The sequence below is a fragment of the Lepisosteus oculatus genome, chromosome 4 (assembly GCF_040954835.1).
Source record: "Lepisosteus oculatus isolate fLepOcu1 chromosome 4, fLepOcu1.hap2, whole genome shotgun sequence".
Classification (NCBI taxonomy): domain Eukaryota; kingdom Metazoa; phylum Chordata; class Actinopteri; order Semionotiformes; family Lepisosteidae; genus Lepisosteus; species Lepisosteus oculatus.
The window spans coordinates 36,013,644-37,167,076 of NC_090699.1; the positions used below are offsets into that span (position 1 = coordinate 36,013,644).

The 1,153,433-nt window shown below is 37.1% G+C and overlaps 21 protein-coding genes and 1 long non-coding RNA gene across 55 annotated transcripts; 11 read left to right on the top strand and 11 right to left on the bottom strand.

The window, feature by feature from the left end:
* Nucleotides 1-682: 682 nt before the first annotated feature.
* cnnm2b (cyclin and CBS domain divalent metal cation transport mediator 2b) lies at nucleotides 683-75,984 on the top strand. 3 transcript variants are annotated; one of them, XM_006630751.3, is made up of 8 exons: nucleotides 683-2,358; nucleotides 59,091-59,234; nucleotides 60,147-60,284; nucleotides 61,339-61,508; nucleotides 62,270-62,363; nucleotides 64,004-64,066; nucleotides 67,719-67,900; nucleotides 68,409-75,984. In XM_006630751.3, the coding sequence occupies exons 1-8, from the start codon at nucleotides 876-878 to the stop codon at nucleotides 68,619-68,621; spliced, it is 2,487 nt and encodes an 828-aa protein (XP_006630814.1). In that variant the 5' UTR covers nucleotides 683-875; the 3' UTR covers nucleotides 68,622-75,984. The 3 variants fall into 3 exon arrangements, with proteins under 3 accessions (XP_006630814.1, XP_006630815.1, XP_015202938.1); XM_006630752.3 differs by lacking the exon at nucleotides 64,004-64,066; XM_015347452.2 differs by lacking the exons at nucleotides 67,719-67,900; nucleotides 68,409-75,984 and adding an exon at nucleotides 64,513-64,906.
* A 1,334-nt stretch (nucleotides 75,985-77,318) lies between these two features.
* Nucleotides 77,319-125,098, bottom strand: nt5c2b (5'-nucleotidase, cytosolic IIb). Of its 7 annotated transcripts, none has more exons than XM_069189166.1 (19): nucleotides 125,076-125,098; nucleotides 104,558-104,682; nucleotides 96,696-96,769; nucleotides 91,804-91,921; nucleotides 90,934-91,029; nucleotides 90,740-90,831; nucleotides 90,237-90,294; nucleotides 89,511-89,552; nucleotides 89,315-89,408; nucleotides 87,974-88,027; nucleotides 87,458-87,541; nucleotides 85,852-85,893; nucleotides 85,401-85,508; nucleotides 84,246-84,312; nucleotides 83,779-83,949; nucleotides 83,474-83,525; nucleotides 83,215-83,275; nucleotides 81,516-81,692; nucleotides 77,319-80,873 (listed from the first exon to the last, which is right to left on the bottom strand). In XM_069189166.1, the coding sequence occupies exons 1-19, from the start codon at nucleotides 125,076-125,078 to the stop codon at nucleotides 80,628-80,630; spliced, it is 1,764 nt and encodes a 587-aa protein (XP_069045267.1). In that variant the 5' UTR covers nucleotides 125,079-125,098; the 3' UTR covers nucleotides 77,319-80,627. The 7 variants fall into 7 exon arrangements, with proteins under 7 accessions (XP_069045267.1, XP_069045268.1, XP_069045265.1 ...); XM_069189167.1 differs by lacking the exon at nucleotides 125,076-125,098 and adding an exon at nucleotides 118,701-118,809; XM_069189164.1 differs by lacking the exon at nucleotides 125,076-125,098 and adding an exon at nucleotides 115,731-116,030.
* Nucleotides 125,099-127,006: 1,908 nt separating this feature from the next.
* On the top strand, nucleotides 127,007-136,739 carry LOC102683924 (alpha-internexin). The gene is made up of 3 exons (XM_006630815.3): nucleotides 127,007-128,102; nucleotides 131,146-131,270; nucleotides 134,125-136,739. The coding sequence occupies exons 1-3, from the start codon at nucleotides 127,041-127,043 to the stop codon at nucleotides 134,420-134,422; spliced, it is 1,485 nt and encodes a 494-aa protein (XP_006630878.1). The 5' UTR covers nucleotides 127,007-127,040; the 3' UTR covers nucleotides 134,423-136,739.
* Nucleotides 136,740-147,058: 10,319 nt separating this feature from the next.
* On the bottom strand, nucleotides 147,059-187,575 carry pcgf6 (polycomb group ring finger 6). 3 transcript variants are annotated; one of them, XM_006630816.3, is made up of 10 exons: nucleotides 187,005-187,573; nucleotides 185,425-185,524; nucleotides 184,960-185,056; nucleotides 184,188-184,243; nucleotides 183,964-184,023; nucleotides 183,414-183,525; nucleotides 176,981-177,008; nucleotides 175,285-175,383; nucleotides 164,614-164,700; nucleotides 147,059-147,784 (listed from the first exon to the last, which is right to left on the bottom strand). In XM_006630816.3, the coding sequence occupies exons 1-10, from the start codon at nucleotides 187,254-187,256 to the stop codon at nucleotides 147,728-147,730; spliced, it is 948 nt and encodes a 315-aa protein (XP_006630879.2). In that variant the 5' UTR covers nucleotides 187,257-187,573; the 3' UTR covers nucleotides 147,059-147,727. The 3 variants fall into 3 exon arrangements, with proteins under 3 accessions (XP_006630879.2, XP_015203091.1, XP_069045273.1); XM_069189172.1 differs by lacking the exon at nucleotides 147,059-147,784 and adding an exon at nucleotides 161,090-162,019 and having other exon boundaries at nucleotides 187,005-187,575; XM_015347605.2 differs by lacking the exon at nucleotides 164,614-164,700 and having other exon boundaries at nucleotides 187,005-187,574.
* Nucleotides 187,576-187,623: 48 nt separating this feature from the next.
* On the top strand, nucleotides 187,624-195,445 carry taf5 (TAF5 RNA polymerase II, TATA box binding protein (TBP)-associated factor). Its single transcript, XM_015347604.2, has 11 exons — nucleotides 187,624-188,097; nucleotides 188,398-188,641; nucleotides 189,210-189,525; nucleotides 190,115-190,278; nucleotides 190,840-190,975; nucleotides 191,413-191,533; nucleotides 192,687-192,816; nucleotides 193,447-193,611; nucleotides 193,828-194,005; nucleotides 194,292-194,469; nucleotides 194,747-195,445. Exons 1-11 carry the CDS (start codon nucleotides 187,665-187,667, stop codon nucleotides 194,959-194,961), a joined length of 2,280 nt encoding a protein of 759 aa, XP_015203090.2. The 5' UTR covers nucleotides 187,624-187,664; the 3' UTR covers nucleotides 194,962-195,445.
* Nucleotides 195,431-197,809, bottom strand: atp5md (ATP synthase membrane subunit k). The gene is made up of 4 exons (XM_006630754.3): nucleotides 197,701-197,809; nucleotides 196,723-196,823; nucleotides 196,265-196,363; nucleotides 195,431-195,568 (listed from the first exon to the last, which is right to left on the bottom strand). Exons 2-3 carry the CDS (start codon nucleotides 196,807-196,809, stop codon nucleotides 196,271-196,273), a joined length of 180 nt encoding a protein of 59 aa, XP_006630817.1. The 5' UTR covers nucleotides 196,810-196,823; nucleotides 197,701-197,809; the 3' UTR covers nucleotides 195,431-195,568; nucleotides 196,265-196,270.
* Nucleotides 197,810-197,968: 159 nt separating this feature from the next.
* pdcd11 (programmed cell death 11) lies at nucleotides 197,969-230,632 on the top strand. 2 transcript variants are annotated; one of them, XM_069189173.1, is made up of 36 exons: nucleotides 197,969-198,055; nucleotides 198,499-198,613; nucleotides 199,735-199,872; nucleotides 200,637-200,804; nucleotides 200,901-201,062; nucleotides 201,457-201,577; nucleotides 203,292-203,470; nucleotides 203,967-204,074; nucleotides 205,116-205,322; nucleotides 207,072-207,196; nucleotides 207,339-207,399; nucleotides 207,871-208,017; nucleotides 208,603-208,854; nucleotides 209,238-209,363; nucleotides 209,863-210,057; nucleotides 210,688-210,858; nucleotides 211,066-211,279; nucleotides 211,631-211,783; nucleotides 212,976-213,088; nucleotides 213,993-214,510; nucleotides 215,567-215,629; nucleotides 217,425-217,518; nucleotides 218,117-218,206; nucleotides 218,557-218,659; nucleotides 219,252-219,429; nucleotides 220,088-220,144; nucleotides 220,806-220,928; nucleotides 221,917-222,039; nucleotides 222,657-222,822; nucleotides 223,267-223,392; nucleotides 223,984-224,145; nucleotides 224,630-224,880; nucleotides 225,348-225,516; nucleotides 226,231-226,384; nucleotides 226,868-227,033; nucleotides 228,185-230,632. In XM_069189173.1, the coding sequence occupies exons 2-36, from the start codon at nucleotides 198,512-198,514 to the stop codon at nucleotides 228,354-228,356; spliced, it is 5,457 nt and encodes a 1,818-aa protein (XP_069045274.1). In that variant the 5' UTR covers nucleotides 197,969-198,055; nucleotides 198,499-198,511; the 3' UTR covers nucleotides 228,357-230,632. The 2 variants fall into 2 exon arrangements, with proteins under 2 accessions (XP_069045274.1, XP_069045275.1); XM_069189174.1 differs by having other exon boundaries at nucleotides 223,987-224,145.
* A 645-nt stretch (nucleotides 230,633-231,277) lies between these two features.
* On the bottom strand, nucleotides 231,278-251,994 carry LOC102689927 (RING finger protein 122). 3 transcript variants are annotated; one of them, XM_069189176.1, is made up of 6 exons: nucleotides 251,765-251,994; nucleotides 239,117-239,273; nucleotides 234,802-234,844; nucleotides 233,416-233,457; nucleotides 232,472-232,554; nucleotides 231,278-231,873 (listed from the first exon to the last, which is right to left on the bottom strand). In XM_069189176.1, exons 2-6 carry the CDS (start codon nucleotides 239,224-239,226, stop codon nucleotides 231,756-231,758), a joined length of 396 nt encoding a protein of 131 aa, XP_069045277.1. In that variant the 5' UTR covers nucleotides 239,227-239,273; nucleotides 251,765-251,994; the 3' UTR covers nucleotides 231,278-231,755. The 3 variants fall into 3 exon arrangements, with proteins under 3 accessions (XP_069045277.1, XP_069045276.1, XP_006630818.2); XM_069189175.1 differs by having other exon boundaries at nucleotides 250,715-251,994; XM_006630755.3 differs by lacking the exon at nucleotides 251,765-251,994 and adding an exon at nucleotides 246,945-247,050.
* Nucleotides 251,995-254,221: 2,227 nt separating this feature from the next.
* Nucleotides 254,222-262,621, bottom strand: calhm2.1 (calcium homeostasis modulator family member 2, tandem duplicate 1). Of its 3 annotated transcripts, none has more exons than XM_015347428.2 (5): nucleotides 262,531-262,621; nucleotides 260,877-260,978; nucleotides 259,595-259,799; nucleotides 258,470-259,327; nucleotides 254,222-257,092 (listed from the first exon to the last, which is right to left on the bottom strand). In XM_015347428.2, the coding sequence occupies exons 4-5, from the start codon at nucleotides 259,010-259,012 to the stop codon at nucleotides 256,676-256,678; spliced, it is 960 nt and encodes a 319-aa protein (XP_015202914.2). In that variant the 5' UTR covers nucleotides 259,013-259,327; nucleotides 259,595-259,799; nucleotides 260,877-260,978; nucleotides 262,531-262,621; the 3' UTR covers nucleotides 254,222-256,675. The 3 variants fall into 3 exon arrangements, with proteins under 3 accessions (XP_015202914.2, XP_015202916.2, XP_015202913.2); XM_015347430.2 differs by lacking the exon at nucleotides 262,531-262,621 and adding an exon at nucleotides 262,093-262,518 and having other exon boundaries at nucleotides 259,595-259,699; XM_015347427.2 differs by lacking the exon at nucleotides 262,531-262,621 and adding an exon at nucleotides 262,093-262,518.
* A 4,374-nt stretch (nucleotides 262,622-266,995) lies between these two features.
* Nucleotides 266,996-284,181, bottom strand: calhm1b (calcium homeostasis modulator 1b). Of its 2 annotated transcripts, XM_006630820.3 has the most exons (5): nucleotides 283,970-284,181; nucleotides 283,385-283,463; nucleotides 280,381-280,636; nucleotides 278,951-279,259; nucleotides 266,996-269,493 (listed from the first exon to the last, which is right to left on the bottom strand). In XM_006630820.3, exons 2-5 carry the CDS (start codon nucleotides 283,441-283,443, stop codon nucleotides 269,008-269,010), a joined length of 1,110 nt encoding a protein of 369 aa, XP_006630883.2. In that variant the 5' UTR covers nucleotides 283,444-283,463; nucleotides 283,970-284,181; the 3' UTR covers nucleotides 266,996-269,007. The 2 variants fall into 2 exon arrangements, with proteins under 2 accessions (XP_006630883.2, XP_006630882.2); XM_006630819.3 differs by lacking the exons at nucleotides 278,951-279,259; nucleotides 280,381-280,636; nucleotides 283,385-283,463; nucleotides 283,970-284,181 and adding exons at nucleotides 273,899-274,834; nucleotides 274,926-275,263.
* A 1,744-nt stretch (nucleotides 284,182-285,925) lies between these two features.
* LOC102685121 (inositol 1,4,5-trisphosphate receptor-interacting protein) lies at nucleotides 285,926-298,094 on the top strand. 5 transcript variants are annotated; one of them, XM_015347621.2, is made up of 2 exons: nucleotides 285,926-286,234; nucleotides 292,748-298,094. In XM_015347621.2, the coding sequence occupies exon 2, from the start codon at nucleotides 292,762-292,764 to the stop codon at nucleotides 294,379-294,381; it is 1,620 nt and encodes a 539-aa protein (XP_015203107.1). In that variant the 5' UTR covers nucleotides 285,926-286,234; nucleotides 292,748-292,761; the 3' UTR covers nucleotides 294,382-298,094. The 5 variants fall into 5 exon arrangements, with proteins under 5 accessions (XP_015203107.1, XP_015203106.1, XP_015203108.1 ...); XM_015347620.2 differs by having other exon boundaries at nucleotides 285,927-286,262; XM_015347622.2 differs by lacking the exon at nucleotides 285,926-286,234 and adding an exon at nucleotides 286,274-286,387.
* Nucleotides 298,095-299,504: 1,410 nt separating this feature from the next.
* LOC102690127 (glutathione S-transferase omega-1) lies at nucleotides 299,505-305,530 on the bottom strand. The gene is made up of 6 exons (XM_006630756.3): nucleotides 305,277-305,530; nucleotides 303,667-303,775; nucleotides 302,478-302,700; nucleotides 301,814-301,915; nucleotides 300,475-300,581; nucleotides 299,505-300,232 (listed from the first exon to the last, which is right to left on the bottom strand). The coding sequence occupies exons 1-6, from the start codon at nucleotides 305,305-305,307 to the stop codon at nucleotides 300,082-300,084; spliced, it is 723 nt and encodes a 240-aa protein (XP_006630819.1). The 5' UTR covers nucleotides 305,308-305,530; the 3' UTR covers nucleotides 299,505-300,081.
* Nucleotides 305,531-305,899: 369 nt separating this feature from the next.
* Nucleotides 305,900-335,993, top strand: cfap43 (cilia and flagella associated protein 43). The gene is made up of 38 exons (XM_015347581.2): nucleotides 305,900-306,020; nucleotides 307,175-307,428; nucleotides 307,816-307,912; nucleotides 308,525-308,692; nucleotides 309,282-309,432; nucleotides 309,825-309,987; nucleotides 310,956-311,038; nucleotides 311,395-311,526; nucleotides 312,196-312,312; nucleotides 312,790-312,870; nucleotides 314,226-314,374; nucleotides 316,203-316,306; nucleotides 316,514-316,666; nucleotides 317,215-317,381; nucleotides 317,658-317,816; nucleotides 318,241-318,371; nucleotides 319,412-319,586; nucleotides 320,258-320,368; nucleotides 321,308-321,385; nucleotides 321,936-322,061; nucleotides 324,022-324,126; nucleotides 324,542-324,658; nucleotides 325,082-325,288; nucleotides 325,512-325,718; nucleotides 326,541-326,630; nucleotides 327,154-327,234; nucleotides 327,983-328,108; nucleotides 328,746-328,865; nucleotides 329,328-329,435; nucleotides 330,028-330,114; nucleotides 330,544-330,632; nucleotides 331,179-331,386; nucleotides 331,940-332,052; nucleotides 333,255-333,414; nucleotides 333,913-334,077; nucleotides 334,465-334,545; nucleotides 335,056-335,209; nucleotides 335,539-335,993. The coding sequence occupies exons 1-38, from the start codon at nucleotides 305,992-305,994 to the stop codon at nucleotides 335,709-335,711; spliced, it is 5,019 nt and encodes a 1,672-aa protein (XP_015203067.2). The 5' UTR covers nucleotides 305,900-305,991; the 3' UTR covers nucleotides 335,712-335,993.
* Nucleotides 335,994-336,307: 314 nt separating this feature from the next.
* sfr1 (SWI5-dependent homologous recombination repair protein 1) lies at nucleotides 336,308-339,001 on the bottom strand. 2 transcript variants are annotated; one of them, XM_006630823.3, is made up of 4 exons: nucleotides 338,770-339,001; nucleotides 338,258-338,370; nucleotides 337,201-337,620; nucleotides 336,308-336,518 (listed from the first exon to the last, which is right to left on the bottom strand). In XM_006630823.3, exons 2-4 carry the CDS (start codon nucleotides 338,348-338,350, stop codon nucleotides 336,327-336,329), a joined length of 705 nt encoding a protein of 234 aa, XP_006630886.3. In that variant the 5' UTR covers nucleotides 338,351-338,370; nucleotides 338,770-339,001; the 3' UTR covers nucleotides 336,308-336,326. The 2 variants fall into 2 exon arrangements, with proteins under 2 accessions (XP_006630886.3, XP_069045280.1); XM_069189179.1 differs by lacking the exons at nucleotides 338,258-338,370; nucleotides 338,770-339,001 and adding an exon at nucleotides 338,172-338,250.
* A 15,818-nt stretch (nucleotides 339,002-354,819) lies between these two features.
* col17a1b (collagen, type XVII, alpha 1b) lies at nucleotides 354,820-399,329 on the top strand. Of its 2 annotated transcripts, XM_015347494.2 has the most exons (57): nucleotides 354,820-355,286; nucleotides 362,633-362,706; nucleotides 363,206-363,256; nucleotides 363,550-363,660; nucleotides 364,007-364,141; nucleotides 365,497-365,544; nucleotides 366,478-366,513; nucleotides 367,084-367,131; nucleotides 367,243-367,386; nucleotides 368,562-368,738; nucleotides 369,244-369,312; nucleotides 370,113-370,187; nucleotides 371,008-371,085; nucleotides 371,573-371,731; nucleotides 372,237-372,329; nucleotides 372,631-372,675; nucleotides 373,681-373,833; nucleotides 374,034-374,261; nucleotides 374,631-374,681; nucleotides 374,945-374,971; nucleotides 375,374-375,400; nucleotides 375,564-375,626; nucleotides 376,114-376,218; nucleotides 376,946-377,008; nucleotides 377,398-377,433; nucleotides 377,537-377,590; nucleotides 378,260-378,295; nucleotides 378,921-378,956; nucleotides 379,488-379,550; nucleotides 380,007-380,042; nucleotides 380,364-380,435; nucleotides 380,864-380,890; nucleotides 381,233-381,268; nucleotides 381,759-381,794; nucleotides 382,453-382,533; nucleotides 382,837-382,872; nucleotides 383,710-383,802; nucleotides 384,209-384,277; nucleotides 384,645-384,686; nucleotides 385,348-385,410; nucleotides 385,694-385,753; nucleotides 385,990-386,016; nucleotides 386,462-386,521; nucleotides 386,832-386,894; nucleotides 387,440-387,493; nucleotides 387,861-387,974; nucleotides 388,285-388,404; nucleotides 389,087-389,152; nucleotides 390,519-390,638; nucleotides 391,569-391,667; nucleotides 393,656-393,802; nucleotides 394,486-394,626; nucleotides 395,655-395,819; nucleotides 396,448-396,615; nucleotides 397,219-397,299; nucleotides 398,005-398,076; nucleotides 398,168-399,329. In XM_015347494.2, the coding sequence occupies exons 2-57, from the start codon at nucleotides 362,643-362,645 to the stop codon at nucleotides 398,212-398,214; spliced, it is 4,470 nt and encodes a 1,489-aa protein (XP_015202980.2). In that variant the 5' UTR covers nucleotides 354,820-355,286; nucleotides 362,633-362,642; the 3' UTR covers nucleotides 398,215-399,329. The 2 variants fall into 2 exon arrangements, with proteins under 2 accessions (XP_015202980.2, XP_015202981.2); XM_015347495.2 differs by lacking the exon at nucleotides 393,656-393,802.
* Nucleotides 399,330-399,425: 96 nt separating this feature from the next.
* On the bottom strand, nucleotides 399,426-442,509 carry slka (STE20-like kinase a). 5 transcript variants are annotated; one of them, XM_069189183.1, is made up of 21 exons: nucleotides 441,245-442,509; nucleotides 426,077-426,241; nucleotides 421,321-421,369; nucleotides 420,392-420,541; nucleotides 418,335-418,407; nucleotides 417,963-418,157; nucleotides 417,616-417,697; nucleotides 415,430-415,561; nucleotides 414,127-415,203; nucleotides 413,877-414,007; nucleotides 413,298-413,421; nucleotides 412,842-413,021; nucleotides 408,921-409,013; nucleotides 408,276-408,347; nucleotides 405,251-405,380; nucleotides 404,673-404,797; nucleotides 404,308-404,496; nucleotides 403,510-403,635; nucleotides 402,820-402,933; nucleotides 402,164-402,224; nucleotides 399,426-402,049 (listed from the first exon to the last, which is right to left on the bottom strand). In XM_069189183.1, the coding sequence occupies exons 1-21, from the start codon at nucleotides 441,392-441,394 to the stop codon at nucleotides 402,042-402,044; spliced, it is 3,426 nt and encodes a 1,141-aa protein (XP_069045284.1). In that variant the 5' UTR covers nucleotides 441,395-442,509; the 3' UTR covers nucleotides 399,426-402,041. The 5 variants fall into 5 exon arrangements, with proteins under 5 accessions (XP_069045284.1, XP_069045282.1, XP_069045285.1 ...); XM_069189181.1 differs by having other exon boundaries at nucleotides 399,426-402,224; XM_069189184.1 differs by lacking the exon at nucleotides 408,921-409,013 and having other exon boundaries at nucleotides 399,426-402,224; nucleotides 441,245-442,508.
* A 714-nt stretch (nucleotides 442,510-443,223) lies between these two features.
* On the top strand, nucleotides 443,224-455,588 carry stn1 (STN1 subunit of CST complex). 5 transcript variants are annotated; one of them, XM_015347410.2, is made up of 10 exons: nucleotides 443,224-443,331; nucleotides 444,747-444,901; nucleotides 445,990-446,085; nucleotides 447,315-447,392; nucleotides 448,902-449,105; nucleotides 450,372-450,501; nucleotides 451,286-451,454; nucleotides 453,032-453,154; nucleotides 453,695-453,767; nucleotides 454,337-455,588. In XM_015347410.2, the coding sequence occupies exons 2-10, from the start codon at nucleotides 444,769-444,771 to the stop codon at nucleotides 454,492-454,494; spliced, it is 1,164 nt and encodes a 387-aa protein (XP_015202896.2). In that variant the 5' UTR covers nucleotides 443,224-443,331; nucleotides 444,747-444,768; the 3' UTR covers nucleotides 454,495-455,588. The 5 variants fall into 5 exon arrangements, with proteins under 5 accessions (XP_015202896.2, XP_015202900.2, XP_015202899.2 ...); XM_015347414.2 differs by having other exon boundaries at nucleotides 443,241-443,331; nucleotides 448,902-449,075; XM_015347413.2 differs by having other exon boundaries at nucleotides 443,241-443,331; nucleotides 448,905-449,105.
* Nucleotides 455,589-456,617: 1,029 nt separating this feature from the next.
* On the top strand, nucleotides 456,618-600,350 carry sh3pxd2aa (SH3 and PX domains 2Aa). 3 transcript variants are annotated; one of them, XM_015347564.2, is made up of 15 exons: nucleotides 456,620-457,337; nucleotides 476,677-476,757; nucleotides 494,708-494,783; nucleotides 502,851-502,927; nucleotides 509,381-509,472; nucleotides 530,321-530,349; nucleotides 542,187-542,231; nucleotides 550,450-550,578; nucleotides 572,629-572,742; nucleotides 577,369-577,452; nucleotides 585,331-585,448; nucleotides 587,309-587,637; nucleotides 589,584-589,633; nucleotides 590,487-590,606; nucleotides 591,766-600,350. In XM_015347564.2, exons 1-15 carry the CDS (start codon nucleotides 457,266-457,268, stop codon nucleotides 593,671-593,673), a joined length of 3,324 nt encoding a protein of 1,107 aa, XP_015203050.1. In that variant the 5' UTR covers nucleotides 456,620-457,265; the 3' UTR covers nucleotides 593,674-600,350. The 3 variants fall into 3 exon arrangements, with proteins under 3 accessions (XP_015203052.1, XP_015203050.1, XP_006630820.1); XM_015347566.2 differs by lacking the exon at nucleotides 577,369-577,452 and having other exon boundaries at nucleotides 456,618-457,337; XM_006630757.3 differs by lacking the exon at nucleotides 542,187-542,231.
* On the bottom strand, nucleotides 579,405-585,421 carry LOC107077399 (uncharacterized). The gene is made up of 2 exons (XR_001478437.2): nucleotides 585,311-585,421; nucleotides 579,405-579,449 (listed from the first exon to the last, which is right to left on the bottom strand). It is a non-coding gene; the product is annotated as an uncharacterized lncRNA (long non-coding RNA).
* Nucleotides 600,351-604,863: 4,513 nt separating the features above from the next.
* Nucleotides 604,864-717,957, bottom strand: neurl1aa (neuralized E3 ubiquitin protein ligase 1Aa). 2 transcript variants are annotated; one of them, XM_015347660.2, is made up of 6 exons: nucleotides 717,341-717,957; nucleotides 654,017-654,258; nucleotides 652,640-652,961; nucleotides 625,530-626,210; nucleotides 612,353-612,499; nucleotides 604,864-610,500 (listed from the first exon to the last, which is right to left on the bottom strand). In XM_015347660.2, exons 1-6 carry the CDS (start codon nucleotides 717,420-717,422, stop codon nucleotides 610,259-610,261), a joined length of 1,716 nt encoding a protein of 571 aa, XP_015203146.1. In that variant the 5' UTR covers nucleotides 717,423-717,957; the 3' UTR covers nucleotides 604,864-610,258. The 2 variants fall into 2 exon arrangements, with proteins under 2 accessions (XP_015203146.1, XP_015203147.1); XM_015347661.2 differs by lacking the exon at nucleotides 717,341-717,957 and adding an exon at nucleotides 668,164-668,370.
* A 13,144-nt stretch (nucleotides 717,958-731,101) lies between these two features.
* Nucleotides 731,102-795,695, top strand: cfap58 (cilia and flagella associated protein 58). Its single transcript, XM_006630758.2, has 18 exons — nucleotides 731,102-731,300; nucleotides 732,296-732,577; nucleotides 732,862-733,010; nucleotides 733,858-734,014; nucleotides 734,564-734,758; nucleotides 735,537-735,674; nucleotides 737,054-737,213; nucleotides 737,987-738,069; nucleotides 738,591-738,782; nucleotides 740,468-740,629; nucleotides 741,544-741,690; nucleotides 760,536-760,676; nucleotides 761,377-761,600; nucleotides 769,215-769,326; nucleotides 770,095-770,199; nucleotides 783,598-783,717; nucleotides 785,864-785,997; nucleotides 795,394-795,695. Exons 1-18 carry the CDS (start codon nucleotides 731,292-731,294, stop codon nucleotides 795,512-795,514), a joined length of 2,631 nt encoding a protein of 876 aa, XP_006630821.2. The 5' UTR covers nucleotides 731,102-731,291; the 3' UTR covers nucleotides 795,515-795,695.
* Nucleotides 795,696-831,514: 35,819 nt separating this feature from the next.
* Nucleotides 831,515-1,104,678, top strand: sorcs3a (sortilin related VPS10 domain containing receptor 3a). Its single transcript, XM_006630827.3, has 27 exons — nucleotides 831,515-832,500; nucleotides 933,516-933,583; nucleotides 971,433-971,532; nucleotides 985,478-985,636; nucleotides 1,024,095-1,024,168; nucleotides 1,035,273-1,035,337; nucleotides 1,040,364-1,040,482; nucleotides 1,042,817-1,042,906; nucleotides 1,044,720-1,044,899; nucleotides 1,047,790-1,047,936; nucleotides 1,050,466-1,050,568; nucleotides 1,052,174-1,052,250; nucleotides 1,053,714-1,053,805; nucleotides 1,055,633-1,055,740; nucleotides 1,056,588-1,056,705; nucleotides 1,057,549-1,057,682; nucleotides 1,063,359-1,063,472; nucleotides 1,065,141-1,065,312; nucleotides 1,070,225-1,070,411; nucleotides 1,072,041-1,072,174; nucleotides 1,072,426-1,072,549; nucleotides 1,074,236-1,074,348; nucleotides 1,084,222-1,084,353; nucleotides 1,084,616-1,084,715; nucleotides 1,091,518-1,091,623; nucleotides 1,096,744-1,096,904; nucleotides 1,098,998-1,104,678. Exons 1-27 carry the CDS (start codon nucleotides 831,703-831,705, stop codon nucleotides 1,099,060-1,099,062), a joined length of 3,840 nt encoding a protein of 1,279 aa, XP_006630890.2. The 5' UTR covers nucleotides 831,515-831,702; the 3' UTR covers nucleotides 1,099,063-1,104,678.
* The last annotated feature ends 48,755 nt before the right edge of the window (nucleotides 1,104,679-1,153,433 follow it).

A 1,153,433-nucleotide genomic window follows, 5' to 3' on the forward strand; every position in this document is an offset into this window, starting at 1 on the left:
AAGGTGACCGAAAGATGTACAATATGTGTTATGTTTACCGACTGCCGAAAGGAAAAACGAAGGGATTACGTCAGTTTACTATTCCCTTATGAAACTGGAAGAAAGAACAGGTACAGATTTATGCGAACATTAAACACATGAATAAAACAAAACACAACCAACTGCTCTTAACGTAGACGGTGAGATGCTTAACAGCAAAAACACACACGTCGTTACTGATGGCCTTTTTTCTTCCTAGCTTTCAAGGGGATTTCATTGAAGTTATGTATTAGGTCATCACACATCTTTGCAGAAAGAACTAGCATGAAGCTTCATTATTGTGAAAAGTCACAGTAAAACTACTCTCAATTTAAAACGGCTCTAAAGCCCTTATTTATCATAATTGCACCTGTTATCCACCTGCAGTCTCACGCCTGTCTCATTGACGGATGTTTCAGGAAGTGGGCAGGAACAACACCTTCATTGGTTGCCGAGATCCCCTCCCCTTCATCAGACCTACCCCCTCCTACACCTTATTTGCTGCCTTCAACCCTCCGTCAAAATAAGTCACGAGGACGGCCCTGGGCAGTAACTCCGCCCCCATATGTTTGTTTTCTTTTCTTATTGGCTTTTGCCTCGGAAAACACCCCGCCTCCTTATAAAATCGGTAGTTGATTGGGTGCGGGGGCCGCCCGTCTTTGGGCATCACGAGGAACACGAGTTCATACTGTGCTTGCTCCGCTGTGTTGTTGGTCAGAGGAGCTGGAGACGCGTGGTGGGAGCAGACAGGTCTGATGCATGAGTCAAGGAAACCCGCAGAGGAGATGAAGGCGGACTCCGATTGGCTGTGATTTTTAAAAGCCCTCTTCTTTTAAAAGCGGTTGCCCACAATCAAGATGGCAGAGCGCTCGGCCACAGTGCCCACTTTAAAGATGGCGGCGCTCAGCCGGGTCCGAGTTCTGGCTCTGGTATTCTTTACAGTCAGCGGCTGTTTGGTGAGCTTGTCCAGCGGCGAGGAAGGGGCAGAAGAGACGGTTATCATTGGGCTCAGACTAGAAGACACAGACGACGTTTCCTTTATGGACGGGGGGTCCCTGCGGGTCAGCGAAAGGACCCGGGTCAAGCTGAGAGTCTATGGGCAAAACATTAACAACGAGACGTGGTCCAAAATCGCCTTTACAGAGCATGAGCGGAGCAAAGTCGTTGGCAACATTGACAGCACCACTAGGGATAATAAGAGCAAAGAGGATACCTCAAGCTATCATCCCTGTGGCATTAGGACTTCGGATATTATAATTTTGCCCAATATTGTCTTAAATAGAAAGACTTCTGGCATAGTGGAAATTGAAATTAAGCCTCTGCGGAAAACGGAGAAGAGCAAAGCCTACTACTTGTGCATTGCCATGCCAACACCTGCTGTGTCTGGCGTGCACGACCCATGGACTGAGACCACCTGGATCTACCATGACGGAGAGGACACGAAAGTGATAGTGGTGGAGGAGAGGAAGTTCTTGCTGCCCTTTTGGCTGCAGGTCATTTTCATCTCGCTGCTGCTCTGTCTCTCGGGCATGTTCAGTGGGCTGAACCTGGGACTGATGGCGCTGGACCCCATGGAACTACGCATCGTCCAGAACTGCGGCACGGAGAAGGAGAAGAACTACGCCAAGAAAATCGAGCCGGTCCGGAGTCAAGGGAACTACCTGCTCTGCTCGCTGCTCCTGGGGAACGTGCTTGTGAACACCACCCTGACCATTCTGTTGGATGACATCGCAGGCTCGGGGTTGATAGCTGTGGTGGTGTCCACCATCGGGATCGTGATCTTTGGCGAAATTGTGCCCCAGGCGATCTGCTCCCGGCACGGTCTGGCTGTAGGTGCGAACACCATCTTTCTGACCAAATTTTTCATGCTGCTCACTTTTCCTGCGTCGTACCCCGTGAGCAAACTCTTGGACTGCGTCTTGGGGCAGGAGATTGGCACGGTGTACAACAGGGAGAAGCTCCTGGAGATGCTGAGGGTCACAGATCCCTACAATGACCTGGTCAAAGAGGAGCTCAACATCATCCAGGGCGCCCTGGAGCTCAGGACTAAGACCGTGGAAGATGTCATGACTCCCCTGCGCGACTGCTTCATGATCACCGCCGACGCCATCCTCGACTTCAACACCATGTCTGAGATCATGGAGAGTGGGTACACTCGGATCCCCGTCTACGAAGGGGAGAGATCTAACATTGTGGACCTTCTGTTCGTTAAGGACTTGGCCTTTGTCGACCCGGACGACAGCACACCATTGAAAACCATCACCAAGTTCTATAGCCATCCCTTGCATTTTGTTTTCAATGACACCAAACTGGATGCCATGCTGGAGGAATTCAAGAAAGGTGGGGCAGTATTTTTTTTCACTCACTTTGTTTACCTCCTTCAGATATTTATTGCATTTTAATGTTTCACCTTGGCAAGGGTTGAGTTGTAACACTTCTAGTGATGAGTGCTCTGATAAAGTGCGCCGAGTCTTTGTCATAACTGAGCGTGAGATTGGCATAGGACATGTCAATGTACAGTTATTTCCCTGATTACCATGGGGAATAAATGCGGTCTGATGATGCGGCTGTCTATAAGGTGTTTTCACAAGTATTTCCGAAAGTAGTTCGGTTTCTGGAAAAAGGTTGGTTCCCGATTTGGAACATCAGACACTTATCGCGATCTACTGTATATCAACCAGGATTCTGTATGAGGTTTTGCTGTTTTTGCACTTCTTGCTTCCCCGGTGTTCAGATGGCAAAGCGCTGCGCATTTTCATGCGGTAAACAAACAACAGTGCATCTTGCATCCTGCCACTCGCAGTCCTGTCGGGAGGGTGAATAAATTATGCCCATTCCCGTCGGGGGTTTGTTTGTTTGTTTGTTTTTGTCTTCATCCGCTCTTGTGGCTTGTGGAAAGTACGTGTGGCGGGTTGCAGGTCGCCAGGTGCTGCAGCGGTGCAGTGCCCCACACGCTGGCTGAGAGGACCGGGCGCAGGCACTGTGGGGGCTGAGCTGCCAGAGGGTACCAGTGCTGCCTGCTCAGCGATTCACGGGCTCATCAGATTGCTGTTTGAGTCCGAGGTGTACCCATCGCATCTACTGTGTTCAAAGGCGAATTGATCCAAACACTTATTACCTGTACGCTACCGCCACGACCCGATATGCACAAATCGCAATCACGCGGACGATGGGATCGTCGTGGATCCAAATCGCATAAAACATATGTATATATTCATCAGTTTCCCTACGGGATCAATAAAGTCTTATCTATCTAAATGTCGCCCAGTTAGATTGAAATTTCGCAGGCCTTATCTAATTTTTCTACGGCGTTTTGCAACTTGATGGCCGCCTGAACGGTTTATTTTATTGCGCAGGTGGCACTGGGGAAAAAAAACCCGTTAATAAAAATCAACTGCACTGATTCTAACCGCTACTGATTTCAAAATAGCATTTTTGAGATCAAACGTAGTTGTTATATTTTCTTTCATTCTCCCGATGAAGCTCCAAACGCCTATTGTATTCTAAAACACGATACACACGTTACACGTGGGCGTTTCAATGAAATATTGTCTAGTATGAGCTATCCATCCAACTTGTTTTTACCTGTAAAACAAATGAAATAATATTATTCCGATGTCAGTGATTTGCAGAAAGGGCAAATGTTTTGTTTGGTTAATGCTTGTTAGTCTTCTACCGTATGTGATAAATTTGCAGTATTCGCTTGGGCTGAACCACAGAGTTGACTTTTAAGAAGAACCTGGTCTGGAGTTTTCAATGTCCTCCAATCGCATGTCACGTTAATACTGCGGTGGCCTTACTATTAAAACACCATGCTACTTTCAAGTCAGACTTGTTTTTTGGGCGCGCAAGTTAAACAGTTATTCGTGGTTTTCATAGTTTATGCAAGACTAATATCGCTTAAGTGTATTTGGCATATGTATACTGTCCCAAAGCAGCCGACACCTCGACACTATGAAATGCAGTAAAACATTATGTGTTTCACAATCAACACGAAAAAGTGTCCCTAAAATGCTTTGACATATGCTTTTGCACAATCAGCTGTAGGCTATTGTCAGTTACCTGCAGGGTGTCTTAAATGAAGGCCCGGGTGCGGGTAGAGCCTCGGAGTTTGTGAATTGTTTCATTTGAACAGCTGACCCTTCAGTTTCTGTGATGTACTCGCTGCTTTGAAGGCAGTACGGTGCTTTATATTGTTTCACGCACACTGTACATTTCACTTTTTTAAGTGTCATCCATGAAGCACTATCTGGTTTAATTAATTTGGTCGGGGTGCATCTAAAAAATAATGACGACAAATGTCAGTGCTTCCTATATATCAGATTTTGTTTTGCAAAAAAACAGCTTGCTTCATTATTTTGTGCGCGCGCGTCTGCTTTATTTTGCAGTTATCAGTATTGATGCGAGAACCGATAGCTGATTGATCGCTCAAACAATAGAGGTTTGCATCGATTTAGCAATGGTTTTAATCCCTGAGTCTGGTATCTGGCATTTTCTTGATCGACGTACTTTGCTACTTTGTGATGCTCTGTGCAGCAGTCTGCCTGCTGAGGTAATACTACCCTTACACTGAAAGAAAAATGCTATTTGCTGCCTCTCTAAAGCATCCTGCCCACTCTGTTCAAGATCATTTCTTGCTAACTGCGTGTGGATTCTCTTTGGAAAGTACAGGCAGGACTTTAGCCCTTCAAATAGTGTTTGCTCAAGTTAGATCCATGCGCCATTAAGGTGCAGTGCATGTTAGCAATCATGTTCATATAATCTGTAATTTATGTTGATCCTCTTTGTCTAGAGTATTTTTTCCCCCAAAATAGAGATTCTCGTTGTATACATTGCTAACATGCCAAGTACCAAAAACCTGGTTTTCTGGTACTTCTAGTAGATATCTAAGCGGATGGCTTAAATAAGTTGTGAAACTGGCCAGAGAATCGTCTTGTATAGACTTTGTCATCTTCACAAAATTTTAACTCTTTCTTTCCTGTTCACAGACAATGAAATCTGCTTTCTGGAGAAGTAGTAGATTAGATTAGACTAAGGACTAAACTTAATAATGTTTGGTAGACAAATGTAGGGTCTAGTATACAGTATGTTGCTGAATGAAGTTAACAGAAGTGTTTGAAGACACTGAGGTTTCTTCTTGTCTTAATATTTTAAGACAGGACCTCAGGCGACAGTATATTACATTCCTGGAATATGTTACTATCTCTGCTATTTAAATAATGTTATAATTAAATCATTCCAAGATTACAGAAACAAGGGTATTTCAACCTGTTAAATGTATCTTCCCCAGCTGCCTTCAGTCCCCTCCCCCAACACACGCAGTTCATTTGCCCCTCATAATTGTGAACTGTAGACTGAGGTGAGACTGACGGCAGTATTTACACACTAGATTAATGGGAAACATAATAAAACTGAATGTCAGTGGACTTAGTACTACTACTATTCATTTCAGATGTATAAAGCAGAATGAGTACTAGATCTGATCTGTACACGTAGTTTGTGTGTTATGAGGTGGAATGTGCACATGTTAAAGATCCAGTGGAAATAGAAAGGTATATAGATGCTTATTCACAGATGTTTTTTCCTTACAAATCAATCTCTTGCTCCATCACAGCAGTTCGTATCTGGTAGTTAGGAAAGCCAGGTCTTTAGAGTCCTCGTCAGGCTGCACTGTAGGGTTTTCATTGACTAGATAAAGGAAAGACACTGCTTTGTTTGACATGATGCTTCAGGTTAAAAACTTCTACAGGGTGGGGGGAAATCTTATCCTTGGTAGTTACTGTTTAGCAATTGGGCAAGGCTGACTGGAAGTGTTGCTAAAATCTTTTCTTGGTTACCAGAAACATTTAGGATCTTCCTCCACACCTCTGTGAATGTCTCCCTGAAACTAGTACAGTTCATTATAAAACTAATGCGGTGACGTTTTAAAATTTGATTCTACTTATTCTTCAACTAGCCTCTTAACACAAACTTGAAAATGATGCTCTGTTGTCAGATGGCGCTTTGGTATATCTTTTCCTGCCTTCCTATTTAATTTACACGTGATACTTTGACAAAACTCAAAATACATTCTTTTTTCCTTTTTCATCTGGACATTATTTTTAGAATTAGGTGGTAGAAATCAGTGCTTCTGAAAGAGCAAAGGTAATGTTATGTTATGAAGATAATCTTGTCTTTATATCACTACAAACCTTTGTCTGCGTTAACATTAGGCATACAGAGCAAGGTAACAAGCTTAAGTCCATGAGCCTTTAACCTCTAAATAGCCGTCTGTTTTGGAGTATATATAATGTCTGCTTAAAGGATTTGTGATAAACTGTTCTAGATGATTGACTGTTCTTGTAGTTATAGTTTAATGGGGTTTTATACATACATGTGGTCCATGATTAACTCATTAGTTGGCTGTTATATTGTATACATGTTGAATTAATAAGGCCAGCCATCATTTGAAGTCGATGGTAACAAGTACTGTGACATTGCGGGTTCGTCTCTCTTTTTTTCTCTCTAATGCCTCATGCCTGTGCCTGGACTATGTCACCTGTAAACGTAAAAGTCTTCAGGTGGTATCTGACATTTAATGGGTCATCAAAATGACTTTACGATTATAACTGTTATATTCTTTTTATTGTGAACTTTTATCCTTGGATCTTAATAACACATGATACAGCGACACATGATGCAATGTGTGGAAAGTTTACATTTGCTATTAGTTGAAAAGTAATAATAAATATGATAAAATGCACATACTGTAGGAAAAAAAACAAACCTAAATAAAAACACATGTGGTGTTGTTCAGTCCTGGAGATCAGACATTGCAGCTGGAAACAATTCACTAAGGTGTTCCCTCAGAGGCACCCTTGGGAGTGAGGTTTTATCTTAATGCGCAGTTGTCTTATTAATCCTTTCAATAAATACAGATCTGCCTGCTGAGATCTTAAACCCATCACCACAAGCTGCAGTCGAGAGGATTTTGGACCATTCAGTCATCGTACAACCAAATCATTGATGGCATTTCTTCTGCATGTACTCTGAAGGTGTAGCTGTGTGTGTTCCGTACTTGTAGTTGTTTGTGATCATTGTTCTTGACAGACTTTCAGTTGCTCACCTGTCCTGCTTCATATGGAAAAAATACAATTTTATAGCTGACGTGCTCAGACGATCTTTTCCATCACCTGTCCCCTATACAGTCAGTAGTGTGTATCCTCAGCTTTGTGAAGTTTGCTTCTTCACTAATGCTTATTGCTTCAAGTTCCTAGGATGTGTTGGAAATGCAGCACGGAGGGTATCAGGCTGGGGCATCTTGTTTAATTTGCCTGCCTAATTGTGCAGGTTAAAATTGTGGTTACCTCCAGCATCACCGCTGGCTCTGTGGTTGAGCCTGCCATGTTGGGTGATGGCGGAGATAACTCTGCTGTTGGGATCACTTAATGCATTGGTTTAGATAATGAATAACAAGGTCTGAACCCCTCCGGATATGGTGCCTTAATGCGACTTATCAATAAGTTCTTTAAATGGCTGGTTATGCCTTTCTGCTCTGATGTAGGATTTGCCAATGAATCTCTCTATATGCAATATTCTTGGTAGCAAAAACAAATAGGAGGACAGAGTAAGTGGGAAGGGGGGAAAGTGTAGAAAGGAGAAGGAGTTTGTGTGACAGTGATGTCTGTTGTCAGTACTTCTTCCCTTATTCAGGATTGTTCTTTAGCGTGCACAGGAACTCACTAGTTCATTAATCACTCATGTACTTGTTGGCATTCAGAGAGAACAGCTTTAATATGACTTTCAAAAACAGTTTCTTAATTGTAAAATTAGCAGCATAAACATGCTGTCCTTTCGAAAGATATCTGTGATTAACCCAAGTACAATTAAATATCTTTCTTAATTTTATGCTATTTTACATGCATTGTTAGATACCACACAGGGATCTGCAGTGCTTTGCCTTAGGAAAATATGCATTTCCTGATCCTCAGACAGCTGCCTTCTCAACGGCTGAGGAGTGACTGTGAGGCAGAGAGTGAGTGGCACACTGTCTTTGTCTTTGGGAACACCCATCTCACTTGCAAAAAACACAAATGAATTCAGAATGCTGGTGCTTTAGGAAGCGTACTATATGTTTGCATGTCCATCTTCCTACTGGTTCATCTCCTTTCGGGGTCGTGGGGGAGCTAAAGCCTATTTTGGCAAGCAGTGGGTGCAAGATGGGGTACACACCTAGGATGGGATGCAAGTCCACCACAGGGCACGCAGAGACACAGACGGCCACAGACAATCACACCAGGACAGGTTTTCCCAGAAGCCAATTAATCTACCAGTATGTCTTTGAACTGTGGAAGGACACTGGAGCACCCAGAGGTTTCCTCCATGTGAACAGGGGAATACATACAGATTTCACACAAACAGTATCCCAGGCCTGGAACTGAACTCAGGGCATCAGGGCCCCAGTACAACAAGGCAGCAGTACTGACCACTGCGCCACTGTACTGCATATATATTACACAATTGTATGGTCAATTTGGTTTGGATAAGTTCTTAAACAGCCACATCTTTTCAAATCCAGTTCAATTTCTTCAACAGGCATTTTTCTTTGCAGACTTTTGAGGGGGTAGCATGTGGCAGTGTGCATTAGCTGCAAAAGGCTGTCGCCTGAAGAAGACCGAACTGCTGATAGTCATGTTTCTACTTTTGGCTTTTCAGTGTGGAATACTTAACCTTCACATGTTCATTTTTTTGGGCATTTAAGTGAATGTGATTTAAACATTTGCAGAAGATCCAGATTCAGTTATTGTCTTATTTGTATTTGATTTGAACTATGATAACAGACTGATGGATCTATCGTTTATGTGACTTGTTTAGAAGAATGTTGTTTCAGGATTTTTGGCAGATCCAGTCCCTGCAGTGTAGAGGGCCTGATGCTGTTTGCCCAGAGGTGTATACTTCTGACAGTCTGTGTACTCATCTTTACCGAAACATCCACCTGTTGTGTTTTGCAAGGTTCAATGCACTGATATGCATACAAATGATCTGGAATCTGTGCTCAGTAATTCTGAAATGCAGGTGTAAATCCAGCCAGTCAGATTGGTATCCCTCTTCCCTGGTCTGCAGGCACAGTCTGGTCTCAGCCGGATCGTCCAGGGGCTCTCACATGGCAAGCTGAACAAGCTCAAAGAGGCCAGTAGAGATTGTTATCTTTAACCTGCCAGTATCCTGGACGCCGTTCACTCTCCATCCCTGACCAGGACTTTGTCTTTGAAAAGCAATTCAAGCATGTAGCGTAAATGCCTCGGGGCAGAAACGTAACCTCGGTCAGAGGGATGTATTGAAAGGACAAGTCTGCTTTGTAGGCAGAATTTAACCATAGATGCACAGCTGACCCCGATACTTCTGTGATATTTCATTTGTCTGAGTGGCTGTGTGGTGTTTGCAGTAAGTAGTTGTAAGGGTCTGCCCTGGGGGTAGTTGTTGCATTTCAGCGTGTGACTTTGAGTACGACTGGACAATGCGACTGGTGTGATGAAGAAATGCTATTTAAATATATGGGACATTAGATCTTGATAAAGCAGTATTTAAGCTGTATTGCCTAAAATTCGCTTTAAAGGGAATTGCAGTGCTGATATGTGCCATCTAATCTGTGTGGTTTCCCAGATATTTGTTTCCATAACTCCTGTCTCCTTAAATTAATTGTTCTGAGAATACTCATGCAAATGTTTTTTTTTTTAAACAACTCATTTAACAAGTATTTCACAAGAGGTCACAAGTTGCCCTCCTGCAGATCACAGAGATAAGAAGCTGGAAATGCACCTCTCCTTCACAATGAAACAGCACGTCCAGTCACTTTGAGGTTTTTAACCCTTTATCCGGGAATAGAAATGGGCATTTTCTCAGCGTGTTGCTCATGGAAAGCCATGATAAACTGAAATGGTTTGAAACATTTGCTCTTTTAGAGACATTCCAGGATGGGAGGTTTGCTATTCCTTCACTCTGGAAGGGATTTGGAAAGTAAAATGTATTTGATGAATTGATGCAGTTTCTCAGGCCCTACGGGTGACTTTCACAGCTTCTACATATACAAATATACAAAAACATATGCATATTGTTTATACAGCCTTCTTAAATTGCTTTAGTGTCGGAGGTATAAGATGATTTATTTGAAATCTGATTTAATCGGTGCAGTTCATAGCTCACACATGACTGGCTGTGATATTGTTTCCTCTGTAGTTTGCATAATGCCGTTTTAGGTTGCCTAGACCTTTCAGTTTCAAACATCAATCATCTGTGACTGGTAATGAAATGTTTAACATACCTTGTCCCTTCAGTTTAATATCTTCCTAGTTCCATCTTCTGTTGTGTGATCTGATTTATTTGATTAATGGTTACAGAAGAATACTTTCTGAACAGGTCCCTTCATATTGAATGGAAATGAGATGGGGAAAGTCTAACCATATTGTGCAAATTGTAATAAGTGGGATTTAACGAAACTTTGTTTCTGTTTGTTTTGAATACATGTCTAGCTGCTGATGGGCATTTCTGTGCACCTTCACCTGTCTTTTAAGGTACTGTCATTTTAGGAAATAATGTAGCCTAAGATCTGTGAACTCCATAGGAATTTAAACTTTACCATAGAGTTTGTTGCCTTTGTGTCTTTGTTTGACAGAGTCAGGAACTGGAAGCTTTAATCAATTAAGAACAAGGAATTGTATTGTGGTCAGTATTAACCATCATAGAACGTGCAAAGAAAGCACACAAAGCCCTTGCTTTACTTCATTAAATTCATAGTAAATGTGATTTGGCAGTAAGGAAATAACATACAGTACGTGGTAACATAAGGTATCTTTGGACAAGAAATGTATCTGATTTATTGTGAAAATGTGCATGTTCAGTAACCAGCTGGTATTTTGTACTCTGTATCTGTGTTTAAACAGTATGTGATTTGATCGAAAGTACACATTACATATCCTGCACTCTTTTTTTTTGCAAACCTTGGATTGATCACGTATCAGTGAACCCTGTGCCCGCTGTATGTAACTTGGCAGTGTGTCAGTGCTCTTATCAGAGATTTATTTATTTTCAGTAACTTAACTAGGTACTGTTATTTTCTCCTTACACTAGAGTTGAGAGAGGCAGACCGCCCAGGCGTGAACTGATGCAGCAGTTTGACAGGGCAGTAGATTTCTGTTTGGCAGCGCAAGGTGAAACTTGCGTTTCCTTTGCTTTTATTTTTTGATCCGGGTCCTAAATCTATTCATTCACAACCGTGCTTAGCGCGGAATTGCTGACAGTGCTTATGGAGGCTCTGGAATAAAAGTTTAAATGTTGGGAAGGGGGAGGAGTATTGTTGGTGTCCTCTGAAGCATACTGCACGCACGCTCATTCTAATCAGACTGTTCCACTGACCCGAGCACATGCATTTCCAGTCACGTTTGCCATGGTTTCTACTGAGAATTCTTTATCATGAATACATTTTCCTTTTTTTATTTGCTATATTCTGACAGTTGTATCTGTAATATTGTGTTACAAGTTGTGATTCTCCATTGCTATGAATAGAAATGTAATATTGATTTGAATAATAATGTTGTGGACATTTATGAGCATCCTTTTCAATTGCTGTGTAGACATGATGCCACCTGGCAAAATCTGGTGTGTCCTTGACTTTGACCTTTAAAGCCAAAGTCACAGCCACATAAGAAAGGGTTTAATCTCCCAAGGAGACTGAACTAGTAAAAGGGTGTCAATAAAAATAGTTATATTATTATTATTAGGAAAGTTGTTCATGGGACTTCTGACTAAAGTGAACCATCTTGATTACGGTACATTTCAAAATTTCGATAGAAAATTTCCAATTGCTTATCCATAACATTCGGGCAAATCCAAATTTATTTTGAACAAATAATGTTTAACAGTACAGAAATGCAGCTTCATGTAGTTTGTGCTTTCACACATAGCAGTTCTTGCTCACCAACTGCATAAATATTGTTGATTCATGAAGGAGCAGCTCAGTAGTATTTGGCTAATTCCTTGCCTTTATCCAGCACCTTTCATCTCTGCTGACTTCATCTAATATGGGCCTACCCACATGGTTTTATGTTACCTTGTTGCGTAAACAGTTGAAAATGGAAAATGACAAAGTGGACGATTTATACAGCTGATAGACACGGAGTGGCTGCGGGAGAGGTAATGTGAGATGTTTGTGCTAAGATTTGATAGAGGGAGATTCGGAACTGCTAATTGTCACACTCCTAGTGTATGGCAAAAATGATGGAATTTTAATAATTGATTCAGCTCTGCAGGAAAACCATGTTTTGGCTCCCTTTGTCAAAGACCTGTGTTTATTGGCATGCCTAGTTGTTGGACACCATACCCACGAATATGTGATGTGCTTATTAGTTGTGTTCTAAAGGTCTTGATGGAAACAAACTTGTGCCATCAACTTTATTTCCTTAGCAGGCAGTGAAATATTCAGCATTTTATGTAATCCCGTTGAGCTGAATGGTGTAGGTACATACCATTTTGCCACATTTGACATCCAAAAGCAGTTTGTTTTCTCAAAGTAACTGATTACAGCTCTAGCAATGTTACTCTATTGTGGCTGACTGTGAAGAATGTTTCATTTTGTTTACTGGGCCTCACTAAGGAAGCAACCCTGATTACAAGACGCATTAATCTTGTTCCTTTTTTCCTTAATATGCACAGCTTCTGTTGAATAGGTCAGCATGTGGCCTTCCTTTTCTCTACGAAGGAAAGTTGTTCTTTGATGGAGTGAGCGGGGTCAAGACATGCTTATTTATAAGGTCTGAGGACAGTAATAGAGATGTGTGTGTGGGCTTACTGTAGATTTGCCATGTTAACAGGTTCTGGTGGTGCTTGACAGTATTAGATGAAAGTTTGCTGCTGATTAAGACAGGTAGGAGAAACATGCAGTCCTTTCAAGTGGTCTAAAGACCTCTAGAAAAGCAGTATGGATATCTGACTGCAAGCTAGTGTGTATTCAGCTTTGACAGATCTGGAAGTAGAATAATAATAATTGCCTAGTAATTAATTAACATTCAAAGCTGAAACCATAACAGTTATTGAGACCATACAGTGCTAGATAAAATTAATAATGGGGAAACATGTGGTATGAATGATTTCTTTAAGATGGTACATGGGAACAGTCATTCTGTTAATCTACCTTCTTTAATTTTTTTGCATTTTTTTCATGTCTGTGCTTATCCGGTGAAAGAAGTTGTGATGCATTAGTTGTTTTTGATAAATTGAAAATGTGACAGGCAAAGGACAGTATAGTGGTGCATTCTGTTCTGAAAGCTACATTCTTCTGTAGGTAATGCAATGCTGATCTTAATTTGTGCGTTATATTACATAATTTATAGTAGGTTAAACTTCATCAACCTTCAGAAAATGAATCCTGTAGTTTCCTAGGAAAGTCTGGATTTCCAAAGGTCACTGCACGCTACAGATCAGTGTTGGAAGTAATACGCGGGCAGCCTTCTGGCTTTAAAACATTTTGCACACGATCTAATTTAGGGTAATCTCCGCTTAATTCCGAGCATTCAAGCTATTTTTCATTTTTGTAAGAATTCTGTGTTAAATCAAGAAATCTTTTAGTTAGATCAAGGAGCCTGCTTGGTTACTATATGCGTTTTCATTTAAGGCGAAAACTCTAATCCTATTTTTTACTTTGGGAATCCTCTTAAAAGGTTTAAATATATACACACTTATCATTACTTGCACTAATGGCTCAAATACACATGCCATTTTGTGCGGATATTGGACAGTGATCCCATTATCCCTTCAGTCAGGCTGTGGGTAGAGCTCCTATTGATTTGCTATGCCCAGTACATTTTCACTTATTGCCCAAGTTTACTCACTGGGAAGTACAATGGTTTCACTCATCCTTGCAATGACTACTATACATTGCAAAACTAAAGACAAGCCAAAAAGATTTTCTTTTTTGAGGGCAGCGGCAGCTAATCTTATTAGGTATCAGAGTGGCATGGATAGAACAGGGAAGAAGTCAGGATGCCCCTGCAAGTGGTGCTGGTGGAGCTCAGCCCTGTGTGACAAAGGCCCATTGAACATCCAATGGCACTTACCGGAAGAGCAGGTTTGTTAACCCCAGGGCTCCGTCTAAATGGCGGCCTGGGCTCGTGCAGTCTGGCCTCCATGAAAACTCTCTTTAATTCAGCTGGTGAAGCAATTTATTACTTATCTAAATGAAGTGGTGAGCAATAGGGCTGCTGGCTGCTTCTGGTTGCATTTAAGCATGTAATCATTTTTACAATGGCAGCGTTCCTGATGTTTTAGCCGTCATTGCTCCCTCCTGCACCTTTAGTGAGACGAAAATTAGTACAGTACTTCTAGAGTCATTGTGTTCTCTAGAATACATGCATACATTGACATTAAAAAAACACTTTTTGGACAGCAAACTAGTGAAACTCCAGACATGATTTTCCTCAGAGAGTGTATTACCTAATCACATTGTCAGAATCTGACTCTCGTTTTGGATTGTGAACCTCTTGCTGTCCAGTGGAGGTATACGCTCAAGCCTGTTTGCATGTTAAATATTTCAATTCCAAAAAAGTCTGTTTGGATAAGGCTGACATTGATGTTGTACTACCAGTTGCTCTGCGTTCTGCACATTTTCTTTTTAAGTTCAAATTGGATTAGGTTGAATTGTTATACTGTTTTTTTCACAGTGTAATACAGGGGCTGGAATACACTGTAAACATACTTTTATATTCTCTGATGTGTCACATCTCTGACCTTTTCACTTCTGCATTTGAATGTTGCCTGTTTTGTTTTCTGAATTGCAAAGGTCTTCCCTTCCCACCCTTACGATATCTGGAGCAGATTTTTTGTCATATGTGCATTTTGGATCCCAAAGACTTCCTTCCTAAAAGAGAAAAAAAGTGTGGTCACAGTGATAAACTTTCAAGGAAATGTTTCTTATTAAGCGAATGCTTTGACGAAAAGTAAAATAAGACTTGTTAACCCCCCACCCCCTTCAGCCTTGTAGTTTAGTGAGTTTCTCTGTCTGCAGGACAAATTCTACGTTTTGGCAATTTGACCTTTTTTTCCATCCAGGCTACATCTGAAGTGCTGCCAGTTTACAGAGGTTGTAATGAGCTGAGCAGACTCTCGCAGGCTGTAGTCCCGGCAGAATATAATCACTGGCATCTTGGCTCATTCCTGCAAACAGCCATGTCCACTTATTATAGAGACAGAAAAAACAGTTTTGCATTAATGTGGATGAACTGCATTTCAGCTGCTGTGCTGACTTCTTCTAAATTGCTGCACTTGTCGTCTTCATTCATTAATACAGGATTGGCTGTTTATCTTTTTTTAGAAGACCCATCCTGCAGAGTCCTTCCTTGATCTTATCACAGTAGCTCACGTTTACAGCACCTTAATTCTCCCATTTCAGGTGTTTTGCCCTTAGACATCAGGTTTCAAATATGACGTCTTATTAATAAATGTAGCAAAAATAGTCTTTTACTATGTTGTTGTTTCATTTAGAACAGTGCTATATGATGTTCTGATGAAAAGCTTTGCTGTTAAAATGTCCCACATTCTTTGGATTCTGGTACAGCACAAAATGGACTTAAAACAGATTAGCAAAACAAATGAAAAGCCTGAATCAAGCTTCTGTACATTCACAAAGCCTGTCTGATCTGGCATTACTACACACATCTCAGGTCTCACAAACATTAAACTAGTTAAACTGCAACCACGCCTCACTCAGGGAAATGTAACATTCATGTAGGTCTAATTATCATGAGCATTTTTTTTTCAAGTATCACTGCATTATCACTGTGTACCTTTGTCAGATCTCAGAAGCTAAGGATCAAGAATCATCAGTTCTTAGAAGGAAGCTGTTTTACTGTAATCAAGTAAATGGAAGAAGAACACTTCAATTTCTGCTTAAATATTTGTAAGTGTCTCAGCAAAAACGTAGTGATGAGTTGGCTGTAGTACTTGCTGTTTTAAATTGAGATATTGTTCTTGATCTGCTTTTTAATTTAACACAAGGCAATATTTTCAGCAAACAATTCCTATCTCAAGTATTAGAAGAAAATATACATTACACCTTAAATACCTTAACTTGCAGGCAAGAAAATAAAAATGGGCTTTTTAAAGCCCAGATATATTTGATTTTTCTTAGCTAAAACCTTGATGTGGAGCGTCTGACGTGTGTGTTTCTATGAACACAAGAGGGTACTGTTTTTCAGGCTGCATGAGTTTTAGTTATTTTGAGTGTTCAAATGGAGGAGCAACATCAGTTGAAATTTCCAGCAGGATCTGCAGTAATTTCTCCTGTTTTCTGGTTTCTGCCTAATTGTCATTTTATACAGAAAGCTGTTCTAGAATCCCAGGACTAGAAAACTTGGAAAAGGACTCCTTCCCTGTTTTCGCTGGTAATTTAGTGCTAGCCAGCGTACTGATGAGGTAACAGGTCTACGAGACATTCTTCTGTTTCATCTAACACACTTAAATGTAAATTGCTTTCAACATGTTCATGGAATGCGTTTAAACAAGGACAAGAACATGTTGAGCATGTTTTAAAGCAGGACATGAATTTCTAGTGCTTATGGATACTCTACATAATAATTTGTTACTTCCAAGTATTAAAATATGATAATGATACCCTTGTGTGGTAAAGTATATTAATGATAACCATGTGTGCTAATGAGAGAAATGAAAGGGCACTCTGTATACAAGCATGCACAGTTGTTTTTGATACCTGTTTTTACTTGAAGTATATACAGTACATATGAACTTGACTTGTTTAGTCCCTCACTTTCCAGCACTTTCCAGCTGCCTAGTGTCACTTTTTCTGTACAAAAAGTTGTTTTCTTCATTGTTTGTTCTGGTAAGATGGCATTATTCATGGCAGCAATAATTATTTATGAAAAGGAAAGTAGTATGTCCAGTTTTTATGTTCTTAGTGGCTATGCAAGCAGGGCATCATGTTTTCTTTCCTAAGAGTTGCCCAAAAAATGTCTCCAGTCTCCTAGCAGAGTTCTTAAAGTCTTCAACTGGCAGGTTCATCTGTGAACTTTTCAAAGCAGCTGCTATATCTAGATTTGTACAGTAGTATCCATCAAGATCATTTGAAATAATTGGGTTGAAGATGGCTATCTTGCTGCTACAAGCTCCATCATGCACCAGCAGATGTCCAGGTTAATAAAGGGTAGTTCATGAAAGCAGTGGTCAGTGTAGCACTGCACTGTACATTGTGTCCAGAGCCAGTTCTCCCCGCTGTGTCTTGGGATCTGCATTATGTTACTGAATTAGATTGCAAGACAATAGAAATAGACATTTCACTTATCAATGTACAGTCTTAAAAAAGGAGTACAAATAATCAACAGCACTGTACTACTACAACCTTGTCATGTCATACCTAATTATCCCAAAAGCTTTGTTTTGGCTTACACAGCCAGCAGTTCCGTGAATTCCGATAATGTCTTGCAAATTCCGACCTTCGTGTTCCCAGATCTGTAATCCGTGTTCCATTGTGCCTGGGGGCCGTAGGAGGCAGCATGTTTATAGCACAGGGTGCATTAGTTTCACCACATACACACGGCTGTGTGAAATGATCTGCACGATGCTGGGACATATAGGTTTCAGTGCACTATGCAACACTATTAATCTTTTAGGCTTTTTTGTTTGCTCAACAAGGAAGTCAGTAGGAAGAAGAACTATCTGGGGAAAAACAGGAATAAGTACAGAAGCATTAAGGCTGTTCTCCTGTGTGGCACTGCAAGGGACGTTGCGCTTGCAGAGTTCAGGTTCAGTCCTCAGGAGCAGAAATTGCTGGTTGAATCCATGTGACCACTGAGTTCTGGAGAAGAAGTGTCAGCCAGGGAACCCTCAGCTTGCTGAGTAACTGCCTGCTCTCTGGCCTTGCTGGACACTGTGAGCTTGCAGTGGTACCAGAACCCCTTCAGTTTCAGCTACCTGTCGCAGCTGTAGTGGAAATTGCAGTGTGAAATGTAGAGGGTTTTCATGTTTTGTAGTACAAGTTTGTGAGTCCAGATTCATGTGTGTGTGTTCTAAGATATGTTTGATGATTTGATTGCACATATACATTGTTGTCTGGGAATAAAATAATCCATTTTCAGTTTTATAGAATATAATAAGGACAGTTACAAATGAGAGGAGGCCATTTGGCCCATCTGGCCTGTTGCTTAGATCTGAGGATCTCATCTAGCCATTCCTCGAAATAATCCATGGTAGCAGCTTTGGAAAACGTGACTGGATAGTTTTGATCAGTCTCCCATCATCCCTTCTGCAAAATACTTCCCGTTCTGGAGCTGAAAGTTGCTTCAGTGTAATTTCCAATCCTATCCTCTAATTTTGTGTTTACCTGCTGATTCTGAAGAACTTCACTGAGTAAACTTGGTCAATGACAGAATGAACTTCTTTGTCATTGACGTTGTCAGTGCATTTGAGGTTTTTGAATAGTTGAATTGGGTCCCTTTGTAGTCTTCACCGTGCAGCATTAAAAAGATTCGGCTCTTTCAGTCCATCAGTCAGGACATTCCTTGGCTCCAGATCAGCAGTGTATTTTTTGTAATAAGGTAATCAAAATTGTAATGAGATCTAGTGCACTGTACAATTTTAGCATAGAATCCATTGATTCAGATTCTTTGCTTCTTAATATAGATTCTAACATCTTGTTTCTTATTGCTTCCCCACATTGCCATGATCATGCAAATACTTAAGTCTTTTGTTATCTTAAGTCATCTGTTTTAACTGCATGTAAAACTGCATTTTCTGCATTAAATATCACCTGCTACAGTATGTCTTGGTTATCTTTGCTTTAGTGGCAGGTTATACAAAAATAAAACTGTGTGTGAAGCCTGTCAACTATTTTGCAGATCATGTTTCCTTTCTTGAGGGGCGCACAGATATTTTTCATACACTTCAACTTGTTGTGACTAACACTCTGATAGATGGAGGCCGTTTCGATAAAGCTGAGGGAAAGTTCTCATTCATGGTACTTTTTTAAGAGATAGGCCCAATTGACATTAATCTAGAGAGAGCTTATATTATCCATAATTCAGTGGTTAATGTGAGATGCTGTTAAACGATGTCTGGTGCTTTGTGCTGGGTTTACAGCTACGTCCTTATTCACTGCACTGTATCATTCCAGTTCACTGAGTAAACCACCATCAAGATTTGTACTGTGATTGTACTGTGATTAGAATATGATAATATGAAAAGCTGCAAGGAGGATTAAGCTTTTCAGTCTTGTCCATTTGCTCTTCTTAGCAAAGTGATGTCTTATGATCAGTGTGCAAACAAAATATTTGAAAGTACTAAAAACGTCTGTCTTCATATTGATCACCCTCAAATGCTGTATGAATGAGCTGTGTGAAGTAGATGACAGCAGTAACCTAATAGCAAGATCTGAAACTGCCAGCTGTGCATTGATTGTCTGTTACGGTCTTGGTGGAAATCTGTGGGCAATATTTGAATTATATGTTCTTAATGGAAACTTATTGTGGTTTATAACCTTAGCCATTTCAAAGTCAGTGCAGAGTGTTGAGCAGTTTCAGGTCCCACAGTAAAACAGCAAAGAATTGTAGATTCTTTATTACTCTTAGTCAACAATCTTCAATTCAGCTAGAGGGCTATTTACCTCACACCTGTTTTACGGAAATGTTTAACAATGTTTAAATTGGCAACAGACCGTAGACCGGGAAGAAGGCATAAACAGATTGGTATAGATTTAGTGGGAAATGGTATTCCAGATCCAGAGTTGCAGAACCTTTCTTGGGGATTTACTCCAGAACATTGTCTTGGGATGGAAGCTCATACTGAACGAGCACAGTTTTATAGAGGGATAAATGTTTCCAACAGGGATAACATAATGCAAGACAGTAAATGCAGTATAGTAGCTTTCGATTTCCTTTCACATTCGTTTGATTCTTCAGGATAATGTAGCTTTTGTACAGTTAAGTGTATATGTGATGTAACACTGTGAAGCATAATTGAGCACAAAAACCAAACTTTCAAGCTTTAAATCGGCAGTTATCCTTCACAGTCATGCGTCACATGTGAAGCAGAAATGTAGGTAAATATGAGAGTGTTCATTTCAGAAATTGCTAGTCCAGAGAGTTAGAGGACTTTAAGCTCTTTCTCAGACATGTTCTATGTCACATAACAGGCCCAGGGGTTCCCTCCAGGACTTGACGTTTATTGTTTACTCAAAGAAAAACACTATAAATTCACACAAACCCTACGTATTACTGTGCAATGCTTTCTGCACTCTTGTTGCACATGTGTATAAAGGAGGTAAGTCAATAAAGCCTTCCAAACCACTCAACGCCACTTTTCCACAATTCTGTACAATTAATACCTTTTTGCAGACAGCGCTTTTAGTTTCATGGGTTCTCTTGTTTGACCATTAGGCCACCTGGTTTAAAGTGAAAGTTTTCGTCTCTATGGACAGGTTGGTAAAGGACTTATTCTCTTTCCTAAACTGCCTGCAGGAACATTTAGCTTGCTCCTGTCTAATTTCCTGATATTTTTATCATGCTTGTTGATGATATAATACCGTAAGCATTACTAGAGATACTGTAATATAAGCTTTGTATATATTGTGGGTTGCCATGGATAAGAGTGCCTTCTAAGCAAGTATAAAATTATGATGATAAAATTACGGACATGGAGGTCTTTTTTAATATATATATATATTTGAATTTAAGATAGACTCCTTGTAGAAGAAACCGATTAATCAAAAACCAGTAAATCAGCTTGTGGTTAGACAATTGCAGGAACACATCAATTAGGAGGATGAGGAGGAAGCAGGTGGATTAATGGTTATCAGTCTCAGCACACTTTTGTTCTGCCTGGAATAGAAAATTGGGGGAGTTGGGGACGAGGCCTTGTGGGAGAATGGATAGATGTGGGCTTCTCAGACTTGTTATCTCAGTGTTGTACCACTTTCCCGTCCTTCTTCCCTCCATGTGGTAAATTACACGCTGTGTAAACACGACTTTAATTCCCTGGCGTGGACGCCTTCCAACAATCCAGTGTTTAATTGGATAGTCCAGAGTGGGCTTTATCTGTTAGCCATGCCCTAGCTATGGTAACAATCAAAGTTGTTACCAAAGGCAGTTTCCAGGCAGTCCCAGACAGTAGGAAAATAAAAACACTGCTGGCTGTGTAGGAGTCCGTCTTGTGATCTTGTGCAGTTAATTCATTCTTTTACTCCTCCTTTAATTCAGTTCAGCAGACATGGAAACCACTTAAACCGTAAACCACCTCTCTGGGGAGCCTGGTTTCCAGTGGCAGACTACAGAACTATTCTAGATGGCAGTAGATTGAATTGTTTGCATCTGTAGCCTGGAAGGCATAATCGGTGGTTTCTCCTGGGTGCCTGTTCTGTTTCAGCTGCAATTCAGTAGAGAATGTAGAGATGTGGCCTTCTAGAGTGGTTGAGGGTGAATTGCATTATAGGGTTAATTGATTGCTCATTGCTGGGCTATTTGCTCTGACCAGCAACATTCCCATAGCTTAGCTGTGGCCTGTGAGCTTTTCTATTGGTACTTAGCTCGTTGTGGCTTTAAGGCTTTGAGCCACGGCTAATTGTTTTCATCAGGGTATTAATTATGATTTACCAAGCTGTAAACAGCTAGAGCCAAGAATGTGCATGTTTGCAGGTATTAATTTGTATTGTTCAGCGTCACACCAGAACTACAGTACCCCCATTGTTGCCACAAAGTACTGTAAGAAAGGAAGGGGCTTTTTTTGTTTTTCAATTTGTTTCTTTTGTACTTTAATGTAAAAGAGGTATTATGCTGGATTGTTTTTATTGAGTTAGTTGCTAAAACAGGAAGTGTACAGATTCAAATAGCTGACTTTTCTTGGGAGAAAAAAGTCTCTTCACACAAAATTGTCTGGGGACAAAGTTCTAGGAGGGGTAAAGGGTACTCTGTGATTGGTCCACATTGGAACTGATTGGATGTTGAGAATTCTAGGTTAGAAGTTCTAGAGTAAGCCTTTTTTCTTCCTTGTCATTGTCAGTGTTGTAAAAAATAGACTAAGTGCGATAGCACACTGCGATAGGTTTGGTGCAGCTCTGCATCACAGGGCTGGCAGTGGGAGCAGTGCTGAGAGATCAGTGCCCTGAGTAACATGGAGGCTCTGGCCAGATTCCCGGCACAGTGCTGCTGGGCTTTTGTGGCACTTTACTCATCTACTGCTTTACTGCAAATGTACTGTAAATCTCAGTTTGCACCTGTTCTTCTCTTTAAGCTTTGTGAATCATGGAAATGGAAAAAAAATGGAAATCTGAAGTGGGAACATGCATTACATATTTCAAAACTATACTAGTTTTCAGTACAGTCCATGCTTGACTGTATTTAGTCCATAAACACTGTACAATACACTGTGTATAGACAGTTATAGCTTAGTGATTCTCCATTAGTCACGTTCCCTGAAAATCTCTGATTTCTCTTGGATGTAGCTTTGTTAAAAAAATGAAATAGCAATTGCCTGCCCTACGCAAACAGGCTTTAGGCAGTAAAGTATTCAGGTTGTGATTACAAATTTATTAATATTGAAATCCACGTTTTTTAAGGTCTCTACTGCAGTTTTTAATGCAAGAAAACATGATCACTTAGTTTGTTTTGTTTCTGTATCTAATTTAACTACACGATGATGCTATATTGTTACATTGAATGTGTTTGCTGTTTTTCATTTTGATATGTACTGTACAACACATTTTTGTATCTTAATTAGCTCACATAAACCAAACAAAATTTGTATTTACTGCCCAAAGTCTTTTTGGGTAAATCTCCACCAACTTTGAACACCAGCTTGGTGCAATTTTTATCAGTTGTTCTCAGTAGATTTGGTTTCACTCTCTCAAGTTGATTAGGAATCATTTACGTTATAAACAGCAGTTTTCAAGTCTTTCCACAGATTCTCAATTGAATTCAAGTCAGGGCCACTTTCTTAATCATTAGCCATTCCAGTGTAGCTTTGGATCATTGTCCTTCTGAAAGGTGAATTCTTATTCGTTTTAGAATTGAAGCAGCTTTTCCTCTAAGATTTACTAGTGCTTTGCTTCATCTGTGTTCCAATTGGTCATGACAAGCTTCCCAATCTCTGATGATGAGAAGCATCATAACAAATTATAACACAATTCTGCCCTCACCATGCTTGATAGTGGGGTTGGTGTTGACTTAGTGATGCACTTTGTTGGGTTTGCATCAGATGTAACAATTTCCTAAATGTAACAATTAGACCAAAATATTCTTATTTTGTCTTGCCTGACTACACCACCCTTTGTCAAGTTTGCAGTATTACTTAGGTGTTTTGTTGCAAGTCCCTTGTAGGATTTGGGATGGGTATTCTTTCCATGCAATCATCTTTTGTGGAGTGACCAGGGCATCAGTGTCCCATTGTTATTTTATCCCTTCTCAGCCACTGAACCCTTTCAGAGTCACTGTTTGCCTCATGGTGGAATCCCAAACTAGTTTGTTCTTTCTCGGCAGCTCAATTTAGACAGCCTGATCTAGGCAGAAACCGGGTGTTCATAATGATCTACTTCACAACATGTAAAGACATAAGCAGAGCCTTTGAAATGTTTTTATACCCCTTCCTGAACTGTGCCTTTGTCCAGCTTTAGGCCTGATCTGTGTGAAAGCTCCTTGGTCTTCACAGTGGAATCTATCCACCCATTTTGTGATCAGCTTTATCCAGACAGGGCTGTGGGGATACATACCTTCCTGGTACACAAGTCCCTCACAGGGCAGACACAAACACACACCAGGTTAATTGGCTTTCTTACTCGAAGCCAATTAACCTACGGTACTAACATGTATTTGGACTATGGGAGGAAACTGGAGCACCTGGAGGAAAACCTGAGAACATACAAACTCCATGCAGGTAGCATTTCAGTAGTTGAACCCAGGGCTGTGAGATAGCATTGGTAACCACTGTGCTCCCCATAGTTGAGTCTTTGCTTGAAATTTGCTAACTGACGAAGGGACCTTGCAGAAATAGGTGTATTTATTCTAACATCATTAGAATCTCTATTATTGCTCACACACCAAGAACATTTAACTAACTGTGTGGATCGTTGAGGTAGTTTTGTGCACCTGAATCAAGTTAGGTTTACCACCGCAAAGGGACTTTGTGAGAAGTAGGTTGTGTATACAACAGATATTGTTATTTTAACCATATTTTTTTTGTTAATTTTTTGTTGTGGCTGCAAGCTAAAAAACAACAAAATGCGAAATCTGTGCAGGGATCTTTTGCACTGTACTTACAACAATTATTGTACCATTGTAAATAGTGGATTTATACACAACTAAAACTAAAAAAAAATGTTTTTTTTTTCAATGGTTCCTTTAAGCATGAGAATGTGAATGATTCATGGACAGCCTAGGTTCAGAAACTCTGATTGTTGTTTCCATTGCAATGAACAAATGCATGCCTTAGATGTTTGAACCAAGCTTTAAGTACTCACTAAGCAGACCTATTTATTTTGTTAATAAAGTCTTTTGGTGCTCCCACGGACATCATTCTGGTTTTACAGAAGTTTGTTTTCTTGTTTGTTTAATCTTTTTCATGTAAAAGCCTGCACATCTTCCTGATGTTCAGAGAGCTTCTGACCGAATGCCCTCCCAAGTTCACTGAGCCCAGCACAGAACACTTGGCCCTCGATCATTTCCCTTCACTGTCTGTGGAGATTACAGTGACACTGTCAAGTTTTCCTGGCACCCTTCAGTATGGCTCAAACTGTTGTCCTAGATCACAACCAGCTGGTCTCTTGGTTGCTCCAAAAGATTGAAGTTAAATTCATCCTTTACCGTTGCCATTTCCATACTTTCCTGGAGCTCTAAGTTTAAAGCTTTATTTGCACAAGAAGTGCGCACAGGGGTGGACAGAATCGGTTATAGATGCTCTGTGTACTTGTAGGAAAAAGCACTGGCATGACTAGCACAACAGAAAATGTAAATTGCACTGAAATGGATCATATCATGCACTTTCAAAACTACTGCCTATCTCATCTTTAGCTGGCCTCTTGATCATAGTATCAGTTGCTTTTGAAATTTATTGTATTATTCTATATTTAGTAATTATTGCAATCAGAAAAGCATTTTTTAGTATCAAATGTAAAGTATATCATGTAGTACAACCAAAGCACATATCTTAAACAGTGTACTTAATGCTTTTGCAGTGTGCATTAATTAAATGTAAAATTCTTTACATTTTTTCCAGTGTTTTTCTTTGTTTCCAATTGTCTTACCGGTCTGAAATTTGATGTATTGTGATTATTCTGTTGGTCTTGTAATGATAATAGGATGAAGTGTTCTTTTTTAATTATAGAGCACATAAAATACCCACCCCTGTATCTTAAATATGATATACTGGCTATTCCTGCTGACGTTTTAAGATTGTATGTTGTAGTTTAGGCTACCTCATACACATACACATGTCTAATTTGTGGATTTGTAAATTGTAAATAAAAGGCTAGCATGGGAATACTTACTGTTCTGATTCCTAGCCCTTTAATGTCTGTAAAGTACAGTTGCACTCTTTTGTTTTCGCTCTGATGTTGTCTTTTGCTGTTATAAGACTTTGTCAGGTCCTACTGATTACAAAAGAATATAAGTAAAGTTATAAACACAACGAGGCCATACAACCCATAATTTTTGTTGATGGTGGTTGATTGTTCCAGAAATTTCATCCAGCCATTTCTTGAAAGAAGAGCAACCTTATCTTTAACAATATACAGTATGGTAACTTGTTCCATACTCCCACAATGTTTTTGTAAGAGGCTTACAAATATGTGAAATAAAACTACAAAAACAATTCTGTGGCCTCCTTTACTCAGTTTTAAAAGTAACTCCACATAGTTTACACTTGTGTCTTCTGATTTATGTTACCTTGTTGTCTCTCATCATGATTTAGACAATCTGTTCTCCTGCTATTTTGTATTTTATTAAATTTAATTAATGTTTATGGCACATAGGCAGCCTCATTTAAATAATTGCTGTTGGTCTGTCAGGCCATTACAGAGTTGACATCAGAGTCCACACAGGGAAGGTTAATCCATGATGCTCTGTTTCTGATTTGGAACTTGTACTGGCAATGCCAGTGACTTGTATCTTCACTGGAGGTGCGACAACGTATACTGTATGGTCTTTTAATTTCTATTCATCAGAGCCATTCTTTAAATCATAAATTCCCCATCTTTGGGATAAATAAACTATTTTGAATTCAATTCAATTCGCCTTTTGCTACATGTCAAGCTCCATATTGTCTTACAAGAGAGTTAGCACAGAATAGAGAGGTGGCGCATCTCTCATGGAAGTAGCTGCAAGTCTGCAGGTTGCAGAAATCACTGTGGTAACAGCTAAGGAGCTGAGTTGGCATCGGAAAATTATTTTTGTTTCAGCCAGCAGCTATATCAACCTGCAGCTCTCAACTGGTTACCCACTGAAGCCAAGCAGGGTTGAGCCTGGTCAGCACCTGGATGGGAGACTTCCTGGGAAGCTATGGTTGCTGCTGGAAGTGGTGTTAATGGAACCAGTGGGGGGCACCCACCCTGCGGTCTGTGTGGGTCCTAATGCCCTGATGTAGTGGCAGGGACACCTTACTGTAGTGGGCCCCGTCTTTCCGATGAGACATTAAACCGAGGTCCTGACTCTCATTGGTCACTAAAGTTCTCCGGGCATTCCTCAATAAGAGTAGGGAGTTATCCCGGTGTCTGGGCCAAATTTCCCCCCTTGGCCTTTACGGTGGCCTCTAAATTGTCCCCATGTATGATTGGCTTGATGGACTGGTGCCCCATCCGTGCTTCCAGGCTGTACCCTGCCTTCCGCTCGCTCCTTGTTGGGTAGGCTCCGACACTGTATGGTATAAAGCGGCTTGGCAAATGACATGACGTTTTTGTTTAAAAAATGGTACCTTAAGTGCAAGAAATTGCCAAGTTCAAAAGACAATGGATAATTTAGGATAGTTGTAGAAACACAATATTCATACTTTAAGATTGTGAATTTCTTTGCCAGCTTTACAACATAAATGCTGTTAAATGTTAAGAAATGAATAACCCGTAACTTGACAAGACTTCCAGAAAATTAGAAGATATGATATCTAGTTTGTTTGAAATAATGATAACTGTAAATATTATGTATAAACAAAACTCATAAATATAATTACATTATCTTCAACAAGCACTTTTAAAAATCTTTTCATGCAGGTGCAATACAGAATACTGAACTTACATGAAAATATGACCAATCGTTTTACTCTTTTCCTTCTATTCAATTGTTCTGACGTCATTTCTGAGATACGTGTTATAAAATGATAGAGGTCTTTTCTTTTTTTGTTTTATGACCCAATCTTATAATTCAGTCTTCTTTTCATATCGCCAATCAAACCATATATAATGTAATTTATTCATTAAAAATTTAACTGCATTTAAAATGTACAGTGTCTTGCAAAAGTATTCAGGCATCTCCTTTGGTGTCACATTATGTGAAATTAAAAAATGATGCCTGCATGTTTTATGTAAAACCTAATGCTTAAAATGAAGACTATTGAAGGTAAGATACGTTACAGTAATTGTCAGGAAAAACCTAAAGAAATATGTTGAAATACATTGATTGCATAAGTATTCAGACATTGGAAGCACCGTTGGCAGGAATTACAGTTTTGCACACTGGCTTGGTGCAAGTTTTGCCCATTCCTCTCATCAGATTTGCTTAAGGTCTCTCCATTTGTTTGGGGATCACTTATGGACAGCAGCTTTCTTTCAGAATCTTTCCACAGTAACATTCAAGTGTGGACTTTGACTGCACCACTCAAGGACTTGCATTCTCTTATTCTTAAACCACTCTAGTGTCGGTCTTGTGCTTTGGATCATTTTCTAGCTTAAAGGTAAACACCTCAGTTTCTGGTGAGATTTGCCAGTACTTTGCTCCATCTGTGTTCCCATCAGTCTTGACAAGCTTCCCAGCTCCTGTGGATGAGAAGCAGAACTAGAACATAATGCAGCCACCACATTGCTTAACCGCAGGGGTGATGCTGACAGATGAACTGTGTTGGGATTGTGTTTGTCCGGAATGTTTCTTAAATGTGTTCCTTTTGCTTTCAGTCCTGTATATGAAGTGCCTCTAAAGAACAACACTGTATATTGTTAGTTAGTTAGCCCAACAGATACAGTACATGATTTCTGAAAGTCTTGTCTGTGGTCCATTTTGATAATGGATTGCATGTATTGTCAGGTCTTTTTTTGTTTAAAGTGCTGCAATGTGAGTTTCTGATGACTATACCTATTTACTTTGAAGTATGGGTTTATCTTATGTTATAAAACTATATTCAAAATGAGAAGAAATGTACAACCGTGAATATCTTGTAGCATAAGGCTACAATTAATTTTCTTGGCAAACTACAAGTGTTTAACCTATATTGTTAAGTGGTTATGTATTATTCAGAATGTCTATTACAGTATAAAATATACAAGACAGCTTTTTCCAGTGAAAATACTTGGTTTATTTTCTTAACTTTTTTTCTTATCTTATACCTACTCAATTTGAAACCAGCAGGTTTTTTTTTAAAACAGTAACTGTCCTTGCACATGGAGAATGGTGGACAGACCCTCCAACCTGCTCCCCCAACACATATTTCCTGCTCCACTGTACCTACTGAGTTCACCATGTATTCACAGAATTTGAACAGGAAATGTGCAATGTGCAAAGTTCATTTTTTGAGGATTATTTTCACAGATTTAGTGTAGAAGAAGTTATTTTCTTTACAAATCTCTTAAGACTTTATTAACCTACAGTATATTCAATGCACAGATATATATTGCAAGTATGATGACCCTGCCTCTACTATAACATGCTGATAGAACAGAAGTCCATCAACGTTTCTTATGGTCTTGATATGTCATCTCTTCAGGACGATTGAAATCAAGACTAATGTGGGACTCCAGTAAAACATTATCATTCAAAGTCATGAAGTGCAAAGACAGTCAGTACTTCTAGGTTTAATGTGCAGAATGCAATACAGATTGAAAAACATGAGTTCATATTAATTTATTTAAACTTGAGCTTCCTAGTGTTTTAGTGCATTTTTACTCTATGTAACGAAGTAACTCAGAGTAACGGTAAGCAATAATGGCAAATAATGTCGAGCACAGGCTGCTAATGTTGTGTAAGCTCAAGCTGTTGGAAACCATATCCTTGATGTAGAGTATGTTTGACAATTATGACTATTAAAATACTTATAATACATATAATACATATATAATTATAAATTATTTAACCTGAAACATCATGGAGGAGAAACTACATTTACAATGATGACCTAGAGAATATCTTTTACAGTATAAAGCAAGATGTTAAGTGGAGTATTTTCCATGCAGTTCCTTGCTCAGGAACCCAATAGCAGTGCCTCACCATGAATTTGTACCCACAACTCTCTGATCAAGACTCCAGGGTGTTAACTACTACTTCATGTTGCTGATTATAACAGAAGTGGCCATCCCACACTTGCTATGTTAATATACTTTTTTTGGCGACGGGATGAGGTTTGTATAATAATTGGCACATAAAGTGGTGTATGAGATTTGCTTACAAGACTATTTATAAATTGTTTATCTTATTCATTCTTTCTGTATTCATATGAGTTCTCCACCCACTGCATACTTTGTGCATCCATTACACGATCATGGGAAGAATGCAGAAATAATGGGATTTCTTTCATAACAGTTTTTCCCAGTTCTGGATCAAAATAGTTATTCTCATGCTCTTCTACAGAAGATATTTTCTTTTAAAATGAACAGAAAAGAAAAGGAAAGAAACAGGAAGGTTAAACACAATTAGAAGGTCTATGGATCTCAGTTTATAGGCCATAAAGGGTGTACGTGAGTCTATTTGAACTGGTCCTACCAGTAATATTGGGAGATTAAAAATAATCAGGTTTGCTTTTATTAACTGAAGTTCCTGAAGTTCACAAGCTGAGCCTTATCTATTCAAAAAGTATGGAAAAAACAGAGATTCAAATCAGTCTTTGAAGCCATTGTGAGTGCAGTTGTATTAAGCCAAGTCCCGATAAGCTTCAGTCTTGATGTTTTGCATTAGCAGAAGAAAACCTAAAGTTGAATAACTGCATCTTAGCAGACAAAAGTTGCCATGTTGGACAATGTTAAGTGTCTGCCTCATGATTAAATAAGGTTTAAAATTCTAATATTGCTTATTATACTATTGCTATTCAGGAAATGGAGTACTAACACTATATATTTCAGTTCACCTTAAGATTACTTTTATAAGTGCAATATTTCCCCAGTACAACTGATCAGTAACAATCTACTCTGTTGTGTAAAGTTATGTGAAGAAATCTTTTAAATGTTTGTGAAGTGCATAAACTAATATTGAGGTGAAAGAGGACCTATTAAGCCTCACCTAGGCGTTCCATATTTAAAGGAGTATTAGATAGTCCTTCCAGTCCTGATGATGAGTTTCTTATTCATCCTTCCCTATTACCTTTCTAAAACTCTAAATTCAAACTATACATTCTGATCAGATCTGAAGTGTAAAATAAGTCACATTAAATGGCAGAGGAATGCCTTGAACTTGAATGAATGAAACTGTTCTAATGTAACCCCACTCCCTTCATTCAAGTATTGACTGTTTCAACAATAGTGTATTATAGACTGTCTCCAAGTCCTTCTGTTGCATTTGCGATCTAAGAAGTTGCATTGAAACAATTGTTTGATATGCTGCTTAGTAGTTAATGTTTTTCAGAAATTCAAGAGTGCTTAACCTTAACTGCTAATTGTTAATTACAAAATTGTTAAATTTTCCATTTCATTGTATATTTATATATGGTTATGACCAGTAATATGCCAGTAATTGTGTTGAGCATTTTTAAAATGGTAATATCTTGCAATTTGTGGTGATTACATTTGCTCTGTGCAAAATTATTTTTTGTTGATTGAAAAGTCTCTTATTTCCCTTGTTAACCTACATACTATTCAACAACTCTCTTTAAGATGTATTTGCAGGAAGTGTGCAGGGAAAGTAAAGTAATGTTGCCCAAGACATTTTTGCCCATTGCTGCTAAATATTGCTACCATACTAATTTTTCCAAGTCTTTCTCCTCTTCTACATCCCCCTCTTAATATTATGTTTATTATCTGTTGAGAATTCATTAAATAAAGAAAGATGTATACCCTAGGAAAGCATGGCTTTTGTTTATTATGTTAACGTTGGTAACTAAATCCATACTAATAGATAAGCAAGAGCTTAACGCAGTGCAGAAACCTAAGGCCCAGTGATCGAAAGGAAACGAAGTTAACTCTCAGAACTACAGTTTAATAACTGGTACAATTTGCTGTGCAGGAGCATTTATAAATGGACTTTGACCACTTATTAAAATAAAGAGAACAAAGGTACCATTATCAAACTGATTTACCTGCACTACAGGGGGAACAAGTGGTAAATCCTTGTACATTTTTCTCCAGATAAAAGGTCGTCTATGAGGCCCAATTTGAAAATGATCTTTAGGTGTCACGCTGCTTTGTCCAGTTCAACAAATTATTGCAGTAATCTGACTATGTACAGGCAGACAGATGGAATGTGCAATCCACATTTTAATGCAACCTGTCAGTTTTAGGTTGTGACTATTGAATAAAACTCGATTTGTTTACTCATATTTAACACTGTTTTCTTTAACTTCTGTCTGCTGCAGGATAGTCAAATGAACAGACTAGACACAGTGTTTCGCTGCTTCAGTTTTGAAACTCTCTAAAATGCTACCTTCATTTTAAAAAAAAATTGTTTAAAACATTACTGATAAACTGATCAAAATAAATTTACAGTGCAGTCCGTTTGTATTTTCAGTTGTGGCACCAGCAGCTGGGGTAAAGACTGTCCAACAAGGCCTCTGTATTAATCAATACAGCAGTGCTTTTTTACATGCACACAGCCTCTTTCCAACTTTTCATTTTAATTACCATTCCTATTCTCTGCTTCTTGGTCAATAGAAGGAGATTGCTCAGATGTCAGGCACACTGCAATAACTCTAAATAAATTCAATTTTCACTTCCTTCTGTTCAGAGACATGCATGAAACAAAACTGCCAGGCTTCATGAAAAATTGATGGGGCCTGGAGCTGCAGTTATTTTTAGACGATGATGAACTTGTCTCTGAATACTTCCAGTGATTGCTTTTTCAGCTCACCATTTTCCTTATTTCAGTTCCGCCTCGTTTCCATCAGCTATGACATGCAAAGAAATGCTGGTTTATTCATTTCTTTCACACTTTCTGGACTTGTCTGTCTTTTGTAGTGGTGCAGAGCTTATGAAAATGGCTACAAGTCTCTGTTGATTATATCTACAGATAGTGATTTGTTATTTTCACAGGTCTTATCCTACACCAATGACAGAATATAGTCTAATGATCCTTCAAGGAAAATAGTCTCCTAGGAGCACAGAGTAGTTTTGAAGCACTAGGTAAGTGTAGATATTACAGACTTAGACATTTTCCTCCTGAAGTTACTGTATGTATTTTTGATAAATGACAGTTGGCTGTTGATGAGTAACAATTAGCTATTACAATAGCACAAAAAAGGTACACTTATCTCATCTCTGGCTTCACAGTAGGAGTAGGACCTTCACAGGAATGATGTAAACAGAGAGAATCTGAACCCATGTGAACCCTGCTTATTATAAAGTATGCTTCTGCTGCCTCTCTTTTGTGTCTGCTTGGTTTTGAAGTCTGACAAATATGTCCTAAATGTAATTTTACCAGAACCCTCTGCAAGCACGTCTTCGAAAGTTTTTTTTTTTCAGATGACCTCCCTCTACCTTAACACTGCAGAAAACGGCCAAAATCAAGATAATACAAATTTCTCTGTTCCACTTAACTGTGAGAGTAAAAGGTATCTGCTAACCTCTCAGTAACAACATGCAGGGAAACAATAATTCTAAAACTATTTCTGCAGTAGATGTTAGGGAACAAATGTGGGAACTGTGTGTAACGAGCAGTTGTTCCCTGGCATAATTACTAAGCAGAACAATTGTCAAATCATCATGATTGAGTGTTTTGCCCTCAAAAGAATACTTGTACAATAATACAAGAAACCTATCTCACTATCATATTTGAATGCTTAATGATAGCTAGAACGGCAAGAGCAATATATAGCAAATGATTACAACTAGTCATAACATCTTGGCAGTAATTTTTGGTGTAAGACAAGACAACAGCCTATATTTATCTTGGAGCCAACTGTACTTTCTCTTGTACAGCACTGAAGTTCAATCCTGAACTTGATGCCAACACCATAAAATTATACTTATCTAGCTCTTGCCTTGTAACACTGAGACCATTCATATTATTTTATGAAACAAGTGCAGACACATCCAAACTAACACCAGACTCCGCCCCACAAAACTTAAAAGCTGAGGCTTTACCTGGTGATAAGTTTTTGTTTCCTTCTCAACCATGAATGCCAAGAACGTGAGTGGGGTGCTCAATGCCAAAACTTTCAAATCTGTGAGTGTGATGTGTTCTCAGGTGTTCTTTGCAGGTCTTCCTTAATGTGAGCACTGGATACAATGTGAGCACTGGAGTCCCTTCCTGTATTGACAGTGAATCTGCCAGCCCAGCAACACCACAGGACTTATCCTTTGCTCAATCAGAATTTGTCTGGAATGAGTGCCAGTTACTCACTTCAAGCACTGAAAGCCTGAATGAGCACAAGCGTGTGAGTGAGTGAGAGGGAGGGAGAGAGAGAGAGAAGGCTATACCAACGTGCATGTTGTGTAGTGAAGAGGGGAGCAGAAGAACACTTGACCTCCTTCTATACCTTCACCCTTTTATTATATTCTCCTTATCAGGCCACATTGTTTTTGCACCTTGTTATGACTGTGATGAGTGGTTCATTGTTTTGTTATTCCTAACTTAAGTGGAGACTTCAAATCTGCAGTTACAGACACTGTCCCACTTTGTTTTTCTGTCTGCCCCGACAGACAGAGTTGCGGTCGAGTTTCCCAGCTTTTGAGTGTTTTGTGGCAGGGGGTCTTCCCGGAGACTGAGTTATCGGCTTGGCCTGCAAAATATTTATACCGTTATGAAAAGGGATGGCTGGTACAGCAGGTACTGTCAGAACCAGGAAAATAAAAAAAACAAACAAAATACACAACAGTACCCCCACCATGAACCAGGAGCTGATATAAACAGGAATTTAATGTGTCGTCTATATTGTTTTTTCAGATGCTATTATTTATCTTAATTTGTTTCTTTCGCTTGTCTTTAAATGGATGTGTGCCCATGGGCCTTTATTTTTTTAGCTACTAACTGCTTAAATTTATATAGCATTTGTTATTCCAAAGGTTTCTTGAAAAGCTTTGCATATAGTAGGGGAAGTTACATCATCCACCAGTGAAATACTGAAGTACAGCACCTACAGTACCTGGGCGACACGTGGCAGCCGCCTCACTCCACACAGATCCGGTGGAGAAGTGGGAGTTACTTCAGCAGTCAAATTAATGGGAAACTGCAGGTAGACCAGATTGTGCAGGTCAAGAGTGGCAGTAAGCCAAGACTCGACTCTGGGGTTAACACACCCTTGCTTATGAACCGTGCCATGGGATCTTTAAAATCATGCCCTACACCCTGCTACCTTACTATTCAAACAAACATAGCCTCGATACACACTTCTTTCAGATGAAATGTAAGGTAAATAATAGTTACAGATTGTTGTAAACACTAGTGATTACCCTTTAGGGATTGAACTCTTTTTTTTTTGGAGCACTTGATTATAGAATTTGATTAAATTCGTTTTGTTTTATGTGTGAGGATTAAACAATAAAAACAAGAATTCACCATCTTGACCCAATTTTGAATAATGCTTTGGGGGAAATAAGCATTTTTGTTTTTTTACAAGTGCCTAAACTCTTTTCTTGTACTCTTTTTAAGTAGTAAGGGATAATAAGAACTATATTCCAGGGAGTGATTTGCTGATGTTCGGCATTCAGGCCTATTGGGGTCGTTGCTTGCAGTTATCTCATACTAGTTCAAAAGAACAAGAAAATTTTGCTATTTTTCCTATTTTTGTTTAGTTATTCCTTAGGATTTCTATTTTGCTTGAATAACTAAGCTAGATAGCTTTTGTGGGCAAGCAACAGTATTGTCACTGGTGTTAATATTATATTAGGATTTGAAATCCAGCGATCAATGATCAAACAATCAGAGTGTGGCTTGTTACATTCTGTAAGCAGGGAAAGCAGAAGTGATTAAAGTGTGAGTGAAGACAGATGAAGTCTGCATCTATCCAAAATATAATTACATAGTCCCTGGCAGAAAATATGTGCTTGACAAATATTATCATATGATTTCAAGTGGGAATTGTTAGGAAGTCCAGACAAAAACAATGTTTTCAGATTCACATATTACAGTATGTTCTGCCTTTGCAATTTATTTTATTTTTTTTAAACGGCACTTTCCGCCAGTACGCACAAACATTTTCTTCTGTACCTTTGACCTACTGTGTACTGTGGAGGCCGTAGCAGAACTAGGGAATTAGGAGTTGTGGGATCAGAGCTCTTTTCTTGTCTAGCTGATTGAAAGATAAGAGTAGCTGGTAGACTTTCTTGGTGGTGTTTTGCTGGCTTGAAGCGTGTAACTCCTTCCACAGAGGAGGGGCGGTCTGTTGTTCAATGGCCTAGCGATGCTGACAGGCAGTGGAGGCCCTTGTAGCCAGGGCTCGAAGGTCACAGAGTTTCTGGCACAGTGCCTCCAGCAGTCTACACGAATGCTAGGTCAGTCCAGCGCTCACAAAGCTTTGGAGTTACAATACCGTACAGTAAGGTTGCCAACAAAGCTGAAATACGGTGTTGGATTTATTAGTGTGTTTGTGACTGTTCATTATTTAAACTCGCTTTTAGTTTTCTGCCCTGTCAAGTCCCTGCTCACTCGTTTCTAGCATGGCTAGATCTTTGCTGGAAAAAGAGGACTTTTAAACATCCAAAAGAAACGTTTTCCAGACACATAGATGTAGCTGTTCACACAAGACAATTTGAATTTTGTTATGTAGTTTGCTCCAGTTCTTGAGAAATAATTGTAAGTATGGCTTCATAAGTATATATATATAAGTTGCTAACATGAAAAGCAGTGTTGTGGAAAACAAAAGTGGTATCAGTCCATTTCATCAGAGAACTGTGCTGCTGACTTTCCAAAACTGTCAGGAAGATGGATTTTCAAAGTGCTGAACCAAAGAATATGCAGTAAGCCCAATTCCTGACGTTAAGCTTGTGTGATATCTCCAACTCTGTTCCCGGAGAGATCCAGTTAATCCTCAATTTCTGGAGACTTGGAACAATTTAAATGTAGTCTGGTGCAGGTGATTTTTAAATTTTAAATAATTAAAAAATACTTTGGAACAGAAATCTAGCCATCAGGGGCCAGTGGTCCTTTACTTGCATGTATTACTTGCTCAGTACACCTTCCCTGTCTTTATAGACTGGTGATTTAGGGGGTAACCTATACGACTCCCCAGAACCAATACTGACAGTATTGTTCCTTAAATAAACTAGATAAGTCAGCAAATATTCAGAATGAGCTACAATATAAGGTAGAAGATAAGGCAAGGCTGCTTATTTGGTTTCTAGCAGGAAATTGATAAAATAATCCATTGAGATGAAGAGTCTATTATTCTTTATTAAATTCTAAATTGGGATATATACTTTTACATTTTAAAATGATATACAGTATATTGCAGATCTGTGTAATAAAATGTGGGTCTGAATATTAATTAGCTCTGCATCAAATCACAATACTACAGGAGACAAATGCTTGTTTTTCAAGTTTAGTTCAATTTTCCAATCAGTTAGGAACATGCAAGAATAGTATAACAGTATATGCTTCAATACGTACATACCTTGTACAGCAGTAGAATTTTCCAGAAGAAGCTGGCTAGACAGACAAATGCTGACTGTAAGTTTGCATAGTCTGTCGGGAGTAAAAAAGATGTCCTTGAAAGAATGACCCTGACTTCTGACTCACTGATCAGTTATAATATTGGGTGCTTGAATATTTTTTTGTGAGCATCACTTCACAGCAGTCACTCTGTTTTTCCCCCACCCGCGACCCTAGTCTGAAAGTTTCCCTCTGGCACTCTGAAGCTGTTGATGGAATTTATAGCCAGCTGTTCAATTAGTTCAAATAATTAAAGCTGTTGAGTGGCAGGTAAGAACTTGGCAGCCAAATGAAGTGTGGGGTGAAACAGCTACAGCCCAGCCATGTCTCGGAGCCCTCTCTGGTCTCTTCAGTACTACAGCAAAGAGGCTTAGTCGTGAAACTGGAGTGTGCCCTACAAGTCACTGCAACAGTAATGGAGAGGCCCTCACAGGTCAGAAACAGGGGTTTCTGCTGCAGTATATTTCAGTGGCAGACCATCATACAAATCAGCAGTATTTTTAAAACAGTCATTTTAGAAATGCAAAGTAAACACAAGCCCGTTTAAAGTTGTAAAGTTGTTTTATTCAGCAATCTGAACAAACCAATATTCAAGTCACATTATGTTGCCTGTGGTGATGGGGATTTTTTTATTTATTTAAAAGAATTCATAATAGATCAGTAGGACACATATACATAATGCTCAGGGAACACAGCAAAATCTTTCCTTTTCACTTCTTCATCACTTACCTAATTGTTAAGTAACAATTAAGCTGAAAAATCTTCCGTGTCTTGTAACTACTAAGTTAATTTGATCAGGATATTTGGGTAAAACTTCACATTTTAAAAAATAATCATGGTGATCCCATTCTCACTGCAAATGAATAGAGCTCACCATTTTATTCAACTGTCAGAGACTTTAGTCCAGAGTGACTTTCATTCATACCCAGTCAGAATGCTAAGGGTGCAGATATCATTAACCTAATACAGTACAGTAGCCTCAACAGAGGGCATCAAGGTAAGCAAGTCCCTTCCACAGGTTTTTCCTATCCTAGGAAGTCCCCCGCTTAACAATACAACTAACCCACCAAACAAATTTGCTCTGCTCCAAAATCTGCAACCAGACAACCAGGTCATGGAAGGTCAACAGCTCCCAATGCACGAGCATTGCTGACTGACCCTGAAATCCAGATAGTGGTCTCAACCAAAGCTACTGCCAGGACTACCAGAAACAAACAAAGAGAAGTGGAGGTGCTCGATACTCAGTTCTGGGGAACTCTGTAACTAAGACAAGCAGTCAGGGTCCTAACAGGGACCATGAGACAATGAAAGTAAGAGTATTGGGGAAAACTGAGGACAGATACGGGATGAATTTTTTCAACATACCACTGTAGAATAGAACTGATCTATACAAGGACCACTGTGCTTCCTAATTTTTCAAACTATCAATGATCTGGATTCTGGAATTGCAACTAAACTAGTAAAGATTGAAGACAATACCAAAATAGAGACTACAGCCTGGCTTCTTTTAAGTGAAGTCTGGATGAGATCCCGAAATCAGCTACTAACTACCAATTACCTACCGTACTAAATTCCAGAAAGGGCAGATAGGCTAAAATAAGTTGTTTCTGAAGGCACTCTCTCATCCTTAGTATGTTCTGGTTGAGCTTTCCAGTCAACGGTAAGCTTTATTTGAGTTACAGCAGGAAATGAACATTAGCATATTTAGAAGAAGGCCTGACTTAAGAGCACAGAGTATATTAAGAGCTGTATAATGATGATTCATTGGGTCCTAGTTATACATAAGAGACTGTACTAAACATAATCTGAAGAAACCCCCATTGTGTCTGGACATATCATTGTGTCACGTCATTGAAAGACCTGAATGGTCTTTCAATGCCAATTACACGAAGGATATCTGTGTAGGCTGTCAACTGTGCTCCAAACTTACTCTGCCAAATACCATATTTAACTCCAATATCAATCTCCAGAAAATAACTATTGTTTTCTCATATCTTGCATTTTTATTTAGGTAAGAACAAAATACTTTAGTTTTAAATACTGATTTTGGATAATAATAAGTGAGCTACATTGTGTTTGGTTTTATTCTGAAGATTCATTCTTCCTGGTTACCCTTTCTCTTTCTTATAATGGAATTAATATCCATAATGTAAGGAGTTAGTTACATCACATAAATCATACTGAATGGGAGCTGAGTAGGATCACTCAACAATTAAAGTCAACAATTAGCAAGTTACATTGGCCTCCTCCCTTATCCCAATTCCTCTTGTTATTTTAACAGACTGTCCAGTTTTAACCTAGAGCCTGCTACAAACTGCTATATGGTTATTTTGTTCATTGCACATGATATCAAGTGAATTTTATTTTTATACACACATTTTCATTTTGACACGTTTGCTTTTTAAGATTCAGAATGCATCACATAGGAATTTAAATGGCATTATTTCCATTTCCACAGTGACAACCTCTTGGTAGCAAGCTACTGTGCAGTTATACAGTACATACCCTTTTCTCTTTAAGTGAAATACCATTCTGATTCCATGAAATTCTACCATAGTTCAAATTAAACTGAAAATAAAGATACAGTTTCTTTGACCCTATACATATATGGTTTATACATAATGATTGCATTTTTTTTTACTTGGTTGCAATTATATAATGTCATCCATCCATTTTCTGTTTCTTCTAATTCAGGTAGGCAGGGGAACTGGAGCTTATCCCAGCAAGCAAGCAAAGCAGGGTACACCCCAGACAGGACACCAGTCCATTGCAGGACAAATACAGACACGCACACACACACACACCTAGGGCCTATTGTCCCAGAAGCCAATTAACCTACTAGTATGTTTTTGAACTGTGGGAGGAAACCAGAGCACCCAAAGGAAACCCAGGTGAACATGGAGAGAACATACAAACTCCACACAAAGAGCACCCCAGGGCCCCAGCAGCAATGTTAACCTCTGCACCACCGTGCCAACCAGTATTTCATGATTTAATGTAATGAAAGTCTTGCACTAGATTGTGTCAGACAATTCAGATGTAAAAACCTCTTCTAGAAAAGCAATATACCTCGGTTATGAATGTGTACAAGTGCATTTAAAAGACACACAGCTTTTAAGTGTTATTTGTAGTCTTGTGCCTTCATCTTGGCATCGCTCCTTCATAGGTTGTCTGGCAAAAAAGGGGAATAATAATAATAATAATAATAATAATAATAATAATAATAAACTTTATTTTATATAGCGCCTTTAAAGGTGACTTCTCAAAGCGCTTTACAGGATGACAATAACAATAAATAAGAAGACTACAACAATAAATAAGAAGATTTCACAAGATAAGACACAATTACAATTACAACAATACAACAATAACAATGGAGGAGACCGTGGAAGGTGGTACTAAGAAGAGCAGAGGGGTGAAGAATGGAACCAGTTAAGTAAAGGCTTTTCTGAAGAAGAAGGTTTTGAGTCTAGATTTGAAGGAGTTTAGAGAAGGTGACTCTCTGATATCCTTAGGCAAAGAGTTCCAGAGCTTGGGGGCATAGCAGGAGAAGGCCCTGTCACCCATACAATGTAGACGGGCTTGGGGGACAGTAAGGAGGGCAGACTTTGAAGTGTGGAGGTTACGAGGTGGGGAGTAGAGCGATAAAAGTTCAGACAGGTATTGAGGTGCCAAGCCATGTAAAGCCTTATAGGTGAATGTGACTGAAATGATCAATGAAGGCTCAGTTAGTGTACACAGTGAAGATGTCCCACTGCATCCCCCAGAGTTCTGGATCTGGTGTTAAATTGAAAAGCATAAGTTTGCCCTAGGTTACCAACAGGCAGGGCTACAGACGTAGTAGACAGCGAATCCACTCACATCATGACTGCGGATGGCACTTTGGCTGGCAAACCTATAGATACTGTATGTATGTACACCCAAAACCATCACTCAGCACTTCATAGTTAAAAAAATGTAGGGCACTGTGAAGAAAAACAGAAGGTTTGCTCCCAGGGAATTCAAAAGAATGTGTGGTTATAAGGTCCAAGGAAATATTGGGTACAATTACAGAATTTAAGAAAATATATTTTTGTTGCACTGGTTATTTTCTCCCAGTGATGCTGAAGGCATATTGTTTTTAAAAAATATTTTAATGTCTTGCTTTATGTCTAGCATTAAGCTTTAGCCAAAATAAATGTGGATGTAATATCTGGATGCTTCAGGAAAGCATTTGATGGAGAAATCTAAAAAAAAGGTCAGGTTTGGTTCTGTTATTTAAAAAAATGAATTTGTCAAACAAAAAAGAATATCCTTAATGCACCTTGGTTTTGTTACGGTTCTGATTATATTATCCTTATGTTTGTAATTAAATAATTAACTTATTCTATATTTTTTATTTATTGTTTTATTTATTTCTGAAAGCACAGAGTCCATTCCAGATGTCTGAAGATGTCCTCACTTAGAGAGTATATTGTACCATATATGGTCTGAAGACAAAAGTTGAATGATAAAAAAATAAACTTCTCACACAAAAAACAGCACACACACTAGTTTCCCAATTTCAGGAATGATGTGTTGTAGTAGCACTTTTTTTTAATAAGCAGCTAGGTCAAAAAAACACAAATCCAGCAAACAGGTACGAATACCAGTGCACTTTATTTACAGTGAAGTACAAATAAACCAAAACGACACAAACAAAAGCCTAAGCTCCTCTTTGAGCCACTAGCTAGACTTCTTCTGTTCGCTCACTGTATACACCAGGCAGCTAAGAGGCTTACTGGCAACAAAACAAAAGTTTCTCTCCGAGACCAAAAAACTCAAAACACTTTCCTTAAAATTAAGCCTCTCTCTGAGACTCTTCCAAAAATCAGACTTCCAAAAACCCATCCAGTAAGAGTTCACAAGTCCTGAGCTCCAAGCTCCACAGTTAAGTGAAGTAATCCTACTAGACAGCAGATAATGATTGGAAGCCTAAACTTCCTGTTTATTTTTTTACTTGACCAATTGTCTTTAGCTAGTGGTCAGGTGACTGAGGATGGCAGCTCGTGTCCCACAGTATTCTGGGGAATGTGGTTCAGACAGGAATCACCATCTTGTCTGAACTTCCTGTCAACTCATAATTTACAGACCTACAATCTATTATAATCAAAGGTTGGCATGTAAACTGCTCAAATTCTCAGGGTCTTCTGAAAATAAGGAAATACCAAAGAAAATATTTATACACAGCTCAAAAATCTGATTTCCACATACTGCCTCCCAGCTCCCACCAAGCACAGCATTATCTCACTTATGAAATACATTCATAAAACCTAGTAATAGGAGACATTACTTCACACATACAGCAGGTTCTGAGCACACTCAATAAACTCAATAAGACCATGGTCTGATTCACTACGATTCTTAAATAAGCTTGGTTTGGTTCTGAGTTCATTCAGAATTTGTCGCAAATGGATAAATAATGTGAGGCCCAGATCCCTAATTTTCCAAGTTCTTATCCCTAACAAGACAGTGACGATGTTAGTTTAAGTGCAACACAATACTCCCATGGAGGTAGCGTTGCACACATCTAGCTTTCACAACAAGCCAGATAAATGATTGCTTAATTTTCTTTAACAGAAAATAGAAAACAAAGGATAAAGACGATAAAACCATTCCCAATTCATTGAGAAGAATATGAAAGAAGACCGGGGAGTGAGGAATGGTGTTAGAACTTTTTGATTGAGTTGGTTTTTTTTCTGCCTTCCTTACTTTGCGATTTAAAATCTTTTAACCAACCCCACTTGCACACAGTGTTTTAATTATCACTACTCGTACTCTATTTTTAAATGCTGAGAGAAGCCACTAAGTAGAACATAACTGCAGTTTAAAAATTTGAAAGGAGAACACATTCACAACTAATAATTATGATCTTTAGATTACATTTTTTTTTTTAGGCCATTACCAAAACAAGTTTATTTTAGAACCCTCCTGATATTTTAAGGGATTTTGAAGTTGATACAATATGTTCTTAAAGCAGTGGACAAAAGAAATGACCGAGTGCGTTGGCCTGGGACTCAATACGTAAGGTCATTTCCAACAGTTGGAGAAACTGTGTTAAGTCTGGATGTTCAGTCCATTGGAGGCACAAGGTGCTGGAGGCTGGGCCTAGTGAACCTAGTGCCCAACACCCTGGAGCATCGGCTACCAGCCTGCGGCTCGAACCCTGAAACTGTGTGCTGTATGCGTGCTGGCAGAAAGCACTCCATACTGAACCGTCAGTCTGGAATGTTGCTAATTCCCACCTAATTCAGACGTGTATTTAGCATGATAGGCATTAATTTTGGTCCCAAACAGGTTAAAACTGCTTACAGAGCCAGATCATTAAGGGGCCTTCAGAACAGGGAGGTTCACACAGTCATATGATCTATGAAGTCACAATGGTGGTCTGGGTGTTGGGGGGGCACTGCATATGCGCACATGGAGCCTGCTTTGTGAACTGGGATTTGAACAGCGTACTTTTCATCAGCTTCCTGATCAATACATATACTGTAGAAATGCAACACACGAATAAGTCCAAATTAACCTTTGGGAAAGTCTTCACGAAAATAAACAAATCCTTTTTATAGAACTGGCGACTACACTTTTGCGCGCTTGTTGATCAGCCATGTACTGTAAATCAGCAGTAGAGTGTAATGCTCATGTTGAGTTCAGCTATTGAAACCAATGACGCAGCCCCACCCTGACCTGGTCTGTTGTAAGGCTGGCTGACCTATATTTAGAGCAAATCTCATCAAATGAAAACTGTTGGCATTAATAATGAACAACTGCCTTGATTGTTTGTAGTGATTAAACAGGCTTTGGGGCTGCTAGAGGGATTTTGACTCAATGCGCCCAGCTACTCTGAAATTAATCCTTCTTCTCAGAAATGCTATAGATTGTGGCTCTGCTCTATACATACCAAACACGTCAACAAGCCAAGGCCCCTTTGCTAAAGTGCAGTCCCTCCTGAGCAGCTCAGTTCATTAATGAGCTCTTTAACAGTCAGCATGTCAAATACCAGGTGCCAGTCTGAGGTGCCTACAGACATTCATGGGTCCAAATATTCAGTGGTGGTCTCTCAAACAGAAATTGAATAAACTGAATTGGGGGTTACGGATTAGGTGTTGGTCCTCAGATATGCAGTATATATAATTGACCTGTCAAACCAAACAAACAAGGAATCTGAGTTAGTAGTACTTTTCTGAAAAGATTGCTGCGTGGATTCTCCTGTCATTTTCCAGCTATTTAATCCCTTACTTGTTGCTAAACTTCTAATGCAACTTTGTCTTGTTTCCTGTCTTGTTTCCATACAGTATATTGTAACGCATACGGCCTCCATTGCTTGTGAGAGCTGGCTTACCAGAGCAGTGACGTCACCGCCCTTCCCTGTGAATAGCAGGGACCGCAGCCGCTGGGCTAATGGGAGATTTCCCTTTGGCTCAAGAGGCTGGGTCCCTGTTAAGTGAAGCCGGAGGCCCGGGTTCGAATCCCCGACAGTGGGGGGCCGACCTGATCCGGCAGCGGCGAGGGTGCCCACGTGAACCCCGTAGCGTTACAATATATTAAAGGTCACATGGAAGTTTTCTTAAAAGCTGGAAGTAAGGTGTGAATAGAAAACTGGCATTTCATGGCATACAGTGTGCCTTGTGTGGACCTCTTACACAACTGTATTGTATCTCATCTCCTCTTATTCAGAGGAGACTTCGGGTGGAAACAGCATTCTAAGCAGGTATTCTTTGGCAGTGCATGCACTGGGATGTACACAATAAGCACTGAATGAAAACAGTCATGAGAAGGCCACTGAAGCAAATAACATTTCATTACTTTCACCATTTAGGTCTTGCCAAGGTGGAAAGGTTTTTAAATTGCAAGGCACTAGTACAATAAGTCACACAAAGGAAATCACACTATGGGAGAGTGCTGATCAGTTTTATATGCTCATAAACCTGCAGGAAATGAACTGTTAAATCTGGCAATTCCAAAACAATTAAGGGAAACTGCACTCAGTGTATGTCAGTTGACAATTTAATGATTGATTCACTTGAGTAGTTTACATCTGAGGTCTTAGAATAATATATTGAGTGTTTATGAGGTCTTAAAATGAAAGATTCCATTTTCTTTTTTTTCTCTAGAGTGCAAAGGCTTATAACTCTACAGTTGTAGAGACATTTTAGGTAAATTAAAAAGGACTTCATCCAACCTCAGAAACAAACCAACAAAAAACAAATAAGGAAAGAAAATAAAACATCCAAAAATAACCATTAACCCTTTATCTAATAACCGGATATGAAACATTAAAAAAATAAACAACAGAATGTAGACGATCCGGCTCGTTATTTATGCTGCATGCTCACACTCCTACAATGGAGAAATGTGGAAGATAAGCTTTTTTTAGAGCCACAAAAAAGTCCAGATACACATAAAGCAAAAATCATTCTCATTAAGACTCCCCCTTTTGATTTCCTGGCCATATAGATACAGTAAGTAGGTTAAGTAAAAGAGTGCATGCATCGTGTAACCTTGAAGCTTGCAGCTGTACATGTTTTGTGGCTTGGCTGAATTCCGGCTTGGCCTAGGACAGCTTTCTGATAAAGAGGAAGATGGAAAAATGTTGAAGGAATCATAGACTGTTGAACAAGAAACTCATGTACACCGACAGCAAATCTTCCATGCGGCAGAGGAAATATTGTAGCTTGAGTTTGTGAGAACACGGTAACAACTAAAATAAATGTTATGCAACTCCATTTGCTTCATTATGCAAATGATGGCTTTGTTAATATGCAGGTGTCTCTGATATAGGGGGAAAGAACAGTTCAGACACAGATATTAATGAGTTGACTGCATTCCGTCAATGATACACAAGTATTTTTTAACTCTTATTACAGAGTAATCAAATCATAAAGAAAAAACAAAAATTAATTAAAAAAACGAGGACATACAACAGTTGCATTTCAAAATCCAAGACCACAAAGCTACAGTAGCTCCTATTGCATTAATTTAAAAAGGAATTTTTGGCTGGACTAGAATTGGGCTGTGTCAGTCCCAAAGTCCTTTTTAGTCATATCTTTAAATCATATATTTTTAGTGTGCAGGTTATTTCTGAATTCTGGCAGGTAAGAAACATTAAATGGGAAAGCACTGGGTAAATGATTTTAGACCCAGAATGATTTTTAGATCACGAGTCGATTGTGAGCTGGAAATGGTATTTTTGTTCTGGTTCTTGGCAGATTGTTGAGAATGTACTGTAACTGCTTGTTAAGCAGTAAAGAACAACAATGATCTCCAGAGTCATCTTCATCTACAAACACCATTCAAACACAGCAGTGGTTACATATTTTTTATTTTTATAACATTGTATCTAGACAACTAAACATTTAAGAAAATACTATTTTCACTGTTAGGATTAGGATTTAAATTGTTGAATTGAGAGGAACACTTAACTTAGTTTTTTTTTTATATCTAAACTTTAAGCATACATTATGGGCACACTGTTTTTTAAGAACTACTCTTAATTCATTCTTGCTGTGGGCAACCATCTGGTATCACCAAGGGGGTAACACAAAAATTGTACATTCATTTCCTTTCATGGTAACTTGTGCTTTTATAAACTTCATAGTATCGATCACTGATACAAACCAAATGGTTTGCACCATTGTTTTCTTTTATTTCAGCTGCAAAGCTGTATTATGTTGCCAGAAAAATGTTGCATAGTTTTTCCAAGCACAGTAATGCCGCCCGTCCTAATATTTTAAAACTCTTAGAGGGTTTATGAATGAGCAATGGCAAGTCAGGGCTTTTTACTTTCTTGGCTGATAACCACACACAAAGTGAACAGTATTTTATCCAAGGACTTCATCAGTCCCTTCCTTGCTGTTTCCCTGTGATTTTGCGGGTTTGGTAGTTTGTTCTTCTTTAATCTGTAACAGCATGTCTAAAGATGCAGCACATTTCTCTTGCAGTTGAGGGTGGGAATTCCCAATGTAGTTTAGTCATTTCAATGTATTCATTGAAATGTGTAGCACAAAAGAATCTTACTCAAAGGGATTTCCATTCAAAGCTTGAAATGATGGCGTTCACACTGCACTTGACAGTAGAGATTGCAATGCATGGGTTTAATGTGCCCACTCTACGAAATTCCAAATTCACTCACACTGAGCACAATGGGCATAAATCTAAATTAGAAACATTTGTAAAGAGAGTGATCTTATTTGCACAGGGCAGCAAGAGTTTTAAGCGCTTGAAAAAAACAAATAAAACGTACAAGAAGGTGACGTCAGCTCGGCTGCCCATAACTCCTGCGAATGGAACAAGTTAGTTGCCACTTTTTCCATCCGCTGCTGTCGTTCAGCATAATTGCCGCGAAATGAGACTTAAACGGCTGGAAAACACTGAGGCCAATGGAAACTTTAGGAAAAGAAAGAAAATAAATAATGGTAGAGTGGGGCCTGCACGTGGGGGTTAAATGTCATGATGCAGGACTGTTGGCTGTTGTTGCGTTGGTTGCAAAACCTGAGGGTTTCTTGTTATCACTCAGAGGTATTCTGCCTGTCCATTCATGACGTAGCTACAGTGGTTGACATTGAGGTGGTTTTTAAAGCATGTTTAGTTGCCAGAATCCCCCAGAATCTAAGCTGTGATGAACACGTATGGATTAACATTTTGGAAAACCACGGATAATTGAATAAACAATTCTCAGTTTGGACCCTGCGGCCAAAATGAAAAATGGCATTAAGAGAACAGGAATATTTCGTCCAAAACTCACCCACAAGGTTAGGCTTAATAAAAATAATATGTTTTTATTAAGCCGTTACTAGGTCCTAAGCAGAAGGTATCTAAGTGTTTCTTTTTGGTACAAACTGCCACTGTCCCCCAAATCATGTGATATTTACTAAGTGACAGTAATCAACTCTTGTTGAATGTGGGTACTTCCTATAATTGCATAAGGAGTTAGTATTTTTATTAGATTTGCCTTAGTTATCTGGGTACACATTGCCTACTGAGCAAAAAATGAATCAGAATGCAAAACAAGCAACTAAAGAATGGAGCCTGTAATTGTTACATGTTAGGGTCAGGGTTGTATGGTGACAGAATTTGCCCCTAAGTGAGAACTGGCTGAAGCATCAGCCATCTGTTTTGATATTTATTGTAGGTCTCTAACTTGTTAATTAACGGCACGAAATCACCATAGTGCAAAGATAAAAACTGAGAGGGTGAATTGCCCTGGGACTATATGTACTGTTACAAGCTTCCATATTTTGCATGCAGTACCCTGCTCAGCTGTGTAGTGTGGCTGTTGGCACATAATAGATGACACATATCACCCAGGTGGGCACTCCACTTCAGTGGTGGATGAAGAGGCTCTCTTCCTATATGTAAAGTGGTTTAAGTTCCTTTAAGCAGAAATCCATTATGTAAATATAAGCATTGATAACAAATGATAAAGAATTAATAATAAACATCATTATAGAGAGAGAGGTTTGTGGGTCAGTGTGAGGGCAGGTGGATCAGACAGAAGTTAATTGCACACTGAAAGGTGAAAAGATAAGAGAAAAATGCTAGAGGTTTCAGGCATGCAGATATTTCCCAGACACATCAGCCTATTCCCAGACATTAGTTATGTGATATGAAGGGTTAAATGTGCTAAGCCTGTGTTTATTGCTGGCAATGACTCTACCTGTCACTACAGGTTCATGGATAGTGCTAGTAATTGCCAGGTGTCTCCTGCTGTCTTCTGTATAATGAGTGACTAGCTTATTATACAGAAGACAGCAGGAGACACCTGGAAGGAGTTTCAGAAAACCTTTGGGAGGAATGGGCAAAAGAAGTCTATGGTCTTAGTCCATTCTATAAGGATGATGTTGTCGTTATAGTTCATTGAAGTAAAGACCGTGTCCTGGCATTTATACTGTGCAATTTTAAATCAGTTGATGTACTGTATAATGGCCTAAATAATTTTCTAATACTTAAACAGCAGATGAATAATTCATTCAAAATTAGAAAGATGAATAAGGGTCAAAACGCCTCATGAAAGTTCCATTTCTTCCTGATTCTGGATCTTGTGTGTTGTCTTTAGGATTTTGATATTTGTAACCCTCTACAACGGTTCTAGCACACATGACTATTTGATAGAGAGGTGGCCCCAACAGTGAAGACAATGTCAAATATCCTTTGTGTGTTTAATGTGTGCTGCTTTCAGCTCAGATTCTGAGACCTGTCTTCATTTGAAATAGTGCCTTTGAGTATTGCTCAGAGGCAAACTTGGGAAGTATGTCCATGTTAAACTGGGAAGTATGAAAGTACCTCTGGAACTGGTACTGTAGGTATACTATATGTCCCCCGTCAATGTGCTTTAAGACATTGTAGATACTCTGCATTTAAGAAAAGAAATAGAACTCTCTGCAAAGGGAAACGGTCACTGAGGACTGGCGTAAAAGCAGGGAAATCAGGAGACAGATGAGAAAACCATTGGCAAGGTTACAGATGAGGGAAAGCCGGAGTTAGTTGCTGCTCAGGCTTGATTATTCTATTGCACTTTTGCTGATGTCATGCCCTGTTACAAAGATACCTGGGTGAAAACAAGGGGTTGAGAATGTGCATTGTTTATAAATTCAGTGCATGACACAGTCAATAACTGAGATTAAGTGATTTACTCAACCATGTTGGAGAAACCAAAATACAAACTATTGTTGTCATGCTGATTTTGACAAACATTTCCCCACACACCTGATCGTTCCAGAACAAACTATTCTGTCCTTGAAGTATGCCATTCCAGGATGAAATTTACAGGAATATTTAGGTTTTGTCTATCCAATTAAACTTTTTAACATATTATTTTCAACTGGTTTAATGTGCAGTTGCAGAGTCTGTGAAGGGAATCTTTATTTGTTCTTCACCTGGTCTGCAATGCACAGATGTGCTGTATTTGTAAGAATTGTCTTGCTATTGTATTTACACTGTCTGAGGGGAAAGAGATCACTGTGTACAACTGGAATTCCTAGTCATTTAGCTTCTTATTTTGCAGTGTAGGATCTCATCTGCTGGTTTCAAGGTGGTCTGAATACTGATACTGTAGTAGTACTGTATATTACATGATTACAGTCTACAAAAAAGGTTTTTGTACTGCATTCAGTTTGATAATTCTGGTTAAGCAATACAGCAGTGGTTTCCTTTTAATGTTGTGAATATGTGGTTGTAAGCAAAATATGCAGTTATCCTTTTTATTCACATCACTTTTTATCTATAAATGAAATGCAACCAAATTATATTTGTTGCCAAAAACATGCTGTTTTTTCCAAGTTCTTTATACGGGGTGCCATGTTTGTTCACATGGTCTTCTCGTTTTACATTTTTAAACGGACAAGAACTAACTATATACAGTATGCACATACATACTGTACTGTATATATGTGGGCAAAACAGCTATAACAGTAGGTATCCCAGTTTTTATGTTTCCTGTCACAATCAGGGCATAATCAAAGCTTGGATCATTGTCCCTTTTTTGTGTTACAAATCTTTAGCATGTAGATACCCCAGTCCATGACTCGTACATTTGTAAACCAGCCATGCAAAAACACACCTCCTGCCTGAAGACTGTTTCTTAACAAGCAAGAGAATAATAGGGATGGCATGAAGGATTTGCCTGGCACCGAGTGTGGAATTGTTTCAGCTGATGTGATGAATTGCATGTAAGAAAAAACAACAAAAGGAAGAGAATCTAGTGAGAATGAGCTGAATCAGTACTAGAATGATGAGTGTGATGTGGTGTGTGTGTGGCACACTTAAGGGTGCATTGAGGACATGCTTGCAGCCTCAAATTCACTTGGGACTGCATGCAGCAGTTCTGAAGATATATTTAGAGCTGGAGTGAGTTTGGACAGTGGAAGACTTCTTAAAAAACCAAAACTGAGGAGTTCCAGAGGGCTATTTCTTTGAGGTCTTTAAATTCCAGATGACAAGAGACAACATAAATTATGCGAGGGAGGAAGCACAGCATCATGTAAATTAAGAAAGATGTTAACCTCCTTTTCATTTTCAAATTGCTCCCTTTCTTACGTGATTCATATTTTTAAGCACTTCTGTGTTTATATTTTGGCATGCATCACATCTTTTAAACCTGCCTTTGGCCAGGTCTGTATCCCAATTAAATGTTTTAAAAACTGCTAATTACTGAACAAGGAAAGCTTTTCACTTCTATCTATTCACTTCATCTATATCAGAGTGTTTTGTCTTATCATTCCTTCAATCACTGTTAACAGGTGATGCCGAACACTAATCCAGAGCCTGTATAATATGTTTCAGTCCTGCGGTGTAGTGATTGACTTGTCTTTATACTGTAGTCACACATTTTGAGTGATATGCTTTTCAGCAGAATAGAGATGTACTGTAGATGGTGTAATGTTATCACCAAAAATACGGCGTTAGCATAAAAAAATTGGTACATGTTTATAATTGTCATGCATAAGATGCTTAGATGCAACAGCCATTTTTACTTTAACCATGCAAATGTAATTTCACACACTGCTCCTTTCTTATTAAATGTCCTGTGGAATTCTTTCTCTATGGACTGAAAATTATCGTGCTGACTGACTTTTCTACCTTCCGAACTGACTGCTTAATGCTGAAGGAGAGGAAAAGACCCTTGGGAGAATACAGTATATTCTTTGCACTGGTTTAACTCTAGTGCTTCACTAGTAAGCTGCAGGTTTGAGTGTGACTAGGATTTGCTCTCTGCCTGCTCATTCTCTAAAAGGCTACATCACAGGTGCCCCTTCCAGCACTAGCCTGCTGAAGATCAACAGGTTTTTATGTCCTCTTTAAATTAGCAAGCCCTTAAGAACTGGAAAAAAGCTGCTAACTGTCCTCCTAGTAGGACAAACATTTAGTTCAATTGATTAAGAGCTGAGCCATAAAAACAACTTTCAGGTACAGTACAGCATCGACGATTTGAGCTGGGCAGCTCCTAGCTGTGTCTTCAAGTATGCCCGTTATAATGTTACAACAAGAAGCTGCTAAGAATAGAATTATAATAATGCGTATAGAGCTAAGTGACATTCAGTTGAAGATTGTATAAAATTCTCATCTAAACCATTTTCACTTATACTACAACAGATATAATTCATCACAGTGGTTCAAAAGAAAAGAAACCCCCCTCATCTTTTACCTTATTTAGTGTCTTATGGGCTAAAGGGTTGAATTTTTTCCTCAGTTTTATTAATGTCTTTGAAAAACAGCAGTCCTTTTTTAAGGGATGAATTTCCCATCACTTAGCATTTTTATATATATATATAAATCCCAAAATGTACAAGGCATTGCAGACCACCACAGACAGCCCTTGAGTCTTGCTGACTATTTATAGGAGATTCCATTATGGAAAAAATATAACAAATTTTATTCCTTAAATAAACTGGGAATGGTGGAAATGTGCACCCAGCAGTCTCAAAAGGCCTTGTGAGAATTTCTCAAGCTCTATGTGACAAAGCCTAGCAGCTCAAACAGTGGGTTCTGTCTCCATTATATCTGGATGCCACGTCCTTTTATCGTGCAGTAAAAAAATGTTCTTTACTGTTTTGCCCAATTCCAATCTTTAAGCCAGTTCTACTTTTGTCTGAGATTCTGCACTCCAAATGTCCATAGTTTAGTGTAGTTTATTAGTCTTTAAGTGAAAAGCCATACTAATAAAATATACTGTGTACCTTCACCCCACATTGGGTTTTTGCATCTTTTTTGATGAAAAGAGTTGATCATACACTCCTTTGTGCATCAGGTTAGGTCGGTACTGTATTTTATCTCTTTTCAAATCTTAAAAGGTGGAAACACATTTACCTTATGCACCCTTTACTTACCAAATCTAAACATTTTTCTGCTTGAATGTGCTTCTTTCTAGCTTCTTTTTGTTTGTACCTTATTATATGCTTTGTTTTTGGTTCAGATTCCTAATGCTTCTAAAATAGTAGTTCCAGGAACAATAGTTTCCGAAAAGAAATGATGGTGGACGAGAAATGAGGAGTCACACAGAGCTCTGATAGCCACTGGTATAGTATTGTCCACTGAAGCATGCACAGTGCAACGCTTTCACTTTCCCCAATTCATGTGATTTGAAGTATGGGGGACAAACTCTCACAGAATGTCAAATGTATGAAAAGTTGTCCTATAAATTTCAAAAGTCCCTGCATTCTGATCTTAAACAATAGCACTTAGTCGTATGTTTAGAATTGTAAATTGATAATGAGGTGTTTCCTCTGTATGTAAGTCCCCTTTTCCCTCGCTTTGTGTACTTGGTGGTCGTTAGTTCCTTGGAGAATCACTGATCAATAGGATTACTTTATAATATTTAAATACATTTAAATCACCACCAGTCCTACTCAACTACATAAACTAAACTTAGAACAATCACTTGAAATAGTCTGACACTGCAGTTTGTGTCAGGCAGGTAAGAGACCTCTGTACAGGTTGAATGGAGAACACATTTGTGTGACTCAGCGCCTCTATGTGCTGAGCTGTTGGAAACATTTGTATCTTGAAACAAAATGTCATTCAATTTAGGCCGTGTTAGACAGAGGACATGTCAATTGAGGACAGCGTGATGTAAGCCTGGGTAAATTCTGAACCTTTGTCTCATCAAGCAGCCTAAGAGCATTCTTGGGTGTTTTCGTACTGAGCCTTTTCCAGCAACTGCATCTTTGCCGAAGGGTGCTTCATGGCTGGCTCAGTGCTTTCATACTGTGGAGCCCCCTCCTAGCACTTGTGAGTCACTTAAGGCTAAGGCAGCCCTGCCTCTGGGTGCAGTAAAATTTAAGGAGACTCTGCTTAAGACTGTATGTTCTCTGGGGCATGTGTGCTTTCAAGCTAAATATCTCCCTAACGTACCAAGAATGCAGTGCTGTGTTTTTTTTTGTGTTCCAGGTTTAAAGTGCAAGGGTCCTAAACCTGCCCTGTAGAAGATCCCATTGAGAGTTTCTCCTTCCCTGCAGTTAAGACCATTTGTGTGATTACTGTAATCCCAGGATGCTGTCTGAGGGTCACATGGCTTTCAGGTGCTAAAAGAGATTGGTTTCAACCTGTCCCCTAGAAAAGGGGATATACTGTAATTAGGGCTTATTAATAGCTACTCTGTGTTTTTCTTGGGCATATTTTTGGTATCAAAGGACATGAGTTGTATTTTCCTGACATCTACTTATTTGTGGGAAAGTGGAAAGTATGTGGACTTTCCACTCTGGGACAGTGAGGTAAACAGGGTTAAACTAATAGCTCTGGGGTATTGCAACTAGAACACCCTACACTCATTCATAACTGCCTCCTTAGGAATTAATGGCAAAATAATGTAAAGTGAAATCTAAAATTCGAAAATCCTTTGTTGTTTAGCCATTGATATTTTCTTCCATTTTCATGGTCTTCCTATGCTACACATCCATCTTCAGTAACTCAGTAATTGAGTTTTGTAAGAACATAAGAAATTTTACAATGAGAGAGGACTATTCGACTCGTTTTGACTATTGGATCGTTAGCAGTTAATTTGAGGATCTAATCCAACTGTTTCTTGAAAGATGACTTGATATCTAGCTGAGTAGCATGATTCTGAAAAGGTCCATTGTGTTGGTTTTATCAGTACCTTTTAGGATTTTAAGTACACCACTCAGGACACCCCATAGACTTCTTTGTTCAAGGTTTACTTGTTTTAGCTTATCAGGGTAGGATATTCCTTCAAGGATCAGAATGATTTCAGAGGAGTAGTATTTGTTTTATAAAGTACTGTAGCAATCACGTACACCATATTGTAAATGAGGTCCTAGTAGTGCATTTTACAATTTTAACCATTGCATCCATTGCAAATTAAATTCCACACTTTTAACAATACATCCTTACATTTTATTTGCCTTTTTATTGCTTCCCCGTATTGTACTGAAGATGTCTAGATAAAGCTTTAATAAATAAAAAAATAATTCTGTAAAACAGCTGTTCTTTTGTTTTATGGGAATGGTTAGTTTAATTATACTGTAAGCAGAATCAACAGAAAAGAATACAAGGGAAAAGAAGCAGTAACAATTACAAATGTTCTTTATTTTTGCTAAGTTGTTTTATTGGCTTTTTACATGTCCTATGACCCTTGCAACTTTAAGTCATTCTTGGAGAGAAAAGACTTATTACGTTGTTGTAACAAAAAGCAAAATGTTTACAAAATCACAATTCATAGCTCTTTTTCGGTGTTGGGCCACCTCTAAAATACTTTACCCAAAGGCTAAAAAACAGAAATTGTGATTTTTTCACTTCATTTTTTTAAAAGATACAGTGTGTCATTAAATTTCAAGATTAATAAACCAATATGGATACAGTTCCTTATCAGTAGCACTGAAGCTGGCAGCCTTTGGCCTGGATTAGGAGTGTGCATTTTGAAAGAGTTTACAGGAGCCGATTTAGAGTGCAAGGTGGATGACCATTGTGACAGCAGATTCATTTCTGTTACATGTTTTAGCACACCAGATATAACACATAAATTATCAGAAACTTCAGATAACTGAGAACCGAAACATTTCCAAGCTTTTGTTAACATAGTACTTTTCTTTTTTTTATACATTTACTCAATGCTTAAACATTAATGAAATGCCAAATGTGAAGGTGCATCTCTTGATGAGAAGACTAATCTTTAAATCATAGTGGAAGCCCATCATTATTAAAATAAAAATTCCAAAGTGTAATATGGAGTTCTACATTTTACAATTTTAAATTTCTGTGTCCATTAGATATGTACTCAAAGTATTTATTAGAGACAGTTGCGTGCACAACTGAAAACTGCCTCTGTGTTTTCTCGATTTTCTGACTGTCTGCTTCCTCTAATATAGAAATTACATCAAGCATACACTGGACAACTGATTATTGTTAAACACATTTTAACTGCTGCAGTTACTGTATTTCAAGCTTGTATATTCTTCCTTTGCTCAGTATTTACAGTATATTTGTTTATACTAAAGACGTTCCTCCTGTTCTCAGTTTTAAATGCACTTCCATTTATTTAATTTGGACTCAGATGAAATCTTAAAGGCTTCAAAATGTTATATAATAACAATCAACAATGTGCAGGTTTTCATTGGATTGTGATTGAAAAACAGTGATTCACAGTGTTCATGGAATGTCAAGGTTGAAAACCATATTAATCATGTCCTCCAGTGTCTTAGTGTTTAATCCAGAATGAAATCGTTAAATGTGAAGGGGTTTTTCGTCAGCATGAGGTTTTGTGGTGGTTTGTTTCTCAGAGCCACAGGCTGAAAGATTTTCACCCACTTCCAGTCCTCTTCAAAAATTGATAATTTTCGGTTGCAGAGAAGAAAGAAACAACAACCTGGATTTGATAGCTAAAATGACTACTATTCTGAAGTATATATTTTTTTCTGTTTTCCTTCCAGTCCCTTGCAGTCATATATTCATCTTGTAAGCTGTCCTGCTGTCTTTGTTCTGCTTACAAAGGACATTCATGCACGTGGATCTCTTTTGATTGTCTGGGATCTCTCTCTCTGTTCGTTCATATTGACCTATTATGCTTCATCTTCCGAGCGGCTGTTCCCATGTGCACTTGTGATGTGGTCGGTTATGTGCAATCCCTTGGGAGGCCAGGTCTCAGTCAGCTAGTGAAACAATCCAGGTTTGAATGTGTGACATGTTCATCATAGCGGCTGACCCACTGTGAGGGCAGATATACCTTGATACATTCTGTAATGCCTTATGAGAATATGACTGAATGGGCCTCGAAGCAGTGAAGAAGCTCGTAGGATATGTTATCGATTGTGGCACTTCCGGAAAGGACAAACCTCACAGGTGAATAATACCAGCTGCAGGACAGAAAATGCACACAGATTAATGGACACAGGTTTCTGTCTGTCTAGTTATATCTTACAGTCTTGGAACATTCAGATAATTGCAGTGTTTTTGTAAAGTTTGCATAAAAATGTTTGTTACTGGTTTTAAGCTTTTCAGTACCATTGCTAGTTTCTTAACCAAATGCTCATTTTTTATATTGTAGCTTATTGATTAAATGATTGATTAAATTGATTAAAAAATGTCTGTTAAATTGTTGTTTTTTTCTGAGATAAGTGGGGTCAGAGTATGCTTATTATAAATTTAAGTTTTGAACCTCCATCTGTGAGAGGTGATATTCACATCATCTCAGACTATATACTGACAAATGTACCTAAGCATATGTTTGAGAATGTGGATTCTACTGCTTATTTATGGAATACAGTACCTCCCTTTCATGTTAAACTGCCTCTTAGCTTTTTGAAAATGTAAAAACACTAGGCTATTCACATTGCAACATTTTCTTTTAATGTCTTCACAGACATTAGACAAAGACAGACTTAGCTGCTGTGTAGAGAATATCAGCCTCTTCTACACCTACTCAGAAAACGTTCTCAGAAAATGCTTTTTACTAGAATTGAAAGAGAGGATGTCACAGCAGATCCTTTACATTAAACTACATGGTATATATACTGTATATAATTAAAAAGTGCCACCATAGCTCTTCAACAGTGCTCCTGATCTGTGCAGAACACTACTTGTGTATTTGTGCATTCCCTTCTCAGCAGGGCCAAAAAGGCTTTTCAGAAACTGGTGTAGTTGGATCACAGTAAATCAACAGCATAAACCTAGATATACGCAAAATATGAACGCATAAAGTAAAAATAATTTGATGTCCATTTTTCACAATTAGGTAAAAAGAATTCTAAAAAAATTCTAATATGTTTAGCAGACACAGGGAAAAGACCTGCAGTACTGTAGGCTTTCCTGCTTGTCCACTTGACGTTGTGCACAGTTTGTGTTCCACTCGTGCTCTGTACCTGCTGAATGCCTGGGCATGTGTTGGGTGGGACTGGCAGTGCTTGAGTGTCCCAGCAGAAGAACTATATTGTGCTGGGTGATGAAGAAAGCAGAGGCACTGTGTATCATAACGTCTTCACAGATAAGGTCCAGAAAGTCCCGAGTGTTTGGAATTTAAGCTATGCCCCATCTGCATTTAAATGAGTAGCTCCAAGACAATCAGATTACGCAGCAGTTACTTTGGTGAGAATATCGCCCAAGTGGAATGGAAACTTCATTTCAGGTCTAATATTAGCCTCTGCTCTGGAAAATTCCTTTCAAATGATCACAAGCTGAGAATAGGAAAAGAATTTGTTTAACGTTTTGATAGACAGCATTTGTGAGGAGTGTTTTTTAAGCTGCTTACTGAGGGTCCTGGGAAAGCAGATGTGGAAATGTGAGGGATTTCTTAAGAAAACGGGACATATTGGGTCTGTCCAGTATCAAAGTCCTTGTTTGTCTGCTTTCTTGCTTGACATCTTTATTTGTGTGCTTGGCTCATGGACTGGCTTATAGTATTAAGGAAGATAATATGAAACAATTTCTTTTCAGACCCTCAAGAGATGTAGTGACCTAAAGTGAAGTCAAATTTTCTTAGTGTAGAAGTCTAGTTTTTGCCCTGCTGCATTGTTGTACTTTTAATGGAAAGTATTATTATTTTACAGCCATGAATGTATACAATGCAGGGACAGTGTATTGATGAATGTTGGCAAGTGAATTTCGATGGCTGTTCAGGATAGATTTTTGCTATTGGCAAGAGATCTTTGAAAATAATGTGTATGTGAAGAGGGAAAAAAAAAAGTTGTCTTCTTCTGAGCTCTGGTGAAAAAAAAAGACACCAGTCTGATTAGTCTTCTTTATTTGTCCAGCTTAGATATCTTGCAAACCATCTTACAGTCCCTTTCCTTTTCAACACATTCTATTGCTTATAATCAAATGATCACAGACAAAGCCTAAGCACTGATGTATTTACAATTTAATGCGTCTTGTGTATTGCCAGAAAAGGGTCCTTGGATCTTTTAACACATTGGTAGTCCCTAAAAGAAATGTGTAACTTATTTGCACCTGTGCTCTTGGCTCAATCTGAAGAAGGCTTCAGTTGCTATCTAAAGAGAACTCATCAGGAGAGCCTGTGCGCATTACAAGTGCTGTACAGTGCCTTTGCTTCAACCAGACTACAGCTGGTGATTTTTTTACAAGATACCTCTTATTATTTGGACCCCCTTGCAAGAATAAAATGCAGCTTTGCAGATTCTTTCTAAGTCTTGTGTCTTGCTTCCTCAGGTAAATCCCACTTGGCGATAGTGCAGAGGGTGAATAATGAGGGGGAAGGAGACCCATTCTATGAGGTGCTGGGGATCATCACATTGGAGGACGTTATAGAAGAGATCATCAAGTCCGAAATCCTGGATGAGACAGACTTGTATAGTAGGTACCAAACGCACAAGTGTTGCCGCGAGGGGTGGCGCTACTCTGGATGCTCATTCTGGTCTTGCCAAGTACTTGATGTAAAAGACCAGCAGTGTTCTTGCAGTCCTTAGCTACTGTATGTAGTGGAAGTTGAAATGTAAGAATTTCCTCTGGTGGCTCATGTTTCAATTGTGATTCGATCCCCTAGGAGAGTAGTTAATCAAAGTAAATATGCAGCACTCAATGGATTTTGGATCAAAATGGAAATGGAAAAAAGGGCTGAAAAGAAAAGGCTGGAATGGAAAATTCAAAAACAATTACTTTCAGGCTAAAATAAGAAGCTGTTTTACATTCATGTTTCTTACAGTTTTGTCTGACTAATTCTACAAAAACTAAAAAATGATGCAATGAGAAAAATGTAGTGTATGTTCATTCCAGTAAGAAAGTATGCAAAATTGTGCACTTTTTTGAGGAAACACATGAAGGTTTGGCAATCTTTTACAAGCTCCTGAGTGATGTGCTTGGAGCACGGTAGTATTTCAGAGTGTGTTGTTTATATTTTGTTTGGTAAAATGAGCAGTTATAGGCTGATGCTAGTACTTTGAATCATTGTGAGGCGTGCAAGAATTTTCTAGTGCTGGTTTTCACACCTGCCTCTACTATTGACAGGGAAGTGAAGTCATTAAGGATCACGCTTGAGCATTGACTTTATTATATAACATAAATATCCACTGCTTAATGGAACTGTAATTGTAATGTCTCCAAGTGATAATTATGGTGGCAAGATTAAAATACAAGGTGTCTCATTGTAAACTTATTAAACGAGCTGAATGGCTTTCTTTCTGTTCTGCCATTTCTTGTAGGAAGCTGATGTTCTTGATGTGATTTTTGTTTGTTTGCTCCAAATCCCCCATCTTCCTTTTCTTTCAGCTGACAACAGGACAAAAAAGAAAATAACTCACCGTGAGAGAAAGCAGGATTTCTCGGCCTTCAAGCCGACAGACAATGAGATGAAGGTTAAAATATCACCTCAGCTTCTGCTGGCAACACACCGTTTCCTAGCAACAGGCAAGTTGGGCTTATCACAGTTTGAAATCTCATAGTGATGCATGTGTAGCTGGTGTGGGGTTAGGAGAAGAGGGTCAGTAGGCACTGGAAACTGGCCCACAGCGGAAGTCCCCTGCTGGCCTCAGCTGCAAATTCTCCTATCCCTGAGCACCCATGACAGAGGTTAGCACTCGTGTCTAAATACTAATAGCCTGCTTTAAAGAGGATATTTTTTAAAGCAAAGGGACACAAGCTTTTTAACTGAATTATTTAGGTATTGCCTTTGAAATTAAAGTGACATAATAAAAATAACCTCTCCTGTGTGGACTTCCTTGTGTAACAGTAGAAAGGGCAGGGTTATAAAGAGATGCTACATTAAAAGAGCTCTGTTCACTTTGCAGTGCTTTCCATTTTCTAACCTGCATGTAAAGTAACAATTACATATAAAGTATAGCTTTATATGTATCCCACATTTCATATTTTTTAAGCAGTTATTTTTCAATTATTTATTTTAGTTGTTTTCACAATAATGTATTCTGATTTAACTAGACAGAAAAATGTGTTAAACATAAATATGTCCAAGGTATGGATAACTACAATGATTCATATCACTGGATTAAAAGCTCCACAATATGTTGCCAGTGGGCTTTAGATTTCTGTGTTTCTACTTTCTCTCTTCCAGTTCTGTGACAGAGAATTAGAATGGCGAATTGCAAGCAAGGCAGAATTTGACATTGACAGTCACTTACAGTACCTTTACGTTCTAAAATTAACTAAGTACTCTAAACTATTACTGAAGCACGAAAGTAACCAGGAATTTTTCCTTGTCCATAAGCTGTGTATCATATCTGTTACCTTCTTACTCCCTATAGCTGACAATGTTGTAGTGGATAGGTTAGGAGCGTTGCTATTGCGGTTGCGTGTTGCTATTGCTGCATTATAGTCCTGGGTAGGTTCTCTTTTCAAAAACGTTAGTAGTTGTTTGAGAAGACTCTGTGGCATCACAAGAGTAGCTGACATGATGGTGAGGTGGACAATGTACATGGCTGATTGATAGCTGTGTGTCTCTCTACAGAGGTGGAGCCCTTCAGCCCTGCTCAGATGTCAGAGAAGATTCTCCTGCGGCTCCTCAAACACACCAATGTCATCCAGGAGCTGAAATATGATGACAAGAACAAAAAGACCCCTGACCACTACCTCTACCATCGCAACAAGCCCGTTGACTACTTCATTCTCATCTTACAGGTCAGATAGAGCATCACACAACAGCATATTCCTGGACAAAGAACTTGAAGTCCTAGTAGCGTATCTCAGGCCCAAGCTGCAGTGTATTGTATATAGTATATTTATGTTGTGTTGCTTACATTCCTCCCAAGAGAAGTTGAAAAATCTAAGTGCAAATGGAGTTTTACTAAGCTCCGTAGTGTAAAAAAGTAGGTTGATAGGTAGAAAAATATCTCCCTTCTTGTAATGAATTGTAACTTTACAGAAAAGCTATAACTGTGTAGAATCTGCTTCAATCTAGTCTGCATTTTTTCTCTTCTGAATTCCGCCATTATGAACTCGTTCACTGCAATCTAATTTGCCTAGATCTGATATTGATCTCTCTTAATCAACTGATGTATGAGAAACAATTAAATATATACTAATCTAGAACGAACTACCTTGAGTCAACTAAGATACTTTTGTCAAATTCTACGTTGGTTTTGATTTTCTGAAAGGAGGTTCTTTGAAACGTTTTCTCTAAAACAGGCCCCGAGCAACTCTACTCCCCGAGAATCTCTTAATCACTTTCCTCTCCCACCTGCCCTCCAAGTAGCTCAGCTGAACTCGGTTAAGTGGTAAAAATGTGAAACCATCTTGCAAATCTTCAGCAGCCTGTAAGTGAGAAATAATTGTGCAACCTGCAGGTCCCCTCTGTGCAGCACAAGGACTATCCCCCGTGGCCTGAGGCGACTGCTCCTCCAGCCCCTTCTCTCACTGTGCTCTCTCCTGTGTCTCTGCAGGGGAAGGTGGAGGTGGAGGCAGGGAAGGAGGGGATGAAGTTTGAAGCAGGAGCTTTCTCCTACTATGGAATGATGGCCCTCACAGCCTCCCCAGGTACTTGACACACCTGCTTTTAATCACAAAACACTTCTTGCTTGCTAAGCCGATTGATCTGTTGCATATTATTTTGGAAGGCGGGTACATGCAGAGACTGTCTTCACAGAGTCGCAATCAGGAGCTAGGGGAAGAAACTTTTCAACTAAAGTGATCTGCAGGAGCATGTTAATGTTCTGATGAGTGATGGTGACTTTTACCCCCATCTTGTTCAGGTTTAGTGTATTAAACAATTGAAAGCTGCACCAGACATATTTATCTGTATTTACATTATTGACCATCTTGTATGGCCATCTTTATTGTTAAATATTACAAATTCAGGATTTATACATTTATATATACTGAAGAGCTAGATCCGTATTCTAGAATGGCAGTGACAGGGTTATTTAGAAACAGCTGTTTAGCTTTCAGTGACTTACAGGATGTTAGGGACCTCTGCTGTTCGTTTTGTATCATAACCACCACTAAGAACCTGTATCCCCCCGGAGCTTATTAAAGGTGCAAGGAATGCACTGAATAATTTCAGAAGCAAAAAGTTATGAATTTTCCTAAATATGTTTTAACATATTTCTAATTTGTCATCATAGACTTTCATTCTAATTTTGTTCTTATGTTTGTTTTTCCCATGTAATTCTAGGAGTTAGAAGTTTTCAGTTCACAAAAGTCCGGTTTAAAAAGAAATCATGCTTTTGTAATAATGTTTGAGTGTAGCGGCCTCTCCGGACAGTATTTCTGAGCACCTCATATGTTGGCCTTATTTTGACTAGATTATATTCTTTTTATTGAACTGCATTTTACTAGATAATGTTCTTGATTGATACATTGCCTTCATCTGCCTCAGTTAGCATTCATAAAAGCTTGCACATGGAGCTATTGAAGAAAGGAATTTCAGGCTGGCGAGTGAGTCTCCCTCCTCACATTCTAGTGTTCTTCATCTTCTGGGCTCTCCTAATCTGTTCCTCCCAGTCATGGAGGGGAGCCTTTGTTGACAGAGGTTGGGGTTGGAAGAAGGCCAAGCTCTTTGATCAGGATTTAGACAGGATGCCTGCCCATTGCTGTGACAGCTCTTAGCCCCTGTCAGGTACCTCTGGGCTACTGCTGACTGTCTGCCAGATCCTTCATGATGGTGAGGCATAAGAAAGGTACTAACTGCAGCATCTTCTCAAAGAGTTAGTTAAGCTGTCAGCATCTAAAGTGTCTGTACATCCGCCCTTTAGATGTTTTGCTGAAACCACACAGCAGCATGGGTTCATCAGACACAGATGAATGGATGAACCTGAAAGAGATTTAAATTGATCTTGTTGCCATGACTGACACACATATGGTTCCTAACTACATTAGCGCACCTCTGTCATCAGTCTGTGACACTACAAAAAATGCCACTTCCCCAGTAGGAATCTGAAATTAGTTTTTTTTTTTACTTATGAAAATGTTTAAAGCAGATGTAAACAAAAATGCAGTGGAAAATGTTCTGAAGGGTATTTTTGTCCTCGTTGGTGAAGATAAATATAAAAAATGTGGCCTAGCCTGGTTTGTTGTTGTGCTGTGACTTGGCCTGTTTCCTGTTTTCCTCTGGTCACTGGTTCTCCCTTCTCTCTCTGTTTCTCTCTCCCCCTCTCTCCCTTTCCTGTTGTCTCCAGTTCCTCTCTCCCTGTCTCGTACCTTCGTGGTCAGTAGGGCTGAATCGCTAGCGGGATCTCCAGGTACTGTAATTTTCTCTCCCTCTGTTAGCCTGCCATTTGTTTGTCATCGCTAATGTCAGTTTTGGATAATGATGTTTCACAAAGCTAAGGTTCAGTATTTCAATATTTTGATATAGCGATTCAATTATTTTGTTAAGCATAAATATCAAACACAATCATGGAAAAAATGAACAGACATATTGGTAGGTTCATAGATTTTCAGTATAAAATAGTGACACAACATCCTGATGAAAACCTTTCGAAGTTTACATCAGGTGTGGTATTCCCGAGCGTGTGGAGTTTACAGAAGTTTGGGAGAGATGACAATAGCCAAGCTCACTTGGACTCAGCTCTCAGTGATTTGTAATCAATCCTGATGTCAGTTCTTCCTTTAAACAATAGAAATATTGTACATAATCCCCCTCTCTCTCTCGCAAATGTCTTCTGCCCCATCTCCACCTCTGCAGCTGCCCCTTGGTCACTCCTCACTCTGCATGAAGGTTCCAGCCTCATTCTGTGTCCAAAAGGTTAACCCTCAGCCAAGCGGGTTAAGCCAAATTATTATTGTAACTTAAAATACTCAATAAACCTTTTTAATACTCCTAATTCTTGGCTGTTGTCATTCCTAGTGAACACAGTCTTAGTAATGTTGATGTAGATTCCTGATCAGTCTCTGGATAGACTCCTGTAGAAAGTTCCTCCTCTCCTCCTGTTCAGCTGAAGCCAGCTTATGGGTACATTGTCTGAGCCCAATTATCTTTGGAAAGTTAGACTATTGAAATTTATGTATGCATCAAAATATATTGGTTTTATATTCTTCTTATAAAGTTGCAGCTGTATTTATAAAGGGTTTGAAACATATGTGGATCTGTAGTGCTGTCAAATTCCTAAAATGTTTTGCTCTTCTTGTAAATTGCTTATATTCTAGCTAGAGAGTGAACTTTATAAATGAAAAAGAGTAATTTCCCCTTTCCAATATGTATTGCCTCTTGCTAGAGTAAAAATCACATATCCTCTTGGCTTTATAATGTTACCTTCAGGAAACGGGACAAATTTTGCTCCATAATGGGGGAAAACAAATGTTACACTTTAAAAATAAAGTTTGTTTATTGCCAAGTTCACTAAAAAAAGCATGCTCACAAATTGACACACAAGCTCAATTTACTGAAAAATCCTAATCAGTGCTCACAACCTGTGTTTGTTTTCTCCCTGGACCTAGCTCTCTCTCCTGTTTAAAAATGCTGCAGTAATAAAATTGCTGGTCACTTGAGCCTGCCAGGTAGATGACTAGGGATTTTAATTTTTTGTACAGCACCAGAGGACTTTCACAAACCCAAGTCTGGAAACAAGCACATGAATTAAAAGCTGCCTGCTGGGTCGGCAGTAGTGTAAAAACTCTCGGGCCAGCGAGTGTGGCCCCCTCACTATTTATAACTAGGACTTTAAGAATTTTCCATTTGCCACGACAGTTATTACATTGCTAAATTACATTCATCCCACACAGGCCCCTCAGATCCTACAGGAAGGTAGTGTCCTAATCACGCCTGGTGCACAGGCTTCGCGAGCTATACTGAGGCGCACCGCCTTTTACAGTACTTCTAACCAGGATTATATACATTCCATCCAAATTGCTGTATTAGTGCTGCCCTTGGGAAGCCTATTCAAGGTTTTCTTTAAGTAGTGGAAAAATTAATCTGTCTTTAATTAAAATAGAAAAAGTCTTCCATGTGGAAGAGCCAGTTTTTTCCCCCTTTTTTGTTTTCTTTTTTTCCAATTTCATTTTATGCAACCTCAGCTGGGTTGTAGCATCTCCTTCACATGTGTCAGTGGGGACGTGGTTGGTTTTGTGTCCTGTGGTTTTGATAAAGCCCCTCCACCCTCTCTGGCCCTTGCGCGCCTTCTCAGTCTGCTAATTCAAGATGATTCAAGAGAGCAGGAGCGTGCGGTGTTGAGAGCACGCCACCTTACGTCCAGAAAACAACTGACTGACTGAAAGGGCCTGCGTTTCCAAGTTGTGTTCGTGTAATTCTTTGGATATAGTTACATATGCTATTGTGTAATTATGTTAATATGAGGGATGGAAAAACCACATATAATCTGAGGTTTCAAATTTGCATACAGATTTTTAATTTTGCATGAAAGGGTGGCCTTGACATTTAAATAACATTTTTTACAAAGTTTTTGAAAATGCAGTATCATATCATGGTTTGAGGTTGTCAAGTGATGCAGTGGTGTTGTTTTTATTATTGTTTATTTTAAAGAGCTGGCATTCACTAGTAATTGCCAGGAGATATTATTCATTTCCATAATTCATAGACGTATTGATCTATAATTATAAAGGCTCACACATTTATGTCCATACTGTACATTAAATATACAATATATACACAGTATAGAAATTTCCCTTCTGATTAAAGCATTTTTATTTTGCTGGTTAGTTTTACTGTTTTGCTTGTCATTTGGGTTTATTTGAGACATCCTCCCAAAATTCCTCAATTTCTCCCAAAATTTGCTCAAAAACGTTTTGAGCAATTTTTGTTTTCAGTTCACTAGAGCTACGAGCTCCTGCTCTTTGCTTGCTTTTTGCAAATCCCAAGAATATAGACCATATGTAAAAGTCAATAAAATGTCTCTAAATCCTCTTCTTAGCTAAGCATGTTTTTTTTTTTGTGGTGGTGATTTGAAAAACGTGGCCATGTTCAGCCTTTCCTTGCTCCTACTGCCACAGTGGTGGAAGACTGGCAAGGAATTCAGCAAGGAAAGCATATAACATGAAAATATATGAATGTGTCTGTTAATTTAAAGAATAACTGGGCAGTCCTTATGGCAAGTGCAGTGGACTTTGTACATTTGCAGCCCTTCAGGATCCACTTTGAGTGATACCACTTTTTGCTGGTGCCCTTGCTGTACTCTGCCTCCCCCTCACATTCATATGCAGTTTTCAACCAGCTTGGTAACACATGTACTGTATGTGAACACTTGATTTATAGAGACTTGATATGCAACACACCACACCAGTGAAAAACTTAAAACCATTATAGTATGAAGGAGCAATTTGTAGACTAGATTACCATTACTCTTGAATATATTTACCTGAACTAAACATTTGGTTCCAAAATACTGATAATTAAGTTTTTAAGATATAAATGTGAAGTATTCCAAACTAATTCCTCAAGACTGGTTTTACACCATATTAAAACTGTCACAGTGCACCTGTATACGCTTCTAAGTCAATGTAGTGTAACTGGACGATGGAACAAAAGAACGATTCACTGCTAACTTGAGTAGAGCCGATGTGGAGCACCCTGGTTTTCTGCATCCTTTTCAGTAAGCGTTTACTTCAGGGCACTATTAGAAATGGAAGAGAAATCTCTACCTTAAAGGAAAGGTGTAAAAAAAATAAACATGTCATGTTTTTCTTCTAAGTTAAGCTGAAAAATGTTCTTCACGATTTAAATCTTTGACATTAAACCCCTTATTTTGGTGGCACAGAATGGGAAAGTTGTCAGTTAGAGGTTTTCGCAGTGTTATAAACAAACAAATAAACCCAGATTCAAGCACAGAAAAGCGAAGCTGTACTCTTAGAACACAATTCTTAAACTGTCCCCCTGGAGGATATTGTTTGGTTTCCGGGCCCTTCACAATGTCCTGTGTTATTTTGTTTGTCCTGCAGAAAACAAGTCTCCTCCGCGGCCCTGTGGTCTGAACCACTCGGATTCCCTGAACCGCAGTGACCGAATTGATGCCATCACTCCGACGCTGGGAAGCAGCAACAACCAGCTGAACGCTTCCTTCCTACAGGTGTATGTGCCAGACTACTCAGTCAGGGCAGTCACAGACCTGCAGTTTGTCAAGGTGAGGGGCTTATCGCTGGACTTTTTAGGATCTCTTGTTAATCAACCGCAGCCACAGTGGTGGACAAACATCCACTGAAGGAGCTGGGCGTTGATGTGTATACAGTATTTCAGCAGCACTTTAAAACCTCCTGGAGTATCTGCAGCTCTCAACTATTACTATAAACCTAAGTGTAGCTATAAATCTTGTAATCCTAAATCTGAAATTCAAATAAGAATGGCATGGACAGGACACCCTGGAAGCCTTGGATATGAAAAAATATTTGATTTGGGAGGCATGAAAGAGGCAATAATAGACCATTGGGCAGATTTTTTTCCAACTATGGTATGGTTGTGGATTAGAACTTTTGTACCTGAATCATTAATGTGTCATTGATCAGTCTTGAGAGATTTGTATTGAGTACTCGAGATATTTTCCTGCTGAAAGAATTGACATGAACCTGGTGCTATAGCAGGTGCTGTATAACTGGCCCAGTGTGTTGCTGATGGCTGTCCGGTTGCCTCCTCAGATCACCCGGCAGCAGTACCAGAACGCCGTGATGGCCTCTCGGATGGACAAAACGCCCCAGTCTTCAGATAGCGAGAACACTAAAATTGAGTTGACTCTCACAGAGCTTCCCGATGGCTTGCCGGATGAGACGGCAAACCTGCTCAATGAGCAGCAGAACTGTGTTGCGCACAACAAATCCAATCACACTGTGCACAACGAGGGCTCCATTTAGCAGAGGGAGGTGGCACCCCTGCCCCGCTCCTCGCTGCCTCACACCCCTGGTCCCTCCAGGAGGGCCGTAGGACAGCCATCATTGCGTGCATGCCCGTACGGATGAGCCTAACGTTTGAGACCAAAGAGTTTTGGTGCCCCTTTCCGACTTCAGGGAGCCATGGGAGACGATCACAGAACACAAAGGACACAAACTGAGCAAGCAAACAAAACGGTGAGTCAGAGACAGCCAGCCAGTGATGAGGGTTGAATTCCACTTTGAAAAATACCGGGAACCATGTTTTCATTTATTTATTGTGTTGTATCACTCATATCTATGTTTTTAGATTTTTCCAAATGAATTTTTGTGTTTCTTGACCTGTGAGGATCTTTAACTCCCATAGCGTGTTAATGTTGTTCTGATTTTTTTTTGTTTTTGTTTCAATCCAGGCCTGAGGTACAGTATCTCTTTTTTTTTTTACTTTTTGGAAATGAAGTAGATATAACTTTTTTTTTAAATATGTATGATTCTTTTTCAGTAAGTGCAATGAACTTTTATTTAAAATTCTAGGAACTATAATATATATTATAAATGAAATTGTATAGAAAGGCTATATATATGTGTGTGGTATAATATACATACAGTACTTTTATGTATGTATAAGGTTTTGTATCGCAAGTAATTTTAAGGTTATTTGATATGAAAGCCCACTGTGAAAGATTGCAATCATTTCATTGAGAATGCAGTGCTGTAAGCTAGGCGTGTCTAGCCTTCTGAACTAGAGAGACTCTGCAACGCCTCTATTTGTGGATCGTACACCATTGGTGTACTGTAAGTGCAATTGTGTGATTTACTAACCTTCCCCTGGATTGTGCACAAGCTCTGTCTATCCCAGTAGCTCCCTTTAAAGTGTTTGCCAGTAAGTTCATGATTTAACTGGGGTTCGAATGGCAGGTGTACTAAAACAAGTTGCCAGCGTGTTATCATTACCATCATAGCTGGTCAGCTTGTAGCTTACAGAGCTAGTCAAAACTGCAATCAGTCGAGTTTGGAAGAGCTTTTTTGTAAGAAACCAGTTGATAGCTTGAGGGGAAACCGAAGTGTAAAAAAGTGATTTTTTCAATCAAATTTAATAATGTGCCAACCACTTGAAAAAAAAGAGACGCTCATCCAAAGTCGAATGAACAAGTTCTGTGTACCTGTATGTGCAAAAATCAAAAGCACACCAGCAGAAACACTTCTTTTTCTCCACTTGTATTGAAATCCCAGTCATTACATGACAAGATCACATGAGAATCTGAAATAAAAACACTAAAAATAATTATTCTATCAGAAGACAAGGTGGGATAGCCAGAACTCATGCACCAAGGAATACTTCCTATACTGCATAAACTATGGGAGAATGCCTCCAACGAGAACCAAAGCCATTTTTGAGTAGTAAAACATCTGTTAGTTTATCTCTGCGTGGGACAAACTTGACTATGCATGGACAATCATATTCAAGACCAGGTTAGAATCCCCACAAATTTCAGTGAACAAATCATCAAAACTAGATATTATGCATGAATGTCTCAGATTGCATGGGACCCCTTTTTTGTACGCCTGGCAAGAATACATCTTGTGGTATTCTCTCAGTAGTTTAGGAGCACCCCCTGTAAGAAGTGGTAGTATATTTTTTCTAAATTTCAGATTTCCAATAGCGCTTACTGTTGATGTACAGTAGGGCCTTGTGGCAGTTATCTTTGACTGTGTTGCTGTGGGGGTCGTGAAGACACATCCAATGTACTACAACATTAGAAAAAAAAAACACATGTGCAGAGGAACAATTCTGATCGAGTCTTCCATTTTTTTCCCCGGAAAGAAAAGATTGAATATAATCTCTCTCAATTGGAATTTAATCCAGAAAGATATGAAAGAGATGTGAGTGAGTGCATCAGTGTACCGATAACAATGCACTTTCCTTGTAATGATATTCAGGACAGTTTCCCCTTCAAGTCAGTGGGTAATTCTTACTATACCTGTGAGGTGCGCCAGAAACCACAGAAGTCTAAAAAAGACTTTTTCTCAAGGTCCTACTCAACTGTTGCTGTCACTGGTATGTGTTTTAATAAGATGAAGTACAGTGTTCTTCAGCTGGCCCTCTGGGCATTCCCAGAGACCTGGCAGGGATCACAGTTGCTGATTCCTAGCAGGCTTTTCTGTTTGTTACCTTTCCACTAGCAGAGCCCAGTCTACCCAAGCACTGTGTTCACAAATATGAGGAAACGAGCAATGATGTGATTTTACTGGGAATTTTTAATTTGCTGTCTTGGTATGGTCAGCAAAACAGGCCATGAAGTTTTAAAAATGAGCCTGATGTGTTTCAATTAATTTCCACTGTCTGAAAGTGTCTTTTCATCGCTGTGAAGGTCTCCTTTAATCTTGTGTGGAGTTCAGCTCTGTCTACCAAGTGTTTTAGCTGGGAGACAAAGGAACAAGAAAGGTATCAAAGCAAAGGAAAATTTAAGAATGTAATACTAATCGCTAATTAAATCTTACAGCAAAATTATTTAAAAAATGTCAAAATCCACAGTCAAACTTCCATTACCACTTTAATAGCTTCAACAAATGGTCATTATTCATGGGCCTAGTTTAATCTGTGCCGTCTCTCCCTGTCATTTAATTGGTTAATTCTAATGATTTATATCCAGGGTTGACAGATCTATATAGTCCGTGTGATTCAGGAGTGTTCAGTCAGCAGAGCACTGCATAACTTTCTCTTGTAAAACCTGTTAGAAGAGTGGTACAGTACGTAATGTTAGCGGACAGCCTGAGGAACTACCTCTCTGGGCGTGTCTGTGTGAATAGAGATCTACAGTACCACATCAGTCTCCATGTTTACAAAAAAGTCTTAAACTGTCCTATTATGTTGTTTTAATCTAATATGGGCCATATAAATCTTAAATTATACTGCTGCTAATATCATGAGACCTAAGTTTAATTTCTGCACAATTCTTCATAAACTGCTTGGGCTGTTTTTATAACAGTCTGCAAGTGCTTCTCTTATGAGTTTAATATGAGTTCATTTCCACCTTGTATCACCGTGGAAGGGTGCTGTCACTGAGCACACCTCTGGAGACTGCAGTTTGTGCTTTCACACAGGACAGGTGAAGTGGATAGCTTTTGATTCCTTGTCTCAAAGGACATGTAGGAGCACATATAATATGTGAGTCCCACATGATGTGTGCACTGTAAGGACTGGTATACCTCTTGCAGATGGTAGTTAGATAGAATAAGGTCTTGATTGATGGAGAGTGTGCAATGTAAGATGGGCAATGTTTATGTTTCATATTCTGCATATCTGTAAAAGCACTTCCCAGTGCTGCCTTGGTTTTCTCTATTTTATTTTAGAACATTTAAAGTTGCACTTTTGTTCCTCACAGGTATGAAATGATGTAGTTCAACTTTTTAATTAAAGTGATTGGGTTCAAGCCATACATAAAGAAATCAGATAGTGATTGAAATAGATGCGTACTTTTCATAAACTGTGCTTAGAAATCCTAATAGTAAGAAAACAATCAATTCAGTTGCACTACTTAAATTATTTCCTAAGAAACTTGCTGTCTTATTCCTCCCAAGTGACTTCCAGTTTTCAAAGAAGGGGGTGGAAATGCATTTCTTGACATTAACCGCCTGTCGACTAAGGGTGGGCTGTCATTGTTTGCACATTATATGAAGCCTGTTGTAAGGTTTATCTTGTGTTTTGGACCCATGAACACTGTGAAGGTGAACTGACAGCTGAAGCAGGGGTGAGCAGAACTATTGACACTGCATATGTAAAATGTGGAGATGCGCTCTGAGACTTTTAGTTTTAATCCAACTACTGTAATTATTATTTTATTATTGTGGGATGCCTCACAGCTCATAGGTTGGATTGCAGCCTGGGACACCATCTGTGGAGTTTGCATGTTCTCCCATGGCCATATGGATGTTCAGTGGGTGCTCTGGTTTCCTCCCGTAGTCCAAAGACATGCTGTTTAGGTTAATTGGTGTCTCTAAATTGTCTCCCTGTGCATGTGTACACATGCGTGCCCTGAGCTGGATTGACATCCTTCCTTGTGCCAAGTGTCTGCCGTGTTAGGCTATGGCTCACTGCTCCCCTGTATTAGAATTAGTGGTTACTGAAAGTGAATGGATATCTGGTGGAATTTATTAATGATTTTGGGGTTGTAACTCTTGATCACGTTTACAGGGATGCAAAATTAGACGTTAACCTACTGTATTTCCTTTGCTGTGATTTTATCACGACTTGTAATTTACTTGCAAGTTACTGATTCATGAATCCCTTTCACTTTATAGTGCATTCTCTTATGACACACACAACAATGAGCATAAAAAAGTCAATTTCTCCCTCTTCTTTTCTGGAAACCCCTGCATTGTCTGAAATGATTTTTTAAATATATATCAAGTTCTGATACTCACCAGTATGTGATTGAAATTTCAGTAAAAGACAAGTTTTCTTCTTACAAGAATGAGGATCCTGTAGTTTTTACTGTTTCCTTAGTGTTCATCAGCTGGAAATAACTATTGGGAGATTTTGTTTGAAATGACCCTGAGTTGTGCTTTCAGTGCCAGAGCCATTATTTGAAAGTGGTGCAATGAACATAACTGCTGCTGAAAGGGGATTTTGAGACCAAATGTGAAACTCTTTGCTTAAATCCCTACTGTATCTCTTTCTCTCAGTGTGGTGGCTGTTCGCTTCTCCTGGATCCTGCTGGTTTCTTGTCTTGTTGTCCATTGTCGCTGTCTTTTGATAAACACTAAATGCATCACTTTATTTTGATTCCGTGCATCACTCAGCTGATGTAAGAGAATATTCTTTTTCACTGGCTAAAAAGAAAACAAAATGAAGAAAAAATGGTGCTTGTTGCCTAGTGACAGCTGAGAGGTTTCTCTCCCAAGTGACAGATGGCATGTTTTTTTTTCTTAATCACGTGCTATTAAGTTTTCAGTCTATTGCTGCGATAGAGCTGATCTTTGTTGTGCTGAACTCTGCTGTGTTCTGCTTTATTTCTGTTAGTCAGTCCACACTGTTAAATGGAGGGATTGTGCTGCTGAAACAGTGGAAACTGACAAAGGAGCCTGTCTTCAGATTCACCTGACAAATGTGTCTGTGTAGAACAACTTAGGTCTTGTTTTTATTACCAATGTCCTCACATAAGCTTTTAAAGGAAGTACAGATAATCAAAGTTTAATAATGTCATGCTTATTGACAGTAAAGAGGCATTTTATGGGATTGTTTTTAACCGAATTGAAAGAATACAATACCTACAGTACTACCATATGTATATGTCTTCAGGGTTAATTTGCTGTAGTTTTCAATGCACATTATTTAAATGTATATAGATATCCTTCCATACTCATAACTTCCCACAGCAGGTGTTGCAGGTGGAAGCCTTGTTAGCATTTTGTACAAGGATGTCCATTTGATGAAAGCTTATTCCTTGGTGGCTGACCAGGTCTTATGGGAAATATTTCAGTATTGTTAAAAGCTGCTGTATTTTAATATTATTTTGATGTATCTCAACACACTCTTCTGTATTTGATTTTATATTTGTCTTCTGAAAATGTTTTGCACATAGCCAGATGTATCAAAAAATCACAAAATCAGTACAACACTATATAGAAACTTAGTCAAACCTACAGCTTGTTGATTTGCCAAAAATAATTTCATTCTGTTCCCAGAAGATGTATTTACAAAAACATAGAATTGTCTAATGTTAATGATAATTGATGCAACATATTCTAAACCCCCAAACCATATGCATTATTAAAATAAATTTGCTAATATTATGTGCACATTTAGTTGCCTATTAAAATGATATATGCTTCCTTTTCCATTCAGAACCAATTACCTGAGGTTTGATCCTTCTCAGTGAACAGAGTTCAGTGAGTTTTGTTGATAGTGTGGATCACAAACCAGTATCTGTCAATATTTTTCCTGATTTGCCTTTTTCTATTTGTGACTAAAATTGCTACACATCAAGCTGGTCTTTCATGTTCCGTCAGATGTCACAGAGTCACTGGCTCCCTGTATCATATTGTACAATACAGCATTTCAGAAGTGTAGTATTCTGAGTGCCATATTCAGAACTGTATATATTACTCTGAAATGAAGCACAATGGATATAATGAAGTGTAAGGATTCTGAGGCTGATTGTTTCTTTAAAACAAACTTTATAATTATTTGAATGACATTGTAGATTTACAATCTTCTATTTATTTTGTACCTGATTTATTTGTATATGTTGTGATTTTTGATTTACAAAAGCAAAACATAAAAACAAACAAGGAAGTTTGTTAACTGTACATCATTCCATTTAGGTTATGTGTGAGTGTCTCAAGCTTGACATTCCAGTTCAGTTGTTTTCAAGTGTTCCATCAGGGGGTGGATTGATAAACTGGATGTTTATTTAATACCAATGACGGCAAATTTGTCTTCTTGCTCACAGCTAGACCAGTTTCTAAAACTTACACCATTGGGTGGACATTTAAAAGTCGAATTACTGCTGCCAAAATCAGAAGAGAAGACAAATGTTTGGTGCTAATATTTTAAGTGGAGAACAGATCCTTTCTGATAGACAGCATTTTCCTGTTCATGAGCTTAGCACATTTCCCCCTTTTTTTAATTTGATGATAATTACAAACTTGATTATAGAGGAAATTAGTTTTGTATATAGAAATACAGAAACACTGTATAATATATAATATATTAAATACTAAGTAAACATATACTATGTTATAAATAAAATATTGTATGCATTAAACAAAAAAAATCGAAATCCTTTTATATTGTGAAAGTATTTAAATTGTGCCTTAAACAAAGCACTTTAAAAGGTTCTTCCCAAATACTTGTGTAAAATCAGACTAGCCAACTACTGTATTTTTGGTTACTATTTAAGCCCAAAACCGTATACTAAAATTCATTTTAAATAATATTACATTCAATTTTTTTGTTGTTTTTTGTTTGCCATACAAAACAGCAGAGCACTATTTGTAATGTTCTTGAATACACACTTATTTGTATGTGTATGAAAGTTTTGTAGCAGAAATTCAGAAGGATGGACACATTCTCCTTACAGGTGTTAAAGTTATCAATCCCTCCCTGTCATCATTCACGCTGTAGCCTGTAGCTGTGTACCTGATGAGAATTTTTCTCACTGTGTATGAGCACTTACATGTCAGTTTAAAACAATCATTAACTACTGAACTATGGAAAAAATGGTATAAGAAAAAAAACACAAGGTAAAAGAGACCAACCTTTGTGGCCTGAAGTTGGTTTATGGAAATTATTTTATACTTCAAGAAGTGATGACTTTAATAAATAAATGATTAATAATCAAAAGCATGTTTCTCATCCATTTCATTTTTGATGCACAATTTTTAAACTACATTCAATCTAAAAGGGAAAAAAGCCATGCAATAACATAACATTATGTATCGCAATCTGTTTTCTGCAACTGGGCTGCTGTTGTCTAACCTGACTAAAATCACTCCATTACTATATCCATGTTTTTGTTCCCTAATTCGTACACATTCATATTTCACTTCATGCCGAGTAACAGTAAAAACACTTTCTAGCTTGTTGTGAAAATGAACAGGAGTCGCATCCCTGGAATGTTGGATCAGCAGGAGCTGGTGGTAAGGCCATTTTAATTTCACATTGAGCACCAAGCTCTGTCTCATGGTTTGGATTTCTCTGGTTTAATGTAATTTTGTTAAATTAGCCTGGCTAATTGCTGACTAGAGTTCAGTTTTTCAGTTCAGTTCGCAACCATCAGGTTGAAAGAGGTTGGAACTGAGCCAGATAAGCAAATGTTCTCAATTCAGTGAAATAATTTTTAATCAAGGTGAAAAACAGGAGACTTTATTGTCCTGCAGAAATGGATGGGAGTTGGCTACATCTGCATTTAGACCACTTGAGCTACACACATTCACTTTGTTGTACATTTAGATCTGTTTTCCAGAGATAGTAAATCATACATGCTTGGATTCTCATAAAAGCACTGCTGTTACAGAAAAGCTAACTCTCTGCTTAAGGTCAGAGTTCTTCACGTTCAGTCCTTAATAGCCAGCTGGTCTCTTTAAATCAGAGCTTCCCAGTCCTGATACTGGACTCCAGTGGCAGGTGGTTCCCCTTCTAGCTGAGATCTGTTATTTAAACGATCTGACTGCACTGCTTAACACTGGAACTGTTTTCCTTTTTGGCAGACTAACTTTGGCATAAACTTCAGCAGCCATCATGAAACTTCCAACCATTGAAAACCCTGAGGCATCCCCATCAAACCATTCATTCCTTGAAGGTTTCAATTACATTCTAATTAAGAGTTTAGCTGGTTAAAAACAAAACACCAGAAGCTACTGGAGGAGCAGGACCAGGATTGAGGATGTCAGCTCGAAATGATTTATGATGTTAGATTGGAGAAAAAAGGTCAGATTGATTCAGTGAAATATTAGTTACACCAGAGTGAAAGGATTCTGATGGCTCTCCATGACTGCTCTTTTTATAAGTCTCTTTAAGTAGCTCCTTAGGAAAGGGCCTAATTATGACAATAATTTGTGGAATCACAGTTAAAAGCTGGGCTGGAATGAAAAGTTTAGAGTAGCAGTAAACCATCTCAATTCATTGTATCGAACTCTGATTGGTACAGATGGAAAAAAATATGAAAGAACAACGTATTGTTTGCATAATGACAGATGCAGAGCAATGGCATTTTATTTTACAATGAAAATTACTGTTCCCAAATTTTTGGAAACAATGCAGAGCAACTGTATGCATAACATGAAGTACAGTATGTAAAAAATCATACATCATTTTTGAAGTTTCCTTTAATATGACTCCCAAACAGCATGAACATGCATACTGGTATAAAGCAAAAGAATAATAGAATAAAAAGAATAATTATAATAAAAAAGGTTTTTCAACATTTTTTTTTTCGTTCAGGTTCCTGAATTCTAGAGAAAAAAAACTTTCAGAAAATGCAGAAGAAACTAGAAAACTCTTCTAAGCTTTTCATAAGAAAAAAATATGATAGAGCTGAGAGAATAACATTTAAAAAGCAAAGAAAAAAAGTATATTAGTACCCTTTTGCCTAGATCTTTCTTAAAGTGCTTTCAATTCTCAGCTGTTTTTTGGATGGATTTTCCTGTTTAACATTTTAAAATCACTACTGAATTTTAATTAACAGCAATGACAAAAATAATGTAGGAAAATGTTAGGACTTTTTTTTGTTCTTATGAAGGTTTTTGTTGATTTACTTATAGAAAAAACATAGCTCTCTCTTCACTGTTACTTAATCAACACACGCCATTTCTTATGCATTTCTCAAAATTATTTATGGACTGCATATTATTTCTTTCCATTGCTAAATCACAGTATATGCACCAAAAGCAAAGCACTGAGGTGGAAATGTCATTTTAACTATTAAAAAACACAAAAAAAACACCATGCCACTTGAGAATAATACATTTAAATGTAAATCAATCTAAAAAGACAACTGAAAGCTATTGTCTAACTTGCTTAACTGTGGAACATCAGAGTTTAGCACATACCTACTTTTCTATTAACAATACTGATGTATTAGACCTGTAGTTTTAGTTATTGCATAACTGTCAAATAACAAAGAGAAAAAACAATTTAACTATATACCAAAACAGGAATAATTTACAGTATCCTGGTAGAAAAAGCAGACTTTCTGTACTCAAGCTTAACCTCCCATTTAATTTTGATCAAAATTAAATAATCGTTAGACTAAGATAAGAAGCTCTGCAAACTCACTGAAACCTATGCTAAACAAAATTGTTTCCCATAAAATTTCAGGACCCTCCCTTTTCGAACATATTGTAACCATCCTTTGTAAAATTCAGCTCAGTTCAAATAGTTACTACCTGGTGCTAAAATTCCCAGGTACCAATGCAGAAATAACAAATTATGTTTTATCTTTCCCTCACAAATTCTATGTATTTTCTATTTGTAGTTGATCACACTGTAAATAAGCATTTAATTAGTTGATTATTTTAGTCTCCATTTTATAGTTTCAAATAACGTAGAATAACGTGAGCAGAGTTTTTTTTTTGTGTACATCCTAGAAGTATTCCATATTGTCTCACTCTGGTGTTGGGAATTAACTACAGGGGTGCCCACAAACATGGGCCTTGGCTTTGGAAGGAATCCTCTACATCCAGAATCTCTGTCCCAAGGTAACAATTACAACACCAATTTCTATCAAGACTCTGTGCTATCAATTAAGCAGGTGAAGCACTTTGTAATTTGTTAAATCTCTTAAACAAACAAGGTATAATGGCATAATTATCTTATGACTAATAGAGGTTCTTTATCTTTAGAAACCGGGAAGATTAGACCAGGGCTCTCCGGGACCAGGGTTGGGGATTTTAAAACTCACTGAGGCTGTGCCTGCAGACCTTATCGCTACATGGATGAATTGTAAATGCAAACAGTCTTCCAACACAGTAATTGGCAGTGCTGGCTCCATAGAAGTCATAAAGTCCACTCTCCCATTGAAGACCTGGCTTGTGCCTTCACAGAGCACAACATATTCAACAAGCATCTCTGAAGGATTGTTCCAAGGGTTTGCATTTTATGCAAAAAGATTTTAAAGAGTAGCATGCATAGGATTGCTTTTGCGGTATTGCTATTGAGGCATTTCATTTACTGTGTAACAGCTTGGAACGAAAGGAAACTACGCATTTTAGAGACATGTGCAGCCATCCATACATGCTGCATCTCATGAACGAAATGCAAAGAAAATATTGGTTATCTACATTGCACCACTGAATTAAGGCAAAGATTTTCACTGAAGGATAAATAAGCATACTCTTCTATATTTTTGATATTGAACAAATCTGGAATGGGAAGTAGGTGAAGCCTTGTATGCGATTCTTAAAATGATCACACTCCAAAGGCGATTAACCATAAATTAAACTGGGAAGAAAAATAACAGGCAGTAAGACGCAAGCATCAGAAATATTGAAAATGTGTCAGTCATCCTAGAATCACTTTACCATTTCCAAGCCAAATTTGTAAACGATCTTTAGATTTGTTTTACAATGTTCAAACGTCTGTGTATACAGTATGTCATTTCTTGAAACTGGATTGTTTCAATAGTCTGTCATTTGTGCTTATGGGTTACTCAGGTGTACAGTATGTCTGTGCTTTAGAGCTGTGTGCTCTCATTTATATGTTTCCCTGGAAATGACCCCCAATTTATAAAAACTAATATTGTAACCCAACTTCTAGAACCAAAGCAATGCATACTGGATGGTATTTCAGAACATAAAAAACATATTTTAACACCATACTAGAGATAGATTTCTTAATATAAAAATCTAAGTTGACTTAGACAAGGAAGAGTGTATGTTCAATACAAAGCAGTCTGTATTCTGAGATGACCCCTCACATTGGTCTCACACTATTACGCTCAATTCCCGCTCTCTGTGTTAGCATAGTAAAGCTGTCATATATTTCAGGAAAGCATTTTCTGCATACAGTATACTTATTTTCTCACATCTCTCACTTACAGTAAAAGAAAGAAGCATTTTCCTTCAATGACAAATGGAATAAAAATGAATTTTGTCTTTTCAAATAAAGCAAATCATAAAAGTTTGGTCTTCTAAAGTTTCCAAAACAAACCTTTATCACATTAACAAAAAAATCTACTTGTGTGGAAAAAAATGAAATCCCAATGTGTACTCTAGATGGGCTTAGGATATGAGAGCGTCACAGTTCAATTGATCTGTTGTAATACGCAAACCCACAGAGGCTGACATTGGCCTGATCTGGTATCCTGACAGTACTCAAGTACCAAGAGCAGAATGTCTGAGACGCGTGAACATACTGTATAAAACTGTCTTCACTTTTACTTCCCACCCCCTCCTCATTCCCACCTGTCTGTTTCCTCATCCCACTGTGGGATTCCCGATTCCTGATTAAAACGATTCCAGATTCCCAGGGAGACGTCTTCTTGGTAACTACTCCTCCTCCTCCTCCTCTTCTTCTTCCTCCTCGTCGTCATCCTCATCGTGGCAGTGGGTGATCTCCTGGGGGGTCTGGGGGAAGAGGTTGGGGGGCTTGATCTCGCTGATGGACCGGGTGAGCTGGTGCCTCTTGTAGTCGGAGTCCTTGACGTCCACAGCGTTGCGGTTGCGCGTGGCCAGGGGCGACTCTGTGTCGTTGATATCCACGTGGGCGTGCTCCACTGTCGACTCGTGGGGCATCTGGGCAGAGATGGGGACCACAAGACGCATCAAAGAACCGGTTGACTGCACCCTTGCTCTTCTTGTTTAGGTTGTAACATGCAACACTAAGTATCTGTGCTAACAAACACTCATCCTGGAAAGGGGGCGAGATATGGACTTATACTGCTGGAAAAATACTTTTCTATTTCCCCTCCACATGTCAGTGCGTTCAGAGGAGCCTTTTCAACACTTTGTTAGCCCCAGAATTTACCTTTTCCTGTAATTCTGCAAAAAATGCACGTCTTAAAAGAGTGTAATGAAAAACATCCTGGTGAAATGAGAGACTTCAGCAAAAAACTTTTTTTTGTAATCGTGTTACCATTTTAGCAGGGCCATGAGTGCCCTCTGGTGGGCAGACAAAATGGTCGGAGTTTATAGCCAATGCAAACCTAAAAAAAAACAATGTGCTTTTACGAAACTCATTTTGATCTTACTGGTGTTTTCTGAAATGACAAGTTTAAAGAGATTAAAAAGGACCAAACTACCGGTCTGTGGCTTTGCAAGAATGAAACAGTGAGAAAGTCAAGCTTATTGTAAACAGAAATAGGATACTGTAGTCTGAGGACCCTGGTGCTGGCTGGGAAACCCCCAGACTGGACCGGGCCAGGCGGAGGAACTCACGAGGACGTGTGCAGCCCGGAACAGATAGCTGAAGGGGTAGTAGAGCAGGTTGATGAAGGAGGCGGCGTAGAGGTCAGCATAGCGCATCACTTGGCTGGCGAACAGCGTCTGCCGCGAGCCGCTGCGGAACAGGCTGCCCATCATGCCGTAGCACATGTCCATGTCGTGAGTCACTTTCTGTGGGGCGCAAACAGGAGATGGAGTCAAACTGGAGTGGGAGGCACCTGATCACCTTTCACATTCCTGCACGATGCTCCTCCTCCCGATAACATTAGGGCTAGCTCAGGAGAAACAGCCACACCTTGTGTTTACAGGTAACAGTATTTTAAAGACAATAAGGTTCGGCTTGACGCACTTGGTAAAGGAGCAGCCTCCTGTCCACTGGACAATGAGGCGCGAACCCTCGTTCAGAGAGAGGGGCAGCTGCAAAGGTGGAAATGGGCTGGAAGAGGGATGCATGAGACAAAATGCGAAGAAGTGTTTGTGTGAGATATATATATATAAAGAACTAAGAAAGAGCCAAGGAAAAGCAGAGATTTCCAGTGGTGAAGCAATGAGAACTTCAACTACAACTGATTTCACTTGAATGAGCTTCCCCATTTCTCCATCTGTCTGAGAGAACAGCTCCTACAGTAGTAAGGACCTACAATACCATTCCTGTACTAAATTAAAATTAAGATTCTGTTACAATTTCAATTCTATTTCAACAGAATTCCACCAATTGTACAATCTGATTATGTGTTCTGTGTGATTTTGTTGGTATTTCTAATTAGTTACTCATTTGCAAAATAAAATAATCCTAAATTAGACCCTGAAAAGATTTCCCTAAACATCATAAGGGGGAACATCATAGGCTGCAGTATAGAGACCAGTGGGCTTTTATTTCAGATCTTTGTGCAAGTTTAATTTTTATCCCTTGTGTACTTAGTAATTAAGTCATCAAATCGCTTTGAGATGTCTTTTCAACAGATAATATTGTTTGCAACAGATAGTGGGTATAAAAAAGTCTGGTTTGAATATCAAACATAAATGCAATATAAGTGAGACATGTAATACATGAACTGTAACATCAACATAACAAAAATGATCTCCATTCAAATTACATTCTAGTTTCTTTTCTATTTTGATTTGTATAAGCCTTGTCCTGTTTCATAATTTATAGAAATCTGTCCTTCAAAACGAAATTTTCTCCTCGTTTGTGTGAATATTTAAGATTAACTGGTGATGTGTCATCACCTCCCTTGAGACTATGTATCTAGGCAAAATGTACAGCAGGACCAATCAGACCAGAAGTGGTCTGGCATCAGCCAAGGCTATTGATATACATCTCTGCAGGAAACCAGACAAGAAAGAAGCATAGAGAAAGGAACCGTTTCTTGCATCTCTAGAAAAGTGTTAAAGACAAAGAAACAATTATGATAGTTTATGACAACCTCCCATTTCCCATTCCCATGATGGGGATGGCAGGATCACTGTGGGACTGGGTGGTTGGTTTGCCAGAAGTTCACTCCTCCACGTTTTTTGACACATAAGCCTTTTGCTGATTCATTCCATCTCCACTGCGCATATCGTTTTCCTCAAGCGGGACCTGTTCTGAACCTGCAGAGTGTGTAATGTCAACTGCTGCTGCTTAATGTCACTTTAATGGTGAGGACGACCACGTCTCAGACGTCGGAAGACGGAAAGAAAGAAAACCAACCTTGATACGTCTCTGAATGGAGCTGATGTCGGGTCTCTCATTGCTGCTGCTGTCCAAATGTCTGCATAGAAAGGCATGTGAGGTCAGCTTGGACAAAGTGTTTAAAAGAAGCAGTCGCAGTGAATTAGAGAAACTAGGAATCATGCACTGACAATTCTATACAGTACCACTAACTCCAAACAGGGTAAATAGCTTGCCCATGCCATATGGAATGCTCATTAGCACCAAACTGAGATCATTTAAGACATGTTGTACTCACTTATAGAGTTCTGCCAAGAAAATATCCAAGCTCTGCAGCTCTTCAAACAGTGCTGAGGATGACAAAAAACACTTCCTGACGTCAGAAATTGATCAGGAGCCTTTCAATCTGGATTTCATCTCTTGTCATTTAGAGTTTGTAATTCACATACCGGGAAACCGCTTAAGGTTTTTTTTCCCCGATTCATCAGTTCAGGGTATAATGATGGACTGCAAGGTTCTGGACGGTTGTTTTTGGCACATAATAACACATTACCCTTTGTTGGCACGTGGAATTAAATGTGAGGATGTGGTGTAAAGACTCACAGCTTTTGTCGGTCCACACATGTAGCTCCTGCGCCAGCTCAGGAATAACCAGGAAGGTCCGCCATCCCTGTCTCTTCTTCGACTTAAGGATGTCTCCAAAGATGTGGTCTCCAATGTACACAATATCCTTGCCCTTTGCTCCCATCAGGTCACACACAATGTCCGAGGAGCCTGCAGGAGCACAGGGAAAGTCTAAGGATGTACTAATGGAGGGATAGCACAGTTATACCACAGTAAAAGTCAGTATTCCCACCTCCAAAGCTCTTATAAATATTACATAATACTCTTTAGTTTGGGGAAAAAAAGAAAACACTTTGATAAAAGCACAGGGTATGAAAGAAATTATCTTTGACAGGAACTTATTTTCTCATACTCAACAGCAGACATTACACACAATATATTCTCTCACAACAAAAGCTTTCTCTCCCTTTAAATAAACTAAAGCTTTTGTGCCCCTTGCTCCTTACCTCCAGAGTACACAATACCGTGCTGTAGGGGTCCAGTGTAGGTCCCAATCTTCAACCTTCCTGTTGTCTGAAAATGGAAAAGTGCATTTCACTCACCTTCCGTCACAATCCCACACTGCATTGAAGCAGACAGAACAGCTTCACTTTATGGAGAGGTCATGTTCATTTTATTAAAAACTGGAATCACTAAAACTTTGAGCTTCTGCTCAGACTAAATTAAATATCACAGATATATTAAATTATATGCTATCTTAATAGCAGAAGACTTTCATGCACAAAGCAATGTAAAACAATACAAAACTCAGTTGGAGAAATCAATTGATTCCACTAAAAATGACATTTTTTTTTTATATTTGCAATATATATATTTCTTTAATAAAGGTAAGTCCCCCTTCTTGACCAATGCAGACAGGAATGATTAAGCATTAAAACACTATTTAAAGTATTCAACTGTCCTGCTGTTATCATTTTCAGATCACTCCTTGAAACTGTATCTAACCTACACCCAGTGCCAATCAGAAAGAAAGATGGCTAACAAATGTGTTTACTAGTCTCCTTCACTGTTAGTTTACAAATTTGAAAAACAACTTTTATTAGGATGTAACTGGGCCCAGATACACAAAGGGACTATTTTAAGAGTCTCAAAAGAGCTCCAAGAGAGCAGTCTAAGGATCTGTAGGGTAGGCATGCAGTTATGTTTGCAAAGGATAAAGAAGTGTTTTGTGGAGGTTAGTTGTCTTTGTGGCGAAGCTCTTGATAAATCTTTAATTCTGGGCTTTGGTCTAAGAAGCCACAAAAACAGAATGGAGATAAAGCTGCTCAATTATTTAAACAAGATGCACCGAAGTTGCATTTTATCAACTGCGCCTAAAATTGTATCTTTAAAAAAAAAGCAGAACCTCTTAAAAACCAAAAGCCAATCCGCAAACCTCTAAGAACTTGCAGTTCCTTTATTCTCCAATTGAAAATATCCAGCTCTGCATTTGGCAGCTGGTCTCATTAACATATTTTGTCTTAGGTCACATTTTAATCTGCACTTTGATGCAACACAACTGCACACAGTATGTTTGCGCTGCGCCTGAGTGTCTGTCTACCCAAGCTGAAAGGTGTGAGCTGCTCCTAGGCTGTGCCCAGTTGTGACGGTGCTGTACTCACAGTGTCCACCTGTCTGAGCACTGTGCCCTCTCCAAAGAACAGGGGCTTCCGTGCGTCCACCAGGATCAGATCGAAGTAGGACTGCCAGGGACGGTGAGGAGTACCCGGCTGTAATGACACAAAACACCCTGACTGAAAACCTAGTCTGCTGTGTGGAAATGTAGTCACTACAACACTCTGATTTCAGAAATGCAACTGCTAGATCATGGCACTGATTGCAGAAATCTAGTTCCTGCATCATACAGAGATTGCTGAATGATGTAACCCCTAATTTCCATTAATGATGGAAAATTAAAAAGATTAAAAAGTAATTCTTCATCAATAACCTTAAAACAATGATCCATACCACAGCCAGCCAAATTCAAGAAAACAGAGAAAAGTAGCAAAAATATTCTGTAACACAATAATAAATCCACAAAAAAACAGGATAAATCCTGGAACTCTATCTTACCTTTGGACCATGAGGAAAATCAAACAGGTACGTCATGATTTTCTGGAATACCCCAAAAAAAGGTCACATAAGAAATAATGCCAGCTTTTCACAGACAGTATTCCATGATAATCATGGAAAAATGAGGCCTTTAAGAAGTAAAGATGTACAATTGGAGAAGACATACAATGCAGTTCACATTGTATGGTCTAATAGGGAGGAAGGGTTTCATTATCTGTGCATTTTACAGAATTTGTTTTACAGTTTTTTAGTATTTTTTTTAAAATGTTTTTAAAACTTCACTAAAGCATAAGAAACACAAACAAAACCCAAGAAATATATACAGTACAAACTGTCCTATACTTTGTCAGTTATTGCAGGGAACGTCTGGTGTTTCTGATTTTAGAGACAAAATTCCCCTTTCATAGATTTTGCCCGTTCAATCCAAACTCTGTTAAACTGAGTCTTTATTGTTTATACAGTTCTTATTTAAGACTAGACTTCAGTTCACAAATAATCTATTCAGCAGAAGAAACTCCAGTCCCTTAAATAGACACTGTCAGGGGCCACAGAGTTCAGTCTACATTATCCAGGAGTTAAGGAGGTGCTGAGAGTGATGTATTAAATACAGATTCCCATACAACTGCCAAAACGTACGCCCGGGCGGCGACCGTTTCTCTGTAAATAAGCACTAGCTGTGGTACAAGGAAAACTCGGGGAGGAGCCAAGGAGCCAATCTCATCTCAGCTGCTCTGACTCGTAATCATTCCTGACGTCATTTTCTCAATTAAAAATAGAGAAACCCTAAATACCATAAGCAAGCCTTTTCTCCTTTACATTTGCCTCCTGCATCCCTCCCTCCTCCACCCCGTTTCCTGCTCTGCAGCTCCCCCTTGGTCACTCCTCGCTCTGCACAAGGGTCCCAACCTCCTCGTCCCGCTGTCTGTGAGCCGGTCCTCAGTCAAGCAGGTTAAACCACATCACGCTGTGAGTAAGAACTCACACATTTAATTCTTGGATGTTGTTATTCCTTGCCGACTGAATTTTAAATATTAAAAAGAAATGTCTGACAGAGGCCAGAGTGCAGTCTGGCTATAGCACCTACTCCAAAATCACTAGAGAAACGGTACATCTTATTCTTTTATTCTACGTATTAATGTGAGAGGTAACACAGACTAAAGCCTGTTCAAACTTGTAAGAATTTCAACAGTAACTATTTTTCTTTTCCTGGTGTCCTCAACGTCCTGGAATGTCCCTGTATTAAGGGGTGTATAATATGAGACCTGATGACTAACAACGTTCCACCATATCATTCACAATATTAAGTATGGCAAAACACAGTTTCCATTCATTCAACCTCTTTAAACCCTGCTGAGAGATAGGTCATTTATACCTCCTCATACTGAAAATCTTTACACACACCTCTACTTGCAAAAGAACAGATCATGATAAAGACAAAACAGTTCACAAAGATCTAATTCCCGTTAGAGGAATGTACTGTTCTCAGTATGTAAGAAGGATGAGCCTTCAGGACTACAGTGAGCTGTCATGGGAGAATGCAGCACAGGGAGCTGTGCACTTCAAAGCAGCAATAACTACAGAAGAGCTGACAGACAGCACGACTTACATCTGTGTACTTGTAGTCACTGTTTGTAGCCAGGAACACTTTTGCAACCTCATTCATTCGGCTCAGCAGAAGAGGCAGTTTACCCTTTACAAAAGAGAGAAAGCAAAACAATGGCAGCGTTTTCTAGATGTTTGTATGCTCTTATTAATTAATAAAATCAAATTAGAGCTTATTAATTTGCAACTTTAAGGTGATATGTATATATATTAACATGGGCTTAGTGGCTTAGTGGAGTACTTACAAAGTTTTTGAGACAGGAAAAAAACAGCACTATATAATAGCAGCATGCAATAACAACATAAGGAAACACTTGTTTGGATCAGGTTGTGTGGAAGGCATGACCAGACTGAATACCTATAAACAGGGTTATTATATTCCATTGAAGGAGCTCCATGCAGGAATGTAATCTGATCTCCACAGCCAAAGAATAATCCGAGAGGTGCCAGTAACTTTCAGAACTGTTCAGACTCTAGTGTGGACTTAATTTCTTACAGGTCAAGACACGCTGCAACTTACGTCTTTCACCACATACTTCTCCAGATTTTCCACAGTTTTTTCCTTCAAAGAGCCCTGAAATGAAAGTGTGATTAGACCGCTTTTTAACTTTGTTAAGATAACCCTAAGAATTGCCAGTGGTTTTGAGGCTATAAACTGAGTTTGCGTGATTAACAAAGTAGGGACTCATAGCAGTTAACAGATGTTGTCCCCCCTATGTAACAAACTCACTTTTAAGGCATAATAAGGTTATTTATTGTCGAATCAGTAATTTGTCCCATTTAATTTGCTAAATTGCTCTTGTGCTTCCTTAATTTGTTACCTGATAAGCTCAGAATCTGTATGCACTTTGGCTGCACTGATTTATTATCCCAGAATAAAACCTTAATTTCTGCTCTGTGAAGTCTTCAGTGGAACTGCCTTGAGTGATCTAAGCACAACTATTTGCAAAGGATACACAAAGCACTCACATGCAGAAGGTGATTTAACACTGCATAGTTAACTACAAACTGTTGCTTCCTAAGATGAACAAATGAAACAAAAAGAACATTCTTAAACAGTTATTCCAAATACTGTACTATAGTCAGACACTGGTGTAAAAATCCCTGCTCATAACGATAAACTAACACATCTGCAGTAACACTCTATTTTGCTAGATTCAGCTCTATTGATTGTGAACCCCTCACAACTATTATTTTATATCTTAAATCCCACTTATAATGATCTTTAAAGATTGTAAAGATCAGAAGGACAGTGCAGACATAACAATCTTTACTCAAATTGTTTTCCACAATCTGATGTTACAGAAATTAACTAAAATAAAAAACAAAGAGAAATGGATTCTATACAATAAACCTAACAAACAGTAATTTATTGCTTTCTAACTACTTGCATTTTATTCGTTTAAGAAACAAAAAAAAAACAACCAGTAACACAGAGTTTGTGTTAAACACTTAGTGTGTGTTTCACATATTAAACAACTATCTTTCACTCTTTGCGAAAAGGTTTTGACAGGTTTTTTTGTTTGGGCTTAAACCCAAGAGCAAGTGACGAGGAAAATTCTCATCGACTCAAAAGCAGGCCACAAATTTATAAGTGCATATTCCATATATGTAATATACAGTATGCAATTTATCCTGTAAAGATTGATACATGACTTCTGTTTAAACTGCTTCATAGTTTTATTTTCCTGTTTCTCTGCTCCAAATGTCATGAGATAAGTTACAACAAATACACATTGCAAAATGTCTGCCAGGTCTGCAATCATTCTTATTAATGAGGTCAGAACTTATGGAAGTGAAAGATTTCGTTCGGTACACAGGGTGCTTATATGTCTTTACAGCAAATGAAAATGCTCCTTACCTTGTAGTGGACCCAGTCCACAGCATCTCGGACATCCTGGAACATGCTCTTGTATGACATGAAGAGGTCTCCATCTTTAAACCCTGTTTCACAGCTGAGAGGGGAGAAAATAACAGCCCAAGAGCTCCAGATTACTGACCTGAGCTTTACAGATTAGTCAGTTTTGACATGCTTGCTTTAAAAGGGGTAGCCTTCCCTTGTTTGAGGTGTCCCAGCCAAACAGGAAAGCTTTCTCCCCCTAAAAAATCAACAACAATTTCAGAGACTCTCCACCCACTTTGCATCACCAAAAAAAGTCAATCTCATAAATGCAGTTAAGCATCTTACAATTTCTTTCCATTTTTAGAGGTATATAAAGTAAATAAACTCTAAATGTATATTAAGTATCCTGACTAAATTAACAACTGGTCTACACAATTCAGCAATTGTTGTAGTAAAATGTTATTGGCATTTCGGTGAAAATAAAAACAGCAAATCCACAAATATACAAAGTGAAAGTATTTAAAATAAGAATTTTCTCTTTTCTTTTTATTGACTCTAGAAACTAGTGTTACTTTCTCATGTAATGTGTTCTTCCATATTACTTCATACAGAGCCCCAAAATACCAAAATGAGCACCACTATACCGTACAACATTCTCTAGAGTATTTCCAACTCCATGATATACTAGCTCTAGTATCAGGCACAAATCCAATCTGCCAAAAAAGGTGTTTTGCTACAGCTGTAGTTTTATCTGTATGTCTGCAATACTCATTTCAGTATGGCAGGCCTCTGCACAAACTGTAACTATAATCCAACAAGAAGAGGTTTATTCCAAATGTTTTGTACTTGGTTTCCCAGATCATTTCAACTCTCTAAAAGAGTGACAGAGAACCGTCACTGTTCCATTCAAAAACAACTACAGCTACAGTGCAGTGCTCACCTAGTGTATCGGGAGCAGTTGGTGAAGAAGTCAACCAGACAGGCAAAGAGGTAGGTCTCTGTGGGGAGGGAGAAAACTGGGCTGAACATCTCAAAACAAGTCAAAATGGAAAGAATAATGGACCTCCCAGGTCAAAGATTAGACTTCTAAAAAATAAAGTAGCCTGAGAAGAATTCAAACTATTTACATTCACAGATAACACAGTCGACTGAGCCCTTCAGAAAAGAATGCTTTCAAGCATTCACAGATCACCACTGGAAAACAAAGATAGGCAAAGGACTGCAGCTGCTAACAGCAACACGAGTGTTTATATATACTTAAATAATAGTTTAAAAAATCTAACTGTTCATCACCAGTACAGGTTCTTTTTTAAAGAGGACTTTATGATGTAATTCTGGTAGTCATTTATGAAACAAGAGCCGACAGACCCTGCAGTCGTCTCAGTCTGAATTAAAATCATCAGTCTTTGGATTATCGGTCAGAACCACTGCCCACAGACTCACCAGGCAAGTTGAAGAGGGTGTTGAGGATATAAAACCGTTCAGTGTCATCCCTTTGGATGAACTTGTTTGGGTAAAGCTCCCGAATTTCTGGCCTAGAAGGAAAATGAACACAGAAAAAGAAGAACAGCTCAGGTTCCGTGCCCTTTTCTGAAGCAGGTGAACAGTTCCACTGTAACATAAGTGGCAGTACTTACCCTCGCATGAAGTTAAACCCATGGACACATACAAGGATATTCCCATAAGCATCAACCTTCAACAAGTTCCCGTACAATGTATCAAACACCAGGCCCCTACAATCAAGAAGAGTCATTTTAACATTTTTAAACCAGCTGTGCCCATATGTACAAGGAAATTTCACCAAGAAACAAGACCCTTTCCATCTATTTTGGCTTTCGCACTATGTTTTAAAAAGCAGACAAATTAATCACACAGAGAGAAAAACTTTTGGCAGAGAATGGTACTTTAATTGGCACTGGAACATGTATCCACAGTTTTTATAAATTACTAATCTACAGTTTTAGTGGATTACAAATATACTACTAGATGTGGGAAGTTTACAGTTGGAGGTGCATATTGTACTCTCTTCAGTACAAAAATACCCACATTTCACAAATTCTAAAGTCAGAAACTTTAATTGCAAACATACGGGAAGCTGTGCATGGTCTCAGGACAGCGTTATTTGTCTTCTTTTTTCCTCGCAAATAAAGGACTGTAAATGATCTGGGTGAAATCATAGGTCTGTACTCTAAATGTAGTGGAAATCAAAAGTTTTAAAAAAGTACATGTATTCTCCCTTTGTTCTCTTCAGTATGGGCTCACACTGAATTAAAGTTTATTGGAATACCATGTTAATTGTTTATGAAGGACCAGCTGCAAAAAGGATCAAAGGACAGAAATTTAAATACTCGGTTGTGTGCACAGACTTGTAACACAACAGGACTGGGGGAAGAGGATTACAAATTATAAGGGAGGCATTAGAAATGTCAGGGTATTTTCACGAATTTCCCATTATTGTTGAAAATGCCTCATGTAGGGCTTTGAAAGGCTTTGAAGGTCGGCCTTACCTGGTAGGGAACGCAGGGTCGTAGACAAAGCTGAGGAGCTCTTGGGGATATCCAATGGACACCAGTCGTTCCACAGTGAGATCGAAGCCCAGAGACTCGTATTCCGGAGACTTGTAGACTGTAACACACAGAAGGCACAGATTAACACGTCACAGAATCATTCTGTCAGACACATCAACGTACAGTGTGGCACTGTCTTTAGACAGGCCTATGGTTATCATCATGTTAATAATAAAACGATTCAACGGTAATTACACTATTCAAACTTCTGTGACAGTTACTGCTTATCATTAATAATCCATGTCGGTGAAGTTCTACCATGGATACAGATTCTTTGTGAGTCCGTGCCCCCTGCTGCCATGTCTTCAAATGCAGAGGCGTTACTAAAAACTGACATTCAACCTGAATGTCAACAAGGGCAAAAATGATTAAAAAGCATTCATCAGATTGAAAATTAAAAAGTTATAAGAACCGATTTGTACCGATGTTTACCTGTCATAATCCTGTTACTTTACATGTATAGTTCTCATTTGAATTACCCACTACTGTACCTACACTTTCAAAGAGCTTCCCTATAATAGATAGCATTGCCCGGATTCAACAATTTAACAATACCAGGAGAACTGTGCACAAATACTTAATTTGTTTAGCATCTGCTACACTGGAGGAATACAAGGCTTAATTTACCATTGCTAAAACCTTTGTTGGAAAGAGTAAATGGATTTTATTAAAAGGATTTTTGTTGGATGCAAGTACATTCATGTTCATAAAATGACAATTATGTTACAAATAGAGCCTTTTATTAATATTACTGGGTTCACGTGAGGAAAGCAGTTATTGTAGACATTATTCAGATGATATTGAACAACTCCAACGCTATTCATCATCAATTCTGCCTATTTCTCACAGACCTTCAGCATTTACTGGTAAACTGTGTAATTAGTATACATTAGTATAAACTGTAAAAATTAGTATTACATTTAATCAGAAAACTTGACATTTTAAAACCCTTCAAGATCAGTATAACATGCCAAAAGTCATGAAGGAAGAAATAAAATCAATGGTAACAATGAGGAAAAACATTTGCACAAAAACTGAAAAAAGCAAAACATACTACAACATTACAATATAATATGGCTACACTGAGCTTTTATAGAAAGGTCAGTACAGGGAGACTATAATATCAACATATTCTGCACAGTACATGAAGTATTTCTATTGGTAACTGTATTCATTTCAGTACAACAGGTCTCTGTAACTTCTTCTGCTACCACTATTTAGCCATCTCGCCTTCTAACCATCACCTTCATAACTGCACTGCATTAAGTGATATACATTCACATGAATCCCACAACACAGGGAAGAAAGACGTGGTAAGGAAGTGTTAGGATAGGCATGGCCCTACAAGGTAAGGCACAGCATACATACCTACCAGCCTGCTGCCGATAGGCCGTGGACCTCCCACCTCTGGGAAAGGCTGAGCCCTTGTAGCGCCCATTACAGTAAAACCCGAGAGTGACGGACCACAGCTATCGGAGGAGTCGGAACTGCATTACTCATGTCAAACGTCCAGAATATCTCCACACACATAGCTCCCCCCTCCCCACTTTTTCACTTGAGCGAAGTTCATGGCTACAAAGAAACCTATTTTTAGGAGCTCCTTTTCAACACGTCTTCCTCCGGTGCTGTCACTGGTGTCAGGGTGGCTGCAAATGTGGTTATGTATCATTTTGCTGCAAACCATGCATCTCACTTTTAATAAGTGCTAATTACCTGTGCATTCACATGTCATTTGTACACATTTGTGTTGTTCTGCGTTCATCCGGCAACCTATCATATTAATTATGACAACTATTAAGAGAGGGATAAATCTGTAAGAATGTAGCTGCCTATGTGGTTATACTTTTACAACGGCCATCAATGTCATAGTTATCTTTATTATTTGCCCACCCAGTGTCATGATCATCAAAGTCCAATTATGACCGGAAAAAAAGGCTGAAACATAATCAAAGGGTCAAGTAAATAAAAAATAAATCAACCTGTTATTGCACCATTTCAACATGTTACCAAAAGATACTGTTATCTTAGTTCCAAATACTGCTTGCAAAGTGATTGTCTGTACTGCAAGCTGCCATTTCTGACACTGTGTGCAAGCTGTTATTTATTGTGGCAAGGCATGGCAAGAAATCTAAGCAGAAATAATAAAGCCCCCTTCTATATATACAAATGTAACAAGTACGGAATTAAAAGGAAAACGCTGCTATTAGCCAGGTCATCAAATCAAACAATCATATCTAGGAGAATAGATTCTACACACAGACTTCTATCATTTGTTCCAGTGTTTCCTAGAAGAAATACTTGGCAATGTTTGGAATATCCTGTTCTAATGGTTTATCGTTTCCACACTTCACATACACACACGATTCCAGATCCTATATTTCTTCTCACTCACTGACAGCTCCTCACACTGCTACTTCTGCCTCTTGTCTGCACTGCCAAGTCCCACCTGCTGTGTCAGATATTCCCTCTGTTAACAGATTTATTAGCAGCTGAAACTCGCACACAGATCAGGCCAGTGCCCTCTGCAATGCACAGCCTGCAATTGGCAAACAAATGAAATACAAATGGCAATCAAATCCCTTTATATTAAAATGCAAATTAATGCATTGCTATTTATTAAAGATGTATAGATAATATTTACAGCTCAGGTGATGCTAGAACTATACTTTATATTAGCCAGCTAGTGCAGCTTTTTTAAAATACTGCAACTGCAAACTGAAATTAAATATTTCAACTAAGGCTCAATTTCAAGGTAACTCTAGTAACCTTGAGGTGCTATAAATGGAAATTCGCCTTCAGGTCCACTGTTCAAGAAACTACGTGTGAGTTTTCAAAAATGTGTTTTTCTATACCTGCAATAAATCCCAGAGGCCTCTACTGTTACTGAGCCCTAGTTAAATTAGCCCTGTGCTCTGACACGTCTATCAACAGGGCCATCAATCAAAGCATAACAACAAAATGACAAAAACGGTGTACCGTTTCTGATTTAAAGTTCAGGATTCAGGGTTATATCTGTATGTGTAGCATTATGATTTACTCTCCAATTAACCATGTTATTAATCTGAAGAGATTTCAATACAAAGGACTGTGCTTCCACACACAAAATCTGTTCACGTGTGTAACTAGCGCTGTAAACGTGTGGCTGAACAAAAACATGTATTTTACATTTCTCTGCCTGTCAGTTAAAATAAATTTTGTGCCAGCCTCCCTTACCTTCCATATGGAAACCATGTTGAGATTATTGTGAATACTGTAAAACTCCATAACCTTTTCTTGTCAGGCCTCGTTTGATAACTAAAGTTCCCCTCACTAAAGAGACCCAAAATGTTTGTGAATATCAGGTGTGGACAGTGGAGAGAAAAGCTGAAAGAGGTGGCATAAGCACTTTTTTAAAGCCTTTTCCCAGACATTATATTGACGTCCTATAGCAGAACTGCTCAAATGCTGGGCTGAGCTGAAAGTGAAAGGTTAACACTAAGGGGTCAATCTTTAATGCCTATACCACTACTATAACATATCCTTGCTGGAAAAGATCAAGATAACACAGCAAAAGCACAAGCATGCTAAACCCCGTGGGTCCCACAAAGCTAAAGTTTACACATCAGGCGATGCTCTCTCCATCTCATTAGAAATTCCAGCACTGGCCATGGTGTGAAATTTCAGCCTCCTCTAGCGCACACTATCACTTGTTTACAGGACGATCCTAATAAACAGCGAGATGTCAACAGCTGAGATACCAGCGCCAGGGAAAGAGAAACCCAACACATTGCTGCTGCCAAAGTACGGTTGATCCCTCCTGCTGGATCAATACATTTCCAGGGTCGTATTTGGAGGTGACCCACTTGTTAAGGGAAAGATATACTGGGACACATCAGAAGGCCACAGAGCTGAGTCACTGGGCTTTTTCAAGAAACAGCCCAAAGGAGGTTCTTGGATCAACTACAGATAGTACTAGAAAGTATTAAAGTTTTCTTTTGTCCTTCAATCCGTCACATTAAAGTTAAAAGAACAGATTTGTAGAAAATAATGTTTGTGCACTGTTCACTATGAAACACAACAGTTGTTCACTATGAAACACAACAGTTTGCGTCTTTCACATTGTTCCTCTCCATTACGTTACAGGTAGATATACCCTCTCTGCACATGCTAGAGACAGTGCATGAATTTGAAAAGGACCTTACAGTCCTGTGCACTCCTAATGGTTCTTCTGTAAAGGCAGTACAAGTCTCTCAGATGAACTGGGGGCTCACAAATTGAAGTTAAGTATTTACAAGGAAGTGCCAGGCTTACAATGAAATAACTGTGCAACATGTCAATTTCCTTTCACACTGAACTGACTGCAGCAAGAGAGCCTTGCAAAGACAAAGATCTGAGTCTGCATCACCAGTGAGAAAGGGAAATGAAAAGAATATTTTTACAGAAATGATCAGAGGCTCTTGTGCATTTCATGAGTAAGATCCAGTGGCAGTTTGTCATGCATATTACTACCCACTGAGTTGTACTGTCCTCCTGAAAAGTAAAAACAAAATATAAGTGTGCCCTAGTTTTGCACTATTTTACTTACGATATGGGAAAGGTATTACTGGCTTCTCCTCACTCTGACAGAACACATTGAACTGTTCACCAGATATGCTTATAGTTTATTATGTGATGTTGTAACAATTCTGCAGGACAATGCAAATGAGGCCAGGAGTCCCTAGCTGAACTGTTTCAAGTGAAACAGGCTGATAGACAAGGGGATTCAAAGGCTTCCTTGTTGCCATGGTACAGGGGAAGGCCCGGAAACCTTCAGCATCAGCACAGCATTTAGAAAGGCATGACACAGCACTTACCTGCTAAAGTGTAATCCATATCAAAGCCAAAGCATTTAATCTTCTCCATTGCCAAGCTTCTGTTTACAAACACTCTAAGAAGAAGGTAAAGGACAGGGTCAGTGAGTTCAGCCAATAAAGAAGCCCGATTTCAACAAAAATAAACAATAAGGCTTAGAAACAGGGGCCTGGTACTACGGTAGGGTTGGGTAAAGAAAGAGATGATAGGACAGAAAATGTAGATTGAGATGTCTGACAAGAAATGAGCAGTATGAAAAAGTGAACAGTTTTGACAGACGTTTGTTTCTCACTCTTGTTGTCTCCCACAGAAAATCAGTAGTCTTCGCAATTTTGAAAAAAAAAGATGAATTGTTATTGTAAGGAAACCTTATTAAAAACATGGTTGTTGAGTATGAGTAGGCTGAAGAGTCTCCCACATTTTGATGTGTGCCGCACAGACCACTTCTGTTCACCACGTGACTTTGTGAAAGGCACTCAGTGTCAGCCTTGCGCGTTTAAAACACTCTTCCACACTCAACACCTTCTGTGTTTATGAGAACTGAATGACCAAAAGATCTGATCTTTACCCTGTCCTTTGGTATAAAATGTTTGTTTTTGTCCTGCTTGCCTGCCACTCTTGAGTTGTGTTTCACAGTAAAATGAATCTCTTTCAATGTAATTCCTTAAACTGTGAAAAAACAGTAACCAATGCCTAATTTTAAACATCTCTGGCTTTAGACCACGTTCAGAATGATAGTTTTGATAAGCTGTAGCCAGACAGAGTTTTCTCAAACACTGTAGTATAGCTACTGTATATAGAGATGGATGGCTCAATATTATAAAAACAGATTAATAAACATATTCATCAGTTTCTGTCCTACAAACATGCTGATCTTACTGGATGTCCTTTACTTATACAGTTTGTATTTTCTCTTACAAAATGTACCAGAGACTGCATACAATAAGATTTGAGGACAACATTCATTGCAGCAAACTTATCCCAGTATATGTTAGAGAATCCTCAGACCAGGGGACCATATTCAGCAACCTGCACATCGAACGCATTAGCCTGGTATCTTATACTAGTCTAGGAAAAGTCCTCAGCAATAATAAATCAGACAATGACAGGCCAATGTATTCTGTTACACGGGACTGACCTTATGTGACTCACACAAAAGAACTTGAAACAACTCACTACCTCATCCATCAGCTCATCAGCATAAGAAACCCTTGTTGGGATGTTTTTCAAGTCCACCCCTGAAGCCGAGAACAGCCTGCACTGCTGCAGAGGCCAACACCAATGAAATACGGTCAAAATGCTCGCTTCCAACCCCTCAGACTTAATGGTTTTCCCACTGGCTGTCCTTGACACTGAGTATGATGCTCACAACATATCCTTGCCTATCTTCAGAATAACTTCAAAATAACTTGCCAGACAAAAAATGAATGCAAGACTCAATTAAAACACGTAAGTACATTTCAGTGCCATTGTTGCGTCGTAGCTTACTTCATAACTCATTATTCTGTCAATTTATTTTTAATTGGCTTTTCAAGAAGCACATTTTTTCACCCCATGATGTTTCCGGATCTGTAAAACAAATTCTTAACTCTGCATGTTTTCTAGGACATACAGTATAGGAGCCCTTCTCTTACCACTGACACACGATGAGATCCAGCACACACCAAGCACAAAAAACAAGATATAAGACAATATGAAAACACTTGTTTTTTTTATGATGGTAGAATTTCTGTAGGATTTTCTTTTTCTTTGGGTAGTTGCAACTATAAGCTTATGCTATCACGTGAAATAGCATACAAAACATTTCCCATTCTTTTCTGACAAAAGAGAAAAGTCTATCTCTGTTCTAAGGAATTCCAAATAATTTAACACTTTAAAGGAAAATTCCATTACTGAATCACATAGGAATGGAATATTTCAGAGACTTGCTCTGAGTCTCCCGTCAATATCAATATACAAAGGATCAGAAATGTATGTTTTCTCATTAGTAAGAGTAAAGTCCAGAGCATGATGATGTGTCTTGGGGCTCAAGCTCTTTACTAAATCATCTATTTTATCAGCAGCATGACTTTAATCCTCACACCTATCACTTTCAATTTCCACTGCTGAAGAAACCAGCTGCCTTGCTAAAAATAATACCCACAAAGACAGACTAATCTATTACATTTTACCTATTTTCTTAAATAAATACTGTATACGCCTGTTCTTAAATGTATTCCCACATGTCCAGTCTATGCCATGACACCCTACTTGTCTTAACATATCAAATCCTAATTTAGACAGCAATTAGTTTTGATAACTTTATGACATAACACAAGGTTATACAATGAATTGATGTCCTTGATCATCCTGAAGATCCTCCAGGTCCATTAAGAATTTCTTGAAAAAAATGGAAATGATTAAATCTGGTAAAGGATACAGGCTCGGCTATACACCATTTTTGATCAAAAGTGGGGCTCTGCTGAATGAGCTGTTTTTGTGAATCACGGTCTACAATATAAAATACAGTTTACAGGGCCATTCTGCCAGAGACAAAGCATCAGACAGATGGAAGTATAAGAGAAAGCAGACTATATTGCAGGATCCTTCTATGGTCAAGACAGAGCTCCTCACCATCTCTAATTCCTAATCAGCAAAGCCATCAGCTACTGAAATGTACACCACACGCCCTTAATGTATTAATATTGTTAACATTGTACTGATACATTCTACAACTAAAAAGCTGTCTAAGCTAAGTCAGTAGCTTAGTGACAAACATTTTGCATACAGTACCTCATTATAGGGTGAAATAGGTTCAGTTCCCAAGGAATGCTTTGTAATGAAGGAAAATGTACAGAACAAGTTAATGTCGCACTTAAAATCAGTGAAGAGCAAAAGCCTTTGCAGTAGTGAGAGCTGTATTGAGTTACACACAAATGGATAATGTACTAAACCAGGGAGGTAGAAACACTGGTTTATATTGCCTGCCCTTCTTTGTTCATTCATTTCTCACTTGCTGTTCTCACCAATTGTGTGCATTCTGTGAGGTTCTCTGTTGCTGAACCAGCTCGAAGTCTGTTGTCCGCAATGCTTATAGTGTTTCAGTAAACAGTAAACAGTAAAGAGGTTTCTAGCATATTCATTGGGAGAAGGTTGTGGGGATGTTGTATATCACAGAAAATGTCAGAGGTTTATTTTGTGAACATAAAAGCATGGCGGCTAACATAGTGCAAAATGTGCCTCCCAGTATTTTATTTTTTCAAATTAAGCTGTAACAAAGCTCTTTAGAACCCCTTTTTTGCTGAAATTGTAAACAGGTCTGGCAAGTCGCAGGTGAACCAAGAATTCCACCTACTAGCTGAATACTAGTGATCTCACACTACTAGGGTGTGGTACAGGTGATGGGAAATCATTGCTTTACAATAACAAAAAAACAATCAAAGGTATTTACAATAATTATACACGCTCACTTTGGTTGTATTACAGTGGGGGAGTGCATGTAGAAGGTAACACTAAAAGTAAGATGAATAAAGAAATTTGAAACTTACTCAAGAGATTTCACAAAACAAAATATTGGTTTGACATTACTTTGGTATACACTGGAAATCATGACACAAACAGCAGGCTGTGCTAGCATTATGGAATTTTTTTCAAGCTTAGACTTCCCAGCATGAAACTTATGCTATGACGACAACAATCCGACTACTGTACAAGGCGAAAGTGATAATCTTTTTAAAATAATAGTAGAATAAGAAGTATTGTATATCTTCACTTATACACAGTAGCTGAAAACAGTTTTCATTTTTATAGCAGAAATCAAAAGCTATCGGTACACTTTTGCACACTGAAATATGACAATACTGAAAGAGAATACATGCATTACGTGCTCTGTTAAGAGAAATCTGGCCGTGTGTGAAGTAACAGAAAAATAGAACATCTTGTCCTTGGCCCAACCTCTGGGGATGTGTTAACCTGGCTGTTCAGCCCAATGACACAGCTGTGCTGAAACATAACACTCCAGCTCTATTGATGGCTGCTGAGGTCAGGAGCAGAGTTCTCCAGATTAGCTTAATGAAAGGTTAAAGGTTCTCGACGTTACTTTATCAAATGTCAGGCTTGATGTTCTACAGCAACGGGTTTAAAAAGAATTTCTAGAAAATAAAAGGGATCCAGGATAAAAGAAAAAAAAGAGTTAAATTAGGCAGTACGAAAACCGGATTGCTCTGGTTTGTCCTGGGTATGTATGACCTGGCCTTGAACTTATAGAACATAGTCAAGTTCTTTTGAATGGTTATGGATTCAACCTTCTGTTTGTGCTTCTCAGAGGAGAACCAAAAGATGCATTTTGCCACAGCTACTGCAACTTATTTCCAAATTAAGTGGGATTATCTTATTTTCTACTACACCAGTTTGACCACAATGAATAGCTAATAAAATATGAAAAAGGCCGATAGCTGGGGTCCTGGGTTCAGTGGAGTTTGTATATTCTGCCCGTGTTCTCGTGGGTTTCCTCTGGGTGTTCCGGTTTTCTCCCACAGTTCATGCTGGTAGGCTCACTTGATTCTGGGACAACTGGCCCTGATGTGAGTGAGCGTGTCTGTGTGTTCCCTGTGATGGTTTGGCGTGCCATCCAGGGTGTATCCTGCCTTGCACCCCTTTGTTGCGGGTATAGGATAGGCTCCGTTAAAAATGGATGGAGGGGAAAGGCTGATAACTGCTAAGAATGCTTAACTGTCTTTCCTCCCCTCTAAACAACGAACAATTCTTCAATATAGTACACAAATCTATTCTGGGTTTCAAGAAGACAGCGTTCAGTGCAAACTTGCTGTTTTTTTATATTTATTGTGCTTCCTCCAGTTTAACATGCTTGCGTTCAGCTTTCTAAGCTGACTTGACTTGCTGTAGTGCACGTTACCCTCACAATTAAGCCGATCTTCTGCAGTTTCAGTTGGACACAGTAAACAAATGTCTGAGCCGTCTGAGCCCTGTCGTTAAGGACACAGAAACCACAGTCTAGCTCAGTGAGGCTTAGGAATGTATTTTTCACCAAACTGTCCAGCTAAACTTTCAGTTCCGCCAGATCCCACAGGGAGAGAATTCCTGTTTATTTCAGTTTTCGATAGAAAAGTTACAAATCTAGAAGTGACTGCATGATTGGTTTAGTTTTATTGCAGCCACTTAGGATATGGATCAGGATCTTTTCCAATTTTGACATGTTTTGCATGAAAAAACCTCCACTACTTCATACTTATCTTGAATAAGTGTGGCTGGCATTGTGAGATTACGGATTTTATTTGTAATGTGCCAAAATTAAATATTAAGTGTTTTAAATTAATTAATTGCAATATGAGTTTCTTATAATGTACCACTGTTACACCAATTACAGGTACACTATTTTATTTAAATGACAAAAACTGAATTTTTAAACAGCACAAATACTGCCATACTACACACAACTATGTGGTGCTTTTTATCAAGTTATCTTTTGGTTACTTAAGGCCTGCAATACTTGAATGTTTAATGAACTGATAAGTGGATCATATTATCAGATCTGATGCAAATCCAAGATCAGAGTAGTCAACCTTGGAACCTCAAATCAACTTCCAACTCACACCATTTAGGACGTTGAACCTTCCAATACATAAATTATTGAACTGATCCTATTCATTAACCTAGGAACCACAGAACAGTTAGATTAATAAGGATTAGAAGGAACAAAAACCTGCAATGTAGTAGGAAAGAACTGTGAGGCACAGGTGTCATTACTTAATTTGCCCTTTATGTTTCTCCAGCGATCTGCTTGTAACCATTTCAGGCACTGAGACTTGTTTAGTGCAAAGCAATTTAGAGGACACAGATAAGTTCAACTCATGGGATGTTGACTTGTAGTTACTGAACTCTTTTCACACATAATCCCCAAACTAGGGCTGAATCCACACCACAGACAAGACAGTGTGTCTTCTCCTGCAAATTACATTGCACTTCAACAGTATTTTTTTATTAGGCTTTCATCTCCTGCTGTGAGCCCTTTCAATTTTAATTTGGAAATTCTGATGAAGGAGATGCAGTTCATCCAGTACCTGAAATGTTTCCAGCCTATTCTGCAAGCAAAAAATAATGAATGGAATGGAATAAATGGATTTTTTTTAATGCACACAAAAGTAATACTGAATTATTTATGTTTTCTATCCTTGTGTGCATCCAAAAACTGCACATTTAAATTTTGTGCATACTTAATTTTGCACTTCAGCTGTATCTCATTTTATTTGAAGGTACTTTTGCAAGGACAACATGGCCAGCAAGAGCAGATTCAGAATATCCACCCACTGCCTGGGATTTAGATATTTCAGCCTAATTAAACTCACAACCCTCTGGATTATCACCCACTAAGTGGCGCCACTTAATCAAGCTACATGCTTGGTATACTGGTCCAGTCCTCTGGTCCATGCACTGATGGGCTCTGGTAGGAGACCATCACTTAGCCGTGACCATCATTTACCAAGTGGCCAAGAACAGTTTGAGTTCACTGGCAAAAAAGATTCCAAATGAAAAAAAAACCCAAACATGACTCTTAAAAAAGTCAGGACTATTGTACATGAGCCATTCCTCACCATGCCTTATGAAACAAGATAAAAAGACAATCACCGAAAGGCTCAGCTCTTTATCCATGAAGGTATCTGTGAAGATATAATGAAATCTTTTATATAAACCAAAACCTCTCTCCGTTCCCTACTATCACCTTTTAATTTGTCCACTCTTTCTTTTCTCTTTTCAGTGTGGAACTGCAGAGCAGCCTCGAGAACATGCTCTTTTAATGTGAGCCGTTTCTAGCCCATGAATCTGAAATCACAACGTTCAGTCCAGTTTATCAGGTTTCTTAAGTGCACTGCTTCCTAAACTTTCTCAGCCCACAGCACCCTTTCAACGGCCCAAACTTCCCACAGCAAACTGAATGATTTTGAAAATAATCAAGACTAACGTCACAGGAAATTACACTGTAATCTGTGCTTCAGTTTATAATTTCAGTGAGAATGGTCTTGACTTTTTTTCACTTGAGTTTCAGTATAAAATATGAGCTTGTTTCAGTGAACATCACCTGTGTAATATTTGGCTCTATACTCGAAAGCTATATCTAGCTTTGTAGGTCCCTTTTCAAACATTATCACGTCTGATTACTGCAGTGTATCTGTGTAATTAATATTGATATAAATGTATGCCACACTTGTTACACACACTAATTGTGTGCAACATATTGTTTCATCACCTCCATTTCATCTCCAGCACTGTTCTTAAAATTCTAAACACATTATTACAAAATTATTATAAAACTTAATCAATAAAACCCACAGTATAGTCTGACTTCAAGATATATCATAGAACTAAAGCAATCTGTCAGAAACTAAACTGTTAAACTGTCAGAAAAACATGTAGTATAATTAAAGAGTAAATGTCAAAGTAAATGGACCTTTTACTACAGTTCAGAAAGCTGTATCACACCTTGCAGTACCTGGTTTCTTAAGACCTTAACTGAAGAGATTTTAGACATACAGCTGCACCTGAAAGGATCTGTACACCCATGTGTACAACTACATAAAGGAACTACTGCAAAGGGGACATTTGAATAAGCAGGAAACTGCAAACAATGCACACACCTATTTGAAAATAGGAGAAATGGAAATAATAGCTTTCCAGCTTGAAAGTTAGATTCACTGCACAAACAGGAGTACCATAACACCAAGGAACACCTACATACAACCATACAGCAGGTCCAAATGTGTATAATACCTCCTCCCAGCCTCCATAAAAACAAGCTAATAAGTACTGCCGGGTGAGAGCCATCCCTCTCCCCTCCTCCTCCCTCTCCTTTGAACCCTGTAAGCTATACCTGTGATAGGCCTCACGCCGGTACTTCTTCATGGCTAGTCCATCCATGTTAGCTGGGAGGTCTGCATAGTTCTGTAGCCGGTCGCTCCATGAAGTAGTCATCTTCAAATCCGCTTGCAGTGAAATCTGATGAAATGAAAGAGCAGTAAGTGTGAGTGCATGTCTGAAAAAAACCGAACAACAAAAGCAACCATGCTGTTTAAGGGTAACTTGTTTACCTCAAACGATCTTTTGTGCTCAATACAATACATGCTCTGCTAATAGCAACCCACGTTCTCTGATCTCTTGCTCTTAATCTATAGAAAATTCTGGCTTGAAATCAGATTGTCCCAGCACAAAAATAACTAGGAGAACAATGAGCACACAGCAGAAACAGACAGGTATATCGATTGTACCAGAAATACAGTACTACTTCAATTTATATTCAAACAAGGGCTTTAACAAAACCTCTGCCATAAGCCATCAGCAAGCCGCACAGTAAGGTAAACAGGGAATATTTTTTTCTAAACAGGATATAATACCCGGTGAAACCCAGAATACACACTAGTGCTGAGCATCACGCCCATCAGTCTTGGTGAGGTGTCCTGACTCGTGGTGTTTCTAGCAACCCAGGCTAGAAATTGACAGTTTGCTATTGAGCAACAGCATCTAGCACACTAGTGCCACTAAGGTGCTGCGCGTTGGATAAGTGGGTATATTGATTGGGCTTTCCTTATGTCTTTTATTTATCTTTCTTAATTTTCACAGGCTTGACATTCAACAAGTTAAATCACCACATCAAGTCTCTTATTCACAAATGATCAAGCAGTCAGTCACAAATGATCAATTCATCAAAATTAAGCCCAAAACAACAGGTTCAATACACAAAATCTGTAAATCCGTATAATCACACAATGAAATTTGCATTTGATAGCATGTATATTTTAATTTTCAAATCATTCAGAACTAATGAAGACAAAAAAAAAACATTATTCCTCAACACCACCCTTCCACTTGTTTGTGTTTCTGAAGTAATTACTCTTGATTATAGCTTGCAATTTTAAACGTCCCAAAATTAAAGTCAGAAAAATATCCCACCTACGTATAATTCTGCACAGGCTATCATATAGAAGCTTTACACACACAGTAATGTGGGTTTCAACAGCGCACACTATAGGAGGAAACTCGGGGATAAGCAAAGACATAATTTCTTCAGACTGGCTCGGAGCAGTTATCCATTTTTAAACAAGCCACTGGTTCTCACAGACAGCTGCACAATTATCCCCATTGCAGGAGCAATCAATAATTAAAGCATGCGACAGACAATCTACCCATCTACTTCATTAGCAGATCATTTTATAATCGCATGAAAAGAAGGGAAGGTCTGAAATGTGTTCATCTAAATTGTTTGTTCAAGCTGAATCATTGCAATCAGCATTTAAAGAAATCACCCATCCACAGCTAATTAGAAATTCTGTCAAACTCTATGGCCAAAAGAAAAATCAGTCTGCAGCTAGTTCTCCATGGTACTAAGGCAGATCTATACTACAAGATATCTTAATTGGCTGACCGCAGTTCTGACTTCATTCAAATGACCAGACGCTATGTGCAACTTCAGTACAATAGTTATCAAGCCATGGCTAAAATCTAACTTAACAACCCTAGAATCTAGAATGGTCCCAAACTCAGGTCCTGGAGGGCCTTGTGTCTTCTGATTTTTTATCTATTCTGTGTAGTCAATTAAACAATTAATCTAATTATTTTCTTAATCAGACATACAGTATATAGGATTTGTCTTGAGGTCTTTTACGGTAGATTCCACAAGACATTTAGTTAAACAACCATTAAAGGTACAGCTAGCTATAAATAACACTGGAGTGTGGTTAGAAGTGTTACAATTATGCAGCTATTTAATAGGAACAATAAACCAGATCATACTACTTCCTCTGGGAACTGAGGCTAAGACCCTTGTTCTGGAAGTTGGATCTGTGGAGGGAACATGAAACATGAACACATAGGACTACTCTTCTTGAGTCAATCTGCAGCAAAAAGAATAAACCTCATTTTACTAGGCAGAATTGGTAGCTGGTACTCCCCAAAAAGTTGTATAATCCAAAACACAGACAGGCCCACCTAGGCTATGCTGGGTTTTTCCCCAGTGTCACTTGAGAGAGCAGCACTGTCTGGGGATGCTGCTGCCACAGCCAACGAAGCTGTTCTTCGTAAACACAAGCACAAGCTTACCAAGGAAACGACATGATAAACATAAAAATATAAAAATCTATTATAAAACCCATTTCCATATAGTTAAATATGTACATGTTAAGTTGACCTTTTTATTTGCCCATTATAAGCACCAAAAGTCTTTGTTATGTGTAGAATTAGGAGCTCAGAGTTTATCAAGGATAACAAACTAATGTAATGAAACTGGACTGATATAAAAGTATCAGTTAGAAATGAGCTACAGAAGTAGCATTTGGCAGAAAGGTGAAGCTCGCAGACCACCATATTAGGGTTCATACTTATGGAACTTCAATAGCACAGTTTTACAAATCCATGAAAATGCAATGAGTTATAGTGCAAAATCATTTTCCACGTCACTAGACAAGCATCACTCTTTCCACTCGTCCTCCTGAAAACACACGGTCTCAATTCCTAAGCATAATTGTTCCTTCAGTACCATAAGTAACGAATACTGTGCAGTACGAGACAGGCAGAAAAGCCCTCATTATAGACATAAAAACAAATGTTGCCACAGCCCAAAAACATTAGTTCCAAGTGTTGCCTCAGAAACTGGAAAAATTATACCTCATCTTCACTTTGTTCTCCAAGCTTTTATACAAACATTTTCACATGCTATTTTTATTTTATGAATTAAGATTTGGTGAATATGATTCCTGCTGTGAAAAACTAAAGCAATACTCACTTGAATGTTCATTCACCACATCTACTAAAGACCATTAAAATGTACAGTTGTTGTGAACTACATTTTCCATTACACCTTATGGGGTGTTATACATTCTTCTTTTTTACTTCTGAAGGTGTTTCAGTTGAATAAATGTTTTATACTGGAGAGAAATACTCTTAATTTATTTTTTTTCAAATACTGCTCCACCTAGTACTTCATAAAGCGTCAGAATGACATACTGTAACCTCTAAAAAAGCCTAGAATGAGAATTTGCTAATTTTATGTTATTAAATGAAGCAGTTTCTCCAGACATTAGGAGAATACTCTATAATTGCCCAACATGTTTCTTGGGTTTAAACAATTTGAGCATTACTAGAACCTTTAGGCTATTAACGGTTCCAGCCTTGATCAAGAAGTTTCTACTTTTTCTTAACTGAGATATGGAAATAATAATGATTTTAAAAGAAGTGAAAACTGTGGAAAAAAAAACAAGATTTTTTTAGTTGTTGATTTTTAGAAGATAGCAGACTAATATCTGAGATGTACTGCATCTGTACTAAATGTGTAACAGTCTGATTTTTGTTAACATAGAATTCTAAAGAGGGCTTTGTTCCTATCTGGTTATTTATATTGTTCTTGTCCGGCTCACTCCTGCTGGAATACTGCTGAGCTAGTTAGCACTGCCATGGCAGCTGGACACACCTCCCCTTACCTGTCAGTCAGTGCTGATTGCTATGGAAACGAGTTCTGAAAGGAGACCTGAATCACCTGTGAGCTATGTATAATCAGGTGGAACCGATCAGGGCTCTTAAATATCCTAGACCTGAGTTTAGGTCTGACCTTATCTCTACTCCCTAACCTTGATCATGTGTTCTCACTTGTTCTGCACAGTTCCAATATAATATGAATAAGATAGCATTTAAAAGTAGAATTTGCTATTCCTGATGTCAAAAACTGCCCAGACATTTTAATGAAGTGTTCCAAAACTGAATGTGGGCATCGAAGAATGAAGCATTCTAAATTTAACACATCAAAAACATTTTCTATTGAATGAAGAAACCACAATGCAGGAAGCCTTGTATGAAACTACATACAATGCAGAAACTACAACATGCAACAATTAAACTCTATAGCTAGACAATTTCAGTTGTCTATGTTTGATGTTTGTTTCTGGCTAAATGTTGTCACCATTGAGATAAATGCTTTTTTCGAGCTTACTCATGATTTCTGTCAATAACTTAAAAAGGCATACTGTAGTTCACCTTCTATAATCTACAGCAATAATGTTGTGCAAGTCTTGGGTATGAACAACAAGCTAGTTATGCTTAAGACAAGATCCATGGAGTTAGGCCAAAGAAAGGAGCATTTTGAAACACAAGTTAAAAAAACTGCTGTGTCAGGCAATGTCTTAACAGAGTGTTAGCAAACATATGATTAACTCCTTTTGATATAAATGTATCTTTTTGTGTTTAAAAACGTAGTGCTGAAATATTATAGAATTGCCTTGATTTAAAAAAAATAGTTTTCATTGTTGCACAATATTTGCAGGCAACAGGACCTATATACAGTACCAATTAGATATTCTGATGTTATTATTTTGTTAAATGATTCTTTTCTACATTGTGTGCATACTGTATACTGTATATTGTTAATTACACACATAAAAATAATTCAATATAAGACAGTATAAATTATCCATTCAAAGGATAAGGAGTGAAATACAGTCTAATAATAATGACTCAACCACAAAAAATGACATTAGAGTTAAATGAAAAACATCTTATCTACTGAATCAAAATAAAAAAAAGCAGTTCTTGTTTCAATCTCAGAAAGGGAAACATCGCAGAATGCACACTTTGAATGTTTTTAGGAGTCGATTTTTTTTGTGACACAATATTTAAATCAGGCTCTTTAGAGAAGAACTCTGGCCGGTATCCCCCTCAATTGTGAAGTCAGATGCCTTCTGACATCACTTCACACTTGCCAGGGAAGAAGCCCAGATTCAGAGCTCACAGACACAAGCCTTTTCCACTGGTGGGACTTTCAAACTCTGGCAGTGTGAAGTGATAAAATTCAGGCCATAAAAAGGCACCAAATTTTCCCTCTGCACCAGCATCAAGTGTTGTTTAGAAAAGGTTTGTGTCAGCAGGAATTCCAACATTGATCCACTGTGGAGCAGAGGATAAGCAGGCTGCAGCATCTCACAACAGCAACTCAGATTCTGAAGAGGACTGCATCACAAAGACGGTGCCCAGCCTAGAAAGGTTCAGCACAGCACACAACTCGGCACATTCATCTTGATAGGAGCCACCTGGAAAAAATCTCCACTCACATCTTGTCCAGATGTATGGCTTAGCAAACAATGCAGTGCCCACCACTGGGATACAATTATTTTGCTGTGCTCAATTCCGTTCATAAGCTGCCAGCAAGGCAACATTCTCCGTTTTAAACTCTTCAGGGCTCTGTAGCTCTCTTCAGAGGTCACATTCAATTCAATTCAATTCAACTTTATTGTCATTAAACTTACACAGGTGCATAGTATAATGAAAAGTGTTTCTCATTAGTCACTCAGGTGCAGTATATAAATATGACAGAAGATAAGACAATAGACAGTGACACAATAGCAATAACAGTAACATGTAATAACATAACATAAATAACATGTAATCTATGCCCTTGTCTTCTGTGTCAGTTCATGTAATTTAATAAATACTGCCACAGTTGTAGAATTAAAACTAAAAACAAACTGTGTAATGTTTATCTTTCTTTATGCTAGACAATTCTGAACTCTAGTGACTATTCCTCTCATTTTTAATCTTTCAGGGTACACTGATAGTTGATAGTGACTTTTTTAAGTCATGAACTTAATGCTTAGAAACCAACAAGAAAACTATTTTCATTTGATTACATTTCATTTTCTCTTTTGCACAGTTTTGTGTTCTAATTCAATGATTCAATGGTAAAGAGACAATCTGTAAGAAGAGAAGAGTCTACTAAATTATCATAATAAAAGGACAATACTTGTTCCCTCCTTTGTTTGTGCCTACAATGTTATGCTCTGCTCACTGAACTACCTTAAGGCAATGCAGCGACAAATGAAGGGTGTGATATAAAGCACCATGAAAAAACACTAAAAAATAAGACCAAAACACTAAACTATGACCCACAAACACTAACAGAAAGAACCCACCACCAGAGGAAAAAATGCAAGCATTTCGTGGTTTTAAAAACTACACCTTTCATAATTATTCAAGGATTCATCCGCTCAGTCCTAAGGTACTGTGTCTGCATTAGGACAGGCGGCACTATAAATTACATCCAACCCAACCCTGGGCTAATCCTAGAGAGCCAAAAGTAAAAGTAGATTCCTGACGCCATGCCTAATACAAACTGCTTGCATTAGTTGCCAATTGCCACAACAATCAGTTCACTTGCTCATGTTTCAAGAGGATTTGCTGGTGAAAGGTAAGCTGTGTCTTCTTTGACACATATACATAATGGATATAAATAAATCCTGGAACAACAGAAAGTTGCCTACAGAGTTTCAAAGTAGCTTTCAAATTGTATGCTCTCTTTTACAGCTTGACTATCTATCTATGGACATGTTTATATGTTCCATGTGATGATTATGATGATTAAGAACTACATGTTTAAAAATAAAAAAACAAACACTTTAACAGTCTTCAATAAAGGCATGAACCAAATTCAAGAAAAGCTGTAAAGCCAGCAAAGCCATTGGTTCCTAACCTACTTATTCTAGATAACCTGGCAAATCACATAGACAAGCTTCTTTTTTAAAAAAAAGGCATCTTAAACTCATTCAGCATTTTAGAAAAAGACATCTTTGCTTGCTTAAATTACCTTATTTTATTTTAAATGTGAAAATTCACACAGTATAGTATGTTGCATTTTGAAGAAGAATTGTCAGAATGTATCTAAACCAGATACTTGATATTTATTAAACAGGCCTACTGTATATAAAATCTGATTATTCTCGAAAAAATCTGTTTAGCAAAATTAATATCCATGTTTTCTAAAATATACCAAACACAGCAAACACCAAGGCAATGACAGAGAAGCTTAGCAACGTCTTTTTCCTAAAAGGTCAAAAGTGACTAAAACCATCACAAAACAAAAAAGGAATCATGAAATTACTGATTGCAGGGTTTTGAAGCTTTTTATAAAAGTAAAAAATAATTTAAAAAACACTCGGCAAATGTTTGGTTCCAATATTCAATATTTTAGTGATTTCTCAAAAGGAATCTAGCCTCTGTGTGTCAGATCTCTTCCGAAAATATTCCACTACATCTGAAACACATCACTCCATTAAATCACCCTTAGTGGTTGGACAAAGAAAAAGTAAAGGCCAAGTAAAATAACAGATCTGTAAAATGTGTCACATTTTAAGAGCAGTTCTATCCTCCCTTAAAAATTATTTTTAGATCTTGAATCAAGGAGCCTTGCACAAAACGTCTCTCTGGGCTTTTGGATGGGTAGGCGTTAATAATACAGTAAATGTGGCAGCACAGTCTACCTTGACTTGTGATGTACAATTTGTTCTTATTACTCTTCCAAGCAATGCCAAGTGGAATATTGCTATTTAGCGTGATATATATGTGTATATTACCAGCAAAATGTATCTAATATTGTCTGTGCTTTTTACTAAAAACACCTTGTATTTACGAGCAGTTTTTCACCTCAGCTGGAACCTTATATCTATGACAAGTTTTTGAAAGAAGTAATGTTCCTGTTGTTTAAAAATGATAGGTCCTCAATTCAAAGATTAGAAGATGCAACTCAATATAAAATGCCTTGAGAAGTTGCTCTAATGGAGCACCAGACTGCTGTCTTTTTCTAAACTGGAAAGAGGATAGTGGTCCCAGATTCGAGATTCCAAACATTTCAGTAATAAACACAAGTAATTGGTCACTTATTATCCGTCAGCGAGGGTGGCTTCTGTATGACTTCAGATTATGTGCAAAGAGCCACCAGGAGTAGAGCAATTTAACGTTCTGGGGCAAAAACATAGACGTACAGTAGTGTAACGCTTCAAACTTGTTCTTAATATTCACATGACAAGACAGGCAGGTTTAACTTCTTTCTCAGGATTCTTTCAACAAGACTGAAAATGCCTGACTTCCAGCAAATCTTATTACACAGAAATGAATAGCCCAGCAAAATGCCCAGAGGACTTCATTCATTATCCTTTACTAAGCAAAGAGCAGTGGAAAATCATGAAAAGAGCTGGCAGAAACCTTGTCAATTTTGTCATTAAGGCTACATATCATTTTTAGTGACACAGATAACATTTTTAGTGTCTGTGCAATGAGTTGCACTATGCCCTGGGGCGAGTGAAGAACACTAAAATCCCATCTTTCATGACTACAGCTTTGCCACATTAAACCTAGTGGTTCAGAACCAGTGTACTTTTAAACTACACTCTGTAAAGCACTGCCCAGGCACATCACTCCATTAAGGTTACTAGGATGTTTAGACCAGCTGTTAAACAGCTGTTACACTTCCCAGTCCCTGTAGGTGGCTTTGTGATTTGAGGGTGACCAAGGTTATGGGTCATTTATTTTTTTTTAGATGGGGTTTTTCAGACCTGCATGGAACCATGTTTGCAGAGATGCTGGTGTGAAATCAGGAAAAAAAGACCAAGTCTCCTTTTGTATTATTTCTTCAGATAGACTCAGAGTTAAGCTTGCGGCCCAGGGAGACAGCAAATGGACAGCAAGAAGGCTCACTTTCTGAATGCTTGGCAGGCAGTGCTCTTGAAGAGAAGAAGTGTGTTCTTTGTACGTGTGCAAACAATGGGAAAAATGCCTTCTTGGACTACAAACAGTGAAAGGAGAAGGGGAAATACCATCAGCAAACTTCCATCTGCTTTCTTGAAAATGTATAACATGATTTCCCAGCATCTCAAAGAAAGCACAGGCTCAACATGCATGTCTTAGGCTGTTTTCAAACCTTATTTACTTTTCTTTTTCCTTGAAAACTTTTAAAAATATTTTTTTATTAAATAACAGCACATATCTAATTTTTTTTATTGCTTTAGAAAACTCCTCTTCTCACATTCAGGGCTGTTTTCCTTTAAAGTGCTTTTAAATAAATCTGGATTGCTGTCATGTCTTATAGCTAAAAAAACACCTTAAATGACTTGTTTCACAAAATGTCATAATAGTGCTTTTCATTTATTTAGACATATGCCTGCATTTGATCTTTCCATTTATTTCTTCTTTTATTGCTACCATTTTATCATCTGAGGAACTGAACCAAAATATTGCCTCTGTCTCTCCCCAAGAGGACTGGCTGTACTTTTAATGAGGAAACACTTCTACTGTATCTTATCAAGACAATCCATGCTTTGGGCTAGCATTCTGCTGCCCATCTCTGCTTAAACATCCCAAATATGGGGAAACATCTCCTTCAACACAAAGGCCCTTTGATGCAGACTGAAGGCAATGTAACTGTTCAGCAATATTCAGAAACACGTCAATCTTTTTTTCTGTTCCTATTAGCAATTTCACCTTTCTAGCAGAGAAATATGAGACGACAATGTGCTTGGATTACAATGGAACGACTATTTGTTGAGCTCATGCCAGCGTCGTTTTTTTTCCTCCTGACCTGGGTCCAACACGACATCTGTGAGACCCACTCACTGCTGCCAACAATGGGAGACAACTGTGGCTGTCCAACCTTTCCCAGCTGACTGCAGCTGCACAGTCTGCAGTCTATTCAAGAGCACTTTAGTTATGTGCGTCAATGCTGACGAGACCCTGCTAATGCTCAGGGACAGGTTTGACAGTGCATCACATTTCTTACTGAAACCTGTGAGTCCCTCATCTGTATTCCTATTATGTTTTAATGATTTGCTGGACAGATGTCTGAAAATATATCATCTGATCCAATAGACACTGAGCGTTGCATTTGTTTTGTGCATTTCCATGTATCCATTTGAAGATATGACACATCAACAGTGCAATTTTCACTGTCACCTTAAAGCAGTTGAAATCATCTGCATTCTGTTTCATTTCCTTATTCTAGCCTCTGGAACACTTCACTGCTCTGATTAGATTTGCGTCACCGTAGCCCCTGTATAATCTTGCAAACAACTATGATCGACCTTAATACAGGGTTAGTCAGAATGTTGTTGACAAGTAGAAATGCCAATTATTTTACTCAAGTTTTGTTTTCTCCTCCACAGATGAGGCTGCAGTCGCACAGTACCCACAATGGCGTCACCTGTGGAGAAATCATTGTGTGTTCTTCGTTATCACGACACTAAAGCTTGAGACTCCATCCTTAAGTGATACAGGCACTTTGTGAAGCGTGGATGCATCTGCAAGGGCAAAAGCACACACAGGTCGTCCTTGCACAGACGACGCGACTGTGGAACGTGTTCGAAACGTTGATATTCATGCTTTTGTTTGAAACTTTTTTGTCACAGTAACCCATGTAATTAATTTGGAATAAACTGTCAAAGTTGTCGACAGCATTTGGACAAACCCTGTATAAAGAAATGAAGCTTAGGTGTTCACATTGACGAAAAACCGGAATAACAACCCCTTATATTCTGTGAAATATATATTTTCAGCAACTGCCTCTTCTTTTAGAAGGGTGATGCACTGGATTAATCTATCAATATTTTTAATACAAAATCACTATCAATAGCCAAAGATGTACATCAATTTCCCTATATATTATTTATTTTTTCCAGTTTGACTCAATAACGACATGGACAACTGAGAAGGAGTCTACTGTTTGTGCTGTACAAACTGGTATAATTTTGTGAACTTTTAGTCAGGCATGGTCAGTGCTGCACTGAAATTCATAACTGCGCAAATATTACTGTGTTTCTCTGTTTTTCAGCTGTTCACATAATCAATTTACTGGAAACAGGCAAGCCAGATATTCATAGAAAACATTCAAAAAGTAAAAGAGTAAAACCCTTAAGAGTTAAATCAAAGGTATTGTTCCTAGTTCTCCTGCTGGAGTCTTTATTAAAACAGCACTCTAAGCAGATACAGCTGAGAATCTGAGGAATCTCATAAAGAAGCAAAGTATATACAGTACGTTTCATATAAAACACAGTAATGAAAACAAGCAGTAGGGACAAACACACTGCAAAATATAAACGGGATTCTCTTCTAAGGTTACAGACAATGTTAAGTAAAAAAATCTCTCCGCCCTTGAACTAAAAATAAATACCCACAATGTTAACCACGGAAAATAAGACCCAGCAACCGCGGTGACATGATGAATGTGCGCATGCATCTCTCCTCACCTTGGATGATGAGGCACCTATCTGCTCCATGCAGCGCCCAGGGTGACAGTGGTGAGAGTGAAACACAGTAACACCCAGCCGGTCGCAGATCAATGCCTGGACAGAAACACATGCCCCCAGGGCTCCGACATCTTTAATATCTGGATGCCACTCACAGCTCACACCGGCTTCCCTTTCAACTCTTAAAGGCATCAGGACACTGCCACCATCTTTCATCCTTATATGCTTCAAGGGCCCTTCCAGCTATCTTTTTACATTCTGGGACCTAAGCACTAATGTCATACAGCCTTTAGGAGTTCTTTATACTTATATGATGTCTTCTGATAACGACAAAAATTGAAAACCAATTTCCAACTCGTTGGAACTCGCTTCAGCCTGCTACTTGTAGCCCAGTGACAGGGATTGAAACAAATTAGAAAGGACCAGAAACAGGGAGGTAGTTTTGGAAAAAATAGATACGTTACTATCTTAAATGGAAGGCCAAGAGCTAAAAAGAAGTAAAATGTCCATTGAAATTCTTTTTTTTTTTATTTGAAGTTGCAATCATAGACTTCACAGGATGAGATAAACGAGTTTCCAAGAACAAAAGAAGTGACTGGCAAATGAAACCTTTGGTAACGCCTGAAATAAGGTTTGCCTTTAAAAGGTATAAGATAACAGTTCCACGAGATAAACTTCGCTATCAATGACCTCCATCACGCAAGACCAAAAAAAGAACGGAGATATTTTTTTCCTTTTTGTTTTAATACCAAACTTAGAACAAGGCTGACAGGATTACAGGACGTCCTGCTTATTCAGCACAGCAGCCAGTCTACGGGGAGAGGGTACACAGCAGATACACACATTAATGAGAGAGATTTATCCCTGTTCTAATCACTTTCTTTATCCCTGTTTCTGTATTTGGGCAGGAGAAATATCTTTCCACAAAACTACAGTTAAAACGAATTAAAATGACAAGGAATTCTGAAAAAGACATGTGAAACAAAAAATTATACCAGCTGCAGCTCATTCTCTTTTTACTTATGTGTGTGGATGACTATGATTTAGGACACTGGGTAGAATAACATGTAATTGTGTTAATATAGCACTGTACTTTCCATGCAGAAGGATCCCAAAGCACTTTAATTATAGTTGGTGACCCACTTTACTCCCTACTGAACTGCAGCACCCAGCTGGGTACCAGTGGCCAGGCAACCACAACGCTTTAGCAACCCACTGCCCTGAAGATCAATGAGAGAGAGGCTTTATTACTACCCCCAGGGGGCAACTTGCTTTACTTAGGAACAGCAAAATGAATTAAGAAAGAACTTTAGGAAGGCCATAATGTTGAAATTTAGCCATGACACCAGTATTAATGTCTGCAGTTTTACAAACAGTGCATACTGTATCTTTAATGATCGTGTACTCAGAAATTGGGTTTATCATCTCATCCAAAAGGTTGGAGTGGTGTCCTAGGCACCACACTGGGGTACTGGCTTTGCAACCTGTAGTGCACAGGACCTCCGGGTCCACCAGCATCACTTACAGCAGCTGGTCTCCTATCCCAGTACAGACCAGACGCAGATTTTGTTAGATCCCAGAAACTAAAAGACTAGTCTACAAGATGCAATATCGTCGTCACCAGAGTTCGCTGTTGCAGTTAGGCTGATCTCATATCATGTACTGAATAAAAGACTCATTTAAATTTCTCAAATTATTTTTTTTGTTTTTCTTCATATGTCTGCTGCCCAAATCCCCACTTGAAGCCCAAGTGAGGTAACAATAACAACAACAAAAAACAAATTTCATATCGATGATACACAGGATAATACCTAACAATCCACTCCTACCGCGTATGACTGATTCTACAGTTTTAATAATGAAGCATTAGAACATGAACAGTAAAAGAGCGAAGCAAACAGGTTGAACTGCTCATAATGACTATTAATTAATGCTGCAATTCAGCGTTCCCAGCAAAACAGAATACTGATGAACACTAACTAGTACTGCCAGTGCTAAATCACAATAGACACATTTAATTGAGCAACGGCGATGAAGTTTGGGCTGTCCCATAAATCACCGTAGATCCCATAGGCAACAAACATCCGACTGAACCGTCCAATACCCAACACTATGATTTCTGATTGGAATGGTAGGTATTTTCACCCAGAAATGTCGCCTTTTTGTCGTTTCTTAGCCCTCCCCTATGGCTCCGTTGAACGCCCGCCGTATCCTACCACGGAGCTCAGCTCCTCAATACCTTTGTTATATAAGAGGTTAGCGCCTTGCGGAATGAAGTACTGAGAGGTATGGATGACACACGTCATAACCCACTCAAGCTAAGAATCTCAACAGCCGAGCTATATCCAGAAATACAGGATTCCAAAGAAAAAGGCAAAGTTCTAATGGCCCTCGGAAGGAAATTACAATACCGGTCCTTAGAAAAAAAATTCAACGCATCAAATTCTTGAAACTAAGCTAAATACGCACAAAGAAAATGCAGCGACCAACAAATTAAATCAAAATCCTCTGTGGAAACGAAGCTGGTACTTCTGGTGTCCTTTGTCCGGAATTCCTCTCTGCCCTGCAGTCAGAAGTAGCACTTCACTCTGCCTTACTGATCCTTAAATAGTGAGTATGGACGTAATAAAAAAACACACTTCTTTCATCACAGCTGCATTGGAAAATCTTTCAAGATCGGAACACAGATATGACTGTTATTTTTATGATTTTACGGGGGCAATGCTTTCTTTGGCTCTGCACCAGGAAAAAAAAAACAAGCAGGCCACTTCATTTCCTGGCTTTTTCCCGTATTAATATTTTTGTTACTAGTTTTGTTCATGGCTCCTTAAGCACTGACATTGATTTTCACACGTGCTGTGGCATAGGTAAAAGAGAGTCGTTTTCCTCTGTGACAATTTTAACTTTTGTGGTACTCGAGTTATATTTCTTACATATTAAACTACACCGTACCAGACGCGAGTTACTTACCTCTCTCCCACTGTACAGCTACAACTGCACTGGCATCCCTTCTGGGCATGCGCATGGAGCGCACTATTTTGTGGGGCAATCGAAAAACTAATAGACCTCACCGCTGTACGTGTGGAGCATACACAGTCGAGATGTCTTCAAAGCGGACTATAAGTGAGGACAACGTGCCAGATGTTTACATACAATGCACTTCTGTCCTGATACATATTTAATTGCAGTGTACTTGTTATGTCGCCATTATATTGCATTTTTAATCGCCACCATTAAAACAATATGGCCAGTTCTTTCCAATCTTGTCCTGTTACTATTTTCTTTGGTTTTGTTCAGGATCGATGCCTTTAGAATTGCAAGATTATCCCTGCCACATAATTCATCTTTCTTGATTGTAATTTTGTTTTGATTCTCATGAGAGCAAAATATGAAAATATTAGACACATCAAAAGTGTTTAAAGAAGGCTTTAAAATGCACGACAGACTAGAAGCTGAGGAGATGCAAAATATGAGCTCTCGTTTTTACCTTATATCCGTTTTAATATAAAGTAAATATAATACTTTACGTACACCGTTTATCTTTCTGGTTAGGTTTTCAGCACTTAACCTTATTTACCATTGTTGCCATAAACAACTGCATTAAGACTGAACTGCATCCGTGATTACGTGACATCACGATGTTGAAATTTATTGACGCTCCCTTCCGCGGTGAGCTAACAGAGGTTGCAAAATCTTTCGCAAACGACTTGGACGACTTCAGTCGAAATCAATTGTGGTTTTTTTTAAACCCTAAATAATCTAAATAAATATCTAAACGGTTGTTTAGATAAGAACATACTAGAGAATTATACATCTTTCAGGCAACGTTATCTATAATACAGAAGTGATATACCACGGGTACATTTACAGTACGTTTATTTCATACCAACCACACACAACACTACGTGTGCAAATACACTGCACGGATTGCCAAAGTCCGCATAACAGGTTTAATTACATTGTCAGTGCAAATCGTATGGAATAACATCACCGCGAAAGTAAACTACGAAGGTACAATATAAACTAATTGCTGAAAAGACCATGAATTTGAACAACCAACTGCTAATGGCCGCTTCGAAACACATCTGAAATTCTCCCTGACCCCGACCGACAGATTATCTGTTTAGCAACAACGGCAATAGTAACTTATTTATGCCATTAGTTTTGTTTTTACTAATAATACTATTGTTATTAAAAACAGTGGACACAATCAACAAAGCTTTTCAGAAGAAAACAGTGAAACATGAACCAGAGGGCACAAGTGAGAACTGTGAAGTGCATTTAAAACAGAAACCAGGGGGTACGTCTTTACCCAAAGGGCTGTGGGAGAATGGAACGAGCTATGCAGTTATATTGTTGAAGCCGGTACACTGGCTTCCTACAAAGCACTGCTGGATAAAATCCGTTAATAAACTCACTGCTAACTACCAAACAGTCTCTTTTTTGTGATCTTTATTGTTTGTACACTAGGACCACTGCTCTCACGTTCTTGTGTTTCATACTGGCCACAAAATAAGTTGACCATTTTTCTTTTCAATGAGTCGTTGCTCAACAGAGTTGAGCTGAGTTGGTGCAACTTTGCTAAGTTGCATTTTCGGAAGTAGCTGGACAACAGTTAATGTGCCCCTGATTTCAACAGATTATTGCAAAAAATGTTTGACCTCAGAATTAAAAAGAACGTTAAATACCAATACAAAGTATAAGTCATTGTGTATGGAATGTATTATATGTAGATTGCATGCTACAGTATATCGCTATACAAAGACTCCACAGTATTGCAGTTTATATCTGCATAATAAGTTTCATCTCAGCACCCTGGGGTGTATAAGCGTGACCCTTTAGCAGAATTAGGGATTCCAGGTGGTTGTAGATGTGTGAGGTGCATCATGGTGCCACCTTTTTTTCTGTGCTCGTCTTGCTTGTGAAAAAGAGAAGCTCGCATACTGTCTGAGCTCACACCTGAGTGCTGTTGTGTCCTTATTCCTCCTAATATACATGAATGCTTAGTGCCTGCAGGGTGTCTGAGCTGTGGTCTAGCTGAGCAGTCTGAGTAACCTCGCAGTGGCGCAGTTCATTTTACTTGTAGGTAACGTGCAACCCAGCCTGTGGTGGAATTGAGGAAGCAGTGGAGGTTCGACCCTCTTCCCAGCAGCCAGGAGAAGTTGAACCCCTGGCCTTACAGGAGTGTGGAGTTTCCCAGAGGAGGAAAGCAAGCAGAGCAGGTGATTTGACCAGCACAGCCCCAGAACAAGCAGCTAGCTCCCCTTGCAAACAATCAAGCAGTACCACCAGAGAGACACGACCAGCGCTGTTTGAGGGCGTGCTCAGAGAGAAATCCGCCAACAACAAAAAAATACTTACACTTACTGTACATAGCGCTTCTCTGGACACTCCACTCAAAGCTCTTTACAGGTAATAGGGACTCCCCTCCACCACCACCAAAGTGCAGCCCCACCTGGACGATGTTAGGGCAGCCATTGTGCACCAGTATGCTCACCACACATCAGCTCAGTGGGGAGGAAAACAGAGTAATGAAGTCAATTCACAGATGGGGATTTTTAGGAGGTCCTTAATGGTAATGGCCAATGAAAAATTAGGCCAGGACACCTGGTTAACACCCCTACACGTTTTGAGAAATGCCCTGGGATTTTTAATGACCACATAGAGTCAGAACCTCAGTTTTTCATCTCACCCCAATGACATCGCCTTTTTACAGTATAGTGTCCCCGTCACTATACTGGGGCATTAGGAACCACACAGACCGCAGGGTGAGCTCTCCCTACTGGCCCCACTAACACCTCTTCCAGCAGCAACCTATGCTTTCCCAGGAGGTCTCCCACCCAGGTACAGACCAGACTCACGCCTGCTGAGCATCAGTGGGCTGCCAGTTGTGAGTTGCAGGATGATATAGCTGCTGGATTTAAAACTCCATGCCCCCAGCACCACCTGAGGTGGTGGACAGCTGACATCACTGGGCAAAGAGCAATCCATGCAGCCTTGGCCATCTGGAGGAGATGGTCAGACTGGTGCCCAGAAGCTCTCCTTTATAACAGACGAAGACAGAGAAGGACCAGCTGTCTCAGGCCTGTTCCTTTGGCGTCAGAGTAGTAGTTTCAGAATAGGAGTAGCAAAAGTGGAAAGCACTACAGAGAGGATGTGAAGACGTGACTGGCCAGTTGCCCTCTCCCTGACTGCAGAATACAACCAGACAGTACCATAAACGCACAAGCTGAGGTGCAATTAGTGGAGTGCCACAGGGATCTGTACTAGGATCTTCTTAATTTATATCAATGATCTAGACCTTGCTACTAATAAGTAACTAGTCAAGTTCACAGTATATCAATCAGGTGATACATAAAAAACACAATTCAGAAACAGCTAAGGATTCCAATGCGAAAACAAGCCAGACACCTGGCATATGAGATTTAATAATCTCAAAAACAAGGACAGATATGCAGATAGCAGTAACAAAAACTGTAAATATAACATCCATCCATCCTTAACCACTTTATCCAAAACAGCTAGAAACTATAAGCTCTGGGAAGCTAGAGCCTTTCATGGCAAGCAACAGGTGGAAGGTAGGATACACCCTGGATGGGAAGTCATTGCTGGGCATACACAGTTACAAACACACCAACGCCTACACCAGGGCCATTTGTTCTCAGAAGTTAATTAACCTACCACTATGTGTTTGAAGTGTGGGAGGAAACCAGAGGACCTGGAGAAAACCCATGGGGAGAACATCCATTTTCCAAGCACTTTGTCGCCCCCCAGTGGGAAGACTCATAATTTAAATAAAGCATACAAATCTTAAATTCTCAAGTTTCCTTTATTGTACGTAGAGTTAATTAATTCTAACATCCAAATCATAAACTGCTATAAACTAAGTAACAGCTGTTTGGAGTTTTGTGCAGTTCAGGGCCTGTTGACATGTCATCTGTCATGACGACATCACTGCGATCACCATTCAAGCAGCCAGCTGTTCTTTGTTTTTCTTATTGTGCTTCTGAGGTGAGATTAAAAACTACTGCAATACATGAAAGGATCGGGGTGGTGAGGAGAGTTGTATGCAGAGACTTTCAGAAATCCTAGTATTTTAATTTGCTACGTCACATTGTCTTCTTCATAAACTACAGGCAGACAGAAACACCGCCCTCTATAAAGACAGTATAATAATAATAATAATAATAATAATAATAATAATAATAATAATAATAATAATAGCTTACACTTATATAGCGCATTTCTGGACACTCCACTCAAAGTGCTTTACAGGTAATGGGGACTCCCCTCGTCCACCACCAATGTGCTGCATCCACCTGGATGATGCGACGGCAGCCATAGTGCGCCAGAAGGCTCACCACACATCAGCTATCAGTGGGGAGGAGAGCAGAGTAATGAAGCCAATTTATAGATTGGCTTCTGTATATCTTAAAGGATTGCAGTGTGTGTGACAGATGTACTGTATATAAAAAAGTAGACAATTTCCACTGTTTATTGTTATTTGTCAGGACAGGACAGTCACACATGGATAATTTCTCTGAACCTTTCCAGGATATTTTTAATATTATTGATATATAATATTGATGATAATATATTTCTGAAATAATCTCTCACAGACATCTTTATTTTACTTTTATCATTTTTATTTAATTAAATTACACATTTAATATTCTCTGTATAAATATTGTCAGCCTTTACCATCTGTGACAGTGCCTTACTGACCTACTGTACACTTCTGTCAGTCGGATCTATACAATTTTGTCATTATGATTTTGTCCAAAAATGTCCACTGTTTTTGTAATTTTTTTCACACCTTTTACAAATCTAGAAATTTAAACTGCCAGTCTCTCACACATCGCAGGACACTTGGAAACTCCGTATTATCACGATTATAGCCCCCCTCCTTAAGGGTGCTCCAGCCCTTTCACTTTAGATTTAATTCTGTGCACCTGACCCCTTTTCCCGGCCCACCTAAAAAGCCAGGCGCTGATGTTCATCCTGGCTCTGCATCTGGTTTCCACACCGTGCGAGTCCGGGACCTGGAAGCGCCCGGTCCCGGTCCCGGTCCCGGTCCTGTTCCCTGGCAGCCGGTTCCGACCCGGTTCATGGTTTTAATTCCTTGTTTGGATGGTTCTCCTGGCTATGGACTTACTCTTGTGTTTTTGGATACCCTCTATGGATTACTCTTTGGATTGTTTGCCTCGGCCACACCTTGCATGACGTTTCCCTAGTGTTTCCCCACTTCTTCGGATTGTGTCGTCCGCATAGGGTCCGGAAAGAACTGTTCCATACACGTATCTCTGTGTTTGTCTATGTCCATCTAAACAGATACTGTAGGTTTTTATTTACATGACCTTACTTATGGGCTTCAATATCTTAAAATCTCAATCAAGTCTCTCTTTCGCTAATATACGTTAAGGCTGGGTGGATCGATAAACGCCCTTCAATCTGTGGAGGGTAATTCTTCACATTTGGAGATCACCTCATCACTTCATCGCCACCAACAACTGGTACCTCCATTTTCATCTGGGGTATCAGGCAAAGCTAAGAGCTGCTTATCACATTTTTCACCTCATATACAGCTATACTCTTCCTCACACTGATTCAGTCATAATCTTCTTTCTAAAAGCTCTGAAACCCCATGGTGCGGCACTGTCAGAGCACCAGCTCTACCTAAAGAGCTACAACTTTTACACCAGGGTCCTGGCACTGATAGGTAGGAGCTGTAGGACAGGATGGTCTAACTGAGGGGATGGTTAGTGTCTGCAGGCTTTCTAGATCTTTGTAAAGCTGCAGCACTTCAAGAGCCTGGCGGACTTGGTCAAATTAAGCAGCTGATTAAGATCATTAAGAAAGAAACCTGCAGACAAATCGTCTTTCCGGGACTAGTTTTGGACCACCTTGCTGAACTGTAGGTTTAAGGAGACTTAATGCAATTAAAGATATCTACATAAACATAATGCAACACCTAATAATAGTATGGGATAATATGCACATTCATTCACCCATACAGTATACTGTATCACAATTAACATAATGTATTTATATTTCTGTCTTACTCTAATAGGTGTTATCTTGAAATAATCCTCACCGAAAAACAGAAGCAAATTCCTGCAGTCCTTTGCTTTCTTCAGCATGTTTTCTGCCTTTTTCAAATCCATATGCATTTGCATCAGGGTAGTTTTCTGACTATCATTATCACACATTTTACTCAGCCATTAATACAAACTGCAAGTTCAAACTAATGCATTGTTTTGTTCTTTGGTGTCTGTCCCAACATTTCTGGCTTTTTCATCTCCCTAAATCCACAAGGCATTAAATTAAACAAGGACATTTACTTACCATTAAAAGACCAGAGATAACACTGTTTGCTCCTTCAACTCCAAAAGTTCTGGCAGTGACACATTTAGTGAATACGACTTATTACTTCTTCTCCCAGCCTCAGTCTACATGTAGCCATCACTTTTTCTCCTTTACCAGGTCTGTTCTGCACATACCTGAAATGAAGAATGATTTTTACACGGGGCAAGTAGGAACACTGTCCATTCTCTAACTGTACTGAAAAAAAGAGGAAAGAAAACAACGTTTCGCCCGTGGAGCCTTCTTCAGGTGTGAGAAAGCACACCTGAAGAAGTTGTGTTTTCTTTCTTCTTTTTTTCAGCATGGAATAAACCCTGTTACTTGTTCCTTTGCAGCCTACGCATGCTGACGCTGACGCAGCTACCCACCTGAACTACTACATTCTTTAACTATGTCATACCAAATGATATGTTTGTTTTTTTCATGTTAAAAATGTGCAAACTGAATAAGATTTTAATATGGCATTAACGAAAGGTTCCGTGGCGTTATTTAAAGTCCAACCTTCTGAAAATAGACCAAAATGTAAAAATGCAAATGTTTGTTTTTTTCAGATAAATGTATGGCCAACATAAATCTCCACATTTTATTTGATTACGAAATGAAAAACAAAAATAAGAGGCTGAAGCAAGATGTTCTGAAAAAGCTGCTGAAGAATTTTAAACATACATTTCAAATATAAAAGTTATTTGCAAACTACTCGTGCACCTGAAAAAACTAAAACATTTGAATACATTGTGCAAGTTTTCGTTACCTCGGTTAAACTTGTCATTAAACTTGTAAAATTTGTCCTTACCTTTATAAAATTAAATCAATAAATAATGTTTTCTGTTTTTAAAAAATAAGGTTCCTTAAATAAGGAATAAGGTGACATGTGCAAGGCTTGAGCATGAAAAGGCATGAAAGTTATCCGCCATACTCTTTAAGAACCACTGTATAAAATGTACATCATTACATTTCTGTATTTAAAAAAGCAACTTAATTTAATAAAAGCTCCCCAAGGAACTGACACTGTACCCATGCAATATAAAACCAAGATGATTTGCTTGTTTTCTTGCGGAATTTCATTTTCACAACTCTTTCATAAAGCGTACCACGTTTTTCCCAACAGCGGGACTTTTTGCAGCAAATTCTTAAGTCCAACAGGGGGCAGCGCAGACTTTCTGACTGGAAAGGCGTTCATCAGGTTCTCCTGGAAAACTCAAAGCCTGTTTCGGCTTAGTAATGTGGAAGAAGACGGGAAATATTTTCCCGATGTTCAGATTTCCTCATAGAAATGTAAATTAATGCAAAACTATATTTATACCAGTTTCAGATTACAATAAGGAAAACGCCGATGGCTTCCTTCATAATAAAACCTACAATTACACAACTAGAACAAAAAATTCCGAATACTGTATATGCAGTATTGTGTATAAAATAGTTGTCTACCACATTCCTATTTAACAATGTAAAATGGACTTTCCTATAAAGATTTAAATTCCAAAGCATATTGAAAGTGTTTTTCTTATTACCTGTTATACTTCGCTTACGGTGACTGTTAAAATGAGATAGATTCATTAGGTTATGCATTAGGCACAAAAATGAGACAGTCATAGACATGACTGGCTCTTGAACAAGCTAAAAAATTCACTCTCACGCTGACATCAGCACTGCACCAAAATGGACAGTTCCATTTGCCAAACCTCCCATTTTACAAAAACCTGTAGTTTTTAGAATCACTACTCACAAAAATGTGGAAGTGAAAAAATAGTTTACAACTTCTAGAATTATAATAAATACGAATTTGTTTTTTGATTAAGTGCAAATAATGTTTTGACCGAAACGTCCGCCCCTTGATAACAGGCGAGCGTTTCTTTCACATGAAGTTAATTATTGATTGGGACGGTCCTGCTACAGTATATAAATAAGGCGCGTTGGGCGCTCCTCTCCTTCTGCCGAGACGCCAAGATGAGTTACGGACCGGACTACTATGTCTCCTCCTCTTACCGGAAGATTTTCGGGGACTCCCCACGCTTCTCAGCCTCTCCCTCCCGGCTGGGCAGCACCACCTCCTCGCGGAGCTCCATCTCGTCCAGCGGATTTAGATCCCAGTCTCTCTCCCGAAGCAGCGCCTCTTCCCTAGGTTCGTACCGGAGAGCTGGGCGCTCGTCGTTCTCGCCGGTGTCCAGCGAAAACATCGACCTCGCCCAAACTTCCGTCCTCAACAATGAATTCAAAATCATTCGTACGAATGAGAAGGAGCAGCTGCAGGGGCTTAATGACCGATTTGCCATGTTCATCGAGAAGGTGCATAACCTGGAGCAGCAGAACAAAGTCTTGGAAACCGAGCTGGTGGCGCTGCGCCAGAGGCAGAGCGAGCCGTCCCGACTAGCTGAGTTATACCAGCAGGAGATCCGAGAACTGCGCTCCCAGCTGGAGGAGATCAACGGCGAGAAGTCGCAGATAATCATCGACCGGGACAACATTGAAGACGACTTGCAGAAGCTGAGAGCCAAGTATGACGATGAAATCAGGGCTCGGGAAGAGGCCGAGCAGACCCTGAAGGCTTACAAAAAAGACGTGGACGATGCCACGATGGTGAGGCTGGACCTGGAGAAGAAAGTGGAATCGCTCCTGGATGAGATTTCGTTCCTCAGGAAGGTGCATGAGGAAGAGGTGACGGAGCTGATGGCCATGATCCAGGCTGCCCAGGTTTCCGTGGAGATGGAGGTGGCAAAGCCGGACCTCACCTCCGCGCTGAAGGAGATCCGAGGCCAGTACGAGTCCCTGGCGGCTAAGAACCTGCAGTCGTCCGAGGACTGGTACAAGTCCAAGTTCGTCAATTTGAGTGAACAGGCAGCCAAGAGCAACGAGGCGATCCGGGCGAGCAGGGAAGAGATAAACGAGTTCAGGAGGCAACTGCAGTCCAGGACCATTGAGGTCGAGAGCCTCCGGAGCACTAACGAGTCACTGGAAAGGCAGATCCGAGAGATGGAAGACAGGCATAATGACGAAATTTCGGGCTTCCAGGTAAGACAACCGCCTGTCAGCCACTGTATGGCGCTTCATGACAGCTCTGAACAGCTCTGAACATGATCGTCACGTCACTCAATGTATCGAAAATCAAGTTTTTAAAAATTTATAAAAATAGATGACACCAAAAACTTTTATTAAATCGTCAGTGTATTTTTTTGTCCACAATTCAATGCAGCCGAATTTACTAGAGCCCAGGTTAGTGCTTTTGGTCTGTCCACCGGTGTTCTTATTGAGAGAGTAAAAAAAAAGCTAGCTTTGAATCATTAAAATTTACAAATACTGCTGAAAATGTATAAAATAAACTTCCTTGTCACTAACGAGATCACCCGACCATTTGGAAAGGACGGCTAATTTCATTTAAAGAAACTGGAGGTGTGGGTGTCAAATCTTTTACATTAAGATCACCAGCTATGACCACAGTGTACTCACACACATACTATTTGTATCAATAATTTAACGGGATAACACTAAAGTATTAGCCATACTGTAGGTGTAGCTTCAAGATTAACAGTTGTTTTACTAAATGAGCCACATTTCCATTGTGAAATATTGAAGATTTCATGATGCTCTAAACAGCTTGTACTTAATACATCTTTGAAGTTTTTTAAGTGTGGTATTCAAAAGAGAAAACGCTTGAAAACTTGTCCGTTGCGGTTTTCTATTAAACAAAGATAAACGCATACAAAGGTTTAAAAGTTTTATTTAGAGCTTGGTTATTGAATACACGGTGGTCTTCTAGAACAATTGGTTAATCTTGAACAAACGAATTACATACTCTCAGGCAAAGAATATATTGTTTTTTATTACCAAATAACTTTTAAAACTCTACGTTCTCCGACCATTCCCTGTCTTAATTTGAAATAGGTGATCTGTAATGAGATGAAGTATTATTCAAATAATATTAAACAATAGTCTGTAAATAAATTAGGAAATATTAAAAAGTTAACGCGCTACATGTCCTATTAAATCTGGATCGTACTCCATCCTATAATTATATCGTTATATTATACATATATATAATATTAAAACTGTATATTCTTGCTTAACGTCTGTAAACGCCCATCATTCAATTACTTAAATAAGTTAGGAACAATGTAATTAATTTTAATTATAGTACGGTTATTATCATTTAACGGGGCTGTGTGGTGCCTTTAACCTTTCTTGCCGAGTTGAAATACTGATTCAGCACCATGGACAGAGGGCACGAGTATCGCCAATATCCCCAATTTCTGCCGTTTTACTAGCATTCCTCTCGTGACGTGCGTTTTATTATTCTGAAGACGGCAATTTTTAACTACCCCGAGAATACCTTCGATTGTGCTTTGCATTGATACACGTATTGTGCCAAATACAAGACACTAAAAATTATTTTCTCAGGATCGCTACATTTGCCTTTTAATTCTACATTTGACCATACTACAGAATAATTAAAAGCACTGCAAGAAGGGACAATTAAAACCGGAGAAGCTTCGAGCTCTTGCTGTTAGAGCCAGGAGCTCTGGCCATGGTGCTGAAGCAGTAAAGCGACAAGGTTAACTGACGGCTCCGCAGAAACCTGATTAAGAAGATTCCACGTAAAGATTAAGCTGTCAAATCACAGCGGAAGCAGTGGGAAACAACAAATATTCAGATCGTTTTAGGATAGTTTTGTGATATAAAAACACCGAGTCTGAGTGTTTAGTTTTTTTTCTTTTACTTTGACAAGTGATAAATCAGCAGGTACATACCAACAGACATATCTGAATATACCGTACATACAAACACTCATATAATATATACACACCGATTGTATTGTGTTGATATTAATTAAGTATGACTGCAGTATTTCCACATTAATTAAGTATGACTGCAGTATTTCCACATTTCCACATTTTAAAAATACGTAAGAATACAACAGTGTTCCCAGAGTTCCCTGTAATCGTCTTTACGTATTACAGCTTCTAAATCCTTAAAACCGGGATGATGGAGTGAGTTCTCCGCTGGTGTACTAGGCACGGTTCCACCTATAGAAATCAGATTAAGATTTGTTGTGGTGTGCCCAAGTAAGATTGGAGAAGCATTGCTGTTCTTTTAAACCATTTTTATTAATCCATTAATTGTAGATTAGTTTATCAAACTTACAAATTTTGACACATCGCAGTGAAACACTAACCATTATCTTTGGTACTTTTTAAAAGGGTGAAAAGAATAGGGGAATCCAATCCATTTTCTAACGGCTTCATCCAATTCAGGGTCACGGGGATCTGGAGATTATCCTGCCATAGGCACAAGGCAAGGTTCACACTGGATGAGATGTCAGTCCATCGCAGGGATCACACACAGACACACACCCACACCAGAGTCAATGTTCCCAGAAGCCAATTAATCTACCAGTGTGTTTTTGGACTGTGGGTGGAAACCAGAGGAAACCCACGTGAACATGGGTGGAACATACAAACCACACAGAGCACCCCAGGTCCAAAAGTGAGCCCAGGGCCCCAGTACTGCAAGGCAGCAATGGTAACCTCTGAGCCATAGACTTAGAAGTCATTTTAAGCAAAAATCCACTTATTTATAAATCAAATAATTATAAATTGAACTGAAAAACATTGATCTATATATTTTTATGCAACTGAAAGTGTGGCATACCGTTTACACAGTAAAACACTTCAATTGAGTAATAAATATACTCTATAGTAAAAGGTATTTAATCAATTACTGTTATTTTCCTCATGAATTCATTTTAAGAGGGAACTCAAAAAGTATTTGAAGGTCTAAAATTTGCAATTAGATATGTTTGGAGACACTAACCTCTGATAGACAGATAAGTTATGCTGGTATTCCTATGGAATAATGGGTCGTATTATACATCTTTGCCTTCTAATTAAGTATTTGTATTGTATAGGTAAAAGCGATTATATACACATGATATAATTTTGTTTTCTAAATACTGCTGATATCATGGTGGTTACCATTAGCTGTTTGCACAGCGACCCTGTGAGTGATCAGAGAGGTACTTGAAATGGAAAATGGGTTGCCTTTCTTGCCTCCTGTACAGGATACAATCGGGCAACTAGAGAACGAACTGCGGACCACCAAGAGTGAGATGGCCCGCCACCTGCGGGAGTACCAGGACCTGCTGAATGTCAAGATGGCTCTGGACATCGAGATTGCAGCTTACAGGTACAGTGTCACATGCACTGCCAATTCCAGCCCCAGGAGGAACATCACACACTCTAGCACTGATACGTTTGCACATGGAATTGAATTTTATCAGCTTTGCACGCACAGATTTTTTTTTTTACTCTGAAAGAAATCTAAGCAGCATTCACTCCCAGTCCTCAACTGCAACTCACTTTTGTGTCTGTGAAGTTAAAAGAAGTAAACATCTGCTGGCAGGCTGATAGGGATAAGACAGTGACTCTCAATGATATTAGCTTTCAAAATTCACAGTAGTGAAAGGAAGTGAGAGTCGTATAGCCTAATGGTCTCTTTTTGTATTCCAAGAAATAATGAATAAATAGATTTATGACATTAAAATATAAATGATATATCATATACTGTACATAGTTTTCTTAGTCCTGTGGCTTCCTTGGTAAGGGGACTGATAAAGCTCCATTCAATGAGATGGCATCTTATTTAGTTAGGGTTCTTTTTTACTGGTTGAAATTCTGTGGTTCATTTTGTCTGTATACAATACAATGGTGTAATAGGGAAGCACAATCTTGGAAAAAACCTTAGGGCAGTGTTTCATATTAATGCACTCACAAATTTTAATTGTATCACTTGTCACATTGCACTGACCCTAGTCTTTCCGACTTAAAAAACAGCTGGTTCAGTCTTTTCTGCATTGACATTTGAAAAATACAGCTGCTTCTGTATACATGCTGTTTATTTATGTAATAGGCATATACAATTACAGCAGCGATTGAAATTTCAGCAGTGTGCAGCATGTACCTGGCTAACAAGAAATCATTCTGAAGCACCTCTTAAAGAGGTGTTGAAGTGTTATCCACTCAGGGGCAAGTTAATAAAAAGCAACCTCTCTCCCTGGCTCCTGTCTGCAGATATTAGTCACCCTTCTGTGTGTCAAAGCATTTGAAAGGGCAAGCACTGCCCTTCAAAACGTCTTACAGCTTCATGGCTTGGTTCTTGCTTGGCCTGAGCAATACAGCCAGAGAAAAAACCCTTTTGGAAGAGTACCATGTGCTGATTTTGCAGCTTGGTTAACACCAGTGGAAAAGGGACTTTAGTAACCAATTACGCAAGAGCCACAGTCCATCAAGGAAGGCTCTAACATTTTCAGTGGTGTATCCTTGAGTAAGGTATTGCAAACTGATTACTCCAGTAAAATGCCCTACCATACAAACAGGTACAAACGTTAAGTCACTTGATATATGATCATCAGCTAAATAAAATATTACTGTTGCAAAGGAATAGTTCACTAAATATTTTAATTAGGTGCAACCACAGACTCCTAATTATAAATGTTCTGTCAAAGTGGCTGGTTTCTATAATGATATTGGAGAGGACAGTAGCTTCCATGGCCCTCCTCAGACAGAGTACAATTTACATCCTCTCTCTTTTCCCTTTACACACAAACATACCAGAATCAAGGGTAGAGTATAAATACAACCCTTAACGTGCAAGAACCAGATACAGTCAATTGAAAAGTGAAAATGACAACTAAAATATTCACTTCCGAAGGCATTGCATATCTAGCTGTTAAATATTCACCACACAGTGTGTAAATGTCATATTGTTTTAGAGCAATTTACCAGCTGAAGATTTTTAAACCAAATCAGCCTCTACAACATGATAAGCCTGATCAGAAAAGAAGCATTACAAAACTCAGGAAAATAAGTATAGGTGGTATATTTTCCTAAACATATTCTGTACATTAAATACAGTATGTAGCAGTCTGAGAAATTCAGTTAATGCCCTTATTGAAATGTGCCCATGTTCAAAAGAACAAATAGATACAAAACACGGATTTTAGGTCATTTGATATTGTAGTTCGCTTCACTTACATTCATATTCAACAAATGTTTTTTTTCAAACCACATTAAACTTACATATCATTTTATCAAGCTGCTTAGCTCTCTGTTTGTAGTTCAGACAGTACAGTACTAGCTAGCTGGCTAATCAACAAGAAGGTCAATCCTTTAACAGATTCTGTAAACGACTATCAATATTGGCAAGATTCCATTTAACAAAGCACTTACTTTTCAGTTTACTGCTGTACATTGATATTCATGCTGATTCCCAATGCCTGGGCCACTGTTTCTTACTTAAGAGAAAGGAAGGAAAACTGCCATATAATTATAATTATAATTGCGTACACTTACATAACGCTTTTCTGGACACTCCACTCAAAGCGCTTAACAGGCAATGGGGACTCCCCTCCACCACCACCAATGTGAAGCCCCACCTGGATGATGGCATATAAAGTACTATTTACGCAGTACAAAAATATGTTAAAGTACTAATATCCTTTTTTATCATCTTATGAAATGCCTGTACTATTGAAAATTGCTGGTGATTATTGATAATTAACAATTAACAATCTGAGCCAAGTGGACTCATCTTATGTTACTTCACATTAAAAAACACAGACAGCCCTTTTTGTTGTTTTACTTGAATTCCTAACTTCACGTATCAGTTTCCTTGCAAGAGTATGTGACAAATTATGGACGTCATACTGTTTGTCAGCGGCATTGTTAAATGACATAAAGCATTTTATGATTACAAAAGGAAACCCATACTTTTTGCTCAAACCACTTTATGTGATATTTTTTTTCCCAGACTAAATCGAAGAATAAATTTAAGAAATGAACTGGTTTTAATAAAATTCTATATGTGCTGTCTACCCTTGATGTACCTGCATAGTAAAGAAGGGGTTTCTCTCTGGTTAGGACCTTGATTAGTACAGTACCTCTACCACATGGCAGCTCCATGGATATGGTAAGGCTGAAGCGAACGAGAATGTGAGGTACAAGCCCTTTAAGCTGCGGTTGCTTGTTTCTGTCCCAACCAGGAAACTACTGGAGGGAGAGGAGACCCGATTCAGCTCTGGAATTAGCCTCCCCACCCCTAGCCTGGGTCCAAGCCTGAGCTACGGCTACCAGACACGGGTCTACACCAGTTCCTCCAAGGCCTCCTCCTCCTCCAAGAGGGAGGAGAAGGAGAAGGAGGAAGAGGCCCCAGCTAAGCCCGCGAAGGCTCCCACCCAGCGCGAGACCTTTGAGGAGATCATCGAGGAGACCATAGTCTCCACCAAGAAGGTGGATAAGACTGAGCCTGGGGAGGTTCACCCTGCTAGCCAGAAAAACTAAAACACCCCACTCTGCTACATCTCTCAACCCAAGAGCAGTCTTAGAGAGGAATCCCTCACTGATCCGAGTTTCTCTTGAATCTTGACATTCAACAATCCAATTGCGATCCCACTTATTCTCTTTTATAAACACTGTAGAAACACCGTGAGCAAGCTTCAGCAAAGACCTTTCCTCAAAATCAGAATCCATCGTTACAATAATATGGCGGGTTTCAGACTGATTATGTGCTCTGTCAATGCCAACCTATCCTTAGATCTCAGCATATAATCACTATTGAAAAACCTATTCCAAAGGGGGTGTTTGTACACAAAGAACAACTGAGATCCATATTCATTTTATAGAACAAAAATTGCATTGGTATTGAAAGCATGACACTAGTGTAGTATAATCACTGTTAATTGAATCTCTTACTGCTGCAATGTCATACATATCCTTACGATGTGCACATACAGTGCTGCATAAATAGATTCGTCTTGTTCCATATGTGCACAACTGAAAACAGGATTCCTCTCTGAGACTGCACTTGACACTGTGAGCCAGATCCTAGTTTCACTCCCTCTTGGGAAGGAAAGAGATGAAAATCATTAGGTGCATGTCGTGCTTTTCATGTTTGCATGGTAGTTCTGTGTGGGCCATTGACCATTCCCCATTAGATCTCCTTAAAAACTCCTGTCATCAGTCATAGTGTTTGTGTTCATTACAGATGTTTATGCTGGAACTGCATAAGTGGGTGATAATTAGTTACACTAATATACGTACTGCAACTCTTGTGTCCACAACACAGCACTGCCACAGTCTTTTACAATGCTAGCCAGAGCTCACCTGATGATGGAGGCCTGATTTAGGGTGCATTTATTTAAGAATCTCTGCATCTCATTCATTTGGGACTCTCTCCGACAACTCCTGATCTTTAAAGTCTTGGATACCAAAAATGATACTGGTCAAGACAAACCCTAAGAAAAACGAGAGAGAAAGTTGGTTAATACCAAGAATACCAAGGCACAGTTCTAAAGGTTGTGTTAAAGACTGTGTCTTGAGATGATGACCATTAAACCGCATGACATTTTTCCAAAAAAACAACATACTCTGTGATAATAAAAAGTTTGCTCCGTGACTACCACTTTGGTATGAACCAGTGAGCACAATGACTTCAGATAAAATCAGGATTTGATTGTAGAAACAAATGCCTACTGAATTTAATCTCCATAATGTCTGAAGCCCTTGTAAACTGTGGTGAGCAGGTTGTAGATCCATCTGAGCCTAAGCAGTTCAACAGACTAGTTACAACACATATCTAGCCTTAAAAAGAGTTTCACTAAAACAGCTGATGGTCGATTTGTCAGTGGTGGTGGTCAGAAGAGGGGTCATGTGTCAAACAACATATTGAAGAACAATGTTTTAAAGCAAGCTTTAAGCAAGGGAACCAGCAACTGTGAACAACCTTCAACTAGTTTAGAATTAAACCTCTTTGGATGTATGGTATTCTTATTTCTTACTGAAACCAAATTCACGTTTAGTGTACACTGTTTAAGAATTATTGTCTTCAGACAAAATTTAGGCAGAGTTTTAGAACTTGTAATTCATGTATGACGCTATATGCATAACACTGTTATTTATATCAGGAATTTAGAAAAATTGATATGTGTGCCACTTAGACATACTTAAGAGACACAAAATGTATATTTTCTTGCAGCACGCTTGTAAGAGAAATATAATCTGATGTTTACTCTTTTCATTGCTGGAGATTTCTTTGACATGATCAACTTTCCTCTAGCCCACAATGAAGTATTGCAGAGCCACTCCTGTAGCAAAACATGTTGCTTGTGTAGCAGAAAGTCTCTTTTCATATTGCTCTTTGTATGAGATGCCATACACCCTCTGCCCAAAGCTGTCATGAAAACTTTAGGGCTCAGATTTTGTCACATTGAAAAAAGGGGAGATTAAGTCACAGGTGAGTGGCATGCATTACAACGGACTCCTCTGAAACTATAAAGAGTGCACTGCCAAACCTTTTCTAATGCATCTGTGGCCAGCTCTGAAAACATTTAAGAATAAATGTAAACCTAAAAGATAAAATGAATGCTGTAGGTTTTTCAAAATGCCTTAATAACACCAGCAGCTTTTCCACTCTGGCGGTCTGTGTGCTTAGTAATGTATGTGATGCCGAAAAGGTGTTGCTTTGATTTGTTTTTTCCTCCATGTGAACCAGAATGAAATGTAGAATATTAGCACTGAAAGGATAGTGACTGAAAGAAATTAATATTTCTTCTTCCTTTGTTTCCTGACTGCTCTAAGGCACAATAAAGACTTGACACAATTACAATGGCAATGTGTCCTTTTTTCTGCATTGGTTCATTATTAATTTCAGTTGTATTGCCTAAAAAGAATTAGAATGGCTTTTAATTTTATTTTTGCTGAAGTCTCCCAACAGCTATTCACATGTGAGCAGGGACTGGAGATTTGCATCATCCTACCTCACAGACTAGCTAAAGCTTGTTCTTAACACATCTGGAGGAACTGCCATCTTGCCTCATTAATCCAATTCTCAACAGAGGTCGCTGAGACGTGTAATGAGGATTCAAAGCCCAGATAACTAACTGTGGAAACACTTAAATCAAATAGCCATGACCTGTGGTTCTCAGTAAGCATGTGCCAACTCACAAAGGAGATGTTTTTCAAAATGCAGTGGCCCATACAATTTTTCTCTTTATTCTTGTTTTCTTAAGTTCTTAAAATCCTTCTCAGTCCTTACATGGGCCATGTAAAACAGGCAAGTTGTTCTGAGGTGTACTTTGAATTTGAATGTGGGATTTGGTTGTAAAAACTACCTGAGTGAATGCTCCCTAACCTCCCCCCCAGGACAATGTCTTATCAGCCCATACTCAGGAGAGTTCTTCTCTATTAATTCACAACCATCCTCATGTGGCTGTTCAGACTCTTTAGATGTTAAGTTTGCTCAAACCTAGATGACTTCAGGATGTGTGAATACTACATTCTGAATGCACATTTATGTTCTTAAAATGTTCGTACCAAAGCCAAGAATACTGAGATGTTTTTGAATAATTTCTTATACTAACAGAAGTGTACCTGAACATTTCTATTCAGTACACCCTGTTCTTATGCATCAAAAAGACTAAGCTAAAATAGGAACCAACAAACAGTCTTGGATACTGTATGACAACCAATGAACACTGACTTGAGAGTTCTGAAGCACCTCTGTTACAGTCACCCTGCTGCATCACAGTGGGGTGTGTCATGGCTACATCCACCAGCAGCCCTCCTCCACTCTGCACTGATCACGGAGGAAAACAGGATATACAGAGGTTCTGACTTTAGTGAAACGTCAAACAGTACCAGCTGCTCTGGGGTATTTATCCTGTTTATCCTCTCCTTGGTGATCTGGCATTAATATGAACTTCACTTCACTCCTGAGCCATCTTACAGATTCCCAGCGGAGCCCTTTCTGTTCCTGAGACTTTCCAGGTACAGAGGATGGGACTGTGTTAGTCTCCATACCCGGACCTCAGCAGGTGACTGCCTCGGTCCAATCGCGGCGTGCCTCCCGTGTCCGCTGTAGAGACCAGGTACTGGTGTGGAGACCCCTGCAAAGAGCATGTCCCACTTGGCGTGCACTTGGATGACCACCCCAACTGAAAGTTTCCAGGCCCAGCCTGCCTTGCACTATGCCCTGGACGAAGCACACCCCAAACTCTAGGTTCTCACCCTGTCCTGCACTCCCTCCCTGTGTCCAGTCCCAGCCCACCTGCATGCATCCGGGTGATTTCGGTGGACTGTCCTTTACCCTGGGAGGTCCTTGCTCCTGGACCCCAGCCATAAGGAATCCAGACAGTGCCTTTGGGGAAGAAGAGGACCAGCCCTTGCTCCCACAGACCAGCTGATTCCCCTGGGCAGTCTCTCTTCGGGCTGGCCCTGCTCCATGTCAGCCCGCTCCACGCCTGAGGACTACCCACTACTCCTGGACTGTCAACGCCCTTGCTCTTGGGACCATAACACTGCTGCGTTCGCCCCTGTTCCCTGGGTGGTTCCACGGGTTATAACAACATGTGGAACCTGAGGTTCAGCACCAGTGTGGTTAAGTTCCCAACCCTTACCTTCTTGTTTGTTTGCATCCCTGTCAATAAATTACCTAAAATAAGTAGAATTATTTTACACTAAGCGCATTCACAATGGGATTTTTGATATTCTTAAAAGACAGTGATAAATCCTAAAACATATTCCAAAAACTCAAAGTAGAAAGGCTGAAAAAGAAACTAACTGCACAGCAAAGGAGCATAATAACATCCACTGATGCAAAGAAAACAGGTCTGTCCCCTGAGTGTCTGCTTTGATGGTGTGACTCCACTTATTTCTATAGCAACTGCGAGAGGTAATTGCTGAGTGCCTGGAAATCCCCAAGGTTTTTAAACAGACTGAGGGTTGAGGCCTTTTTTTTAAAGTTATGTTGCACTTCCAATCTGAATAATATTGTAATAAAGATCTTGTGTGGAGGTAGAATTTGTTTTACAAACACAAAATTATTTTTACAGGAATTTAATATCCTGGGTTAAGCTATAAGTATGTTTTATAATAATCCTGAGGTTAAAAGTAATTGCAATGTTTTCCAAAATATTTCACTGCTGTTACTATATCAAAATATATTAATATAAAAGTTTTAGTTCCTTGTAGACCTGTAATCTTCAGGGAGAATTTCAGAGCTAGAAGGATAAGGGCAAAAATTCATGAGGCAACTGCATTAACAGGTAACTAAGACATTACAATAAAGTTGTGAAACATGACTAGAGGAGAATAACAGAAATGAAAATAAAAAATATTACACAGAAGAGAGAGGCAGGCAGCTGAAGCAAGAGAGTACATGCAGTTTAAAATGAAATTCTTTGGGTTTAACAGTAGGTGTATGCTACTGACCACCTAATGCAGAGATGGATGTACAGTAAGTAGCTCACTTTATGATGAGGTAAGGAAGATATGTTGCAAATGTGACATTATTTTCCTGGGAGATTTCATTTTTTCTTATATTGTTTTATGTAATATAATGTGTTACATAAAATTGGGAAAGTGTTATTGGAGATACAGAAACTAAAACTGATATTGCTGAAATGTTTAATGATTAATCCAGTTTGTAATAGCAGGAAACACAGTACCTGGGATATTATACTATGCACTATTCATGATACCTGAGTGATGCAGTGCTGCAGGAAACCACATACAGCGTAATTGTGGAATTTAAAAGAGGAGACAGAATGCTCAAGGATGCTCCTTTAGATAATTGTACTGAGTTTTGATCGCCATAACACAAAAAGGATATTACAGTCTCAGACGCAATTGCAAGAAGAGTGACAAGAATGATGACTGGTCCTTGGGGATTGTCATATACGAATAGAGATCTGATACAAGCCTATTATGTCCTAAGGGGTAAGGCTGGAATAACTAAAGGGTCTATTTCATTCTTTTTCATGCTAAGGTTCACAAAAACAGAAACGGAAAGAGATTCCAGAGATGAGAATAAAAAACCTTTTTTGGACAAAGAGTTACGGATATCTGGAGTATGTGAGAGATGGTGGTCTCCTTCAAGAAGTGTCTGGACAAAACTTTACACTCACTAAGGTACTAAACTACCAAATGATCAAGATCGAACAAATGGCCTCCTCTCGTTTAAGTTTTTATGTTCTTATGGTCTAAGACATAAAACATCTAAAGGCTTGAGAAATGAAAAGAAAAACAATATTTCATAGCTATTTCAGCTATGGAGAATTCTTTAGGGTAATATCTAAAAATCTAAAAGCTCCTTTCTTCTACAGCTCTTTAACTGAAACCCCAGGCTATAAGGAAACCTGCATCTGTCATTCAAAGAAACGGCACAAAGGATAATAAATGAATGCACCCAAATAGTAACACAAGCAAGGGCTAGAATCAGTGCTCTAGTGAGTCAGGTATTGAGTCCCATAGCTTTAGGACAGGAATTATACAATTCTACTTAAAACATTTCAGTTGCATAAAAATCAACCCTTGTCGGCAGAGATCCCGGAAAATGAAAAAAACTTTAAACTGTCAGTGAACTTAAAAATCACCGATTTAAAATGACAGTTTTTTTTAAGTGTAGGGCTGCAACTGCCTCAGTTAAGAAAGGCATGGATTGGTCTGACCGAGAGTTATATAGAACAAATCCAGGAATCTCTGTCACCTCGGGTCTGAACCTTTTAACAGAGAAGCATGAACGTTGAAGCCATTAAAACAGAATCCATGATTATTTAACTAATCGCATTTTAGTTTTTTCTTCCAGGTCAATGGTTTTTCCAAAACCCAGTGTTATTGCATGAGATCGACATCTGTACGGCTACTGCCGAATGATCATTTTCCTGTCCTTCGGAGGTGTGCCCCAGTGAAATTGAGTTCTTTGTTGCACTGACCTTTTGTGTATCCCTCCCCTCCCCCACACATCTCCCTGTGCTGGCCAGTGGGAAACCCCCCCCCCCACTTCCTGTCCACACAGCTGGGGACCGGGCAGCCCATGACTCAGTCTGCGGGTCTTTAAAGATTTATACCTCTGCAGTGCTGGCTGAGTGGGGTGTGGCAGGTAGGGATTGCTCTACCATGACATAACACACCAGCTGCGACTGGAAAAAGGAAGAACTCCACATAAAATCTAAGACCTAGTATATTCCTGAATCAGTTACTTCCTTACTCTTTTCAACTCACATGGGGCCTCCTGTCTGCTTTGTGCCTGTGTAACTGCTCCTCTGATGTTACTGCTAAGGGATTATCATTATTACCTGCTATTCCAGTTAACCTACGGGTATCTGGCAAAAATTGCCTCCTTAAAACCTTATGAGGACAGAGGGATTCTAATGGTCTCAATCACTTTTCCTTTTATCCTCATCTAAAATGAGATTTTTAAAGGTCTTATGAAGAAGCTGATTTTCTGGAGGAGATAGGCGTGTGGAAAATAGCAAAGCAAATGAATTTATCGCTAATTCATGTGTTTTGTTTTTAAGCTGCATTACTGCGGCTGTTGAAAAGCATGCAAAGGATGTTTTTTTAATAGGTCTCCTGCATCTTATTTGATTCCTACCACTGATAATCAATTTCTAATAACCATGGTAATGAGACCTGTATTTGTGAAAACTACAGCAGCAGATGACTTTGAGAAAAGGGGAATCACCCACGGGGGCAGCCACTTCTATGAAAGATGGAAGAAGAAGTGGCAGTGTTCTTTTTAGTTTCCTGTGTCTTGCCATCCTTCTCCCCCTGTCATGACGTGGTTGGTTTTATCACTGCTAGCTGCAATCCCCAGGTGCCTGTTTTCACAGGGCTATAAAACATCCTCTCGCCATCAGCACCCCAGATCAATACTGCATTTTGATTAGTGGCAAAGAAGCTATTCATCTCCCTGCCATGTGCAACAAACCACAGCCATAAAGCCGTCAGACACAAGCTAAATTAAAATGTGCTTACAGCGACCACAGGCAGCATTGTAAAACAAGACCTTTTTCATTTTTTAACCTCACTTTCTTTACAGGGAGTGGGTGGCATACATACAACTAGAAATAAGTGCGGAGAAACTGGATTACCTTGACAACCAACAGAGCAGGTATTCATGGTATGTTCATATTCAAACACAGCATAACAGGTTCATTTCACCTTTTATACATGAAGAATATAAGTGAATTTTGAGTACAGTGGGTCACTTGTGAACACAACACAAAAGCCTAGATTTTTGTCCTGTAGGGTTTTCGTATGTTGGAGTAAGTAAGATGAACAGTATTCCTGTTTTAAATTTACAAATTGCCAATTTACAACTAGCTGTATTTTAAGTTTTTGGGACAACAGAACAAAGGCTTAAAAATACATGTACTGCATTTGTAATACTCGGCTGTGGTGTCAGAGTATAAATTTCTTTTTTTGAGATGTTGGATTTATAGGCAGTCTTAACAGGGTTGAGCTCCCTCTCCCATTCCCTCATTCTGCTAGTGGTGTTCCGACCTATTTTTTAAAGGGACTAGTTGTAAAAATGGTATAAATATAATTTTATACTTCCTGAGTACGGATAGATCAGGCAAAACAGCACCTTAAATACTGTTTCCAGGAGGTTACTATACAATATGTTATATGCTTTATCTTTATAAATACCTGGTTGGGACAACCCTACATGCATGGAAGCTTTTTAAAATTAAATCCTCAGGATGCACAACCCAGTAACCCAGGGCAGCAGCACTTTGCAGTGTCACATGTAAGCCTCTGGCTGAAATATTCCATTAATTACAGTGAAGGACACATTCGCACCTCACCTGTCATTGCAGGCTTCCACAGTGCTCATCCTTCATTACACTGGATTGCTTCTGAAAACAGATTGTACTAATACAACAAACCATGACAACCAAATGCAAAAAGGATGATGGCAAATTCTGGTGCCAAATTAATTCATTGCTATGTCATATTCTTTGCAAAATCCATGCAAGTAAACAAATGAACTTCAAAAACAATATAACTTGCAACAATATGAGAAAGACCACAAACGATGACTGGGTCCGTTGTGGTAATATAGCTCTGTGCCGTTCATTCATAGTACGCTGGCTGTATGAGTTGTTTCTCCTCTCTGGAAAGAGACAGCTTAGAGTACCTGCTCAAACCAAGCCTCCAGTCTTTGAGAGTGGGGCAGAAAGCACAGCACCCTGGAAAAAAAGCCCATAGAAACACAGGGGAAGCAATCAGAGTTCCTCACACAGGCCCGGATCACACCCAGGATGCTGTATCCGAGAAGCAGTAGTGCCACAAACGACTCGGAGAAATGTATTTAATTAAGGAAACGTATTAGTAAACGCATTGCGATTTTAATTGTATCTTACAATGAAGTGTATATAACTTTTAATACTGTAACATTCTTAATTGTTTTAGGTTTTTTTATTTTTATATTATGCTATGATTGTATTTTGCTGTATTTCTGATAGTTAAATTGTACTATTGTATTATGAGTGAAAAACATTTTTTCAACCTACGCAAGTCACCCTGGCAAAGGCTTCTGCTAGGCAAATAATTATAGAACACCAATTATGTTCTAGATATAAATTATCCAATGAATACTATATATAAAGTAAGTTGAATTCAATTTATTAAAAACTGAACATACTTAATGAAGTTCCCTAAAGTAACATACAGAATGTAGCAAGGGTGGCTAGCTCCAATCCTGATGAGCTAAAGTACAATCCACCAGGTCTTGGTTACAATGTGGGTTTTGATCAACGTTTTAACTGAATTGGCTCAATTATGGAATGTCTAGTTGTTGTCCTTGAGAGCTACAGGGCGATGGTCTTTTCATTTTGCATGATCTCTCGGCTCCGTAACTGACCAACTTGTCATAAAGTGATCAAAATGAGACTGGTTCATTTAGACATTGATAAAGAAAGACCCATAATGCCTACTGGACTGAGGGTCTACAGAACCACGGTTAGCCATCCCTGCTATTCAGATTTCCTCCACAATGACTTGAAAGTTACTTCTCTATTGCAAATCCAGCTGAAAATAAGATCTTGACTCCCTGGCAAGTCAGTGGAGTTTGCTGGCTTCCACTCCTTAAAAATCCAGCTTTATTTGCACAAAGCAACAAGATGCCATCTACACATCTAGCAGTTAAAAAGAAAAAAATGCACAGAACTTTAAGAATATTTCAACAACATATCTGAAAAGAAATTGCACACTTATTGAACAGATTCACCAAATGTGGATTTATGACATCATCGTGGGATTCAGTACACGTCAGTTGAATGCTGGATCAGGGCTTCTCCACAGACTGCTCTGCAGCTGTCATCACCAACATCTTCCTGCAGACTATTTCTCTTTGCACTCTGAGTAGAGTCCTCCTTGATTGCATTTTCTCCCAGTGTCTAGTTCAGTACTTCCAAACTTCTTATCATCGGTGTGGCCCATGGACCCCAGCTCTTATTTGCCATGTGACTCTTTCTTTTCAAATAATTCCAACTGTACAGCTCTTTCTGTTTTTCAGGGACTTCTACATCTATAGTGTATACTGTATATAGATGTTATATATGTGCTGTCGTGATTAACAAATTAAATAACCATGGTGTCATTTATTTTATTAATAAAATCTTAATGAACAATATAATCAGGTAAACATCAAACTGCCTTTTAATAAAATTTAAACATGCTCATTGTGAACTAAAAACAAGCTTTTGGTTGCTTGATTAAAACTGTAGAAACTCAATGCATTTAATATGATAAAACACTTCTGAACAAGAGATAAGACAGATCAGTTCAACCACTGATTTATCACTTGTTTAAAAAAGATTTTTGGTCCACTCTGAAAAAGGTCAAATATTAAACTACCTAGATTTGAGGCACTGTGATAGCCAAAAAAGTATCACAGCTGTTCTCAGAAACTGGGAGCTCCGGGTTCCCTATGAATTCCAGTAACCAATAACAGAACCACATACAATCAGTATAAAAGTCAGTGAAGGAACAAGTAAAGGTTTATTCCATGCTGAAAAGAGAAGAAATGAAATCCAACGTTTCAGCTATGGAGCCTTCTTCGGGGTGTCAGAAGTCAGTGTACTACATATGAATATGGGATTATTTATAGCACATTGCGTCACCTTGCTCTTACAATACTAATACATTCCATGGTTCACTAGTCAAGTTCTCTTAATATAAAGTAGTGTCTTCAGTATTGACAGAACCAAAAATACACTTCATTAATTAAAAAAGCACATTGAGTGAAAAATAGTCGTTTTCCGATAATGGCTTGATGTTGTAATATCTGTAGCAGAACAACTGAAAGACTGGTCCACTTGGACAAGTCCAGTACCTAGGTTCTACCAGAGATTCAAGATTCTTCTCATATACAGAAACAGTATCACTGAGAATTTTTTTCCCCTCTTCAGAAAGACTTAGTACATTAGTGCCGTGATCTGTTACGTCTTTTTTTCTCCTGATAGTTTTGTGGGCAGACGTACTGTACATTACAAATGTACATGTTAAAGCAGTTCAAACAAGCAAAGAACTACAGTATGCTAAAACACTGGTGGAAGATAACATAAAAAATGTATTAACCCACAAAGATCAATTGCACAATGGGGATACGTATGACTGGCCACCTGATACCCTTAGGTTAGGGGTATTTATAACAATTCAAAACGATAAAGATGTAATGCAGACAGCATGGGACTCCAAGGAAATAGCTAAAAACACATTCAGGGGACCTTCTTTGTGGTTCAAACAGTAAAGCCACTGATTCACAGACAAGCTTGAGCTCCACAATCCACATACCACCAGCTTGAGCCTGGGCCTGGTCATGAAGAGCCCGTGGACAGGACTCCCCATGTGGTTCAGCACAAGGCAGAATGCATCAGCTGGGGAACACTCATCTTGCCATGCAACAGCGATCCTTGGGGCTTGGCAGGCTCCCGCCGGCTTATAAGTGCGTCAGAGAGAGGCACACTGCTTCAGAAAACTGGCGCTCATGTTCCTGTGTATACAACGAAGAATGACTGCGACAGGTGGGCACGACAGGAGAGACCACACATCCACAATCTACCTGCTTGGGACCAGAGTTTTAATGATGGGTGGCCTTGATTTAGAACTCGACATTTCATTGGATGACATCAAAATAAACAATAATGTGGTCAATTCATATTTAAACAACAAAATGGTGCTATTATAAATAAAATATTCTTGTTCTAATTCGGTCTAGTTTGTAAAGAAGTGAGCTAGAACTTGGCACTGTACATTCTTGCACTTCTAGAGACACTGGCATACTCATTGATACTGTGTATACAAGCTAAAAGTTTCTATTATTTAGGGAACCTCTGTTATTTAAAGTTGACATGCTTTGTGAATTGTGAAGCTTCTATGGAAATCATACAGAGCCAAATAGCATCTTTAAGTAACAACAGAAAATTGTTCCAGTGATAACTGAAATGATTACCCTAAAAACTATAGGAAATTGCACTTAAGACTGAAAATATGATATACTTAGCTTCAAAGAACGTCGGGGGAATGGCAAGCAGTCTGCTTGGTTGAAACCAAATTACACAGCTTTCAGTGCAGCAATTTTGACATTCCCTGAATATTGCTTTAGCAGTGAGTGATAAACTAAGAGGACAAACTTACAATAAATCTTTAAACAGATTCCAGTACACACAAAGAATGGATTAAAACCAGCAGTTACTGAATTATATGATAGCAATCAATAACTTAAATTCTTACTTTCAGCACTTTTCTGAATGCATCTTTTGAAAAATATCTTATAATTAAATACCATATCATATATAATTGATGTAAATGTCCTTCCTTTAGAAAAGGACAATTAACGTAATCTAACCCCTGGTGAGCAGCTGGGACCCAGTGAAATTTCAGACAGAAGTACAGATCCAAGGACTGGCAGCCCACAGATCAAAAGCCCTTCCAGTCACATCCACTTTGCTCAGAGATGGCTTTGCAAATGGCTTGTCTTCATGTACTGTATTACCAAAACAACCCCTGCAGTCAAACAAATGAGCATGCAAGATTAGCTAAAACAACCAGTCTACTCTGAAGAAAGAAGAAAGAATAGTAGAGAGCCAAAAGGAAGAACACAGTTACTACAAATGACTGCTTCAGAAACCATTAACAGGAACTTCTATTTATTATTTTTGTACAGTAAACTTCAGAGATGAGGACACTGCAGTGACACAAGGAAAGGGAATCTTGTTAAGTGCTTTCTCTGCTGTAGCATCCATGTGTAGAGGTCATTAGGGGAGCACTTCCCCAACATCACTAATGTAAAAGGAGTATGTGTCGGGTGTCAAAGAGGTGCTTCACATAGTGTAATGTAAGCTTTCATCAGCTCTTAAAATAATGCTCTATTGTGCACAAAATTCCACTGAAAGGTATACGTTACCATTGAGAAATGTGATTTAAACAACTAAAATGTGGGAACATTTCACGCAGATTTGTATTAACGCAAGCAGAAGATCCTGAGAAGAGCTTTAATGGATGGAGAACATGACTAAGGCTGTGGAACATTACTTGCCATGAAGCTGCAAAAATAACTATGAACTGCGCCATGCCAAGTAGTAGATTAGAACCTGAAGAGAACGGACCTGGACAAAATCAGCAAAGAACACACAGAAACTGAGATTAATCTTTTATGAACAGACTCCTTCCAGGGTTCCAGTTCTTGCCCAGTTTTCCTATAATTTGCATCTTCTTGGTCTTCATTACCGAACGCTGGAGAGGTGTCAGATTGGCTGAGGCCAGTGTAACAATAAGTACAGGACGAAAATCCACTCCTGATCACTCTTTATATCCAGGAGGTAGAACAAGACCAAAGTGCAGAACGAGGAGCCCATCCTTAAAAAAAACACAAAAAGAACATATTTACATATTTTTTGATCACAGAGGATAAACCAAGTGCAGATGAACCAAGAAGCACTTTAAAGCCCTGACCATGTCACCAGATGTGCACAGGCTAACATTTATTTTTAAATTCAAGTAATTTCATTTCAATACTGTAGTTCAAGTACAACATAATTTTATTTATATCAGAGTATATACCTTGTTTTTTCGTTCGCAAAAAACTTTAATGCATATGACAAGCCAATGAACACTGCCTCTCCAAATAAAACATGAAAAATTAACTTAAGGATGAAAATATTTATGTAGAAAGGTACCATTTTTTTCTTACATGCAACAAAGGGGCCAGTGACATTTGGGATGGAGATTTGTCAACTGAAATCAAATCTTTCCTCACTTTATTGACATGAAGGCTGCCCTTTGCCTTACAGACAGGTTTAATCTCTCTGACTTCTTTCTGGGTTGACTTTCTCGTGTGAAACATTTTGATGCGTTAAATCTTTTCCTTTCATAACCACACAAAAAAACACCAATCTCTCTTTTAATACTAAAAAATATTTAGGCGAATGTCTGTGCATTATAAAGAAAAAAAATATTTCAATTGTACAGCACAGAAGAGGCAGAATCTGTTACAAGACAAAAAAAACACACTGACATAGCTCCAAGAACACTGTTCTCAGTTTTCAATGTAAATTGAAGCACAGTTTTAACTTTTTTCAAAGACACAAATGCAACTTGCAATTAAATTTCAAAAGTTTTATATCTGACTTCTCTATCAGTTTGTTAAAATTAGTATAAAAAAACATCTCTTCTGATTAATTACACCATTAATTACACTGATTAATTACAGAGGCACTGTCTGGAAATTCACTCTACAGTAACTGATCAAATAAAACATTCAAGTGGATTGATAAGCATTGGATGAATAATGCCATTATTAAGAATGTAAAAACAGACAGTTTACTGAAACTTGTCTGCTGAAGATGATGCACAGTGAAAAAGAATCTTTCAACAAGTAATTAGATGACATACTGTATGTGAGTGCTCTTTACTTTGATGTGCTGTTCTTTTAAAAATCATTGATCAGAAAGGAGCAGAACAATAACATGTGCTTCAGTTGATTCTGTAAATATACCAAAACTTTAAAAAAAACATCAACAGGAAAACATAAAACAGCTCTCATTACACTTTCCACAGTTCAAGATATCCTGTATTATGTGGAATGCAACATACAGTACACTCCTAAGACACTCAAGATACCCATAATGAAAACACTTGTGCACAGATGAGACTCAGCTGCAGGAAGGATGCGAGCCTTTGTCTCCTTCAGGTCTCCTCCAAAAAAATCACGCCTAATGGCAGAGCCTGCTGAGAGCAGGCCACAGCCGCAGCTGTGCGTGTTCCACATCATTACTAAAGACAACACGTCGTGTTCCTCATCCAATGACACCCGCCCAGCCCGCCACTTCTCTCTGAGCAGAAGGAGAGTTCTGGAAGCCTGTCTGTTAAATACCTCTCTCAGGAGAAACAAAAAAAAACAAAAAAGGAAAACACAACAGGGAAGACAGATGCTCTGGCTGGGTGTACTCAGAAGAAAAAACACCACAGGAAAAGAGGAACTAAGCTGCTCTCAAGTGTGCGAATAAAAGCACAGAAACTGGGAAAGACAGAACAATGATCCACATCCGCTTCGTTAAAAAAAACCTCATATCTCATTCTAACTGGAGCATCGCCTCACCTGCAAACTGCACTTTTTTCCCTCACTCATCGGCTCAGCAGAAAACAGCCCGAGCAAAGAGAGAAATCAACACCCAGTGTTGATGCCACTAAGACCATGACACTTTACTGTAAGTTTCCCATAAAAAAACAGTTTCCCATGAAAAAAGTTTCCACAAATTAGAAACAAAATTGTCTAATCACCATCTTCACTCTCTGTAAGGAACTTCTACAAAAAAAAACGGTTGCATGCAACAGCAATTTAAACAAAATATTCACCACCAAAAAGCCCACTAGTCCAATAGACAAACTGACTATGTAGTGTAGTGGAAACATTCAGCTGCGTGTTTCACCCACTGCAGTCACATTGGTTTGACTTTGCTGTCTGGAGAGGGGTTTTTGGCCACATTATAAACAGAATGAGGAGAGTCTGGCGGCTATGACAGCCATTAATAATTCGTTCTGCAACCTGGCAGAGGTCATCCTCATTAAGACCTTCGTGGTAATTAGGCTGTCAGACACACCATTGCAACTGTGGGAGTATTTCTTCAAGGTGGAATCTTTTTTACACCTTTTTTAATCTGCAGTATCTGTCTGCAAAAGCTGAATAATCATAACTGGGCAATAAAAGCAAAGAGAAAAATGTACCCCAAAACCATATATGAAGTGTGACTGGAAAAATGTATTTAAAAAAACTAAAAAGAGTTGATCAAACCAGCATTCACAAAATACTTTATTCAGTACATGTATTAGCATCCACAGATTTTAATATTTGAAATTATGAATGGAAAGTCTTTTGATTTCAAGTCTGAGAAACTTGCAACAAAATAACATTTGACACTAACTACTGGTAAAATTGGATTGAAGCTAATAATTTGCCCTTTTATAATTGACACTGGCTGCCACACCCCAAGCTTAACAAAATCAGAGAAAGCTTTGAAGGGAATTCCAGAGATACACATCAAGCACGCAAAATCCAATCACCTAGTAAAACAAATATAGTTAAATACTGGACAACAATCTATTGTATAGTAGAGCATCTCAGGAACCTCGATTAATACATCTAGATTCTTGTCAGGTTAACTAACCAGACTGTAGATGGAACCAAAATAGAAGGACTAGAATCACTGTAGAAGATGCAGAAGAAATTAAAACATTCAAAAAGGTATGGACTTAATTCAGGACAGTGCAAAAACCTGGTCAATCATATTTAAGGTAAAAAACTGCACTGTGTAGCAAAAAAATATATAACATGGTAAATACTGAGTTGAAATAAATTACTTATGGTGATAATAATAATGATGATTCCTTACACTTATATAGCGCTTTCCTGGACACCTCACTCAAAGTGCTTTACATGTAATGAGGACTCCCCTCCACCACCACCAATGTGCAGCATCCACCTGGATGATGCAACAGCAGCCAGTGTGCGCCAGTAGGCTCACCCACACATCAGCTATCAGTGAGGAGGAGAACAGAGTGATGAAGCCAATGCATAGACGGGCATTATTAGGAGGCCATGACTGGTAAAAGCCAGGGGGAGATTTGGCCAGGATGCTGGGGTAACACCCTGGAATTTTGAATGACCCCAGAGAGTCAGGCCCTCGATTTATATGTCTCATCCAAAGAACCACACCTTTTTACAGTATAGTGTCCCTGTCAGTATAGGACCCACACAGACTGCAGGGTGAGCACCCCCTGCTGGCCCCACTAACACCTCTTCCAGGGAAAGCTGAGGTTTTATTCTATTATGCATTACAATTGACCTGTAATGACCTCCTCTTTTTCACAAACATGTTTTCATACTAAAAATCAAAACCTACAGATTACTGCATTTGAGAATGATAGAGTAAAAACTCGTGTTGCCTGAACCATGGAAGAAACGACCCAACACAATTTCCTGATCATAAGAAAGTGAAATCAAGTGAAAAAGACTTTAGGGCCCAGAATATGTTCCTAACCTTAATTTCTAAGAATGGTGGTTTAACTAAGATCATACAAAATGAGCCCAGTGTAACAGCATGACTGCCTGTCTGCAACATTAGAAGAGGCTTTGCTGCTCTGTTTTGTTCTCCCTATGGTGCTATAAATAGAGCAGACAGGCACAACAGTACTTGCTATCTCATCCAGACAGACACCACTCTGCACTGAAATCTCAGACAAAAGAAATGCTGTGCAACCCTCCTCTGAACTCCTTTACAAAACAATAACAAAAATAAATGTGGCTTATGTAAAAGCTCTAAGCCTAACACACTCCAAAAACCTCCCACTAATGTATTAAATAAACCAGTTCACCCCAAGGAACATCTCTTCATGTCTGTTTCACTTCAGACGGACAGCAACTTGTTTTTTTTTCTCCATTTCATTTTCTAATGGCAAAATGTCCATTTTACTTACTGCCTTGAATGGTGGTCTCTCTACAATTCTTCTCTATTGATGCAAACGGACAGGTTGTAAATAATGTGTGAAATTAAGAATTGTATAACAGTGAGAAAAATAGGGAGAAAATTAGAAAATAGCCATGTATCAATAGGCTGTGGATACCCATCAGTCAAAATGAAACAATGGTCTTTATAGTAAGAATTACATTTGTTTGTCAAGGAACTTGAAATAATGACAGATTACCCTTGTGCTAATATGCCGAACACTGGAATGCATGCAAAAATGATAATCCTAGCCCGGGAGTCACATCAGTGGTGATGAAGATGTCTTTGTTAAGTGTGACATATTTTTGGCACTATAATTTCAGTTTCCCCTCAGAAATATGTGAATCTGCCCAAAACCACTGGGAGTGAATATCTCTGAACTTACTGCCTTCTGTGGTAGACATGCTGAAAGATGCCCTTCAAGCCTGTTTGGCTGTCTGCACAATAATCAGCCCCCCCATAAAAGGGGTTAGCAGGCCAAAAAAGAATGGGCAGGGCCTGCAGAACAGACAGCAGACACTGTCTCTTGTATACGTGATTCTGTTCCCAGAGCTAAGCCTCCGCAGCTGTCCCAGGGGAACTAGTTCACTGACGCATCTCAATATAACCTACACTGACTTCAGTGCTGACAAAACAGCACCACTGAGAAGAAGAAGAAGAAGCAAGCCCACAAACTATCCAAATACCAGCTGTTCTTGCTTCCTTCTCCATGAAAACATTGAACTAAATTACAGGTAAATCTCCAATCCAGCACAATATTCCTCATGACAATTCAGGTATTTTCAGATACTGTATGTGCTTTGTTAGCTTAGGATTTTTTTCAAAATGAATGATAACTACTTCAAAACTTCAGGGATGGAAGAAAAGATCAGTATTATGAAATTAAACTCTGTGTTTGTTTGTCATTCAGTTCACCACCAAGAACAAAGTAGTGCTCCTTCTGAACATTAAAAAGTCTTTGGACAACTTTCAATTTTAAATCCCCGGCAGAAAGTCAAATGTTTCACAAAGAACTGCTTGATATGTCATTTATATAAAAATTACATCTATACTTGGTCTAGACAAAAATGTCCATTTCCCTTCAGTTCACTGCTTCCTTCAGTCATAAAAAATTGACAAAATCCAATGCATGCTGCGGTAGTTACACAAGAGAGACTCAAGCCCTGTTTCAGGAGGAAGTGCAGATTAACAAAACTGGTATAGATGGGATTGGACAAGTCAGAAAACTCCCTGCAGAGTGAGCCTCCTGGAGCTCATCAAATTTACGTCAGTGGTGCCTCAGAGTGGAAGAGAAAAGAAATTTAGCATACACCAAAAATCACACATGGGGCCTCTTGCCCTTTGTTGTCTACAAAGGATATTCTGCTAGGCGAGAACAGGGCACCCTGTGGGACAGTCTTGATCTGCTCAAAAACACCCTACTGCAGTAGATCAGAGAAGTCCAGGGTGAAGAACGACTAGCTGCTCAGCGGGAAACACGTTTTTTTTATTTTCTAGAGAGCAAGAGAACAAAACATTACCAAACATGGGCAGCTCAAGGCTCAAACACATACAGTACAGTACCACTCAGGCATGGAGAGGCAGAACCCCTGCCATTGTACAAGAAGAGACCCAGAAAACAAAAGTTGTACTGGTGTTGACTAACCCCTTCCTTCCTAATTATAAAACTAGCTGAATCCCTGACTGAGGCAACATTTAAAGAAACGTGACAGATTTATATAGAGATGTATAGCCACTAACAAGAACAACATGTCATCGCCCCAAGGAGGCTGCTCATTAACCAAGCAGCTTCAAAAACAAGCTCGTTCCCAGAAACCTCAAATAAGTGGCATTACCAGGTAGCATACACACTTCAAGTCTGAGCCTATTACTTCAGTAGGAGACTGGATATCATACATTTTAAAGAGTGAAAAAGGAAAAATGGAGAGTAACAAAGTTTTATCATACATGGATTGCAGTGTAGGTTTTACTAGAAACAGGTTAATGTAAGTAAGGTGGTCACCAAACAAGACACAAGGGACCACAAGAAGCTGCACCTAAGGGTGGTCCACATGAAACCTACGATAGCTCCAAGATCTTCAGGAATGTATTTTGGGTTGCATTTCCTGCTGCAAACTCACTGTTGATTTTATTGTAAAAAATAGGATGTGTTTACAACTGAACTTAAGAATTTAATCAAATTAGTGTAGGTAGCTCTCCTTGAAGACCAGATTAAGAGACTCTGACAGAGTAGTCAATGCCTCTTCCTTGTTTTAACTAAGTTTTAACCTTGCCTACAGAACAAAGAATTCACAGGTTGCTCAGTTAGTCGTGATTCAGTATGATGTGCCTGTTCTGCAATTATCCTTCCTGTCAAAATCGCTGAAGTCATGTCCTGATGGAGGCTTGAATATGTAGAAACACTGAAGAGTACTATTAAGTTATACTGGAGCAGAGAAAGTGTGGACCCAGTTCATTTTACTACTTTTCTCAACAGCACCTCACTTTTTGGATGTGAGATCACCTACAATTAGAAGCAGCCCTAAACATATAAAACAATGTAACAAATGTTTAGTTAAGACCTTTCACAGCCTATATTTTCTATTCCATGGTTAAACAGTCATTTTTTCACTTTGGAACACCAGGTTTAATACTCTGGTAAAACATATCTTTGTTTAGCACAGGGGTAGGCAACCTTAGTAAATGAGTGGCAGAAGTGTCATTGAAAATCATTGCTTCAATTTATTCTTCTTTGCTGAAGTGATCTGCAGCAACCAGATTAATTAGGCAACTAAGGATGAATTCAGTATGCAGCTTGCTGGAAGGTTTTAATACCTGCAATGCCACAGAATCCAGGTGCCAAGGCTGACCACCATAATGATTTAGCAAAATACTGAATAACAGACTGATATCAGACATAAGTCTGAAGTCATTAGAATGAGCTTGCACAAGGCAGGCTTTTGGGTGTAGATGGAGGCATGAGTCTTCCACACTAATATAAAAAGGAAATCAGCTATCAGTATCACTAATATAAAAAGAAAACTGCTTTAAACCAGAAAACACAAAGCAGTGCATTTGACAACCTGTAAGCCAGTGTGCTCCATTATATAAGGTTAAATTATATTTTTAAACCACAGCCAAATTTTACTTCTCTGAAGCAAAAATAGGTTATTCTGAAAAAGCAGTATTTTAGGATACCCTTTAAAATTGTCTTTAAACGTTTCTTTAATCTATGTGTAAAAAAGATGAAATGATTCACATAAAGCAATAAAAACACTAATAAAACAGTATGAGAGTAATAGAAGAAACTACAGAGAGATCAATTTTGACCTCTGAATTCCAAGTTATTTTAAATGAAACTCTATTTGCTTTCCAAAATTATTTCATTTTGTCTTTCCTGGGTTTATAACATTGCATTCTGTTTTTGCAGGGGACATATATTAGGTTTACGACAGAGAAGCCCAAATACTGAATTCTGCCTTGAGGATATGTCCCAAAGGAAGACTTACTTTTTTCTCTGCTGTCTCAACCAAAATAATTAATCTCTCTTGATTACAGAGATTAAACAGCTCAGTTCCTCCTTGCATGTTTATGCGGCATTCTGAGTAGTAATTACACCAGAATATAAACTATTTGCCTAACAAATGAAGAATAATTGTCAGAAATCATCTCAATAAACAGCTATTTTATAACTTAACACACCACCTGCATCTATGTTCTCCTAGGTTTTTGTACATATTGATGCTGTTTATGTTATCTCTGGTTTTCTGAAAGCACAAATTTACAAGTTTTTAAGCAAAGCAAATCTTCACTAATGTACAATCTGCTTAATTCTTAGCAAGTTAACTGCATAGCTTTGTATGAGACTTGAAAATCAGTGCTACCTGTTTGTTCTCTTCAGAAACAGAAATATTATATTTTCTTTTCACTATAGGGCCTATTTCTTTAACTCTGTAGCCCTTATATCAATTTTAATGCATGTTGCTTTCAAATTCCGTTCTTTTATTGGAAAAGAACTACACAACTGGGAAAGTATAAAAAATATGAATCTAAAGTGTTTGCTAATCAGAAGCGTTCATCTCTCTGAGGAGAATAATGAATTCTTGTAAACAACATTTAAAAAATCCCATTGTGCCATCAAAGAGCAGTCTTATTTTTTTAATGAAAAAAAACCCTGCTGTTTCATTTCTAGTCATGGCTTCAGGTGAACTTTGCAGACAGCAAGGTGCCCTATTCTTTAAAACACATGGCATTACTAAGCACATAAATCAGGTGAGCTATAAATATTAACAGTATGTGTTTTTTTTTTTACATTGGCCCTGTCTGAATGAACATGGACTGCTGCCAAAAGTGTCTGATGCTTCTGAAACAAATTAAACTGCAGCAAACCAAAAACACTGAAAAAAATGAAAACTGATGTTGAGCCAAAGTGACAGGGCTTTCCTCAGAGTACAGAAGTCCAGGGTAGAGACAGTTCTGTACTGTGCCCAGACTCTCTGCTTTAACAGATGAGAATGGAACGCAAGTGTCCTCATGCGGCTGCTCTCACTAACTGATCAAATCTGACAGTTTGATCACCACTTTTGTCTCCAAACGTTTTTATATATCCACACTATTTGCTGTACAATATTATGTAATTTCTAGTAGTTGAACTTTCAAAAACTTCCCCAATGTTTAAGACATATGAACACTTTTAGAATCCACCCACCCTGTGCTAACAGTTTCAGTCTAAACAGCAGTTGTCCTCTACTGCTGTAGCACCCCTATTGGTGCACCTTCTTGTTTGGTTTGGTGTCAAAGCTGAAGAATTCACAGCTTGCGATTTTTGTCAAAGCAATGCAGACAAAATGCAGTGCAGCTTTTCCTTACTGTTTTAGAAAAGCTTCACAGGGAAAAGAGGCTTCCTTAGTTTTCCTCGGGTTTAATGGTTGTCCTCAGGTACACTCCGTTTAATGTCAGTTCAAACAAGGTCACAACGCGTATACCTAAGGGAAGCAATCCTTCGAGAGATCTCCACTGCTCACAGGAAGTTGAAGCAGAAAACGAACATTTCTGGGCCATTCAACATGCATGGTGAGAGGAGCCTTTCTACATCACTGGGTGACAAACACGTTTGCCGTAGGGTGCCAGTTCATTTGGGCCTAGTTTCATTTTTTTGGGTTTTATCACGTACCGTCAGCAGCTGGAACCTATAAACTTACATCAACAACATTACCTTTTAATCTATTCTAATAACATGCACTCAGTTCGAAAGGGAGACAAAGAATCAATGCAACCCCTAAAACCTCTCTTTAGAGAGAGAGTGAGGGAACATATCAAAAAGCCCTTGAAGAGAAAGATGCAGGCATAAAAATCTCAAATTTTTCCAATCCTGCTGCACTTTCCTTTCATTCATTTCTGTTACTGACATCCTAAAACATTAACAGGACTGTAGCACTTACAAATATACTTTTTCAAGATGCATTGAAATTTGGCCCCTCTTTATGTGGTATTTTCCTGTTCTGCAGCCAGGAGACTGAAGGGCGACAAGGGAACATCAGAGGCAGTGCCAGATCTACACCCCAGGTCAGATCTGAACCCATTAAAAAGGTGAGACTAAATCATGTCTAGGAGATTATGTGCCGTCTGACACATTTAATTGATTCATTGTCTTGCTGCACACGGTAACAGTGGCAGAGTGGAATAGCTGGCGCTGAATTAGCTCCGCAGCCTGGAAGATGGGAGGCACTCGATTACCGTCTGTCTGATTTATGTATCTAACCCACAACAACAAGAGGAGGAGGAGGTCTATCAGCAGAGGGTGAGGTGGAGAAGGGGGAAGGGTCTACAGCCTCAAATTGAAAGGTTCACGAGAAGCTCATGCAGAAGCTTGACAGCCTTAAACAACATCCAGCATCCAAGAATTGCAACATATTTAGATTTGTGAAATGTGGCAAGATTGTTGTATCTGCAGCATTTTAAGTTCTTTCTACTTACCAGTAGTTTCGAATGCCTCGATAATACCCGCTGCAAGTGATACAACGTGAATCACTCAGCCTTCACCTTGACATTCAGCTACAGTAGGGGCTCTGATATGCTGCCAGTCATGGGTTTTAAACAACACAGGATCAGAATGTGAACTACCAGCAATATTTACGAAAATACTTATTTGAACTGAAAGAGCTCCCAATTAGAACCGATGTAGCATTTCTTATACTGATGAAATTATAATAATCAGTGCAGATGAGATGAAAACTATTCTTCATTCCACTCACTCAGAATACAAACAGATGTATGATGGCCAGGTCTTGAGTAGAACATGAGGAAAAATGGTGGTGGATACAAATCTCTTTCTTGTGACTGTTAAGGTGTTAGGAAAACAGGCAACTTCAAATGGGTGCAGCTCATAAAAGAGGCTCATAAAAATAAAAGCTAACTCCTGACTTAAAGATTTATAACAGTTTAAGCTTTGAATTCAGCATTTCTAGATTACATCAGTGTTTATCTGCTGAGCAAAATCCTCCAATAGTATTTTCTATTATAACAACCATGCTATCAATACATCTTAGTTTGCATAAGATAAAAGAAAGTATTTTGCAATTATCAATTGAATGATGTTACTATATATAAAGCCAGTACATGTTGTAGTAGCTAACCCATCAAATTCATCAATCAGATCAAGTTGTCCTATTAACAGAATGTGCTCCTGACTACAGGAGAACACTGAAATTGGACAATTGAACAATGGTCAAAGGTACTTTAGAGAGAACACGTTTTATTTTCAGTGCAGTTTTAGTGCATGTGTAAGACTTTTGAAGTTAGCTGTTTGGCACTAAGTGAAGATAGTAAGAAAGATGGCAAATAACTGAACGTATACTGACCACAACATTTCTGTATGAACAAGGTTACTGTTTTTGGGTGCATATACTCATGTTGTGTTTGGAAACTAAGAATTGATAGCACATATATTGTAGAAAGGTACAAATTTTAGATTTTTAGTTCTCAGTAGTGCATGAGTTATTACAAATTGCTTCTTCAGATTATGATCCAAAACTAATGGAATAATTACAATTATTCTGCACAATAAGGAAGCTGCATGGAAGAGCCGCCTCAAGACTCAGATCTCAATATCATTTTAAGTTTACTGAACTGTTTGAAAAGTGAATCTTAGCAACTTTGATGATCTTTGGAAGGTCTTAGAAGAAGCAGGGAATACCTTTCAACAAGGGTATCTAACAAAAAAGATTTAAAGGTGCTTTTCAATTTCAGTGATTTTAAAGGAAAGGGCTGATACACTTGATTAATGTCTTGTATTGACAAAAGGTGTAGAAGTTTGGCTGTTTAATAAATTCACATTATATGATTTTATTTTTCATTTAGATGTACTGTATTAGCATTAAAGAGTTTTAGTTTCCTTATGTATTAGAACAGAAAACACATCTAAGACTTTTGAAGTGTGTCTTAAAATTATTATTGATTAATCATTAACGTTTAGAGAAAATATCCCTTACAACCACAAATATGAATTGAAAAAAATGAAAATGCTGCTGAGGGAAATCAGTATTTTTATATAGATATCATTTTTAATATCAAATCACTACTTTACCAGAAAGCCTTTAAAAGAAACTGCAGATTTTAAACTGCAAGTTTCCATTAACATCTAAAAAAATGTAATATCCCTTTATCTTGCCTATTTGTTTCGTTTTATTTAATTTGCTCTAAGTCAATGCTCTGGAGAAACTGAGATGTACATGTGTTTAAAGATGACTTGTACTTGTGTGGTAACTCGAACAAAAACAAAGGCACTAATGTTAAACCACCTGCCAGCCAGCACTTCCCTCGCTAAAAGAAACCCGTACGGTAACATCTGGTTACTAAGCAACAAAAATTATTTCTGAAGCATACTTAACACTGATTGAAGCACTGTAATATTAAGAGGGCTAAGTAGTATTTAGTTCAATGAAATGCTCTGTAACAGTATGAAACAATAAACATTTAAAGGATTCCTTTCATACTGCATTCAGAACATCTCATAGACCATAACCTACAGAAATAAATCCAGACCAGGAAGAAGGCAAAACAGAATTAAGGTCCTGCTACAGTTTTGATTTTATGACTCCTAATGCCCAGTGCCTCATAAAAATAAATACAGCACTAGCACAATATCGCTTGGAAATTCCAAGCCACCTTTTTGTAAAAGGCATTCTGTTGTCTGTGCATGTGTATGGATGACATGACAAGGCCTATCTTTTTCATTTTTTATTGCCTGCTTTGCAGCGAGATTTAAAAACTGGATGCCGCAAGGGATGAATTTAATTGTAATATAAATCCACCTAACATAAAAGTGTCAGAAAAAAGCACTCTAATCTCTGACCTCCAACCTTTCCATGTCTGCAGGGCTTATAGTAGATGAACAAAGCCGTATGCTGCATAGGTTTTCTCCTCCCTAATCTTTAATTAAGTTTTATTCACAATAAAAGATCTCGGATCATCATCCCTTATCCTAACATTTCCTAACCCCCCCCCCCCCAATACCTCTCAGCACTAATACATTTCTTATATTATGTACTGTATATACACATATTATATACATTATATCCCCTGATCCCTTGAGCTCTATTTGTATGATGCAATCCTGTATTGTACAGTTTCAGTCTGGTCCATCTGAAATTAACATTTTGCATTATATAAACTCTACAAATGGAGGAATAAAACTTTAGAGCTGTGCACAACAAAATGATTCACATTTTGTAAATAAATGCTTTGTGCTAAAATTTAATGAGTTTTTAACTCTGCTTAATTAGGGTTTTTTAATACATAGTATATGTAAATATCACAATGCTAGACTGGCAATACCCTTTCTTTTTCCTGTGGTCTTATTATAACATCAGTGCTGGGGGGTGGCTCTTGTTTCTTGCAGTTCCCCAGTTCCCCCTAGAGCTAAAGAGAAAGGCAAGGACCTGGGTTATCAATGACATGAACTCCACTGTCCCCGTCTTCCAGCCAGTCAAAACCTCTAATCAGGAAACAAACAGCAGGAGGGCAGGAACAGAACAGACTGAAACTGCAGCTCCTCTCCTGAACACGGGTGCTACAGGCAGTTCCACTCATCTAACGCAAAACTACCAGAAAAAAAGAACGTTTGAACACGAATAAGCAATTTCATGTATTTCCCCACCAAGGACAGCTTTATTGAAGAGATCTCATCATGTCTGTACATGAGGCCTTAGAATTAAGATGAATAAATTTACGTAGTGAAATGCAATAGTTTTAGTAATTGTACTTCTAAATAAGGGAATCTTGAAGGAGTAAAGTTGAATACAGAAATTATAAAAAACAAAAAAGGAGGAAACTTTATATTAAAGCATTACATACAATACGAAGAAATCGAGAAAAATGTCAGTGCAAAGTCAATCTGAGCATTTTTACAAAGTACAGTAGGAAAACAAGGAGAAAGATTTTACTTCCAAAAAGCAATGAAATTCACCAAAACGGTACCCTGATTGGACTCTGTAATCCAATGACCATTCCAGAGTGTTGCAATATACCAATAATTGTAAAAGTCCCAACTTTTACAAGAGCAAAAACAAAAACCTATTCTACAGGGCATCTCACACTTGCCATGTGTACTATTACCCCTGGTACAGGCATTAAAAGAAAAGAAATAGACTAAATATGAATTCCTGCCTTAGAAATATTACGAAGGCTGCATTAAAAAAAGTTTTCTTATGTAAGATGCTGCTGCTAAAGCACAACGAAGCAGTATGCATAATGCAAGCTGTATGAATGCATTTCTTCTTCTCCAGTCTGATATCCAGGCACAGCCTCAGAACACCTCCTGCTTTTGCCGCATTGCTGTATAAAGCATAAAGCCATGGCCCCCTGAGAGAGGGCAACCTTATTTCAGCTTTGTCTCCCTATTACTGCTGTCACGCCCTCCCAGGATTAACACCGCCTGTCAGGAACTGCCCTTTACAAGCTGGGATGCAGTCTTTCAGGAGAGCTGAACCACGCTAACAAACGGGGGTACTCTCTAAGATCTGCTTCTTGCTCTGTACAGATCTGATGGGTCTTCCTGTAAGACACAAAGCTTCAGACAAGGCTGTGACTGTCTCCCCTGTAGCACATCGCCCTGAAAAGAAACGTTACACTGTTCGAATCTTTAATGCACAGAATTAAAGACGTAGAAAAACAAAGGGAATGCAAACAAAAACATCACACCTTTATTCGCGAGTCGCTTCAGTTTCTCTGATGCGTGATGAAGATTTTAATTGTCTAATCTTCACATATTGTTACAGGAAACAAACGTGTAATCATAAGAACGCAAGAAAGGTTACAAGCAAGAGAAGGGCATTCGGCCCATCTTGTCCATTTGGTGGTTAGTTACCAATTGATCCAAGGAATCTGTAGATCCCTTTGTTTTGTATAAAAACTGCAACTTTTATAGCTCATTACTAAATGCCACTGTTCCAGGTTTGATCTGGGGCTACGCTGCTATGTAAAAGTCTTAGATGCATTCGGAAGTTACAACATGGATGTGCATTAACCATTTAAAAGTGGTGTAATAGTAACACCAGCTGATTTGCCATTCTGGAAGGTTCGTTTCCTCCACACCTACTAATAGGTCATCAGGATCAAAGTCAAAGGAGACTCATAGAGGAGATGAAGACAGCGATTGTGGGAGAGAGTACAGGCTGTGGCGTATCAGCAGTATCACAGTTCTCTCTTAAAGAGCATCGTGACAAGCAGTTGTTTTGTTATCCAATGTAGTTCCTTACAAGTTTCTTGGCACAGGAGCTACGTCTGGTTGATTTGCTGAGCGACCTTGATAATCACGTCCATTGAGGGATTGTATTCGGTGAACTTTTCCATCTGTGGTTTTGCGTATTGAAAGATTTCATTAACCTCGTGTAAGTAATAACTAGCTTGCTCTGTTTCCTCTTTGTACTCGGTTTTACCTTCTTTGGTAATTTTGACAAGCTCTTCAAGGTCCTCTTCTGTTATTTCAACCCCATTTCCATCAACCAAGCTTTCGTTCATGTCGGCAAAACCTTCCCCTCCTGCTTGCCCAGCAACACCCAGAATGCGTTTCACTTTGGTTTACCAGAGCCCCACATTGCTGCCCAAGTGACCTTTGCTTGCGAATAATCAAAGCCATGAAAAATAAATTAGCAAATGCTGAAACCTTACTTTATTTTAAAATCCTGATTAAGGTAAGATCTGCATGAAAAATTAACCAAGTGCTATACTACTGTTCCATGAAGCTGTGGTCTATTCTGCTAGATCTAATAGCAATATACAGATCTAAAAGAATTAACTATTAACCGAAAATGACTAAGATTTCAGTAAGGGACCATCACAGAAGCTTTTTTTTTTATACAGGCCTCTGAACTTCTTTTTCTTCAGAAAAAGATAACCAGGTTTGTGACAGCCTTACAATAAAGACAAAATCAGTCAAATTACTCTTTTGGCTGCGGAATCAATAACACTGAATTCTCTACATAATATACTGAAGTCAATGCAAGAAGGAAAGCAATTACACTCAGGTGATGGGTTTGTAATTGGGATGCTGACAGATGCCACCAGAAACATTCAATCAGGACTTGCTGACTCTACAATTTCTAAGCGCCAGTGATCACACTGCTGTTCAAACACAGAGCCCCTGAAAGGACTGAAGGCAATGAGCCATGCAATCTGAAACCTTCTGATGAAGTAGAGGGGAGGTTATAATAATTTCATCAAAACAGCTTTCTGTTATGTTTCTCCTATATACAGAGGACACAAAGAGTGCCTAAACTGCCAAATACATCATCCATGTCTGCTCTTTATCATATTAGAACACTGACACAAATGGATTTTCCTTTCCAGTGTTTGCTGACATTAAACATCTTTCACTCAAAACAGTATTCAGTTGTTTTTTCTATGCAATTCATATAAATTCATTATTACACGTAAATTAAATGTTATTGTGTAATACATACTTTAATGATTTTTGTCTAAAAAATGAGTATTCAGTTCGAGCATTCATGTTTTGATCAAAATATTCCCAAAAATGTAAATGTCATTTATCATTTGACAAAATGGGACATTATTAAGGGGGTGAATACTTTTGCTGTATATACGGTCATTCTCTGAGTTATTTCTCCATTGTAGCACTGACATGCACAGTGGCACCTCATGTTTCTGAAATGTTTGAAGAAAACACTCCATAAAACTGGATGAAATGTGCTTCACCTCAAGAATAAACCCTCTTCGGTGATATAATTGGCTTGCTAGCTGGCTGTAGCTGATTACTTTTCACTGTTGTGGTCCACTGGAAGCTCTCTACAAAGCAGTCAGGCTGTCAGAACTTCTGTTTAATTAGACTGTCAAGCACATTTTGATTTGTTTCTATCTTACTGAAATGACCATTTGATTTATTTCTGCAAATGGCATTATATATGTCAGGGCTTCACTGATGAGTACTACAGTATAGAGAAAGAGTAGACTGTGATGAAGTCTTTCCATGTTTATGTCTAGGTATGAGGTCATACATGTGCAATACGTAGAATAGTCTGAGAGTCCACAGGTTTAACAAATAAATTGGAATAAAGTGTTCCAATTTTAATACCTAAAAAGCAAAGCTGCATATTTCAGTACTATCTGAAGACACCCTTAAACTGTCAAGAGTAACCAGCTGCCTGCATAAACCACTGGCATAGGATACGCATTTGTCTGGATACCAACCTGGATAGCACTCTCCCCCATGGTATTTTGAATGTCTCTCAGTGACTGGCACCTGTCCAGCAAATGGTCCCCACAAACAACATCCACCTGCCACAAGAACACAAATTGCTTACATGAATGAATGTCTCCCACAATGCTGGAAGCAGATAAGCCTCAAAACAGGGAAAGAATGAATGAAATACTTAATCTTGTGTGTTTAGTAACTAGTACCTTACCGATCAATATCAGCATTCAGATATACAGGCAGAGGTCATTCACAATACTTCATTTCTGTGAAATTTGCAAAAAAAAAGTAATACAATGTCCAAAAACTCATTTTCTACTTACAACATGCAGTCAATGAGCCAGTCTGGCAGACTTCCCAGTTTAAAAATCAAAATACTATTTGTGAAGCAGAAGAAGGGTCTCAGACTAGATCCTACATACCACACATTTTTAGCATTTCAGTATATAGCTGTTCAAGAAATAATGCTGGGCCTTACAATCGATATCTTTGATGGCTGCTGTAAAACTGTGGCTGTTTTAGATGGTAATGCTTTCCTGTTCAAATATTTAACATCCCTAGGCATGGTAGGTGTGATGCTAATGGTGGCTCCATACTTCAACCTCTAGAATTAAAGAGAATCAATATGCCAAGGCTTGCCATTAATTAAAATGTCAATTTAATGCAGCTCTTGTACAATCATCAATTCGGGAGCAGTCTCGTGGGAAAAATTCATCACGCCACATGGTCAGGTAAAAACTAATCACAACTTGCCCTGTGAGAGGAGGGTGATGAATCTCAATGCTGGTTTGATAGGCGCAGTTCAAGACCGAATCACACAATCATGCTAGGACAGACCTGTCACCAGCCTACAGGGCTGGCATATCAAAAGGCATTTAATAATTTCATATCTGCTCAATTTTAAGGGGTAAGTGTGTATATGAGTCCTGACTGCAAAAAGTAATGAATGATATTGACTCATGTCTCCATCTGCCATTAACATCACAGTGGTCAGACAAGGTCAGACAAGCATAATGAGCACAGACTTTAAATTTAGTTTAGAAATTTAGAAATTTTGCCATTTTATGTACAACAATCTAATCATTGCACCAGTTTTCACACGTAGAAGGTAAATAAATTTATAAACAGCCCTTCAGCAAGTTGAGATGTGATTTCTGGCAAACAGTACATACAATTTAGCTAAATATAACCTTTCGAAATTGCCTGTGAGAAAGAATACAGAAGCTGTATAAAATTTCTGAAAAGAAAATGACCTTGAAGGAAGTTGAACTGCTGAAACATTGTTTCCCCTTTCTATCTTTTGGCTTGTAATTTAACCTTTACTTGCTCCTTTCCAACTGTTGAAAGTTAAAACATTGCTAAATGTGAGTGAATAAAAAAAAAATCAAATTATTGCACCTTATGTTTTTATATTGACCAAGATGACAGATTATTTTAAGCAAAGACCATCAAATGTAAGCACATAATCCATTCACATCTGAATAGAGGTGGGCAAAAAAAATAATAATCAGAGAACCAAGAAACACTCCTGGGATGTAGATCTCTAAAATGGTTCACAAATGTGGGTGAATTAAAATAATGACGACATGGATGACTGGCACCTTTTTTTTTGACTTGGTACTGTAACACTTTCAGGTTTTGGAAAACAAATGTTTAAAAGTAATTATGGACTTCATGGAATGCTACAAATATCTGCGACAATATTTGTGATATTGTGGCTATGGCAATTTGCAAGGCATAGTGAGCAGTGACCCTTCAGAGGGCACCTGAAAGATTCATGAACATAACCTTTGACAGGAAAGGTCAGATACGGAAAACAAATCACTGGGGAGCACAATCTCACTGACCTTTCACAATCAAAGAGGAACCCTTATCTGCGAAACACACAACTCTTCAATTTCCTTTATATAAAAGAACTCCAGGCTCCCTGTTAAGCAGAATTGCAAGTGTTGATATTTTTTGGTGTAATCAGTATGACACAAATTTTACTTTCATCCACAATAGCAATTAGAGACAACTACAAGGCAAAAATCCACATCTTATACTACTCCATATTAGGAAGTCATTATGATCTTAAATTGCCTTTTCTGTAGAACAAAGCGATCTTTTAACACTCCGTTTTACAAGGTCAAACTGAATTCACTAACACTATACTAACATGAAAATGTTTGTAACAAGCCCCATTTTCAGATTCAGATTTTTGGACAGTTTACTGAATAGGATAAAACAAAGCCAAAATTGTAACATTAAATCAATAGTTACTATTAATTATTAAATAAAATAGATTATTAAATAATTATGGATTTTAGACTAGGGTCACTACATGAGGTTAAAGCAATAGGATTTTATGTCTCTAGATATTTGTGTCAATTTTGTAATACTATTGTATTCAGAATTGTGTGTGTATTAATGGTTTTACTGTAACAGCAATGTAATTCAGTGTTCTTAAAGACTGGTGTTTTTAAGAACCTGTAAAAGTGCTGAATAAACAAACTTAAACTGGTTAGCTGAAATGTTACATGAAGTACCTCAATGTGGCCTCAAAACAAAAAACAAAAACAGAAAAAACAGAAAACAGCATACATTATGGAAATAACTTATCACTAATTCACAGCATGACAAGCTTCCACAAGCAAGGGCTTTATCTTTCTCTCAGAGTTTCTTTCATTTTAAAAGGTGAGAATTATTCATTAACACTCATGATATTAAGACTGGTGCTCTCACATTTTAAATTAAAGTAAAATAACTTACACAAATGCTCGTGAGCAGGTATCCTGTTTGCAGGATTCAAATTCATACAGAAGGTTTTCTACAGCCCCTTACCCTATTATCCAGTAAACATCTTTCAAGGCAGTTTTAATGAAAAATGCATGACAGCAGACCTTACTCTATTCATGCTTACGCAAATCTTGGATACAGGAAAGAAAAACTGACATGCTGACTTGGTAAATGTGTCTTTGACACATTTAAAAGCTAGATGTAAATACAAGCTGAAATGAAAATCTTCCAACCTCTGGCCCGATTCTCATAGCTGTTCTGCGATTCTGAAGTGTGATCTGCTCGATTGAACTGTAACTAAAAGCAAATCAAAATTCTGAAATTTTGAAACGTGGAGGTCATGATGACAAGAAACGTTCACCAATATTTTACACTCAGTTTACTTGTCTATTCCTTTCAGCCACAGAGTTACTTTAAAATCCTCATATGTATTAGAGATCCCTGGTATGTATCTGCATGAATTACAGATAATATTACTGCAATTTAACAAGATTTTATTGCATGTCCCAGTTCCTGTGCTCTGTGTCAACACATTAAGCCCTTGCACTACAGTTCAAATATCTTCATTTGGCACAATCATGATGAAAACAAAACTTACAGTATTTTCCAAATATCTTTATTTGCAGCAGTCTGGAGACATGGGCAGGGCTCTGGGCTCCTAACTGGAGTTTGAGGGTTCAAATCCCAGGTGACACACTGCTGTTATAGCCTTGAGCAAAGTATCTTGGAGCTGGTGCAATTTCAATTTCCATATTAGGTGGACAAAGCATCAGCCAAATAAATTAGTAATCATGGAAATAGTGAAGCTGCACTTTGTGTAGTTTCCACCCTTAACAGCCTTAGCCTAGAGACAAGATCTGGAAATAGATACTAGATTTTTGGTGTTCAACAGCTTGATTTAAGCCCTGTATTACAGACAATATCCCTCTGATAAGCTTCTACACCATATCATCCCTTAGATGTGTCAGTTGAAGAGCTACAAATGGACAGAACATTACAAGAAGACATATATGACAGCTAATAGTACTGTATTTGCATTTAAAAATAATGTATATATACATTTTCCAACATAGTGAATATTTTATGCAATACCTTCCATCAATACTGGTTGGATGACAAAGCTATAAATATAACATCATAACTATAACTATCCCAGTGCAGATGAAAAACATGTTGAACCATTGCTAATGAAGGTACTGTATGTGTGCCTGCCTGTACCCCTTCTGGACATGGGACACATTTAAAAGCTAGCATTCAGTTCTGCATCACATCATTGAGATTTCAGAGATCTGGTACTATTACCTTCACCTCAAGTCACTGCGTTAATACAATTAGGTCCTGCTTGGCATGTCCCAGCCGTATAATCATCTCCCACCCTCGTACATCAGACTGCCTCTGAAGGGACAGGAGGTGTGCAGAGAATCCACAGTGTGTCCACAGTGTGCCTAATCCACTTTTAAACCTTCCAGCCAAGCAGCTTCTTCTTAAATACATGATTCACGAAACAAACAGCAACAGTAAAACAGACTATATAAACTGCCAAATAATTCTCAGAAAGTTTTCAGAGACAATGAACACCCTAAATCACTCTAATCCTGACTAACTTTCAAAAAGAAAATAAACATAGTATATGACTCAGAGAATTTCAAAGGTTCTGCAAGCAGTAGGGTTATTCAATTTTCTACATTCTGTGACTCTTTAGTCGCTCTTTTTATTAAAAGAGCTGTGTCTAGCAGGAAACAGTGGTGGCACAGTGCCTCAAGGATATGAGCCATTAGTTGTTACTCTTCACGTGCTGAGTCTGAGTAGATCTTTATAAAGAGACAGTAGAAGAGGTAATTAACATAAGCAGCTAATCTAGGAACCATCTGGTGAAACATGACACATCCAATCTGTTTCTGTTGATTTACTTACCTCCAAGAATTTTGGAAGATTTATCTCGGTATTTTATTCCACTTTCCTACATTCATACACACACATCCCTGCAACTTTCTGTCCACTTCCATCTAATTGAGGATGGAGACCGACACACATGTACTCAAAAAATAGGCTGCTCTGGATAATTAAGACAGAAAAGACCAAATATTACAAGCAAACATTACCTGTAAAAATTACAGAAAACAATTATGAGCTTCCAAATTTCAGTAACTTTTACACAAGCCTTTATAATACAGAATGAAAGAGTGTCCTGGTAAGTTCCAGATTTCTGCTGCCTTTTGGTTTATTGAGATGGACATTTTAATACGTGTTGAAATGATTTTCTGCTACTCTGCAATAGAGATTTATGAATTGTAAACATGCAGTTTTATAAACACTGGGAATTGTGCACGTACTGGCATTTGTTAATGTGTTCCACATTAATGAAGCTTTTTTGGTCACTGTATTTGTCAATCACAATGTGTGTATCCCAAGGAGATGCTAAAATTATTAGTGCACTTCAAGAAGAACAAGGTGTTCAAATGTGAACAGACCCAAGATACAGCAGGGATTATGATTATTGCATGCTAATGTATATCGTTTTACAGAACATTCAGTCAAATTACATTCATTAAATTGCAAAAGAACAAGTAAAGTTTTACTCCATGCTAAAAGAAAAGAGTTTCAGCTGTGCAGCCTTCTTCAGGTGTTTGGTGCCTACTTGAACTTCATTATTTTACATTCCACAGTTTATGACACAGATTGTTCTAAACTAGCAAAACATTTAAAGAAGAATAAAAGAAACTCTTGAGTTTATTTTATCCAGACAATAGGCTGCAGGTACAGAGATTTTGTTCTGGTCAGTTGCAATCAAAAACATTCGAACTCTGAAGAAAAAGAATGTAACAATAAAGGTAATAATATTCTTATTAAGAGAAAACATCATGTAGACTGCAATGGAACAAACACATAGCGCCACAAAAGAACCTAATGTATCAAATTAACGGATTCAAATAGCGAGGTCTGGACCTGCTCAATTAGCCTGTCTCCAGAAGCGGCCTGCTGCCTGCACACAGAAGAGCAGGAGCGCTCCCGATAAGGTCTCCTGAGCTCTGCCTGCAATTACAGCTGAGCCCTGATGAATAATGTAAAACCCACTTCTCTCCAGCACACCAGGAAACGTGGGCCTGCACCGACAGCCATTACTACGCTCCACTGGACGCCCATGCAGACTCGCCCCTTTGTTCTACACCAGCACTTAAGATAAGGAGAGTTTGAACTGCACCCTCCCTTACTCTGAAGCAGCAGAATTACTAGTGTGAGGAAGACGGGGGACATTTGCACACTCTGAAACTGTACGACTGCAGCATCAGGCTCAAGCATTACTTGTGGACCAGGAGGAAGTTCATTATGCAGTTAGTGTATGAAGGATGATATGTGAGCCTGGCCAGGCTGTGCTGTTTCACGGTCTGCTATTAATTATGTTGCCTGTGAGCCAGCAGGAAGGCCACAGAGATCATAAACAATGTTCTACATTGTTGGTGATGTATCCTTTACAAATAAAAGGCAGAATATTATTATAAAAAACCTTGGCACTAGTAACAGTGCATAAATGCAGTAAAACTGCAGTATTCAATAAAAGCTGCTGTAACCTCTCCCCATTAGAGACTAAGGGTGGAGTGCCTAGAAAATGATAAACTGCATGAAATGCTCTCTCTCTCACTTGTATTTTATTGGTCTTGTATGACTGATCAAATGAAATCCAATAGATTCTAACTCTTTTAAAACTAATATACATGTACTAATGGTGAGTTATCCTAGGAACAATATTCATTTATAACAAAGGTCTGTCCAAATATGTTTACAAGGGATACTAGCTTTGCACCATGTCAATACTTCACAGAAGACATTACAGGATAAAACCCCCAAAAAGGAGAGGGCAGCTTGGCCATATAAAAAGATTTTTAAAAAGTGATCAATCTTGACCACTTGCCTTGGTCTCTAAACTCTGGGTGCACAACTCCAGTCCTTGAGGGGACTCATGTTTTCTGGGTCTCATTAAATTAACAACAGTTGAAGACCTTTGAAAATCATTAAACTAGTCTAATCAAAATAATGTGTAGCCCAATGGATCCAAAACCTGCAGACACTGGGGCCTAGGACTCCACTGGTGAAGTGTGTTATTTGCAGTGGGATAGAGCAAATAACCAAAAATGGTTCCCAAAAGAGATTCTTCAAAACTTGACTTTGTGAAAGAGGAAGCTCGGTAACGCTACAATTAAGAAATTATGAAAACGCAAATAATAAACTATAAATGATAAACTAATGAAAAACTAAGTTTGGTGCTGGAAGAGGTGTTAATGGGGCCAGCAGGGAGCGCTCACCCTGTGCTCCATGTGGGTCCTAATGCCCAAATTTAGTGACGGGGACACTATACTATAAACAGGCGCCGTCCTTCGGATGAGACGTAAAACTGAGGTCCTGACTCTCTGTGGTCATTAAAAATCCCAGGGCGTTTCGCGAAAAGAGTAGGATTGTAACCCTGGCGTCCTGGACAAATTTCCCATTGGTCTTTACCAATCATGGCCTCCTAATAATCCCCATCTTTGAACGGGCTTCATTAATCTATTCTCCTCCCCACTGATCGCTGATGTGTGGTGAGCGTTCTGGCGCACTATGGCTGCCGTCGCTTCATCCAGGTGGATGCCGCACATTGGTGGTGGTGGAGGGGAGTCCCCATTACCTGTAAAGCGCTTTGAGTGGAGTATCCAGAAAAAGGGCTATATAAGTGTAAGCAAATATTATTATTATGATTCCTATAAGAGTCATAGAATACACAGCTACAGTTTGGAAAGGAAGGAAGTGCATCTTATCACACAAAGCAGAAAGAATTCTGCATTATGAGACTAATGCAATTTATCATCTGCTGTGAGACACTGCAAGGCTGCTTTTGAATATCAAAATGCCTTGACCTTGTTTGGTTAACAAAGAGCAGCTTAAATCACAAAATGTTCTTTGTTAAATAAAAATACATTCAATTTGAATGATAAACCCACCTGGAACACTTTTACTCAACGTGTGCCCAGTGACTTTGAACAGTAAATATTTTTTTTTTAACTTAAACTAAAGAGACTGACAGCCAGATTATGTCCTATAAAACCAGGCTAAAATAAGTACTAGAGACAAAACGTGAGGACAATATAAACAGAAAAACAAATTTGGAAAACATCACTGCTTCAGATAAAATGAGCCCATACTTTTGTCTAGAAAGCAATCTAACAGTTTGTATCAATAAAATAAACGATTGCGAGTAAATAAAAGCTGAAAAACCTCTGAGGCCCCTGTCTTATATGTTCCCGAAGAAGATTAAATGCTCTATCAGGGCTCCTGTAGCTCTTGTACATAATGAATTCATATGATCTGCTTCCACGTCTGCAAGCTGCTCTGTGATTCAGCAGTCCTCACTGTAAGAAAGACAGGCCTTAGGCCAGAGCCTGTTTGAAACCCTTGCTGAATACAACACAGATATTGACAGGCTGTGTTTGGAGACTGCCCCTGTTCTGACAGAAGATTAAATATTTCTCATAAAGGCTTTAAAAAAATGCTGGAGTTCTTATCTGGGTTTGTTACACCATTTCTTCACGTCTCTATCCTTTTAGAAAATGAATCTTCAGGACAAGGATAAGCTCTAACTGTAATTTTATTTTTACTTGAAGAAAGGGAATATAGAAGCCAAATAGATATAAACACCAGAGCACACTGGTGCATGTATATCAAACATTTTTGAAAATGTATACCAAATGCCCAGTGTTACTAACCCAAAAGAAACTGTCCAATACACATTTTCCATTCTAAGGCTTTATAAAAAAGACAGATACATATTCAGCCTTGCTAAATTTGCTATGATCAGTGAGACAAGAAATGTCTGCGTCTGTTAATGAAAGCTGCTCTTGATCCCCCAGGATGTGTGCGACACCTGTAGAGTCCTTCCCACTGAATTATTTAACATCCCTCTCAGTCAGGAGTACAACTCTGAGAATTCACTGCATTCCATAGACAGTCGAAAGCAAAACTTGAACAGAAGGACTTCTTCTGAGTTGTGCTTGATAGTCTTTAGAGGATCTTTTGATCAATTTCCTAGACAAACTATGTATGTGGAGTCTGTATGTCATTTTTCCTTGTGTAATGTGTAATGTGCACCACATTCCCTAAGCAAAACCACAATTTTGAAAAGGACATGTTAAACTAATGGATCACAGACATGGTGGAGAGTAAATTAGCAGCACACACCATTGTAAAGTGCATCAGAGAGTCACGTGTAACACTCAAAGTAGGGACATCTTTTTTTCTACTTACTTTTTGCTAAATATCTCCATCAAAGAAGATGTGCAAAAGCCCAGTTTGTCAACATGGAATAAGCAAGAATGTACTGTATGCACAACAATACCAGAGGTTATCAATGCATAAATCAATGCACCACACGATAAGGAGCAAGAAAAAAAACACATAGCAGGGCAGACCACCACTCAATGGTACAACAGCCCGTTTCCAATCTGAGCCCATCTGTTCCAGTTGTTCTCTCCCCTCTCCAGTCTCAGCTGGCCTGAATAACAGCCCTTCAGCTGTGTAGATGCTGCTTTCCTAATTTACCTGCTTATAATGAGTTTTCACAAGCTGCTATCAAATATCCCAACACTGCAAGACAGGCACTATTTGCAATCCATAAATTGATTCTGTCATACACAGGGGCAGGAGCAAGCTCTGCTATTGTGTAGGGAGTTTTGATATTCAGTATATCCCTGTTATGTTTATGCCTTATTCCTACACATAACACTTCACATGAGAGCCACTGCTTATATTATCATTTACTATAGTAATTCTCTACTTCAGCAAAAGAATGCCCTCTGGGAAGATGTGTAATAGCTGTTGGGAAACATGCAGTCACCAGAAAGAAGTAAAGAAGAAAGTACAACTTTCATTAAAACAATGTTACACACTATTTCATTATTAAGTATAAAAGTACACAACTTTTCAACATTTCTTTCAAACCTATCTTTCTGATGTGAAGTATCAGTTACAGGGGAATCAGCATAAGTAAACAGGGAGTATGACAATTAAATCTGTAGCTTAAAGCTGTAATTGCTAAATAAGCCATGATTTCAAATGAAGGATGCTGACCTTAATGCCTACGATTGCAGAAATGTGGTCCAGAACCTCTTATCCCTAGGTGACAAGTTTTCCTACACAATTTCCAACTTTCTTTCCCAAAATGCCTTTTTTATAAATATTTTGCTCAAACAGGGACAACAGGGCTAGGCAACACGGGACTGTACTGATGACAGTAAATAAAGCCACATGCTAGGGGATAAAAAGTGTGAGCTAAAAAGCATGAGAAATAGCATGAAAGGCTGGGCAATTTCACGATTTGCTTTCCTACAAGGCTTTTGTCTTTGTTTTTCCTCCAATATTTACAGGACCAGGTACATCTTTAGAAGTAAAATCTAAATGCGATTAAGTGCTTTTTTTAAACCTTTTTTCTCCCAACCTCAGAAGTTAATTCATATAACTGTCAAAAAACAAAACATTGACAGCGCTTTGCTGTTAACTGAGCTCAAGTGGTAACAAGTGTTGAATGCATACACTTGTGGTTATGCTTCTCTGGAGCAATTGCACACAAGGTTATTAGTGCTTATAATTTTGTAGCAAAATGGGGATGAAAAAACGATACTCAATTTAGGAACTCGGTACATTTTCACTCTCCCTGTCTAATAAACATTACATTAATGTACTTATTCTGATAATCACATAAAACATTCACAACTACCACCAACATATTGAGCAATAACGTGATAACTTTAAGGGCTTTTAAACAAAATGTCTTTAACTCTGGGGAAATGGGCCTTTCAATCACACAGAATTAACACTTGCTTAGTGTAAAGTGACAGCATGTCTCCCGGGGACTGACGGCATACCTGGCAGCCTGGGTTCAGCTCCATTTTCCTCCTGATGAAGAGCTCCACGTGGCGGACTGTGGCCTCTCCAGACACCCGCACATACTTCCTCTCGAGGGGCTGCACATTAAAAGCATGGCATAAGTAGTCAACACCAGTTCTTCACTACAGCACTGCATATAATGGAATAGCACAGGGCTGCTTTTATTAAAGGTCTCACACTATAGTTGAGCAGCAATTACACCCCTGCTTGTGGCCCCCAAAGTGAGAAGAAAATGGTGCAAATTCCTGAGAAAGTACCAACTATAGACATTGGTACAATGTCTTATCCCTAAACAGGTGAACATTTCATGAACCAGCCTTTAAAGATACAAGACAAACCAGATTTTTTTTCACTTTAAGAAACTAACAGCAAGTGAAAAGCAGAAACATCTATTCACGTCTGCCACAGTGGCAGATTTGAAAGAATTCTGATTAGGATGGCACTATCTTCCTGAGTTAAACAAAAACTGGACAGCTCTGAATCACACTGAACATGAAGCAAAACTCATTATAGAAAAATACTCATCTTTATTCAATACTGAGGCAAAAGTCATACATTATAAATATGGAAGTCTCCTTGCCGAGTTATAGATGGAACCAAGCCTCGGAAACACTGGCCTCAGCTGCTGCCATCGGCGTGGTTACTATCTTGTTGTAGGATCAGTAAGGGGAACTGACAGCTCTGCTGCCTTCTTAATTCTGCCTCTTCCTACACTCATTACTTCTTCTAACAGCCCAAATTAAAAATGGCAGTTCCAAGGGGACAGGATATGCCTCAACTTGTTTCTCCAACCTACTCTTTCCTCACTAAAATGGCTAGAGGTGCTCAATCTTTATTTACAGCTCAGCACACTAATCTGCAAGTGCAATCTGGTCCGTCTCATCGAATGAGAACGTTGGCGAGTTCGATACCAAAGGCTGCTCCTATGAAGATGTGAAAATCTTAGTTGATTTAGCCCATCTGACCAAACATAAATCAAAAAGTAAACATAACACACAACAATAATATTATATACAGTACACTGAGCATCATGAAAGGGAAATTTAGGGTTGAGCCAAGATGAGCAAGAGGAAAGGATCAAAGTTTACAGTCACATAGAATTTTGAATTTACCAATGGGATTCAGTGTAAGCTGCAGCTCTAATTTGGTTTCCACTAAAACACCTTGTGCATGACCTACAGTAATTCATTCAATAAACTACTTTTGCTTGAACTGTTCAGCTTAGCGACAATATAACCATGAACTGAATGTATTGCTTCAAAGACGTGAAAATCAATTGGCATTTAAAAACTGTCTTTTTAACAGAACATAACTGCAGGACAGCACAGAAATGCTGACAAATGCAAACAGACGTCATGCCTGAACAGGCTGGATTTGTCTTTCTGAGTGCCAGAGTGTGTTCTCTACCCTGGCAGCAAACACAATAACAAATTTTCACTGCACACTGCAACACACTAGTCCAATACACGGGTACACGAGTCACAAAGAAGGACAAAACTGAATTGTCGTGAAGGCCCTGTTTTTTTAACATGATAATGATCCTTAACATAATGACAGTTCACACAAAAACCACCAGGTCAAAATGCACATGTGTCTTTAAAGTCAGAAACTGCTTTTCAACTTTCAAGTTATGCGTGAAGAAATTAACAGTTTGGTATAAAACAGGTTCTTTACCTTGTAGTTATCAATGCCCTCCTCCGCTCTGAAAAACAGAAGTAAAATCTGTTAAAAGAAGTAAAGTATTATGAAATCTAATCCACTTAATACTTATGGAGTACCATAATTATTACCAAGAATCTACCAATTTTATCACAGGGAATAGCATATTATCTTTTGTTATCAAAATAAAAATAGATCATTAGGTTTACATTGTTTTAAACAGGGACCAATGTCATTAAAGGCAAAAAAAAAATCTTAAATAAATTTGGACATGTTTTGTACTTAAAATGAAAAATGAAATGTTCAGACATACTACATGTAAGAGAATGCTTCTCTCAAGACTGTTTAATGCCTATGAATAAAATCAAGACTCTTAATTCCTGACTTCTGCAAAATGGTTCTCATATTTTTATGCTTCTCTGTAAAAAGTCAACTGAATTTTACCCTCTTTACATTCAGATGAACTCCATCCCAAATACTATATATCCACACCTTCGGGAGGAGTGTCAAGTGACAGTAAACAAGTTTGCATCACATGTATTTCAGCACGCCCTCCACAGTCACACAGACACTAGCACAGGGGAGCTGCTGTCTTGCTTTTGTCTAGTGTTGCTCGCTATACTCAAGATGTGCAAGTTAACAGCACTAGAATTCTGTCCTTCCACCAGCTTTTAGCCTTCCTTCAGAAAAAGCATTGTGAAGCATTGTGAAATGCTGACATTAGTGGTTTGACTACGGCAAATACTGAACCAATTAGGGGAATTATAGGAATTCACAGAAAGCAAAAACCATAAAAGGGAAATAAATTAAGAATTTTAATTCCTGAAATAAGACGTTAGTAATAATTGCAGTCTTTGGGTGCTAATATCTAAACAATGATACCATTTTAATAATATTTAATTGTATTTTTATCTCAAATGATCTCAGAGTGCTTCATATACAGGTGGGAACCCCTTTCATTCACGACTAAAGCACAGTGCCCACACGGGTAACACAGCATCCATTCCGCCCAACAGATGAGGAGGGAGGGCCTACTTCATCAACTGAGTTGAGTTAGAAATTGAGGCAGGCCCATTGTGTATTCCTAAACTGGAATTTAACCAAGACATCGGGATTAAAACCCTTACTATCTCAAAGAGTAACATGGGATCTTTAATAGTTTAAAGACTAATCCTAATGATGGCACCTCCTACAGCACAGTGTCTGTCTCCATATATGGGCAATGGTTTGGAAATTGTAGTCCAGAGAGACGACTGCTACCTACTGAACCATGAATGCCTCACAGTAGTTACCTGGTTTTCCTCACAATCTTACTCTAGCTGTTATGATGTTTAATTTTACTTAGCTTCTTAAATCTGACAAGAGCAAACTAGGTGGTAATATTGCTATGAAATCTTTTTTTTCTTGGTTACAGTAACTTTTCTTTCCATTATATGGAAAATTAAAAACTTGCCTTGACTCCAGGTGTTTTTAATATTATGGGCAGATGCTCACCCTTGCCCTAATTAACCAGACTTATTGTTGTCAGACACATATCTATAATTAGAATCTGTTGAGTTCTTCAGTCAATTGATTTTAGATAAGTGATCTTCAGTCTATTCTCGGACACATCAAAGACCCTCTAGTAAAATAACAGAGAAGAAATATAAATTATCTGAAAGACCGCTTGAGAAAATAAACTGTTTTTAGCTGACATTATGAAAATTGGAATTGAATTTGGCTATTAAGAATAGAATGGCTATCTATTTCATTACAAAAACATCAGGCTTACAAATACAAGTGGACAACTGCACAACGCTTGAAGGATTTCTCTTGAATGCTTGAAGGTTATCACGTGTCCTGTGAAACAAAAGTTCCATACAAACTTAGGACACTGTATCTACATTGTAATTCACCTCCATTTAGCAACCCTTCAACACCTACCTAATGTCAACTCAAACTGAGTGTTCAGGTTTTCTAAAGTTTTTACTCCCCCAAAATAGAGTTTCCTGTCTTGTAAGTGCAGTTTCTTGATAGTGCAGTTGATTTTCTGTCATTCACGTGGGTGGTTTGGACCCGTGTGCTGTATTCATGAATGGCACAATGAGGTGAACTTGCTCCATCATTGCAGCTTGCATATTACAAGTCTCCCTCAAACAACAACTAGATTTTAATCAACACTGTAAACGGGTTAAGTGCTTTGCTTTCCATTTTAAAGTTTGAAGAGCTGTTTGCAACCCCAAATGGAAAAACCTCAAGCAGACCTCACCTTCATGGATAATGCGACAAAAAACCATTTGAAACACTGATCGATGCAACAGCATCGATTTCTCCATGTAATATGTGGTCACAAGAAATATTAGGCTATTGCATGAGAAGGTTCAGGTGGGTAGCTGCGTCAGCATGGGTAGGCTAAGAAGGAATAAGTAATAGGTTTATTCCATGCTGAAAAGAGAAGAAAGAAAACACGTTTCGGCCATGGAGCCTTCTTCAGCCGAACACCTGAAGAAGGCTCCATGGTCGAAAAGTTGCGTTTTTTTTCCTCTCTTTTCAGTATTGCATGAGAAGCTTATTACACAACTACAAAAAGGTAATTCGCTCAGATTTATCTGAATTTTCATTTAACCTGTGGTCATTTATCCAATGCCTAAAACAATGTTCAATAAGTCATGAAGAAAGAGCTAAAGAGTAAAGCTGTTTAAACAGCATCCACAAGACATTCTACATGAATTCTGTTTGGTTTTAATTACTTATTCTGACGCTCAAAATATGGTACACGTTAGCTGCTCACTACCAGAAAGAGATAAACCCATCAATATTTCACAGCATGCTCAATCCACCAGAGCAAAGGAGAAACTCAATCAATGCCCCTCCCTCAAGTCAATGGTAGAACTCTGCCAGATAAAAGCCTCATTTCCATAATCCCCCCCACTGATCACATTAGCATTACACTTGAAAACCTGAAAAAACATCCACATCCACATTAAGACTGTTAACCTGAACAAAGCGTCCTTTACCTTAATTAAAGGTACTGAAAATATGATTAAATTGCAAACCATTAATTCCACCCACCACTTACATTTTACCAAAACCAGGAGGCCAGGAGGGTTTTTAATTAATACAATTCTCCTGACCAAATTCATTTTACTTTGGAGACGGTGCTCCTGCATTTGAATTAAAACGGCTGTTGCACTACCTTTTGGCTTCTGGAAAAGACTAACCTAACTACAGGTGTAGAGCCTTCTATTTCAGAGAAGGTGAGATCTTTAAAGATGAGCCTAAAACAAGAGAGAGATCTAGTTATTAACTTCTCTTTGAAAATTATAGCTGGCACTGATAAATGCACTGAAATTATAATTGGTTGTGGGGATACACAGGTCTTCAACAGTTAAAAATTTTCAGATGATATGTTTTATCTTCAGTGTTAATTTACTTAATTGTCTTGGGTGTTTCTTTATTTAGCATTGAAGACTAGTTATTAAACTATAGGCCTAGACATTCAGTAGAACACAAGTAATTATTTTGAAATCTCTGACTGTTGTCCATCATCTGTGTCTTGTAAAAATACCATTTTACCAACAATCACTTTTTGTATTTACTAAAGTAAAAGTAAACCCACTGAAAAAGGTTTTACCTTAACATAACACTGAAAATCTAAGATCTCAAAGCCCTTATCAAGTACCAGCTAATGGCTCACATTAAAGAATGTAGTCATAAATATAGAAGCTTTCTTGTGTTAAACCAGCTTCCTTGTAACTATTAATAAATACCAAAATGGCCTTGCTTACAACAGTAAATCAATTCAGTAAAGAGGAAAAAATGTAGAGATTCCATAAATTGCACATAGCACCTGGATACACAAAATACATTTAGAAAAATCCAGGGGACTCTGAGGACACCTGCCCTGAAATCATTCCAATGCAACATTTGTTTTCCTAATCCCCTGTTTTAAAAATAAGTCAACACAGACACCCGAACACTCAAGGGCTTCACAGTATCCTTCCTTTACAGATTGACTACAGTTTCATTAACAACATTTACTCTCCAATGATATTACTGATATTATGGGTTAATATTTGCAGACAGCAATAACAGAAATGCTAACAAAACCAAAATAAAGTACGAACAAAACCGATTTCCTGAATCCAGAAAAAAACAATCCACTGTGGAAAAAAAAATGTGGCAAGGAAAAACAGGACTGTGAAAGGCTCTGAAGCCAACATGGGACATAATTCAGAATCACAGCATTAAACACTTCTGATGCAAGAAGAAAGGTCTCACAGTGCAAGACAAAGGGAGTGGCTCCGCCGCCTGAAACTGAAAATGTCTGCTGTACTCTAATATTCAACTACAGCATGTACAAAGAGTAAACCGTTTCATTAAAGAGTCTAACACCTACAAAACATAGGACGGCACTTTTAAACATAAGCTGCACAGTCAAAAAATGAATGACTGGCTTGTTTAAACCAGCTGTATGCCACTCTGTGACAGCCCAATCTCAAGGACAATGCAGCGCATGTGTGTCCTTGTGTGTCCGCCAGAGTATGCAAGCCGGTCTGTATGTGTGCAGCTGTACCCACGACAGATTGCACAAGGGTACAGGCCAATGTCTGGATCTAAGGCAGGCAATGTGCAGGGAAATCAGATGATTTCTGTCAGTAAATGTGGAGATGACTTCTAGCAACAAATATAAGCTATTCACCTCTGAATCAATAAAGAATAAACGCTTAATTTTTCAGAATGTTAAGTTGGTATTTAAGACTAAATCGTAATGCATGAGAGTTTTTAACTGCTTAAAAAACAGCTAGCTAAAGTCACTAAGCACAGTGCTGCATTTTCCGTAGGATCTCTGATGCAGAGAATGGGTTTCTCTACAACCTATGCACACAGTTTTTGTAATAGTGAACAATTTAGGTTTATAGGACGAATGCACCACCTACTGGGGAACTTGTTTTTCAACTAAATGTTGACCTTCATGACTATATAAACACAAATGAAGAACATAATTCTATCAAAAAAGACATCTTAAATAAAGAATAATGATGAAGGAGGCAATTCAAAATTCTAAGATTATAGGTCACTGCATTTACTATAGAATCATATAAAATATATTACTTTAATCCAAAGGCACCACTCTCAGAGGACTTAATGTTTCTTGTTTTTTGCCAATCTGAGTATCCAGTTAAAACAATAAAAGCATTTATCAAGATATCCATAGGACTTAAAGATGTCAAGTATTTTACAAGTGATTAATCAAAATATTAAATAAAAATACTTTAAAGTACATCATCTGTGAACATCTTGGAGCCTGGTTATAAGTATGGCAACTAGGCAGTTAGTTAGACCAAATATATAACAGATCTCAGTTACAACAAAAACAGGGAGACCCCTGATTTAAATCAACTAGAATATATATATATACTAGGAATCTACAGTTCAGCTTGGTACAGTGGAATAATCCATTTGCACTGTTGTGTCCAAGCTCTTGATTTTGGGTTGGTTTCTGGACTGAGGTGCTTTCTGCATGGAGTTTACACGTTCTCCTCAGGTTTGCAGGGGTTTTATGTGGGTGCCCCAGTTTCCTGTAACCTTCTTTTTGGATGCAGGGCAAGTTAAATAACACTGCCAGAGTGTTTGTGCCAGAAATGGAACTATGTTGTGTCCCTGATGTAGTTGTGCCTTGTATCCTACACCTCCAGAACAGGCTGCGATGCGGCAACCCTCACACTCAAAAGGCTTCTTTCTAATAATGGATGGATTGCATTAAAGGTCATTTGAGAACCAATTGCACAAAGGCACCCATTAATATACAATGTGGGCATGGCAGCAAGAACAGGGATATGGTGGATTCTTGTCAGCAGCTATATCACTCTACAACTCACAACCCACCGGAGCTAAGCAGGTGTGAGCCTGGTCAGTACCTGGAGTACAGACTTCCTGTGAACGCTAATATTACAGGTGGAAGTAGTGTTAGTGGGACCAGTACGGAGTACTCACTCTGCTTTCTGTGTGGGTCCTGATGCCCCAGTATAATGACGGGGACACTATACTGTTAAATAAAGGTGCCATCCTTTGGATGAGATGTAAATTGAGGTCCTGACTCTCCACAGTCATTAAAAAAGCCAAGGGCCCTAGAAGGCACTTTCTAGGAGTGTTAACCCTGGTGTCCTGGACAAACTCCCCCCTGGCCTTTATCAATCACGGGCTCCTAATAATCCCTATCTCTTAATTGGCTTCATCACTCAATTCTCCTCCCCACTGAAAGTTGTGCACTATGGCTGTAGGTGGGTGCTGCACATTTGTGGTGGCAGAGGGGAGTCCCATTACCTGTAAGTGCTTCGAAGGGAGTGTCCAGAAAAGGCTATATATCCTATATAAGGCTATATAGGGAATCAATAAATTATGATTATAATAATAACTATACACATCTGTAACAACAAATAACCAAGACTCCCAGAGAGCTACGTACCCCACAAACTCCAGCAGCAGGGACACATCCAGTTCTGGTGGGATGGTGAACACAGATTGGGGAAGTAGTCCTTTCTTTTGCTTGCTAGTCTTCACAGTGGGCGGGGGAGCAGCTGGAACACAGTGTACGATTCCTAAATCAGATGCTAATCAGAACTTAAGGACATTCTGGAGCTGCCAACTTCAGATCTTTCCAGGACATTTTTTATCTTACTAATGTCTGCAGCTAAGCAACGAACTGTGCACTCTGGGAAAACCAAATACACTTTCACTGTCATAACACGCAACTTTAGTCTGTTACATTTAAAAGCAGAATCCTGGCATGCAATCTACCCATTTAAAAACTCCTTCCTGGTGGGATGTTTTTCCCAGGGGAAGTAAACATACAATATACACCCTTTCAGGGAAGTATGGCAAAGCCTTCAGAAGTGTTTTCAGCAGCTAGGTAAGAATGCAAGTAATCTACACAAAGTCAACAACTGTGAGACAAAGGGCAAAATCACTATGAATTTCAGAAATCAAAATACTTTGAAATGAAAGCCAAACCTAACCTGGCTTTGGCACTTCCAGTCCTCTCTCTTGGTAGAAATCATGCATTCGCTTTCTCTCTCCTGAAAGACAAAAACAGAACGTTACTGATACCCATAATAATAAACCTGATCTGGCCACAAATCAATTCACTTATTCTTCACAGTGCAGTTCACACTATACCTCTAAGGCACCTATAAAAGAGGTTCAATATTCCTATATAAAATCCTACTTCGGTAACACTTACTTTCTTCAAGATGTGGGACCATCTTATACACAATGTCCTGCAGTTGTCTGTCAAGCCTGTAAGCAGATAAGAGGGAAAAATCTGCTTACTTAGCACATACTTGTGGTATGCATAAAACAGGAATGTTTTAAGTACAATTTTGGTTTGTTCAGTTTCTTAAGTACTGGCTATTTGTTTATCACTTTATCCCTATGCTGATTATCAGCAGTGTAAAATAACTCTTCTGGTAAAAAGCAGATTCTGAAAATTCTCAAAGCTGAAGCAATTGAAATACCAAGAAAAAGTTTCTAACTTTGCACCAGGTGTCAGCTCTTTAACAATCTCAGCCTGCCTCCATTCTACATCTCACTATTACTTCTAAGAATTCATATTCAAATAATGAACATAACCTGGTGCCAAAAATGGTTAAGATTAAACTAAAACTTCTGATGGTTTTCCACTTTCATGGAATTTTGTTAAAAAGAACATAATATCAAAAGGAACCAAATTAATGGATTCTAAAAACCTAATGTTCCCATTTAAATTCAATTATAGCTTACTTTTATTTACTTTATGAAAGAAAGAAATTGAATAGACAGGTATAACAATTCTTTCAAGTACAGCATTAGAAATAGTTTTAATGTTTTCATACAGAGTGAATGTGCCGGAATGTTATATTAACTCATTATGAAGCTTTAAACTGAGCACAGCAGGAACTACAAGATTTTATAAAACCATAATGCTGAAGAAGATGCAAATTCAGAGGTTTTACTTTCTAAAGACAGAAAAATACCTGATGTTGTATAATGGTTGAGTCTGATGGACGACAACATTGCAATTTGGACATCTGTTACTGTAGAAGAAGTGCTTCACAATACAGCTTTTACAAACTGTGGAGGGAAATACAACACGTATGAAAATAAGTCACAGCTGTATGAAATGAAATGAGGAAACTGGTGGTTTTATTAACAGAGATTGTACCATAGCTTGGCAAATTGACTTAAAGCCAACAACTGAAATGAACACTTCTTAAGACAAATGTCCAGGATTTCAATGCAAATTTTTCATGGGATCCTTCACAAAAAAAAAGGGCCGGAGGGGACCCCCGCACCAGCGGGGTGCTTGTGACCCAACGGACAAGCCACCTCTCGTTCTGCAACCTCTCGTGTTCCCGTGATGTACAGTACAAACTACCCCGGAACACGTCAGCAGCGCTGATGAAACGTCAAGATGCAAGGCGCTCAGAGAGCAGACTCACATGTGTGCAGGCACTCCGTGATGGTAGTGGCGTCCACGAAATAGCCATTGCAGAGCGTGCAGCGGATGTAGGGGAACACCTCAAAGAGAGGGAAGGTCCGCTGGAAGAGATGTGGCAAGATGGAAACATGGAAATGTGGAAAGGCTTAATAGATTTGAACTGTTTGAAATGGGGAACTGTGTCAGCTTGCCGGCTGCTTTTCCACATGGAAAACGCTGTTCCTTCTGGTTGGAGAAGGCTAAACAGTCAGATTGTTGTTGTTTTTTAAATTATTTTTCCATGTGAAATTAACATGTACTTTAACCTGCCCCTTTAAACACACAATACCCTTTAGACTATGGCTACCATGTTTTATCAGTTTCTTTTTTGGTGAAATGAATATGATATAATGTCCACATTTATTGAACAAGTGATTTGGGGACATGGTCATCACAACTATGAGGCTAGAACTGTGACTTTACTGTATAGGTAATGTGGATCCTGACTGTAAACAGTAATGACAGGAAATGCTGAAAAGTGCTAGGCGAGGCTATTTTTGACAAGAATAACAACAGATTTCCGGAAGACAGTGCATGAGTAAAACAATTGAGGACACCTCATGATTATGCCTGTCCGCCTGTAAAACTTAATGAATTTTTCAATAAAAATACTTACATAAAGGAGCAAAAAAATAATTCAACCATGCAATGTAAACACAAACCCAAAATTCTAAGCTTCTTTTAGTTGCACATTAATTTGTGCAGATTATACTTTAACAAGAATGGTCATTGGGGTGGTGGTGAATTTCCTTTTCGGAAAAGTGGTCATTTAAACAAAAAAAAAATGAAGCGAAATTCAAAATATGAAGAATATATACCTGTGTGTTGTATAAAGTCAAACGTGTGTGCAGAAAGCCAATGTGTATAGACTAAAACCAAAATTCAAGTGGGGAGCTGCGTCAGCATGCACAGGGTGCAAAAGAACAGGTAAAGGTTTATTCCATGCTGAAAGGAAAAGAGAAGAGACACGTCGCTGTGGAGCCTTCTTCAGGTGTCAACTGAAGGCTCCACAGCCGAAACGTTATGTCTCTTTTCAGCATGGAATAAATATTGTATTTGTTCCTCTAAAACCAAAATGCTTTTCATTTCTGTTTCTAACATTAATAGAACAAATGGAAAGTCCAGGAAGGATTATCAATAATTGGTTTATACCTAGTATTTGGGATTTATATTTCAACGTTGTTGTTTTATTTTTGGAGTGTTGTTAGTTTGCACCACACAAATGGAAATGGAAATTTCAATAACAGCACTACTCAGTGAAAGCTTAACAGTCTCTATTGTGGGTATAAATACATACTGGATATAATATTGGGAAAATTATAAATAGGCTGTTTCTCATCTACAGGTGCTAGTTTCTGGCTGTAAGCGGAGATCTGATAGTCGTATTTGACTTGCGTTTTACTTTACTGGTCTACATTCCCAATAATACAGGCCAGTGGTTTTCAATCCTGATCCCCGAGATACTCTGGTTTTTGGTGTTGCCGAGTTCTTATTCACGATGCAAATTTTTATTGTTTTCGACTTCAACATTTCTTTTTTTACCTCATCCTTATCGTCACTTGAGTCGCCCTCGTCAGCAGCAGATCCGTGCTCGGACTCCTCGTTTTCGTCCTCTTCTTTGCTATTTTCGTTGCTATCAAGACCCTCCTCGCCGGCTTCCAAATCCAACTCGAACCCGGACCCTTGCTCAATTTCGTCGTCCGCACCGGCCTCTTCCACGGCTGTTTTGGCTTCTCCGCCATTGTCTTCTACGCCAAAGACACTCGAGATAGCCTCGCTACTTTCTGCCTCCATGAATCTCTGATTCAACGAGTATCAAAGAAAGTTCATTTAAAAATGAACAGAAAACAGTATCAAACAGTGCTTCACTACTCAGAAAAATCTCAAGTACCCTCTTCGCAAAGGTACATGGGTAATGTAGTTATTTTGATCATCTTAACTAGCAAACATGAAATATGAACATAATCTTGACCATGCACAAAAGCATGTTTCCGTTCATTTCCGTTAGATAATATTAACGAAAAATGCAATGGCTGTTCAGATATAATCTTTGTAACTGCAATATTTCGAATTAAACGCTGAATAATACTGCCTGCCGTACATTGTACAGTCCCACAATGCTCAGGTGACGTAAAAATTGCGACCCACCCACTTCCCCACTACTGTCGCAAAGTCGAGTTAGCAAACAGGAAAAGTGGGAAAATGGCGGCTGTTCAAGATGGGCCGATTGAGCCGGAGTCGGAGAAAGAAATCAAAACTGAGATCTTGAACGATGCTGCGGGAAATCTTGCTGCAGCTACTGCTGTTGGAGGGGTGTTGTCTTCACCTCCGGTTTCTGCGGCAGTGGGAACCCCCAAGCCGGCCTCTACACCTACAGAAGGCAAAGATCAGCAGACCCTGTTGGCTGTCCTGCAATTCCTCAAGAAGAACAAATTGGTGGAGTCCGCGGAAATTTTGCGCCGGGAGGCCGGGCTGTTGGAAGAATCCGAGGATTCTCAGGGTCCAGATGCCGGAGGAGCAGGATCGGGAGTAGGGCCGAGTGTAGAACCTGACAGCGGGGATGCTACATCTCTTCTTAGCCGAGTTTCCTGTGCTTCTACTCCTAGCTCAACACCAACCCCGATTCCTGCAAAAGGTAAGCTTCAAACAAAGCAACAGCTTACTCAAACGGCATATCGAAAAACACTGCCGATACCGTCCAAGTGTAGGAGTGTTTAAAAAGCCCTTTTTGCAGATGGTTTCTGTAGTGCTCTGATTCATCTGACAAGATGCGTAAAAATAGCATAGCCTGACTACCGACGACTGCAATGAATAAACCATACAGCTACTTATAAACCATAAAGCAGAGAAGTTTAATTATCTCTACCCTCATCTGGAGTTTGTTCAATTGAAGCTGACAGAGTGATGGTGTTTAAAAGCATGTGTTTGTTTACAGTTACAGTGGCGGCTGGTGGAGGGGACAATCAGCCTGACGTGAGCGTTGTTTTGTCGGCCTACAGCCAGCAGGGGGACCCGGCGCTTTACCAGGTTTACTACAGCGGGCTGAAGAAATTCATCGAGTCCGTGCTGGACTGTCACAGAGCGGAGCTGTCCCAGGTCTTCTACCCTCTGTTCGTGCACATGTACCTGGAACTGGTCTACAACAACCACGAGAATGAGGCCAAGTCGTTCTTTGAAAAGTAATTGTGCACTTTGTCTTCTAATTTGCTTTCCCGGTGTCCTTAACGCTTTAGTTTTGGTTTAATAAAACCTTAATTGCGGAAAGCCAAAGATCAAAGTCGGTTGACAATTTCCAAAACTTCCTATACTACGATTTGCAAAAATAATTTTCCATACAAAAAAATCAGATAACTCCATTGATTTGTGAAACACTTTCTCTGCATATTGTATTTTAGAGACGAAAATAGGTGATTGTGTTTTGGGATTAGGAATGAACACCTAAAAGGAAAGAAACTTTGAAAACAGTAAGCACTGCATTGTCACCATTAGATGTGCTGTACATCTGATGGAGAATGGAGGCAACCTGCAGTGCCTTAAAAATTGTTAGTATGAAGGTTAAGATCTGTTTTGAAATGGTGTTGCACACGTTTTTGTTATTGACGTTTGCGTATGCTCATTTACCGTTTTAAAAGAATTCCTCATCACAAGAGACATTGATAGAGCGCCTTGTTAGAAACTCCACTAAGATGTAGCAGTGGCGCATCTGTATGTTGAGATATTACACTGCTCTTCCCCCTCCTTGCTCAGGTTCCATGGCGATCAGGAGTGTTATTACCGGGACGACTTGCGGGTCCTCTCCGGGCTGACCAAGAAGGAGCACATGAAGGGGAACGAGACGCTGCTGGATTTCCGCACCAGCAAGTTTGTCCTGCGCATCTCCCGGGACTCCTACCAGCTGCTGAAGAGGCACCTTCAGGAGCGCCAGAACAACCAGATCTGGAACATCATCCAGGAGCACCTGTACATCGACATCTTCGATGGCATGCCGCGCAGCAAGAGCCAGATCGACAGCATGTCCGGGAGTCTGGCTGGAGAGGCCCGGAGGGAGGCAAACAAAGCCAAGGTGCCAGGACTCCGTCACTCTTTGTTAGGAACATATCAGCTTCTCACACACAGCTTTGAGGGAGATTAATGCTGCCATGGGAATTTCGATTAGGTAACATGGGCCTCAGCGCGACTCAAGTTCAGCTGTGATGAGTCTCGCAGCTTTTCAATTAAGTAGCAGAAAATACCTGTGTTGTCATTGGACAAGATCTGGCCTGGATTTACAAAGAAGTTTTTACGTGCTCCTAATTTTGACCAAACATAAAAAACAATACTGCTTTTGTCAGTCCAATACAACCTCTAAGCTTTTACCTGTTTCTTAAGTTATACAAAATCCACAGCTCATAATTTACATAACACTTTTAGAAACCATGCTTTTCATGATTGTGGCTCTCTGTGCTTTAGAAAACAAACGGCTCTTTGGAAAGACTTCCAAGGTTCTAAAACAGCTGAGGAAGCTGGGTCACAAGCAGGACCCGGTAGCTGCAGGTTCCATTTATATTTGCATACAGAAACAGCCAGAATGTTTGAAAAAAAATGAAGTCTCTATATTTTCAAGTACTTGGCTGTCACAGGCCTGATAGTGACAGTGATTCTCCTTTTCCCAGGTGTTCTATGGTCTGCTGAAGGAGCCTGAAATTGAGGTGCCTTTGGATGATGAGGATGAGGAGGCAGAGAATGAAGAAGGTAAACCCAAGAAGAAGAAACCCAAGAAGGACAGCATGGGGTCAAAGAGCAAGAAACAGGACCCCAATGCTCCAGCACAGAACAGGTATGACAGTTTGTGTGTACAAAGTCTCATAATAAAGCAGTATGTTTGTGACAGGCACGTACTGTCAATGTAGTCCATTAGCAATCATTCCAAGGCCTCGGTCATTTACAGCTTTCAATGTGCATTTTCCCTTCAGTAGATTTTCAATGTAGAATTCCATCAGGTACAAGAATGTTACTGTACAGCAAACCTAGAATTGCTCTTCATAGGTCATAGAAAAGGTCATGGCTGTTTTCCATGGAGGGTTAATGGCAGTAAGCTTTAATTAGTGTTCAACGTTTTTCTCTTTCTGAACATAACACATTGCTATAAAAAACAAACCATGATAGGACATAAAATCATTTTATATTACTAGAATTAACTGTGGCTTGAGGTCCAAAAATTTAAAAATTATGTCTAGGCTATAATTATTGTGTTCTTAAAAAGTTCAGTTAGATTTTTGAGAATTCTAACCCTCAGGGGTAATCGTCCCTGAAACAACTGTCATACCAAACAAATAAGAAAAATGTTTTCTTGTTTCTGTTGTGATTTAGCTCGATTTCTCATTTTAATATTGATTAGAATTCCTCTGCCGGAGCTGAAGGACTCTGATAAGCTGGATAAAATCATGAACATGAAGGAGGCCACCAAACGGGTCCGCCTGGGCCCAGACAACCTGCCATCAATTTGCTTCTACACCTTTCTCAACGCATACCAGGTAAATGAGACGGGGCTGCTCCTGCAGTGTCTCTTCCTGAATCTGCCACCACGTTCTTGCATGTGCCTGAACTCAGACAGTGACAGGACTCACCCATTAAGGTAGTGGAACACAGTTCTAAATTGGTTTTGGTGGTGCGGGTGGAATGGGGATGTTGTATCTACTTTCTAGTGTTTAAGAACTGTTCCTGACCTCTGAAAATCAATTAGGGTCTTGGTGCTAAATCGGTGCGTTAAATTATCCACTCTTAGAGACATAGTCTGAGCCATCAGTTCCACACCATACGAGCAAATATACATCTTCATAATTATACAATAATGATGTCCTTTAGAGGTCTGATCACCTTCAAGGATGGCAGTGCTATCCTGGCTCATGCCTATTCCGCTAAGACGACAGTCCAAAGCTGGAAGTGCTTAAGTATCCCATTTCTGTTTCAGGGTCTTACTGCAGTAGACTTCACTGATGACTCCAGTCTGATCGTGGGGGGCTTTGCTGATTCCACAGTGCGAGTGTGGAGTGTCACGCCGAAGAAACTACGGGGAGTCAAATCAGCAGCCGGTGAGGAATGGAAACACTGGCCTAGAACAGAGCAGAGAAGGAAGGGCTGTTCCAAACAGCTGCCTGATAGACATGACAGACATGACTTAGTCAGCCACAAACAGGCCTTTTGACTGTGCTGTGTTATTATTCTGAATAAAGGTGTATAAGTACATAGACAGATTAATCGCCAAGAGACAGAAAAATTACTTCTGACGGCAGGCGGAGCGACGTGCCGGTTGGAGTATTTCTCGGTCGCAGTTAATGGCAACGTCAGCTCAAAGATTTGGTTCAAACCACCAAATGGAGACTGGTGTGCCGACAAGCGGACCCTGCTGATGCGGGATTAACGCTAGGAAAGAGAGAGAGACAGAAAAAATACTGTGAATATCTTGCTGTTAGGGGTATAGTGTCCAGTTTGTGAACGTAACAGTCCAATAGAGAAACAATTAATTCATTCTTGATTTAGACCAGTTGATGTTGATTTTTTAGTTTAAAAACATATTTTAATGAAATTACGATATTAAGTGTAGTCATTCTTTGAAAATTTGATGGTGTAGAGTTATAACAAATGAAGTCTCTAGATTTTCTTGGGCTAGAGAAGTTCTAGAGGAGTCTTTTTTTCTGTAGGGGGAAGTCTCTTTCATTTACTGCAAGATTTGGAAATGCTTAAATGTTTGACTGTTTTTTTTCTATGGAGTTATTGATAACTGAACATCTTATTTTATACGTCCATGTTAATTTCTGAGTCTTGAGCAGTTTAGATAAGACTTTATTGATCCCGAAGGGAAATTGATGAATGTTTGTAAGTTGTACAAAAGCATGCACACAGCCTCTCACCTTTTCAATTTTTTAACATTGCGCAGTGTTATGTGTGGTAACCAACTGCTTGTTTTATTCTGACCTGCTTGTAATAATGTGCTGTGCTAAGTATAATTGTGCTAGTGTGACTTCAGTGAGTACAGGCCAGACACAGGAACAGGTAAAGCTTAATTCCACACTAAAAAATAGATAGGAAAAACAACGTTCCAACTGTAGAGGCCTTGTTTAGGTGTCTTCTATTTTTCTGTTTTCGAGAAATTAACCTTAACTATTCCCTGTGCAGCCTTCATACATTGACGCAGCTCCCTGGCGAAACACTAATCAAACAGGCTGTATTGTGTCCTCCTTACAGATCTGAGTCTGATTGATAAAGAGTCAGATGATGTGCTGGAGAGGATAATGGATGAGAAGACCGCCAGTGAGTCCAAGATTTTATATGGCCACAGTGGCCCAGTCTATGGCACCAGCTTCAGCCCTGACAGGTGAGGTGACAGCGCTGCCGCTCCATTCCTCTGCAGGAGGCTCGGGTTTGGATGTCTGGGTGTAGTACTTGTTGTTCTACAGGAAAATGTCTTCATGCTTATTAATTTGGTCTGAAAATCCTAATCTTTTGTAATTGTGTTATATCATGGTCTTAAACCTTTAGTTTAACAATTACTGTCATTTTATAAATGGGTCTTAATATGTAAATGCTTAAGTACCTATTGGAAGAAAGTTGTACAGTGCTCGTGGCGCCCCTTTGACATGAGTACTGGTATTTATAAAACATTCCAGTTGCTGCTGTGGGTTTCTTTCTGCTTTAGCGTATGTATACATATCAGAATGCCCGATTGCCATAAATGTCTTTTTAAGGCTATATGTATTAATTAAGATTTAGATAAGACAGTTTTTTATCTGGAGTTGAAGTGGCCATACTATGCAATATGCGAGAGAGAAGTTACAATCTGGCTACTGTAATTGAATTGAGAACATGAGATGTAAACTAGTACAGTTATGCACATATATATGAGGGCCTTGAGCTCTGACCTTTTAGTTCCAAACTATGTATTGCTTTTCATTCTAAACTTGGATATTATTTCTTTGCAAGTGTATAACATTCAGTTGTCTTTTAGGAACTATCTGTTGTCATGTTCTGAAGATGGCACTGTGAGACTGTGGAGTCTTCAGACCTTCACCTGTCTTGTGGGGTACAAAGGACACAATTACCCTGTATGGGACACACAGTTCTCTCCTTATGGCTACTACTTTGTATCTGGAGGCCATGACCGAGTTGCTAGGTAATAATAATGCTAGTTCTGTTTAATCTTTAAATCTTATAATTATCTCTGTAATAGTTCTCCAAAAGGTGTAGACATGTGTAAATATAACTGAAAAACACTTTTAAGAACACCTTTAAGTCCCTTACTGGTGTTCATTTGGGTTAAAAATCTTTTTTAACCCAAATCTCACCCAAGCTCATTTGAGTAAACATTCTTTCACTGGTGTTTCTAAAGGCTTTGGGCTACAGATCACTACCAGCCTTTAAGGATGTTCGCTGGGCACCTGGCTGATGTCACTTCCACTCGTTTCCACCCCAACTCCAATTACGTTGCCACTGGATCAGCTGATCGAACCATCAGGCTTTGGGATGTTCTGAATGGCAATTGTGTCCGTATCTTCACCGGTCACAAGGTAAGAAATTGTTGTGGGATATTGGTTGTACATTGGACAGAAAAATACTTTGACACAATTTGTACAGGATGTAAATTTTATATTGAAAGCAAACTGTACGTAACACCTACTCTGACTCTGTTTGACTGTAAAGATGAAATCCTATACACGTCTTCATAATAGGCCTGAAACCTTTGGCACATTTATGAGTATCTCAATATGGTGTATAAAAATTAGTTTTGTGGACTTAAACCAAAAGATCACTACTAGTCTGATAATCTGATCAATTTCTTTCATTTCTTTCTAGGGTCCAATACATTCGCTGGCTTTCTCTCCAAATGGCAAGTTTCTGGCATCTGGAGCTACAGATGGAAGAGTGCTGCTATGGGACATTGGCCATGGTCTGATGATTGGCGAACTGAAAGGACACACAGACACTGTCTATGCACTTAAGTTCAGCAGAGATGGAGAGATTCTAGCATCAGGTGAGCTGCTATGCTCTTACCTTTTCACATAGAGGTAAAAAGATTAATCATAAAATGTATCAGCAGTTTCTGTTCTGTAATGTCTGACTTGCTTAAAGCTTTGTATTTACTTTCATTTATATAATGCTTGCTTTTGGGGAAAAAAAGTAAATCATGGGGTAGACTGTAATTGAACTCTTTCTTGGTTTCAGCTGCTGGGTATTAAAGTGATCACGTATGTAGTCTTTTTAGCAGTATTGCTCAAATTTCACTAATTGCTTCTTTTTAATATCTACAGGCTCAATGGATAATACAGTGCGGTTGTGGGATTCTGTGAAAGCTTTTGATGATATAGAGACTGATGATTTCACTGCAGCTACTGGACACATTCATCTGCCTGAAAATTCCCAGGAATTGCTGCTTGGGACCTATATGACCAAATCAACGCCTGTCGTACACCTCCATTTCACACGCAGAAACTTACTTCTTGCTGCAGGAGCCTATAATCCCTAGCAGTGGTTTATTTTTATTTTTTTTTTTGTGTACAACGAACATTGTTTCCTCTGGGGAACTGAAGAGACCAGAGAAATCACTGTAAGAGCTTGTAAAGCTACAATGAAGCAAGTTCCGGTCTACCAGTCTTAAAGATTTGGTGCTTCAAGATTATTCTACAAGATATATATGGCAAACATTTTTCCACCTTTTTCACCATTGTTTCCTGATGTAAATCACAAAGGGTACAACTACTTTTTTGCCACAGATTTTACATTTCCACATATTAGCTGGTTCTTTACTTTCTGAAATTATTTTAAGATTTCCCTAAACTTATACTGGATACACAAGAATCCAATGCAACCTGTACTGGTCATTAAAGGTGCCCCCTTTTTTATAAATATATACCGTCACTGCCAGATGTAACAGATTCTCCCCTCAATGAGGTCAGATTGTGTGTACAGTTTTATACAGGTATATGTAAATAAAACAGTTTTTAATTTCATTTTTATTTATTTTGAACAAGGATAATTCACATTCAGCTGTAGGTTCTGAAGGTTGTTCTTGAGATAAAAACAAATCCATGTTAGTCCTTGCTCTATATAACAGAGCTCAGAGAGGAAAAGACCTGTGGAAAGAATAACACAAAAAAACGTTCAATGTATGATAATGGACACCAATAGGTACTATTGCTGGTAGCAGTTCCAATAGCTACATATGGCCGTCTCTAGCATTTGTAATTATCAGTTTAGCATACACAAAATCAATATTGAACAATTCTTAGTTTTAAGAGTATACCATTAAGCAAAATACATTAAATTGAACAAACTGTTAGGGTAGGGGAAATTGTTTTTTCTAAAATGATTTTACAAAAAATGAATGCATTGATTAAGATGCAAAAGTGAAAGAACATAGCACATGGGAAGAGTGACCACTACTACTAAGATATGGAATGATACCAGTTCAAACATGCAGCCACACAAATAGTCAAGTGAGGAAAATTCAGAAAATATCAGGGAAGGACATTGAACATAAAGAACAACAATTCTAATCTGATTATATCATTTGTTCTACCAAATCACAGTATAATAAATTTATGCTTCCTTCAATTTATAACTGTCTAACACTCTTCAGGAGTAATACAAGTTAATAATAAACATTATGAGAGAAAATTTTCAATATACAGTCAATACTTATAGGAGTCATACTGCTGGTAGCAGTTCCAATAGCTACATATAGCCGTCTCTAGCATTTGTAATTATCAGTTTAGCATACACAAAATCAATATTGAACTTATACAGACATGTTCTCCAAATGCACTTACCACTGATTACTTTTCTGTAACTGCAGGCTTCTGCTTCTTAGGCTTCAGCTTAAAAAACAGGTAGATCCCAGCAAGGCCTGCATAGGTAGCCAGCACACACTAGAAACACAAAATAGAGAGTCAGCTGTGTGGCTCCTTTGGTGTTTTTATAGCTTAGAAGGGAAAAAAAGAAAATCCCTTCCACTCTACCTGCACATAGTTGCAAACCATGCACCACACACAAGAATCATTAGATGGCGTTAGGAGTCTTTGAGTAAGTGGTCTGTTCTGGCCTCCTGTGTTACATGAACCTCATCTTTTAAGATGGATGACATAGATCTCCACCCATTTCATGTTTTCTGCATTGAATATATGGTGAGACCAGTAGCTTTCTGTTCAGAAAGCTCATATTCATACCACTGCAACTTACGAGAGAACACTTATTTGGAAAGGTCACACCTTTGTACCACATTACTTACGTTCCTCCTTCCTGTAATGGTATAAGCATTGAAGTACTTCTGGAAACCAGTGAACTGGTGATGGGTTCCAGCATCGTGCCCAGCCATTGTGCCTTTGGGTCCTTTAATTTAAAGAAAGATGATTAAATAGACAGCAAAAACAGAAGCCCAGGTGCATGGCACAAGTATTTCTACGGACGTCTTTACTCTGGACAGAAAGTTTTCCACATTTAAAAAACAGAGTTTGATTTATGCAGCAAAAGACACCAACAAAAGCCTCAAGATTTCCAAAGTTAGAAAAAATCCATTCTTTGCAATTTTCTTGATGCATATCACAAGGTTTTCTTCAACTAATACATGTAAATAATAACAAAAGTCAAGGGAAATTTAAAATAGCTGCATAAGATAAGATCACTTTATTAGCAATATACAATTTCTTGTATTATGAATTTGTCTTTTTTCGCATACCCCAGCTTGATCTCCATGAAATAAACAGACGGGGAGAGAGACGCTTGGGGTCAGAGCACAGGGTCAGCCATTTATACGGCGCCCCTGGAGCAGCTGGAGTTAAGGGCCTTGCTCAGGGACCCAACGGAGTAGGATTCCTCTGCCAGCCGCAGGATACGAACCGGCAACCTTCCAGCCACAGATCCGGCTCTCGTAAAGAGATACTGTAGCTAAGAGCTAGGCCTCACTTTGAAAGGACTAGGGCACAGTTATGTACATGACTCGTGACGTTATATAATATATAATTAAAACTCCCTCTCCATAGTTTTTGCTATGATCAATCCATCAGACAAAACCTACACTAACGAAACCATAAGTAATGTTCCATTATTTAAGATCGCTGCACATTATATGTGACGCTTGTCCTAGCAAAATTTCAAAGTACAGTGTCGTAATTACAGGTATAATTTAACAAAAAATCTCGCTCTTCTATAGACATAAAAATTCCTTTCCGTATTTTTTTTTAACCTTCAAAAATCGGCATATCCTCACCTTTACTTAATCAGTGCTCCTGGAAGGAAGAGTGCCCTTCAAATACCGTAAAGCAGGAAACAGCTACCCTCATTTATTGGTCTGAATTACGACTGCCGTCTTGTTACATCTAGAAAGGTTCATTGGATAATTTAAATGTCAATCAACTAGTAGCACAGCATTTTCAGGAGGATAGCTTAAATGTCATTGGTCTAAACCAATGCCAACTATACAAAGTCTCGTGTTTTATTGGATAGATTGATTAGATCCCACCTTTCTTCTACAGGAAGTACGTATTTGTTTTATTTCGTGCTTTGCAAGACATGGGGTTAGCCACATGTGAGTGAAATACTGAGTTCCACGAGTTGGGGTATAGGTAAGAGAGAATGTTATATCTAGATTACTACACTTTACTGTCTTATCAGAGTTTTGGCATTTGCACGATTTTGTGTTTGCGGTTTAAATAACAATATAACTTCAGCTGATTGGAGGCTCTAGTTCTTTAGAGAATTACGATGAAATGTTTTAGATCTCTACCGAGCTAAAGTACAGATACTAATGTTTTTACATGTAGGATTATAGAACCTATACGAAATAAAACTAAGAATTAATATTAGTAAATTCGTTCCGTGCAGATGGCCTGTAGTTATAACACAACTGACGGAAGTACAGCTAAAAACTATAGTTCTCAATAACTTGGAGTATCTTCAGAAACAGTTCAGGGTACCCATAGTCCACGAATACTGTTTTAATTCTCCGTACGTTTTTAACAGAAACACTACTGTCCTAATCTTACTCTGTTTCTCGTACCTTCCTCAGAAAAAAAAATAACATGGCATCAGTGGAAGAGGATTTTCCTCGGGGGGGTAAAGTTAAAAGGGCCGAGGGGAGCCAGCCCGTGAGGAACCATGTGGAGCAAGACAACTTGTTTGAGGTCAGCAAACACTTCCTTTCTCTCCTTGTAGGATGATCTTGTGCCCTTGTGAAGCTGTTTTGCCCTGATCTCTCCAGATCAACCATTTGTGTTCCATTATTGAAGAGAGGCTCTGCAGTGGGCCACAGTCTAGTCCCATGGAATTGGGAATCATGTTTCGTAAGAAGTTGTCGTAACGTAGCAGAAAGTAAACAAGATTTGACAAGCTTCGGTGTCTGTTGTATGGAATAACATTACTTCCCTTCTAGGCAGCAACTATACCTAATCTTACTGGGTAGACATTGGTGTTAGTGGAGCCAAAGTTTTTCAAAGCTAATAACAGCTGTGGTGACCAGCTAAGGAAGGTGCTGTTGCCTTGTCTGGTCTGCACCTCTGGCTTTAGTTTGGTAAACAGCTGAGTCTTGAGGATATGTGCCTGAGGGTGTCATCAAATGAGTTCAGCACCTGTATGCTCCTGAGTTGCCCTGTTTTGGCCTCAGCCAGTAATTTTTTATGTACTGCAGTGACCAGTAGAAATCATCTGAGCTCAGCTTGATGGCCATTACTTGGTACATTTCTGCATTAAGAGACATTTTGCAGGCCTGTTAATGAGCCCGTTGCCCATTTATCAAGGTCTAATTTTAGTCCAGGGTTCCAGATGTCACTGCTTTGCAAGAGAGGATGTGTGCTCCACTGTTTAAATTTGTTCTAGTGTTCTACAGGGGGTTTTATGTGGATGCAGTGCTCCTTGTGCAGGTTATCTGCCTGTGCTTTAATGGTAATATTAAAGTGCCCCAATGAATGGTTATGCAGGTTTTACCAAGCTCCACAGAAGGCATTTTTATCTCTTGAATCCTCCATTTCAAACTGTTAACCGTTCTGAAGTTTAAATGTTTTCAGAATTTTGGAATATGGACTTTAAGGGTTGGATAAAAAATTTGGTGAAATCTGTGAGGTTTGGATCATTATTTGGCTAATAAGGTGTTTATATACTTTTTGAGGGTATGGAAGAGTGGCACAGTCTTGCACTCCACACTGTGCCTCATCACAGTTTTAGAAGCAATCATCTGAAATTCGAGGTGGAGCCTTTTTGATTCTTCCTCAGTGTTTTGTGGTAGCCAAGTGTTTTTGGTTCCTTTTAGGCCCGTGACCCAGAAGAAGGAAAGAAAAGAAAGAAGAAGAGAACTGAGGAAGAGAAGACATCAAAAAAGCGAATGAACAGGGAGGAGGAAACTCTGAAACTCAATGCATCAAAGAATGTGGAAATTCTGCATTTAAGGGTCAGGGAACACGTTTATATGCTGAAAGTCTGATTTAACTAATTTAAACCTAAGTATTGTTATATGAAATAAACACCTCATTAGTTTGAGCTTGTATTATTATTGTTAGTGGAGGACGTACTGTTCACTTTTATATAATTTCAAAGATCTTAGATGTAAATTTGAATAGATGATAAATAGTAGAAACGCACTACTCCCCACTATGCACTGTATTTAATTATATATTTGCTGTGTGTAAAACTGATATCATAATGATAAAATCTTTAATGTTTATATATTCTAAAAATATTTCTTGTCTGAACAGTTTGAAATGATACTCTACACGAGACTTTGTTTTGTGAATGTCCATAATTTTCAGTCATGCTAATAACTTGTGCGAAATACATGAAAAAACATGAAGTGCTATAAAAATATCAAAGAAGAATTTGCACCAAAGCCCCACATCCTTATAGATTAAAGGGTTTTAAGATGTAAGCAGTAAAGCCCTGTATTTGAAGGATTATTATCAATGTCTAAAGTACAATTTAACAAATTACATTTCTTGCACTTGTCACTAAATCTTAAATTGTGATTGAAGGATATTTTATTCATGCAATGTTGTAGTTAGTTATCATCAGGAATCAGTGCAAGAGACAGGGCTCTAATGCCTATGTTTGCAGTTCTGTCGATCTATAAATGCACACATTGTCCCATTCACTGCATTAGCTTATTCTTTCTTGATAATTGGAGCTGGGTTCTTGAGCTCTGTACGTTTGTCATTTCAGAATGTAACTGTGGGTACTCTGCTACTGGGCTGCGTGAAAGAGGTTAATGATTTTGAGCTGGTGGTCAGCCTTCCCAGTGGCCTGACTGGCTTTGTCCAGATCACCAACATCTCAGACTCATATACCAAACTGCTCAGTGAACAGCTGGATTCAGCCCAGAGCCTGGAGGTGAGCTCAGCTCTCTGTGTGTATGATCCCCATGTTCCTAAAGCCACTAGATTCCCTTATTACTCTTGTTCTGATTACTCTCAACTGTGTCCGTAGGAAACGCTGACCCTTCCACGCCTCTTCCCCCCTGGGATGTTGCTCAGGTGTGTGGTGTCAAGCGTGGAGGTCACTAAAGGAGGTCATCAGAGTCTCAAGCTGTCAGTCAATCCAAGAGAGGTCAATAAGGCTCTGGGTGCTGGATCTCTTAAAGCAGGCATGGTGAGTCTGAAATGGAGAGAGACAAACTGTTACCTGGAAATGCTGAGATAGTTTCAGCTATTTTTTTTTCCCTTTTGTTGTAGTGCTGCATTGTGTTTTCATGATCAAGCACGTTTTTTCAATGAAAAGTAATGGCATTGCTAGTGTTTATGCTGCAGTCATTGTTTTTACTGTGACACGGAACAAAAGACACAGAGTTAATGTCTTATATGCTGCTCCATAAGATATAGTTCAATATATTTTTTCTTATGTAATGTTCCATTCTGTAAGCAAGTAAATAGATATCTAAGAAGACATTTCACGTCAGTCAAGACCTTAGTTCTCTCTAAACCAATTGAATGTGCTCAGACCTTGGTAGAGAAGCACTGCTAAAAGGTTTGCCCTTTTGTTTCAGCTTATCAGTGGCAGTGTGGAGAGTATTGAGGATCATGGCTACCTGGTGGACATTGGTGTTAGTGGAGCCAAAGCTTTTCTACCCAGACAAAAGGCAAAGGATCTACAATTAGAAAGCAAAGGTGATGTAAAACCTCCACTTTGCACACGAATATTCCTTAAAATAATAATTCTAAATGTTTGCTGTTTACTCCACTGCTAAAAAGGGCCCAGCCTGTGTTCTGACCTTATGACCTGAATGTTCCAAGTTTGAATCCGGGTCATGTCACTTGGCACGTGGGACCGAGGACACCAGGCAGCAACATGGTTGAGTGTTGCTAGGCTAGGATGGTCTTAATCTGCTTAGGCCACCCCAGCTTTGAACAAAACAGTGGCTCTTGTGACTTGTCTTGCAAGCTAACAGTGAGTCACGGAGTGGTGCTCCCCTATTCCGAACTCTTCAGTGAGTCACTGTGGAGTTTGCAGCATATCGAACAACAAATGACACTGACGGGAAGGTGTGTGCAGGTTCTTCCCATGCAGTACAAGTATCGTAGCCATAAAGCTGAGCCATAAATCTTTGGTGAGTCCTGATTGTGTGGGTGTAAACTAAAAAATGATTGCATGTTCAAAATTTAAAAAGCATTGGTGTGGCTGGAGCGTTTTTGGGGGATGTTTTTTTTGCCTTTACATTTCAGTATGTATGAAAGCAGGCTGTTACTGAGCATTTAATGGCTCCATTATTAGATGTAACATGGGATCAAAATGCCTTTGAAGAAGGCATTCTTTTATTGTGACCTCTTTGTAAGGGCAGCTGGATACACTGAACCTTTGTGATTTTGTCTTGGCACTCTCTTTTGTTGGTCTTCATTTCCCAGAATACAAACAAAACCAGTCTTTAAAAAAACAACCTGAATTAAAATACCATACAACATGAGCGCATATATTTCATGGTCATCTCAATGAAAAGGAGCACAGTACCTCATCTGAAAGATCGTGTTCCAGCCTGGATTATCCCTGGTGACTGATATTGTTTGCTGGTTTCTACAGTACTAGTTTTAATAATGTAGCTCATAGTGTATATGGTTTCTCACATGGGTATGGGTATAAGATGTCTGTAGCTGAAACAAGGGTGTGTACTTAAAAGTTAGGTATCTGCAACTTAGAATATAATCATACTGTTCTCTGTCATAAAAACCTTATCAATAGATTGTGATTTAGACAAAAGCCCAACACTGCAAAAAAAAAAATAATCAGTTTTGTATATAAAAAACTGCAAAATATTAGTTCATGGAAGCCCTAAGAATAACCGCAGCAATAGTCGTGTGACTTTAAATTTCATCATGTAATATGTGTTGTTTTAATACCTACATTACTGGTAAAATATTGGTGTAATTTATGCTTCCTCGGTTTCTGGGTTGCAGTCATTTCCTATTTTCCTGTTCATTTTCCCACTTCCTATTTAAATTTTCCTATTTAAACAAATTTAATTTGGGGAACAGAAACTGGTCAGTTCTGGTCAATTGCTTCCTTTTACTATTAGTAATACTTACTATTACCTTGAATGTTGTTAATTAACTTTCCCAATTATGCTGTTTTCTGAGTTCAGTGTAAAAGTAGTACCCAGAAAATTGGAGCCACAATGATCACAAATTAAGTGAAAACCCTTGATCATCTCTGCAGCATTGGAGATTTAATGAGAAAAATTGAGAAAAAGTGTCTTGTTTCTTTGAACTCTTAATTCAAATTTAAATCAAAATCTGTTGCTGGAGTCCGAGGGCTCTCTGTAATTTGTGTGCTAGGGTATGCTGTATTAACTGTATCACAGTCATATTTAAACGGTTCCTACTTTTTCAGGAGGCCTTATGGTGGGTCAGTACTTGAACTGCCTGTTGGAGGAGGTGAAAAACGAGGGCCGAATTGTCCGGCTGTCTGTCGGTCCGTCTGAGATTGCCAAGGCCGTAGCTGACACCCAGCAGGGCTGGACACTCAACAGTCTGCTGCCAGGGCTCATAGTCAAAGCCAAAGTTAAAAAGGCAAGTATTACTGAATTGAGGGGTGTTACATCTTGAGAGGAGCTGTTTGACTTCATTGCTGTGTAAAATTTTAAATGTTTTTTTAGAAGCCATCCAGTGACTGCAGTGCTGATTGCCACTGTATATCTTATTATTAAGAAAACAATTTAAGGCTGATGCATCTGGCCAAGGAAAGAGAGGCTCTCATTGTATTGACCTCTGGCTTGATTGAACCAGAGTTTTAAATGTTATAGAAGCTCACAGCTTCCACAAACGTTAAAACATTTCCAGTTACAACATTTAAACCATCATTTTGCTCTGCTTGCTGTAGTGTTTGAGTTAGAGACATGGGTATAATTGGGTTTGGAGTGTTCTGAGCTCCCACAGAATCTCCTGTATTTATTGCCTCTTCATATCTCCTGGTAGGTAGAAGTTTGTTTTTCAGTTACTTGAGTTTGTGAGTCCTCATTGAGCCTTTCCTAATATTTCACTGTTCCTTTCTTGACTGCATGTAAAGGTGACCATTCATGGCCCCATTCTGGAGTTCCTTTCCTCCTTCACTGGCACTGTGGACTTCCTGCACATTGATTCAGAGAAAGCCTCTGACTACACCCCTGGCGACACTGTGAGTAAGGATCTAGACTGAAAGGGTCTAGCCCGTTTTTGTCTACGTTTTCCCAGGATTTTGTCAGTATGCTGTTTGGGAACCTAACCTTTGCCAATTAACTAGCACAATATATTTCCATGTGTGTGTTCATATCCATAAGTCAATTTACATTTATAGTCACAGATAAGTATAGGCATCCTGCATTTCGAACAATGTTATTAAATAATTTAAAAATGTATTCAGTGTATTTATTGCTGTTTACCTAACAGCTCTTTTCAGTATTCCCTGATGACACATTCATTTTAGTATGCAGTAGTTTAATTTAAAAGGAATGGTGTGAATACTTTTCTGCAGCTCTGTGGTAGTCCGTGAAGAGCGAGTTATAAATATTTATTCTTGTCTTCATTTTCTACAAGCCTTAAATTTCTCCAGTGATGCATTTTGTGTATGTTTCTAGCTGAGACTGTTTTTCGCAGCATTGGACATTTATTTTCCATTGTCTAGTCTCCTTTTAAACAGCAACCATTAGCTTTTAATATTTTTCTGCAATCTAGTAAGCCAGCTATTCCCAAGTGTAAGATTTTAACTATTGGTGCTCCTGTTGAAGAGGGTATTCATCTGGCTATTTCTGTTGAACTAGATGGAAAAATAATAAGTAACTGGGAGTCTGCATTCTACAAGAGCAGTGAAATGTTGAAATATGATTGGGGATGCGGGGTTGACATCGGGTTTCTGCCCATCAGAATGCAAATCAATTAAAATTAGAAGATTGAAAAGTATTATTGTCGTGCAATTAAGTCTTTTTTTCTATCAGTTTATAATTAAGAAAAAGAACCATTTAGATAAATTGAAAGAATAATCATATAATCTGAATAATCTGAAAGGAGGCCGGGACAATTCCAGGAGTTGGTAATTCAGCGCAAACCACGCCTATGTTTGAGGGCTGAGTAAGTGTCCCCCTAGAGGGTACTTTGCTGTTACGACTGAGCTGCTGCTACCTCGAGACCTGCCGGTGAGTCTTTGAGCGTCGGGTGACCGTGTGTCCATCGTGTCCTGCAGGTCAAGGCCTGTGTGCTGTACATCGACCCCTCCACAAGGACAGTGGGCCTGAGCCTGCGGCCCCACCTGCTGCACCCAGGCAGCAAGCTGCATACCGTTAGCAACACGCAGATTGGGGAGGTGGTGCAGGACTGCAAGGTGAAATCCTTCCACCAGCACTCGGGAGCCATCCTGAAGCTGCCAGACGGATCTCTTGTTTTTGCACACGTGAGTTGGCCTGTTTCCCTTTGCTAGGACCTGAGCTCAGTGTTCAGAATACTACTGTACATGTTTTCTCTAACCCCAAGCTTCTTGACGCTCTAACCCCAAGCTTCTCTCCCTGTCTGTGTGTCTGTGTCTCATGGAGAGCATGCTGGGGTATGCGAAAAGATGAATTCCTAATGCAAGAAATTGTATATGGCTAATAAAGTGATCTTATCTTATCTCTTATCTTCAAGTACATGGGTCTAAGTAGTTCAAGTCCTAGTATTTCGTGCAGTGTCTAAAAATACTTTTGATTTCATAAGTACACCTCATTATCTTTTAGTAAATTGAAATTTTGTGATATCGGTACCAGTATTAATACACCCAACATAAATTGGATAAGCAACGCTGTAAAATATGTTGCTCAACATGAAATATTGATGTGTATCCATACACGTGTATCCATTATGTGTATAATTCAACCACCAAATCTGAGGAATCAGTAAATGTAGGATATACTTAACGGTATTTCATACTAACATACTTTATTACGTTCTTAACCTGTAGTATCTCAGGGTGTGCCTGATTACATTGGTGCATGCAGACAAGTGAAATATAAAGGCAATAGCATTCCCCTTTTATACAGGAATAAGCATGTTCTGTGTAATGTCTGAGTAACTCAAGCAGGCTAATTGCAATATGCTTTTCATCACAAATGCAAATTCTTGATGAAAAGATTTGGATTCCAGACAGTGCACAGGGGGACAGCTTCAAAGCAGAACAGCAGGTTCATGTTGGTTCAGTAATCTTGTGTTGTGAAAATACCCCTGGACACAATGGCTCACAGTGTACTTCCAAGGTAAAGGTTCAGGAAAAAAAAGCTGTGAATTTATTTTTTGGATGAAATGTATACAATATTGCACCTTGCACTTAGTAGCTTGTAGGGAGGAATGCGAGGAAAACTGTCAGAATTAAATTGCAAATTAAATGTGTATAAAAATGCCTTAAAAAGCAGTTGATATCTTCTGTGTCATCTAAGTATTGCAAATATGTGCAGCAGTTTGGCAAGACTCTTCCAGGATAAGGAGTGCAGTTGCTGCTCTGGCTTTAATTGCTCCACCTGGGGGCAGTAGAGAGTGGTATTGCAAATCTGAGCTTCCCTGAGTGTTCTGAGTTCTGCTTTTACAAAGCTCTTCAGAGATGGTTTTGGTAGAATTAGATAATTCAGTGATTTCTCGGAATATGCCTAACAGGATTTTAGAAATTGGCTGAAGGCAAAAAGGTGCAACATCCTGTAATGGAAAGTTACTGAGAAAAAGTGTTTTATCCTAAAAATGTTGTTTACAGACAGAGCTGTGCTGCAGAAGCAGCTGGATACTTAGAACAAAGTGTGATAGCACCCAACTCGTCAAGGGCACGGGATGTTTAATAATGTTTATCTCGGCTGCTTGAAGAAGGGAGTACGAGAAACTATTTGAAAACTGCTCTTCTTTGCTTAAAGTAGAAACCTATAAGGAATGGAAAATTACTGCTTTGCCTGTCCTTGAAGCGTTGCATCAGCTTAAAAAAGATATAAAACAAGGGCTCTCCCTGCTTGCTCTTGAATCAGCTTTCACTTCTCTGCACTGACAGGTGATGGCTTTTTCCCATATTGCAATATGAATAAAGACCCTACTGAGTGAAAGAGAATACTTCTCCTGGCTCTTCTTCGATAAAATTCCACGACAATCCTTTCTATTCACAGTAATTTTGAAGGGCATTTTTTCCCTACAGAAAAATCACCTGAAGGAATCGCATGAATCCTTCGACCCCAACCGCACCCTGGCTGGGTCCACTCACACCTGCCGGATCCTGGACTTCAGCCCCCTGGAGCAGATGCTCCTGGTCAGCCTGCGCAAGTGAGTTTACTGCCCTTGGTGTCCAGCTGCCCAGCTCCAGCCAGCTCCTGCTCAGCCTGGAGGCCTGACTGGCAGGAGCTTTCAATCTAACTAATGCATGTGGGCTACAGCTGAACACATGATAACTGCCTTTCCCCTGCAGGAGTGTGATTGAAGCCCCATTCCTCCAGTACCAGGATCTACAGCCTGGACAGCTTGTTACAGTAAGGATATTTTTACATTGTTTCGTCTGAAAAGACAGTTACCCATATTGAATTATAAACTCAGGACAGGGATTTTGAAATATTTTCTTTTTACATTAGCTAAGTAGGAAGATTACTTCTCCAAAACGCACGGTGTGCATGTGTAATGGTTGTAATAAATTAGGCATTAGCTCGCAGAACTGAAATCCATTCCCAGCAAATATTTATAACATCCTATTTAGTTAAGTTTGCTGTACTGTCAAAAAGAAGTAAGGCTTTTTCTTTTTTTTAACTGCTAGGAATTTACAAGGCACCATTTGCATTTCACAAAGGTCTCTGATGTTGTGCAGCCTTGTTCATCTAGGTCAACTGGACGTTCACTGTTGCCCTGGTTACATGACTCCTGGGACGTACACAAATAACGGCTGTGGGCATCGTGGCCGCCACTTCCATGCCCTGTGTTTCTAGCTTGTGGTTGTTGCTCTCTCACAGGGCATAGTGACTTCACTGCACGATTTCGGCATGCTGGTGAAAGTGACAGAGCACATCCGGGGCATGGTTCCACGGACACACCTGGCTGACATTATCCTGAAGAACCCAGAGAAGAAGTACAGGCCTGGGGATGAAGTCAAGTGTCGAGTCAGTCTTCCAAAAACTATTCTTTCTTTTCTGGGTTTTAAGACTTTTAGCTGAGGCTGTCAAAGTCTGCTTTTAGGGCTGAGAGAGATTCAGATTCAGGTTTCTTGTTGTTCAGAACTAAAGGTTTAATCATGAAGCATTACTCAGATATGACAGATGTGGGTTAAAAACTCTTGTTAAAAAAGCAGACAGAAGTTTCATACCCCCTTAGCCCTGTGCATAGACATTGTCCATGAAAGCTTCTCTGAAGGCCGTCTTTGAGGATGGAGTCGTGGCGAGAACCTTTGCTGAACTGAATGCTGGGATGCTGCTGACAACTGTTCAAACGTACACAGTTAGCCTGGAAAGAGCATTTAAAAGTGAAGGGACATTTACCACTGAGAGTGTAGAAATTGTGCTGCCACCTTACTGATCATTGTGTTAAGATATTATTAATCAAATAGTAGATTGTGAAAACCCAAAAGGGTATTTTGGCAAGTTAAGAACGTTCATTCTTTTCGATAGTGCCATAGGAATTCCAGACAATCTTGAATGGTAGTGCTGTTTCTTGGTTCTAGCTCCACTGTGTTTGTGTTTGCTGTCCAGGTTCTCACAGTAGACCCCAAAGTGAAAAATCTTGTGCTAACAAGGAAGAAGACCCTGGTGGAGTCCACCTTGCCTCTGATCTGTACCTATCAAGATGCAAAGCCTGGGCAAATGTCTCACTGCTACATTGTTAGTGTGAAGGACTTTGGCTGTATCGTTCGTTTCTATGGCAACGTCAAGGGCCTGGTTCCTGTTGGTGAGCTCAGCATGGAGCCTAAAGTTATCCCAGAAAAACTTTTCTACGTTGGGCAGGTGAGGCCAGAACTTAATGGATTTATAGGATGTCTATAAATCCTTACACTTACACCCAGTTTTTTTCCCATTGTTTTAAGGGTCTGCACTGGTGTCTCTGAAAAGCAACAAACCAGTCATTTTAATAGAAGTTTGTGAATAGTTAACAAATAGAGATGGCAAAAGCCTTAACAATAACATGGTCCCATTACCATGGACCGGGGTTAAAGATTCCTGATTTTAAATGTTTTTCTAATGTCTGTGCTTGCAAAAGACTCAAGATTTCATTGCAGGGAAATTGCACGTTGGGAAAATTCAAAGTCAATATTTATCCGAGATGCTGTAGTTGTTCACTTTGGCATCTGCAAACCTGCAGTGTCAGACCTCAGTGTTCTCTGTGGCAGGTTGTCAAAGCCAAGGTCATGAAGTGTGACCCTCATCAAGAGAAGCTGCTGTTGTCCTTCAAGGGAGTAGCAGAAGACATTCAAACAGTTCCAGAAGAGAGTTCCTTTGAATATGAAGTTGGAAAGGTAGGAGATATTTCCATCACCCGACAACTTTTAAGTGCTTTATATATATCATGTTGAAGGAGACAGAACTGTATCTGAAGATTAAGTCAGATTAACAGTAAGAAGTTTACATTGTAGCTGGGCACGCAGTTTATTCACTCTAAACAAAATGGAAGCAGAAACATTTCCACAGTAGAACAAGGATTGCTAAGCATTAACTGAAAATTCTCTGTATTTTCAGGACCTTTAAATTTGCATTTTCTGTGTTTTGTGTGGCATAAAATATATACATTTTATATTAATACCAGAGAATAAGAGTCTCATTACATTTCTATCAAACGTTCAATTTTTTCAAGACAGTCTGTTTGTGTGATACAGTCAGCAATAAATCCAATACTGTAGTGTTGAAATTAGGACTAGGGTAGTTTACAATGACTTTTAATCATTTTAAAGCTAAGTGTTGATACAATTTCTGAGTTGTCTACTGATGCAGTTGAATCATTGTTGGCCTGTTTTGTAGACTGTGGAAGCAAGGATTGTCCAGAAGACTGACAGCGGTCTCAAGGTCTCAATTCTCCCTGAAGAAGCAGCTGCATTCCTTCCCACAGTGCACCTCTCTGACCATGTGTCTAACTGCTCACTGCTCTGGGAGGGACTAAGAGAGGGTGACATCATCTCTAATGTTGTGTGCCTCAGCAAGAGCAAGGAACAGATTGTATCCTTTCTACAATTGATGGCAGGCAGTAAAGACTCAATATTTGTTTACCACATTAAACCACAAGGTTCAAACTGAATTCAGGGCTGCTTTGTGCACACCCCTAAAGTAGGCTACACAGCCAAATTCTTTTCTTCTTTTAATCTTTGCTTTTCAGTGCATAATTAAGTTCTGTGTGTTTTTAGCTCATGTGCTGATGCAAATTCTCACTCTACCCTTTAGTACAAAAAAGCAAATGAACACTTAAATGGTTAGGGATATAATTGCGATCAAAGTTTCTTCATACATGAAATAAAGACCCCTGCTATTACATTTTAATTACAGAAATGACTTTATACCTTTGTTCCTTCAGGTGTAGTATTATGATGAGAAGGTGTGACTTTGATGTAGGTTCATGACCTGTCATGAAAGAGTAAATTCCTTTAATTTTTTTAAAATTGAATTACAAAAAAATTGAAAGTGAAAATTTCCCCCAAAGTATGTTTATGCAATATCGTTTATGTAGCAGCAGAGCTCTTAACACATAACAGAGTACTGCTCTGTTCTTTGAATATGAGTTTACACCACATGGTAGTAGGAGTTTGTGTTAAAACAGAGAAATGTTTCATACCCCCTTAGCCCTGTGCATAGATACTGTCCAAAAAGCCTTCTCTGAAGGCTGTCTTTGAGGATGGAGTCGTGGCCAGAAACTTTGCAGAACTGAATGCTGGGATGCTGCTGGCAGGGTGGATCAAGAACGTCATGTCCTATGGAGTGTTTGTCGAGTTCCCGTATGGATTAGTTGGACTGGCTCCCATATCTGTAAGTGCCTCTGTCAATCTGTAGACTTGAAGTCTAGCAAAATAAGAAAAAAAATCAAAGAAGTGGCAGCTGGATTTTCTAGCTTTTTGTTCTCGATTTGATTTAAATTCTGTTTTACATAATGTCTATGAACACGAAATTCTCACTACCTTCAGAATCAGAAATCCATTTTAAGACATGGTGATGAGTTTCTGGTTTCCTGCCTAGGCGATGAGTGACAAGTTCGTCACAAACACGGGGGACGCCTTCAAGGTAGGGCAGACTGTGGTCGCCAAGGTAACCAACCTGGATGAAGAGAAGCGGCGGTTCCTAGTCACCCTGAAGGTGTCGGAGGTCAGCTTGGAGCGTGAAGAAGCAGCAGCTTTGCTGTCACAGTGTATTCAGGAAAGGAACACTGTGGCCCAAATGATGGCCAACCAAGGTGAGCGGTCAGGAGGATGCCCACTGCTACAGACTGATGCCACAGTGCATGAGGTCAACAGCATGAACCAGGACAGACTGTTCCAATATTGAAGGATTTTGATCTTGTCTCTTAAGTATGAAGTTGGTCTAGTGAAGGCTTTATACGCGGCAGGTATAACTTCTGGTCATGCCGAGACATACCATATAGTTCAAAGTTAAGGTTTTCCCAAACTAAGTACCCGAAAACATTAGTAATTAAGACTTTCTTAATTTAGTCATTTGATCTATTGAAGGCAATTGGGACCTAGTTTGAAAGAATGATGTTGGGGTTCTTAATGTGTATATACTCTGCTGCTGGTTCTGTTTTCAGGCCATTCTGAACTACTGCAGAGTCTCTCCAGCCTGAAGGTTGGGCAGAAGCTGAAACTCACAGTGGATGAAGTAAATGATAATGGGACAGCTACCTTTAAAGCAGACCATCTTAATGGAGTAACCATACTGGCCTCAAAGTATCACTTAACTGGTGAGTTTGAATTTTTTTACACCTTTAATATCTTTCTGCAATAATGTTTCAAATGACATGATAAAAGTGGTTTTTCCTATTCATTATTTATTAGAGCTTCATCTGTTTTAAAGTTTAGGTGGAAATAAAGGAAGAAACTCAGTTCTGTTTACATTTAAATAAGCTTAACTTGTGATGCTAAACATACATCTGTTTTGATCATTTATAGTGATGTTTTCTGCTTCTGTCTGTAACAAGTTTAAGGATATTAAGGAACTGTATTTAATTTTCTGGCATGATTTTTATAAGTGACAGAGGGACATTGAGGGCAGACTCCTGAGGGACGGGAGCTAATTGGAAAAAAATATACCAGATAGAAAATGTAAACCTATGGAAGGTAATAGAAATGTACCTTTACTTTAATAGATGCCACCCTCTCCACCAGCTCTCGTTTTCATTGATGGCTCTGTTGATAATCAAGAGTAGCGTGTGGGGTAGTGGTTAATTTAGCTGCCTCGCAGCACTGGCACCTTGAGGTCAATTCCAGAGCTGGGAAGCAATCTGTGTGGAGTTTGTATGTTCTCCCTGTGTTTGTGTGGGCTTCCTTCAGGTGCTCCGGCTTTCTCCCACAGCCCAAAAACATACTGGCAGGTAAATTGACTTCTGGTAAAACTGGCCCTAGTGTGAGTGTGTGTCTGCTTTTGCGTCTGTCTGCCCCGCAGTGGACTGGTGTCCTGTCCAGGGTGTTCCCTGATTTGTGCCTGTTGCCTGCTGGGATAGGCTCCGGCTCCGGCTCCCCAGCGACTCTGGATGGGAGAGAATCGGGACTCCAGTACCAAATAGTTTAAAGAATAACCCTGGTTCCACTCATCACTCATGGATGGAGAAATCCAGCCATGTAATGGGAAAGAGAGAGTTATAATGACACAGAGTAGGGACTGGAGTTAACATTTTAGAATTTTATAAATGCCCCAGTTTGTTGCAGGAAGGGGCTTTGACAGTCAGGTTGGGGCAGAATTCTGTTTTTCTTCCACTGTTACGAACTCTTCAGATCATCATTCATCACAAAGTTACTGAGTGAGTTGGGGGTGAATATTTTTGGATGAGGTTAGAGCCCGTGGTGACGTACCACATGATCGAATATATTGTAGGCAGGTGTGTGTAAAGGCACTTTGTGGGGGCCTGATGGCCTGTGTGTGTTTATTCCTCCAAGGTGTCACTGTTGTCGAAGGGCAGAAGGTAACCGGAGTGATACTTCATGTGGATTTCCTCACCCGCCAGCTTCACATCTCCCTGTCTCCCCTGCTGGTCTCCAGTAAGTGCAAGGTAAAACCAGACAGGCCTCTTGTTTCTCTCACAGACGTTTCTGGCTTTGTGACAGGTCCCAGTGAAATACTGCATATTGGACTCGGATACGTATGTGTGAAAGGATTAAAATAACTACGCTGTTTTTGCGTCCAAGAGCTGCTCCCAAGTTGGCAATTTCCTTTCACTAATCATAATAAAATGAGTTGGAAATAAATTCAAGACGGGTAAATAATTAGTTCATACAAAATGCTTTTGATTCTTCAGTGCCCTTCCTGAATCGCGAAGGAATTAAGCTTCTTAAAATTGTCACTGTTGAGGTGACTAATTGATGACTGCAGCATTTACTGGCTCATTACTGTCCTGCTGCTTCGTGGTCTTGCTTGGCTCCCTAAAAAAGAAATCAAATTATATGCTGCCCATCGTGGTATAGTCTGTGTGACAGTACTTCTCTGTTGCTCTCTTTGACTTGCCAATGCATAGTTCATTTTTTACAGCGCCAAGTTTCTTGGTAGTACTGTTGAAATTCGTATTATCAGCCTCCAAAAGAAATCTTCACACGGATGGTTTACTGTTGATACTAAGCTAAACTGTACCAACTGTTTCCTCCTTAAATCCACATGCAGTAAAATGTGGAAGCTAACGTTTTTCCTTTAATTAATATGCACAAAGCATCTCAGTCACAGTTCAACCAGTTGAGTCAAACCACTAGGAAATTTAATTCCCAAATATATTTTGCTTTATTTTTCTCTACAGTTTTGACTCCTATTCATTGTTGCGTATCTCATATGATATATGTGAAATAGTTATACAATAAGTACCAAATCTTAGAATCTCTAGAGAATGAATAAAGACCAGGGAAGCAATGAAGTTTATTGGTTTCCATGAGTGCACATTCAAGGATCTTCGTTATTTCTTTTTCCAGCTTAAAGCCAATGTAACAATGCCTGCAACACTGCAGTATGTGGAACGGGACTTTGCCGTTATCAGGTTGGGCGAGACTGGCCATCTTACTTTCATCTCTACAAAGACCCATTGGAATGATACGTTCCGCTTTGAGTCTGAGCGGTTGTCTGTGGGCCAGTGCCTCACTGTTACGGTGAAAAAACCCAAATCTGAGGAGCTTGGGGGGTTCCCCTCCGTCACCTGGGTGTCTGGGAAAATAGTGGGCTCCAGACGGGAGCGCAGCCTCTCACAGAGCAAAGATGAGAAGCTCGGTGGCCCCAAGCACCCCTTCAGCTTGGGCGACACGGTGAAAGGTACCATCAAGACCATCAGGCCGCTCAGTGTCCTAGTGGCCTTGGAAGGGGGAATCACCGGCAGCATCCACGTCTCCGAGGTTCTGGAGCAGGTGAAGCCGGGCACGTTCCCTGTGTCTACATTGACGAAGGGCAGCACCGTCACTGCCCGTGTCATCGGGGGAAGAGAAGTCAGGAGTCACAAGTGAGTTTGTTGGTGTATTTTCACGCAACAACACAAACTGCCACCTCACAGATTGCATGTTGCTGCATTTTCTCCCTCAAAAGCTGATACCTCAACAATGCTACGAGTATATTTTTTGTAGTTTTCTTCAGCCCCAGCATTTTCATTATCTCCTCTATGTGATAGTAAGTCAATCGGTAAAATTGTAATTGGCGTTAAAACTTGCTCAGCCACTGCTCACATCTCACCCAGATGGGAACATCAGCAGTGAAGATGAGACCCATATGAGGGTGAAGGAGCTACTTAAAATAAACAACCTTGCTCAGAATTGAAAATCTACTCTGCTATTCACATATTGGGTTACGAAAAACAAACCTTAGTTTCAAATCGAATTTAATGTTACCAGTGACATTTTTAGTTGTTCATTTTATTTAAAGCTAATTACAGTAGCACACTTCATTTTTTAAGTTTGAAAAGCAGTTGGCTTTCTGAAGATTTTTTTTTTCTTTGTTGTAATTAGATTATAGTGTTTACGGCAACAGCAGTTATTAGGTCATGTCTGGATTCCAGTTACGAATGCTGAAACTGCTCTCAAAAACATCTCTGCTTTTTGTGTGCCAGAAGATGATGTATTGTGTGAAAAGATCTTATTCAGAGCTTGTTTTAATAACTTGCAGTTGATCGAATAAGTGATTGCATTTATTTTCTATTTTGAGTGGAATACATACATTATAGCAAAGTATAGAAATATGTCAATTAACAGCATAGCTGTATAACTTAAGTAAGCTGATAATTAAAGTTCTTCTTATGTAGCTAAAGAGATGGAAACTCTTGTTGTGATAAGAGCCCCTGATTGGAGAGACATGAGTTCAAATGCTAAGGTGTACCCCGCTGTTGCATTCTTAAGCACGAGACTTCACTCAGTAAAAGTTCTGCTGTGTAAAGAGAATTTCCAGGTCCTTTTAAATCTGTTATTTTCTTAACTTCTCTGATTAAAATAACATCAATTTACTTTCAAGGATCTGTACCACTAAATTACATGAATTAAACTTCAATAAGTCTCTTTCATTCCTGTAGGTTTTTGCCAATTTCTCATCCAAACTTTACTTTCACGATACCTGAACTGACACTTCTACCAAGGTAAGCCCTCTGAAGTTAAGCATGAGTTTTCATTAAATTTTACAGTCTGTTAGCATGAGCACCAGTGTAAAACATTATGACAAGTTGTTCTCTAAAGGACATCTACTTCATTCAACAGGCATGTATTAGTGATCGGGAGTCAGATGTTTATTGCAGAAATGAAGTTTTGAGATACAGAGATGCAAATCAGACCTCAAATATTGAACTCTACTTGATAATTTCTCAGTTCAGTAATTTGGTATGGGAAATTCTTTCCGTTACACTGGAGAATCCTTAAATACATGCAAACCATTTTGTCTTCTACCCTTTCCTCATTTTTTTGCAGGTGTTCACATCTCAGAAATTGAAGTTGCAGTTTTTGTTGAGCTCCTTCTCAGGCCAGGGTCTGTGGAGTTGTGAATTGTTACTAGAACCTCAGTTTCATGTCCTAAAGGTGCATTTGGCACAGGTGCTGGCTGTTTGGGTTTATGCGAACCTTTTACTCTTAGCTAAGTAAAGACAAAGCCTACTTTGAATTCAAGGGTCTTAAGCACTGGTACAACTTGATAAGCTCATGATTTTTCCACTCAAGCTGGACCAATAACTGGTACTCTCATCTTGGCGTAAGTGTCTTTCTGGGTCCGTTTTCCTTTTTTTTCCATTCTTGTACCTGTATTTGTCTGAATCCATTGTCCATGGCATTTTGAGATTCCTAAACTTTTTGTGTGTATTAATGCCCAAAGAGCATGTGTATGTAGCCCTGCTGTCTGTCACCAGCAGGAGAAGACTAATGTTGGTTAGTGGTTTAACTCATTTCAGTTCTAAGTAAGAAGCAGGCACATTAGGCATATTACAACTGATAGAAAATTAAATGTATGTTTTGGATACCATGCTTATACATATTTAGTTCAGGTGGGTAGCTGTGTCAGCATGCATAGGCTACAAAGGAACAAATAATAGGTTTATTCCATGCTGAAAAGAGAAGAGAGAAAATGCAATGTTTCGGCTGTGGAGCCTTCTTCAGGTGTGAGAAAGACAGGACACATAGCAAAGATTAAATAGCACAGGAGAACAAAAGCTGGGAGAGTGGAGGATGCTGGAGCAGGGGAGAGGCAAAAAGAGAAGAGAGGGTGAAGTCGAAACCTGTATGTGAATAGTGAAGATTACACGAAAACAAGTATTTCATTGAGAGAAGGGGGAAGGTGTGAACCAAGTTTTAGGATAATTCTTGTGTCTGATGTCTTTCTGCTATGGGAGTTAAGAGACCCTTCTTTGAGAATGCAGACGGAGAGATCAGTGTGATCATGGCCGCCTGAGGTGAAATGAGAAACTATGGGCTTGGAGAAATCTTTAATCTTCACAACCCTAACATGTTCTCTGAAACGGTCTCCTAGTCACATTCCGGTTTCCCCAACGTAGATAGCTGGGCATTTCCTGCAAGAGATCCAATAAATGAGGTTGCTGGAGGTACAAGAGGTCCCCCGGGTGATCTGGAACTGGCCTGAGGGGCCTTGAATAAATGTGGTGTTAGATATGTATTTGCCGGTGACACAGCGAGCTCTGTTGCAGGGGAAAGTATCTGGTGTGGATGATTGTTGAGGGCGGTCAAGGGAGCTGTGAACAAGAGGTATACATATTTATGCTATCGTGCAGTTAAAATAAAGCCCATGAGATTTTTTTTTTAAATTATAAGCTTCTGCACCTTCTAAATGCAGTTCAGACTGCTCTACAATGCGATCGTAGTTCAATCCCTTGTGCAGTGCAGGATAGTGTTTATTTACAAGTTTGTTTTCATTTGCTGGACCTGTCCTGACAGCAAGATGGAAGGAGACCTGCCAACCCAGGAGGAGCACGCTGAAGCATTGGAAAACTACCAGCCTGGACAGGAGGTCACCTGTTTTGTGTACAAGGTAATAAGGTCAGAGGTGGTGAAGTTCTGCTTCCTTCTTAAAATGTTGTCTGCCATATTGGAGAATCCAAGTTTTTGAGTTTTATGCCAGCATTTATAATCTAAATATAATTAATACTTCTAAAAATATATTTAAGAAAGGTAAAATAAATTGTCAAGGATTTTTGTTAATGATGTTAAGCTTCAAAAACACTTTAGTTAGCAGGCAGATTTTATGTGAATTTGAGAAGGTGAGGCCTTTGGCTCCGAGTCCTTCAGTTGACTGCAATAACTGCTAAAAAGGCACACTGCTGCATTTTCTTCAGAGGTCACCAGTAAAACAAGGGCAGCACAAGAAGATATCTCAGCCTGCACATCCCACAAAACATTTTTCTTGTTTTATTCTTTCTTTTTGAAACCTGCTAAAACATCTCTAGTGACATGATTCAGCTATCAACCCGGAAAAACCTAGGAAACAAAATAACATCCTCCAGATGTTTCTTTTGGAAATTTACTAAGTGCTGATTTGGAGTGGGTGTCAAAAGGAATGCTGTACTTGTTTCCAGCAGGTGTAGTCAGTTTGTGCTTCAGTTGTGTGTTTGTCTTGTGGTTGCGATCAGTACAACACTGTGAAGAAGTGCCTGGAGGTTGACGTGACCCCAGTCCTCGGTGGGAAAGTGGACCTGCTGCTGATGAGCTTGACCCCAAAAGTACGTCGTTTACATGATCTTGAACACTAAGTTGTTTTTCATGCAGACCTGCATCCTTGACCTAGGAGATTAAGTTTAAAAATTAAACAAGACAATTAAGAAAATGTCAGAATGGGATGGGTTAAAGAGACATTCATTTTTTCATATTTAACCCAGTGGTCCAATTGTGTTTTACGCTGGAGTTCTATCAGAAGATCTGACCACCAGCCGTAATTGTTTCAGTGGTATCAGAGTAATATTTCACCACATACGTAAATAATCATACCCTTTAATACATCACTGTATAATGTATTATTGTACTGATTTTACCCTGTGGACCTCTGGTTCTTTTACTTCTTTTGATATTCTAGGAGCTGAAACACCCAGAGAAGTTGTGTAAACTGGGGCAGGCACTGAAAGCTACTGTTGTCAGCACAAGCTCTTGTAAAACAAAGCTGGTTCTCTCTCTCACAGGTGAGGCTGGTCATCTGTATCTTACTGCTGAGTCTGGCTAGATTAGGCACTGTGATAATCTACAGTAATCAGGAATTACTACAGTGATTTTACATGGATACTACATTCACATTCCCCACAGACCTCACGTTCCTGTGGTTTATGTTAATGCTCACTTTTTTTAATTCTTATGACCATGCTCTCTGTTTTCATGAGATTTTGTTGCACTCTCTGTAGTTCCCATTGACATCATCCCTTAAATGCTTTTTTCAGAGTGTTGCCTTTTTTTCTCTGACAATGCTGACAGGTATAAGTATGTTTTTTAAGAGACAGTGGCTTTAAAAGGAAGAGGAAATCTATTCAAAATCTAAATAGTATAAATCTAGAACAGGTATGCGTTTAGATAAGGTACTGACCTGTGACTGTGGATGTTATGAAATAACAGCACGTGTGTGTGTGTACACGGTTTTTCCCTAAGAGTGAAATGCCAGTGACTGGTTTGTGATGAACCAAATGGTTTAATCTGGATAAAAACGACTCTAGTCACTGGACCCCATTTGTTTTCTTTGCCAGCCTTCCAGCGTGTTTGAGATGCCTTTCTTTCTGCTTATAGGTCTCCACAGCTTAACCAACGGATCCATCACTCTAGGCACTGTTGCCAAAATCGTGAAACGCGTCGGCCTTGTTGTGTCCCTGCCTTTCGGGCACACTGGCCGTGTGTCAGTTTTAGACCTCGATGATTGTTACAGGCCCAACCCTCTGGACAGTTATCATGTGGGTCAGGTTGTCAGGTAAGTAGCTAATTTCAGCTTCTGTGTGGTGGTGACTTTGAGGTTCTTTTCCCCCTGGTACTTATTACTGGTCAGGTCTTAGGACTTCTGTGTTCTGCTGCGCTTACAGATGTGGGTTTATTATTTACGTTTGTTATTTATCCCTGAAAACATGCTCTCTAGGTTTGTTGGCAACTCTAAATTGTTTCTTTCACTTTGGCCCAGCAGTCTACAGGCATCCTATTCAGAGAGGAGAATGTACTCGCAGTCCCACCTTGTGCCGTACACATCTCAAATCTGGGATAGGCTTTGGCTCACTGCTACCCTCAGCAAGCCCAAACCATATCATCCTGAAGCCAAGAGGCTACTGGATAATGAGGGTGCAAGCATCATTGAATGTTAGTTCCAGTGAGAATTTATGCAACTGGAATGCTAATAATTAAGGGGTTAATTAATTGAAATCTAATTAGGTAACTACTTCATCAAAAAAGTAACTGGGACTGGTTGTATATAAAGTAGGTCTTGTTTTTAACTGATATTTATCTCTTTACAAATGTTCCTTTGCATGTATAATGTGTTAAACATCCTATACATTTATAGAACCAGTTTATTTAGTGTTTTATTTACCTTTTTTATTTAATATTCCTGATTAATATTATACTTGACTCCCATCACACAGGTGCTACATTGTTGAAAGTGAAGAGAACAAGCTACAGCTGTCTCTCCGGAGGTCCAGGTAGGCGGGAGTGACTCACTTACATTGAGCTTCACCAGAAATCAAAGTTTCCTTCATTTTGACTAAAAAATAACAAGACCATACGTGCGGGCTTAGAAGAGACACAATCAGTGAAGGGCTCTTGTCAGATCACAAGCTGATCCCCGTGACTCAGAATTCCTTGAACAGTGGTGTGCAGCTGGCTGAATGCAGCTGGGATAAGATGAAGTTTGGTTGGCTTCATTTCTCTCAGCTTTCAGTATAGCCCACCAGCTAATGCAAGCTCAAAATATCGTCTGTGAAAAATGTGCCTCTCCTCCATTTTCCTCTCCCGTGACGCACTGTTGAGTTTAAAATGTCGTCTCTGACGAATGTCTATGAGGGTGGATGGGGGTGTCCGCAGTTTGTTTTTTTAAAATTAGGTGGACATTTCGAAGATTTTAAAAAACAGAAAAAAGTTGTTACAAGAGTACGTCAAGGCCTTCATTTTGTGTGGAGTATACATAGTGAATTTTTTTTTTTGTGTCCTCTCCATAAAAGAGTCCTTCAGCAGATTCATATTTTCTTTTCCTTTTAAACTGTAAGATGTCTTGTATACATCTAAATTTGTATTTATTTGATTTAATGAAGGAAAAACATGAGAATTGTTTCAGTCTTTCCACTTGCATTTTTTTCTGTGCAGGACAACCCCTGGAAGTAGTCAGGTAGTGAAGGACCCAGAAATCCCCTCCATTGCTGACCTGAAGGAAGGCCAGCGGTTACGTGGCTATGTGACGTCTATTAAAGACTGTGGTGTCTTCATTAGGTATTTTTTTAAATCCTGCACAATTAAGAGATTTTTGTTTTAAAATAGTCATGGACCCATTGCGAGAATAAAATGAGAAAAAGCTTTCTATGGTTTCATCCCTAGTCATTCTTGTTGAAGCTAATTTTTCAAACCTCATGCATTTTTAATTGAAAGTTGTGTCATGGGCTTTGGTTTGTTACAGCAGAGTGTGAAATGATATAACAAAATAAAGGCAAAGTCTCAAGTTAAAAAGGGGCATCTTTGATTCCCTGAGTTATGTTATAGTGAAAGGGGAACTGCAGTCTCAATTTGTCAGACCAGTCACGAAATTAATTTAGTTTGTGAAAGTACTGTGTGGTCACCGTGTTATCGGGAAAAGTTGTCACCACTGGCAAGAGCAAGAGTTTGTGAGAATTGTGACTTCAGCTGGCCCTTCCTGATCACTAGTCACTGTAATGACAAATCTAATGTGGTGTACGACCGAATAAGCGAAGGTTGCGCAACAAACATTTCCTGCAGAAATGTTCCAATGTAATCTGCATGCAGTGTTAACACCTATGTAGTATTCGCCAGCACAAATGTCTCGATGTCCAGAGCAATATTTCTATTGGATTAAAAGTGATGTATTCACACGCCTGCTTGTTTACAATGTAATGGGGCCTTTTTATAGACAACAATGGCAATATGGTACTGCACATACCTGTAAAATTGTCTATTTTGTGATATACATCTGAAGTTTTACCCATTATCATGTGCATTTCATTGTGGTCTGAAATGCACTCGTCAATGTCGATTTTCTTTCTAACCCTGAAATATAAAAATAGCATTGCAGTGATCCTTGAATATATAAGCATGCTGTTAAGGGAGCAGGGCAGTACAGCACTACAGTAAGGAAGTAGGCCTCTGTTAACTTTAGGGCCTTAGGGCAGTAAGAGGAAATGAAACTGCATGACTGTTTCTCGTGTTTGAAATTCTACGCAAATTCTTTGTCCATTTTCTTTTTCAGCCTTTCGAGGTCCATCATTGGTCGAGCTCAGTTTCACCATGTCACAAAGCACTTCACGGCTGACCATAGTGTATTTGTGAAACACATTCCCCTGAACTCTCTGCTTACTACCAAGGTCTTGAGGTAAGGCATTGCTCTGGACAAGGTTCCCCTTCCACGGCAATTGTGAAATTGTGAAGTTTTCCCAGTAATATGAATTAGTCATCTTTTTCTAACTCTTAGATAGCATCTAGATATAATTACTGTCTCAGTGCAATATAATTTATTTTTTAGTATTAATAATTCATTTGTTTGAATTATTAACCTTTCAGGTTTGAGGCTTTTGTTTTAAATTAATAGTTAATTTTTAGGTTTACATTTTAAATTAAGCCTTGAGCTATATAAAGGAAATGAATTATCCCAAATGTTGTTGAGTCTCATTTTAAGCCAAATTTCTGTAGCATGCACCTAAATGAACACAATATGCAAGCAATCGTTTACTTCATTTTTTAGTTAGTAGAAAATTAGTATTTTTTATTGCAGTTTTAGACTGCTTAGTATTTTTATGAAAACTCAGGCTTGAGTGTGAACAGATGCTGATGCGTGTTCTCTAAAACTGTTTTTTTTCTGTTCCTGCCTAAGTCTTCGTCTTTCCTTCAGGACTTTGTAAACTTCTCGTCATGCTGTCTCTAAATTTCAGTATGCTGTGAATTACTGGCAGTTTAACCCGACAAGTTTGTGCTGTGGTGTCTGTCTTACAGCATAGACAAAGAAAAGGGTCAAGTGGAACTGTCTTTACTCCCAGAGGACACTGGGGGGCCTGATGTCCTCCCAGAATCCCTGGGTTTGCCACTGCGGATGAAGGTGGAAGAGACGACAGAAGATTCTCAGAAGAAGCGAAAGAGGCAGACTTCCGAGAGTGAGCAGGTGAGGCAAAGCTTCAGGTTGAGGTGGGATTAGGTATTCTGTTCATACCACAGCTATGGAAAATACCAACTGATGAACCCTGGGAAGATCACATTGTTTTTCTGAGACATGTGTTCGTGGTTTGTCACATGAAAAAGTACTTTTTTTTTTGGTTACTGCTGCAGTTTAGACCCTATAAAGATATGTGGATCCTGGATGAGCATAGCTCAGATGCCAACGGATGTGCTGAGAATTTGAGTTAAAAATAAACATGCTTAAATTTAGAAATAGTTTATTGAAAATGAACCTAAAACTTTAACCCCCCAATAATAGAACTTGTCTGCAGTTAGAAAATAATACATAGAAATAATAGAAAAATGTCTGCAGATGAAGGGTCCTAGTTTGTATCAGGACAGTAATATTGGATTTCACAAACATGGTTGTTTGGTTTCCTCTCCTTTCCAGGAGGCAATTGAGAAATCCAAGAAGAAAAAGAAGAAGAAGACGTCAGGAAAATCGGAGGAGAACGACAGTGGAGTGGAGGTCTATTTCCGAGAGGACGAGGAGGAGAATAAAAAGCTACCCTCTAAGGTAATGTGTTCCCCTGTTCTGCAATGTTATATAGCCATAGCAATGGCCTCAAGACCATTAGTTTTGCTATTTGACTTGAGCTACTGGCAACATCTCTCAATAATTACCAGTCCCATTTACTCCAAACTACGTTTCAAGAACCACACAATTTTAAACACATGCTTGTTCTTTCATCCCTTGGAAGGAACTTCCATCTGGTAGTCCAGACTGAAGGGTACAGCAGTGGTTCCTAATCTGCTCTGGCCAGAAGTAGCCTCTTCAAGCTTTTGTTTTTAATAAGGGTTTTTAAGAATAACTTCATGTTATTCTTCATGTTTGTAAAACCGTATGAGGTGGTGCAATACTGACCTTGGTTATATCTTGTTCTGGCATAGTAGCCCAAACATTTCTTGTGAAAGATCATCTGTGTGCAGAAAGAGTGATAGCCTAAGAAAAATCTGTGGGAAAGTGAATGTTTTTTTTCGGAGAAAGATATCCAGTCCCAACACCATTTAAATGTTGGTGTTTTGTCAGGAATGTTCAGAACTCTGCCAAGCCAATCTTTCTCAATTTCTCCATTGAAGTGTCTACTTTTCCTTTTCCCCTGTCCAGAAGAAGGCCCAGCCTGCTCAGACTGAATGCGTGAGCCCCCAGCGACTCCATGTCTCCAGTGGATTCTCGTGGGACACGGGCCTCAGTACCCTACGGCCAGCCACTGTGGATCCAGTAGCAGATTCTTCCAGTGAGGAAGAGGAGGAAAACACGGAGAAAAAGGCAAGTCACCCCCAGAATTCCATTTTGCCATTGTGAGGTCTGGATGTGTACAGCAACAGGCAGCCAATCCACGTACGTCTTAGCTGTCTAAAGAGGTCCTTATTTTGCTAATGGAACTGAGATTATCTTATGTTCAAGGTTTAGTTTTTTTATTCTTGTCTTTATTGCTGAAACGGCAAAAGGTTTAAAAACCGGGAAATTACTGCGCAATAGGAAAAAAAATTAACAGTAACAGCACTCATTATTGTTGCAATCTATTAATAGACAGGTGTTCAATGATTAAAAGAGCTAGCACTTGGGAAAATGGTTTCAGTGCCAGAATTCTTGATTTGCCGGCTTTAGCTTCTGTTTGAATTCCACAGTTTTAGTTCTGTTTTTCCCCTTTGAGTCAGATTCATTTTCCCGTTCTGAAGCCTCAATGCCCACAGCTTTTCCCAGGATTCACTCATGGGTTTTCCTGCTGTCCCCCCCCCTTTCCCCCCAGGCCCCGAAGAAGAGCAAGCGTGACAAGGAGGAGGAGAGGCAGCGGGAGGAGAGGGAGCTGACGCGGCTGGAGAGCGAGATGATGGACCCCGGCCGGAGGCCCCGGACGTCCAATGACTTTGACCGGCTGGTGCTGAGCTCTCCGAACAGCTCCCTGGTGTGGCTGCAGTACATGGCCTTCCACCTGCAGGCGACGGAGATTGAGCAGGCCCGCGCCGTAGCCGAGAGGGCCCTCAAGACCATCTCCTTCCGGTCAGGCAACGTTGCGGCCTCTTTTCGGGAATTCTCCCGGAAAATGTGTGGTGTACTGACCCCCCAGTTTGTGAAAGCTGTCGGATATTATTTTATCTTGTTCTTGCTCTCCCTGTAATATCATAATAATAATAATAATAATAGCTTACATTTATATAGCACTTTTCTTGGCACTCCACTCAAAGCTCTCTACAGGTAATGGGGACTCCCCTCCACCACCACCAATGTGCAGCCCCACCTGGATGATGCGACGGCAGCCATAGTGCGCCAGAACGCTCACCACACATCAGCTTTCAGTGGGGAGGAGAGTAATGAAGCCAGTTCATAGTTGGGAATTATTAGGAGGCCATTAAACAAAACTATGGAGGGGGTCTATCCTGACTAATCAGTGAACAGATGTCTTAAGGGTTGCTTTTTGTCCTAAAATATTTCTGTGTGTAAATAGGAATGTCTGTCATCACTTTCAGGGAGGAGCAAGAGAAGCTTAATGTATGGGTGGCTTTTCTTAACCTGGAGAACATGTACGGGACAGAAGAGAGTCTGCAGAAAGTGTTTAAGAGAGCAGTCCAATATTGTGAGCCTATGGCAGTCTTCCAGCAACTCGCCGATATCTACACCAAGTCCAACAAGCACAAGGTACCTTTCCTGTACTATGTACCACTCAATACACCACAAGTCAGTACCGTATAATTCGGATACCTACAAGAGTAGCTGATTTGTATATCTTTCAGGTGTGGGTTGTAGTTAAGTGTGTGTGTTAGGTACGAAGTGAAATTAACACTAAATAAAAAGGACAGTTCTGATTGGAGCATGTCGGCTCTCCGACACCAGGCTAGATATGGTAATCGATCCAAACAAAAGTAAATGCTTCCACCACACTGCTCTGTGAATCCATCTTGATTAAACACAGGAAATGCAGTACACCCATATATGTATATACGTTGAAAGCAATGTCATTTGACATTAATTGGAAAGAAAAGCCTTATGTTTCCATTTTGTCCACAGTCATAAGAGTTCAGTTTTCCTACGTTCGCATCTGAGTAAAATTTGAGATTTTTGGCCCCACTGTGTCAGTGCACTTGGAAACCCCTTCCTTCCCAGGAACGTCTGTATGTGTCAGCACTGAGGTCATAACTTGCTCTTTGGCCATCTGGAAAGCATTAATGAGTCACTAAATCCATTGAGCCCTGACTAGCACATTACTGCTTCATGAACAGAACGCTGAGGTTTTTTACATTTTTGTTAAAGTCCTGTAAGGTCACATTTGTTTGTTGAAGCACAGAAATACATTGCTTTAGATTCAGTTATTTTTCTTGCTCATGGCTCCTTTTGTTTTGCATTTCCACACAGGAAGCTGACAGCCTCTACAACACAATGCTGAAGCGCTTTCGCCAGGAGAAGTCGGTGTGGCTGAGCTATGGCACCTTCTTGCTGAAACAGGGGGGGAATGACGCCGCTCACAGGCTTCTGCAGAGGGCACTCAGAAGCCTCCCAAACAAAGAACGTAAGAACTGAGAAACATCTATGTGTTAGATTCTGAGACTCACATGTATCAAATCTGAGCACCCCCACACACACATTCCAAGTGACTGGGAGATCCGGATTCTCCATGTCATCTAGTCGAATGAAGTTTTTGCTACTATTAGAGAGCAGGTCCAGTGGAAACAAAGGACAGGATTATCATTCAGCAATGTTGTATTGTGTTACAATTAGGCAGTCAGCTCCCCTCCATCTCAGAAGTAAGCTTAGTGGAGATTTTCTTGTCAGTTCAGTCATTGACAGGTCGCAACCCATAAAGTCTGTCGCAACCCTGAATTTGCAGCAAAGCAGCTTTTCGAAGGAGCAGTCTTCAGGCTGTTGGGCCTATTCCTGCATTCAGGCTGAGAGAATTGTTTTTGGGGGGTGGGGGTTAAGATTTTGTCATGAGCGCCTGCGACTGGAATTCTTAAGATCATTTCTTGACAGCTTTCACTTTTGTCCCTCTCAGACGTCGATGTAATTGCCAAGTTTGCTCAGTTGGAGTTCCAGTATGGGGATGTGGAACGTGCCAAGGCCATGTTTGACAGCACACTGAGCAGCTACCCCAAGCGCACAGACCTGTGGTCTGTCTACATCGATCTGCTGATCAAGCATGGCTCCCAGAAAGAAGTGCGGTGAGTGTTTCCTAGTGGTGGTTTAGCACAAGCTGTTAGCAACGTGGGCTGGTCGACTTTTGTACAAAGACAAGGTCCTCAAAAGTACAACTAGTTTTTGAACATATCTGACCTTGAATCACTTCACTACATCAGTTTTGGTTTGGCTCATTTTTGAGTGTCATTATAAGTATTTGTCACATAATATGAGGTCACCAAAGTTTTGAGCAGTTTTGAATAGACCACTTAAATAATAAAGTAGCGGTGATTGAAACTTTACAGCTATGAGACTTAGCTTTGTACCCCATTAACATACTGTTAATTTTGTGCAAGAATGATAATGACAGTACAAGATGTCCCTTAACAGAAATGATTAAAGCTGTGGTTTAGACATGCTATCTATTTGTATTGATTTTTTTTGTTTGATCTGTTTATTTCTGTTCATTCTGTGTCCTAGAGTCTTCTATTTATAGTATGTTTTTCAGATATGTCCTATTTATTCAAGGTGTAGAGATTTCTTGTTTGATTCCCAAAGTAACTTGAAGTCTCCGAGTCTAGGGAGTGTAAGCTGTATAGCATTGACAGCCGTCATAATGTGCAGTTCAAGTATATTACACACAGATCCTGGTTCACAAAGCAATTACAGAACATAAAATCGTTAGCCATATTCTTGAAGTTCTCTGTCCATGGGCTTGGATCAACCTGGTATTTTTATGGTCCTTTTGTAGCATAATATCATGACATGAACATACACCATTAATTTTCTGTCGTATTACATATATTTCTAGAAAGTGCTTTATTTGGACTGGTTTCAGAAGAAACTGAAGCTGACTGAAGTGAAAAAGAACAAGCCCCAGTTAAAGTATATTGAGTCTCTGTGCAGTTTTGTAACAAAGTTAAACTATTTTTTTTTTAAAAAGGGAACAGTAAAATTGATCTGAGAACCACGCAAAGCAAAAATAGCTGATTGCAGATCCACATGAAAAGAAGCGTCTTTACACTCTGAAGCCTACGTTATGTTGTACATTGTAGATAAATATGCAATTCATTCTAAGTTTATTTCCCATGGTTGGAAGAAAACTCCTGTTAAGGCGTAGATGAAAGGCTTATAATTGTGCTTGACGCGCCTGTCCTTTGCCAGTCAGCCTGACTTGCTTGTGGTTTTTCCGCAGCAACGTGTTTGAACGAGTGATCCACCTGAGCCTCGCCGCCAAGAAGATCAAGTTCTTCTTCAAGCGCTACCTGGAGTACGAGAAGAAGCACGGCTCCGCCGAGACCGTGGAGGCAGTCAAGGCGAAGGCTCTGGAATATGTCGAGGCCAGGGGCTCTGTGGCTGACAGCTAACCCCACTTCAGTCATTTCCAGTCACGTGTGTGTCTCACAGCTTGCACAGGGCTAAGACTGCACTGTGCGAAACATATAACCCACACCCCCATTATGGGTTTCCATCCTTCAAGAAATCTCATTGTGGCATCTAAAAAATCTCGAAAGCTTGTCCTCTGTGGAGGTTTCGGTATAATGTTTTGCATCTTGTAGTGGAACCTACTGTGTTCTCATGCAAGACTGTGCAGTAATTACAATTTAGCCATCTGAACATAAGCTGGTGATATTCTGTTTTTAAATCATTTTGTACCAGTTTCTTTGTAAGGTGTCTTGTCATCATATTTTTGCACTTGATAGGATCTGCAAAAAATGTTTTCCATTTCTTCATAAAATCTTCTTTTCAAATCTTCTGCCTTTTTATTCCAAGGGTATTACATTCTTAATGCTGTGTGTCTTTGGGATATTCCAAACAAATACTTAGAGACACAACAGTAGACCCACCTGCAGCTTTTATTCTGAGTGTAATAGGAGTTCAGAAACACCCCATAGTGCCTACTTTCTTATCACAATGCTGTCTTTGGTTTTTTATTTTGGCCAAGGAGACAATATAACTGCAAGCAAAAGCAAAATTGATGAAAACTGCTGAGTTTTTAACAAGGGGAAATAAACAAGTACTTAAAAATGTTTTTAAGGAGGGCATGTGATAATGGTTTAACATTCTGGAAAAGGAGGAAACATTACTGTAATGCTCCATTACGTGGAAACGCATGAATGTGGACCAAGATGAAAGGTTTTTTTCCCTCTCTGGGACATCCTGCACTAATCCTTTAGGTTTTTTTTCTGTGGAGAGAGTTTTTATGGTTTTGTTGGAATTGTATTTTCTGTAATGTCCTTGTTTATCCAAACTAACATGACTTAGTTCTTAGTGCACCACCCATAGCTATATGGGAATGCTCCAGATTTGAAACTTTTCCAGGGAGATAACTCCCTGTAACTTGGTGAGTGTGGTGCCTGTAATCAGTTCTTGGCGAAAAATGTGCTGAGAATTCACCTTTGCTTACAGAAGATCTTGTTATAATACATTTTCTCAACAAGGTCAACAATTTTTAGGATATAGATTGGTATTCCACCAAATGTATCATAAATGTGTTCTGATATTTTTTTCGACAATATGATCTGTTTGTAAGTATAGTTTACATGACTAATGATACTCCTGATGAATGACAAATTTATAAATGGATCCTTAAAACAAAATAAATGGATAACATATATTATATAGGGATACACATGGAACTGACAAAATGAATTTGAGTTTTCTGTGCTGTTACCATAAACCTTATTGTGCTTTTCACCTTATGCCTTTAGCTGGTGCTTAATTGCCTGCATTTTGACAAAAGTGTTTTTAATAATGTACTTACTGATAATAATACTGACTAAGTCAATCCTGACTTAAAGCAAGGTAGAAAAAAAAAATAACATTTAAGAAATACAGAACTGTAGAAAAGCAGTTTAATTTTCAGGTTCTACAATATTCATGCAGAATAGATGTCATACAGAGTCTGTACTTGTGTTGAACTTGAAGAGAGGGAGACTGCTTTTTGTGAGACTTTTGTATGCCTTATGCATCAATCTGGATAAAATCACTGCAGTTGTCTCATACAGTAAATAACAAGCACTGTTTTGAAGATGTTCGTACGCAAGTGTGGGTGGAGGACATACCGATTTCTGATCCTCTCTGACCCTGAAAAAGGCGAAAATGCATTTCCCCATTCTTAATTAAAGGCAAAAAGGTGCATAGATTGTGTAGACATGGGTAAACATGTCTGAGAGTGAAGGGAAGGTTAATGTAATCTTCAGCTTCTTAAAATAGGGCAGTAATGCCAGTAATTAATGTAGTGGTATACAATGATGGTCATATTTCATGTAATAATCTTATCCTTCCTAGTTAGATGTAATGTGGACTAGTTGAACTGTCTGCTTGATGGCTTTCTCCAAAGAGATCATGTGAAAGCTTTCTTATGCAGGAGTTAAGAGAAGAGGTTTGCTTACCCAATACTTGCACAGCTGTGTTCCCTGGGGAGCCAAAGTCCAAATGATTTCATGCATCTCTTTACATCAATACAGCCAGACCAGGGCAAACATGTAAAGTTGCAAATTAAGTATACGCCAGGTTCAGCATATTGATTTCAAGCCAAGGGTATTGGCTCCAAGCAACCAGACTTGTTTACTCCAGTCTTCTACCAGCTGAGGGTGTGTTTTATGTATATTCTCATAAAATAAACTTTATGTAAAGTAAATCTACTTTGCCTTTCAGTACAAGTTCTCAAGTCAAAATGACACTTTGATCTGTACAGTAGCTACCCTTGAATGAGTGAGTCCTAGAATAATGACAATGACAGTTTTTTTGTGTTGGCAGAAAGAAGCAATTGGAGCTATGTTTGCTATTGGTGAGAAACTATAATTTGACCATACAATTTAATCTTGCCTTCAAATAAACCTTCTGGTATTACACTTGAAACAAATCTGCATATTGTATTGGAGCAACATTTCAGATGTCTCTCCTTTCTTCAGGTAAAGAAGGCTTGACAGCCAAAACAATCTTTTTTTTTTCTTTTGGCTTTTCAGTGTAGCGTTTACTTGTATTTAATCCTTTTCTCTTTGCATGCTGGCAAAGCTCATCCCTCTATGTACATTTTCTGTTCAGCTTTCTTGGCTGTGCCTGAACTGAGACTGTGCTTAATGGTTATATTTTCCCATTAACATAATAGTAACTTACAATAAAAAAAATACTTACTCTTTTACCACACCTGTAATCAGTTCTCATTTGCCCCATGAATTCAGCAGCAGATACAAAAGGTACCAGAAGAAAATGTCACTGGGAAGCTATGGAATCTGAATTGTCCTGAGTGCTGAATTTGGCTCGCAACAAAAGAAGCAAGTGGTTTGTACCACCAAAACATTGATACACTTTATTTCAAATCAAATAACAATAGAAAATAACTAGAAACGATAAACGTGAAGTCTATTGATGCAGGCTTCTAAAAAGCAGTTGTTTCATCTTGCCTCAGTCACTGTTTGTGGCTCTTGGCAGTACCATCCTGGACTGAAAGGGGTTTCCCAGTCCAAGTCTTTCTCCAGGGTCTGCAGGGGAAGAGCCACAGACCTGTGTCCCTGGGCTGCCTCATGTGATGAGCTTCTGGGTCTAAGCAGGGATATTTCAATATTATTTTTAAAAGATTTCTTTCAGTGCTGAGGATCAGAAATAGTAGTAGTACTTCGTCTGGTGTCAAAGTCATTTGTGGGGAGACGCTGGAGAGGCAATAAGTGGGGTGTGCCCTCTTCCTGCAGTCTGCAGTAAGTCCTCCAGTGGGAACAGCCCTTTCCAGTTCTCATGATGTCTACCAGGCAGATGCCCTCCCATCACACCTCCTGTGGGTTCTGTGCCACCTCCACCCCTTGGCGCACATCTGCCAGCCGACAGATTGGCTTGTTGCACATGGGACAGACACTGCGGATTTCCAGCCACTTCACCAGGCACCTAGTCACAGGGCAGGAGACAAAAGATGGTCAGAGTCCTCCAGAGGAATGAGCATCTCTAGTGAGACACCTGGAATCTTTCAGACGAAGATGATGCACTGACAGTAGAAAATAGTAGAAGATTCTAAGAATTTGAACATGTATATATCCAAAAATGTTCTGCTCTCATTGTTTTCCTTCTGTTGTGAAAAATAACCCATTTGTTATATGGCACTAAATACGTTCTGTGAGGCCTCAAAACCTAAATTTACATCAATGAACAAACTCTTAACTAAAAAAATGTTTACCTCAAATTTTAGCTTATTTTGTTCTTTTTCTTTTGGAGCCATAGTTAGAAATGATGTGGTTTTTTTTTAAACTTGTGAATGGCCAAAAAGTTCAACACTTGCAAATAACATTCTTCAAGTTGAAGTGCACACAGAGGATTGAATTGGCCAAGTTTGTCTGTATATTATGCATCATTGGGGAAAAACAGATACTAACAGTCAACTGTTTTCCAAAACGTGACTCTGATGCCTTTTCCATCTTTTCCTTGAGGAAATTATGTGTACCATGCCTAATGACACAGAAAGAGAGGCTGAGAATGCGGGAGGACTCACTTCTTGTGAAATGCATGCGAACAAGGACAGACCCCAAGCTCGTCCCTGGCTCTGAACTCTTCCAGGCACACTGCGCACATCTGCTGCAAGAACGGACAGGTCCTCCATGAGCTGCGGTGGTGTTTTTACATTGGAGAAGCTGGCTGCTCACCAGTTAACCAAGGCCCTTCAAGCTAGGGCTTTTCAGCCAGGTGGTACTTTCACTCATAAAGCATCATCGTAATAGTAGTTTAACAGGAGCCAATATGAAAACCATCTGAATCTTATGATAAGGGTGTCCCTAGAACTACTATAGAAGTGACGTTTCCAAAATCCCAAAAGTACCAGGTTCGATGGGTAAGTTGGACATTTAAAGGGGCCAGACCTTAAATGAAGAAGGGTATTACTTCAGAAAATATCTAAAAACCAAACTGAGTTTGAAGCTCAATTTTTGTTTCCATTTATACTGTATTTGGAGCACTTTCTCTTTGTGTAAACATCTACAAGGAATAAAAAGTCAATCAACATGTACTGTACTAAGAAAAAGGAGACAATGGATCTTTTTGTCACAATTCTACCTCTCTTTACTAATGGGCCTTTTTGGTGTTCTTTGGAACCATGCTTGCAGAGATCACTGTGGTTATGTAACTCATTTTATGAATTCTAAAATGAGTCCAGCTTTGGCCATTCCACTGGCCAGACTGGTACTGTTGCACTTTAGCATGTATGAAATGTATAGTTACGACTTACTAATGATGTATAATGGATTTTGGCTTGACCTTGACATACATTTCTTTCCAGGTGCACTATCATTTATAGCAATCAATTGTAGCTCATGAAAAATGGCATCATTTAGACAGAGCAATTAGAAATAAAGAACTGGCATTTATATCGCTGTGTGAAATTAATATTAGATCTAATGTAAACAAATATTATTATTATTAATCTGCCCCAGGGTAACTTACTCCAAGAAGGCTGAGTTTCTTTCCTGCCCCCTTCAGAACCACCTGTAAACAAGAAAATACATGGAAAATGTCAAATGACCAGGTGTACAAAGAAACAAAAGTTAAATTGCCCTTTTGTACTTTTTTTAGTTCAAGGTTTTTGCACATTGAAGCTTAACATACTTAAATCCCCGTCACAGCTAAGATAAATTTCCACATTTAATATCTTAGGCATTAAATATTTTATTTCTTAATGTTTTAAGCAACCAAAGGGAGGACTTCATCTGAATTGTTTTTATGAAAGCTAAACTGAGATGACAGTGAAAGTCTTTTCCCAAGATGATAATCTTATTTCTCTTCTTTGACACCTTTTTCAGCGCAGGAGTTAAAATGAATGTTACTTGGTTGATGTACATCTTGGTATGAAGCACTAGTGAGATGATGCAGTATAGCTAAGGGCCAAATGTTTGTAATTACAGTGATATTCAGAAGTGTTTAGACACTGGTAGGAAAAAAACGTTGAGCATTTATATTTTAACATAAGCCACCACTTTTTTAAATGTGAAACACATCACCAGGGCCTACAAATGTGACATCTTAAACTGGATGAGCTGGGCTCATACAACTGCATGTGAGACAAGTTGAAATGGAAATGAGTCAGGTATTGGTCTTTACTGCAGGGTTAGTCAATATAGCTTATCCAGTCCACATAAATATAGAATTTAAAACAACCAGCTCCTTAGTTATTTAATTATGTCAATGTAAATTGGAGGATTATTATAGCAGTTGAAGATTTGGTTGCATCAAATTTGTGCAGGGTTTGCAGGTTCACTGATGCTGTTCAATATGATGAATTTCATTTGCAGGCTTACAATATTTTCTCAGTTATTAAATATGTGACTGCATGTAATATTATGATTTTAGATTGGGCAGTATCCACATAATAACTGTTTCAGAAATATCTATTTATTGATGTTTTTAATTTCAGTGTTACATACAAGGCTCTTTCATGGATATTTCCATGATGTGCAAATGTAACTGTAAATCTCTCTGACAATCAGCTCTGAGATTTGTTTTTTCCAGAAGGCATTCTTTTATCAGAATAGTCAGCATGGAGAACATGAAATGAAGCCAGAATAACAGAGTGTCTCTCCTAACACCCACTTAAGTCTGATGAATAAGAAAATAACTGGAACACGAAGATATGAAATTCTTTCTATGCACAATTCTCATCTGCTGAAGACAATTGTTTCATCATTCAAATTAAGCATATTTATCACACATCACTTGTAAAAACAGAAAAGACAAAACATTCAGCTTCCACTGTATATTTTAAAAGTGGTCACTGAGAAGATTTGCTTTCTGGTTACGGTTGGGGTGTGGGGTATTAAGATGATCACACATTACCTCATTGTATCCATACTGCTCCCTCCTGCCATGCCTTCTTAACCTGCAAAAGAAAAGCACGTCTCTTTAAAGTCACGTTTCTCTGTTAAAGCCGGGCCAGGCTTTAAATACAGATCAGAGCTTTTCATGGCAATGTTGTAGATACAGCCTGATTGCACATTCTCATGTGAAACCTGCAATATCTTATTATGGCATAAGGCAGGGTTTCCCTGTTCAGGTCCTGGAGACCCACAAACATGATGGGCTTTGTTTCCGTGGTGCTGCCATGAGTTACACAATGTAACCTCTAAATTGAACTGGTAATAGGATTAATTTGAGCCATTTAATTGTGTTCAGTTCTTAAACATGTCAGAGGTTGCCTTTTAATTACTTCATACCTCACTTATAATCTCCAGCTTTAAAGCAAGAAAATACAGTATAAGCTTTCAAACGTTCCTACAAAGCATCTTGTTAATGCAATTAAGGAAAGAGCTTGCCTGGAAAAAGCCTGCATGTGTGTAGGTGTCCAGGCCCAGGAATGGGACCTCCTGGCTTAAGGCACCTTCACACTGACAGACCAAAGACTTTATAGGCCTCAGTCACAAAGAGGCCAGTACAAGTATAAATATCACTTAATCGCTGGTAAGACAACATGTTGTTTTTTTTCAGAAAGGTACACCACAAGATAATGGGTGTCTGAATGTAACAATGCCACACATTTAAAAAATATTAGTATATTTTGTACTTAAAATAAACATTCCATGTATTACTGTGCTTTGGGCTCTGGACCTTTCTATTTCCTCTCTCCTTTTATAATGGCGCTGAAGGAATCTGTGTCTGGTCGGAGCTTACAATTAGGCCAACAAGAACTGTTTTACTGTTTTGTGCATTCCCAGATGGCCTATGTTTCTTCAAGGTCTTTTCTTTTGAGAGGAGGTGTAACTCATGTATCCTACACTTGATTCAGCAATATGAAAGGGAACCGAGTCTTAGTTAATTAGGGGTCTTGGTTAATTGCCTGAAGCTGATCTAACTGCCTAACTTTCTGACTTTGTTAACACCTTATGTGGTAACAAACTGCTTCTGTCTGTCTGTATGCTTTTGTATGAAAATTTTGCTCATCTTCAAGAATAAAAGCCTATTGCTGTCCTTAGAAAAGTGAGTGAGAGACGAGGTTAACCTGTTGACTTTGTCTGTCCTCCTTTCTTAATTGCAATAAAGAAATCTCCAGCTTGATTTACCAGGGTCCTGTGATTTACTGAGAAAAGGGTCTAACAGTGCCTTTCTCCTGCATGCAGGGACTGCCAGTGGCGAATAGATACTGTCTCCATATTCTCAAGAGCACACATGTGCACTCTCTACCAGGCATCTCTGTGACAGGCCTCTTCGTACACAGATGCATGACTCAGATCACAGACCTGATCTCCACTACCTCTACAGTCCTCCAGGTCCTTATTGAGGCAAAATCACCTGTCACACTAAACATCGTCCTGGCAGTAATATCAGCTTTCTACGACAGAATCACAGTGACACAGTAGGCTCACATCACCTGGCCTCTAATGTCTTCTTTAGTCACTAAACCGACTACTGTGTCAGTTTATCTCATCTATGGTCCTCCAGACTGCTTTTCCACTAGCCATCAGTAGGAGAGCTCTTCCTCTGTCATAGGTTTTACTGTCACCTCTTTACTTTCCACCAGTATGTGCTCCAGCTCAACCCTGGATATCTTCATCTGACACACAGCACCACTTCAGTTCTATGGTTCCCTCTTAATTATCCTCAGAGGTAAAAAGCCAGGATCAGTAATCTCTTAATAGGGCGTGGCACCCTGGATCACATATACCATTCAGCTGGCTAACAAGGCACTGTGTCTCTCTCCTCAAGGAACCCTCCTGGCACATTTCAGTAGAGTCCTGTCCATCTTCTGTGTTCTATATGGCTCCATATGGAAACTACATAGACACCTATGTTCATTTTCACCAGATTCTATTATCTTGGTTGTGCTAAATACAACTTGCTCCTCTTTTAGGAGTCCTAAGAGTGACCAGCACCTACTGTATGTGTCTCTTCCAGCTCATCATTATTGCAGCCATTTGCCTATTCTTTGCTGCTTGACTGCTTCATCCCCATTGGTGATGACTACATCTTGTATTAAAGGGGAACAGTGAGTTGTCAGCCTTTTCAGGTCCCTCTCTGCCTGTCTTCCTGCTTTCTGCAAAACTGCTGCAAGCAGCCTCTGCCATCTAAGTATCAGGAGAAAAGATAAATCCCTTGTGATTATGTGGTTGGGTCCCCACTGGGCTTATTTGCTGCAAGGGAGCATTTTAGCAAATGGTTTTCACAGTTGTTGTTGTTTAATTGCAAATGAGGTTGTGTGGGTGCTGTGGAAATGTTTGTAGAACTAAGAGTGATTGAATATAAGAGCACCTCTTAAAACAATTTCTGATTATAGCCTTTTAGGGCACTATTGGTTGTGTAGAACAGTCCACACAAAGCAGTATGAAATAGTGATTCCTTTCTTTACTTGGCTCTCAGTTGATTGGCAGGGCACTGAAGGGTGTACATAGGTAAAATGTGTTTCCCTTCAATAATAATAATAATAATAATAATAATAATAATGAGGATGAGGATGAGGATGAGGATGATGATGATGATGATGATGATGATAATGTAGTAAAGTAAAATGCATGCTGTTCAGAAACAATTACAAAACGTGTGGTTTATAATTTATTTTAAAAGTTCACCATTCTGAGTCAAAAATCAGATTCACCCAGAAAGCATTAAAGCTTTTTCCTCCATCCTCTTAAGAAGGACGCAGCGCTCTTACGTGCTGGGGCATTCTGGATAAGAGGGACAAGACAACTAAACAAGATAAGAAGTGGAACAGGGAGCATAATATGTTTGTTGAAGATGCTTAGTTTATGTTTGTAGGAGGCTGCCGTAATTTGTAGCTTATTAGGTAAAGAAACCTCGTTTCAAGAGTGTTCTCTGAGGCCGTGTCCTGACTCCTGGCTCTTATTATGAAGTGACTCAAGTACGACAGCTTATCCGCAAATCTTCGGACTCGCAGGCTGTTTTATTGCAAATTCTGCTTTTAATGCAATTCTTTAGTGATATTGAAAACGCATTTAAGAGGTTCCGTCGTTTGCCAGAAGCTACCGTGGGTACATCAACATCAACAGAATACTGTGGAATAAATTGTATTTAGAACCAAATAAAAAATAGAAGACAGTATTTGTTCTAGCGGAACGTTGCATGCATTTCATAATACAACCTTTCACAAAGCTTATATTTAGTATACATTTATTACATACCATCGAATATATTCTTGTTCAATCGCTTATTCGATAGTATATAAAAATGCAAATAGACTTAAAGAGACGATATCTCGTTATGAAAATTTTCCGAAAGTCATCTGCAGGTAATAAACCATTGTAGTTCTTCATTAATTTGAGTATTAAGCGAAATAGGTAAAGTTCTTCAAATGGACTTTGTTTATGTCCAGTATACTGGAAATCTGGTGATTATACAAAAGATTGGCTGGTAGGAATAGCATGGAATTGAAATGTTGAAATGTTGCTCTTTACAGTCCAAACTTTTGAAACAGAAACTTATAATATGAATTGTATTTCAATATAAAGTATGAAAGGGAATTGCAATTCGACTTTTATCAGGAAATAAGACCAGTCTTTTTAATCATTTGAGAATGGACAGAATCAAGGAACCTCATACAGTTTTAAAGAATGAATATACCGTGTAGGTTCATGTGAAATATAGGGCTTCACTGTACCTACTGTGCTGCAGGATACTGTGAGGATCTGTACTGTACTGTATAATAATGACATGTCTGCACAAGTAATTCTTTTATAGCAGTATTTGGCACAGCCACGGGATGGTCATGCTCACGGAGCGGGCAGGGCTGAGATCAAATGAGCCTGACACGAACAGCAGCTTTCAGAGACACTTCGCTACGCCTCTTTTCACACACACACATGCAAACAGGCAAATTCTTGAATCGAAACACTGTTTCAAGGCCTTTGTTTGGTCTGATATTACTTAGCCAATTATTTGAATAAATGAGCACCATTTCATTGCACTAGGACTGGAAGGGTCCTCAGGATTTATTGTGGACTTAAAACCAAATCATTAAAAAAAAACAGATACAGTAGGTTACACCTAGCCTGAACTAATGCCTTAAAAAAACTGAGCAATGAAAATGTTGCTGGTGACCAGGGTTTTATAGCAGATTGGATAACGTTTCTGTAGCGTAGAATATCACAGTTGCTGTTCGACCTGTCACCCATTTGAAGTTCTCTGCCTGTTCGTTATGCATTACCTGAAAAGGTAGCAGCAGAATATCATGCTCAGCATGAAAATGAAGAGGCCGATGCCCAGAATGATGACGTACACATTGAGTGGAAGGTCATAGATTTCCGCCGAAGACATCTTACAGTGCTCGTCAGAATTCTGGAATCCCAGGCCGCACACACATCCTGTGGGGACACAAGCATGGCACATGATTTCATACGCATTTCAGCCAGCTCCTTGTCTCTGATGAAGCTTACAAAGATAACTGAATAAAAGGTTTATTTTTAAAATGTACCAAATGTTCTCAAACACTTGCATGCCAAGTCTTTGCGAACAAATATTTCTAAGTTCATGTTTTCCACTTTTTTCTTGTCAGATTTGAAAGGCAAACCCTTGTTTCTCAAGGAAAGACTCGTTTTTATGTTCTTCCAGAAGTACTGTATGTGGATATCTGCAAAGATACAGACCCCAATGAATACACAAAACACTGTAACAAGGCTAATGAAGAACATCATCTAGAAATTTAATCTCAAATGAGATTGTCTCTATGTGAAACTACAGTCTTTCTGTGTTTCAGTTTCAGTGCAATACATGTATCCCAGTCATGTGTGGATTGCCTCTGAAAATCCACAGCAAGTCACCTTTTATGGTACTAGTCAACAAAAGAGATCAGATTTTTTTTACAATAAAACTGTTTCTGTATTACCAATTTTCATCCTAGTGATTACTGGATTACTGTGATTACTGTAATTTTGGAGTCTCCCCCATGCAATGAAAAACCTGCAAAAATTCCGAGACATTTTCAGGATTAGATGTACATTATTATTATTTTGTGGTTTGTCTAGTCAGGTAGGTTTGATATAGTCACAGGTTGTTTTTAATGAGTCTCATTGTCATGGTTTTTGTCGTTTTTGAATGGCAATATGCTAATGTAGGACCTTAGAAAACGTAAATCCTCACTAAGCGGGTGGTGCCTTTTGACTCCCAAGTTTAACGAAACATAGAAATCAAATTATTCAGTTGCTTGCTTCTTTCAGGCTCCTTCTGCATTTATGACACATTCTTTGTTCTCATTAACTCCTTTTCCTACCTTTTAAATGTCGTTCAAACAAAGCACACCAGCTTGCCTGCACTAGGAGAATGGCAGCTGATATTTCTATGGTACTCTTCCTATTGACTAATGAGCTCTGTAGGCAATTCTATAAGCCACAGATGTATCCACAATTACATACTGTCTATAGTCAGATTTGGTGAGAAATCCACATAGCCATACAGTTTTTCTGTAGTTTATTAAACCCTGTTGTAACATGTTTATTTGTACTTGCAAGGAAAAGGCCCTCTTTAAAAGACATATTGATTGAAAAAGGTTTACTCTCCTACCTTAATGCCATTGCAGCTTTGATACTCATTAAAGAGATTTGCATAACATTCCATTGAAAATAAAGCACCATCTAAAATACAGTGTCCCTTGTGACTGTGCTGGAAGAGGAAACATTTCCCTATAATTATCTACCACTACCACTTCAAGCACCTATCTAATCTTCTAAAGACTTTTCCTTCTATGTTCTATGAGGCTTAGTCTGAGATCTGATCAGACATCAAGATGGCATCGGGCTTTAGCATTAACCTTTTGTGTTGAATAGGAACAGGATCAGTATAGTGAGGTGTTTTAGGCAGAATTGAAATATAGTGCCTAAATAAAGAGGTGCTTATTGATTCTCTTATGATCAAACTTAGAATTTAGAGTTCTTAAATTCTTAAAAAACGTAAAAACTTAGAATTAATTAATATTTGTGTTTTACATGCATCATTGTGCTATCTTGTTATTCTACAGTACATGGATTTGTCAGGCACTGTAACACAATGTAAAATTGTTCTTACAGAATATGAAGGTCTTCATGCCAAATTACCAAACATAAGTAATTACAAATGAAATACAACTTCATGTCACTATGCAAAAGCAAATTCGAAAAGAAAAGCTCAAAATCACATTCAGAAAGAAAGGTTTTCAGTTTAGTTCAAAAGGAATTGAGAATTTCTTAATTTCTGACGTGGGCTGGGAAGGATTTCCCAAAAACATTGGACAGCTAAAGGCTCTGAGTTTTTGTAGAGCCAGTAAATCTACTGAACATTTTAAGGTCTCAGTTATTGAGCTGTTACGTATGGACTGAGATATTCCTGAAGGCAGGAGAGCCCTGACCCATGGAGGACTTCATTTCCTGTTATGTCAATTAAAAAAGTCCTAGTCATATTCAGCCAGTGTAAAGACTTCCACACTGGAGTAATGAGATTAGACAGGCAGCTGCATATCACTAACATACTGTAGTAGAGGCATTCTGAACAAGCTGAAGCCTACTGAGCCTGTCAGGCCAGGCAGCAAATAAAGAGTTAAATAACCAGCATCTCTGCATCCTTCCTGTTCAGGCATGTTATGATCACAGTCATTTTTCTGAGATGATAAAAATCTCTTCCAGACACAGAACTAAGATGTAAATCAAATGAAAATTCTTGGTCAAGAATGATGCTCAAATTCTTATCACATGGCGACAGTAGATTAGAGCTTGTGGTAATTTCGGAGTTTAGGGCCAATAAAAAATAAGGCATTAATTTCAATCAACTTTCTTTGATTTAAATAAAAATACTGTGAGGACAGATGCAAGTCATGTTGGATTGATATAGAAAAGATACATAGATATAAGTTAATTAGCCTAAAAGTGAAAGCCATCCTGGTGATATTACTGAGAGCTAGGACGTACAAACTCAATAGCTAATATCCCAACATAAAAAAAAACTTTGGAAAGACAGATCCTATATCTACTAGGTAATGTAGACTGTTGATCTAAAAAAAGCTTTTTAACAATTTTGCTCACTTGACAACAACCAGTAGTGGAATGGAAGGTTTCAGGGGTTTTTAATTTTTAGGTTTCTTATTTCAGTGTTGATGACATGTTTTCTCACCAGCGATGTGTCTGTCTCTCTTTTATATTGTATCTTTTAGGACCATTCCACCACATCACAAATCTCTAAGATGCAACTCCTGAGGTGCCAGAAGCAAGGTTTTTTGAGAGTGGCTTTGTCCTTAGATGCCACGGCATTATATAATATTGCTTTGTGGCCAGAGGTTAGTTTGTTTGCCAGTCTGACGTCTGATTCATTTTTAATGCATTACTAATTCAGGTTAGCTTTCAAAGCATTTATGTCATAGACTTTCAGTGCCTCTTCCTTTCATTAAATATGTCAAAGTGAATACATTTCTAGGATGGGAAATGTTTTGTTTTTTTCTCTTGGGAGCCCAATAAAACATCACTTAAGACTGCATGTTAATGTTCCCTCCCTATTTTGTTTGCCAGTGTAGTGTTAAAATGGCCTGTGTTACACACCAGAGAAATTAGTCTTACTATAAAGTTGGGTCACTACTGAGTCAGTTTCACCAGCTGCCGGGAATCTATGCATAGATGCTGGCATCTATGAACCTAACATCAATAGGTGGTACAGAAAAAAATATCAAATAAAGAGATATTTTTAATTTTTAAATTTAATACTAAAAATAAAAATAAGGGACCATTCCCCAAATAATTGTTTTAAATACCGTGCCTGTTGATATCTGATGTTTAACCAGAACATTTTAATTAGGTTAATTATTTTCAAGTTTGCTACTGTTATAATAGACTAAACATATAATAATTTGAAAATATTTATATACTATATATATATTTGAAAATATTCATAAATAATCCTTTGGCAAATCCTTATGTCATGTGATGAAAATGAACATGCTGCTGATTTTCAGGTGTTGATTACAGAGTGAAAAAATCAATGATTGTTGACGACATCTGAAAGGAACTCCTGCTTAGTTCTTATAATGAATTTATTTGTTCAATATTTTTCGTCCATGGTGAATGCTTGTGTGTTCACAATTTTAATGATACATTTGCTACTGTAATAGGTCATAAAGCAGCCCAGTGGCGCAGTGGTTAGCATTGCTACCTTTCTATGCTGGGGCCCTGGGTTCAGTTCTGGACCTGGTCTGCTATCTGTGTGGAGTTTGTGTGTTCTGCCTGTGTTCATTTGGGTTTTCTCTGAGTGCTGTGGTTTCCTCCCATAGTCCAAAGACATCATGGTAGGTTAATTGGTATGTGGGAAAATTGACCCTGGTGTGAATGTCTGACTGTCTGAAATTGGATTGGTATCCTGTCCAGGGTGTATCCTGCCTTATGCCTGTTGCATGCTGGGTTAGGTGACCCTGAATTGGAAGAAGCAGTTAGAAATGGATAGATACGTAACCTATATTTCTGTCTTCTATTGCATGTAAGATATTATAGAAACAATCAATATAACTAATCTAGAGAATCTTCTGTAAGGCTTGATACAAGAGAATTCTTTGGGATAGTCTACATGGATTTAGAAAAAGGAAGGTCTTGTTCTTCTGTTGTTGTTGAACAACATTCAACAACGTTGTGTTCAGAATGTTTTGAACAGGCAGGTTACATCAATAATGGGTTTAGACAGAGCATATGATATGGAGAGAGATTAATTCTCAAATTGCATACATTACTTATTATTAATTATTAATTAAAAATAGAGAGCACATATTAAAGGTGAGATCTCCAACTGGCATATTTTAATTAGAGGACCCACAGGGATCTATATTAGGACCACTGTGCTCTTCCTAATTTACAATGCCTTGCAAAAAATTCTGACCCTTGCACAATCTGTTTTCACATTTTGTAGCAATTAATATATGTTTTATAAATATCCTACTCCACATGTTCAAAGGGGAAAAAAAGAAGGAAATGGGTAATTAAATGAAAGAAAAATGGAAATATCAAGATTCCATAAGATTCAAACACTTTTCTGTGGCAAACCTAAATTAATTAAGATTTAAGTATTGTGTGACTTAATCAACAAGTCACACAATTACTTCTGTGGCCTTTGCCTGTATGTGCTCATTCTCGTCAATACGATTACAGACTAAATACACTATGTAATGTCCCTCAGTCAGGTACTGAATTTCAAACAAAAATTCCACCACAGAGACCAAGGAGTTTCCAAAATAACTCAGGGATAAAACTGTATAAAAACCAGTAAGAATGGTCTAAAACATTTCAAAGACCTACAACATCTCTTTGAGCATGATGAAGCAGATCATCAAGAACACACTGCCTAAATCAGGTTGTCCCACCAAACTGAAAGAGTTACAGAGTTACAGAGTTCAATGGCTCAGTTGTCTCCATGGGACAACAATATCCCAGTCAAAGGCATAACGTTTCAAAGGGGGCTTGCATAGAACAGGATAAAAATACATCTCGAATTCCACATTGAACAACACAGTGCCTGATACTGAAAACATGTGGCAAAAGCTTTTATAGTAGTTCAGGTGGGTAGCTGCGTCAGCATGTGTACTCTGCAAAGGAACAAGAAATTGGTTTATTCCATGCTGAAAAGAGAAGAGAGAAAAAACAACATTTCGGCTTTGAAGCCTTTCTCACACCTGAAGAAGACATCACAGTCGAAACGTTGTGTTGTCTCTCTTCTCCTTTCGGCATGGAATAAATCTATTACTTATTCTTTAAAAGGTTTTATAGTCTGACAGGAAAAATATGGAGCTTTTTGGACTAAATGCAAAGTGTTCTGTCTGATGCAAACTGAGGGACTGAGAAGCTTGTCAAGACCTGTGATAACATAGATGGGGAAAAGTACTGGCAAATCCCAGAGTAAAATTTGCTTCAGTCCTAAAACTTAGAGAAAGGTTCATTTTTCAGCAGGACAAAGCACAAGGCCAAAGAAACACTAGAGAGGCTTAAGAATTAGAAGGGTCCTGACTCTCATTCTATTGAGAATCTGTGGATAGAGTTGAAAACTCTTGAGAATGTGAGAGAGCTTGAGCAAATCTGTCAAGAAGAATGGTCACAAATTGAACCGATTTGGAATACACTAAGTTGGCAAACCTATAAAGACTTGTGGCTGCAATCACTGCCAAGGGTGTTCCCACCAAATATTGAGTTCTCTCCCCTGGATACTTCTGCATTCTACTGTACACATTTCTGTTTGTTTTTCTTTAGTTTTGCTGACATTTACTGCAACTTATCTTACGTTTAGAAGTCTTCCGTTTTACCATCCAGGTTTGGAATAAAAAATCAAGTTTAAAAATGATTGTATCATAATTTGACAAAATAGAAGATCATAGGAAGGGTCTGAATATTTTTGCAAGTCATTGTATGTAATAATTAAGATCTTAGATTCACATTAGGGGATGTTATGTGGAAACATTTAATTTGGAATATTGCAAACAAATTCTCAACACCTCAACACAGTAAAGATATTCCTGCTCTGGAATCAGTCCAGAGAAGAGCGAGTCTTGGACGTCAAAGAAAGTCTAAATAATTTTAGTCTCAGACAGCAAGGGGACCTGGCAAATAGAGAACCTAAGACAAGTCCATTTAACACTGCAAACAGGATGCATTTCTTTGCAGAAAGTGTGAAAGGAGTCTGGAATTAGTTATCCTGCCATGTTGTTGAAGACAGTTTCCTGGCTTCTTTCAAGGAAATGGCTGGTTGAGAAACTTGAATCATCTAGGTACTGAAAATCAAATGAGCTATCTGAATGGTCTTCACTCATTTGCAAACTCCTCTTCTGTGTTTTGCTTTTGCATTTTAAGTTATACTGTGCACTCATTTCTGCATGTGTGCATTATGAGGACTGTGAGAATAATTTAGTTATTTCTAATTCAATTTTCCAGCAAACAGGGCAATGGCCACTGACTATCACTGCCATTACAGTTCTGATTTAATAAGTATGGACACAAAACATTTAAAGTAATGAGATTCCTTTGGACAAGGAAAGGCAAGGTTGAAAACAACATATCTTTTCTATCCATCACAGTTTTATCTTATTTGGCTGTAAGACAAAAGCTTAGAGTCTACAAAGAGGGTTAGATCACTGTCTTTTTAACTGACTGGTGGACTATTTGAATAGCCACCATTCTTGTATTTGTTTCCCAAGGCAACCTAAACACTGTTATTTTAGAAAGCTTTTTATTGATTGTACAGTATTTTAGTAATGACCAAACTGATAGAGTAACACTGAGCGACATTGAAAACCTATTCAATTGAATTGCAGTCAGTTGCAGTTGAACTGCAGTCTCAAATGTGTGTTTTCCTTCGGTTGAAGTGCTTTGACAAAAAAAATTCAAAGTCAGCAATTTTTTAATATCCATCTGTATCTGAAATCCATATCCAAAAATGTCTCTGTAGAGTTTTCAGTCCTAATGTTTTTCTCCTTTTCCTTGAATGATATTGAGGCTTCCTGTGAGGTCCATGTATGTTTACTGTACATATACTGTAGTCTGTCACAGTCAACTGCTAGCTAGCGATTAGTCTATGTTTTAATAATTTAATAATTTAATTTAAACTTTCCAAACACTGTTAATAAACATACCTTATGTGTTTGTGGTAATACCGTGGTTTTATTGTGTTCTTCAGGCTACCAGTCTGTATAGCTATGCTCACCCTGGAGAATATTTTATGTTTTAAATGCGACATATTCATAGATATGCCTCAGATGAAAGTGCTCTTTCAGAGGATATAATACTTTTGTCCATGATATTTTCTGATTAGGACTATAAAATTAAGTCCTCTCCAGGACAGTGACACTTCACTTCCACATTGTGCAGGATCACATTCTGAAAGTCCTACAGTGGTATTTGTCAAGTCACTAACGCATAAACACCTAATTATTTTTTTCCACCATATATCTTCTTCCAGGCTATACATTACATAGTTTTTCTCCCTCATTCCTGCCCACAGATGTACTATGACTACATCTTTTGAGATAGAAAAATCCACTTCTATCTTACCTGACAGGCACCTACGCCTGCCCGACATCACAGGTAACCCAGGTGAGCCAAGAGATGGAACATGACTGCCGCTGAGGTTGTGGGGTCTGAGGAGCAAAGTCAGGCCATCTCTGGGCCAGGCAGGCTGGGCGGCATTCAGAGCGTCCCTGCTGTCAGTGACCGCTGTGATCAGATGACCTGCCAGTCAGGATCAATGGGAACTGGGAAGAATAGGCTGCCAAAGTCTGGCCCTCGTTCTTTCATTGTTAGGGAAACAATGATCTGTTCTGCACAGCGACATCATGTGCCCTCCACCCTGTCTGTGTGCATGGCTGCATTTACAGTTTCCCTGCTATAGGGTCTCCAATTCTGGGAGCTTCATAAAATGTCAAGAGAACTCCACAAGGTCCTTTTATTTGCCCACATCTTTTCCAGCAGCAGATAGATATAGACAGTTGCTTATTATCCTGCTTGATTTCGGCTAGCAGTGACATGCAACTACCATCCAAGTTGTCCATCTGTGTGAAGCAACGGTCATCTACAGTTTTTATGTGTGGTATTGTAATAGACCTATGCAGCAGTAGACATATGATGGAAAGATTCTATACCAGACATCCCGGAAGTCAGTGTCTCCTCCCTGACTCCCACAGGTGACACCCCTGGTCTGAAAAATCATCAGTGGATTATTTAATTATATAATATGACCTTGAGCTATCTGAGAATCTGCTCAAATCTGCTAAACAAGCCGCATCTCTGTACAAGGAAAGTTTGCAAAGAAAGTGGGATTATTCAACTGGACTGGTGAGCTGTAGTATCTATAGTGTATCGCATATATATTATAGTATGTATCAGCAAATTACTTAATTATATAGTTGTCATTTTTTTCAAGGGGGGGATCCCCCCCTAGTTCGCAAGTTTTCATGGAGGGATCACCCCCCCCTCCCTAAAATCAATTTTTCAAAGTTGGGATGTCTGTTATACTGATTTGTAGTTCACCAAAAACCAAAAAAAAGGACCAAAAACCTTCTGTGGGCAATATGAGTTGACAATTGTCTCTCTAATAGATTTAACTTACCAGTATAGTTTGCAGATAGTTATACTGTACATAGTCACTTATCCTTTCACAGCTGGATACAGGACTATTGCTTTTCTCCTTCTTTCAAGATCTGCAGTAGTGTTTTGTATGTTGACATTTACCATAGTTAACTTCTACCCAAACGCAAGAGTGTGTTGTAGCAGCCGGAGATATTTTCTGAGATGTGTTCACATTTTTTGGGGTGTGTGTATGTCTTTCTGTGCAAACTGTCTGCCTACTGCCATGCTTCCTTTCATTCTCCTTTTTAATTTTTCTCAGACTGCAGCCTGTTTGGGAATTTTAAAGCACAGAAGAGCTGTTGCATTGCTCAGTCTCAATGGTAAACTTCAGCCAATGAGAGCAGTTTTGACTCGGGTCTTTGCTGGTGGTGAAGGGTGTTTTCGAACTGTGAAATAAGTAATACATTTCTGTTTATTTTCACTCCAGTAGTACAGCCATATTACTATTTCAAGAAAGTACTGTATTTTCCCAGATTCTTAGGGCTAATGTGTAATATGATTCACATTATTGAGGTTGTACAGAGTAGAAAATGTATTTCTCAGAAAGACAACAAGGTTTTAGGAGTTAATATATATGTAAGTTTTTTATTTACAAAGCAGTTTTCTTTGCTCAATTAGTAATATAAAGAACATAATCATGGGATAGAGAATGTAGGTCTGAAGGAAGACTCTACTTTTATACAATTAGACCAGACCTGTGAAAAATCTCATATAATGTTTTCCTAGTTGCTTCAGTGTTCACTAGTCTAACCTAAATAACTTCACAAAACGCAGACTCTTATAACTACAGGTTGTCTTCATTCCATGTGAAAAAATGCAGTAGTCCAAAAGAGATTCCTATCAACTGCAATGCTATGATTAAGGCTTCTGATTCTAATTTAAAATGAATGCCAGACTGTAAAGAGCATAAGTCTGCAAAAAGATAAGCTTATTCATAACTAAGAGATAGAAGGACAGGTGGCAACTTGTAATAATTTGGCTAATTAATTAACTTAAGAAATTGTTCATCTGGTTCTTTTAGAGAACATTTGTTGTAGTACTGGAAATGAGATACAGATTGGTTTAAAAAAAGGTTTGGGACACTCCCCAAACTACAGTGTGCTTCATGAATTAAATATGACATTTCTAAAAGACTGGGGCATTCTGAAATATAATGGTGGAGTCGTCTACCCATTTTGCTTTTTATTTTAAAGTCAAGGCTATTCAGATAAAAACAACTAAGAAACAGATGATTGGCTGACTTTTAAGTGTTAATGTTCCCATCAGGTTTCCCATAAATAGTTTACATTTAAAATAACAGTAATTGTGTCCATTATACTGTGAAATGAAAACTTGCAGGAAATAAACCTCCTACAGATGAGATCCCTATCCACTACCCTCCTCTCCTCTCCTCCCCCATCTTAGCATTCAAACCAAACCCTGCAGATGGTCTGATAAGACCCTTCAGAACACACAATCATATGGGCTACAAACCTTCCAAAAAGAGTACAATATATAGATCCAGTAATTCAGTTGTCTCCCTTAACATGGATACCAAAAAGTAATTTTATACCTTATAAAATCTTCAGCAGCTTATAAAAGCAAGGATCGGCCTATGATTTGACTGTTCTAGACACAGTATGTAAATTGTCTTGAAGAATCCCCCAGAAAGTCAGTATAGTGTTATAATGAGTATGAAGCTGCTTTTTTTTATTGCAGGGAATAGAACTAAAATATCTGCTTTTTTATGCACAAATTACATGTGGTTCCTCAGCTTGCACGCTTGCAGCCAGTGAGGAAAAGTACCTTTTTGGCTTTTTACAAAAAATGGGTTTTAAAACTTGTCCTAGCTTGCCAAGTACAGAGACAGGTCTACGAGAGGATGCCTTTTGCTTTGGTTCTGTATCACCTATGTTTGTTTTACCCATCTCAGCTTTGAATAAGAATATTATTCAGGAAGTGAGAAACAAAGGGAGGTCTTTTGAAAGGTCAGTTTAATGAATAAAGCTCAGAGCTCTGGAAATTAATATAACGCATTCAGAAAGCTGTGCCTTTTAGAAGCATAATATTGTAAAACCAAGAGCAAATATTTGATTGTGAGCAATTACCACATGGCTGCACTCCCATCCTCAGTTCCCAGAAGAGTCAGTTCCATTGCCCATACACAAAACAAATAGAGTTGACAGCAGGGCCACTTAAGCCATAACTCCATCTGTTACAGGGGAGGGGTGCATCTGAAATCACTGCTGTTCACTCCTGTCACATTCTGGGCAGGAACCAGGTTTCAGAACATGGGGTGAAAGAGAGAGCTTAAGAGTGCCTAGTCAGTTGGCAGCGATAAATTAAGGAAAATAGACAGTTTTCTTTTTTTTTTCTTGCTTAATTCTTAAAATGCGAAGATCCAATATCACCTACCTATAACACCCCATGCTACATTGAAGGCAATGTCTGACTTCATGCCCTTTTCACCTCCCTGAAACTTATCCACAGATAAGAAAAAATAGAAATAAGTTCAACTGGAGTGGGTTTCCACTTAACTTTACTGTGGCTGTTTATCTGTACTGTGGGGAAGAACCAGATTAGCCTGAGCTGATTCCTGGCCTTTTACCCCCTGAAACATTGAAACCCCTTTGAACAACCTTTAGTGCTGACAGTAAGAAGATAAGACAACCTAGACCGTATGGTCTGCATGGACTAGCTTTTTTATTTTTACTCACCGTTACACCACTGGAATGGGTGCATGAAATCTGATTCACAGGAGCTATGGCAAATTCAGCAAGGCGCTGCAGAGTGAGCTGTCTCCAGGATCACGCTGTGGTGCTGTGGCCGAGCCAGCAGGCCAACCCTGGTCGATCTCCAGGGGAATAGCCAGACTGAGAGACTTGAAGTGAATGCTGGCAGCTCTACAAATACAGCTGTAGTTCTTTGCTGGATGTGTGAATAAATACCAATGTTTATCACACACAAGTATCAATGTATTTTCCAATTCCAGTTAGATCGGTGCCGACACAGGTTTTTGCTTATAAAAGGCCTTCAAAAAATGCAGGACCACCTCTTCTGTTACTGGTTATCCTAACTTTCAAGGACTGAAGAAGCAGCATTCTTCCTGTAACATCTTCACACGGTTTCTTTTCCACAGAGTGCTTGGATTTTGGACGTGCCTGGACTGTCTCCTTATACAGTATACTTTTCTGGTATATTTGCACAGAAACAAACTGCACTCCTGGAGTATTTTTATGTGGGTGTTGCAGAACAGGATTTCAGTTCAAATATCATTTCAGCGACGTATCCTTTTATCCAGATATCAAATAGATTGCAAGTACATTCGCACCATTTGTTTTTAAAGCTAAAAGTCTTCCTGTCCTTAGCTGTGGCGTGGTAGAAACTATTCCAACCACCAGAAATGAAACCACATTAAACACAGGCAGAGCTTCACAGTTTCTCCCTTGAGCTCGCCACTGAATGTAGTCACTTCTTTGTCTTACGCAGAAACATTTTCACAAGCTTCACCCCTCCTCCACTGCCTCCTACTCCCAAATCCTTTTTATTTTCCCCTTTGGATACCTGTTTTCACATGGATCCTCCTTGTTGTCAGAGCCAACTTGCTGCTTCCAAAACAGAAACAAAAGACTGAACTGGCTGCCACGCAGCGGTCTGTATGTCCCTGTGAAAACAGGCATCAAGCTGTGACAGCAATTGTGCTATGTTTTGCTGGTGACTGCCGTCTGCTTCTGCTTATTCTGAAAAGACTGATAAGGTGCACCAACCTCCAGCAGTGAACGCCCAGCTAGATTCCCAGTCCTCAGCCCAGGTTCCTCATAACTGAGCCGATGTGACTGCTCCTGTTCAGTTTGTAAACAGATCCTTGCTCATGTGATTTGCCGTCTGCATCACAGCCCGGTGCTCCCCCCCTTCCTCTCTCTCTCCCTCTCCCTCCCCTTCCAGCTGTAAACTATTAAGGACTGACAGCAGGCAGGCAATCCAGGCAGGCCAGGCCTTGCCGAATGGAATATGCGAATGACTGTGTGTTGAGAGGGATGGGAGGTCTATCACATGTGTGTTGCAGCACTGACAAACAAAACAAAGAAAGGGAGAGAGACAGAGAGAGAGAGAGGAAGGTTAGTGCTTATCAGGGCCAACAAATAGCACCCTTTTGAAACACTGGGCGTAAGCCAATGAGTGGTTTTGTAAGCTGATGGCTGTTGATTTTTTCGACCTGATTATTATCATTTTTTTAAAAAAAAGGACATATATGCGTTCTTATTATAATGGTGAATAAAGACAAGGCCGGGCAAACACTGCTGGGACAAAGAAATCCATCACCCCCACATCCCTTGTTCTGCCAGCTTTAGAAACAGCAGCTGCTCGACTTACAGTGAATGTGTTTCACAGGCCCATTAGAAGCTATGTAATATCACAGAAGAATCCTTTGGGGGCTGCCAAAAGCAATCTATATCATCGGTTTCAATGCATTTAATACAATATGGTGGCACACTGGCCTAGTGAAAATTAGGTATAGCAAAGATATAGCTATCAAGTGTTTTTGGAATATACGGTCTATTGCAATCAAATGAAATATGTGTCTGTATTTCAAACAAATGTGCCCCTGTCTGGATACAGTAGCCTACCTTTTCTCTCATGAGGTACTGTACATTCCCTTAGTGTTAGTTTGTGTTTGCTTGTAACAGAATAGGTTATTCCATTTCACATAGTTTGATTTTGTTTACTAAACTAAAAGGCAGCAGCTTGGTTTTAGCTTTCCTTTCTTACTGGGACCTTCTGTTTATACATATTTCAATGTGAAAGTGTTTTTGCAAAGTGATGTGAAAGTACAAGCAAGACTTTTATAATTGATAATAGCCCTTATGTTCAGATAAAGTTGGGAAATCAGCAAGAATTATTGTAAAAGTGTATTTGGGGATTCTTTATTATGTAGATGAGGAATGGAGACACCAGTACTAGAGGGCAAAGTCTGTCAAAGATCTACAGTACATGCTGTATATTTCAATTAGCAATTAGACCTTAAACACCAGATGAGTTCTTAGTCAAATAAGACGTAAACTGATTACACTGATCAGAGGTGGAACAAAAACCACCGGACCTACAGGCCCTTTAGGACTGGAGTTCCTCACCCCTTCTGTAACCTTTTTTTAAAAATAACTAAGGTCAGTCAGTCAAAACCTGTCAGGCTGTGAGCACAGCCCAAACCTACATGTCCCTTTTAGGATTATATCACTCTTGTTCATTGTTGATATCTTGAGACGTAGATCTATCATTGCCGGGTTCAAAAACTGTAAGTATTGATTGTGCGATTGTACAAACATTTGTATGAACATAGGATTAAGATGCTTCACGGGATTGAACTTTCCACAGGGTTAGAGCTTGTCCTTTATTTCACTTTATTCTGGAACCCTGAATGGCACGTGCACGATAATAATGGGCTTATTACTTTGTGGTACTGGTGTTTTGCTTACACAAAAGCAGCAACAGACTTGCGGAGAGTGTGACCAAGAGCCACAATCATGGTTTACAGGATTACTACTCATTTCTGAGCTTAAATCTGGATGAGCAAGGCTTGAGAAAAGAGTGCGTGTGTTACAGTTGGCATCCCCTCCTCCAGAGGGCGCTCCAATCCTCTCAGTCCTTTTAATTATTACCTGTGTTACTTCCTGGTGTGTCTAGTTTAGATCTCCTATTTAAGTTTACTCCTCCCTGCCTTCGGGGCTCAGCTTTGGAAGATGGTTGCCTGATGGTCTGCCTACTACCAGGCTTCAGGGGAAGTCTGAGGGCATAGGCCTGACCACCTGAGCCCGGGGCATGGAGCCAAGCCCCGTTCTACTTTGGTCCTGTTCCCTGTGTGTCTTCGTTCCTATCTGTTTCCGGAGGGATTCCCTGGTATTGCATCAACAGACTGATTCCCGACTCCCCTTTTAGACCTGTCCGGACTTGGTTGCTTTTGGATTACCTCCCTTCACTGATTCTCGGACTTCCCTGTTACCACTGTTAACACTAATAAACCTAGTGTGCCTTCCCCGAAGTCCGCCTCCATTTCCTTTCCGGGTTTGCCACCTCGCATCGGGTCTTAACTACACTATCCATGGGAGCCTAACCCAGCAACAGTTACAGAATGGTCTTTACATGCTCAGTGGGGTGGATTTTAGTTCTTTAATTGCAGGCCTAAGATTTCAAGATAGACCATCACATAAAAAAATAATGGAATAATAATAATGTTTCTTTATTAGCCCTATACAATTTCTTGCATTAAGAATTCATCTTTTTTCACATACCCTAGCTTTTTTCTCCAAGGAGACACAGACACGGAGAGAAGCTTGGGGTCAGAGCACAGGGTCTGCCATTGTATGGCACCCCTGGAGCAGTTAGGGTTAAGGGCCTTGCTCAGGGGCCCAATGGAGTAGGATTCCTCTGCCGGCCACAGGATTTGAACTGGCAACCTTCTAGTCACAGATGCAGATCCTTAGCCACAGAGCCACCGCTCCGCCCCTAAAGTAGGAGTAGATTAATCAAAGCCTTTAAAAGTAAAGAATTAATTGAGAACTTTCATTTCTTTTTTGGGGGAAGTAGCAGTATAATGCAAAAACTATACAACTGTGTTGGTTATGTTAATTGTTTTTATTAGCATTCATCCTTGGACATTTGCTCTAACATGGCAAGGAAGGGGAGAGATTGTTGAGTGAGCTGTACATGAAAAACTCTGAGGCCTGTACACTGTAGGTGTACGTTCTAAGTGTAAAATCACACTTGGAATTCCCATTCATAAAAATCAGAACTTAAAAAAGTGTCATGGAATAATAGACCAAACAACCATACCTAAAGCTGCAAGAACTCCTAAATTAAATCAGTTTTTTCGGAGAAGGCCAGCATGTACTGTATTTAAAAAAGGTATATGTCTGACTTGCCTGATGTACAGTATGTCTTTGATAACCTCAGCAATAGATAACCTGAGGCCATATTACTTCATATATTGTAGTATAGTTGGACTTTAAGCAAACTTTTGACAAAGTACTACAAGGAAGACTAATCCTCAGATCTAAAGGTATAGGAATCCACATTAATGTGTGGGAATAAAGAATTGGTTAAAAGACAAAACAAAGAGGAGTTACCTCATGTTGGACTAAGGTAATTAATAGTGTGCCACAGGAATTGGATCTAAAGCGGTTGTAATTCTTAATCAATATAAATGATATAGTCTTTACAATTGTCAGATTTCCAAATAGTAAACAACGGCAGAACAATCAAAACCAGTGGACTTGGACAAAATTCAAGGCTAGACAGACATCTGGCATATTAAATTTGGATAGGCACAAGGTATTACATGCAAGTTGGAAGAATATTTTTTTTTACGCCATATGGGTGGTACTGAACTAGAAAAAGCAATATAATAGAAAGATCTCAGCATTTATGTTAAATTGTCACTTGCTTTACCTCGACAGTGCAAGGAAGCAATACAAAGGCCTGTCAATACAAGACTTATTTTTGTCATTAAGAGGGTAAAATGTAAACCAAGGAGTCATGATAACATTATACATAACAAAGTTATACTTCACTTGGGATGCTGGTATTAGTTTTGGTCATCATATTACAAGAAAAATATTGCTGTCTCTAGAAGCGGTACAAAGGAGATCAATCAAAATAGCTCCTGGTTTGAACAGAGTGTAATACCCAGACAGACTAAGGGAACTGAATCTGTTTAGCCTGTAATGGAGAAGTTCACGGTTGAGACTTGATTTGGGCTTTCTGTTTACTGAGTCATCAATCAATCGTGAAACAAATGGTGTGATAACAGAACTTTGTAACGTCAAGACAGCTAATGAAAAGTGTAATTTAGTGCATTTCTTTCAAAACTAAGCTTTCTGCTTCATTGTGTATCAAAAGCGGACAGATGGTATTTGCGATGGATCCTGTTATGATTGCACTTGGAACAGCCGTGGACACATATTGAGAATCTGCTACCTCATCGAGACAGCAGCAGCTGGGACTGCAGGGTAACATGCTGTGATGTCAGAGAGGAGGTGGGGTGCAGGGGTAACACGCCAAGGCTCCAGAAACCAAGCACTTCTTTCTGTGAACAGTAATCAGGTGGCCATTTTCAGATGGCAGTAGTTTTCTTTGTAATGCTTTTGCATTCCACCATTTTACGGTATGCCGCTGAGTTCCTAACTGTAGAAAAGTCAAGCTACATGTTAAGTGGCATAATCAACATTTTAGCAGGCTGAGTTTACATAGGATTTGGAGATACAGGGCATTCATGTTGCTTCCCCTCTTTTTTAATAGTGTTAGGATATTTGTATGACCTCTGCAAAATCTTGGCATGTTTCCATGGTGGTGTGTGGTAGAGCTAAGAGGAAAATATGAATGGGGTTTGCCTTAGAATGCCACGGCTCCTGCTGCTGAGTTGTTGCCCTGAGACTGTAGGTGCTACTTAGGTAGCGTGAATCTACAGCTTTAAAGAGCACCAAGTCACTTAGGTGGACCTGAGCTGGGGTTTGAATAGGAGGAGGAGTTTTGACTTTTAAACCTGCCTCTCTTACTGGTGGGGTGGAATTTAAAATTCCAAGTTGGAGGGGAAAATGGAACAGCTGAGGTAAAGAAGAAGGGCTGTAGGCTGAATTTGCCTTCGAGTCTTTCCCAAGAACTTAAACAGTATTAAACGGTGTATATCAAATCCCATAGCCACCCTGTTGTTTCTCATTCGCCCCTGTGCAGTCCTCTATTATGCCCTTGGCCCATTTGTTCAGACGGCTGTAGAGGGGGACGTCCTTGTTCTCACGGTACAGGTAGACCCCAGTGATCTGGTTCCACTGTGAGCTGGGTATAGAGTCCTTTACTGGGTGCTCCTGCAGGCGCTCCTTATCCTCATTGTCCATTGCCACAAAACCAAAGAACTGCTTGACATTTTCAGCAGCCAGGCTTTTGGCATGAAGCTCTGCAGTGCGTTGGAATAGCTCATTCTCACTGCAGCGGTACTGGGACCAGTACGACTCCTGCTGGTAGCCCAGTGGAGAGCAGCAACGCTTGAGACACAACAGCAGGAAAACGGCAATCGCAGTTAATGCAACCATCAGCCAGCCCAGGAGCTGAGGGAAATAGCAGACATTACTGCATTAGAAAATCACAAGCATATTGAAAAGACTCATGACTGGCTTTGAACTCTGGGGCTGAAGTATTTCAGCCAAAGCAAGAAAAAGGGGACACAGAGTAAACTCTTTTCTATACAAATGAATTAAACAACATGAGAAAAGAAGCCTTGACCAGAACTGCAAATACAGCAGTTCAAATGTATTTGTACTCTTGTTATCATGGAACCAAAAGTTGCTTTTAGCAATTACATACATATTATAAGTGAAATAAGTTTTAAAAATGAATAAATATAAGAATATCAGAATAATGACATGTACTGGATAAAGCATACTTGTCTGAAAATATGAAAAATATTCACACACCCAATCATTTTGGTATTTTGGTGTTCCTTTGTTGGCTTTTATTACTGTATGTGCACAGACTGCCAAAAAAATAAGTTCTACAATTAATGTACAATGTAACAATGTACAGCAGATGGATGTTTTAGTATGTAAACGTGCAGCGACAAGTTTAAATTTGCCCTTGAAAGCATTCGTTTTTCTATTTCTATCCACATATAAGTAGATCATACAATTTGATCTGGACTTAATATTGAGCACAGGAGGCACTTCTTTACCCAGGGAGTTTCAAGAGTCTGGAATAAGATACCCAACCATTTGGCTGCAGTCGATACCCTGTATTTCTTTAAAAATATGTGAATAAGATAATCAGATCAATTATTTCTTAGCAGCCAAAAGAGCTGGATGCACTAAAGGACATCTTATTCTTAACTTTTCTTATATTCTTCTGAGAACGGGCCTATCCTCATCACAGTATTTATTTACTGGGTTTGTAATGCCAAAAAAACGAACCTATGCATATGCATATTACCATTTACACTGGAACACAATTTCTGTTGCAATTCATATGTGCTTTTACTTTCTGGACAGGAAAACACCACAGTTATCACCTTGTCACTGTCTTGTTAGAACAATAGTGGTGGCCAAGGGGTGCAGGTTGCTGTTTGGTTACTGTCCAGAAAATGAATGTTTGAGGCCAACAATCAGAATTGACAAATAACTGTAGACTCGCATAAATAATTGTGATATGTATAAGGAAAAACTGTAAAAATAGCTGTAAAATATGAAACCTTTAGATATCTTTCTGTAGTAGCATGCAGACTATGAATCCTTGATCAGAAGGTTTAAACTAAAACAAAAACCTGTTTTTGTGGTCTGATTTGATATTACACTCTAGATAACTAATCACTCAGTGATTTGACTTGGCATTACCGTCAACACACACACCTCAATTTGCTGGGCAAACTGCTGCACCAGATAAACACAGTGTTCTACTTGTCCTTGATTTCCCTCATTCAAGGTAAGAGACATTACCTGAGACTCGTATTTCAACTGCCGCTCAATCTCCCCTCGGAATTTCACCACATCAGCTGGGACATCATTGCAGGGGAACCTTGCAAATGTCAGGGGACCATAGCCAACTGGGAAATTCTCCAGCGAAGAGGAGTCCATGAACTCACTGAGGGCACAGACGTAGGCCTCCCCTCTCAGCAGAGAAATGACTGACCACGTCATGGGAGCCACCATGGCCCGACCCACAACGGACCCCAGCAATGCAAAGGCTGCTGCCCCCGAGAATTTCTTGCAGGCCCTGGTGCGACACTCTGAGATCACGTTCCAGGTGTTCTTGTTCAGTGTGATGCCAATAAGGAAGAATACCAGGGCAGGGACTCCAATGGCTGCCAGCCCATAGAGATAGTTCCGCTCCGGAGAACAGGGGCAGTTGAAGGCAAAGACGCTGTATACTTCCTGGCTGGCCACAGTTCCGAGAGCAATCAGCCCATTGAAGATCATCACATCCTTGCTCTTAAAGAACAAAGATGCAAACATGAAATTCTCTCTGATGAGGGTAGCCATTTTCAGCTCTTTTCCTTTACCTGCTTCAGCCAAAATAGCCCACTCAGAGGTGTCCTTTTTGTTGAATAAAACTTTCCCAACTTTATAAACCCTAAAAATAGAGCTAGCTTTAAAATGAAAGTGGTCAGTCTTAGAGGGGTTGTAAGGAACTCTTCCCTGACTCCAGGTGGACTGGAATATTGTATCTCCTGTGCTTTGTTTATTGCTCAGGCACTGAATTCCAATCCTTGCTTGTAAAAGCCATCCCCCTCATCTCTTCATGTCTTGACGTGCTTTCCATGGTTAATGTTTTGCATTTCTTTGGAGGCATACTACCTGAAAGAATTTAATGGAGTTTAGGTTAAAATGCAGATATAGTTACATTACAGTGTTTCTGTTTTCAAAAAGCAACATAAAGAATGTTGTAGAGCAGGAACGAGTCATGCAATGGTACTATTTTTAGTCAGGAAAAGCGGTTCTTTTCATCCTGTTTTTTTTTCCACCAAACTTGCATAAAACTCCCACTCTGTATGTTTTAGCCCTGCATAGTGACTTAAGTGACTAAATTGTAGTTTTTTTGTATAGAATAGAAAAAGATCTTACTGAGTATGACGAAAGTCTTCAGCACCAGCATGAAGTTATACATCAGCTCCTGTTTTCAGTCGCCTCTGGGAGCAGGCTGTGGTTCTTCATGAAGAATTCTGCAGTCTGGGTTTAATTTAAGTTTCCAGAATCAGGAAGTTTCACTGCTACTCCAAACATGTGGCAGGGACCAGAACTGAAAACAGGGCTGCAGTCTCTATGGAAACTGTAGTGGCAAATATTTTTCACCCAAGTGTACAGTCAAGTGGACCATTTACAGTATGTCATACACTAGGAAACTGAATTAAATAAAGACAAGTGAGAAATCCCATTTGGGTATATATGTTCATCAATTGCAAGTTTTAAGTTTTTTCAAGTATCAGTTTTCCTCTTTTCTTCTTCAAATCAGTTGTTCATTTATATATATGATTTATTTTTTTTTGGCATACCATCATTTAATTGGTTATACTGTATATGCTAATGTATTATAAATACTAAGGAACAAAACTGGTCCTTGAAATTACATTTATTTTTTATGGAATTTTCGAAAAACATTTTATATTATAATATCTTTTGGTAGCATTTCAGCCTCACAACTCTTGGGTTCGTCTATGTGGAGTTCATGTGTTTCCACACAGCCGTGTGAGTTTTTTCTGGGTGGACAACTGCCACGCGTTGAGCTTGGGTGTGCATCTGCTGGATTGGATTGTCACATCCAAAGTGTAGGGTGGGTTCTGGGTCTCTTTGACTATTTACAGGAATAAGCAGTTTTCTGATGATGGATATCTCTGGGCTTCACATAAATGATTATATTGCATCCATTATTTGCAACACTTTAGCTTGTGCAAACTCCAAGTAAACAGTACTCTCATCAACTCAGAGACAGTTTTATCAAAATCAATAGCTTGTTTCTATTTATTTGATAAACGTACCTTTGGATTTAAATAAGCCCTACTATTATTATGAAATCTGGACAATGTTGTATGTTTAGACTGTTTGGGTTTTGTGCTACGTAGCTGCTGAAATAATTCAATGTAATTCTACATGCACTTTTTAAAAGTATTTCAAAAGTATTCATACCTTGTACATATGTGGAAAATAAAGGTAAAAATAACTTTTATAATGTTACATTTCATATTACTCTTGTTTCCTCCCAACTTCCAAAGGCATGCAGACTAGGTTGGAACTCCCTGTTTGCAATGGCGGTTAAAAGCACAGAGGAGCAATTTACAATTGCTATAGTCACCCAGGACATAGTGACCCTGTGGTTTCGAGTTAGGTTTGAGGTTGCCACAACACTTACCTGAAACAAGTGGCTTCCTGTTACTGGGTAGATGGATGTTTGTAATTCATCTGGTAGTTTCACAACAGTTAGAATGTTTTCTGGACATCACCTTGATTACCACTGGATATTGAAGGCAAATAAACAGACGCACAACACTTAATATCACATCATCAGGAGGAAAACCAGAGATATTCAGTAAAGCTCTATGGTAAAAGATTAATGGCCTCAGCAGCTGACAGCTTAATAACTGACAGTTATTAACTTCATTCAGTAGGCCACCCCGATCTTGACTGTGGTGTCCATAATGAAGACGTCTAAGGCTAAGGGGATGTTTGCTACCACATTGTGGTAGTATGAAGTTGTAAGAAAGGTTTACCTAAGTTAGTAGTGCAAGTACTGGTTTGGGAGGAACCAAAACCCAAAACCAAAGGAACCATTTGGAATGTTAAAAAAGTCTGGTAGTCTCAGTGTCTCCAAGACTACTATCTGAAGTTGACCTCATGAATATGGTGTCTGTAGTAGAGTTTCAATGAAGAAGAAAATGAAATTATATGAGTTTGACAAGTAACACCTAAATGACTCCTGTATGTGAAATACAAATAGAGGTTTTGGACTGTCTAACAAGGAGTATGATTAGCACAGTAAGGTGAAGAATGCCATCCTTTTTAAAGTCAAACATGTACCTTCTGTCAGGAAGCTCAAGCATGGCTGCAAATGGACTTTATAATATGATAACATCACAAAGCCTGCATGAAGTTAATGACCATATGGTTATGGGATGATAAAAATTCTGCTCTTGTTTAGTCTTCATAGTCTTTAGTTGAATATTCATAGCATGAATTAAAGAAAGCAAATCACAGGCACAAACCACACAACTGCCTTAATTTCTGCATGGAGAAGTGATTGAAAATCACTTGTGAAATGCTTAAAAAATATTGAAAAGATTTTCAAAATACAGTACTTATTGCCAGAGTATGAAAAAAGCATATATATATATAGCAGGGAACTACTTTTTACTCTAGGTAGGCTTTGCATACATACAGTATTGAATACGTTACAAGCCTTAAGGTTTCAATACATTTGAAATGATAATAAATTGGTATCATGTCCTAGAGTCTTTGACATGACCTTCTGGGCTGTTTCCAAGTAGCTGCTTGATTAAATAGAGCACTAAATAGACATATTTAAATTCTCTACTACATCCCTTTAATCTTTTCAAAAGCATTGTACTTACCTGAGAACCTCTGTATTGTAGCACGTAGTCGTAGTCCACATGGGAGACTAGTATACCTGTTCTGCTGTTACTTGATTAGACTGTAACAAGTTGTAGCTGTGAAGAAGTCTTTCCATTTGACATGATCATACAGCTACTCCAAAACTTACCAGTAATACAGAGGTGAGAGACTGAAACCAACCTGCCCTACACCTTAATTGTATTTAAAAGTTAACAAATTGACCTGACCCTGTCTGTATCCGATAGTTTCCAGTCTCAGCATTATTCAATTTTCTTCTCTAGTGCCTTTCTTGCATCCAGACTCTTGACAGAGTGATACAATTCATATGTACACAACACAGCACGTCACAGCCTTGCCTAATATCAGCCTTGTTTTCCCCTTGAGTTTTCAAAGAAATGTACTATACAGATAAAAAAAGTCAGGCACCCACACTTCACCTGATTGGTGACAGATGCCTTTGTAGATCTGATCAAATTCCCTGGCTCTTCAGAGATGCTGCAGAAGCTGAATTGGCCTGGAGAATCCATGTGCGGCTTTGCCCTGTAAAAGTATAGGTTACAAACACCAGCCTCTTGTTTTAGTTTTACTCAGGCTCTGGTTATTTATTTATTTTGATTGATTTATATGCTTGCCATATGTTTAGTTATTGATGAAAATGATTGATTCACATTTATCTGCATAGCACATGTGACCAAGCCTGGTCTCTTCAAACAGAGAAGAGCCCATGTTGAAAAAAGTAGGATTTCATTTTTCTTTAGATGGCTTCTTGAGGCACGTCTATCACTGTGAACTCTTCTTCCCCATGTGAATTCTATCAATCTGTTTGAATAAACATTCTTTTCTTCTGTGCCATTTGGAAATCAGTCAGCTGTATTCACATGATTAACTCCAGTTAAAACACACCGTAAAATATATTTAAGGAAGCATTTTAGTAGGCTTTAGTAATTGGAGTTTTACTGTTAAATCATTGGAAAATTACTGGAAATGCTTACACAAAGTTTCTTTTTTAACTCTTTCTAATTATTTGACTTTATTTTTTAAAGCAAACATCACATGGACAGAATACATTTGTTTTTTGAAAAGTATGAACTGTGGTTTCTCACGTCCTGTGATATATTGGGACAACTCCATAACTTAGTGTGATGTAACGCCATGGTTGTATTATCAATGTTAATTGTTATTATAATAGGAAGATGCACAATCATTAAAAATCAAAGTAAAAGGAAGATTTGTTTTACAGTTCTGTTAATATACAATTTAGGATTTTAAAAGAAACAGATGTGTAGTGCTCTTCAGTGACCATCAGTGAGCAGCCTTGGCTTAAATGTAACAAACATTAATAATGCCTTAGATTAAGATGTATAAATGAGGGTTTAATTGATATTCTTATTGATTGATTAGTTTAGTATTGAAGTTAGATTCTATTGGACATTGATAAAAGATCTATAAACACACAAAGTTTTCTATAAACTAACCATAACCTTATCTCTGCTGAATATTTATGGAAGCTTGTTAACAATTTTAGAACCTCATTTAAGGAAATTATATACAGAGTATCCATTAAATCTTCATTTATACCACTCAGTCTAACACATGATCCAATTATAACCTCCAATGAGGCACAAAATGGAGCAGACTCAAACCCATTAACATCTGGTAATTGGCCTGGTGTTGTGCCAGATACAAAAGTTCAATTGCCTTAAATAATGGTAGTGAAAAATGCTGATATCTGTTACACACATATGGCCACACTATAGGAACACTTCAAGTAGTTTTGGGGATGTTCATTTCACATGCTTTGACAAAAGGTACTTTCAGCCCTCGTAAAGACATTTAGGTAAAGACAAAATATGAGTTTTGGGTCCCGATGTAGGCCTCTTTCTTTGGAAGCTGAAATCATGCTGACACTGTACTGACTCACAGAAGTGTCTAACCACTCTGAAGGATCTCTTTGTTTGCAAGGCCTAAAGGGATTTCCCGGCTGTCCCTGTGATCTGGATTACTGAGTAAAACCTCATTTCAAAACCCTAATATCTCAACAGCAGAAAAATGAAGGACAAAAAACAACTAAAAAAACCTGTGGGTGTGTTATTTGTACTGTGCGTGTATAATAATAATAATAATAATAATAATAATAATAATTATTATTATTATTATTAATAAATATAATATAATTATTAATATAATTATTAATATAATTATTATTATTAATTGGTATTATTATTATATTGCTGTTGTTGTTTTTTGTTATTATAGCCTTTGAACAAATTCAAAGGAAATTCAAACAAAAAGCTGAGGTATATTTGTATAACACTTCTATTAGTTTTAAAACTCCTGCGATTTGATGTGATTAACGTCTTACCATTGACCTCCTTTGTGAGCCTTTCATGTTCACATTTTTTGAGTGGAATTTATGTCTGTTTGCAGACAGAAGAGAAGAACTTCTGAGAAACAAGTTTAAAAAGATGCAAATAGTGACCTTGTTTCTCTTCCAGCACATGGATTTGCATGACTAGGAATGATTTTGTTCCCCTCGTCTATGTAAATTAGGAGGTGTGTTTTCTGATTGAAAGAATGTTCTGGATTTCCATTCTCTAAAGGCAATAATCACTTACACTAGCTCTCAGGATCACTTTCTGTGATGTCACCAGGTGCCTGAAAACCACACAGACAGGGATGGGGAAGTGCTGTATTAATAGACAAAGTAATTAATAGAGAAGTAGACTAGAGAAGAACACTAAGCCAGATAGGGAATGGCTAGGGTAAATAAGGTAAATGGCTGAGAGATCAACTCAGTGGGCCTGTAATATGAAAAAACATACAAATGCTTTTTAAGAAGGCATTCACACAGCCTGTGCTCCAGAATTCACTAGGGGTCCACATGGAACAGAAATAGATTGTAGAAATGTGTTTCGGAAAATATCTTCCAGTATTTACAAATATCACATAAAATACATGATGGATTGCATTCATATCTCTGTTTACATTTTAGATAGGTTTAGTATTGAAAGACATGTGCTGGTTTTAAACTGTTTTGACATGTCAACTGTTGTAATGCATTTTGTTACTGCACGTTGTTTCTGCTGATGCATTTTTCTGATTTAACTTGGATAAGCATTGATGATTTCTGTATAAGAAGATATGAATAAGATAGGATGAGAGAGGTCGCCACAGGTAAGTATTTCTACAGTGTACTCTACTGTTATCGTGTACATAAAAGGTCAACCAGCAAACATTATAGGCCCCTTTGTTTACATGCTAGTGTTCCTGTACCGGTCCATAGCAATCATATTTACTGGGGTAGGTGCAGGAATCTTTTTTAAAAGCCATTTTGGCTTCTTCTGTTAATTTGTGTTGCAAAGATATGACATTATATCACAATGGGTTCTGATGATTAAGTAAATAATTAGGATATTAGCTAAAACGAAGGATTGTTGGACATTGTTGCAAAGAGTTTCAGAAAAGATAAAACAGTAAGTAATTTCCAATCTTTGAGTGCCACAGACCACTCAAAGAATGGTCTTGGATACCAAAATGTAGCCACCTCTGTTTCAGGGTGGCCGTACAGCCTTTTTATCTTTTGCTTCATGTGCGCAGGTCTATCAGGACCAGGACTGGCTGCTGGGAGTCCCAGGCCAAGGTTGTAGTAATCTCAAGAACTACCCCATTGACTTATGTGACCAATGTAACGGGCTTAGCCCTATAGCCCAAACATCACTGATTCAAATATGGGAAAGCTCATCTTCTGATTGTAACCTCGTGTCCGGAAAGAGTCAATGCACAGTTAACTGAGTGCACAGTTAACTCTTAGGCAAGCTAACTGCACAATAATAAGACTGTGACATTGCCTGGCTCCTTCAACACACAGGGTTATTGATGACTACAGCACCCATTCATTATACATTGCTCTAATCATCACTCAACTTTGCTGCTCCAGTCCAAGTAATGGTGCAATTGCTTATTTGAAAAGAATGGCTTCATTTTAGACATTCTGCACTAGAATTGATATTAAGTCATTATTTCAGTATTATTTCTATGTATTTGTCTTTATAAAAGCACAGCATTTTATGCAGAGCAATGGAAGTTGAGTGGTCCATTGTGATGCCTTTTAAAGGCATCTTCTGTAGTGGGGTCTAATATGAGAATTAGGAAGAACAAAATGTTTTAAGATGTTAGTGAACTGTACTGAATCATGGAGGACCAAAAACATATTTTAGAAAGGGATTTAGAAAACAATTATCATGCTTTTCTACTGTTTGTCTTTCATAACAGGTGTTTCCAATAATGCAGTTCATAAGGAACATGCTTTCTGGAAAAACTGCATTCTTCTGAAGCCTTAGCGTAGCTCTGTGTGTGAAGAATGCTACAAAAGCAGTTGTCAAGCCAAATCGTCCCAGTAAGTTATAAATGTCTTAACCCTTATATGTGGAGGCTTCTAGAACATACCAGAGATTACTTGAATCTTCACCTTTGCCACCTGATATTGTATAACCCCAGTTCATGACTGAAAAGAATGGACTCAGTTATTCAGCTGTTTTCTTGTTGCAGAGACCTAGATGTCCAAAATACTAATTCATTTTACACAATTAGTCCTTGTCTGAGGATATGCCACGAAATTTCATTACACAGATTTCTTCAGTTGGGCAGTTGCCATTTTGTTTGTATTACTAAGTGTTTTTGTTGTTTATCTGAGATGGGGTGTCATCTGACCTGAAAAAGATCCCTTTTCTTATGAGCAGTTCATGATTGGTTGCCATCCTCCAGACCAAAAAAAAAAACATTGACAAAAGCAGAAATAAAGAACTCCATTCATTCACTTCAATAATAATCTGTACTCACGGAATGCGTCATTTGTCATGAAGGAAGATTATTCATGAAAAAACTTCAGGAAGTAACATAACATAATAATAACATCATCACTTTATTAACCCTATACAATTTCTTGCATTAGGAATTTGTATTTTCGCAAACCCCAGCTTGCTCTCCATGAGACACACAGACACACAGATAGGGAGAGAGCCTGCCCAGAGCGCAGGGTCAGCCATTGTACAGCGGCCCCTGGAGCAGCTGGAGTTAAGAGCCTTGCTCAGGGGCCCAACAGAGTAGTAAAATAGATCAGATCTTTCTGTAGTGTTGTTATTTTTTATTTTATTAAATAATTGTGTTTTGTAACATAAACGCTGTCTTAACATTATCACTAGGTAGGGAGAGGTTGCATTTTCCAAATAGAAAGCACTTTGAAAAGTACTAATAAAATATTTATTACATGCAAAACATACTGTATCACTTAATTATTCCTTCATTAAAACTTAAAAATGTCAAAGGTACACGTTGCATACCTTATGTTTTCTATCACATGAAACCTGCACACTGAAAAACAAGGCACTAGAAGATTTTCTTTCATCTAGAAAGCTGAAACAAAGATTTTCCATACAAATGATTTTGGAAGAGGACTGTCTGACTTTCATATCACAACAAATAAATTACATAAATTAAGAAATATACATGCCCGAGATGCAAAACAAAATCTTACCAAAATAATAAGGAATACTAAACTGTTCTTCATGGTTCTTCGTGAAAAATGCAACAGCTTACTTAAAAATGAACATCTTTGGGTGACTCTTTTCCTATAGAGAATGCAGATCCTAATAGGATATTCCCCATCACCTCCAAAAACTCTTGGCACATACCATCTTTTTATACAATAGAACATGAGAAGACTGGGACCTGGGCTCTTAGTTTTAAACCCCATCCTGTAGTACATTCTCATAAAGAAAAGAACTGAAGTATAGCATTGACGTTAGAGAGGGACAGATATTAAGAAAACAATTAAATTAAAACATGTATTTATTCTTAATATACTGAGAGGCATTAAAGGGCAAATGCTTCTCAGTATACAGTATGTACAGCACACTGTCAGTAGTGTTCGACATGCAGTTTCTCAAATGAGTTCTCTATTGGATTCTCGTGTTTACTGCCTTTGTTGGTTTAAGATCTGAAACATATGGTCTAGAATAGAGAAAAGGTGTGACCATTTTCTACATTTCTATTGCATTGCATAATATAATGTAATATAATAACAATTCTCAGATATAATCTATAAATACAAAATCATGGAAACTGAAAACCAATAATAATAGTATGATTTTAAAAAAGTATCTTAAGAATAACTATAAAGGTGGCTAAGAAGGATTATAAGGCAGTTAGGCTCATGGGTATACCTGTATATCTATAGAAGTGAGTGGAGGACATTAATGATTACGTATGGTTTCCTATACTTGCAGTCTCAGTCCTGGTATTAAAGAGCATCAGAATACAATGTAAAAGACAATTCATCAGCCCCAACCTCTACAAATACATTTAAATATTAAAGACATCTTAACACTATTTTTGTCCCTAGTTTATACATACATACATATTTTCCTCTATAAATTCAGTCCATAGGACTAGCGATGTTTCCCAATTACTTTTCTTGACCTTCAATGTCTGTAATTTCTTAAGAAAGTAATGGAGAGTGAACCGTATTTCTTCCTTGGCGAGAATTATTATATACAGTATATAGTGAAAATGGTAACCTACTTGTGTATCATGTCTTATTCAGTTTTGTATCTTTTGGTTCAGTGTTGTATTATTATATTATTGCCATGATAATGCGTCCTTGTCATCCACGGGAAGCTGTTTTTCAATTATTGGTGGCTTTCAGATCTACAAAGCAGTCAGTGTTTGCACTGGAAACAACCACATTTATTCTTTGTCTGTCTGCTGTGCTGGGACACAGAGGACAAATTACATCTGGCATCTAAGACGCAGTGCCAAGACCTGCCATGCTGAAATCCTCCCAGTAAAGGGGCTTTCTGCATCTGGGCCTATACCTGTGCCTAGTCTATACTGTACTGGACCTGCCCTGGGCACATTCACACCTTGCTGTAGTAAGTCACCCATTCTTTCTTTGGCGAGAAGGGTTCATTTGTGTGGTTCAACTCCGCGTGGCCGTTGGCATTTCCGTTCTGGCATTCTTTTTTCAGGTTGAGAGGAGGCTTGCAGGTGTGCCAGTTCCTCAGCACTTTGTTCATCTCATCCTGGGCTCTGATGCCCAGGAGTTTGTCCTGTTCGCTTTCGTTTTTATCGTCGTTGCCGTTGTCCTCGTCGTCGTATTTACAGTTGTGGCCATGGAACTGGCGCATCTCGCCGCTTATGCTCTCAAAGTACTGCTGGATGCACACTTTGGCGAAGCTCTTGGCGTGCTCCGTGCAGGTCTCGTCAAACATTTTGCGCTCAATGTCAATGTAGTGAGACCAGTACTTGGTCTTCAGGAAGGCAGCCTGGGTGAAACAGGGTCGAATTGCCCTCACCATGAAAGCCAGTAAGGTGATCATCAGCAAAAAGATCCAGCCGAAAGCCTGGAAATAGGAGATAGATGTTTTAGAGCACATCTTGGAATAGCAGAAGCGTGAAAACAATTTACAGGCATTTAGAGTTAGAACCTTTAAAGGATGATTAACAGGTCTTTCAGAATTCATTACCAGGGCATTTGCCTGGCTCACTTAAACGATATTATAAACCAAAACAAAATCACATATTTGCTCATTTTTAATTCTGAAAGATCCTTCCCCACCGAATGTGATTTTAAATGAATAAACTACTGTATACCAGAAGAGTGAAATGCATCAGAGCAGAAAGTATCTCTATTTTAAAATTTGTCAAGGGTTTTTGAAAACATGTAATACTCAGTTTAAAAATAAAATTTGACTTTCTTCTTGAAACACAGGCAGCAGACTTATCACTTCATTCATTTAACATGAACGAACGAACAAATGAACGAAATCCCTTTCCCCTCTTCAATATGCATGCAATTCTGTACAGAAACCACCAGGGGGAAATATACTTATTATAAGTGAATCAGATATTTACTTTAGAGAATGATTTTTCTAAAATAAAAACTAGAACCAAAACACTACAAATTGGCTGTTCAAGGCCTGAAATAGGTCTATGTAATGTAAAGGCAGCCAGAATGGACGGCTGGTTCAGTTTAGTCCAGTTCACACCAAATATTGTACAAGTCATATTGTCCTGTGCAAATTGTATTGAACTTCTCTGTCCAGCCAGCGTTTCCTGTTTCCAAAACAAAATGAGATGACTGGACAGTGGAGATGGCAGGGGTGTACTGATTTCATGGGAAATAAGACAAGGATTAGGAATGGGCTCACCAGCTTTGATTCTTGGTATCCAAGTGTGTTTATATTTCTGGATACAAAATAAATATTTCCTTTGTAATCATTGTATCAATATCAGAGACCTTGAACTTTATTCTTGCATGCCATAAACCCCTTAGCCCCAACAATTATGTTGCTACAACAAAAACAAACTACAGTTATTAGGCAAAATCTAAATCTACTGTATACTGAACATCTTAGATTTACATACTGTACTATACATTGTAGGTTCACCAGCAAAGAATAGCTGTCACTGTGTATATCTTGCTTGTACAGTGTATATAACTTACCCACACCAACACAATACACTAACATTTTAGTCTATTATAATGTATTTATTACAATAATAGAATCATTTTACTAAAATTCATAAAAATTCAGATATCTGAGTATATATCTGGAAAAATTCAGATATTTTTCTTGTTTACTGCAGGTGTCAACAGATTCTAAGTATGAATAAGTGAATAGTAGTATAACAGCTCTTCTTGCCTCCAAATTTATAGTTTGGTCTAATGCTAAGCTGACTGATAGCTTTTAACTATTACTATGCTTAATGAAACATTATAAAAAAGCCATTGTTATCTATTCATGTAGTACATTGTGATAGATTAGTGTCATTTTCATTTTTAAATTTAAAAATGAAATATCCCCAAAACTGGATCTGAATTATCAAGGTTTTTGGACCAAAGATCCGCGTTCATTCACATAGCATAGATTTTTTAAACACTTCAAACAACCTTTTTTAAAGATGAGAAAAAAAGTATTTACAGAACTGGTCATTAATTGAAAGTGACTGCAGCAAAGTCTCTCTGTTCTCATATAATATTATATAATAAAGACAAAACGCACCATTCGCATTTCTGCAAAGCCTTGAACTCCAGTTGAACCATGTAAATTATGTACAAATTACATACAGATTTGCATACACAGGATTTCTGTTCCCCATTTATGAACATCTGTGCTTCTGAGCACTTGACTACAGTATTTGCACCCAATTATTTCACAGTAAATGAAATGAACTGTTTGTTTGAACTGTATTTTAACCTTTTTTTGGAAACATGAAACACTGACTGGACAGCAAACAACAGGTTCAATTCTCTTACAAGAGATTCTAAGGGCCACAGGCAATTAGTTTACTATACGCAGTATTATGGCCTTCACTGAGTGGTATTTCGATTTTAAGGCAAAACAAAGCAGCTTGGGTAATCACAGGCAAACTGGGGATTTAAACCACACAAACCAGTTGTTTCCAACTGGGCAATACCAACTCCAGCATGCAATAATGCATGATGATCTTAAAAGATAAAGTCAGATTAGTACTATGTGCATAATGCAGAAGTCAGGAAACTGAATTCTCCTATCTCTTTGCTTTCAGCCATACAGAGAGCAGAGCTGGGATGACAAGTGAGAGGCAGTCCTTCAGCCCCTCTGGTTCGGAATCCCAGGATGTCATCCTGGCGTTTCATGTTGGAAGTCTAGGTATTGAGTTCATCCCCATGTCTGGGTAGACGGTTCCACTAGTGTTTTTTTTATATGGTGACCAAAGTATACAAAGTATTTCAACCAGGCCTAACTAACTAATTCTACATTTCTGTCAATATAGCATCTAACATTTTGTTTTATTTTATGGCTCCTGTGTGTCAACATCTAATACCAAAGTCTTTTTATAAGTCGCCTTTTCTGTGTCTCCTATTTTGTAATTAGTTTATGTTTTTACTACCTACTTGTCCATATTAAATTTCATCTGCCAGGTGTTTTCCCAGTCTTGAATTTCACCAAAATCCTTTTAAATTTAATTAGTTGCTTTTGCAGTGTTTGCTAAATTAGAAAAAAAATCTGCACACTTGATTACTTTACTAAATATATCAAAATCATTTGCATCCATATAAATTAGGAAAAGCAGTGCTCCAAGTACACATCTCTATGATACTCTAATAAATACATCACCCCAATTTGAACATTCACCCCTTATCTGCAATCTGTTTTCTGTTTAGTAACCAAATTACAATCCAAAAGGATGCATTACCCTTTAATAGGAAACTTTATCAGACTTTCTGAAACTCTTACTGTGATTTTAATAATCTAATATAATTGTATTTTATTTAATTTTTACCTTTTGTATTTGGTGCTTGGTTTTATTATTTAAAAATATTAACGTGCCAATGTGAAAGTAAGAAGTAATAAGTAGACAAAAAATGTCTGGATATACATATGAAAATGTAAAATTCAAATGAAGCAAAGATTTTTACAAATTGCACAATGTATTACTAAGTCTGTAGTTATGATTCAGTGTGATATTTTGATCCTCATGTTCTGAAGAAGACATAACTCCTTTAGAACTGGTTCAGAGAATGTTCACAGACCTAAAAGAACGTCCTACGCTGATTGATATACATGATTCAAGTATTAAAACACCCCAAAATATAACTGACAAATACACTAATGGAAAGTGTATTCAGAACTGAGAAGAGAAGGAACTTATTTACAGTGCACAAAAAGCCATGGAACTCTGACTCATCAAAGCCGATGCTCTGACTTCCTTCAAGGAAGCAAAGATGAGATGTTCGGATCAATTAGCTACTACAAGCCAAACAAGTATGATAATCCAAATACAGTAGCTTGTCTGGTTTGTAACCTTTATTAGTGTATGTCCCTGTGCTTTTGTAGCCATACACACAGTTGTCAAGTGGTAAAAGCAGAATCTCCAAATACTGAAGCCACAAATCCCGGACTGGCTCTAATTGCTTTGGTCCATACAGTAGCCACATAGATTTACCACTTTTAGGGGCATCTGTCTGTGTGAGGGTTGCATGACCTCCCTTGTGTTTGTGTAGACTTTCTCAAGCTGTTCGATTTTTTTCCCACCTCCCAAAACATGAAGGTGAGGTTTGATGGGTCACTCTTAAATTGTCCCTTTCCAGAGGGGTTTCAAGGGTATTGGACACTTTGGGAGAGTTGGTCCCTGTTCAGTCAGTACTTGCTTTGGGGTTTAAAAGGGGCCAATGGCCTCCTCTCATGTGTAGCCTTATTGATGTGCTGATTTTATATTGTCCTTAATGCACAGTAAACCATTACTACAGAACAACATGGATTTTATCTGTGTAAATGTAGCAGGATTTGTATACGGTTTCATGGCCTCCTTTTGTTACAAGAGCCTGGACATCAATACAGTTCTCACATTTCAGAATTATTAACTCTTTGGACATGTCTCTCCAAATTACAGGTTCAGACAACAAAATAATGTCATTACTCATTATGTTATTTCCATACATGCTATCATGGAGAAGTGATGTGTTTTAATAACTGTAACTGTGTTATCAAACGAACTGATTTCATAACGTAACCAGGTAATTTGTCTTTCTTTAGGACAAATGCGGACAACTTCAAACTGCATTGCTAAGTAAACATTCCAATAGTTCTCAAACCACAACACGCAATCAGTGTAGTGAAAGTCCATAAGCAGCCAAAGCCCAAGGCAACAATTTTGTGATGCCGTGAAATTTCCAGTTTAATGATTACAAAAACATATTAATTATAAGTGATTTCGAATAACGGTATATTCCTAAATAGTGTGATGAAAAGCTTGGTTTACCTGTGAAATACAGCGAAGATACCTCTCCGCTGCTTCGCGGGAAATCACTGCGCCTCCGTTAAATATCTCCTTACAGGGGATTTTGGCTAGTAATCTTTGGAGCTCGTATTCGGAGAGCCCGTGGTCGCTGACGTTTCCGAATTTTTCTAACTCCAAATTGATGCTAAAAGCACAGAGGAAACTCTTCCCGTCCATCAGAGTCACAGATATCCACACAGCCGGAGCGATTAAGGAGCGCTGAGTCATGGAACAGAACATGTAGCGCAGCACCGCTGGATCTTTTCTCCGCTGCCCCGTCGGCCGCTTCCACTCCTCCGCCAGCATGGACACGTTATTGTTCAACACAAATCCAATTAGAAAAAGTATGATTGGCGGAAGAAGGAGAATCCCAATCCCGTACGCATAGTTGTACTCTGGTAAACAGGGGCAGTTAAACTCAAAAGCTGTGTATAATTGCGCACTGGCCAGTGCCATAATCCCACAGATGCCATTCATAAAAGATTCCTGGTTAGACTGCAAAAACTGGAACATCATACGGAATTTATCCATTTTGTTCGGATTTGTTTTTCTTCAAATGATCGCGAAATATATATATACGTCGGTTACAATAGCTAGCTATGTAAATATATTATATGTGCGTTCCAAAATATATAATATATAATATTTATTATCATATAATATTTTTAGCACCACATTAGAAATTAAGCTTAATAACGTTTCTGGTGATATTTACAAGTCTGAATTTTAGAGGTATATTTGTAAAAACAAAAAAGCTAAGAATTATAATAGTTTTGTTACTTCTTGCTTCCAATCTTAAAATTTTATATATCGGTGCTGTTTCAAAGATTTTAATGCTCTGGTTTCTAAAACTGTATTGATTAAATTGTTCAGGTTTATAATTATTTCCTGTTAAGTACTATTTGGTTTCCCGTAGCTCTGGAAAAAAAACGAGAGATATGAGTCATTCATGGATACATTTCTTTACAGCTTAATAATATTTTACGTACCAGCAGATAACAAATCTCACCTATTTTATGCTTGTCTACCACTCAATAATGAGAGGCACAGCGAAGCAGTGATCCAGATGTTACCTTCGGATCTATCCTTTTATATGACTTCTTTTTTGTAGAATAGTCCTGGCAACCATATAGACTACTTGTAGAAACAATAAACTACTTAGGAAATCCATAATATTTTTATTAATTTGACTTTTGTAAGCCAATTTGTCAAGTGTTCTCTGAGTTCGCTTTGATTCTGTGCAGTTCCAGGTGTCATTCGTTTATTTTTCTTTCCACAAAAATAGGCAAGACATAATGATGATAGATGGCACACCTTCGGAAAACACTTAAAAGCACCTGACCTCGCACATCGCTCCTCCCTCTGAAATCTACAGTACTGTACATTATGTGCTATTTTACCATTCACAAGTCCCCGCGGTTTAGTAAGTGTTCTGATGACAATGTGTGCTGTATGTAGCCTTAGACAGAAAACTAGCGCCCCATACTGTTTTAAATGTATATTTTATCACACGCAATCTAAAATCATCAGGTTGCAGATTACCCTAACAGCTGATAGAAGAGCTACACGTACTGTATGGTTAGAATGCTTCAAAAATATCGTTACTGATTAGAATCAGTACATAGTCATAATTAATAATTATTCTTTATTATCAGGAGACCAAACAAATGAAGGTGTCCGGATTTGCTCCCGAACGAAAGCACATGCATTGTGAGGGACAAAGTGAACGATCAGAGTGAATTATCGTGCAGGTTGGCAGCCATATCAGATTTTTCACAAAATACTGGGGTTTATCAAAAACATTCTGAGAATCTTAATAAAGTGCTCAAAAGATTTTCAAAGATCTGAAAAGTCACACGCACTATTACCTCATGTCAAAGATTAGAATTATTATTACACAGTTCACATCATATTGGAATATTATTATATATTGGGAATGTCAAACAGATCTGTTAGTTTTATGTTATCACAGAGGGTCATTTTATACAGTTTATATTTTATAAAATAATATATTATTCTATTTAAACAATTTTCTTTTGTATTTAGGATGGATAATTCCATTGACTTAAAAGTGTGATTCATCTAGATCTGGGTGACTCACAGGACAGTCTTCCATCTTTTCAATGAAAGAATCTCAGCTTTACCTAATTTTTTTAAACTGGGCGTGCTTGTGGTACATCCTACACAGTTGTTCCTTGGAGTTAGAAATCAGTACTTCAGTTCGAATTGACTGTGGCAATATTTAATCATCCAGCAATTGTTGTGTATACAATGAAACTTGAGCCATACACGCCTGCTGTTCTTTCATTGTTGTGCCTGCTTTACTTTTTCGACAAAACCCATAAATCAGTGTTCCAAAGAGTCTTAGATATCTCCTAATGTATTGATACTGTACATGATGAATATCTAGTACACGTAAGATACATACTGTATGAACTAATTCCATACACTGACTTATACTGTACCATACTCTAGATCAAGACACAACAGATTAAATCCATGACCCAAGCAAAAGACTGTAATTGTACTGTACATGTGTAATTGTAATTGTACATACAGCCACATTGAAAACTAGCATTTGGTGAGCAGATATTCCCATGTTTTTTAATACAAAATGTGTCAGTTTTAGAAAAAAAAATAGTTTTCTTTTTGAGGGTATAAAAAAACCCAACAGGATGGCATTTCACATGTATTTTGAAAATGTTTTACGGATAAGATAAAAATTACCTTTTATTTGAGATATTTATTTGAGCTTTGTGATATTTTCATGCAATTATGTGGTGCTTTTCCTCCAGAAGTATCTCATATTTCATAGAGGTGGAGACTCATCTTGTCAAACAGTACACAGTATCACCCACGCAGGTGGGTATGCACCAGCAGATTTTAGCACACCAGACCAGATGGGCAACTGTCTTCTCAAAGTGACGTTATTTCGTGAAGAAACAAAGCTGTGATATCAGAGGAGAAATATGCCGTGATCACCCACCTGCATTTTAGTTGTATCTACCCAATGTATTTAAACACAATGACAACTCCATTTTGCCTGAATATTGAGTCTACAATTGTATACATTGGAATGTGATGTTTCGTGTCTGTTGAGATTCTTGTGATCTCCGTTTCTAGGACTCTTACTGCATTTAAAATGTGGATTCCTAGCACATGAGCTGTCAAAAGGAATGAAGATTTGTATGCTATCTGTATGTTCTTAAAAGTGAATTAAAACTTTAGCAATGCAGACAATTCATAATTCCTTATTGGATACATAAATATGAGATGGCAAAACGTCATAATAGACCCAGTATTTATGGCAAACTATTTCCATTTATTTTCAGAAAGGTATTTACTTTCTTCCCTTTTCAGCATTGAATAAACTTTTACTGTTCTATTTCAATTTTGTTTTACCACTTGTAAACACAAAATCTATTTTAGTGTGATTTATAGTGTTTTCTATTATAAGCTATAAAAATGTTAATGCTGACAATCATTTTTATAGATTTTAACCAAAAATAGTTCTTCAATACGAACAAATTAATGTATGCCAGTTAATGAGTTTTTACAGTTTATAGTTTGCCAAGGAACGGTACATGAACAATTTTCCCCTGAAGAAAGAATTACTTGTTACCTCTCTGTAGACACTTTTAATGATGAGATATTGAGTTGTTCATTCTAGAAAAAATGCTGGCTCCCTTATTTGCAAACTTGTTGTCTCTCTAGATTGGAGAAGTGGACAGCGAATAAGCTATGCAAAATGAGGTAAGCAAAATCACAGAACATACAAATGAACTCAGTCGAAGCCAAATAAAGTTTGCTCTGCTGAGGCAGACATAAATTTCAGAGAACTGTGATCCTAGAAAGAGATCTTATAAAATAGTGTACGATATGTACAATATAACTGCATAGTTGGACTGAATAGGTTTTGTACACAGATCATCACGAAGTCCTATGATAAGAAGCACTCAGTCACATTACACTGGAAACTAAAAATGTCAATTTTAGAAGAGTTTAGAGCTTTTTGGCTATTATATTACTGTTCTCCCTAAAACACAAAACTATGACAGTACTCAGAGATGCCATGATTTCAAAGATCACAGTGTCCTAAGAAACCATATGAATGCCTGCTGTATCAAATGCTTACTAATCTTATACTGTATCTAACAGTAGTGCTACTGCATTACAAAAGACAACATGGAAACTGCTTCTTTCTCCAGACTATATTAAATCCATGGTAATGAGACCACACATTGTTTCATATTAACCTAACTGTCAGATGGATTTCAGATGCTAATTTTAAAGCTGCTAAAAAAAGCCATCCCATTGAGCTGTAGTACTGACTGACGTGCCTCTACTCCACATCAGGTTTCATTCTTTATTGGATATTAGATGTATGGACGGGACAGGAGCACTGCATGTTTACATGGTGTGACCATCAGCTCCATTAATCCTTTGAAGTGCTGCAGCTTCTTTAAAAATGTACTTGTTGTGACTCTCTGTTATTACTTCGCCTTTCAAGTAGCAGTAGCATTTACTGCTGTCTGCATCAGGCAAGAAGTTCACAGCTTCAACTTCACAACTCTGTCTACACATCTGGCTTTGTGTCCTGTTTGGATCTTTGAAATACTTTTGTGCCATCATCAATATCCTGTTTTTAAGTTTTGCTTTCTGAGAGTATTGCCACACTGGATGGCTAGTCAAGCTGGTGCCACTTTCCTAAGAACCAATTTCCACACCTCCCAAGTACTTCCACAGCCCAGTTTTGAATGCAGAATGTACTGTATTAGCACTACTACATGTACTGAATTGAGTGAATCAGAGTAATGATTAGTCTCTTTACACAGTCCTTTTGGTTTGGAACAATAACAAGTCCAGGTCTTGGCATTAGCTTACAGGAAAATACACATATCTAAAAGCACAAAACTAGACCTCAGAAGTTTGTGCATTTCCCTTGGCATCTTCACAAGTGAGGCCATTCCTGGAGCGGGTGGTGATCTTGGTCACATCCAGCTCAGGTTTGCTGAAGTACCAGGTCTCCAGTACCTTGTTCACCTCCTTTTGCTTTGTGACGCCGTGCAAGTAGTCCTCCTCGTCCTCATCTTTGCTGATGGGACGCGGCGGCAGACCAGCCTGAGCTTCGTCGCTCATGTTTTCGAAGAACTGGATGACGCACTGGCGGGCGAATTCGCGGGCATGCAGGCAGCAGGTCTCGTCGAAGAGTTTCTGCTCCATGTCCAGGTAGTTGCTCCAGTAGCGTGTCTGCAGGAAGGTGGCGTGGTCAAAGCAGGGCTTGATGGTGCGGGCCACTGCCCCCAGAACGATGAGGATGAGCAGTATACTCCAGCCGAAGGCCTGCAGGGAAGAGGACAAGAGAGCTCTCCTCTGCATGAAAGGCGTAACTAAGAAGGAGCAACCAATTCACCCACAGTCACTGGAAGCTTATGCGTGTTGGGGATTATTTTTAACACCAAAAACAAAACAAACATTCTTCTGCACTCCTGAGACTTCTTATTTTTATTCAAGCAAAAAAACAACAAACAATATTATGATTAAATATTTAAATATATAACAGGATGTGAAACAAGTAAAAAAAGAAAATAAACACCAGAATGTTGTTGTCCTAAATGTATTTATGGTACAAACTCATGCTACTACAATGGAGAACTGTGGTAGTGAAGCCTTTATTGAGCTATATTAAAGTTAAGGGTATAAGAAATTCCTATCAGTTCCTAAAGGACATAATGCAAGATACTATCGTTCTTGTTAGAACTGCATGTTTGTATTCCCTAACCATACACATAGTTTGTTTAGGTAATAGAGCAATGTCTTGATTCATGTGAGCTGATAGCTAGTTAAAACAGCAAATTCACAATTGTCAATGGTAAGTATATGATTAACATAAGTGATGGTAATGATAGCATATGGCAAACCTCACACATCTGTAGGACTTAAAGAATATGTTATACACAAGGTGTTTACTACAAAGATGACTTTTAATGGGGACTTCATGACAGACAGCCTGTCAGTTCTTTTATATATAGCAAGTAGAAAAAAAAATTCAGCTCTTCATCTACCTTCTCTTTTCGTAAATACATTTGGCTTTAAACTCTAGAGTAAACTGGGACACGAAGCAGAGCTAAAATCAAATCCATTACACAGACCAAGGAGATTACAGGTGTATTTTTAAAATGTACTGTTGTATGTTATTGAACAGTGTTTCTGCCAAATTGTTCATTAATACTTAATTGTATTTCAAAAGCTTAGTAACTGGAATTGGTCCTCAGCCTTATTTTCACAATGGATGGCAGAAGAAGCATGTCTTTATTTTAACATAGGAAGGACAACTACTTATGTTATATCAATTTCAAATGTGGTTCTGCAACTTAACGCATTTATGGCACTTAAATTTCATAGTGTGAGTCAAGGTAAGATAGCCAATAGCCTCTGTAGGACGGCTAAAGAACTTTGCTCACCTGTGACCAGCAGCGCAGGTAGCGGGACACAGCCTTGCGAAACGTGTTGTCCTGGAAAATAACATCTTCTTTGCACGGCACCTTGGCTAAAATGCGGATGACATCCAGACCTGTGTTGTTGGGCATGCCTGAGAAGTGCTTGGGGTCCACGCTGATGCTAAAGGCACAGACAAAGCATTTCCCATCCAGGAGCGTGACTAGTATCCACACCATGGGGGCAAGCATGGCTCTCTGCATCATGGCCGAAAACATGAACCTGCAAAAGCAGCACATCAACATCTCCCATGATGTCTGGGGTCACAGGCACAGAATGCAGTTTTAGAAATATTACGGATGAATTCAATCAACCTGTTTGAGGGTTCTGTTTTATACCTAGACAGCTGAAAGCTGCAATTCATGGGAAGAAGCAAAGGTGTTTCCAACCTGAATTAAGAACCAGTGCTGTTTGTCAGGAGAACAGTGCAACATGTCTGAAAGGTGGCCAGCGGTTTTAATATTTTTTTAGAAGAGTAGGGGTGATGATGATTTTTTAGGAAGCAGATTTAACTGAAAAGAATGGCTGAAACAAAGCCTTGGAGCTCAGAGGTTGTAATGTGCAATGCATTTATTTCACTGATGTTTTTCATAGAGCCATCCTTATCGGTATCAATTGTATAGAAGTAGCTGTTTTGCTTCCCATTCTGTATTTTTACAAATGTTAGAGAGGAGTTCTTTAGAAAGTAGGATTGGCAATTGGCAGTATTTGTTTCAGAGCACGTTGTGTGATTGGTGCCACCTGAACTTTGAAAATGAGAGAGTACACCATTATCACAAAGAGCTTTAATTGTCATATTAGATCTACTGTATGCTGGCATTACTGGCCATCTCAATTCCTCCTCACTCTTCTACTGTTCAGTCACTAAGAAGTTATGCATGTTTACTGGAGGACCTCCCTTTTAACTGCACTGACAACACATGCAGCCCCAGTAGTGAAAAAGTAGCTTTTAGAATTATTTAAACTAACTTGTAAACACATAGAATAAATATCTGGACTTTCAACAAACCCATTACTTAACAGTCCTGAAAGTTCCCCCCATTTTTAAAAACACACAACACATTGAGGATTACCTTGTTAATCTGAATATTTCCTTTCCATGATGGTGTCATTCTTACATATTAGATTTCATTTATGCTTGATTTTCTGCAGCATATTTTGGTCACAGACCTAGACAAATCATGACTCCCTTTGTACAGTTGAAAAGTAACATAAATACGTAAGGATCTAAAGAAAATACTTAAGATTCAATTTCATCTGTACAGTTAACAGATGAACACACCATATTAGATCATCCCACCCCCCTTCAATTAAAAAAGCAATAACCTACTGTACATTTTTACCATATTAAAGTACACTCTACCATGCATAGGAATAAAAACCAATGCAGCAGAAAATAGATAATTATCATACCATGACTAATGAGTGAAGACAATCCATATTGAAAGACTACAGAGCAAGAGAATGAATCACCTGGGCACATAATGATTATTAATGGTGCCTCAGTTTTTCTTAATTGCCCTGAAAAATGCAAGGGTTTCGAGCCACCAACTGCTGAAAGAGCTTCCCAGGGTGACTCGGACAAGCAAATTATTCTTAAGTGCAAGACTCACTACAGTATTCAAGAACATAAACAAGGTTGTTATTCTTTATACTGTTCTTAAAATCTACTAGATTCTGTCTAATTTAATTAATTGAGATGTTCTTTGTTGAGAGTTTGGTAGAATCTAATCAATGTTTATTTAATGTTGTACTTGAAGGGCAGCACAACCACATGTTAGTTAGGACTGCTGCCTCAGTTCTTGGGTTCAGTTCTAGACTGGGGTGCTTTCAAGTTGTTTATCTGGGTGCTCTAGTCTCTTCCCACCCTCATGCCCTCCCCAATGCAGATTTACATAACCACCTTAATAACTAATGTGTGATATCAATAAGGAATTAAAAGCAGTGGTTAAGGGCAACAGATTCACAGCGGATTAATTGAAACATGTCCATTGATAGGTGCAAAGATTGATTTAAGATTGGGTCAATTGATTTAGGTTATTATAGTCTGTTTCACTTGAACTTTGCCCCTCTGTCATCATATGGCAGGTGACTACAGTAACTAATAAAGAGATGTAACTAGAATTTAGTACATCTCTCCAGTGATAGAGAATAATTCACACCATAAATGATTCATTCTTGTTGTATGAGTTACATAATATGGATGCAACTGAGAAGGAATGAATGGTAAGGCTTCTTGATTCAGAAATAATGTGAAAGATTACAGGTGAAAGTTCTTCCATACTTTTCTGCACCAGAGACATGCAACTCCAGCTTTGGAAGGTCACTGTGCAAGCAGGTCTTACAGGTTTCCAGTACCTAAACCTTTATATACAGTTTCCAGTACCTAAAGAACTGGGCAAATGTGTTCAATTGGTCCAGTATAAGCCACACAATTAGATCAGTTACCATCTTAGGTTAAATGAAACCTTACAGACTCCGCAGTCCTCCAGGAATTCTTGTGCATTTCTACTATAGACATAAACTGAAGCTCAGGGACTTACCAGGCCCCATTTTGAGATTCTAAATAATATAATGATACAAAAAAATAAATGGTAGTCATTTCAATCTTCAACCAGCATCTGCATTATTTCAGAATATTAGATTGTACAGTATGGGTCTATTTTATATACGTATGTACAGAATATACTGTACAGTATAGACTAAAGAACAAATACATCACGATTTGCATCTTTTTTGGTGAAGGGACTTGAATAAAAACTGAAAATGGCGATTTCCTTCTGCATATCCCGAATCAGTAGACTACAGACTCAGCACGTTTATATCACCGCAGACGTGCAGCTTCTCCTACTGTAAAGATCAACGAATCTGCTCCTGTATTTATACAATTCTGAGCGGAGAATGTCGGAAGCAGAGAGATGCAGAGAGATGAGATATCTTACAGTTCGCAAAGTAAAAGGTTGCGCTTACTTGACAATAGCGGGGCTTTTCGACCTCCTGCCGACGGGTCTCGCCCACTCTTCCATCATGACACCTGTATGTCGATTTACTAGGACCCCCAAGAAAAATAGTATTATAGGCGGGACGAACATGACTCCCATTGCGTAGATTTTGTTGTACTGTGGCAGACAGGGGCAGTTGAAGTCGAAGGTGGTGTACAACTTCACACTGACCAAGGCCAGTATAACACAGATTCCATTGGAAATTGATTCCGAATTAGACTGAAAATATTGCAAAACAAGTTTGAGACGATCCATAGGTGTTTCGGCAGTTGAGGATGATACAGTAGAGAATGAGGTTGAAAAGAAATATTACGAGATAAATACTGGTAAATGTCTTCAGAGGCTGTTGCACTCGAGCTCTTTTTTGAGTTTATTATTTTTAGTTCTAGGCTATTTTTCTTGCTTTTTATTATTAAGCTAACACTTTAAGATGCCGAGATATAAAAACTTAATTATTCAGTGTAAAACACGTTAAAATAGAAATATATTATATCCTAGAGTTTGTAAAGAAACACTTTTAAAAAAATCTAGCTGGGTTTTGATGTTACTGTACCGTAAACGGAGACTTCTTCAGTACAATGTCAGCTTAACGTTCGAACAACAGGTTCCTCTGAAAAGGGTTCGTCGGCAGAATTGTGACGGATAGGTTTGCGCAATTAACCTCAATTACTAGTCTTTTCTGATTTTATTTCAAATTAAGCTTTAACGAGGACTTCCGAAGTGTCAATGCACCAGACAAATCTCAGCTAAAGCGCACCAGCTGTGTGAAGCGCCACCCAAATTCCTCCCATTCACTGGATTACCTGCTGCTCAAAAAAGCATATCAATACAAGGATCAACAAACTGAGATTTCCATTTCATTGTGAAGTTCACTCTTCCTGAACTCAGTCGGATACATTTTGCACGCCTTTGTCTGGAAAGTGCAATGTCATCTTGCGCGTTTCAAACAAAACGAGCCTGTGATAAATGCTAACGTCCTTTTGATCAGGAAGTGTCATATAAAAGGTAGGATTTCTGTCAATAAATCCAATGCGATTTGTGCATATAATGTTATAAACGCATTACTCTGCACCGTTACTCATTATTCTTCTGAGCAAATAAAAAGTTACGCAAACACTAAAACGTTCTGTAAATTGAACTGAAAAGTAGAACTTTTAAACTTGTTTTGTAACATGAATTCTGGAGATAGGTTTGATTAGACAATATGTCAAACAATAAAGAGTAACAGCTAAAAAAGCATACACTTTATACTGTAAAGTAAACCTTGTACCATCTCATTTTCTCTCGTATATTCTCATTTCACCTTTCGAGAGAAATAGGGAAAAAACTGGAAATAAGAAGTGGATATTTGCATATTTAAAACGAAAATATTTAAAAGTCAAAATGAATAGATTTGTGATCATATTCACATATTATTTTTTTGCGGTACTGGCTTATAATAGTTGTATTGAACTGTGATATTAACATAGAGCTATGGGTGCAGGTGAAATTTTCTTGTGTGCTGTGATCAAAGGCGCACATTCTGTTGAAAGAATAAAATAACGATTCCCCCTTGTGGTTAAAAAGAAAAAAGCAGGCAGAAAAGTGCTGTATTATCAAGATAGGACTCGAAGGGCAAAACCATTGTTAAAGGCCGAAGGATCTCATTACACACTAGAATTTAAAAATTAGGAAAATAAATGAAACGGACTACTTTACTGGTACTAATTACATACTGAAAGTCATCTACTAACTCCTACAGTATATTAAAGATCTTATCTGTACCCGACTGTTCGCCGGTTGAAACGAGATTTCAGTCTTTAATGAAAAGCTGCGATTCTTTTTTTTTTCTTGTTGGCCCTTTTGGTTAATATGGAGGAAGAGTAGAATAATTCCTTTACAGGTAGAGATGCTGAGAAGTACTCCACCTGACCTTCTATACAAAATGTTTCTTTTTGTGGTCAAGTGCTGCATTTTTTAATAAAGCAGTTGAAAAACGCCAAATAATCCTTTAACATTATTTTTCAATAATGGCTTTATTGACTTTTTAATATTGAGGCAAACAAGTTGATATAAATATTAAAAGACCAAACAAAAATAATAAAAAACATATAGTTTGTTTTTATTTAAGTTATGTTCACTGTATCTCAATTAGCACATGCAAATTCCATCTCAGGAAAATACCATTTTCAATTAGCTATACTTAATACATGGCTATCCTAGTGACTTCCCCAAGCATAATGGTTTCGCCAAACATAGCACGGTTTTATTTCCCGTGAAGTCCTCTTTTTTCTTGCACGGTACCTTTTATGTGTTGTGAGATGAAGTGACTTTCATTTGACCTTGTGAAAACCGTTATTCAACCGCGTAAGTGCACGTACTGTATTGTACTATTTTTGCGGCGCGCTATTTTATGAGATAATAAGGTATTGTGTGTTGAGCGACTGCTGCTTTGAGATCTACCCGGACTTCCCTGCCGCCTGAACCGGTAGAAACACCCAGCCCCTTCCCATGTGCGTTAACAATGTCATAGATTCTGTAACCCCAATGCTCAAGCACTTACAAGCACTGGACACAAGGGTAGCGGTAACAGACGAAAGATGGATGTTACTGTTAACATGTTTTCGAGTAAAAGGATGTTTTGAAGCGATCAAGTTTATTTGCAAAACAACGTACGACCTTTTAAGGAAAGTCCCCAGCGGTTATTAGGGTGTCTTTACTGCTAGCGTAAGCTCTTGGTGAGATGGGAGGAAAAAGTTTTTCATCAGAGGGCATAAAACGTTCAGGAAATGAGTAAAAACCAACCCGCGGAGACACGAGTAAGAGGAAGGAACAGAAAGTAAGGAAGAAGCTGCTGCTTTATTTGGGTACGGGCTTTTGTATCATTTAAATGTTGTTTTCATCACTCATCTTTGTCGGTTGAATAATATCGAGGAAAATGCACTTTTTTATTTGGATTTTATATGTGAGCGAGTGTGCTATATATTCACAGGTTAGTATATTAACAAAATATTCTTATTTCCGGTAATTTTTAGTTCTGTTAATATGGGTGAAACTGGATACATGCTGAAAGACCGGTACCGCTATAACCTGGAGGAGAATCGGATGCTTTAAACGCCCGTACAGTGACATACGTGCAAAATCGCAGATTCCTCGTCGATTCACGAGTTACCGCCTTTTCATTTTGGAGGAATTAAGCATTTTAACACGTGTTGGTATCCGTAACTCCCATTTCCTATTAGTAAAGAGCCGTTTTTTTCCCCTGAGAGATTGTCTTGTTCCAGATGACTTTCCTAAAACGGATAGTCACAATAGGTGCTCAGCACACACTTGCTTCTGTCTTCACAATGTCAGGAAGCTAGCGATGGCTTAACCGTTTAATATCGTTGTAAATAGTAAAACCCCCAATTACAAATGACATGTTAGATTTCATAACATATTGAAGAAAACGCCACAAATACAGTCTGATGCAAAAGAGTCATTCTGATATTTACCCAGGGGTAACTGCATGGCGTTTTGTGTCTTTTTAATCGTTTTAATATGGTTGGCGTGTCGTGCTTCAAAATGGTTTATATGACGTTTTACCTTAGCTCTAGTTCATACGCACGCTTTACTTTGCGATTATTATTTATCACACACTTACTCCTTTTTGTAGAAGAAAATATTTGGTAAAAATAGAATTATTGCTGTTTTGTTGGTTTGTTTATTTTTTAGTTAACCGTTTCTTTGAGATTATGGAAGGCTGTCCGCTTTTGATGAAACCAAATTGAGTTTCATTTCTGTTTTGGGCGTTCCAATAATTGCGCTGTTAAACTACAAACAATATTTCCACTGATATGGTATATTGCAAAGTGCAGAATCGTGCATGTTCAAGTTGCGATCGAACAAGCTTCCAAGGAGACTTGGATTTTGGAAATATAGAAGTCTTACTTAAGATGAGTTGTAAAACAGAAATACCTCCAGTGCTCAATTTTCCATATCCTGGCCACTTTTACTGTGTTGCCTGAGAACAGCTGAATGACATCACAGTCATGGGAAAAAAGCATGCCCTGCAAAAGCTATGCAGTCACTGCCAAGGACATTTGACCTGCTTAATTATATTTCTTTTGGATTCCAAGGGTTTCTGACCTTATGTCCAATGAGAGTCTGCAGCGTCATACTGTATATAGAAACCTTGGCAACCATGTAGGACCCGAGAGAGCAGCCTTAATTTGTTTGTTTTGAGTTTGGCTGACCAGAGCAATTGCTGTGAAGCCTGTGAGCCTCTCAGAGGGGAAATAAGAAGAGGTTGGTAAGGACTGAATGATTGAATGTGGACTTGAACTTTATGCGTATACATTCAACAGTTTTCTGTGAATCAGTTGCAACATTGGTCAATTTGCAGTATTTTATATAAATTAGACAAGTTTGTGTTCACAGATATACAGTATGATGTATAAATCCAGTTTATAAACATCAACACAAGCTTTAAAATTCCCATTTTCACTTTTAATTGCCACTGCTTAATTAGGTAAAAGAGTGTCTTCATGCAATTTCCTTCCTCTCCAAGAAATTGAAAGAGTCCAGCCCAACACTGAAATAAGACCAGTAAAAAAGCAACAGCAAATTGCTTAATATAATTTTCAAAGATTACTAAAGTTTGTATCCAGGATCTACATTCCCACAAAAGTTAATTAACTTTGTTAATTAACTTTTCTCATACACAAGTTGAGGTGATGAGAAAGTGTTGACTGTAAAAGACTATACTATCTATGTCTAGATTGTACTGTATCTAGAAAGAAAAGAAGAAAATTGCTGTTGACAGATAATATATGTACAGACAGCTGCTGTGTATACTGTCAAATGCTTGTGTAATGTCTTAGTCATAATAGAGAAATAGAGTTGTCATAAGGAAGAATAATAGAAAATGGTTTCTATTATTTTTCCTTCAGACAACTCTATTGTTTGTTGCATTGTTGTAATGAATAATAATGTCAGCTGAGCATTATATCAAAATGTGCTTCTTTATAAAATATTCAAGCATAGAGTACATTTAATTAGTAGATTAGACAGAAAATTGACACATGGAAACCACGTACAATACATCAAGATAAATCTTTGTGTAATTACTGTTACATTTAGTAAGTGTAGGAAATGTTATTTATCAGTCTTTTCAGAATAGATTATGCTTTGTTTGTGTACTCACAATTTTGAAAGCTTTTAATTGCCTTTAAATGAAATGATCATTATAAAGCTGATAAATTGACCCACTATTGCAAAATCAGTCTAGCAGGTATTTTCTGCTTCTACACAATGTCTCTAACCTGGTATTCACATCTGTTAAGCACATTAAGTATTCTGTAACTATATTAAATAAATCACATTTCAATAAGATCTGCAACACCTTTAGAAGTTGCTCTAATATTAAACATTTAATCATTGTGTAATGTGCATCATAAGTCAGGGTGTACTTGGTGTAGCAGGCCTGAAATAGCAGTTCAGGAACTAGCTAGAAAAGGTTATCTGACTTCCTTATAGAGTCTGTACTGAGACCAGAGGGTTGTGTAACTTTGTAAGCGTTCTATAAATAATGTGGGGCTTGAGCTTCTGTTTAAATGTTTTAGATAAAATCTCTGCTGCCTTAACATGTAAGGCAGCACATTTATGGATGTGGAATCAAATGGTATGGAAGTTAAGGAGACAAGCTACTACCTACAGGGTAATCAATTAATTAGTTTATTCTCAGTGATCTTTTATGTCTTTCTGATTAAATGGTAACGTGTGAAACACATCTTATCTGGAAATGTTTCTGAAAACATCTTAACTTCCTAAATGAAACCTCCAAGTTCATACTTTAATTTCTACTTAACGTTGTGCTTGCACAATATTATCTGTGGTTCAGAACATTCACATACTGTAGTGTTGTACAGTACATCTTGGATCTCCAGGTTATCTGCATTAAACATTGAAAACGTTCCTTTACTCTCTGACTTAGCATTTTCAATTTGGTTTGCACTTACTTAACTATAGGTGCACTAAAAGTTATTAACAGCCTGTGTAAGCAGAATGTGCAAAAATACAAAAATGTTTCTAATCAGTGTTGAGCAGTTATGTGATACTGGAAACATCTGTAGCCTGTACAATTACAGTTTGAGACCTGTCTGATTAATGGGGATTTGTTAAACCTTGAATTTTCTTGTTGTAAATGAGGTACAGTGCACACAGTTTTTAACTTTACCTCCGCTGGTCAACTAATAATTCATTTTCCAGACCTAAACCTACAAGAACAATTCCAGGGAATTTTAAGAGACAAAATGCCGAATGAGTCTCTAGTGTCTATAAAAAAACACACTGTGATAAGTGCCTTAAGATAAGCGCTTTTGGTAACATAAGCAGAGAGACAGGAGCTGAGCTACGCAGAGGAGCATGAGCAGTTACCAATCTCGCATCCAAAAGAGTGACATGCATTTTTAGTGCATTGCAAGTGTGACAAAGTACACTGCACAGAAAAGAAAGAATACTACAAAATGTAGAAAAGGATATGCAACAGGAAAGGTGTAGGCCTGGCCGATATTCATTTCCCCTGTAAGTTGCACCCTCATGGTGCATCAAGTTTGAGTTGAAAGATCAGGCACAAACCCTTCAGAACACTTGAAAACCCAGCCGTTTGCAATGAAAAATGAGAATAGGTTTATTTATAAACTCTAAAGTGACACAATTGTAAATCCTATGGGTCTTCTATGAGATTTGCTTTTCTTTGAATTCCCTAAGGGAAAGAAATCAGCAAGTTAATCAGGCTCAGTTTTTAGCTGTTACTGCTTCCTCTTTAAAATTCATGTGACAATTTCAATATGTTCCAAACAGTCCAAGGAATGACATTTTGTACACAAACCTGTACTACCATCATGTAGATATATAAAGCCTATTGTATAAATGCAGAAGTACTGAGCTTGAAGGGACAGTCATCACAGGCAAGCATGACTTCATCCCCCAGGACATTGAGAAAACAACTGAGCTGTTGTGCTGCTTTTTTTCCCCCTTTTTAGAAATCAAGGTATCTATCACAGAAACATGATTCAACACAAGGTGAGAGCTCTGGCAGCCTGTAGTTGCAAGATAGAGAAACAAAGGTTTGGGTTTGCAGTTTGAGCACTGGACCCATGGTAATGGAGTCTCTGTACTCCACTGAGATAAACAGGAAAAGCCCTCAGAGAGTTAGGGCTGGGGCTGGATTCTTAGATATCACGATTACACACCCATCTGGCAGGCTCAGTCCTTTCCTTCAGCTCGCTGCAGTGTCCTTATTGAGGTATGCTGCAGGGATGACTTTCTAAACTGTTCAAGCTAAATTAAAGCAGTTCATTGTCTTCTTTAGCGCTATAACTCTAAAGAAGGCCGGGCCATCTTGTCTTGTGATTCAAGCACAGGATCAGTATGGAAAACTGTGTTATGTGTTTTCTTTGGTACTTTTACCTCTGCTGTGTGATTCTGGCTTATGAAGTGGCTCATTTAAACCTCATTCTGTCATCATTTCCTTTGGCTGTTTTCATTTCTTCAGTTTTCTTACCTCTAATTCTGTAAGCATGTCCTAAATCTGGTGTTATCTACTGTACCTGCAGGGGGAAGTTGGCTAAAAAGCAGACTTGACTGTACTCTTTGTTTACTGAAAATAACTTTTTTTGACAACATGAGTTTGTTTGGCTTGCCTCTTGTATACCTTTTTGTATTTTCTGTTCACAAAGCACAGGAGTACATTTCAGAAGTAAATAAAGATAGTTTTTTTAACAGTAGCTGCAGTTTTTACAAGAAAACCTTAAGAACCAAGGAGATGTTACTGTATCCGAGGTTGGATTCATATTTCACTTGGATTTTAAGCAGGTCTATGAATTGTTTTGGTTGTTTTTGAGAGTTTTCTTCTTGGGTGTTGAAACTCAGGTGACACTTATTAAGACATGTATTGGACATACGTCTCAACAAAAAAAAATAACTAGGCACGTGAACTTCGCATCTCTTCACAACGTGAAACCACAGTATTATATTGACTGTACATAATTTTTTTCATAGAAGCTATGCAACTGTCTATGTTAAAAGAAGTGAAGTTTCACTTAAATTGAGTTCTGTACTGAATTGCATAAACAACCTGTCACGAAGCGTTTTTAGGACCCTATGCAGACGGCAAAATCCGTAGGGGAGTGAGACTAACCAAGGAAAAAAGGACTAGGATCGGGGCTGGACGAACAGGGGGGCGTGGCCAAGGTGCGCTGGTGCTCGGGGGGCGTGGCCAAGGTAAACAAGTCTGAAGGGAGTCCGTAAGAAAATCCAGAGAATGCTAATGTCCAGAGCCGGGTGATCCATCCTTGACAGACAAGACAGGAGTTAAAAACCGGAGCGGGATCCGGCGAAGGGTGGGGGGGATAAAAAGGGGTAACAGGGCCAGGCGCTCCAAGCCCCAGACCCAGATGGTCAAGAAGCCGTTGCGAAGCCTATGTTGCCGAGCCTCTTCTGGACTCGCTGGTAAGGGGTGCTTCCGGGTGTCCATCTTCCATAGCTGAGCCTGGAATGGTGGGAGTGTCTGGCTTTTAAAGGGGAGACTGGAACCAGAGGCAGGTTCAGGAAATCTGAGGTAAACTAGGAAGGGCCGGAGCGTCCTTAAGAGGAGGGGTTTACGATCGTGACACAACCTAATTTAGCTAGAAGAGGAATTCATAGTTAATCAAAAGCTGGTAAGATTCCCTGAATAAGAGTGAAATATGCAAACTGATTCATTTTAAAGCACTTTCCATCACATTTTATTATCAGAAAACTATTCTCGGTATTTTCTTAGCGAAAGTCATTCCCTGAAGAGCAGTGATACTGCTTGACATAAATCTTGGTTTGGAGGAGCTCATGCTAAATAACATTCTTAACAGCACTGCCCCGAAACTCATCCTTAATCTCAGCATTGTGAATAGAATACAGGTGCAGAATCTATGTCTTTAGGAGATGTGAGAGTTTTTATACTTCCCCATGTTTTGTAATGCATAGCATAGCATAGCAGTTTCAAACTGTGTGATTTTGAACACAACATATTTGGTTTATGATAAATCCCTTCAGAAAATAAGTAATTGCTGCAAAATTGCATACTCTTTTGAAATAACTCTAGCACGGGGTTTAAAAAAAAACATGCTAGCATACAGTTGTACATCTGGTTTACCAGAAGTTGGGTAGCAGCAGTTCCTGGTAGAAATGCAGAGTGCACTGCACTGTAGCTCAGTCTCAGAGGCATGGTGCAGGACGTTTGATAAGGCTTTTGAGGGATGGTTGCGGTAAATGACAAAAATAGGTTTGTTAAAAATCTACTGATGATTTAAACTTGTTTTTGTTTGTTTTACAGAGAGATTAAACAGTATGCAGGGAACTGTTGTCCGGGTATGCGTGGTGGTGGCAGCCGCCATCCTCAACCACCCCCTGTTGTTCCCGAGAGAGAACACCACCATCCCGGAGCGGGATGACCAGGTCATCGCCCGCATGCGGGAACACGAGGAGAAGCTGCTAGCCGAGAAGGCGCGACTGGAGCGGGAGGCCTCACAGGTGGAGCAGGGGGTGCAGCCGAGCCCGGATGTCGAGGAGAGCTCTAGCTGGGACCTTTGGAGCGCTCTGTCCATGATCGTCTTCCTCATGATTGAGATCTGGAGACAAGATTACCATGACACCACAGCTCAGGATCCCACTTATGAGGAGGAGGACAGTTTGCCTCTTGGGAATGTCTCTCTGAAGATCCCTCTTCCGGACAAAGCTGTCCTGAGCTGCTTTTACGAGAGGTGCATCCGCATCTCGGCCAACGAGACTTGGAGAGTGCAGGACTTTGTGGAGGGTTTTGCGGACGACCTCCTGGAAGCTTTACGGAGTGTTTGCAACAGGGATGCGGACATGGAGGTTGAGGACTGCATTGGTGTGGGCAGCATGTATGAAAACTGGAGGGTGAGCAAACCTCTGATCTGCGATCTCATTGTCCCATTTGCCGCTCCAGATCCATACTGCTTCACGTTTCAGCTCTGGTGCAACTCCCAGAATGACATTCCCCCCGACAGACAGGGCTACGGCCGAATCAAAGTTGTGAGAGCTAACGAAGATGGACCTGGCTGCGTGTGTGGAAAGACGGACCTTGGTGAGGACATGCTGTGCCTGCTGCACAGCAAAAACGAGAGGCCCAAAGTCAGTGATGCCATGGATGACTTGCTGTGCTCCAAAAACACGCCTTACCTGGCCAAAGACCAGGTCATGAAGTGGTTCCTGATATCCATGACCAAGGCATGGAACTGCATCTCCCATAAGTATGATTTTGAGCTCATGTTCCGTAACCTTGATTCTCCAGGAGCCCTGAAGGTAAAATTCAGATCAGGAAAGACCATCATCTTCAACATCACTCCTGTCGTTCAGTTCGAGGATACAGATGCTTATTTTGTCTCGCACTTTGCCTTTAATAACGACAACCCTTCAGATATCTTCTGGCCCCTTTCCTTTGCTGTCTATGAGAAAAACCTGATGAAAGTTCTAGTCAAGAGACTGCCAGAGAGTTCTTGCCATATCTGCTGCCTTCAGATTATTTCCTTCTTGCACAAGAAGCAAACGAGCCTGACTGGTGAAAGTGCCCTTACTAACTACCACTTGAAGACGGCTCTGCTGCACTTGCTTCTGAGCAAACCTTCTTCAGACTGGCGTGCTGAATACCTGGAGAAGAGGCTACGAGACGTTCTTAGGTTCTTGGAGAAGTGCCTTCAGGAGAAGAAGCTGTATCACGTTCTAATTGGGAACAAGCAAGTTCCGAAGCACATTAACTTTCCACCGGTATTCCAAGCTGCGGAACCTCTGAATCTGTTCCGCCCCCTTGTGCTGCAGCGGGATCTTTATGCCAAAACGGTGGAGCACTTTCAGGAAATGCTCAAAAATGCCCCTGTGCTGATACAGGAGTACACCCCACTCTTTCCAAACGGGAGTGTACATTCTTCCCTGAACACAAGTTTCTAGTCTTCAGCATCACATTGACTTTAACCATGGAGCACAGATTGAAGAGACAAACCTACTGTTACAAACACTTTTGAAGGAATGCTTATTACAAACTTGGCTTTTCATTTCTACTCCCCAGTTGTGTTGATACATGTCATGTCTTGAGAACACATATTTTCACAACCCTTTTTTTAAAATGGGGACCAAAAACCAACTTTATACACGCTGCTGGGTTTTCCAAGGATTTTCTGTGAAAAATGATTACAAACTAACTAAAACCAACATTGTAAAAGTATAAAAAATACAACACGTATTGAAATCATTACAGGACATTTGAAAAGAAAATCAGGAAGCAAACCCACCAACAAAGTTTAAATAACACATCAGATGGTAACTAGTAGTTACTAATAGTGTTGTTTTATTTTTTAAATAACAACACCAGGTTTATTATTTCATTTGTGCAAAAAAAATGCTGTTTGCATTGTTGGGAATTTGAAAGGTGAAGTTAAAAATGACCTCTGAAATTAGAAGGGAATTTCAGGCAAAAGCTATCTTTTTGGCTGAAAGAAAATATTTCTTACAGGTTTCTAATGGAATTCTAACATTTTGCCAAGTATTACTAGTTTAGGTATAGAACGTGAGCCTGTTGTTAAATTGTAACAGTGATCTTTGAATTCATATGAATTCTGCATCAGATTCAGATCAGATCTTTTTTTCAACATACAGAAGACGGTTGAGCTGCATTCACATAAAGAGTGTGGCAAAAGCAAAGCGATAAGGAGAAGGAAGCTCATTGGTATTCACCATTCCAGGATCTCAAATTGATATTTAAATAATACTGAATTGAAACTTTAAGTGCATTCTAGTTATCTTATTACAGATGACCCAAGGAATCTTGCTTAATGAATTAAAACCATTGATAGAAAAAAAAACATACTAGCTTGATTTGAAATGTCTGTAAATAACACTTAGTATTAGCACAGTCACATGGACATTAAATGAAATGTACATTTTCAGTCTTCTATCCCAGACAAGGACAGATATAAAGCCATGAGGATGATTTCTGAATAAATAATATTACATTTCTTCAGTTTGCTGTTTGCCAAAATGTAGCCTTGTTTCATAAACTAGACAAAAAATAGTGTTTTAAACCTTTCATCCATAACACAACTTTATTAGAAAGAAGTACCTTAAATATACACTGTACAGCTATCATGTACTTGTTGGAAGAAAGAAAAGCCCAAGGGCACTCTGTGTAAATATAACTAATGGAAACAGACCTTGTATCATCTGTTCTAAGAGTGTTCAGGTCCACATCCATCTGACTCATATTTTGCATCCTGACGTCTTTCATTACGCATTTTAAAGCACACAGATTTAAGATGAAGAATAATGGTCCAGAAAGAGGTGCAGAAACTAAATGCCTCATGGCCATGCTTAATGATTAAAAGCCAATATGTGAACATTAGGCATTTATTAGTAACAAAACATTTATTTTTGTGTAAAATATTAATTGATAACCCCACATCAGACCCTTCAGTGATGTACTAGGATGGAATTCTCTTTGCACTGAGAGTATGTATTTTCTAAGCTTTGCTTCAGAAGGGACTACATGCCAGTTACTTTAATGAGTAAATCTAACTGGTAAGGCGCTTTATACTTGCTAATGTGTATAACCTTAGAAAATCTAAAAAAATGTTAGCTTTCTTTTTTAGAGCTTGAGTAAAGAAAAATATTTTGTACATTTTATATTTGTATAGAATGGTTATGAATCAATATTTAAGTATTTAAGCACTGTAAATGGTCATTTGTATAGTGTAAGTGGGATGAAAGGCCTTTACATGATTTCTGTTTTTTTTATGATTTTGCTTTTATTGTTTTCACTGTTTTTCATGTTTTCTGTGTTTAGTGTTCACTGGCCGTACACAGGTAAAAAAATACTTGTGAACCAATTGCATACAATCGTGTTCATTCATCCAAGGTTCTATTTTATAATTAAAAAGTAAAAACAAGCAGTTAATTTAAACTGGTGGTCTTCTGTGTCACTTTAGAAAAGGACAATGGCACTTTCATTCCATTTACATTCTAATATTGTATAATTAACTGGACAGTGTTTGTTTTTACAAGAGGACAATTCCCTGAAATAATAGGGAAGATCCCAAACCAAATAAATCATGAAAAATATATTTCTGTAAATGTGATCTGCCTTGGATATTATAATATGACCAAGCTCATATTATAATAATAATAATAATAATAATAATAATAATAATATTATAATATGAGCTTGGTCAAAAGTCTTCCCTGCAAGTAGATATCATTTCTAGAAAGGCTGTGACAATTTTAACTTTTCCTGTATGCTTTTTTTCTAAACCTTGTGCACTGTGTGTAACATTTTTTAGTATTTTGTTCTCATGTAACCATGATATACTGTACTTTGCTGGCATAGCGTTATTCTCTTGAGAAAGGTTAGTGTCTGATCAGTACCTTGTTATCTAAAAGGTACTTTGAGCTGTCAGATAGATCTTTGACAGGAGAAGGGGGCTTTAATGTTTCTCTTGTGGGAATGTTAATGTAATGTTCTCTTGTGAAGACTGCTGTCTTCATAGCAATTAACATCATTTTGGTGATTTCCCTCCTTGCAGTGCACCATCAGTTCCTAGTTTTTCTGTGCACTGCATTTGCTTCAGAAATGGGAGGTAATAGAGGATGAAATTTTAGAGATTCTATAGTTAAAGCACACATTTGGGCTTGTTTTCATAAGTGACAAGCTCATTGTAGTCTTCAGAATATGGACTATAGAAAAACTGTAATGTATTTATCTACAGTGTACAGGTATTGTACCGGAAGATGGTGAGACAATTATCATTGTTGTCTCAAATCTTTGGGTCCTGGGTTATTGTCTGTGTGGAGCTTGCAAGTTTTCCATGTGTCCATGTGAGTTTTTTTCCAGGTACTCAGTTTCCCACCCCTTCTCTGTTTGAACATGCATTGTTTTCATGTTGCTTTCAGTTTGAGAACAATGACATAAAGGCACATAGTACCTAAAAGCTGTGCTGTAACTCTGTGACACCGATAGTCTTCACAAAAATGGTGTGTACAGTAATAGCAGCCAGAAACATCTGAAATGGGAATGTGTAAACATAAAAAAATACTTTGTGGAACTGTTTTTTATGCTGCACCTCATTTAGAAAATGAAAAATAGAATTTCTGAAATAGTGTATTCTGTAATTCTGTGAGTTTGCAGGTGTCATCCTAAAGTGGAGACTGTGAGGTCCTGACTACTTGGCTATTAAAGATTATGAGATTATGGCTATTGACCCTGCATTAGTCCTGCTGTCCTGGTTAAATTCCACTTAGCAATTGACTGGAGTGCAATGAAAAACACTGTATAAATGCAATTAAGTGTATGTATTAAAAACAAGTGCAGTAACAACAAATCCATATGGTGCCCGTTGTATTCAAGTACCTGTATTAGAAAATGGTCATTTATTCAGTACAGCAGTCTTTTTCTAAATCCATTTCCCGAAAGATAAAACCCCACTTGTAGTCATCAGTTTGCGTATTTCCAGGTACAGTGTTATAAGTTCCATGGCTTTCCTCTTGTAGATATCTGTTTTTCATTTTTCCCACCTAGGAACCTGATGTGTGATTTGAAATGTGAAAGAACTTTGTACTTATACGGAATGTTTTAAACTTGCCAAAATAAAAAGATATTTTAAAGTATAACAACAGTTACTGTACATGTAAGTGTGGTGATTTTGACACAATGTAAAAAGTCCAAGGATTTTTTTTATATTTCATACAGCTAGTATTTGGCAATGTATAACAACAGTACTGCAGGTGGTTTTTCAACAAAACAATACTATTTCATAATCAGTTTTTATTTCTTATACATTCAGGCTAGGATACTAGAACTGTACCATAATTGAAATTATAACATTAATGTAACTGTGTTTCCATCTAAAAAGAAAAAGAACAGGAAATTACATCATTAGGCACTTCTACTTTAACTGCCACCTGTTTGGGAGCCTCCATTGCTCAAGATCCCTTCTTGCAGTGCCCTGGTTAAAAATAAATTAGAAATAAATCACATCACTGAACCTTACCAAGGTATTTTAAGATGACCAGATATTCCACCATACAGTGCAGTCCATATGTATTTGGACAGTGGCACCATTTTTGCTGTTTTGGCTCTGTACTCCAGCACATTGGATTTTAAACGAAACAATGACTATGAGGTGCAGAATGTCAGCTTTACTTCGAGGGTATTTACATCTATATTGGGTGAACCATATAGGAATCACAGCCCTTCTTATACATAGTCCTCCCATTTAAGGGGACCAAAAGTAATTCGACACATTAACATAATCTTACATAAAATTGTCATGCTATACATAAAATTGTGATTTTTAGTACTTCATTGTAATTTAATACTGCCTGAAGTCTGCGATCCATAGACGACACCAGACTGGGTATCTTCCCTTGTGATGCTCTGCCAGGCCTGTAATGCAGCCATTTTCAGTTGCTGTTTGTGTTGGGGGCTTTTTGTCTTCAGTCTTGTCTTCAGTGAGTGAAATACTTCAGTTTAGAAACCTCTGATTGCATCATTGTTTTAATTCTCAATGGATACTACCCTTCTGGTCCAGTTGGAAATACAGTTACAGCCAGTTTCCTTTCAGACTGTCACTCATGGAAGGAAGCATTTCTATTTTTTTTTTTTAGGACTAGGACATCTTGTTGAAATTTGTTTGTAAAATTCTTTCCTAGCTTCTAAAACTAGATACCTGTTGTTTGCATACAATTCCTGTAGATTTTTTTAAACAATTGTGTATACATATCCCGTGCATGATAATTTCAACTTTCTGACTCATGAAACATGAAACTTGAGCATTCTTGAACCTTGAGCATTTAGTGTAATAAAAAAACATTTGAAAAACGCATTCAATATCCTAACAGTATATTGAAAGGTGTAGGTAAATATCCTGGAGAGTAAAAACTGGAAGGATGTTCAGATTTAAATAATATCTATAGAAAATCAATAAAGTTAAATCCATTTAAATTCAAACCAACAAAAACTTAGAGGCCTGCTTCTCAAATCAAAAAATTCTTTAGTAAGTTGAGGAAATGAAACAAATAGCAAGGCCTTTATAAGGACTTTATTTCACCAAATTCCCAAAACAAACAATCAAAGAACTTACTCTGCAGTGTATCAAACTTACTCAAATGATGCAGAAAAAAATCACCCATAAGACTAACAAAAGAGATCATTTCTATAGACTGTTTGCACACGTTCCTCAAGTTATCACGTGTCATTTGATTTGCCCATGTTTTAAAGTATCATATACATTTCCCACAGATTTAAAATTTGCCAGCAGTATGGTATATTTTTCAGGTTAGGGTTAATTTAATATGTAGAGGGTTTGTTAGTTCCAAAATACCAAATATAGTTTCATCCATGACCTTGTATTCCTTTATCACAACTCTATGAACCACCTGAAAATGTATACATTCAAATGATTTAAAGAGGAAATAAACTTCATAGTCCTGCACAGGTAAACGGGTAAATTGATGGTTTACAATGAAAAAAGTATGCCTCCACAAGACATCTCTTTTAACCAACTGACACATAAAATATTGACAAAGCTGGTATTTACGCAGAAAATATTAAAGCTGGAAAGGCTGGGAAGAAAGCTGGTGTTCAAGCGGTATTTCACTTCCCTACAGCCCATAATCGTAATTGGGTTTCCCTTCGGTGTAAGTCTTGTAAAAACCCCTGCAGGTCTCCGTGTCAGTTGAGGCAGCCTTCACTGCTGGATCTTCCATCATTCGCTCTGTCCAGCTCGTCAGCTCCGGGCTGCTATCGAGACAGCTGAAGGAAAAAGAACATCATTAAGCAAGAAACAGTCCTGAGACTTGGTACTAAAGCAGTTCTTCTTTCATTTTATGGTAAAATTGTGCAAAGATGAAAATACACTCAGGGTAAAAAAAGCTCATTTGGATCATAGTTTGCTACTTAACCAGATGGCAAAGTTTTCACTGAATGGAGTAAGAATTTAAGGTGAAAACTAATCATAAGGAGAAGATTGCCTTGGACATGCTAATGATACATACTGCTTCAAGGAGAGTATCTCTATTCTCTCGAACCAAGGCCAGATCATGTAGTCAATCATAGATACAGCATCTCCTCCAAAGAACTTGCTCTTCTTTTTGGAAAGGATCTGCAAGATAAAACAGAAATGGAACATTAAGAAGTGCTGCAATTAAGATACAGACTGTTTTGTTGATGCAAAGATCTCCTACTTTAATTCCTTTTCTTACCCTGAGTGGTCCTCCTTACTAAATACATCAGTGCTTGAAGTATGAAAATAATGCTAAAGATTGTTTCCTGTCTTTTGAAATGATACTAAAAATTCTCATTTTAAATTAGATAATTGCATTTCCATTTTCACTAGTTTCTATCCCGCCTAAAAATAAATAGGAAGAGAACAGATTATGAGCTAGAAGTTTATAAAGGCCACCTACAAGGGGTTATGCAACCTGCAAATGTATTAAGAGCAGGGCTTTATATTCCAGTTACTAAATATTAAAATTTCAAATGAGCTCTCTAAACCACTCGTCCTTGAAAATGAACTGCGTGTTAATACAGGGTAACAATTTCCAACTAGCAGGAATTCTTCATTGGCAAAACAGGAAATGACATCACTAAAGACTGCTTTAATAGAAAGCAGCTGTGTGTAAACTGCCTGTCAGTATCCAAGCAAACATTCTTATGCCCTGGAAACATTTAACCACATCGGATAACATTCTGCCATCACAAACACTGAGTAACAGTTTTGCAATGCATGAATACTTCACTGTTCTTATACTGACAAGACTAAATAAGTGTTTCGTAATCTATTTGTATTTGCAGGGTAATCTATTATAAGTGCAGTGAATACACTATATTACACAAAAGAGATCTGGTTTAGAAAAGAGTTTTCCTTAATAAGCAATAGAAAACAGTTCAATTAAGCAATAGTATACAGTTACAAGACTAACACTATTTTTAGTATAATGTTACAAGACTTACATTATTTTTGCTTCTACAATTTGGTGATTTGCTCAGAGGAATCCAATAGACTCCTGCAAAATTTCACGAAGTATTTTATAGACAAATATTGTGTCATATCTACACATGTTGGGTTTACATATAAATTAGGCTAGAAAAATTCAGTTGCAACCCTCCTGAACTAATCCCTCATTACCATAGTTATTCTGATTTAGCAAATGAAAAACACACTATGCACTTTTTTCTCAAACACCCTGCTATATTAAATTGCTTATGACTTTAAGAGCAAATATGCCATCTTATGCAAGTCAAAAAAGACATCAGGTGTCTTCACCTCTAGCTGTTTTGCACAAAACCTTGGTCACAACACCAACATGAAAATAAAGCTTTAAATATTTTTGCCTCATTAAATTTTCCAAGCTTCAGCTTCAGTTCCCCTTCCATTTCGGATGTGTCTTCACCATTTTTTTGGGCCATCGGAATCTTGTAAAAGTATGGGGTGAGCTGAAAAAGAGCAAAGCATTGAAGTATCCATAGCCATATAATGGTGATAGAGATCTAATAATGTATCATGCAAGGTTACTCCAATCGATCACAGAAATACAAAATCTGTCAGACTAAAGATTTTTTTTACTTCATGTAAAGCTTGTATATGTATGTATATCAAAGGGATTTCTAGTTCGAATGGAACTCTGATTAAATGTCCACACAGCTTCTTCATCATATACCACATACCACAACAGAACATCTCCTTCCATGATCTCTTATATTTGGAGACTCCAACCCTGGTCCCAGAGAGGCCCAATCCTCAATTCCTAATATCAGTGCTCCCTTAGAATTAGAAATCCTCTTGATATACAGTACATATATACACACAAGTTTAAAGAGACAAGCAAAAGGTCATTTTTTTAAGTAAAGTAAATTTGCACAACAAGTGTGCATACAAATAGACAGGCAATTAGTTCAGAATTGTATTTTTTTTAAAACAGTAAGGGTGTACAATATAGTTCCACCTACTGTACAATACTGCCTCTCATTTAAAGTCCAGTAACAGGGCTATGTCTACCTTGGAGAAATGCTCCAGCAGCATCTTCTGTTGTGCCTTCTCATATGGGTCTGAAGGGATCAGCTTCCTCCCAGGGTACACTTCATCCAGGTATTCACATGTGATTGGTGACTCATAGATCACTTGGCCAGCAGGAGTCTCCAGCACTGGGACAAGACCAAAGGGATTCTTCTCCAAGAACCAATCAGGCTTGTCCTTCAGGTTGATGTTGATGGTGTCATGTCTATGAAAAAAGACATTTTGTCAACTGCACTTTCTGCAAATGGCTCACAGAAGGTTGACTTTTCTCCAAGTAAACTTAAAAGCAACAATTTTTTGTTAACAAAAATGCCAACACATACAGTACTTGGAAAGCATTTGCCTGTGATTGATAAATTCAGTTCACATTTTGTAAACACATGTAAAACACAAAACAGAAAGTCATTAGGTCAGTTTTTATTAATAACACAAATTATACAGGTTATAATTCCCCAACAGCAGAATTGATAGATCACTACTAAATCATCAATTTCTAAAGATCTGCAACAATTAAACATTGATCAATTAAAATAAGTTATTTTATTAAATACAGTAAATTTTGAGATGCTTGGGGTAATCCTGACAAAAATCAGAATATACTTCAGATATCAGGAATGAGAATTCTCTTACTGAGCACAATGCCTACTAAAGCACGCAATAAATTCAAGTGTTTCTAATCCTTAAATAAACAGGCGATTAAGCATGACCTTTAATAGTGGTTCCCTACACAAAAAGTTGGCTTTCATTCTACCTGAGTATATTTACCTAACTAATGCCTTAATTGCCTTTTTTTCTATTCAAAAGATTGGGATTTTATTTTACTTAGGAAATGCAATAATTCAAAAGCAACCTTTAACAAGTTTAAAAACATTTTTATAAAAATAAAGCCTTTTAAGTTCAGCTGTGTAGCTGAGAACTCTGCTGGAACAATAACCAGTTGGTGTGCAAGTCTCTATGACCAGGATGGCAAACCCTGACCTCTGAGAGCAGTTGGATTGGGATTCTCCAGGAAAAGTATTGGGAACACCAGGCGTAAGAGACTAGTCGGACTAAGGCTCTCCTGGACCAGGGTTGGAGTCCCCAGATACAAGTCAATCTTGACAGATCCAGGAATAAGATGTTCTGTCATGCCATGTGGTGAATGATGAAGAAACTGGACAGCCGTGCTTACTTGATGCCTTTGGCATGGAGGATAAGGCGGGTCCTTTGTGCGAAAGGGCAGAACCTCATGCTGTACAGCCGAATCTTTCCCTTGGGCACAGGACCAGGAGCAGGGCTTCCTGTGGAGCACAGCATCTATCTGTATTAACAAAAGAGCTGCCACAGAGCACACCAGGCCGTTAACTCACCTTAGACTGAATACAAGTGGCTTCAAGATACTGAGCAGTGCTGGCAGACTGAACTCGGACTGCTCGGCAACAAAGCAAGGACCCAGAGGCACAGGTGTTGAAATGATGAGTAAGTGGCATTTAAGAACAAGGACAAGAGGGACATCTTTACACAGAGTCCAGTGTGTCTGGAAAAATCTGTCAGGTCAGGTTGTACAAACTGATTCCACAGAGAGCCTTGAATAATCAGATGGATGACATCCTGGGATCAATTATCAAAATTCAAACAAGCAAAGTAGTTCAAATGGTCCCGTCTGCTATGCAGCGTTACTGACCTTCTTATTACAGAGGATACAATCAAATGTTCTGAAGAGCAGCAGTCCAGTAGAATTTAAACATACAGTAACTTTAAAACAGTTATCAAGAACAGACCTAGAAACCATGTCAGCCGGTACTACTTAACCACTTAATCCAATAAATTCATTCGGATCTTAGCTGGAACGAATACCTGAACCCCTGGGGCTCTTGAAGGAGACCTGACTGGACTGAACGGCCTGTTGTCATGTCTTCAGTGTTCAAGTTCATGTTCAACAGCACCAGGGCTGCACAGCCTAGCACAATCAAGAACTAATGTCATATGTGAAACTGTGGCAGGGTCCCCTCAAGAACAGCAAGATTAGAATCTGGCAGCCTAATGAATCTACATTAAATAATTTACACAGAATTTAGTTTTCTTCTGAGAGTAAACAGAGAACTTATCCTGTATTCATATACAATATATTGTAGCAGGTGAAGCTCTGCTGAGTCATTACTGTCCCACTAAAGGATAATGCTGATTTTTTACCAGTTGTTTTGCAATTGCTTAGCAGCAGTATCGTTACAGTCGTTGGTTTGCGTGTTTAAGTCACATGCATTGTTTTTACAGTGACTAAGCAAAATGCTTTTTTCTTATCATCTGGATACTCGCCCTTAACTCCATGCCGCGTGACATGAAACGAATCTAGCCTGCAACGTTCCTTTGTCTTAAAAGTCGATCTTTAATTTGCAGAGACAGCCTAATTAAAACAAAGAACAGAGTTTCATTTCACTTTTATATTTTAAGACCACTGGAATTTATAGTCTCCAAACCTAACAGTATACACAGCTAAAAGCAATAGTTTTATTCCTTGCTGGAATGAGAAGAAAGAAAACACAACGTTTCGGCCGTGGAGCCTTCTTCAGGTGTCAGCTACCCACTTGAACTACTTCAGTATACACAGCTACTTACAATTTCATAAGATTTGATAATACAACTAACAAATGAAATATCCGTTTATTCTAAAAAATAAATTAAAAACTTCAGAGGTTTTGCTGGACATATAGAAAGATCAAATGCATTAATTAATCTGCATTAATTCATATCACTGTACTGCAAAATCTTACACTGAGGGTTTAAGATGAATATATTAATTACCTTGGCTGAGGCACTTTGCAGATGTAGCCATTTTGTTAGGACACCTTCTTCAACCGTGAAAATCAAAACGTTCAGTGATATCAACGAAAGCTGTATAATGCTTCGATTCAGAGCCTAAACCTTTTCTTATTCACTTTCGAGAGCTAAAGGTGACGCATGCTCCTTTCAACGTGCAAAATGTTTTTAAAAACACACCCACTGTAACGTCATTGTCGTTAAAGCGGCAGTGTACAGTATACAATTATAGCTGTGGACTGAATCAGGCGTGCGTACGTTGCTTTGATAATGTAGCTGCCTATATGAGTGTATGCAATATGCTGGTTAGTGCGTGCCAGATATACATAGACAAATTTAGCTAAATTAAGTATTCTTACAATTTATATACATTAATGTGTAACCTTATTCGTGGATTCATTAATTATAAAACCTCAAGCGAACACATACACATTTATTTATTTGTAAAACATTGATCTAACATGATTGAACTGACCCTTTATTTATGACGACTTCAATACACACGTCACTTATCGGATTGAGCCAATTGGCTTGATCGAAAGAAGGGGCGGTCTTTTTTAAACAGCCAATGAAAAACGTGTTTTGGTAACCAAGGAAACGCATGTAAACTTTACGTTGAAGGGCATATTGACAATCGTCTAGTCCGTACAGCGGGGACTCTCTAATATCATCGACAGCAGTGACTTTATAATCTTGTCAAATGGAAGTCTACGGGTCCTTGGAAGCCAGGTGAGATTAACTATTTGGCAAAAAAAAAGCCGTGGCGTGTTTTATGAACATCTAAAAAGCTCCAACTAGCCGTAAATTAGTTTAGACTACAACTGTCGTTTGTAATTAATACGTAATACCAGGTTGAAACGTATGTTCTTACTTAAATAAAAGCATTCAGAGATGAAAAGTGTGTGTTGCCCTAATCCATCGTTTATAAAAAAAAGAGCAGAACAGAATGCGCAGGGTTTGTATGCCTTCCTTTCTTGCATCTGTGTGTCACATACAGTATTTAAACTATATATTGTATAGCTCCAACACTCAACATGTCACTTCAAGCCCTTCTACCTGTCTACTGACATTCCAACCAATCATTGAAACCTACGCAAGGTGATTAAAAATAGTTCTGGGATGGAACTGAAAGTGTCACTTCAGCATGCTTCAATTTCACTCTTAAGAAACCAATAATACCTGATATTTTGGGTCCGAATCACAAAGTACATTTAATACTTTTTCACAGTGATCCCTGTAGTCCAGTTATTCAGTTTCACAGCTTCATCACTTCAGTCTTCAGCAGACAATACTACATGGAGACCTTGTTCAAGTTCCTTAAACACATTGACATCATCAGCCCAATTGAATTTAGAAATTGAAACACCAATCAGAGGTCACTGCCGAGAAGTGCCTGAGAACAAGAGGCACATCTTTACACAAAGGTTTGTGGGAGCAGGGAAGAAGTCACAAGCTTCCCATTCATGTTGTTGAAGTTAATATACTGGCTTATTTCAAGAAACTGCTGAATGAGATCAACCAATCAATTAGTCACTAACAGACCAGCCAAGATAGGTCTTTGTTCGAACCAGCTCAAGTGCCTGCCCTCTGTAAAATATTTAGACAGAAGCTTAGTGACAAATGTAACAAAATAGTGTACGAATCGTCTACATTACAGACGAGTCTTGAAGATTACACATGTGTAGCTAAATCTTTTTTAAAAATCATATGCCTCATCAATAGGAACCTGTAAGTACTGTGGGCATTACATTTTAAAACTATTGATGAAACGGTTTGCTTTTTATATTTATATGGATACAAAGCCTAACTCCTGAAGGCATTTTAATAAGTGTATGACCCAAAAAATATTAATGCAAAAATATTATTTGATGTGTCAATGGTAGATGGGTGCAGGGTTTCACCAGTCAACACACGCGATTTGTGGACACAAAGACAGTATGCTACCCTTGTGGGAATTTCATCGTTTTCCTGGACTTGGCGTCAAAGTCGAAGAGCATATTGCAGGGCCCGGGGCGGGGCATAGGGGCCTTCACAGCCAATGGCCACAGCAGAGTGGTGGCCTTCTCCGAGACGAGGCTGAATCCATCCATCTTTGTGTACACCTACCCCAAGCTGGTCATGAGGAGCAAAATGAAAGGTAACCTGTGCGGTCTTGTGCCATTGGCGTTTTAATCTACTTTAAACCTACCATTACAATTATAATACTGGACAATGCTGGTGCTACTAATATTAGATGGGTAACACCAGTTGCCAGCTGATAATTTGTGTAGTAAGTGCTTTATCTTTAAGGTAAATCAAACAGAATCCTAAAAACTGTAGGGCAGAAAAAATTGCAATTAAATGCAATAAGCACTTAATAGCAAATTTTGAGTAGACCTAAGTGATGCATTCATTTGGAATCTTTGGAATTTCTAAAAAAAAACAACTGAAGTACTGTAGTTCTGTGTAAATATTTGAATGGTATTTGACACACAATATAAATCTAATTCATATCTTGAGCAAAACATCTAATGTTTGCCTGTAGGTAATACCCAGCTGCAGTACACAGCACTTGAATTCAGCTATTCAGGTCCTTATCTGGCCACCTGCTCCTCTATTCCAGACTACACCTTGACAGTATGGTAAGATATGTGTGATATTTTTTTTCTAAGCAATGTTCTGGTATTTTTTAAAATTGTATAGAAAGCATTTACAGCTGGCAAAATTTAGGAATATAAACAGAAATTTCTGTTTATATTTTTTTTCGTTCTTGTTTCTTTGTTCTTAGAAATGTTTATATGCTATAAACGTGGTATTTACTGTATGTATATGGTTCAGGTAGTTTTCAGGTTCCCACTATAAAAAGTCTGCATAGATACTATAAAATCTTCTAGTAGTAGTTTCAACGTGAATTACTCTTGAAGTAGTTATTGTATTTCTTTGTATGAAGTGCTGTTTTTTAATTATTCAGATATTTCTGTAAGGTTAGCCTATCAAAACAAACATTAAGCATATTCCAGAAAGTACGCAAAATAGCCAAGCTGGAGCCCATGTGGTAAGGCTGTGTATCAAGGAATAACAAATTATTACTGTACAGTATATGCTTCCCAATGCAATTATCTCTTAATCAGGTCCAAAAAGTAGCACAGCATAAAAAAACAATGGCAGATGTTCCTATTGAAACATAAAGATTGTATCTAATGGATTAAATTTCTGTACTGGATCTTATTAGTTTTTGCATTGTTTTTTTTCAGGAACTGGGAAGATGGAATTGCACTTTGCAGCAAACCCCAGGCAGGAAAGGAGATCTCCAGCCTGGTCTTTAATCCCATGAACTGGCACCAATTTTGTGCAGCAAACCAGAACTCACTTACAGTATGGAACATTGAGAGAAGTGATGACTTTCATATAATGAAGCCTGTGTAAGTGTTTTTTAAATGTTTTGTTTTATTTGCTTCATTACTTATTATAAGAGCATAAGACTTTGCAGAATGTATTGCTGGCACAGGAGAGTGAGGAGTAAATCCCAAAACAAAAAGCAGCCTCTTGTCATTTCCTGTGGTATAGCTTTGAGAAATATTGCTTTGCTGAACTAGCCTCAATTACTCCGTACATTTTACCATTACTGACACAATGCTTTGTACTCATGTTCAGTGTTTATCACATCTTTACTCTGTAATCTCTAAACACTATGAGATAAAATATCTACTCTTCTTATCACATAATTCTTGAATAATGAAGGGGCGGTTTTGTTTGAAGTGCACAGGGCTATGTAGATCCAAAAAACACACCCGATTCCTTTGGAAAATCAGCCATGTACTCTTTTTTAACTTCCCTGACAAGGTTTCGCAGCATCAAATTGACATAGGTGACAATGTAAAATGTATTTAAAATGGCTGATTGATTTCAATACCGAAGATCAAGCAGAATTTTCTAAAATGTCAGTAAAGATATGAGAGAATGATCTTTCACAATGGTATTTATTTTCATTACCTGGTATGTGTCCCTTAGAGAGATCCCCCTTCCAGCATTGGATGGCAGTCTTCCTGAGAGAAAAGATGGTTCCTCATTGGTCCCCAGTGGCAGACTGACTTACTATGGACCTCAGATGCCAGTCTCATCCATGGGGAGGCTCACAGGAGAAAGAGTGGAGACATTTGTGGTACTCAGTCTACTGTACATTTTCACCAGGAGACAAAACTGGACCATTTACACGCCCCAGATCTCTAGTTTTCATTATTACCGTTTAGAGGAGAAAGAACTATTCCAGTTTTAGGAATTGAGTTTCAAATGTTTTGAGTGGTTTTGCTTTGGTTAAGAAAGACATCCAAATAAAGGGGATAGGAAGTGTATTTTGATGCTTCTAGAAAGTGTCAAGGATATTTTCAATCTTTACTGATCTTGGAATAGCACCATTCTGTCTTCTGGAGAATTCTGTACATTCTAGTATCCTGTTTAGCTTGAACAGCAGTTGCTGGGCTTAGTAGAACATAAAGCTTTTTTGGGTAAGTTGTAGTTCCTGCTCCAGTAACACATGTTTTTCTTTTTCAAAAGCCAATAGAGAAAATGAAGGCCCTGGTACACCCCTCTTGTTTCTGCTGGACTGCCACCTCTGACCTCTGTGTGGGCTGTGAAGAAGGTCACTTGTTGCTGGTGAATCCTGAATCTCAGGATGTCACTGTGCTCAGCAGCCCCGAGCAAATGAATTCTGCTGGAGGTATGAAATCATATTTCTGATGGAATGTAGCACAGAACTCTCACATTTTGAGACAAATGGAAGGGAAAAGGGGGGAAGATGAAATGCTAATAAACAACTGGAAAACTCCGAAAACATATCTATTTAGCCAGCAGCCATATCACCCTGCAACTCACAACTGGTAACCCACTGAAGCTAAGCAGGTGTGAGCCTGGTCAGTACCTGGATGGGAGACCTCCTGGGAAAAACTAAGGTTGCTGCTGGAAGAGGTGTTAGTGGGGCCACCAGGGGACGCTCATCCTGCGGTCCAGGTGGGTCCTAATGCCCCAGTATAGTGATGGGAACACTATACTGTAAACAGGCGCCGTCCTTCGGATGAGACGTAAAACTGAGGTCCTGACTCTCTGTGGTCATTAAAAATCCCAGGGCGTTTCTCAAAAGAGTAGGGGTGTAACCCTGGCGTCCTGGCCAAATTTCCCATTGGCCCTTACCGATCATGGCCTCCTAATAATCCCCATCTATGAATTGGCTACATTACTCTGCTCTCCTCCCTACTGATATCTGATGTGTGGTGAGCGTTCTGTCGCACTATGGCTGCCGATGATGCTGCACATTGGTGATGGTGGAGGAGAGTGGAATGTCCAGAAAAGCACTATATAAGTGTAAGCAATTATTATTATTTGATATGTAATATTCACATGTAATATTCATAGTATATGTTTAATATGTAAAGCACTTTTTAGGTCTTTTAGGTCTTTCGTTTACTAGGTACATGTACTGTAGGTCAATTTACTGTGACACCCAAAGACATTCTAACTAGGATTAGGACACATAAGGCTCCAATCTGGAGTCGGAAGTAGTTTTCCATGCTGCTGCCTAGTTTATTTGCAGTATGTTGCTTATCCCTCCTATGTGAACATAGGTGATATTGCCCTTTTAGCTTTCTCTCAGAGTTTCTTGTGTGCCATGCTGTTGTTCTCATGATCTAGATGGTGAAGAAAGCGAAGTTCTACAGGAAGGTGACCTCAACAGCTTGGCTTTATACAGGGACGGCCTGTTTGCAGCAGGAAATGTAAGAATGGGGCTTTATGTGGACATTGATTATTTTAATTCTTTTTTTACCTCTTCTGGTTGTGAATATTTCTACACAGTACCACTTAATCATTGGAAATTAAAGCTTAGATGTCGGCAGGAAGATATGAATATTACATAGGAAATATTTGTTAAAGATATGTGATATAGCATTCTCATAAGAGATAGCTTAGGGTGTCCCTGACGATTGTTTTTTTTCTGTTTGATCAGTGACATATATATGTCATAGTATGTTAAATACAAACAAGTCTTAGTCTGAGAGAAACTCTATGTCAAGGATAAGTTTGATGAGCTTCTCAATATACAAATAAATATTATTGTTTACCTATCTAACAGGATGGTGTTTTACGCTGCTTACGCATCAAAGGCAAAACTGTAAAAGTCACCCAGTGCTGCAAAACTGAGGAGCCAATACAAACCATTGAATTCTCCCCTGACTACGAGTCTCTGGTTCTGACTACAAGTAATGTAAGTGTAATGACCTTTACCTAAAACAAATTGTAGCAAATAATCTTTCTTACCGATACAAGTTGAATAGATTTCTGTATGATATAACAAAGCGGTTATTTTCCTGGAGCACAGTACTGAACAGTTCAACTGACTTTAGCAGTCTAAGGATGACTCCTGGTGGTTAAAATAAGTATTAGGAAAGTAACAAGATTATTTCTGCTGAAAAAGGATGTCTTCATGCATTTGATTGTGGCGACGACTCATACAGTGTTAGAGTGGACAAAAATATTATTTTTTTCTTTACAGAAATGATTTAATTTCTAATGATGAGGATAATAAATTACATAGGAAAACACCGTACTTATATATTAAATTATAATATATGAGCAGGACATTTTCTTTCGATGTAATGGATTGGGTTTGTAGATTCATGACAAGAGTGGCCTGTGCCCTGCCTGTTTGTCTGGAAGCAGTAAATTTGGTGGAGGTATTATTTCAATCTTTTGACAATCTGCCTAGGATGCAGGTAGGTGTTGGCAAGCTTGGGTAAGCTTTGGTAATTTCTCTCAATCTTGCAGGTGAGACCTGCTCTAATTCCAAGGTAGTGTGCATTTATGTAGTAAACCTATAGTATACTTGACAAGGGCAATGAATTGTAAGGGAAATGCTCATTCCTTCTATTTCCAGGGTTATCTATACAGGTACAGCCCCAGCCAACCCGGGCAGATGTCCAGAGTGCTGGATGTTCTCACTGGAGACTTTGTGGCTGCAGCCTCCCTGTATCCAAGCAGCAAATTCTGTGTGGTAACATATTCACAGCAAAGTTATCTCTTTTTCACTCACCTTAAGGATTCATCTAACAATCCTGCCTGACGTACCTTAAATAACCCTTTTTATATGGCAACAGAACATCATCTTAGGCAACATCTGTTGGGGATTCAAAGGTTGAAACACAAGCGTGTGGAAAGACAATTTGCTAATCCTTGCCCACTCATTGTCCAGGCCCCAGATTCATGGCTACACTATAGGCCCAAGAAGGTTATGATTGTTCAAGCAAACTGAACTTAAGCTGGTAAACATACAATAAAATAAAAAACCAGCTCGAAATTCCCAGGTGTTTGCTTCTAATGATCTGTCAGGGGTCAAAGCTGAAATATAGAAAGTCTGATTTTTGTATGATGTAGTTATGGCTTTTTAGTTTGAAAACTAGAATGTTCATTGTTCAGTGTAAGATGTTACTGTGTTATAATATTTTTTTTCCTCTCCATTTCTGAATGGTAGTCAGTCAGAGACTCCGGGGTGCTGCAGGTTTGGTCAATGAAAGATGGCAGCTGCATCAGCTCTTTAAGTCTACAAGTGCAGGTACTGTATGTATTGTTTATTTTTTAAGAATAAGGAGGAGAAAATAAAAGTGTTAAAATATGACAACTGTTTCAGTTACATCTCAGTACATATTTAAAGTATAAATGCAGAAGTACAATTTGAAGATAAAATCATTTTGCTAACTACAACTACAAGTAAGCAATAAAAGTTCAAATATATTAGTTGACAGTATGTCTCTGAAAACCTTCAGAATGGAATTCCCCATAACGGCAGGGGTGTAATTAAAAACTTGCATCAACAGACTTTAGCAGGCATGTGAATAACCTTTAACCTAACATTGAGTATCTTACTACCCATACAAGGTATATAAAGTAATCCTTCAAAAATTAGAGCCTTACATACTGTACTCAGAGGTATTACTCAGACTGATGGATCTTAAATCAGATGACAAGATCTGTTATTTATTAGGTCAGCTTGAGATCATTTTAGCAACACCTGTTGAAGCAAGTTAAATTGCTTAAAAAATGTGTGTGCCTAGCAGATACTTCTATTAAAAACATTTCTTTTAAGCTTTAAATTGTGAGCACTCAAAAAAAAACTGTTAGAAGTCATGCTTTAACATGTAGGGCCAATCTATCAAAAAGTAATTTGAGACTATATGAAGATCTCAGTTACATGCAACATACAGAACCCGTTTCATTCTGGATTTGGATGCTTTTGCTCTGTAGGAGTATGGTACTGTAGGGTGTTTATGAATTTCTAATGAGCAAACAATTTAAACTGTTATTTAGTCGATTGCAGTAACTGTAACAGTATCAACTCCCCATGCAGTAACTACAGATCATGCATATAAATTTAGAGCTTCAACATGGCATGTGTTTATTCACAGGCAAGGTAAATATCCAGTCTTTCTTATTTCTAGTCAGTAAAAACTTTTTGCATTAACGTCTTCTTTATAACATAGTGTTTTTTTAAATAACAATAATCAACAATCAGAAGAAAGACAATGATAATTAAACATCTTTATACAAGATAACATGCAATGATTAAAGCAAAAAAAAAACCCAACTTCAAAAATTGTTATAATTAAAATAACAAAAATTGTTATAATTAAAAAAGAAAATCCTAAAAGTATGCTAGGTACAGTGTCATTAATATTAACATGTAGCAGTGTCATGGATTAGAAAGGCTTATTTAAGAAATACAAAAAATGCACAACTCTTACAGTATACTAAGAAAGAAAGCTTATAATAAATAAAAACTTGTTTATAGAAAACAACAGCAAAATAAAAGTCAGCTCTTAAGATATGACACAGACATCTGCTTGTTTTGGTGGTTCATTCCAAGTCTGCTCTTTTGCCACACCATGTTATTCTTTCTGACTCTGAATGCAGGCAACAAGCTTGACGTGCTGCCCAGCTGCACAGTGTGCTGCTGTGGGGACAGCCTCCGGGCACATCTGCTTCATAGACCTGACCCAGGAGCACCTTCCACGATTAGTTCACAGGGTTCACCTCTACCATGTGCCTGTGGAACACCTCCAGTGCGTCTTTATTTGTGGTGACTCCTTTTTCATGAAGAAACACTGTATCATGTCTAGGGAATTAAAACTGGTATTTTAAAAATTGATATTCAACAAAAAAGAAACCCCTGAAAATGTCAACACAGAAACAGAGCACAGAATCACAGTTGAGGTATAAATGTACAGTGTGATTTGACAGCTGTTAGGATGCTTTTGTGACCGTCGCGGTTCCACGCGGGCTTATGCCCTTGCTGCTCCACCCTGCCAGTTCGTCCTGCAACACCTGGGGCGCGAACCCGGGTCTCTGGCGTAAGGCAACAGGGAACCAGCCAAATGAGCTAAAGGAGACCTCCCTCAGCCCAGGTGGCTGAGGTCCCTGCTATGTGCAGGGAGGGCGATGACGTCACTGTGTCTGAACTAGCTCCACTACACTCTGCCATTGCTCCTGTGCAGCTGCATTGAGCTAGGGAGGGTTGGCTGGTTGTGGTGGTCTCCTGTTCAGAGCATTGGCCAGTTGGTTCTACAGATGTTCTGTTAGACACAGGTGAAAAAGCTGGTTACAGCAAGATCTTGGTATTGTTGGTATGAGTCAGTGGAGCTGAATAATCCTAGCACTGTGTACTCTTACATGTCCACCACTCCACCAGCTGGTTTAACAACAAAACTATCAGCACAACATTGACAACGAATTTTCTCCACATACTCTATCTTCTGTTCTATGAAAACTGAATGCCTTCCAAGCATGGAGGTGGTGAACTACAGTCACTCTGTCCCTCTACAGTCTGTCTACAGTCTGTCACTCTACAGAACTACAGTCATACAGTCATTCCATGCATGAATGCACATTTCTTCCGGGCCTTTGCCTTGCTTGGTTAATTTCTAAGATGGGACATGATTTTATCTTTTACTATTCTTGTATTAATTAAAATGATGTATTTTTGAAGGGGTATTTATGTTGATTCATAATCATCCCATGTTGTCAATTTTAACAATTTTTAAAATGCACTGAGCACATGGTGTTTTTGTGAGTATACAGTACATGACTTGAGATTTATATTTTGTTGTCCCAAGGAACAGTGACAGAAATAATCAGCAATGTTATGTGCTCATCATTTAAAAATGAAATGAAATGTATGTGCCCATTGCGTTACTGATCTAAAATATAGACATTAATGTCTTCATTTGGCATCAGAATATGTTTTATCTGAATGCTGTAAAGAAATGCTACTTTTAATTAAATTTAGTATTTATTCCTTATATTTTTTATACATATTAATGTATCAGGTAAGAATGTTGTGTGAGAAAATAAAGGACCATAACTTTAAATGATGCGGATTTACATGTTTAATGGAGGGTTGTCCATTTTTTAAATGAATATTACATTTACCTTTACATTTGATGAAAAGTTTGAAAGAACTATGTAAAGCACAAACAACGTTTCATAAAGTTTTATTTATTAGATTTAGTGAATACTTTCACCAAAGGTACAAAACACAAACCCAGTGCTTGGTAGGGTCTTTTTGTTTGTTTGAGTTACTGTATCTTGCTTGTACCCATTGAAAAGACAAATCCAGGTACAATACTAGGTTTATATTAGTGACGGTAATTGGTGGGTGGTTTAATCCAGACCTTAGTGAACGAACACAGCCAAATAATAATTTTTGCTCTGAAATAATATGGCAAGATACAAAAGTATGTCTTCAAGTCTCTCTGCTTTTTTTGTGTAAGATTTACAGTAACTTAAGTGTACAGTACAGTAAATAGTGTGTTTATGAAGACATCTTATACACAGACTTCCAACCCTTCACAGATGAGTCCTGTTCCAGTCTTTATTTCTCTTTTTTTACAGGTATGACCAGGGAGGAACTTTTCTTCTCAGTGGAGCTTCAGACTCGTATATATTTGTGTTGGATGCCAGGCCATCCAAAATGTTCGAAGTTATTGGATACACAGGTCTATTCTATTCTATTCTATTCACAATCAACACAACAAAGTAAAAAGCAATTATTTGATTAAGTAAAACACAAATCTCTATAAAAAGTCAACATTATTGGTCCATCACTATAGTAATGCAATGTAGAAAATGTTTTAGAATATCTGCATTTTAAAACAATCTGACCACTTATGGAAAAACTAAATAGCTGTGTGATCCCGTTTCAGAGGCAGCAGGCTCTGTTGTAGATCTGTCTGTTCATTACAACAAGGAGACCAAGCACGCGAAAGTCCTAGTGCTGTCTGCTGTGAATAAACAAGAAGGCATGAAGGAAGAGAGCCATCTGGAAATGTTTGTACTACAAGCTCAACTCATGATAGGTAAAGACAGATATTTCTGATTGATTCCTTCTTTGATTTCAAGTGTGAAAATAGCGGTGTGTCTCTTTAGAATTGTTTTGTTATTCATTTCATTTTTAACATTCTATAATACAGTAAAACCTCTGCATATGCTTCCTGTCTAAATGTAAAGCATGGTGCTGGAAGTCATAGGGATGTTATTCATGGATGATCTCATCACTTTCTGTAGGTTCAGCTGAAGTTTTTACAAAACACTTGAATCATTGAAAAACCAAACTTTGATGTTTCAGAGTTACACACCTTCAACTAATTGTACAGTATGTGAAGTACAAATGTCATCTTCAAGGCTCACACGAATATGCGCACAGCCCCAGAAGACAAAACCCCTACTTAAACCCATTAATAATAAGTTCATGACAGTTTTTTTCTTAACTGTTTTTTGTTAAAATCCATTTATTAATAAAAAGGGAGATAAAATAATAAAAGTATTTTCTTAGCTTTTTTAGCCTTTTGAAGTTACCAATGCACATCTTGCAGTGAGTCACTCCCTTTACTTGTCCCCCTGTAAGGAGCTGCGGGCTGTGCTGACCGGCGTGGCTGCTTAAAGGATGAGATTCTGCAAAAACGTCATTATGAAGTCGGCAAACCTCTCTCCTCTGTAGTCCTGGGACCTAACAATAGGGCCTATGGGTACTGCAACAGGACAAAGTCCATTCAGAAATTCCTCTTGACAGAGGTACCTGTTAATCAGTTGTATATACAGTATTTTATTTGTTTGTGTAACATGGGGATTTTCTTTATTCTGTAATCAACCTCGTCATTTTTACTGGAGCATCCAGATTGATTTATTTTAATTAATTTATTTTAAATTAAATTAAGATGTAATTATTTAAGTAAATATGTTGTACTGAAGACATCTCTATGCACATAGTTTTTATTCACAGAAGATAAATACAATTCAGAAATTCCTCACAGTGAATTCATCTGATTTAGGAACATTTTCTTTTCTTAGGGGGGTGCAAAAGCTAAAGATGTTGTGTTACTGACTCCAGAGAAGGAAGTTGAAGGACATCCTCTTGGTCCGGCTTCTCTCCTCCTGTCTCCCCACCAGCAATGGCTGGCGTCCGTAGGCAGGGACGGACTGCTGCATATCAGAGAGACATCTCTAATGGTAGGAGTTTGAAAAACAGCTTAGCCGACAGTTGTGGACCCTACAAATATAAAAGAACATTTAAAGAATGCTAAAATGATTGCAATGACTGGAATTAATAAGATTTCTAAAATCCAAATTTAGAAGTAGAATTTAGAAGCAATTAAAGAGCAAGTTTAATTTGCTTTCCTAGCATACGGGGCCGGTTGGGAGCTGAATGCAGTGATTGAGAAATTGACTTTTAATGCTCAAATGAAAGACTGCATTCTGCACAAAAAAAAATGTCTATGTAAAGGGGAAAATAATGACAGGCAGGTAATGTGATACATTGCTAGCAGTTATGATAATAACGGGTTATTTTCAGGTCTAATAACAGACTCCTAAGTCATTTATAAAGTAGCTTGGAGTTTCCAGCTTTTAATACTGTATGTCTATGTGTGAACAGGAGAAGTACCTCCAGATGCAGTGCCACTCTTGCTGGACAGCTGGGGCTCGGACAGTTTCCTTCTCTCAAGACAGTCAGACACTTATTACCACAGGCCTCACAGATGGGGCTCTTGTCTGTGTCCAGCTCAGGTACGTTTGTGATGCAGGCCCTCAAAGCATTTTAATAAGATGTTTTTAAAAAGTTGGCACTACAGAGAATGAATAATAATAATTTCACAAGAAGGATGCAATTTCCACCCATGTTTAACTAGCATAGACCTGATCACATGCCAGAGAATGAATGAAGTGGAGAAACAATGCTTTCCTGTTGATCACATCCCTAGTGAACATATTGTAAATTTTCATCAAAAACATTCTATAACCTTTTTTTCCAGTCATTACGGGATTACTGTTAATGGAGTCACTGTATTCTGTTAAATGAACTGGGCAAGTTCCGCATATGTTGCCTTTGGTCTGTTTGTATTATTAAAAAAAGAAAATGTCTTTTGATAATTATTATGGAAAGCAAATATAAAATACTTACAAAAAAAAACAACTCTTCTAGAAACATAGTGCTGTTAAAAGGTTTACTAGCACAGACTTTGCATTTGTTCTGTTTTTAAATACATTGTTCTAAATTGATGAAATATTTATATAGGTAGTATAATTACTTGCAGGTGCTGACAGGACAGCTTGTGTAAATGTCTGAAGGAAGCACAGAGGTTCTTGTAGCATATTACAATCTATCTGTCTCTACATCTTTCCACTCATCTGTCTATCTATTGTGGTTATGAATATTACTTATCAGTCTGTCCAATCTTAATTCCACAGAAAGCAGACTTTTGTATGATCTCTGACTCCACATTTTTACAAATATAAAGTTTAGGTTATACCAGACAGCTGGCTCTCCCTTTTTAGGGGTCATCAGCATTACATAGCTACTGTAACTGTGACTAGTGCCGCAAGAGTACATAAACAGTATATGAATTAGAGTGACGGCTTCATTTTAGATGTGCAGACAACAGAAAGAGAAGGCGTAAGACAGTCCTGTCTCCTCTAGCATTGTGATAGGACAAAGAGCTAATCAATATTCATACCCATTCATACCCATTACATGCTCCTACAGTATGTCAACCCTCACCTTAATCAGTGCTCTATATAATATAGTATCTTTATTATGTTTAATGCAGTTTTAAGACAGCCGGTATGAACAAAGCAACTACAGCAACGGAGCATGCACGTTCCATGCAATCCCTTTTGGACCCCATGATGGCCTCAGAGAACACGGCTCTCAGTGACCTGCCTGCATGGATCCATGAGTCCCAGTCACCCACTGGAATAACACTTCAGGAGCAGCAGGAAGAGGTATAACACTGTGCATTCAAGGAGCCTGAGGGCAGCATCTTTTTATGCCTGCATAAACAGTATGTGCTCTGGCTTATTTGTAAACTGCTGGTCACTGCAGCATCGTGTGGTATAATACAAAATGTGCAATACTGAAATGCAAAATAATTCAAGAAGAAAGTGTTGCTTACATCCTGTAAGTGGATGTCACACATCTGTAAGTATACAGTACATGTTCGTCTTTAACGGGTTGTCTCACGCCCTAAAAACAGCTTGCACAAAGTAACACATCTGCTGTGAACATTTTAATGACTCCTCACTTTGTAAATTATGGGTGTTTGTGCACCAGCAGCCTATTATATTAATGCATTTGAGTGTGTCACTAATGGAATTGTATTCAAGCATCATAAAAAAAGAAAATCAAGCTTCTGGCTGAGGCATTACCTAATATGGGGAATTCCCAGAGCATAAATCACTCTGAAGCACTTTACCACACTTGTAAAGCAACACGTGGAAAGGCAACTGTTTTTCTTTACACTTACAAGGAAACACACAGAAACTTTCCATAAGTATGGAAAGTTTTTGATCATCATTATTGAACATCCTCTGCTAATACAACACATTGTTTGATGTGGTTTAATGATCAAGCTGCCATATTGATTAGCCTTGATTCTAGCACTTTTGTTCATTAGGCCACTTCCAGGAGATTGAGTGTGGAGTTGATTGAGCAGGACGAGAGCTACACCAGCCTCCCTTCTGTCTCACCTGCAGATGCTACCTGGCTTGATCAAAAACTGGAGGAGGTCTGCCTGACAATAGCTCAATTCTTCTTTCTGTAGCCTTTGTGTTGCCTATATAGTGATTTCAAAACCTTTAGTGATATAGTGATTTGGAAACCTTTGTATTGATAGCAAAATAGCAAAAGGATATCAAAATAGAAGCTTAGACAATTTTTGTTTTCAGTCTCTGTGATACTAATTAAGATATATTGACTTTTCACACTGTGCACCATAGTTTGATAGGCTTCCTTAGAAAATGTAGGGAAACAGAATAATGTAAGAATGATTGTACTGAATGTATGTAACACAGGATCCATTTTTCTCTGGAGCAAAATAATAGAATTTTCCTGAGATTGGAAAACAAACAGGAATTTGGAATTTCAGAATTTGTAAATGTTATACTATTGCATATGAAAAACATGAGAAAAAAATTACATGATTAAAGACAGAGGGTGTTTGCCTTGGAAATTCTATTTTTACCATTAAAAATATGTATACATATTTATATGTATACATATTTTTAAAGTGAATAATGTTAATTAAATCTTTAATGCTCAAACTGAACACAAAATCAAACACTTAAATATTTTGATTGCATAACTATTCAGAAATTTATTAAGAGCCCCATCTGATATTTCACATGAAGGTATTTTCCTTAGAACAGGGCTGCAACAGTAGATGACAGCAGGGTATTTATCAAGTTATGAGTGGTGGTGGGTAGACCAGTCCAAATGAGGAACAGAGGTTAAAAAGAAATTAACCTCTTTTTGACTAGGTGACTACATTATTAGAATTTAGAGAACCCTTTGGTTTATTCTATACAAACATAAGCTTTTACTAGATTCCTGATCAACGCAAAACCTAATTGAGTTGTTTAAAAACTGATAAAAGTTATAAACTGTTGGAAGTTCTTGTGTCACATCCATGCTTGATGATTTACTCAGCCATTTTATATTCTTACAGGCAATCAAAGAGGAGAGCCAGCAGTTTGCAGAAAAGAAAAAAAGTCTGAGAAAAGGCATCAAGCAGCTGCGCAAAACAGTAAGCAAGCTTTTTATTAAACCGACATGACAAGTAAACTCAGAACGCTGGTTATCATTTGTCATCAACAGGAATAAGGAACAGAAGGTCTACTGTGAAAGTCAGACTAGAAGACTAGTATAGCATGTGTGGCCACATTTCAAAACAATATACAGTATGTTGTAGATCTGTGATGCATGTTTTACATCAGGATGCAGATCCTACCTTGTGGGATGCCATTTGCCATCTCATGTCATTTCTCTTACCGTGATCTCTTGATGGTAATGGAGCTTTTAGTTCGTTCTTTTCTGTGCAGTTATTTCCTGATTTTCACCAACCTTAAAAATCACCATGTTAAATTTCCCCATCAGCTATACCCAATCAGCTCTCTCACTAATGAAGTAATGTAGTACTTTTACAACACAGTCACTTAAATGTATTAAAGTAAGTCATTAATGATTGAATAATCGAAATTACATAAGTAAAGTAATATGTTTCGTATGATATTCAGTACATAGTGTTTACTCCAATTTAGAACTTGTTTTACAATCTTTTTCTTTTTCTTTTGCAGATACAGGCAATGATGCGTGAGAATGAATCCCTGCCTGAGATAGAGAAGCTGGAGCAGCAAGAATTTAACCTGGATGTTGAAGAACAGAAGAGGCTGCAAGCCGAGGGAGAGGAAGAAGTCAACAAGGTAAAAGGAAAATAAGCTGTGCAATGTTGAGGCATGATGAGCATGTTCATCTAGGCTTAAATTATATAAGAAATCCAAAAGGACTGAAACTAATACTGTTTTGCAGAATTATGCAGTTTGGCATTACACTGTAATGTTTTGCAAACATTTTTTTTCCTTTTAAGAAGATCACTTTCATTGGCTTCCTGTATGTGTTAACATCTAGTTTCCATGTACAGAACCTTCTCTCATCTGTAACATTTCTTTATTTCTTCTGTTATTAACTACTAACTATCTAATGGCCTTTTTGGGCTGAATGGCCTCTGCAGGTTTGTAACCTTTCTCATGTTCACCTTTGTAACTGGCTTTTAATATATATATAAAAAGAAAAATATAGCTTGGATTCACCCCCCTGAGACCTCAAGCAAATTCTGAGGGCACTAGTTGCTTCCCCTTTTGCAGCAATTATAGCCTCAAATCTTTTGCAGTATACTGTAACCAGCTTTTCACATCTTGGAGGTTTGATTTTCACTCACTCTTCCTTGCAGAATTGCTCTAGCTGTTGCAAGTTACTGGGGCAGTGGTGGTGTATAGCAAACTTCAGTTCCTGTTCCTCCCACAGATTATCTATGGAACACAGATTAACTCTGGACTTTGAATGGGACACTCAAGCACTTCTACCTTCTTCATTTTAAGCCACTAAAAGGTTCCTTTGGCTTTGTGTTTGTGGTCATTGTCCTGTTGAAATATGTTTCCTCTGTCCATTATTCACATCTTTTGTAGACTTTGGAGCATAACCTGGAACAGTCTTCCTATATTTTGCTCTATTAATTCTGCTCCATTAATTAATGCTCATTTTCCAGTCAGAGACTCCTGGATGCCTTTTTGCATATTCCAGATGAGTGTTTTTCAAAAATGGCTTCCTCCCACTCTACCACTCCACCAGATTTGTGGAGCACCTGAGCTATTGTTGACTCACCCTCAGTTTCTCCCATCTCAATTATGACACATTGTAGGTCTTTGAAAGTTGTTTTTGGTGTCTTAACTACTTTGCTGACCAATATCCTTCTTGCCAGGCTGGCAAATGCCAAGCTTTTGGAGGACGCCCTGGTCGTTAAACATTCTGAGTAATTTTATGTGTCCTCTACTTCCTGAGAATTGATTTAACAGTGTTCTGGGGGATACTCAGAGCCTTTGAAATCTTTTAATTTCCACATCTATCTTGTGTCTGTCTACAATTCTGTAGATGCTCCTTTGTCTTCATATTGCTTTGTATGCAAAGTCCAACCATGGGAACTCACACAGACAGGTGAATTTAAATTTACAAAGACAAGTCCATTCAATCTGGATGGTTAACTACTTTAATTGCACACAGGTGGATTCCAATCAACATATTGTACAAATTCTGAAGGCAACTGGTTGAGGCAGAGCTTATTAAGAGGTGTTAATGCTAAGGAGGTGAATATATTTTTAGGTTTTTTTATTTTTAAATGTACATATTTTAAAAATAAGAAAGTCTATCAAGTTTCTAGTTATAATACAACAAAATGTGGCAAAATATGTACAATGGGGATCAATATTTTCTATACCTATTTATATAGTTTTGCTTTGATAAGTGGTGCAGTACTTAAAAAAACCTAATAATTATAATAATAATAATAATAATAATAATAATAATAATAATAATAATAATTGCTTACACTTATATAGCGCTTTTTCTGGACACTCCACTCAAAGCGCTTTACAGGTAATGGAGACTCCCCTCCACCACCACCAATGTGCAGCATCCACCTGGATGATGCGACGGCAGCCACAGTGCGCCAGAACGCTCACCACACATCAGCTATCATTGGGGAGGAGACTAGTATAAACTAGTATTCCTTAAACTAATGTAATTCTAAATGAGAATGCAGGTTTTTCTGGTCCCTGCTCAACTATTTTTGTTTTGAAAATTTTAATGGTTCTTTTCTCTACTTGTAAGGTCCGTAATGAGATTGAACTGGAGAACCTAGCCAAGTGCTACCTACGTGATGTAATCAAAAAGGAATGCTGGGACTCCATGAAGGTCAAAGGGCAGGCCATTAAGGTATCTAGAAGAGCTTTAGAGTAAGAAAGGTTACAGTGTACAGTGTTCTCAAACCTAGTCTTGTATTGAAGTTTATTTTGACTGTTATAACAAATCTGTTATGCTGGATTTATATTTTTAAGACTTTAAATTGTTTTTCAGTTTGACCGGGTTTCTGGTGTCATAGAATGAGTAAGCAAAACATTTACTAGTGTAGGTAGCTGTGTCAGCAAACATAGGCTGCAAAGGAACAAGTAATGGTTTATTCCATGCTGAAAAGAGAAGAAAAGAAAGACAACATTTCGGCAGTGGGGCCTTCTTCAGGTGTGCTGAGCTCTTTTCAGCATGGAATAAACCTTTATGTGTTTGAATGTATTAGAATAAGCTGTGTGAGGTGATAAGGGTGTAATTTAACCAATCCTGGTCCCTGCTTCAGGCTTTCCACACAGAGCATGAGGTGAAGAACTACCCCATGAAGGAGCGCACACCCAAAGAAGTGGAGGAGTTGGAGAGAGTTCTATGTCTGAGAAAGATTGAACAGGCTGACCTCAGTGTAATTTACACCCTCATTAACTATTTACCCCTACATAGCATACAGAGGATCCACCAACTTTTAAATTGCAATCCTGTAACTATACATTTTTCTATCAGATAGAACTGTATACTGTTAGATACTGTTATGCTCATTTATTTGCTATGTCCAACAGTTTTTAAAAACCTTACAAACCAATGACAAGATATCTTTCATTTTAGCATTTTCCATTTTGTGTTTTAAGTTAAAGGCTATTATTTATGATGTCAACTAGTTTGTACTGTCTGGTCACGGTGCACACTGTTATTCAAAAGCATTGTTTCAATCACTAAACACGTTTGGGACAAGTAGCGCAATTTTGGTTAGGCTTTACTTAATTGAAGGGCATTCGTGAGAGATGAACTCATAGATCTGATGTTCTCTTATGTACTGCCATAAATGCAGATCCGAAAGGAGATCCTGGAGAGCCGATCTATGGGGGCATCAGAGAGGGATGAGGAGGAAGGAGATGAGGAGGGGGGGAAAGTTGCTGAGAGTCCTGCTCTCATGGGCAGTTTGAGTGCTCTGTATGGCGGCCTCAACCCTCACCTCTACAGCCAGTTTGAACTGCACACCAGGGAGCAAAAAATCAACCAGATAATTCTCCTTCAGGTATGGCAATGAACCACCGGCCTTCAGATCCTCTTGCATAGAACTCAACCACGGCATCTCACGCCAGTAAAATATAAACTGGAATCTCAGCTTTGGCTATATATTTTATCTGAGCACAATTTACTGCAAAAAGGCCATTCAGGAGTTCAATGTTTCCAATGTTTTAACATTTGGGGTTTTATTAAGACAAATATTTTACTGAAATCCATTTTTTGCCCCCCAGGACGTCATTTACAACATTAAAACTGCCTTCAACAAGGAATTCAGTGCTGTGTATAAACAGAAGGAGCAGGAGATAAACCGGGTGATGGACAGGAACAAGAGGATTCTGGAGATCATGGCCGAACTGGACCTGAAAGAGAAACTGTGGGAACCAACTCTGTCTTACAGTGAGAGGCCTGAGAGGGCTCTCACAGTGGAGGATGCAGAGGTAATAAGTTGTGTGCCGTTAAACTTGCTGTTGTTTATAGTGCATTTCCACCTCTTAAAGAATGCCAACTCAGTTTAGCCAGTTCACAGCACAGCTGGAATCAGCTGTTATTCTTTAAGTCAAACTCAAATGTTATTCACAGAAAATGATACTTCACTTGGCAGCCGGTAAGTCCTTGGCATTGAACTGTGCCAGACCTACACCTTGAAAATTGTAGTTGGAATCTAGCCTGTTATTAGTAGCCAATTAGGGTTGATAGCTGTTATTGAGTACTCAAGATTTAAATTGAAACTCAAATTCTGCCAGTCAGCTGGATCATTCATTTTCCCAGGCAGGACTGGACTGCCTGTGTACTCACAAGAAATGCCACATAAATGCTGACCCACTGTTCCATTGTCTTTGCATTGGTTAGTCTGGAAAGATCTCAAAATCCTACCTGCTGTATGAGGCATGTTAGGGAACTGTTGAAGGCTAACTCAAATGTCTGATTTTTTTTTTCATCTGCAATTTTCACAGTACAAAAAACAGAAGAATTTCATTTGATTAGGGGATGAATCTCTTGTATCTATTGAGCAACAGTTAGCCAGTAACACTCATATGATTAAAACATAACCAAAAGCATAAACTTCTGATCTTTGTTGATCTTGTTTTTAATGGGAATATAAGACATAACTGAATACTGCTTTTAAAAAGTCTTATTTCATTACATATTGTATAAAGTGTTTTGAAGTTGGTTTAGCTTCAGGGGTTCATCAGATATCGGTCTATGATTTATAGTATTTGAAGAGACTAATTTAATTTGATGTGTTATTATCTTTCCAGATTAAAGTTGAAAAATACCTCACCCCAGAACAGAAGCAGAAAGCAGAGGAGCTAGCCAAGACTGAGGAACAAAAAAGACTGGCTTCTAAGGTAAGCCACACATGAATTAGGAGTACAGAGAAGCTTTTCTTTTAGGAAAAAAAGATCTAATTTGGAAAACCCAAAGGCAAATATTCAAAATTACATTTACAATTACAGTATTTTCTGCAAAGCAAATGAATTGGCACAGAACTCCAATGAGAAAGAAATATAAAAATATAGTCATTTTAAATTGATAAGGGAAAAGGAATTAAATGATATAAAACAATCTCACACTTGCACTTAGTTATTTTAGATTTTAAAAACCAGTCCTTTGTTGCATTTCATAGATACCCAACCAAACACAGAACAATATCAATTGTTTTGCATTTTGGAAAGTGAAACAGGGGAAGACAGTTTCTAGCACAATCTTTTCTTAATAAAAATAACACTAGATTATAATGCTTTAAAAAGCCTGCTGGCACTTTCTTAGATGTGAATGGGTACAGATTCTGCAGTAGGATCTGAGTGGTGAAGCAGAACTGAAGACAGTGTTGACGTGGTACAGTTCAACGACAATCTTCTCTCCCTGTAGGGTGACAATGCCAGAGAGAGAGCCCTGGATGACATGATGGGAGGAGTCCTGGAAGTAAAAAAAGAGGACATTTTGAAAATGGTCAGGAGCTTCAAACTTTTGTTCAAATGGGTGATGGTGTTTTTAGTGACTGTTAGTTTGAAAAAAGGGCACTCTTTTTAAATTTGTGAGCTTGTGAAATTGCAGCTAACAATTTTGTTGCCAATTTCATATGTGACTGAATTCAATGGCTTGAATTCAGTCTCAAAGGCCTTGAAGGATTCCTTAACATTTATACACACAAGGGGGAGATGTTTAAGACCTACTATGTACCTATTTGTACAGAGTGTTGCACAGTGAGGATAATCTTTTCATTTCCTTGGAACCCAAATTGTTTGAAACATGGTGCTAAGAAAGAACACTCAAACAATTTTTCATTAGTGATTATGTAGGCCACGGTGGACGATACTAGAAGTATAGGAATATTTTTGTCTAAAAATATTAAGCTCTTTGTCTATGATCTCCATAATAGATGCAAATATTTATGCAGAACAGTGCAGTTCTTTGTTCTGATTTTCTTGGAAATTGCTTAATAAAATGAGTTTTATTTTCTGGCTTTAATCTTTATATCGTTTTAGGTTTTGGTTGCTATCTGTGTATTTTCAACTGTATAGAATGTTTGTTAAGGAGCAGAAAAAGATTATTTGCTTTTGGACTTTTAACATAACTGTATAAAGAAAACTAATTTTTATTTCAAGTAGTAAACCATGACATAAACATAATGCCTGGTGGGGTAAAGTTCTCTAGTTTCTTGCTCATTCCATGGTTTCCCTGCCCTGTCATGTCACAGGAGATTCCACAGCCTGAGTTTATGTCTAAACCAGACCTGCAATGGACTGAAGAGGAGAAGAAGTGCTTTAAAGAGTATGAAAAGAAAGTGAAAGAGCTGCATGAAGAACAGGAAAAATATCGCAAGGTATAAAACTTACAGAACCCATAACAGTTTCAGCTAAGGGCTAGGATTTAGGGATCTGAGTTTTTAAATAGGAAATTTGAATCCATTGGCTGACACCTGGTTTGTTTTAATCAATGCAGCGTATGTAGGTTAAAATAAAAAAATCACACAGTCTCAATATTGTAAATCATATACTTTAGGGTATGTGGGGTTAAGAGCACATTAAATATTTCTATACATGTATAATAGCAAACTACCTGAAAATATATTGAAGAGACAGTTTTCTTTGCCTCTAAGCAATCTGTGTCATCATATAGGCCTTATTTTGAAATACTTAATTATTTAGGGTTTGAACTCGTCAGGCTATTTTATATGAAACAGCAAGGCAAACTTTTCTGGTGAAAGAACAAAGTCTTCTAAACATTTCATAGTATTGATTTATGCCACTGAATACTATTCTACAAACCAAAAACATAGCCCACTTTCTCCAGATTGTAGGAATCCTGTAGAAAATTCAAGAAATAAATGTAATTTTCTAAAACTACAGCTGTTTTTAATGATATCACATAAATATCATTACTCATTAAAGTAGTCCATAATGGATATATTCAATTACAGATTTAACAAACATCTCATGTTTGTTTCTGATTGGTTTAAGGCTTTGGAAGCAGAAATGAAGAAACTGCAGTCTTCCATCAAGGATTCCACACAGGCTTTTGATGAAGCCTTAACCCGACTTTTTGAGAGGAAAGTGAAATCTGAAATGGTGATTTATCAGGTAAAAATGAATTCTAAATTGTGATATCTAAATAGTATTTAAGTAGTCTTACACAACTGCACAGCTGTTTTATACCAGATGACTAACCACAAAAATCTGAACAAACAGGAAGAACTTTATACCTGTCAATGTCTACACCCACTCTATTATCAAGGAAATGTTTTGTGACTGTAAGGTATAGACACTGTGTGCTGCGGCATGTTCCTGAATTATTATGATACAGAATACAGAAAGTGTAGTTTATATTCCCAATGTTAGTGTCATTTGAACATTTTAACTTAAAGCTATAATCTTGTTGCATAAAAGTATGAGAAAAACATCACTAAATATTAAAAGGAGGTAACAAATGAATATTGTGATGGAGGTTTGATCAAATACAGTACATTAAGTCTTGCTTACCACAAAGGGCAAATTAAGCTTAAAATTCCCTTTCATCGATCACACTTCTACTGTGTTTTTCAGGAGGAGCTGAAGATTGCAAATCTGGTTTACTCAATTCTCATCGAGGAAGAGCTGGTGAACAGAGAGAAAGAACTTAACTACAAACTTGAAAAAACAAGGAAAATGAGGGTAGCAATCTGTCACCAGACACCAGAGACCTTAAGTGTCTCTACTTCATCTGTTTTAAGATTTAAACAAATACAATTTTACTCATTAATACTATGAATTCATTGAAAACTGTTAATAATTTATAGAAAGGATGTTTCAATTAGAAAAACAGTGGTAAGAGATCAGTAATATAAATGTTTCATGTTGTGCTGCAGCTCTTATGCTTTTAAGGGTGTGTCACCTCTAGCAAGAACAAACTTGTGTAATACCTACAGTACATCACCTTTGGATGCAAGAATGTTTGTATCCCCTTATTTTGAAGAACAACATTCACTTTTATTGGTTAAGACCTAGTTTTAATCCTTATACAGTATGAGCTAGCTCTGTAGTTTGAACACTGGATATTTATTGAACATTGCTTAGCAAAGCAGTAATGTGATCTCTTATAGACATTAAACATGAAGGTAAACTATGTTGCATATTATAATGTAAACTTTAACGAGATGTTAAACTATGTTGCATGTCTATTTTCCAGATCTTTGATTGCATGTATTTAAAATGCAGACTATTATATGGAGACATAGCTAAAATATAGGCTTCTTGTTGCTGACAGAATGAAATTGCAGAAGAAGTAAAGAAATGCAAAGAAGAAGTTGATGCCTTCAGAGAAAACTATGATAATGTCGTTGCAGAGGACAAAGTAAGACTTTGAGTTTATTCTAGGTTTACCAAATCATGACTTAGCTCCCAGGTTCTTGAAGTTACTGTACCTTGAAGTTGTCCTGAAATGTGTTGGTACTGTATATTATGGATCTGATAGCCACAAGACTCCTTACTGCAACAGTACTGAGACATCAAAGCTTGTGTGCAATCCCTCTAGAGCATCTCTCTCTCTTTTACAAATACAATAGCTTCCCTTCGATTAAAACAACAGTTTTGACAACTGTTAAAAGGAATATCAATGTATTATTTTAAAAAACAGTCACTGTATTTCATAGTTGAATCAAATATCATTGTGATTCTGGCTTTTACTTAGCAGAAAATATATATTTAAACTGTAGATTAGTTGTACATTTAAATGGAAATCGTTGTTTTAAAATGAAAATATATTTTCTTCTCTCCCACTCAGCTGCTTGATCGCGGGTTCAGGAAGGAGTTTGGCGATGTACCTGCCCATTTAGTTGACCACCTGTACAAGCTGTATAAGCGCAGACCCAGGTGAAATATCAGACAGTATTCACATAAATTATAAACATAGAGACATAAATTAATCATAGACCATGCACTGCAGTGTATGAATGTGAAAACATAACAGAACAGTATAGAAGTTTTGTCTCTGTTAGTACTAATATTGTTGCTTAAAATTCACATCAGTCACTTTTGAAAATCACCAACAAAAAGTAATCTTTGGCTGTCTATAAACACTGTGATAAATATATGTATCACTGGTTGCTTGGTTTCAAAATCTGAATAAAATCTGATTCCCAATCATGCAGCAGTGGAACCTTTAAATAATTGACTTCAATTTGCAAAAATACTGAATTAATAAGAAATTAAGCTCCTGTTAGTCAGCATTGCAGGAAATTCCCTATGAAATGTACATCTACACTAGTCCCTTCTTGGTCTATAAGTATTGCAGCCATTGTGTTTGCCAGGGGGTACTGGCAACTGGTTAGCATGCAGCTGGAGATTTAGCCAATGTGTGGATTAGTCAATGACATACTGTAAGTGAATTGATTCATGTCAGCTAATGCTTTTGTACAGGGTCCAAAGAATGAGGACTCAAACAGACAACTCCAGTCCTTTCAAAGACCGGCCGGAGTCAGCTAGAGCAGCCAGCGAAGGTCTGTCTCAGCTGATGAAGGCCATGGATGAGCTGGATGCGGTAGAGAACATGCCTGAGGGTCTAGACCTTGCAGTGTGGGAACGCTTTTGTCTGACCAGGAGAGCCAAGGTGAAGAGCGAACAACAGGTGAGGATTCTCCGCTGGATCAGCAAGTTGCATTCACACAACATGCCACAACTGGTCTTGACATGAGCCAATGAAAATCCATCAATGCTGCTGGATCTGTACTGCATGGCCTGCTCAGATTATTGCCTGGAGTCCATTTGCTGTCTAGTTGAAAGCTGACTGTAGGGCAGATTAATGCCCAGTATCATACAAAACATCTACCTCTGCATAAGAAAAGTACTGTATATATATACAGTATAAGACCATTTTTAATGTAGATGTAGAAAGTGCAAAAATCTATTAACTTATTATTCAGTTTATTTCATGTATATAAATATTTAAAAGTCCTTTATAACAGTTTTGGAGCCTTGTATTATCTAGCTCAGGTAGTCCAAAATGTATGTTTTAAAATTATAAGGGTGTTTGAGGTCAAATGCATTATGTGAATATTTCCCCAGTAAACCCCCAAAAAATCTCATGCTTAAGACAGATTTTCTGGTTGAAAAACAAAGATTGTTGTAGTATATTATAATGATGAAGCTACCATGTTTCACATCTTTCTCTCCTTTTCCAGGTGAAACTAAAAGCTCTGACACTTGCTGAGATGCAAGCTTTTTTGCAAAAGAGAACTGAAGAAGATGATTGTGTGAAACAGGATATTAAAAACATCATAGATGAGCTTAATGGGTGAGACCCTGAAATGCAGTTATTAAAAATAATACCAATTATTGTAAACTGAGGGGTGGGCTATAGTGAAATATTTTTTACCAGAACGACTGAAAGTCACATTTTAAGTTAACTCCATAAAGTATATACAGTATATTGTATGAAATATAGTGTAATACATAATGTATTATATTGGACACTATACTTTTCTCTGTGAACACTTACAGTTATTTAATTATGAAGTCCCTTCAACCTCAGTAAATATAGGCAATTCGTTTTCAGTGTGACACATTGTCAAGTAGCACTAGTTTCAATTAATTACTTTTAAAAATAATTACATTAAAAGTGTAATTGTAATTTTTTAAATGTCTAGTATTTTCTACAATTTTTCAATTCAAGCTATAAGTGGTTTAGTAACCTTTTACATATAAAATGTGTCTTCATATGGTATTGCTGGAATTTTTCAGCGATGAGACTCCACTGTTTTGTTATGAAGTCTGCATAGATTCCTCAACATTAGATTCTACTTCAATATTCAGCATCAGTCATTTTGATTGTTGATGGAGCATTGTGTCCTTCATTGTATTTCCATCCATTTATTTTCTAAAGCAATATAATCTAATTTAGAGTCACAGCGATCTGCAGCCTGTCCCAGCAAACACAGTGTGCAATGTGCAACTGTACCCTGGAGTGGACACAAATCCACACCAGGGCACACAGACACAGGAACCTTTTAGAGACACCAGTTAACCTGATCAGCATATCTTTGCCAAGTGCAAAGAAAGCAGAGCACCTGTAGAAAAGCCACACTAACGTGCAAATTCTACACAAAGTTGCCTAGCTCAGAATCCAACCCAGGATCCAGGAACTGTAAAGCAATGGGAACCTCATTATTTATATAGTATAGAGTTCACTGATTCCCTCTTTATTGTCATAGATCTCCCAAAAAAATAGTTATCAAGCATCATGTTTTAGTTTGTAAGATTACAGTTTGAAGGGAAGGTAAGTTGTGACAGGAGTGGGAACAACTAAACTTTCACTTGCCAGGCTTTGTTCTGTTTTATAAATACTGCTATTCTACTACTACAACCACATGATATGTTGTTTGGATTTAAAATACCTTAATTTTGTGTAAAAAGAATCACAGAAAGTTTTCGATTGTGCACATTGATTGAGAATTGAACTTCTACCTCCTGAAAAATGAATGACTTGTTTCTACACAGGACACGCGATGAGAAGATGAGATTCCAGCTGGATCTAATGGTCCAGTTCCTCATAAAGCAAGGCCAGGTGGAAGTGGAGACCGGGAACTTCATTGCAGACTATTCTGATTCTGTATTACTGCACAGGAGTGTAGTGGAAGATCTTAATGGAACTATCAAGGTAGGGACTGTGCATTTCTGTGCACCAATCACACATGTACAACAGTAAATGTATCAATATCAATAGACTTGGTTAAATTGTTAAACGCTTTAAATCAAATGCACATTCTTTTACTTTGTGGTTTGGAATATCCTGCTTCTACAATTTAATTAAAGTTCTTCTCTTCAGGTGCAAAAAAGCAATACTGTAAATCTTAATAAGCTGCCAAAAGTAACTGTATTTCTCCCAAGTGATAACTACAGTTCTAAAGCATCATACTCACTTGACTTGTCTGTGTGATGGCTTCTCATGGTTGATATCATGGTTTACTGTAGTATATCCCTCTATGCTTTACAGAAATGTCATAGTTTTACTTTGCTATGCTTTCATTAGGGCTTATTAAGTATTTTTCCACTCTGGTCTTCCAGAACAGAATGGAACAGAATACCTTCAGCCTGAACAGACTGGTTAGGTTGAGGATGATTCATTTCATGTCTCAATTTCTGTGTCCTCACTAAGACTTTAGGAGAGCAGAAGATTGCAAGTATGGTGGAAAGTAAAGAATTCAGAAAGGGCATCATCCAGCAGGAGTGGGAGCACAAGAAGCTGCGAATGCACATGGAAGACCTGCACAATAAAGCCCGGGATATCCAGATGCTGCGGGTCACCCAAGAACTGCAGGCAGTATGTTACTTCAGTGATCATCAGTCTCGAAGAGGAAGCTACCTGGCAATTACAAGTTTTAATTAAAATAAAGCCTTTCAAGACTGAGAAGCTTACCTTAGTAAAAAAAAGCCATGCCAGTCTAATTGGTGTTGATCTACTCACTGCATTAGATATCTTATGAAATAATTACTTCTGATTTCGCTGCAGCCACTACTTTATCATTAGACTACACTTAGTCTAAACCACAGTTTCTAGTTAAAAAAAATAAATACTGATTCAGCTATTCTTCATCGCAGCTTTGAAATTGAAATTGCTTGGGAGAAAAAGTATTGGCATGGTAAAAAGACATCTGACTGATTTCCATTTTAACAGTGACCATATTTTTTTGCTGTTTTCTTTTTTCAGTACCTGAATGAGACAGATCACGATGACCGTCTGTCCACACAGCTTTCGACTTTGCAAAAAACACTTTCTATGCAAGAAAAGGTGAGGTAAACATGCTAATCTTTAACTATCCCCATCTCCAGATGTTATGTCTGTCATTGAAAGTTAATGTGAGGGAAGCTAAATGTACTTAAATCATTTAAAGCACAGACTGCTCACAGTCATTCAGAGAGAAGCTGTTGGTAGTTAATGCCATGCCATGGCCACCAGCTGCCATTTCTCTATAATGGGTGTCCCTTCAGTGAGCACTCATTATAAATAAGCTCGTTAACCAGTATAACACACATGAAGCGCATACAATTCCATATATCCCATTATTATTTTTGGAAATCTATTTTCAAAACATATCTGTCGTGGATCTGTAATAACTTATATTCAGAATGTTCTAGGAAATATCATCTCTGATTTGAAAGAAAATATTAAACTTATCTACATACAGTTTGTATTAAATGGGAATAAAATAATGTTAACATGCTTCTTTTAAAAACTGGAAAGAGATCTAGTTAACACAGAAAATGCAAACAGTTTCACAAAAATCATGTCACCTTGTAGAACCATAAGAAGAATGTGAGCAATACCAAGAAGCTGATCAAACAACTGAACAGGCAGACCGCACAAAAGGCAAAGGCCAATGCAATCCTGGATCAGCAGCTGCAGGAGATGATGGTGACCGTGGCAGAGAGGAGACACATCTACGACGCTATAGGTGAGGTAACATTGATCCTTTTGAGGACCCATAAGGGCTTTACTGGATTGGTATGACATGCAGAGAAAGGTTAAATCCACACAATGAAATTCTACCCCATTTATTCCAGTCATCTTCTGTTAGGAACACAAGGAACAAAGAATTTCCTTCATTAATTTGGCACTTGTACAATGAGGATTACTATCTAATAGTTTTGGGCCTTTCCTTTTGGTATGTGGCAGAAGATGTTGTGCTCTCTGTAAGCCCCTGTAGCACTCTCACTTATTGTGTATCCTACCTCTGTTTATTATGAAATTCAGTTCCTTTATAGACTGTTTTAACTTTAACAGCTGTGGAGCAAAACCAGGACACCACCACAGAAGAGCGGTATCAAGACATCATCCAGAGGAGGAAGCTGGTGGATCTGGCCAAAGCACAAGCTCAGGAGGTGGCCATCCTCCGAGCAGAGGTGGAGAGACTGAGAATGAAGACATTCCCAGCCCTGGTCCAGCTGGAACACTGAACACCTGGAGAAAGCCCATGACAAAACAGGACACTGGGTTTTTACACCACTGCTTTACTAGAACTCACAGCATCAGCACAGTCCCATCCATTAAAGCCAAACACTTCAATTACATTTTTTTCATAAAATACATAGACATATTAAACACGTCAATAGTTTTTTTGTGTAAAAAACCTATGGCCTAAAGCTAATCTTAATTGTAACTGACTGCTTTAACAATCGTATTATATCTTAAAGGGCATGAGATGGGTACTTCTACGAATAAAGACTGAAGGTACACAATGAAGTACTGTATTTATTAACTTCTCAAAAAAATAAATAAATATTGACTTAAGGAAGACAAGATTTAATTTCAACAACACTGCCTACATTATAACAAACTGAAATAGACTTGACCAGCATATAAACGTTAATATAGTGTCCTGTCTTTAAAGATTTAGTGGAACTAATCAGTCAACAAAACATTGAAAAATATAGGCTCAATCTCAAAACCATCTGTTTTTTTCACAGAATTGAGAAACCAGACTCTTTAAAGAGAGTTAACGTTCATGTAAAGTACAAGAAAACTGTTAAGTGAACATTTCAGGAGAAAAAAATTGTTCCATTTTGTAAAGTTTATTGGTCTGAGAACTCTTCCTCTGTCCTGTTGTAGTGCAGAATGCGGTCATCCAGCCCATAGTGATCTATAAGCTGTGTGAGACTAAGCTGTCTCCCATCAGTGCAGAAGGCTGACTTTAGCTCATATAGTACTGCCTGGCTGCTGCCTCTCCACTTGTTGATTAGAAACTGTAGCTTATCCAGGTCATTCTGGAAAGAAAAATACAATATGGCCTGTAAATACTTCCATTTTCTGAAGTGTAGAAAATGCACCAGATCTGTTGAGGTTTTTCCTCAGCTTCTACAGAGATTTATCATGTCACCATAACTTGAATTCCTCTCACTTGAAATTGATTTTTCATTCTAAACATAAAAAAAGACATTTTCAGCTAATTCACACTGCAAGAAATAAAACGGACAATATTTCCATGGTACTCAATTTGCATAATCCAGTACCATGGAAATATTTTCCAAGTTTTATTTGCAATTTGCATAGTTATTACTACAGAACCGGCACAGATAAATATCACAAAATGTCCTGAAGTTTTCTTTTTTAGTTCCAATTCTCAATTACAGTTCATTTAAAATGCAATAATACTCTAGTGTTATAGTAGTTAGCTGAGTCAGCGTGCGTAAGCTGCAAAGGAACAAGTAAAGGTTTATTCCATGCTGAAAAGACAAGAAACACAATGTTTCGGCTGTGGCGCCTTCTTTGGGTGCCCTCACCTGAAGAAGGCTCCACAGCCAAAACGTTATAGTCTTATAGCATATTTTAATGTCATGTTTTCAGTCATGTAATTACATGACTTCACACAATGAGAAAGTACATCCGCTCACTGTTCAATTTACAGCACAGTACATCGGAGGATATCTGACATATTGCTTGAGATACCTTTGTTCTGTACATTCTAACCATCTTCAGTCTCCGCAGCATTTCCTCCTTTTCTCCGACTTCTTTCTTTAGCCTGTCTCTCAGCTGAAGCAGATCTATCTGTGCGGGAGGATCAGCTCTTTCTCTGGAGGAACTGCTCTGTGCTGCTTCGTTTCCACTCTCTGTGCCGGTTCTGCACACATCCCACTGTCTGGAAGTATCGGTCACCTCCGGGCTCTCCCAAGGCCTCCCTTTATTAATGCTGAGTGTGTTCCCGCCGGCACTGTCCAGGTCACGTTCGGACTTTGGAGACACTTCCTGCACCTTCGAGTCGTCCTCTGCCTCGGGTGGATCTATTTTAAGCCGTTTTGCCACCGTAAATGGGGAATGAAAAGAGCGCCTTGTTCTTTTCAGTCTTTCTTTCAGTGAAGCACTCATCGGCTAAAACCAGAACAGAAACAACCTCAGGTTGCATTCGGTTAGTCAGCGCTGTTGAAAAACATTAAAGGCAGACATCGTTTCGGAAAAGAACGCAGTGAATAAATATTATTTACAAGACGTGTCAAAATAAACAACAGTGTGGGACCTACTGTATAAATACTTAGCCAGTTGTTCAAGAGTCTTTCAGCAGTGCGTTCTGACAAGAAGACCTACAAACTGACCAATATATTAAAGGATTGAGGAGGGCTGGTTCAAATGTAATTTAAACAGACTATTTAAAACAGCTACCTCTGAAAATCCAGAGGTAAAATGGATTTAAATGGATCACAATGGCACAACATACAGACTCACTCTATAATAACCAGTAAGATGTGAGACCTTTCTGTCTCAGTATTGATCTATGTAAGCTTTTAGAATAATTGAAATGGATGTTACACAAAGGAGTGACACCAATTAAAGTAAATAGTGGTTTGCCTTTAAACCTACATTGACATGTAGCCACAATTCTGTTTCTGGGACAATAAAGTTGGTGGAAACAGCTCTACCAATACCTCAGCCATGGCAGTGTGACAGTGTAAGGAGCATAGAGTCTCATAGGAAGAGTTTAAAACCGCACACGTCTGTCTAGGTCTGGCACCTGTTTGACACTGAGGCCATGGGGTGTGGAATTCAAGGTGCTGTCTGGCGTGCAGAACACAGGCTTTGTTTTCCTTGTGTTTGGTGTCTCCATGCTGAGCTGTACAAGATTACCTAAAAAAAGCAAATGTCAAATAATAAGATTGCTTACAATACCACAGTTGACAATCAAAGCCTCACTTAATAACCCAAGTTGTTGTACAAAATATCACGACATGATCTATCTCCAGGAAACCTTGCAGGTAGTTCGCGAATAAACCTAGAAATTATCTTGTTCTACCTGAAGTACTGACATTAATTACGTAAGATGGTACTCGCCTTACATACAAAATGTTTTACACTAAGATTATAAACACGCACCTCATCTTAATATAATTTACCTCTTGCTATCTCCCCTCGAATGCCCTTCTTATTAATTGTAATTCAAGGTAATATAAATATAATATAAACTGGTTTATGTAAATAAGTGCTATTATACGTTTTTAATATTTCTTTTTTAACTTGCGTTCTTACTCGTTAAGACACCAGCAGCTGTGCTTCTCCTTGGGAAACAGGATAGTTGTCTGCATATTCTTCACGATCAATGGAGTACAAAGTCGATATTATCACAAACTATACGTACAGTACTATTCATATATTGATTTAGTGAATATATAATCAGAAATGTCACATTTTATCCGTGACACTAATAATCCAAAACACAAGCCCAACACTTGACTGTTTATCCGAAGGTAACTTCCTTCAAATTAGCCGCTACTTCCCGGTGTTGAGGGAACGCATGCGCCAAATACCACTGCTCTGTGGTAATTGTAGTTTTAATTTGAAAAGTTTGGCGCAGATTAGACTACACAGAAACTGATTTTACTTTCTTCTTTCGAACATTTCACCACAATTATAATATTTGTAATTATTTATTACATTTGTATGGTTTTCAGTTTCGAATGTTGATAAACGTCTAATGTTTTAGTAGCTGGTGGCTTTATTAATTGGTAAAATGTATTTTACAGATTTGAAAGGACAAATATGTGTAGAACAGACGTTGGTTTATCCTGCCAGTAAACGCACTTCTCATTGAAAACTGTTTCGGGCAAATATTCTCATTAAAAAAAGAAAAATAAAATAACATAATTTTATCAAAGCTTAAATGCAATGTATTTATCGATTATTTAACATTTTAATAATTATACAGATTTAGTAAAAGAGCAAACATTTCCTACTCTCCATAAAGCTTTTCTCCTTATCTTGAATATTAAAATTAAAATTAAAATTAAAATTGTCATTAAAATAACATTAATCTCAATGCACCTGTGGTTCGTTAGGGTTAAGATAACAAGCCATCCCTTGAGTGAGAAAATACAAGAATTACAATATCTGACAATACAGTGAAGCGACCTGATTTATGACAGCATCCAACCGGAAATATTTTTGGTCCACAATTTGAGTGCCCTTTATCAAAAAAAGAGGTTCATTGTTTCATGATTGTGCCTCACAAAATGCAATACGGTTGTTACCCAAACATTGCTACCAAGACCATCCACATAATCTTTATAAGGGAAATACAGTAGTACTTTATGGTATCTTTATATGCTGCATTATTATAGATCACTTTAAACTGAATTATGTACTGTAAAAATCATTTAGTTTTACGTCACAATTGCGTCTTTGGTTAAAAAAGTATTGGAATGCATTTTTATTCTTGAACGTTTTAAAAAATAGAAATTCGATAAAAATATAATTAAAACAAAAAACAATTTCAAGGGATTCCTACACAGCAGCCATATCACTCTGCAACTCACAGCTGGCAGCCCCCTAAAGCTAAGCAGGTGTGAACCTGGTCAGTACCTGGATGGGAGAGCTCCTGGGAAAAACTAAGGTTGCTGCTGGAAGCGGTATTAGTGGGGCCAGAAGGGTGCGCTCACTCTGTGGCCCATGTGGGTCCTAATGCCCCAGTAAGTGATGGGGACTTCTTCGGATGAGACGTAAAACCTAGGTCCTGACTCTCAGTGGTCATTAAAAATCCCAGGGTGTTTCTTGAAAAGAATAGGGGTGTTAACTGGTGTCCTGACCAAATTTGCCTTTGGCCCTTACCAGTCATGGCTTCCTAATAATCCTATTTATAAATTGGCTTCATTACTCTGCTCTCCTCTCCACTGATCGCTGATGTGTGGTGAGCGTTCTGGCATCACTATGGCTGCCGTCGCATCATCCAGGTGGGGCTGCACATTGGTGGTGGCGGAGGGGAGTCCCCATTACCTGTAAAGCTTTTTGAATGGTGTGTCCAGAAAAGCACTATATAAGTGTAAGCAGTTATTATTATTATTATTATTACACTTTTTAAATTTTTAAAAATTTTGATTCCATGCTATTTCAATGCACAGAGTGGTTATTTAGTTATGGGCCCTATTACATCAAGAACTAAAATAAAGGCAAAATCTGAACATGTTGAAAATTAAAACGCATTCCACAGGTATTTCTTTAAAGGGAAAATATTGGACTTCTTAATTAGTGCTCTGTAGCTGGAAAACTCTCAGAAGCATTATCTTCAAAATTCAAAATTGATGAGAATTACAAAAGAGGGACATTTATTTCACGGTGTCAACCATAACTGGTCCAGCGTTAGCAATTTTTCTTAAAGTAAAATATATGTTCAAATAATATGGGCCTTATTAAAACACATGTTTTGTATACTGTATGTATATGATTATTACCTAGAAAATAGTAAAAAATTAAGGAATAAGATCAATTTTATAGCTCCCAAGTTTCTCAGTTTCTTGTGCTCGTAACTTTTGTGAATCGATGGGAGAGGGAGACTTGTTGCCTGTTCTTTGCCTTGAGTGACTTTTTGCTTTTTGCTGCATGCCAAAAGATTTACACCCTGTGTGTCTCACAATGATAGTGTGCTGTATTCCTGTGGTACAGTCAGTGTTTTTTTCATACCCTGCAGGAGAAAGGTGGGGATCGGAACCTTGCCCTGCCTTGACTTGAATTTCATAGTTTGAACACACTCATTTTACCTACAGTACCTCGGGTGTCTGATTTTATTGTTTTTATTCATTTTCCTTTTAAAACCAGCTTGAATGTAGCTTTGTGTATTTTATGGTGTGTTGCACGTACAGTACCAATTAATGCATGTTTTAAGTGTGAACATAGATAGGCTGTTTATGAGGCTATCAAGTAGTATGAGGATTTAGAATTCCCACCTGCTAGTGTTTGGTGGCCTATTGAACTAGCCACTTCATATTAGTGAAGTATACAGAGACAGATCAGCTGTTACATTTGACAAAAATTACCTGTGTCATCACAACTGATGGCCTGACAGTTATGTCCATTAAGTATTATGTGCTGCAGCACCTCCTGACTTGAATCTTGTCAGATTCTGACAGAATCTTTTCACAAACAAGTAAAGCTTTATCAGTTTTCCTTTGAAAAGTTGATATGGTCAGTTGAGAAACATGACCCATCACGCCCATCACTACTACTCAAAAGGTTTTGAGCCACTTCATCTCAGACTTCAGTTTTACTCCATATGCTACATTTTATATTTTAAATCCAGCTAGTACCAGTAAGATACTGTAAGACTTTTATCTCCTTGTTGCCTTCGTCTTTCAAGCTCTTCGTTTAAAGGTACCCTGTGTTGTGGGATTGGTTTGAGGGCTTCAAAAATGCTTGCTTGGAGTTTTCTAGTTTATGACTGTAATACAAAAAAAAAGGTGTTCATGCATGTAGACTCCTACTGTTCACTCTAAAACAATGAGTCATCTTTGTGTGATGAATGGAAAGTGAAGCACTTGAATGCAAGGTTCCAGTTCACTGTTTTGTTTTCATTCCTGGTCAGGCTCAGTGAAACTGAATGGACATATTTCACCCATCTGCAGAAGCAGCCTGGTTATACCATAGTCATACTTCCTTCAAGTGTTTTATATCATATGTAGCTAATGTGAAATCTGCTAATGAATGGAACAACAAATCATAAAAGTACATAAAACGTTGTATATGTACTGATCACATGTATGATGTATGTACTGTATACTGAGTGCAGCGACTTTATGCACAGTATTTACATTCCTTTGGTGGGGACATGGTACTTGTACAGCATTAGTGTTAGAGCAGAAAAAATTGAGAAGTTATACTATTCTTCAGTTTATTTATTTTTATATTTGCATATTATGCTTTTACATTTGCAAGTAAGTTTACATTTACATTTATATTTTAACAGGTACTGTGCAACACAACAGATAACGTTCATTAATTACTGTACATCAAATAAATGAAATGTGAACAGTATTTCTCTCCTAACAATACTGAGATAGTCTCCGAAATGTGGTCTTTTAAAAAATTAGAGGGTGAGCAAAGGATGAAGGTAACATGGAATTCATGAACTGTTGACAGCAAAGCTTCTTTGCAAAGTAGTATTACACAAACCGGGTTAGAAATTGTGAATCAGGTGAAAATAGGACAAACAGCTGAAAAAAAATTGTCAGATGAAATGTGAAAGCTTTCTTCTTACTGAACTGTAAATTCCAAGTCCTGGTATTCAGTACCTGCTCTTACAAGTTTTATTTCAGCTCCTGTCTAGTAAAAGAACAGCAAGGTTGACATAAATAATAATTTCACCCGAAGACACTTGAAGTCACAGCTTGCCAGATATGAATACCAAACCCTGAAAGCACTGCTGTGTAAATCTTTATTAAAAAAATTAAAGCAATGATTTCTTCAGCTACCAATTTGTTTTTTAAACCTTTTAAGTGTAAATTGCCTCTCTTCCTGTAAGTATAAAAATCTAATTAGATTATTCACCTAATTAAATATTAAGTTCTCCATCTGTACAGGATGGTTTGATCATGACTTGTCAGTTGTGGACTTGTGTAATGTTGGCACGCGATTTTGACAAGTTGATATATGCAGATGATGGGGTGTTGGACACCACTTGAAGTGATGGAGGTGTTATTAAAGGCAAGGCATCCACTCGCCAGAAGCTAGTGCCTCTTAGCATTGGGAGGAACTAAACCAGAAGATACAGGCACTCCAGGATGTAAGAACCATTCCAGGAATGAAATGATGAAGATGCTGCAAGGTTTTATTGTCTCCCACACAAACTGCTTTGGGGAAACGATGTGGGCTGTTCACAACATTCAAGGACACCAGTCTGCTTTCTGCCCTGATCATGCAGTCTAGGTTTCATTAAAACAATCCAATGCTGTGAAGACTTAGAACATGGATAACATGGATATAAATGTGATTCCTTATTTTGCAGTTAGTTCTTGTTTATAAAAGAAAAAAATAATGTGAAAATTGTTGCAAATCTATTTTTCTTACCTCTTAACATTTGTGTTATAATTGTATATCGTGCAACTAGATTAAAGTTTATGGCAGAAACTGCAAGCACAATACAGTTTATAGTACAGACATGCTCATTTTCTAAGTGAAGTGTGAATTTAAGCAATTTGCATAGACATGATAGAAGGTTTTGCAGACTTCAAAGCTCACAGATCAACAGACTGTTCATTTTAAAGTCAAGGCTTAGCCTCAGACTGTGTGTGGTATGGAATGATTAAGAGTGTTATAGCCCAGTATCATGCCTTCTGGTCTAATAGGAGCTCAGGTCCATTGTCAGTGGGTAACGTCCTGTTACCCTGAACTGCAACAGGACAAGATATTGTGAGAATCAGGTGGCCATATGACGTAAGTTAATGTACGTTTGGTCTGCCATCCTATTGGCTATTCAGTGTCTTTAAGTGAAGCAATGTTTTGAGTCTCATCCCCATAAATATAAATTTTACACTCAAACAACCTTAATAATTATTCTACATACATTTTCATTTTGTGCAGTTCTACTTGAGAACCAGTCTGACTTCTAGGTCACAGTACCAAGAGCAAGATCTTTGAAATCAATCCAGATAATTAAGTTAGGTTAACAAAAGGTTCAGGACACCCCGAGCTTCTAAAAAAAAACTCTTGCCTCTTTTCCTAACTCCTATTCAGCAAGAAAAAAAAATCAGCTGACCTATACACTGTCCCAGACATTCCAACAAAGGCTTCCTTTGTTCAGTGAGTCACTACAATCTGAAAGGATTTTCTGTTAATTTATGATAAACATACTGTGGTGCCATAGAACTGAGTGTAACACAAAGCATTTTCAGAGTGCATTCTCCTGACTGTACTCCTGTTACAGCACTGGGTGTGTACCAGAACACCTGGGATCCATTTGATCTGGCACAGGGCTAGAAAATGCATTTGTGGTACATTTCTGGTTAGCAAGTTATGAATAATGATATGTTATTGAACCAGTTGCTGAGACAACAGTTTCTTAGGCATCAGGAAAGGTTTCTTGAGTTATTAGAAAAAAAAACTGCAAAGTGTTTATTATCTGCCAGGGCGTGCATGTACAGTAGGCGTGACCCATTGTTCTGGATGGTCACTCAGATGAAAAAACATTGTTATCTTGTCTTACAGAATGTTATACAGACTCAAAAGTATACAAGCCCAGCCCCTCCACTCCCCAAAATCAAAAGCAAAACAGCACAAAACACATCTTGCCCAAACAACATATGTCAAAATCCATTTCTGGAGAAGAAGCAAATGTTGTTTGGACTTTCAAAGAACTTGGAAGTTTCTTTTTCTTTACATTTTTTTATCATAAATATTGCCTCGTTCTGTTGCGTAATTCCTTGTTATGGTCTGTATTGTATGGTGTTCAGATGTACAGTATTGTTCTGCAAAAATGAATTTTAAAAGTATCAGAGATCCCTGAAAAGCTATGGCAAAAGGCATGTTTTCAGTCAATGGAATTTAAGAGTTGATATCTAACATTTACTGTACTTCACCTCATAAATGAACAAGCTTTCTTGTGCTAGAAAATTAAGTTCATAACCAACAAAGATGTTTAAAAATTAATCTGTATATAATAGGAAAACAATTAGAATCAAAATACTGTTTTTAGAGGACAAATTTCAAAGATTAAGATAATAAATATTGACACTGCTTTGTTCACGGTGAAGTTTCTGTTTGGGCAGTTGAAACCAAAGAAGAGAAAAATGACAGAATCCTGAAGCTTTCTGCACCACTGATTCTGATTCAATTGAAAACACTGAGGGGATTCTTTTCTACTGGGAGGTTTAGTGCTTTTGATAATCTGCCACAAGCAGTGTAACTATTATTCTAAGACTGAAAGAAGGGTCTCTATTCTACCCTTGATTACAACATGTTTTAGATACTTGTATTGGAAAGAGTACATAAAAAAGGAGAAGATTAAAACAAACATTTGATTAATTCTTGACCTATTTTTGCTTCCAGTGTTTATTTGTTGTGAGATTATTTTAAAACTGTAGCCCTGTTTGCAGTGATAGAATAAAAATGGCGCACAAAAACAAACTGTAGGTTTCACAGATTCTAGCATCTTTAAATTTTGGAAGATTAGTTTTCCAAACTATAAATGGATTTTATAGCTGAGGCCTCTGCCAGACTGACTGTGTATAGATATGGGTCACAACACCCCCTCTGCCAGCATTAATTATTTCGGATCCTTCTGCCCAGCCCATTCAGAAGCTGCTTGGCTCGTACCACTTAGTGGAGATGTGGGGGGGTCCAGCATCTTCACACACGTGTGGCCGGCTTGTCAATCCCTCAGCCAAACGGGTTAAAGCTTAATCCAAATCTTGAATTGTTCGTGTTCTTAACTGCCTGATACTACAAAAGCTATCTTTTCCAGACATTTTCAAGTAACAAAGTAAACCTCATTTGTCTGGGTTTTCTTGATTCAGTTTTGTCTTCCTTTTTTCTGGACTTCTCATTCAAGTACAATTGAAAAAGTCTTGTAGGAACCCAGTGCCAGATGACTCAGAACTGAAAAAAGTCTTACTCATTAACTGAGGTTCTTTCTATGAACTGGGGCATATTCTTCACATTTTGTTGTACAATTTTGCATGAAACAGGTACAAAATAGTGAATATACACTTGTCTGGGATTATATATTAGTTTTCCAGTACTATACGTAACAGAACCGTTCCTGGAATTTGTGCTGTTTAGTGAAGAGGGTTCTGAAGAGGGGTGCAGGCCACGCCATTTTCCCAAGGGTAATTATTTCTCGAAACATCTCTGCCTAGTACATTGCGTAATGCTGATAGCACCACACCCAAGGGCAATGGTCCGATCATGGCCTGCTGTTTAATAATCACACACCTTGCATAAACGGATGGTAGCAGACATTGCCCTGATGTGATGCCACGTGAAACAAAGGCACTGATGAGTTATCATGCTGGGGGCGGTGGGATGAGATGAACAGGAATTAATCTGTGTAAGGAGAAATGTTTCAATTGTTCAGGCACTTTACGGTACAGCTTTGGGTTTGCAAACTCATGAGTCAGATTTACATAGCTGGATAACTTTTTATTACTTTTATGAAACTCTTGAAAGGTCAAAATAAATACATTAAAGGCAAAAAGTCCCTTTACCTGATGCATTATTTTATTACTCTTATTAAAATATTGAAGGGTAGAATAAATACCTTAAAGGCAAAAAGTCCCTTTACCCGAAGTTTTGAATCTGTAGCATAACAAACTTTAATGTTGTGTAAAATGTAGTACTATACCAGTAGTGTAAATGTGTTGCAATAATATTATTTTACCTCCACAGAAGCAGAGTGAAGTCTTGAGGGTGTCTTTAGAATGTCTGTGAAGGATTATTCGACCGGCTGAGTTAAACGTCTTAAAGGGGTTACAGTTGTGCTGGAAGAGCTAAATGCTCGAAACTGCACAACAGGGCACTCTGGTTGGGTTTGTATTAGACAGACCCTGTGCAGAAGGAAAGATAGGAAGCTACTTTAGTCATCGCTTTGAGAAATGATTCCCCCCCCTCTTTTTTGTCCCTTGGCATTTTGCTTGCTTTTGTCACCCTAATATGTGAGTGTTATAAAATTGAATTCGCCTATAACATTACAATCATATTTATCACTTAGAACCCATTAATTTAGTTGTAATTAAAATTTAAAATGTACATATCCTCTTTGTCAGGATTGTAACCCCTCCTCTTTCTCATTTTTCTAATTACATGCACCTGCCCCCAATCCTGCCCCTCCTTATTTAAGCCTGGCGCTTTCGCTACTCTGGGCTCTGCATTGGAAGATGGACGCCCAGAGGCCTGCCTACCATCAAGTTGCCCTATGTCTACGGCTTGAGGGCACAGGTCTCCTATTGGCATTTTGACCCATCTGAGTCTGGGGCTCAGAGTACCTGGCCTCGTCATCCCATTTTTATTCCCCATCCCGTTCCGGTTTTTAACTCTGTTTTGTCACGTCTAAGTTGGATCACCAGTTTTGGTCTTCACCCCAAATTCCCCCCCTGGACTCCTTGGACTTGTTCGCCTTGGCTACACCCCCCGAGCACCAGTTCACTGTTGTCACACCCCCCGTCACCCCGTCAACCCCTCCTGATCCTCCTGATCCTCGTCATCTCCTCCCCGTCGTCCTTTTCCACTTACTTCCGGATTATACCGTCTGCATAGGGTCCTAAACTACTGTACGCTTCACAGGAGCCTGGATCCCTAACTCTTAAGTTATAAAGCTTACTTTTGTCAAATCTGACTGAAGGCATTTTAAAATCATTTTAAGGCAACTGAAAGCAACAGATGCTGGAAAGCTTTCTTGTCTTCACTGTACTGGCAAAACCGTGTCATAAGAAATCATACTGGCATGATTGTGGAAGTAATGGAGCAAAATGGTAACAGATGTGTGAGCATACACTGAAATGTTCTTCCTAACTATACCACAATGTTAAAGTACTTATTTTTCACATTTACTGTACATGCACATTTGTGGTGCACTCGTTTAAACTGCTGTCTATGGATTTTCTGGTTGAATATGGTGATCTGTGGTTTTAAATGCAACAAAACCAATTGCTTAAAGGTTGCTAGCTCTTTAAAGCCGTTTTCACACAATTCCAGGAAATACCCTGCAGTTTCTCAAATGAATACTTTGCTTTTCTTATTACCCAAGTGAGATGGATGTCCTTCTGGAATTTCATTGAGAAGTATTATTCCATCCTCCCAAAACAAACATGCCAGTACGAATCACTGTGTCCCAGTTACATATTTTGACTCTGATGCTTTATAGCTTTTGGTGTGTCAAAAAGCTTTACCATTTTTTACTACGGAACAATTTTGATATATTCATTTCCGTGGATTTAAATAAATAGCACACACCTTGCAGATGAGGTCATTTAAAATGTTTTAAAACAGACTTTTAATAGGAAAAATCATTCTTTTTTTACCCCAAAGCTTTTTTTTTCAGCTAAGGGGATGCGGTTATCAGCTGGGATTTTCCCTCCTGCCTCATCACGCATTTAGTAATGTGAGGACACACTGCCGATAGAGCTTTGTGCAGTCTTTAATCCCTGAGCAGATATTTAGCCAGGGTGTGGCAAGGGATGTGCCACTACCTGTTGGAAGAGTAGAAAAGAGCCTGTGAGCGCCTTAGGACAGCAGATGTAGGGGCTCTGTTTGTCAGGGAGGTGTGGGCGAGGATGTTAGTCAGGAACATCAGCTGCATGGAAGAGCTGGCTTAAGACAGCATCGTGGTGTTCTTTCTCCCTAAATGTCCTGGAGCTGGTATCGCCAAGACACACAGAGACCTTCAAAACAGGAATCCTGAAAAGTTACGGGTGTTTTGAAAAACACATTTTATTAGTATTCTATGGACAGGACTCTGTGCTTCTTAAATGTCTCTGGGCAGTAGATGTTTAATAGTGAAATGTTCCACTGTTGTGTGGTAAAACATTGTTTGCAGAGGGAGAACAGTTCCACTGTGTTCGCTATGGTTTGGTTTAACAGCTATGTATTAATTATTGTAATGATACTGTATGGATTCCTTGTTTGTTTAGCAGCTGAGGTGGAACCGATATTTATCCTGCAGTGCTAGTGATTATCGCTGTAATTTACTACTTCCCGATGGTATGGTGCTTCTCCAGCAATGACATTTTCTCATTAGTGTGTCTCTTTGATCAACGAATCAGACATTTTCATAAGAGATGGATATTAGATATCAGTGGAGAGGGAATCTAACTTTTTGAACCATTTTTATTCTAACATCATGAACTGGGAAGAGTGCCTTGTAATTTACCTGACCCATCAGATATAATAACAGTCTACTGTATATGTGTCTCCTGATACAGCAGCATAACTGCTTGTTGTTTTACTTTGGTTTGGAACATAAGTGAAATGTTAAAATAAGTTTAAGAGACCATTTCATACTGTGAGCAGGATTTCATACCATTGAAATGCTACCACAAAATAAATAATTGTAAACAAATGCACTACTGATTTTATTCCAGAGCAATACCACATCTCTTTGTATAATAGTCCCTGAAGGAATTATTTACTTAACCTTGACACAATGGTTACTTGCACTTTCTACTATAAAGTAGAATTGAAATTCTAATAATTTTTCCAGCATCCTCAAATGTCTACTATTATCCACTTACATAATTACTCAAAATATATACTGTAATAGTCTAGAAAATCATCCTCTACCTTTGTGAGGATAAGGGTTAAAGAAACATGCAAGCAACCATTGCATGTAAGACTTCCTCTGTGAGTGTGAATACTGCTGTAAATGGGATAAAAATCAGTTGACCTAAATAGTGCCAGTACTTGTTCACGGACATGTTTGCACTGACATATAACTTCTTCCCCTGTAAATAAAGCTGAAAAAACTGACGACTTCAGCTGAACAGAGCTCTGACTCAGCCTGAGGAATTACCGTAACTAAAACCAACAGCAGCAGTGGATTGTTCATCATCATGTGAATCTCACATACAGAAATTTTGTGGTATTATTAAACTGATCATTTACAGCCTCAGGGTATATTTATCAGTATTAGTGCCTTGTGGACGGCATAGTTCTGATACGTTTAGTGCTGCTGCCACAAAGCTCTTGGATTCTGGGTCTGATTCCTGTTTTGGTATCTTCTATGTGGAATGTACAGTACCCCATGTACCCCTGTTGGTTTTCACCAAATACCCATGTTTCCTCCCCCTTTCCAAGACCTTACAAGACATGCAGGTTAGTTTTGATTGGATACTCTAAACTCTCCCCTCAGAATATGACCTTGTTCACGTTATCTGGCCAATTAGGGCTTGAAATATTTTATCCCAAACACATGTGCTTCATAAATATATGTGTCACAGGTTTGCACAAATCTACTGCAGTTTATACTTGATACAAAGATTCCTCCTTGTACAATATGGGATGTGATTCTGGACTGAAATCTCACCTGGTTATTCAGTATCTTGATGATTACAGTGTCTCAATAATTTACTGTCATTTGCACAACTTTAATGACCTAAACAATATATACCATGAAAGACTCACACACGCTTATACTACATACAAATAAATTGTTGAGAAAAATCAATGGGCCTGTTATATTCTAAAATCATTGTGTTAAGTCTACAGAGTCATCCTTCAGGGCATAAATTTGTTATTTAAACACATTGGTGTTTCCTCTATTTTAACTTGGAGTTGTTATAACAGAATCTCTTGGGAATGTGAACTGTACCCATTTCCAACAGGAGTGAGGAGCTCCACATGCTTAACCTACTCTGAAGAGTTTTAGTTCTCATGAACATCAAGTCAAGTGGTTGTGGGACTCTGGAACATGTTAGCAAATACTGTGGCTTCCTTCTAGAAATACCTGGATGATATCCTCTGATAAAACGCCTTGCAGAAACAAAGTGAGCTAGATTTGAGAAATGGCCTTCTGTTATTTGTTCCCTTCCATACAGTATGTTCTTTTCATGTGAGTATATGTACTGTAAAATGTCAAAGATACCAAACAACAATACAGCCGATAAACAATGTTACTCATGCATCCATAGATCCTTTACACCAACCCACCTAATGGGTGGAAGCAGCCCCCCTGTTGGCAAACAACTGTTGACCAAAAACTCTTTTGGCACTGACACGTCTAATGAAATGACTAGGCGCTCCGATCCTTTCGTATTTAGTTGATTATGTGCACCTGCCTCTTGTTTTGTCTCACTATTTAAGCCTGACGCTCTCGCTATTCTTGGCTCAGCATTGGGAAATGGACTCCCGGAAGCCCGCCTACCAGCCCGTCCTGGAGTGACCCGATGGCATAGGCTTCTTCACAGCATCCTGACCATCTGAGTCCGGGTCTCAGAGAGCCTGACCTCGTTACCTTGGTTTTATTCCCTGTCCCTGTTCTGGATTTTAACCTTGTTTGTATCGTCTTGGATGGATCCCCCGGTTTTGGACTTTGGACTGTCTGGATCTGTTTGCCCTTGTCACATCCCCCGAGCACCGGATCACTGTCGTCATGCCCCCCTGTCTGTCTACCCATCCTATCCTGCTGTACCTTCCCCTGATGTTCTTCTCCACTTACTTCCAGATTATACCGTCTGCATAGCATCCTGAACTACACTTCACGGGAGCCTGGACCAGCTCTTGTTATATACATAACATGTCAGATTCAGCTGATGGAGCTATGAGCATGTACAGGCAAGGTGTAATAAAACAAAAGAAAGCAAGGCAGAGGGCTGTGAAAAGACAATTTCTTTGTGGGGTTAGAGATACACTCGGATTCTAATTTTTCACCCATACCTTGAAGGACCAGTTCATCCTAAATAGATTCCAATTTACCGCTAATGAATGTTATGTACACACTGGGATTACCTGTGTGTACATAACACACAGGTAATACCTGCTGGTATTTTCTTACTTAAATTAATTGCCAAGCAACATCAAGCAGATATAAACTGACCTGGCCCTGTACAATATAGTTTTGAGTTCCAACTATTTAAAGTGGCACCTAGTGGTGCTAATTGAATTGCCATGTGGATTTTCAATTGTAGTGAAAAATATTTTCTAGGTGCTATTAGTTTTTTTGGGGGTGTTGTTAGTGAATGAGACAATTGTTCTGTCTGTGTGGATGTAAGATTCATTGTACTGTAGTTAATTGTTTTGTACTGTTGGGTATACCCTGCTGCAGAACATCTTGTCAGAACAGAGCTGCATTGTGTTCTACAGTATGTGTGCTAAATATGTGGGACCCAAGAGCTTGTAGGTAGTAAAAGGCCTTGAGTAAATACATTTCTAAAATACAGTATGTCATCTGGCTCTGTGGTGATCATGTTCATTGATTTGAATTGTATCCTGGGGAAGTTGTTTGTGATTAATTATAAAATGTTTAGTGGTTAAATGGTGTTACTTAATAATGACAACAGAACAGTTTGTGATCACAACACAAGTATTGTGTACTTGGATTGAAGTATGCTACAATCCAACGGCTATGCTATTTTTGCAGAAGTCTGATTAGATCTGTGAGTAGGATTCTGTAGGAATGAATTGCCATGCTGTTTCTTACGTAGATTTAGCTTTCTTGCGGTGACGTAAGCTAAAATGTAAACTTTCATATGTGCTACAAAGTGGGTTTTAGAATGCTTAGCTATGAAAGTGACAAAAGCCACACTCTTAATCTCATTTGTGTTTATTGATTGTAATGGTGTTGTATCTGAAGAGTTAAACTCATATACCTTCATTCCTGCGTGGCAGCAATATCCTTCTATTTTTATAAGAGCTCAATAAGTACATTTCTTAATAGGAAATAAAGTTCTATTCAGGTTTCAAGGCATATCGTAGGTACAGATTGGTTTAAAGATATAGATACACAGTAGATCCGATTTACAGTAAATACATCTCTTAAACTGTGATACATAAAAGTATTACATTTACTACATAAAGTAGTGAATTTACTACAGAAAACTACTACATTTATTACAACAACCTAGATTGTTAAGATTATTTGGGAAACTATGTTGTCTGATGTAAAATGGAAATGACATATTTCTGGTTTTGTTTGTCCAGCTACCTGTAGTGAATGCAGAAATGATAAGACAGCATGGCTCCTGTATGACTTTTCTGGGACTGAATTTATTCTGTGAACTGTAATCCTGTAAAAGGGCCTTTTGATATGTAGTGTGGAATTTGAAGCAGCTATATCATTTCTGTGCTGTCTGAATTAATGTGCATTCCCATAAATGACTAGCCATTACAAACTCTGTGATTTACAAATGAAATGTCTGGCTTTGCCCAGGATTTTTAACCCTATGCACAATAATGCATAAAGAGAAAACTTTGTTTTGAAAATTAAATGTCTAAGGTCTGTTATATTCTTGAAAGAAATAGAATCACTGTAGGACTTAGTACTGTAAACATTAATGTAACAAATGTAATTTAAGGGATTCTGGTATTGACCATTTCTTTAGATAAGAATGAGACTCAAAACAGCAGGTATTATAATTATCTGTATACTATATATATAGAATGTATATATATATAATAAACTGACATCAACTGGTATGTACAATTGTTAAACACAATCTATAGTTACAATGTAGGCATGGGAATCAATTTACTCTAAGCTGCCAGTGTTTTGACTGTTATGAAAACTTTAGTATGGGTTGATAAACCATGGCTGCGATTTAAACATTCTAAGTTCATGTTGATCAGTAGCTTCCAAAACATGATCACAACATATACAAATTAAATTAAATGTGATCAGACAGAATGGTGTTTTGCAGTAGCTAACCCATCACTTTTAATAGTAATGTCGAATTGTCTAGTTGTCAGGTATTTCGTGCCATTGACATTATATGACATTATAAAGACTTCTTTTTGCATGACAAAAAAGTACCGAACTGTTAGCTGAAAAGTCTGAAAATAAGATCACAACAGGAATATTTTCACGAGTCGGTAATATTGAAAAGAACAGAACAACGCAAATCTGAAACGGTTTGCGGTTTTTTTTCTTGGTACAACTGATAATGGAGTATTGACAAGAAAAAACAGATAAACTTTGAAGTCAGTTACACCCACTTTACAAACAGAAACATTATTTTTTAAATTTCGCTATACATACTTAAAAGCGTTTCGGAAGTTCCCATGCTAACTGCTCTTTTTAACATTAACATACAGTATTCCTTATTGTGATGGACATATTGGTGGTTGCCACTGTAGCAATATCACACCCCTTGCTTTTTCCCCCCTGTTTGGCAAATGCCCCCCTCTACAATGCATACTGTATTATATGGGCAATTTGCCCAGAGGGAAAATCGGGTCATTTTTATTTCTCTATGTAATAAACATTTTTTCCTAAAGAATGCAGTTTGGACAATTGAACGATACGTTTATTGTAATAAAGATGCAATTAATTAGTAATTAAAATTAGATATTATACTTCTAAAAATCATAGTTTGTATTTTAGAAAAAAAACGAAAATTTACTACCGAAGCAAAGCTGTTTTATTTTTTTTAATAACATCTACCGTATTGTTAACATAGTTTATTGGGTTGGCATATCACGAGCTTAATTTTGTGTTTTTCGTTGACAGCAAATATTTATTCTCTGTTTAACAAGATACAGTACAAATCGAAATTATTCGAAATAACTTTTCAGATTTACACTATGGTTAGGATGATGTCTTGCAGGGAAAAAAGGTAACTATGACAACCGGTTCATTCCGGGAGAAAACAAACTTCTAATTGTGCATAATTTCTGAGACAAACAATATAAACAACAAAACTGTTGGACATTAACACTTTCCGAGCGTCACACGTCAAACGTGTAAAAACAAGTAATTACCGTATCTACAGCATCTCAGTAAATACAGTACCCCTTTTTCCTCTAGCACATTTAGTTATTACCTAAAGTTGGTCTCCCGAGGGCATTTTTTTTTAAGTTTTGTGCACACCTTGACAGCTAAAAAAATGGGCGCGGCTGTAACCGCAACCTCGCCACACTGCGTTTAGACTTGTTGGTGAAAGCGCAGTGAAAAAAAGGAAAAAGTAATTAATAAACGGCAAAGCACAAGCATTCCTGCAAGATCAGTCAGCAGCAGCCCACCTTTCCACGGACGGGATACAAAAAGTGCTGGAAAAGGGATCTTTATCTATAAGAAATAAAAAAGGTTTGGGGAACGGACATCTGCGGACGCATTTTCTTGGATTATTAAGGCGATAAAGGTATGAATTATTTTGCACATTGTAGGTCGTTTAATTATATGCCCAAAGAGCAATATACTTATAAATGTTCATGTAATATTTGTTTTTGCTTCGGAAATTTGATTTGTGGCGCCTATTTGTGTTTCCATTCGATTTACAGATTAATGTTTTTTTTGGTTGTACTGTATTTAGTAATCAGTACTCTCCAAACGCTTGAAGAATGCCTTACTCAGCCTGACTTGTTTTGAATGTCGTCGTCCACCTGTTCGCTCTTTACCACGCTGTTTAAAACTGTAGCTCCTGCGCTTCTTGAATAGCCGTTGGTTTTTCGAGTAATCTTTCTGTAAATATTTTGCTGTTCATCTGTTCTTCTTAATTTTTATGATTACAAGCTTTTGACACTTTTTCTATATTGTAACCTATAAATGAAATCCCATGTAGGGAATAGGTTTATTAGATTATAAAACTTTATGAAAAACATCTGAAAAATGGGGAAATAATTGCTGTTTCGAGGTTTTTGATTTGAGTTTTACGGTATGTGACTATATTATACTGTGTATTATGTAGGACGAAACGTACTATAGCACGTAATATTATGAAGGCTACAATGTAGATTGGTGCAAAAACATTACATAAGAAATGTCTTTCATTGCTGCATGTAGCCATCAATTGTGATTCACCTGTTTTTAAATACAGATTGCAAACAGATGTTAAAATCTGTTTATTCTAAACAAGAAGCACAACCAAAAGCTTTTCTACTGTTTAATTTAAAACCTTAGGAGAATGTACAGTATGACAAATTAATTTAATGTACTGTATATGCCAAACAAATGTGCTCTGATCCAATAAGTGATTCATTTTGGTGTATAAAAATCCTTGAAAATCCTTAATAATACCAAACCTGGAAAATACTGACACATATTCCAGAGTATGAAGCAAAAAGTTCTAGAGTATGATTGAACTATTGTTTTATTTTTATTTACAAAAAACCTTTAACTTCAGCACACAGCTTTGAACCCATCTAATATTTCTAAGCTGTTAATGGCATGCAGATTATGAGCACAAAATAATGTTTCTTGTTTATTTTGGCATCTTTTGTACTTGCCATTATTAATAATACAGTAAATGTTTTTTTTTGTTTCTACTCAAATGCTAAAAGGTTCTCTTTGTGCAAATTTTGTTCAAAAGAGTGATTCTGAATGGTAATAATTACTAACAAAAAAATAAACCTAAATAAGAACACCTTATGTGCACTATAGAATTTATTTATGCTCCGTCTAGTGGTGTCTGGACAAGTAATTTGCAGAGAGGCTCTATTGTTCATGCTTTCTGATAGCTTGTAACTCAATATGAGCAGATAACTGTCTCCCTGCACAATTAGAGAACTTCACAATTATCTCCAGTGTGAGTATGTGTCTTTTTATTAAGAAATTTGATTATTTTACTGGAGTAGAAGTTAAGTAGTATCTATTAAAATGTGAGCAGGTATTCTTTATAATGATATTAAATAAAATTAATGACCTTTTCAACACTGTTTCAGTGCACCAATGTGTGTGGACATTTTTTAATTGTAAAATAACCTTGAGGCAAATTCTATCCACTTTACCACATAAGTTGAGCCATTCGTCCATTACAAGAAGGCCTCTTACTTGCAAGAAATGCCCTGGCAACACCGAGTCTATCCCAGAAAGCCGGGGCACAAATCGAGACCACACCCTGGACAGCAGTCCAGCCCATCACAGGGCACACACGCAGATGTACATAGTGACACCAATTAACCTAACCAACAAGCCTTTGGAAGGTGGGAGTAAACCCCACCTGGGGGAGAACATGCAAACTCGACACCACTTGCAGCACTGGGGCCCCTGATTTAATTCTGGACCTTGGGTGCTATCTGTGTGGAGTTTGCATGTCCTGTCCGTGTTCGCGTGTGTTTTCTTTGGGTGCTCCAGTTTTCTCTCTCAGACATTCTGGCATGGCTGTGTGTGCATGTCTGTGTCTGCGTGTGCCCTGCGATGGACTGGATGGAACCGCGTTGATAATGTCCTGATTTATCTTATTAATGAATAGATTGAGACAATCATTTTTCTATATTTTTTAGTCATTGTTAGATTTTAGATGTCATTGAAGGCATAGAACAGTCGGTTGTTGTTTGTTTCACAAAATAGATTGTTTTTAAAACCTGTCATCTGTTCTGACAGACTTACTACTTACTACTTGCCTAGGAAATGATGATTTCATTGTACTGTTCTTCTAAAAATATATTTTCACATTAATGTGCTGTACACATTATAGGGAGGTGTTGGAATTCCAATATCAACTGAGAATCGTATGATATTTTGTATGGGAACCAAAATTTTGTGAGACATAAGCTTGGAATTGTAGTTGCCACATAGATTCTCCTTCATGAAATCCACTTTGTGGAAATGCAATGGTGGAAAACGATGTTCAGAGCATTTTGGTCATGATTTTATTTTCATCAGGCCTTTGCAGCAAATATTAGGTCTAAGTATTGAAATTCATTTTAAGGAGTGCAAGTATCTAGGTTTTGTTTGATTGAAGTTTTGTTTAATATTTTGTATTATATTATAGTCCTATAATATATAGTTTACTCACTTTAAAAAAGGGGATTTTATGAGTGTCCGTGCATGTACACTTGTAAAGCCTCCCTGCCAGTTTTGGAGTATTTTAATCCTTGTACCGTGAATACTTTACAGGGTTGCATCCATTGTTCTGTACTATTGTTACCAACATCTTTTGAAGTGGTGTGGGTATGCCTCCAGCCTCCTATCCTGGTATTCTGAGACAGAAAGATTGCCCACTCAGAAGTTTGTTTTGGAAAGAAAAAGGCCTTCTTTTTATAAAGAATAGTTGGTTGCCAGTTGTTCTTCAGACAGAACTCTATTGAAGACAATAAAAAATATTTCCATAGTGACACACATTTAAGGAGCCCCTCCCTTGTCCTCAAATGATAAACAAAGTGAAAAAAACTCCACATTATTCAAGATCTGTTGCAATCTTACACTAAAAAGTCTATTAACTTTCTAAAATGGACTTGGCACTTTTTATTTCGCTCACACTTGCTAGAGGTAACTAGGTAAATACTGTATTTGTAACAAGAAGGTTGTTGGTTCAAATCCCCTGTGAGACACTGCTGTTGTGCCCTTGAGCAAGAGCCCTCATCTGAATTATTCTATAATTATTCTAGTAAAATGTCCTGCTTAATAACTGGGTGCAAATGTAAATGTATTTTGATAAATAAATCAGCCCAATACATATACTACATACTGCACATATAACATTTTAACTCTTAATTTTGCTCTTGAAGCACAGGAATGTGACACCATTATAGTTTAAATGTCACAGAATGGCATGACACTCTAATTGATTTGTAAGTAGTTGAATGTTTTATAGCATCTACCCACATGTCAGAGTTGTCTTTCACAGTGACAACCTGTTCAAATCAGTTCCATCACATTCTCAAGCAAGGGACCATCAGTGACTCTGGGTTTCAAAATCAGGAAAGAACTGGTTAAGTGCCAAATGTCTGCTCACATTTTCTATTACTGTGTTAATGGAATACCAACATTTGGCTGCCTGTGGATCTAATTGAAGATCTGAAATAAGGGTGTGGTGCTCTTTGTGTCCTGGAACACTACACCAGTAGTACAATTGCAATCTATTGTTGTACAAGTCCAAAGGGACTTGTAATTCAGTACAGACAGAACAAAGTTTTCAAAGACTTTTGGTCTCATATCTTTAGTAATATACCAATCCCATCCAGATTGTTAAAAAGTGCCTTAACTACTGATTACCTCGAATAAACCTCAACAAGTTGGAGGAATAATAATTTGTGTGCTTTATGAAAGAAAAATGAACACAAATAAAACAACATTTAAAGAATGTTTTAAGTCTGGTGCTATAGCATAATCGCAATCATAATCTTTTTCCTCTGGAAAACTGCACTTGATAGTGTGGAGGTGCTATAATGCTATTATAAGAACATTAATTCCAAACTGTTTTTTTTTTGTAATGGCTGCTCATAACAGTGGTACGAACATTTCATCAGTATGTAATGATAATGTACAACAATTCTTATAGATCTGCTGTAGACAGGACAGTGCTATGGTTAACCACAAAAGCTAGCTTGAGAAGACCTGGCATGCACCTGAATCAATGTGGACAAACGGTGTGGTTAATTTTTCCAGACAGTGGGAAAACACAATTATTTGTCTTGGTGGATTGCTACACTGCTTTGTGCTACTGAAAGAAAAAACACAGTGTTGCACAGTGAGCAAATAACAATGTTTACTGTATGGACTTTTCCTGCTGTGTACATTGTATTATAATACACAGTGGAGTCCAAGTTCCCATCTTCTGATGTTCTCTCAAAACGTCTTTGCAATAGTTGAAAGAACTCAGTATATAATTAGGTTTATGCTGAAGTTAATCTTCTATTTATTACAATGTTACTTGCTGCACTTTTAAAAACCGCTGAGCAATAAGGCACACAATAGAGAGCAATAAGGCATACATTAGAATACGGTCTTTCATTATGCTCAGAAATGGTATTTGCAATATTATTTGATTAAATAATGTAGATGTAGTGAAATGTTTAGAGTACCCTTTAATAGTAATATAATTAATAATTGACATTAGTAATAATTTAGAGTAGTCTGAGTATTTGAGGTTTTGAGAACTGTTACTCTCGCAGATCACTCTCACCTGAGTGTAAATGGGTGATAATCTGGTTTGATACAGAACTGCATCAATACCCATCATATTGAGATTGAGCTAAGTAAACATTATAATCCCCGGTAAATACTGTAAACCCTGGTACTTGGAAGTAACTTGTTTTTGTGTGCATGCAAGTCAGTGGTGCAGGATTAGAGAGGTTATAGGGGATTAAAGACAGATTTCAGTTTACATTTGGCTTTGAAATGAAATTCAGTCAAGTAAAAAAAATAAATAAATCACTTTACTAAATCAAGTTTAATCTAAGAGCTATGAGGCAGCAGACCTTAAGGTAACATTGTACTTAAGTTAAGCAGTGCTTTCCAAGATTGGTCCTAAAATAACTCTCTGTAGTGGTTTAATTCCAACAGTGTTTAATCAATTAATATAATTGAATCCTTAATTGAACCAATTAATTTTTTTAACAATTTCTGCATTCAGCTCAGACTAATCTTTACATACAATTCAAAGCCATTATAAACTTTTTATACAGTGTAAACTTTACGCAGTCATTTTCAAGATATTAAACAGAACTAAGTTGGTTTACAATTATTTTTGCGTCATATTTTTTAACAGCAATTAGTGTTAGTAATTTGTCAGTTAATGACGTGTAGATTTAGAACACGTTGTCTTAATTATTGTTATAAATCAGCTCTTTGGTAAATTCGTTGCAAAAAGTGGAGAGAGACAAGAGCTGAAGTTCAGTATCTGGTAAAGGATTCAAGCTCATTTATAACCTTATCATATCATATAAGAACTTAAACTGTTGTAAAACCACAAATAAACAATCAGTTTAAGAATTTGAATTATCCAGACTAATGCTCCCATGTTATAAAAAACACAGAAGTCACAACGGCGCTCCCGGAGCTAAACCGTGAAAAACTGATGTAAAGAAATACTGCCTACTAGTGGACAACTGTCTCTGCTACACCGAAAGACCTGTACGTAATACTTGTTAACATTTTTTAACTGTTTTAGACGCTGGGAGCACACGTTTCAAATTTCTATAATGGCATTTGAATTACTCTTGTGAAGTATAGTAATAAATAACATTTCAGATTAGTGATGTTTAATGTTTCTTTAAGTAGATTAATAGTTTTACACAATATTAAAATGGTAACAATTTAAATAATTTCTCTAAATTTGTATTTTAGTAATGCTTTATTTTAAATGTCCGCCTGAATATTAAATACATATCTGAAATATTCCATAAATGTCCATAAACACTGCCAGTCTTTGGATCAAAGGCCCTTAAGAGACCTACTAATAAATTTAATTTGAATTATTGAATTGTTTTCAGTTCCTCACACATTCCAACATAGGATGATGCCTTTTATCTTTTGCCTTTTTTTACCTTTTAAAACCTAACCTCACAAAGGCCCTGACCAAGCAGCTTTTTGGTTCATTCAAACATCCATTTAAGTCAAGACATCAGCTGCAATAGAAACCAGTCAGTTTCTATCCTCAGGATCAGGACTGGCAACCTTTGTTTTGGATTGTGTGGTATCTTCACTCCTTTTTATCTTCTTCTGATTTCTTTATGTGATAGTAGAGCCATACTGCTCCTGTGTACTTGTTCAATTCTGGCATGTTTGAATTATTTTTGTGACTTGGGTGATAGCATTTTGAAATGTATCGTTGATGTTTAATTTGTCATGTATATACTGTATTATGACTTGTGTGGTCATTTATATTATATAATTATATTAAAAAACAAACCATTATTGTAGGGCATTACCAACTGATTAATTAAAGCCATCATGTACAGTAATTCATAAGTAAGTACAAGAAACATTTTGTTAGTAACATTGCTTGTGAAAATATTTTTGAATTGAAGGTAATTTGTGGGAATATGGTCACAATTTACTTGGCTATTGCGCCTGACAATGAAATGACTGAAGACAGAAGGCATGACGATAATGTGAAAGGCTCTGTACAAGGCTCATATTGTGTTTCCACACTAATAGTTGTGGACTTACTGTATAACTAAAAGGCTGTGGGTTTGTATCCCAGCTGGGACACTTGGTGTATCCTCTTACAGTGTTACATTGATCCCTTCAAAATAACATGTAATTTTATATTTACTAATATGATATCAGTATTTTCCTTTCCTTAAGTTTCTTTGGAAACTCCCTATAGATCTAAAGCAGTGTCAGGTTTGATTTTATTTCAGGCTTCATTTAAACTAATTCAGCTGTTTCTGAGACCAGACTGCAGCCACTCTATCCCTGATGGCTTGTTTCCCAGCTCTATCACCCTTACCTGAGTCCAGTTCCAGTAGGTCATTAGGACAGCCCATTTCTTCACAGGGACCATTTCATATTTTGTGTGCATGAAACATGTCACTTGGTCAATAGTTGTGTGTACTTTCTGAATCCAAGCCCCACGTGTTGTTTTTACATTGCTCTGGCAAAATTATTTCGCTATTAGTCATTTTTAAGTGTTAATAGAAAAGTAAATAGTATTTTTGTTTACACCGCTTTTATGTAATTTCCTGAAGATGTGTGTGCTGCTGAAATATGTCTTTTTTGAAGCCCTGACCAATTCCAGGCAAAACATGATTACGAATAGGGTATGACCTTTATTAATTTTTTTTATTCTTCTAAAAGTAGGTCTGTTATCTTTCTGAATAGGTAACATGGAATGGACATCTTAACAACAAGAAAGAGTAACAATACAGGTGGGAGTTTGGGATTATCTGGGAAAGGTGAGTTTTCCCGTTCCATAGGAATTCAATTTGCTGTTTTTGCAACCTGTGCATAACTTCAGTAAAACACTAGAGGGCAACAGTGATTTTTGAATGCGAGCAAATAGACGTGAACATTTGCGCGACACGACCAGTAAGAACCAACAAGAGCATAACCAAAAACAGAGCAGTTTACTTTCTAAATAAAAATAGCATAAATTATACTTGTTTATTTTCAAAAATAAGGAAATTAATCTTTCATTCTTGACATACATAATCATTGTATTGTTTTTTTCTATAATTGACACCTTTTAATTCTACAAGCAGAAGAGACACTGAAACCTACCTAGTACACAATAATATTTTTATATGTATAGATGATTAGAAGTTTTAATGAATTTCACAACTGATCGTTTCCATGTGGTATTTCAATATTCAGATACATGTTTTCCTCTCTTTGACACTTTTAAGCCTAGTACTATTCCCGACTATAAAAAAGTGTTGTTGTTTTTTATTGCAGTTCTGACAGAGTCTGTAACCACAACATCAAGACTGACAACCCTACCTCCAAGTGAGTAATGGCCCTCAGACCTGCAGTGAGCTCACTTGCTCTATCTGGTCAATATAAGTGATTTAGATTTTTGAGATAATTTGTAAACTTGTTGAATTTGCAGTTGAGGGGCCTCCTGAACAGCTGAGACAGTAAAGGCACTCAAGCCTTGGTCTTGCCTGTAACAGAGCCTGCTTATACTCTATATAAACAATATGTTTGCCTTGACAAGATAAGTGGTGTCTTTGTTAGTGGGATTTCCCAGCGGACAGAAGTAACTGAGTGTTTGCCTCTGTTGTTTTTCACCCCGTCAGAGGGCTCCAGCGGCGGCGGCGGTCAGAGGGGTGGCTTCTCCAGCAGCTCTGGGGGTCTGGGAATGGAAAAGAAGTTCGTCACACAGAGCAGCACCAGCTATGTCACATCATGTGAGGAGCACACAGTGGCAACTCTCATCTTATTATTTCTGCCCCCTCCGGGAAAATACCTCAGAAACAGCCCTAAGCTTTCACAGCTGTTTCTACCTCAGCTTAGTACTCGGGTCTGTGGTGTAAACATCCAGTTAACTCCACAGACTCCAATCCAAAGTTTGGTAAAAGCATGTACGCTTATCGTGATTAGTTTTGTGTATTTCATAAGTTTTTAGTTTTCACCTTGAACTGTATGCAGGATTTTCATCCAGAAGATGTGTTAGCCATTTCAGTACTGTTGGCTGTGGTTAGTGGTTTAGACTGGCTGCTGCCAATGGCTGACTGGCCTGCTTTGCCCCTTCAGCTTCAGGGGGTGGTGGCTCGAGGGGGAACGCAGGCTCCTCCCGCAGAGCCCAGGGCTCCACCTCGTCCCTCAGTTACTCCCCTGTGTCCACCCTGGAGAGGAGGGGCATGACCAGTCGCTCAGGAGGATATGAAGGTGAGCTACGCGTTGCTGCTTCCTGCCGCAAGGAGGGAAGATGAGGCTTCTCTGTTCGCTGGCCAGTTAACATGACTCCTCACACGTATGGAATGAACTATCCTACTGATAACTGTACTCAAAGAAGAGACACCAAATTGCTTGAAAAGATGTTTTCAAAAGTGTCCTGCACCATGGTTTTTCTGATTCAGTGTATTCATGGGCTTATTGGGATTTCTCTGTATTATCCTTTCTGTGGATTCTTGTTTTCATGCGGTACATGCATCAGAATCAAAAGCCGGTCAATTAGAATTTTCTTTGCGGAGGTGTTTTTACTTTAGGTCAGGCTTCTTTTTCCAACTTCCTCATGCTCACCTATATGGCTCTGCATGGCTTGACACCTCAGTACCTAAGGATAATGTCTGAACTATTATCGCCTTACTCCCCACCTCGCAACCTCCGCTCTTCAAATTCTGCCCTCCTTACTGTCCCCCAAGGCCGTCTACAGTGTATGGGTGACAGGGCCTTCTCCTGCTATGCCCCCAAGCTCTGGAACTCTTTGCCCAAGGATATCAGAGAGTCACCTTCTCTAAACTCCTTCAAATCCAGACTCAAAACCCTCTTCTTCAGAAAAGCCTTTACTTAACTGGCTCCATTCTTCATCCCTCTGCTCTTCTTAGTACCAACATCTATGGTCTCCTCTGTATATTGTAATTGTGTCTTATCTTGTGTATTCTACTTATTTATTGTTGTATTCTTCTTATTTATTGTTATTGTCATCCTGTAAAGCGCTATGAAAAGCCACATTTTAAGGCGCTATATAAAATAAAGTTTATTATTATTATGATCTTTTAACTTTAATTGTACAAGAATGAATTATTCATAAAATAAAGTAATATGTGTAATAAAATAACTTTTAGGTTTTAAAAAGGCAGTTTCTATGTATATAAAATCATAAAATAGCATGTGGAAAACTGTGATTCTGACTGTATCTCAGTCCTTTTGCTTGTGATAATATGAAACAAAAACTAAAGCAAAACAAAAACAACATGACATAAAAAATTCACTGATGGAGTATTCACTGAATTTTGAAGAAATGTTCTGTGACTCACTGGGGAACTCAGACAAATTAAACTAACTCCATCCTCTGTTTCCTTCTATAGGGTTTGAGTTTAATTTTAAAGTTTGTTTTATTAATACAAAATATATGTGTGATCAATATCAGGCTTTAATCTAAAACAGATATTACTTATTACTTAGTAGGATGTTAGTGCTAGACTTTAGTCTTTTTGTGTTTCTTTTGAACCACATGGTTTGTAAAAGAGTTTTCTTATGGTTGTCATGGGATGTTTTTTTTTTTTAACATTTCTTTATAGGAAGTTCCAGTGGGAACTCTTCCCCTGAGTACACAAGAAAAGAGTTTGGTAAGAATTCCAAAAACCATCTTACATACTGAATCTTCTACTATACAAACCACAGAGTATACTATTAGAAACAGCAGTGTGGTGGCGTGGTGGCCAGCAGTAAGTACTGCTGCCTCAATGTTCAGTTTAGCCTGGGAACCATTCTGTATGAGGTTGCACATTCTCCCAGTTTGGGGGATTATGTGTGGAGTTTGCATGTTCTCCTTGTGTCTGTGCGAGCCTTTTCCAGGTGCTTTGGTATCTCCCACTTCTCAAAGACATGATGGCTAGATTAACTGGTTTATCTAATTGTCCCTATGTCCATGTATGTGTGTATCCTGTCCAATGTGTCCCTTACTAGGACTATTTGGTTATCTCATGGACAACAGATAGCTAACCTTGAATAGAACAGTACCAGTAGGGTTTTTATAAAGGTATTGTTTGACTCTAGCCTTTCCTGTCCCTCGCACTGCAGTTGTTTTTGTTTACAGCTCTTTAGTTATAGAAATGCATCAATTAGCAATAAATCAAACATTGAACAAATTGGTTGTCCAAGCATTCTGCAGCATGGATCAGAATCACCTGTGTGTAGACAGGGAGTCTATAAACATTGTGTAGGAGTTCAGACATGCAGTAAAGACACCCACTTCATGGACCTGATAGTAGATTAATATCAACAAACTCTTAGTACACTTTTATTAAAACCAACAGTATTTTTTGTATTCTAAACATACATCCCTAATCATATAATGGTTATATTAACTTAAGATATGTTACATTTGTAAATCGTATACTGGTTATGACTGAAGTTAGTATGATATTCATAGGTGTGGTTTCACTTTCCTGCAAGTCAATTGACATTGAAAGTTTTCAGCAGCTGGCAGATTACATGTTCAGTGTCTGGTGAGCTTTATACCATTGTAACATATACCTGTTCGTTGTTTTTACGCACAGGAAGCTCAGCCACCCGAGGGAGGAGCCAGAGCAGAGGTAAAGGTGGTGATATTAAGCTTCTAAACAGCTTTGTGCATTGTGTCATTCCTGTAACAAATTCAGTTCGTGTGCTGTTGTCTCCACAGTGATAATATAATAATATGCCTGAATAATATTCAGTGAGTGTTTCTCCCCCAGTAAACAGGTTTATATGTGAAGAAATATTTGATCTAAATGAAAGAGACCTGAAAATTAAGCCTGAAAAGGGAATATTCTGTGATATTATCTTCCAATACTTTCATTGTTTTATTTACTAGTTTAGCATTTTTTGAGTAACTTAAAATGCTTAATTGCCCACTTTCAAAAACATACCAGGGTTTTTCTTCTGTAAAGGAAGGTGTGAGGCCATTTAAGGATGTAAGAGGCTATAAGGATGCAAGAGGCCACAGATTCCACCCACACAGGGAATCATCTGAAAAGGACCCTTTGAAATAAGATTGGTTGTCATTACTATCATATTTCAGTCTTTATGTGCACCTCTGAAGCAGGCAGTGCCCGATGAGCAAACTACTCTTTGAACTGTTTGCCTGTATTGTGTGCTTTCAAAAACTCTTTCTTCTTTTTCAGAGAGTGAAATCAGAGCAAGGCTGCAGAGTGCCTCTCCATCTACTAGATGTAAGTACAGAGAAAATAAGGAAAGAGAGTTTTGAAGATAGGGGCATCACGGAGGGTGGTCAGCATGTGTGCCTGATCCTCCCCTGCCCCCCTCCGGGACCTGTCTTTCAGGGACTGAATTGGACGATGTGAAGAGGCTGCTGAGGGGAAGCCGGTCCGCCAGTGTCAGCCCCACGCGTTCCCCCTCCAACACCCTGCCTATCCCCAAAAAGGCAACTGTGGAAACGAGGATTGTGACTGAAGGTTCCCAGACAGGTGTGTCTCAAGCAGGACCTGAGGCAGAACTCTCAGTTGAGAACGGAGGGTAATATTTAGAGGGCGGGTTGAAGAAGTTTGGAGTGTTGGTTATGTTACAAAAACCCTCTTGCTATGATACTTTTGATTGTCAGGAAACTACAATTGAATTATGCTAAAACTCCTGAAAAACATTTCAGTTTCCAGTTTATTTGGATCTTCCTTTATTGTCACTTTAAATTATGTTTCCTGTTTTGGAAATTGTTAGACTTTAACATACTATAGCAGGCTTCGCTTATTTTAAATTTGTCTTTCGGGAACTCTGCAGTAGCTTGTTTCCGTGTGTTCTTTTACATTTGAAGGGAATGGCTCCTACTGCTCTTGCTAGCCCTGGGGATTGTGTTACATTTTGATAGGATGTTATATAGGAATAATGTGAGCACATAACAGGTTTTACAGACCAAAGGAACCCTCTGATATTTATAATATCTAATCTAATTTAGCTAGGGCTTTATGGTGGATATTTCCACATGATCACAGAGCACTGAATTCAATCTACTTTTCCACTGGGAGGTCACTCAGTATCCTTAAAACATTTAAGAGGGTTGCTGTGGATCATCATGTTGCAGCAGAGCAAAGCACAGTGGGGTACAATGTAATCCATGTAAATCAGTGTTTTAAAACTTTGGAAAACCATTTCAATCTATGGAGAAGACTGTTGGCAATCCCAGCACAGCAAAGGATGTAAAAAGGTTGATCCATGGTAAGGTTGTGGGGTATGTTTTTAAAATAACCACAAAAATCAGTTTTAATAAACTCCAAACAGCACAGATGGGCTGAATGGCTTCCTCTCATTTGTAACATTTCTTATGTTCTTAACTCAGAAAAGTTGAAAATTGAAAGAAAATGGCTGGCATCTACAAGGAATACAAAACGAAAACACCAGTGTTTTCCCTATATTGTTTTCCAAATACCCACAAAATCACATCTCCTGTTGAGAAACCAACAGACCTTACAGTAGGTCCTCATAATGCTCAGACAGGAACATGTGTTACAGACCTGTAAAATGTAGAAAGTGTTCGTTATTTCAAGAGTAAAACAGATGTTTTGGTCATCCTGACTGAACACATGATGTTTCTTAAATTGCAGACCTGTTATTTGCTAGAGTAACTACATGGCTTTACTTGGTGTTGCAGTTTCAGGACAGTATGACACCACTATCCTGGAATCTGCCCTGCCCTCCTACATGTGGGCGAGCTCCACTCTGCCCACTGGCTCATCCCTCATGAGTGGGTACGGCTTCCAGGCCAGCCCGAACAACCTGTCACCTGGATCGTCGCTTCTGAATACTAATGCCCCCTCCTCTTTATCCGGTCAGTCCCACCACACTGTAATCTAACAGGGTCTCGTGATTGGTGGTCTTCGATCAGAAAACTAAAAGTGTCCAGCTGGAGACTACAGGAAGACAGATGAATCCTGCTTTCCATAATAGGATTTTATTGTTATGTTCTAATCCTAGGCCACTCTTTTTTCAAATGTTTCATATGTTTTATGTGCTGTGAATTGCACTTTTAGTTCTTCTTCCAAGCATTTCTGTGTGCAGAGCAAGGCTTTGGGGTTTCAATACATACAGTTATGTCGCACACAGCGTCTGTTTGGGGTTTACAATGCTGTTGCATTTTTGGTTTGGGGTTACCGCTTTACGTACCTAGGTACCTTGGGGGGTGTTTGGAGTTCTGTGTCAGTGAAGAGTTATGCACAAATAAAGAGCAGACGTCTGAGAAACCTGTCCACCTCAGTGCCTGGTTTTCCGCGGTGTAACATATAGGATTACTGACTTCCCTTTCTTCTGTTGTGTGTTTGCCTGAATCCTTGCAGTGCATGGTGTCCCGAACAACCTGGCGCTGAGCCCCCAGCTGAGCAGCAGTCTGACCACCAGCAGCACAGGTCAGTCCTGCTGCTCCTCTGTACCCTGGCAGAACCACTGTGTGTCCAGCTCTGTATCACTGGGGCTCTCTGGGAACTTGAAGAGCTCCTTTTCAGTCGCGTCTGCTTTTCCTAAGAATAGAGCATTGGAGCAGCAACACATTATTGAATGCACATACTGCCATGGGTCTTATGCTCCAATTAGAATTCTCAACTGAGAAATTCTAAATGATATACTGTACACTCAAATACCCCTACAGTGAAAGCTTAACGTCTGGTTAGGATCTATTAACAGTAAAAAGGAGGAATAATAAAAAAAACAAGTTTTCTGCTTAAAACCAGACCTGCAGAATGATCACAGCTGGGGAAAAAAAAGTTCATTTTTTAACAGTACATTAAAATAATTTATGTTGGATATGACTGATTTCTTTAATATGCAGGGGATTTGCAATTGTATTATTTAGAACTAAAAATGATCATGAGAAATACTAAAGTTTAAACTATAATCGCTAAGGTTTGAACTTGCACGATACCTAATATAAATATTTCAGAATAAACTGGAGGATGCAGCTAGGTTAAAATCAATATGTCACAACAGTCAGGTCATTAATTTATATGGGGATGCACAAGAAGGGGACTTCCCTAAACCACTTAAATAATTAAGTTAAAAAATAGTGTTTACGACAAAAGCATAACCATATTCTACTGGATCCTAAAAGTTTAGGTGTAATTTTACATTGTAAAATATACTTCTTAAATTGTATTAATGTATAGTAAGACACCTTCACATTTTCTGCTTTCTGTATCATATCCTTCCTCAGTGTATGGTGTTCAGAATAACCTGACAAACAGCTCCAGTGTCCTGGCCAATTCCAATGGACCACACAGCCAGCCAGGTACGGTCTCATTGATTTTCAGTAAAATATAGTTAGGTAGATATTGTTACATTTTCAAGCTTCAGTTTCTGATTCAGTGCCATTTGCTGAACCTTAACAAATATGGCTTTCTTGTACTATACAAATTAAAGCAAAGTTCCAAAATTATCCATTCTCACTTTATAATGGTACATGTGAAAATGAATTAGTTTGGCTGTCTTTTGTTCAGTTACTCTTACTTAAGGTAGAGATAAGTAAAGTTGGGATGAAGTACTGTAGTTGTAGAACACCAGGTATGTGACTGACACACTTCCACACTGATCAAGCCACACAAAGCTTTGCTTTCCTTTATGGAAATGAAAATCATGCATGTAAATGCCTACCAACATAACAATTCAAATCTTTTTCAAGTCCTCTTCCACCAGGTGATATATTTTCTTTGTTAATGAGTGAAATGCTAAATGTAATTGTAATATAATAATATAATCAACAAAATAATAATGTTGCATTGTCATGCATTAAATTGGAATGAAATGCTGTTTTTTTAAATGCAGTCATTTGTGAGGACAACAGATCTCTTGCATACATGCAAAATTTTAGTCTGAAATCCTTGTATAAGATTTCCTCTATTTAACTTCTAATACAGAGAAGAATGAAGATCTACAATATTATTTGAAAACAAGCTTGATATGATATTGCTTTAAAGTACATTTCCAAAGCTAATTAAAATCTAGAGGCATTAAGAAGAGCCTCGCCATTAAAAAGGTCTTCTTCAATGTGCAGCAGTACTAGAACAAACCTGTTTGTTCTCATGGGTGCTGTGTGTGTCCTTGTCTCACAGTGTACGGGGTGCAGAAGAATGTGTCGCAGACAGCCAATGGCTCAGCGGTTGTCAGCACTGGGGTCTCCACATCCTCTGGTGAGTCTGAAGAAAAGGGCATAGGCACTGAGTGTAGGTCTGTTGAAGAACAATTGCCCATGCTGTTAGTGTCAGAAGCTATGTAGAGTATGTTTCATTCTGTTACGGTCCCTGTGTTAAATCTGCTTTTTGCGTAGCCAAATGAGAGGAATTAATATGGGGAAGCATCTGAGTGGTGCACCTTTTCACGTCCACATGTCACCCTCGCTGGATTCATTGCTGGTTTATATCCCTTGTGGATGTCTACACTTCTGTCAGAACTTCTTTTAAAAGGTGTTATTTTCCTTGAATAGTTAATGTTTCTAACTAACTACTGTATGCAGGTACAAATCTCACACATTTGTATTTTATGGTTAGGTATTTAATGAGAGGAGAATGCAGTGGATGGAAACTGCTGTTTGAGGTCAGTCCAAAATGTGCAGGCAGCCAGTGAGGGAAGGCCGCAGTCCCAGAGAACAGTGGTTCACGCCCTGTGTTTGTCCTCCAGGTGCTCCAGCTAGTCCCCACAATGATGATGTCTTCCGGAAGGACTACAAGTTCCTGCTGTTGGAGAAGGAGAACGTGCCCTCCAAGAAGGACACAGAGCTCCTCATCATGACCAAAGACAGCGGGAAGCACTTCACCAGCACTTCCATTGCAGGCGGTGGTGAGCATAGCTCCACGGGCCATTGACGAGCTGCGGCCCCACTCATGTTCACTGTGGTTCAGAAACGTCAAGTAAAACGGGACCCTGAACACTACAGCTATTACTTTCTTATATCTTGCTCAAGTTTAATTAGAGCTGAGGGTGTCTAATTTACTCAGGCATTATGACTTTTTGATAGTCATTTGACTTTATACTGTATGATGCTTTTCTCATAGCTTTAATTCAGTGTAACACATTCTGTAAAAATATAATATATTTTACATTGAATACATATCTTAAAATTGTTCAGTGTTTTTCCTTTGAGAGTTTTTTTTTTGTGACTGGTAAGTGTCATAGCAAGGTGTTATTTTTTATTTAATTGGACCAAACTAGACAGGTATAAAATCCAGAAAATGTGTGTGCCACACACATTCAAAGAGTAGTATGCTCATCGGGCACTGCCTGCTTCAGAGGTGCACATAAAGACTGAAATATGCTAGTAATGACAAACAATCTTATTCCACAGGGTCCTTTTCAGATGATTCCCTGAAGAAAGAGAAGATGGTAGTGTCCAGCTCGTCAGATGCTGCCACGTTGAAAGCTGACACAAATGCATACTGTAAGCACAACATTACCCATTAACGCATTAACGCACGCATTAACTAACATGTAAAGATCACCAAAAGAACTTCATGTCACGTTCAAATTGCTCAGTGTTTTAAAAGAGATTTGGTGATGTTCTAGCAAGTCAAAATGGACTAACTTAAATAAAGCTACAGATAAAATCACTGCATTTTGTGGTGGTTATTTCCTACCCTGAAAGTTTCCTTTTTCATATTAGATTTAAGGATTTGTTGGTTTATAATAGTAAAACATTAACAAGACATTAGTAAACCTCTGGAAAACACTTTTTCTTTCAGATGGGTCCCATAAAGTATCAACCAAAGACAAGGCAACATATGCAGGTAAGGAATGTTCTGTCTACTGTATATCAATATATGCATGAAGAAAGTACTTTATTTCTTATACTTACTATATATACAAATTTATATCAACTGTATATACATTTTCCACTTTATAGAGGAGACTGATGTAATATATTGTTTTATATATATATATTTTTGAGATTCAAGCAAGGTGTTTGAAATTCAGTTGATTGTATTCCTATATCGGTGTATGATTTACACGCAACACCTGATATTGTCACTGAAAAGAACATTATTTATTGCTATGAACATACCTGCATTTTATCTTTAAATGGTCCTCAATAATTAGAATGGAATTACCCAATAATATAGCACGTATGTCTCTCCCAGGTACATAACAGACATTATGGGCATGAAGTGCTGAACGTTTGCACGAATGCTGTTGTTTTTAAATTTTGGAACAAACAATAAGGAAAACTAAAGCAAGATTAAACACAAGACCAAAATCAATTCCCTGCATCCTTTTAATTTCCTTTACAAACTTCTCCTACACTACAAATGTATGTTTTTCTCTTTCTCGAAAATAAAATCTGGCTCAGTACGATTTCTGTGTTGAATAAAGTGATGAAGGCAGAAATAATTTAAATGATGTAATGTGCTGAGAAAGCAAGCAGACAAATAAACCTAACTAACAATAGAGTGAAGAATACAATGTCTTTAGCCACATGAAAAGGAAAGCTAATCTGATTTGTGGATCAATGTGTCAGCATCCAACACCTTCAACCAGGGAGTCAAACACTGGGCCCTACTTTCCATTGCTAACCAGGTCTTGGATACCACCTGCTGTTTTAATGTTCAATAGAGTTCAAATTTCACAGTTAAGTAATAGCCTAGACGTTTGGTTTTGGCAATGCAGAGGAATAGATTTGAAGGACAAGTATTACAGAAAGCATTAAAGCTCTAAATACACCTCCAAAGCCAGCACCATGTTTTAAATATGACATAGTGTTTATTTCCCCTCTCCCCCTCTCTCCTGCTTCCCAGAGATCCGAAAGGACAAGGATTATGATGACGGAGGCGGAGGTGGCGGTGGCTGCTGTGGAGGAGGCGACTGCTGCAGCTGGTGGAAGTGGCTGCTGGGATTGCTACTGGGGCTGCTGCTGCTCCTCGGCCTGCTCTTTGGACTCATTGCTCTGGGTAAGACAGCTGCGTCTGTCGGTCAGATTAAAGAAACTGAATAGAACTGCATTCAACAGCTCCTAGAAAATGTAAGCAGATTTAAAATTTAAAATTTCAATTTTATGCAAAATTGTTTGGGTTCCATGCCGTGAAATTGTGTGGGATTTAATTCCCCTGCTTTCCTCCTTGCTGGTTGTATCCCTGATGGCGTGCTGCAGCGGACGAGGTGAAGAAACTGAAGTCGCGCGTGGATGCCCTGGAGGGTTTGTCGTCTAGTACCAACTACTTGAAGTCCGTCAATGTTATCGACCCTCAAGACCCGGTCTACTCTGACAACCGTGACAATAGCATCAACCTTGGTGCTGGCCCTGGCACCGACAGTATGTCATTGCAGATGACAGTCCAGCAGCTGGTGAAGTCCGAGCTGCAGTCTGAATCAATGAGATGTACGTACAGGTCCTGCCTTCTTGCTTTGACCCAGCTGGCTTATTATAATTTCTCATTTCTGATGTTCTCAAGCACATTGCATGACATTTCTTGCTCCTGATGTTCAATTGTCTAACAATGTTATGGCTTTTCCGAAAACCAGGGGACAACTTTTTATATGCGTGTTGGCAACACATTTTCCAAAAAACAAGTACTGCCTCTAACCATGTGTATAGTATCCAGTTTGTCTCTGCCTGCTTTGCCCCTCTGTTAATATGAGCTGACAGTTCGTAAACGATCGAAGCATTTTGTTCTGAAATAAAGTCCATTTATGTCCTTTTCCCTTGTTCTGCCTATGCGTGCTGACGATCTCTCTACTTATTTTCCAGCAACACTTGCTACCGTAGTCAAAGGAGAGAGAGGACAACCTGGACTCAAAGGTAAGAAGAAATTTAATATAACATTTCAGTATTAAGAAACAGTGGCAGTGCAAGTTAGAGATGTGAAGTTTAAGTCTTTTGCCATTCTGCAATGTTAAGACACACAGATTTTCTAATGCGCAGATGCTTTTCTAATTACAATGTGTAACAGACAGAGGCAGGTATTCTAGAGTTTATCGTTACTACAAGAAGCTAGCTAAATGGGTTAACTCTTTTTTCCAAAACAATATCAGTATTTTAATTACATTTTTTAAAACATTTAGGTGATACAGGGGCCCCAGGACCTAAAGGTGAGTTGTTTCTAATGTTAATGTTTGTGTTCACCATATCACAAAAGTTAAAGTGTTGCTTCTCTCTTTGTCATCTGGCCATTGAAGGTGTCTGCTGTGTAAACCAGTCTGCTAATTCAGTTTAATTTACTCCTGTTACCAAAGGGGATCTTCTGATTCAAGCACAGCTTCGTGTATGTCTGCTTGTACATCCTCTGTGCAGTATCCGCCTTATGTCAATTTCAAATGCTGAGTTTGTGCATAGTTAAATCTGAGCATTTTTATCAGAAAATTAAACAATATGGGTAATTAGTATTAAGTATTAAGTAAGTATTAAGGTACAGCATTAGTTGTTTTACAGAAACTCCTTTAACTTTAACTTGCATTGTATGCTTTAATTGACCATATTGCTGTCTTACGCAGGTGATGCTGGCTCCCCTGGCATACCAGGTAAGAACATCACAGTCAGTTCTAGCCTTGATATTGGACTACATTTAAAATGCTCTCTTTTATAGACACTCTGGAAACAATGGAAATGCTTAAAACATGCTTATTTTTTCAAGGACATATTTTACTGACTACTGAAATTTAACTTCTTATATCTCATGTCCAGGTCTTCCGGGTGTAATCGGACACACAGGACCACAAGGGCCCAAAGGCCAGAAAGGCAACTCAGGTAAAGGGAGAGGGAGGCGGTGAACGCTGACAGCTGACGGCTGCCAGTCTCTGTAAAGCTGGGTGCTTTAATGAAGGGCAGCATCTGTTTCAGATTTTGTTGTGAACCATTATTGTATAGCATGTGCATTATTTTCACCTTACATTTTAATAGAGTTCCTTACAAGAGCAAAGCCTATATAATCACCTATATAATCAGCCTAGGAATCAACTTAAAAGTACTCTTTTTTAACCACAAAAATAACTGCCTTCACCACACAGAGGTTTGAAAAAACTGCCTTTTTGCCACAGAGGTTTTAGCTTGAAAAACTGTCATTTTATGAATACATCTTGCAGGTTCTCCAAATGTTCCAGATAACCTACCGCCTTACTTTGGTACTGATCTAATAGCTTCGTCTCAGTCACGTAGTGTAAATAAATTCCAAAAAGTGATTTATCCCAGGCAGCCCATTTCTGGTCAAAGCAGCAAGCCTCTGTCCTGTTTGCAGGTGAACATGGAGCAGAAGGCCCACCTGGACAGAGGGGTCGTGAGGGGCCGGCAGGCCCTCGTGGAGAGCCAGGACTGCCTGGGTTTGGAGAGAAGGGAGACAAGGGTATGAGTTTGATGGACCTCTCAAAGGCTTCTACAGGTTCTGTGTATTAATAGAGTATGGTGTGGGAGCTTGATACACTACATCTGGAGCTGAAAAGAGGAACAGTCACTCACACCAAAGTATTTTTCAAAATTTTGAGATTTTAAGTAAATTTTTATTTCCTTGACCAGTTTCCATGTCCTCAACTTTTAAATGCCCTTTTCTGAGACAGGTTCCATTCCAGATGTTATTGTCATTTATATTCCTTTGAATTATTTCACATCTGCAAACACACGTGAAGGCTCTTCAGATCATGTTGTTTTCATTTTGTCATTCAGCTTCGAATTCGAAGAACAAACCATGGATCATGATTCTGCTTCTCAACTTATCTTATGCTTCTTTTCAACTTTAAAGAGATCTTAAAACTTAAAGTGGCAAACAACTGGATAGCTTTAGAAAATGCAGTACAGTTTTATTGGAAGCCTTAGTTTGGTGCTGATACAGCACTATGTCAGATGTGTTTGGTTTTCCTATAAAAAACTTACATAAACTTGATTGGTTTTGTTGACACCTGATGTGCGATCTGTGCAACCGTGAAGGAAAGCAGAAATGTATTCATACCCTTTCAGGCTCTTCTGAAGCTCTTCACCCACAATTGTTGGAAATATAGAAGAACCTTTCATGAGGTTTCTGAACTTTGACCTTTGCTCTTTTAAGAATGCTCCCCATCTTGCCTCTGTGCTCACAGGTTCGAGTGGTGAACCAGGAATTCCAGGGCCTCCCGGATTAGTTGGTCCTATGGGACAGAAAGGTAAAACCTCCTCCATTGTGGTAGTTGATCATTTTCTTCCGAGGAACAGTACAAGTTTGGTGTTAGTTGTCAGGATTTATAATATAAAAGGAATTCACTTCTCGTTCCACAACAAGCTTCTGAGATATTTTAGTAAATATTTCACAAAGGATAAAGACCAGGCTCAAACAGCTTCAAGACTTAAGCTGTGTATGTACGAAAATTACATTTGATAAATTCAGGGTGATGAAAAGAAGGTAGCTATTTGTCAGCTGTCAAAATTGGTTCTTGGTCCTGCATTCAAACAAAATCTACATGTGGTTCATATTCAAGAGAATGATAAGTTGAGTGGCCTTCTCTTGTTTGTTACATTTCCCTGCTCTAACAAACTTTCCTCCCCAACATCTTAGGTTCGATAGGTGCTCAGGGTCCTCAAGGAGTGCCAGGTGAGTGACTGAAATGTTCATTTCCTTCATTTGTAAGTGAATTCATTTCAAGATTTTGAAAGTTATCAGTTTAACTGTACATTCTGCACTGCTCTTTTCTCAGGTTCACCAGGCCCACAGGGTTTCCGTGGTGAGGCGGGAATGCCTGGTCCCAGAGGTTGGTCATTGATACAAGCCTTCAAGGGGCAGTGTGAACATAGAGCATGTTTCTGGGAAAAGACAAATATGCTATTATTACTGGCCTGGATATCTTTATCTTTAATAATACATCTTCTGTATCACAAGGCTAAGCAGGCCTTTTTGAATGAACTCCATTGTCTTTGAAATATCCAGTTACTTCTAAATGTTCAATTGCCATTCGATTTCCTTTGGGATTAATGGCCTCTTTACTGGACTTCACTCTGCACACCAAATTGATACCCAGCACACACATTCTTGACACTTTTCCCTTAGTGTACATTTTCAAGTGGCCAAAGAATCCAAGCACTCCATGCACTACTTCCAATGATTGTTAAATTACTGCAGGTACAGTTAGTGCATTGTTTTAATGACTCTGATGATCTTTACTCGCTCTTGGTGGTCTCTCACCCACACTCAAACTTTTGCAGAAACACAAAAGATCTCACAAAATAATATACTTTGTTAAGTTGAATGAGATTCTGGCTAAAGAAAAAAATAATCACAAGCCCAGATATCAGCATTTCTGTTTTTACATACTGTACCTAAATAAATCCCACACACAATATGATATGTATCTCATACAGAGGAGAGAATATGTCCTGGTATTTTGTACAGTTCTACCATAAATCCTTGCCTTTCTCTGCAGGAGATAAAGGATCTGCTGGGCCTTCAGGACAAAAGGGTATGTTCATTAGACAGAAATAAACAGTCATATCCCATCTCAGGTTTATGTATCAGTTCAATAATATTCAGAACTCAATCTACAGTCTGTGTTAATTTATACTATTTACCGTTTATATTATAAAAAGTCTGACAATTTTCTTAAGTCTCCTAGCATTTTAAGGCACATCCTGTATGGATTTTGATCACATTCCAATATGTGAAGAATTAGTGTACACAGTCTGAGTATTGGTGTAATTTATGGGCCAGATTCAGTCTGTGGTGCTGCATCTGGTAATAAGTAATAATAAGTCTTAAGTAAGGCTGACATCTGCTTCCTTCCCCAAACTCTAGATGTCCCTTCAGAAAGAGACCATATTCTCAATGGGTTGAATCAAAGCCCTAATATTTATGAATAAACTAACATTTTCTTTCTATGAGTAAATGAAGTATTGGGAGACCTGACCTTCTCTATCCCCACTTTCCCCCCTAAGGGTTCAAAAACGATACCCAGGCTTGTTGAACTCTGAGCACCATTGTATTATCTTGATTTGGCTATTCTTACGCTATGGCTGATCCGATTAAGTAATTCCTTGCTGTAACTGATTTTTGTTACTGCAATCTTTATTTGCCTTTATCTTGTGCAGGAGATCAGGGTGAGAAGGGACCTCGTGGACCTACAGGTGTGTAGTGGTGCTGCCGGCCACTATTGTTATTTTATGTCCTCATATTGTATTATAAAGCACTCATGTTACATGAGATAGCACTCCCCCAGAGGCAGTGAATCAGATATTGTTAGACCTTCAAAGCTGTTACTTGAATGTAACTAAGGAGAGTCTGACATGAATTGTTTTAGAGCTTCTAATTTTTTAAGTCCCAACCTCAAAACAAGTGCAGTGATGCCCTTTAAGATGTACTGATGATGCCAGCTATTCTGTGAGGCCTTCCAAAGCTTGTCCTAATCCAGACATGACAGCGAATTCAACCTCCACCAATTCTCAGAATTGCCTCCAAATTTGATTCTACACGAGATACAGCCAGAATCAAGACAATAACCTTTTCCATTAAATCATTTGCATGATGTACCAAACAAACCTTGCATCAGAATGATTATCTAAACACGGATGTGAGGAGGAAAATGTGTTGCACAATAATGTTGCTTCACTGGGAGTTCGGCTGAGCTCTAAAGGAGCTGGTGGTCTTTTTTCCCTCAGGTGACCCGGGACAGAGAGGGCTCCCAGGACCAACTGGAGAGGCGGGACCTAAAGGATCTGCTGGTGAGTAATGCCAAGGGCAGAGGAAGAGAGAACTGAACCAATACTGAGAGCACAGAGTCTGGGCCAGCCTTTCATACAGTACCTGCATGTACAGTATGGCTTGACTCTACATTGCAGTGTTTTTGTTTAATTCTTGAACTGCTTCAAACTGCTAAGAAGAATACTTCAAAAGCAGTTTAAATTTAGTATTTTTAGTAAATAACTGAACATTTAATGAAATAACTGTACATTTAGGAAAAGAAAAAAAACATCATTATGCTGAAAACAACTACATTATATCTGATTTGCAACAGCTCATACAGTTAATTTAAACTTTGGTGCAAGTTCTTTGAATTAATGTAAGGAGGACAGTTAGTACTTACTATTCACAATCACAGCTAAATGGTGTGAAATGTCTGTGGTTTTCTCTGGATTTTTTTCACAATTGTATTTATTTTTTTTGTGGTGTTCACACAGGTCTCACCGGTAACGATGGACTCAAGGGCTCCAGAGGTAAAGCACAAGTTCTGTTACATAGAGCATCATATTATTAGGTCTTAAAAACAAAAGTACCACAGCTGACTTGCTCAGATAGGAACTGCATTGCCAGGTGAGCTGTGCCCACAGTAAGGGACACTGATGTTTCTGTCTGCTTTTTAGAAAATTTAATCATCGGTGTGTCAATGTGTTACGTTAAAGGTGTTTGACTTTATGCTTAACTCCTCTAGATGAAAATACACCTGTGTCAGACTTGGTTTTATAAGCTTACTGGAAAAATCTCAGCATTCTGAAACATGAACACAGCTTGATGGGCTTTTAAAATACATCATGTAGGTGACCAGGGACCAATCGGATTGCCAGGAATCAGAGGACCATCAGGCCCTCCTGGAGATGTGGGCCAACCAGGTACCAGCTCGTCTCATTGGGTGTATTACTGTTTTCAGCCCAAAGGCCCCACAAGCCTTTGTGTGTGTTAAGGTGTTACTGTACAATTGAAATAAACTCCACACATACAGTACATAAACCATCCTTCAGCCAGCTTTGATTGAAGATTTGTGTTCATTGACTTGGTTGCAACCTTTTTTTAAATCTTTTTAAATTCACTTTTTTTAATAGTTCTACCAGCAAAGCAAACTGATCTGACAGCATCTAAAGTCAAGCTCTAGCTGAGGAATGAAAAAGGAGTTACTCTGAAGCAAACACAGCCATGTGTATATTTTGACCGATTGAAAATGTCATAACCACATGAGACAATAGTTTTCAAGTTCTATAGCAGTACTTTGTTTTGTGATTTCAAGAATCTGTTTATTGATACTGCTTTCTTTCCCTGCCAGGCCTTCCTGGATTACAAGGACCACCAGGTACATAAATACACATAACAACAGTACACATAAGAAGTGGGAATGGTTTCTACCTTGATCTTGACAGGGGTTATTCCTCATCACATGTTATGGTGGCCAGACATGTAAAATATATGTGGCTCAGTAAGATCATCATTACCAGATTAGCAGATTAATATTCAGAGTGATCAAGTGTACAGAGAAGGATAATGTGGATAGATTTTATAGAGTAAAGAGTGCCACTAACACACTGTACAGTATATATACAATAGCACATTGCCATGGAAAATCTTTAAATTAAGGTTAAATGAGTACTTCAGGGTTGATGTTTCTAAGAATTCTGAAAATGACTTCTTGCTGCAGGACTACCAGGAAACCCAGGCCAGCCCGGAGCTAAAGGTAATGTGATTATTAATGTAATTACTGTATTTATATGAGTAATTATTGCTGATTATTACTGTTGTTAGTGGTGGTAACATTTTTGTAGTCTTCTAGTGAATTTACTGTGGCTTATGAGAAATTATCCTTTGATGTCCAAAATTATTCTATCAAACTCATTTCTTTAAAACAAATGCATATTTCTAATGATACAGAAAATGTTATATGTTCAATGAGGCCAGAAACTTGTGTATAATAGTCAGGCTAATCTTAAATTCTTAATACAGAATGCCATAATGGGTTTTTTTAAGTATGTGTGTCATGAAGCTGTGGCTTATCAGATGACCAGAGGTCTTGAATAGACAAACAATTTTTAACTGGGAAGTGCACAGTGCTTTCCTGCTGTCCATTGTTAGCTGGTTTATCAGTGAAGCACAACAATGTTATTAAGGCTGCCAAGGTCAATGTCAGACTGGCTGTGATATGTGACTAGACTGATGCTTTCTTTTAGGCGATGCGGGTGAACCAGGCAAAGTCATTAATGCAGGTAAGAAAAAAGGTCTGCTTACCACCAGCTTAATTCTCATCTTGCTAACTAGAAACATCAGACGTCAGAATTACTGTGAGAGGAGAAACCATCACCTTGACACATGGAGAAAATAATAAACAGTACTTAAATCTTACTTCATAATTGTACGGACAGAACAGAACCCGCAACAGCGTGGGGCTCAGTTCTGACGATCGAGAACACATGGGCATGTTTCCCTTTCGCTTCATAAGTGATGAAGTGTTCTTGTGACTCTAAGTAGTTTTTATGCTCCTGTGAATCCATTTCATCATTCTCCACAGTGGCAATATGAGAATTTGCTGTATTTGCCCTATTGCCAAATGTAGCTGGTGTAACTTTTTTTTTATTTTTAAATGCAGCTTTACAATTATGATGATGATTATTATGCTTCACAGCTACTTTAAAAATCAGATTAGTCCCTGTACTTTAACAGTGGAATACAGAATTTGTTACATATGTTTTTGTTATATGCATTTTTTTTAACTGATGCACTGTTCAGTAATTAGTGTGGTGGAAGTGAGGGCTCATGTCTTAGGAATACGTGGTTTGTTGTCCAGCCATGTAGCAGTTAATGTAGCTTCGGGAATGGTCCAGGAATGTTAGCTCTGATTTTGAGAAGCTCCTGACTTTTTTGCAGCGGGATCTTCCTCTGTGGCTATCCCAGGACCCCCAGGGATCCCTGGACCTCCCGGACAACCCGGTCCCCCAGGACTGTCAGGTGAGATCAGGACTCGTCTTCACACGCTGAGACAGAGACCTTGAGTTTGTGTCCAGCAAACATCACTCCATTCACCTCAGTTACTACAATGTACTTTATGTATACAGAATTGTGCAAAATAGTTTGGGGTTAAAAGAAGAAAACAGATTCCAATTACATAGATTCGATTCAGATTATTCATATAGTAACTGGATCCCTGGTCTGTGCGGTGGCAGTTTGATAATTTATTATCAAATTTTATTTAATTTTACTTTTATTTTTTATTCCTCCCCAAAAAACTCTGTTGTACTTGTATCTCTGCAGGTCCCATTGGTCCTGCTGGACTTCCAGGACAGCCAGGTAAGTAACTCATGTCCATTAGATAGTGCAAATGATAAGACATGCTGGAATAATAATATAATAATAATTCCTTACACTTATATAGTGCTTTTCTGTACACTCCACTCAAAAATCTTTACGGTTAATGGGGACTCCCCTCCACCACCACTAATGTGCAGCCCCTTCCTGGATTATGCGATGGTGGCCATAGTGCACACAGTATGCTCACCACACATCAATTGTGGAGGAGAACAGAGTGATGAAGCCAGTTCATCACTCATGATTGGTAAAGGCCAACGGGAAGTTTTTCCAGGATGCTGGGGTTACACCCCTGCTCTTTTCGAGAATGCCCTGGGATTTTTAATGACCACAGGAGTTAGGACCTCGATTTTATGTCTCATCTGAAGGATGGTGCCTTCTTACACTTCTTACTGGGGCATTAGGACAAGCACAGACAGCAGGGTGATGTTTGCTTCGCTCTATCATGAACCCCCTTTATGGTGCTCTGAATGAGGTGTCAGGTTTACATTGCATCCAGGAGATTCTGCGTCTACTATGAGCACATTGTTGAATGTCCAGTTTTTGCTCCTTTAGAGAGAGAGAGAGTTATGCTCTTCATCTGCGGCTCTAGGCTGCAGAATTTGGTAGTATTATGCACACCACAAACAAAACACAGCCCATCTGGACCCGTTAAGCTACTAAAAACAACCTCTGACTAAAATACTTTTTTGTTGAGGTCGGAAAAGAAAATGACTGCAGTGTCCTACACTGAGAGGGTGGCCGTGTCACTGAGGTGAATAAGTCAGAAGTGAAAATAAATGGATACAATGTCAGTACACTCCTCTTTGTTTTCTTAAGGTACTAAGGGTGTCCAAGGAGAAAGAGGCCCACCTGGAGAGCCTGGGATCACTGTGGAAACGTCACGCAGGGTTATGTTGTCAAACACCGAGAGTTAGTGTTCATTTACTTTCTACCTGCAAATCTAACCAGTACAACTGCTGGGTTGATGTTTCCTTCCTGGTTAAAGGATACAAATTTTACTAATTATATTCCTTTCTTTACCAATTTTGACTATTTTTGTACTTTGTTTTGTATTTTAAATTCGACCTAAATTTCAAAATCTTGCACTTTGGTTTTTCCAGAAGAGGTTTTTTACTTTTCCATGTTTTGTATTTAGAAACGTATTTGTAGTTCCAGTGACTGCAGCAAATCTGAACACCTGATATTTTGTTTAAAAGCATTTATTATACCTACAGTACCTCAACTGTATTCAGATTCCTTGTACCAAGGCATGATGTAAACCATTTGTAAATCATTACATAAGAGACCTGTCCTGATCTAATGTTTCTTTCCCCAGGGCAACAATCAAGCTCTGATACTGTTCTTCAGGGACCCCCAGGGCCACCTGGGCCTCCAGGACCCCCAGGTAACTTCATCTGTAACATGGTCTAGGTTATTACACGCTGGGCGAGGGCAAAGGCAAGTGAGGGTTAAAGCTTCATTCTTGCTGAAATAAATGCCATTCAATAAGTGACATTCAAATGATAATTTATAGCTCCGCATGTACTGTAGCAAAATCTAAACTTTCTCTTTCACCTGTACTTAAGCACAGTTCAGATTTTTCAGGTTAAAGGAAATTTCATGCAAAATAAGTAAAAATTAACCATTTACAAACCTAACCAGAAATCTGCTGCGATCACATTAGCAGTAGCTGTGCCCATTTCAGCACTGAATTTCAGCTCATTGACTGGAGAAACATGAAGATATTTATAGAGCTCTCTTCTTTCTTTCAGGCGTCTCTATTCCAGGTCCTCCTGGACCCCGAGGAGAGCCAGGTAACTGGTTAGAACTCAGGGATGCACCCTGAGTAGAAGGATGTCCGTATTTAGCTCTTAATTTTAGGCAGGCTGTAGATACTAGTGTTTAAAACAGTAACTCTAAGCTACTTTAAGATGAGGCATTAAGCTTTTCTCAGATCCGGTTTAGTGCATGTGTATAGCTATCCAAACTGTACTACAATTAGGATTCTTCCATCCATGTCTCTTTCCTCAAAAATCATCTTTACGTAGAATAAAAACACCAAGTGTATTGAAAGTGTTTTTTGAGCATTGTAGACATAGTAAATCTGGTTTAACCTGCTTGGCTGAGGGCCAGTCCCCTGGACATAACTGTATTATGAGGAGACTAGGATTCCCATGTGGAGCATGGAGTGACAATGGGGAGGTTGCAAAGGTAGAGCAGGGATGCAAAAGATGAAAGCAAAGGAAAAAGGGGCTTGTAAATATACAGTATGTAGTAGTTTTTCATGGTGTGAGGAAATTACGTCAGGAATGACTATATTTTAGGACATTTTGTCTCCTGTTATTCCTCCAGAACTGTTGTTGTGAACTGTAAATATACTGTAATATTCCTTTACCCTGATGCCTCCCTAGCTGTGAGATTCAGCTGTGATGAGTCCTATATCTGCATTATATGTCCTATATTGTTTCTCTTCAGGCACTGGCAAACCTGGACCTGCTGGTCCCAAGGGAGAGCCTGGGAGCTTTGTGCCAAATTCAGGTGAGCTCTTTTTACCTGCTTTCACCATCTTCACTCTTCTTTCAGGAAAGGACATTTCAACAAATCTCATGCTCTTGTCATGTCATTTCTCGGGAGAAACATGCTGTATTATATTATCTGCAATTAGGTTATCTGCAATATTAATTAATAACTTTATTTTTACTGTAAGATTATTTTGGGTTCTGTAGATGTGGTCATTAATTCTTAATGAAGGGCTTTCTGATTCTGACTTGTACAGTGGGTTTTCATCTCTGTGGGCTCATTTCTGTTTTGTGCTGTTCAGGAACATTCTTTGCTGGGCCTCCTGGGCCTCCCGGACCTCCTGGGACCAAAGGAAATGATGGTAGGAGCAGAGAGTTCATGCTGTGTGCACTTACACTACTGCCTAAGTTAGGAGACTACAGGCACTGAAGAACATAAATGGAGGAGAGAAGATGAAAGACCTATTTTTCCATCAGTTGCACACTTGATTTCCAGAATATCTTAAAGCCTCTGAACCACACTCATCTGACCATGACAGTTTATACAGTATATATGCTTGTATGGATGTCTTATGTGATTTATGCGTTATTCTTGCAGGTGACCAAGGACCCAGGGGATACCCAGGTAAGTCACGCCCTGCTTCATAAAAGGGTGCTCTCCAGGGTGTCTTTGTAAATGAGAATTTGTTCTCAACTGGCCTAGCTGGTTAAATAAAGAATGAATTCAACCTTAGGCCTACGAACTGTGCAATCATTGTACTATGACCTCTTTTGTTACCCACTATTTACTGAGATGGCCAGTGGCTACCTTTGCTGATATCTCTTGAATAGAAAACAAATGGAAATGTCCAATAATTTGTGCTTTCAGTCACGTGCAAACTGATATGTACAGTATGTGTAAAGGTGACCCCAGGTCAGGGCATGTCAAATCGCAGATGTGACAGGAGGCTGGCAGTGTTGCTGGCTGTTTCACACTTGACTGAAGTGTAAGAGGTTCTGAGTGGTTTCAATGGTTGGAATGGAATTGTATTGCGTGACAGAATGTTATTACTGTTGTGTTAATTCCACAGGGGAACCTGGTCAGCCTGGTCTACCTGGGAGCCCTGGCAGCCCTGGGGATGCTGGGATAGGTGAGCTAATGAGATCTAGGAGTATAGAGGAGTTCTAGAATTATGGAAACCCTTTTGTTCAGTCAAATGTTTCTCATCGGAAACTGCACTCTTCAGAAGTGAGGATGACGGAAGATCAAAAAAGCAGTATGAGTAGAAGGCTGTGTGAGCAGCAGGGCTGATGGGAATATTATTAAATAGTGTAAAAGAAATGGGGCCTGAGATAGATGTGAAAGACCTACTGTTGTATAACACCCAAAGAATTGAAGTTCATGCCACTAACATTGGCTGTATTTCAGTGTTTTTAGTGCTGTCTTTTTCTTGACCACAGGACTTCCAGGACCTCAAGGCCCTCCAGGAGCCCCAGGACCAGAGGGCCCCAAAGGAGATCAAGGTATAGACACAGAGCCCCCAAATCCCCTACGTTTTCTTTTTTTTCCAGAAAAATGCTTTCACTGCTTATGATCTAGTGATTAGTGACAAATCACCTCTGGCCTGTCTGTATGTGGGGATATTAGTAAGAAAAACTAATAGGTGTTGGTATTGGCATTATTGAAATTCAGCTACCCAGTATAATACACTATATTTTCAGAAATGTAAAAGAGTTAATGTTAATAGAGGACATTTGCAAAATAATATAAAGCCAGAAGTGTTCTTGCTTTCGCTCCTTGTTTGCTTCTGCTAGATTTGTTGTGCTCCTTCTGAGTCGAGCTCTTCCTGGTCGTCTTCAGCAAACTGTTTCTGGCTCTGACAGACCCTGCCACATGCTCATTTGTCGTCAGGTCACACCACAGTAACCCTGTGTCTTGTCCTCACTACATGAGTGGTTAAAGGCCACTATGCATTAATAGCTTTTACAATCCTGTTGTGTACCCATCCCTCCTGTTGTGTATCCTTTCCCTCATTGTGTATCCTTACTCTCATTGTGTACCCCTCCAGGTGAAGCTGGAGTTCCTGGAGCTCCTGGAATTCCTGGCTCCACAGTCTCCAGAGGTACAGCACCTCCCAACACTGTTTGCCCGTATAGGGCAAATGTGTCATTTGTGAAGCACAGGATTGCAGATTGTTGACAGTTACCATTTCTTTGTGCTAATGCACTGAAGTAAACCCAAAAGGAATTGCTTCACTTGTTTTAATTGTGGTATTAAAATGACATGCTTCCATGTAAGTGATGAAACCGACAGTATGACCTAGATGAAAAAAGACACATCCAGTTTTAAATATTTAATCTGTAGTGGTTTTTAGTCTGTGTTGCCTTTCCCTTTTAGTTCCTACTTCTTTTTTTTCCTGAGATAGGAAGCCTGTAACTGTGGAGGCCTGTCTTATGAACCTCTTTGTTTTTTTTGCTTTTTTTGTACAGGTAATGGACGAGCCTATCAAGGCCCTCCTGGGCCACCGGGGCCCCCTGGGCCTCCAGGCCCTCCAGGTTCGGGTGGAGCTGATGTTCGTGGGTACATCGCAGAATACCTTCAGAGTAAGTGGACAAAAACAGAAGAATGGCAACACAGAAAATTTTGTCAGACCCGATTGCATTTTTGAAAAGCCATTTGCCTTCACAAAGAGGTCCTGAGGGTTAGAGATGGTTTTTCAAAGGCACTTCTGACAACACATCAAAGGAGCTGATAAGAGCTGTTCTGTCGTCATGTGCCTTGTCCTCCTTTATTGTAACGCGGAATACTCCACTGACTTGTGTTTTGCGAGGAAACTCCAATGACACTGGTGCTCTGATGTCTTCTGCTGGGGTAGCGTGTGAGTGTGGTGACTCAGGTGTGGTGTCTTCACAGGTGATTCTGTCAGGGGCTACATGGTTGGGCCCCAGGGCCCACCTGGACCACCTGGGCCTCCAGGAGCTGGTCCGCTGTCAATTGATGAGGTGGCCACTCAGGTTATTGCCTACGTACAGAGTGAGTACTGGGGGAGACCTGGGATTAGTGAAATGTGGAGCAGCATGCATTATTTGCTGAAGAGAGGTTCCCTCAAATAGTCTCTTTGATTACCTCTAAGATTATGGTTACATGAATATTATGTTACAACTCTGATCTAAATTACAAAGCTATGGGTCTTTGTCAGAAAGCCTCTAGCAAACATAAACCTGACATCAGAAGCCATCCATCAAAATGTGATCAGTTCTGGCTTAAACCAGCGCTAAATCACTTCACTACTTCATAAAACACTTGTGTCATAATCTTACAGTATACTTTATAGAAAAGGAAATATACACTTCTTAAGATTGAACTGTGAGTGATGAATCACAGGAGGAAACAATCTGAATAAACACAGAGAATGGTAATTTAACAGCTTTTGCTTATATTAATTATATATATGATATATACAGGGTATAGTGATATTAATATATATCATGATTGTTGAAAATGTTCTGAAATTGAAATAATAGCACAATCTGCCATATTTAAGAACAATCCTCATGTATCTACAGACCTTGCAGATTGCTTGCATGAGGACATTGGGTTGTGGGACCCAAACCCATCTGTGCATCTGTTCTAATATTGTTTATTACTGTGTTCCTCTTTCGTGGGACCCTGTGCATCTGTTCTAATATTGTTTATTACTGTGTTCCTCTTTCAGATGCTGGTGGCCTGCCAGGGCCTTCAGGGTCTGTTTCTGTCAATGATATTCTGGCTGTGCTACAGAGTGAGTAGCCATTAAAAAGCATGCTGCATTAGCAGGAACTGAAAAAGTGCATTCTTATTATATTTTGTCGTAATGCACATCAGGAAATTGCAAAGTCTGTGCAACTCTTTGTGTAATAGACTGTCTATGGTACTTTTAAGGAGTCTAATTGCTAACTGGAGATTAGGTTTGCCGATGACACGACAGTGGTGGGCCTCATTAACAATAATGATGAGTCACCATACATAGAGGAGGTGGAGCAAGGAGTGGACTGGTGTACAAACAAAAGGCTATCTCTTAATGTAAATAAAACAAAAGAGATAATCATTGACTTCAGGAGGGCCCATGCTGATCACTCCCCGCTGTACATCAACGGCTCCCCTGTGGAGACAGTTAGAAGCACCAAGTTTCTTGGTGTACACATTACAGATGACCTCACTTGGTCCCTCAATACCACCTCCCTAGCCAAGAATGCACAGCAGCGTCTATATTTCCTGCAGCGACTGAGAAGGGCAAACCTTCCTCCGCCCATTCTTACCACTTTCTACAGACGGACCTTGGAGAGCACCTTGACCAGGTGGATCACCGTTTGGTTTGGGAATTGCAACGTTGCAGACCGCAAGACCCTGCAACGAATTGTGGAAACAGCTGAAAACATCATTGGATTCCATTTCTGTCACCTATCACAAACACTGCTTACACAGGGCCTCCAGTATAGTAGATGATCCCTCCCATAAACCCTTTGCCCTCCTACCATTAGTTTTAGTAACATGCCCCTTAAGTGATGTGAGGACAACAGGGACAGGCAAAATGACAAGCTGTGTTCTGAACTGATTACCCAGAAAGCCGTGGGTAATATCCGCCCTCTTTTTGTCACTCAACCAGTTGATGGAAGGCATTTGGCCAGGTGATGATTTAAAAACCAGGAAGCTGAGGCTTCCAGAGACACAGGAAGAGTCTTCTGAGAGAAGAGAACCCTGTGTGGGATTGTGAGTTTAATGGGATGTGAGCCCCAGTCTGGGAAGTTGAAGGAGCTTGTGAGGAACTGGAAAGTCTGTGTGACATGTTCAGTTTTAGAGTTTGTGTTATAGTGAAGGAATCGGAAGATGTTAAGTGCGAAACTTAAAGAAGAGCTAGGCTTTTGTTTTGCTTAGGTTTTAGTTCACTGTCCTGTAAATAAACAGCACTTGTTTTGTACATTAGAGCTGCATTTGTGTCTATTTTCCTGGATCTGCCTATAAAAAAGATATTTTGCTATGATGCCTGGCCCCCTGGGGAAGTTAGACTACAGTAGAGACAGCATATAATCCCACCCTGCTGTTACTTTAAAAAGAACACAGTGACAATGAACATGGAAGCAATGTGATTCCGCTGTGCTTGTGTCCAGGGGAGGATGTGCGGCAGTACCTGATGGGTCCCCCAGGCCCTCCTGGACCTTCAGGCTCTGGGGACCCCGGCTCTTACAACCTGCAGGAGCTGGCCTCTCGAGTCGTCAGCATCATGTCCGGTAGGGGCAACACTTACACACATAGCTAGTCCAGTGGTGGTGTGGTGGCTCTGTGGACAAGGATCTGTGCCTGTGGCTGGAAGGTTGCCGGTTCAAATCCCGCAGCCGGCCCAGGAATCCTCCAACGTTGAGTCCCTGAGCAAGGCCCTTAACCCCAACTGCTCCAGCGGTGCCATATAAATGACTGACCCTGTGCTCTGACCCCAAGCTTCTCTCTCCCTTTCTGTGTGCCCGTGTGTCTGATGGAGTGCAAGCTGGGGTATGCCAAAAGACAAATTCCTAATGCAAGAAATTGTATATGGCCAATAAAGTGATCTGATCTTAGTCCTGAAGTCTCCAACATTCAGAGCTCCCACACCGCAACACTCCCACAACAGCCCCACTTTCGACTACTACTCTACTGCTGTAGAGAGGGGAAAACTAGGACTTACATCATCTTCATTCTCAAGGAGGAAACAGCATGGATCTAAAATTCATTGTACCACTACATTAAGAATGAAAACTAGAGTTCTGTCATAATGTTTGTCTGCTGTATATGGATGTACAGGATGTACCTTGTGGAGGCAATTGCTAGTAATGTAATTAGAAAAAAGGTTTGTTATATAAACTCTGAGTTCTTTTATGTTGAAATGGGAGAATTATGTTTATATTAATATATTTATATTGATTCATTTATAGTTTGAATGTAAAGAGGTTCTGCAGAGCATATACCTTTGAAGTTGAAAATTCACTTTGAATTTCATTTTAATCTTAGGGTGCCAAATAAATTCCTGATGGCAACAGGGCTTTTCAATGCTTTATTGAGATGAAGCCTTCGCTAACTTCAAATTATTTGAGAGTGTCCCTAAATGACGGAGCTTTGCTGAATCAATGTCTGTTTAAACACTGTGCTCTTGGCTGTCGGCTGATGCCAATTTCCCCTTTTCACAGAGATGGGAGTGAGAATAGGTCTGCCGGGTCCCCCTGGGCCTCCTGGACCCCCAGGACTGCCAGGATCGACATATGGAGACATATCAGCCATACTGCAAAGTAAGACACGAGAGCTGTGCCTTCTGTCCCACCCAAGACACGGTTTGGAAATACCATCTTAAACTGCTCACTTTCCCTAGTTCCAGTAATGGTCAGCTCCATTTTTAAAGGCCTTTTTATTCGTATCTGATAAAGACATGATCTGATGATTGATATATTCTGATCTTATTATTCGATCTGACATCCTACCCAAATAATCATTCTAGCTAAGTAATGAAGATAAAAGAGAATGAAAACCACAGGAAAAAATGATAAAATCTTGCTTTCACTGGCCAGCTTCAATGTGGTATTATAGACAGCAGATATCAGGTGTGATTTAACCTGTTAGATTTGCATTCTGGAGTTATGAGGTAAGATGGTCTGGATCTTCCAAACAAGATTAAACAGAATTTGTCATCATGGTTCTCATTCACACAGGCTATTCTGATACCAACATAAAATTTTAAAATGTGATATTCCTTGAGGATTTTGGAACATACCAGATTTTATGATACAATGGCAAATTAAATGTATACTGGTGAGATTGAAGAATTAACATGGGACTTGATTCTTCTTCATTTCCATTCTTTTATGGTTGCTGGTATTGTCTGTATTAATGAGAAGCCATTTTGAAAGATCCTGAGGACACCTGTAGCAGGTTTAATCTAAGCGTAACTGTTGTTATTCATCACTTCCCAGGTTAAAATTAAGTTGTGATGATTAATGTTAAGTTATGTAGCTATGTTATACTTGCATTTTTATCTCTTTGAAACGTTATTGTATTTGATGCTGAATCAAGGAGGAAGGTTCAAGGTTCATCTAGAATTCTTGAAACCAATGTTGTCAAAAATACTACAATGGAAATCAAAGCCTTGGTTTGTCAGTCTGTTCTTTCTTGTTCCAGAAAAACAGCCCAAGGTTGTTTTTCCTTCTCTTTTATGTTGTCTAACTAAACATGGCTTCCTCATGTCTTAACAATTTCACTGCTATGGCACGTCCGTCCTGTCATTTGCTAAGCGTCTGACAACTTTAAATCTTAAATCCATCTTAAGCACCTTTTTGTACGCACCTCATCCATAGTCTTTTGTAGCAGCTGATAAATATTGTATTAGAGATGTGCAAAAAATATCTATCTTCCCAATTCCCTAATTGGGCACATTCAAGGACAGTAAACCCTGAAGAAAAATGTATTTGTATTCTCTTAGCACAACTGGGTTGAGTCCACAAAATCTCACATAAAATCAGGCATTACCTTCCTTTTTACGTGTTTGCACAACTCTAATGCTCGGTACAATTTCTGCTCAGAAGTTCAGTCGTATTTGCCCTTGAATTCTGATCCTCCCCAACCCTCCTATAATCCGGGCAAGACGCACAGACATTCTCCCTTCTTGCAGCTTCCCTACACCTTCAGTTTCCTGCTGGCTTCATCTCATGTGCATCCTGGTTGTAAAAAACGCTCTCCCAAACCCGGCTGAAGATGGGACGCTCTGTTTTGGCGACCATCCCACAGTTAACGAGTGGTTATCAGAATGGCAGCTCAAGCTTTGAAGGAAATTCTTTAATTTCAAGGTTTTGCTGAATAAAAATCATTCCAGGGAAGCAAAACTTAAGAAGAAGAAATACCAGACTGTTCAGCTGCCCTAAGATGTTCCCAGATTACATTTCATCCTAAAATCAAATTCGGTTTTCTCTGAGGCCAAACATACAGTACATTTTCTAATTTGACAATGAAGTCTTGTCTACAGGGAAAATAAGGACTAAGCACTGAGGCTAAGCATGTTTCACTTGTCCTAAATCAGGGTAATTAAAAACACTTAAGAGTTCATTTATAATCTCTTAATGCTAAGGACATGCCCTTCAAGTATGGACGTTGAGGTCAATTTCTGATAGAAAACAATGCAATGATACCCTAGGCACAGTGCACAGAGGTGCTGTGTAAATACCAGAACTCTTGCATGGTGGTATTTACACCGAAAGTGTGTTCTCTCTCTTGCGTTCTTCTTCTGAAGACTCCGAGTTTCGTGGGATTGTTGGGTCACCAGGGCCCCCTGGACCTCCTGGAAGACAGGGCCCTCAGGGGCCAGTTGGTCCCCCAGGACCAGCCACTTTTAGTGGCTCAGGCTACAGGCTGGAAGACATCAGAACCTACCTGCACAGTAAGCCTGGCTTAACACTACTTTGTTATATTGGACAGAGAAGCAAGCTTATTGGAATGATGGGGGTTATTCTGAGTGAAGTACAACACTGTTAGAAAATGTCCTGACTAGCTTTTGATTTCCTGTTTTTCTCTCTTCTTTGGAGGTCTCCTGCTTTGTTTGTACTCGTGTTTTTGTTGCGTTTTGTGTGGTGGTAGCATCATAACCCCTTGAATAAACACTACTAATAAAATACTTCCAAATGAAACTGAGTAACACTGCGACCACCCTTAAACCACATCTAACGCTACGTCATGGATAGCTGGCTTCTGTCACGATTACTGTAATTTACACAAAAACTTAAAAATGAAAATATAACCCTGTGACAAGTCATCAAAGCTGTTATGAATGCTACGTTGTGGAATTACATGACTGCAGAATATATTATTAAATGCCACAGGAAAGTACTTTGAAAAAGATGCTATGTAATGATTTGTGTCAGTTTTTGTAGCAGAAGGATAAAGATAAATATCTCAAAGAATGCATAAGGCTGTTAACCAATCAGATACTGCATTGATATTCCCTGTATAGTTAAATAAATAGATACACCGCATTCATATATAGCCATGAAAGTGGTTGCTTCACACTTTGAGCTCCTGGTGTCGCTGTCACATACTGCTGCTGACCTACACCTCTTTCGGCAGATGTTGGGTTCAGTGGCCCCCCTGGTCCTCCTGGTCCGCCTGGCCCTCAGGGACCTCCAGGAGTGTCTGGAGGATTGGTGTCGTATGCTGAGAACACGCAACGAGACCGCTTCCGCACAGAGCTCATCGAGTACCTCACCAGTGAGTGCAGACGTTCCACTTCTCTATTCCTTACAATACCCAACAGCAGTGGGCAGCAGCACTTCCAGCTCTCATAGAGGTGTTGATGTACTGGAGCTCAACACTCTGTCCACACCAACAGTATTCTGGCGAGAAGATGAACATTGTGCTTAATTTTAAGGTCGAGTGGTAGAGTTAGAATTAGAATCGAAGTTGTGCACAGTGATGCACAGTGCAGTTGTAAGTGAGCACATAACAACCATACATTCACTGTATAATAGACGATTGGAAGAGCAGAAATCCAGTTGGTGAAGGTGGAAAAAAAGTACTTGGATGAATCTGTAATGCCTCTTTCAAATACTGCTCTGTGACCCTCCTAAAAGAAAAAAAAAGGATTCTCTCTATAACAATGGATGAGAAAGGTAAAATATGGAACTTGGAGTGTATTGATCAAATTCTGTAGAACCAAGGTTCATTCAATATTTTTAATTCAACATAATAATAATAATAATAATAATAATAATAATTGCTTACACTTATATAGCGCTTTCCTGGACACCCCACTCAAAGCGCTTTACAGGTAATGGGGACTCCCCTCCACCACCATCAATGTGCAGCATCAACCTGGATGATGCGACGGCAGCCATAGTGCGCCAGAACACTCACCACACATCAGCTATCAGTGGGGAGGAGAGCAGAGTAATGAAGCCAATTCATAGATGGGGATTATTAGGAGGCCATGATTGGTAAGGGCCAATGGGAAATTTGGCCAGGACGCCGGGGTTACACCCCTACTCTTTTCGAGAAATGCCCTGGGATTTTTAATGACCATGAGTCAGGACCTCGGTTTTATGTCTCTAAACAAGGACGGTGCTTGTTTACAGTATAGTGTCCCCGTCACTATACTGGGGCATTAGGACCCACATGGACCACAGGGTGGCCCTGCTGGCCCCATTATATACGGATTGCGTGAATTATATATAAAATAGTACAGTATAGAACATGGAATTGAGTTGCAGGCAGAGTCTTAACAAACGTGTTCTGGACAGGTGACAGTGTGCGGAGTTACATCTCGGGACCCCCAGGACCCCCCGGCCCACGTGGATTCAAAGGAGAGCGTGGTGACCCCGGCTACAGTGTGGGTGTGGACAGCCAGTGGTCTGGAACGCTAGACTACTCCACTGTGGCAGTGAAAGTGTCTGACTACATAAAGTGTGAGTATTCTTACCAAGACTAACATATCTTAAGATTGGTAAATTCCAGCAAATCTAAATCACAGTATAGACTTATAGACAGCGTAATATAGACTTTTGTGAGATTTCTAATGGCCGATAACTCATTTTGTTAGGTTTGCTAAACTAGGTATAGCTTTTTATTATCTGCAATGAAAATATAAGACAAAAGCACAAAGTGAAGAGAATTAATGTTTAGGATTTTAATTCCTCAAACGAGACTGAACAGTGACGGCTCTCGTACTGTTTATCAGAGCTTTCCTCCGATACCTTTGAGGAGAAAACTCTTTCAACCCTGAAACCTAAAGACGGTACTTCCCTTTCATTTGTGTCCTCGGGTTCTGCATTCCTTGCGGGAACTGAGTGGCCTTCTTGTTTGTAATCGGCGATAGCTGCATTAAATGGCACACTGTTGACTCGGGTCGTTCTTTGGAATTACATCCTCCATTTTAAAAATATAAACAGTCACTTTGTACTTTAAAGCTGTCAGGTATCCATTCATTTTGAGCTACATCATAGAATCGAGTAATGTTAGCGATTTCTCAGTTGTTGTTGCAGCATGAGGTGGGTTCTGGTAAGAACTACAGCTTAACTGCATGTCCTCTTTCAGCCCAGGGCCTGCTGAAGGACATCTCCCACACCACGAGTGAGCACGTGATTGAGCGTGTGAGTTATCCAGGGCCCCCTGGACCTCCCGGTCCGCCTGGGCTCCCAGGATACAGCCGGGTCATTGGAGCTCATGGCAACGTCACCGCGGACCTGATGAGCTTCTTCAGAGGTGGGACTGCTGGAGAAACTTCATTGCGAGGAATTGTGATATGCTATTCATTTTTGCTGTTTACATTTTTTCTATTTTTCCTGTACTTGAAACCTGTAATGCTGTTTAACTTGAAAGCAGACAGTCCAAATGTCAATGTAAGTTTGACAAAAATGTTTTTAGAAAGTCAGAGAGATTGAGAATGCATGTCATTTACAGAAGATGATAGATTAGAGCTATACAGTGGATTTCTCCACTGCTCATTTTTTTTTTTACTGGAGGAATTCAATAATATAACAGAAAGGCATTTTTCCCCTCTCTTTCACTGGTTAATAACTTTTAAATTATTTTAGTAATCATGATTAAAGCTAAGAAACCCTAGCCCACTCTATATTCTCATTCTAATTGATTCTTGGTGTTAAAATATAAACCATTAAAACAATACCATGATGGTTTCATCCTCTCCACTTCCCTGTTTGTGTGTGCTTGAATAGGATTATTTTAATGGGGGTTTTGTGAAGTCAGTTTAATTAAAAGGACTGTATTGGAAACTGTAAGAGTACCTTTTCATTAAAGGCCTTGACATACAGTAAATATATTTATTTTTTTTCAACTTCATTGCAGAATATGGAACTATTCCAGGCCCTCCGGGTAGGCCAGGTCAGAAAGGAGAGAGAGGCTACATTGGACCAAAAGGAGACCGAGGTACTGTACATTCCCCTTTGGATTTAGTACACATAAAATGAAACTGATATAAACATATACAAATAGATACCTGAAGAGATTTCAGTGATAATTTGCATGTGAACTGGCTTTAAATCTATGATGTAACATTACAGATACTTTCTACTTAACATAGTCCTGGTTAAAATTGTTAGCTACAGTAGTGTATGTATTGGAGAACATGCTAATTAACACTGCTAATCGTGCAGTGTTTGGTTAAAATGTGTCTCCATCATCTGCCAGTATGTAACTACTTCAGATATAAGCCAAGTGACGCTTCATCAAGCAACCATCAGTTTCGGTACTAACCTAGTTTTAAGGCATTTTGATGCAGGCTAGCATGCTGTAGACACTGGCATCCCTCTAAGTCGTTCTCCAATCAGTTTGAGAATTGAGAACCACTCAGAATAATGCCGACAAGATCAGGGATAGTGTAACCATCACTGGAGAGTACTGTTTAATATTATAATATTAACTTATGCCCATACTAGACTGTTGAACATTTTTTAAAGATGATAGTGTAAATTTACAGTATATCTGTTTTCTGGCATGAAAACAATTCCTTGGAAGACAATTTGATCTACTTAATTGTGCTCTGAGTCTCATTTTTCAGAAACAAAACTTCTCCTTCCTTAACATTATAGATCTATTTCAACTGCTGGTAATTTTGATAATCTCCTGTTGCAGGTGAAATAGGCCCACAGGGACTGCCAGGAATCCCAGCTGCTCCGGGCCCCAAGGGAGAAAAGGGTGAAAAAGGTAGGACAGTGCTGAAAACAGTTTGAACATGAGACAAAGAACATTCTGGAAGACATCAAGCTCACCACTGCATTTTTCTTTTTTTTTGTAGGAGAGCGACTTGTCGTCAGTCGGAGAAAGAGAAGCGTAGGTGTTTAAGGAAAACTGCAAAATTCACTTTCTTTTAATTTATCTAAAGAAATTTAGCAGTACTTGAAAACTAACTCTTTGGGAACTGGGAATAACAGAGAGCAACAATCTTACTTGCTTTTCAGCGGGATCATACTTACTGTACATGCAATGCAAGTTTTTCCATTTAATATTTTAAATGCAGTTTTGGGGAGATTTTATAGTATTCAAGTGTTACTTTTTTTTAAAAACAAACCATTTTTTAATATTCAACTTGTTCTTGGCTTAATATTTCATTCTTATTAATTGTATACGCCTAGAAGATAAAAACTAGTACCACATGTAACTGTCCTTAATACAACACCATTTCCTCCACCATTTCCTTACAGGTCTATACTTAACACAAAAACGTATAACATGAATTTGGTTAAGTGTCATATTATTTTTACAAGTTGTTTTACCACACTCTTTAGATCCAAGCAGTATTTGGCGATTGTACCTTAACGATTTAAATGTTTCCAGAACAAAATATTTTGGTTTTTGTGACTAATTTTGTACTTTGTGAAAACGGTCAGTTTACCTGCCCGCTGAAGTCAATAACTTTCAGTTTAATTTGAGAGGTTTGTTGTTAACTTTTTATTTGTAAAATCTTCCCTTCCCTAGATAACTAGGGTAGAACCTATATTCTTCTTACATTCCAATACTTTTTTATATTTGAGCATAAGCAATGTGTTTTTCTCAAAGGTTCTGCACTTGTTTTATTTTATGATGATTGTTTTTGATGTAAATGCCAAATTGTTAACTTGTTCTATTTGCCACAATATATAAATTGGTTTCTAAAACGTTTCAAACCTAAATCCTCATTTTAGGTTTTAAAAAGGTTTAAAAAAGTCTTGGTCAGTTTTACTCTTTGTACTGACACTGCCATGTTACACAAATTTCATAAAACTCATGTATGCAAGAAATAATGGAAATGTATTTTAATATGAAATTTTGAATAAACCTTTTTGTTTAATATATGGTTTATTCTAGTTTAAGTAAAAGATCAAGGAAGTCTTTTTATACTCATTTATTAAATTCTTACAAAACTTTGTAATTAAGGGTGTGTGGGTTGGTGGTGGAGGGATTATTCACATTCCTTTAAAACTTCCTTTGAAATGAACAAATATACTATTTAATGAGAAAAGAATAGCATATATAATCACGTGGTGCAGTTATATAAAAAATGCAATATTAAAATATACAGTAAACATTTTATTTACAACAAAATGTCAATCTACAGAAGCATATTTCTTCTATAAATCACCTGACCTTTAAAATGCAAAAGATCTACATAGTAAAATCATTGAATTTGAGACATTCAGATTATACATCATTGTAATGTTTACAGACTGGAACATAAGAAAATCACTTTTCAACAGAACATTTGACAGCTTGGAGGCACAACACCCATAAGCTCATCACCATGATCTAGTAACAGCAGACACCATCATAGCTCAGGGCAAGCAGATTTAGATGGTCCATCTAGCTGTTTGTAGGTGGCTGCGTTCACAAACCAGACTCAAACGGGACGTTTAGTATTACATGTTAAATTCAAGTAATTTAACAAGGTGTTTCAAGCTACATTTTAAATGCTTTACATGCACTATTAATATATTACCCACAATTCACGGGAAAATCCAGCAGCAAGGATTTTAGATTTAAGGAATAATGTGTCAAATTTAAATTCATTGCCTTTCTTTTCGAGGTGCGAAAAAGTTATTAAAGGTTTACCCTAAATACGGGGGGAAAAAACATTTTAAATGGAACAGATTATTAGGACATTTTAAGTACACCGATCCTATGGATCAAATTGACAAAGCCATGCAAACCTCTTTTGTGTCTTGCCTGAGTCCAGTAATTATTTTAAAGGACTATTAGGGCATGAAGAATGCATTTCTTAATCTGCAAAATGAAATAACCATAGCCCATCCAATAAAGCTTCATGAAAAGAACTAGTAAAATGTTTTATCTATTCATTGAACAAGATACATCTTGTGATATCACCGTATTGAGAGGGACAAACAGCACAAGCAACTAAAGGCAGTTGAACACCACCATTTTAAAAATCTAGTAACATAATCATCAAGAAACAATTTAACTTCAGATTTAAGATCAGATCACATGGTTTTCAATGATGATGAGTTATCAAGTGATAAAGGGAAGATAGTCTCCACAAATGTTTACAAAATCAAAATTGTCAAAATAAAGACCAAAATAACAAATGTGGAAGGACAGAAGCATAAATGATAGCATATCACTTTACACTTGATACAGTGTTGTCTATATATGTTCAGTCTTGTAAAGTTAAGGCTAAAAGCTAGTAACATCTTAACTGCAAAATTGTAAAGTCATTTATATTTAAATAGATACAAAATAAAACATGCAGTGCCCCTCCAAAGTTTAATCACATTTGGTATTTTATTTTCCTGCAAAAGGTTTCCTTAAGTATTTCTTTTTAAAAAAATTGAATTGAGAAGCAAAATTTCAGAAAAGGTACCAATGAACTCTGGGGAAGCAAGTCCTTATTAGAGCAGGCCACAAGCTTGACTTTCTTGTACAAAACTGTTTCATACTGCATATTCATAGCAGACACTGAACACTAGCATGATATGACTAAAAGATTACATTCTTTACATTAGAAAGAAATTCCCCTTGGGTTGTGTGCCATATCTCTAAAATAAACTAGTTTGTCTCCTCACCTTAATTTGTGCCATAAATAAAAGGTTCTCATCTTGTGCATTACAGCAAAGTAACTAACTTCTAATTCAAACAGTTATTTTGTTTTAAATTATAAGTAAAAGGCTTTTTGTTTTCTACACGTCCATGGGAAAAAAAAAGGGTTCACCTTCACCAGTGTGAAAGAAAACTGCCACAGTAGTATATACAAAGAAACAAGTGTTTTAAAAATTAAGCAAAGACATGCATCTATACGGTGAAACAGAACAGTCATTTTGAATAATATTCAAACAGGCAAACAGTATAAACCAGTACTGCTTTGTTTCTCATTCAATATCTTTTGATAGAATTTAATGTATCATTACCAAATGAACACATGAGAAACAAAGTATATAAAATAAATTTCAAGATTCATCTTAGAAATGTGCACTTTATACCTTACCAAAAGTACATTCTTTCTTAAATGTAATTACAAGTATTAGGCCTGCGACAGTACAGAACTAATTCAAGCACCACCTGATCTATTATATATGTATTTTTAGGCTGTATATAACCGTTTATACAATTTCCCAGCTACTTTTAGTGCAAATAACATCAGGGAAATATAAGCAGCAAATATATATTTTTTAAATAATCTTGTATAAAAAGCCAGCTCAAGGGAACAAATTATTTTAGGCACTGATTTTTTATGAGGAACCAAAAAAATCTAATTTGTTGTTAATCACAATGATCAAAACAGTAAACTGCCTGAGCTGTTTTGGAAGGATTAAGTTAAATACTTAAAGTTCAAATAGTGCCAATACGCTGCTGCATTTCAAACTTTTTTCAATTGCTGCCTCAAAACCCATAGAAAAAAAACCCTTCATAACCCATTTCACTTGGATTTATTTTAAATATATTCCACATGGTAAAAGACCATTTTAAAACCAAACTGCAGCCATTTTATACTTCACTGTCGACATGTTGTGGAAAACAGACCGCAGTTTGTAGCCTTTTCTTATTCCAGCAAAAAAGAGGACAAGATAGTGACTTCAAGTGTCTTCAGACTGCACTTCAGATATTTATGCTGATTGTCATCACTGGAGAAGATGAAAGGCAGAAAAGTTTCCATGATGCAACCAGCACCTTCCAGTTTGTGTTCAGGAGTCTGTGTGTGGTTCAGAACATGACGTGGATTAGAATCCTGTGGAATGGACGCTTGGTATAGGGTAGAACTTGGAAATTCGACTCTGTGCCGAAGGGTTAAGGCATTCTGACTCACCACTCATTTTGAAAAACACCTCTTGTTCCTGCAGCTTTCTAGAAAACTCTTCTTCTAGGGCCTGTTGGGATTCACCACACCAGAAAAGGACGGTCAGTTGTGAAGAGCTATTTACACGTTTTAATTGTAAAAATTGACCTTACTAAACTACATAACGCATGCACAAAAATATACTTATAGGAATACATATTAAAATGACGTATCAAACTGATTTTGTTGAAAAAAAGGTCTGAAACGCCCACCCATATATACCACTTAGTGTATACACTGAGGACTGATTTACTTAAAAACAGTTTAAAATTCTAAGTAAATAGCACATGGAATTGTTTTTCTAATAATTCTAAATTTGTATCTCGTTAAAAGGAAAGGAATAGCCAAATAAATCACATTTTAAACACACAAATTAAGATTACAATCCTGAAATGTTATTCAATTCCTAACTATCAAAATTTCTTGTCTTCCGAAATCACTATACTTACAACTCAATGTGAAATATATTTCAAAGACTAATCATTGGAATGCCTACTACTGAATATCAGATATTATAATATGAATTTTAACACAAATCTTGTAAAGCACTTCAATAAAGCTGCAGCTACTTTTAGTGCAAATAACAGAAACATCAATGCGAAAGTGCTTTAAAAAAGGCGGTTTACCTTCTTCCTGGGACGCAGTTTCTCTCTCCAGTCCTTCAGCTCTTGACTGTGCTCCTCATCGAGCTCCTTCAGCTTTTGGGTTTCGTGCTCAATCAGGAGGTGGCACTTCTCATTCTGATACAAACCAAAGGTAGCCCATTAGTACAAGCTGGAGAGAAGGCCATCAAAGCCACTATTCTCACACCATTCACAAAGCGTTTTTGAGAATAATTTCAGGGCAAGTCCCCAAAATCAAGTTTATAAAGCATTAATTGTATTCTTTACTCTGCAGAGCTCTGTTACACATGTATCCAAAGTATGGGTATTAGATGATAACTGTCCTGGTAAATATACTACTTTACTATTAGAATCTTAGTACAACATACAGTACTGGCAATTAATTGGCTGTTTACTCACCTCAGATTCACTAATAACTCATTTTTGGAGAAGGGAAAAGTAACTAAACCTCAACTCTGCACCAATATGATTTTGCACCTGTAAGTCTTATACCACTAGCCTAGGTCTAACAGAATCCCCCTGCTGCTAACATTAATTGCTACAGCATAGCGAGACTGCCAGCTAGTGGCTGTTTGCTGTACAGCAGTATACATTTTAAATCAGTACAGTTTTGAGGATTCTGAACTCTAAAAATGTCCCTTCATGAATGTCTTTGCCACATCTGTTAAGCGGATACACAGGTATGCACCCTACCTGAAGCTGTTGCAGTTCCCGAATGTTGGCATCACACTGCAGCTGGAGATCCCTCATTTGGTTCTCATGCTTCTGGTGCTGATGAAGTCTCTCGTTTTTCTGCCTTTTCTCCTCTTGAACAGCGAACTGTTCATATAAAACAAAAAGACAACATAAAATAAGCAGATGGATTTCTTTTTACCTTGAGACTTAAGGCATCAGAAAAGGTAGTTTGTGTTTAGACCTGTGATGAAAAAGTCAAAGGAGAGATTCGATTTGACTTTTTGTATTACGTATTATTATTCAGTGTAGAGACAGGTTAGGCTTGAGGCTTGTTACTAGAAGACTAAAGACTTTAATCCCATTTACAACAAGTCAGATTTACATGGGGGGGGGTTGTTTCTAGTTCAGTCAGTACTAAGAAACTTTAGCAAAAATAAACCAAACGAACTTGATGTTCTAAAAGTCCTGAGAGGAAGCCATTTTGAATTTCTGGTAATGCCACACCATGTTTTCAGGAGACTCAAACTTAAATCCTCCCAATGTAATGCAGCAAGTTGTTCTGGATCTGGTTTATAGACATTCTTTGGCTCAAAGCTGCAAAACTGAAGCTTTGGCATGAAGAAAGTAGTCAGAAACTCCATGTGAGGCAAGCCAAGAGCAGCTCAAAGGGATATGAGGGGGAGAGGGCAGGGAAGTTTCAAGTGGGCAGTTCTGTTGTCTGTACACGTATAGAAACTTGCATAAATTAATCCTGCTGACACTATGCACTTCCTAATACAGAAAGAAAAAGGGCTGTACTTCCTCAAATCACTTTACCTGCTTGACCTTCTCCCTGTCTTGCTCTGGAGTCCCAGATGACGTGATCCTAAGGCTTTTTTTGAACATGGCCATCCGGGTCTTGGCTTCACTACGCTGAATTTTGGGGAGCCTGCCTCTTTCCTGTGCCTGTCTTGTCTTCAGATCTTCAATCAGTCTCTGATTATATCTCTGCATCTGCTCCATTTCCTGAAAACACACAGATCTTGCTTTAATCCCACTGCACCTGCAGGAGTTCTCAAATGAAACTGTCACTTCCTAGGAAGAAAAATGCGAACATACTTCATGGAAAAAAAACCTGCAACACGCTACAAAGGATATTTTTTTGAGCAGAACAGTTTGTGGGTGCAGTCTTAATTTCTTACTTTCTCGTGTCTCTTCAGGAGTTGGTGTCTCTGCATGAAATACTGGTCTTTTAGCTGTTGCTTCAGAAGCTGGTGTTTCTCTTGCAGGTGTCGTTCCTCCAGCTCCCAGATAGCAGCTTCCCGAGCTACAGTATAGGACAGTAAACACAGTTCAGTGCGAAAATGGTATCCCGATCTGCGGAAAGCCTTTAAATTCTAGTATTTTTGCAGTGTTTTAACTACGGGATACCAATACATTTATCACAACTTTTATTCAAATTTGTGACGAATTTGGATGTACCTCAAGAGAAAAAAAGACTCAGCATGTAATAAAGTTGAACTGCCTATTTGTGACAACTTTGTGTAAATTTTAGCAATATTTTATTAAGAAAAATCATTTGTTTTCTATTGCCTTTAAATGGCATCTTAAAATCCATTTAAACTTCCATTTGTAATCACAGTAACTCTTCATCTGCTGCTGTTACCCACTCACATTTCTGAAACAAAGTGAAGTTTCACAATTAAATTAAGATTAGAGTAACTACATGAAACACGCAAAACCACAGGAAATGTGTTTTTCTCCGATTAGCCAGGCTTGCCTCTCATAAGCTGCTGCTTGCTGTTCAAACAGTCCCGCTCAATTGTAGCAATCTCATGCTTGTGCTGCTGAATAATTTTCTTCAGGGCACTGTCAAGGTCCTGCTGCTGCTTCTGCAGGAACTCCTGCTCCTATAGGAATCCAAGCACAGAAAGGGCTCTGTAAATCTCCCATTCCACACATCACAAAGGGACGAGGACAGCCAGAGCCGCAAACAGAGAACCATGCAACATTAAACGCAAGCACTTGGAAAAAAACAACAGTTGCAAACTGGAGAAAATATCAGTCTAGCTAGAAGAGCCAGCTTTTTAAAGGCATCTGACACATTTAATAATAAAGACGAAAGACCAAACACTATATGGATGTAGATCGAGAAGAACTGAATTCAACATGTAAAATACATAAAACAGTCTTTGTGGGAAAACAAGAACATTGTTCCTCTTTAGGAAGAAATCTTTATTTCTAACCTTTCGTAACCACCACTGCTGAATTAAACAAAAGCAATGGTTTATCATCGACAGTGAATCTGGTGGCTTAAATTAGATTGACTCCTAACTGATTTTTTTCCTAGCATTTAAACCTTTTGCTCTGAAACTCCATTTGAATGATGTGTTAAAATCAATCAACAACTTTCAATAAGAGTAAACAACTGAGTGACTTAACCCATAAAGACTCTTGCTCAGAGTGCAGATTAATCATGGTTTGGGCTCCATCCTGGGTTTTGTCACTAGTAGACTGACCAGAGTTGAGTGGGCTTCAGACAGCTATGGTGTCCTTGGTTTTCATAATCAACAGCAGTTATTGGGATCAAATGGGCACTTGTAAGTTTGCCATGACGTCATAGAGCGACATGCCACTTCTCCCATCGGTCCTACTGTGAAGCTCGCAGAATATAAAACGATGAATTTCTCTGACAGACAGGCTGGAGAAGTGTGTGCACAGGGTGAGGATCATGGGGTAGGATACAGCTTATGCGCAATGTACTAGTCAGACCTCATTTATAATATTATGTACAACTCTGATCACCACAAAACAAAAATAAATTGCTTCTTCAGAATCAGTCCTGAAAAGAGCGACCAGGTACCTTCCTGAACTCACAAGACTGTCTTACACTGACCAGCTTAAATATCTAAATTGAATCAGGTCTCTTGCAGTCATACCTGTTCAAGTACTGAAATCCTCAAAGACTTTAATGAAAAGTCACTCCCACAGACCCCTCAGACTCAACACAGAAATACAAAATCTGAGGATGTAAATGGCATCTAAGTGGAAGTGCATTTAAAATGAAAAATAGGAAGGGTGTGGAGTCTGGAACCAGCAACCCAGCCATTATATTGAAGCTGATTCCATTACTTCTTTCAAAAAAACGGATTTGATCTGGGTTAGATCAATTAGCTGAACGACCAACTTCAAACTAGGTTCTAGAGATTAATGCATGTATTGATTAGGAGCTGACAGTTCAAAAAATAAAAATTCCTCAGTTTTATATATTCCGTCAAACATCTTCATTTTCACTACTATTTTTGTCCTGTTAATTAACAGGTGCTGCTGTTCAAAGAAAACTTGATTACATGCAAAGCCATTTTATAGCGCCCTTTTTTTTTAAACTGCACTTCATTTTGGTAAACAGTGAAACCAATGAACAAAGAACAGCCATTTAATAAGTGTACCATACAGGAGAAAAGCTTGAATAAAAAGACTAATGCACCAACAGAGTGACAGCAATCCAAAACAGACCCACAGAGATGCTCACATGTGCCACCTTTGTTTCAATTTGGTCTTCAATTTCAAACATGTAAACCACTCAAGACAACATCACTGAAGCAGAGGTCTTACTGATACAACAGATCTGTTGAACCAGCACTTAACTGCTGCCAGGCTTTAATCTTGTGGACAGTAGGTCATAGGTTCCAGACTACACAAGCAATTTAAAGTAAAGATAACACAGTACTCACAAACTCCAAGCACCAATCTTCAAATATTGACTGATACAGACAAAAAAGGTAATGCACTGTATAAGGGATTTTTTGTAAACACTACGTAGAATGACAAAACATTGGTTTTGTAAAAATATTATCACACCAACTCACAGACCAGCATTATGTCCATTATAATATGATTATTATGGCATAATATATGTCTAGAGTATTTTCCTGGTCACAGATAACACACATAAAGGAGGAGTTTCCAGAAGTAAGAAAAACAGAATTTTGAGTGGAAAATTGCTGTCATTTCCTAGATCCAATGGAGTAATGGCTTCATGTTTTCCTTCAGGGGAATTAATACAATATTCAGTATGCTAAGGGATTTTTTAAATATATCCTCAATGCTGTATTTGATCTTAACAGCAATCTAAACTAGCACAATCCTACAAATGTTACTCTGTGACTTTTTAGCTTTACTTTCCAGATTAACACAAATATATTTTGGTTCCAGTTCAGTACGTTAAGTTAAATCAAAATTGATTATCGGACATTATGATACAGTGGCTGTCAAAGTCTTTCTTTCACCAAAAGTAAAAGCTGTTGTTTTAATTGGGACAGTAGAAAAAAAAAGCTACACTTGAATTTTGGAGAAAAACCATGTAATAAACTCAATATTCCTCTTGCAACAGAAATATTGCAATTGTACTACGGCCAACAGAACTAAATATGTACAGTATATATCAATGTGTTAGAACAATATTTTATATTTAATTTGCTATATAAGTACTCAGAGTAGGTTAAAAAATGTACACTTTTTATAGTCCTTATTGCGAGTTTTACAAAACAAACAGATTTGCAAACTGTAGTGTTGGACATGATCATTTCAAGTCTGTTAAAACACTGTATTCGAAAGTAATCATTTTACTGCACCCATGAAAATAGGAAACAAAAAAGGGGGGAGGGGGGGATTTCTCCTGGCAAACCTGCAGATCTGAACAGGAAAATTTTCCTTCTTTTTACTCCAAATGTCAACTTAGTGATGGATCCACAACAGCACATGTGAGCAACAAGAGAAAGGCTGAAGAGGGAAGGGAAACTTACATCCTGCATCTGAGCGTTGAAGAGTGTACATGAGGACAACTGAAAAGACTGTATCATAACCTGGGCGACACCCTGTGGATTAAAGCAGATTGCACTTCCCAGGTCAGCAAAAAGGCACAACAGCAGCAGACTTGCAAAATCCCCAACAACAGCACACAGGCACACTCACTGGACACTGCAAGGAGCTTCTGGGTGAAGAGTTTGAAAAATGGTCCTTAACAGAAAAGAGAGGAAAGCGGAGCACAGAAAGAAGATGGATGGAGCCCAAGCTCTGTCAGGTTCATTGTTAGATGCCGAACGCTTTTTCCTTGTACGTTGAAAATAAGGGCCTTCCTTTACCTCTGTCCATGCATTGTTCAGAACCCGGGTGTCGCAGCTGTATTTAGAAACTGGCAAGTGGATATGGGGGTAATGAATAACACCGTATCGAGAGTACTTGCGAAGATAGTCCTGTATAGGCTGTACAATTTCATTCTTATAAGCATATCACACATAGTTTCAACTTAGCTTTGTTAAAGTGCTTCACAAAAGTCCACCGTTCAGAAAAATATTGAAAAAAATAAAACGGGTTCATGTGCAGATTTGTGAGAGACCAGTAACTCAAACTCCTAAGCAGTGATATTCAAAGATGGTGTCTGATTTTACCTGTTCCTGCTGGATTTGTGCTAGGTCTTCTTTCAAGCGTTTCATGAGCTCTTTTCTCATGTGTTTGGGAGAATTTTCCACTTCGTATTTCACCTACAGTATAAGCATGCAGACGATGGGGAAAACAATGCTCTCTAATACTTTTCACAGCAAGCGCGCGCTCCGAAAATTGGCAGCCAAGCCCTTGAGTCAGAAAGCTAGAGGGCGTTTTGTTTAAAGCCAGTTTTCTTCTGTTAGTGTCACAAAAGCATGCAAAGTTAAAATGTCTGATTTTAAAAATCTTTTCTCGCCATTTGAAAAAAAAAACATGCTCATTTAAAGGCTTATAGCACTTCCCGAAAAGATCTGCCAGGGAAAATAAAGCAACTGATTTTAATTGACCCAGTGCTGAAATAAAGAATAGTGATGTTTCCAGATGAGACAGAAAGGAGAAATGGAAAAATAAGTTAAAATGAAGCCCAGCACAGCTTGTCCCAAATCCACATCCTTATGAGATAGGTCAATCATATAATGAATCTGCATTATCTGATGCACACTTCAACTTGCACTGCTACCTACTAAAAGCTTTATGATGTAAAGTCCATATCAAAACTGACGTAAAAAACAATGAACAAAGCCACATTTTCTAACAGTTTTACTGTACAATTATCTATAATCATGCATCATCTTCCTTAATGCATGAAACACTGTATAAGGTTTACAAGAGTCTGCAAAAATCAGACTGCATCACACTGTGGATCATGAAATGGCAGGTAAGAGAGAAATACTTTAAACCTCATTTAAAGCAAGTATGGGATTACAGTGTGCATCAAGTAACACAAATTGCCTTTGGATAGCTAGAAAAATGAACTCAATGTGAAGACAGCGTTTATTTAATGTAAAAGGCTCTTCAAGTCAATGTTTGAACCAAAACCCACACCAGCACTTCAAAATGTATTCCACCACCAAAATCAAACTGCACACTTGCGCACACACAAAATATTAGTACAAATAAAACAAACAAATATCAGTACATTAGAAAACAAATACTTTAAGCAATTTTCAAGGACTAAACATATTGAAAAAATACATAGCAATAATAAGGCTTTGTCTAATTCTCTTAAAAACAGTTATTCTCTATTTTACTTAACCATAAAATGTCAGGATTCATTGCTTTTCTCAGTCAAGACCCAACATTTCATTATTGACCTTCATAACAGACAACAGAAATATTTTACTGAACTGCCAGTCCTGGCTTAAAATACGGACTAGATTTCGATTACCAAAATATTATCATATGTGGCAGACAAGCAGTATTTATTTTATAATGGAACAAGTAATAGGTTTATTCCATGCTGAAAAAAAGAAGAAAGAGAACACAACTTCAGTGAACACCTGAAGAAGGCTCCACGGCCGAAACGTTGTGTTCTCTTTCTTCTTTTTTTCAGCATGGAATAAACCTATTACTTGTTCCTTTGCAGCCTACGCATGCTGACGCAGCTACCCACCTTTATTTTATAATGGTGTTATGACACCTCAAATTATTTTCACTGTCTGTCAGGTAACAACTGATAATTGTAGATAAAAAATTAAGAAATATTTTTAAATAAAGGGCCCAGGAAGGAGACAAAGAAATTTTATTTGGAGACATGCGTCACTGCCTTCATCTCATATCATTTTTCTTATTTTCTAAAAACAAATGTAAGTTGGAAACCTCTAGCTCAACGTTAATGGGCTGCATGTGAAAATGATTTTCTCGGCATGTTGAATACTATTCAGAGCCCTTATTTCAGACATGAGATTATATATTTAATGCATTTATGGTCTCACTTTCATTTATTAGCTTTCTTACTGAACGAAAGATGTATCAATACATAACAGGTTTTAATGTATAAAATAAAAAATGTTATATGTTCCTTCGATGGATGCAAATCACCATCCAATAACTGAATAATAGCTTTTCCGTACTTATATTACTTAGCTAGCATAATTTAGCACAGCAAAATTAAACATGAACTAAGTATTCTGAAGTTGCAGCCGGTAAAGAAAAATGTTAAATATATTAGTTTAGATCCTTAGGTTTATTGTTCAATACTTTTTAATTTCAGAAGATATGCATTAAAATATCATGTTGTACAAACCTTCTTTTCCTGGGTTTTTTTTTGGGGGGGGGGGGGAAACTACTGAAACAATTATGTTTAGATAAGACAAACAATGCCATTTTTATATTGCATGAAATGATAGTGCCTGCTGCCGATTTATTTTACTACTGCATGTAATCAGGTGTAGAAAACCTGTTGACAATGTGAAATACACGTTTTAACCAAAGATGAAAGCATTCTGACACTGAGATACAAATATTTTAAAACAATACTTATAATTCTGAAGGACTGGCAATTCAGTAAAAGTCATGCTCCCTTATGCAGACTATATGATAAGGAATTCAAACTATACTTTAAACATGTTGTAAAATAAAACAAATGAATACAAATTCTAAGGAAAATCAATAAAATCCTGCACAATTTCATATATTAAACCTTTCATGCTTGAAACAGCAACTACAACTGAATGAAAAACATAGTATCAGTGTTGCCATATTCATATGAATGCAAGATACGAGCCATTCCAGAGCAGGGGAGTCAAGCGTGAAATGGATACAGCATGCTAAGAAGAATGACAAAACCCTCACTGGAGGAGGGATCCTGGAAATGCTGTAGCTATGCCTGTTGGCCTCAAAACTCTAATTAAATGGTCTAGATATTTTTTTCTGCATCAAACGGCTTAAGTAAAACTGCTTTCAAGTGTTTTCAACATGGATGGGTTGAACACAATTTTACAAAGCCATAATAATAAAAAAACATTGTGGCAATAGGTCGGTTTTACTGGCTAAATACCTACACTATTTGCATTGCTTCAATGTGCCCTTGCAATAAGAACTATATTAAAATAATTCAGTATATAAATGATTGCTATGGCAGATTTGAAGCAATTGATGTTGAAGTTGTTTCAAATTAATTTGGTTGAATACTATATTTTAATAGATTGGAAATGTTTAAGTGGAAAAAAAAGGTATGTTCAATAAGTGTGACAAGACACTTTGTAACAGACATCGCAATAGCAAATATGACCACTGATCTACATGAATCTGAATGCATCCAGAAATACACTGACATCAAATCCATAGTGAGAAGCAAAAGTTGTTAAGATCAAGCACCACCAAGTTCCACCTTCAGCACACCCTTCTCAGAATTAAGATATGGAAGAGTTATCAGAAAAGCGAGAAAAATGTGACAACGCCAGCACCTGTGAGCACAAATTGGTGTTTTTAAAGAAAAGTTTACATTTATGCAAGATTCCCACTAAATAAACTGAAACCAAAGTCATTTATAATCCTGATTTGCAAGTGCCCTGCAAATTTTTTTTGGGGGGGGGCTTTCTAAACTTCAAATATGAGAAAATATATTACATATTTAAAATGAGCTAAACTGAGCTGCAGTTCTATGCGGGCTTATAAATGGAAATAATGAACGTGTCTGAGCTTTGCTTCTAGGTTAACAACACAAATATTTGAAGCAAATGTCACAGCAACGGAAATAATAAAAACACATGAAGTTCAAGAACCATATCTGCAAGCCAAATGTTCAAATCTATGGGCATTGTTTGGTATATTAGTGCTCCTCCTTAGCAATAACAGCACAAAAGTTTTATAAACAATTCTACCAACAAAAGAACAAGATTGTTAGACCAGAAAGAAAAGCATAAGCAGATGCGTTTCTGATCCATGTCCAAGTTAGACCACCAGCACCAGACAGCAAACCACTCAGCACTGCCTGACTGGACACCATACAGAGCTTATCAATATGGCAACAAGTTTGGGATGCTACAGACCATTATACACATAGGCGTAGCTGATGGTTACTAGGGGAGCCTGAATTTTCCTACCTCCTTCTTGCGGTTTTTCAGCATGTTCTGAAATTTCGACAGGTCCTTCTCTTGTTCTGCCTTGATACGCTTTGCCTCGTCCCGCAGGCGGTTGGTATGATCTTGTTCCAGGCGCTCGATCGTCTGTTTCTGCTGCTTCTCCAGGTTTTCAATCTCCTGGTCATACTGACGTTTTTTACCCTGTCAACAAATCAGAACTATTATGTCTACAATTGGAACAGTCAAAATGGGACAAGATTGAGCTTTACAAGTATGAAAGTAAGCTACGTAGAATGTACTCTTTGACATTGTTTGCAGGGATCTTTTTTAAAAAATATTGCTCGTGGGGTGGCAGGAAGATGACCCAGATCACATGGGAAAGGCCACTCATTTCTGATGTAACAGTATTGACTTTCACTTACCCACCCAGTAAGTGCTGACTTTTGAAAGGCCGTGAATGGGTCACGGCTGACTCACCGTCATCTCCTTTTCAAACCGGCAGAATATCTGCTCTCTCTGCTGCTGTAGTTTGTTGCTCAGCTGCTGCTGGGCCCTTTGTTCCTCCTTCTGCAATAATCTCAGCTCACGCAGTTCCTGGCGTCTAGGAAAGGAAATCAGTGCAGAGTGGTACCAAGTCATGTATTGTGACTATTTAATAGAAAGGTTTACATACACATTGTAGTAAAACCCAACAGCACTGCTGTACATAACTGCTGAACTACATTAAAAACAAGCTTGTTCACTTGTTCCTTTGCAGCCTATGCATGCTGACACAGCTACCTGGTTGAACTATATTAGAAACAGTTGTTTTCTTAAGTCTGAGATACAGCCCACCTGGATTTCTATTGTTGTTCAAATAGATGACCATTTAATTTTCACTTCATTGTACAGAATTAAAAAGAATTTTCATCGTTGAAAATTAAGAATTTTATACCCTTACCTGGGATCTGGCTTTATAAAAAAAATAAAGAAAAAAGAATATCTATAGAACCTAAACAAGATAACTGCAGGGCTTTATAACCTGTGAAAAACAACATCCCCTCTACAGCTCCGTACCTTAAAAATCTCATTTCTTCATTCTTTGTGTCATTGTCAGTGACTATCTTTGAGGTGGTGACACTGACTTCCACGCCATCAACCATGAATTTTCGGGTTTTCTTCAAGGTTTTCTTCTGTCGCCTTGTTTCCTTTGGAGAAAGCATATGAAATTTGTCTCCCTTTATGTTAAATCTTCTTGGTTAAGAAAATGTTAAAAACAAGCTCAGCTGCAAACTGAAAAATATAATTCCTCGTCTCTTCAACTCACCTGGATGGAGACCGATCCAGAATCCTTGTTTTTGGTAAGGAAGCTGGATATGGACAAATTCAGGTCAATGCTGTTGTTTTCAGCCGCAGAACTGCTGCCAGAATCGGAATCCTTTTCTTTAATCTTCTCAATGTCAGGCCGCACTGGTACATCTTTGTCCTTCTCTCCTTTTTCAGAAGCACTGAGAGGGATTGAATCCTCTGGTTTCCTCCCTGCCTCCTCTTCCTTTTCATCATCACTTCTGACAGCATGAGGTACAGGAGGCTTTGTTTCCTCCATGGATTTCTCAGCTTCAGTCACTGTAACAATGATGGTTTGGTCTTCTACAGCAGCTGGCTTGATATCCACATCTGCAGCTTGTGCTTTATCTTGAGAAGCCTCTTGAGAAGCCTCCTCTATGGACCCGTGCTCTTCCGGGACAGTTTCAGTGGAGCTCTCCACTGGATCTGGTCCCCTTTCAGCTGCCTCCTCCTGCAATACCTTTTCTGGCTCACCCTGTTCTCCCGTCTTTGCCTCCAAGGCTTTACTCTGCTCCTCCTTTTCACCATCTTCCACCAAAACAGCCGCCTCCTTATCTGGCCCTGGTGAGGGGAGTTCTTTAACTGCAGGCTCCTTTGGAACATCTTCACCTGTGCTTTCTGCAGGCTCTCCTTCCTCCTTTGTGCTGATCTCTAGTGCTGATTCATCCATATCAGATTCCTTTTCTTTTTCATCTTGCAATTCTTTGGTCTCCTCGATCTTAGTGTCATCTTCCTTCGATGCGCTTGGTGTCTCCGCAAGATCTTCCTCCTTCCTTTCTGTTGGTGCTTCCTCTTGGTCCACGAGAAGCTCCTCCCCACTGCCTATGTCCTCATTGCTGGTGTCAGAAATATTGTTCTCGTTAAGTTTCTCATTCTCCGTTTTGTCGGCTTCGCTAGTGCCTATGCCCTCATCCGAGAGCTTGTCACTGGCCCGGTCTTCCATGTTCTCAGTCTTCTCAGAAACGGACTCCAGAATGGAAGCAGACTGCGAGAGCTTCTCATCTTCAGAACTTGCAATGCTGGCGTCTGAAGGGGCTCTCTTGTGGCCAGACATGTGCTGTTTAAAATTAAAAGTGAATGGTTTTATCATCATTAATATGATTATAATCATTATACATTCAATAAACTATGTGCAAAACGATCTTAAAATTTTCCTCAAAGGGGTTTTGGTCATGCTTTACAGGTACCAGACCTATTCATTCATCAATTGTTTCCCTGTAAATTACAAAGTCCTCTCTGCATCTGATTGTGTGGAGGTTTTCTGATGGGGCCGACGGACTTACCTGCGCTGGCTCCGTTTCTTCCTCTTCCTCCTCCTCTTTACCCTCCTCTATCTCCTCAGTGACCTCTGCCTTGGCCTCTGCAATCAACTCTCGAAGAGGCCGGTTATCAGCCACATTCACCACAAATGGATGCTGTCAAATGAAATTTAAAGAATGTTAGCTACACATGAGGAAGATCGTAAATGTGGGCTAGAATACTAAACATTTCCAGATATCCAGCAATTCTTTGAAGCCAAATGTTGATCACCTGTTAAGTTTTCATACTACTACTTCTGTATATAGCCCTCTCACCTACTATACTTACATTCTAATGGGCTTCCACACCTTTTACAGGATGCTATTCTTCCTCCATGTCTTCTCTAGGCTTGGTAATTTGTCCTGCTCCTTATAGTTCCGTTTCCATGACTCAGTTTAAGGCGTTTTCATAATGCAACTGACATAACTGCTTTTATGTAAGGATGAGATATTAATCCACTCCTCCAAGCTCTTATCTAACATGGACATTAGCACAGATCATGCCTTCTAAATTTGTCAATGGGCTAATAAGCAGCTCACAATACACAATCAACATACTGTTACAAGTAATCCTGGGTAACCCCAGCTGCCCTGCAGATACTTATTATACTGTACATGTCAGGTGCTGCCTGTCTGTCTTTCTCCCTTCGTTCGTCTACCTTATACATGGGAAATACAAGTGAATTACAAAAATGCAATTCAAGTTTTTCACTTAGCCAAATAGGCACAGATTTATTTTAAATATTCAAGTTGTAAATTAAATGTCTATCACAGTTTTTTTCAAGAAAATGGAAGCAGATCTGAAAATGACATCAAAATATTCTCTGAAGCTCCACATTGAAAAGTGAATGGATAATGTGTTATGTGTTGAATCAGCAATAAACAAAATCTCAACAAGAAAATCTGGGAAGCAAATGATACCCTTTAAAATTACTGTACACCCTTCCTAAAAAAAAGCTGAAGAGTCATTGTTGGTCTATGTCTGCAGCTGCTGTTTAACCATAAAACAAATTATACTAATTTCATGGTTTACACAGATGTCCTTAAACTTATAAGATTTCCTTCAAGGGAAAAAATAATTTGTATTTTCAATCGCACACTAGCAATGTACATAGTTACAGGGAGTCAACAAAACAAAAACATTAAAATAACATCAGCAGTACACATCCCGTCAGAGACGGTTCATACACATTCCCAAGGTAAATAAAGACAAAATATCCTAGTACTGCACAACACATTGTTGATATAAGATCAGGAGAGCTTGGCAACTCTAAATTAAAACCTTTACTTCTTGCTTTGCTTCCCTTAAACTTATCAATTAATTTATTGTATTAATGGCTGTGCTTAGCAGCAAAACTAGGCTATATTTTGTTTTAAATAAAACAAATGTAGAACAAATACTAACCTTTTTGTGTTTCGCAACACGATGTACAAAAGCTATGGCAGGACTAAGAAGATGAAATTTCTTGGATATCAAAATCTTCATTGTAGGTACGTTTTTCTGCTTTATTTTCCAGCCCATGTATAAAATGGATATTTCTGCACAGAGCTATAAAATTGTTTTACAAAGCACCAAACTTTATTGCTTATAAGCAGCTGAGCTTATAGCAATGTGCAGAAGTCTGCGTCTCCCTGCAGTGTCTGTAATGAACTAAAGCAGAGGTATACTTCGCAAGGGCTATATAAACCCCTGAGCATAAGGGGTCCTTACATCTGACGTAGGTAGATAAGCACGGACATTCCCTGACCTTAGACAACAGACACATTGGAGAGGCATCTGCTGTAAACAGCCACAGTACCTTTATAGCAGGTGGCCAACAGGAACATCTGCTTTCCTATTTTATTTTTTACCCATCTATGGCTTTATCTTATACACTGAACACCAGGGGGCAGAACATGGTTTACTCGGAGTGAGAAGACAAAACACTGCATGTACTGCACTTACAAGATTTTTACCTAACCAAAACAAAATAAGCTCCAGCAAAGGAGAAGCTAGTACCAACCTTAATTTTAGAAGGCAGGAAATTTAAAGTTTCTAATGCTTGGAGCATTTTTGTGCAAAGAAGAGACTTTTTATTTTCTTAAGGGGCAATTGGCATGTTTGAAATACAAGTTATACCAAAGGCTACATATGAAATGAAACACAGGGACGTGAAACGTCTGATGTTTACCTGCAAGAGCTGGGAGGTACTCCATCTGTTATCCACATTCTTATCCAGCGCTTTCCTAAGAAAATCGCTAAACTCTGGAGACCTGCAAGACCACAGAGATCAGTTCAAACGGCTAAGAAATTCCTGGGTTCACCGATAATAATATAATGTCCATATTAATCACAATATTAGTTCAAGAAAGGGTCTATTAAGTAATGAAGAGCTCAGGTGCAATGAAAACCTTCAGACACTTGAGTCTATAGGATCCAGACGGAGAAGCCTGGCAGTATTTTTGACACCAACAGCAGTGTATACCAAATAGTTAACTTAGAGAAGAAGATGAGCTTTATTTATAATGAAAAACTCACCATCGTGATGGCTGCATCAATGTGGGAGGGTCTGCTTTGGCTATTTTCAGCAAAACTCTCATTGGATTCAACTCGTGGTTAGGAGGCTCTATCTGTGCCATTTCAATTAAAGTGACTCCCAGAGACCAGATGTCAGCTTTGTAATCATAGGGCCTGTCTTTGGAAGTCTCACACATTACCACTTCTGGAGCCATCCTGTGAATAAAGACATTATATACACAGTAGGTCATAAACAACTGCACATGCTTATATACAGCACTGAAAAACAACTGCCTTTTTTAAACAACTAAGTTTTACTTCAGGCTTAACAAAACTTTTAAGGTTTCAATGCACCGCTTTAAAACTATCATGGAAAATAAAAATGTAGCTTACCAGTACGGTGTCCCAATAAAAGAATCTCTTCTCTGTAGTGTTTTTGTGTTCTTAGCAGACACGCCAAAGTCAGCTGAAAAGCACAATCATTCTTGTTTAAGAGCCAAGTTTGGCTAAAGAGCAGAAAACAAACACCACAAGCTTTTAAAGGGAAGAACTTTGCGAGTAATCTAGGGCACAGCCACAATTATTCCAATTGTTTTGTGTACCATGATACTTCTGTGATACAGAAAGAATGACATTCTAAGCTTAGGATCCTGGTTAAATGGTAAGTGCGGCTCATGAAATAGTGAATAGATTTATTTAAATCTCAAGAGAAGTCTATAATCATGTGCATAGAAACAGAAAACAAAACTAATTTTTTGGAGAATAAAAAAAACAACATTAAAGATTAGAATGTCTTGATATTTGCAAGCATCGCTGCCATGCAACGACATAATTGATGTTAGCTGCCAATTAACATAAAAATTATTTCCTGATCCAAACCGGTGGTACAAAAAAAAAAATCACAAACCCCAGACAAGCTTAAAAAGTTTCAAAACAATCACTTAACATTAGGATTTCAACTCTTTCTGCTCAATTTTAATTAGAAAAATAGAAAGCACAGTCACCTGGAAGGTGAAGTCTAGGGAAGAAGTGGACATACAGTGCTGAGAAAAGTCTGCAAACTCCCAATGTAATTATGGAAATTAGTTTCTTTCTGCTTAAGGAAAATGTTTTTTTTCATTTATTGTTTTCTGCAATGGTGTACGATGTAGAAAAAAATAATTAAGATGCCGAGTTCGTGGCATGGTGGTGCAATGATTAGCTGTGCTGACGCATCCAGGGAAAACTGGCTCTGTTGTACGGCTGTGCATGTTTGTGTCTGAGTGTCTGCCCTGTGATGGACTGGCGTCCCATCCAGGGTGTATCCTGCCTTGTACCCATTGCTTGCTCGGATAGGCTTTAGCTCCCCTGTGACCCTGTATTGGATAAAGTGGTTAGAAAATGGATGGGTGGAAGAATCAGACTGTGTGAAAGAAAAAAATAGGGTTAAATGACCGGACTGAATTCAACAAGGACTAAGGTTGGGCAGCCCCATCTTACAAAAAAGGGTCAGAAACTGCGAGTTTGGTATTCACTATATAGATTAGTGGAAACACTTTGTGTAAAGATTTCAAAGGATCCCAGAAAGGAGTAGTTGATGCTCAGTCTGGAGAGAGTTACAACACCATTTCTAAACATTTAGAGCTCCATCAGTCTACTGTGACATCGATAGTGTACAGATGAAAAATGCATAAGAGCATGCTGACTCGACCCAGGGCCAATTACCTGCCAACGTCAAGCATAATAGTAGGAGCACTGCAGTTTGGGGCTGCTTTGCTACCTCGTGTGTAAGATAACTTGGCATCATTGATGGAGCCATAAATTCAGAACTGTATCAGCCTGACATTTTCCTCCAGAATTTGCTATTAATTTCTTAGCTGAAATTGAGCTAAAAGTGGTTCATTCAGCATGACAATGATCCTTAACATACATACAAACAGATCTGAAACAGCTGAAGGAAATGAAATTTTGGATTGGTTAAGCCAGAACTTAAAACTTAAACCCCATTAAACTACAGCAAGCTATTTATGAAAGGAAACCTTCAAATGTCACTGATCTGAAGCAGCTCTGTAAAGAAGAATGGGCCAGAATTCCTAAAAGCTGATGCGAGTCACTGATAAACGGTTAGAGGAAACGTCTAGCTCAAGTCAGTGCTGCTGAAGGAGGTGCCAACATTTACAGATGGCAAGAGTTTACATTCCTATTCACAGGAGGAGATTTACTTTTGTAGAATTTTGTTAATTAAATAATCCAAGTACATCTTATGTGGTTGTGTTACATCTGTTTAATCAGGTTATCCCACTTTTATTAAGACTTACACAAAGATTGAGTCATGTTTCTGGTATAAAATATGAGAGTAAGGACTAGCCTAGGGGGTTCACAAATCTTTTCTTGGCTCTGTAATAAAAGCCTACAAAAAGCGATTCTTCCCAAACAAAATTAAAAAAACAGTACATGCCAAGAGCTCATACCCAGTTTAATATCTCCATCTAAAGTCAGGAGGATATTCCCTGCTTTCAGATCTCTGTGAATAACCTTGTTTTCATGAAGGTAACTCAAGGCATCCAGAGTCTGTTTACACACGACCCGGATCTGGGGCTCTGTCAGAGGCCTCTCTAGCTCTGCAATTAGAAAAAAAAAAGAAATATTTCAAACCTTACTTCAAAAATCTATCGTCAAAATACAGTTTAACAGTAACATTCATTATTCATTGCATTACACTATTCTAGCTACGTATTACATTTAGAAATCTTTCCCTCCGGGACAAATGCAGTTTCTTGTTTTCAGTTTATCAGTGAGGGAAAAACACCAGACCTTGGACAGCTGAGTATCTTGGTATACAGGCAGTCGACAGGCATCAAGGTCTAGTTACAAGTGGTTATTAAACAGTGCGGTGAACATCAGCAGAATAAAAAGCAGTTAAAGGCTGTGGTGAGACTTTTCTAGACTGTTTCAAGTAACCTACTGAAAATGCTGATGTGTTTAAAAAACAAGAAAAGGCCACAAGATTTTTGTTTTAATTCTGTGGTAGCAATAATGTCTTTGAATTATACTAATTGTGAGCATCGGGCTTTATCCATTGGCAGGAAAAGCCACAATCCTTGGATGCATTTCCTAACTGGAGAAGAATATGGAGTCCTTCATAAGCACAACTAAGGAGACTTTCAAAAGTGTAGCGGTCTAGAAAAAGGCAGTGAGGAATTTCCTGGAATATAGATAAACGGTGGTCTCTAAGTCTATAAAACTGCATTTCAACAATGAATTGTAAAGGTGAAATAATTCAGAAGCTATAAAGTTCAAAAGATTAGAACAGATGTGTGAGAATATAGATTCCAATTCTATGGATTTTATTTTCATATGATTTCAGATGCTAGGAATCTTTGGGACAGAAAATACTTACCCAACATAACTGCATCTACGGCTCCCCCAGCACAAAACTCGATCAAAATCTGCAGGACAGAAAATACTTTTCATTAAACATTAAAATTACTTTATGTCATAATCTTTCTTTCAGTGCTGTTCCTTTATACAGCTAGATGGGTTTTTGTAAAGAATCCAAGACAGACCCTACTAGGATTGGTGCTGGTTATGAGGCACACATGACTGCATTTTGAACTATAGATTGTAGTTACCAGTTACAAAAAAAAACAATTTCTTATTACAATTAGCACCATGTAAACATGCAAAACCACATATGTATGCAACAGTCATGGTAAGCCTTGTAAGAAAAAGGTATATGGAAAGTGGTTGAGCAGCGAATTTAAAGTTGCACTGTGGCGGAACCTCTTTCAAAACAGCCCACCCTAATGATTATATTTCCTTACAAGCTTTCTAAACGATTAAAGACCGAGACAGTTAAGAAAGAAACATGTTGGGTATTAAAAGATTTTACATCTCTCAATATGGCTGATGACGTAAGAGGGTTTATAGGAGGGCTCCTTAACAAAGCATACTGTGCCACAACTTAGGCTTCCAAATAGGATTAGAGTTTCCATGCATACCAGGTGGTTTACATGTAACGTTGGAAGTATATAGAAAATAGTACATAGACAGGGAGTTAGTCATTCCCAATTCACTGTTGCTAATACCTGAACAATACAATAATAAACCTCAACACAAGATGCACCCTTTTAACTGACTAAAATACTGATGGCTTGTCAAAGAAGATAACTAAAGTCTGTTTAAAGAAAAGTTTAAAACAAATAACATAGCTGGAAGCACTTATCAGGATAGAGTGTAAGAGGTTCCTGACAAATTAAAACAAGCAATTAATTAACCATAATTCAGTGTCTTGGGATTACTTGCGTCTGTGCCTGTCTAGTTATTTACGTTCTGGAGACTAAAATTAGCCATGGACAGTATTTGGATTACTTAAGTTGTATAATATCAACACATGCAGTTGATTTCCCTCCTTTTAAAAGTATATTCCTAAAGAGAAAATGTGAAAATGTGCAATGTTCTCCAACATGGCACGCAGTGTAATTTATACAATGTATTTACAACAGAACTCATGTTACTCTTTATTTTCGTGGATGTGTACGGAAATAATGAACACTTTTTATCTGTATCAGAATTGCATTTCACTTTCTTTAGAATGGTAACCAAGATCATGCTTATTCGTTTATATTTTCTGAACCCTTACATTATGACTCACCAATACATCACCACAGTGACTCAGTGAATTATCATTTCCTTAAGAAGGAAGGCAATTTCTTTAGTATTAATAAAAACAGATAAGAATTAACTGGTAGTACAACAAAGCAGTAAATTCAATGGTAATCTTGATGAAATGGATTGATGTATATAGCATTTCCATTTACAAAAATTGCAAGATTCTATTATCACAACCTACTGAACTACATTTTCTTAAGTGATTAAAAATGGAAATTAAATACAGTACTTTAAAAACACATTTTTCGAGAAAACTGAAATTGCATATGCAAAATCACACTATAGGACTGTGAAGGAAATAAAAAGTTACCAACAATTCTTGTGTATTCTACCGATCCACAACCACATGCAATCGTTTTAAGGGTTCTTGGAAATGTGAGTAATAAGCATTATGGAGGAAATAACAGGCAAAATTATTCATGCTGGTGCCCCTCATTGTTGTTTCAATGGGGTGAGCTATCATAAGCAAGGCTGACTTCACTGACAATAGCTCCCACAGTTCAATCACAACAGTAAGTTGGGAAATGAAAAGCTTGTGGTTTTCTCACCACATTGTGGATATAACCTCTTAAGACCCATTCATGTGGTACTGGGAAGGCAGCTACAGCTCAGTGAAGTCTAATTAGCATTCAAGCTTTCTTTCACCCTTTTTGTGCACAAAGGCTTTTTTATTCCCAAGTTACTTAAAAAAACAAAACTAGTACAGACTTTTCACTAATGACTCCCACAGCGGCAAATGTACAAAAAGGTAGTTCCAGTTCAACATCCATTGCAAAGTAATGCACAGGTCCTCTTTATCAGACAGATGGCTGCCTTAGGACTAATACTGACAACTGTTTCACATAAAGCCTCCAGGCAAACTGCAGATCTTAACATTTTTCGTTCTTAAAATACTGGTACCAACCACTACTGAGAACTAGAACTAGAGAACCCCTAAAACTAAATCCTGTACCTATGAATAATAAACTTTGTTGTATAGTCTTAAACGTTGAGGGTGTATCTGATGAAACGATGATAAATTACTTTAAAAATAACTTGACCATGATCACTTTTAATGACTGAGAAAGCTGTCATTTAATCTTCTATAATGCATTTTAAAAAAAACTACTGCTACTCTATCTTGCTTTTTTTAAGCAACAGTGAATCCTCTTAAGTACATAATACTTAAAATTAAATTATTCAGCTGACAGAAACCAGAAGCAAACTATAATGAAAGGTACACATCATTCTGCAATTATAAAAATATCTAATGCTTGGAACGGACATTAAATTCAAAATAAAGATTTAGATTGGTAAACCATTTTCTGTAGATTAGCTATTCCTCTGAAAGAATTGACACTTTTTATGGTAAACATTGCAATATTCTTATTACCCCATTTCATCTGGTCATATTAGGTATGTTTTTTCCCCCCAACAAATAAGAAAGCTTTTCATCGAAGTGTTGTGAAGGTGGCACAAAGATTGACTGGATTCGATATTTTTCAGCATAGCTGGAACTGCAATGTATTGGACATCTTAACAAAACTGAATCACTTACAATAACACTGTCGTATCCAGTGGAAAGAAAAACACATTTCAATGTGATAAAGACCTTTCATCTTCCAGTATATTCCCTGTCTTCAAGTGACTAAGGTAGGTTATAATTCATACATACTCTGCAGGATAGATGAAAGTAATTAACATGCATATTTTACAGTGTGTAGAAAATGAAACAAGGGCATTTGAGCAATATGCTAATAAACACTTGTAAATTTGGTTTAAAGTTTGTAAAATCATTCCTTGGAAAAGTAAAAAATGTGACGTCTCTGAATAAAAAGACAATCCTTGAAGAAAATAAGGTTAAAAACTTGTTCTACGCTGGCAATACTAGTCTTTCAAAAGGCGCAAGCAATAAAGGGGTTCAAGGTCATCCCTGTGCCCTGACATCCCCAGGAGCACTGCCAATGGCTTGATCCATTCAATGCCTCGGGTATCAGATCACATCAAAATCAATGCACACCCTAGCAGCGAATACACTGTGAAGCACAACGTTACTTGAGAACTGCACGCAAGAAGAAAAGTAAAAGGAAAGGGTAAACGGATACATTCCTACTGATAACTACACCATAGCTTTACATTTTTATACTGTCAACACTTCTGTGTGCTCATCACGTCTCTTAATACTGGATGATAAATGTAAATTACTCCCAGGCCGAGCTGGGAATGAAACACTGAATGTGCTGCTAATTTATTCATGAACATTTTTCCCAAACCATTTATAATCTTCTCTTGGTCTCTCATGTATGCATACAGGAGAGGACGTTACCTGAAACCACTTGGTCAACACGACATTGGATTTTGCTTTTAAAGAGATTCTATTTAAACTACAAACATTAGCAAACCAAGCTATCAGAAGCCTAAACCATCATATTCAACACCACAACAATCTGGTAATGCAAAAACAGAAACTGTTTCAATCTCATTCTTGGCAAATCATTTCTAACGAACTGCATTCTAGTAAGCACCGTATAAAACTTGCCTGCGATTTGGTATGGAACATTTCAGGGGGAGAATTTAATAGAAGACTAAGTAGTGATGACAGGCACTCAAAAGAGGCCTGCATAATTTAAACAAAGTACTTAAATATTCATATAGACTAATGATACCACAAAGTGATGATGATGTGCATAAAGTCTTGATGCACTGTGCAAGAATACCTTGACAGGCAGAGAAGAGGAGGTGGTATGCAAGCTTTTCTGCCTGCAGTTTATGAAGTCACAAACATTTTTACTTTTTCATAGTAGTATATTACCAATAAGACCTTTTAACTTAAATATTGGATTTGCTGGGAGCATTTAATTATGTGAGCAATAGAAAAAACAATGACGCCGTCATTCCTCAGAACAAAACTACCTCAACTACAAGTCCTTTTTTAGACATCATCAGAAATTTTAGTTAACTACCATGATTAGGTTTGACAAGGGCAAAACCTAATTTTACAATGATCTAGTTAAAAGTAATTACATGATATGAATGACTGAATTAAATGATATTAAGAAAACTGTTTAGAGAGTAGGTTTTAAAGTTTAAAAAGGTAATACAGCATTTGTTCATGTATTAGCTAATATCCGTTTTTTGTGTTGTTTTTAGAATGACCTGGTTAAGTTTAAGACCTGCCAGGTTCATTAGTTATTTTAGAGGGAAAAGACAGTAGAACTGCAATATCATAGAAATTTGTTAACTCCCCGATGTCCGGAAATCTTGTGTCACTGTTAGGTGGCACTTTCCACAACTCTCAAGGACAGGAACATGCACTTCTCAAGACACATCTCAGTTCTGCTCATAAGTTCAGCTCCCCTAACAGGATATTGCAAAATTACTTCACTCAAAATGTATTTCATCCACTGAATGGGTACATTCAGTGCTCTACTGTCCTTTTGTTAAAAAGGTGAACGTGAGTGGACAAAATCGGTACAAGGAGGGTTTTCTCAGAAACAAGTACTTACCCACAATTTGTTTTCATAATAGAAAGCATCCAGCAGTTTGACTATGTAAGCGTGGTCGCATGATGCCAGAATATCAATCTCTACCATGTAGTCTTCAAGCTCTTCCTCTGATTTCGTGTCGATCACCTTTGCGGCTGCCAGGATCCCTGTCTGTTTATTCTGAGCCTGTAAAATAAAAATAACAACTTATTGAACCACTGAGAGAACATAATGCTGCTTAAGAAATTAAAATAAAGTAACAATGAAGCCAGTGTCATCATCAGTGTCATCAGGTGGGGCTGCACATTGGTGGCGGTGGAGGGGAGTCCCCATTACCTGTAAAGGGCTTTGAGTGGAGTGTCCAGAAATGCGCTATATAAGTGTAAGCTATTATTATTATCTAGGGAGTCAATAGTTAAATCAGGAGCAAGATCTTACCGTTATATGCTAAAGGCATTTTCTCAAAGATTACTGCTGGGCTACATAAAATAAATAAAAGGTTTTTCTTTTTTTTGGAAGGAAGGGAGGCACAGCATCTCAAGATCAATAAACTAAAAAGAACTATACCATACACAAACTAACTAGAAGTGCTACAGGCAGGATCTATACCATCCTAAATGCTCTAGTTAAAAGTGAACTGTGTTGAGCAAAACTGGAAATTAAGAAACAATTCAACAGTTATCCTAAGTAGTCACAGTCAGATAATTAGGTGGCTAATTCATCGTTTATGGGAAGACTGTTAAAAAGTTAAAAATTGTAAATTGTCACTCTAGCTATGAAAATATTACAAAATTGTTCTAAAGTTGAAAGTTTTACAAGTTACTCTGCATAACAAGATATTCTGAAATTGATAGTTAGTACTTCTACTTTTACCTCAAAGTGCCCTTTGTTAAGACAATACAGTATGGCATACCTTGCTAGTGAGCAAAACATTTCATTTAAAATAATTTTATAGAAAACAAGCTTGATTTTGTAATGTTTTTTTTTCAAGATCAGTTTAAATCGTATGAAAAGTGTTTCATAACTAAGTGGGCAATGAGACATTCTACTCTGTATCTAAGGTTCACATAGGCACCGAATCCATAACTCAGTTTATTACTCTAATAAATAACTACACTGAATTAATTTAAAATATGTGAAAGATTTGGCTTTTATATTTGACATGGTTGATCAGATTGCGTTCAGTTTCAAGAGATCAACAGGGAAGCTTGTCCTTGTGACCGGCTTCAGAAAGGACATATAACAATGTGTACTGAAATGATTCTGGAAACATTAAAATGAAAGCAATCACAGTCTCTGAAATTCCTTTAACACAAACAAAATGCAGAATATTATTTGTTGATAGCTTCCAAGGTCTCTATGAAGAAAAAACTATTCAAAGGTATGCAAATAATTACTGAACCATGAACAGAAGATTCAAAAGTGAGCAAGGTTAAAGCCTTTTTAACACTTGAAACTCCAAATAACACAATACCATTCAAGTTTCCTGCCTGATCAAAGGATAAATCTTTCCATTCCAGCCAAACCCATGCTGCTGCTGAAGCCAGACATCCTCTATGCCCTTTTAGGGAGAGGAGGAAGGCATTGCATCATATCCCCCACAACAGCTAAGAAGAGTCACAATTTGAAATAAAGGAAAACACAATTTTGTAAACTACTTTTTTTATGCTGACGATACTCAAATATACATCCATACCAAACCCGACACTGATGTGGCTGTCTCTATTCTATCTAATTGCATATCTGACATAAAAATTTGGATGACTCAAAACTTCCTTCATCTTAACTGTGACAAGACTGAAGTCATGCTTATTGGTACCCCCCATCAACTTCGTAAAGCCAGTCCTGTAACCCTGTCTGTAGATGGCTCTGTACTTGAGCTTCAATCAAAATTGAAAAACCTTGGGGTTATATTCGATTCTGGCTTAACATTCAATTCACATGTACAACATACTATCAAAACATCTTTTTTTCACCTTAGAAATATCGCAAGACTACGCCCTATGCTATCATTAACTGTGGCTGAAAAGCTGATCAACATATTTGTATTCTCTCGAATTGACTACTGCAATGCTCTACTCCCTGGGGTATCTAAATCTACTCTGAACAAGCTGCAGACAAGCTCCAAAATTCAGCAGCCAGAATCCTTACCAGGTCTAGTGCAAGTGTTCACATTATTCCTATCCTGGAGTCCTTGCACTGGCTTCCGGTCAAATTCCGCGTAGACTTTAAAATCCTCATGCTCACCTATAAGGCTTTACATGGCTTGGACCTCAATACCTGTCTGAACTTTTATCGCCCCACTCCCCACCTCGCAACCTCCGCTCTTCAAATTCTGCCCTCCTTACTGTCCCCCAAGCCCGTCTACATTGTATGGGCGACAGGGCCTTCTCCTGCTATGCCCCCAAGCTCTGGAACTCTTTGCCCAAGGATATGAGAGAGTCACCTTCTCTAAACTCCTTCAAATCTAGACTCAAAGCCTTCTTCTTCAGAAAAGCCTTTACTTAACTGGTTCAATTCTTCACCCCTCTGCTCTTCTTAATACCACCTTCCACGGTCTCCTCTATTATTATTGTTGTATTGTTGTAATTATAATTGTGTCCTATCTTGTGAAATCTTCTTATTTATCGTCGTAGTCTTCTTATTTATTGTTATTGTCATCCTGTAAAGCGCTTTGAGAAGCCACCTTTAAAGGCGCTATATAAAATAAAGTTTTTTATTATTATTATTACTGGAGCTCTGCAAACTGTTCTTGGAGGCTGCCGGTGTGCGCATCTGGACATATTATAATATTGCACAACACTGCACCCGAGTGCAGGGGTGCAACAGCTTAACAGATAGAAAGCAAGGCAATCACTACAAGTTATATCCATATACAGTATAACAGATAAAACTGTATGGATATAAAGAGTTAAATATCAGACAGTTCTATAAAACACAGTAAACGTGTGTGCTTCAAACGGCTGTTAAGAGAGGAGAGTTAAGCAAATCTCCTCAGGCTTATAAAAAATAAGGATTCTTTTGAGGGGCATTCCAGTATGCACGAGGACACTTTCATTAAGATGCCACAGCTATTGTCAACCCATGACACTCCGAGTGGCTGGTCAGATACAACCCACTGCCCTTCATCCATGTCATTAGGATTTTGTGTTTTTCACTGTTTACGCCACTGGAAGCATGAACTGTGCCAGCTGGTAAATAAACTGAAATTTCATACAAACAGATCTAGGTCTGTGCAGGTCTTCCTTAATGGAAAATAAGTCTCATCTTCTGGAACCATGACTGAAAGGAACTTGCACAAGGTTTCACTGACACATTATTCCATCTCTCACTTCCTGAAATCTACAGCAGAAAGCTGTAGCTATTTTCAGCAAAGCTCTGGGCTTATTATTTGGAGAGTCTGAGCACTCAATGGAGTGAAGGAAGGGGAGGGTCTCTGGCTTATTCTATATTTATCCAACTTTATATTTACCCAGGCTTATGGCGTTCCCTTTGTGTGGGCCACTGCCTCTCGGTAGCTCTGGCCAGTCTGGGTCACTTCACAGTCACGTGCACGACATGAACTGCCTGCTGGTACGAGGCGGCACAGTTGCCGTGCTGTATCTGGAGCTCGTTATTTCAATTAGCCATCACGTTGTTATCAGTCAAGGTCACAATTCAGAATGAATTAAAAACGCCAGAAAAGGGAAAAGAGTTCAGTGCAGCAGAACTAACCGGAAGGTTTTTTTTTTTATGAAAAGCCAAAGAAAGTCCAGCTACAGTGTGACAAAAGGCCTTGAACACATACAAGGCCCTTTCACATAATTAAAATTGCTGCCTGTCTGACATGTAAGAAATGTTTTTAAATAGAATCAACAAACATCTTGGGGTGATAGATAAACAAAAAGATCTATGAAGCTGAAAGAGTACTCTGCTTCAATTGAAAGTTAACTTTTTTCAAATGTAAGAAAACTAGCAACAGATATAATTGTAGTAATTATACAACATAACATCAACAGAAAGAGTCGATCCAAGCATAATGGCTATTGCAGCAATGTCAGCCTGAAATTGAGAATCTGGAGAGTTTAGGCTAGGGAGTTCAAAATGCACTTTCCACGTACTCTTCCAGAGAGATTCCAAATTTGCACGACTTTTTGACAAATAAACAGTTGCTACATATCACACCAGCCAACTCCTGACCTACCCACTTGCTCTTTAATCTAGTAGTCTGGCCCTATTCCATCCATGCCACCCAGCCCTGGGGGAGAAGCAAACGAAGATGTCCAGAATGACAAGCGCATCCCCAAATTCTGACCAGAATCAGTCTCCGGAGCCTTCCATCCGAACCGTGAGAACCGTGGCTGATGCTGGCATCAGCTTCTAGCCTACTTAGACTCAGAGTCCTTAGTGGACCCTGTTCCAAGTGACCATGAGATAAGAACTGGTTTTGGAGAAAAACTAGAAACACAGAACACAAGCCAACCCTCGGTGCACAGAAATCTCCTGAGCCCCAGTTCTAGATGCAAAATGTTGCAGTGAACCTAAATGAAAAGATTAAGGGAGAACATAAATCTGATCTCAAGCCAACACTGATCATCCTTAAAAAATAAATGTTCCGTGGCTGTTATAGCATTTCATTCCAGTCCACGAAGCTCATGTCAGCATGACATCCAATGCATTATTTCTCTCAGTATTCTTATTTGCTTTTGCTGTACGATCCAAATGGTGCTGGGCAGCATTTTGTACATACCTGAAAGGAAAGCTATACCAAAAACTAGAGAAATAATTTCAGCTACGTGGAATGTTTTAAAAAAAAAAATTCCATCAGCAAGTAATTAAGTGGTTAACAGCACTATTCACCAATTAAATTACAGGATTTTTTTGTAATTTACTCTTTACATTGTACTAAACTGTGTAAAGAAGTGTTAAGTTGTTTAAACAAGAGATTTTTTTTGCCATACAACCAGCTGAAAAACATTTTATCTGTGGGCTGTTTAGACATGGCAGCTGCTTTCAAATTCATTCCTGCAATTATTAGGGAAACACTTCAATGTGTTTCCTGTTAGAGGATACAGGAACTCAAACTGAGGCTGATGAAAAAACTTTTTTTAAATAAAATGTGTATGCTAACTAAAGAAAGGGCTTTTCAGAAACTTAAACGTGTTCCAATCACAATGTTTTCTCCTCCTGTGCTATGTACATGAAACACTTTTGCCATTTCCCATTTACATGGATAAAAAAAACAGAAAAACTATCACTATACAGACCAAAAGAAAGGCCATTAATTGAAGTGAAAAGCAAATAGTTATGGAAACTATGCCCACTGCAACAGCCATCACCATAATCCAGGATAAAACAACACATCCAATTCATGTTCTTGTAAGGAAAAACAGTAATGAAAGTAAAAATAAATGAAATGCCGAACTGGATTTGCAATGTGTTGTATGAAACAGAGACAAGAGCTAAAGCAGGATATAGGTAGAGTGGACACACAGCAGGAATGCAAACACCCTGCAGGCTTGTGTTCAACGTTAATAGTAAATACAGGCAATTATCAAATAACATTATGATTAAAACAGATTTGGAATGTAAGGCTATAAGGGTTACATGCGTGGTCTGAGCAGGTACCAGAAGGTGGGCTGGGACCGAGCGGGTGCGATTTCTACGGGCAGCTCATTGTACTGAGGGGCGAGGGTGGAGAAGGAAAGGATGTGGTGCTGGAGAATGCAGGGAGCGAAGGGCGGGGGGGTACAGAAATTCTGGCGGAAGAAGAGGAAAGGAGAGAGTGCAAGAGGAGTGTAGGAGAGATAAGAGGCCAAAGCCAGGCAAGAGCAGAGTGCTCGAGACAGCAACAGGCCAGACACGAGGTTCAGAATCGGATGTGTGGTGACAGGAGGAGGAACTGGAGGGAACGGGGCCGCCTTTCTGAACTTATTTCTCTTGGTATATCTTTTTTTTTCCCCACTCGGACGCCTGCCTGACATGACGGCACTATGGGACACTCGCAGTCTGCAGGGATAAAGCGCGAGATCATACGCAGAGGTTGTCAAAAGGGCGTAAAATTGCGAGACGGAACATAAAATGGAGCCCTGTTGGAAACTGGGGGCGACTGCATTATGTGTACTCTGCACTAGTCGTGCACAGAACAAACTCTCCCTGCACTGCTTGCTCCTTTTCATTTCTATTTCTCACGACGGTTTCTGAAACTCAAACACTTTATTATGGGACCTGAAGGAGTTTTTTTACGCAAGGCAGAATTGCACATGTCTAGACCCTTAACTGTAACCTGGGGAGAGGCTGTATTCACAGCTATACTGCTTCCGGAGCATCAGTCAATAAAAAGGCTTTGATGCGAACTGCCCAGATTCAGCAGAACATGCGAGCACAATATACAGTAATCGTGTATTCTCAAAAATGTTTCCTTAAATACACAAACTTCACCTCAAAACAGCCCATAATGGTACCCAAATATGAAAACAGTCACACTCCTGCTCATTACCAGTAGATTGGTTACATCGTTAGAGTAACAAATGCATTAACACTTAACACACAAGCCTTTATTAAATTAAAATGTAATAAAATAAAGATGTCCTTATCTGAGATGTGAGAAAAGAAGAATCTCGGCAATGCTTTACGGAAGCCTGGCTCAGAGGAGTGAAAATATGCTTCTTTAGGTGGGTGTACGTGGCAGTTTATAAATGATAAAAGTAAGCCCAGCTGTAAATAACTTCTGTAAAACAGGACTTACATTCAATTAACGTTAACCTGCTCTCAAGCCATCTCTACTTCTGAAACAACTTGTGCAGATTTTGCCACAGTCACTATAATACTGCAGTAATTAAGATCAAATACGATTCGACCCTTTGTTTACTAAAGTACTTGCTTCAGCACTGACATGCAAAAATATCTATTCACAAAAAACAACAATTCAAACCTTTATTTTTTTGCATGGCAGTTTTTGAGCTGGAACTTAAGCTATTACATGAACATAGTTTACAGCCTTAAAGTCATAATTATGGAAGCTATCAATGGTAAGGCATCAGTCTGAAGGTCAAATGTTTTTAATGCCTTACCTAATACGGGTTTTACAAACAGAGATGCAGAACATGAGACTCTCAAATATTGCAGATAAAACCTTTGCACCCGAAAAACATCGTTTGACTGTCCTGTTTACGCTACACAGCTACAGTTTGTAAAACTACTACTATATTATGTGCTGTGGAAGTGAAACTGACTGTCAAAGGCGCTTTCACATATTTTATCGGGCACGTTGCTCTGAATGACATTAATGGATGCAAATGACAGTATGAAGTTGCTGTATTCCAACACTCTGTAAATTATATTTCAAGTGTTCGTTCACCGATTAAAAATTACACCGGATTACTTCATTCAATGTGAAGCAAAAGCAAAGACCTGCTTACTATTCCCAGAGAAATGTGAGAAGCAGTACCGGCTGCAATGGAAGAGTGGCTTTACAGAGTGAGTCAGCTGCATCGCTGCTGATAGGAGCTGTGACAACAAGCATCAGGATTAAGCTGCAAGAAAACTTACCAAATGTATGCAAATACCACAGGTCTTCACATATTTTAGTTTGAGATTCTTATTAAATCTATTAGGATTAAAACAAAACCCTTCTGCAGGTTTACTTATCAAAATGATGTACCTCATTCAAATAAGACACGGGTCCCTGAAACAGGAAACACTCATGTTGTTTTTTTTGGGCTGGGTGCAGGTGAAATAAAAGGCTATCTGCCACGTGACCATATCGGATTTCTAGCTCTGAACGGTGTTACGACAAGAAAGGGGAGTTAACCGCCGAGTAGGAAGAAACTGGTAAAAAATGCGGCGCTGCTCTGCTGACAAAACAAACCTCTCTCTGCCTCGCCCACAGGTGGGTGATGTTGATTGATGTCGGTTACCGGTCAGCTACCTCCTAGCTGTTACGGACCCACCCCTGTTACGCATACAGTACTGACTGCTTCCCCCAGTGTCTTGTACTGAACAAGCCCGCGTGCTCGGGGAAGGGACCTGCCCTCATCCCAGCATCACCATCCACACCATGCTGCTCACAGCCTGAAACCGTCTTCTTTACAGGAACACTGGGCAATGGCCAAGCACACAGACCTGCTGTATGAGGAGCTCTTCTAGGCTTTGTAACGTTTACCTGCTTCCAAGTTAGCTCTACTTCTGAAACAACTTGTGATGCGCAACCTTTGCGCTGAGTGCCGATTTTGCCACAGTCACTGTAATGAACCACTCCAGCGATTAAGTCGTTGTTGCTGAGCTTTTCCAGGTTTTGTAAAGGACAAGCCCCCTGGGTGACGGAGCAGAGGAGAATGGGAGTCCGACTTGTGGGGGGGGGTCTGGTTCTTTCCTCATCCTTCAATGGCAGCGAGACACGCGACACACATTCCATATCGGACCTGAGCCCTGAGTACTATATGAGTGTTGGAGGCAGACTTTGGCTCCCAGGCCTCTCGGTCGTGGCTGAGGCAAGAGAGGAGACTTGGTGGGGTCTGGTCCGCAGTGGGTCAGGGGTCAGGGGAATGGAGATACCCCTAAAGGTGACGGGGGCGCAGCTTTGAGACTGAGATTCCACCTTACCAGTCGCTTTGACTCCCTGTCTGACCCACCCATCTCCTGAAAGCTACCAGGTTAAAGCAATATCCCCGGTACAGGAATGACAAAATGGTTTAGGAATGCACTCCCCGATATATTTGGTGGAACTAAGAAAAACAGATTCCGCTTTCCTCTGAAAGCAACTTTAAGTGACGCGAGCGATGAACAAAGAAAATGTGACAAACCCCATTCTGGAATGTTAATGCCAAATAATAATTAATGGGGGAGTCAGTTTCAGTGGCAGGCCCTTGCAAAGCATGCCAATTTCAGACTGGTGATGTCATCTCTCAAAAGAGGCTGGCATTAGACAGATCTAACTGGAAACATGCAGCTCATTCTATTAAAAAAGACCAGGAGTTTAACTGCTAAAATGTGACATGAAATTCAATTACACTGACTGACTAACGGAGAACTGAGTTTTGTATGAATGTCAGTGTGGATTAAAAAAAAATAAAGTTATTGGTTTCATTTAGATATTTTAATTAGGAATGAAATCACAATCAAGTGGTCTATTTTCAGAACAGACCATACCAAGAAATAGAAAAAAAACACCCAAGCAATGGGACAGCAGCTATTAGAATATTCTCCACACTTATTTTTGTTGTTCAATAAAGAGATCTGATCATGTTTCAAACCAGCGTAAATAGATTCATAACTACACATGCACTTACATATAATCTAAAGGAAAGCTGAAAATACGATCCATAAAAAAGGTGTAGTTTTTTAACCAATGTATATAATTGTGCACAAAAAGACACCAGAACAATAACCACCAATGACCGCTTAAAACTAGTTTTAAATACCACCTTTTCTAAATTACTGACAGTCTGGCAGAAACACTTTGTTGCCGAGTGTACTGCTGTTGAATTCACCCTGCCTTCCATGTTCCAAAAAGGAGTTAAACAGACAAGCACCACTGTAGCAGAAGATCACACGTCAGCAATCATGCTTCTGTAAATGAAAACATAAAACCAGATGCTCAAAATGGAGACAAGGGGCTTACTTTTTATAGGGAGCATTAAACTGGAATATAAATGCCAAAGTATGTTGATACAGAGCCTAGAACCCTTCACATCTGAAAAACTCAAGGGTCCCATGTCACATTAACGCTTGAAGGGAATCTTCATAATGTGTGATCCGAGTTAGCAAAAATCCCAAGGAATATCAATATTGCAAGAACAGGCTTTTCATCTGAAAGATTTGCCGTTGGAAAAGAATGATAGGCTGTGAATCTAAGTACTTAATCTGCAGTCATAATAACCTGGCTTAGTGAAGTTCTGTGAAGTGTAAGCTAGACGGCCTGACTACAGTACCATTACATAAGGACGACATTTAGCCAGCTTCTTCCTTCACCATGTTGTGGTGGTTTAGCAGGCTTTGACAAGAAAGACCTGGAAACACATCCAACAGTTTCACATATGAACAGCTGCATGTGGGGAGGACAAAATGTTCAGAACAGCCCACATAAATGCACAAGTCTTAAATACTGTATATCCATAGAGGGAGTGTTAGTCTCAACCAAGGCCCTAATTAAAAATGCTTTATAAAACCTACATTTTATGACATTTCATGAAAAAAAACAACCAAATGCTTACCTAGGAACATTACAAGTAACACTGAAAATACTGATAAATGTTAAATTTAGTTACCATTTCATGTTTCCCTAAACAGTAGGTTAATGTTAGAAATGACCTCCAAAGGTACATTTTCAAACAACTTCTACTGCCGTTACAATCGTATGTATAAGAATGATCACAAGAAATACGTTTCTGTTTTTAAATTTGAGCGATTTTGCATAAATCTGGAATCACCAGGCGTGAGATTATCCTTTGTCGACCCCTCCGTGAGCGATCACCAGCTCTTAATCAATTTGACTTATGGAAATGATGCTTCAAAATGCCAACACAGATAAGAACCATGCAAGGTGGTATCGATTTGCATGTCTGCACTGTAGGCTCACTGGGCATGTCTCCGGGGTTGCTTTGTGCGCCCAGGCTATGGGATTGTAGGCAGACACACCCAGCGCTGTCTGCACATGGCCTGCTGTGTGCATGAGAAATCCAGGGTGGAACTGTGTGTAACCTAGGCAGTTCTTCACCCTTCTGCGCAACGGCCATCCCTGACACTATCTGCGTCTCTCAAACACCTTTCTGCTGGGAACTAAGGCGTTGGAAATACACGTCTTCTAGACCAAAACCGAGTAGCAGAGACGAGCAAGGTGGAAAAGAGTGCTAAATTGAAATCTAGGCACATGAAACATACTACCAACAACTGAAAACTATTACAGACACCCTAAATTAAGAATGATTCATGACAAAGTTGCATACCGAGGAAAATCTTGAAAGTGCCAAAGAAGTTAATACAGGTGAAAAAAAAAAAACTGTTTCAACCATTACTGGTAGTGAAATAAGTACTGCCAGCACTGTAAATGAACTCCACATAGCTTCAACAGCACCCTGCTTAATAAAATCCCTTGCTGTACAAGGGACTGTCTGGAATCTACGAAAAACATGGCAACACATTACATTATTCTTCCAAGCTTCAGATTTCTGTTTTTTTTTTTTTACACTGTATGAACACACAAAACTAAGAAATCACCATGAATTAGACATCCAGGGCTGCTTCCATTTATAGGAAGGCTGAAGTTTGAACAGAACAAGAAATACAACTCAGCTGACCCTAGCAGGGAAGAGGAATTTCCATATGTCAGAAGAGGAAAAAAAAAAGGGACAACTCTTTGTACAAACATTTAAATGTCTGTTTTTGCCTGCATTAAAATAGGCTCTCAGACTCAAAGATTTAGAAGAACAATGCAAGATCCAATCGATTTTAAAATAAAATGTTCAGAAGCGTTTCTTGTAGTCATTAATGTTTTCAGTTAAATACAAACAGTTGAAATTTACGATTACTGTACACTAACTCAGGAACATTGCAAAATGTGGTCAGGTATAGTATTGTGTGTTGATACTTATATTGAGGTGAAGCATATAGCAGACTGCTAATGAGTATAACACACAGTAAGAGGTTATGAAAAAGACTATGTGCCACTTGGTCAATAATTAGCTATAATTAGTGCAATTGGACACCTTCCCTGTGGTGTTTAAAGCTCAGTAGGGTCCCCTATTACATTGTGTCTCAAAACTTTCCATGCCAGAGATTGCCTGACTACCTTTCTATACTGTCATTGAGATTTGAAGGTCCAGGTCAGTTTCACCTGTTTTCACAGTCGAGATCATTCAGGCAACCTTTTAAGTCTAAGACCTATACTACACACAAAAGCTAGACATGAAATGAAAATGCACACACTACTTGTATCTCTGCTGTGATCTTTGGTACAGGTGACGGCCAGAAGGTTAACGGCACTCATACAGTACTGGGAGGGTTCCTGGATGTTTATGACAAACAAAATAAAGTGGTTTTGTACAATATTTTCCAACCAGGCAATGGGTTTGATTTAGACTGGCTATTGTCCATGTTGCACGCGAGCAAAAATAATTACTGACAGGTACTTGGATGAAATACAGTTGGACATAACTCACGAATCAACTGTAAATAATAATTTGATAGATTTGGCTAAGCAATGCACTGCATGTTGAATACAAGTCAAATTAATTACTAACATATACCTGAATGAAAACAATAGATGTAAAATCACTACTCTAACCACTATGGTGCACGTTACGCCAAAATTAACCACATGTACCCGATATAAAAATAGGGCAGTGCACAAAGTATTGCTCAGATGTATCTAAAAAGGGTTAATCTATCAAGCAACAGAGGTTGAGTAATATCTGCACCTTAATCACTTTTACTCAGACTTAACCAAAGCTGATTAACAAGATCTTGAAGGCAAAACCTACACCAACAATGTTAAAAATGGGTGCGTTTAAATCTAAAACTTTTCAGCATCAAATACCAGGCAACAACCGACACGTCTAAAGAGGTATCTTAACAATCACACTGACATTGCACACTGCTGTGTGGTAAGCCAAACATAACATGGTAATTTTCAAAAAAATAAAACCTTAAGACATTTTGCTGGGTGCAGATTCTTGACTTTTTACTCATATTCCATGGCACAGCAAAGCGAATGTAGCAGAAGGTACACTTACTAAGAGGGGTGAGTGGGATGTCAGTTTCAGAATTTAGAGGGAAAGCAACATGTTGAAAAATTGTTCTAACCTTGAAATTAAACTGTGTAAAACCATGACACTCCTTCAACTTTTCATAAGTTATACTGAGCTCCAAAGTGTACTTTATTTTCATAACATCTCAACATGTAACCTCCTAGAAGCAAACACTGTTGTTCAGACTCACACTCAAGCATCTGAGATACATCTGAGTGCTACTATGTGGCACAAAGTGATCAAGAAACCTGGCCAATCTCTGTTTCAGCAGGTCTGCCAGAGTGAATTTCTATGGTAAACATGACCATGCTTTGCTCCCACATGCAAATAAGCAACTGAAAATTGTGCATAGCACCACCACAAATGATACAAAATGCTTCAAAAAACCAAATCATTAAAAAAGACACATTCCTTTAAAGGATCACACAGTATTTAACAACGTCCAAAACTCGCCCAATCTTTCATCCCGTTTTTCTAAGACTACAAATGTTGTGTACTGATCAATTTTTCTGCTCAGCTTTCACAACCTTGTGATTTGTTAACCAAGGCTATCCCATTCAACAGGTAATTCTGCATTATGATCTGCACTGCATTCTCAACACTGTTGTCTAACATCTCCAGCCACTTTCACAAACCCACGTCGTCCTCCGGCAATAGCTGTTAAATACCTAACTCAAAGATCGTCTTGAGCAAATGGAAATGAAGTTTAGAACAAAAATAAAAGGCACAACATGTTTAGCATTGCAGACTAGATAACATCCAACCGATAACTTCTCAAGCTCACTGATGATAACCCTGTGTCGGATGATTCTTGTGAAATGCAGAACTAGAGTTCTTTAGGATTAAATGCTTTTCGGAACAAACAATATACTTTTACCATGCAGAATTTCTCTCCCCAATGGGAGACAAACATTTCTCCCAGTTTCAATCAGGTTTCCACCAGAGCACAAATGTGCAAGAGCAGTTCTGGGTAACATTGCATTGAGACAGGTGCAAGGCTGAGTCACACCAATAGCACCGCACAATTTAAAAGGGGTTTGTAAATACTGCAGCACTGATGCAGGGCCCAAAGGAAATCAGTCTTATCAGGTGGAAAGTTAAAGACCAGATGATAAAACACTATTGCGTGCCAAAATAAAAATAAGAACTGTTAATTATAACGATTTGCATTAACAGAACAAGCCAGGAAAAAAAAGTTGAAAGGAATACAACTGCCCATATTTTTAAATAAAGATTTGCTCCTTATATGCTGAATATGTATTACAAACCGAAGCAACACATTCCAGCAGACGGAAACAAATGCAAACCAAGTGCTTTATGTCAATAAACACATCATTTACTGATGCTTGATACTAATCATGTTATATGAGGTACTGCAGTGCATCGTGATCAAAAAATAAATTTATAACAGTATCGAACCACCTCGAGTCAGAACCGTATAAGGGAAGAGAAGGGGCAGTAAACTTAATTACTGGGCTGCACATCATGGAGTGAAAAGGTGTAACCATGATTTAGAAAGTGTTAATAGAATCCTACAACTCAATGAACGATGAGCAGGTCTGACTGCGGTTAGAGCACAAGCACAAAAACGTCTACTGGTAAGCTAAACTAATTGTTAGTCACTTGTGATTAAGATTAGAAGAATGCGTACTTCTGTTTAGTTAAGCGGTGCTTCAATACTTACCACGCTTAACCGCGGTTAGAGGCAGGACTCGCGATTCTGACTGCCGATGCAGAAAACATGCACCACTTTTACTGAAGCAGCACATTCACGGCGCCCGCGTTGCAAACCGTGTGAAACTTTCCGAACGGACCCCGGGACGGCGCGCTCGCCGCGTGATCACGCGTACGGCTCAGACACTGGGGTTACTGCACCCGGAGCACGAAAAACTCCAATACAAACATTATTCATTCTCAAGGCGTACTGTGAGGGGGGAACCTGTCCGTGGAAAATCATTGCGTTTCACAGAACGTTCAAGATGCCATCAGGGCTTGTCTTCATGTGACCACAGCACATAAATCTGAAACTCCAACAAGCCTGAGTAACCACATTGCTAGGCAATGTCTGCTCACAGCAGCCTAAGATTGGGGACGGATTTTTTTTTTTTAGATATAGCTAGTGCTTAAGAAGATACATTAAACAACACAAATCGGAGTCAGAAGATCTTTAAAATAAAACCCAGCAGTTGGAACGGCCTCTCTTACGCGCTGAGGGGGGGGGGATGGTCGCCCACAACAAAGACCAAAACGATTATTTCAACGTGTTAACGCCGCTAAATGAAAAGGGACAAGCGAGACAGGTTTGAAAAGCATGGACACTGGACACGCAGCGCAGTTAAAGGTCAACCAGTTCCGAGAATCTGATCCCTTTTTCTTCACAACTGCAACCAAGACCTGTTCGCGGTTCCCAGCTCCAGACAGAGAAACCTGTGGTTTTTTTTTTAGAAAAGAAAATCTCAATTACCTTGTACACTTTCCCGAAGGCTCCGTCTCCCAGCTCTCCCACGATCTCCCACACTTCCTCCGGATTCACATCCCTGTGGACGTGCTCGTACTGTTTCTTCTTCTTATCCGTCCCAAGTTTAAAAATCTTACGAAAGTTAAAAAACGACATTTTCTTGTGCCCTTCTTCACGGTCCTCTCGCTACAACGTAAGCCTGCAGCCCAGACTTATTCACTGAAACGGGGTTTTCCGTCCAAATTACTCAACCGAAGCAGTATATTGGCAAATGTATTGAACTAGTAATAATACCATTTTCGTGTTACTTCATCTGAAAAGGCTTTTCTTCAGCGCATCACTTCTGACGATTGATCCCTCCACTTCAAAACGCAATCATCCACAACAATGATAACAGAAATCCCGAATGGAAATTTTCATTTTAATAAAACCCTAGAAGGCAAAAGGACGTCGGGTTTGAACCACGGACGGCGAAATTAAATGCGATCAGAACAGACTCCCCTTCTTCGTTACAGCTCAAACTATCCTTCCCCCCCGTTTCTTAAGTTCCCCAAACGATTAATAAAGCGGTAAGAGATCTGGAGTCTGCGGTCGGCGCTACCCTGGCTCTGGCTGTCAAAGGCAGGCAGGCAGGCAGGCAGGCGGGCGGGGGAGCGGCTGCTGCCCCTCCGGCTCCCCACAAGGAAACGCTCCGGCCCAAAACCCAACCCGAGAGCCGCTCGCGTGTTTTCGACCCCTCCGGGTTTATGGAAACAAGACCCAGGCTGGGGCAAACAAAAGTTCCCAGGTGACTTTAACTCCGGAGCGGGGATCGCGTTTGTCTCCCAGCTCTCACCGGACGGTGTGTGTCAAAATCGCAACCCACAGAATCGGCAGCTCCGCCGCGGTGTTTTCTCTCTCTCTCTCCTGAGACAACAAGTTCAGCTCCGCTGGTCGCTCGGGCTCGACGGAGAGGCGCGCTCTCGGGCTCGCGCAGCCGTGCTGGGGAACAAAACGCGACGCCACAGCTCCACGCCTCCCGGCCCACGGCTTTCCTCTTTTCCAGAGGAGGGGTGTCTGTCTTTGTACCTTCTTTCCCCACCAGCTAATGGAGAAGCCTGTGCATCACCCAGGCCCTCTACCACCGTGTAACAATCTCAAAACGTACAGCTCCCCGTCTGAATTGTGAGACAAAAGCCATGGACATTCATTTATATATAAAAAAGTTTAAATCTGATCAACCAGGCGGGGAGGCGCGGCCGCACAGTCCTCAGCTTCCCCTATCCTCCTCCTCTTAGTAAGACCACACGTTACTCGGGAACGCGCACGGCAACCTTGTTAACCATTTGCTGCTCCTTGTCTTGAATGACTTGATCCGAGTTGTTCAGTCATTTAAACAGTCATTTTGGTTGGTATTTTAATTATTGTCATCTAGTTTCTAAAGCAACATTAACATTATTTTTCGAATCAGTTAATCTTTTTTTTTTAAAAAAGGGAATGAAACTTCAAATATTTCTTTATACAACACAGTACAATATACAAGTAATAGGTTTATTCCATGATGAAAAAAAAGAAAGAGAACACAGTGTTCTCTTTCTTCTTTTATTCAGCATGGAATAAACCTATTGTTCCTTTGCAGCCTACGCATGCTGACGCAGCTACCCACCTGAACTACATAGTACAATATACCTTGCTAGAAACTTAGCAAGTGCTGTACTCCTGTTTCTATCGTGTAAAATAAATGTATGTCAAATTGATGAATGGATAAACAAATACCTTTCCCCTGTTCTTTCAAATGTAGGGACAACATGCAAAGGAATGCAAATTTGTAGTTCATATATCTACACACACTCTGTATGTATATATTGCAACACACTTAAAGCACGATTAACCCTTCAGCGTTTAACTACAATGTTTATGCATTATTTTTTCTAATATGAACAAAAAGTAAAATAAAACAGGCTACAGCAAAATACAACAGGAAGATTAGGTTGAGGGCTTGTCAACCCAGGGAATGACGTCGGTTGGCCACTCTCCGTTTGCGCATGCCTGTTGAGTGAAACTAAAGCAACACTGAGAAGTGATGTCTTGGATTTCACAGTGTACAATAAAAGGTAGATTTATCATTCTTTGGAATACTCGTTAACTCCGAAAGCAAGAGTTGATGGTTAGTTACGTAGTTTTATATGTAAGGTATTTCTAGACATCTGAGTGCAATAAAGATTGCACCGATTATTTTTTGTTGTTTTTAATACAGTCGTCTGGGCGACAGATTTTGGTTCTCTTCAACGTTTGAAATTGAACGCCTGTCAGTATTTTTAGTTTTAAGAATAAGCACCTGCTTTTTGTATTAACTTGGGGTACATAGTTAACCCCTGTATGTCAGTCATTTTTAATTCATGTACTTATTTACAAGTCGTTTGTGCGCGTTTAAGAACGTTAAACACATTTGGAGCACATGCAATCTATGACGCTGGTGAAATAACATTGCATAAGCCTTGCAGACCGGTTAGATTAAAGTGCGTGGATTTTTTCGTCTTTATGACAGTTATTTTTCAAGCAACATCTTTAGGTTTCAACTGTATTTTACCAAGGCCTGACAATAGGAACACTGCATTGCCAGGATTGTGTAAGAATCTTCCTTCCAGACTGCTGCCTGCGTACTAAACTGGTGTGTGTAGTGCAGGTTATTATAGCATTATACTCTCAAGAAGTCACGCTGCTCTGAAATTGTAAGGCAGTTCCTTTCCCTAAAGGAGAGTTTTCCCATTTCACAATCTGTATTATATATATTTCACTTGCTGCTTGTTGGGGTGCAAGGTTCCCAGCTGTATAGTGTACTTTGTTGACAAGAATTCCCTGTTCTGTTCTTTTTTTAATCCCATCTTTGTTTAATTCTGGCTTTAGGACTCATTATTAACAACCATTTTTACCGAGTGTTTTCTGTGAATTAAATATATGTTTGAATTATGTGGCTTAAAAGTGTTTCTTTATACAAAGCAGGCCGAATACATTGTAAAAATGCATTGTGGCATGAAGTGTGGTTGGTTTCAAGTAAAGAAAGTGAAACCAAAAGCGGTCGAGTCCCTTATAAGGATCACACTGTGTCTTTAGCTACAAGACTTGTGTAAGAATACAAGCATCTGTATTTCTATGGAGCTCTTCTGAATGGAATGAATTGGGGATGTGGGACCTTTGTAGCCATTGTATGTTTTTGTCCTAATGTTTGCGATTTGCCTGTTATTTTTTGGTAGGTACCAGGATGTTTAGGATGTTTTGTTTCTGTTCCTAATAAACCAATGTTGTTTGCTCAGTATTATCTGGTTTCTTACAATGGGTAGTCCATTAATGGATTTTTGTTTTCTGTATTTCTTTCAAAGACAAGAGAATAGAAGACGATTGGAAAAAAAAACCTTACATATTCCAAGAATTATTACAAATATTACACAGCCCATAAATAAACATATCCTTTACCTAATCAAAAGCTTTTACCTGTAGAAGTTTAGTTTTGTGTTCTGTGTTTTTGCAGCGTGAATCTGAAGGGCCATCTGATGCAGAGAGAGAAAGGAAGCTCTGAGGAGGAGCCCCCTTCTCTCCTCTGGGGTCTAGATCCCATCTTCTCTACGTTTGCCAGACTGTACATTAAAGACATCTTGCAAATGAAGGAGTCCTGTCAGGTCCCAGGTACTGTATTTCTTTTTGACTTGCAGTACTGTTCATAATGATAGTGAAATGGGGTCTCCAGCAGTCAGCTTGATTAGCACTTTAAATTAACATTGCTGAATCAGGGGGGCTTTAATATATAGGTAAGAACTTTGCTTCATCCAGCAGGACTTACAAATTTAAATTTCACGTACTTGCTTTCCTAGTTAATAGAATGTATTTGCTTTCAGATTTCCCTGTTTCCACCAAAACATGTGAGCATGAGGGAAAATAAGCACAAATCTCCAGGCACTTTGAATGTCTGAGATGGGAATCTAAATACTCTATAGTTCAAGGAGCTCCACTCCTTCTCTGCGGTGCTCCATAATTGTTGGCAAGCTTATACATGGCACTGCAGTCCATCATACTTAAATATAGCTTTTGGAGCATTTTCATAAACAGAACTAAGAATTTGCAGTGTTTGTCACAAACGTGTCCTTTCTTCAAGAAACCAAAGAAAATATAGGAACAGTTCAGATGTATTCTGCATTATTTAAACACTCTTGCTAAACATTTCTCATATCTATTATCCCTATCTATTTCTGTCTTTCCTGATAAAAATGATAAATATGGATACAGTTGTTCAGAAATTATTGTTAAGCTAAGTCTATTTTTGTTGTAGCTGTGATAAAGCGTTTCAGAAGGAAACCTCTACAGAACATCAATAATTTATTATTGATGTTAGTTCGCTACTAACTAGTAGTTACTGATGAGTGTGTTTTGCTTTGTGGATCTTTTGCTAAAAGCAGAAATTCCCTGATTTAAAAAGGAAAGTGCCTTTTTATCTATAAATTAAGGTTTTGACATTTTGTATGCAGTGATTTTAGTTTTCATTACATTGCAATCTTTAATCTTAAGAATCAATTCTGGTTTAAAATGTATTTTTAACAATACATTTATGAACAATAAGGCAAGGTAAGACACAGACATTTTATTGTAGGCAGACAGATGATACTGTCACTACAGTACTGTTTTAAATTTAGTTTTTATGACAAAATCAATCTCTGTCAAGCTTGATTCAAATTGAGGCTTTTTATTTAAAAGTCAATTTGTCTTTTTGGACTTCACAGGTATATTTTTCTACTGCTCACACCCAATTTGCAAAGTGGATGTTTTAGGAACTGTGGTGTATAAAAGAGAGCGAGAGGACTTCTTCTGCTATGGAGGTAAGGAACAATAGGCTTTTTGTCCCAGGCTAAGAAATGGCATGGTACTGTAAAAAAATATAGCATGGTACTGTAGTCATCTTAGGACTCCTTTAATAATACTGATGCAGCAGAAGTCAAATTAATTCAGTATGTTTTTTTTTTCCTTTTACTGTAGCTCTGAATTTCTGTGTAATTACAGTATAGGCCAGTGGTTCCCAACCATGGTCCTGGAGGAACAGTGTGTCTTCTGGTTTTTACTCCAGCCAAGCTCTTAATCACAGAATTATTCAATGGGACAATGTCTGTACACTTGCTTTTGCTCTTAAAAGGTCATATGGGATTTGTAATTGGTATCAACTCTCTGTCAGTTACAGTTTCAGAACTACCTTTATTTGTGTGTGTTACCTGCAATGTAACTAACTAGACCTCTGCAGAAGGCTCAGGTGTCATTCCTACCTGTGTCTGAAATAACAGCAAGCACGTTGAAGAGAGGTTAAAAGTTGTGAAGTTGTTGAAAATGGTACACTTGAAGGAGAGTATTTGTGACTAAAGAAAAAGTTTAATAAAAATCTAAAGAGGTTAAGAACTGAGCTGGAATGGTTGGGGATTACTAGTATAGGTAAGACCTTCCTGTATCAAAACCAAATGAATGAACATGCTCCCCAGATGATGTATTTGACAGCTGTAATTTTTAATCCAGGAGTAAGAGGCTCTAGGTAAAAAGGTTTGTCTGAAGCACTGAGTGCGTGTTCTGTGTAATTTTCTGTAAAGTGATGAGTCAGCAGGCCAAAACATGAAAGCAGAAATCAAAGTTTTAATCGCTAGTCTCCTATCTTTACTTCTGATGAAATTCTGTAAACCTTTTTCAGTCCAGGTCTGGAGAGGGACCTGTGTGATTTGGTAAGAAACAAGTGGTAATAACAATAAGTGATTGAGAACAAAACGGTTCTTTAATTTCCACATCTTGAAGAGCTAGCACAGCTGTTCCAAGTTACCTTAGCCTTCATATCAATAAACTTTTGGTTAGTTATTTTTAAGAACAACGTTTTCCTATTATTAACCTAATTTATTGACAAGTTGACACACCATGTGTGCCGCAGTGAGGTGCCAGATTGAAAACAGTGTGAAGAATAACAGGATGATTGACAATTATTGCGTAATTCCCAAGTATGGGTCTATCCTGACTTTAGAGTTCAGTCTAAGTGTGCGAAAGGGAGGCTGACTTTGGTCTTTGTCCTGAATTGTAGTGGATGATGGCACAGGGGTCATTAACTGTCTCTGCTGGAAGGATGAGCAATGGAAAGAGGATTCTGAAGCTCTTAAATGTAAGTTTTTGTCCAGTTTCATTAACTTCATATTTCATATTCTGTGGTATGGAACATTCATATCAGGTATACTATCCTAAGCAGAAATACAAATTAAACCAGTAATGTGCTTGTTTGTTTTCAGAAAATACCAGCCTTACATTATATCAGAAATATATGAGTTTTAGCATATGCAAGTTTTTTTTTACAATTTATCTTTCCACATTTTCACAGACTTAAGAACATAACAATACAATTCAGGATGGCTTAAAATTATGTTAAATTAAAATTATCCCCTCCTTGGTAGATAATTACCAGCCTAATTATATTCATAATATTTATTATTATTTGAAAGACTGCAAGTGGTCCATTAATAGTTTTCCCCTAAAGTCTGTGTCGAAGATCACTCATCTGTTACAAAGAGAAATTTAAACCTAGCAATAAGTATCTTAGACTTGCATATTTATTATCTTGTGGTGAATTATGGTCCACTATCGTCATTCTAGATTAGAAAGGGTATTATAGCTACATGTCTGGTCTGAAAGAAGAGCAGACTACGTGCTGTAAGTGGTAACTATATTCTGTTAGCTCAGATAATAGACTGGAGTGTATATGAGGAGGTATTAGTAGTCAGATTGCTTTAATTTTTAATTGAAACCTGTGTTTTGAAGAGTAAAAAGAACCTGGGGGAAGTTCTTGCCAAAATACTGTAAAATAAAATTCAGCTTCATACTATACACAGCACCTCTTGTCTAGCTGGATAACCTAGAAATGTTCATTTTGTTGTTTTTTTTTCTTTTTCCCCCACTTTGTTTATTTTCTGTGCAGTAGTAAATCAGCTACTGGACAATAGGCCTGGCTGAGTTTTGTGGTTGAGGCTTTAAAGAAAAAGCCTTTTTAGAAACTAAAATTAACCTTTTAATTATATGAAATGTTCTGAGAATTAAAGGAGCTAAGTAAATTAAATCTGAAGTCAACTGATCATGTTTGCAGGTTAAAATCTGTTATGTTAGCACTAGAAATCCTATATCCTGTGTTTCCATTAATGTTTCAGGATGAGGTGAATTGATAGGAGATGTAACCTTTCTCTGAGAATAAACTGCCAACTTGGTAGCGGAGTATAAAAAGTTTTAATGAGCCATGCTTTGTAAGTGACCAGTGTCTATGTGTTGTTTTGTGTGACCCATGTGTGATTCTGTACCACCTCCTCAATGTGACTATGACACAGTAACTAACAAATGAAAACAAAAGTGAAACAAGCAATTGCCAAGAAAGTGAAACAGTGACTGTTTCATTTTGAATTTGTTAGTTACTGTGTTACTGTGTTTATGAATTATATTTAATGGTGTTCTGGGACTGCCATGAAAATAAAACATTGATTCTTGTATGTACTGTATTTCTGTGGCCTCAACTTCGGGAGCCCCTCATACATAAGCAACAGATGTACACATGACAGGGCTCTTAAACCTGCTGCCATGCACTGAGAATCAGGGGTCCTGAGGAATTTTGTGTTCTCTGGTTTGCCTCCAGCAGTAGCCAAGCCACAAGGTCCCACACTGAGCGGGTTTAACCTGGCAGAACAGTTCCAGAAACTGCAGCTGGCCCAGCGGAGAAGCTCCCATCTGGAGATTGGAGACCTTCTGAGGGTCAGAGGCCCTGTCAAGACTTCCAGACAGCAGAGGGAAATCAGCGCCTCCGCCTACTGTAAGAGAAAATTGTACCTTGACATTTTAGGTACATTGCAGGTTTTCTCTTCTGTCAGTTTCTTTATGTATTACATTTGTATGTGTTTCAAATGCATTGCCCAGTGATTACAGGTACTCTTGCTCTTTGCAGTGTGTTACTGTATATTGTAGGTAGAACACAGATGTCACACAGTAGCTTGCACATAGGCTTTCTGTTATTTTTACTGCATTTCAAACTAAGAGCTTTTGCTTCCAATGACACTTTCAGTGTTTTATTTTATTTCACAGATTCTTTAATTCTATCAAATGTACATGAGTATTGGGGATTTTTTTTCCATTGGTAAAAGTACATTTTCAGAAACATCTTAGAAGGCAACAGGGTAAAAATATTTTGCTTAATAACTGGTAAGTGAAAATAGTTATTTAAATCATCTGAACAGTTGATCAAAAGTATGTCACACTTCAGTCATGTACCACATATTGTTTTTATGCAGAATTCATACTCCCACCCTTATCTTCAAAAACTCAGCTCAAAGGTAAATTATTTCTTCACACAACCTTATAGTTTAAACTGTGTAGAGAAACACAGATGATGAAACAGAGAAATTCAGAGAATACTCTTCTAACATGAACTTTCATTTTGGAACATCTGCTGGTATTTACCACCGGCATGAAAGAGTGAAGCACATTTTCCACTGGATCAGCAAAAGTCATTATAATAGTGACTTGGGAAGAAACACAGCCTCTACATTATGTGAGGGACACAACTACACAACTTAAGATTTGCAGAAAAATAAGGCCATTTGATTTGTATTTAATTTGCTGAATTTCTTATATACAGTATCCATAATAGATTTAACACCTACTAATGCGGAATCAGTGATTTTTCTGTTTTTGTATTATTTTTTTACTGGTATCTGATCAAGGTTGAACTTTTTTTCTTGTGATTTTTCATTGTGTGGTTAAGAGTTCAGCTTATGCTAGAAGCACCAAATAGTAGTGACCAGTAGTCGCTGAATGTTCTTGAATGTAAAGCTTTCTGGGATAGGTGTGATTATTGTTATAAGAGGGACTTCTTCTCATTGTATGCCAACTGTTTCTGTTCAGACACTTACAAGACAGTGTAGAGCACCTGTTTAGCTTTGCTTATTCTTTGACAGATGCTGTACACTTCTGTTCTGCTTTGCAGTGTGAAAAAAGTGTCTTCCTTGAGTAATACAGAAATGTAGTGATCAGACAAGTTGAAGAATAATACATTTTTTCGCTGTCTTGTAACTTGAAAGATATTAGAGTAATTTAAACATTGGTTCTCCAGATAAAGTGGAAGACCCAGTGCTGGCAGTGCAGATCTCTCGGATGATGGAAGTTCCCCAGCTCTATCGGAGGTTCTATGACAAACCCTTTCAAGTTCCACACAGTCTGCAGGAGAGATCAAGTGACTGTGAGTAAGTAGCAATGTGTCTGTGTCATATATCCTCTTTAAGAAAATCAACAACAAACAACAAAATTACATTTTTATGTGCTTTACTAATGTTGTTCTAGGGACATTGGGTCTAAGAATATCATGCCTTTTCTTTGGCCTCCACTGATAAAACAAGGAACAAGGTTATTTTATTTAAATAATAAACATATATCAACTATCAGTTTTCTAACCCTTGAACATGCAGTGCATTGGGCACATAAAGCAAGACACATATCCACATGTATTTTATACATCTTAAGATCAATGGGATATCCCATCTCTAGACTCTCGAATACTCCAATGTTGCCATTGTAATAGAAGCAAATGCTGTCATGGCTTCCATCTTTAGTGACCCAGTTAATAAGGGTTGAAAAGAACAACAAGAGTATTAGAATGAATACAGTTGGGCTTCCAGTTGGCTTAATGAAGACATTTGTTCAGAAGTTAGGCTCAGAATCCTGATATGCACATATCAATAGTTTGAGTCTGATTTATGTCACATTTTCCTTAATTTGATGTTATCTCTGATCTCAACTGTGGGGATTTTTTTTCAACAGTATATATTTTTGCACATGTATTCTTGTGGCATGCTCGTTGTCTTCCTTGCCAGCAACCATTTGCAGATTTGAGGAGAAAATAAAGAGGGTGAATGTGAAACATGTACTTTGTCAAATGTAACACATAATTGGTGTCCCATGTGGATGTACTTCATAGGTTGCTGTTCTGACTGGATTGGGTTGCTATTGTTACTTGATGTTTCTCTGCAGTTTGGAGGGGGTCACGTCACTTCCCAGCCTGCTTGGACAGGTGTGCTTAAGCCTGAAAGACTTCCTGAGAAAGGAAGCTGTCCAGAGCTTCCACCCCAATGACCTGGAGACAGTGAATTCACTCGTGTCACTAGCTAGCCATGATCTTCAGAATGGCCCAGATCAGCAGGTGAGCAGCTGGAGCTACTTGTTTTCTTAAACGGTGATAGTTAGCAGGGGTTTGTGGGAAATCTACCTATTACAGTATCTCTGTTTCAAAGTAGTCTTTTACTAGTATGTCCTTGAATTGTTGTTGTGAAAACAGCTTGGAATAAGAGTGAATAACATGTAAGGTCCTACTTTAAAAATGGGTTCTACATCAAATTGTAATTGCTCGTGCTGTTTTATAAAAAGCAATTTAATGCAAATGGAAGTTAAAGTTCTGTAAGCCACTGTTCATTTGTTTTATGTTCCAGAGGTTGCACAGTATACACATAAGTCATTCTACATTTATTTCACAGCTTATGTGGTGATTTTGTGCCTTCAGAAACTAAAATGTAACAAACTCTTATGCTTGTTGGAAATGCTTTGTGAATATAGACTAAAATGTTTAAATATATTCACTGTACTGTGTTCTTTCATATTTGGAAAAAAATGCACCCTATTATGGGTAATGGGTAAGCAGGTTTTAATCCTCAAGAGTATAACAAGATTGGCCGTACATTCTTCAGCAAGAGAAGTAATGGCAAAAGTCTTTGTGACCTTTTCATCTTTGGCTGTTTGAAATCTGAATGGTAGCTCGGGAACAGCGGTGGAGTAGTTCCCAGGTTAAGTCATAGGCCTTTTTTTCTTACAGAAACAGTATTAGTGTGGATAGAGCAACAGGGCAGGCATTGTTCTGGGTGTTATGTTTGGTTTAAAGCTATTTCCAGTCGCCCTTTGGAGAGAAATCCTACGTGAGCTTGTAGCTGAGGGGACTAACCTCTGCTGACCTGCTGGGACTCTCATAACACTATCGTTTCTCCAGTGCTGCAGTTCTCAAAGCTTTCAGCCTACTACCACCTACAGGGTTCACTGCTCTTGGCTGTCACATCTGCTAACTATTAGAGATATTCTTCGAATAAGCAGGACCAAGTACTAAAACACCGGAAACAGCATAGAAACTTGTGCCTAATTAAAATCAGGCCTTGTATGCTGTAAGGCAAAAAGAAAAGCTGTTGGCAAACAAACAGAAAAACAAAAGAGAGGCTTGGGGAGTATAAGATGAAACATCTTTCCCTTGAGTTAAATGTTGAAGTCTGTGATATTTGATTGAATTTTCATAGAAAAAAAAGATTTGATTAATCCAAATTCTTGCTTATGGCTGTAGGAATTTCATGTTTCTGCAGATCTGCTCTATAAAGATTAGTTGTGTTAATTAATAAAACTACGGTCTGTGAGTTTTGATTACCATTTTAATTGCCCTGTAAGCTTTTTGAGTAAGAATTGTTTCCATGTGTTTTTTTGTTTTATTATTATTGTGTTTTATTTTTTCACTAACTTAGGAATTTAACTTTAACATAGGGGTCAGTCACAAACACCTTCAGAATTCCAGTTTTAATGCCTGTAAAGGATGAATGTGCAATGTCTTGGACGAACTGATACATTATTTACCTTGTGAAGCTCACCTTTTACCAGTGTCTTTTCTGAACATTGGTTCAGAAAGGTGAAAAGAAATTGGCTTGGTATCTGTCATTTCTTGTTATTTGTTATGTTTCTTGGATTTAGCAAGCTGCCAGATCCTTGTCAACCTCAAAACAAATACACAGTGTGTTCAGAGAGGCCATTCAAGTTCTGCAGGAAGAAGGGCTGTTGTTCCGGAAAGCTGGTTCTCAAGAGGAGGTCTACCAGGTGAGCACTTCTGTGTTCTCTGTACAAGGTATTTCCACTGTCCCAGGGTGTAAGAATTCCTTGGTCTGCAGATATTATCACTGAATATGGGCAGGGCAAAAAGGCCTTCACAGGATTAAAGCAATCTCATTGGCAAGTTATGGATTTCTGAGACTACTACTTTAAATTTCACCTTCTAAATTTAGAGCCTAGATGTTTTTTTTTTTGCTGTTCTTTTTCTGCTAGTGTGAATTTTTGTGTTTCCATATTTTTTACTAATTTTTAAAATAAATTTTAAATTGGCTTTAGTTATGATGACAGGTGCTATATTAATGAATGCCAACTCACATTTTACACTGGCCAAGTTTAAGAAGTGTTGCAAATGACGTTCATGTTGTATGATAAAGATTGTTATCCATAAAATGGAACTCTTTTACTTGTTGTATAAATCCTCAGTTATAGGTATTGATATAAAGTAAAAGAATAGGTTTGCCATATACTGTAGTACATTTTATCTTTATAATAGATGCTGTAATCAGTGTGTTTTTAATTTGCCAATAGGTAACTGAGCAGGATAAGGAGCTACACAGGGTGACCAAAGAAATTATCTGTGAGGACTCTAGGCGAGAGAAATGTGAGTCTTTTGAGAAAAGTCGTAACATTTTAGAACATTAAAGATTTGGAAGTAGTGAACAATTATATCTATCATTGCTAATTACTATTGCTAATAGTTTTCTGGTTGAGTAATGACATTCACCTTTGCTGCAAAGTTTCCCATGATTACATGCCAGTGTACCGGTCTCTGTGAGGATTGCTTTATCTATGGCATACATACTATAAAATCAGAGGTGAATGTTGTACTTTCTAGTCAGACCACGAGATGGCACAGTTATGCTTGTCTTTATAGTAATTCTGGAAGAAAACGTGCTCGGTGTACTGTTATAAACAAAAACAACAAAGGGTTTTAGCACGTACAGAAGAATTCAAAATAATGTTATAGTTCAGTATTTTTTGTACGCATTTATTTTAATACGCATTAATTCAGAAATATATCCTACATTCATTGAAATAGTATTTCCTTTCTTAATGTGCGTCGAGCACAGGACAGAGAACATGCCCGTAGTTCAGGATGCAAACTTATAAGATCCTAAGTGCTTCACAATTTTTAGGACTTGGAAAAACTTACTGTTGTTTGTTTCCCAGATGCAGAAAAGGGCTGCCATTTCCTGCATATCCTGTCCTGTGTGAGGCAGAGCTATAGCCGCAATATCAGCGAGGCTGCCATGCGCCTGGTCCTGAGCGCACTGGAGTGCAACAGTGATATAATCAGCACCACGGACAGCCACTATACAGCCCTCTGACAGGACGCCACCCCTCATGAATCTGTGTGGGTGATGGTCAGACAGGAGTGTTCTCCGTTACATAGAGGAACCTTTAATGAGCTTTTTTCAAATCTGTATCCTGTTGACAACCATGGCCAAGGTACAAAGAATAAGAGACTGGGAATGGTCCAGTGGAGATGTAAGTCAAACTAGCACAAAGGCAGCAGAGTCTGAAACAGGGCATGTTCCACTTCATGACTCCAGTGATTTATGTCTTGTTTCTGTTTATTGCATCATGCAGTACCACTCCTGAAAGTAAAGACTGTAGGAGATCCATAGGTTGTTAGATTACTGTGACAGAGTTGTCATGCACTTTAAATCTGTTGCTTTTCAAATAATGGCATCACTTGTGCAAAATACAAATAACACATGGAGTATACTTTATTATTGTTAATCGAGGGAAAGCCAAAGCTTGGTCATTCATTTAAGTGAAATCAGTGCATCCAATGCGTTAACAGCGCATGAACTACGTTAAACGTAGTCTGCAACAGGAAGCAGGTTTCTAAGGGTTTGGGACGCTAGATGGCGCTGCTTGACAGCGAATTTTACGTTTGGTCTCTGGAAAAGAGCGTCTATCTTGGTGGATAGATTTTTTTGTTTAATTTTTTGAAGTTTTTAAAATGCTTATTTGTATAAATTATTTTGTATTTTCAAGTTACATTATATTTTATGCTCACATTATGCTGTAATAAAATGTAATCTGGATAAAGCGGTTAGAAAGAGGATAAAATAACTAATATTATGTGATCTTTATCGGTTTTCCATGTATTTTTGTCTTGATGGCATGAAAAAGGAAAAGGTACTTACATATTTTTAATAATAAATTGACAGAAAATGTTTTTAAAACATTTTATATTTCGCGATTATATATTTAAGTTGAAATGGAGAAATAATATTTAATATTTGTAAAATAGTAGTTTTTTAATACTATTTTTTAAAATAGCTAAATTGATCACCTTACAAAATTAATCCCAAAATGTACCCAGCTCTGATTTGTAAGACTGACCTAAATTTAATTAATTCCCGTTATGTTCTATACAGTCATTTATTAAACATTCCATCCTGAATTTAAATTGTTGTGACTAAGAATTCATCATCTTTCCCTCCAGTACTACATCGATTATACATTTGTGGCATCATTAATTTATTATATGAATTAACGGATTGTGTACAAATGAGGATAATGCAGGAAAATGCAACGACACCAAGTAGTGTCATTTTAGATTTTACTTAAAAGCAAACCTATTCACGTCTTGAGAACCTATATAAAATAAGAAGCTGTCCTGTCAAATGGTACTTCGCAATGTGTAGACCCAAGGGGTTTTATATCTACGGAGAGATATCTTGAAGTAAGATTTCAAAAAGGTCGTATTTTACCCTTAAAAGTAGAGTTGCAGATCAACAAAACGATTTGAGACAGGATAGGCCTTACATTGCTGAACCGAAACAAAATGACGTCGTTGGTTTTTCTTATTCTCAACCAAATCTTTCAATAATCAGACGGTCGAGACATCTGCTCCTCTTTACAGACGTCTTGCAAAGAGTCCGTGCAAATTAGCATCGTGTGAATTAACCGCGGACAACAACCACATATTCAATATGGGAAACAGAGCAAACATGAGCAATAAAAGTAAGAAATAATGGAAATGCAAAATATTTCTTACAGTGTCAATATTTTTGTAAAACTGTTTTACTTTTAATAGTACTTAGTGATAGTTAAGTTAACGATAATTAGCAAGCAGTTGTTGTTCCAATTCTAAGTTTTCGTTTATCGGCGAGGTGAGAAATCTCCCTGGCTGAAGTTGTCCGGTGGAATCGGTGCCAGTTGGCAAACCGAGCTACAAAAGGGAGAAATTACTCATGAGTCCGTTCGAAAAATAAAGCACAAAACTACAGCTGTTGTAGGTGTTTAACGAGTTTTTTTATTATTATTTGGATAATTTAATCTTAATGATTCCCGTGTTCGTATTCTGGCGGTCTTCAGAAATCCCTCCCTTCTCAAACCGAGTTTGTTTCAGACCCAACCCTTTTCTTGCGCTACGGTATAAGCCCCCCGCCTCCCTGATTCACAAAGGGACAACCTACTCCCTGTAAAAGAGCCGCCCTTCTTGGGAGGAGGAAAACCCCTCTTTTTGTCGCTGGTTAAGATCTCTGTGCCATTCCTGGTGGAAAACCGTTTGATTGTACCCGCTGGAGCTACACGACGAAGCCCATCCCATTGGCCAAACCGCTTTGTGGTCATTCTGCCTTTCAAAGGCAGTGTGCCCTGCTTTAGTCACTGAAGTCCACTTAACCCGGCTTTTATTTTACTTGTTTGAAAGAAGCATATTTCAGGCTAGCTCACAGGAGCATGCTGTTTTTATCCATAGAAAGAAACTCGATCGTGAAGGTGATGTTCACAGCTGTGTTACGATTGAAGTGACGTAAATTTAGAGAATTATTGCAATGCAAGCAAATGGATCGTGAATACTGTTGGAATTAAGCTTTAAATCGATTTAAGTAGATCACGTTTTGATGGCCTCTTAATCAGTTGCATCCGAACACAACATAATTTTCACCTTTTTAAATTTGGCTACTAAATTAAGGGCTTTAACTCGCAGAGGAACTTGCCAAAGACTAACCTTCTCGTGAATCGGATTATTTGAAAAGTAACGTCAACGAGCACTGGGGAATTGGATTATACACTTACAAACGTCTATTGTGGATACCTTGCATTTGCAATCGTTGACATTTATCCAGTGAGCTTGAAGATGCAGTTTCGGACTGTTGTGGATGTCAAAGTTGTGGATGTGGAGAAGAGGCGAAATCCTTCCAAACACTATGTAAGTATAGTCTGCAGGATCTGTCTCGGTGCTAATTAAAGACCTTTGTGCAACATTTTCGTTACTTCTAAGAAAACAAATTAAAGACACGTGTCGCACTTGTACCGAAAACGGAGCTTTGTTTATGTTGGCGTTGTCTTGGCCGTACAGCTCCAAAATAATCCTAACTTGAAAGGAAAGACTCGAAATTAGAAACTGATGGCGTTGCATTTTAGACAGTAACAGTGGAGTTAAGTGCTATTAAAAAACGATTCACTCCACTTTCAAAACAATACCTCTTTTCAAGAAGCATCCCGCCTGCTTCCAATAACAGCATCCTTTTGAAAGATAGTATACGAAAGACGCTCCTCCTTTTTTCAGGTTATAGGTTGAATACTACAGCTTCACACTTCTGTTGGTAACTTGTCACTGCTACAGACCATATCACAATTTATTTTGTTTTTGTCTTTTAACTTTAGTTCTTTAAAAAGCAAAAACAACGTAAAGTGTTTATTTGATTGCTGATTACTAATCCTAGGAACTCTTCAGTACTTCCTTGAGAGATCCCAGATAATCGGCTTCAATGACGTGGCTGCGCCGCTTTGTTCTCAATTCACAAGCCTTTGTGTAAAAAATGCCTCATGATTTCGGTGCTAAAAGCGCTCTTTGTTGGTCTTGTGTCCATTTACCGGTAACCCTCTTAAACCAGCCTGATTTAATATTCGGCAAGGGAGTAGCAACTGGACAGACAAGACGGACAGCCTGGGTTCTTCTCATTTGTCATCTTTTCTGTAGTTTAATATTCCCCTTACTACTACCATCTCAACACCATGTTATAGACCTGACCAACTGAGAGAGTAACATGTTTGCGCTTATTTTATTTACTATATTGTCAAGTTGTGATATGATGGTTTTGTAACAATATTCAAGCATTAACTTTCTTAAACGTTTAGTTCTTTGAGTGCATTCCACCCACAGAACTAAACATTCTAGGTAGTCTTAAAAGCATGTTTTTGCTAATATTGGACTGGAAGAAATGTATATATCCCAAACAAATATGTCAATATGGTCAAAAACCTTGTAAAGCATTCATAATTGATTTTTTGCTCACTGGATAGCAACTTCTATAGTCTGAGTTTTGCTTAATGTCCTTGCAAAGATAATATTTAATATGTTTCAGTGTTTATCATTCTTTTAGCTTAACATTTATTTCCGAAAATGTAGTATATTCAGTTTAGGTTTTAGGAAGGCTTTTCAGGCTTAAAGGATAGAAAAGGAGCTCCCAATCCACTCCTGGAGGACAGCGGTCCTTCAGGTTTTCATTACAACTCAAGTCTTAATCTAATTAAATTAGTGGCTTAATTAGAGCAATTTAGCATTTTTCCCCTGGTCTTCAAGTACTCCTGATTTAAAGAGACCTATAAAACCTGCAGGAATGTAGCCCTCCAGGACTGGTCTGGGAACCTGTGATATAGAAGATAAGAGCATGTTGTTAGGAGGCAATAGGCAATTTATGATTAGAGGCCACTTTGTTGCAATCCCTGCTGTGCAGAATGGCAGCCCTGCAGTAGACAATTCTCATTGGCATCGTGCTGTGGTCCAGATCTGTTGTAGCATGTTGCAAATCACATTATTTTTTGTGTAAATGTACAGCTAACAGACCTGCAGAACCAGAAATATTTGTGGTAGTGATATAACGTATACCAATGATACGTCTGTGTACCACAGATACTTGTACATTTTGCTTTGGTATAATAAAGCCTTTATGCATCAGGCTGAAAATCCAGGCCATTTACAGTGTAGCACTTCAGACACACAGGACTTGTCTACAGTGTTTTAGAAGAAACACACCAAGAAGGCAAAGTTTTTCACTTAAAGAAGAAGATAGAATGCAGTTAAGGTTTCATTGTTTCAGTGTTTTACTATTAAATAGATGGCGCTAAATGTTTTATTACAGAACATAAAGTTCCTTCAAAAGGCAACAAAGAAAGTTAAGATAATTTTACCCCCATTTATATTTCTTTAGACAGATAATGGTCAAGTCTTCATAAGTCTGGTCACAGTTCAAAGAACCACACACCAGTTTTATGGGGAAATACTGTGCAGTAGACAGACAGGGGAGGTTTGCAATAATATCATTAGGAGGCCTACTAAGTAACACTAGTAATGTAGGTGCAGTCATCTTCCTGGTGGCTTGGCTCAGCAATATAGTAAACATGATGAAGAATGGGGTTCTGTTTCTGTTCAGTGAGTAGTTGTGTGCCATTTAATGGAGAAAAAACCTTTAATCATGCTAAATGTACTTGAAACTCTGGTTTTACTAGTAATTTACCCTGCATGCTGTACTGAGTGACAGTATTTTGTAGGTTGAACAGATCTAGAAACATTTCTCCTGTCTGAGTAAATGGAACATGTTTAGGGAGTGCACTGTCAGAATCAACAGGAAATGTCCCGGAGAGCACTTATTCAATTTATTTATTTCCATTTATGAGTTTTGTCATTCCTGTCAGGTTTGGCACACAAATGATTCATTACTTGTCACGAATCAGAAATCAAGTAATACACCTTATGAGGAAACTGGTTACCTTCTTTGTAAGAAAAAAATGTTAAGCCAGTACAGTAAACAAGAGTGGTAGAGCATGAGTTCAAGGTGAGACGGAAACAATTTGCATCTGTTAGCTGGTGAGGAACAGTATATTGGATTCCTTAACTTTCTCATATACTCTGCAGTGTCTTTCTGTCTAAAAAATAACTTATCATTATATATTTGTATAGCTATGTTGAAAGCTTTGTGATTAATAATTAATATAATAATGACATTGTGCAGGGGGAGATGGATATCTTGAATTAGACTTTTTTTCACAGAATATTTGCGAATTAAAACTTTCATAAGTCTGCATCTATCTCAGATTCAGTATCAAAAGGATGGGATTTATCTGCTGTTTTTGTTCTTTTAGAAGTAATAAAAACAGCTATTTCCTTGATTGAAACTCCATTTTGTTACGAAAAGCACTTCAGGGGATAAAATTAACAGTGCAGTACATTTCTCCTTTACAAGTGGGTTCTTGTGTGTAGCTCCACGTTTACTTTTTCTACATTGAGGCTATGCTGTGACCCACATAATGTAACATTCTGCTTACTGTAAACCATAAGGCCTTTAAAGGAATCTTTGTGATGTTCACATCACCCCACTCAGACCTCTGTATGATTGCATTACAGTATCATTATAGCTTACTAAGTTTCCTTCTGGTTTTCTGACAGTTAAGAATATCTTAGTGAGCAAAAAAATGAGTCTATAAATGATGCAGTGTATAAAAATGTGAGGCTAGCACAGTGGCTAGCATTGCTGAGTTGCAGCGCTGGGGCCTTGGGTTCAATTCCAAACCCAGGGTTCTGTCCACGTGGAGTGTCTGTATGTTCTCCCTGTGATTGCGTGGGTTTCCTCCAGGTGCTCCAGTTTCCTCCCGCAGTCCAAAAACTTGCTGGTAGTTTGGCTTCTGGGGAAAATGGGTCTTGTGTGAGTGTTTGTGGCTGTACCCACCTGTCTGCCTAGTGATGGACTGGCGTCCTGTCCAGGGTGTAGCCCGCTTTGTTTGGTGGGATATGCCCTGGCGCCACCCTGGTTTGGTGGGTTGCAACCCTGAAGTGGAAGAAGTGGAATAAGAGTGGGTGGATGGGTGGTTAAAAAAGTGAAAAATATTCCATCTCAGAACCATCCATCAACAAAATGTACTTGCCATGTTTAATCTGGGACTGCGGAGGTGAGGAGTTAATATTTTGCCGAAATTCAGCAATAAGTATCCTGTTTTAATTACGTTTATAACTATTTTACTTTTGTCATATCATGTTAATATTTCCTGAAGCATTTATTAAACTGATAAATAAAGAAACATACTTCATGAATCATGCACGCTAGTGATCATTAAGCTGTTTTATTAGGGGAGATTTGAACATGAATCCAAGTTGTCTTGTCTCCAGCAGTCAGTTAGTCCATCTGAGAAATTACAAAATTGAGTAATTATCCTGTAAAGTTCGAAACACAGACATGATTTTGTTTAAAAGAATTCATATTTCTTAATCTTTCTGAAGAGCAGATAAGTGTTTAAAATGCAAGTTAAAGTTGCCCATATTACTGCACTGTGCTTTCACACAGCTGTTAGCAACATGTCTTACGGTCCAGGTTATTTTTCCAATACAGTGGGTCATTAAATGCTGATGTCTGGTTTAATTCCTTCCCAGTGGCTCTCTGATCAAGCTCCTGACTCAAGAAGATTTAATCTTGGTTAGTGGGTTCTTGTTTTATACTTTATATCTATTGCTGATATGCTGCAGAAGAATGAGTAAATGGATTAATTTAAAGGGCTGTGTTCCTATAATGTGCCTGCTCCTTCAAATGCAATGTATCAGCCTACCATTTGGAATGGCCAGGTTAGGAAGATCTGTAGCTTCTGTGTTAAATAAAACTGTATTTTTTAAAGGTAATTATCATTAAACACACTGTGGATTCTGTAAAGTTGAGAATTAAAATGAAAAATTCACATATAACAAAATTGTTATCCTCTTTTGTATTTCGGTTGATTTACTACATACGTCTCAGGAATGTGATTTATCGTGTTCAATAACCAACATTTTATTTAACAGATATTGACACACTTTCAAGCAAGCAATGTACTAGACTTTTTTTAAATCTAATTGTCCAACAAGCATTTTAAACTATATATACTGTATATGGGCTTTTGTGCCTTCAACAAACAAATTATTTGGGTTAATGTCCTTCATGATTGCTGGCTAAGTGGAAAGAACTGCTGACTTAACTCAGACTACAGAGAGACAGGTCACATTCCCTGACAGCCAGTCTGTTAGCTTCCTTGCTCCATGTTCTAGGCAGGAGTGGGACAACCTCTTACTTTACTGAAACTCAACAGCCTGCAAAATCCATTCTTTTTTCAAACTTATTTGGGGTTTCTATTCCTACAGCTGGAAATGCTTATCCTATGGGAGAGAGAGTGAAAAGCCACAGTCCTTTGCTTTTAAAAGCAAAAAAATCCTAATTGTTATACTGGTGAAAAAAACCTCCTGACGCACGCAGAACTTTTTACCCAAATTGAAAACATTAAGCCATGGGAGCTTTTCTGTTCATCAGCAGAAATGCTTCAGGAGGGTATTGAGTGAACACTGGTGAAACAGATATGATTAATGTGATGCATGTCTTTGCACTTGTTTTTGATTGGCTAGATTACAGGCCTTATGTTGCAAATTAGTTCCATCCTATACTGACAGCAGTGAAAAGGTCAAGCTCCAGCAGGATTAAGCTATATTTTTAAGTAGCATTCTAAAAATATGAAGAACATATGAAATGATGCACAGATTCCTGATTGAGCTGTTAGAGACTTAATGATCCAAAAACTGCACTGCCACAATCTTGAATATTCCCAGGGTATATCGAAACAGGTTACTTTGATCTAGACCTACAATCTTTCATTAAAATGTCATTACTCCATTAAGCAGTCCTATCTGTAACTGCAAGTTTGATTTTCACACGGTTTTCTGTTATTTTCGGAATGCGTTTCAAACAGGCAGTGAGGCTGTGTGTGGCCATCAGTGTGATACAGGGAGGCCACATCTACCTTATGGATTCCAGTTAGTCCCCCTCCAGTCACTCCTGTAACCAGACTTAGCAACAAATAGAAGAGCACATTCTTGAACCGAGCATCAATCAATGATGGTGAAACATTGAAATGGGGGCAGAGCCTCTGGTACATTAACTATATTGAACCTCACAGCCAACTCTTTAGCCCCTATTACGTACTCTATGTCCTAGCACTGGCCTTGCACTGAGGTCATTTACCATATGCTGAAAAAAATAGTTTCTAACTTGGAAAAGGGCTCCAGCTCCCTCCTTAAAGGGGAAAACCCTGTTTGGTAGATTGATGTTAGTTAATTATTGGATGCCTGCTGTCCCTGGGGACTGGCCAGTTCCTGCTCTGCTGGAAGGGGTCCAGGGAGGTGAGGTAAATCAGTGAGTCAGAACCAGGCCTGACGTTCATCCCAGTGAAGTCCATGTACTGAACTCGCAATCTCCCTCGTCACCACTATCAAAACAAGGCCCATGCCAGAGAAGGACCGGCCAAGCTCCCTTTTGGGAAGAGTTTTGATTTCGTAATATCAGAAGGGCGATGCTGTGAACTTGCACACCCTCCGTTAAAAGGGGGATGCCACTTTGGGTAATTTGTTCAGCTGTCATCTGTGACGTTTGCTTTTTGTTCACTCTGTTGGAATAAACGGCAGTGCATCTGACCCAGATGTGTTTCTCATGAGAACTTTTTAGTACAATTTCCCACGAAGGCGATGTTGTTTTGCTTTTTTTAAGCAGCAATCTAAACAGTGCTAAGCGGCTCTGCTAGGAACTGTGATGAATGGAAACTTAGAATCCTCCTAGCTGTCAAGCCAGAACTTATATTGTAGCAATTTGTTATATACGAGGCAGTGTAGTTGTGAAAGAACAGGTTGGATTTCCTTATCTCGGTAAAATAGAATCATTTTAAAAGGGGGCTCACAGGGTCTTAATGCCTGCTATGATCTGTCTGGATATTACAGACAGAAGTCTGCATCTATAGATGATATAGATTTCTGTTAATATTCTAAGGACAGATGTTGTAATCTACTCAGACTAACTCTAGATAGGAACATACATGTGTGTATAAATTGGTAAGTTAGGCTTAATGTCTATTTTAAGGCTTCTATTCCAAAATATTACATCTTGTCAGATGTGTTGTGCAATAATGTATTCTTATTCATACTACCCTACATGTATGTATTTATTTCACTGTCTACTGTTGTACAATATTTTTTGTAGGGAATTACTTTATCTAAGTAATATGAATAAGGAAGTAAGATTCTGTTTTCAGAATTTCTTTTTGTTTCTTTAGGCAAAATCAATTCAGTTACATCTCGCAAAGTTCCAAAGATGAAGGAGATCTTAAGGAGATTTTTTTTTTTAAACGAGATACCAGTGGAGTGGTACTGAGCTGCTGTAACATTGTTCCATTATTCAGAGTGACAGCAGCAAAGACAGATTGGCTTTTAAAAATTAATGCACCTAATGGAAACCGATGGACAACTCAGATTGGAGCCTTCAACAGAGTGGAGGCTAAAGAGCAGGAGATGTATGTGAACGGGGGCAAAATAAGAGTCCTTTAAGTGTTTAACATGATAAAGCAAATGGGCACTGAGAGGAAGTCCTGGCTGAATCGCCTTTTTTTAAAAAAAAACCCTTCAGGAAAATGTTGCTCGTCAAGCTATATTTCCTGTGCCGTTTTGTGGGAGGGGGAGGGGAGGGTTGGGAGCTGGAAATGACCACAGCGGAATTAGAAGGAGCGTATTTGCGTGTGTGAAGGGGCAGGGCAGTTGAGGCGAGTGCTTGACAAAAGGAGAGTGCCCTCCACCTTTCCTCAGGCTCGCCCTCCTGCTGTCACCTGTGTTTATAGCAAAGTGTTTTTTTTCCCAGTTTCCTATCTTTCAGATTGGCCCGAAAGATAGGAAGACCTGACTGGAAGAAAGTGTTTGATGCGATGCGGTCTAGTCTCTGTGCTGGCAGGATACAAGCTAATTGAATTGGCCCTGGGCTTCGCTGCTGTGATTATGCTCCTTTTGAATAACGCCGGCAAAGGCAATCTGATAGATGACTCTTAAAATAGGAAGGCAACAATTGAGTTGGCAAAAAGGGACTTGTTTCGTCATCACTATTGTTTGCAGATATAATTTTATTTCTTTAAATGACCGCAATGTTATTGTTTAAACCTATAGCTTTTTAATGGCGTTGTTTCCTAAAATGAAATAACCAGGGCCCTGATAGTTCACTGGGACTTACACACACACGCACTGACTGCCATGTCTGAATATCTGTGGGCCATGTACTTCCTCACTTGAAAGCCACTGTGGAAACTAACAGTGAAAGCATTGAGGACCCTCTGGTTGTATACGTTTTCTGGGTTACATTACAGATTTTAAATAAGGAAGCTAACTTTATAAACACCCTCTTCATACCATATTGATGCAAACTCTGATACAATCAGACCCCAGATATATAAAGAGCAGGAGGTGTGACACAATGTAGCTGCGGAATGTTTAACTGTATAATTTACATTTTCCCGAATAGCCGAAATGTCTGTAAGAAAGATAAATTAGTAATTTCAACAACCCCCACTCCCCCACCCCCGTCAGCACTACCAAACGTAAGCTAGTGTAAAACATGAAGAGTTAAAACATAATTTCCAAATAGGGGCTGTTCTGCCCTCTTGCAACTGTTTTTTAATGCACACAAAGTGTTTTTTTTCTGTTTCATGTTCTTTTTATATCTGTAGTTCCATAAATATAGTATTTTAGGCGGGGTTCAAAGCTTTAAAGACCCACAGACAATACTCTGCCAATTCTCTTGCTAAAGGCTGTTCAGTTTTGCCTTGCTGGAGAACCTGTGGACGGACATTCTGCAAATACAGTGTAAGTGAAGCCTTATTTTTTTTTTGCTTCATATCTTCTTTGCTTTACAAGTGAAGTCAGGCTTGATAGCCCTTTGAAATTGAAAGTCTGCGTAATGTTCTAGATTATATTCTATTATTCAATTCCAGTGCATAGAAACAAAAATGGCTTTTATTTTTGTAGATTATGAAGTAAATGCAGCATAACAATATTGGAATTGGCTCAAAAAGATTCACTTAATCTCTGAGCTACAAAGCCCTGTATTCATTGTCTTGATGTTAGTTGTATTGCACTCTGAACTGATTTCTGGTGATTTGTTTTAGTTTGAAGACTTTTAAGTCGTATAGTAGAGGTAGCTATGGTGTGCTGCAAAATATTTCCAGAGGAAGCCCACTGCTTTAAAAATGTGACAAAAAAATGTATTTTTCCACTTCACTATTTGGTACAGATCCATCCATCTCATTGTGGAACTTATTTTTGCTCCATCTTTTTGTTAATGTTTATGTTTGAATTCATGGCAAAAAAGAAAACAAAAGGAGTAAGAGGTGGTATGATTAGTGTGGGGGAAACAAAAACTGTTCAGATCTGATTTACAGTGTTCTGGGAAAACATTTCGGCATCTTCCTTTTGCCTTACGCTTGTGAACTTAAATCATTGATCTTCTCCACGTTGCCTGCTGGCACTGTAAATTGATACCTCCTGCAGTTAATCATTTTCATCGCTACCAATAATCCAAACAAGAAAGAGCAACATATAATCACTGAAATAAGCAACAATAAAGAATGGAAACCACAGAGAAAGAGCATAAACATTTATTTTAAAAGAAAATCTTGGATGTACTATATACGTGTCATAAGGTAGTTAGATTGGTATTTGGCAAGTGGATGTACTGTATCTTTCTTAACTACTTTTTGGTATTCTTCAATGTGATAAGGTAATTTTAAGGTAATTAGGTAGCTGGAATACAAACAAATATCTTATTTTGCAGCAATTATCTTTGCACAATTCCATGTGGAGACCTGTTGACGTGCTTTCAATCTCTCTGCTTAGGGTTTTGATTACACCGTGGGGCAGAAAAGCCGAAGAGTGTGGCACAGAGAATCACAATGTCTCCTGTGTGGTGTTGTAACATGCCCACTAGCAGATGGGGCTAATCAGGGGCGTGCCTTATTTGTCTACAGCAAGAGATGGCTTTATAATGAGTGTTTGTTTTGGGCATTTGAGGACTGATTGGTAACACATACTTTCCAAAGCGTTTACAGTCCCTGGATAAAGGATTGGTAGAGTAGTTCTTTCTTTGAAATCTGAAAGTTTTGTGCCTTTTCAATTATAGATTTACAGCTTCTAATTCTAAAACATGAAACAACCCAAGAGGTTTTAGCTGTATTGCCATGTGATAAAATACAGGAAGCAGCACTATACTGCTGTTGACAGGAGAGTACTTTACTGCTGGTACGCAGTGTGACCTTTCCAGATGCTATGATTTGTTTTAATTTTTTTTTCTGATGGAGAACATGCGAGTTCCATTTTGTTCCATTTACCATATTATATGTGTGCTGTTTAAATGTTTCTTATGGTGGCTCTGTGGCCAAGGATCTGTGCCTTTGGCTGGAAGGTTGCCGATTCGTATCCCTTAACCCCAGGGGTGCTCCAGGGGTGCTGTATAAATGGCTGACCTGCGCTCTGACCCCAAGCTTCTCACCCTGTCTGTGTGTCTCATGGAGAGCAAGTTGGGATATGTGAAAAAAGACAAATTCCTAATACAAGAAATTGTATATGGTCAATAAAGTGTTCATCTTCTTCTGCTTCTTCTTCTTCTTCTTCTTCTAGTAGTGCTCATTTTTGACGTGCTACTGAAAATTGTCCATTTCATTGATGTGCCTTGGGGAAGTGTTTGAGCATTACACCAGAGTGAATTCTGTTGTTGCATGAAGGCAAGCTGTGACACTAGGGCTTTAACTATAAGCACTTTAGCATAAAACAAAATCTGGAATTCGTTTGTGTGAACACAGGAAAATACTAATGATAATAGACAAAGGAGACAGTTATGCTAATATTCAATGGTTACAGAATGAAGTAGCAGGAAATTATGGTTCATATGCACTACTCTTTTAAAGAATGGGCAAAATAAACTTCATGTGCTATTTAGTTTTCTAAATATTACATTAATGCATTTCATGGCATAGCTAATCAAGCCTGTACTTGATTAGCTATGTTGGAACTGTATGGCAAGCTGGATTTCAAAATGTGGTTATTTATTATTAAATTATTTAAATCTGAGATAAAGGTTTCTAATAAGGTAGATGTCTCCTTTCAAACTGAAAAACTTTAGATTGCGAGACTCTAAAAACATCTTAAGCCTTTTATTTTTGGGGCACAATTACTGTGTTCATATTCACCCTGATCCGAGAACAGCTGCTTTAAAATGGTCCTTTTGGATGTGTGAGCTGGGTTATTTATAAACTGGAGGCCCTGTGGGTAGGATGTCACTGAGTGAAGAACTGTGATCAGACACATCTTAAATGAACAGATTCCACTGAATTAGGAACATAAATAGATTCAAAGTTAGTGCTTTAAGATAGGTCCTGTGACTGAACCTTCCATGTTTTTTATTTCAAGCTGCAAGTTATTTTATTCAAGGAGTAGAACATTTGAGACACTTGTTTAATCTGTCTGTACAATAACTGTTGAATCACTGGATTTGTTTCTTTACTTTAATCTTTATTATGTTAAGCTTGTTTGAGATAAGTACATCTTTGTTATTTTTAAAAATTAAAAACAAAATCCACCCTTTTCGTATTAAAGTGGACCAGACTTTGACTGAGATGATATTATTATGAATAATAACAGCTGTGCATTCTTCCAGAGTGTGTTTACACAGAATGCACAGAACAGAACTGAAAAATGTTTGCTTTATATCCAGTGCCTCTCTTTTAACTTCATCTGTTAAATTTGAGGTTAAATACCTGGATGAAGTGCCTGTTCATTCTCGCATCTTGTCTCAACAAATATATCAGCTGCATCTAACCTAGTGACCTGGCTGTTATAAAAACACCATTTACCTTCTCTGTTTGCCCTGTTTTCAAAGTCTTGGCAGATGGTGTTATTGTGCAGCACTGATCATCCAGCATTGAGTTTAGAGCTCCAAAAAATGACTTTGCACGTAGAATCTAGGGTTTCTACAGTGTGCTGAAACTTGCTGTTAAAAGTTCAGCATAAGAAGTGGAGAAAGTTTGTGCTTTATTTACTTTCTGGAGAGATGGTGTGTATGTTGGGGAGCCTCATTCTGCTTTATCCTTCAAGTATGTGTCATAAGACATGTTTTTTTTTTACCATTCCCTATTCAAATAACAAAAACTACTACTGTGGACTACACCATAGATCAGTGAAAAAAATGCAGAGTGCAGTGTTGGCTACGTGGGTGCTGGAGAGTAAATGGGTCTGTCTGGCCAACAGCCGCTGGTTGCTGTTGGTGGAATCCCAGGGACTTGTCTGTCAGTGGCAAGCTTTGTGCAGCCTTCTCCTTGTCCTTTCTGCAGCAGAAGACCACTGAGAGGCAGTCAGAGTTCACAGCATTGTGGGTGGGGGTTTAGGAGGCCAGTGCCTCAAGAGAATAGGAGATGAGAGTCATGAGGTCATGAGATAGAAGAGTCTTTGCCCCATTGTGCTCCTGTTAAAATAAAGGCATCAGTGAAGCAACTCAATGTGTGTTGGGCCTGCTTGTCTATAGTGCTACTATGAGCTCCTATTTACTTGACAGGAGAGAAAACACTGTCAGTTTGTAGTTTGTTAAATGCCCTGCTGTAAGTGGGTGCTATAAGTGAAGAGCTGTGTGTTATGTTCTATTCTTAGAGTGTCTGTCTCCCTGGTACCTCAGGCAGCTGTAGAAGTGAAACGCCTAAGGAAGAGAACATGGCATCTCAGCATGCCATTCAGGTCAACAGTCTTTTTATAACCCTGGCACTAGAGCTGGCATATAATCTTAGATCGAACAGTGCCAGAATGCCTTTTGCAGCTCTTGAGCTGCTTCAGAAGGTGTGCTAATAAGCAAACTACAATGGTTCTTATCATATCTGTTTGGATTTGCGTTACTGACTTGCATACATATCACTTTCATGTTTTCAACGCCATCTAAACAAAATTATCCTTTGACGTGCAATAGCTATTGAGCTTTAAACTGAAATTGTGTGTAGTGCGCAAGTTGGCTGGCTTTGAAAATATTTTTTTTTCTCTCCTTTCCAGCCACTGGACCTCTGCCAGTTTTAGGTCCCTCTTTTTTTTAATCAAGAACTGAGACCTTGGCATAGCTGGGACCGGAACCCACAGTGCTCTGAACGAGATAAACTGCAGGGTTTTCATTCTGAAATTCACAACTGAGAACTTCATCAGGCTTCTGCAAAAATCCATCATCTGCCAAGTCCTAACTATATATAGTTATAACTATTTATGTGTAACTATACTGTTAAACAATAACAATGCCAAAAAAAGGAACTATCCAATAGAACAAAACCCAACAGCCTAGGAAGTATGTGGGTAGAGCAGGGCAGAGGTCCAAGTTGTAGAATGTATAAATAAAAATGTACATAAAAATTTAGATTAACAACATAGCACTTCCCGGTTTAATTTCAGCAGACCTCTGAAACTAAGCAGGGCCTTGGCTTATTAGTACTGGTGGAGGAGACATCCGATGGAAATCTGTAGCTGCTGTTGATCACCTAGAAACTGGCACTCCTCCCCCAAACCGAATGTCTCAGTCAGGTGACTGGGGACACTGCTGTAGGAGGTACCATTCTTCAGATGTTAAATAGACATCTACAGTACTCTTTTATTAAAGGTTCCACCATTTGTAAGAGCAGGATTGTTCAACCTGGTGCCCTGGCTAGATACTACCCCAGGATTGTGCAAACTGACCTACCTAAAGTTACTTTAATCTCAACTGATGAAGTAATTTCTCATTTCTATACTTGACTTGACTTGTACTGTGCTGCTTCCAGGTGGGGGTGAAGTACTGTAGGTCCCTGCCTATATGTAAAGCACTTTGGGAATGAAAAGCACTCTATAAATACATTTCATTATTAAGTTAAACCATTTAAAATGTAGATACATTAAGACACAGAATTACAGAGTTGTATAGCCCTCTTTGTGCAGTGCTATTGGATAAACAATGCCGCTACAAAATTTAATGTTGATAAAGGTTTGATTATTTTCTATCTCAACAGAAAATATGGTAATTCTCCCTTATGTTCCTTCCATCTATATTTAACTTTTCTTACAATTTTCTTTTCTTAGCCTACAGCTTTTCTATGACTTAACATGTGATACACCTGTGGTTTTCTTTTGAAATAAGTACATTAGTGAGTTCTCATGAGCTCAGAGTGGAACAGAGGCAGCCTGATAAGTCATGTTGCAAATAAAAAGGGACATAAATGGAAAATTCAAATAACATAAACTAATCCTTCATCAAGACCACAGTAGCAGAAGATTACAGTGACACTGGACTGCCCTGTGGAGGTCAGCCAGGAATAGCTGGTCTTTCTCCAATTGAAACAGCCACTCTGACAATAGGCTTTATCCTGGCAGCACTTTTTGTTTGTAAGTCATTGCTTTGGTGGATCACCTTTTTATTTAAAATAACATATCTGTGACCTACGGTACAGAGTGGAACTGGTGGTTATGGGCTTGGAAGTGTGATCTCTAATTAAACAAATGGGCAGATCCATTTAGTCAGTGGAAACTTTATTTTCTCTTTAGATGAGGAAGGAGTGCGTTTACTTAAAAAAAGGAGGTTAAAAGCTAGAGGGAGCATAACTGTTGACCACTTCTGTAACAACTCTGTCTCATTTTCCTTGGGACCCAGGGTGGTCTACCACTATAAACATATTTTTAAATAAACAAACAATAAAAGTTATACTGTGTGGGACTGACATACGCTTGGCCCTGACTTCAGTGTCTTTTGGCTCCTGGTTTCAGATACCTACTTCTTAAAACAATTCCATTATGAGGCTTTTCAGATGTGCCTGCATTTGTTTTATGGCACAGAATAAACTGGAAAATGCATAAGTGCACTTGCAGGAATTTTGCAATGTATTTCTGCTTCTGGAACTTTGGTGTATTTTTTTAAGCATTTGGAAACATTATCTGTAAATAATCTAACGTGCCGTTAGTACAGATTATACAGATGGTAAGAGCAATGGCTCACAGATCATGGGTTCTGAATTTCGGGAATACAATCTGGTGATTTGGAGGGCACAAAGAGGAAGCAGGAAATGTGAAACAACTCGCCAAGCTTGGTCTGGGTTTTGGGGGATGAACAGTCTTTTCCTTTTCCTTTGGTGTTTTGTTTTATATTTATGTAACAGCAACACATTTCCATCATTGTTTTTAGCTTTGAAATTTTGAAAGCATCTAAACTGAATAAAAATATTAAATGGGGACTTGAAGTATTTGAAGTGGATCTTTTGTGTTGATATTTATTCTCTCTTAAAGTATACTAAAGTCTTGAGGACAAATCATTTTTGGGTGTGCTAAAATTTGTTTACTCTCTTGATCATTCAACAAATGAATGTCCATAAGCCATGTGTAGAGAAATGTGTTATGAAGGAAATTGATTTTTGAAATTCATTTAATGTTTCTGTGTCATTCTAGTTAGTTTATTAATGTTTTGCATCATTGTGATTAGGAACAAGTAAAGGTTTATTCCGTGCTGAAAAGAGAAGAAAAGAAACGCAACATTTCGGCTATGGAGCCTTCTTCGGGTGTCAATCATTGTGATTAGTTTATTTTTTTTTTCCATTTTGAGAATCAAGGATTAAACACCACAAAAATGGATCAATCAGCCCAGCCTTTTTTTTTAAAAAAAAGCCTTTGTCTCATTACCGTTTTGGGTCCTGGGCAAAGCTTGCAGAGTAATACATTTATTGTTGTGTACAACAGCTCAATCAATGAGGAGGTCTAAATGTCAGTGTCTAGGTGTTGCAGAAGTGGTTGTAGTGATTGATGGCAATCTAATAGCATGGTGCTACATTGACCAAGTCTCTCCTTTCTACCTTTCCTCTTGGGTAAGCCTGACTAAGCAACATTGCAGAAGTGCAGCACGTATCCACAAGATGGTTGTGTTCTGAAGGACTTTATTGGGACAGTTATGCCATGTAGAAGGCCTTCTTGCCAGACCTGACCCCCATTAAACCATTGTGAGATGTTTGGAAACTAGGACTCAGAGTCTGAGAACAAGCACAAGCTTGTCCAGGGTCTGCAGGAGAAATGTGGCAAACGTCCGCAAGAGGGCCTTGGCAGCTTGGTGCAATCTTGGTATGGCAGATGTACAGCTTGTATTGCTTCCAGCAGTGGCCACACAAGATTCTTGCCGGCAGCTTTTATGGTAGACATCGAGGTCGGGTCATGAGTCCTGTTGATGACAAAATGTTCATGAGCCCAATGAATTTCCCTAAACTACGTTTGTTCAGTAAAAAAATCAGAGCACATGCTACATGCTTCCTTTTCTACAATTGGTTAAGCACTGTGACTGGTAGATTGGGATTATTTGGCAAGGGCACCTCATGACACACAGGCCACCACAACGTCCTGGGTGCCTATAGGCATGTGGTGATGTTGGTGAAGGACTTTGCTGTGCTGAACCTATGTTTCCTGTGATGGGTTTAAAAGATCTAGAACATGGGCAGGTCTGAAGAGTCTGCCTACACTTTCTCATTCTATCTTGTGTGTGTTTGCAGTGTTCATATCCATGAGTTAGGACAGGAAAAACACAGATGGTCATGTGCAGATGAAAATATAAAATACTAAATATAAAGTTAATATTTAATATAATTAAAATAGAGTTAATATAAAAGAATAGTAGAATATTGGTGGTTCATGGTCATATTCCTCCAGTGCATATACTTCCTGTCTGCAGTACCGAACTTTCCCACATAATAAGGAGTTATGTCTTTAGAAGCTTCAAGCTGTTAAGAAAAAAGAAGGCTCATTGGCATTTCACCACTGAAAACAAGTCTCAGAAAAGTCCTGTGTGAGTGTTTGTGTGCAGATGTTCTGTTGAAACCTATGACTCAAGCTCCTGCTCACTTCGAGCTAAAGCAGTGGCTTGTGTGTTTGCGCGTCACGTAGGAGAATCTGCAGCCAGCATGTCAGATGGGATTGATTTAAACCTGGAATACTGCCAGTCTGCACTGTTTCTTACAGTTGTTCTCAGTTGTTTCTGTGATTAACTAAAATGGGAAATTAAGTTTTGATGTACAGACTAATAATAATGGTCACTCGGTCAGACACTGTCAAATTCTGCTTTTTATTTGTGTGGTTAAACCTCCTGCACTGATCCATGACTATTACTAAACATTTAATGTGTTTCTTTTACCATGCATTGGGTTTCTCTGTCCCCGAGATACAGGCTTTTTGGTTTGTACTCTATACTGAGGGAGATAACTGACATCAAAATGTTAATTTCACTAACCGTGCTAATGCCAAGCGATGAGGCAACAGAAAACACACAGCTGTGACAGGAAAAGAAACAATGCAGTCGTGTGTCAGGATACCAAGGTTTGCATGGCCATGTAATAGGAAGTGAGCTGAAAATATGCCTTACAAAACTATCTTGAGAAAATAAGATTGATGAAAGGTTAATGTGAGTAAATGTTAACCCAATGCTGGTATAATCCTTTTATGAATGGAATATCAAATTACTATATGACTTATGAAAGTAAAACCTATGGCCCTGGGTGTAAGGCATTGACAAAAAAAACTCAGCTGTGCTCCCATGGTTGTATGTGGATGATAAATTCCAAATTCTGACATACAAAATTCTCACAGTTTTTACAAACATCTACACTAAAATGTCAGTGATTTGTAATATAGTGCGCCATCATTCCTCCATTCATCTTGAAGTTTGAGGCAGGAAAAGGAAGTTAGTCAAGACTCATAAGTCTAACGCCCTTGACTTGCACCCACCTGTCCTATCAGAGCTGTCAACATCCTCTACTTTATGGGTGCTGTTCCTGTTGTAAAGGTGGCAGCACTTTAACATAATCATTTATTAATTACAAGATATCAACCCAACAGAGATCTTGATGCACTTATTTTTAATGATGGAAGAATTTTCATGTTGTACCATTCTGTTATCAGTCTGGGCCAAAATGCAGCTCAATAAAAATGGTTGTTTATCTTCATTGCCATACTTCTGGATGCTTTGATGACGATTTTATGACCTTCTTTCTACAATTTCCCATTTGGCAAGATGTTGGAAAATCTTGTCCTAGCTAGTTTTAAGATTGTATTCTTCCCCATTCAATAAGATGTGATCTGCCAGTCACAACTATAACAACTTCCATCCCTTCAAAATGGTCACCTTAGTAGCTGAAAAAAAATCTTAAACAGGTGTGTTTAACTGATGGAAGTTGGTACAGGCATATAAGAATTGCGCCTTATTAAATGAGGGAATAGTCTTAAAATTATTTGAACAATGTTGACAAGATATGAACTCAATTCTGTTTTTAGGCACATGTGTGTTGTAAAAACTTGCAAAATCTTCTGAACGCCTTGCCTTTAGGTCCCAGACACCTTTCAGCTTATGTTTGACAAGGAGATCTGTAGTGACCATCTGTGTCCCCATCATTCCCTAGGTATCAGTTTCAAGGTGATGGACAGAGTCTCGCAAAACGTCTGTCCCCCCAATCTGTCCAGATGATCGGTTATTATGTCTTCATTAATGTTAGAGCTCATATTTCAGCCAGTGGATACGTTTTTGGGAAGGTCCAGCTTTCTAACAGTATTGTGTTTGTAAAAATAACGTGGCCAAGGTGATAGTGTAGCATTTTCCAGATGGCTTTTAGGAATGTACCAGGCTTTGATCTCCATTATAACACCCCCACCCCAACAAAAAAACTGCAAAGAAGACAAAGGGAGGGGATTTTAGAAGACTGGTGAAATCAGATGATCAAATGATTAAATACCGACTTTACTCAAATTAGTTACTGGTGTCTGAAACCTGATCTTTTTAAATTGGAATATCCTTCAGTAGAAGGATTCAGACCTATTATAAAGTTTTAAACTTTTTCAGTACAGGAATAACATATGATCAAAGTAAGTTGTATAATATCCTTTTTTATTGTGTTCAACTACAGTCTCTAGGAAGAAGGAATTTAACAAGTGAATGAATATACATAGAGTATTTGTTTGCTGTCACATGATGCTGATGTTATAATTTTAAAATATTCCCTGAAAATTTGTACACTTAAATGGTCTATCCAATCCTGTAGTATTTTGAATGCAATTTTATTACCATAAGATTTTATTTTTCCATTTTCTTTATTTCATCATTTGATGTCAAATCTATTTGCAGTTACTTTATCCTAAGATCTGTCTTTATAGGAGAATTTGGGAATAAAACAAATTATTATAATTTTTTTTCTACTGTATTGTAGAGGTTTTTTTTTATAATGCCACTTCTGTATTTTGCCAATCAAAACTGTCAACATTCCCATTCCTGGAAAGGAAAACTCCTGTCCCACTTAACTCAACCTGATGTCTTCTGGAGATCTTTTGTGTAATAGCTGTGAAGCTTCCTTTAGCTCTTTTAATCTTTGGCATTGCAAATTTACCTCTGAAATAGTAAAAAAGTAACAGAACAATACTCAGAGCAGGTCACTTGGAGGTGAATCCTGTTAAACCGTGTGTACTCTCATGACTTCTGTTAGAAATCAGTTCGTTGAGTTAATCTGTCAGTTGGTTCTGTAAGATTTGAGTACACCTTGTGTGATTATGGCTGTAGAAACATGAGGTGTTACTTGAACATTTTACTTTTTTATGTTTCAGTCACAGGAACTGCTTTAAACGGCTAACTGTGATGTTTTTCTTTGTCTCTTTTCTCTGGCAGGTGTACCTCATCAATGTCACATACTCCGATTCCACCTCCCAGATAATCTACAGGAGATACAGTAAATTCTTCGACCTGCAGGTAAAGAAAAACCTTGGCAGCATTTCAAAATCCCGCAAACAGTTCAGATCTACAGTTCTCCCACAACACATCACATGTTAGTCTGCTCTTTATAGAACTGTACATGCTCAGCCTTTGTTCTTCAATTTATCAGCTGGCAAAATTGAAATTCTAATCGGCAAATCTACAAAATCCGTCTATTTCTTGGTCTTTGAAATTTGAGTAAATATGGTATCGTTTTCCCTTGTCGAAACCAATCATCTTATATGTTTCTTTTCTCAGTTGTGCATTTTTTTTGCAGAAATACTGGCAGGCAGAATGGCAGAAACTTCACTGGACCCACCTATAAATCAGTTTCATGTGGCTTCTGAATTGGGTATCAGATATAATGGAATCACAGTAACTGCTTTCAGATATTGACCACTTTGTGTCAGTTGTCTCTTTCAAAATGGTTCCTGATCATTTTTTGTGTTGAGTCTGGAGTATAAACACATTTTTTTTTCTTTTTGGTGGGAATTAGTGTGCAGGTATGGGTTTGCGTGTGTTTAGGGTCTCCTGGTCTTTCTGGTAAACGTGAACAGCCTGCAGAGGAGAAGTGAATATCAATGGGGTCAGTGTGCTCCACAGGAAATTATGTTTCAATCAGGGAAGGCCAATTCTGAAAGGTCCCATTGAGAATCTGAGGGGCCTGACTGGAATGGAAAAGCCCCACTTGTTCACTTACTACTCCTAGAGAGGTATAAGGCAAGGTGAAAATAATTGAACATAAGAAACCATCATCTTATATGTGTCCTTATTTCATTTTGTCTCCTAGCTTGGTAAAGGTCTTGCTATACTGCTATACAATTACTGCTTATACAACCATGCTTTTTGGTTCTTTCTTATTTCAGTGGTGTCTTGTGTGGTTGTCCTATTTTGTCTTGAATTTAAAGCTTGCTAGTTCTACTAGATAAGTTGTTATTGTTTTTACAACTTGATGGCTTATGTGTTAAGGTTAAGAATATGTTTCAAAAGTAGTTTACTATACCGATTCTTGCCCCTTCTTTAAACAAAATGCCATGTTATATCTCTGATGAATTTTAAAAGTTTTAAAACTGTAATTATAAGCTTCTGAGTCGGTTAATGGCACTGAATATCAATGGTAATTAAATCAGGTTTTTAAAGTACCCAAGACTAGTGGTTGCAGATAGGTATTTCTCCACCATGGAGTTTAGTGCTTTTAGCCTTTAATGAGTCGAGGTTGGATTTCCATCCCATGTTCCCTTTATCTGTTAAGGAGAAGAGGAATGGTACTGTAAGTACTTAATGAGGCATTCAGGGTTGTTTTATGGCTGTGTGGAGGCATTTGCAGGAAACATCCTTTTTCCATTTCCATTTCCATTCCATTTTATTTGATGGAACTGGAGCAGCACTTTTGTAAATGCATTGTAGTGCAAAGAGTTCCTGCTGGTGGCTGAGTCACTACTTTGTAAGAAATAGAAGTTGCAACACTGTCTCATTTCATTGCAGTCCCTGTTATTAGGTAGATTCATTGAGCTGTGGAAAAAACATGCCCAAGTTTAATATGTGCCTGCACACAACCAAGATTTATAATTCAGGATATCCCGGCTCGTGTGTCATTTGCACTGAACCAGAGATTAGGGGTTGTGACAAAAATATCCCTGGTCAGACATGATTTGTTTCTTCAAAACTTCAAAGGAATTGTCAAAGATACAGGTTAATTTGAAGGCAGTACCCATGATTCCAAAGTGTAATTGAACTAGTGATGTGCATTATTTATTAATATATTAACACAGATTCGTAAGTAGTGTATATTTGTATTTTTTCTAAGTTATAACTTAAAAGAAATCTTTAACCTTTTGCCTTAGAACTTTTCTCTTAAAAATGTCTGGATGGGGCTTTCCTGCACCATTTCATTGGACCTGTAGGACTGTACTTGATTTACTCTCCCCTAATTAATTTGTTTAAATAACACCATTTCAATCCAAATTAGAAATTGTTTAAGTACCGGAAATGATAAACCTCAGCATTCTTCATATGCTTCTAATTATATTCATCGAGCACTTTGGTAGATAACTTTTCACTTGGAGAATCATTTTGCAGTAGACCTGTAATCGTTTGCCATTATATTTCCAGATTAATAATTTACTTGTTACCAACAAAATCCTCCTGATGCTTTGTGTAACTGAAAATGAGTGAGCACATACAGGAAATAGCCATAGTCTCCACAAACCAGTATGATCATAGTGCAAGGAATTTGTGATCTGCGAGTAACAGAGATTTTGTATTTTACCGTGGAAGACCTAAGTGTTGGTTTTGGCCACAAGATATTTGTTGTGAAAATATGTGCATTTGGAGAAATGGATTGAAGAAAAGTCACCTTTTGGGAGAAGCTTTGTTAAGGTTCTGTTCTTTTTTATGTGGTTTTAATTGAGTCAGTATGGAAAAACTGGAAAAGATCTAATAACGTTGACCACACTTCGTAAGATTCATAAGAGAATATCATGGCACTCCTTTTAACATCCTTTTTCATTTTAAAAAAAGACAACGAGTGAGCTTCTGAGATATCAGATTGTTATTTCAAGAAAGGGAGATTAAGCCCTTTAAGTCTGTAATTATTTCCCCCCACTTTTTTTAGACAATGCATGTTAAATATATTCTGGAAAAAAACATTTTTCAAAAAAATGCTAATGGTGGACTACTTTTTTGTAGAAATAACTGGTTTAGGACTGTTTCTTGCCCTTTCTCCAACCCCCAATCCAGTGAAGATCTTTGCTCGGGGTTGTTGTAGGTTGAAATTAACTCCCCTCCCCCTGCACCTCCCCCCACCTCACACCTCACCCCTGACAAGTGTTTTGATTGAGGCTTCTGGAAATCCCTTCTCCTGAACAAAGCAGATTAATACCATCTCTGGTGTGCTCAATCAAGCAAGCCCCTGGATTCAGAAAGTAGAAACTGAGAGAGGTTGATCAGCTTGGAAAATTAAGCTGCTCCAGTTGCGGTATAGGAAAAGTGCACTGGAGTGCATGTAGGTTGCTGATGTTGGGGGGGGGGGGGACCTTGTCTCTCTATTTTTGTTTGAGAGCTTTAATAATACATCAGCCTCCTTTTTAAATATCCCATGAATGGGTTCTGTGCCGAGGAAGACAGTGAAGAATGTGTTGTGGATTTATTTGTGCCATTTGACCCTTTTTTAAATTGAATTCATCAAAACGTATTTTCTATTGCAAAATTTTGAAAGGTGTTTATTTTATTCTTTCATCTGAAGATCTCAAAATATTTAGAATTTGTCATTCTATTTTTAAGGCTGACGGTGCCGTCAAATGTGTTTAATCCTCCACATAGTCAATTACAAGGATGAATGGTCTGTCATTTGATAATGCCTAGTCTTTTAACACAGGAAATTCTGAGATCACCAGCCTATTGCCAGGTAACTGAGAAAACACCAGTGAGTTGGAACATTTGGCCACAGGCCTAGATACAAAGATACCGATCCTTAATTATAGACTCACATTTTTTAAGGAGTTTTTATGGAATCTATGATTCTAGTCACCAGGAGTGGAACAAAATATATATTGTTAAAGCACCGTGCGTAAAAACCTAAAGTGGTAAAGGAATGACTCAAGTTTATATGGTGTCCATGCCTATATGACTCTCATTGACATCATAGTAGGAGCTAGCTGTTACAGTTTTTTTCTCATTTGTTCTGGCTCTTTTTATAGTCAATAAGAAATGTTTCAGAGTAAGACCTGAGTAAACTTTTGAATTCAGAGCTGCATCACCAAGCAAGTTGCTTAGGAACATGCAGAGGGTGATTGCTTGCCAAAAAGTAAAAATTAAGAAAAAATACACTTTTGCTGTGTCACACCTGAAGGGAATTTTGCATACCTAAATAGCTATTTTCTCATATGTTGAAATTTATATTTTTATGTGGACTTTTGTTAGGTAGTAGTAATCCGCTTTATTGCTTGTTGTTGATGTTAAAAATCAAGTGACACAACCGGATATTTTCGTGCAGATAACACATATTGTTAGATGTCGAAATGCTCTGTTTATCTCTTTGTTGTTGACATGACAGCTGTTGTGATGAGTTGAGTTAATTTTAAATAATCAATTCCAGAAAATGAGGGTGTGTAAAGTAAAATGACTCTCGTTTGCTTGCCATTAGGTAACTGATTAAACATCTTATTCAGTTATAAAAACATAGCTAGGTAGCTAGTTCCATACTCCCACAGCCCTTTGTATTAGGTGCCTCCTGTTTTCCTTTATAATTTAACTTCGTGGTAGTTTCCAAATATAATTTATGTTTTATGGTGATTTTGAAGAAGTTAATTGCTTGACTATATCAAGATTTTGAATACTTGTATTAGGTCTCGTAATCTTATCTTTTCAAGACCTGGACATTCCTTTGAACTCTGGAATGAATCTGGTGGATCTTCTATACACTGATTCCAGAGTAGAAAGTAATATCTTTTTGGTAATATGTTGACCACAATTGTATACAATACTCTAGTGTTACGATTGCATTGTACAACTTTAACTTAACATTCTTTCATTTAAAGTCTATATATCCCAACATTTTGTTTTTCTATCCAAGATTAAAACGTCATTATTTACATAGAAAACATTTTTTTTTCTACATGGCCTCTTTAGGCGCTTCATTTCTCATTATATATTTATAGTGTTTCTGCCTCCTGAATGTAACACACTGCAATTGTCCACATTAAATGTCATCTGTCAAATTTTTGACTACTCTTTTCTTATCATTGTAAGATGTTATTTCTATTTCATAATCTAAATGTTGCTCATTATTATCTGTAATACACTTAGCTTCATCCTTTTTTGGGGGTATTGTAATGGTTTCAGAGACATTTACTTAGCACAATGTCTAATTAAAAACAGATGCTCACCCCACTTGCATGCAGTAGGTAAATTTACTTTTTTTCTGATGTATTCCTGTTGCAATTATTTTCACAACAGGTTTAGTGGCATCTAGACAAGATTTAGTTCCATCCATCAGAACTCCAAAGAGAAAAAAATGAATTGTTGTGTAGACTGGCCCATATTCAGTGTCATTAAAGTGTCACAGAGTTTGTATTGGTCCTCAGATGTGACCAATTTATGTGCTGGCTGAGAATGTTGTGGTCTCTAGGGGAACTGTTAAATCTTTAATTAAATTTCTTTAAGATGTGCTTTCCAAAAAAGAGTTGTATGAAATTGAAGTTTCCTATTTCCTTTATTTTCTTAACCCTGTCTTAAAGTTTTGCCTGACATATAAACGCTTGTTTCAGAAGAAATAATTTTAATAGAAAACAAAAGGAAGACGAAAGCAGGTATAACGTGCTTCATTTTCCTTTGGATATCTGGGTACTATGGCTATTGTCTCTTTCAGAAGTCTTGATACCGGCAAACAATACTTAGAAACCCAGTTGCTTTTTAATAATAAAGTGCTGAAGAGTAAGTTAGATGATTTAGATGTTTTGTAAGAAAAACAACAGTGTTTATTTTCTTCAGAGTAAACAGTATCATAGGGCTGCTGACCAAATCTGAAAGTAGCACAAATCATGGAAATACACATAATACTGATGGCAGTGATTTATTATGACCATTTCTCATTGAGGATGAAACTATAAATGTTTCTAAGTTTCTTGAGGGAATGAAAGGCAGTATTAGACATCTTGCTTTGATGTCTTACTTGTATGTGTAATTGTTTTCTATAAGTGAAGCCCTTTTTGTTAAAAGGAGTGGACTATCGACCGGTACAAGGTGAAGGGAGAACTGAGCTGAGCGTTCCAAGTGTGAGGATGAACAAAAAATCTTCCAACTAAATACTGCTACTGTCAAAGCACTAAAAATATACATGTGCTCAATCAAAGAGTATATAACTGTAAGCTCTGGCAACCTAGTTTCCTTTAGAAAATGAGAGACACTTGAATTAGCAGCATTTCAATCCAAAACGTTCTGAAGCAACCTGACCAGTATCATGGACATTCTGACTAATTTCCTTCAGTTTCTTACTCACTTTTTGTACACTTGGAAATTAAGACAGTCAGGCCACATGCTGGTTAGTTTGGAATCTTCAGTCTAAAGTTATACATCTCTCAAAATTTGCTGCAGTTTAACATTTTCCACACAAAGACATCTGTGAAGTCCACATCAGGCTATATTGATTTAAATAAATGTGTGAGTTCTGTGTGGTTAGTTTATACTTTAACTGACTCCCTGTTTCAGATTTCTACCTCAGCCCTGTTTGTTATTCTCTTTATATTTTCAAATAATGTATCTTAGCTGTTTAATCTTCTGTTGATGTATTAATCAAGCATATATTAAGGCTGAGCTGTTTAATTCCATTTTCTGAAAGCAAACTGAAGGTGGAAGGAGTTATAGCCCTGCGCAACCTTGGTCACAGACAAGATAAAATAAACAGCACACTGTTCAATATTTGCCTTTTTTTGGAAAGGTACAATGGATCTGTCTGCCTTGAAAGCAGCAGACTCAAACCTGGGTACTTTTTATAGGGTGTTATGAACTGCATATCTAATGGGAAAGTTTAGGTGTTTTTTCATTCTGTAATGTAAAGACGGGAGTGTCTCAATTTAAATGTGATGCTCTTGTAATTGACGTGTTGACAGAATAACAGCAGTGTTAAAATTGGTCCATGTGTTTATTGTTGTCTGGAAGATATGTGTGTCTTAAAAGAACCGTGATAATTAAAGGCAGAACATTACGAAGGTTACAAACAAGAGGAGGCTGTTCTGTCCATTTAGCTCATTTAAATCCTAATTGCTAATTTATCAGGGGATGTCATCCTGTAATTTCTTGAAAGAAGCCAGTGTTGGGTACCAGCTTCAATAACATGACTAGATAGCTTGTTCCAGATTCCCTTAAACTATTGTCTAAAGAACATCCTCCTGTTCACAGTTTTAAATGCTCTTACTCTTATTCTCCACTTTTGTTTTATGTTTAGATTAATACAGCCTCATGTTTTAATCAAAACTCTAAAAGACAAACATGTTGTATTACAAATGTAATATGTGATGCTCTAAACAGGTTTTTGGAGATTCTATGCTCTATCCTCTAAATCAGTTGAAAACTGAATCATTATTGTATTTACTGCTGCTTGCACCTTTAATCTCTAAATAATTACCATATTACTGTTTTTGTAGCATTTTGTCCTTGTATGTAACAAGCCTTGTCCTGTTAACTCAAACATGCTATTATAAAAGCACTATATTGTGCCTTTTATAAGGAGTTCAATTGTTCAGCCAAATTGTAAAATACTGTTCTATTCATATCTTAATGTCTGTGCCAATAGAGAAAGGGTGGAGCCAAACACCCACACTTCAAACACAGCTCTTTTCTTGTCCCTGAGCACAATCCTCTGTTTGAGAGAAGAAACTGAGAAATATTTAGCTATGCCCACAGTTCTGGCCAGGTGATAAAAAACCAACTGTTTCTTATGAAAGAATACGTGATTAAAGGGGGTTGGAGGTCTTTTTGGTTCCCAACTGTAGCTGTATAGAAGAGCACAGTTCCAGCAGTGAAAGAACAGTGTTCCACAGTTTAATAAAAGTAAGAATAGTGTACATCTTTAGGGCAGCATAATAACATTAGTGTTATACAATGGAGTGATGTGAATGAGCAAGAGAAAGACTCAACTTATACATATTTTTTCACTGCAATTGCAATGTTTTGCTATCGTTTAAAGTTTTTTTTACTAGAGTGATGAGTACATTCTTAAAGCAAATGATTATTCAGTATGTATTGTATGTATATGAATGAATCTAAACGGAATATATTAGAAGATTAATGGGTAGGTCATTCATTTTTCATGCCTGCTATACTAAATACCAAATACTGTTTCCAGGTCAGTATTTGCTCATAGTTCCTCTTTGTCTGGCCTTGAAATCCAATTTCCATTTCAACCCCAGTACAACTAACTGATGAAGAAGACACTTTTTTGCACTTTTGATTGTACTCATTGTATTTCCCAGCAGAGTAGATCAATACCAGTCTTTTTATTCTTAATTGTATTCCCTTATTTATCCACTCCCTGAATAATAATGAGTGGCTCAGTCAGTAAAAGCACTTGCGCAGGGCACAGGGCTATGGCTTAGATGTCACTAGTGTTGCTGTGACTGTAACCTGCATTCTTCACCTGACAGAGCACCCCAATGTAAGCTGGATATTATTTAGTATCTTCTCACCTTTCAGTAAAACACGCAACCACTGTGCCTGGTCTTGTGATAACATGACTGAGAAATGTGCCACACCTCGATCTGGTGCTGAGAAGCTCGCAGTGTTTAAAGTTGAATGGCTTTCACAGATAATTGTGTACACAGGTCCTCATTCTCCTCCTGCACTAATAGAGTCCTAAGCGTGTTCCGCATTCCATGCGTGTTCTCTTTCTTCTTTTTTTCAGCATGGAATAAACCTATGACTTGTTCCTTTGCAGCCTACGCATGCTGACGCAGCTACCCACCCAAGCTGAGCTTTGGACAGCTAAAATCCATATTCCGTTGGCTGTATTAGAAAAATGGTTGTGACTCCAAATAAATAAAATAAAATAAAACCACTACTACTGGGGAAGCATCCATTAGAATTCCTATTAATCTCCCATTTTCCAAACTAAAGACATTGAACCATTTCTTCTAGAAAGAATGTCCTATGCTGTCGGGGTAAAAGGACTGTATTTTTAATGTCTTTCTTGCAGACTACAAGGGGACCTGATTGAAGAATTTAAAAACCTTAGACCTCATTTGACAAAGTAAACTCTATGGAGTTCTTCAGAACCAGCAGTGAAATAGGAATCAGAGAACAGTTTTCAAACTGTTCAAAGCCAAACAAAGGGGGAAGTGCTTTTAACACCGCGAATAGAATGAACGTTTTTACACAAAGAGCTGTGGGACCCAAGAACAAGATACAAGGCATGTTTTAAAGCTGGTGCCTTTGCTTCTATTAAGAAATAGCTGAATAAGACCTTCATGATTAGCGATGAAACCTCAAGTTTGCTAACTTTCCTCATGTTATTTGATATTAACAAACGTTTGGGAAGGTTGTGAAATATGTACGATTTTCATTCATTCATTCCTTCCCCATGTACCAGAGACCCTGGAAGAACTCGATTTTTAGCTGATTTTGTGGTTTAATTCTCTATATAGGGAGCAATTCAAAGAGGAACAATGTTACTGTAAGCAGTATTGAGAGCTATGCTAAAAAATTGCTTTAAATGAGGTTATCTGTATTTTTTATACCCTTTAAGCTTTATATTCAACACTTTTTGGCATTTTTTTATCTAAATTTTTTTCTGCAATGAAGTTTTTAGAATGACCATGCCAACATATTCTGCATGTTAGGATACCATATTTTAGATTAAAGCTGCATTGTTCTGAAGATATCTCACATTCCTGCAGCCATATACCTTTGGTGCTGATATGCTTGTATCGGTTTCCAGTCAGGATTCAGTCAGTCTTTACTTTTTGTAGAGTAGTAGGGACTGAAGCATCCCTCATATCCTATCCAGATTTACCTGTGTGGTTTCTCACATGTAAAGCAATAAGCTAAATTTTAAATTTTTAAATTTAAAATGCTGGTGTGTGTGGTATTGTGGCAAAAACTAGGTCTAAATGCTTGCAAAATAAAGGGAATTTCCCTCAAGGTCTGTCTTTGCCAGCCCCCCTACCCGTGAAGTTCACAGTCTCTCTTTTAAATTCTTTGAAGTGTGAATACATTTCTAATGACTGTTCCTGAACAAGTAGGCTCTTCCTGAGTGCGTGCTTCAATTATCTCTATCTCTGCTATCTGAAGATATATGGTCAATGAAATATTTCCTTTGCTTTAAACTTTTTTGTGCTGTATGAGTCACTCCACTTTTGCTTGAGGCCCAGACCTTTTTACGCAGGTTCACATCAAGCTACTGAACATTCACTGAGGCAAAAAGGGTAAATTATTCAAATGAAATATTCTTGTTATTGCAGATCCTGTTGCTTGTGTTCTATCTAATTGCAAATTGAATTATTCCTGGCAACAACAACAAAAAATGCTTATAAAAAATATTCCTCTGGGATGTTTTTGGGAGGAAGTGTATTGGGAAATTAACCATGTTGTACAGCGGCCTGTTGCTCATTGCTTTTTAACAACTTGTTCTATTGCTTCAGCAGTAAGACGATGTTTATGAAATAACATGTCATATGAGCATTCTATACTGACCACTCTGGATTTTCAGTGAATGCTTATAAAGTATCTCGTACTCGAAAGTATCGAGTACTTATAAAGTATCTCGAAAAAATAATGTAATGTAATGTTTCTGATAGATTACACTATTACCTACCCTACTGAAAAGTGTGCCAAACTTTTTCAATATTCCCAAAACAAATTCAAAGAGAGTGCACATACAGTCACTGAAGAAGCCTTCTGAAATGAATATGCTAAAGCGGAAAATACACAACACAATCTTTTCCTGTGCTTCTAACGACACGATTTGAGCAGAAGAAAAAAGTGAAGCAATTCCTGATGCTTTTCCATCACTGTTTCTCCAAACAATTGCCCCCATAACATAACATAAATATCTGTTGTATATTTTTCAGCAGCAATACATTGACTGTCTTCATTTGCGAAACTCCTGTTTAGTCTAGTGGAGCATATAATATTTAACTGATGAATGCTTAAAATACAACCAGAAGCTCTTAACATAACTATTCAAATCATAATTGTATTGTAAGAGGTTTATGCATTTGGCTTTGACAATAAAACTTGCTTTGATGTCACCATCCAACAAGGTGAGATGTGAATTTTTAAGACTTGAATTTCTAAAGTTTTTTTTTGGATTCTCGTATTTGTATTAAGCTAGGTCTGTTTTTCGAGCTACTGCCTGAAGAGTTTGCACTCTGATGCTTTGAGCCCCAGACTGTGACTGTGATGTGTCCACATCGGGGATCAGTCTTCATTTACAGTACAAAGATTATTGGTCCCAATGAGGTCTCCAGATTTGTGCAGCTTCTTCCCAAACAAAGCTTCTTCCACTGTCTGGGACAGCGTTCATTTATGCTCTTGGATAGTTTCCCTCTTTTTCCTGAGGAAAATCCCTTTAATATTCTGAATTAAAAGGCGGATTTAATTAAATTTATGCATAGCAACCTGTTGATTATTGAGAAAATTTCATTTAGATTATTCTACAAATTCATTTTTGATTTGCTTTGCAATTTTGAGGGAAGAGAAACGCATGAGAGGAAAATGAATTGAGAGAAATGCATCTAGATTGTTCACCTAGTAACAGTCGTTTCATTTTCCATGGACGAAAACTTAATTAAAACAATTTTTTCTTCCTTTTCGTTAAGTACCCTTCCAGTTTGGGAATTGCGAATCCTGGGTCAGCGAGTCGGAGCAAAGACTCCTGTGCGTCATTCCTATGGCACATTGACAGCACTGCATGTCTGCAGGTGCTTGGGAAGTCATGTGAGCTGGAGAGCAGACAAATTCCTTGTGGACGAATCCCAGCCAAGCTCCAGGCAATACCACAGCTGTAGCATCCTCTAGTAATATTTAAATAAGGAACTTGTTTTGCACCAAGAAACTAATTCATCAATTCTTCATAAAACGTTCTATAGCACAAATGTTTGCTGGTTGCTTCGGCGATCTTGTTTAGCATTTCCAGAACCAGTGCTGTTGAGTTTATTGAACACAAATATTTAATCCAGCTTCTTTAGAACACTTCCTTCCTCAGTTCCTTGTGTCTTCTCTTCAGGGTTGAAGCTTTGAGAACTATTTTTCAGTAACAAGCCAAATGATGCTAGTTTTCATCTCAGCTTACTTGGGCTTAACCTGCCCAAACTTGATGAAAACAACATCTGGGTTTGAACCAACATTAATGGTTTTGGGAGTTTAACAGTATTGATGAAAGATGTTGATTTCTGTCTTTTCCACTTCTTTTCCCTCTCACACCGCATATTCTGAGGAAGAAAGGTCATGGTCCAAATGGTTACTGTCTGGTGAAACTAAGTCTTCCTTTCTTTGTGCCTTCCAAGAAAAACTATAACAGTTGTAAAAGCAGAAATAAACTAGGCTATTTATTGGTTGAATGAATCTTTAGAATATTATTTTTAAACCACAGGATTTTTTTTTCCTTCGCAGTACAACATGTGTTTTATTTTTATTGTTTCTCTTTTGCTTGACAGCGGAAAGGAGCACAGAACGAGGCCAGACTTATTATCACCAGTGGGCCACATCAGACACCTTGGGTGTTCTTGGCTGCTCCTTAACACATAGGTCAAAACTAACAACTGAAAGGAGTGAACCAGCAACAGAAATAGGCTCTATGACATTAAAAGGCCAGAACAAGTCATTTACTTGTTTAATTTTAGTTTCAGTAATTTTCTCTTTGCAAACCTTCCCTTTTCTCTCCGTGATTTTCAGCTAGGCTTCTGTAGGTATCTTCGAGTCAGGTATGGAAATAAACACAAAGCCAAAAAAGGTATAACTCACATTTAGGTGTCCTATGTTTTTTTTTTACTCTATATTTTTGGATTGCACTCTGAGAAATAAAAAGGGACAACATACTTCATATAAGAAGATATGCATTTAGCTTTATATGAGAAGGAACAAGCACTGGTTAATCCCACACTGAAAAATATAAAGCAAAAGCTTTCTTCTGGTGTCTTAACAGCCAGAATGTTGTGTTTCTCCTGTCGGTTTTTAAGCATGTAATTAACTGATACTTGTTCCTTTTTGCAACTGACGCATGCTGGCACAAATCCCCACTTGAACATCTTTATTTTTATATTATTAATTAATGATAAATATTTTAGATTTTAATTATTGTTTTGTTGAATTTGACTACAAGTAGCACTTAGTCTGAAAGTCAAGTGAAGTTTGTTGTCCAAGAGCCTATCTTCCCTCCCCACCCCTCAGCACTATGATAAACACATGGGAGAGGCCGTTCCAGTGGGATTGCGGTCAGGGCATGTGCTCATCTGCTCTGGCTCATCGAATGGAAAATCTGGAATTGCCTAACCAATGTCATTTAATTTTGGAAGTCGGTTTAGATTGGATTGTACAGATTCTCTCAATACATGTTCCCCCATCTTCATTGTGTGGCATTTGTGTGTGTATTGCAAAATACATTTCTTTTAAATATTACAAGCGGTTATAAATTTGCTGCATTCATTCCCCAAAGCATATGTTTTGCAATAGGTGTAGTGAAGAACAGACAGGGTTAAGTAACATGAGATGTCACTGGTGTTTGGAGGTTAGGATAGCAAATGAGCAGTTTAACTAGCAAATACATAAAAGAAAATGAGCGGCCTTCTTTAAGACTTGTGCTTCAGGATTGTGACCTACTGTAGCTTGGTTGAGAAGAAACAAGTAATGAGGTGTGTTTTCAGGAACTGTATTAAAATGACCCAGGACATTATAGTCATTTATACCTCTCCTGTCAAAGCAGAATGGGGGAGAAAACTGTTTCTGTGTACTAAATAATTTTTGACATGTTGACATAGTAACTATACTTAAGATCCTAGGGAGGTTCATACACACTGCATGATGAAGCATTTAGCAAACAAAATCTATTTTAAAGTACCCATTTTATGAAGGGTTTGAGGTTCTTGCATGTATAGGGCTAGCATTGATACACTACAAAAAACAAATTTGTTTTTTTTCCCTCCTGTTACCAAAATCTATATCATGAAGTGCTGCTTTTCCCCATTTCCCACGCTGGTTTTGTTACAGAGCCTCTACTTGTTCTAACTTTTTGCCAAAGTTTTGTTTTGCCATGCAAAATCAAAAAGCTTCCAAATTGTTATTCCGTACTGAAATGAGTGTTACAAGGGGAAAAAGTTCCCCCAGCATTTGAGAATTGGTAAAATGACACTCTTGACTGCTGAACCAATGCCAAGGGATTATCCTCCAATTTCTCAACTCCCCTGTGTAATGAGGCTAATGCAAAGGCTGATGTTTCAAAAGTAACACTTCTCCCTGGTATCTGTGGGATGTCTGTCAAGAGGTTTCTTCACGTCTTCAGCAGCTGAGAGGCAGACATGACCACATTGTTGCACCTGTTACAGAGGAGTTTTGTAATGACTCAAGTGTTCATCAGTCACTGTTCTGCTGTAATTGTTAGCCATGTAATCCTACTAATAATCAGTAAAAAAAGTGCAATTTAAATCTCAGCATGCAGCAGCTGTTTTTTAATGCTTTGGGAAAACTGGTTCTTTAAAAAAATAGACGTCTTTCTCTATTACCTTGTGGTGCTGTGCTTTTTTCATTGAATAGTTAGCATAGGAGTTGTCGAGCCATGTCATGAGATGTCAGTTTATGCTGCACAGCTGGAAACCAATATGGTTATGTTCTCTATGGCTGTCATCCAACTGTGTATTGAAATACAATACTCCCATTACTAATATAAAGCCTGCGCTGATTCCTAGAGTCCATTTGTTCCCTTGTTCTTAAACTGTTTACATGGACACACAACACAAAGTTAAGTAGTAGTTGTGTTGCTACGGTTTCAGTGCCATCAGTCAGATTCCAGCATTCTACCCCCCCTCCAGGCAGGTTTTCTTCAATGGGGTCTGTTGTTTTGCCCAATTTTTAAAGTACTAAGTTTCAAGTGAAGCTGTTCAAATTCAGTCACCTAACAATTTTGAAACCCCACAAAACTCTGGAATCCACTGCTGGTTTTCCATCTCTGTATTGGTTCACAGCTCCTTTGGTGGTGATCATTTCCAGTGAAGTTTCCAGGTGAACTTACTTTCCTAACAAGGAGAAATTAGGTGACCATGGTGGCATAGTATGTGAATCATGAAGCTGGAGCCTTGTAAAGACAAAAACGGAATGTGTCTTGTGATTGTGATCCTTTGTCACGCATTCCTTTTGTGGGCAGTCCGTGGAGTAACTGCATGTTGCTCATTGTGTTCCTCGTGCTATTCATTAACTGCGAGAGGGACATGTAAATTTAAGTAAACTGTATAAACAGGAAAAGAATTTCTGCTTTAAATCTGACAGCTCTGAAAGTGTTTAGTGCCACCTTGGTGCCAATGTCTGAAGACACTTTTTTTACCTGTTCTGTTTAACATGTAAAAAATCCTTTGTATGTATGCTTTATTTTTTTGCCCTAGGTTCATGTTTGGTGAATTTAAATAATAGGGTGAACAGTTTTTCTCAAATGCAGAATAAATAAAAAAAACCAAAGACATAAAACTGCATATTACAAAGGATGTACACTCCATGGGTTTGTGAGGAGAATAACATTTTAACTAAATTTTCTCCACCTTCCCCTTTTTACAGAAAAAAAAACAATGTCCTCACCCCAGTGGAAACTATTGTAACAACAGTTAGTAAGGAGAAAAAAAAGGCTCCCAGTTGCTCTTCAAAACAAAGTGCCTCAGGTCCCGGAGATTATTTAATGAGGTCTGGGTTTCATAGCAACTGACAACTATAGAGTTTCTTTAGAGGCTTTTTCAGTGATCTAAGCCTCTGGGGTGCTGCTTAGGAAGGATTTCTACTCTGACTTGGAGGTTTTATTCCCACCTGTTGCTTTGCTTCCATGAATTTCTTCGATCCACCTGTCTTGGTGTTGAGCCTGAGTGGCCCAGTGCAAATTTTCATATCTGTCCTGAATCAGAATGTGCTTAGTTTGCCAAGAATCTGTCTGAGCTGTAGAGCAAAAAACTTCCAGCTGTGTATGGGTTGATGCTTTATTCCTCGAGCAGTACAGGATATGTTGCATACACAGTCCATCACTAAGTATTCACTTACAGTTTTACAACCATATGAAATGCAATAGGCATTTTTATTATTCCCCTATTACCCATAGTTCCACTAACATAGTTTGTTTTCTTGCAAATGGTGGGAATCTGGAGGTTTGTGGTGTTTATTAATTGTAAATATAAATTCTATAACTGGCATGGAAATGAAATGTCGATTGTAATAAGACAAGGGTCTGATGTTTTGGTGAACGATGGGTTTATTTACACTTCTTCCCATATCTAATCTGTCAAACGTGTCTTTTTGTCTGCTCTTAAATCTTAATATCTGCCTGCATAATAATTCCTGCATCTTACAGTATCTCTTACCCCTTCTTTCTGCTGCTCACACAAATTGCAAAAGACTTTTACTGTTAGCTTTCCCAAATAACTTGTGATTGCTCTCTAGCCCATGGCTCTGTCAAGATGAAACTGATCAGATGATCAGAAACACGGCCCTGTGCACTACAGCTGTTAAAAATGCCCAAGAAAATCAAGTTACAACCAGAAGTCCAGTACTTAATTTCCTCAGCACAAGAACGCAGAAGAAGGGGAACAAAGCCTCTTTTCAGCTAAAACCTTGGCGGAAAGCAAAACCACACCAAAGCCGGAGCTCTCGCTTTTTATTTTTAGCTGCAACAGCAGAAAGAAACAGAAAATTTGCCCCCTGGAGAGGAACCCAGTGGCGCTCGGGAAGGAACCTGAAAAACGTGTCCCACCCCCAGACAGAGTGGGTTGCGCTTCGCTCTTGAAAAGGACCCAGGTTGTTTGTTTACCTGGTTCCCCATCACTGGGTGAGGTTTCTGGATCTCCCTCCCCACCTTGTCTCCAGATGTGTGCGTCCATGGGGCTGTCCTCAGCATATGACTTCACAGAGCTCATTGGGAGGGAAGCTCTGAAGGGCTGTTTAACACTGAGGATGCTGTCATGTGTGTTTATTTTGCCTGGCTTGTTTTAATGATTTTTAATGTCAGATCTGTTAAAAATAATTATATGAAAAAAACTGCTTTTTTTTCCACCTCCATGTGTCATGGGGAACAACAGTTCAGCCTTCTCCAGGCAGGATGGTTTTTGTTAGCTTTGATTCCGAATATTTTCATTCTCTCGGATTGTGTTTGTTGAGCGGGCGTGCTGTGAGCTCTGTGTCAGTCTGTTGGAGCTGCCCTCCATAATTCAATTTATATTTTGTTATTATTTTAAAAACTATTGTTTTTTAAGCCATACCTTTTAAGTCTGTGGTGAAAGTATAACAAAGATTGGCAGATTTTTTTTTTTGAGTGTGGTTAAAGACAGCATTTTTAGCTTGATTTACTTGAAAAAACGAAATTACTCAATGATATTTGGCAATAGACATTAGTGGGAAGAGACACCTTAGTTGCTTTTTAGTATGTCACTTTAGAAGCCTAGCTGCAGATTGCCGATTTAAAATCCATTTTGACCATCTTTAATTAAAGTGGTTTCAGAGTGGCTCTACATGGTTACGTTTCTGCCTTTGCAATTAGGCGCCTTACAGTAGTTCTTTACAAAGGGAGAGGGGTAAGTCTGGCAAATTGAATAAGGTTCATGACCTTATTCTGAGCACAGATATCCAGCCTGTAACAAAGGTTTCATTATGAAAACTGAAATGTGTCCAGGGAAGATTTATTGCCATCCATGGACTTAACTATAGTGTTAGTATTTTAAGTAGGAGGTAATGTCGAGGTCACAAATATCTTAAGGTTATCTATTAAAAGCAATCATGTTCTTTGGGGGCAGGTGATGGTAGTACCACAGAATCTTTAATACGACTCAGGTAGATCTTTTGTCTTAGTTCAGAAGAGTGTTGGCAAATTTTTCGCCCTGTCACCAACCACTAAAGCACTTACTGGACTAAACCCCTCTTGCGTGTATTTGTTAAAAGGAAGCCTTTTTTCCATTTGTGACCATGGCTGGTATTAGTTTTTATTCTGAAACTTACGGTTTGGTCTCATCAAATTCTTTATACTGCATGTCAAACGGAAAAACAAAAAAAATAGAACGGGTGGACGTGATGTCTTGAAAAGAATTGATACATTGAAGGTTTTCTGTAAAAAGCTTGAAAAAATACATTAAGCTTCTGAGTTGAGTTCTCATTGAAAAACTCCATCCTCTGATTTAAAAAATTAGTAGGGCAATGCATTTTCAGTATGGAAAATGGCAAAAATACTGACTTTCGTGCAGCAATTCTTAAACGGTTGTTGTATATCTTCTTTCGCCAGATGCAGATTTTGGATAAATTCCCCATTGAGGGAGGCCAGAAGGATCCCAAGCAGCGTATCATCCCTTTTCTGCCAGGTGAGAAAGTACATAGACCGCAGCAATGATTTTCTTTTGTGGCTTCCTTGTGGTGAACTTGGTGGTTACTCACTTTCTTCTTGCACTGACGGTTGAAGACTGTATTGCACTAAAACAGTTGTGTTTTTTATCACCTGTTGTCATATGTGAATACACTAAAACATAGTTTTTACAGTTTTTTGCACCTTAGTATGCACATGAAGGATCCAATCATTACTTATTTTTTTAGAAATCTTGTCATTTAAATCATTGTCATTAACATTGAGGGTTTTTTTTACTTTTTGGGAGGCTGTGATTTGTCCAGGTAAAGTTTTAATTTTAAAAATGTAGGTCAAAACAAACAGAAGATTGATCATTTTTGTTACTGTCCTTTAAACAGATACTGAATTAATTCAAGTGATGAATGAGAGGTGATTATCCTGCCATCTTAAAAAATAAGGGAGTCTTCTCCATTACTTCTACAGGACAAATCCCTGTGGCAGATCTTTAGTTCCTACAAAGCACTGAAGATGAGCACTATTGAATTTTCTGCCTACTATATCAAATGAACACATCCCTTTCATATTAGTTATCAAAGAAGTTATCAAACACATTGGTGATGGTGGAATTCAGGTAGATACAGATGTACTGTATCAGGGGGAGTTTCCAGACTTAATAATAATAATTCCTTACACTTATATAACGCTGTTCTGGTCACTCGGCTCAAAGCGCTTTACAGGTAATTGGGACTCCCCTCCACCACCACCTGTGGAGCCCCACCTGGATGACCCTTAGTGTACCAGAACGCTCACCACACATAAGCTAAACCAAAGACTTTTGCACTTAACCAAAGACTTTTGCAAGATGTACTAGCAATTCTGTCTTTGGCAAGTGATTGTTAATTCTGAGACATTAAGAACTCATGAATTAATTAACCCAAGGGCTTTGACACTGCATGTGTATGTCACTTTGCTATTTTATTAATTTATGAAAATCAGGCACTTGTTAAAACTCAAGGTCTGGCTTCAAAGTTCTGTCACTGAAGCTATGACTGAACACCTTATTAGGAATACGTTGAGTCACAGACACTGTAATGCCCTTGTACTCCATGAAGTTTCATAGTGTATGATTCAGAGCACTCTACCTGCGAGTCACTACCTTAAATAAGTACTGTACTTCACTTTGAAATCTCTAGACTGGTTGAAACCTGCTAACAGAGCTCAAATAAGTGTAAAGATTCTAAGACAGGATATCTTTAAATGTTTAGAAATGTATAATGATTTTAGTACCGAAAACTACCTCTTTAATTTTCTTTTACTGATCGTTACAGCTATTGAAGTTGCTAGTTGAGGATGTGGAGACAATAATCTTGGGGGCCAGTATTTGCAGTTCTCTGCTTCAAAGCAAGAAGTAGAAACTGAGGTGTTGGCTGAGCTGTAGGTAGTCTGAGATGCATTGATCAAAAGGAATCCTCTAGTTTATCTTAGTTAATTAAGCTACCCGTAAATAATTAAGAGTCATCAACAGTCCTGGAACACAGGATAAAAAGATAGAGAATTTCACAGAGGAGAGGGAAAGCATATGCCAGCTGAGTGGTCCTTATTAGGATCCACCTTCAAGAGTTTAGTATTTGAAGCTTAAGAGAGCTTTCCATTCATTGTTTTGGGAAACTCTGATTTCCTTTTTAAAGAATCCCTAGATTACAAATGGTCTCTCCTGGTTATTGGATACATTTTTTAAAGTAGGGAGATAAGGTCCTATTCAGTTTGGAGTGTCTATTGGAAGACAGATTTAACTTGGTTGTGTTCTGTTTATTTAGAAGGGAGGTTTATCTCTCTTGTTGGCCTGCTAGGCATTATATAGGATTTTGAATACTTGGTAGCAATCTGGGGTTTTCCTGTTGGTCAGGATGTAGGCGTCTGAGACACCTTGTTTGTAAATAAGGTATCCCATATGTAATGTGTTGTTTAGTGTGTTGTATGTTGTTTAGTTTAAATTATTTTAGTTGGCCTCCGATGTATTACTCCTTTGCCTTAGTGTTTTGCCAAAGCTGTGCCAGAGAACAAAGATCTCAGGTGCCTCTAACTATGCCAAGTGCTCCGATTTATGCTCGGCATATCTTTATAATTTGGAGGTTACGATTATTTATTTTAGTTATTGATTGTTCCGCTTGGTATTTTCAGTAATTCTCTATTTTCTTAACCCTGCTATTTGTAGCAGTACTGAATGTCCTGTGACAGTGTGGAGCAGGAGGCGCCGCAGTGAGCACTGGTAAAAAGTCAATGCTCCGGGTGAGGGGACAGAAGCACCGGTAGGAGCTTAGCAGGGACAAGACATAATACAAAAAGAGTGAAAAACTCACAAAAAGGCAAAAAGAAAGAGTACCGCTGTGCTGCTTTACCTCCAGGCTGGGCTTACCCTATTTAACATGGTTCAGTGTGGAGGAAATAAAAGAGCTGCTAGCACAGCGGTGACCTGACTGGAGTGACCCTATTTAGGAGGGTCCAGTCTGGTGAACAGGGCGCGTTAGGGAATAACAAAACAAGAGCTGTTGCATAACTAAAATGCGTGTGTATGCCTGCCCCGGTGAAAGTGCGTGATGGGACAGGTAAAAAGAAAAAGAAAACCTTACGCGTTTGCGATTCCCTCCGGGACTGTCGATGTAAACTCCTCCTTTCTGGGGGTGGCCCTGCTCATCCCATCGGAGGGTGTCCAGTGTGCCTTTATAGGCCCTGCCCAGCTGGGGCTCATCATCTGGAAGCCGGGACAGCTGGGACTTCAAAGGCGAGGCATCGCCCTTCTACCAGGGCCCTGCCTCCACATTGGACACGTAATGCCAGTCATTAATATTGGCATCTTGTGTAAAAAGGGGTGAATTTTAAACCTTTCCCTCTCTGTGAGCCCTGTGAGCTGTCAGTTTTTCTCCCTGCTGGTACTAGTCTGTCAATCAGGCTGTTTCATGTGGTGTGTGATGCTTTGTTTCACTCCAGAAGGCACTCCAAATACATGCCCAATCACATGTCTCTCAAACACCCTTCAAAGATATATTTTTAGAGTTCCTGGACTGCTGGCTTGAGCTGAGAGAAAGTATTCTGATCGAATTACAGTCTCAATATGCTTCTGCATTCTGTGGACATTTTGCATACTTCGGTGCCCATCATTTTTCTAGGTTCTAACTTTAGAGTTTTGCTTGAATATCTGAATCTTGTCACTCCTATACAAGATAAATGGAGAGTTGAAATAGTAGTGTCAACACTCAGATCCTGGGTCAAATCCATTGAGCAGAAATTTTCAGGTTGTGCAGAATCCGTAAGGAGGATGACTAAACCAAATCATTGAATCAAATAAGTTTACACCAATGAGTCTTATTTTTAATGTGGATTATATGAACAATAACTAGCACAAAACTGGAGAATCATTTGTAGGCTATAGGAATCAATGGGATAGTCAACTTACAGGTTAAACAATATCTGCCTTATGTGTAGAGTTCTTTGAATAGGTAATATAGTAGCAATGGATACAAACAGAGCATATGACATGGTGGTATGTATAGATTTACAGAAAACCCTTAATTAAATTCTTTACAAGAGATTAATTGTCAAATTAATCTGCTTTCAAAGTACTGCATGTTGGTGGATTGAGAACTGGCTAATAAATAGAACATAAACAGTACAGATAAGCTATAACCACAAGAATAATGATGACATACTTCATGGAGTACCTCAGGGGTCCATATTTATATCAGTGATCTAGATTCTGGCTGTAGTTAATTAGTCACAATATCAAATAAGAGGAATCACAAACTGTATAGAAGTTGAACAAGAAATACAGATATAATTGCACAAAGTTCAAAACTGGGTGAACAGGGTAATTCATTTAAAATAGACAGCAGCAGAGTTACATGCAGGTATCAAAAACATGAAACAGTAAGTGTGAAGGAACCACCTGTGGAAAACTTTTTTTTTACAAAATTGTGTATAATTTTTGTCAGTGTGTTGAAACAATATATTTCTTTTTTTGGCATCAGTCCATAGAAGATCAACCAGTTTTGGGGTTTAAAGTCGTACTCTGACAGGTTAAATAACTGAATATTTTTAGTCTTAAGCTGATAACTGATATGTAGGGAGAACAATGTGCCCCTTGGGGATAATAAAGACTCTACTCTGCTTGACTCTACCCTCAAAATCCTCAAAGGCACTGACACCATCATGGACGTCTTCAGAATCAACAGTGAAAAAAGTACCAGAGGCCACTAATGGAAACTAAGAGAAAGTGCTTTAGAAACAGGGAACAGGAGTAACTTTTTTGCATAAAGAATTAAGAGATTCTGGAATAATCTACCCAGTCCTGTAGCTGATACCCTTCTTCTTTCCTTCAAGAAAAGGCTGAATAAAAAGCTCAAAATAACTAATAACAAACAAGCTAGGTGGTTCAAATGGTCTTCTTTCTGTAACATTTCTCATGTCCTTGTGTTCTAAGGTCTGTGCTGGGGTGAGAGGTTATTGCTGGTATTTTGTCAGTACAGAAACCACCAGAGATATCAGCTGTATTGTGTCTGTTTCCTGTTCAGCTCACCTTGTTTTGAACTGGGTTGTCACGAAGTGGGATCTGGAAGGACACTGGCTTGCTTCAGGGCTCCACTGTCCTTCCATATATGTTCAAATTATCTTTACATCAAGAGAGCCAAGGTCTAGGAAGATGGTTGTTTGTGTAGACTGTCTGCAGCTGGAAATGATTAAGGTCTGCCACATATGTTTCATGTTACCACTAGGTTATTAATTGTCAATATTGTGTAGAATGAATAAGACCTAATGATTGCATAAAAGGCTAATTTAATAGCTTAATAACCTAACAAATGATTTAAGTATTGTGGGTTTGTCTGTTAACTCCATCTTTGATTCTGGAATTGCAAAGAACTGTTTACACAGATACAAGCTACAGACTAATATAACCAGTCAGTCCTTTTTCAGCTTGAGTACAAATAGACCCACCATTTCAAACTTCCTGCTTATGGAATCTGTAAAAAAAATAGTAGTTTCTTATGTAGAATAAGAAAGTGACACTACTAATCAAAAGCTTTTATCAGATCATTTATCTGTAAGACTAATTGGTATGCTTTTTGAAAGCAAGAGATAAGCCAGTATGGATGGCAAATAAACGCTTTAAGTAGAAAATATCACTTGCACTCTCCGTGTTACAAATAAATGGATACATTCAAGGCATCAAGTAAATGCCTATAGTCCAATTTCAATTAGAGAGCCACGAGTCTGACAACTAGGATAATAAGACAAACTGTGGAAGTAGTGATACATTTATAGATGTCATATATTTACTTCTCCTGAATATGGGATGCATTTGTCATGCTAAGTAAGCTCTTTAATGCAATGCTAAATAAATACCTAAATACATTTTGAATGCCTGTTTAATATACACCATGCTATTTGTCAGGCTTCATAACTCCATTGGCCCTGGCTGTCTACTAGTATCTGCCACTATCAACAGTGACATGCCAGTCATTGCTAGACTTTTCCGAAGTGTCTTTCGAATGAGCCTTTCCCCCAGCGGTGCTGCTGTTACTGTATTGTAGCATCAGGGATTTATTTTTGTCCTGTGTGGATCCAGATTGCTTTCTGCTTCACTCTGGATCTTCTGAGCCGCAAAGGGAGTGGTGTTCTCTCAGGAAAGGAATCTGTCCTGCTAGAGTGGAAAAGGGGGAAAAGCCGTAATGTATTCAGCATTGATGTTTCGATCTGCTCCCTGTAAAATAAATACAAATAGGTGGGTTTGGAAAGTTTAAATTGAAATTAACACTGAAATTGTTACTCACATGAAACCCCACTTAAATATTTATTTATTGTAATTAAATATTAATTCATAGTTTATGAAATGCAAGTGAAGTTTTTCAACTTTGACATAAAATATATTTAGTTTCCAGCAAGCTTAATGTTGAGCTTTATTGTTACTGTTCAACAGAGACAGGTAACGGTTTCAACTTGAATATTAAGATTGCTCAAAAGCTCAAATGATGTAAAAAACATTGGGAGAAAGGTATGTTAATTTCTTAATTTTCTTTTAAAGCTGCCTTACTGCATTTATTTCATACCTTTTCTTCTGGCTGCTGTTAGGTGCTTGCCCGTAAAAAAAAAAAAGTCATTGTCTTCTAAGCTAGTGAAAACTGGTTTTAAAGTGTGTACTACAAATAAACTTAAGTTTAAAATTTACTGTGCTGCTTTCACCCTCTCAGGTTCTCGTTACCATAGTAACAGGTTCAGCTATGAAATCTGGTATCAGAAGCTGAGGTTAATAACTACTCTTCACCGTCATCTAGTGGCAGCCTAAAACATTGCATAAGTAAGATTTTACAGTGTGACAAGTGTTATGTTTTCTGTACTGCTTAACTAACTACAAACAAGCAGCTAGTTTTGGCATTTTTTGGCAATTATTTGTAACATAGTGTAGCACAAATTCTGTCTTTCTTCTGTTGATAATCAGAGCCTCTTGTACTCTGTTTGGAAAATAATTTCCAAAATGTGCTCTGTATTCTGGTACTGTGCCAGAATAGCTAAACATGCAGCCAACATTGAATAATATATGTAGAAAACAATTTTATACACTACACTCTAAAAACAGTTGTTAAACATTTTTAATAGCCAACTGATAATATTTTAATATGGAAATTTTATGTGATTATGCATGTGGGTGGAATGTTGTTTTCAGCTGCACTATCCATTGCAGTCAGCTGACCTACAGAGTTCTCGCTTCAATCAACAAGTTCTTATGTTAACTCCCAAGGCCATTTTTCTTTCTTCATTTCCACAGACGTTTTTGTTCGCCTCTTTTCGATAGCTGTCTCTTCCTTAACTGGATTCCAAGCAGGGCCATTAGCAGAGAGGAGGGGTCTCTTGTGAGCTTGCTTCTTCCTGCTCCTCTCTTGACTCTAGTGTGAATCAGCAGGCTCAGTCGTCAGCGAGGGGCGGACACACTTCAAACATGTCATGCTGCCTCAAGGTGTGCAAAAGCATAGCATCCCCCAGATGGGATGAAGTGAGGCGGAAATCTAATTTCCTTTAACCGCATTACTGTATATATCCAGTGAATACGTGAATACGTGTATATTCACTGCATAATGCTTTTGATTTCAAGTTCATATCAAACAATTGTCTTGATTGAGGAAGCATCATTCCTTTCATCTCTTTACGTTCATCTTTTTAAAGTATACTTCTTACTGTATAATTTTCAATATATTTGTTTTAGCCTACCAAATATATTCATCAAAGGTAAATTCTTTTGTTAAGTGCATCACTTCTTTGAGCTACCCATTTTGCTTGTCCAAAGTTTTTTAGTTTTGGACACCCACATGAGCTTCTGAGGCAGTGCTTCAAGTCTAAACGTCTCAGTTGAAGAACTGATTCAGTCACTCAGCTTTTCAGCCTTCAGAATTCTGCTTTTCTGGCATCAGTGCTCTAACCTGACCTGTGGTGGGTTCACCGCTTGGTACAAGATTAAACACTTCTCTGCCCGATTTCAAACCCAGCCTGAGCTAATGCAGCTGCTGATGAAAGAGAAAAAGCTTTTTACTCTCAAGTCACGTTCATTTTTTCAGCGCATATAACCCCCCAGCAGACTAAAATTAGCAGCTACATGATTTGTATGATAAAGTGCTGATGAAGTGCAATCTATTTTTAGAAACTCAAAATCTTTCTTAATTTAACACTGAGGTTGCCACATTTGTTACAGGAAAGTGTCAGTACTTTAGCCTAGAGATTAATTAAACTCAACTTTACACCACTTCCTAAACCATTAATGAGTGTGAGATTGTGCAAGTCCATCATTGTGTCTGCTCCAAAAATGTTGGCATTTCATTTGTACAGCAGAGTGAACTGGGGCAACTGAGGTAAAGTACCTTGATCAAGGATACAACTCTATTGTCTGCTATCTGTAGATTTCTCATTTCACTATGCGAGCCACCACCACAGAAACCACATCCTTCCAGTAATTAATCCAGAGATCTAAATTTTATTCTGTCAAGCTTCAAGTCAATCATGTCTCAACCCGGTGGTGCATGAACAATTTCAATTTTTCTGGCAGGTAAAATCCTCTTTCGACGAAGTCATGTGAGAGATGTTGCCATGAAAAGACTGCGGCCCATTGATGACTACTGCAGGGTAAGAGGAAATATCTTCCACAGAGAGTGTCTGCAATGCCTGGGTGATTCCAAGCTTTTGGCCTTTACTGTAGTGTATACACATTGACTGATCTTTACCGCTGACTGTCAAACAAATATAGTGCGATTTCCAGGAACCATGATCTAAAAGTTTTCTCAGTACCTATGGATGAAGGGGTAGTCTATATCCAAGTTCGTCAAAGTGATGTTTAGTGTGTGCTATGCGTGCTAAAAATCTCTGTTGGCATCCTCTATGGTGTGCAGATCTTGATGGTGTTTTAAAACCAGTCCAATGTTGTGGTCAAGAAATCATCAGTGAAGTAGACATTGTGCAAAGACGAAGAGGTATGTGATGATACTGAAAAAAGTGAGTTCCTTGCTAATACAAATGGGCACTAATTCCTATAGGTGTTTTCAACCCACCCAAAATATAACAGTACAAATATAAAAGGGGCAACACTGAGCTACCCTGGAAAAACACATGGGTATTTGTGTTGCCATACAGTACAATTTTCATCTTCTAGGCAATATTGGGATACAAAAAATAAGGCAACCTGAATGTTAGGATCCATATATATCTTATATATATAGAAGATATTTTAACATAAAAAAATGCAAAAGCATTTACCCCACTACAAAGATTCTACATTTTGTTGCTGTCTGAGGTTAAAATCCTGACGCTTTCAAACAGGACTTTATATTTCAAATCTACACGTTTCATTCCAAACCGAGGAAGCTAAAGAATGCTGTGAATAAATGACATTTGTGACATTTTCAATTGCAAATATTTGAACCCCTTTGCTATGTAAATCAAAGTGGTTTAACTACCCAAGAGGTTTTTGTGTTTGGACAGTGGAGTCAATGCCACTGTCCCCATCAGTTCCCTCAGACAGACCTTGAATTTCAAGCCACATCTCGCATAGTGAAATGAGAAATCTACCATGAAGACCAAGGGAAACAAATTGGCCAGGAAGTGGTAGAGAGTTACTGATCAGAAGAAGGTTACTGACCCCCTTTGAGTACAGTGAATTAAGAAGTGGAATGTGCCACCCAAAGACTACCCACAGGTAGATCAAGTTGCCCTTTCAAATTGAGTATATGTGCAAACGTGAAAATGATTGAATCAGTTAGCTAATAGCAAAAAAAAAAACAGGTCAGATGGGCAGAATGGCATTCCCTCTTTTGTAAACCATATTTGTAAACTCATCAGCCTCCCAGATGATGAAAAGGCAAGAGAGTGCCAATAAGCTATTTGCTAGTGTGCTTTTACTTTCCCAGTTTCCTAGTGCTCCAGTTCACTGATGCATAAAAGCATGTGGACTTTGTGTGATTGTGTTTCACATTGCTCTCCAGCCATAATTCAATGCTGCAAGATGGGGTAATGATCTGAGGTTGCTATGATGTCATTCTCATTTTACATTGTTCACCTCTCTGATGAAAGTTAATGTGATTGTATTACAGACCTAGCTTGTGCCCTATTTAAAGGCTATATAGTTAAGAAACAATATTAATATCACAGTGTGATCAGACGGACAACTTGCTGTGTAGATCATAATTCATTCTGGGATTTGGGTCCATCAGCAGTAACCTATGGCCCTATAACCTCGTCGTCTCCTTTCTTCACTGTACTTCTTGTAAGTGAATCTGTGCAATGGGGCTCCTCTTACTTGGCCAATCTTTGCTGTCTTCTGAATGATTCAATGTTTGAGAAATGATATTTTTAACATAATGGTATCTCATTCATTAGCCTTATACAATGGCTGAATTGTCAGTCCTTTTTCCCATCCTTTCACCAGCTTTTAAGCCTTGCATTGAAAAAGCTTTTAGAGCCTTGTTTAATTGTGCAAGTACTTCTAAACAGGTTACAGCATAATGAACTGAAGAAATCTACCAGCCTGCTGTTGTATGCAAGTTTAATTTCATACTGTACATCTTCAGTTCACTAACCATAGATTTAACAACCAGCATCTTCAAAGTCTGTCATGGTATTATTATGTGTTTAGAGTGAGGAGCTGTGGTAGCCTGTGTTAGTTGCAAAGGAACAATTAAAGGTTAATTAAGGTTAGAAAGAAAAAACTTGTTTTTCACTTAAGAGCTCCTGAAGTACTCTTCATCATGCTTTTCAGCATGGAATTAGCCTTGACTTATTCCTTTATATTTTTTCTTGCCTCTTCTGTTACTTCTTACTTTACAAGAAGAAAATTCATGGTATTTCTTGTAGATTAAATAAATAGTCCATAAACTACTATGTAAAGCCAACTAATAAGACCTGCTTCAGTATGATGCCTGTTGGCACAATTGTGTTTTTAAATGTCTGATTAAAGAAATTTGTTTGAACCTTAAATTCCAACCATCTTATTGAAGATTAAAAAGAAACTGGGTAAGATGTAAATTTCCTATTGTTTACACAGTGAATTAAATCTCTTAGCTTTGCTGGATTGTTTGCAAAAACTGCAATAGGTTGTTCTTCCCAAAACATTTGGTCATCTTTCAATAGACTGTGATTTCTGTTTACAGGAATCAGATAATTCCCTTGAAGTGAAATTAGCCTTGCTGATATATTGGCTAATTGAATCGACCCTTCGGTGTCTCAGATGATGGATGTTTTTTATGCTTAGGCCACCCATTTGAATGAAATGCGTCCCGGGATCTACGTACACCAGTTCTGCCACAAGCAAACAGGATTTTCAAAAAAGTAACTTTAACGTTTACCAGAAAGGATGGGGGGTTACACTCAAATTTTACATGCTTTCATAGAGACCCACAAGTATTTGAAATTTAGACAAAACAAGAAAGTATGTTCTGTCTGTCAATACTGAAACGCAGTTACTAATACTTAATTAATCTGCAACTAATTTAAGTCCAAATAAATAACATAATAACAAAGATCAAAGGAAATCATAATACTGTTATTTTGGGGGTAATGTTTTGTGAAGGTACACACCACAGAGTACATAGATCTTGGTTTTATTTACAGACACACGTTACTGACATGATTTTGTGTACGACACTCATTGATTGTTTTCTGCATTGTGCAGGATTTCCTTGACTTTGGAGCTCTCAGAATCTTGGTGGTACTTTAAAGTAACTGGAAGGAAAAGATTTTCAGTAATTAATGATGTACAGTACATTTCTCATGCTTTTTGCAAGACTGGTGATCTCAGGCTGCTGTACAATATAAGAGGCCAGTGTATTATGGAAAATGATCTAACCTTTAGGGTGGAGAACACTGTCAGTATTTTCTTTTAGATTTATGCCTCTGATTTCAAATGTTATTGATTAAACCCTCCCTTGGTTCCTTTCTATTTTAACAAGGCAGTGAGGAATGCTTATTAAATTTTACTAGCCAGCAATCAGATGTGTGCTGTTAAAAACTAATTAACACTTGTGTGTTAGAAACAGTCCTTTTAACTGTATTTGTGTATTGATGATGAACTGGTCCAAGAACTTGCTAAAGGACAGCATACTCTGTACTGAGTACTCAGCAAATCTGAAGAGTTCTGATGTTTTGTTTAACTTATTTAATCAAAAATACATCACTTACACCAATACCAGAAAAAAAATAGAAAAATAGTAGCCAATCTTCTACAAGTTCTATGTATAAGTATACAATTATGCTTTTAACACTCACAGCATCATGCTTTGAAAAGGTAAAGGACCTTGGTGTTATACCAGGCAGAAAATATTATATACATGCAAGCATTTGGTATGTCTAATTCAGTATTTTGTACTCCAAATAATTCAACTGGGAGAAAATAATAAAATGAAAGTTCAACAGCCTCTGTTGTTTTGAAAGGATTTGAGCAATTCCCTAAAGAATAAACAGGAATTGAAAGTGGTTAGAGTAAAATGTTCTCTGGTCTGTGAAGATGGATTAAATGGAAGGGACCAGTATTTTTGTTTTTATCATCAGGTTTTGAGTGATATCTTAGCCACCAGGCTTCATAGGAAACTCTTTTGTTCAAAAGGAAACAAGCTTGTGTCGGCAACTGTAATTTCCTTCTGTGAATGTAAACAAACTGATGCAAAACTTTGTTTTCTTAGAGAAGCAAAAATGAGAAAATGTCCAGAAAGAAATAACTAGTAATAACTTCAGTCTTAAGAAACATAGCCCTATAGACGTTTGCTTTTGCATTTACAGTGTGATTTTGTGACAAAATTGTGATTATCTGGGTTTCAGTCCCATCACAATAGTGAATTATTGGGTTCAGTCACAAATTGCACTGGTTTGAAAGTGTGTCCTCTAAACTACTAAATAATCACTCAATTCTCTTTTATTTAACACAATACACTGTATTATTCTTGCTTTTAAAACACGGTTTATGTGGCCAAATGTATGTACATGTTCAAAACAAAGTGCATTTCATTAATTTTAAAGAGCTGAATGAATGCAAGCTATTGTCTTATCACCCACCATCTGTTTTCCTCTGTCTTGTATCTATCTGAGGCTCTTGTGCTTCTTCCTCTCCCTGCTTTCCTTGAAGGCACCCCCTTTTCCTCTAGACACTGTGCCAAGATCTACTCCGTGTGAGCTCCACATCATCCTTAAAGATACATGCAAACAAACATCAACAAACAGCGCAGGCCAGCTGGTGAAGCAGTTTCTTGAGAAGCAAAGTTTCATGACATGCAACACTTTTTAAAAAAAGACACAGGAAGGAAAGGCAGCTTCAAGTGCCTTACTGAATCTGGATGCCTCTTGGACAGAGATCATTAAGTAATTAAATTTAGCGTTTATTTTTCTGTCTTCAGCCTATGTGCTGCCTGAGTTCCACTTGTGGCCAAGACTGAAATGAACGATTCTGCTTTTGGGTACACAGCATTACCATACTCCCACTACAGTTATGTGAATTCTAAAATTGATTAATTTAGATGGTTCATTCCAACTAATTTCTGTATATCATGTTTCTTATTAATATTAATCTGAATGTATTTGCCATTTTTCTTTTCCTGCTGTTAGAGTGCAGGTGAGAGCAGACTCAAATTTTAATGTCCTAGAACCTCCATCGATAAAATGAGGCAGTTTTCTACAGCCCTCATGCTTTTAAAATATATGCCCATGAGATTACACAGTACCTAAGTGCGGCATGATCTTCAATCAGTTCTTTTTTTAATAGGACTGCAGAACAAATGGAAATTTCAAACAGAACAAAAGGCAACTGCTGTTCGGGTCAATAATGTGATTAAGGAAGAGCAGGTAGTGTTCTAACTAGAAAAGGATTTTAAAACTGCTCCTTCCAGTTTCGGATGCTTTGGGTTGTTGAATGCTTTTAGAGGGTTGTAAGGCATGAGTCAAATATCATGTCCACCTTATTCCATTGTCATTTTGAGTTTCGCTCATCTTTTGTCTTTGCTTTTCAAATTGGCATGTGTCTGACTGCAAAAAAAACTACGGGCTCAAAGTCTAGAAGGTGGGCCATTTCAATTGCCTGCATTTTTAATTTTCAATTGCCTAACATACATGAAGAAAATTGTCTTACGAAGGGAAAAATGACCAATACACTCTGAATTCTTCAACCACTTCAGTAAAAGAAAATATTGCAATTATGGCAGAGCAGTCTTGCTTTAAATAATGCTGCCAGCCTCTCACAGAACCAATATAAAGTGATTATTTTAGTTGATGCAGCAGGTACTGTGTGTTAGCCCTTTTTAGAAAAGTACTGGGAAGCAAAAACTCTCAAATGTTGGCTCCGTATTAGGCACACAATAAAAACATTTTAATGTTTGTTCTTTCATTGTTAGTTGCTGCTAAGTAACACAAAAAAGTGTTACTTAGGGCTTCTGGAGTGTGCAAAGTTAAAGATCTAAAATCATCTTGCTAAAGAAAACACTCATTCTGATCACATCACATCCTTAAACACATTTTTCTTTCCCCTCTGTGCCTGCTGGCTGTAAGCCTCGGGAAATTGGAGATGAAGTGCACGTTCAGATTGCCATGCTGTGTAAACAGATTTCTTTCCTGCAATTAGAATGCTACATGTGGCACATGCAGAACCTCTTTATTTTTAACTTTTGTCCTTTTTGTTCTGTCCTCAGTTTCTCTAGTTAGGCTTGTGTATTTTTTCTGCTCCTTATTATTTTGATGGTAGTCCTTTTGTGTTACAAATACCATAGCAACTGAATATCTACTACTAAAGATGGCATCTAAACAACATGTTAACCTAAGACATAAAAGTTTTAGCCCCACTGCAAGTAAAACAGCGCATCATACACAATACTCTTGAGAAGAGAAACAACTCCCGTAGTAAAGCTTGGTTTATTTGCACATCTCAGATGATCTGAGGAGAATGGATTTAAAGATATAGTATTTCAAGTTAATTTCATTTAGCACTTGGCTGTACAGATCCTGTTTCCAAGTAGCTAGTTGGAAACTGAGGCTGTATAAATGGGTACCTTCTCTCATGTTTACCCACAAATTCCTCAAAGCTTTTTTTTGCTTCATTTTACTCCACAGGCCCTGGTGCGCCTCCCTTCCCAGATCTCTCAGAGCGAAGATGTACTGCGCTTCTTTGAGACCAGACCTGAAGATCTGAACCCCCCAAAAGAGTGAGTGTTCCTCATGCTACACTAGCTGAGGTGGAACTGTCGTGAACTCAACCTGTTTCTGAGCAGACCAACAGAATGAAGAATCCAATGACCTAGGGTTTTGACTATCTTCACCAACCATGCATGTGATATGCACTTTAAGATAAGATAAGATCACTTTTTTTTCATATACAATTTCTTGTATTAGGAATTTGTCTTTCGCATACCGCAACTTGCTCTCAATGAGATACACAGACAGGGAGAGAAGCCTGGGGATAGAGCGCAGGGTCAGCCATTTATACGGTGCCCCTGGAGCAGTTGGGGTTGAGGGCCTTGCTCCGGTGCCCAGTGGAGTAGGATTCCTCTCCTGGCCGCAGGATTCAAACCAGCAACCTTCCAGCCACAGGCACAGATCCTTAGTCACAGAGCCACCACACCGCTGTCCACATCACAAGAAACATTTATGTGTTGCACACAATTGATGAAAAAAACATTAGTTGCAGGACATTTACGATGTCCCTTGCTGAGAAATAAATGTAAACATGGTACAATAGACTTTTCCTGTTTGAAGATCAGTTCTTGTTCATGGTCTGCGCACATCATTTGACCATAACATCAACTCGCTCAACTGCTCAGCAGATGGTGATGTCTTCAGCAGTGTGATTGTTGCTATTGAAATGTTAGGCACCTGGAAATGCTGTGGTAGGTATTGCTTCCTATACAGTGTGTTGCACAAAGTAATCAGCTAAACCTTTGTTGCTTTCTTGAATGTGCTGCTGGTGACATTTTTTTACAGGTAAGGCTGCAAACTGCTCCTGCACGTAAATGTTATCTGAAATGCCTAACATCCCTATCCTACGTTATATTTTTGTACTCTGTGCTTCAACCTACTTTTTAAACACTTGATGTAATTATACTGTAACTATTATTCATAACAAATATCTAGTGAAGAATATCTTAGAGCTAGCTAAAAAAACATAAATATGTTTATCTGCATCAATAATGGAATGATATTAACATTCCATAGAAAACAAAACATAGGGAAGAAATAAGTAAAACAGTGTTGTCTTAATGGAGAATGCTACTGCCAAACAAGATCAACTATTGTTGAGACTTTGAAAAGTGACTTTTAATTGGGTAAATAATATTCAAAAGTCACCTTAGTCATGTTGATGAAATATTACTCTGTGCTACTGGGAAGTTCAGTAAGAATGTCTAACATCTAACGCATACAATATATTGAGTTTGTGTTATTGTTTTAGTTGTTTATTGTTTTGCTGCGTATGAGGCCAGTTGAATTTGTACTTACCGATGTTCTTTCAAAAGCAAAAAACGCTATTGTTTGTTTAAGTTTGATGTGGAGAAATGTGTTAATCAAATCTTTGAACTGACGTGGTAAGACTATACAGTAATTTGATTTCATTAGATAGTTATTGATGTTTTGTTTGGAGAGTACTTTCCAAATTATTTCAGCTGGGCAGCACTTTATTATGCACCTTTTGATGATTAGGTTTAGATGCTACTTGTGTATTAATAGGTGTATTATTTCTTTTTCCTGTAGTCATTGATCAGTATGTCTTAACCAAACTAATGATTTTCCATGCAATGCACTCAGCTGACATTTGGCTACTTGTCACAGTTTCTAAAGAACAATTCATAGCATGAAAAATGATAAATGTAGGAGTGAGTGAAAGGTCGTTACTTCTAGTTAATTGCATTTAAGCATCTTCCTTCTCATGTGAGGTGAAAGAGTTTGCATTTATTTGCATCAAAGATTATTTTAGTAATTTATTCAAATAATTCATTTTCTTCAGTTTGTACAATCAGAAATATCTGGCCTTGCTTGACTTTGCATGTTTAAAGCAGACCAGAGATCTCCAGGCATAGCTAATGTAACGTATTAGCCACACTCTCTTTATGAACAATAAATCAAATTAAACACGTACTGTATAACTTACACTTACATCAGCTGCTGGCTTTGATAAATCACACCAGACAGCATGGCTGAACTGCTCCTCAGAGTTAAAATCACGTGCAAGCCATTCCTGCATTAGTAATGCTTATAAACCTCTCAAAAAGTAATATTTCTGGAAGAGTTAACATCTCAGTCACTTTCTCTTTTGTCCCGTGTGTAGACTCAGATGTTTTTGCATATTGTTCTAATATGTATGAGACAGGCTGAAAAAAAAACACTTAAACCCAATTAAGACTTGAATTAACTTCAGAACGTGTGGAGCCAGAGTGTAAATCTTCATAAATACATATGTTCTTTTTTTCATTTTTTGTGTGTGGATTTCTTAACTACAGAATACGATTGAAGATTGTTTTCAGATATGTTATTTTTGAGTCATCATGAAAAGAATGATTTTGCCAGATCCCCTAAGGCCTTGTTTGATCATCTTTGATTCCAGCTGCTATCAAAAAAGTAACACATTGGCATGGAATTTAACATTTTCATTTTGGGCCTGATGTAATTTTTTAGGGTCTCTTCCCAACTTTGCATTTGAAGATAAAAGGACTTGAGAATAGAAACAAAACAGTAAAAAAAAAAAACGAGAAAGCCTGGGAAAAGTGACCTTTCTCACACTGATGTTTCCTTTGTGCTTGAGAGAGTAAATGGAGTTGCTTTCTCTCTTCTTCAGGCCTAACGTTGGAGGAAAGGAAAGAAGATAATTCTCTTTTGGTATTAAGGAGTAAGATATTTACTGTACAAATAAACAAACATTTAGGGCCAACAATTCATTTTGAGCATTAATTTTAGTTTCACTGGTCTACCAGGAGCTGCCAAATGGTTCATATCTGCAAAACAAATCCAATCACTGCACATTCCAGGTCTTTCAGCCTGTTGGAAATGTATGAACGTGATTATCAAATAAATAAAAATTGACATACTGTAGTTGCATCCAAATATTAGTCACAACAAAATATTAATGTAAAAAAGACACAATTTTACTCATTTTTACTCAAGTTTGCTTTTTTAGTGAAAACAGAAGGCATGTGAACAGGCAGCATTTCCAAATAATAAGCACAGAAAGAAAGACGGATAACAGTAAGGAAGACATTGTAAAGCATGCAAAAATGACTAAATTAAAGTTGCAAAGCAGGCAGAAGAGCTAAACTGCTCCTTCCAACATATTTATGAAACCTGAACCACAATATTGAAGAGTGACACAAAGCGTCATCTTTTTCTCCCTGTTGGATATATGTGCTTGATCATTTTACAGAGCGCAGTCAAAGTAAACACTGGTTAAGAGGAGATAAGATGGGGTTTTAGATGTATAGCTGTCATCAGCTTAGATAAGACAGCTTGATCTTGGTGATATGCAGGAGAGAACACCTACTGAAACAGAGAAGGGGATGTCAGCACTCGTTTTCTCAATAGCATCTACAGCGGGGCTGTAGTGGCTGCAGGACTGTGATTATCATGTCCATTGACATGGCTGCTGTTCAGTTATTCAGCCACTGCTGAAATCGATAGGGGTAAAACAACGCATGGAAGGCTGGGCTTCCAGTAGCTGTGCTGCATTCATCTTGATGGATGACTATTATGACCTCACTGTGACCCAATGTAAGCCATTCAAAATAGGACCGCTAGCCTGGGTATCTGGCCGTGTAGTATAATGTCAGTGATGGATCAGACACAGCACAGTGGAGTGTTTGTGGTACTGTATTGTAAAGCCCAAACTTTACAGTGCTTTTGGGGAGTGGGATCTTATTTATTTCCTTTCTTTTTAAAAATAATTAATGTTCAATAAAAAAGTTATATATACTTAACAACCAAGACAAATGCGGTTTACTTCAGAAGTAATTGGAGGTCCTGTACTTGTTAGATGTTTATTTAAATGTATATATGAAATAATGATAGCATTTTTCTTTCAGCCTTTCATGAAGTTAGAATTCTTGCCAGTGTTAAGTAGTAAAAGGAGCTCTGCATTACTGTTCACTGGCATATAGCAGAGTGAAAGTGATTCACATTAATTGAAACCAAAACCTTTTCAGACAACCCTACCACCTCCAGGCACTGTTACTGTTATAGACACATTGTTACTATGAGAAGGTATTGTTGATCAGGCAAGTCTCAGATAGCTGCTCTTACATGTTTATTTCACTGATGATAAAGTGTTGATTGTCGCCTATTGCTAAGCATTTTTTCCTTCAAACTTTTTATACTTGGAAATGTTACTTGACTTTCCATTCCTTTAAAATTTTTGTTTCCGCAATATTCAAGATTTTTCTTTGCAAAACACAAATGTAAAAAAAATTTAATTTGAAAAACAAATACTTGTAATTCCATGTTCTTTTCAGGAGAACACCATTTAAAAGAAGACGTCCATTCTTATTTGTAAGCAGTGGGCAAAGTATGGTCATTGTTTTTTTACAGGAAATGCTCAGAGAACAATCCCATTATTGAAACAATTACCTTCTAACCTTTTGATTCTCTGGAAAGTTGGGCACTAAGAGGAGAACAAGCAGGCTGAACTGTTTGATGAGCGAATGAAGAAACTAGTGTAAAGTTGGAAGTTCTATGGTTTCCACATTTGTAAAATGGCCAGCTTAAAAGACTGACTTTGACTCTGAATTTCATTACTTATACTGATCAATTTATTCCAAGGGAGCAAAAATTGATCTGCAGCAGAACTAAGGAAAAAGAACCCCACCCACTCTGATGGACTATAACTTTAATTTGGTAATCCTGGAAGGCGAAAGTGAGCATTTAAGCCGAGTGTGTTTTTCTGGTGTGTTGAGAACAGTGCTGTCTCTGTGTTCAGATCTGTCTACTTCATCAGTTACAGTATCAGGAGGAGGATCGGGGAATGGCTTGGGGCTTTAAAAGTATCTCCAGACAAAGACAGCCTTTCAGGCATCTGAAAATTAGGATTTTTCCAGACACAAGCTGTATTGCTTTCAAAGGCATCGATTAAAATGTAAGAGTTAGGAGTTATCTGGTAGAAACACATCATATTTAAGGGAGAGCTTCACACTGAGCGCTGCATTGCCTGAAAAAAAAGCAGACAAGTTCTGCTTCTTGGAGAAGTGTGCAGAGGTGGGTGGTACAAAAAAATGAAATGAGAATTATGCAACATATTGTTACAGTGCTGTGTGATAGCAGTAAAGCATGTTTCTATTTATGAAGGAAGATCTGACCGTCACAACTGTAGTATTTAAGCACAATGTAAAAAAGAAAGAAGCCTCTATTCATTCTCTTAAAGTGTGATGGTGGCCAGCTTCTACGATATGCCTATAAAGTCTGTGCTAAAAGCCAAGAAAATACTTTATATGGAAACATAAAACTCCATTGAATAAAAGTTTAAATTGATGTACTCCAAAAGAAACCCTGAAGAACATACATTACATTGAAGGAAAAATCCAATTTCAGTTTGAAATGGATCAGTATATGTGATTATATTAATAGTGTTAAAAATTGTTGTTGTTGCTCTCATGAAGTAATTTGTCCTTCTCTGCAGCTTGTCTGTGCTTTATATTGGAATGTTACTACAAGTGTGCACAAAATAATCAGTTTATTACACAGAGAAAAAGGTGGATATATGCTTCAACATCAAATTGTATTGCTTATTATTCCTTTTTGTGCAGCAAAAGTTGCAAAGATACCTTAGCCTTTTTATGTTAGCTAAACACTCCACATTTCCTTATTCTACCCACATTAAACAGAAAGGAAAAAAGTCAGTGTTTTCAACCTGAGCCAGGAAAATCAAGTGTAATAAATGACATCACAGAAGGCATTTTCCAGCTACATATAAAACCAGCTGCAGATGTTTTAATGGCATTTTATTACCAAAACAATCAAACCAGTGTAAATAGTCTTTATTCATAATGTAACCAGTAATGATGCAATTCAGAGACATTGCTAAGGACTGTGACCCTTTCTTCTCAAGCCATCTTGAATTTATCAGTATCATTTATCAACATGTCAGATGTCAAAAACATGTTTTCATTGCACCTCTGGAATGGCACAGCTTTGTCTGTAATTGGGCTAGACTGAAAAGATGCTCTGTACTAGTAACCTGCTAATTAATTTGATTTGCAGGCTAATTGTCATCAGTTATTACTCAAACACAGATGGGTAACAAATAACAACATAGGTGGTCTCTGTGTACATTTACTTGAGCACAACACATTTTGAAGCTGTGATACCCATTAGGAATTTATGAGCACTAGAACAGTGTTTTTAGATTTCATACCGGTACAGACTTAAATGCATACAACCAAAATGCTCTGCACTGAACTCTTGCTTTCCATTATTTTGCTTCTTGTATAACTTATAAGCATTTAAGGGTTTCCATTTGGTGTTGGGGGTACAATAACAAATTTTAGAATAGAATTGTTAAAATGTTTCTTTCTTACCCAGTTTGATCTTGGCAAATGATATTCATTCTTCTACTCCCTAGCTGGGGAAAATTAAGAAACTTGTGCGTGCACAGATTCAGAACCAGCGTGCAAGGTTGGTAATCTCTTTTGCTGTGCATTTGGGACCAGAATAAAAATGAAGTTTAAGATGAATTATGGACAGACGCCCAATGAATAGCAAATGGTAGTGCTTGGCGATAACACTTTTACTGCAGTGTTTAGATACACTCTGAATTCATCTGAGAGACACCCTTCCAAGAGCCTTCAAAACTGATTTTATCCAGTTGAGACACCTTTTTTTATCTCATTGCTATGTTAGCATATTTGTGTATGACCTTGTTTTTTCTTTCTAATCAACTGGAGGCTGATGTCAGCCTCTGGGATTGAGGAGCTGGGAGGAGTTTTGAAAATCAAGCAAATGATGATGGCTGCCCTGGCTTGATTCATTTACATGATTAATTTAACAGGGGTGGAGTACCTCTCTCACAAGCTGATGTCATTTGTGCTTTGAGCATTTTTCAGAGGTCAGATTCTAGCCAGAGAGGACACCGGGGTGCTGGATGACACAAGTGTTAAAAGAATATTTTGAAAACTGGCCCCTTGATTCAATAAAGGATTAAAATCGCTTGCACATTAGTTTTTAACACAATAAATTAAGTAACTTAAGTTAAGTAAAAGCTGCAATGACCTGAGTAATTATTTGGACTTGGCTATAACTTTTTTTTATGCCATTCATGCCTTGATTAGATCTTCTGGCAGATATATTAGTAAGCAAGTGCTGATGTCCAGCTAGTGGGAATTCCTCTGGGAATATTCAGGTTCCCTTTGGATTACTTAATCTTTTCAGTTTACAGACAGGCTATGGAAGAACACTGGTTTTCTGACTGATACTACTATACTAAAGTGCAGGTTTCATTTTCAAATGCTGAAAAGGGGCTTACTTTTTGATAGAATGAGCTTGACCATTTACCACAAGCTTGGCCTGGCAAAAACATGACATTTATGGCAAGACTTGAAAGTTCCTACAAAGGAGGACTTTCAGCCCTCATATAAGGTTAAGGTGATAAAAAAAAATAAAACAGGAAGCATTTAATTTTGACTGAGGCTGACAGATTTTACAGGCTGCCTTTAAGTTTTGTGGTCCCGGGGCACTGCTGTGAATGATAATAATGAGTTTCAATGCAGGTCGCAAACTGACTGTGGTGTGTGTCGTAAAATGGGTATGAGCATGCTGGAGCCTTCCAGTCACCTATCCTGCCTGTCTGATGGCAAGGAAGTGGAGTGTTGAGCTCCAGTAGGTGGGCCAGCCTGGTCAACCCCCTTCCTCAGGATTTCAATAGATCTTCTCTTCACCTTGGTGAAAACATCCATTCCAGCAGGCTCAGCACCAACTGAAGCCAAGAAATGCCAATAAAAGAGTAATTGCCACATAAACAGGAAAGCAAACAACAGAAACTTCAATCGTTGAATCAATGAACAAGCAGGCTATTGTGAAACGTGTCTGAAACATGAGAGCTGCAGAAGCACTGGATTTAAAAAAAATGAGGAGTTAGAAGTTGACACCTTGATGTTGGATAAGGGCAACGACACTGGCATGAACCTAAAATTTGTACCATTCACTGCACCACAGTCAATAATTTTTACAATTTGAGCTACTTAATGTGGAGTATGCGTTCAAATTTATCTTTCAGTCACAAAACATCTGTCATTTAACAGTGGTTTGGGTTAATTAATTTTATTGTGCTTTTACCTCAGTCTTAAAATGTTTTTTTTTTTATCTGGAGGGGATTCTTCATCTTTATTCATGCAAGGACCAGGCAGACATGGCGTTTTTCAAATACTAATTTGACTTTGTTACACTTGATGTAAGCCGAGTCCAGTGGGGGAACCTTTTTTGAGTGGGAGCAGAAATTTGCAGGCCTGTGTGTGGTGGTTTCCCTCTCTTAACCCTGAAAGTCATCTCCCAGTGTGCCGTTCTCTCCTCACTCCGGACGAAAGGAGTGTCCAAGCCATAACAAAGTGAAGGTTAGCCCGTTTCCCCTGGCAGTCACCGCTGATCAAAAGCAAGTATGTGACTTCAGTGTGCTGAACAGGAGAGGAAGCAATCAGGGCAGGATCAGCTGTCTCTCCTTGCAAAAAGCACTGAATTCCCCAGAGGAGAGGGAAACCACTGTGAGGATCGGGGGGGGGGGAGTGAGCGATCAAGGCAGTGGTGCAGGTGTGTTGTCAGACACGCTGACCTCATTAGCGTTGCCCGTTTGTTTTGTGGGTATTGCACGTGTGTGTTGCTTTATGCTTATGTTTTCCTCATGTCAAATAAATAATCAAAATATTGTGGTTTATAATAGTCCACTAAGCAGTAGTATACTGTAAATACAGCGTTCCTCCATTTTCTAACCCCTTCATCCAATTTAGGGTAGGGGGGAGCTGGGAACCTCTTCAGGCAAGCAAAAGCACCAAGGCAGGATACACCCTGGACTCGTCACCAGTCCTTCACAGAGCACACACTCACGTCAGGGCCTGTTTCTCCAGAAGCCAATCAGACTCCTAGCATGTCTATGGGCTGTGGCAGGAAACCCAGGAGAGCACATGGAGAGCAAATCCCACACAGACAGAACCCCAGGAATTGAACCCAGGGCCCCAGTGCTATGAGACTGCGAATATATAAATGAAATACTAAAGTTTACTAAATAGATTGAGCCATCCTTCTTCTTTTTACTACACACCCATCTAGGGAAATTCATGCAGCAGCCCATTTGTTTATAACAGACTGATTCAGAGTAGATATTTGTTTTACTGATTAAATTCTGTTTTCTGCTGTTTTTTTGTATTACTTTAGACAGGACACTTTAGAGGCGATTCAAATAAGTATGAAGGAATGAAACCTAATGAAATGCACTTAATGTTTGAAATTAATATATTTTTGCATTTAAAAGAGTTTCTCATAGAATTCAGTATCCATAGCATAAGGAAATTAGATTTTAGTTGTGCTTCCTGTTTGGTTTGTGTATACTGTCTACATATATATGAAATAAGGATAAAATATATGAAAATGTGTTTTTAATGGAAGCAAATACACACCTACAAAGCATCAGTAAAGTACTTTGACTGCTTGACAGTATACCATATGGTTCTGGATGCTGAGGCCTATGTGCTGAATTACAACCAGGCCCACATATAAATAGTCCTGGGGGAACTGATGCTGCTGCTTTCATAAAATGAACCATAACAAGCCTCTGAACAGCATTCCAACTCTCAGCTGGCTGCTTCCAAATTACTTTAACATGGTGGGCAGAAATTCAACTTAACTCCAACTTTGCAGTATAGGTTTTTTTCCCCTTTTTGCTGCACATAAATATAAGGATATCTTTCATTCTCTGACTTACAGTTCCATGTAAATCAGGTTGAAATGTAAACTCTTATTGAACAGAAATTACAACAAGTTAACTGAGAAATTGGTTATTCCTTCATTGTAGAAACGGTAGTGACAATGTTTAAATGCAAGAAACTGTTTTAACCACTAGGTTTTATTTCAGCTATTAAACAGTTAAAATGTTGTGATAAAGACATGACCAACAGAAAAAAAAATCATTTCGACCATCTCAGTTCCATTAATGATGCTGTATACTGAAAGAAGATTAATTGATGGAGCCAATTTTAACAAAACTCCCGGAAGATTCTTGACTTTTTTTAACCTCCAAAACATGTCTGGCACAGTTTTACTGCACAAACCGAAGATATTCAGACACTGGGGCCTTTTTAAGTGGGTGGATTGACAACAATGTTTGTGGTTATATGATTGCCTCTGAAGCTGTAATTAACTCTTTAAAAGCAACATTGAGAGGTCTACTGATGAAAGGAGACCATCTAATTGTGTGACACCGCATCAAGAAAATCAGTCAAGTTTTGTAATTTGTGTAGAACTTGTTTGGTAAAATGTGATCATTTGGTGTACATTTCCATCAATTAATTACTCTATACATATTTCATGAAAAAGTGCTCATTCACGCTAGAGACCAATAGCAGCTAATTTTCTTTACAAATAATAGGTTTCACTTGTACTGCGTTTTGTTTTCATTAACATACATTATTCTAGGGGCAGCCAAAAGATTGATGAAAACACGAAATGATTGCCTTTGTGATCAGACCTCTGTTCTGCCTGTAGTGGGAAATCTAACACGGATGCCAGTGTTTTGAATTAAGACTGTGTGTCTCAATAGCTGTGACCCATAGAGGGGGTGAGGCTGGGACTTCTGCTGAACTGGCTAAGTGCCAGTAGACTGAGGGCAGAGGAATTGGCAAAAGCATGAACATTAAAGCGCAGTACTGAAAGTGCCTTTTTTCCCATTTACACTCACCTGAATTGGTTCCAGGTTGCAGTTTGAAAAATGATCACTAGTTCATCCAGCATATGGTCTAGGAGAAATGTGTGTTGTAGATCAAAGTTGATATGATCTGAAGAAAAAAGTATCTGTAATTTGGGGACAAAATGTGGAGAAAGAAGAAATATATAAAAAAATAACAGGTGGAAAATTGTCCACAATGAACTGTTTTATAGTCACTGCTTTTTTAAGTCCTGAATTGTTTTACTCCATCTGTTGATTACTCTTTCAGAGCTTTTCAAAATAAATTGCAGAACTAATGGTTTTGTCCCATTAAATCTTCTGTATGTGAAGTTTGTTAAATGCATAAACCTCTCCCCTGCCAGCACGCTATCAGAAGGAAGAAGCAATTTTAAACTGAGCTTGTTACTTAAAAAATGCCTAGACATGTTGACTTTAAAATCTCTTGACTTCACTTGAACTATTCATAACTCATTTCTTTACAGGTTATGTTAAATATGGTTTTCTTCCAAGAGTCAAGACAAATATCCTCTTCTTTCCTAAGTAAAGTAGGATGATGAGGTCCTGCGAGAAGCTTGCTGTTTCAGTCTGGCCTGTAGTCTAAGATACCAGAGTTGCAGATGGCATCAGTCCTTGGCTACAGAGTCTTTCCGGATGTGTCTGTTGATAAACTCTGAACCTTCTTTGGGCCTTTGTAGCCATGTGGCAATTACAGTATATAGTGATTTTCTATTGATTGTTCTGAGCGCTCCTGAGAAAAGTTCAAGTAAGATATAAGATGAAAATAGAAAAAAGAAAGTTCATTACGTTCATAGTTTTCATAAGGGAACACTAACCTTACTAATGTATTTTTTTGGGGGGGCTAAGCATACACAATTTGTTGAATTTTGATTGAAACCCATGTGGGTTAACCTGGCTGATTAGTTTATTCAGCCAGGTCACTTTTGTGTTTTTTAAAGTGTTACTTTAAAACAAAAGCAATTACAAGCTTATCCCTTCACTTTCTCTTCAAAACCTCATTAAAAAGAAATGTAATGGTGTAGTTTGGAAAATATCTTTCATTTTTCAAGTTGTTTCTTTTATGGAAACATTGGGAACACATGGGTTTTGCAGTGTAATGCAAATCCTTGCAAGAATGCAGGAGCATATTGCTCAAAACCTTTGTTCTATAGAGTAGTTAATTCACTCAAAAAACATATGTGAGAATGGTGCACACATTATGAATTGCTCTTCAGTTCTACCAATTACTGCTTCTCCTTCACCTTTGTTGTATGTACTGTACTAATAAAAAGGCAAGAGTTCTGTGCCTCACAGTTCAAAGCTTGCAGGCTTTATATGTTGCAGCCTGTCACTTTAATGTATCAATTAGCTGCTAACTACCAAACCGACTAGATGGGTTTTCTCTTGTTTGTAACTTTTTAATGTTAAAATTGTCCTGTACTTTAGGTTGCGAAGGAATAATTAAAAGAAGCTGCAAGTGAAATTGTTTGCATTTAGCGACACCTCCTGGCAGATTTGTGTATTGTCCCTCATAGCTATTATTAATGTGTCACTCTTATCCAAAATGACTTTTTGTACCCATATTTAAGTGTAGTACATTGTTCAAGCAACAGATTCCTACGGATGCCCCAGTAACAAGAGTAAATCCCCAATTACTACTCAATACAGCTGCCCTAGTGCCCACTCACCATTCTGCAGCGAATGTTAAAGATTCTCATGTCATTGTTTCAATAGCACTCTCCCTCAGGTAATTCAGTTCTGTACAGACTCTTTCACTGTCAATTAAAATCCACTGATTATTATTATGTTTTATTTATAGGCACTTTAACAGATCCAAAGTGCTGCTTGCTAGAGTGCATACGATTTGCCTGTCCTGGCTCTGTTCAGTGCATTTTAAAAGTCCCAGTTTTCAAGATCTATTTTTGGCTTCTGCAGGTTTTCATCAACTTTACTCTACCAACCTTATTCTTCCTTTCTCTACCTTATTCTCTACATTTCTTTTTTTTTATTTCTATTGAAGAATGACAGCATGAATTTGATTGTACGTTTTGGGCAGTCTATAAAATTGCAAGGCTATTTTTCACTCTTTTTTAGCAATTCTGTAGCACCAAGACATATGTAAAGCACAATACAACCATACTCAACTCAAAATGCCCAGTGGATCAGATTCACTGATTTAATTAGATTTGCAAAAATATGATAAACACATTAAATCATTTACATTTAGCTGGATTTGGATTTGCACCATAGAGATCACAAAACCAAAAAATGAGTTTTTCTTTTATGAATGATGATAACTGATTGGCAGCATGAATTTTGATAGGTTTCCCATAGTGTTGATTTTTTTCAGTCCATTATTGCTACTAACCAACTCCACACAGGCTTGACAGCCAGAGAGACTGAGCAGCCAAACGATTGCTTTCCTGCTGCCCACAGAGCACTTGCTTGTTTAAAAGCGTCCACTAGGAGGAGCCAGTCCTTTCCTACAGGAATCCAGTTATCCCGGATGTACAAAAGGGGCAGCACTGCAGTAGACTGGAGGACAATGCTCCTGTGTTAATAACTGCATGAAGAGAGGGCTCTCATATGGAGATTAGAGTTAAGATAAATGTGTCCAGTGTCTGGAATTTTTTCTATATATATACACACATACATTCTGGCCCAGCACTTTTCCTGTGAATCATAGATTTCCAGTGGAGTGAATTCCATGAATTCCCAATCAATTCAGACTGCTTTTCTTTTTTGTTAGCATCAGCATTTGGCCATTTAGTTACTATGTTGATTACAACCACATTTTTAATTGGTTGCAGCTTTTGTTTTATTTATTTGCTAAATCTTAACTATTTTTTTGGGTCTATCTGCATCAATAGTATGTTCCGTATTTCATATCTTTTTGTTCTGTTTTTTCATTTAATTAGGGTTAAATTTTTTTAACATTTTGTTAACTGACAGATGTTCTGCGGATATTTGCTGCTGATGGAGTCCTTTGCTTCTTAGTGTTCTTTAGTTTGAGGCTTGTTGATGGCTTAATTATACTTTCCACATTAGCTGACTCTCCCTGTCTGATTATAAGAAAGTCCAAATGAGAGGGGGCCAAAGGCGAGACTCATAACAAGAATATTCTCTTTGCAATAAATTAAATTCCTTATCAGAGTAATAAGATAAAGAGAACATATTAGTTTGGAAGAAGGGTAATGATGGTACTATTTTTTCCCACAGAATCTTGCACTGAAAATCAACAATAATTTCACCCCAATCTTTTGTAAAAAAGGAAATGCAGAGCATAAAACAGTCTGTTTTATGCCCCAATTTGGAGGCACAGAGGCTTTTGTGCATGCAAGTGCAGGCCTTTGTTCTGCATTATGGAATTTCCCAAAATACTTTGTTCCAGTGGAACACTAGGTATCCACACTTAAAATTGTTTTATGTGATGGTGCGTTGTGTAGATCAGTAAGCTTTTGTAAGCTTTTCTTTTCAGTCTGAAATGGCTTCAGTCATGCAAAACTTGTACATGTTTAGTTCTTGGATCACACCGAGAGGCCTGTGATGTGGTTTTCTTGTCCATTACAGAATATAGGAAACTTTAGACCTCAGTTCTGCACATACTTTTAGCACGACTATGCCAAAAAGCATTCACACTCTTATAAGAATGTTGATTCAGACGTGTCATTGTTATACCAAAGTTTGCTTTTTTAAGGAAAAATAAATTGACACCATCTGAAACTTGCTGAAATATCTCACTTTGATGACTAATTGCATTAACAGTGCATTTTTTAACAATTTTAATGAACTCTTGAGCTATAATTATTCTTTCCTTCTTGCACTTCATGGAAACTGAACTCTGAAAGGAAAAATAGTCTTCTGTGCTAATTTGGGTCGATCATGTTACATGTCCTTTCTGAGTGCAGATTGCTAACATATTGATCATTAATATTAGAAGAGGGAACACCTGAAGAAGGCTCCACAGCCGAAACGTTGCGTTTCCTTTTCAGGATGGAATAAACCCGTTACCTGTTCCTTTGCAGCCTACGCATGCTGACGCAGCTCCCTACTTGAACTAATTAATATTAGATGTTGACCAAAGGTACTATTTTTTTTCTGAGGTTCAAAAGTTGTTTTTCACCATTTAGGCTTGCATTCAAATATCATGTTGGTACAATGTCAGAAGATCCATGCATCCCATATCAGTTGCTGCTCCCTCCTGTGAAAAAATCATCCCTGTCTGATTCTAATCCATCAAACAGGGCACAAGGCAGAACTACAAGTTGCACAAGATAGCTGTTCATCAAATACACAGCAATGTAGAAATGGCAATTAATCTCGCCAGCAGTTCTTTGGGAAGGCTACAGAAGCTGGATCACCAAGGAAAAAGCACAGAAATATGAGTTGAGGTCAGTTTCCTGAATGTCATACCACCATGCCACCTGTCACAAGGTGACCCAGGAAAATGCAAGTTGGCCTGCAGAACTCTACGTTGGTGACTGTTTCGCTGGCTTTTTTTTTTGCTTTGCTCTTTTCACATTCCGACCTGAAAGGGTTGCAGTTAACACTGATGTATAGGTAGTTAAGGTAGTTTATAGGGGAATCCTCTCAAACAGGGAACGGTGTTGCATGATGACGGACACAAAGTGGCTGTGCGCTAGACCGAAACTGCTTTAAATCTTACCACTAAATCTTAAACAACTGGCAGCAGACACAAAAATCTTACTGTGTGCTCTGATGAGACTAATGTGAACCTTGCCAGCTTCTTGCAAAGGCTCTTATCCACTTGCAAATAAGGGTGTCATTGGCTTCCTTAGTACCCAGTATCTCAGATAATGAAGGCATGTCATAGGCCAAGAAGAGGAGGAGTAGATTGAGCTTGTGGGGAGCAGTTAAGTGCAGACTGGCTTTGCGAGGAATTAATCAGCTTGTGGTCTGCAGCTGCGATGGTGGGCCTGGAGACGGCCCTTAATAACCATCAGCAGGGACTCTGGGAATCCAGATTAGCTTTAAGCCACCGTGCCCGCATCCTTTAAACCACCTAAAATATCAATGGGGGCTTCATCTGAGTTTTCAAAGTACCCTTGTGTTCAGTGTTTTGGTATAATAATCTCCATCCAAGATTCTTGCTTTTAAACAGCATTTCAAAATAATATTAATGCGCATGAATAACTGGAAGGGATCCTTCTAATGAAGAAAATGATTGTAGTTCAGTCATTTCAAAGGCAGTTTGAGCAAATATTAGATGTTTTCCATTGTTTGTCATATTATATCTAAATTTCCATGGTTTGATGACTGTTAAGTACAATTTAACCAACTTTGTTTCTTTAAAGTAAGACAAGTTTTACAGGTTTAATATGTGACCTAGTATTTTATCAGGCTGCATTTCTTTGACCTGTAATGTTTTGGGGTTTTTGGTTGGATGAAGATAGTTTTATGTCAAGGATCTTAATTTAAATAGCTTATTCCCTCAATTAAAGCCAGCATTGTGTTCTGATGAAATACGATGCATAGAAACTTGATGTCCAAATATATTCCAATAAATATATCAAAATTGCCACTCTCGTTTTCCAGGATCTGATGGTAGTGGAGCTTTAGACCTCCCTGTGAGGTGTAGTGTAAATTGAGCCTGTTTGTCAATCAGCAGTTCATGCCTGTTTTCCTACCAGCTCTCTCCTGGGACGGCTGTCGCTTTACAAATTGAAGGGGGTCATTCAGACTATGTCCAATTTTTGCCAGCTGGACTGGAAGAGTCCCTCTCTTAGATCGTTTTTTGTGTTTTTTTATGTCTGAATAATAGCATGAGAAAATTGCTTTTATCAGCAAATTAAATTCAACTTAGAACTGCTACTTTTAAGAAGTGTTGTCACCACTTTCCATTCTGAGAAATTTTTAGTCTAGTAGGCTGGAGAGAATCTGTGACCAAAATACCACAATAACCAAATTCTTTATCCTGGTGTCCTTACGCCACAGTGAAAGTAGATTGTATCTTCACACCTGGAGGTTCATTGATGTTGTGCTTAGATTGTTAATGGATATTTTCCTTGAGTAGGTATGAACAGCATCCTCTTTTCTATACCACAATATTATGCTGAGCTTTGCATTCTTCATTTGGTGTTTTTTCAAGCACTCTTCCAGATTCTAGACAAATGTCCAAAACACACGATGGTTAGTTTTTTAATGAAGGAGATAAAATGACCAATTATTTTGTCATGTTTCATTAAGATTAAAGGTGCTGAACATATAAAGATGGTAATGTATTAATACACAGTCCATATCTATAGTTCTGAAGAAATGACTCCTGTACAGTATCTAAGACTAAAAAGCAAAAGCAACAAAATTGGATAATCTAATATCTGTCCATTTTGAAATAATTAAATGTATCACTGGAATCAGATTAACTTCTGATTAATCAAATTAACTTGGCATTAGCTAAAGTAGCTTTAAAATGGAAAAAATGTACTCCAATGCATTTCCTTTCCTTTAATTGCAGAGGTCTTCAGATGGTTAACAGAGCAATTCTACCTATGAAAGCAAATCCTCTTAAATATTTTACAGTATATGGCTTATCCCCCTTTCCTCCCTCTCCTTCACACCACATATCTTTCTTTACGAGACATAGGATGAGTGCTGACTGCCAAAACTTTGCACATTATTCTCAGGGGTGCAGTATTATTTCAGCTCAGAGACATGGGTCATTTGCAAGAAGGGGTGGACACAGTTGTGTTTCTTTTTTTCCCCTCTATAATGTGTTTCAGATGCGTCCCAACCATTGGCAGTAAATAGCCAGCAATAACAACACATATCTCACTTGTTGCTCTCAGGTTTAATTGGTTAAAGCTGAGTTAGGCTGAAGTTAATCTAGTTTAAATTAATGTACATATTCTGCTCAATATTCACTTTCCCCCCATACAAAGTGTTTTTCTCTCAATAAAGGATTAATCCCACAGTAATTTTTCTGACTTCATTCTTTTTTCTACATATTCTAAAAGAAATACTTATGATTAAAATATTCCCATTTCTTTATTTGCTTTTCATCCTGACTTTTAATGGTGATGCCCAACGAGAGGTTTTTATTTTCTGCTCAGCTGGAGTCATCTGGCGTTATGGCATAGCAAAGTAACCGGTTACAATTTATTGTAATTTCTTTTGATTTCAGCAGTATTAGAGAATGCACACATCCACACATTCAAAGCTCCACCAGCACAGTAAAAATATGGAAACAATACTAAGCTTTGTTTGCAAAATAACGAGTTAACATTGCAAAGTGGGAAATGACCTTTCATAGTTTGCCTGGTTTTGTTTGTGCTGCATATAAGCCAGATTCCATGCTAAAATGTCATTTTATTTTTGTTACCATATACAGTAAATAGCTTCTGCTTTTCCCTTTAGCTATAACAAAACCACGAGAAGTTGAAGACATGGGAGAAAATGTAAATGTCTTTTGGGGGAGTTCATAAAAATGAGCTTTCTTTATGTTGTTTTCTTAAATATATTCTACAATGGGTTTCAAAATAGCCAAAGATGGAGGATTATAGTTCACTTCAACACTAAAGAGGCCTAAGGAGATCATAACTGCTCTATTTATATCTTGTGGCATATTGTGCAGTGTATTTAGCATTCTTTACTGCAGTGTTTACTTGTTTATTCCTGTGCTGCAGGATTTGGTTCAGCTGGGAGATGTTTTGTTTTCTGACCTCAAAAACAATGAAAGTGCAGTGGGTAACCTCTCAGAGACTTTTTTCATCAGAGTGTCTCTAGATTCTGCAATGTAGATAGATATACCAGCCTTTTGCCACTCAGTATAAATCAAGGAGTGATTCATTTTTCTTTTGATGAAATGTTTTAATGTTTTATTTGGAGTTTTCTCAAAAAAGAAGCCTTATTTCATTGTTTCCATTTCTATTATTGATAGTGTGTTTCAAAGAAGGGCATTTTGAAACTAAAATGCTTGACAATGTTTGTAATATCTTAGTTCATTTAGGGTAAGTGTGATAGAAGCTAAAAAAAACGTGAGTTTTTTTAGATCATTTTTATGATCTAAAAATGAGATTATTATTTTTAAAAACTCTCTAGTCGTAAGACTGTCTCAAAGCATTCAGATAAATAAAGAACCAATTGATAAAGAAAAGCAGTAGCATTAAAATTCAAAATCCGGGCTAAAGACTGATCTTTCTGAGAAGCAGTTTTGTGCGGCAGTCTTGACAATGTCTGGAGAAGAGTGTGAGTGCAAAGTACTTTATTTTACCCTAATAGTATGTGTGATGTATCTCACAAAAAAGCCCCCTGTTTCAGCACTAGCTGGTGTTCCCTCACTAGCACATCAGCCCAGTTGTAAACCCTGGGGTGATGGCACAGGACTGATTCTCTCCCTGTTTCCTTCTCACAATGGAGCTCATTCTCGCGTCTCCAGAATGATCTCATAGACGCATGCAAAAAGAGCATTATTCATCTTCAAGGGCCCCACAATAACTGAGATTGAGCAAAATACAAGGGAGAGTGAAAAAGAGGTGAAGCTTAACATGAAAGGGCCATTTGTATCCACAGCTTAGAATGAGATGCCTGGACATATTCCGCCATTGTCTTATAGTGTCTACACCATGTGCTATTCTTGAAATTCTGGAGTGGAGGGGTTTGAGTTTAGGTGTGAGAGAGAGAGCACGCTTCATCTGTAAACTAATCAGATGACCCCAGTGGATGTCGGACAGGATTGTCAGCTTTGTTTATGCTGAGGGAGAAGTATAGTTCTCAGGACTGAGAGCAAATGAATTCTTTTGCAGCTGCTGTCTCTTGGGCTTGGACATTTGTCCCTGTGATATTTGTAGACAAACACAAGACGTAGTTAAGAAGGTAGCAAACACATTTCAAGTCTGTCATTGAAGATACTAGCCTGGAAAATTATAGTTACACTCTATGTCCAAAAAACACATTAGGAAGAGTTTTCAGTTTGGGGGTAAGTACGGTACTGTAACTGTGATCTGCAAATAAGTATATAAACACTCCTATGTTTCACAAGAAAATTTGACAATAGAATTTACTGTTGAGTGGTAAAATGTCTCTTGTTGTGACCAGTATAGCTATATACCATGTTTTGAATTTTTGACTGTCACTGTTGTCTTCTTTTGACAAGAGGCAATAGAATAGGTGGCAGTGGTCATAAAGTATTGGCTGTTGTATTTATTTGATGTATATAATGCAGAATCAGGTTGTCATGCTCATGACATCTTATACAATTTTCTTGTATCAATATATGTACGTGAAAGCTGTAGTTACAGAAAAAATGAATACATGCAGATTCCAACATGAATAGCTGGCTCACAGTAGTTGATGCTTCTATTTGAATTTGAAGGCTTGAAAAAGAAAAGAGGTATTAAGAGTTGCACAGTAAAATGCTGCAATTAATCATTTGGAGGTGATCATTTTATTTTGTTTAAACAGATCTTAGGATATTCTTCTGTGTGTTTTGTGTGTTAGAAACAGAAGGTGCCTTTCCTTGCTGCATGTTGCTGGTACTGCTATAACCTAGTTAGAGATTATGTAACATTTTTCTTTCCAAAATGTTTGTCCTCCTCCACATGGGATTCCAGCACCCAGAACACAGCTATTTGGGTGCCCGTCGTTCTGCTGCACATCGCAGGGGTTTGCCTTTGCAGCAGTTGCAGGGATTTCTATAAATAGAGCCTGCAGACTGGAGCTGTGCCTCTCTGCTTCGCTCCCTCCCTTTCGCTGCTGACTGCATCAGACCAGCCACCCACCTACTGTACCTAGCAGCAAGTGCACCACCTACCAGCCCCCATGCTCTCCGTGGCTAACGGGTTAATCCAATAATGATCCATTAAGTGTGGGGAGTTTACGGATTCCCTCTTCTAGCTAGAGGAGGCTCGTTCTTTTTGAGTGAGTGAGAGGGAGCCGGTGGAAGTGGTGGTGTGTTGTCACATGATGTGGTGGTGTCTGGTGCTACAGCAGCAGCTGGCCTACCCATCTCTCTCTCTCTCTCTCCCCCGATCTCCTGGTCTCTCTGTCTCACAGCAGTGCCTCTCTCTCTCTCTCTCCTGCTGCCTGGGTCCATGTCTTCATGAGGGATAGGGACGATAGGATCCCAGCGTGGGTGCACACCCTCCTCGTCCTGCCCTCTGTCTTCCACTAACCATGTCCTTCTGTTGTTGTTTCTTTTTCAGAGACTATGGCACCTCGAAACGGAAATCAGGTAAGAAAACTGGATTTCATAACATTTGAGCTTCTGTTTGTTGGCAGCCTTAAAGTCCTGTAACCTGTTGCATGTGGGTGGGTGTTTGTTTGTCTCCCTCTTCCTGCGGATGCACTAGCTTCTTGTTTTATCTACATTTTGGATTTCTTGGCATTACATTATTTCAGAAACTATACCGCCCTAAAAGGAATATTCTTTGGTACTCTGCTTCACCACAAGCTGCTGTACCGTGATGTCCCACATTATTGGCTTTGGAATTCAAATATCAGGGGAGCAATCAGAGTCCTGTTTTATAGTCTCTAGATCAGACATGCAGTCACAGTTCGGAAGGACCGAAAGTGCTCAATTATCTGTCAGCATTAATATATCCTTGACCGAAGTATTGTTCAGTTTCTCCGAATTAGGCAAATAGTGGGAGTGAGTGATTGGAGGCTCATGTGGAATGAGAAACTAAAAGACCTTGTGTCCCCTGAGGGCTGGCATACGACTGGAAATCTTTTCCCCGCCCTCAGGCAGGAGATCCAGGAGTCAGCCCAGGGGTATCTCCCATCTGCAACAGTCCCACCTCTTCCAGTTAGCATGATCACTTTGCCACAGGTGATTGATTACTTAAGGACTGGAGCATTTTGGAAAAGTAGTGCTGGCAAGGCAAATCATTTCTTTGCCTGCTTGAGGAATGTTTTAAAAGGTATGCCAAAGCCATAGAAGCAGCAGTTACAAAGCACTCTGCAATGCTTTGTCATGAACAAAACTTTAAGAGAGGAAGGGGTTAAACAGAAAGGAGGGCGTGAAAGAACTGCACCTGCTTTGCTCAGCTATGCAGTGTTGATCCACTGGGTCAAAACAGGGATGGGTGGAGAAATAACATTGACAACTGCTGTGTGTGTAGGGTTTGGGTGTGTGCTTGTATGCACTGTACAGTATGTGAGTGTGTGTGGGGGGTGTGTCATCTGTTCAGTCTTACCAATCGTTAGGCGCAAGGCAATATTAATAGGTTTTTCCATTGTATGCAGAAGGTTGCATGAAAGGAGTGGAAAGTTCTAGCAATTAGCTAGATGGATTTTGAAAAGGAATTGTCAGAGGAAGTGGACTAATGTCAATTCTGCTTTTAGTCCATTAAACTGCAAGAGTTCAATAATTATAGACTTAAAATACTAGTTCAGTTGTGTTCTGCATTCTTTAGTTGTATATTTACCTTGTCTTTTGTCTGTCTTTAATGTCTATAGGGGTAAATTCTATGTACAGTTTCCTGCTAATACTTTTATTTAGTAGTCTGTTTAAAAGTGACAATAATGTTATACAAAGTATCATCTTATTTTTAGAAATTATATGAATATAAATATGATTTATTGACCATGATAGTGTAATGAAGGCCATTTGTCAAGAACTACTGGGATAAAAAGGCCATTGTCAGTATTCTACAGCCATGTACAGATACCAGCTGCAAACTTCACATTCTGTGATGAATAGAATCTTGAAAGTGATTCAGTCTCATAATTTCTGTTTTTGAAGAAACACATTCTTCCTTCTGTTCACTGCAATAGAACTGTGATATGGTACTTTTGGACCTAAACCAATTTGTAATCATAACGTCTTCCCAGTTGAGCACTGTTCCTTATTGCAAATACATTTTTTCGGTCTGTGTTTTCACAAGTTTATGATGCTGATCTTTATATAGTAAAGATGAAAGTGCAGGAAGGAATAAAAAAGGGCGTCGGCTAACTGATTAATAAATCAGAATCTACCAGGAAATTCGATTTAATAATAGTTATCACAGCTGATATACAATGGGTGAGTATTGCAGTGATAAAATATTTTACCCTTCACTGACTATTAATTAATGTCTATGAGCAGTTGTGATTTTTCAGTCCAGTACTAGGTTATGTTTAATTACCTACAGGTTTAATTTTTCTGAATGATTCAGTTTGCCTCCCAAAGATAAAATGCATTAATCATGGTTGAGTTTGAAAAATTTAAGGAAATTAAAACAAAATAAATGAAAAAATGAAATAAAATGTATTTAGTTTTAGCTGCATTTTAAAACAAGGTTTTGAAATTAAACCTAATGTTTGTAGTATCATAAAAATACTCTTTAATTAGATAATAGGGATATTTCTGTCATAAACATGCCTCAAGAATTTGTAATATAAAATGCCTAATGGCTACTGAAATTATTTAGCACTTATTAAGATCAGTCTGTAAGACTACTACTAATTAACATATCTGTCCTTTTTGATGACTATAATGTTTTTTGTATTCTTTGATTAATTGCAGAGATCAATTACACTGGGAACACATTGTCCTGCCACAATGCAAATGTACTGGTTTTGTCCATATATCATAAATCCTAAAATACTGAAGTTGTAAAAAAAGCAATTAACAAGCACATGATAGGCCTCTGTGTTGCCCTTGAGTATGTCCACATACTGTAGATTAAGAGGAAAACTTGTTGTCTCATAGTGCAGTTGGCTCTCAAACAGGTGGTGGCATTTCATCAAGCTGACATTAATTCTAATTGGAACGAACTTGGCTGGCAAGAAACAGACCAAGTTGATCCTGCAATTTCATTAAGTAACTTAAGTCCATCTGGCACTGCCATGGAGACTGTTGCTGTGACCATCTTCCAGATTATTCTCTGTCCCCAGACTGCCTACTGTTATATACCACTGGAGCACCTCTGTTTTACAGGTCATGTTAATATGTCAGATATATGATCTGAAAGAGGCATATGCAGCTTCATATATATATATACTGTATATGTACAGTTTCAAAACCTATTCATTAATTTACTTCCCACCACCAACTCATTTAATAATTTACAGCACAAAAAGTCCAGTTCCTCTGAAATCACTGCACACTGTATTTAAAACCAATGACAGGGAAACAGGGAAGTGTATATCTGTGGGATATTGTGCTGTAGCTTCAACTTAGGATAACAATAATTATATGTTCAGGTGGCTAGCTGTGTCAGCATGCGTAGGCTGCAAAGGAACAAGTAATAGGTTTATTCCATGCTGAAAAGAGAAGAAAGGAAACACAACGTTTCGGCTGTGTCACAGCCAAAGAAGGCTCCACAGCCAAAACGTTGTGTTTTCTTTCTTTTCTTTTCAGCATGGAATAAACGTATTACTTGTTCCATAATTATATTTTGTTGGTCTTGCCTTAAAAGCTTTAATGGAACTCTGCTTTGACATGAAAATTTTGCCAGAACCACAAAGTGGTTAAAACAGACTTCTGCGCTCTCTACCTGCCATTAAATCCTTCTAAAGTTACAGCTGCATCTGCAATTTATGCCATTTATTTCATACATTAAAACTACATTATGGCTTCACTGGAACTCTAATGAATCCTTACTTGTCGGTGCTTATCTGAAGCTGAAGCAGAACTGACTGGAACAGATCACCACTTTTGTTTCTAGAGTGAGGTGGCTGTTTATTCTCTAAATATTCTTTCTTTTGGATCAAAAAGAAAAGCAAAATGTGACAAGGGAAAACATCTGTTACAGTATGTTGTATTGATAGTCAGAAATACAGTGGTGTTCTAGCTATATTGAGGTAAAACTACAGATTTAAAAGACAAAAGCTTGCAATCCTTACATGAAATATAGCACACCACTGGAATGTTGTACACTTCAATGCACAATGTGCTTATATTCCTATTTTGCACCCTGTAGAGGTTCAGTTTCAGTCTTTTCCGTTTAATCTGGAAAATGAAATATGATCTGAGCGCTGTCACTGCCGGGATTAGGGATAAAGCTGTCCTTGGAGAGCAATTTGAGCATTAAAGTTTAAAATGACATTAAAAGTTAATGATAATCTGTGAGACCAGTGAATGATCCTTCCAAGTCATTTTGTATCGGAACATTTGCCCAGACATCTGGCAGAAGACCCAAGGAATGGAGGCAGAGGTTGTCAGTTTATAAACCTCTGATCAGGCTCTCTCTATCGACTGAAAGCACTGGAAAAATAGCAATCGATTTATAGTGGGACTCGGCAAGTCCTGTCTTTTAGGTTGCATTTCATTACAGTTTTTATAAACTGTAACTTGTCTTTTCAGAGGAGCAGTGCACAGATACTTCTGCGTGCATTGGTCTTTGTGCATGTGAAGGCCAGATGTGAACTGGGTTGGTGGGGGTTGAGAGAGTCAGGCAACTATGTTTACGTGGCAAGTGGAAGTCATTTCAGATTGATACACGACAAGTGTAGATCACAGTGTTAACAAGGTATCAGAGCACTTGTTGGGAAAGCTGACAGGATCTGTGCAACAAGGGGAGGCGAGACTGATTTTTAATAAACAAAGTCCTGGCTGTTGGAGATGTGAGAAATAAAGTTCAGGTGTTTGTTTTGGTGCTAAAACCTGAGCCAGGATTTCAGAGGCAGTTCTGATGGCATCTTTTGAACATAAATGATTATACAGTAATTAATTTAAATAAAGACTTACTGTGAAAATTAACCCCTGCAGTGTATGGAATTGTTCATAAAACTTTTTTATCCCTGCCTTGCTGGGCTTCCAAATTGTGGAGAGATCATAAAGGATCTTACTGGAACACAATGCACTGATTGAGTTGACATTGCCTAGAAATGCTAGTTTTAGCCTAGATCATTAGCTGATAATGCCTAGGATTCCATAAATGGTGTATAGACAGCACAGCACCAGGGGCAGGGTTAGTCAGCCTGTGGGATTCCGTCAGGTGCTGAGGAGTTTGCTGCATTTCAAATAATGAATGGCTATAAATGACAGACAATGTTTGCACAGACAGTGTGGTTCTTAGGAGCAGATGCACTGAAAAAAATGGTCTTAATGCTGTACTCTGGTAGAACTGGATACCATTATTTTTGCATTCCATTGCAGTGTATATCTATTATGGGTGATATCTGGAAGTCCAATACGTTTTTTTCACGGGGTGTCTTTAGCAAACAGCCACTTCACACACCATCCATTTGTATTTAATCAACCAAAATACATTTTAATTTATTTTGAATATCATTTTAAAGAAAGACTTATTTTAAAGAAATAAATTACTCTAGTCAAAGAGTGTCATCTTTTGTATATTGAATTATAAAACACTTATTTAAGGATGCAGTCATCCTTTTGAGCAGTTTAATTTTTCTTCACTGCTTTTGTTTTCTATAGTGCATCAAATATAGAGCAAACAGGTATTTTTCAGACGACTGCTTATAATATCTTATCCACAGTGTGCCACCCACTCTCTATCCTTCTTCAAGAAAATCTCTATTTAGAATGCCTCTAGCATCCACTGCAGTTCAGTCTGGCCAACATCCTCGTCTTCCGAGTCTAAAGTCATGTCTATGTAGCAAAATCAATGAAAATTTTGTAAATATCAGATGTATATAAACCCTTCCTCTTTTAAATTGTATTCTATTTAAATTATCTATTGATGAATGGGTTTTTCTTTGATTCTCAGTTTTTTTTTCCTGCTTTGCCATGTCTTGAGTTGCTAATGAACAATGTATATTTTACTTCCAATTGGGAATTGCCCAAGTTTAAGCCTCTCAGCAGAAAAAAACTGAGTCACATGATGCTCAGTCAAACCTGAAGAGATGGCGTCTCTGAGATGGTTCACACAAAACACAGTGGTTCTAATGTCAATTCTTCATATTGCCATTTAGAAGATAGTGAGGTGTATTTATTACATGGAGTGAATTTACCTCTTTCTTTTCATGAAAAGATGGGAGTCATTTCTATAAGGAAATACTAGTAATCTGTCTTGGTCTGAAATTATGCATCCTAGTGCGTTGTTATTAAACTACTCTTTAACATTTGGTTTTTCCTTTGCAAATTTCTTGGAGAAAATGCTGTCCAGGAGAAGTATGTATTGTGTGACTCATTCCACTTTATTATAATAGTAAAGTAATCATTGAGGACTCATATGGGGGATGAGATTCCTTTTGATGAGGCCTTGTTTATGATTTGTTTCATGAATCTTTTGTTTATAACACAGTGTATTTTTACAGTGGAATGAGTGAGGCACTTAATGGAAAAAATAATTATTTTGCAGGTTTTATGTGGTAATTATATATTTAACATATACAGTACATAAAAACAATGTAGGAGGAACAATACATAACTTTAATACTTTTTCCAAGTGACATGGGTGATTTGAGAGCTGCACAAATGTGGGCAAAACATTTGGTATGTTTTCATGCCAAAACATGGCGATCATTAAATTAATATGAATGTTAAGTACAATGTATGTTTTTGGCTGGAGGAGGGTTAATTCCATTCACACATTTTATCATATTCAAACATAAATATACTTTATGTTCAGCCTAGTGATTTCAAGTGACTAGGAAAGCATGTTAAGTAATATTCATTGTGTGCGTATTTGGTTGAATATATCATTCTGAGGCAATAACAGCAGAAGTCTGTGACTTATTGACCTCACCAAAGTCTTTGTATAAAACTTTGAGATTCTTTTTCTGCATCCTCTTTGAGTTCTTCCCAATTCTTGGGGTTTTCTGACCTCAATTTATTCTTCAGCATGCCCAGATAGATGTCAGTCTGGAGATTTACTTGGCCAGTCTAAGATTTTCCACATTTTTCCTTCTGAGTACTCTCTGGTTACATTGGCTGTATGTTTTGGGTCTTGCTACATGGTGAAGTGTTGCATATGTTTACTGGCCAATAAGTATGGAAGCATTTAGACTTCATAATTCATTCTGCTGCTCTTATCATTAGTTACATCATCAATAAAGATTCATGAACCAGTTCCTGAGAAGGTGATGTCCTTTGGGGTCTCGCAGTTCCTTTCTATGTCCCTACTTTATCCTTTCCATCAATTAGGTAAAGGTTTATCTTGGGCTTATCTGTCCATTTTAGTGTTCCAAATCTCTCCTGGCTTAAATTGAACTTCAAAGCAAATTGTTATTTGGCTTTTGTGTTTTGTGCTTTCTCTGTCTTCTGTGAAATGTACAGTAGATTTGGATAACTTTACCCCTGCATTCTCGGGGTTGCTTGTGATTTCACTGACACTTGTTTAAGAGTTTTTTGAAAGTTTTGATCATCATCATCATCATTATTATTATTATCATTATTATTATTATTATATTAATTATATTATATTATATATAGGAGGTGGCTAGAAAGCCTGGTCTTAGAACAGATCACTGTGACAGAATGCTCGTTTAGTTAGAGAAGGAGACAAGTAGCCCAGGAAGGAAGAGAAGGAATGATGAAGAGATCTGGAAAAAGATTAAGAGGAAGGCATAGTTGGTCGCAGCAGAAGTAGGCTGAAGTAGTTCAAGTAGGTAGCTGTGTCAGCATGCGTAGGCTGCAAAGGAACAAGTAATAGGTTTATTTCATGCTGAAAAGAGAAGAAAGAAAACACGTTTTGGCTGTGTCACAGCCAAAGAAGGCTCCACAGCTGAAATGTTGTGTTTTCTTTCTTTTCAGCATGGAATAAACTTATTACTTGTTCCATAATTATATGTTGTTGGTCTTGCCTTAAAATCTTTAATGGAACTCTGCTTTGACATGAAAATTTTGCCAGAACCACAAAGTGCTTAAAACAGACTTCTGCTCTCTCTACCTGCCTGTTACGACCCCAAGTGTCTAGGGGAAAAGGGGTGTAACATTTAGGATAATTCTTTTGGAAGCAGGGGGGGTTTTGGTGAGGGACTAGGAAGTATGATAACAAGGGTAAGGAACTAGAGTGGTGCCAAAGGACTACAAAAGAAAACCCGAAACACACAGTCTTCGGCGTCTTCAACACCCTAGCTAACCTGCACTGACTACCCAAAACCATACAAGACAAACGGCACTCACCCGTACTAAACTAGTGTACTAATACAAAATCAACTAAGTGTGTTAGTGTACCCAACAACCTAAACTAACCTTATATACAAAAGTTCACACAAAAGCACAAGTGAACCAGAAAGACAAATAAGGGAAAACAAGAGTAATAAACAGGAGCAGGGTACAAAAAGAACACAAAAGTTGAACATGTAACACTGGGGCAAGGTAATGACAAAACAAAGATGAACACACAAACAAACGAAAGTACAAAGAAACTAACGTAAATCCAACAAAACAACAAAGCCGAAGCTATACGAAAATACACACACACACACAAAGCAAAACAAACCAACAAATGAAGCCGAAGCAATAACCAGGAGCGAAGCAATAACCAAAACCGAACAGGACCGAAGTCAAACAAAAGGCCTCTCCTTGCTGAAAATCTCCAGGTTATATACTGAATAAGATGTGTTCTGATTGGCTGAGAGCTAATTGATGATGACGTCATACTGAAACAGTGGAGTGATGGTGGGCCAATGGGGAAGGGAGAACAATCAAGGGTCAGCAGTGTGGAACATAGAAAAAACACACACAGAACACACACTGGGACGTAACACTGCCATTTAATCCTTCTGAAGTTACAGCTGTGTCTGCAATTTATGCCATTCTCCGGGTATCATGTATATGTCAATATATATAGTATATATATATAATATTAAGAATTATAATATATTTTTTTTTGATAAATTATATTAATTTAGAATATTGTGTAAACTTTAAGTTACCAAGGTAAAGCTAAGTCCAGAGAAGATTGACCAGATACATTCCTGGGGGGAAGGACTACCCTGCTTAGTCCTGAACAGAGAAGACTATTAGGGAACTCAATTCACCCATTCAGACTCCTCAAACAGCAAAACACAACTAGTGGATACAAGTGGCAATTATGGGAGAGTGTATTTAAAACTGAGAACTGGAGGTGCATTTCTACACTTTTCAGGTTTCTGGGAAAAAGTGTTTGTTCTTCATTAAGCAAAATGCTTACTGACGCGTTACTCATTCATTAGTTTCCACAAAGTTATTCAAATGAAGAGTTAATTCCACTTTTTAAAATAATGGACCATTATTTTCCCTAGTTCCTAAGTTAAGGGAACATCTTTCTTCCTCTCAGTCAGAGTTACATAATGCAGTATTTTACCAAATTGCTCAACTGTTTTTTTATTGTGTACTGTACATTCATTGCAAATATACAGAATTTTACTTATATGTTTAACATTATAATTGGATAATGTTTCCAGTTTCTTATGATTATGAATATTCCTGTTGGTTGAACCTTCTTGCTTCTAAAATTAAAAAAATGTAATTTTTTTCTCTTGAAATGGAAAGTAGTAGCTTTCATATAGATTATCGTATTCAGTCCACTACGTAGGTGTTCTGTTTTTCAGAAATCAAGAGATACAACTGTATTTCTAGACTTCTTAAGGTGGAATAAATACTGTGATATAAAATAACCACTAGGAAATTTGACACTATTGAAATGTGGCAGTAAACAGAAAAATGTATCTCCAAACTATTATTTTGATTAAAAAAAGTTGAGCCAATTGGAAAATGAGGAGATAACCCATATAAAAAAAATCTGTTTTTAATGTTTAACATTGACTAAAATATTTTATCACTATAGGTGCCAGTTTTTCTTCTCATGTCATATTCATACTCCACCCTCATTAAATGAGAAATATTAGAAAGCAAACAGTTCTCTGCGTGAGTCAGAATATGGTGAATTACAAAAAAAGACTGGGCTGCTTTAACAGCTGTAGAATATCTTAAATTCTGTTTGACATCCACCCACACCATTGCTGCAGAAAACTAATCTCTTGTGTCACCGTGTTGCATATTCTCACTAAATCTCAAAATGCAATTCTTCAATGACCTGTCACAGGTAGCTTGCAAAGGTCACTGGCTACAGAGAAATGAATTGCTAGTTAGTTTCCTGTTTGTCATCAGCTCTGACAGAAACCTTACAGTTCTGCTGTTATAAATGTTTTTCAAGCCCATGGCTGTTACCAACTGTTTGTCAGCAAGGAAAAGTCTCTCTAAAGCACACCAACATCCGTCATAAATCTCATGCTTTCTTGTGTTCTGTCCAAGAAATGCATTCTTGCAAAACTCCTCACTGTTGTCCACTCTGGGATTTAGTTGTAGATATGAAGCAGTGGAGGCTGTGGGGGTTGAGACAGGAAGCTGGAGTTTAAATCTAAGCCAATGAAAAAAAAGGAAGCTGGCTCAATAGTGCCTTGAAGTCGAAATTCCAAAAAACGAGACCCAGCAAACAAACAGGGATTGTGAAACCAGGCACTTTGGTCTTTGCCATCTCCACATTCCTAGGTGAGGGGGAATGAGAGCTTGTGTGTTTAAGAAGCGAGAACAAAAAAATCAAAACGCAGACACAAAACAGACAAGAAAACATTGCCGTTTATGAGACATTTTGATCGTCAGAGAAACCTGGAAGGAATTAGCCAACAGTATGGGTGCAGTGGTCTGGGCTAATATCAATCAGATGTCGAGAGCTTTACAAAAAGAAAAAAAAGGCCTGTGTGCCCAATTGAAGAAGTTTAACTGCAGTCACCTTCAACAAGCTGTTTACATTCCTGAGGCATTTAAAGAATTTGCCAAAATATTTATAGCTTTGTTTGTTGTTTTAAAGCTACTATAACATATTGTAATGTGAAATTCAGTTTTTGTTTACTTTGGTCACAGTTGGGGGCAGCAGGGAGAGCAAGAGGATCAAATTCAAATTTCAAATTCGAAAAGACAACGGGGCCAGACTTATTTTTGTTTTTGTATTTTGCTTTTGTTTTATCTCTCATCCTTAATTTAATTAAACTTGCTGACAACAGTGTTGGAGAACTGCCTTGGTACTGTAATGGCTTTTAGAAAGCGGACAAATGGTAAGCACTAGAAATTGAAACCCTGTTCTTCCGACGTCATGCCTCATTGTGGAAGTAGATGGCCCCACTTTCCTTATAGTTTTCATGCGTTGCTCACGAGTGTTTTTCTTTCTCGTTGCCTGTGTTAGCTGCATGCTGATGTATGACGTTTGATTTCCTGAACTGGCCTGAAAAATTGCAGCCTTTCAGCTTGGGCCTCAGGAGATCTAACGGGATGGCAATACATAGGTTCTTCAGCAGCTGTAAAACATTTCAAGAGACTGAAAGGTTTTTTTCGAGCACTAATTCAGCATCAAGTTTATCTCAGCTCCTAATAAACTGTCCCCTGTTGGAATCGATGTCAAACTATTTTTTAGGGAATATCTCATTTTTCTCTTTTATTTTTGATCGGTTGCTGTACAATAATTGCAAGAGTTCCTATAGTTTATAGGTCATTATGTTTAAATGACAGCTGTGATTCTATCAGTACCTTTTTGGGTGATATTAATTTACTCTTTCCCAATTTAATCCTCCTGTTCAGCACAGAAACAAAAAAAAGCATTCCTTTCGCAATAGAAAAATTATATATACCTTGTTGATATAGCATAAAGAATAATAAAAACAGTAATCCATTGATTACTAAATCATAAAAATATGAATTCTTACTTAGATTTAAAATTTCCTGCTTTAATTCATTTTTGTTATGATTTTATTGCCGTTGTTGTTTCATTTTTCATCTGTAGAAAAAGCAGCCATTATAAATACACTACATACTCCTTAATTAAGTCTCGTTCACACAAATGTAATCTCTAGAATGAATTTAGACATTAAAGTCATCATACCAAAGCAATAAAATGTCACAGGTTTTAGATGAATAATGTACGTGTTAAGTTTATACATCCTAATGAAACCTCTTTAACAAGAATATCAATGTATTGAAAAAAATCTGTTGGGAGCATTATGCAAGAGTGCAGAACATTTTGAAAACTGAGGTTTTACCATGAATTCTTTTTTGTAGTGCATTTTCAGCATTCTGACTGGCTTGCAAAACCTTGATATGTGCAGATTTTAATGCATGTTTCAAATGAGGTGTTTCAGCCTGAATGGACCAATAATTGTTTATTTTCTTTCCCCTCTGCCATTCTTGGGGCTGTGCAGTATGGATGTACAGTCTGTCCCAGAGTCCGAAGAAAGGGGCACCAGGTATATTCATGGCTCTTGTGGTAATTGTGGTGAAAACAGCATGGGTTCGGTTTGCATTCATATTTGTAACCCATTCGCACTCAGCATGCACCTTTTTCTTTTTCTCTGCAGTGTGTGATTCATTTGTTGTCACTTCTTAGCCTGGTTATAATGTACATAATCATAACTGCTTTCATCACTGGTGTGAAGCATGTTTTCTCAGGATACGTAGACAGGCTGACTGTCAAAGTTCTGTGTTCTTTTGCTCCACTCCAGTTTTTGTTTTGCTTCCTCTCACTCCAGATGCACTTGCTTGGATTTTGCAAAACTATACTTAAGTGGATGGTTTGGGCGGGGGGTGGTGGGGCTTATTTTATTTTCTCTTTGCTCTGTTTACACTGCCCCTCTCTGCTTGAGAGTACTGAAGTGAGGCGGCAGAGTGGAGTGTTTAAGGCTCTGGACTCCAGATCAGAGGGGTGTTGTGTCACTGTGTCTGATTGTAGCACGCTGCTGTGGTCTGAATGACAGGCTGAGATCTAACTGCGGGATTCAGAACGTTTTGGAAATCCAAAGGGTGAGAGAAGCAGAGCCAGCTGATGCAGGCAGACAGATAGGGAAGTATGGTGTGGAGAGGCTGAAACCTGGAGAATTACAGCTGACAGGGGGAGCCTGGATAGATGAGGCTGACTGGGGAGCCTGGAGAATTGAGGCTGACTCGGGAGCCTGGCACGGTGAGGCTTAGAGGACAAGGCATGCCGCTGGAATCAGTGCAGACTGCTGAAGAAGATCAGGAAGCCGGAGGCAAGCGGCTTCCCTGAGATTTGAAATCGCTTAAAAGCAGGTTTCTAGAGCAGGCAGGGAATTGCACTACTCAACGTAGCTAAACATTAGAGCACTGGTTCAATGGGGTTCCGGGAATTAAATGCAGTACCTAATTGGAGAATTGATTGGAAGCTTGAAAGGGAGACGGCTGGACTGACAGGCAGCCTGTCCTGGTCCTCACGGGCTCGGGTGGAATGCGAGTGCTCATGGGAATGCTGCAGTTACCTATGCGAGCTGCGAGCTGCTCCCAGCCTGGGTGTGACAGTTGTAGAGTCAAGTTCCAGGTGCGGTACTGATATTGTATCCTTGAGCCAGGAAAGTTAGCTAAGTTGCTCTATTAAATGCCCCACTATACGGAATGGGTAATTTCCAGCTTGTAATGAGATTTTGTTCTCAATTTACTTATCTGGATAAATACAGAATTTAACAAAAGAAACTGATTTAAAAATGGGACAAAAAACGTTGAAAGAATTCTTAGATTCAACTCGTTCTAAATAGCAAGACCTAGAAGTTTTCAAGCTTTTTTGAAGTATTCTACAGTTGCAAGAAAAACTTTGTGAACCCTTCAGAATCACCTGGATTTCGGCATTAATTACTCATAAAAATGCGGTCTGATCTTCAACTAAGTCACAATAATAGACAAACACTGTCTTTTTGAACTAATAACACACAATTGTACTTCTTCTTGTCAATATTGAACACATATGTTTTGCTGAAGTCAACTTTGACTTTTTTTAGAGAAAAAGCTGAATGAGATTTTTGGATCAAGTATTTACTAAATAAGCAATGAGCCAGATAGGCTGAATTTCTTATGTTAAACCATGGTTTGTTCCTAAATTAGGTGATGCTTAGCATATGAGCAGCGGTGCCCTGGTGAATATTTAGGTTTGATACTCTCTGGTGTGTGTTTTTGTAACAGTTGTCTCTGAAGTCACTAATATCATTCATGCTGTATATTTGTGACAGAGATGTAATCACCACAGATTATCACAGGTACTGTATATATACAATCCACAAAATGTTTTATTTAATTGGAGTGACTAAAGCCCGTTCTCCCTCCTCCAAGCCAGTACCTAAAGACAGTATAACTGTCTTTAGGTGCGAAAACGACTAGTTTATAAGGCTTCCAGAGATTTCACTGGTAGTGATTGAACCTGTGAATTTCTAAGTTATAGAATAAGAGATGACCTGATCTAACCTGGCTACTTTTCATCTAGAGTCTAGCGTTTGTGTGCATGCTGCTTAACTTGAAAAAGGGGAATGAATAACAAAAAACAAAACAAAAGTTCTTTGGAACCGAAGGAGAGGGCTAGTACAACTATAAACACTGTAAATCAACAAAGCCTTTCAAGTTTGAAGAAAGCCTTTTCAAAAATCATAAAAAGGTCTGAGGACAGAATTAGATATAACTTGACTAAGTATGGGCTAAATTATACGGCATTTACATGTATATTGTTAACATAAACCTGCCTCCTGGTTTCCAGCCATCCCTCTCATATTTTCCCTTGTTTCTACTTCTTTTAATCCAGTTGTATTTTAGTCTTTGCGTTTCTTGCCAATGCTGTTGCCTTCATCATATTGCACAACCCGAATCCTGGATCTGCACTTGCCCTGTCTTCTCACACGCTGTGGGCACGTGCCTGGTCAGATGAGCCCAAGGACCACAATGAACTGAGAGCTGAGCTGCTCTTCCTGCTGGATCTTACTGATGTCAGAGCATAATAAAAAGCAGAAACCCTGGGAAGCAGAAAAAAAAGCCAACACTTGTTTTCTACAGTTTTGAGTGAGACTCAAAAACAAGCACAAACTAGGTCACAAAATGATTAGTCTGATTCTGTTCCAGACTCCTCTGGCTGCTGTCTAATGTTGTCTATAAACAAGCCCTTTTTTACAACGTTTTTACAGTATATGCAGATTTCACTCAAAATAATTGCTCCTGTTTTTACTCCAGTCCTCATTCTCTGAAACAGATAGCAGTTGATTTTAGAGTCTAAACTCAAATGTAGTGCCTGCCAGCTCTTCCAGAAGGAATGAGTGATAAACTCTTGAATTTGTAGTCTTTGGCTCCACAGGGTCTGCCTGTGTGACTCAAGCAGAACTCCAACAGATTGTAAATGAAGAAGTGGATTGGTGTTTTTTGGTGTTTTTTGTGCTTTCTTTATCATAGGACATTAATCAGCATTAAATTGCTTCATTAAGCACAGCTTAAATACATGGATCATTAACTAACTGTACAATGCACTGGGTAAGCTCATTTCACAACTAATAAGCTTTTTGTCTTTTGCAATTAATAGTTTTCATATTAAAGTGAGCAATTATATAATCTATGGTAAAATAATAAGGGTTTCATTTTTTCTACTTGCTGAGTCAGGTGGTATTGTTTACACATTAGTGTTATGAATATATAGTACAGCTACACAATATATGAATTTGCAATGGTAACTAAAGCAGACAACTGTAGAACCACTTAGGTGAGGATCCAGGCCAAAGTTATTAAGAAGTAAGCCTAATTTTCACTAAGAATTTCGGAGGGTATCTGTTGGCATGGAATCTTTTGTTACCGTCCTCCATTTAGTTATAATATTTTACTAGTAATGTAGCTTTTTATGGCTATATTATTCTCAAGTATTCAGCATATACAATTTTGTTCCTGCCTAGTTGTAATATACTTCTCAATTTAAACATCTTTGAGCATGTTTAATTGAGCTTAAATTCCAAGAAATGCCAGACAGGCTTTGGCTATTACACAAGGCCTTGGCTTACTACACCTCTCATAGCTGTGGTGCATCCTCCAGGGATCCCTTTACATTGACTGTTGCTGCAACCATGGGCACTTGTCAGTTATTGGCCTGTTTGGCTGTTCTCCACTGTGGTGGGTCTCAACGGTTTCCTTTGGAGAGAGCACTTGGACGAGGAAGTGGGGGTGGAAGTACCGTACATTTAAAACTGAGAACAGGAGGCATTTTTTTACCCCAAGGGTTGTGGGAGGCTGGAATAGCACCTACCACGTTGTTGAAGCCATTACACTGGCTTCTTTCAAGAAGTGGCTGGATGAGATCCTCAGATCAATTAACTGCTAACTGTCTAATGGGCTAGATGGGCCCAGTGGCCTCCGCTTGACTGTGACCATCTTACATTCTTAAGTCTTCGAAGGTGCTCTCTTTTTCTGAAAGAGAGGATAGAAGGGATCGAGTGCAGTGGGAATACAAACATGTCCGTCGGCTTTTGCTTCTCTCACTCACTCAGCTTCCAAATGATTTTGAGAAGCCCAACATAAGCTGCATTTTCTGGAAAAGCTGAATCCTTCCTAATTTCTTCTAGGCAGAAAACAGAGTCATGTGGTAATAGGTCAAAAAAAGCTACTTACATGTAAAGAGAGTTTTGTAGCATTTATGATTTGAATGTAATGCATTTAAAGTTTTGACTCTAGCTGTGCTTTATACGTTGATATAATATTAAACTTCTCTTGTGGGGGGTGAAAATGATCAAAAAACATCAATTGCTTATTATTCACATCAAAGACTGTTTCCGTTCTCCTGCCAAAGAGACTGTTTCTATAGCCACCTGTGAATGGATTAATAGTGCATGGAATTTTAATATGTAATGGCGACAGGCAAATATTGTGGTTGTGTATGAAACAGATGGCCGATGTGAAAGAAGGCTTGCAGTAAAATACACCATCAAGTCTTACGAGTGAGGCAGATGTTTTCCTTTACTATCTGTCCGTACAGGCCTAGGTGCAGGTCAGCTGTGACGATAATTTACGTTCTCCCACGTTGTTGAATTCTTTTGACCAAAAAAGCAGATTGCCACCATAAAGACTGACAGTCTAGGGTTAGCAGAAAATAGATTTATAACTAATAATTTGAAAAATTCACAGAAATTAAATGTAAGCATAGGGCTAGAGACATTAGCCATGATGAGATTTTATAGATTTTATGAAGAACCTTCTTGTCATTAGACAGTTCTGGTCAAAATATATTTAACTCAATTTACAATCTTTTGTGGCTGTATAGAAAGAGGAATGTACTTTTCGAATTCAGAGTGCCCATAATAGGAAAGAGGTACTTTGAAGGTCCAGTATTATTACACATTGTTTATAATCTTCTGTTTCTCATGTTTTTTTTCTAAAATGTGACTTGGCACCCAGGTTGTGGTCAAATACTGTAAAATTGTAAAGCCTTTGAAATGTTAACTTGTAATAATCAAAGTTATTAGTCTTTAAAAATGGTGACGTAGTTATAGTTGTTATTTTACGATTACCAAAGACTGAGTCCAATTAATTATTTGTTTTGACTAAAAAGCTTTGTAATTGTAGTTGTTCTTTGATCAAAAACCGTGCTTTAAGCATAATCCTTTTGCTTGGAGATTCCGTTGCGACATGCCAGTGTAGTATGACTGCAGTCCTGAAGATAAAAACAACAGAAGGGTCAATAAAAATAATGTGTTCAAAGTGCTTGGTAGATTTGGACTAAAAAATAATGAATGCCATTCAAGGAAGCTGAGTCATTCTTCTATGTGGAAAGCTAACAATTTAAAATTTACACTGCAAAAGTGTAAATATGAAAGAATTGGAAATTAAAAGTGACAGCAGCTGTTTATTTGTGTAAATGTAAATCAAAATAAAATGTCAAAGCTGTGCCCCTCTGTTGTGTGAAGTTTACTGCTGCCTGTGCATTAATTTGCTGGCCACGTTTTGAGCTTGCCTTTGTAGCAGAGTTTATAAATCCACCACAGGCAGTTTTGTTTGGGCTTTTTATTTTCCTGGGCTTCTTATAACAGACATGGTTTTCTCAGGAGGCTTGTGTCTGTGAGAACTCTGCCAGTCTAAATAGGGTGACACACGACTAATTAAAGAGTGGCTGGAATTGGCTTTTTTGGACTGAAAGATCTCAGGTTCTCTCCCTGGAGACATTTCATAGTGTCTGGCACATTGTACTCAAAACCATTCTTAAGCACTGACCTCATCCTATTCTCAATAATTTTATGTGGACAAAATACGTAGATGTTAATACAGTATGTTCAACTTTCTGCTCCTACTGATGAAAAACACCTCTGTTTTCATGAATGAATACTTAAATTAGCCTTTGGACTAATAAATAGCATCCAGTCCCATAGATGCATCATTATGGATTTCAGATAAGGAAATGATGGGGCCTTCCTTTTTCTAAAAAAACAACTTTAAGTTTACGTGAAAAGTCTGAGTAATAGACTAGATGTATAGTAAGATGATGATGAGAAAGCTGCTGGGTTTTCAATGTGAGAAATTCCAAGCTAGTAAGTAGTTTTGTTGCCAGGATTTTTTATTGATGAGGTAATCCTGATTGATGAGGCTGTTGTGCGTGATAAAGACTACACAACTCACACAACTTTGCTGTTGTGAAGAGGTTGAACAGGGGCCTAACTCTCTTGATGTTTCTGCAGTTGGCTGTTAGATGTATGGTAGTGTTTGGAAAATGGGAGAGCAGTTGCCGTCTAGTGGTGACTAACGACAGAGGAAAGTAAGGCTCTAAACACCTAACCTTGTGGTTGCAACACGGCTGTTGTCTCCTCGAGTAAGATCTGTAATACTAATTACCCCACTAAAAACCCTGTGGTAATTGTAAATGTTCTCAATCGCCTTTCTTAAGTATAAAATCTAAGCTAATCATCAGTGTTTGGTAAATGAACACATTTTTCCACAAGCTACTTTACAAAGCCTGGCTCCTGGAGCCAGAAATCTAGATCTAACATATTCCAAGCAGATCCTTTTTAAAAGGATCTTTTAATCTTTTCTCTGTCTTCTTATTGAACATCCTGGTACTTTGCAACATATCGTTGTTACTATGATGTATTATTATTATTGAAATAGTTTTGAATTATGGGAAAGAAAGTGGAACTGTGGTATTGATTTTTTTTTTTACCCTACTTTAAAATGACTAAGGCACATTTCCCTCCTATTGAGGTAGAGACCTGAGGTAGGGTCAGAGAGGTCTACAGGATGTTTGATATACTGTACCACTAAAGGGGAGCTGTCTCCCTTCTTTCTGCCGCTTAGCTTAGTGTTTGTCTTGTTAACAGGACATTTCAAATCCCAGCCCAAATGGAAAATATTTGGATCCTAATATTTGTGCCCAGTTTGTGGCTTGTCTTAACCCTGATGTAGCCCAATGTGTGACTTCTTGTGGTATTTATAATAAGTGTTTAGACGAGTAGGACACTTTTTTAACCCAAGCTGAAGGGAATTGAATTTTCACAAGCTTCAATAATTTTCTCAACAATTATCTCACATGTGCAGTCCTGGACTTCTTTTGTATTCTCTCTAGGTAAAGTATATATTTTGAAGACATTTTGATGCAATTCACACATTTTGAAGTTTTCCCACATAAAGTACGTGAAAACTGTTTGTGTTGTTTTAGGAATATATTGATGCAGATTTAATATGAGCATTACTTTTGCTGCACTTGATGTTCTTTTGCTCGGATCGCTAGATAACTAAATTTAAGAACAAGCTTTGTTGCAAGTTATTAAATATAGAAATATAGAAATAAGATCCAAATCTCAGGCTGTCATATTTGAGTTATTTTAGATTACGAAGGTGCGCCTTCACCCCAGTTGTCACTAGTCTGCTTCACAGTGGGTCTTTATCCATTCCTTCAAACCTCCAGTGTGCAGACAAGACCTCTTCAAGCATAGAAAAATCCTTTGAATATCCTACAGGTCCTTTGTTATTATCTGAAAAAAACAGCTACTGATCTTAGAGTTGTAACAATGAAGAACAAAAACTGGCTAGATCAATTCCCAGCACTCAAAAGGTTAAAAATGAAACGGAAAAAAAGCCCTCAACTGGCTAACCCGAGTAAAATGCTTTCCTCTTGTGTTTCATATAAACAGAGGCCCAGCCTCTCTCTCTAGAACTCCGTCCCACTCATATGTTTCTATTTAAGGGCTGTAGTGTAGACTCTTATGATTGGCGTACACAACCCCCCACTCGCTTTCCAGCTCCAGCCTCGGAAAGGAGAAGGAGCCTTTTAGCAGGCTGTTTATTTTCCAGGGGAAACTTTTCTTTTCTTCCATTCCAGAGTCACATCCCCAGCTGTCTGTGGCTCCCTCTTTCTTTTTCTCTCTGCCACCCATTGGACTATGGAGGAGGCCAAACTGCCAACATGGAACCCCTTTAGCTAAAGAATCCCAGATAATTCAACGCTTCACCCTTTTTTCTTTTCTTTCTTCAAATGTTCCTCTGTGCTTCAGTGTGGGCCAGAGGACGATTCAGCTATATGGCCAGACGCCTGGGAATATGCATTGAGCCGAGGTTCTGTTCTGATTGGCTGGGGTCCACTGACGAATTGGCCTATGGCGTGTCGGGTGCCCGGTGGTCGCTCGCGGGGAGCCATGGCTGGAAGCTGGCTGACGGCTTGCTTTTTCCCCTCCCCAGGAGCCGACAACTCAGATCCCATGGTGCTGGAGCAGTATGTGGTGGTGGCCAACTATGAGAAACAGGAGAACTCAGAGATCAGCCTGCAGGCCGGAGAGGTGGTGGATGTAATAGAGAAGAACGAGAGTGGTGAGTACCCCCCAAACAATCATCTTCTTATTGCTGTGCTGCACATTCAGTCCTCTTATTGCTCTCCCTTGTCTATAAACAACCCCCCCCCCCCCCCCCCCCCCCCCCTTCCCTTTTCCACGATCCGCAATCCTGAAGCTGTGCATTAGCTCCATCTGGGGGCTCACTTTGGCCAACAATCCATGCCTTTTTTTCCCCCTGTTGGTTTAGGCTAGAGGCCAGAGCGTTGCCTTTTGCAGCAAGAATGTCTCCTAGACTTGTATATTAATTATCAAGATTACTTTAATGGAAAGAAGGACACTTTGGAATTGTGTGGAAGCAGCTTGTATTCCATGGCTACTGATACCATCAATAACTGTGTTCTTAATAAAAAGGCAGAGTAAAGAAGCTGCCTAATTTTAGCCTATTCTTTTTCATTCTATGTGCTAAACAAAGGCGTTTTGCTGATATACAGCGATTAGAGCTATGCAGATATTTGGTAAAAGGAAGTGTGTTATTGCCTATTTATTAGTCTGTATTGTTCCTTTGTGAATTGCTGCATTTTATTGCTTGGTAGGCCCAAAAGATCTACAATTAAAACACCTAATTTACCTTTAATTTGAAAAAGGTGCTATTTGCACATAAAAATAGAAGTTCTGTTAAGGTCACATCATTAAACGCCTTTCAACTCTCTTACCACAGTAAGAAAACCCTGTAAGTAACTTTCAGAGTAAACTCTCAAAGTAAACTCTTGAGTTTAAAGCCTGATGACATTTTCAACCAAGTTTATTATTTCCATGTCTCACTATGTGTGTGTCTGGGTTGCTACAATTTTAGATTCACTCTTCATTTGTCTTTTGTTTCAAGTAAAATGTATTTCTCAACTGTTTTAAAAACTTTACGGCCAGTATTTTTTTGTTTCTGGTCCTACTACTCTGTGCAAGATAGTGGGTATTTTTTTTTCATGTAGAAACACTTTCTTTTCATCGTCATCGTAGCTGAAGATTTTCAGTCATTACCTAGCAACCTTTTAGGATTTTATTTGCAGTGATATTTTTATATATATGAGCAATATTGCACTCCTCTGTTTGCTGAACTGTGTTTTTACAATCATTATGCATGGGCAGACTAGCCACAGAAAGCAGGTTTGTGAAGCATGTTTTTTGTAAGCAAGAACCAGTATAAGATTGCTCAGCAATTTTCATAGTTCAGAGTAAATCTAGGTTTTCATTAGTTGCATTTTTGGATGAATTTAACCACCAGCTCTAACGTTTTCTACAGTCAGTATTTTTTTCAGGAATTGAGGATCTCTCTCTTTGTCTCTCTTCGTAATTCCTTCCTACTTGCTATGGTTTCTAGAATTTAAATTAGTTTTCCCTTAGGCTTTTTATGTTTTGTATACAGTCCGGTTGTCTTGTGTCCAACAATGTTTGGAAGACTGTTTGTATTTGGGATGTAGCTGCAGCTTCATATGAAAAAAATGTGCCTTCCAAAGAGAAAACATTAAGATTGGCCACTGGCTTCATTATTTGAATGCTACAGTATGTTGTGCTGATCAAAAGCTGCTGTGAATTGTTACTGTCAATTATGAAGCCATATGTTGCTATTCAGAGACTTTCCCTGGAAGAAACATAAAATTGTGATACAGGAAAACCAGGCATGGGAAAATGAAAAACAGAAAAATATGGAACAATTTCAGTTTACTAACAAAATAAGATAACACTTTTTATTAAGGTTTTCAGATTCCGTTTCTCAATTATTGTATTCCAAGGAATATATTAATAAAGTATTGATGTAGTGACATGAAAATGCCAATAATCAAACTCTAAATCTTGGATTAGATGGTTTATTTAGATTTTTAGATTGATTAAATCTTATTCTGTCTGTAATAATTACTGTATATTAACTGGCTTATTAACCAGATATGAAGTGTAATTTTGCAACCCCTTATCCCTAAAATGTTAGCCAGTATGAACATTGTTCATGAAAGCATACACTATATGGTTCATTAAACATCTGCTTAAGTTACAGTGCAGTCAGATTAGGTTGTATTACTTAATACTCTTAGACACCTGTGTTTTCAGAGCTGTATTACAGTGTTACAATCTTCCCTTTTTAACATACATCTTAAAATAGGGAAAAGTTTACAACAAAACACAAAAGCTCAGGTCTAGAAAAGAATGTAATTAAAGTGTTTGAAATTCAAATCCAAATACTATATAATCATGTTTTAATCTATGTAACTCCACCTCATCATTCCTGTACCTCCTCGTTAGAGAAAGACTAGAATTAGGAAAGCAAGATACGTCTTGTTTCATGTCAGTCTGCAAGTGAAACTCCATATCTTGGGGCCTTAGCAAAGCTTATTAAACATGATTTCTTTGAAGTGTTCTCAAGAACCTCATTAATTTGTACAGCAGCTGGAATATTAGCACACGGGGAAGCTATTTTAAGATATGATTTGCATTGTCTTTTAAACATTTAACTTCCTTTCTGGAAATTGTTTTCAAAATTGTTTTCAGTCCTTTACTGACCCCAGTTTTTGATTGCATTCCTGAAATGCATTTGGTTTTCTGGTTCATCATCTTGGGTGGAAAAGGTTGGCTTTTTTCAAATATCAGTTAAATGACAAAACAGCAAATGTTCTTTCTCGACAAAACAAACAAGTTCAACATTTATAAGAATTATTCCATCCTGGAAAGAGAAAAAAAAGAAACACAACTTTTTGGCTGCGGAGCCTTCTTCTGAAACGTGTTTCTTTTCTTCTCTTTTCAGCATGGAATAAACCTTTACTTGTTCCTTTGCAGCCTATGAATGCTGACACAGCTACCTACTTGAACTAGTTCAACATTTGCCCACATTAATCAAAACGTTATCCCACCTGACTCAAAAACTCCACACCCAGGACACGGTGGCAGGTTTTTTTTGTGTAGTAGCAAGAAGCCAATGTAAACAAAAAAGTCACTATTTAGCTCAAGGTTTGTAATGTGGAAGAGGGATGGAATTTCTGATTGGATTCTACATGCAGGCTTCTTCAATATTTACTGCTGGAAAAGTGGGGGCCAGATAGATTTTCCTACTAGTTAAGCACATGAAGGGTTAATACTGAGCCCCATAACTGGACTACGCTCTCAGACTAGTCACTCTCAGTCTTTTGCAGGATACTTTTTATTGTAGTTAGAAAGGGTAATAAAAGCGGCATACCTAGGGGAAAACCACACTTAGAATTAGTGTAAGGATAAATAATACTGGTCTAGAGAAATGCAGCTGTTGTACTGTAAGTCATTAAAATTAACAACTTAGAGAACAGTGAAAACCCCTAAAGCAAGCACAATATGGTTAAAGTAAGGGTAAGTCAATAACTGCTAATAAAAAAGTATATTGCGACAGATTCATCAGGTATGTAAGAAAAGTGAAATCTTCCCTTTGCTCCGTAGTAAAGATTAATCTTTTTTATCTCTTGAATGAAAGGTTGAAAGCGAATGTTCAAGGTAGAACAGCCTGCACTCAGCTTTTTAAACAAATTATGGGGTCTTAATTTCTAAATGTCTGAATTTGTACAGTATTTAGTGGTGCCCTAGTTATTTTGGATGGAACCACTGATTAACAGACTGGACTGCAGACTGCTTTATGAATTGGCTTCACCTGCATAAGCCAGAAGCAACTTCATGCTAAGACCTCAATTTGTCAAAACAGTTTTAAAAGCATCTTGTGCCACCAGTTTGGAAGAATTATGTATAAACCTGTATGCACTGCTAACACACTGATGTTTCTCCAGGTGCCATAATTCTCCTGAAACCTTGTATATTATGCTAGCTGTTCAGCATATGGCTACAGTAATAAATATGGCTGGACTACAGTAAACCTTTGTTTATTTCAATGGTTTCAGTAAGGTCTTATGAAGGAAATAATATTAGTGCACCTTGAGCCTTGCCTCCACTCTCCCATTGTTTACTTTGAGATAAGATACACACAGAACAAAGTGAGAGATATTTGTACAATTTAATGTTTTTTCTGTGCTCCCCTGTGTTACAGCTGTAAATGCAAATTAACTATGATTTCCTCATCTTTATGGGATACTTTAATTTGTACTTCATTGTGGCCTACAAACAGTTTGGGTTGCTTTTTTGTTTTTAAGGCACAGTGAATGCAATGCGAAGCTTAATATTCAGCCTCTTTGTCCCTTGGCTTTGTCAATCTGCTCTATATTCTGATGGATGAGACTGAAGAAAATTGAAAATAACTTATAGTAGGTAGAATGAGGGGGAGCAGAAACATGTGATTTCCATTAGATGTGCAGGTTTCCCATTTTTTTCTGCTGGCTTTTGAATGCTGGGCAAGCTGGGTAAAATATTTCAACATAGTGTTGTCAATTCTCCAAAACTCCAAAATTCAGATTTTCATTTTATATCATTGCATTCCCAAGTTGAAGTGTGCAATAGCTTGTATAAGACTATAGTTTCTAGATTTTTGGAGGAAATTTGTGAGAGTTTGGATGTGATAAACAGCCCTTCTTTGTCTTTCTTCATCTTTGAATATTTTTTACTATAAATTTATTGGGTCATTTGGCTTGTCAAGCTAATTGTTAATTGCCATTAACCTTGAGCAGTTTTGTTGTATTTTGCAATGATTATAAGTATCCATATAACCTTAGTATAGAATAAGAGAATGGTCAAAATGTTACCAGGAGCACGATGAGGAAAATTGTACTTTATTGCTTTTTGTATGTCAGTGTGATTTTGTATATTTGTTTCGCTGGTATACACAGTGAATGAGGTGGTGAGGCATAATATTTGACCTCTGTATCCCTTGGCTTGCATATAAGCTGTTTATCCTGGCAAGACACATGAGAAAGTGAAAAAGTTGAAGATCATTAGTAATGTTAGAGATAAGATAAGTAGAGTGAGGGGAAGCAGAGAAAAACTGAGGAAAATTGATAATCTGTGGAAATAGTAATAAGTCAATAAATATGGAACGTTACCTTTAATGGATAGATGTTTATTAAAAGGGATGTTAATTAATGTCTGTTTAGTGCAGAACATCAGACAGAAAATCATTTTTAAATACATTTATATAACCAGAATTGTACTTAATATTTTTTTCTCCTAGTGTATAAGTTTGTGCAAAAACTACCATAGTGATTAAATAGTGATTACATGCAGTGTGTGAAAATGTCCTTTTAGAAATGTTTTAGAAATCTAGAGGACAGCTACACTTTAAAGTTCAATGAGTCTCTTAAAATGTGTCAAATTGTATTTAATGTGTACAGTATTTGACCTTTTACTTTGAGGATAACTGGAAAGCTTTTGTTACAATGATAAGAACAGCAAGTCAACCCTCCTTCAGACTATCTAACAACACAACAAAATGGAAAATGCTCTGGTCCTGAACAACTTGACAGTGTTAGATGATGTGGCTGTTACCCCAAATTGTACCATTTGTTGTTACTCCCTTCTTCCAGGGCTTAGACTTTATTTAACATGAAATCACTGTCAATCCTAATACAAATAAGTACAATAACTGCACACTAGAAATACAACAAATAAAATCTTGAAGATTTATTAAATTGTTATTTATGCTCCCTTGTGTTTTAAATGGTAATGTGTTTTGGCTTAAGACAAACACATTAAAAAGACCACACGTGACTTTGTAGAAGTGTAAAATTAAGCACTCTAGGCCCATAGTTTATTACCACACCAAAGCCTTTTCGGCAACATTCAGAGAGTCATGACATGATGAGAAGAGATGGAGGTGTGCACCCTAGTATATTTGACTTAAAAATGTATGGTTTGAGTGTTACATAGCCCCAAATTATGGTTTACTGTAGACATTGTTGGGGTTTTGGCACTTAGAAATATGCAATAACAGTGACGTCATCGGTTTTCTACAAATGGAAAATGGCAGGACTGGAATTTGCATTCAGTAGGGGCACTTAAGTTAAAGAAAACATAGGTTTCAAGCACTCACCAGGGGTGAGAGAATGGAGAAACTTTTCAAATATTTAAAGACATTTAAATAATTTTAATGTTAAAAAATGCTGTGTTGCCAAAACGTTAAGCTTATTGTAAAGAGATGCTCAAAGTGAAACACCTCAGTGCTAGGCAGGAGGTAGGTTTAGCTGGAACATTAGTGACATAATTCTTACAGTTGATGCCAATTAAAACAAGCCCAGGTGCAAGGAAAAAAAAAACTTTGGATCTCCCCCCTATTTCCAGCATCCATTTATTGTTATTTGGCAGCTTCTTGAACTTGTCCCTGTAGTGACTCTAACAATGTTGATCTGTTTATATATGCTCTAACTTAAGTAAAAATTAATTTAAGTTTGCTCATGAGATACTTTGTTATTTTCTGAAAAAATAAGTTAGACTAGCGTTTAAGAAAAGGAAACTGTGACAGCATAGTAGTTTTATCTATTTATTTTGCACATGTACTCACTTTTCATATATACCACTTTAAAAGCCCTTAAGAAACAATCCGGGGTTGTTTCTTAAAACAAAACGTAAAGGAAGAAGGCAGTAAGACTGATTTGATGCAATGTGAATGCATTTAGCCCAGGGTATTTATTTTTCTTACAAATCTATAGGGATTTATGAGTTACCATCTATTCAAAAACAATTTATAAGGGACTGAATTGTGTCAGCGCCAGAACTATTAAAACTAAGAGAGACTGAGCCAGATCCTCACATAAGCCCAGACCTTGGCATAACCCTGATCAAGGTTTAACCCATTGTTTCTTTGGATTGGAACATACCTGCATTTCTGGAGAAAGCATTACATTGAAAATGAACTGAAAAAGACATTTTCTTGGATAAAGATATGAAACTGATCTGACATTTCTTTCTTAAAACCCAAACGAAAAAAATTAAATCAACAACTGTTTTTCTTTCGTCCTGAGTGTACTTGGATCAGTCTTTGTAAAATGTGGTTCTGGTGCTCAAATATCCTATAATATTCACTATTGCAGATGAGTTCATCTGATAGTCCCATTAGTGATGGCATTTTCTTGTGGTGCATTTGGCCTATGAGCGTCTGCACATACCAGCAGTTAGTCTTAATCATGTTTAATGCATAGATATATGCAGTAATACTGTATAAATTCATAGGTTTCATTTTTTATTGTGACAGCAATGTGTCGTCTCTTCTTTAATATAAATGCCTGCATTTATATTATGGATTTATAAAATATCTCATTTGTGGTACAAGCTGTAGTTTGTTACATTCATTCACTCCTAAGCAGCAATAGCAACACACGTTTAGTCCCTAAACTACATCTGAATCACACAATGATTCGAACAGGTGTTTGTATGCTCGGTGCACAACAGCAGTATTTAATGTTGTCTCTGTATGCATCCCATATATTCTCAATTTAAAAGTCATAACCTTATAGGTTTAATTTGGCATTGTAAAGTTTCTTGAATTTTAAGGCTACGACTTTATGACCTGGGGGAAATGCTGAATTACACAGTCGTTTCTGGTCTGACATTTTCAGTGTTCGAGCTGCGTTTAATATGGTAATGCTGAATACCCATTTCCACATCAGCAACTGATTACTGCATAACAGACAGTGCTTCTGTTTTCAGTGCTTCCTTTCTGTAATAAACTGCTTTAACCACTGACTCAAATCCTTGTTTACTGAGAGTTTACCACTTCTGGAGCCAGTATTGGTAAAATTCCACAATTGAGATGAGAGAAGGATTTGCCAAATGGAAGGAGATTCTGGCACTCCAAATACATATCAGTAGTCAAGGAAAAATATGGAAAAAAATGATTTGCGCCAAAACTTAGTTTAAAAAACAATTGGTGTTCTTTTTATAATGGATACTCCAGAAATATGCTTCCTGAGCAGAGAGGTGAAGGATAGTAATAAAAAGAGTAATAAGACTAACATGTGTGTGCTAAAGTGTTCGGTAGCCTGAAAGGTAAATGTTGTAGTTTACATTGCTTTTACATGTCCAAGACGTTTTAAATTTAGCTCGCAGTGTTCAACAAAAAGAATTAGAAATATTATTCCCCCTTGCAAGTTCAATGCTGGATTGACCTTGCCACCCTAGCCAAACAACCCTTTTAGAAATCTGTTTTGAATCTTTCCCGACTGGACTTGATGTATCTTGGCACTGAATCCATTTTAGAATCAGCTTTAAATTGTTAGTATGGGCCATATGAACTCTAGGAATGTCCCCTGCTAAAAAGGAAAGCCTGAATTTTCCACCCCTGGCCAGCTGAGCTATAGTCTTGTCCTTGTGCAAAGACAAAGAAAACAGCCTGATTCAATGAGCCAGGGGCAAAGAGAACATTGGGAATACCCTCTTATTAGCAAAAAGGATGTTAAGGATGGCTTGCACATAACAGTTAATCAGTAAATCACATATAGCAATATCACCTTTCATTGGTATCGAGCAATCAAGGTAACTTTATCCAATGTTTTATGAAACCTGAAAGAGCTGAGATTCAACAAGGGATATATAGTTGCTTTTCAGCCCTGTGTTACATTATACAATTCTAAGCAATGTAATTTTGTTTTAAATAAAAATAAAGCATGGATATAAAATAACTTCTGCTGTATGGAGCAGTCCAAAACGTCCTGTTCATTGGCCAGAATGATGTGTATGAATGGCTTAAAATTCAAAAGCAGGGCCAATGGAATTGCAGTTTTATTGTAGAAAGGGGTGCACTCAATGGGGGGAGGGGGACAGAACATGAAAACTGACTAATCCAAAAGTAATAGATACTTTATGGATGCTAAAATAATTCAAATCCATTTCCATGAAGAATGAAATTAGCCTAGGGGGATGTGCTCAAGAAAACAGCAAGTTAATGTATCATTAATAGGCCATGTTTCCACTTCCTTTATTTATCCCTAAAAATTTTGGAGGAAAGGCCAAGTGAGCACCTACTTACAACTAGCCCAGGAAACAGCATTACCATCTTGTAGCCTGATTTTGTCAGATTCCTAAAGCTAAGCAAGGCCGTGCCTGGTCATTACAATATACATTACAATATCTGGGGAACACCAGACTGCTGCTGTAAATGTTGTCGGTAGACCAGTAAATAACAATTTTTACTCTGGAAATGAGGTTACTGTTTTTTTTTTCCAAAAACAAAATGCCTCACTATAGCAACCTAGAACCCTGTGCTTTAAGAGATGCTGTCCTATGTATGAGACGTGAAACAAGTCCTGATCTTTTTTTTTAACTTTTGACTTTTCAGTGCGGAATGTTAAACCTGGTGTTCTTGCTAAATGTCACCTGGAGATTATGCATTCTGCAATTGACGAATCACTGTCTCTCATTCCTACCTGATATACTGTGCTGCGGGTCTGCTGGTTCATAATGGCTGCCTCATGTCACAGGATGAAAATGCTTTGTATAAATCCAAAATTAATTAATTAATAGCAAGAAACTTAAGGGGGTGTCAGGACAATTAAAACCTACCATTTTAATTTCCATTGTCTGAAAGCTGCTAATGAGTAGTAAATTCAGATTTATTTTTTAATATGTCTCTTTATATCAAACTGTATTAAAAGAACTGGAAACTGAATGTTGGTTTAAACTTTAATGAATTTCCACAGACCTGGTTTCCATTTATGTGTTCTGTGGGCATCATATGATTTTTAATCTTAAATGGTTTTGAAAGCAAAATGTTTTTTAAAATGACTGTTTTTTTCCCTTATTGCAGTTTTCTCTTTGTAAATATGGAAATTTAGTGAATGTGAAGCCAAGATGGCAGCTCCCCACTCCGCTGTCGGTAACAAAGCTGTTGTACATTATAGACTATACAGTATGAAGAATGATTATTTTTCATATAGCTATTCACACATGGTGGGAAGTTGAAACAAATTGCATCTATGCCTTCCTGAAAAATGGAGTATCTATTTTTCTCCACTAAAAAATGTAAAATAAAGATTTCTTGCCAGTCTCTTCCCTGGAAAGGGGGTTGTATGAAGAATACTCCAGCTTTGATGTCTATGCCAAACATCTGTTGACTTTCTCTGCTCTCTGCTTTTACAAATATCTACTGCAGTGTGGAGTGCTTTAGCCATTAGACCTAACCAAAGGCTCAGTGCACTGCAGATTTTCCACAGTCAGCAGTATCATCAGTTTAGCTTCATTATCATGTCTTGCGACATATGCAGTTTTCATTTTCAGCTTTTGACAGCAATGGAGAATGGAATTCCTCCTTTCCAGTAACATTCAGTGAAAATGTAAGCACACATTTCAAGGCAAATCACATTGTTCAGTGTTTTTTTAAATTGATGATCTGGTAGGAGACAAACTGTTTATAAGATTCAAACGTACAGTATTTTCATGGTTTTGTGAAATTTGGCTGATTTTAGATAAATAAATCGACTGATTTTATAGTTAAATAGTACAGTATGTGCTCATACTTAATTAAAAAACGTTATATGGATAGATAGTTCTACATTATGATATTTATGTAAATTAATAATATACTGTTTCTTTAACACATTTTGACATTTCCCAGCAGAAAGATGTACAGTACATTATCTTATTTTTTCGTAGTGCGTACAAAAGCTTGTACTTGGCTCAATTCAGTTTAATATCTCTTGGAAAGAAACTGACATTAAAGCACAAGTACACTGTGGACTTCAGAGCCCTTGTACTGGCTGAACAGAATGGGAGCAGAAAGCTTAGTCATGTTCTCTTATGGTATTTCACAGATATGTCATGTTTTCCATTTTATTTGTGAGAGACTACGTTGGGCCTCATATACAGCATGCCTTGTCTTTAGGCTCAGTGTGCTGTGAAAGTCCTTAAATTCTCTTGACTCAGCAGCACCATTTGAAACACTATATACAAGTAAATGCTACCAATTCATGTGTTTTTGATTTATAGTCATCTCTAATGTTTGAGCAGCATTCCATTGTCTCAGCCAGCAGAAAAACTATCCTTTTATTTTTACTGTTTCACTTTCAAACAGTGTGCTAATTGCAATGGCATAGATGTGAGCACTGTGAATCAGTAGCACAGCCTGTTCTGAAAGACTTATCTTGCTTGTAAACAAAATATTAAAATATCTACTAATGTGATTCAGATGGGAGTACATGCTGTACTGCAGCAAAAACAGGCATCCTCTTTTTTCACATTTGTCCTTCAGCATCCTAAGAACTGCAGCAGGAAACGAAAACATCCATGTAATTTATTAAGGTTATTGTTGGCAATGTGACAGAAATTGGAAGATACACTGATACACTGGAGTTGCTTTTTTACACATAGAAGCACACTGTTGTCAGTCCTTCAGCTCGAAAAATGACTAGGCAGGTAGCACAGAAATATTACATAATTTAAGTGTCAATAGCATGAGACTCACTTCTGTCAAAAGTGTACTTCGTGGAGCAAGAAGTTTGAACTCTTAACCGATTAAACCCATGAAACACAGAAGCAACAATTGCTATCTTGTCATTTTCTTTAGAAATGTCATTTTGGGGAATTGGATGTTGATGTGTTCATACATTTTTTGTTGTTTGCTACTTAAGCAGCAGTAGTTTCTAGATCATCTCAATTCACACTACATTCCCGCATGGAAACATAGAGCTGAAGTGTGAGCTGAGAGACAGACACAGCAACTAACAAATACAGATTCACAGGCAGTGCCAGATGTTTTAGAAAGTCCATCCCCTGCAATGCAGTAGCTCTTGACAACAGCTGTGGAGTGAAGCATCCTAAAATCTATTACCTGAGTACTAAAGAAGCCAATCGAGAGTCCCTTTGTTATTCTTCTGGAGGCAAGCCATATAGTAAAAACTAGTTTGAAAATAAAAATTGGGTAGGTTGCCCCTCACAAAGTGAATATGGCAATAAATATGGAACATTTTTATTTGAAACAAAGATATCCTCAAATTCTATGTGTTGGTGCATTAAGCACATATATATTTTTCAGTATCAGTAATTAAATGTGTGTATTTGGAGAGCTTTTAAAAAGTTTGTGGTAGCAAGCATACAGTATCAGGCAGTAAATCTTAATGACTGCAAATAATGCAAATACTGTAGGTGTTAATCCATACAGTAATTAAGAGCTAGGTAAGAAAATGTACATTTCAGAAGTGTTCCGGTATGTTTAATTTTTCATGCTCTCTATATGTACATACATAGGTATAATTAGAGCCTATCAAATTCAAATGTGTATTTGTTGGAAATTTCACAATCAAATCGTTTAAAAATGGCTGAATTACATAGATTACAAAGTTTAAATATTAAATTGCATGAAGTTGTATCAACATCTAAATATGAAATTGAATTGTAAACACTTTTTTTTGTTTCTGTTGCCTTTAACATGCAACTGTTCAGAAATATTTGTTAATAGCAGGTCACAGTATTTTCAGCATGGACGGAGTACAGATCATTCTGCAATGGCTTCTTTCGCCATTCTGTTGGTGTGGTGAACATATCTGTCTGTGTTTAGACAAGGCTCTGTCTACATCTGCATCAGCGAAGTTCAATGGAATTGTCAGAGAGTGCCAAACCAGCTTTACGAGGTGGGGATGCTTCTCTCCTCCAACATCCAAAACTATAACAACGCCTTTACTGGTGTTTTTATAAGCAGGAATAAAACATTATAGGTCATATGACAGAGTACTGTATGTCACCAACAGCAAGCAAAATTTATAGTAAGCCCTAAGTTTAACAGACTTCACTTTAACGGACTTCAGATTTAACGGACAAATTTTGCCTGTAAAATCAGTAGTACCAGACTTTCTCTGCAATGATGGGGAAAAACAACCCAAAATAAAACACAGTTAAAAAATACTACAGATCAATTCTGTCCCATGGAGGAAGATCAATTGCTTACAGTGGATGTTTGTGTTTCATATGCTTTAGCAAATTTTATACAGTATATATACAGTACAACATGAAATAAAGAGCTATATAGTTATAATAAAAATGACAAAAATATTTTTAATTGACTGTTGATTACAATTCTATACAAATCAGTTCCAGAAAACACAAAATGCATAAAAAACAAAAAGCATTCATTGGATTTCAATGTAGTAAATGAAAAGATCAGCTTTTACAATGGAATTGAGATCATATGACTGTGAAATTGGTACGGACTGTAATGATATATACAGTATATATACCACTGCATTAACACTTAAAGAACTATATACTGTAAATGGGTATATACAGACAAGGTCCCCAGTGTGTGTGGTCAAAAAGTAAATTTTTCTCCAAAAAAGATTTGCTGTGAAAACAGATAAAATTTGATCGTTAGCCATATACAGGGAAGACATCCTTGTGAAAACAGAAGTTGTGTTCTGTCTGTGTGGAGGAACAAAATCCCCAAAATTGTAGAGAGTCCCGTGTGCTTAAATTTCTGCTTTTTACCAAATGTAAAATTAAGACAACTTCTCAAGAAGCAAGAGGCCTTGGAAATTCCACAGAAGCAAAAAAATGAGAGGGGTTAAATAGCGCTGGTACTTTAGAGCTGTGAGCGTGGTTTGCTTTTTTTTAAAAAAAATACAGACTTACTTTCTGAAAGCCCAACGCTGCCAAGACTTCTCCTTTAATGCAGAAAGATTGAGCACATTACATGGCTTGTTAGGCCCCTGAGCAAATGTCAGAAACGAACGAAGTGCCAAATACGAACAGCACAATGTTCTTGTCATCCGTCTTTGTAGACACAGAGTGTGGTTTCTCAACTCTGTCTATCTGTAAGTTTAAGTTAGGCACTAGCCAATGCCTATTAATGAGTGCGATAGCTATGAAAAGTGCAAAAAAAAAAGGCTTAGTCCATTGAGATGTTTTCCAGCCTGCCTGCTTGGCTTGTTTTGTATGCTAAATAATTGTGGACCAGACTGGGTGAATATACTTTAATCAATCAGTTTGCTTTAAAATGAGAGGAACACATAATCTCACCAGAAATACAGGTTAAATGGCCATAGCATTAATTTCAAGGTCTTATTTTTTAAAAAAATGTGTCCATAGAGATAAATATTGCAGTGTATGCCTTACACAATACTTCAACTTCTACCCTTATTCCAGAATAGCTGAGTGTTGCATCAGTAATTAGGATTTTATTTATGGCTAATTGGCTCTGTTGTCTGTGTGTCTGTGCACTCCGCAATGGACAATGTATCCTGCCTTGATTACCTGGATAAGCATCAGCTAACCTGCGACCCTATATTGGATAAAGAGGATAGAAAATGGATATATGATATCTAATTGGAATTGAAACTATCTTCCATATTTTCAGAGTATTTAACATCTTTCCTTGTTTGAAACTATCCTAATTTGCTCAGGATATAATTTGAAGGTAGTGTGTAATAGTCAAGTGCAATAATACTTGTGATTATAATGATAATTATAATACTTATTTTAAAGTAAAATCTCCTTTATTTCCTAAAGTCCAGTTATGTCGTCCAAATGTTTTCCAGAAATGTTGTTACTAGTAGCAGGAGAACAGGAAATTGCTTTTTAGCAATTATTTAGACAGAGAAGCAATCAGGGCAAATCTGGAAAAAGAAAATCGCCCTTATGGTAATTAATTCGGTTTGGTTTACTTTTGATTGAATTGAACTCTGTGTACAGACAAGACTGTGTGTATATAGGGTACTCTGATGAAGGCATTTGCAGACAGTCTTCTATTGAACTACAGACTTGGTCTGCATTGGTTTGGCCCCAGAGATCACAACATTTGCTGTATTCAGGGTGGTATGACTATGAATGTGTCTGGTTGTGTCTGGACCTGGAGGCTGGCCCTAGATTTCTGGGAGGGATAGGTTTTTTACATTTCTATTTTTCTTAGCCTCAGTTGATCTGAGAATTATAGACATATAGCAGTGATATTTCATGCGTTTTAGAACTAGCATTTCACTAATGCTGCCTGTGTTACAGTTCTTTAGCATCAGCACCAGGCTGTTCTATTTATGTAACCTACTGTACTGTATGGATCCAGAATGTGTGTAATGTGGTCTAAAATCTATTGGGTGAGCAAACTAAAAAAGTGCACATGTTAATGTGTGAATTAAATTCTAAGATGATTAAAAGATCAGAAGCAGTTGTCCTGATTTAATGTTCTATTTTTTGCTAATTAGTGTGAAAATTGCTAATTACCATTTGAAATTTTCAATTAGAAGTAAAACAGAAATCTTAGAGAGTAATGTTTTAGCTGCAAGGAAAAAAGACCAAACTAATCTAAGCTTAATCACTATACAGTATTCAGAGATGTATGCGTGCTTTTAAGTCTGTGAAGCTCTCCAAGAACTTAAATGACTATATTCATGAAAATACAGATGGTACTTTCTGAGTAAGGCACTGAAGGTATCACACTTCAGGTAAACTTTTGTCCCCCTTTTTTAAGCAGCATTATGTTTAGTATCACATTTACCCATAATACAGTTTAGAACCCACTCTCACTTCATTGTCGAAAAATGAACCCAGTTACTGCTTTTTATTTTTTAGTTTAATATACTTGTCATTGAATGAAACTGGAAGCAAAAACTGGACTTAAGATGATGGAAGACTTGGAAAAATCTGATCTGGGACATGTTATTCAATCTTTCAACACACTTTCATTCCCCCTCAATTTAATCCTCAAGGCCCAAAAACTGTCAGGTTTGGCAGCTTCCAGCTACTAAAGGGGCACATAGGAAATAGCAAAATATTATTATAATTTAGTCCATTTAAAATGTTTTTGGTAGCTAGCTGATAAAAACCTGAGGGACAAAGTCAGTTTGTCAGTATTTACAATAAAAAAAAACATTACAAGGCTCATTGATTCCAGAGTTACGTGGAGGAAATGCTTTAAATCATTTTGCAGGTAATAAAACCGGGACTATGATAAACCTGACCATCTTTCAAAGTAAAAACTAATAATATCTGAAGTTCTGTATAATGGAGCAAACAGGCTTGGTCTGGAAAGCAATTGCTATGTTGAAAAATTGAATTTCAGTTTGGTTATTGCAACAAAGAGAGGTATTTGAATCATTAAATTTGGATTGTAGTTTAATAAAAGTATAATAATACAAATTATGCCTCATCATGTTCATTAGGATGAGAGAGCTGGTAATGGCTTCAGTGGATATTGAAGCTACTGTCATCTGTCCTTGTCAGTTTTTTAAAATCTTTTCATCTCACTACTTCTGTCTCCAAAGTTTTAGGTTTGCATGTTCCTATTTGCCTGTATAGCTGTACGTATCAGATTTTATTAGAATATTTTTGTGAATTTCTAAGAATCTGTGCTTGGCAGATGTCTCAGGTTAGTTGTGTGGATTTATTTTTAGAGTCATTGAGAGTTTTAGAAATCTGAAATGAAATAAGGGAGTTACATTTTATGTGAACCTTTTATTTTTCAATGTCAGGTAAAGCATTGTTGTTTGTATTTCATATGTGACATTTCTGCTTAATCATAATGCTTCCCTTTGCACTCCAGTGATGTGAATGGTGTATGACCAGTACTGATTTAATTAAAAAGAGTTTTCAAGAATCACTAACCACAAAATGTAGTTTTGAAAGTTTTTAATTGCATAAACATAAACAACATAAATAGAGGAACAAGTAATAGGTTTATTCCATGATGAAAATTGAAGAAAGAGAACACAACGTTTCGGCCATGGAGCCTTCTTCAGGTGTGAGAGAGACAGGGCAGTAGGCAAAGGTAAAGTAGCGGGAGAACAAAGGTTGGGAGGGAGGAGGAGTGAGAGACGGGAGCAGGGGACAAAAAGAGAGGCCAATTAAGAGGTGTGAGGTGAGAATGGGTGCAGAGAGGTGTGAAATGAAACTTCCAATGAATGGAGAAAATTTAAAAGAACAGTAATCTGCCGTTAAGGGAAGGGAGAATGTGTGATCCTGGCTGCAGAATAATTTTAGTTTCGGTGGTCTTTCTGATGTATGAGTTTGGAAAACCGTCTTTGAGAACACAGACGGAGAGATTAGAGTGGTTGTGGCCGTCAGAGGTGAAATGAGAAACAATGGGCTTGGAGATATCTTTAATCTTCACAGCCCTGACGTGTTCTCTGAAGCGGTCTCTGAGTCTCCTTCCTGTTTCTCCAATGTAGATGGCTGGGCATTTACTGCAAGAGATACAGTAAATAAGGTTGCAGGAGGTACAAGATGCTGTCTGGGTGATATCCCCTGCTCCCGCCTCTCACTCCTCCTCCCTCCCAACCTTTGTTCTCCCGCTACTTTACCTTTGCCTATTGCACTGTCTCTCTCACACCTGAAGAAGGCTCCACGGCCGAAACGTTGTGTTCTCTTTCTTCTTTTTTTCAGCATGGAATAAACCTATTACTTGTTCCTTTGCAGCCTACGCATGCTGACGCAGCTACCCACCTCAACATAAATAGAGGTTCAATAACTGGGAAAATGTCCCTTGCTCTATTCAGATACTCCATATGCATATTTAGAATATATTTCTCATCTTATACAAACACATCAGTGCATCCCTGTGTTCATCACGTAAAAGCCACTTATTCCTATTCAGGGTCAACATAACGCTGAGTGTTCCAATATATGTTGGACTTTTATTCCTAGTAATTTTTTTACTAGTCTTTACATCAATAATAGAGCAGCCTCATTAGTTTTTTCGCTGCATCTGAACAAAACAAAGCAAAATGCCTTAACATTTAGGTTATTTTCATTTACAGTATCTTGTACTTAAAATAAATAGCTGTATTAACTCAAGTACCTCTCAACACATGTCAGGAATTCTATGTAACAACTTCTGCCCCCTTGGTATTTTGCTTTACTTTATGTGGAAACTTTCAACATCATTCCCTTATTTTGCCTGAAACTGCCTGAAGCCATTTCTCTATCTCTCTGGACAGCAAGTGACTTGAGCTTCTCTATCCAGGCGTCCAGTGTAGTGATATACCCATGAAGAATGTTTGTTATGGTAACCAGATTCCTTCAGTGTCATTTGCTTGAGCCAGTAAGCAGTGAAATTGTAAAAGTGCCAGATTCCCTGATTTTTCTAGGTCATGATTCCTGTTTCTAGTGCTAGAGAGTGTGTTCCTATTTTTGAAATGGAAAGTATTTTTATATGCCAGCGTTATTTTTATTTTCAGTAGTTTTTACTCTAGAGGTAATTACTCAATTAATTTCTATTTTGCAAAGGTTGTCCTTCTGAAAATGCTAGTTGGAAAACACTGTCCATATTAGATGGTTGGTGTTGTCACAATAAATAGAACATATTCAAAATTATTTTTTGGGGGGATGGTTTGAAGCAAGGGTTTTATGTGATTGTTTCTTTAGTTTGTAGTTTCCAATATATTGTATAATCATATTTTCCCTTCTGTCTTTGATATTTGAAGATATGGGTCTAAACAGCCTATTGAATTCACATAGAAGTCACTAAACTGACATTTTAGCTGTTAATTAATTGTATTCTTTGTAATGCACAATATGCAATACATAAGGTCTATGAAACTACATAATGCAATGGTATATTATTTGGCAGTGAATCACAGCAATTAAAATGCACTAATATTGAAAATTTTAACCTCCTGTCCCATCAACTTTCAACTGGTTGCCCATAACATCAGGACAAAGGGACAAAAAGTACTAAAACAGGCAATATTTGGGGGTTTGTGTTGATTTTGTTGTGTTGATTGTGTTGACAAAAGGTTGATTTTCGTTGCTGTTATGTCATTCTAATTAATTCCTACACCCCAACATCTATACTTTCTTTGTGCAGTCAGGACAAGGAATCTGAGAGCCAGTCCTTTTTTTGTAACCCCACCCGGTTGTGCCTGTTGGGAACTACAGTATGACAGGATTCCTGTAGTACAACCATTTACATGGTGTTCTTGATAAATGTGCAATGTGATGTACAGTATGTGCAGTAACATTTTTTGTGCATAACAAGGGTTTTTGCTGCTTTTGGCCTTCTTCATCTCGATAGTTTATCTGTTTCTAATGTTTTTGGCCCATTTCTAAGGTGAAGGGAATTCTGGCCATTTCAAAATAAAATCTGAAGCCAAAACAAAAGGAGTGCTGTGTTACTATTCCTGCCGTTGTAATTTTGTGAATATTACACGTATGACATATTTAAACTTGAAATGCTCCGCCTAGATTGTGTCTCTCTGTCATCCTTGCTGGGATATTTTCATTTGAATTTCTGCAATTTGAGTAAAACTTTCTTATCACAAGCACTGTATTTAGTTTTTTTTTTGTCTACTAGATAGTGTTTGCAGTTACATTAAAAGAGGTTTCAGTAATTTAATTAGTGTACGTTAAAACCAAGCCGAAACAGAAGAATCTTATGTTTCAAGACCAAAATAAAAACTCCAAATATTTCCTTTCTTCTGACAACAAAGTCGGAGGTATTCTTGGCCGTTGTTGGCATCCACGTTTTGTCTTCAGGCCATCAGCATCAGGTGAGGCTCATTGGTTGCACTGGGTTAGATGGGCCAAGCTGATGCTTTTAATTGATTTCTAACAAATGTAGAAAGATTAATTGAAAGAAATCTGAATTCCATCAAATGGAATGTTTTTAGCCTCTCCCTTCTGGCATTGTGTTTTGTCCCTTGTGGTTGGAGCAGGTTGTTTATATAGTGGGGACAATATTTATGTTTGACCTTTTGTCTGTCTCCAATCAGACAGATCGGAGGAAGGGGTTATTTTGCTTTTGAACTCATTTTTGGAAGTGTTTTAACAAAATAACAATACACAAGTTTTGTCCTCTTGAAAAATGTTTTTATACATTTAAAACACAAACAGGAAAAATAAGTCTGGTAGCCAAACTAATACATACAGTATATGATATGAAAGTTAACTTTTAATTCTTGACAACGTTAATCATTATGTTTTATGTAGTTTCTTATTGTAAAGAAAAGAAAAATAATACATTCTTCAGCTTTTTTTAAATAAATTGTATCTTTAAATTATTGTTTCTGTGCCGTAGTGTAAGTAAATGTTCAGCATCTGACTTCAGTAGAGCACAGGTGTGTGTAATGTCCAGAAGACAGCAAATAAAGTATCACTTATCAACAATGTGCTAAATTAAAAATAACATAGACTTGATCTTTTAAATATTATGTTCAAATGGGCCTTTGAGCTGTATCCTAGGCTTTTTATTGGATATTTAGATAGGTTTTTATCCAAATACAGAGAAACACAGCTGTTCACAGCAGTTCAAGTTCTCTATACAAGGAACCTGTTTCAAAAAGAGAAAAATATTTTAAAAAACAAATTAAGTGGGCACTATATTACACTGGATGTTGGTTATAAACAACAAGTACAACAGTGCCAACTAAAGTTTATGTAAAGTCTCCACTGTGTTGATAAGTTACTGTTTTCATCTTGCTTCATAGGTGGTTTTTAAATTAGCTTCAAAAGTAGTTACAAAACAGTGCACAGTTTGTTAATAGATTCAATGAGAAAACAGAATGCAATTGGCACCCAGCAGAGGTCACTATGCTGTCTCGATGTTTCGACAATTTATGTCCTTAATGCCTAGCTTGCATGGATTGACAAGCCATATCGCTGCATGAAGGCATTCAGTGTCCACTCCTCAGTGGTTCCAGATGTATACAAACTAAATGTAATTTCTTTTTTTATAATACTTCAGAAGCCAAGTCTAAACACCTGGGCCCTTTGCAGTTCCACTATTCACCCCCCTGTACCAATCCAATTCACAGTCGCCACCCGTTCAGCTCTGAACTTCTACTCCTTTATGAATCGCAGTCTAAATATCCTGCCCCCCCAGTTGCTGTCTCTGGGGACATCCAAGATTCCCCACTCGAAATATTTTCTTCATATAATGTTTGAATAGCTTTGCCACTGTCTGAAGGCTCTGCTTGATGAACACATTTCTGAGGGTGTCTCCGTTTTTTTTTGGAGAAATGTCTGTTCTCTCCAAGCTGAGGAATTTTTCATTTATGACTTGAGCAGATGTCTCTGTTTCAGACTTATCTCTGGGGGACTGACATTTTTGTCCTTGTGCTTTTCGTTTTCCAGGCCATTTCCCTGTCGAAATGTGAAGAAGACAAACAAAAATAAACACATAAAACGAAGTGTGAATAATATCTTGGCCATTCCATTAATAACTGTAAGCACATTTATAAAACACGTGAGTCCTTGGAAAATCTTAGGCTGGGTGCCTAGCAAATAACTTTAGCAAAAATACCAGTTCTTAGCCTTTTGCTGTATCAAGGCTTAGTCTTCCCCAACCAACACAGATGATAGAGGAAATGCCTGTCTCTGGGAACCACTTTATTCAGGGAGCCTTTAGCAGAAAGGGAAGCAGGCTTTGTGTAAATGGCTTTCTTCAGAAATAGTAAAAAAAATAAGGAAAGATTCTGATTTCTCATTCATAGAAGAGAAAGGGTTGTTCTTTTTCTCATAAAATAGAGCAATATGAAGCAAGCAAATACCTCATATACTTACTGTTTGTAATTCACAAGGCACTTATCTGATATATACTGTATATATACGCTGTACTGTACTGTATATTTGTACACAGAATGAAAACACATAAGATATCTGATAAGTCTGGGACATATAAGTTACCTGTATTATGGTGGAGGCAAATTAACAAAATTAAATTAATTATTGTCCATTGTCACCTGCTGTATATCAATGTAATTAAGGTTTCTGAGAGGCTTAAAACACATTGCCTGACTGTCTCTTTCCCTTAAAGAATTGATTCTTTAAAAAATAAATTTTAAAAAAATGTTGAGGTGAAATAAGTCTTGCTCTTTCACTCCATAGTTTTCAGTGTTGTGAGCCACGTGAAGCATAAGAATATAGTGTAGTCTTCAGGGCTCTTTATGAGTGGAAATGAGATCAAGCTATGAAGGTCCACAAGGGGTTTCCCCATTTAAAAACAAATAAGTCCAAATACTTTTAAAAAGACATTTACAAAAGAGATACTGTATCTTGGCCTTTTCAGCTTTACTGTGGTTTGTAAGTGTCCTTGTGGAAAACAAAAGTACTGCTGACTGATTTATTTTACACAGTTATCACTGAACTGACAAGCTTGTACATTTTCCAATGGGTTTTATTGCTGTAAGCTCTTTTGGTGCAGCACAGTGCAGACAAAAGTAGACTGGTCACAACAGATTCCAGTTGTCTTTTCGGAATGAAAGGACTGAAGTAAATTTCAATCTTGCAGGTTGGTGGTTTGTGAGCACAGCGGAAGAGCAGGGATGGGTACCGGCGACGTACCTGGATTCCCAGAATGGAACAAGAGATGATTTGGAGCTGAGCACTTCTAGGACTGGAGAAGGTAGGAACTTTAATTAAACAAATCCCAAATCCAATTATTCTCTTTAAGGTTTTTAATTTTTCCTTTACAAAAAACAATGAATCCAAATGGCCTTTTGCAGAACCTACCTAACACTGATTTTGTTAACAGAAACCAAATTAGTAAATGGAATACAATTTAGCTAGTCTGCACAATATTTTGTCACAGATAAGTAGGCTTTGGAGTAATGACCCCAATGTATTTAAATATTATATATAAAAACTAACAAACTAGAAACGATAATAGTCAAGATGACATCATCATCAGGACAAAAACTAATGGCAGCTTCAGTTTAACTGTCCAGCCCAAGCAGTAGAATATTACAGGTTATGAAATCATCCAAGAACAATTTTTGAGAAGAAACATGCCAGCATATCTGGATTTAATCATAATCACCAGAAATGTTTTCTAGACAGACCCGGACACTCTGAGTTGTGTTCCCTTGGGATTCAGATTGAAGCCAGGAGATGATACAATAAAATTTCATTTCAGAGCCCGGCTGAGTGTTTCTATGTGCAGACAGTTCATCTCCAAGAGAAAACCCATTAAACCCCTGTATTCTCTCTTGAGATGCATTCTTAAGAATGTGATAAACTGTACAGTGCAATCTTGACATTACTGAGAGATTTTTTGGAGATCATCTTTGCATGGCAACATGCTCAAACTAAAACTGTTTTAAATTGTTTAAGGATTAGTTTATTCACATGAGATTTCTTCATCAGTCCTACTATATATCATTTTATAATATATATCAAGTGACCATCTTTGTGTGTGGCAGGTGCACTGACAAGACATAGGTGAATTCATCAGTTATTGTGCTGATTAACATTTATGATCAACGTGAGTTGCAGGTTAATAGCCATGCGGCCATCATTGGAAGCAATATAAAGTGTACATCTGTGATGCATATTTTGCACCAGATTGTTGTTGCTGTCTTGTGCCCTCAGGAAGTGCTGCAAATCTGAGGACTTGATCTATGCAGTGCTGTTAAGTTAGTTTGCCATCAATCCTTACAAGTGGAGTTCAGGAGCAACTACTGTAGATGCCTCTGCCAAGACCATAACACTTGAACCTTCCTATTGATTGATCTGTTGTATACAACAATTAGCTTATAGCTCTGCACACACAATAACACTATCTCTGACAATCAAAATGATCTACACAAAATCCCACTAATAAAGGCTTGACTCCACTGCTCGTGACTTAGTCTAGCCTCCAAAATAACAGTGGTGTGGAAGTGATAAATGGGGCATTTTTGTTCCTCTATTTTTGATCTCATCGCTTGTGGCCATCATAAGTGTGTAACAGTCAGTCATCAGTTAATCCAAAACTGCGCCCAAAATGTCATTTTAATGAATGTTCGTCTATTTATGGAGTATCTCTAAACTGTATACTGATAAGGTGATACATTTCTTTTGATGCTCAATATGCATAATTAAAAATGTAAGATGTTTTGGAAGTTTATTTTCAGTTTTGAAAATAAGAGTTTTGTTTCATTTTCCCGGTACCAAAATCAGATTTTTAATGCTAGGGCGGTTTGAACCTTTTCCATTATAAATACTTGATAATATGGACCCCATGATATTTATGGATGATTTCCAGTAGCTGAAGAGCTAATGGCAGGAATCTTCACAGATCCATAAAGAAAGGGGGGAAATAACACATTCTTCTATCCAGACTGTGGCAGATGGAAAGAAAGCTGGAGTAAAAAAAAGGGATTTATAAATGGATTACCGGCCTTTCTCTGTCATTGAGGTTTAATAAGACCATACAATTGCCAGCAACACATGGCAACTTGCATGCAATTGCTCAGCTGTGCTTTAAATGTCGATAAACCATTTGCAGCTGCAACTGCTTCAAGGTAATTCATTGTTATTTTTTTGTGATCAGGAGCCAGACTGAGTTTTGATAGGAGCAAACTGCAGCTCTCTTTCATTCCGTCAGTGCTAGAATCTCCTGCATCCATCTTCTGCAGAATGGAAAAAGCTTTCTTGTGTCCTTAATGCTCTGTGGTTTCCCCCCAAATGCCCTTTCTCAGTGGCACCACCAGTTTTATATCAGGGATTCTCTGCATTAGTGTTATGTCTGCAGTCTAGCACATTGCAATCTCTGGCTATTACTTTTTTCGCTGTAATACATTTCACTGTAAGTAAACCAAAAGGACCTTCTGTGTTTGTCATTAAGGAGTCTTTTCCTCTGTGGATTACCTATCTGAGATATCGCTTATGGAGGGCAAGGAGGAAAAAAGCAACATTAAAATGAGTTTGTTCTGTCTTTATTCATAACAACTATTTTTTTCCCTTAATTCCCTCACTGTGCATATTAGTATGCCGAATGCCATTTGGTTTTCCATCAAGCAGAAGTATAAACAACAAGGGTCGAGCATTTGAGAGCAATTTTAATGTACTTCAGTGTTTTCTTGCCTGAACAGCAGGGAAGATTTCTTTGTCCATCCTGGAGTTAAAATGGTTGAATGTTAAATTTTATAGCATTCTGTATGCTGGAACGTAGAGTGCTTTTCTGAATTTTAAAAAGGATAATAATGTCTACTTTGCGCTGATAAAGAAATACGAAGCAAACATTAGAAGCAAAGCCTGATCTACCAGTTTTGGACTGCAGTCAGATCTGTCATGCTGAAAAGGGGACTTAATACTTTAATACATTTCAAATTAAATATCCACAGTGTAGAGTACATTAAATGTTCAAACATTTTGTATGTGTTCAAAAGGTAAAACTAACTTATTTTAGACCCTTTTTAAAGTAAATGGGTACACTTTCTATTTTAATTTATGTTGGCTGTTGGCCAAAACACAGAAACCAGCATTCTCTCTCTCCAGTTTTTAAAGCAGATACTTACTGGTGTATTTATTTTTCTGCTTGTATAGTGTTTTTTTTTCCAAAGTAAATATTTGGCCTCAGGTTATCAATTTAAGTATACAACCTAATTTTTGTTAACAAACGTTTGCAGTATGTCACACTGCAAAGATTGGAAACCACAATATCTTTGCTCACCAAGAATGTTTTATTAATTTAAAAACATTCATAATAATTACACCATAAACATTAATTTCAGTCAAATGGAACAAAATATCCCTCCATTTAAAAAATGAGTCAGGATCACACAGTTGGGACAGACTGTGTTTTAGTGATATGTCCAAAACGACTTCAAGTCCAAAATAAAAGTGAGAATCCAGGCCAAGAAGTAACATCAACACATCGGAAATTTCAGACAGCTAAGGATTGCTAATCAAAGGGAGGGGTCCATTTTTTTTGGAGGAACAGAAGGATAACTTAGGATGAATGATGCTTAGCACACCAGTTTTTAAGTCTGTTAACCTTTCCAACCTTAACTGTAAACTTCAAGTCTAAATAGACTTATTTGTATAAGAGTCTCACATGGCAGATGATCTGTGATCAACAGGACAATAACTTGGACTTGGACATTTTCAGACATGGGTATTTGTCACTGCTGATCCTCCCAGACAGATTCCCACAGCAATACAAGAATTGTTTGTCACTGTGATTAGTATTTATGTGACTGGTCTGTAAAGGCACCCTGGAGCTCAACTACTGAATCCTTCTCTTACTGTATATGTGTTTAAGTGCCACATTTTATTTCCCAAATCATCCTGTGATGGAGAGGGTTTAAAGAACATTAATAGTGCAGCTCTTCACAGAGAAGCCATAATGAATATTTTTACTGTGATTTGTTTTTAATGTGATGGGAACTGAGAGCTGGAAGCCCGACCCATTTTTCTGTGGGTTTTTATGTATGCATTTATAGATATATCATTTTTACGTATTTCTTTTCATTATTTTTGAAGAAACTATTCTTTTTGTATATTTACTTTTTTATTTTTTTGAAAGTTGCAATGTCTAGATTAAAATAGCTATCAAACTTTTATTATATAATTACACAAAAGATCCCGTTGATCACTTCACAAGAGATAAAGTAATTATTTTGTTCCCTGTCATTAGACTGTGATGGCAGATGTGAAAGGCATTTTACACTTACATCTTTACTGTTTCATCAATCTAACAAACCTCTAATTCTCATCAGAGTGCTGCATTGTAATGAAAAACCGCAAGGTGAAGCTTTTTCTAAATTTTAAGTGGTATACAACAATGAAAACCCTTTGAGGATATCAATGAGTGTTCAATATTTTGAGAGAATCCTATTCATGACCTTAGACCAGGACTAATCAATTGCAGTTTTAAGCTTTGTTATAAAAAATATATTCAGAATGAACTGAATTATCAAATTAATCACTAATTAGGGCTAGCAATGGTGTTGGAATGAAGGAAAAGTTCAGCATTGTAGACCCTAGAAAAAGGCTGCCATGCTTGGTATACTGATGGTTGGACATTTTTAAAACTAATTAAATCCTCACAATTCTTGAACTCAAAGGGTCAACATTGTATTTCGCCCATTTTTAGGCATCACTCTTTATCTTTTCACGTAACGACTGTTACTATTAACCCTTTCAAGTCTGCCATATTGGTTTTGTCTCTTGTTTATTTTTACCCCCCCCCCCCCCCATTCATTACTCATGTTTTTTTCCCCCATTTGTCTCATATTTCTTTTTCATCGTCATCCGTGCTCACTAGTCACTAAGAGGCGCAAGGCTCACCTGAAGAGGCTGGACCGGCGATGGACGCTGGGGGGGATTGTCAACCGGCAGCAGAGTCGAGGTGAAGAGAGACGTAGGCCTCACTTCTCTCCACCCCACCCCACCCCACCCCGTTTCCCCATCCCCCATCCTTCTGCATGCACGGCTTCAGAGTGTGAATGTCCATGTTAGCAGTAAAGCCTTTGTCACACTACATGACTCGACACGACTTCTAGTCGGAAAACATGTCAAATTTAACAACTGCAGTTGCCGAATCTCACTGCCTTTTCTGTCCTAGACGGTGTCTAATTATATGACTAGGAATTGCAGGGGGTGACTAATTACACAATTTCTTCACGACTTTTCATCATGGTTCCAGATATCATATTACACTGCAAAAGTACCGCGATGTCGCCTCATTTTGGCAGCCAATCAACGTGGAGCACAAGTAAACAAACATAAAACATCAAACAGACATTTGTGCTGGCTCCAAAGTTTGATGAGCCTCTCCTCCATTTGCACAGTCCAAAACACTTGCTCTCCTTCTTTCCTTGCAGCCACATTGTATGCATTGTACTTCTGGTTGAGTGCTCATTGGCTGTTGATTGTCACAGACACAAGAGCCCACCCCTGCGACTTGCAATTCGCTACGAGAAAATGTGTTTGATTTTGTCAAAGCGAGTCGCAGAGAGTTGTAGTGGCTATTATGAGCACTATGACTTAGTCACTGGGGGTGTCACACTACACACCTGACGGTAACGAGCGCGCACTGCGACGCTCTACAACTCGCTGTGATTTTCTGACGATTATGTAAATCAAGGCTACGACTGAAAATTCTAGGAAAAATCGTGTAGTGTGAGGCCGGCTTTAACAACAACCATGCTCCTTCCTTATATGTGTCTTGCTTAAGAGTCAGGGGACCACTCTTGTGAGAGCTAGAGAACATCAGATGACCGGGTCTACTTTTTAACTCTGGCCTAGATTTTATTTTATAGAAAGCAGTTGCATGCACAGAAAGGTCTGTAAAAAGTAAAAGGAAAACTCAGGGAAAAGGGATAGAAAGAAGAAAATTTGTTTTGTCAAATCAGATTCAGGAGAATGTTCATAAGACCTATACCCACCTAATTTAAAAACAACGCTTGTAGCTAAAAATGTTAATGAATGAACACGGACAAGTGGCTCCCCTGAAGCCACAATTAACTTGGAAATGGCAGCTACGTTAATTTTGCAATTTTCGGTTATTATGCAGTTGACCTAAATTCCTCTCACATGGAATTGATGAAGTTTCAGGTTTATTTCTTGCCAAAAATATGTGAAATTATTACAAATTGCTGAGAATATCCAAAGTAATGATTTAATCCAGTTGCTCATTGCTTTCTGGGGAAAGGGGCATGTACTTGACACAATGTATTTTAAATTAATATAAAGCCTTAATGGGGCATCATGGCAGAGCAGTGGTTCGCGTTGCTGCCACACGGGGCTGGGAGCTTGGGGGCAGTTCCTGGGGTGCTATCTGTGTGGAGTTTGTAAGTTCTCCCCATGTTCACTTGGGTTTCCTCTTGGTACTCCAGTTTCCTCCCAGAGTCCAAACACATACCAGTAGGTTAATTGGCTTCCAGTGTTTGTGTCCATCTTCCCTGCAATGCACTGTCATCCTGCGTAGGGTGTATCCACGCTAGATAAAGCAGTTAGAAAATGGATGGATGGATAAAGGTTTATTAGATTTCTTTGCAGGTTTTAATATACAAAAACAGGTTTCAACATTTGAAGTATGGAAAGCAGATATTTAAATAACTGTTATTTGAGCTAGTGAGGGTGACAGCATTTTAAGAGAGCATTAAAAAAGCAGGCCCAATCCATCTGTAAACAAGAGCTTTATGCATTATTCATTTACGTCAAACCTGAGGACACACGGATTATCTCTCTTAAAGTGGTTCTCTTTACATGTGAACTGATTGGTGGCTTTCACAGTATACTGCACAGGAATCCCACTGGGTCAGTTCACATGGCTAATTTAAATGTGCCCCCCCTCAACATTTCTTCTTCTTTTCCTGGCGTTGAGTGAAAAGCAGGTGGTCCCTATAAAGTAAAAAAAAAACTTGACATATAATCCCCAAAGATATTTTTCACAAGACTTTAAAATTCATAAGTAATAAAAAGACACATAAAATAAAAAGGCCATGTTTGCATTTTGCACACATTAAAAATAGATTAATGCAATGGGCTTACAAATTTGCCAAGAATCACTGCCCTTTTGAGTAACATTAGCTTTTATAACAGGTAGTTTTTGAGATGTAGTTTTGTTTCCCTGTAATATGGACAATGACAACCTCATTCTTCAGCCCTTTTTAGCTTGTTAGGAAATTGAGTTTCCGGTGGTTTGCTTCTGCTTTGTTGGAACAAGTGAAAGTAGAATAAGAGTTGAAAGCATTACCTAACTAATTTGAAACTTAGAATACAGCCCTGCATAATCAGTCTGGCACAATGCAGAACTCGCAAATCAAACAGGTCACAGACGTTTGGGAAAAAAGCATGCTTAGTAAATGCATGGAGTTTGTAATACCCAGTAAGATAATTTGCTATGGCTGTTTTAAATCAGCATGTCAAGCTCCAGGTGGCATTCATATGTGTTACTGTATGTGTTGTTTACTATTCTCTATGAAAACATACTGGCAGGGATTAATAGAGTATTTCGAAATGTCCATCTTTACCCCTTTCAAAAATAGCTAAACATAAAAATGATTTTTTCAATTTGCTGTTAGAGAATAATCACAATAATAACATTGTTTAAAAGCCAAATTCTGAAGTAAAGCAGAAACAACTCATGTTTTTCTCTTCTGATCTTTAAGTCTAATTGCCCTGGTGTTGAAATACACTCTGGCAAAGATATAGTAGGGCAAGGCATTTGTTCATTTTCACAAAACGCCCAGCAAAGTTTTCATGAGCTAATGATGTGCCATTGGAACCGAGTGGTGGAAAGTCCACAGATTTCTGTGATCTTCTGACTGAAGGGACATAAAACGTATGTTTCATTACTGTTGAATCTGCTTGAATGCGTCACCTAACAGACATTACCCTTTATTAAAAAGGAGAAAAATCAGCAGTTTTGGTGCTCTGAAGTCTATTTAAAAGTGCCTAAAGTTTATAGGGCACATATCTTGAGCGAATGAGAGAGAAACAGCTGGTACAAATTTGTAATAATGTTCAGACTGGAGATTTTTAGGAGCTTTACAATGATAATGAAGAGAGGTGTGGATAGGTAGCTGCCATTTCTTGACTGTCGACCCCAATAAATTTCTTGGAATATCACATTGTGTGATGCATCCAGTTAACAAACCAATGGGAGAAGTGTTTATTTATTACCTGTTCTTAACTCCTGTAGTTAGCTAAGTTGTAAAATGCTATTTTTTTTCAAGGAGGCAGATAAAACAGACGGGGAAGTGAAGACATTTCAATTCCAGCTCACAGTTGCTGCTGGCAACTTTGACCACAGAGTATGAAAACAAATGTCTTCTGGATGTAAGAGACATTTTCCACCATAGAAAATAATCCAACCATGAAAATACTGCTGATGTTCGGAAAATTATTTATACAGGATTTTTTTCCTCTTTTTTCTGTCTTGCGGTCAGGAAGATGAGAAAGTTTGCTATGTGCCAGTTCAAGCATGTTTCGTCTTAACATGAAACCTATTCAGAATTTCCCCTTTGGAAAACATTCCTAAAAAGACAAGGCAGAACTGAAAGCACAGGGATTCCAAGGTCAAACTGTGCTCCTTGGTTAATCTAAAGTCTCTTTTGTAAAATAATAGGGGGAGAAAAACTTTATACTGTAGATGTATATATATATAACCTGTTGTGCCAGTAAGAAAAGAGTGCACTACTGTAATTTACTTTAGTATTTTAATTGTCCCATATTATCTCACACAAAACTATCCAATTTAATGAAGAATAAATAGAATTTGGAAGAAAATAGAAAAAAGGCCATCCCGAAAGGTACCTGGTTCAATTGCAGGTTGAGATTTGTGTTAGAGCCTTGGTCACCAGCTGCATACTGTATGGCTAGTGATCCAGGCCCTTGAGGAAGTTATTGTACCGTACATCACAAGCTGACTGTGACCAGGACACCCCAAGTGACAGCATGCAGTTGGCAAAGTGCTGCCAGGGCAGGGTTGGATTAGATAGCCAGCTAGCTCTTGGCTTTCCAGCCCCTGTGACTTCACAGGTGTCTGTGGACTTGTAGGGAAGTCAGTAAGAAATACATTGATCTTTCAGCATTTCACATTAAACTGAAACTGTAAATGGCTCGATGGACTGAGCATTTTTCTTCCTGTGCAATGCAGGAGTTGATGCTAAATGAGCTGAGACACAGAAACAATTGGCAATCATAAATTGGGTAGGAATTAAACATGTCCAATCATTGCAGTGCTGTGCTAAGAACAGTGGGGGTTTTAGCTTTTAAGTGCATTGTCTACGTGTTTCATGGTGATGAGATTTGAAATGTCTTTTTCATTAGCTGTTTTAACTGCAATGGTTAGCATAAAGCAAAAATGACATCTAGGCAGACAAAAACAAGAGAAAATTATACCACATCTGTAATGGGATATGCAACAATTGTGGAATTAAATTACAGGAAAGTACAGATACTGTATAAAGTCTCCTCCCAGGCCTCATTTTGTTTGATGTAGATAACGCTTTGGTGTGGCTGTAATTCATTACTGTCGTGACATGGCACAAAGTGCAGCACCAGATATAGATCTTCCTGAGAGGGAGTAAAAAGTAAATATTATTATATCTGCCTTTGCTGTCTTTTTTCAAAGGCATTTATTTCTGCAAACTGTGGAGATAAGGGATGATGGCTTGTATATTAGAGGGTTGAATTTAAAACTGCACAGGAACAGCATAAATAGAGGTTGAAGAAACTATAACAACTTTTCCCCTAGAATAACAACATTTCCCCTTAACTTTACTATTTACAAAGAATTTTTGGGGTATTACATGTTTATTCGCCAGTTTATTAATTGCAACAGGTGCTCATACTTGCAATTTTTTAAGTTGCAAACATCCTAACAACCTGTGACTTAAACTTTATTCGTTTGGACATTTCATCTACCACTTTCTAGAATTAATGTCCAATGATCTTTAAAAAGCTTTCTATGACCAAATCAATAAATTAACCGAATACTTATCATTCGGACAATGTGGTCAGTTACAGGGTGCTGGTTCTTACATATGCAGTATTTGATTTTTTCCTCTGCAGTGGCATCAGATTGGTACTGTAGATATTCCTTTGTAATTCAGATTTTAATGATTGTTCGCTTTCTTGATTTCAAACTTTTAAGTCTCAAACTTAACTGTCTTTCATGGAGTAGGGAATACATGAATGATGAAATGTTAGATGAGTACAGGGTTGATGATAGAGATATTGTGTTTTAAGTGAACGTGGTCTCATTTTTGCACATTTTTCTTTCACAAAAAAAATTAAAATCTGCAGGGAGGTTCTAGGTGCTTCATATTATACAATATTAGAGATCTTACTATTTTCTAGTTTATTGTAATTCTGGGTAATGGTGCATGCCATTTCTTGATATCACCATTTGTTTTCTTTAAATAAAGAGGAAGGTGATAAAGCTGAATGACACCTCAGACCAGACAAGTGAAGCAAAACAGCGAAATCGAAACTGGATAGGTGAACATCACAAGTTGTTAGATTACACTGTGTACTTTAGATATCTTTGCAGGGAATAAGCATATGCCACAGTCAAATGAAGTTACAAATACAGAATTTGGAACTGTTCTTTTGACTAATATTTGTAAAATATAAGCTCTTTCCACTACTTTGGTGCTTTTTAATTGTTTTAAGACATGAGACCAAAATAATTTTAACCTAGCCAATTAGTTACAAAAATGTGTACACTATGTTAGTAATTGATATTTTGTTTGGTTGTAGCAACAGTCATTGGTAGATTAATCCAAGAGAAGTCTCAATAAAGCTAGGAAACGTAATGAATTTAGCTGCTCACAATTTCCTTACAATTGTTATCAACATAAATTAGTTAAGAATGCATTTAGGTAAATCTTTTGCCAAAAATGTAGACTTGTTTTCTTGAAGGTGATCTTTTATATAAGGATTTTATCCTGTAATATTTGTATCCCTAGTCTTTGGACGTATGGTATTGTATTGTAATTTAATTACATTTATGTTTCTTAGATTATTTTTAAATTAAATCCTGTTTTTTTAGAGGTCCAAGAAGGATATCACCTACCTAGTTTCCAATCAACCATTTTGAGTTATGCAAGTGTTTTATAGATTGTGAGCACATCATCTTAGTGATTAAAAATGTTGTGATGCCATGGCCATGTCTGCTGAGCTTGCTGGGACAGTTGCAGAATAGTTTCTGACGGTGCTATCAGGTAGTATGTTTGCTAAGACTTTTTACCATATGATTCCAAAAGCATGATGCAAGTGTTCTTGTTCTTGCTGCTCTCTTTTCCCCTTTGCTTTTCCTTCTCTTCACTCTGCATAGGTTTTCTGATTAATAATTTGATATGCAGTATGACCATTTGTTATATGCTCTTTGACTGAGCTGAACTTAAGCAAATACCAATGTTTTTCTATCCTGCGTTGTCAAGTGGGCTTTGTCCATGTTTTTCAGCCTCAAATAATTTCCTTCAGTTTCCTTAAACTGGCAGGTGGACGAATGCTGGCTCTGTCTGGTCTTCAGGGAGATCAGAAATCTGGCCACTCCTTAACTTTAATTTGAGTAAAGAACTACCCTCCCCACCATGCATCTTCCCTGTGACATAATTTGACAGCCTCCCGAAGCCATGTGATGTATTGCTTTGAAATCTAATAATATTTTACTTGTGCCCCAGTGTCCAGCAGTCTTCTCCACCCTTGAGTAGACGACAAGGATTCATGTAAATGTTTAACTTATTCAAATCCACCTTCACAATACATTGCTGGCCAGGTATCAAAAGAAACACAAGAGATCATAGATCTTAGTTATTAGTCACAATATTTTAGTTTGCTTCATATGTTTTTCATCATACTAATGAAGATACAATTATTTTTTTCTCTTGATTTTTAGCATCTGGTCAGTGCTTATGTAAGGAGTATAGTCAGCTAGAATATTGTAACTAGCGTTATGAGTATTCTCTGTACGTACAGTATGTGTAACAGCTACTATAGGTTCTCTAGTTTCCATTTTATTTGAAATTGTTCAGAATTTTCTTCTCTGATTCACAGCACCTTTGTAAAAACTAGCCTGGCTGCTGGAAAGATAGAGATCTGCTTGTGCCTGCCTTCAGGAAATGTGCTTTTAGGGTTGTATCTACAGCAAGTGCTCAGTTGGTAAAGAAAAAAGCACTTACAAGAACTACCCAAGATGTACTGTAGGGACAATTGTCATGATTTTTTGTCTGTAGGTTTGTCAAATGCATTATGCTATCACCACACCAATATAAGTCAAACAGAAGGATCAACATGAAACAGTGCCACTCTAAAAAGCAGCCTCACTTGATGAGGTAGAACTGGGTACTTATCACTAATTTATTTGACTTAAACCTTTATGCAAAATAAATTACATTTCTACCCAATTATGCAGTTGTGTATTTTACTGGAGCAATTTGGTAAAATATTTTGGGTCGATTTAGATCTTGCTGAAGATCCAGAACCCTAACCTCTACTTCACATTACTGCTGACCTAAGTTAACTACAAGATGTTTTTTGCATTGCCATAATGCTTTGGATTCATGTACCACTTATGCATATTACATAAAACATACCATATGAGGTGTGAAAAATGGATGTAAATGCTGCTTTTTGGACGAATTCGTAAATAGGAGTTTCTTATTTGAATGCTAACAGGTGATTGATTTGAAGAAAGGAGTAAGGGAAAGTTGCTATACAGCAATTGCAGTCAGTAATAATATTATTTTTACCTTTCTCTTTCTTGCAAAAGAGGAGAAATACATCACAGTGCAGCCATACACCAGCCAAGGCAAGGACGAGATTGGGTTCGAGAAAGGGGTCACCGTGGAGGTCATCCAAAAGAACCTGGAAGGTTGGTGGTACATCAGGTGAGGCGTCCTTCAGATCAGTCTTTGTAAACATTCCCAGTCACTTTTTTTATCTGTATAGCTGTGCGCTTTATAGTTCGTAGATATGTGTGACATGGTTCTGTAGCCCTCTCATTTCTGCAGAAATTCTCCTGCACACCCTCCACTATGTCTCAGCAAACCATGATGAATTTCATGCACCTGGGGTCATAAAATGTTTGAAAGAAAATATCTGCAAATACACCACAGTGTTCATTTTGATTTTCACTTTTCACCGTCTCAGCTAAAGGAATGAAAACAGAAAGCAGCAGTGCATCACAATACTGACTTCTACTTCTACAGCAAGCGTCAGTCTCAGGGGTCAGCACTAAGATGTAATTTCTTTATGAAACGATGACGTTATATTGGGTATTATGTGAAACATTTGTATTACTGTGTATCAGAGTATTATAAAAAGATTATAATGTTTCAAAGATTCTTGCAAATTGTATCTAAAAATATTTATAAATAAATGTATTATTGCATACTTTATGCTGATGTTAAGCCTCTGCTTATGTATTGCAGTGTTTTAGCTTTGCCAAACTAAATTTGCGTTTAGTCTGCTAGAAATTGCACAAATCTCACTTTGTTTTCTGGAATGTGATACTGAGTACGGGAATTTTTTCTGTGTGGAGGTTGTGCTTAGGAGACAAATTACAAAACCAAAAATACATTATATTGACAGTGTAGCTTTTTACACCCTTCGAGATCCTAAATATTTAAAGCTGAGATAAACAAAAGGACATTTATTCCAAACATCAGCTCATAAGATTCTAGTGCACATGCCCATTAGCTGATTTCGCTTCTCCTTAACCATAATCATGATTCCTTCTGCATTGTTGTCTCCCCAGATACCTACTTTGAAATGAGCCCTCATTTCCTTTCCTTCGTGTATGCTTTCTCTCCTCAGTTTGCTCATCCCGGGAGTATCTCGAAGATGTAGAACTAAAAAGCAGATGTAGATCGTAATCAGAGTAGATGATCAAATGGAGAATATTTTCCTGTTTCTTCTCTTTCATGAAATATTCCCCTTTAGGTCACCTCACTTCTTTTGGTCCACAACAGTTTTTCTTTTGATGAGATCTGCAACAAACATCAACACTCTGCTTCTTTAAACTTACAGTGCATTGCAAAAGTAAAATAAGCATACTTGTCACATATAGCATATACAAAGAAGCATAAAAACCTCTCTTTGCTTCTCAGTATACTGTATATGATACATGGCACCTACTGTATTTGAGCTGTTGATGCAGGTATGGTACAGATTGCTTATTACTGTATCTTACCTGGGTCTGACAGAGGAAGTGATTGTGATACATTGTGTTGCAGCATTACATTGCTGGGGTTGCAAGGACATTGGCTGTGCAGAAACAATGTGCAGGAGGGATGACTTCTGGATTTTCCAGTGTTAAAACACTGTGCAATGTGTGTAAATGTAAAACATAGGAAACAATAGACATTTACTATTTCTTGTTCATGGCCTACATGTCTTTATAGAGACATTTCTCTTCTTTGTATATTCTCTGATGTCAATATTAAATTGTGTTAAAAACATACACACAGCACATATGAAAACTGTTTTTGGAAACATGTTGTCTTAGTTGCAGCAGAAATAAAAGTTTTCATAAGTACTAACATAAAGTGGAAAAAAATAGATTCACTAGAATTGGTTGTTCTGCTCATATAAATATTAGTCCTGTACAAGTACAAAAGCTGGTGCAGCCATTTTTCTTTGGTTTTAAAGTGGGCTCTTACATCCACTTTCTCTGAGGCAATGCTTGCTTACATTGATTGCAGCTTGATGTCCGCTGACTAACTAGTTGGCTTTGGTTCCTCCTCTAGGTACCTGGGCAAAGAAGGCTGGGCTCCCGCGTCATACCTGAAGAAGGCCAAAGACGACTTCTCCCCTCGTAAGAAAACCCTGACCGGCCCTGTGGAGATCATTGGGAACATCATGGAGATCAGCAACCTCCTCAACAAAAAAGCAGTGAGCGAGAAGGACGTGCAGACTGACAACGAGCCCGATGAGCTCCACATGGCCAAGAAGGAGATCAGCTTGCCCATCCCCTGCGATGAAAGGAGAAGCAGCGTCACCCTGCAGGACAGCAAGGGAAAAACGGAGCAGGGCTCTCCGGCTGTGGCCAGGATCGCCCCACAGAGAGCAGAGATCGGTGAGTCTGCCTAACAGCCATTGTTCAGGTCCCAGATTCTTTACAATGTTATGGTTGCCTCTTGTGACCTCTCTATTGTTGTCTATTGGTTTTATTTCAAGAATAAAGGGCTCAGTTACATGACCAAGCCTGTGATTTACCACATTAATCTACAGTGAAATTGTTTACTTGTCTATCTAGATGATGACTTATGGAAATTTCTAGACCTAGTAAAATTCTTTTATGGTTACCTCACCTCGCAGCCCTGTCAATCTGCACCATTGCAGTACTTGGAGGCTAACATCTACTTAATTGGTGTATTCACTTTGCTAATTATCAGTTCAGTAATTCATGAGTTGGTTGTATTGAAATTCTGTAATGGGTTTGGAAGAGGATTGGAATGGCCACAGATTGAGTATCCCTGGACTAGATTATTTTCCTTCATGATCAGAAATTTCCTCCAGTACCTTTAACTCATTATTTCTATTTCTATTTCCAAGTTTCCAAAGTTTCGGAACATTAAGTTTTCAATTTTTATTTTGATGTTAAGAGTTAGTAAATTATAAAGTTCTATATTCTGACATTTTGTACCCATTGTTTGTAGTTTTTAAGGAAGTCTGTGAGCTACAATTATACCTTGTATTACTGTATTACTGACAATTAGTGTCAAAGCTACAAAAGCCATTTGAAAATGACTACCTTTATAAGAAGACCTATTAGAGGCTTATAAATCCTTTTTTATATGCTTACTTTGCTCATACTATATAGTTTTGACTGGAATTATGAATTAATGCAGTCAGTGCCTGTGTCTTTTCCTGTATCTCTGTTAAGGTACACTTTATGTATTTCTTTTATGGAATACTATTCTAAAATGTTGTCAGTAATAAAGTTTCTCATCTATTAACTAATATACATTTAAACTTCAGCATGTTTAAACCTTGCATACATAATGATTTGTGTTGAAGTGTGCCGAAATCCAATTTAGAAAGAAAAGCTTGATTGATAATGGCTTTTAAGGACCAAGTTAATTCCCCTCCCTTTAATAAATCAACATCACAGGCTTCATTGTTAAGGGTTTTGGGTTCAAAGGATTTGGGACTGGTTCCATTACATATAACTCCCTAGCAGTTTCAACTGGCATAATGAGTTCTTTATACTTATGGAACAATAGCACAGATTGATGAAGTTTCAAATCAAAATTCAATACGGGCAATTTTTTGGGAAAGGAATTTAAAAAGTCTTTTTAAAGATGTTAATAAGGACCTCGTGAATATGGGTGCTAATGTCAAAACTTCAGTGTACCAGTGTACCAGCTGTCAATGGCTTGGTAACTGTAACAGTGTATTTATATTCTTACACTACTTATATAACTAGTTACACTGGAAAAGTATTCCATATCCTTTTCAATTAAAACAAAATCCATAAATGATTATCACTGAGATAAAGTCTGTACATATAAAAATGCTTGGTGTGTGGCACAGGGTGCAAAACAGGACTACGCCCAGGACAGAATGCCAGCCCATTGCAGAACACACCACTCACACATTGGAAATGACAATTAACCTGTAGAGACAGGATGTTTCTGCACTTTGGCAGGAATCTTCCATGCCCCCATGCCAGCCTTTGAGAATGTATAACCCTGGTTTGAAATAATACTGCCAAACTTCATTTCTACAAATAGAAAGAATGAAGTGAATATTTGATATACGCTTAATTTCATCACCCTTTCATAAAAAAATCAGCCATTAGTAAAGACGATAGTGTATAATTCTTCTTTTATGTTTTTCTGCTTGCAACTAAATTTGAAATGCTTAATTTACAGTCTTCTACGGTTTTAACATATTTTAACATGCTGTGATTGCTTGTTATGTACAGAAGGTTTTTGGCTCCTACATGATACACATGCAAAGTGCTAATATACTGTATAGTGCAAACATAGTTGTTGATGGTGTCTTTCTCCTTCCTAGGTTCTCCTAACCTGAGACAGAAACCCCCACCTAGGAGAGAGGCCAGCCTGGTCAGTGTTACTTACAGTATTCTTTTCACCTTCCATTTGTCACAACATGGCATTCCATTCCACTCATTTCCACTGTAGTTCATCAGTTCCAAGTAACTGTGAAGAAAGACTCGGCAATATCGAGTCATGTGGATTCTGGTAAAAAACACAATGCCTTACGCAAGCTGCTTGTGTGGAAATAATCAAGTTACATCTGGTGATACTTTCTGGCATTGGAATGGAAATGCTTTTCTTATAAGTGTTTTGATATTTACTTAAAGTTGTTTGTATATATTTGTTAGAGGGATGTGTTAAAGGTCAGGATTTATTTACATAAAATATCTGTTGCCATCATTTGTTTCTAAAGAGTTACACGCAGAAGAATGTTAACTTCACCCTAAATAAGGGTGTGGGAAATTGGTCAGGGTTCTGGACGCTCAACCGGAAGGCAGCATATTTAAATCCTGGTGGGGCACTATTGTTGAACCCTTGAGCAAGGTAGTTCACTCAGATTGCTCCAGTACAATTCCCAGTTTTATAAACAGGTATGAATATACTAGTTCAGGTGGGTAGCTGCGTCAGCATGCGTAGGCTGCAAAGGAACAAGTAATAGGTTTATTCCATGCTGAAAAAAAGAAGAAAGAGAACACAACGTTTCGGCCGTGGAGCCTTCCTAATATACTAGTGTAAGTTTCTTTGGAGAAAGTCAACAACCAAATAATAATAAATGTCTCTTGCTTCTGCTTAGAAATTATCCATTTATGGTTAATTCGTTTCTGAATATTTTACAAAAGCAAATTAATTTTACGTTTTAGTAAGCCTTGTAGATTCCATAATGGGCTCCTGAATCTTCAATTATCCTCCTCCTTCTCAGGGATTCCAGTTGCCAAAGCCTCCTGAGCCCCCTACTGTTGAAGTGGAATACTACACCATAGCAGAGTTCCAGTCATGCATATCAGATGGAATAAGTTTCCGTGGAGGACAGAAGGCTGATGTAAGTTTTTTAAACCATCTATGTTTTGCACATTCCAGCTATTTTTACCATTTTTGAATGAAGCAGTTGACAATTATTAGAAAAGTCATTTCTTTTCCTCCTGTCATGACTCAAGAGACCATTACGTCTATAACAAATGAACCCTTTTATTACTGAAAAAAAAGTCAAACAAGAAACAGGTCATTACAAAGTGAGGGAATTGAACTAAGGGTCACAGCGCTGCGAGGCAGCAATTCTAATCACTGCGCCACTGTGCCAAATCTACTGAATTAACTATATTAGTTCCATTTTCCCATTTTTTATTATAACAGAACCGTCCTGGATATGAATTAATCTTAATTTATACAAATCAATATTTTCGAGGAAAGAAACAAACTTAGAAACATCAACTGCTTTGCCCTGCACCTCAGGACTGACAAAGTGAAACTAATATCCCTTGTCAGATGTTTTAGTCAGTTAATGTTGTAGACTGTTTGGAAATTGGAATTGGTTAGTTTTGATGAACATAGTTTTACCGCTGTCACTCTCATTATGGGAGTGGTGAGAATGGTTTATATTTTCCTCTAGAATGTGCAGCATTAGAGTCTAACTTGCTAAAAGTCCCACAGCACCAACAGCAGAGTTAGCATCTAAAGATGTTGTGTAACTCACTGACAATACCTCAAGCTCACTGACATCCCAAAAAATCTCATAGTTGCTTTTCCACGGCAAGCTAAGGACAATGAGGCTCACTGGAAACCACTTGAGCCTGGCTACGCTGAAATAGTTCTGGACAAATACTCACTGAATCCCAATCACCAATAGGTTATGACATAGCCTAGATTTGACCTTTAATTTTGACCTTTATTTTGAATATTTCTATGGCCACCAGTTGAAGAAGACATTGTTTATACTGAGGTCCATATTCCACATTAAAGTCATCTATCTGTGAATAATGTGAATCATTTGAACTTTGTCTCTGAATATGATTTGGTTTATGTAACAGAAATAGTCTAGATAATATTATAAATTATATTGAAGGACTATTTGGACCTATATCTTTTTTTTAAATCTTAATATTTGGTTTGACTTAAAAATGATGTTCTAATTTAAGAAAGAGGGAGATCATTCAACATTAAACAGATACAAAGTTGTCTAATCCAGTTTTCTTTACTCCTAGGTCATTGAAAAGAACTCTGGCGGATGGTGGTATGTCCAGATTGGGGAAAAGGAAGGCTGGGCACCTTGTTCCTACATTGACAAAAGAAAGAAACCCAATCTAAACCGAAGAACCAGCACTCTGACTAGGCCAAAGATCCCTCCCCCAGCTCCACCAACCAAAAAACAAGATCAAGAAGAGGCTGGCCCTACAAGCAGCACCCTTCCAGCTGAAGCCACAGACTCCCCTCAAAAGCCCAAGTATGAGGAGCCAGAATATGATGTCCCTGCCATTGGTTTTGATTTGGAGCCAGAGCCAGACCATGTCAAGCGAGAAACGTCTGTTGATAGTAAGAATGATGATGCATCCTCTGGGAAAAGCTCCCAGCAGTCTTCCAAGCCCTCTCCTGTTTCTTCCCTCCAGAGAGCCTCGTTCAAGGTGGGGGAGTTTACTGACGACGTCGCTCAGGAAGAGGAAACTATATACGAGAATGATGGCTTCAGGCCTTACTGTGAAGATACGGCATCCAGCAAAGAGTCGAGTGGTGACTCAGACTCTCCAAAGAGCAACACCCTGTCAACGGCCCGCAAAGTTTCATCCTCCAGGTCATCTCTGGGAAACACAAGGACTGTGAAAAAAGTCCAGCCGGAACTAGCCAGAAGCCAGTCTCTTACCAAAACTGAAGACACCAAGCTGAGGTCTTCTTCAGATGCCACCCAGGGAGTAACTAAACAGCTAGGCCTTAGAAAAGAAGTAGAACAGAGAATTGGACAAAGCCCTTCTACCAAACCCAAACCCCTGGTAAGACCCAAACCTTTGCTGACCAAATCGGAGCCTCAGAGCCCTGAAAAAATGGATATCAGTACCCTGAGGCGTCAACTGAGACCAACAGGACAGCTGAAGCATGGGCTGAAGGCCTCCAAAGGCGAGGATTCAGAAACTGCCTCTGTGATCTCATCAGAGGACTCAGTGTCCTCTCGAAGCACCTCAGATCTCTCCAGCATCTATTCCAAGGGCAGCCGAGGAGACTCAGACTTTGAAACCACCATCTACAGGACCACAGACAGCTATGAAAAAGTGCAAGATTCTGAGATCAGCTTTGCTGCTGGAGTGGAGGTGGAAGTGGTGGAGAAGCAAGAAAGTGGATGGTGGTACATCAAGTGTGGAGATGCTGAAGGCTGGGCTCCTACTTATTACCTGGAGCCTGTGAAGCAGGGAGATGCAGCAGGATCAGAGTCTGAAGGTATCATGTCCAAACAGAGCAGTGGAAGTAAATCCAACAGCTTAGAGAAGAATGAACAGAGAGTTCTAGCCCTGAACAGCATTAACCAAAGTATGAAAAAGATTACTCCCCCAATTCCATCAAAGCCTCCCGGTGGCTTCTCTAAACCAACAGGAATGGTGAATGGCTCTGTGAAAATGAGGAATGGGGTGCGCCAGTTAGCAGTGAGACCTCAGTCTGTCTTTGTTTCAGCACCTGTCAAAGACACCAACCTTCTCTCAGGGTCCTTGCGTAGAAATGAATCCCTTAACTCCACTGACCAGTTGAGATCTGGAGTGACAGTCCGCCGTAACTCCTCCTTCAGCTCCGTGAGGCCGCAGGTTGACAACAAACTGAGGCAGCCAGATAAAGTGGGAATGGGCAGCACGGAAGCTTTGGGAAGGGTCTCTCAAAGGAATGGGATCCCGGTCTCCACAGTCAAACCCAAACCCATTGAGAAATCTCAGCTGATACAGAACAACCTCAGAGAAGTTTATGTTTCCATAGCTGATTACCATGGCGATGAAGAGACCATGGGATTCCCAGAAGGGACAAACTTGGAAGTTCTTGAAAGGAACCCCAACGGGTGGTGGTACTGTCAGGTGCTTGACAGTGGGCGACCCCAAAAGGGCTGGGTGCCCTCTAATTACTTGGAAAGGAAGAACTAGCATTGTACCTGTTTGTATAAAACTGTTTTTTAAAGACATCTAAATGCAATGTAGTATAATGAACGAGACACTTTTAGTGCTGGTTTGCTAAAACAAAAGAAATACATTAAGACGGTATAAATTGTCAGTGATATGTTACGATTAAAAAAAGAAAACATTGGCAAGAGATTTGGGGTGGCCACCCCAGTGTCTTAAACAACATCTGGGTTTTATTTTGTTAATTTTGATAAAAAAGAGAAAGAAGATGGTTGCATCTTGTGAAAGGAGTAAAAATGTGCGGGCCTTTTCTGTCACTTTTGTCCATCACTCCCGTTCACCCGACTGTTTGGGTTTGCCGAAAGGATGCCTTTCGAGATGGTTTTAAAAATAAACAAAAGAAGGAAAAATATCACAGCCTATTCAATTTAGTGCCATAGGAATATGAGTATGTAACAGCACCAAAGCTGTGTTTCAATAATAATTCAAAGGAAAAGAAGTGACCCGAACAAGTAAGTAAAGGAGTTATAAATAAGCCTTGGGTTCTTAAAACTTACATTAAGAAAACACAACAATGACAAAAGGGTATTAGTGACTCAGTGATCACCCATTGAGATCAGAAAAAACACCTTAGTTTTTTTTTCCTCTTTTAATTCTTGTACGTTTTGTCTGTATGTTATTTTCATGACTTCCTTAGAGATGTATTTCTGCTCTAGTCTTGTGACATCCATACTGCATTGTCAGCCTGAAGTTATTTAGCCCCTCTGGCAGATTTTCTGTTATGAAAAATTTGCAGCAAAGAAAGTCACAATTGGCTTACGTTTTTGCCATTTATCTCATTTCTTCAGTTTTAAAAATTCAGTGTCAAATCCAGTTGAATAAATCTGTCTGAAAAACTTGAAATTCTTTCATCTCAGATTTTCTTAACAAAAGACAAAATCTCATGGAGAACATTGGGGATAGTAATTTTAGTCCCTTGGTGAAATGAATTTGAGCTTTCTCTACCCGTAGGCAGTGATTGGTTTACAGTGTATAAAATACTTTATTTTTTTTATAAGTAGTTCCAGATAACAAAAAAAATACTTTTGTATATATTGCTGCTTTATGTGTTCTCCTAACACCCATCTGCTGATGCAGTGGGGAAGGACAGTGGGAATTAGGTTTCCAGGAAAACAAAACCATACTGGAAAAAAAGGCTTGATAACTGCCGACAAAACCCAGGGATGTAGCTGTATAGCATTAAGCCCTAAATGTGATTAAACCAAAGAGATGAATGCCATTGTAAAGGAAATGCTGTAATAGCTTTTGTATTTAATTGGAGGGTACATGGAATTTGTTCATCCCAATATCCAAATGCAATTGTAGGAAAAGGGTGTAATTATAAAAAAGATTGCTGTAGTATATTGATATCTGAAAGCACTTGATATTCTTACCCCTAGACAATTTAAAGCACATGTTGTCGCACAGGGTTCATTTCAAGACAACTAATAATATTGCTGCGCAGTATTATTTAAGTTGAATTTTCAGACCAGGGAAGTTTTTTTTTTATTTTATTTTATTGATATTACTTTTATGGCACAATTTTCCTTGATCCTAAAAAAAGTAGCCAGTTCTTGCCCTTACTGAGATTGAAAGGTCCAGAAGACTCCAGTAAAAGCTGCTTTAAACTGGACTTATACTGGTATCAACTGGAGTCTGGTTTCACTGGTTTGCTTTTAACAGAGCCCCACTGAAGCCAGGTCGAAAGCTTTCGAAAAAGATGTGTTTTTCTCAAGAGTGGCATGCCTTCTGCCAAGGTACCGAACAGCATTCACTTCTTCAAATGGCTGATGTTCAAGACTGCTGAAATATTTTTCTAACGAACAGTGTGAGCTCTGCAACTGGGTTAAGCACTAACTTTTGTTATAATTTCTGCTGGACAGTATTACATGTAGTATTAGTAAAAGAAGTACCTGCTAGATTGCAGTTATATTATATTTAGCAGAAAGTAGTTTTTGTGGTGTGATAACACGTGAACAATAATGATGAATGAAGTGGTTCATTTTTGTGAATTAATGCACTTTAAAACTTTTTTTTTACCTGAGTGCATTACTTAAAGATGCAGTATAACTCTAAATCAGCACATTATTTATTGAAGTAAAAAATCTTTATTTATAGTTATTTAAATACATTTTTCTTCTACCTGTTATACAGAATTATAGCACTGTCCATCACAAGAGAAGCATGTGTGCTGTGAGAGCATTAGTGAATAGGCGTTTTGCTTAGGGCTGAGATACAATGTCCACAATTTTTAAATATAATGATTGTACAACCAATTGGTCACGACCTCAAATACAATTGGATAAAAGCTGCTCATTGGTGCTGTTCTGAATCTTGACATCTTTATCTGTTGCTGTAATTCTTAGCAAAAGTGGCCTCTTGTGATAGACAGCTGTTACTGCAGCTTGTAATTTCCCTGATGGTGTTTCCATTGAAACAAAACAAAACAAAACAAAAAAACTGTAACAAAACAACTGTACAGAAATTGTATGTTTTCCAAATGGCAATGCAATTAAATTATCGTTATTAGTTTTATAATTATTACAAATATTGTATATTTTGATTTGGCGACCATGTAACAAGAAGTTTATTTTTTCACCTTAAAAAAACATGAAATTACTGTTCTAATGCTGTATACTGCAACTTTAACAATAATGGACACTTCCTATGTCGTTATTGGGACTTATATAATGCCTGATATGTATACTTTTTTATAAAAGAAATGAGACTTAGTTTAGACAATCATTTTCCATCTTCTTAATCCTCCCTTTTCACTAATGAGCAATGATTTCTATAAAAGAAAAATTAGATTGTGAAACAGGCATTGCAAAACAACAACAACAACAAAAGAAGAAGATTGCACAAAGCTTTTAATATTTGAAAACTGAGGAGAAACCGGAAATGTGCAAGACTACCATGGAGAATTCCTACAAGTGTAATTTGGAATTGTCTCTCCCAAAAGTCTTCTGGTTCCAAATTAATCTACACAGTGTGTATTCACAGTGTTTTATAAGGGATTACTTTTGTTTTAAAAATTGTTGTTCCTGCCTCCACTCCCTGCCCCCTGATATCCAGACGAAGGCATTATGTAAAAGTGTTAAATCACTCTTTTAGTACAGCACATATTAATGGTAATTACATTGCTTTTGTTAATTAAATAAAACACTTGCTTATTTGCATCTCTAAGATCACAAGGGAATTATAGTAAGTAGTCATGCTAGACATTTTCATACTATTTAGTTATAATGTAAAGGTAGTGATTTTTTTTCTTAATTTAGTTTTCTCTGATGCATTATCACAATATATTATTTTTTTTCCCCTTTGTAATGTACATAATCCACAAGTCATAGGGATGAGGAAATGTGCAATAGGAAACTGGCTTCTCAACACAACATGAGCACTGGCTTCTTGGAAAAGAAAATGACTGGATTTCTTGAACACAACACACCAGTGTTAAATTCCCGTGATTTAAAGTTTCTTTAAGATTACTCTAATATATATTTTGAAAATTAATATCTTTGTATCACATATTCCTGGATAATATGTCTGTCTTTAAACTTAAAAGGGTAAAATAGGAAAGCTTGAATTTGCAGAACAAGGGCACTTATGATCGCCCAAACACTGAATGAGAAACATTTCTCTGGAAAAATGTATTGTGTAGGTGACACGGTATATGTATATTTTTGTGCATAACGGAAAGTCACCACATATCTTGTATCTTAAAGAGATTCTTGCAGTCTTGAAAAGAAATATTTTAAAATTTGTTAGAATTGCAGAACACATCTACTAAAGACAAAAAAAAGCTCCAAAACATTCCCAAACAATTTCTATTTAAACTTTTGACAAGAGTGTACTTTAGTTCCGTAGTGCTCAGGAGAAGCCAGTACTACCCAATGGTGAGATTTCTAGCTGTTCAACATGAATATTTGGTTTCTTGGTATCACTGTACAGCTGGGGTGAGATAACCATGTGCAAACCTGTAGCAGGAAATTTGATTCTGTGTGAAGTTGTTGCCCAATCAGTCCTGACCTTGTGTGTATAATTCCAACTTCACTTCAAATGTGAGGAATTTCAAGTAACTGATGACCCTCATCAAAAATGGGACTGATGGAAATAAGCCCACATAGTGTAGGGTGAGGCATATAAAACATACTTTATAAATAGTAGACTTGATTCCCAGTAACTCTGTTATAGAAAGTTCTTTAGTGCCTCTCATTAAGTTCTTGCAATTTTGCCCAGAAGCCAGACTGAGATGGGCTAGATTGTATGTGCCTTCTATGATTTAAGCTGAACAATCAAGAGGAAAATCTTGTATTACAAACTTTGCCCTCGATGAAAGGTTTTGACTTTGGTTTATTTGACAAATTCTTTGAGGACTTGTCATACTGTATGTGCACTGGGCCATATGAAGTCACGGTTATTTCAAAACACTGAAAGATAAATTACTCATTTTAAAAAACTGCGAGGTTCTACCAATTGATCCTAAAAATATTGCTAGTAACCTTTGTTTTTGCACAGCAAACTGTAGGTTAAAGATCTTGCCAGACACAAAATTCATTAAACACCATTATACAGTACAGTATATTTCATGGTTTCTTCTTTTAGGTAATATTCTACTGTGGAAGTTCATTTGGCTTCAGATTACATTTGCCTAGTAGTTTCTGAAGTTCCTGTGCTTTATGCTACCATGTTCCTTTGTGAAAACCACATACTGTATGTGCTTAATCATTTAATCCATGCACACAAGTTGCTCCTTTTAGAGAGTGGAAAAGATTCAGAGAGACTGTGTATGAGGCAGAGGTCTGAGAGTGTGAAATGATGGTTTGTGTGCTGATTCTGAGAAGAGACAGGCTTTATGATGATGTGTTGTGTAAATGATATGCAAAAATATATTTAGTGGGGAGTGGGCATTCATTTAAAAGGAAAAAACCCACTTGGAAATAATGTATGCAGTAACATAGTTTAGTAGTCCCACAATTAAAACATTTAGACTAATACCTAAGGCAGAGCTTTTTTAAATGCATTGTTTTCTGGAAATAACTCAATTATAGCTTACTAAATTAAAGATTTTATGCCTGCTTGACAAAGTTTAAGTAGTGTAAATGTGTGCTCATCTCAAAATTCTCATGTGCCTTTTGTAATTTGAAATTTCTATCGTAATTATTTAAAGCGTAAGGATAGCAAGTGTCTGTAGAGACAGGCAGTAGGAGGGAGTACTGTAAGTAGAAAGTTTATTGTAAGTCTGGCTGTAGTCGTAGATGCATGAGGGAATTTGCAGGTTTCTATTTTAGCTGTTGAGGGGATTTGGTAATTGTTGAAAGAAGTAAGAAAGATGACAGAAAGCTTAAATGAGCGCTATTGTTTTAAAAAGTTGTCGCTGGAATGTAACTGTGCTAAGCTGTTTGAATTTAAACAATTGCAAATGGAAAGTATGTTGACTGTGTGAGGCTAAGCAAAGGAATATGGTGGTTAGGCTAACTTCTTGTCCTGAGCAGTACTGACAGATGTGTGACTGAGTCACAACTATCTAGATCATTTAAAGTTACAAAACATTGTGTGGCAAGATTAATTTTCCTTAGAAGGGATTCCTGTTCATTCTGTGGTTACTATTTTTGTTTTCCCAACTGTAAACTAATGCCAAAAAAGGACTACCAATCCTCTGAAAAGTATATTTTAGTTAGACCACCACTTTCTACTTTCCTTTTCAGTAGACTTTCATAATTCATTTACAGTATGCTTCTTGAAAAACATTACAGCGGTCAGTTGAGTTTTTTTGATCAATTAGTCATCAAGTTAGACATTTCATACAGTACAGTATATCCATTTAAAAAAAAGAATTCTCTTGAAAATGCAATGTGAACACCAGATTTGTAGGAGTTTGTAGGAGTGGTGCCTTTTTAGCCTCCTTTACTCTTAGTAGAGTTAGTCTTAGTTACTCTTAATCAGAAACCAAGGTCAAAACCTGACTAGCACGGGTCTCACTCTAAATCAAAACAAAACATTTTTCATGGTGGTCTTCCCCAGCTTGTCAGCTCCATATACCATTGTGCAATGTCACTCAAGGCGGACCAAATGTGGTGCTATCATATTTGTATGACAAGAAATGTTTCAAGTTTTTGACTATGCTTATGCAACGTTTTGTTAAATGTGCAGCATCTGTTTCTAAGAGAAAGTCCAAGAAGAAAAAAAATTAAAGACTGCCAAAAGAGGCCAAAAACAACACTCCATTCAATAAATAATGTCAGAATCGCATGTGAACATCTCACAAGCATGAGCTGACATTTTAAGTTATGTGAACACTTCACTCAAGCCTCTCTTCATTCAAGGCTTGCAGTGGGCATGGGTACAAATCAGTACATTTGAAGGGAGCCTTTGCTTTCATTTGTTACCCTAGTAACACTTCAATGTCATTTTGGTTAATGTTAATCTTGATACTGTAATTATATTCTGGTTCTCCTGGGTATATGAATGATGGGTAGATTGACTGAACATTAATTAGTTAATGGTCAAAAAAACGAAGGTTTTCTTTTGCAAACAGCGTGCTGCATTTTTCATTTGCTTTTGTAAATCTTTTTGTTTTGTTTTGTTTTTAATTCTTTTTTATATTTTGTTAATGTTTACATTGTATCTTGCATTGCCCTAATGAAAAACACTATAAAATGTATGGCTGTCGTGGTAGTTTATTTCCATCTTTGTGTCTTGTTGCTATTGTTTCCAATAATTGGAAATCAGGATTTGAACGTTATTTTCTTAGTGGGGCTACATTTTAGACATCGTGAAAAAAAAATGGTAACTTCTACTTTTATTTCTTTTATTCTCAAGGGTAGTTTTGTAAATCCAGTGTAGAGTTACCTAAATGGTTGATAAGAATTATTTTTTCATACATCGAGACCTTGACAGAGTAAAAAGAACTGCATACAATCACCACTTATATACGAGGTTGACGCATGATGTTGACTTATTCAACATGATTCTAGAAGTGTACTCACTATCAAATAGCCTGGATAGTTCTCCTGTATGAAGCCATTGAATAGTGTAGAATTCAATCAGTTGAAGATACAGCACCTCTTTTATTAAGATCCCTCTTGTGCTTAAGCTGCATTCCACCAGTTTATCCCTCACTCTGCTTCATCAGAATGACTTTCCTTGTGCTCACACGGTGGCACAAAGTGCCAGACGTTATTCTTAGGTGAAAATCAGAACCACAAACACCATAACCCTCCAGGAATGTGAACAGGTATGATGTCATGATTTCATGTCACATATTTTATTACACACAGTTGCTGGAGCAGACATTTGCATAGTGGCTTGACAGTCACCGGCTGCTTTAACACTGACTATCGGTGTCCATGTCGGCAAGCAGTGTAAACTCAAAACTTTCATTACATTGTATTTTGGCTGAGTGGGTTAACAAGCAGTACTCGACTGACACTTAAATGAAAATAATATATTGATAAGCAAAAAGTCCCAGAATCCCTGAACAAGAAGGTGCTCAATCCAATTATGGGATGCATTTCCCATTCATTATATCTGTAGGACACCATATTAATCCCAGTACCCAACAATCTAATTGTTGGCTCCCTTATCTCACTCATTTATCTTCCAGTTTCAACTAGATAATGCAGAATGCAATTAGGTATCCAAGCTGCCTACCGAAATGTGTTGGAGACAAGTAATGGTCCTTACCAATACCTATGATTTATTTGTCCCAGATATACTAATGGCATAATTCTGGTTTTGGGGACAATAATAAATTTTCAATAGGAGAGACATCTTTTTCTGGTATTTGGTTTGCTATATTTGTGATATTCACTTTGATAATATATTGCTTAAGTACTTTGGCAGCAGGGTGACTGCTTTATTTCCTGATCTCAGAAGTTAAGCAAAGTACAGTGCCTTGCGAAAGTATTCGGCCCCCTTGAACTTTTCAACCTTTTGCCACATTTCAGGCTTCAAACATAAAGATATAAATTTTTTATTTTATGTGAAGAATCATCAACAAGTGGGACACAATTGTGAAGTGGAACGAAATCTATTGGATTTTTGAAACTTTTTTAACTAATAAAAAAATGAAAAGTGGGGCGTGCAAAATTATTCGGCCCCCTTGCGTTAATACTTTGTAGAGCCACCTTTTGCTGCGATTACAGCTGCAAGTCGCTTGGGGTATGTCTCTATCAGTTTTGCACATCGAGAGACTGAAATTCTTGCCCATTCTTCCTTGCAAAACAGCTTGAGCTCAGTGAGGTTGGATGGAGAGCGTTTGTGAACAGCAGTTTTCAGCTCTTTCCACAGATTCTCGATTGGATTCAGGTCTGGACTTTGACTTGGCCATTCAAACACCTGGATACGTTTATTTGTGAACCATTCCTTTGTAGATTTTGCTGTATGTTTGGGATCATTGTCTTGTTGGAAGATAAATCTCCGTCCCAGTTTCAGGTCTTTTGCAGACTCCAACAGGTTTTCATCCAGAATGGTCCTGTATTTGGCTGCATCCATCTTCCCCTCAATTTTAACCATCTTCCCTGTCCCTGCTGAAGAAAAGCAGGCCCAAACCATGATGCTGCCACCACCATGTTTGACAGTGGGGATGGTGTGTTGAGGGTGATGAGCTGTGTTGCTTTTACGCCAAACATATCGTTTTGCATTGTGGCCAAAAAGTTCGATTTTGGTTTCATCTGACCAGAGCACCTTCTTCCACATGTTTGGGGTGTCTCCCAGGTGGCTTGTGGCAAACTTTAGACGAGACTTTTTATGGATATCTTTGAGAAATGGCTTTCTTCTTGCCACTCTTCCATAAAGGCCAGATTTGTGCAGTGTAAGACTGATTGTTGTCCTATGGACAGACTCTCCCACCTCAGCTGTAGTTCTCTGCAGTTCATCCAGAGTGATCATGGGCCTCTTGGCTGCATCTCTGATCAGTCTTCTCCTTGTCTGAGCTGAAAGTTTAGAGGGACGGCCAGGTCTTGGTAGATTTGCAGTGGTCTGATACTCCTTCCATTTCAAGATGATCGCTTGCACTGTGCTCCTTGGGATGTTTGAAGCTTGGGAAATCTTTTTGTATCCAAATCCGGCTTTAAACTTCTCCACAACAGTATTACGGACCTGCCTGGTGTGTTCCTTGGTCTTCATGATGCTCTCTGCGCTTTCAACAGAACCTTGAGACTATCACAGAGCAGGTGCATTTATACAGAGACTTGATTACACACAGGTGGATTCTATTTATCACCATCAGTCATTTAGGACAACATTGGATCATTCAGAGATCCTCGCTGAACTTCTGGAGTGAGTTTGCTGCACTGAAAGTAAAGGGGCTGAATAATTTTGCACGCCCCACTTTTCATTTTTTTATTCGTTAAAAAAGTTTCAAAAATCCAATAGATTTCGTTCCACTTCACAATTGTGTCCCACTTGTTGGTGATTCTTCACATAAAATAAAAAATTTATATCTTTATGTTTGAAGCCTGAAATGTGGCAAAAGGTTGAAAAGTTCAAGGGGGCCGAATACTTTCGCAAGGCACTGTATATCTTTGCCTGTCTTCGGATGGGAGATCTCCAAGGAAAAACCAGCAGGCAACTGCAAGTAGACCACTAATGACCCTCTTCCCTCTGACCCAGGACTGTCCAGCATGGTTACCAAGGGCATCAATGCTATAACAAGTGCTCTCCTTTGGATGAAAACCACTTAGGGATAGTAACCCCACTCTTAACTTGCCGGGGGCAATTTCTCACTTCTCAGCCTGTGTTGTTACAGTATGTGTTGCTACTGGCACATAATTGCTGCCATGCATTACTGAGTAGGTAGGAGCTGGTACCCTCCTGTACGTATAGTGCTTTTGGATCTTTCAGTTTGAAAAGTAGTTCGCCTGGATAGGCTCTGACTCTCCTGTGACCCTGTATAGGATAAAGGAGTTAGAAAATGGATAGTATAAAAAGTACTATATAAATGCAAGAAATACTGTACATGCTGATGAAGTTGAAACTTTTCCTCATTTATCCTTGTAACATTTTCCTAGTTCTTAAGACTTGTTACATTTGGAAGAGGTGTTAGTGGGGCCAGCAGGGGGCGCTCACCCTGCGGCCCATGTGGGTCCTAATGCCCCACTGTAGTGACGGGGACACTATAGTGTATACAGGCGCCGTCCTTCAGATGAGATGTAAAACTGAGGTCTTGACTCACTGTGGTCTCGAAAAGAGTAGGTGTGTAACCCCGGTGTCCTGGCCAAATTTCCCATTGGCCCTTATCAATCATGGCCTCCTAATAATCCCCCTCTATGAATTGGCTTCATTACTCTGCTCTCCTCCCCACTGATAGCTGATGTGTGGTGAGCGTTCTGGTGCACTATGGCTGCCGTCACATCATCCAGGTGGATGCTGTACATTGGTGGTGGTGGAGGGGAGTCCCCATTACCTGTAAAGCACTTTGAGTGGAGTGTCCAGAACAGCACTATATAAGTGTAAGCAGTTGTTATTGTTATTATTATTATTATTATTATTATTATTATTATTATTACGTGTGTGCTTCTTTGCACAAAAGGTGTGCTAATCATAAATAAACGTATCAGTGAAGTGGCCACAGTTCTTACATATATAAGCACAGGGTTCTAGTAGTTATATATATTGTAAGGTGCTTTTTGACTACAAAATCTACAAAAACAATGAAAGTGTCAGGATTTATTCTAGGGTGAAAATCCAGAGGTTGCCTGTTATTCCACTTATTTCCATGAGGTGGTGCTCCCTAGCTTCCAACAAGTTACTAGGACTTCCTTTCAGTTTCATTCTAGGCACAGTATAGAGTATTCAAAAGTTTATCTAATCAAGCAGAATTCTCAGAATTTTACACTGAAACTCATGGGCCATTTAACAGTCATAGTTCATGTTATCTTTTTGGATCCAAAGCTATTTTATCGTTAAGTATGTGAGTTCAATTATTTCCTGTAAGCAGACAAGAAGGCTAGGTTTTCTGCTAATTGGTGCAAACAATGTGCTTCACTTTCTTATTTCAGCTTAGAAACTTTCAAGATATAGGCTGTAAACATATTGTACAGGGTGAAATCATACTATTAATTCCATTACACTGCACATCCAGAGTATCAAGAAGAACCTCTCGTCCGATGTTTGAAACTAATAATTCATGATGAAACTTCAAGTGCAACAGAAAAACACATAAAACTGACATAATGGAAACACATCTTAAAAGTTTATTGACAGCCACAGTCATCGGACTTGCACAATGAACAGAGTTTACAGACCACTTACAACTAATCATAAATAAACACAAGCTAAACAGTATTCTGAAATATGAGACAAGAAAAAAAAACATTCACCTTACTTTTAAAGGAAAAGAAAACTATGAATCTCTAACACACAATGTAAGTGCTGCCTACAGCACTGGTGGCTTAATCCTGTTTTGGTCCCGTCTTTTTTCCAGATTGTATGAACAATTAACTAAATTGGAACTAACAGCAGGGCGGGGTATGTAGGGCTGTTTTTAAAAAAAGGTTTTTTTTACATTAAAGATTGTCAAGCTTACAACATTTTTCATCTGTAAACAGTATTAGATGATTTCTGAGAAGGGCAATATAAGTCATATTCTGAAAAAAGTCCTGAAAATCTCATCTAAAAAATGTGTACATGAACAAGGTCTCAATTCTGATGAAGTAAATGACTACAGAGACAAAAAAAAAAAATTCCCACTTAATGTTCTTAAAAGAAACTACACCACTTCGAAAAGACAACTTTCCATATCTGCAGTATCATGCTCTTGCTAATTTCTCAGACAGCTTTTTTGTGTTAAATCATTAAACCACAGGGTGCTTATGAATTCATTTGGCCTAGTCAAATAACTGTACTGTGAATCTGCGCTGTGGAGGAATGACGTATTGAAAGGGGTGATATGGATATTGATCGATAAGAGAGCTATTGGCATAACCAGTATCCACCCACCTGACAACCAGATCATCATGGAAATGAGTAACTTACACACTGAGCCAATATAGCACCCTCTGGCATGTAGAGAAATGATTACGCTTTAGGAAGATGGAATATTGCAAGGAAATAATAAATTAGACAACCAGATATCAAAGATAATGGTGAACTAATAGATAATATGTGATTTAGAAATCATCTAATTCCAGCATGGTAAGAATGATTTTCTAAATGGTTTGTATGAATTAAAGAATTGTTGTGACTTGGCATTATATACTGTACACAAGACAGGCAGCTTTGGATCAGCTGGTCCTGGATTGTTGAGGTTTACCTTTGAGGTTTTAAAAAAAATAATTAGGCAAGCAGCTGGAAAGTTGACCCTCAAAGAGTCCTAAACAAAAATAGAAAACTCATTCGGGTGGGCTGGACCGCAGGAAGATACAGTACCTGTTTGAAATACTGAGGTTATTCATATCGTACCAAGGGCAGTACAGTATAATAACCAACAGAGCTAATGTCATATTCTCTAACCATAAGCATTGTAATTGGAATGACAATTCTTTTAGACAAATATCAGTGTTTCCAACATTTCCCACAGGTTCCAGCATGATGTATTAGATCAATAATCCAACAGACTTAAAGAACTGCCCAAAGGCACAATATATTTATATAAAAATAGTTTCCATTTTCTTTACATATTCATTTTAAAGCAAAAGACCTCCCATTCTATTGTCATGAAAGGAGGTATGAGATGATCAATGTATGTTTATCTGAGTTCTATGAATCTGTAATACACTTACAAAATGATAGTCTAAGCATGTTTTTACAAATAATATATAGACATTTAAAGCAAGTTTACAGAACACACAGTTTCTGACACTGCAGCTGCTTAAATTGAAAACAAAACTTCAAAATTAAACATAAATTATAATTCTACTACAAATAAATAACATACACAATAGCAGATTCGTGTTTTTATTATTTAACCTCAGGAACATGAATGCAGATTGGTTACTGTGAAGACAGTGAAAACTTCAGCAGCGCAAATTGAAATCTAAAGCTTTTCAACAGCATACAATACAATAAGCTAGTTATCCCTCCTAATACTTTGGGTAAGACCTTGATTCCCTTATCCCAGAAAAAGGTTTAATACACATTCAATTGACTGTAAATGGCTATTCAATAACATGTACAGTAGATAATAGTCAATGGACATGCAACCCAGGAGTGTCTATGTCTATTAGACGTTGCTTATCAATTGACTTTTGATTTACACATTAGTGACAGCCAATCTGAGACATACAGTAATTGAAGGTGTAATCAAACTTTGATGACCATTTTAAAAGCACAGCAAATTGTCTCAGAGGCATAGTGGAAAAACCTGGTGTCTAGACAAGAATGTTCAAACACAAATTATGATAAAGTTGGGCAAGGGATTGTAGAGCTTCAGACAAAATAACCAGCACTTACCACAGAAAATATTTTACTGATTGTGGAGCTTCCAAAACGTAAAAAACTTTTGCAGAAATGAAAATAATTTTAAAAGCTTGAAATCTGAAACCTGACCTTTTTTACGTTGCAGAAGCACATCTTTGTATCAGCACTGTAGATACTATGAAAAGTGATTACTGCCTGTTAGTATATTTGTGTTCGCTGTACACACATATTTTATGTATGTCAATAGTCCTTTTTATTATATACTTAGAGGCATTAAATCCACCTCTATATACAGTATATTCACCTGCAGATATTATTACCATTATATCTATAGTCTACATATACACAGAAAGATTTCCAGATATTATTAATATTACTATTTATGTGTAAAACATTAGTTTAGATTGTGCTTAAAAATACAATTAATTCATACCATATTAAAATCCTTTAACCAAAGCTTTTCCAAAAGCCAGTGTCTATATGCCCATTACCTACCTTTAGAATTTCAGAAGAAATATTTTGTTTTTTTTTCTGAAATAATTAGACATCTGCAAGAAAAAAAGTAATTAATCAAGCTTTTAATCCAGGCTGCCTTTGGAGCTATTTGCTTAAAATAATATCTTCATAATACCAAAGTAATCAAGCTACAAGGTTTGTGTTTTGTAATGGACCATCATATTTTTTCTTTCAGCCAAAAACAAGCCTAATGGCACTTTAGAGTAAAATATGAAGCATTTTTATGTTTCCCTTAAAAACATAATTGCTAGATAATCACTCACTCATACATTTTAACTTTGGATAACGCAATACTGAAAACATTCTGCAAAATGTTTTCCCTTCATATTGAAAAGAAACATTGCACAGAAACATTCCACACTTCCGGCTTAATCGACAATTGTTTTCAATTGATGTTCCCTCATGTTACAAGTTCAGAAAGGGTTCTCAATATTATTTTTTCCTTTTTACAATAATTAAAAAAATAAATGGTCCCATCTATGTTCTAATAGAAAAAGTGGGAGTGAACAGTACGTGAGGAATACTCAGAGTAGCTACTGAACCTCAGGGACTGATGTATACAGTATTGTTTGTTTGGGTGCTTGGAGAGTTTGAAGACCACTCCGGAATCTTCAGCACTGACTGGCCTCATTGGGTCTAATACAGGCAGAAACAGATTTTAAGACTTGACTTATGGTGCAATAGTCTTCGGTGTCAGTCATTCAAACTACAGCATGGATCCAGTTCAGGATTCAAAATACATGGTGTACTGCCTAAACCTGCAACATGCTCATTAGACACTAATGAATCAAGATTATTTCAGCCCCTAAACATTTTGAATATATTGCCAACAGTCCAGTTGTGTTACTACAACACTTTCTGAAATAATTTTTACTGTATGTGTAGTACAGTAGACCTCCATAGAGTAATCACAGAATAATGAATTTAATAGCTCACTAATAGTAAAATAAGCAATGAATATATATGAATATAGCATATGGGAAATGGTAAATGCAGGGAGAGGAAAATGCAACTTAGTTTAAGTCAATTGGCTATCATTCCTTTCAGTTCTTTTATACTTGCCTGTCCACTTCAGCGCTGTTATGATTTGCACTTTAGACCTTTTTAAAACTGCTCACGTTCAGTTTGTACATGGAAGAAATGTATTTCCAACAGGAAAAAAAAAGAAATTCAGAGTTCAGACAATGCATCATGCCTATTCACCACATCACTCACTTCAGACTCAGACTCTCATGACAGTAATTTCCCCTTTTGACCATGATGAACATTTCTCATGTGAAGGAGAAAAGTTGCATTATTTAATTTTTTAGAACAACTGAGATCTAAAATGGCTTTAAATTCAGACTCTAAGGTTTCATTTCATTTAGGCATTATATAACCTCTCAGATTTAGGGGGTGGGTGAATGTTATCAAGACAGGCAAGCTTGCATTGTCTTAAATTGATATACAGTACAACAGATGGTTGCTTAGAGAAGCACAGTGATGCATGGTTAGCAATCCTGCCTCGCAGTGCTGGGCCTGACCTGAGATGCTATCTGTGAGTGTTATCTCCACATGTTCAGATGATTTCCTCCCACAGTCCAAAGATATACTGATAGGTTACTGGACTTGAGGAAAAACTGGCCCTGGTGTGAGTGTGTGAGTCCGTTTCTGTGTCTGTGTGTGCCCTGTGATGGACTGGTGTCCTGCCCTGGGTGTACCCCACCTTGCACCTTTTACTTGCAAAGACAGGTTTCCTCACGACCCTGAAGTGGATGATGTATGTAGAAAATGGATGGATGGTTGCCGGTGACTTGCAGATAATGTTGGAAGCAGTGGTACACTCAGAAGGCATAAATTGCCACTTTGTGATATGCCATAACGAACAGTGGTGCCATTCAATGGCAAGCCACTCCCAGGCAGCTGTATGAAAGGCAAACCAACTTTGTATTAATCTTACAATAGCTGGCATAATATCTCTGCAGAACCTTATGGACACCTATAGTACAGTGACTGTTTAAGTAACATTATTCGCAGCACTGTTGTCTATTTGTTTAATGTTGAGTATTACCCACTTTGCTATAATTTGTGTTGCTTTCCAAATTGCTGCTTAAGTGGAACTGTCCAAAACTGCACAAAAACAGAAGTTCTGTTATAAGACGGCAGTATCCCTTTGCGGTTGAGAAGTTGACCAATTAGCTCCTTTTCTCTGCGAGACTCCGTTTATATTCCATAGACTGGTGTGGAGGGACGCACACAGCTAAGTAAAGGAATTAAAATAATGTTTCTTCTTCATCCATACTTCATTGGAATTCACAAACATTTATGCCTACTGAAGAATGCAGCTATTTCCAGATGAAGCGCCACTGTCCAGCTCACCCAGCCCAGGCATAACCAATAAACATTTCAACACCAGGATACTCCTGGTTAGTGTCTCTGAAGCACTAAGTATCCTCAGTAATCGTGGTATTCATAAGAGGATGCATTTCTGTCCCAAGATCTTCCAGGTCATAACATATAGAGAATCAAAGAAATCGAATCCTACTGAAATTAAGGACCTTAGTGGATTCCTTACTTTATCTTATCAAACCCAGAAAATTTTCCTTAATAATAAATCAGTAACTGAAATGGCTCATCTTGTACCAGATGAGTGTTCCTTTAACATACAGGTCTTTCTCTCTATCTTGCTTTCCGAATGTATAGTGATGTACATCTATGTGCTTCGGTAGGTCTTTATGATGTCTTTGATGCTCCTCCTGCATATTGGACAGCAGGCATTGGACATTTTCTTCAACTTTAACCCACAGGTGTAGCAGAGACACATGTGCCCACAGGCATAGATCACAGTGTCCACCATGTTCTCATAGCAGATGGTGCACTCATCACTCCAGGATCCAGAGCTTGATGGGAAGGTTGGGGACTCTGGGAGACTGATGGGGGAGCTTGGGGTTGTACCTACAGGGTAAGGAAACACAATAAATCTTTACAATCAGGATTCTGAAATGTTAAGGACAGCATTCCAGCAAAATAAGGTGTACCTGGGATGCTAATCATCACAAATAATATCATGACCAACAGAAAAAGCCTGGCAAAACTTTTTGGAAACATAAATGTTACTTATTTTTTCCTGAAAAACTGTTTTATTCTTTTGTAGGATATCTTTCATTTTGGTTTCAAAGTAAAGGTGTTATTAGTGTACCACTTTCATTTTTGCTGATTACAAAAACAAAAGCATTAGCAAAACTGTAAATGGCATAAAGGTTTTTCTGCTGGTTTGGTACTGAAAAAAACATCAGTGTCTAAGTAACAAAATATCTGGTGATCCTTACAATTGAGCTGTTCCATAATTTGTTTCAGCTGGATGATGTAGAAGTCCTCAAATCCTATAAGCCAGTTTTCTTTCTAGCGAAACTGGTCTGTAAAGTGTTTTAACGAGATCTTGGAAAACACCCCAACATCATGACATCACACATTGGACTGAATATATTGCCACAATCCTTTAAGATCCCTTCTGGTCATATTTTTCCAGGAAAATGCTAAATACCATGTGTAGGCAGGCATGTAAGGGAGCACTACAATCCATTTCAGAGATTTAACCCAGCTCAGATCAAGATATTTCTTTTAAAAGCGACAATCCAGGGGTGTCACCCACTTATTTTTGTTTGTTTTGATATACATATAATATTGTACTGCTGTTTAGTTCGTACTCTTTGATATTCTTGTGTATTATAAGTGCTTGTCGATTTATAATGTGTGATATGTGTGTTTTTTGTCGCAGTGGGACATCTTTTAAAGCAATGTACTGTAGTACAATATAAGTAGTACAGTTATCTACTGATAACTCTTAAGGAGATTGTGACAATATTATAAGAAACATAAGAATTTGGATCCTGTTTCTTAGTCTGAAAAAAGTATATTTTCTGTAAAGCAATTTTGATTAATTTTCTAAAAACATAGCAGAACAATACAACGATAGCCCTCTGGAAACAAAGGGAATCCTAAAATAGACAGCTATAGTACTGTAGGAGTATGTGCAATAACGATCTGACAGTGTCAACAGCAGCACTCTAGGATCTGAGCAGTAGCATGTTCCACATGAACAATGCTGCGATAAGGAGTGATCCAGGGGATGTCAGGGGAGGGGATCTTTTTAACAGCAGTAAGATCAGTCAACCGGATCTTTCTCTTGCTGCATGAAGAATTATCATTTGGCTAGTGTACTAGGTGAGAGCAAAAAATAGCTTTGTTTAGACTAGCAGATGAAGAAGAAACCACGAGTAAATGTTTCTAAAACATTACCATATCTCCCAAAACATGTGAAAAAAGTTACCTATAGCATCCCATAGACAAAATGCAAATCAGATACTGGGGACAAGATTCATTACAGCAGCATCTATGAGGATTCAAATACAGTCTGTGAAGAAAATTGAACTGAGGTTAAAGAGTTTTGATAGCTGAAATTGTATTGGACCACAAAAGTAAGTCTTGCGTAACAGTGAAATCCTGGTTCTCAATACTAACACTGTGTGGCTCTACAGCTAAATGTTTGTATAATAACCTAAAATGTTTGTTCTGCCCCTGAAATCCATCTGACTGCGCTTGGGGTGTACAGAAAACTTCGCCCCTAAGGGCAAATCATAGGCAAGCATAGAGGAAAAGAGATGCAAGTAAAAAATAGAAGTGACACGTATCATGTCTTGACTTGCAAGGATCAGTCTCGTTTTCGCTCATGACCTCGTTACAGACATTGATGCTTCACCTGAATGAAAACCTCCTAAATGCCAAATGGAGAACCAGCTGTACTTACCTCCTGTGGAGCTGCAGAGGGCGCCAGAGCCACTGGCATTGAGGGTGGGGTCTGAGCTGCCACTGCATAGCCCTGTGGGGGTGTTAGGAGTGGAGGAAGGGGAGCTGGGAGCTGAGGGCCCTCGTGGATCAGGTAAGTGTGTAGAACCTGGAAGCACAAATGCAGCACATTGATGTAGAATTAACCTTACACACTAACCCAATGTTCTGTGCTCCATAATATAGTATGTTAACCTGAATTCATGTTATACTTGGTCACAGTTCAAATGTTCTTTGAGTCAAGGATTTGTTTTTTGCAACATTTTCAACATTTGAAGAACGTAGTGCTTTCCTTATTTTGTACAATAAAGCTACAATGTGCAAGAGGAGCAGTCCAACGGAGTTGATTTGCGTTTTCTTTTAAAATGCATAAAAAAAGGAAGTACTGGTTTGTGGTGTATATCAGTTGAAGGTCTCCAAGGTGAAATAGAGCTGAAGTCTAGATGTTGTGTTTACATGAAGAATGTTCTCATCCACCCAATATTTCTCCTGTATGACAGACCTGAAAATTTCTGCAGATGTAATCTTGACTTTATTTGCCATGTTCTTTACACAATATGTACTGTAGTAAGCAGTCACTTGCTTTTCTCTACAAGCTCCTGGTAAAATCAAAGAGGGATGTGGTCATTGCTGGCTTCTGCAAAGGAACATGTCGTTTTTTTTGACACAAGCAGAATGTGTAGCAGTGCCTCTAGGGCTTGGCATAAACATGCTTGTAAACACCTTCACACGTAGTGCACTTTATAACTGAAAAGGAGCTGACCCTTAGATACAGTATGTCTATGTATTACTCAACCACTGTAGCATTTTACAGGATTTTGAAGAAATGAAACAATTCTCTGACACATGACTGCTGCCTAAATTACTTTTGGAAAATATGAGGATTAGAAGGTAACTTAATCTTGTTTTGCAGAAGGAATTCAGGCACTAGCCTTTTATGACAGAATTGTTTTTCAGTTCCTACAGTATTCTCTCTCTGATAGCTACCACCTAATCCAATAAAACAGTTTAGATGTCTTTGATTGTCAGGTTTGTTCTTGTAAACATCCTGACTTTATACAGTAAGAGCATTTTCATGGAATAAATGAGATAGAACTGCTAAGACACAAATGTAAGAATCGATGAAGAGCCTATTTTAGAACACTGGGTAAGTTTTACATGTTGTTTAAAGGTGCAGTATGAGTGAAACGAGAAAAACTGACCATGACTATTTGAAGTTACTCTATAATTTAGCTTTGGCAGTCAACTAAGAATCATAGATCTTCAAATGAAAGGAAACGTAAGACTGATAAAACTGTCTTAGAGAAGTTACCACGGAGCACTTTCAGGCTGATTGGGAATAAACGGTTATATTCATAAAATGAATTGGAATTGTGACCAGAGTTAATTAATGAAGGATTCCTTGTGTGATAGCATTCCAGGCAAAACTGATACTGGGCTCTGCAAGCAGAAAAAGAGTTACAGTATGTGAATAAATGCTCAGTTCTTTAATTTCCACCGAATTCAAGCTACACAGTGCAGATCTGCAAGGCAGTTTCCCAGTTTTGTTTAGCAAATACAGTACATTGTTTGAACAGTCACTACACTACATTACATAAATAAAAAAAATGATATTTTAGAATACACCTAAAAATATTTTTTTTTCTTTTTAGCTGAAATTGGAATAAAAAGTAGTTTATGGAACAACTTGGAGCACGGAACTATGAACGTGCATCAAGGTGCATTCTGAATAGGGATTGACAATTGGTGAGAAAAAGTATTAAGGCACAGAAGTGGAAACTGTTGTTAGAAGAATACATACAGTATAAGTGCCTAAGGTAGAATGTGTTTGATGGCATTTTGAAAGATGAGACAAATTTTACATGTATCCTTATTCTAAAAGTGATGAGCCGAGATAAGTATGGATCAAAGCTGCACAGTTTACAACTTTTCAACAGTGTGCAAATGCCACAAAAACCTTAATCTACTACTGTGTAGCTCATTCATTAGCATACAAATGTGGTAATATTGTTGTGTTCAGAGTGTAAGCCCCCTGTGTGCAAGATTAGTAGCTAATAATTCACTATGTTTTGGCCTCTTAACCTGTTTTCTTTAATGCATTAACCTGCTGGTGAGGTTTTCTATCGCCCAACTGTGTTTCCTACAGAAAGAAAATATATAAAAAAACTTAATGAAAACAGACTTCAAAACTTAAGAAGAAATAAATAATAATAATAATAAAAAACTTTATTTTATATAGCGCCTTTAAAGGTGGCTTCTCAAAGCGCTTTACAGGATGACAATAACAATAAATAAGAAGACTACAACAATAAATAAGAAGATTTCACAAGATAGGACACAATTATAATTACAACAATACAACAATAACAATAGAGGAGACCGTGGAAGGTGGTATTAAGAAGAGCAGAGAGGTGAAGAATGGAACCAGTTAAGTAAAGGCTTTTCTGAAGAAGGTTTTGAGTCTGGATTTGAAGGAGTTTAGAGAAGGTGACTCTCTAATATCCTTGGGCAAAGAGTTCCAGAGCTTAGGGGCATAGCAGGAGAAGGCCCTGTTGCCCATACAATGTAGACGGGCTTGGGGGACAGTAAGGAGGGAAGAATTTTAAGAGCGGAGGTTGCGAGGTGGGGAGTAGGGCGATAAAAGTTCAGACAGGTATTGAGGTGCCAAGCCATGTAAAGCCTTATAGGTGAGCATGAGGATTTTAAAGTCTATGCAGAATTTGACCGGAAGCCAGTGCAAGGACTCCAGGATAGGAGTAACGTGAACACTTGCACTAGACCTGGTCAGGATTCTGGCTGCTGAATTTTGGACATACTGCAGCTTGTTCAGAGTAGATTTAGATACCACAGGGAGTAGAGCATTGCAGTAGTCAATTCGAGAGAATACAAATATGTTGATCAGCTTTTCAGTCACAGTTAATGATAGCATAGGGCGTAGTCTTGCTATATTTCTAAGGTGAAAAAAATATGTTTTGACAGTATGCTGTACATGTGGGTCGAATGTTAAGCCAGAATTGAATTGAATATTCAGAATTGAATATTCAATTCACAGAATACAGAATTGAATATAAATATGAAGTTTTTCAAATACAGTAGGTTTATCCAATGTATGGATTTTCTTACAGTTTTGAAGTATAGTGTGTTTTCCTTTGACTGAAAGCCACCTAAAGTTTTGGCAAACTGCATGAATGTAAATGTGATGTACAGTAAACATGTATAATAAATACTGAATGGTATAATGATGGGACAGAATAAGTTGAGAAGACTTTTAATGAACCAGACAGAATGGTTCATTCCTTGCAACACCATTTATACTATAATTTACATAGTACTACAATAACTTGAAAAAGCCACTCAAGTATCTTCAAGGGGTTGAAGTTAACTGTTGTTTACTGGCCTCTTTCCCTTATCTGACCTACCTCATTTTTTGGTAGTCAATTCATTCATTTTTAATAATCGATGAACAGCATATTTGCCAAACTGTTTTCCCTTCATAATGAAAAAGAAATTCCATGTTTTTCTCAATAATTAACGACTGCTTCCTTGTGTTACAAACTCTTAGAGGGTACATTGTTGGTGCCTTCTAAGTTTTAATGGAAAAGTGGCAAGTGAACAGTTTAAGTGGTAAACTACTCCTGTCCTTCCTGAACATAATCCCCTTAGAGGTATTACAGTACCTTCCAAGTGCAGCAGTGCTTTTGTTTATATTTCTTGACTGCTGCCGAGTCAGGGTGTGGCTTGTTACCTCTGGTAATATGTGGCTTGTTCTGGTAACATGATATCAATAAAAATGTATCTGAATGCAGTTGTTGTATTCAGTTTTACACTAGGCTGGTCCTAATCCTGGCCCACAAAGGTGACCTCAATTTGGTCGGCCTACAGCTGTCGTTTCATTTCGTGAACACTCAAACCTGAGAAAAGCCAGTCAGGAGGTGGCTCCCAGCCAATCTAAAACACAAGAATCAAAGAGGCTTAAGATGGCTGTATAGTCCATTTATTAGCATGCAAGTGCACAAATATGATGTGTTGAGAGCATGCCGTAAGCAAGATTTGCAGTTAATAATTTATTATCTTCTGTGCTGAAGCCATTTTTTGTGTTTTAATGCATTAACCCACAGGTGACATTTTTCTTTCTCCTGAATGTGTTTCCCATAGAAACCCTTTTTCTCCAATGGAAAGAGACTTTAAAAATAAAGGTTTGCAGACAACAAAACCAACTTTCTTGTAGGAATGTAAAGATATGGCCATTTTTTGTCAAATGGATTATGTGGCTTTTGTTGCCTTTGATTTGATTGATCAAGTCAAAAACCTAAACAGTTTGGCTCCATGATATTTTAAGAGATGACTGAGCTCATTCCCCACAAGACACCAGCTGACACTCGGGGATGCAACAGCAATATTTGCTGTCTTTGTTGCTTTGATACACAGATTTAGGATAGGGGATCCTAGTAACAGTCAGGAGGCTGTAAGAGACTGTCTGGCTTTTTTGTTTCTAAATGTTCTCCTGTTTCCCCAAAAGAGAGCTCACATCTGACTTCAGACAATAACTTGTCTATATTGGACTACTGGACATGTAAGTACCAAAACAACAAATTAAAATCAATAGTAAACTGACTTGGTACGTTCTGTCTTGTTGAATCTTGAAACCTCAGACGATGGAAGTTCCCCTCATTTTACCTAAATTGTTTACGAAGAGGCAAAAAAAAATGAGCATAACTTCACAAAAAACATGAGATGGAAACATAACCCTACTGTTATCAGAAGAATGTACTGTACCTTAAACATATATTCCTTAATAATTAACAGTAGGTTTAAACATCTGCTTCCCACAGAAACAAGAGGGAGCTATATAGCACAACAAAGTCTTCTAGTGCAGAATCTGTATTCATGTTTTATATTGATATTGCTTATAATGCTACATCCATTCATTTTCTAACCGCTTTATCCAATACAGGGTAGCAGGGGAGCCAGAGCCTTGCCAGCAAGCGACAGGCACAAGAAATGACACACCCCAGATTGGATGCCAGTCCATTACAGAGTATACACATACACACACAGAAGCCAATTAACCTACCAGGACTGTACTGTATGTCTTTGGACTGTTGGAGGAAACTGGAGCACCTGGAGGAAACTCACATGAACACAGGGAGAACATACAAACTCCATTCAGACAGCACTCCAGGTCGGGGATTGAACTGGTTGGCAGCAATACTAATCACTACTCAACTGTTCCACTCCAATATGCCCCAACATATTACATGTTATTATACGAGTATTGCTGATTTGTTTAGTTACCTGATTGGTCTCTGTTTTAGTCATAATATACAATTAATGGCTGCTTGTGTAAAAAATGGGTCATGTGGCAACCAGATTGACTCATTAACTAATGAGACCCAATGTTCAGTTTTTAGGGTGCTATGCCCCAATGGATTGTGTCAGAAGACCCACTTATGAAATTTGTGGGTACACTAACTTCATACTAAGCTGAACATGGGATCCCATGGTACTTTTCTGAATGTTTTGAAAACAGTGCTAGTGTTCAGGTGACTACCCTTTGTCCTCTTCTGACAGCCTTTTCTACATTCATCTGTGTCTATGTAAGCCCTGAAGGGACCTTGGCTCTCTCTCAAAGCTTCCAACAAAATCCCGCTGCCTAGATTGGATTGGGATGCTTCTTTTCAGTTATAATCCCCCCCCGTATCATCTTTCCCTGTCTCCATTATGCACTAAAGGCATTTTATTGGAAGACTTTCACTCCTTTGCCAGAGATGGATTTAACTGCCAAGTTGTAACCATTCCCAAAGGCTAAAAAATACAGTACATAGAACATAAACTGTCAACACAAGCTTGAGCAAAGCTCGAGCTTTAGGTGTGGCGTGCTGTGTGTCACAACACTGTAGGGCTTTTCTTTCCAACAATCATCTACACATGAGTACAACTACCCACACAGTGCCCTTTAGACACAAGCAAATTCTGGACCATGTACCAGATAATTTGTACCCATGACACAGCTGCTTTCAAAGTTGCATGGCTTTTTCTCTGTCCCCTGTGATTGCAAACGGTCAGATCTAAAATAAATATTGATTTGTGCTTCTGCATTTATGCATAAGCATTCCTATTTCCTAACCTTCTCACTTTTCTGGTGTTGGGCGGAAACAAGATCAAGTCCTGGCTTCTCAAATCAATGTCCCAAACTACTTGGCTCCTTATTCTATGTTGTCAATTTTTCAAAGTCAATGTAAATACAGTGCAATGAAAAACAGTATCCGTTACAAAGTACTGAACATCATAGGCTAGTAGCATGTGTGGCCACTGATGGAAATGATACAAGTTCTACTGTACAGCCGCAACAGATGGCCTACACCAGGTTGCAGATGCAGTCTTATGAGATTCTGTCCTATTCCATTTGTGGAGGAATGTGCCTTTTCAGTAGTCTTTTTGCCATAGATACATCACATCATCCTAATTTACAGGACTTGATCAATACAGTTTGATCTAGTCCTGTAAATCTCTTTAGGAACCTAACCTACAGTATGATTAAATACACTTGGCAAACAATTGACTATCACAAGCTGGACTTGACTATTGAAAGCCCAATAAAAATTTGTACTTTCCATCTTGATTTGTAGCTGCATTTAACTCTAGAAACACAAGGTCATAATTTACATCAACAAGAGAGTCTCTGGTATGTTTTTAGAAGCCTTATCTCATATGTCATCCAGGCCCATTATTCGTCATTTAAGAATCAATCTGTGAAAGTGGATCTCAGTGTGAAGAAAACGTGAGTCAGGGCTTGTGTGTGCTGCTGTGTATCTCCACACAGGAAGTCAAGCAGGCGCACACTTGTCTTCAACTCCCCTGCAGTGCAGGAGAGAGCAGAGCAAAGCTGTCGAGGAGATGTGGGCGAAGATGCAGAACTGAAGGTAGTGATACAGAAGGACTAAGTTCTGGAGCAGATGTAGGTGGCAGAGTGAGCATGAACAGTGTCAAAGATTATTGGAATACATAATGCACCCATGAAGACCTCGTAAAAACTTGCCTCACCTCCCCTGCAGCCCAGAAATAAACTCTGCAGCCCAGTGTCCCGAGATTGAGGGAGATGAAGACCTTTGAAGTACCTTTAATGATGTTCCATACTGGATATTGTCAATGATTTCTTTTTTCTTGAGATAATGTTTAAGGAACATCAAAACGAAAAGATTGGCACTGTTTAGAAGAAAACCCTATGAGAATTCTTCTTATCTCAGTATTTGTCAAAACAAAGATTGAAAAAGCAGGGTAATTCAAAAAGAGCAAATTAAAAGGGAACATTCTTGTATCTCAATAAAAGCTGTAAAGGTCAGTGGGTGTTTCACGGCTAAAAAAACACATTTACTATCTCACTCCGAGTATACTTCTGTGTGTTAATTGATAGTTTCACACAAATCCTGTGAAGAGCCATGAAAAGTGATGTCTGCAAAATTTTAAAGCTTTCCTTATTGACTATACCAACAGTGTATGAGCTAATTAATTGTTTTTTTTATAGCACTTACTGTATAAGGTCAAAACACTTTTTGTCCCATATCACTGAAATTGCAGAATCACATGTTCATTGCACTTACTGTATTATTATGAGACACAATTAAAAAGTTAAACTCAGCCATTACCCTTTTTTGATGAAATTAACCTTTAGTTAGATGTCTAATGATTCTGGAAAACTTATTTCTTACAAGTAAAGGATAACTGTTAGAGACCTCACAGCAATCTTTGTACTAAAAAATCATGCTGAGATGAGGTTTAAAATACTCTAGCCAGGACCTTTAACTTAACAATTCAGAACAAAAAAAAATAATAAAGAAGGCATTAGAAAGTAAAATACCAATGTGAAATATATATTTTTTAAGTTACAAGTAATTTTGTTGTTTTGTGGATTGAACAATATATGGATAATATGTATAGCGCTACAGGCTATATGCTAAAGTTGCTTCTATGATAAACAGGTTTGCAAGAAATACAGGTGATATACTGTGTGTTTTAAGCACTACAGTGGTTAATGTAGTAAATGTAATGAGCTCAGCTCTGAAACAGGACAGAGAACAGCTATATCACTCTGCAACTCACAACTAGTAACCACTGAAGCTCAGCAGGAGTGAGCCTTGTCAGTAGCTGATGGGAGACCTCTTGGGAAAAACTAAGGTTGCTGCTGGAAGAGGTGTTAGTGGGGCCAGCAGGGGGTGCTCACCCTTTGGTCTGTATGGGTCCTAAGTCCACACTATAGTGATGGGGACACTATACTATAAAAAGGTGCCATCCTATGGATGAGATGTAAAACTGTGTCCCTGACTCTATGTGGCCATTAAAAATTCCAGGGTGTTTTTTGGAAAGAGTAGGGGTGTTAAACCCAGTGTCCTGGCCAAATTTCCCATTGGTCTTTACCAGTCATGGCCTCCTAATAATGCACATCTATGAATTGCCTTCATCATTCTGTTCTTCTTGCCATTAATAGCTGATGTGTGGTGAGCGTACTGGTGTACTATGGCTGCCGTCGCATCATCCAGGTGCTGTTCATTGGTGGTGATGGAGGGGGGTCCCAATTACCTACTGTATAAAGAGCTTTGAGTGGAGTGTCCAGAAAAGCCTTCATAAGTGTAAGCAATTTTATTAATATTATCATCAGGTTGAGGAGATATGACACCGACTGAAAAAAAAAGACACACAACTTTTTGGCTGTGGAGCCAAAGAAGGCTCCAAAGCTGAACCGTTGTGTCTCTTTTCTTTTCCTTTCAGCACAGAATAGACCTTTACCTGTTCCTTTGCAGTCTACGCATGCTGACACAGCTACTTTACTAAGTTACAGCGTGCAATATTCCCCTTAAGACTGAGCAGTCTCAGGAAGCCAAGTGTGCCTGACCACAGTGTTAACAACAATAATCGGTACAAGGCCCAGCAAATGCAAGGAGGCCTTAACACTCTACAGCTGCTCACAGTTAACTGACCATTTGATATGAACATACTGTATAAGCTTCAACAATAACGCCTATTGTCAATTTTTTCTAGTCTTTGATTTTATTTATTTTAATATTTGTCTTTATCATGGATGTGTTCCAAGCAGACTGTGCTCATTTTTAATGCTAGCTTTTTAATCAAATAAAGGAATCTGGCTTCAATTAATGCACAAGCTTTCGAGAAGGTTCATTTTTTGCAGCCTGGAAATGGTTCATCTCTTGCTATTTCCCTCTAACTTTGCTGAATGGGAAATCATTAGACAAATTGAATGTTAATTGCCTCCAGTGTTGTGATATATTACTGACGCCAGATACAAGACAGAAGTGTAAATTCTCTCCACAAAAGCCATGCCCTAAATTAACTGGTTTTGAGTTTCAAATAATGTGCGTTCTTACCATTTGCATAGCATCCCTCCTATATCATAAACCACAGGCCTACCTCATAATTTGGAAATTTGAAATGCAAAGGCAGAGTAGATGAACAGTTAACAAAAAGGTGACTACTGGAGTCCCTGATAGGAACCTCCATTATCAAAATGTAGATTTTAGACACCAAGCCTTTTTCAATAGGTCAGTTGGATTCCTCTGGGTGACACGGGGAAGAAACCTTAGGAAAAGGAGAATTGTGGAAGCCTCTGTCAGTTTTTTATTAAACTCAGGGGAGTCTTATTTAGACCTGTGATTTATCTGAAACAAATACTGGACAGTACCTATTGCTAAAAATTTTAATGCTAACGTTACATATGAGTTCACAATGTTAAACAATAAAGCCCAAGCAAATGTGACAAAACAAACGTTTATCACACTATTTTTTCCAAATCCTGAGAAACTCAGAGATTGTTGAGTTCTTGAATGTTGTTTATGACATACTTTTCAGAAAGAGCTTATGAAACCTGTAGAGGTCCTGAAGTACAATATACTGTACCTAGAAAGATTTGTCTCGGCAAAAAAGATTGTGTGATGCTTTTTGTCACTGGTTTCCATCAGGTTCCACGTTTCACCCTTCACAGAATTAACCCGCAGTACCAGCTCAGGAGCAGAACGAGAAGAGCCAGTTTAAGTTCCAAAACTAATGAAGTGCAGGTTGTGGGTGCGTATGAGGCGACCTTCAAAGTTCAGTGAACCAACCAGGGAAAGATTTACTGTACAGTAGTTGTGAATATGCATGCTTGAAGGAGCTGAAGCTTACATTGCTGCACTCCGCTAAACACTGACTGACTTCATCATGGCCTAGAATTCTTACTGCACATCTCGCTAACAAGATCATGAAGCCTACTAAAAAGGCAAACACTGTCACTTTGGAATTAACAACAATGCTATTTTCTTGTCCAATACAGCATGTATGGAAAACCTTCCAATTCACGTTAAATACAGTAACTTAATCTCTGTGTGTAAGTGATTTTAGATCACCAGAATGCAGTTTCCCCATTTCTGGCATAAAATGGCAAATAAAATGACCTTTCTGACATTTAATGGGTACTGTATATCAAGTCTTCTTTAAACACTTTACTTAACAATATGACTGAATTAACAGGGCTGACTTTATTATTGGTCCAAGAGCATCTTTATTAAAAAGGTTTAATAACAGAACGAATGCTCATCCTAAAAGTAAAGGACAGTAGATGTACCTAATGTAGTGCTGTGATACTGTAGACATACTGGAATGTCCTACAGTATTTGCAACACACAACATATGTTTTGAGGCTCAATAGGGGTGACTTTAGGCACTTTCTTCCCAATGAATTACATTGTGCTCCTTGGCACACACAACATTTTTGGACATCAGATTCTAGCATATTTATCACCATCTGGGGACAAAACCTCCACACTCTTAATTTATCAGAGTGTAGCCACAGCCAGGTTGGTTCCTTCATACAGGCACTACATACAGTATCTAAAAAACATGTAAAGGTTTATTCCATGTTGAAAAGAGAAGAAACACAGGGTTTTCTTGCACCCGACACCCAAAAAAGGCTCCACAGATGAAATATTGTCTTTCTTTTCGTCTCTTTTCAGCATGGAATAAACCTTTACTTGTTCCATTGATGCCTATGCACACTGATCTAGCTACCTACTTGAACTACTTATCTACACTGCAATTCAGTTCAATCCATGGATTCCAGTTATGTATTGTATCTACTGTACATGTGTGCCTGTGTATGTACAGTAGAGTACATGTTAAAGGTAAGGATCTCAAGTGATTTTATTAATTATTCCTGGAAACATTTTAAGCATATTTCTAAGTATGCTCCTGTTGTATCATTCATAGGGGCTAACTTTACCCTTTTGCTGATATCAAATTCTTGAAACACCTCAGATTTCCCTGATGAGCTTCACATCAGTGGGCTCGTATAATCAAGAAAAGTCTGTTTTTCAGAGTTCTAATTGTAAACCTTTTACCATTTAAACATTTAAAGGGTGTAAAAGGTGGTTACTACATTTTTTTCCTTAAATCATGAACTTATAGAGAAGACACATTTTCTATATGCAATAGTACCTGCCTTTGAGAAGGGTAGTTCTAGCTTAGTTTCAATAGACAGGTAGACGATTGTAAAGTGGATGAAGATTTAAACAACAAACGTGATGTTTTTTCTTCTCAAGTGCTGTAGCTACATTTTTCTTAAGAAATCAGTCGTGTTAGGATGCTTCCCAATTTAAGTTTCAGAAATTATAAAATGGATAAAGGACAGTAAACTAGCAAGGACACTGCATACAATGACTAAGATAAGGGTTTGGAGGAAAAAAATATTTCTATTACAGTAATAAAAAATGTTTTTTATGCTTAGATTAACTTCATTGCTGACTAAATGTAGACAATAAAGGAAACCATGAAAAGGCACAAGAAAAAATGTGCTGACTATACAATAATCGGAAGGTGAAAGTGGGATTTTTGCCTAAGTAACCTGATTCATGCAAAACCATGGGTCAAAAAAGGGGTCTAAAGTGCTTTCTTTTGTTTCTGTTGCCAGTGGTGACAATCTGTCAATTATATGGCCAGGTCTTCCACCCACAATTGACATTTATATTGATGCAAATGTGGATGTAGATCAGAGTCAGTGAGGTTGCCAGTGACATTAATAAAAGGCCTGTCTGCTGGAATATCTCTAACATACTGGCATGGCAGCACTAGAGGGGAAGATGTCAGTACCACTAAGTGGTTTGACCTGTGTTGGTAACTTTGTTGTTATACTAGCAAAAAGCATTATGCCAGAGGTCAGAAGGTAAGTGTAGAGAGCAATTCTTATGTAGAGATTGTCATCAACCCTTGGAAGTTGGTGTGGAGTCCCTTGAGGCTTAGGCCAAAATCTTGTCTTCGACTTTGATTTTTAAAGGTTAGATGTCATTTAATTCCTTGTCACGGACAACTGGTACAATATAACTGCTTTCCACTTTTGGTAATGGATGTATAGCAGTATTTAAAATATTGATAGTACGGTATTTACTAAAAAGTCAGTCTGCATTTTGTTCTTGAAAATTCCCTCTGCACCCTGAGTGCTGACTCACTCTCCCCTTCAGCAAATGTTCAAGCATTAAACTGGTTTTAAGCTGTTTCAGTAAGTCATGAGGCACTGCTTATATTAAACAGTCAAAATGGACTGTCATTAGGCAAACGGTTTTTCTGCATTAGCCAAACAGTGCAACAATTTTTGGCGCTGAAACAGCCATAAAAGGATAGACACAAGGATAGACACTTTCAATTCTTCATAGTCTTGTTTATCCAGCTTTTAACACAATAAAATACACATGCTAATAATAATAATAAGCCTTACGTCTTCAAAATAGCAATTTGAACTTCAGTAGATAGTGAGTTGTGTTTTATACATCACCACATTGCTTCAATTCAAATTAATAAAAACAGTACAGCCAGTGTACAGCAGCCCAATGTAAAAATAAAACCTGAAATGCTGCTTTTGTAGATTATGGCGTTTAAAAAGGCATGGAAATCAAATGAAAAACTTGATTCTTATCCACAGCACCAACCCTCCTCCCCTCCACTTCCTGTCTTGTTTCCAGTAATGCCATGATCTCTCATTCAGGAATTAAGAAAAATAAATGTTCTAATGTTGTAAACAGCTTTATCAGATCAAATGGTTGCATACAAATCCCACGATTATGAAATTTTTGAAGTTTTTGAAACTTTTAAATCAGACTTACCCAAAATCTTCAGCTGTGCTACTGCACCATGAAGCCCAAAGAACATCCAGAGCGGACGGGAGTTATCCACGCAGACTTGCATACCAGCGTTTGTGCCGTTATGGCTAAGAATGACCTCGCCCTCTTGGTTAACCAAGAAGCCAAGAATGTCGCCATTATGGAGGGGGGTGGGTACTCTGCAGACAGCCCAGAATTCCTTGCGGTCTACCAGGGACTCGGGGTTGTAGGGCAGGTCGCTGGGCCGCAGCACACTAGGGTCGCAGGAGGTAACCCCATAGGACAGTGAGCCGGAACGAGCCATATTGGATTTGGCGATTTTGATGAAGATGGTCTCCCCTATGTGGAGCGGGCGATTGGTGAACACCAGAGTCCTCTCTTCGCGGGTGTGCTCAGAGCGCGCCACTGTTTGCTCGTCCAGGGTCTTTATGTGAGCCCCCCGCAGCTGGTGGAAGTGCAGGTCACTGTCCAGGTGAGAGGGCAGCAGGTGGGACTGCTGGGAGTTGAGAGAATTCTGTGGAATCGGGCATGCGGCCGAAGTCAGCTGCAGATGCTCCTCTTGAAGGTTGAGGTCACAGAGGCTGACTGAGAGCCGGGCCTCGTCTGCCTCTCTGCGCAGAGAAGACCTCCGCACAGCAGTAAAGGAGCGTGGGCGCAGGCAGTCTGGTGGCACAATCTCACTGTCTGCGAGAGGTGGAGAAAGAGAAAGGCATCAGGCCACAAGCAGACTGACAGAAGTGTGTGAGTGCTGGAATGCTAGCTGATTGTGAAGTGTTTCCAGTAGCAGTACTTAAATGTGTAACCACTACAGGTAACTCAAGCTAATTATTATTAACTTAATGAAGACCCACAAATAAAACATCAAGGACAATGCCTGCAATAAAAACATACAATGCAAATTCAGAATGAAGATGCGAGATTACTCGTGTGCTCATTTCTTTGAACAAGTTACACCAGTGTTCACATCTCTGCAAAGGATAGTTGTCAGTTTAAAATCCATTTTAGGGCAGCTACAGTAATGAATGAAGGCTTCAGTGGAAGGAGGCCTACTGTATATCTAAGTACTACTTCCTCAGTAAATTGAAAATCACTGTTTGAGCACAGTTGGGTTGTCCTAAACTGTCTGAAAAACAGCTTGGACTACACCATAGAGCTGATGTCACTGGTGTTTGATGTCACTAATGGGAATGTTGAAAGACATTGTTCTAAAATGTAACTATTTTGTTAACATTGTTCAAAATGTAATGTAAAATATACCTTAATATAAATGGTCTGTAACTGTCATTTATGCCTCCTATCATTATATTTTTAATTCTGTACAGTACTGTGACATTTATACACTTTCAAAGGGGGAGTCTGTAAGGGGCTCTAAACATTGACCAACAGTGTACTGTATGGGCCAAGAATTCCTTGCTGTTAATCTGCTATTTATGTGAAAAAAGTCAGTATTTTTTTCCAGGATTAAAAAGAATGACTGAAATTATGGATAAACTCAAAGTCTGATTCCACGTTTCCATTTAGTCAAACAAACGTGGTAACATCTGTGTACTTAGCCTGCTGTATTGGGTTCCCATTATGCAGGAATGTAGTTTGAAAACTCTAGCAGCATACAACAGGACTCAAAGCTCCACTCATACAGTATATATATATACACCATGTATATAAATAAACAGCTATATTTACCCAAGTGAAACTATGTACAGTCCTTGATTAGCTAGTGGACTATATGACTAGATGCATATGACAGCAGGGATGCATGCAGTGTAGCCAAGTGAAACACATTTGTTACCACTGTTTAAATATATTTCACTCCCAACCAAGAAAGGGATGGCTTTTCCACAAGATTGCAGTATCCCCTTTCCCTTTCCCATTTATAGCTGCCTAAAAAAAGCTCCTCGTAACTAAATTAGGTGATTAGGTGGTCAATGTGCTGCAGTTGTGAAGGCAGTGCTGTCGCAGAAAGCAGACACGTACAGTACATGAAAAAAAAACTAACAAACATTATTGTGTTCTGACTTTTGCACACCTAGAAAATCAGAGCCCCGCACTGGTTAATTTTAACTCCAGCGAGGTGCTAAAATTAACTTGACATCAGAGATGAGCGTTCAGCAGAAAGAAGTGTCAGGACTTCAGAGGGAGAGCGCAGCCTTCTTTCCAAGAGACAGACGCCCTGCTCTATTCTAGCAAGGCAATATCCTACATAAGTCAGAGGTCAGCTATTTACATGGCATCACCTCTCGGATAAGGAGCAGCATTTATAAATGGAACTGAAACTGCTATAATTAGACTTATTTAGTGTAATAATGGATTACTAACAACGGCACAGCAGTATACTGTTTTCTTAAAAATGGCTAGATGATCAAGTCAAGGCTTTTGTTTATAGTAGGTTTTTTTATTCAACCACATAATTAAGTAATAATTTAGTACTGCTGCATCTCAGCGCTGGGGCTCTGGGTTCAAATCTGGTCCTGGGGTGATATCTGTGTGTAGTTTGTTTTTTCTTACTACAGTATGTTCGCATGTGTTTGCTCCAGGTGCTCTAGTTTCCACACATAGTCCAAAATCATACTAGTAGGTTAATTGACTTCTGGGAAAAACTGGCCCTGGTGTGAGTGTGTGCGCGTCTGTGTGTGCTCTGCGATGGACTGGAAACCTGTCCAGGGTGTATCCTGCCTTGTGCTTGGGGTAGGGTCCGGCTCCACTGTGACACTGTATGGAACAAAGGGGTTATAACATGGATAGATGTGGTGATCCAAATCCCAGAAAAGGCATGGGCTGGGAAGTGCAGTAAAGAAGTAAGATGTGATATTTCAGAAGTAAGACCGTTTTTTATACATCATTCTGATGCACTCTATTGCATTAGATGTACTGGATAACATTACATCCAGTACAATTTTACAACAAAACATATGATTTCTCAAAACCTGTAGATTTTCACAATGCTAGATACTGTATGATTCCTTATTTTCAGAACTGCTGAGCATTTTATTTTGTGTGCGGTTCTTGATTAGCTAAGCTACAGTACATTTAAATGCTCCTTTAGCTGTCTGTTTTTAAGGCATCCCTCTGGAATGGCATTCAGCGATGTTACATATTACCATAATACTCAGTCATATTCACAACAACTTTATAGTTGAGGGACCTTGTGTTTCTAAGACTCTGGTCACAAAAGGTTTGCTTCCATTTTAAGTAAACAAGTCAATACATTTGTAACTCATCCAAGTGGGCCACACATGCACCTTTAATCAACTGCTGATGGAAACAAGGCCTTCAGAGGGGAAGTGCTGTCAGGACAGGTCGATACTGGTCATGATGCTTCTTACATAAAGCTCTGGAAAATCTTAGGATCATCCTCATGGTGGTCACCAAGGAGATTCGTTTACAACAAACTTTACAGGCTGTTGGTATTGCACAACGTAGCTATGCAGGGGGTGTGTGAATTGGCAGGCACCGGCTATATTTAACCATGTGTTTTGGAAACACATCTAAGCTTAATATCATTAACCTACCATAAGAATTATTCATGAACTATCCAGATCTGCATTACTGCTTATTTAGTCTGAAACACATAATACTGTAATGGATGTCTGCACTATGTATCTAAATATAAATATATAGAGATATCTGATGCATTTCCATTGTAAGCAATATACTGTATATTTGATGTCCCAGTCATATCTGTAAGTTGTAAAAAGAGTTGTGGCTTCATACAGTACAGAAATTCTTTTTTTAAGATCTACCGCACCGCAACTGTGGCTTATACTGTATACTGTAATCATGAAGTGTATTCGCACATACACTCCACTTAATGCAGCAGATATAGTAAATGTATCTCCCACTTTCACTGTAAAAGATGGATAGCCCTTTTTATTACTTTCATGCCCAACCTTCCTTTCAGAGGAAGTAAGATGTTTGTAGTTATTACATAACCAAAAAATATTTTTGTAACAGATATCAACAGGGCATAATAAAAGTCACAAATCTGAAAGGTAGCAGTTGGTAGAAAAGTCTTTTGTGTCTTACTTAGGTGTATTTTTCTGTATTTTTGTATGATGAATCAGACCCTGCCAAGTGATCTGGAAACATGACCTATCCAGCTCATGCTCACATGGTAACAGATTCCCTTTCTCCCATGTTTCTGTGTTGTCCGTGTAATTCGATCTGTACAAATGATAGTACTTACAGTACAGTATGTTGTTTAAATTAAATTGGTGCTAGCAGCTTGTCTGTAATTTGAGAGCATGTTTTGTACGGGAAACTTGCAGATGCTAGCTAGCAGGACCTTTACAAAGAGACCAAAACTATTTTTAGCATTTACTCCTCTCCTGTTTCATTTTCAGACCAATGCCTTCCACAACCAATGTCATGAATACTTCTGATTAAATACAAAGATCCTAAATCTTAAGCAGAAATGAACAACAGCTTTCTTTTGGTATTGTGGTAAGCTTTTTTTCTGTTGGCCATAGAGAATGACAGCCTAATGCGTTACTCTGCTCCCATTAAAATGACAAGCTGTCTCAGACAGGGACAGTTTACCCCATTGGTGCTCTTCTAAACTTCTAAACTTCTGTTTCGTCAGTTTTGGGACTAACTGATAAAGACCTAATATAATTTAAATTAAACCCTGAAACTTTACAAAATGCAGGAACACACTCAAAAATACAGCAAAACATGGGTCAACAGACCCCCATGCAACTTTAGTTAAATTAAAAACCCTGTACAGCCTGGAGAGGGAATACAGCATCAACAAGCAGTTCTATACAATACGTTTTGAGCTACTGTGGTTTAGTGGGCTTGAGTCAACCAGAATATCCTCTGTTCTCTGGAATTTGTCAAGTACTTGTGAGCTTGTAGTGATGTCAGTGAGAGCAGTGTTAATTCTGCTGTGGCTACTGTGCATGGCTGTGGATGTGCATGGCTCTGAAGGTTCTGGCAGTGCATAATGTGACAGAAATCATGCATGATTTTTATCTCTTCTTATTGATTCTATAGATGTACACAGAGGAAAAGTTTTCAAAATTAAAACATCCATCCATCCATTTTCTAACTGCTTTATCCAATATAGGGTTGTGAGGGAGACGGAGCCTATCCCAGCAAGCAAAGCAGGATACACCCTGGATAGGCCACTGGTCCATCGTAGAAAATTTAAAAAATAAATAAAAATACAAAAAACATATAAGCTTCCCAATTATACCTTCTGTATCTGCTGGACTTGATCAAATCATTGAGATTTTTTTATAGTAGCAACGTAGATTCAAACAAAACATGGGCCATGTACCAACTATAAGCTCCAAAAACTACAATTCAAAAGGAGATTTCCACCTAAGATAGAAATAGCTTTTTTCCATCCAAAAGCCACCACCCAGTGAAGTGTTTCTGATGCTTAGTGCGTGGAAGATGTTATTTAATCCAGAACAATATTTGATAAACTCATTATTAACACCAATTCCCCTTTCAAAAGTGCTGCTTTGTTCTTAAAGATAAACATGGTTTGAGAAGCTTGGGAAAAAAATAACAGCAACATATTCTGTTAGACAACTACCACAAGACAACATGAAAAAAAACAACTAAAGCATGTACACTAAAATGACCATGTTCTGATGCTTATTAAACCTGAACTTTTCCTCTTTTATCAGGTTTCCCAGGGATAATGACTGGAATTCTCATGGTACAGGAATCTGGGCTGAAGTGAGCAAATCACATTCCCATGGTGAGTTAATTTACTTTTCCTTGAAAAACATTCTCATCATTTACAAGCTTAAGCAGCATAAAATTATTTTTCTCTGGAGAGCTCATAGAAGCCAGGAGAATGTATGGTTTGCAAATGAAACAGTAATTTTACCTCTTGAAAACAGACAAATATTTTAAGGAAGAACACTCTTGAGATAACATAATTCTTTTTTTTTAATGTATATACATTGAGTTTTATGGAGACTTTATGTATAACCTTATGTTTTGTTGTTACTGGTCTACTTACTGGTAATCTGCTTTCTTAGCATGTTCTTCCCAAAAGATTTTATGTGTTTAAGCAGCATTTTGCGTATGTGTACGTACATGTACATTTCTCAGTTGTATAAAAATATAAGAACAACACTTTTTCATTTGTTTCATGAAAATAGTATGTCACTGTAGAAAATTGAATTGAAAATACTTATAACACACTGGACACTCTTCTTCTTCCGCAACCGATTTTGGAATTATTTCCAAGCAAAGGAGAATGATAAATGTTGTTAACATTGTGCATTTATTTTTATTTTCCTGATTTCAGATAGCCGGGGAAAAAAAGAGAGAAAATTGAGTTTGCGATCAGAGCCAGCTCTGAGCACTCTCCTGGGACAGGTCAGTTTTAAAGGGTCAAAATACTCAGTTAATTTTGAAAAAGATCAATAAAGGTTTCACTCACTGAAAGAACTAATCTAAACTGACCCCATGGGAAGGAACTGAGAGTATGCTGCAAGACCTTGTCATTTGTGACTGAAGAGATGATCCCTTGAATATTTGGCATCTCACTCTCTTTAATCAGATCACACGCTCACATGTTTAAGCAAGACTGACACCTGGTAAATCATGTTCCTAACTGCTGAAACTGGGAAAATGGCCTGCTTAATACATTAATGATCCAAAGAAAGAGAATGTGTACTGTATGTCTAAATATTATACAGTACATACTATGACTTAAGTATTGCATATTGCTGGCATGATCACTTGCTGGACTTATTGTTCCAATTGTTCTATATCCTGTAATTGAGGAATGCTATGCTGGGAAACGTTTTTGGAGAAAGATGTCTTGCATGATGTTTTAATTTGTTCCATTACTATTTCCTGGTTAACTGAATTCTTCATTTCATTTTTTTTTGCAATCAAACTTTATACTTTTCCCAAATATGTAATGACATTTTCACAATCCTTATGAGCAATACAGTAGGTGTAATGCATTCAACTTTTTTATTTACAGAATGAAATCCAATTACAGATTTTAAAATCTCTAGAAAAGATCAGAAAAACGCACGGGTGTGTTTTGGGTGTCAGTTTGACTATACCTTTATTTACAAGTTGAAGACAAGATGAACATTATGGAGGAAATCATGGAGAGGACCTTAGTTATCATAGCTGAAAAGTGTGCATGAATGATGGCTGTCAAACTACGATTACTAAGTACCAATTGAAATGGAGCTTCAAGGAATAAAAATTCAGCATGCTCAAGGTATAATCTTCTGAATTTGCAACTACAAGCTGAATTCAAATATTTATTTTTTTAGTGAGGACATCAAAGTGGGTGTAAAGGTTCTCTGCTCATTATTAAGTATGGCACAACTCATTTCTTTAATACTTTCATTGCGATATTACTCACAAGAAAGTTTTTTAAGGCAGACCCCACTCTTTATTGGACATTATAAGGCTTTCAGTACTTTTAAGTATTTGTCATTTTAATTTATAAATTCAAAACAAGCCAAGCTCAGATGCAAGTGTTCTATACCAAATGCTTTTGAAAACAAAGAATAAAGGTGTTCAATAGATCTACAGTATGTTTATGGGATATTTGGAATTTCACACATCTATTGTCATTAAAATATCCCGTCCACTTTTCAAATGAGCAAACGCTTAAAATCAGCCCTGACACTTCATTACATCTAAGCCAGCAATATAATTTAGATCAAATTTCTCTTAGAGAAGATCTCAGCTCAGTGCTAAGCAGTTGTCGTTTCTTCTTGGCTACTTGGTACATTCGACCAATTTATTTCACATGTGAAAAAAGGACAGAAAGCTAAAGTATTTGGAGCAGACACCCTTGTAGACATTATACGGTAATTGTCAAAATGATCTGAAATATGTTTTCACTGGAACAGTATTAGGCAGAAACTACTTAATTTCTGAATAAAATCCATATGGTTATGACGACTGATAATGTTTTTTTTTCTAGATTTATGGACAAATAATGACCATTGCTTTGGTTTGTCTGGTTTATTTCACATTTTTAACTGGGTTTGACTGGCTTTGACAGCTTTAGGTCAGTGTAGGGTCACCTCTACACAAGGTCAACCCTCATGAGAAAGGGGGATTTATGATAAGTCTCCCTAGCTTTCAAGGCTCAGCACAATCTAGTCTATGCTTGACTGGGCACAGAGTTCATTTCTGGGGAGGTTCTGGGGAGAATTCATGCCTATGAGCTTTGCAGGCATGGCTGCACTGCACCGTGCAATTTGTGGAAAAGCATGGGATTAGGTAAGTAATGGAACCTGTTTATCAGACTTGGCAGGTGTGGTGTTGTATCTGCTGGCTCTTTGCCAATCAACCTTGTTAGTGTAAGTTTTTACTAGAAAGATTGAAAACAGAAAGTCAACAAATGTTCAGAATTCAGCCAAGCATCCTCTACAGTATGACAAGTCATTGTGGTCAGTCAGGAAAAGTCTCTCTCTTAAAAATTAATGTGTACTGTATGTGTTGTGAAAATTCAGCTAGGAACAGATCACGTTTTTGACACTGCAGAATGAATAACATGGTGCAGGTAAGGGGATGTTAAAACAATGCAAGCCTTACAACAGTTTATCAGTCTCCAAACTAGCCCTAAAGTAACTTCACTATTTGTACTACTAGTCCATTAATCTTCTTTTTACTGAGGTGATTTCAAGTTAACTACTTCATTGCAAATTGCAAAAAGAAAAGCGACAGTAAGAAAATAGTAGATACATTTATTATTCACATTTATAAGAATTAAATATAATCACTTTTACTGTCAACATTTTTTTTTCATTATTACTCAAAGAGACCTTGCAGGGCATTTTCAAATGAAAGAAAAAAAGCTAAGGCTAAACACTTTTGGACAACATGACTTTCCTGGATTACTTTCTGAATTAGCTGACCTGCTGAGTTCAACTTGCTCAATTGAATTCCAGTGCTTCTTTTGTTTTGGAGTCACAGGGAGGAAAAAACAAGTTAAGGTGCCACAGAAAGAAATTACATAAGCAGGAAGCAAAAGTGTCTGCGTATGCAAACAAATCAATGTTCTGAAGACCCCACACAGGTCCAATGAGATACATACTCTAGCTCTGTCGGTAACATTGGCTGATTGATAACGTGCTTGTCTGGTTTACTTTACAGGATTTCAAGATTACTAATGATTTCCAATGAAAAAGTAATGTTAATCATCTGTCAACGTTCATCAACAATCATCTGCTCTATTTGAAGTCTTCCCAATGCACAACATCCTTCTGCCTAAAAAAAGAAGACCTTAAAAAATGACATTTCAGCTGAATGCTTCCTACTTTATTTTGATTTCTAGTCTAATAGCTCATAGACTAAAGAAAATAAACTTAAACTGTATTGCTGTTTATACATGTTTTTAGAAAAATAAAGAATACAGCATTTGGATGTTGAGTAAATGTTTCACCAACATTTTGACTCATCATAATACACTCAAATGACTTTGATCAAGGAATAAACATTATTCACCTCATTAGTGAGACATTGGGCACAGGTGATGTGCTAATTTAACCTGTTTAATGTCAGTTGTGTTATAAATCAAGAAGGATTAGCCAAGCAAGAAACCAATGTGATCAAGAGAATAATGCCTTCATGCCACTGGTATATTGGACAGTGGACCCAGTGCACTATCCAGTCAGTTGCCACTGGGTGGTCACAGCCAGCAATTTCTAGCATGGCAAGGTTACAGCCAGTCACACCCTGTCAAATTAATATGCACTAATCTGGGACATGGAGTCATCACACCTATACAAGATCAATAGTCTGGTCACCTTTTAAGTCATTGGGTTTTAAAGCAGTTGGAAAAAAATATTTTTATCATATATGCAGGTGATCAGATGGCTATCCATTACTTATTTGAACCAATAAAGTAAACTGATCAAAGCTTATGTGTTCCAAGACTTTACAAATTGTGGATTTAAGGGAACCCTACATGACCTATAATCCCGCTGGATTATGGCTCTCCACAAATCACCTATGGTCTTGTCACTACAGAGCTCCACTTGTAGTGATTGATGATAACTTGATTACATGGCATTACATTGATCAGGTCCTGAGACCTCACTTGCTGCCCTCTCTGTGGCCTCCACCTGACATTCCAATGTGCCAGACTTGAACCCCATTGAACATTTGTAGCCACACTCTACAAGCTTGTGACTTTCTCGGTACAGCCCCTGTTGATCAACCCTGCTGATGACAAATGTTAATCAGAAAAATAAATTCACCTGTGTAGTGTCTCTTCAATAAAATATCAGTGTGTCTACTACAAAAATGTTTGTAATTTCCCTTAATAATTGAGGATTTTTTGCATCTACAAATAATAAATTCCTATGTACAGTAAGTACTTTAAATGTGTACATAAACTTATTACCCATGTATTTTATTTTTGCTTTTAGGTTTCACTTAATTCTTTTTTCCACACACAGATATCACAGCCCACAAGTCTTCATAATGTACTTGTTAGCAAAGCTGTAAAATATATTAAAATCAAATGAATCTACTCTGAGCCCTCACCAAGTGTTGGTGCCATTACTCATTAAAATTTTGCACTGCTGTTTCACTTACAAAAATACCTGTAGTTACAGACTCACGATTATGACATTTAAAGGATTACATGCAGCGCGAGTATGACTGCAGGTCTTTGTTAGCCATTTCTGTCTTGATACAATCCTGAAAGGTTCACTGAAAATATTTTTCCTTGATTTCCTCTTAGTTTGGAATGATTAAAGCTGAGTGTGTAAACCTCACCTCACACTTTCTCTTACTCCATAAGAGAACATTCTAACCCAGAACGTACTTTATTGAGGATGAGGACCAAAATAAGGCAAATCATTCAATATCTATAGGCAATCTGAAAATAATAAAAAAATGTGAAAACGAAATGTGAATAACAACATACTGTATAGACTAGACATTACAATATATTGAAAACAGAATAAGGTTAAAGTCTGGAGCCACTTGTCTGTAGCAGGGATATTCCTGATTATAGATGCCACATTTCTGATGAAGTGTGGCATATGATTCTTGGAAATCCAGCACGAATAACTCTCAGCGGGAAGTTGAGAACAATATTTTACTAATGTTTTTTGGTAGTGAAATAGAAAGCACAAACATCTGATCCATTCTGCCCCTGGATGAGGGCTGCTTCAGAACAGAACACTCTTTGTTTCTTCACGTTACTAACAAGCAACATCATTTCCTCATTGATGATGTTCAAAATCTCCATGCCAGAGCTGAAAAAGATGATGACCAATGCATATTTATCTACCTGGTTAGCTTGGTTGCTCGGAAATTGGATTTCCTTTCAATAGTTTTAAGCAAAACTCCGATCATCTCTGTCTGCTGAAATACTATTAGCATGATAATCTATGCATGATTCTAATGCAAATTCAAGCAAGGTTTCTCCAGAATTTGGCTGTCCATCTGGCCCTGAGCTCTGAGGTACTGATCTAACCTGGAAACATCAGTACAATTTAATGTGATATTATATTAACCACCAGAAGGCAAATGTAAAAAATATTTTTTTTATTTAATAATTTGATTGTATTTCATAAAACACTTGTATTGGCATACTGCAAACAGTAATTTAATAAGCTATATTAAAGTTTTTAAAGTTTTCAGACATGATGCCCACCAGGATGGCAAGGGTGCACAAGGTTGAGTTATGGATCCAAGAGCAGGGGTGTCACAGTCCATGGGGGCTAGTGGCTGGTGTACTTCAGTATGAGCTCTACGTCGCAGGAAGGAGAGCAGGGAGGAGACACAGGGACAGGACTGTGCTGGGCAGTCTGCATTTGGAGCTAGGCAAAACAGGCACACAGATCATTGGGGCGGTATTCAGGAGGAGTGCCAGGAACCAGGCTGAGGTGGGCACTCTGTCAGGGCGGTCTGCTCCGGAGACCAGGCTGAACTAGGTAGGAACTGGGCCAAGCTAGGTACGTGCTATCAGGGCGGTCTATTCTGGAGACCGAGGTGACCTGGGCATGCGCTGTCAGGGAGGTATGTAGGAGGTGCATTACAGACCAGACTGAACTTTGCTCACACTATCAGGGCGGCCTACCCCAGAGGCTGGGCCAAGCCAGGTGCATGTAGAATGGACCTACAGAGGACCCGCTGCGCCCACGGAATAACAGGTCCATTGCTGGGTCCCCCAGGACTGGTGCAGGAATGGGAATGGAGCAGGGGCGAGGTCCAGGGAACTGGTCAGGGCGGGGGATAAGCAGAAGGCCTGGCGGGCTGAGGGAGAGTCCATAGGCTGGTGTCTGGGCAGTAAGAAGGCCAGCAGGTAACAGGGCTGCAGTGCAGAAGTGCAGAGGGAGTGAAGAACCACCAGGGCCGGAAGCTGTGCTGTAATATAAGGAGCAGGGTTGAAGGGCTGAGCCACCAGACTACCCCAGCCGGCATCTGCACCACACTAGGGCCCTAACTCCGATAGGGCTAGAAATCCAGAAGACCTCACTACCAGCAAGCACACATGGGAAAAATGCAGTGTGACGTGGGCCCTTCATGACCACTTCATGAGCTGCATTGGAAAAACAGAAGTGAGCATACTGATTACAGGCAGCAGCCTATGGACTCTGCCTCAGCCTGCCAGCCCTTCTGCATATCCTCTGATCGGACCAGTTCCCTGGACCTGGCCCCTGCCCCTGCTTCCATAGAGAAGTGTACTGCTGCCACCAGCCCGAGACCCAGCCGTACAGCAACACTGCAACACTCAGCATTCGGGACTGGATCAAGGCATCACAAGATCAGACAGGGTCCCTATGCAGAGTCCAGGAGGGTCCGGAAGCAGGCAAGCAACGGGAAAAATCCAGGTAAGAAGGGGAACAGGATCAAGTGAGCTACAGGACCAATTCAGGCAAACACAGAACAGGAAGAAAGCAGGGACGACTCTGCTGGGAAATGCTGATGTGTGGTTCCTGAGTGATGCAATGCCAGTTGCTGAGGAGAAACTAAGCAGGACTGAGCCCAGATCACTTGATGCAATGCAACTTCTCATTGCATTCAGGTGCTGTGAGTATCCTGTTGTCTCCCCAACAACTCGTGAAGAACAGGCAGGAGGGTGGAGACATGCTGCACAGCCACTACACCTGCAACACTCCCCTCTGCTTGGGGCAGACACGACCCTCTCCAAATGTCCCTGTTGACAAAGATCCATTTGACCCTCTGATTCAAAAAATGCCTTTTTGTAGCATTCTCGTATGATGCTTCTTGTTATTTGAATCCAAAAATGGATTTATTCTGCTTACATGGAAAAATAAACACTATTTATCAACATATGGAGCTACGTGGTAAGGAACACTTTCAGCTCTCCAATGATTCTCTCACACCACAAACACATTTTGTGAATTACAGTGCTGTTTTGTTTCAGGGAAAAAAAAAGAAAATCCCTCATGAAACTTTTGCACATTGAGCTTTCAATCGATAGTGCATATTTCCATCCATATGAAAACAATTACTTTCTTTCTCTTGAATGCCTAAACCAGAATGTACAATTGAAACTCTCTTGACTCCTGGCTGACAAGAGGTTTAATGATTTAAATGATTATTTAATCGTGTTTCTGTAAGATATCACCAACTTCTGCAATCAAGGAAGATGTGAAATGCTATGTGCAGGCAATGTTTTGCTAATCAGTTAAATATGTTGGGGTCAGTGGTAATTAATCTTTCACAAATATACAGTACACATCTATTACCAACTCCTTGTAAAAAAGTCTACATCTAAAAGTAAAAAAATAAAACCATCTACTGTATATATCTGACTTAACCATCCCAACACTGGTGAGGGAAGAATTAGGTGTGAATGTTATTTTGGCAGAAGATGGAATATGTTTTGAGAAAACACCATTAGAGACTTCACCTGATCTTCTCTCAGGTCTAGAATTTCCAAAGTCTACGCACCACTACATTGATTGGGAATACCATGCTCTAGGAAGAGTCATTTTTCAGGTGAGACTGCTACAGTAGGTTAGCTAGAGGTACTGTACTAGGGGAGTTAGAAGGTTAGCTAAATTCCACTCTAAGTTTGTAATAATCAATAAACTAATAGAGAGCTGAAAATTTTAATTTTATAATCATAATTTATAAAAATATCTGTTAACAATGTCGTGTATTTATAGCAACTGCACATTATTATCCCTAAAATAAAATATAGCCTACAATTAAATCGCCATATTTATATTGATTTTAAATATTTTGATGTTTTTAATATTAGAAACATTTGAAGTGAACATAAAGTGAACGTACAGTAGGATGTGTGTGGTTCCGTTTGCATTTTTTCATGGCTTCTGTACAAGATTGTAGTTCTTGAACTATTGTTGATTCATAATTGCATTCAGGAATTGCAGTATGCTTTTTAATGGCCCTTTTTAATGCATAAAAAACATAAACCCAGCTATAACAGGTATAATTAAGTTAAATAACCATATCGCATTACAAGAAAATGGGGGAGATGGATTATTTTAATGGGTTTTTCTCAGCAATTCTTCGATCTGGGCAACAGCAGCCAGTTAAATAATCTGCACAAATCAATGCCCCACACAATCTTAGCCAACCTCAGGTCCATGGATTAACAAAATGTTCTAATATGGAGACACTTAAGCCTTCTCCTGCTTGTGCTACATGATACAGTACATTTCTTTCTAGCATAATATTGGATTTTCACAGATGCTTTGGCATGCTATTTTACTTATTCCTCATTCTCATTTATTATTTCAAGCGTTTTTTCTGCTTAGAATCACTACTTTAAATACTAGTATTAGGCAGGAATTGCTTGCTTTTGCAGTCAACGCTTCTGCCCCACCAAGAACCATCATTTGTCAAACCTTTATGGCAGGAATAAGGGAACTGTCTCTATTTTTTTTAAAGAATAACAAATGTTCTAAAGAAAGATACTTAAAGGCCCCGAGTCATGTCCATTGCCAGAATTACGAATATCCAGTGTGATTACCGCAGAATAAATTGTTACATGTGTTCCTTTTGTATAAAATGGAACCAGACACATCTTTCCCAACAGGCTAGAAACTCCCCCTTAAAAAATGATTAGTAAGGTAATTTTCACCCAATGCTCTATGTAGCTGCAAAAATAAAAAATTGGTGGTTAACGCTATACTGAAAATTAAAGACAAAGACAACTTAAAACACTTTGATTGTGGAACCTTCTTCAGGGGAGAGGAGGAATGAAAGAGATAACTGAAAGCAAAGCAATAGGTAAAATAGGTAGGAGAGGTGAAGAGAGGGATCTTATTTAATGTCTGATATTCTATATCAATCTTTCCACAAATATCAATAGTTACATACTGTAGGAAAGTGATCCTATAGACTAGTTGTTCAAATTATATAAAAATATGTTCACCAATTCTTATTCCCTGGTGTTTACTATAAAAATGGTAAGTTCGATTTGAAGAGCTTTTTGCCGTCAGAGACTTGCCCGGAGGTCACTATGAGGAAGTAGCTCTTCTTGACCCGCGACTGGCTGAGGCACCTGACTCTGACAATATAACTATGTAACTTCTGCATGTTAAGCTCATACAAATATATATACAGTATATACTATAGAAATTCAAGGTATAGTGTGTTCAAACACATTCAGAATTCAAAGAGATGTATTTTATTCTTCTGCCTTCAAAGTTTTATGTTTTATGTGAGAGGGTTTCACCTTATAATTGGGTATTCAACAACATTAGATAAGATTTATTTTTGGATTTTGGGTGGTGTAAATTATATTAAATTGATCACTAATAAAAAGTTAAGAAGGCACTGTATTTGAACACAAGCTCTTTCTGGCTGGTAAATCACAGTGAATGTGAAACATGATGGCTGTAGAAAGGGATGGCAAGAATACTGTATAATCAGATATTTCTTTCCATTTAAAATACAATATAACCGTTTGTCATGTTTAAATGCCACATGGGCCTGGAGTATCTGTAATCAAACACTTGGTCTATGAGATGTGCATCACCAAAACAGCAAATTCTAATTATATTGTAGACTTCTAAGATACAAACAGTGGAGTTCTAAGATCTAAGACGGTCTACTCAGATCTTGCTGTTCAAACTCAGTGCCCCCAACCATTATGTAAGCATTTTGCCCATTTCTGTCTGTTCTTGGTGAACAGCAGGTTTGGCACTGTTTAGCACTTGTATTTCAACCACCATTTCTCCTGTCTTTATATTTAAAACAGCTGTAGCTGGACACAACATGTGCCTTTCTCAAGTACCATATACTGTATACTAGGAGTGACACAGAGGTTTTATGCTCTTCTTCTGCTACGTGAAGAAAGAAACAACTGTACTGTTTTAGTGGTCTCTGTTGATTCAGATGATATTTATATTTTATTCCTGATAGCTTCTGTTTCTTTCAAAGTTCACATTATAGCTGAAAAATACAAAAAAACCAAGTCATTTACTGATTTTAAGATGCTTTTTTATAAAGTAGCACAACAAGGACTTGGCAAAAAAAGTACACCTTTCAAGGTTAAAATGGTGAAAAGGTCTCACCTACGCACTCTAACATCAAGCTCACTATTTTCAATAATGGGTGTGAAGCACCTTCTGGTACTCCCTCTAAAAAGGATGCACTTTAAAACTACTTATTGAGTAGATTAAAGAAAATATAATTTCACTCAACCTGGCTTCAACCAAATGCAGGCATGCCTCATGATTAGGCACATATGTTTTTTTATTTGTTTTGGCAAGTTTCATATTTCCCTTTTGACTGAATTGACACTTTCTATGAGTCTCTAATTGACAGCACACAGCCCAACTGGCATGTTGTCAGTGATAAAGTGAGCCTTCTACCGCTCTCTGAAGAGACATAAACAAAAACCTCAGCTCTCTACATCCCTCATCCATCAAGCTTGGCATGGCTTTCACATTTGCACGAAAGTGCACTCTCTTTTCTGCAACAAAGCCATCACACCTACAGTATGAGAAACTAGAGAACCTACATTCCACAATCATTTGTGATTAGTCCTATAAATAAACAAAACAAACAGTGCCAACAAAAAGTGGAAAGGAAATTAAACTACTAATTTAAGAAGGGAAAATTACATGTGTTTTAGGTCGAAGTGCAAAACATTTACAGAAATGATGCTTTCTCTATCAGTTCTAGTGTTCCTTACCTCCCTGGGAACATTTCTGTGAGACCAGAACTTAAAAAAAGAGTTTGTAGTTTTACTTATATTTGGATTAGTCATGTTATCAATGAGGGCAATATCTACCTTTACAGTGGATGTTCCTTAAAAGTGTCTTCACTTTTTGTTTCAGCTGTCAGGGGGATGTGTCTCATTGAGCTAAGGCAGTAAGCGTAGGACTCTACGAGCGTTATAATCCTGACATTGCAAAGTTTGCTCCTGGGTCTTGTTACTAGCCGACAGAGAGATTCCTTAAGCAGCAGCACACGATTGACTAGGCACCATCTGGGTAAGGCTGGGATTAAACAGGACTCTCTGAGCAGGTACCATCAGGCTTGCAGTGACATCAGTCTCAGGTAAATAGCACCTCGTATCAGTGTTAACTCTCTCGGGACCTTGCAGTACCTTCTTGGACTGTTTTTACATACTGTATCTACAGGAATCACTGTCAGAGAGCTGATTCTCAAAAACAAATTTATTGTTTGGTATATCATTTTAAATCATGTCTTTGGCCTAAAAGATAGGGCTTCCATGTCACATAAAAACATAGAGGGGAACTTTCAAATTCTCATTTTAACCAGCTTTGGTTGAAATAAATCTAAAAGTAACAATTTTTGATATACTTAAAAGTGCATAATTATTGAAAAATAAAGTGGAACTGCTGTGTTTCTTTTCTAATACCTTCCCAGATAACAGATTCAAATGCTAGAAAGAATTTTGTTAAAACCTATAGTTAACATTAAACCTTTGCTTACATAGTATTTTACAGCATGTATGCACCAAGAATGCACCAAGATTTCCAATTTATTGCAAATAAGATGCAGATACTGATGCAGTTACTGTTAAGTTTTATTTCGGAACAGTCATAGTCAATTCTAAGCACTTTAGCTTAGTATTAGATATTCTTGTTATACAAAAGTAAAGCTGAAACCACCAGCTTTCCACACGTAAAAGTTATAGTTTCACATCTTTACATACAAACAGTGTTTGTAATAAAAAACAGCTAGCAATGCAACAATTATTAAACTGCATTGTTGCGTTATTGGTGCTGAAGCCCTGGGGACAGTTTAATTTAGCCTAGATTAATGTAGGTTTCCAAATTATATAACAAGACACAAGCACAAGCACAAGACACAGCACAAGGTCTTGCCTTTACAAGCTGTTTGAACCATCTCATATTCATTGTAGCCTTGCGTCTGAGTGACCTTTTCCCAATACAGGTACTGTACATGCTTTTAACAAAATGACATTTGTTTATGGGAGATATTGCCAGTGAAGTGGCCACATATCTACCCCAAGAGAAAATCAGAAAGAGTGATAAAAACAGGAATGTAAGCAAAAGGGGGGAAACCTGACTCATATCACTGCTTTAGGATACACAGCTACCTTTATAGTAGAAGAAATACAACTAAGCAATCTATGTGACAAGATGAATCTACCAATCTAGAACATTCAATAAAAGAGAAATGGTTTGAAACAATATATATTGCCTCTTCGTAGGAAGTCCACAGTAAAAGCCATATACAAGATATACAAGGTCATAAAAGCAATAATTGTGTTTTCATTCACGTAATCCCCTCAGAGTAAATGGCCACGGAACTCTAACTTTAATAAGTGTCTATGTTTTACTACTGAGAGAGGTACTGAATGATAAATCAAGATTTTAATATACCCTATAGACCGGGAAAACCAAAGGAAATAAGGAGGGGTATAGAAATGTTCTGAAAAAAACTTTCTATGAATCAGACAGTCGAAACATTGAAGCTGAGCATTAAAGCTGTTTGAATAAATTATATCCAACAAATAAGATAACCTCTCAGGAAAATTCAGATAATCTGAATAAATCTGATAAAAACTGTTGCTTCTACCTTAAAAACTGATGTAACTGTGTAAGCTGTATACTGTGCTCAGCCTTGATGATGGCATGTTTTTTCTGTTCAGCATTGTGCAGTTTCAGGAAAAGCAGAAACTGTTTCTTCATCTGTTGTGGATATCCTTTCTGTATTAACTTGTGTCACAGTTAAGGCCTCTTTGTATTTTTAATTAATTTGACCATTCCATTAATATTAACTAAGCATCAAAATATTTATTGTAAGTACTTCAACATTGGAGAAAACATGCTGTGAATGTGTGGGGTTTGTTTTTAAGAAGAATAGGATCATTTATGTTTGTTAACCACCCAAGATATACAGTAAATCTAGCAGCAAAAGGTTTGTGCAGTAAAAGATGTGCTCTGTTAGAAAGTTAGAGAATGGACATATCTGTCACCATTCTGTATACTCAGGAACACTGCAGTCTTACGCATAACTGAATATGGAACTCTGTGAAGCAGCACCACAACCGTGGAGTATGTGTGGTATTCCCTGACAGCTGTCTATGTGAGAAGAAACTAAGCCAGCCATGCCCACTACCACCCCTGATACACACCAGACAAATACAGTATGTCTGCTTCTGCAGTCCCCTGCTAATAAATACCTCTATCTAAAAAAACAATAAGAAAGCATTTACGTGTTCTTAGAGGAAGAAATTAGGGGAGAAAAGAGAGAATCTCTTTTTGTGTAAGTGTAAAATGGAAAAACAGGGCAATATCAGTTACATGAGTATTTCTTTATGACCTGGCCATGGAACATCCACTTCATTTCTTCCTCAGACAGAATAAACCTGCTCAGCCTCTCTCCCTGATTTTTCTTTAGCAGTGTAAAGGCTTAAAATGCTCTTTGCTGCTCCTCACAATAGATTTGAAACTAAAAGGCTCCCATGGCAAACTTGAACTCTTTTCCAGAATTTACAAGGTACACTCTAATTTAATTGATCATAAATTTGTAGTTGTTTTATTTATACCGTACTCTGTGAACACTCGTTTTATTTACTGTCCCACAATATAACTGCCCTTTATGACTAGTAAAACAGAACTAACCTGTATTGACATTTATGTAATAAACAATACAAAATTAAGCAAATCTTTAAAATAACACAGCCTTCTGTTACTGGGTAAACACCAAAGAAAATCCTTTATGGAGACTGATAGACTCTGTGGGAGAGAATCTCAGAGCTACAAATGATCAGATTCTCATTTGCTTTTTTTCTTACTGAGGTACACACACCTTAATTGCATTTATTAAAGTATATCTCCTGTTTAAATAAAAAAAACAATATTGTTTTAATAATTATGTTTTTATAATACAAATACACATTGAGTATGTGTGTGAATACAGTATGTGAATATGGGATGTGCACAGCTTGTCCCCTGAGAGGATTCAAACCCCACCTCTTAACAACATCTGAGCTCTGAACCACACAGCACTGAATGTTTCCATACAGTACTTGAAGACTGATCTGTGGCAGTGTGTAAGCTTCAAAGAAACAAATAAACGTTAATACTAAAATAAATAGAAAACAATAGGTTTTGATTTTCTTTAGACTCCACAGCTGAAATGTTGTTTTTTCTTCTTAAATTTTATTTTTCACTACCAAATTCACAAAATTCTGTTTTTCCTAAACTCTACAATATATAAAGAGAGGCATAAAAGCACAGCAAATGCTTTTGTTTCCTATAGTTATTTGTTGAATTTTTAATGCCTGTCAGTGAGATATGTACTGTACAGTATATACAGTATAAACAGATCTGCAGTGACATGCTTTACTTTCAAAGAGCTCACTACATGCCGTTGAATTAGATTTTATACAATAAGTTAGATTTAAAAAAATCACCCCCCAAAAAAGGAAGATTTTAAGCCATTTTCTGTAGTGAAACAAGTTTATTCGATCTTCATTCCCCTCCCTGTACTGGCAAAGCACGTTTTTACAAAAACTAGGAAAATTCAGGAGACATTTTATAGTGTATACTGTACATCTGACTGGGCAAGAGTCAGTGTCAGTGTTAGTTTGCATCAGAATATTTAGAAGTCCACCAAGAGGCAAGTCTGAAAGCAGCACTGATGTTTATTTTTGTGGATGTTCGGCAGTGTGCCTCTATGCAGGTGTGTTGAAACAGTTTGTTAAACAATGATCGAAAATTGCAAAGTAGGCAGCTGTATGTTTTAATATAATTGCACTACTTACATGCCCTCTAAATTATATCATTACAACTGTATCTATTCATGCATGATGTCTCCAATTCTAAACCTACCTAATATTAAAAAATCAATAATAAGATTCTTACACACAAATGCAAGATTTCAGTATTTTCTTTTAGAATTAATTTTTTTATGTTGTACAATTTACAAATTTAGTTAAATCTACAACTATCTATAAATACTGTACATTCATTAGATAACTTTCATTCTGTTTTTTTTTCTTCAGGAATATATACATTTATGTGGGGACCTCTGTAGGTTCCCCAGTGAAAAGCATTTATAAAAATCTGCTCCGATTGAAGACTATCTATGATTAATCAAGAGGAGTAAAACATCCCCCTGTCAGTATGTTCAGTATTTTATTTCTTAAATTAATAATATACTCGGCCAGCACAGCACTGCACTGGAAGAGTGTGGGTTCTTGCTCAGACGGATGTCACCGCCTGAGTCTCCACTGGTACAGCACTATTTGTTTCATGTGGGTTCTAATGACAACCTGGCTCAGATGGTTATATCTGACAAGACTCAAATTGATTAACTGAAGGCTGTTAGGGCTTCAGGCACATTGGAAAAGTGACCAGATACTCTATCTCTATTACTATCCAATAATGGAAAGTCTTAACTTGGATCGCTGCCGTTTCGATCTTTCCTTTTTTGAACAGCACAGCCGAGAAACTAAAAGTCAAAATGCAAAAGAATATTTATTTGTAAAAATTAATCTTTTTTTTGTTTATGCTAATTCCAATCAGTGGTATAGTGATACATTAGCACTATTAAAGTATACATAACATTTCCATGTGTTGTTTGCATTAATTAGTATTGGCTTTTTCCATCTTTCGTCTGTTCTTGAGAGTTTAGCGTTTGCTAGATTTTGACACATGGGGTCCTTTAAAGGCTTGCATACAATAGAGCCTCTTTAATTGCTGTTACAGAGATATTTTTCTCTCACTCCCAAATGGTAACTTTGCATATTATGAAGGAGTGTGACCATTCATCCATGGTCATGTTCCCAAGTTATGCTAAAATAGCTGACGGTAAGATTTTCCCTGCTGTAGCTGAAAGCTTTTTGAGACTTAAAACTAAGATACCAGACACTATTGTCACACTCTTCCTGAATAAAAATAAAAGAGGATCAGGATGGAATAATAATTAACAATTAATAATAAGAATTGCTTACACTTATATAGCACTTTTTTGGACACTCCACTCAAAGTGCTTTACAGGTAATGGGTTTTCATTCTAGCTCAGTTCTCAACAATCTAAATCTTCTCATTATTGTCTTAAATTGACTTATTTACCAACTTCTACCAGCTTTTAATAATAATTGGTTACACTTACAGATAGCGCTTTTCTGGACACTCCACTCAAAGTGCTTTACAGGTAATGGGGACTCCCTTCCACCACCACCAATGTGCAGCATCCACCTGGATGATGCGACGGCAGCCATAGTGCGCCAGAATGCTCACCACACATCAGCTATCAGTGGGGAGGAGAGCAGAGTAATGAAGCCAATTAATAGATGGGGATTATTAGGAGGCCATGATTGGTAAGGGCCAATGGGAAATTTGGCCAGGATGCCGGGGTTACACCCCTACTCTTTCCAAGAAGTGCCCTGGGATTTTTAATGACCACAGAGAGTCAGGACCTCAGTTTTACATCTCATCCGAAGGATGGCACCTGTTTACAGTACAGTGTCCCCATCACTATACTGGGGCATTAGAATCCACATGGACTGCAGGGTAAGCACCCCCTGCTGGCCCCACTAACACCTCTTCCAGCAGCAACCTTATTTTTTCCCAGGAGGTCTCCCATCCAGGTACAGACCTGCTTAGCTGCCAGTTGTGAGTTGCAGGGTGATATGGCTGCTATACACAATGTTTTCTTGCTTATCATTAAAATAAGAACTATAGGAGTTGCACATCTGGTTTCTCTCAGTGGATACTAGCTCCAATTAACTTCTACAGTATATAATGTTTTAAAATGCAGAATAAAAGATTACTTTGATTATCTGTATTATTAAAAGGAAGTAACTAAAGTCCCACAAGAACACAAATATAGTTATTTCAAAGACTTGGTAAAAAAATAAAAAATAAAAAGAATTAGAATCAACCCAGACCAAATATACAAAACATTCCACTGCATTATATCCAACTGTAACTAATTTACTAAATGGAGTAATCTAGAGACTGTATCTAATAAACCAGTATAGTAACAAAGTCAATAGTTCAGTATAACATTACTGCTAATAGTTATTATAAGAATAATTTATATTATCCATTCATTCATTTTGTCACAACTTTATTCAATACAGGCAGAATATCCTAATGTGTGCAAGGCAGGATACACCCTGGAGAGGATGCCAATCCTTCACAGGGCAACACAGACACAAACACAACAATGCTCACAACACGGCTAATTTTTCCCAGAGGCCAATTAACCTACCAGTATGAGATTTTTGGGGAATGTGGGAGGAAACTGAGCTGAAACCCACATGAACACTTGGAGAACATACAAACTGCATGCAGATAGCAGCCCAGGTCCAATTTATATTTTACTAATTGTATTTAATTCATATAATATATTTAGATATATTGAACAATATGATAAAATGAATAAAATACCACATGATGACATTGCACAGTTGATACAGAGAGCTATCAATCAAAAAGTCCCGCTGCAGTCAGTCACAAAAGTACCTCAGCTCTACATTTCAGGCTCAGAGCAGCGTGAGGCTGTGAAAGTACTGCACCTTGAACTGGGAACTTTCTTGCAAAAAAGACTTTATGTTCCTTGACCAACAGATTACCTGGCCTCCTAAAACCAGTTTACCTTAATTTTATGACACTGGAATATTCCTCCCTCCAGAGCAACAGTGTGACAAGAACAGGATGTTATAGTTACTTAATGTATTCGCCATGCCTTTCCAAAATCATGTGGGTTCTGCTTTAGTAACCTGGCAGCCAGTGGGACCCATGGGATTAATAGTGCTCCTGAGTAGGCTGGATCAAGCGAGCGAGATCTGCCTGTAAATGGCTGAGGTATTATTGATTAAACTTGTGCCGCTGTTGTTGTTAAAACACCACAGCATGGTTTCTCCATTAGCAGTCCTACAAGCAGAACCATGTGGGCAGACCAAGACAGCTGATTTCCATTTCATTCTCATGAAGCCTGTTGTCAGAACTCTGTCTCTGTTTAGAATGAAAATAGGTATTTATCAAATATTTTTTTTCTGTTTAGTTCTTGTTTAAATCTACATTAAAGCCCTTTTGCCTTATACAGTGATGTCACCGTACAAATTTAGGGCGCCCATTTCTTTAGCAGTTTGTCGAGGAACAAAAGCTTTACGGCACTTGTCACCACTTCGTCCTCAGAGGCTAGTAAATTGTAGATAGTCTTACTTAGCGTGTCCTGTGTTGCACACAGCATATCCCACCACAAGATAGGAAGGACGCCACTGTCAACTGGCACAGCTTAAAATTAGGTTAAATGAAGCTATCTAAAGAACAAGTGGCTAAGTTCTATTTTTAATGAAAGGGATGACAACATGAATTCCCTAGAGAGTACTGGGATAGTTCCAGAACATTCCTGAGCTGGTTCCCTTTTAATTGTCATTATTTTTATTATTAGGACAAATATTGCCACTCCAAATTACAAACACTAAATGACACACAGTAGTATAAACAAGACAATAGGCTACAAGTATACAGGAAAAAAAGTAGGAGAACAGGACTCCTGAATTGGTAAGGAGAGTGTGGTTAGTTTATCTCGGTAAATGTATTCCATCTTTTATCACTGGAAGGTATAAAGCGGTAGAGAGGCAATAACATTCATACTGATATTTTATGAGGTCTTCTGTACAATTGGTACCTTCCCTTTTCATGATAATCACCGTGATGGTCTGTAATTTCTTTCCATTTAATTTTGATCATTTCATCCACCCATAAAGTCCATTATGGATGATGTACTGTTAGTATGGCCTGGATTTATCTTGGGCTAGCCAAATACTGTACATTTAACCTCAGACTTCAATACACCAGTTTAGATCATGTTGTACCACTTCTTTCTAGCATCTTCCTCCCATGGGTCAGATGCAATCCAAAGTCTTTTGAGGATAGTCTTTAAGTAATACTAACTCCTTTTTAAACTGCATTTAATTGTGTATCATTTAAATTCATTTTTTTATTTGCACTGATACAGTCCATTGTAATCGAACCTACTGTAAATAACCCCAGTGTTCTTTGGGTAGGAGGTATTCCAAGTACTGTATTACAGTCTGAACAGGTGTTTTCTAAAAATACATGGTATGGAATTTATTTTACCAGATGATTCATGTTCTATTGTGTTTATTTCTTTTTTGGAACAAACAGCTGGGTTGTTGCCAATGTGGGTAACCATAGAAAAGTCGGCTGGAATGGAGAGTCACGTGCTGCATAGAGGAGCAGCTACACAAGTGAACAATGATAGTGTGATTTAAAACTATTCCATAACAGAGAGTCAGCAAATTATTTGGTCAATTTTGTTTTAAGAGTTAGGTGCGTTGTTGTTCAGTCCTGCATATATACTGTACGCATAAAGTATATATTATACTGAGAACATGAAAATACAAGTCAATTTTTTAATGTCTTTCAGTGTAGTATTGCAGTGTAGTATTGCCCCAGGGTTATGTACTGTATGATTACGGCAAACTAATAATAAATAACTAATAAAAAAATAATGTATACAGGCAATACCAGATCACACATTTCTGTGTTTTGGGTTGTATATTTCCTAACCTTGGATATTGGGAAAAGGTCCTGACAAAGTTCTTTAACAAAATCAGAATCTAAAGCAGAGAAAATGGTTATTTTTTAAAAAGTGACAACTTTTAAGAAGTTGATGTTTTCATGCCCCGTTACAATGATTTGCCCAGTTAAACAAAGAGTGTCTGAAAGATAACACAATTATTTCAGATCATTTCAAGTGGTGGGAAGAGTGAAGTGTATTAAGATCTTGGCAACTGCAGGTTCCTGACATGTAAAGAAGTTTCACTTGTGCACTCAAGCTTAATTTCTATTGTGCCAAATTCCTGTCAGTAAGCCTGGGAGGCAAAGAGTGATTCATTTCTACACTAGAATGGACATTTTCAAGTTGTAGCCTTTTAATTAGAAATTCTACAATTTTCACATTGATCACTTTAACCAAGAAACCAATCTCTCTTTACTTGTAGGTGTCCTAATCAATATGTAACACATGCAGTGTATACCATTTACTGGCAAACAAGGTTTTGTCCACTCTGATCAGTTTTCTGTGGAAACAATGTAAAAACAGGTTTGTCCAGTTTTCAGAACGGTTGCATTGTCTCTACAAAGCCCTGAATTCTACCTGCAGAGGCTATTTTTTGTGTACCAACAAACGTACGCAATGTTACCATGAAACAATTCCGATCTTTGTTTGCTGCCTCATTTCACAGAAATGTGTCTCTTACAACAGAAATACAAAGCTGAAAACTCTACACAATCAGAAGTAACTTAGACAATTATACTTTTGTAAACACTAGAAAAAAGGAAGAAAAGGTATTCTGTCGCGGGCAATAATTATCTGCTAGAGGACAACCTACAGTACATCAAAGAAAGAGGAACCTCTAAGACTAAAAAAACAGTGGAGCATCAGAAGAGTACAAGTGTTGTATTAACAGGAAGTTGTACATACAGAACTTCTTTAGTTAATTTAATAGGTCACTATCTGCAAATACATTCAGCAGCCCCATAATGAGTCTTTGAAAAGTCAATGAAAATTGTGCTTATTTAAGTGTTTAGTTTGTAATACTACCGGGGAGTCAGTGTTATTCATCTACAGTTGCTGCATCTTCTCTGCAAGAGCACAGGACAATACAAACAGCCATGAAACACAGATGCTGGTCGGTCTGTTACCCTTCATTAACTTACCAAGCAACTGTACCCCGCGAGTCAGCCCATACACATCGATCAGGGCCCAGAGAGGTTCGGTGATTCGGACTCCACTGAAGAATAGCATGGGGCTGGAGTCGTTGACCCTGTAGAACACCCGTCCCTTTTTGTCCACCCAAAAAGCAATGATGTTGCCTTCATTGGCAAACTCCTCTGGCAGAGCCTTTGCCCAGAAACCGCTCTGGGACACCAGGTCAGGGCAGGCGTATTTAGGTAGACTGTCTGGGTTAATCCGAGATGGGTCTTTGGCAGTAAAGCCCAACCTTAGAGCCCCACTCCAGCAGCATTGCTTCTTTGTGATCTAGAGGAAAGCAGGCAGATACACACGAGTATGACTGGTGTGAGCCCCCAACCACATCCTGAGCCTTGCAAAAATTAAAACAAAATAGTGATGGTAGAGAAAGAAATTGCAAACAACACAGATTAATGGATCAGACAGAAGAGACAAGTCAGATACAACTCTGACTTTGCGCATCATGCAGGGCCTGACACAGATGCTTACGATATGGGCATACTGTATGTCTTAAGCATTTTGAGGCAAATTAACATTTACTCTAGGTTATAGGTTGCTTATTTAAATGATCAAGTTTTCTGTATCATGAATATGTTTTTAAAATAGTGTATTTAAAATTGATAGGTAGTGTAGAAGATAAGTATTCCAAATACTGAAAAGGTTGTTTTTATTTAATTTCTTTTTTAACTTCCATTGGAAGTCTGTTCATGAATGAAAATGTGTCTGCCTTGTTTCTTGTCCAAAAGCTGTAATTCAGTACATCTGTTCCCCTTTGACTTGACTAGAGCACAAAAAAATATCAGCTGTTGTTTTTTGTAGTGTCCTGGAGATTTTTGTTTATATAAAACAACTCTGGGGATGAATCAAAGCAGCTACCAAGACTATTTTTCTAAGGTAATTCAAAAAGAATTAAAATGTAAACAAGCAACAGCATTCTGGAATTCAAAAACCCATAAAATTGTGGACTTACAAAAATATCTTAAATATGTCTAAATAAATTTATTATTATGCATGAGAAAAGAAAAACAGATCTATTACTTAATAAATCAGAATATGTATTTTTGTCTTAGCTCCTGTTGTTATAAAAGTCAGTGTGTAACTCATTAAAACTAAAAAGCCACTAATCCAGCACATGGTGTTGGGAGGGGGGGGATTCACCCTGTGGTCATATGGTTGTTAACCCATGCCTTTCACTTTGGAGCGGATCACTGGGTACGATCAGTGCTCAATTTACGTCTGGAGTGGAAGCACCTGTATCACAGACAGGATTAGGTAATGTATGGAGGTTACAAACATCAGGGTTAAAAACAAATCTCTTTAAAGGATTGAAGTCAGGTAAATACCTTTAGTTTGACCTGCTCGTAAAGAACCACTGGTCGGTTACTGAAGGTGATGGCATTGCAGAAGCTGGCCTGTCTCTTCACTGCCTTCTGCGTCAGATCCATGACAATCTGGGAGCCCTTGGCATTAGGGTGGAAGAGCAGGGGGCTGACGGGGAACCCACCACACTGCTGTATGGGGAGGCAGCGCTTGGGTTTGTGGTGACATCGATGAGAGTTGGCAGGAAATGGACCACCTAGAGAATCTGGGAGAGAACAAGGCTTTGATTAGCACTTACGTGTTATACTGTATGCTTGGTTCATTCCAACACAGTACATCCTAATGGTGGTACAGTATGTCTCTTTCATAACTGTATTTCTTAGAACATATTTTTCTGAAGGGCTGTTTTTAAGCAGGAGAAGGAACTTGACATGCAACACTTCATCCTGGAGAGAAGAGAAACGTTTCCAGGCTTGAAATGTATATGTTTGTGAGATTATCACCTATAAACACGCATCTCTCAATTTAAACCTCAAAAAGAAGCATTAGTGTACTTCTGTGTCTAATCAAATCCTGCCAAAAATCATCAGTTCAAGTCATTCTAAGAAGGCATATGCTTTTCTAATTTAGTTATGAAATGTTCAATGCTGTCTTTTGTTTTGGGCTTGTGTAACAGACATCTAACATGATTTGAAATCAACACAGTTGAAAAACGCAAGTTTTGCTTTGTGACACTCTATAGGTTGGAATTTGTATTCATCTGCTTCATCCTGGTCTTGAATATGAATCATAAGTAAATCGAAAGAACAGACTGCAGTGTGCCCTTGGCCTTTTTGGTTTTAGTTAAAACATTACTAGTTATTTTTACCCAATGGAAAATATATGTTCCTAATAGAACTTTTGAAATGCATACTGTACAATAGCCTAGTGTTTGTAAAGCCTTTTGGATTAATGTGAATCTTGTGTACAGTTCAGGGACTGTAGAAACTGCCATCTTTTGTCTTTATCAGTTTGACAATTTGGCCTTGGTTAGGATTGGAATGTGAACAATTTATGAAATATGTATTCTATGGAAATGTAAAAGATGTGAGGGTATAGATCTTCAAAAGTAATTTTTAAACCAAAGTACATTTCAAATCTCACACTCTATTAAATAAGAAAATGTTCAGGTTGAAGTTGTATAACACTGTCCCTGTCAAGAACTGCTACTGGAGATATAATTAACATATTGGCCACTTTATAAAGAACTGATCTTTTCTTTCTAGATCAATCTAAGCTTTTACCTTTATAGATCTAATTTTATCATTACTATTTGTTCTTACTGTACATAAAACAAACCAAACAAAATAAACTAGCCAGTTTTGGTAAAAACCAAAGCCAGTTTTGGTATCTATTATTATGTACTTAAAGTTTCATAACATTTCTGAAAATAAAGCAAAGCAATAGTAAGTAGTTCTCTTCTGTAGGGCTTCCTTGCCACTTTTTTCCCCATTAAAGCAGTGCCCAGCCAGGCAGATGGAATGCTTTCATGTTGTAAATAGTGGAAATGGAGCAAATCTCCAATATGTCATATTTTCCAACGAATATAAATTGGACCCAAGAACCAATGGACATTTGATAAAAGGAGCAAAACAAGTCAGAGTAAGAAGTGGCAGAGTAGTCTACTCTCAAACTGGTTGTGGGTTAAAGATCAGTGTACAGCAAAATGCAAGGCGAAAGCAACAACCTTGTTTGCCTCTGCAGATCTGGGAACTCAAGGTTCCTCTTCAATCTCGTTTTGTTCTGCTCATGGTTCATTCCAAGCGGTCACACAAGATTGTACCATCGGCTTTAAAAAGTGCACGGAAACATCTTAGTATAGTATGCATATACAGAATTGTTGGACACATGGATTTATTTCAGGCTCCCAGATACATATCTTCATCACTGTTTACAGACAAAGGCCTGGATTAAATCAAAACCTCGACCTACCCACAAATTGCAAACCATCAACACAGAACTTGACGGGGGCTTTTTGTTTTTCCAGAGGCTTCTTACATCTACCAAGTGGAAAACTGCCATCAAGTAATGGGATTCTAATTTGTGATTAATTTGTGAGGGTGGGATAAAGGTTTGACTTAAACTAGGCCAAAATCAAGTACAGAAAACCCATTCTGATACTCTCATGCACTAAAGCAGCATGATTGCTTCAGAAGTCAATTTCAGAACCAGTGAAGTTCAGGACTTTTTTTATCTTAAAAGGCCTTTAAAATCAAAGAAATGCACAGTATCATAGATCTTCTGTACACATGATTTTATTGTACTTGCATTCAGTTAGAAGATCTCTTCCTGTCCTTCTCTGTCTCATTAAAAATAAATCAAATAACAATTTGTCAGGAAATAAAACTTTAGGCAGCATGATAAGCACTACCTTGTATATTATATTTCACTTAAATACATTAACTACTGTACATCCTTGTTTTTCAGCAACAAAACAGAAAACTATTTTCCACTTTCTCTGTTTTTTTTTACATTTATATTTACTAATCTTAAAGTCCTATGTGGTGGAACTGTATGTATGTTTCTCAAATTTAATTTGGAAAGCAAGTGTCAAACAAACTCCAGATTATACATCATTAATAGTTATTAAATTATTTTTAATATTGAAATACAACACTTTTTAGAACAACTAATTCCATCCACAGAATGGTACACATCAGGGAATGAGGTAATACCTTTTTATTTTGTTTCATTTTTAATTCTTAAAAATACATCTCTGCATTGTACAGTACAGTAGCTCATACCTGCTTCAACCTTGAGCTTGAAAATATTTATATAATCCCTTAGTCCTTTGCTAACAGGGTTGTAAACTAAGATTTTCTTCAGACAAAGCAGTACTCTTTTCCTGGGATCACATACCTTAATAAGGTATTAAATTGAAGTTCTAACTGTATAAAATGCTTAAATTGCAGGCAATACAGTATATATGAAGTGTGTTTTCTTATATAGTCTGAGGATATTCATAATTGAAAACTATTTAAACCGAAGCTTAGTAAAAGCCTTTAACTTTGTTCAGATGTCTCCTCATGGATGATATTTTTCTCTTTCCCTTTAAATACATACTGTATAACCTAACTACTTTGATAAATAGTATTCCATGTACAGAAGCTACAGTATAAACAAGAATCTGCCTTTAGCTTCAAGCTTCATGATTTACTGCTTACACAAGATAGTATCCTCTCATAAGAGCTAAATTAAATGATTCATGCTGATAGCCAAGGTTGATAGGCAATCCACACAGTTTTCTGAAGTTTGAAATCTTACTTGTTGTTTTGGTTTTAGCACTTCAGATATAGAGTACTGTACTGTATATAAGGTGAATAATTCAAATATACAGGGCTTGATCACTGTCAGTCAAGATTCTACCCCATGTGGCCAGGTTAATGAGTCATTCATAATTCCATCTTTGAGATCTTCATCCTCAAGCAGGATTGTCCATGGTTGGTTAATTATTGTTATTTTAATTGACTTATACAGTTGCTGTAGCCAGTGAGAGGGCTCTCTCATGAGCTGCAACTGCTCAGGTATACAGTAATAAAAAGCATGTTTAAATATTAGTCCAATAAAAGACAAGGTGAGGGGAGCTGTTTCCTGGAATCTGTTTGAACAAGCACAACACTCAAAACAAACAGAAGAAACACAAATTTAAAGCTTGTCATAACTGTCAAGCACTGTAGAATAAAAGGCAAAAACAGAAAGTGGTTTTAGGTGTCCTATGCAAACAAATACACATACGGCAGTTCTTTATACTGGTCAGTTGTTTTGTTAATGATGGAAGTAAGGATATATACAGTACTGTATGTTGTGAAGAATTTGACCCTTTACTGTCCACTACTAACTGTGAAATACTTTTTTTAAAAAAACATATTTTTTATTATATGCTAAAAGGATATTAAGGAAAAAATAGCTTGTTGTTTTGCATTTTTAAAAGCATTTTGTGGTAAAAAAAGTTTCCAGGCTTATGTAGGCCGCCCGTCTACTTTCATCAGCCCCTTGATTGATCTGCTCATTGTTAGTCATTGATTCAATCTGACATAACCTCCTACTGAATGAAGAAAAGATAATAAAATGCATTACTACAGTAGCTGTTAATGTGGTTATTCTCTGGTTTATGACAGAGGAATATTGCATGTCCAAGATTAGACAAAATACAATTCACCTTCAACTGCAAAATACTGTATACATTTGAAAGGTTATTGAAAACTTCTTAATATGGCTTATGTTTAACTAATCATAGCAAGCTGTAAGGAACACTATGAGCAGTATGACTGTCTTTATGACTGGAACATAAACACATGTCTGTAAAAACAACAGTCTTTGTACACTGCCAGTAATGTAGCTATTATGTGGGGTATAGTGTCAAACCTCTTTAGAATACTCAGGGCACTCGAACTGTCTATGGTGGGTGGAATATTGAAATCTACAGTACCAAAGACAGGGTAGATATACTTACTGGTACAAATTACTCCTGTTGTGTGTTAATCGGTAGGCACCTGTATTCCTTCATGCTCATTATTTTTCTTGGTATTCCTCATTATGTCCTTTTAACTTTGGAATGGCTTTTAATAATACTGCCTAAACAGATCAAAAACTATTAGCTAACCACGCATTTGTATAACAATATACTGTAAATGGTGTATGGCTGAATGAAACAGAATAGAGACAGCTAATGTCTCAGAGTTTCCTAAAGGACAAGAAAAGAAATGTTTCTTTTAATTTAATGAGACAGGAAATGGTCCAGTGCTTTTCTTCATGCTATCTCCAGATTCCAATGTGAAAAACTGCCAGAAAACAATTCCTACTGTATTTTTGCATGACAGGCTTAGATCCTGGAAAAAGAATGTAAAATAGTTATCTTTATATCCACAGATTTGTATATGTAAAGCAATAAATATTTCCTAGAACCCACTGAGCTGTACCATGAACAGATTGTATAATTATGCTGTGAGTATTTTTCTCCACTAAATTGATCTAACCCTGCACAAAGTTGTAATGAATTTAAATTGAATTTGGGCAGATGTCCTAAGAGAGACCAAAAGACATCTTTTAGATTAAAAATATAAAGGTGCCAAAATTATTTGAATCTGCTTTCACTCAAACCAGGAGTGGAGAGGTAAGGTGTTGATCAAAGGTCCTCACAAGTACAGAAATACAAATTTATGGGGGTGTGTGTTTAACTCCTTTCTAGGTCCTACTGGAAAGCATGGGCTTTCCTCTTGCATTTTGCAGACAATGCTGAAAACATCCCTCTAAAAGCAGAAGGGAGTGAAACCCTGATATCATAACCCACAGATCGTGCATAGTTATGGGCTTGTCCTTAAGCATCCCTCATAACAGTTAAAGCAATATGTTATGGGTGTTACAGAAACTTTTAAAGCCAGTCATGTGTAAGACTGTGTCTCTTTCAGGCCCTTGGCCATATGCACAATTTATATGCACAATTTGTGCCCTGTATTAGGTTAAAGCCAAGGGTCAATCCAGTCTCCCAGCTGTTATACCCATGGCAGTTTTTTCCCCCCCCAAATGCAGCACATCAGTGTGTGTTCTATTCCCACCCCTTCCTGTCAGAAGTGAAGACGGCCCTTCCAAGCAAGTCTGTCAGATGCAGATTTTAGGATTGCCCATCGGACAGCACAGTGGAACAGTGATTAGCATTGCTGCCTCACAGCGCTTGAGCCCTGGGTTCAATTCTGGCCCCTGTCTGAGTGGAGACTGTATTGTTTCTTTCCTTGGGCCTGTTACTGCATGTGCTAGGAAAGGTTCTACCTCCCCCTCAACCCTGAATTGGACGATGTAGGTAGAAAACAAATGGACAGAATATCCTTGTAACTCTTTCGAGTCATCCAAATAATGTGAAGATTTCATTTTGTCTGTGCGTAGGATTCTTATTACTGTGCTAGGTCTCCGAGACCTGTAGCCACTGGGATGAAGAAGTGGCAAGTTTGTTAACTAACCATTATAGTGGACATTCAAGGGAGATTTTGTTTAATAGTAATGAAACCAAACCACCCCAAAAAAATTACCTTAAACTGATTATGCAACCAGTGCCAACTGTGCATCTTCCATTATTAATTTAGATTGGGTTATGCAGTGGAACAGCTACACCCAGACTTAATCCTTAATCTGAAAATTTTGATGCGGTAAAACAATAAAATATAGCTCCTAATACAACTATGTTTTTCTCATCTCGTGATTGGCTTTATTCTACCTTTTTATCCTAGCTAATTCTGTTATATTAGACAATCCAACAGCCTTTTCTGGGGTTCGTAAGGATGTCAAATTGAAGAACCAGTTCAACAATCAAACTTTGGCATCTTGTGGTCTGAGAACTGTCACTGCACTTGAAGCATCTGTTTTTAAAAGTAGGTCATAACATTGCCGATTTGCTTTTTACAGTATAAAGTGTATCAATATTCCTTAGCAACAGGACAACATAATATAATCTTATATATGTCTTTCATAGTGATCAGCTCTAATTAAGATGAATTCTAAAACTTTAGAATGGTCTATGACAATTAACAGACATCAATAAAGATTTATAAGTGACTTAAAAAAAATGAAAGCACAGCAAGAAAAAACAACTGACATCGGGTAATATAATCTTGCAGCCTAATGGATCTAAATATTGAAAGAACCCAAAGTCTTTCATTTTTCAGTGTAATGATGACTTCATACATTGGCATTGTTTTAAACATTTGCTAACGTAAAGTAATCCAACATCATTTTCCTCTTCAAAATATTTCTTTTGTACTGATCTCCCAGATTTTTGGCCAGGATTCATCAAATTAAAAAGTGCTTTCTTTTCCAAAAATTTAGACTGAAACTGTGGAATAAATTCAGTTACAGTGTAGTCCAGATATTATTTTACTGATGGGTTCATAAGAATGTTCACAACACAAACAAACCTGTAAACATGATTGGTTGAGCATCTTTATGTTTTTTGAAAGACATCATGTAAATAAGTTTTAGTGTATCAGTAATAATTCTGCCTACAGTAAGTGCCAGTGGTTTTACAGTCAGGAGTTCTGGATCTTTTACTGTAGTATAGTTTGTGGCAAACTTCATTGCTTCTAGCTGATCCAAAACAGTACTTAATGATAATGTGCCAGTTTGATATTGTATCAAGCTGGTCTTTGAGAGGACTGTTAAAGGTCTAACTATAAATGGTCTCACTGGGTGCTGATTAGTTAATTAACTGGATAATTCGTGGAGGGTTTGGAAGTCACATTCTCACATGGTGGGTTAATGAGTAATGTTTGTTATATAAGGATTTGAGGTCTCAACTGGGGTTAAGTTGTTTTAGTAGCAGGAGTGTGTTCTCTTGGGTGCTCTAGTTTTCTTCCACAGTCCAAAAACATCCTGGTGGTGCAGGTTAATTTTCCTTTTCTTTCAACAGAAGCCAAGCACATTTTCTCTTCTCTTATTCTGTTAGTTAAACCACTAGAGGTTTCTTGATATGATCATTATACAAAATCAATAGTGAAAAAGGATCATATTAATTAAGAGCTCTTACCACAATACTTTTAATACATTTCCAACTAATTGTGAATTAAAAAGCCAATTATTTGCATAATAATGCAGGCCAAAGCAATACCATTTCAGAAAATGTAAATTTTTGTTCCAACACTAAACAGTTTACAGCATGGAAAGCAACTAAAGTCTGCAAATGTACTTATTGAGTGCTAAGTGTCCTCATGAGTGAGGATGCTCTAAATATAATGTATATGCTCTGTGTTCTCCACAGTGGACGGGTATAGTTATTAACTTATTTGTGCGTGGTTCATGTGTTTTTTTTCTAAGTGTGCTGCATTTAACAACTGTCAGCAACAGAAGGCAAGGCAATAATTTGAAACTGTCTTGGGGCCATTTTTTATGACACCTATAAACTAGTAGAATGCAAATAAAACTAATAAAGAAATATTCCCAGTATCATTTCACTGATTACTATGTACTTAAGAAAGTAAATACTGTACTTTCCAGCAGTTCAAGCACACCACCTGTTGCTTTTCCTTGTACTGTCACTGTGGAAATACCCACTGTTTTTTTTCCTTTAAGGTTTAAAAACAACAAAAACAAAAGAAAAGGTTTAGTTTTTGCTACTTTTGTATCAAATTATTATCCAAGAACACATAGTTATTAGAAATAACAAATAATGCACAGAATTAAATTATTACTTAACTAAGACGTGCAAATGAAAACAACCAATGTAAAATGAGCACAGGTACTTTTGAGATCTGAGGTACTTAAATATTTATTCAGGACTTCAAGTGGCAGCACGTGGTTGGCTGTAGGATTTCAGTCCTATTAAACGTGAACAATGGCTTCCTTAAATCACTTCTGTTTTCACTTTTCATTCTCCAGCAGCAAAGTACTCTTTATCAGGACATTTCATCACTTAAAAGCAAGGCTGTAGAAAAAAACGTCTAAATCTGGTTTAGACTGTTTTACAGGAATTCCCCTTTTAAGTACAGTTCGTGGCAGCCATGAAGTGCCAAAAATCCCACTACACAAGAGGTTAGGTAGAGAAGTTGGAGATTATACTGATGGAAAAAAGAAATGCATCACCTCCTCCACACTCTGGCCCTCTTGTCTGCATGGAACAGGCTGAAGAGTGACTCATCCGTGAAGAGGACCTGATGCCACTGCTGACGAGTCCATCGCAGCCTCTGTCTGGCTCAAGCCTTTCAGGTATGATGTCTAGGAGGTGGGACCAGAGGGTCTCTGACAGGTCCCCTTGCTCTAAGGTGAGCAGCATGGAACCTCACTGTCCTGTCACTGATGCGGGCATTGTGTCTGCCAGCAGATTCAGCAGCAGTAGAGGTGGCAGATCTGAAATGATCTCTCCGATGGACCAGTCTGATGTGTCAGTCCTGCTCTGGTGTGGTCACTCGAGGGCGACCAGATCTTGGATGGTCATCTGTCTTGCCAGTGTGCTGAAACCTTCTCTGCAGTCAGGACACAGTGAAGCGGCTTACTCCATAGTGTCTGGCACCGCTGGCATATGACATGCCTGCCTGCAGCATGCCAATGGCCCTCTCCCTTGCTTCTGTTGACATTCAAGGCATTATGGAATGCACAGAAACCTGACAAAGTGTGGCCTTTTTCTTCCAGTAACCTAAGCCTTTTTAAAGGTGACAGGATCAGGCATTGTTCCACCTGGACCTCGTTTGGCAAAAGTGCACCGTATGAGCTTTCATGTGATTGGCAAGTTGCAATGCCCCACTGCACAAGCCTTATTGCTGGCCAAGGGGCTTAAAACAAATGGACAACTTTTTGTGATAGTACCGTAGATAAGCTAGAATTACAGTATTCTCATTCCAGAAAATGTTGTGTTTCTTTTTTCCCATCAGTATATTTCACCAGGTGAATTAAGGGGAGACATTAGAAATGCTAGACTGTGCAAGTTCAAGGTGGAATTAAGCCTTGACATTGGAGTTAACGCCCATGGATCTTTGGTCAGGATCTTGCTTTAATTTCTCATCCAAAGTATGATACGCTTTTGGTAAAGTACTCAGTCCCCATACTGGGACATGGGGTTTTGAAATTTTGGTCCAGAGGAAGAGTGCCACCTACTGGTCTCACCACCACAACAGCAGCAAACTGGTATCCTTGGAGGTCTCGCATCCTAATACTGACCACACCTAGCCTTGTTTAGCATCTATCAAGAGCAAGCTACTGTAGAAGGCCATAATATTTCTACCTCTACAAATCAGCATTCTGTCCCATTCATACTATGTACAGTAAATGGTATTTTCTGTAACGCAGACATGTAATGAACATGTCTTCTTACTGATGGGGAAAGGTTTTACCCATTTCCTCTCAATTAACATTTTTTTGCTAACTCTCAGTACTATGTGCATTATGCCATATTTGGCACACATAACTAAACTATCAGGTTTTGTCAAAAATATGCTGTCTTACTCCTTACACAGCTTCTCCAGTTCATAAAGCACTCGGCCCTTGCTGTGAGCCTGATGCCAGATTAAAATGTTGCACATTCACTGAATTGCCTGCTTTGTGCTCATTCACTTACTGTCTGCTTAATTTGTGTGCTACTGAAGAGGCTGCCTATTTGAGCTGCCCACTGGATCTCATTTTGTAGCAGGCAGACATGGACTAAAATTATTATTACAAGAAAAGACCTTTAACTAGAAAATCATACATCCTGACACAGAGACAGCCTTATCTTTTGTACAACAGGTGATTTATGACACACTGAACCTGACTACCAAACATGGAAAGACAATTCTTACAGCATGCAGAATCCAAGCTAAATAAATATGATAGTATTGCTACATTTACATTTGTATATGCTACTTTGTCTTGAATATGCTTTATGTATATTGTTCTGCCCAAATATAGGTCAAATGTACACTTTTATACTGTTAAAAAATTATGATTGAATTACTGTCACACGAACATTTTATCTCAAGAAATAGTGCGTTGCTAAGAAGCAATAGAAAAAACAACCATAAAATGGTGACAATACTACAATCCACTCTATTGAGTCCCATAAAAAAAACACCCCAAATGTATTTTGAAAATCTTCTATTTTTGAATTATTTTTGTCTTTGTCTGAAGGAATTTCAAATGAAATTTTTCTAATGGAAGAACCAGATAGCAAAACATACCTGAGAGAAAACAAGCCATCTCAATTTTATTATCAGTATAAATGGTATTTGGCAGACTTTATCCTTAACAAAGAGCAGGGAGAGTTTACTGTAAAAATATTTCATAGAAATATGAGTAAGGAATTACCAACAAGAAAACAAAAAATATCAGATTACAGAAAGGAACACGCTTATAGGCAATCCTGTGAGTGTGTCAAATTTAACCCTCAATGGAGCAAAACAAATAAAAAGAGGAACAGTTCTGATGTTAAGCTTTTAGTCCCCAACATGTCAGTGCCACTCTGCACACCATGCTCAATGCTGTCATCTGAGACGAACAGCAAAGGCAGACATTCTTTTTATCACTTGACCACCCAAGTCAACAGACAACACACAATAATCTAACGCATTTGTGCATTTCCGGACACCTCTTGCAGACAATATCAAACAACACCCAGGGAAACATTTATAAACCTCTTTAGGTTGGCTTAAAACCCTTGTTGTCATGCCAAATCACTGTTAAAGCAAAATAAGGTTGACATAATGACCCTAATAGATTAATCTTGTGAAGCTAATGTTTTCTCTCCTGTACATGCCTTGTATAACAAGGAGCTTCTTTGGAATAATGGCTAACAAAAAAAGATGCAAGAAGAAAAGTAAAAACTAATTTAGGTATGTAAGAAATGATGAGCTTATTTGTGTTTCCAATTACCAGTGGGTAACTGAAAAAATGATGTATTTTGCCAATCCACCTAGATTTTCAGCACACTGGTTGATTAGGGAGTTCCAATTTTCTGAATATGTTCTATGTTTTGCTATTCTAAAGACAGTTTCTGCTTTCAAATTAGGTGATAAAATTGGATTCTGGCTTCATTTTCAATGTTAAACATCATATTACATTCCTTGTTAGGGCAGGGGTCATTACTAAAAAAAAACAAAAAAACAAAACAAGCATAGCTGCATTTCCACCAGCCTGAGTAATATTTAGATGTTATCAGCTTCCTTTCATTCTCGCTCTGATACTGTGGTTTTGATCTGGTGTTGGACAAACTTCACTTTGTGCATTAGCTTTTAGCTCTATATTTGAGTAAATACTTATGGAAGCTTCATTTTCACAAGTATGTTTATATTGATGTTGCCTGGGGAGGAGGCAGGGTAAATTCCGGGGAGAAAACGTCTGTTTTTATTTTCCCAGAATGTTTAAGGAAGCAAGAAACAAATGCAAATGATTATGATTCTCTTTCAAAATACAAGTCATAATGGTTTGTTTGCTGTCCTGCTGCAATGAACAAACATGCAAGAATGTGAAATAATTATGTATAATTATTAATAATTCTCTAATTAATTATTTGAGGATATAATTATTCTCAAAGTTGTCTTTTTAAGACATAGTGCTTTGAGTGAAACAGTGGGTTCCAATCTCCTATAAGAACTGTGGAGGCATACAGTACATACTGTATATTTCTACAGTATATGGGTTAGGAACTGGATTAAAAGAGGGGCATATTTAAAATTCTGATTTACCACGATCTGTATAGTTATTGACCTTGATTAAATGACCTGTTCTTATATGTGTGATAAAGAAATTCCTAAATGTAATTCCTGCCTCAAGAGTCCTACCATATTACAATGAGCAGATCATAATATCAATTAATTGACTATTTTGCTTGAGACCACTTTTCACTCATGGCATAAATATAAGCATCTACATCAGGTCCTTTGCAATGCAAAAATTATTGTTCCTAGACAGTGCTACTTTTCGCTTATTATAATGATTAATATTTTATGGCTTCCCTTTTTAGTGCTGCTCATGTAAACGTACTGTATATGGTTTATTTTAAACAAAAAAGCAGTGCTTATGATTTGGTGGTTTTGTAGACTTATCTTCTTCCCCCAATGCAAACAATTCAATGAGTAGAAAAAGATTTTTTGAGTGAAACGGATGATGAGGGCGGTTGCTTTTACGTTAACTAAGTGTTGACCTTAAAAGATCAAATCGTTCACATGTAAACCTTGTAATTTGTTTTTATTCCCCCTATGCAAGATATCGGATTCAAATTTAATTTGGACTGCACAGAAAATATAAGTAACCTGTCCAAATCCTGACTCCCAGAGCACCTCACCGTTGTTCTCGAGTGCCAAGAGGGGCGCTACAGATCGTTACGTGCACCGCTCCAAAAATAGCAGCTGTGTATCCAGTTCTTTACGTCACCCACCTTATCCTACAGTCACAAATCTATCTCAAGTCTTGAAAAAGGTACTTCATGCGTACTGTAATTCACAGCCTCACAATAAAGGACATTAATCATATTTCATGATAATTTATATGTTGTTTATATGTTCTCATGGATACATGATATATACACGAAAGCATACCGTATAGCTGATTTTTATTAACAACTCACTGTCGTCTGCACAACCCAATGAATTGAGAGTTCATAACTGTTGATCAGGACTCAAAATGCACACAAGTACATTTTCATGATTACAAAAAAAAAACTTCGTATGTAAAGTTTCTGTTCGCACAATAATAGGAAATGTCTATTCTGTAATGACGATGTTTGTACCATAATAATGCCTGAATAAAAATTCAAGAATACAGTACTGTATGTACTGTACAGTACTGTATGTCAACTTGACATGACCACGTTATTACAGAGACGCATTTTAGTGGCATTCCTGATAATTACTGTATACTAATACAGAATCATCATCATCATCACCACCATCATCATCACCATCCACACGTTAAATCATGTGGGCTTTAAATAGTATGACATCATCTTTCAACACCTGCCAACTACAGCGCTACAATGGAGATTCTCGGTGTGTAAACCAATTTAAATACCAGGCACCGGCTTTAATCTGCTGTCGTTAGACAATAACCAACAACTGATTATTGATTTTTAATCCTAATTATCCTTACCCTAATAATACCAGTGAATTACACAAAAAATAAAGTCTTAACAACCGGTGGGACCAAAATTAAATACATTTTATATATATTAACAGAACAAATGTTATTGATTTCTACATTAGTTTGTTACAGTAGTTTCGCCATGTAAATTGCTTTATTTTCAGATTCCATCAAATACTCAAACTTTCATTATCCCTGATCACGTCCTGTTTATACAAATGATTTACTGTACCTCATTGTTTGTGACAGATTTTATTCTTAAAGCATAACTAGTTTTTTACTCTATTTTTGCATCTTCGGCAGTGTTCGATAAATCGTTCACCGGCACTAATGTGAGATTCACGTAACATACAGTGAGGGAAAATAAAGAGTAGACCTTATTCAATAAATGCAGCAGTATCAGTGCTCCACGTTTAGTGTCAGAATCCCTTCAAATTTTCGTTTGCTTAGTTGTATTTCTGGTATCTTGCATTCTTGATTCTTTCATTACTACTATTATATTCATCATCATTATTAAGCTGTGATGCATCAGAATTATACGACTCTGAAATATGTAATACACAGTTTACATTTTTAATTGAAGATCCTAATCCCAATTCCTTACCGTACAAGCTGTTTCGCGTTATTTGGCCTCCCATGGCACAATTCAAGGTGAGTACCTTTCCTCTCCCCTCTTTTTGTCTCTTGTTAGTGAGCAGTTTTCCGCACCAACAGCATTATATTGTACATTCACGGCTTCCTCTCTTTCCTGACACACCGATACAAATAGTCACACAACGAGACTAGCAGGGGCCGCGTTCTTCCCATTCACTTTACGCGTTCAGCCACGAGCTAAAACCACATTGATTATTAACATAAAAGGTGGAGCTAATGCAGGCAGTTTTAACACCATCGCTGCCGCACGCATAAAGTCTCACTTAAAGTGACCCGGGGGTCATGCAAAGCTGTTTCGTTGACAACAATGTGTTCGAACACAAGACGTTTAATGTTTGCTTCTGCATGATGTTATGCAATATAACAAATCACTTCTGTATTGTACCATTATTTCAAAAACTGTATTGTCCGTGTACTGTACAGTACATTATATTCCAATACATCTTGCACGCTCATATCTTACGATAGTTTTTCACATTTCAATGACCTGTCCTGAACATGTTTCCGATATTGGGCTGCTGCAATATATTTTATATATTAAAACACTGTTTAATTAGTTTAATTCAAATTATAAGTAATGCATTTGATGTTGTTTTTAGATATTCCATTTATATATTGGATACAGATATAATACGCAGTACACATCCTTTAAAAGAAGGCGTTTTCAGTTGACAGTAAATACAATTCCCAATGCTGAATGTTTACATACAGTACAGTTTATGTGTACAGATATATTGATTTTCCTCACACTTGAAAGGCTACACATAATCTTAGACTCATTCTTCACACGGGAATAAAATAGAAATATAGTCATGTCCATATTTAAACTGAGAAATATAGGACTACTTACACCTAGCTGAAGACAAAGGCAATAAAAACTTGTTTTACTTTGGTAGTTTCTTTTCAAGTTTTCATTGATAATGAATAATTCCAAGGTGAAATGTTATCCTAAACATTATCGTATAATAAAATATAAGCCTACTAGATAATTATGGATAATTATACAAGGTCTGCAATTAGGCAAAGTGTGAATTTTGCTAGTCAGACATGCACAGTGTTTGATAACTCAATTTAAGATTAACTCAATTTAAATCTTAGACAGTCAACAGGTGGCACTATTCATGAAGGTAAAGTCAAACAGTTTGGTTCAGGATATTTAACTAGAATTTTGCCTGCATTAATTTTAAAACATTATGCTGCTCATATACCGTATAACCAGCACAGTGGCATGGTGGTTAGCATTGTTGCCTTGCAGCGTTGGGGCACTGGGTTCAATTGCTGGGGTGCTATCTGCATGGGGCTTGTATGTTCTCACCATTTTTGCGTGGATTTCCTCCCACAGTCTGAAGATATACTGGTAGGTTGGCCCTGGTGTTAGGGTGTGTGTAGTGTCTGTGTCTGCCCTCCTGGTGTCCTGTCCAGTGCGTACCCAGACTTGTCCCCTTTGGCCCTGAATTGAATAACGCAGTTAGAAAATGGATGGAAGTTTTCCTTTTTTCAGAGCAGCCCATAGTTTTTGAATATTTACATTACACAGATTTTAAAAGTTCCGTTTGTTCCAAAACAAAAATGTGTTTGAAAGCTATTTTGTGAAAAGTAGTACAGCCCCAGTCTAACCTTTTATCATAACTGAATACATTTTGCATTTCGCGACTCACAATCATCGTTATGATAGCCATACTGATTACTAGTCCCTGCCCCCTTGTAGGAGCATGTACTCTACTGTATTTAATAGGGTTAAGATCATGACTAAATCATTTTAAATACCACCAAAGAGATTTATACTATATCCCAGGAGGTTTTAAAGATATGTGCATCTATTTAGTTCCAAAATAATAAGATGGATGCTGAATTCTGAGCAGTAATAAAAAATAATATTTCAAAATACATTATTTATTTAAAATGCAGCCTGGAAATGGGTGCATGGGTTTTTCAATCATACTTCCAGGTCCAGAATTACACTGGCTGTGATGATTAGAGCTGATCACAGATGCAATGATTGTGGGAGTAAATTTAAAAAGTGGTTTTACCTGGCAAGAAAGCATACAGTACCAGTAGTTTTGGGGGGTTTATTCATTGTTTGACTATTAAATGTTTATATGATTACATTCACTGGAATAATGTGAGAGTAAAAAGTGATGCTGGAATTATTCCAGTGCAGCTACTTTCTAACTCCCAGAAAGCTGAATTTAATTGACAAAAAACTCATTTCACACAGCAAGAATAAGGATGCAAATGCAAAGGTCAGTCATTTTAATAATATTGGAAAAATATTTTTTCTTTCAAAACACCTACTGAATAACAGCAAATGCTTGATATCAGTTTTGACCTCAGACTAATGGGGCTACATTTGGAATTATAATTTATTTAATGTTAAAATCTAATAATTGCTTGCCCAGACGTAACTTCTCTGCAAAAATGTTGTACAGTACATGGAGTTGAGCATCAGCGGTATGATGGAAACATCTCTGGTTTGGCAAGTGACAGTACACATACTGTATCTTGGAAAAGATTTTTGAATAACCCTTATCCTTTGTTGTAAAGAGATTTTGTAGCTCCATAAAAGAAAAAAATACTGTTGTCACTTGATATTGTTTTGCATAAATTGTACCAACAAACCACTTTATTCTCTGAAACCATAAATGCATGATTCTGAAAATGTAAATCTTGTTTCATGGCCCTGGGCGAATATTATTTTATGTAGTGTCTGATGTCAATCAATAGGTTCTGCATTAACAACTCGACATTTAAGTTGCTTCCTCTGCCAGATTTTAAGTCTGTTAACGTGATCAGTATTTTCAGAATAGGTCATTCAATGGTACTTGTCTTCAGAAAGCAGATCTTTCAACAGTCTAATGCCAAGAGGTTTAAATCAAAATGTTTTTGAAAGCATGAGGGCGGTTATGTGTACAAGGCTCCCTGGGGCCTCAGTCAAAAGTTTTTTCAACACTGCTGTGGTACAGTGTGGAAGATAGAGATATCTATCTAGGTATTACACCATCAAGCGACCCCCTACACAGACATTCAGAGTGATGCAGTTCAGCTTGTTTAAGTTATAGATTAACAAGGCACAGCTCTGATAAATGTTGCTGTGCTACATTCTGTATATCTGGAACACAGCCAAACTGCTAACGGCTTTTCTAGTCTAATGCGGTTGCTGTGTTTCAAATAGGTTTTTTTCTGTTTGTTGTTTGTCGCTTCTGGATGCTCAACACTACTGGAATCCTTTGAATGCACTCTGTACCTTCCGCCCTTCGGCAAACCCTCTCATTGTTCATGTCCTGAATTTGCACGTGCCTTTAGCAGGAGAACTACAGTATGTGACCCTGAATAGCACAGGGCTTGACCTTGCCTGTCAACACTTGTCCAAAAGGACCTAGCGGCGTCTCTGGTCCTTTGTGTGTCACACAGGTCTTACCTTAAGTAGGTGGGGTCTAATTCTCATTGGAAAGGCTTCTGGCAGCCATGTTACTTCCTGGTGCAATTTGCACTCTTTTCCGTTTAAGGGAATGTCTTACTGGTTATACAGTACTGTAGATTTCTTTTCTATATATAGAATCACCTTTCTTATTTCCCTCCCATATTTATGTCCATTCTTTTTTAATTATGAACCCAGAGTTTCTAGAAAGACAGAAAAGGCTAATTTGTTACAAACATCAAATATAACCCCTCATCAATGGTTTTTAACTTTTGTCATTTTCTGCAATGATATGACTTGTCCAGAGCTTCTTTACGGCCATAATTCAAACACATGCAATGAGTGTTAGGACAGTGTGCTGATTTCAGAACATTTTTGGCTTACTCCCAAAGACAAATGGAAGCAGAACATTTTTCTTTTATACTGTTGCAAAAAGAACTTGCGGTGTTTAATTTCAAGGACTTAAAGAATTGATAAGGTTAATTATATAGGAAATTACTCTTTTTATTAAACAGGGTGCTTTGAAATATACAGTAGTGTTTATTCTTCTGAATCTTTTGCAGTTTGGATTTAGTTTTTCAAAGCATTGTATAAGCTCCTTGAATCATCATTAAAACCTTTATCGTCATATCATCCAAGTATTTGTGTGTGTTTTGTCCAGTCTAACCACATTATGGATTGGTGTGATCATACCAAATACTTACATACTGTAGTTCTGCTTCTGTTCTATGTTCTATTCGCAACAAAGAACCACCTCATTATTTTCATTTTCATTAACTCATTTGAATGCCAAATTTGAGCAACTGAACCATGAGTATCAATTATACAGCCTTGATACTGTAAGTTTGAATTCTGCAGTCAGCGTAACTTGCTTTCAGAAATTTTCAGTATACAGTAGGATATGTATGAACTGAACAATGAATATAATAATCAAAGCTCTTTCTGGCAGTTGCCAAGCATACCTGGGTGTTTTCATTAAACTTAAAAAACTATGTAAGTTTAATATAAGCTATATATACTACTGTCTTTAGTTTTATAAACTATAATTCTAAACCAATACAAAAAATTCGGAAAGTGACACAAATCTTTCAGGATGTTAATGAGCTATTTTAATAAAAAGGTGATACAATCAATGTGCTGTGTAGGTTTATTAGTAACGATAATGGCACTATACTGTAGCTATCCAAATCTTACCCATGTTTCTTCTGAAAGTTTCTGTTCCTCAACCCAAATCTTTCTTGTACATAAAATTATTAAATATTCGAAGGATTAAAGGAATGACACTAACATGACACTTTTACGTCTTTGCTTCAGGTTTCTGGTTTCAAGCCATCCTTTCAAAAGGGACATGATGTAATTATAAAATATGATGAAAACCTTCCGCTTATGCTTAAGTCTTCTCTCAGTAATAGTAATGATACTGTAACGCTTACGGCCGAAAGGTACTGTGTAAGAGCCGGCTTACCAGAGCGGTGATGTCGCCGCCCTTCTCTGTGATAGCAGGACTACAGCTACTGGGCTGTAGAGAGATCTCTCTTTAGCTCACCGGGCTGGGTCCCTGCTGAGTGACGCAGGAGTCCCGTGTTCGAGCCCCCAACGGTGGGGGGCTGACTTAATGCGGCAAGGGCGCCTGCCTAAGCCCCCGTTGCATTACAATACCAACAATAAATACACAGCACCGAGCAATGCCTTGGATAAACACATGGAATCACCATCTCAGCACAGAAGTTAGTTTGAAGAATAGACGTGGCACACATGGTACAGACAGTCTGTGTGAGCTTTGGTCCTATTCACCCACGCAAAACATAGATGCCTTCTGACAGCATCAGCTATGGAGCAGTTTTGTCACTGAAAGCATAGACACCATGAGCAGAAGCAGGGAGTGCAGAGCCTGGGAGATATAACTAAGCTGGGCTGTGCGTCAGAGGCCTTCAAGCTAGAGCTGGAGAAAAGCCAGCCAGATCCAGGTCTGAATTCAGCCCAGAGGTGCAGACAGTTCGTGCTTTTTAGATTTTTTTTGTGGTATTGTTTTTTGATACTAATGATGCACAAGAATCCAGGATGTGTTGTTTTCAACTGGAACTTCACGGAAGACCGAATTTACTTTTTTTCATTCTGGAATTGGTAATTTTGCAATAACATATGTCACTATCCATTATATATTGAACTCCTACACTCCAAACACTGTAAGCAAATAGAAACAAATGTGTGTTTGAGAAGCACAAAGGTAGACATGTATGTCCATTGTATATCTTTCTAGATATGCTGACAAGTAAAATTCATTCCTGAGATAGTTGCCAGGGAATAAATCAACTTTAATTTAGATTAAATGCATTGTTGTGTAATAAAACTTTTTCTTTAAGCCAAACCATGTAACATCTGGGGATTAGTACAATCTTGTGTGTTGACAGCAAGAAAACATAAACTCCTAGACTTCAAAATGTTAAATGACAAAGTTTTAGGTATTAGTGTAAACTTAATACAGTAGTGTAAATAAAAGTGCCATTTTTCTGAATGTGTTCAGATACGGTTTTCTTTATGTCTAGCCACGAGGTGAAAATCAATTTTTATCAACTACCACTTACCACTTGATACCACTGTTTATCAACTAGACTGCTCTAGTCCAGATTTACCTCATGGATAGAAGGAAGAATTGTACTTTAAATGCATTGAAATAACACATGTGAAAATGGCAAAGGTGTGTGCATTCCAGCTCATGCCATGCTACAGTCACTAGTCTTGCATGTCTCCCTTTCTTTTTTTTACTTCACTAACACCACACTCCCAAGTGTTACAGTCCCAGCATCCCGCCACCAGATGAGCACCTCAACTGCTAGTGCCTACCTCAGCTTTGCAGAAGTGGCGCAGATCAAGCAGACGGCAGTAGCCAATCCCTGCTTGCCCAGTGTCTCTACATCAACACGTCTCCCCTACCCAAACCTATTTAAACCCTGCTCTTTGGTCAAGCTGTGCTCAGTATTGTTGTCAGCTCTTTGAGGTCTGAATCTAGCCATTGCTGAATTCTTCCTGGACTCTTTGCCTGACTCCTGGATTTCTGACCTTGGCTTTTGGATTGTGTTTATGGCACTCAAATTGTCTTCTGGCTTTGGACTTTCACTCACCTCGACCCTGACCTTGGAACCTGCATAGGGTCTATTCCTGGACTTCGGAGTTGTTAAACAACTTAGCACCAAGCCCCCCAAAATAAACAATTCATTCCCTGATGTGGCACAAAGCTTCACAAATGTATCACAAATGGTGTTCCTGGCCACAACAGCACCTCACCTCAACCATTTGTAATAATGACATACCATTTAAACCCTAAACACCAAACAATTTCTCATTGCTGTCTCCATAGTTATTTTAAGAGTCCTCTAATTTATCAATGGCTTTTATGTTATAGGTTTGTCTGATTGCATTTTAAATGGGTTCAGTGCTGCGGGTTAGGTAACAAATATTTCAAAAACTTTCTGCAGGAAAATACTGTAAAAGATTTGAGTTTAGATACTATATTGTTTCACATGCTTCCATTTGCATCTGACTGATAAAAAGTTGCTTTTATATTTTGTTTTGGCATGGTTAAACCTGGTAGAGAAATGTAGGGAGGAAATGTAGAATTTTGCACACATTCTTACTGTAACAGGTGTTCTGTCGAGCACCCTACATCTCTTAATTCTTAGCTAAAGTACTTTACCTGAAATACTCATGTCAAGTTGCAATTTTGACATTGTAGCTGGCATTATGTGTAGAGCAGTATAGAGTAGAGGTCTTCCACTTGATTCTGGAGAGCTCCCATCTAGCAGATGTTATAGGTAACCACTTCATCAATCAAATACTGTAGGTAACCACTAAAATAAATATGTAAATTCCTGGGGAAAAAAATAACTCTGACTAGTTCCACAAGTAATTTAAAACCAGTGTTTGAATGTGGAAGATCTCAATGAATAAAATACATCTTATCAAGAAACCTGTAGGATGCGAAATCATCAAGCTATATTTGCAAAACAATGGTTAAATAAAATGGGAGTAATGTAGCATCTCTCGGAAAAGGGGATGTAAGAGAAATGAAGCAGACAATCAGAATTTCATGTTATTCTGATTTTCTATTTGCCCTCCCTTTCCTTCTCTTCCTTTGTTTTTCCTTTTTTTACACAGTACATTGCATATAAGAAAGGGAGACATTGTTATTGTTTAATGTCTGCACATTGTCACAATAAAGTATAAAACCTGTTAACTTAAGTAATATTATACTCAAGTAATATTGAGATCATGTGTAACAAAAATCAAAATAACCTCCATTACAAATTGAGTTAACTGAACAAATCTCCAGTACCAGGGATGGAGTCCCCTGGTGAAGAAATAAAATTATAGTGTAACTGTAATATTAAGTTGCTCCTATGGATTTTAATAGGTATATTGCAACAGAGCAGGTAACTGTGCTTTAAAGGTAAGAAAACTTCAATATCCAATTTTATGTAAATAAGAAGGGTATTGAAGGAAAATGGATGTTGTGTGCATTGTATTTCAACAACATTTTAGCCTTTCTATTATATTTTATTCCATCAGGCCTGTTGGGGCTTAAATCTTCATTACAATAAAGATATTGTACTGTATCTATAAAAATGAAGTCCCTGATGCTGAGAAAAATGATTTAAACACAAAAAAAGAATTGTGATCAGAATGGTAAGCATGCTTTAAATTCATTTAATTGATCACAGATCTTTTAAACAAGATTCTGGGGGTGATGTTAATTTTGCCAGGGGCTCTGTACCATGCACACCTACGAAGCAACAGCTATTGAGCTTAATAGAACAAACAGCAGTCGAAAAACAAAGGACTATTGAGAAAGCAACTGAGACAAAACAACAGTACCATGTGTGAAACATTATGGCATAATAATGTCAAATTACACATAATTCGACAACAATGAACACGTTGCCAGCGTGGATTTTGTCCCTAGGATGAGCAGGGATGAATGTGAAGGTGCTTGCAATGAGGTTTGTGAAAACACATCTTCAGAAATGGTTGCAATTATCCCCTTACAGCCCCCTTTGGGAGTGTGTTGTTGGAGGGAGAGTTGGAGAGTTTTCTCTCAAATTACTTTTGTTTTCTAAACTTTCATAAGTATGGAGAAGGCATTCTGCCCAAAATCTGTCTTGTTGTGCATTTTATCTATTTTGTATCACTATGTTTTAGTTGTGCAATTAGAATGAAATATGAGATAAATCATGTTTAGGTTCATTCATACCTCTTCATTTCTTGCTTTAATTGGTTTGTTTGTTGAAGAGCACATACAGTACAGTACAATGTGAAAGCAAAACTCTTCTCTCATTTCATCTTCAGTATTTTTGAGCCTGTCTTCTCTGAGAGAGTGCTACATTATGTCATACAAAGGACAAACTGGTTCTGTATAATCTGAAGTATATGTGAGGGTTCATTTTCAGAATGATTTTTTTGTTCCATGTGCATTTTATTGCAACACTTTTTCTTCTTGAAACAGGACCAAATCAAAACAGGCTAAATCAAAAACCTCCGCTCAACAATCAAAAGGAAATGTAATTAAATTCAGAGGATGGTACTTTTTTCCCCTTGCATTTCCACCCAATGTAAAGCTATTACAGAGTACTGGCTTTGGGATTTAGGACTACCAGCTAGTCAAAGTTTTGATTTACTCTGGGCCATGATTAGATGTTTACTAAAGTGTCTGTTAACAACTGTGACCATTTACCTGTATGTATTATATTTGTGGTAGAGAAAACAAAAACAAAAAATGTGTGATATGTATTGACTTTAGAAAAACAAAGCTTTTGGCAGATTGAAGGCTGAAAACAGAACATATGATTGCAAAGTTTTTGACATTGGGGCATATGAGTAATCATGGCCTTGAGCACCTCAAGCTTTCAGTTTGTGCAGCAGAGACAGCTGGTGCAAGCTGGACCATGTCTAGCCTTTATAGTATCAATCAAGGGCAAATGTGGCTTCTGGTTCAAAACTGCCCTGGAGAATCAAAGCAAACACTTTCTCCTTCACCAGTAAGTTCGTTTTACTGTAAGGCCTTATTCAGTTTCAAATAACAGCTGGAGGCCCGCAACTGGAGGTTTCCAAGACAACACAGTGATCTGTCAAAAGGTTTTACAGAGCAGCAAACATTCAGAGGAGGTTCCTTTTCCACTCTTGTACCCTTTACTATATTTAATTTCTAGGATTAACCACAATATTGTCTGCCATAGTTGTTTAACGTGGTACACTTTATTACTTGATTACTTTGCCTTTGCAATTGTATAGTTGGCCAAAACGTTCCTATGGTTAGATATTCCATCCCCTTTCTTCCATACCCTCCAGCTAATTTAATCTTCTTAAACCCGGAATACAAAATGCCATCCATCCCTTTGTCTGTCCATCTTCACTTTGTAGTTTCTGGGGAGTGGTACAGCAAAAAGAAATACTAATAAAAACTACTTCTGTGACTACCCAATATTACTTAAATGATAATTTAGCAGCAAAGAATCTATGTCCTAGTGCAGACCCACCAAATTAAGAATACATTTTGTCATCCTTTTACTCAGAAAATTACACCATTGTTGACTGAGAATTGACCAGTAATATTTGACAACATTTCTATGATGTGTCACAGTGTCTCTGATATAGTTCAAGTAGGTAGGTACAGTAGTACACGAGTAGGCTGCAAAGGAACGAGTAAAGGTTTATTCCATGCTGAAAAGAGAAGAAAGCCACACTCAAAGAAGGTTCCACAGCTAAAACCTTGTGTTTCCTTTCTTCTCTTTTCAGCATAGAATAAACCTTTATGTGTTTCTGATATTATACCTTGGAAACTCATATTTTCTTTCCTTAATCTTTTTTTGGACCTGTTGAGTCTTATGTAGAGATTTGGGTTCCTATGTAAGATGATACAGTTCTCTAAAATGTGTTTGTTCATCAATATAGCCATAATGCAAATGAAATGATGTAATGACTTATGTTCTGGCAAACATACTGTACTTGATGAATCCCAGCATGTCTTCTATTATATTTGTCACTGCATTTGAGACTATGGTAGCATCAGGGGCTCAGATGAAATACAATACAGAGTAATATGGAATATGCTTTTTGGGGTTTGATGCGGTTGATGTTGTAATGATGAACTTCACAAATATTCGTCCTTCTTTGAAGCCATTGAATCTCCAACCAGATTAATGCCATAATGTAGACTGCTCCCACAGTGTTTTCCGTAGAGGTTTGTATTGGATGCATTAGTCTGTTCTGTATCTTCATACACTGTACGTTCATATTGGCTCTGGGTGCCCCTATAGGCACTGCCTGTCAGTGCTCACTCCTAGTCTAACAGCTTGTCTCACTCAGAAGGGAAGCACTCAAGCTCTGTTGCTCATCCCATTACGTAACAGTGTCATTATCAAAGTAGAAATCCCCAGCTCAGCCAGGCTGAAAACGATATCGATTATTTTATGGATTATATATATGTCAGTCATTAATTCAGGTACAAATGTACCGCTACAGCTTTGCTTACAAATATAGGGATTTAACAAAATAGTGTGTGCATAAACAAATAAAACAGCTCAAAGTAACTTTTCAAGGCGACCTTACAATAATGTACATAATAAGTGTGAGGGTTGAATTTAGCAATTCCCTTTCCTACTGATGGCCAAATAATTGTATATTTATGATTGTTTCAAAACCATTTAACTCACAAAAATAAAAAAGCAACTGCATTTATGATTGTAACTGCTGTATTGTGAGAGTCTTTAGTGTGGCAGAGGCATTTACTGTATATTTAACAGACTACAAAGAAGAATGTACTGCTTAATTAATGGATGGTGCTGCTTTCTCAGATCAGACCTCATGGCTGTCATAATCATTATTTATTTATCTTGTTTGGTTGTGCTACATGGACAAAACCTAATACACTGTTGGACCCATAACTCCATAATTCCACAAAAAGGAAGCCGGAGGCTATATGGAGCTTGACAGATTGCAGTTTTCCTACTTTTGGAAAAAAGGGTCATCAACAACAGGTGCAGCAGCCCCAGATCCTAGCTCTCACCTCCAACCAGGCAAGCAAAATGTGCAGTAAGAACTGGATTTAGGTTATCATGTTGCCTTAGATTGTGGCAGAGCTGAAGGAATAGACATAGTCTATCACATTGACAATGCAGATGTAAGAAAACAACACCAAAGTCATTAGAACTTCAGTTTATTTCATAAATACTTCTTCAAAAATGTTTTTAAGTTTTTCTTTTTTCTTTAGCATAAAGCAATGAGTGGGCTGTTAGAGTGATAATGAAAAGATGAGGAACTGGCTGTAAATATGTGGGTCTGTGGCAGCACAGAAGCCTTACAGAATTAGTCATACTGTCCTACTTTATTGCAAACTGCACCAGTTCTGCAGCAACAGAATAAAGGGTTTGTAATAGAATAAGAATAATAGAATATTTTTAAGTGTATTTTTTATTTATGTGTTTGAACAGAGAAGAATGCATCAAGACTATACAGTATAATGTAATGTATTATATAATGTACATATTGGAACATTTGTGATACTGTGTGTTTTAATTTGTCCTCTAGCCTCAAGCTGGCTTCATACTGCATATAAAGATTCATATTATGCCAGTATCTGCATTCTCCCAAAACTAAATGGTAAGGGAATCTTCCTATAAATATAAAACTAATTTGTAAGTGATTACTGGCCTGCTGGAGTAAGAATATGTGAATTACAATCAGTGTTCGTGCTGAACTCTTTTAATGTAAACAATTTTAAACAATAGTGTCATCTGTTAGTTTTATGGAAACATCTGTTTAATTCACAGAAGTACATGTGTACATATTTCCGTACTTGTTGAACGTATAGTTCTGTAAAAGTGCATAGCACTAAAACTTAAGTTGTATAGTAAACATTGCAAGACAAAAAAGAAACAAACAAAATACAGCTGAAGGCATTTGCCAAGCAATGAAATGCCAGAATATGCCTTTTGGATCACTGCATCTATTTCTCCACTGTTATCTTGGGCTCGTTGTGGAAAAAAAAGGGAGAGAAATATAATGATTTCCATGACGGGTATGTTTGAAATGGAAGGCATCACCAAGGAAAAACAAACCCCAGAGAAATTGGAAAAAAAAAGAAGCAAGACCTTGCATAATGAAACAGTCGTGTTTCTGAATCTGGCAATGAAATTGCCACCTTCTCGTTGATTATTTGTGAAATAAAATATGGGAGCAGCTGCCAAGAGGGGTGCATTGGAAAGAGCCTCCTGTGGACATCTTGACAGCATTGTTTGAAAGAGCAGCGTGCCTGTTTGCAGTGCCTGTGGCTAACAAAAACTCCATTCAGCTCAGGTTTGGATCTCAGCCCTAAAGCCATGTGCAAAATATTACAAAGTAACATAAGAACATCATATGATCCAAGACAGAGAAAGACAGTTAAATATCAATAGCCTTCCAGCCAAATTGTGAGGCAAAAAATTAAAAGCCTAACTACATAAGAAATGAGAAATAGCCCCCAGTATCAAAGAAATGTCTAAACTGTACAATCATGGTAAAGAAAATGGGCAAACATTTCTATGTCATCAGTGCTTTCTGTAGCAGGGGCTAACTCTAGCACGAGCAGATGAACAGAATATGATGAGATACTGAACAATACTATTTTCTGAAAACAGATTATTTGTCATAAGGGCTACACAAAGCCTTCAGCCTAAGCTGGAAGCAAAGGACACAATGGCAGCATCACATGTTTGATAGAATGCCAAACCATAGCAGTGCACACATGATCAGATAAGGACAATCAAGAGACAGAAGTTATCCCTGAAAAAGTGTCTTTGGGAAGAAGGTGAAAACCGGAGCACCTGGAGAAGATCCACATTGTGGGGAGAACATGCTCACTCTACACTGAAGGGACTGCAGGCTAGAGCCCAACCCAGTGGTGCTGTCCACTGTGCCACCCTACCATTGTTGAATGAGTTTTTTTAATGAATTCATTTTGGAGGTGTGACAACGCAAAGACTCTTAGGCCTGTGAATTAAGGTGAAATCAGGAATGCAGATGTGGGTCTTTATGCAAACTCATCATAGAATACAGCAGTTCCCATTTACTGTGCATTCTCCTTTACCATGAACAACAAAAATACTTGGAAACTTCTGAAACACCAGATATTTAAGAACATTTGTCTTTTCCAAACAAGAGGAGGCCATTCAACCCATCTAGCTAGTTTGGTAGGGTTAGCTAATTGACCCAAGGTTCTCATCCAGCTGTTTCTTGAAGGATGCCAGATATTTGGCTTTAACAGCATGGCTGGGTAGCTTTTTCCACACTCTCATAACTCTTTGTGTATGGGCTATGGGAGTATGGAACAATTCCGAACATTGTGTAACATTATAAACTAATATAATATAATAATAGATTATAGATGTGTATTGCAGTGCAAACTAAACATGCTGTCTTTATTGCTAAATGGAACTTTATGGTTTCTAGTTTCCTTACTGATGATTTTAAAATATGATCATTTTATTCTGGCTAACTTTTCTTAAAAGAATGGCATCTGGCAATTCTTTTATGGCAGGAAAGCTGTCATTTTTGTTCATGCAAATTCTTTGCCACCTTAAAAATATTCTCAATTCTTTTTTAGCTGATCCTTCATCACATACAGTACAGAAAATGAAGTTGGCCTGCCAATGGGATTTGATCACTCTGTGCTTGTAGTGTAATTCCTCTTTCCTGTATTCCTTAAGCCAGGTCTTGTGTGTTTATCTAGAGGCACCACAAGGACATCACAAGGACAAAGGTCTGATGATGTGCATACAGGGGAAGAGTTTAAGACAGCTTATGTATCTTTCAAGGCTCAACTGCTAAGGGATGATGAGGGACAGCAGGAGAGGTGATAATAAGATCTGTCGGTCTGCTTTAATTTCTAGAAGACAGGCCTGGATTAAAATAATGAAACGGATCGTTCTTTGTACCATGGAAAAAAAGCTGTTATTCCTTCACCAAACACTTCTGCATAGTTTCCTTGGCCAGGGATCTCAATAAATATGTGAAATAACAGTGTGATATTGCACCGATTGCTGAAATAAATATTCTCCTTTAGATCAACAGTGTGGACGGAACACCAAGGGATTTCCTTACATGGTAACCACTAACCCAGGCCTAGAACTGGATCCGGGCCATAATGTAAAAATGTTTAGACTGCTGAAAAATCCCAGCATATTTAATCATTAACTAAACAGTGTAGTCCCTCTAAGGCAGTAAGTCCATGTGAGTAAGAATCAGCCATTTTATTCAAATAGCCATGCGGTATTCGTTAATGGCAATGTCTTTGTGCCCAAGTACAGTACAGTACATTGACCACCATCCTGTGGAACGCACAGATTAGTTTAAATAAATTTGGTTTCCTGCATTTAAGTCCCATATTTCTAGTTGTAACTAAAAGCCCCCTCCGATGGAAGCAGAATTGTAATTGTCTGAATAATTAGCAATAGTATGTACTAGTGAATAATTGTACATCCAATATTGATGTACAATGGTTGGCTGTCCTGACATAATGCCATGAGAGATAAAGATTAAAAGAGATGGGCAGTGACCTAAACATATTTAATTGATATCTGTAGATATGCTTTCTGAATATCTATTCATCCATTTTCTAACCACTTTATCCAGTACAGGGACAGGGGGATGCTGGAGTCTATCCCGGAAAGTAACAAGTGCAAGGCGGGATATACCTTGGACAGGACACCAGTCCATTTCAGGAAACAAACTGATGTGTATACTCACACTAGGGTCAGTTTTCCCAAAAGCCAATAAAATTATCAGTATGTCTTTGGACATACCCGAGCACCCGAAGGAAACCCACACAACTCACTGTTTTCACGTGTCCTGAAAATTTCATTCATATTCGTTACTTGTAAGATGAAAACAAATGCAAGATTTTGATATGTGCTGATTCAAAGTCTAAAGCAACAGTAGCACACATGCATGATGTCATAGCATAATAAAAACCCATGCAAACTAATGCAATGTATACTATATGAATTCTCAGCTCTGTGACAATTTCGGTTGGAAAGGTGAACTTTGGATTGGGCAATATACTTACATAATACAAAGTTCCCACCTTCAAAAGACAAATGGAGTGACAGGAAAAGGAAAGCATAAGTGCCAACTGTGGGCAGTCCATCAGGCCAGAACAGGGCAGCCCAGTTGCTGTTGTGTTTTCAGTGCTACTTTTGATATGGTTTTTGTCACCAAGATGTAGAATACTTTTGTCAGACAAGCAATACCTGTGTGCCAACTTTGGTTAATCCTTAGGGTGTGAAGAGACCTTGACAATAGCTCATCTTACTGAAGATGAGGAGTCACTAGATCCCTGGGGGTGACTTAGATCAGGCACTTCCTTGACTTTGACAGTTAACATGGTTGTATACCTGGCTACTTTTGATTGTTGCCAAAGTAGGCATATAAAATTATGTGAGGACATCTTTATGATGGGACTTCAATTCTTTGGGGATTAACCAGCTATTTGCAAAAGGGGATTCTAGGGACTGATAGAAACTGGTCAGTGTGTTCCCTGATACTACGAACATTACTGTTCCTACAGTTAGTGCTTGCATTCTAAAATAATCTATGTTATTCAGTGTTTATTTCTCAGCATGTGGCTTTATTCTGTGTATGTGATCACTTGGTACAATCTCTCTCTCTCCTGTGGTACTCATTCTTCTGACAACTTTTAAATACTAATTATAAACACTTTCACATATGTTAATAATAATGGGCACAACCTCCCTTGGTGCTGTGTGCACTCCAATATATGGTGGTCATATGATTTTCTTTTCAAAGTAAGAGGGGACATAGTGTATTTTACTTTTCTGTGTTGAGGAGATGGCCATGCCAAACATAAAAGGTTGGTAAAGTATTGAAGGTGAGTAGGGCAACAGGGAAAGATTATATAGTTCTTTATCAGTATAGGTTACACCCCATAAACAATAATACATTATGAAGGACACTCCTTTCTGCAAATGTGTAGCAGTGCCAATACATACAGAAAAATTCCTCTATGATCTATAGCCAGTCTGACATAAAATATACAGCTCTCATTTCTGTCTTGAGAGTCTGGTGGAAAATCACTCCGAAACATACAAAGAAACCATAAAACCACATAGCTTGTACAGTAGATTTCTCTTTTTCATAATGCCCCCCCACTACCCTTCCACAAAGGAGCATATTCAGAAATACAGCTAGCAGTAGAAAATATTAGAGAAACATGGCAGATCTCCGCCTAAAATTAGTAGGGAAATGTGAATCATTGGACAGTATGTGGCTTTATTTTAGAATTTTAGGGGCTTAATTAAATATTTTATGTCTAATTTTATACTTGCAGTCAGTAGGATTTTCATAATCTTACCATCAATTTGTTTTGCTGAGTAGGTGAAGAAATTTGTTTTTGTTAGTTGAAAACAAAAATTTGAAAGAGCTTTTTAGGTTTTGATTTGACATTTACAGATCAATTTGTACTAGAGCCATAGCTCATGCTGATCCAGTGATGGCTGATATAACATAGCATGAGCAAGTGAATGTTGATATAACATCTGAAACAATTAATTACATTAACTTATTTGTGGAATTTTCCTGAAGGTACATGCTATTTTTATGTTCTAATACACTGAGAATCCCAAGCTTTTCCAAAATCCAATAGTTGCGATGAGGGTTAAAAAAAACAAATACCAATTTTTCTTTTACTTAACATTTTAAAATTACACAGCTGTTAAAATAAAATGAAAAAGATTAATTTCAACTTGATTTCATCCTTAAAAAACGATATACTGTTCTGTACCATTCTTCCTTAATCAATCCCTCAGAAGCCTGAAGTGAATATACTGTAAATAATTTTCATCAGTAAATTTCATGAGCTGAGAATTGATCAAGCCTTAGATGTATCTTGAACAATTTTTAAGAGTTTCTCAACACCTACTCACATCTCTTCAATTCAGACTTTACTTTTACATTGTATGATTCATCACTGTAATTTATGTGCCCTGTAGAGTCCTGCTTTTGTTAGTTACTGTAGGTTGTATTTTTAGAGCCTGTGATTCATCTCAGTATTCTACTAATATACCTAGTACAAATATATCATACTTTATTTGGTTTAGGCCATTATATTACATTGTATTGTTGCATTCATGACTTTTGCTCCTCATTGATTGTTTTGAATGTAACTCACCTTGGGTAAAATTTACAACTATGCATATTGTAACAATAATGCAGGATATGACAATGAGGCCTGCAATAACATTCTTCAAGGGCTGTCATCATATTTAGTTTCATTTCATTAGATTGGTTGTCCTTTGTGACAAAGGATGATTGTTTTCCAAAAGCACATATTTGACTAATGAGGCCAGTACAGGGTCTTTCCACTCTCTTGTAGGAGTAAGCAGGTGTTATCTTGGGATATATATAGTGTATTAATGGAACTATGGGTACAGTATATACTGTACATTCCATTCATTATGTGCTTGATTCCGTAGTCTGTCTAAATGGGTCTACATAAGAACCTAAGAAAGATTACAAATACTAGGAGGCAATTTTGGCCATCTAGACCATTTGGTAGATAGTAGTTTATTGATCCATTTATCTTATCTTAAAAGAAACCAGGGTTTCTTAGCTTCAACAACATGGCTGGATAGCGTGTTCCTTACTCTCACAAACTTTACGGGTAAGGATGTGCCTCCTGCCTGTTCTTGGTTTTAAATACATCTGCAAGTAGTTTACACTGATGCCCTTGGGTTAGTGTTTCGCAGTTCATTCTGAAGAACTCCACTGGGTTCACTTTGTCGATGCCTCTGAGGATTTGGAATACTTGTATTGGGTCCCCTCATAGTCTTCTCTGTTCAAGACTAAAAAGGTTCTGTTCCTTAAGCATGCCAGTGTAGGACATTCTGGAAAAGCCTGGAATGTACTGTATCTGGTTGTCCTTCTATGGACAGATTTCAGAGCAGCAATATCTTTTCTATATCTTGGTGACCCTAATTGTACACAGCATTCTAAAAGAGGTCTTGCTAGTGTGTTATATAATTCTATAAACATTAACATAACATCTCTTGATTTCAATCCTATACTTTTAACTATACTGTACATCACAGTTTTTTGTTTGTCTTTTTAATTTCTTCCCCATATTGTCTTAAAGATGTATTGTAAATGATGTCAAAATAAGTGCCTGTCTTTTTTATACTTCAGCTTTTCTCATTTACTATCAGAATGGTTTTAATACCTGCATGCAATAACCTACACACTATGATATTTATTAACATGATCAATTTTTTTCTCTTTGTTCGCCAATACAACAGAAATAGGTTTTTATAATACTTTATTTGTAGAGCAGTGTTGAAATCTGTGGTAACACATTTGGAAAGAACACTCAAGATAAAATTGTGCGGGCCATGAAGATAGTATGTTGTATAAAGTTGTTTTTCTGTACTTGCCAAGATGATTGCTAAGTGTCCAACTGATTCTTCTTGCACACCCAATGTGTATAACAGACTTTTAAGGGTTAATCTAGATTCCTTCTTTTCAGATTCACATGTAGACATTGAAATGTTAAAGTATTATAATATATGACATTGCATTTACACCTGAAAACTGCAAATGATTATATAATACAAGTCACTAGGGGTTATTTTTTTGCAGTAGCATATTTTTAAAGTTTTTGAAAATTCAAACCTAAAAGCCTAGAGACTATTATCAACTGATGCACACAGTGTATCCAAACCATCTGTTTTGGGCAATAGATTAAATACCTAGGGAAATATAACCCTAGTCTACACACACTTGTTACAGAGATACACATCTGAGACAGATACAGTATCAGTTTTCAAGAAACAGCAGACACAAACACATGCACACAAGAAAATACATTAGGTTATGTACCCCAAGGGATTCTATCTTGTGGAAAAAGATTCACAAGACAATACTGTATACGTTTTGCTTCAAGCACTTTAGTCATCTCTCATACAAGATATGAGATTGGGGGGAAAAATAATGTATAGCCAATGCTTCGATGTCTCTTCAAAGTCAGTGTTTCTACTAGGCATGATCATAAATGTCGATCTGGGCTTCTGTATCTCATAATCATTATACAATACAACATCACAGTCACGTGATTAGAAATGTTTTTTAGAGAACTGTCCTTCACAGTTGTGTAAAACCAAAAGCTTCTCCAGGCAATTCTGTCTCTGCAAGCAGTATTCCCGCTAATAGGATGCATTGTGAAACTCCTGACATTTAGTCATAAAAGGATCGTAAAGAACACGGAACTCAAATATCTTAGCTCAGTGGCAGTGAAAGGAATCATACAAACATACACTACGACTATCAGAGGGCAATGGTATCACTTGAAAGTTCCTTCTTTCAATGCGTGGGAGATCCTGAGAGAGCTGGCCATACAGAACAGAGTAAAGTAAGACAGCTGCAGGTGTACTCATCTGCACAAGCATTGTGCCTGGCTGGCAAGGAAGGGGGACACCTCCACCTAATTCAGTTCCTTTTGCAGATGCCCGCAGGCTGTATGTGAGTAACAGATGGCAGCTCAGGATGAAATTCCCCAAATAAAAATCTAATCCGCTTCTCACATGGGCTCAGGCCTGTAGCAAGGATTATCTCATCAGTACTGCTGTACATGAGAGCAGTTGTGAGCATGTATGAGGATGTGGGGAAGTACTGTATGTGATAGAGTATTGTCTGTATAGTGTACAGGCAACTTTACTGTGAGGTTAACGGAGGTTCAGATGAATTCTCTTTCTCAGCTGGATCTCGACAAAAGCTGGACTAAAAATCTTCACATACTGTATAATGATAATAATACAGTAAGAAAAAAAAGAAAAACATTGTGTGAAAATAAAGGAACAGTGCATCATTTCTAAGACAGCAGAATAGTTGCAATAACTAAATCTATATCTACTGCTGCAAGTGTCATGCTTTGATTTTTCTTTAAAGTATATATTGAATGTATTCTTTATGATCACATGCCATTATTTTTGGATTTAATTTGGATCTAAAATAAAATATCACCCGATCTATCTCCTTTGTATACTGTGACAGCTCTATCTCACCCCCATATATAAAGTATTTTGTGAAGGTGAGGATGTAGAAGCCTGAAAGAGCTGAAATGTCCAGGTCAGATGCTGTCAGAAAAGGTGTAGGCAGAGCACAATAAATAAAGACAAAGCCTGAACACCGAGTCTGAAATGTTTAAATATCCATATTATCTAAACAATCTAACTTTAGATTTTACCTTTGTAAATCATTTTACAACATGAAAGAAATCACTCCTGGTCTCACATTAATAAAATATTGCATTGTTTCCCATAGGCAATACCACAAAAAAACAAGTTACAAAATCAATGTTCATGATGGAGGCAAGATGACAAGTGAAAAGTGTTTTGTTCTGTATTGTGATCTCTGTGTATAATAATACTCCTCCATAACACATCACATTTGTAAAAGCTGGAATTGGGAGTAAACGCGTCCAAGGACTTGCATTAAAGAACAATTAGCCATTTTATCAGATTTTTGACTTCTCAGTTTTGAGTATAATATAGGTGAAACAATCCTTCCGCTTCACCACTACTTTAATCAACATTACACAAGTATAAAATTATCCTAAGTACTGTAGTTGTTTTCAACCCAGAAAAAAAGTTCAGAATATGGAAGAATGTATTTTTTTCTATATATTAGGAAGGAAACTCAGTCTTTTGTTTTGAAAGGGAAATACTCTTGAAACAATTAAAAACAAAGCAGAATACCACAGTGTCATTTATCTCTACGTAAAGAAGGATCGATTGTCAACCAGAACCTGTTACTTAGGAACAAGTAAAGGTTTATTCCATGCTGAAAAGAGAAGAAAGGAGACACAACGTTTCGGCCACCCAAAGAAGGCTCCACAACTGAAATGTTGTGTTTGCTTTCTTCTCTTTACAACATGGAATAAACATTTACTTGTTCCTTTACAGCCTACACATGCTGACACAGCTCCCTACTTGTACTATGCCTGTTACTTAACGCCATTAATGGCCAAGAATGAAGATGTGGCACAGTTGGTACAGCACTTACTTAATCTGACAGGACCACCTCACAGGAGAATCAAAAGAGAGTTTACTGTACGCTAATGCCTAATTTAATTTTGGCATTTGTATTTTTTACCTTTTTCTAGGGGGATGAAAAAGAATATTTTCAGAACTATTTTTTGCATTTTCAGAAAAGTCTATTGTTGTTCTGATGTCAATATTGACAGTTCAAATGCTATTTTGTATCTTAAGCAATGAAGCTGAGAGCTGCAAAGCTTCATCAGTTTCTGGGCTGGCATGGATACACGCATGGTTGAGCTCACATACAATGACCCAGCTTATTTGTACCTAAAGCTGCTTCATTATTCAGCAGTTTTGTTTCTTTTCTGCATGGCAGAGACTGTTGAGAATACCAGGTTAAAAATTTGTCATTTTTGCAACCTGCCTTTAAGTCCAAATAAAACCTTAGCTTTATGAGAATCAAAATAAAATCAACTTTCTGTTCAAACATACTGTAATATGCATTGACAAAGCCTTTTTTATTTGACCAAAATGTATAAAACAATAACACAATTAAAGGCTTTCTAATTGAATGCTGCTATTGTGTTCAAACTGAAAGAAAAAAATTACAATTACAAAGCTTATAGCCTACAACCAGCTCTATCAGCTACAACCTGATAAGTGTAGTCTGCAATGCCAATTTAATCATTTAATCATTAAAGCAGCCATGTAAAGGGAGCATGCAGTTAATACATTAGGCCTGGAGAGTTCCATCAGCATAATCAAGCCCTCTGGTTATTTGGAGGTTGGTTTGTAAAGTGTTCTGTAGGAATCAATAAAGAGATGTAACAAGTATTGTAGGGCTGAAAATGCTGTTGGGAAATTCAATCGAAAAGATCTTAGAAGAGTTAAAATGTATTTTTATACCAAGTGCCCCCAAAATTAATTTATTATGGCAAGACTTTCCTTCAGATAAAAACTGAAATCAAACCATATGTTTAATCACAATCAAACCACAGTTTACATCATAGCCTCGAGGGTTCCAAAGAAAAATCTATGTGTAGACCTATGACATAAATTGATTGAGAAATGCTGTCCTAAAATAGGAATATTACTTTGCAGACAAGTAAAAAAGAAAAGAACAAAGACACAAACTGAGTTTGACTAACCTGAGTTAGAATTACTTTTGGGTTTTCTGCCTTGAAATCATATTGATATGGAAAACTATCATATCAATCACTTAGGTGAGACAAATTCATTGATTCCTTTCCTGTGCTTGCAGTGCTTACAGGAGCCAGTTCTATTATTTCTACAGAATAACTATTATTTTTCTTCTTGCTTTTTGCTTTTCCTGGAACATTCCTGGACTCGTTTATAAACCTTATAAGAAGTCTCTTACTCTAAAACACGTTGAGTGCAGTGGAATTGTGGGATTCAATGACTTAATCGAGTGGTGTTCTAAGAAACCAGAGCACTTAAATAAAAATAGACAGACTAAAAATGTGTCAGTTGTTACTGAAAATGTATATTATTTAGTTTTCTGAAAGGTAAGGGACCAAGGAACCAACTGTAAGTATACTGTATATTGTAGACTAGGTAACAAGAAACACTGCTACATAGAACAGATCAAGATCTTATTAAGTTTGATTTATTTCTTCTGTCTCCATGTCAATAACTTTATGATGTGTCTTATTGTTTATTTCTTCATTTTTAATGCTACACAAAAGACCAAAGTCAAATCAATTAATAGAAATACTCAGATTTTATAAACCGTTCTTTCAAGGGGAGAAAGGAAAGCTTCTATTCACTAAGAAAATAATGGATACATGTACTTAGCCCAGCTGCAAACATTTTGACATCTGTCTTTGTCAATTATTAAAAATGTTGACATCATGACAGTGGTGAGAGCTTAAAATATAAAAAAAATATATAGAACTGTGTAGTTACCTGCTATAATTAAAATTCTCTTTTAGATTTAAGCCAGAAATTTTGGTTTGTTTTCAAGAAAAAAAGTAATTTCACGGTAAGGAAGATGTTCTTTGGCCTTGGCCTCAGCCTCAAATTTATTTGATTTATTATTGATTTAGAATTAAAACAAAGACAGGAAACAAAAATATCATTTTTGGTTATCATGGCCAAACAAACCTTGTGCCAGATTATAGAAGAGGCAAGATGCACTACACTATGGATGCTGACCACCATGTTTTAAATAACCAAAACCTATTTAAATAATCAAGATCTGATTAAATAGCTATAAATTGATTAAGCAAAGCCACTTTACCTTCAAGAACTTGAGTGGATAGAACACCAAATGGCAGTGTGACCTTTAGGAATGGAGCTGGCCAGTTCTGCTTTAGAGAGTGAGTTGAAATCTGAATTATGTGTCTTCAGTCCAGTGCTGTCCTACATCTATTTCAGCTGTATTGCAGTATTTTCAATGTATAATGAAAATTCTTTAGTAATTGTCTTCCAAATAACTCATAAAATCCTATGTACTGTATTTCAAGGGCTGCGGGTGTAAAATGCTGTACAGTCTGTTTTGCAATATATGTGCCGAATTAATTTTGAGCAAAACTGTTTTGAAGAGTTAAAATATCTTAAATTAATGTGTATGACCTTATCTGATATTTAAGGCTATTTCTGCCCATGTTAAGGCATTTTTTTAGTTGAGAAAATAGCATTGGGGATTTAGGTAATATAAAGTGACTTAGGGTCAAACTGCACACTTTACTATACATTGCTAAGCTTAGCGGTTGGCCCACTTAAGCTGTGGCACACCCAAGGTCAGCAACTGTGTGACACTTTTAGGCAACTCTTACATACAGGGCAGTTATGCTAGAGTGCCATTTAGTAACTTTATTTTGAACTGTGGCCAAAGAATGAAGCTAAGGAATTGCCTTCTGTCAGCAGAGTGACTCTAAACGTGGTGGCCCGTCAAAAATACTTGAACTTTAATAGTATACTGTATTTATAGTATATGCTGTGCATTTTGCTGGTATTTCATTTTTCATGTTGGATATTCCACACCTTTACATTGTGATAGCCTATTGTTCCATTGTCTTACGATAATTCTCAGTATTTTGAATTTTATTTGTTGATTTTGAGTAATTACAGCATAATGCTTGGAAGTGTGGCACAGATCAGCGAAGGGCAGTTATTGTCGTGCCATCTACTGTAATTCTTGGGTCCCGGGTTCTTGTCTATGGTGCCCAATGTGTGGAGTTTGTATATTCTTTCATGCATTTGCATTAGTGTTCACTGCATGCTACTGTTTTCTCTTATCTTACAAAGACACACTGGCTATGTTTTTAAATCCTGTGCAACCCTTCATTTTTAGGATAGGCTCCGTGTTGCCATGAATCTGACCAGGAATTAACAGATTACTGAAAATAGATGGATTATGTTTTGGAAAATAAATGCCAACAATTCCTTTTTTTTGCTTTGAGTAGTATGTTAGAATAGAGCATCTAAACTGTGGAGCAGTAGTGTGTGCTTTTCATGGCACTTAGTTATTGCATTTACAGCTTTACAAACAAGTTTTAAGATTCCTAAAGTACAAACATTTTAGCTTGTAGACACCGACGCAATACCTCTGTTGTATAAATTTCAAATAAACACACGCATGATGTACTGCTGTATATATAGACAAAACTGAGTTGCATTATGAGTTAATGCATTTTAAACATTATGTGTTTTAAGTGATTCCTGGGATAAGAGTTTAAAAATAAAAAAAGTGTAAATTTGTGATGGAAAAACTATAAATAAATAATAATTCATGTGTGTTCTGGGAAGACATTTTCACACCCAAGGGTAACAATCGTCAAAAATCTCTGGCATCATCAGGATACAATGTCCAGACCATCATTTGAGTTTGACCTCATAAATCTGGGGTATGAGGGTTGCAAGACAATGTAAAAAAGGTCAATGTCAAATGGGACCACATGCTGTGGCTGGACAGAATACAAGTTTAGTTCTTAAACAGACTCACCCAGAGACTGATAAGCAAAGAAAAGTGAAGCACATGTTGAAAACAAACGACACCCTTCTGTAAATAATATAAATTAATTTGTTCTGCTTAAGGATTTGTTTGTTTCCTCTGCCAGTGTGGTGTTGGGTTCTCTCTGAATCATAGCATTACTGACTTCTTGCTCTGTGGAAGCAGCAAATCTTGCCCGCTCACCAGCTTTGCATGTGAACATATTACTCCTTTACAAAAGACTCAGACCCACTTGTGAAGTGAATATATGTTCTTCTCTGATTGTGTGTAACACTGCTTCTGGCACAAGACAACATTGTGGATCCGCAACAGTTAACACGTGACAAAATACAATACATACAGTATAATACAGAAATAACATAGCAATGGATACTAATAAAAACTATTAACAGGCCATAAAAACGATGCAATATAAAGAGGAACCTCAAAAGGAATTGCTGTAATTTAATGTAAAAAAAAAAGAATTGTCTGAAGATCTAAGGTAAAATGAATTTCAGACAGAAACCCTCTAATGGATTTTGGTACAAATATAAAATGCTGAAAATGTGTTTTTCTAAAACTCTTGGTTGTATTCTTATTTTTAAAAGTGACCTAAAGTAGGATTATGTGGCTCAACAACAAAAAACATTCACTTTTTGGCCCTCAGAGGCACAGACTAATTAGGGTAAAAGATTTAAGTAGTTCAAAACAACAGATAAAATATTTTTATTATGTATTTTTAAAGTTTTTAATGTTTAAAATAAAAAAACAAATATTGCAAATAAAATGAAACTTTGGATAATTTGTTTTGTAAGGACAATGGTCAAAAATGGAACAAAACACCAAAACAGTTCCCTGTTAATATTCAAAGCATGAGACAGAGCTTCAGCTTGTACAGTAGTACACCTCATAAATGACTCTTTCTGAACTCCTTTTTTTCCCTCTTAGCACTTGTGACGTTTATTCACATGAAGACCAAACTACAGAGGTGCCCTGGCTGACTCATTGAAGTAAGAAAGCACTTCATGAAAAATGACTGTTTGCTACTGTTTAAAAAAGCATTGTGATTAACAGTTTCCATTCCGTTCAGTCCAGGAACGCTGTCCTGAAAGTAAGTAACCTGAGTAATACACCATGCTTGCTCCTTATTATAAATATTATTACATATTTATATAATAGCTGGGTAAGATATGTTACATTCCTGTACAGCACTGCCACTTTCTTCTTAGGCCCTTATTCTAAAATTCTCAAATACTGATTAATGTAATTTACAGAGAAGCTGCTGATGGATAAAATATAATTTTTTATAAGCATATTAACTCTTCACAAAAATCAGCAATTCTTATCTAGTTTTTCTATGAATAAACTGCTTTTCTGCAATAGTACAGTATATCAAGGTAAATTCATTTAAAGTACAGTATATATTTCTGGGATTTTAAAATATTTTAAAAATAATTTATTTTAAACTACAGTACAGTATGTGGCTAATTTACCATAAGCCTGTTTTCGCTGTCCCTGCAAAAAGTGCCAGAGAATGTAAAAAAGATTAATAACTTTAATCTCTTTAATTTCATTTTGCAGAACCCCTCGAAGAGGTATGAGATTTTTATGAATTAAAACAACAAGCAATAGAGATGTCAGAGTTAAGATGAAAAACATATACTTATTTTGGTGTATCAATTTTAGAACTGTGCCTCATTTAAAACTCATGCAGTATATCTTCTCAAAACAAAATAACCTTCACAATAAATTGTGAACTGTTGTGTCCTTGTTACATTTTGAGGCATTTTAGTTGTAATTGTATAATCACATTTACTGACAAACTTTGTGTTGATTATAAATACTACATATTCAGGATGTTGGACGATAATTATTCATGATGATTGCTGATGTTGCTTTGGAATCAGAATGGTACAGTACCTGTACAGAAAGCCTTTCTTTCCTTTTAATGTAAGCACATTTTCCTTTAATGTCTCACAAAAATATTTCAGGACCATTTTGCTGTGTGTGTTAAACTGCTGTGTCTTTTATGACATTGTGGCTGGGACCTGAATTACACCATTAATCTGGAAAAACAAAGCAAAGTGAAATAAACTCCAATTTCTTCAAGGTTCTGTCTGTATTGGCAGCATAGGTGCTCATAGACCTCATCTCCGTCTCACACTCAGCTCTCATGTTCAAAACACAGAATATGTAATCAGACTCTCTCCATATCACTTAAATGTATACTTCAAAATGAAATTTAGCAGATGGACACTTGCCTGTCTGCCAAAATGATGTCAACCTGAGCATGGCACGGATCGAAATCCAAAGGGAGATCACAGCACTATACTGTACATCTCAGAAACAAAAAAAAAACTAAAACTGGGACTGTAAAAAGCCAAAAAGTGCAAATCGTTTGAAAATAGGCTTTTTTATTCAGTCTATAGTGTTTGACTTTCTTTGGCCACATTTATTCCACATCAAAGGGGAATGTTTTTGAGGGAGAAAGTAATGAGACACACATTTTTTCCTGATTTTGCAACTCTTCTTGGCAAGTGCCATATCATTTTTTGCGGAGACTTGCATTGGTAAATGTCAGTGGAACTTATAGACGTGTCTCTCTGAAGACTGAACGGGCTAGTGTAAGGGCTGATTTATTGTAAATAAAGAGGTAGTTCACTTACTGTATCTGTGTTTGAGGCTTCACAGCTCTGTTTATACAATGGGCCCATAAGTGTAGGAGGAAAACGTAATGTGAACAGTCCCAAAGTTTTGTTGTTTTTTCTTTTTGGGGCTGCTTAATATCTAATTGATTGAAAATAAAAATGTGTAATAATGAATCAAATATTGTAACTGGTTTGCATTGTATAATGCATTTTTCTGCAGGTTTTGAATGCATGTAAACCCTACTGGATCAATTAATTTGAATAGAGCCAAACACATCAACACGTGATCCTTAGATCACTCCCATAAATTAATTAGAAATTGTTAATGACAAATCCTGCAAAACCTTCAGACTTTATTTGATGAATGCATACAGTACATGAGTGCTTATATGTACTTGATAACTATATTTCTAGCCATTTGCTGTGGTATGACATTATCATATAATACAGTACATACTGTACAGTTTTAGTTACTAGTAAATTCTGGCAGGATGGTATGGTTGTTATTTGCATTTCCTCAGGGAATGCCATTCCAGAAGTTTTACATAAACCCTCACTGACAATATATGCCAGAGTGCAGTACAGGATATTCTTCTTGCGTATTAATAATGTGTTTTGCTGTAGAGCTAGAATACTGTATACATAAAATAAAACACTGTAAATATAAAGCCATAAAGGAAACTGACATTTGCAGAAAATTATATACAGTATAGATTTATCTACTTATTTCCATTCGGTAGTTGTTTGACCTTAGATTAAATTACAGCATTAATTGTAGTACAATATTGCATAACGAAGATGACAATAAACCTGAACTCACAGCATACAAACACGGGTGAGCAGAAAAGTGAAGACATAATATAACTCCACAGTCCTGGGTAACATATGAGTGGAGGGCCATTTATAACCCATAAAGAAAGGAGTCTGCTGGACCAGACAGGATACAGCCAGTTCCATCAAGACAAATAGTGGAAAAGAAGAAAGGAAACAAATCACACAGCAACTTTCCATGAAGTGTCAGTAGATTCAAAAGAAATAAAAGAGACTTTTAATTACACACAAGATTAATTGCATTTCACACTGCACGAAGCCTTAACCTTTGGATAGGACTTACATATAAATACAAATTGTATAACATCAATGGCTAGACATTACAATATATTATAAACTGTGTAAAACCAGGCAAAGATCTGAATAGTATATGGTATATAAATTATTTTAAAGTTAAAGGATGGAAATAGAAAACACAGTAGGCCCATGCAACGAAACACTGTTTTTTGTTAGATTGCCTAATTGGAAGTAAAATTCTTTAATGACATTTGAGCACAGTGATAAGGACAGCATGGTTAGCCGTCAATGGTTAGCATAGCTGCCTCATTGCACTAGGGCCTGGGTTCAGTTCCTAAGGTGTTATCTGCATAGAGTGTGCATGTTGTCTTCGGGTGCTCTGGTTTCCAAAGACATACTGATTAAGGTTAATTAGCATCTGCAAAACTGGCCCTGGTGTGTCTCCCGCCTACAGTATGTTTGCATCAGTGTGTGCCCTGCAATGGACTAGCGTCCTGTCCGGGGGGTATCCTGTCTTGAACCCATTGCTTGCAGGATTGGGCTCCTGCTCCTCCCGCAACCCTCTACTGGATAAAGCAGTTTAGAAAATGGATGGATGGATATAAAATTATTTCTTAATTGTTTTAATCCTAATTATAAGAAATAATTCTGTTTCTGTTGCACTTCCTTGCATATTACGGTTTCTAGGGTTCCGTTAAATAATTTGAAAAAGGTTGTATACATTCTTTCTGATGTAAAATAAAACAAAACAAAGGCATTGATACAATTAAACTTGTGGCTTTGACCAAGAAATACTAAATTTTGTGCCTTTTTCTTAAATATACAAAATTCAGGCAAAAGCACACAATTTTTATGACTTTTATTGAGACCAGTTTTGATCTTGCTTATGTTTACAGTAAAGCTGAAAAAAAAAACAGTACAGAAAGTTTTTATGAATTTGAAATTACTTCTAAATTTTATGTCGTTTTGTTTGTAGTAATGTAATCTTGTAAATCTCAAACATTGAGAAACTTTAGGCTAGATGGAAGAGCTCTGGTATTGTTCATTTGTTTTTTTTTCCCCCAGAAATATTACATAGCCCTAATTGATATGTTGGACAAACAAAGCTTTTTCCCAAATTTGCTTCACTTTTTCCTGCTTTTCACCCTTTCAATTCATTCATTTTAATTTTAGCTGAATTGTTTATTTCTACATCTGTTTTCCGGAATAAACAAAGTAATCTACTGTAAATCAGAATTGGAGTGTGATGAATATAGGCTACTATTTGTTAAGCAGTTTCTTGCTGTTTTGATAAACAGATATCGTACAAAATGGAAAATCCGTTTTTGAACAAAATAGATTGGGTTGAAAAATGTGTTAATGTTTTTCATATTTGTGTTATTTTCTGACTCCCGTGAGATTTGCTGATTTCAAATTTGCACTGTAAAAATGAAGAACTGTATCAAAGCTCAAGTTCTGGGCTTTAACAAAAACAATACCCTCTGAACTCTGAGACTTGCTGAGTCTCAAAATGAAGTGTTGTCTGTTCCATAGGTGAGAATTTCGGGAAGTCTGAAGATATACTGTAGGAAAGTAAGAAAGAAGACATGACAATAATCCACTGTCACCTCCCTCGCTTAGACACACACATCGGTAAGTTGCTTCATGGAAAACACCCATGGCGCTAACAAAAATAATAAACACATGATAATTGGTTTCCCTAAGGATCATTGTGTCCTTTTAGGATTGGTGAAAAGTACTTGAAGTATTTCTCAGAGCTTTAAATTCAGTCAGACATTATTTTCTTTATACTGTATATACCGCTACTAGGTTGCGAGCATTAAAAAGAAACACAAACTCCCAAATCAAAAACCCTGGATGAACACCGAGATCCGCTCCCTGCTCAAAGCCCATGATGCTGCCTTTAAATCTGGTAATGAGGAAGAACTGAGAGTGGTAAGGAAACAATTAAGGGCTGGTATAAAATCTGCCAAGAAACAGTACAAATCCCAGATAGAACACCACTACAACACCAACGCTAACCCACGACGCATGTGGCAAGATAAACACAATCACACACTACAAGAACAAAACAAGCCCTGTAAGCGCTACTGACTCCTCCCTTCCAAACAAGCTTAACACCTTCTATGCACACTTTGAAGCTCAAAACCCTGAACCAACCATCTGGACCACTAACTCCCCTCCCTACCCACCACCCACACTATCCAAGCTAAGATGTCTGGAAATCACTAGAATAGTGAACACATGAAAAGCTGCTGGACCTGATGGAATCCCTGGCCGGGTACTCAGAACATGTGCCTGGCGGATAGATGATGTCTATACTGACATCTTCAACCGGTCCTTGGCCCAGGCAACTGTACCTATCTGCTTCAAGACAACCCCCATCGTGTCAGTACCAAAAACATCTGCACACACATGCCTGAATGACTACCGCCCTATTGCACTCACCTACATCATGATAAAGTGCTTAGAAAAACTACTTATACCACACATTAAAACCAGTTTTCCAAAAACACTTGATCCTCTCCAGTTTGCCTATCGCACAACCTATCGCATCCACGCAGGATGCAATCTCTATAGCTTTACTCACCACACTAACCTACCTGGATAAAAAGAACACCTATACAAGAATGCTGTTCATTGACTTTAGCTCAGCATTTAACACCATCATACCCATAAAACGTGCTTCCAAGCTCAGGGCTCTGGGTCTAGATACCACCCTCTGAAGCTGGATCCTGGACTTCCTCATCAGCAGACCCCAGACTGTAAGGATTGGCAACCTTACCTCCAACACACTAACGCTTAACACCGGTGCCCCTCAAGGCTGTGTGCTTACCCAACTGCTATACTCCCTGTACTGCCAAGTTCAGCACAAAACCCATCATCAAGTATGCTGACGATACCACAGTCATGGGCCTGATCACTGACAATAACGAGACTGCCTACAGAGAGGAGATAAAACAACTAGCAGACTGGTGCAGTATCAACAACCTATGTTTCAATATCAGCAAAACAAAAGAGCTGATCATTGACTTCAGGAGCAAGGAAAATTCCACTCCCCCATCTACATCAAAGGGACTGTGGTGGAGATAGTGAACAACTTCAAATTCCTAGGTGTTCACATCTTCTTTGACGTTACATGGGCACTCAACACCTTCGGTCTCATCAAGAAGGCACAACAGCGGCTGTACTTTCTGAGACGACTGAAGAAAATACTCCTTCATCCATGGATCCTCACCAACCTCTACAGATGTATGGTGGAGAGCAATCTGACCAAGTGCATCATAGTCTAGTACAACTAACAACTGCACCGCATCCAACCGTAAGGCACTGCAGCAGGTGGTCATAACTGCCCAACACATCATCGGCAATGCCTTACCATCCATCCAGGAAATCTACAACATCAGGTGTCTGAAAAAAGCCACCAAAATTATGACTGACCCCACTCACCCCGGAAACAACTTGTTTGTCCTCCTACCATCTGGTATAACGATCTGGTTGCACACAACAAGACTCCGAAATAGCTTCTTCCCCAGAACCGTCAAGCTAGTGACCTCCCCACTTCCACCCACCAAACTATGATCTCTCCTCACTTCTTCCTGTACCACACAATGACTGTACTCCTACACCACTGCATACACTATACATCCGACAATTGAATGTAAGCTAAACTTAAAACTGTACTTGATTGAGTTGTACTATTTTATAATGCTGTATTATTTTGCACTGTTTGCTCTGTTTGTGTACTTTTGCACAGTTTTTAACAGAAATGGGTATTGTCATACTGGTACCATATGTGTTGTTTACATTGTTATTGTTATTGTATTTACTATCTAATAGACTGTCTTGTCTACTGTTCTGCATATACTACACCTAAGAGACTAATGAGAAACACTTTTAATTATACTATGTATACTATGTAAGTATAATGACAAATAAAGTTGAATTGAATCGAAATTGAATTGAATTAAGTAAGTAATTTGTATTTGTTAAAACAGTGTGTACATTCACAGGTTTCTGAAAAACCTGGTGACATTACCACTTCTTCAGCTTTAATGTCTTGCTGATGTCAAGTGTTGCATGTCTCAAAATTGTTTATAGCAGAACTCAGAGCAAAAGCTTTATCTCTTGGGTCTCAGTAACTGCTAGAGTAGTTAATGCTTCCATTTAACGGAAGAATGAACAGGGGCAGCCATGTAGAGGAGTGCTTAGGGCTCTGGACTCGTAATCAGCAGGTTATGGATTTAAATCCCAGGTGGAGCACTGCTGTTGCATCCTTAAGCAAGGTTTTTCCACCAGAGCGCTTCCGTCGAATGCCCAACTGTATGAGTAGGTACATGTGTAAGACACTTTTGGATAAAAACGTCACTGAACTAACATAATTTGTAAATTACACGGCATTCATGCTTTATTTGCTTAGTTTTCAAGCCATGCTTTAGAATACACACACTTTCTGTACATTTTCCAATCCGCTACAGATTTGATTTAACATTTTATTACCCACACTTAAAGCACCGAAAGAAATAACACCCAAGTCTTTGGAATTTTAGCTCCTTAGCAAACCGTACAAACTCTGATTTTGGCCTTTGCTTCATTGCCATTCTGCATTTTTTAATGCCCCAAATAAATGAACTTTCTAGCTGTTCTTATTGGAAATACACTTTCTGATGCAGTTTTCAAATCAGGACTATGTTTATAATACAGTCTTTTAAGATAATTCTATTGTATTATTGATATTGAGAAATGTACTTGATATATTTTTTAGTTTTACTTTCCTACTGATTTTATATATAAGAATATATATATATTATATATATACTGTATTTACTGTATACTGTATACGTATAGGAAGTGTATTGAATTTCTCCTTCCATGACGTACAGTACCCATACAAATAATAATGCTTTATCAATTAACATGACATATTTCATGGAAGCCATGATAATTTTTATACTTCACAAGAGGAAGTTTTAGTTCACATAATTTTAAGGTTGTTGATAAATAAGTCATACTGTACATCTTAAATCACAGAAAGTAAAATGTAAATCATCACAGAAATGTTACAGTTGAAAGGCTTTCATATTTTTTTTTAACTGAATACAATAAAATGCTCTGATTATGCTGTAAACAGAAGGCAAAAGCAGGCAATAAACTTTTTTTTATTGTGGTTATCCACTATGGTGTAACAGTGCAATCAGACTCTGTGAACTCAAAGTATCTACATGTAACAAGTGCTGAATGTAGGAACACTTGCCTTTATACAGCTCAAACTGTCATTCTGGCTCATTTTCCAGGACGTGTAATTTATCTGTGTATGTAGCTAACGTCTGTCGACGTTAGCTACACCTGTCGAGGTGGTTATTACAGCAATGTATTATGTCCTTCCAAATCTCAGCTGAAGCACAAAAGCACTGTAGATGCTTTAAACACTGAAATGTTTCAACTCTCCTGAACACTTTCTTGTGTAATTTCACACTGCATGTTTGCACTTGTCCTTTACCACAGTTTGGCTGTTATTTCCTGCAGTAATACATGGCTTGCAGGAGAATCCCCAGCAAAAGTGTGGTAAAATTATAAAAATGCTACAGAACCTTTGCCTAGGTAAATCTTGTAATCATCCTTCCATTGATGCATTCAAATGATTTTTTACATCATCTCTTAAATGTACAGTTAGTTGTTAACTTAAGTTTGAGGGGGATTACAACAACCAAGCAATATTACTTCCTAACCTCATTTCTCAAACACAATATCTTTCATATATATTGTACTACAGTACAACCCTTTTTCACCCCAAATCCACCTTTGCACCTCCCCCTTAATTAACTCCTCACTCTGCATTGGGGTCCCACCTCCTTGTCCCATAGCCAGAGGGCTACCCTCAGCCAAGCAGGTTTAGCTACAGTAAAGAATTTTATATCACAGTACTCAGTAACCATCCTCAAATATATCTATCTCTTAGAATTTGTTATTCATGGTGAAATATACTTTGTGATGTTAATTTAACTATCTGAACCTACTATGATTACTTCTTCTGTACCTGTTATTGCAGTCTATTACTAATATTACAGTATGTTCTCCTTATTGCCTTAGCTTGTTAAAAAAAGGAAAAACAAAACATGACAGACAGGTTCAGCTAACGGCTTTAATCAACATCACTTTTCCTGTAAAATCAACCCAGCCCTGCATGACAGAAAGAGCAGTAGCTGGACTGAGCTCTGATCTTTGTTAAAAGGGGTTTCCTGCAATGTGTTTGTGTTTGACCCGACATTTAAACCCCTGTAGCCATGTGAGCCATCAATCCTAGTATTGTAGACACAATGCTTCAGGTCGGGGAAGCAGTGAAATGCGACTGATTGCTAAACCGCCACCCCAAGATATATGCCTTTTAGAAAAGTGACTCAGTCGAAATATGAAATGTTTGTTCTATTCCATGGAGGAAATTCTGGCTATTGGTCACTAAGGGAAGATAAGCTGAGCATTAGACTGTCATCGTCTTAATATGCAGTTACTTTTGCTCTGATAATAATGATAAGATAACTGATAACAGTTACAAACGAGAGGCGGCTATTTGCCCCATCTAGCTGTATCGGTAGTACAGTAATTGATTGATTGATAGCTAATTGATCCAGGGATCTCATCGAGTTGTTTCTTGTATCAGAAGCCAGGGTATCAGCTTTAATATTATGAAAGCTTGTTTCATACTACCCCAACCCTTTGAGCAAAGAAGTGACTCCTGTTCGCAGTTTTAAATGCATTTCTGTATACAACAGAAGAACTGTAGAAATAGATTGTGTGGCATGGAAAAGTATTGAACATCTCATTCAGATGTCAGATATCATCACTCAAGAGACCAACACAATAAGATCTGCCAGTCACTAAGAGTTATTCATTAGAAACACAATGTGTGAGGAATTAGTGATAACAACAAATAGTGATACAACAAATGCTGTAACAAAGCTCATTTGATGCATTTTGTAATGTCTCTGCAAATACAGAATGCACCTGAGTGACTAGATGCAAATGTACTGCAGTTGCGAGGAAATCTGAACACAGTGCCAAGCAACATTGACACTTGGTATAGTGTGTTTAGAGTAATCAACCACATGAAACAAGGTGTACTGTATGTTTCAAGACCAGTATAAATGAATTAAGTACTGGACAGTCAGTCTAAGGTTACGTCCAGGAGCAACATACACAGCAAAGTTTAAGAATGTTCAGCAGATTCAGTATGCTAGGTAACATGATACTATACAGTCCCTTCCTTTGATCGGAAGTAATCAAATTTGCTTACTGTTTTAGGAGTAGTAGACATGCAGTCTATCACAACTCCTGCATCTTTACTGGGATAACTACAGTATTATGGAGAATTGGATGTATTTTAAAAACACTGTCAGGAAATCTGGATTATTTCCTGCTACAAGAGAAGCTGCTTTTTTGGAAGTTTCACATTTCCCAGATGATATTGTTATGTAAATGCTTTGATTCACTTTAAAAGGTTTAGCAATGGCCAATCCATTTATTACTTGGATGTTTGTTCTTTATATGGCATAAACATCAAACAACAAAGTCAATAACACTTGTAATAATTTGTGATAATCATGTCCATTTTCACTGGGGAAAAGATATTTGTATTCAACAGACCCTGTAATAACATATTCCCTTATTTAATCTCATTAAGACAAAATTTAATTTGCATTTTTTAGGCTAGTAGTTTAAAAGCCGCTGGAGGCAATTTAATCAAATAAAAGACCAAACATAATTTGCCGTAATGAGTGTTCCCTTATGACTAAAGGAGTCTGATTAATTTGTCTGGGCTGGTGAACTGTTTTTAAGGCCAAAATGGACCTGTCCCAAGTAGCTTACACCTGAAGCAAGTTAAGAAACCCTATGTTTGTATTAGAGAGAGAAAGTAGTTTTAATATTAGTGTGATGTCTACCAGAAGATTTGTACTTCTATTACTTTATAATTCAGTTTAAATTTTCTTCTTAATACACTTTCTTTTTCCCGGAGATGCCATCTGAACCAAAACAATTTTCTGAAGTAATACAAGTTTGTAACATTAAAGACTAAAAGAAGTGTATTTTCTTTTCAAATAATGATAACAGAGGGGTATTCAGGTAAAAATGGAACAATAAGCAAACAGATGTATGTGAAATCTTAAATGTGTTTGATGTGTATGTTAAAGAACAGTTGTGATAATAACATGTTTGAACCCAACTAGATAATTTGGATGTTTCTGCTTTAGAATCCTATTGGTCATTTTTACGTTCCTATCACTGCCTGCAGTTTGGCAGTATTTAAGTTTGCAGTTACTGTACCATGCCTTGAGTCAAAGATAGAGTTGCAGTCCAAATACTGTATTTTCTTCAAGACCAAGTTTAATTTTGGTCCATTATGATTACTCAGGAAATGCATTCCCCTGAACAAAAATAGTGCTATCAACAAATGTTCAAGGTGGCCTTAACCCCCCCCCAAAAAAAAGGAAAAAAGGAGAGAATGTTTCATACTTATCATATGCTTTAAACCATCTATCATGGCTTGAATTGGAAGGCCTCCATACATATTACTTTTACTCGGCACTAGAACACTTCTCGAATAGCCTGTTTTAAAGCTATAAATATCTATGCCTTGTTTTAAAGGTGTCAATACGAAATACAACTTGTGTGGTCTCAGCAAAAACAAATATCCCAATGAACAGCAAAAATTAACATGCTCTTTAATGCATAAGAGAGCAGTTTTCTTTTCAACTTTTAGCTCTTCAGCTGTTGCCATAAGATGGTATCTCTAATTTGGGATCTTCAAAGATAAGTGTGATGTTGGTTCTTAAAGAATTACTGTATGTGAAAATGGTGGCCTTTACAGCCATTCTAGAGACAGACTGGATCTGTTACTCTTCTCAAAACTTCAAGGAATGTATCAAACCATTGTGCTAGCCCAAATTCTGGTGTAATGCCAGTGGGGACACATCCCATATACTGTATAGGAAGGCACTGAGTAGGATCTCTCTCATTCAGCCTTGAGGTCATTCAGGCTCTGGTTTGAAGATCAAATTAAAGAGATGAGAATGTGAACTATTGCCTCCCTTAGGGACAATGAGCCCTTTTAAGTTTATCATTCCAATCATTCTCACTTCTGAGAACTGATATGACCCAACAAGCAGAGCTGAAATGCTGCCATTTTGAGATAATGAAATGGTGATGATATACACACACCTTGTAGAATTAGTAGAATGCTTAAAATGGTTTTGTTAAACAAAAAAAAAGTAGAAGCCAAGTAAAAGTAAGTAAAAAGGTAGAAGCTGGGGTCTGAAACAAATCATTCAAAACAGAAATTAAAAATATAAATTGTTAATAGTCATCAATGTGTCTAGGAATTGAAACCTGCTGTAGGAACAGTTCATATTGACAAGACATGAGAGATGTGGATAATGCAAAAGATGAGGATTATTTTTCATAAAAGGCTTGTGTGTAATTGGCATGTTTATTATAATATATCGTGATAATGTTAACTTCTTGTAAAACCCTGCAACAGCTCAATAAACTGTTGCATGAAGCTGGAAAAAAATGTATTTTCAAATTTAATTTACCAAACATATTTCCCAACTTCAGCCAATTTTAAAGGCAATGTCTAACTTACAATTCCATCACTAAAAGCAAAAGTAATATATTGTACTGCACAGGTTTTATACTGAATCACTATCTGAAGCATTTGCATTCCTTATTGTTATATTTTTATTTACTAGTTAAATTAATAGGTGTCAAGGTCTTAATATTAATAGGTGTTACTCAGGTGTTTATTTTCTCAGTTCATTTCTCTCAGAACATTTCAGAAAAAAACTTATCACCAGTGAAAGTCAATGAAGTAAATAGCCAATATTTATTTGCCTGGTTTATGAGTCTCTACTTCAATGTTTACAGAAGGTGTGTAGACCTTAAAAACAAGAGACACTACAGGGATGTAGGAGGACAAAGCTGAACTTTGCATCATGTGAATAAAATACAGAAAAAAGCAAAAGTTCTAATTGTGTTAATTTTGATTAGGTAAGATTAACACAAGTACAGTAAATAACGGAAATGCGGCAGTATAGTGAATGTTTTCTTGGTCTTATACTGTTGATGTTGCTAAAATTATAGTGTATTTTTAAATGTAAAAAAGCTCAGCAACAATACAGATGTATAATAATTGTTGTTTGCACTACATATCTACATTGTTGCAACATACTGTACTGTTCAATCACAACCTTTGCAATCAATTGTGTCTGGACTATCATAGGAATGTTAAGGCATGTGCCCTTTGGTATATGGTCACAAACTTACACTACACTGTTCATCTGGATTTGTTTTCCTATTGGATATGCGATGGTTTGTATAAAGTATTACAAAAACACGAATTCTTTCAATGCAGAAAAGGGAGAAATGTAAACTGTCAAGACAATTCATTAAAATCATTTGCATTAAAAGAGATTAAGTACAGTAAGTCTTTGAGCAGCTATAGTTTAGGAGCTGTGATTTAGTCACAAAGTCTAACATTTAATAATTAAATGTTAACTTATTTGTTTTTGTTTTGCGTAGGAGAAAGTGACTGAAATGTACCAAGACAGCATACATTTATTTGAAAGCTTGGATCCATGTACAGTCAGACAGTTTTCATTGCTCAATAACTATTTGGTGTTTTTAATGCCCTTTGATTGATGACTTGATCTATGATCTTCCCTATCTTGATATGAGTTTAATTCTTTTAAGAATTACGTTTTGCCAATTTGGCATTGAACTAAAACTGGCTAATAAAAGGAAAAAAATGCAATGACTATCAGAAGGCTATATAGTTAGAATAATATAGTTTATTTGTTATTGTTGATTTTATATATTTTATACAGCATTGCAGATGTTGAGCTTTTAAGAATATCATTTCAACATTCCCAGATGCAAATGAGTCTGCAAATGAGAACTGTAGTAGGTATTTTCATCAGTATTTGCATTGCTTAAACTAAACAGATGTTACACACATACAGTAACTGTATATCCTAATCTGGATGATGTGGGTTTAAGAGTTATGTAAATTGTACTCCTGCAATCATTTAAATATGATCTTTTGGTGCTTTAGAATACAGGCTGGTGCAATGATTCATCCTTTTATGGTTGATATTATTGTATTCCAAAGCTTATAAGTAGAACGTGTTCAAAACATCACTTGTGACAGTTTTCCAACACCACATACAGTTATGCATTCAAGTGATTACTTTTTACAGGATGTACAGTACAATTCTCTGCAAATTCAAAAAGTGTTCACGCTACAAATAATCACCATGCTCTTAAATTTTAAGTTTTGCATGTTGTATCTGGTGCTTTCTCACCAGACAATTTTCACTGTTTTTAACTATTGTATTTCCACCCTTGTTGAAGTATTGAAGTATCACAAAGACAGCATGGAGAGCGGTTGGGGACGAGTAATTGTCATTCATAAATCTTTCTTCAGCCTTAAGGTCTCCTCTAATGAACAACAAGGGATATGTTTTCAAATAGAAGAGAAACAAAGTGTACAAGGTAGAAAGAGCAATAATCTGGTGCTTTATAACCCTGAGACTAAATGAACAAGGATATAAAATGTCTGCTGGCAAAGTCTTTGGTAAATAAGCAATCTGGCTTAAAACATACAAATCAGTCAAGAAAAAGATCTATCTGATTATTGTTATTTTGCTTGGATCAAAAACAGACACCAGTGGACCAGAACTAAAGCACTATTTCCCTTTGGGCATTGTTCCACAGCTTGTTTCACATGCCAGAATATTCTAGGCTGTTTTGTGCGTATGTGTGTATGACTGTGTGTGTATGTAGGCACTAATAAAAATGAACAGAGATGCAATGTCCCTAAGGATTAGTCTTTCCTCTACACTTCTTTCCCATTAGAAACCTTGTATTCTCATGCTTATTGATTCCTGGTCCTTTTCTAGTTTTCAGTATTGTATACGAGGCTAAAAAACTGCATACAATGTTTGTTAGAACCTGAAGAACTGAGTCTGAACATGTTACACACTCTATATCCATTATCCACCATTCACTATACAGTACATTTCGTCCTATAGAGGGTTGCAGCAAGCCAGACCCAGGGACTTGGCAGACACAGACAGGACTATATATTAAATATTTATGTACAGTAGATGAATGTTTGATTATGTAAATTCCAGACTGTTCATTACTTTTAGAGTAAGGTTTCCCTGCTTTCAAAAACTTGCAACCAACCTTAAGAACTTTAAGCATAACATCCTTCAAACAATGGATGATATGCTGAAAAAGTAACATACTGTGCAACTCGTGGAAATCGGGAGGCCAGAGAAAATTTCCCAAACTGTACTATGTGTTTATTTAGCGTTTTAAATTCAACATCTTAGAGGTAACAGCTGGCAACAGCTACCACTTCTGTAATTACCATGGGGGCTGAAGTCATGACTTGCTGGGGATCCATGCTTGCAGATGGGGAGTGTCTTTTTGGAAAAGAAAGCATTAACTGTATGTACAGTATTTAAGAATGGATTGCAATAGGATAGATCAAGTACCTACAGCACCATGCTGAATGTTGTGGTAATAATTTAAACAGGTCTTTGTTTTGGAAAGAAACTACATTCAGAACATTGAACAAGTGTTACTGCCTGCTCTGTGCTGGGAATAATCTGCTCTTTTTTCCCTCTGTCTACCTGATGAGGTGGGCTCAAGATGTGCCAACAAAGCTTGTAGAGTTGGGAATCTTTCTGTTTTTCCACAGTACTCTTAGGGACAGCAGGAGTGTAGGTGCATCTCCACCCACTGATTGCTGTCTCTCAGATGGAGCAGACTGCAATTTTTATCTCTGGCAATTTTAGGTCTCACTCACTTTGTGGAAAGAGGGGGTTTTGTGAAGGGAAAATGTGTAGCCAAGAAAGTTACAACATTCAGGAAGCTGTACTTCAGAGATACTTGACATGTACATTAACATGTATATTCTTGGGATACAGGTCCATTACTTCAGGTTCAATATATTCATATTGGCACAATATATGGACTACTACAAGCCAACAAAAATTCACTTTAAAATATATTCTATGTACTGTACATAACTTGTTTAAAATTGCATGGATTCAGGCCTCATCAAAAACAGACTCTTATCAACAAGTGCATCTGCCTTGGCTTGCAGTGTGGCAGTCTTGCTCTTTCACAGCAACAATAACCAGAACTGTTTTGAAAAACAATCAGTGAAGTGCAACTGTTGAAAGTTTTGACAAAAACAAGGAAAATGAATTTAAGTCCCATGAAAAAAGACATGGTGAAAACTGAAAACATAACTCTTTTCTTCTGCAGTTGTACTGGTCAACACTTACTCCCATTCAATGCCTGCCTATTATTATCCCTCCTTCTGCTGATAGCACTCAGGAGCAATTTCCATGGAAACCGTTTACATTTCATGTTCTGTTGTCAAGGAGACACAGCTGAATAGGATGCACTCTCCCTTAGCTTTGAATAAATGTGTTTGCTTTGCTGCAGACCTGTGACTGTAACCCATTTCATTGTCTTAACAGTCCCAAAAACCAGTCGCTCACCTCTCAGTTTGATTAAAGATTGAGTTCTCAGACATCTGTTTTCACTTTCACTTCTAAAAATGCTATGCTAAAGACAAGCTTCTAGACGTAATAACAGCCGTATTGTTTTCTCAATAGATAATGATAAAGATTCTGGATTACATTAACAGTTGCAGCTATTTTCAATTTCTTAGAATCCTACAAACACCGAAATGGTCTTTTGGTTCCATTGTATCTTTTAGAGCAATGACCGCATTACTGCCATCACTAATATGTACTTTCAAAGAAGTCACATGTATTTCCAAAGACTCTTTTCAACTTTTCACAGCTGTGGGAATTAAATTACTTTGGCAGCTGTTCTTGCACCTTTGGAGTTTTATTTTATGAACAGCAAGAAAAAAAAGTTATTTTGAATTCAGATGTTCTAGTAGTAGTGGAGTATATCCTTCAATTCTTACTGCTACAGTAATTTAAAAAAGACCTTTAAGCATAGAAGGTATCTGCACTATTGTATTCTAAATAAAATAATAGTACAATAATATTAGTATTTTATAATTTAAGGAAATACACAATAAAGCTATTTTTACAATGAAAAACCAAATCTCACTTTATTATAGTATATCAACATTTTCTGTAGCAATAGAAGGGGAAACAAAAGTGAAAAATATCAATAAAGATAAATGTCTACATGTTGAAAAAATAAGATGGAAAATACAGGTTAAATAATATGAAATAATATAGATGCAAGCATGTGTAAGGCAAGTAGAACTCATAACTAGATTTAGAATTTCCATTTCTATTGAGAGTTTAGTAAATATTTCTCTTTGTCATTTCTTGTTATGTTTTAGTGTGTGTCAAATGCTGGCATCTCTCCTTTTTAGTGATACATATACTGCATGAATGCAGCCTTTCTTTAAATTGTCAGTGTATATTTATAACAGAAAAAGTGAAAAAAAAAATCTGCTTCTTGGCCTTAGATTAAAATGTATACATTCTTTCATTAATTTGCAGAGAGTGATAATTTCCGATAGCTTTTATTTTCAGGGCCATCTCTGCCTTAGTGATTCTTGTACAGTATGTCCCTGACTTCTGTAATTACACTTTGTTCCTCCCATTTGGTGACCAGTCTTCTACCAAAATACCAATCAATCCAAATAAAAGCATCCTTTTCTTTGAGCATTTATTAACAAGATGTAAAGTACTGTAAAATAGTATTTTCTCTGTAGTTCTCATTATTACAGAGGACTCAGCCAGCCGGTCATCCCAACCTTTTGTAGGAATAGGATACCCATTAGGAAAAGGGTCTGTTTTTCTCCCTGTGGGGATAATTCTTTATGCTATAATAGCTATAGTACATAAATTGTAAGTAATCCAAAACAAAGTCTATCCTTAAATACCTGTATATACTGTAGCAGATTATTATTATAGAGATATTATAAGACATTGCCTAGTTCACTTAAAATGTCCCTGGAAGCTATTTAATATATGGTAGCATTATGTGGAAATGTAATGGAGTTATATAAAGATAAAGAAAATCATGCACTGTAATCACTCTTTTTTGAGATTCCATTCTGGGTTTTTATAATTTAATTTTGGTGGCTTGGATTATCCACTTTGCAAATCCATACATCCAAGGGAAATAAATCTGAGGGAAAAGCTCTGAAAGCACATAATGTAATATGAAATAAGCACAAATACAGAACAATGTACATGGGTAGTCCTACTGTACATACTGTAGCTACAAATGCAATATATTAACTAATAGAAGGAGGGCAAAGGCTATATTAATTAAAAATAAGTATCCTTCATTAATTTCATGTTTTCTTCTGTAAGAAAGTTTTGGCTCTGATTTATGATTTTACATTTATTAGCTGCCTGCATTTGCTTTTGTTATTATTTGTAGTCTACAATATTAAATTTGCCATAAAATGTGTGCTCTGTGCTCTTACTTGGTAAAAGCAAATTGTTCCATTTTAAAAATCAATGAAGATGAGGAAGGTCTACATAATCTGCTTGGGGTATGTTGAAATTCAGATGAAACTTTTCAAAGGTCATTTTATCTCTCCTCTTTGCCTAACATTGAAGAAAAGTTGCTTAGGTATTTATGAACTGTCACAATTAATAATAATAATAATAATTTAATAATTGCTTACACTTATATAGCGCTTTTCTGGACACTCCACTCAAAGTGCTTTACAGGTAATGGGGTCTCCCCTCCACCACCACCAATGTGCAGCATCCACCTGGATGATGCGACGGCAGCCATAGTGCGCCAGAACGCTCACCACACATCAGCTATCAGTGGGGAGGAGAGCAGAGTAATGTAGCCAATTCATAGAGGGGGATTATTAGGAGGCCATGATGGGGTAAAGGCCAGGGGGGAAATTTGGCCAGGACACCGGGGTTACACCCCTACTCTTTTCGAGAAGCGCCCTGGGATTTTTAATGACCACAGAGAGTCAGGACCTCGGTTTTACGTCTCATCCGAAGGACGGCACCTGTTTTACAGTATAGTGTCCCCGTCACTATACTGGGGCATTAGGACCCACATGGACCGCAGGGTGAGCGCCCCCCTGCTGGCCCCACTAACACCTCTTCCAGCAGCAACCTTAGTTTTTCCCAGGAGGTCTCCCATCCAGGTACTGACCAGGCTCACACCTGCTTAGCTTCAGTGGGTTGCCAGTTGTGAGTTGCAGATAAACAATTGTAGCCCCTCCCCCTTAAGGGCGCTCAGGCTCTTTCAAATGCACCTGCTCCGGGTTCCTGCCTCCCTTCTTAAGCTCACTCTGTTCCGGGCTCTGCATTAGTTTCCAGTACCAGCCGATTCCGGGACCTGGAGCACCTGGTCCTGTTCCCCTTTTTTCCCCCTGACCCTCCACTGGATCGCGCTCCGGTTTTTAACTCTGTTTATCTTCGTCTTGGATGGACAACCCGGCTCTGGACATTTGCCTTGTCAAGGATTTCCCTATGGACACTCTTTGGACTGTTTGCCTTGGACTCGCCCCCCAGAACACCAGTGCACCATGGACATGCCCCCAGTTTTCCTTCCAGCTCCTCTGCATGCTTTTTTCCCCGTGTTTTCCTCACTCCCCCCTGGATTGTGTTGTCTGCATAGGGTCCTGAAAGAATGCTTTCATGACATGAACGTCACAAACGTGTTAATAAAAGACGCAAAATTTCTGAAATCACTAAATATAGCTATTCAAGAGTGTAGGAGTTTGAATTGTGATTCACTAGCCGAATCATGAGCTACTGTAATTGCTGTCATCATGATGCCAACGTGCTACTACTATTTACTGGAATGGAGAAACACACGTAAATGCCTGTGTCTTGGCCACTAAGTATAGCTGACGTCTGTTCTTCTATTTTCAGTTTCAGGTGGTATTTTTCTAGTTACTCCTTTTCTTCAAGATCATTCAGTAGATCCAACTTTTGTTCAGACCCCTGAACAGTCCATGTGCGGTGAGTATGTACTGTACAGTATTTGCCAGTTTATACCTTAGATGGCTATTTTCAGTATGTTTTTATCCTATTTAAAGGTATTCTCAAAAAACAATTGTCTTGATGGACAGTATTGTGGAAGAGTGTTAAGCATTTGTGGATTAATTAGGGATCACACATTATGAAGCTGAAACTAAAGCATCCAGTTCATGCTGACATGAGTTGCCCTTGAAGCTCTCTTTTTATTGGAAAAAAATCCTCAGCTGCAGAGGAATAAATCATGGCAATCGTACAATTGAATGGAAATAGGGGTACAGGATGATCATATCTGGGTCTATTCATGCCATAGTATTTAGGTGTTTTTATATTATAGGTGTTTTTTTTTGCATAAAATATCTAAATATTGTACAACCTTGAACAGTATGTATGATTTAAGGACAAGAAAATGACTCCACCACCACCCCATAATCTCACTAATTAAAACAATATAATTCAAGTTTCTTCGTGAGCATTTGTTACACCATTCAAACAAAATTAGCTGTTAAGGAAGTGTGTATTGTTAATCTTCTGCCTCCACCCAGAAATCTTTCAAAGAAAAAAGATAGTCTTTTTAGCATAGTGTAGTTCTAAGATGTTGAATATTATATTGTCTGTTTCAGTAAAAACATAACATATTTAATACATTAAAGTGCTTTAATTTATTTTTAATAACTTATAAAATTAATTTTATTTTAAGATGGCATTGAATATAATTTGTAATAAAAGTGTATAAATATAATCTAATGTGCAACATCAAACTTCAAGCAATGGTGATTAGAAGTCTTTTGATTGCATAGAAAGTGATTTTGAAAAAAATAACACTTTTTCTTTAACATTTTTAAACTTAATTTGTTTTTCTCTGTGTGCCTTTATTTAGTTAAATACTGTACATCAGCCTAGCTTACATCGATACACGTTGCCCTAATATTGTCTTCTTGCTAAAAAAGAATATCTTGAAAGTTATTTGTTTGCCCTACTTTCCTACATAAATAACTTTGAAACTATGTGAGAACAAGTAGCTCTAGTATGAATATAAAAATAGTCAAGAAAATGAACAAGTATAACAGAAATATATGGAATTTCATACGTATTCTCCCTGAAAAAACAAAACAAATCTCTTATTCTTTTAAGGTAAATTTTATGGTTATTTTAAGCATTAATAAATCATTCTTATCAAAAAAGACTGCAGCTCTTCTCTTGGAATGACAGTGTATTACTCCACCTGGAAATGTCTTTGAGAAATTAACTTCACTGCTACTGTATGTGAGATGTTCTTTTCCAGAGTTAGACATGCATTTTCACACCCTGTAGTTATCTTAGTTGCTATCTCAGAACATGTCCACCATTACAGAAAAATGTTCTCAGTGGTCTACTGTTATCTGTAAATTTGTTCTTCAGAAAAAGAAGCTGTATTGAATATAATTAGTTATAAAGGGGTATGGAAAATAATTTGACACAGATGATAAGATTTGATTGCCATACAGGCCTTTTTGGACTGCTAAATATTTTACATAAAGTATCATTTTTATGTAATTGTATAAGACCTCTATCTAAAGAAATTGTTTTATGTAGATCTTTAAAGTAAAGATTATACATCTTACACAATCTGATATTTTACTGTAAATACTGTAATTTTTTTCAATGCAGGAGGAAGGTTACTTTAAGGATTTACGATGTAAATAAGGCATTCACATTCATAGATTTTCTTTGTCAGACAAACAAATAAGTGCTTAGATGTAGGTTTTGATAGATATGACTAGAAATATGTTAAGCAATAGTAAAAATACCCAAATGGAAACTTCTGCCTCATTTAAATGAATTAACATCTGAAACAAAGTCTGAACTATTTTTAAATGATTTTTTATCATAAAAAGAAAGAACACCCCCAAAAGCAAATGGTCCTCATTGCAATGCTAATTACATCTGGGTCCAAGCAACAAAAAAGGGAATCAGGGAAACACAAATACTACCAGAATATAAATAAAGGGCTTAAGTTGGTACTGTATTTTATGCTTTATAGGATTGATCATAAAAATCCTTGCAATGGTAAATTTACACTTCAGGTGTGTCTCTCCCAAATGAGCCTTTATTATAGCAAATTCTCTGTTGAATTACGGTATAGTTATCAGATAGAAAACTAAAATTAAGTGTTGAAGATAATGACACTGTTACTTTAAGTTACTTTAGAACGACATTCATTAGTTTTTTCACAATACTGCAGCCTGTAGATGTTAGTGCTCCACTAATTAATACACATTTAATTGAACGCATAAACAGCTATGATGTATTTGATAATCAGACTTTAGAAGTGTGGTAAGTAGAAATAAAACTGCAGTAAACTTGACAAACTTTTGCCTCTGGTATGCCCTGAAATGTAACTACGGGGCGCTGTCCTTTCAGCACCACGGACACTCGCCTGGATGACTGCAATGACAAAGAAGTAAATACTAGGATTACGCTGGATTTACTGTATCTCTCACAGACCAATCTATGTACAGTAATAAACAGCCTTTGAATATATTATCATCTACAGTGAATATAAAGATTTCATACATACTGTAAGAAACCGTTTTTGTACCGTCTCTTGATGACGTCTGTTCACTGTAATGTGGCTGATTCGTAATTTTTAAAGTTATTTTAAGTATTTATTTTTGAGTGAAGCTTAACTATTCATAATCATAATTCAATATATGGTATTTCATTAAAAAAAATACACTGTACCTATAGTCCCCTGCCCTTCTTGATCGGAAAAATATAGACCAGAAAATATATCAAATGTAAACATTTGTCTGTATGTTTAGAATAATTCCAAAAGTTATTGTAACTAATATTGACTAGTTTAAAACATCTTTATTCATGACACCATACCCAAGGAATAAATAAATAAAGTATTCGATATACCTACTGTACGAAAATAAACTCATATCCACTTACCTTTTTGGGAGCTCGGAAGTCTGTGAAATCTGTTAGGGTGTCCTCTTTGCAAAGTCGGGATACTCGAGACACTATTGCCCATGACTTTGGCTAGAGACAGAAAATCCAGATGTTCGATCCTGGTCTTCAACAGTTCGCTGTTTTCTTCTTACCTCAGTGAGAATTCGTCTGATTCTCAGTTGCTAAAAGAAACCTCAAATCGAAATTCAGCACTATACCCAGTTGGTCCACCTTTAGCAATCGACCTCTCCTTACAAAAATATCCCTTCCACAGTACCAGTTACGAAAGACCAAAACTGCAGCGTTTTATTTTAAAAGAGCAAAACAGTAATCTGTTCTTACTCGGTGTTTATTATAAAGGACGCACGGACCTCTCTTCGGACGAACTAAAACAAGTCCAATAAAAAAGCACTAAGTGTCGTTTAATATAAAAATGTACCTTTAAAATAAATGTGCAAAACACATTTACGCTTTTGAAAATGCATTTGAAAATGCATTCGTGCGCAGCGTTGCATTCCTTTTAGGGACACAGCATTTGCCTAGAACTGTATATCGCAGCTGTTACTCCATTGTGTCCAATCCTAACGCAGCCTGAATATAGAAGATTAGGTTTCCTGCCTATCTCATCGGCCTCTCCCTCCCGCACAGTAATTTCGGTTGCTATGGTGACAGCTGCCTGTTAATTATTTAACCTTGCCAGAATCACTTGACATGGCACAAGGCGTGGGGTACCAAAATGTCTAAATTAGCTGGTAACATTATGATTTATAGTCGTTTCCGCAATTAAAAAAAAAAAACACCCACGATACCAAACAGAGGTGTGACATTTTACAATCCTGTCCCTCTGTGAGAAATATGCAGCTGTTAAATTCTCACAAGGATCTGTGTTTATGATTTTTTGAATGTTATCTATTTCAAGAGAATTCGTTACTTCTTTTCTTTTTTCAGCTGTACAAAACGGAATACACGCCACATTCGTACTGTATCTGGAAATGCAAGATGAAATACTAATGAAAAACTACAGTAAGTTTTAATTTTTCTAGCAACATCAAAGGGTTCTGTAGAAGTGATCACACAGATAACTAAACTAAAAGTGATAAAAAATGCACTTTATCAATTTAATGATTCTTTACCTAAACTGTAAGCAGATATTTTAAGTCAACATAAAGGAACAAAAGAATAAACAAAAATAATATTATTTGTCATGGTGTAAAGACTAATATGAATTTATGATTAAGTGTTTCGAAGCATAAATATTTGCCACATTTCTAGTATGTTTGGCAATTAAATGTCTGAACTCTACAGAAAAACATATATGAACTAACACTTAGTAACATAAAGGTTTAATTTTATATATTTCTAAAAAGAAATTAGATTGTGGTTTGTCATTTCTGTCTAAAATATAACAAGATGTGGTTTGTCTTGCAACACTGATTATGTTTTTGAATATGGTCACTTATAGTATAAATCTTTGTCCTTTTGCAGATTGCTTTGTAAACAATCCTAATTAAATGAAATGAACACTTAGTCTTGTGAAAACCAACTCCAGCATTAGTAGCTGGTTCTTTTTGTTTCAGATGGGTAAAACAGTTTTGGTTGAACATGAGGGAATCCTTCCAAAAATATTTACCAGAGTGAAAAAGGAATATTAGAAAGCATGGAGACTGAGAGACAAAGAGAGAGCTTTAATTAAGAAAAACAGGCTTTATTGATATCCTGCCCACCAATATTCATTATCCTAATGTTTGATGCATGCATTAAAAATGTTGGCATCTGTTAAAATCTGCTACTGTATATGTATAAAATTAAGTATATGCCAATATGGTCAATTCCCACCAAAATTTGTAATGAAAAAGAATATTTTAAAAAATAAAAAATCACTACAATCTGATATTTAATGACTGTTTATGTCTACTACTTTTTGATAGTCTACCAATTTTTGATGTTGCTCCTATCCTGTTTGAGCATTGCTTTCACTTTTTTCACAAACATCGACTTTTCGTGCCTAATTGTAACCCCGTCACGACAAATTGCTACTGGACCATGCAGGAAAGTGATTAAAAGTTAATAAAATCAAAAAGTTAAAATGAGAAGAAGCCATTTTGTAATTGTTGCTAGTTTTGGTTGCTAGTTTCTGAATGATCCAGAGATCTTGTCCAGTTGTACCTCAAATGGTCCCAGGGAAATTTTTTCAGAAATCTGGTCAGGTATATTCCCACAACCCTTGTGTACAATAGTACCACCAGGTTTCTTAAATCTTTTAATTATTTTCCTATTTCCCATAAGACCAAGCATATGTAAATACAGTACATACAAATGTCTGTATACTGTGTGTACACTGCACAAATATGTACAGTATTTGTTTTCTGCAGAGGAAAGCATTACCATAAAAATATATGATCTATTTGACTTGTGACCCATGTGGCTATCAGCAAGGTAGTGCAATAAAGATTACTTGTCTTAGGCCTTTTGGCAAACTTCAGAATGAAAATAAACATTAGGTTTTTCTTATTATAAACAAATAGTAGTTATTTTTACATACTGTATTACATGAAAATACGCCCTTCTCCTTCTATATAGTATAAAGAACAAATCATCATCCAGGTAATCCAGAATTTTAATATCCAATAAACTGTTTGCTTGTCTTGGCGGACATCAAACATTCCTTTCTGGCCCAAGAGATTGAAGTTCAAAGTGGAATATCATACCCCTTGGGTTTTCAATCCAATAATCCAACTTGAAAATCTTGAAATTTTACCCAGTTCAGATTTTACTCTGTGTTGAGTGAAGCTCTGCTCCCACAGGAATTTGAACTTGCCTGCTCTTGAGCATTTCCTATAGAGCCACACAGTGATCTGTTATGTTCTACCCCACTAATTCCTCCATCTCTAATTCCTCAGTCACACATAACCACTCCACAAAGAATAAGGCCAAAATACCAGGCTTCTTCCCACAGGAGAATTTGATGTTATCCAATGCCAAGTGAGCCCTGTTACTGTACATGTGCATCTGGACGAGCAAATAATTAATATACTGTACAAATGATATAAAACCATAATGCTTGGAATCAGTTCAAGCTCAGAATTCTAACTTTTGACATTCTAAACTCACAACCAAGGAATTTTGGAAAGAGTGATATGTGATTATATATGTACAGTATTCATAATAATATACATTTTTTCATGTTTCAGTATCTAAGCTTATTAGCACTACGTTTAAACTGAATCAATTTGCTTTAATAAGCTTTCTTAGTTTCACTGATCGTTTGAGGAAAGAAATCTTTGTGAAAAAAATATACACATACCACTGAGTGTTTGTTTAAATCTACAGGTACAGTGTACTGTATGTGGATAAGGTTTATAACAGAAATTATAGCATAAAGACAAGCACAAAAACATTCATATGTTTGATGGGACGTTTTATATACAATTCTTCCTACTGTATGTCTTAAATTAAAGGGATAATAACTGGCAACTGGAATGTGGGTATTATTCTTATGGCCATTTCATTTATTGTGGTACTCATACTGAACCATAAGTGTTTTATGTTTTACTGTAATGTACTCATTTTTCTTTAAAACTGTCACTGTGTTTGGGGAGTATTTCAGAAATATTATCTGGACGAAATCTGTTTAACACTTGCCATCTCTTGTAGACCTGTATCCCAAACTGTAGGTTATAAGCTACTGCAAATTTAGTTTTGAAGAAACACTGTAAATTGTTAAAGTATGTGTGGGTGTCAAAGCAAAATGTAAAAATAGAACTAAAACAGTCAGATAATTTAAATAACCTATTGCACTTCATGCTGTGTCATCTCATTTAAGAGAGATGGGAGTCTGGCTGTGACTAATGTTCACTCAAAATTCCTTAGGCCAATCAAAGAAGCTAGTAGGCTAAGCTATTGTATGACAGAAGATACTTATAGGATGAGTTAAAAGGCAATTCATTTAGCAATTTATTTAACTATATAACAGCTCTAGACAATGTATATTACAATATTAAAACAGCCTGGACTACTATCACATGTCTGCAGGTGAAACCTGAATATAAATTAAACAAAATGAGACATTTTTTGGTCCCATACTGCAAAGAATGAATAAAATGACATAAATGGTTCTGTCAGTGGGGTGGCTTTGTGGTGCAGTGGTTCGCATTGCTGCCTTGGACCACTGAGGCCCTGGGTACAATTCCCAGGGTGCTATCTGTGTGGAGTTTATACATTCTCCCCCCATGTTCACATGGGTTTTCTCCCACCTTCCAAAGACATACTGGTAAGTTAATTGGCCCCAGTCTGAGTGTCTGTTTGTGTCTGCTCTGTGATGGACTGGCGCCCTGTCCAGGTCCTATCTTGTCTATTGCCTGCTGCTTGCTGGGATAGGCCCCCTATTGCCATATATTGGATAAAACAGTTAGAAAATGGACAGATGATGGATAGGTGTGCCATTATTTAAAGTCACATCTAATAAGTTGCAAGTCAGCGAATCAGGACTGTACAGTATGCCCCGAAATCAGTATAGTATGACCACATCATTCCACAAAAAAAGGATCAAAACAAACGTATAGACATCTTAATATTAAGAGCCATCGAAATGTTCGATATCTTAATTAATTTTGAAAATCAGACTTATTTTTATGGCTCTTGTGATGGTAATCATTTTAAAATATCAATGACCTGGTGTGTAAAATCTATCCTTTTTACCTTGGGTTCGGCTACCCACAACACCCTTCTTTACTAAAAAAACAGAAAGAAGTTTTTTTGCATAGAAAAGAGAAGAATCTAGAAACAAAGCAAATGGCAGAATTTGTTTTTAATGTCTGACTTCGGAGTGTCCGCCCTGCCATTATTTCTGCCATTATGATTTGCAAGTCTCGACACACGGGCAGACGAATTCGTCTGTGGTTAAGGCGCCCTCTTGTGGAATTTACAAAAAAATATAAGCAAACACAGAACAGTCATTTCATTAAAGTATTTTCGATAGGGCACCTTTGTTATACTGTATATTGCAAATGAAACATACTTAGTTTTATGTCTTACTTAAATATAATCAAAACATATCTACTATATAATCATCCATAATAATGTAGTTCTACGGTATATAACCATATCACGTATGATACTGTATGTTGCAAATTATCGAAAAAAATGTGAGTGATCTGGTCACAAGCATGTTTTTTTTTTAATTTTTAAATACCTCCTCAATAACACCTACCGCCCTATCTCTTCGTTTCAAAAAGACGTGGTATTAGATGATGGCAAAATAAATTGTACTGGAGCAGCAATTTATTTTGCCGATCAAATTCAGCTGATTTCGGAACATATGATGCTGTATGTTATGCAAAGTATACGTTTTGATAACTTAGCTATAAAATAGAAATAGAAAAGATATAGCTGTTCGATGCTTGTTGCTTTATTTTTATCATAATCTTTATTTAAAAGTGCGTTGAAGGAGAAACTTCCAAGCAGTTCCCACCCCAGAGCTCCCCCTTCTGGACATATATGATATATTACGTAAGTGACAGTATTGTACCACAGTTCATTCTTACGAGAGGTAATAATTGTAACGTTTGGAAATGTAATTTAAAGCAAGTTTCTCAATTTAGATATAATTTACATGTTACATTCAGCAGTCAACAAGCTGAATGGTGCACTAGTCATTTCGACATGTATTTTAGAGTTAATTTGTTACATAAAAAAGACGTTTTAGATAAATGGAGAAAAGCATTCAGCGTATTTAACGTCTGGGTGGTATTACAGTAGCTAATTGATCAGAGAATCTCTATCAGCCATTTCTTGAAATAAACCAGGGTTAACTTATAACTGGACTGGGAAGCTTGTTCTAGAAATCAACAATATGCTGTATAAAGAGGTGCCTTCCATTCTTTGTTTTAAACAAAATTTCCCCTTTTTTAAAAAATTCTGTGGTCTGTGTTTCACTGTTGATTCTGAAGAATAAAGACATTCCTTTAAATCAAGGATTGAATCTGGTCACTCTTCTCTGCGCTGCATCCAGAAGAATTCCCTCTGCTCTGAATGACTATTAAATACCCTGGTCAAGTACACGCAGCAGGTAATGCGCATCGATGAGTTGATGGTTTATAATGAGCTTAGTTTTAGTAAGACTGTTTTACACTTTCACTATTCTCATGTTTTTTTTTCCATTTAATTTGAAAGATGTAAAAATAAAATGGCCATGGAGTTTACCACTATTGCCTCACACCACCTGGGTCATGAGTTTGCAATTGTACACATTCTGTGGGGAGTCTGCATGTTCTCCTATGTTTGTGTGGGTTTTCCCCAGGCACTGTGATGGTTCCTTCCATCACCCAAACCCATGCTTGGCTATGTTCATTGGTGATGCTAAATTATCCCTGTGTATGTACAGTATGTGTGCCCTGTGTTAGGATAGTCCCGCTTTGTGCCCTGTGCTATCAGCCTGAGCTCCAGGTTGCTGTAGCACATTCCAGGAATAAGCAGCTTTCTGATAATGAAAGAGTGGGCGAACTGGTTCAATCATTGTGGCAGTAAATAGTGATAAAAATCAGTTGGTAAAATGCTTACATTATCCATCCACCCATTCTTCCATTTTAGGGTTGCAGGGGAGCTGGCAAGGAATGGGTACAAGGCAGGGCAATATGGAAATAAGAACATTTTTGCTTTCTTAATGTTACTTTTGGTTATGTCAAATCATCTCATGCCTTACTTCAAAGTTTACTTCATATAGCCTTTTTAAAACAGAAACGAAGATTAGTGTAAAGTGACTAAATTCACTTTGATACAAGTCAAGGTCTTCTCCTTACATCCCTCTCCCTCCTCCATGATTGTGGACTAATTCTAAGATTGCAATTGAAAAGTATACCGAGGGTATTTGGACTTTGTTTTGTGATCTACACGTTGAGAATGTTAAGCAAGATGACACAGATGTGATAAAAGGCATCAGTCATCAGTGAAATTACTGAAAGAAAGCAATAGTAGGAAATATCAGTGAAACACATAGGGCAATTGGAACACTTGAGGAATTGATTAATAAAATAATTAATACATTTTTAGTTAAAGATCCACAAACTCTGCATCATTTGATTTTGAAAGAGAAGCTTGGTGAGATTTCCAATGTGAAAGTGGATCCTTAAATATTTTTTTTGCATTAAAAAATTGAAAACTAAATTAGGCTCATTGCCAAAAGAATGAGACCAGCCATTTAATTTAACACTGGTATACTGTAATTTCCCATGCACACTTGTGCACTCTTATCGCCAAATGTACTGAAAAACACCTTGTGTAGACCGAACATTGTGAAAGGCCTCAGTGACCACAGCCTTAGGGGCATTAAAATTGTACATTAGACAAGAAATTTCCTGTTCAACTGAACACACCACACCAACAGTGGAATTTTTGTTAACATCAGAAGCAGTTGTTTGAAATCTCTCAAATGTGTTTCTTTGAACCATTTTCACTTGAGAGTATTATCTGCTTGCAGTGCCTAGATACATAGCTTAATAAATGGTTAATTAATCTTTTGGTTTGTTTGGAAACACCTTTGGACTCATAAAGGCAGTTTTGAAGCTGCCAAACAAATTTTAAAAGAAAATAATAAAAACAATAAATAATTTACTGCTCCATGAGGAGTGCTACTTGGGTTCAGGCATACTGTTGTTTATTTTATTACTGAAGGAGAAAATATGCATATGTATTTTGAAGGATTAGTTCTAGTTGACTCTCAGGAGTCCATATATTGTATAAAACTTTAAATATTTTGCCAAAATTTTAATTTACAGTAATGCCTGAATGGACAGATTTATTCATTCTGTGAAGTTGATTAAATACTCCACTTGTTAAAATTACATGTGTAAACAACATTTCCATAACCATTTCCATTGATGTGCACTTGCAAAACAATAATTTTGTTTAATTCTTATTACCTTGTTACTCTTGGGAAGTCTTATTAAACTGACATTTCAGTTCCATAAAGACCTTGTATTTATCCAATAAGGCTGAGGAGCTGATACAGTACATCATACTGTACAAATTATAGCAGTGATTTAGTATTATGTCCAATGGCAGATCTTTATTTAAATCCTTCCAGTGTATGAATTGTGATAATTATTGCATTTACAAAACAAATCAGTAAACAATACAAGTAATACAGTACCTTTTTATTGAATACCATTGTTTGCTTATTTTATAATTGATAAGACGTATTGGCTAATGTGGATATTCTTTGTCCCTGTTGACTTTAAAGCAGATTTTTCAGTCCTTGAAAAACCAGGACTTTTTTATGCAGTCAGCACCTTTATCTTTATTATTAACATTGTACCCAACTTCATATTACTTTTAAAACACTGACGTGATCAGGAATTGGAAAGTGAAGTGTGAATTGTTCACTATGAGCTACAGTATGAGAAAGTAAAATTATTTAATAGAGTTATTTAATAAAAACAAATTGAAGAATGCAAAAACCTGAGGTGGTTACTACAGTACAGTAGGTCTACTCTGGGACAAAGCGTTACAAGTTAAAAGAAGGACTGGCAGTCATGTCTTTGCAGGACTTGCATCAGGCCTCAGTTTTAATCTCTTAATTGACCCTGATAGATTTTCTTGTCCCTGGAGCTCAAGATCAACTGGATATTTGAGGATTAGTGGAAAGAAAGACTTGCAAGGGAAAGGAATGAGATAAGCCAAGGTTGTCACCTCCAGCTTGAGAAATCGCTAAACAGCTCCTAATGAAAGGATATCATATAAATTCTTGGATGCTGTCAGTGCAAACACCCACTGCTTTATGCCACTTTTACAGATAAGTATTGCTTCTCTCTAAATGCTATTGAACTGACTGTGCCAGGGTTGCAAAGTTATGCAATAAAGTTTCTCCTAAAAGTATCCACTCTGTAGTCTTAAGTACTGACTGGAGTGTCCACATATTTCTTCACACCCCCATACATAATGTTAACCCTAATTCAAACTGCATACAGGCTGCAGGGGCCAGAGCTAATGGGGTGCTACTGGAACATTCATAGCTGCATAGATGTCAGCTTGTCATGAACTCTGCTCCCACATTGATTTAGTTTTTCATAAAGTGCTTTACACGATTTTATTCAAAAGGGTCAAGTTAATTCCTGATGGAAGGGGTGGATAATTCCTCTGACTGGTTGTGCTGTACTGAAAAAGTAAGAACAAAATGGATGGACCAGCCCATATAAATTAATATATTTGTGAAAAATACAGTATTTATATTTTTGAATTAAAGTTAGGGAGGAAATCTGCACAGTCTATATAGTTTCATTCTCTCTCCATTTTTCTCTTTGTAATATTGCATTGAAACAGTGTATTATGTATTCTCCCTTAGACACCCCGAGACAAGGAGACGCCTCTGCATTATCTTCATGTGACAGTGCAAACTCTTGAAGTCAATAGGAGGTAGTAGCTAGCAGGCCTTTCTGTGAAGCGAATGTCTTAACTGTCTAAAAATAGGTCGCTTTGTGAAGTAGTGAAGGGATCACATCTAGCCAGGCCCTTCAAGTGCATTTTATCCACAGGCTCAGATAGAGGTCAACTGGAAGAAGAAACACTCTGAAAAGGCATCCTGAAAGTAAAGCAGACCTTGCAGGTAATAAATTTTAGTCTGTGTATTTCCAACAGGATTCTAAAAAATGTAGTGCACATTTTATGAAATAGTATTCCCTATTCTCTGATAGTGTGTGCTGTTTATATTTTGTGGGTGATTATTTAGAGTTGATTAGATGCCGTGACTCTATAACTAATTTTTCCATAAAAGACATATTTCTATCCTATATCACCTTTTCAATCTGAATATTAAGTTTTGTTCATGAAACAACTGTATGACATGTACAGGTCTTGTTACATGACTTGCTGAGCAATGTCATGTATCTTCACCACATATTCACTGTTCTACTGCAATACCTTATATGTCAATAATGTAGGAATGTGACAATCTAAGCAGATTCAATTCTTTCTCGTAACTGATATGCAATAATCGATATTATAATAATGGGGGAAAGGAAATGGAAATGAGAAAATTGATAACAAAAGCCTGTTGTCTGTCTCCAATATCTAACATGATTTTACATGTCCACAGTTCCCAATCTTTCAATATCCATAAAATCATGTTTTTTTAGTTTTTAGTTAATTGTTTGAGAAAAATCCAACCCTGTTACTACAGTACAATAACTAAAGAGTACACAACATGTTTCAAGACTGATTTACATCAACTGTTGTCATCAATGTTATCTTAAATCAAGTGATCATGGTCCTTGTTGAAAGGATTTTAGTCAGAAACAATTTGATTTTTGGGGAGGAGGAATTTGTTATTTCTTTGTTTTAGTGTTTCACAAATTATGAGAAACATTGAAAATGACTGCAAGGAGGGATCAACCTTTAATGTCAGAATAGTCTTTGCAAGAAGTACACAATTTTATCACAGTAAGAAGCATTACTCTATCAGAAGTAGGCTTTTGATAGATATACATTCTCATTTGCAAAAAATAAAGCAGCACACCATGTTCCACAGAGGGTATGTGAGCTCACAGAACATGTGTTGTTGCTCACAGAACATCTAACAGTGGATGCAGATATAAGATGAACAGAAGAACAAAACAACAGCACCAACAGAACAATAAGTATTGTCTGAACGTATCAGCTCAATGCAGCCGCTCATAGAATACATAATGTAACAAATCTTGATTTAGGAGACATGAAATCCTAGGGGAACACAAATACAAAATCTTTAGTGTGTCACCAGAGTGTGCAAGTCAGAAAAGAACAGATTGTATATGCTGAAGCTTTACTGCAATGGTATTTATTAAAACTTAAAATTGTATTACATAAACAATAAACTGTTAAAAAATGATTACTATTGTTTCCAAAACTCTGAAATAACCAGTAATGCTCTGAAACTTGTGATACTGTATATATATAATAGTCAGTATGGTAGTGATTAGAACAGAATCTCTTGCAGTGTTCCCTGTGTATTTAACCCATAGTGCATGCTTTTCCTATCAAGTAGAGCACATTGTAGATAATCCATGAGTTTAAGATATTAAAATGTGCAATGAGGAGTATACCTCGCTTAAGGCCTAGATAATTATTTTGTGTGCATTCTGCAGTGTAGCAAAATCACACATCACCAGTGGGATGATCCATAAATATAATCAGATAATGGAATTCAATCAGGAATGACTGTTTATAATAAACTAATTTATTTGCTTTCAGGAATTATGGAAAATTACTAGATCCTGTAGGAATATTATAGAATACTTGTTGGCATGCTGGTTAGAATAGCTGCCACTTGACTCCAGGGTTCTGGGTTTGATGCTGACTTCTTGGTTTTTATGTTTCTCTCAGGTTTGCACTGGCTTTTGTCAGGCACCCTGGTAGTCTCCCAGCTCTGAAAGACGCTCAGGCTACAGTATGTCAGACTGGCTATTCTGAATTGTCTCTCTTTCTGTGGACCTGACTGGTTACAATATGGGGAGAGCAGTTGTGTATTCTCATCCTGCCTCGTGTCCTGTGCTTCCAGGATAGGCTCTGGCTTTCCACAACCTTTACCACAGATGAAAAATAAATCCTGACTCGTTTGTTGAATTGCAATATATTCTGTGTGGTGATGCTGAACACCTAGTTTTTTTATTTCTTGTTAGTTAAATCATTCTGTCTCCCTGATATTCTAAAAATGCATTGCATTCACTGTTTCTTGTTTTACAAGTGGTGACACACAATTGACCACTGAGAGCAGCATCAGCATTAGTCGAATATGGGCTCTTGAAGATTCTGGAGATTCAATAACCACTGAGTTTTCCCTGGGCACCTGCAGGTTTGTGGGCGAGGAAAACAATATTCATCTTAAAGAGAAAAGTGAGGATTGTTTCAGTTAAAAGCAATATGGATGAGGTCAAAATCCTTCAATACTGGAAGGTTCTTAACACTCATGTTTCACTAAACAGTGAAATGAGTACATTCCCATAGTGAAAGTTTGGTAATCTGCAGTATTTTTATCTTTCCTGAAAGTGAAAGAAAGATAAAAAGTCTCAAGACCCACATAAAAAAACATAAAGAAATACAGGGAGTTCATTGTAATGGCATTTCAATACCTAAGGGATTGAACTTCTTCAGTGTCTTGAATTTAGGACCTTCGGAATACAGCAATAAATAATTTATCATATGTCTTCTTCAGTCACTAACACAACATGTAGTAGAGTAATATGTTTATACATTAATATCAATTAGGATATTCCTTCTTGTCTAATGTTTATAGATGCTCTTTGTAGGACATTTCAAGCCTGCAATGTCTAGTTTCCCTTTCACATGGCAGTGCTGTAGATATATTGCAAACCTTTTACATTCCTTGACAACTCTAAACCTTCCCAGGCACCCTGTGCACATAACGCCTTTCAAATAATCAACAATTTGTCCCATTAATGAGTTTTACAATCAACTTATTATCCCCTTTATGAACTTGTAATTTAAGGTGATGTTGCTCAAGTTAAAGACAATGCGTTCATTAAGTTCGCGCAATTCAAGATTAACACCAAAGTGACTCTGAGAGAGTTTCTGGATGGTCTCATTTCCCTTTCTTCTCAAAGATCTAAAATTTATAAAAATAAAACTCAAAACGGCAAGCTATCGGAGAAGTGTCAGAAAGTAAATTTAGCATCACATCACATAATTTGTTGGCAGTTCTTGTGAATAACTCTTGCTGATTAAATTGTCTTAAAGTCATACAAGTGATAAAGTAATGAAATAAAAAAACACATTCCTGGTGGCCATTCATGTGTCTTGCTTTACTTTGATTCTTTATGTTTCATGAGGTCGTTAAGCAGTATGTCGCAACAGTCATTTTTTTCTCGTGTCAAGTGAGTTGCTGCATTGGTGGACTTTCCTTCTGTAAGGAAATATAAAATATTTTCTCCTGCATGTGATGATATGCACCACTATTCAAACATGTTGGCTTTAATTGAATTCATAGAGAAAAGGAATGGATCATAAAATGACTATTGTCTTATGTTTACAAAAAAAGGAATCCATTGCATGACCTCTTTTTCCATAAAGTACTTCAACTGAAAGAATCTGGTATCGCTGTTATTGTACTGTATACACTATGTGCATTAATTTTTAAATTTGTTTAAATGGTTTCAAAGCTTACTCCACATACAGTACATGGAGAACTTGCCTTGATATGATTACACAATCAAGCAATTTCACTAATTTTGAAACACATTTTATTTTTACTATTAATGTGACATCAATTCTGAAATTTCATTTCAAGGTAGCTTGAAGTTTGATGCTGTCTTGCAATAATTTTGGATATAGTATTAAAACATTTAGGTGTTATAGAAATGTTAGTTTTTTTAGGTTTGTTAGTTAATTGTCTAAATCTGTTATTTAAACCTTTTACATTCATGCCTTATTTTATTGTAGTAAATGGCTATATATTCAAGAGTAGTTTGATGTAAAAAAGTCACCTCATTTGCTAATAGTTAATGTATCTCTTATGAACATTTTGATTATATTTTGAAATAGAACAAAACTACAATGCAACAAAGTACACAAAAGGGTTCTCACAAAAAAATTCTACTTACTTTTAAATTAAGGTTATATTTTTTGCTGTACCACATTGTGTTATTTTCGAAAGTAAAGTACGAATGGAAAAGTAACTCAAAAGTTATAATTTGGTTTTACTGAAAAGGAGGCTTGAGTGATGTCATCACGTAAAAAGAAGGCGCGGCGTGGTTGCTAGGAGACGAGAAGGACGCGCCAGGTTTCCAAAGAATCCACAACAACACAACGTGGACATTTAAAACGTTATGGACGCGAAAGTAATGTTTTTAAGCAAAATACTCTTGTCTTTAAAAAATAAATTATTTGATGTTTAAAATCTTTCTGTAGTTCCCGAATTACAAACTTTAGTTTCTGGATAAACTGTTAAACAGGGCAAGTGAAAAAAATGACGGAGGTAAGTTTAAACTAAACATTTCAAACAGATGGATTATAGAGACATTTTGGATTGTAATAATTCAAGACAAATTGTTGTATTTATGTCGATGTTAGTAGTTTCATATGAGAAAATTAATATTTGGAAAAATCTCAGAGATTAAATGTTTTTCGGAGTAATGATTAGTAACAGCAATTATTTATTATTAAATTAATAATGTTATCATTGGTTTAACATCGTTTATCTGTTAGGAAACCAGAAAATAGCGATATAACCATTTATTATATGTTATCCAAAATATACAACTTATACTTTGAATTGAGAATGGCCTTTCTTCTTGAGTTCTCAATCTACGTTTTTACTGACTAGTCTCCTGGAAAAGGTTACACCAAGAATTGATTTAGTTTTTGATTAATTAATTTATAATTTGATTTTCAGAATTTGATTTCCCTATAGGGATTATCTGATTCCATATCTAAAGTTATACCTTAACGACTCTGTTACATGTATAAATCATGGAATTATTCAGTAGGCGGCTGTGTGCATTCTCTATCTTTTACTATTGTGGAGGTGTCGATTTAAGACTTCCATCATGAATATTATAGTCAAGAGAAATTCAAATGTAGAACTGAGCACTGAAAAATAGTTGCACTACTACTGTAGCCTTGACAGTGTACCTTCATGTAGATTTGCTTTCATCTCATCTTCGTATTTTCCAAGTGAATTTTTATTCAAAAGTTGTGGGTAGCAACCACAGTCATTCAAAGACTGCATTTGCAATCCATCCTAATAAATTAGGAATATGTTCATTAATTTGTTCACTGCAGCAGTATTTTATTGAACCATGTGTTTTCCTGTCTATAGCTCTGGAAAGAAACAGGATTGTTGATTTAACAAATGAATCATGAGCTGTATAAAATATGACAGGTGTTCACTGCCAAACTTCTGCATCACCTGTATTATCCTCCACTGGCAATAAGACAACATTGTTTCAATCCCTGCCTTTTTATTTCTAGGAAAAGGCTCAGAAGCTAGAAACTGAAGAAAATGTCTTTGAGACACTGGAAAAGGACTTTCAGGAAGTGCTTAACGAGCTCATGGGAGATAAGAGCCTTGAAAAATTCCGGGCAGAATATGAGAAACTCCATAAAGCCCTGAAGAAATCCCATGAGAGTGAGAAAAGGCTTATGGCAAAATGCAGGGAGTTAAACGCGGAAATAGTATCCAACTCTGTCAAAGTTGCAACAGCATTGAAGTTGTCTCAAGAAGATCAAACGACTATTACGTCTCTGAAAAAGGTAATGTTTTATTTTCCATTTTTTCCACAGCGTTCATACTAAAACCAGCAATTCATTTTGAACACAGAATTAGTCTGTTGATAATGAGCAGTGCTTAGTTTCCTCCATGTATCCATTTTTTAATTGAAACACTAGTATCCTAAAAGAGAGAGAGAAATATTTCAATTTTAGTTTGAGGCTAAAAATGAGGTTTGATTTTGGTTTGAATAGTTGGTTTAGAAAAGTTGACCCTTTTATATAATAGTTCTGTGATCTTCTCACTTAAATTTGTGGTGCTCTTTTAGGAGATAGAAAAAGCCTGGAAAATGGTTGATTCAGCCCACGAGAAAGAACAAAGGGCAAAAGAGACAATCCATTCACTGAAACAGGAGATTTCTAACCTAACAAAGCTTGTTGAACAAGGCGCTGGCTTGTCAATAGGCCAGGAACACGGGTGAGTGTTATTTCTTCATTCGTCTTTAATCTACGAATTGAGATACCCTGAAGAAGGTAGAGATATTAATATAAACCTTTATGACTCATATACAATGCAGAATGCATTGTTGTAAACTTTGTATCTAGGATGAAAGATCCATGCTCTGTATCCCTATTTTTAAATCTTGAAAGAGAAATGTCTCGCCAAATGGAATGTAAGTCTCTCGCTTTTATTTAGAAAAAAACTTTATTCTTTAGTTTGATAAAATTGTACTAAAAACAGTCACAAAATATGAATTTAACATAGAAAATGGGGCAGTACAGTATCCAAATGGTTAGCATTGCTGTATCGCAATGCTGGGGCCTTCGGTTCAATTCCAAACCTGAGGTGCCGCTACATGTAAAGTGTCTGCATGGAGTTTGTCTGTTCTCCCCTTGTTGATGTGGGTTTCTGATATGGTTCTCCAGTTTCCTCCTACAGTCCAAAGACACACTGATAGGTTAATTGGCTTTTTAGAAAATTGGCTCTGGTATGATGAGTGTGTGCTTGTGTTTGTCTGTGTGTGTGCCCTGCAATGGTCTGGCATCCCATCCAGCGTGTATCCTGCCTTGTGCCTGTTGCTTGCCGGGATAGGGTCTGGATCTCCCGCGGCCCTGAATTTGATAAACCAGTTAAAAAATGGATGGATGGATATACAAAATGAATTTTAACAAATGAATTGTGAGAATGTTAAATTTGTACTCACATATTTGTTTAAAAACATAATGGTAACAAACGTTAGTTTAAAAAAAACAACAAATTACTGTATCTTCTTCAATGTGTATTATCCTGGATTATCAGTATGAAAAAAGTGTGACTTTTTTAGTGTGAATGATTTATTGAAAATCAAAGAAGACCTCACAAAGGAAAGAGATGAACTTCTGACTGAAGTAGTGAATTTGCGAGAAAGCCTTACGAAGGCCACTGCCAAGCAGCAAGAGATCGAGGCCTTGAAAGAAAAGTCCTTTGAGACTATCTCACAGGTAATGAAATATATATGCAAGTGTGTTGTAAAACCTTGTTTTATATTGTATTATTAAAAAAAATCCTTAAACTGCCTTTATCCTCAGTTTCCATTTAGGAAATTAATTATCTTAAACACTTAAAATTATTTCTTGATCTCTCATAACAGCAACATTTTACAGTGTTTGGGGTAACATCAATAGTAAGTTCAAAAACATCCTTTATCCTGAGGGTACAAATTCAGTCTATAATTGAAACTTTTAATGTCATCATCTGACTCATTATTAAATATCCACTAATTCTGTTAACCTTATGAGTATTTAGTAATTTACAGTATGTCTTTAACTTAATAGCTCAATACCTGATATGAAAAAAAATCAAAAGTCTGAAACATTGCTATTTGCTCTCCTATTGTAAAAATCGGCAGATTTAGTTGACATATTTATATGCAATCCTTATATCATTCTCTAATTATCTTAGTTAAATCAAATAGAAAAAAACTGTAGACAGGTTTTGAACCCATTTCTTGCTTTTAATGTAAAGCTGAGGTTTATTGTTTGCATGTAAAGCTCCAACAGGACATTCAGGTTCGCCAGAATGAATGTTCTCGTGAGACTCGGAGGAAGGAGAAGCTGGAGAAGGAAGTGAAGCAGCTGCAGGCTGATCTGGACGCCAAACAGTCGGAAATCAAATCGCTCAATCTGCAGAGCCAGTGGAGCAAAGAGGAGCAGCAGAAGCTGGAGCAACAGCTGCGGGAGCAGAAGGTAGGCCTACTGGGGAGAACTCCTAAGACCTGCTCTGTTGAAACGGCCTTCTTGCAGCTTGGAGTTATCAGGTTTTCCAACCATGGCTATTGGCAGCATCAGCAGTACCAAGCATCCACAGACTGAAAATGCATGATGCTATAGCGGGCACATACTGTAATTCTTTGTATTATACGGCCCTGTTTTCCCCCTTTTGAATAATTCTTTCTTAAATTCAATCTTCTAGTAAATATTTTGTCATGAAGCCTTAAAACAAGTTATATTTTTGCACCATGGCAAGTTTGACATGTTTAGTTGATACAGTAAATGGCTGAGAAAAGACAAAGGGTTCAGAGTCATGGGGGAGCCGTTACAAGGCTGGGTGCCACCCTGGACGGGAAGCTAGCCCATCTCAGGGTAGGCACACAGACACACTCACACCTAGGGCCAGTCTTCCCAGGAGTCAACCTGTCAGTATGTTTTCGGACTGTGGGAGGAAACCAGAGCATCCAAGAACATACAAACTCCACGCAGATAGCACCCCAGGTCCTGAATTGATCCCAGGTCTCAGCGCTGCGAGGCAGCAATGCTAACCACTGTGCAACCATGCCTCCCATAAAACAACATATTTTCTTTCTTTCCTTACATTCACATTTGTCTCAGTTGCTCGAAGCCTTGAGTAATGGTGTATAACAGTTTTGAATTCAATGCTGAGATACAAAGATACAGTGTATGTATTTACTGTATGTATCACATCATGCAAGATGTTGTATATAAACGATTCTTCCAAATATCACAGATTCTCAATGAGCGAGCAACAAAAGAGCTGGAGCAGATGCACGTTAGGAATACAAAACTCCAACAGGAGAATGAGCAGAACTCTCTGAGTATGGAGCAGCTAGCCCAAGAGAATCAGCAAAGAGCTACAGATCTTAAGGTAGGAGCACCCAAAGTAATCTGAGAAAAGGCAATAGTGCCCGATATAAATCCATATTTTGTTTAACATAAATCCCGTTTGCCATGGAGGGCTTTATGAAAACTCCTGTTGTAGAAGGCCTTGTATAACAAGGCTCATGGGAGAAAAAAGTTTAGATTTGGAGGCCCCTAAGCTCTTAAAGCTTGTCATATTAATGATGCATGCTGAACATTTTGCAGCAAGACGGTCATTGAATTCAGAATCTTTTGAGATGCTGTGTGGAACATGCATTCATGTTGTGGGTAGTTCCGTTACTTTGAAGTGTCAATGACTGATTCTGTATGATATTCTTTAACATAGTGAAACTGGGTTAGAAAAAACAAAACAAAAGTTACACCAAAAAAAAAGAAGAAAAACCTCAAGACAATTGGCCTGACCAAGCCAGTTTGTGTCTTCTTTTGAACTTTCCTGTCCATCTTAAATTATGCACAGAAATGATCCCCTGGAGAGGAGGAAGGACTTCTGAACTAGAGCTATTAATCTTTGAATGTCTTTCCAAGGATCTTTCAAATTTAGATACCATTTATAGAACACCGGAGGAAAAAAGTGATACAACTCATCTTCCAGTAGAACATATTGCTCTGAAAGTTTAGGGTTTCAAATGCTGAGCGTATGCAGTATGTAATCCCTGCTGTAAATTTATTAGACAAAACTCAAATCCCTCAATGAAATCTATTGCAATTTAACTAGAAAAGCACTAGAGGGCACTATATAGACACAGAATTGTTGGTCCTGTCGAGTGTTGTTGCTTTATTTTCAACAGTCTGAAGGAGAGCATTTTGTTTTTTATTTTCTTTTGAGAAACAATCATAAATATGATAGTGTCACTACTGTTGCTACTAACAGTAACAATCATACAAATTAGTATTTTGTTTTAGATATTGTTTTAAAATATGACTTTGTATCTAAAGAATAAAATAGCTACTGTAAATAGTATTCATTTTAAAGACTACACTTCTTCCTGATATGCCCTGACAGCCACTATAGTGTTCTATAAAGATTTATTTTTTTATTTTTGGAAGAACTTTAATATCCTGTTATTTATGAACCCATAAGGATTGTGGTTATAATAGGAAGTGTCTGTCAAGTCTCTCATATAAAAAAATATTGATTATGTTGATTTTCATTTCACATTTCACACGAAAGACAATTTACCTAATATCTTGGGCTATTTCTGCTGGAACAACTTCCATTACAAAATGTACCTCCTGAGAAATAAAATGGCTACTGTGCTTTGCCTATAAGACATGCTGTAGGTAAAGGGAATTGAGTAGCAGTAGCACTTGGCTTAACGTCAGAAACAAACCCAAAGAAGTAAACTTAAAAAAAAATCCCGACAGGTGAGGGAAGAAGAGGTGAATCAGATGCGTCAAGAGATCTCAAAACTAACTAAGATGAGAGAAGCCACCCAGAGGAAATTGCGTCAGATTGAAGATCAGAAAGTGGAAGTGGAGCAGCAGAGGGACATGCTGAAAAACCAGATCGCTGGGATGGAGAGAGGTAAGGAATTCCATTTGTTTTCTTAGACTGTATGTTGCCCCCCACACACACTTGCATTGTAGAACTCTTTCTTTGATATAGATGCACATGTTAAAACAAATAGCAATTTGTGAGAGCATTCTCAGTTTACAGTTTATTTTAAAAAGTTTAAAAAAATGCCACAACAACTTTCAATATCAACTATTGTTTTTTTAATTATTCAATCCAGTAGGGGAGGGCGATTTCTTTATGGAGTTCAGTCTTGCTTCATCAGAACCAACTAAAACAGACACATGAAAGTATTGTATACGTTTTTGAGACATTGATTCAATTTAATGTACTTTATGATTATGTGCGATAAAAAGTCAGGTGAAGAGTACTTAAGAACCACCAAGCAAAGGTAATAAATAATATTACGATTAGTATGATAACATAATATGGATGAACTAAAACCCATTGGTCTGAAATTAAAATGTTTCCAAAATAATTAATGTACAATAGAAGGAGGTATTTAGTACATCCATGCTTTTGTCTGTTGGTGCCATAGATTAGGACACAATATATTCACAGCTGACAGCAATGGACAGAATTCTGCATTGTACTTTTGTGTTATCTTTTTTTATGTGTGTTAAGACATGAAAATAATAGGCTTTCAAACCCATTTTATAATTCAAAATGTTAAAAAAAAATCATATTTGTTCAAGGTGCTAATGCAAAAGAAAAAGGAACGCACCATTAACGATCTGTTAAAAGGGGATAAAATTGTGCTTTTCTCAAAATATAACTTTTTTTAGAGATGGAAGCGTCAAGAAAGCAGACAGAGATTGACAAGAAATCTATAGAAGAATTGATGCGAGAAAGGGACATTTTAAACAAAGTAGGTTTACGATAAATTATTAGATATTCTAATATAAATAATTTATATAAACATGCACATTATAACCATGTTAACCCTGGTATGAGTGGATATACTTAACAATATTATTTAACCCTTCTACAGAGTCTGAGACCCACATACTGTACATAGTAATGGTAACTTGTATGGTTCAGGTAATATAATTTATTCAGTGCTTTGTACATGTACAGTATGTGCAAAGGAAATCTACCAATTTGGTTTTCTTGTATAGTGAAAAATGTGTTTCCAAATGTATGCACTTTTCTATAAGGAATACACATGATTTACCCAGAAATGCCTATTTTTCCTAGTGCAACATACCAAAGGGTCAAAACTTATTGTAACACTTATATTTGTTTTAGGACTACTTTTTTAACATGGATATCATTTTTACTGTGACAAATGTAAATCATGTAAATACAGGTATCTATTTATTCTTGTTGATGTATTAAGGTTATGTCTCAAATAGTATTCTTATGCACAAAACATTTCCCTTTTTGCAGAACATGATAAAGGCCGCTAATGCTACTCAGAAGCAGATGAGCTTGGTGAAGCTCCATGAGCAATCAAAGAAGAACCTTGACCAGGAGATTCAAAACTACAAGGAAGAAGCTCAGAAACAGAGAAAGATCATTTACCAACTGGAGAAGGAGAGAGATCGCTACATTAATGAAGCGAGTGATCTCACTCATAAGGCAAGGCTTGTACATTTTTACCGGAAGATTATGTCAAAGGGACTTAGAGAGCTGAACTGTTATATAGTTTACTCCAGCTGATCTCTAGAAAAAATATTTGCACCAGTATTTTTTCGATAATGTATTTCGAGAAGATTTGGTAAATCTGTATAAAAACAAGCATTTCAAATTTGTTTTCATCTTTAGACCTTACAAACAGTGCAAGACAGAAATGAAATTCTAACAAAACTTCAGCAGTGGTGAAGGCAGCCTAATTAATTAAGCTCAGTTGCCACAACTCACAACTAACCCTGAAGTAATTGCATCAGTTCCCATATATATATATGAGACGGCACCCCCTTCTCTTCCTCACTCATTTTGGAATCCCTCTTAGACCCCATTTCCACCTTTCTAGCTAACCCTTTGTCACCTTTTCACCAAGAGTGGGGATCCAAGCTTCATCATCCTAAGGCTGTAAGGTTGGCCCTTAGCCAAGCCAACGTTTCATAAAATTCAATAAACGATTCTACTGACACGCAATCTTCAGCTTGTGAAATATAGATAAATTAACACCCATCAGTATTTTCATCTGTGTGAAATCTTATGAAGAAAGACTTGTCTTCTCTATAACATAAAACTGATTTTCATGATAGTCCTTCCTCTTCGTCGTTAGGAGTTTGTCAGAAAATCAGCGAAGAGATGTAATTCCTGAGCAAAATTAGGAATTAGTGGAAAAAATTATCACCATGCACATGTCATAGACATCAAACTGGCTTGAACAAAGGAAAAAAAAATGACTGGAAGGGAGAGTGGAAGTGTCTGTCTTCAGTTCATAAAAAAAACTTCCTTTTTATCTTTGATTTATAAGTTATTCTCTGACAGCCCAGCAGGATAACTTCCATTAGTTGTGGTTCAGTTTGAGAACGTTGAGATTTGATGGGTGTTAAAACAGCGTACAATCTTTTCACTTAAAATATTCACATTATAACTCCCTGCTCTACAGTACCTCTACTATTAAATGTCAACTTCAGAATAAATATCAACTAAATTACTATCAGTGCAACAGCTGCTACCACAACCTCTAATATGTATACAATGAAAGAAATGTATGAGCAAGAAGAAAATTATTTCCTAATAATAAAAGTCATTATTCAGTTTGCAACTTGATAATCCATTGTGTGAACTGTATTTAAAAATAATTATGGATTGATTTTCCATTACACTTATTAGTACTGACTGTTTTTAAAACAGCAGATTACACTCAGTGCAGCTGCAATAGTATTGCCTGGTAAGCAGGTTCATTTCAGTTCTGAAGTAAATGGAGGCACTCTGTGCTGCATCTAAAGCACAGCCACAGAATATGCTAAAATTAGACACAATCGATCTAAAAATGCCCTTTCAGTGTTGCAAGGAGTGTAATCAATTAATTAGATTCCCACTTCTGTGGCTAAACTACTACCACAAGTGTGCCTGCCATTGAGCATATTAACCCGTTCCACTCATAAGACTGGAAGTAATTTATTTAAGAAATTACTGATTATATGTTTATTCAAAGAATATGGTGGTGTATTTGAATTTGAAGAGTAAACAAAGTTGTTTTCTGATTAAGTATAATGGTGTTTGGGAGGTAAAGTTACATGTAATTGCATGGTTGGCTAAGATTTAAATGAACTCTGGAATTCCTTTTGTTTAATCTACCTCTGCAGGTCCTCCAGCACATGGAAGATATTAAAGTGAGGGAAATGCAGATTTTTGATTACAAAAAGAAAATTGCAGAAGGAGAGACAAAGCTCAAACAGCAACAGAACCTTTATGAGGCAGTCAGATCTGACAGGAACCTGTACAGCAAGAACCTCATTGAAGCTCAAGTACGTCTCAGTGTGCAACTTGCTGACAGTTTGTTGCTTCAGTTGTTCTTGAACTCACACATTTTTCCCTTTCAAATATTTTTCTTTATTAATTTCAATATTTTCTTGCAAACTTTTCAGAAGGCATACTCTGGAGTAATCAACAATTTCATAGAAAATAATTGTGGAAATATATATTTCTGTTGCTCTTTTGTTTGACACAGAGTGCACAAATACTTTTTTTCACATGTTGTAGTCTATCATTCAATCAGTATTACACTCATATAGAAGCATTACATTACACATACTGTGCAAACAGTGTAAAAAACTTGCAAAGAGATTTATAGTATATAAGCCTTAGCATAACAAGTTCATGTGGCTGATCCATTAAAACCTTTCTGATAAAGTTGATAATTGTTTTAATAGATAAAACGTGTCTACCTACTGGGAGATGCAAGAAACAAATTAAATGAATCCTAGCCTGGATGAGATTGACCAGCAACAAAAGACATAGCTTTCTACATTTTGGCATTATCTTGCAGTACATATTCTGTACACTTACAAATGTCCCATCACTGTCTCAGAACATAGACGATTCCAGGGATAAAAGCCTTTTTTGGTTATGAAAAGACATATCATATCAGTTTTTGATCTGGTACATTTCAAATAACTGCACTGTGTTTTTGACAAAATTGTTTTTCATTCTTTGTTTCATCTTTTTTGCTTCATTTTCCCCGTTCAGTTCTTTGATGGCATTTTCTTGTGCTTTTTATGTTTTTGTCTGAGAATTAGAGAACACTTTCTATTATTTTAATTCTTATCACTTAGGATGATAAATAACTACAAACATATCACAACGTTTAATGTTTTTGTTTCTCATTTTTTCTGTGAAATGGTTGTGAAAGGGTTGTGTTGAACTATTTTTTTATGTGCAGGATGAGATTACTGAAATGAAGAAAAAGTTGAAGATCATGAACCATCAGATTGACCAACTTAAAGAGGAAATTAATGGGAAGGAAACAGCTCTTGTAAAGGAACATCTGGAATTTCAACGTGTGGAAAAAGAAAAAGAGGCTCTCAAGGTATTTAATCAAAACTAGGGTAGTAGGTAGAAGGTAGGCACCTACAGTATTTACCAGTTGGAAATTAAAAGCCCAGAACCAGACAAAGCCATACTGTTGGGTACAGCCAAGATAATTTAACAAATAAACAGCAGTTAGCTACAGGATATGCTGATGGGTCAAAGTTTTGATATAATTCAGGTCTAGACTTGTATTTCCCAGCATTTGAAAGAACAAAGAAGTTGCACAAATAATGTGGGTATTGAGGTACGTTCACAGAACGCAATTACTGGAAGAAAACCACAGCCTCCATTCACTCTCAGATGACCTTCTTGCATAGCAAACACTGGAAAACCCTGATGCATCATTATATTGTTTACTGCAGAAATCCTTAATTCATAACAAAAAGAAATGAGATTTTTTTAATAAATTAATATAAAGGTTACTATCTACATAGTCAATACCTTCATACAAATTTCATTTACGTTGCAGCTTACATCAGCTTAATGTATTCTGCATTAATTTTGAAAGACAGGATGAGATACAAATGCAGTTGTCAGCTCATCTCTGCATATAAAATAGGAAAGAGCAAAGGCAGAACAATACAGTGAGCTAAAATACAGAAAACTACTGATGTACTTTTTTAAGGGCTTGCATGGGAAGAAAAGAAATGAGTATGCTAGGTCTTTGTATCATTCAATCAAGATGAAGTAGGAACTATTAAATTTATTAAGTTCAAATTAGATGGATGAACTGAATCCTAACTTTTTGAATCTCTTTTTTAATAACATTATAATATAATATGATCATATTTATAACAGTGTAAAATAAAAAAAATATATATCTTAGTAATTGCCAGTTTTTTTATGTGAAGAACCAGACATTTGGAGATATATTCTTATGAATAACCATAAATGTAATTCAATACAGAAATATATTTTTAGCAAAAAGCCTTTTTGAAAAATAATTGGATCTTAAAATAAAGAAGGTCAATGCATAATCCTAATATTATATTTTTTTAGATCCAAAGGTGGTGGTTTTGAGTCTGCATATTTTTGCACTTTCAATAACCACTAAGCTATGAACACTCTTCATTCGTAAGAAGAGATCACAAGCTTATCATATTTACAGGATAACACTGTTTTGAGTTAGTGAGACTTGGCATCAGACATTTACTTAATCAGATAAGTTAATTGAGATCAATGGTGGCACAGTAGTTAGCATTGCTGCCATACAGTACTAAGGCCCTGGGTTCAGTTCCTGGGGTATGTTCTCCTTTTGTTTTCTTGGGTTTCCTTTGGGTGAACTGGTTTCCTGCCACAATCCAGAGTCCTACTGGTAGGTTAATTGGCTTCTGGGAAAAATTGGGTTTGATGTGAATATCTGCATGTTCGTGTCTTTCTGTGCCCTACAATGCACTGGCATCCCGCCCTGGGTTTCCTGCCTTTCATCTATTACTTACCAAGCTCCCCAGGACCCTTTATTGTATAAACAGGTTAAAAATGGATGTGTGGATGGAATTGAGATCAAATTCTTATTTAGAGCTCACAATTTGGAGAATATTCATGTATCTAAGAAGGTATTTCACTGAAGGAACCTGAGTGAAGTACCTTGCTCTAGCATACAACAACGGTGCTTCATATAATGTTTTCTGCGCCTTCGTTTCTATGAAAGTCTTGAGTTGAAACCACAACTATCCAACTTTCCAGTTACATATCCAGACACATAATTAGAACTGTATGCTACTGCTTTCATCTTAAAGATGTGCTAGAAGATGTGCTGTTAATTTGATGAGAATTATGTAATATTTTAAATGCATCAAACATATATGCCTAATGAAACCACATGGAAATGAAAAAAATCACAGGAAAGTTATCACCATTATGAATTTCAAATTTACCTCCAAGGCATTAGAGAATTTAGAGAATTATGTTCATTAGATGTTTTAGGAAGTGCTTCCTCGTATTCTATAGTATCTCCAGAGAATAAGTTTCATGATATATATCAATCACACCCACACTTAACTGAAACACATTTGTACAGTTTCTGATTTGAATAACTATCCATAGGGGCCAGCACAGCTGAGCTATTTTCTTGGCAGTTGTTCTGGGAGACACCATAGCGACAGCAGCTGAGTAAAGTGCGAGTTGTTTAATAAGAACCAGAAGGGTCCCAAATCATTAGTATGATTACTAAATGAATGAATTATGGAGCACTACATGCTCTGTTTTTCCAACACTGAAGGCCTTGTTTCCTGTGATTATATCAATGTGCCAAGTAGAAGAGGATGTATTAAAAGGAGTGAGCTATATTTTTCTTGGTAAACATTTTCATAAAATAATCCAGACATTTCTTTGCACTTGGTACTTTTGCATTACACAGAACTTTATGTTTAAATTATATTTAAGTAATCACATGTTATATAAAACCTCAGAGCTGTCAAACTTCTTCACTACTGAAACTACAGTACTACTGTTCTGTGTTTCATTACCCATGGAGATGGTAGTGTTGCGATTTACATTACATTGTTGTGTTACTGATGGTGAGACCAGAAAACATAAGAAACAGCAGAGTTGCAAGCAGTCCACTTGAAATGGAAAAAAGGTAAAGATTTAACAGATTTTTTAATTATAAAGCTTAATGACAAACAAGTGGCTTTTCAAGAACAATCATTTTTTTGAATGCTCTAAGATATTTAGCATTATACTCTATTTGTAATGGCAGTATCCGATTCATAATTTATCGGGCTGTATCTAAGCAATGTTCTTATTAGTGTCCTTCGTTTATTTACTGCATACTTCTATGACATTAATGACTGAATTAACATGTCCTGACACCTGCAAACTTGAGGATTCTGTTGTTGCACTCAGGCTCAAATCTGAATTTCATGTTTTAATTTCAGACTGTTTTAAAGCTATCAGACATATAGCTTGTTTGCCCTAAACAAACTGTCCATGCAATATTTTGCAATAATTAAAATATACTACATTACTGTACCTTGTTACTCAATATAGAAGTACTGTATACATTTGAAGTGTTAGATTAAGTAACTGTTGCATGTGAAAGAGTGAGTACTAAATAAGATGAGTAGCTGATTAATTGCTCATGCATTTAAGAGTCCCTCGATACTACCAGAGTGTCTTTGCCTAGAGCCAAACCACTAATATTTAACTTTTTATTCACTCATAGACCTCTCTCGGGAATCATTTTTGTTTAGAAATAATTTGCATGCTTCTGTACAAAACTGAGAATATAAATTAAACATTCCACAAGGCAATTTTCTAGATGTCTTCATGCCCACCGTTTTAGGGTTTATAAATATCTAAAGCAAAAAGTTGATTGTGAGTGGTTACTTTTTGGACTTTTTGCTAAACATGTGGTATGTTATTACATTAAATGATAATTTAATACCAATGATTAAAAATCATTAAAATTATGTTCTGTTTTTCAGGAATGATAGATTACTTTGTGTTTTGCATTACCATAGTCTACAAATTGTCCTAGGGGAGAAAGTTTAAGAAATATAGGATGGGAAAATAAAGACGAACTATTTTCATATAATAATATTTTAAAAAAGAACACAGAAAAAGAGCATAGAACACTGTTAGACCATGGTCAATGTGATTTTGCTAGCACTTTTCTGGACACTCCAATCAAAGCACTTCAGGTAATGGAGACTCCCCTCCACCATCACCAATGTGCAGCATCCACCTGGATGATGCGACGGCAGTCATAGTGCGCCACAATATTCATCAGTCTTCCTTCAACTTTTCTAGTTCTAAAAGGTGATTTGTTTTGTAAGATCAGTGCCTGCTCATGAGATGCTGGCTTATCCATCCTCTACTATTGCTTCCTGTTGTACAAGCAGTATTTTAGCCTTTTTTACCCTGAAGAGATCACGCAGATGGATAAGAAACATAAAAAAAGTTCCAAATGACAGGAAATCATTCAGCCCAACTTGCTTGTTCATCTGCCAACACCTAATATACTGTATGTAAAGATCTCATTTAGCCATTTCTTAAAGGAAGCCAGGGTATGAGCTTCCACAACAAGGCCGGGGGGCATGTTCAATACTCCTACAACCTTTGTGTAAATACTATAAGTGTCTCATGTTTTACATTGATTTCCCTGTCATTTCCACTTTTATCCATTAGGTTATATTCTACTGTAGATTCTTCAATATGTCCAGTATTGGGTTGCCAGAATCCTGACCAGGCCATGTGCAAGTGATCACATTACTTCTGTTTTGTAATCCTTGCACTGGCTTCCTATCGGGTGTCGTGTCAACTTAAAAATCCTCATGTTCACCTATAAGGTTCTACGTGGCTTGGAACCAAAGTATCTAATTATTATCCTACTCCCCACCTCGCAACCTTCATTCATCTGATTCTGTTCTCCTTTTTGTCCCCCAAGCTCTTTTACATTTTACTCTATTTACATTCTATTTTGACAGAACCTTCTCTTGTTATGTTCTGGAATTCTAACTCAAAGGGTATCAGAGAATCACATTCAAACCCAGACTCAAAACCTTCAGAAAGGCTTTTATTTAATTTGTGTCTGTATCTGCTCCTTGCATCTTTAACTCCATTTCTAATCACTTGTGTTTATTTGTGCTATGTGCTGTCCTTTTTTTGTTAACTGTTTTCTCTTGTTTTAACGTGTTCTTTACTTTTACTATAAAGTGCTCTGCAAATGTCTTTTAAAATAACATTTTTATATTATTATATCTATTCAACATTCAGTTTCATGACATGCCTGTCCAAAGTGGTAACTTTACTAACTTAAGCCATTCCATTTGGTATTTAATACATACAGTAGTATTTTACATAATCAGCATTATTTTATTTGAGTGATTGAAGATTTCTTATGAAGGCTCAGAAGTGATTATCTCACAGAAGTGACTGTCTCTGTGAGTTTTTTCAATGTACAGTATACTATTGGTGAAATTTTGAATATCCATTTTTAAAAGTAAAAAAAAAAGAAAATATGTTCTTATTTTACAGGGAGTCAAGGGATATGAAATTGCCCAGCAAATAGTAGATTAAAAGGAAATACACTGTTACTAGGTTACTAGATAGTCTGGATTTTTGTTCCTCGTTTGATCCTCTACTGCTGTCTTCACCTTTTGGTTTAATGTTCAAAAGATCTGCTGTCAAAAGCTTCAGTTTTATTTCACTCTTTTGTTCCTGACAAATCAGGTCTCCATTTATCTCTTGTCACTGGCTTTGAGTAATTTTATTTTCATGTGTGTGCAGTGGCAAGAGTTAGAATGAGGCCAGTTTTTCTTCAATATGCCACTTTTTCCATTCCTCTTCATTTATTCTCTATCAATTGTACCATCTCTAGACAGGCTGACAGGACACCCCTGTAAATGGGAAAAGTCTCTTAGTGCTTTTTATCTTGCAGAAGTACATTTCATTGAAGCTCAGCTTCTGTGCGTCTTTAGTATATTATTCATTTTTCTAAGTCTATAAATCAATATGTCTTGATGTTTGACTATGATATCTGTGCATGCCTTACTGAATATACAAAATAATAAAAGAAGAAAAGTGATCTGAATTTTTATTTTAATATATTAATGTTGCTCATCTTTTTATATTGAAAAATATGTCATGATAACAAAGACATACAGTACTGTAACTATCTGCCCTTACACAAAAATCCAGAAGAATTGTTGTGTTTTCTTTGAACATGTACTGTAGTAGCACATTTTCAGGCAGCCTGAATTTTTTACTTCAATCACTTTTGTCATGCATGTAAAACTAATTGTATAGTTTATCATCAGGATTTTTAGCTTTTATAGCATCATCATGTCTACTGCTTGACTATTAATTTAGTGGTTTTTTTTAGTCTGTTTTAATTGAAATTTCTCAGGCTTGTCATTGCTTTCTAATAATCATATAAGAGGTCTTTATTCGTTTTGTATATTTATCTGCTCACTAAAAAACATGTTAGATAAATCTATCTAAATTACACTGACCAATTTGATATGCTGTACTATATAAAGGATATTACTGCCAATTCTTGAAAAATGTTTAAGTACTCTTTTTAATTATAGCTGTTTTTTAGCATTTTCCAGCATATCATAAGGCATTCTATTCTAAAAATAATCTTAAATGTAATTGTATAATTCTAATAATATATTCATTTCAAGTTCATCAAAGTTGAGATTTTTAAGCATTTTTGTGAAAATTATGTTACTCTGCAAAAGTTGTGTGGCTTCCATAAAATAGGAAATAAAATGCTTATTTTACTGCACTTACTTTCTTAAACTGGGTTATTAATCAAAACAGTTGTAGAGATGCAGCCAATCAGAACATGAGGTATTTCGTCCAATTGCAGTTCCTGTAATGTGGTGCGTTGCATTATGTAATTCACTGGCCAAAGAGGATCGACAGGTGACACTTGTGCTGCATTAGATGTTAGTGAAACAATTGCTTAATTTAATCTGTTTCTCTACGGTGTATGTTAACATCCACTTAATATGGAATATTAGTATGGAATTTGCCAAATAAAGGAACATTTTGGTAGATGAGCATAAAAATAACAGAAGCGTAACATCTCTGAATGTCATAAGCAATATTAATTTTGGAATATAAATATATTATACATACTTCATATCGCTGGAAGTGGTGGCTAAAAATTTAAAAAAAATACACAACATTATATATACTATTTTAATATACTATTTATATAATATTTATATTGCTGGTAGTGCTGGTAGTGGTACTGTATTCCACTTTCTTTGTAAACATCTGCATCAATTTCTTTGAGTCGTTTACTTTTGATTATTTTGAAAACATTTTAACATCTCCATTTTAGCTATGTTATTGAGTGATGCTTTGGTATAGTGTGATAAGTACATGTTTATCTCCCAGAAGGTATCATGTTCAATTTCAGGACAGGGCATCAGTTTTATTTTAAACAAATAAAGACTCCTTCTCGAAAAATAAAATAGTGAATTATATGTACACTATATTGACATTTTTATCGTCTTTAAATATCACATGTTAAATATTAAAATGATATTAATAAATTAAAATCATTAATGAGTTAATACATGTGAATACAGTCAACGGTGGGAGTAAAAACCAGTTCTACTTGTTTGCAACAAGCTTAAAATAATATATATTATAATTATAATCTAAAATAACAAAGTGGTATTAAAATGACCACTGAAACCAAAGTATAATAACATCTAGCCTCTCGCAAACTTGAGCACAGGTGGCATCTTTCTGGCCTTAATGTACATTATCAGGCTTGGAGAGATTACTTATCTGAATATAAGGTTACTATAGAGTCTGCTAGATCCACCTACTTCTCTCACATCATTGAAAATCACCAAAACAACCCCAGACATCTTTTCTCTACCATCAATAGACTGTTCAAGCTAAACTGCCCTAGCACATTACCTGCCTCATCACAACTTTGCAACACATTCTTAGATTTCTTGACAACATCCGGCATCACATTCTCTCCAGTATGCATATCACTTCTGTACCTCCTCCCTCCTCATCCAACTTCTCTGTTTCCCATCTCTCTAGCTTCTCTCTTCTTGACTCAGCATCCCTCAACAAACTAGTTACACGCATGAAACCCATCACATTTATTTTAGATCCCATTCCCACCACTTTATTCCAGTCTTGTTTTTCTTCTCTCTGTTCCATTGTCCTCAATATTATACATGAATCCATGAGCACTGGCGTTGTACCAACAGTCCTCAAAACTGCTGCCATTACCCCCGTGCCAAAAAACCCTAACATGGCTCTCGACAAACTTAACAGCTTTCGCCCCATCTCCAACTTACCCTTTCTTTCTAAAATTCTCCATAACCACCTCATGACAAACAACCGTTTCGAACCCCCCCAATTTGGCTTCCGTCAACTTCACAGCACAGAAACTGCCCTGGTCAAAGTCACCAATGATCTTCTAATAGCTTCTGATTCTGGTTCTCTTTCTATACTCATCCTTCTTGATCTCAGTGCTGCCTTTGACACTTTTGACCATAACATCTTACTTTCTCGTCTTGAGACTGTGTTTGGAGTTTCTGACACTACCCTCAAATGGTTTAAATCTTACCTCACTGATCGCTGTCACTTTGTCTCTCTCAATGGGTACAGGTCTGAAATTGGTCTTGTTAAGTCTTGTGTCCCTCAGGGCTCAATACTGCGCCTGATGCTCTTCAGCATTTACATATTTCCACTTGGTCAGCTTTTAAGATCACATGCTGACGATACTCAAATATACATCCATACCAAACCTGACACTGATGTGGCTGTCTCTATTCTAATTGCATCTCTGACATAAATTTGGATGACTCAAAACTTCCTTCATCTTAACTGCAACAAGACTGAAGTCATGCATATTGGCACTCCCCATCAACTTCGTAAAGCCAGTCCTGTAACCCTATCTGTAGATGGCTCTGTACTTGAGCTTCAATCAAAATTGAAACCCTTGGGGTTATATTCGGTTCTGGCTTAACATTTGACCCACATGTGCAGCATACTGTCAAAACATCTTTTTTTCACCTTAGAAATATCGCAAGACTACGCCCTATGCTATCATTATCTGTGGCTGAAAAGCTGATCAACATATTTGTATTCTCTCGAATTGATGCTCTACTCGCTGGGGTATCTAAATCTACTCTGAACAATCTGCAGTATGCCCAAAATTCAGCAGCCAGAATCCTGACCAGGTCTAGTGCAAGTGTTCACATTACTCCTATCCTTGAGTCCTTGCACTGGCTTCCGGTTAAATTCCGTGTAGACTTTAAAATCCTCATGCTCACCTATAAGGCTCTGCATGGCTTGGCACCTCAGTACCTGTCTGAACTATTATTGCCCTTCTCCAATTCTGCCCTCCTTACTGTCCCCCAAGCCCATCTCCATTGTATTGGTGACAGGGCCTTCTCCTGTTATGCCCCCAAGCTCTGGAACTCTTTGCCCAAGGATATCAGAGAGTCACCTTCTCTAAACTCCTTCAAATCCAGACTCAAAACCCTTTTTTTCAGAAAAGCCTTTACTTAACTGGTTCCATTCTTCACCCCTCTGCTTTTCTTAGAACCACCATTCACAGTCTCCTCTATTGTTATTGTTGTATTGTTGTAATTGTATATTGTAATTGTGTCTTATCTTATGTATTCTTCTTATTTATTGTTATTGTCATCCTGTAAAGTACTTTGAGAAGCCACCTTTAAAGGCACTATATAAAATAAAGTTTATTATTATTATTATCTTTGATCATTATTAACAATATTAATTTATTGCTTGTATTTAGTTTAAGGTGATTTGTCACTGTTTTCACAACCTTCACTTTCTTATTAAAATGCCCATATTTGAAACACAATGTTTGAGTTGTGTCAAAAAATAGCTTTCTGAATAAATGGCACAGAGTCTTCAAACCACAGGCTTTTTAAAGATTGTGATTTGTGAAAAAATTCACAGTTTTTATTAAAAAAAAAAACATCTAGTAACTAGTTTTAATAAATCAGATCCCTGGTGTAAGTGAGTTCATAATGTGAGAATTATGAACATCACTCAATTTGCTTTTGAATTACTATTCAAAAGCAAAAAATAAACTTGACCATATAGAGCAGAATAATGCAAACTCATTGGGTTCAACCTCTGTTTAATTTGTGAAACCCCTTCTGTGTTTTCTGTTTTTACCCAGAAAAGAATAAACTACATATGCAATTATTTTGACAGGAGAAAATATGTTCTGTGCTGTATAGCTTTCTTACCATACTAATCATTATGTTACATTTTTTTACGCATCAGTCAAAGTGTTCTGAAGTCACAATATTTTAAAAAAGTACCATAATACTGTAGGTTGCACACCTACCTTTTCAAAGCCAGTTTAAAATTAGACTTTACCTGCACACTATGTAGTATCATGGATGAATCTGTATATACAGTAGTTAAAAATAAAAAAATAAGGTACACATTAATATTTCACTTTCTTCATAAACATTTTCTGCATCAAATTCTTTAAATCAGTCACTTGCTGTGGTTACTTTGGAGATGTACAGTACTCCTTCAAATCCATTAGTGCTACTGTAAGATTTGTGCTATCATGCAAAAGAGTCTGGATTTGATCCCAACTCCGATCTGTTATATCTCTTAACACATATTCCTTGGGCATAATAATCACTCTATAACAATAAAATCAGTTGTAAACTATATTCACATTTCTGATTAGGTAATAACATGAATGTACAGTACCTCCAGGCCAACAGACCAACAATCTTGAGGTCCCTCAGAAACAGCAAGAGAATTTTAAAATGCCTTTAAACAGAAATCTCAATTGAGTTTTCACATGTACAGTATACAGCATTTTGATTTAAAAGCAAATTTTAATGCCAATGTGTATATCCTTAAATTATCAAATTTAAAACATACATTTTTGTTTTTAGATATTTTTTGCTCCCTCTTTTCTTCCTAGTAGTTCACGTACAGTATGTGAGAAGAACAAAATTGCACGTGTTGGGCATATCACCTATTTCATCTGAACTTTTCTGATGTAGCACTGGAGGGTGTTCCCTGCCTTGAGGGTGTCCTCACAATGGGGGGGGGGGGGTTGTGGGATTTTATTTTCACTCTTTGTCTTACTACACATAGTATTCACTGATGCAGTTTCAGTTGAGGAACTGGGGTTCTATTTGTTTGGAGTTTGCATGTTCTCTCTTGCTTGCCTTGGCTTTGTCCTGGATAAAGCAGTTACAAAAAATAGATGGACTGGTTCATTTATACTTGTAAGAACATTCCAATTTAAGTGCAATACACAATACATAATTTATAATATTAATATTGAATGAACATGAATGAGTTAGCAAATGTGAAGAATGCCAATGGCAGGAGTAAAAACATGCCTTAAAATGAAATGGTATTTAATCCCAGCCAGTGTCTCTAATCCCAGCCAAATGCAAGTTACAGTATACTTTTAACAGGTTGTCCCTTAGAGTTTTCTTTGTGCTTTGCCAAATCTCATTGGAGAAAGGGTGTGTGGTGGAAGGTTTAGGCTACAATTGAATTTGCACTCTTTGGTTTGTGTCTGAAGAAGGCTTTGGAGCAGTTTGCAACCATTTTTAATTTCTTTGTGATGCAACTTTGAAATGCAATTGCAAATAAAACCAATTGTAAATAAAATGACACTGTCAATTGTAAATATTGGCGCACTATGGCTGCCGTCGCATCATCCAGGTGGATGTTGCACATTGGTGGTGGTGGAGGGGAGTCCCCATTACCTGTAAAGCGCTTTGAGTGGACTGTCCAGAAAAGCGCTATATAAGTGTAAGCAATTATTATTATGATCATCACTTAAACGTACTGAGGAGTATCTGATATCAAGGAGGATCGCCCCACAACCCCCCTGGACTGACAGAGTAATTTGGAAACATTAATTATCCAGTCATTGCAAAAGGTTCTGTTCCCTCTCTTGTCTAACAATCATGACATTTCCAAAATATGAAGATTCTTAATTTTTTAAATATTCACTGCAAATAAGTTTCTTATTGGCTTTAAATTCTGGCATCAAGCTGTATTTCTTTTTTATACAGTATATTTGTATAGTATACCCTCAGTTAATTGTATGCTATCGATTTGGTATATTCTGTGAATAAAACATCAATTAATTCATGCATGTAACATGTCAGGAACGTAGTCTTTGTTCACGTTTTAAAACTACAGTACAGGAAAAAATTGGTGTTTTTATAGAAGAGGCCATTTGATGGCTGATTGTCTTACTGTATGTTAAAGCACAAAAAACAATGAAGAATAAACTGTAAAAAACAGTAAATTCAGCCCTAGCACCCAAGCAAAACTGCCTGTTCAAAATAACAAACACAGTGGGAGGTACAGTATACATACTGTAATATTTGTTAAAGAAGTTTAAGTAGGGAGCTGCGTTTCATGCATAGGCTGCAAAGGAACAAGTGAAGTTTCGTTCCAGGCTGAAAGTTGTGTCTCTTTTCTTTTCATATTTTCAAGAATTAATCTACTGTTCATTAAAATTAAGCATGCAGGTCACAAGAGAAACTATACTGTAACTCTTCAGCTTACAGAAATCCCCACTTTAATAACAAAACCATCACTTATAACAACTTATAGTCATACACACAGTCACGATGGAGTCAATTTTCTAAGAAACAATTAACCTCCCAGTATGTCTTTGGACTGTACATTATATCATACTGTGCAGTAATCAACTGCAGTATGATATAATCAATATATAAAATACATTGTATACACAGTACATACAGTAGTATATTGTACTGTATGATTTTAAAGTCACTACAGTACAATATGTGTGAAATAGTTTTATTATCAAAATTTAAAGTTAAATTATTTCCTGAGTACTTGCAGCTGAAATATACATTAAGACAAAATATAGATTATCTCAATACAGATGGAAACCTGAAGGAAGCACATTGTTTTCACAACAAGCTAGAGTATAACTAAACTACCTTTATATATACAGTATAGTACTTAAAGCTGGATTAGTGCTGTATTAGACAATACAGGAATTGTACAAAACTACGTCAAAATAAAAGTGTAAAGAAAATCAATTATACTGGGTAAACTCTCTCAATTTTGTAATTTCAAGTGGGAAAAGCAGTATAATTGATGTAAGAATTGGATTGGTCTCGTAAGCCTAACCCTAGTCTGGCCTCAACTGCATCCTCATTTCAATACCATTATAAAAGAATGTTTCGAGTGACAAACAAAATACTCCGTGTTGGTTCATTATTGAAGAAGATGGCTTTACAAGAGATTTTATGAAGGGATTTGATTGTTTAAGTTCCTATTTGTTTTAGGAACATTTTTTTAAAATCTGTTAAATGGAGAGCTTCAGAGACTCATTACAGAATTGCAAAATTTAAACCCCAGCTAGGGTTATGGTTAGGATTCTGAACATTTTTAACATAATCGCTTTACTTTGGGGCCCAAGTAAAGTTTAGAAACAGTAATAGTTTTTTCCCAACATTTCTCTTGTTTTTCACATGCTCTATATATTAATTTTGTTTAGTAAAATAGCTCTACTTCCTTTTTTAAGCAATTTAATATTTAACATTCTATAATGCACAGTTTGAAACTAATAAAAGTCTAAATAGTATACAACTTAAATTTTATATTTGGAAAAAGATTGTCTAAAGGGGCTAAGCTTTGACCGGGATTTTAAAAGCAGGCATTTTCTGCCAACAGCCCAAGTGCTTCCACACAGCACATTAAAGATTCACTGCTCCACCTGGCAGTTTTACAAATTAGTGCAGTCCCACAACAGAATGTTTTTAAAAAACGGGGAGTGTGCTACAGTTACTTGAAGTGTGTGTGGCGCAATGTGTTGCATTATCCAGTGTGCATTCTGAATGGCTGGATCTTTATAGTACTATAAACATATTGAATTTGGGTTCCATTTAGGTGTAGGAAGCAGGTATAGTACATCTACTCCCTGATTGGACCCAGCCTTGCTGCAGTTGTGAGGCTGCTCATTTCTCATCTTGAGGTAGATTTGTTAAGACTTTGTTTGGAGAATGAAATTGAGAGGTAAAGCTGTTTTCTTTTTTCAATACACTATTTTAACATTATTTTAACATGGCGAAAGCTCTTGCATCTGCTTTACTGATACTTTCTAGACATGAGACTGGTACAGTTTCTAAGCAGTGGGCAAGGGGCACTTGGCATTAAGACTCAAATCTCAGTCCTTGGAAATGAGATTTCCTTCTCTTTTGTAAAAGTGTCAGACCCCCTTATCAGGCTTATTTTTCTGCTTCTATTTTCTTGTGTCTGCCAGGTGCCCCCAGTTCCTGTCCAACAGGGATCATTCTCCCCATGCTCATTACCATTTCTGTCAAAGCATGAATAGCCAATTGGCTCTGCAGAGAGTGCTTCAATATTTTTAATATTTGTTCTAAGTTGTATAACCTGGATATTAACTCAATATCATAAATATTATTGGGCAAAGAGAATCTGTCTTGCACATTAAGATAGAGACAGAGGAAATATAAGATGCAACCAATTTGTTGCTGAATTTTAAGATTTTGTGAAGAAATAGAAGTAAATAGTCAAATGCATTAGTATGTGATATGCAGTATATATATGCAAGATACAGTATTTATCATTGGTTTTCTGTGATATTGTGAAAGCTGTCCAGAATTTATTCTGTTCATTCAGTTTAAGTAAAAGTTAAAAGGAAAATTTATTTTCCTTTCTGGATTATACTAAGTTAAAGATACCCATTATTAATCTTTTGAGGTTGATGCAGTTGGGCCTCCTAAAGTGTATGACTGCTAATAGAAACAAAAAAAACGTTTGTACTATAATTAAGACTGAGCAATATAGACAGAAGGAACTTGTTGAGACCTTGGGTTTTGAGCTGAATTGAAGCCTAACTTCTATTTCATTGTCTGACAAGTCTCCCAAGCACACCAACTTTTCCTTGCCGAATTTCAGTTGTAAATAACAATTATCAATTTGATTTGATTTGAAAATTAGGGTCCGCAGTTAAAAATATTGTCTTTAAAAGGCCACCCTTCTCTTAAGTGAATATTAAAGAAAAAAAGACTTACAGTTCCATAATCATTTCCATTAATTTTTCAGCCATGATCTGTCAACTACCACAGTATTTACTGTAGCCATTGTCAACAGATTAAGCCTTTGACAGGATGTCAATAGCTCCTTGGGAAATTGGTGGCAAATTTGGACTTGTCTACGAACATGACATAAAGCTGTCATATCATCTTTTGACTATACTTTTGCTGTCTAATTTTCAGTGTACTACCTCCATTCTGTCAGAGTGCTTTAGCATCATCCACTATCATTCAGATGGCATCTTTGAACGCTTCACTGCTGCACCTACTCAATTATTCCACAGTGAGGTTGCCCCACAGGTTGATGTGATATTAGTCACAGAGTTTTGTGCCCTGGAAGCCTCCTGTCTCATATCAAGAGTTGCTGCATTTTCACTGATTGCTGCAAAGACTTGTCTATTATTTCCAAATCAGTCATACATGAAAGCTTCTTTTTTATTCCTGGATGCAAGTCATAAAATAGATACTTCACATCTTATTTACCTACCTGTGCATACGTATTGTCTGTGACTTTTACGTTGGTTATGTAATGTAATGTCTGATTAGTAATGCACTTATATCTAATTTTGGACTTTATCATGTACACTAAGTGCAAATTTACAATATACTGTATTTTCAGTATGAACCATTCTTTCTGTATGAAAATTATCTTTTTATGTGAAAAATCATAAAGAGGACTTTTCTCATTCTCTAATTATCCTGAAAACATATTACTCTATTTGCAGTGTAAAGTATCACTGCCTTGTGCCTGGGTTAACCTCCAGACCACTGTGCTTTCCTGCAAAAACAAGTTGATACTACTGAAGGAGATTTTTTAAAGCACTCTAAGTGAAACATCGCATGGTAAATTGCTTACCTGTACACTATGTAGGAGTCCCTTACTGTTTAAGTTGTACAGTTTCACATTCTGGAAACATATTTATGAGGTGCATTATCATTTAAAAAAAAGTTATTGCATAGTAATTGTCCCCATGTTTATTCTGTGCTTTCTAAACTGTAAATCCTTGCCATGTTGAATTTTCAGTAAGGATGTATCTGTCAGAATTGATAAAACCCCAAAATATAGCACTGTATGGAATAAAATACGTAATAAACTGAATAGTGCCTTTTTTCTATTTGTTTCCTATTCTTGGCAAGGCACACTGTTTCCTGTGTTAACAAAAGATTAATGCAGCAGAGGTGAATGTGTCTACAGTAGTGCACATTTTTATCCTGAAATATCCTTATTAATATGTTTTCTATCCTAAGCCAACCTTTCAGTCTTGTTGTTTTTTTATATTGTGCCACTTAAAAGTGAACACACACCTGAAGAGATGATACATGTGGAGACACAAGGGAGATATACAGTATGAAACTGATTAGATGATTCTGCATTCAACTCTTTTATTCAGTAGGTGTCATAGAAACAGAAATACAGTATATGATACAATTATTCTTTCATTGTGAGACTATAGCTTCCTTTGCAGGACAGAGTGGCTTCTGAGTCTTACAGTGGCTATCAAAAGTATTCACCCCCTTGGACTTTTTCACATTTTATTGGTGTTACGTTCCACATCCCTCCTCTAGAGGACGCTCCTTCCCTTTTCTGTTATGATTAGTTTTTATTATTTAGTGGTGTGTCTTGTTTGTACTTTGGTTAAAAGCCTAGCGTCTCTGCAGTTCCTGGCCCAGTATTGGAAGATGGACGCCACAAGGCTTGCCTATTCCCCGGGCTCGCGTGTAGCTTGAGTGCAGGCCATATTCTCTGGCGTCCTGACCATCTGGGTCCGGGGCTTGGAGCGCCTGGTCCCATTATGCTTTTAGTTCTTTGTGATCCTGGTCTGGGTTCTGCTTCCCGGGGATTTTAAGTGTATTTGTCTTGGATGGATCTCCCAGCCTTTGGATTACGGACTGTTCCCGTTTTGGACTTCCCTGGACTTCCCTGGACTTCGTTGCTTCTGCATTTCCCCCCGTGCACCTGATCACTACAGTCACCACCCCCTGTCTGTCAAACTGTACTAAGCCTGCTGTATCTTCCCCGATGTCCTTTTCCAGATTATACCGTCCTGCATAGAGTCTTCAACAACGCACTCCACAGGAGTCAGAACTGGCTCCCGTGACAATTAGAATCATAATGCATTTAATTTTTTGCCATTGATACAAAACACTATTTAATGTAAAATTGAAAACAACATTTTGCAGATCCTCTTTAATTAATTAAAAATATAAAACAGAAAAAAACTGTTTGCTTATGAATTTGCCTCCCTTGAGTCAATATTTGGTAGAGGGACCTTTGGCACATATTACATTCATGAGTCTTCTTGTATAAGTCTTCACCAGCTTTGGCATAATTTTGTGCCTATTCTTCTTGTAAAAAACTGAAAATGTGAAACTGAATATACTGGGGAAAACAAAACATTTGTTCTAATCACAAAAATAATTTAAGATGTACAGTATAATGTAAGCTGGTTCTTGAATGTGCAAAAAGTAATACTTCTATTCTTCTTCTATGCTTCTGATTTGTAGGCTGACATATTAAACAAAAAACTGTAGGAAATACATTTTTATGGAGCAGCATAATATCAAACATGTTACAGCAGAATACTTTCAAATATCACAAACTTTCATTTTAAGAGAGTACTGTATATATTTTATATATAAAAAGTAAAAAGAATACTTTCAAATATCACAAACTTTCATTTTAAGAGAGTACTGTATATATTTTATATGTATAAATTACATGTATTTACATGTAACTAATGCATGAGTAAGGGACAGACATGACAGCAGTGTCTTTTTAGAATACAGTATATACTTAAAGTAAACGCTAAGGTCACACTTTTACCTTTGCTCATGACTATCCACAGGGTTGAATAAAAACTCTGTGGGCTGAATGGTATCTTTTTTTCTTGATAGGAAAACAATTATTTGCTGTGTACAGAAGTAAATCTTTCATATGTATTTTTTACTCAGCTTTCTCTGCAATATTAAGTCAATACTTCTGAAAATTAAAATGCTAGTGTTATATTCTGAATGAAATTTACGTTGTGAGATGAGATAACATAATGTACAGTGTATTTTAAAAACTCAATTCAATTTGTATGTTTTAATTATTAGGCCAACCCCTTTTTGTATGTCATTTTTCCCGGCCCTGTGTGTTTTCTTTTTGTGTTTTGTGTAGTACGATGTAGATGCTTGTAGAATATGTAGAAATAACATCCATTAATTCACAAACTGCTTAGAACCGCCTTCTCCTTTCCACTCCTTTCCCACCCCTTCCGTTCTGTAGAAGAAAACAATTACTTGGTTTCCCAAGGACTGATTAGCATTTTAATGAATGGTATAAAACCTCCAATCATACAAAACATGGTCATGGATAGTAAGAACTATAGCAATTGGTTCCTATGGGCTCTTACAATAGAGGTTTGGCTGATTATTAGGCAGTAACAAGCCCGCATTGATTCTGAAGAAATCTTATTACATGCTTCGTCTCCTGTCTCCAAAGGTTTGTTATTGAATTAATAAGAACTTTCTTAAAACAAATGCAGCACTATTTAAAACAATCCTTGACATTAAGGGATCGGAGTTAGAGACTAACAGTTGCAGAAGGTTGCCTTTTGGCTGTTTGTTGGCTGCCTCCTTGCTGGGAGATGAGAAAATGTGGAATTTCATACAAATTCTCTTTCAACCTTTAATACAGCATCTGAATAGTGAATTGAATGAAGGCTTATGGGTTTCCAGCGTACCATTAGCATGACAAAGCACACTGTTGAGCCAAGTTTGTGTTATATTTTTATAACAAAATTAAACAGCAGTTATAAATAGTTCTGCTTAGTAATGAAGACCTATGGGAAATACTAGCATATTTACATAATACTCTTCACTAAATGCACCCATTACCATTAAATGAAGGTCCTACGCTTTGTGCATAAACCTACTATTTATGAACTAATGAATTCATGAGTTCATTTTGCTAAAATGTCAACAAACTTACAAAGGTTTAGCATTCTGGGGTATTCTGGGAGTGAAGCCAGCTCGCCTGTACCTGACCTGTGTATAGATTAAGAACTTTAGCCTCTGTCTCTTATCAGTTTGACACTTTTCACCAAGCTTTTAAACAAATCTTCTCAAATAAGAGGAGGTCAAGAGAATGAACAAGGAATGCCAAATGATGTTCTCTGTTACTATTTACTCATACCAAAAGAGGTTTGTCTATCAGCAATGTCAAGATGCAAAAAAAACAAATGCAGTCCTTTTTCACTATACTTGCACACACAGACCAAAACATGCTCCCTTTCCACAGGCTGAACTGCAAAAGATGAAACAGCAGGCTCAGGAGACAAAGCAGTTCATTGACAATCAGGAGGCAGAAGAGAGAAAGCTGCTCAAGATCATAGCTGATGCTGATGCTGAAAGGCTCCGACAGAAGAAGGAATTGGATCAGGTAGGGAAAGGGTTCCTGCTTCAATGAGCTCATTGTTGGCAGTAGGATAAAAGGGCACAGCTTGGTCGGAATCCAGGTTCATTAAACCCATAGGGCAAGCCTGTCTGTAGTTGAAGCAGAAGCTACTGGCCTCTTAAATGGTACAAAAACAATTGAAGTGGTCTTTTTTAAAATGTGCTCGACATCCAGGATTTGATAAGATGAAGTGATCCTTCAGTGGTTTACAGCTGTACTCTGTGCTAAAATGGAGTAGAGCACCTTTCTGTTAACTTAGTAACGCTTTGTTTTAGTCAAATGTCAGTTTTCTTTCATAATGTGTCAAAGTTTTTAATTTCTCATGCATTTGTTTGGTTCCTGCATTGTTCTTAATGGCATATTTCTTGACTTTTCTCATAGTGTTGAACGGCCACAATGTATTGTAATATTACATTTAAGACATATACTGTACAGTAAAGTCATCACAGAAATTAAAAATGTTTGTAATTTTACTACACATTTTCTCAGATCTCCAGAGAGCTGAAAATAGGTACCAAAAATAATTCTAGGTCAATTCATAAGGTGCACCATGAGAATAGTCATTTATAATATTAAAGTGGTAACTACTGTATGTAATACTGAAGCAGAGCTGGTTTATGTTGTCACATTATATTTTAAAGGGTAAAGCAGGTTTCAGAAGTGTGGAACACTCTTTTTTGTTTAGGTAATCAGCGAGCGTGATATTCTGGGCACGCAGCTAGTGCGGCGCAATGATGAACTGGCACTCTTGTATGAGAAGATTAAGATCCAGCAGTCAATGCTGAACAAGGGAGAGATCCAGTATAACCAAAGGGTTGAAGACATCCGGCTACTCAAGATGGAGATTAAGAAGCTGAGACGTGAGAAGGGCATCTTGGCCAAGACCGTAGCCAACGTGGAAGATCTTAGGTAACAGCTCTTCATCCCTCATACAATTTTCAAATTTTACATTGATTGTTCCAACTCTAAAGATTTCATATTTTCATAAGCCATCTGTCTTACTGAGCAACAATGCACCAAATGTGACCCACATATAGTACTATCTGCAAATGATATTTGTTCATTCTTAATTATTTTAGGGTAACCCTAGACCAGAGTCAACACTACTACCTTGAGCAATACTTTTGTGCATAGAACACAAATAGAGCATAATCATATAATATAGACATATAAGACATATAAGAAAATGTCCAGTTTTTCATTCTGCATAGAAGAGCATATTATTTTTTTCTACTCAATTTCTTTGTTAAAAATCTTTTATAAATGTAAATGAATTACCATTCCATAAACACCTGATATTGAGAATGGAAAAAAAAAACATTGGTAACATTATGTTTTCCTTTTGTCTTTCTAGTCTGTGCACTTGAAATAACTGCAGCTAATTATTATTAGTATTAGTCTTTGTCTTACAGTTTTGCTTTGAGGATATAAATGAAGTTTGTGACCCATTGAACTCATAAAGAATTCTTTAATTCTTTGAGATTATTTTCTAAAGTCACTTTGAATACTTCCCTATTCATATTATTTCCTGCCTTTATGTTTTTTATTTAACAAGTAAAATGCATGATCAATTAAATTTAAATCTGGAGATTTATTTTCTAAGATTTTCAGTTTTCGCCTGATGAGCTGTTCACTTTCATTGGACTTACATTCTGGGTTATTGTCATGCTACTGTACATGGTGAAGTGCTATTCAATAAGTAAATAAATATTTTCTTCTACTTCAGCATACAAAATGTTCTGTAAATTAGGTGGCTGACTCATCTTTATTGGTGATGGTGGCAGCAGCAGAATGATACATTTGGAGAACACTATTTTATAACTGCTGTTGTTCAGATAATTACCGAAATATTAATTTGAAAAAAATACACAAAACATTTGGTTCTCATAATCCAAAATGTATGGTTCTATTTTGCCTGGGACCCATTCAGATTTTCTCTCTAATTTGGAATTTTATGGTAAAGTTTTTCTGTGTGGTCAAGGCTTTTCTTAGCAGGTATCTGTCCAATAAGTTGAAGCAATTACTAAAGGTCACCAACCCTACTCTTCCAGTATAGTGTATTTTTAGCCAACAGCTCAACTGTGCTTTAACTAATAGATGTTGTACAGCACTATCCTGGAATGACTCATTTTAGAGAGTAGTGAAGTCTCACTGGAGACTTAATGTTGTGGCTTGGGCACTGTGTATTTTCTTAGTTCACTGCTAACACAATGAAAAAAAACCTGAATACAAGTGTCTTTACGATATAAATGTACAAAAAATGTTCTCAAGGCGAAAGGCATTGTTAATCTTTCAAAATGCTTTTTTTTAACTAAATTTAATTTTCCATCTTACATGTCATTTTAACAAAAGGCTTTTTGATTTTTATTAGTGCGTGCTACAGAATAACTAAATCAACAAACATTGCAGTTTAGCACATTTAACACATTTCTTGTACCTGTAAATCCTGGATTTAACAACAGTTAAATGTATGCAGTTCTCCTGTCTTTACTACAGAATTACCAAAAAATAGTCTGGTTGAGCAAAAAACCAAAGCAGCATTATTGTGTTGTGAGGGAAATAAAGCACACATGAGGGAAGAGGGCATGAAGAATATGTCTGTGTACTTCAGTCACACTGCTTTTTATTTTTTAAAAAAATACTCTTTTCTACATAACCAATTATTCAGTTCTGATATAAATTAGCATATTCCTTTTGCTCAGAGTCTTAAATCTAAGCCACAATGACCTACTTTTGCATTAGTTTTAGCACATGATAGATTGGGTATGCCATTAAAATGCTGCATTATATTTGGTTAATGTGTTCATAGATATTTGTTAAAAGCAGACATGTCAAAGCAAAAGCACATTCTCTTCTTCCTTTGGTACACAAACTGCAGAAATCATTTTTTCCCTTCCCTTAAAAGGAGAATTAGCATGAACTTTGCATTTCAAATTTAATTGGTTGACCTTTTTGTTACAGATTATTTCAAATGATATTTCTAGGAGATACAAAATAGTCTCCTAGGTAAATATGCATTGAGCAAAAGTGAAGTCCATATCAATCTCTGCTTTACACATAGAGAAAAAATGGTTATCACATCAAATGAAAACTCAGCCACTGAGGCTTTTTTGATATCGTGCAGATTTTACGATTGGGAACTAAATTTATGGTCTGAATTTAATCTTGTTAAAATGTTATGTGATAAGTTCATATTCTGGTGTAACCCTGCAAATTAAAATGGGGAGCATGAAATTGAAAAATACAAAAAGATGAATTTAAAATGGAAGTTTTGAGCAAGTTTGGTCATTTTTTTTAATTTAACATTAAGGAAATTATGCTTCAAGATAAGAAGGCAATGGAATTACGCTGTAATAGATTTTGGTATAATCTCTATAGAAAGTTATCCAGAATTAAAGTGGCAATAAAATAGTTTTAGTAACATTGCTTTTTAAAATTTAGATCTCCCTACAGCTCCTAATAATCCTAGATAAACAACATTAGTTGTTATTGTCCATATACCTGGTTCTACAGTCTGTGATGTTGGACACTAATGTACAGGAATATACATGGCTTCATGAGGTTTTCAGAACAGATAAAATATTTTACAAATAGTTAGATCTACATAATTTTTAAAAAGTAATGTAGTTATTTTTTAAGTTGCATTGATTGTGAACATGTAATTTTTATGTAATGGAACAAGTAATAGGTTTATTCCATGCTGAAAAAAAGAAGAAAGAAAACAACATTTCGGCCATGAGGGGAAGGCTCCACGGCCGAAACGTTGTGTTTTCTTTCTTCTTTTTTTTCAGCATGGAATAAACCTATTATTTGTTCCTTTGCAGCTTACGCATGCTGACGCAGCTACCCACCTGAACTACAGTACTTCATTTTTATGTAATGTTCATTACCATTTTACATTTGTGAACATTTAATATTTGTCAGGGATATTGTTAACCTGCGGCTGGCTGAAGCTGGCAGCCACAAGGAACTGGCAGGCAGGAATCCAAAGGCAGGCACTGGGTCATTTTCAGTTGCTGGAGGAGAAAAGCAAAGTTATAGGAGCTCAGACTTGCCAGAGACAAATGGAAAGGAAACAGAGATGGTGATGAACAATGGTGGACGGGAGTCAGAGTGTTTAAATGGTGAACAATGTAGATTGACACCGCTGAATCAACACGGTTCAGGTTTGCAAGTTTCAGGTTTTCAGGGTTCAAGTTTCGGGCTGCAGCATCTCTTTGATCTCAGAGAGAGCTATATTGCTGTTGGGGGTAGCTCAGTGTCAGAGCACAGTTCCGGTGGCATAACAGGTTTTAAATAGGGAGAATTAAAATAGAAGAATAATTGGATGATGGGACACTGATACAGTAGATTACTTGATCGTGTTCAGATGACATAGGAATGAATGCGGACACTCTAGGGAATGTTGTGGGCTCCTGTGACAACCGAGGGCAGCGACTTCCCACCCTGGTGTAACAGACATGGCTTGGTTTGAGTGAACAAAGCTAAAGATTGTGTTACAAATTTAAAAACCTGTTTTTATAAACAGCTGATATATGTATATTTTTTAAAACCATTCAAGTTAATGTTCATTTTGTCTAATTACAGACTCAGAAACCAAAACTTCGATCAAACGAAACAGAAAAAACAAACACAGTACTGTACATTACAAATAGTCATTATATTTTAAGTCGTAAAACAATCTGGAGTGACTGAATTTCTCAAAATGTATTTGAAGTTAGTCCTGAAAAGGTAAATCTGAGGATTTTCCCTTTTAATGAATCACAACTGGAATTAAATATTTATGGTGGCCTCTGACATACATTTTGGAATTGAAATACCAAGTACTTGATAATCTTATTAATTTTAATGTTGCGCAGGATGGTGTGACCTTAAGTAAATTGGGTATGGGTAATACAGCAATATGAAAGTCGATATTTTTTCGGTTTATTCTAAGTTTCATGGCGTTATGTGTGTATTTTTTGCTTACCTTTGAGATACATCATCTAATTTTTACCACAGGCAAGACACACGCACACAATTGGACTTATCAAGCACTTTATCATTTTTGTCTTCAGTATCTTATGGGGATTTTTAAACTGGTGCAAATATTTCTCAACAATCTTTGTTCATCTGTCTCATCCAAATGCACATTTTTAAGTAAAAGCCCTAAAGCCATTTTTCCATTCTTTGCAAACCGCATAAAACCTTGCCTAAACATCTTCAAATAAGTGAGTGTTTTCAAATGCCCTTCTACTACAGTTTTAGACTACGCTGTTTATACTGTATGTTTGTTCAAAAATGGTATGTTAATACCAACCTGCACTGGTGATTGAAAGCTGCTTTTGCAGTTTCTAAAACTGTTTCCTATGCTTCCTAGCACATTAATTTTAAATTACAGTAATTTTAAAATGGCTTTAATAAGTATTAGTTAGCTGCCTGATATATCGCTATTACTACTGTTTATACTACAGTATGTATTATAATATTGTCCTCTAGCAATCAGAGTTGGGCCACACAGAATGTACAGTATATACAGTATGTCATTTTGAATAGCTGCTTATTAAGTACCTGCAAGTTATCTGTGTCTTGGAAGCATTGAAATGTTTTGTGAAAGATAGGTAAATCTCTGTTTAGTCTGTATTATCAGTAGTATGACTGTGGTCAGAATTTATTTCACAATTTATGGATTACTTTCTTACTCTCCTTGATTTGCATTGGTTTACTAACACTGCACTCTTTTTGAAGCTTCCTTCCATCTGCTTTTTAGTAGACATATTATTTCGACACATTCTGATGTTTGATCTTCAAAGTACAGAAAACTTTCACCCTGCTGATGTCAGTTTTCAGGATTTGTATTGCTTGTATTCTAAGCCTCTGTCTGAGAAACATGGCTTTTTCTTTAATTTTTCCCTGACCAAGTTCCAGCATTTTGATATAACTTAAATCTCATTTTATTTGCTCTGCTAGGGTTTTAAAAGCCTTCACATGGATCTAATTGATGTTTTCCTTTCTGTAATAAGGGACTATATAAGAACTGGCAGTTGGGTGTTTTTTTCTCTGGTTGTGGAAGTTCAGAAAGGTTTGGGACAATTTTAAAAATGGCAGTGTTTTAGCAGCACACAAAACCAGAGCAGAAGCATGGAAATTGAAAAGGCTGAATGAGCTGATCTTGTCTGGGCTGGCTGAAGGTGTTGATTAAACTTTAAGGCAGGGATATCAACCCTGCCATCATGAATGAATCAATCCTTGCTTGCATCGGCTTCTTTACTGCCACTGAATTTTAATGCATAAACCTTTAAAAGAAAAAAGCTAATAACAAAATCTGTACAAGTGGAAACTTCTAAGAGATTTTCATTTAAGAAACATTTTTCCTTTGTTTAATAGAATAGTGTCTTAGAGAACTGTTGTCTGTTTAAATCTGTCTTTAAAAAAGAGTATAAGCAAATGAAATTCACATCAAATATCAAACATTTTGACAGCACTGTGTTAACCATTTTGGTAAGCTGTAGGTTTGGTATTTAACTCACAGAATTCAAAGAAACAATTAGAACTATTAGCTTTACATACGGAAATTTGCTTTTATATACAGGAGATACAAAAACAGTATCAGTAGGTTTTACACTATATTTTTATATAAAATGAATGTGATTAGTGTTTGCATTGCTTGCTGATGGTTAATTATTGATGTCACTATATACAGTACATATGATGGGTTATTTTCACAACCTTAGTTCCTGAAAAGGAATGCAGTCATCACCAATGAGGTGACGATTTTTATAGAACCTTGCTAAACCTTGAACCAAACAACCTTACACTGAAATAATACCATGATTCCACATGCCCAGGTGATATTTTATGCTTTTTTAAGTGTGAGAAAATGATGGACCTTTTCAAGACGAGTGCAGGTGATACTAGCGTGTTACATGACAAAGGTTTTAGCAGACGAGATTTAATTGTACTTGTAAATCTCAGACTAAAAAAAATAATTTATTATATGCATCTGCACAAGTTTAACTATAACACCAGTTAGTATATTTTAAAAATGTATTTTCAATTTAATGAACAATAACATCTGCATTTTGACATTGGTCTTAAACCATCAAGGAATTATTGCTGACACATATGAAATGTAATCTTTTCATAAAGATATTAAGATTAAGATATATTAAAACTACTGTTGTGTGTTGCATAACAGATGTGTTTAGTGGATATTTACTAAGACCCCTCTACAGGTGCAATTTCACAATTTCATGATAGAAGTATTTTATGGACGTAAAGTCATGTGACTTGCAGAATATAGAATATACAGAATATAGTATTTTTGCGATGCTTCACATCATTACAGACAGCTCTTACTGTGTCAGAATAAGTTGTGTTGTTTATGCATATAGCAAGACTATACTTAGGTGTATTAATATTGTATATTTCTTATTTTTATAGTAACCGTTTAAGTAGCCATGTACCATAACCATTGATTCTATTCTTTGTTTTGAACCAAGGACAAGAATGTAAAAAAATTGTACACTGAACCTAAAGAATTATGTTCCTCCAATTTTGTTTTATTTTCCTATTTACTAAGTGGTAAAATTATTAAGTATTAAAAAGATGACTGCAACCATACAACAACTTAAAGATAACTTTGGAAAAAGATAATATTTGCAAGGTAGCTTTTAAATGATATTAAGCTACTGTATTCACTTCATTTAGGAGACCTTGTAGTGAATCATAAACCAGTTCTTTCTCTTGTTTGGTTCTCCAGTTTGTTTTCTGCTTTCATTCTGTTTTATGGGGTAAATGTGTTTGCACGCTTCAAGCTAGTTTTTGAAAAGCATCGTGTTCTGTGCTTTTCCAAGCATTGCCAAGTCATGATGTTAATAAGAGCTTTATAGTTGTTTATTTTAGAATCAAGTTTGCAAAGTAGCAGGCCAAACCAACCTATCACTCAAACGCAAATTGGATTAATAGGATTCTTGGATAGTCTGTCAAAGTATCATCTAGTATTCTATCAAACGTTGATGGGTAACTTGCAGAAAACATATTTTAAAAAGATATTTTGTTTCTACTTTCACTGTTACAGTATTTCTTTGACTTACTCACTGTTTCACATTTCATTTAAACCCAAAGATGGAAGCATTTTTCCCCCTGCAATCTGAGCTTAAATGACAGTGTTTTCCTTTGGACTAGAAAAGATCAATCTATCAACAAGTTCAGAGCAACTAGTTTCAAGTGACATACTGTACCAGAACAGAAGAATTCAGATTAACTGTTTTTTTTTTTAATGGAGGATATTTTGAATGCAGTAACTGAGATATTGTTACTGTTGTATCCTGTGAGTCATAACTGTTTTCATATAATCCATAAAAACAGATAGCATGTCTGAATTTATATAAAAAATGGTTCAATGTAAAGGGAAACAAAAAATACAAAATAGCTTTTAAACAGCACAAGGTAAAATTAAGCTGTCAATGATTTTCTAAGAGTCACAGTGCTATTTACAGGACTTTGTCTTTTCTCTCTTTAATTTGGATGGTTTTGTTACAGACGAGAGGTTTATCACATGCAAAGGGAACTCCTGAAAGAACGGACCAGGTGCAGGGCTTTAGAGGAAGAACTGGAAAACCCTATGAATGTCCATCGATGGAGAAAGTTAGAAGTATGTTTTGTAAAGTTTATGTACCTGTCTGGAGATTTGGACACTGAAAAATCGCCTTTCTTAAGGAAAACAATTGTTGAAATAGTATTTTAGAAATCTTACCTGTGTCCTTCAATAGTTTATTTTTATACAGAAAAATATCAATCAACTCAATACAAAGACATAAAAAATACAGATACAGAAAACACTTTATAATGCAGTTTTGGAAAGTGTAGTGATATTTTGATTTTAACCCACTAGCTATGAGGATCACGCAACTGACTACTGTATATGGACGAGAAAGTTGGAATCCACATCCCTACCATCAATAAACCAAGAGGTTGCTACATTGGTGATGGAGGAGTGTTAGTACGACAAACACTGGGTAGTAGTTATCTTGAGTCCCAGTCCCTTATACACCAGAACAGTGATTGGCAGGAACTGGGGCTTGTCCTCCTCCAAAACATTCAGTAAAATCTCCATTTGCTAAGGTACAGAATACAATTGTTAACCGAAGGGGGCTGAATTTGTATAGAAGATTTGTATTGGAGTTGCAACTCTACAATGAAATAATAACTGGGTAATAATAATGTCTTGGGTACATGCCAGTATAATAAGCTATTTTATTAATCAGACCTATTTTTTGTCTTTGCAGTCTCTTTTTGAGCCATCAGTAGTTGGTCTGCTAGTGTACTAAAGAACTGCAAATTACTGTCAACGCTTTAGAGGGTTAGGGATTAGGTTTTCTATCCCTTGGCTATATTAACACTTTTAAATGACTTTCCTCAGGCAAGCGACCCAAGCACCTACGAGCTGATCCAGAAGATTCACACTTTACAGAAGCGACTGATTACAAAGACTGAGGAGGTAGTGGAAAAGGAGTTGTTATTACAGGTAAACACTTTGGTGAGAGATTCATCTGTCTGGTCCTATAGACCCCTTAACACCAGTTGCTCACTGGAGTAATTGTAAACAATTTAGGTTTGGGTCACTGCAGGAATCGATGCAGCTCTTCCAAGCTCAACCCATTTATTTTCCACCCCGTAAACCTTACAAGATTGCCCATGATTTCTATCTTGACTTTCATCACTGCTACATTTGTTTTTTCTGTATTTTTTAAAGATGATATCAACACATAACAGATGTTCTTTGTGGTACTACAAAACAAGTTTACAGTATGTGTCTGTGTTGCAGTGATGCCTGTTACATGACGTTCAAACCTTTCAGAGACTATGTGTACCATCTAGATCTTTAGGTTACTAGTATCTACCTGATCTGGATATCATCTAGTTGTTTCTTGAAAGAAGCCAGGGTATCAGATTTAACATCTTGGCTGAATTTCCTGACTCCAACAACCAATTGTATAAAAATGTGCCTCCAGCTTAAAATGCACTACTGTACCTCATACTTTCCAATCTGTCTTCTTGTTGTGTGTCCTCTCGTTTGTGTGGAGGTTTCACATTGTATACAATATTCTAAAGTAAGTTTTACTAGTGCATTTTACTATTTTATTATTAGATCTTTTGATTTTAACTTTCTGTTTGCAGATTTTCTTCCTCACAATGTCTAGAAGATATAAATGATCTGTTAACATGACCATGGAGTATACTGTAGGTCTTTTCTTAGCTTCTTTAAGTTCAGTGTTTCCTGTTTTCACTCTGTTTATGTTTCTGCTACCTGCATGTAACATTCTGCATCATCACTGGGGAGATGAAGACAGAAAAGCTGGGAAGTGAGTTTGAGTGAGAGAAAAGAGAGAGCCAGCCCTGCTTAACAATAGCCCAGATGTCCCTTCCAGCTGGGGAGTCTCTAGTTGGGCTGGCACAGTCTCTTCTCTCACTCAGTACCATTTTCCAGCTTTCATCATCTTCAATCCTGGATGGATGGTACTGAAATCTCCTCAGTCCCTTTCAACCTGCTCATCTTCCATACTGTCTCTTTTCTTCTGGCTGACTTGTCTGTGTCCTTTCTAACCTGCATACCACAGCAACAGACAATCCTTTTTATGTGGCTTTAATCGACCTGATTGCAGGATGAGCAGATAGGGAAGGACGATTCAGATGTATTTTTTCCCAAATGCCGGATACATTTGCACTTCTGCTCTCCATGATATAAAGTATATCAGATCTCAAAAAGTCATAGATCGAGTCCTATCAATCGGCATTCAAAGATTCTGAGACATCAATGTTTAATTAGGCAGTCAGTAATTGTCTAGCCTGTAATCTAGTAATTATCACTGCAACAGTTTTTCCTATAAATGTTCTTTTCTTCCTGCATTTTCTATAATTTATTTGAGTGTTTTTGTACTCTTGTAAACATAAATATTCTTTCCCTTTTCCTGTGAACACCATCCTCTGTTTGGTTGCTGTTTGTTTGTTTATTAATGGAGAAATGTTTCAAACCACCTCTATTTTGAAAAGGATTGGTACAGTATATTAAGGGGTGTTCTACGTTATCATAAACATCTGTAATTCAGTTATACATCAAATTGTGATGACATTTACACAACTTATTTTGTTTTTCCTTAGGCATTTTATTTTAAACTCATATTAGAAGTGCTTTGTGAATTCTTATGCATTCTTATCCATAAGCTGTTGCCCTTTTTTTCTGAGCAGATTCAGTGGAGTGTGAACAAGTATGTCTTGCTGAGTTTTGGTGATTTGGATCACTTCAGCTCACCTGTTTCTTATTGTGGTGTACTAAATGTGTCTGAAACTTGGAAAAGGGTAGACAAAATTAAAGAAAAAAAAATCAAACTCTAATTGAACGGCAAAACATTATTGATTGCCATTCATATTATGATTATTGTCTCTACATTGAATAGCACTTTGAGTATACTGTATATACTCTTTGAACTTTCTACATGTACTGATGCTATATTTGACACTAATATGACAATACACTAATACCTGTAAATAATGCAGCATTTTTTAAAAGATCAAGAATAGTAGGCACTACAGAAAATGCTACTGCAAACTGCATCATGATACACATTATTATAACTACAGTATGCATGTTATTGTAGGACCTAGTGTGGGGAATTTACCAAAATTGGAAATAAGTAAATTGTATGTCATGAGTTTATATCATATTTAGATGTTGAAGTAGTTAGAAATGAATCGTTTGATTGTTTTATTAAGAAGAATACACACAAATGCACTTGTTTCCTTTGTTGTACTACATTTATTTGTATAATATCCTCTGGATTCTATACAATATTTGGCCTATATAGGCAGTGTATACAGTATTTTAAAATTTAAGCATATTTCTTATGAACGTGATATGTGTGAATATTTTCCAAGTTATATAAATATTGATATTTTTATATTTGTGCAATACAAATTTTATTGTCCATTTAAGCGGTCTGTATAGGTCAAAACCTCCTTATATTGTATGTACCATGTTATTTGCTTCACATACCTTTCCAAGTGCAGGTTTATCTGGCACATACATTTACTCATGCACAGACCATCACCTCATCAGAGAGATTATATAATAAATCAGTATTGTTGAGAGGCATTCTGTGTATATGGAGTGCCAAGATATTGCCCTCAAAAAGCAAGCTGACATCAGAAAAATCTCATTTATACTGCAAACATCTGTGTTGTTACTGCATGTCATATGTCAAAAAGTTTCATTGGACTCCATAAGAATTTATTTTTTATTAATACCTTTTGGACTTTCACAACATTATCTATTTACTATTTACATAAATACATCCACACATTTTCTAGTTTTTCTAGAATGTCCCCAGTAATTTTCTCAAGGCTACAAAGTATGATTGCAAAGTATTGTTAAGAGGATATCTGATACACACTCTTATTCTATTATTATATACCAGACAATTTAGATTTACAGAAACAAGCACACAGTAGATGTGTCTTAGTATTATTTTCTGAATTTATCTCTAAAATCTTTTCAGAGCAGCAACTTTTTGCCAGTACACTGGGACATAATATACTTTATGTGATAGACAACCCTGGATTTATAATGCACCCTATAAGGTGAAAACTAAAGGAAGTCATGAAACTAATTTGCAGATGAAGTGAATTGAAAGATCTGTAGATGGCGCCAGACTGCCAGGGCAGAAAACCATGTAGGGTACTGGAGTGTTACTGTGTTACTGTTTTATTTCCTTGGTAATTGTTTTTTAACTTACTCACTAATTATTTAATTTTGAACGGATAATTGTAGTTCTCTAAGCAGTTGTCTAAAAACCTGGCAGACGTAAATCCAGAAAATCTATTTTATTTTTGCTATTTCTTGCATCTTCTTGTCATTCTACAGATTAATGTATTAAATGATGCTCAGTCATACTTCCTGCTGATATATCTCTTAGTATTAATACTGATGAATGAGTATGAATAAGTTATTTACCTGGCAGAGTTTTGATCGTTAGAAAGTTCAAGATCCAAAGTGCCTTTTTTGTGCTTTATTCATAACAAATATTTTTAATATTGAGGAATGTAACCACAATATTCTGACATATTGAAGTATATACAAGCAGTGTACTCAGCATTGAAATGTGTGCCACTGTACAAAAATCTTAATTGTGGGTGTTATTCATGAGTTTGGGGAATAAAAATCTTGAGCTTATCCTCTTTTAGCCATTTTGACTTCTAATGGCCTGTTGATCAATGAAGTCAATTATGTTTACTCTGCTTGTGATTTGTATATCTTCATGGTTCAAACTATCCTTAAGTTAAATAGGTACAGTGCCCTCCAGAATTATTGGTAAAGATGAGCAAAAAAGGCTATGAAAGAATGTCTTTGTTGTTTATCAGCTTGATCTTACACTGAAAATATGAGAGAAATCTAATCTTTCAGTTAGGCAAAATTATTTTGAGAAAAAAAATCCTTATAAAACCGACATTTTTCTCAAAGACAGAGGTGTCACAATTATTGGCACCCCTGCATTTAGTACTTTGTGCACCCTTCCTTTGCCAAGCTAACAGCACTGAGTCTTCTCTTATAATGCTGGATGAGGTGGGAGAACACATACTGTATAAAGGGATCTGAGACAATTCCTCCATACAAAATCTCTCCAGATCCTTCATAGTCCTTGGTCCTTGCTTGTGGACTCTCCTCTTAAGCTCACCCCACAGGTATTCAATGGGTTTTACGTAAGGGTACTGGGATGGCCACTGAAAAAGCTTGATTTTGTGGTCGGTGAAACCATTTCAGTGTGGATTTGGAGATATGCTTTGGACCATTGTCATGTTGGAAGATCCAACCACAACCCAGATGGGGTCTTATTGTAGTTGTGGAGACTTGGTGACCCCAGGATGCAACCAACTCCTGCAACTGTCGAACTTTAATCCTTGGAGAAAGTTTTACCTCTCGAACCGTCTTCCTCACTGTGCATGGGGGCAAAATACACTTGCGTCCACTTCCAGGCAGGTTCACAACAGCTCCAGTTGTTTGAAACTTTTTAATTATTGCCCTAATAGTGGAGATAGGTATTTTCAGGTGTGAAGATTTTTTTTTATAGTCGTTGCCTGATTTATGAAGGTCAACAACCTTTTGTCTCATTTTATTTTTGTATTCTCTGATCTTCCCCATGTTGATGGATGACTAAGGGTGTTTGGCCTGCATGTCATCTTGTGCTTTTACTCCAGTGAAATAGGAAGTCATAGATGACCACTTAAGAGTTCCTTAAGTCTTAAAAAAGGTCAAATATGAATGGGAATATATGTCTATTAGATTTTGTTCATAGGAATTTCTAAGGGTGCCAATAATTGTGACACCTGTGTTTTTGAGAAAAATGTTTATATTTTTTATAAGGATTTATTTTCTTTGAATAATTTTACCTCACTGAAAGGTTAGGTTCTCATATTTTCAAGCTGATAAACAACAAAGATATTTTTTTATAATAATAATAATGAACTTTATTTTATGTAGTGCCTTTAAAGGTGGCTTCTCAAAGTGCTTTACAAAATGACAACAACAATAAATAAAAAGAAAACACAAAAAAACACAATTACAATATACAGAGGAGACCGTGGAACCAGTTAAGTAAAGGCTTTTCTAAAGAATAAGGTTCTGAGTCTGGATTTGAAGGAGTTTAGAGAAGGTGGCTCTCAGATATCCTTGGGCAGAGAATTCCAGAGCTTGGGGGCATTACAAGAGAAGGCCCTGTCTCCCATACAATGTAGATGGGCTTGGGGGACAGTTAGGAGACCAGAATTAGAAGAGCAAAGGTTGCGAGATGGGGAGTAGGGCGATTATAGTTCAGACAGGTACTGAGGTGCCAAGCCATGCAGAGCCTTATAGGTGAGCATGAGAATTTTAAAGTCCACACAGAATTTGAGAGGAAGCCAGTGCTTCCAGGATAGGAGTAATGTGATCACTTGCACTAGACCTGGTCAGGATTCTGGGTGCTGAATTTTGGACATACTGCAGTTTACCCCAGCAAGTAGAGCATTACAGTAGTAAATTCGAGGGAACACAAATGTGCTGATCAGCTTTTCAGCCACAGTTACTGATAGCATAGGGTATAGTCTAGAGATATTTCTGAGATGAAAATATGTTTTGACAATATGTTGCACATGTGGGTCGAATATCACCCCAAGGTTTTTCAATTTAGACTGAAGCTCAAGTACAGAACAATTTACAGATAGGGTTACAGGATTAGCTTTACGAAGTTGATGGGGGGTGCCAATAAGCATGACTTCAGTCTTGTCACAGTTAAGATGAAGGAAATTTAGAGTCATCCAAGTTTTTATGTCAGAGATGCAATCAGATAGAATAGACACTGCCACATGAGTGTCCGGTTTGGTATGGATGTATATTTGAGTATCATCAGCGTAGAAATGATAGCTGAACCCATGTGATCTTAAAAGCTGACCAAGTGGAAACATGTAAATGCTCAAACGCAAGGGGCCCAGTATTGAGCCCTGAGGAACACCAGACTTAACAAGGCCAATTTCAGACCTGTACCCATTAAGAGAGACAAAGTGACAGTGATCAGTGAGGTAAGACTTGAAGACTTGAGGTAAGAAAATCCAAATGGTCAACAGCAGCACTGAGATCAAGAACGATGAGTATAGAAAGAGAACCAGAATCAGAAGCTATTAGAAGATTGTTAGTGGCTTTGACCAGGGCAGTTTGTGTGCTGTGAAGTTGACGGAAGCCTGATTGGAGGGGTTTGAAAAAGGTTATTTGTCATGAGGTGGTTATGTAACTGAAATGTGACAGCACGTTCTAGAATTTTTGCAAGAAAGGGTAAGTTGGAGATAGGGCAAAACAATTTTTTAATAGCCTCATAGGCTATTTTTCATAACCTTTTTTGCTCATCTTTACCAAGGGTGCCAATAATTCTGGAGGACACTGTATATAGAAACCTGAGTAGTCATATTTATGGTGTAACAGCAGAATAAGGGGAAAGCATAAAACATGAATTGGGCCTAAGCATTTACATATTCCTCAACATAAGATGGACTATTTCTAAAATGATAAAGGCTTTCACCTCCTTTTTTCTTAAAAATAGGGGGATTTTATAAAACTAAGTTTATTATATAAATTCTATTTTTATAATATAGAAATGACAACTTTAGAAATAAAGAATTTTGAGATATTTAAAATTTAGTTTTTTAATCAATACAGTTCAACGATGCTTTGAAAACAGCTCATTGAGGTATCTTACTGTACATTCCATTTGTCAACAACTGTATTAATAAGGGGTTTTTAATGTTGGACTTAGTTCAGTAAATACTTCTGATCCTGTTGAAAGGCCTTTCTCTCATGCTCAGCTCAGCTGGACTGCTGTGATATATAAACTGAACATTATTAAAAGTTGCTAATGAATAATTATTGCATTCACATTTATATGCAACAAATGTGGGGTATGTGTATATAAGTGACCTCACAAATGAGGTCACAAAACATACATCAAAGATCTCTTGCTGACAACGTAGCAGGTTCATCAGTTGATCATATTCTTAGCAAAACCTTTCTCACTGTGAGCACGGATTATGTTGTGCTAAAAGCCAAAAGCGAACTTCAGATTTGCAGTAATCTCTAAATGATCTGTAAATACAGTTTTCATTCCTGTAATTGTTATAATTACATATATTTTGAATAATAGGGTTGACAAAGCTGACATCCTAATTCTTATGGTTTACAGTACGTAAACTTGATATAACTAGCTAACACAGTCCTCTATTGTTTAATCAAATGTTCTGTCACATTTTAATAACTAGAATAAGAATGTAATTTCCAGGACCACCGTTTAAATGTAAATCTATTTTAAATTCAAACAAAAATATACAGATGAGGTCACAGTGATTAAATCCAAAGTTAAGGTAATTATATCTATTGTTGCATTCTTTCAGTATAGTAATATTACATTTAAAACAAATTAAAACTGTGGAGCATTTGTGAAAATAAAGAAAATGAATTTATAATGCCTAAATGTATAACATACAGTACATATATTTTTAATTGCAATCATTTTTTCAATGAAGGCTTTCTTCTTGCCACCCTTCCATACAAGCCAGATTTATTAAGTGTGCATGATATTGTTGTCTCACGCACAGTTACTCCCATCTTTGTCATAGAGGACTGTAACTCCTTTAAAGATGTCATAGGCCTCTACGTGGCCTCCCTTACTATGGCTCTTCTTGCCCAGACACTCAGTTTTGGAGGACAGCCAGTTTTGGGCAGATTTATGGTTGTTCTATATTTTCTCATCTTTTTAATGATGGACTTCACAGTGCTTCGAGGTATATTCAATGGCTTGGAAATTTTCTTATACCTTTGCCCTGACTGGTATTTTTCAAGAACCTTGTCTTGGATCTGCTTGGAATGTTCCTTGGTCTTCATGGTGTAGTGTTTCCTTGAAAATGCACTAACTAAGTGGAAAAGCTGCCAGACACAAGTGTACTTATTCTGAAATCATGTGAATCACCTCAACTGCACACGGGTGGACTCCAGTCAAGTAATTATGTAACTTTGAGAAGAGAGTTGGTTACTTCAGAGGTAATTTAGGTGTGTCAAAGCAAGGGGGTGAATACAGTACTTATGCATTCAATTATTTTCTGTTTTTTTTTTATTAATTTAGTAAAATGTCTGGATTTTTTTTCACTTTGACATTATATAGTACTTTGTGCTGATGAATTGCAAAAAGTCTCAGTTAAATACATCATGGTTCTATGCTGTAACACAATAAAATGTGAAAAGGTCCAAAGGGGTGAATACTTTTGCAAGGCATCTGTTTACATATGTACTGTACTCATGTAATCTACGGATGCTTTGAGTGCAATAATACTGTACCTGTGATTACTCTGGGAAATTCAGATATACAGTATAACTGGCTTTTTATATGTTGTTGTTGCTTCTACTGAATCAGTTGGATACTCACATAGTGGTTAACCCTTTCTGTAAGGGCATCCACTCAGCTGGATAGCAGCAGAGATGGTAGATTGAGTCCTATGAAGTGATCTGTGGATGTCTGAAGTGCCGCAAAAGATCAGAAGGACGATGGTAGACACACCTACTGTATATGAACTATAATCACTTTTTGTAGGAGACTTAAGATCTAATCGCAGAATTTAACAGAAGTAAAAATTTGCTGCTCTGTCAATAAATTATTATGTTTGTCGTGTTGATGCACAGAGTGTTATCTCAAGACCAGTTACAGTATACTGTATACATGTATGTCATTTTGTTACTTCAAAACACCTTTTTCCAGGAGCACATTAATAATTGTGTTAAAATCACTGATTCCCACATAACATTAAATTGTTGCAAATATGGCAGATTGTTTATTAGATTAGCAAGACTTCTTTGTAGTGAAATATACTGTACATAACAAGCTATTGAAAATGCCAAAATCAATGCAGCACAACTATTTTGTTAATTAACACTGGCATAATTATTTGAACACTTACTGTACTAGTGTAACGTTAATAGTGTTATTGAAAAGGTATCCTGGTTACTTTCTAAGGCAAATCACTAGTGTATACAGGTACTGTATATACCTGTATACAGTATTGTATATACAGTATAGTTTATAATTTAAAATATACTAATTTATTATTTATTTTGTCACTTAAAAAAAAATCCTTATTAATCAACGTTGTACAGTACATATGGGTAAATGAGGTCTGAATGTTCCTCATCTTTTGAATACAATATTAAAATTTGTTAGAGAAGCTTACAAATGATTTGAAACAACTGCTTTGGATAGATAATTATCCAACTAAAATGTTGTTTCAGGTTTTAACAGCTTGTGTTCCCTTAGATTTTGGCAGAACCTAGTTATTTTATGATCAGAAATAATCTACAATAGACACATAATCCCTTTATAAAAATGATAAAGAAATATACTGTATATTAAAGCTGTTGCGTTTAGAAATTTTGGCATAGGAACAGGAGTAACATTTTTCGTTTAATGCATAATGACTCACCGAAGAAGGCAAAGGCCTGCTGCATTTGCATGCAATCATTCCTGATTTGTTTAAGCAGCTCTGGCCTATTAACAGACTCTCATGTTATCTACTGCTTTATGTGTTTTTGGCTGGAGTTCGTACCTTTTTTGCTGACTCGCAATTGTCACAAATACTTAATATTCCTTGTGTCCTTGGCAACCTCTTTTCATAGCCCCAAACCCATGTTCTTTGTATTAGAATTCTAATTATACAAATATACAGTATTTACATGTTTATATTTGTTGAATTGTAATATTCAGATACAGTGAGGCATACTACTAAGCACTTTATTTGTACATGTAAAGGAAGGCCAAATTGAAAACGAATGTTAACTAGCTTTGATTTTTAGATTTGGTTGCATAGGTCTTTAATTTTTTTAGCATCATATCAAACAGTGATAGCTTTACAATCTCATGAGCCCATTCTTTTCTACATGAAGAAATACATAAATTAAAGGACTTGACAGTGGACCCTTGATAACTTTTTAAGTGAATGCTGCTGGGTGTATTTGAACAAGGATACTTTCTTTCCAAGATTTATCTTTCTTTTTAATTCCAGAAGAACCTTGTGGCTCAATAAGTCTATGCTGTGAATGTAATAGAGGAAATACCAACAAGTGTAATAATGTTGCTTTGTATGAAGTGCCATTTAGGCCATTATTCAAACTTCATCTCTCAAAGCACACAAATTGCTCTCACATACTGTACACACAAAATGCTCTCACACTCTTCATATTACCTCTCACATACACACAAAATGCTTTCACATTCACTAGTTTTACCTCTCAAATACTCAGAAAACGCTCTCACATTCACTAGTTTTACTTTGCACATTCATACAGAAAGCTCTCACATTCACTAGTTTTGTCTTACATACTGTACATATAAAATGCACTCAAATCCACTAGTTTTGCCTCTCATGGTCACACTGTGAAGGAGTGTTTTACTGTATGTATATGTGTGAGGTAAAACTAGTGAACGTGAGAGTGTTTTGTATGTGTGTGAAAGGTAAAACTAGTGAATGTGAGAGCTTTCTGTGTGTACTGTATGTGTGAGGTAAAACTAATGAATGTGATAGCGTTTTCTGTGTGTGAGAGGTAAAATGGAGAGTGTGAGAGCATTTTGTCTGTACAGTATGTGAGAGCAATTTGTCTGTGTATGGGAGGTATAGTTTTAATAATGGCCTAAATGGCACCTCATAGCTTTGAATTACATTTTATTAGAAACAAAAAATTAAATTCTTTGAAACCTTATGACCAGTTTTCTCTGGTCAACATTTACTGTATTCTACTAGTGGCTTTATTATTTTTTTTATTAAGCTATATAGTTAAAATGGTGAACAATATTTTTCTTTACAGAAATTGATTATACTAACCAGTTTTTCAAAAACACGGCTTACTTTGTTGTTGAGTTCTGGGTTATTTTGTGTGTGTGTGTATTTCTTATGTTTTTCAAAAAATATAGCATAGTGTTTAAAGCTTTGGGCTTAAGTTCCTGCTGCAGACACTGCTGTTCAACCCTAGAATAAGGTATTTTACCCCATCTGCTTGAGTCCACCCATCTATATAAATGGGGACCAGTTTTGCAGTCCCTGCAGTGGAGCAGCATCCCTTACAACCCGAGGAGTCACTTGCTCTTTAGTACTGTACACTTAATGTTACAGAAACCTGTATGAGCTCTTGTTTGATGAGCTGTTGTGGCTCTGGGATAGACTTTATCTTTATTCTTGTGTATTTGGTTTTAGAGTGAAATCCGAATCTTCAAGACTATCGAAAGACACATGTGTAGAAAGATATCTAATAGTTTAGTCAAGAGTTATAACCTGTAACCTGCCGGTTTCAGGAACGTACATCATGTACATCTGAGTCTACATATATGTGGCAGCAAGATGTAGGATATAAATGGATTATGGAGCCACCAAACAGATTTGAAGCACAGACTATTCTCTGTGGAACAGTTTACCTCTTATTGAACCAGTAGACAATCACATTATACCTCAAACAAAGACACTGCTCACTGTGATAAATCATTTCAGATGCTGTTGAATAGAAAATGATTTCAGAAATTAGGAGACAATTGAAGGGAAGGCTACTCTTGGGGCTGTTTCTCTCATCTAGTCACATATGAACAGCCCTGGCTAATAGGAAGACCCCATAAGGAAGTCTTTTAACCCAAAGGATTGCTTTTGTTCTTTTCATCTTGCAATTATTGCAAACCTAATCTCTTGCTGAACAATTGTTTGCTTGTTTTCTCATGTATGTTATTGCATATTCTATATAACATGAAAGTGTTGTTTTGTGCTTGGGGTCAAAATGTTTTCTTTCCTTTATTTCATAATGTAAGTAGAGCACAGATTATTGTTTGTATTTATAATAATGCTGTGGATTCAGTGAAAAGCCCATAGGATAGCTATGTAGGATTTAAGATTTAATTTTGCATTTGAGAAAAATGCAAACAGTATTTGCATTTACTGTACTTGCTCTCTCATTTCTCATTTATTGCCTATTTGCTTTGTGCAACTGCTTTTGCTACCTTAGCTGCTTGACCTGTTGAGTGTTCTGACCGTATTTTAGGTGTTTTTTTAGAACTTTTTGCTTGTTATGAGATGCTGAACTTTCTCCCTCTATGAACTCCTTCATTAATGGTTTAATTGACAGTCTTTCATTTGTTTATTTTGCTAGAATAATGTTTATCAAATAAAACATATTTTTTATCTTGCCCAAAGTGGATCAACAAGTAAAGGAGCTTTCTCAGGAAACATACTGTATCAAGCCCTACTGTATAGCCTATAGTCCTCTTCCTCCTTTTTCCACGAACTTCTACCTTTGTCCTTACCCATCCAGATGTGTGCATTCAGAAATATGCACCCACATATCCACATACAGTATAAGATTGTGTACATAAAATAAACAATTTCTTTAACCCGTGAGTTACTATCATACACACTGTGCGATGCTATTTGTTGCAAAGATCTGTGAATGAGATTCAAGTGTGCACACTTACATTTACAATACTTACAGTACTGTAGTTTAGTTTCCCTTGAAAATAATGTTGTACAGTATATTCAATACACTGTGAAGAAGACACCATATTTTGACCCAAGATATTGTATATACAGCAGTAAGAAATTATTGTTTTGTTTAAATTAAAACTGTTGATGAAATTAGAAAAGTGCATTTTTATCAGTAAGTGCTACCATTTCCCTATTATTTTCAATCATATGGCAACATTTGTAACGTGTACTTATGTGAAATGCACTGGAATACACCATCTCTATTCGCTTACTGCAGTGAAACTGTCCATGTAAAAAGAAATGGTGTTGTTTCAATATAACACTGTAGCCTGTATCAATAATGACCTGTACGGTAGTAATAATGCTGCTCCCATATATGTTATTTTAAAGGATTCACTCAGGAATAATTACTTGTCTGAATGCATCACGTATGTGTAGCCTACTTAAATTATCTGTGGAATTGTAACCCTTTTTAGCTATTTTTAAACCACATTAATGGATGATAATGTTTTAATGTGTACATTTCAGAGGACATTTTTGTAAAAACATTTTTTTGTTTAAATACTTTATTTTCTAAAAATAACTTTTAAATTAGGTAATGAGGAACAGGGCTTCCCAAATTTAAAAAAAAGGCTAAAATATTTTTTTTTTTACTCTAGTGCAAAATGTGTTCTACTTGTTCTACTTAATACAGCCTATCATTGATTCCAGATCAATACTATAGTCTTACAACCTCTTAGGAAAAGGAAGAACATGGTGTTCTGGAGTACAAAAATCACCTTTTTGTTTGTAATTCAGCAAACATGCTGTGGAGAGGATTTTTCTCTAATGTTTATTTGTTCATCCACAGGAGAAAGAGAAGTTGTATGTAGAACTGAAGCACATCCTTGCAAGACAACCTGGACCTGAAGCAGCAGAACAGTTGCAGATTTACCAGCAGACACTGAGAGACAAGACTAAACAGCTTAAGGTTTGCTTTAGCTCCCACTACCTGCTTTTAATTTAATATGCACTTATTCACTCTAACAGCTCATGTGGAAGTAGCACTATTGCAGTATCGTTAAATACGCTTCAAGCAAACAATTGCTGTTGAGGGCTCCAGAATTAATTCATGTGTAGTAATGTGTTTAACCCCCAGAAAACCTTTTCCTTGTCATTATAGTGAATGTGAATATTCTAAAAAAAAATGACTACTAAACTTGAAATCTTCCATTCATTATCAGAAAACTGATACTTCCTGGTAAGGGTCAGGGCAACTCCAACCAGTCCATCAAAGGTGTAAGAAAATAAGAATTTAGAGACAAAACTTACCTGTAATTTAGCCAACACATCTTTAAGAAGGTGGTAGGAATCCAGAGCCCCTTAACTAAAAATCTGTGCACAAGGTGGGGGGGGGGGTCATATATACAGTACTCTACACAGTAGGTTTTCTTGAGCAGAATTCAACCCAGAACCCGAAGAGTTGACATACAGTAAGAGACAGTATTTATATCATTCAACTGTGCCACTCTTCAGTTTAAATTGGTTAATTAACAAATTATTTATGCAGAAATAATGATTCTTTTGAATACAACACAATTTTTCTATGCATATGACTATTAAAGATAAGTAAAATCCATTTCAGGTTAAGTCCTACTTTTTTTCCCCGAAGTTTATTAAGCTGTACCTCAGGCACCAGTGGCACAGGTTTAACTAAACAGACAAAAAGTGCAACAGGAATTACTGATGCCTAACTATATACTATAAATGTGTTTTTCAAATGTCTTTTCACAAACACACTGTAGCAGTGTGTTTTTTTAAATTGTCTTCATACTGTTTTCTCTTTTCACATAAAGAGACCGCAATAAAATTTCCATTTCAAAATATAACCAGATATTGCAGTGCAATTGATTTTTGTACATTTTTCTGTGTATACTGATACATGTATCAGGAATACTTATTCTAAATAAAAGTACAATACTCAAATTCTGGCAAATATACATTTTTTGAAAGTGGGAAAAAAATATGTGTTGTAGCTGATCCTGCTTAGGATAAGCTCAAGTGTTTATCATTGCACCAACAATGTGTCTAGAAAACACTTTGTAATGTGCATAGTATTACTTCACACAATACAAGAGGCTCAAGTACACTACAGGCATAACTTTGCACTCCCTTGTTCTAATTAGATTATTCACTAATAAACATAAAAGATATATCCTTCTTTTGAAAAAGATTATCCTTTTTTACCCCAGGCATCCAGAGGCCTTTTCTGCTTGGGATAGATGTGTCCTTAACTTATCTGTAGGTTTTTTAAATGAATTAACGCATGAATTAATTATTCTGCTTGCTATAGTATTCAAACATTGGAACTATCCACATGATAACATATTTAGAAAGCAGGTTAACATTGGCATTTGCATGGCTGCAGTCATAGTGCAATGCTTTTATTTAAAAGATTATTCAAAATAGTCTAAAATAAAAGAAACAGACATTACACATTTACTCATGTGCACACACACTAACAAATTAAAGTTGCATGCAAGATCAGGGCCACCTGGGTAGTGTGACTTTATTATAGCCTTTGAAAGCCAGGCTTATTTTTTTATTCTAGCTGAGATTCAAATTGATCTGATTTAAATGTTAAAAATAGGCAGTTCAGTCTTGTGTCCCTTATGGGTGGACAAGCATAAAATAAAAGTTTAATGGAAAGGAAAAGATTAGTTCAAATAAAATTTCAGTTTATAGAATTTCTGCCTTTTGCAGTACTTCAGCACCACAGTTCCAATAAACTCTCTGGCTCTTCAGAGAAATTGCTTCAGATTATCATCATACAGTATTTGTATGAGGGAGATATATAATAATTATCAATTAAAAAAATGAAATGCCTTTCTATACCACCAGATTCTATCCATCTAGTATTGTATTTTCATGTAAGTATATCATTAAAATCAGCTATCCATCATTTTGGATGTTTGAAAATCTTTGGTTTGCTACAAGATATCGTTGGACATCTCACTTGAAAACTATATTGAAAAAGGAAGGACAGTAGAAAGGTGGTATTTAACAAAAATAAAACATTTTTTTCCAAAGTGGACAGCCTTTAATCCTATAGCTTGTGTACCGATTCATTTTTTTAGGCTTTATCATCGGAGCTGAACATGTATGAGTCTCAAACTCAGGATTACAAATATGAGATTGAGAGATTGGCTCATGAGCTGCAAAATGTCAAGAAAAAGTATCTCACTCAGAAGCGCAAGGAACAGCAGTCCAGGTAAGAGCCTTTTAACGCATACTGAAACATGATCTTTCATGGGGTTTAAACTAACCTTATTGAAGTGTAGTGGGGCTGCAGGAAACCGAGTTTGTGTATGATATGCTTTAACTTGACAGTGACCTTTGATGTCTACAATGAGTATCCATGTGGGAGGGCTTTTGACATGCAGAAATGAAAGAATTCAGTGGGATGAGGAAGGCAGACTGTAAGGAACTGTATAAAAGTGCCATTGGGGCCTTTTCTTCTTTGATTCAGGACTGTTGAGTTTATAAATAAAATCTAGGGAGGGGATGTAGAAAAATAAATACACAAAATGCACTTTTATTTCTGTTTGTACATCGTTCTTTGATTGGATTATTTTATATCCATTAATAAACTCAGCCAGCTGTAGCTGTAGCTCTGTCCCACCACAAGGTGCTGGAAGTAAAAAAAAAATGGCGAGGGCAGCCAGAAAGCAATGACTTTGAATTCTGTCCAAGTAAAATATCACCTACTGAGAATTCCTGCCCATAGTTCCTTTCCATATGGGTAAACTTGACAAGTAATCTTCTGAAAATATGGCAAATTACAATAAAATAAATAATGCAGACCCATTTAATATATTCTACTTATGACTTTATAATACACTGTCATTGATGGGGTTTTGTGGAATAATATTTTACAGTTCTATTACCAACTGGAGTCTGCAAACAAGGATAATTTAATTCAGGGGTTCAAACTCAGCAGGGATTGTGTTTATTTATTTATATAATGCATTACTCTGTATCTCCTTACTGTTAATAGAATGTAGCTGCATTATGTATTTTTAGATGGTGCCTAAACTGCCTTTCATGTAGTCGTGTGCTTGAAAAGCTCTAAGCCCTGTCCCGTCCAATAAGCCAAACATTTCTGAGACCATTCTTATTCTTTCTTCGCAACTTTATAAGAAAAACAAGTACTTTGGTAAGAGCTCCGTACTGTCAGAAACAAATCTTTAGTACTCATTGACACCAAAATTTGCGTTATTTCTCCATATAAACTTCAAATAAAATGGTAAAAATTTCAAAAACGTTTGCATGTAAAAAATACAGTTTTTGCAATTTTTTGGACCTTAATTTTCTTGTAATCTTTATATTTGTAAATGAGTGAATTTTGCTTAGAAACAACACATTTTGGAATTTGAATTTTAAAACGTGATACAGTATGTTCATTTAATGCAACTAAGCAACATGCCAAAGTAGAAAAAATTAATAGGCTATTAAAATGTAAGATATAATATTTGCCTTTTCATCAGCATGCTGGAGGGTACAAATTGTAGCTTTTTCATAATTAAAGAGAGAGCTCTAATTATATAGTGAGAAACAGTAAGAGTTAATTTGTAGCAATCATTAGAGTTTTTTTATAGAGCGGGATCTGGAATGTGTATCCTTCTTCACATTTAGTACAGTAATTAGTCATTATAATGTTTTCTGAGTTTTATCATGCCATTTGTGATAGTATGTTCTAAAATGGTATTACTATTACTGCTATTATTGCTTCTTCAAAAAAAGCTACAGTAACTGAGTTCTCTATGTCATATTTTGATGAGAATTCTCATATTTAAAGAAATGCAACTGAAATTCATCAACTTTAAAAAATAATATGTTTAAAAGATTAATATTGAAAGTAGAATTTCATCAGTGTGGTGCATACAGTAGGTCCATCTTTGAAAAAGATAACAGCTTGCACCATATAACTGACACAGTTTAGCCATCTGGTGAAATAATGTGTAAATTTTCCTTTCTTTAGCTTTCTTCAACTTCACAGGGTGTTCCATTGGAAAGGATTCAGACTCTGGACTGGATATTAAAAGCTTTTGGTTGTTCGTGAGCTACTATCATACAAGTATGATAATGTAATAAAGCCTGTTGTTCTTCTGGCTAATGGAATTCTGTAAAACTGAAAAGAGCATTCTGTAAAATAGTATTTACAATATTTTAAATTTCCCCATTTGACTATCAGTTCTAATGAGAACAATGACTTTAATACACCCTTTTAGGATTGTGTCTATGGAAGTCTAAAGTTTTATACAAGTAATGCTGCTTGAGGCAGTAATGCCGAGGATGTATGTGATTTGATGAGCTACAGCTGAGGTCGGTATTACAGATGTGTACTTCACTGCAGTCAGAGTGAGACAGGGATGTCAGGCTAAGCTAACCTCAGTACACAGTGGAAGCAAAAGCGCATCTCCCAAGTAGTAAGTTCATGCTGGGAGTAGTTCACCCAGCTAATGGGGGGCGAGGCAGTAGATACTGTATGGCCGAGCTGGAGTGTGTCAGGTGCCCGTGTGTGTTTAGGGATGAGCAGGTGTGTTTGCTTGTGTAAAGCACTGCGATGCAGTGAGTGAACTGCAAGGTGTTTGGTCTCTGAGAGATTGTCTATCAAGGAGCAAGGGAAGGCTACACAATAGTAGCAGCCTCTGTCATTGGTGTGTCAAACTGCCAGTACGGTAAATAAGGTGGTAGGGCAGTTCAACTAAAAGGGAATGATTGGGTAAGGGATTTCCACTGCTAGTTTGCATCAGGGACATGAGAACCAAGACCAAGATGTGTATGGTTCACCTAGCCAGAGATACTGTGAGTCAGTGGTGTTTAGTTAGGACCTTGAACATGACCTGGAAGGGGGTCAGGAAAGATAGGACCAAAGCATGAAAAGAGATAAGATCAGGGATTATGTCATGCCACCAGGAGTGTAGGTCTCTGAGCCTGGGATACCGAAGATTCCTTAGTAGTTTCTTGCTTAGATGGATTTAGAAAAAAAACTATGCAGAGGTTTTCCCCGATGACATAGTACACCTTGCGTCCTTGAGTTTCCCCAGTGAGGGGGGTGTGTTACAGTACTACTTTCAGAGGAGAATACGTGATACTGGGAAGACATTTCCCCAACAGCTATAAAAAAAAAAAAATGTTTGTTGTCATGGACCAACAGTGCCCCTTTGTGACATAATATAAGGTATTAATCAGTGTTTCTAAAAATATGGGATTTTATGAGGGGTGGCACAGTAGTGCAGTGGTTAGCATTGCTGCCTTGTAGCACTGGGACCTTGGTTCAATTCCTGGGATGCTATCTGTGTGGAGTTTTTCTGTTCTACCCGTGTTTGCCTGGTATTTCCTCCAGGTGCTCTGGTTTCCACACATAGTCCAGAAACATATTGGTACGTTAACTGGCTTCTGGGATAAATGGCCCTGGTGTGTGTGTGGGTGTGTGTGGTGTGTGTGCCCTGAGATGAACTGGCGTCCTATCTAGGTCCCGTCCTGCCTTGTGCCTTTTGCTTGCTGGGTTAGGCTCAAGCTCCCCATTGACCCTTCATCGGATAAACTGGTTTGAAAATGAATAAATTAATGTATGGATGTTCCTATGTATTGTAGACAACACACAAGTAAAGCCTGTGTAATTTTTACTTTCAATTTCTGTCTTATTTACAGCTTAGAACTCTAAGAAGTTTAACCCCTCTCCAAAAAAGATCCATCTCCTTATACAACCTATATTGTTACAGATCATAACCTGATTAATATATTCCACAATGTTTTGGAATATGACCTGTACAATTGCCGATATATTGTGCCTACCAAGCAGAAGCATTCACTTTACATCAGTCACATTACATATACAAACACATATATGATGTATCATAGCTGTTAAAAAACATGTTAATATTAACCAGCACTGCTGAGTGGGATGATTTATGTAAAACAAATTTTAGAATGCATTGTGATCAAAATGATTGCCCTTGATTGCTGTCTTTTCACTTTTTTTAGAATATAGAAATGTTTCTTTGAACAGTCTCCATTGTCAGTTTATCATCTTTTTTGATGGAAAAGAGAAAAAATATATTTACTCTGTCTTGACTTTTTACTGCAGTCATGAACACAGCACTAATCGCCAATGTACAATATTTGCACAAAATCCCAAATCAGTATTGTTAATGGGCACAATTTATAAACATTGACCTGATGAAAAATAATGAAACCTTGCCATGTGAGGCTAAATTCCATATGTGGATTTTAATTTTTCTCTGTATCACTTTACCAGAAGTATTGACATGATACTTCTTGAAGCATGATTCAGCATTCTTAAAGCTTGTGATAAGAGACTAACTTTTGGTAGAGGCTGCTAATTAGATTTAAGACTACATTATTTTTTTCAGATGTACATAAGGGGACATTTAAAAAAATATTATTACAAATGGGGGGGTTACAAAAATTATGAATATCAGGAATTGCTCAGTCAATAACTAATATATATATATTACATATAACCCCCTACTTGTAACCTAGTTTTCTAAGAATATACCTGAGCAGTTGGTATAATTAGAGGCACATGAAATCTTTGTCCTGTGGAACAACTCTGGTGAAAAGAGTAATAACTCAGGCACAATAGGTTAAACAAATATTTATTAGCAATGATAGTAACACACACTACACACAACATAAACACATAGAACACACAAGGTACTGTATTTACAAATGTATAGACAAGGTCTTTCAGAGACCTACATCTGGACCACCAAGAAAACTCCAGGCTGCTACCAAGCTCTATTTCTGTCTCCTTTCTCTCTGGAAGACCTTCTTTTTCCCTTTTCTCCTTTTTTCCCTCTGTCTTGATCTGATCTTATACAGTATGTTCTCTTTCTGGACTGTTGATTGATATTCAATCATTTTCACAGAATTGAATTAACTAAGGTAAACCAGAAGATTCTTTTGATCAGTGTTTCTCACACCTAGCAGTGCTAAGTAAACATTCCATTAGTTTCAAGCTCTAGGATGTGGAAATATTGACACCAGTTAGGTATAACCCATTGGGTCTTGATTCTTTGGTAGACCTCCATTGTCATCTACTGTACAGTAGCTCAGCCTGTAACAGTATTTTTTTTAAATTAAGCTTGCTGCCCTTTAAGACAGACTTGCAATTAGTTCTTCGACAGAAAAACACGAGTGAATTCACATGGTGAGTGTAGCTCACAATATTAGTGTTTTCATCATATAAGCCTACATATTTTCAAATCTTTAGTGCTGTGCCATATACAAAATTACCAGTGAATACCCAATGTTCTCCAAAGATCACATTGCTACTGCATGAATGAAGTTTGCTTATTTCACAGACATTTATTAAAATAGTGTGTGTTTTTGAATAACAATGCCTGATTAGGTCTTATTTGGTGGTTCCTAAGTTGATTTTGTCTACTTAAATTGTCCCTGGAGTCCTACAGTACAAGTAAGTGAAAAGCAGCCATCTTTATGGTACCCACTTGATGAAATATAACTTAAAGAACAACAAATTAGTCTGTCCCATCATCTTTTGTATTGTTTTACAGCACATTATACTGAATACAAGGGAGACTATCATTTCATGCTATGATTACATTAGAAATCTTTATAATGTGATTTGTTTTTGTCTTATATTGAAAAGTAACTTCATATTACTGTTTTTAAATATTTGAATTGAATTTAGGGCCCTCAGCCTGAATCAGTGTCATCCTTAATATTAGTTTTTGTTAATGGGTATTATGGTTAGAATTGACATGGCATTTATCAAGATCATCATTGAATCATTTTCTTTTTAATGGCATTTATTTTATCAATAAATCAGGTATAGATTGTCAGACAAACCTTGGATAAAATGTGTGGGTAGCTGGTTTTCTAAATCGGATACATAACATTATTAACATACGTTAGCAACTGGCAGTGGTTGCTACATTTGTTATCACTGGGCACAAAAGCCTGGAGTTTTAAAGCCCAATTACAGTAAAATCAATAGCTAATGACAGCTTTTAGATTAGATTAAACACTTGTACTGAATTTAAAAGGACAGTACAAATAATGCAGGGATTGGATGGATAATTATCAGTGACAGTCCAGTGTTTCACAGAATGTATCTAAGAGATCATTTTGCCATTGCATGAATAAATTGGTGTTTAGTGCACAGGCGTCTTTCTGTAATAACTACTGTGAACTCATTAGTGCTGAAAAAATATATTTCTCTCTGTTTTTATCACTGCAGAACATTTTCAACTTTTAATTCAGAGCCATGAATACAATGTAGACTATAAGTAAAATATTTCAAAAGCAGAATTTTAAAATTGCATCCTAAAAACTTTAAATTCAGTTAAAAGGGAGCAATAGATGGTATTTAGTTTTGAAACAGTGTCCTCGGGAGCAGCACACTGTTAGAACAGCTTTATTTCTTTTTTGTAGGCCAACCAGTAACCTGAGGAACCATCCATGAAGACAGTGTGAAAAGATATATGAATGTAGAGTGGTTAATATTCTAGATGTCTTAGTGTTTATCTGGAAAGGCCCTGTTTCCATCTAAGAGCAGCAGGCTTTGCTCTGATGCCCTTTTTGAGGTGGCATTAAAAAGCATCATACATTTTTTATGGATTCTGTGAATTCATGCGAATGTGACTCCAAGGATGCTGTAACACTTGATATCAGCTAGCTGCTATCATAGGCAAAGGAGGAGAGAGACGAGAAGATAAAAGCAAGAGTTGACAAGTGCTCAATAAATTGTATGGAAATTAGACCATAGGTTTCTTCATTTGGCATCAACCCCAGCTTTGGCCTTCTTTACAGACTGTGGTGCAAACACAAATAAGTAGTAAGAGGTGATCAAGCATAACTTAAATCAGCACTCCAAAAAGAAGAATAATCTCCTTCTCATACATCTGTCATTTTCAGACAAGATTCTTGAAACAACACTCAGATGTAGGAGGTGTGATAAACAAAACCTACACCTTTCCATGTAGGAACATCAAGTTTTAGTAAAAGCAGCAGGACACCACAAAGACTATGTCATGGTGAAGTAATCAAATGTAAGGTGTTTTTGCTGATTTGTAAAGAAGAAGAGTACAAAATTTGTTGCAGAATCCTGGGAGGTTTTGAATCTGCCTACTATTCAGCTTCTGTTTGAATTTAATATTCAGGTTAAATTTGATTTAAGTACCTAAATAGAAACATTATGTAAAAAATTCTGTCAGCACCAAGGATGTTCAAAAAGAAACAGAAATTAGTTTATACAAATATAAGAGAAAAAAATGGGTTTACTTTTTAATACGGTGTATCTCTGTTAACAAAAATGAGTAGATACAACAGTATGAATGTCCAGGTTTCTTAGAAATTCATTAACTTCATCCATCATCACAAACTATCATTCTGGTATATGGTCTGCACATTAGAGTTATGTTTTATCTTTCCAATTCCCTCTCTCATAATGTAATTAGGGCTTAAAGGTTTAATACCACCTTCCATTACAGACAGCTGGCAGATCAAATGACGATCCTCTATAGGGCTGCTTTTGCTTGGATAAGTAACTGAAAAGCAGGTATCATTTTACATCAAGGATCAGAGGTTATGAAGTTAGTTCAGATGTGTAAATTAAAAGTTACAGGATCCCAGCCCATGTATAATTGCTTTTGTTCCCTGATTGATTGCCTGCCTTTATTCTCCTGATATACACACAAAGCTCCCAAGAGAGTTTATCCGAATATTAGCATCCCTTTTCATTTTTGTATTATAATCAAGATGTTTTATTTCATGTCTGCAGTGGAGAAAAGAAAAAGGACTTGTGCGTCTGCCATGTGTAATGATTTCCATTTCACCTTCCAGCTGTTTCTGGCAGCAGATTTTCATGAGTAACACATTCTGTGAAAATAGCAACCCAATCACAATCATAGGACACACTTGTCATGTAAACATTTAGTACTGCAGAGTGAAACATGGTTTTCTGTGGAAACTGCAAAAGGTAGTGCTGTGTCAGCAAGCGGTAGCACTGAAAATGAAAGGAGATTGTACAAAATAAGTGAAAAAGCCATAACAACAAGTAGATGCTAAGTGATGTTTCAGTGAGTGTGACAGCGATTCCATGCTGAAGTGCATAAAAATAAAGGCGAACAAAATGAGATCCATAAACATCTTTGATACTTACAGTATCAAACACATAATACTCTCTTTATAATTTGGATATACTGTAACCAGAAGTACCGTACTGTATGAATGTGACAGATGTGAACTCTGTTTTGTCCGCTGTTATCCATAATGCTGTAATAATAAGCAATAATATTCACATTTTATTTCAAGATCAATTTCACTCTTGCTGTTTCAATACCACTTGCATAGACAAAATACTGTAGGTAAAGAAATAGCTTCAACACTGGACATGTCTTTGCCATGTCACAATCATAGGACTACAGTAACGATCATGGTGTTACATTGGTAAACTGTATCAATGACCTTATACATTTTTAATAAAAAACTGTAAACAGCCTCAGCTGACTGGAATACATAAGTACACATTAAGCAATAATTTTTAACATGCGCTATCCCAGTTATTCACCAGTTTTCTCCTCCATTTGTAGGACACCATTTTAAAATAAAATTGTTAAAATACACACAAAACTGTGTACAGATTAAAATGTAATTTCATTACAAATGTATCAACATCATAAATGTATAATTTAGTAATACATTTAGCATCTTAAATCGCTTAGTAGATAATTAGTAAAGATAATCAAATGTTCATAGACTGCTGATTTACCTGTGAGAGTGGGTGGATATCCATTATAAACTGCAAGCAAAATGTTTTTTTTATTTAATTACTGTTTAACTAAGAGTTTTGTCAACACCACCTCTTGATAAAGACATAAGAAGATACATTTGAAGATCAGTGTAAAATACTGACATTAAAATGTTCTTCTTTACTGCAGTGAAGGAATGCAGTAATGCTCTAGTGACTTGATTAATAAAATTAATCTCAAGTAGGCAGACTTTTGAGACAAAAATATTTATATTTCTTCATTGACAGAACTGTTTAAAATATATGTATTTTATTTATTTATTAAATGAACACATAAAGAGAGAATGCATCGCTGTGTCTGTGAGATATTTACTGTACATGGCTTTTGTTACACATTAACACCAGTTTTTCAACAAGGCCTTTTTCTTTTAATTAGTACCTATTTGTGGTTATGTCTGAACAAGAAAATAATATCTTTATTACTAAAATATAAGCCAGGATTGCTTTAGAGATTTTTGAAAGTGAAAGTGAAGAAATTCATTACAGAGCTATATGAAATTATAATATGCATTTTGACTAGGAGCAAATTGCTTTGTAACCAAGTTCATTAATATACAGTATGTAAATGCATCATACTACATTGTACATATACTACATATACAACATCATTGTATATTTAAGCAGTCTTATGAACCAAATCATGTTTGAAGTAATATAGTTACACTGTGTAGTGTATGTGGAAGGGCCTTTCTGTTTATAATGGCTGCTTAACTGCAAACTCAATGTTTTGTTTAGAAAAGATTACTTTTCTGGAGCCAGAATCCACTGAAACGGGCATGTATTTTTTTCCTTCTGTTTTTGCAGGGAGAAAGAGAGAAGCCTGGCTCAGGTGGGACAGCCTTTAATTCAGCCTCAGCGTAGTGAGGGCCCGCGCTTCACTGGAGGAGGCTTCAGCCTCAAGCAGCCTGGGAAAATAACAGCATAGAACGAACAGAACCTGCGCTTTGTGCCTGTGATCCCGCCGTTTCTGTCAAATAAACCGATCCCTCTGTTATCTACACTAATGAACTGATGTGAAGAGCATATGCAAATTCTAATTTTTTCTGCTTTGTAAAGAATGTGCTTAAATGTCTCACCACAAAAGAAAAAGTCCCTTTACAGCTGAAGTGCTGCTGATGTGTTTTGTGTGTGTGTGTGTTTTTATTTACTTTTACACCGAAGGAAGAGCGCAAACAGGATTACAGCTCCTTTTCAGGTCTGATCAGGTCTGATCGGCACAGCAGGCTTCCCTCCAAGTGTTTGAGAATTTTAAATTATCTGCTTCAAGGATCCAGATTCAAAATGTCTCTTTGCAGGCAGGTCTCATACGTAAGTCTTTATGCACTGTTGCAGATTTGGCTGGGAAACCTGGGTGATCCAAGAGCTTTCCAGAAGGAATGATTTTTTTTTTCTTTCAAATAATTCCTTGACTTGTTTCACTCATTTTATCTGCTTTATTAGTTTTAAAAAAGAAAGAAATCCAATATTTCACAATAACAGTACTTTAAGTAGATAACCAATTCACTAGACAGGGAAATCAGAATTCCTTCTGAATAATTGAAGATGTTTCTCATCAGCAAAACTAATAATTGCTGTTTAAAGTGACAAAGCAGTTATAAAACATTCATGTCTTCTGACTTGTTTTGTGGCCTGGGGTCCCACAGTTTATTGTTTTCTGGGACAGGTGTCCTTTACATTTCCCCCATCTGCTTAGGACTACATTATTCTTTATGCAGCACAGTTCAAAACCTATGCTTCTTTTTGTCAGACTAATAGGTACATTCTGTTTACACATGCAACTTCTTTCCCCTTTTTTATCCCTATGTAAACTTATTTAATTTAAAGCCAAACCTCTGAACCAAAAACATAAACGAGAATGTTAATTTTAGGTTTGTATTTAGTATAAGAGTCCCCATAAGAACAGATTTTCTATACGATATAATTCAAACCCTACATTAATACATGTTTGTGTGAAAAACACAATTTGTAACACTTTTAGAGGACTATGTACAAAACATTGTGCAAAATGTATGAAATTGTCAGAAGTAATTTAAACACCAACTTAAGTTTGCAACATCAGTCCCTCATGCTTATAGTACATGTTTTGCTTTGTAGGACTGTTTGCACAGCTCAGACAGTACAACATTTTGACATTCATTTTGTTTTGTATTTTTATTATATGTATTAATAACATGAAATAGGATTTTACTGGTTATTAACTGGTTATACAGTACAGTAACTATTTCAATTTGCTTTTATACTTCCAGATTTAAAGACTAGACAAGAACTAAATAACTGGAAAAAGAAAACTACATTAAACAATTGATACCCTGTTACTGATTGCATTGGCTGATACCCTGAAGGGGCAATGTTTAGAGTGGTGATAGGTGTTTTGGAGTTTTGTTCAATATTGTTATGATACTGATAAACACAGAAGTTATTAACAATTTTGAGTTACCTTATGAACATTTTAACTGTTTGGTGAAAAATACACAATAAAATAAAAACACTGATATACTGTAGTGTTTTATATTTATGATTATGGTGTATAATTTTCATTTAACCTCTTAAGTAAATACTGCTTTATGTTTCACACTGTGAAATAATTACTAAAACCATAATAGTAAAACTATGAATGACTTTCCTGTTGTCTTATCATTACATGGGTGAGTTTAATTATGCAGAGATTATGTAGTTTAATCTTAAAACTCACTCATCTATGTGAAGTAGTAAAGTACTGTATAGGACAAAGAAGTTGGAATCCATTGGTGGTAGTGTACGTAAAATAGTATATGTGATTTAGAGCATCATATTTATATCATAGAGCCAGTGACTGCTAAGAAAAAGACTACCCTCCCTCCAAATTTTCATTCAATGATATCCATTTATTAAGAGAAAAATGTGACTTTTACAGTATGTAAAGGGCGACACTTTTGAATTTTACGATTACTACAGTATATGATCCTGATCCTACTTGTAAAAGCTGCATACAAAAGATACTAATTCCATCTTAACACATTTTATTAAAATGCACTTGCTATTCTTAACAAGGGTTTATTATCCCAATTAAAAAAAAACATGGTTGTATGAGTCATTTATACATTTAACATTTATCCTTAACATACTGTATTATTTGTTTCTCTCTGACTACACAATAAGCACAAGTGGTTTCAGTCACATTAAGTAATGATGGGTGAAAAAGATAGCAGTTTTTCACAGTGACAAAATGCAAAATAAAAAGGTTTTTATTGTTTTAAAATAGATTTTGGGTCATGTGTAAACATATTTTTGGATTGAATCTGCTTCAGTGAACGTAGAAAAGGTAGAAAAGTGAAGTGATGGTCTGTGGATGTTTAACAAAACTTAATTTTTAAACTTAGTCTTAGGGATTAAACTTAGTCTGAAGAATTGAAGACACTTGAAATACTTTGTCATTGTTTGAAAATCTGCTGAATCATATATTTTCCTAATAAAGGCTATTACACATGGTTAATCTAATCTTTTTTTGTGTATTACAACAGAAACTATTAATATTAAGATGAATTATCACTTATAAAAGTATTAAGCATTACATTTTAAATCACAGGTGACTTATTCTCCAAGAAATTCTCATGCCCAGTTTTACAGTAAAAACATCTGCATTTTTACAACTTTGAAAAAAGCATGACATTAGTTTTTAAGTCTTTGGGATATTGTAGTTAGAAAATAATCAATATCGTTAGCACTTTTCATTGACTTGTAAAATACATCATGTGTCCTGTTACAGGGTTTTAGATTAAAATAACTCAAACCATCCTAAGATGTGGGTGACATCTTTTTTTGCTGTTTGCACATCCTTGGCAGGGTTGGTCCATTAAAAATGTGCGATCTTTACCTACCAGCTGTGTGAGACGGCTGTCATCAGTATGGAATTGCTTGCTTTCCTTTTATCCAAAGAGCGAGAGAGTGAAGAGACGAGATGGCTTTCAACATTACCTGAGACGACAGACTGGGCCCATTGCCAGAGAGCTGATTTAAAATAGGATCTGCTACAATGAAGCCAAAGGTACAAAATTATTGATTTTTTTGTTGTTATTTGTTAAAGAGACTGGAGAAGTAACAGAAGGAGAATTCCACATGGTATTGAACAGCAAAAAATCACACCTTGCATTGAAGGCAGATCACAAAAGTGATGGTATGGTCCTAGGAGATCATATTAACAGCACTTGCCACTTCACATTTATTAAACCTTTTAATGGATTACAAAGCAATGGTTTGCATTAATGTTTTCAATTTATATTTATTCTTTCCTTCAAATACAACTTATAATCTGCTCATCTTTTTAATAATCTTATTTTATCTTGTTTATTTTGGACACTTTTCTACTATGCTTGTAGCCTTTCTGCAAACACAAAAGAGGGAATTGTAATGTATTTTCTAATGAAGTGCAGTATTTTCGAAATTCTGATTTCCAAATGTAATGATCTCAGCCATGTAATATTGCATTGTGGGTTAATATCTCATAGTCTGGTTTAGTAGTCTTGTTTGTTTGCCCTTTTTTTAGTTGTGTCTTAGACCCCAACAACATTTTTTCACTGTTTTAATTCAAAGCCTACTTTCATGAAATAATAACTACTATATGCATCAGTGATATTATTTTTAATGTAAATTACTCATTTGCAATATAGACAAATTGTCTGAAACATTGATGACAAGTGGAATATACATATACTTTGTATTACAAGTGTTCCTGTATTACATACTTTATATACCACTATTATTGTATACACGATATACCATATACTGTACCTGTACTCTATGTATCACTAATATCAACACATACTGCACAGCAGTAACCTGGTTTTCTTTGGTAGTTTTCCATTCCAGTACTGACCTACCCAATCTTCCTTCTTCCTTCTAATATCTGACAAGATTAGATTAGAATTTGGTAATTATATTGTTGGTAAATCAATGATAAATTTAAATTAACAGTCAGACAACACCTTATCTATGAGAACATTTTATTGTATTTGTAATGTAATTTATATAATCATTACATTTTAAATATGAAATAATAAATTCTGACTACTTGGAAAAACAGACACCACCAGTTTCTTTGTATACTGTATTTTAAAAAATGTTGTTGCTTGGATAATTTTATGTTGCTAATTCTTAACACTTTGGAAAAAAATAAATAAAAGTAGTAATGTTCATGTTGTGTCTCAGTGTTATTTGCTGTTGGATAAAGAACGTGAAATCTCTGTTTTAAAATTACATGTGTATGTGTATGAAGATAGTAATTTATTGATACCAACATTTTACTTTAATTAATGTGCAGCAAGATGTCAAGTATAACACATTGTTATTATAGTCATATTCACATTTCACACTGTACAGTACATAATGTCACCTTTTTGTGCATTTCTTGGTCTTATTTGTACATACTGTACAACATACATTGCTGTATATTAATGACAATAGTTTGGTCCCATTAGAACCTTGATTTGTAATTCTTTAGTTTTCAACAGGTGGCTTTTTAGGTGAGTGCCTTGCTCAAAACACCTTTAACAAAAAAATTACAGAAAATTATTTTAGGAATTATTTAGCAATCAGTTTTCTAGTTGACACATTTTGCATTTTTTCTTTGTTTCTCTTCGATTTTTTGCTATGCTTGCATATTAATATTGTGGTGTCTTTTCAGATTTTAACAACATTCCAGGAATTTTGTTAATATATACATATGTCTTAGCAACAGGTGTGTATAGGATTTGATCAAGCAAAAGATAAAGTTCAGACACGAAACACTGTTTCATAATATAGCTCTTTATAATGCTCTTGAATGCATAAAGGTGTAAGAAATTAATTTTAGTCACAAGGATTGTCAACAACAGGCATGGTGCTTAGAGATTTCTTAACCCTGTAAACTGAGGAAACCTTGCAGTGTGCAATGAAAAGAGGGCATTTTTAATCTATTTCCAAAGCAGTTTTTTTTTCTTTGTGTTTTACAAGCAGCTGCCTTTCACATCTCCAGACTGGCAGATCATATTAAATTACAGTTTCAGAGCTAGGATAAGGGATACATTTTCCATTTTGATATTGAATAAAGTTCTTCATTCAGGGATTTATTGTATTGACCTAAGCAATCACACACATCTCAACACTCTTCAGTTTAAGCACTAAGAAATTCAGTGTTTTAAATCTATGTTAACTCCATGTTAGAAGAGTAAGCTTTAAAAAAATGTTCTGTCATATTCATAGATGCTGATCAGATATTAGCTGATCTGAGATAATATATATTTTTGTGCCTTATTAATAAGGTCGTTAGTCATATAATATTACTTATATTCCCTGATGTGGGTAGGGAATGAGGGCCTATTAGAATCCATTTCTAAGTGGGTCACACAGTTTGGCTTTGTTAACAGATGGTTTTTGTTTTGTTCTGGTGGCAGTAACGAACACTGTCAAGAAATATATTTTCCTGTCACTGTTTTTTAGCTAGCTGTAATAGGACCAACTGAACAAGAAGATAAGAAAAAACAACAACAGAACAAAGTGACAAGAACAATGAATCATTTTCCATTGCGAGCAAAATAAAAAAGTCTTTGCACAGCACAACAAACTTCAGATGCATGCATTAATGGCTGTAGTATGCAAATATAATTTCTAGGTTCAATTTAATTGAACCAGGGATAGTAAATGACGACTGATGGGAGAAGAAATGAAATTTCAGATTCATGAAGAAACAATACATGATGAAGTTCTGTATTTTGTGAATCTTCCTTCCTAAAATACCAATAACATTATTTTATTGTTTTCAAGATGTGCCCCCAATTTCTACAAAGTTGTTTGATGCAGTCAAATTTAATTGAATTGATAACCACATTGAAGATGGTTTGCAATCTGGGCTTTTTGGACAGGGTGAGGTAGGGCAGCACTCCAGAATTACTGCTTGGTTTATTCGAGAAGGAACCTTTTTGAAAATGCAGCTAGATCATGCTGAAATAGCCCTTTGCAGATTATTTTTTCTTTCTGATCAGTCGTCTATCACACACAACATTATAGTGGAATAATGTCACACTTGGCCTAGACAATCACAAGGTACAGTATGTATTCTGAATCAACTACTTTGTGTAAAAAAAGTTGTAAAACATCTCACCTCAGAAATTCAGTTTGAGGTTCTGTATGGACGAAGTTGCTGTCTTTCCCCTTAAAAGCTGCTACTGACATCTAATAATGCTAATAGTTAGCAGATGTCATTTTCAAGCATGTTTTCAAAGCCAAAAGTTTTATTGTGCTTTACGTGAGCAAGTGTTGTGAACAACAAATACTCTATACATAATAAGGCTAATGACAAATATATAAAAACAATGGATGCAGAAAAGTGAAAAAAATTACATTTTAATAGTAAATGAAAAAATATAATTCAGTGTAAGACTCTTAACCTTTTTCTATGCGACACATAAGTGTATTACACATGTTAAACTCCCTCATCAGACAGTGCCTCCTGTCTCCATAAACTAAAAGAGCCACTAAGTGAACAAGTAGAATTTGTTTAATGACATCAAGAATGCCCCTACTTCTTGTTCTGGTTAGGGTCGTCTGTTTGATGGTCATTAAAGTGCCTGGTACTGCCGTGTGCATTGGCTTTGCTAGGTTCACTGATGTGTAGCAGCTAACAAGCTCTGGATTCAGACAGTTGATGGTACAAATGGGATTCTGTGCTGGAGCCTAGTTACTGCTTCTCACCTGGGAAGGAGTTGGTCTGGGTAAGTTAGAAGCATCCCAGCTCAGTGACCCATTTTCACATGCTGTTGTGAATGATCATTTTTTTTCCCTGAAATCTAATGCACAGGTTTGTCATGAGTGACACTGCATATTCAGTAGTAGGGGATCAGTGCTCTTTTTCGAATCCAATTCCCTGCCTGGGAAGTAGTGTAAAAAATGAATAGGAGACATGAAGTTCATTACATAAATGAATCTGAGTATTAAAGAAGTGTCTACCATCAAATTATGCTTCCCAGCCTTAATGGCTCGGTTCAGTTGTATCCACCATAATGAAGGTGATCATCATTTACACATAACTGGAAAACAGGGTGTGATCATTTTGATTATGATAATATAAGCATCATTGATGCAGCACTGTAAAACCAAGAGCCCACAGAGATTCAGAGTAGCAAATAATTCTGTAACACTTGCAACCCCTGCCCCTCACCCCAAGCTGGAGAGAGACAGTAATCCGTGCATGACAAGCATGGCATCACCAAACACAACGAGCAAAATTAAAACCTGTTATCTCTCACTCTCACTAATGTTCCACATCACCGCCTTGTTAGCCTACTGGGAAACACCCCATGGATCAACACAAGAATTGCTTGCTCATGTGAGGCAGAAGTATTTGTTTGTATATCACACTCTTAATATATTCATTGTTTTTCTTTATTCCTTTTCCATGTACACCGGTGTTTTGAAATGTTTGCTCCCCCCCTCCCTTGCCAAGTTTCTGACAGGGTTTCTGCTGAATACATTTTCAGTTTTGACATTTAGCACTTTACTACATTGCAACTCATTAGGTTAGGATAAATTAATTGCAATTTGTAACAATTCTATATTTATTGCAATTTATATGCATTGCAGCCCTCAATCTTCAGTTGTAGCACGGATATGTTTTTTTCATGTAAAGATTTGAAACTTTGAAACTGTTATCGAACAAGAATAATCATTCTATTTGCCTAACCTGTAGCAAAAAAATGTTGTCTTAAATAAAAATACTGTTAGGTATAGGAGCACTGGAGACTAATGGATATCTCTCATGATATACAGTACAGCACATTAGAAACATATTGAGTGTGGTTTAACACTAAGGAACTCTAAGCAGTTTTTAATGTGTTGCAAATGTGCTGAGCAGTGAAATGTGTGACTGGAAACAGAATAGCTAGAGTAGCCAGTACAGTGTGACAGCAGTGTGTTAGCCATTAATTCAGTATACTGTATAAATAAATAGTGACTGTGAACTAAAAGACAGGATAACCCTTTACATTTTGCCATACATGTACAGTATGTCTTCTTGTAATCACCAGCACCATGCTCTGCAATAGCCTTTTTAGAAGCTCCACCTAACATTTAAAAGGAGATTTTGTTGACTAAAGATGAGACGAGGGCTCATCACACAAAATAAAGTACATTTCAGCTAAAACTACTGTATATGTGGAAAATCGTAATCAGATTTCTGAAAGCTTTTTTGCACCTTGAGGTGCTATTAAGATTTTCTTAACCTTCTATAATGAGTTATACATATGCACAGTATATTTATTAAATCATTAAGTAATAGGAGCTCACATCATTTATAACATTCAAAAGGATCCTTATTCATTACTGGTGTATGATATGTGGACTGATATAAGTTAAGGAACTCTGCAAGACAGTTTTCTGTTATTTCTGGATTTGACACTTTTTTTTCCTTGAATGCTAAGGTTGAGTGAAAATAGCACAACACAAGATTACAGTAAGTGCTTTAATTTACCTGATGTCCAAGAATGACAAGGAAGCAGCCATAATAAGCAGGATTGTGTGTGACAGATATCAATTAAACAATGAAAACCTTTACAAATGGAGGGAGAGAAAAAAAAGTATTGTGTTTCAACAGAATAACAGTAGAGAAACTAATTTCAGACCTAAGACTACCTCAATGCATTTAAATAAGATTTAGAACAGGTTTATGTTTTAGACTTCTCAAAGGTTACAATGGTTACAATTTCAGGTCAACATTTGGAGTATGCTGCTATCTTATGTGCAGTCAAAAATGCCTATCTGTTTCTCTGTCTCCTTTTCTATTATGTCTGCTACAATAATTTTCACAGATGTGCATATTCATCTGGAAAAGTCATTTTCTACACAGGAGTATTTGTATTTTTTTTGCAGAAATGCTTCTGTATTTGGAATTTTTGTTCAGAAAAGCAGTGATTGTTTCCTTCACAACTACTAATTTAAATTGAATTTTCTGTGCCAAATATGAAATGTGCTACAGTGTAAATATCTATTTATTTTTTCATTATGAATTGAAATCCCCAGCCCAGAAATGCGTGAGCAATAAATACTCAAGAATCCATCCTTAGCAAGTTCAAGAACATTTTTTTTTTGTCAGGGATGCTTTATCAAGAGTTGTATTTCTGTTTTCTCTAATGGCTCTAATAACATACTGTCCAAACATGCACCCTATATCCACTTCAGTCCTTAAAATCATCTTAGTCCTTAAAACGTGGGACTTACGCTAGAGCCAGCCCAAGGAAGAGTTGATAAGATTTAGACAGCAGGATGTCCTGACAATGACTTTGTCACATACAGTGCAGCATGTAGTCAACCATTAAAGGCAGCAACAGTGCCACCAAAGGTACGTATAAATACAGCTATTTAGCATGATAATTAAAGAAAGGGTATTTATAATATTGAAACTTGGCAATACAGTAGATATAATCTAAATCAAAATATTCTTAAATCACCACCACTTATAAATGAAATTATCTTGCCAAATTGTTAAATGTCCTCATTTGCCATGCCATTGTAATGCTTGTCACAAGTGTACATTTCTTTCATTAATAAAAATGATATACAGAAGCTTATGGTATCAATTGTAATGAGATTTAAAAAAACCATGAACATTTAAAACCATTAAATTAATTTTAAAGATTATTGAAAGACAATGTGATTCTATATTTTATTTTTTATTTAAAAATTGCCAAATGCTTGTGAGCAACTTCACTTTAAAAAGAGCCTCAGCTGGTATAGTACAGTATGTACTCCTACATTTCAGTGAGTTTGAATGATGTTTTATATATTACTGTAGCTTAATGGAGTGGATGAAAAACTATCATAATTCAGCAGAGCAATATGCTTACACTATAAATGTATAACCTAGGTTAACATTCATTTGGATTTGGATTGTTGTTGAGAAATAATTCTTCTGTTCTTTTTAAAGTAACCACACACCCCAGAATACACAGAAAACAAAATACTTTCCATGCCAAAATGTTCCGTGTTAAGCCCTGAAACATCTGCCTTGTATGAATTAGAATATTTCTCACATTATTTTTTTTCTGTCAAAAGTAGAATTAATCAGTAGGTTGAAAAAAGATATCAGATGTGAAAAAATGGGTTAACTGATTTCTTCTTGCACAAAGACATTCCAAGCTTAAGCACTTTTTGAGTTAGGTACAGTATGGCAGGGATGAGAGTTAACTGATAAGAGATTACAACTGCAAGATAGAGACTCCCCAAGGAAAGATAAGACCAGCTACTCAAAGTGTTCAAGGTCTTGGGAATGTCCGAACGCAGGTGACCTCCTCCCATTACCATGGTAACAGTTTGCGTCAGAAACGTCGCTATATAAACTGGTAGTTTTGTACCTAGAATTCTTTGATCTGGCCGGAGCGGTGGCTCTGTGGCTAAGGATCTGTGCCTATGGCTGGAAAGTTGCTGGTTCAAATCCTGCAGCTGGCAGAGGAATCCTACTCTGTTGGGCCCCTGAGCAAGGCCCATAACCCCAACTACTCCAGGGGTGCTGTACAATGGCTGACCCTGTGCTCTGACCCCAGGCTCTCTCCCTATCTGTGTGTCTCAGTGAGAGCAATCTGGGGTATATGAAAAGACAAATTCCTAAGGCAAGAAATTGTATAGGTTTAGTAAAGTGATGTTATTATTATTGTCTTATTGTTCCTTGCATGCAATAAACTCAGTTGTTTAAACTACATCTCGGGGTCCAGGACGTAATTGTCTGTTACAACAAGGTAAACAAAACCACAAGTGAAAAGTATAAAAATAAATCCTTATTATACATATTATTTTATATAACTTCACTTGTTTGTCACGTAATTGGGGCTGTGCTTGTTTTAGTTATTTGAGACAGATTGGACAGCTTGTAAATGCGCTTTGTGCTAGATGTTTCTAAATGAGTTTGTGAAACTAACATTAATGGAATGCTCAGCTGGTTTACACATGGACACAAAAGAGCTATGAAAGAGTTATGGATGACATAAAAAAAGAAACATCAGTTCAACAATCAGTTATTTCTATACTAAATAGCAGCCTCTGGACTTTGCTGAATAAAACTACCCAGTTTGTTTTTATAATGTGATCATATTCATTAACGGATCTTAGTTTGTTTAATTGTTTTTAATTATGTATTGCTATTGTAAAATATCAAAGTTCCTCTTAAACTGAGTTAAATCACTGACATTTTTGTTCTGTTTTTGCAATTTTAAATTTATTCCGATACGTTACTGGACAGTGATTCTAATCTTTGTTCCAAAACCTCGTAGAACCTCTAATCCACATCCACCTAGCTAAAGAAGTAGATTATAAGAGATTAAAGCCACAATCTGCTATTGTGTATTTTTGCACTTCTATGCGTCACGGGGCAGAGATAAACAATTGCAATAGGCACGCACGTACTGTATATTATTACGCACTGTCAATTGAATCTCAGTTCAGGTCTGATTTCCCCCATAGAAATCTGTTTAGTCTACCATGCCCATAAATGCATTTGTGTATGTGAACATCTGCACATTTCCGCAGTAGTTAAATCAAGCAGTTGTACTCTATACTTCTGTGGTGTCAGTTGAAACCAATTTATCTTCCCTTGTAAATTAAAGTGGCAAGTTAGTAACATGATGAAATGTACCAACATAACTTATTCTACAGCACAATGTCTTTCTCTAGGTGTGACACTGAGGCAGCAAATGAGTAACACCCTTCAAATCAATAATATGTGACAGATACTGCATATCACAATATTATTTTAACCCCTAATATTACATTGCAATGCTGACAGTATTCCGTTTTTCAGACTCTGAAGTCTGGAAATATTAGAGTATATTACAATAAGGTTATCTTACATTTATTTGCTTGGTCATTGATGTGTCAGAGATGGAAATTAAGAGGAGAAGCAAGAGTTGTGTATATTTGGAAAAACAAGTTTTTTCTTCTAAATTTCTCCTTTACCTTCAGTACTCGCTTTGGAAGGCAAGACGAAATTTGTAACTATGCCTTAAAGACCAGATGAAATTTAGTTTATTGGAGTTACAGTTAAATTAAGTTTAACTGTAAAGAACATTCAAAGCATCAAGGAAGTATTTTTCAAAATAAGTACTGCATGTGTTTACTGATATACGTGCATTTAATATATTGTGTACACATGATGTACACAAAATATATACTGGTTATTTAAAGCAGTGTCTTAACTGCTATGGGTCCTTATTTGTAAAACATAACAGAAATGCAGCTACAGTACTTGACTTTTATCAGTGTTTATGGCTATTCCAGCAGTTCTCCTTAATTCTCTATATTCTGGCCATGCTACTGTATGTATATATAGTACTGTTGCCTCCAGTGCACAGATAATAGGCTGTAAATTTGAAATATCAAGCTGCAATTCATGGAGGTACAGGCATTTTGGAGAATTATGACTCTTTTTCCTTTTTAAGATTTCTTTTATTTCAGTGTCTGAAAGAAACACCAATGCTTCCAAGGAACCTCTCTCAATTCACTTCGAGAAACTTCTCTTTCCTCTGCACTTCAAAGCCTACATACTCTGCCCCCTGCAGAAAAGGAAAATTGTTTCAATTTGCTGTAAAAGCTCTATAAGAACTATTGACTGCTTGGTAAAAAGTGGGCAAACTAAATAAAGCTCATTATCTCCTGCCTGGTGTGTTCATACCTATCTTCTACCCTTTTCTCTTCTCTCCCTCTACCTATTCATCTGTGTCTCCTGCTATCCCTCCAAAGATTGAAAGATGTGCTTAATGCCACCCCACCATGGCAGTCTTGACAAATGGAAGCAATATCTTGTTTGGTGAAACATTGTGCACCACTTATTGAAGCTGATTTCTCAGAATTTGCATATAGATAAGGCACTCTTAGCTGAACTAAATGTTTAGCATATAAAGTAGATTTCATTTTAAAAAGTAAAAAAGCCTGACCATATTAAAAAAAAAAATTAGCATTGTGATTGTTTATAAAGTTTTAGTCACAGGGAGATTTCCTGTTATTCTGCCAAGGGAAACTGTGCAACTGTTACAACATTTTAGACACAGGGACAATTTTGAAAGATAAATATGCCTCAGCTGTTTCTGAGTACATGAACTGAGTACATTTATACTAGTGAGAAATAAAAGCGTATTTAAAAATATCATGAATCACAAATTTAATCTCACATTTTAAGTTTTAACCGTGGTCTTGTATGTTTGCAACCTCCATTTTTAAATATGTCGTTTTCTTATTTAAATAAACTGAAGTAGCAACATACTTGTTCCCAACAGGCTGAAAAAAGAAACAAAAGCAAATATATTTGTCTACAGAAATACATTATTGTACATACAGTAGTATAATGTAGATTTAGTATTTTAAATAAAGTGTAACCCTTCAGGAAACTATCGTTTTTTTATTAAAAGTATTTGACTTTATAGGTTAAATCAGTTTTATATAATTGATCTCTGTGAGTCCAATGGGACATAGCTATTGACTGTAAATAGTGGAAGTTCTGTATTTTTCCTTGTATATGGCAGCATAGCCAACAAGGTGAAAGCAATTCCATCAATATTAAGCTCTATCAATTAGTGATGGTCTGCAATATCAACAGCTAAGTACCTGAATTATAAGAAAGTAACCCTTAGGCCATAGAGGGATAGTATAAACTGTACTATATAAACAGAAGAAACAGGCAGGTTATCTTTGAAAGGTCTACTCAGCATTGCTGTGGAACAGTGAGTGAAAATAGAAAAGCAAACAAGAATCACTGTGCTACTGTGAAGTCAGATGCGTTTACAATGATGCAATTAAGTAAAACACCATAAATCAAAGAAGGAAAGATTAATGGTTCAGCAATGTTTTGTAATGAAATACACTTTAAATATACTCTTATATGGTAATAGGATTCTGTATTATTTTTTTAAATTCTTTTAGGCATTTTATCACTAAGAATAATGATAAATAGACACAACAGAGGTACAGACACGTACCATGAAATTCTGCTATGCTACGGATAATGGGCTTCTGAAAATAGCCGAAAGTTATTCACATATTTGCCAGCATTTGTTCCCAAAAGGAGGACAATCCCTCAATGCTATTTGCCAAATTGAAAATCATCAAATAAGAGACCAATAAACTTTTGACCCTCCTGCTGATGCTGATGACTGTCAAATTTAAACATTTTGTCTTAGCACAATAAATGATCATGTTCATCCTAAAGAAGAGCAAATGCATGGAAATGCTTGTGGAGTTCCATTAACTAAAAGGTAAAAGAAGACGCCTTCTGAATAACATTTCTATGTGGATGTGTCTTAAACACCCTTGACTACTGTTGTTTATTTTGTTTCTTATCAGAATCTGGTATAGATTACCATCTGGGGTTACATATCTCTGAATCGAGATATGTAACGGCTTCTGAATCGGTTTGCGAACTGCATGTTTCTCCCTCTCTCTAGAACAACAGTGCTGGGACTGAGGTGGAGCGTGGAGGAAAAAGTTGGGAGTCTTGTACCAGAATGAAGTAGCTGTGTTGTCCAAGGTGTCTTGTAATGTATTGATGGACAATGGGAACCAATGGGGTTTCCAAAGGTGGAGTTGTCAAATCTTTAACAGCTGTGCTCAGCCGGCTAGCAAAGTTAATACACTGTGTTGAGTTCTGGGCTGGTGTGCTGTCAGCTGTGAATGGATACAGTGTTGTGGGTTTGCTTTTAGGTGCTGCTGGTGTTACAAATGAAACACATTTTTCACTGCACAGGAACTACGTTTCTGTGTACGGCAACTCACTGCAAATGAAGGTGCCAACCATACTATAGGTTCTCCATACCTTAAGACAAACAATTCTGCCATACTTGTTTTTAGCTTGAGCTGGTTGCAAAATGTATGACATAGATGGATACCTCAATTTTTCTAATATCCATGCACCACGGGCCATAAAGAAGAGACAAAATAACCATTGTTACTTAAGTGGTTTATAGCACAGCTCTGGGTTATATTCAGGTTAAGACTGTCTCACCCTTTTTATCAGTGCGATACTATGTGACAGAACGGGATTTTAAAGACTGAAAGAAATTAACGTTGGCCATTGCATAACTGTTGCTTAATTACTGAGCAGAGTACAGTAGATCGGTATAAATATCCAGGTGCTCACACTACCTGATCAATTCCAATGACAAAGAAAAATGTCTTACAGCATTATTTTTGGCTTAAGAAATTAAGCTCATTATTAGAATACAGTCATGTCCACAGAGCAATATTGTGGGTGTCTATCTTGCTGTGGGCTTGTTTGGCATCTAAGGGTCTTGGAGCTATTGTAAAGGAATCTGAAGAACTTAGAGCAATTCTATAAGGAGGGATGTTCATATATTTCTCCACTGAAGTACCAGAACCTGGAGTACACTACAAAAGGCTTCTAGTCAGTATAATCATTGCCAGAGAAGGCTTTACAAAATACTAACTACAGAGATGTGACCCTCATGTTTTCTGGACTTCATTTATAACAAATATGAGTTTATTCTGTGCAATGGTTTCAAGATTGCTGTATAACATTTTTAGATTGTATAACCAAGTTTATTATGTTTTTTTGTACGTTTATTGCTCCTATTTCTTCAGGGGTATGAATACATGTAGAGGGTACTGAATATTTTATAATGTTTAAAATATACTTGTTCTAATAAATGATACAAGCAAAATATGTAAGATTCACTTTTTGCATTACAAAAAAAGACTGTTGTATTGCCTTGTACAGTAACTAAGCTCCAGTACTTGTTAATGGGTGGCACTGTGGCTTGGTACAGTAATTAGTACTGCTGCCTTTCAAGTCTGAGCTAATGAAAGGTAAGTTATATTCTTACCTTGGCCTGTGCCTCAATGTACAGTATGTGGTTTGTTTCTTTTCCCAATATGTTCTCCTAGTGTTTACTGTATGTGCATTCCTGCCAGATGCCCTGGTTTCTTTCCAAAGACATGAAGGTTGGGTTTGCCAGAATACCTTAAAATGAAATGTTAAAAACCTGAACTTTGAGCTGAATGGTTTTGCTGCTTTCCCCCAATCAACCAGTTCTGCTTGTGATACTACACACACCGAACTCTGTTTCAGTGACTCTGACTCTGTATAGCATTTTCAATATGTCACATTCTCTCCAAAACCTCAATATTACAAAAACACAAAAACTGAAAAAACTGAAAATGAACTTTAAACATTTATGTCATGTGATCAATAGAGTTTGAAGTCAGTGGGTCTAAGCTTGAAGAAGTTAACTGTTATTTGTATTTGGGACATTGTGAGAAAGTGAGAGACATATACAGTAACTACTACTACTAATAATGATGATACATTGCACTTACACAGTATTTTTCTGGACACTTTACTCAAAGTTCTTTACAGGTAATGGGGACTCCCCTCCACCACAAATGTGCAGCATCCACCTGGATGATGTGACAGCAGCCATAGTACACTGTATGCTCACCACACATCAGGAGGAGAACAGAGTAATGAAGCCGTGAGATTTGTAATGATCACAGAGAGTAGACCTCAGTTTCATGGCTTATCTGAAGGAGTGTGAATTATTTTACAGTATAATGTTCCCCCTGTAACTATAATGGGGAGTTAGGACAAGCAAACTTGGTATTTCCTAGGAGGTCTCTCATCCTGGTACTGGCCAGGCAAACATCTGCTTAGTTTCAGTGGGTTGCTAGTTGTGTGTTGACGTAATAGAATGGATCACTTTAAAATTATTAAATACATCTTACTAGTTTAGCAGCTAAAGAGGCAGGTTTTGTGACTGTTGCATCCTGCCTCAACTCACATAAGGCAAGAAAGTAAAAAAAAATGAGTGCAACCAACACACAGGAGCAGGGAAAGATATAAGCTGGAAATAGTAAAATTAGACAGAAAATGAGATAAATATATATAACTGCAGAATATAATGGCAATGGACCCATACAGAAGAATAAAAATTCAAGATTAGATCAAGAAGATTCTAAACCAGAGTTTAAGAAACAAGAAAAGGAAAACTCCAAAGCTTAATGGAAGACTCGAAATGGAAATGAGGAAATTTGCACAAATGACATGAATATAAAATATGTGGAGAGTCTTTGGGCAAGCCTTCATTCTACAGTGGATTTATGTGGATAGATGAATATGATGATGATATTTAGTAATGTGTAATGCTTAATTAATATGTTAATCTCTTTCAGAATAATTGTGCCGTTAAAGGCTGATTTCACACACCAAGGTTAGCCATATTTACAGATGTGTATAGAAATCATATCAGTGGATCCAAGATTAGGGCTAATCAGTGTCTGTGAAAACATTGGTAATACACTTTTTCTGCGGTGTTAAGGTTAAAACAAGAAGTTTAAACAGCTAAAACAGTTTAACACATTTAAAAATGAGCTGCTTTTTATTAATTTCAAAATTTTGCATGTACATTAAGTGCTTCATACCTTTCTGTGGATGATTTTAAGTTTGATTTTGCAGAACAAATAAATCACATAAAAAGCAAAACATTCAGTGCTTAAGTAGTTGTCTTTTTCACAATGCATGAATGTAATGGTTACTTTTGAACCACCTGGCAAAGAGGTGAGGCTAGATTTTATTCTCACTCATTCTCTGGATCTGAAAATGCTTCCACAAGTGTTGATCATACGTAAAAGACAAGCACAGAGAATTAGGCTTCAGCTCAATCTGCATTGAATTGCTTCTGACCTGAAATTAATTCCCAGCTGAGCCAACTTCCAGCCAGTGATTGTACTTGTGAAAGAATACAAAAAATGCAGAACTCTTCCAGAGCTCTTGTCTTAATGAGCCAAGTCTAAAAAGCTAAACTACACTAAGTTTCCGAAAAGGTTATCTTATCCCAATTAACTGAGTGGTTAAAAGGTCACCACACCTCGTAAAGGCCATACATTCTAAGGAATGTTAGAAGCAGTCCCTCTAGTGTGACCCTTTTTTAAATGAAATTGTATTGTGGTATTAACTGGTAGACATTGTTTAAACAGATTTCTCTATCAGTGAAAAGCCTGATGCAAGCTGCCATGCTGCATATTAAAAATTTATAGTCACCTCATGAGCCATTTGCTCTTTGTACAGTACAAGAAAAGACTACATAGTGCACCATGGGAGCAAATATGTGCTTTCAGTATATGGTTCAGTCTTTTTTTTCTAATTTTCTTGTCACTTTAGGTTAAATTTTCAAGAGGGCTAAGCAATAACGTTAAAATATAAAAAGCAAGATGTTCTTCCCTATTATGTAATGGAATTTTATTTTATTTTTTCAGATGACCAGGCTCACAAAAGTTACATTATGGTCTTCTATCCAAAATAAGAACCTTTATTTTGAGTGTGGCTTAGTAAAGTAAAAGGACTTATTTTCTTACAGTTCTTTCTCACTCCTCAACCTAATCTGGGGAAGCTGGCTCATCACACAGGTGAGTGCTGTACTTCAGGGCTGGATGAATTGGATTCCTTCTTTTATGTGAAAGACATTAGTATTTCTTGTGATGAAAGGCAATACACAAAAGCAAAGAGTTATGATGAAGAAGAACATTGATGGGAGTTTATTTTCTTATGAATACAAATTCAAATTACAGCAAAGGACTAGTCGCTGTTTAGATTACAAAAAATATAAGTAGCAGAATAAATAAATGAAATTGAAAGTGAATGGGTAAAGAAATGAATAAGGAAACAATGATAATTGTCTTAAGGTTGCTTTAAAGTTTTTGGATTATTTTTGTTTTAAGAAGAATGAATGCTTTACTTACAGCCTGTTTTAAAACATAAGAAATGAAAAGCAACAGGACGCTAACTGCCTTGTTTCCATTTGGCTTTGAGCTGGAGTTGAACAGTCTATGTTTTGCTGAGTTACTGACTACTTTCACTTCCATCAGCAGGAAGCAATGCTGTGAGCATCAGATTTGTTAGATGCAAAGGTCATGACACACTTTGCTTTTATGCTTTTTTATGTGCATTTTTATGTATGTCTAAATTAAAGATGAAAATTGCTAATTAGAGCAGCACAGTGGTGCAGTGGTTGGCATTGTTAATTCGCAGTGCTGGGGCCCTGGGTTCTGTTCTGAACCTGGGTTGCTATCTATGTGGAGTTTGTATGTTTTCATGTAGATACTGGTATAGTAGGGTAGTATGCTTCTGGGAAAAGTTAATCCTGGTGTGAGTGTTGTTGTTTGTGACTGTCTCCCCTGCAATGGACTGATATGCCACCCATGGTGTACCCTGCACTGTGCTCTTTGCTTGCCACTGTGCTTGCCAGGATAGGCTCTAGCTCCCCCGCAACTCGAAATTGGAAGTGGCAGTTGGAAAATGGAGGGTTGGAATTGCTAATTGCTCTTTGCTAGTTCCTGAGGGTGATTCACATTTTTCTTCAATAATATTTAACATGTACAATATATTTCACATGCAATGCCTTGCGCAAATATTCAGAGCCTTGCACAGTTTTCCCATTTTGTTGCTTTAACATTTTCATGACACTTAAAGTTAGAATTACTATTTGTAATACGCACAACCTACTCTAAACTTTTAACACAACAAAAAGAAGTAAAAATAATAATTGAAAAAAATATGAAAGAAAATTAAAGAGTTAAGTTAATATTCTCAAATAGAATTTAGAGCATGGAGAAGATGATCATTAAGAAGTGGGGGGTGTACTAGGCCAGGCTGTTCCTCCAAACCAAGCAGCCAGAAGAGGAAGAAAATGGTAAGGGTTGCCACATTGAGGCCAAGGGCAACTTCAAAAGAGTTACAGTGTTCAATGCCTGAGATGGGAGAAAATGCACAGGGATCAACAAAATTCAGGTCACCTCACACAGAGGGCTTGTATGGAACTGAAAATAAAACATCTCAAATCCTGAATTGGGTTTGCATCAAAGCACCTAAGTGATATAGCAAACATGGGGCAAAAGGTTTTGTGGTGAGACCAAACAAAATTGGAAATCTGATGCAACTGATGCCAACTCAACATAGTGTATCACTTGACTAACACCATCCCTACTGTCAAATATGATGATGGCAGTCACTGGGAACCTTGTCAAGACATACTGTAAATGGGAACATAGATGGAGAAAAATCATTTTTAGAGGAAAATCTACTTCAAAACTAAAACTGGGACAAAACTGATCCAAAAGCCCAAGGCCAGAGCTACAGTGGAATGGCTTAAAAGTGAGAAAGTGAATGTACTTGTGAATGTGGTCAAAGTCATGAGTTGAATCCAATGGAGAAGCTGTGGAAAAACCTGAATGATGCCTTTGAATAAGTGATTCCCAAGTAACATAAGAGGGTTTGAGCCAGTCTGCCAAGTGGATTTGGCATAAACTGCACCAAAGCATTGAGCAGTTGCTAGAGGCTCAACTGAAAAAAACTTATAACCGTTATTATTATAGGGGCACTCATTTTCAGACAAATCTCTTGGTTTTCTCTATAACCCTATGGTCAGGAGCTTTGGGTAATAACAGAAAAAAATGAGATTGTTGGACCCAGTGGCGGAAATGAGGTTTTTCCATAGCGGGGATGGATCTACCCTCTGTGACAAGGTGAGGAACTCGACAGTCCAGAGGACCTTGGAGCAGAGTTGCTGCTCATCTGGATTGAAAGGAACCAGTTGAGGTGGCTTGGGTATGTGTGAGGATGCCATTTGGAGTCCTGCCACTGTAGGTGTGTCGTGCATGGCCCACTGGGAAGAGATTCCAGAGCAGACCCAGAACATGCTAAAAGAGACTATATCTCTCTGATGGCCTTGCAAAACCTAATAGTCAATCAGTAGGAGCTGGAGACTGTTCCCAGGGAGAGGGAAGTCCATTCTATGCTACTTAGCCTTTTACAACCTTGCCCCTCACCAGGAGTAAGAGGTTAGAAAATGATGATGATGAGGTCTGAGGTCTTATTTTCTGTTTATTTTTTTCCTGACATTTAAATACTCAGTATGCATCATTGGGACAAAATGGAACATCATAGGAAGGGTCTTAATCTTGTAAGGCACTGTATGCAACATTTGCTTGTCAATCCTAAAAGATATACCGTATTGACAAGAAAGTAAGTGAGGATGTGCTTCAGAATCAATTCAGAATCAAGTTGAATGTATTGCTTTTTACAGATGACTTAGTGTACTGTTATTTCTCTTTCTTGTTCTGTTGTTTCTAGTATTTAGTAAGTTGCTGTATACTGTACTATACTGTATATATGAAGGCATATATGCTGAATAGAGAAAAAATGTGTGGACAAAAATATTTATGTTGCGCCACACTCTAAAACCCTTTGATAAAGTGACATAAGTGAACCATGTGCAAGAAAGATTAATATCCCCCACCTTTCTTCCCTTTCCACCTAGAAAACTACAGTCTAGCAGTTCGTATCGAATTACTTTATTCTATCTCATCCCAGTTTTACTACTGGGCTGAACCAAAGTGCTAATAATTAAAGATGTTCATTACTGTGACACATTTGGAACTAATAGGTCCCTTTAGATAGTTTCCAAATATTCCTGGTATCTAAAATCCAGAAGTTTAAACTTTTAGGCAAGTCTCTGAATAAAATCCAATGGGAAAGAGAGGTTAATCTAATTCTGCCAGTGAGATAAAATATTAGAAGACTTTATACATATAAATGAAAAAAAAAAACTTATTTTTATAACTGTGCTCAGAAAGAGCAAACATGAAGCAATCCGTGTCCTGAAATTAAATTAACCTACTTTGTAGATGTCCACAGAACAGAAATAATCTGCCTGCAGAAAATAATGAACTATGAAAAGAGACCAAAATGATAGTGTATTATATGAGGGTCAGTTTGTTTTAATAGAAAAATAATATGTTGGTAGTGTATTTTTAACAGGATTGACATGAAATCTGACTCAAACCAAATGACTCTTTTTCGGGTGGGTTGATGTGGTGGGGTGAGGTGAGTATTGAGATTTGGCATGTTCTGTGGAGGACAATGATAAAGAGCGTGTGGTTAAGACAGATGAATAAATTTCACAGTGATAGAGGTGAAAGCATATTAAATTATGGATTATGGGTAAATAAATGAGCTGTGCTTTATACAGATCTTGAAAAGTATTAGTGATGGAAGTAAATTGAGAAATAAATTGAACAAGCATTAGACCGTGTTAGTATGTCATTGAGATGCTGCTTGTAGAGGTGTCTGCATACAACATTCCCCAGCCACAGTCTCAAAATAGTATGTGATGTGTATCTTTTAACTCAATCACTTTCCTGGGAAGGGTGACAAAGACAAGACTGTGGTCTTCTGTCACTCTAACATCCAAGATCAGTTTAGTTTAGTGACAACTGCTTAATGAACACCTTTGCACTATTAATGTTTCACCATTAAAAAATGCACACTATAAGATCCTTTCTGCTTTAAAATTGAAGACAGAAAAGATTCTCTGACATGTACAGTACCAACAATGAAAATGATAAGCCATACTCAACAGGTCTTCATTTGGTGACAACATTGAAAATACATACAGTAAGGCTCTTTTTAGTATTTATTTTTAAATTTAGGTTTAACCACAACATCCATTTAAACTTGCCATGAGTCTATTCTTTCAGTCAAAAAGCACTAAAAAAGCTAATTATGAAATCAGACAAGATGCTTTTCACTTAACTGCAAAGCTGCTGAGTGGTTTACCTCATCAAGCAGAATTTACAGGTGATGCTGATCACTAATCCCAGGGCCCATTTAAACTTGTTTAACTCATTTCAGTCCTTTAGTTTCACAATGGATTTTTCTGCAGATGAGGGCTTATATTCATTGAGTCCTGACATATTATTCTTTTCACAGGTACAGTGTTCCAAAGCATTATTGTTAATAACAATGAAATCATCCTAAACTTAGAGGGCAATAAATACTTTTCACTTAATTTGGATTGTGCAAAGATTCAGTGACTGCTAATCACCGTTTAAAGGGCAGTAGGCAGTTGCAAAATAAATACAGTAAATGAAAAGCCCTGCAAATGATTAAGGTCTTAATCCAGCATTAAGCCTTGGGCCTCCCATGAATCTTCCTGCACTTTTCAAATGCAGCCAATAAATGTCTCATAAAGAACTGTGCCTGGTTTACAAGGAGCTCTGACTGTGAAGCACAAATCCTGCAGACATCTTCAGGGATTGGTGATTTTGTTAAAAGATGTATATGTTTCTTAAAATTGACAAAACATTAATTTTGCATTTTTGTTTTTCAGGTCTTCACCACTGCTGTACGCATTAGCTTATAGCCACCAGTCTATATTAGATGTGATTAGATTAGAATTGAAAAGATTTCTATAAAAGGTGCACTTTGATGTCCTTGTTAGTGGGCTAGTTCCTGCCCTACAATCAGAGGTGGTACAATGGCACTGTAAGAAAAACAGAGTATTCAATGCAAACCCTGTAACAAGGCACATGTTGTTTCAGTTCTAAAGTTTCAATTCAGAAAATTATAAAACAGTTGGTGAGAAAAGGAAAGAGTTGGATTTGATTAGGTCCTATTTTAATATAATAAGAAGGAAGAATGACTTTACATCCCAATACAGAAGTTGAGCAATCATTTCCATTTAACCATAATACTCTATCAAGTTCTGTAGCCAAAGGAACATTAAAATAAATAAAGTTTTCTGATACAAACCAAAACAGCCATGTTTTCAGCATTTTTCTGTTTGTTCCCTAATGTAATTTATAATGAAAGTTCAGGAGGGATGACAACAGCCAGGTTCAAACAGACTCATCTATCAGTAATTCACAATCATTCCTCAAGTCATTTCCTGACCTTAAACATTATAAGTGCTCTACGTTATCCCCATCTCCCTCACATACTGTACATCTTTCTGCATCCTACCTCTACCTCCACCTTTGCACCTGTCCCTTCGTCACTCCTTACTGTGCACGGGGTCCCACCCTCTTTGCCCTATGGTCCAGGAGGCTAGCCCTCAGCCAGTTGGGTTAAGCCAAATGTTAACTAAACCACTCCATAATCCTTTCAGGACATTTAATTCTTGGGTATGGTTATTCCTTGTGAATATTATTTGTCCTGAACTTTTTTCCTGTATTTATCAGATTGTGATCTTAGTTCTGCTCCAGATTCCAAACCCTAGTTTACAGAAAACAATCCCCTCCCTACTGTGGTTGCTAGCTCACCCTCATGTCATTAAACTGGAAGAGCTAAAGCTCTGATAGCTAGTAAGACAACAAGGAAAAATATTAAAATATGTATCTCAACAATCACTAATTACATTCTTATTTTGTCAAAACCCTTCTCAGTTCCATCATTCTATCTTTTGTGTCATTGAGTAGTTTTTCCTGTTCATTTGTAGGACTAACTGTTCATTACTTTTCATTGTAGAGAGAGGCTCCTCCACTCTTGAGCAGCTTGGCCTATATGTGGATTTGATCCTGGTCCCTTTTCAATGCCTTTTTCTAAAACAGAATTCTTAATTCAGCTCTGTAACACACATACTGTACTGTATGTAAAATAAAGCCTTTATTTATTGTAAAAATGTACAGTATTGTAGATCATCTATGAGCTCACGGGTTTTCTCCTCCAAAGGTATATGGGTGTCCAGCTAATGAATCCACTCGGAAAAAGAGGGGATTAAAATAATTGCATATCAATGATATGTCTTTATATATTAAACGGTCAGGGGCAAAGTAATCAAGAACATTGTAACCTGACTGTTTGAGCCTAGTCAATATGTGGTGTTAATACCTGAACTTAACGAGTCACCTTCCTATACATTTGTAATTTCTGAAAAAACAGCTCTACATTCTGCTGGTTTAACGTCCTCTGTATTTTGCATAAAGATGTCTGTTTCCAGATTTCCTGCAGGCCGTCTATCATGCCTCTATTAAAAAAAAAAGTACAGAAAAGGCTTCCTCCTTGGAAGATCTCCTTTTAATTCAGTAAACCTGTCCTTCCCATCATGGAGAGAAATGGCCCTCAGAAGACCCAGAGGTGAAAAGATGGATACTCTTATAAGAGGATGAGGATACCATCCTGCCACTGGCGAGGAAACTTGTTAAGAGGACAAGAGTCTGAGTCAGCTTGGAGTCAATCCAACAGCCCCTAAGACTGTCTGTATTCAGAATTCATATAATAATCAATAGACCTGCTACTCACTTTGCTCCTCTTTCCTTTCTCGTGCGAGACTGATTTAATTTAAGGGTGGCTTAATTATGATATTACTCTGACAGGCCTGCCTGGCTGTGGCTCCTTCTCTACGACAGTGCTAAATGCAATCTGTAGCAGTGCTTGTTCTGGGTATTTCAGTAATACATCCAAAGCCATTTCTTACAAAATTTATAAAGGGAATGGGGGTGGGGGATCAATAGATGCCAGAGAAAGCATGTCTTACTGCGTATGATTTAATATAGCTCTGGGGCTCAGTTTACCATCTGAGCTCTTCCAGTAGGAAACTTGCAAAAGACTTTCAACAGCTGTAGCGATTCAAAATTGCACGGAGATACTTTATATAACTTGGTCCCAAAACTCATAGTATCTGGAGTACCATTCTTGTAAATATGTTACATATCTGTGTGTTTCACAAAACATGCATTACAGATTCACAGTGCTCATAAAAGTATCTTTGGTTTATACATAAGAGTGGAATATCCCAGAGCACACAATATTCTAAACATTTTATGAAAAAAGTTGGTATACAGTATAATGCAAATTGTGCATTATAAATAGAGTTAAATTGACATGCCCCATAGCAAAGGTCAGAAAGGTCAAATCCACTTCAAGGTGGGGATACCATTGAAGATTTTATATTTGAAATATTTAGAGAATACTATGGCTCGCAAGAAGCAAATCTAAACTGTAAAAAATGTTTTAGCTAAAGAAAGCTACTCCTATCAAAAAATTGTAGCCCACTTTAATATTTTGTCCAGTGTTGTGTGATTTTGAAGAATTTTCAAGTAATTGCTTCTATTGACAAAAAAAGAGGTAAAAAAAGAAAACCCACTATGGAAGTAGTCATTACGATAGTGATTACAAGTTCCTACTGTATGTGCAAATCTTCTGTTTGATATGTTGAGCCTAGACTGACTACACTAGGAGAGAAATAAAAATGTTTTAAAAACAAGATGCAAATTAGCCTGAAATTGTAGTTATTCTTAGTGGGCATATTACTGTTTGGAAACCTTTGCTGACTGCAAATATATACTGTAACAAAAGGGATGAAGCAAATGTTTCAGAAGAGTGGTTTAATTTATGGAACCATTTATGGAAACATCATTATCCAAAGGGAGTTGCAGTAAATAATGCAGTTGCATTACAAAAAGGGAATGTTATGATTTAATAGGTGAGTGCCAATAATAAGTAAAGTAGTCCAACAAAATGGAGACGGAGACAAAATGGAGAACCATACAAAGTGTATACATGAAACTCTTGACGCACGATGAGAAGACACCAAAAGGTCTAATTTCATAATTGTTCAACAAACATCTCTATATTAAAGGTCATTTGCACCTTGTCTTCTCAGAATCATTGTACCTGCGCTTTTTGTTTCTCTTTAATTATAGTTTTATGTCATAGGGGACATGGCAATCAGAACAAATACAATTCATCAGTTGAAATAACAATTAGATGCAAATATGTTTCATATTCTTAGGCACAGGCAGTGCTGCATGACAATTATACAGAAAGTTAAAGTGCGCATCCATTGTAAAACAAAATCTGATTCCACACTGCAATTACAGTATAACTCTGTTATTCTTCTGTCGTGTGAAATCCAACACAGTAGAAAGAAAGGAAATGACACTCATTAGAAATGACATAATACCAATGACTGTCAAATGTGTGGTCAGGAAATCTATTTTGTAGAAATGTTCCTAAGACCTAACAGCAATTTTTTTGTTTCTGATGCAACATGGTGGTGCTTGATGATTTCATTTTCATCATCAGTATATACTTGAGAACTGAAATACTGCCCTGTAATGGTCACAGATGGGGTATGTTGTAACAGATGAGTTTTAGTTGCACAATGGTCCTACTCAAAGGTGGCTGTATCCACAGGATGAAGACAGGCTTTGGTTTCTCAGGCAACATCAATAAAAGGCGACAGTTCCCTTATTGGATTCCTTAAAAATAAATTGATTAATATTGATTCTACTTCAGGAAGCACAGCGGCCCAGTGGTTAGTATTGTTGCTTCACAGCATTGGGGCTATGGGTTCAATTCAGGACCTGGGTTGCTATAAGTATGAAGTTTGTATGTTCTCCCCATGTTTGTGTTGGTTTCATCCTGGTGCTCTGGTTTCCTCCAACAGTCCAAAAACATACTGGTAGGTTAATTGGCTTCTGGAGAAATGGACCATGGTGTTAGTGTGCGTGTATGTCTGTGTGTCCTCCGTGACACAGACTTGTGTCCTGTCCAGGGTATACCCTGCCTTGCACCTGTTGCCAGGATAGGCTCTGGCTCCCTTGAATTGAAAGAAGTAGTTAAACAATGGATGAATGAATGATTCTATCTGTATAGTTAGTGCTTTGTGTTATTCATAAGAATATATGGGGTAATGACCTGCACTGCAAATGATCTAATCTAAGTCTCCTACTTAGTAAACCAGAATGAGATATTTCTGTAACCCTCCAATGATTTGTATTGAATACTGCTTACAAAGCTTTCTGCAATATTGGTGTATTTCTATAATGAATGTAAGCACTTCTTTAAATAACTCCAACCTGAATAAAGTTTTATTTGAATGAGAGAACAAAAATTGGGCACTCCCAACTGTCAATGAAATGAACATAATGTTGCCTCCCTGTTTCTGATCTTTGTCACTTGCAAAGAAATCAAATAGTATTCAAATATTATTTCTTGTTTCTGCTGTCGGCATATCACTTTTTTTTTTCTTCTAAGCAAACCTAAGCTATTCAACTATGAAATGCATGTCATTTCCCTGACACTTTAGGTCTATATCAAGTACTGAATATGGCCTCTAAGGCTCACCAGGGCTTGAGGCCAACATTTCCTCCACATTTTGCAGAACATGTGCCACTTAATATTGCCAATAGCTTTTTCTAGGTTTTATTGACACAGAATAGCATTGGCTGTTCCAGAGCAGCTTATAATGGAAAATGGACTCAGATATAAAAGAATGCAAGAACGTTTTAAATAGATCCATAAAATTGAACTGGAAAACATTCTCATTGACTTCTGATTATTTATTCCAACTGAAGGAAAATTCATACGTTCCCCAGTCTGTGATTTACAGATTTCATGCTGTTCATAAAACTAGACATGCTTGGCTATTTCTACCTTGACGGTATGCCACTGCTGAAAGAAGTTCCTTTGTACCATGTTTTGTATCAAGTCTGACAAAGTGCTTCCGAGACTGGCTTTGGTTCTTTCAAAACATCTATCCTAACAGACCTTTGCTGTGGAAGGTTAGGGATCTGTTCTTGAGAAATCACTTCACAAAGTATTTCTTACTATAGCATCAAAGTTGAGAGGTAACATCTAGAGATTTTTCACATGTGGTTTCGTAAGATCTTTAAATAAACTTATGGAATATTTGTGGGAAATTTGAAACTAGTATGTACAGTTCACTCTTCTAATACTGAAACATTGTTCTTTATGAAGCTCCTTCAGTATTTTGAATAACTGTAAAGACAGACATTTAAAATAATAAAACCTATTAGATTTATAGTGATCTACAAGGACCTATGTACTGTGCTGAGAACTGCAAGTGATAACTTGAACATTTATGCCATAAGGACACTATAATACATCCATTTTCTGACATCTTCTTCCAATTCAGGGTTGCAGGGGAGCCAGAGCCTATACTGGCTAGCAAAGGACACCCAGAGGAAACCCACGTTTACATGGGGAGAAAATACAAACTCCACACAGACACTATACCAGGTATAGAATTGACCCACTGCAACGCCATGTCACTGACATTACAGTTGTATTGATTATTTTGTGTTATATAGTACGTTTTAAGAAAAAAAGCTTCCAGTAGAAGGGAACAATGGAACAACTCCAACATTAAAGTTATAGAAACTAAGATTCTGATGTGATTTTGGTCTTGGTAGATCAAGAAATAGCAGAACTCATAAATACTTGTTGCTACTGTATGCTCTTATCAAAGAGTTAAAACAGACTGAAAGAGTAAGCGATGTTTTTAAAAATGATATTTTTAGAAATTATGTCACTTTGGCTTAGCATATCCTGTCAATCTATGCATAGCTCAAGAGAATGCTGCACAAATTACAGTGTACTGTAAGTCACAACCAAAGTGCTATAATTTAGCTTTTTCTCATAGAAGTGAGTTGAATTGCAAACATGAATACAGTGTTATAATCACAGAAAAATGAATTAGAAAATGGGATTCGTCTGTGTGCATAGACCATAAAGATAACTTATACAGAGCAGTTAGGAAGACAACAATCTAGCAATTACAGTGGCAAGCTGTTAACTTGCACATTGAATTTTGGTTTGAGTTTGATATTGTCATTCATAACAAACCAGTTTGTATGAAACCAAAATGTCGCACTGCAGACATTTAAATTTCCATGTCATTTCATAAGCTAAAAAGCAAATGATCATTAATTCAGTGAGGGGATGCTCAAAGTCAAACTACTAGTTCCAGATCTCCCCATATGCTTGGTCTGGCTGGCCTGCACTACTTCATTTTAGGCTCACTGGTCTGCAAATCATTGTGCTGCTGGCTCTTAGCAACTTGTGCAGTTTTACAAAGTAAGCACACTGCCATGTACTGCTTCAGGGATCTTGCAATACCAGGAAAAGCCCTTTTATTAATGGCAAAAGGTGAAACCATTGATCCCTACCAATAAAGATACAAATATCAGCTGGTGGAGTTGAGCTGGTTTCTCAGATATGTCCCGAAGGTACACAGTTGTTTGTTTAGCCACAGGGTTTTCTGTGTCAGTGGTGGTAGCTCCCATCATCATAGTGCATTAGACTTAACAGAGACATATTGAAAAACAAAGAGCACTAATGTCTGATTCCTTTATAAATCAAAACACTGTTCTATGTACTGGTTTTGGTCCTTTACTACTTTTAATAGCAGATTTTTCTGAATTTTGTGAAGATTTATCATTAATGCGCAAGTTGATATTTTTTCATTAAAAAAATATAATTTCAACAATACTACAGTATTTTCCTCTTTGATTGGTATTATTTGCATGGGTAATTGATGTCATCATCTAATGATATCCAGCATGTTGTAACTCATTCCTATTATTGGGTCAGGCATGCTCTTTTTGTAACTGGTTATACTGTAAGTGTGGCCTAGCTACTGTATTACGTACCTGAGGGGGAAGAGCTATTGTATGACACTACAGGATGTCAATATTCATTTGTTATATAAGAAAGTAAAATTCTGAATTGCTAAATTATAAAAAGTATTATTTATACTATGATCTTATAATATAATAATTCAACTGTGATAGACTGGTGCCCTGTCCAGGCTGTACCCTGCCTTGCGCTCGTTGCTTGCTGGATAGGCTCTGGCTTCCCGCGACACTGTGTTGTATGAAGCAGTTTGGCAAATGACATGACTTAATAATTTAATATCAGGAACGTAAAGCATTAACCATTAATTTAATATACAAAACTGGTTGTCGAATGTTTGAGAGCTCCCTATTGCATGGGCTATAATTCCAGTTAAAAAGAACAGAGATAAACATGAAACATTTCAAAAGCAGAAACTGCCGTCGAAAGCGACTTTTGTAAAACTGGAAGATACAGTACAGCACAAGCTGATGGTGTGAGTAGTTTGGATGTAGTTGGGAATGTAACGAAGGGATGCAGGAGTGGAAGGAGGAAGCAGCGTTTTGTGGCGAGTCTGGGAAAACAAGCGGACTCTACTATTGTGTGTGAGTGTGGAGCGGGAGGCGGTGCGGCGAGCACCCGTAAAAAGTCAACGCCCCATGTGAGGGACGGAAGCACCAGTGTGAGGTTAGCAGGGACCAGAAATAACACAAAAAGTGTGAAAAATAAAACAATAAGGCAAAAGGAAAGGTGTGCTGTGCCTTGTGACCTCCAGGCTGGGTTTACCCTATTTAACAGGGTCCAGCCCGAGAAAAAGAAGAGCCGCTCCCACAGAGGTGAGCATACTGGACTGACACATGGCCAGAATACCTGTCTGCTGTATATATTTATTATAGAGTATATATTCTATATCAAAAGAAGCTTAACACTCTAGAAATAAAGTCTACAGATTTTGCAAAATGATGAACTGTTTTTGGCATTATGTTGATTATTTGATCACTTAGGACTGTGACAGTGATACAGTCGAGTGACTGACTGTTGCATAAGTTCTAAATCAATTCATTTGTGACAGAGGTTATTGGACACAGGTAATGAGATGTTTTAACCTAGTGAATGTCCTCACGCTGCTCATATAACAGCTAAAGAAAGTGAAAGTTATATCATGGAAGCCTTTCTTGCCAGATGTTAGCGTCATTTAACATTTGTGGGATAAAATGGGATTATGTGTGTCATCTAGAGCTCAGAGACCAGTGAACAGGAACATACTTGTCTAGGCTTTATGAGAAGAATTGGATTGAATCTCACAAGACTGCATCTGCAACTTGGAGCAAAGCAGACATTGCAGATGTACAGCTTGTATTGTTTTCATCAGTGATCACACCTGTGAGATTCTCAGCAGAACCCCTGTTGATTAACCTTGTTGATAAAAATAATGAATTTACCTAAACCATGTCAATGTCAATGCATATGCTATTAAAAGTTGTCTGTCTTCCAATAACTTTATTGTAGGTAGCAATAACTTTGTTTAAGTGATACATTTCTTTTACTGCATAATACAGTACAGTACTGTATGTACAGTCTATGCTGTATAGTGGTGGCTCTGTGGCTAAGTATCTGCACCTGTGGCTGGAAGGTTGCCAGTTCAAATCCCATGGCTGGCAGAGAAATCCTACTTTGTTGGGCCCCTGAGCAAGGCTCTTAACCGCAGCTGCTCCAGGGGCATTGTACAATGGCTGACCTGCGCTCTGACCCCAAGCTTCTCTCCTTGCCTGTGTGTCTCATGGAGAGCAAGCTGGGGTAAGTGAAAAAAGACAAATTCCTAATGCAAGAAATTGTATGTGGCTAATAAAGTTACCTTATCTTATATACACACAGCTAATGCAAGGATGTTTACTTTCAAAGTGATTAGTATACCTTTAATTTTTGGTTTGATATAAAAAAGTTGGATTTTGAACTTACACATAGTGTACTTTTCCCATTGGAGCTTTAAATCCTTTTTCTGAAATGAAAGTTACTCCTTTATTTTCTCCCCCCACCACCACTAACACAGTGCTGACTTTGTTGTAGCAAGCAAGTATTTCCACAGGGATTGTATAGTGTGTGTATATACGCTTGCCTGGGCAAGAATCAGTCTGTGTTAGACCAGTACATTCTAAGGTCTACCAAAACAGTTGCACTTATGATGTGTATTTGGTACTTTGGTTGTCTTCATAAGAGTATTGAAATAAACAATTATTAAAGAATAATAATGAATTGTTTCTATAGCCCTTTTCATTCCAGAAGTACCTTCGTTGTTATTTATATGGGAGGAAGCCCACTTTATCTACCATTGAAATGCATCACCTACAGTATATAGGAGACAACACCCTTTATACAGTATCTTCCATATTTATTAGTCAAATTCAAAACCAGTTATAATTGAGGCTATTAAGGTATTTTACAGGTTTTAAGATTTAAAGTAAAGGATACATAAATATGCATTGTGCAGGAGTGTTTTTACATGAAAGCCTTGCTAGAAAAAGATTTCATGAAGACTGTTGTCAGCAAAATAAACAAATGCTAGCACATGAAAAAAAAGTCGAATTTGAGCTTGCAACTTGAGCAGATATATCTTAATATAATTTAGGGAGCAATTTTCTGTTTTCATTGGTTCATCGTGGCAGTGTTCACTGGTTGTCGATGAAAACCATCACTCTGTGATGGATGATATTGGTTGATGAACGCATGGAAATATTAAAGTAGTCAGCAGTAACATCAAAGGGATATGTGTCTTCCAGCACATGTACTGTAAGTGTACAGATAGATAGAATTTGCAAAACTAAAGTACATGATCTATTCAATGTGAATCATGACTATTAAGCATTTTATTTGATAAAAAAATTATAGAATTCAAAGTGTTTTCACCAAATTAATGTTCATCCTTTTTTCCTGTTACATTTCTAGTTATTTAATAAAGTTTTTTGTTAATATCTTCAAAGAAATTCCATTGTGATTTGCAGTCCTTCCTCAATGTCCACCGGTCAGCTTCACACTTCTATATTTTACTAAATATTAAATATTCAAAACTGTAATTCCTGCAAAGTTGAATTAAAAACCTGTTCACTAATGCAGAAAGACAGATTCCACAACTATATATTGTACACAGTTATACCTATTTTAAATGAATACACAGTCCATCCTTTTAAAACATTGGAAAGTAGTTCTGGAAACTCCTTCTTAGTCTTCCTTTATCTGATAACGAAATAGTGTATACTGAAATAAAATGTGTAGAATTAAGAAAACAAGAAATTACAAATATTTTGTAATAATTGAAAACATCTTTAAAATCCCAAAACATCCACAGTATACTGTATGTCCATTGTATTATTGGAAAAACTCAATTAAATCAGCATCTTCTGAAGATGATGATAGGATGACTTTTTTTTAATGTAGCATAACTTTTGCCCATATACAATTGTTTGCATTAGAAATTTGTCTTTTTTACATAACCAAAGCTTGCTCTCTCCACAGGCAGGGAAAGAGAAGCTTGGTGTCAGAGAGCAGGACACCCCTGGAGCAGTTGGTGTTGCTAAGGGGCCCACTGGAGTAGAATTCCTCTGCTAGCTGTGGGATTTGAACCAACAACCTTCCAGTCACAGGCACAGATCCTTAGCCATAGTACCACCACTTTGCCAGGTAGCAAGGTAGAATTTTAATCAAGCCAAGTAGGCAATGTACAGTACAACTGAGAATACATTTAGAATATTGTGCACAATTTTGATCACTACATTGTAGAAAATATATTGCTGCTCTGGTATTAGTCCAGAGAAGAGCAACCAGCTGCATTAATGGTCTTAAGAATGCCCTACATTTACAAGCTGAAGGAATTGAACCTTTCTAGTCTTGAACAGAGACAACTGCAAAGGACCTGAAATGACCCCCTTTTACTTGTATCTGTTCTTAAAATAATTTGTTTCTCTGAGTTTTTTTTTATCAGTTAACAGTCTACCCTGCAATTTTTGGGTAACTCCCAGTACGATACCATCACAGATGGCTGTTTACCGATACACACTTAATCATTCAACTCCTCTCTTGCCGGAATGCGGGACCCGAAAGACTGTAGGAGTGGGCTAATCTAAGTCTGTTAACTCGAGCACGTCTTGAACTCTGCAGAATCTTATGTAAAGCCCTCACACTCAGGTGATACGTCTCAGCAACCAAAACCAAGAAAACACAAATTATCTATGAGACTTAATATCACTGTGTTTAACATGGTTACATTACCGGATTTAATCAACATTTTAAGAATTTATCTGGAAATAAAAGCTAAGTTTTCCATAAGGCGCAAGTGGGGATGTGTCATTTTTCATGATATGACGCACATTTTTCGTCCACCCGTTTAATCATCAGAGAATAAGATAAGAACCAGAGATGTCTCCCACAAACAAATAAATAAGGAGATAAATCGGCTGCCTCAGAAAACGATTAAGACCGACAAATAAAGTGGTCCAGCACTGCGCGGTTAACGGTCACTATCAGACCGTGACATTTGTTCAATCCTGTATTTAGCCTTTTCAAAGACACCGCTTTAGATATTTTACAGAGACAATGACATGGAAAGGGAAAATGGCAGGGGAAAACGGCTACTTTAAAATACTTAACGTAATATCAGTGGGTTTTTTTCAGTATATATACGCCTTTTGATACTGTATATATATTTTTTTCTCTGCGAGTTTTTAACCAGATGCCGGTATTGATATATTCTAAACACCTACTTAGATGTCGGTAGCTACTGCATGGTTTAAAAGATAAGGCTTAATTATACTCTGTTCGCATTAAATAAAACACCAGATTATTTTACTCATTCTGGGCGATCTCAGATATACAGTACTGTCCAGTATATCTGATATCAATGGCAGTGTTGCATTTTCCAGAAATTAGCTGCTGCTTTTAGTTTTTTTCCCTCAATTTGATACAAAACACCGATAAACAAGTTAATATAATTTTCCAAATATATATTAGAAGGACGCAGCTGCCACAACAAACCTGAATCGGCAGGATGCGCACCGTTGTGATACAGCGCTGGGTTGCTAGCGAAGGCGCTACATTAACTATTTCAGTTGTGCGACTGTCTACTGATCGTAATACAGAAGAATTATAAACTTGGAGGATTCATATCACGGTTTTACGTAACATCGATAATTCCCTGCATTTTGTGACGACTGCTTTCGCTTTGTGTTGAACAATTTAAATGTACTGTAATCTACTCTGCAGAAGCCCAGATGGTAACTGTAACGAAATCACAATGCACAATGAACAAGGAACTCGAGAAGCGAGCAGACAAATTTCTTTCCGATTAATGTTTTTCGTACTCATTTACGTGCATATCAAGAAACTGAACAGAACTACGGTGTAGCAGTGCAATGGAAAGTACGGTTGAGTTATTTACAACTGGATCTTATTTTCTAAAATATAACAGTATTTGCGTTTCCTTGTGTGTGTGGACTGTAACTATTTCGGGAAGTTGGCACTGGCGAGGGCTGATATGTTTGAAATAATTAAAATATGCAGAATCATTCCTGCTGTAATAGTTTTCTCTTTAATGAAAAAGGGATATTTATTTTTCGAAAGCAATAAAGATGCAATTACTGCTCTAATGCAGCTATGAAACACATGCAGAACTGACTTCATCTATCTCTCCTCTCTCCCTCTCTCTCTTCCGGGCGCAGCTTTGGCAGCTTGGCTCCAGTTCAGCTCCTCCCCCATGTGGAGGTTCACTTGATCAAATCCTTGAACGTGAACAGTTTCGCTGAAAAGCACTTTTTTAAAACCGAGAGACTACAGCGGCCACAGTAACAATCTCACAAGTTCCGAAGGAGTTGTGCGCTCCCTTAATCGTTAAAAGGGTTTTGCGAAGAATAATCCCTAAATTTCTACCAGCAATGGAGAGGGGGGCTGGCTTGTGCCCAGGCTTGTACTTAGCTCTATGGACCTGGCTTCTGATCTCCACTCATATCCTGATTACTGCCAAGGCTGAGATAACTTGCACATCATGCCCATCACGGGCTAAACTGAAACGGGGGGGATTAATGTTGTTCACGCGTGTGGATGCAACGGAGACAGGGACGCTATCTTCTCAGCAGATTCGGAGTCATTCCCAAGTAGCCGGGGATTTTAGCTCTAAGACTGGAAATGGAAATGGTTCGGATGCAGCTGCTCCTGGGGATGTGATGAAATTGGCTAAGGGTGTCAGAATGGCTCGTTCAAGAGTGGATGTAGTGTATTCCAAAGTAGCCTTGAGGAGTTCGCTTGAATCCGGGGAGAAAGAAGAAAAAAACACTAGTCAAGAAGTGACCACCGAGGAGATGAAATTGGCTCATTTTAGAAACAAAGCAGCGGTAAGAAATAAACTTTCCGAGGCCGATGACAAGACCAAATCTGAGGACACCAAGTTTCCGAGGGTGAAGAGGAGTGGACCCGAACTGTCAAAATTAATGGAAAAGGTGAAGACCAGTAGCAGTGCTCAACTGGAAGGAAGTCATTCAGATGACAAGAAAAGTGCTGACCCTTTGCTGGGTGGACACAGACTGAGCAGGTCCGAGTTTAAATGGACCAGGGATGAAAACAAGGCAGTAAACGCCAGACAAGACGAGGTGAAGCTAATCAGCACTACTTTCTCCCTGACAGGAGATTCCGCTCACAATCAGGCAATGGTGCACTGGTCAGGACACAACAGCAGCGTAAGTAAGATAGTTTGTTAGTTTAAAGGCCTACAAAGCTACACGTGAAATATTGGAGTGGAGTGAATATAATGTCATAATTTCCCAAGCCCTTATGTTTCTGTCGTGGTATACCGTATAAACAATTCAAAGTGCAATTGTAAGTCCAGTTACAGATGTGTCTCTACCAGTTAATGCATGCCGTTTTCTCCAGTAACAGGTGCACTGATTTTTGTCTGCTCCCATTTTTTGATCCGTAAGCAGTACCTAAATTAATCAATTTTATTTGGCTTATTTACAGGAAAAATTATCGAATGGAATTTGTTAAAAGCGGTTTTTATAGTATGTAGGACCTCTTTACATTGCATGCATTTGGACTTTTTTACAAATTGTGTGAGAACGGTCACGCAAAGATTTGCAGCAACTCATTTCATTTACCAGATGCACATTTTCACACTACATTGCTGCTGTTGATTGCCTTTTGATGGTGGCTACTTATATTTCATCCTGCAAGCAAATTACCCCCAATGAACTGCAAACTTTTTTGTACATTAGAACATGGTTAACAAGATTAACCTAATAAAGGGTGATTAACTATGGGCACGATGTTAGATCGTTTTATTAAATTTCTAGGATTCATATGATTTTAGAACAGTTGCACTCGATTTTTTTAAACGTGGCTGCAAATATGTCTGTACTCGTTTCTCCTAGGTGCACTGCTGTTTTCTTGTTACAAAATAAACTAGACGGATACAAAGCTAATGTTTGACAGGTTGTTAACGGGTTAGAGGGTTCAAAATTAACAAATTTATTGTCCCCAACGGAATTAAGAAATCTGCGCGCAATTAAGTTGATTAGAAAAGGTTGTAAATATTTCTAGGTATCGGGTAAACTATTGCTGGGCAACTTGCTAACACCAGGCAGGAGCGAAAGCTGTTTTACCGAGGAATTCCCTTTATATACTGTAGGTCCTCTATATATTATTAAGGTAAAGATGCAAGGAGAGACGAACTATAGAACCCATGAACGTGCAAAAGGAGCCTCATAACAACAGCAGTTTAAAATAATAATAAAAAAAACATCCAAAGATTATTCTCACCACAGCCTACAAAAAATAAACATCTTCAGGTTGAGTCTGTCGTGATATACCGTACTGCGCTTTTAGATGTGATTGAAATGCAGCCAATAAAATACTGAACTAGAACAGTAAGCTGTTGCGACATCAGTGTATTGGGAATTTTATTCTGTGCATGTTTATGTACTGTACATGAATATAATACATTGAATGCACCCTCACTGGACTAGTAGTTGGACAAAGAGGAACACCAAACGTCGGGTATGCCACCAAGTAACAATCGTAAAACTGTATTTCTGAGATTTTCCCAGCGATAGTACAAACTTTTATTGTACAGTATATTGTGTACTTTATGCGGATTGCCTTTAGCGCTGTTGGTGTTACTGCGGGACATTGTAGTTTGGGCCAGCTGCTATATGCTGTAAATGTGTAAATATTTTTTTGTTCTAATACAGCGTTATTAGTTTCTTCATGATAGCTTCACTGTGCATCAATAACATACATTTGTTATTCAGATTGGTCTTTTTAACTACTATTTTAACTACTGTCATTTCAAAACAAGGTAAATCTCAATCTCTTGCTATCTTCTATAAAGGAAAGTTTCACTAACTTAAGAGGTCAGAAGGTTTAAGCAAGGATATACTTAAAACTAATTCGAGTAGTTTAGCTTCTCGTGCTGGTAATCACAGGGTTGTCGGTATACTACAATTTATTTGAAGGGCCTTCATATTTAATTTTGCTGTGTAACTGAATTTTGGAACAATGGGCTGTGCAAACATCAAACTGTAAATTGTGAGATGTGGTTACACGACTTTACCAGAAGGTGGAGCAGTCGATAATTACTGTAAACAGGCAGTCTCCCCCTTCAAACCCCAAATGATGATCCTGAAATAAAAGGATTTGGCATTAGGGATTTAAAATATCAAGCACTCCGCATGAAAAATACCCAGGGGCACCTATGCAACAGTCCTTTATTTCTGCCCAATCTGGACTTGCCTAAGTATAAATGTTATTTTATAGTGATAACATTCAAACAAGATGTATAGTAAATGACATGATGCAGTGCTTTCTCCCCTTATATTCCTGATTAGCTTAATAGGATCATGTTAATTTATTAATTAACATTATAATTGTTAATTATATAAGGAGGGGGGGGGATAAATATGGTAATGAAAAACAAGTTTTTAATTTCCTTGACAAACCAGTAATCCTATTTGAATGCTGGCTGTTTAGTTCTGATTCTGAAGTCCATTATTATGCTGCAAAATACCACTGAAATAACTGGTACAGTATATAGTCAATAAATCCAGTATTCTCAAACAAAAGCTAGTAAACCATAATTCTAGCATTTGTCTTGTTACATATTTCCTTTTCAGATAGTACACATCAATGTATCATTTTCAGCCACTAAGAACCTACAGATTATGAAACCTACAGTACATTGCAATTTACTTGCAATTCAGCAGAGGATATATTAAAGTGTAACAAATATCTAAAGTCTTTTGTGTAAAAAAAACGTCCTACAGTAGTTAGGATTTGATCTATACATATTCATTCAATTAAATAATTAGATTTTTTGTATTTAGTGCTTCACCGTTTACTGCTGGAATGGAATATTACGTATTTGGACGATAGATGTTTAACCTGTTAATAATAACGAGACCTGTATAAGGTCATATAGGCTACAAAGCTACTTATTATCCCCTACTGGCAGCCTGCACTGTTAACGTGCAGTAACTAAATCGAAGTGTACCTTTGGAAGCAGGTCGTTAATGAAGCTTCCTTTAAACTTAATTTTGGGTGATCCCTGTATTTTTTCTGCAGGAGGTCATTTACAGGTGTTCTACATCAAAATGTCCTGCCTATTTAAATATTTTCTAAATGTCATATTATAACAAAATATATTAATAGTTTAAAGGCTGTGTTTTGTAAGAGAATACTGTAGATCTTCGTTGATGAACTGTACGAAAAGTGTCAAGAAGATACATTTTTTAAAACTAGTTAACAGATGGGCTGATTGTGTATTCTGTATCTGAATGCTGTTTTCTGTAGCCCTCATCCTAGTGGCTACTTAATCATGCTATAACATTCATAACCTTTAAGAACTATTTTTCTAAACAAACACGCAGGGTCCTACAGTATGATGACTTTAATTCTATTTCTGACCCCAAGCCCAACTAAAACTAACTCTAACATACAGAATGCATTATCTTCTGCAATAACAAATATTGTTGTATTATGATACATGTATAGCAGTGGTGTCTTTTTGGAGCAATAATCATTGTATTAGTCAAACAGTTATGAAAATTATATTGGCATATGAGGCTCTACAAAGGCATAAGGCTGACTATGTAAGACTGCATTTAAATATATTGCCACATTTTCATTTCTTATGCTTTTTGGGGACTTTTCTAAGGTCCCAAGTGGGTTAAGTGTAGAGCACCCCTGTGTTGTTGCTGAATGAACATGCTTTAGTGAGACCAGTAGTCACTGTGTTGTACTCTAAAGCCTTAATAACTACAGTATCACGAGACTTACTGGGATTTCTCCCTTGTGAAGGACTGGCTACTTGTGCGTGTTTCCCACTCTTCTCCTAGTTTAGCACTTAATCTCCATTGGTTTCATCCTGATTTTGCTTGTGATGAATTAAGTGCTCATGGATGGTGTGACAGACCCTGAAGTCCTCTATTTAACCACTGTATAGCTTCCAATGGGCAGCTAGGCAGGAAGAATTCCCTCTAGATTGCCTTGTTTTTCTTACTTAGATGACCCAGTAGAACTGTCTCACATAGCAATTACCATCCCTCAAATACTAACTGAGCCAACTGTACTCTTCACGGCAAGAGTCTAGTGTTTTACATGCAGTAACTTGCACTGTTCTTTCCACATGGGAATTTAAAAACATGCAGAAATGCAACACTGAGATCAACAATGGAATTAACCAGATGATATTTTAAACACCTATATCAAACAAAGTCACAGAAAATACCAACATAAATACAGATCAAAGAATCATTATACGGTTTGTATTAAGTACTAAGTCCCCCTACTAGCTCTGTTGGTAGAGCATGAGACTCAATCTCAGGATAGTGGGTTCGTGTCCCACGTCGGGCACAAGGTTCTCTAACAAGTGGGCAGCAGAAGTATGGGGCAGTGTTGGCGGCAGAGGGTCACATTTCTGTGACAACGGCAACAACAGTAGCACTATCTGCGTGGAAGAAAGGCCTGGCAATCTCCTTCTGTATCTTGCCATGAACACTCCATGGAGAGTGACGGGGGAACTATCCATAGGGTCTCCATGAGTCGGCACCGACTCAACGGCACTCATCCCAGTCATCCATTAAGTACTAAAAGTAATGCAACATGAAAACATTGAAGCAAGTACCTTACCAGGCTCTGGATAGGGTGCTGTGGGATGTTCTCCCTCTCATGTGTGGCTGCAGCCAACTAGCTGAGGCTGATCACAGCTGTCTTTTGTTGGTGACTTTGGCTTGTTGGTTTCACAGATGTTCTGTTGGTCTTGGGTCATTAGCAAAAGCTTCAGTGTTTTCCTATTCAGTAAGGATGCCCTCGATCTACCACAATAAAAAAAAAGTATTTTTATGGTGGAAGGTGATTCGTTTTCAAGTCATCACACTTCCATTGCCCCACCAGCTGGCTTGGACAATGCAACAATCAGTGTAATGCTCCCCATGATGTCTCTAAGCAGATATTCACCTGCAAGTTATCTTTTACCCTTGACAGATATGATCATGTCTGTCAAGGGTAAAACATAATTTGTAGGCAAATAAAACACTTAATAGCTCTTTGTTTAGCTCACAGAAGTTCTCTGGCCCATAGGTGGCAATTTTGTCTCGATGCTGCCAGCATGCTATCCCTGAATGGCCTACTAGAATACAGATCATTTTCATGCAGTCAATGAGCTGTGTTCCTTCTCTTGATGTTTGAGTTCTGTCTTCCTGGAATTCCACATGCTGACAATGATGAACACTGAAAGATCAGATGGAAGTGACGGTTCTGAGCCAGGGCATGGCGCATCCTTTACAAAGCCGGCTTTCTTTTTTTCTTGTCCAGTGGTTATGGAAGTAGAACATGTCATTCCCCAAGCCACTCGCACAAAAAAACTGCTTTCAAGCACGTCAGTCGCAACCATGTGATCTTCATCACATACTGTACGATTTATACGTCGCTGTTTTTGCATTAATAAAAAAAAGGTTTTCATGGTTACATATACAGAATCCTAAACAGTATTGCATATTTGTAATTTTAGCTCAGCTCAAAAAACTGTTGCTCTTTATTTTCTTATCCCAAAAGAATAATATTATTCAGACAATCAACGAAGCTACATATGTGCTCAGCATTTGAAATGTTAATAACCTTTTTAGTGTGTCCAATGAGCTATTGATGTAAAACTTAACCATTGCATTTTAATGTGCAACAGAATATTAATGTGAGTCGTGTATTATCATCTTTTTCATGTTGTTTTAATTTTTGTATTTAAATTTTTTACAGTTCTTCCAGATTTCCTGCAAAATGTAATTTTCCTTTACCTAAATCCTATTCAACAGAGAAAAACTAGGATTTCAAAATAGAAGGATGATTTCTTGATGCTTTCGGAAAGCCTGTGGTATGAAAGAGAGAGGTTTATTCCAGTTCAGGAAACTGGACTGGACTATTCTTCTTGACCCCAGTAAAAATGAATATGTATGGAGTGCTGTCTTGTTTAGGGGGTCTAAGAAATATTCCTATTAAGGTTTGCCAGGAGTAGCGTGCTTAGTCTCATCTTTCTTTATAAACATTGTATACATCTCTTCTATTGAAAATGATTATGGATCATACAGATGTTATCATTATTTTCTGTCATTTATGCCTTAGAGATAAAATTAGCTTTTTCATTATAATTAGTGTTTGCCTTCCATTTGGACTGCACTAAAAATATTAAAAATGTAAAATTCATTATTTATCCTGACTATTATAAAAATGTTTTTGGGCAATTGAAATTTAGCTTTATGGCTATGAGTCCACATGAGACTCATGTGGCCTGATTATTCACTTTTACAGTGTGCCAGATTCTTATTTATATAATAATAAGATAATAAAAAGCCCAAACTGGGGATTTTTCAAATCTACTGCAAACAGGAAGATTGCTCTGCAAGTGGAATACAGTGGAGTAAAATCAGTTCTGGATAAGTTCTCTTCCAGATTAGTGTTACAGCATAGACTGGTTGCTAACACTAATACCAATGTTTTTCACATTCCTGAATACTGTACTTCATCAAAGCTCTACATGGTATTGATTGAATGAGGCAATGTGAGGGGGCACTATTTTTCATGAACCCGCTGAACAGAAACTCTTAGGTAAAAACCATAGGTGGAATTCCAACTCCTCATATTGTCTGACTGCCGGAATGCCACTAAAATCGATTTTTGCTTTTTATGTTTAGAACTTTTCTTTGAGATTTTGAGACACAGCCATGTCCAGTACTTCTTTAGAACCAACCAAATAAGAGCAGAGGAATAAGATGGAACTACAGGGAACTGTTTTTTTTTCCACACAAAGGCTTTTGGAGTCTGGAACAAGCTACCCAGGTGTATTGTTCAAGCTGGCACCCTTCTAAGAAATGGTTGGATGAGATCCTCAAATCACTTAGTTACTAAAAACTGAATAATCTAAATGAACTAAATAGTTGTCTGTTAATGGTAAATGTCCTTGTGTATATTTTATCAAAGATTATTTTGTATTTCAAAAGATTTATTAATCTATTGATAACCTGAGAATTACAGAACATTGTGCAATGCGTTTTGAACTTTTTAAGTCTTCTGCTTCTTTGTTTATTATCATTAAAATGCAGATAAATTTAAGATTGCATTCAATTGATTATTCAGGACTCTGCCCATTCCTACTGCAAGTACTGTATGTGAAAAGTACTGTTATTCAGAGTAGTGGCCTACAGAGCGTGGATTGGAGTTTGTTAATGATAGGGATATCAGTGGGTGATTGGGCACAGGCAATAGCTGACATTTAAAATTTCACTCACAGAAGCTTTCCTATTTTAACAAAATTGCATTAAATACCCCTTTCTGCTTGAATGTTTCATGTTAATGGCAACACTTTAATGTGACAATATGAAATGTGACAGTCTTCAGCTTATATGCAGACACTTAGAAAAATACTTAATTACTGTGTGGAGCTCACTGAGCTACATTTTTAAGGCAGTACAGGCAATTAAACACAACTTTTCCCTAGTACCTCGCTGTTCTTTCACAGCATTGTCTTCCATGAAAAAAGGCTCTGAATTGACTTAACCCTGTTGGAATTTGCATGCATTTTGTTCTGAATGCAGTGGCCATTCAGAACAAAACATGTTAACATTTTGCTAAACAGCATAAAATATTTGTAAATCTCTTCAAAATGGATGACAGTTTCTCATTATTTTCTTTATTGTCAGTTATAATGTTGCAAATGATACAATGCTTGTATTCATGTTGCTGGGTAGCTTTTATCAAGTCTATCAGTATGGAAATCAAAATATGTGCAAAATGTGCATAGGTTTATATAGACTGATTGTCCAAAAAGTACAATGGAGCAAACATGCTATCCATAGACGAGCAAATGAAGGGCTAACAGTCCTAGCCTAGGGCAGCGTTATACACCCTGACAGCCGCCGGGAGGAAAGACCTGCGGAAACGTTCCCTTGAACACCGTAGCTGGAGCAGTCTTTTGCTAAAAGTGCTCTGCTGCCCAGTAACAGTCCCATGAAGCAGATGAGAGGTGTTGTTCCTGATGGCTGTGAGCTTGGTCAGCATTCTCCTCTCAGCCACCACCTCCATGGGGTCAAGGCTCATCCCCAACACAGAGCCAGCCTTCTTGATAAGTTTATTGAACCTATTTGCATCTTTTGTCATGATGCGGCTTCCCCAGCACACAACAGCGTAGAAGATGGCCACCGCCACCACTGATTCATAAAAAATGTGTAGCAGTATTCCACACACACCAAAGGACCTGAGCCTCCTAAGAAAATAGAGTTGGCTCTGACCTTTCTTGTACAGGGCGTCAGTGTTACCAGACCATTCCAGCTTATCATCCAGGTGTACCCCTAAGTACTTGTAGGAATTACACATTACACATTATATACATATTAAAACACAATGCTATGTCTTAATACATCATTTTAATTTTTAATTGTTCATTAGGCTATTCACCTTAAATATCTATATTCTTTTTGCCAAAATATGGTGTATAAAATTACTTTATTTTAATCAGAGACTGATCAGACAACGATATGTTCTCAAACTAGTGGTAGACCCACTGCAAGTATGAACTCTTTGGGTTTTCATTTGGTTAGCTTCTGAATTGATCGTTCATTCAGTAGACTTCAGCTGCACTGGGATCATAAGATATATGCTCCCTAAAACACAATAATACTCACACTACAGCCTGACCATTTTGGCAGGGAAGGGACCTAGGACTACATTAGTTTTTATAACAGCACTCAAAACATTGTTTTTATTTTTCTACAACTGCATTTTAATTACTTATGCCATTATCAGGGATTGAGAGGATGCTCTACTGAACTATCATGATACAATTCAAAGAATTAGAACAGAAATTACTTTGCATGGATACATCTGAATAATTAAACAAGCCTGTTTTTAAATGAGCTGCAGTGCAGTATGGAAATCAGAACTGAGTGATAATGTACATTTACTGATCACATATTGAGAACCACTGGTGTTTAGCATCTTAAAAACTTACTCTGGCTTACGTCTAAAAATCTTTTACTTAAAGCTTAGACAGTGTTGCTGTTTTTGGTTTTTTTATAATCAAATCTCCATTTAAAATTAGCATGCTATGTGTCTATCCGTCCAACCATTTTTAAACTGCTTTATCAAATTCACAGTTTCAGGGGAGCCAGAGCTTCTCATGGCAAGCAAAGGTTCCACCCTGGATAGGACTCCAGTTCATCACAGGGTACACACAGACACAGACAACACACACACACACACACACACACACACACACACACACACAGACACAGACACAGACACAGACACAGACACAGACACTCACACCAGGGCAGCTTTCCACAGAAGCCAATTAACATACAGGACCAGTATGTCTTTGGACTGGGAGAGAAAACCAAAGCACCGCAGGTTGTAAACCTACAGTAGGTCCCGAAATCTGCAAGGCAACAATGCTAACCACTGTGCCAACATACCACCCAGCACTTCATTTGTCAAAAACCTAAATTTCATGCTGGGTTAATTAGTTGCTTCATTTTTTAAACACATTAATTCCACCACTATCCTGCTGCTGTTTTTTTTTTTTGCTGTGGGTTTAAAGCTTCAGTGATTATTCCATATAAAAGTAAGCTTTGCAAACCACAGTGGAAATTGTATTAGTTCTATTACTATATGCAAAGCAAATACACATTTTCGGCTATACAATACCTGTTTTGTATACAATAATGTAATACCTAAAAACAATAAAAATAACAAACCAGCAATGAAAATAAAATCTTTTTACATTATTATTATGATTAACGTGCTTCCACTAGCTTAATTTGACTCTAAACTCATTTTGTGGCATTTTTTCTATTGCTATGTGAAAAATATTAAACACCTCATTCTTTGACAGGGCCCAATTGCTGTTATATTAACTTCTGTATGAGGTCTCCCCGCTGTTGCCATAGTGATTCAACTCTTAAGGTTGAGATGGAGACTTAAGATGCCTAGCCTGAAATAATCATTCTTTATCGGTTAAATTTTTAGGGGTCAGTACTCAGCTGTTTGCCATCTTTACATTGCTATAACTCATTTCCAAACGTAAGGACTCTATATAAAATCCTACTGGGCAGGTGGATGAGACAAATTCAACATACATTATAGTTTGTAAAAAGATCTATATACAGTATATACATTATATGTATTATAATTTATATTATGGTGAGTAGCTGCGTCAGCATGCGTAGGCTGCAAAGGAACAAGTAATAGGCTCCATGGCCGAAACGTTGTGTTCTCTTTCTTCCTTTTTTCAGCATGGAATAAACCTATTACTTGTTCCTAATTTATATTATTACCAATACAGAGGTAGTATTAAGTGAACTATTAAATGCTCTGCAAAAAATTGTAAGGTACTTCATTAATGATGTTTCTGAACATTTAGAAGTACTGTGGCAGATGAAGAAACATGAAACCTGGGTTAATTTTGAGCATTTTCATTAAAAAGTGATTCTACATTCGATGTTAGTAAAATTGTAATTGTTTTAGTGCATTCCCTGTATGCTGTACGTGGTCTTGGAGACAGATATGACATGCAGCTCAGCATGGCAATAGTAAATGGTGTTACTGTTTTTTAAAAAAGTCTCAGTTTTAAAATTGGATACTGTTCTTAGATATTTAACAGAACTTCAGTGGGGGATGACTTTTTTTTGTCAGTTTTACGTAGTGTCTAGTCACTATTTCACAACATGAATTCATGTCCCTTATTTGTTTCAAATCCCTGAGAATGAATTATGCAGCGATAGAAAAAGTTTTGGAATTACAGCTTCTTTGATAATCATAGAAGGGAAGTTGCCTGACTTATAGGACACTTGTAGGCTTTTCTGCCTGCTTAGCCATGCATTAATTTTGATTGAAGGTATATTTATGCTTAAAGAGGAAAAAAACAAACAAAAGGAAGTTTGTTGCAGAGTTTACCGTAGCAATTACACTTTGTAAATTCAATAGGTAGGGATTCAGAGAGACTTCCTTCTGGGTTCTCTCTGTGATGTTCGGTAGGGAAGTCATTACTAAGAGTATAAAAGAATGTATTCTTGTTGCATTGATGGACACACATAGTCATGCAACAATGGAAACATATCTCATGCATTTTTATTTTATCAGCCACTTAACGTAGGCATCACTTTGCCACTTCCCTGAGGAACATAAAATCTTGTTTTGTTTACTTTTAAAGAGTTATACACTTGACATTAAGATATGTCCGAACTATATTCAGCATTTCGTGCTGTTTTAAACTTTGCAGGAAAATCTGTTGTGTTAGAAGAGATACCATAAGAGAGACAGGTCATAATGTTTTTACAGTTCTCACTTCCTAAAATTCCTAAATTCCTAAAATTGTACACATGTTTAATCTATATTAATGTATTAAGCAAAATGAAGACTTATTGAATTTCTATGCCTATGCCAGGTTATGGAGCAGACTAGTCCGTTTGGTTGTGGCATAGCGCTAAAATCTCCAGGATCTAGATTTCACCCCTTCCTGCTCCCAATGGGGAAGGATCTTGGTGTGTTGGTTTATTCCCTGTCTGAGTCTAGAATGGTTCTCATGTCTCTCTTCTGGAAAATCAGTAATGATTATGGGAATGACTGTACAGTGCCTTGCGAAAATATTCGGCCCCCTTGAACTTTTCAACCTTTTGCCACATTTCAGGCTTCAAACATAAAGATATAAATTTTTTATTTTATGTGAAGAATCACCAACAAGTGGGACACAATTGTGAAGTGGAACGAAATCTATTGGATTTTTGAAACTTTTTTAACTAACAAAAAAAATGAAAAGTGGGGCGTGCAAAATTATTCGGCCCCCTTGCGTTAATACTTTGTAGAGCCACCTTTTGCTGCGATTACAGCTGCAAGTCGCTTGGGGTATGTCTCTATTAGTTTTGCACATCGAGAGACTGAAATTCTTGCCCATTCTTCCTTGCAAAACAGCTCGAGCTCAGTGAGGTTGGATGGAGAGCGTTTGTGAACAGCAGTTTTCAGCTCTTTCCACAGATTCTCGATTGGATTCAGGTCTGGACTTTGACTTGGCCATTCAAACACCTGGATACGTTTATTTGTGAACCATTCCTTTGTAGATTTTGCTGTATGTTTGGGATCATTGTCTTGTTGGAAGATAAATCTCCGTCCCAGTTTCAGGTCTTTTGCAGACTCCAACAGGTTTTCATCCAGAATGGTCCTGTATTTGGCTGCATCCATCTTCCCCTCAATTTTAACCATCTTCCCTGTCCTTGCTGAAGAAAAGCAGGCCCAAACCATGATGCTGCCACCACCATGTTTGACAGTGGGGATGGTGTGTTGAGGGTGATGAGCTGTGTTGCTTTTACGCCAAACATATCGTTTTGCATTGTGGCCAGAAAGTTCGATTTTGGTTTCATCTGACCAGAGCACCTTCTTCCACATGTTTGGGGTGTCTCCCAGGTGGCTTGTGGCAAACTTTAGACGAGACTTTTTATGGATATCTTTGAGAAATGGCTTTCTTCTTGCCACTCTTCCATAAAGGCCAGATTTGTGCAGTGTAAGACTGATTGTTGTCCTATGGACAGACTCTCCCACCTCAGCTGTAGTTCTCTGCAGTTCATCCAGAGTGATCATGGGCCTCTTGGCTGCATCTCTGATCAGTCTTCTCCTTGTCTGAGCTGAAAGTTTAGAGGGACGGCCAGGTCTTGGTAGATTTGCAGTGGTCTGATACTCCTTCCATTTCAAGATGATCGCTTGCACAGTGCTCCTTGGGATGTTTGAAGCGTGGGAAATCTTTTTGTATCCAAATCCGGCTTTAAACTTCTCCACAACAGTATTACGGACCTGCCTGGTGTGTTCCTTGGTCTTCATGATGCTCTCTGCGCTTTCAACAGAACCTTGAGACTATCACAGAGCAGGTGCATTTATACAGAGACTTGATTACACACAGGTGGATTCTATTTATCACCATCAGTCATTTAGGACAACATTGGATCATTCAGAGATCCTCGCTGAACTTCTGGAGTGAGTTTGCTGCACTGAAAGTAAAGGGGCCGAATAATTTTGCACGCCCCACTTTTCATTTTTTTATTAGTTAAAAAAGTTTCAAAAATCCAATAGATTTCGTTCCACTTCACAATTGTGTCCCACTTGTTGGTGATTCTTCACATAAAATAAAAAATTTATATCTTTATGTTCGAAGCCTGAAATGTGGCAAAAGGTTGAAAAGTTCAAGGGGGCCGAATACTTTCGCAAGGCACTGTAAGCATGAACTTTTAAAAAAATGGATACCTCCTAAAACAATTGAAGGGTATTATTTGTCTCATCTTGACTTCATCCCTGAGTTTGGAGGCAGACAGTTTTTTTTTCTTTTCAGTCCTGCTGTATTTGGCTGAAACTGTTCCTAGACACTCCTGTGTAACCTACTACGGCTGTGTTAATCATTTTTTGCAATTACCCTATTTTATGACATTTACACTAATAAGCGAGAGAACAATAGCCAGCTGCAGTTATTCTAATTCTACTCATTTTGATTCCTACAAAAGATCATACAGATTAATCTATTTCAACCTATTACCTAAAGAATTGGAGATGATGGGAAAGATAATTCTTACTGTGTTTCACAATGAAAGTACATTGTATAACCTTTAAAAAAAGTCAGCTGGTTATATAAAACAAATGATCAATATGTGCTTTTGCTGAGTGTCAGGAAATAACTGGCATTATTAATTATCTGCTTTGAAAAGCTAATATATGTCATAAAATGCTTGCTTTTGTAATTCTTGTTAAGAGCCCTTGTTGTATATTACTCAGTTAAGATGAGGGTTTAATGAATGCAGATTGAAGCTAGAAAAAACACTGCTTACAGTGCATTTCAATTTTTATTTTTTTATCACAAAAAATGTATGAAACTGTTACCCTTTCATCCCTTTTTACACCTGTATATGGCGTGATGCTTCAGAATTTCATTTCAAGACCAGTTCTTTGAATAAAGCCTTTTATCTTTTTTGCAAGACAGTTAAAGATAGTAGTAGATTTTACTGTTATAGGCTTATAAATAGAGGAAATTATAAACAACATGTTTGTTCATATATTCCTCATATTAGAACATACTGTATAACCTTGAGAATTACCTGGAAAGGTGGGGATTGGAGAGTGCAGGCAAACATGGAATGGGATTAAGATGGGATGATGTACATTTTCTTGCATCAGTATACTGTAATAAACACATTCTGACAATATAAATCAGGTGCTGTGATTTTCATGGCCGCTTTTTTCTCATGGTTTATGCCTTACTTTGCATGTTATACAGCTTATAAATGTAGACTCAACACAATCTGTTCTCAGATACACTTTTTAAAACATTTTAGATGCTGGAAAACATGAGCTTTAATATTGAAATGCAAACTTAACATGCACGACCCATGATTACTGTGTGAACTTTTGGCAGGATCTGAGAAGTACTGAACACAGTGGATTCACTGATGGACTACGATTAACAAATTACAGGGAATATGTGAAAGTGTGGCAATTTTTAGTTGAGCCAAGTAGTAACTTTCTGCATATAGAAAAAAAACTAACTAATACAAATTGATGTTATTCATTCTGTCATATTCCATTTGTTACCATCAATTATTTTACGTAATATGTTGAAGATGTTCGATAGCATATTTTAAATAGTTTCAAAAAATACTTAGCCCATTAAAAAGAAGATACTGAAATAATTCTACTTAACAATAACAATGTGGTGCAGGATCATAGATCTGAATATTACAATGAAGCTAAGAAGGAACCAGGCAGCCAGGATAAAGAGACCTCAGCTTAGGGAACAATGGTTTCATAAAGCTAAGCCCTAATACAGTAGAAACTGTTAATGTAGAGTCTTCCCCATTGTGTGCAGTACACACTGTTGAGAACGCAAACTCGGGTCAGACCACAGCTGTACTAATTGCAGTATGTTACAGTAGGTGTATGATCTACAGTATGAATCATGCATAGCCTAGGGTAGGTGACAGAGCCCCTCATAAGCTATGGTGTAATTTTAAATCAGAACATCATAAACATTAAAGGTAGTATTTTTTTCCTGGGAATTTTCTATTTCCTGCAATTTGAATTGATTATGTGTATTAAGAATGAAAACTTTTAAAATTCACAGTTCTGTGAAAAATTCCTCACTTAAGATCTTTGGCATAGGTATGTTGGGTTTATTAATCAAAACTAGAATTAGCTGTGTTATGGATACCCTAAAAAAGGTTTCTGATAACATTGGTTTAAGTGGCAGCCACTTAGGGACCTGCTGTTAATCAGAGCAGTGAAGCAATTATAGGAAGGCCCTGTCTACAGGTATTTATACTGTCATATCATGTGTACATGATTTATAAGATGAGCGATGGGTTTGGTCTGTCCCAACTCTGTCACTCAGAAAGATGGCAGCACCAAAGAGAATTCATTCATTTCTTGAAAGGTGACACTTAAGGTCATATTCACAGTCAGTTCTGTTTTTCTTACTTAAAACATTAACCTTAGGCAATGCTCCGAACTAACACAAGAGGGAGTGTTTTGCTATAAGAAACTGAGAATGAAAGGGACAAGGGGAGTTTGAGAGAGGATGAAGCTGCTTATTGTATGTGTTCAGCTTTTTGGTATTTCATTAGTTATGTTTTGTTTCTAACTAGCTTCTATTTTTTATATATCACCCCTTCTGAACTCAGTATTTATTAACTCTGACTGTGTAACATATTATGTGACTAGGCTGTTTATGTAACAATTTTCAACAGTGGTTGTATTAGAGAAAGATCTCCAAATTGTATATACAGTAGTGTCCTGTATTTTCCTGTTTTTGTTGAGGGAATAGGAGGCAACTTTAGTGTCATACAAATTCCCTTTGCTTTTTTGAAAACGTCTTTAATTCTTCATTTATCTTCTATGCAAAAATAAAAACATTGGGAGCATATTTGAAGAATCCAGGGCAGGCAAGGTGAAATGACATTTTATGCTGGAAATTCTCCTTGACAAATAACATTCATTGAAACAAACCATTGTAAATGGTATGCTGCAAACTCCTGCAGAGTCATTATAATTGATTCAAACATAAAGAGGAAATCTGTTCTAAAACAAAAATCCAACATAAGCTGTAACAACCTACATTTCAGAATGCATTAGATCATGGTTTGATAAAAACATGCTCTAAAACATCATCATAAAGCCACAATGCCAATCTCAATAATCACTCTTCCAGTGCTGCCTTCTAAGCCACCAAAGATGCCTTCAAGTACAAGAAGGTACTGTACCTGTTCTGACACACTCTGACACATGCCCATTGCAGCATCCATGGATACACTAAAGAATCCCTGGAAAAACACATGCTTTGATTTGTGAATAGCAGGTCGAAAGCAGTCTTGTAAATCACTAAATGCAATGTTCCTCATTCATAAATTGAATCTGAGATTCTCTATCCTTGATTTAGTACCATAAGTTTTTATATTGACTATGTGAAATGAAGAAGACCATTTGGCGTGTGGAATTTGTACAATAGCTGGAGTAATGTTTGGTATATTTTATGTTTAGTATATACAGTAACACAGCCACCATTCCAATGCCACGTGATGGATGGTGAATGAAAGAAAAATAATACTCTTACATCTTGCAATAATTAAAACGTGTCCAAACACTGTTTCTATAAGGTGATTCCCATAGGTATCTATTTCAATACCATGCAAAATACAATGTGACATACTGCATAGGCTTTGCGACCTAGATAGAGTAAGTTCACCCTGGACCATGACACAAGCCGGCTGTGACCCAGATTCTTAGTTATCAGCACACAATTAGCACAGTGCCTCCTAGAACTACTGTAGGTTGGGGTTAGGGTTAATTACGAGGGGTAAGATTAGTTACCAGGAGTCTTTTGCTTCTCATTTAAAGTGTACCTATGGTAACTCAGTGGGTAACTGTAGGCTTGGGGTGATGTCAATGAGAAGTGCCACTTCTCATGTCAGTGCAAACTCTGCTGCATGGCACTGTGAAGCGTCCAGTCTGTTGCAGGAGGCAGTTCCAGTCTGATTCTGATGGATTGAATAGAGGAGCATGCTGGCCCACCCTCAATCTCCCCATGCAATTTAGCAAGAAGCAATTGGTGTTTACTAAACGGCTGGAGAAGGAAATGAAAAAGATTTTGAGAACACCAGAGCAAAATGCCATCTGTACAATACATACTATGCCAGCGATAGTAGCTGTGGTCACATTTTCTCCACATATTGATTTTTTCTTTATATGAACTTAAAAATGTGCAATTAATCAAAAAAAACCCATGAAGCACTGGGGAATCACACCATCATGTTGAAAGGGGTAAGGCATCCAGCATATAAGGGTAGAAATACACCGCACTGTAGATGTATTGAATCATGGTTAGTGCTTTGAAGTAAATTTAGTTGAACTCTGAAAGATCAACACATTGCTATAAGCAAACAACGCAAAACTGTGCTGAGCTAAATCGTCCCTTAATCCATACTTCAGGATTTTCCAGAAAAGTATTGATTTAATCTGCCTCTAGGATAAATACTATGTGGAAATGTACACATGCATTGAATTAACTGTGAAGATAGTACAATATACTTGGTTTGTGTTCTTTAAGTCTTGCATTTGTAAAGGTTGCTAAAACAGAAAGCCTCACATAAAACAGACAAATATAACCTTCAAATATAATCAAATAGTTTTCCTGGAGTCAGCTGTCTGAACCAGAGGAATGTAGATTCCCAAGGAACTTGAGGCAAGCAGACAAGAGGCTGATGAATACATTTAAAAGATTTTAATACACAGGAGCCTGGGAGAATCATTTCCTGCTCCGCTGCTCTGAAGCAGCATGGGAGAGGTAATTCAATGGAGTGTAAAGTGTTCTATCAGGGAGCAGACAAAGCTCACAAACACCGGGGCTTCTCAGGCCCACTCCATAATCTGTATAATAAGAGATGTGAGTTTCATGGGACCAGTAACCTTAGGGTCGCCTCTCTATCTCTGTCCTGAGACATTGTTCCACCATTAATTGTTAATTATGCATTACCAACCAATTTAGCTCTTTGGGTATGATATTATGAGAGATTGAGTGCAATAAAGTGCATGACGCACATGATGTGTGCTTATGAAATAGACAATCCAGCAGTGATGTGTGCAGACATAGATGCTTTCTGATTTTAATCACAGCAGTGATGCTATGGCTGGTAAAAGAGAGGTTATACAGTATATTTAGGGAGTGCTGTTTGTTGTAATTTTCCAACATAACTCTGTTTTAGTTTTCAGGGTCAGTTCATCCATCATTACTACACTGAAGCAATACAACCATTCTTAAAAGGAAGGACCTTTGATCCATCCAGACCTTATCAACCTCATGTAATAACCTACTGTAATAACAAAATTGTCAGATTTGGAAGTGCCACTTTCACCAAATCACTACGGCTGGCAAAACAAATGAAGGCCCATAAACCTGAATAGAGTGAATAGGTTGTCTTCCCACGATGGTACAGTAGTTTGATTTCGTATGATCAGGCTATACAACTGTAGTTTGTCCATTTCCATGGGTACCGGCCACCTGAATGAGCAAAAGCTAGTGCTTTCTGATAAATCATTGTTTTATGTATCATGAGGCATCGATATAACATGTAATATATGCTGAAGAAGCCATATTGGGTTCACTGATGTCTGCATGAAAAGAACAATTTGTTTTGGTGGCAGTAGTTGTAATGGTGTGGAGGGGATACAAATGTCAGGTTAAGTAGCTGGCTTGTCCTGTGTAATCTTTTTGGACAGTTATGCTGACCATATTTTGATTATTTTTACAACAACACCAGCTAACCTTTGAATTGTTGATGATGGTTATACTCGCCCCATCATTGTATCATTCAAGCCTTTCTGAATCAAACGAGGACAAGCATTAGCTGTAATGGACCGCTGAACTCATCTGAAGGGAGCGGAGGTTTGTGTTGAAGAAAGGATTTTAGTGCAGGAAAAGAGTGGTGCTGAGCTCAGGGAAGGTGATCAGAGACTGCAGGGCTACAGGAGCAAACAGGTAGGCAGACAGGCAGGCAGGTGGAGATGCAGGCAGGATGCAACTGAGAAGCCAGGCAGCCACACAGACCGCAGGAATGTAGGTGTGCAGCTGAAGTGAAACAAGCGAAGCACCAGGAGAAAAATCCAAACGGGAAATCAAACAGGCAGGGGTCCAAACATTGGAGAGAGTTAAGGTCGAGAGGCCCAGGTCATACACGGGAAGTCACTGACAAAACACGGGGAGATCCAGAGAACGTGATCGAGTAAACAAGCTAAAGGTCAGAAAAACTTAGGGGGAATCAAGCTCAACTCAAGAAGCACAAGCACAAAGAGAAAAAACAACCAGCATTTCGCAAAGCCAAGGCTCAGACCGAGCACTGCAGTGTCAGCAAAGGGGGAATAAATACCCTCCTGGTTGGGCTGGCAGTGTTGACAGATTGTCATTGGGATTGGGAGATTGACTGTCAGTGTTAGTGTTGCAGGAACAGGAAACAGCACTCACCCAAGCATGATCACTACATTAGACCATAATTCTGTCTCTTCTTACCTAAATCAAGCACCTGTGTGGTGGTTTAGATTAACATGCAAGTAATTGTGCAACTACTGTACTGCAATCTCTTATTTGTTAGTTGTTTTACGGATTAGAAGGAGAAATATCTGTTTAGTCAGTGTACAACTTACTGTATCTTCCCAGCTGTGCTGCACTGTAATCCTTTTTTTGAGCCGAGGTGACGAAGTGTCACTTAGGTTTACCTTATTTGAATGTACTGCATGATTTTGTTTTCTTAGGAACACGTTTTTTAACTATGAAACTATGTCATAGTCAAAATAGTTTTAAGGTAATTAAGTCTGACATTTATTTTAACTCTGCTCGTGTTTCTCTATAGATTTCTGATGTACTTATGTATATATGAAGTATATACAGTACATCCAATCATTTTTAGGCTCCCATTGAGTATCAGAGCATATTATACATCTATTATGTACATTATGTATACAGTATATAGATATGAAAATATAAAATATGTATGTATGAAAGAAGTCTTCAAGAAAAGGAACACACTGTATTACTTTCAGTGAAGTTCTGTCATGGGGATTTATGTTACATAGGATTACAAGGCGATGTGAATTTTCTTGAAGATGAGCAGTGTGACTTATACATTCTGAATTAAAGTATTATCTCCAGCACAGTTTGCAGTAGAAATCCCCATCAGAATGCGAGGACCTCGCAGTGACCTGTTCTAATGTTGTTTATTTAGGGGACAATACTCTGCTTTTAGCTCAGAGCAACACAGTTGTTCATTCCCAGAGCTCACTATTCAGAGACAGGGCTGCTCTTTAACTATAGGCCCATAATTTGTTAAGAATGATTTCCATGGGCAATGTCTCTTCTTGTGTTTCACTGCTACAGAACATTGTTCACTGTGCTTACACTCGAATTTATTGCCAGACATAGACATATTGCCATCTTAGGATGCAGCAAGTAAAATAGGGTGTTTTTTTGTTATCTGAATAAGTATTAACAAACCTGTTTGACACAACTTACTGTACATTTGATTTCAGCACATTGATACAATTTCTCTCAAGAAGGGAAATAAAGAACAAATGCTGGAGAAACTTTCAAATTAAAATTGAATTTTTAAAATTGAATTATTAGAAATATGTTGGTGATGTTTAGACATCAGATGTTTGAATTAATTGCATAAATATGTCTTTTGTACAATTCTAAAGTTTCTAGTATTTATTATGTGTTTGTCACAGAGTTTTTGGCAGAATGGGAAATTTAGCCTTTTGCTTTCTTAAAACCAGGACAACCCCTGCAATCCACTCCATTACATGGATTTGCTGCAACCATATCTTTAATTATTTAATGTATAATTAGCAGGATCAATATAGCCATTAAATAGTTGCATCAACAGTTGCAAGTACAGTACTACAATGGAACAAATTTAAAGGGCTGCATGTTAAGTAGCCATTATTTAAGCCACCTTTTTACAAGTCAGTCCTAGGGAGAAGGTCTTGATAACACTTTTGGGCTACAGTAATGCTTTCTTTTGATACCTTTAAATCTTAAACTGAGTTTATAAACTTTTTACGCAAAACAATTTGCTTGTAATATATATGTGACCAATTTGCCATGCTTTAGGACAGGACCTAGGAACTATTGTCACTTCATGTTTATCAGTCAAGTAAAGTATACGGTACATTTACTTTTTTCTCTTGTCAATGTTCAGTGGATCAGTCAATGCAACCATCACTACCAACTGCACTGCTTTCAATCACTATACCTTAACGCTTTTATAAATGATTTAGTATTAATCATTAGGTTACACTGGCACAACTTTTTTTTACTTATTTCAAATCATAAGGTTCCTAGAGGAGAGAAAATCATCACAAAATAACATATGTTTTCAAATTGAGGTAATTAATCAAAGTAAATGGCTTGTTTTTAAAGATTCCAGATGGATTTTGATGTTTTGCAGCACTAGTTAGAATGTATAGTCATCAGACCCAGGATTCTTTCTTTTGGAGCTTCACATTTCTCTCTCTGTACTAGACATCAGTGAGTCTTTTAGTTCAAATTTTGAATTGAGGAAGCAAGGTATTTTTCTGCTTGGAACTCAGGGTACTAATTGGAAGAAGACATGTTAGTGGATGCCAAATCAGAGAATTCACTGCTGGTTGATTCTGTGGATATTCAATGATGTGACAGTAAAAGACATGGATAGGTGCCTTAGGGTAATAAGATTACTCAAAGACTATGGCTTCGTTAATACAGATTCACCAAAGTAAGGCAGTCATTTTGAAAGTTTAAACCAAGCAAAAAAACATACTGTACATACACAGAGACATACTGTAAACAAAAGATTTATAAAAACACATTCAAATAAAAATATTTCCAACTTAGACCTAAAAACTCAGTTTCACCTGCCTAATGTCTAGTGAAATTAAACTAAATAAATGGTGAACAGAACAGCAAAGGTTCTTGCTTGAGCTGTTTTCTAGTGCAACCAGCAAATCAAATGCGCTAGTGATGAAAGGAAATGGTGGAAAACAGCTCCTGAAGATACACAAGATCTCAAACATACAGAGTTTAATGTTATTATTTCTATTTTAATTTTTAAAAAATCACAGGCATCTACTAATGATTTTAGAACAGGTGGCTAACCTTTGTACCAAGTAGAAATGTTCTATTTCCTTTACTGTTGTTCTCTGTGCTTTACCATAATATCACTGATTCTTGCTACTTTTTTACTTTTACTACAGTGTACCAAAGCAGAACAAATAAGACCTAAGTTAAATTTACAAGATTTATTTGATCTAATGTAAAGAGATACTGCTGATTAAGTCCTGTTTACATCTACCAAATATTATTTTTTCCACACCTTAGAAATTATAGCTGCATTTGACAACCTACAAGACTTTCTTTTTGTTTTATGCTTTTCCTCACTCCCTTTTTCATGTTGAAGCAGGATTATTAATTTTCCATATATATTTAAAAAGTTAACAAGATGAGATATTAAAGTACTATAAGCTTTAAAGCAACGAATTCATGCATTCAAGGCCAGATGTCCCATTCAAAGTTTCTTCAAAGACCTGGGCAGGATCTTAGAGGTAGGGATTTTGGTGCTTAGAGATTTACTCCATGGGAGATCAACAATCTTTTTGAACCCATCATGTAATTAATCAAAATAACTACTTTGACACCCGACTCATTGAACTCTTCTCTAAGGCCTCTCAACTATTCAGCTCCATTTCCTTTTTAATACAGGTGGATGATAAAAAAGACTGGATTTAATTAATAAGACCTTCATGTTTCGTAATATCTCTGGCTGCTGACATTGTTTGTCTAGAATGTAATTAAATTTCCCCCTTTGAGCGCGTGTACAATTACTAACAGTAGCATAGATATTTTTTTAAATATATTTATGCAGATGTTAGACATTATTACAGATGGGGAGATTGTAAGCTGAAGTTTTATTAATAATAGAACAACTGGGAGTTCTATAAATGCTTTGATTATGGCCTGTTGTTTCCATTATGTTTTGAAGGATCTCAGAAATAAGGTTTAGTACCTATTCCACAGAAGCATTTTAATTTCCAAGCTGCACATTTGGAGGTGTGTCCAGAAAAGGACAAATAGTACTGAAAATGCAAACATTTTATTTGTCCTTGTAGCTATTTTTCTTGTGTTATACTAGCAGATTCAGTGCTTCAATAACAATGTGTGTACTGTATAACAAAATGTTTTTTTAATTTATTCAACTCGGATGTATCCACCAATACATTATTTTTTATGTACCTGAATTCTGGACTAACTATTGCAATACAATAAACCTCCACATCTAGATAATATTACAAAATAATTCTAATGCTCTGTAACTTTTTTCATGTTAACCATGGTTATTGATACTGTATGGCAGTGGTTCTCAAATTGTTGGTACGCCATATGATCCTGGAACTTTGTTGTGTGCACTGAAAAATTGGGATGGGTTTTCATAGTTTTCTATTTTAATAAAATTAATTTGTGTCGAATACGCAGCCCACGTAATACGATACAGCGTAAACAAGAGCTACTATGTAATTCTATACCATTCTATAGGAATGCGTGCTACAAATGTAAGTGAGCAATTGTATTTTAAAAAAAGTTATCTACAGCAAATAGGGAGGTACTGTAGGAGAATGTGTATTATTTTATAACAATGCCAATGTTGTAAGCAAAGGAAAGCATAGAAATGCGTAGTACAAATGCTGGCAATCTTGTGAGCACAGGAAAGTGTGACAGATAACAGAAAAATATTTAAGAACTGTTCTAGGTTAATTTGAGAAAAATACACAGAGCGTCTCTGTGTTTTGCTCCCATGCACATGAAATTAAAACTTTTTAACTTCTGAGACAAACTCCTGAAATGGAAATGGGGAAAAATGCAAGCTTGTGGATTGCTGAAGCAGGTAAGCCCCACACTACTTATGAAGAACTTTGTTTACTGTTGGCAAAAGAGCTGAGCGCGTTAAGATGAGCAGATGCTTTTCACTGCAATTATAGTCTATAAATGTTGATTTGGCCAATTTGCACATTTACGTTTGATATGAGTTTGAGGGCATGTCCCATGAGGACTTTCTGTTCTGTAAGCCGCTACCAACAGGAACTACAGGAGAGCACATATTTCAGCTTCTGAATGAATTTATTGAAGAGAATGGCATCGACTGGATAAAATGCATCAGAGTTTGTACAGATGGTGCTATAGCGATGACAAGCCGACACAGCGGTGTAGTTGCACGAATTAGAGAGGTTGCTCCAGATACAGTATGAACTGCAGCATCCACCGCGAGGCCTTGGCCATCAAGAAAATGCCTGAGCATTTAAAATCTGTTAGACTCTGTTGTGAATTGTATCAAGGCCCGACCAATGAATACACATCTGCTTTGCTCGAATAAACAGGCTCACCCCTCTCACTGAAATGGTGCTATTCTATTGTTTATTTTTAATTGTTGTTGTTCCTTTTGTCATTCTGTAAATTGCTTTGAGAAGCCACCTTTAAAGGCGCTATATCAAATAAAGTTTATTATAATATTTATTATATGTTTATGTGAGTGTGTGCACGCACGTGCACTCATGTGGGTCATTGAGATTGGGGTTCCTATGAGAAGATGACTTGTACAGTAGGTGGTACTTGGATGCTTTTGTCTGATCAGGGGTGGTACTTGGTCCAAAAACTTTGAGAACTACTGCTGTATGGCGACAGTATAATTAGGTTTCTAATATAAAAGAATCGATTACAGTTCTCTTTGAAACTGGAGCATAGGTTCTGTTTATCTCATCTTCTACAACTACCTGGTCATACTGTAGGAGAGACAGAATAGAGGGAAGAATATTGTCTTCTTTCACTCAGAAGTGACCTTTGAAGATTTAAGAAATATTTTAATTGTGTGGTGATGCTGGTTACAGGATGGCTAATTCTTAACTTTAACTTCAATTGATTAATGTAATACTTTTCTCACACATGAAATGCTGCCATGTCTTCTAAGGATATAAAGTGAGTTAATTGTAAACCTTACATAAATTGAAAAGGGATCAGCACATAAAACAATGCCTCTTTTCACAGGTTTCCAATTTAAAAAACAAATGGAGAATAGGGATTGACTTAAAAGAAATCTTGGTTATCTATTCGATTTGTAATGGTACTAAGCTGACAGTATTCTACTTGTCTTGTCATTTTTTTTGTATGTTGCTAAGATATGACTGATCAATGTACCTAACCTCTAAAATAACCCACATAAACCACATTTTGACTTATTGTGTACCAGCTTTTCTTTTCTTGCCTTGAAACGGATCTTTATGGCCTTGCTTTTTCTTGATGTCTGTATACAGCCTACGTGACTTATCTTGATTGTCTGCTGGTGGCATTGAATGGATGGTTTTGAGTAAATTTGTTTGGATTTCATACTGTGGCAACATCAAGTTTTTAGTGTGATAAAACTGTGTTTTGGTGTGCTGTGCCCTGTATTTTATTAGCAAGGCTTTCAAACTCAGGTAACATTGTCAGAGCCATTTTTTATGTTTTGTCCTTAAGCATCTTCTAAAGATCACTTTTAGATGATTACATGAAAGGTGTTATGTCATTACTGGTTTAATCATCATATTTATTAATTAGTACACACAGCTTGACACAGCTCATGACAAATATCTAGAGTCTTTTGTCCCTCCTGACTGGAAATCAAAAACAAATGTGCATAGTTGACAAATTAAGACCATTAGAGAATGCATATTAATCACAAGGTATGTTATTTCTAAACCAAGCTATTATATCCTTAGCAGCAATTCTCTGGAAGTTATGAGCAAGTCCTAAGTCCTAAATTAAATCATCTTTGAAAAAGTATAATCATAACACTTTTACTGAAAATGAAATGGCATTTGTTTTAAAGGCAATTTTCTTGCTAATCTAAATTCCATACACTTTGATTCCTCTTTTTAAAACATTTGCTATGTTTACAACATTTTGCCTTTCCAAACACAACTACAAAAAGCTTTTATTGCGTTTTAAAGATACAGTAGGAATCACTTTTAATTTCCCCCTTTGTTATCAAGACTAAACAAGATAAATCTGTCTCTTTTAGAGACACCTCAGATGACTGTATATTATACCTCAGGCGTTTAATACTATTGAGTCTAAAATAAATATAGATATTATTCAGTTCATTATTTGTAATGACAATCAGGGAGATCACTTCGTGTTTCACAACTCCACCCCACAGTAATACTACATTATACAGTGGATCTGTTACATAGCTTTGTTTTGTTTTTAGCCTCAAGCTGGGACAGCTACAGTAGTTCAACAGTGTCTTACAAAAGTATCCAGACCCTTGCACAGTTTTCACATTTTGTTGTTTTAACGCTTGTAGTCATGATGCTCTGAAGTAGCAATTAATATGTTACTTTATATACTCAACCTACTGCACACACTCAAAGAGAAAGAAGTAGATAGATAATATGGAGGAAAAACCAGGATTATATAAGAATTCAAACCCTTTGCTGTGGCAAATGTAATTTGCCAAAATTACCTTAAATGCTACACGGTTACTGTAAGTGGCCTGTGTGCAATAATACTGGTACACGTGATTCTAGAATAAATATACCCTTCTTTGTAAGGTCCTGAGCAAAGTCGGGAGTTACAAGCAAGGATACAACCATAAAGACCAAGAATCTTTCAAAACAACTCAAAATAAAGGTACAGAACATGAGAAGGGCAAAAAAATTACAAAGACCATTAATAATTGTATTTTTAAATATGTGTATGTCTGAGTAAGACGTCAATCATTAAGATGACATCCAGACACTGCCTACGATACTGTAGATCAGGCTAGTCCTCCAACACTTAGCAAATTGTCACAGAGGAAACTGGCTAAGGATGCCACCAAAAGGTCAACAGCAAAGAGTTATAGTTCATAGGTGGAGATGGGAGAAAATGTCCATAGAGACTTGCCCAAAAAAATTGTAATTGCTGCCAAAGGTCCTTCTACCCTATTGATTACACAATCAACATATTTTAGCTTTTTTTTAAAAACCTAGGTGCAAGTAAACATTAGTTTAGCACATCAATTTGAGCATTCAAGTTTTTGAATAAAATATTAATTTTAAAAGAATGTACTTAAAAGTGTAAGTGTAGTGACACCATAGGAAGAGTGTGAATACCTTTGCATGACACTGAATCTCACGCCTTGTTGCAGTTAATACTTAAAGGTCCGTGGAAATAAAGAAGTTGAACTTAACCTGATAACACAAAAAAATAGTTTCACAAAACACTTAAAAGTTTGCACACTCCAACAGTAGTGAGACTGTGGTTTGATATGTAATTATAATTAGAAACTAACCTGGCCAGGTCACTCCTGTACCTGCCTTGAGGGCATCATTGACTTACTGGTATACAGAATGTAATTATACTGGTGTTAGAGATGGATAGAAATGGGTTTATTTTTGTCTCAGTTGGCCCAAGTCTATAATTTTAATTAAAAAGGCTTTTAAATATAGTACGTTATGTGTCATTTTCATTTTCCCCCCTGTTTTACTGAATTGGAATGTGGATTTCAGCCATCTCTTCATTAACACAACTGCCACAGCATATTTCTGGAGGGTGCACATTTCATACGTGACATAATGATAAGAGAGCCCCCCGAGATATGTTGGTACTGCAAAAAAGGACAGCGCTACTTGCTTTCGTTTAGGAGTGTGATTTTCGAAAGACCACAAAGGACACCCCAGAATGTGATTTAGAAACACTGGCAAAATGGAAGGGGTGACTCAGATAATTTATCCTCTAGCAGGCAAAATAAGTTAATTGGGAGGGGGTGAATACCCTAGAAAACAGTTTAGTATAATTGAAAGGGAAGTGGATGCAGTAACAAAACCTCCTGCAACTGTTTCATGAAACGACATCACTTCTAAAATTATCAAGCCGTTTTATTTTCATCTGTAGGACCTACATTACTGAGCCACAGAAAATTCACCTCTATCTTAGGACACAAAACATAGGACTGCCTGCCTTTAATCAGAAGTTATGTATGTACAGTATTCAGACACATTTTAACTGTATTACTGTATGTATAAACTTGTTTCTAGTGCTGTATTTTCTATGGCTTGACTGTTCAAAGATTGTTTTTCTTTCAGCCTATTTCTAACTAGTCTAGCACCACGTAATAACACATGTATTACAACACATTTGCAAACATTCAGGATCCCAAAGAGCTTAAGTGTCAAGACATGACTGAACTAGCAATAATAAATACTGAACTACAAATATCTTTGGGTTGGATTGCAACCAATTTTTCTGGCAGATCCCCAGTCTTGCCTGGCCATAGGAGTTACTTGTTAATCAGGGTAGAAAATTGCTTTAATTCTTTTGAAGGTAGCTGTGCACTTGACGGGCCATGTTTGAGAAACAGAGAAAAATCTGATGGTTAAGCAATGTTTCCTCAGCTATACATACTGTATGGCAATGTGTGTATTTGCTTCCCTGCACTCTGTATCACCACAAGTATCTTTGGCAGAAGAAAAATTAACAGTAAATGTCTTGCATTACCAGTAAAAGTACAGAATATGCAGCTATTTTAAAATCGGATAACTTAAAACGGTGGAAAATTTTAATTTATCTTCTGGGAACAGAGTTGCCAATGTGCAATCTGTGTTAAGAAGGTTTGCATCTTTAACAAATTCTTCAGATTCATTATTTGCTGCTCTTTGCCACTGAGAATGCAGAAGCAAAATACATTTTTTATCTATTTTTTTCTGTGAAACCTACTTTCTGTCCTTACTGCTTTACCTGTTGTGGGGCATGACTTTTAAATCTTCTTTATCATGGTATTTCAATGTGTAGCATAGTCTGGAAAATTATGTGCTGAGCTTCAGCATGTAATGTGCTGAGCCAGAACACCAGTAAATCACATTGATAGTTCTGTGGGAAATGTGCTTGCCTGGGCACGCACACAGGATTTTTGCACATACTCAAGAAATCAAGTGAACAGCAGAGCAGATGCATGTTGCAGAAAATGCACACATACTGAATGCTGTAACATGTGCCTGATAATGGCATAATTACTGTTCTCCCAACTGCCTGTGTAGTGGGCATCATAGGAATATTGTGCTTTAATGGTAGTATTCATTTGTATCAAAATTGCATCTGAACAGTTTGCATTATTGAACGTACTCTGGACCTTTTAGTGCCTATTTGACAGGGATGGGCTTCTGTAGAGTTTGTTTTACTTTTGGTTGAACCATTAGTCATATTTTGTCTTATACCATTAGTGGACAGTATTTGTATTGATGTGTTGGCTATGAAAGCATTTGAATCCATCTGCACTTTCCTACTTTCCTTCTTGCATTCCATGACGAAGCTTTTCTGACCCATTAATCATTTCTAGCATAGCATCATAATTAAAGTTAACACTTATAACTATAGATCCTTACATGGTTTGCTTTTTACAGCATTCCATTGTCTGCAAGACAAACATGAAATGTCTACGTAAACATCTAAGTCTTCCTCATAAGTAAGCTCTTCAAGATCATTGTTTACCATTTTATACAGTATATACTGTATACTTTGTTTTTGCTACCTGCACCAATACTCTACACTTTACATAAAATGCAATTTCCAGATGTTTGCTGAGCTGAATCAGGTCTAAATCTTTCTGAATTTCTTTTACAGCTTCTTCAATATCAGATAATTCTCCTATTTTGCTACCATCTGCAAATTTGACCAGTTTTCTAACTATACACATTTAAGCATTTACTCCTTATCTATACTGCTGTTTCCTGTAAATTTACCATGTTTTTTCTTGTTTATTTTAAATACTGTGCCATGAGATGGTATGTCCTGGAGAGGCTATTTTAGTTGGAACAGCTGGTTAGCTTGTTAGATCATTTAAAAAGAAGCAAATTATGTAAACCCTTGGCAAACAGATTATGTTTACAACAAGAAACAAGTTTATGAATGACTTTCTCCTTTTTTAAGAAAATGTTTATTATTCTCTTACATGACCATAATACACTCACTTTTTATAAATTAAATTAAAACCTGTTTAATATCTAACACATCCCACAATTCAACTTGTTTTTCCAACCTGTGAATACAAATTTCACCGCCATGATAGAATAAGTCTACTGAAAATGAAATCTTGGCAAAAAAACATTTGTTATTTTATTTTTGCACTAACGGGATAGATTTAATAGAGGAGCTGAAAAAACAAGGTGCACCTCTCTGCTAATACAAACGTGGTGTGAAGCTATAACTACTTAGGTGATTATCTGCTTAATTTAGGAGAAAAATAAATAGCCAATTAATAATTAGATACGCTCTTGGCTTCCTAGATTGATTATGCTATTTACAGGTATCACACTTTGCAAGTTGAAATTATTTAATAGTAATTTGTATGCTTATTTCAAATCAAAATAATTTCTGAATAAAGAGGAGTTTTAATGTACAGTAGGTTTTAATATCCTGCACTATACCCCTTAAGGTGACTAAAATATCAACAGATTTGATAGGAATAGAGTACAACTCATTTGACAGCTTACATAGTGGGAGTGATTGATTAAAATATCATAAATAATATTTATTACTCTTTTTAAAAAGAAAAATATAGGTGGGCATTAATACTACAGGTTTCCACTGATTACTTATTTTGTGTTGATTTTGCTTTAAAAAAAAGCAAAATATCTTTTTAATAGTTTTGGACTAACTTCAGTCCAAACTCCGAGTGGTTTAGTGAGTGATTTAAGTTTGGCTTTATCACACTTGTCACACTTGAGAGAATAATGACTTGGTTGTCATACTATGATGAAATGAACCAAGGAGCTGTTTCCCAAGTGAGCATGAGGTGGAAGGAGGACAACAAATGCTCAATTTAAATATACTGTACAATTGTAGTTGTAGTTCATTATTCATACTGCAAATAGAGTCTTTGTAATGATATTCTTATAATAATGAAAATGATGTCATCCTAATTTTTAAATCCTATTGATTTATTCATAACTTTATAAAAAAATAAGATCCTTTGAATATGAGATATACTGTATTTAGAAACTAGTAAGAAAACTTTGGCAGCCTATTATTGTCCATTTCTGGACATCTTTTTGTTACATGTTTGCAAAAGGAAAAGACCTTGTAGGGTAAAATTATATTTAATTGCAATAGCTATGAAAATTACACCCCAAAATAAGTTGTTAGTTTTTTTTTTGAATCCCTCAATGTTTTCAGTGTTAAAATACTGCAATGTCCTAAATAAAAACAAACCTAACTTTAACACTGCTAATAAAAGATATGCAAACTTAAATCAGCAAATGTGAATTTTTGTTTATAACACATGGGGAGAATGTTTATTATAAGGCATACTGTAGCATGTGTGAAATGACCTGTCATGGTAATGTGATGATAACAGAATGCACAAAAACAGTGCATGCAGGTCAGGAACCAAAGATGATTGCCAGTAGATGGAGTCATAGACTTCACCCCCTTAGGCTTTGCTGTGATGTGTATTTATTATCTAAATCTTCTCTCCACTTTTAGAGCATTTCATCTGAAAAGCTGGTCAGCTGTGATAATGTATTCTAAATTATTCTGAAGCCTAAGGAATGCCACAAAATACATTTGAAATATTAATTAGAAAACCAACCAGAGCATTTACATTCTCCATATAAATAATATACATCTATAAAGAAAGCATTTTCATTCTATCAGAAGCGGACACAAACCTGGTGTGACAGACCCCCACCTTAAGTAAGCTGGCTCGAGGGGTCTGAATACATTAAAACCTCATAAAGCACTGAAGAAGTTTTTAATGCAGAAATTGCTCCACACAGATACACATAGTCTGCTATTTTAAACCCAGGCTCCATAGCACCATGCATGGCCTTTAAATTATAAACAAACCTTTAATTATCCCCATGTAAGAATGTGCACAAACCCCTCACTGGTAATCTAATCAAATATCAATCACTACCCAGTGAGACTATTTACAGCTAATAGATGCCTTTAACAGCGTAATGTTATCTAGTGGCAGGTCGACGAATTTGCAGTCCTCCTTAGCCTGATCTACCAAAGCTGAGTATTCTCCTACCAAAGCTCCTATTCTTTTTTTACATTCCTTGGGTGCAATCTGTTTCCACTTATTTTGTTTCTTTAAAGAGATGCTATTATTTTCTATACCATTTTGCTTAGCTTATTGATGTGTTATGATGAGTAAAGTCACAGCCATTAAGCGGCTTTAAAATAAAGGACGACACACAATCCACAAAAAAGGGATTTCCTACATGTCACACAAAATAATTTTGGAATGTGGATCGCCATTTGTGTGGACACTTTTAGTTTTACTGAGTTTTACTGCAGTGAGTTTAGTAACACAACAAATACACTTACATTATCAAATTGAATTGCATGCATACCTTATAAAGTCATCAATCATTTGATACCATGCAGGGTTTTAAAGTTTCATTGAGATCACTTGAAATGAAATTAGTATTTTGCGTCTTGGTGCTGGAGATGAAAGCAAATGGTATTTGAATTGGGAAGACATTGAAGTTTTATAAGTAGAAAAAAAAATGAAAAAACGTATCATCTGCTGCATTATGGCCCTGTACATTATTGAGCTCGAAAGTTTCTGTGAAAAAATGTCACCACAAACATCAATTTGCTTTCACAGTAGTTTTGCCAACTGTTTTATATTCTTGTCAACTATTTACTGTCACCTTTTCATTATTCATCATCATTATTATTTAGACAACAAAATGATTTGTTTGTCACACTGTTTCACAAGATGTTGTGCTAGAAGTGTCTCTGTTGTGCTGTTCTGGAATTCCTTATGTTGTTTCATAAAGTTTTAGATCACTAGACATAAAAAAAACTTAAGTAATTAATACAATATTTTTAATTACTGCTCATAGATCATTGATAGGGAAGTTGTGAGGAGGTAATCGCTGAGCAATCGACATCTGCTTCAATACAACTATTAGCTCTTTAAAAAGTTCTCGCTCCTTTCTCTTCTACACTGAGCTTCATGATTGTAGGTCCTTGAGTATACTATTGACATTACCCAGGATTTATTGTAATTTCATTTTAGTTTGGCAATGTTCAGCTCCACAAGGGACAGTTGATGGCTGGTGCCTCCTTAGCTTTGAAGAATGCTCTGGAGAGTGAGCTGAGTGGAGCTCTGATATACTCGACAGCTTGTCAGTGCTCACAATGCAAACAATTCTGTACCTTATCACAGATTTCCTTTGAGGACTGCTTTGTGGTTCATTGATTGGAAATAAAGTAGGCTACAAGCTAAATTATTTAATACAACCTCAAATAATAAACAGGAATATAGTGATAATGATAAGAAATAAGCATTTCCATCTTCATAGTACAGACTCCCAGATATGAATTTTCAGTCTACACACTTTTTTTACATTTGAGTGTGTACTTTATTTTGTTTTATGTACCCATAAAGATTTCTTGTGATTTCTGATATTTATGATATTTTCATTTAAAATGATTTTCAACAACCGATTATTCAAGAAACCACACTCTTAAACACCAGGAAGTAAAACACATGAAAATGTACTGTACAAAAGCAAAATAATACTGTCATCATCTTATGGCTAAATTAAGACCAGTTTCACACATTGAAAGCACAAAGAAATCCACTTGCAAATACGACTAACAGATTGTTTAATCATTTCTACAATCCAAAGGGGCTATTTCCCTGTGAAGTACTAGAAGTTGAGGTACTGTATCTAATAATGGTCAAAGTGTATAAGGATACATTTTCAACCCTGCACTTTTGAGAGAGCTCAGAGAAATGGAGAGCCATTTTAATTAACCTGGGAATGTTATGTTGATTCATGTATGCTGCCCATAAACCTTCACAAAGCCCATTGATCAAGAATCACCTCCTGCTTGCTGTCAACAATATTGTCGGATAAAATAACTTTGAACATTTCCGTTTTCAGAGAAAATGGACAGCTAGATTGTTAATGCACTCAGGAGGAATTAGACTTTTTCAAGATTTGTTTTTGAAAATGTATATTTTCTAATACAAATGTCTCTTTTCTAAATGGCCAAATGTGCAGAAAGCACTTAAATTTCAATGTAATGCTTCTGTATTCTGTTAGAGAATTCTGTCCCCAGGGGTAGCAGTTTCTTATAGTGCTATTTGCAAGTAGACAGATATGTTTAAATACATTGAGCTTTTTAAATGAATGAGCTGAGTAGCAAATGTCAGTTTAGTCTCTAAAGGACCTGATAGCTATGGTTGTTTTCTAAGTCATTATCATGCTTAAGGGGGTAAAATGATATTTGACATAAATACCTCCTGTCATTTGAATTAAGCAAGGACAACAGCAAATCGCAAATGCAACCCAATATTCTTTGTAATTGAAGCGATTATATAATATCATATAATTAATACAGATTTTATTTTGCTGTTGTTCTGTAGGAATGCAAATTCATGGACACTGAATTGTACAAATTATTTTAATGTAAAAATAGTTTAGATGATGTACAGTACATGGCGCTTTGTCTTTTTATGCAGATGCATAGTTGAGGTTAAGTAAATATATAACAATGCTTTAGGTTTAATTTGGAACAATAAATATGTTAAACTGCTGTAGACTGCTTCACTTCTCATTGAAACAGTCTTCTGATGTGTAGGGTTTCCATTGTCCTTGAGGTGTTACATTGTCATCCTTAAGTAATGGTTTATTTGCAAACACCAATTTGGAATGCTTAAATACTGCAGCCTTCTGATAAAAAGCACCAAAACCCCTGACTGTCCACTTGTAAAATTATTTATTTTCATAAAATTCAGATGTGTACCCTACTGACTGTGGTTTCTAAGGTCCTTTTAAGTATTTACTTGTTTCTGCATAAGCTGTTACTTTATCTCAATTTTCCTTTATATTAGAAAGTCAGTCAGGCTGTTTAATAAGGCTCTGGCAAGGAAACAATCTTGGAATAAGTCCTTTGAGAAAGCAGGAGTCTCACAAGGCTGTAATTAAAGGATAAAAAGAAGGGTATAGATTTCCTTACTTCCACTGAGGTCACGCCAGCTCCCTTTGTGAAAGGAGAATAAAAAATATAACTTCTCAACCGTCCCTGGAGTTGGTGGGGTTGACTGAGTTGTTGCCTACCTTGATTGCATAGCATCTGCTTGTCCTGTGCTTTGAATTGCCATAGCTAATTAGAAATCAGCATATTATAATGAAAGGGTCGATTTTTTTTAGCTTTGAGGTAATCTTCTCCTGTGTCAAAGACTATTTATGAACTTGAAGACCCCGGAGTGCTTTTTGTTATTCATAGTCAAAATGCTGCAGTTTCTTCTTTGTTTCAACTTTTTACCCAGGAAATCATTCTCTGATTGTTTAAGGCAACCCCTGATGAAAACATTGTACAGTATATAGGAGTCATATACTATTTTAGCCATATCTCATTACATAAAAAGGTGTAAGTGATTCCCTCAATCTTTATCTTTTTGGCTCTAGTGAATGTTATCATTAATGCTAAAGGCTGGGCCCCCAAATCTTATGGTTTTGGGACAACTGTGGCCCCTTCACCTTCTTTTGTCTGGCATCAGAACCTCAATGTCAGATGTCAAATTCAAGAGCTGGCTAGTTTGCAAACCAGCAAAAAAAAAGAACCCTTTAGTGTTCATTCAGTAATTGTCTTTCTATTAGGTTGGCAACACAAATAAAGTTCCTTTTTAGAAAGAGTAACAGCACAAACCTTCCTTGATGATTAAATTAGAGGTGACTTAAGTCGAGCTTTTCCAGTTCAGTTAGATAAATAATTGTGTTCATCATGGGTGGAAATTCTGAGCCCAGATTCACCCTTAGTGTGTTCTAATGTTTCTAAAATAACTCAGCACTTCACCAGACTGCAAAAACTGCTACATCAAATCTCTGACAATGTGGCTACACCCATGGAAAAGAGCAATAGTGGACTACTGCACATGATGTTGAACCTTTAAGTGGATTATGAAAGGTCTTGTATGTTTAGGAGTGATAAGCAATATTAGGGTTGCATGGAGTTTATTTTTAATTACAAAGGACTTTCGTTTTAAGCTTTTCAAAGAACAAAAATCCTGCCTACTATAAGGTAAAAAATAAAAACTAAATTCTTTATCCAATAACTGGATAAACCAGAAGGTCTAAATAAGTTAATTTTTGTTTGAGTGGTTTCTTTACTTTGCAAATATTTGGCATTAGTAGTTGCAGTTATTTATCCTGTATTATTTAACTTAAGAAAGCAATATAATGTAGTCCATCAATAGCTGATTTGATAAGCTTACAAAACTGGTTCTTGGTTATCCTGTATCAGCCAAAGTAACAATTTCATTACCTTACCTTAAACAAAGTAAATGTGTTATATTGTGCAAACAGTACTTGTTTAATTCAATACTAACAGCAATAACAGATTAACTGGCTTCTGTTAATCAGTTAATCATTTTGCAAAGCTTTAATTGACACAATTAAAAGAGACAAAATGTTGGCCAAAATTGCTTGGCTGCCAGTGAAATCTGGGATGTCATATACTGTGGCAGTTTGGATTGAAATCAATGTACAGTAATTTTTTTATAGATATTTCCCATTCTAAGTCAAAACAAGATGTAATGATTTGCAAGACACCTTTGTACTTGAGTTCCTACTAAACCATGGTACAGTACCTGATGGTAACATTTCTAAATATATCCATTCCTTTGCCACCTCTTTCATAGTTTTGCCTTGGAAGAAAACTTGCTTCTTGCAACTTGTGTAATTGTGAATTGGAGTCAACAAATGTGGTGACAAGCTGAAATAAGTCCCTTGTTTTCTTGCACAGACTAATCTGTTAGCAAGAGATGGTTGAGAGTAGATTGATCGAACTCCTGACCTGGAGGGTTGATGTTTTTGCAGGTTTTCATTCTAGCTCAGTTCTCAACTATCTAAATCTTCTCATTATTGTCTTAAATGGACTTATTTACCTACTTCTACCAGCTTTTAATAATAATTGGTTACACTTACAGATATAGCGCTTTTCTGGACACTCCACTCAAAGTGCTTTACAGGTAATGGGGACTCCCTTCCACCATCATCAATGTGCAGCATCCACCTGGATGATGCGACGGCAGCCATAGTGCGCCAGAACACTCACCACACATCAGCTATCAGTGGGGAGGAGAACAGAGTGGTGAAGCCAATTCATAGATGGGGATTATTAGGAAGCCATGATTGGTAAAGACCAATGGGAAATTTGGCCAGGATGCCAGGGTAACACCCCTACTCTTTTCAAGAAAGACTCTGGGATTTTTAATGACCACAGAGAGTCAGGACCTCGGTTTTATGTCTCATCTGAAGGAGGGCACCTTATTTTACATTATAGTGTTCCCATCACTATACTGAGGCATTAGGACCCACTTAGACTTCAGGGTGCCCCCTGCTGGCCTAACTAACACCTCCTCCAGAAGCAACCTTAGTTTTTCCCAGGAGTTCTCCCATCTAGGTATCGACCAGGCTCACACCTGCTTATGCTCAGTGGGTTACCAGTCGTGAGTTGCAGGGTGACATGCCTGCTGGCTGCTTTTCATGTGCTGCTATTTTTAAGGACCTGGGAAACTCTAGGTTTCCCTTACAGAGTATGATTTCCTGGATTGGAGCTGGAGGTTCTAGGGAACTGTCTTCATTGAACTCAGAAGGCATGGAAGAAGGGAAAAAATATCAATGACTACCTTGAAAAAATCACCCACAATTTGTTGAGGTTCAAAATCCTGTCCAGTCCTTGCTCAAACGCTTCCAATTTTGTATTTATGATATTAAGCTGGTGTCACACTATATGGCTCGACATGACTTCTAGTCGGAGAGCATGTCAAATTTAACAACTGCAGTTGCTGAATCTCGCTGCCTTTTCTGTCCTAGAGGGTGTCAAATTATACGACTAGGAATCACAGGGGGTGACTAATTACACAATTCCCTCATGACTTTTCATCACGGTTCCAAATCTCGTATTGTGCCACGAAAGTTCAATGGAGAACATGGAGAACAAGCATGTAAACATCTTGAAAAATGTAACACAGGCATTGTTTTCCACAAATAAACAGCTTCAAATATATAATTCTTCTTTATGAATATAGAACAAATTTCCAAAAATAAAACAGTTAAAAATATAAAACACCTTTAAAACAAATATTGTAAACAAATTAGTATTGCGCTATAACGTGAAATATAATGGGCACATTATCTCACAAGTACACATCTGGCTCACTGACCACCCCTACGACTTGTGACTTGCAAACCTGTTTGATTTTATCATTGTGAGTCGCAGAGACTCACAGGGGCTATTAAGAGCGCTATGACTGAGTCACTGGGGCTGTCACAACACAACTGATGGTAACGCTGCAACTATCTACAACCCGCTGTGATTTTCTTACGATTATGTAAATGAAGGCTATGACTGAAAATCCTAGGAAAAGTCATGTAGTGTGACGCTGGCATTAAGTACTCCTCCAAATCATAATGGGTCCACCAACTCAATGTTAATCATACTTGATTGAACAGTGTAAAACATGATACATACTGTAATACCTTATCAGGGGCTAGGGATGGGTCTAAGCTCTAATTTAAGCAGTACTAACATCAACCCAGCTCAATCAAAACATAGAAGTTCAAGTAGGTAGCTGCGTCAGCATGCGTAGGCTGCAAAGGAACAGATAATGGGTTTATTCAATGCTAAAAAGAAAAGAAAGGAAACGATGTTTCGGATTTGGATCCTTCTTCAGGTGTCCTGGTCTGGTGTCAGGTGTCCTCACCTGAAGAAGGCTCCACAGCTGAAACTTTGTGTTTCCTTTCTTTTCAGCATGGAATAAACCTGTTACCTATTCATTCAAACAATGTTGAATGAGGCTCACGTCTGAAGAGTAGAATACATTATCTATGGAAGAACTGTCACTTATTGTGCAAAAAAGATTGTTACACAAGCAGCATGAAGTTATGCCAGAAGTCTGTGGTCTTTCTTGATAGACTGTGGTCAGTCATGATTGATCCATTAATTAAAGTAATGGCCAAAACATTTAATCAACATTCAAAATCCACATATTGCATTATTCTGAAAACATGGGTGCATAAACAAAGTGATAAATGTCTTTTGAAGTTCTGTGTATAATGTGTTAATCAATTTTTATTAATGTTTTTTCTACTCTATTTTTTTCTTAACTTCTCTGTAAACTGTGCAACATTTGATTTGCTGCCCATTGTCAAAGAAGTTTCACTGTGCTTCAGACAACATTCAGCCCTTTTCATTTGCACATCTAGCTGACTTTGCATCTAGAAAATAAATTTTCAGATGGACACTTTGAAACAGTTTTTTTATATTAAAGTGTAAATAAAGCACGATACCTTTTAATAATTGGGAACTAATGCCTAGTTACTTTCCAGGATAAGAATACCTATGTCACATTTGTGGTTATTATGTAAAAGTAATGTTTTAGATTTTATTTAAAAAGATATTGGCAAACCTTGAAATAAGTCAGTGACATTAACCAGCAGTTCACTTGTTCTGATCAATGTTTAGATATACTGTAGTAAACAGCTAACAGTACTTTGGGCTCACTGAGCATAATCATTTAAACACCAATATTCATCTTGCATTGAAGATTTGCACATTATTTCCTTAATGTGCAAGGATTAATGTGCATTCTTTCTCTTAGTGTCTGCTGAACATGGAATCATACAATTTCCCTGAATATTAATTAAATTAAATTACCCCGATACTGGTTTTTAGGTATTCCAGGTAGGCTGAACACAACCTGGCTACCACAGGTACTGTGTGTATTATCTGAAAATCAACTCCCCTGTATTTCTTGGGCACTATAACTGTTCAGACACCATCCCCGGGTTCCTTCTGTGTGCATTTTACAATAAGTCTCGCTTTGGACTGAATTGAGGGGATTTACATCCCTACCACCTATTCCATCACCCCTTTGTACTGCTGGTAAGGACATTATTTTGTCTGGTCACTTACTACAGGGTTGTCCCACAGTCCCATCTTCATCCGACTGTGCAGCACCCTTAGAGCTGTGCACGACCCTGAGTACCAAGTTACCCTTGGGTATCCTGAATTGCTAAAAGAAGACACCCTGTCATACTCTGTTTTTAAGAACTTTAAAATCATTGCATAATATACTGGGAATATATGTTACAAAACATCCTTAAAGTATGAATAAACATTCATCATTGGTACACAAAATATGCTCTTGAAAACACAGCTGCTACTGTCAGGACTCATAGGCTTATGGGCTTCAGAAGGTCCTACAACACCGTTTTAGCTGTGTTCATTTCATGGGGTACTTTTCAGAGGCTAGGTGATCGCATATTTCATGGATGTAATTTGTGCAGAATGTGCCAAGTAAAATTTGCTTAAACAGAATATGTCTATGGAGCACAAACTGTTTAAAATTGGATTTCAAATAAAGCACACAGGCAGTGCAACAGAAAAATCATTAATCGTTTCTAAAAAGCACTTTGATAAAGTGGGCATCCACATTTACTTTACATGCATACAGTACATTCTTTATATATTTGTGTATTTATTTTCAGGTTAGGACAGCACAATCACATTAATTCTGATTTTGATCTAAAAAAATACAGTATGTAGCATCTTTAAAAAATCATGGGTTCCTCACTTTTATATGGGACTTTAGTGAAACATTTCTAATGGGTGTCATTTTCACATACTGCACTGTATATCAACAGATAGGATGAGCACTTTGGCAATTTTAATATTCAAAATAAACATTTTTTAAAAATTCAGGAATGTTTTACCTTCACGTGAGTTTAATTAAATTAATAAATTGATGCAATACCTACTATTCCAAATTTTGGAGAAATCTACAGTATCTATCATGTATTAAAAACATTTTTTTCCTCAATCAGTCTATTGCCAGTTATCCAGAGCTTTAAATAAACTCATGAGAATTTAAATATTGGTAAATGGGCTTGACAATGTCCTCAGACCTTTTCTTAAAAATTGTATTTCATGTGCTCCTGTGTTTGTGTTAACTGTGGACAGGTGCATTTTCTGCGTTTGAGAAACACTGTGAATGCAATCACTAGCACTGTGTCATGTAGTGTTGAGGTAAAAGGATCATAATTGTTTTTTAATGTTTGAGAATTCGTTAAAAGATTCTATTTTCACTTTTTTGTTTAAGATGGAGAAGCTAATTCATACTACCTTAGAGATTGCATGGGGAATATTTGATCTTTTTTGGACAACAACTGTTGCTAATCTTAGTAAGATGAAGGAAGAACCAAGTGGTTAGCCTAGTAAGATATTGTAGAGTAAATTATCTTTTGTATTTTAACCAATTTTTAAAGCATCATAAAAAACATTGTTAGCCTTGGTGGCAATACTTCTCACTTAGTACTATAAGATCAATTCTCTGGTGACAAACAATAGGAGATTGTCAGACAGCAGTATTCCTGTGAGCCATGCTAAATCCCTGCTGACAATAATTCACCAGGGAGGCACCTAGCTGCTCTTTACTGTATAAGACAGATGTTTACATAAAAAAGCAAAGGGAAATGTTTTCCCTGTGTTTCACTGAATTTAAAAATGTCCCATAGATTTACCCTGAATATGTAATCTATGGACTACAGTTATAAGGACACCAAGGAAATCGTGGTTGACATGCAAATAGTTAGAGAATGAATAGTGTCTTGTGTGATTATAGCCCAAGGTTTAGTGGATTTGTAACAGGTATCATCAGGGAGAATCCTAGCTAACACTAAAGTAATACTCACTAATTGGTTTACAAGATAAGGTCTCCCACACATCAGGGATGGCTCAGTTCCTGATCTTATAAGAAGGTTTGAAGGAGATATTTAGGATTGAGAATTTATCTTCCCAAACTGCAGTTTCCTTCTTTATCGCACTACCCCAGGCTTTTTGGGGTATGTAATGATAAACCTCCCTTTGTGGAAAAGATGTTTCTAATAAAAATATCCTACAAGTGCTGTCTGAGTATATGGGAAAGATATTAATGCATTGACAAAGATGTTGTTTAAAGTGCTTACATGTTGGTATTATGCAGCATTGTAGGAAAGAAACTGTTATGTGAAGAAAATAACTTTTTGTTGGTTTGTAGAAAGAGCTTGTGAAATGTACAGGACAGTACTGAAACTCGTTTTAAAAATTGGTAACAGCACTGTTAATGACAGTGTTTAATAAAGACTTTCATTTATCTGCTTCTTTTTTAGTTGAATTGTGATTTACTGTATACTTCTTAAAGATGGCACAGGTCAATGGCGACACCTCACATGTAGCTCTCTCGTTTATGTTGTTTATTTACGTGTTACTGTATGTCTTGAGATTCAGAGCTTAGGATCTAGCTTCAGCGGAACTGAACGTACACGGCTTGCTTTTCAAGCACAGAGCAAACGGGGACATGAACGCAAAAGGAAGCGGGGTACGAGAGGCGATGTTAGCGTGGCTCTGGCAGCACGCCTGCCGGGCCCTGTTCCCCAGCATCCTGCTTGCAAATCTGCAATCGCTGGCAAGCAAGATCGATGAACTTCACTGTCGCATCAACACTCAGTGCAACTTCTGCTGCGTCTTCCGTTTCACTGAAACCTGTCTGAAACCCAGTATTCCTGATGCTGCTGTACAACCCGCTGGATTCACACTTTACAGAATGGACCGCACAACTGATTCTACCAGCAAGGAGAAAGGAGGTGGAGTGGGTTTCATGATTTTCATAAAGAGTGCACCACCTGCAGTAAAGACCGTGCAGTGCTGGTCAGATGCTGCTAAGCAAGAACTCGCAGACCGTTTTGAAATGACTTGATTGGTGTGTATTCAAAGATTCGTCCACTGATCTAAATGAGTACACAGAGGTGGTCACATATGTCAACTGTGTGGATAAATACCTACCAAGAAGATCCGGATATATCCAAATCAGAAGATCTGGAAGAACAAAGACATTCACCCCAAACTTAAAGCACAGTCTACTGCCTTCCAGTCAGGGGACAGAGTACTGTATAACAAATCAAGGTACGACCTGGAGAAAGCTGTAAATACAAGAATACATGGAAAAATTAGGAAAACAGCTTGGGGAGACTCAAGGCAGACGTGGCAAGGCTTGAAGGCTATCACAAACAAAGGCAACAGCAGTGGTATTTCCTCCACTGAAGCGTCTCTACTAGATGAGCTGAACACTTTCCCGTTTTGAGGTACAGAAAAACGAGCACACTATCAAGGCTCCAAATAAACCAGGGGGCTTTGTGTGATAGCTGTCACATGAGGCGCGTAGAGCCTTTAAGAGAGTGAAAACCTGCAAAGCAGCCGGCCCAGATGGTGTCTCCTCTCGTGTCCTTAAAATCTGCGCAGACCAGCTATCTCCAGTGTATACAGCCATTTTTAACCTCTCTCTGTCCCTGTTGATTGTACCAGAGTGTTTTAAGAAAACCACAAGTGTGCCACTGCCCAAGAAGACCAAGGTAACTTGCTTGAACGATTACCTCCCAGTGGCACTCACTTCAGTTGTCATGAAGTGCCTGGAAAGACCAGTACTGTCCTACATAAATTGCTCTATCCTGGACTCCCTTAACCCACTTCAGTTCGCTTACTGCCCGAATAGCTCAGTTGATGATGCCATATCTCTAGCAGCACTTCACAATGCCCTAGAACATTTAGACAGAGATGTACCTATGCTAGGATGCTGTTTATTGATTACATCTCGGCCTTCAACACAATTGTTCCTGACAAGCTGGTCCCAGAACTCAGGAATATGGGCTTATACAACTCTATCTGCAACTGGATACTGGATTTCCTGATGGGCAGACCTCAGGTGGTGAAAACTGGCAACAATATCTCCTCTACAGTGATCCTTAACACTAGAGCCCCACAAGGCTGCTGCATCAGTCCTAAGCTACTGTATACTCCTTGTTCACTTATGACTGTACAGCCACCTACAGCAGCAACCACATAATTAAGTTTGCAGATGACATCACTATTATTGGGCTAATCAACAACAACAATGAGTCCGTGTACAGGAGTGAGGTGGACCATCTTACATGAAGGTGCCTTGACAACAATCTGGCCCCGAATGTCAACAAGACAAAAGAATTAATTGTGGACTTCAGGAGACCCAGAGGGAGTCACATCCCGATCAGCATCAATGACACAGCAGTGGAAACTGTCAGCTGCTTCAGGTTCCTCAGCTTGCAGATCTCCACCGACCTGGCTTGGACTCAACACTGAAGCAAATCTGAAAAGGGCACAACAGCGCTTGCAGTTTCTGCGGTGCTTAAAGAAATACAGTTTGGGGAAGCAGTTCCTCATGAACCTTTACCGTAGCATCAAAGAAAGTGTACTCTCTAGTAATGTCACCGTGTGGTACAGCAGTACTACACTGCATGACAAAGATACAATACAAAGGGTTGTGGCAATGGCATAGAGGATCATAGAATGCAATTTACCATCAATCGGTGAGATCCACACCATCATAAAATAAAGCAATAAAGCCAGATCCATCATTCAGGATCCCAACCATCCCGGCCACAAACTGTTCTCCCCCTTACCCTCTGGCAAGCTGTACCGCACTGTTAAAGCAAGGACTATGAGACTCAAGAACAGCTTCTATCCCACTGCAGTACACATCCTCAACAGTTAACTGCAGGGCCACAGACTCAATACATACCTGCACTCTGCACTTTTTACATAGTCTACCCTTCTTTTTCCCTCAGTCTCACTACTACAGTATGTACTGTATTTATTTATTTTCCACAATATATTTATTGTTCCAGTTGTCTACATTGTGTAGTGTTGTCTGATGTACTGTGTATGTCCTGATAGATCAATGCGATTAAGAACTCCAATGTACATGTACTGTACATATGGCAATAACTACTCTACTTGTGTTTTAATACATGTGTGCATGAACATAAAGGGGAACAATCTGCAGTTTATTCCTCAAAGCACGTAGAAATAGAATTAAGAATGTAATTTCCCATCTTTTTTGCTCTGGAGTAATATTTTTCATTTTCTTGGAGGTAATGCTAGAAGTAAAAATGTACAGATGTACAGTAGCAGAAGGCTACTGTATGTAGGCATGTCTTTAGGGACTTTTTAAATAACCTTCAAAAGTTGTGAAAGATTAGGTAGCATTTATGTTTTTATAGAGTTGAACAAATATTCAGTTTGAGCCAAAGAAGTTATTAAAAGTAATTTTATAAGTGTGGAGTCATGCTTGGCTCATTCTGTAAGTTACTGTATCTGCTTCTTCTATACAAATACAAAAAAATAACAATCAGTTTATTCTTTCTGTTAGACAGTATCTGTATTATAGACATATGGCTGCTTTTATGCATATAATGGAACAGATGGACAAATGCAAATACTGTTTTTAATTTTAAAAGCAGGGGTATGACAAAAATTAATATCTAAAATATATAATGAATAACGTTTCTCAAGCTCGGAGTATTTTGGGGAAAATACCACCAAAAACCTTTGATTTAGCTAAAAAACTCAAATCTAGATTGGATTTTGAATCAAAATTCTGTAAAGTTTAGGCTTGTAGCTTAAAGTTGTGCATTAAAAATATCTACAGATTTATCTAAAGATTATAGGAAAAATAACACCTGTTTGCATGTAAACAGTAAAAATCTAAAACTGTTCAGAAAAATGCTTTATGTAGTCTGATGCTGAATGTTATTGTACTATAATACAATATAATATAATGTTTTTTTTTTGCTTGTTACAAGTTTACAATAACTGTAACTGTTTCTATGTGTGAAAAAAAAGCTTAGGCAAATAAAGAAAAATAAATGTACTTTATGTTCTTCAGAAGAATTAAGGTCTTCAGGTTTGAGTCCCAACTAATCATTCTTAATTAATTAATAAATGGACACATTCTAGTTCAAGTAAATTCTAGCTACATGTATATAAAAACTAGTTCATGATTTAAAGGTACTGGTGAAAAGCTGAAATATGGTACCCAAGGACATGATGTGGACAGTACTTTAATTTTTAAAGCTTAAATACGTCTCTGAACCCTTGAGATGATGACAGTGCCAATATACTTCTGGGATAAACCTGAAACATGAAAAACATAGATGAAGAGATACTGAAGGATAAAAATCAATACTTCATTTAATAAGAAGGGTCTGATGTATTCTTTACTTTGGTGGCCTGTATTCTGAATTGTTATGGAAGAGTCTTGCAAAGAGTTGGTTTAACTTTGTTTTGTCACTGTTTCTTTCTTAAAACTGCTTTAAAAAACATTGAGCTTCTTTCTTGTTTTCCTGAAAGTGAACACCAAGAAAGAGATTTTTATTATTGCTTGTATTAGGTAGAGCTTGCCACGTACTGCTTGCCACCCTTTAGCCCTGCCTGTCAGACTTCCTTTCTGGCACTACAGCTCTTTAATGCACGGTACGTCATGTTTCATTTCAGTGACACCTGCCCTTGTAGTGAACTCAGAAGATAGGAGCCTTGAACCGTAACACATTTTGTCATGGTAAAGCAGCACAATCAGGGACAGAGATGTGGCTGGGGGTGGGAGTGGTAATCTAGTTCTGATTGGATGAGGCACTCTATTTTTCCAAGGAAACTTTTGCACAAAGTAGATTTATTTTTCTCCGCTGGCTTTGTAAGGTACTCCTCTTCCTGTGCGCTGTCTCCCAAAGAGTGATGTTTTAGAGACAGAAATAAAGCAGTGTGTTTGTGCTGTGTTGGCAGCTGAGTTAAGTAAGAGCTGCTGTTGCAATGGATTGTGGTGTCTGTGTGGCTTCAAGGCCATCAATACATTCTTGACAATTAAAACCACTCATTTGCTTTTCGGGGGAGGAGAAAGGCCTACAAACCTGGTGGCACAGCAGAGTGGCATCTTGTCGTAAACGGCCCTGAATTCTTCCATTGCAAATTGGGTTAAAAGTGCCTTCATACCACTCTAAATGTAATAGCTGTAATATGTCATCATTACATCATAAACTGCTGTGCATTGTACAGGCTGATAAAGTTCTTTTTTTGTTCTGCTGATTGAGTGCATCATGAGCTGGTATTATAGCTCAGTGTAGTAATTCTGTGAAAATGGAGGCTTTGTAGCTGGCAACAATTACCCTGTATTTTTATGACTCAATTAATATCATTTAATTATTAAGTACCCATTTTACAGTGAAGTCAAAGTCTGCTAAAAATGTACGAGTTAAACCTAAAAACTGTTTTTTGTTCAAACTGATTTAATAAAGGTAATTTTTTTGTGGCTTTCTTATTCACTTTTATGACAAATTTAATATATGCTAAATCCAAAACTAAAGTAAGACTTATGGTTTAGATATTCAGAAATGATCTATGTACAGTATTGGCCCATTGTTGCTGAGGAAACATTAATTGTTGCTTTAAATGACTGAGCAAGAAGAACAGTATCGTGATATACAGTACAAAATTATACTATGTTACCATTAAATGATTGTTATTTTCAATTAAAAATTTTGCGAGATAAGGTAAAAGCATGCGGGACAGGTAGTCTAATGGGTATTCCTTTCTGTGAAAGCAGTGCATGCTAGGAAATTCAGCTCACGGGGGTTCAGTTAATTTCAAAGTGAAATGGCTGTAACAGCTGTTGTGGTTTTTATAAGAATCTGAAATAAACTATTTTAAGTTTTGGAGTGACTCCCAAGTGCATGTTGTTCTGAACAGCACCAGAAGTTGCTGTTAACACTCGGATAAGACTCTTTCTACCTGAAACCCCCCCAAAATATTTTTTTAACTGTATGTATTTCCCTAACATACATTGTGTTGATTCAAGCTTCTTAAAAATGCAACCAGAAGAAGCATATAAAAATAGTTATATACATGTATGCAGAAATTCATGTTTTATTTACTACTTGTATATTACATGATGCAGTTTATGTTTTCCTAGAAGGTTAATAATAATAATAATAATAATAGCTCACACTTATATAGCGCTTTTCTGGACACTCCACTCAAAGCGCTTTACAGGTAATGGGGACTCCCCTCCACCACCACCAATGTGCAGCATCCACCTGGATGATACGACGGCAGCCATAGTGCGCCAGAACGCTCACCACACATCAGCGATCAGTGGGGAGGAGAGCAGAGTAATTAAGCCAATTTATAGAGGGGGGTTGTTAGGAGGCCATGACTGATAAAGGCCAATAGGAAATTTAGCCAGGACACCCCTACTTTTTTCGAGAAACACCCTGGGATTTTTAATGACCACAGAGAGTCAGGACCTTGGTTTTACGTCTCATCCGAAGGACGGCGCCTGTTTACAGTATAGTGTCCCCGTCACTACACTGGGCATTAGGACCCAGATGAGCTGCAGGGTTAGCACCCCCTGCTGGCCCCACTAACACCTCTTCCAGCAGCAACCTTAGTTTTTCCCAGGAGGTCTCCCATCCAGGTACTGACCAGGCTCACACCTAGCTTCAGTGGGTGGCAGGGTGATATGGCAGCTGTCAAGATGATCGTCTCTGCCTGCATCTTTATAGCACTGGTTACAAGACCAGTTTTAATGACAGAAACATCAGATTTGTGTTTTTTTTAATAGCTATGATAAGGGTATGATTTACGATGTAAATTTCTTATGTTGGCAGAGAGACCAATTTGTATCATATAGAAAATCCACTATATTTGAAACCCATGAGTAACAACTGATTTGTCTGAAATAGAAGATGTCAAATACAGTATGTCATATTGACATACTGTATTGTGCCAATGTAAATTGTTAACCAGCAACAACATTTTCTATGTAGTTGCTGCACATACTGTAGGTTCATGAACTTGGTTGCCTCCAGCATTTTTTTGTTTCAGAAACAAGACTACCACACCTTTGTAATAACAGAAAAAAAAACCCACCACTGTGGTCTTAATTTTCCACCATAGGCAAACTGTGGGCGAGCTGCCCACTCCGTAATAAAGTAGTTCAGTTGACACTTTGCCCAAAGTAAAATATAATAATAATAACATCACTTATTAACCCTTTACAATTTCTCACATTAGGAATTATCTTCTTTTACATACCCCAGCTTGCTCTCCATGAGAGACACAGACACACAGATAGAGAGAGAGCCTGACGTCAGAGCACAGGTTCTGCCATTGTACGGTGCCCCTGGAGCAGTTTTGGGTTAAGAGCCTTGCTCAGGGACCCAATGGAGTAGGATTTATCTGCTATCTGTAGGATTTGAACTGGCAACCTTACAGCCACAGGTGCAGATCCTTAGCCACAGAGCCCCCGCTCCACCCATAAGGCTCCTTAAATGTGCCAGTAATCCAAAATCTAGAACTATCCATACCTGATCCTTTAGACCTGAGTGTTTTCTACTTTCCATTCCAATTAAGCTCTTAATCATTTAATTGCACCCATAATTCAGCTAATAAACTGCATGATTTGACCTTTTCAATCTGTCTTCATGTGTTAAGTAGACGGAGGTTTTCATATGATGCATAAACATTCCTAAATCACCTAAAATCTGAAATTTATTTAGGAGTTTTAAAATCAGATTAGAAAGAATTTAACTAGATTGTTGCAAAATATTTAATGTGGTTTAAGTGAACTGAGAGCTCCAGCTGGTCTGAAAACTAGAGGACACTGGGAGCTCAAGGAAGCTCCTCTCCAAAAATTTCACATTCCCATATCAATTATCCAAAAGCCACTTATTCCAATTAAGGGAAAGTTCGTAATTCTCTTTCGTGAAAACAAGATTGTGATAATTTTTATATTGATTTAGAATGACTCCCTGAATAACTATTCATTGTGATCTGACTGTAGACTCTTGCCTAGCAGGAGGCCTCAGCAGAGCTTGAAATACTTCCAATTAGATGCAGTGCTGACAAATTAAGTCCCTTTTTATTGTTTACGACTTAACATTATTACAGACACTTTATGATTTTGTAGAAACCATTTGTAGGCTTTGATTTATGTGTTTAGTGAAATGGCAATTAGCATTTATAGCCATTTCAAAGCTGTGTCAGTTTATGCTTGATAACAACGTCATAACGTTTGCAACAGCTCCAATTATGAGCTGGAGCTTCTATCACTTCCTTACAGAGTAGACAGTCAGCAAGGTATTTATTTTTTTCCAAAACGCTTGAGAAATGTCAACACGCATGGAGAATTCAGATTTTCTCAGATGCCTGAGTTATTGGTTGATTCAAATTTATTTCCAAGGTCAGCTTAATTTTAGTGTTTTGCTGAAGTATGCTGTTTCATTTGCATGTATTTAGGTAGCAAAACAACAACATCAACAAAAAGGAATTTCTCCTTTTAATTACATAGTCTTGTCTGCAAAGGCTTACCTCACAATTTACTGGTTTAGAAAAATAGGGTTATACAGTGTGGTTTCTCAATCATGTTTCGTTGTTATATCATCAATATGCAGTAATGCTATTAATTCAGCAATCAGTGCATGAAAAACTGTGCCCATCTTGCTTATTCCCATTGAAATAGTCCTATTGAAACACATGCACATGCGGACTAATTTGTTTTCCACTTTCTTTTTTAAAAGATTTTGAGAAGCTGCCTAAAGACTTAGAAGTTGGCTCTTGAATTTATGGCACAGGAAGAATTAATTCTGCTAGCTGATAAAATGTTTAAGAGGTTGGACATCTTAAGTTTTTGATAGAAGTTTGCAGTTGAAATGGCTGATAGGATTTGGAAAGTCCAAGCTATTGTTAAAGTTGCAAACTGAAAAATGTTTTAATTCTTTATCTTTCCAGAACAAAACAATACAACAGAGTATAAATATATAAGAAATGGGGACTCAGGCAAAAAGATGAACAGAAAAATGAGGGTAGTTAAAGAAGATTTATCACTAGCAAAATGTAATCCAGCTATACTTTAATTCATAAGAACAACTGCTGCAAATTAATATAATCAAATGTGATTTAAGGATATTTCAGTCTGCATTCATTGTCAGTAGATTTTTGTGGTTATAGCTAAACCCACAAGGAAATAACACAAACATTTTGTTTCCCAGGTTGGAGTAGGAGGGTGGGCTGTATTGTTTGTAATGAAGAAAGGGGTTTGTTTGCCTTTGATAGGATGCTTTGGCATTTCTAATTATAATCTGTCTTGGGCTTTAGGGATGAAATGCTCTCAGTCTGGTACTGCCTTTGCAGGGTCACACTGACAGGTTCCAAGCAGGTGATAAAAGATGCTGCAAAGATAACTGTTGAAGCCTGTCCTCTCAGACTCAGTCCAGCATATTGACAACATCTGTGATTTTGTCTTTGTTTGTTGTATTAAACCAAGTGACCAGCTAGCATGAGGGATGTTGAGACTACTTATGAAAAAGAACTGTTAAACAAAATGGACATGAATAACGGATGTAGATAAATAAGCAGCAGTAATGGACGACACAGAACACTTAGATTTCCAGAATGTTTTTGCTAAATTTCCTCATATAAGAATAATTCTCAAAATGCAGGCAGTCGGTATTAAAGGAGGTGTACATGTTTGGATTGAGAATCACTTAACAGATACAAAACAATGAGTACACTTAACTGGTGTATGCTCACATTGAAATGATGTATTTAATGGAGTACCATAGATCTCTACTGGCAATAGTGCTTTTCCCAATTTGTCTTAATTATCTAGATTCTAGTATAGATAACATATAGAATAATAACAGTTTACAGAAATATTTTCTGTCAACTTGTTTAGTAAACTAATCAGGTTTATTTGGATTGGTTTCAAACGTCTTCAAAATTGACGGTGAAACCCAAACCAGAGGGCACATACTGAAATTATGTGAAAGTACATTTAAATCTGTGCTTTATGCCAAGGTTTCTGGGAGAATGCACCAAACATCAGTGTTGTTTAAGGTGAAATGGGTGGGTGAGATTCTTTGGCTTCCTTTACGTCTTTACGTAAATTGTAATAAATAACTTTGGAAGCAACTTCTTATCACATCATATGGTTCATATAACTTATGTTCTATGATTTTCTGTTTTAATACAATATTCAGACAAAATATATCCTAGAGCAAGGGTTCCTAATCCTGGTCCTGGAGGTCCACATGCCTGCCAGTTTATGCTCCAGCCAAGCTCTCAGTTACACAATTGAACCCTTAATAGACTTCATAATAGGATGAAGTCAAACTGCTGGCCTGTTTTCAGCTCTTTAACATGTTGGAGGTTACCTTTTAACAATTTAATTCATAAGTAAAATAAATTCTCAATTTTCTGAGTAGAAATAAAACTTGCAAATGTTTCAATCAAGCACCTTGTTAGTTCCATTAAGGCTTCCATTAGGTAATGAAGCTCAGCTGGGAAGAAAACTAGGAGGTGTGCAGGCCTTCAGGACCAAAAAGCCCAGGAATCCCTGGCCTTAAACATGCATTAAACAATAACATTGGAACACTTCCTCAGTCTCATTTTGAGGGCACTTGAGTTGATGGTTTTATAATGCTTGAACCACTCTGAGATGATTGATAAGAATCTTGTTCAAAATTTGCCACATCTCTTTAATGGTGTGCTAATGCTCCAACCGTCAGCTTTAAGGAGTTTTAATTTGATGTATTTTTTTTTTTGGAAAGGTGTTGTGTGGAAATTGAAGAAGCAGATTTATATAATTTATGTGACAGTTTAAGGCAGAAAGGTGGTGTTATAGTGCTACAGCCTCACAGCTATTTGGCTTGGCTCAGGACTGGGGGGGATTCATTTCTTTGTGAAATTTACATGCATTCCCTGTTTTCTGTGGATGCTCTGGTTTCCTCCTACCACCCAGAAAAATACTGGCGTCTCTAAATTGACTTTCTGCAGGTATGAGTGGATGTGCCCTGTAGTGATCTGGCACCCAAGGTGTAGTCCTTTCTTATACCATGTGCTCTTGGGTAGGGTTACTGAGACCCTGTATATCAGGAGTTCCGAATTCTGATCCTGGACACTTTTGCGCCATCTGAGCTTCCTATCATTATTCTCTATTTGTTTTAAGTTCTTAAACAAGTTGGGGATTACTTTCATTTTTGTGAATTTCATAGTATTGTTTCACAAGTTAGTTGAAACCTTTAACTTTTAGGAAGAAAAAATAACCTCTGAAACGGAATAGTTCGTTGTATAAAGGATTTAATAAAATAGAAAGTTTGCTAGAATGTAAACCAGAAAGCATGTGGGTTCCCAGGACTGGGATTGAGTGTCCGTGCTCTGTAGGATTAAATGACTTTGAATAATGGATGTATATGAAACGTTTGTACTCGCATACAGTCTTCAGCACCATACTTGCATATTTGGTTTATGTAATGCAAAATACAGTATGAAACTCTAAACACAAAATCATGTTTTTTTAAAATGCCAAAACAAAAACTAGAATCTTTTTGCAACAATAAATGTTGGAAGGTCATTGTAGAACTCAAATCTAGACGTACTTACCAGTTATCTTAATTGATTGTCTCCATCCACTGGCAAAACAAAGGAACTTGCAGTGTGCTACTGTATACTGTACATGTATATCTCCATCTGACTGGTGAAATCTGGAAATTATTAGTGGCATTTGAGATGGGAAATGGAACTTATTAACATGAACAACCTTTTAAAGACCTGGACTACAATTCTAATCATGTTTCCAAAGCCAGTGGGTTGCCTTTCATAGAATGTCTACTGAAATGTCTAGGCTAGGGTTTACCATCTGCCTTCGGTCTTGGCCAGGGTAAGAGAAACTTGATAAAACTGCAATCATAAAGCTGTATTTTGTACTGTAGATACTTTGCACATTTTCTAGCAGAATAGTTTGTAACAAACTTTTTGGTTGATTCATGCCTTTCCATTAATGAGTTTTTGCTTCCAAAAATTAACACAAACAGACCTAGGCATCACTTTAGCCTTTTACTAAACTCATTTCATCCTGGATTTTTTCTATAAGGCCAAAATCATACATACTGTATGTAGCATGTTAAAACAAAATACATGAACAATTCAGAAAAAGTGTAAAATATGAAGCAGCTACAAGTGCTGTTAAGAGCACGAAGTGGGAGTTTCATGATAGAAAATAAATTCTCTTGAATATTGTTCACTTAACAGAAATATATTTTTATGGAAATGCCATTACTGATAACAGAATTCCTGAATACATTCTTGTATTAAAAGGAGCTCAGACTTCTAAGGTTAAACTCTTTCAAAACAATTTAATAATACACATTTAATAACGTATATAGTGCTTTTCTGGACACTCTACTCAAAGCGCTTTACAGGTCATGGGGACTCCCCACCACCAATGTGCTGCATCCACCTGGATGATGTGACGGCAGTGATAGTGCACCAGAACACTCACCACACAACTTGATGTTCTGTTCCTAAAACTACATGTATGAGAAGTATCAGTTCTAAACACCCCTTAAAGGGTACAGAACATTTCTGAAAGCAGTAACAGAAGACTGCAATGTAGACCACTAAGGTTAGTTACTAACTTTACTGTGATGTGGAAATCTTCTGGATTTCAAATTCATCAGTTTTTGTTTTGTGCTAAACTGATTTGGATTTTATTTGGTGTATTCTTTCCTTTGTGAAGGAGAAAAATGTATTTTTTCAAACCCGTCTACCGAAATTGTGTGGTTGGCATGTTCAAGATCTTTAGTACTTCAGCCTAATGCAGTGGGTGACGTGCAATTACCCACAGTTGTTAACATGAATTTTAATTTCTTCATCTCAAATACACCTTCAGATGAACTTATTTATTTTTTAGAATGTTGATCAGCTTAGGGGAGCTGCACTGTATGCTTGTGGGCTGTATTTGATTCTATATTTCAGTACTTTTCAGTAGTTAAATACAGAATATTAAGCAGTAACGCATTTATATAATTTATTTTAATCAGTAGATGGTAAATAGACAATTGAATTGTTTTTCTTGTTACTTTGTTGCTCATTATAGTACGTCTTTAAATATTCTCAGCCATTAGATACTCTGTTTTAGATACAGTATATTGTACTTTAAATATCTGTTAAATGTATGCTTTTAATCATTAGAATGACATATAAAAGCCATTTCATTGTTTTAATCTATACTATTTTATTCTTTAGTCTTAAGACTGGGGACTGTACAGACCAAAGATTTTTATACATCTTTCCTAATTTCCTAATTAAATTATTTAAACATATTTATATTTTTTGTAATCTTTGTTTCAAATTCTATTTATTTTTAGCAGCATTCAATACTAATGGTATGCTTAGTGTTTCCACCTTAATTGACTGCCTGTTTAATTTTAATTAAGACCCATTACTGACTGAATTGTAAAACTATATTAATTAATTTGGCTGGGAGGATGATTATATTCTGTGTTCAAAAGATTAAAAGAAAAGACTTTAATATGTAAAGCTAGAAATGTACCCCTTCTAAAAATGTAGCAAGCATAATATAGTTACCCAGGTGCTGGGTTGCCTTAGCAACACTTCCAATACTATGAAAATAGTCTCTTGAAAAAAAAGTTAAGAAATAATGACTTAAGTTAAAAAATGGAAATTATGTTTAATATACCTTAAACTAAGTAATTGGTTTTCACATTCTCAGATATGTTGACCTCTGTGGTTCTAAAATAATGAGGATAACATTGTATCTATTTTACTTTTAGTGATTTCAAGAAGTGATTTTCCTTGAGGCCTTTTTATAGGGAAGAACAGGCAACACCACTGTTTTATGAATTGAAGGGAATGAACTATACTTAAGATTCTAATACACAATCTTTTTACTGTGGGAGGAGTAGGCATACTCATGCAAGAAATCTAATCAGACCCGATTTATTTCCAATTATTTATTAAATTGCCAGATCTATTTCCAAACTATCATTATTGCAAATTGCTAATAACATGAACACCTAAAATGATAGGGATCACAACAGCAGTCTGATTCAACATAAGAACACATTCGGTGAAAGTGGCAAGGTACTGTAACTAGTGGAGTCCAAAATCTCTTTACTCTTAAACCGATGGCACAGTAGGAATTAGTCCATTTTATTTGGAGCTGGACCATTATCGACAGCCTGTGTGTAATAACATTTAGAATAGACCTGTAATATACAGTACAGTAATAAACAAAAATAATTCAGCAAAGGCACAACAAACCCTTTATATTCACAGGTTTAGCAGCTGTTGCTTAGGGATGGTCCAAATACAGCTGTTCCAAGTAGATTTCCCTTAAGACCTTCTCTGAACAAACACTTTTCTATCGTATGTGGTGACACTAACATTATCTACTTAGATTCTGCTGTGTGCAGTTGGAAGATTGCTTTCATTTTAAAATTGTCAGCCTTTTACTGGCCTTTTATAATTATCTGGTAAAATTCGCCTCATCCTGTTTAAGCTAAAACGTTTAAGTTCCCACTTTGTGCAACATAATTGAAACTACAAGAATAGGAACAAGAAGTTATTTTTAAACCCCAATTAAAAATGTCACATGCTGTTGTTTTGGGTTCATGTTTACAATGCATATCTGCATTGGAGATTAATATGAAGATGGAAAGTCCACTTGAGAAAAGAAAGATTCTAATACAAAAAAGCCAATATATTTTTAATTGAAACAATTCTGGGGACTATACAGTATACTAAACATATGATTTATGTTTTTATTGCATTCTGATAGAAATGTATTAGTTCAGAGAAGGTCTTATTGGAACATTTGGAACAGCCGTATTAGGAAAATCACTATAATGCTAACTAGCTGATCCACTGACATAAATAAATAATTAAGATATTAATAGAAAGCATATAGCATTAACCATTAGGTTAAGTTGAAAGCCTACACAACAGACAACTAGAGAGTGTGGATTTATGTAAAAATAGCTGTAGTATTAATGGGTCTGATTGTAATTTAAAACATTGACAGCCAGGTTAATTACAGATTGTCCTTATTTAATTAATATATGATTTGCAATGGATTTGATTAACATTTGTTGTTTTTTTATTGGGATTCACAGTTTAAAAAAACCTCCTCTGAGATAAAGGGATCATGTTTGAAAGTTAAAACATGCCTTGAAACTTGTTAAATTACCAAGTTAGCAGCTGCTGAGTGGAAATGATCTTGACTCTTAAAATAACAGCAGGCACCTGGAAGATTATTTTCCATGTACTGTAAACAGTGAATATTCCATGCTGTTGGGACAACCAGCTGTCTAAGGAATTATATATTCCAAGAAAAGCTTTAGTTATGAAAAACCAGCCATGTCCCTGTGAGTAAAAAAACATTTGTCCCTTTTTATAAAAACACTTTATAACAGCACTCTTATCTTCTCATTTTGTCTCTTGAACAGTCATATAATGTGCAATTGCGCCTCTCAGTATCCCCTTTCTAATGTCATTTGTCTCACTAATTTGTGCTTGCTATCCCAAAAACCATATTATGGTCTCAATCTAGAAACAAGTAAGTAAAATGTTATACTTATGAGTTACAATTTTATTTAAATTGGTAGGTCTTTAGTGTTTTTATTATCTGAATTCAAGATATCAACTGATTTAAACGAGGTATTTAGCTTGTAACTTCATGTTCTGGTTCTTTAAACTCAATCTCTTGCACCTTAATCTGTTAACCTCTTTCTATTAGGTGTGCTGAAATCTCAAGGGAGCTTTTCTTTAACATTCTACTTAATTTAACCTATTCTTAGCTTATGTATTACCTAGTTAAGTCTTTCAAATAACAGTTCCTTTTGCATTATTACCAAATGATGTCTAAATGTTAATTCTTCATGCATGGCTAAAATGAAAAATGAGATATAAAATATGCATTGAAATTTTCTATTTGCTAGCTGTGTCCCTTCGAATCGAGCCTGACTTTCCCAAGTAGAAATAATTCATGATGAATATTTCAGTAGGTTGCTTTTTTGTTACTTCCATTGAGCTGGAAATTATTCTTTTGATAACTTTAGTCTAAGGTTATTTAAGATGACTATTTAATCATAATTACTGTGATTATAATTAATCTAGTATGTAAGGTGGCAAAATCTAATTTTCAAGAATTAAGAGTGAAATTGGCACACAAAACATCTTTAACCAGCAAAACCTAAAATGCATGTCCTAGTCTCTAAAATAGTGCTATGATGAACCTGTGGTTTCTGGTTGCACCTGTAGTAAAAGTCTTGCTGCACATCTTGTACAGTACATCACATTGTTTGTACCTTTTCCATGTTGGATCCTGTGAACAAACTGCTCTGGTACAGTACAGAGCACAGAAGTAGTGTGCATCTGTATTGAGTCGAGAAGTAGTGAATATCTGTATTGTCTATAGTGAAGAACAGTATACAGTACATGTACTGTATGTTTGTTCACATATCAGAATATTTTCCACCAATACCACATGAAAGATGTTTCCTGCTTATCCTCTTATTTGAAATTTATTTGCATCAATATACTGTAAGTGGAATTGATGTTAAGACGCATGCTAATATGTTATGACTTATGAACCTTCATCTTCCACCCATTGGTAACTGGGATAGGCTCTGGCTCTCCCATAACACTTATTTGGATGAAACAGAAAATGGAAGGACAGAATATATATACAGTATATATGCTTATTTTCTTTTCTGCTTCACCTTCAAAATTGGAGTAAAAGACAGGAACTGGTAAATCCAGAAGTTTCTAATCCAGGTGCAGGGACATTATAATTGCGAGCACATGCACCTTTGTCATCTGAGCAATCTTTTAGCTCTGTAAATTTAATAGTGCTGTCCCTGCTCTGTGCTCCAGCTACAAACACCACACAACTTTCACTAATGCCTAGCATATCTTTCTTTATTAATGTATGCAACTGTGATACTCAGTAATCGTGTCCATTGATTTCTACAACCCATCCAGGAAGAGTGAAGAGCTAGGGAATTCCTGTCCCTTTACATTGTGTTTGTTCTTTCATATTTCTGCGTGTACTTTCATCTCAGTGACCACATCCAAGAACTGTTTCTGCCTTGCCTTCTTTAATGATCTCTCAAACTCATGATGCCAGTTCTTAAAGATATTCAAAGATGGATATTGTTTCTTGCCCTGCGCTTCTGTACTTTGAGCATACATAGTCAAGTTGTGACACCTCTAAACATGGTAATTCCACAACAGTGGAAAGTAGATTAGTCTATCTATAGGAAAACTGATATTATAGTGGTCCTTCCATCAGAAGAACTGCATGCACTTCTTCACTAGAGGCAGATTGACTATGAAATAAATACATTATAAGGAGTAATTTAAGGAATACTCTAATTTTGAATTCCTTTATATCCCATCTCTTGATAATGCTTTTTTAGGTTGTGAGGAGCATCCACAGTTACAGTTAGCCTTTTTTGTAGAACCATTTTGAAAAAAATCACAATCATAATAAAGTTGCTGCATGAACACTGTAGCGGCGAGGCTTATTAATAAGAAAGAATTAAGTGTTCTGAGCTTTCCCAAATGGTCCCATCTCTGTTCATCTCTGTGGTGCAGCCACAGAGAAACTATTTATGCAGGCTGATTTAAGGTTTCCCTTTGATAAGGGACAGCTCCCAAAGGGGGATGCACTTAGCTAAGCCTGGCTATCATGATCAATGGTCACCCATTGGCACCTATCTGTCTAGGGAGTGCCAGATGGACATCTGGACTGCATTCCTAAGTGTCAGGAGTAAGTGACTCATATCTCACCTTGATCAACCAATCAGGGACTGGTAGGGCCGAGCAACCCACGTGGGACTCTGATGCCCATGGAACTTTCAGCCAATCAACGAGCTGAAGTTCCTCCAGGTAAAAACAGGTAACACAGAGAGCCTGTAGTAGGATCCTGGGAGATTCAGTAGAGACTTCTGTGGACTTTTCTAAAGGGAATTCAAAGCAGAATTCCAGGGCAGGACGGCCCAGGAGCAGAAGGCTCCCAAGGGCAGGACATTCTCGCCGCGCACCTCCTGACCATCCTGAGACTCAGCCCGGACAACCACGGAACAGCCAGTGTGTCCGAGTGCCAGAACTTTCCTTTGTTCTAAGAGTCTAGAGCGGAGGTTGCCAGAGAGTAACTAGAGGATCCACCCGAGGTTAGCACCAGCAGCAGGCCTCGTGAACAGGTCAGAACTGTGGACAGCTGAATCACTATTCAGAACTAGCTCATCAGGAACGAACCGGTCCTCTTCCTGACTTGCTGGGACCCACAGTCATCTTTTCTCCTGTGCGCAAACTTTGCTAGTTAAAGCCAACACTAACTAGCCTGTCAGTGAGCATCTGCAGCGCACCGTCGCAAACCGCACAGCACAGCCTGGCACCGAGCCAGAGAGTGCGGATATGACAGCAACAGCCTGCAACTTTCTTTGTGCCCGCAGGAGATCTGAATCCCCAAAGATTGGATGAGTATTCAACTTCAATGCATTACAGCTCGAGAATTCAATTGTTATCCCAAACAGTTGATATCAATTTAATTCCTAAGAGTTATGTACTTGTTTTGAGTATCTAATGTAGAAGTTATAACCAAGTTCATTTACGAAACGGTCTAAATGAATGATATACTGAACGTATGTCCTCTTGATATATGTACAGTGCCTTGCGAAAGTATTCGGCCCCCTTGAACTTTTCAACCTTTTGCCACATTTCAGGCTTCAAACATAAAGATATAAATGTTTTATTTTATGTGAAGAATCACCAACAAGTGGGACACAATTGTGAAGTGGAACGAAATCTATTGGATTTTTGAACATTTTTTAACTAATAAAAAAATGAAAAGTGGGGCGTGCAAAATTATTCGGCCCCCTTGCGTTAATACTTTGTAGAGCCACCTTTTGCTGCGATTACAGCTGCAAGTCGCTTGGGGTATGTCTCTATCAGTTTTGCACATCGAGAGACTGAAATTCTTGCCCATTCTTCCTTGCAAAACAGCTCGAGCTCAGTGAGGTTGGATGGAGAGCGTTTGTGAACAGCAGTTTTCAGCTCTTTCCACAGATCCTCGATTGGATTCAGGTCTGGACTTTGACTTGGCCATTCAAACACCTGGATACGTTTATTTGTGAACCATTCCTTTGTAGATTTTGCTGTATGTTTGGGATCATTGTCTTGTTGGAAGATAAATCTCCGTCCCAGTTTCAGGTCTTTTGCAGACTCCAACAGGTTTTCATCCAGAATGGTCCTGTATTTGGCTGCATCCATCTTCCCCTCAATTTTAACCATCTTCCCTGTCCCTGCTGAAGAAAAGCAGGCCCAAACCATAATGCTGCCACCACCATGTTTGACAGTGGGGATGGTGTGTTGAGGGTGATGAGCTGTGTTGCTTTTACGCCAAACATATCGTTTTGCATTGTGGCCAAAAAGTTCGATTTTGGTTTCATCTGACCAGAGCACCTTCTTCCACATGTTTGGGGTGTCTCCCAGGTGGCTTGTGGCAAACTTTAGACGAGACTTTTTATGGATATCTTTGAGAAATGGCTTTCTTCTTGCCACTCTTCCATAAAGGCCAGATTTGTGCAGTGTAAGACTGATTGTTGTCCTATGGACAGACTCTCCCACCTCAGCTGTAGTTCTCTGCAGTTCATCCAGAGTGATCATGGGCCTCTTGGCTGCATCTCTGATCAGTCTTCTCCTTGTCTGAGCTGAAAGTTTAGAGGGACGGCCAGGTCTTGGTAGATTTGCAGTGGTCTGATACTCCTTCCATTTCAAGATGATCGCTTGCACAGTGCTCCTTGGGATGTTTGAAGCTTGGGAAATCTTTTTGTATCCAAATCCGGCTTTAAACTTCTCCACAACAGTATTACGGACCTGCCTGGTGTGTTCCTTGGTCTTCATGATGCTCTCTGCGCTTTCAACAGAACCTTGAGACTATCACAGAGCAGGTGCATTTATACAGAGACTTGATTACACACAGGTGGATTCTATTTATCACCATCAGTCATTTAGGACAACATTGGATCATTCAGAGATCCTCGCTGAACTTCTGGAGTGAGTTTGCTGCACTGAAAGTAAAGGGGCCGAATAATTTTGCACGCCCCACTTTTCATTTTTTTATTAGTTAAAAAAGTTTCAAAAATCCAATAGATTTCGTTCCACTTCACAATTGTGTCCCACTTGTTGGTGGTTCTTCACATAAAATAAAAAATTTATATCTTTATGTTTGAAGCCTGAAATGTGACAAAAGGTTGAAAAGTTCAAGGGGGCCGAATACTTTCGCAAGGCACTGTAACTCTTCGTAACTGACTGAATATATATCTTTTGTATTCTGATAACCCTCTCGATAAGATCTGTTAGTTTTACATGCATATTCTATGTATTCATAAATGTATCCTCGTGTATTAATACCTGTGTGTGTGCGTTGTTTGAGTTATGTCGTATGGTTGGATTCTAAAGCCATCAAAATAATCAATTTTGTGATTTACTGCTATAATTAATAATTGTCCCAGTAAATGCCCAAACCCTACAGAACTGGTGCCTTCAGAGAGCACACTACAACACAGTAGAATAACTGAAAGTCTTTATATAGCTTCAATAATAACCCCTAATTAACACTTTTATGCATGTGCATTTAAATATAAATACCAAAATGCCCTATCTGTACAGTATATGCTCCTATGCCTTAAGTCAAAAACTGTTTAAAATGTACTTACGTTATGGTAACTGCTGCATGGTTTATGAGACAAAAAATCTCCTTTTAAAAGGCCATTTGATTGTGGGAAAACTGCATGAATAGAAATTATTTAAATTGTAGAATAATTGGGTGCATCAGACCTTTACAGAATAGAAGTAACTACCAGAGAAAAATGCACAATGCACAAGTTGGCATAATCTTAAAGCTTGATGCTGGTGAACGCCATCAATTTATCTTCAAAACGAATCCACTGCATGCACAGCACATACAGTCACCTCCAAAGATGAGCAAAAGAGGCTGTATAAAATAAGTAAGAGTTAATAAACTAATTTTTATGCTAAAAAATAAGGAAAACTACTGTATATACAGTATGTCTTATTCTAACAATTGCTCAATGAGATAGGATTTTGTTGATAAGCAATTATTTCTCAAAAAGATAGGTGTCAAAATTATTGGAACCCCCAAAGATTCTTAATAAATGAAATCAATCTTAAATCTGCGTTAACATTCTATTTTCCTACTACTTAATTGTTCTGCTTTTTTCATCTCAGTCTTAAGGAACTAGATTGTGGCCTTCTATGGCTTCCTGTTTCACTGGGGTATAACATAAAATCCCTCATCCATCATAATGGGGAAAGTCAAAGAACTCACAAATGAGATAAATTGTTTTTGACCTTAAATCAGGCAAGATTTACAAATTTACAAAAGTTTGTAAATCTTGCAAAATTTACAAAAGAACTAAATGGAAAACTAAATATACAACCCTTCAGAATTAGGGCAGTAATTAAGAAGATTAAAACCAATGGAACAGTGGTAAACCTCCCTGGTAGATGGTGCAAGTGCATCTTGCCACCTTGCACAGTGCGGAGGATGGTTTGGAAGGCAAAAAAAAATAGGGTCACAGCTGGAGAATTACAGAACTTGGATGTATCTTTTGGTCAAGAAGTCTCTCCATCTACAATTAGACTCCACCTCCTTGCCAACAGGCTATTTGGAAGGCTATCAGGAAAAAAAAAAAGATCAAGCAACAAACATGGATTGGAAGCAGGTGCTGTGGTTACATAAGATGAAAACGGAGCTCTTTGGCCATGCGGAGCAGCAGTGGCTTTGGTGTCGGATGCGAATGCAAAATATGGTGGTTGATCTTTGATGTTATCGTGCTATATTTTTTCCACTGGTCCTGGGGCCCTTGTTAAAGTGATTGGCATCATGCACCCTAACAAGAACCCGGACATATTAGCCAAGGGCCTGGTTGCCTCGGTGTGACAGAGGAGCCTTTCACAGGGTACGGGTAGCACATGAAATACATTATTCATACACTCTCCATTGAGCCGTTGCTAGATAAGTTCCTGAGGGTGCACACTCAGGGCTTGACTAGTAACTGCTATTACGTCATTTCACATACACTTAAATATGGCATACTCATATATACTGTAAGTGTTTGAATGAGAATTGTGGTGCGAATTGAGAGCGCTCTCGAAGTGAATGATATTCACTGTTTGGTGTTCATGACCTCCGGGTTGGGTCAGCCTATGGTGGCCCTGAAAGGCCAAACCTAACCCCAGTTCTAAAGGTGTATTTATGGAGATGTATAATACCACATGCATGTGAACAGGGGGGAATTATGTTGATGTTTCTTGAACCAGGATAAAGGGAAATGTAAGTTGTGTATTGTTAAGATATATTTGATGGGGTGTTTTTTTTTTTTTAGGAAACTAAACAGATGTATTATGGATTTATGATTTGTGAATTATGGTTATGTAAGGGAGAAATTGTTTTTTCCAATGGGGGGAGGGGCTCCTCAGCCTGCTAAGGGGTCAGTTGGTGAGTCAGTTGTAACCAAATTCAGAGAGTAGACAAAGAGTAATTGTAGGAGCATTTGTCTTTATTTGAAGGATTATTTTTGTTTTACCTTTCTTTCAGGGGATTTTTTTTGTGTGGGGGACAGTGAGCACTGTAAATAAACCACACTTAGTTCACTTGAGTGCTTTGCAGCAGAGCCATTCTTTTATAAAACTGACCTACTTTGGCCTTCCTCAGGCCATCATGTAACACTCCAAACGGAGAGGATGAGGTTTAAATTTGGCCATAAGTGGATCTTCCAGTAGTGAGCCCAAGCACACATCAAAAATCCACAAAGAAATGCTTCACTGACCATAAAACCTGTGGTTTGAATTGGACATGGAAGAATTCTTAATGGAGACGTGGTATAGGATCCCTCCCCAGTGTATTCTATAATCCCATAAAACATTACAGAAAACATTCACTGCTATTTGTGCAAAAAGACGGCACACAAAGTACTGAAAACATGGGTGCCAATAATTGACTTAATTTTTTTTTTAATTTACAATTTTAAAAAGTGTAATGGGTGGCATGGTGGTGCAGTGGTTAGCATTGCTGACTCACAGCACTGGCACTCTGGGTTCAATGCCTGGGGTGCTATCTGTGTGGAGTTTGTATGTTCTCCCCGTGTTCATGTGGGTTTCCTCTGGGTGGTCCAGTTTCCTCCTACAGTCCAAAGAAATACTGGCAATTTGACAGACTTCTGTGAATTGGCCCTGGTGTGAGTGTGTTTTTGTCTATGTGTGGCCTATGATGGGATCTACCGTGTCCTGCCTCGTGTCCATTGCTTGCTTGGAAAGGCTCCTATGTCCCTCACAGCCCTGTGCTGGATAAGGTGGTTACAAAATGGATGGATAGAGAAATGTATAATTTTGGTTGATTCCTTTTTTGCTCATCTTTAACAAGGGTACTAATAATTGTGGAGGTAACTTCACCTTTGCATGTACCTGCATGGTTTCCAGATGCATTTTTTATTTGCCTTTAAGTTCCTGTAAAAAAAAAAAAAGTGTCTATAAATATGAGTTTCACTTTGTTTTGGAACACTCCACTCAGTGTTCCATCGAAATGATGCTGAATCGAGGTATAAACTACTTTCATTACGTCTAATTCTTCCCCAAACCTGCAGTATATACATTACAACAATACAATTCCTCTAAACTTAATAAAAGGTTGTTACAAATCAAAGTCCTCTGTTTTGTGTTGTATCATTTTTCTCTGTACATATGTACAGTCTGGTGTGGATCCTTTGAGACAGTGCAATACTCTGTAGTCCAAGACTCCATTCAGTTCAGTGAGCCAATAAATTTGAATTATACTATAGTAAATGAATAATTTAAAAGGCAGCTGTATCAATATGAAACTATTTTTTTTCATACATTGTATGTGCCGTTTAGCTATGAAGGTCATACTGCAACATTCATAAAACTGGTATTTACCTTAGAAACTGCAGGTCTAAATCCGGGATGGACCACCTGCAACTATAGCTAGTATTCATGCTGTGACTGAAAAATTTCTTCAGTTTTCAATGTGCCTTTTGACTACAGAAGACACTGATTCATATAATGCAATATGCAGTGCCTCGCAAAAGTAAGACCTGTCCATAGCTTTCACATTTTGTTGCTGTAAAGTTTGCAGCCAAGGCACTTTAAAGTACCTGCAAATATCTGTTGTATACACAACCAGCACTATACATTCAAAGCATAAAATGAAAAGAAAGAAGTATAAGTACATACTGGGTTCAATTCAGGACCTTGGGTGCTATCTCAGTGGAGTTTCTATGTTCTCCCCGTATTCGCTTGGATTTCCTCAGGGTGCTCCAGTTTCCTCTGTCTAAAACCAGACTGGCAGATAAACTGGCTTCTGGACAAATCAGCCAAGGTATAAGTGTGTGCATGTTATTGTCTATGCGTGCCCTGATCAGGGTGTATCCTGCCTTGCTCCCATTGTCAGGACAGGCTGTATTTATCCCATCACAGTTACAAAACGGGTGGATAGATGGATGAGGGATAGATCATTATTAGTCATGACTGTGTAAGTATTAAAACCCTTTGCTGTGGTAAATCTAAATTAACATACTGTAGGTACAGTACACAATATAACTAAATGTTAGATGCCTTTGGCTAATCTGTGAAAACGCTTGAAAACGGCGGCTCATTATCAAACCCGAAGCAAATTGAGAGCAAGAGCAAATCTGCCACAAAATAGGCGAATATTGCACTCAACATTTTAGTTCTTTAAGGCTGTATTTCCCTCTTCTTATTTTTAATGAGTTGAAAGCTTACTAAATAATATTTAAGTAGAGATTATATTTGAAGGTATATATTCTTACATATGTAATATAGTAATCTATATTTTTTTTAGGCTTTAGAAAGAAAACAATAGGTGAAATCATTCAAGTTGCATGAAAATATTAATTCTCAAAGAAGCACACTATGAAACCTTACTAAAATCTCACAGGAAAATCACATTTACAATATCTTGTAATTCTATAAAAGTTATGTTTCCATTGCTTTTCCATGGGTTTGTATCTTGCTTACAGTACATCATACTTACCAATCTTCATTTTGTTTTAATGTGATAAAAAAGTCTTATTAATGGAATTTTTAGCTGGATGGATGGTGTTGAAAAAAGTAATTTTGTCCACCCAGTGTGGCATGCAAATACAGAACCAATCGTATAGGACAATGGCCAAGAGCTACTTCTCTGCCCATCTCTAAACCTATAAAATGTGTGCCCAAAATTTCGTTTAAATTTTTTAAAAATTAAAAAATTGGTTTCATGTATGATAAATAACCTTTATCATCCCTATACAAGGTCAGTCCTTTGCAAAATATTGTTACTAAGTTGCTGAAGCATGAAGAAAACTACTAAGAGCTTTGCCTAGGGCCAACTTCGACCTTTTTATTTTTTTGCTCAAACAGGAGATCACTTCTATATTTCATGTTTATCGGCCCCTTCAGAGAGGAGATTAACAGCAGCCTCTCACTTTGAGCTTGCTGAAGTAACAGGGGAGACATAGATGAGTGGGATTAGCATTTATTCTGAAGACAAATCAAGCATTTCGCCAAGCTCTAATGGTTTATTTTAATGACGCTTGTGCATAAAAAAAATTATCCTCCAATGCAAATTCTCTTTACATATTAGAAGAGTTTTTTTCTTTTTAATTCAGGTCTATTTTAGACCTTTTTGAAAATTAAAAGTGACCCTGTTTAGAAGCTGGCAAACAGCTTCCTGACTGATTTATAATTAAATATGGTAAATATAGAGTGATTGCAGTGACACCAAAATACCATCAAATACCCAAACTCTATCAATCTGAATCTCAAAAGCATATATTTTAAAATATAAACTCACCTACCTCTTTCTTCTCTTTGTTTGGTATAATTCATTTTAGTGGTTCCTGCTAAGATAATTTGCCAAGACCAAAATGTATTCTGAAAGAACTTCTGAATGGTAATGCAAAGGGCAAACGAATTTGAATTGAGCAATACAAAGTAGTTACTTAAGTAACTACCCTTCCCTCAATCTCTTATTCATTCTGTGCTTTGGATAATCTGTTCAGGCTAGTTTTGTGCTAGTGTATTTGCTAGTGTACTTTGAATAGTAACAATGTAAACAGTAACAATGGAAAATTGCGAAGTCCAATGTGCATAGACAAAAAATGAGAGTAGAAAAGCAATGTGCCTTTTTAAGATATTAAATCTCCTTTGAGCATATTTTGTCCCTGGACCATAAAAATATAGTTCATAAATATAAATAACTGTTCCCTATTCCATTTCAGCTTCTTGTTACAATTAAATAAGTTTTTTTCCATGTAGAATATACAATTATTTTAAGTCTCTATTTCTACAACAAAATGGATCTGTGAGTATTACTTTTAAATTAGAAATGAGGCCCATATGTCACATTATTCTGGTTTCTATTTTGAAATTGAATTGCAATGCGATGTTCTTCATGTCCTTTTGATAAATTGTACTGAAGAATCTTGCCAATACTCAGTTTTCCTATTGACATGAGCAACTACATGGGCCAGAAAATTAAGAATGGAATTAACATTTAATGCACAGTTTAATTATTTGGTGTCTATTTTCTAAGGATTAGATGTACTTAAATCATGAATCATTTAAAGAGGACAGCATTTAAAAGGTATGGGTATTTGGAAAGGTGGGGTGAATTCTGTGTTCAGCTTTTTTTTTTGCTATTACACGAGTGTACTGCATGAACACACGGGCAAATGCCTTACTGCTCCAACTATTGGGTTTGTCAAGGCATACATTTGGTGTAGTCATTGTTGTGCAGTGTTTGTGTAACCTTATTAATAATGAAAAGCATTTTTTATGTATAATAAAATGCTGAATTATTAAAACTAATATCAAAATATGAAAGAGAAGGTAGGCTTTGAAGGTTGACAACGAAACAAGAAATCTGTTCTGTGAAAGTTAGTAATTTCTGGCATATTCTCTAGCACACTTTTCAATATCGATAAGGAGTTTGAATGAAGAAAATGCCTTTACAATGAGAAAAAATATAAAAGCAATTTCATCTAGGAGAAGGTGAAACATCTTTTCATACCGTTGAAAAAATAAATTCAACTAATGTGATGGTGTACCACACGCTTCTTTTCGCCATTTGCATTTCTGCATTTGTATGTAACTGTATGGTATACATTTTTATTGGGCCTTTATACTCCATATCAATATATCCAATTTTAATGCTAATCTATGACATAACTGCTGTGAGACTAAACCCTTCTTAGACACCAGGAAGGGATACTTGATAAGGGCCGATTTCTGAGTTTTATTGTGAGTATTCTATTTGTGTGAAACTGTTTCACATGTCATGCAGACTTTAGTCATTGCTGTAGGACATTGGGGAGAATTCCTTAAAGATAAATATGAAATATTAGGGTAAATATGTCACAAATTTATTTCACATTTTATAGCAGTTTTCCTGATCCTTAAACTTTAAATAGATTAAATACATTTTAAGCACTATTCCTAGACAGTACTTTTGATAAGTGTGTGTTCCTTGATTGCAGTCTTATTTCTTTTTACCTTGGAGACTCACAAACTCAAGTGGAATACAGTGCAACACAATTTTCATGAGAGATGTACAAAATGGTAAACAAAAGCCATCACTCCTACCATGGTTCTCAGGAATATTGATGCAGGAATCAGAGGTGTGGCTGTTCAAATATGGAGGATTTCTGTCATTCTTGTCCATTCATCTTTTGTGAACGTGAAAGTGGAAAGAAATCAAATAAATAGGTATTAATAAATTATCTGGAAAGAGTCAAACTTCGTTTCAGGATATGGGACCAGTGAAGATCACTGTTGTTTAACAACTCAAGACTGCATGTTTATAAAAAGCAGACATGCATGTCAACTGCATAACTAAAGGTGATGTACTGTATGCTGGCATTATGCTTATTTAGCTTCATGGTGTGCCTTATGATTCAATGTAACATTAAACTTAAAGGATCTGTGAGCAACTTTGAACTAAACATTGTAGTGCAAGTCCAACTATTCTTTCCATCTAAAGAACTATCTTTAGGTTCTTTAGGACTTTGAAGCCTGGTATTTGTAAATCAGATAACAAATAAGGTGTGTTGTGTGTGAAATGTAGAAGACCATGTTTGCATGCATCAAGTGCCTTATTAGGATAATCACAATAATTACCCAGAGTGTTTTCAGCTGAATTTGCATAAACTGGTTTTCACTACGCTTCATACTTTTCTCAAAAACATTCCTGAATAATGTATGAAAAACAAAATGTCGAATAGATTGTATCACATTTTAAACATCAGTATCAAACAAAACCAGAAAAAGTGAAGGAAGCTACACATTAAAAGAATCATTTTTACTATGAAATGTGGCACTTTATCAATATGAATACATTATGAAGTTCGTATTAGATTTGTTCCCTGAGCATTAACAATTGTTTTAACCATACTGAGCACAAAAATAAATGTATTCCTTATAACTTACTGTATAACTTAGGAGACTTACAGAGCCTTGCAAAAGTGTTGAGATATTGATGCTTTAAAGCTTGCTTTCACAACACTTTGCATTAGCAATACATTTGTTGTACACAAAGTCTGTTCTGCACATTTAATGCAAAAAAAGAAAGTAAATAGCTAATTACAATGAGAAAATGGAAAAGCCGTGATTACATAAATTTAGTTGCAGAAAATGACCTTAACAAGTCACAAATTTAGGTGAGTGACCTCTGTCTATATGCAATTTATATGATAGATCGATACTTTATTGATCCCGTGAGGGAAATTGCAGAAATATGCAGCTGTCTACTATATGCAGTAATAGTACATAGAATAGTGGTCTTAATTCCATAATAAAAACACCTGTTTCTCTAAGGTTTCTTGGTCTGGTAATGTAGTGAATTTCAAGCAAAAGACTCAATGATGAAGTCTAAGAAACTGTTGGAGTAGATCAGAGATACTGGAAAGTCAAAATTTACAGACCTGGTGAAGGGTCCATAGCCCAGCAGGAACTGGAGAGAGATGCCACTCTGAGACCAACAACAACTACAGCTACTACAGTGTTCAACACCTAAAATGTAAGAAAATGTCTATGTACAACAATATTCCAGTCACTCAACAAAGCTGGCCTGTATTGCGGGGCAAAAGTTTGCAACAAAGAACTTGAGTGATCCAGACACATGGCAAAGGATGTTGTCAGATGTGACCAAATTGTTTTTTGGTCTAAATGCCAAGCATTCCTTAAGGAACCCCAACATCGCACATCTCCCATTCAATACTACACTCAAGCATGTTGGTAGTAGCATTATACTGTGGGAATGTTTATCCTACAGTAAGCAGGGACTGAAAACGTATTATAATTGCCAAGTAAAGCAAATACAAGAAAATGAGTATCAATCTGCTTAAAACAGAGGTGCCTTTAAGTGGGGGCAATGATCCTAAGCTGCACTGGTGTGATTTAAAAATAAAGTGAGTATCCTTGAGTGGCCCACTTAAAAGTCTGACTCCAACTGTGGAAGATAAAAAAGTTGTCCATAAGAAATCCCCAAGTAAATCTGCAAAGAATGGCCAAATATCGCACCAAACCAACGTGCACAGTTGGCAATGATTTACCCCCAGAAGACCTGCAGCTGTTGACAAAGGTGCTTCTATCAAGTACTGAGTTCACAGGCCTAATTACTTATGCCATCAACATACTAAATTCTTTTGTCTATCTTTTTTTGCTGTCATTTACTGTACCTTACTATAGAAGTCTTCAGTTTGAGCATTCAGGTTTTGAATGAAAAAATAATTTTGCTTTAAATTTCACAAAATAGGACACCATAGTTTGGATCTGTATGATTTTGCAGGGCACTGTGCAGTATATAACCAGACCTGTGATGAACTGGCATCCCTTCCAGTTGGTTTCCTGCTTTGTGTCCATGGCAACATGGTTGCTGCTGGAAGAGGTGTTAGTGGGGCCAGTAGGGGGTACTCACTCTGCAGTCAATGGGGGGCCTAATGCTCCAGTATAGTGACGGGGACACTATACTGTTAACAGGCGCCGTCCTTCGGATGAGATGTAAAACCAAGGTACTGACTCTGTGGTCATTAAAAATCCCAGGGCGTTTCTCAAAAACTAGTATTGTAACCCCAGCATCCTGGCCAAATTTCCCATTGGCCATTACCATTCATGGCCTCCTAATAATCCCCATCTATAAATTGGCTACATTACTGTTCTTCTCACCACTACTAGCTGATATGTGAGTATTCTGGCACACTATGGCTGCCCTTGCATCATTCAGGTGGATGCTGCACATTGGTGGTGGTAGAGGGGAGTCCCCATTACCTGTAAAGGTCTTTGAGTGGAGTGTCCAGAAAAACACTATATACTGTAAGTGCAAGCGATTATTATATAATGTAGTGTCATCCAAGGCAACTCTAGTAAAGGCAAATTTATTTTGTTTGGTTTCAATAAAGAAGAAAATTAAAAGTGACTCCCTCTTTAAGACACACCAAAAGCTTTTGTTTTTGTTGTGTTTTAAAAGGGAGAATGTTGTAAAAAAACAGACAATTTGAAAAGAGAAATCAAAGTCTGGGATAAAGAAAAGTCTTTATAGCAAAGACCATTTGATTTTTCAGTAAAGCTATCCTGATAACAGCATTTCAAAGACCACTTAAAGTAACAAGGTACTTATGAGTTATGACTTGTTCATCTCATCCCAAGAATCGCTGCCAAGGCTGAACAGTAATAGCTTGTTTTAGAGCTAACATACCTTCTAATTAATATGCATTCTCTAATGGTTTTAATTTGTCAACTATGCACATTTGTTTTTGCTTTACAGTCAGCAGGAACAACAAGCTCTAGGTATTTGTCATGGGCTATTCCAAGCTGTGTGTACTAATTAATATATGATGCTAAAACTAACAGTTACAGTACATAACACCTTTCATGTAATCATTTTAAAATATTTTCTAGAAGGTGCTTAAAGATAAAACAAATCGCTGAAAATGTTTCTTTAAAAAAACAATTTTCCTTATTTTTTTGCCGATATTTACTGTAACTTATCTTACCCTTAAAAGTCCGCTGTTTGAGCATTCCAGTTTTGTTTAAAATACGCAAGTTTCAGAACATGTAACATTGTTACATGTTTTGAAACATGTACTGTAACATGCATCATTTTGTAATTTCACAAAGCAGAACACCATAGGATAAGTCTCCATAATTTTGTAGTAGATGCACAACCATTTTATTGAGCAGAAGGTAAATTCATTATGCCGATACCACTTGCCATCAACAGGTTTATTATCTACAGGGATTATACTGTGGAAATTGCAGGCTAGTAGTATTTAAACTACATTACAAGAAGTACAAACTACACATGTACAATGCATGCCTTGCACCAAGTTGCAGAGGCTGCTTTGTGAGATTTTCCCTTTCGTCTCATAAAGCCTTGGCCAGCACATCTCTGAGCCATAGATGCCACATGACACCCCAGCTCATCCCACAGTTGCTTAAATCTAGGAAGTAGGTAATTATGATGACAAGAGCAGCATGAGGATGTGGAATGTCCACTTGAATGTTGCTTCATAATTAAGAGCCCACAGAAAGGGTAGGAAGTGAAGGACTTGATCAGTATAGTGCCATGCTGTCTGATTGCCATCATGCATCTATTTAGGAATTTTAATATCTAAATGCAGGACACTGCATGCTTTTATATTCTGAGGAATCAAAACGTGACATTAACAAGTAACAGCAAAATGATTGGCTGTAACAGTGTCATATGAACAGTTACGCAGACTGCGCGATGTGATGGATTGTCGTGCTTAATGTGGGATTACTTCTTAGAATTTCTGAACTCAATGGTTTCCAAACATTTCTCTGGGTTTTAGAGGAGAAAAAATAAGGAAAAAATCTAGGGGAAAAAATGAAAATCTGTTTTTTTAAATGAATTTCATGGAGTGTCACCTAGTGCTGAAGTTTTTATTGTCGCTTATTGTTTCCCTTAAAAAGGCAGACATTTACACAGTTTTATTCCATCATAGCAAACTTCACAAGCTTCTACAATAGTGGTAAACAGACTGTGTTCTATTGTCTAGTTCACAGTACATTGCTCTGTGAGGTAACTCTGCATCTTCATATATTGTACTTTGCCTCTCTGGCTATGACTAAACAAAGCTGACTGTCTAAACCCTTGAGGTTTAAAAAAAGGCTCAGTGCAAACATTTGTAACAGTGATGCATGGCATATTAATAATGCATATAGGTGCTCAGGTAATTCCACAGAACCGCCTGCCTGTGTATATAGAGCTACCTTCAATCTTTTACCAATAGAAGAATTTATCTGCTTCATGCAGAAAATTTGTACCTTCAAGCTTAGGAACTAGCAGGAGAGTAAGCCCTCTAGGTGGAATCCAGTGTCACCACAATTAATATGAAAAAAGGCAGTTTCCAAACGAAAGATTAATGCAGCAAAGAAAATCCCATGCTTTAAGTTGCCATAGGGCTTCTGTTATAGGGTCTATCAGTAGGACCAATGAACGCAGCAAGATGAATATTGCTTTGAGCTGAGTTTCGAGCAGGAAGTAAAAGAACGAAAGACTAAAACTGCAGGACTGAGCTCATTTCCTAAAAACCTATCATGCTTGTAATATTATCATGATTCAAGCTCTCGTAAAACTGTGCTTAGCTTACAGCATTTTTTTTGCCATTTAGAGCAACTTTCCACTCTGTTCTTCAAATTCTGCCTGTTAACGTCCACCTAGTAAACTCGCTAGGTCAAGGTTAGCGCCCCGATTTTGTTTCCATAACCTGGCTAAGAGGCATGAGGCTTTGGAGGCTCTACGCCAGCTTGATATACTGTACTCTGAATTCTGTGTTCAGCTTGCATCAGGATGATTTCACAATGAAATAAATGACCAGAACACTGCTGTTGCCATGGAGCCTGCTCATCTAAGCATAATGACATCTCAGTAGAATAAAAATTGCCACAGAATCATAGAACTGCAGGATTTCTGAGATTAATATGCGCTTTAAAGGGAGAGAGGGGCTTAAGAACAATATAATTCATTGGAAGAAGTGGGGTAGTGGTTCTTCTATTACTTATGTATTTTTTTCTTTACAGACATCTTATCTAGGCATCTTATCTAGGCATTATCCAGATGTATAACTTTTCAATGCTTTCATGTTTTTACTTTGTAGAAATTTCAAATTGTGAGCATTTATTCGCACCTGAATAGGTGTTAGTCTGTGGGAGTGATAAACTGAAGAGGTTGGGAGGCAGAGGTGGTTTATTATGATGCTGTGCAATGAAATAGAAGGTGAGCTGAACAGTATGTTTTTTAGTTATGAAGTGTCTGATCAGTAAAGAATGCTTTGACAGATTGTACAGTTACTGGTGATCATTTCCTATCCAATTTAAAGACTGAATAGGAGCGAAAATGCAACATTCCCAAGCACAAGAACATTTTCTGTGCCAATACCATTTTTTATTTTCTTCTCATTACAAAAACATTATTGGTGGCTGTTCTGCTTCATTTAGAGTCTTTATGAAACTTGTACATGTTTTATTCTTTTCAAAAGCCCCTCTCACCAGGCTCCTTTGATAGACAAGGATAAAATCCTACAAGGTGTGAGTAACAATAGCTCAATTTTCCTTAATCATAAAAAGGGAGAAGAGTTGATTTCAGAAACACTGCATAATAAGATTAAGTGGTGAACAGATTAGTAGAGTGGACATAATTAGAAGACACAATGATTAAGATATTAATATACTTTGTGGGTATCCTCTTAGCTTATTACAGCTCTGGAATTGGGCCCACTTGCTGTGCAGTACTAGCACTGAGAAAATTTCTTTTAGTGTTAATACAACACCATTAGCTTGTGAGAAAGATTGATACCCTACAGAGGAAGGACAAAGCTAAAATGATTTCTACAGATTCCCTTGAGGCACAACTCTGCATTAATAAAACATTAGCATGAATAAATACACTGCTTTCAGAACCCTGTAATTTATTTTTATAGAATGCATTCCATGTTATTTGAATGCTGCATGTTTAGGATTTTATTTATGCTGAAGATGGGTGATATATGAATAATACCTTAAACTTTTAATGCTAGTCTAAAATAAAGTATTTGTAAAGCTGATTAATGTTTTATAGTTTGGTGGATGGCATACAGCAATCACAGCTTAGACTCATTAAATGTGGCTGCACTCATCAATGTAGCACAATGTGCTTACACAGAGAAACAAACTTTACTCTCCAAGGAATGAAAGTTCTCTTTTCTTGCAACCTATTACTATTTTGTGAATCAGCTGCAATGTAAAAAGAGTCCTATTGTGCTTTTATACATTTTTTCTTACGGGTAAAACCAAAACCTTTAATTTTAGGGAAGATTACATCTCATTCTGAGGATCTTTACAGTTCTGTGCAATTGAGCACTGATGCTGTGATAACACTCTTTTTGTCTTTATAAAAGAAGAAGCAAGAAGATTGTTTTTTGTTCCTTAGCCTTTGTTTTTGTTCTTTGCAATGCCTAGTTTTTACCCCACTTATTGCAGTGAGAGTTTTACAGAAAGGGAATTAGTTTAACCCTTTTGTTAGGTCACTTCTCCAAGCTTAGACAGGAAAATCATTTTTTATAATTTAAGTTTCTTCTGTTTAAATTCCATCTCTTAGTTACAGCACTTTAGTGCTCCATGTCAAACAAACAAATCAAAGCTTTCTACCATTTTTTAATCTCCATAATATATTTTTAAGATCATGATTTCCGAAAAATAAATTGAGCAAGAATCCCCAGAATTTATTTTGGGGGAAAATGTTTGAAATGGCTTCTTTCAATTAACTTTCAAGCCTTTGAAACCCTTAATCAATTACATAAGAACACTTAGAAATCAGAGTAGGCTGTTTGGCCCATTAATTAGTAACTAATTGATCTGAAGATCCCACCCTACCATTTCTAGAAACAGGCTTCAATAACATAAGCTGTATAACTTGATCCATACTTCCAGATACTTTGAGATAATTCAGGAAAGGTCCAAATTAAAGCAAATTATGTTACTTTTTTGTATTACTTAAGTGACATGCTTGAAAATTGTGTCTTGCTTCACTGAAAAAAAAATGATCATAGTTCTGAATAATGTAAAAAAAAGATTTGATGCTGTGTCCACAGGTTAAATTCCTTAGATATAAAAACAAAAAAAAGACAAATGCACTTCATGCTCACTGCTCTCGTTGTATATTTCAGTCACTCATTTAGAGAGGGTACCCCATGCTGTCTTATTAATGCCCTGACACAAGATCTGAGTTTCCTGTCAAAGGAGCTGTCTCCCAGCAGTGCATAGCCTGTGTTGAGAATGTAATGCTAAAGTTTACAGTTCGAAACTGAAAGCTGTTTGACTTGTATTAGATCTTCATAGGGGTTCATATTGGTTATTGGTATGTTTAGGCATATTACACAAATTGGTTTGTGTACCAATGTGTATTTATATGTGGCTTTGGTTTTATATCTGTATCAGTCCTTATTACATGCACACTGTCTGGTTTTAGATATTGGATGATATGCAAAATAAGGGAAATAAAATATGGGCCAAGTTTGAAAAACTCCCAACAAATGCCAGTTTAGTAATTACTGTGAAAACGAACACAAAACTTAGGAATGTCTTATTATTCAAACCTTATTTGCATTTGAAGCATTATTTTATGTTGTGGAGATCCTGTGGTCATTCTGTGCTATCACATGAGCTACTATTATTAATGGATAGGAGTCAAGTCACAACCTTTAACTGACAGGCCCTAAACTTCTTTTGAAGGCATTTTAGAAGAAAGAGGGAAAACATGTCTTTCATCAGGCCACCTTGGGATATATGTAACACAAATGCTCTCAACAGAAATATGAACCAGCCACAAACCTGTCAGGAATAGTTAAAATGTACTAAATGGGGGGATTTAAAATATTACAAACTAAATCATTTAGCATCATTTTAGACTGAAAGCAATAAAACTAAATATTTTTACAGTAGATAGGGGAATTAAAAGAGAACATTGTGCCTTAACAAGTATAATGTACAAACCTAACAATATATAGTATGAAAAGCGTTAAATTTGCATTTACTATTTTTGGAGAAAAAAACAGGTAAATTAAGAGAAACACGAGTTAACCAGTACCAATCTATAAATGTTTAAACAGATTTTTTCATATTAATACACACATCTTTGAAAAGCTTCAAGGTGTCATTTGTCATCGTGGGAACTGTCTGCTCTGAAAGTTTCCCCCAGCAATGTTTGTCTAATTGCATAGTTGGTGGGCTGGAGCAATTAGGAAAAAATACCTTGCTCAAGGGTATAGCATCAGGATGCCCAAACGGACTCAAACCTGCATCCTTTATCCTAGAAGTCTAGAGCCCTAAACATCACAATATACTGTAATATAGCAAGATACAAAAGGCTGTAAACTGTCCAGTGCTGATAAATCAGGATTTGTCATTTCCTATTTAAATGGACTCTCCCTTTTCAAACTATTGATTTATATTTCTAAACTGCACCACATACAGAGAATGAGGTGAAAATCAGGTGAATCCAATTTACTTTCTTGGGTGAATGCAAGTATTACGGTGGATTATAAAATTTCAATATTAAATTGTGTTGTGGAAGTTCAGTAAGCAAGTGAGAGGCATAAGTTTCCACCAAGCAAATAAACAGCTTGTAGGGAAATATATGACCAGCTGGAGCATTTACACAATGGAGGAGATATTCCCAGTGGAAGCTTCTTCAACAATTATTTGGTAGGAATAGCATGTAAGTATGGAGACTTGTCACTCACTCGGGGATTTATTACTACTTGTAGTGATTACACCAAAGTATCAAAAGTACCTAACTAGAGTTAATTGCATTGCTGGAAGTGGTTTTCAAGAAATATCTGCCACTGATCCCACCTAAAGATTTGTTTAATAAACCGTAGAAAAACAAGTTAACTTAAGAAAAAATTATTCGGCTTTTAAAAATGGTGCATCTCATTTTAACAAGCATTGAATTCTTGCTTGGTGTTTATTATGATAATGAATGAAAGCTTTCCATTTAATAGGAAAAATAAAGAATGAATATGCAACTAAAAAACTTTCTAAATTTAACATTAAGTATTCATGTGTGGAGTATATTCCTAAAAATACTAAATATGCAACAAAACTCCTTAAACTAAAGTATGATTAACAAAACTTTTTATTCTCTGTCCCAGCATCAGGTATTTAGTAATTTGGCTGAGTGACTTGTTTGCCCTTTTATACAATAGAGCTTTTTAGCTGAGCACTCTAAATGAAATAGTTTTCTCAAGGTTATAATGGCAGTAGGTCCATTCAAGATTTGAACGCATTATTTTTCACTTTAAGAGTTTAAAGCCATAACTACTCACTTCTGCCTTGTCTGTTGAACCCATCACTGGGAAAAGCTAAAAACTATGGCTTGTTCCAAGCGATTCTCCAGTGACAAATGGTACTCTGTCTTTACAAAGAATATTACTGCCTTTTTTTCTAATTATTTTTAAAAATATTATTCTAGAATGATATTCCATCCATCCATTGTCTAAATCACATTTTCCCCAATATGGAACCGTGGGAGAGCTGGAGTCTATCCTGGCAAGCAACAGGCACAAAGCAGGATACACCCTGGAGAAGATGCCAGTCCTTCATAGAGAATTCACAGACACAGTCACACTAGGGCCTGTTTTTTACAGAAGCCAATTAACCTGCCAGCATGTCTTGTGAACTGGAGCACCTGGAGGAAACCCACACAAATGCAGAAAACATACAAACTCCATGCAGATAGCAAGCCTAGAAAATGAACCCAGGAACCTGGTGCAGAGAGACACCAATGCTACTGTAACTACTAGGGCACAACTAGAATGAAATTGTTAATGTGTATTATGGATTAGCTAATATTTAAAATAAATGCCACTGTTGTAAAAGTGGAAAAAATGTCATTATGACATGCTATATAGTGCAATGTAGAGGACATTAAATAATAAGCAACAAGGCATCAATTATGGTAAATGAGTTGAAGGGTTACAAAGCATATTTCAATACCAAAGTCCTCAGAATTAAAACAAATATTGAATGTATTATATTTTTAAACACAAGTTATTATTTTGCACTTGATGTCATTACATTAGTAAGCTAACTAGAAAAAAGAAAGGAAAAGCAAAAACATACCATTAGTAAGGACTGACCTCTAGGTTATTGTAACAGATGGTTTCTTTGGCACCAGACCGAAGCAGGAAAAAATGATAAAACCAATCGGATCTCAGCTCTTTTCATAGAGACCAATTCCAACAGTACACCCCCACTCAAAGTAGGTTAAATGTGTAAATATTGTGTTTAGACCCAGACTTTTTTGATAAACACCACAACGTTATACAGTAACTGCATGCTTAATCCTTTACAATAGTTTCTGAAAAAAATACTGATTATGAAAATGTTTTAGCCTCATGCAAATAAAATGTTTATGTTTTGAGTTTAGCTTGAACCTAGCGCTGTGACAGTGACATGACTGGTTCGGAGTAAAAGGTGCACTACTGAGTAAAACAACGATGTACTGTAAAAGTCTTCTGCTGCCACCTTTGGCTTATTCTGTCAAACGTCAGTCTTGATTTAATAGACTCCCATTCACCTGTATTAGTTCAATAAACCTAGGGTTTACTGTACCATAATTTTAAACCAATCTCATGTCCTAAGTTCAACATTTTTGTTTGGAAGAAACTGTCACGCCTCCAAGGTTAGTGATTCTTTTGTAATTCACAAACCTACAGTAGCAAGCTTTCTTCTCTCGTACAGCTAGTATCTTTCTGAAAACTAACCTCAGAATGTGATGGCCTTTTGCTGGTACTGAAGTGAACATTCTCTAGGTGCAGAAATACATCTTCCCTAGTCTTTTTTTTCCCATTCCAGGAAAATTGCCTATATGAGCTTCCCAACATCAGTTATCAAATGGGCAATCTGCCATATGTTGCCTAAAGCATAACATAGAAAGTCACTGCTAAAGACAATGCTTAAAATAAATTTACTTTAGAAAAATGTTCTACTTTTATTGAATGTGTAAGTTGTGCACAACTGAGGCTTTATTGGTTCATACTGCATGTAAGCACATAAATCGCTAAGAAAAAATGTAACTGCCTTTTCTTTGTGGTCTTTAAAAGAAAGAAACCATGGTTAAAAGAATTTTGGAGTGACAATTCAGATCATTATACATGACAGATTGGTGGATCAGCCAGAAAACACTCATACAGTCACCTAAGGTATTTCAGCTCCTGACTCAGCAGAAGTCAGAAAGCTGAAGAATTGATCTACTAAGCCTGAGAGACCCAAAGTTCCTGAGTATTCGCTGTTGTAATGGTAGAAAGGTCACTAATAAGAACTTGTTTTCAATAGATGTATTTTTTTTATTAAGACAAGAGAAGAAGAATTTAAATCTCCATGCTCATTTAAAGATACATTTATTTAAAGACTATTAACAGAGCTTTTATATTTACTATATTTTAGGAAATTCTATTGAATTAATAGTTCAGTGCTTCTGATCTCTGGAACAATTCAATACCACATGAACTCTCATGCTCCCCTGTGACAATGCATGAGCCCAGCAGTTTTGTTCACAAGAGAAGAATGTGCCTCATCTTTATGTGGGTGGCAAAAGACAGGTGAAGGATGAAAACTGCCATTGTTTTGCAGATTTAAACATTTACCCATATTTTAAAAGCTGTAATGTCCATCCCATTAAGTCTAAAAACTAGGTGCGCTTAAGGGTGCCACCAAATGCAATTAAAATATATATATTTTAAATTGTTAGAGCTGGGTTTGAATATCTCATATGGCAATGTTTTTTTTTTACTAGTAAGTGCGTGGGTAAACGGAAGGGAATAATTGTAACTAGTAAGCATCTGGAAACTGAACTGAGTGGGAGGGCATGTGAACTAACCTGAACCCTGAAACCTCACAGGGAAATAAGGTGATAAGATTATTTGTAAAGATTTATATTCAGGATGCATATAAATCTCAATGGATGTATAACCTCCAAAACCTTTTATGGCAATGTCTTTGCTGCAAGCTAGTCTGAAGAAACACATAGAAAAATCTCAAAGAACAGGCACAGCGTCTTAATTTGAAGTGAATTCTGCACAGAACCATACTCATACAATATTTTTTTTTCTGGATTGAAAATCACTTAAGTTTACTTAAAAATCACTTACAGATAACCTGTGTTGTCTTCTGAACTTAAATTGTTATACTGGACAAACGGAAATAAATTGTATTTTTATATTGTATTTTATGTTATACCAGCAGCCATATCGCCCTGCAACTCACAACTGGCAACCCACTGAAGATAATCAGGTGTGAGCCTGGTCAGTACCTGGATGGGAGACCTCCTGGGAAAAACTAAGGTTGCTGCTGGAAGAGGTGTTAGTGGGGTCAGCAAGGGGCGCTCACCCTGTGGTCCATGTGGGTCCTAATGCCCCAGTATAGTGATGGGGACACTATACTGTAAACAGGCGCCATCCTTTGGATGAGACGTAAAACAGAGGTCCTGACTCTCCGTGGTCATTAAAAATCCCAGGGCATTTCTCAAAAGAGTAGGGGTGTAGCCCCAGCGTCCTGGCCAAATTTCCCATTGGCCCTTACCAATCATGGGCTCCTAATAAGCCCCCTCTATGAATTGGCTACATTACTCTGCTCTCCTCCCCACCGATAGCTGGTGTGTGGTGAGCGTTCTGGCACACTATGGCTGCCGTCGCATCATCCAGGTGGTAAAGCGCTGTCCAGAAAAGCGCTATAAGTGTAAGCAATTATTATTTACTGCTCACCAGAGCCCCTAGGAGACAAAATCCATATACAGCAGTCAAATGGGTACACCCATAAAGAAATGATATGAAACATTTTTAAAACCCACTAAGTGAGGAAAGATTAATGAAAATATCCGAGTCGTGATAAATCAGCCATATTGCAAATACAAGCAATTTTTATCTTGGGGTCCATTAGATGCAATACAACCGTAGCATAAAGCAGATTTACAGTACATGTCTAATTGAAATGTACTGCAATTGCACAGAATTAATGCTTTGCGACATTTCCCGTTCTGTGATGCTTCTAATAATGACATATACATTACTTAGAAATAAGAGGTAAGTGGATATCTAAAGAAACTAGTACTTGCTGTGGAAAATTACCAAATCCAATTTAGAATTTGCTTTTTTGGTTCATTTAAGGGCAGATATGTCTACTTACAATGTAAACTCTAAAAATGACTTTTCCAGTTTCTCCTGATAAAATCGTTATCACCCAACTCAGACCAGAATTAATCAAGAATCATTGTGAGCACGGGTAGCATTGCAAAATACAAATCCAACATTTTTCGCCGACCAGTTTCTAGCTAGTTTCTGAGAGTGCACACTTGGGGTTTCGCTGGTGATTGCTGTTATTAGTCAGCTGTTAACTGGAGGCACAGATGCATAAATGGTAATTGTCTGTTCGTCTGTGTTACTATTGTGTGAATGGAGAGCGCTCTCAGTTTGAATGATACTGCACTTACCGTTTGTCTGTTGTTCGAGACTTCCGGGTTCTGCCAGCCTATGGTGGCTTCGAAGGGCCAAACCTATCCCCTACTTCTAGAGGTGTATTTATAGTGTAAATGGGGAAATTCCATTTTTGTTTTCTATTTGAAAAGGGTAAAAAAGAAGTGGTCAAATGTTGTTTTTGATATATCTATTTTTTCTCTTTCCCTTGTGAATAAAATGAATGAATTGCAGAATTGTGAACTATTTTGTCTGTAAAAAAATAATGTAACAAGATAATGGTTCATTCCAGGGGGGAGGGGCTTACACAATATAAATTGAACCTCAGAGTAGACAGGGGCTGGTTGGTAGGTTGGTAGGTTGGTGGGTGGGTGGGTGGGTGTAAGAGTCCGAGTCCGAGTCCGAGTCCGAGTCCGAGTCCGAGTCCGAGTCCGAGTCCGAGTCCGAGTCCGAGTCCGAGTCCGAGTCCGAGTCCGAGTCCGAGTCCGAGTCCGAGTCCGAGTCCGAGTCCGAACTCGTTTTGTGGTGATTTGTTTTTTGTTCCTCATTTAAGAACTTTTTTTTGGTAAATGATTTTTTCCCCATTTTTCATCTTTTTTTGTTGGGAAGAGGAGCACTATAAATAAATTGCACTTAAGATATCTGAGTGCTTTGTGGTGGTGCCATAATTTCAGAAGATGGACATACTTTGACCATTGCTCTGGCCATTTTGTTACAATCATATTTATAATGCATTGTAAAGGATCTACAGTAGTTCAGTCAATTTTTGTATAAACTCCTTTTCTAACATTTTGAAGGATCTGGGTGCAGAACCTTGTGGAATGCTGATAATTAAAGCTGGCATCTTGTTAACAGTGTGATGTGAATTTTTAACTTGCCTTTGCTCGTTGTTCATGTCCAGGACTTCCCTGACTTCCATACAGCCACCTTCCATTCTCTCCTACTCATTATTCCAAATCGGTTAAGCATTATTGAATCTCACAGGCTATGCAGAAATAAAGAATTGGCTGTGAAAAGCAAATGCATCCATTTGGCCTTGCTTAGCAGTTTCATTCTTTGACTCCACCCAATGTGAACTGTTTTCTGAATATAATAGAAACAATACAACACCTGTCTATTGGAATGTATTTACTGGATCCCCTCTAAACTTTTGAGCACCTTTTCTGAAGAGTGTTGTGTAATTCTCTTTAAAAGACATAAAGGTCAAGTGTAGAGAACAGCACTATGTAATATTGCTGCATACTAATTATTTTATGATGTTGCTACAAAGTAGCCCCAGCCTATCACCAGGGGTATTTTTTTACCCCTGTGTAGAAATAAACATCTGAGAAATACTTCTAAATATGGCGTAACTGATCCTCTACCCTCCTAGGTAAATTATATTTAAAATTTATCTAGGAGGGTAGAGGGATTAAAGAATTAAAATCTGATCTAATTCAGACTGAAGTCATGTCTCCAATTAAAAAGAAGGATCAGATTTTCTGATTGAGACTAACTAGATTGAGAGATTTTTGACTGACTGTATATCTGCAATGGGATTCCCAGAGCCCTTTATTAAGTACTACATACTGTATATCCGCTACTCACATTGCAGGGATATGTGTTTTCAATGTTAATAACATGTACATTCTTCTTTCAAGATGGATCATTTTCAGATGGATCAAGTTTAAGATGGATCATTTTGTCTTGGATCATAAGTAAGAGTCATTTGCCATTTAGTATGACATTATTCCAATGTCAATAACATGACCTGATACTTAAATGTTTTTTAAAATAAAAAGTGAATCTGTTTTCACTTAATTTTCGGTTACATTTATGTTTTCTTTTTGCTCAATTTGAAATATGTGATAGAGCTTCTGGACTGTGAAAAAACTGACCTCTTCTACAGAAGGTCACAGCACATACTGTATAATTAACCTGGCTGAACATTACATTTGCTTCTGATTTTCTCTTTTTCTACATGCAGAACAGCAACACTTTTTAAAAGGTTTATTTTTGTGAAATTAAATTTGTGATTCAATTTGGGCTACAAGATAATTTTAATCACCAATGCTTTGGAATAACACATGATTCTTGTTTGTCAACTGTCCCTCTGAACACAAGCAGTATGACAATCATAAGGATTGTGTGGTGTGCCATGTTTAATTGAGTGGAGCCATCAGTGGTTTCTTGCCTTTGTTTTAGAAGACAAGCATTGAAATTCTCAGGGAACGGTTTTCTCCTAATTGGGCAGACACTGCACTCTCGCAAGCTCGCTTTACACCTGACCTAAAGGTATTTCCAGCATGAGTGCAGGCAATGTAATCTCCCCATGATAATGAGCCCTCAACTGGAATGATGAATTATTTAAATGGATACACACATTATTATAACTGTCATTCTTCATTGTAAAGTCTGACAGCTTTATTAACCCCTGTCTGGTCCCTATTTATAGAAAGGTGATGTTTGACTTTAGGGAAAAGAGCAACAGCAGCTACTTAAGAGAAGTGTGGGCTTTGCATTTCCTTCTTAGTGTAACTGGTGAATACAGATCCTGCCCCTTAATTAGACAGGTAATACTGTTGCCTAAAAAAAGTTAGAATTATATTAAACATCATTGATTCCCTTTTGCATTTATTTCAAAGACAGTAATCTCAAATGCTGTAGAATTGATGAATCTGACGGAATGAAGGTTTAGACAAGTATTGTATACCAGGAATGTTCTCCAGCATACAAAGTTCAGAATTCAGTTGACATGGTGGGGCTTTGGATATATTATAATCTATGCCTTTAACTACATCTGTAGTATAACTATGGCTATATTTTTACACTAGTGTGAGGGAGTATCTATTGATAGATTTTAATGTAGTTTATTAAAAGAAAAAAAATTGTCATTTACCATGTCTAAAAAGAATATGAGGAACATATGGAATTTCCAATTTAAGATTACTTTATTCTCTTATACTTTTATTGAGTTGTTGCAAATTTTACATGGAATATTGCAATATTAGGGCTATAAATCTGAAATACCTGCGTTGTATTGATTGTCTCTAGGAAGCTTAGCAGATAAATACACTCTGTAATGTACTGCCATGCTTCATCACTTAATGCTGTCTGTCCATCCATCCATTATCAGAAAGCTGCTTATTCCTGATAGGAATTAAAATAGTCTGGAGTCTGTCCCAGAAGTGCTACAGTAGGTGGGGACAAGAGGGCACAACCGTTCATTATGTGCACGACTACAGAAAAACATCCACACTCCACACAGAATGTACCCTAATCCAGAACTGAGCCTAGGATTCAAGAACTCTCATGTAATAGCACGCTAACCATTATGTCATCCCACAATACCATACTTTGGTATTTTGTTTTATTCTACATCTTTACCTGTAATCTTATATTATGGAGCGTGAGGAAAACACATTTAAAATACAGTGAACAAAACCAAAGGAGAACCAAACCAAAAGAGATGTGTTCTAATGAAATGCTGGTGTACCTTTAGCTGGCATGTTTTTTTTTTCTGTGGACCAGAATATCCATTCACTAAACCAATAGTCATCAATTAATGTTACTGAGAGTACACTGTTGTCCTGGATTATATTAATTGTATTACATAGTAGTAGTTTGTGTTCTTCCAATTAAATAAATAATCAGTTGATTCATACTGACAATTATCACCTCAGTGAAAATGCCATCTGTGACTACAATGGATTCCGATTGGAAATTAAATGAAGCAATGAGACTGACTATGGTGTCTGGTAACACATCCACAAATTATGATTATACAGGATATTAGAAATCAAGAACTAAGCTTTTTGTTTCTCAGAGGTTTGACTTTTCAGTTGTCTTGTGGATCTTTTTTATAATTATGAAGAGCACGTTGTCTTCTCTTATTAATGATACCAATAAATTTATTAATGCTCTAAAATAATGCAATTAATGTGTGTTTTATACTCACAATACACAAAGTATAAAAGGTTGACACAGACCTAATTACTTGAATTCCCCTCACCATCAACAAAGTTATTAATTAGGTTTTACAACTGTATACAAATATATTTTAATAAATCCGTTTGTTAAACTGTACTTATCTGATATTGTTGTCTTTTCTGCATTTAAATATGCTCATTAATTCTAGCAAATGGTAGTTAAAGATTCCTGGTGAATTCATTGGTGTTGATATTTATTTTTATAGAGGCGGATCTCAATTGCCTAATTAATACACTTTACATATTTTACAGCTAATAAATTTGTGAATAGAGATGGTGATGGAGGTCTGTGTGCAACTCAAATTCCAATTTGAAAGAAAAATATTATTTGGCTAATAATCAGGATGCTTTAGTTTGAATTGTGAATGAATTTTCTTGATCTGCTCTATTCCCTCCATGTTGCTGTGCAGTAAACCTTCTTGCCTGAGATTGCTACTGTATGTATCATACAGTATAAAAGCAACACACTGGATACCCTTTCAATTTGCTTATAATGAACATAGGGGAACTATAGATGGAGCTTTAACTTTAGTGAATTTAGCAGCTATTCATCTGCACCAGGGAAAGTCATATGCGCATATTTTATTTATTGATTTTAGTTTAAACATTTAATACAGTCCAGATCCACATATTGTTGGGACGGCTGCTGGATTTGGATGTTGATGGGAGGCTTATAAAACGGATTAAGGATTTTCTAAGAGATTGGCCACAGTGGGTTCTTATTAACAATACATTTTCAAATGAAATTGTTTTAAATACTGGTGTTCCACAGGGCTGGGGAATGTGGCTCTAGTAGGATTGTTTACTGGAGATGACAGAAAAGGAGTTGAGAATTACTTTGAACATTTCAAAGTAAATTGGAATGGTGGTGTCGGTCAAGCATGTTTCATGTCAATGCTGATAAAACCAAAGAAAAGTGATAGTAGTATGTTAGATTTTCAACATACCTCCCTTATTAATCAGCCCGTGGAGGTTGTTCCGGGTTTCAAATACCTAAGAAGAATATTAGAAAAACATTTAAACTTTGCAGAGAATACCAATAGCATTCTTAAGAAGGCTAGTTAACATATATTTGTTTATGACGTTAAAAGGGTGTGGGAGGAGTTAAAACTAGTTTGGGGTGAGTTTGCTAGTAAAATAATAGGTCAAGCACACAGAAACAGCTAAAAGAGTTGTATTATATAGCAGTTCAAAGGAAAGCTCAGCTTATCGTTGATGACCCCTCTCACCCTTTTCATTCCCATTTTAAACTGCTATTGTACCTTCAGGGAGGCATTTTAGAATGCCTTTGTGCAAGAAAAATGTAAATGACAGTGTAATATAGGCAGAGCAAGATGTGTGTATTGTATGTGTTGTTGTACAGCTACAGTAGGACAATTGTTTGTTTTTAATGTGTATTTATTTTATGTTGAGTGTTCTATAATAAATACTGTATATAGGAGTTTTCAGCTATACACTAATACTAATTTTATGAAAAAAAGTTTAAAAACTTTCCCTTTAATTTCACTAATGTGTGGAATAAAAAATGCAGGTCATATACACTGAAGGATTATGGCTTTAAATCCTTGAGCAAACAGCCCAAATATAAACTGTCCCTTTTGTATACTTTTCTCCACAATGATAAGGGTTTTTTTAACAGTGCATGTAAAGACAAGCTCTTCCAATATGTCCTTATTAAGATCTTCATTTGAAATGATCTCTGATAGCTTAATGTAGAAGAGAACCATGGAACAGTCTACTCATTGCAAAAACTCATTGTATTATAATTGGTTTATAGCAAATAACAAATTGCAAAATAGCTCATTATGAATCCAAGTTTGATCAATATCCATTAATTTAACTTTTTTAATTGGATTGTGTTATTGTTTTTTTGGCAGTGATCTTTTTATTTTTCTTTCACACTGTATACATCTTAATTAATATGCAGGACAACCTATTTGATCAAACGTAATTGATAAAAGGTTACCCAGTAACTGTATGTAAGCCCCCCAGTCCCTAAAAAACGATTTCCTATGTCACTGGTACTAACATCCTGAACAAAAGGTGAGCTGTCATTTTTAAAGAGACATTATATTTGACTTAACTACACCTTGGCTGCAGTTTCTGCTCTAGCAGTGCATAGATGTGCACAGCTAGAAAATAACTTACCATACAGTAAAATACTGTACCATACAGTAATAGCTCAAGGTGTCCTTTATACTGTACCTACCGAATCGCTGTTTTGGAAAAATAGGTTTGATATTTTTATATGATATTTGGTGAAACACTGTAAACAGCAACAAAGATTAGTTGGAAATTAGCAATTGGAGTTATTTATGGTTTACTTTTGTATAGGTACTCTCATTGTTAATAAAAGAAGAACATATTGTAGTATACTCAGATTATTTGTTTCTGCAAAACCAAAAATAAAATGGCACAAGAGACAAGATACTTTCTGTTGCACATTCATGTTCATTTCTCTTTTAGAGATTATTGTTATTATTAGCTTTCAGACCTTACGTTCACAGCAGCACCCAGCATTTAGAGATGAGATTTAAAATCTTCATTAGTCATTGCTTTATTGAAAATTTGAAAATGTCTCCAGTCTTTAGGAGTTCAGGAGGATTTTATAGCTAATTTAAAAATGCAAGTTTTACTGTTTAAAAGTCACATGTGGTATGGATAATTTGGAATGTTCAAGTATCCTTTTTAGCTGAATAATGGGCATACAATTGTGTTGGTGAACAGATTGCACATAAACCACAGATCTTTACCATGTAATCTGCCTAACAATTACCAGATCAGTAACAACAGTTTGGGGCTTGAGGTTTACCTTGATGTGCACATCTACTCATCTGCCCAACCACAGGTAAGTAGAATCAGACAAAACTAAAATGTGACCCCATCATATGGGGACAATCAGCATTGTGTTGAAATGCTAATTTATTACTTTTATTTATTACATTTGTTTTGCCTTCTGAGCAAAAGACCTTAAGAGGTCAACACAATACTGTTCATTAAGACTGCTGTCAAAAAGCTGACTCCTGTCGCTCCATTATACTAATGCAACCAAAACGTTGGGATTCTTCAGAAAATACCACCTTTCTCTAACCTCCTTGGGACTGTTCTCCATTTTGACTAGAGTGATATATCCTCCCACCAGTTAACTATAACATTACTATTGTAGGCCAAACTAAATTAATTCTCGGCAGCACTGAAATGATGTCTGATGATTCTAATAATTTTTGAGTCTTTTATATAATGCCCGGGTTTGTTATAAATGTATTTGTTGTTGTGCAGAAGCAGTTCCTTGGGAAACATGGGCTGTTCAACACAGTTGAAAGGGGCCAGTTGACCATAGGTACTTTCTTGTGATCAGTAGCAATAGCTGGTGTCTGGCAATGATAAATACAAGGACTCTAAATGCCCTAATATTTCATTGCTATCAGGTTTCTCGGAGTGTGATCCATCTTTCACTGAGTTGTAGAATCACTTTAGTTTGTTTGCTATCAGTGAACCTGTGTGCTTTTTATGCAAGCAGACCTACAAGCATACATTTCTCACCACAAATTTGGCACTTTTTTTTGTCCTGCTCAGAAGATAACTAGAAATTTTAAAAGAGCAGGTGACCTCTAACATTTTCTGCATGTGCATGATAGACTCTCATAATGTCATACTCATGTAAATTATGTACTGTTGCATATTTAATAAACAGGGGTGAAAATATATTTTGCATGTGACATTATTTACCTTCCTTGGTTATCTTTAGAGCAGAAGAAGCATTCCTTTATTGTTTTTGCTGAAGGATATTAATTGCCAAATTAAGAAAACAAAGCATGTATTGTAAATTCCTCAGGAGTTTTTTTAAATGCCTGCAATTAATCAGGTAGCTATAAAATAAAAATACACATGGGACCAAAACTGCTCTGATGACACTATCTTCTCAAGTGTTAATGGGAATCACCTAAGAGTCATACATAACTGCTGGGCTGCGTCGTTTAGAACACATGGATCATCTCTCTGATGCTTGACTGCACATTCTCCCTTGGTGTTTTCTGCTGTGGGAGAGCCAGATCTCTTCACAAAAAAGACAATGTATTGAGTTTTTAATTATATCTAGTTGAGAAATAAACTATATGACACACTCTCTGCAACCCAGAAGTAAGTTTCAAAGGTTGTTTTTGTAGATATTCTCCATAGATTTCAACCCTTGACGGGAGGCAGCTCAAACTTAATTAAGAGTTTCAGACCCTTGCTCCATGTTAATCAGCTGCCCTTCTGTTTTTGTGTCACATTACGCCAGAAGGTACGGTCAGTGACATGTGGGTCTGTGAATAGTAAATGTTACTTCAGCCTCAGGGAAATGTACAAATAACCCTCGTAATCAACCCCTGTGCCAAAGATGAAGGAGAATGAAAAAAGACATGATACAGACAGAACATAGTATGTGGAAAGTGGGGATGAATATAGAAAACTTCATACTGTAGCTTATCTTCTCTGGCTTAGCAATTACCCATGTGGAGTTTAGGAAAGGCTGGATGCTGTAAATATTGGGTAGACATGCCAGTTTCTAATATGGTTGTATATTTACTTATTTCCTTTTAGAAATACCATTTATTCCTTACTGGTGATACACATAAATATGTTTGAGGCGTGCAGCTGCAAAAGGATTTTTGGGATTTTTACTTCTTCTGTGCACTTTGGACTGGCTTGATGAGCATTTGGTTCTTTCTTCTTCCAGGCCAGAGCCCCATTAGTGCTCCCGGTAATCCACTTCTGTCACTGGATTCACCAGAGGTCTGTGACCTAGTGCACAGATTGAGTTGGCTTGGATCATCTCTACAGTATATCTAGGCTCATCAGACTCAAAAACAGGTCAATGTTTTTGTTGACTCCATAAAAGTTTATTTCAAATAAATCTATAGCATTTCTAACTCCATTTGGAGTGGTTTATGATAAACCAAAATGTATTTAAAGGATAACTAAGACCTTTTTTCTGCTGCAGAACACAGTGGATATATTTATTTCTATATGGTTGAGAAATAAGACCTTTTATGTAATAACGAAAGTGAATTCATATACTCAAGTTCTCTAATCTTCTTCCTAAAATTCTGTTTAGACCCTGTGTATTTAATTCTGCCCAACTAACAAAAACTGGCCTGAGAGCATCATAAAAAAACTGATCAAACTCTCTCTTCTACTGTTCCAACACATGTTCAGCATGCGCAATGACAGATGTCAGAGAGTGTATTGCAAATGAAGAGCAGTCTTTAATTCAGATTTTTAAACTACATCCATGTATTAGTTTTGTGAAGCTGCTGGGAGATCCCTGAGAATACAGGGTTTGTTCTTTCTTATATACTGTCAGGATGAAAAACAATGTGATTCCAAAGCAAGCACTGATGTTGCTATAGTAACATGTCAGTGTTACAATAGTCCATTTTCTGGGCTGGACTTGAGAGTATCCCTTCCAGAATAGCAAGATGCTGTTGACAGGAGAGACATTCTCTGATTTACATGCCATTGTCTTTGGGTGTATAAGAGGATTAGTCCCACAAGGAAGCCAAAGACAAACAGCTGTAGAATTTCAAAGGCAGTGTCACACAAAACAATTACTTTCCAACAATTAGAACTTATTATTTTAATCAAAATATTAACATGTGTGTCAGACTTCTTTCACATCAGTTAAACATTTTAGTCATTATGCAGTTTTGTTGTTTGTGAGATATGTGTTGTAGAAATGTTCCCCCTTCTTTAATGGAGCCCATCCCGGCAAGCAACGAGCACAGGGCAGGATAAACCCTGAATAGGACTCCAGTCTGTCACAGGGTTTGTTTTTCCCAGAAGACAATTAACCTGTCAGTATGTCTTTTGATCGTGGGAGGGAACCTGAGCGTCAGGAGGAACCCCACACGAACACGAGGAGACAAGCAAACTCCACACAGATATCTCCCCAGGTCTGGAGTAGAACCCAAGGCCCCAGCACTGTGAGAGCAATGCTAACCACTGTGCCACCCTCAGCTACTGTATACCATTGTTTAACCTTAGAAATATCAAAGCAAAACATTTCAGAGTTACAAGACGAGGCATGTCCATAATGCAATTTGTAAGAGCAATTCCACTATGTTAAGAACTCATAAAAGAAATGATCTAAGCCAAGTACATCACATAAGATTTCAAATATTTACATCATTTAGAAAAAAACCTGTGCCAGATCCGAAGTCATGAGAACTTAATGCATCATAAAATTCAAATCTATTAAGTTTAAAACTCTTATCGTAAATCCTGATAACAGCAACCCGAAGGTCTCAACATAGCTTTGAGTTACAGAATATACCTACTGCTTTGCTTTAAAACAGCAGCAAGAACGTTCCTTATATAACCTGTGAAGGACATGGTTCATTTCTGTAGTTCTGAGGAAACAGCATCCTTTTTCATTTTGTGTGTCAGATTAACTTTAAAGCTGTTTATGGAACATCATTACAGGGAAAACTGTAGGTGTGAATGATAAATACCATTGTTGCCAATTGTGTCAGTTTAGCGCACTCTGCAGTATGTTGATAGGCTGTTAAAGACAAAAGGCGACAATGTGTAATTTTTCTCCTGTGAGATTTATTAATCTGCCACAAACACAAAATAAATTAAAAAGAAACCACGGCAGAAAACCACTCTCAGTATAGTGCTTATTTATAAGAATAAAGTGTTTGCTGTTCTTTATCTCAGTTTAAATCACAGTACTTGTGCTAAGTTGTTCTGAAACAATTATTCATCAGAAACCAACTTCAAAGTCACACAATCAATGGCTCATGACTATCAAACATTATTTAATTTCAGCTTGATAAATATTAAACAAGAAGAGGCTTCACATATCTGATTTCTGAAGGTGAAGCACATCTGAAGGTAATAAAGTCAATTGGTATCTTTTAATAAAGAAATCAAGATTTTCCTTCATGGACATTACAAGGATATATTTCACTGACATTTGAACTGATATGCAGTTCTATTCCAGTGTAATGAATGATCACTGTTTGCATTGATTTAAATTAGGGGCCACTGCAGGCACACTGTATCATTTTTATACTCATCTGTTACAATATGGCATTTGGAAGCTAGAAGAGAGCATAAGCAACACATTGTCTGTGAAGAAAGTCTTGAACCTTCCTCCTCTGTTGACTCAGATTTGAAAGGGAAGTAATGAAGAATACAGTAATCTGTCTGCCAACCTGCCATTTTGTGTGGTTCTAAGGTGGCCTCAGTGGCATATTGTTACATATTTTTCTGAAGCTGGTCTTGATTAACACCATTTCTCATGGTTTAGCAAAGAGAGAAAATGACACCTGACATTATATAGCTAGAGGTTGCTTTTACTGATTACACCTTTCCCTATTGGTGATTGAACCTTTTGTTGCAGTTAATAAGTACATTTAGCATATGTCTTTTGCAATTTAAAAAAGATAAACTAGACATTTACAGTAGATACATAGCTAAGAGCATGAAATTCATGTCTGGAGATGTCATCAAGAAATTGTACAGTGTTGTGGTTAATCCACATATACAGTAGTATACTGTTCTCTGCACCCGTCAGGATCACAAAAGGACACAGATAGCAGGACAGCCAAACTTTCAATAAGGCGGATGCATAAGAGTTAGTGCCAAAATGGCTGAACTGTCTGAAATTTGAAAAAATTGAAGATGAGCTTTGTATTTACTTAAATCTTTTTATGTCGTGAAGAACGTTAGCACAATTACAATGGATCTAAAAGTACATGTACTGTATCATACTAATAATGACAACTTGATTTTTATTTTTACCAGATATGACAGAAACCATCCATAATTCAACAGTTATACTGTATGCCATTACTGAAGAGTTTTTTTGTCATAGATTTATTATTCTGTTTTTACACTAGTAAACCACAGTGAAGGTCTATAAGAAATAATGCATAGTCCAAGTCCAGAGACTCATCAATGTGTGATTCCTGCCTAGATCATGGCTGAGTCCTCTTTAGGTTTCTGGGAAGCTAGTCAATGTTCAGGTATAACATGAGTCAACCTGTCTGTCGTTAGAAGAAACATACTTTCTCAAATTATTCAACCTTGGTTTGGAGTTCTTCTTGCTAAATGTAAAAAATACATATGTTACACACCAGCCTAGGAAAAGACTATAAGTGCAGCCTGTCTGACAGAAATTAGGATCTCAAAGACTTGTAATATAGTATACTTGGGTGTGATCACAATTATACAATTATGCAATTGTATTACTTATTCTCACATGGAGTTTGATTAGTTTTGAGTTTGTATCAGAATCTGAGTATGTCAATCTTTAATTTTTTGTAGTAAGTTGGTTGTTATTATTGTGAAAACTTCTTTTTATTTCTGTTTTATTTTCAAATTAAGGACCAGGAAACCTATTGGACAGTTTTTTTGTGTGTGAAGGTCCCCTAAGCTGCACTACCAGACAAACAAGTCCTACATAGGCAAGCCAACACCAGATTATATGTTCTCCCCCTGCATGCTGAACGTTAATGTAAAGTCACCAGAAATTGTTTTTTAACAGGAACAGGAATTCTTTATGCCCAAATGCAGAAATGCATGTTCTACATGTCGCAAGATTTCCATTGATTTTCCTATAGTCTTGTTGAAGAATCGGTGATAACCAACATTCTGATAGCCCATCGAATACAAGTTTAATTGTTTCAGGTATGAAATATGCAGGCTTTTTTTGTTTAATAGAATAAACACAACAGAAGAATTATCTGTATCACAATGTAATTGTCTTTCTTTCTCCAGTTCTGTTAATAAATGTCAGTCTACAATTTATTTTTATTCTCTTGCACCTATACAGTTCTCAGGTTCTTAATCCTATCTCTCCTCTCTCTCTCTATACAGTATGTATCTTCATTATATCTTGCTACTGTACATCAGTTTCTAATGTTGTCTTTAAGTTTGCTTTTGTCTCATACTAGGAAAGGCCTGAATTTATAATAAAGGCTTTAGAAGTACAACAAAAACTTTTTTTGGATGTAAATAAATACATTAGATTCATTCATCTTCATCCTGTTTTTAGAAATGCATCAGGATTTAGAATGTATTATATATACATGTGTGTAGTCGTGGCCGAGTGGTTAAGGCGATGGCCTTGAAATCCACTGGGGTCTTCCCGTGCAGATTTGAATCCTGCTGACTACGACCGTCTGGTTGTATTTACTGGAAATCCAAATAGCATTTTATACATACATATTTTATTAAATACATATAGTACTCTATATAGATTATGTATAAGGAACGGCTTTAAGGTTTTTAGCACTTTGCAAGGAAAACCTTTCAGGTTTATGGTGTTTCAAGAGTGTATGGTATACTGAAGCCTGGATCTTACAGTGAAAATACTCAACAGAAATGCTCACAGTAAGGCACAGCTGTCTTTTTTTCACAAGTTTAAAGGTGGCCTAGACCTACACACAAAAAAAAAATGTGAAGCATTCTCATATGGATGGTGCAGACTAATTAAATCTCAGAAGGCAGTTCCTACACTACATATTTCGGTGTTTAAGGAATCTTGATATGCTGTAATCATGCTTGTACAATTCATATCATATGGATAATTGCAAGCCTTCTGTCTGTCCTGAGTGCTATCTTTAGAAATAGAGGCTACAATAAGTTTATGATTCTATCAAAAACAAGTACACAAAACAGCCAAGAATTTAGGAGAATACACAATGAAAAACTTCAAAACTGGAATGAATGAATGAACCCAGATGTCATAATAGTACATAAAATACAGAGTGATTATTTAGGAATAAAGCCACTTGCAGTAATCACTACATACTTTTCAAATGTGCAGTCATCCTCATATTATATGAGACATTACATTTGAAGCTGAGGTAGCAGAAATGCTGAGAAATGAAAAGAAATTATAGTAGATTTGGGTCTTCAGTCTAGAGAAAGTGATAAAACATTTCTCTGTCTAATTAAAATGTCACCCTGATGTGGTATAGTAATTACTTTGCAGTTGACACTTGTATTGGGCCGAAGGCTTTATCACACTTGGATAATGATCAACACCAACCCCCCATCTGGGCTACATGATTTCATTATTTTTAGAGCTCATTATTAAATTAAAACCTGGACAAATCGCCATGAATGAAGTATCATATTTAAATGCAAATTGTTGTTTTGTGATTATTTGTAGCTCTGCAATTGATTTAATTTGGGCAACGTTTCCATCTTATCCTGTGGAGATAGAAGTATTCATAAGTTTGTGTAATGTATTATGTTAAGAATGGACAGACTAATTGCAGTAGTCTGACATTTTGCATTGCAGGGACTGATGAGTTACTTTTAGAGAAGCATGTAGACTCAGTTCACAGTTCATGTGCAATTTTAATTTACTGTGCTTATTGCCAGGTTAACATTTGGCAATGGATGCCATTGGCCTTTTGTGATAGACATCAGCAATCTGAAGCTAATAAAATTAAATTGCTGACAGCTTGAAGGTGGAACAGAGGTTTGTGGAGATTTTTCAAAAAGTCATTAATGTTAACTTCGGTGTTGATAAACTAAAACAGTATTTGAAATTGATTTTGGCCTTTTCAATTTGTCTTCATGGATATAATGCATTTAGATATGCTAATGGAGTTTTTATTCCAGAGAAAGTTCATTGCCCAGTAACAGTGCTAACCAAACTAGAGACATAAATACAATTACATTATATTCATTATCGATATAAAATATCTATAGCACTATGTATAGTACATTCCCAATAAATCACGGGTAAATTTAAATCTTAGAATTAAAACCTGCATACCTGTGTAATAAAATTACAATGTGTTACAGATTTAATCTTTTTTCAGAATTTGTTTTTTAAATTAATGTGGATTTTCCTAAATAAACTTTATTGCCGTTAATGATCTTTGATATGAATATTGTTAACTGAATATATGAATCTTTTCTGCAACTGCATTAACTTGAATCCTTAATACTCAGTAGTTATGGAAATATAAACAGTATTGAAAGGTAAAATGACTTCCACATCATCCTCGGCTTTTCATTTGCATTCATTTCAAAATAAAATAAGCACACCATGAATTCTAATGATTCTCATTTCCCATATCTTTGAAGTTAAATTGAAATATCACTTTCTACAACTTATTTCTCTATAGTGCTTGTCCTTTCTTTTAGAATATTGTCTCGCTATGTGTTTTTTTATGGCCTGCTTCTTGCCACCCCCCTATATTTCTGACTCTTTTGTGCAATACAGATAACTTTCTAGGAAAAAGTTTTTGCTTTCTATTTTGAAAGATGCATCCAAGACTTTGTCTGGGTGACATGGTGGCACAGTGGTTACTATTGCTGTCTCTCAGTGGTGGGGCACTGAGTTCAATTCTGTACCTGGGGTGCTGTTTGTGTGGGTTTCCTAGGAGTGCTTGAGTTTTCTACAACAATCCAAATATATACCTATAATTGGCCCTGGGCAAGTGTGCGTATGTCTATGTTTGTGTCTTATGGATGTGACATCCCATCCAACGTATACCCCCCCAGGGCTGGCGCATCCCATACTTGGGCCCGGGTGCAAGTAAATACAAAAGTCCCCCCCCACGGCTTCCTTCTCCCTCTGCCAGTGCACACAGAGCAAAAGAGCAAAATTAAAATGGGCCAAGATCTTGAACTTGATACTTAGTAATTAGTTATTTAAAAGTGAAAAACATGGACCTACCTTACAACTTGACCCATTACGCTTTTGTCGCAGCAAACATAGTGATAATATTGCTGATTTCCACCTGCCTTGCGCTGCTGTTCTCTATACACAACAAAGTCAGAGCTGAGAGTCTTTCCTGTGACATGGTGGACCTTAGATACTGTGTGTTTTGATCAATTTCAGTTTGCTAAACGAGCATTCAGCACTGGCGACAGCAACTAGAAATGTGAAAAACACTTTACATGCTATCACTGTGTTTGGAAACGCAGATTTCATATCTTTGTTGACAAAATACACTATACACTTTGTTGATTATACACACATAATTGGGCGGTGTGAAACGACGGCCATTGGTTTTCGGGAATTCAAAATCTGGGCCCGGGTTCAGTTGCACCCATTGCACCCCCTTTAGTGCCAGCCCTGACCCCACCTTGTTGGGATAGTCTCCTGCTTGATACTGACTTTAAGATTGAGATAGAATGGGACATTTAACCTGTGAAATAAAGGAATATGTGAAATATATATACTGTATATGCAAAGATAAAAGAGCAGCATCATATTACTAAAGAAAGAAAAGAAAGAAACCACTAGAATGTAATGCTGAAAAATTAAACATTAACCCAAATGATTTTTAATCTTAATCCCCAGTGTTCTGTGTAACTGGTTATGTGTTCAGCAGTAATATACAGTACATTGAATAATAATGTGCTACTGGCTGAGTCCTATGACAATGTGTACTGTATACTCTATGTATGGTTCATATACAGTATCTTTGGAATCACAGCAGCACTTATTGCTGGTCCTAAGTATTTTGAATGATTTAGCATTAATGAGAAGGGATGAATTCAAAAAGGAAAAAATAATTTAAAATATTTTGTCGGGGTTCTGTTTCTTATATACCTTTTAGCCTTTGCTGGTCTTGAGGTCTTGATGTAAAATTATGATGTGACAAAGATGGAATTACTGGAATGATAGACAGAGGCTGTTGTAGCAGCATGTCTGGTTGGAAATAAATAAAGTAAATTATCTAATCAATTTTGGTAATGCCCCAGAAAGTTGTTGACCTTCAATTGCAACATGGATCATTTGATTGTATCAACTTCTGTTAAAATTAACATAGTCTTAATGTGTGAAGTTGAAGCTGGAATTTTGTCTGTGTAAGTTCTTTTTGCATAAAGCTTTTCTTTTGTTTCTCAGTTGCATACTGGGTCCTTCAAAGAAGAACTTCAAGAAAGTGATGCCAGTGTAGTACTGTTAAGCTAGCCTTCCAGAAGTACTGTATATTAACAAATACTGTACATGCTTTCACAAGATTTATCTGATGTCTTAAAAACTGCAAAGCTTTTAAAATTTGCATTATTGATGACACATTTTAATTTCAAATCCTGTTTCAGAAGCAATTATTACTGTACCACATTTTACAGAGACTGTGTTGAAGATTGTCCTCAAGTATCAGAAACTTGCTGCAGCACTTAAATTCAACTGCCGCAGTATAGCCAACGTAACCTATTAAAAAAGATGTGGGTAAAATTCAATTTTAAATGCTATGCTCCTTTAGCCTGTAAATGCTTCAGAAAATTTCAAAGGGGGCTTGTATCTGTTGACAGTTTGGCCTGAGAATTTCTGTCACATAGTTCCTGATTGGTTCTAATAAAGAGTAGATATAAGGGACCATGAAAGAATAATTGTATTAACTTCAGCTGTAAGAATGGAAGAGTGGAAGAAATCCTGTTCTTGTTTATAATGGAGGATGTGAAAAATCTAAGCTTAAACTGGTAAACTGAGCAGGTACAGTAGCTAGTGTCTTGACCTTGCTCAACCTTTGTAGGCACTTCTGTTGTTGATTACTGGGTCATTGCTCTAGTATTTCCATCAGATTCTGACTGTGCTCTGTCTGAAAGGACTAGTTATTGTCTGTTATATGTTCATGTGTGGTTCAGTCAAGAAAGTCTTGCTTTTGCCACAAGACAGGAATGTGCGGCAAACACTTATTAAGACATAATTATTTTGTTAAAGCCAAGTAAACAGAGAAAACATGGAGACTGCAGTGAGTCTGACTGCAGTGTTCCTGGGAAATCTTTTATATCATGTTTGGGAGTACTGGATAAAAAATCAGTTTATTAATTAATATTCCTTATCTGTTTTTCAGGTGATCCTCATCTTGACAAAGCTCTATGACTTTAACCTGGGAAGTGTCACAGAAAGCTCATTATGGAGGTAAGATGAAAGACTAGAAAGTAAACTAGAATGCTTCTTCCACTTCATTATGGAAGCTTAGTGTTCACTGGAGTCAGAACTAGACATAAACTCAAAGATGTTTTCACAAGCTGTGGAAATGCTAATATAGCCAATTGCATGTCTGCTTTTCAGCCCTGATACTGTATTAAAGGAGGGAGAATGTAGAGGTTGTCATTATTTGTTTAATCGAAAGGGAATAAAAATACTAAAATAGTTTAACAAAACCTTCTTTTAGAATCTGCTAATTATTCCATATCTTCAGGTAATATATGTTTGAAAATGTTATAAAAAACAATTTTATAACCTGTTACAGGTTTGAGTAACAGTTTAACAGCTGTAAATTTAGTATGTTATGATATGCTATACCACATGATTTCAAAATGTATACAGTGTATATGTAGAAAATAAAAAACAAGAGAAATGTTCAAAATGTTTGAAAAACATCTTGCTTGCCCTAAGGGTTTCCTTCAGCTGTTGAAATCAATTTCCATGCTTTAAGTACCACATGGAGAACAATTCACAAGAGTAATATTTGGAAGTCTTTATTTAACTCAGCTGAGATACAGGAAAATGTAATGCAAATTCAATCCAAAACCCTATCATAAGCATTGAAGCTCTCTCTCTACTCAGAGACCAGAGTCCCTGGCACATGAGTTAACTCACTCACTAACAGTGAGTTTGTGATATTCAATGCCAGTGATCATTGTCTGATGCCAAAATATAGTCCCCAACAATCTTTTGTTACAATATGTAACAAAATCAGGACGAAGGAACAGCATTCTTGTCTGAATGAATGTGAGTCATGACCAAAAAGCTAACTGTGCTATTCCTCTGTCAGAACATTTTAAAATGACTTCTAAACTTGACATGTTTGACACTTCTAGAACATTTTTCAGGTTGTAAAGTATAAAGCTCTCTTTGAAGAGGCTGTGAATGTTTAAAAGTTTAATGACTTTTATCAAAATTGAGCTCTCTTACACCCTGTACGGCGCTTGTGTCCATTGCAATAAATGATGTGCGAGACTTTGAACCAAAGACAGCCTCGTGCTGTCTTGGTTTGTATTTCACTCAATCAGATGCAGAGATTAATAAAAAAGAATGCAATGAGCCCCACGGTGATGCAAGTTATGCTTCAGGGGGTGGGAGGAGAGCTACAGTATGTAAAATATCAACAGTGGCTACAGGAAGTCTTTTTCTATCACAATTTACAAGTCCCCTTGAGTAAGATAACATTGCAGTAAATTTATAAAGTAAAAACAAGGTGAATAAGTTAAGCACATAGCTCACCCAATGTTAAATATTCATTGATAAACCCTTTGAGAATGTCAGAGAAATTTTCAAATGTGGGTCTAGTTGTCTTTAGTGTGCCTACTCTCTAATGCAAAGCTGAGGACATTGAGAGTTTCATTGCCAAAGAGAACACTGCGGTTAGATTTTAATATACATAGGGCAGCCTCTCATCCACATTACTTGAGGAGTACATTGTAAAAATGCTTACATAATTTATAAAGGGCCAACAGAATAAATGCAAAGGGATTTCAAATTGTAATTTGTATTCTGCATATGTTTTACACAAATGTATCCATCCATCTGTCTAAATTATACACTTTGCATTATACTAAACAAAAACTTGAAATATATATAGTACACTATAATTAATGGAATGATTTAAAATAGAACATTCCATTGTTATACTGTATATAATAAGATTTCTATTTTCCTACATGTCCACAAATTGCTTGAATGGCAACAAGGCCCTCATTAAACTTGCAGTTCTGTCTTTGGAGAACACGCCCCTGTCCTTGTTGTCACGCCTGACATCCCTCCCTAGAGGGCACTCAACTACTCCTGTTATTGTTCTTATGATTAAGCTCCCCAGGTGTACCTTTTTAGGTGTATTATTTAAAGTCTAGCTCCTCCAGTCCTCGGGGCTCATCATCAGGGTAAGGATGTCATGAGGCCTGTCTGGCACCAGGAAACGCTACGTCCGTCTCCTGAGGGCATAGGCCTCATCCCCGACACCTCCCGCTTCCTGAGCCCGGGGTCTGAAGGATCTCGTCCCATCACCCTTGGACCTCCATGTTTTGTCTGTCCGTGTGTTCCCCCCTCCCGGGCATTTTAATCTTGTCGTATCCCAGGATGGATTACTCGCTGATGGACTCTCAGACTGTGCCCTGGCCTGCCTTTGGACCTGTTTGGATTTGGATGCCGTTCTTTGTCTCCCCCGTTCACTGTCTCATGGACTGTCACTATTATTTTGTGCACTATTAAACCCCTGTGTGTTTCCTTTTACCACTCCTCCTGTTTTCTCCAGCTCTTACTGCATCGCATAGGATCTACTACAAGACCTGACATGGATCTTAGTCCGTGTACGTGACACTTGTATTTTTGATAGATGGGGATTAGTATTAGGAGCACGTAGTCTGTTTTGCTAAGCGACATACAGTACATTATGGATATTAATAAACTAAGGACAAGATACTTTTTGAGAACATTTGAGCTTGTACTTGTTACTAGTACCCAAAGGTTAATAAACTGGCTGCTGAAGAGTGAGACCATACTGGCAGCCTGCCCAGGGCTCTGTTTTTCTTTGAGTGCTAGTTGGGGTAATAGCAAGACTGAATGAGCACAATCAATGTGCAAAAGTTATCTCGACAGGAATCGGTGTTTCAGCATAAAACTTGTCACAAAGTGATTATTACTCTTTGACACAGCAATTTCATTTCATGCAGAAACAGGGCCTGTAAGCCTGTAGTGTAGGCAATAGAAACCACAACTTCCTTTTGCTTATGGGAATCACATCCTGTGGACAACCAATCATTCTCTGTTTACATCTTTAGAATTCAACCTTTAAGTCCAAATACAATAACAAAATTTGCTATATTAAATTTTAGCTAGTTGTATATATCTGGTGTTTACGGAATATTCTTCTTACAGTATGTAACTTGGATTGTGGGGTCATTAATCCTTATTCTTTTGATTACTCAGTCTATCCACTTCTGTTTTCTTAACTCAAATGGCAGGCAGATGCTGACTTTTTACAACATACCAAGAGACTGTTGAGATTAATTTTGATTATGAAAACTGGGCTCCTGGTGACCTTTAAAACGTTAAATAAAAAAGAAAACAAGACATCTGCTTTTTCTGAAGTAATATACATATGAATTGTAGGATCCAAGAAATTTCATGTGTCTTTGTGAAACGAACGGTAACTGTTGAAACATTTACATTGAAACCTTAAATTTACATTGAATCTCATTACAATTTACATTGAATAAGTCACCTGCAAAAGAATGTAGACAAAATTAACACAATAGTGTTGAAAATTTCAATTTATGTCAATAAATCAGAAGGCTTCAAAATAACTATTATGGGGCAGATCAGAAATCACTCATTTGATATTAATATGTACGATGTCCTATTATGTATTTATTTTGCTTTTTCATGGAGTTGTGTTCATTACAGAATTATTATCATTGAGATACCATGGTTGTTGTAAGATGAGAGGAGTGGAACCCTAAGATTCTTGCATACCTGCTCAGAGCCATTTCTTCACAATGACTTCCAAATTGCTTGGCAAACCTCAGATGTAATGCAATGTTGCTTAAGGGTATCAGTGTGAAAGAGACTTTTTTGGTGGTTGTCTTGCTTTACGGCCATGTCTTGCTCCCAGACATGGAGCTGAGTGTAGAACTCCTCCAGGATAGATCTGAGTTCTCATGAGATCAATAAAGTGATACTGCATGATCAGTGATGGAAGATCTGGATACACTTCAGTGGACACACTGGATACACTCTGGCCCAGTGACACCTGACACTGATTGTTTTTGCCCCATTGTCTGGGCTAATGTACTAAAACAGTAAGGTCTACATTTAAATTGAAGTGTAAATGAAATACTTGGGTGGCACAGTGGCACAGTGGTTAGTAGGGCCTTGGGTTCAATTTCAGTCCTGGGGAGCTATATGTGTGAAATTTGCATGATCTATTCGTGTTTGCATGGGTTTGCTACAGATGGTCTAGTTTCCTCCAATAGTCCAAAGACATAATGGTAGATGATTTGGCTTATGGGAAAATTGGCCCTGGTGTGCGTGTTTGTGTGTGCCCTTCTATGGACTGGTGTCCCATCCAGTGTGCATCCTGCCTTGCTCTTTGGATAGGCTCCCTGGTGACCCTGTACTGGATAAAGTGATTAGAAAATGGATGGATGCAGTACTTCTGAATTCTCAAGTCGTACTGCAATTTAAGAATGATAGATCGCTGTTGAAAAATAAAACATCAGACTGCATCAACATTAGATGAATGATGTTTGTTGTTCGAGAGAAAGAAAATAAGCAAGAGCAGATTGTGGCTTGTGCAGATAGGGATCCTTAATTGCAGTCTAGATTACATGTAATTTGTCTAATTTGTTTCTCATTAACAAATCTTTTTTTTTTCACTTCAACCTTTTTTGAGTGTGTATTACTTGGCAAATTAACACCCATCAAAAAATTTGCAAGATGTCACATGAACTTTTATGTTTGTAAACCAAATGTGTTTCTATTTTACAGCCTTGGTAGAACTTTCTCATCTTAATTTAAATGTTTTTCAAGATTTAAATGTTAGTTTTTATTAAGGTTGTCAGAAAAATTAATTCAAGAAAGTACTAAGAATGCAAGTAGGTAATTTTACGAGGGTGCCACATTGTCTGCTTTCTTTGGAGTGTGTTTTTGAACGGCTTCCTTTGATAAGTCAGTCTACAGTATGTATTAGTTTTGCCAGTACAAGATGCCTAAGTCTAAATTTCAGTCTACATGAAGGCAACATAGAATGGGGGCTCTAGAGAATGAGCTGCATTAAATACTGTAAATTTTAGTTTTCACATACTGTATACAGTGAAGTTATATGGACCCTGGGATGCACTTTGCTTGATAGGCACACCAGGACAATAAGGATTAAATAAATACAATTTTGCATCCTCTTTGCTATACAATTAATATACTTCAAGAGTGACTGCAGAAAAAAATACCATTCAAGTCTTGTTAGTTAGAAAGAAAGTAGCCAAGTTTCCACTGTGTATGAATACAATAACTACTGTATTTATCTGCACTCTATGTTTTGTTTCATGTCAGGATTTAATTTATTGTACTTTACTTCAAATTGCTGGCATTCTGGCATTTTGAATCTATAAAAAGACAAAAGAGCAGAAGTCATTTGAAGGTAATTTTATGTTTCCCAAGTCTCTACAGGAGCACAATTTAATTCTCCTTTTCATTTATTCGCTGGGACATTTTTGGTGCAAGTTTGTGAGGTGGAACACATACAGTGGTAACCTTCTGCACACTCTAGAGTTAATAATATGCATTTACAGCGACCTACTGATTAAAATGGTAAAATGACAAGGTTTTATTTGATCCTAGGAGAGTAGTGACCTCTTTGACAGATGATTAGCTTAATAATAGTTAGACATTTTTCTATGTTTCCATCTTTCTTCTGTTTTTTTTTTGTGTTATTACATAGTGTAAAGACCCATTTTCAGTTATTTAATACTCTCATACTCTGTTTTGTCTTATTGAATAAGAATGACCTTTTCTTTTTCTTTAAAGAATAAAAATGTCTAAAATTGTACATTGTATAAGTGCAATTTTATCACCATAGCAATGGCTGCCTAGTGTTTATTGATTCCCTTTTGCCTTTTAAGATATGGAAGCTATTATTTTACAAAGCTGTTTTTATCTTTTTGGTATGTGGGGACATACTTTGATCAGAATATACTGTAAGCCTTTTTAAGAAAAAGCAACACAACAATAAACATACTGACTCCCATCCATGGAATCACTGTGTGACAATAGATTTAGAAGTCCTAAAATAACCATTTCAGTATTTAAATGGATGTGAATACCTTAGTTGAGCCAACATGCATATCATGAAGAAGATATAAACATACAGGATTTTGCTGTAAAATTCTGCCCTTTCAGAAACTGTTAAAAGATGGCAATATACTGTAGAGTTGAAAACAAGAGAAAAGTTACAAATAAGAATGGGCAATTTCGTCAATTTACCCAAGTTAATTGTACTGAATTGAGCAATGTACTGTACAGTATCTTATCCAGCCATTTCTTGAAAGGTACCAGGGTATCAACTTCAACATCATGCCTGGGTAATTTGTTCTTTATAACCATTACACTTGTCATGGAGGAGTGTCTCCTGTTCTTAGTTTTAAATGCACTTCAATGTAGAAAATGTTTAGATGTGTTGAAGTCAAACACAGCATTAAGAATCGCATTGTACCAGTAATAAATAAAGAAGAGAATCTTTTTAAAACAGTATATTGATCCAATAAAGAACTGAAATTACAAATTTAATGGCAATCTAAATAATCTTTAATAGGCTGTTACTTGTTATCTTTTGTCTAACAGGCATAGATAAGACATTATAATTATTTAAGCCATAGAATAAGAGTTAGAATTGTTAACTTCTATCAAAATCTCTAAATAATTTTTAAAAAATTACAAAGAGAACAAAACATTGGAGACTAAATGGTGATATTTTGATACATTGCTAATGGGTGGTGAATGTGTGAGCTAATACTGTCTAAACTTAATGACTTCAGTTTCAAGGAAATTTCTGAGATATTTTTCAGATACTGTTCTTGTTCTCTTGGGTTGAGTAAATTCAGCACCACTTAACCAGGTGCTTTGGTTTTGAGAAGTGCCTTGAGGAAAGTTTTGTCCCAAGGGTGCTATACAAATCTATATTGTATTTTATTGTACTGAGTGAAAAAAAAAAATGCAAAAATGTTTTTGTAGCCTCTCAAGGGTAAGTAGTACATGGAGCACTTTGATTGAAAACACCTTGTTTGTGACTGAAGTTTGCAAAAGAAACACAAACACTAAGCTTATACTTCTAAATCAAATCATTCACCGTTCAAGGACAGATGATGGTCATATGGATAAACAGGATCAACAGTTGCAGCCTAAAGTGAAGTGGCGAATCCAAAAACAAATCTCTTTATCAAAGAACCTCTGGGAGATTGCAACTGCCTGCCTTGCGTGAGACATGGAGTGATATTAGAATTGAAATATTTAGGTTTTCCAATTTGAATGGAGAGCAAGCACAGACACAGACACCTATGCATACACATGAGTGAACGCAGAGAGAACAGTAACAAAAAGTAGTATAATGCATTCTAAAAGTAAATAAACTACTTTGAAGTAATGAGGTGTATTTTATACAGTGCAGCTGGCTTGTCTATTGAAGATGCTGGCTTTTTTAATTGGAACTTTTTTAGAAAAATGCAAGCATGTCTAATGAACAAGCTGTTTGACAAGTACATGTACAGTAGACAGAGAATTGTTTTGTGATAAGAAGTAAATTTATTGTCCATATAAATGAATCCTCCCATAATAATGAATCCTCCCACCAACTAAATACAGTACTTTTTATCAGAAACTTTGAGATGCAGACTCAAAAGGCCAATGCATATTATTGTGGATTATCTGTGAACCAAAATGTTTACACTTGAGTTCAAGTATGTCTTCCGCAATGTGAAATACTGTTCAAGCCTTCAGAACACACGCAGTACCTCAGGAGAACATGATTAATCTAAATCATGAGAAAGTCTTAGTCCCGTGGAGATATACAGCTGCTAAAAGTAGCTTGCGAAGCTCTGGAAAACATCTTTAAGAGTTCAGTGGGATTAAGGACCAGATTTGTAAATCATGAATACAGGAATTTATAGAGCCACAAATATGTGATGTTTATTAATTGAGTTTGTAATGAAAGTTCAGTAGGAATGATAGCAACAAAATTATCCTTAATATCCACTGCCCTTACTGTATAATCCTTCATGATATCACTTTCAACTATACAAAAATCACAGTGTCCCTCTTCTCCTCTTATTTGTTTTCTTTTGCCTTCTTCCTCCCTCCGCCTCCATTTGCAACTTTACAGCTATTCCTTTGGTTAATGTCTTTGTGCAAGTGGGTTGTGCCAAAATTCTTAATGCCTGAAGTTTTTAATAAACATAATACATTCCTCATAAAAATAATGCTCTCTATTTGTTGAGATACATAATCTAAAGTTTCTTGTCATAAAGGAGTCTCGAAATAAGATAAAAAACTTTGGATATGAAAACTTCACACACATGAGAGTTCTATTGAAGGAACTAATATGTTGTCAAATTTTGTCAAATTCTGCATTCTCCACTTTGCAGGTTTGCAAATCTGAGGTCAGTTTTGGATGAAGGGCTTGTGACAGTAATATATTTCCTCAAGGGCCTTTTGTGATCTGTTCATTGTGCTCTATTGCAGAGTCAGGGAGTTTCATTAAATAGCTCCTGCGCATGAAAACAAAATAAAAATTTAATAGCCTGTTCTGAATTCAACCTATAAGCACCGTTGTGAAACCTCATTGTCAGTGGGCTTTCTGCAATCTAATCTTTGTCATAAATGTTCAAGTAATCTTCTCTAACTGCTGTAAACATTGCAGCAGGGGAGCAAATGTTTCAATGGCATGTTAGAATAAAATTGGTACTCAGAAAGAATTATAAGATGCACATTTGATATCATAAGTCTCAATTATATGCAGTCCATGTAATCTCTGTATCATTAAGTCAAGGTGTTTTTGTTTTATTTCAAAGGCTTGTCAAACAAATAACCATTATTGTCCTGTATAAATTCCTGTTTTGCATAAATTAAATAATGAACATAAAATAATGAACAGCGCAAATAATGAATCTGTGTGTTATTATAAAATTTTAACGTACAGTACTTTTTAGTTAGGTAAAATAGTTTGCCCTATTTAAAACTTTTATGTACTGTAGCTTCAATCATTTATGATTCCTAGTAAGGGTATTCGCACAATACCGTTCTTGAATTGGTAATGTGATTCCAATGTATATAAAATAATTGTCAAGAACATTTGAATTTACCTTTACCGGTGATTATTTATTTGTACATATTTTGATTTTGGATTTGGACTTTTGCATACATTTTGGTTTCTGTCATGTTATTGTTGGGGTCCGATCCAGTATTTCTTGGCCGACTGTAATTTTATCACTATCATTCTTACAGTCACATTCTTCTTACATTTATATTGTTAATTGATTTGCTTCTTTTTGACTCTTCTAGTTATTGTATCTTAACATGCTTCTTTGGACTTTCTGTAGTTTCTGTATTATTTATGTATTTATAGACTTGGTTTCACAGCCATTTGTCAATAAAATAACACACAGTGGTCAATGACTCTTTTTGAAGTGTGAAAATAGTTTTCCTGAGGCACACTTAATCTTCAAAAAACACCCAACTGTAATTTCAGATATTCTAACTTCACTATATTAATAAAAGTCAAACTTGTTTTATTGCCTTACGCCCAGTGCTTCCCAGGATAGGCTCTGGGCCACAGTGACCCTGTATAGTTTAAGCAGTTATTGACAGTGATGATAACGACTTGTTTTATTTTACAAAACAAAAGTGGAGTATTAGAAATAATTGTTGATGCTTAAACAAATATTATAACTGTTGATTGTTTCAACAGTTGATGTCTAAAACATTTACACAGCATTGTGTATAAACAGTACAAATATGAAATACATACAAGTACAGCATGTATTAAATAACCTTTTTGGTCATTTAAAATATTTATACCTTAAGACAGCAGTCCTGAAAGATTTGAAACACTAATGAATATAATGTTTTTTTTTAATGTGCCGCAGTGCACTATTTTGTATACCAGATAAAATTACCTGAATATATTCATCTTACAATGTTTTAGTTAAATTGCATCTCTGAGCTACAAACTCAATGGCTACAAGATTATCATGGCTGGAAAACATTATTTCAAGGGACAGGACCTCGTGCCAGAAAAAAGAAAGGTGGCAACAGTTCGTCAGAAAGCATCATTGTTAATGTGAACAGTACCTTTTCTGAATGTGGATGGTTCATTGAGAGTAATGTTTTTTGAGGCATGGTAGAGGGGTACATCCTGAGGGGTAGAATGAGGCAGTCAGAGTAGCATGAAGTAGCTGCCCCCTGCTATTCCTCTCTTACTTGAAACTCACCACAGAGACTCATCATGGAGGTGGGGAGTGACATCCTTTCAGATTGCATCATTTACTGAGCATGCTTACAGCCACTGTGAAATTTTACAGGTCAGTGGAAAGTGTGAGGATGGTGTTTTGCCTCCTGAAGGAACAGGCTGATGTGAGTGACCTTTATGCAAATGAAGAATCCCCTGCCAGCCAGCTACTCACCATTACTGAATTGTGGCTGGCTGATTTGTTGTCAAACTTTGGACTTTGGATTTATAAACAAGCAGCAAATGCAGGACACAGGGAGGCCTGGCATTACTGGGGAAGAAGTAAGGATACAGTACACTTCATAGGAGTGCAATTTTGACTTTTTACTAATTAAACAACTTTGTGGGTATATGCCTTTAAAATACATTTCATTATAAGTAAGTTAATGGACTACAGTGAGGTTTTTGCCAATACAGTAGAAAAAATCCAGTTTATTAGAATGGACATTGTACTGAAATGATGAAATGCCTTTATTGCTTGGTTTATTTCTGTTCCCCATTCAAAGTTTTTGACTGCATATAAATCATTTGTACTGTAACTTTACTTCTAAACATGGCATGAGAAAGCCTCTTTAAAGATCATGTACTGAAAAGAGAGCCATAGGGCTAAATGAAAGAAAGGCCAGTCACATTGAGAGCGTACTGCAATTTGCAGTTATAATTTTGCAATGTGCAAAGTAAACATTGAGTCCTACAGTATGTACAGTATGAAGGAAAACAATTGATAGGAAGAACCACAATATACTAATTCAAATATCTTTTGCAAAACAATAGAATTCCAAATCAATATGTTAAAGATTCGGCCAATGAAACCGAAACCAAGTAATAAACCCACTTGCGGGAGCTGAACCCTGAAGGTGATCTATATTGAGAAACAAAACCAAGTCCAAAACCAAAACCAGGGAGAGAGTTACCGAAGCCAAGCCGTAATCCAAAAGCCGTAGTCGAAGGAGAGAACCAAGAGTCCGTAACCAAAAAAGTAGCAACGAGGAATAAGGCGAAGCGCAACAAAATAGCTCAAACTGAAAAGCAATACCGAGCAAGGAGGTACTGTAGGGAAAAACTGTGCTTAAGTACAAGATGAGATGGAGGTGAATACGTGCTCTCATAGGTTGTCTAATTGAACCTGGGCTACGCCTTCTTCTGCCTCTTCCATTGCCGGGAAGCAGGGATCATAACACAATATTTATAAGTGACTAGTGACTATCCGGACATGGACATCTTACAACAGTACTTTACCAGTCTATGTGCTTTGGTGCCATGTACTGTACCGATCTGTCTCACCAGAAATACAGCCTACCAAACCATGTGGCAAAGGCAGGAAAAGGATTTACACATTTTTCACGTCTCTTCCCTCAGCTGGTTTAAATTTATCTGTTCTAAAGAATAATACAGTTTTGAATTGAACTGGATTACTTGACAAAGATTTTTGTCATGTCATATCCGCTGCACATTTATACATTAAGTATGTTTTGTATTTCTATATAACTAAGGGGGTGAATAGAATTCAACAGAGTTTCAAATAAATTTAATTTCAATGTTTCTATGTCAACCATTGCTTTTAGGGTAAAAAGAAATTTGCACGTTCGTCCCAATAAGGCACCGACACAATAAAATGCAGATGGGGAGATGCCAGCATCTGCTGTCATAGTACCCTGAAAACAAGCCAGAGGAAAAATCACAAGGTAGATAATAGTATCAACACCTCAGGGGTGGTATGGTTTTTCTGGACAAAAGGCTTCAGGTCATCTTATACAGTAGATCATTTAGAACCCATAGCAGAATTTAGTATTAACATACTTAGAAGAGAGTAGTGAGGATATGAAAAATCCTTTCTATTCTAATCTTATGAGGGTTGCTACTGCTGAAGATTATGTATTTCCAGTACTGTGTAAAATTTGCTCTCCAAAGTTCTTAACAAATTGGCTCAATTTTAAGTGTCACTAATGTCGGCAGCCTTCATTACACAACACTCCATTTTAATATACTGTATGAGAAAACTCACTTACTCAAACTCCACCCTTTAGTTTTGCTCTTTCTGACAGGATCATCCAGCATTAAATATTCATCAAGTACTTGCCGCAAAGATGAATTGTTTCCACACAATATTTCATTATAAATAAATATTAAAACCTTGCAAATATCATTGCAGTGTTTTTTTTTGGTCTCCTAGCACCACTGACTCATTTGCGAGTTTATGACTTGTAAAGCAGATACATCTGTTACGGGAAGGAAATATAATCCAAAGGAGAGAAAGTCTTAAGTGAATCAGAGAATCTACATTAGTGATTTTTAAAATGATTGTTTGGATTATGTTTTCTCAGAGGGTTTAGAGAGACACTTACTGAAATGATTAATAATTAAAACTGAAGATTATCTGCAAGAGTTTCGGCAAGAGCTAAAAGAAATAAAATCACCTTGGAAAAGAGGAAAGGGATTTTTAATTACCTGTGTTTTGATGTTCACTTTGCTAATATTAATCGCAAAAGCTGATTTTACTTTATGTGGAGGTTTAATTGATTGTGTAGTTACAATAACCTGACTACCAAAAGGGATATCACTGCATTAAAATGTATTCAGTCTATCATTTTTAACTCTTTTTAGTAACACATCCATCCATTTTCTAGACACTATTCAATACAGGGTTGCAGGGTTGCCGGAGCCTATGCCCGCAAGCAAGAGGTGTAAGGTGGGATACAACCTGGATGGGACTCCAGACCATCGGTGGGTGCACACACAGACGTGCACTCACGACTGGGCCAATTTTTCACATAAGCCAGTTAACCTACTTGTTTTTGTACTGTGGGAGGGAACTGGAGCACCCGAAGGAAACCAACATGAGGAGAACATACTGTATAACCTGGGAATTGAATAGTGCTCAGCTGTTCAGGAAATGCGTTATAGAAACCAATGCCCTCAGGCCATAGACAGAGGAGCGACCTGGTGCTAGGCGGGTCTCAGGACATCCGAACCTCAATGCTGAGCGAATAGGAAAGAGTGACCTGGAAATATATACGTAGCCCTAAGCACAGAGACACTGGAAGGACAGCAAGGCACAGGAAACTAGGGACAGGACAGAGTAGGAGTGCCCTCTAGCTGTAGAGAGCGTGACAGTACCCCCACTTCATGGGCAGCTCCTGACAGCCAACAAATAAATGAGCTGCACAGCACTAGGGGAGAAAAAACAATAAAGTGTCCCCTTCACTTTACTGGGGCAATAGGGACCAACAGAGTCTGCAGCATGAGTGACCTCTACTGATCCCACTAAGATTTCCTCCAGCAGCAAACTTAGCTTTCTCAGGAGGTCTCTGATCCAGGTATGGCCAGACTCATACCTACTGTACTTGGCATTAGTGGGTTGCCAATTGTGATTTGCAGAATGATATATCTGCTTGCTAAAGTTATGAGACCTGGGACTTACCCACTGCCTATGCTATGTACATAATTTCCATTGCATTACATATGTCATATCCATTAATCCTTCAATAAATTGAAAAGTTTAAGTTAATCCAGCACTTTCATTGACAGTAATTACTACGATCCCTTACTACCTGCTGTTAATTTAGATAAGCAAGTCTAAGAATATTGCTTACCGGGGTCTGTAAAACTGTCTCTAGATGTACGATAATAAAATGATTTACTGTTAGTGGTTGAAAGTAATTTATTTCTAAAGGGAAACATACCATTACAGAGAATGGTGCCACAGTTACTTCATTAAAACTTGCTAAAAGTATTTCTTAGTTAGAGCATATTTTACAGGAATTAGATACTCTTACTCTTGCCAGTTTTAGAGGTACAATAAATTAGAGGTTCAATAATACTTAAAAGAACATTGAAATCATTTATTTGTGATTTTCAATGTTTTCTACTTGAATAATACTTTTGTTCTAATTTAATTTATGTGACATAATTGATTAAGGGTCAATATAAAAATCTGAATGGTCAATTTGCCTTAACATAATTAGGAGATAAAATAATTCTTATCATCATAACATTTGTGAATTGTTTTATTATAGAGCAGAGATAATTAAGTATGATTGAAACCAGTCATTAGATGTAGATTACCATTTTGCATGTTGTGTAATTAATCTGTAAATTGATCTTGGTTGTAATGTTTATTAGAACAATGGTAAACCAATAAGTGTTTCTTTAATCATGTGTGGGTGGCAATCAGTTTGATAAAAACCCTGAAAGCACTTAATAGTAAACCTGCAAGGATTGTATTGAATTTACAATTACTTGAATAGAATTTAGCTTTATCTGAGTAGAGTCATAAAACCTGTGCTTAAATGGAATTCAGGTTTTTCAAAGAAAATAGAAATGAAATGGACTGTCATTTTTATGCGTGGACTGTATCTAAGAAAGCATTAGTTCTCCAATGTAGACAAACTATTGATGGCATTTAGACTTACTTTCAGCCAAATAAAATACCCTTTGGACCTGCTTGTCTGTTTATTAAGCAAAGGCCATGAAGTTACTGAATAAATTCTACATTTTCTATTTCCTTTCCGCTTTTCTGACACAACTACAGCTGGAAACCTTGAGGTAAAAGCACAGATAGTAGGATTTGAGAATCAGATGCATGATGCAGTATCTAAATGAGGTCATGCTTTGGCCAGATTGTCAGTGGACAATATGAATAATAATAATAATAATAATAATAATAATAATAATAATAATAATTATAATTATAATTGCTTACACTTATATAGCGCTTTTCTGGACACTACACTCAAAGCGCTTTACAGGTAATGGGGACTCCCCTCCACCACCACCAATGTGCAGCATCCACCTGGATGATGCGACGGCAGCCATAGTGCGCTAGAACGCTCACCTCACATCAGCTATCGGTGGGGAGGAGAGCAGAGTAATGTAGCCAGTTCATAGATGGGGATTATTAGGAGGCCATGATTGGTAAAGGCCAATGAGGAAATTTGGCCAGGACACCGGGGTTACACCCCTACTCTTTTCGAGAAACGCCCTGGGATTTTTAATGACCACAGAGAGTCAGAACCTCGGTTTTACGTCTCATCCGAAGGACGGAATGACCTAATGGAATGACCTAAGAAGTCTTTTGGTGAGAATATATTTGCACATGACTGAAATATTATGTTTAAGTCTTTCCAGTAGATGTTTTAGCAGGTCAAGGTATACTGTAGAATGAAACAAACTGACTGATTGGTTGACAAATATAGACACATTCTCTCTTTCAGTATCAAAATGCAAGTAATGCAGAAAGTTTTTGATATTAGTTTAAGTAATGCTGTTTAAAATACTGCCACTGAATAAGTAAGGACCCACTGAATAAGTAAGGTTTATATTAAAATAGTTTATGACTTATTCATTACATGCAGTAGCAATTGAGCTGCACAGGTATAGTATGCATATTTATTCATATTCACAAATATGAGATATACTCTGTATAAAAATAATTTATATTTGTTTTAGATTGTACCTTGTGGTTTAAATAATACATTACCACACATCAGAATTTACAGTAGTGTGCATTAGGGGCATAGTGAATTATTAAAATCACTATAATATTGAATTCATCTGTCCATTACACTGATACCATGTTATGGGTAGAAGAAAGAGCAACATTAAACTCTTGCCATGGCATAGTAATTAGGTGAAGTACTCAGTTTCCTTCCTTATATGACCAGAGATCTGGAGGGAGAATGAGGGAGCGACAATTTAAAGTAAGCAATCAAACCCCTTACTGATGTTGTTTGGAACTGGGTGGACACCCAAGTAAGGAGAACCTGCTCACGGTGGTGCCGAAGGCTAGAATCAAACTCAGGATCCTAGAACTGTGAATTGGTAATGCAAACCATTATACAGTATCTGTGTGCCACCCACTGAGCCAATGCACCATGCCATGTCACTCTGCTACTACTACTCAGCTACTAAACAAAGGCATTTGCAGCAGGTTCCACCACTGAAATATGGTCACTGTTGGCTTCAGTGGGATACCTTGAGTATGCGTTGTCTCCTGTAGTGACAAATTAGTGACAGTCACACTATATTTCTTTATTGTCTGCATTGTCTTTGTCATCGAGTGTGATATAGTGCATTAATGCAAGGTAAAAGCCAAATAAGTATGTATTTTGTGTATGATAAGGTGTTTCTTAATATTCCTCAGCTGCTTAAATAATTTATGAATTAGTCTGATGTCTATCACACATAGACGCAGATGCTTTTGAGCAGAGCTGAAAGCACAGAGAAGACACAAGTTCTTCTATCTTTATTATGATGTCTTGGTTTTTCTTATGCGTACTTTACCAAGCTCTGTCATGTAATATAAGCATTTAGTCTGCCACCACAACCATATAGCTATGAACTGAATTTCGACACAAAAAGTAACACAATGAGTAACACCTGGCTAGTGTCAGCATTTGCAGCTTCAAAGCAAGTTTGCCGAGATGTATTTGACCCAGATTCAGCAATCAAAGCAATTGTAAAGTTGACCTTGATTAATTAAGTTATGGATAAATGACAATCAACAATCCAGAAAGACACAAAAAACAGGCAGATGCAGGAGAAGACAGAGGAGAGATACAACAGGGGGTCCAACATTAGGGTGGAGCGGTGGCTCTGTGGCTAAGGATATACACCTGTGACTGGAAGGTTGCCAGTTCAAATCCTGCAGCTGGCAGAGGAATCCTACTCCATTGGGCCCCTTGAGCAAGGCCCTTAACTGCTCCAGGGGTGCTGTACAATGGCAGACCCTGCACTCTGACCCCAAGCTTCTCCATGTCTGTGTCTCCATGGAGAAAAGCTTGGGTATGTGAAAAGATAAATTCCTAATGCAAGGAATTGTATAGGGCTAATAAAGAGACATTATTACTATGAAAAAGGAAGACAAAAGACGAGAACTCCTTGTTCCAGATCACCCAGAAAGACCCGATCAGAGCTAAGTACTGTATTTGAACCTTGTTAAAAGAACTTGCTATTTTTAGGGAACTCTGATTTCCTGTGTAAATAATCCATCAGTTAAAAACAGCCTCTCCTCGTTGTGAGTGTACTTTTAGAATGGTCAGATAGTTACTATTCATTTGGTGGTTTACAGAGAGAGAGGGGTTTAACCACAGGTTGTATTCTATTTAGTTTAAAAGTCATCTGATCTCTTTGCCTTTGTAGGTGTTATTTAAGAGTTAAATTCTTGGTATCAATCTGGGGTTTTTCTGTGTGGTTAAGAAGTTAGGCCTCTGAGATGCCTTATTTGCAAATTTGTAAGTAGTATAACTTGTATTTTGTATGTTTGTGTGTAGTTTAAATTTGTGTGCCTGAACTATTACTCTTTTCACCAAAGCTGTGCCAGAGAACAAAGAATTCATATGCCTCTTACTGTACCAACTGCTCTAGTATATTCTTGGAGATATCCTTTACAAGTTGGGTGTTATTATTATTTAATTTACATATTGATTAATCCACTCTGTCATTTCCTGATATTTGCCATTTTCATAACTCCCCATTTGTAACAATATTTTATTCTTAATCCTTTACATTTTAACTTGCTGAGTATAGATTATTACCAGCATACTGTAGGCCAGTACTATAAATCATTTTATTCCATTATTAAATTGGTTCTTTTCTGTGATTCATTTTATAGCATTTCAGTCCTCACCTGTTTAATATGCTACTTTTGTGTTTCCCTGTCTCCTGATACTCCTCCTAATTTAGTCTCTGCTGCAGCATTAAATGGCAAATTGTATCATGACTTTCATATCACTTCAAATTAATTCAAATTCAAAAGCTGTTTTTGAGCTCTTTTTTGAAAGGTAAAGTTAATCCACTTGCCAGATAAAGTGTCCTCTAAAAGAATTTACACCCCTCAAGAAATAGGAAACAATAGACATCAAATAAAACAAAGAGTTACAGCTAATATTTCTTGTTTAAATAAAAAAGTATAGTAATCTTAATAGCATTGCACATAGAAAAGTTATATTTGTCATAAATATTTAATTTAAATGATACACATGACCAAGTCTGTAACTCATTCTGCTCTAAGCATGTTTTGTGTTTCCATTTCATCAGAGGTATGAATAAAACTGGAGGGCACTGTGAAACCCAATATGAAATTCTCTATATCAGTATGCTTTTATCCACTGTGGTCCAAATGAATTGAGCTGACATTGTCCTTCTTTGCACTTTACAGTCAAATCGTAAAATGTCATATGCATATTGAAGGAAAATATTAAATGGAAGGATATTTGTTTCAGAATTGTACAACAGAATGTGAAAATATTCTGATCCACTTCCTCATCATGACATGTCATATCCCAAATTACTAAGAAACTAGCACTAAAGATCACTGCTTTAAGGCAAACAATGAAACCATTCTCAACTTTGCAAGTGGTAAGGTTACAATCACTGACCAGTAGACAATGTACAAGTAAACATGTAGACAGTTTGAATGTAAACAATACAGATGTGTAAACAATGACTGGAGATGTGCAATAGATAAGAAATCATAAAGAGGTAGATGGTGATGGTGCAGGTATGGTCCGAGGGGGATGGCTAAATGTGTTTGCCAATCTCACTGCTTGTGGATAGAAGCTATTGAAGAATCTAGTGGTAAGTATCCGTATGCTCTTATATCTCTTGCCTGAGGGCAGTGGGGTGAAGAGCTCATGCCAGGGGTGGTGACTGTCCTCTGTGATGGCCAGAATTCTACCATGGCAGCGGTCCTCATAGAGCTGTTTAATCTTGGTGAGACCGCAGCCGATGATCTTCTGGGCCATATTGACCATTCTCTGCAGTGCCTTTCTTTCTCGTGAAGAGGTGGTGCCATACCACACGGTGATCCTGTTGGTGAGGATGCTCTCGATGGTGCAGCGGTAGAAGTTCACCAACACATGTATTGGCATCCCCCATCGCTTGAGGCACCTCAAGAAATAAAGGCGCTGCTGAGCCTTCGTCATGATAGAGTCAGTGTTCACAGTCCAGGTTAGATCTTTAGAGATGTGAATTCCCCAAAACCTAAAGCTGGTGACTGTTTCCACTTGTGTTTCATCAATACTGAGTGGGCTGTGAGTGTGTGGCCTGTGCCTCCGAAAGTCCACTATTAGCTCTCTCATTTTCTTTACGTTCAACTCCAGGTTATTGCTATGACACCACCTAAGCAGCTGTACAACTTCATCCCTGTAAGTGGACTTGTCATCATCACCGATCAGTCCTATTATAGTGGTGTCATCTGCAAACTTAATGATGCGGTTGTTGCTGTGTCTTGTTGTGCAGTCGTGAGTGAACAGGGAGTACAACCTTGGACTCAGACAGCAACCTTGTGGGGATCCAGTGCTCGGGGTGAGTGGTGATGTTTTATTGCCTATCTGCACCACCTGTGGTCTCTCGATAAGAAAGTCCAGCAGCCAGTTGCAGACAGAGTTGCACAGACCTAATCCCCTGAGCTTTGTCACCAGTTGACTGGGTATGATGGAATTGAATGCTGAACTGTAGTCCACAAAGAGCATTCTCACATACGAGTTCTTAGTGTCCAGGTGTTCCAAGGCTGTATGCTGAGCCAGGGAGACAGCATCATCCACTGATCTGTTGTTCTGGTAGGCAAACTGCAAGGGGTCCAGGGACTCTGTGATGGAGGAGTTGATGTGTGACAACACCAGCTTCTCCAGGCATTTCATCACCACAGATGTTAATGCTACTGGGCGGTAATCATTCAGGCATGTCACTTCTGCCTTTTGTCTGAGACTTAAACACAGAATATATGGAGAAGCTCATTCAGAAGGCAAGTCTTATTTTTCTACTGATAAATTGCTGTAAAAATGTTGCCTTATAGTTACGAAAATGTGGTACATATTTCAAATTAGCTGTATTTTTGAATGAACAGAGGACGTCTAAATGTGATATCTTCGCAATGGTGGTATACTGTATCTTCCAATTCCAGAAACAGTGGAAATAAGAGGCTTTGTTATATTTTGAACATGTGAAGACTAAAAATAACTTCTGTTAGATCATACATTTGTAAAGAAGAAAAATCGTAGTTTGTGTAGTGATCATTAATTCTAGAAAATATTAATGGTGAGATAACGCCATGAGTGCACACATGTTGCTTGTGTGATTCATGGCTTATTTTGAAAAGTGACAACATTCCAGTCAAATTCTTTCAGAGTTCATAAGGGTGTGATTCAAGTAGCATTGTTTTCAGGTTCTATTCAAGTCACCTTCAAATGAAATGTTGAAGTAAATGTCATTAAAGGAAAACTTTGATTCTAATGAATACTTTGGCACCCCATAATAATTTTAGGTAGAGGTGGACATTTTCAATTAATCACACTTACAAAAGTGTTTATGTAACAGATTCTCAGCTGCATTACAACCTTTTATGATGGTAGTATTACTCATGTTATACAAACTAAAAGGAACATTTGAAAATATTTTTTGTTTCATTCAGAATTAAGTTCTGCTCTATAATACATAAGAAAGATTATTAAAATTAAGACCTCAAACACATGTAAAAGAATACCTGACATATAAACAATAATTTAACAGTAATTTAATTACCAGTACAGGACTTTTAACTTTATCAAAAAAACAGAATTAAAAAAATTAACAAATAGCATCAGATATCATGGGAAAATAATTAAATGCAGCAGTAAAGGAAACTGAAGTCTTTTGTTATCTGTGAACACAAGGAGCAAATCTACTGTAATTTTTGAGACAGTGAGAAACATGGTTAACACACTGAAGATATTAGAACTAGATTAGATGTAGAATAAGATATACTATTATAAAACCGGTCTATTCAATATTCAAGTCAATATTCAATATCCCTGAGGTGTTGCTATAAATCAACAGGCTCTATAGACGTATGAATTTCTTAATTCAGTGTTGGCTGGCCTTATGTTTTCTTGAATCATTCAAAATGCCAAGGGCTAATATCTATTGACTCCAAGGGTACAATGTCTTATGTTCTGAGATAGCACATGGGAAGAAAAATGAGTGACAGTCAGATGTCAAGTGTGTGAATAGGACTTGTGGCTCTGCCAGAGGGTATTTCCTCATTGTTGGGCTTTGCTCCTGTTGAAAACTTACCTTGCCATAAAAAAGAATGACCCAAAAAAGAGAGTGTTTCAGCAGGACAGAAATGTCATATTTGAGTTTTTGTGACTCACAATTTGTTTTAAACTCAGTTCCTCCTTACACTTTAATTAGAGGTAAAGATGGTCATCTTTGATGCTGTTTCTTATTGGAAGGAAATGCAAGAATAATGTTGAAATGCAGAGGAATGTAGCAAAACAGGCTCCTCTGGTAGGAGACATTGTAAAGCTTTATGAAGGCAGAACAGTGTAATTATAGCTTAGATGGGCTCCAGGTGAGCGGCCACAAGTTGGACCACAGAACCACCAAGCCCCATCTTACCAGAAGGAGGTTTAACTCATCAAGGATGTAAAGGTAACAGATTTTTGAGTATAAAACTTCTTTATTCAAATTATACTTCTCAAGAGTTGAGCTATTATTCCAAACAGATTTGATATTTAGTTCATGGTCTTACATTAAATGTATATATACTATTTACTTGTACGTGAGAATATGAATGCAATTTAATTATATGAGACTGATAAACCTACAAAGCATACCATAATACATTATTGTCAATGTGAATTTTAACTCTGAAATAATTAACTCTGATTATTGTCATCTCTGAGTGAACAATCAGCCATTTGCATCGTATCCCAGCAGATCATCACCGATAACATCCCATTACATTTGATGCTTGTTATGCATTTATTGATTTTATATCAATAGATTGTATGTTGTATATGCTTAAAATCTGTGTATAAGACCATCAGTTATTCCTAAAATTTGTCAAGTACTCTCACAATTTGCTGTTGCAATTTTTTGATTGTTAAGAATATTAAATCCCCACATCATCTACAAGAGTATCCGACTTAATATGTTTCCTTCTCTGAAACATGAAGATGCTTCCTGAATTCTTTTAAAATGTGGACTCTCTTTAAAAGATAAATTGAAGTAAAAACCACTGTAACAATGCAATTTTGGGAACATCGGCGAATGCTGGTTTGAGTCTATGTCTTTGTGAGTTAGTGTTACGATCCCTGCCTCTCGGCAACGAAAGAGGCAGAAGAAGGCGTAGCTTTAGTTCATCAGTCCACCTATCACGGTACGCGTTCACCACCACACCTCCGTCTCATCTGGTATTTAAGCATTAGTCTTTCCCTACCTCCTCGCTCAGTATTGGTTTCCCTTTCGAGCTTCTTAGTTGCGCTACGCCTTCAACTTCCTCGTACTGTTCTGGTTCTGACTTCGGTTTTTCTCCTTTTACTACGTCTATTGGATTACGGCTCGGCTTCGGTTGCTATCTCTAGTTTGGTTCACTGGCTTCTCTTGGACTCTCGGCTCTCCCCTTCGTCTACGGTTCCGGATTACGGTTTGGCTTTGGCTACTCCCTCTCGGTTTGGATCACTGGCTTCTCTTGGACTCTCGGCTCTTTCCTTCGGCTACGGTATTTGGATCACAACTCGTCTCTGTCAGCTCCTGCAAGTGGGTTCACTACTTGGTTTCGGTTTCACTGACTGAATCCGTAACAGTTAGAGGCACTGGCGTGAGAAGAGCTTAGGAGGCAAAGGGGTGTCTCTTAGATACTGTTAAGACAGTGAGAGTAAAGAAATGTACTCTAAGAGCAAAGGAAGAGAAGAAAAAAAAATGTGCTGCGTAAACATACGGAGAAACAATGCTGTTTGGAGTGAAAGGCTCCTGGGTTGTAAAGGTTTTGACAAGGTACTGGCTGTGCACCTGTGTAGCTGTGTGAGGAATTCTTATAGGTGAGCCAAAAATTGGACTGCAGCAGTTAATGCATTCTCACGCGGTGGTAGACAGGTAGGAAAAAAACAGTGAGCTACAGTAACAGTGGAGCTTTCTATAGAAATGAAATATTTTCACTCCACTGTGCCACACCACCTGCCACTCATTAATGGACACTCATGATCTTACTTAAATTAGCATTGATACATGTTAATTTTGAAATATTTGTTTTGATGTTTGTCTTGTTAATTGTAGTTTCTGTTGATATGATATCCAACTCTGCACTGCCAAACTGCTAAAAAAAATTCCATTCTCTTATCATGACTCTGAAGTGCTGCAGGCACATGTTAACCACAGCTGTATAACAGTGATTTTACTTTGAATAGAGCATATTGTGTACTTTGTACATCAATCAAGGGCTGAAAAATGAGGGAAAGCAAATCTTAAATTAGATTTTTAATTTAAGATAAAAAAATATTGACAATAAGAAACCAGACGAAGCAGTATTTGATTTTCAAGATATCTTTCAGATTTTTAGCAAGATTGTGTGCATAATGGGCAGAAAAACAGAAGTTAAAATGTATGCACATTTTAGGTTTACCATCTTACTCTTATGATTTCAGATTCTTCATTAAGGCATGTTTACAGAGATGTTAGGTGTGGTTTACCTGCAGTAATAGCTGGAAATCGCGTTTCTCTCTAAAACTGTGGATAGTGCTACAGTGGCTCTCCCCTCCCCTGGAAAAATCTGTGAACCCCAGATTTTTTGTGGAAATCAAAGTAGAATACAAGTCAAATGATAGAAAGGTAAATTAGCATTATATTTATCTACATATTTATTTTGATTTTTCAGTGAGCTAATTGCGTAAGCAATTACACCATCCAGGTTAATAAGCTGTGCCAAGCATGAGTCATGCTATGTTTGAAGTCGGCAGTTATGCAATTAATATGATTCCATAAGAAATTCAAGAAATACACTGTCACTGGTTTATCTGTTTAATACAGACCTTTATCCTCGTGTAAAAAACAGCGACACTTTAAATTACAGAAAAGTTAGTACTTTTGAATAATAGTGAAAGAATTTTAAATTATATCCAATTTTGGAACTTTTACCACAGTATGCATGCTTTGAGAAATAAACTTGGTATCTTGGGAATCACCTTGTAGGAACTTGTTTTAGACACTTATTAATGCATTTGCTGTACATAAGGTCTTTCATATTTTATACAGAGATAGAGGAAATATCATAAAACTGGTACTGAATGGAGTACAGTATATATGTGTTGCTGATAATTATCATTTAAGCATTGTGGGCGGTTAGGCTAGGGCAACTCAACTTGCAGACTTTCCAATCTTCTCCATTCCAGACTTTTCTGTAGTCAGTATCTTATTTATTTAATTGATGATTAGCAGGATCAATATAGTAATTAGGGAGCTGTTTCTATCAAAATCCTGGAATGCAACAGATAAGCCCTTTAAAGACAGCCTTAAAATGAAAAGCATAAAATTTTGCTCTTTCAAAATAAAAGCATTTATTTGCCTTTTACTTCGCTTTCAGACAATTTTATTTGCTTTAATTCTGACATTGAACTATCAGGTGTATGTTAAACAATAATTAACATTGCTTCTTTTACATTAATTTTGGAAGAATCCCACAAATTTAAATATATGAGGATATCAACTTTTTCCAGATTTGGGACAGTTGCTTGATTGTAAAATGTACAGTACATCTGTAAACACTTCAAAGAAAATTAAAAAGAGAATAAGAAAAAAATGGGATTCACTGGACAATGATGGGCCCTTTAAAATATGGAATATCAGTCAAAAAATATTTCTATCTTAATGCTAAAGGTCCAGTTAAAACAACATTTTCTTTATCTTAATTTATATCTTCTTCAATTCTATGGAATTCGTTTGCAATTTAACTACAATACTTTGAACTGCAAGTTAGTGCAAGGGAATGTTAGAAATAAATGCCATTCATGTATTTTTATCTTTTCATTACACTTGTGTCTTGTTAATGCATTGGTTCTGTTTAATAGAGATGTTGTTATCTAATATGGCATTCCCTCATGGGCTGCACATGAAAGAACCTATTTGAGCTCACAGTGCATGCCCATAATGATTACAGAAAAAGGAAAAACTGCTTTTGATTTTTACACAGATTTAGAAGTATCATTGATATTCATTGAGGAATGAGTGACAAATAAAGTATTTCCTATGTGAATAAATGCAAAGGAATACATTTTGTTTTATGGAATTATAATAATATACTGTACTTTTTGTGCACAAATAACATGGGAATGTCTTGATACATGACCTTACCGTTGTCCAGAAATGGCTATAATGTTTATTTTATTGCTTTTGATTATAATTTAGAAATTGAGATAGAAGCAGAAGTACTACTAATAATTATGGAAACAGGTGCTTTTCAACAAAAGTGAAAACTATTGAATATACAACATATACAATAGACAACCTATCTACAGTATGACTGTATGGGAAACTCAACCAGAATGATTCTTGCTTGAAGCTTTTTCTCAGTTAATAACTTTGACCATCAAGTATGTCAGCACTCCTTGTCACAGCTTCTATTAAGCTTAGGCAGCTTAACGCTGTTAGGCATTGTATACATTGCCCTCTTCTACCATACACTAATACTTATGTTGTCTGTGATGTGGCCTGCTGCTCTCAATTTGTTATCCCCTTGAGCCCAATGCAATAACTTAAGGAGACTCAGTTCCTACAAATAAATACGATGTTTCTCATAATCCAAACAAATCCAGTCTAAAGTGGTATCAAGGGTGATGCAAACAACTGTCAAGTAAAATGTTTGTGACTATAGGGCAGAGATTCATCAATCTACCAGGACAATTCCAAGGAAGTGTTCCCTTGTTACAACTACTGACTGGAGAGAAGGAGATATGAGAGTCTGGCACTACATCATTAACTTATGCAAAGATATTGCATTTACTTTTGCTTTCTATCCCCATAAACCTTGAGCATCACACATTCAGATGACAGTCCTTTTCAGCTTTACATATCTTGTGTTATTTGGGGGAGTTTCAAAGAAGATATGAATGAAAACCTACATATTCCTTGGCCAAAGTCTTAAGGATGTTGTTTTATGAGTGTACATTAGTGTGGTGCATATTGAACTGCTATAATGGTTTCAGAATAGGGGAAATTAGGGAACTAAACATTGGAAGGCATTTTATGATGATGTGAATTCAAACATTAATAACAGTTTGATACACTATTTTTTAAATTGGCTTTGATGATGGTCATATTCCTCAAAGATATTGACAGATGAGTACAACACATTGCACAAAATGTATGGTACTGCACAGCAACGATCATAGGAACCTCTACATCTGGGTGCATCACTGTGTATGGTTTTGTATATTTCTTCTGAATTTTTTGCAAATATTCTTTACCAAAAACATCCTTTCATTCTTTATGCTTTAAGAAATTAACTTCAGAGTGCATTAAAACCCTCATATTTGCTAATATTACATACATAGGAAAACCCCTGCTCAATGCATTTTCATTAGAGTTTTCCTTTTTGTTGTACAATGTAATATCACTGTGTAGGTTTAGTCCAATAGCTCTTGGTCTAGCTGTGTCTCCACTAGCTGCTGCTAATGACTGGGACAAGCTGGAGCAAATGTTAAAATTAGACCAATTCATTTCTGGAATTTATTTAGACATAGGATTGCTTAGATTTGCTGTTTTATATGCTAAAGCACATTTTTTGCTTATTTTATTTATACATTCTTAAAAAAATTTTTTTCAGTTGCATCATTATAGATCTCTGGGTCAGGTAGCCATTGTGAATGAGAAACATCTCAATTCTGGTTCTCTGTTTAGTTAGAAACTTAGGGTAGGAATCTGACAGCTCAAGCACCGTGTTCTAATGGGATATTGGTTTGGCTGCAGAGAAGTAATCAGGCTTGCTTGTATTGCCTGAAAGTTTATGTGTATCTTGAAAAGAGGCTTGTTTAGCAGAAGAATGCACTGCTCTGACAGGTGACGGAGGGGATCCAAAAACAAGCATATAGAGCAAAAACAAAAACGAATACATAAGGATATACAGGTATAATATTCCTGTGGTTCTGGAAAGTGTGCATTTACTAGACAAGTCCTGGCACACAAATTTGAAAATGCCTTTACACTCTATATGTTATTTGTAGGAGCACTTAGTCAACACAGCAAATAAGTAGGACAGAACAGCAACCATGGAACACAGAGTAAACGTCTGCAACAAGTAAGAGATATGATAAAAATTATGATTTTTCAAAAATGATTGAAAACTATTTTCAGTGACAATAATTCAAAGGCTTTTGAATGTAGCTGAGGTAAAATGTATTTCTTCAAATAAAGTCGTTAGGTATGACCTATTCTGATGCTGTTTAGTATTGAATTTCTGACAGTTTTATTCAATTTAACTCCACAATGCAAAGGTCTATATTGAACAAATCCCTGCTGCATAATTCATCCATATCTAGGGGGGTAGTGCCTTCCAAAAATATTCACCCCATTCCAATGAAGTTCCATTTTGCTGAAGTATATATATATAGAAAAGTAATTAAATATTTTTTAACAAAACATCAATTCTCAGTTTAGTTTTAGTATCCAATTCTGTTTAAAAATAATAATTTTATAAAAAATGTACATTTTCTATTTTAATTAATCAAAATGGGACGTTTTTGGAAGGGGGTGAATACTTTTTCAAGGGACTGTATACTGGATATGAACATTATGCTTTTAATTTCTCTATTCTTTCATATTCCTTAATGCATTGCTACTGTTATCTTAATCACGTCTTGTAGGTTTGTTTAGAAAAAAAGCTCAATACTCAATGTATATATCTTTTTTAAAAATAAAAAACAAGTTTTTCTTTCAATGTGCCTGTATTTCTCATCACTTGGCATCCAGGTATCTGTTAAATGAAGCTTTGATATCTGTTTGTTGCATTAGGCTAACCTACAGTACAAGAAACATTTGACACATATCTCAACACAGCTGAGCAACAGCAGGCCTTTCCCATTAAAATAATAATGCTGTGCAGGATATTATTTGTGTTCATATCAATAGAAGCATCTGGAATATCTAGTATACTTAGGCATTTGTCATTCCACTTTCTATTTTACTTAGAAGTTGTCTTTTTTATTAGATTTACTCAGGCCAAACATCCCAGCATATGGGTCTGCAAAGTGCAATTGCCACTAGCTTTTATCTATCAAAGAACACACATTAGTCATTTCTATTAAATGTAAAAGTATAGAATCTAACAACAGAGTTTTTTAGACATAATTTTCATTTCTTTCTCATTTTTCTGCTGATGTTTTCTTCCAGTTTTGTTTCAGAATAGGCAACGTTCCTTTTTAGTTAACCTTTTTTAGTTGCATTTAGTTGGAGACCTTTAATTTATTGAACAACAGGCAAATTGAGCATTTAGAAACAGGGATACACAGAACAAGTGATTTGATCAATGTCTGACTGTGAACCAATGTAGGGGGCTTATTTTGATTCAGCAGCAGTCAGCAATGCATTTTGCGTCCATAGCAAATGTCTTTTCCCTATTTGGCTGTAACACAGCAGTCAAATAATAAAAGATATGGAAATAGCATGATACTCACCCCTTACAGCTCTGCTTTCTGAATGTTCCTGTTCTCCTGTTTTTTTATGTTAAATCCTTATGATACAGTAAGTGCAGTCATTTGATGGATGTATCCAATTTATTCTAAAAAATATGTGTTAAAAATAAAAAGCCTGTATTACATTGCAAGGTTATAGTATGCAAAGGAACAAGTAATAGGTTTATTCCATGCTGAAAAAAAGAAGAAAGAGAACACAACGTTTCGGCCGTGGAGCCTTCTTCAGGTGTGAGCAATATATATATTACTATATAAGGTTATAGTATATTTTATATAATATACAAAATGGAGTAGTTCAATAACCAAGTGTCTGCACAGGCAGTGTACTGTGAGGGGGATTCGAGTTTAAGCTTTTTTTCCCCTGATTTGTCTGCTCTGGTATATATGGAAGCCTGTTTCTGCCAGGGAGTAAAACAAACGCAACTGCGAATTTTATTTCACATTTGCGACTTCGAAATAGCCCATATTTCATTGTCTGTCCTTTTGTTATTGTAGTGGATTCAGGTTCTAGGGCTTGTGCCCCTCACCACTCTCACCCTAGTTCATGTCCCAGTGCATTGGCTCGAACCCAGGTCTTGCCAGCCGAGCTAAAGAAGACCTTCTTTTATAAGTAAAAAAGGACATACAATGGAAATATGTACAAAGTATAAGTTTCAGCTTTTATAATTGTGAATTCCTCTGGATGTGAAGTGTCTATTTCTGTATCTCATTTCATTTTCTGTCTCCGTTTTTATATTTCTGGTGTTAAAATAAAAACGTTTTTAAATATCCCACCATCCACTGTTCCATCCGGTTACTATGGGAGCCTCAATGGCGGAAATGGGATTCCATAAAAATTAGTGTAATTAATTTGATTTTTATCAGGACACTGTACAAGACAAGTCTTCAGGCCTATAGATCCTATGATCCTGTACGATTCATGAATATAGTGTAATGGAACGGCCGACATACAGGGTGTACGATCTGGTTGCAGTGTGGTGACGGCACCGCCCTCCCCTGCGCATAACAGGGATGCTGGCTGCCGGGGCTAAAGAAAGTGTTCTTTAGCTCAGCTGGCAAGACCTGGGTTCGAGTCAATGCAATGAGGCACGAAGTATGGTGGGAGCGGCGAGGGCACAAGCCCTAGAACCCGAATCTGTTACAATAACAAAAGGACAGACAATGAAATATGGGCTATTTCGAAGTCACAAATGTGAGATAAAAAGTCGCAATTACGAGATATCAAGTCGGAATGAAGAGTCACTAAGTCGCAATTCTGAGATATGAAGTCGCAATTCTGCAGTTTAAAATCAGAATTCTGAGTTACTAAGTCAGAATTCTGAGATACCATAGCGCCTTTTTTTACTCCCTGGTGGAAACGGGCTTCTGTAGGTATATGACACAAGTACTGTAGCTGCAAGAAAATGTTTTTTTTTTTAGTTTTTTTTGTATGAAATATGCAGATTATGTGGTTTTGTTTGTCTTTACATGGGTATCTCTTTGTAGTGTGGTCCCACAACTACCTGAGAAGTCTTGTATCCTTTTTTACTTTCTATTTTTACTTTTATATCTATTTCTTTTCATCTGTAATTAGTTACATTGTAAAAGGAAATAAAATTAAATCAGATCTACAAAATAAATAATAAAATGTTCTATATTCTTTATACTGTATTTGCTTCCAACCACCTTTATAGAAACTGTCCCCACACTTACCAACTCTGAACATCAGATTGCATAACAGTGCAATAGTGCAATTCTCCCCAGCTATTTTCAATTATGGTTCAGTGAATTATTTTAGAACAGGAGTTTGTGTGCCCTGGGTAAATGTGTTTGTATCCCCTTTGTTAAGTAGATAACACCCAATTTCTTGTGAAATGCTATTCTAAAGCCCTACTGCAGAGATAAGAAATGCTGATGGCAGGGAAGATTATTAAAAATGGTGTTTGTTGCTCTAGACACCCTCTGCCTCATCACAAATACTTTTTTCATAAACTTTGGAATGGAGTTCTGTGGTAATCATAAAAGTTTTAACAAGCTATTTTATTCTTAAGTCTTTGGGCATTGAATTCTTACAGTATCTCTATATTTGTAAGAAATATTTTTCAATATTCTATATATCACATTTAGTGATGCGCACTGGCATACCGGATTTGCTATAAAAATATTAAAAACCTTTCACCTCTCCAGAAAAATGTATTTCTTATTTTCTGAACATACTGTATATTGTGCACAGTTTAAATGTGCACATTTCAAACAAACTTGTGCATATGTGTAACAGGATCAGAAATTCCCCATTTTTGCATTGTGATGTTTCCTTTGTTTTAATATTTATAATTTTGTGGTACACAGATTTGCTTGTTAAAACTTCTCCACTAAATGTTGCCTGCCAGATAGGCTTTAATGCAGACAATTTCAGCATATTACATGGAAGTAGCATATTCTGTTTATATATAAAGTATATTATATTGAAGTTGAAGCAGCCTCTTAGGAAAAGGAGCTGTCTATGTGTCTAACCACATTCTTTGTAATTTCAAATACCAAACAGGCAAAGGTAATTTCAGAAAGCAAACAGGCAAAGAGAATACTGGAAGGTATAGTTAACAGTGCATAAAGTAAATAAAGGGATACCATCTTTAAATTGTTCAATGTATCTGTAAGGCTTCATTTAGAATTTTATGTTCTGCTTTGGTCACCACTTTACAGAATTGCACAGTATGTATTTCTGTTCTGGAATCTGTTCAGAGGAGAGTGTCCTGGTACATTCTCAGGCTTACACGGATATCTCACAAGCTAAAAGACCTTAATCATTTCTGTGTTTAACTGAGAAGATGACAAGTTCACATAAAGTATTCTAAATTCTCAAAGAAATTGACAAGTCAACATTATATACTTCTATGAAATCAACAGTGAAAAATACACTGCTTTCTTTCAAGAAGAGCGTACTTGTATTTCTCAGTCAATAAATGTGTACATACTGTACATGTCTCTTTCTCTTGTCCATAGTGGATAGTGAAACAAATTACATGGGAAACACAAAAGGAGAATGTAAAGAAAACTGTTTTTTTTTTTCTTGAGTGTACTGTACACAGTTGTACCAGAAAGAAATTTACCGGCACACACCAGTTTCTGGAGGACCAAGTGAGATCTTCAAACTATGGCCCTGGAACAGGGAATCAAATTGTTTAGAATCTCTAAGGACTTGATAGCCACAGTATAAGGCAACTCATTCTTTTGTTACTCTCATCTCAACAGTGCAGCAGCAAACTAACAGGAAATCCAGTGGGGAGTTTTTCTTCATTTAGTGCCCCTGTTATCTACCCCGACACGTTTTCACATTGCTTGCCCAGTAGCCAGACAAGTAAACAGCAGGAGCTACCAAGTTTGTGCTCTGCAGACCTTTTTTTTGTTTTATCAAACCTGAACAGCACTAGATTGTAGACACATTTCTAAACCTTCTTGCTTCAGATGTATCCTCTGTGACTGTACACGAGAGACCAAGGTGATTTGGTGGGGGATTTTTTTCCTATGTCCTTTGAAGTTCTGCTTTGTCCCCCTTAGGGTGTACTCTACACAAATTTTTAATATACCAACTCTAAATTGTGAGCTTTGCTGGCAAGCATCTGCCATTGCCTTCTGGCAGTCCCAAATGAGGGTTCTGGCAGCAGGGTTCCTATTGTTCCTCTGAAGAATAAAGGCTCCATGTAAACACCTGCATGGCTTTTTGCTGCTTAAATGGAATACGGAAAATAGAAGGCAATCTTCTTGTTACATGTGGACAATGTCTGGTTTACATTTTAGTGTCTTGAACTTGAACTTGAACTTTATTGCCATATGTAACCGGTACTGGTACAATGGAATTCTTACTTACAGAAAGTCTCTCGATTATAAAACAAGTGTAAAAAACAAAACAAAGTGCAAACAGTGCATCAAGACAATGTACAAACAAACAATAGACAATGTGCAAGTAAACATGCAGACAGTTTGACTGTAAACAATACAGACGTGTAAACAGTGACTGGAGACGTACAATTAATAAATTACAATGAGGTAGATGGTGATGGTGTAGGTGTGGTCCGAGGGAGATGGCTAAATGTGTTCGCCAGTCTCACTGCTTGTGGATAGAAGCTATTGAAGAATCTAGTGGTAAGTGTCCGTATGCTCTTATATCTCTTGCCTGAGGGCAGTGGGGTGAAGAGCTCATGCCCGGGGTGGTGACTGTCCTCTGTGATGGCCAGAATTCTACCACGGCAGCGGTCCTCATAGAGCTGTTTAATCTCGGTGAGACCGCAGCCGATGATCTTCTGGGCCATATTGACCATTCTCTGCAGTGCCTTTCTTTCTCGCGAAGAGGTGTTGCCATACCACACGGTGATCCCGTTGGTGAGGACGCTCTCGATAGTGCAGCGGTAGAAGTTCACCAACACATGTGTTGGCATCCCCCATCGCTTGAGGCACCTCAAGAAATAAAGGCGCTGCTGAGCCTTCTTCATGATAGAGTCAGTGTTCACAGTCCAGGTTAGATCTTTAGAGATGTGAATTCCCAAAAACCTAAAGCTGGTGACTGTTTCCACTTCCGTTCCATCAATACTGAGTGGGCTGTGAGTGTGTGGCCTGTGTCTCCGAAAGTCCACTATTAGCTCTTTCGTTTTCTTTATGTTCAAGTCCAGGTTATTGCTATGACACCACCTAAGCAGCTGTACAACTTCATCCCTGTAAGTGGACTCGTCATCATCACTGATCAGTCCTATTATAGTGGTGTCATCGGCAAACTTAATGATGCGGTTATTGCTGTGTCTTGCTGTGCAGTCGTGAGTAAATACTCACTCTTGGCTTTAAAATGCAATGGTATTAGAGTTCTGTTTCCTCCAGTGAAAGTAAAAGCATCATGAAAGAAATATAACTCATGCTTAACAGAGGAAAAGTGGAAGTTATAATGGCTGCCTGTTTTAGTCCCTCCTAAAACCAAAGGCATAAAGACTGAGATAACATTGATAAAACAATTTTGAATGTTTGTAGAAGCAACATCAAGCATTTAAACATTGTTACTGACATTAAATATTTGGAGGGATGTGTGAGCATTCTGTTTTTAGTCTGCATTGTGCCAGGTGAGATAAAAAATAAATTGCCTTATGTACAATTGCAGAAAAAATACTTTTGTGATTTTGTTCAGTTTTACTGCTTTGATTACTATGTTCATTTATTCCATTCTCTTCAAAATGTTCATTTGAAATTTTTTGTTAGTGACAGATGTATTTTTGTGATAAAGAATCAAAATTATAGTCAATGTTCTACAAAACAGAAATACCAAGATGTGGAATATACAGTGATGGTCCAGCAGGAAGTAATGGTCCACCTGCTGAACTAAGCTTAATATTTTTTCTCCATGAGACTGGGAGAATATTGTTTGTAAGGGATAGCAACAGTTATAGAGCTTGTCGATTAACAGTATTGTGCTGTAATTGCGTAATAATCACGGTAACTGATCAGCTTCCTGCTGACTTTGATGAGTTTTTAATGAACCCTTTTAAACAAAAAGGCTCAAGGCACCACATTCTAATGAGTACTGACTTAAAAAAAATCACACCAGCTACTGTATGCACAACCTTATTACTTCAAGTTCATTTTCTTCACTACTCTGAAGTTCTACATGTACTAATGGCCTGCTGCACAACACAGAAAGAAATAATCTCTGTGGAAATTTCAATAGAAAGCTCCAGAATGCTGTTTGCAGACATGCATAGCTCATTGTCTGCATGCAGTTCAGTGTAGCTATTTTTGTGGTCCCTTTTTTGATGAGAGACCATTCAGTAGCAGAATATGGTCATAGTGTCAATGCTGTTGCCATTAAGGAATTGGAGCAATATAGTCCATTCCCCAGGAGGCTATATTTCTCAGGTTCATATATAACCAGGATTGGTTTGTGCTTCTGCTGTAGCTGTCTTTTTAATATCAGTGGGAAATTATACTCTCATGCAAGTCTCTTGCTTTTGGTTATTATACTTTGTAATCATGCGGCCTTTGTGACCGTTACCGGAAGCAATCAAGACTAAGCTGAGATGAAAAGGTTCTTATTGTAATTTCAGGGAAACCATTACAATACTGCTAGGCATAATGCAAAAGCTATAAAACAGGAATCCTTTCCCGTTGTTCCCATTTTAAATGAGATTGTACTTCAAAATAAGCTGCTGTGGGTGTGCATCTTGACTGTGTAGGAACTTACTCTTTTGGAAGGAACTGACTTAAAGTTAACTACTGTAGCTTATTTACAGGTACAGTGACTTGGAAACATATTGAGACCCTTGAGCAGTTTTATTTTTTTTACTTTAAAACTTCCAATCACGACAAGTTGGTAGAGACGTTCCCAAAAGCATTTGCAACTGTAATTACTGCCAAAGGCGCTTCCACTAAATATGGAGTACTCATATCTAAATATTTATGCAAACAATGTATTTCAGTTTATTTTATTTAGTGTTTATTGATATGTCCTGTAACTTATTTTACCCTTAACAGTCTTCCGTTTTAGCATTCAGGTTTTCAATTAAATAATACGTTGAAAAAATGCGTATGCATCATTCTGTAATTTCTAAAAATTGGACATTTAGTAATCTGAATGCTTTTATAAGGCACTGTACAGTATATTTGAGAATTGCACCTCATTCTGACCTTGCTTTACTCAACAGAACCAGGCTTATGAAACACAGGTCATTTGAAAATGGCTCATGTCCTGTCGAACATTAATTATTTTTTGAAAATGTATTGTGGCTATTTTCTCTTTATATTAGTCTCAGCCTTAAAGTTCACATTTAGCGGGTGTCATAAGATAACTAATTTCTGTGGATTAGATTTGACACTACAAAATTCTTGAAGCAATAAATTGCTTTAGTATTGCCTGTTTCTGTACAGTACGTGCATGCTAAATAATGATGTTGATTGCTTTTATACAGCAAATCTCAGGAGATTCTTTTATGTGACCGAATGTACATAATTGGCCGACCTTTGCCACAATGTAAACACAAAATGTATTTTATCACAACCTTGGGATTGTACTAGTGAGATATGTGTTGATGTTATCAAAGCATAAAATGCAACACTTCAATAACAGATATATTTTTCAGTCCTATGGGAAAAATAAAGGCCAGAGTTCTCAATCCATATAACCCTGCTGTGAATGTAATGGGCACTTCACATTCTTTAAATCCATTCAGATTCAGTATGCAGAAGTCTGTTAAGAAGTGCTAGAGAAGCTGTACAAATAAGTTATTTTAAAGCTGGGTTATAATGGCACATTTTATGCAAACAAAAGTGGCACTGCTTTCAAATAGATAAACAAACCAAACCCAAAACAAAACTGTGATTCACTATCTTCTGAAACCTTTTAGTCATCAAATCATGTCACTTCCAGATGGGAAGATATCAGAGAGTTTCTGAATGTAGCATATATAATTATGGAGTTTAACATTCCTTGAATGTACTGCACAGTCCTCAGCTGTAGGGGTTTTCTTCTTGGAAAAGATGAGCTGCTTAATTCGAAGTGTTGTTTAATTCACTCCTGCTTACCAGAAAATAGAGCCAGACATTAAAAGCGATCGGCAGACAGATTTGATCATGCAAACTTGTCATTGCATTTTCTTCCTATGTTTTCTCATTTACAGTATTTGAATTAAAATGAGAATGGCATTCAATTAAGGAAAAGGATATGCTCACTGACTTGTCCAGGTATACAGCTGTTGTTTCTTTGTGCTGCTGTGCTGATCAGTAATTTGCTTTTTAAAGCTCTGTATCAGGCTTGCTTGGTCCATTAGTTCACAATATTATTTCTCCCATTCAGTGTTACAGATTTACTTTTAAGTGTTAATCTTCTAACTCAATAACAGCTAAATAAATTGTTCAAGGAGAATTCCAAGTACATTTTCAGAAACTAAAGTCTATTTCCTGAAAGTGCAAAAGAAAAAAAATACTGTGAACTTTTAATTGGTACTACTTCTTTTTTAAAAATAATTATTTGAACTGTAAATTAAATGTCAACCCTTGAGATGAAACACAAAACGTAGAATACCTTCAAATGACTGTCCAAAGTAAAATAGATGCATACTAATAAAATATACTGTAAGTATATTTTATTTATAACTTTAGTCAGTCAGAAATTATCATCTGTGCTGTGTATTTGCATATTATTTGTCTGGGCTAATAAAGCATTTCTTTAAGCTCTTATCAGATATGCTATGATTCTTCTGTTGGTACCGTACATGTCCATAGCAGTATGGAAATTAAAATTAAATGTTGAATTATTTCACCAGCTAAAAATACAAAAACATTTTGTTCTTTCCTTGTTTTGCATTCCAATTTTCACATCAAATACTTGTATAAATTATGGAAATGATTTTTCTGCTTAGTGTATGGTATCTGTGGTTCTGTAATGTCTTTTTTATTTCCACTACCAAATCTTCCAGACATTTTGGAATAGGACCTTCAATTTGTAAAGGGAATGAGAATGCATTCTGTTTGGCAACATTTTCACTACTCCAGCATGCTATAATAGGTGCTTGAGTTTATTTTCCAAAAATTGTTTTGAACCTTTCTGTTCTGGTGTAAAAACTGTTGTAACAAGCCATTCTGGATGGACAGCGGGACTCTATACTTTATTCTCTATTCTCTGTGATAAGTCTTAATTTGCGGTGGTGAAAATTGATAATATGACATTGTTTTTTGTCTAGACCAGCCCTTTAGTTTGTTCTATTTGTATTATACCTAAAATGTAAATTATCCAACTTGCTTCATAATCTGATTGATATTTGAGGATGGGAATGCATGATACTGTATATGGCACCTATATTGGTGTTGAACTGTATTCTAATGTTTAAGAATTGGAACCATGTAATGCATATCAGCAGTGTGTTTAAAATGTGGTAAAGATAGTAAGATAAAGGGAATTCCTTTGCTTTAACTTGTTTACAATATATTGCATGAGTCAAATGACTCCTATTGGAACAGTTAAGACTGTAGGAGCTTCAAGAGGCTGGCCAGCTAAACCTTTTTGTTGATTCTCAGCCATAATCCATTGGCACACAGGCCTCAAAATCCACACCCACTGCTATATGCCCAGTGGGTTCAATTTGTAACTGTATCGGCTTTGCATCAGTTTTTACATAATTATATGAATAGAAATATGATGCTCTTTTGAATGCTTATTACACATGATCCTGAGCTTACTGAACATTCGGAGGAGGGAGGTAAAATGAAGACATTCGTAAACAGGATGGGCTTTGACTTAATTCCCTCTAATAATATCCCAGAGTCACAATAAATATTTCTAGGTTAAAAAAATAACCTGGTGTTCTATTTCTATTTTCAGATCAACTGACTATGGAACAACATATGAGAAAATGAATGACAAAGTTGGACTGAAAACGGTGCTGAGTTATCTCTATGTGTGCCCAACAAACAAGAGGAAGGTGAGGCTTTTCACTGCATTAAAGACATTTAATTACTACAAGAGAAGCTCCAGAGATTTTAATCAAATGTACATTGAAACCTCATCCCTTTCCTGTTCCTTACTAAGGAAGGCTGATCTAATTCTTGAGATTTTGATAAAATATGCTCACTTTTTCCCCATTAAGAAAGAACCAACTTCAATCAAATCCTTAGGTGTATTTTTTTCTTTTCAACCAAGTTCTGCTCAACAGTCAGAAAAAAGTATGCAATTTTAGAAATGTGGACCTTTCACAAGTAAACCAGTAAATGGAGTCCCTAAACATTATACAGTACAGTAGATTACAATAGAGATTACATCCCTCATCTGCTACCATACAGTATATACTATAGACCAGAAGGTGTGACATTTATAATTATGATTTATAATTGCTGTTATTATGCTATATTGCTGTTATGTCATAATTATATATGATTAATAATTGCTCTTAAATCATGATTTGCCAGTTTTGAGATTGGTCAATCTCAAAAGTCCAAATGTTCACATACAGTAACAGCATCTTAACCTTCTCACTGAGCCCAGAAAAGCACTATATTATGATAATTGTATGATGCTCTCCCCTCCAAAAAGGAATTAAGTAATTTCAGTTATAAGCAAATGTAGAGTTTATAGGGAAATAAAGAGCCAATTACCAACTGTATTTTTTATTTACTTCTTAGGCGCTGTACTATAATGTATTATAAATTTAATTCAGTTTATCATGTTTCCATGAAAGGGATTTTTTGCACATCTGGAAAGACTATTTAATGAAAGGATTGCTTTCTTCATATACCTTTTCTGTCAATTTATTTGGAAGGTGACAAAAATATCTTTCTGTAAAAAGATATATGGGTTTTAAAAGTTTTACATTCCCATTTATATTTCCATATTTATATGGTACAGTATTTATTTTTTGTTTATGTTTATCAAGGTAATGTTTAAGGGCAATGGAAACCTAAAAAGTAAAATTTTGTATTTTATAACATTATATTTGCATTGGGCCTTTTGGCTTTGATGTTATTGGCAATTTATAAAAGAAATGGCAAATATCAAGATTCTAACTCTAAAGGAAGCAAAGAAAAGAAGCTGTAGCAAATGAATAATGAAATAATAGCAATGAATGAATGTTTCCAGGGTTTTTACTAAATATGAAAGCTTACGGGTTTCTTTTAAAAGCTGTTAATATTTCATTAGCGTAGCAGTCGGAATGCCATTATCTTGTAAATTACCAGCTTCACAAAACACAATTTTTGAACACATCTCAAGTACAAAATGGCCCCCAGCATGCATAAGATCAAGCTAGGATCAGATTTTCCTGGAATCTCACAGTTTAGATAAGTGTCTCCTTCTCTACCATTCTGTTTCACTTCTGCAAACCACTTTTCCTAAAAGGCACGTTGTCTAGGGGTTTGAACAGCATGGGTGAATTGGATCTTGCCTGCTTTCATCCATGCCTTTGAAGTGCCTTTTTAAAGCTATGTTTATGCATTTCACTAAAATTAAATCAATGCTAACCAAATTTTCTAAGAATAGATTTTCTAGATATTATATATGTAATATTTTTATCTATGAAAATGCTAGTGTTGTATTATGTACTTTATGCTTCAGGTTTAGACTGATCCTGCACTCCCAAGAGCCATCATAGTAAACCTTCTGTGGAAGGCTTAGTTTTACTGTGAATGGCTGTATTACGAGAAGCTTTTGATCCAATGTGCTTTTAACATTATCAAGGAGATAAAAATGGTAAGGCACCACATTTCCGTGATAGAAACTGTGCCTGTTTTGTAATAGAGCTACAAAAAAGTTTATGAGGGGCAAGGGCAAACATGAAAGCTAAAGTTAATCTTGTAGCAAAAAAAAAGAGTAGGAAAGAAATGTGCTTCTAGATTAAGGGAGCGTTCCAGTTACTTCACAGCCAGTTACAGTGTTCATGACCCATTAACTGTAGTAATAATGTTTACACCAAAAGATATAATATTATGTAAAAATCCCGTATTTATGTTTATGCTGCATTTAGTTTACATGCAATAAAATATATATTTTTAAAGTTAATGCCCTCCAATATATACATTTTTAACTCACAAGTAAAGTAAAATTCTGCATTAATCCTTTTTGAAAAGGGAGAAATAAAAGTGAAAGTTATTTTTCAGGCTTCACAGTAGATCCATCATAAATTCACACCTCATTTGTCTAACAGAGAAGTTTGTGATAGACATTGTTTTTGTTTTTTTAGTAATTATCATCCCTTTTCATTAAACATTTGTCTTTTTGTAATGGCATTATGTGTCAAAATGCTCTGCTGTTCGAAAAGTGCTTTGTACCTGTTTTTTAGGATTTTTAGTGACCAACAGAACTGCACTTATTGTTTCCATCTAAAATAAAAAAAATCCTCTTTTATTTGTGAGATTCTCATTTCATGGCAAGGTTTACAACCATTGAAGTAATATAGTTTGAATTCAATTATCTGAAAGTCTTCCATTCAAAACTACAATAGAAGTGATCTCCAAGCTATTTCACCAGAGCTCAGTGAGTGCCTTGCCATCTGTTTGATTTATAGCATTAAATGTGATTTTCTTTCCCATTTTTACTTTTATTGCAGTTTTGGTAATTTAAGTCATTTAGGTCATTAAATAATATATTGCTGACTAGACAACTAAAATGTTATATTGTATTTTGGATTTCATTTAATACACAATTATATTAAAGAACAATATTAAAAATACAAAAGGAATTCATTTGACTTTTTAAATGTATTTCTTATTGTAGTACATTGATTGCATTAAGTACAGTATATAGCAAATTCAGTTTATAGAAGCACACACAGATAAACACATAAGGTCATATAACAGTCTCTGCGCCTGTTTTAATCTGACTGATTGATTGCATGATTTCATTTGAGCTTCATGTTTTAAAATCCAGGATGTAACATCAATAAAGGCAAATATTTTACGTGTCTGTGCTGGGAATGTAAACATTTCATTCCACTGGGAGCCCCTAAGGGTCTTTGCTTTTTTTTATGGTAGTGTTGCTGTTGAGAACTCTTATTGAAGTGCCTTTTCCTGTCAAGTACATGACATAGGAAGTGCCCTCATTGCTCTAAATGTTAGAAAGCAATTCCGTAGTGAAATACTACACACCTATTGCACTGCCTTGAGGGAGTGCAGAAGTGTGGTGAATTGGACACAGTTTTTTTTGCATGGTAATGGGAAATAAAAAGCTAATTTATTGCTTACCCTTTTAACATGGCTAGAAGAAAACATGCTGGGACCACTGAGGTCAATTGCTGGAGATTTGTAATTGTGCACTTGTGTGCATATACAGTACATACAGTATGTGTATTTGTACTATCTACTGTAGATATGTTACATGAAACATTATTCTCAGGTTCAATTTCTTGTGTCTCTGCCTTTTCTTTGCAAGAGGCCCAGTTAATTTATATTCTGCCTACTTTATGCAAAGCTTCACTGGAGGAGTGGGCTGTATGATTGTTCCATCTGCATCAGCAGTTCTCCTTGTAGGATAAACGGGAAAAGCTTATAGATGAAGCCCTGCACAACTGTAGTGTGAGCTGCCTCTCTGCTAACAAGGGATAGGCAGACTTGCCTGGTCTCATTAGTGTTGACAGTTTGTGTAAACTCCAAACAGAGAGAACTTCCTGGCATTGCTTTGAATGATGTCAAATTATACTTTTAAGGAAAAGCAAAACTGATCAATGCCTTGTAGTCAGGGCAAAAGAAAAAAAGTGGTTCTTGCTAGAGAATCTAATTGCCCCCACAAGTAAGGTCTTTAGTTCTGGGCTTCAATCTCTCTGCTTTTGAATTTTCTACTTATCAGGGGAAATAAATTGTGATTAGCATGTCAATTGTGTCTTCAGTACAATTACGGGTACTGTTGAGGATACAGTAGCTTGCTTTTCTGTCATTTTCATATGTCCATCCTAATATCTTAGAATTAAAAGTAAAGAAATTACATTGATCAAATGTAGTGAGGAGTTTTTTTTTTTTGCCTGTGTTTACCACTTAGTTGGTGTACATGGAATTTCTGCAGTTACAGTTTTTCCAAGTTCTTACTGATTCTGCCATTAATTATCCTTTGTTCTATGGGCAACAGAGAACTCCTGAGTTACAAAAGGAGAACTGATCATTACCAACTCAATGTTACCGTTTTGTATCCTTAATACATTTTGCATTAAGGAGAACTGTATATCATCTTCATTTTCCTGCTCTTTTGTTTTGCTCATTGAATCACCCATGTTGTGCCTTTCATGTTTCATTTTTAATTTGTTTCTGCTTACACTGTGTGGCTTATTTTTCAAGCCAGATAAAAATAGCTGGTCGATGCTGTAGGAGAGCAAATGTTATGGAGAGGTATATTACTAGGATTCTACATAAATCTTTACAATGCTTCATTAGTGGGGTCTTGGAATTGTTTCCCAGTCAGATATAAAAATATTTGTGAAAACTTTTTTGTAAACAATATGGCTAGCAAAAGATTTGACTGTACTGTACAAGTGTAACAGGAATTATACTGTACTATAAAATGAGATTGTTAATGTTACCCTTCCAGGTTTCTCATGCGTCTTCAAAGCTCCTTGCAGCCAGAGGCTGTTCTAGGATGACAGTCATGCTGAATAAAAAAACCCAAAGAGATGTGTATTTACATTATATTCATACATTTGAGATTGCTTTTCATTATAATGTTTCCTTTGAACATGTGTGTCTCCATCCTAAAAAAGCATACTATATACTGTATTCTTGTCCTTCAGATGCTTATTGTCAGAGTTCTTTATTACCATAAAACACTATAAAGTCCAACAAAGTTTTGTCTCCCTGCTCAAAAACCATTCATTGTCACAGCTTTATTTTTGTATTAGAAAGACATGTCAAAGTGAGGCTGTAATCCTGACCTTTTAGGTTTTAGCATATAACTTTCTCAGATTACAGTCTATTGTCTATGGTATTGGTCATATACAGTATATACTGTAAGGATGGTCATAAATAATGTGTTTTATCAATAAGCCCTAAGGTATGAATTTTGCTTCATACATTACTTTCAGACCATGAGTTTAAATCCACCTTTTAAAATAACAGAAGTTGAAGCAGTGATATATTATTATTAGTTAGAAGGTAAAAGGTTAGTTCCTTTTTGAGAAGTTTTTGTTTTTTTGAGTCTCCACTTTCTTAGAAATTCGCATCTAGTGTTCCAGATAATTATCTTGAAAAATGTCTTCTTATGTTTAATTGTGGAATGAAAATTATTTCAGATTCAGCTAGAACACCTGTATTAATGGGTAAACCAATGTGTGATTGTAAGCATCTCATTGTCAGACAACATTTTTGTCAAAATATAATAGTTGAGTTTATTGCTATTCATAGGACAGGCCTTTTAGTTCTTTTTTTACCATACAACCTACACATAATACATTATAGATGTATAATTTCCATTCAGTCCACTGCACTGGGTATTATTCTTAAGTGCCGAGAATACTATGCTTGGCATACTGCAGAGCTCCAGCTTCTGAAGACTGGAATCCATCTTCTGCATCTTGTGTACCTGTTCAACCATCAGCAGTTTAGGGCTTGGAAAGAAGCATTAAATTGGTTTAATATGAGCAAATAACTGGTGCAATTGAGTAATATTGTACTCGCGTGGAAGGAAGCCAGAAAACCCAGTGGCCTTTGATGATTTGATTTGTTTACCCTTTTTCTTTAAAAGTTCATTTTGCATCTACTGTAGTAAAATGAAAAGGGCTTTAGTGTTTGCTTTTACTGCATTACATCAACAATATATACATTTGATTTTGTGTAAAGAATAGTAAAGTATAATTACCCCATCCTCACTAATTTTTGTTAAATCCATTTGAAGACAACTACTGTATGTCTCCTGTTATTACAGTATATTAGAATCTGGATGTCAAGGGCTGGGCTTGGATATTAGTTTATTAACATCTTAAAGATGGAATTACTTGAGTTTGTTTGTTTGAAGCTAAATCTGAAATAGTCCCTCTTTGCAGTTGGTTTCCACTATAAAGAAGAAAACAGACACTAGCATCGTTTTATGTACATTAGATACAGTAAATGCAAATTCTTCTTTTGTCCCAAATTAGTTTTTTTTGTCCTCTGATTTTGAAATGTAATACATAGTTACTACAGTATTTGTACATACTGTACAGTATCATTTGGACTTGTCTGTAGTTGCCCTCAAATATTAATGCACTGTCTTTAGGAGAGCATGAGTCCAAACTGGCAACTTGCATACAGCTCATAACAAACATTGCGAATGACTATCTCAACGTGTCACACACTATAATTCACACAAGTTTTTAGTAAAAATGTCCTTTTGTTTTAATTATGCGCTCTTTTCATTAATCAATTAAGAAAGAAATTGAGTGAAGAAGATCATGTATCAGGAATCAAATTAGGCATTATGCACAGCATGGCTATTAACTAAGGCAATTTCTTTACTATTATGCGCTTTAGGCTGTCTTTCTTACTCATTGGTCATATCAAGACTCATGTTGTGTCAGAGCTATAAGGAATTTTCTGTAAAAAGTTTAGTGATACTTTAGCTTTGCAGATTGCAATATGTTAACAACAAAAACCAATATGGTACCCAATTTAAAAAGAGAAGAGAGATGGTGACACAAAAGGTGTTGCTTTAAAGCTGGAGACAACAGAATGACCTATTCAACAAAAAGCCATCAAAAAACCCTTTGATCTTCATCTTCATTTGGACAGTTTTATATGCATCATCTAAAATAACAGATCGATTACTATTTGCATATCACATCTCTTTCTGTGGAATGGTCTTTTATGTCAAAGCTTCCATCAGAGCAACCTCTTAATTCTAAGACAGCAGAACAACCCTTTTCCATTAATGAACCTATTCTATGGCTGAATTCTAATCAGAAACGAGCAAACAATTTAATGCATTTATATTGTGCTTTTCATCTCAGAGAATCTCAATCGGATCTTCCATCTCAGTACTGCCCAGTACCAACTTTATGTTCTTATATACATAATAATCAAAAGGTCTAAGGTCCTTAGACATCTCTAAGGACCTTATATGGACACTGAACATCTCCAGTCTCATCAAGAAGGCACAACAGCGGCTGTACTTCCTGAGAAGACTGAAGAAAATACACCTACATCCACAGATCCTCACCAACTTCTACAAATGTACAGTGGAGAGCATACTGTCCAGCTGCATCACAGTCTGCAAAATTATGTCTGAGCCCACTCACCCCAGTAATAACTTGTTTGTTCCCCTACCATCTGGCAGAAGGTTCCAGTCACTCCAGTCGCACACAACTGGACTCCAAAACAGCTTCTTCCCCAGAGCTGTCAAGTTGGTGACGCCCCCACTCCCTCCCATCATATTATGATCTCTCCTAACATCTTCCTATACCCACAAGGACTGTGCTCCTACACCACTACACACACATGTAAGCCGAAATTGTACTGTCCCCTCGATAGCCCAGTAAAACCGTACCGGTCGTTATATTTATTAATTAACCATACTATTTTTGCACTGTTCCAAGAATTACCTTGCACTGTTTTTTTCCTGTTATATTTTCTCTGTTTGCGGAATTTTGCACAGTTTTGATTACTTGATTACATGTTATTTATGTTATGTTATTACACGTTACTGTTATTGCTATTGTGTCACTGTCTATTGTCTTATCTTCTGTCCTATTTATATACTGCACCTGAGTGACTAATGAGAAACACTTTTCATTATACTATGCACCTGTGTAAGTATAATGACAATAAAGTTGAATTGAATTGAATTAGATTATTTTCTGTGACTAACAATGTCATGCAACAAGGTGTTAGTGTGGCTGCCTACCCAAATATCCTATGTGTTTAAATTAGGGTTATACTGTGTTAAAGACTGTGTACCAGACAGTTTACTCATGTGAAGAAGTCTGAGTTTAAATCAATACCTTAATAACATTTTTTTTGCAGGAATCAGAAATGCTGTGCTCAGTAAAGTTTACTGTAATAAAACAGAAAATATAGAAATGTTTCATTTACTAAAAAGTAGACTATTGTTTTTTTTAACTTTTTTCTGTTGAAACCAATTTATAATGTTCTGGTACGTGAGCCAAGGTGAAAAATGGTGAAAAAAACATTATAAAGTGACATTTAACATTTTTTTTCTTTTTTACAAAGCACCACATTTTAAATTTAGTTATTTTTCATGTTATTGGTATAAGCTTTGTTTTTCTTGTGCCTCTTATAGGAAAGTGGAATTGATCAACGTGGTGTGATTAGTTTTCAATTAGACTTCCAATACCTTTGTTTATTTCTTGAAACTGCTGTTGCAGTCTATCCAAGTCTACTATCAGTCTTTGATGCTTTGTTTTCAATAGAGATTAGTTCTTTCTATGCCCTCCACCCTGATCCCAAGAGGTGCTACTGCAGATAACCTCCAAAGGTTATCCCTCAAACCTGTATTGATTTCAGACTGTCACTTACCTCCCTCCCTTATTCCTTAAGGACAAATTTGCTTTGAGCTGTCAGGGATATACAGCAGGAAAACTTAATTAACTGTTGATGCATTGGTTAATGCCTTTTTATATCCTCATGAATGAATTGTGGGTTGATGCAAACATGCCCTCTATTCCAGAGTTCAAACAGTTTGCATATGCATTTGTGTTTTGATGTACATCCATTTTTAACTTTTATTCACTGTATAGAATTTGCAAACCATTCATAAGCATCACATCAGACTGAAGTTTTTTTTATTTTAATAAAGTAGACCTTATTCTTCTTCTGTCTCCTTCCCAATGTCTTAAGATGATGAATGTATGGTGAAACAAGAGATGCTAACTTAAGCTTTTTATAAAGCTTTATTTTAAACATAGCATGAGTAGTAGTAGTACTTGCAGTCATAGTTTGAGTACTCATAGCAACATTAAACCATATTTCTTATTGTTTCTAATACTGTATCTATCTCACCCCAGTTTTATTTGTGAAAGGGATAAAATGGCTGTGTTTACAATATTTCCTGGATAAGTCTCTGTATACAAATACAAGTTCAATTCAAATAATTATCTTCATAAAATGTGTGGAAAAAGAATGATATCAAATTTACCATAGAAAAAAGGGGAACTTGTCACTAAGGTATTGAGAACTGAAAAAGTTCTGCCTGTAAACTGGGCAGAAACAGGATATAACATCTGGGTATAAATCGATATTATTCATCTTCAGAGACGGAGAACAGTTTCCCATAAGCAATATTTTGGCTACTAAATACTACAGTAACAAATAAAACTCATAATAGTTACTAATGAACCACTTTGGTTTCATTACCCTTAATCAGTGATGTAAAGCCGAGGAAGCAGGCAGACCCGTTGTAATGGCTTGTTAAATTACCCAAACTCTTGAAATGGATTTGTACTGTACTGCAGGTATAGAGTAATACAGTATGAGTTTTAGCAAGCCCCACACAAAATCTTACTTCTATTCTAAGCAATGAATACATGGCACTCAGAATCTCCAGCTAGGAGTCTTAAGGATGTATTAATGGTATTACAGCAATTTCATTTTCCACTGTATAAATACGTCCGCTGATTGACTATATTGCTTGCTTGAAAGCAATGACACCATGGTACTCAATCAAATCACAGTGGCTGGTTGTATTTTCATGGACCAAATGTGTGAACAAGTTTACAGGTCCCACAAGCATGTCAGAGTACAGGGTTTATCACATTTTCTGTGCACTATTGGTGGCATTGTTACTGGCATTTGTAGTCTCAGTTACGGCATCCATACTAAACAGTATATTGAATAATCACTTTAATGTCCAGGAATCAACTTAGAGATCAAATATATGAAGAGGTATCACTTTATATATGTTTTAAGTAAGATACATATTTGCGTATGGCATTATTATTTTTTCTGCATATTCATTGGCACCCTGTATCCATGACTGTTATTCACTAATTCATCAAGTGTAGATATCTTTTAATGCACTAGAATGGGGAGAAGTGACATTGTGCAAGCTCAAAAGAACAAAAAGAGGTTGAGTTCACCATGAAAAGTAAAAAAGATAATAGTAAAAGCACAATGTTTCAGCTACAGAGCCTTCAGCTGATGGACCACTCTTCAGTATAATATATTGTTATTTATGATGCTTTTAGGATTTCTGTAAAGAGAGACAAGATGAGATGGAAAATCTGGAAAATCAATTTCCAGCAATTAACTAATTAACTTTTGACTCAACAGAAATGCTGAAGTAAAAATATAATCCTTATTGATAACATGGTAAAGATAATTTCACATTTTCACTGTTAATTTGGTAAACTCACAATATTCCTCCAGCAATAAATGTAATTGAATTGATCCTTAGCTTGTTAGTCTTGTTGAACATAAAAATGGCCTTGGAGGGAGGATATCTAAATTGTTTTGTAGCAGCTTGTTCAGTACCCGCCAAAAAAAAACAGTAAAAACTTGAAGTGTCCTCGAACAAATGGCAATCTAATGTTCTTTGCAGTGACTTTTCGAGTGGTGAATTCCAGCATTTAAGCCCTTAACATACTGTACAACTGACACAAAGAAAGGAATCTATAATCTTTTTATTTTAAGTGGTTATGTAGTTAAGTGGAGTATGCTATTGCTCCTGACCATAATGCCACCCTGCTTGCTTCTGCTTACAAGCCAGTAGTAAAGTTCATAGAGGCAGTGGCCAAAACAGTTCATCAAACAAAAAAGTATCATCAGAGTTGAATAAAGTTGACAACTTTAAAATCTGCTTGACAGCACTAACTGGAATGCTTTTATAGATCTTACAAATTGACAAGTTTGAGAAGTCGTTCAACAGGATGGAATCAGCTGATGAGCTGATGAGTTGAATACGTTTTTTACCCTTTTTTAAAATAAATTCAAAACAATTTCACAATCTGTCGTTCAAACCTACTAATCTCCAACAGCCACTTATTCCAGGAAAAACACTGCAAATCTGAACTTTACAAAAATACAAAAATTGAGTTCTACTCTTAAAAAAGTTGTATTATTATTATCCTTAAGCATGTTCACATGGAATACTAAAAGTGGCAGAACCCTAAAGTGTTGTTGAAGTGAGTGTAACTGAGTGGAGTCTTTTAACACCTACTCCTGCTCTCTTTAGACAGTTTTATGTTGTGAACCTTAGTTCTAAATTCATACTTTGGTGAATTTTGGGATCTTCGTGTCCATCTGATCCTTAGAAAGGCCTATGCCATCATTGAAGATGCAAGTTATATACTTCATTGACCTTTTGAACTTTTGATATCAGGATTATATCAGTCTTCACTGTCTGCTGTGCAAGACAAATACAAGAAAATTTAGCTTTGTTGTAGAAGTCACCAAGCTCAGAAATAATGAGTGTAAAGAAAGTTTAATCTATATGATCCCTTCTGGAGAGAATCCCCTCTGCTAATGTACTGTACATGTACTTTAATACTTACTTAAATATGTAATGGATTGATTATTATTTTATTTTTTAGTATAGGGCAGATGACTTACAATGCAAAAAACACTTTGTTACTCAAATAATTATTGTATGGATCTTTTGTTGTTTTTGTTTATTTTTATTTTTTTAGAAATGTTGTGATACTATGTTTTTATCATTTCACTGTATGTTGTATGTTGCAGTGTTTGCTGCTTACATGTAAATTTGTAATGAATAAAGTATTTTAAATTGAATTGCATATAAACACATAATCAATAAAATAATCCCTTAGAACAAAATGGGGAAAAAAACTCTGAGAGCTTTTCCTTAAATTTAATTTTTGTTTCACTTTGAGTCATATTCACTCCTCTGTTTTCAAGGAGAAGCATTTTATACCTGTTTAATGTTTAATATTTGAGATAATGCAGAGAATATGGTTTCTTCATTTCAAAAGAATTAAAATGTCATGTCATGGAGTTACAGGATTATTTTGTTTCTCTCCTTTTCTTCATATTTCTTTCATTGCCTGCTTTTGCTTGAATTGTAAAATTATTTTTATTTCATAGTTGCTCTTTCTTGCCACCCCCTTATTCTCCAGAGATTTTGCAGTGGTCTGAGTGTAATTTTGTATATGTATTGATTTAAGATCAGACACAATTCTTTTAGCTGCATTTGGAGAGTCTAACCACTTTCCTTTGAAATAGAAAACAAGCGTAAATAAGAAATCCCAAAGGGCTGATCTTAATTTCTATAAATACTGTATAAGAAAACGAAAGGCAGCATGTGATATTTTTCTGCTCACATACAGTACAACACAAAAATATTTTTAAAGTAAAATAAATGTGACCTGGTACTAGATGTTATTATTAATCTTAAGATGTTCCACGGATTGTTTTCCACAAGTTTAGTTTTTATATCCAGTGTGCAGGTTGTCCACTTTTAGACAGACCACTTTAAATTCAAGTACACTGAAAACTGTGTGTTCCTTGTGGTGCGTAACATTACTTTAATTGCTGTTCTGACATTTGATTTGCTCAGCAGACTTTCTTTATATTGAAACTCTTGCTCACACATTTGCTTGGTATTGTGCACATTATAATATCAAGATAGTTTTCGTTTTTCTGATAATTGGTCTAAATTTTTTAGAAAACCTATGGTTTATGTTTGCATTTACAGTATGTTTTTATGTGTACTATACCACTTTCTAATTTATGGTAGAATTTGCAAAACAATTAAGTTGAGACCAATTTGGCCATGCTTAGAAACTTAATGTAAATCATTTCATGGAGATGAGCTATTGTATTGCAAAAGGAATATTTATAATTAAGTTTATCTGCTAGATGCTTATTATTCAATTACATTCTTTGCATTCATAAACTGCATTCATATACTGTACAGTATATATTGTAAATTCTAAATTCAATGAGTGATGTGATGATGTGAGCATATAATACAATAAATCTCCACTACAGAAAGTTAAGTGGTCCATTTCCTCTTGAACATCACTTAAGTCCTGTGCAAATTGCTGTCGGTTTGTCATTGTAGGATAATGCTAATTATAACTCTTTTACTTTCACATTTTATTTTTTAGCCTGCTTCGCACTCTATCTTAAATTATGGCTCTGTCAAAACAAGCACACACTATGAGACAGGAATTAGATTTCAGATGCAGTCTATTGAAATGTATAACAACAAATGCCAGGAGGGCTAGGTTGACAGGCCAATTTGGTTTTCAAGTTGAGAGAGTGGGAATTCCTTTAGTCCAACCTGCCAAATGATTTTCAAGGACTCAGAGTCATGTTTGTACAAACCTAAGTGGCACATAGGCTGAGGAAGTCGGGAAGGGAAGGGAAAGTGAAAAGTAATTTCTTTCCTTAATAAATGCTGTCACTTAATCCAATATTATGGAAAATGATTAGGCCTTAAAAGCTATAAATTATACTTGACAAGTCCCAGGACACAGGGAGAAATAGGGGCTATCCTGCCATCACCGTGATGATAATGAGTGGTAAAAAAGGAAGGCTCTGGCCAAGGAAAACTGGCTCTGAAACTGCAGTCTGTTTATTGGTTCTTAATGAAAAACGATTTATCTAAATCACAGTCTGGGAGGATCCATTGTAGGAATTGAGGAAAGAGAGGTGACATTTTAGCCTGTGACAAATGTGCTGCTATTTTTCCCAATTCAAATCTGGTTGCAAAAAGAAAACATAGCCTTTTGTGTTAGTAACTACTGAAACCCTTCCCATTTTTCTCCAGAGCAAAGGTTTTTGTAATTTAATTATTATTACAGTTAGGAGGTCAATTTGTGCTATGTTACACCAGATCACTATTCTGATATCATTTTAATGGACTTGATGATGTGAATAATCCTTTTCATGGATGAACTCATGGAAAAATAGTTGTTTTTTTTTAAAAGGTGAAAGTGGAATAACAAAGTAATTCTATTGACTATATTATTGATTGGCATTGAATTTTATCTTTCTTTCATTCAGATAATGCTTCTAAGTGATCCAGAGATTGAAAGCAGCGTACTGATCAGTTCAGATGAAGGAGCAAGCTATCAGAAATTCCGTCTGAACTTCTATATATTAAGCCTGCTGTTTCATCCTACACATGAAGACTGGATTCTGGCCTACAGCCATGACCAAAAGGTGAGAAATGTCAAGTTGCTTTTGGCTGCTAAATGCAGAAACATAATTTGTTCAGAGAAAATGTTTTGTGACTATGCCCCTGTGAAAAGCATAGATTCTTTGTAGAAAATTCAGAACATTTTGACAATTACTTTAATTGCTTCTTTAACTATTTAATTAATTTCATTTACTGGCTTCAATTAATAAAATGGTTCCTTAAAATTTATACCTTGAATGATAGATTGTATCTCCATTTCAGAGTATTGCAGCCAGATTCCATTTAGTGAACATTTACAGTATATAGTGGCTTAAACAAATTCCCATCCCCATTACAATTGAAAATGATGATGAGAAAATAGAATAAAACTTTTTAAACTGAACACTTGAATGTATTGTTTTCCAGAACACAAACATACAGTATACGTATTCCAGGAAAATTATCAGTTTCTCAAACACAGTAAAAATGAGCATCATTTGCTCATTCACTTAATTTTCTTTCACAGATGTTCTGCCTTAGTGCAGTACACTGCAATACAAGGTTATGACAGCAGTTTTTAGCTAAACAATAAAATGGTTCCAATATACATGAGGTTTACATGTTTTACATTATGAAATGTACACTTTTCCATTTATCGTGATATCTGACTCCATGAGGCACCATCTTTTTGCAGTATATTCTAGATCAAATACCTACTGAATACAATGCTTCAATTAATGCTAAGATTGTCCTATTAAAGTACTTAAGAAAAAAAATTACTGTACCTGAAAAGGGAAAAAAATGTTACACTACTCTCTTTCTTTTCTTCTAAGAATCCCACACAATGTGCTGTTTAATTTATTTAAGTAAGCCCATATTCTTCTAAAGCAGGCATCTGAAACAGTTTAAATATTTGTGGACCTGGAAAGAAGAGTTACAATCATCCAAAGTGATCAAATAATTAAATCAAATCATTAAATAACTGAGACTTCAGGTGGAACAAAAGTCAGAAGACACTGCAGCCCAGCAGGAAAAGAAATGACACCAAATGAAATAATGACCCTAAAGACAGAGGATAGTTTTGTGTTTTTGTACATTGCAACACTGTTACAGAAACTGATGAAGTGATCAAGGGTGCTACTGCACAGGAACCAGAGATCCCTACACTTTATGCTGACTGTCCCCCATCCAGCCAAAAGGCCTTACATTGCACCTCCTAAGTAAATAAATGATCTAATAAGCTGTGGACTTTGTTCTTCAATTAGTCCTTAATTTATCATTTATTAATCAATTTTAGGTTTGTAAGCCTTGCAATTTCAGACGTTCTTTATCATCTCAGTTACATTAGCTTGCTGATATAACTCAGAACATGGCAGAACATGCAACTCACAGTGGCAACCACTGCAGGTGCGTCTCACTGCCAACACTGCAGGCTCGCAGATGTTTGGCTGTAGGTTGATTTGCTGTTGCATGGAAAGCTAAGGATACCTTGTTTTACTCAATCCCAGTGTGTGTTTGAACTGTGTGCCACAATTTGTGGGATTCCTGGTCATTGCTGGCTAATGACATAGTCCACATTCAAACTGGTTATATTGACACCACGGAGCTCAGCCAGCTTTAATTCATCTGCAGTGAATGCCCTTCATGGGTGTGACAGCCTGAAATGACACTTATATCCTTATTTTAAGAGGAAATGTTGCATAGAAATAATCCACAGCTAGAACCCTCTAAACATCAATATGAACAGAAATAAGTAAAACTGCTGGTGCTAAGGCAAAGGAACTAACTGTTAAATTAATTAACTGGAAAGGAAAAATAAGGATGTTTGGTTAAACAGTCACCCTGACAAGATGGCAATGCGATTTCAGCTCCAGATGTCTCAATGAAAAAAGCGTGATATTTTTAGACCATTTGTAAGTCTAGCAAGCTCTTACGTTTACAGAGTAATAAAGAGAAGCAGCTGGAAATTTTGAGAAGCTGGAAAATGTTGGTCCAGAGTTTTGGTCCTCTTCTGCTTTTAACAGAAGAATAACTGTGTCGTGATGAGGAGAAAACACTATTTTATTACACTGAATTTAGCTAAATATCACAATCTTTTGCTGACATCTCTTATATCTAGGGGAAAGCTAGAAAAAGTAAAAAGTTTTAAAAGTACTTTAACTAGAACACATTAATACTTTAGAAGGATAAAATATGGCAACCAAAATGATAATTTAGATATATATTTAAATGCATTTGCAGAAAAATTTAGATCACTTCAGTTGAAATTTACAGATATTTAAATCAATTTGTGATATCTCTTTTACTTGATTTGAAAATATTTAAATTCAGTTTTTCTGAAAAGGAAATAAAGATATCATTAAATTATGTGATGATACCTCAGTATCTTTTTAAGATATCTCAAATTTATGTTAAGTTGCCTTTCCTGTCTGTTTTGAAATAAAGCATTTAAGATTCTTACATGGCAGTGCTAATAAGGGTAGGGTGTTTAAAATTGTGGCCAGGCTTAATTCCACTTGGGTTTGATTGGGCTGGCACAATCTGGCCTACTTGCAGTAAATGTACCTCTTAATTGTACTGGTAAAGTAAATTCTGATTTCTCCACCTCCTTAATTGCATGGTGGGTCTGCTGGCGCAGGAGTTGAGGGCTGCGCTTCATGCAGGCAGAAAGCTGTCAAATTGTAAAGAGGTGTCTTTATTATGTAAATCGACTCTGTTGGTTTTTGTCAATTGACAACTGGTGAGTGAGTTGCAGCTACTGTCTCTTGCCTCTCTTGATACTCTTGATCAGAGTCAGTCACCAACTATGCAAAAGAAATTAAGTGGGGGAATCGCTGCAATATAGTGAGCAATGTATTGATTTTACAGTAAGTTTTGTTACTGTTTTTGAGTAAAACATACAGATCTGCAAAACAGAAATGTATAAAATACACCTGTTTAAGAACATATTCTCTTTAAGGAGCAGAAACCACACAGTCACCACAACACCGCAGCATTTACAACAAAATGTTTTTGATTTATAATATTCTGTTATTTGTGCATTTAAAATACTTAAAATACTAAAAAACTACATGCTGTGAAGGAGACACATCCTATTACATTTTGATAAGACCCTTTTAAAATTAAAAAGACCCTATGATTATTTTAGAACTGTAAAATTAATACCACTCACTAAATCCAGAAGTATGGTATTTGTCTTTGTATCCTCTTGACAGAGCAAGTAGTCAAAATATATAATAAAACCTGTGTGTGGTGTGGGGGGCTGTAGGACAGAGGAATTGATTTATTTTGTGCATTAGTGAATTTAGTAGAAACAGTGTTTTTGGTTTTAAGGTTTAAACAAGAAATGTATAATTGTTCAATAAATGATCTTTCCTATATTTTAGTATTCATAGCCTCTCATTCCATATAAAAGAACCATTCATTCTTATAATTTTATTGTCATTTTATTTATTTTCTACATTGGGGAGTTTACTATTTATTAGGAACAATATTTTTGGTTTTATATTTTGAGTCAAGGATTATAATCTTTGATCTGTTTTTCTTTCTTTATTATAGTCTATGGGCATTCCTTGTTCATTATATTTCATCATAGTCTATGGGCATTCTATTGTTTAGTTTTGCTCATTTTAGTCTGTCCCTCCAAAAAAAGATTGAGCCAAGGCATTAGGGCATTTACTTTCCTATATGTATGAATATCATCCAAAGTGGTACTGTACAATACCACGTAGTGTATACAGTCTTGTTTGGTCCTTGGTTGGCTTTAATGAGGAGTCTGTGCATAATGATGAGTTTGTGTAGTCCAGAGCATCTTTTATATTAGGAACTGCTGTAAGAGATGTTTAGATCATGGCAGGTAGCTACAGGGAACAGAAGCTACATTTACAGATGATAGAATTATGTAAGAGAACATTACCAGATATGTTTGATGATATTAACTATTATATATCCGGGAAATGTTATGTCATGCAAAATCTGTTCTAGTGCAAACACCAATTTCCTTATTGCATGGTGCAATGTCGCTTCACTGAAGCACTTCAAACTGCAAACACAGTAAAAAAAAACAACACTGGTCACAAAGAATCTCAGCCTTGTGAGTTTTCTTTTCTTTTAACTCTGAGCTATTATGGGCAGTATTAACAATGCAGGGGCTTAACAGATTGCTAAGGTAAAGCATACCCTGTCAGCTGAAGTGGTATCTTTCAAATAAATAATATCAAAGAGCTGTAAAGGGCTTTGGCATTCTCTAAAGTTTCATTCTGTCCACAAAACTCTAATGTCAACTTGAGCCATGAAGAAAAGTAACAACATTTTTTGGCAGGGGGCTGATTAGTCTGTGGTTTGTGGTTTCTTAATCACAAAGCCAGGGTAAGTGTGACTTAACCTGCCCTGGAGCAAGTTAAGAATAGAGGATATGTTGGTTTGTGTTGTTGATCTAAACAGATACAGGATTTATCCCTTCACAGCACATAGTTTTTAATTCAGAGACATAAGCCAAATACATGGAAAACATATTTTTTTCCAGATGTGCTGCACATTTTAATATCCACACATTTCCATACATCAACTACAGTATACAGTAGTATTAGAGTCATTCTTACAGACTGCCTTCATCTATGCTAGATGCCATTAGATCACCAGTGATCTAAATACATTGTAAACCTGTAACCCCTGCACTTCAACTTACAGTATGTGACTGACAAAGTAATTCAAATAACTGCTTAAAACTTATTTAATCTTTTTTGTTTCTATTTGTAAATTTGCTTTTAAATACAATATATTTTTAAAGCCACTATGTGTAAATATTTTTAACAGTTAAATTTTATAACATTGGATAAATTTTTAACATTGTATGTTATCTAATTATTATTTATGCACAATTACTAATAATTCTGTGCACTATACTGTATGTAATTAAAAAAAACAATAATTATATTTAACAGAGGAGTGTGACATTATTAGTGTTATATAGCATTGAGACGTGCAGTACTGTTTTTCATTTGGAGTTTTGGCAGCAACACAGTAACAACATTCTGTCTCAGCAATGTAATCTTTGGATTTAATGAAAGTGTTGCCACTATAATATATTTGCAGTATGATTAGTGCAGGAAAGCACTAATGGTTTAATAAGCATTTAATACTGTAATGATTTGTCTGACAACCACTTGCAGCTGTTGTGCTTTAAGGATTCACTGTGCCACCTGGCAGTTGGACAGACTAGTGAGGATTGTTAGAAAAAAAATGCCATGATGCTTTGAAAAGGATTTTTATTTGTGTGAAAGGAACCTCAGTATTCCAAAGGAGGTATACTGAATGACACCTTCCCAGATGGCTGCCGCTGTATAGTTTTCTCTTACTGCCTTACAACAGCAGTAGTGTCAGCTGTTCTGTCAATTCACAGTATGTGAATGCACCTGTTTTTTATGTTTGAAAGTACACATCTGAGTTTTAAACAGCTTCAAAATCATTTTGACCATGTGGAACAGGAGTGCTAAAATGTAGAAAATACCATCACTGCAAAAAAGCATAACATTGTGGGAAACCAAGCTATTATTCATAAGCAGTGTTTCTGAACCCTGGTCCTTGGAATTACTCTGTATACTGTACTGTACGTATTTCCAACACAGTTCTAAATCATCTGTTTAAATTAATGCTGTTCATTTATTTACTTGTTAATACTTTTGTTTTGCTTGTTACTGCAGTCAGTCCTGAGTTTCATCAATGCCCTACATAAAGCATATTGCTTTCAACTTCAGAAGACAGAACTTTGAGTTGGTTCTTCTCGATTTGCTTTCCCTTATTTCTGAATTAAGAGCAACTAAGAAGTAATCAATTTTTGATGAGCAGACAAAGATGAGACAAAGTCTCAATTATTTTTTTCCTTCTGCAGAAGTCCATTTGGTAACATTTGAGCAGTTGCTACTGAATGAAAGGCTTATTGAAACTCTGAATGTTGGTACAGGGTTGATACTAATTACACATTTCATTCGGTGTTTTAAGAGCTGAAAGAAAATATTAAAGTAAACCCCATACAGGAAACTGAAATCAATTAGCCTGTGTAACTTCTTGCTTGGAACAGAAGCCAGAAGACAGCTTTCTACCAGGACCAGAGTTGGAAATGCCTGGTTTAGAAATAATGAATCAGAGATATCACTAAATGACAATTTATCTTAAAAGAGAACATTACCCAATCTAACTGAATGTTAAAGATAAGGACATCCTTTCAAAACTGATACTCTTAAGAAACATCAGTCAGATTAAGGTGATTTTTAGGACTTCCTTAAACCTTAAAAAATAACCATGGCTATGTGAATGCTGCAATAAAATCATTTTTTAAATAGAAGATTTGTCTCAATATGAATACTAGCACAATTTAAGCTTCTTAAACTAAAGATGTCATACCTAAAAAAAGTTATTGCGCAGATTGTTCTAAAATGTTAATTTCCTTTTAAAATGTAATTAAGTTTTCTTGACTTAGAACTCATGTTCTTCTTTATATGGCAAAAAATGTCAACACAAAGAAAACCTTTTAGGTCTCTGTTGTTCACAGATCAGGTCATATATATTGTACCAAAAAGTATTTTCAGTTTTATCATTATGTTGCAATCTGTGGCCTCAGGGCAAGGTGATATTCTCCCAGCTGTTTGCTTTGGCCTTTTGTAGCCTCTACAACAATTGAAGACTGTTTGATGCCTTCTTTCTTTTAACTACATCTGCGTATCAGCAAAAGGGACATAATTTTATTTTAGTAAAGTGTCTTATAGTTTCACATCTTTTTATGGTTCACTTGGCAGCATCCAGTATGAATTCAGCTCCACACTGAGAAAAACCTAGACACTAATGTTATGGCTGATACTGATTCTGTTTTTTAATGCTTCCTGGATTCCGGGATCAGTTTATAATGAGTTAGTATCCCTACAAAACTGTCATTGGATTAACATTTAAAGGCTACAGACACCAACACCATAAGAATGATTTTAAAGGATTTAGTTATCACAAAACTCGGATCTTTTGATTTGAATCAGTATTCATACTATTTTAATACTAGCTTTCATTTATTTTTTCAAACAATATATTATGTACAAAACAAACAGCAAGGTCTAAACTCCAGCATCCCCTATCTTTAAGCTTTCATGGTGTTATTGCATAGAAGCTCGGGTGGAAGTCAAATTAAAAGCTCCCTGGCTGAACACAGAGATGCACATATCTTTTCTAGCACTCTTCCCTCCAGCCCAGCTTCACCATTGCAGCGTTTTCTCCCTGGCTCATCCTTCAAAAGTGAAGGGGGTGTGGAGTGTCTAACAGCACCGATCTCCAACCAATGCCCATTTCTTCAGTCAAGAAAATTTAAAGCCAGAGTACTAAGCACACTCTTTATATTTGTCGACTTGCTTTTCTCATTATTATAATTTGACCAAGCAACTGAAATGACCCTTGTTAATTAATAGTACTCCTTTGACCAGTAGAAAAAATACTTCAGATAATTAAAACATATTTTGATTTGCCTCGCATGTTATGTAGTTCAATTAATTTTTTTATGCTACTATGGATTATACATTATAATATTAATCACACTGTATATATTGTATATACAATTCCCAATACTTGACCGATCCATATACAGTAAAACAAATCAGTAAACAATACATTTAATGTAAAATTGAATGTACAATTGACAAATTTCATATTTTGTTGAGACTGATGCTATTATTTTCTAAATAGACACTGTAGCAATAAATGTTAGTTTTAACCAGAGGCATTGCTTTAATTATTATAATGGATTGGAACCAGACTTATTCAGTTAGAAAATATATATATATTTCCATACCGACTTAAAAACATCCAGTGATTAATTGGATAATCTTATTAAAGTTTATATTTTAACATTTCATTATTTACCTTTCCATTATTATTACTACTATGAAAAGTCTAAAGTCTATCGTGTATACTGTACATATTTGACTGAGATTTTACTTCATAAAATTAAGGTTAGTCTCCTTCAGGTCAAATAATTGAGACAGAGTTTTAGTAAATTATATTTCTAAAATTGATAACGCCTGATTTAATTAATTACTTTTTTATGTGTGGAGTTTCTCTTTTATATACTATAGGTACAGTAAGACTTGTTATAGTTGTAACTGAAAATACCCTATCGTCACATTAAATAATATCTTCAGGGTACACAGAAGGTAACCCATATTTTTGTTTACAGACCCAACATAATTGCAAATTATTGAATTAATCAGTATTTGGATATACAGTACTGTACAGTGGTTAAGCCATCCTAAGTTTCCTTTGTTCTTTTATTTTGCTGAGAAGGTATCTTTCACAAGACACTGTGGCATTGTCCATTTTTTAATCAATAAATGAAGCACTCCTGATAAGAGTATAGAAAGCATTCTGTTAACAGGGCATTTTTATCATCTTTGAGTATTTTCTGTTGTGGATTTGATGCATGGATCATAGATCTACACCATTACAAAGGAACTGGAAAGCAAACCTGGTGCTACTTTGTAGTTTAGAGAGAAAAACTTGGCACCACCAGAGCAGAATGCAGCATAAAAGAATGGAACTGAAATCAAAGAGGAATTCTGGATGCTGGGAAGTGACTCTGGGCAGGGAGAGAGCAGACAGAAAACAGATGGATTGGATCTGTAATATAATTGTTGGTTTGGTTGCAACATTGAAGTCCAAATGGTAGATGGAGGAATGAATAGATTGTCACAGCAATGTGTTTTTTAACAAAAAAATAAGACAATATTGTATAGGAACTGAACACAACAGCTCAGTGAAATAACTAAAAATCAATTTTCTTTGCATACCCTTTGTATGTAATTTCATTCAGTACATTTGGGTGGTCATCGTCATTATTGTGCATGTTTAGTTTGCTAAAATTTAATTTGTATTATATCGGGTTATAATTACAACACTAGCCACTCCATTTAATATCATTTGTATCTTGTAAACATGTACCTGTATACTGCATTTATTTTTATTTTCAACATTCAGCACATGTAGCTTGAAATACAAAATTAATATTCAAGGTTTGTACTTGGCAGCAGGTATAGCTAGAAGACAGCAAGTATAGATATGGATAGATTTAAACTCAAATGTTAGTATGGAAGATTTTTCCCCTTTTCTGCTACTGTATGGATCAGCAACTTCCAAACTGGCCTTTAAAAGTAAGTTAAAATTCCTTACTTCTATTTATTTAGATTTGATTGGCATTTGCCCCATTTGCTTTAATACCATCTGTCTGCTGAAACGGTTGAATACTTCAGGATGACCAACAAGAAAATACATCCCAAGGCTTTGGCATTTCGTCTCCAGCATAACCTTTTTGCTTATGTTGGAAAGCAGAAGCCATAAAAAGGTGAGAGATGTCAGTTAGCCTTTGTCCTTCTAGTTGCTGACTGGCATTTCTGTGTGTGGACCAGTCAGTTGCATATTTGTTTTTTTATATTTCACATGAAAGCAGACCTTATTATTTTGGCACCTAACGTATGTGTCCAGTATGTTAAATTGTGAATCTTTTCTTTATTGTGCTGCACAATGTCTGTCAGGGTTATTATTGCCGCATCGGTCCAGAAATGAAATCTCCAATAATTCACTTCCTAGTGCTGTTTCAGAACTTCTCAGAGCTGAATGTGAAGGTGAGATAGAGTGAAAATTAAAAGAGTACATTCATTGGGTATCTAATTTTAAACATCTGGGTTGAAAAACACTCCTTATGAGTTGCATAGTATAGTGTATCCAATTAGCTTCTAGTATAAATACCTTGGTCTGAGAAAATAATACCTCCATTGTAATCAGCCATTAGAGACCTGCACATGCCTAGACTTACACTTACACAGTGTCCACACTTGAGCTAGAGGTTCAAATGACCAGAGTTAATTACAGTTTTCATTGTCAGACAGAGAGTACCATCTGGTTAAGAAGTCAGGCCATCTCAGGGATGTTCCAAGCTATTGCTGGTACTCCATTGTATAGTTGGGTGAGTTAAAGTGATGGTGGTAAAGTCCTGTTCCCAAGGGTACACCAGGGGAGGCCATAGTGGAGACTGGAACCCACAACTTCACAATTAGAAACCCAAACCTAGAGCATTAACCATTATGCCAAACCATTGATAATTAAGCTGCAGCCCAATAGCCAATAGGCCTTTTTATTTCTCCACGCGCAAATAAATAAAACAGTCTTTTTTCCTTCAGGTGTATAGTCATAGTATTAAATCATCTCATTGTTTATATCAATTTCATCAGTTTCATTGACCCTAGGGTCTTTGAGACAGGAGCATTTATAACTTGTCAGATTGCCAGTCCCACATATAGCAGTTCAAATTTGTATCTGTATATCATGACTCTTTTGAAATTGTTTCTTTCCCTTGTTTGTTTTTTTTAAGATAATGGATGTGAAAAAAAATGGCAAGCCTGCTCAATGCTGTTTTCCTGATCTTCATTTTCCTCTGCAGCAAGTGTCAACTGTGATAAAATATTAAAGAGTTAATTTTGATTGTTACATTAAACTTGTCCATTGTATGAGTTTAAAGTCTTAACGTTCTATCATGGGCTAATTTAGTTAAAAATTCAGATAGCCTATTGTAATGCTAACAACTCCCTTTTTTAATGGGATCCCTTAGGCATGGAAGTCAGCAGGGAAAGGCATTTAAATGAATATAGATTATACTATCAGAAGTAAAAGGAGATTAAAATCTGAAAGGCTATTATTATTTCTGTGTCAATTTGCAGTAATGGGTTATAAATACTTTGCCACGTGAACCTTGGAAAAATCACATAGCATTAATGGGTTTATGAATGACCTTCTCCAGGAAACATTAAAGAAGCTTTTGTCTTATGTTAAAAAAGGAAAAAACTAACTGCCTTTCAAACAAAATCTACTTTGTTTGTGGCATACAAGCTCTTCATAATTACAAGTTAACTTATTTATGTGCAACAAGTGGAATTAAGACTGTTTTCAGCTTTACACAGTCATAACTCTGGACACAAAGATTTAAAAAAGTTCTGGCAAAATGTCACGGTAAGATTTTGTTCTTTGGTCAAGTTAGAATTTTAAAACAATTCAATTTACATATAAACACAGTAAGTGATATGCAAATTATTGGTTCCCTTCTCTGTAACATTATTTCTGATACTTAAATTCAGTGGTAGCATTTTGATAGACTGTGAAAACATTTTCACCAAATTCATTTTTATTTGAAAAAAGTAAGTTAATGTATGTGTATGTTTTAACTTCGTTAAGATCATTAGTTTTAAAACATTCATAATCTAGAATATAATCACAGTCAGGAAATATAGATTCTTGTGTTTCAGTATTATTCCACAACAGCCACTTTGGTTAGTACTGCTACCACAGTACATACAATAACAGTAGAGGCCAAATTGACTTTGTGAAGCCCAGTCCTCATTGATACATCCATCCATTTTCTAACTGCTTTAGCTAGTACAGGGAGCCAGTGCCCATTCCAGCAAGCAACAGACACAAGGCAGGATATAACATGGACACACACACAGGCGCAAACATGTACACACTCACACCAGAGCTAGACGCCACCTTTCATGGACTCCAGTTAAGATACTGTATCACTATATCCTTGGACTACGAACCCATGCAAATATGGGGAGAGCATACAAATTCTACACAGACAGCACCTCAGGAATTAAACCCAGTGCCCAGAGCTGGGAGGCAGCAAAACTAACCACTGTGCCACCATATCACCAGTTTTAAACCATTAGCCCCTAAAACATTTAGTCAATTTTTTTCTGTGACTTAGATTTATTTGTTTTAGGGCTAAATATGTTTTGAGCCTTTACAATTGTGTTTTTTGTCATTGGCCATATTGACTCTGTTCCCAGTCCAGAAGCTCAACCTAATTCTTTCATGGGATAGACCATTTGGTAAGTTGCTTTAGTAATAAAAAAATCTTGAAAACTGAAGCATTACTTCATGAGAATATTTAACATTATAGAATAAGAGATCAGGAAGACTAATTTGATTCAAAGAATGGATTGGAAAGGTCCTATTCCATTGATATGTATCTATTTGAAAGAGTTTCAATAATGTGAAGAATTAAATATGACAGAGGGAAGCTACCTGAATGTAGGATGGAAGTCAGGCAGAAAAGTATAATTCTGATATGCATGCATTAAATCTGATTCACATGTCACTGATGCTATAATAAGATAGTATTTCACAATACACTTTATATGAATTGTTCTAAAAATACATTTATGATAATGAAACTGACTTTTGCATAGAGAAGGAAACATCTGGCCCTATAACCATTTAAAAAAGTAGTAATCAGAGATGGATTACAGTTTGTAATAAACTTCAATTAATTTTGAATGTGAGTAATGATGCTATAGTTACATTAGTTATCAAAGCAGTAGAAATTGTACATGCTTTGCAAAGTATAAATCATAAAAAGAGCAAAGATTTATTTTACAAACAATTGAGTTATAACCAGACCCTACCTACACCCCCCCACAGTACTTATTTTTCCTGCCTCGCACACCACATTCCATGTAAAAACTGAGACCTGTCTGAAGCTACATATATTTTGCTGGTGAAAGTAAGACACTAATCATTATGCAGTCCAATCTATGTACTGGCAGTACAGTACTATTCTATATACCCAGGGGGTGATGGCTTTTATTCTCATTAAGACCTTTATTAACTTTCCTCAGTCATATAATATTAACATCTTGTAAGTTTACTTTTGAACTGTGATCGTCTGTGTGTGCATACTTCCACTGTTTATCTAATCTGGTCCCTTATAGAAGAACTTACGTGAGTGAGCAGTAACATTAGGAACATCATTTAATTTAATAAAAATCTATCGCCTTTTGTTGGAGTCTTATTTAACAGGGCTTATGCTGTATAGCACGCCTGGTGTGGAAACTTTTCTAGTTCATAGAGAAACATTCAGATTTCCTGAATTACGTTTCCCATCTTTTAGTTTATTGGGTCTAACGTTAATTTGGGACATGCCGATCAGTAGCTCTGAGATGTGCCTTCAACAGAGGCTCATAAATGCAGTCAATTTGTTTAAGCATTTTAAAACCCTGGAAGTACAGAGCTAAACTTTTTAGTCATTTTCCTTTAACCTGAAGTTTGTAAGCACAATAATAGGCACTATTGTATATTAGATTTACACTGACCGATTGCCATCTTTCTGTAAGGATGGCATTTCTGGATCTCATTGGAAGAAACTTATCTATCTAATGTCTATTGGTCTTATCTTACCAAGTGGCCTTCATGTTTGTGTTTTACAGAGATTCCATGATAAAATACTTAACATGACATTTCAGTACTTGTGTGTAATTCAAGAGCCCATAACTGCAATGTTTTGAACATACACAGCTTTAGTTATTGTATCCATAGAAGTGAAAATTATTTTACCTGTATTAACATTTTGAATTCCAGTTGTTCTACTCTAGCATTTCAGAGAAATAGTATAGATTAAAGGTGGTATTTAATCATGAATACCTGGAATATATTACCAGTGTATCAATAATGTCAGCAATTTAGTAGTAATTGAGCTCTCCTAATCATTAATTTGTTAATTCAATGGGTACATTTACAGTATGTCATTAACAAACATTTGCTTATGTACTGCATAATACAGTCTTAACACCTACCCTGCACCTGTAACCAACTGAATAAACTGGATAACTCTTCAGTTTAAGAAAAAATGTTGTCTAGATGGACTGAAATATACAGGTAAAGAACTGCTTGCTGGGTAAAATAAGTGTTTTTTAAATTATTTAAAAAAAATCTAGTTTGGGGAATTCTTTGATAATTATTGATAATCTTGGCCTAATACTTCATTCCTCAGATCAGCACAGAGGCAATTAAAACATTAGTCAGATGCACTGTTAGGGCATCTGGTTCTTTTCTATGGTGAACCTGCAGTAGAAACAGAATTAAAGTGTTCGATGGTGGTCTGATGCTGCCTTAACTGACCAAACTGCAGGCTGCCAAGAGCCTGGTCTGTCAAAGAGGTTGCAGTTGTGCCACAAACTGGGAAAATCCCACCTCATCTCAGGGCTGTCTGACTAGATGTCTACTAGTAATGACTTTAATCTGAATTTCAAATAAAACGCAAGGATGTTGAAAACAGAAAGACAACAAACATTGAAATGAACAAAGTACTTCATAAACAACAGACTATTTTATTACAAAAATAATATATACAGTATATTTATACAGATGCAGCCATTCAAAGTGCGCGGTACAGACACATACCGGAGGTAATTGGCTACGGTGTCACGCATTGTGACGCACGATGACGCGCGGTACCGCAGTACGTGATTGGTTGACCGACAGGGGCACTTGTGGTCTGTTGGTCTGTCGTAGAAAGATTTACAGTAAACGTCTTTACTGTGCCCGTTTTAGTATTGAATATTTATATGGAATTTTATCTCTGAAGGGAAATCTTAGTAGCTGAGCAGAAAAAGAATAGGAGCATACTGTAACGCGTGTGAAGGCCATAAACGATATTAATTTTGGAACATAAACGTACAGTATATGGCTGGTCTTGGTACTTTAAAGAAAAAATACACACCAGTATTCCATTTCTCCCTAAACATTTTAAGCATCAAAGTCTTTAACTACGAGATACCGGAGTCAACAAGCATACTTTTAGAATTTGATTAAAAGAGAATATAATATGGGATCGCGTATCTAAAGAAATTAATAATGATATAATTATATTCATGTACCGCAACACAAGAATAGTACACACTGTACATTATTGATAATGTTTCTGTAGTGCTTTTTCGGCACTCTGCATGTGACCTTGCCGGTGGCACTGTGGGTTAGGTGCCTGACTCCAAAGTCACACCGTCTGTGATTGAATCCCACTGGAACCATGACTTTTTTGTTAAAAAACATTTCTTTGAAAAAATTAAATGTTTCCTTTGGTCAGAGATTAAATAAAACCTCACTCGCACCAAACAAATTTATATTTCTAAATATCACAACATGATTGAATTTAAGTCATTTTAATAACAATGAATAGTCACCTATGCGTTACAATATAAACATTTATATTGATTTAAATCACGTTTTGATTTAAATCATAAACGCGTGTTTAAATATATGTGTTTTTTGATTCACAATCAGACAAATGCAACATAAATTGATATCTTTGTCTTCTAAGTATCTTAATAAACTTTCAGCATAACTTTCTCCCCGTTTAGATGTATTTTTCTTGGGATCTTGGGATCAAACGTGGAAAGATTAGATTGTAATCGTTTTTATTTTTAAAATACATTTTATAAAAGTGTAATCTATGCTAAAAAGTTGTACACCACCTGCTATAAAGATACATATTGTATACTTTTGGGTTCAGATAGGACAGACACGAGAACTCAGACTTGCGGAGTTAAAGCAAGTTAAAGCCTTGATTTTATATATCACCTTTAAAAGTGGAATCGCAAAGCAAAGTAACTACCCAACACTGATTGTACCCATCTGTCATGCTAATAAAGCACCTTGAATTGAATTGAACTGAGGGAGAGAGGGGGGGAGGGCGAGCGAGAGAGCCAGGACAGACAGGCAAATAAGATACACTCCACAGACATTCACAACAGCGACATATCATAAAACTTTTGCACATATAGCTAAGTTATTACTTGGTTTTCAAAGTGCAATGAAATACAATATTGTTGTTGTTGCTGTTATTGTTGTTTTTATCCTGTAAAACATTTTGAGAAGCCACCTTTAAAGGCGATATATAAAAGCACTGATTCTTATGGAATGTGTTCCGCCAGGGATTCAAAATTTTTTTTTTTTAATCACGTATCTAAGGAAATAGCAGTATAACTTTGTTCATGCACAAACAGTGGCATGTTACATTATTAATTTGGGTGTCTCCTCTTGCCAGAAAGCTCTAAATTGCATTTTGAGTGTGTTTTTTTACTTTTTCTAAATTGCAACCCATAAATAAAGCTGATACAGTTTAGCCTTTGAATTATTTTAAACTGTATTACAGCAGCACAATGGACAATGCAACGTAAATTGCAAAAATGCACTTGGAATCTGTCCAAGCCCTACTTTGTCAAGCATTTTCTTTTACTGCAACGGACATAAAAACTTCCTTGGTTTTAACAGAGTGTTTCATAATTTCTAACTACGAAATTATTTAAACTGCGACACTTATCATTCATTCCATTCCATTCCATTATCAGTCTTCCATTTCTCCCTAAACATTTTAAGCATGAAAGTTTTATGTAACGGTACCCAAATATGCGATTGCTGTATAGAATGAATTTTAATTTTAAAAAATTATTTAACACGAAAATTAAGCTGTTTACATCTTCCGCCTGAGAACAGTCACCCGTTGCTACCCAACGCAGAAACACAGCCACTAATTAGCAAAGAGAGGACATTAGCTAGCCAATATGATAAAGAAATAAATGATTATTTTGTTTATTTCTTTTGCACATTTATTTGAACATTTCCATCGATTGTACAAGCACTTGGAAACTGTCCAATCCTTAGTTCATCAGGCATTTTCTTTTACACCGCGGGCATTCTCCCGGTCTGGCGCTGGTCTGTGTCTTCTAGGATATAATGCCAGCGAACACTTGTTTTTATGTCCACTATAACAGACAATCTCCTATGCTTTTAACCGAGCGTCTAACCCCTCTGATTGGAGAAAAAAGACGTGCTGGTTTGCTATACATACTGTACCAGGAAGATGATTTCTTTCTATTCGAAACGTGTATTTTAAAAGTTTAAGAAGTAAAAACCTTACAGCGTACACAGATTTCTAAACTGATCAGGATCGTTATCTTTGTCTTATCCATAATAATGTTCACCGCTCTGTCCAGCAAATTAATAATAAACTTTATTTTATATAACATTTTAAACAAATAAGTAATTAGATTGCTCATAAACCTAATCACTTTTTCTACATAAACACAGCGTGATTGCTCTCTGAAAAAGCTTTTTTTTAATTTAGGCTCAGATTTCAACTATAGATCGTAGTATTATAAACTTTCTTGGAAAAATGTCTTTTATGTAAACCATGTTTGCTATTAATTCATTTAGGGCTAGAATATGTTCATTGTCTTCCAATCGAGTCGAGTTGACATTAGAAGCTTGCCACGCCCGGACTGTTACACCAATGCATTAGCATGTTAAAACGATTTCATTGAGGAGCCTAGCCTTCTTAACTAGTAAGTACTGTACTTCCTTGGCTTTGGAGGGGGGAGGTGTCTTTCGCTGGAAATCTCACCCCCTTCTACTTTGAAAATACCTGTGAAACCGGTTTAATTTGTCACAGCCAGCACTCCCGCAGAAAGGGGGGTTGTATTCGTTAATGTCTTAGCCGGAACACATCATTATATCTCATTTTGTATTTCTATGAAAAAATAATTTGCCCATCTTAACACTATTGTTGTTATTGTTTTTATCCTGTAAAGCGCTTTGAGGAGCACAGCTTTCTCACCACTTGGATTACTTTTTGATACCATCCTTACACAAAGCAGAAACTTCTTGTATTTTCCGATTGGAAAGATTACAGATTTTAATCGTCTTTTTTCTGAACCAGGGAAAATGTTTCCCTATAACAATAATAAAAAACTTTATTTTACATATCACCTTTAAAAGTGGCATCTCAAAGCAATACAGTAGATGTAAACCACAGATTACAAAGTAAATACCCAGACAAACGCAAACGTGTTTTTAATAAAATGAGCGTAAAATGTGGGCGTAACAGCTGTTCCTTTTTCTGATCACTCGCTCTCTGGATAAACGTCTCACGTGTCCTGTTATTTGTTTTCCTAATTTGCTGATTATGCCTTCTGCGATCCACTCCTGCCCTCACACCTAAAGAAGACTATTTTAAATTTCTTTGCGCAGTCCATTGTGCAATTAACCCTTTTATGTGCTGTCCTTAAGGTGATAGCACATAAAGGTGATATGTAAAATAATTTGTTTTATTATTGTTATAGAGAAACATGATCAGATTTTCCCCGGTTCAGAAAAAAAGATCTAAAGTATACTAGTTTGTCACTCTTCTCATCCCCTCTTTGCTAAATGGCTTTTGAATAGAATCAAATGAAGAGAGAGGTGAAACAGCCCTACACAGCCCTGTCGCAGTACACAAATATAATTATATCTTATTAATTTCTTTAGATACGCGATTCTTTTAATACAGTCTTTGCTGTGCTCTTGGGGATCCTTGTGATATTTCGAGCTCTGGTTGAATGATAAGTGTCGCAGTTTAAATAATTTTCGTAGTTAGAAATTATGGAATGCTCTGTTAAAAGCAAGGGAGTTTTTATGTCCGTTGCAGTTTTTTTGCAACATGAATATAATTATATCGTTATTAATTTCTTTAGATACGCGATTCCATATTATATTCCCTTTTAATCAAATTCTAAAAGTATGCTTGTTGACTACGGTATCACGTTAGTTAAAGACTTTGATGCTTAAAATGTTTAGGGAGAAATGGAATACTGTATGCTGTAATTATCAGTATAATTATCAGTATAATTCAGCAACTAAAAATAGCAACATTGCAAAACAGACTTGAAACTATAGAGAAATGGACTTTCTACTGAGAACAAGAGGCATGTGTTACATGTTTTACAAAGTGTTGGGAGGCTGTCTAGAATAAGTTACCCAACCATTTTCAAGAAATATCTGGATTAAATTGTTGAGTCACTTAAGATCTAGTAACCAACAAAGATATTTGGGCTGAGTGCCCTCCTCTTGTCTGGAACCTTTCTTACAGTATGTTCCAATTTGAAATCAAAGTTGAAATCAGAAGGTTGGAAATGTCCTAAACGTCAGCTCCTGTCAACCTAGAGAGGTACTGTACATGTACTGTATGTGTCATTTGGTGGTTATTTGTTTACTTCAGTTTGCTCTGAGTTTGAACAATGCTTGAAATGTCTCCTGTACCTAAAAATAGAACACTGTGATACCAGCCTTTAATATCTGATGCACATTTATTAAAACTGTAGATAGATTTAACACCCAACAGCAAAGACTGCAGTACTCCAACTGAGAATAATAATTAAAGAGAAAGAATTAAAATGTAAAATGGCACATGGTGTTTGAAAAACAAACAGCCTGTGGTGCTAATGGATTTTCTTTTAAAAGAAAAAAAGATTGGGTTCAGTTGATATTTACATATAAATTAAACATGTCTCAGATTTCAGTATTTAAAGAAAGATAGTTTTGCAGCAATTAAAATAATCTGATGGCTCTGTGTGTTGGTATGAGCTATGGATTTCAGTCAACCTGAGAATATTGCCGTTACCTATGGATTTCTGTCTACCTGAGAATGGTTGAACTCCCTGTTTAGAGAGAAATAGCTGTTTTTTCTTCTCAGAGTATTGCAAGCAGAAAATCCCAAAGGCAAACTACAGGGATGAGTTTTCATTGCATCAATTCTCAGATTACAAATTTGTGACATTGCTTTAAGAGGTGAGGGGTTAACGTTCATTCAATTCTCCATATCGATAATTTAATCCTCTAACCGATGTGCTCAGAACGCCTAATCTTTGCATTTTATTATTGATCCTTTTAAGAGTTTTGATGAGCTTGTGTGTACTGTGCACTAAGTCTGTAGCCATTCAGCAGAATGTAGTTTTGAGCTGTACTTAGCACAGTTCAGCAATTAATTCTGATGCTCTAGGATCTTCTCCAGGTATTCAGCTTCTGATATTTAGATACAGGCTCCGATCTGGTACAGTACATAGGTCCCTGGCTTCTGAGTTGGACGCCAATTAACATGTATTATGTTAACAGTTCAGGTTATCTTCCCTGCTCGAAAATCAAATACAAGCAGTTTGGAAAATTGTTATGTGTCCTTCATTGACCCTGTTATGGTGGAGAGTGATTATTTTGTCATGTAAAAATGTTTATGAGCTAACTCGTACCTAAACCTTTTCTAAACCTACCTGGTACTTTTTGCAGTTAGATATACCATTCTTTTATATCTGTACTATTCAAACAGGACATCTCATGTTGGCATACCAGCTTTTGAACCTTGCACAGCCTTCTAAGTTCACTCATATAGCAATAGAAAACAAATCTATTATCCTGTTTCTTCTTTTTCATTTTCAGCATGGAATTAACCTTAATTTGCTCCTACACAGTTACAACTCCTGTCTCAAACCTTTTCCAATCAATAATTTAATGAGTAGCACATACAGTATGCATAGAAAAGAGAGAATTAATGGTATTATAAAAATTATAAATTACATAAAGATAGAATGCTGTATATAATAAACTAGATTTGTTCCACACTGAAATTCACAAGATATAATTTCAGGAACATTAACTAATTAATTATAACTTAAAATAATCTGTAAGCAATTATATCATTACATACAATATAATAAACACAGAAATTACAACTGCAATATTCTTAACATTGAATGTTGAAAATATAGTATTGTTTCATTATTTTGCTAATTTTTATTAAACAGAATTGTATTTTATAACCGTTGCCACACAGATACAGCTATCGAGAATCCCTAACTACTGTAGATGCACCACAATTGATTAGAAGCTGCCCAAATCATGGTAGCATTTCACATTATTGTGCATGACCATTTGTATTGCGGATACTGTATATCTGATATTAAACTGAGAAAAGCATATTTATTAAAATTCATCACATTTCTACAGGCCAATGAGTTGAAAAAACTGGGGTTAAAAACCTTTCAGTATTTCCCGATTTGTGGAACAGCACATATGCACTCATACCAGGGAACTGCTCCAAAGCCTTATACAGTAGCTGGCTTTACAGCAGAAAGATCTTGTGGTTTGTGCTTCTTCTCACATTAAGGATTATGGGGGGTATAAAAAAAGTCACCACCCCCAAAAAGAAGACACATAAAATCAGACGTTTCCCATTTTTATTTACAAATTGTACCTTACAACATCCAAGTTGAAAAAGAAAGCAACATTTCTGAAAAATAATTAAAATAAAAAAGTAGAATAGCTGGGCTGGATAAGAGAACACCTCCCCGAGTTAATACTTGGTGGAAGCAACTTTTGATCAAATTACAGCCGTGAGTTTGTTTTTTTCTTGCCACCCTTGTGATATTGTTCTCACGTGCACAAAATGACCAGTCTTTGCTATAAAGGCCTGTAGCTCATTCAAAGGTGCCATTGGCTCTTGGTGGCGTCTCTGATCAGTCTCCTTCTGGCTCGGTCATCCAGTAAGGAGGGAAGGCCTGATCTAGGCAAGGTTTGGGTGGTGCTATATGCCTTCCACTGCTTAATGATGGTCTTGTCTGTGCACCATGGGATACGTAAAGCCTTTGAAATCTTTTTATACCCATCTCCTGACTTGTGCCTTTCCACAACTTTATCTCGAAGTTCTTTTGGAAGCACCTTTCCATCCATAGTGGATTCTTCCAAGCAGTGGAATCCTCTAGAAACAGCTGCTTTTATTCTGAACTAATCAAAATCACCACAATTGATCACAGGTGGGAGCCAATTAGTTTGTTGTGTGATCTGTAAGGTGATTGGTTATACCTGAGCAAGTTTACAAATGCAATTGTAAGGAGGGTGTTAACTTATCCAAATAAGATATTTTACTGTTGTAATATTAATTAATTTTCAGAATGTTTTAGAATTTTATTTTTAGATTTATGCTAATGTGGGTTACTGTGTGTAAATAAAAATGGAACAAAACAAATTAAATTTGTTCCTATTTTCAAAGTGTCATACAACAAAAAGTACAGATTTTGAAAGGGGTGGTGACTTTCTATACCCACTGTTAAAGGGGTGCGGCCCAACCCCTGTACACCGCACTGAAGACAATGCAATCATCACCTTCTTGCATTTTCTGAGGGGGGTTTGTGCTTTTTTTCACAGCCTTCACGTTATCATTTATGCACCTATTTATTTTGTACACAAAATAGTTCAAATATCAATAACTTTTTGAGGAAAACACACAAAACCCTCAAACGACTGATGGTTAAAAGACCTCTATTTCACATTTTTTCACAAATTTTATTGAAATAATATCTTTTACCTACAGTAACTGCAACTTTAGATACCTTAGAATCTTGTTTAAGTGCAATTACACACAGGCTAGAATATGGCGGAATTACAATATACACAAGTCCATACTATGAAAATTACTTTTCAAAAGGTATTTAAGTGAAATACCTCCATATGACCACATCATGTAAAATACTGCAAATTCAAATAGGTTATGCGTCTTATGGAAGTATTGGATTCAATCATTAATTGATTAAATCATCTTATGTTTGTGACAGAATAAAAATGGTTTCAGGCACCCTTTCACAAGTTCTCTGTAAGTATTGTATGTGCAAAGTACAAAAGAATGAAGAAGAGAATTTTAAGCTACAGTACAGTATATGCATAAGGTTAGATAAAGTATTAGCTTAATTGAGCTTAAGTGTGAATCACTTTTTCACACAGGGCCATGTAGGTTTGGATTATTTTTTTCCCTTAATAATAAAAACCTTCATTTAAAAACTGCATTTTGTGTTTACTTGTGTTATCTTTGTCTAATATTTCAATTTGTTTGATGATCTGAAACATTTCAGTGTGACAAACATGCAAAAAAATAAGAAATCAGAAAGGGGGTGAACACTTTTTCACACCACTGTATGTCACAGATGAGATTTGAAAGCTTTTTCTCACATATGGAATTGAGTGCTGCGTTTCGGGATCTTTCTTGCCTCTGTGCAGGTTTCACAGTAAGAATATCTTGGAAATATATAGTTACAACAGTAAAAATTGTTTAAGAAAGGTAAACCACATTGAGAGGATACAAGTAAAATTCCACTGAACACATGTAGACTCCTGTATTATACTTTGCTAGGCTTGATAAAATGAATAGTTCCACTTTTAAAAAATAAATTATACAGCTGTGTAAGCATATAGAGTAGATTTGTATCTGAAACAGATTTAATGGAAAAAAGCAGTTAAAAAATTGAAATATCATTAACTATCATCCTGTTCACATGAGCCTACAACTATAGGCAGAACATTAAATAGGAAAAATAGTGATATGAAGAGCATTAGATTTGATAAATATTCAGTAGAAATTTTACAAGCCCCTGCTAGTGTTGCATTACACTACCTCTATTACAAGAATATGATATTTACAAGACAATTACAATTACGATCTATTACAAAACAATATTTTCCTGTTCAGTTTTTTTTTTAGGTAAAATAATCTGTTGTTGGACTAACAAAACACTCCTTTATTTCTTTAATCAAAGGGGCTAAGTAGATGCTATCATTATTCAATTTTAGTTTTTTTGTTCTATGCAAGGTACAGATGCAGCCATTCAAAATGGGTGGGGTATTTCGCGGCATACCCCGGTGGGCGTGTCGCGGTATCACGCGCTATCACGCAGTATCACGCGGTTAATCGCGTCATTTGATGTCATGCTGGAAACTATCCGGCGTCACCTTGTAAAAACGCCAGGGGGAGCTTAACCTCTCATGTACAGCATTTGAGCTTTTAATTTTGAACTGTGTATTACAGCATGTTAATCATCAGTCATTCAAATGTTGGTATATTTTATGAAAGCTTTGATTGCTCAGTTGGACAAAAGTACACAACCTACCTTTATCAGAAATATTTATGCATCAAAGCCTTTACCGAAGATATTACTAATAGTATTAATAATGAATGACTTTGGACAAGCTGTATACTCAAAGTATAATTTATTTAGCACATTTGTACAAGCACTTGGAATCTGTCCAAGCCATGCTTTGTTAGGCATTTTGTTTTACTTCAACGGGCATAAAAACTCCTTTGCTTTTAACAGGGCATTTCATAATTTCTAACTACGAAAATGATTTAAAATGCGACACTTATCATTCAACTAGAGCTCAAAATATCACAAGGATCCTCAAGAGCACACCAAAGACTGTATTAAAAGATACTTGTATGAGATACATGAGAATCCAGGCTTTTTTATCACGCTTTCTTTTCCGTATACCAGATTTTATGGAACCACTTCAGAAGGGTGTCAGCCAGTCAGATTCCAGGAATCGGTACTTTAAAGGAAAAATACACACCGGTATTCCATTTCCCCCTAACAAGTTTAAGCATCGAAGTATTTAACTAGCGTGTGAAAAAGTGGTAGTTTTAAGCTTTTCTGCTAATATAATATGGAATCGTGTATCTAAAGAATTTAATAACGATATGATTATATTCGTGTGCTGCGACAGGGCTGTGTAGGGCTATTTCGCCTCTCTCTTCATGCGACTTCCCTTGTAGCCTACTGGTCTACGTGCCCAACTACCAACTCATGGGTTGTGGTTTCAAATCCAGCTGGTGCTGGACTTTTCTTTTAACAAACATTTCTTCAAAAAAATAGAATAGCGATATTATGGACAATCAATTGACTTTTATATTTCAAAATATCACAACAAGATCAATTCTAAGTCATTTTTGATAACAATGAATAGTCACCTTCTTCCCTTCTGACAACGGTCCCTGCTTCTGCTTACTGCTTCTATTGTGTGTGTGTGTAATAGAGTAAATTTTTATAGAGAAATGGAGGCTGGACAGTATGCGTTACAATATAAACATTTATATTGATTTAAATCGTGTTTTGATTTAAATCGCAAACGCGTGTTTAATTATATGTGTTTTTTTAATCATAATCAGGCTAATGCAACATAAATTGATACAGTATCTTTGTCTTCTAAGTATCTTAATAAACTTTCAGCATAGCTTTCTACCCGTTTAGATTTATATTTCTTGGGATTTTGGGATCAAACGTGGAAGGATTAGATTGTAATCGTTTTTATTTTTCAAATACGTTTTAGAAAAGTGTAATCTATACATGCCCAGACTGTACGCCTTCCTAAACCCCACCCTGACCACTTTCACTCCTGTCCTGCTCTTCCCCGCGCACCCCAGCCGGGCGCTCTTCGGCCTCTTCAGCCCGGGACGAATGTATATTTTGATATTTGCACCCAGCACAGCACCGAGGGAGTGTCTGCATTTATAACTTAGTTTTTAAAATTAGTCAAGCAATATGAGGCATCTCCTTTTACTTTTAAGTCCCTTAAATACATTGAGCACAGCTTTCTCACCAATTAAGATTGCTTTTTGATACCATCCTTACACAAAGCAGAAACTTTCCGATGACATACAGTACAAGTGGAAAGATTACAGATTTTAATCGTCTTTAATTTTGTTACGTTATACGTTTTAGGAACGTTTAATCTAAACAAACACCACAAAACTATTCTCGATTGTACTTCTGAATGTTATGTTACACCTACAGTAGTTCACTGCTTTAAATACATCGAATTAAGAAAGTTATGTGTAGCACTTTAGATCTTTTTTTCTGAACCAGGGAAAATCTGATCATGTTTCTCTATAACAATAATAAAAAACTTTATTTTACATATCACCTTTAAAAGTGGCATCTCAAAGCAATACAGTTGATCGAAAAACAGTTAAAAGGGACCCAAGTAAATACCAGACAAACACAAACGCGTTTTTAATAAAATGCTTTTATTCATTCAGCAGAGAGTGAGAGGGACATCCAGCAGAGAGAGACACACACACACTGGTTTCCATTGACAAATTTTTTTTTTTCAATTCCTCTTGTCTAACAGGAATGTTTTGTTTGTGGACAGACTGTTAGACTAGAGGAAAAGAGCGCCTCCTTCTACGAAGCATTTCGTTGATCCGATCACGAATTCTTTTCCAGTCGCACGAAGTAAGGGTTGTAAAGTAAGAAGTAAAGCGCTGATTCTAATGGAATGTGTTCCACCAGGGATTCAAAAAAAATATTTTTTTTAATCGTGTATCTAAGGAAAATTGCAGTATAACTTTGTTCATGCACATCATTATACAGTATCTCATTTTGTATTTCGATAAAAGAAATCGTTTGCCCAGCCACTATTGTTGTTATTGTTTTTATCCTGTAAAGCGCTTTGAGGAGCACAGCTTTCTCACCACTTTCTCACCTTCTCACCACACCATCCTTACACAAAGCAGAAACTGATTGTATTTTCCGATGACATACAAGGGCAAGGATTACAGATTTTAATCGTCTTTTTTCTGAACCAGGGAAAATCTGATCATGTTTCTCTATAACAATAATAAAAAACTTTATTTTACATATCACCTTTAAAAGTAGCATCTCAAAACAATACAGTAGATGTAAACCACAGGTTACAAAGTAAATACCCAGACAAACTCAAGCGCGTTTTTAATAAAATGCTTTCATTTATTCAACAGAGAGAGCGTAAAACCTGGGTGTAACAGCTGTTCCTTTTTCTGATCACTCGCTCTCTGGATAAACGTCTCGCCTGTCCAGTTCTTTGTTTTCCTAATTTGCCGATTATGCCTGCTGCCATCCACTCCTACCCTCACACCTAAAGAAGACTATTTTAAATTTATTTGCGCATCCTTAAGGTGATATGTAAAATAATGTATTTTTTTGTTGTTGTTATAGAGAAACATGATCACATTTTCCCCGGTTCAGAAAAAAGATCTAAAGTATACTAGTTAAGGAAAATAAGTCTTAACGGGGAGAAAGCTATGCTGAAAGTTTATTAAGATACTTAGAAGACAAAGATATCAATTTATTTTAGTCAAAATTGTATATATCACCTTTAAAAGTGGAATCTCAAAGCAAATAAATACCCAATAAATACCCAACACTGATTGTACCCATCTGTCATGCTAATAAAACACCTTGAATTGAATTGAATTGAGGGAGAGAGGGGGGGAGGGCGAGAGAACCAGGATGCAAGGCAAATAAGATACACTCCACAGGCATTCACAACAGCAACATATGAAATGTTTGCACATATAGTTAAGTTATAGTTAAGTTATTACTTAGTTTTCAAAGTGCAATAAAATACAATATTGTTGTTGCTGTTCTTGTTGTTTTTATCCTGTAAAGCATTTTGAGAAGCCACCCTTAAAGGCGATATATACTGTAAAAGCGCTGATTCTTATGGAATGTGTTCCGCCGGGGATTCAAATTTTTTTTAATTTTTTTTTTATCGCGTATCTAAGGAAATCTCAGTATAACTTTGTTCATGAACAAACAGTGGCATGTTACATTATTATTAGTTTTTTTGTTAACAAGGCTCGCCAGCTAATGTGAATCGAAACCTGTCTTTCTAGCTTTTAAAGTCGTGCGATGTGAAAGCCACAATTCAAATAGAGAAAAAAGAGCTGACTGAAAAAATTTAAGATGTGGCTGTCAATGTTGGATTAAAAAAAAACACATTGCCCGACGTTTGTTGCATTGCTTGAAAAATAACTTTATTTCGAGAGACTGGATAAGTAATTCTAGTGTTTTTTTTAACTTCCTGAAAAACAACTAATAATTTACTGGCCTAATTCGTCCCTGCTCCCATTGTTAGGCGTTAATGTGTTGTTAAGTGTGAATTTGTACCTGTTTCCCTGAGGTCTGGCTTTTTTTTTTAAGCGCTTTGAGGAGCACTTTGAGGAGCACAGCTTTCTCACCACTTTCTCACCTTCTCACCACACCATCCTTACACAAAGCAGAAACTGATTGTATTTTCCGATGACATAGACACACACACAATTACACACACACAATAGAAGCAGGAAGCAGAAGCAGGGACCGTTGTCAGAAGGGAAGAAGAAGAAGAAGGTGACTATTCATTGTTATCAAAAATGACTTAGAATCGATCATGTTGTGATATTTTGAAATATAAAAGTCAATTGATTGTCCATAATATCACTATTCTATTTTTTCGAAGAAATGTTTGTTAAAAGAAAAGTCCAGCACCAGCTAGATTTGAACACACAACCCGTGAGTTGGTAGTTGGGCACGTAGACCAGTAGGCTACAAGGGAAGTCGCATGAAGAGGGAGGCGAAATAGCCCTACACAGCCCTGTCGCAGTACACAAATATAATCATATCGTTATTAAATTCTTTAGATACGCGATTCCATATTATATTCCCTATTAATCAAATTCTAAAAGTATGCTTGTTGACTCCGGTATGTCTTTAGTTAAAGACTTCGATACTTAAAATGTTTAGGGGGAAATGGAATACTGGTGTGTATTTTTTACTTTAAAGTACCAAGACCAGCCATATACTGTATGTTTATGTTCCAAAATTAATATCGTTTATGGCCTTCACACACGTTACAGTATGCTCCTATTCTTTTTATGCTCAGCTACTAAGATTTCCCTTCAGTTGTAAAATTCAATATCTACAACGGGCACAGTAACTGTAGATATTTACTGTACTGTAAGTCTTTCTACAACAGACCAACGGACCACGAGTGCCCCTGTCGGTCAACCAATCACGTACCACGGTACCCCGCGTCATCTTGCGTCACGATGCGCGACGCTGTAGCCAATTACCTCTGGTACGTGTCTGTACCGCGCACTTTGAATGGCTGCATCTGTACAGTAGTAGAAGTCACTTTAACTGTGGCATAGGAAAAGCAGTCTTTGAGGAGACAGAATTCTGTGTCTGTATTGAGAGAACTCTTGATCGATTGAAAAGAGAACCTTTACACAGGACCCAGTTCAGTTCAGGCAAGTGGTAACAACAAAGAAATAAATAGATCTTATACAGTAGCTTTATTTCAGGCCAATATGTGTGAAATTATGTATATGTATTTTTTTTTCTTTGAATTCAAAGAAATTTTTTTCTTTGAATTTCTTTGTATTGTTTACATCAGGCATTGTGAGATACTGTACAGTATGCACCCTCTGTTGCAGGGCCATGGGTGCTCGTACTGTAGCAACCAGTTAATACTTGACCAGGCAGCCAGATTCTTTGGACGAAGTGGAAATAAGCTTGCTTGCAGGGCTGCCAGTCTAGTCCCTTCACCATATATCCATATATATATAATATATATATATAATGTTGATGACTTCTTTAGAAGATAATTCTGCTGGAGCTCAGCCTGGTCTCAAGAGAGTAGTATTGTCAATCAACTTCCTTACTGTAATAGTTTTTCTTTTTTTCTTATTTATTTAGAATGTTAAGGATGATGATACATACTCAGAGTCAACTGTGATGCCTGCTTACCCCTTGGTTTTATCTTCAGGACTACTCTGAAAAAATAATGCTCATTGGATTTGAGTTTATTTGCTGATAAAGAGCTCCTGTGAGAGACAGCAGTGAGTTAATGGCAGAATCTGCATAAATTACTTAAGTATGAGCTAAGGCATTTATTGCATTTGATCATTTGATCCAGGAGCATATAAACTTCAGGTCACTTGGAAATAATTCATAGCCATGAGGTTTCTGTTCCCAGTCTTGGACCATGACTGTCTTTATCCTTTTCTTCAGTTGGATTCTTTGCCACATTTTAGGACTATAATAGGATAGTTTCAAAGTCTAGTGGTTACTCTAGGTCCCCTGGTCACCATATTTTCCTGTTGACCGCCCTCATCTCCCAGTGTCTTATTATTGGTTAGGTCCCACTGGATTTTGAATACTTGATCCAGGTTCACTTGTCTGTTTAAGGCTAATTTATTTTTACCTTATCAGTACATGGATTTCCTTTAAGCATGGGAATGCATATGATGTTCACTAATATCTCAGAGTAGTGATATCTTGTAATGTAATGTGGTGACCACTGAATATACCCATTTCCCTAAAGTCATGGCTTTGCTGCTTATTACCCAGTGACCTTCAAGTAGCACCCCTCTAGTTTTCTAATAGCCCCAGAACACACCTGCACCTCCCTCTCACCTTCAGCTACAGGCTAAAAATAGATCCTGAATTACCATGTTCTATACCAAGGTCTGTATTGGAAAGATTGTGCCATTTATCTTTTTAGATGTATTTTTTCTATACTTGATGCATGGCCTAACTTCATGGTAACTCATGGGCCTTGACTCAGCCTTTAAACACTTTTAGTTTACAAGTGCTAGATACACATAAAATATTAGACGGTAAGAGTTGTAAAACTATTGTTAAGCATTCCTGTTTGCCTGTTGCACTGAAAAAAAAATCTATTGAGTACAATGTGATTTTGAGTGAATAGGATGACAGCTCTGCTCCATATGGGAGGAGGTTGATAAGGCCTACCAGATGGAATTCCTAGCCTTGGCATTTTGTTCAGTTATCACTTACATAATTATAAATTACATGTGCTCCAAATATTCTCTTTAGGATATCTGCTTCAATACTACAGGGGCTGGATATAGTAAGTAAGTAAGCATTGAGAAAGATCAAGGTTACAGCAGTTTAATTAAGTAGCAGGGGATAACAAGGTGGCTACTCCAAATAAGTCAATGATGCTGTTTGAATACATTAACCATAATTTGTTTGAAGTCCTTCATATTATAATTAAATTCATTCAAATATAATTCATTAAGGATCAAATAAAACATGGACATAGAACAGACAAATTATTTTAATATGAACTAGAAATATCTAACAAACAGCTGATAATAGGGAAAACTTCCACTTTATGGACCCTTTCTACCTATTATATTGAATGGGTTGTTCAAGCTGTCCAGATGGTGCATTTGCTTAGACATTAGTGTAATTTTTTTCTCTATAGGATTGCTTTTGCCAAAAGTGTGCTCTTTTTATTGCTTCAAACAATTAAATCTCAGAATACACTTTGATGCCATTTGCTTCAGTTAACGCCATCTCAGCAGATTCCATGTGTTATGACTGCATAAACATATCAGCAATTTATTGGTAAATTCATTAGTGGCAATAAAAGATAAATTACAGTAATGGTTTGGGACACCTAGAATATCATGCTTAGTTACAAGAGCTGTAGATTTAATGTAATTATAATTTCTTAGTTGTTGTGCAACATGTCCAACTTCATTCATCAGTATTTTAACATGGGGATGACAAAAAAGAGGGTTACAGGAAAGGAACACGTCAAATAATGAAATCATGTCAAAGTTGTTTGACGCATTGAAAGTCTCTGAGCTGGTAATATGCAAGTATAATGTGTCATTACCACATTACAATAGCTGATGACTATAAAATGTGTCGTTGGGGAATTTCAATGGAATGAGAGGCACTGAATGTTTGAGTCGATTATGAACTTCCAAAAACACAATTTGAAAGTGAATGCTTTTTTCCTTTGTCGTATCCGTTTGTAAGAATGGCAGACTTCTGTCAGCTTTTGTGTGCAGTGGAGGGTCAGTGACCAGAAATTTAAAGATGAATATTAGTTTCTTGTGAGTACATAAAAGAGCTTGACAGGTACATCTAGCAATCCAGTATCACAACACCAACAAAATCTTCTTCTGTGCACATCCTCCCTGTACTACTTTATGGTTCAGAGACATGGCCAATGAACCTGTCTGTGTAAGAAACTGGATGCTTTTGATTAATGCTTTCTGTGATGCTTCACATTTACTTTAGTGAAAACATTACCGATACCAAGAGCAGTCTTTGACCAGTGAGCCCAAAACAGTTGGTGCCTGGAAGCTCCACATTTTGGGTCATATTGGTTGTTTACACTGTAGCCCTGTACACTAGTATCAGCAGCCTTCTGCAATATTATAGTTGAATGTGGGGCAGTCTCAGAAAATTCAGATTTACATGGAGAGTATTTGTGTTTTAAGAGAGCACAGCACAGTTAGGTGCCCTATCTGATGCCTGCCTATCTTGAATTATAATAAACAGACTGCTAATGTCCACATCATTCAGGTGGGTGCTGTACGTTGGTGGTGGAGGGGAGTCACCATTATCTTCAAAGCCCTTTGAGTGGAGTGTCCAGAAAAGTGAAAGGAATTATTATTAATTATTAATCTACTGCATTCTTAATGATGTATTTTCAAAATAACCTCATAGCATAGTGACGTTTTACTGCACCCCCTAAAGAACCTGCTCCAGATAGTACTGGAACTTTATTTTGCAGATAGTACTGGAACTTTATTTTGTTTGAAATATCAAACAAACAAACTGGGAAATCTGGTTTTGGGAAATCTAAAATCTAAAAGTTAGTTAAAAAAAGAAGGAAAAATGCACTGAAAGACTATGACATTTTGGTGGATTTTGATGGTCAAAATCACAATTGATCCACAACGTTTTCCAAAAAAATTGGTCAGATACTATAAGTGTGTCATGAGTAGGGAATGGTAAACTCAGTGCTGGCTTTTGGGATAAATAATTGATGGCTTCTAAAAAGATGTTGAACTTTAAAACACACTTTTCCAGTTCTGATTTCAGAACATTTGCATCAGCTCTGAAAACAGGAAAAAAGAGTGGAATCTAACCCAGTGAAATACTGAATGCCTAATTAAAAGTAATCAAAATAATCAACACCTGTTGAAACTGTGCTGCTGAGAAAAATTCTTCATATTCATGGCTCCAGATGCTAGTAGGATCATGTGTGAGGAAATGTCAAAACTAATAGATTTATCTTATTAGTGAGCCATACATTCACCCACTTTAATAAAGCATACTGTACTGTAGTTGAGGCTTCAGGCATACTGCATAAGTCTCTCAAAATGGTGTAATGTTTTTTTAAATTACTGTAATTCAACATTGGATATTTCTAAACTCACCAGTTCAGTAGTTTCTTGACCTTTGAAGGTGACAGTTTTAAATTGCATAAGAAGATCATAGACAGGTGAGCTTAAGCTGAATGGATGATGATTGGTTGTGATTGGTACGGTCTTAATGAATGTGGTTGAATGCACTGTTAACCCTATCGTGTTTGCAAATGCATTTCAACCAATGTCTGACTGTCAAGTAATGAAAAAAATATTTTTTGCTTTGGTTTTTATGTTCTGTCCTTGGATAAACCAGCATTTGAAGAGGTGTTTTTCCATTAAGCACAATCAGTACATTATTTGGCACATTGGTTTGGCAATGGTTATTTGCTAATTGGTGTTAATATTCTCTCAGACGTATGCATTCACTCTGTAAATCAAAGGAATCACCAGAAGAGGAATGGAGAGACTGGATTTGAAAAACACGCTGTGTATTCTTTGTTTATTTGAATCTCAGATAACTACTACCTTTTTTAGAAACAGCAGAACTTAATGACAACAGTGTTCTCATACACTTACTGATTTACCCTTTTCTTATTTTTCTGACTGTGTGCTGTCTAAATAAAACTTGAATGTTTTGTGACCAAATTTTGTTAGAAAGGGACTGGGGATATGAAACCAAATCAAAAAAATAATTTGATAGAACTTTTCATTTAGGAAAAAAAAACATTATTAAACCAAATTGTTTCTGAGATACAATGTAAGACTGATTTGATAACCTTTAAATCAAACTGTTTTTAAATTGATTCCAAACAAATTGTGCTGTATGAATGGGTTCGTGTTTTTGCATCAATTCAGTTATGACAGTGTCCAGACAAAAAATTGAGAAAAAAAAAACTTTCCCACTGTGCAAAGAAATATAACTTAAGTAGATGGAATCTAAATTGTTGTAAGCAAACTTTATCAACCATCTGCAAAGAAGTCAGTCATACACACAATTTGCTGATTTGGATCCAATTAAATACTGGTATGTTTATTTGAGGAAAATGATTCTTAACTACTTCTGCTTCTCTATATTGTCTCAGCAGGGATTGCTTACATTATTGGAATGCATATCGTGGAATAATTTTCCTATTTTTTTCTTTCAAAGGATAATAGAAGTGAGCAGGATGTCAGCTTTTCATCTAACAGAGGCTAAATTAATGCAATTTTCATAATGGACATATTGATTTTCTAAAAGCTTATTAATATGGAATATGACATGCTTTATGCCTTGAAGATTGAAAGCAAATGTTGAGAAGCTTGCACTGTTAGTGACACATAATTAGGATGGCATGAATAAGTCAGTTAATGTGAACCCAAAATTGCTAAGCAGTTAATTCAAAGCTGGTTGGGAACTTCATATGTCATTCCTCAGAATGCTTTTGTTCTATTTGTTCAAGATTGGCTTGCTTTTACTACATAGCTTGCTTGAGAGGCAGGACCTGTGAATGACCATAAGCATAAGAAGGTTAAGTGCTGGGGTGGCAGTGTGGAATATTGTTTAGGACATTGGAGTTGTGTGTTCAAATCACAAGGGGGTACACAGCTCCTTACCCTTAAGCAAGGAAATTTACCCATATTGCTCTAGTAAACCCAGCTGTATGAATGGATATTAATATTTGATTTTGAAAAAAGGTCATTGGAATCACTAATCACTTTGAGTACAAGCTTGGCCAAAAGACAGATAATTGTCTTTTCATAGGATCAAACAATTATGTTATGATAGACATATAAGGTGAGTTCTGTCTTCAATTAATTTTAGACCCATTCTGTATATCAATCTGGCTGACTCTAAACATAATTTTACACGCTGTACATTAAATTATATCCAGCCTTAACTATACATTATCATTTAAAAATTAACATTTTTGTAGTGACATTTAAAAAAGAGTTTATAAATGTGTTACACTGCAATTGACATGATGTAGTTAATCTTTTTTTAATATAAATTGTTCCATCTTAAAATGAAAATGCTATGTAGCATTATTGTCTACATAAGGCAGCATTTAGGAGCAAAGTGAATGATGAATTTAGCTACATACAGTATTATGCCACTGTACTACAGTTCGTCAGCAGTTTGTAATGGCTCCTGGAAACCTTTTGTAGATTCTCTGCTTTTGCCTTACATTCTGAGTGTCTCATGAGTTCTTCCCTGGATTGTGATTTATTGGTGTCAGGCTGCAAGTAAGTATGCTGCTCTCTTTTGTGACAGAAAAGAACTTTAGATTTAAGATGTCACAGTGGTGACAAATAGCTGCAAGTTTAAGGCTCACCCAGTGACACTATCTGTCATGGTTCCCTCTGATGGAGTACATAGATGGTAGTGTAGATAAAATTATACCAAATTATTTTTACATCACTATTCTAAATGGAGCAGATCCATGTGTATTTTTTTGGGATGAGAAAAATAAAGCTCTGTTACACAGATGTACCACCAACTGTTTTCACAACTCAATATCAGGAAATATTAGGAAATCCACACAATTTAGGATTGAACATAACATTTCTCTTTTTGTTCAGCTATTAATAGCAAACTAATAAGTAATTAAAAGTAGAGTGTTATGAATGACCAAAAACTAGACCTGAAAAATACCCACTTGTCGATCAATACAATTCTTATAGTGTTAAGGTGCTCAAAGATTTTTGAAGTACTGATGCTTTGACCCTGCTTGCTAGACTTTCGTGACAGACATGAGAGCCAAGGAACATTTTAGGTTGTTGCTAAGCAACCTTCAACATCAAGCAAGGGCACAGGCGTTGCAACAATTGTTCTGTCTAACATGTTTTTAAGGAAACAAGACATACATTTTAAACAGGATTCCCTTGATGGTAAACTGACATTTTATGCCTTCACCTGTGAAAATCAATGTATTATATATTTAGATATAATTTGACTAAGCCTGCTTACACTGAGAGTTGGTTATAATGTTTTGAACACACTTTACTGCTGTCTTGTGCTGGGCTGGTGAGCACAAATGAATTTTATTCCCACATCTGATGTTACACGTCTTCAGAGTCCCTCAAAGGGAAATTGTTTTGCAGAATGTATTCCAATTTTTAAAGCATACATAAGCAGATCATTTTCTCTCCTGAGCATAGTGTTGTTGTTGTTGTTTTTTACTAATGAAATAGCTGATGTTGCATGAACCATAACCCTAATGAGAAGTGATAATTTAGGTCAAGCTGTGAGCTGGATCAGCTTAAGATCAATTATATATCTTTAACCTCACACAAATTATTTCTTAATACACTGTATAGTACCTCTGATATTTGCAGCCACAGCATGTTTATACTATTTCTGACTCATAAAGAACTTCATGTTAAAGGGTTAGTAAGAGTGAGAATAAACACATTTTAGTTCAGGTTTTATTATGAATATTAAATGCAATTTCATGAATTATGTCAAATTAAATTAATCAATCTTGCTTACAATTACAAAAAGAAGGTTCAGGTTTTGTAAATCCTTAAAAACCAATACCATCTAAGAAACACTCACCTCAGACTTCCTTAGCTATACTATTGTGAAAAAAAAAACATTTATTTTGTCAGATTTTGTATTTCACTGAATATGTACAGTCAAAAACAATTGCACACCTTATGTTCTCTTGGTTCATATTCTTATATATATATATATTTGTATTATATATTTTAGACATAAAATGTCCTAACAGTAAGAATGCTTAATAAAAGGTGAAGGTAATCTGATTAAACATATAACACAATATATATCTGGATTATAGAATTAACAAAATTATCCAATAATAAATATACTTGTGTGAAAAAATAGTACATTTTTAGCTTAAGTAACTGGTAAATTTCAACTAGATGTTGATTATCAGTCTCTCGCAATGCTTTTCATCATTGTCTTACTGCATGACCATCATTCAGCTGACAAATGGATGGCCTGGCATTATCCTCCAGAATCTGCCATATTCATGGTTCAGTCAATGATGGCAAGCCACCTGGGTCCTGTGGAATCAAAGCAACCCCAATCTCTGGTACTCACACCACCATGCTTGATAGTTGGGATGGGTTCTTTTGTTGAAAGGCTGTGTTTGGCTTTTGCCAAATGTTTAGATACTAAATTGTGCCGAGGAAAAGTCTTCACTCCCGAATATTTTTATTTTTTTAAATGAAAATAGATTAAAATAAAAAACAAATATTCAATTTCATCTTAAACCTAAAATGTACAAGAATACAGACCAAACTTGTAGGTTCTCAGTCTTTTTCTCAGCATTATATTAAGCCAGACTAGCTAATGGCTGTGGGGCTTTTATGAACATTGTTGTTAGATCTTTATGTCAGACTTTGCTCCTGAGCTGTTGAAAACACCACTGTAGCAGCCATTAACAACTAGTCTAACAACACTATGTCTTCCAAAAAAACTGTCCCAGTCATAGCTAATTATCTGGAAATTTAAATTCCAAACACAATCTGGAACCTATTTGTGTTGTTAATGCTTTTGTCTCCATTCATTTCCTGTAAGGTGTTTTCCTGACCATGAAATTAATTTATATATACCAACTGTATATAAAATATTTAAAAATATGTATATATATATTTATATATACCTTTATTTGTATACCAAACTGTTTTTCATTCATCCAAGTCCTGTGATACAACTTTTACTTACATTTTTAGACTTATGCATATGATCTGCTTAATTTTCTGATTAAACATGCATCCAGTATCATGTTCATCCTACTTCTCTCTTACTGAGGATGAATTGTCCTTTGTGATGTTTGGTAAAATTGGCCAATGGATGAAGCAGAGAGAAAATTAAATTGAGGTTACCACACTGTTTAATCTTACTCCAAAGTTTGAAATTCTAATTAATCAAAGTTAAAGAGAGGAAACAAGAGTTCGTACAGTGAGTAGATATTTAGAAGTGTTTTGTTGGCTATTAGATTTTATGTTCTTAATTGTTAAACTTCTGTTTTGAAACTATCATTATGTCTTTCTGCTATTTTATGGTAAGTATAATCTTATAACTGTATTACAAAGATAATGTTATGAAAACTTTAAAGATTTGTATTTTGTACCGTATAAGATGCTTAATACTGGTTAACATTAAAAAAAACATGAACCAGAGCAGAGAACACAATTTGAAACTTTAGGGATGCTCATTTATAACTAAGAGCAAGAAACACTTTTTTATACAAATTGTTGTCTGAGTTTGAAACAAGCATATTGTTGTTGAAGCTGATACCCTGGCTTCTTTCAAGAAACAGCTGAATGAGATCCTAGCTGTTTGCCACTAGCAACCAAACAAGCCTGATGGGCTGAGTGATCCCCTTCTTATTTGTAATCTTACTGAACTTCCTATGGTTAAACACAGAGATACTGACTGAGTTGGACTGTAGCATTAAGCATTAAGTTCCTTTAAATGAATTTCTTGTTCTTTGTTTTGATTGTGATGTTTAAAAACAGACATAAAATAAGTACAGTGTACAGTAAATTATAAACAAAATTTAAGGATTAGGTACAAATCTCAAAACCTGTCAGTAGCAAATTTCAACCTGGGTCATTTTCATGCACTGAGAACATTAACTTTAGAAGAGAAGCATTTTGGTGAAGTTATACACTTGTATGGAAAAAGAGTGACCGGTTTATTTAAAATTCAATGATAATTCATGAGTAAAAACTATTAATATATAGCTTACCCTAGTTTAACATTAGGTTGTGTGAAAGTATACTTTCAAGTACCTTTCCTCTGTTACTTACAGTATGCTTTTATTCTGGCTGCTCAATGAAGCAAAAGTATAGCATATGAGAAAAAGAAGATTTAGAGTTGGGAAACCAAGGCATAACTAGGACCAGCTGGGATCCTTTGTCACAAGATGCACACTATTAATCCAGCATACAGAATACTCAGATAAATAAATCCCAGACCAATACTGTATACATTCTGTATTTTTATGTATTGAAATAAGATATATTTTCCAGTAGACAAAAAATGCATTGTTTGGAAAGGTCAGTATTTAAACTTGATTTTTATCAATAAAACAATTTTGGCCTATTTTTTTTCGTTTCAACAGTTGTACAGCTCTTTGGACTTTGGACGAAAATGGCAACTGGTTCATGAGCATGTGACTCCAAACAGATTTTACTGGTGAGTCTGAAACATTGCATTATTGTTGTGTTGTATTGTATAGAGTCGGTGGTCCTATTTTCATTCTTTCCTTATTTTAACAGATCTTTTGAACTGTTTACTTGCTTTTTCAAATTCAAATGTTCTCTGAGTGTTTATACAGGAAATCTAAATACCAACCATTTTCAGTATACCTGTCATGGGGAGTGTCATAGCATGTGTAAACCAAGTATATGACTTGAATAATGTTTTTTTTTCTCCACTCACGGGGTTACAAAAAGTATTAGTGTCAAGGAAAAAATGTCACTGTAAAAACATCAGAGTTCCAACATTTACAGTTATAGTCAGTGCCTCTGTAGCATTGCTTAGTACATTACAGAGAATATTTCTGAGATATACTGCATGCTGGCTTTTTGTTTGCCTTTTAAATTGCTCAACACATTTTCTAGAAGATGTAAGTGTTGTGTCACCTATTTTTTTCATGAGTCGCATTTTTAGCTCAGTGTTTTCCATTTTGTATTTATAGTTAAGGTGTTTATTACAGTACCTGCATGCAAAACTGAGCACTTGTTCACATTAAACACATTGCCAGATGTTTGCCAAGTCTTGATATTAATTAAATCCTTCTGAATTTCATTTCTTCCATACAGTTTGCTAATAATCCTAATTTGGTATCATGTGAAAACATTATGAGTTTATTACCAATTCTAGAATCTACATAATGCTTAAAAATTAAGAGCAATGGTACTACTACAAATTTCTGATATTCCACTAATTACTGTACATCACTCCAATTTGAGCATTCACCCTTTATTTTGTATTTCATAACCAATTCTCAATCCAATCATGTGGAAAAACATTTATAAAAGAACTTTAGCAAAAGCCTTTTGAAAATCTACCGTAACACATGCCCTGTGTATACAGTATACATCCTGTGTGTGTGGAAACATAATGAACCCATGGATTTCCACCCAACACTGCTGTGTAACTGTAGTAAGCGTTTTTCCACAGAATGTTAAACAGAGAATGGTAAATAATCACAATGATCTTTGAAAAGCTTCTGTGATGGAAACCACATTCCTGACTGGGTGCCCCTGGGATGCTTCTGCAGGAAGAAGCCATTTTGACTCTTGTGTGAATCAAGAATAGTGAGTCAAATGGAGATTGAGAGCCCAACACATAGAACAGGTGTAGACTGGGATGATTAGACTCAGTTGGTAAATAAACGAGGTGGAACAGAGCAGAATTTCTCATTGAGGAAAAGACTGGTGGAATTAAAGACAAAGAAGAGGTATGTGACTGAAAGAGTTCTATTTAAACAGTTATTATTGATTAAATATTTTGTGGTTTGGAAATAGTCCAGCCTCACTTCTACTTTGGGAAATATTTAGTAAAAGTGTAGTTAGAACTTACTGTAGTTAGAACAATATGGAGTTCGATTTTTTTTTTCCGTTTTGAAAGGAAGGGGATTTGTCAGTTTGTTGAAAGGAAACAGATTGACTCCTGGACTAACGAACACTTTATTCATTGGCCATCTGACACTTTATTGTAGTGTAGATGCATTGATGATTTCCTGAGGTGCTTCTGAGATTTTTTGTGTGAGGCTTGAGTGTATGATTTGTATGAGCAGATAATTTAACCAGCCATTTGAGCATGGCTATCATTAAATATCTAGTTTTTTTCAGTATGCCTAGAAATGAAAGAAATAATCTTACTCAGTTATGTTAGGTATGACTGCCTTCCATTTTCATTAATTACCTCCAGTCTTGTTTAGTTTCTGAAACACTGTACTTCAACAGTATTCTGTAGACATAGCTCTGGTTAGTGTTCTACATTATTCATACAAGAAAGTTATTGAGAAAAAAATTAAAGATTTATGATATGCATTTGGGGTCCAAATGAAAAGAGAGAAGCAGTGTACAAGACAAATCAATAAAAATGGATTAAGCTGTTCGGTGTAACTCAGCTCTGCATAGCAAGTGTGTTTCTAATTGACAATACAATAAATGTGTTTGCCAGTGTACTCTGGTCATATGCTTTTCATATGCTAAAGGAATTCATGGTGCTTTTCCAGGGTCCCCAGGGCCATCGATCCCTCAAGCTTCTATTACAGTTGTTGACAGCTTTCCTGGTGAGAGGTTAAGTCTTTATCAGGCTGTAATGTCAAACTGTTGTATATGATGTGGCAATATGATTCAGTGCTCCATGTCTGAGTGTATCAATCCCTAGTTTAGTTTTGAGTCCCCAGAGCTAGAACAGCAGACACTGGATCTGAAACCTCCAACAAGTCTTTTACTTTTTATTATAGTTTAGCAGAAATCCAAAGTCATCTTTTTTGTCAGAATTGGATTGTATTTTTAATTGTCCCACCTATTTCATGGTTTCATGGTTTACATAAAACTATTTTTACTGAGGAAGTCTCCTGATATGATATAGAATACTTACATGAAGGGGATACATATGAGGCACTGGTTATTTTATTTTTAAGGAAAGTCTTGTAGTGAACTCTTAAATCACTTTAATCACATTAAATCTCAAACTTTACAATACACACGTAAGACATTTAGAATATTGTGTTTAGTTCTGATAACCATATCACTAAAACAAATTACAGTGTGAGAGTTCAAAGATGAGCAATAACACGGTCCATGGTGTAGCTGCAATGCTTATTAATAAGACACAGAATTAAGTGTTGTGGTCCCAGCCTCAGAAGAATGTGCTGGAATGTAGGGGAGACGAGGTTGTCTTTTTAAGCACCATCTTCCAGGACAATGACACCAACCAGTATTTGCACTTCCCACAATGGATGTCCACCCCAGGCGCTAGTATGTCTGGCAGAGAGCCATAGGCATACTGTATCTATGCATGCTGGTCTTCAGGTCACAGGTTGTGGCCAAGCATCCAAAAGATGACCAACCAACCAGGCAATTTTAGGGCATATAGACCCACTCCATTTGGTGACTTCTTAACAATCACCCACTGTCTTTTCTCCACTTAAAAAGCGGTGCACATGTCTTCTAACTTTGCTTCTCTCTGTTGAACCAAGTTGGCTGGCTGATAACATAACCAAATTACTGCCACAAGTGCTGTCTAAGCTTTGGGTCTTAAACTGCCTTCTGAATTCTGAACTGAAAAGGTCTAGTTTGCAGCCAGGACCTCATGAGAAGCTAGCTACCATCACGTACTATATATACCTGATTAGCAGAGCAATATGGTTGGACTTTCATCGACATCGCCTGAATATCAGACTTTGTCCTAGTTCAACTGAGTGCTAACTAGTGATTTAATTTACACATTTTATGTATTGATACATTTATTCCATGTATTGTGAATCTGTGTGAAGACTGCTTGTTATATGTTGACTAATTCCTTATAGCTAAGGTAAACTCACACATCATAGAGTAATAATTAAAATTGTGCCAGTAAATTTACACAACTCCTACACTGAAGATTATCATATACAAATGAAGAACTAAATCCTTTCAGTCTAGAACTGTTTGAGAGGAGATGTGGTCCAACAGTTATAGATAGAGGCAATAGGGACTATTTTAGAGTTAGAAAACAAGAACAAGGGGACATAATGGAAAATGTCATGTGACTAGGCCCTTAAACTTGGGCTCCTTCAAGAAGTGACTGATGAAATTAAATTTTAGATTCATTTAACTCCAACCTATGTGGCCTCCTCTCATTTGCATCCTTAGATTAGATTAAATAAAAGAAAACACCATTAAATTAATTTTTGTTCCATTTTTGAAAAAAAGCAAAGAAAAATTTGTTGTACTTTCTTCACCATTCAAGTGGTTAAGAAACTGTCCAACACAGATTTTGCTAGCCATCTGCTGATTGAACAGTATGAGAAAGCTATAAGCGGTGCTCCGATCTGTGGCCATACAGTACGTAGGACAAACGTATTTTCCACTTCTAAAATGATGAATAGATGTATGATACAAAATGATTTGCCATGCTGTGGTTTAAATCCATAAATATCAAGTGTATGTATTACATTCAATAAGGATGAATTTACATTGTTTTTACATCTGTTGGATCAATCATCAATACAGTTCTAAACTGAAGCAGACCAAACTACATTAAATGGTATTTTTTCTGTGACTTGTACATCTCTCACCTGTATATTTCCCCTATGATTGGGTGCTTTAGGACAATTTTCAAGCCATTACTTTAAATAGGTACTTTCAATATTCAGTAACTTTCCCTCAAATAAAAAAAATATAGTTATCTAAAGGTTAATATTAATAATGATGAAAACTGAACAGAAGTGAAATGAATAGATTGTTTAAATGATATTTATCAAAAATGAGTTTGCTTGAGTTGTTTTTTTTTTTCCAGTAGCTTACTGATCTGAGGATCTCACCAAGCTATTTCTTGTAGAAAGCCAGGGTATCAGCTTCAAAAACATTGTAATTGAGTGTAAAGTGGATTCATATTCTTGGTGTAAATACTCAGAAACCTTTGTAAAGAAGCGCCTCTTATTCTCAGTTTTAAATGCACTTCTACTTATTTCCACTTTTGTACTCATCTTTATGTTTCACTGTTTTGAAGCAGTCTATGCTAAAGACAAAACAGTCTTCAAAGAGAACACTCCACTCTTTCAACACTTACTCCGAAAACCCAATTTAGTCTAGAATGAAAGGCCATACAGTATTTGCTGTGTATAATGGCCGTATTAAAAATGGCTACAAGCAGACCGTATTACACAATACCCATCTACTTATCCCCAACTAATGATCTTTGTAGAGGTGTTAATTAGCTTTAGAATGATTAATTCCCTGCAATGATATACTGTATATTCAATTTTAGCAAAAAAATACAGTTTAGATGCCTTATGGTAGCCCACAAGTTTAAAGATTAAGGTAACAGTTTAAACATCTTATCAGAGTATATTTACCATCAACTCATATATAATTCTATAAAAGGCAGAATAAGAAATCTTTGTCAGTTCTCTATCATGAAGTGTTGCAACTAGATGAAACCTGGTTAATATGCATATGTTTAATGTAAAATATTGTTCTCGTGTGTATGTAATAAAATACATATATATTCAAATTTAAATATCCATTCACTATGAAAACGAATACTGTACAAAAAGTCATTCAAATAAAAATAATTTTACATTACCTAGATATTTGGTAGGTTATTGACAGTTATGTAAGCAACAGGGAGATTCATATTCCCTTTTACTTTATGAATATGTTTGAATAAGGGTTCAATTAGACTTTGACTTAGAAAAAAATGTCTCTTTCTTGGCAGTACTACAAGTGATATACTCCTATTTAGTTTTTTTTTAAATAATGTTGTCTATTTAACATTTGGTGTTGTCACAATCGCTACTCCTCCTCTTAAGGGCGCTCCAGCCCTTCCTTGTTTTACTTCATTCCCCACACCTGTCCCTTATTCCAGCCCCTCTTTAGTTCCACCTTAAAAGCCAGATGTAGACGTTACTCGAGGTTCCTCATTGAATCCCGTTTCGTGAGACCCCGGGTCCTGCAGCGTCTGGCTCTGTTATGGTTTTAACTTTCTGTTTCTGATTCCCCCCGCCGGTTCCGACCCGGTTCCTGTTCGTTATCTCCCCGGATGGATTGCCTGGCCATGGACTTTTGCCTCTGTTCTTGATTACCCGTTTGGATTTTCTATATGGATTGTTCGCCGCGGACTCACTTCCCCTGGACACCTGCACTCCTTGGACACGCCCCCTGTCTCCATACCCTTCTCCTGCATGATTTTCTCCCTACTGTGTCCTCACCAACCGGATCGTGTCGTCTGCATAGAGCCCGGAAAGAACTGTTTGTGACAGGTGTCTTTAATAATTACCTAAACATGCTGGTTACATGCTGATTCGATGGGTTTCCTTTATATTATTTGCTTTACTGTAGAGTTCTTCGGGGACAACTGTGCAATATCACTATCTTTCAGCACAGATCTTTGCAGGCTCCCCACAGTCCAGCATGGATTCGAAAGTCTGCTGCAAGAGAGACCTTACAGTTTCTTCATTCAATTTATGATGATTATTTTTGTTTTATACTGTTATGATACTGCTATCTACAAGCTCTTGAATCACCATAGGAAAATAAATCTAATTTGTTTCTCAGCTGTACAGTACTGATAAAACGTTTCACTGAACTTGCAAATGACAGACAGCCAGTGCAGCAATCCCTTTGATATAACAATAAAATCAGGCTTGTTCTAACAGAATATCATTTCTAATAACTATATTGTATTTAATTATTCCTAATGGAAAAAGAAAAACACCTGTTCTACTTTCTATCACTGGGATAGAAGGAATCAATTGTTTGGCTGAATCTTGTTTCTGCTGGAATGGAGTTTGTTGCTGCACATATAAGAGTACCATCATGGAGCCTGCATCCGCTAGTAAATTATAATACTGCATCTAATAATTATTAGAGAAGGGTATTAGAGCTCTGTTTTTCATTCCATCGCAAACCTGAATGACTTAGAGTAATTTTACTAATCAAGTTCATTATTACCTCTGACCTTTGCAAGAGCCCAGCTCTCAAGAATTAGGGTTGCCTAACTCTCTATTAGAAGTGTACACAGTTGAATGTGAAAGAGCAACAGGGAGTCTTGAATGGTACAGTCTGTTGCCTGTTTGGTGCCCAGGCTCAGAGCATTCGCTGAAGTGGACAGGTGCTTGGGTGAATCCTGTTATAATGGTCCATGCAATCATACAGGATGTAATGATTTCACTTGCACTTTTAGTGGCAAAATCATTCAAAATTGCAAAATATCAGCAGCAGTCTTCTCAGGACTCCTACTGCGGCAAGATGCAATGGTTTCAAGGAACCATTTAACCAAATGATAGTTTTATTTCTACATGTTTGGGTACATGCACTAGCTAATGTAGAATTCAAAGTAATGCTCAAATTTATATTGTACTAGTAACCCCTCATTTAGAATACTGTGTTCAGTTTATCACTGATATCTGTCACGACCACCAGCCAGCAGAGATCAACGCGTAAGCGAGCTAATCAGTACCAGAAGCGCCGCCGCATGAGTTAACACACCTGCAATTGCTCTACCGTGCGGCACGCCGGGTTATTTATACTATTCTAATCTACTTCCTCGCTATTGAGTTCTCTTCTTGTTGCTCTGCCTAGCGTTTCTTACCCTTTTGCCTTCCTGGAATTCTGTCTACCCTTTTGCCTTCGGGCTTCGGATCTCGTCTCACCCCTTGGATTGTTTGCTATCTATGCCTATTTCGGATTTGACCCTGCAGCTCTCTTTTCGACCACGATTCTGTCTCACATTTTGGATTGTTCTCCACCAGTGCCTTTACCGGATCTCGACCTACCTTCGCCTTCGGACTACGACTCAGCTCCTGGTTTTGCTCTGTACGCTTACTTACCTGCCTACGACTCCTGCATCTGCATCGGATCCTTTTCACCTCTACAGAGCAGCGTTACAATATCATAAAAATGATACAGCTTTAGAAAGTTTACAAATAGAAAGAACAAGGGAGAGGAAAAATAGTCACAGAGGATAGTCATACAGACAGAATAAAGAAGCAACATCTCAGTTTACAACTGATATCTGATCCAAGCACATACAATTCTAAGTGGGCATCTAAGGTAAACAATCCATTTAGAACAAGAGAGAATTTTTCTAACACAACTACACCTAAATGTAGCTATCATGAACATGCTTCATGCCAGCTGATAGAGTCCTAGACTCGTAAAATCGTATCCTGTTAATTAAATTAACTACCATACCACTTAGTAAAATTACTGTATATCTGTCTAATTAACCTAGTATGATGTTAATTAACCTGATCTTAGAACAAAAACATTTTCAAAAGTGTTAAGAAAAAAAAAAGAATCCGGCTTCTGCTCCTGGAAAGATTAATACAGATCATGGCAACTCCAAGGTTAGTTAGAATGTTAAGACATATCAAAACGTAACAGAAAATGATTTCTGAAATTGTTTCCTTGAAATCTGAGCTCACAATAGTTAAAGATTAGATAACATTTCACTACAGAATTACATTACATAATTACAATTCAATTACATCCAATTACATAATCAGATACAGTATAGCACGAAACATTCACCTGCTATGGCCTGTTTGGTCTATACCTAAGGTCCAGAGTTCATCCAGTGTAATACTTGCAAAACAAAACCAAGAATTACATGAGAACAATTACAGTACAAACGAGAGGCTATGTACCCCATACTGCCAAATTGGTAGTTAGCAGCTATCACATACTCCCACTTCTTCACATAAAGAGTGTGTCTTGTTCTTAGTTTTACATGTACTTTCAATCAGAAATATGATTAATCGTGAAAATTTTAAAACTCACAATTGAAAGAACTGCAAGTGCTTAAAGTTAAAGATGGTGACCACAAGATATGAATCTTTTCCAGCATATTCCCTGCAATTAACTATATGCTGGAGTGTAAATTAATATTTTCTATGTCAGGATAAACAGAACAAAACACCATTGATTGGTTACATGTGATGGATAAAGCCAATTGTGACACTCAGGACTGGGGTGTAATAACAAACAAACCTAAAAAGCAGGTCTCAGGAAGACAAAGCTATAAAGTACAAAACCAGTGCTTTTGTTTAAATTGTACAAGAAAAATAAAGCAACCCACCACAAACAACAAAGGTCTAAGCTACTTTTTAAGGTGCTAGCTAAAGTCTTCTGCACATTCCCTACAACACACCAGGTGGGCGGCTACATTGCTTACTGGCTTTCACTATGAGGTCCAACGTCTCAAAAACATCTAAAAACTAAGTTTGACTTCAAGACTCACATTAAACTCTTCCAAAATATTTTTCAAAAACTCACAATTTCACCATCACTTTTCCCACCTGTGATATCATACCAAATAGTTTCAGCTATAGATCTCCATACGGCAGATCAAACAAACTACATACTGTAAACCCCGTGTTCCTGCTTTTTAAATAATCACCTGAGCAATTGTTTTCTCTGATGGTCTGGTGACTAATGGTAACCATTCATTCCCCACAGTATACTGGGGAATATGGCTCAGACAGAGAGTTGACATCCTGCCTAAATCTGTCGTCTCCTCATACAGTACAATAATTTAGAGAGTAATGAACAATACACAAATTATGCATTTTATTGTTAAAAACACCATCCCTTTCTATGAACTTGACATTTTCACAAAAAATAATTTTAACAATTTTACTTTTTGGAAAATTACTGTTATACACTTCTTTCTCTTTAGAATTTTGTAAAAGCTTTCAAAACATTGATCTTTTGGTGGTGTTGACTTTTAAAAAAATGTAATGCAATAATTTCTTAAGCTTCTTAAAGGGGTGGAGATTCCCTGTGAAATTCTTCAGAGAACTTGTCTTTCACAGAATTAAGCATGTACTTCACAAAATTATTTATCCCCATTCCATAACTTTAAAAATAACTTTAAGATCTGAACTATTATAAATAATCTCTCATTTTCTTTTCCCTATGTTGCCTCTGTTTACTGTGTTTCAACTAGCAGTTTTTAAAAATGTATCCACCCATTCATTTTCATATCCGGTTCATATTCCAATACAGGGTGGCAGGGGAACCACAGCCTATACCCAAAGGTAATGGGATGCCAGTTTATCACAGGGCACACACAGACTACATACAATACTTGTACAAGCACACACACATCAGGGCCAATTTTCCCAGAAGGCCAGAATAATTAATTTACCATTATGTATTTGGACAGTGGGAGGAAACTGGGGCACCCAGAGGAAATCTGCACAAACACGGGTGAAATGTACAGACTCCGTACAGACAGTACACAAGTTCCAGATTTGAACCCAGGGCTCCAGGTCTGTCCACTGTCCCACAGTACCACCCTTAAGGGATTTAAAAATACATATTTAGGATTGTAATCTGGTAAGCCATTACTATAAATCTATGAAGATATAACATCTACATACTTCACGATACCAGCAGGGTTACAAGAATTGTAAATAAATTAGAATGTATGCAGCTGTTGCATCATAACTATGGTCTACTGTAAATATATGAATGGCCTAGATAATTTCTAGTTTGCCACTCTTCCGTCATGCATAAGTGCTGTAAAATACATAATGTTCTGGCTGTGAATCACGTCTATTTTAAAATGCATGTGTTTTCAGTGTAAAATTAATCTGTATTTGTTTCTTTTCAACTTATATTTGATATTTTATGTATTTTTGCAAATTTCAAACATATTTGCAATATATTTGAATATTAATTAGGTGTCAGTTTTCACATTGCTAAAAAACAGAACTGTCTAAACAGATTCCTGCTGTTTTAACAATATCCCTCTACTTTACAGAATCAAACAGCAGTTTTATGACTACTTGCTCTTGAAACACACCATAACCCTCAAAATTGTGATCATTTGACCCCTGTGATACCTATTTACACAATCTACTGTATATAAGAACATGAAACACAGTGAACTGAATGTGAACTAAATCACAAAACTTTAAATTAAGTTCTATCCATCCCCATCCAACCAAATGGGGTGAGGACAAGAAATTGTAGTTAACATCCTCTCTCTTAAAAAAAAATGCTTTTAAAATATAAAAATATCTTCTGAACGTCGGGCTTCTGAATGAAAGAGCTGCTGTCTGTCGTTTTAATACAGGATTTCTTTTGCTGTGTGCTTTGTTGCAGGAATGTCAGATTAATTGTAAATCCATTTCTTTTAAGCAAATAAATCTGCTCAGGAGGCCTGTGGCTAAAAGAGGTGTCTCTGTCGTACTTGCGTACATCAGACTTCTATATGATTTGAAAGTGAATAAATAGCAAAAGCTTTGTGAGCTTTGTGTTTTGTTAGAATTTAAGCATGAGTGGAATAGGATCATGTGATGCAAAACATCTCCGAAGCATCCGAAACTTTTACTTGCTTGTAGTGTTTGTTTTTACTCCTACCACCCACTTTGTTTTATACAATGAGAAACCATGATAAATTGCTGCCAGATGGGGGATGAAGATTGGATTCAGTTGAGAGCAATGGGAATGTGAAGTGTCTGTGGTGATGATCAAGGGGACACAAATAAAGTTGTCAATTACTGGGGCTGAATTCTCCAAAGGCCCTTTTCCTCATTGTTTGTCCACCTTCTCTTCCACCACAGGTCTGTAATTGGGTTAGACAAGGAGTCAGATCTGGTACACATGGAGGCCCGCACTGATGATGGACGTGAGTAATTCTAATTCATGGACAGTGAAGAAAAGCTCTTTCTCCTCCTACTACAAGGCACAGAGAGCAAAGGAAGTGAACAAAGAATAAATCCCACTTCTAGTTTGAAAATGTGTCCCAAGGGTACAGGAGCTTAGATAAAGTGACTGATAAATGCCTGCTTGATAGTTGATTAATATGGCCTTTCTCTTCATCTGCCTCATACATTAAATGTCAGCATCATAATTTTGAATGTCAGTACAATCTAAGTCTTCCACAGGCATTATTTTATATACTGTCTATGGATGTTCAGAAAATGAGGAGTAGACAAGTGCTTTCAAACAAGTATTGTTTTTATAAATGAAGGTGTATCTGATCAGAATTTATAATTCTGAAATGATATACAACCACTGTAGAATTTATATACACTTACAAACAAATGAAGCCTCAAAGGTGAACCTTGGGTTTTGAACTGAAAATGTAAGTTTATTCATTGGAACATTTCTAACACTTTCAAATTAGAAATGAACTTATTCGCTCTGGGTGTAATGTATGAAATGTGAAATTATGCAAAGGGGAAAAAGTCCTAAATCAATATACTGAACAAATGAAGATTTTATTGCTGTTTTATTGTAGGTAACCGGGTTTGGTTTAGGGCTCTGGGTAATAATAAAAAGGGAAAATGTTGCCCTTTTTTGAAAGTAAGGTCAGTGGTGCAGCAACAATTAGCTTCAGGTGAGAAGAAAGAATCGTCAAAGAGGCTGAATGCCAGTATGTTGAATACAAGACCTTTGAAGGAACATTTGTCATTGCTTCACTTCAGAAATGCTCACTTACAAGTTACAAGTATGTCCTAGCATTCTATTGTATATGTCTGGACAAGAGGCTTAGAAGGTTTTGGAGAAAAATACATTTTTACTCCAGTCTATTTTATTAATAGCAAAATGTTGTATATTGTATGTTGTTTTAATGGAAGGGAAAGGAAACTGTGACAGAGGATGACTGACGATATGTAAATTAATGGATTTTCCATTTGGATGTGAAGATTCAACCCTTAGTTTTAATTACATTTGTTTTAATTTACATTAGTTTCTTTTAAAGGAAAAGAGAACGCATTTTTTCATTTGTTAAATAACAATGTTAAAATGTTACAATTTGATAAGAATTGATGCTAGGTGATTGATACAGTATGCATCTTTGACATGAAATTTCCTAACCTAACGCTTCGTGCTTAAGGTATAAGCAACTCTATATAGGATGCCTGTTAGTGTGTTGTGTTTTGTTTCTTTGCAGTCACCATTGGCAGAAATATCTTCATGATCAAGGCTATTAAACAAAGCTGGAAATTTGAATTTATCCTTGATCAATCACCATGCCTCAGACACATTAAAAACAAACAGCATAATGTACTGATGTGTGGATTAATATACTATTTATCAGGCTGTTTCAAAACAGAGAAAATATTCAGTTACAGTAGCTGGAGAACTTTAATATGTTAGCAAAACTCTGGCTTTTCATTTTCACAAAGCAAGACTGAATTGTTTCCAGTTAAGTGACTATTGCACCACATCTTCTATTCCAACCTTCTCAGGGTAGGTTAATTCAAACTTAGCCTGACTTCGTAGTTCAGAGTTTGTCTCATCTACAGTACCAGTCAGTCCCTGATTTACTGGAAAGCATTACATCACCTTTCCTTAGGGATTGAGTTGACACTTAAGCTTTGCAAAGAGAAAGTTTAGAGATTGCCAAAACCCTTTACAGTTTGATGGATAATTTGTATGTGAAAAATACTATTTCAGCAGACAGGGTATACTTCACATTCATGATCTCTTAAACCCATACATTGGTAATACTGCTTTTAGTAACTCAGATAACATCAAACCTTGACCATAGGGCTGAGATACCTTGTCACTGGTGTTGGCAACTCAGAGTGCTTCAGTAAATAATAATAATAATTGCTTATACTTATATAGCGCTTTTCTTGACATTCCACTCAAAGCGCTTTACAGGTAATGGGGACTCCCCTCCACCACCACCAATGTGTAGCATCCACCTGGATAATGCAACGGCAGCCATAGTGCGCCAGAACGCTCACCACACATCAGCTATCAGTGGGGAGGAGAGCAATGAAGCCAATTCATAGAGGGGGGTTATTAGGAGGCCATGATTGGTAAGGGTCAATGGGAAACTTGGCCAGGACGCCGGGGTTACACCGTTACTCTTTGCGGGAAACACCCTGGGATTTTTAATGACCACAGAGAGCCAAGAATAATTAAGTCTCATCCAAAAGACGGCGCCTGTTTACAGTATTGTGTCCCCGTCACTATACTGGGGCATTAGGACCCACATGGACCGCAGGTTGAGCACCCCCTGCTGGCCCCACTAACACCTCTTCCAGCAGCAACCTTAGTTTTTCCCAGGAGGTCTCCCATCCAGGTACTGACCAGGCTCACACCTGCTTAGCTACAGTGGGTTACCAGTTGTGAGTTGCAGGGTGATATGGCTGCTGGATTTAAAGTGGCAGTGTGTCACAAGAATGAACATGGTGTATGAACTAAACAGTTTTTGCATACATTGACAATGTTTCCTGGTAATAAAGTAGTTGCCATTAAACAGGGGTTTCATGAAATAGCAGGTTATATTCTTATATACTGTATAGTTCTATTCACTGTACATGTAACCTCTGTTCCACTTACTGTAGCTATGTATTTTTCAAACATTTTCTTGCAGCATTTCCTAATGTAATATGTGTTCTGGACTGCAAAGAGATCCTCATTAAAGCCCTCTCAGGGTAAAACAAAGCTGATTTTGTTAAAATAAATTCAATTTACAGTATCAATGTACAAGTAAAAAATAAAATTCTAGACTTACAAATATGAACATCAATTACTCAAAAAAAATAAAAAATAAAAACCATCAATCATTGTCTTTAATAGGAGTTTTTAAATATGTCCTATAAACTTGAGCAATATATTGAACAAAAACAACCACCTTATCATTAATCTTAAGTACAATGTGTCGTGAAAAACATTCTGTTCCAAGAGTGTACATTTCAGGTCTATTTAATGGATTTCTTGAATTAGTTAGATTAGGTGGATTAGTTACACCTTCACTTTATCAGCTGTTGTAAAGACAAGAACACACATTGAGATAACATTTGGGGGTTTGACTGTATCCCCGGACAGGGCATGTGACATCATTGTCACATGTGCTGTGCTACATAACATTTACACTCTTAGGAAGGAGAGAGTTCCGCCCCATCACCCATACCCTGTGATGACCCTTCTCTCATTCCTCTGGATTAACAGCATGACAGCAAAGAGAGAGCCATCATAGCTAGACATCATTCTTGTTAAATGATGACCAGTTTTTTTAAGGTATTTATATTTCATATATAATGTACTGTAATTATAATATATAGAGATATAATATTTAATTAATTCTAAATCTTATTTCTATTTTTTCCAATTTTATTTTTTAGGATTAATTTTAATTAATTCTAATTTTGATTCTAAGTTTTATTTAGGTTATTTTTTTCCAATTATAATTAGGTCACATTTTTAGCTGGCTTAAGATTTTCTGCAACTTTCGGGGAAAGGATCTAAAACAATTGTTGATGATGATGATTCCTCCTCCAGCCTTTTGCTTCTCACACTTTTTCTTGTTGGCTAAAATTAAGTACATTTCATTCTACAGGGGAACTACTGTACGTACCACTTGATGATATTCAAGTGATATTCTTATAGTTTGTCTTGAGTTCCTCACATTGTGCCAAAACTACATACATAAATGATTGCAATTATTGTTGCATGGAAACAATATTATACAACACAAAATGGCTTAAGAGTAACTCCACTTCATTGCCAATATAAGTAATACCATTACATACTTACACAATTGTTTGATTGTGATAGTTTTGTCATATGTTAAGATATTTCAGAGCATTCCATAATTAACATTTGCATTCAATTTATCAATGATTCTCTGCCAGACATCTTCTCTGTATTTGCAGCAACTATGGTATTATGCCCCATCATTAGAACAGATTTTATCTCCTCATAGTTTTACATAAGAAGCTATAATTCGTGGACACTGTTTTAAGACGCATGCACTTTCACAGAGAGTTTGTTGGCTCACATAAAGGATTCAATGCTCAATCCTTCTGCCTTCTAAAGTGTGGCGCTAATATACTGTTAGTCCAATTGTTTAAGCCTGATTTGGTTTAACTGTACAACTGAAACAGTAGCCGTCGTGAAGAGCAAGCCTGAAGTCACTTATCAAGTTAATTCAATCTGGCTTACTTGAGAAATTCTGAACTCATTAAACCTGCTTCGTGAAACTGCCCCCAGGTCTCAAAATGTGATCAACATAATGCTGTCCTTATATCATTATGCTGCCACCAGCAAAAATGATTTTTTTTTCCTGAAACCCTATCTCAGCAGAATGTTTTCTCTTGTCTTCATATCCTCTGCACACTTAAATAAAAAATAGAATTGGAATTCAAACAACAACTGCATACTTGGCCAATATCAAGGGTGCTGCCAAAATGTTGATGCTGCGATTTCAGCCATGGATCTCAGTAATATAGATCTAATATTTAGTTTTCCGAATGGCTTAATAGGCACTTAATAACTGCAATTGACTACAAATGGGTTGTACTTTGGTTCTAGACTCTGTATTTAAAAAAAATGTCAATACATTTTCCCATACTGCATGTCCACTACTCCATGTTTCACAGCAGATTCTGATTCAAAAATTGAGGGTAACTCTTGCACTGTGTGGAATAAACATGCAGAAAATTGAACTTATCAGTAAATGTATCCAAAATGTTTTTTTTTAATATTGTTAATTAGCAATTAAAGTTGTACTTTTTGAATTACTTAAAATCTACTGGCAATGGGATTGGCAAAATAAAAAGACTTTAAGGTTCTATGAAGCAGAACATACATATATACTGTACATTTCCTTCTATGTGAATATGGGTTCTAGCTTTAATAGTTACAGAATATGTAATTATTTTTAAATTCTTGTATTTTTGTCTTATTAGGTGCTCAATATGTAACATGCCGGGTTCAGGAATGTTCTGAACCAAACAGACACCATCCTTTCCCAAGCTACATTGACACAAATTCCCTTGTCGTTCAGGATGACTATGTCTTCATTCAGGTACTGAATTTCATTTAGCTGGTGCTTAATAAACACGTACTGTACAGTATTTGCGTATACTTTACGTATATCGCATCTCAGTTTTCCAGACTTCCAGATTTAATTATTGGCAAGAATGTTTGATATCAAATTTTTATCTCTGAATTATCGATTTTCACCACTTGCTCTATAGCATAAATATTTGATAGTTTTCCTGCAAATAATTTATTTTATTTAATTTTATTTCAAGATAAACTGTAACATATACAAATACAAAGACAAGAAAGCTGTCTCTTTGAAGTGATACTGTACAGAAAAAGCTGAAAAGCAAACTGCCAAAGCACCAAAGCAGCCATAATGAAGCTCTAATTGATATCCTTAACTTACTATTAGCAACTTACTGTCTGGGCACTTTCTTTTCAGAGCTTATGGTGCATGTCCATACTGCAGAAATCCCTTCTTAATATTGAACCAAGAAATTGATTTGTAAATGTGAGTAAAACACAATGGGATTAAGCTTAGTAGCTTTCACATTTTCTGTAATTAATGACTCAACTACAGGTTATCAATTTGAGTGTTGTCTTTAGTTCTGTCGCTATAAAGGAAAGAACTATAAGGAATAAAAGAGGTGATTTTTTCAGGTCTTTGTTTTAGAAACACTGATTTTATGTGTTCATCTTTTCTATTTCCACCTCCAACTTACAGAGAAAAGTTCATTCTTCAGTTAAATGAACATTCTGAAAACATATAAACAATATCAAATGAACACCCAGGCTAGTACAGGTACAGTATACCAGGATCTTTGTCTAGTTTCATATCTATAGATGAAACATTTGAAACAATTCCTGGAAGGGCAAGCTTTTTCATTCGGATGATTCTGAAATTGTATCACATCACTTTTCATTCTCTTTCAGCAAGAATACTTCTTTCATAAAATACTGTGAACATCTATTTTAAGATCCTATTTTGACCCAAAACTATTATACCAATGTATTTCTCAAAAAAGTAATTGTAATGCAAATTGAACATCTACAGTAGCCCAGCAGCGAAAAAGAGTCCTCTTTAGGACCGACAGGTGGTTTACCGTGTGCCTGTCTCATGTGCTGACTCATTGAGGACCCAAAAGCTTACAGTTCTGAGCTCCAATAAGCCTTTCCTAGAAAACAGACCACAACCCCATTTTGATTTGCAGCAATTCAAGACCTCCTGGTTTTATCACATTGGGTCACACATGATAGATTATAGAAAGAAAAATCGATCATCCCAATTTACTTTTTTAAGCTCAGCCATCTCTGGTTGGTATTGATTTTTATCTTCTGCACTTCATCGCACACAGGACTACTGTGGAGGACATTCTGCCATTAGCAAACTCTTCTCCACCCTTCTCTGTTAAGGACCAGTGCGTTAACAGTACACTGGGAAAAAAGACTAATTGTTTCGGACGTTTAATAATGAACCTCTTTTATTTGCATGTTTTTAAGCCAGCAGCTTGTTTTGTTCACATTTAAATAAGGGAGGAAATGAAGGAAAATAAATTAAATGTGTCCCCGCTGTTAATTAGAAGTCACTGCCTTTTGTGTGAGTAGATGATAGTTTTATTGCGCTGACTTGGGAGGAAGTGACAGGTTAGAATTCTGTGCAGGGCTATCTCCAGCATTTACAAACAGGCCCACATGTTTGTGAGGCACCACGTCAATAAGGATGACTTTCTTCAGGGGAGAGTGGGCACGTTTGGTGGAGTTAAAAGATTTCACTTGACAAAGTATAATGAGGGTATTGATTCTACAGTGTACAAGAAATTTCCCACAGTCTTACTCTTAATGCAAAGAGGATGTACTGTATCACTGAAAACAGCATACCTATAGAATTGTAAATGTTTAATAATACATCTTTCAATAACTAGTAGATAAATTCCTAATATAACCTATTGCTGAATACTTTAAGTTGAAATTTAGCATGTGATCTACAGATAATTAAGTTGATGATCAAGCTTTGAAGTTAGGATAGAGGTATTTTAGCAGATTGGGAAGTCTTTCTGTTTGTTTAATTTTTATTTTAACAGTTTAATTTTTAAACTGTTAGCCTAGTGATGCTACATTGTTGGTCACTTTATTGTCTGATTAAACTTTATTTTTCCTAGCTCAAAACCTGGTTAATCTGAGCCATTGAGTATAGATGATGGGTTTTTTTTTAATCTGTCACAGGCTTTATCTTTATTGCTTTGTTACTGATTCAAGTACAGTATGAACAAAGTGACAGCTTTTCAGGGTCACATCACATGGACAGGTCTTGGAATTTCGTTTTCAAACACAGCAGGAAACAGACAAGAAAGTGAACTGTATTTTTTATTTTCAGGTTACAACAGCAGGTCGGGCCAGTTACTATGTATCCTATCGACGAGAGCCATTTGCGCGCATCAAGCTACCAAAATACTCACTACCAAAAGTAAGAGAAATAAAACGTACATTCCACTGGATATTGTTAAAATTGTTGCTTTAATCTGTGTGTGCACATTTACTGTTTACAAATTATTTGATTTGTGAGAAATAACGTGCAGGCAAAGGTCAATTGCTTTTCTATTTTAATTTCAGAGGCTTTATCTTTCAAGTTCATATACTGTACATCTATATACAGTATACATATATACATATAATGTCTGTGTCAAATGTCATCCCAGATGATCCTAGATTTGAAAAAAAAATACTGCCAATCAAAGGACTAAAAAATATGTAGAAAAAATATTTTTTCTATTGTCAATTATTGTTGTCTCTATAGTAACAGGTTCTTATTGTGATTAGAAAATAAGTGTTTCTGTACCATCACAGAGTTAAATATTATGAGAATGAACATGAAAACAGCATCTCTATACTTGGAGATAGGAAAGGAGATCCTGAAAGGAGATGTCAACTGAATATTTGGCTAAAATCCCTAATGATAGTTAGCTTTTTTTTGCCAGGTTCACATACTGTACATGGATAGTAAGAAGTTACATTGCATTCAAACAATTAGTATTTTAATCTCTTTTCGTTAATCTTTACTTCGAGATAAACTCTCTTTGAGCTATGAAAATGACTCACGGTGAATAATATTAGTATTAATCTAAGAACATTCTGAAATAATTATTTACTATAGGTAAAATTATCAGTTTCTGCTGTACTTTGTGATTGCTTGAGGCAAAACAACAGAATCAAGATGATGGAAAATCAATGTTGTGAGACCCTTCACATAAAGAAGAAATTAATGCAATGCAATGCAATGTGCAATGCTGCACATGGACATTCTCTTCAAAATAATTTAAATTAATTAAACTGACATCTTAAATTGATATCTGCCACTAAAGTATTAGAATATTAATTAACACTTGTATTGCCATTTGAACCGGTGACACTGAATAGCCTGTTGTCTGTATTGTTTTTCCATTGGGAGATTAATTAAAAGTGAGAATAGATACTGTATGCAGTATGCTCATTTTCCATGTTCAAGGAGAAAACCAAATCTTTTTATTGTCGAGAGAGTTAATTACTGGTTGATAGAAAGCAGGGACACTACCAAGGCAACTAATCTGAGACGTTTTTTAACATGAATGATAGCAAAAGATGTGCATTTGCTATCGTTCACATTTTTGTGCATTATCTTATGCAACTGAAGACAAAAATTGGTGGAAAAGAATCTTAGTAAAACTAAGTAGATGGTCATTGGATTAAGTTGATTAAGTCGACAAGTTTTATTACTGAAATAAATAAAACATTGAATGCTTTTGGCAACACCTAAATAATTGAAGACTATAATGTAGTAACAAATTGAAAATTGTAAACTTATTGGTAATAAAGTTTCTTCAAACACTGATAGTCACATTAACTGATAAGAAGTAATGATGATGATGATGAACAGCATAACTTACTATTATGAAAAGTTCCTTTTCCTTGTCACGTTTAATTATAGAATAAGTAACAAAATAGATTCCTTTGCTGAATCTGAAGTGCTTTACCTCGTATTTGGTTTTCCTACAATGTGTGATTATCAGTGAAGATAATGTGGTATAAACTGTTGAAAGGATTGCTGTTCATGCAGGAATGTTATCAGAAAAAAATCAATACCAGAATGCAGTATAAAGTTATGTTTGCTCTGTGATAGTGTGCTGTTGCCCAGGACATGGTGTATTAAGACTCAATTAGGAGTCTGGACTGCAGTTTTACCTAGCAGTGCAGACAGGATTTCTCTTCAAACTGGCTCAGAGATAACAAGTTCCCTTTGACAGGACATGCACATCATCAGTACAGATGAGAATCAGGTGTTTGCAGCCGTGCAAGAGTGGAATCAGAATGACACATACAACCTTTACATATCGGAGACTCGAGGGATCTATTTCACGCTCGCCCTGGAGAATGTGAAAACCAGCAGGGGGATAGAAGGAAACATCATGATCGACCTCTATGAGGTATGTGTCCATGGTCATGCAGTCTTATGTGATACTAAGGGTCAGATGGAATGTAAACCCCCACTGTTTATAAATGTATACACATTTATTTCAGTTTTCACATAATAACTCTGTTATATTTAGCTTGGTGGAAAGAGAGGCAAATGCAGTTTTATTTGTATCAGCCATGTTTATTGGATATTCTTAACTCATGAGCTTTTAAATGCTTGAAACAATTTAATTGTGATCACTGAAACAAGAGGCTTGCATAAAATCAAATACTGTGTTTAATTACAGGAATGATCTGGACATTTTTCACTTAAATTAAACTATTGACTTGCTATATTTATCAAAATCCTCATGGTCATGGTCCAGTTCATTATAAAACTTATCATTTAACTGACCATTAAAAGCTGCTGGATTATGGGTTTTAAGAACCTGGGATGGCCAACCCTCATCTACTGTACTATTTATTAATCAAACAAAATTCTGGGTGATACAGATACAGTACTTTAAAGATATTTTTCAAGATATAACTTATACCTTGTAAAATACAACTAAGATTGAGGTACAGTTATATTAAAAATTCTGCATTGATGTAGTCCATAAAGGTTATATCAAGAGGTACCTCAATTTTTGATTCTTTGCGGCTACAAATATCATAGTTTTATCTCTGATTTTCTACGTGTCAGTAGTTTTATTTGTTTTATAACTTATGTAAAGGAAAGTGCATGGTAATTAATCAAACTTCCACAGCTTTTAAACTATTTATTAAAAAGGAAATTTGATATCAAGGAAAAATCAATGAACTACAACCCTGTATGTGCTCCTGTGACAGCAAATGAGATACAAACCTAGAGAAGCAATCCATAAAAGCTTCAGATTCAACATGAAAAACAACAAAAATATTATTCCAATGATTCAACTCAAAATGCCAATGCAACAATACAAAGTTGTGCTAAGAAAAATAAATGGCAGTGAGTAAATTCTGTCAGATTGTAAAGACTTTCCATATTGATTGAGATTTAATTAAAAAGTCTACTGTATTTTCAGAACTTTACAGCCCATTAAACTTTCTTGAATTCATTCAGATAGCCATTCGGTGACTGAAACATTTTCCTTGTTACTGAATTTACTCTTTGCTCTACAGACTTTTGAATGTGCTTCTTACAATTTATGAGCATTTTCTTCAGTCCAGCTGTTTGATTTTCTTTTGTCCCCCAAATCAAAGACACCAAGCTGGTTTTTATTTCATTACATTGATCATTAAAATGGCCACATAGGGACTACACTGAAATTAAAATATACAGTATCCTACTTTGCTCTCCAGTCAGTTGTTTATTCATTGTATAATAATTGTTTAAAAAAAACAAATGTCTGAAATCTGCTAATTAATAATTGCTAAGGTGATAAACATTATCAGTGCAAGCTTCTTTCAAACATGCCTTTCAGTGGTCCTTATATTGTAATGATATGGACTGTGTGTACAAATTCAAAATCTATCTTTTTTAGGATTTAATATTTATGGGAATGTTAATTAATTGTATTGTTGACAACATTTTGATGACGTAACACTGTTCCTTGTAATACACTGCATATATATTTAATTAAACATACTGTACATATAAATATAATATACTGTATGTACTTGAACTCATATACAGTTGTATGCATCTGTGATTTAATGTCTCATTAATTTCAATATTGAATTTGAATTTAAAACTAATTTGATCTCCGTGATTCAGTTCTAGTTTTCTTCATTCGCCAGCAACAAAAGAAAATTAGAGTCTGAGCAATGCAACTTCTTGCTTTTGTTATTTCAGCAGTATAGATACTGTGCGTAATTCACATTCTATTACATTTTTTAAATATTACGTTTTCTCCTTTTTTAATTGGAATTATTAATCATTGAATAGCATGTTCTATAATATTAAACAGCTGTGACAGGGTAGTAAATCAAATGATAATTCATTATCTTTTTGAGAATTATTTAAGTGACCATTTCATTTGATATTATGTTTGTACTGTAAAGTTCTAAATTACTAAATCATTTAGTAGTTTTCTTGAGTTGCAGAGCATTGGAGAGGAGTATTGAGTTGCGGCTCAATTTAAGATCATTTTGTAATGGACACTACAAACTGTTTTTTGACTTGCTCATATCAACAACAGATTGACATATATTACTGATAGGTACAGTATCTTTATACTGAGAGCAGATGATAATACAAAAAATACTAACTTATTAAAAAAATATACTGTAGTATAACTAGAACCAAATTTTAGTTTATTCAAAAATAACTAGCAATTTGCCCTTGAAGACTTAACATAGCAAATACAGAATGTCAGATGTGTTTATTGAAACTGCAGTGATTTGGGATTTCTTGGATAACTGCATATTGTACCTGCGGTTTCCGGATGTCATTGTTTCCAATTTCAACATTATCCCCGTGTTAAGCTGCTACAAAAAACAATGTCCTTTTATAATAAATATTTATATTCCTGAATGACGGCTCTGGTCAGCCAAATAGATGTTTCATTAACTGTGTCTGTCCAATGCATAGCTTTCCCACAACACTGTCAGATGTGATGCCCATTAGTGCCACTTACTTTGGAGCTTTTGGAAAGGAGTGTGCCTGGCCACTCCTAAAACAATAGGATCTGATTTCATACAGGTCTTGAGGTCTCCCAATTACCATCAGATGCAAATTCGATTTGACTTGAGATATGCAGCCTGCATGGAAAAGACACTTTTTAAATTAGTGTTGTTTTGGTTGTTATTCTAGTTGTTCTGCTGATACAAAAACCGGCAGTGGAGTTAAAAAGGTCATAAGCATTTTTAAGGTGACACCGAATGTCTTGCGTAATTTCTTTCCAACCACCTTTTTTGTTTAGCTTTTTCCATTTTTCCTAGGTAGCAGGGATAAAAGGAATGTTCATAGCCAACAGGAAGCTTGAGAACCAAGTGAAGACCTACATCACGTACAACAAAGGCAGAGATTGGCGTTTACTGCAGGCACCTGCCACAGACATGGGAGGCAATGACATCCATTGTGTTCTAGTAGGTGACTTTTCCAAACTTCCTGTAATTTCCAGAAACTACTTGTTTTTGTAACATCATTAAAGAATGGAGTCTCGGACATGGGAAATTTGGTACATTTTGTACTATATCCCTGTTCATTGTGCTGGCAAATTCAAAGAAATATGAGTGGAAAGCAATGCCTAAAAAAGGATTGTTTTTGTAACTCATCAATAGACACAATCTCTTCTCAGAAATGCAGCTTATTTTCCAGTTGATACCATCAAGTCTTCAAGTTTTCAAAGTAATTTTGATTTGGCTTATATGCATTACACAGGAAAGCATTTCAGACAACTGTGATATCAGGTAGCTTTGTTTTAGGTGTTCTGTGATGAAAGCATTATAACATTTAGATATTTATAAAAGTTACCATGACCAGTTACAACTAAGCCCTAATTTATTTTTAGCGTGTTACAAAAATCAAACCTTGTATTTTTATTGTGCCTAAAAGTCCACAAATAAAGAAAAAGGTATCAATTGCCAAGTATTAATATAAACCAAACAAGCATGGTACAATACATTATTTTACATTAAGTAAGAGTAATAATAGAGTAGTGCAAAAACAGAATGACATATTTCAAGTGCATATAATATAAAGCAAAGATACCAAATGAGTGAAAAAAATAATCTGAATACATCAGAATTTTGAACATACTGTACTCAAATTTAAAAAGTCTTCTAAAATATAATAAAAGGCACTCAAGATGTACCATGGTACACAGTGTGGAGTATTATTGTACCGCTAATGAGAGATTGCAAGTTGCAAGCTTGATCTAAAAATGCATTCTGAAAAGACATATGGAGAATCTCAGATGTGATCAGAAATAGTGCAGTCTTGATGTCCTAATATCTGGTACAACCACAGAGGACTTAATCGTGAAGAAGATATTGAAGGATGAATGGATGGAAGCAGTGTAGTTGAGGTCTTTGAAATCATGACTAGAAAATGTAAACATACGTACATATTTGTACATATGTACATTTTTAGAGAAATATGTTAGTTATTAATTTGTTTTCTTGCTTTGATTAATAAGAAGTTTATCAGTGCCATGTATCTTTTACATTCTCTTTGGTTTTTGCATCACTAAATCGTAACTTGATTCATTTCTGTAAACCAATGCTTTTGATTATCTTATATTTAATTTTTTATTATTATAGTCTAATGTATTAGTTCTTGTGTTTTAAATATTTGGCTGGCATTAGTGGATCATTTTGAGGAAAATGCAGAGCTTGAGAAAACCTTTCTGCCTGTTTTGCTGTAGATTCCATAAATAAATGTAAAATACAATGCTAAGGAGAGTAAATCTTTTAAAAAGAAAGTTCCTAATTAACAGCTCAGCTCTTGATCCAACCTATTCACTAAGATTGCTTTTGAGTGCTTTCCAGCCTTTCTCTTGTTCACTGTGCCCTTTTAAAAGCTTTTCATTGATATTGTATGGGATGGATGACAATTAGAGAAATAATTTAGAATGGTTAGTCATTGAATAAATGCAGGTAAGGACACAACTGAAGCTTGGGAAAAAGGGTTAAAGGCTGAGTTTAATAGTACATTTACATGACATTTTAATTGCACGCATATTTTTTCTTCTATTAAATTGAAAAGTTCAGGACTGTTGTCCTTGATGTCCTTACCAAAAAACTCATGCAGTCATTTGAAAAGATGAAGGGAAACATCCCCTATTTCTCATCTCAGGAGAGACATAATTGTTTTTTGAAGGTGTTCTCTGGCCTGGGAGAGCCAATTTGGTGCTTTTATGTTAAATTCAATAACTCCTGTTTTAATGACAGATAAAAGGCAATTGATTATACTGTTGATACCACGATAGCCTTATCACATGATAGAAGGAGATAAATACACAGTATCCTTCATGCATGTACTGTATTTGTCTACAGTAGAGCTCTTTTGAAATACACTGTATGCAAATTTAAGAGTAATGTCGGCTGCTCAACTGTGTATGTCACAGAGAGCATCATTTGGTTTTTTGTTATTGGAATCTAGAACAGAATACTGACCTGCCTCCTATCGTTGATTCTCCTACATTGGATTCTTGTACTCTTTTTGGTAAATCATTTTTTATCCCTAGAGCAGATCTACAGTACTTCCAAGGCAGGTTTGACTTTGACACAGTTCTCTTTCAAAAGTTACAGATACTTTAAATATGAGGAACAAGTGAAGGTTAAGTCCATGCTAAAAAGTAGAAAAAAGTATGAACACATTTCAGCTGTCGAGCCTTTTTCAGGTGTGATGCTGGCACAGCTCCCACTTGGACTAGTTGAAGAATTATAAAAACCAGAAGAGGAAATGTGTCCAGTGCCTGTAATGTTGTGCTTTATTTCTAGTCATCCCTGGAAAAGTAAACTGCAACTGAATGACAAAATGCCACCCTGCCTTGAATGCAATCCTGTCGTTATATACAGTATGACCTTTATTAAATAAATATGTGAATAATGTTTTCTTATATTTGTGCTCCTTATATCAATTTAATTTTTTACTTCTGTTTGTTTCCTTAGCCATTTTGTTCCCTACATCTGCATTTGCAGATTTCTGAAAATCCCTATACTTCTGGAAGTATCTCAAGCAAAAGCTCAGCTCCAGGAATCATAGTGGCTACAGGTAAGGTACATGTGCACTGCTCTCTGCTTGCAAGGTTTGCATAAAATTACGCACTTTTATTTATACACTTATATCTTTCCCTGTACAAAAATACATAATAATCTGAGTGAATCCCACATCATTATACATCATTCTATTCTCACATGAATAAAACATGACTAAATGATTACAAAGCTATCTACTAAAAATGCATAGGTAATTTTGTAAGGTACAGGTAGGTGTATCAATGATAACTTACAGTAGGTTATGTCAGGTCTAGTCTGGGCGCTTATACTGAAAATGGAGAAACAGTTTTTCAGTTATCTAATGTCTGTCCAAATTGTATGAATTTATGCAGTGGTACTGTAGGAGATGTACAGTAGCTTTTGTTTTGTTGTTCATATAGGGAAAAGACAGCAATTGTATTATTCCAAAATGTGCAAGACATCAAGTGAAAAGCATATAAGGGCTCTCACAACTACAGTATGTTGTTTTTGGAATATGTTTACCACTCTAAAACCACAACTTCAATAGACTTTATTATGTAATGTGGCACTGCTGTCACCAAAATACAAGTTAAAGTATAATTGGAAAACAAAATAAAAATTTATTTATCTCTACAATGTTTCTTATACTGTATGAAGCATTTTTTAGAAAACCTATTTATGATCAATGATTCACACATATTTAAACAACTCTCAGGTCAAGAGATAAAAATTAGATTTGTAAAATCTTTGTTATCTGGGATTTATCATGGACTATTAAGGAGTGATTAAACCTGTAGTAACTGACTAGTGCTAGACTGTATATTAATTGCATTTTGATTCTTCTTATCTACATAAGATCAATAAAAGCATAACGTACATATTTATAAAATGTCACTTCCTGCCCCTTAACCCACGAACAGTAAGATTTATGTTAACAATGTACAGGTACTGTGTATGGTCTGTAGTTATAATATATAAGTTTTAAAGTATTGAAAAATAACATTCCAAATTAAATTTTGCTCCAAAATTGTGCATTGCATTGACATTTTGTGCTCCTTGTATATTCATGGGCTACAGCAGTAACTGCTACAGGCACTGAAAAGACCTGGTCTGACGTGATGTTGACGTGATTTGAAGATGCTTTTGTGACAGGGGGGCTGATTTATTGAACAGCCCCAGTGTTGTTTAAGGCCAGATGACAAAGTGAATTATACAAGTATGTGGGTATCAACACACATACATACACAGGAAATACAGTAGTTGACATGTCTAACAGCCTTTACAGGGTCAGACAGTTTGGATTTGTCTCTTCAATGTTTCTTAGTGGTTGAAAAACAATGTTTGGATTGAAGGGATGATATAAAACGGGGACACGGGGAAATAAATAAGTATTAATGAAAAAGACCTGACATGAGCTTTGGTTTGTTGACATTTTAGGTTTATTCAATAATCTACTGAGATCAGCTTCACCTCTACAAATTCACACTATTTTATTTACATTTTTGTTTTTTTTCTCTCAATAAATCCATTGATATTACTCTACAATGTTGCACATAGTAAAAGGGATAAGCTCCAGAACCTGAGATAATTATATATTAATATCTTTGCACATCAAAACATTGATATATTTCCTATGCAGGTAATATTGGTGCTGAGCTTTCACACAAGAACATTGGAATGTTCATATCATCAGATGCTGGAAATAACTGGAGTCAGGTGAGATCTAAATGCCCATGAGATCACTATTTTACCCCACAATAATGCTTTATTATATTTGCAATTATATAATTAAATATAATCATATAATGTAGAGAATTCTAACTACTTTTTTCCCAAGGTCAGCTTTATAGTTATACTTAGCTCAAGGTTACATTTCCCTTGATAAATGCACAGACTGTCAGTGAACAATGCCTACTGTATCTATTTGGTGTATTATTTGCTAGTACTTAAGTATGTAGTAGTATTTCATATGCTAACTGAAAAATGAAGCGTCAATTTTTTGGAGTGGATTGCTCTTTTGCAGAGCAACTTTAAAGTCTTGCCTTTACTTAAAAATTCCATTGATACAAATATGGATAAAGCACGGCTCTCCTTTTTTATTCCTCTCTCATGATAGATTTTAATAAGACACCATTAGTGATATTCTAGCAATAGTATACTGTATGAGGAGCAAGGGGGGATTTTCCTACTAAACAAAAGAGTGCAGAAAAATATTACCCATTTTAAGCTAAATCTGTCAAGTGCTCCAAATTACTTGAAGCCAAGATACTGCAGAATTACAAACACATCCTCAGGGACTGCTTTAAAATGAACCCTGGACAGTTTCTATTAACGCACTGTACATACAGTAAAAAATAATAATATGACATTTTCCTGAAGCAATTACAAATTCTTTGAGTCAGCTTAAGCAGGAATCTTTTCAAATTCCTGTAAACTTTTAAAGACATCAGATTGCATTTTTTAAGTAATGTGATTATTATTTTCTTTAAAAAATCCCTGTAGTGTTTATTGTACAAAAAAATATGTATTTTGCTTCTTGGTTTTGCATTTTAAACAGCTATAACTCTAATAGTAGTGTTTTTGTTGTTGTTGTTTATTTTTTTCATGTTGTAAGCTGAAATAGTTTACCTGCACAAACGTCATATGTGTTTTACTTTTGATTGCTTCTTATGGAAATAAATTCTTCTGTCACTGTAACATTAATAGACTACTTTGTCCTACCCCCTCTGGTATAAATTAATTAAATCCATGCTGAAATCTTATGAACTGTAAATAAAACAGTACTCCCAATATCTGTAAAATATATTTTTTTAAATAGTTAACAATTGTATTCATGTAGATGACTTGTAGCTATTATTTAAAAGTACGTAGTGAAAAAAAAACATAATTAATTTGCCATCCTTAGCTTGTTTTGTGCTATCCTTATTGTGTACCAACATGCAGTTAGTAAGATTGTGGTGCCTCAGTGATGAATGTATTTGCCATTTTTTTTTAATAAAACATCTTGTTCTATATCAGGATTTTCTGATGATAGTGTATGTTTTATTTTGAAGGGATTAAAAGAAATGTGTACAGGGCAAAACATTCCTTGTCTTATCAGAATTGTGCACCACGTGGTTTCACTGCACATTCTATCGTGTATGTGGGTGATTTGCACCTGTGCTTCTGTTTTCTCTCAGATTTTTGAGGAAGAGTACAGTATCTGGTTTCTGGACAAGGGCGGTGCTCTGGTGGCTATCAAACAAGCAACAGCACCTATCAGACATTTGTGGTAAGGCCAAAGCACTCTAGAATAATGTACAATTATTAAAATGTAAATACTATTATCTAAAACGGAGGCAAAATAATTACATTTTAATTGAGATTTTTAAAAGTGTACACCACTAGAATTTAATATAGTGATGTTGATTTCCCCTATAAACCCTGACAATTTAAAATGTTCTGAAACTTAATTGAACTGTGGAAATGTGCCATTTAGATGTATTTGACAAAAATCCTTTTAAATTTATTTCAGTAAGCAACATACATTAGCCTAATAGGCTCAAGAGTTTACTGCTTATTAAAGCATCTGGAAATGGGTAACAAGATGGGTACAATACACATCACCCTTTCTGATGCATGTTTGAGAATAATGAAATGAACTATGTCTGTTTTATTTTCAAATGGTGCCTTGTGTTGTGATGTACACGTGGAATTTAGAATGAGTGGTGTGCCTATGTTGATCTTTATGAACAGACTAATAATGTAAATGATTTTAAAATATGTCTGAAAAAATGCAGGGACATTTTAAAAGTATTGCGTCAGTACTGCCCAGAGGAGAAAGTGTAGAGTTCATTGAACACTTGTTCTTGTTTCCTGAATTTTTTGTGGCAGAATTTACAACTTCAACTTTGTGGGAGTGAATCCACAATAGTGAGCTAGCAGCATGCTTTACACTTCAAATTTTTAGTTCACTGTTAATCTAATGCCGAAGTTCCAGCTAGAGTACTGTATCTGAAGAAAAATGACCAAGTCTTTTTGTAGAATATATTGCATCAAACATTTCCAGTCCAGCATACTGTTAAAGGATGCATGTCAAAGTTTTGTGTGTTGTCAGTTTTCACAATGCTTTTAGGTTGATGAAGGAGAACGCAGGTTTGAAGTAACAAGGGGGTTTTTCTGTCCTAGTAAGGATTTTATGTTGCTTCACTGATGTTACACAGGCACTTCAAGGTATGTACTTTTGAAGTACCCCTGATGAGCTGTCACAATCAATCAAGGCAAGGGTTTAGGATGAAAGTTAAAAGTCTTATATTTTGTTTGATTTTTTTTAGGTATCCAATCATGAAACATTATTTCTCTTTGTTGACTAAACTGCATGCACATCATATTTACGGTATAGTTTATTCAGTTTGGTCAACATTTTATCCTGTTTAATCTTCATGCTGTTGCATATATATTTATATAAAAAAATTAGTTTATTGCTTCTACTTAAGTTGTGTATTTCTAATAAAATGTTTCAATATTATGTAGTTCCATTCTGTATAGGCTTCACAAAAGAAGTGATCCAAGGAAGTGTATATAATTTACACCGTAATGCTGAAATGATGAGCAATAGGACACAGAACAACATTTTTCCCCTATGACTTTTACAGTGTATGTACAGCTTTTTCAGGTGGTATTTTTTGCCACACTAAGTACACAAAAAGATGGACCTTAATATACACAAAGCATGAGGAATTAAGAAAATGAAAAAACCTATAAATTATTAAATTATTAACACACTAGCAGAGGGTTAAACAACTGAAACATTGTTTTTACCTCTTTCTAAATTCCAGCATGTAATTAACTTGTAAAACTTACAATGTGTTTACTCTTAGATTGGTAATGGTTGATAGGTATTTTGTCTGTGAACCTGAGAATTCCTGACATCTTACAATTATACTACACCAGGCTGTTTTCTTGAATCAAGCAGATGCATGCAACTGAAGAATTCATCTGTACATATTATTCCTTATTTCAGAAATGTATATCTCTGACACCTCCAGTAATTAAAATGAACCCACTATGTTTATTTTTTGCTTCTTGTTAGCAAAGTTTTTTTTTATGTGTCAAACAGGATAAGTTTTGATGAAGGGAAACAGTGGAGCAGATACAGTTTCACCCTGGCGCCTTTGTTTGTCGATGGAGTGTTGGTAGAGCCTGGGACAGAAAGTCAGATAATGACGTAGGTGGAAATGGTTCTGATGCTTCTTTGCCTTCTGAACTACTGTAGGTCTTCTTGGTGTTAAATTATTTGAAATTGCTTTTACTTAACCTCCTCTATTTCACTAGACTGTGATGTATACAACGAAGGCCATTCTTTAAGACACAAATCTGCAATCACAAATTGATTCGTAAGGACTTTCAGTTTTTACGCCAATTGAATACGCTATGAGACAGAATGATAACAACTAGACAATCATTATTTATACTGGTAAATAAGTTAGTGGAACCTTGAGAAAAATGCTAAGCACCACAGAATTGCTCTAATAGTTCCCCTTGATATATTACTTCACTTGCTGTCGCTGTAATTATTTCAACTATCAGTATGTTAAACTATAATAAAAACAATTTAATCTGCTGGTCACAAACCATTACCAGTACAGTGAATATCAATAAATCCCAGAAAAAGACAATACATTCTAAAATATATAAGATAATATAATTTGGTCACTGTGACAGAAGGTGAAGTGGATCTGCTGTTTTGTTTCAAAGGAAGCTGTCACTTGAAAAACTACAAACAGTACAGCTGACTGTAAGCATTGCACAAAATTAAAAAAAGTGATATTTTATTGAAATGCATAAACTTGATTTTAAAAGACTTGTAATAGTTTCTGGATAACATGTAGACTAAAACAGTTTAAAAGATTATTTGTAATGATTGATAAATGTTACAAACCTACTGAAGTAAACAAAAGGTAATATTTTCTATATATTGATAGTGTTTTGAGATTGTATTATACCATAACCTGCCACTGCAAAACCTTAAATTAGATTCTTGAATTTATGACTATTGTTTTTATTTTTTCAAGGTTTTTTGGACACTTCAGCCATCGTTCTGAGTGGCAGCTTGTTAAAATAGATTACAAGTCCATCTTTACTAGGAAATGCACCGAAGGAGATTATCAGACATGGCACCTACACAATCAGGTAAAAATGAATAAGTAGGGCAATTACATAGAAAATATCTGTGAAATTTTGACATATTAATCCAACCTTTGGAATATTAGTGCACTTAAACAGTCGTCTGTTCAAGTGCTAGAGTAGAAGAAAGCTACAAGGTGGTAGGGATTAGAAACTGTTACAAAAAGAAATGAAAATAACATTTCTGATGCACTAGTACAGACCATTATCAATGAAGATGCTCTAACAAGACCTAATCAAAATAAACAGCACACAATGTTTTTTGTAAATCAGTCTCCAAGGCAAAATTGCCTTTGAAGCTGTTTTGGCTGTAAGAGGTTTGGAATATTTTTAAACTCCATGGCTTGTCATCTTAAGCCTCTAGGTAGACCCTAGATAAAGTCAATGTAGTCTTTGAATTTCTTGTTTTAAGTTGGGAAGGCTTAGAGAGCCTTAGCCCATCCTAAGAACCTTAATCAGAGTTAGATTCTTATTTGGTTCTGTTATGGGAACTATGTCAAAAGCAAAACATCCTCAGAGACTAAATTGATCGAGAAAAAAACAGTATGTGCTAAAACCATTTTTCTCTTTTAGTTATTAAATGTTTGTTGTTCCAAGTAGGGCATCAAACCATTCAGAATCCATTGCTTGGTCGTTTCCATCTGGCCCTGTCTCTTTGTGTAAAATTGTGTATCCAACTTCAATCCTGAAATTGCTGGATTTTTCTCTTGATTTCAATATATGGCTTTAGGGCTTAGTCTTTTGTCAAGATTGATTATAAAGTTATCAAAAATAAAGAAACAGAACTTTTGTGGACTTTTAAGATGTTAGCAGAGTAAGCCCTTAATGTGGACCAATTTACTTTTGCAGGGTGAACCTTGTGTTATGGGAGAAAAACAGATCTACATGAAGCGCAGACCAGGGAACCACTGCATGCTGGGAAAGGACTACTCCAGAATTCTGTCTGCTGAGCCTTGTATCTGTAGTGCCTCAGACTTTGAATGGTAAGAAAGTGTACTGTACAGATGCAGCCATTCAAAATGCACGGAGTACGCTGCAGTAAAATGCGGTAGGGATGGTGCATCATACCCCATTATACCACATGCAAACTAGATTATGATAATAGTATCCTGAAGCACTGTGAAAGACCGTGTAAAACCGCCAGCAGGAGCTAATAAACCTTAACGTCTCATGTACAGCATTTGAGCTGTCGCCAGAAAATGCCTGGTTTTGAATCTCGGCCACTGCTGAGGGACAATCTTTTTCCAATTAAGAATTTAAGTTTTACAGTATATCTAGAAAGAGAAGGTTATTACCATCATTAGGAAGATTTTCTTCTTTCAACAGCATCAGCATTTACAGTTTAAGGAATACCAAGAGCTTTCAGATGATACTTTAAGTGTGAGAAATGTTTGTGAATAGCACATGTTCAAATTCTGAACAGAAAATTCAGGGAAAGAAAAGAAATCTGTAAACTTCCCAGGTATCTCCTCTGTGGTGTTATAGCAACAAACATGATTTTCTTATACAGTCTAGACTCAAACTACCAAAGTCTGTAGGACATATCCTGTGCTGTATACCTTAACTGGTTGAGTCACATGGGAACACCACCCTGGTCTTTTTAAAATTTTCTATTATTACTGTTTAAAGCTTACAAGGTTTTATTTTATGTCAAAATAAACATTTTCATTTATTTTAGAAGCCATATGGCACCGATGTTTAATCTTGACTTCAGAAAGCAGGGAATAATGAGTTTTTGATCCAAATGTTTTTGAATTTGTCTATTACACTTAAAGAACTTTCTGATTTAATGACCTATTTGTTTTGTCAGTGTCTTGTTTAAATTCAACTAAACAGCACCTCAAAAGGTACTTTCTATGTAGCAAACTTGGATACAACTGAAAGCACTCTTCAATGCAGCTGTTCACTGAAAAATGTGCAAACCATTATGTGCGATATTGTCTAATGAAAAGAGTTAAAAGTCATTAAGATCTATAATGTTTTTATTTTTGCTCCTGAAGATTATGATGGACTTAAAAGCCAGGAAACTTCGAAACTACATTATCCAAAATTACTATTTGTAATATTTCTACACACTATTTCTAAATGGGGTTATTTTTCTGGTACATCATCCATATATCTTCTCTTGGATACTGTTAAATGGAAAACCATTGTAATCTCAGTTTAAGATGTGAAAAATCTCTCATTTGTAAAATATTGTAGGGTGTGCTGGCCAACATGTTCCATTCAAAATTGTTTATACATTTTTTATATGACAGTTTATGGCAATTCCTATTTTCTTCCTGGGGTCATATCTGCAATGACTGAATTCTAATAAGGAGTTGATGGAAAAAAGAAAGTCTTAAAAAATGTGAATATATTGGACCATTATGGTCTTCTTTACTCTGGAAGCAACACTGCTGGTATCGATTTTCTTCAGGCATGAATTGCAGAAGTATTGCTTATTTTTAAGGCTTATTTAAAATAAAATTGATTGAAGAGGAACCTTTGTCTCAGACATCATTGATGATCCAATAAGAAGAGAATTGTTCATGCTGAGAGCTTTGGAAATTTTGTACTGTACACCTTTTACAGGTGAATAATCCCATTGGAGGATAACTGCTTGTAATTGCAGATACCCTTACATCAATGGGCTCTTCTTCCAAAATATTTATCAGTGATTAAAATAGAATACTCTGTTCCTTCTTTTGTTTTTCACAGTTTAACAGACTGCAACGGAATTTGAAAAAAAAAAATCTAATTATGAAGTTACTGTACCTTTAAACAAAAGAGTATCATTAATTGAACTGTATTGTTATTATTATTATCTGGTAACTTGTCGTTTAGTTAGATTGTGACAAGAATTGACATTCTATCTGGATGGCTAGTGCTGAGCTTAATGGTGCAACTATTAAAATGTGAACAACTACATGGACTCTTCAATTTAAATCATAAATGAGATAAGGTTGAAATATGTGATAGCAATGTTCACATAGTCATCAAGGATAAAGAAGATGCGACTATTGAGTAGTATCTTCTTTTTATTTTTTATATAGACGTTTTGGGGAAATGGGAACAACCAAGCCACTGGTTCACAACTTATAATTGCCTATTTATTTCACATTTTACCTCATGCATCCCTCCTTTACCTCATTTTGACTATTGGGGCTACCCCTTGATTAATTCCTCATTTTGTATTGGAGGAGTCTGGCCCTCAGTCAAGCAGGTTAAACTAACTGTCACTATACATTAAAGACATTAAACATCCTCAAATGCAACTAATACTTAGGTATCATCATTCCTCATGAGAACATGACAAGGAATTTCTTTTTCTGTTAAATGAGTGTTATGCATACCCTGTATGTTAAATTTCCATTTCTTCAATTTGTTTGTGATTGTGTAGAGTATTTTGAACTATTAATTTGCTTAACTGAGAAATGTAATCAAACTAAATTTAGTTGAATAAATGAATGAAAAATAAATCTCTTTCTACACACTGAAACTCACATAATTAGTTAAATGTTATGTTGAGGAAAGTTCTGCATGTGGAAAAAACATAACCAGAAGAAAGGAGGAGACAGCAGTTCCTAGATATTTTGTAATTGCTCCATGCCAGGTTTAATCATGCTGAGAGCATTAACTTCCCACAGAATTTCTATTTTGTATGCAAATATTCTGTTTTATGCTTCTCTTGGTTTAATGAACTTTCTGCCTCCCTCTGTGGACCCTAAGACATGACGACATTTAATCAGATCCACTGTGCAAAAACTGATGACCAAGTGGACTCCTTTCTTGCCCCACTTCTTAAGACATGACAAGAAAAAGGTGAAGAGGAAGGTTGTAAGCTCTGTTGGGTGTAGTGCCATTATAATTGGAAACAAAGTATCTGCAGGGAGTCAGAGCGTTCCTCCTAGAGAAAGCCTCTTCATTCACAATCTGGTGTACAATTTCAGTAATGGGTAGGAATGACCTCTGCCTCAGAAAAAAAAAATGTGTAGCCTTTTACTTTTTTTCCCGGCAATAAAAACCTGAAGAGCTCTGAATTCAAGGTCTCACCCCACATAATAATTAAAGCATTTGCCCAAAGGTTATCTTAATGCACAACTGTCCTTATTTGTTGTTTAGCTCTCAGTGCAAAATATCTTAAATGTATTATCCCTGTAGGGATTATTTTCTTCAGTTAATAATTACATTGGCAATTGTTTGTTTTTATTATTTTGCATTATGTTATTTTACAACAAATCATAGCATTACTAAAAAATGATTCCTTTATATATGGAGGGTATTGGTTCAAATATGCCACTCTGGTTTACATGCAAAATGCTGGTTGTATTATTGGTGACATTACATTGTAGGTGCTGCAAATGATACTTTAAAATTACATGATGAAAAAACTACTAAGAATGAATTAAGTATTTACAGTATACTGTATGTGAGAACATGCTACCTCATATTATGAACATGTAAGTAGTTACAAGGGGTCACTTACTAGCAGGGTTAACAACCTTCTATTAATATCTTGTCAATGTACCAACATTATAAAGATATACTAATGTAATTTACGTCTCCTATTCCAAAGAATTACTGGCATAGTTTGCCTTTCGAAGGGCTATTGGACTAGAGACTATCTTCCTTACCTCAAAAGTGTGCTAGATCTGGTAGCCAACTGTCAGCTGTGCTCCAATACTTCTGTGGCAAAGGCAATGTAACAGCTGTTACTTCTGAATGATGATATCAAAATATGGAGGTATGGAACAGCATGCCCCTTAATGGCCCAGTGAAAAGCAGTTGTTTGTTCATTAGTCTCAGTTGCTTATGTGGTTCTGAAGGTAGGGACTAAGTGGTTGACCTCATGTATGTTTTCACAATTTTGAAGTGCCTTCACACACCATTTGAGATGTGTGGGCTGGCCAGTATTGTCCATAATTCACTTGGGAGGTATGTCTGGATAGCAGAAAAAAAATTGTATTTGATACACAGTATAATAGGTCTCTTCGAGCTAGAATACAAATTCCTTAAAAACACTTTTTAAATATATAGTTACATCTTATAGAGATTATTAGCATTCATGTGTCATATACTACCAGGTGTGGTATTTATGCAGTGAAATCTTATGAGTTACACATGACTTAAACCCTGCAGAGGTTAGATAACTTCAAATAAACAACACAGACACAACAGCTGATATGCTTTTATCTTTTGTTGCTGAATATTTCTCTGTTAGCTTGTGCTCCAAGTTGCTTCATAACCTGAATGTCATATTTTTTTAAATAACTATGATACTTTCTTATTGAACCACTAATAACTGATAAGTCCCAGAGAAAAATTATTTAATACTTGACATGCTACCTCAAAATATCCTATATTTTTACTATGAACCTTATTTTAGATCAGTCTTGCAGCCTAGTTTAATTCAGATATGACTTCTGTCTTTCACTGTGCCATTTGGGAAATGTATAAGTATGATAACCTGAAAGTTAGATAAAAAATATATAAAATTATTCAGATCTCCATATATGATTTAGGTGTCCTTGTAAGGTTTACTTTAAATTCTTTCCTTTAGGTTTACTTAAAGAATTAATAGTACTTTACAATATTGAGGACAAAAGAAAGGTTGCTAATGAAAGGTGGCCATCCAACCCACCTAGCACATTTGGAAGTTAGTAGTTAATGGATACATGGATCCCGTCCAGCTTTTTTCCTGAAATACTGGCTTCAACAACATGCCTGGGTTTGTTTTAGGCAAAGACATCATTTTATTGCACACAAGTGCAACTGGTAAATCAGATTAATTTTACAGAAAAACTAATATGAATAGATAAGTGTGAGTCTGATAAATGATCTGCTTACAAAATTAGTGAAATGTATAAATACTTTTAAAACAATGAAATCTTTCTTTATGAGGTGTAAAATATTATGCACTTTTGATCACAAAACTAGACAGTGAATTAGCTGTACTAGTTTTAACAGCACCTTTATATGCATGGAAGGATTCAAATTTGACTTCAAACTCCTACCACATACTGTAGCTATTACTTTAGTGATAAAGTTTCTAGATTGTTTTTACATGAATCAAGTATGTACTGTATACAGCAAAAATCTGAGACTAGTTATTTTTTCTGTGTGGCTGCATTCTATCCTGTCACTTTGATTTATCCAAACTGGCATGGGACATTTTCTAGCTAGCAGGGTACAAGCATGTCTGCACGAATTTTAATTATAGTTCAGCTTGTAGGCATAATATATTATGATAATGTTGAATCATTTATTAATACTGATTAAATGTCACTTTCATCTACATGGGAATCACATCCACAAGGTTGAATAACTGTTTGTTCCCTCTATATGTCAATCATTTGTCAGAAACATCACTAACTTATCAATTGCTGAACTATTGGGAACTTTAATAAGAAAAGCAGCTTTGGTGTGTGGGGGCTTTCCTTTTTTTTCCAGATGCAGGCCTGGATACAAATTAAAAGTAAAATGTTAAATAAATTCAAATTAGGTTTTACATTTTACATTTACACCCATCCTCCATTTCAGTTAGCCCATATTAACATCAAGTCAATTTTTCAACCCCTTACCAGCTACTGTATCTAATCTGTTCAAAAGCTGATGTGCAACACCAGTTTCACCTGTTTTCCAGACTGACATTTCTCAATGTTGTTTTTGTATCTTAGTGATTACGGGTTTGAGCGTCGTGGAGATGGAAAGTGCTCTCCTGCCTTTTGGTTTAACCCTACTGCAGTATCAAGAAGCTGTAGCCATGGGCAGAGCTATCTTAACAGCACTGGGTAAATACTGAAGAATCGGCATTGAAAACTGGAATGTGTTCCTTTTTCTCCATAGTCAGATGTCTTAATGCTATTACAAAGGCTTACTGTACATTGCCCCCCATGAAAGTGTGGTGATTGGCCTTTTTAAAGTTACTGGATATGTAGCCTACAGTCAACATCATAGATGCGTTTCTTTGAAAGCACATAATATAAGGCACTGTAATCATGTTTGATTTCTTTGATTTCATAATGATACTAAAGGGTTTCCGTAAATCATTTCCTGTTCTGAACTTGTATCAGGTTGGCCTCATTATCACCGCAATAGTCTGATTTACTGGGATTCACTACTGTATATATTTAATTTACATCATCTAAAAATGGGAGGAATGGTGGCCAACTTAAACAGTACCATTCAAGACAGTATGAAGTTGGAACTAGATTCCCACCTTCTTGAGAGTCCACCTAATTCTTTGTTTTGCTGTGTCCTAAATGAAGGTCTGTATTGTTTAATTGAACTTGAGTTTTCCTGCAAAAGTAATAATAATACACATAAGAATACAAAGTGTACAGTATGTTTCAATAGGTACTTTCTAAGCAGGCTTAGTCCCTTTTGCTGTTCGTTATTAATAAATGAGGAAAGTGCTGTAACAAATCATGTATATTTTTCTTTTAAATGATTTTTTAATTACATTATCTGTTTAGCTGGAGGACTTAAATAGGGATCTCATCTACTTAGCAGGGAACAATTTAATATTATGATTTTGAATTCATTTTATTTTTTCATTTCTTTATTAAAAGATTTTAATTTTAAACCTTCAACAGCTACATGTTACGATATGTATATATATAAAAATGGGTGAGAGATGCATGTCGCTTTGTTGATCTTCTGAGTCACTCATCCAACATTATTGCAAAAGGGAGAAGAAGAAGAAGTCTGATGCTCACATTTTGTATTTCTTAGCGGGTGTCTTAATCCATCACAGGCAAACTGTTAGCTTTTATCCAGAACAAAACTAATTGAAAATTAGGTGCTCACCTGTCTTGTATAGTTAGCAGGTTTAGACGGACACTTGAAATAAAATGCTTCAGTTTAAAAGGCTATTGTTAAAGTACAGTATAAAGGTGTGGCCTATGCATCTGAAATACAGATTCTTCACAAGTGGATTAAAAATTAAATTCAGCTTTCCAGTTAGTCAAATTGAAGAATGATAATATTTGTAAGAGTTCCCTGGCTGTATATCCCAAATACTTTCAAGCCCACCCCCTCCCTTCCATGCTTATAATATTTAAAGCAATACTGGGCAACATAAAATAAGTCAACCTGCTTCTCATAACAACCCCAAAACAAACAACATTTCAGAAAACATAAATAACTTGGATGCCTGAAAGGCTCTCTTGCATAAAGAAATTAGATATTCATTATTTTTTTGCCACTAAGGCTTTTCTGACAGGGCTTCATGTGGACTGCCATTTTTATAAAGTACGTATTTGCCGCACGTATGTGTACTTCAAGAAGACCAGAGAAGACATGTATTTAATGCTTCCACTGACAATTAACAGTTTTTCGGGACATTTTAAAAATGTATACCATGAGGAACTATTCATAGATGTAAACACTATATCCCTTTGCAGATTTCATTAAGAGATTTTCCTTGTGTTTTTGTGGTATTTTTGACTGTTTGACAGCTACCGTAAGGTGGTGTCCAATAACTGCACTGCTGGGGTAAAGGAGCTGTACACAGCAAGGAGGCAGCAGTGTCCTAATCGGCCTCCTAGGGGCCTCCATCTCGTCACCAGTGAAGGAAAGCTGACAGCCACCCTGAGTACCAACGTCACTTTCCTCATCTTTCTGGAAGATGTGAGTCAATCATTAAATCATACTGATATACTGTACTTGTCATTAATTTAAAGGCCAGCTTCTTTCAGTAACTGAACATCTCACTGGCACAACATGGTGCATTGTGGGCTCTCTTCAATACTATGAAATCCATCAGTGTACTTACGTATCATGTGGATGGGGTCAGCTGCTCTGTTTGAAAGCCTGTGTTCTGTTTTGGATACAGTCCTGAGAAAACAGATAGGGATATGAAGGTAAATTGCAAGACCCTGTACACTTCACATGCAGGTTATGTGACTTCAGTTTCTGTGAAAATTAGACAGTAATTTATTTTCTTATGCCATTCATAAACATCTGTTATTTTTAGTTCTCTAGTAAGACTAGTGTCACGGACGTCCAAAGGCACAAACCGTGGGGAGCAGGAGAGCGGAAAAAGACCCATATGCGTAGCGGCGAGACGGGAAAAAGGCCCGGGCTCATAGTGCAAAGAGTTCAGGATTGCCGTATAGAAACCTATGCCCTCAGGGAGCGGACGTGGGGCGCCCTGGTGCTAGGCGGGTCTCAGGACATCCGAACGTCAATGCTGAGCGAGGACAGAATGCAAGACCCGGAAATATATAGCCCAAGGGAAAGAGAGGGACAGGAAGGACAGCAGACTGGAAACTAGGGACAGGACAGAGAAGGAGCGCCCTCTGGCTGCAGAGGGCGTGACAACTAGGTTCTATTTACAAACTGATTTTCTACCCTTCAGAAAAAGCACAGCAATTTGGACATTAATAACAGGAAGGGACAAATTATATATATATATTCATTAATGACTCACTCTCTGAAAATCAGCTACCAACAATTACTATCTTCTAGAGGCAAAGCCTTATATATAAAGCCTTATGTACCCCAACCTCCCTAAAATGTCAGAGGGAAATAGATGTGTCAGCATGAAGGCAGTCCAGACACCCAAATGGAGCTGTTTAAATTGCCCTGCCTTGCAGAATGATTAGAGTGAGACCGTGTCTCAGCCCTGTTGTTAAATAAAGATGCTGAATATTGCTAGGGCATGCTGCTCCCAGATGGTGTTATACTAGTCTACATTAAAGTCAGAGGAATCTATTTCATTGATATTACAATACCACCCAGACAGCAGTCTTTCAGCAAGTGAGACGTAAGTGTTCTCTCTTGAGGTCTTTCTTGTGACACAGTTGTCATATCACAGCATGATAAGTTGAAGAATTGAAACCCATTTCTGTTTTAAAGAGAAGAATTCCATGATATGAAAAGGTATGGAGGCTGGAGCTAGCATCCTCATACAGTACCAAGAGTCTTCTTCATTTATAAATTCTCTAGCTGAATTCAGCTTTAATTTATATTCATGAAGCCCGCAAGAGTGGAATTTCTTGGTCTGAGCTAATGGTCCTAAATATTTAATGCACAGTACAAACTGGCACGGCAATTTTAGAGAATTTCCCTCGATTTGATTAGAAAGTTAAGACCAAGGTTATGCTATCTAATAATTTTTAATACTCCGCAAAGGAGATAAATGAAGCAAGATGGATTGATTATGCAACTGTTTTAATACCTGAATTTTTTTTTTTACTATAGGACTTTTACAGATGATTATGTAGAGTGTTTATTCATTGAACACTCAATTGTCACGCATGAAGATTCTGAATGTTCAGGGATTCGGACAAAAAAAAAATCTGCAGTTACATAATTTATACTAAACGTCAAGTATGATTCAACACAAAAAAGGCAGCCTATTTGCCTGAAGCAGAAGAGAAAATGTGTTTTAAATTGTCAAATGGCAGTTACATTTCTGACTATGCAGTGCTCAAGAGGAAGGAAGTTGCATGTGACAGAGGTGCAGATTATTTTCAGTTTGACAATAGAAAGAATAATTCCATGAAGGCAGATTAAAAGGCAGATTTTTGACCATACAGAACAAAAAAGACTTCAACATGTGTGTATTAAATGCAGCTTGGGTTGATATTTTTTCTGCACGTCACAAAATGTACAAATTGACTACGTTATGATAGAAGTATGCTTGATACTTTGTGAAAACTGAAGTTATAATGTGTGAGATAAGTGTAAAAAACCTTTAGCAATACAAAATAACAGCTGCATAAGTAGGGTCTATTCAAACTTATTAAAGGATGTGTGGGCATTGTGCGGGAATCCAAGTCCAGACCATCACTGAAAACTCAATACTGTGAGATACTCAATACATGAGCCAGACTCTGAGGTAGAAGAGCCCCGCCTAGCTGTACACTGGTGTATTCTGCTGGAGACACCATGCTCGGGTAGGGTAACCCTGGGGTCATCTCTGTTATAAGGAGATTAACAATCCCTTGATGCCTCTTGAAGAAGAAAAAAAACTGAACAGAAAAACCACAGCATAATCCCAATAACTTTACACCCTGGGGCATGAATTGTGTATTTCTTATTTTTCCTAATTGATTCTTTCTTTACCTCCTTTTTTTAGAACCAAGTTTTAATTTCCTGAGCAGAATGGCATGAAAATGTCTCAAAGTCACCCACAGCATTCATGCATATTTTTATGGTCTATGGTGCTTGAAAAGAGGGCTCAAAATAAATATTTGCATTTGATATGATGCATTACAGCCTTTGCTTGTGTTACAAATTAATATCCCAATTGCATTGTGTTACAGTGTGCTGGAGGGAGAGTAAGGATTTGTGAGATGGTTCAGATAAGCAGGGATTCAGGGATTTGGAAGCTGAAGCAGCTGTAGCCACCAACACTTCCTCTAACTTTAAGCTTGCTGAGTGGCAGATGTAGCCTCGAGGGAGCCTGCAAATAGCACAGATCCATTGATTCATTAACAGAGACAGATTTAGTATCATAAAAGTGCAACCTGTAAGGTTTCTACTATATATCTTTATATATGTATATTCAAATGTGTGAATTTGAACATCTTTTCTACAAAATAAGTTTTTATACCTAAGTGGACTGTAGCGCATCTGCAGGGAGTTCTATCTAAAAAATAAGATGATAATCCCTGCAGATTTTATAGTATACAATGTGCGACAAGCCCTTTTTTATATGCATGTGTATACATGTAATAAATATAGGGTAATATTTACATGTACAATATGTTTGAAAATCACAAATATTATGCTCTTGATGTCTTTCATTTTTCACACAATTTACTAGAAAAACAATACCCATGATATTTCAAGGAAATGGAAATATATTTTTGGGGGCCTCAGATAAATCAAAAGTCAATCATGCAACTTGAAGGTTTCATGATCTCAAACAAAAACAGAACACGAGAACTTTGCAGAACAAATCAAACGGAGAGTAAAGGTTGATGTACAGTAAATGCCACTGTAAAGAGGGCCTGTGTTTGTGAATAAATAGTTTTCAGAAATTGATGAATATTAAACGTGTCCTCCCCTTTTGAATCAAAATCACAGTGGACTTGGAATAAGATCTAATATTGATCAAGAACTGCTTTTGTTTAAAATGGGTCACTATTAAGTGCTGGAATCAGAGCCAAGTGGTGTCATTGCAACCTTCAGTCCCTTGAGTGGCTTCATTGTTACTGACCTGAAGCCAGATCTCTAGATCATTGTGGAGGAAGCTATCAGGGAGACCCAAGGCTTTGGAAGTAGTTCTTAGTGTTATGCACTGGGTTTTCTGGTCACTTCAAAACTAGAAAGCTGCAGCTTCACCATCGTCATTCGATACTCTGTTCCTTGGACTTTTTTTTCCATGCAAGAGGGAGCAAGGTTAAAAAACTTCAGAGTCTGTTGCAGTTTGGACATGCATGTCCAAATAAAATGTATGGACTTACTGTACATAGTTAATCTGGCCTGTGACACTAAGGTTCCACTGTTCCGGCTTTTCCATCTCATGCAGTGCAGTACTTGTGCAGTACTGACCTTTGGATGTTTGGAGTTGGATGTAGCATGGCTGATGCTGGATGATTTTCGACTCAATGTCTGTTGTGTATTTTTGTTATGAGACTGTACACAATGGCGCAGTGGTTACTATTGCTGCCTCACAGACCTTGGGCACAGGGTTCCCAAGGACATACTGGTGGGTTAATTGGCTTCAGGGCAAATTAACCCTCATGTGAGTATGTACATGTTTGTGTCTTTGTATGCCCTGCAATGGGTTTTCTATCCAGAGTACAGTAATGTATGTCCTGTCTTGGACCTGTTGCTTGCCAGGATAGGCTCCAGCTCCTCGGCAATCCTTGGATAAAAAATTGGATACAGTAATGCAACGGAAAACTGCACTCACTCAACAGGGAAGTCTTCAAGGTGGATAAGGAACCTCTATATATACAAACTAATTTTTGATTAATTTGTGAAAATAAAATCATAGGTGAGAGGTTATAATTTCACTGTTACTGCCTCTGTAGGAACCACAACTTTGTTGAGCATCTCGTCAGAAAAAAAATACACACTATTAAGAAATATACCACCAAGTAAAATAATACAAAATAGCTATATCTTTCTCACAAACTAATAAAAAATCAAAAAGATGTCAACATTAACTGCATTTCAATAAAGAAAATGTGTTTTTCTTTCTTAGTCTGGATGATGGATTTTAGAATTCTTTGACATTTACAATGCACATAAAATGCATGTACAATCCTGAATTGCTTTCTTTGTGCTTCTGACAATAACATAATTTTGAGTTTGTTTCATATGGAAACCCTGGTGGTAAAATTGCAGTTTAAAAATTGCTCTATTTTACAAGCAGAGAACTTAGAATCAGATCCGTCTCAAGTTTTGAAAAACTCTGATACAAGATACATTATAAAACCTCTCTCCAGTTGTCAGCAGCACCAGATTCAGAATAACAAGGTGCCATTTGAAATTCAATCAGTGTGTATTTGTATCTAGAAGACATGACCCCTCAATGCATTGCTAAGACTTTACCTTAAATGAATGTCTTACTGGTCCACAGGGTGACTCCATGAGAATAAACATCCAGCTGGATTTCGGAGATGGCATTGCTGTGTCCTACTCTAATCTCAGCTTGACTGAGGATGGCATCAAACACGTCTACAAGACTGCTGGGATATACCGAGTGACTGCTCTTGCCGAAAACAGCCTGGGGTTTGATAGCACAACCCTCTACTTACACGTAACCTGTACGTAAATATAGATTGTTGCCTGTCTTTAAAACCTTTTCTACTAAGAGGGCTCATGTACATATTTTTCATCTAAATATTGATATTTTTAAAATACATATTGTAAAAATTTCTCTATGTGCATATTACTACAGTTTAGAGCATATACCCATTAAATATTTCAGTGTGCAGCCATAAGATCTTTACTTCAATGATAAACTACAGCATAAACATTCACAAGATGTTAATTAGCTAAATTTTAATAATTGTGTCTATCTGCTTTGAACATTCATATATATATATATGATTAACATTTTAATATCCCACTGTGACTTAACTATTACTAACCAATCCTGGAACAAAATTTATAGTCACTGAAATCCAAACAGCAAAAGCCTATTTGATTTTCTTATAATTTTATATTGATTAATTAATTAACATCATTGTTACATTAAATGATAGGTACTGGTTGGATCAAAAAGCTGTTACATGTAATAAGCAGTTGGGAAATACTTAAGAAACTTCAAACTTCAAAGTCTAACACTTTTCCTGTATAAAATGTTTTGAACTCCAAGCAATAAAAAAGTGCTTCTTTTCTTTTTACTTAAGCAAATAAGCACTCTGCTGTGGCCCTTTCTAGCAAATAAAGAGTGTCTGCACTTGGGAAATACTGTTGATTTTCTATAACATTACATTGTGAAAATGAACTGTGTAGTTTATTATTGTGTGTGGAGTCTGTGTACTTCAAGTGACTGTACAAGTTAAATATAAGAACACAATGACAATGCAGAGTGCACATACTATATGAAGAACAATTAAAGATGTTTTAATTTTTATGGACTTAAATATAGAAATTTGGATAAGTTACATTTGAATGTGGAACAGATTGTGCACCTCGACTTGATATGATGTTTTTCAGAAAGTAAATGTTTCCAGTTAGAAAGCAAATGATTTGAAAATTATTTTGTAAGTAAACTAAACCAGTTGTTGCCAGGCTCTGTACAGGAAGCACTATGTCACACACATTGATGATTCCCTCACTGTACATTTAAAGCGCAGAATAGATGAGCTTAGTGGAATCTCAGACATCCTTTTTTTGCCAAAAGCCTGGATAAAGCTTAGTTCCAGCAAAATAGGATGAACAATTGAAAGAAACACAGCGCTCGGATTCCAGGCTTGTATTTTTCATTCCAAGCAGTGTGAGGTTTTTTTACTGACATGTTCTATTTGAGTTGTGTTCTTTGTACCTTAGTCATGTATCCAAAACTTTGAAAAGCCCCTAAAGGGTGAAGAAAATGTAGAAGTTAATTAAAGCTGAGTATCCGCAAAGTTCACCTAAGTGTAGCTTAATTGCAAGTGAAGCCAAACACCCAATAAGAGGACTTTGTGTTAAATCTTTATTCTGGTATCATGTTCTCTTGAATGTTAAAAGCTAAAAGGCTGCCTATATTATGCTCTCAGGAAATTTAAGACCAAGCAGACAAATAATGACAAGTAATTTCAACACTTCTTTCCAACATATGTACCCCCAAAAAGGTTATAGTGATAATTTCATTTGTAAGCAAAATTGATATTATAATACTGCATCGTTTTAATGTGCATCGAAGTGCCATTTATATTTAAATAATTTTCATTTTCATGGATATCTAGGTCCAATTGAGCATGTGCATCTCTCTGCTCCATTTGTGGCTATAAAGAACAAGGAAGTTAACCTCACTGCTGTTGTGTGGCCAAGTCATTCAAGAACAATCACTTACTTCTGGTGGTTTGGGAACAGCACTGAGGTAAGTTGGTTTATGCCTTAACTGTCTGTTCTGCCTCAATTTGAATAGTAAAATGCTGAATTACCACCCATATATCATATTTTTATATCTTTCCAACATATCCAATAACGACAATTTGTAGGGAAAATGTTGTCAGTATCTTGGTTTAGTTTCTTAGTTTATTTTGTGGTTATCTGTTAGATAACAGCTTTTGATAAATCATCAGTCCATAGTTGCAAAATATATGTATATATTAATTTTCTCTATACTAGCCTTTGATAACCTTGGAGGGAAGCATCTCATATACTTTTTCCAAAGAAGGAATGAACACTGTTACAGTGCAGGTCTCTTCTGGCAATACCATACTACAAGACACAAAGACAATAGCAGTCCATGGTGAGTACTTCTTATTTTCTTAGGATTTTAAGTGTATAAGCACTATTTAAATACATATTTTATTTCAGCACCATTATCATTTTAATTTGCAGTTTATGTCTTTATTTCAAAATCTTATACAAGGGTTTTGGCTTTTAACTTATGAATGCGTAGCTTTCCATATCAGACATGTCAAAAATGTGTATCTCAGTGGCTATGAAGAAGTTTATAAATTACTGTCTAAAAGCAGTAGTTTTCTTTGTCACATTTTTCAAATAGTACATTACCTCAGAATCAAATACAGTTTATCAGGCTAGCTATTGCAGCTAAATAGGTAGCAGGATATATACCAATTTATTTAGACCATAAAATTATTATTAATTTCTGAATGAGTATAATGTGATTAATATATAGCTACACATATAACTTTACACTGTCATAGATATTCTCTGAACTGAATAGTATTTTTGTATTGTTCAATGAATTCTTAAGAAACACACAGCAGCCACATACTGTAGCTTAGCCTAGCAAACACATCACCAAACATGTAGATAAAGGAAAACTGAATAAGAAAGATTTAACTATGAACTGGTTGATGTGCTGTAAAATTCTAAAAATACAAGAAGACATCTGTTATTTATTTAAGCAAGTAGCAAGCCCACAGTCTACAAAACTTTCATGTACGCCACATACATTTTAACAAAAAAATGTAATTTAAATTGTAGGAAATTTAGCTCTCCTTTGTTTTTTACTTCTAATTTAATGTTGCAATATCATCACAATAAAATAAGAAAGAAGGCTACTGTTGCCAAACTGGTTTTAGCCTTATAAAATGTATATAATACTCAGTCAGAACCACATGTCTAATTTATGTCTCCAAATAGTTTTAACATACAGCTCAATGTTACACCTTTAAAGTTCATTTTGCTGATCTGAATCAGCTGATTAGTCAGTTACCTTGTGTCCACCCATGTAGTCTTTGGTTGAATCATCAGTGATTGTAGCTGCCTATTATATCACTGTGCATTATAATGAAGAAATTCTGTTATATATGGATATTTTCTGTAATCATTTTTACGTAGAATTTAGTACTAAGCATACATGTTTTTTTACGTTTCCATTATTAAAGGTCCAAGAGAGGTTTGTATGAAGATATACAGTATGTGTTTAACCTTTACAGAAAAAGCTGAATTGATTCACTATTCAGTACTGTGAAAAAATTCTAAATTTATAAGAATGACCACAATAGAAATATTAATAAGGTACCACTCAGTTATTGTTATTAAATATATACTGTTATAAATGCAAAAAAGTGAAAATGATATAAAAATATAAGAAAAAAGTGAATACAATTTCTAACAATAATTCCAGTAATTCCTGTTTTTTTTTATATTGTTTATATTGTCAACATTAATCTTAAAGATTATTTCAATAAAGGCATAGGAAAAGGAAAGATAAGGGAAAAAAGACTTCTAACAACTCATAGCATTGAAGGTAATCTATATCTATGAATAGAATATACAGCTTGTGACATCTAGATATATGGTAATTGATAAATTAGGTAAATAATTTGTGGAAGTTGCTCATTGAGATCAATTACTGTACTTTAAGATTGAATGTGAATATTGTAGTGAAATCAGCAACAGTTAATGAAAAAATGTTAATGTGTGAATTAAAATGTGCCTTTTTTCCAATTTGTATTCGCAGAATTTTTCAAATCGCTCCTTTTATCTTTCTCCCCCAATCTGGATGAGTACAACCCTGATATCCCTGAGTGGAGACAGGATGCTGGCAGAGTAATTAAGAAAGCTCTGGTACAAGTAAGTGTTACATTCTACAGACTTTCAAGCTGTCACAGCTTTACCTCTGAAAGAGCTTTCTCTCTGCAGGTTCTAGGGATGAAGGACTGAAGTTGCATTTTCCTCATTAATGTTAAAACAAGGCGCAATACTTAAGAGTGTCATTTCCCAGCAGTCACGTTGTTAATGCTTTACAGAATTTCCTGATTTAAATCGTGCTGTTTTTTTTTTGTTGAACTGTGTTGAATAATTTTCAGCTACTTTCAGAGGAGTGTTATTTTTAGTGCTTTACCATTATGCCTGTGTCAGATTGCCAGTGAAGGTTTATGTTTTATTGTAGATTAAATAGCAGGTGTTTTGTTTTGGGATTTACGTTTCCTCTTTTATTTTGGGACCTGCACAGTTTACCTCAGGCTCTGCCACCATGAGCTGCAGTTTTTACATGACAGCTGACAAAGAACACAAACTGGCTTCAAATTAAGGAGTAGCAATATGGCCTGTTGGAAAAAATTGACAAGGGGAAAGAAAAAGGCTTTGTGATGAATTACTAATGCTGAGTCACCTGAACATCTTTAGAAAAAAAAAATATTCTCCTGACAAAAAGTCTCTCTCATTGACAGCCAGGTCTTCTGATTTCGTATCCATCTGAGCCATTAATGCAAAAAACTACTTAGATCAAATTTTGCTTACTTGGTCCAGTTTGCCTTTTTTGGCCTTATGTTTTAAGCTGTTGACTGTTTATGGAAACAGAGCCTCCAAAACACAGTTACTATACAACTGCTTCATCACTTTATTGTCCGATGTCATAATTTCTCAGAAGCTAAGCTAGATTTAGCCTGGTCAGTGGTGGCAGAGCAGAATTCTAAGGAAAAACCAGGTTGCTGTGGTGAGTGGTGCTTGTGGGAAAAATAAGTGATTCTTTTACCTCTAGACCAGAATTTCCAAACCAGTTTCCCAGAAACAGGTTCTGTCTCTCACTTGAGATATTAAGCCTAGGCCATTACAATGTAGTCAGTAAAGGTCATATGGTATTGTTAAAAAAATATAATATCCCGGCACTTAGAGCTTTATAATTAATACAATTTCCCCTTAATTCAATTAAGAAATTAATTTATTTCTTCTCCACTGTGAGGTGGGCTGCTGGTTTATAATGGATTCTACATGTCACTAAGGTGGGCACAGTACTTCAGTGGTGAAGCGGGTCCCCATCTGGACTGAAAAACGTTTGAAAAACCTCTCTTATGTTCTTCTATCTGTGAAGCACACTGGGATCCCCTTGAATGAATTGCTATATACTGTAGATATATGCCATTATTATTCTTTTTGTTAAAGTTGTGGCTCTTCCTAATTTGAGACCTAGAGAATACACATATTGAACACCTGTCCAATTAAAAAAAAGTCCATTTAAGCATTGCATGCTTAGGTGGAACAAAAACTAAAAGACCCTAGAGAATTGAAAAGCTCTATTAAAAAAACAATAACAGAGAACTGGTTCAACAGGTAACGAAGCTCTGTGACAGGTTCTCATCCTCCTCTTTCATACTTTATTTACAGCATGAATGATTCCATAAACAGCTTTAATTTGGTCTTTGTGCATATTCTGATGGTTTGAAATTGACTTACCCCTGACCAAAACAAATTTCATTCTTGTATTATACAAAACTATCAATTTCAGAAAGAATAAGGAGATCATTCTTTTATTAATAACAGTCAAGGACCATGTTACAGTTGTGCTGACAGTCACAGGTATAGTCAGCTGCTATACTCAAGTCTCTGGGTAATTTCTGTACACTCTCTGAAATGGTGTAAATGCAAGTTCACTAATAGGGGTTAGTTTTTGAGCTGAGCCTTTTCAGAAATCACACCTGACACACTCTTCTCTTGAAGCCATGCCAGTGACTTTCTGTAAATTCATATAATTTGCAATCTTCTGGCTCCCTACAACATCATTTCTTTGCTAATGCAGAAGCTGCACAGGGAGCAGGGGCTAAGATAAACCTTCCATTAATGGCTCCAAAATCCCATTTAAAAAGTCCTCCCTCCACATTGCCTTATAAATTATAACTGTACTGGAGTTTAACTTGACACTGAAAAGCAGATGGAGCTAAAATTCCAACATTTGTGAACAAGCTTTTTTTTTCAAATCACAGAAATTAATTTCCATTTCCAGTTCTCTAATGTTGTTTTGCATTTTTTCACTATTTCAGTTAGGACTTGTTTGCAAATTTCTATTGATTCTATTAATTCATCGTGATCCACAGTCCATTTACTAATAAGGGTTTCTGAGAAGTGTCTTCAAAGTTTTGTTTTCCAATATTTTTTCTTACAGTGTTTCATTTATGGTTTAATTTATACACCTTAGACTAATGTACTTCCTCAAGCTATTGCCACATGCTTGACAGCAATTTCAGAAGAGAATTATCACAAGAACTTACAAGAACTTTCACAAGAAAACAGTATCAGGATAATAGCTAAGAGAGTGGGTGTAGTTTGAAACTAGTACCTTCTTATGCCAATGTTTATGCCTTTAAGTTGTAAACCTTCCTATCAAAACTGATTACAGTATGAGACTGATTGTATGGTTTCAAGTTAATTGATCTTTTTTATAGCAAAAAAACTTTAACTGTACTATCTCATTAAAGAAGAAGATTATTCCATAAGCTATTCATTTTATTTTATAATAGATAGAATGCACTGTATCTATCTTCTTATCACTTATATCACTTTTTTCCAATTTCTTTTTAAAGTAGATGTACAGAAACATTAAGAACTCCTAAAAAAAATTTCTGTTTGTCCAGTGTACTGTTTCCAATGAAAATGAAAATTTCAGCAGTGAGCAGAGGACATTATGACAAATATTTGATCTGCTTCTTTGGTGTTGGTTTGCTACAAATACAATTTACCTTTTGCCAATGGAGTACCTTATGTTTATCACATTGAAAATGTTTTATTATTGGAAGTGAAAGATTTCAAAGGTGGAATGAAGTATACACAATCTTTTTATTTTGATGTTATTGCTTGTTAAATAAAAATGTATTAATTACAAGAAATTTAAAAAAGTATGCAGACATTTTTGTATTTCTTGCCAAAGCGTGTATAGTATGTTGAAAACAAATGGAGACTTGTGATGTGGTCATTTGCAACACACAATTTCCAATTGATGAAAAATTGTGAAATTCTGATCAAGTAAAGTTTTGTCAGTTTGAACAAAAGCTATGTAGAACAAGGCTGCAGTATTACAAAGGACCACATAATTGTTTAAGGTTGAGGTTTGAAATTTAGTTAAAAAATATTACATCTGAAAAAGTAAGAACGGTTAGAGGGAAAAAGCTGATATGTCAAAAGGAGTCAGTCCTCTACAAATAAGGTGATAACATGAAAGGAACTTTGCAGACTGTCTGAAAGGCTTACATGACCACTGTTCCACAGATTACAGTCTCTGTTTCCTTCAGGGAGTTTGAAAAGGAATTCTGATGGAAGCTTACTCACTCCAGAAAGGCCACTGAAGCTGAATGGAGGCTGAACATTATTCAAATGTAGTTACTGGGCAGAAAAGTCTAAGTTGGCTTTTTTTCTCCTTTGAAAGTGTCAGAAATAATATGTTCAATTGGTTTTGGAGCACTTACGCTCTGCTGCCAACCATTTCCAGAAACAGAGCAGACAGGCTTCAGTGTCAACGCTGTTACATCCCAAGCAATTTTTTCTGACACCCATTCACATTTCTCATTTTACTCTTCAAGAATGTATAGCAAAATGACATAGTGGTCACAAGTGTCGACTTAAGTGTTAACAGTGAGGCCACTGTATCATAGGTTCAAAGAGGAATAATGTAAGACTGCTCAAAGTAAATCTTGATATTTCAACTCTTAAGGGAATGCAACAGATGGAAACATGTAAATGTCTAGCATACAAATTTAGGTCATCATGAATGAAGTTCACATATTTAAACATTTCAGGCTAATCAAAATGTGAACAGAGTGACTGAAATATAATTATTATTAAACAGCTTTTCATAATATCACCCCACATAATACAAATACAAATCCCAAAGTCCTTATTGTTGTTTTATGTTTCTCATATTTGATATTGATGTACTGTATGATGCAGCCTTAAAGAACGGGGCTTCACGTAGTTTTTTTTAACATATTTTCTATTCATATGCAGCAACTTAGTTGAAACTCACTTTTTTTTTCCTGTTGAAGATTATTACAACATTTATGTCCAGACCGAACAAGTTTGATATTATCAAGGAAGTTTAATCCTTTAAACCTGACTTTTCTAACCAATCATGCTTTCAGCAATAAAACAGATTTCTTAAAAAAAAATTTAAACCATCTGCTGCCTTTAGAAGTCAAAAATTGAGTCAGGCTTTTGTCAAAATAGTTTTAGAATTCACAGACTTCATGCTTAGTGAGCTGGGCAAACAGCAAAAACTTATAACATGAAATACATGAACGTTTTTCAGAAGAAAGCTCTGGATGCAAATAACTCTTAACTTTCTGTGTTAATGGTTTGTTTTACAATACAACATACTACAAACTTCAAAACAAATGATTTCCAGATCTTCTTGAGCACTAACATGGAATTTTACACAAACGTGCATTAATACCTAGCACTAATATAATAATTTCTATACTATCCTGTTAATTTCTAGATGTAATAATTTTAATTCATGACACTTACTGTATTACCATCTATATTTTATGCTGTGAATATGCATACAATATATTTTTAATATAATATATACAGTATATTAGATGCATTTAAAATATGTTTAAGTGTATTTCTATGTGCAATAGTTCCTTTGTACACATACCATTTAGTTGTGTGCATATTTCAAAACTTTTAGTAAAACAAGAACTGCCTATCAGAATACAACAATTTGTATTCACCTGTTTATGATACATAATTTGATACAGTACTTGGTTTTTAGTTGCTTTCCAATCCAAATCTAAAGCAATCTTTATCAATGCATTAAATACATTTGATTACAATTTGAGAATGTATTTTTGATTAAAAATACAAAAATATAAGAAGAATGTTTTCTTTTTTTTGGAAACATCACGCCTGGGTAACTCTACAACTGTTAGGGAATTATTTCATGTACACAGATAATTCACAGTTAAAGCCACTTATAGCAGGTCATATAATTTTGTTATTGTATTTTCAGTTTCATATCAGAGACCTGCAACAAAAAGTATCTGTTTAGTCAAATTAAATAGTTATGAAAGGATAAGTTTATTACGTTAAGTATTAATTTTTAATTAGACCAGATGCTATCTTATAGTAGGTCTCTGTTATTATTACTCGTCTGTATTGTATTGTATGTATTTTCATCATGTTCGGTTTATGTCATTTCAGGGCACTATTCTGTTTGGTGCTGTTATCGTAGTATGTGCATTCTGTTGTCATGCTGAATGAGCTCACCATGGCAAATCAACACTTTCAAATCAGAGCTGTTATTAAACTGTGACATCACACTACACCTGTAGTTCTACAGGAAGAAAATGACATGACAATAAATACATAAAACAACTTAATGCCGATGAGCACAAACTACCTTCTGGCAAATGGTTCATTCTTTTAGTAGTACTGTTATTTTTTGACAACGTGTGAGAAACAAAGTTCATTATTGAAGAGCTACTGCAGGGAAGGATCCATTCTTAAAGAGAAGCTTTTAAGAATAAAATGAAATTCAATAGTTGAATCACTACCTCCCAGTCTTTCTGCCCTAGAGAAAGTAAATATTTTGTCTGACCTTTTTTACAGTTTGTGTTTGAAAAACAGTGAGGCTGATAGGATAACAATAGCAGTGAGTTAAATTACTTACCCAAGTAATTTGAACATGATACAGATGCAGCCATTCAAAGTGCACGGCAGAGACACGTACCGGAGGTAATTGGCTACGGCCTCGCGCATCGTGACGCACCTTGACGCAAAATACCACGGTACATGATTGGTTGACCGACAGGGGCACTTGTGGTGCGTTGGTCGGTCATAGAAAGATGTAAATGTCTTTACTGTGCCCGTTTAAGTATTGAATATTTATATGGAATTTTACCACTGAAGGGAAATCTTAGTAGCTGAGCATAAAAAGAATAGGAGCGTACTGTAACGTGTGTGAAGGCCATAAACAATATTAATTTTGGAACATAAACATACAGTATATGGCTGGTCTCGGTACTTTAAAGAAAACAAACACCAGTATTCCATTTCTCCCTAAACATTTTAAGCATCAGAGTCTTTAACTAACGTGATACCGGAGTCAACAAGCATACTTTTAGAATTTGATTAAAAGGGAATATAATATGGAATCGCATATCTAAAGAAATTAATAACGATATAATTATATTCATGTATCGCAACACAAGAATTGTACACGCTGTATGATGTTTGTTGATAATGTTTTGTAGGGCTTTTTCAACACTCCTCATGTGACTTTGCTGGTGGCACTGTGGGTTAGGTTCATGACTCCCAATTCACATGCTGGGTGTTCGAATCCAGCTGGAGCCATTACTTTTTTTTCTAACAAACATTTCTTTGAAAACATAAAAAGTTTCCCTAGGACAGAGATCAAATAAAACTTTACTCGCACCAAACAAATTAATATTTCTAAATATCACAACATGATCGAATTTAAGTCATTTTAATAACAATGAATAGTCACCTATGCGTTACAATATAAACATTTATATTGATTTAAATGGCAAACGCGTGTTTAAATATATGTGTTTTTTTATTCACAATCAGGCAAATGCAACATAAATTGATATCTTTGTCTTCTAAGTATCTTAATAAACTTTCAGCATAGCTTTCTCCCCATTTAGATTTATTTTTCTTGGGATTTTGGGATCAAACGTGGAAAGATTAGATTGTAATCATTTTTATTTTTTAAATACATTTTAGAAAAGTGTAATCTATACTAAAAAGCTTTACACCACCTGCTATAAAGATACATATTGTAATACTTTCGGGTTCGGATAGGACGGACACAAGAACTCAGACTTCAGAACCCAGAACTAAGACTTGCGGAGTTAAAGCAAGTTAAAGTTAAAGCACCTTGAATTGAATTGAATTGAGAGAGAGCACAGCCAGGACAGACAGGCAAATAACATACACTCCACAGACATTCACAACAGCGACATATCATAAAACGTTTGCACATATTGTTAAATTATTACTTGTTTTTCAGGAAGTTAAAAAAACACTTGAATTACTTATCCAGTCTCTCGAAATAAAATTATTTTTCAAGCAATGCAACTAACGTCGGGCAACGTGTTTTTTTTTAATCAAACATTGACAGCCACATCTTAAATCTTATCAGTCAGCTCTTTTTTCTCTATTTGAATTGTGGCGATTCAAGCAACTTGGAATAACAAGTGGTCTCAAAGTCACCGAGCTCACAGAGAACGCCCGCTTCTTTTGAATGGCTACATCTATATCTCTATTCACTGAATTAGAAAGAACGAGCACATGATATTATTACAATTGAATGATTTTTCCCCCCAACTTTAAGCCTTCCCAGCTACATACAGTATGTGTAAGTATATGTATTAGAGAACTAAAGATGTGGTATATATTATGCATGAATTCTAAAAAAAATCCACCTACTGTAGTTATCTGTATAGAAACAATTTTAAAACTGTCAGCAAACCTTATCTTATGTCTCGATCCTCAAAATCAATCCATAATGAAACACTTCACCACAAAAATATAGTACACAACCACACACAAATATAATATTGTCATCATTGGGCATACACATTTGGCCTAGTTTCATTCTTGAACCTTACCGTAATACAAAATTAAAATCATGGAGCTGTAAGCTTCAAGAATGACCCCAATGCTGATCACTCTTCTAATTTCTTGTTTAGGAAATTTGAACTGAGGAACTGACTATCACTTTCAGTGGAAATATGTTTCTGTTTTAATTGCAAAAGCATCACAGTCTCCTGTGGCTTTGACGCATTTATTTTTTGTTTTCTATGTGACAGCTGAGACTTAGTGCCTTGTTCACAACAGGTTTTTATGTGATTAAAAACATCTTAGCTACAGATAAGCAATGCATTATGGAATAGCATATTAAGTAACCAGGATAAGCATCTTAAAATATAAAATACATGTGAATACACAGTCTTAAAAATTACATGATAGGCTCATTAACATCTCCTGAATATGCTAAATGAATGCCAATGTATAACAATTATGTAGAAAAATATCACTAATGAGGGTAATATGTACATAGTATTCACAAAACCTTCTTAACCATAAGATGCACCTTAACTTGCATCCAAATTAACACTGATGGAAAACAGTTATGAGCCAAGATCCAGCTGCTGTGCACCACAAGTATTTAGTTTCATCATGGAGCTTCACCTTGCTAATGGAGAAAAGCACTATTATCAAAGGAGAGAGAAAGAAATGTCAAGCCTGAAGGACAGTGAACTATCAAATTATAAAGCAAGGCAAACCTATACAAAGAACTTTTTTGCAAAAACAGACAAACAAACAATGTTGGCTTGACCAACTCCTAATTTTTTATTTTCAGGCTTCTCTTGCTTTAAACTGAAGACTCACTATATCCTGATATCTTTTAATGTGTTTTTTAATATTTCATATGTTTTTGACTTTTATTAGAAAAACTCAAATAGCAAAAATTGTACAAATGTATATAAAAATCATAAAGTTTGTTTTAAAGAATTTTTGCTTACTCCGTTTGAAACATGTTAACTTGAATAATTACCATGCATTATCCAGATTGGTGCTTTACTTCGGTGATTAATGAACTGGGTCCACTCCTAATATGTATTGCACTTTGTGTTCCTATGTGATAATATGTGCTATACAAAGTCAATTTTTTATTACTTACTCAAATTTCCTCAATTTGTGGTCCTTCTTCTATAGTTAGATATCTATTTGTATAGCATCATTTCCCTAACATCTTACCTTATCTTCAGACACATGTTGTGTTCATGCATCCCTTACGACAAAAAGCCGTGATACCTCTTGATGTGGGGCTGTCAGATAAGATTCCTCTTGCCATGCTAATGATTTTCATTGCACACATCTTAATAAGGGTGCATTCACCTTTGTGAATTCCAGCTTACTTATGGTAATATGATTTATGTTAACACATGTATTGTGCTGACTTTTAAATACCTTGTGTGAATGAGAGCCTTAATTTGCAAACTGAAATTTAGCCCTTGATGCATTCTCTGCTGCTTTGTTCCTTGACTCTTCTATCCATAGTGCTGTAATCGCTTTCTATTTGCATTCCTAAGTTTTGCAAGGAGGGCATGAAGACAAATTTAGAAGTCAGTTTAGAGTGTATTTATTGAATAATTTATTGGTAAGGACAGAAAGGAGTAAAAAAAATCCTAATTGCAAAAGTAATAAAAGTAATAGAACTATGGTTCATAGTAAATATGTGTTTACTGTTCAAATAGTTTAAACTGTCCTTTCAAGGGCTGCTAAGGACAATGCTGGAGGGATGTACTCCATTGGTGTTGTAAAATAACTGTGTGCTTATGGGCAACAACAAACAGAGAACACAGGAGGCTTTAGCTTGCAATCTGTAAAGGTTGCAATCTTATTTGGTGGGAGACAAGGACTCTTGCCAAAAAAAAGAACGGAGTAAAATAACTCCCATTTTTCATGGGAAAGCCATTAGAGACCAAAAACGGAGTTCTGCCAGATGAGGTGTTGTCCTGGTGAGCTCTCATTCATCTTAACTTGGTTATAATACATGATAATTTTGCACCTCTGAGACAAAAAATGTGAAAAATGAAATGGGAGCCAAGGTTTCTCCTTGAAATTATTGATTTCAGCTTGTAGCCCTCATTAGATAATATGGTGAATATGGGACATCATTGCTATGAACTTGTGTTTCTGTAGGTGTCCGACTTCCCAGAGGAGCAGCTTTTAGTTGCAGTATTTCCTGGTATACCAACAGCTGCTGAACTTTTTCTGTTGCCATACAAAAACATATCAGAGGGGAGAAAAAAGAGTGAATCTGATCTGGAGCAGGTAAGGGGCAGTATTTCTCTAATGCTTGTTAACATTCACAAGACTAATTAACTTTGTATAAATAATACTGTTACACTAAAATATCAATAAAATATTACATTACATTCAGCAACCACTTATCATGACGGACCTACTGTATAATATTTATTTTTGTTTTGAAGTGTTACTATTCTCAAATGCAACAAACTATTGTCAACAGGATATCACTTTATAGCACATATTTGTGTTTTCATCATAAAATCTGTTGCTTCTTCACTAACAGACTTCGGAGATACTCGTCAGTGCCCTGAATCAAAATTTGGTTGAGTTTGAGTTGAAGCCAGGAGTTCGAGTCATCGTTTACATCACTCAGTTGACACTCGGTAAGATTAAATATCAAAACATAATATTTAATTTACAAAAGCAATTGCCGAGTTATGTGTAGATCTGCTTTTGTTAATAATAGTAGTCATGAAAGAGATAGTTTGCTAATATGTAAACCAGAATTATGATCTATACTGCATATAATTAGAAGTATTTAATTTTGTTCTGTTTAATATTAGTTCCTCGGTGTAAACCTGATAACAGAATCAGAAATACTACTGCTTGATTCTCTTTATCACTTCATGTTATTTTGGTTCAGGCTTTGTGTGTTAAATTCATCTTGTAAATATTTTGGATGTATCTACAGTATTAGTACATTCACATACTGTAGAACAAAATACAAAACAACTGTAAGTTGCTGTTATTTATTATTCATTTTGTGAGTTTTGCTAGCTAATGTCAAGTGGGGGTGCACAATTATAAGCAATTCAGGTAGGGATACCCAAGCTTCAGTGTCTGAAGGCTGCACTGTAAATGTAAGAATATGTGTTAAACTGGTCCAAGAACAGATAAATTAGTCTTTTAAGACCAGGATTATGGAATTGTGAAGTAAGGCAATGAAATGCTTGACATTTTCTCTGTTAGTCAAACTGATTAACATGCACTAAATCTAAAATACTTTGTAGAATTATAAAACATGTGTCATGAAAAGTATAAACAATTAATTCCTTAACTGTTTTTTGTTTAGATTGTTTATAAATTGAGTCTACTCTTTTGAAAATACTGCATTTGTACTGTTAGTTCTGTAAAGTAAGCCACTGAAGTAGCAGAGAAAGGTATTACAGAAATAATTAGATCAATGTTTGTATAGACATAATTATTTTAATAAGAAGAAAAGTAATAGAAGAATGTGAAATTTTTAAGTTGATCATTCCCAGTAGAGGTGGCTCAATTTTACACAGTTTTACACAGTAGAGGAAGCCTGAAATAAAGCAGTTGTTATAGACTGCATATGCTACTGTATATTATCAAGATTATCTGTATGTCTGTCTGATGCTTCTTATTGTACCACAAGTATCATTACGTTGAGAAAAACAGAAAAGGTTGTTGAATACTCCCCTAAGCATATCTGAGGCAGTAGGAAATTACAGCTTTGCTGACACCCTGCCCTGGTGCAGGGAAACACTTAAAGAACTGGTGCTGTTTGAGTAAATTGGATAATAATTAGCTTCTGGTTATATCTCTAATTGGGTGCCATAGCATTTTGCCATTAATGTTTCCAAATAATATATCTGGAAACAAATATAGCTGCAGAATTAGGGAGATAACAGACATCTATGGTCATTTTTTTCAACAGGAAAGCAAACATCATGCTATCTACTGTTAGATCGTTTTTATTATAAGTCGGTGCAAATGGTTTCTACAGCACAGCTTGGGCCTGAAGACAGTGGCCAGACTGCATGAAATATAGATGAATCTGCCAAGGGTTATTGTAAAAGTAAATTCACCAATTCAAACTGGGGAGGTGATTCTTGCCAAGTTACTGAACCATTACTGCATGTATTTGATTTCTATTAGCAAATATTTATCTTTGTCTACAAAATGGATGCTTCCAAGCATTTTATGCATCAGATTATGTCTGAAACACTTGTAATATATTTATTTTACATATTTTATTTTTATCTGGAATGTAGATAAAAAAATATAACATTTTGAAAAGTTACAAGCAAGTTGTCTTATTTATGCATGATTTGTCAATGAGAAATTACCATCTAAATGAAGGACAAATAGTAACTTACCTCATGACACTTGCACACAACTGCAAATATTCAGAAAATATGCACTTGACAGACCTTAGATGAGTAAAATGTTTCCTTACTATTAATATTCATATTATAGTTGTATATCCAGATGTATAACACCAGATGCTTGGTAATATCTTAATGCAAAGAAATACCCAGAAATGACATTTTATATTCTATACTCTATTTATTCTTTTGCCAAATACTAATCTTTTGATCTGAAATACAGATTTAATTATTACACAGCAAAAATGACTGTCCCAATAATTATGCTTTTCACTTTAGTAGCAGTTCCCATGATGACGCATCAGCCTTGCGTGCAAAACTGAGGATATATCTTGCCCTTGCTACTTTTAATCAGTACAAACAATTCAGATACATAGTTAAGATTAAAATTAATTTTGACTATTTTATCAAACATCTCCATGCTATGCAACTTTGCTTTCTTTTGTAATCAGTGTGTAACTGTATATTGCCTCAAGTCAGCAATGAACATCTGAAGTGGGCAGGTAGTTCTGCAAACAGCATGCATTAACTTCTGTAACATGTGCCACTGTGGCTGAATGCTTTTTCATTTTTCACCGTGTAAAGGTCTAAAAAGCCTCTAAGCTGCTCTCAAAAGGTCACTGGCTTTGCAGGTTGTCTTCCAGAAACACCAAAGTGTAAAGAAAACAGACTCCTCTTCAGTAATAAACCTTGACACCCGTTTTCTGGAATACCAGGACAAAAAACTAATATCGTACATATCATATGCTTTGGTTTAGCTCATTTAAGGAACAAACTTTAATACTTTCATTAGAACACAATTGATTAGTTTTATCATTATTCTCAAAGTTCCTCTGTTGTATAAGACTGCATTTTAGCCATAAATACGGTGTGTAAAAACAAGCTAAGACACAGTGCAGGGAATGTAGAAACATACCACAGGTATGACAAATTTGAATAATTAAATAACATTTGGCAGAAGCTTTTTCATACATCACATCTGTATCCAGTATGAATTAATACTATGCATAAAGAACACATTGCACATATGTTTTGAGTACATGACAAGAGAAAGTCTGGCAAATTTTCTTACCTCCTGGCTTTCAGTAATTTCGTAGTTTTTATAATTATTGTAATTAGTCAGGGTCCCCCTAGACATAGACAGTATGTTCTTGCAGTTTACATTGGCTTTTAGTATTGCTATTTTGTGTGTCTGGGTTATCAGTTTTCAGAACTCATTATTTTCCACAAGTGTTGGCAGTAAGAGAGACAGCCAGAAAGCATGTGAAGCCCGGAGATTTGGCAATGCAATGGAATATTCTTTGCATGAATACGTTTTTCATAACTAAGTTTATCAGTATGAAGAAGATGCAGCTGCCTATGCAAAGCTTAAAACAGCACATTTCTTAAACTGCAGCTTTTATTAAAGGCTTCAATTTGTGTTTCCAATTATCTGGCCTGTATTTTTTTGCCTTACTCTATTTTTTACCAGAGTCACTGTAAGAATGGGTTTGACTTGGGCGAATGCCACTTCAATAAACTGCACCATGTGTTTAAAATGCACCTTGCCAACAAAACTGCAGCAGACTGTCCATCCCAGATTAGCCTCATCTGCCAACGCCAAGCCCACAGATAAGAGGATCATTGAAGACAATCTTCCTCGGATGTGTAGGCTGCCAAAAAAGCCAACAGGGAAAATTTCTGAAGTATCCCCACTTCCCCAGACCTTTTCAACATATAACTGCTGTTTTATTTTAAGTTTATTTTGAATGCCATGTTGGTATATCGTAATTATTATTGAGCAATATCAGATTTGTTTCCTCATTTTAAACTTTACACCTTGTTTACAAACATCATTAAAACAATAATTAGAACAATATAATAAAATAATAATCAAATGTTTGGCTTCCTTATATTTATTTTTTGTATTTTTGACATTTACAGTAACCTTCTTTTAAGCTTGACTTTAGCTGATTGTCTCACTGACTGCTTAGCCTTAAAAGGCAACAAGTTATGTTGATTATTACAGTAATTCCAGAGTTTAACTTATTTTAACTTATTTTCAGATGGTTAAGCTTTTTTGCCTATTGATAAACAAGACATATTTTCAAAAGAACTGAGATGTATGAAGCCCACAGCAAACACAACTTTTATATCATAATAATAACAGTTAATAATGATAAACATCCAAAGTCTGTAGAACAATAAAGGGTTTAAAATTGGTTTCTAATGAAGACACAATGAGTGCTAATCGATTTTAAAGGGAGGTATGTCATGTCAACTGAATATATAGAACACTGTTTATATTAAACCTCAGTATTATTTAAACAAATAGGTGACACTGAAATATTGATCATCATGAGTCTGCAAATCTATAATGTACAAAATACATAATGTATATTGCATTTGGTAATGAGTTTTCTAACAAAAACTACACAATGTCTTGATATTTTACTGGTATGCATTTCAAAATAAAGGATGAGAGCCTTTTATATATATATATAGTGAGCTGGTACAGGTTTTCTGTGCTGATTCCAGATTTTACAACCAAACAATTTTACAATTACTCAAATTGTGTTCTTATGAAATATAAAGTGTTTTCAAATATTTTTTTTTCCAAAGTAAATTCAGCTTTAATACTTGATCAGTACAAAATTCACCAATCATTTTTTATTAGGGCAGAGATATTGTTTGGCAGTTGTTTGTGTTGCAGTCCTCCTGAGCTTTCCCATTTCAAAAACCAGCAACATCATGCTGATATTCCACCTGGCTTAGCATATTTTTTTCCTGGAGTCTTCTGGAAAGTAGTACGAATCTAGCAAAATTATTGTGGAATTTTAGGATTTATGTTGCAGCCTAGCTTTTAAAATCGACCATAATATTACACTCATATTACACTCTTACAATGCAAAACCCCTAGCCCAGCTTTATACGGAGTGGTGGTAACAAAAGCTTATTAGGCTCAATTAATGTTTCATTAATGATGTTATGTTATAAATGTTTTTGTACAGTTGTCACTTTATGAGCGTGATTGAGGATAATGTAATTTGTCTGGTTTGTCACAATTGGTATCACTATCAATACTGAACTTCAAACTATGACATGATCTGCTTAAGTTGTTGTGGCAGGATAATAGATACAGTATACACTGTACAGGGTAGGTTGTATAGGTCTCATCAGAGACTGAAGGTTGGGAAAGGAAATTTCTTTGTGAGTCATAACCTTCAGAACCGGGCAGAAGAAAGTCATCCACATGGTTTTTAGGTTCACACCATAACATAGGTATTCCAAAGTTCAATAAAATCTTCAAAACTTTACTCCACTTTTTTAAAGCCTTAGGAATTTTAAAAATGGATGTAGAGCCAATGAGTTATCTTGATCTCCAAGCTTCATTTCAAAATATGCATGATAATGACAAAATCCATTTGACAAGATCTCATTTGTTTCTATACCACAAATCTTTTTCAAATAGAATGTGTCAGGGTGATATATCCAATCTCTTGTTGCCATGTTGAATATGTGTGAAAAAGAACAGACAAAAATTAAAATTATAATTTATATCTAAATGTCTAAAAGCCCTGCCAGATCCAGATTTAATTCAGTCCTAGACTTGAGGAGTCAAAAATGTGTGAATGAATTAACATGAAAACCTTTGCCCAGATCAGTTTAGTTTAAAAGATATAAAATGCAGTTTGCCATTAACTTAGACTTTATTCAACAGGAATGGTGTTAACAGCACTGAGTCTAGAGAAATTGTGTGTGACAGCAGTTTATGTGCATCCATCTAGGGTAATCAAAACAGAGCTGCTGTGTTACAATTCCACAAATACTGTATATATATGGTATCTGAATAGAAAAAGAATGAATAAACCATTCTTTGTAAATATTGTACGTGTATTTATATTATATAGCTATCATTTTGTGAATGTTTTTACTTAACTCACAGAAAACTGACAATAGTTATCCAGAAAACTCTATGTGCTAAAAGCGAATGCCATTTTTGAATTCAGGACACCTGAATTAATTAAAAAAACAACAACATTGGACCATCAGATAAGTTGCATACCAATGAATTAGTTCTATTTCATTCAGCTTCTGTCATTTGCCATATTGTTTACCCAATCAGAGCAATCCAGACGCAGGCTTTTAACACCTTTGTTTGACACTTCTTTTTACATAGATGTTTCGTTCTCAACGGCTGCCAGATTCTGAATACAAGAGACTAATTACAACAGCTACAAGCCTAGGAATGTGCGAGGGGAGGTATTTGATAAATACACCAAAATGCCTACCTAGTGGCTGTACATTTAAAGACAATTAAATAAACAAGGTTAATGTTATTAACCAAGGATATGTATAAGATGTATTCCCATTCAATTCTAGATATCTTATATCTCATAAGAATTTGGGGTTTTATTATAATAAATATCTGTTCCTCCACAAATTTTGAAAGAAAGACTACTTCAATGGAAAAAGACATCTCTAATTTCCTCCTATTATTCATCATATTCTAATTTTGAGTTTTGGGTTTTGTAAGTGTTCTCAGGGACACGTCAAGTTGATTTGAGTTTTATTTTCATAAAGTTACATAGTACAACAGGAATTCTAACTATTTTTTTAAATGTACAGAACATTGAACAAAAGAAGAAACAATTGTCTGAAGTAGTATTGGTGGTATAAGTATTGAAGGAGTATTACAACATTTTAACATTGCTCTAGATGTCCTGTCTAGATTTTTACAGGTTTTGCTGTAACATGGTTATTATATAAGAACATTATATTATGCTAGAGTATAAGTTAAATTACTGTAATAAATTGTGCAAACGTATTGGAAGTTGCCTTGGTTAATGGTACATGCTACTGTATAAATTAATATACAGTATAATGAGCCCAACAACAGAATGAGACATTGTTTTGATTGAAATATGCTAGACAGAGGAGTGAAGTTCAAATATAATAGATTTCAAAATCAAAACTGACAAAATTTTGGTTCCCATGTTAAAATCATAAAAAAAGAACAGTTAGCAGCAATGGTGTAATCTATTTTCTTTTCTCTCCTCCATTTTCTTTCTAGCACCTCTTGTTGACTCCAGTCCAAGACACAGCAGTTCAGCCATGTTGATGCTCCTGTCAGTTGTTTTTGTGGGTTTAGCTGTTTTTTTAATCTACAAGTTTAAAAGGTATGTGTCTCTCAAAACCACTGAAGAGCTGTGACAATGCCTACAAATAAATTAGGAATTGTGGCCTTAGGCAGCGGGACATCTTAATTTTTCACATCTTAGTGGCCAGTTATTTAGAGTTGCAAACAGAACCCCTCCAGGCTCTTAGAGGGTCTGGTGGTCCCCTTCCAAATCTTAATTTCCACCCACTATAAACCCTCTTCAATTTAGAAGTGATTGATAACTAAAAAGCACAGAGAATTCCTTCCTACTCCCTTTACAGAATTCACTTAATTGTCACTTTCATTCAAAAAGACAGGTATTCAACTTGGCTCAACCTTTTAACAATCACTAATCAAACTGCTTTAAAAAACACTCGGGAGACACTGGTGTATTTTACCCAATAGACTCAGCACAACCAATGCACTCAATACCTTCAGCTCAAAAATCATCCTTATCTACCTGGCCTGTTTGGCCAAGAATGCAGTTCACAGCCTTTGCTTAAAATAATTTGCACCCCTGACACAGCAGCAACCATTTTGATAATCTCACACATCTCTCACTCTGAGACTGCACACCTGTGTGCTAACATTACAGCAGAGAAACACATTGGACTTCACCTGTGCCCTATAGTTAGGTCAGCACACTCATTCCCCTTCTTTTTGTGAAAGAGCCTACATACAGACTAACTGCTCTAGCTACCTCTCTTGGCTGCTCTTACATACTTATTACGTAAGTTAAGGGTGTGACCACTTCCACTCAGAGCCTATCATAATTGCCCTTCTCCCTCCTGTGGAATCTCACTACCTCAGGGTGCCGATTATTCAATTAGATCAGTTGTGCCCCATTTTTACTCTGGCTGTCTCACAAAGCCATCTCTCACTACATCACAATGGCATGTATTGGAATAATTGTGTATTGTTAACCATACAACTGATAAATAGATTGCAACACTCATTTGGTCATTCAAAACTGATGCTTCAAAACACTAGTACTGTAGTTTTGAAAAGATGTAAATGCATTTTATTATTTAACATCTTAAACCCCAGTTAAATAAGCAGTTTACAGTGGAAGGTTCAGAATAAAGCCCACAGACTTCATTGCAGGCTTATTACAAAAACATGTAAAATATGAATTGAAGTGATGTACTGTATTTGGTATATGTGTTTTCTGATATGCAACATGCAAACTAGTTCAAACAGAGGAAATATCTGCAAAATGTACAGTTTGAGCAAGATATGTATGGACTTTTAATTGATCACAATTTTTTTAACCATGGCTTACTGTATGTCATCAATAATATACAGTACTGTAAAACTACATTCAGAGTCAGGACAAATAAATGGTAGTAATTGCAGTAATTGGAAAGCTGGATTGTGTGCCCCCTATCTATTTTCTTTCATGCTGGTGAATAAACTAATTACCAAATATTCTGATGGGAAACTGTATATTGGGTAGTGCATCCTACTAAAAAATAAACAAAGCATGACATACTGTAATCTTAATAGAACTGTGAAGAGGCAAGTCATAATTCATAGATCCAGAGAACATGAGGAGTCAGGATTTACACCACTGTAGTTACTATTTTGTAAATCCTCTTCTGGTTATGGATCTCACTGACAATATGCACCCTACAGTATGTGTTAAGTTTCTTGTACCTCTGTTTTTGTTTTTACAAAACAACTGTTTTTGTTTTTACAAAAGGGAAGAACTGCTCTGAGACTTCCAAATTCTTTTGTTTTCATTTGTGAACTGCCTTCTCAAGTTCAAACCAAAAATGTTTAATTGGATTAAGGTCTAGAGATTGAGATGCCCAGTAGAGAGCAGGCATTTAGATTTATATTACTATGCACTGAGCCATTTATTTCTAAATTTGTTTAGACATAATATAAAACAGCATAAAATATAAATACATATTTATTCCTAAATATATACAGAAGGTTTTGAATAATTTTGATGCTGGAATGTTCACTTTTGGCGAAACTTGACATATTTCACCAAGGACATTAGTGTTAACTCAACATGACTTTTAACATTTATACACCATAATGTTGATAAGCATGTCCAAAGATGAGTCAGATAATTGATTGCAATTTTCAATCAGATGTAGTCATAAGAAATCAAGTAAATTTAGGTAACTTAAGTTTGTGGTTTACCATCAGAAGGTGGTTCTTCCTTCCAAACTGGCACAAATGCCACATTTTTCAGGCAAGATTGAAAGGTCTGGCAGTCAGTATCCTGAAAATGCCAGTTTGAGTTGTGCTACTGCCTTTAGACTTACAGTACATGTCTGAGACAATACATGTCTCAAAGCCAAAGGTGGCACAGAAGTGTCCATTTCCCAATGTATTGAGAAATTTAATTCATTATTTATGACTAATATAACTTTGTTCTGCACAGTGCTATTAAGATTATAGTATGCCATTTTCAGAATGAATTAAACAAGACACAATCTTTCTTTTATGTGGTGTTATTTGTTACTATTTTTAGAGGTATGATTACATTTGGAGGGTAGTTCAGTATACTGTATGTATACTTTGTCCTTGGACTGAGTAAAATTCCAGCTTTAGTCCTCCCTTTCGAAGAGATTTGATAATTATACCTATATAATAAGTAGATGACAGCACAGTTTTGAAATTATTTTTTATGCATCTAAATGTGATCTATGGTCAATACTGCATATTATGAATGTCCATCACTCCAAAAAAAAACACAAAAAAACGTAGCTTTGGTATTGTTAGGATTCATCAGGGTCCCCATGTTTGCGGGTCAACAGGTGCTTTTTGGTTTAGTAGTATGAGTAAAGCCTGATGTACAAAACAGTCTACTCAGAAACCTGTTCTACATAGGAACCTGTTGTGGTTATACACTGTTTAAAAGAAGTCTTCAGAGGCAGAATTGTTGCATTAAATACAGTAGCATCACTTCACATAAATCATGGCTATATTTATTAATTCATTAACAACTTATGTTTTTTTTGTAAGTTAATAAAATTCAGCTAACAGCTTCGAACATATTTTACGGCAATATTAAATGATTAAATTGGCAATGTAGATTCAGAACAGACAATAAAAATAAAAGTAGCTTATAAAATTACTATATTCTAAAACTAAAACAAATTGCAAGAAATGTTAAAGTACACAACAACATTGCAGTTCCCTCTAAGAATGTAGGAAACCTAGAAAAGCAACAAAAAAGTTTTAGTAAAGTGTGCAGTCTTTAAAACTCTTGTGTGGATTAGAGCTCCTAATTAACCTCAGTAGCAGTTAAATCGATAATTACACAATCACTCATTTTACAGCCGATGGAAAGAGCCAGTCTAGAGCATGGGTGTAATAGTCTGTACAGATAAATGCTAATTTAAAATTAACTTGTAACACCTCAATAAATATGCATCATCAATTCAATTAGAAGTACATCTTAAATTATACATTACTTTGGAGGTGATGTTACATTTGCTTCAGGAAATATTAATTAATAACAATAATAATATCCTATTTATCAATTTGAGGAACTATATACTGTAAGTCGACATTCCTTTTCCATTAATTCCACACAAAATATTATTGTGGCAGCTGTTTTATTGTTAGAGTTGTCATGGAAATATAACTATCAAGGAAGCCACAAGAGAGAGTTCTCACCTGAGTAAGGTCTTTATTTCAATATTGCAATATTGGGAGCCCTGCTGCCACTTCGCCAAGTGCAACCAGAGACTCAGTTTGTTACAAGCAGTACATGGTTTTTATAAGACGTTGCGCTGTAAAAAAGTTCAGCACTTGGTCCCTTCTAAAACTTCCCCTTTCTCTAAGAGAAAACAGATTACATCATAGAGCGAGAGAAAAAAAACTAGATTTGTTATTCAAAACTTATCAGTTACTTTCAGCTAATTCTAATGACCCAGACAGGATATATTGTTTTGGTACATTGTCTTCTAAACTAACCTAAACAGTGTACTTTGTTGATGAACTGTTTTCTAAAATTCTGCACGCACTGTAGCATAGCAGTTATATCCTTGAAATATTATCTAAAAGCACCAATATATTTTTTTGCAAAGCTCTCTACATTTTTAAGAATCAATTAACTCATTAGATTTCCACTACAGAGGCCAGGAACAGTCCCTATTGTTTGCATCTTATTTGCTGCCTTTCCATTGCAAACTATTGAGAACCTAGATAGGTTAGAGGGTCTTCTTGAGATGTTTGTAACTGTGCATTTGTTTTCTGTACAGCATGTAAGCCACTCTAATTTCAGTTCTGTTTAGTAGAGGGGAATCAACCTTTACTCTCCACTATGTAGAATGATCTTGAAAGCTGTCTGAACATGTAATTGTCTGCTTTTTTAAGCTAAGACACACTACCTGCATGAGCATGTGTCTATAACAGCAAAATTGTGTTCTTGTGCAGTGTTTTATCCATCACGAGACAGTGCTTCTGCCACATTGATAAGTAGAAATGGGTGCAGATACATTTGTAATCGCCATTCAAATTGTTCTGAGGTTGTGTTTACCCCTTTTCATGAAGCTGAGACCCATTAATCATACCTCTATTAATTGTCTTCCATTTAAATGAACTTGTACATGTTCTTCTCAACCACTTCAAAAACTGTCACCTTCAAATGTCTAGAAGATCATGACAATGTAAGTTTGACTGAGTTGAATAAATGGTATAATTGATAAAGGTGAAATTACAGTTCTTACCTTGACGAATAGGGGAGAATTTAATTTAAGATTATTTTGAACAGTCTGAAAATAGGCATCTTTTTGGTAATGACAAAGCATACAGTATTGTACTGTATGTTCTAGAAATCACAGTTGACTTACTGCAGTCATAACAAGATAAGTTAATATTAGTTGACATATTATAGTACAGTAATATTGAAGATGAAGTATAGTATCATTAGTAACTGTGGTTGCAGGATTAACAATCCCAATAAGAGGTATACAACTGGTTTGAAGTTATAGCACAGTAGCTGAAGGCTTTAAGCCAAACCTAACCAAACAGTCAGGGATGTACTGTATATTGATTACTGTTTTAGTCCTACGTTTATAAGTTCACACATGCAATATAAACCTAACATCAATAACTATCCATTTTCTGACAGTTTCTGTAATTCAGTTGGTATCTTTTTCATCCTATTTATAGAAAAATTCCATGGATCAATATTTATGCTGAGGTTAACCATGAGAAGGAACAGGAGATGATTGGCTCAGTCAGCCAAAGTGAGAGTGCACCCAAAATTACTCTGAGTGAGTTTTCTAGTCCTGAGGAACGGCTGGAAAAGGAGTTGGAAACCAGGGTCATAGGTGAGTGTTCACATCAGTACACATCTGGTTTGTTTATATGCAAATTTATTGTACTGTATATATTCAGATGCCTATATAGATGTCAAATATAAAGTCCAAATTCGATTTATCAGATTGAGGACTTTATTTTACTATACACTGCTAACCAAGTAAACACTGAACAATTATTTTAGGTTTGAGTCTCTACTTTTACATAGTTGTTATTCAACTGCATACAACCATCATAGTGTTGGAGGGGTTAGCATTACTGCCTCGCAAGCGCTGTGGCCCTGGGTTCATTTCTGGATTTTTCATGTCCTCCCCATGTTTGCGTGGGTTTCCTCCAGTTTTCTCCCACAGTCTAAAGACATACTGGTAGGCTAATTGGCCCTGGTGTGAGTGTGTGTGTGTGTCAGTGTACTGTATGCCCTTTAAGGGAAGTGGTGTGCCATCCAGGAGTGTATCCTGCCTTGTGCCTGTTGCTTGGTAGGATAGGCTCCGTGCTTCCCTGTGATCCCATATGGGATTAAGTTGTTAGAAAATGGATGGATGAACTGCATACTGTGTATGTTCTGACTGAAAAAAAGAATTTGAGAATTATTTAACAATTCTCAATTGCACCAATTTTTTTTTAAAACCCACCATAAAAGTCTGAAAGTAAACAGACAAATACTCTGTTTTTTAATGTGTTGCTAAACATATACTGTTTAGAAAACTATACACATTTAATAAATGAAAGCAGCCAAATGGACTGAGCAATAATAAGTAATTATCACATATTTAACAAACTATTAAAGAATCATTCTACATTAGAACAAGATACCTACATATCCTCTGTATGTGAAGCGTTTTAACCTAGAAATATACTGGAGCTTAAACAATGCTAAAAACGTTTTTGTATTTATATTACCATTAGAATCCTTGCTTGACCTTTTGCCTACTTAAGAAGTCATTTTTTGCTAGTTCAGCCTTATTCATTCCTGAATTGGGCTTCCTGAATTTCAACAAAAAGTATTTTCTTGCCATTAATACCCTGCCCTTTCCTTCTTTTGTGTTTTTCACTCCTTCATAACCTGTTATGAATAGAAGCCTGAGACACTTTGTCTGGACACAGTTGTTCTTCACAAAAAAACAACGACAAAAATAAAAACTTTACTCTGCAGGACTGAAAGTATAGGGTAGCAATGTCAAATATTGAATAAAAATGTGTATTTCGGGGTAACTTTATTAAGAATTCACAGATCCCAGAATAACAGTTAGCTTTATTGTTATTTTACACAATGTGACTGAAAATGGTTTGAAAAGGGTAAAATAAGAGATCCGTTCAGTATCTTGTTGTAATCAATTATCAAGCTGTATGATTATCAGGTTGTGATGTCTGCACAGAGCAATCAATAAATTCTGTATTTCTCTGTGGCCTTCACCACTGTAGTTGGTTGAGAGCACCAGAAATTATTATTAGTTTTCATGACCTTTATAAGGCTTCAACACAAATTGATTCTATTTCAGTTTGGATTCTGTTGCCAAAGTACAAAGGCACCATAAGAGATGCAGGAAATCTAGTAATAGGCGAGACTGAAAACAGTGGACTGCAAACTTGCCACCATATGAGAATATTCTCCTCCCTTGATGTATTTACTAATACTTAATCTCTTCAGAATGCAGTAAGGAAACAGCATAAAAGCAATTCATCCTTTCACATTTTTTCTGTTACTAATATTATTGTGGGAGGTCATTATTTTGATCTTAGCTTTTGCTTAAACAAATAATTATACCAAGTAACTTCCGAGAAGGTTCTGAAGGACAGGGCTGGGAAAGGTTACTGTTGGTGTTCTGGGTATCATTCACTTAGCTTTAAAACACTGCTTCAGCCTTGTGATAATATGGGCATAGTGATGCATATCCATTAAATATACTGTCAAACCTTCTTGGCCTGTTTATGGTGCTTGCCACAGCTCCTATCTTCATTAAAGGGCATGTTACAATTTCTACATTTCTAATCTTTAAACCATTCCAATCTAGTTGAAAAAAGGGAAAATAATTATTTTCATATAACAATTTGAAGATTTGTACTCATCTGTTGAACTAATCTTTTTTTTTTACTGTTTTACCAGGAGGAATCCCTAAAGTCAGTGAGAGTGAAAGCACAAGGGAAATTCCAAACTGCACTAGCGTTTAAAAACCCGTGATGCAACGAAGTGTACAAACGTTTCGAGATTTGGAGGTTCTTTTTTGTAATTCTAAAACACAGTCAATGTTAATAGTTTTTTAAGGACCTCATTTATACAGATTTGCATGGGTGTGTCTTGTTTTACAAGATGTATGGGTTCGATCGGAATCTACTTATCAAGGCATTTTTTTATCCTAAATAAATCTTTCTTAATTTTGAGAAAGCAGGAATTATAAACAAAGTTAGAGAGCACCTGTGGAGTGTGTTGCTGTTGTTACACCACTGTGTTGTTCATTTATTTGTCACATACATTAATAAAAGTGCTGTTGGGCAAAAATTAAACAGCTCTTATGACAAAAGAGGACAATGTATTTTTGTACATAGCTTGGGCATTTAGCATTTTAGGAAAATAACCATTGTCTTATCATCCTTTTCTTGATACTGTAAATGTTCAATTTCATGCAGCAGTATTAAATCTCTATTTTTGTTTTGCATATTAAAAATCTTGCTTGGCCATCTGACATATCACATGAGCAGGTAGTTCTTAGAAATAAACTGGATTGTTGATTCCTTAAATTATATTAATAGGTTTTTACAATATTGTTTTTATCTTTGTAAGTGCACCCACTTTTCCTTCTATGTGTTGACCAGTCCTTTTTAAGTGCTGAGATCTGAGCTACTTTGACGGGACATAATTGTTCCTTTTTGGGACTAACTATAAAAATTAAAGATTGATTGCAGAGTAGTATGTTTTTAAAGGTATCTCATTTTGAGATAAAGGTATAAAAAAGATACCTCCATTTTTATCTTTTGTCTTTTCACTTTCAAGCAAGCACAATCAAAGAAAAGAGTGAAGGAATGTCCTCTACATAATCAGAATGTATGTCAGGAAAGGGATTTTTTTCATTTCAAATATTTCCAGCTCATGCAGTACAAAGGTCAGGATTTAGAGGACTATTTAAAGAATGCAAACTTTTAAGCAATGCACATCATACAGAAAGAAATTTTCAAATAAGGCAGTTCTCCCTTGCTGTAAAAAAAAGAATGTTCCGATAAAGAATTTATTCTGATTAAAATACAATGAAACCTTCTATAATGAATGAGTTGTGTTACTGTTCACTTTTGAATTTTAGTCAGCACTTTCCAGCAGTGAATTAAATAAAATGGAATTATACTGTTGACCCTGTTGTTTTTAACATTCTGAGAAGTGATAGAAATGGATATGCTTCTAAAATATGGAAATTATTAGTAGCCACCATGTAGATTGGCTTTCAGAGACAGGTTTAAGATCATCAGGTAATGCATTATTAATGTTATTGATGAATGTGGAGGCACACATGGAAAGCTGTACATGTAATTGGAAAAGGAAGAAGTCATTGCCACTGTACATTTTGATATGTAGGCTCAGACCACAGACTTAGATAGCCACAGACTACAGTCTTGTGAATGGTCTCGTGATGAAGACAGCAAATTGGCTATAGGTCAGAGGTAAACAAAACTAAGGTGTTGATGAGTATCCTTTCACTTATTTGCACCTCATCTTTGAATACATACACTTCCTAACTTGGCTTAAACAACATATCTTAGCAACACATTTGCCAAGTTTCTCTGTGGGACAGCAGTCTTTTCAGGGGGGATCTAAACCTTATTTTTAATGTTTCTTTAACATCAAGATACGAATGGTCTAGTGTCAGAGAGCTATCCTCATTGATTTTCTTGTTGCAATGGTATTCAGGTTTTTTGGTCTCCAGGGGGAAATGGGTTAATTTTACTGTATAGTACTAGTTCTATTAAAACAGAATTTACTCCTGCGTTTGTAACTTTTTTTTTCTGTGTGTTTTCTCTTTGTAAATAGGCATTCTTAACCTTTCACTTGATTCTGGAACTGTATAACACCAGTAGACCTGACCACAGTATGTTTTAAATACTTATGTTGGGTGAGAAACAAGACATTACCTTGCAAACAGCTTTCTTTTAGTTTTTCGTTCAATGAGGTCCTGGACTTGTGCATGTTAATACTGAGGACACAGGTGGTATACTGTAGATAAAGCCTGTTGTATATAGTTCTTTTTTAATTTCCTAAATAAGACATACAGTTCAATACATTCAACTGGATTAAAAAATATGCTTCACCCTTTTTAATTTATTTTTCAAGTCTTTAATCATGGAACCCTTAAAAGTGTTTCAATTGTTTGCCCTGCTCTCTCAGCCGACAATTTTATTTGAATTCTAATAAGATGTGGGTTGAGACTTTTTATTCCTTGCTATTGATGTTGTAATGCAATTGGTCAGTTGCAGCTATAATTACCTGACATAAAATTAATATGAATTAATATTATATTTAACAAACTTCCTTCCTGATGCTCACAATTACAGTCCAATCAATTGCTAAATTTAAAATAATTGATTTACACAAACAACCAGAAAAAAATGGACAATTGGCTGAATGTTTTGTGTACAAATTTGCATTTTCACATGAAAATATCTGCTAAGGCAATCTTTAGATAAACTCATATGTACAGAGCCTAGTTATTTCCACTGTTTATATAGTATGAAATATTGGTATGAATACAGCCAGCCTTTACTGCCATTAATATCACTGTAAAGAAAAACAAACTTTTTTGTATGTAAATGTTATTTTCCATATATGAAGTATATATTCCTAGAGGAAAAAATACAAAAAAACTTAATGTACGTAAAGTTGACAAACTAAGAACATTATCTTCTGTAGGATACTTATATGAAGAGATCAAAATATATTATACTACTGTGTTGTGTGTTTTAGGTTCCCAGAAGATAAAATGCATACTTTTAAACAATAGACAAAAGCAAACCACTGCTTTAAACTGTATCTCTCCCAGGTGAAAAGAGTCAGGAAACAAAGTCCTATACTTTTAACACAAATAGAAAACAGGCGTGCTGGTTGCTGACAATTAATATTAACAGTAAAGGAAGACTTAAATTACAGGTAGATCAATTAAGTGAAGTATTTTCAGCTGTAAAAGATTGTCTATATACAGTAAGTGCAAGGTTTTATGTACACTAAGGAAATGTGAATGTCTACTGAATGTGAGTCTCATCTGAACCGAGAAAACAAAAGGTGTTATGTTGTAAACTGTAAAATTTACAAAGGATTTATCTACCAACAGTTACTGAAAAGTGACATTTAGTACAGTACTAAGATTCAGCTATTTTATGCATCTGGCAATTTATCTTTTTCCCGAAATTACCGTATGTTTTTTCTAGATCAAAATATACATTTGGAGTTATCTTAAAATTTTAAAAGTATATACATTAAAGATACATAGCAAAATACATACTGTATGTTTAAAAGACAACACAGAGGAAGAGCTTGCCAATGCATCAGACATTTTTAAAAAACAGTCTATTTGCCAGCCAGCAGGAGTTTGAAAACCAAACAATATCAATGTGTTTGCTTCAAGCCATTACAATTATTCATGAAAGCACTCAGAAAACAATTAATGAGTACCAGCTAAGATACATTATAAATAATTTATTTTGATTTAAGTTGAAATCATGGTTACTTTTTACCTCAAATGACTTTAATTGCTATCTGCTATCTCAAAACTTTTTCAGAAAATGAACAATTGATTCAGCTGAAGCACAAGAGGGCTAATTTCACATTAACTTTGTCAACAGAAATTGGAATCTTACTCTTTTATCCCATCATCTTCCAAGAAAAAAATAACCACAAATGGGGAAAGTAGGATAGTAGGATAAATTCAGTTTAAATTATTAAAGCTGTAGAACAACCCCTTATTAGAGAATGTACATGAAGTAATTACATCAGAATTAGCATTTTATCTTTTAAAGCCAATAGATTGTTGTCTCCTTATTCTTCAAGCCTGCACCGATCTTGATACCATGTATTCCACACCTTATGTATTGTACTTATTTGTGATTTTCTTTTAATGTGTATCAAAGATAAAACATTTATCTTATCATGCCTCATCTTAAAACCAGTCAGAAGTGAACAACTCAATATGTGCACCTCCTTTGTAGCTGGTATTGTACCATTTGCAGTAATGAGCACCCATAGGTTGATGCGTTGGCACTCTTTCCACTGATTTACATCTCTGCTTTTTGCATGCAGGAATGAATGACATGCTGATGTCAGCATATAATTACATGAAGAGTAGCTCAAGGAGAAAAGTGCAGGTATTCAGAAATTATTGATTTCTTGACTGCTGAAGAATTGTATGGTTTCTTCAAATTTAAAATGCTTCTAAGAATGGCTTCTAAGAGATTGTGCACAAGAGTAATGAACAATGAAACATTCTCTTTCTTGTCTGTTTTGTTCTCATTTCATTCTGCTGTGTTTAGAGTTTTGTTTTAAATTCTCACATAATTTCACAAGAGATGTGCAAGGTTGTAAAATGTAAAGTGAATAAGAACCTAAAAACAGAAACTTCATTTAAATAAACTGATATCTATCCTATCATATCTTGTAACAGTCCTAGTAGATTTATTTACTGTATGTGGACATTTTTTGTGACAGTGGTACATATGATAGAAAAGCTTAGGTTACAGGGCATTTCATTGAAACAAATTCTGAGCACCATATTACAACTGAACAGTGAGGTCAGAGCAGTAATAGATTGTTTTTTTTTTATTTTGTCAGAATGGAATAGAAGTTTGGGAGAAGGTCCTAATCTCACCCACTTCCAGACTCTTATGTACAGTATATTTATATACACTTCCTGAATTTCTCTTTTCACATCTCTCTCTCACCTCTCCTGCCACCCCATTTTCATCCTTACAACACCCCCCTACTGCAGGTCATTCCTTGCAAAAGTGAGGTGTCTTGCAGCTTCATCCTTAGTGTTAGGTTACCGTTCCCTCAAACAGGCCAAACAAGTTAAGCTAAACAAACCTTTAATAAATTATCATCTGTGTCTCATTTATTAGGATCTCATTGACCTGCTGAAATGATTATAACATAACATAACATAATATACTATATATATATATTTGTCTGATTGATTCTTAGCTTTCTCTAACATTACTGTTGTACAAGCCAAGTAGAAAATGCACTCAATTTTGGTTGACTTAAGTCTGTTGTTTCTAAAGCCAACATTCCTGTTGTACAAGCCAAGTAGAAAATGCACTCAATTTTGGTTGACTTAAGTCTGTTGTTTCTAAAGCCAAAATTCTCCATTGGCTGGTATTTTCTGTCATCATGGTAATATTTTAAGCATTGTAATACAGATGCTACATTCTATCAGCTTGAAACATCTAGAAACAAGATGTCTTAGAGATGTGTCATATCAGCATTCCAGAGAAAAACAAATGATCAGTATATAATATTAGTGCAATTTTGCACGCTTTTATAGCAAAATTAAAGAGCTTTCCTAAGAATGTAATTGACAGATTCTGGGAATAGGATATACACTATCATGAATCTTCTGTAAGTCCACATACAGTAATTAATCACTTGTAAATCCTTCAGTGGGCAAACAGTTGCAACATTTTGTCTGCACAGAAACTATGAATGCATGCACCTTCATATATGTTGTTCTTGAGTTTCTTGTTTATTTCAATATTTCTACTGTAAAGAGACTGTCATTTTGAAATCGTTGAAAATAAATGTATTTTTGTACATCACATAGAACCTTGTTGCTTTCTTTGTGACTTTGCTACTTTTTCAAAATCTCCAGTACCGTGTTGTTTCTTAAATATAGAAAACCCGCTATTATCCAACAATGCAGGAATCACTTACTGTATGTCTGTACTAAGACAAACTGAAATAATAAGTATAATAGTCAGTAGAATAATACTGTAGATTAAACTGATTTAATTATAAAAAATCAATTACCTTTTAAGTACTACTGCACTATTCCAAATTTATAAATATGATTACATCTGTAAAACAAGTGTTTCCATCAAGAAAGATAAAAGTGAAATGCTAATAAAGTTGTTTTCTAAAACTGGTAATAAAAAAATCAATAGGTTAACGGAGCATCTCATGTTTCTGCTTTTTAACACACTTTTGTTTACCTTTTCTACACTATATAATCTCTAGGGTGGCACTGTGGCACAGTGGTTAACATTTTTGCTCCTTAGACATGTGAATCTTAAAATTAGTTATTCAACACACATGCTGAAAGAAAGATGGAACTTCAAAGTTACACCAGGTATTGAAATATATACATTAAATAACTAAATCTATGAATGTGTATATACTGTAGCATACAGTATGTTGTTTAATTGCAGTTCACCTACTGTATCTATACTAAAGTATACATTTTATGTAGGACATTATCTGATTCCATGTATGGTTCATAGAAGACATAGATACCTTATTCAGGTTATGGTTATTTGATTCCAGAGATGGTGAAAACTGTGAAAACAAGGGGTCTGAACTGCACAAACACAGTATTCTAGCTGCATGTTTCAAAACAGAGCGAAAACTCCCTAGACTACCAGATTAATTTGCACTGAGGGAAAGGAAGGCTTCAGTGCATTATTCATCGTGAAAGGCAACCTTTTCTGATCTGCTTCTCTGTTATCTCATGGTGGCTGACATGAAAATTAAATTTAATTTGATGGGCGCTGCTCGAGAGGCTTGCAGAAACACAACATCAAGGATGAGCATGCCGGCAAATTTTCAGAAATGAGAGTGAACACAGCTAACTGGGATTGTCTCTTTGGTTAGCAACGAGGTGATTGGAAACAGGATTCTGCTGCATTTGATAAAAGACCCCTGTCAGAAAAGATGGCAGCATTGTCATTTCAGAACTCTACCCATGGGATTGCATTCACCAGCTTTGGAAGTACTCTGTCACTAAATAGGCTTCCTTCAATTGTACTTCATTTCACTTTTGCAGAATGTGCTGTTGGCAGACCTGAGTCTAACACTCCAGCATGAAATAGATATCCTGGATGGCAGCCTGGCACAAACAAGCCTATTTTTCTTTATTCCCCAGGGAAAGCTGGAAACATGCTTATTATGCTGGTGGTCAGATTAATCTTAGGCCCTGTCTTTCTTTCACCTTTGGTATATAATACAATGCATTTCAGATACATGCATACTTGTAAGAATGTCTTGTTCTGTGGGTTACTGATAGACCTATAATCCACTTAGAAATTCATGCCATTGTGGGCTGGGCTGCTGTATTATCATCCAATAACCCCAATGAGCACTGTTTTCTCTCTTGTATGATTCAATAAAAAATAGTCATAATATCATTCAGTGTCAAACAACAGTTGGATTTGTTTCAAAATAATTTTGTTTGGGGCTGTTACCAAGTATTTCAGGAGTAGAGCTTTGAAAACTTAGAACAGGAATAAACAAACTTTGTCTCATGGGAATGAGTTAGTAGTACTGTAGTGTGTATGTCTGTAATCAAGGTATTAAGTTTTATTCCAGTTTCACAAAATAACCTACTTTAGTATGTTAAAAAAAACTTTGAAATAAATAAACTGCCACTTATAAAAAATCCTATACCACCACAATTAAAAAAAACTTTAAAAATCTAATAATTATTTCTATACAGACACTTCATTCTTTTGATTAAAATAAGAGAGTTTGGACCACCTAGCACCTTTGGTTGCTTTGCTCAGATCAAATGTTTTATGAAAGATGCCAAGGTATCCACTTCAACAAAGTAATATAGTTTGTTCCAGACTCTCACAAACCATATTTCCTGTTCTCATTTTTAAGTGCACTATCTCATAGTTTGCAGTTACATACTGTATATACTGATGGAAAAAAGAAACACAACACCTCCCCCTCTGCATGCTGGCCCTCTGGTCTGTGTGGAACAGGCTGAAGAGTGAGTTATCTGTGAAGAGGACCTGATGCCACTGCCAACAAGTCCATCGCAGCCTCTGTCTGGTCCAAGCAAATCTGGTGTGATGTCTAGGAGGTGTGAGCAGAGGGCCTCTGAAAGGTCACCTTGCTCTAAGACCAGCAGCATGGAGCCTCACTGTCCTGTCACTGATGCGGGCATTGAGTCTGCTGGCAGTTTCAGCAGCAATACAGGTGTCAGATGTGAAATGATCTCTCAGATGGATTGAATCTTGGACAGTCATCCTACTGGTCTGCTGAAACCTTCTCTGCAGTCGGGACACAATGGAGTGGCTTACTCCATAGTGTCTGGCAATGCTGGCACATGAAATGCCTGCCTGCAGCATGCCAATGGCCTTCTCCCTTGCTTCTGGTGACATGTGAGGCATTATGAAATGCACAGAAAACTGAGGCCTTTTTCTTGCAGTGACCTAAGCTTTGATTTAAGGAGTTTTTAAAGGTGACCTGATCAGGCATTGTTCCTGGACTTCATTGAGTAAAAGTGCACCTAACAAGCTTTCATGTGATTGGCAAGTTGCAATGCCTCACTGCAAAAGCTGTATTGCTACTCAGAGGGCTTAAAACAAAATGACAACTTTTTGTGAAAGTACATACTGTAAGCTGTAACTATGGTATTCTCATTCCAGAAAATGTTGTTTCTTTTTTCCATTAGTATACAGTATATATATATATTTACAATATTAATTTATAACATAACAAATTATGCAGAAAACCCAAAGAAAAAAATTAAAGATAAGCACATAATTAATTAAATTTTAAGTAAAGGTTCAGGAGGAAGTCAAACCCTAATGTCACCCAATTGATCCCACCTATGTAAAAGTATAATGATTCTATCTTACCAGCTTTCATATTTTAGTTTTCATAATATAATTTTGTTATATTATACCTCTTGCAAGAATCAAACCTTACCATGCAACACCATATGGCTTCCTTTTTCTACCACCTGAATGAAGGAAACCAAACTCAATTGTTTTTGTATCACAACAAGACACATAACTCTATCATTATTCGAGTTCAACCACCCCAGAACTCCAATCAGCCTTACCTGGATTCAAATTCTTGTCATTTATTTTTTTTCAGCTCTATAACCTGCACTCTTCATCTGTTCTGCACAGCAGCAGGTACCATCTTTTAGCCTTCTTTCCATCTTCTGTCCATCAACCCTATCACAAATACTTCAGCAGCTGGTCTCATCTCTCTAAACTCTGTCTCTTCCGATCTCAGCAGCACCAATCTATAATTTCTTACACTTACACTTATATGGTGCTTTTCTGGACAATTCAACAAAGGGTTGAATTCTTTCATGCAACTTTAAATGTATCTGCTGTTGATAAGACTAGGGGTCTGCAGACACAAAGAATCTCAAAGAATTGCTTTTGTGTGGAAGGCCAATCGTAACTATATACTTTTAGAAAATGCTGACAGCTCAGTTATGTACACATCTCCTGTTTGAGGTAGACATTTGCTTGACCAATAGAAATTAAATATAACTGAAGTTTTTCCTTTTGAGGCTTAAGCTCTTTGTCTTATCAAGTAAGTGTATAAAAGGTTATCTGTAACTTTTCTTGCTAGAACCATCCTCCTAATTGCAGGAAGGGTGATTCTCTTAGGCCAAATATACAATAAACTCTTCTTCTGCTTGACAAAAAGGTCTCCAGTGGATTTTTACTCTACGTGTACCACCCACCTGGATGATGCAATGGCAGCCAAAGTGCATCAATATGCTAAACACACTTTAGCTATCAGTGGGGAGTAGAACAGAGCAATGAAGACAATTCATAGGCCATTATTGGTAAAGGCTAGTGGGGAACAGGGCCAGCTCAGTGGAGTAACACCTTACTCTTTTCAAGAAATGCCCTGGGATTTCTAATGACCACAGAGAGTCGGAACCTCAGTTTTATGTCTCATCCGAAGGATGGCACCTTTTTTGAGACAATAGGGCCCACGTGGTCTGTGAGGTGAGTGCTCCCTACTGGTCCCAACTACCCCTTCTTCTAGCAGCACACTTACTTTACCTTTCCAGGAGGTCTCCCAACCCGGTTCTGGCAAAGCTCACACCTGCTTTGCTTCAGTGGGTACCAATTTGGAATTGAAGGGGTTATATACTGTAGCTGCAGGCTAAAACGTTGAGTCTGTGCTCAACTTTTCCAGTGACCAAAACTATCTTTGCTTCTGCCTTTTTTTTTTTTTCAAATCAGCCACCCCAGTCTGATATTTCCACACTTCATAAACAGCAGCCTGCTCACTGTGATCACCATGCCATCCTCCGTTATACCTCAGGTCATACAGATGATATCACTCCTCTGCGGAGTTCCAGTGCAACCATGTTCCTGGAGCAACCATCCATTCCATTCTTTATGCACATCATCTCTCTCCCTCCTTCACTCTCTCTCACCCCTTCCATGGTCCCTGTCTGTCCTGTTCTTTTGTTTCTCCTATGTTTGTCTTCAGTTTTATCAATGGGCATCCTACCCATTATTACTTTAACTACAGCAATGTTTTCCATTGTTTTAACTCTTCCTCTATCCACCTCTTTCCACTGTCAAGGAGTACACCTGCCAGGAGCTTAACTATCTATCAGCTCAGGACTAGTTTTTTACAGGCAGGGGGACATCCCTTCCACCTGCAACATATGCTGTGGTCCCTGTTTCACTGAGTGTCCTGGTCACTGCTCAGGCTGCAGGCTCATCATCAGCATTTAGTAAACTGTTTGTCATTTTTAGGGGAGGATCTACAGTACATAGAGCTAAAGTAATGCAGCTCAGATGTTGACTTAAAGTGTCTTCAAGTTGGTTTTCTTCTCTTATTCAGATTAATTAAGCTAATAAAGCAAACAAATTTAAATCATGCCCTTAGTCTACCTTAGAGTTAAACTGAACTTCTGAAATTAAACTTTGAGTGAAAGTTTAGGAGATCAAACTCTAAACCCACTCAGTTTTGCCCTTCTACATGCATAACTACATGCATTTGCACATTTTGCTTAGAATTTCTTCCTGCACCCCCTCTTCACCTTTCACCAGATCCCTGGCTCATATCTCATGAAGAGAGGGGTGGTGGTGGGGGCGTTCCGACAAACTTGGCCTACCAGTGTGGTTGGGTTCTCTCAATCTCTACTGCACCTTAATTGCTTTACAGCTGAAACTGTGTTTTTATTGTACTTAACTGTTGACTACACCAACAAAACTGTAGCATAGATATCATTTTATCAGATTTTCTTATAAGAAGAATAAACACAATTTGAGACTATGTACACTAAACAACATGTAGTTTATCTCAGTTACATCAACTCCAGGTATTAATGATCCAGATTACATTGACAAAACAGATAACATCTCACCTTTTCTGAAGATTTTCTAATACTAATTAACAAGTATGAAGCTAATAACTATCACATAGGGTTGGTAAGGTGAGAGAAAAAAAATACTGTTCAATTATGTAATTATGTTTTTCCATGTCAATTTGCCTCAGTTTCATATCCACCACCTTTTTGACATTTTTTTATATTTATGTATTCATATATTAGATACCACTGCATATAAACTGGTCTATTCATAATCTTGATTAGTCACTGAAAAGGGGCTTGACTCCACTGCTGGTGAGTCAACCTGAAGTGACTTAGTCCAGCCTCCAGAATACTGATGATATAGGAACAAGTAACAGGTTTATTCCATGCTGAAAAAAAGAAGAAAGAAAACACAACGTTTCGGCTGTGGAGCCTTCTCCAGGTGTGAAGAACACCTAAAGAAGGCTCCACGGCCGAAACGTTGTGTTTTCTTTCTTCTTTTTTTCAGCGTGGAATAAACCTGTTACTTGTTCCTTTGCAGCCTACGCAGCCTGACGCAGCCACCCACCTGAACTACTGACAAAATAGTTTGATGGGCTGTCCTCTTGATAACAGGGGCATTGGTTGCTTTCTTTGATTTTTCTTTCTTTATTTTCAACATGTTTAACAGTGATAATGAGAAATTACCTCATCACCTCTGCCCTATCAGCAATCTCACTAATGATTTAGTGCTTACAAAGCAATCAAAGTCACTCAAGTGTGTCACAGTCAGTCATGAATGATCAATTAATCTAAATGACACAGAAGCTTTTAAGCGATATTAAAAATTTGTAATCATTATCTATTATATATATTTGCACTTTCTAAAAAACAAAGACATATATATCACAAATATAGTGATTATAATTGTTAAATATTTGACATGTTGACATGTCATACTGTTATGCAGTCAATTTTTATTTTTAATTATTTATATATGATATAGTTATACAACAGGAATATTTACTGTAATTATGCACTTAATAACTTTTTCCCCTAAAGTCTAGTTAAGTATTTTCACAGTATGATGAGTTTAAATACTTGTTTTCCTACCATATTTATTGCTGCTTAAATAATTGTTTTCCTACCATATTTATCATCTTGAAAACAATATTCCTAAGTATTTCAAACCAATTAAAAATATGGTAATGTAACCATCTTATGAAATTTAATAAAGAGAAGGCAATATAACTCATCAGTTTCTAATGGGGCACACCTAACTTATAAATAACTTGCAGTGAACATAACTGATCAAGTAAAAATAGTCTCAAATGACACAGCAAACATCAGATATTATACAGTACATTTACACATGACGTACTGCATGATAATCGTGTTTTCTAACTTCATTTCTTCTATCATAAATCAATCATATAATCTTTGGTAATGGTAGGTGTTGTTTTGTAAGTAGTGGATTTTCTATACCTACTGTATTGTACATTTAGCTTTCTCCTCTTCCGACTCTTATAAAGCTTTCACACCCCTCTTATGTTCAACAGAATCTTTAATTTCAATATGTTGTTCTAGAGACCTCCCTGTGGATGAATGCATCTGATGAATGATTAGATTAGTCTGACCGAAGAGGTCATTTTCTATTCCAAACTCAGTTTTAAATCTTGATTTGTAAAAGCAAAATCTGAGAGATCAAATGTTCTAAAAATGTTACACAGCTGAAAGGTGGAATTAAGTGGTTTATACTATACAGTATATAGCTCACAATTGTTACATTGTTAAGGTCTAAAAGAAACACTCTGCTAATTGTACACAGAAGGCATGTTCAATGTATCTTTCTCAGGTTACAAAATAAAAAAAGTAAATAAAAGCTGCTTGTTGCATTAATAATAACAATATATTTTGTATTAATTTAAAAGTTATATTTTTGGCATTTATTATTATCTCAAAAATTATAGCTACAGTACAATCCAAACTCTTATGAACTGGTGTCTTATAATAAACACTTCCCATTATTTGTTGTTGTTTTCTTTTTTGTAGTTTGATAGGCAGAGATTTGGGATTGGCAATAAAAAAACCTTCTAAGTTTTAAAAGCTAAAAGACTCTTGACAGCAGTTTTACATATCTTCATTTTAATTAAATAATTTAGTTAATGAATGTGCAGTTATATAAACACCAAGATGCTTGTGAGCACACTCGTGTTTAATAGCACAAGGCAATTTCCCCTTTAAGTTTTAGCATTACTGAAACACAGAAAGGCCTCAACACATGTAACAGTACACAGCATCAATTAATGGAGATTCTTTAAATGGTGAAGCATCCCTTGAACTTGTGTGACAATTTCTTCTTGGCCTCTTTCATAATTCAATAAGGCTTCCTTGAGAGTTGAACAGTTTTCTTAATTGAAATACTGTAAAAGGTCTACAAGGACCAAATATACTGTGGTGGTTTGTTAGACACTGTCTTACTGTCATAGCTCAGAGATCTTTAAAACTTTATGCTGAACAAACTCTGTTTTGTTGTCTGCAGTAAAAAATAACCTGATTTTAAATTTAAGAAAGAATCTTCTCATTAGCAAATATTGTATTTTAATATGTAAAGACTTTATAGCCATACAGATCCACTGGATAAAAAATAGTAATTCCCCATCTGCATGAAAACTAAATTTAGTAAATCATCATCTTTTCTGAACATACACCCCTATATTCTCCAAGACAGGAAGCTGTTCTTACTGGATTTGCGTTATCTGTGGTTAACACAGTTTTCTCTATCTCAGATCTAGATCTCCAGATGACAGAAGTTCTTCAGCACATTGATAAGACACTTCAAGTCCAAATTCTGTGCTTAGCTTCAGAACATAGTAACAGATTCATTTTGACAATTATCTTCCTCATGTAACAAACAGCATAACCACATTTTACTTTTTCAATTGCTGCTTCAGTTGATTTTTAAAAGCTTTTTCAATTTTAGGGGATTCATTCATGTATAAATTATGCAATTTGTCATTTAGTGCATGTAAGAAACATCCTCCCACTCTAAGAGCCTAATGATATTCATTCTATATAGCAGAGAGTGGGGATATTGGGATGTTGCAGAAGACTCTTCCACAATCCAGATTCTTTATTAATTTGGAGTGATTAGCACGTTAGAATCCTGTCATTCTGGGCTCATTGATAAATTAGGTGTTTTGGTTTTGAGAATGGCTCATAAGCAGAAGCACAGCATGTGAACTGACAGTTAACAGCAGGGAGAGCAATGGCTGACTATCACTGCAACAGATTTAATTCTACCGCTTCGTAGCCCCGGGGAGAAAGCTTGCTGGACACTAACCCTGTCTTTTCATAGTCTGTTACTGTTTGTGTTCACTTAGTCACCTGCCACTGAGCAGCTTTATCGTATTTAATAATTTACTTGTTTCGTTATGTAGAGTATGACTCCAGATAAGAAATAAGTTAGAATGCAAAAGCCATGGTTGTAGACTGCCTGGTCTGTGCTTCAGTTAACATCTGTCTCTTATCTTGTTGAAATTCACTGCCATCTCTTCTGCTTTAAATTTATTTCAAAAGTATAAAAACAGTTATGTGTAGCAAGATCCAGATCAAGCAAGACCTTAAGTCTACACCACACTATATTTTATATACAGATGCAGCCATTCAAAACAAGCGGGGTACGCTGCGGTATAACGCGGTGGGCGTGTCGCATCAAAACACGGCATCATTCTACGTCATACCGCATATTACCATATGTAAATTAGATTATGTTAGTAGTATCTGGAATCACCTTGTAAAACTGCCAGGAGGAGCTAATAAAGCTTAACCTCTCCTGTACAGCATTGAGCTGTCACCAGAAAATGCTGGTTTCGAATCCCGATCACTGCTAAGGGACAATCTTTATTCAATTAAGAATTTAAGTTGTATACTCTTTAGACTTTTAAATTTAAACAGTGTACTACAGCATGTTAATCATCATACATTAAAAAGTATATTTTATGAAAGCAAGATTGCTCAGTTGGGCAAAAGAACACAACCTACCTTTATCATAAATATTTTAATTATGCAGAAATATTTTATGCATCAAAGTCTTTACTGAAGATATTACTAATAGTATTAATAATGACTGACCTTGGACAAGTTGTAAACTCAAAGTATTACCCTGGTCCACATTCTTTGTAACCATCTTTGTAAATTAAAATACTTTATTTTATCATTGACAAAAAGTAACACCAGCATTTCGTTGATCCGATCACACATTTGTTTCCAATCATACAAAGTAAGTGTTGAGAATCTCCAATTCACCATGCCTTTCACATGCTCATAAAATATATTATTTAGGAACATAAACATATTACTGTATGTAAACTGTACTGTATATGGCTGGTCTTGGTAGTTTAAAGAATAAATACACACCAGTATTCAATTTCTCCCTAAACATTTTAAGCATCAAAGTCTTACATGCGGTTATTTGAAACGTTTTTATGTGCTCCTTCTGACCATATTACTGTACGTTTATATACATTGTGAAAATTGATTGTTTTAACCTTTTCTGTGAATATGTTCAGTATCAGATTAAACAAAAGCATACTTTTAGAATTAGATTAATAATAGGGAATATAATATGGACTTGGGTATCTAAATAAATTAATAACGGTATAACATATTACAAACAGTAGTATAAGACTGTCCATTGATACTTTATCTGTATGGCTGTTTCAGTGTTTGTCGTATGACTTGCCTTGGTGGCATGATATCATAAGTGACTGATTTATAACCTGATTTATGATGTTGGGTGTTCAAACCCAGCTATCGCCATGAGTTTTCTTTTAAAAAATAAACATTTCTTTGAAAAACTAAAATAGCAAATATTATTGGCATTATATTGACCTTTTTTATATTTCTACATATCACAACATGTTCGTACTGTATGTACACAGTGGGACCGCAGGGTGTAGGTCGCAAATCCACGTGAGCTCGACAGCCCTTCATTAATGTTGTGCATTCACCTGGCGCTGCGCGGTTTTCATCTCTCTCTCTCTGCGGGAGTGCTGGCTGTGCCGAATTAAACTGGTTTCACAGGTATTTTCAAAGTAGATGCTGTCAGCAGTGTTGTGTATATAGTTTTATGTACAGGCTGTGAAAAGTTTCACAAGTAGAGGTCTTTAAAATTAGGCTGGACAAACAATTTTTTTAATTCTTAAAAAATAAATAAAAAACGAGATATAATGATATGTTCCTGCTTAGACATTCACGACTTTAAAAGCTATAAAAACAAGTTGCGATAGTTAATAACCACTTTTTATGCACAAAAAACAGGTGATTTTTCTTCCTCGTGATCAGTTTAGAATCTCTGTCTAGGCTGTAAGGTTTTTACTTCTTAATTAAACGTTTAAAATACATGGATTTCATAAAAACAACACACGTTTCGAATAGAAACAATCATATTCTGTTGTCTTCCTGGTATGTAGAACAGATTAGCAGGTCTTTTTTCCACAATCAGAGGCTCTGAAAACAGTGTGCCACCCACTGAGCTGCGTCAGAGGGGGAGGTAGCACCGGGAAGGAGGAAGGGCGGAGCTCAGTATTGCACAATGGCTGTAAAGCACCAATTGCGTCTGTGTTCATAACTTAGTATAAGAACTTAAAATATAACTTAAATTAAACAATTAAAATATTTCTTTGACTTCTAAGTCTCTTAATTATCATTAAACACAGGTTTCTTTTTTGATACCATCGTTAGCCAAAGCAGGAACTTATTGTACTTTCTAATGACATTACATGTGGAAAGATTACAGATTACAAATTTTAATCGTCTTTAATCTTGTTATACATTTTAGAAAAGTTTCATCTATGCATACACCACGAAACTATTCTCGATTGTATTTCTGACTGCTATGTTTAAAAAACTTGCAGCTTACTCAATGATTCTAAGATGATCACCAGCAATATACAGTTTACATAATATACTTATGTTCCTAAATTAATATAGTTTATGACTTTCAGATGCGTTATGCTCCTATTCTTTTTATGCTCAGCTACTAAAATTTCCCTTTAGTGGTAAAATTCCACATAAATATTCAATACTAAGCAGATTACAATGTGCACAGTAAAGAGATTAAATGATTAAATCTTTTCACTACCGAGCAATGCACCACGCGTGCCCCTGTCGGTCATTTTGGCCAGCCAATCACATACCGCTGTACGGTGCGGTGGCGCACACGTAGTTGCCCGCAGTACGGGTTTGTACCGTGCATTTTGAATGGCTGCGGCTGTATTGTGGTCTATATTTTTCATGCTCCTTTATAATATATAGATATACATATTTACTGTGTTTATTAATTATTTTTCGTATACAGCAATTGTATATGATTTATCTGTGCTTCTAAATTTAAGAGAAAAAAATTAAATATGTTGAATGCATAAATATTCAGACCAGTAAACTCAATGTTTGGTTAAAGCACTTATAGCAACAATTACAGGTGCAGGTCTTTGTAGATACTCTACCTTTAACTTTGCACACTAGTTTGGTATACCTCTTACCCTTCTCTTGGCACATTTGCTCAAGCTCTTTTCATTGATTCTCAATAGGATTCAAGTCAGGACTTTGATTGTGCCACTCGAGGACATTCACTTTCTTATTCTTCGGCCACTCCAGCATAAATTTAGCTTTGTACTTTGAATTGTTCTCCTGCTTAAAGGTGATTTTTTGTTCCAGTTTCAGATCTGAAAACATGTGAGCACTCTGCTCCATCTATGTTCCATTCAGTCCTGACAAGCTTACCAGTCCTGTTGACTAAGCAGAATTGCAACATAATGCTGCTGCCACCATGCCTGATAGTAGGGCTGCTGTTGACTGAGTGATGCATTACGTTAAGTTTTAATCAGATGTAACCCTTTACATTCAGACCAAAAAGTTCAATTTTTTTTCTTGTCTGACCACAAGCATGTTTGCAGTATCACCGAAGTGCTTTGCTGTAAATCCCATTCAGGGTTTGAGATGTTAATTTCCAGTTCCATACAATCCATCTTTGAGGTATGGCAGTACAAAAGGGTGCGCCTAACAGTGACAAATAACCAACCAAAGACGTCCTTACATTTTCCATTTACCAAGGGGGCTGCTGTGCCCTATTTACTTTATAATGTGTTTACCCTGTGCTTTAGTATAACATTTATCTTTTGCCAGGAAAAGAAGGAATAGGGAATGTATCCTATTCACTAGCTACAACATGCCAGTCTATGCCATCAGTTCTTCTACTATACCTTTCATTCCCATTTTCACACTCATGACCTTCCATGTACTGTACAAAGCTTACTTGTTTTTAAACAGCATACATTTCTGCTTTTATTTGATTTCATTTTGCAGTTCTTCAACTAATGCCTCCGCCTCTATGTGTTCTTTTTTTTAAACATTTGTTGATGCACCTGTTGTCCTTCTAATATTTCCTGACTTTAAAATTAATAAAGACAATTACAGGAACCTTCTTGGCTTTTTCCTTTCCTTTCTGCTGTAACCACCACTAACCTCATCTGTAGGTGGATATGACTTCTTCCACCCTTCCTTCTGAATTTCTACCAAGACAGATTTTTATTTTGTTAGTATACATATTGTAAATTCATCCATTCTGCTGGTGGTACTTTACTCAAGCTCTCTCATAGGGATAATAGAACCTAATCAAGATGTGCACCTTGATCCCTGCAGATGCCAAGAATATTGTAATGGCAATGTTAATCTTAAAATAAAATGTATCTGAGTAGTATAATTTGTATTGATTAATAGAATGTGAAATGTGAGGTCCTTAGTATATGACATTGGAGAGATGTTTCAGAAAGACTGAAAGCTACCATTTGCATTTTGAGCAGGAAAGCAAAGAAATTGAACAGCTCATTTCTCATTGATGTATGCCACAGTGTGTGTCACAATTGACTGACACCACATTCAGCTTTTCACAACATCTAGTAATTTAATTGCAAAGTTATTAATGCTGAGTTATAAGTTGTTCTAATGTACACAATATTATCTGAGAAGAGAGTGTTAATTAGGTGTATCGTTAGCAATGACTGTGTGTAGGTGTATTACAAAGATAGCACAGTTTATGTCATTGACATTGAGAACAGGAAGAAACATTTTGGGGACTTGGTGAAGTATTGTTTATGTATATGACACCTGAAGAAGGATCAACGGCCGAAACGTTGTGTTCTCTTTCTTCTTTTTTCAGCATGGAATAAACTTATTACTTGTTCCTTTGCAGCCTACGCATGCTGACGCAGCTACCCACCTGAACTACTATTGTATATGTATATCTTTGATTAGCTTGCTAACAATTAGGCAGTGATTTTTTTAAGTAGAAAAATACATATAACACTATGCTGCAGGATATGAATTATGTTTTCCACGTAGATAGTAGAAAAAAAGTGTTAAATGTATCTACAGTTTAAGAATGAGAATTTATCTGAGAAAACATTTACAGTCTGAATAAAATGTAACAGCATTTTTATTATACCATGAGTTTCCAGAAGAATTCTAGTATAGAGACATATGGAATGTAAAAGAGTAAAGGTCTTGTTTTGGGACTGTTATGAATGATTTGGCCTTATTTATTATGAGTTTTGTACAGATAATACCTTTTAAGACTTACACAGAGAAGAAAATATTTGAATTATCTTGTGTTGTGACTATCTACATGCAATATATCTATATATAGAGAGAGATGCAGCCATCTAGAATGAGTGAGGTGTCATTCAGTATGCCATGGTAGGCACCACAGTATCATGGAAAGCAGTATGTCATGGCTTTTTTATTTTTCGAATAATCTGATGCGGTATTGTGCTTCTCTGTAAAACTGTCAGGTGTCACAGGGAATTAACTGTGTGTGGTTATCAGACAAATCAGTACAGTATTACTGTACATTATTATTAACATATCAGTGTTTTCCAGTGCCAATCATACTGTATGCATACAAGTGACAAACATTAAATGCAATGACTACATTGTCGAGACAGGATGTTGTTACCATATTGCTACCACAACTCAAAATGAGACGGGTCTAAATACTGTGTAACACTAACAGATTTTTTTATAACATACAGTACATAAAATATTTAGTAATTGTGTAAAAATAGTAATTAGAAAACATTTTAATAATTAAAATACCAAAATAAAAGTATATAACATATAGTGTTTTTTGAAATATCATATTTTATAAAAGAAAAACTAAAAGCAAACACGCACATGAAAAAGAGGCAAGAATAAAATAAAAGTTTTAAGTAGAATTTTGAACAACTTTGTCACATACTGTAAAGTTGCATTATAATAGTGGCAGCTAGTTGAATGCAGATTGCAAGGACGATGCTAATTCTATAGTTGTTGTACAGAATGGATATCTGTGGATATTACTTCACAGAATTCTGTGGAAGTTTGTGGCACATCAGGAAACGTTGTTTTTTTGTTCACGTTTCCAGCTCATGCACCAAATTAAAAACTATGTGTTGTCAAGGAGATACTTCCTTTATTGTTTAAAATATATCCTTTCAAAATAAAAGTGGTTGCACCAGCTTTAACCATTAAAAATGCCTGAACCATGGCTTAAGATAGAGAGACAGACAAAGAGAAAGAACAATCCCAGCAAGAAAATGTTTGCTATAGTGGTAAGAAGAAGCAAGAAAACATACATGTTTTTTTTGTGCATTGTGATATTGCAGTTTATGTTTCACATTATTACATATGAATTCTTTAAAAGTTTGCATAGAATCTGTTCAGTTAAATTATAAAATAATGAATGCATTATTGGTACAGTACATTATTTTGGTACTGGCTGGTAGGTGGAGACCAGATATAAATTAAGGCAGTGCTAACCTGGGTGTTATTTAGATAAGCTATTCATTTGCTGGACAGCATTTGGCATGTGAAGCTATTTTGGGTGTTCCTGTGAATTGTTTTTAATTATGTTGTATCAAAAGCTGACCCATAGCTGAAATTGGGATCTTTTTCCCAATTAAAATAAAACGTTTTTGGAAAAAAAATTGTTAATGTTTTTCTTTTCTCCTGAACTGCACTGTGACATCAACCCGAATATTTGGGTCACTTTACCAAATTTGTCCATGGAAGTGTTTTTCATAGTATTTCAAGACTTGCATTTGAATTTGGGATATATCAGATATTAAAATGAGATTTTTTTTTAATTCATCACAATTGCATGGAATGAACTGGATTTAAAAAGCTAGAAAAATGTGCTGATTTGGTGCACGGCAGACATGCATGAGGAGCCAGGAAATGGGAGGGAGAACAGGTGCAACACATGAAATCCACACATCCAGGTAAAAGTCCCCTGTTAGAAAAAAACTTTTCATTTGTTTTCCTCTAGCTGGCCTAGGGGCTGTTAATGACAATTAGTTTCATTTTCCATTGTACCTCAAAGGGGCATTATAAATACAATAAATATGGTTGTAAACTGCTCCAAAGTCATACACAGCTGGCTTTACAGCTGAACGAGCTTCTGATTTGTGCATCTTCACACATCACACATCACTCTATCAGTCTGTTGTGGCGAGCGCCATTTTTTACACTGTGGTATGGTGTCCAAACTAGAGGCCATCATCGACAATGTCTCCCATTCCCTCTATGACATGCTTGTAGAAATGAAGAGCACGTTCAGCAATAGGCTGATCCATCCACGGTGCGACAGGGAGCGCTACAGTAGGTCATTCTTACCTTCTGCCATAAGACTACAATGAATCCACTTTGCATCTGGCCAGGGGCAACATTGACAGTGACCTGTTTCTGGACTGAACAGTAAACTGCTACATCTGTTCTTTTTCTTTTTTCCGTTTACAACCGTTTTTGTGCAATCTATGCCAGGGACTTGTGCAATAACTTTTATATTTATATTGTACAATACAACTTTTGGGTACTGTTCTGGTTCGTTCTTTTTGTGTTCTGGACTGTGAGTAACTCTTCTTAGTGCACTTCTCACTGTACTGATTGTATTGTACTGTATGTTTGTATTATTATTAATGTGTCATTTGTTACACTGTGTTGTCTGTGTTAAGCAGCTGTTGCACTGCAATTTCCCTCATGGGATCAATAAAACATCTATCTATCTATCTTTCAGGGATTATAAAAGAGATGTTACCCACCCCCTGTATGCCCCACTGCGGGGAGACAATGCAACCATCAATGAGCAAGACACTCCTGTGTTACTGGTACAGTACATCAGAAAAGTTATGCTGAAATAGGCACTGCAAGAGAAATTACTTCAACACCTCTAGTGATCCAACAAGACAAATGATTATAAAAACAATAATTATACAATATAATAATTACATAGTATAATTATAGTACAACTATAATTATGCAATATAATAATTACATAGTATAATTATACTATAATTGTCACTTGTCTAGTGACAAGGACATTTTTTTAGAAATTATTACATAGTGTTTCACAAAGACACACTATACTAATCTCCCTTACAATCTTTCAATCGTGCTGCCCTGCAGCCTCCCCAGGCTTTATTATATTAAATATATTATTTAAATATACTAATATATAATATATTTATTATTATATAATATTTTGACTACATGCTTTGACAAAAGCATGAGGAAGACGGAGGACAAATATTTTGAATACTCTTAGATTTTGTGAGTGTCATTTATTAACTTAACAATTACAAAATAATTGTATGTTTTTGAAGAGTCTATTTAAAACAGAAGTATTGTTTCATTAATGTGGTACATGAGCAGAATGCATGAAGCTGTTTTTTCTGATGTGCCACACACTTTAAAGAATACCATGAAGTAATATTCATATATATCCATTCTATACATCAACTATAGTATTAGAGTTATAATTACAGACTGCCTTCATCTACACCCCGGTAGCTACCTTTATTTACACCCCGGGTTTGCATGTGATCATTAAAATGGTATTTAAACATTTTGTGTGGTGAAGTGGTGCATGGTGTGCCTCAACAACATAATAGCAAATTGGATTATTAGCAATATCAATTGTTTTGATTAGTTTTAAGTCACTCCACAAATGTCCTTGTTTTCTGATAATTTCCACAAAACCATGCACAATATACTGTACCAAGGTACAATTTAGGCTCTGTTCATAGTACAGTATGTACAGTAATCCACTTCTGAGCAGAAAATACAGCCACATTACATTTTAAAACAGTAGCTAGGTTATGTATTATATATGGTCATACTGTAAGATCGAAAATTAATTTTGTCACAGGAAAGGAAGAATGTAGTACTGCATGGGAAGTACTGTAGGTTAATGTGTTAGAACTTTTAGTGTCCTGTATTGATGCAAAATTATGTTTTGTTTAAGATTAGTTAGAGAGCTGAACAACTTCACAATTCCTTAGGTTCCTTAGGTTATTTGGTTTCAGTGCCTTTTAATGATTTTCTAATCATTGAGGAATATAATATCTTGAAATATACAAACTGTAAATACATATGAACATCAAATTCATTTTTGGATTTTTTGTGTGAACTTGAAGCTGCATTAATGAGCATACATGAATATACAAATATACAAATAATGTATTATTAAATTTAAATTTACTATTCTATTATTACATTTAAATTTATTATTCTTAATTCTTTTAGTACAAGTTTCATGTGCCACTTTCCTCACACTTTTAAATATTAAATATGGCTGGGATAACTAACACAAATGGACATCAAGCTATCAATAGCCATGTGTAGAGGGTATTCACAAATTAATAATGGATATTTCTATATAATAATAATAATAATAATTGCTTACACTTATATAGCGCTTTTCTTGACACTCCACTCAAAGCGCTTTACAGGTAATGGGAACTCCCCTCCACCACCACCAATGTGCAGCATCCACCTGGATGATGCAACGGCAGCCATAGTGCGCCAGAACGCTCACCACACACCAGCTATCAGTGGGGAGGAGAGCAGAGTAATGAAGCCAATTCATAGATGGGGATTATTAGGAGGCCATGATTGGTAAGGGCCAATGGGGAATTTGGCCAGGACGCCGGGGTTACACCCCTACTCTTTTCGAGAAACGCCCTGGGATTTTTAATGACCACAGAGAGTCAGGACCTCGGTTTTACGTTTCATCCAGGATGGTGCCTGTTTACAGTATAGTGTCCCCGTCACTATACTGGGGCATTAGGACCCACATGGACCACAGGGTGAGCACCCCCTGCTGGTCCCACTAACACCTCTATCTAAGCAAGATAGACCTTGCTGTCTATCCTTTGTATCTGTATACAAACGACAGACAGCATAGAACAATAAAGACAAATAGGAAGCATGAAGCAAGAGGAGCAAAAGCAGTAAGAGAAGACAAAGTGTGTTACAGCCTTAAATCTACCTTCATAGCTGGATTCCTCCTTGAGGAGCCAGTGACCACCAGGTTTTGGGCACAGAAGGGACTAAGTGTGGGGAAAATAATTCTGTTTTGATATTGGTTTCAATTTAAATTTACCAGGCAGAGTAGTTTTATTAATCTAAACATTTGAAACAACAGCATTATAATTAAGAGATTATATTGAAATGCTTGAAAATTGAGACCATAGTAGGAGCTAGAAAATCCTTATTTACTCATTATTTAAAGTGTTATATTTCATATAAGGTCATTGTTCTCAGACAGAGGAATCAAATATGGGGCAAGTGATTCAACACAGGAAGTGATTCAATTCAAATTCCAAGAACAGAGCGTGAAGGGAAGAACTCAAGTTGGAGAAGTCGAATGCAATTTAAAAGTTAAGTAACAATTAAGCAATTCTAAGTTAACTAAGCAGACATATCTCCCACATTAATTATACAGTATGTGTAAATTTGAGGAATGTTTGTAAAAATTGTATTTTGCTGCTTATGCTAGATGTCTATATTGATTTAACTTTCCAAAAAGTCACAGACTATACCACACTATAATACTAAACAATGGATATAGCCACTGTACTAAAGGGATGCATAATGTTGTCTGTTTTCAAGTTTCAATAACCTATACATTATTTCTTCAGTTGTGAATACAAATAAGCCTTTGAGTAGATAAATAACAAAATATGATATCATGTTGCTGTTTTATTAGTTTCCATTATCCTTCCACAGTTCAAGATTTAGCAAATAACTGATTTTATGTTTAGAAATTACTGTATAAATCTAACATTTACATGTTTTTGTATAATTTGTATTTGTTTTTAATTAGGATTTTTTTGTTTTCTTTTATTGAAGTTTATAAATAGAAAAATTGAATTTGATGTCACTCTGTTTTACAACCTAATCATATGCTGCAAAATGGCTGTGATAATTCAATCTAATAAAAGGTTGAGAACTTTGGCAATATTTGTATTTACAACATGCAGGCTTTTACCCTGCAAAAAACAACTATATGCGACAAAGAGTAAGCATTTGTCAACTAAACTATAAACAATGTATATATCTATTATCAATCCTCTTGCATTTTCTTAAGAAATACACTGTGAGTGCTTCTCAAATTACTGTACATATGTGGGAGAAGGGAAACTACCAAGGTTATCAAGCTGACTTCATATATTTTTTCATAAAGTACTGTATTATAAATAAGTAAGCCATGTTTCAGTCATTCTATCTTTAAAAATAGAAGTTTTTTTTTTAGTTGTGTTGGTCATTGACTCAAATGACTCGATTGACCAGGTCTATTCAATATGTGTGGTATGCCTTAGAAATTGACTTGAGGTGCAAAAAATTGAACAGAAAGCAGAGCAAGCTGCTGACTTGCTGCACACGATTCATCGATTTATCGTGTAAATAAACAGAAGTTGATAAATATGGAAATGATTATGCATTCTGATATCACAAACGCAATTGTACTACAAAACATCTCCTTGGAAACCAGGAGAAAATTGTTTGAGAAGACAGTATAATAGTTTGAGATGCTAGATGAGGTTACCGGTCTGAATAAAACAGTGTCATGAATGTGCTACACACTGTCTCTCACCTATGTTGTAAATCAAAAATGTTTAAACCATGGCATTGTGAAAATAATTTAAAAGGTTGAGAACTTTGTCCTTAAAATATATTTTTGTCCACAGGGTAACCCATGAGAATTGTATTGTAAAGGCTACTGAAAGATAAATAATACAGTCAGTACCAGAAACAACAGTTCTTTTAGATTGGAAATATGTAAAAAACAGAGCTATTATGTCCCCAATATGGCTCAGTCTAAGGGTGAATGGGGACTAACACATAAGCCAGGGTTTAAAGTCCGGAAATACAAAAACAAACAAAAAATACTAATTACACTATTATACCACCCATTACCCTCTAAACCTGTCTCCAGAGAAAAGAGTGGCAAACCCAAAGTCTTTTACAAGATATCTGTCTACTCTATCTAAACTAAGTATGGAAAACTAAAAAAAAAACACAGATGCCACAACAATCCCAACCATACACCACGGCCAGGAAACAAATCTGAACGTCTTGTGTTTTCGCCGTTTCTTCCATACAACTCTCCGGACATCCCGTACCGGCATTTAATAATAAACTGCTCTCTTCAACCAATCCAGAGACCCAATTTAAGGGCACACCCTCCTCCAAAAATGGACCCCGGGACATGAGGGGAGTCAAAGAAAACCCAGAACGTAACAAGAGCAAGTCAAGTAGTTCTGGCTGTTTATGATTCTGGTATTTGAAATTAATAATTTAAGATTAGAAATAATAGTTTTTAAGTTGCAAAGGAACAAGTAATAGGTTTATTCCATGTTGAAAAAAAGAAGAGAGAAAACACAAAGTTTTGGACATGGAGCCTTCCTCAGGTGTCAGTTTTAGTTTTTATAGTTTTTAAGTTACCTTGTTAACATGTTATCAGCAGAAGTGAAAATGCATTCAAAGTGCATTACATTGATGTGAAGCATTCAAGTACCTTTGCATCTGGTCCATCTGCTCTCTTCCATTCACATCAAGCTTTTGCACTTTGTGATTTACAGATAAAGCACTGGTTATGGTTATCTGGAACAGGCTTTGCAGCCAAGTGGTTAAGGCCCATACTACAAACACTTTAATAAAATAATTTAAGTAAGTTTTAATGTTACATATTGTAGCTACTAAACTAACAAACAAGCAATATATGGACAAGGGGACTGTCAGGCAGCATCTTGCTCCTTCTTGTTTTCAATACTAGGAAGCCTGTCATATGAATATCTAAGTGACTGGCTGTGATGCTTCTGCTAGCAATTATCTAAGCCATTGATGCTTATCTGTCCTTCCAAATTGAAACTTCCCAGCTGGTTCTCCCCCCCATCAGAGTGATACATTTTTTTCATTCTGGCTACCTTTTTATGCATTATTGTAATGTCAAAGTTAGATATGTGTTTTTATGTGGTTGAGTCTACACCTAGATTCCCTTTTCTCTCTTCCTTAATGTTGAATCCTCACATAGAATTCACTGAGGGCTGTTTGCAACCCAAAAGCCTTTGAGGCTACATAGATGCACTCTTGTGGCATTCATAATTTTCTTGCTGTATATTTAATAGAGCTGACAGAGCCATGTGAGACATCACTATGTCAATTGTATATTGACAAGAGGTTGATCCCTGGAATGTGAATTCTCTCTACAATAATAGATTATTGCCATGAGGTTACTAGAACATTGACATTAGGCTGCGAAAGATGTAACACATAGCAATCTGGGCAGGATGTGGTGCAAGGGTTAAAACATGTCAGTAGATTTTTTCACATAACAGCTTTAAGATGTTTTTGTGACATGTCTTTTAACTCAAAGTGCTAGAATCAAGATGCATGTTTTGCATTACTGTGTAAAACGCATTCCGATGTTTAAGTTATGGTATTTGCAATTGTATTTTACTGCACTAATATATTATTAATAGCTGATGCAATGTCAAGAAAGTTGATTGATTGATTTAATCTTTGTTCATTATTTCCTCAGACATCCAACAGTAGTGACAAATTGATGAGACTGTTTCATGAGTTCTGTTAAACATCACCTTATATCATTACACTCTATTGTTACTGAGTACTAGTTATTGGATTGCATTTGAAAATGTATTGTACTATGAATGTCCCATGACCAACTATTATTTACTTCAAAGTGTGTTTAGTAATAGCTTGATTGCGAGGTATCAGTATAGAGGAGATGGGAAGATTCTATATGCATAAGAAAACCTAGAAAATGTTAGAGTTCAGTTGTTGTTAGCAGTGCAAACCCAAAAAAGCTGGGCGCATAAGTGGATTGTAAACCAGAAGATAGAGCCCTTAGAAATTAATTCTAAACTATGCAAAAAATATCAATACCTCATTCCACGTTTCAACATAAAAGGTTGAGTTATAAGGTACAGGGTTCATATATAACAGAGCTACAAAATCAAAACAGATCCAAATCTCTTTAGCTTCCTACTTAAAAAGGAACTTCTTACACTGCGTTATGAATAAAATCAACAAATGTTGTACATACAGAGATTAGATTAGATTTAATCATAAATAATTCCTTACTCTACATAGCAATTGTATGTTTACTCCATTTAAAACTCTTTACACGTAATGGGGACTCCCCTCCACCACCAATGTGTGGCACCCACTTGGATAATGCAATGGCATCAAACGTGCACACAGTACACTCATCACGCTTCAGCTATCAGTAGGTAGGAGAACAGAGTAATGAAGCCAATTTAAAAATGGAGCTTATTAGGAGGCCATTTGGGAAGGGAAATTAGAAGAAACTTTGGTCAGTATACTGGTTTTAACCTTACTCTTTTAAAAAAATGGAATTTGAAATGACCACGGAGATTCAGCAATTTAGTTTTTAAGTCTCATTCAAAGAACGGCACCTTGTTTTACAGTATACGGTCCCCATCGCTATACTGAGGGTAGTAGGACCCACACAGGACCGCAGCACTCCTTACTGGTCCCACTTACACCTATTCCAGCAGCATACATAGCTTTCCCAGGAGCTCACTCATCCAGTGGATTGCCAGTTGCGAGTTGCTGCATGATTTGTTTTCTTCAAGTTTTTTCAAGTGTTTTTCAAGTTGTGGTCAAGAGACTTACAACACACATGCACAATAATGTTGTTGATTTTATACAGAATAGATTTTATTTCTTGTTTGTTAAGAGGCTTCATCTGTTTACTGGCAAACATAAGTTACTGTTTTCCTAACTAAATTGTTTGCTACTCATTTTTCTCAATCCCCTTGCTTATTTGTTCTTAAAGAGGCAGTGTAAATCCACAACAGCCCCTGAAACAAGTTACAAATTAAGATGAAAATATTTCATTACTATCAAAAGTGTTTACAAGAAGAAGATATCATGATACATGTCATAGGACAGACAGAAATGCAATATAATATGTAGAAAGAAAGGTGTTTTCCTAAGTAAAGGTTTATAATTTAGCTTAAACCAATTAAATATACAGTACTAATAATACTAAACACAATTAATTGCAATGATAGAATTCCCTACTGTGTAACTTAACCACATACTGTATACAGTATATCCAAACAAGCGGTTTTATTAGCTGACTGTATTGTGCTTTTAAAATTTTTCAGGCTTCATTATACCTTCTAGAACATGGATTGCTGTGTCTGCTCTGTTTTCAGAAGTGGACATAGTGTTTGTTTACATATGTTTTTAGACAATCGCAGCTAGCTACACCATGCAAGGATAGTGCAAGACTTTTAACTGAAAAACCAGATAATTAATTTAAATATACCTACTAAAACACAAAAGTGAAGGATTCTCCAATAAATGATTGCAAGAGTCTGTGGAAGGGGGCATGGTGGTGCAAGAGTTAGCATTGCTGCCTTGCATCGCTAGGGCCTTGGGTTCAGTTCCTGCAGTGCCATCTGCATGAAGTTTGGATGTTCTGCCTATGTTCACATTGGTTTCCTCCAGGTGCTCCTGTTTCCTCCCACAGTCTAAAGACATACTAGTAGGTAAATTGGCTTCTGGGAAATTGGCTCTGATGTGAATGCATGCATGTCTGTGTGGCCCCTGAGCACACTATCCACAGTATACCCTGCCTTGTGCTTGTTGCTTGCAAAGAAAGGCTTCAGCTCCCCCATGACACATGTATTGAAGAAAGCAGTAAGAAAATGGAGGATGTGTTTTTAGAGTGACCACATGATATTAAGTGCCTCTAGTTGTGCTATGGCTTTTTAAAAGCAAAAATGAAGTCCTAAGATTATTAAGAACCTATCTGTGCAAATTAATTGTTTCTTATTTCCAAACATGTATTTTTCATCTGATTGAGAATCCTTTTGTTTTATTTCTCTGTTTTCTTAATGAAAAGTCATATAAATATATCAATAAAGCAAACAGAGAACACACAGAAAATATATATAAGAAATAAAGAAAATCTACTCTGATACCACTGACATTAATTGATGACAAGACTAAATATTCTACAAGTAACTGTTTCAAGCCATGGCAGGCAGCCTATTAACAAATGGAAAAATAAAACTGCTCTGATAGTGTCTCATCATTTAAAAGAGAAAGAAATGATGGATTATCATTCCTTAGCTCACACAAACATCAAACTACAACAAATAATGCATCTATTGGTAATATCACACCTGATAAAAATGAGGTTGTATTATTGTTTCTGATTTCAGTACTTGTCACAGAAAAACACACAAATAACTACTGTATAATATTATTAGGCAGGGCTATTATATATAATAAGTAATATACTAATCACCAAAAGAAACTTCTCACTTATAAATGTAACAAATTCACAAAGTTATTTTAGGGAAAATTACAATCTTCTTTGTAGTGGGTGAACTGACATTCACTTGAACAGATACAAGTACTGTACATTAATCTTGCTAATTAACATTTTTCATCAACACCACAATTTAGTAGATTAACAGGCCTTCTACGGTGAAAATCACAGGGTTAGTAGCAGGCAGGCAACCTCTGAAAGCAATATTAGATGTACATCTGTGACACTTCCTTTTCACCAAATTACTGATGCTATCTGGTGGGATACTGCAACAGTACTCTTGTAGAACCTGGACACTAGTTTGTAAGCCGTCATACAGTATATTTGTATCATATTCCCATCTCACAAGAAAGTTATTTGAGCTCATGAGGATGACATCTATGTTTATTGATCATGAAGATGGTACATGATAAAGTTTCCATCTAGTCATGGTGTCCTGACTTGTGGTCTCAAGATCATGTGCTATCAATGAGTAACTGTACAGTATTTGGTTATATCACCTTGTCAGATATTGCCGACTCAGATAAACAGTGATTGTATGCTGACTTATTACAGCCTCCAACATACCAATGACAAGAACCCACTGTTTTTTTCATAAACATGACAATGAAAGGAATTTTTTTTTTGGTTTTCACCAGACTTAATGAATACTAACTAGTGCCCAATGAATGCTAAATTTAATGAGTTTTTCATGATCAGTCACAAATGATCAATTCATCAAAATTACATCAAAACATTTCAATTATATCCAAAATCATGATGTAGTAAATGCTGGAGTGAGGAGGAACAGACCAGAATGGTATTTAAATAAATTTTCTTAAAACAACTGGGAAAGTTAAGGGCACTTGAGGGTAATCGTTTGAGTCTAAGAATTAATGTTGAAATACTGAAATTAACACATTCCTTCCTAGAACAGAACATTTAAAACACAAAACTAACCAAAACACATGATTCTGAAGGTTCAAAGATGTGGGTCTCTTCTGTTGCACTCTCAGTCAATATTTTTTAATTGAAAACATCTACATGCTCCTTGATCCTATCCCTACACCTCTGTTCAAAGGTCCCTTACCTGTTCTGATTCAGTTTATGACAGACCTGATTAAAAAATTCCTTGATGCAGTGCCATCTCTGCTTAAAACAGCTGCTGTTGTTAAGAACAGCAGCTGCCATCTTAAAGAAATCTAACCTAAACCCCAAGCTACACTTATCTCCAACCTCCCCTCAACTCAAAGGTTCTTGAGAAGGCAGTAACTACTGAGCTACAGTTTGATATGAGTTCCCACCAACTTTGAAAAAGTCCAGTCAGGTTTCTGACCCTTACACAGCACAGTGACTGTGCTTGTGAGAGTTTTCAATGATCTACAGTACAAATGACTGCTAACTCTTAGTCTCTGTCCATTCTTGTCCTCTCTTGTGCTCTCTCAGCAGCCTTTCAACATCATGGACCATAATATTTTTTGCAGAGAATGAAGGACTATATTGGACTGCAAAGTACCACTCTGAACTGTTTTTTTTCTATTTCTCAAACAGGAAGCAGCTTGCCTCTATTAGAGAAACAAGATTAGAGTTGTTGCCAGTGACTTGCAGTTTTTTAAAACAGTTTTCAAAACAGGGGGGTGGTGTGGTGGCTATGTGGCTAAGGATCTGCACCTGTGGCTGGAAGCTTGCCAGCTCGTATCCAGTGGTCGGCAGAGGAATCCTACTCTGTTGAGCCCCTGAGCAAGGCCCTTAACCCCAACTGCTCCAGGGGCACCGTATAAATGGCTAACCCTGTGCTATGACTCCAAGCTTCTTTCCCTGTTTGTGTGTCTCATATAGAGCAAGTTGATGTTTGCAAAAAAAGACAAATTCCTAATACAAGAAATTGTATATGGCCAATAAAGTGGTCTTATCTCCCGGTGTCTCCCAGGGGTCAGTATTGGGGTCCATCTTGTTCCTCGCTTACAGTACATGCTTTCTCTGGGTCAGGTCATGTAGCATTTGGTATTAACTTTCACAGCTATACAGAAGACCCATAGCTGTATACAGTATTAACACCAAACCTTAAATGTCTACCACACTGGAAAATGTAAACAGCTGTCTCAGGGAATCAGGATATGGATGAGCCACAATTTTCTCATGCTTAATGTACCAAAATAGAACCTAATCAGGCTTCTTACAATAAAAACTACCATCGCATAATTGGTGAAAATGTTATCCCCTGTCCTCAGTGGTAAAAAATGTGGGAGTGACATTCGATGCTTCTTTAAATTTCTTCGGAACATTTTAAAAAACATTTGAAAATTGTCTCCAATTTTGCAAATGCTGAAAACTTAATTAATGCCTTCATTTAATCTTGCCTGGACTACTGTAATGCTTTCCCTTGTGGTCCACCCTCAAGCTCATTAATCAAATTATAACTTTTCCAGAACAGCACTACCTGGGTACCCACCAGAGCAAAGAAGTCAGTCCAAATCATTCCTACTCTTGCAAAGCTCCACTGGCTTCCTGTCCACCAGACAATGGAAAATGGACTACTGCTCCTCGATTTTAACACAGGTTCCTCATACCTCACTAACCTTCTTTTTTTTAGATATTTATTTTATGTGAAGCACGTTGAGATTCACTGTAATGAAATGTTCTATACAAATTAAATGTATTATTATAAGTAGTATCCAGTTAACTATGTGCAAAAAGAGTTTTAAAATAATTTCAATACAGCATTCCATAATAGTGTATTTAAAAAAAATTTAACACAAACCAGTGTGAATTAGAAATATTTATCATACTGATAATTTGAGATCACATTCCTAAATAAGATTACAGATTTCAATAAAATGAACAATGTAAATGGTTGTTTTCCCACCATGTTCTAAAGTTTTTTTTAAAAAATACATTTAAATTTTCAACCAACTTAACATCTACAATTAGTGCACTGAAATACTGCACACAATCTAATCTGAGAAAGTAAACTGAACTCTTGAGCCACAAATCATCACCATAATGAATGGATATACTGTAGCTGCATTTGACTTTTAACTGTGTAAATCATTTAGCTGAAAAATGACATAAAACAGTATTTCTGTGAAAATAATTAGCTTAGCCATCCTATCATGAGAAATTGTCTTTTTAGAGGCATTGTAATAATTTTCCATACAGTGATATCAAAAGTACTTAATTAGTGCATAATGATGAAAACTATCAGAAGACACTATGCACATTAGTACAGAAATGACAACTTAATAAAAATGTTCTTTAAGATTAGGAAAATGTTGAACTTTTAAGAAATATAGATCTCCCATAAATCAACAAAAGACAAGCAAAACCAAGCAAATATGTTCTTGTATTCCATTTGTATAACAATAATAATAAGATAATAAATGGATCTTTTCAGTGCAACAGGGACTTGGTGAGAAAAGTTTGCCTTAAGCTGCTTGGTTAATGGATAGCCTCCTGGCCATAGGAAGAAGAGGCTCGAACCCCAAAAGGTAAAGCATTTTGACCTCCAAAACACCAGTGCAGGAACAAAGTTGAAAGGAATAGATATGGCGAGTGGACGATTACAACACTACAGAAGACCAGTGACCAAGTTTCATAATTAAATATTCAGGAATACCTTGCAAGCTGCTGAGGAGAGGAGACAGCACTGATACAAAATAAGTGATCACAAAATAGTTCTGGAAACCAAATCTGGTTAAACATTTTACATACAGTTGGTGAAAGTGAAAGCAGCTACAAGATACTATTAAACCTTTCTTGTTGACAAAGAGAGGACTGGTAGAGAAGACACGTTTGGGAAAAGCAAAAGTGGAGATAGATGGAGAGAGGTTTGTAAGGACCGAGGTATGACCTTATTTTAAACAAATAAATATAGGTGCCCAAGTTGAACTAGTTTGCTTTATTTCTCTAAAGGCAAAATGTTAATGTTTGTCATGGAAATATACCTATCAAGGAAGCCACGAGAGAGAGTTCTCACCTGAGTAAGGTCTTTATGTCACGCCCGACATCCCTCCCTAGAGGGCGCTCCACTGCTCTCATTATTGATAGATAGATACTTTATTGATCCCGTGAGGGAAATTGCAGTGCAACAGCAGCTTAACACACACAACACAGCCACAGTGTAACGAATTATATAATAATAATAGTATAATACATACAATACAATATAAGAGTTACTCACAGTCCGGACACACAAGAGGAAACTAGAACAGAACAGTACACAGAAAATCGTTTCACACGTATGAATATAAATATAGATGTAACCATAGATATAAATATAAATATAAATGTATTGCACAGGTCCCTGGCATATATTGCACAAAAGTGGTTGTAAACGGGAAAAAGAAAGAGAACAGATGTAGCAGTAGATGTGTATATGCGTTTAGTCCAGAAACAGGTCACTGTCGCTGTTGCCTCTGCCAAGACGCAAGGTGGATGCGTTGTACAGTCTTATGGCAGACGGCAAGAATGACCTCCTGTAGCGCTCCCTGTCGCACCGTGGATGAATCAGTCTATTGCTGAACGTGCTCTTCATTCCTGCAAGCCTGTCATAGAGGGGATGGGAGAAGTTGTCCATGATGGCCTCTAGTTTGGACATCATTCTCCTCTCAGCCACTACCTCCAAGGGGTCCAGGTCAGACCCAATGACAGAGCTTGCTCTCCTGATGAGCTTGTTCAGCCTTTTGGAATCTACTGCTCTAATCCCAGAGCCCCAGCACAGAAAATGGCACTCGCTACCACCGACTGATAAAACATGTGTAGCATCTTACTACACACATTGAAGGACCTGAGCCTCCTCAAGAAGTAAAGTCAGCTCTGTCCGTTCTTATAGATGGCCTCGATGTTCTTAGACCATTCCAGTCTATCGTCGATGTGCACTCCCAGGTACTTGTACGAGTCCACCATCTCCACGCCACTCCCATGGATGTAGACAGGAGTAGGTTTGACCTTTTTCCTCCTGAAATCTACCACCAGTTCCTTTGTCTTTGTAACATTCAGTTCCAAGTGGTTCACCCCACACCACTCCACAAAGCTGCTGACCAGTCCTCTGTACTCCTCCTCCTGCTCACCCTTGATACATCCCACAATTGCAGAGTCATCTGAGAACTTTTGCAGGTGGCATGACTTTGAGTTGTACTTAAAGTCCGAAGTATAGAGGGTGAAGAGGAATGGAGAAAGAACTGTCCCTTGAGGTGCCCCTGTGTTACTCACTACCAGTTCAGACACACAGTTCTGAAGTCTCACAGACTGTGGTCTGCCCGTCAGGTAGTCAGTGATCCACGAGGTCATGGAGGCATCGACTTGCATCTCCTCCAGCTTCCTCCTTAGAAGTAAGGGCTGGATGGTATTGAAGGCACTGGAGAAGTCGAAAAACATGATCCTTACAGTGTTGCCAGCCCTGTCCAGGTGTGAGTAGGCCCTTTGCAGCATGTAGATGATCGCATCCTCCACACCAACACTGGGCTGGTAGGCAAACTGTAGGGTGTCCAGTGATGAGCTGACCAGGGGTCTCAGGTGGGATAAGACCAGCCTCTCCAGTGTCTTCATGATGTGAGAAGTCAGTGCAACTGGTCTGTAGTCGTTGAGGACAGAGGGGCGCCCTTTCTTTGGTACCGGGACCAGGCATGATGTCTTCCAGAGCACCGGGACTCTCTCCAAGCGCAGGCTCAGGTTGAACAGACGCTGGAGCACTCCGCTCAGCTGATCAGCACAGGCCCTCAGAACTCTGGGACAGATGTTATCTGGTCCTGTGGCCTTACCCTCGTGCAGCCTCTTCAGCTCCTTCTTCACCTGGTCAGCTGTGATGGTCAGCCTGGCCCGGGGGATGATGCTCATAGTGCTTTCAGTGCTGGAGGTGTTAATGGCTGAGGTGTTGGAGAGTGGCAGCTGTGGGGGATGGGTGGGTGAGCAGCCGTTGGGGGTTGTAGCTGTAGGCCGCCATGTTTGTGGGGGGATGGAGGAGGTGTTGGGCAGTTGCAGCTGTGAAGGGTTAGGGAGCGTGTGGCTGTGGGGGGATGGGTGTTGCGCCACAGAGGACCCAGAATCAAACCTGTTAAAGAACTGGTTCAACTTGTTGGCCATCTCCAGGTTCCCTTCTGTTGCAACCCCAGCCTGTTTGAAGCCAGTGATCTCTCTCATGCTGCTCCATACATCTCTCACCCTATTCCTTTGCAGCTTGTCCTCTACCTTCCTCCTGTAGGCGTCCTTGCTCTCTCTTAACTTCTGCTTTAGCTCCCTCTGTACACGCTTGACCTCTTCCTTATCTCCCCTCCTAAAGGCTCTCTTCTTGTCATTCAGAAGAGCCTTCAGGTCGCTGGTGATCCAGGGTTTGTTATTTGAAAAGCAGTGTACGTCTTTGGTGGGGATGGTGTTGTCTACGCAGAAGTTAATATAGTCAGTGACACAGTCCACCATGCTGTCTATGTCGTCCCCATGTGGTTCATTGTTCGTGTCATTTAGCTCTCCAGGTGTACCCTTTTAGTGTTATTATTTTAAAGACCAGCTCCTCCAGTCCTCGGGGCTCATCATTAGGGAAAGATGTCGCGAGGCCCGCCTAGCACCAGGAAACCCTACGTCCATCTCCTGAGGGCATAGGCCTCATCCCCGACACCTCCCGTTTCCTGAGCCCGGGGTCTGGAGGATCTCACCCTGTCACCCTTGGACCTCCATGTTTCGTTTGTCTGTGTGCTCCCCCCTTCCGGGGATTTTAACTTTGTCGCGTTCCAGGATGGATTTCCAGTTTATGGACTTTCGGACCGTGCTTTGACCTGCCCGTTTGGATTTGGATGCCGTTTTGTCTTCCCCGTACACTGTCTCACGGACGGTCACTATTATTTTGTGCACCATTAAACCCTTGTGTGTTCCTTTTTACCACGCCTCCTGTTTTCTCCAGCTCTTACCGCATCGCATAGGGTCTTCTACAAGATCTGACACGGATTCCAGTCCGTGTCCGTTACACTTTATTTCAATATTGCAATATTGGGAGCCCTGTTGCCACTCTGCAAAGTGCATCAGAGACTCAATCTGTTACAAATCTGTTATAAAGGGTTTTTATAAGATGTTGCGCTGTAAGAGAAAGCTCAGCACTTTGTCCCTTCTAACACTTCCCCTTTCCCTAAGACAAAACAGATTACATCATAAAAATGAAAGAAGAAGCACCACTAGATTTGTTTTTCAAAGCTTATCAGTTACTTTCGGCTGATCTAATGACCTAGACAGCATATATTGTTTTGGTACATTGTCTTCTAAAGTAACCTAAACAGTGCATACTTTGTTATATATTTTCCTAAAGCTCTCTACATTTTAAGAATCAATTTACTTATTAGATTTCCATTTCATGTTTCACAAGACAAACCATTGATGAAGGGTTTGAAAGATATAGAAGAGGCTATAAATTCAGAGTACCTTAAAAAGCCAAAGTAAGCCAATGAGAAAGGAGATACCAATGTCTTATCAACAGTGAATGGTAATCTGTTCTAATTTTGCAAATGCAAGTAGGTAAAATATATGTTGTGACAGGTGACTTTTTAGAATTGAGGATGGGATACTGATTCACACATAGATCCATGGACCAACTTATGGAAAACATGAATTCCACTGAGGTGAACCTTGATCGTAGATGAATAGACCTTGAGAGTTTCCTTACAGTCGCATATAAAGGAGGAGATGTATAAAATAACAAAAGATGGGAAATCACTGCAATGGGAGAGATGGAATGGTTGAAAACATTTCCATGTGATCCAAAAAGAGCTGAGTGAGCAAGATGCAATTCCTGAAGTATTTGATATTGGACCATCTTAAATTAATGTCGAAAAGGATGTGTCACAGGAAGATGTGGTCTGAATAGAGAGGAATTAGGCTCCAGATTGGCATCTGGACACAAGTTATTGAAATTCTGACATTTAAAACAAGACAGCATGTCAGCAATAGTGTTCAGATAGTCTCGGACACGAGCAATGACAATTAAGAATTGATGAGTGATAGAGAGCTATTGGCGACAAAAGATAAATTCTTTAATGTATTAAGAAGAAGATCATCCTTTATTGATAATGTGAACAATAGGTTATCAGAATGAATGAGGATGGACCTTTGTTTCCACTTGTGGCCCCAAAGAAATTCAACAATTTCTACTGGGTATAATTCAAAAGCAAATGAGGAGTTGTTAGAAGGGGAAATAGAAGAGAACTCAGGAAGTCTAGTTGTTTCAAACCATCGACCATGATAATAGCTTCCAAATCCAACAGAAGGGGCAGAATAGTGAAAAGCTGGAGGTTCTATGGTGAAATTTTGTGCTTACCAGAGGAGAAACACAGGCCATTCCAATTCTCCAGTAAGAGATGTCACAAATGAAGCTATGCTGATATGTATGGATGATATATATGGCATAATTAAAGTGACCCAAAAGGAACAAAAGATCCTACTTTGAACTTGATTTAGACATTGAATTCGGTGGACAGAGACAGCTGAATGCAATCTAACTTATCGCAAGGAGATAAAAAGGAGACAGAAAGGGTCTCAGATTTAAGAATGATCCTTAGAAATGTGATAATTGTTGAAGGCCCCAATGTTTCATCAGCAACAAGAGGGATCGATAGGTTTTTGAAAACCAAAATTAAAATGGATTAATTTATTTTAGGGGGAGTGCTAGGAAAAATTGATTGAAAGGAAATTGTCTAGAAGGCACAGAAGGAACAGAATTTTTTTATTATTCAACAGGATACAGCAGAAAGCTTTGGTGAGACAATTGAATACTCTAGGGTTACTTCTGCAGCCAAATGTTAAACGTACTACGAAGTAGAATTTATTCTGCCAAACAACGATGACAGAGATCCAGATCAAGATGCAGGACTTTGAAGGCATTAACAATGTCAGTCTCGAAAGCCTGCAACTAGGCCTGCCTGCATAATCAGAGAAATGGCATGTTCAATGGCAGCATAGAATAGAGAAAAATCTTCACTATGAATCAAGTCATTAATGCTAGGAATGGATGCTTAAGGAAAAGCAGAGAGATTTTTAAAAACATTTCCTGGAATATTGCTGGATAGCAATGCCAAGGGGCTTGAAGCAATCAACTGGAAATGTAGGGGAATGGAAGGGATGGATCATAAAGCCAGTTTGGACTTGGGTTGTGAGCAGCGTGTCCACAGATTAAGGGACAGAGAGTGCAGAAACAAGATTTTTACAGAAGAAGGTGTGACGGAGTCCAGAAACAAGCTTTTACAGAAGGAGAAGATGTGACGGGAAGAAGGAAGTGTATAGAGGCTTTCTTTCTTTCATTCATTCATTCGTTCATGCATTGTTTGCATTAGTGGGCATGGTTTGCATGTTATGATGCTTAAATCAAATGCGAAAGGAGGCGTCTGCATTCAGTTTATGTAGCTACTCTAGTAGTGATTGTGATTAGGGTGCTGTGCAAGTTTGACTTGTCAGTGTTACCCCTACCAACCTTCAGTTATTAACTATTTATTAAGACAAAGCAGTGAAATCATATTCATAAGTAAACATCAAAGGTATGCTTATATGTTAGTCCTGAATATAAGTCTGAGATGGATGGGGAGGTGGATCACATTTGGGAAAAATTTGAATGCTTCTCCTAAATTGGATATTCAATAACATTTCAAATTTAAAAGATGTGCAAACAGGTACTGTACTAACCTTAGCAAATCCTAAAAGATCTATTTTAACTGTAACTAAAACACATGGTGAACCTTGGAAACATCACATCACTTATATGTATCTTGATGATAAAGATAAAAAGAACACACTGGTAAAGATAAAGCTCTGTGTAAATGCAGGGTAAGGCTATACTTTTTCAGAAAGTCAAGAAACATTAATAAAGCCCTTTGACAAAGGATTCACTTTGTCTGGCTTGACATAGAATATTCTTTTGAAATACCCAAGTAACCTTGTGGCAAGAGCCTTAAGGGTATTTCTGTGCATAGAATGACTCATTGCAGACACGGAAACTGGAAGTAAAAAAATAATATTCTTGAAAAAAATCCTAAAATAAATTTGTGCAGTTCAAGTAATTATTTCACAAGAAACCATTGCAATTTACACATTACCTATACAGATGTAGCCATTCAAAGTGCACGGTACAGACACGTACCGGAGGTAATTGGCTACGGTGTCGCGCATTGTGACGCACGATGATGCGCGGTACCGCGGTACGTGATTGGTTGACCGACAGGGGCACTCGTGGTCCGTTGGTCTGTCGTAGAAAGATTTACAGTAAACGTCTTTACTGTGCTCGTTGTAGTATTGAATATTTATATGGAATTTTACCACTGAAGGGAAATCTTAATAGCTGAGCATAAAAAGAATAGGAGGATACTGTAACGCGTGTGAAGGCCATAAACGATATTAATTTTGGAACATAAACATACAGTATATGGCTGGTCTCAGTACTTTAAAGAAAAAATAAATACCAGTATTCCATTTCTCCCTAAATATTTTAAGCATCGAAGTCTTTAACGAGATACCGGAGTCAACAAGCATACTTTTAGAATTTGATTAAAAGGGAATATAATATGGAATCGCGTATCTAAAGAAATTAATAACGATATAATTATATTCATGTACCGCGACACAAGAATAGTATACGCTGTACATTGTCTGTTGATAATGTTTCTTTAGTGCTTTTTCAGCACTCTGCATGTGGCGCTGTGGGTTAGGTTCCTTACTCCCATATCACACAGTCTGTGATCGAATCCCACTATGGAACCATAACTTTTTTTTTAACAAACATGTCTTTGAAAAAATGAAATGTTTCCCTTGGTCAGAGATTAAATAAAACCTTACTCGCACCAAACAAATTTATATTTCTAAATATCACAACATGATCGAATTTAAGTCATTTTAATAACAATGAATATTCACCTAGGCATTACAATATAAACATTTATATTGATTTAAATCGCGTTTTGATTTAAATCGCAAACGCGGTTTAAATATATGTGTTTTTGATTCAGAATCAGGCAAATGCAACATAAATTGATATCTTTGTCTTCTAAGTATCTTAATAAACTTTCAGCATAGCTTTCTCCCCATTTAGATTTATTTTTCTTGGGATCTTGGGATCAAACGTGGAAAGATTAGATTGTAATCGTTTTTATTTTTTAAATACATTGCAGAGTTAAAGCAAGTTAAAGCCTTGATTTTATATATCACCTTTAAAAGTGGAATCCTTTTATCTTGTAAAGCGTTTTGAGAAGCCACCTTTAAAGGCGATATATAAAAGCGCTGAATCTTATGGAATGTGTTCCGCCGAGGATTCAAAAAATTTATTTTTTTTAATCGCGTATCTAAGGAAATAGCAGTATAACTTTGTTCATGCACAAACAGCGGCATGTTACATTATTAATTTGTGTGTGTCCTCTTGCCAGAAAGCTCTAAATTGCAATTTGAGTGCAGTTTTTGACTTTTTCTAAATTGCAACCCATAAATAAAGCTGATACAGTTTAGACTTATTTCAAACTATATTACAGCAACGTAAATTGCAAAAATGCACTTGGAATCTGTCCAAGCCCTACTTTGCCAGGCATTTTCTTTTACTGCAACGGACATAAAAACTCCCTTGCTTTTAACAGAGCGTTTCATAATTTCTAACTACGAAAATTATTTAAACTGCGGCACTTATCATTCATTCCATTCCATTATCAGTCTTCCATTTCTCCCTAAGCATTTTAAGCATGAAAGTTTTATGAAACGGTACCCAAATATGCGATTGATGTATGGATGAATTTTATAGAAAAAAAATTATTTAACACGAAAATTAAGCTGTTTACATCTTCCGCCTGAGAACAGTCACCCGTTGCTACCCAATGCAGAAACACAGCCACTAACTAGCAAAGAGAGGACATTAGCTAGCCAATATGATAAAGAAATAAATGATTATTTTATTTCTTTTGCACATTTATTTGAACATTTCCATCGATTGTACAAGCACTTGGAAAATGTCCAATCCCTAGTTCATCAGGCATTTTCTTTTACGCTGCGGGCATTCTCCTGGTCTGGTGCCGATCTGTGTCTTCTAGGATATAATGCCAGCGAACTCTTGTTTTTATGTCCGCTATAACAGACAATCTCCTTTGCTTTCAACCGAGCGTCTAACCCCTCTGATTGGAGAAAAAAGATGTGCTGGTTTGCTATACATACTTTACAAAATACATTTATTTTAAAAGTTTAAGAAGTAAAAACCTTACAGCGTACACAGATTTCTAAACTGATTAGGATATTTATCTTTGTCTTATTCATAATAATGTTCACCGCTCTGTACAGCAAATTTATAATTGTAACGAAGCTAGGTTGTGGTGAAAAGGATCCGATGCAGATGCAGGAAACCTTGGGCGGTGAGTAGGCGGACAGAGCAAATCCAGGAGCTGAGTCATAGTCCGAAGGCGTAAGGTAGGTCAGGATCCAGTAAAGGCACTGGTGGCGTACAATCCAGAACGAGAGACGGGTTCGTGGTCGAAACAAAAGCTGAAGGGTCAATACCGAAAAATAGTCACTGGTAGCAAACAATCCAAGGGGCGAGACGAGAACCGAAGTCCGAAGGCAAAAGGTGAAGTCAGTAAATCCGGTAAGGCAAAAGGGAAAGACCGCTAGGTAGAGCAACACATAGTGAACTCAATACCGAGCAGTGATATGCGGGTAAGGGAGGCTTAAATAATGCAGCCTGCCGCACGGTAAGGCGTCTGATGAGAATTAACACTTGCGGCGGCGTTTGTAATTAACACCCAGCTGCTGGGACTGATTAGACCTCTTAGGAGCTGGTCTGGGCCGGTTAGTGGTCGTGACAATAATAAACTTTATTTTATACAGCGTTTTAATGAATAAGTAATTAGAATCGCTTTTTCTACATAAACACAGCGTGATTGCTCTCTGAAAATGCTTTTTCTTTTTATTTAGGCTCAGATTTCAACTATAGATCGTATTATTATAAACTTTCTTGGAAAAATGTCTTTTATGTAAACCATGTTTTCTATTAATTCATTGGAGCTAGAATATGTTCATTGTCTTCCAATCAAGTCGAGTTGACATTAGAAGCTTGCCACGCCTGGACTGTTACACCAACACATTAGCATGTTAAAGCGATTTCATTGAGCAGCCTAGCTTTCTTAACTAGTAAGTACTGAACTTCCTTGCCTTTGGAGGGGGGAGGTGTCTTTCGCTGGAAATCTCGCCCCCTTCTACTTTGAAAATACCTGTGAAACCGGTTTAATTCATCACAGCCAGCACTCCCGCAGAGAGGGGGGTTGTACTCGTTAATGTCTTAGCCGGAACACATCATTATATCTCATTTTGTATTTCTATAAAAAAATCGTTTGCCCAGCTTAACACTATTGCTGTTGTTTTTATCCCGTAAAGCGCTTTGAGGAGCACAGCTTTCTCACCACTTAGATTACTTTTTGATACCATCCTTACACAAAGCAGAAACTTCTTGTATATTCCGATGACATACAAGTGGAAAGATTACAGATTTTAATCATCTTTTTTCTGAACCAGGGAAAATCTGATCATGTTTCTCTATAACAATAATAAAAAACTTTATTTTACATATCACCTTTAAAAGGTGATAAATTGCATCTCAAAGCAATACAGTAGATGTAAACCACAGATTACAAAGTAAATACCCAGACAAACGCAAACGCTTTTTTAATCAAATGCTTTTATTCATTCAGTAGCGAGAGAGCGTAAAACCTGGGCGTAACAGCTGTTCCTTTTTCTGATCACTCGCTCTCTAGATAAACGTCTCACCTGTCCTGTTCTTTGTTTTTCTAATTTGCTGATTACGCCTTCTGCGATCCACTCCTGCCCTCACACGTAAAGAAGACTATTTTGAAATTTCTTTGCGCGGTCCATTGTGCAATTAACCCTATAAATAATGTTTTTATTATTGTTATAGAGAAACATGATCAGATTCTCCCCGGTTCAGAAAAAAAGATCCAAAGTATACTAGTTTGTCACTAGTATACTTTTAATACAGTCTTTGCTGTGCTCTAGAGGATCCTTGTGATATTTCGAGCTCTGGTTGAATGATAAGTGTTGCAGTTTAAATAAATTTCATAGTTGGAAATTATGAAACGCTCTGTTAAAAGCAAGGTAGTTTTTATGTCCGCTGCAGTTTTTTTGCAACATGAATATAATTACATCGTTATTAATTCCTTTAGATACGCGATTCCATATTATATTCCCTTTTAATCAAATTCTAAAAGTATGCTTGTTGACTCCGGTATCACGTTAGTTAAAGACTTCGATGCTTAAAATGTTTAGGGAGAAATGGAATACTGGTGTGTATGTTTTCTTTGTTCACCGCTCTTTGTTCACCGCAAGTACCAAGACCAGCCATATACTGTATGTTTAAGTTCCAAAATTAATATCGTTTATGGCCTTCACACGCGTTTCAGTATGCTCCTGTTCTTTTTATGCTCAGGCACTAAGATTTCCCTTCAGTGGTAAAATAAGATATGAATATTCAGTACTTAAACGGGCACAGTTAAGACATTAAATATACATATACATACTGTATACAGTACAGTTTGCATACGGTAATATGTTTATGTTCCTAAATCAATCTCTTTTATGAGCATGTGAAAGGCATGGTAAATCGATTCTCAAAAATTACTGTACTTTGCATGATTGGAAACAAATGCATGATTGCGAAATGCTGTGGTGTTACTTTTACAAAGACAGTCAATGAAAAAAAGAATGTGGACCAGGGCAATACTTTGAGTTTACAGCTTGTCCAAGGTCATTCATTATTAATACTATTAGTAATATCTTCGTAAAAGACTTTGATGGCGACAGCTCAAACATGAGAGGTTGAGCTTTATTAGCTCCACCTTGTGGAAATTCCGGATACTATTATTTTGCTTGCGGTTTTATAGGAGAATTTACGGTAACTAGCGGTATTTACCGGTAACTTGCGGTAGACTGCGTACAGCGCACCAGAAAATAATGTGGTATCGCCCGCGCATTTTGAATGGCTGCATCTGTATATAAATTTAGTTTAAATTACAATATGCCAGTATATTTCAAATGAAAACACTTTGCACGTTTCTGTTTAATTCTCAATTCTCTCTTTGAAGTAAAAACAATCAAACCTGTTTGTTTTTGTTTTTCCCCACTTTGCTTCTTTAGTACTTACATTGTTCTGCTGAGATATGGATGGAAGGTAGGCATGGTTATTTTGACCATTACATTCTTCAATCCAGTTTGGCAAAGTAGTATACCCAAGGACAGAAATGGGAACTAAGGAGGACAAAATCAGGAAGCACACAAAAAGGGTGTGGGTGTCTGATACAAACTGCCAAACTGATTTGCTTCTAGAAACAGCTGAACAATATCCTATCCAAATATACTGTGATGTCCCAGGGCATGGTTCTCACTTTGAGCATAGAACAGGTGTGTCCACAGCAACTGACACACCCTCATGGTCTGTTAGGGAAAATTTTTGCTATCAAGTTAATACAGTTTCCCCTCTAGGACCCAAGACTTAACTTTGTTTCATGCTTACTGTTACAACCTTAAAAATACATCTAGGGTCCCACCAAAAGTCTCAACACAAAAGAACAAATGAGAGATTGGACTTCTCCGAGAAAACAAATCAGCTTTATTATACCAAAAGAACCCAGGGAGGCAGAGGTGCACATTAAAAAACTAGATAAGCTAGAACCGAAAAAAAGGTGGGCATGCCTAACAAAGCGGCCGTACCAAAAAAAAGTCTTCCGCATCCTACCCATATCTACACTAATTACCCAAACCAAAAGCAAAAAAAGAAAAGCACACAACATGTCTTTCCCCCATCCCTAAAATACACCACTCAACTAACCTCACTCACCATCTGAGATCTCTAAGTGTTCTCCCCTTTTACAGTCTCATTTTCCCCTTTTAAATGTTTCTGTCTCATTTGCTTAATATATTAATTGGCAGCACCGGGAGCAAAAAGGAGAAAACAATTAGGGAAAAAAATAACTCTCCAAATGAGGACTGTAACACCCCCCTCCCTCAAAACAGCAATAACTAAAGGTTATTGTTGAAACTACCGCATAAAATCCATACATTAAAATAATCTTTTTTAAATAGACACCCATCACACACGAGATAAAGCTAAAACACTGTCTGTACCCCCAATATGACGAATATCCAAATTATTGGATAAATCCTTGGAGAAATAAACTCTACTGCATATGGTGCAGGTTCGCATTCTGCATTCTCTGGAGGACAAGCGGTTTATGGTCTGTGTGAACAGACGCAGACCCAACTTAAACCTCGAAATGTTGAAGAGCGAGAAGAAGACCCAATGTTTCTTTCTCTACTGTGGAATATATACATTGATGTTGATTTAATTTCTTAGAGACATAATAAACTTGATGTTCTATACCAAAGGCAACATCCTGGAATAAGACTGCTCCAACGCCATTCGCACTAGCACCCACAGCCAGCTTAAAAGGCAGGTTGAAATCAGGAGCAGACAATACAGGTGCTCTAAGTAACAAAGCCTTGAGACTGTCAAAAGCAAACTAACATTCATCAGACCACAAAAATGCCTTCTTTTGGCTAAGCAGTTGTGTAAGGGCTGAAGCAACCTCAGCAAAATTCGTACAGAAACTATGATAATATCCAGCCATACCAAGAAACTGACATAACTTCACAACAGCTTGACGACAACAGCTTCCACCTTAGCGTCTACCGGGCAAACCTTCCCATGGCTAATTACCTTGCCCAAATATACAACCGTAGTTTGTCTGAACTCACATTTGACCAATTTGATTGTAAGATTGGCATGAGTCAGATGCCTAAAGAGAGCGTCGATCTGATCAATATGCTGAGACCAGGTTAAACTATGCACAACAATATAATCTAAATAAGCTTTACAGCTAGATAATTAACACTAAGTTGATAAGTCATTGGAAAGTGGCGGGTGCATGCCGCGACCGAATGGCATAACTGTACACTGCAAAAATGTATCAGAGGTCACAAAAGCAGAAATCTCACGTGCCCGAGAAGTCAACGGACTTGCCAATATCCCTTTTACAAATCAAATTTGCTAACATAAATTGCAGACTCCACACGATCAATACAGTCATCCATACGAGGCAAAGGGTAGGAGTCTGGTTTTGTAATAGCATTTACTAGTCTATAATCAGTACAAAACCTAAAAGTTCAGTCAGGTTTATTCATGAGCAAACAAAGAGAACTCCAAGAACTACAACTAAACTCCGCAATGCCATTTTCGGTTACTTTACGCACTATAGCGTGTTTTCTATGGTTAAGTCTGTATGCGTGTTGCTTAATCAGGGCCGCTTCTCCAACATCAATATAATGCTCAAGTACAAGGCACATCAGAAAACAAAGATCGATATCAATAGATTAGTGCAGCAATGTCAAACCGATTTGACGGAGACAAAAAAACCAAAAAAGAATCCAGATTATCCAAAATCTCTGAATTTTGTAAACACTCCCCAGACACACAGGCTGGGAGAATGGCAAAATCCTCAGCTGTTGAGGTAGATGAGCCCCCACCAACAGAAGCAACTATCGACACTGGCTGAACAAAACCCTCAACAGAATCCTTCACTCTGTCATAATACGCCTTCAGCATATTAATATAACAGAGTTAAAACTAAATAGTCAAGATCACTTATTTTCTTGGTGATGACATAAGGGCTGCTGAATTTTGCCTGCAACACCGAACCTGGGACAGGTAACACAAACATCATCTTTTCCCCTGGTACAAACGCATGGCTCTTCCCATTTACATCAAACTGATGTTTCATTTTTGTCTGTGCTTTCACTAAATTAGCCCTGGCCAACTCACATGCCCTAATAAATTTAAAACGAATATCAGAAACATAATCCAATAAATTAGGACTCTTTTAACCAAGAGAAATATCTGATAACCATTTCTCTTTCAATAACTTAAGAGGGCCATGAACAGTATCCAAAAACCAGTTCAGCAGGACTGAACCCTTAAGATTCTAGCACAACATCCCATATGGCAAAAAGCACCAAAGGCACCTCCTCACCCCAATCTCTTGAAATTCTAAACAATACATGCGTAGCATAGACTTCAAAGTCTAATGGAACCTTGCAATTTGGGATGATAGGCAGCTGAAACATAGTGTTCAATCGACAACTGCTGAAGAACCTGTGCAAATAGTTGACATAAAATTTGAACCCCGATCGGTTTGAATGCCTTTAGGTAAGTCCAAATATTGGAAAAAAAACTTAATTCATGTGAAGGTACTGCCTCAGAAAAACAAGTAGCAACGCACATGATGGTGAGCAGAAACTGATTACCTGACTTTGTTCGAGGCAACGGCCCTACAATATCAACCAAGATCCTTTCAAAGATTTCTCCAACTGCAGGAATCGGATACAAAGGATTAGGTTTTCCTGCAGCTTGACAAACTGGACATGACTTAATATATCGGACAATGTCAGCTTCAAACCTGACATTTGAAGGTGAAAACCAGGCCCCCCACCAAAAAAAAAACAGTCATACGTCTTACGAACACCCAAATGTGCAGCCATACACTGATCATGGGCCAAATTTAACACAATGCAATACTGTACTGGTACAACAATTTGATAAATATCACCCCAGTTGTTCTCAGAAGAAGCACGGAGAGATCTCCATTTACACATCAGCAAAACATTTTCTATAAAATACCCAGATCACCTATCATCAATTTCTTCAAAAGACACAACATTGGCAAACAAAGGCAAAAGAGTAGAATCACATTCGTGCTATATAATCAGTTGATCACGTGTTAAGGACAACTTCTCACTCATGTTTTTACTATTGTCTAAAAGGCGATCAGAACTAGAAAATGTCCCACACTCTTTAAATTGATCAGAATCAACACTAGATAAAAATGTATCCGACAAAGCAAAATTTAGAACATCCTGGCTTAGAAACAAAAAATATCTCTTCATTCTGTCTGGCTTGACCATGAGTCACCACACAAGCAGAAAAGATATCAGGATAAGGCCATGCAACTTCATTAGAATCTTCAACAACAGGAGTATGTATAACTTCAGGACATAACATCTTACCACCAGCCAAGTCATTTCCCAGAATGAAGGTCACTACTTCAACTGGTAACTGAGGCCGAACCCCTACAACAACCTGTCCACTAACAAGATATGATGTAAGGTAACATGCAAAGAAACATTAATGTTTCCCATTTCAAATCCTCTGACCTACACATTTGATCCTACAGAAGACTTAGTTGAAAAAGGCAACACTCCCTCCAGCACAAAAGAGTGGGCAGTGCCCGGATCTCTCAAAATCTTAACATGTTATCTAATCTCAGGTTCATCAACAAGGGACATGCAACCTTCAGTTATAAAACGTTGATTATCACAAAACCCCTCCTCAATCAGAGGAGAACCTACTCTAGTTCCCTCTGGGGGAAGTGTTTGAACTACAGTATAGCAACACTGTTTTGCTTTTGTTGCTTACGTTGTAATGCAAAACACTCAGACATAATATGGCCATCTTTCCTACAGTAAAAACAGGTACAGTTGGTCTTTCCCTCATGCTATCATTTTGCTTAATATTATGGTCTCTATTCGGACTATTAAATGTTACACCTGTTGTTACTGAACCCAACCTCATCATCCCAAGATAAGGGTCTGTCATTTAAAACACTTTTGTGTGTAAATATAAATTCATCTGATAACACTGCAGCTTGATCAACTTGTTTCATCTAGTTTTCATTAAAATACGTGACAATATGATCAGTGAGATAATTTTTTAATTCCTCTAAAAGATCCAACTGCCTAACCCCTTACGACACACAACACCGATCTAATAAATTTTCTTTCTCCTGGGTGAATTCCCCATAAGTCTGCCTATCTCTTTTTTTATATCAACGTTTTATATGAGGCTCACAAAGCCTCAATTTCTAACTCTGAGACGTCTAGTTTTCTTCATTTCCAAATCTAATCTTTGGCATTTTGACTTATCTTGTCTTTCCTTTTCCTTACACTGGAGTTCATACATGTTTAACTCAAGCTCCTTTAAACGAATTGCTTCTGCTTGATCCTCAAACCCAGTCGATTGAGGAGATTGCATGACAGATGTTGAACACCACTTTCTACAGCCTCCATACCACTTGAGGCAACCTCTATCAAATCCTCAACTTGAAGATTTCACCTCAACCCTAGGAGATAGTACCTTTTGATCAATCAATTTAGAAAGCAACTCACTCTTAAACGTGGTACACCAATAATAATAAAATCCGCAAAAAGTAACAAGTCAGCTTTCCAACACAAATCGAGCTTCTCAGCAGAAGGTTCAATAGTAAACTGATGCAAATCAAAGTCCAGTATCACAAACACATGAAAAGAAAAAGTAAAGACCCAATCTAAGTGGATCCAATCCCACTCTGAGATAGTGTAACAATTCACAAAGAATCATGATTCTCAATACTTTAATAAAATACTAAACAGAAGATCCTGAATGAGACCCAAATATGTTACGACCTTAAAAATATATCTAGGGTCCCACCAAAAGTCGCAACACAAAAGAACGCCTGAGTGATTGGACATCCCTGAGAAAACAAATCAGCTTTATTAAACCAAAAAAGCCCATGGAGGCAGAGGTGCACATTTGTATTCCAACTGGGAGAGGAAAAACCAAAAGAAAAACAAAACCCTGAGAAACTGACTAAAAAAACAACCAGATAAGCCAGAACCGGAAAAAAAGGTGGTTGTGCCTAACAATGCGGCCGTACCAAAAAAAAGTTTTCCGTGTCCTATCCATATCTACACTAACTACACTATCTACCCCCATCCCCAAAACACACCACTCAACTAACCTCACTCACCATCTCAGATCTCTCAGTGTTCTCCCCTTTTGCAGTCTTATTTTCCCCTTTTAAATGTTTCTGTCTCATTTGCTTAATATATTAATTGGCAGCACTCGGAGAAAAAAGGAGAAAACAATTAGGGGAAAAAATTACTCTCCATCTGAGGACCGTACTGTAGCACTTGCTCCATTTGAGCTATCTGCACTCTCAACAGTCTCCAAGTCTTCGACTCTCAGACTCCAGGGCTCAGATTCTAGTGGTTCTGTCAGTCTCTTATCTCTTTCACAGAATCTCATCTGGTGCTCAGACATTTTCTCTCGCTCACTCTCATGCTTCAGTCCTTTCTATGACCTTCTCCAATTTCATCTCAGTCATGGACTCAGTAACTCCACACATTCAGGGAGTAACAGTGGAAGACCCTCTACTTGGTTGCTCCAGTTTGTTTGGACCTGCTATATTGCCCTCTTTACCTTACCAGTGGGTTGACATGAAAGAGGCCTCTGCTCATCATAAGTCTTTCCTGCACCTCAATGACCTCCTTACTCTGTCTAGCACCCTCCTGCTCTCCTGTCTCCCTAACGGCACTACACTATGCCCTGTACACTGATCTTACAAAGTGACTCACATAAATAACTCGCACAATAGATTTTTCTACTCAGACAGCCCACTTCCACTTTAACTATAAACGTCCCCTCTGGAACTTGCGTTCCTCTTCACTACCCCCTCCGGGGGAATATCTTTCACCTTCACACATACAGCCCTGTTCCCTCTCCACCTTTGAACAGCTTGTCTCTTTAAATGGATTTCTTCAAGTTATCAGTCCCCTTTCTGCTTTCACAAGTCCCCTTATGGGGATTATTGACACAATGGCACAAACATTTAATACGCTTTCTATTCCCTCTGGGATTATTGCTCTCATTGGTTCCCTTACATAGATTAAAACATCAACCTGTTTTGTTTGCTGCTTTACCATATCCAGCTCACACACACAGTGACTAGCCTTCTGTTGTTTAACTTCTTATTATAAGTGGTTGTTACTCACTCCAACTTATCTTGCTCATAGCACACAGTTGCCTGCTCTCAGCAGAGATCAGCTCACTCCTAACATACACCCTTTAACCTGCTGACGTAAAAGCAACTGTTGATTTCACAAACAGTCTCCTTGGCTCATTCGCATCACAGAGCCATGTCTCTCACCACAGACAACAGCAGTATTTCACCACTGTTATCATGCAGACAGACAGCTATTTGTTTTCATTCCCTCTCAGCTTCGTCATGGCCACCTGTACCTCAACATCAGGTGGTCAAATAGCTGCATTTATATGCTCTTTCTCTGTTAGCCCTTCACCCCCGCCTTGCTATGCCAGCTCTACTGTTCACTAATATGCATATTAAATTGGAGACTCTTGATCTAACTAGCTCTCCATATTGAGGTAGTATCAGGATTGACAATCTGGCTTGGTCACTTAAAGTATTCATCCTGCTCTTATAGAACCTCCCATAACTGTGTCTTATTAGAACAAAGAATGCCTTCAATTCTGTTTTTTAGCAATCTGTTTCTCTGCTACGAAGCCCTGCCCCTCAATATACCCAGGCCTTGAATGAAATTATAGTACCAAATTGAAAATTTTAAGTTCTGTACTCTTCACATTATTTTAATTACAATTTTTAGCACTATAGATCACTATAAAGTGTCTCTAAGAATCTAATAAGTTGGTAACACCTGATTAAGTGTCAATCACTAGTCTAGAAAGACCTCACAGGAAGATGAAGGCTGAGAGAAAAAAGAGAAAGAAGAATATAAGAGAATATAGACAACAAAAGAAAGAGAGACAAGAGGACAGAACTTAAAGTGTGTTCCAGGCGTGAGGTACTTTTTCCTCTTGTTCCTTTCCATGAGGTCATGGAGCTAATTATTTGAACCTCGATAAGAGAAATTGTGATTCTGTAGTTTTTAGCGAAATTGGATTTCCGGAGTGAAGAATCCCTCAGTAAAACAGCCCCTTCTGCTGTGTGGGTGCATTTTAGAATAAGTTCACATTTATTTTGTGGCATTCATGTTTGCAGAGAGAGAGATTTCACTGTAGGTTGTATTCTGTTTTGTTTAGAAGGCAACATATCTCTTATTCTGACCTTTTCAGGCATTAAGAGTTAATTACTTGGTAAGAATCTGGTGGCTATGTAGCTAAGGATCTACGCCTGTGGCTGGAAGGTTGACGGCTCATATCCCACAACTGGCAGAGAAATTCTACTCAGTTGGACCCCTGAGCAAGGCCCTTAACCCCAGCTGCTCTAGTGGCGCCATTTAAATGGCTGACCCTGTGCTCTGACCCCAAGCTTCTCTTCCTGTCTGTGTGGAGAGCAAATTGGGGTAGGTGAAAAGACAAATTCCATATACAAGAAATTGAATATGGCCAATAAAGTGATCTTATTTTTCTGTGTGGTTAGGACATTAGGATTCTGGGAAGCCTCATCTATACATACTGTACATAGGAAAAGTTGTATGTTGTCATAGGAAAGGCTGGTTGACTGGAAAAACATTGCATGCCTGCTCTTCTAGGACCATTACGCGACAGCTGTTCTTTTCCTTTCCTGACCGGCAGGAGCAATCCTTGCTTCACCAGCCAGTTCTTTATTATTTAATTTATTTTCTTTCTCTTTTCCATTACTGACTGGCATGGGCTGATTAAGAAAAAGAATCTACTCTATTCTATCATTCTATTATCACCTCTATTCACTCCACTTTCCCCCTGTCCCGGGGCGCTCGACCTCCAA

Coding starts and splice junctions, on each gene's coding strand:
- pcgf6 (XM_069189172.1), bottom strand. CDS start 187,256: ATGGAGGCAGAAAGTAGCGAGGCTATCTCGAGTGTCTTTGGCGTAGAA. Junction 183,526..183,963: donor ACTGGAAGTGCCAAAGCCAG/GTTAGGTTTGGC, acceptor ACTGTGTTCCAG/CTGCTCCCCCGCCCACTGTG. Junction 175,384..176,980: donor AGGGCATTGATAACTACAAG/GTAAAGAACCTG, acceptor TTTAATGTGCAG/CCCCTCGAGAGGAAGTATGT.
- slka (XM_069189181.1), bottom strand. CDS start 441,394: ATGTCGTTTTTTAACTTTCGTAAGATTTTTAAACTTGGGACGGATAAG. Junction 404,798..405,250: donor CAAGCAGCAGCTTATGAGAG/GCAAGCCTGGCT, acceptor CCTATACTGTAG/CTCGGGAAGCTGCTATCTGG. Junction 403,636..404,307: donor ACAGGGAGAAGGTCAAGCAG/GTAAAGTGATTT, acceptor TTATATGAACAG/TTCGCTGTTCAAGAGGAGAA.
- LOC102690127 (XM_006630756.3), bottom strand. CDS start 305,307: ATGGCTACATCTGCAAAGTGCCTCAGCCAAG. Junction 303,776..305,276: donor TGCAAAGTGCCTCAGCCAAG/GTAATTAATATA, acceptor TGTGCTCCACAG/GAAGCCCTGCTCCTGGTCCT. Junction 301,916..302,477: donor TGCTGGAGCATTTCTCCAAG/GTAGACATAGCC, acceptor GCTCTTTTTCAG/CTCACCCCATACTTTTACAA.
- nt5c2b (XM_069189164.1), bottom strand. CDS start 115,946: ATGAAAGATGGTGGCAGTGTCCTGATGCCTTTAAGAGTTGAAAGGGAA. Junction 84,313..85,400: donor TGCTCAGACAGGTGGACACT/GTGAGTACAGCA, acceptor TTCCATTTTCAG/ACAACAGGAAGGTTGAAGAT. Junction 83,526..83,778: donor TGTGTGGACCGACAAAAGCT/GTGAGTCTTTAC, acceptor TGTCATCCTCAG/CACTGTTTGAAGAGCTGCAG.
- calhm2.1 (XM_015347428.2), bottom strand. CDS start 259,012: ATGGCTACCCTCATCAGAGAGAATTTCATGTTTGCATCTTTGTTCTTT. Junction 257,093..258,469: donor AGTTGAAATACGAGTCTCAG/GTAATGTCTCTT, acceptor TATTTCCCTCAG/CTCCTGGGCTGGCTGATGGT.
- taf5 (XM_015347604.2), top strand. CDS start 187,665: ATGGCGGCTGTTCAAGATGGGCCGATTGAGCCGGAGTCGGAGAAAGAA. Junction 188,642..189,209: donor GCCAAGTCGTTCTTTGAAAA/GTAATTGTGCAC, acceptor CTCCTTGCTCAG/GTTCCATGGCGATCAGGAGT. Junction 194,470..194,746: donor TGGAGAGATTCTAGCATCAG/GTGAGCTGCTAT, acceptor TAATATCTACAG/GCTCAATGGATAATACAGTG.
- LOC102685121 (XM_015347621.2), top strand. CDS start 292,762: ATGCAGGGAACTGTTGTCCGGGTATGCGTGGTGGTGGCAGCCGCCATC.
- pdcd11 (XM_069189173.1), top strand. CDS start 198,512: ATGGCATCAGTGGAAGAGGATTTTCCTCGGGGGGGTAAAGTTAAAAGG. Junction 210,058..210,687: donor GCAAGAGCAAGGAACAGATT/GTATCCTTTCTA, acceptor CCCTGTGCATAG/ATACTGTCCAAAAAGCCTTC. Junction 213,089..213,992: donor TGGTCTCCAGTAAGTGCAAG/GTAAAACCAGAC, acceptor TTCTTTTTCCAG/CTTAAAGCCAATGTAACAAT.
- cfap43 (XM_015347581.2), top strand. CDS start 305,992: ATGGAAGTCTACGGGTCCTTGGAAGCCAG. Junction 327,235..327,982: donor AAGAGGACATTTTGAAAATG/GTCAGGAGCTTC, acceptor GTCATGTCACAG/GAGATTCCACAGCCTGAGTT. Junction 332,053..333,254: donor ATCATAGATGAGCTTAATGG/GTGAGACCCTGA, acceptor GTTTCTACACAG/GACACGCGATGAGAAGATGA.
- sh3pxd2aa (XM_015347564.2), top strand. CDS start 457,266: ATGCAGTTTCGGACTGTTGTGGATGTCAAAGTTGTGGATGTGGAGAAG. Junction 572,743..577,368: donor CACTTCTAGGACTGGAGAAG/GTAGGAACTTTA, acceptor CGTGCTCACTAG/TCACTAAGAGGCGCAAGGCT. Junction 587,638..589,583: donor CCCACAGAGAGCAGAGATCG/GTGAGTCTGCCT, acceptor TCTCCTTCCTAG/GTTCTCCTAACCTGAGACAG.
- cnnm2b (XM_006630751.3), top strand. CDS start 876: ATGGCAGAGCGCTCGGCCACAGTGCCCACTTTAAAGATGGCGGCGCTC. Junction 60,285..61,338: donor ACACCGTTTCCTAGCAACAG/GCAAGTTGGGCT, acceptor GTCTCTCTACAG/AGGTGGAGCCCTTCAGCCCT. Junction 67,901..68,408: donor CAGACCTGCAGTTTGTCAAG/GTGAGGGGCTTA, acceptor TTGCCTCCTCAG/ATCACCCGGCAGCAGTACCA.
- neurl1aa (XM_015347660.2), bottom strand. CDS start 717,422: ATGGGCAATAGTGTCTCGAGTATCCCGACTTTGCAAAGAGGACACCCT. Junction 626,211..652,639: donor TCGCGGGGTACAGTTGCTTG/GTAAGTTAATGA, acceptor CACCTCTCGCAG/ACAGTGAGATTGTGCCACCA. Junction 612,500..625,529: donor AGCACAGCTGAAGATTTTGG/GTAAGTCTGATT, acceptor TTGTGCTTCCAG/GTTCTACACACTTACCTGAT.
- atp5md (XM_006630754.3), bottom strand. CDS start 196,809: ATGGCTGGGCACGATGCTGGAACCCATCACCAGTTCACTGGTTTCCAG. Junction 196,364..196,722: donor CCATTACAGGAAGGAGGAAC/GTAAGTAATGTG, acceptor TTGTGTTTCTAG/TGTGTGCTGGCTACCTATGC.
- col17a1b (XM_015347494.2), top strand. CDS start 362,643: ATGGACATCTTAACAACAAGAAAGAGTAACAATACAGGTGGGAGTTTG. Junction 388,405..389,086: donor GGTTATTGCCTACGTACAGA/GTGAGTACTGGG, acceptor TTCCTCTTTCAG/ATGCTGGTGGCCTGCCAGGG. Junction 389,153..390,518: donor TATTCTGGCTGTGCTACAGA/GTGAGTAGCCAT, acceptor GCTTGTGTCCAG/GGGAGGATGTGCGGCAGTAC.
- sfr1 (XM_006630823.3), bottom strand. CDS start 338,350: ATGGAGACACCAAACACAAGGAAAACAAAGCCTGTGTTCTGCACGCCA. Junction 337,621..338,257: donor ATGGCCTCAGTGTCAAACAG/GTGCCAGACCTA, acceptor TTCTGGTTTTAG/CCGATGAGTGCTTCACTGAA. Junction 336,519..337,200: donor TTAGAATGTACAGAACAAAG/GTATCTCAAGCA, acceptor TTTTCTTTCCAG/AATGACCTGGATAAGCTACA.
- stn1 (XM_015347410.2), top strand. CDS start 444,769: ATGCAGAGAGAGAAAGGAAGCTCTGAGGAGGAGCCCCCTTCTCTCCTC. Junction 444,902..445,989: donor GGAGTCCTGTCAGGTCCCAG/GTACTGTATTTC, acceptor TGGACTTCACAG/GTATATTTTTCTACTGCTCA. Junction 453,768..454,336: donor GGACTCTAGGCGAGAGAAAT/GTGAGTCTTTTG, acceptor TTTGTTTCCCAG/ATGCAGAAAAGGGCTGCCAT.
- calhm1b (XM_006630820.3), bottom strand. CDS start 283,443: ATGATGGAAGAGTGGGCGAGACCCGTCGGCAGGAGGTCGAAAAGCCCC. Junction 279,260..280,380: donor ACCTGCGCTGCTGGTCACAG/GTGAGCAAAGTT, acceptor TCTTCCCTGCAG/GCCTTCGGCTGGAGTATACT. Junction 269,494..278,950: donor AGCAAAAGGAGGTGAACAAG/GTACTGGAGACC, acceptor TCCTATTTCCAG/GCTTTCGGCTGGATCTTTTT.
- LOC102683924 (XM_006630815.3), top strand. CDS start 127,041: ATGAGTTACGGACCGGACTACTATGTCTCCTCCTCTTACCGGAAGATT. Junction 128,103..131,145: donor ACGAAATTTCGGGCTTCCAG/GTAAGACAACCG, acceptor CCTCCTGTACAG/GATACAATCGGGCAACTAGA. Junction 131,271..134,124: donor ATCGAGATTGCAGCTTACAG/GTACAGTGTCAC, acceptor TGTCCCAACCAG/GAAACTACTGGAGGGAGAGG.
- sorcs3a (XM_006630827.3), top strand. CDS start 831,703: ATGGAGAGGGGGGCTGGCTTGTGCCCAGGCTTGTACTTAGCTCTATGG. Junction 832,501..933,515: donor GGTCAGGACACAACAGCAGC/GTAAGTAAGATA, acceptor TCTGTTTTTCAG/GTGATCCTCATCTTGACAAA. Junction 1,072,175..1,072,425: donor GGTTTGGGAACAGCACTGAG/GTAAGTTGGTTT, acceptor TCTCTATACTAG/CCTTTGATAACCTTGGAGGG.
- cfap58 (XM_006630758.2), top strand. Junction 734,015..734,563: donor CCTTTGAGACTATCTCACAG/GTAATGAAATAT, acceptor TTGCATGTAAAG/CTCCAACAGGACATTCAGGT. Junction 783,718..785,863: donor ACAAGACTAAACAGCTTAAG/GTTTGCTTTAGC, acceptor TCATTTTTTTAG/GCTTTATCATCGGAGCTGAA.
- LOC102689927 (XM_006630755.3), bottom strand. CDS start 246,972: ATGTCGGGCAGGCGTAGGTGCCTGTCAG. Junction 234,845..239,116: donor TTCTGCTGCTACCTTTTCAG/GTAATGCATAAC, acceptor TTTCTTTTGCAG/GTTAAGAAGGCATGGCAGGA. Junction 232,555..233,415: donor AGAAACTCAGCCTTCTTGGA/GTAAGTTACCCT, acceptor CCGTTCTTGCAG/CAGATGTGCGCAGTGTGCCT.